At 39.8% G+C, this 1,153,433-nt stretch overlaps 12 protein-coding genes, 1 long non-coding RNA gene, 2 other non-coding genes and 1 pseudogene across 33 annotated transcripts; 12 read left to right on the top strand and 4 right to left on the bottom strand.

Annotated features, from left to right (window-relative positions):
• The first annotated feature begins 74,685 nt into the window (after positions 1-74,685).
• On the top strand, positions 74,686-116,454 carry PIK3CG (phosphatidylinositol-4,5-bisphosphate 3-kinase catalytic subunit gamma). 6 transcript variants are annotated; one of them, XM_070369624.1, is made up of 12 exons: positions 74,722-74,829; positions 75,148-75,180; positions 76,853-78,859; positions 82,027-82,092; positions 82,205-82,430; positions 83,824-83,927; positions 86,338-86,484; positions 88,016-88,106; positions 89,020-89,150; positions 90,120-90,231; positions 91,703-91,860; positions 107,062-110,642. In XM_070369624.1, the coding sequence occupies exons 3-12, from the start codon at positions 76,865-76,867 to the stop codon at positions 107,338-107,340; spliced, it is 3,309 nt and encodes a 1,102-aa protein (XP_070225725.1). In that variant the 5' UTR covers positions 74,722-74,829; positions 75,148-75,180; positions 76,853-76,864; the 3' UTR covers positions 107,341-110,642. The 6 variants fall into 6 exon arrangements, with proteins under 6 accessions (XP_070225726.1, XP_070225728.1, XP_005901497.2 ...); XM_070369625.1 differs by lacking the exon at positions 75,148-75,180 and having other exon boundaries at positions 74,686-74,753; XM_070369627.1 differs by lacking the exons at positions 75,148-75,180; positions 107,062-110,642 and adding an exon at positions 114,019-116,454 and having other exon boundaries at positions 74,701-74,829.
• Positions 116,455-172,717: 56,263 nt separating this feature from the next.
• Positions 172,718-218,936, top strand: LOC138987542 (uncharacterized). The gene is made up of 4 exons (XR_011463898.1): positions 172,718-172,837; positions 173,290-173,396; positions 173,849-173,892; positions 215,916-218,936. It is a non-coding gene; the product is annotated as an uncharacterized lncRNA (long non-coding RNA).
• Positions 174,043-174,321, bottom strand: LOC102283129 (large ribosomal subunit protein uL22m pseudogene; annotated as a pseudogene).
• A 21,530-nt stretch (positions 218,937-240,466) lies between the features above and the next one.
• Positions 240,467-342,449, top strand: PRKAR2B (protein kinase cAMP-dependent type II regulatory subunit beta). The gene is made up of 11 exons (XM_005901434.3): positions 240,467-241,019; positions 266,675-266,710; positions 304,494-304,546; positions 312,595-312,678; positions 326,262-326,368; positions 329,573-329,726; positions 334,482-334,583; positions 336,170-336,244; positions 338,582-338,647; positions 338,775-338,913; positions 341,059-342,449. The coding sequence occupies exons 1-11, from the start codon at positions 240,713-240,715 to the stop codon at positions 341,190-341,192; spliced, it is 1,257 nt and encodes a 418-aa protein (XP_005901496.1). The 5' UTR covers positions 240,467-240,712; the 3' UTR covers positions 341,193-342,449.
• Positions 342,450-351,608: 9,159 nt separating this feature from the next.
• HBP1 (HMG-box transcription factor 1) lies at positions 351,609-382,227 on the top strand. 3 transcript variants are annotated; one of them, XM_005901433.2, is made up of 11 exons: positions 351,609-351,721; positions 361,173-361,356; positions 363,421-363,649; positions 367,495-367,630; positions 367,978-368,089; positions 368,178-368,290; positions 370,387-370,543; positions 371,215-371,359; positions 377,808-378,125; positions 380,490-380,631; positions 381,690-382,222. In XM_005901433.2, the coding sequence occupies exons 1-11, from the start codon at positions 351,707-351,709 to the stop codon at positions 381,705-381,707; spliced, it is 1,569 nt and encodes a 522-aa protein (XP_005901495.1). In that variant the 5' UTR covers positions 351,609-351,706; the 3' UTR covers positions 381,708-382,222. The 3 variants fall into 3 exon arrangements, with proteins under 3 accessions (XP_005901495.1, XP_070225715.1, XP_070225716.1); XM_070369614.1 differs by lacking the exon at positions 351,609-351,721 and adding an exon at positions 351,764-351,878 and having other exon boundaries at positions 380,490-382,227; XM_070369615.1 differs by lacking the exon at positions 351,609-351,721 and adding an exon at positions 352,055-352,077 and having other exon boundaries at positions 380,490-382,227.
• On the bottom strand, positions 377,728-655,062 carry COG5 (component of oligomeric golgi complex 5). Of its 3 annotated transcripts, none has more exons than XM_070369612.1 (23): positions 654,921-655,062; positions 647,225-647,364; positions 644,295-644,352; positions 638,222-638,276; positions 638,053-638,122; positions 622,058-622,178; positions 534,857-534,987; positions 511,369-511,534; positions 499,906-500,018; positions 499,358-499,435; positions 478,131-478,212; positions 454,708-454,912; positions 447,226-447,387; positions 445,179-445,278; positions 423,122-423,232; positions 421,986-422,048; positions 413,973-414,076; positions 410,617-410,854; positions 404,807-404,883; positions 393,697-393,823; positions 393,120-393,199; positions 383,613-383,731; positions 377,728-378,252 (listed from the first exon to the last, which is right to left on the bottom strand). In XM_070369612.1, the coding sequence occupies exons 1-22, from the start codon at positions 655,012-655,014 to the stop codon at positions 383,617-383,619; spliced, it is 2,490 nt and encodes an 829-aa protein (XP_070225713.1). In that variant the 5' UTR covers positions 655,015-655,062; the 3' UTR covers positions 377,728-378,252; positions 383,613-383,616. The 3 variants fall into 3 exon arrangements, with proteins under 3 accessions (XP_070225713.1, XP_070225712.1, XP_005901494.3); XM_070369611.1 differs by having other exon boundaries at positions 383,621-383,731; XM_005901432.3 differs by lacking the exon at positions 377,728-378,252 and having other exon boundaries at positions 383,526-383,731.
• Positions 592,153-594,834, top strand: GPR22 (G protein-coupled receptor 22). Its single transcript, XM_005901430.2, has one exon. It carries the CDS (start codon positions 592,153-592,155, stop codon positions 593,452-593,454), a length of 1,302 nt encoding a protein of 433 aa, XP_005901492.1. The 3' UTR covers positions 593,455-594,834.
• A 57-nt stretch (positions 655,063-655,119) lies between the features above and the next one.
• On the top strand, positions 655,120-671,653 carry DUS4L (dihydrouridine synthase 4 like). Of its 5 annotated transcripts, none has more exons than XM_014480014.2 (8): positions 655,120-655,295; positions 659,560-659,703; positions 660,763-660,899; positions 665,138-665,259; positions 667,518-667,635; positions 668,661-668,783; positions 669,773-669,999; positions 670,702-671,653. In XM_014480014.2, exons 3-8 carry the CDS (start codon positions 660,784-660,786, stop codon positions 670,956-670,958), a joined length of 963 nt encoding a protein of 320 aa, XP_014335500.1. In that variant the 5' UTR covers positions 655,120-655,295; positions 659,560-659,703; positions 660,763-660,783; the 3' UTR covers positions 670,959-671,653. The 5 variants fall into 5 exon arrangements, with proteins under 5 accessions (XP_014335500.1, XP_070225717.1, XP_070225720.1 ...); XM_070369617.1 differs by lacking the exons at positions 655,120-655,295; positions 659,560-659,703 and adding exons at positions 655,309-656,095; positions 656,769-656,875; XM_070369616.1 differs by lacking the exon at positions 659,560-659,703.
• A 2,136-nt stretch (positions 671,654-673,789) lies between these two features.
• Positions 673,790-725,251, top strand: BCAP29 (B cell receptor associated protein 29). Of its 3 annotated transcripts, none has more exons than XM_070369620.1 (8): positions 673,790-673,921; positions 674,374-674,480; positions 679,762-679,862; positions 688,735-688,885; positions 690,310-690,445; positions 695,085-695,193; positions 715,718-715,818; positions 724,500-725,251. In XM_070369620.1, the coding sequence occupies exons 2-8, from the start codon at positions 674,389-674,391 to the stop codon at positions 724,530-724,532; spliced, it is 723 nt and encodes a 240-aa protein (XP_070225721.1). In that variant the 5' UTR covers positions 673,790-673,921; positions 674,374-674,388; the 3' UTR covers positions 724,533-725,251. The 3 variants fall into 3 exon arrangements, with proteins under 3 accessions (XP_070225721.1, XP_070225723.1, XP_005901488.1); XM_070369622.1 differs by lacking the exon at positions 673,790-673,921 and adding an exon at positions 673,973-673,991; XM_005901426.3 differs by lacking the exon at positions 673,790-673,921 and adding an exon at positions 674,124-674,144.
• Positions 698,109-698,238, top strand: LOC138987680 (small nucleolar RNA U109). Its single transcript, XR_011464064.1, has one exon. It is a non-coding gene; the product is annotated as a small nucleolar RNA U109 (small nucleolar RNA).
• Positions 725,252-758,705: 33,454 nt separating the features above from the next.
• SLC26A4 (solute carrier family 26 member 4) lies at positions 758,706-820,711 on the top strand. Its single transcript, XM_070368805.1, has 20 exons — positions 758,706-758,869; positions 760,626-760,765; positions 768,891-769,001; positions 770,702-770,886; positions 771,414-771,578; positions 778,212-778,364; positions 778,469-778,551; positions 781,992-782,139; positions 784,201-784,314; positions 794,674-794,751; positions 794,893-794,988; positions 796,345-796,451; positions 798,466-798,535; positions 808,660-808,752; positions 810,080-810,175; positions 810,809-811,039; positions 812,750-812,804; positions 816,140-816,288; positions 818,404-818,487; positions 820,301-820,711. Exons 1-20 carry the CDS (start codon positions 758,706-758,708, stop codon positions 820,322-820,324), a joined length of 2,346 nt encoding a protein of 781 aa, XP_070224906.1. The 3' UTR covers positions 820,325-820,711.
• A 22,772-nt stretch (positions 820,712-843,483) lies between these two features.
• Positions 843,484-861,398, top strand: CBLL1 (Cbl proto-oncogene like 1). Of its 4 annotated transcripts, none has more exons than XM_005901424.3 (6): positions 843,484-843,767; positions 848,504-848,671; positions 851,867-851,964; positions 852,355-852,438; positions 853,427-853,500; positions 856,891-861,394. In XM_005901424.3, exons 1-6 carry the CDS (start codon positions 843,755-843,757, stop codon positions 857,927-857,929), a joined length of 1,476 nt encoding a protein of 491 aa, XP_005901486.1. In that variant the 5' UTR covers positions 843,484-843,754; the 3' UTR covers positions 857,930-861,394. The 4 variants fall into 4 exon arrangements, with proteins under 4 accessions (XP_005901486.1, XP_005901485.1, XP_070225711.1 ...); XM_005901423.2 differs by having other exon boundaries at positions 851,864-851,964; positions 856,891-861,390; XM_070369610.1 differs by lacking the exon at positions 843,484-843,767 and adding an exon at positions 843,811-844,397 and having other exon boundaries at positions 856,891-861,398.
• A 1,568-nt stretch (positions 861,399-862,966) lies between these two features.
• Positions 862,967-891,317, bottom strand: SLC26A3 (solute carrier family 26 member 3). Its single transcript, XM_070369607.1, has 21 exons — positions 891,187-891,317; positions 890,573-890,712; positions 889,228-889,338; positions 888,564-888,736; position 887,227; positions 886,356-886,519; positions 884,686-884,838; positions 883,895-883,977; positions 880,263-880,410; positions 880,039-880,152; positions 879,855-879,932; positions 876,632-876,727; positions 875,316-875,422; positions 873,958-874,027; positions 873,777-873,869; positions 872,123-872,218; positions 871,575-871,808; positions 870,058-870,112; positions 867,320-867,462; positions 867,128-867,196; positions 862,967-865,494 (listed from the first exon to the last, which is right to left on the bottom strand). Exons 1-21 carry the CDS (start codon positions 891,315-891,317, stop codon positions 865,471-865,473), a joined length of 2,283 nt encoding a protein of 760 aa, XP_070225708.1. The 3' UTR covers positions 862,967-865,470.
• A 142,877-nt stretch (positions 891,318-1,034,194) lies between these two features.
• On the top strand, positions 1,034,195-1,034,266 carry TRNAW-CCA (transfer RNA tryptophan (anticodon CCA)). Its single transcript has one exon. It is a non-coding gene; the product is annotated as a tRNA-Trp (tRNA).
• Positions 1,034,267-1,038,149: 3,883 nt separating this feature from the next.
• On the top strand, positions 1,038,150-1,066,104 carry DLD (dihydrolipoamide dehydrogenase). The gene is made up of 14 exons (XM_005910917.3): positions 1,038,150-1,038,287; positions 1,040,035-1,040,113; positions 1,047,604-1,047,683; positions 1,048,424-1,048,492; positions 1,049,069-1,049,138; positions 1,050,512-1,050,612; positions 1,050,919-1,051,059; positions 1,051,484-1,051,585; positions 1,060,952-1,061,142; positions 1,061,778-1,061,948; positions 1,062,233-1,062,422; positions 1,062,855-1,062,992; positions 1,063,997-1,064,086; positions 1,064,172-1,066,104. The coding sequence occupies exons 1-14, from the start codon at positions 1,038,249-1,038,251 to the stop codon at positions 1,064,235-1,064,237; spliced, it is 1,527 nt and encodes a 508-aa protein (XP_005910979.2). The 5' UTR covers positions 1,038,150-1,038,248; the 3' UTR covers positions 1,064,238-1,066,104.
• Positions 1,066,105-1,070,607: 4,503 nt separating this feature from the next.
• On the bottom strand, positions 1,070,608-1,147,498 carry LAMB1 (laminin subunit beta 1). Its single transcript, XM_005910921.3, has 34 exons — positions 1,147,341-1,147,498; positions 1,147,109-1,147,210; positions 1,145,912-1,146,087; positions 1,142,519-1,142,654; positions 1,139,067-1,139,140; positions 1,130,671-1,130,859; positions 1,130,517-1,130,580; positions 1,125,521-1,125,723; positions 1,122,796-1,122,916; positions 1,120,808-1,120,996; positions 1,120,360-1,120,539; positions 1,120,111-1,120,223; positions 1,118,664-1,118,743; positions 1,107,762-1,107,897; positions 1,106,333-1,106,491; positions 1,104,917-1,105,044; positions 1,104,586-1,104,709; positions 1,104,021-1,104,225; positions 1,103,237-1,103,380; positions 1,102,807-1,103,038; positions 1,099,921-1,100,084; positions 1,098,478-1,098,702; positions 1,096,747-1,096,961; positions 1,095,946-1,096,042; positions 1,086,130-1,086,499; positions 1,083,211-1,083,395; positions 1,082,126-1,082,367; positions 1,079,368-1,079,571; positions 1,078,729-1,078,873; positions 1,075,808-1,076,015; positions 1,075,368-1,075,509; positions 1,072,794-1,072,970; positions 1,071,072-1,071,231; positions 1,070,608-1,070,912 (listed from the first exon to the last, which is right to left on the bottom strand). Exons 2-34 carry the CDS (start codon positions 1,147,143-1,147,145, stop codon positions 1,070,776-1,070,778), a joined length of 5,361 nt encoding a protein of 1,786 aa, XP_005910983.1. The 5' UTR covers positions 1,147,146-1,147,210; positions 1,147,341-1,147,498; the 3' UTR covers positions 1,070,608-1,070,775.
• Positions 1,147,499-1,153,433: the final 5,935 nt, after the last annotated feature.

The following is a 1,153,433-nucleotide window of genomic DNA, read 5'->3' as shown; positions in this document are numbered from 1 at the left end:
TGGAGATGGGGATCAAACGGGAAAGAAACCAAATATCTAACTGAGCATCTCCTAAGACACTTCTATCATTCTCTAACATAAGCATCATCATGGCACTGTTGTGACCATGGGGTCTCCCAGCAGATATGTCCTTTCTCACTACAGCCCAGGGTTTATTGATTTCATGACCACTTAGGATGGACCATGAAAGGGTAGTCTTCATTCCTAATTTACAAAACCTCACAGCAACTTTTCCAAAGCTGAGGGTTGTATCTTTGTGAGTCATTCATTTCTTCATTCAACAAGTATTTGCTGAGTGCTTCTAAATGTGGCAGGAACTCAGTAAGCATTGAGTCAAGAAACTGATATATAAGACTGATATATAAGACTTGGCAATGATAAGGAAGGTGAAGAAAAATATAGCAGAGTAAGAGGGTAGAAAATGCATGCAGGGACTGATATTTTAGTTTCAGTTTTCCTTTCTTCACATCTACAAGGTAAACCCCTATCACACTGCAACAGATTTCAAGTGATTTCAGAAAATTTTGTGCCACAGGCTTGTTGTTCTGCCTGGGACATCTGAGGCTGTAAAAAGTCCTCTCCACAAATGTAGCATCTTTACTTTGTTGAACTAGAAATCCAACTCTATCCATCTACCCAAGGGGGATCAGACTCTAAGGAGCTGTTTTCAGCTAATCATATGAAAGGAGATAATTTTATAAGCCACAGTGTTAATTGCTTGATCTATAATAGGAGCCATATCTGACCAGAGAGCCATAACTCTGCTTTTTGCTCAGGTATGTTTTTCTGACAGGGAAGTCCTCTTAGAGAAACACATTATTTCATATTTAAATATTTGACTACTATGACAACTGATAGGGACCCTCCTGCATGGACCTAGGGCTGGAGGTATGTGATTAGAAGACTTCAGTTCAGTCACTCAGTCGTGTCTGACTCTTTGCGACCCCATGGACTGCAGCACGCCAGGCCTCCCTGTCCATCACCAACTCCCGGAGCTTGCTCAAACTCATGTCCATCGAGTCGGTGATGGCATCCAACCATCTCATCCTCTGTTGTCCCCTTATCCTCCTGCCTTCAATCTTTCCCAGCATTAGGGTCTTTTCAAGTTAGTCAGTTCTTCGCATCAGGTGGACAAAGTATTGGAGCTTCAGCTCCAGCATCAGTCCTTCCAATGAATATTCAGGACTGATTCCCTTTAGGATGGACTGCTTGGATCTCCTTACAGTCCAAGGGACTCTCAAGAATCTTCTCCAACACCATAGTTCAAAAGCATCAATTCTTCAGTGCTCAGCTTTCCTTATAGTCCAACTCTCGCATCCATACATGACTACTGGAAAAACCATAGCTTTGACTAGATGGACCTTTGTCAGTAAAGTAATGTCTCTGCTTTTTATATGCTATTTAGGTTTGTCATAGCTTTTCTTCCAAGGAGCAAGCGTCTTTTAATTTCATGGCTGCAGTCACGATGAGAAGAGTAATCAATGATTTTGTGGATTTTGTGTGATTAGAAAAAGGGCACTCTTCCTTCTGGTGGACGTAGGCTCGTGTTAGGGCACTCAGCTTGATGAGGGGGAGGTGGGCTAGATTTCAACTCCCACTCATTTTTTAGGGTAGGTACTGTTATGCACTGTACAACCTAGACAACTGTATATAGAAGACCAAATTGAAGCAGTAAATTAAAAACAAAAAGTAATTGGATATTAAAGGGATATTCCCATTAAAATATGTGAAGAGTGAACATCATGAAATGATGCCTCTTATTCCATATAATTGGAGAAGGCAATGGCACCCCACTCCAGTACTCTTGCCTGGAAAATCCCATGGATGGAGGAGCCTAGTAGGCTGCAGTCCATGGGGTCACTAAGAGTCAGACATGACTGAGTGACTTCACTTTCACTTTTCACTTTCATGCATTGGAGAAGGAAATGGCAACCCACTCCAGTGTTCTTGCCTGGAGAATCCCAGGGACGGGGGAGCCTGGTGGGCTGCCATCTATGGGGTTGCACAGAGTCGGACACAACTGAAGTGACTTAGCAGCATACCATACAGTGTGTGTGAAACATGAAAAATCAGAGTGTTTTTTTTTTTTTCATTTATCCACTTATAAAATAATTGATGTAACTCTGAACCGGCCTTTTATTTTTTTTTAAACAGGCAACTGTGGTTGAAAATATCTTAAAGTCATTCTAGAAAGTGTTCACAGTTACACACTATCTCACTCTAAGAAGTTAGGACAAATTCACTGCTAGGGGAGAGGCTGAAATCCTGGAGAGATAGAGATTAGACAACCTGGCTTTGCCCTTCCCCAACTCAGATAGAATTACACTGAACCCCATTCCCCACTTGTTAGAGGACAGAAGAGCAGGCAGGCTTGGAAGGGCTGCACCAAGCTTCATCCTTCCACCTAGTTCTGACCCACTTCCTCACTGGGACCCGCAGGGTGGTCAAGCCCCGAGGTAATATTTCCTTTCCTTTCCCTCCCTTTGTCCCTCCCTGGGGCCTGGCTTGAAGGACAGTTTTTTGATCAGATGAAATCAATTCTAAGATGTTAATCATTTGAAAGCATTGATCAGATCTGCCCTTAGTGTTCGTGGGACCTAAGGCAAGAATCCAATAAAGGCCCACAAACCTAAAACTTCTGCATATTTAGAAGTTATAATCCATACTAACAAGTTGCTCAGAGAAGGCGATGGCAACCTACTCCAGTACTCTTGCCTGGAAAATTCCATGGATGGAGGAGCCTGGTAGGCTGCAGTCCATAGGGTCGAGAAGAGTGGGACACAACTGAGCGACTTCACTTTCACTTTTCACCTTCATGCATTGGAGAAGAAAATGGCAAGCCACTCCAGTGTTCTTGCCTGGAGAAACTCAGGGACGGGGGAGCCTGGTGGACTGCCGTCTATGGGGTCACACAGAGTTGGACATGACTGAAGCGACTTAGCAGCAGCAGCAGCAGCAGCAACAAGTTGCTGAATGATGCATGTTCTGTTCTTCATGATAAATGTACCTTCAAAAGGACCCAGAACACCAGGCACAGGAATGCAGCAGTACAGGGAGAGCCAGCTCCAGGCCCACAGCCACACTCCTGTGGACCACAGCCAGCCTTTCATGAGATGCTTCTTCCCCCCACTGGTGGGCACATCAGCTGACACAGCCATGCTCCACAACCCCACAAACAGCTGCCCCTTGCCAACACTGAGGCTGAAGGATGCCTGCAGCAACATGTGCCCTCCGGAGCTCAGACCAGGGAAGAACTTCATGCAGAACCTGGGAGGCAGCTCAGTGCCAGCTGGGCAGAAAATTTCAGGGGCCCGGTACCCAGAACATGGTCTAGAAAGTTTGGCCTAGACTCTCGGTCATATATCCCCTTAAGTCGACTGATTCCTCATCACAGGGGCAGAGCAGGCTCCTCTAAACCTAAGACCCCAAAGCAGAATCCCTTTGGTCTGGGCCTAAGGGTGATACTGTCACTGATTATTTAATTTTTATTCTAGCCACTTCAATTATGCATCTCATCTTATCAAAATGTGGTCCAGAAGAAGCCTGTTAAAACGTAAATTCCTGAGTCTTACAAGACCTATGAATTTACATTATCTGGATGTTGTTTCTAGCAATCCACATTTTAAAATGTTCTTTCTAAATGACTCTTAAAAGTTGAGAACTGCTAGGGCCCTGTCTTTCACATGGAATTCATCAACTCTACCAAAAGCTGGGCCCCCTGAATGAGCTGATGAACTGCTCTCCATTCTAGAGATATTACCAACCAGATAATCCTGCTGGTCCTCAGAAGCTAAGGTCAGACTCTTCAGCACAGCATTGGATAAACACTGCCCACACTGTACTCTCCAATTCCAAGAACACCATTACTTAATTCCTGGCAAGTTGCAGTGTAATTGAGTAGGTTGCAATTTCCTTCTAGGCAGTGTCCTGGGAACACCATGATCTCTTAATGAGAATTCTGGAAACATGCATGGTTTCCCAGTAGTAGTGGGGTAATTTTTAAATTATCATTAAACTCTGTGCCTTTTAATTCCTGTCACCCTTTCCTTTCACCCACCATTCAGCAGTCAGTGAACACTTGCTGTATATATCACCTTCAGGGTAGGATCAATCAGGCAGAACTAAAATCATGGCTTAGGAGCTACCAGAAGACTTGGTTAATCTATAGCAGAGACCGTGGTCTGCAAGGCATGGCTTTCTATTGTAAGTGGCATGAGTTTGAGAGAAGAAAGGAGGCTTTCTCTTTTTTAAAACAATTTCAACACTAAAGGCTTAACTGTAAATATCAAGATCCAGAGCCCACGGATTCAAGAATCTTATACCATAAACCATAGATGGGAGAAGAATGTAAATGCTGACTGAAAGTAGGTTAAAACATATTGAATGGGGCAAGAATCATAGCAGATATGACTAGGATTCAGACACTGGTAAGTCCCTGAGAAAGTACCCAGTTCTCCGTCCCCAACACCAAGTTCTGAAAGGGATGTGGGAAACAGCAAATTAGAAATCCAAATAGAAACCCCAAATGAGTCTGTGGAGGGCTGTAAAGGAGAAGGGCCAGAGCCTGGCCTCTGAGTGAGATGCACAATTCCTGAGAGTCTGCAAACTTCATAGAGAAATCTCATGTCCAACATGGCACCTAAGTGAGAGATGAGCAATGGCTGAGGCAAATAGTTAAGCGGATGGGCCTCAGAGAGCCCCGCATACCCCAACAGGGCACAAGAGATGGAACTAAGAGCTACTATAATCCGATAAAGGGCACTCAGACCAGAAGAGGTCCCTGACTGGTAGAGAACTCAGAATATATGAATTTGACAACTGAAGGCCATGATGGGGCTAGAGATATCACCATTCATGCAGCAGGAAGAGACAAAATGCCAAAGATGGGGTGGGACAAACTACACCTCAGCAGAGGCCAGCAGGCACAGAAACTACCTTAGCCAAAATTTACCTCATCCCACCCCATCCCTTTGATGTGTCTGGGAGAAATAAAGAATAAAGACGGAGGGAATCTGAGTTTTAAACTCAAAACAACTTAATCACTTTATTAACCTTCTATTACTGTCATTAGTATTAGAAAAGTGTTAGTTGCTCAGTCATGTCTGACTCTTTGATACCCCATGAACTGTAGCCCACCAGGCTCCTCTGTCCATGGGATTTTCTAGGCAACAATACTGGAGTGAGTTCTCCAGGGAATCTTCCCGACTCAGGGATCGAACCCCACATCTCTTGCGTCTCCTGCATTGGCAGGCATTCTTTACAATTTGAGTCACCAGGGAAGCCAATTAGTTCAGTTCAGTTCAGTTCAGTCGCTCGGTCAAATCCGACTCTTTACGACCCCATGAATTGCAGCACACCAGGCCTCCCTGTCCATCACCAACTCCCGGAGTTCTATCAAACTCACGTCCATCGAGTCGGTGATGCCATCCAGCCATCTCACCCTCTGTTGTCCCCTTTTCTCCTGCCACCAATCCCTCCCAGCATCAGAGTCTTTTCCAATGAGTCAACTCTTCGCATGAGGTGGCCAAAGTACTGGAGTTTCAGCTTTAGCATCATTCCTTCCAAAGAAATCCCAGATCTGATCTCCTTTAGAATGGACTGGTTGGATCTCCTTGCAGTCCAAAGGACTCTCAAGAGTCTTCTCCAACACCACAGTTCAAAAACATCAATTCTTTGGCGCTCAGCCTTCTTCACAGTCCAACTCTCACATCCATATATGGCTGGTGGAAAAACCATAGCCATGACTAGACAGACCTTTGTTGGCAAAGTAATGTCCCTGTTTTTGAATATGTTGTCTAGGTTGGTCATAACTTTCCTTCCAAGGAGTAAGCGTCTTTTAATTTCATGGCTGCAGTCACCATCTGCAGTGATTTGGGACCCTCAAAATTAAAGTCTGACACTGTTTCCACTGTTTCCCCATCTATTTCACATGAAGTGATGGGGCCAGATGCCATGATCTTCGTTTTCTGAATGTTGAGCTTTAAGCCAACTTTTTCACTCCTCTTTCACTTTCATCAAGAGGCTTTTCGTCCCTCTTCACTTTCTGCCACAAGCGTGGTGTCATCTGCATATCTGAGGTTATTGATATTCCTCCCGGCAATCTTGATTCCAGGTTGTGCTTCTTCCAGCCCAGGGTTTCTCATGATATACTCTGCATATAAGTTAAATAAGCAGGGTGACAATATACAGCCTTGACGTACTCCTTTTCCTACTTGGAACCAGTCTGTTGTTCCATGTCCAGTTCTAACAGTTGCTTCCTGACCTGCATACAGGTTTCTAAAGAGGCAGGTCAGGTGGTCTGGTATTCCCATCTCTTTCAGAATTTTCCACACTTTATTGGGATCCACACAGTCAAAGGCTTTGGCATAGTCAATAAAGCAGAAATGCATGTTTTTCTGGAGCTCTCTTGCTTTTTTGATGATCCAGCGGATGTTGGCAATTTGATCTCTGGTTCCTCTGCCTTTTCTAAAACCAGCTTGAACATCTGGAATTTCATGGTTCACGTATTGCTGAAGTGTGGCTTGGAGAATTTTGAGCATTACTTTACTAGCATGTGAGATGAGTGCAATTGTGCAGTAGTTTGAGCATTCTTTGGCATTGCCTTTCTTTGGGATTGGAATGAAAACTGACCTTTTCCAGTCCTGTGGCCACTGCTGAGTTTTCCAAATGTGCTGGCATATTGAGTGCAGCACTTTCACAGCATCATCTTTCAGGATTTGAAATAGCTCAACTGGAATGCCATCACCTCCACTAGCTTTGTTTGTAGTGATGCTTTCTAAGGCCCACTTGACTTCACATTCCAGGATGTCTGGCTCTAGGTGAGTGATCATACCATCGTGATTATTTTGGTCGTGAAGATCTTTTTTGTACAGTTCTTCTGTGTATTCTTGCCATCTCTTCTTAATATCTTCTGCTTCTGTTAGGTCCATAGTATTTCTTTCCTTTATCGAGACCATCTTTGTATGAAATGTTCCCTTGGTATCTCTAATTTTCTTGAAGAGATCTCTAGTCTTTCCCATTCTGCTGTTTTCCTCTATTTCTTTGCATTGATCACTGAGGAAGGCTTTCTTATATCTTCTTGCTATTCTTTGGAACTCTGCATTCAGATGCTTTTTTCTTTCCTTTTCTCCTTTGCTATTCACTTCTCTTCTTTTCACAATATTTGTAAGGTCTCCCCAGACAGCCATTTTGCTTTTTTGCATTCTGTTCCACAGGGATGGTCTTGATCCCTGTCTCCGGTACAATGTCACAAACCTCCATCCACAGTTCATCAGGCACTCTATCTATCAGATCTAGGCCCTTAAATCTATTTCTCACTTCAACTGTATAATTATAGGGGATTTTATTTAGGTCATACCTGAATGGTCTAGTGGTTTTCCCTACTTTCTTCAATTTAAGTCTGAATTTCGCAATAAGGAGTTCATGATCTGAGCCACAGTCAGCTCCTGGTCTTGTTTTTGCTGACTGTATATAGCTTCTCCATTTGGCTGCAAAGAATATAATCAATCTGATTTCGGTGTTGACCATCTGGTGATGTCCATGTGTAGAGTCTTCTTTTGTGTTGTTGGAAAAGGGTGTTTGCTATGACCAGTGTGTTCTCTTGGCAAAACTCTATTAGTCTTTGCCCTGCTTCATTCCATATTCCAAGGCCAAATTTGCTTGTTACTCCAGGTGTTTCTTGACTTCCTACTTTTCCATTCCAGTCCCCTATCATGAAAAGAACATCTTTTTTGGGTGTTAGTTCTACAAGGTCTTATAGGTCTTCATAGAACCATTCAACTTCATCTTCTTCAGCATTACTGGTTGGGGCATAGACTTGGATTACTGTGATATTGAATGGTTTGCCTTGGAAACGAACAGAGATCATTCTGTCGCTTTTGAGATTTCATCCAAGTACTGCATTTCAGACTCTTTTGTTGACCATGATGGATACTCCATTTCTTCTAAGGGATTCCTGTCCAGAGTAGTAGATATAATGGTCATCTGAGTTAAATTCTCCCATTCTAGTCCATTTTAGTTTGCTGATTCCTAAAATGTCGACGTTCACTCTTGCCATCTCCTGTTTGACCACTTCCAATTTGCCTTGATTCATGGACCTAACATTCCAGGTTCCTATGCAATATTGCTCTTTACGGCATTGGACCTTGCTTCTATCACCAGTCACATACACAGCTGGGTATTGTTTTTGCTTTGGCTCCAACCCTTCATTCTTTCTGGAGTTATTTTTCCACTGATCTCCAGTAGCATATTGGGCACCTACCAACCTGGGGAGTTCCTCTTCCAGTATCCTATCATTTTGTCTTTTCATACTGTTCATGGGGTTCTCAAGGAAAGACTACTGAAGTGGTTTGCCATTCCCTTCGCCAGTGGACCACATTCTGTCAGACCTCTCCACCATGACCCGCTGGACTTGGGTGGCCCCAAACAGCATGGCTTAGTTTCATTGAGTTAGACAAGGCTGTGGTCCGTGTGATCAGATTGACTAGTTTTCTGTGATTATGGTTTCAGTGTGTCTGCCCTCTGATGCCCTCTTGCAACACCTAACGTCTTACTTGGGTTTCTCTTAGCTTGGCCATGGGGCATCTCTTCACGGCTGCTCCAGCAAAGCGCAGCTGCTGCTCCTTACCTTGGACGCGGGGTATCTCCTCACCACCACCCCTCCTGATCTTGAACGTGGAGTAGCTCCTCTCAGCCCTCCTGCTCCCACACAGCCACCACTCCTTGGACATGGGGTTGCCTGTCTTTATCCCTGATAGCTTTCCTTGTTCTGAAGACTGCTCATTTCAAGCCCACTTTCAAGTAATGATGCCAAAACCTCAGGGAAGCCAATAGGCAAAGTTAAATTTCATTACAGAAAAATAGATTTTGCATACCTGGGTTACACAGCATGATACTGGAACACACTGCCATATAAGCAAGAAATTCCTAAGACTTAATCTATTCTATTTCCAGACAAGGGTGTGGCAATTTTTACCAGCTTCCTTTTGAGAACTATTTCTGGACTCTCGGGTTCCTGAATTTAGATTCTGGGGCTATACTCCATTTAAAGCCCTGTTTGAGGCTTGTCATACTTTACATATCCTTACACATCATCCTCAAACATCTAACAAGTATGTGTCCTTGCTAGGTCATGGCTGAGATTTAATTTTACCCTGCCTATGAGCTCAGTTGACCTGTTACTATTTTGTGGATGCTAGAAGAAAACAAGAGGCTTCTGGGACAAAGACAAAGGTCTTTATTACCCATAGCACAATAAAAAGCATGATTATCAGTATATTTGCCTTGGTTTCCATTGTCCTGAAGACACACAGGAGCAACATGATGGGCCCCAATGGATAATATGCAGTTGGTTGTGTCACAATTGAGTTTGAAGAATGTATATTTTTACAGCAAATAGTAAGCAAGACTTTCTGCTTGGGGCAATTTTTACCTGACCTCTCAAAGTTACTAGCTGCATAAACAACGCTGAGAAGTGGTCCAGGTAAGAGTGGTCAGGGCCTTGCAGACTTGGTACACTCAGCACGATGTGGAGGAACAGAAGAGGCCCAGAGAGAGCTGTCTTTCTCAACATACAGGAGAGGAAACAGTGATTCAGGCTACAACATGGGCAAGTTCCCAACCAGGAGCCTGAGGGACCAGGGTTCCATCCTGTTCTGCCTTTCAGTGGCCATATGATATGCTTCAAACCTAGTCCTTCTAGACCACAGTGTTCTCATCTCTAAGTCAAGAGTAATCACATGTGTCTTGTCTACTACAAATGGCTGTTACTAAGACCAAACAATCTACTTCATATGAAATCATCTTCAGTGAGTCATGTCAGTCTCTCAGTCATGTCCGACTCTTTGCAACCCCGTGGACTGCAGCATGCCAGGCCTCCCTGTTCATCACCAAGTCCCAGAGTTTACCAAAACTCATGTCCATTGAGTCAGAGATGCCATATCCAACCATCTCATCCTCTGTTGTCCCCTTCTGCTCCTGCCTTCAATCTTTCCCAGCATTAGGGTCTTTTCAAGTTAGCCAGTTCTTCACATCAGGTGGACAAAGTATTGGAGTTTCAGCTTCAGCATCAGTCCTTCCAATAAATATTCAGGGTTGATTCCCTTAAGGATGGACTGCTTGGATCTCCTTACAGTCCAAGGGACTCTCAAGAGTCTTCTCCAACACCACAGTTCAAAAGCATCAGTTCTTCGGTGCTCAGCTTTCTTTATAGTCCAACTCTCACATCCGTACATGACTACTGGAAAAACCATAGCTTTGAGTAGATGGACTTTTGTCAGCAAAGCAGTGTCTCTGCTTTTTAATATGCTGTCTAGGTTGGTCATAACTTTTCTTCCAAGGAGCAAGCATCTTTTAATTTCATGGCTGCGGTCACCATCTGCAGTGATTTTGGAGACCAAAAAAATAGTCTGTCACTGTTTCCACTGTTTCCCCATCTGTTTGCCATGAAGTGATGGGACCAGATACCATGATCTTCGTTTTCTGATGAAATCATCTTATGAACTATAAAATACTACACACACTAAGGAATTGTTACAATTATCACAAATCCATCACCACCTTCTTTTAAAATAATTCAAATGACATGTACTTCTAATTTTTTCACAGAGAATCATGGGGTATAGATGAAAAATACTCAAAAGCACATGATCATTGGCTTACAACTTAAGAATATATACACCAACTGCTAGCTTTCTCCTATTGAAGAAGGAAATGGCAACCCACTCCAGTACTCTTGCCTGGAAAATCCCATGGACGAGGAGCCTGGTAGGCTGCAGTCCATGGGGTCACTAAGAGTCGGACATGACATAGCGACTTCACTTTCACTTTCATGCACTGGAGAAGGAAATGGCAACCCACTCCAGTGTTCTTGCCTCAAGAATCCCAGGAATGGGGAAGCCTGGTGGGCTGCCATCTATGGGGTCACACAGAGTCGGACACGACTGAAGTGACTTAGCAGCAGCAGCAGCTTTCTTCTGTGCTATAAACTCCTTAAGGGACCTTTCTGTGTGTTCATCTTTGCTTCTCAGGCACCCAGCCCAGTTTCAGGTACCTAGTAATCAAGGGTATGATAATGGAGTCATTAATTCCTTCAGAGGAGAGAACTGACTTCAACATAAATCTGTTTGCAAAGTTCATAAATAATGAATGAGGCCATGTCTCAAGGTGCTGGCCAAAAATTGAGAATTTTGAAAACTGTACAATTTTTGTTGTTGTTGCTATTTCTCCAGCTCTATTTTATAATCAGAAGAGCTCATATCAACAGCATACCTATGTCTGCCCTTTTCTCTGTGTTCTAAAGTTTTCTGTCACTTTTTCCCCATGAAGTTCATTATCATCAATGGTTAAAACTGTAAAGATTTGACACATTAAATTATTCATCTTCAAACTTTTTCCTCTCATACTTTCAAAGAATTTTGAAAAACTACATATCCCCTACATTTTTCAAGTAGATACCAAAAATTTTTCATGGTAAGTTTGAATAGCTTCAAAATGTATACTTTCTAGTATATTATAAATATTCACTTAAATAAAATTTGTGTCATAATTTATGTGCAACAAACTCTAAGTGCCAAAGCAATTTGACATCTATTCCCACTCACTAAAAATTTTCCAGACAAGCTCTTTTTTAACAACTGGAAAATTTTTCTCTGTGATTTCACATTTTCCCCCAGAGAATCTTATTAATGTGATATATTTTTATAATTGAAAGATTTTATCTGATCACCCTTTTAATGTCTCTAAAATAGCAAAAATAATTGTTAATGGGTTGGAGTTTAAACATTGTGATTTTTTACGACCATAAAGTTCTAAGTAATTTTAAAGTTTTCTAGGTTGAGCTGTCTTTTCAATGATTTTAGTACACAATTGGCCAAAGCAATATAAATTTAAAACATATTTTGAGACGTAATCATAAAACATAGAAAGTAAAGTCTTATTGGAAAATTAATCTAAGTGAGTAGATGGATCTTTTTAATAAGTTCCTCTTATAGCTTTGGCTTTGACTTACTATTTGAACGACCCAGGATTCAGCAAACATTCTATTCCTACTTTTCATTTTTATACATATAGGCCCTTCAGTTCAGTTCAGTTCAGTCACTCAGTCGTGTCCAACTCTTTGCGACCCCATGAATCGCAGCACACCAGGCCTCTCTGTCCATCACCAACTCCCGGAGTTCACTCAGACTCATGTCCATCGAGTCAGTGATGCCATCCAGCCATCTCATTCTCTGTCGTCCCCTTCTCCTCCTGCCCCCAATCCCTCCCAGCATCAGAGTCTTTTCCAATGAGTCAACTCTTCGTATGAGGTGGCCAAAGTATTAGAGTTTCAGCTTTAGCATCATTCCTTCCAAAGAAATCCCAGGGCTGATCTCCTTCAGAATGGACTGGTTGGATCTCCTTGCAGTCCAAGGGACTCTCAAGAGTCTTCTCCAACATCACAGTTCAAAAGCATCAATTCTTCAGCACTCAGCCTTCTTCACAGTCCAACTCTCACATCCATACATGACCACAGGAAAAACCATAGCCTTGACTAGATGAACCTTTGTTGGCAAAGTAATGTCTCTGCTTTTGAATATGCTATCTAGGTTGGTCATAACTTTCCTTTCAAGGAGTAAGCGTTTTAATTTCATGGCTGCAGTCACCATCTGTAGTGATTTTAGAAAACTTAATTAATAAATAATGAGAATGTTAGGCATTTTCTTATGGAAATATTACCCTGTTATTTGAGTGCCTTCTTAATTATAAGTCAAAAAGAGCACAGTGATCTATTATCAAAGTAATATTTTAATTTTCTACCTAATGACAACTTGGATAAGTTCTCTTATTTTACTGAAAGCAAAGAACACAAAGAAAACACAAAAAAACACAAGCATTAGAGTTTATAATTTTCTCAATTTTTTGGAAATATGAACAAAAAAATCTTAACCAAGTCTTATCATATGCTATTGATTATACTGTTCAATTTTTTCTAAGAGGCTTCTTGCTTATGGAGCTAAAATAGATGAAACTGGGGTTAAAAACAAAATTGTAAATTGTGTATTTTAGGACTTTTCCCTTTGTAAAAAAAGGACATATATGAATATTGCATTTAATTTGTAAGGACATCTCAAAATGCACAGCAAAGATAAGACAGAAAAACCGACAAAGAGTAGATGATATTTATTGGTATATAAGTGATTTCTTCCCGAAGTTGGTTAAAGTCAAATATGTTGATCTAATTACACATTTCACAGAATTGGAATCAGTATATTAACATTTGCAAAGGAGAGATTAATACCAATTAAATCAAGCTGGTTTTCTAAATATGTAACATATTTTGCTTAGGTCATTTTATACATTTTTAGACAGATTTGCATTTGGGGAAAATTTTGATTTGCTTTTGAAGCTAAATAAATGTTCTGCTATTAAGAATATAGTTTAAATATTTTATGTAAATTGACTACAAGAAAAAGAACTCAGTCATGAATAAGTACAGGCTTAAAAACTGTGCATTAAGGACTGTTGAGCACATTATTTAAAGTATAATCTGCAACATATTCCTGTTGAGTTACTTAAGCCTAATGCTTTGGACTGAGTTTTATCCCCCTAACACTCCTAGGTTGAAGCCTTAATGCCACCCCACAATGTGACTGTATTTGGAGAAAAGCACCTGTGAGAAGGTAATAAAGTTTTGCCAGGAAGAGGGACCTCACTAGAACTGGACCATGCTGGCATCCTGATCTCAGACTTTCACCTCTAGAACTACAAGAAAATACATTCTATTGTTGAAGCCCCCTAGTCTCTGATATTCTGTTACTGTAGTCCAAGCTAAGACATGTAATAAACATATCATAGGATTTAATAAATGAGCATGAAAGTGACTGATGAGTGACAGAGAGCAGAAAATTTTCACCTTCTTAAAAAATGAGCATTGCGGGTCTTTTCACCTTGAAATCATGCAAATTATACCAGTGAGACTAGACTAAAATGCAGGTAAATGAGCATATTCACTGAGCTCATCCTCATTACTGAGACGGTGAAATTGCAGAGAAAGAGTGTTTCATAGCAGAGTGGCATTTCCCAGCATGCTTCTTACAAATCTTGAATATTTCAAGATAGCTAACTAGCTAAGTACAGAAATCCATCATAAGTTTGTCACCTGGGCAAATAAGGTGCTGCCATCTTCAATATTTCCAAGAAATGTTCTTTTTACTCTGTTCTCAAGAGTTTCTTTTCTCAGGAACAATACCTTCTTTGCCAGTTAAGACCAAAAAAAAAAAAAAATCAACCCCCCACACTGCATAATTCCACTGTATACTTGAAATAAAAAACATCCAAATCTATAATCAACAATCTATTTAAGGTATTGTCTCAATCCATGCAGGCTGCTATAACAGATTACCATAGACTATGTTGTTTAAACAAGAAACACTTATTTCTCTCAGTTCTGGAGCCCAAGAAGTCTAAGAACAAGGGCCCAGAAGAGCTGGTATGTGATGAGGGCCATCTTCGTACTGTAATCCCATAAAACAGAGAAAGAGAGAGCAGGCTCCCATGTGTCTTCTTATAAAGGCATTAATTCTATTCACGAGGGCTCTACCCTCAGGACCTAACTATCTTGCAAAGGCTTTGCCTCCAAATACCATTAGATTGGGAGTGAAGATATCAACATATGAATTTTGTGGGGATACATTCATTCCATAATGGTTATGCATTGCTCTTAACAGAGATAAGCACAGGACAGGGAGAGATATGACACCCTATTACTTTTGGTTCACGGTACCATTTCGATTAAAGGGAGCTCTCAAATACTTGTAGTTTTAGTTGCCTCTGCTTGGTGTCCCAGAGGCTTCCACATCCAAGAGAACATATGGTTTGGGTTGGATGAGAAATCTGTAGAGCAAAAGGGTGATTGTGGAAGATAGAAAAGGAGAAGCAGCCTGATTTGGGTGCATTTTTAAAGAAGCAGATACATACAGAAAAGGAAAGGAAAAAAACATATATATATAAGGGCTTCCCTGGTGGCTCAGATGGTAAGGAATCCACCTGCAATGCAGGAGACCCAGGTTCAGTCCTTGGATTGGGAAAATCCCCTGGAGAAGGAAATGGCAACTCACTCCAGTATTCTTGCCTGGAGAATTCCACAGACAGAAGAGCCTGGCAGGCTACAGTCCATGGAATCACAAAGAGTCATTTATGTATGTGCGTGTGTGTATAAAATCTGGAAATGGACTCCTTTGAAATTATCTGAATCTGTATACCTTGTGGAATTTCTTCATATACTGCCAAAGCTATGCAGACCCCAATTCAAATGAAACATTCCTACTATTGCTAATGATTTTCATTGCAATGTACTAAGAGCCTACTTTAAGCGTTATCTTAAGTTCTTCAAATATATCAGCTCATTTAAATTATGTCTTTCATGTGGTAGCCATTATTAACCCCATTTTACAGATGAAGAAATTGGGACTCAGAAAAGATAAGTAATTTGCCCAGAATCTCACAGTTAGTAAGTAAGTGCCAAAGCCAAATTCAATCCTTGTTCCCTCTGACTCCAGAGCCTGTGCTTTGTGATAATCTTTTGTGGCCTTGTATATGTGTTCTTGATTGACAGCAGCTTAATAGGTATCCCTCCTAGATAATTGGTACTCCCAAAAGAAGGATTCTCTAATGGTTGATTTTCAGAATTAAGTAGCAGAGCTCTGAGAAATATTTTCATCAAAACAGCCTTCCCAGGGCTTCCTCAAATCATTAAATAAATATATGTCTCTTCTCTTGATACACATATTACCCTATTTTAATGAGGTTGCAATGGGGAAATCAAATATGAATAGCAAATAAACGTTCAAATTAAGAAAAGTTTAAATAATTCCAAGGTCTTTTTTTTTTGCCCACTGTTGGCATTTCTCTCCTCATATTTTCATTCTTGATTAAGGGACTTTGTGGTCACTGGATTTTTTTCCCTCAAAATACTCTCCCCAAAAGACTAATTCTTTAACTCTCAGTTAAATAGCTAAAAATTGAAGGTAATAATGATCATAACAGCAACCCTGAAAGAATACTGCTTTCTGCAAAAAATAGACAAATTTACGGTACCTTAAAAAAAAAAAAATAGTGTCTTCTTCAACCTATTCCACACATGTACACACACAATTTTCAACTGTATCTAAGTAAAATGAATCTACATTTGTACTTCATAATGGAATGTGAGCTAATATTCAGCTACTTATTCTCATTTTATTGAAGTGTAGTCAATTTGCAATGCTGTGCTAAATTTTTACTGTACAGCAAAGTGATTCAGTTATACATAAGATACATTCTTTCATATTCTTTTCCATTATGGTTTATCATAGGATACTGAATGCAGTTCTCTGTGCTGTATACTTGTTGCTGTTGTTGTTCCGTTACTAAGTCGTGTCTGACTCTTTGTGATCCCATGGACTGCAGCACCCCAGACTCCTCTGTTCTCCACTACCTCCCAGAGACTGCTCAAATTCATGTCCATTGAATCGGCCATCTTATCCTCTGCTGCCCACTTCTTCTTTTGTCTTCAATCTTTCCCAGCATCAGGGTCTTTTCCAATGAGTCAACTCTTCGCATCAGGTGGTCAAAGTATTGGAGCTTCAGCTTCAGCATCAGTCCTTCCAATGTATATTCAGAGTTGAGTTCCTTTCGGATGACTATTTTGATCTCCTTGCTGTCCAAGGAACTCTCAAGAGTCTTCTCCAGCACCACAGTTCAAAAGCATCCAATTCTTAGGCACTCAGCCTTCTTTATGGTCCAACTCTCATATCTGTACATGACTAGTGGAAAAACCATGGCTTTGACTAGATGGACCTTTGTCAGCAGAGTGATATCTCTGCCTTTTAATACTGTCTGGTTTGTCATAGTTCTTCTTCCAAAGAGCAAGTATCTTTTACTTACATGGCTGTAGTCACAATCTGCAGTAATTCTGGAACCCAAAAAAATAATATCTGTCACTGTTTCCATTTTTTTCCCTTATACTTGCCATGAAGTGATGGAACCAGATGCCATGATCTTAGTTTTTTAAATATTGAGTTTTAAACCAGATTTTTCACTTTCCTCTTTCATCCTTATCAAGATGCTCTTTAGTTCCTCTTCACTTTCTGCCATTAGAATGGTATCATCTGCATATCTCAGGTTGTTGATATTTCTCCTGGCAATCTTGATTCCACCTTGTGATTATCCAGCCTGGCATTTCACATAATGTACTCTGCAAAGAAGTTAAACAAACAGGGTGACAATATATGCCCTTGCTGTACTCCTTTCCCAACTTTGAAACAGTCAGCCATTCCATGTATGGTTCTAACTGTTGCTTCTTGACCTGCACACTGGTTTCTCAGGAAGCAGGTAAGGTGGTCTGGTATTCCCACCTCTTTAAGATTTTTCCAATTTGTTGTGAACCTCACAGTCAAAGGCTTTCTAGTAGTCAATGAAGCAGAAGTAAACATTTTTCTGAAACTCCTTTGCTTTCTTCATGATCCAACAAATGTTGGCAATTTGATCTCGCTTCCTCTGCCTTTTTGAAATCCAGCTTGTACATCTGGAAGTTCTGGGTTCACATACTGCTGAAGCCTAGGTTAAAGGATTTTAAGCATAACCTGCCAGCATGTGAAATGAGTGCAATTGTATGGTAGTTTGAACATTCTTTGGCATTGCCATTCTTTGGGATTGGAATGAAAACTGACCTTTTCCAGTCCTGTGGCAACTGCTGAGCTTTCCAAATTTGCTCACATATTCAGTGCAACACTTTAACATCTTTTAGGATCATCTTTTAGCATCATCTTTTAGGATTTTAAACAGCTTAGCTGGAATACCATCACCTCCATTAGCTGTTTGTAGTAATGTTTCCTAAGACCCACTTGACTTCACACTCCAGAATGGCTCTAAGTGAGTGACCACACCATCGTCATTATCCAGGTCATTAAGATCTTTCTTGTATAGTTCTTCTTTGTGTTCTTGCTACCTCATCTCTTCTGCTTCCATTAGGTCCTTACCATTTCTGTATTTTATCATGCCCAACCTAGATGTCCATCAACAGATGAATGGATAAAGAAGGTGAGGTACATATACACAATGGAATATTATCCAGCCATAAAAAGGAACGCATTTGAGTCAGTTCTAATGAGGTGGATGAACCTAAAACCTATTATACAGAGTGAAGTGAGTCAGAAAGAGAAAGATAAATACCATATTCTAACACATATATATGGAATCTAGAAAAATGGTACTGAAGAATTTATTTACAGAGCAACAAGGGAGAAACAGAGATAGAGAATAGACTTATGGACATGGGGAAAGGTCAGGAGAGTGTGTGATGTATGGAAAGAGTAACATGGAAACTTACATTATCATATGTAAAATAGACAGCCAACAGGAATTTGCTGTATGGCTCAGGAAACTCAAACAGGGGCTCTGTATCAACCCAGAGGGGTGGGATGGGGAGGGATATGGGAGGGAGTTTCAAAAGGCAGGGGATATATGTATACCTATGGCTGATTCATGTTGAGGTTTGAAAGAAAACAGCAAAATTCTGTAAAGCAATTATCCTTCAATAAAAAAATAAATTAATTTAAAAAAATATTCCCTTGATACTCTAATTTTCTTGAAGTGATCTCTAATCTTACTCATTCTATTGTTTTCCTCTATTTCTGCAGTAGGGTCTTGTTTATCCATTCTGTTTATAATACTTTACATCTGCTAATCTTGGGTACTTACACTTTTATTAAAGTATACTTTAAAGTATAAGTATATTATAAAATATTAAAACAAATTAAAGTCTGTTTTCTTGGGTAGAGTTGGGATCCATATTTTTTCAGACCTATAAACACGTGAGATGTGGCAAGGCATAGTGTGAAGAAGCCAGTTTAGTTCCGTTCCATACATTAGAGGTTTAGGAGAGGAGAGTCAGCATAATTACCCAGACTAGAAACATCAAACAGCAGTCACTGAGACAAAAGAGTATATCTGGCAAACCCAGTTATACTACACTGCTGAGACACTGCTAAATGAGGTAGAGCAGGGAACCCTCCCTCCCCCAAATCTAAGGAATTTAGTAAGGCACAGAGTGGGAGAAAGAGATTGTGCTAGTTCTTAAGAGCATATTCCATCTTAAAAAAAGTACAAGTGCACTTAACTACACAGCATACATAGAGCTACAGATGTAGAAAACAAACTAATAGTTACCAGGGGGTAAGTGGGGTAGGGGGGATAAACTGGGAGATTGGGTTGACAATACACACTGCTATATATAAAATAGAACACTAATAAGGAATTACTGTACAGCACGAGGAACTCTACTCAATACTCTGTACTGACCTATATTGGAAAAGAAGCTAAAAAAAGATTATATATGTGTATATGTATATCTGATTCACTTCGTTGTACAGCAGAAACTAGCGTAACATTGTAAATCAACTATACTCTAATAAAAATGTTTAAGAAGAATATATTCCATAAAAATAATGACCAAAGATCCACCCTGAAACAATAACAATGTCATATATTCACGTTTTGTTTAAGGAAATTTCATGTAAATGTATTCTTCACAACAACCCATGGAGTTTGTGGGGCAGACACTATTTTTATTACACGGCAGAAAAGGAAACTCAGGCACTGAGAGACTGTGTGAATTGCCCAGTGACCCTCTGCTGCTTCTTGTAATGACCACACAGTCCAAAGGGGTCCCACTTCTTTCTAGTAATCTGAGGCACTGTCTGCTTGCTCTTCCACACCCTTCTGATATCTAATATTTGTAATAGATTCTTCTTGTCACTTCTGGTAACCCCTTATCCATCTACTCAATCATCTTATGTCTACATCTCCCTCATTCCTCATTTTCAGCAAAGGCAGACCCCATAATTATGATCCATGCCTCAACATTCTGTTAGTGGTACTGAGGGCTGGGGACCCAGAAGTCCCCACCATAAGAAGTTGAGAATTTCAACTATGTGGTTTGACTTCACATCAGACTATGATAATGAACTCTGTCAATGCCCTTTTAGCCTATGCTGGATTACTACACTTGCACAGAAATATTGATTGACTGTTTTCTTGTACCTGATAACCTAAAACAATGACTTTGCTGTGTATTAATATAATATCAATAAAAATATGGGGGAAAATTGCATTTTGAGTACATGCACAGTCCTAAATGGACTCTGATTTCCACTGAATGGATTTAAATGCCTTGTCATTTTGATCCCACATAAATCTTGCCATTTCTGGATGAAGACATATATTTATAAATATATACAACTGGACAAAAATTCAGCAGACATTCAAGTTAAAATTTTCAATTAAGTTAAGTCTATATCTCTACTTCTTTCTATATACCGGATTTTTTCACATGATTTCCTATTTTGTCATATCTCCCCTGTAACTGTCCAACGTTTAAACCAATGTCTGGTTTCAAAAATAATAATAGGTGTCATTTCTTGGAGTTTGGATCTAAGTGTTCATTTTCTTGCTAAGCTCTCACAATAATCATATAAGGCAAGTACTCTTCACTAATCCCATTTTGCAGATGCAGAAACTAAGACATAAGAGAGATTATGGAACTTCCCCGAAGCCTTCTAGGCAACTCAGGCATTTGAATCTAAGCAGTCTGGCTCCAGAGCCCGCTTTCTTAGTCACCACACTAACCTCTCTGATACTGCATGCTTATATGTTGTATCTTACTCGTTTCATCACTATATTCCAGCTGCTTGTGTCACCTACATGCCTACCATATATTCAACCTCTTTGACTTGAAAAGTTAAACACACACACACCAAAAAAGAGTTAAACAAATTAAGTTATAATGAATTGCAGACTTAAAGGTAAAATATTGGGTTGGCCAAAAACTTAATTCAGGTTTTTCCATAAATACTTATGGACATACTTGAATGAACTTTTTGACCAATACAATATAAAACAATAAAATTTTTAGAAAATAAACAGAAGACTACCTTTAGGATTAGGAAAAGAGTTTTTAGACTTGACAACAAAAACTTGATCCCTTAAAGAAAAATTTGATAAACTGGACTTCAAGTGTAAAACTTTTGTTCGGCCAAAGACCCTGACAATTATCCTCCAATTAAAAATAAATAATTTTTATTAAATTGCATCAAAAAAGAAACAAAGACTCTGTTAAGAATATATAAAGATAAATTACAGATCAGGAGAAAGTATTTACAAATCATATATTCAATAAAAGACTTGTATCTAGAATATATGAAGAGCTCTCAAAACTCAACAGTAAGAAATAATCCAATTCAATCCAATTAGAAATGCACAAAAGACACAAACATACATTTAATTGAAGAGGATATACAGAGAGCAAATATACATATGAAAGGTGTTCAACATCTTAGCCATTGCTGCTACTGCTGCTGAGTCACTTCAGTCGTGTCCGACTCTGTGCGACCCCACAGACGGCAGCCCACCAGGCTCCCCGTCCCTGGGATTCTCCAGGCAAGAACACTAGAGTGGGTTGCCATTTCCTTCTCCAATGCAGGAAAGTGAAAAGTGAAAGTGAAGTTGCTCAGTCATGTTCGACTTAGCGACCCCATGGACTGAAGCCTACCAGGCTCCTCTGTCCATGGGATTTTCCAGGTCTTAGCCATTAGGGAAATACAAATTAAAACCTCAGTGAGGTATTACTACACACATATGAGAGTGACTAAAATTAGAAATACTGAAAACATCAAATGCTGGCATGGATATAGAGAAACTGAATCACTCACACGGCTAATAGGAATATAAAATAGTACAGCTACTTTGGGTAATAATTTGCCAAAGTATTGTGAAATTAAACATATAATTACCATGTAATCCAGCAAATGCAATCTTGGACATTTATCCTAATGAAATGAAAACTTGTGTTTTAACAAAACCTATATAAAAATGCTCATAATAGCTTTATTCATAATAGTCATAAACAAGAAACAACCTAAATATCCTCCAGCAAAAAAAAAAAAAAAAAACAGTTAAAAAAACTGTAGTATTTCCATACAGTGGAATAATAGCAACAAAAAGCAACGAGGTATTGAAATTTAAGACAACTTGGATGGATCACAAGGGATCCATCCAATCTCAGAAAAGCCAATCTCAGAAGATTGCATGCTGTATGATTCCATTTACACAACATTCTTGAAATAACAAAATTCCAGCGATGGAGAACAGATTAGCAGTTTTCAAGTGGTATGTTGATTATGATAGTGTTACATGAATTCACACATTAATAAAGTTGCACAGAACTATACAGACAGAGATATAAATACAGATACACACACACACACACACACACACACACACACACACACTTTTGAGGAAATGCAACAATGGTGAAATCTGCTTGTTTTTATAAGCTCGGTGGATTGTCCCAATACCAATTTTCTGGTTGTGATATCATACTATACTTATGCAAAGTGTTGCCATTGGGTGAAATGGAGTAAAGCATACATACAATCTCCCTATATGTTCTTTGTTACAATTTCCTGTGAATCTATAATTATTTCAAAATGATTTTTTTTTTAAGTTGGACAGTTAAGACCAAGACCTTAACCTTGAGGCACTCCATTAGATACCTCATTCCAGTCAGAAAAATGCCATAATCAACACTAATTGGGGCTTCCCTGGTGGCTCAGATGGTAAAGACTCTGCCTGCCATGTGAGAGACTTGGGTTCGATCCCTGGGTCGGGAATACCCTGGAGAATTCTTGCCTGGAGAATTCCATGGACAGAGGAACCTGGCAGGCTACAATCCATTTGGTCACAAAGAGTTGGACACTACTGAGAGACTAACACACATACATACAACACTAATTGAATAAAGTTATTTCTATCAGCTGTAAATTAATCTAACAGTATGATCATCAGGACTTCATTTCACCATCTTAAACAAAAAAAGATCAAGGGGGACTTTAGTTGCTTTTCTGAAATTAAGATAGACTTATGTCCACTGGTTGCCCCCAACCTACAAGTCTAGAGACTAAAAGTGAGATAGCTAGCAAGACCAGTCCTGTTGAGGCCAGGCTGGGTGCTGATGATGATTTCTTTTCTATGTTCTCATAAACCACATTTACTAATTCTTAAATTTGATCCAGGATTAATGAAAACCTAGTCACGTGTCCTGATTTCTCCAGTTCCCTTTACCTATTAGTTGGTCTTCCTTCCTGACATTCTTCCATCTATTCATTCATTCATCACACACTTAAGTAATGTTCATCTTGCCTTTCTCTATCCCATGGTTCTAGCTTGCTCTTTACCTCTCTGTGGAAACAGAGGAGGGAGCACCTAATTTAGCCCAGAGGGAACAGGCATCTGCATAATGGGGACATTTAAGCTGGTTTACCAGAATTCTTTTCTTCCTCCTCCAGAAGACTGAGACAAAATAACCTCTTGAATGAATCAGCAATTTTCCTGCCAAACAAATTCTTCACAGTCTTTGAAAGATCTACTCTGATAGGCTAGGCTATTATCCAAGAAATCTAATCTACTTCTCTAAACCAACAACAAAAGCCAACTCTTCTTTCCCTACATCCTTTTCTTCCAAAATCAACTGAAAAGGAAAAATGAAATGAAAACTCTGCCTATGCTCTCAAGTCCTCTATCTTCTGTTCAAAACTCCAACAGAGATAAAATTCTAACTTCTTAAAGTTGTGGATTTTATATCAGAAATGGATGTTAGAGATCAGCCTCGTCATCAAAATGAAAAAGAAAGACTTGGAAGGATGAGTGCAGCAAGCCAAGAGTTGGCCACATGGAAAAAGCAGACTTTCCTCTCCCAGCCAATGTCCCTTCTGCTCTGTCTCGTTTGCTCAACACAGTCTTAGGGATATTTCCTGGTTGCCACATCTTACAGTAGTCACTGAAGGAAGAGGGCTGTCCCCTGATGGGCTTTCTCAGGGAATGATTCATGTTCCAAAGGATGTGATGGGCTCCTTGAAGAAAACAACATCTGATTTCCTTCTTCTTTTTTTATGCTTATCAGGGTCTGAGTTTTAAGAAGTTAACATTTACGAAGTCCCCACTTCATAAACCAGGACTTTGTAAATCAAAGGGAAGCCTACTGACTCCTCTTGCTCTAGTTAAAATCAGGGAAGCCCTCCCCACATTGTTTCCTTCCACATCACTTTTCACACGAATGAAGAGGGGACCCATTCATGCTTCTCACAGTCCACGCCGTTATCTTCCCTGAGACCATCAGTACCAGCCTCAGCATACTTTTAACCCTATTTATGTCACCATAAGAAGCCTAGGGCTCCCAGGGCAGCACTGTCCCCCCATCAGCTCTAACAGCAGCAAGGGAACCATCACCCGAATTACACACACACTTGGACACACACAGTCCCCATCACCCATCTTGCCTAATTTTTTACTTAGCATTTATGATCTATTTTAGCAGATCTGACAAACCGTCTACTTTACTTGCTTCTCCGTCCTCTTCTCCTGGAATAAAAGCTCTATGAGGACAGGAATTTTGTATGTTTTCTTCACTGATCTACCAATGCTGCTACCACTTTCCAGGAGCTCAAAAAACAATGGTTAAAGAAATAAGCCCCCAGAATCATTTTTAGAAGTCTGAAAGTTCAAGGGCCAAAGGATGACTGAGAAGTCTGAGAGGAAAGCAGAGACCCTAGTTTCTCGTGTATGGCAACCAGAAAGCTTGAAGAGAAGAAGGCTTCAGCCCCGAGGATCTCCAGAACTGGCATCAATGACATGAAAGAGCTGGTAACAGGGGGGCTATTCAGACAGCACACAGGGCCAGACACAAGTAAACAGCAGGGCTTTTGCAACAGGGAACAGAAATACCTTGCACAGAAATAACTACAATGTGTCAAGCACTGTCATTAACTTATCACAAGCACCATTCAGAGTGGTCTTGTTCTCACGTACAGATGAAGAATCTGAGGCAAAGAGGAGCCTGAGATTCACAACAGGGAGTGGCAGAGCATGTTTTCAAACCTAAGTCTTGTGGAGTTCCAAATCCATGCCCTTTCTTCTCCCTGAGCCTACCTGACCTCTTCACTCCAGGTATCAAGGCACCTTCCAAGATCACCTGGTCCAAGTACATCAGAGGCTCCACCTTCAAGCCCCAGATAACCAATAGGATCTGTCAGTTCTCCACTTGCGGTAATGAAGGAGATCAGGCTGAGACCCTGGATGCTGTCTTCCTTTCTCTCCTTTCTATTTTCAGCTTTATTGAGATGTAATTGATAGATAAAATTACATATACTTAAAGTGTACAACACAATTTATGATATATGTGTACATTATAAAATGTTTACACAATCAAGCTAACACAACCACCAACTCACATAGTTACTGTATGTGTATATTTGTGTGTGTGTTGTGTGTGTATGTGGATGTGTGGTGAGAAAGCTTAAGATCTACTGTTAGTAAATTTCAAGTATATGACACAGCATCATTAAGTACAGTCACCATGCTGTACATCAGATCCTCAGAACTTATCTCACAACTGCAAGTTTGTACCCTTTGATCAATATCTACTTTCATTCCCCACCCTTAGCTCCTGGAAAACACCATTTTACTCTCTGTTTCTATGAGTTTAACTTTTTTTTTTTGATCCCATAGATTCCATATAGCATCTATCTCTCTGTCTGGAGTACTTCACTTACCATCTTGCCCTCCAAGTTGATCCATGTTGTCATTGTAAATAGTAGGATTTCTTTTTTATGGCTAAAAAATATTCAATTGTATATATCTACCACATGGGGAAAACTATAGAACTCACTAGAAAGTATTATACTTTAAAAAATTAAATTATCAACTGAAGAAAAGTACAGTGAAAAGGAGTGGGAAAGGAGGTGATTAGAATATAATCTACTGGTATGTTTTGTGAGTAAGGTTTGATTAATCATTGCCAGACCTCAGGAGAACAAACAAAGGAAACTTCAAAAGCAAGGAGAGAGGTGCGTTAGCACAGTGAAACACTTGAATGAATTTTCTCTGGGATGGTGATCCCTGGAGAAACCTTCATCCTGGATGGTTCTGGATGGTTCTTACTACCATTGGGAGAGGTTTTGATCCAGATCAGATGGCCTCTTGCTGTTCCTTGGCATGCCAGCTATTCAGAGCTGCAGTCCTTGCAGAATTAAGGTCACAGGTAATGACTATGATTATTGCTCATCATTAAACCTTAAGTAAACCTACAGGGGGCTTCCCTGGTGGCTCAGACGGTAAAGCGTCTGCCTGCAATGCGGGAGACCAGGGTTCGATTCCTGGGTCAGGAAGATCCCCTGGAGAAGGAAATGGCAATCAATCCACTCTATCACTCTTGCCTGGAAAATCCCATGGACGGAGGAGCCTGATAGGCTACAGTCCATGGGGTCGCAAAGAGTCGGACACGACTGAGCGACTTCAGTTTCAAACCTACAGAAGGACATTGTTTAAAGGTACTATAGGTTTTTAGCATATTAACTGGACAGAATCTTCACACCCAAGAAATCTAAAATCTAATATGGGACATTAGGTTTAGTTGGAGAAGAGAGAAATAAAAATGTGAAACTAGGATAGTTGTAAGAAAGATGGTCATTAAAAATGAATGCAAGGAGGAAGACATAATTTCACTGCCTCTGTTCCTAACAAATGGCAGTGTTCTGGGAACTGGTTATTTTCCAAACTGTCCAGTAGGTGTCAGCATAAGACAGGGTTCCTAGAACTGACCAAGCTTTAAACCAGACACAAAAAATTGACTAATAGACAATCAAGTTATAAAATAGAGAAAACATAATAAAGATGGGACTAGAAAAATTCCACAGGAGCCGTTTAAAAACAGAGCTGACATAAACAAACTTTCCTTATGGGTAATATGACAGTTGGACGAGGTGGCTCAGAAGACCCCATCTGGCTCTCGTATTCTTTGCCAGGTCAGCATCTTCCAGAGCTCGAGCAATATTCAGCATTACTGGAAGAGTGGGTCACTATTAACTAGTACAGGAACCAGTAAACATTCCCAGGGAACATAGATAACAGTGCTCAGGTAGAGGGACCCTCTTTAAAAAGCAGGTACCTTCCCAGCTTCTCAGAGATTTACAATGTAAAAATAAAAATCCTCTAATTCCCAGAAGGATTACAAAAATGAACCAAGGGAAAAGGAGGAAATCAAAGTTTGTATGAGCAGTTTGCAGAATGTGTTGAGTCAGCCAGGGTGAGCTTCCTGGTGGAGTTCGCCTTTGGACTGATTGAAGAGAAGAGAGCCACAGGACCAGATCTCCAACCTAACTCCGCTTTTCTGCTCTTTAGTCAGTTTTCCTCCTCAAAATATGAACGTATTCTACTCTGAAAGTATTCAGAATAAAATAAAAGGACCAATAATAAAGAACATAAACAGGAATTATTTTTCCACTTCACTACATAAAGGTGGCTTTCCTCCTAGCTCAGTCAGTAAAGAATCTGCCTGCAATGCAGCAGACCCAGGTTTGATGCATGGGTCAGGAAGATCCCCTGGAGAAGGAAATGGCCACCCACTCCAGTATTCTTGCCTGGAGAATCCCATGCACAGAGGAGCCTGGCAGGCTGCAGTCCATGGGGCCACAAGAGTCGGACATGACTTAGTGACTAAACCACTACCACCACATAAAGATATTATTGATATTTTAAAGGAAAAAATGGGGGGAAAGGGTATATCTATCAACTACCTAACAAACACAGTATGTCTATCATATAATACTTACCAAAATCCTGAGATATACCGAATCACTATGCTGTATACTTGAAACTAACACAATATTGTAAATCAATTATATTACTTCAGTTTAAAAAGTCCTAAGATGCAAGTGATATTGTTCTTATTTGTAGATAAAGCATCCAAGGCTCACTGAAGTTATACAACTTGCCCAATATTATGAGATCTAGAATTTATGAGTTAGTACGCTGCACCAGCTGTGTGAATGCACTTACAACCATCCTATGAAGAAGTTTCTAGGATTCCCATTTTGCAGATAAGGAAATGAAGTCTTAGAGAAAATAAGGTCTTGCTTCCCCAAGGTCACAGAACTCCTCATTAGTCAAGCTCAAACTCAGATTCATGTGCTGCAAGCTGCATTCTCTTGAAACTGACTCTCAAACAGAATTAAGACTCTGAGTGTTTTGGGGGGAATGCCTGTAGGATTGGCACCTGTGGAAGGAAATGAATGAAAACAGGATTAGGAGGCCCGTCTGAGTTGGGCCAAATAGCCAGGCTTTTCTACACCTGCCTTCAGTCATTGGATGTGCACGTGTCCTTGGAGGAGGCAGCCCTCTGAGGCTGAGGCAGACCACGAACGGCTGACGGCCCACACTCCTTCCAGGAGGGGACATCTCCACGTCCCTCACATGGTGCCTGCATTTAGCAGCTCATCGTGTTCTGCTCCACCATGATAATGGCCGGCAGTCGACTTCGGTGGAGTTGTCGTGGTGGGTACAGAGTGGTAAGCCCAGGGCCCAGGCCCCAGGCCCCAGGGGAAAATGAGCACCAGACTCTCACCTCTGGTATACGTCAAATAGCATCAGCTAGAAACCGAGAAAGGGGTGGAAGCAGACAGTGCTGACTCAACAATAGTGTTGGTCATCAAATGCAGGTTGTTGATTGACAAAATCCAGGTGGCCTAGGAAGGGACGTACCAACCCACTTACAGACCCAACAGTTGGTCTGGGCACTTGTGCTCTGTGGTAACATCTGACCTCCCTGCTGCTCATCACTCAGTCTCTGCAGGCACCACCAGAGATGGCAAACCTGCCTGGTGTCCCCGGTGCTGGCCTGGCCCCCTGCCAGCCTGCCTGCCCTAGCGAGGCAGGCATTGAGAGGGCAGCTTTCTGTTTGGAAATGCAGTCCACTTGTGGTATCTCCAGCAGGGAAAACAGCACAATTCCAGCCTGAGTGGCAAGACATCCTCAAGCTCCTACTTGAATTCAGAAAACAGCTGACTTAACAGAAGGCAAAAAGCGGGTAAGCTGAGCTCACTCGGGGACAAGAGGGCACCAAGCCAAGCCAGCTTTCCGAGGTGACATTCTTCTTCACCGTCATGCTAGTTGGGCATGGAAGAGGTGTCAGTGAAGTTGCAGAATGGGAAACATGTTGCCTGGTGAACCTGCAGCCCGTATCTGCCAGAAACCTCAGCACCGTCATCTCCACCCCGTGCTGCAGTCACTGGTTCCTCATGAGTTTCACTGCCTCAGACCAGCCATTCCTCACCCTGGAACAGCACATCCCCTTGGCCACAGGCAGCAAAACTCAGCCAAAGCCTTGGCTCAAATTCTCCTCTGTGAAACCATCCATCCTCATCCTCCAGTCAAAAGTAATTTCTCTTTGAATTCATTTAGTAGCTACCACAAAGCGGCAGGAGTTCTAACGTTTTAAATTGTGCCTAAGAATCACCCTCTGCTGCTGCTGCTGCTAAGTCGCTTCAGTCATATCTGACTCTGTGCGACCCAGTAGACGGCAGCCCACCAGGCTCCCGCATCCCTGGGATTCTCCAGGCAAGAATACTGGAGTGGGTTGCCATTTCCTTCTCCAATGAGAATCACCCTCAAGCACTTGATTAAAAGCCAAATCCCAAGGAGAGGGTGGGATGTATGGAGATAGTAACATGGAAACATATATGTTACTCTGTGTAAAACAGATAGCCAGTGGGAATTTGCTGTGTGACTCCGGGCACTCAAACTGGGGCTCTATGACAACAGAGAGGGGTGGGATGGGGAGGGAGATGGGAGGGAGGCTCAAGAGGGAGGGGACATATATATACCTATGGCTGATTCATGTTGATGTTTGACAGAAACCAACACAATATTATAGAGCAATATTCCTTCAATTAAAAATAAAGTATTTTTAAAAACCCAAATCCCTTGGCTCTAGGCTTCAGACATGCTGATTCATCAAAGATGGAGAGGCCTGGGAACCTGCATTTTCACTATCAGCCCTGATACTCCTGATGTACTTGGTATGCAAAGGATACTTTGAGAAGAATTAGCATCATAATTTTCAAAGATTTCTTCCCTCCAGAAGAAGAGGAGGATGCACTTGCTATAGAGTCTATTTCCTCCTCTAAAATACAAGTTTATATGGTGATAGAAACCCTGTCGTATTCATTGGAATCTCTCCTATAGTATCTAGCAGAGCAGTTTGCATACAGTAGGCACTCAGACATTGTTGATTGGTCAGCTACGAGTCTTTTCCATCTCTTGGTTTTCTTTTTACTCTTCCAAATGATTTGAGGTTTGGAGGAAAGCCTGCGTCTAATTCCTGCTTCACTCATATTTCCCTTCTGGGCTCCCTTCTGCTCTAAGATCTACATAAGCCACTAAGCTTGCCCATCACCCCTTCAATCTGCTCCTCTTTTAGTGGAACTTTTAGTTGTTTAATGAAAGATTCAGGCAGGATTTTTAAAAATTCACTATTTTATAAAAGATGATATTTTATTCTAAATTTTAAATATATATATATATATATATATATATTCATTGGGTGTATTTTAGAAAATAAAAGCATTAAGAAAACCTAGCTGTAATCCCCGTTTCCTGTTTAATGCACTTTTTCACACATCCTGAAAGATCTCTTTCTGGGGGCTATATCAACAGACTTCATTTTCCTTTGAACCTCCCCTTTTTTTTCCTGAGAAGTCTGGCATATTATTACAGATTGAGATGGGAGACTGAGGGGAAGAGGAATCTAAAAGCTGTTTTAAATGAACAAAACTAGTTCTGCAGTTTAGCCTCACCTATCAAAAAGTAAACAAATATGAAACTTATGGTATAAGACTTTCTGGACTTGATTGTTCTCCTGAATTCCTTTAGTCAACACATTTATTGAGCAACTACTATGTGCCAGGCATTATCCTAGGTTCTTGGCCCAAAAGGTCAGTGGTCTATGTTGTTCACCCACATGGGAAGACTAAGCCTGTATGGATTCGTGGCCATGGATGGATGGGCCAAGTGGGGATGGGCTGCATATTCATACATGGGAAACTGCTATATAATAAGTGAGCTTGGCTCTAAAACCAGCATACTATTGTAACCAACTATGGGATATCTGAAGTATAAGAAACCCAAGTCCTATGTGGGCGGTGAAGCAAGCATTCTTTGTTTAGCTCCTAACAAGAAGAGCCATAAATCTTACCATTGCCAGAGCCAATTATCCACCCAGCACCCATGTCTGCTGGCGCTTTGAGCTATGCTGGGCCCTAGTCTCACGGTGCTGATTTGCATAACCATCTCCTCCTTCTAGCTTCACTGCCTTCTACAGTGAATAGTTTCTGTAATTTGCCTAAGTATTCAAGGCTTTCATGTGTCACCCCTGAAATAAGTACAGTAAGTATAGCCAAGTACAGCAAGTCCCCTACATATGAACTTTCAAAGATGCAAACATGAATTCGATCAATGTCATATGTGAGTGAAATTGCAGCTTGCACTCCATCTACTATTGCTCATGATACTTCAGCTCTACAATCTCCCACCTCCTCTCCCTCCTTCAGTCAGTAACTCTTCTTGACTTTTCATTCAATCCCAGCTCCTCTATGCCAGCTATTGTACTGCACTACTATACTTTCCAAGGTACTGTACTGTAAGATCAAAAAATGTTTTCCCTACTTTTTGTGTTTTTTTTTTATATATTACTTGTGTGAAATGTATCATAAACCCATTACAATACAGTACTATTATAGTCAATCATGTTAGTTGAATACCTAGGCTAACTTTGTTGGATGTATGAACAAATTGGACTTACTAACATGCTCTTGGAAGGGAACTCATTCCTGTAAGTCCATGTAGGTGACTTACTGTAATATAATCAGTGAACACAACAGACATAGATCTGCTGCCATTGTGAAATTTACATTCAAATAAGGGAGACAGGCTAGAAACTGCTGCAGCTGCTGCTGCTACTAAGTCGCTTCAGTCGTGTCTGACTCTGTGTGACCCCATAGACTGCAGCCCACCAGGCTCCCCCGTCCCTGGGATTCTCCACACAAGAACACTGGAGTGGGTTGCCATTTCCTTCTCCAGTGCAGGAAAGTGAAAAGTGAAAGTGAAGTTGCTCAGTTGTGTTTGACTCTTAGCGACCCCATGGACTGCAGCCTACCAGGCTCCTCCATCCATGGGATTTTCCAGGCAAGAGGACTGGAGTGGGTTGACATTGCCTTCTCCAAGGCAAGAAACTAGAAGCACTCAATATAATGCAGAAAACAAATGATGTGAAATGGTGAGAAGTGCTCTGGGGAACCAGAGCAGAAGGTCAGAGGTGCAGAGGTAACAGAGGAAAGGGGTACGACTATTGATTATAGATAGGAGGTGCATCAGGCAGGCCTCACTGAGACAGTGGTATTTGAGGAAACTTGTGAGGGAAGCCCTAAGGTGGGAAGTTGCTTGCTCAGCTGACAAACAGCAAGGAGACCAGCGAGAATGGATCCCAAGGAGCAAGCAAGGCAGAGAATACAAGGCTAAGGAGGGAGGTGATGGTGCACCAAACCTGCTGGGCTGCTTACCCATCATGGACTGGCTCCTACTGCAGGTAGGATGAAGAGCCATTACAGAGCTTTTTTTTCTCTTTTTCTTTTAATAAAGTCATTTTTAATTTTTTTTTTTTTGACTGAGCCATGCAGCATGTGGGATCTCAGTTCCCCAACCAGAGATTGAACCTGTGCTCCCTGCATTGGAAGCATGGAGTCTTAACCACTGGACCACCAGAAAAGTCCTATTACAGAGTTTTGAACAGGGAAGTGAATAGGGTTTTAACAGAATCTCTCTGGCTGCTTTATTGAGAATTGATCACAGGAGGCTGAGGAAAGAAGCAGGGAGACCAGTTAAGAGGCCATTGTAGCAATCCAGGCTTGAGATGACCATGGCTTGAGCCAGTGTAGTAGTAGAAATGATCAGAGTTTGGATGCTTGTGGAAATGAAACAAACAGGTGAAAAGGGGGCAGAATATAACCTTTAAAAGAATGTCCTTGCCTTAGGATATGATGAAAACTGGTTACAACCAACCAGATCCAAGATGGCAGAAGATTCGACTTCCAGTAGACCCTGGGCCTCATTAAACATGCATTGTAATACGTTAGCAAAGGCTAAGTGACACACCCACCAGCACCATGACAGTTCTGAGGCCAACCATAAAATGTCAAAAAGTGGACAGTGGCCCAATTCCTGGAAATCCCTATCTCTTCCCCAAAATAATTGGAATAATCCTCCCACTTATTAGCTATTAAGTTACTCAGCACATAAAAACTAACCATGCTATATTTGGGGGGCCTCTCACCTTCTAAGATAGCCCACACTCTGTCTGTAGAGTGTGTTTCTCTCTACGTCCCCTTCTTACCTGTCACTTTGTCTCTTGCTGAATTCTTTCTGCAATGAGATGTCAAGAACCTCTAATTCACCAGGCATAGAAGGGAGAGCATATTGGTCAAAAGAGACAGTTTTGCTGCATTAACAAGACACCCCCAAAGGAGCAGCTTACTGCACTTCACGTCCAGTGTGAGTCGGCTGTGGCTCTGTTCCCTGTGACTTGGCTCTGGTTTCAGGCTGGCAGAGCTACCTCTGTCTGAACCAAGATGCACTATCACCTGCTGGCTCTTAGAGAAGCCTCTGGAAATCATATCCATCAGTTCTGTCCACATTTATTCAGTTAAAGCAAGTCATATGGCTATGCCTAAACTCAACAAAATGGGGATATTTAATCCTGCAAGGAGGTGCACATCAGGAGAGAAACTGGATTATTGGGTGAAAAGTAATACTATCAGCCATAGAGAGCCAACAGAATCTCCTACTGGATTGGATGTGGGGTATGAGTGAAGGAAAAGTGTCAAGAATAACGTAGAGATGTTGGTCTGAGCAACCACAAAGACGGATCACCATCAACCCAAGTGGCAAAGCTACAACTAAAGGACAGCAAGGAGATGAAACCAGTCCACCCTAAAGGAAATAGACCCTGAATATTCATTGGAAGGACTGAGGCTGAGGCTGAAGCTCCAATACTATGGCTACCTGATGCTAAGAGCTGACTCATTGGAAAAGATCTTGATGATGCAAAAGATTGAAGGCCAAAGAAGAGGGCGACAGAGGATGAGATGGTTGGATGGCATCACTGACTCAATGGACATGAATTTGAGCAAACTCCAGGGGACAGTGAAGGACAGGGAAGCCTGAAATGCTGTAGTCCATGGGACCACAAAGAGTTGGACATGGCTAAGCAACTGAACTACAACAACAACAAGTAAAGTATTTTATAGTAAAGGATTAAGTGTTGAGCCATGGGCATGATTGCGTCAAGTTGTCCATCAGATATACAAGTAGAGATGTCAAGTGGGAGGTTGAATAATATAGATGTGGATTTCAGGTATGACATCTGGACTAGAGACACAAATCTGGAAAACACAGTCATATAGTGGTACTTAAAGTCATGAGCCCAACTTGATCCCTAAAGGGTATGTAGATGTGGCTAAGTCTGAGGCATGATGACATCAAGTTAAGGAAGAAGACAAGAACCAACTGACCAAACTGAGCCTGAGAAGAACTGAGCAGTAAGAAAACCCAAGGAAGTGCTGCAAAGGCCAAATGAAGACATTTTATCAAAGAAGGAAAGAGGGGCAAATCGTGTCAAATCCTATCAAAGATCTGAGAAGTTTATTATTGGATTTTACAGTGCAGAGGTCCTTTGGTGACCTTGAGAAGAGCAGTCTCCATGGAGTGGCAGGAGTAAAGCCTAAATAGAAAGGATTTGAGAGAGAATAGGGAAGAATTAAAGCTAGAGTATAAACTACACTTGAACTTTTGCTGTAACAAGGAGCAAAGAAACGGGCTGGTAGGGGTGATGGGGTCAAGGAGGCTTCTTTTATTACCCTTTTTGGGTGGGATATATTAGGTTGGGTGCAAATGTAATTGTGGTTTCAGAATAAATTTTACATCATCATAACTAGGCTCAAACAAATCTTTATTAATCAAAATAGGAATACTTTGCCAACAAAGGTCCATCTAGTCAAAGCTATGGTTTTTCCAATAGTCATGTATGGATGTGAGAGCTGGACTATAAAGAAAGCTGAGCACCGAAGAATTGATGCTTTTGAACTGTGGTGTTGGAGAAGACTCTTGAGAGTCCCTTGGACTGCAAGGAGATCCAACCAGTCCATCCTAAAGGAGATCAGTCCTGAATGTTCATTGGAAGGACTGATGCTGAAGCTGATACTATAATACTTTGGTCACCTGATGCGAAGAACTGACTCATAGGAAAAGACCCTCATGCTGGGAAAGATTGAAGGCACGAGAAGAAGGGGACAACAGAGGATGAGATGACTGGATGGCATCACCAACTCAATGGTCATGAGTTTAAGTAAACTCTGGGAGTTGGTGACGGACATGGACATGGACTGCAGCCTGGCATGCTGCAGTCCATGCGGTCGCAGAGAGTCAGACAAGACTGAGTGACTGAACTGAACTGACAATCAACACATTTTTGCCAACAAGAAATAAGTTTGCTTATTCCTGTGGCATAAAAATACGCGCTTCAGGATTCAATGAACTCTTGGAAAGCATTTTCTGTCTCTTGCTGGTTGTGGATGTGTTTTTCCTGCAAAAGGTTCTCAAGACTCTTAAAGAGGTGGTATTCAGTTGGCAAGAGGTCAGGTGAATATGGTGGATGAGGCAAAACTCCATAGCTCAGTTCTCTAAGTTTTTGAAGCACTGGTTGTGTGACATGCGGTCAGGCATTGTCCTGGAGAAGAACTGGGCCCTTTCTGTTGACCAACGCAGCTGCAAGTGTTGCCGTTTTCAGTGCGTCTCACTGGTTTGCAGAGCATACTTCTCAGATGTAATGGCTTCTCCAGGATTCAGGAAGCTGTAGTGAATCAGACCAACAGCAGACCACCAAACAGTGACCTTTTTTTGGTGCAAATTTGGCTTTGGGAAGTGCTTTGGAGCTTCTTGTAGGTCCAACAAATGAACTGGTCATCGCGGGTTGTTGTACAAAATTCACTTTTTGTTACATATCACAATCTGATTGAGAAATGGTTCATTGCTGTTGCATAGAATAAGAGAAGACAACCTTTTTAAATAATGATTGTTTTGATTTTCAGTCAGTTCATGAGACACCTGCTGATGGAGCTTTTCCACCTTTCCAATTCGCTTCAAATGCCAATGACCATAGAATGGTCGATGTTGAGTTCTTTGACAACTTTTCATGTAGTTGTAAGAAGATCAGCTTCAATGATTGCTCTCATTTGGTTGTTGTCAACACCTGATGGCCAGCCACTGTGCTCCTCATCTTCAAGGCTGTTGTCTCCTTTGCAAACCTTCTTGAACCACCTCTGCATTGTACATTCATTAGCAGTTCCTGGGCCAAATGCATTGTTGATATTGCAAGTTGTCTCTGCTGTTTTCCAACCCATTTTGCCTAATGTCATTTTCCTAGTCTAAAGTAAATGTAAAATAAATAGCAAGTAATAAGTCATTAGCAAAAAAAAAAAAAGGAAGAAATGTGCATTAAATTGATGTATAATATAATCACATTTAAGAATGTACTCCAATATCAAACAGCAAAGTGCAACAATGCAAAATTGTACTTACTTTTGCACCAACCTAATAGCATAGAAATAAATGCTGATGGGAGTGGATCCAGTAGTGTGTGGGAAGTTAGACGAGAGGAAAAGGAAAGAACTGCTACCATGCTGTTCTTGACTACCTAAGAGAATATGGGAGGGCTCAGCTTTAGACAGGAACAGGGATGGTCCATGGGCTTCCCTGGTAGTTCAGGCAGTAAAGAATCTGCCTGCAATGTAGGAGGCCCAGGTTCAATCCCTGGGTCAGGAAGACCTCTTGGAGAAGGAAATGACAACCCACTCCAGTATTCTTGCCTGTAGAATTCCATGGACAGAGCCTGGGGGGCTAGAATCCATGGGGTTGCAAAGAGTCAGACTTAACTGAGCAACTAACACACACACACACAAACACACACACACACACACACACACACGCACACAGATGGTCCATCCAGGCACAGACAGGAAGGATGCAGATGCCGTGCGGGTGGATGGGAAGAAAAGGTGAGCATATGAAAGTTCTCTTCTTGCTGCTTTCATTTTCTCCATGAAGTAGGAAACACGATCATCAGCTGAGAGTAAAAATGGGGAAGAAGAGTTACAGATTTGAGGAGAAGGGTAAAGTGTGAGATATTTACTCCAGATAGAAATCAGAGCAGTGGTTGTCTCTGGAGGTGGTGGTATAGGAATGGACTGGCAAGAGACTTAAGGGAACTTTCTGGGTGTGATGGTAGTATTCTATATCTTAATGGGGCTGTGGGCTACACAGTGCATGCATTCATCAAACCATCAAACTTATAATCTGCACATTTCACTGAGCATAAGTTACCCCTCAGTTTAAGAAGAAGGAAGAGGAGGTAAAGTAGGGGAACAGGAAGAGGAGAAAAGTCACCCAGGAGAATGGAAAAATGAATGGAGAAGTGTGGTTTAAAGGCCCACTTTAGGCTAATAGTCATTAATTCAATTAACATCCAGGTGATGGTGTGTTATTCAACTCACACATTTAGCTGTACAGGTACAGAGCAGAGTTGGGTTGATACAGGACTGTGGTTTTGCCAAGCAGGTCTTGTGAAGTGAAAGAGCTATGCAAGGGAGTGTTTGTAATGATTGACTGCAGCGACTGTGGCTTTCAAAATAAGGCTGAATACTGTGTGGACTGAATACCAAATCCATTAGCACACTAAAATAGACACCTTGACTGTCAAGGTAGAAACATTCATGTATTTTAGAAAAAACACTTTTTGTTGATCTGTCTAGTAATCAGCTTCATCGATGCTTCTAATCATCTCTGATTGCACCTTATCCTGTTAAATGTATTCATGTGCTCTTTGAAGGCCCCCTCCTTTGCGAGCTCAGAAATACATCATTCAACACAAGCACATTCTCTGGCTATCCACCACTTAGCCAGTGGCATGTCTGTCCTTGCTTTTCTGTTTTAGATAGTAAATTCTGCCATTATCTTCTTCCAGGACTGACCTCATGGTAAATGCAGTGTATAATGGTCCAGGAGATAAGATTTCAGTAGTACAATCAAATTTCTTACCTCTGAATGCAACTTTTTTTTTTGCCTAATGTCTTGGCTAATATCTGAATGTCACCAGAATTATAGTGTTCCAGCTTAAAGTTTTAATCATAAATTAAAATTCAAGGAATCTTGTTATCAATAAATTATACCTTACACTTGAAATCTTCCCTCCTACGTTCTGAGCTCCCACATTTGGACAGAAGGATGAAAAGCTGGGAAAGTTCCAAGACAAAGAGTTTCATCTTTAGACTGACAGCCTTGGTGGCCCTCTCTTTGCTGAAGACCCCACTCATGGTCCCACTGCTCCTTGCTGGGTCTGCAAACACAACAAAGAACCTCCCTTTTGCTCCTTGACCCTGCAATCCTGCCCCATCCCTCAATTCATCCACACCAGGTGTTTGGGACAACTTCTTTAGTGGCTTCCCCAGTGGCTCCACTGGCAAAGAATCCGCCTGCCAGTGGAGGAGACAGAAGAGACATGGATTCTATTCCTGTGTCAGTGAGATTCTCTGGAGAAGGAAATGGCTACTTTCTTGCCTGGAAATCTCCACGGGCTACAGTCCCTGGGTTGCAAAGAGTTGGACATATCTGAGTGCACACACAAACACACACAAGGTCATTTTAAAGGGAACATAGGCAGGAAAAGGTTAAGCTGAGTGTTAGCTTGGACTTCCTTCAGAGTCCAAAGGCAACAGGGACCTAAGATGTTGACTCTTCACAACAGGGTTCTGCTTGGGCTCAGACCCAATCTGATCACATCTTGAATCCAATGCCCTCATATCTAAGCATCTCCCTCAAAGAGATTCTTGCCTTTCGTTTTCAGAAGGAAAATCATCTCTTCTGGAAAACGTGCCCCTCACCTAAAGGGACCCATTTTCATCCCAGAATCTACGCTCCTCCCCCTAACTAGAGCACATCCCTCACCCAGGCCTTTCAGCAGGGTCTTCAGCAAGACAATAAACAGTTAGACATTGATACCCTCATGGTCCTCTAGATGACCAGGGGTTGGAAGGTGAGGGGTTGTCCAGAGTGAGCATAGCCCTCCCACTCACTCTTCTTTTGCAGATTCCCCACAAGGGTGAGCTGAGGGCATTCACCTGTTTCCTAATACCTGTTATTTCAAAAGTTGACCCATTACACCAAGTCCATTCACACATCCTTCAGGGACAAACATGATTGCTCGTGAACAGTCTAGACCCATAATGAGGAAAAAACTATTTAGTAATATCAACATTTTTCCTTCTACAGAGTCAGGAAGTCACATTACTATACACAAGAGAATCTAGTTTCTTTCTCACTCCCACATTTTTGATGGACAGTTCCTTGGTGAAAAAGAAAAACTTTGAGATACATGCACCCCAGTGTTCATAGGAGCACTATTTACAATAGCCAAGATATGGGAGCAACCTAAGTGTCCACTGACAGATGAATGGATTAAGAAGATGTAGTACATATATACAATGGAACACTACTCAACCATAAAAAAGAATGAATAATGCCATTTGCAGCAACAAGGATGGACCTAGAGATTATCGTACTAAGTGAAATAAATCAGAAAGAGAATGACAAGTATTGTATTATATCACTTACATGTGGAATCTAAAATATGACGCAAATAAACTTATCTACAAAACAGAAAAAGACTGACAGATATAGAGAACAGATTTGCAGTTGCCAAGGGACAGAGGTGGGGTGGGGGATGGATTGAAAGTTTGGGGTTAGCAAATGCAAACTATTATACAGAGAATGGATAAACAACAATAACTCACTGTATAGAACAGGGAACTATATTCACTATCCTGTGATAAACCATAATAAAAAAGAATATGAAAAAATGTAAATATAAGTATAGTCACTTTACAAATAAATACAGTCACTTTGCTGTACAGCAGAAATTAACACCACATTATAAATCAACTATACTTTAAAAAAATTTAAAAAGAAAAGCTTAGAGACAAGCCTCTGTTGTGGGTCTACTCTCATTCTGCTGAGTTCTTATCTTAGGTAAAGCGAGGCAGTGGTCTCTGGCAAGTTTCCACATTGGTGATGCTTGCTGCTGCTGCTAAGTCGCTTCAGTCCTGTCTGACTCTGTGCGACCCCATAGACGGCAGTCTACCTGGCTCCCCCGTCCCTGGGATTCTCCAGGCAAGAACACTGGAGTGGGTTGCCATTTCCTTCTCCAATGCATAAAGGTGAAAAGTGAAAGTAAAGTCACTCAGTCATGTCCAACTCTTAGCGACCCCATGGACTGCAGCCCACCAGGCTCCTTCGTCCATAGGATTTTCCAGGCAAGAGTACTTAGACATTTCCCAGTACCCTTCTCTCTCCTCCTGCTGATCTCCCTTAAAGGATCAGAGTGGGGCAGAGATGGGTTCATAGCCTCACGACACCAGAGGTGTGTATTTGACATCAAAACTGAAGACTGGGGACCTACACCTAGGGTAAAGTATGCAATAGGGGAAGAGGCACAAGAGGAGACAAGCTATAATAACGCACAGAGCAGGTCACAAATGGATTTATAGGGCACACTGCTCCCAGGCCTTTGACTGCATGAGGAAGGAATTCTGAGGCCCAGTTAGCCAGATTGCTGGCTGATCAGTTGCCCAGGAGGCTCTCACAGAAATAAAATGTTGAGGGCAGTCCAGTAGATAGGACTCTATGCTTTCACTGCTACAGGTGAGGGTTCAATCTCTGGTCAGTGAACTAAGATCCCATAAGCAGTGCAGCCAAATAAATAAATAAATAAAACTCGGAGGTCTGTGAGTCTCACAATATTTTTTTGCTTCTGAGTAACAAATAAAAAAACAATTCAACAACTATTTGTTAAACATATATACATCTTAAAATACTGATAAGATGGTTAATAAAATCGAGAAGTAGTTGGCCAGGGGTAAACTGGTTACTAAATATTAGTACAGATGAAATAAGATACCATTTGTAAAATATGATCAGAGAAGGCAATGGCACCCCACTCCAGTACTCTTGCCTGGAAAATCCCATGGACAGAGGAGCCTGGAAGGCTGCAGTCCATGGGGTCACTAAGAGTCGGACACGACTGAGCAACTTCACTTTCACCTTTCACTTTCATGCATTGGAGGAGGAAATGGCAACCCGCTCTAGTGTTCTTGCCTGGAGAATCCCAGGGACGGGGGAGCCCTGTGGGCTGCCATCTATGGGGTCGCACAGAGTCGGACACGACTGAAGCGACTTAGCAGCAGCAGCAGCAGCAGTAAAATATGAAGAGCTACTATAAATCATCAGTACTTTAATGCCCAAATCTTAATTATGTTAAAGTTTATTCACACTTATTTTTCTAAACCCCAGTTATTAACAATATTACCTAAATTTGCCCAGAATATGCTTTCACACACACATATTACTTCATAAATAGCCTATAAGCAGAGTATTATTATCTTAACTTCTATTCATGAGGAAAGGGCTGGAGGAATTCAGTGGCTTGTTCAAAATCACACAGCAAAAATGAGACAGCCACCCACATCAAGGGGACATGCCTATTTCTGCCACAAATCTTTGATAGATCTCTTCCCTCTGCTTAAAACACCCCTCCCCCAGGCTTCACCTGGCTGGATTCTCCTCATCCTACTGTCGTCTCAAATGCTTCTCCCCAGAGGACTCTTCTCTAAATGCCCAGGTCCAAAGTCACCATCCCCACCCCAAGTGCCTCTCTACCCCAGGAGGCTTTAAAGTATTAAAATATCCCTCAAGCAAAACTGGCCCACCACCTGTTCACCTGCTGTTTTTGTAAATACAATTTTATTGAAACACTGCCATGTCCATTCATTCACATACCATATGTGGTTGCCTTCCCACCACAACTGCAGAACTGAGTAGTTAAGACAGAGATTGTATAACCACAAATCTAAAATATTTATTATCTGGCTTTTTACAGAAAGTTTGCCAACCCTAGCTCTATCGCATTGCTCCATTCATTTTCTTGATAACACTTTTCATAGCATGTGTGTATCTGTGTGTGTGTCCCTGCTTTTAGAATATAAGCTCCATGAGGGCAGGGTTCATCTGTGGTCTTCACCATTGTATCTCTAGCACCTAGGTGACCAATAAATACTGTTGAGTGATAAACGGCTCTTGGTCAATCCCAATTTCAGTCCCCAGATGACTGTTTATATAGTTAGGATAAACAAAGGAGGTAAATATGTGATCTCCTTTGCTGTAATATATTTCATTGCCCATTCAGTTCAGTTCAGTCGCTCAGTCTTGTCCGACTCTTTGTGATCCCATGGACTGCAGCATGCCAGGCCTCCCTGTCCATCACCAACTCCCCGAGTTTACTCAAACTCATGTCCATCGAGTTGGTGATGCCATCCAACCATCTCATACTCGGTCATCCCCTTCTCCTCCCGCCTTCAATCTTTCACAGCATCAGGGTCTTTTCAAATAAGTCAGTTCTTTGCATCAGGTGGCCAAAGTATTGGAATTTCAGCGTCAGCATCAGTCCTTCCAATGAATATTCAGGACTGATTTCCTTTAGGATAGATTGGTTGGATCTCCTTGCTGTCCAAGGGACTCAAGAGTCTTCTCCAACACCACAGTTCAAAAGCATCAATTCTTCAGCGCTCAGCTTTCTTTACAGTACAACTCTCACATCCATACATGACTACTGGAAAAACCATAGCTTTGACCATACAAACATTTGTTGGCAATGACACGTCTCTGCTTTTTAATATACTGTCTAATTTGGTCAGAACTTTACTTCCAAGGAGGAAGTGTCTCTTAATTTCATGGCTGCAGTCACCATCTGCAGTGATTTTGGAGCCAAAAAAAATAAAGTCTGTCACTGTTTCCACTGTTTCCCCATCTATCTGCCATGAAGTGATGGGACCAGAAGCCATGATCTTAGTTTTCTGAATGTTGAGTTTTAAGCCAACTTTTTCACTCTCCTCTTTCACTTTCATCAAGAGGCTCTTTAGTTCTTCTTTGCTTTCTGCCGTAAGAGTGGTGTCATCTGCATGTCTGAGGTTATTGATATTTCTCCTGGCAATCTTGATTCCAGCTTGTGCTTCATCCACTCTAGCATTTCTCATGGTATACTCTGCATATAAGTTAAATAAGCAGGGTGACAATATATAGCCTTAACGTACTCCTTTCCCTATTTGGAACCAGTCTGTTGTTCCATGTCCAGTTCTAACTGTTGCTTCTTGACCTGCATTCAGATTTCTTAGGAGGCAGGTCAGGTGGTCTGGTATTCCCATGTCTTTCAGAATTTTCCACAGTTTATTGTGATCCACACAGTCAAAGGGCTTGACATAGTCAGTAAAGCAGAAGTTGATGTTTTTCTGGAACTCTCTTGTTCTTTTGATGATCCAACAGATGTTGGCAATTTGATCTCTGGTTCCTCTGCCTTTTCTAAATCCAGCTTAAACATCTGGAAGTTCATGGTTCACGTATTGCTGAAGCGTGGCTTGGAGAATTTTGAGCACTACTTTACTAGCATGTGAGATGAGTGCAATTGTGCAGTAGTTTGAGCATTCTTTGGCATTGCCTTTCTTTGGGATTGGAATGAAAACTGACCTTTTCCAGTCCTGTGGCAACTGCTGAGTTTTCCAAATTTGCTGGCATGTTAAGTGCAGCACTTTGACAACACCATCTTTTAGGATTTGAAATAGTTCCACTGGAATTCCTTCATCTCCACTAGCTTTGTTCATAGGGATGCTTCCTAAGGCCCACTTGACTTTGCATTCCAGGATGTCTGGCTCTAGGTGAGTGATCATACCATTGTGATTATCTGGGTTGTGAAGATCTTTTTTGTATAGTTCTTCTGTGTATTCTTGCCACCTCTTCTTAATATCTTCTGCTTCTGTTAGGTCCATACCATTTCTGTCTTTATTGCCCATCATTACATGAAATGTTCCCTTGATAGCTCTAATTTTCTTGAAGAGATCTCTAATCTTTCCCATTCTATTGTTTTCCTCTATTTCTTTGCATTGATCACAATAGGTATTCTTGACATAGGAAAAATAAGCATAATGTAAAAGACCTTAAAAATTTTCCAGTAATTAATAAATACTGTTGAGTGATAAATAGCTCTTGGTTTATCCCAATTTTACAGTCCCCAGGTGATTGTCTTCATAGTTAGGATAAACAAAGGAGGGAAATATGTGATATCCTTTGCTGTAATATATTTCATTGGCCATTAACAGTACTTTTTTGCTTTAAAAATAGGTGTCTGCATGGCATTGTCATATAATTTAAGATTATTACATTAAATTATTTAAATTAATTGATTGTTATTTAACCAATATTAATCAGGACAGTGTGCTGCAGTCCATAGGGTCACAAAGAGTCAGACATGACTTGGTGACTAAATAACATTTAATTTTTAAATTATAATAAAATGTGGCATTTTTATAATATTAATGCTCATTGATGAAACTTCAAAATCCACATTAGTCTAAATTCTTAACATTGTATATGTTTTTTCTAATAAAACAGAGCTGGGAAGCATTACCTACTAAAAAGTACACAGTGTGGCCATTATAATTTATGCCCTACCTTATTTCTTCGCAACTAGAAGAACCCTGAAACATTCATCATAGAGAACAAATGAGAAAGAAAACTATTCTGTTTCTTCTAGAAAATTCTTATTTGGCCCCATCTACCACCACCTCTCGCCTATCACTCTGGCCCAAAAGACCAAAGAAAAATTAGGGTGTAGTGAGACAGTAGTTAAATGAGGTTACCAGAAGTTTCCTGAGATGACATAATCAGGGGAAAGAATTTCTAAAATGGCACTCCCCAGTAATATCCCGTGCAAACATAACCGCAGGTATTAAGAGGTTGGTAGTCACTTGTGAGTTTTAGTTTGAGTCAGTGACCAAGAGTCCAGTCACCTCTGAAATAGAAGACACAGCATTTGACCTTGATTGTCACCTCTGCAACACTGCAACCTCATCACATATCCTTCTTCAAAAGTCTACTGTGTCATTTAGATTGTCCAGGGTCTTCCACTTAAAATGTCAGGTAGTTTTATGCGCTAAGCCAAATGACTGTGTTTTCCTCCTCTTTTACTCATTCTCCCCCAAACAACTTGGATTTTTTTTAAAAGCTCTTAATCAGAATCGAGAAGCTTACCAACAGATATTTATTATCAGAACTCTTAACATACAAAACCAGTTTTCTTTCCCTGCTTTCCCCAATATGTGAATTCAGAATTTAGGAATAAATGCCAAGGGAAAATTTTTAAGGTCTTTTACTTTATGTTTATTGTTCCTATGTCAAGAATACCTATTGTGATAGTTTCATTCAAATAGGTTTACTTCCCTTCTCTGAGCTCCTTGTGAAAGGAGTTCCCATGGCTAGGAAGAAACAATACACAATGCCAGTGCTTCCCTGAAGGATAGACCCTGGAAACTTAAGTACATTTTGTATATAGTGTGTTTATTTAACTTACCCTGATTACCATATCAAATCTAGCATCCCTAATCCCTGTCTATTCTCTTGCCCTGGTTTATATTCTTTATAACGTGAGTCATGTTGTTATTACTGTTATGTTATCCATGTTATATTACCTTACTTATGGTAGTATCAGTCTCCTACACTAGCACGGAAGCCCCATGGTCTTATACTCCACTGAATCCTCAGAGCTTTGAACAGGATTAGCACATAGTAGGTGCTCAGTAAACATGAGCTGGGTACAATGGACAGCTTTGGTTGTCCTTCCTGATCATATCCTTTTGCTCCCATATTGTTTCTGGGAATCCCTTTATGTGCCTTTGATTCTGGTAGCCCCACCCCTCCAACTCTTCTTCAGAGCACTGCTCTGGGGTTACCCGAGCTATTTTGCCACCTCATGCAGAGGACCTAAGTGCCTGGGTGCTTGCTTACATCTCCCCTGGGCACCCACTGCCAGTGACTGACTGATACAGCAGGATGACAGCCCAGCTTACTTGCCCGAAAGTCCTTAGCTCAGCATCTGTTTCTAAGGAACCAAACCTAAAACACTGAGTAATTGAACATGTGCACTCTAAGATTTCACACAAACTCAAATCATTCCTTAAAATGTTTGCAATAATAACAAAAATGTCGACCACATTTCACTTAATTCCACAGTAAAGGATTGATATTTACCACATGAATCTATGGTACAATGAATTATGTGGGGCATTTTCTTTTTGGCCATGCTGCATGGCATGTGGGATCTTAGTTCCCTAACCAGGAATCAAACCCGTGTCCCCTGCATTGGAAGCACAGTCTTAACCACTGAACTGCCAGGGAAGTCCAATCTGGGGCATTTTAGAAAGGGTTTGGCTTCAAAAGTAATTTCACAAACAATAACTATAAGCATTGGAAAAAAGAATTGGCTGAGTCAGCCCCCATTAACTATGCAGAATTATACTTCTCTTGATTAATGCTGTGATTTGAAAAGCACTGCTCTTTTAAAAAAAAACAGAATTATAACAAAGAAAAATTAAAAATGCATTTGCTTTTAATGTTGCCTGCTTCTCATAACTTCTGCAAATGTCTTCATTTCTCAGTCGAAATGTGGGTAAAAGAAGTTTACTCTGCATTCTCCAGAATATCATTAGCAAAAATGAGAGCATATCTGCATGACTAATTTTGATTAAATTGTGCTTCATCTAAATATCTAAACACCAGGTTTGCCTCTGCAAATGTCCTTTACTTAGCTTGCCTGTCTCTCAGGATATATTTTCTTCTACTAGTGTGGTAAAAAAAGACACCAGGTCAAAGGTCAAACCCCAAGCATAACTGACAGATTTAGAAATAGATAATGGCCCACATTTTGGAGTAGAGGTCAATATAATTTTCTGAAATCAATTCTAATAAAAAAGACAAGCACTTACGTTTCCATTTTCCTGCCCTATGAATTTTGCAGCAATGCAGGCAGCAGGCAGTTTCCAGTAACGCTTTTAGAAGTATGACTAACACTCAAGGAAATAAAAGATGACAGTTTTTATAAGCAGTAGCTGGAATTAGTAAGAAAATCTGAATGCCTCCATTTTTATACTTTCTGTTTTCAGGTATGTAGTCTCCACAGCTTCAGGCATCTTGTTACTTTAGCAAAATCTTTATGTCACTACTGACACCAAAAGTATATTAATCAAGATCATCAAAAAGCTGCTGTCTCATTTTACTGGGTATGCGTCTCTCAAGTCCTGCATAGTTCTGGCTCTGACGATACTACTACAACTTCATGGGATTGCTCTCTCTGGGGTTAGTTCTGAGGAACTGATTCTAGAGTCTACACCTCAAGAGACTTTGTTCACGTAGTGATCTCTGCTTCCATGGACTTAGTGTGAACTCATGCTCATCGTGGTCATTTTTGGTCCTGACTCTTACTCTTCTTCAGAAGCCCTGGGCCCACTCACTGGCTTCACCCCAGCTCTTCCCCTACTTTTAAAGGGCTCTGATAGGGCTTCCAGGGCATCACATGTTTGGCCCACAGCGGAGTATCCATTTTCAAAAATCTCATCCAACTTTCTAGCACAAAATGTCTATAAAGATACATAAATGCTAAGAATTTAACATAGTCACAGAGAGTGCAACTTCTATTTATTTTATGCAAAGAATCAGGCGACACATGCAAAAACTTTGATAACTGTGCATTTGTGACTTGAGTTTAGCATTACCAAGACTGTGCAGAAAAGCACATCTGGAATCTTTATGGGTGTGTCTATTTAATATTTTGTTGCATAGTAATTATGTATGAGTTGTAAGCAGTTTTCATAAGTTGCTGATTATTTTGACCAAGCCATGTTTTATAGTTTTTGTTGCTTCTTTGTTTTTTTTTTTTTTACTGTGTATGTACACGTGATTTAATACTGTTTGTAAATATCAATATCAACATATTTCCCTAACATCATATGTAACCAAACAATAATGATCCTAGTCCAAAGACTGGCCACCAATTGCTGGCGTAACCAGAGAGCTGTCCTCACCCACACCCTCTGTGGTCCTAATTCAGCCATGAACTTCAGTCCTCCATCCAGCCCCCATCCTCAAACAAGGCTCAGTTGATCACAAAATTCCTAGGCCATGTGAGAGAGTGACATGGAAGGAAGAGCAAGGCTAGATGGGAAGATGGCAGGCAACCCCAAATGAGAGAGCAGGGAGGAGGGTAGATTTCTGCAACAGACCTGGAAATTTCTCCAACCACTGGAATAGTCCTGGAAGTCCTTGGGGGCACAGAACACTCAGAAAGGTCCACACTGATGTGAAAGCTATCATGAACCACCACCAGCAAGATGGTCCTGCAGACCCACAGAACTCCTGGCCAGCTAGCTACCTGGACTCACCCTAGGCGTTCCATTACTCAGGAAATAACTCAACCCACACAGTTTAAATTATTGAATTTTTTAGATTCTGCTTCTCCCAATTCTTTATGGTAGATATTTAGTGTAGATTTATTATACATACTTAAATGGGGAAAAGGGAAGAGGAAAAATATAGGAGTAAAATAAATATATCTTTTTAACCAAATGATATCCTACTGCAAGAGGATGCAGAAAATCAGGTAGTATTAGGTCATCCAGGCGTGACAGTGGGGCCCCCTGGACCAGGGGTGTGGCTGCAGGGCAGAATGAAGTGGAGGTATTCTGAAAGCTATTTTGTAGCTAGAATCAACAGAAAGTGAGGTTGGTCAGGTGCAGTGCATGAGAAGCAGGAAGGGTCAAAGAGAAGCCCCAGATATCTGACTTATGCCTCTGAGTAGGTGTCAGTGTCATTTATTGACATAGGGAACACAGAAAGAAGAGGTTTGAGCAGAAGCAATGAGGTGTTCAGCTTTGGGCCATTGGTTTTGAGATGCCTGTGGGACACCTCAGCAGACTTTGAGGATACAGTTGCAAATCCAAGGAAGAAGCAGCCACTGATGTCAGCAGTGACAAACTAGATGGCCCTCTGTTCTTTGCAGCCAGGGAGGTCTCTTAAAGATGGGCTGATTAGCCCACTCCTAGGCATGTATCCAGACAGAACCATAATTCAAAAAGATACATGCATACCTATGTTCATAGCAGCAGTGTTCACAATAACCAGGACATGGAAACATCCTAAATGTCCATTGACAGATGAATGGATAAAGAAGATGTGGTACATATATACAATGGAATACTACTCAGCCATAAAAAAGAATGAAATACTACCATTTGCAGCAATATGGATGGACCTAGAGATTACCATGCTAAGTGAAGAAAGTCAGATAGAGAACAACAAATATCATATGATACAACTTATATGTAGAATCTAAAATATAACACAAATGAACTTATCTATAAAAGACTCACAGACATACAGAACAGACTTGTGGTTGCCAAGGGGGAGGGAGAATAGGGGAGCAAAGAAATGGGAGTTTGGGATTAACAAATGCAACTTATTATATATCCTGTTGCATAGCAAAGGGAACTACATTCAATATCCTGTGATAAACCACAATGGGAAAGAATACAAAAAATAATGTATATATATGTATGACTGAATCACTTCTGTACAATAGAAATTAACACATTGTAAACCAACTACAGTTTAATACAATAAAATTTTTAAAAATATGGGCTGACTGGTAATTACATACATTGTATTGCATCTTCTTTAGGGTCATTAACACATTCTGTAGCCCTCTTTGCTTACATTGCTCTCAAATAAATAGCACATCTGAAAGATCAATGCCAATTCCACATCCATTAGAGTCTGCAAATCAAAATTTGTTATCGAGTAACATGTGAAGTGAAACAAAATGGCACTCAAAGGTATGTAAGAGATTCTTCTGTGCTAACTGATACTATTCATGAACCTCTTGGTCATCATTCATTAGGCACAATTTTCAACCCTGGGCAAGACGGTGCTGTGTCACATTCCAGGGGAAGTCATAGACACAATCAGAAATGGTGCTGATTCATAAATGCCCCCTAGTATACTGTCTATCACATCATCAACAGCAATTGTCCCCATTCGATACACTGCCTGACAAAAGAGAACTTTCTTTTCTCCTGAAATTTGAAACCCAGTGTAAGCAGGAGTTGAGTTCACCTTTCTAGGACAGGGATATCAACACTTCAGTGTTGCAAATCAACCAAAGCTAATTTAATCAACCAACAACTGTCAGATTAGAAGGAAGACTCTTTCCTCTACAAACTCACTACTGGGTGGATGTCATACTCGAAACCTCAGACCAAATGTTGCCCTGAACTGAAATAGCTTCATAATCAGGAGGAAAACCTGGTAACTCTAAGAGAAGTCCCTGTTTTCTGTCCTAAATAACATACTCCAATTAGCATACTGCAAGAAGAGGGCCCTCTAAGTCAGAGGCAATGATAATCCTAATGTTATCAGGTGGCATCCACTGAGTAGGGAACACAGGACAAATGGTATTCTAGATCTTGGGTCCTAACTCCAAACATGTTTTCCTGCTGTTCCTGTTTATTCTTATGGCTTATTTAATCAAGAGAGGTAGGACCCATCAAGTCTTTGTTCAGTTCAGTCGCTCAGTCATGTCAGACTCTTTGCAACCCCATGAATTGCAGCACGCCAGGCCTCTCTGTCCATCACCAACTCCCGGAGTTCACTCAGACTCACTTCCATCGAGTCAGTGATGCCATCCAGCCATCTCATCCTCTGTCATCCCCTTTTCCTCCTGCCCCCAATCCCTCCCAGCATCAGAGTCTTTTCCAATGAGTCAACTCTTCGCATGAGGTGGCCAAAGTACTGGAGTTTCAGCTTTAGCATCATTCCTTCCAAAGAACACCCAGGACTGATGTCCCTTAGTATGGACTGGTTGGATCTCCCTGCAGTCCAAGGGACTCTCAAGAGTCTTCTCCAACACCACAGTTCAAAAGTATCAATTCTTTGGCGCTCAGCTTTCTTCACAGTCCAACTCTCACATCCATACATGACCACTGGAAAACCCATAGCCTTGACTAGACGGACCTTCATTGGCAAAGTAATGTCTCTGCTTTTGAATATGCTATCTAGGTTGGTCATAACTTTTCTTCCAAGGAGTAGGCGTCTTTTAATTTCATGGCTGCAATCACCATCTGCAGTGATTTAACTAACCATATCATTTACACTGTGGATTCCACCAGTGAAATATTATTCCTAACATCTCCTATGCTAATCAACAAGTCCTATGGTACAGCTTAGATGCCTAGGAATTTTCCTGGTGGTCCAGGGGTTAAGATTTCACCTTTCAAGGCAGGGGATGCAGGTTTGATTCCTGGTAGGGGAGCTAAATCCCATATGCCTCACAGTCAAAAAAAAAAAAAAAATGTAAAATAGAAGTAATATTGTAACAAATTCAATAAGGACTTTAAAAATGATCCATATTTTAAAAAAAATAAGAGAGAGCACAATCCTATTAAAACAAACAAACAACAACAACAACAAAAAAAATACAACCACTAGAGGGAACCTCCTTGGAAGACAGACTCCAGTTAGAAGGCTTACAACCTTGCCTGGAAAGTGTATTTTTAGTTTAAGCATCTCCAAATGTTAGTTTAAGGTCCTTAGGATTTACATTAATGTTAACTTAAACCTCTATAAATCACAAACAGAAATATTTTAAAGCAAAAATCACACAAAGGCAATATGACATTCCAGTTCTTAATTTTGTTATTGCTTTGATGTTAAAAAGAGAACCAAAACTTCAGAGCATGAGTTATATTCCAATTATCTTTTGCTATGTAACAGGCCATCTCAAAGCTTAATGAAATCTCACATACAACATGGTGATTGTAGTTAACAATACTGTATTGTCTACTTGAAAGTTGCTAAAGGAGTAGATCTTAAACATCCACACCACCAAAAGAAATGGTAATTATGTGACCTGATTTATAGTCATTAAGATTTTGCAGTAGATAAGTGTAGCAATTCAACATGTTGTACACCTTACACTTACACAATGTGCCAATTATATCTATTAAAAAATAACTTAGAGAATAAAAGAACAATCATTTATTTCATCACAAATCTACAATTTGATTATGGCTAGTTGGGGGCCACAATTCCCCTCTGCAACAGGACATCTGGTGCCTCGGCTGAGGAACCAGAAATAATGAAAGGGGGAGGGGCGCTTAAATTCCAGGAAGTTCTGGACTCGCCTGTCTGGTTCTGAACTTCGAAGACTCACACGGACTCAGCTGGAACTGCAAAGCTGAACATCCATAGGTGGCCTCTCCGTGTGTTCTGAGCTTCTGACAGAATGGCATCTGGACTTCTGGGGGAGATCCCCCAGAGCTAGTGCTATGAGAGGCTCAGAAATTGCACAGCTTCACCTCCGCAATGTTCTATGGTGACAAGCAAGTCCCGAGACGCCCCAGATCCAAGGGAGGGGAATGAGACCTCATCTTTAGAAGGGCAGTAGAAGGTTACACTGCAGAAAAGCAGATGGCAATGGGAGATGTCATGGTAGCCCATCTTTGGAAAACACAAGCGACAGAGGCTAGGACGCCAAAATGAATAACACACAGTCCCTGGGTACTTATCCTCAAATAACTGATAATTTAGTTGTGCAAGCAGAAAAATCAACTAATAATTACAATCTAAAAGAAGATGACAATAGATCAGGGGTCAGCAAACTGAAGCTCACTGCCTGTTTTTGTAAATAAATTTTTATCGGTACACAGTCATGTTTATTCATTTACAATTGTCTACAGCCGCTCTCATGCTACAGTGGCAGAGCTGAGTCATTTTGACAGATACCATTTGGCCCGCAAAGCCTAAAATATTTATTTACTTGCCCTTTAGAGAAAAAATGTACTCACCCTTCCAGACGATTCTAGTATAAAATGCTTTGGCAGTATTGAGGAGGGAAAAATAAAATTTCTGTGGAAATTTCAAAGATGTCACCCAAAAAAGGAAAAAATTTAAGCTAATTTTTAGTCAATGATTTATTCTTATTTTCCTTGCTTGGGGCTTCCTTGGTGGCTCAGACAGTAAAGAATTCGTTTGCAATGCAGGAGACCTGTGTTCTATCCCTGGGTTGGGAAGATCTCCTAGAGGAGGGCATGGCAACCCACTCCAGTATTCTTGCCTGAAGAATCCCCAAGGACAGAGGAGCCTGGCAGGCTACAGTCCATAGCGTCACAAAGAGGAAGGATTTAAGGCTGTTTACAAAGATATGCAGTGGACAGCAGAGGTGTTGGGAAGCGGGCATTCCAGGCAAAAGTAAGAACACACATAAAACAAGTCTAAGCAGGTGAAGAGGGTGGTATGTTCAGAGCATTAGAAAGAGTTCCATGTACTGGACCGTGTGGTGGATGTTCCAGACCCAGGAAGGAATGAGAGTTCACAGCAGAGCAAGAAATATGAAATTTGAAACATGGAACCCAATAGCTCTCAGGGGAGCAGCGATGAAGGCTGAACCCAGGCAGGGCCACTAAGACTGCAAAAGCAAGATTATGTCCAGACACTCACAGAGATCATTACCTCTCCTATTCAGAGGTCTCTTCCTTTGTGACCTCATCAGAGCGGTCTTCTCTAATCAATGTTTCTAAAATGGCAACTCCCTTCTGTGAGTCTTTGTGTCCTTACCCTGCTTCACTTTTCTTCCTAGAGCTTAATATCAGCTACCATTTTATAGTTATTTGTCCACTGCCTATTTAAGAACTTGGACTTTATCTGCCTTGTTCCTTGCTGCAACCCCGGTACCTGGCACACAATAGACACATTTGTTGAATGAACAAATGAATAGAAAAATGTCAAAGGGCAATGGCCACAACTCAGAGACAAATGGGAAATGGGAGGTGGACAGAGGAAAACACCAGGGATCACTCCAAGTTTCCTAGCTCAAATGGCTGGGTAGATGCTGCAGCCATCAACCATGGGGAGAAGAACAGGTTTGGAGGGGAATGAGGCATTGGGTAAAGAGATGCAAGTTTGATTCTTGACATACTGAGTTCAAGGTTCCTGGGAAGCCTCTTCAAGGAGCTGTTAAATAGGCAGCTGGGACTATAAAAATGAAGATTAGGAGAAAGGAATAGAGCAGGTAGATTTGAGATCACCTGAGGACAGGAAACAGGTGATGCCATAGGAGGATATGAGACCTTCCAGGAAAAGGCATCAAGAAAGAAGAGAATTGGTGACTGTATCTGGGAGGAGAAAGCATCCTTTATAGGGCTGCCAGAGAAAAAGCAATCCAGGAGACTTGGGGACAGTCAGAGAGGAAAAGAACTAGACAAGAACTGGTGTCAGATGAACCAAGGCAAGATATTTTCAAAAGAGAGAATGGCCGACAGATTCAGATACACCCGAAAGCCTGTGATAGGAGAGGTGGTGAGGGGGTCCCCCACGTAGTTTCTAAAATGGTCCCTTGGTGACTCATCAGTTACAATTTAGAAAATTTGCTGTAATTTCTATGACCTGATTCCTTGTTTTCTGTCAAGCTTGTTTTCTGCTATGAATCTGCTTTTAGATCCATAGATCTAGAGACCAAAATTTTATTTCTATAGTTGACAGTCTCTTTTGTCTCTGTGAACAAATAAATCTGTGGTAAAGGGGATATTATTGGAGAAGGAAATGGCAACCCACTCCAGTGTTCTTGCCTGGAGAATCCCAGGGATGAGGGAGCCTGGTGGGCTGCTGTCTATGGGGTTGCACAGAGTCGGACACGACTGAAGTGACTTAGCCATAGCCATGGCCAAAGGGGATATTAATCCAAGCCATTTTAGTAATACCACAGCTACAAACTACCTGGGCAGATCATTAGGCTGTTTGCTCCCTGACTAATGAACTCCTGTCTTGGGTATGTAACAACAACAACAACAAAACTGTAGTCTTTGTTTTGAGTATGAATAGACATTTAAAAGGTTTATTTCAGTCATTAATTGAGGTAATGAGGCTCTTCAACAGACCCAGCAGAGAATGCTTGGCTAAAGAAGCTCAAAACTTCCTTGGAATTTCAACCAACGTCTTTCATCCTCTCCTATCCACTGTCATCTCGATTTGACAACTATCAGCCCCTGAAACTGTTCTCTCCACATCAGAACCAAACACGTCCTGACCAAATTCAGTGATCCCTTCATTTCCACTGGCTGCTTCTCAGCTGTTAGCTACCATCTGCCTTTACCCTCTCCCAGAAAGCTCTTTTCCTTTGGTTTCTCTGATACCAGGTTTTCCTGTTTCACTACGTAGTTTTTCTTTATTTGTTTGAGTGGTTGGATTTGCCTTTTTCTTCTGTTCCTAACTGTAGTCTTCTAAAATCCAGTCTTCAGTCTTCATCCTCTTAAACTCATCTTTGTCTCCTCTACTTCTCTATTCTCCTATAGTCTTCTAACAGGTCTTACAGTTACAGATTCCTTCAATGATGTTGTTATACAGAACATGAGCATATATAACATATATGCTATATACAATATGGCATATATACAACGTATTAGTAAGGATGCTAATACGGTTTAAGTGGTCAGTGGTCAACTTAGAGAATTCCTTTGTATTGAATTTAAAGATGTTCTGACCTTGGATATATATATATAAACAAAGCACTTTGAAAAAGACTATTTAAGAAGTATCTAAGGATGAAATTGGGCAGAGTTTAATCCAGATTGAGCATAAGACCAGTTCATTAATAAAATACATATTCTATTATGATTATATTACATTAAGATCAAATTTTATTAAAATCAAATTGTTAATTGAAGGGCACTGTGGTAGGTGCTGGGGCTTCCCTGGTGGCTCAAATGGTAAAGAATCCGCCTGCAGTGCAGGAGACCCAGGTTCAATCCCTGGCTAGGGAAGATCCCCTGGAGAAGGGAATGGCTACACACTCCAGTATTCTTGCCTGGAGATTTCCATGGACAGAGGAGCCTGGTGGGCTACAATCCATGGGGTCGCAAAGAGTCAGACATGGCTGAGCAACTAACACTTTCACACTTTCACGCATGGTAGGTGCGAATAGACATAACAGCATAAAGGCAGTCACACCGAAGCTAATTAAAGCTATTTCTACAATTCATCACAGAGGTTAAATGCACATTATTTATTTCACACACTTTTCTTTAACAAGAATTTAAGTTATTTAATATTACATAGGCTTATCTTCTACATATTTAAAGTTTTTCATTTATCTGTAAGCATTAAGACTTTAAAGTCTTTAAATAAATCTTTTAGAATCTAAAGTGTAAGTGTACTTTGCACACTGATAATATAACATTTTCTGTCGTTCCCATCAAATACTAGATTTTGCCTGGCACCTGCTGTCAACAAATCCTTAGAGACAAAGACATTAATTTGTTTCATGGAATGGATGAAGTCAGTTAAGCCTAGTCAAAAATAAACGTGCAGCCCAAATACAGTAAGTGATATGAAAGAAGTTGGCCCTTCAATGGAATTCTTTTCTAGTTTTCCAATTTTTGCCACAAGTATCATTTTCTTACTGGTCCTCAGGTTTAATACCTTGGAGATTCCTTTGCCTCTGCCTACCCCTTGGTTACTATCTCTGGCCTGTCTCCAATTACCACTCCTGCTCTTTCTTTATTTTCAGAGCCACTACCTGGTCTAGACTGTGAGTACTCCAACATGGAGAGTGAGATGGTTTCTTCATAGCCGTCCTGCTCCCAATCTCTCACTGCTTCAGTTATTTCTTGCCTGATTAACCTTACATATGATGGATGGCTTTCCATGTTTAAGAGTCATCAGAGGTTTTCTTACAATATATTCCAGCAATCCCACTCCTGGACATATATCCAGAGAAGACTCTAATTCAAAAGGATACATGCACCCCAATGTTCATAGCAGCAGTACTTACAATAGCCAGGACATGGAAGTAATCCAAGTGCCCATCAATAGACAAATAGATAAGGAAGATGTGGTGTGTGTGTGTGTGTATATATGTGTGTGTCTGTGTGTCTGTGTGTATATATATACAGTAGAATACTATTCAACCATAAAAAGAATGAAACAATGCCACTTATAGCAACATGGGTGGACCTAGAGATTATCATATTAAATAAAGTAAGTCAGAGAAAGACAAATACCACATGATATCACTTACACATGGAATCTAAAAAATTGATACAAATGAACTTATTTACAAAACAGAAATAGACATTTCTATTCTTATCTCTATAAGATCTTATATTCTTATAAGAATACAATCTTATATTTTTTTCTTATATTTTCTAATCTTTCTTATTTTCTTATAACCTTATATTCTTATTTCTATTCTTATCTCTATAGAGATAACAAATTTATGGGTACCAAAGCGGAGAGGGATAAATTAGGAGTTTGGAATTAAAAGATACAAGCTACTATATACAAAATAGGTAGAGAACAAGGACCTACTATGTAGCACAGGGAACTATATTCAATACCTTGTAATAATTTAGAAAAGAGTATATATATATATGAATCATTTTGCTTCATACCTGAAACTAACACAACATTGTAAATCAAATATACTGCAATATTTTGGGAAAAAGCAATCAAAGGCTTTCTATCACTTGTCACGTGAAAACCAAACTGAATCTGGGCTACAGTTTCTTCGGTTGTAAAATAGCCATGCAGATCTTGAGGAGTGATTTTCAAACTTTTGAGCAGCCCCAAGCCAGATTAAAGGAGAGCTTCTAGATTAAAGCACACAAAGAAACCAGATCATACCACTCCCACCACTGCCTCTTCCCCTGGCCAAGCAGCCTCCATAGATAAGTCACTGATCTGACAGTCTCTAAGCTCCTCTCTTGCTGCTGTAATACCTGGGATTATCTCCTGAACTTAGATCCAGTGTCCCCCATCACAAAGTCTTGTCTTTCTTTACTAAACTCGGGTTTTTCTACCCTGCGCAGGGTTCAAGACACAAGCCCAAATTACCCATGGACATGATGGAGATTGAGGCAACTCAGAAGTTCAGCCTCATCCGAAGAACTTACAGGCCCAGAGCTGCCAGATCTTTCCAGTTTTCCAAACAAGCTAGAAATCTGACTCTTCCTTATAAAATCAAATCTCTTGATGTTTGTAGCTGTAACGGTTAATTTATGTGTCAGCTTGACTAGGCTGTGGTGTCCCACTGTTTAATCAAACACTGGTCTAGGTGTTGCTGTGAAGGGATTTTGTAGATGTGGCTAACATTTACAATCACTTGACTTTAAGCAAAGGAGATTACTCTCAGTAATGTGGGAGGGACTCATACAATCAGTGGAAGGCCTTAAGAGCAAAAAACTTACATTTCCTGGAGAGGAGAAATGAAGGATTCTGCTTCAAAATGTAACATGGAAATCTCATGAATTTCCAGTCAGTTGGTCTCCCCTACAGATTTCAGATACCACCCTCATGATCATATGAATCAATTCTTAAAGATCAATCAATCTCTTTATATATATACACACACACACACACACAAACACACACATACATACATATTCTTAAATAAACAAAATAAATGAAAAAGGAGAAATATCAACTGAAACTGCAGAAATGCAAAAAACCATAAGAGAACACTATGAACAATTATATGCCAACAAATTCAGCAGCCTAGAAGGAACGGACTATTTTCTATAAGTATACAGCCCCCGCCAAACTGAATCAAGAAGAAATAATTTGAACAGACCAATCACTAGAAGTGAAGTAGAATCTGTAATATATACATATCCTTGGTTCTGTTTCTCTGTAGAACCTTGACAGATAAAGTAGCCAACTCAAATTTTTGTCAAACTCCATAGGCCAAACAGAACATATACCTGAACCCTACTTGCAAGCCACCAGTATGAAACTCAGCTCCCTACAGCACAGCTCATCTCCTCATGAGCTGCTGGTTCACACACACCAGGTCATTGCTGCCATTGTGCCCTTTTCCCACTGGTAATGACTTTTCTTCCCAGTTCATCTTCTCAACAAAATGCAACGCTTCCCAAAGGCACTAGGCTCAGGCTCATCTCTTTCAGGAAGCTTCTATTATAATTTGATGCCATGATGATCCCCATGTATTACTTTTCATTCTTTCTCATTTAATGTTCACAGATAGGATGTAATATGTTATACTAGATTTATGATTTCTTAAATTGCTCTTGAAATGCTATCCACCTTATCTTTCAAATAATAATAAAGATCTCACCTTTAGAGCTTGTCTGCCATCATTCTACAACTTGTACTGAAAACAAATTGCTCTGGAAATGAGGAGACATGAGTTCCAGTCTCAACTCTTTGGGAAGGTCACTAGGCATCTCTGGGCTGGATTTCCTTCATCTGTAAAACAGGATAGAACTAGCTAATGGCTAAAATTTACTTACTGCTTACCATGTTCCAGGCACTGTTTTATGAGCTTCATGTACATTCATTCACTCACTTAATCCTTAAAATTTTATGAGGTAGGTACTAATATATAGAGAGTTTCCCAGGTGGCTCAGTGGTAAAGAATCTGCCTGCCAATGCAGGAGATGCAGGTTTGATCCCCGAGTCAGGAAGATCCCCTGGAAAAGGAAATGGCTACCCACTCCAGTAGTCTTGCCTGGAAAATCTCATGGACAGACAAGCCTGGCAGGCTACAGTCCATGGGGTCGCAAAAGAGTCAGATATAACTTAGCAACTAAACAACTATATAGAATAAACTGAGACTCAAAAATATAAGGTAAATTGCCCAAGGCAGGCTTGCAAGCATTGGAATTGGGATTTAGATCCAAGCACTCTGGTTCCTCAGAGAAGGTGATAGCATCCCACTCCAGTACTCTTGCCTGGAAAATCCCATGGACAGAGGAACCTGGAAGTCTGCAGTTTATGGGGTCGGGAAGAGTCGGTCACGACTGAGCGACTTCACTTTCACTTTCACTTTCATGCATTGGAGAAGAAAATGGCAACCCACTCCAGTGTTCTTGCCTGGAGAATCCCAGGGACAGGGGAGCCTGGTGGGCTGCCGTCTATGGGGTCGCACAGAGTCGGACATGACTGAAGCGACTTAGCAGCAGTAGTCTGGTTCCTAAGCCCATGTTCCTAGTCCCATACAGCAAACAGACTTCTAATACATATTGCATAGTTTCCAGCAGCTCTAAAATTCTATGATTCTAAAATCACCTTCAGTGTGCCCTTTATTATAAGCCACAAGGACTCATTAAATGTTTACTTAAATGAGTCAACTACCTTTCAGTTCATTTCCATTTTATTAGCATGATGGCCTGTCACGTTATATATAAGCGTAGGGTGCTAGATTTGACTGAGACCACCACTGGTCACTAGTGACAGGTTCTAATCACAAGGTCTGACTTGGCCATCAAATGTCCTATCTATGCTTCATCCTATAGGTAGACTTTACATCACTTATAGGTCAGATATTTTTGAAACCATTGTTTTCTGAAACGTAAGATGAACAGATGTCTTTAGAATTAATTTGTAAGGCAGGGCTTTCAAAATGCATCACAGGCTACCACTGATCCTACAGTTGGGATCAAAATAGACAGCTCCAGCTGGTAACATAAGCCCAGAACAAGAGGTAACTTTTTGCCAAAAAGAGCAAAAACAATGATAATAAAAGATGAGATTTAACTTAGATATAGCAGACACTGTCAATATACTCTTGCCCAACCCCGAGGTCTTCAGGAAATAGTTCCTACACACACACCAACGGCTTCCAACCACAGGCACCTGTGTCTTTCTGCTCCAGAGCATGCTCACCCCAAACATAGCACAGGTCCGAAATGCCAAAGAACTTATGTGGCCAGGAGCAACCCTCAACCAATGAGGGATAAATAATCAACTTCCTCTCCTATCAGCAGGATGGCTCTGGGGCATGTTCTATACATTTTCTTGGAGGAAGGGAAGGGAGGGCTGGTTGCCCTGTGTGCTGGCCTCTGGGGTCCTCTATGGCCTTTGCTGAGACGGACTTATCTGTTCACCAGCATCAAACTGGAGAGACAGTTTAAAATGCAGATTCCCAGTTTCTTTTTCTGGATGTTTTGATTCAGAGAGACTGGAGTGAAGCTAAGAACCCGTATTTTGAACAAGTCTCCCGGAGAGTTCTGATATTGTCTGACCTTGGGAAACACTAGCATAGCCCCTCCCGTTTCCTACCAAACACTGAACTTCCTGCTGTCCTGTGAGATAGGAAAGCCTCATGACCTACCGTCTCACACTGAGGTGGATGCACACAGCTTAGTATCATCATCATCTTTGTTCATCATGAAGCACGTTGGGGCAGAGGATATAAGGCATCCATGGTAAATCTTGGCACTGGTGGCAAATAGACTGATACGGCAATTTAAATATGGTAATCACAGAATTTTCAAAGCAGAACTGAGGAAGCAAAAGAAGAAAAAGATCTTTTGGTATTAATTCTAGTTATTTCAATACCATTAAAAAGGAGGAGGTTCTAAGAAAAGCCGCACAAAATCTCTGAGGGGAAAGAGGAACAGTAGCATGAAAAAAGACAGAAAAGAATTACGTGTAATCTTTTACTAAAATCTACATTTAGACCTCTGATAATTATCTTACTTTAAAACAGCTGGAAAAAGAAATTAGCAAGTATTTATCTATAACTGTGTACCTTAAACATTAGATAAAATGTTTGCTCTTTGATATTTTATATAATAATGAATTTTGTAACATCACTTTTGAAGCATTTTCAAATTGAATATTGTATTTTAGTGAATAAATATGATTGACTTATGTCTCTTAAAGTTGATGTCAGCAAAATCTTCCACCCAAAGCAACTTTAGATTTCCAATCCCACAAAGTAAAGTTTAACTTTTTAAAATCTGATGCGAAATCTTATGTCAGCCTATTTTTTTCAAGAAGAACCTTTACCTGATGTAATAGTCAGAATATACTGGGTTGGACTACAGTTACAAATCACTTCAAGATTTCAGCAGCTTGACCTACCATATACATGCTCATCACAAGTAACCAGGGGAGTTCTGCTCATCCCAGTCTTTCAGAGGCCGAGCTGACAAGGTTTCATCTCAACATGTCCTTCCAAGTTCTCCATAGCACAGGGAAGGAAATATGGTAACTTGTGACACACTCCTGCCCACATTTCATTGGTCAAAGCAAATCAGTGATCATCCTAACTTCAAAGGAGTTGGGGAGTATCGTCTTACCATCCGGCTGGAGTGTTTGTCACCAGCCCTAATGACGATCATATCTGATTTTGCATTTTACCTCCTTTGGACTTTTGCACCACATAACAGTTGACTCTATCTCCCCCTCCCCACCCCCCCCCCATTTGGAATTCATAGTATCAATTCAATAAACTTATATTTTCAGTCCAACAACAACAAAGCATTTTGGTCTTTTAGAACCATTGTATTCAGGCAGGGTATCCATTGTTTCCTAAAATCAGCATCCCTAGGACATCTCCTTTTGGCAGACCCAAGGTGCTCTAGCAATGGCACCCCACTCCAGTACTCTTGCCTGGAAAATCTCATGGGCGGAGGAGCCTGGTAGGCTGCAGTCCATGGGGTCGCTAAGAGTCGGACACAACTAAGCGACTTGACTTTCACTTTTCACTTTCATGCATTGGAGAAGGAAATGGCAACCCACTCCAGTGTTCTTGCCTGGAGAATCCCAGGGACGGTGGAGCCTGATTGGCTGCCGTCTCGGGTCGCACAGAGTCAGACACGACTGAAGCAACTTAGCAGCAGCAGCAAGGTGCTCTATGCAAGTTTAAAGAGAAGCTGGTAGCCCCACTGTGGCAGAGACAACTCGCTCACCAGACTGATGACTCTGCTTACACCACATAGGAGAGAGTTGCTGAGTTGCTACAGAGCCTGTCTTTCTCAGACCCTTGTACTAGGGGTGGTTACATGACTGAGTTCTGATCAAAGAAATGTAGATGGAAATGACCTTTCCCACTTTCAGGTCCAACCCTCAGATATATCCTGCACCATCTGATGCACTCATCTCCTGGCTGGATATTGATGCCTGAGGCAACCTAAAAAGCCCCATGTTGGAGACGGCAGAGCCTCTGTCAGTCTGCTCTTCAAATGACTACATGACCCAGTCCTTCCACCAGTTCCCTACGGTGTTAATGATACATATAAACCTTTATTAAAAAATAATTTTCCTTTTGAAGTTTATACAAATGAATTTTTATTATGAGAGATAAGCTTTAACAGTGATGGGGTAGTAGGATAAATGGACAAAATACTTCACACGTGAATTTTTTGGTTGTCCTCAACAATGACAAAGTCAGCTAATATAATTCCTTAGCAATCTATTAATCTCTCTCTGTTCTCTTCTGCGTAACTGCTGGATTAGTGTGTAACTGCTGCCCTGTGTGATTACAAGAGAATTTCCCAGTCAGTAAAGGAGGAACTGAATTATTATAGAGGAATTTGGAGACAGCCAGAGGGAGCCCTGCCAGTTTCTGGTTTTGTAAAAGTCTTCAGTTATCACTAACCACATAACATGGAAAAGAAATGTAACCCCAACATCAGTGACTGCCTAAGGCTGGCGGGCCATATTCTAAGCATCTCATGATAGAAATAATGTATAACGCATGAAATTAGACACACGATAGCATTGAAGCTTTTTATCATGCTCATCAAATCCTATCCTCTCTAATATGTTGCAAATGTAATGTTGTCTTGGCCAAACTTATCCCCCACCCCGCCCTGCCCAACCGCCCTGCACAAGGATAGGCTGTATTTCCCCGCCACCCTTGGTGTAAGGTGGGTCATGTGACAGACTTCTGCCCAACGAAATATGGGCACGAGATGTGAGCCCTTCTCAGACCCAGTGGAGGACTCAAGACCCAAGAGGAAAGCAGAAACACTAACTGGAAGTAGCTGTGTCCTAAATGAATGCTTAGAATATCACCTCCCCCACCCAACCAGCTTGGGGCTATGATGTGAGAAAGAAAGAAACCACTGAGATTTTGTTACAGCAATTAGGACACTTCATTTCAGTTCAGTTGCTAGGTTGTGTCTGACTCTTTGTGAGTCCATGGACTGCAGCAGGCCAGGCTTCCCTGTGTTAATTAGGACACAGCATACCTTAATGAATACATCAGAACTGTCGCATTTGCCTTAGAGAACCATGTGAAAGGTTAAAACTGGGTGGTTTGCGAAGTAACCTTTAATAAAGCTGTCAATCAAAATAAGAAAGCCTAGGGGGCCCTAAAGGTGTACTCTAATCCTGCCCCTACTCCCACCCACCCTGCTCAGTTTGGCTCTTCCCAGTGGTTCAACAACTCCTCCAGAACGCTTCTTGCCAGCGTCCGGCAGGAATATCATGACTTGGTCACCACCCACCCTCTCTCGGCTTCTTCTCTCTTTCTAGACTATTTAAGGAAATTTCACTCTTCTGAGCTTTAACTGCTATATATTCTTCCTTCTGCTAGACTGCTCTTTCCCCCATCTTTGCCTGTGAGCCCTACCTGTTCTACCTGCCACCCCGATTGAGGCCATCCTTCTAGAAGGCTCGGCTGGAAAAGATTGCCCCCTGCTCTGAACTCCCATTCTTCTTTCCCTGTGTGACTCCAAGGGTCCAACTCATGTTCCTGCTGTGTGACGGTGACAAGTAGACATCTCTGCTTGAGAGGGTGCAAGCTCCTTGCAGACAGAGATCCATGTGCCAGTACTCAGATGATATTCTATAATAAATGTTAAATGAACACATGAATAAATGGTAATGAATGCACAAGTCAATGAATATTAAAGTAGAATTCCACACAGCAGCTTGGATCAGAGACCCCTTTTCCTCCAAATCAGTCCACATGAAAGTACGTTTCCCTTGTGACATTCTGCCTAGCCTGATGGCCCTCCTGTACAAAAATGGAGCATCTGGGCAGAGGTCACTGCTTGTGAGGAGCAGGCATGATGGTTCAGCACTGGCCTCCAACTGAAATATCAAGATTCAGATGGAGACAAGAGTCTACAAGAATATGGGGTGGGGGGGGGGGGAGGGAAGAAACAAACAAAAAAAACCATTTAAGAAAATAGGGGAAGTTGCTTAAATTTGAGACATTTTCAAGTAAAAATAATTTCAGGTAAATATTATTTTTTGAACTTTCATTGGCATACAACACACACACACACACACATAGAAAAGGGACCATTGAGCGGACAGCATGGTGACTGTTCACAAACTGGTCATACCATATAGCCAGCACCTCCTCAAAAACAAACCATTACCAGCAGCGCAGAAGCCCCTCCCCCTCGAGTCAGTAAATACTATTTTAGAAGAAAAGGAAGGAAGGAGAGAAGGGAGGGGTGACCAGGCATCTACTTGAATAGAAAAGGAGAAACCCAGAGCTGGCAGGCAGGGAGAGGAGGGGACAGCCCAGGGGAACTCACAGCCTCGCTGAGATACACCCATCAGGGCTTCCGATCTGCTGAAAATTCTCATGGTACTAATCAAACCCACATCATGGGTAACTGCAGCAAAGGTGGCCCACGTTTTGGAGGTGATGAGGATTCCTACCAGGTACAGAGGAAGGAAATGCACGCGCTGAACCCCAGCCTGGGAAAACCTGGCTCAGGCCCAGTGCCCCTCAACCCTTTCCCACTCCCAGCCTGTGCCCCGGGGCCCTTTCTCTACACCTGAGAGGCAGAGAATCCTCTGTGCTTCCTTCCAGTGGGATGTGATTCCTGCCATACTCCAGCCAGAATCCTGGGCTTGGAAAGGAACAACCTTTAGAGTAATGGCCTCAGCAGCAGCTTCTATTGTACTTTATCACTTCTGGGGTCTCAGGACCAGGGCTCTGAGAGCAGGTTCCATCCAAGCTGGTCCACTAAGTCCTCCTCTCTCCCAACCACTGTGCTCTGCCCCTGAACAGGAAAAATCTCAGGAGTGCAGGATCTATCTTTGGCTTGGAAACTTCACTCCGTCTTTATTACAAACAACTTTGTTTCTGTCGGGATCGTGGGATGTGTGTAAGAGGTAGATGGAGATAGGTAGGTGACTAGACAGAGGTATAGGTAGATAGATACAAATACTTGACAGTCTGCAGGTAATCTGGAAGGCAGGGTCCCAGGGATGGGCTTCATATCCATTATATGGTGGATTTCTTGCTCACAAGGATATAAAGGCAGTTTTCGGTCTTATATTACTCTTCACTATTAATAAGGGAACAACAAAGAAAACTAATACATTGGATCAGTCAGAGGAGCTATAAACAGCCCCTTGAGCACTGTCGTTCATGAAAACAAATGTTAGTCAAAATGGGGTCCGTCCCAAGACCTACACACATCATTATCTCTACACATCATTATCCTCTGAAGATTTCTGTGCTGTTTTTAAGAGGCGGTAGACTGCAGGGCTTTGGGTTAGGTGGTTCCATGCGAGGGAAGGGATGCCTGGGTTTTTGTTGCTCTGGGAGGCTTTAAGGTAGCATCCAATATTCCTGTTGCTTCCTTTAAATGCAAGGGAATCCACTGACTTTCAAAAAATAGATAGTTCATACAAATGATCCATTCAACATTTACTGAGGCCCTCGCTTTGCCAAGCACTGTGTTAGGTCCTGAGGAATTCAGTGATAAACAGAGCATTCACTGTCCCCAAGAACTCAGACTCATGGAGGAGGCAGCCTAGAAGGGATAGTAGTAATACCCTTCTCCTCAGAGGCATCTCCTTGGGATGTTGTGCGAATTAAATGAATGAATATATGAAAGTGCTTGTGCTTAGGCACTCAGTCATGTCTGACTCTTTATGACCCTTTGGAGGGTAGCCCACCAGGCTGTCCATGGGATTTTTCATGGCAGAAAACCAGAGTGGATTGACATTTCCTACTCCAGGGGATCTTCCCAACCCAAGGATCAAACCCACCTCTCCTGTTTCCTGCATTGGCAGGCAACTGAACAACAACAATCAAAGTGCTTAGAGTAATGTAAGACACCTGGAAAGTGCCATGGAAGAATTGGTTCTTGGTGGTGGTGATACTACTATCACTTTTGTGGTGATCCCTAATGGATGAATGCTTTCCTCAGTCAGCTTGTCAGTTCAGTCGCTCAGTTGTGTCTGACTCTTTGTGACCCCATGGACTGCAGCATGCCAGGCCTCCCTGTCCATCACCAACTCCCGGAGTTTACTCAAACTCATGTCCATGGAGTTGATGATGCCATCCAACCATCTCATCCTCTGTCATCCCCTTCTCCTTCTGCCTTCAATCTTTCCCAGCATCAGGGTCTTTTCCAATGAGTCAGTTCTTCACATCAGGTGCCCAAAGTATTGGAGTTTCAGCTTTAGCATCAGTCCTTCCAATGAATATTCAGGACTGATCTCCCTTAGGATTGACTGGTTTGATCTCCTTGCAGTGTAAGGGACTCTCAAGAGTCTTCCCCAACAACACAGTTCAAAAGCATCGATTTTTCAGCGCTCAACTTTCTTTACGGTCCAACTCTCACATCCATACATGACTACTGGAAAAACCATAGCCTTGACTAGACAGACCTTTGTTGGCAAAGTAATGTCTCTGCTTTTTAAAATGCTATCTAAACCAGGTTTGTTATAGTTTTTCTTCCAAGGAGCAGTGACTTTTAATTTCATGGCTGCAGTCACCATCTGCAGTGATTTTGGTGCCCCCCAAAAATAAAGTATGTCACTGTTTCCACTGTTTCCCCATCTATTTCCCATGAAGTGATGGGACCAGATGCCATGATCTTCGTTTTCTGAATGTTGAGCTTTAAGCCAGCTTTTTCACTCTCCTCTTTCACTTTCATCAAGAGGCTCTTTAGTTCCTCTTTGCTTTCTGCCATAAGAGTGGTGTCATCTGCATATCTGAGGTTATTAATATTTCTCCCGGAAATCTTGATTTCAGCTTGTGCTTTCTCCAGCCTGGTATTTCGCATGATGTACTCTACATATAAGTTAAATAAGCAGGGTGACACTATACAGCTTTGATGTACTGTTTTCCCAATTTGGAACCAGTCTATTGTTCTATGTCCAGTTCTAACTGTTTCTTCTTGACCTACATACAGATTTCTCAGGAGGCAGGTAAGGGGGTCTGGTATTCCCATCTCTTGAAGAATTTTCCACAGTTTGTTGTGGTCCACACAGTCAAAGACTTTGGCATAGTCAATGAAACAGCATAGCACTGAAGTTGCTGAGTCATGTCCAACTCTTTGCGACCCCATGGACTGTAATCTACCAGGCTCCTCCATCCATGGAATTTTCCAGACAAGAGTACTGAAGTGGGTTGCCATTTCCTTCTCCAGGAGATCTTCCCAACCCAGGAATCAAACCCAGGTCTCCTGCATTACAGGCAGACGCTTTACCATCTGAGCAACCAGGGAAGCCCTAGTCAATGAAGCAGAAGTAGACGTTTTTCTGGAATTCTCTTACTTTTGCTATGATCCAACAGATGTTGGCAATTTGATCTCTGGTTCCTCTTTTTCCTAAATCCAGCTTGAACATTTGAAAGTTCTTGGTTCATGTAGTATTGAAGCCTTGCTTGGAGAATTATGAGCATTACTTTGCTAGCATGTGAGATGAGTGCAGTTGTGTGGCAGTTTGAACATTCTTTGACATTGCCTTTCTTTGATATTAGAATGAAACCTGATCTTTTCCAGTCCTGTGACCACTGCTGAGTTTTTCAAATTTGCTGGCATATTGAGTGCAGCACTTTAACAGCATCATCATTTAAGATTTGCATTCCACCACCTCCACTAGGTTTTATTTATAGGGATGCTTCCTAAGGCCCGCTTGACTTCAGACTCCAGGATGTCTGGCTCTAGGTGAGTGATCACACCACTGTGGTTATCTGGGTCATTAAGATCTTTCTTTTATAGCTCTTCAATATTTTCTTGCCTCCTCTTCTTAAGATCTTCTACTTCTGTTAGGTCCATACCATTTCTGTCCTTTATTGTGCCCATCTTTGCATGAAATGTTCCCTTGGTATCTCTAATTTTCTTGAAGAGATCTGTAGTCTTTCCCATTCTATTGTTTTCATCCATTTCTTTGTATGCATCACTGAGGAAGGCTTTCTTATCTCTCCTTGCTATTCTTTGGAACTCTGCATTCAGATGGGTATATCTTTCCTTTTCTCCTTTGCCTTTAGCTTCTCTCCTTTTCAAAGCTGTTTGTAAGGCCTCCTCAGACAACCACTTAGCCTTTTTGCATTTCTTTTTCTTGGGGATTGTCTTGATCCCTGCCTCCTGTGCAATGTCATGAACCTCTGTCCATAGTTCTTCAGGCACTCTGTCTATCAGATCTAATCCCTTGAATCTATTTGACACTTTCACTGTATAATTGTAAGGGATTTGATTTAGGTCATACCTGAATGGTCTAATGGTTTTCCCTAGTTTCTTCATTTTAAGTCTGAATTTTGCAATGAGTTCTTGATCTGAGCCACAGTAAGCTCCCAGTCCTGTTCTTGCTGACTGTATAGAGCTTATTCATCCTCGGCTGCAAAGAATATAATCAGTCTGATTTTTGTACTGACCATCTGGTGATGTCCATGTGCAGAGTCATCTCTTGTGTTGTTGGAAGAGGGTGTAGCTATGGCCAGTGCCTTCTCTTGGAAAAACTCTGTTAGCCTTTGTTCTGCTTCATTTTGTACTCCAAGGCCAAACTTACCTGTTACTCCAGGTATCTCTTGACTTCCTACTTTTGCAATCCAGTCCTCTATGATGAAAAGGACTTCATTTTTGGTGTTAGTTCTAGAAGGTCTTATAGGTTCTCATAGAACTGTTCAGCTTCTTCAGCATTAGTGGTTGGGGCATAGACTTGGATTACTGTGATATTGAAAGCTTTGCCTTGGAGACAAGCTTTCCTAACCCTATTCTAGAAAGCCCTCCCAGCGGAGGTTATGCAAACTGCATCCAGTGCTCTGTGGGTATTCTCGGGGGATTGGTTTAGGACCTGAGCAGGTACCAAACTCCAGGGATGCTCAAGTTCCTTACAGAAAATGGCTAGTACAATCATAGCCCATAAGGGATAGATTATAAAGGGTCTGACATATCACACTAAGGAACTTGGACTTTTAAAACTCAATTTACAGAAAAATATTTTCTGGAAATTTGCAGAAGGATGACTAAACTATATCTCCTAAGATGAGCTGAACAAGAAAATTGAGAAAAGTGACCTCAATGGTCAATTTCTGATAATAAGAATGGAAGGTCCCCACAGACCCCTGGATCAGGCTGTGGATCCTTGGGGTTGTGTTGACTGTGACTGATTTCCTGTGGCTTCTTTTCTCAGATCCTGGAATGATTCCCCTCTACCCACATAGCATGATGACATTCAAGGCTGCTACAAACTCTTCTGTCATCCTCCCCAGCACATCAGAGCCTTCGCATCTTGTTCTGGTGTCCACCCTTCTCTGCCAGTCAGGAATCCAGCAGGATTAACTCAAATCACTCATGCAATTCTGTCCCCTTTCCCTGTGATTGGCTGAGGAAGAGATGTACCAACAGACAGGAAGGAACCCAGGAGGCTTCTGGGAAAGTTTTCCTCTCTGCAAAAGACACACACAAGCCTACTGTCTTCTCTTCCTTTGTACATTGTATTGGTGTGTGACACCTGGAATTGCCTGTCCTCTATAGCATCCAACACAATGTCTTGCATAGTGTAGTTATCTAAGTTTATGTTTCATTGAAAATGTATAAAGACTTCCTATCAGTAGGATGGCTGCTATCTCTTTGGTAGATTAGGAAACTGAGAGAGATGTATTAGCATAGATTAGGCCTAGAGAATAAGTGGGAATAAACCCAGGTCTCATGATCGCTAGTGCTTCGACATTACCAGGATGCTTCTCTTTTATCAGATTCAGACCAAAAAGCTTCATAAAGATTGGCATTTATTAATTCAGACAGAGAAAAACAAATGCTGTATGCTGCTGCTGCTAAGTCGCTTCAGTCGTGTCCAACTCTGTGCAACCCCCATAGACGGAAGCCCACCAGGTTTGCCCGTCCCTAGGATTCTCCAGGCAAGAACACTGCAGTGGGTTGCCATTTCCTTCTCCAATGCATGAAAGAAAAAAGTGAAAGCGAAGTCGCTCAGTCATGTCCAACTCCTAGTGACTGCATAGACTGCAGCCTACCAGGCTACTCTGTCCATGGGATTTTCCAGGCAAGACTACTGGAGTGGGGTGCTATAGTATCACTTATATGTGGAATCTAAAAATAAAATAAACTAGGACGTATAACAAAAAAGAAGCAAATTTACAGATATAGAGAACAAACTACTAGTTACCAGTGGGGGTGGGTAGGGATACAGAGGTGGGGGACTGGGTGATACAAACTATTGAGTGCAAGACAGGCTACAAGGATATATTGTACAATATGGGGAATTTAGCCAATATTTTATAATAACTGCAAATGGAGTACAACCTTTAAAAACTGTATGCTGCTGCTGCTAAGTCACTTCAGTCATGTCTGACTCTGTGTGACCCCATAGACAGCAAATAAATAAATAAAACTGTTATACAGTTAAATAAAACTGTATAACAGTTTTTAAAATAAATTTTTAAAAAGATTATGATTTGTACCTAGACAACAAAGCTAAGTATGAAGGTGAACTAAATTATTAGATGAGATTAAAATGACTTTGACTTCCCTGGTAGCTCAGACGGTAAAGTGTCTGTCTACAATGCGGGAGACCTGGGTTCGATCCCTGGGTCAGGAAGATCCCCTGGAGAAGGTAACGGCAATCCACTCCAGTACTATTGCCTGGAAAATCCTATGGACAGAGGAGCCTGGTAGGCTACAGTCCATGGGGTTACAAAGAGTCGGACACGACTGAGCAACTTCACTTCACTTCAAAATGACTTTAAATTGATTGTATCATTATATAAGCCATCTGAGGTTGATCTACAAAAATATGAAAAGATGGATTCCAGTGCTTTGTCAGGTTGAGAGATACGCACACATCTGAGTCAGAGAGCTATCCTATCCAGGAACAATAACCAATTACAGCTTCCCAATCAGTGTGTCTCAAAGGTCCCTGGGGAATACAGACAATGCCTCATGCATTGAAGAACCTCTTCCCTTATCCCTATGGCACAGTCAGTTCTGGCTGCTATAACAAAATATCATAGATGGGGCAGCCAAAAACAACAAATTTATTTCTCATAGTTCTGAAGGTTAGGTGATTGAGATGAGGGTAGCTGCATGGTCAGGGTCTAGTGAGGGTCCTCTTCTGGTCTGCAGACTGCTATCTCCTCTTTGTGTCCTCACAAGGCAGAAAAATTGCAAGAGAATTCTTTGGAGTCCCCTTTATAAGGGCACAAATTCCATTCATAAGGGTACCACCCTCATGACCTAATCATCTCTCAAAGGCCCTACCTCCTGGTACTATCACATTGGGGGTTAGGATTCCAGTAGATGAATTAGGAGTGGAGGGGAACACGAACATTAGGTCCACTACACCCAATGTACTATACAAACACCATTACAATGTACATGTGCCGAGACATGAAAGAAGTTTGGGAACCATGGGCCTATTTTTCCATGTCTTTTCCATATCTCCCATTGCTATCTTTCACAAATCTTCCAGGTCAGAGAACTGATCAGTTCACTGTTCCCCAAATACTTTTTGGCTTGAAGACTTCCCCCTCTGATTCCTCTTGCCTTACATCCTGCACCTCCCCTTGCATATTTGAAATGTTTTAAATACCACTCAAAGTGACCTCCTCCAGTAAACTTTTATATTATGGAAGGAACATAAACTATAAACCACTTGGCCTATGCTATCACATTGCAGTTTTTTTATCTGCATATCTTTTCTCTCTAGGCTACAAATGGTATCTCTAAAGCTTGTCTTAAAGAACCTTCCTCAAAGCAAATAATTCATTCTTCATCTAAGGCACATCATATTGTGTTCTTACTGTCTAATCTGCTTGATCTTGTGGCTCCCATAATGTTGAATGTGATAAAAAGGTCAGACTATTTGATTATATTTTTTCAGTCACAATATAGTGTATGTCTACTCTATAGAAAACATAGTGCTGGATGTATGGAGATTCACAGAAGGGCAAAAAAGAAGAAAAGAGAAAAACATATTAATAAAATGGGATAGTGATAAGGCCAAGGGGGTTTCTACCCTGAAAAATCTGGGGATACAACTAGTAAAGAATTCCTCTGTGTGGAGGAAGTATCTACCAATAGGAAAGAGACACTGGCCATTATTTCTCCCCTGAAACAATGACTACATATAGTCAAATTTTAGGGGCTATATTAGGACTTGGGGAAGAGCAGGGTTCTTAATCTCAAACCACTAAAAAAGTCTGAAGTATTTGCAAGTTTAGTCATAGAACAGACAATATTTGCATAATTGGACTTAGCTGAGTAATTCCTACAGAAGCAAGAAGATTCAAGAGGTGGAGTCTAATAGTTCTGAAATAATGTATGTGTGTGCATGTGTGTGTGTGTTAGGTTGTCAGGACTTAGTCTCCTCTATCTGTTGAATGATCTGGGGAACAGAGTTGGCCAAGCTCACGGTCCCTCTGTGGCCAGCCCTAGCAGCCCCAAACTGCCACTTGTACTCTACCCACCTACCCCTCCACGCAGTGGAGGTAAATCGCAGCTTGGCCAGCTCCTGTGGGGTGGCTTCTTGGTGCCTCCCTCAAACCAACCAAGAAGGCTAACTTAGAAGCTTCAAAAGCCACCAGGCTCCCATAGGAGTATTCCTTTATAGGAATACACTTTGGAAAGCCGATAAGATCCCTCTGAAATATTTCAGAGGCAGACCTTGAGTTAATGGCTTACCTGTTGATGTCAACTCTTACAGCACTGTTTATAGAAAGGTAAGATCTAGGAGGCCTGTGGTGATAGGAGACAGATTAGACAATCATTTCTCTCTCAGAGTAATTGAGAGAAACTTAATTATCCATCTCCAAGGAACCTGTGAGGCCAAGGCTATGTTTACCTGTTGTCCCTGGACCTCAGTGGAGTCCATGAGAGCCTAGGTTGAAGGATGAACTCAGGTACAGGAAACCCTAGAATGGAGAAGAAGGGCCACTGTTCCAGGATCTAGAAGGACACGAGGTTACTGGAATATACAGAGCTGCTATAAAAGTGACTGAGCATGGCTTTTCTAGGGATTCTTCACTCCCCTGGGAATCAGGAACCACCTCCCAGAGACCCTCTCACTGGTGGGGCAGTACTCAGCTCCCAATCCACTGACACCAAGAAACCTATTTTGTCTGCAATCAATCACTGCTTTCAAGAAGTCTCCACCCCCAACACACACACACACACACATGCACACATATACATGCACACATACACACTGTACTTTCAGTCTGAGCCAATGATATTTTGGAGCATAAATGTTTTGAAAAATAGAAAACTGTCTCACCGACCTAAGGAAATGAACTTCCAGACCTTGTCTTTGAAAATGTTCAGCTTGATAACCAGTCCCCTGGATCACTAGATTTCTCTTCCTTCATCCCTCAGTTACAGGGTATGAACAAGGGGTCATACAGGGTATGAACAGGGGGTCCTTGAGGGAAAATTCATTGAATGGGCTTTGCAGGACTAATGGGTTTCCTTTGGCTCTTTAAAATCTTCCCACCAGGCTGGCTCTCTAATACTGTAGCTAGGAGGACTTTCTCTCCACTGAGAACTAACCAGAAAAATAGTTCACGTGTGTGTGTCTCATGAATGCATATTTGGTTTGAATCTATGTCATTTTATAATAATTGGTTTGCACTCTTGAAATTAAAAAAAAAAAAACAGTTCATAGAGTAAAAAATACATATACTTTCATGCTTAGTTCTGTGTGCTTTAACAGGAAATGCATTTCTTACACTTTTAAAATGAGCAATCACACGTATAATCAACTTGGTTAAAACTTCCTTCCTGGTAACTGCAACACTTCCTCTGCATCTGGATGTGAAGGGAGACCCAGAAAAGCGGAAGAGTTTAGAAGCACACTGGGTACGTTTGAATTTGTTTTGTTTTTAGAAATTAAACAAATGATCCTTCAACATCGTCGCCTCTGCTGCTTTATCAGGTATTGCTTCCTTCTATTTTTTGCCCTTTGTTGGGTCTGACTCGGAATAGTGACACTTCCTTCTCGGCCAGAATATTTTTATCTGGAACTGCTGTCGTTCTTCTGACGATGCTGCCACTGACTGTTTCATCATCTAGTCCAACCCGTTAGTCCAACCCGTGTGTGTGGATATCCACAAGGTTCCGGCAATAGCTTTGCAGGTGCATCAGTCCTTTTTTGTTTTTGTTTGGGAGGAAGAGGGAGGGCCAGCCAGCCTTCAAGTTCTTACAAATTCGCGATTTGCTAAACAGTGTTTTTAACGTCTCTCTCTCGTAAAAGGAGAAAGCTTCACAGCCTCAACCATGAAAAGCAGTGAGTATTTAGTCAGCCAGTTTTCTTCTGCATCTCTTATCTTGTAAGTCTGTTTGATGTCATGAAGGGAGAAGTAATTGCTGTGTATTTGCATGTTGCCTAAATTTGGACCTATTTTGTTTCAAGTTAGTGCCAGTATTCACAGCTTACAGTTCTCTTCTTTGTCATTCTATAAAGTAGAAAAAGACCAAATAGTGAAGGGCTTGAGCTGCAAGAGACAGTTCTTTGGGACAGTTGGTTTCATGTATTTAGTAAGTGTAACTTCATAATATGTTGAGAGAGGGACTGTTGACTTTAAAAGTAAATTTAAGTCAAGATTTGAACAGAAGTTTGGATCTAATGAAACTTGCCTTTCTTACCTTTTAATCAAACTCTTCTTTTTGGTATATATCAAATGCTCCACTGTTTCTTAAGGAAATAAATAATTACTTATATATTACACTAACATTAGTCCTTTAAGAATAATATTTTCTTAAACATGAATTTTTGTTTCACTAATTGATTCTTATTTAGAATAAGAACTACTAAATAGTAAAATCAAAATACCTTATTCGTATTTCAATTCTAATATGTTAAGCATTTCAATCATTATTTGAAGAGTTTCACACTACAATAAGTAACATTTATACTTAAATGCTTTGTGAAAGTAGGTCCTTATTAACTATTTGTGGAAATAGTGGATAAATTATTGAGAATATATTGGTGAATTCTAGTTATAGAGATGAAAATATTAGAGCAAAAGGAGGTTAAATAGTCAATAGGGGTCCCAAAGCAGGTCCTTCCTTCCAACCTGTAGGTTCTCCAGAGGCAGACTACCTGAAAGTTCATATTTGGAGAGTACAGCCCTGGGGACTCGAGCAATGACAGCCAAGATGCTTACATATTTCATGATTCACAGTTATAAATATCTGCAAATGTTCTTGAGAGGAGCTTCACCAATTCTGATCTTTTTGAGTTTTATCAATGAAATGACTACCTCTCCTCACTAGAAAGAAAAAAATGAAGAGAAAAAAAAAAAAAAAAAGACAGGAAGTTGATGAGGGCGCAGATACCTGATCCAGACAGTTTGAAAAGAGATCATGAGGCAACTTGGATAAGGTGTCTGAGTCCCCCAGGAGACATGTGAGACTGAACAAAGAGGAATAAGCCAAAGGCCTGCTTTCAAAGGGAGTTGTTTCAGCATCTTACATGGCACCTTGTAAACCAGGACTTGATGCTCTAACTGGATTATTTGACTCATCCATGCATTTCAATATGCTTAAAACAATTACCACTTAGAGCCATTAGTTCATCAGACAGCATGCTAGATCAGTGCTTGATCTCTCTTTTTAAATTAAAATTTCAAACATAACAGAAGTAGAGAGAATAATCAATGAGTCCCCATCTACCCATGGCCCACATTCAACCTTATTTAATGCTCCTGTCTACCCTCTGAAGTATTGCTAACACCATTTGATGGATAGGAAACAGGCCCAGAGATTATTTAAGCAGCTCCTCCCCCAGTTTCTAAGTGGTGGGGCCAGGATTCCTGGGCCCCTATTCCAAACCTCCTGTATCCTCCTGCATACATCCCTGTCATTCGTCTACACCTTCTCCTTGCCAGCTCACGGGCCACCATAAAAGGCAAGCACCTTCCCTCTGAAGAGCCCTCTGTTCTTCTCTCTGCTCCCAGGTCACATAGGGCATGGAGCTGGAGAACCATGAACAGCCTGTGGTGCTGAGAGAGGACAACTGCCGCAGGCGCCGGAGGATGAAGCCACGCAGCACGGCGGCCAGCATGTCCTCCATGGAGCTCATCCCCATTGAGTTCGTGCTGCCCACCAGCCAACGCAACACCAAGACCCCCGAAACGGCGCTGCTGCATGTGGCCGGCCACGGCAACGTGGAGCAGATGAAGGCCCAAGTGTGGCTGCGCGTGCTGGAGACCAGCGTGGCCGCCGACTTCTACCACAGGCTGGGCCCGGACCACTTCCTCCTGCTCTACCAGAAGAAGGGGCAGTGGTATGAGATCTATGACAAGTACCAGGTGGTGCAGACCCTGGACTGCCTGCACTACTGGAAGGTGCTGCACCGGAGCCCCGGGCAGATCCACCTGGTACAGCGGCACTTGCCCTCAGAGGAGACGCTGGCCTTCCAGCGCCAGCTCACTGCCCTCATCGGCTACGATGTCACAGATGTCAGCAATGTGCACGACGACGAGTTGGAGTTCACACGCCGCCGCCTGGTCACCCCGCGTATGGCCGAGGTGGCTGGCCGCGACCCCAAGCTCTATGCCATGCACCCCTGGGTGACGTCTAAGCCCCTCCCTGAGTACCTGCTAAAGAAGATCACCAACAACTGTATCTTCATCATTATTCACCGCAGCACCACCAGCCAGACCATCAAGGTCTCGGCTGATGATACCCCTGGCACCATCCTCCAGAGCTTCTTTACCAAAATGGCCAAGAAGAAGTCCCTGATGGATATCCCCGAGAGCCAGAACGAACAGGACTTTGTGCTGCGTGTCTGTGGCCGCGATGAGTACCTGGTGGGCGAGACGCCCATCAAAAACTTTCAGTGGGTGCGGCAGTGCCTTAAGAATGGTGAAGAGATTCACCTGGTGCTTGACACTCCGCCGGACCCAGCCCTGGATGAGGTGAGGAAGGAAGAGTGGCCGCTGGTGGATGACTGCACCGGAGTCACTGGCTACCATGAGCAGCTAACCATCCATGGGAAGGACCATGAGAGCGTGTTCACTGTGTCCCTGTGGGACTGTGACCGCAAGTTCAGAGTCAAGATCAGGGGCATCGATATCCCCGTCCTGCCCCGGAATGCAGATCTCACGGTTTTTGTGGAGGCAAACATCCAGTATGGGCAGCAAGTCCTTTGCCAAAGAAGAACCAGCCCAAAACCCTTCACGGAGGAGGTGCTCTGGAATGTGTGGCTTGAGTTCAGTATCAAGATCAAAGACTTACCCAAAGGGGCTCTGCTCAACCTCCAGATCTACTGTGGCAAAGCACCAGCTCTGTCTGGTAAGGCCTCTGCAGAGACTCCCAGTCCCGAGTCCAGAGGCAAAGCTCAGCTTCTCTACTACGTGAACTTGCTGCTCATTGACCACCGATTCCTCCTGCGCCACGGCGAGTACGTGCTCCACATGTGGCAGTTATCTGGGAAGGGGGAAGACCAAGGGAGCTTCAATGCAGACAAGCTCACATCTGCCACCAATCCCGACAAGGAAAACTCAATGTCCATCTCCATTCTCCTGGACAACTACTGTCACCCCATAGCCTTGCCTAAGCATCAGCCCACCCCTGACCCGGAAGGGGACCGCGTACGAGCAGAAATGCCCAACCAACTTCGGAAGCAACTGGAGGCAATCATAGCTACTGATCCACTTAACCCTCTTACTGCGGAAGACAAAGAATTGCTTTGGCATTTCAGATATGAAAGCCTTAAGGATCCCAAAGCATACCCTAAGCTCTTTAGCTCAGTGAAATGGGGACAGCAAGAAATTGTGGCCAAAACATATCAATTGTTAGCCAGAAGGGAGGTCTGGGATCAAAGTGCTTTGGATGTTGGATTAACAATGCAACTCCTAGACTGCAACTTTTCGGATGAAAACGTAAGAGCCATTGCAGTTCAGAAACTGGAGAGCTTGGAAGACGATGACGTTCTGCATTACCTGCTCCAATTGGTCCAGGTAGGGGAGGCACTCATCTCAAGGAATTTATCTGGATGTGCTGACAGGCGCCATATTAAGCCATCTTCCAGTGCACATTGTCCAAAGAGAGTCAATGATCAGTCAAAGTAAATCTACTTTTTTACTACTCAAAGAGTAGTAAATGTTCCCTTTTACTTTTTTTCTGTCTTTGAGGGCTTTCTGACCAGCATTTTGATGACATGAATAATTTCACTTTTTTAGGAGAACTGGCCCAGTGGGAATGAGAGTTTACTCTGTTAATGATAGACTTGACTTATTGAATGCTCCCTTATGCCAAGGCTCCAAGTGATCTATGCACTTTTCATGTATTATCACATTTAACTCTCCCAACAATGTTGATAGCAGTCCAGTTAACATTTGCATTTTATATATATAAGGAAACTGAGGCACTGAGAGGTTAAGTAATGTGCCCAAGGTCACATATTTTGAAAGACAAACTCAAACCCAGAGGTCCGATGACAGGTCTGCTCTTTTTATTGCCTCCCAATATCTGCATGTATGCACAATAGTATGTCCTAGAGAGAAAAGGTCATACTCTCTGATCATGTTTGTCACAATTCATAGAGTAACATCTCAATTCTGGATGGGACCTTGAAAGCCCCTCTCTTTAGACAGGTCTGGTACTCTGTTTCCACTCTTCTTCATATGCCTTTCCCTGTGTCCAGAGAGACTAAATCGTTTGTTAAAGGTTTCCTTAGGAAGTTAGATAAAGGAGGACCGGTTCTCTTGCTCACTATAGTCATTCTCATAGTATATTGTGCTGCTTGACAAGGAGGAGGGAAGACAGGAATTGGAAGAGAATTCTATTTTACAGAACAGATGTGTTCATTCATTAATTCAACAACTCAGACTGAGTGTTTCCCCTTTTCTTGTTGCTGGATATAGAGAAGTGATCAAAACACAGCTGGACTTTGCCCTAGAGTAGCCTGTAGTTCATGGAGAAAGACATCAAATAAGTATACATACAGGCAGATACTGAATAACATATTGTGACAAACGCTTTGAGGAAAAGCTATAGAATGTTATGAGAAAATAGTCAGGGGTCCTGAGGACACTTAATTTACATTGAAGAAGCTAAGGACAATTCTGAGTAGGTGATGTTTTTCAGGCTAACTGTTGGACACCAAATTGTCTAATCATTTTCTATATTTATAGGCAGTTTCTGGAGTTTTCTGATGCAAATTTTGGATAGTCTAAACTTTGAATCTTCACCTTCCCATTACTCAGATACTTGAAACATAGTTGGCCTTTATCTTTATCTAATCAAATATAACCAAAGTTTTTCTCTGCCCATGAGTTCAGAGGCTAGCCTAAACACTAATGAAAATTTAATAAAAATCAAAGTATCCTCAATTTTCTAGCTGTCCATAACAAAAAGAACATGAGGCAAATTTGCAAGGGATCTGTTTCAAATCCCAAGGCCATCATGAATTATTTTACATCGTCATTTTCACAAGTGAACTTTGCAGCCTTGGAAAATGAATAGTATTCTTCTTAGAAACGTGTAAATAAAAGAGGTCAGTGATATTAACATTGAGTTTGTGGTCCTAAATTTGAAGAAGAGTAGTCATTTGCAGATATGGCCAAATGACTCATTCATTCCTGATTAAAATGGTCTCCTGGTTGAGACCTGCATCATCTTTACAGAAGTGAAACATGAAGAAGGTCAAAAAGACTCACATTTGGGTTAAAAACTTGGTAACATTTCTGAAGTGACTACTGGTGGCTAAATAACCACATTCTCAGAATTAAGATCTTAACTACAGTTACAGTGGCACCAATTTGAGCATACGTCATCTTTGAAAGCATGGGGATAATTGAAATATTATCAAGTCAATATTGATCATTTCCAAACTGGAAAACCAAAGTAAGGATTAGAAATCATACCCAAAATTTCCCAGGCCCTAAAACATAAAGTGAATGGAAATTTCTCCTGTTTCTTAGGGAAAAGGATAGACCATGTCTACTTATAAAGGAAATACTCCTGAGATATTTAATTTTAAACTTCTCTTTATGCTTATAAATCCCATCTATCCTGTAACTTTATATATGCACCTCTAATAATCAAACAGTATTTGTTAATCTTACTGCATTTAAAATTATGATCTATTGCATACATACAGAAAAGTACAGAAAATGATGTAATAAATATCCATGCACCCATTAGAATTTAATTATTTTTCAGGTTTTTTTTTTTTTTTTTTTTTTTGGCCAAGTAGCATGTAGGATCTTAGTTCCCCCATTAAGGATGAACCCGTGACCTCTGAATTGGAAGCACAGAGTCTTAACCATTAGACCATCAGGGAAGCCCCTACATTTTATTTTTAAATTGCCCAGGCTGCCCTGGGGAAGCAGTTGAGGTTGGGGGAGGGGGGGGGTGTGTGGCAGAGTCTGGGGCAGCCACCTACCTGGGCCCTATTTTTTTTTTTTTTTTTACTTTTAATTTGTTCTTTTCTTTTTTCAGCCATAGGGCTGCCACCTATGTAAATATCTCCATATTAGCCAAGTGATGCGAAAACTACTAAACACTGCTAAACCTGAGAAAGCAGATAAAAGAAGAGATTTTCAGGCAAAAAAAAAGCCCTGTATACTCTGAATCAGAGAAGGGAGTGATGATTAGTCTGTTGCAGTAAGAACCTGAGAGGCAGTTCACTGACTTGCTAGTGAGATGCCAAGCACGTATCTTGAGCAGAAGAGGAGCTACACAATTTTTAGGATCTTTATATCTAACAGATATTTTTCTTCCCAAGTGTACAATATCCCCACTGTCTATTTTCTTCCCAACAACCTTTCTTTCCTTCCACTTTTATAGATTTGTCTCCATCTTTCTCTTCTATCCTTCCAATAAAAATCAGGTAAGCCCTTCATGGGAACAAAAGCCCTCACCTCTTCATTTTTAAAGTTATTGAAAGCACATTATTGTGAGTCAAGGGTTCTGGCTTCTAATCCTGGTCCTTAAGCAAGTGGTTCACTCTGGCCCAAAGTGTCCTTGAAGAGAAAGGGCTGAACTTAAATGATTGATCAGATTCTCATCCTCCTATCCACACAAACCCACTAAGGCAGAGACCACTTTTTCTCCATTTCCTGTTTCCTGATTAACCAATGGAGAATGCAGTCCTACAAATGCCAATGTGTTCTTTCCTTAGGCTGTGAAATTTGAACCATACCATGACAGTGCCCTTGCCAGATTTCTGCTGAAGCGTGGTTTAAGAGTAAGTACTTCCATTTTGATAAGAGCATGACATTTAAAAGGTTATCGAGAATTGACTGATAGATCTGGAGCATTAGTCATAATAATTTTAACCTTCTTGTTTCTACCCTCAGAACAAAAGAATTGGTCACTTCTTGTTTTGGTTCTTGAGAAGTGAGATTGCCCAGTCGAGACACTATCAGCAGAGGTTTGCAGTGATCCTGGAGGCCTACCTGAGGGGCTGTGGCACGGCCATGCTACGGGACTTCACTCAACAAGTCCAAGTAATCGACATGTTACAAAAAGTCACCATTGATATTAAATCACTCTCTGCCGAAAAGTATGACGTCAGCTCCCAAGGTACGGGTGGCTCGATTTTCTTGGTGCTCTTTCCAAATGCATTTGTCTCCAAATATCATCCCTGGGATCCTTCTTCTTCTGGAAGGCAAGTCACACCTTCCTCAGGGTAGCCAAGAATACATTTTTAAGTTTTCTGTCTTTCTTCAGTAAGCAAATATCAAGTTCTCCCTTTACAAGTTAATAAGTTTTGAAATTACATTTATATTCTAATGATGAATGTATGATAATAGATGTTAAACTCTTTGAAAAATTAAAACTGCATTATGCAGATGTAAGATGCATTTTTAAAGAGCAACTGTGCACCTACACACACACAAAGATTAGTTATTTCCAAATATTTACCCTTTCTGTCCCATCTTTCAAAACATTCATATAATTTTCAAATCTTCACTCTTTCAAAGTAAAGAATTATTGAGAATTCTTTCAATTTTTTAATATATATGTATATGTATACATCATAGGTTGCAAGATGTATATATATTTATTTATATATGTGCTTCTTATAAAATATATATATCACCCCCTTTATGTTCCAGTGTTGTCTTATCTCTAAGAAGTTCTAAATGAATCACTCTATCTATATTCGCGTTGGTTTTGGTTGATACTACATTAAATTAAAGCTATTTACACATTTTTCTGGTCTATTGAGCTGTATGAAGCTTGAGCTAGGAATTATCTCTTATCATGCTTGTATACCTAGATTCAGCATTATAGCTCATAATGGACCCTCACTAACATACTCAACCAATTTTAAGCTTTTGAATAGTTTGATTTTCCATTTTTCCCTTTGATTCTTTTCCAATATACCAAATGCTCTCTCCTAAAAATAATGGTGATAATAATCTTCACTTTTTTGTTGTTGTAAGAAAGAAAGGGGAAAATTTATACTAACCTCTAGTCTGTTACCCAGGCAGTAATTTTCCATTTATATATTTGCCTTTAGAATTTTGAGGTTGTCATATTATTTCCATACAACCTAACTTCCTCTTTTGAAAAGAATTTACCAAACCCTAACCAAATTCCATTTAATATGGTCTTCAGATATGTTTTCTAAATCAGATGGCAGTTTAAAGTTTCATATGTTGGAAAGAAAACTACAGTAATTCCCTAGCATTATCCATAAAGCATCCTTCTATACCTGTCTGGGTATGCCATATATATTCAGATATTTCTGTCCCCTGTTGTAACGTGTGTGCATAGTTTTTTGCTCTCAGTAATCCTGTCACCCTGAAAGGTTAGTTCCTCAAGGACAGAAACCTACTCCCTTTTCTCCTATTCTTCACCTTACCAAATGTATAGAATGTTGTGAATATGTGTGACTTCAGGAAATGTTGTAGGTGATATTGGTAATTTCTTGCACTCATATAACTCTTGTGTGTTTTTACAATTACAGTTATTTTCCAACTAAAGCAAAAGCTTGAAATCCTGCAGAATTTGAATCTCCCCCAAAGCTTTAGAGTTCCATATGACCCTGGACTGAAGGCAGGCACACTGGTGGTAGGTATCATCTTGATATGTCTTGACAATGTCTCTGCCTGCTTCACCAGGCCTTAGTGGATAAAAGCTGACATTTACAGAGAGACAGGGAAGCTGGAAAGTCCCTGGATGGGCTTCTGTCAAGCCGTTCCTCAACTGCTAGATACTAGGAACCTCAGCACTGGGCAATCTCCCATCCATTTTAAGTCAGCTTTCTTGAGGAACCATTTGTATACAATAAAATGTATCCATTGCAAGTTTACAGTTCAGTGAGCTTTGCCAAATGTACACAACCACATAACCATCACCACCACTTCCAATTATTTTGGCCACCTGATGTGAAGGGCTGACTGGTTAGAAAAGACCCTCATGCTGGGAAATATTGAAGGCAGGAGGAGAAGGGGATGACAGAGGATGAGATGGTTGGATGGTATCACCAACTCAATGGACATGAGTTTGAGCAAGCTCTGGATATTGGTGAAGGACAGTGAAGCCTGGAATGCTGCAGTCCATGGGGTCGCAAAGAGTCAGACATGACTGAGCAACTGAGCCAAACTGAACCATCACAAAATCAAGACAGAGAATATTTTCATAGAAATTTGTAGAAAAAATTCTTTCGTATCCCTCTGTGATTAGTCCTGTCCTCCTTCCGTACTCCATCCTGGATAACAGATCTGTTTTCCATCATAAAATTTTGCCTCTTCTAGAATGTCACAAAGTGGAATCATACAATATGTACTTTTTGTTATAATCAATCTTTTTAATTTTAGCCATTCAAATGGGTATGAAGTAGTACTTCACTGTTATTTTTAGTTTTATTTAGTTTCATCATTCCCTAATGATGTTAAGCATCTTATCATGTATTTATTCATTTTTTTTGAGAAGCTTCTTTTCATATCTTCCAATAATTTTTAATTTGGGCTACTGTTTTATTCTTATTTATGAGTTATTTATATATTCTGGATATAAATCCTTTATCAGGTATGTAGTTTACAAATATTTTCTCCCAGTCTATGGATTACTTTTTCATTTTCTTATTAATGTATTTCCAAGAGTAGAAGATTTTAATTCTGATTAAGTTCAATTTATCATTTTTTCTTTTATGGTTCACACATTTTGTGTCCTAAGAAATATTTGCTTCATCCAGTGATTTTCAACCAGGGGTGAACCCCCACCTCCTCCACCAAAGGATGTTTGGTAATGTCTGGAGACATTTTTGATTGTTCCAACTGGGACCATGCTACCAGCATCCAGTGGGCAGAGACCAGAGATGCTGCTAAATATCCTACAATACACCGGACAGCCTCCCCCTACCCGCCACAAACAAAAAATTATCCAGTCCAAAATTTTAGTAGTGCCAAAGTGGAGAAACATCTCCTAATTCAGTATGCCAAGTTTTTTCCCTAAAGTTTTAATTCTCATATTTAAGTCTTTAATCCATGTTTAACTTTATAACAATTAGCAGTAAGCTGGCTCTTTAGCAAAAGCATACACTACCTACTGTCCTTTTGAAGTTAGAAATGGGTTCATGCTCAGTCACTTCAGTCCTATCTGAGTCTTTGCCAGGCTCCTCTGTCCATGGGCTTTTCCTGGCAAGAATAGGGGAGTGGGTTGCCATGCCCTCCTCCAAGGGATCTTCCCCACCCAGGGATCAAATCTGCATCTCTTGCATTGCAGGTGAATTCTTTACTGCTGAGCCACTGGGGAAGCCCTAGAACTTGGTAGGAATAATGATATAGTAATACAGCTTCATATCATTTGGTTTTTTTTAAGATCACATTTTTGATCCATAATGAATTCACTGTTGGCTAAAACTCCTAAGACTTTCTATTTGGAAAGAGTGGCTGCTAAATCACCTTTCTCCCACCTTGAATTCATTTTGATGTTATGTAGGCTTTTTGGAGGGGAAAGGCATTGTATAATATCTGAATGCAAGAGTTCCATTTATTGCTGTTAAATTTCATCTTGTTAGATTTGGCCTAGAATTAGATTGCATCTAATTTTGCAACAACCATGTTTAGACACTACGGTAGCAACAGAACTCTTTTTTCAAATTAATTCTTAGAATGAGGCCAAATATATAAGCAAATAACGGCAAAATTGCCCTGTGTTAGAGGGAACATAAAAGTACAAGAGTCCTGTGAGAGTGGAATATCAGAAGATAGGATATGCCATGTCTCTTAGGCACTCCACAGATGCTTGGGTTTCCTGGGAACACACTTTGAGAACCACTGGTTTAAGCGTTGTGAATTGCTTTCACTAGCATTTTTGGATTTGGTGAAAATGCCATGCACATTTTTACCCAAATCACTAAAATCCTTCAACTGAAAACTTTTTCCTAGGTGTTTATAGTGATTCTTTGCAGGAAGATGTATGTCTCCACAATGTGTTTTCAATTGTGTGTAGGAAACACGTGGCTGTTTTCTTACAGATTGAAAAATGTAAAGTGATGGCCTCTAAGAAAAAACCTCTGTGGCTTGAGTTTAAATGTGCTGACCCTACAGCTCTATCAAATGAAACAATTGGAATTATCTTTAAACACGGTGATGATCTACGCCAAGACATGCTTATTCTACAGGTATACTGCTGTTAAGGATTTTTTTTTCAGTTGTTCAAAACAAGAAGTCTGTACTAGTTGTTTAAAAAAAAATACCTTCTACTGACCCTGTTCCATTCTCCTATTTTGTATAATGAACAGTGATCAAAGATACCATAATAGAGTTTTCACGGGGGGAGTATGGCCACAGACCATTAGATACGAATCTAGTGAGCCTCATGGTTCTGTCCACTCCTGAAGAGATGCATATGCAGCATTCCCAAATAAGCTGAAACACATCCTGCACCTGACTGCTTTTCTATACACCCCATTCCTAGTGTGGTAACATGGAATAGAAATACATTGACCCCCAAGCATCCACTTTATTCACATTCATTGACATTCATTGATTTTTTCACACTCATTCATTACACACTCAATGAACATGAATTCGAGCAAACTCCAGGAGACAGTAAAGAACAGAAAGACTAGCTGCAGTCCATGGGGTTACAAAGAGTTGGACACGACTTCGCGACTGAACAACGAACAACATACACTCACAGATGTTCTCCTTACATACATCAGCTTTGGTATATATCCACATACACAAATTCAAGTGAATGATCTGACAGGATGGAGGGAGAAGATGAACAGGGAAATGATTGGAGAATTCATGCAGTTTACATAACAAGAGTGAACAGATTTTTAGAACAGAAGGTGGATGACAAAGGTATCAATGTTGATCATTTTCATATTTTTGAACATACATTTTAGCTTTGCAGATTTGTAAGTAATATTTACCGTACCCTAGTTGTTCAATACTGTAGAAGTAACATAATTTCTAATATGTCATGTAGTTTATTTAAAATAGGCAAGCCATGGAATCAAAAGCATGGTACAAATGAACTTACTTATAAAACAGACTCACAGATATAGAAAGCAAAACTATGGTTACCAAAGGGGAAAGGGGGAGGGGGACAAGGTAGGAGTGTGGAATTAACAGATACACACACTACTACATATAAAATAGAGAAACAAGGACGTACTGTATAGCACAGGGAACTCTACTCAGTATCTTGTAATAACTAAAATGGAAAAGAATCTGGAAAAGAATGGGAATAATAATCATACCCACACTAGAGGGTTAATGCAAAGGATCAACATAAAACAGTCTCAGTGAATGTCAGATATCATTATTGTCATTGTCACTGTTGCCCTGGTTGGAGCCCAAGAGTGCCTTATGGATAAAAATGTGTAAAGATGTTAGAATGGAACTTATATTTATTATGGCAAAATATACATAACTAAGAATAATAGATGAATCATGGCTAAAACCTACCCCCAAAGAAATCCAACCTTCCTCTTCTCCAAAGTACCACTCTGGAGCCAAAACTGAGGCTCCCAAGGAAAGGAAACATTAGAGTACCAGGTTGACAAATAAAAGTAAATTCATTGCTTATATATTTTACATTCACTTCAACATTTTGTGTTACCAGAAAAGATTGTTGTCATTTTTAATGGAGAAGAGAAATACATATTTGTAAGAGAAACGTTTTTGTGTTTTGATGCCCAGATTCTACGAATCATGGAGTCCATTTGGGAGACTGAATCTTTGGATCTGTGCCTCCTGCCATATGGTTGCATTTCAACTGGTGACAAAATAGGTATGTGGGGACCTCGGGAGATGAATAGACTGCTCAGCTCATTTGAAAGGCCATCATCCCAGGGGACATCCCTGGTGGTTCAGTGGTTAAGACTCCCATTTCAGGGGGCATGAGTTCAATCTCTGGTTGGGAAACTAAGATTCTGCATACCACATGGTCCCCCCAGAATTTTTAAAGACCGTCATCCCTTCAGTGTAGGCTTTTAATAAGTAAAAAATTACAATCATAATCCATGTAAAAGGAAGAAGATGTTCCAAGGCTAGTGAATGTGACTCTCAGTTTAGTATGGACGTGTTGAAAATACATGAATGCATGATTGAATTCCTTGTGACTACATATGGAAATGATTTTAACAAGAACTTGTTCCCTCCTCTAAACTTTCACTCTTTTCATTGCACAGTAAACTCTCTCACAAAAAACCTTCAAAAGTAGATGGAAAGATCTGCCACTTGTTTTACAAGCCTGACTCCACATTATCAAAGCTATTACGTACTTTCCTCTTAGGTGCTTTTGTAGACATTTCACATTTTAATTTCAATTAAACAAATTTTTATTTCAGTTTCCAATTTGAGAAGTAGAGAACAGCCTTCCCATTTGACTCTGGAATTTTAAAAAGAAAAAGGAACAGGTTGCCAAGTGAAGAAAGATGTGCTTGGCATATTAATGGTTTTGCTTATCAAAAACCAGCCCTTTCCTCTTTTCATTCATGGATACTGAAAGCAGGTCCCACACAACTTCCCTATCCGCCTCCTTTTCTTTCTCTTCCTCATAAGGAAACCACCAGCACGAACCTGGAAAATAACCTTCTGGTTGAGAAAGCTCTCTACCCTCCACTGAACAAAGACACAGCCATTCCTCCTCTGGGTCCGGTGCTTGGCTCCAGTTCACATCAGATCTGTGCATCTTCCCACAGGAATGATTGAGATTGTAAAAGATGCCACAACGATCGCCAAAATTCAGCAAAGCACAGTGGGCAACACGGGAGCCTTTAAAGATGAAGTGCTGAGTCACTGGCTCAAAGAAAAATGCCCTATTGAAGAAAAGGTGAGCTCCTGCTTCTCCCCACTCCAAAGGCTCCTGAGAAATTGTGAGCAGTCTAATGACACGTTTTCAAAGGGTCTGCATTGCCATGCCTCCTAACACACTGTGGAACACTTTCCCTCTGAGCTCATGGGGGTTTAAATGCTGCTGACATAGTAGATCTATGCAAAACAGAGGTGCTCATTCAGACTTCACTGAGCATTTGCTTCTCTTTTGATTATCAGGCCTGCTTTGCATAAAATTTGGTTCTGGGACATAATTTGTTAGCATCTTTTCAGACCATCTATTTTTGTCATTCAGCAGAACAATTTAGTTAACACAGACAAACTCCTTCTGATCTGGAAACACTCCAGATCATAAAAAGTAATTTGCAATTTACCCCTGCACCCTAATCTAAATGGTAAATTAGGGATGTTGAAAATGCTACTTCCATTCCTCAGAAGTACATGTGCGCGTCCACAAGCTGTGTGGTTAGGCTGCTTGGCTGCTGGTTAAAATTCTGCTGTACAGGATTAGCACTTCTCGTTTGCATGGGTAGCAGCCTTTGGGGGAAGGGAATATAATTAGTAGCATTTATTAGTCTGCTATACGTGTGGATTTGTGAACCCATGCATACTTTAAGTGGTCACAAGCAAAACATATGTTCACCAACAAAGGAGGAATCATTATGGGGTCTGGATTGTTGTTGGCAAGTGATGCATAGAGAGGCAGTGAACCCTTTGATTATATTACTGTTGTCCTTTGACTATTGTTTCCTTCTCATGCTGAGTCACTGTATCTTCACCTACAATGTAAGGAGAGCAATGGAGAAAGTTGGCACCTCAAAGATGAAACTTCAATGAAACCAGGCACCACTGACTTGCTCCCTGAAAGTGATTCCCAGAATGGCATCTTTTGGGGAGTCCTTTGTAATAGATTCATGCTGCTCTTTGCAGTAAGAACACAACTAATATTCAGATGCATTTTAATCAGTTTCAGGCAGCGGTGGAGAGATTTGTTTATTCCTGTGCTGGCTACTGTGTGGCAACCTTTGTTCTTGGGATAGGCGACAGACACAATGACAATATTATGATCTCAGAGACAGGTGAGTTTTATTATAGAGTAATGCTTTCTGATTATGGTAAAATATGCCTAACATAAAATTTACCATTTTAACCAGTTTTAAGTGTCTATTTTGGTGGCATTCACTGCACCCACATTGTTGTACAGCCATCACCATCCATCTCCAAAACTTTTTCATCTTACCTAATGCTGCTGCTGCTGCTGCTGCAAAGTCACTTCAGTAGTGTCTGACTCTGTGCAACCCCATAGACGGCAGCCCACCAGGCTCCCCTGTCCCTGGGATACTCCAGGCAAGAACACTGGAGTGGGTTGCCATTGCCTTCTCTGTCTTACCTAATGGGAACTCATTAAATACCAACTTCCCAGCCTCACCCTACCCACCTCCCCTCCCCCACTCAGCACAGAGTAATTTTTAAATGGAAGTCAAGGTTGGAGCACAGATCTGGAAGTCATTATTGTGTAGGGACACAGAGGCTGTGATCAGCCTAGCGGGGGGTACCCAGGAGTGAGTAATGGAAGAAGATATGGGAAAGGAGACTTCAGAAGGACAAGCTGGACAGTAGCTGGAAAGCTAGGAAGGTGGATATGATCAACAATGTCAGATGGTACAGAGGAGCAACAAAAAAGTCACCAGTAAGGGACTTTGCTGGGGGTCCAGTGGTTGGACTCCATTCTTCCAATGCAGAGAGCACAGGTTTGATCCCAAGTAGAGGGACTAAGATCCCACATGCTGCTCAATCAAATAAATAAGATGTTTTTAAAGTCACTGGTGCCCTTAAATCTAAAATGCTGCACCTTCCTAACTTATCCGTCCTTTCTGGTTCACTGTCAAACAGTGGTCAGTGTTGGTGGCATGCCATGACATTTTTCTCTAAGAAATTTGATTCTTTACCATCTGAGCCACGAGGGAAGCCCCAATTTAAGAGTGAAGCCTGGGGAAAAAGAAAAAAACAACAACACCGTATTGGAGTAAATTGTTGATTATCCTTGGGAATCAAGAGATAATGCACTTATGGACCATTCAGATGACAGAGGGCTGAATAAATGAAAAGAGATGAAGGGAGTTGTGATGGTGACAGTGGTAGAAACTGACCTAAAGGAAATTCAAATGTTTTATTTGTAAGAGTGAGACATCTGTCTCTCCTGAGTTCCATAAAGGGTGTAAGAGAGTCTTGGGCATAATGATGACATATATACGCCAGAGTTTGGATTTATATTTGTAAGAATAGTTCTGAGATGAGAATTTTTTTAATGGTATTTGGCTGTCATTTAAAGAGCATCAGAAGGATATCAAAACTATGCATGTTTCAAAGAGTGCTTTGTGGCTACTTACAGCACACACCTGCTAAGACAAAATATATCACAAGCAGAGTAAAAATAGCTCTCACACCCAAGATAGCTCATTTTCAGTCAACTGCAAAATATGTCAAGAAATGAACAGACCAGTGTGTTGTTTGCTGGTATAATGACGTCAGACATTTCCTTCTCTTAAGGAAATCTATTTCATATTGACTTTGGGCACATTCTTGGGAATTATAAAAGTTTCCTGGGCATTAATAAAGAGAGAGTGCCATTCGTGCTAACTCCAGACTTCCTGTTTGTGATGGGGACTTCTGGAAAGAAGACAAGTCTACACTTCCAGAAATTTCAGGTAATTGCTTCCCTCTTGACTGCCTGCTGGGAACACCAACCAGATGGTGCTGCAGCCCTCACCTCTCACTTTGCTCTGAGTCTCCTCTTGCCTCTGCCCACCCGCTTCTCACATGACTCCCCCAGCCCCCCACGCCCAACCGCCTCCCAGTCTCTTCTGTCCCTTCCCCAAGTGCAAAATAATGCTTCTCAGTCACCCTCTCCTAAAACCAAACAGCAAGTAGGAGTATTCCATCATCAATGGGACTGGTTAGTATAGTCCCATTGATATATAGCAGGATGATGTGGCCCTGAAGAGAGGGCTTTTAGGAAGAACTCCTGGCAGGCAGGTTTAGCCTTTGAATATTTACCTAATCAAGATGCTGCCTAGAAGATCCAGCTTTTACATGTCTTTTCAGGACTCACCAATGATGGTGAGCTTCTCTTGATTTTTGCTCCAGGTGTGTATTTATCAGTTACTATTAATAACACAAGGAATTCTTGCTTGTCTCTTTCTGTAAAGGAAGGTCCCTTCTCTCATTGGAAACCCTGTCAGCTCTATTATAGGTTGTCCCAAGAGCTTTGGGTTGTCCCGCTCACCTGTCCACCCACTCCTCCGTGGGTCTCCCATTTCTCTAAGGATGTCCACACTTGACTTTCTCTTTTATTCCTTCCTGGTCTACATCCACTTTTGACTATCAAATAGTATTTCAAATACCCGAGGAGTAAAATGTTTGCTCTTTCAAATGTAATACCTGTGAATGAACTCAGAAAAGTTGTCATGACTATTGCAATACGCCTAGTTTTAAAGCCATCAAAACACAAACCAGACCAGCAGAGGCAACAAGTGATTACTTTACAAGCATGTTGGTCTCAAGCTCCCTTTAAACAGCCTCCCTCTTAACACCTTTGAAACATGGTTTGATCGGCATCCAGCATTTCAGGACTCACTCTCTTTTCTGAGTGTCCTCTTGAGGCTCATATTAACCTTGGGAGATGACATGGGCCTTGGCATTCAGGGGAACAGGAACTGGAATGTATTGTTTTGAAACCTGCCTGTGCTTGTTTGTTCTCCCGGCTGATTTTCGATGTGGTGGTTACCGGACTTCCCCTTCCACAGCACCAGGGGTGTTGTCAGAGAAACTGAGATCTCTGTGGCCAGATGGTCTCAGGACTAGTGTTTTTCTGCGTAAACTCAACTGGGATGCAGACTGTTTCCAGGGATTTGACACATTTCAGTCCTGTTTTTCTTTAAGGTTAAAAAAAAAATCACATATTGTGACAGCTTTCTGGAAGAGAAAAATGGTTACACAAACACACACAACCTGCAAGAGTTTTACTATTTAATTTAAAGCAGGAGGGGCCTGGAGGGGGGGAATACTCATTTAGGGCTTCCCAGGTAGCTCAGTGGTAAAGAACCCACCTGCAGTGCAGGAGCTGCTGGTTCGATCCCTGGGATGGGAAGATCCCCTAGAGGCGGAAATGGCAACCCACTCTAGTTTTCTTGCCTGGAGAATTTCATGCACAGAGGAGCCTGGCAGGCTAGAGTCCATGGGGCAGCAAAAAAGTTGGACATGACTTAGAAACTAAACAATAGCAACAAATAATAAATGCTCATTTCTCATCTTCTGGAGATGGGGTTCATCTGCTTTGAACAAACACAGCAGCAATAGTGCCATTTAAACAGACAGACACGAGGATATTGACCTCACAACAGTCTCTCCGTATTTCTCTATGTATGTTCTCTTCCTTCTGGCCAAGGGTTGTCCCTAAAATGACTGCTCATCTGAACTATTGTTGACAAAATTCCCATCCTATAGTGCCTGTATCACCCCACCAATCCCAGCAATCCTTCCCCTTTAGTCTTCCTTGTTGTCATTTTTAAGTTTCAAAATATTCTTTAATGAAAAGACTTGGGGTTTGGGGAGGCCACAAACAGGCTCACTCCCTGTCCGGACAGCTTCCTCCCAAAGCAACAATTCTTTGCAGGGAGTCTGTCCCTTCAGTCTAGAAGCATTTCTACATCCTCTGTGACCGAAAGCTTGTTTTTGAGCCATTAGAACTGCTTTCATTAAAGCAACATTCTAGGGGCATGTGTACTGCCAAAAACATACCTTTGTCAATTTTACTGTATTTATCTATGATTGTTTTACAGTACTGGCGTACTCTATAAGTGAAGTGAAGTCACTCAGTTGTGTCCGACTCTTTGCAACCCCATGGACTGTAGCCTACCAAGCTCTTCCATCCATGGGATTTTCCAGGCAAGAATACTGGAGTGGGGTACCATTTCCTTCTCCAGGAGATCTTCCCGACCCAGGGATTGAATCCGGATCTCCGAAATTGTAGGCAGACACTTTATACTCTTTAAGTGCCTGTAAATGAACCTTAAACAGATCAGCATGGCATTGTAGTTGAAAGGATGGGCTTTGGAGCAGACCAACGTTAGTGTGCATCTTGGCTCTGCTGCTTAAAACCTATGAATTACCTATCCTTTCAGAACCTCGGTTTCCTCCTCTGTGGGGTGGGAACTCTAAGACCCACCTCAAGTAGGGTTTTTAGGGATTATTTACATGAAATATGTAGAATGCTTGGTTCAGGACCCAGAATACAGCAGGAACTCAATCAACAAGACCTCCATTGTCACATATATAACAGCAGCTCTTCAAACTTTGAACACTTTTAGGATGAGAAGCCCTCTGTGAAATGAGATCTCAGCAGCACTATAATATAGAAAACATGAAAAATAGCACTGTTCCTGTTAAGGAGCAAGTAGGGGTCTGAGCTCTGCTTGTTCTGCCTGCCCAGCCTGCCCTCTTCTCTGCTGGTCTCCCCACCTTTTCCTCTCCTCACTCTCAAGAGGAAAACGGCAGCTAAATGCACGTTATACATGTATATATACAATGTTACATATGCAGAATTTCTAAAATTTCCAGCTTGACAAAGATGAGCAGCAAGTTTTTTCATCATTTGACTCAGACCTGCTGACAGTTGTGTTCGTGTGTGTGTGTGTGTGTGTGTGTGTGTGTGTTTACATACTATTAAGCCTTCTAGAATATTTTCTGTTTCTCACCTTGTGCTCCTTTTTGAGATGAAGTCCTGCAAGGTCAGGGAAGGGGAGCATCTTCCAACTCTCTAAAGAACATCCAAGGATCTTGTATGACAAAGCTGCCATTTCTAGGTTGGGTAAGAAGCGTCATATATATTTATTCTTTGAAGGAAAGGTGTCCTTGGTTCCAGCGAACCACTAAATTTGAATTGTTAAGGTTCATGAATGCACGCAGCACATTTGAATCATCTTAAAGAGCTGACCCATTTTTGTCAAGGGTGAGGGGAGCCTGCTCCACCAAGACGGAAAAGCCTACTGAGTTTGTGATGAGAGGACTGGAGTCAGGGGAACTGAAAAGGAAAGTGTGGCTCTGTCCCACCCCCTCTCCTTTCCGATGTAGCTGGTCGAACCTAGGACCAGATTCATGAGTCATTTATAGAATAGGGCAGAGTTCAGGAACAAGCTGTAATAAGACACACCAAGACCCACTACTTGAACCCAAGATCATCCGTTTGCTTTCAGTAGCACCCTACACACAGGGTGCTAAACAGATATGTTGCAATGATGATGATTTTGATCAATAAATTCTCTGCATGGGGGGAAATAACTCTCCCTTACTAAAGAGATTAAAAAAAAATGGTTTTCCCACTGGTGGTATATTTAAGGGTCATTTTGTGTGAAATGTCCCTGAACAATTATAGAACATACTCCAAAAAAATACATTGATATCACTGGAAAATGAAATTTGGCTTCCATTTACTTTATGTAAGAATGCAGGGTTTTTTCCTAAATTTTAATTTTGTTTTTTGGTCACGTAGCATATGAGATCCTAGTTCTCCAACCCAGGATGGAACCCACACCCCCTGCATTGGAAGTGTGGAGTCTTAACCAGTGGACCACCAGGGAAGTCCCCTAAATTTTAAAAATAGTAAATGTTTCCTTAAAAAAAAACAAAAGCCAATAAAATATTAAAAATATCAGGATATAAAATGCTGCCCACTATCCCACCTTCCAAAAAAAACACTGCCAACATTTTAGTTGATGTTGTTGTTCAGTCACTCAGTCATGTCCGACTCTTTGCCACCCCATGGACTCCAGCATGCCAGGCTTCCCTGTCCATCACCATCTTCTGAAGCTTGCTCAAACTCAAGTCCATTGCGTTAGTGATGCCATCCAACTATCTCATCCTCTGTCATCACCTTCTCCTGCCTTCAATCTTTCCTAGCATCAGAGTTTTTTCCCAATGAGTCAGCTCTTCGCATCAGGTCGCCAAAGTATTGGAGCTTCAGCTTCAGCATCAGTCCTTCCAATGAATATTCAGGATTGATCTCCTTCAGGATTGACTGATTTGATCTCCTTGCAGTCCAAGGGACTCCCAAAAGTCTTCTCCAACACCACAGTTCAAAGGCATCAATTCTTCGGTGCTCAGCCTTCTTTATGGTCCAACTCTCACATCCATACATGACCACTGGAAAAATCCTAGCTTTGACTAGACAGACCTTTGTTGGCAAAGTAATGTCTCTACTTTTTAATATGCTGTCTAGGTTAGCCATAGCTTTTCTTCCAAGGAGCAAGTGTCTTTTAATTTCATGGCTGCAGTCACCGTCTGCAGTGATTTTGGAGCCCAAGAAAATAAAGACTCTCACTGTTTCCATTGGTTCCCCATCTATTTGTCATGAAGTGATGGGATCAGATGCCATGACCTTAGTTTTTTGAATGTTGAGTTTTACGCCAGCTTTTTCACTCTCCTCTTTCACTTTCATCAAGAGGCTCTTTAGTTCCTCTTCACTTTCTGCCATAAGAGTGGTGTCATCTGCATATCTGAGGTTATTGATATTTCTCCCAGCAATCTTTTTTCTAGCCTGTACTTCTAGCCTGGCATTTCAACTTTCTATTGTTTCCTTTATTCTATTAAGCATTTTGTCTTTTACCTAAACAAGCTCTTTCATCAATGGTATCATTGTAGCTTTAAATATTTCAAACTTTTTACTTCTCTTTTGTCATTTGGATTAGGAAAAGAATGAGGAGAGAACATTGTAATTGGAAAAATGCTGCATTTGAGTTTGAATCTGACTTCTAATCCCATTTCAACCGCTATCACCTTCAAGACCGAATGAATCAGAATTTGGTTAAAAACTGAACCTAAGAACCAGACACAGTGTTACTCCCTTTCCTTAAACTGTTTAGTGGCTTCTCATCTCATTTTGAATTAAATCTGAACATCTAAGCTTGCCCTGCCAGACGCTGTTCCTCAGAGACCCTGCCCCCCTCCAGCCTTACCCTACGGCTCTCACCTGCCTTCTCTCACCGGGTCCAGAAGGCCTTCCTCTGCTTTTCCACCCAGTTCAGCTGCCCCATGCTCGGGCCTCCTCCCTAGAACATCCTTCACTGCCCTTCTAGATGAGGTCCCTGGTGTTATCCCAGCCACAGCCCCCTGCCTGTTGCCTTCCGAGGATCCATCACAACAGGACCACGTCTGACCTGCATCCTGCACGTGGTACCAGTTGGTAGAGGAGCAATTTCTGCCCCAGGAGGAGTTAGATGAGACTAGGGAACCCCTCAGGTTTCTTCCTTCCCCACAATTCATTGTATTTAGTGAGTTTATGAAGTGGTGACAGGCACAGATTCACAGGCTGCCATTGCCTGGATGTTAGTTAATAAACCTTTACAATGTATTTTAAATACCATACATCCAGAGAGGAAGTAAGCCTAATTATGAAACCTAATGTTTTGGTAAATAATACAGACATGTAAATGTCATCTGATGCTTAATCACGGTTGTAGAGATTTCCTTACTGACATAAACATGACTACCCTCTACCCCCATCAGAGCAGTAGTCATGCCAATAGGACATGCAGTATAGACCTAGAGTGTACATTCAATATCATTCGCAAGGAGAATGAAACTTGGCCTTGTGGAGGCAAGCATTTTGAAGATGTTCTTTGCACACAGTCGGCACTTAGCAAATGTGTGTCAGATGGAGCTGAAGAAGTCAAGGGAGTCAGATAACCTCTTCACATGCACAGTTCACATACGGGTGGTGATAAGCATACTTAAAAGGCACTCGCCCCTAGGTGTCACTCTTCAGAAGGGTTTGATAAGAGAGAGATCTGGAGCCTATTCATGGTGTTGCTTTAATATATGAGGTCCTGCTGTGTTGCCACCACAGGCTGTTCCCAAGCCAGGGCATCCCCAGGCTCCTCAACCATCAGGCTCAGCCCTGCACCAAGTCGCTACACAGAGTCCCAGCTCCAATGCCTAGGAACTTTTATTCAAAATCCATTTCTGCTGTGGTCTCATTCTTATCTCAGATCACAAGCTATTATAGGAAAAGCTGAGGCTTTTCCTATTAACATGTTAGCCCTGCCTGTTTACTTGCCTCTAAAACTGGGACCATGCTCCCTCCTGCTGCTGCCTTGGTGGAGAGTCACGTGCTCTCCCTGACTCCAGCCACAGGGACCAGGGCACCACAGAGACCCCAGCATCCGACACTCCTCTGAGAACTGAGGCCACCTCACCATCACTCCCCCGTCCTAGGCTCCCAATCCCTTCCTTGTGCGGTGACCCCTGCATTTGTCTACACCTCTGATTGTCTATACCTGTTGCCTGCCAGACCGGGCTTTCTCAGCCTCCTGCTCCATCCTGTTGGAGTCACCAGGCACTGTTTCTCCTGCTCCATGAGGATACACCCATTCAACACATAACTACCTTTCGGGACCTGTACGAGGTCCAGGCAAGGCTTGCACCTTTACAGTTTAACCCTCTTTATATATGACTGGTCCCTGATTCACCTCATTTTATTTTTTTTTTTTTTTTTTGGCGTGGACCATTTGTTTAAAATCTTTATCGAATTTGTTACAATATTGTTTCAGTTTTATGGTTTGGCTTTTTGGCCACATGACATGTGGGATCTTAGCTTCCCGAACAGGGACTGAACCCACACCCCCTGCATTGGAAAGTGGAGTCCTAACCACTGGACCACCAGGGAAGTCTCCACCCTAATTTTAAAGCAGTGAGTCTTGCCCCACACTTAACTTGGCTTTGGCACAGAAAGGATTCATTCATCATGCACTGGCAGATTATTAGTGGTGTGGCGGTCGCACTGCTGGGCCCAGCTGACATGAGCAGAGGATCGGCCCAGCGCACCCACAAAAGAGATGCTCACACAGCTCTCTGGTTTAGGGTTTTACCCAAGGTTTGCAGAGGGAACAATGACTCCTGCCCTGGGGGGTAGAAGAGGGGTGTGGCAATGAAGGAAGTGTTTCATCCGAGGCCTTAAGATCTGATTTCACGTGTATTTTGCCAAGCAGATGCAGGGAGGGCACAGCCAGGCAGAAAAAACATGAGAAAGGGCATGGAGTTATTATTTAGTATCAATATTTTATGAACAAAAAATATAGTTGTCTGGGGAACCTAGGTATATGTGGGAGAGTATAGCAGAATTTGAGTCAAGGAGGGAACTTTGTGTCCAATCTGAAGCAGTGAATTGGCTGGATTGGGCGGGGGTGGGGGGGGGGGGTGGTGGCGGGGCGGGGTAGAGAGCCAAGCAAAGAAACCTCTTGGAGCTCAATTGATTCATCACAAATTAATGTGATCAAGGCCTATTATAGCTCAACAGGGAGATGAGTTTATCTATTGAATTGCTCATACTATACTGAGTTGATAAAGGATCTGCCTCCTCTCGGGATCTGTACCCTAGCCCACTAACGGCGTGGAGCTCAGCCTCCTCCACCCAGGTCTGAAGCCTGAAGTTTCACCCTTTCTTCACTCTCTCCATGGGAAGATGCCCTCAGAGAAGGGTTTGCATCAGCCATGGGTAGGAGCTGGAATATGCTGGAGTGACTTCTCTGCCAGATACAGGCTTGCATGGGCTTGTAGAATTGCTGGAACTTAAGATAAGCTTTCCTGAATTTTATCACTTTTCTGGAAAAGATAGGAATACAAGACTGGAGAGATGGCCTTGGTTTGGATTTGTGCATTAATCCACCAGCATGCGATGTCACTCCATTCCTAAGATCAGACCCCTTTTCTTCTAAACATTTATCAAGAGTAACCTTCCAACTGGCATCCTTCTCTGTGTTTAGTTTCTCTTAGAGAAATGTTTTGTCTACCATCAGAATATTATCGAGAACATTATTCACCATGTTACAAAGTGTACTCCTTATAAAGATCCTCTTGCAAAAGTTCTATCAGGTCTTGGTCTCCAGAAAAGCTGTGTTTCTCCTAAACAAATAGATTTTTTTTTAATCTTCTGAACATTGGATGAAGTAACAGATTCACCTTTCCTTTTGACTGAAGATTTATTTGAAGGCTGCTCTTAGCAAGTCTGTAGGATTTGTGATATATAGTTTTAAATTAGTCTCTTTTCCAAACCCATTGTGGATCATTTCCCGTGTTATTCCCTTTGCTTTTACTACCCACTTCTAATTAATGTTATTGTGACTCTTATGTATCTAAATAATCCACCTTCAACCCTCTTTTGGAACAAAGCTAAAAGACAAATACACAGACGCACACACCCTTACATACTGTCTATTTAGAATATTTAAAGTAGAACAGTTTAATTGTAACCTTTAGATTTCTAATGAGTGCCTAGCCAAGTACTTGAGAAGAAGGCAATACAGCCCTTCCCCTGGTAGACAGAGCTAGTCTGGGAATCATTTCTAAGTCCTTACAACAATCCTAAGTCAAACTCTGCAAATGCACAGCAAAGAGTTGGACACACTCTTCTTTCGGATTTACCAGATTCCTACATTGTTAGGTCTGCTAATTAGTGATCTTCTCTGTTTTGCCAAAATAACTTCTAAAGGCATTGCTGAGTCAAGTGATTGATTCTTATTTAAAGAAATGAAATCTTCTTCAAATGAAATATCATTTTCCCCTTATCTCCTTCCTCTAACAGATAGAGGCCACATTGGAAAACTAGGAGGGTGAGAACATTTCTTTCTCATTGACAAGTATTTGTGAGTGTTGTTTTTCCCTCTCCTCTCAGTGCTGAATTCTTTTTCTGGAGTTTCTGTTTTATGGCCCTGAGGTTACTTCCTCATTCTTGTAGCTGTGTGCAGTAGTATTTCACTTCCTCTTTGTTTCTAGTTGAGAATGGAGGCATTTGGTTTTAAGAAAAAGTAGGACTACTCCACATGACATTGGACCATTTAAGCAGCCATAGCTCACTGGTGGTTAAAAAATTAATAGATTATGCATAGAAAGGACTTTGTTTTCGGTACAGTGAACTGATAAGTTGATGATGAATCAAATCAAAGTGTTGACCCTGAAATGGTTATGAATTCCTTTGTTCCTAAGACTTACAAGAAGGGTAGCTCTGTAAAGGAATCTTTCTTTTGGTTCCGGATATTGTCAGTTAAGGTATTTGAATCAACTCTGAAATAAAGAGCAGATGTACTATGTAGGGTCAATCTACTTATTCGTGAGTAGTGGTCCAGCCAATGACAGTAATAATGTTACACTGTTCCCCAGGCTCACACTTGTTAACAAGTGCCTTAAACCAAGTGCTCCAAATCAGGGCCTTCCCTTCCCCCTTCTCCTCCACTCAATAGTACATAGCCTCAACCGACAGCTGAGAAGGATAGGAGGAAGATGCCTGAGGTCAGTGCCCCACAGTCCTGGCACAAGGGGAAATTCTGTTGCTACAGCCAGCAATTTCTGTATTCTGTGCTTCCTCCTGAGTTCCCCCAAGCCACATCCTCACAGCTGCTCAAACCAGAGGCCTGTGCTGAGACAGCATGGTCAAGACGCTGGGACAGATCCTTCATCTGAGTCTAAAATCAAACCCTTGGGGTTTGAGTGTAAGGAGCGAGTGTCCATCAGAGCCCCTGCTAGCTAGAGAACCTCCTATAGATGTAGCTGGGTGCCATAGGCTTCCATCATCCTGCCCACCTCGGGGGCCAGGACCAAGACACCTCCTCCATCGACACTGGTGGGAGTGGGGCTCATCTCCCCAGCTCACCCCACCCCTAGGTCTCTGCTGTCAGAGGGATATTTTGGACAGGTCTAGATGGCAAGGTGAACTCCTTAGCATTGAGAGGTGTGTGCTCAGTCAGGCAAAAGCTCATCCTGTCAATAATAATAGCCAACCGCTTACAACAGCACTTGAATCTCACCACAACTGCATGGTGTGGGGTTATTGTTACTGTTATTCAGATTCTGAGATGAGGAAACTGAGGTCCAGAGAGGTTAAATAACCTCTCTGATGACAAACAGCTTGTCAGTAATAAAGCCAAGAGTTCAATCCAAGCAGTGAAGTGTGACTCTGTGTTTTTAGCCACTGCCCCACACACCTTTTCCTGGTGGCTCAGACGGTAAAGCATCTGCCTACAGTGCGGGAGACCTGGGTTCGATCCCTGGGTCAGGAAGATCCTCTGGAGAAGGAAATGGCAACCCACTCCAGTACTCTGGCCTGGAAAATCCCATGGGCGGAGGAGCGTAGTAGGCTACAGTCCATAGGGTCGCAAAGAGTCGGACACGACTGAGTAACTTCACTTCACTTCACTTCCACACACCTTTAAGCAAAGGATAATTAAATCTGTACTACATCTCTACATCTGCACCACCCGTCAGAACTTAGACAGTGTGTCTTACCAATATGGGGTGTGTGGTCTTTCTTACAGAAGTGGCCCTTGCCTGTGAAAGTTAGAATTAACCAAATAAATTCAAGCCAGCAGAAAGTCCTTATATAGAAGGACTCTGGAGAGCAGCAGAATGGTTTTTTCCCTTTATGTGTGTCTCTGTGGCTACAAAGATTAGTGGATAGGTACAGAGCCACTTAAATATTTTCTGAGCATCTATGGATTGGTGTTATAATAACCTGGTTCTAGATTTATTTTCCTCCTTGAAATTATTCTGATAAAAACTTGACCACACAGTGGGCTCAGACAGCAGGGGTTTGCCCAGAGCCCTCCGTATACAGAAAGCTAGAAGATGATTAAAAATCAGAATGTCATCTATTTCAAAATCAGAAGGCATCCTCATTTCCGCCCTTGTGAAGAGTGTGCAAGTTGGCACATTAACAAGACGGTTGCCTGGGGTGAAGCCTGCTTCTAGCCTGTATCATTACCAAGAGATGAGAGAGCTGTCAGTGGGTCCTAGGGATGAGCAAAAGACAATGATTTCCAGCTGTAAGTGGAGTCATTAAGAATGCAAGAGTGCTAATGCACCAGGGCTGCTTCCAGGGCAGGGTGATGGGCTGGGTCATGGCAGGAACAGCCCCACCAGTGCTGTGGGTCTATGGGTCTCCTGCTTTGTGGTGACTGAGCAGAGAGGAGACACAGAGTTGCTCTCACCTCCAGGTAGGGAAGGGAGAGAATTAACATTTACTGAACCCTTCCCATAGGCCAGCCTCTATGCTGGGCATTTGATACATATTGTCTGACTTCAAAAATGCCAGAAGAGTCCATGGCATTTTGTATCTGGACAGGGTGATATATACACAATCTAGCCTCGACATTCAGAATGACAGAGGCCTGACCCCCACTATCCCTGCAGTTACACTGCCCCATTCAGGCGACACAGACAAGACCATCTCTAAAGGCAAAAGGAAAAATCACTACTGACCTTTTGGCCTGTAAATTTACATTCTTTTTTCCTATGTAAATATTTTGTGTCCACTTACCAAAATGGAATTATACTATATGTGTTGCTGTGTACCTGCTTTTTAACTCATTTTTACATGTTTATTATATACCCTTCTACAGAGTCATTATAGTAGTTTCAGAGCATGAAGCCACAGAAACTTTCATAAACCCTTCTTATCAACCTCCAAGTGTAGGATATTTAGGTTGCTTTCAAGTTTCTACAATATTAAACAATGTTCTAATGAAAATCCTTATAGATAAATCACTGCAATATTAACCAAAAATTTTTAAGGTAAATTCCTAGCCTGGAAATTGTCAAGTAAAAAGATGCTGACATTTTTTAAGTCAAGTTTTTACTGAAACATAATTGAGAGAACAGAATTCAGTCTTTTTAGGTGTACAATTCTATGAATTTTGACAAATGTATCAGTTATGTAACCATCACAATTCAGTTTTATAATATTTATAAGTATTTTAAAGCTTTTGATACATGTTAGTAAGTTGTCTGCTAGTGAAAGGATAACCATTCCCATCTACCATCAGCTTATGAAAGAGAACATTGGATATTATCCTTAAAAATTAAAAAAAAGACTTTTCAGTTTGGTAGGTGAATGTTCCCACCTCATCTTAAGTTACATTTATTTGATGGACTAATGAAGTTGCATGTGTTTTCAAATGTTTACTATCTGGCTTTACATCTTGTAGTATGATATGCTGTGGTCCTCCAGGGTGGCGCTAGTGGTAAAGAACCCTCATGCAGGAGACATAAGAGATGCGGTTCAATCCCTGGGTTGGGAAAGTCCCCTGGAGGAGGGCATGGCAACCCACTCCAGTATTCTTGCCTGCAGAATTCCATGAACAAAGGATCCTGGCGGGCTGTAGACCATGTTGTGAAGAGTCATACATGACGGAAATAACAGCGTACATGCATGGTCTACTGTAACCTTGGCCTACCTTTTTAGCCATCTCTTTGTCTCTTTCTTACTGCTTTGTAAGAGCTATGGGGGGTGGGGGAAGGCTAGGAATAAAGAAGTGATCTGTCATGTTGCAAATATGTTTTTTCTCATTTTTTGCTTCTTTTAATATTGTTTATAGCTGTTTTTCCTCAAAAATTAGAAGTTTCCATAATCTCTCCATCTTCCATTTCAATTCCATCTTGGAAATCATCTTCTTAAAGTCCTTCCTTTCTCATTTCCTGATTGTTTAAATTAATATTTTCCCTTCTTACATTTTTTTTCAAATTTTACTTTTTTAAAAAATATTTATTTCACTGTGCTGGGTCTTAGTTGTGGCATGCAGGATCTTCAATCTGTTCTGTAGAATGTGGAATCTTGTGGCATTCAAACTCTAGCTGCAGCATGTGGGACCTACTTCCCTGACCAGGGATCGAACCCAGGCCCCCCACATTGAGAGCATGGTGTTTTAGCCGCTGGACCACCAGAGAAGTCTCCCCTTCTTATATTTAAATGTTTAATCCTTTTGGAATTTGTTTTGATATATCATATGGAATAAACTATTTCTCCCCCACTCCAAATTATGAGTCAATTGTACCAGACCCGTTGACCAAATAATAGATATTTCCCCCACTAATCTGAGAAGTAGCCTTTATTTTATGTTTACTATGTAATATATAATATTTAAAGTTAGATATCTCTGAACTTTCCCTACTGTTCCACAAAATGTATTATTTTTTTGGAACAGAATAGACACAGTTATAAATATCATAACCTTATAATGTGCTTTAATGGCAAGCACTGTTTTTTGTTACTATACTTCTTCAAAATGTTGTCTCAGGCCCTAATTATTCCAGACAAACTTGAAAACTTATCTGAGTTTAAATATCTAATAAGAATTTTTATTCAATTTCATTATATTTATATATTAATCTGAAAACATTTATCTTTATAATAAGCACTTTTATCAGTGAGGAACATGCCTTGACACTTCACATGTTCAAGTTTTCTTTTACATGCTTCAGTGAATTTTTACAGCTTTAAAAAACGAGTTCTGCATGTTTTTTGTATAGGTATTTACCTCAGAAATCATGGGGGGTTGTTACCGTTATTCACAGCATGTCTTTTCTCTTCACTTTCTAACTGGTAGCTCCTACTTATAGCATTTTATTTATTAATTTCATAAAAAGTTAGTTTTTCAGACTTCCCTGGTGGCTCAGACGGTAAAGCATCTGCCCGCAATGCGGGAGACCCGGGTTCGATTCCTGGGTCGGGAAGATCCCCTGGAGAAGGAAATGGCAACCCACTCCAGTACTCTTGCCTGGAAAATCCAATGGATGAAGGAGCCTGATAGGCTACAGTCCATGGGGTAGCAAAGAGTCGGACACGACTGCATTCACAGCATGTCTTTTCTCTTCACTTTCTAACTGGTAGCTCCTACTTATAGCATTCTATTTATTAATTTCATAAAAAGTTAGTTTAATAAAAACTAGTTTCAATAGTATTTTAGTTCTTCCCTCCTTCAATGTTCTTAGAAGACAATTGTTATTTGTAAATACTAATGATTTTACCTTCAATTTTCTAATTTTATGCATTTCTTTTCCCCAAACTCATTATTCAAAATGATCTTGACTGGTAATTTCATATAATTCTTCACATTATTACATGTTCATTATATATTAAGTTACATGTTAATTTTATAAAACTCAAAAGTGGATTTTATCCCAGTACCTTATGATGAACTACCTTGCAATTTTGTGATAAACCCCAGTTGGCTATGTTATTCTCTTAACACTTTACCCAGTAAGTATTTTATTTAAAATATTTAAACCCATAATTATTCCTTTCAGTTTTCTGTAACACACCATCTTTGTCAAATTATGGTATAAAGGTTGGGCTGTCCTCATGTTGTAAAATTGGGAACCTTGTAGCTTTTCTTCACATTGGAACAATTTGACATGCACATGCCTGCTGCTTCAGAAGTGAGTTTAAACCACCTGTCACCTACTCTAAGACTTAGAGGAGGCAGCAGCCATGTCATTGTTGTAAACTCTCTCTCAGTATTCAGAGTTTATATTAAATTTCCAAATGTCATTCAACAATTTTGAGAGTCGGACAATGAGAAGTTAATTCATCTGTTTTCTTAAAATAGGACACATTGGAAAATGAAGAAAACTAGCTAGATCTCAAAAACCACATTTCCATCTCTTCTTTGGATTCCGTTAGCTCTTAGCAAACATTACTTATGCTTACATAAACTTAATTGATTCCAGTATGGTGTTCAAAAACTGACTCATTCCTCTTTAGAGACTACAGAAATGTCCACCCTCAATTCCCTAGGAAAGAAATCGAAGTAAAAAGATAGAATAAGAAATAAGATGAAACTTTCTGTGTCAGTTTTCTTTGAGCATACCCTAGGTGTTTGTAACCACTCTACAGTGCTTCAGAGACTGTAAAAGCGGTCTATGTTCTTGTCAAGTGTTTTTCATCTGAGGCAGGGGACTGCCTTGCTTGTGATGATTTTCTCACAGGGACAGGAGAAAGCCATGTAAATTCCAAAACAGTCTGCAGGTCCTTATCCTACTTTGTCACTGTAACAACAGTTAATAGCTTTTTCTTTTCCTTTATCCAGGATGTGTGCGTCAAGGCTTACCTAGCCCTTCGTCATCACACAAACCTACTGATCATTCTGTTCTCCATGATGTTGATGACAGGAATGCCCCAGTTAACCAGCAAAGAAGATATTGAATACATTCGGGATGCCCTAACAGTAGGGAAGAGCGAGGAGGATGCTAAAAAGTATTTTCTGGATCAGATTGAAGTTTGCAGGGACAAAGGATGGACTGTGCAGTTTAACTGGTTCCTACATCTTGTTCTTGGCATCAAACAAGGAGAGAAACATTCAGCCTAATACTTTGGGCTAGAATTAAAAAGCTTTAAGTAAGCACAACAGTCATTGAACTTGATTTAAAATGCCCTAGAACATTATGAAAGCTGCCGCTTAAGAAACATAGTTCTTTTCCTAGCTGAACTCTTCACTGGAGAAATATCGGCCTGATTGTTTGTTTAAGTGCTGTTCAGTTTTAGGTTTATTTGCAGGTTTGTTTGTTTCTCATTTGTCTCAGTGATGTTGGAGAACATTCTAAGTTTAAACAGCCTAATTACCCCCTCACTGTGACTGATGTTTTGACTATCATATTATTGGGTGCTTCCTGAAATTCTTCAGAATCATTGATAACATCTCTTCATCTGGGTTTCCTCTCAATTTTGGTTATCCTTGACTTTCTCAAATTCTTTATGGGGAAAAAAAAAAAAACCACATGCTCATTGTGACCTTTGTCTCATTCCTCTAATGCTTCTAAATATCCCCTCTGTGTCTGCAGATGTTACTAATGTGCCAAAAGCAAGGAAAGCGAGCTCCTCTTTTCAGGGTCTTTTGTCATCAGATTCTATTACCACTGAGACTCACAAACACCAAATGGAAAATTGGAACCTCTGTGCCCTGGCCCTCATCTGCTGCTCTGGTTCCACGATTATGAATTGCAAAATTTGTCTCAACTCTGCCCACAGAGTAAACCTCTCAAGTGCAATTATGATAGCCTGCTTCCTCACAGAAGCAGGAAATAACCAAAGGGACTCATCTGGGCCTTTATATTCCTCCCCCTGAGCCCTCCCCACCTTCCCCCCTGTCTCTCTTCTTCCTCACTTCCAACCTTCTCAAAGTTCTTTATGCAGAGTTGTGAAATTTTCAAGAATACATTTACCCTGGAACTCAACAATTAGTTGAAAAACAATTTCTCCTCTAGGGATACTAGAATTGTAGGTACTTGTAGAGATGTTTGTTGGGGTTTTTGAAAGGTACATTATTAAAGGAGAGAGTCTAGAAAATATGCATGAATTTCCAAATGCCTTAATTTTAAATTTTGGCCTGAGAAGTTTTTTCTTTCTTTTTTAATGGAAGAAGATATTTAATATCTAAAAAGATCTCCAGGTTAGGAAGAACACTACTTGCCCTATGCATCTCACAACTTAAAGGAACTTTATACTCTGACACAGTCTTCAAATTTCCTAAAAATAGTTAAATGTCTTCTTTAAAAACTATTCTCATCTCTTAAACATTTTACTATTTATTGGAAGTGTTAACAGAGAAAGATAATTATTTATAAAATATTTTAGTATTACCTATAGTTATTACTTGACATAGAAATAACTGTTAATGGCGTCTGTGCTTAAGTAATTATGCATGCTAAGTCACTTCAGTCATGTCCAACTCTTTGTGACCCCATGGACTGTATAGCCCACCAGGCTCCTCTGTCCATTGGATTCTCCAGGCAAGAATACTGGAGTGAGTTGCCATGTCCTCCTCCAGGGGGTCTTCCTGACCTAGGGATCAAACCTGCATCTTACATCTCCTGCATTAGCAGGTGGGTTCTTTACCTCTAGCACCACCTGGGAAGCCCTATGTTTAAGTATACTGGGATATAAATAAATATTTAATTTTTAAATGTTCTAAATAGATACATGTTGGACTTTGGTGTACACCAAACTTTTCTTTATGAGTACACAAAAGTCCAGTAGGTCTTAACTCTAGCTGCAAATCAGAATCACCAGGGATACTTTAAAAATACCCTGCCTGAGTGCCCATCTTGGGTTATAATTAGTTTAGGATGAGGCCCAAACATCACTGTTTTTCTAAGTACCTCCAGGAGATTCTAACAAGCAACCAGTGTTCAAAAACACTGGTTCCTTGCCACTGAGCCTTTCCTTGACTCTTAAGGTATCTAGAAAATGCTCCTCTTCCTTGACAATTCATCCTTTTAAAATCACACTTATCTCCCTGTACATAAGACCATACCTGTAATCAAATGTTTATCCCTCTGTGTTAATGGAGGATGGACATTTTATAGTATTTTTAAAGCATCTATTCCCCACCATTCTTTCTCAATAACAGGAAGATTGATGCTTTCTCATTCAGAAGAGGATGTTTCATTAATTTCGTAACCCATAGTCAAGCCCAAACCTTGCACAGATTCCACTTATTTGCTTTGCTGAAGCAATCATCTTGATAGAAGAATTACAGGGGATGTATTTATATTTAGCCCATTGGTGCAGGTGTATACAAACTTGCTCAAGTGAACAAGTCCTTCAGTTATGCTGATTCTATACCTATGCACATCACTTTGAGCTTAATTTTTCCAGGTTCCAATGAAGGTACAGGTTTAATTCTATAGACTTGCAAATAAAAAAAATCACCTTTGTGTGCTTCCTTCATTGTCCCTAATGAATCACATGGCCCATAACTTTTATACCTTTGAAAATGTGCTAGAACATGAGTCATCTTTCTATGGAGCTGGCATCAGGTATATCTGAACAATGGCTTTGGTGCTCAGCTTACATTTAGATCACATCTGTGTGAGTACAGATAACAATGGACCCGATAAAAATGTTGCTTCTGCTCTAATTGAAATACTTCATCTCTATGGCTGTACATTAGGCCTTTAAACACTGATCCAAGGCTTTGGAACTGGGACTATGGCCACTAAAGTAAAGTAAAACATAGAGAATATTCTAGACCTTGTCCTGGCATTTGCCTGGCTTTAGTGATACTGGTGAGAGAAGGGAGACATTTAATAAAATATATCAACTCCTAGAGCAAACTCTTGATTTTGAAAAAGTTAACTTTGTTAGGTAAATCCTTTACAAGAGATCAATTAGTTAAAAAAGAAATGTTTAGATGTTGGAATTCTGCAGCATAATTTGGAGGCTGTTAGTTCTGTATAAATGAAAATTATTTTTTGAAATGAGTCTGAAAAGTAATTTAGAAAGTAAGTTTCTGGAGCAAATTCTGGCCTTTATTTGCTAAGTGAGGCTCCTTTGCCCTGTGAAATAAAATTTCAATTATACTTTACTATATAAAGAAAAAAGAAATTTGGAATTTTAAAGGTCCTGGTGTATTATTTTAAGTTTAATCCAACCAAATAACTCTGGTCACACAATCAAATGGTTTTATTCTAGGTGCTTGTCTGCATTTTATCAAAGATTCATTTTCAGGGCAGATGCTAGGGAACTAAAGCACATACTTTGGCTTAAGTGAATCCAGAGAGCTGGTCCACTCCCTCTCCAGACAGCCCCATCCTCTCGAGTTTGTGTTTCCACTGTAAATTCTTATACGCAAATTTAAATAAAAGAAGGAATCCTATATCTTGTGTTCTCTGCACGCATTTTTTTTAATGTCTGAAAGTTAAGATAGTCCTAAAACTCAAATACTTTCTTTCAATAAATCTTTACTGAGTGCCCACTACCTATGAGACACTGTGTTAAATATTGGATATGAACAAAGCTGACTGGGTCCCAGTCCTTAAAACATTTATAATTTGTTGGTGATAGCAGACACTTCATGATGGGGGTTGTTGTGGCTTGCGTGTCCCCCCAAAACATATGCTGAGGTCCTAACCCCTGATATCTGTGAATGTGATCTTATTTGGAAATAGGGTCTACACATGTAATCAAGTTAAGATGAGGAGGGCCCTACATTTACCTGGACAAAACTATAATTCAAAAAGACACATGTACTTCTCTGTTCATTGCAGCACTATTCACAACATCCAAGACATGGAAGCAACCTAAACATCTATAGATAGATTAGTAGATAAAAAGATATAGTATATATATGTGATGGAATACTACTCAGTCATAAAAAGAGTGAGATGATGCCATTTGCAGCAATATGGAAGGAACTAGAGATTATCATCTAAGTAAAGTAAGTCCGAAAGAGAAAGATATCACATGATATCACTTATATGTGGAATCTAAAATATGGCTTAAATGAACCTATCTAACAAACAGACTAACAGACATAGAGAATAGACTTACCATTGCCAAGGAGGAGTGGGGAGGGAGAGGGATGGACTGGAAGTTTGGAGTTAGTAGATGTAAACTGTTGTATTTACAATGTGTAAACAAGGTCAGGCTTCAACAGTACATGAACTGTGAACTTCCAGATATTCAAGCTGGATTTAGAAAAGGCAGAGGAACCAGAGATCAAATTGCCAACATCCTCTGGATCATCAAAAAAGCAAGAGAGTTCCAGAAAAACATCTATTTCTGTTTTATTGACTATGCCAAAGCCTTTGGCTGAGTGGATCACAACAAACTGTGGAAAATTCTGAAAGAGATGGGAATACCAGACCACCTGATCTGCCTCTTGAGAAACCTATATGCAGGTCAGGAAGCAACAGTTAGAACTGGACATGGAACAACAGACTGGTCCAAATAGGAAAAGGAGTACATCAAGGCTGTATATTGTCACCCTGCTTATTTAACTTATATTCAGAGTACATCATGAGGAACGCTGGGCTGGATGAAGGACAAGCTGGAATCAAGATTGCCAGGAGAATATCAATAATCTCAGATATGCAGATGACACCACCCTTATGGCAGAAAGCAAAGAAGAACTAAAGAGCCTCTTGATGAAAATGAAAGAGGAGAGTGAAAAAATTGACTTAAAATTCAACATTCAGAAAACTAAGATCATGGCATCTGGTCCCATCACTTCATGGTAAGTAGATGGCAAAACAGTGGAAACAGTGGCAGATTTTATTTTGGGGGGCTCCAAAATCACTGCAGATGGTGACAGCAGCCTTGAAATTAAAAGACACTTACTTCTTGGAAGAAAGGCTATGGCTAACATAGACAGCATAATAAAAAGCAGAGACATTACTTTGTCAACAAAAGTTCATCTAGTCAAGGCTATGGCTTTTCCAGTAGTCATGAATGGATATGATAGTTGGACTATAAAGAAAGCTGAGCGCCAAAGAATTGATGCTTTTAAACTGTGGTGTTGGAGAAAACTGTTGAGAGTTCCTTGGACTGCAAGAAGATCCAACCAGTCCATCCTAAAGGAAATCAGTCCTGAATATTCATTGGAAGGACTGATGCTGAAGCTGAAACTCTAATACTTTGGCTACCTGATGCCAAGAACTGACTCATTTGAAAAGACCCTGATGCTGGGAGAGATCGAAGGCAGGAGGAAAAGGGGATGACAGAGGATGAGATGGTTGAATGGCATCACCAACTCAATGGACATGAGTTTGAGTGAACTCTGGAGTTGGTGATGGACAGGGAGGCCTAGCGTGCTGCAGTCCATGTGGTTGCAAAGAGTAGGACATGACTGAGTGACTGAACTGAACTGAAACGATGTCCTAATGTATAGCACAGATAACTATATTCAATATCCTGAGATAAACCATAATGGAAAGGAATTTACAAAAGAATGTAAAATTTTTTAAATAAAAAGATGAAGTGGGCCCTAATCCATCATCTACTTAACAGAAGAGGAGGAAGAATGCCTTGTGAAGGAACTAGAGATTATAAGGATATATCTACAAGCCAAGGAATTCCTGGGGCTACCAGAGACTAGAACAGGAAAGGAAGGATTCTCCCCTGGAACCTTCCAAGGGAGTATGGCCCTGCCAACACCTTGGTTTCAGCTTTATAGGCTCCAGAACTGAGAGCGAATACACTTTTATTGCTTTATGCCACCCAGTTTGTGATGTTTTGTTATGCCATCCCTAGGAAACTGATACAGTATCAATAATGAAAAATTCTGTGGGGTTTAGGGGGCTAGGAGGATCACAGAATTTAGGTAACTATATCTATTTATATTTTCTGCTGTTACCAAAGAGATTGAATTGTGAGCAAAATATATGACAATGTGCTTATATTATTAATGCATTTTAAAAGCTCTAATAATTCACTAAGTAAAAGATAAGTATCTCATTAGAAAACATCTAATTCATACACAAAAAAATGCATTGTGGCTATTAAGCACATCACAGCAGAGTCCACATTACTACTGATTAAACAAATGCAAATTAAAACCTAAGTTCCTTTTCACCATCCAATAAACAAATATTGGTAATGCCCAGAATTAGTGGTAATTTGAGAGAAAGAGCACTCTATTACATTGTTGAAAGCAGAGCAAGTTGGTAAATTCATATATGGTATTTTGTCAAAATTAAGAATATGAAGAAGGAATCTATTCCCTAGCCCAGCAAGTCCACATTCAAGAACTTATCTTTCAGAAATTCCTGGACAAGAACAAAATGACTTTGGATAAAAACAGTTACCAGCATTTTTTGTAATAACAAAAAATTGGAAACAACTGAAAATTCCCTCTCAGTAGCAGACTGGTAAAATCACATCCTTACAATGGACTGTTATGAACCCTTGAAAAGGTAGATCAAAGTCTATTGATAACCAGGTAGATCTATGACCTGCTGAGGAATGAAACGTGGTAATAAGACAGTGTTTCTTTAGTTATATTTAAGTTAAAGTGTAGGTTTGTGTATGCCTTGAAGACTGGGGGATATACTCATACCAAACCATTAGTAGTGACTCTATTTTTTACCTTGCAGTCATTTTTTTCTCTTGGATCTTGGGGAATTTGAGTTTCTATTAGTTGGATTTCTTAACTAGGCAAAAAAATTAAGTCATTCATTTTGTGAGGGAAAATGCAGTCTGCATGATAATCTTATCCTATAGCTTACCATAGAGCCTCATTAAAAGCTAAGAAAATTTTGTTTTTCAGAGGGAAAACAATCATGTGAAGTCAATAATTATCAAGCACTGGCATCAGCGTTGTTGTTGAAACCTCTTGGCATGAAGAAGACCCTGTCAAAGCCTTCTGCCTTACCTGACCCTGCCTGATTGTTATCTGCTCTATGCTAAGACAGCCCCATCCATCTCCTAAAATGTCAATGCTTTGAGAGAGAGGCCTCCAGGGATGCTCTCTTTAATCATTAAGTGATGTCTTGTGCGACTGAGCTCTCAGCTCTGCAAACCTGTACAGCCAGTGCAGCCATGCTGAACTCTCTAGCTCACGGTTAAGGCTCCCCTCAGAGGTGCAAACTAACTGCCTCATTTTCACTTCTCATGAATGTCAGATTTTTTTCTACACATTTGCTTATTCAGTTCAGTTCAGTCACTCAGTCGTGTCCGACTCTTTGCGACCCCATGAATTGCAACATACCAGGCCTCCCTGTCCATCACCAACTCCCAGAGTTCAATCGAACTCACGTCCATCAAGTCAGTAATGCCATCCAGCCATCTCATCCTCTGTCGTCCCCTTTTCCTCCTGCCCCCAATCCCTCCCAACATCAGAGTCTTTTCCAATGAGTCAACTCTTCGCAAGAGGTGGCCAAAGTACTGGAGTTTCAGCTTTAGCATCTAATAAGCATTTGCTTATTAGTGTGGCTTAAATCTCACTGCCTACTGCTTTGGTAAGAATTTTCCTTTCTGGGAGCTGAGCTCTGAGTCTGGGTTCATCATGCGCATTTTTCTCTGACTTGGAGGATGTAATGGAGATGTAAACAGACCTACTAAGGAACATAAAATCCCTTTGCAGCATCTCAGCAGCACTTCTCTCTGTCCTCCCAGCAAATGGCCAGTCATCAAAGTTTTATACTCAGAGAATCAAACTCAGAATTCTTTTGATGACACTCAGAGAGTTAAAATGGGTGCCTAGTGTCTGCAAATGCACCCACCACTACCCCTATCATTTCCAGCCCCAAGCAAGGTTTGTGGCTGAACAGCATCTCCCATCATCAGTCATATGACTCCAACTATCAGGGACCAGTCTGGCCTCCAACACAGCAGCTTGCATTTGCGTCATCACCAAGCACCTGTGCTACAAAACAACTGGTCTGTGACTACAGAGGCCGTCCGTCGGGGAAACCTCATGCCCACAAACCACTGCCAAACCCCTGACCTTTCTCCAACTCATGGTTCTGGAAACCAGAGAAGACCATTATTCATTTTGGAAGCACCTCCTTGCTGAGAAAATCACTGTTCATGGTGACAGAGCACATTCTCCAGGTTTCACTGGGTAGATGGTTTTGACTCCTTTAATCTATGCAGATTGAGAGGAGTCTGAGATGAGAGATCCTGGCAGAAGTGCTGGACCATAAGCCAGCATTTTGGCGATAATCTCTGTGGGAGTCTGAACCAGATGCTGCAGCAGCAATTTGGATTAGGTGGGGCAGTAAAGAGAGCAGTTAAGTGACTTTGGTATTAGATCATTCCACATTCAAGCAATGATTGTCTCCTGACAAAACTATCCAATCTCTAAATTTCAACCCTCTCCTCTGGAAACTGAGAGGACAGTAGTCCCTCATTTGCAGATTTGACTGTGCAGATTAAATGAAATAATGAAAATGAAGCATTTAAGTAGAATGTCTGGCTCTATATTATTGCTTTGTTCAATAAACAGAAGCTGTCATTTCTCTTCCTTTTCAATGGAAGCTGAAGAATCTTGAGAAATATAAATGAAAAGTTCAATGGCATCATCCTTGGACTGTGACCCTTCAGAGTATTTTCAATGATGGAAATCTTAACAACTTTCTAAGTATGGTGTCTTCCAGAAAGGATTTCAAAGGAGAAATCATAGAAATAGAAAATATTTCTATTTTATGCCAACATCAGATACCAAAGAAATCTAAATAGCATCTTTCTCTGATGAGTTATTCCAATCAATACAAATTAGTCCCTGGGTTTTTTCAGGCCTAAGGCAAGTCAGATAAACTAGAATCAATTGACAAGGCTACTCATTTCTATTTATATTTTCCCATCAGCTTTATTAAAAATTTACATAAAATAAAATTCATCAATTTAAATGTGCAAATTGATGAGTTTTGACAAATGTATGTATCTATGTATCAACCACCACAATCAAAATATCAAACAGTTTCATCATTCAAAAATTTCCTCTCATGGCTCTTTGTAGTCAATACCCTTCCACAGAAATTCTTCCTATGACTACAGTTTTGTCTTTTCTAGAAATTCATATAAATAGAAACATAATATGTGGTCTTTTGTGCCTGGCTTCTTTCACATGGCATAATGCTTTTGAGATTCATCTGTATTGACTAGTAAAATATAATTTAGAAAGGCTCACTTTCTGGACAGATTTGCTGCAGTTCACTCTAGAACCAAAAAAATCTCTCCCTGCAAACCAGCTTTTCTCCTGTTAGTTAAGCAGGTAACTAAGCAGGGCTACTTCTCAGTTCTCCTCTGGTATGGTTGTCTAGTTAAACCTCCAACATATTTGAGATCCAATTAAATTGCACTTAAGGTTATGATTGACTCAGCTTTGGTTAGGCGTCCACCACAAGGCCAAGCAGTTATGACCAGGGAGGCACAGTCACATGGTGAAAACATGGCTACAAGGATTCACCGCTACTACACTGGAAACAAGGGCAGGGTAACGGGCTAAGTTTCTGAAAGAGTTTGACCTTGAATGAAGATATGTAGGTATAGAAACATTTTGGTCAAGTTTTCTGATTTTCTTGCTTGAATATTTCTTTGAATATTAAAAAATATATGTAAAGAGATGCTATTGTATTAAAATATTGTACATAGCCTAATATAGAATCTAACTGGTAGGACACAACTGCTGAATGCAAACATCACTGTGGATCTGTCATTAGTAACTATCACAATAACATGGAACAGAGGCAATTCAACCAAGCCAAGTTAGTCTTCTTTACCTTTCACCCCACAAATGAACCCAGGTCATTTACTTCTCACCAGCTAAGTATGCACTGACATTTAGTGCAGGAAATATAAAAAATTATTTCTGGCTATGTGGGTGTGTTTCATGCAAACACTTTTTTTCAGCAGTTTCTGACTTCAAATAAGAACTCCAGACACTAGAAGGCACGTTCAGTTCTTAATATATTAAAGAAAAAAGGATAGAAGTTATATCATTAACCTGAAAACCTTTTCTAAAGAAACTTGCACCTGCACATTCTCAAGAAACAGGTGTCACAGCCTGAGAATTCTCCCCTGTCCCCCACCCCCTGAGGCCATATATTAAAGGGTCAAGTCCAGGCTTCTCAGCTGTAGTTCCAGGAGCAGTGATTGGTCTTGCTTATTTTGCTTAAGGTTATTGTAGTATCAAGGGGCTTCCCAGGTGGCCCAGACAGGAAAGAATCTTCCTGAAATGCAAGAGACCCAGTTTTGATCCCTGGGTCAGGAAGATCCCCTGCAGAAGGAAATGGCTACCCACCCCAGTATTCTTGCCTGGAGAATCCCATGGACAGAGGAGCCCGGAAGGGTATAGTCCATGGGGTCGCTAAGAGTCAGACATGACTGAGCGACTTCCCTTTCACTTTTCACTTTCATGCACTGGAGAAGGAAATGGCAACCCACTCCAGTGTTCTTGCTTGGAGAATCCCAGGGACAGCGGAGCCTGGTGGGCTGCCATCTATGGGGTCGCACAGAGTCGGACACGACTGAAGCGACTTAGCAGCAGCAGCAGCAGAGTGACTAACACTCACTCACCATAGTATTAAGTCTTTCTTTACCAGTTGGCTCTATAAGAAAAGTTTTCCCAGGTAGCTTTTGGCATCTTCTGAAGCATTTGCAAGTTCTGACTTACTGAAAGGAAGTAGAAGTCCTGTAGTATGCATCAGAATGGGTGGTGGGGATTCCTCCTCTTCCTCAAGCTAGCTCATGGATTATGATTAGCTATTTGAATCTGAATTCTCAATCCTCTCATGTTCAGGTTAGAATAAAAATGACTTGGAAAAGAGCCATGCATATTTGGTATCAGTTCTATAACTTTCTTCAATAGCTATGACCTTATAGAGTTCTTGGGTAAACTTACAAAAACAAACCCAACCTATCAGATTTTACATAATTTCAGGAAATTATTGAGACCTTGGTTCCCAAAGTGCCACAGGATCAAGATTGAGAATGAGTCTCACTTGGCTCAAAGGAATATATTACAAAACATGAGGTTTATATAAGTAACTCCTTCTCCCGCTGCAACACTTCACAATTCTCTTCCTGTTTCCTCCCTCTCCCATGTTCATAATAATAAGGTTTTTTATCTAGGAGAAATTAGCCTGCCTCTCCAAACTTTGCCTCTAATTCAGGGACGTTTATCTTGAGAGGTCCACGTTATTTCTTTTTTGGGAACTCTTGACATTTTAAGGCATCAGTTCAATATCTTGGTTTTAAGGTCCATGTTTAAGGACTTCCCTGGTGGCTCAGATGGTAAAGCGTCTGCCTACAATGCGGGACACCTGGGTTCAATCCTTGGGTCGGGAAGATCTCCTGGGGAAGGAAATGGCAACCCACTCCGGTACTCTTGCCTGGAGAATCCCATGGACGGAGGAGCCTGGTAGGCTGCTGTCCATGGGGTCACTAAGAGTCAAGACACGACTGAGTGACTTCACTTTCACTTTTCACTTTCATGCATTGGAGAAGGAAATGGCAACCCACTCCAGTGTTCTTGCCTGGAGAATCCCAGGGACGGGGGAGCCTGGTGGGCTGCCGTCTATGGGGTCGCACAGAGTTGGACACGACTGAAGTGACTTAGCATTAGCATTACAACAGATCCCTTACTATCCCTTACTTGGAAGGCCTCCAAGACAATAGCCCTGTTTCCACTTGAAGTCATCCTTACCACTTAGGATGCCATGAAGCCAAGGCTGAAAGCATCCAACTTACTTTCAAGATAATGTCCTTGTTCTTTCAATGTGATTATCAAACATGTATGTGTCAGGAACCATGGGCAATCTTTGAAATTCAGAATTGACAACAGACAATTGCTTCAGAGACAGAGTAATTAAGTCTCCTGTCTATATCTTTTCCTGGCTCAAACTTTTAGGGGAAAAAAATCACATTGCCTAATTAATCCTGATAAAATAGTATTCAGGGAAAACTTTCATGTATCAACTTAGCTTTTTAAATTTTCTAAAACCCAAGAGTTCAAGTTCTTCAAATGTTTATTACTGATGAATGACCGTTATCTTTCCTGTCTCTTGCTCTTCTTAGAAGGAAAATGGAGCAAGCAACCCAAATTAACATAGGATTTGTATAAGCAAAAACTACCACTACTCTCCTGCAAAATTCAGTAAAGGCTCATCATTTTTCTAGTGGCTCTGCCCTTTAAACTCAATCCTCTGTTTCTGCAAATCACAAGTGAAATATGCTGTTGATTCAAAACTAAAAGCTGTGCTCCCTTTTCCTCAAATTTCCTGGAACTCTCTTAAAATTTTATGTTTATCTTGGTAAAATATGTAGGGCATGTTTTGAATTCTTGGAATATTTTGTCTTCACCAAGTATGTCAGTTGACTTAAGTCAATAGTTTGAAGTTACGCAGTGGAATATAGAAACTGCAGAACACAATAAAAGATTTCAGAATAATTGGACTAAATAATCAAAGGACTGATATTGTGACAACTAGAATTACTAGGATCTAAATGTATTCAGATTTTCAAAAAACTCATTTCAAACTTTCATGAGACAAGTGCAAAATACACCATGAGGAAAACGTGTAGATCTAACATCCAGGAGTTCAACTACTGATGGGCAACTGTCAAGGTCCATCCATGGTATGCATTAACTGATTATTTTGTAGGAAACCACGTTTGAACCCAAGCTTTAAGGCTCATGTAGAGTTGAGGCATTTAGCTCATCTAAATTAGCATTTAGTGAGCTGTTAGGACCCATTGAATCCATATCTCTATAATCCTTTTGGGTATCCATCAAAAGCATACACAAATAATGTAGCATCACATGCTTTGCATGTTTGCTAGTGGTCTGTGTTATGCTTTTACAGTTGGAAAGTCCACTTATTCACTTGTGCATCAAAAATTAGTATGAGTTAGTCACTGGGAATTCTGTAGTGAACAAATACAGGGAAAGTCCCTGTTCTCATGGATTTAAATCATATGGATAGATAGATAGAAAGCAAACAAATGAGATAATTACAGACTAATCTGTGATTTAAAAAATAAGCTAGGTAATGTGTTACTAAGTAAATGCAGGAGGACAACCATGCATAAATGGGTCAGGAAGGGCCTTCTCAGAAATTAACATCTGAGCCAAGACTTGAAGGAAGAGAATTAGGGTGCCAGCCCCTAATTATTAGCTTCTACTGGAGAAAACTAAGTACCTATAGAAATAGATGATGCTATTTACCTATTCCAGGGGTACTTGAGTATCAAAAGCCATCTTGTGGAGAGAACAAGATGGCAGAGGAGTAGGTGGATGTGGAGTACACCTCTCTTCATGGATACAGAAGTGCATGCAGAACACCAGCTGAGAGTGGACAGGAATATCTGACTAGCAGAAAACATGCAAAACTCGGTAGGATGAAGGAACCAGGAGGTAAAACAGGAGTGTTAGTAGGACTAGACCTGCCCTCGGCGGGTGGGGGAACTGAAGCAGGGGTCTGATCCCCACATCAGGGCAATTGTCTGAGTCAGAGGAGAAACATTTAAGGTTGAGAAGGAAACAGCTGATCTGTGACAGCCTAAATGGAATGAGAATCAGACAGTCCTTGCCACAGCCATACATACCCCAGACAGGGACATAGATACCCTAGAAGACACAGAGGCTGGGAACTGGAGTTTAGGAATTGTGGGGCAATCCCAGGGCAAGGGCTGCTGTTGACTGCTGAGAGACAGATCCAGGGGATGTGAGGGAGGAGATTGTGGTGGGAAATGCCTGTGGAGGAAAGCCGGGCAGCAGTGGAAGCAAGGGTATACTGCTGAGTCATGCATAGGGGGTGACGCCATCACCATAGCCTCTCTCCCCCAATAGGCCAGCATTGGCAGCTGAACAATAGAGAGGCTGGCCCATCAAATGCCTGAAGCACTGAACTACAGAGTAGGACCCCACCCAGGGTGCCCCTTTAAGTGCCTAACTTGCCGATCTACAGAGTAGGACTCCAGCCAGGCCCCCCCCACCATGTGCCTGACACAGGGAACAATAAATAGAAAAGGACCCCAGGCAAGGGAGCCCTCTGAGTGCCTGAACCGGTGGAGTTACAGACAAAGACTGGCCAAAGAGGCCTTCTGATCACCAGCTACAAAAGGCTAGAAAAAAAGACGCTGATAGGGCCATAATTCCTGCACAGAGGCAGTCCGTGTCCCTGCACACTTGGCACTGTCAGGGTCCCCACAAGCCAAGCAGCTGTGCCATCTTCACACTCAACTCTCACTGGGGCAGAGCTCCCACAGGCAGAAAAAAGTCTTGAGTCTAGGCATGCAGGATCACTTTGGTAGTGTTTGACTCTTTGTAGGCTGTGGCCTGCCAGGCTTCTCTGTCAGGGAGCGGGGTTCTTCAGGCAAGAATACTGGAGCGTATTGGCCAATACTGGTTGCCACACCCTTCTAGAGCACTATATTTCCTGCTGCCCTAGTTGCCAACTCCCCTGGTACCTGGTGCTGCCAGAACCCCTGCAACCCAAGCAGCTGCACCACCTGCACATCTGGCCCTCACAGGGGCAAACCCAAGTCCTCCAGGGCAGCCTCAGGAACAAACCCCAGTGGATGACCCACATGCAGAGGTGGAAATAAAACCACAGTTGAAACCCAGGGGCAGTTGACTAAGGAATAAGACCCAGAACTTTTCCACCAGCTGTACGAGCTGCAGATTAAATCCACACGATCAACTAGGCAGACTCTGGGGTCTATGGAATATATAAAAGATCACTGAAAGCTTCCACAAAAGAAAACCCACTAGTTCTGGTAGCTGTGGACACCGGAGGCAAGAAAACAGAGGAGTAGGAACAGATTACAGGTCCAGAGATCAGCACAATATTGGAGGGCATCCTAGGGAGGTGAGGTGGACTGTGACTCCCTGCAAGGGAAAGAACCTGACAGCAGTGACTCAAGAAAAACATTTATTATTCTTATGTTTTGACTTGTTCTGTAGATTCTGTTAGATTTCTTTTTCTTTTTTTCCCCCTTTTCCTCCCCTCTCTGTTGTAGTTGTTGATTTTATTGGCACTATGAAATGAAATCCAATTAAGCTTCTGAGCTTTTTTTTTTCCTCAGTCATATTTTTTTGTTGTTGTTATAAACCTCTGCCTCTATGTTGGGCTTTTGCAGTTCTGAGGAGTTTTCCCTTTTTTTTCTTTTCTCTTTTATAATTTTAATTTTTAATGTTTTAAACCTATTATTCTTTGTTTGCTTTTCCTACTATTCTTTTCCTCTTGCAGTTAATTTTTAATGTATATAAATATTTTTATCTACCTCTATCAAACCTTCCATATCCATTCTTTCTTTTTTTTCTTTCCTTTCCTCTCAACATATTTGTTTTATTTTCTTTGCTTTATTCCCCACTTGGCACCTTGCTTTAGTTTTGTTTTCCAGTTTATGCTTTAGTTGGTTTTGTTCTTAACTGGTAAATATAATTATGATTTTGTTTGTTCACCAGATCTATTGTACTTTATTCTGTTTGTTTTGACTTTGCTCATGGGTGTATATGTATATGTGTATATTCCATTATTTTAATTATTATTTTCCTGATTTTGCAACTGCCATTTGTCTGAGATTAATCTTTGGTTTCTTGTTTTTGGATATTTGTTTTAATCTCACTTAATGCCATAACAAACTACCTGCAGAATCTTTGCTCCTGACTAGAGATCAATCCCTGAGCCGTTAGAGTGGGAACACTGACTCCAAGACCCTAGACTACCACAGAACTAACCCTAGGGAGTTTAGAATAGTGAGAACTCACACAAAGGTAACCACTGGAATACAAGATCTGGCATCACCCAACCACCACTAGCACCCTGTGCAGGACACCTCATCTAAACAATAAACAATACAAATAACAAATAAATAACAAAAAATATAAAACAAATAAACAAAACAAAAATACAAGCCCAATCATCAGCAGACAGGATTACCACTTCACTCAGCCTTGTCCATCAGAGGACAAACAAATAAACAAACACTCAGCACAAATCTCACCCTATAGTAAGCTTACACAAACCACTGGACCAACCTTAGGAGGGCAGAACCAGAACGAAGAAAGAATTCAACCTTGAAGCCTGGGAAAAAGGAGACCTCAAACACAATAAGCTAAAAAAAAAAAAATAACGAAAAGGCAGAAAAATACTACACAAATGAAGGAACAAACTAGAAACACAGGAGTCCAAATAAATTGAGGAAATAGGCAAACTATCTGAAAAAGAATTCAGAATAATGGTAGTAAAAATGATCAAAAACCTTGAAAACAAAATGAAGAAAATGCAAGAATCAATTACAAAGACCTAGAAGAATTAAAGAATAAACATACAGAGACAGACAACACAATTGCTGCAATTAAAAATACTCTAGAAGGAATCAATAGCAGAATATCTGAAACAGAAGAATGAATCAGTGAGATGGAAGATAAAATGGTGCAAATAATTTCTGAAGAGCAGAATAAAGTAAAAAGAATGAAAAGAACTGAGGATAGCCTCAGAGAACATCTGGGACAATATAAACACACCAACATTCAAATTATAGGTGTCCCAGAAGAAGAAGAGAAAAAGAAAGTTTATGAGAAATTTTTTGAAGAGATTATAGTTGAAAATTTCCCCAACATGGAAAAGGAAATAGTCAATCAAGTCCAAGAGGCACAAAGAGTCCCATACAGGATAAACCCAAGGAGAAACACCCAAGACACATCTAAGCAAACTAACAAAGACTAAACACAATGAAAGAATATTAAAAGCAGCAAGAGAGAAGCAACAAGTAACATACAAGGGAAACTCCATACACTTAACAGCTGATCTTTCAGCAGAAACTGCAGACCAGAAGGGAATGGCAGAATATATTTAAAGTACTGAAAGGGAAAAATCTACAACCAAGATTACTGTACCTGGCAAGGATCTCATTCAAAATTGATGCAGAAATCAAAAGCTTTTCAGAAAACGAAAAGTTAAGAGAATTCAGAACTACCAAACCAGCTTCACAACAAATGTTAAAGGGACTTATATAGTCAAAATATCAGATCAGATCAGATCAGTTGCTCAGTAGTGTCCGACTCTTTGCAACCCCATGAATCACAGCATGCCAGGCCTCCCTGTCCATCACCAACTCCCGGAGTTCACTCAGATTCATGTCCATCGAGTTGGTGATGCCATCCAGCCATCTCATCCTCTGTCGTCCCCTTTTCCTCTTGCCCCGAATCCCTCCCAGCATCAGAGTCTTTTTCAATGAGTCAACTCTTCGCATGAGGTGGCCAAAGTATTGGAGTTTCAGCTTTAGTATCATTCCTTCCAAAGAAATCCCAGGGCTGATCTCCTTCAGAATGGACTGGTTGGATCTCCTTGCAGTCCAAAGGACTCTCAAGAGTCTTCTCCAACACCACAGTTCAAAAGCATCAATTCTTCGGCGCTCAGCTTTCTTCACAGTCCAACTCTCACATCCATACATGACCACAGGAAAAACCATAGCCTTGACTAGATGGACCTTTGTTGGCAAAGTAATGTCTCTGCTTTTGAATATGCTATCTAGGTTGGCCATAACTTTCCTTCCAAGGAGTAAACGTCTTTTAATTTCATGGCTGCAGTCACCATCTGCAGTGATTTTGGAGCCCAGAAAAATAAAGTCTGACACTGTTTCCACTGTTTCCCTATCTACTTCCCATGAAGTGGTGGGACCGTATGCCATGATCCAATCAGTCCATACTAAAGGAAATCAGCCCTGAATATTCATTGGAAGGACTGATGCTGACGCTGAAACTCCAATACTTTGGCCACCTGATGCGAAGAACTGACTCATTTGAAAAGACCCTGATGTTGGGAAAGATTGAAGGTGGAGGAGAAGGGATGACAGAGGATGAAATGGCGGATGGCATCACCAATTTGATGGACATGAGTTTGAGTGAACTCTGGAGTTGGTGATGGACAAGGAGGCCTGGTGTGCTGTGATTCATGGGATCGCAAAAGTCAGACACGACTGAGCAACTGAACACAACTGAACTGGAATTCCATCATGTCCACTAGCTTTGTTCATCGTGATGCTTCCTACAGCCCACTTGACTTTGCATTCCAGGATGTCTGGCTCTATGTGAGTGATGACACTATCGTGATTATCTGGGTCATGAAGATCTTTCTTGTACATTTCTTCTGTGTATTCTTGTCACCTCTTCTTAATATCTTCTGCTTCTGTTAGCTCCCTACCATTTCTGTCCTTTATTAAGCCCATCTTTTCATGAAATGTTCTTTTGGTATCTCTAATTTTCTTGAAGAGATCTCTAGTCTTTCCCATTCTGTTGTTTTCCTCTATTTCTTTGCATTTATCACTGAGGAAGGCATTCTTATCTCTCTTTGCTATTCTTTGGAACTCTGCATTCAGATGGGTTTATCTTTCCTTTTCTCCTTTGCCTTTTAATTCTCTTCTTTTCACAGCTATTTGTAAGGCCTCCTCAGACAACCACTTTGCCTTTTTGCATTTCTTTTTCTTGGGGATGGTCTTGATCCCTGTCTCCTGTACAATGTCATTAATCTCTGTCCATAGTTCTTCAGGCACTCTGTCTATCAGATCTAATCCTTTGAAACTATTTGTCACTTCCACTGTATATGGGATTTGATTTAGGTCATACCTGAATCATCTGGTCCCATCATTTCATGGGAAATAGATGGGGAAACAGTGAAAACAGTGTCAGACTTTATTTTTCTGGGCTCCAAAATCACTGCAGATGGTGACTGCAGCCATGAAATTAAAAGACGCTTACTCCTTGGAAGGAAAGTTATGACCAACCTAGATAGCACGTTCAAAAGCAGAGATATTACTTTGCCAACAAAGGTCCATCTAGTCAAGGCTATGGTTTTTCCTGTGGTCATGTATAGATGTGAGAGTTGGACTGTGAAGAAAGCTGAGCGCCGAAGAATTGATGCTTTTGAACTGCGGTGTTGGAGAAGACTCTTGAGAGTCCCTTGGACTGCAAGGAGATCCAACCAGTCCATTCTAAAGGAGATCAGTCCTGGGTGTTCTTTGGAAGGAATGATGATAAAGCTGAAACTCCAATACTTTGGCCACCTCATGCGAAGAGTTGACTCATTGGAAAAGACTCTGATGCTGGGAGGGATTGGGGGCAGGAGGAAAAGGGGACGACAGAGGATGAGATGGCTGGATGGCATCACTGACTCGATGGACATGAGTCTGAGTGAACTCCAGGAGTTGGTGATGGACAGGGAGGCCTGGCGTGCTGTGATTCATGGGGTCGCAAAGAGTCGGACACGACTGAACAACTGAACTGAACTGAACTGATACCTGAATGGCCTAGTGGTTTACCCTACTTTCTTCTATTTAAGTCTGAATTTGGCAATAAGGAGTTCATGATCTGAGCCACAGTCAGCTTTGCCTTGTTTTTGCTTACTGTATAGAGCTTCTCCATCTTTGGCTACAAAGAATATAATCAATCTGATTTTGCTGTTAACCATCTGGTAATGTCCATGTATAGAGTCTTCTCCTGTGTTTTTGGAAGAGGGTGTTTGCTATACTGGTGCATATTCTTGGCAAAACTGTATTAGCCTTTGCCTGCTTCATTCTGTACTCCAAGGCCAAATATGCCTGTTACTCCTATTATTTCTTGACTTCCTATTTTTGCATTTCAGTCCCCTATAATGAAAAGGACATCTTATTTGGGTGTTAGTTTTAGAAGGTCTTGTAGGTCTTCACAGACCCATTCAACTTCAGCTTCTTCAGCATTACTGGTCGGGGCATAGACTTGGATTATTGTGATATTGAATGGTTTGCCTTGTAAATGAAGATATCATTCTGTCGTTTTTGAGACTGCATCCAAGTACTACATTTGAGACCCTTTTGTTGTCTATGATGGCTATTCCATTTCTTCTAAGGGATTCTTGACCACAGTAGTAGATATAATGGTCATCTGAGTTAAATTCACCCATTCCAGTCCATTTTCATTTGATGATTCCTAAAATGTCAATGTTCACTCATGCCATCTCCTATTTGACCACTTCCCATTTGCTCTGATTCATGGACCTAACATTCCAGGTTCCTATCCAGTATTGCTCATTATAGCATCAGACGTACTTCCATCCCCTGTCACATTCACAACTGGGTGGTGTTACTGCTTTGGCTCCATCTCTTTATTCTTTCTGCAGTTATTTCTCCACTGATCTCCAGTAGCATATTGGGCACCTACTGACCTGGGGAGTTCAACTTTCAGTATCCTATCATTTTGCCTTTTCATACTGTTCATGCTGTGAAAGTGCTGCACTCAATATGCCAGCAAATTTGGAAAACTCAGCAGTGGCCACAGGACTGGAAAAGGTCAGTTTTCATTCCAATCCCAAAGACAGGCAATGCCAAAGAATGCTCAAACTACTGCACAACTGCACTCATCTCACACGCTAGTAAAGTAATGCTCAAAATTCTCCAAGTCAGGCTTCAGCAATACATAAACCGTGAACTTCCAGATGTTCAAGCTGGTTTTAGAAAAGGCAAAGGAACCAGAGATCAAATTGCCAACATCCGCTGGATCATCAAAAAAGCAAGAGAGTTCCAGAAAAATATGTATTTCTGCTTTATTGACTATGCCAAAGTCTTTGACTGTGTGGACCACAATAAACTGTGGAAAATTCTGAAAGACATGGGCATACCAGACCACCTGACCTGCCTCTTGAGAAACCTACATGCAGGTCAGGAAGCAACAGTTAGAACTGGACATGGAAAAACAGACTGGTTCCAAATAGGAAAAGGAGTACATCAAGGCTGTATATTGTCACCCTGCTTATTTAACTTCTATGCAGAGTACATCATGAGGAACACTGGACTGGTAGAAGCACAAGCTGGAATCAAGATTGCCAGGAGAAATATCAATAACCTCAGATATGCAGATGACACCACCCTTATGGCAGAAAGTGAAGAGGAACTAAAAAGCCCCTTGATGAGAGTGAAAGAGGAGAGTGAAAAAGTTAGCTTAAAGCTCAACATTCAGAAAACGAAGATCATGGCATCTGGTCCCATCACTTCTTGGGAAATAGATGGGGAAACAGTGGAAACAGTGTCAGACTTTATTTCTTGGGGCTTCCAAATCACTGCAGATGGTGACTGCAGCCATGAAATTAAAAGACACTTCCTCCTTGGAAGAAAAGTTATGACCAATCTAGAGAGCATATTGAAAAGCAGAGACATTACTTTGCCAACAAAGGTCCATCTAGTCAAGGCTATGGTTTTTCCAGTGGTCATGTATGGATGTGAGAGTTGGACTGTGAAGAAGGCTGAGTGCCGAAGAATTGATGCTTTTGAACTGCGGTGTTGGAGAAGACTCTGGAGAGTCCCTTGGACTGCAAGGAGATCCAACCAGTCCATATTAAAGGAGATCAGTCCTGGGTGTTCTTTGGAAGGAATGATGTTAAAGCTGAAACTCAGTACTTGGCCACCTCATGCAAAGAGTTGACTCATTGGAAAAGACTCTGATGCTGGGAGGGACTGGGGGCAGGAGGAGAAGGGGACAACAGAGGATGAGATGGCTGGATGGCATCACCAACTCGATGAGTTTGAGTGAACTCTGGGAGATGGTAATGGGCAGGGAAGCCTGGTGTGCTGCAATTCATTGAGTCGCAAAGAGTTGGACATGACTGAGTGACTGAACTGAACTGAACTGAAACTATCATGGAGGTAAGGAAGACAATGGCAACCTCATTCAAAATGTCCCAAGCATGCACTGCTACACTCACTGCTACTGGAGTGGCTGTGAGGAGATACCTCATGTTTGTGGGCAGAGAAGCCCCAGGAAGATGGTAGGTGCTGGAGCAGCAGCTGTGCGGTGCTGCAGCAACTTTGAGGATATACCCCACATCCAAGGTCAAAGGAGAAGCCCCAGCAAGAGGGTAGTAGGGGCAAAATCACATTTAGAATCAAACCTCATAGCTGCCATAGACATTCCAAGGGCTCAAACAAACCTTGTGCACACCAGGATCCAAAGACTGAGACAGAACTGTGTTTGAGTGTCTCCTGCAGAGTTACAGGTCAGCAGTAGCCTGCCACAGGGGCAGGGGCTTTGGGTACAGCTGACCTGGGTTATGGCATAAGCCCTCTTGGAGGAGGTTGCCATTAACACCACCATAGAGCTGTGAGAATTCACACAGGACTGGGGAAACAGCCTCTTGGAGAGCACAAACAGAACCTTGTGTGCACCAGGACCCAGGAGAAAAGAGCAGTGACCCCACAAGAGACTGACCCAGACTTGCCTGTGAACATCCAGGAGTCTCCAGTGGAGGCATTGGTCGGTGGTGGGCTGTTGCAGGGTTGGGGGCACTGAGTGTAGCAGTGCATCTATGGTATGTTTTGAAGGAGTTGCCATTATCTTCTTTACCTCCACCACAGTTTGGCCCCAGGTAAATAAAAGAAATCAAAGGATATCTAAATAAATGGAGAAGCATTCATGTTTGTGGATCAGAAAATAACATTGTTAAGTTGGTAATATTCCCCAAACTGATCTACAAGACAATGTTCAGGAAAATCCCAACTGGCTCTGTTGTAGTAATTGATGAGCTGGTTCTAATATGGAAAGGCAAGGGTCCATAATAACTAAAGCAATTTCAAAAAAGAAAAACAAAGTTGGAGCACTCAACATTTCTCAATTTCAAAACTTAACTACAAAGCAGAAATAAATGAAAATGAAATGAAGGAGACAATAGTAAAGGTCAATAAAAGTAAAAGCTGATTCTTTGAGAAGATAAACAAAATTGACAACCAATGGCCAGACTCATTAAGAAAAAAAGGGAGGAGACTCAAATCAGTAAAATTAGAAATTAAAATGGAGAAGCTATAACAGAGAACACAGTAATACAAAGGTTCATAAGAGACTACTACAAGCAATAATATGCTGACAAAATGAAAAACTTGGAAGAAATGGACAAATCCTTAGAAAAGTATAACTTTCCAAAACTGAACCAGGAAGAAATAGAAAATATGAACAAACCAATCACAAGCACAGAAATCGAAACTGTAATAAAAAAAATCTTCCAACAAACAAAAGTCCAGGGCCAGATGGCTTCACAGAAGAATTCTACCAAAAATTAGGGGAAGAGCTAACACCTATATTGCTCAAACTCTCCCAGAAAATATTAATAGCAGAGGAAGGAAAACGCCTGAACTCATTCTACAAGGTTACCATTACCCTGATACCAAAACCAGACAAAGATGCCACAACAAAAGAAAATTACAGGCCAATATCATTGACGAACATAGATGCAAAAATACTCAACAAAATTCTGGCAAATAGAATCCAACAACACATAAAAAGAATCACACATCAAGTAGGCTTTATCCCAAAGATGGAAGGATTCTTCAATATAAACAAATAAATCAATGTGATACACCGTACTAACAAATTGAAAGATAAAAACTATATGATCATCTCAGTAGATACAGAGGAAGCTTTCAACAAAATTCAGCACTCATTTATGATAAAAATTCTCCAAAAAGGGTATGGAAGGAGCATACCCTGACATAATAAAGGCCATATATGACAGTTCCACAGCAAACACTACAGTCAATGGAGAAAAACATGGACAAACCTACCTAAATAGACAAAAGACCTATATGCTCAAAACTCTAAGACACTGATGGAAAAAATCTAAGATGACACAGAAAGATGGAGAAATATTCCATGTTCTTGAATTGGAATAATCAATATTGTGAAAATAACTACACTATCCAAAGCAATCTACAGATTCAATGCAATCCCTATCAAAATACCAATGGCAATTTTCATAGAACAAGAACAATTTCACAATTTTTATGGAAACACAAAAGACCTCAAATAGCCAAAGCAATCTTGAGAAAGAATAATGGAGCTGGAGGACTCAACCTTCCTGACTTCACACTATACTACAAAGCCACAGTCATCAAGACAGTAAGGTACTAGCACAGAAACAGAAACAGAAACCAATGGAACAAAATAGAAAGACCAGGGATAAACAGATGCCTCTAAGGGCATTTTATTTTTGACAGAGGAGCCAAGAACATACAGTGGAGAAAAGACAGCCTCTTCAACTAGTGGTGCTGGGAAAACTGGACAACTACATGTAAAAGAATGAAACTAGAATACCTCCTAACACCATACACAAAAATAAACTCAAAATGGATTAAAGACTTAAATGTAAGGCCAGAAACCATAAAGCTCCTAGAGGACAGCATAGGCAGGACACTCACTGACATAAATCACAGCAAGATCCTCTATGGCCCGCCTCCTAGAGTAATGGAAATAAAAACAAAAGTAAACATGTGGGACCTAATTAAACTTAAAAGTTTTAACACAGCAAAGGAAACTATAAACAAGGTCAAAAGACAATCCTCAGAATGGGAGAAAATAATAGCAAATGAGACAACTGACAAAGAATTAATCTCCAAAATATACAAGCAGTTCATACAGTTCAATACCAGAAAAACAAACAACCCAATTAAAGAGTGGGCAGAAGACCTAAACAGACATTTCTCCGAAGAATACACATGGATGGCTAATAAACACATGAAATGATGCTCAACATCATACATTATTCAGTTCAGTTCAGTTCAGTCGCTCAAGAGAAATGCAAATCAAACCTATAGTGAGGTATTATCTTATGCAGGTCAGAATGGCCATCATCAAAAAATCTACAAGCAATATATTCTGGAGAGGGTGTGGAGACAAGGGAACCTTCTTGCACTGTTGGTGGGAATGTAAATTGATACAGTTGCTATGGAGAACAGTATGCAGATTCCTTAAAAATCTAGGAATAAAACTAGCACATGACCCAACAATCCCACTACTGGGCATATACCCTGAGGAAACCATAACTGAAAAAGACAGATGTACCCCAGTGTTCATCGTAGCACTATTTATAATAGCCAAGCAACCTAAATGTGCATCAACAGATGAGTGAATAAAAACGTTGTGGTACATATATACAATGGAATATTACTTAGCCATAAAAAGGAATGCGTTTATGTCAGTTCTAATGAGGTGGATGAACCTAGAGCCTATTATAAAGAGTGAAGTAAGTCAGAAAGAGAAAAATAAATATTGTGTATTAACACATACATATGGAATCTAGAAAGATGGTACTGATTAACCTATTTGCAGGACAGTAATGGAGATGGCATACATAGAGAACAGACTTGTAGACACTGTGGAGGAAGGAGCTGCTGCTGCTGCTAAGTCACTGCAGTCGTGTCCAACTCTGTGTGACCCCATAGACGGCAGCCCACCAGGCTCCGTGGAGGAAGGAGAGGGAGGGGCAAATTGAAAGAGTAACATTGAAACATATATCTTACCATATATAAAATAGGTAGCCCGCGGGAATTTGCTATATGATGCAGGGAGCTCAAACCCAGTGCTCTGTAACAACCTAGAGGGCTGGGATGGGGTGGGAGGTGGGAGGAAGGTTTAAGAGGGAGGGGACATATGTATTCCTATGACTGATTTATACTGATGATTATCAGAAACTAATACAGTATTGTAAAGCAATTATCTTCCATTAAAAATAAAAAATAAAAATTTAGTAGAATTCACATGTAAAAAAACACTTAACTACAAAGGTACAGTAATCAATACCATGTGATACTGACATAAGAATAGACATATAGATCCTTAGGCTAGAATTGAGTCCAATTACAAAATGAGTAAAGGGTCAGAATAGACATTTCTCTAAAGAAAATATGAAATATCAATAAGCACATGAAAAGATGCTCAGCATTTTTAGCCATCCGGGAAATGTAAATCAAACTCTCAATTAAATGCCACTTCCTACCCACTGGGACAGTTATAATAAAAAAGAGAATAATGAACATTGGTGAGGATGTGGAGAAACTGAAACCCTCACACACTACTGGTGGAAATGTAAAATGGCACCGCTGCTTTGGAAAACGGTCTGGCGGTTCCTCAAAAGATCAAACATCGAATTACTATATGTGTGTGTAGTCACTCAGTCAGGTCCGACTCTTTGTGACCCCATGTTCAGAGGAGCCTGGCAGGCTCCTGTCCATGGAATTCTGATCCAACAATTACATTCTTAGATATATATAAGAGAAATAAAAACTATGTCCAGATAAAAACTGGTACAAAATATTCATAGAAGCATTATTTACAACAGGCAAAAATTAGAAACAACACAAAATTCACCAGTTGATGAATGGATTAAAATGTAGTTTATAATTGAATATTATTCAGCAATAGAAAGAATATGATATTATTATGCTATAGCATGGCAACCCACTCCAGCACTCTTGCCTGGAAAATCCCATGGACGGAGGGGCCTGGCAGGCTTCAGTCCATGGGGTTGCGATGAGTCGGACATGACTGAGCAAATTCACTTTCACTTTTCACTTTCATGCATTGAAGAAGGAAATGGCAACCCACTCCAGTGTTCTTGCCTGGAGAATCCCAGGGATGGGGGAGCCTGGTGGGCTGCCGTCTATGGGGTCGCACAGAGTCGGACACGACTGAAGCGACTTAGCAGCAGCAGCAGCATGGGTGAACCTTGAAAACATTGTGCAAAGTTTATGTGAAAGAAGCCAGTCACAAGGGTCACAAATGTATGATTTCATTGATATTTAATGTCCAGACTTGGCAAATCTATATAGACAGAAAGTAGATAAGTAGTTACCCAGGCCAGGGGCAGGGTGTGGTAGGGAGAAAATGGGGCGTGACTGTTCATGGTAATGGGGTTTCTTTTTGACATGATAAAAATGAACTAAAATTGATTGTGATGATGGCTACATAATTTTGCCACTATACTAATTAAATATACACTTTAAATGGGTGAATTGTATGGCACGTGAATTATATCTCAATAAAACTTTAATATTAAAAAAAAAAGTAAATCAAAAAGAATGTGTAGGGCTTCCCTGGTGGCTCAGTGGTAAAGAGTCTGCCTGCCAATAGAGGAGACACAAGTTTCACCCCTGACTCAGAAGGACACCACGTGCTGCAAACAAGTAAGCCAGTGCTCCACAACTACTGAGCCTGTGTTCTGGAGCTTGGGAGCCACAGCTACTGATGCCATGTGCCACAGCTACTGAAGCCTGTACACCCTAGAGCCTGTGCTCCGTAATAAGTATAGTCACCACAGTGAAAAGCCCATGCACCACCCCTAGAGAGCATACCCTGCTCTTTGCAACTAGAGAAAATGCCCACACAGCAATGAAGACCCAGCATAGCCAAAAATAAATAAACAAAATTATATATAAAAAGAGAAAGTGTATATGTGTATAACTGAGTCACTTTGCTGTAGAGCAGAGATTGGCACAACATTGTATATCATCTATACTACAGTGAAAAACAAAAATTTTTAAATAAATAAATAAATGTAAATCAGAGATAATATCAGGAAACATCAATGCTCCTATCATTTTCTGAACTTTAAGATCAGAAGAGTTAACAACAATTCATTATTTTCAACTTACCTATTTTGCTTTCACAAGTGATCTCTTTGGAATGACACTAGATGAAAATCTGTTCTGTTTACTGGCTTTAAGAAAAGGAGCATCCATCAGGTACCTGAGTAAACCACTCTAGTTCTGACAACAACTCCATGAACCAACAGTATTCCTTAAGACCAACCTCATCTTAGATTTTGGGCTAAGATTAACTCTCCTGAGGGAGAAAGATTAATACAGTAATTACAATGTTTCCTTTTTCTTTTTTTTTTTTTGGTGTTTCTCTTTCTAATCTAGAACCATGACTGTGGTCATATCATGCCTCTGCTCTATTGGTCTCATTTTGGGCTTGATTCTTTATTGCAAACACTGAGTAAAAGTCCCTCATCTTAGGACAAAAGTGATGCTGTACAGATAAGTGACTTGCTCCCTGCTTTCATTTCTCTCTGATATTATTCCTTTTTTCCTTATAATATTTATTTATTTGGCTGTAACAGGTCTTTGTTGCAGCACGTGGGATATTTAGTTGTGGAATGCAAAGTCTTAGTTGCAGTGCGTGGGATCTAGTTCCCCGACCAGGAATTGAATCCAGGCCTCTTGCATTGGGAGTGCAGAGTCTTAGCCACTGGACCACCAGAGAAGACCGCTTGTCATTACAAAATGAGACTATCTGCTCATGTCAATTTCAAGGAATACTATGATAAATGAATCACATATAAAAAGAAAATGATTACCTAGTAGCAACAGCATCATTTTAAAAAATGATATGATACTGATTACTATTTTACAGCTTTGCCAAAACCAAAAGATCTTGTCTTCTTTCCGTGAGTGCTTTTAAGTGCCTTAATTTAAGGTTATTAACTTTTTTACTATATCACAGCCTTCTGAAAATCTGAAACTAGTATAGTCAAAGCTACTGTTTTTCCAGTAGTCATGTACAGATGTGAGAGTTGGACCATAAAGAAGGCTAAGTGCCAAAGAATTCATGCTTTTGAACTGTGGTGCTGGAAAAGACTCTTAAGAGTCACTAAGACAGCAAAGAGATCAACCCAGTCAATCCTAAAGGAAATTAACCCTAAATATTCATTGGTAGGACTGATGATGAAGCTGATGCTCCACCTAATTACTTTGGCCACCTAACGCAAAGAGCCAACTCATTGGAAAAGCCCCTGATGCTGGGAAAGATTGAGGGCAAGAGGAGAAGAGGGTGACAGAGGATGAGACGGTTGGATGACGTTGCTGATTCAATGGACATGAGTTTGAGCAGACTCCAGAGGATAACGAAGAACAGAGAAGTTTGGTGTGCTGCAGTCCTTGGGGTTGCAAAGAGTCAGACATGACTTAGCAACTCAACAACAACAACAGTGACTGGAGAGCGTGAGGAAAAGGTTTGAAAAAGTAACTTTTCTTATGAGAGTTCTCTAAGAAGACAGAAAGGAGGAAGAGAAGACTGACAGGTAAAAGCTAAAATGAAGCTTTTAATTTGGCGTTCTATCAGTTTTCCTTCTACCCAGCATATTTAGATGGGAGTCTGTCCTCAGTTTATACTTTATATTCATTGTCTTTGAAGCTGTCCTAGAGAATTCTGGCTGAGGTATTTCCCATCTAGAAAACTTTAATAATGAATCATGGAATAACTATGCTGCTGCTGCTAAGTCGCTTCAGTCGTGTCCGACTGTGTGTGACCCCATAGACGGCAGCCCACCAGGCTCCCCTGTCCCTGGGATTCTCCAGGCAAGAACACTGGAGTGGGTTGCCATTTCCTTCTCCAATGCATGAAGGTGAAAAGTGAAAGTGAAGTCGCTCAGTCGTGTCCTACTCCTAGCAACCCCATGGACTGCAGCCCACCAGGCCCCTCCGTCCATGGGATTTTCCAGGCAAGAGTACTGGAGTGGGTTGCCATTGCCTTCTCCGAGAATAACTATAATTTATTTTAATGCAATAAGAGCTTGCCACGCTAAGATAGCTTTTTCTCCAGATTATGTTGTGCTTAATTTATGCTTTTTTCAGATTTTTACCCTAATGAAATCCTTGTTTCCTTAAAACTGTGAAGTTTTTGTCTTTAAGTGAAATTCCATTTCAGCACAATGCTTATTGAAAGCTTTGTCACTGTGAGGGTAAAGAAGATGACTTGGCTACAACACTCCAGGATCTTAGAGTATAAGGAGGGGATAAAGGAATAAACAATGTAGACACAAGCCAGAGCATGACAAGTCTCAGCCATCAGTATTGATATTTAGTTGATGATTTTCCCCAACCTTTCCTTCCCTGTTTAATTCCCAGTGGCAAGTAATAATTTGAATAAAATGCAAATATTGCATTGGCCACGAGTTTGTTTGGGTTTTTCTTTTTTCTTTCTTTTTTTGATGTGGACCAGTTTTATTGATTGTGGACAGGCTTTATTGAATTTCTTACAATATTGCTTCTGTTTTGGGTGCATGCTTAGTCATATCTGACTGTTTGTGACCCTATGGACTGGGGACCAGCAGGCTCCTCTGTCTATGGGATTCTCCAGGCAAGAATACTGGAGTGGGTTGCCATGCTGTCCTCCAGGGGATCTTCCAACTCAGGTATCAAACAGGATTCTTTACCACTGAGCCACTGGAGAAGCCCTTACTTCTGTTCTATGCTTTGTTTTCTTAGCTCTGAGGATCTTAGCTCCCTCACCAGAGATCAAACTCACAACCCTGCACTGGAAGGCAAAGTCTTAACCACTGGACTGCCAGGACAGTCCCACATTATGGAAAAACCCAAATGAACTTTTTGGCTAACAACTATCCCAATATGAGGCCTTCTACACACTATTATATATTGGTTTTTCCAGTTTACAGTCCTGCTCAATAACAATACTCAAGGCCTCTAATACTCTAGCACTTTGATCTCTTTTCAGTAGATTTACTCCCTCTAAAAGAACAAATCATGATAAGCCAGAAAGGCAGAGGAAGTCTCAAAAGTAAGCCAGAGACTCCAGTAGAAAACTGTTTAATTCTCTATGATCTTAGAAGATTCAGCTGTTTTTAGATTGCCTCAACAGTTGGATCCTTCTTTAGATAGCTCTCACAAAAACACAGGTAATACTAACATCTTAAAATCCAGCAATATGATGCATAAATATTAGAAACTTTAACAAATGCAAAACCCCAACTCCCTTTATACACCAAAGAATTAATGCAGTGTTCTCACAAAGCAGACAATCAGGTCTCTTTCTGGCAGAGATACAGAAAAACATTTTCTTTTAGAAGATGGTTGTAAAGGCTCTTAATCCTCTAGGTATGCATGCCATCTATCTGAAGCATGTGTCATACCCATTGTATTTTCTTATTTTCCTCTAATGCTTCAACTACTAATGCTGCCACCTAATATGCTACCCACTATTAAACTTGAGAGTTTAGTCTTGGATAGGCCAACCAGATAAAACTCACTGAAAAGTTTGACTGCCCAGCAGATCTAGGGAACCTGTTCAATATTTCTTAGTTGCACTGCTATGGCAAAAATCCCTGATCCCATACAAATTCACCTATGTCTCCTAAGGCAGGTTGTTTCTGCCCTCAAGAAATTTTATTGAAGTTCATTTGCTCATGTTCAAAATCCCTACATGGATCTGGGTTTCTTTTCTAGGAGGAGACAATAAAAAACAAACAAAACAAGCGAACAAAAAGAGTAAGCACTATCCACATGAGGGAAATCAGAGGATGTACCAAATACATGAGCCATGATGCCTGTCCCACCACAGTCCAAGCTACGGAGCTCTGCTCTGCTCCAAGAGACTGTGACTTCACCTGGAGACAGTTGAACATGAGCCAGTCAGTCCATAGCTTGGCTAATGACTTGTGAGGTATCCTAGCATGGGAAGTTGATGAATCCTTGTCTTGAAAGTTTTTAACTAAGAAATATCAAGAAGATAAGGGCATAATGATCTCACACTCTCAGTTTCTCATGCTCATAATGGAAATGGTAATATAAGTATTCACAACATCAGATCAGATCAGATCAGTCGCTCAGTCATCTCCGACTCTTTGCGACCCCATGAATCGCAGCATGCCAGGCCTCCCTGTCCATCACCAACTCCTGGAGTTCACTCAGACTCACGTCCATCGAGTCAGTGATGCCATCCAGCCATCTCATCCTCTGTCATCCCCTTCTCCTCCTGCCCCCAATCCCTCCCAGCATCAGAGTCTTTTCCAATGAGTCAACTCTTCACATGAGGTGGCCAAAGTACTGGAGTTTCAGCTTTAGCATCATTCCTTCCAAAGAAATCCCAGGGTTGATCTCCTTTAGAATGGACTGGTTGGATCTCCTTTAGCAGGGATTAATTAATAATAGTAAAGCATTTGGAATAAGATCTGGCACATAATAAACATACAATAAATGCATTGTCATCATCATTATCATGAGTGATTGTCATTTATTCAAAAAATCTTGCATGAGAATGCATATGTATATATGTGTAATGAGGTGAAAATGAAAGGAATGAGAGATGATTAGCCCTACCAGATATGAAAATAAAAGAAAAATAAAGCTACTTTAAATAAAATGATATATAATTCATTAGAAAGAGGCAGATATAAATTGTTCTTGAAATTGACCCAAATATATATGGAAATTTAGTATATGATAAAGATGGCATTTCAAATTAGTGAAGAAAAAGTACATTAATAAATTATTTTTAGAACAACTTGGCAGTTATTTGGAAAATAAATCTCTAACTCACCTCTAGTATAAAAAAATTCTAGATGGGTCAAAGATTTAAATATAAAAAAAATGAAAGTAATAGAAGGAAATATGAATGAATATTTTATAATATTAGAGGATGCTTTTCTAGGATGAAAAAAATTCTGAAGGCTTTCAAAAAAACTGTAATTAAAGCAAGCGTTGGAAGAAAAGTTAGAAGCAAACATTTGGGGGCAGAAATAATGCAGTGAAAGACAAATAGCAAATAGAAATATCTGCAACACAAATGAAAGTCTGAGGACTAATTCCTATAAAATACAGAGAACTCTGACTTCCCAGATGGGACAGTGGATAGGAATCCACCTGCCAACACAGGGGACACGGGGCCAATCCCTGATCCGGGAAGATTGCACAGGCCTTGTAGCAACTAAGCCCATGCGTCCCAGCTACTGAAGTCTGTGTGCTCTAGGGCCCAGGAGCTGCAACTACTGAGCCTGTGTGTTGACACCACTGAAGCTAGTGCACCCTAGAGCCCGCAGGCCACAACTACTAGAGCCCGTGCTGCCGCTCCTGAGGCCCACGCGCCTAGAGCCTGTGCTCTGCAACAGAAGCAACCACAGTGAAAAGCCTGTGCACCACAATGTAGAGTAACCCCTGCTCCTTGTAACTAGAGAAAGCCCGAGTGCAGCAATGAAGACTCAGCACAACCACAAGTAAAGTAAATAAATAAAATCAAGCATCTCTTTAAAAAATACCAAGAACTCTTAAAATTCAATAAGAATGATTTTTCTCTTTCTTTCAAAAGAAAAGGCACAAAGGGTGCACAAATAACTAACAAATATAGGGAAAATATTTAATCTCTTTATAATTCAATACATGTAAATTTTAAACAAAATTCAGTATCATTGCAAAATTATCAGATTAGCTAAGACTTCATTGATAACCATCTGTGTTGTTGAGAATGTGGGAGAAACTATTTGATTCACTGCTAGTGGGACAATTGGATCATATATTTTCAATTTTCCTTTTCCTAGCAATTCCCTTTCTACATACTTGAACAAAAATACAAAAGTACATATAAAGATGTTCACTGCAACATTGTTCTTAAGAACAAAATACTGAAAACAGTCTCAGTTCAGTTCAGTTGCTCAGTCGTGTCTGACTCTTTGTGACACCATGAATTGCAGCACGCCAAGCTTCCCTGTCCATCACCAGCTCCCGGAGTTCACCCAAACTCATGTGCATCAAGTCGGTGATGCAAGTCTAAATGCCTGTTAATAAATGCTAGGTCATTCAGTAGTGTCCAACTCTTCGCAGCCCTATGGACTGGGGACCAGCAGGCTCCTCTGTCCTTGAGATTCTCCAGGCAAGAATACCTTGAGTGGGTTGCCATGCTCTCCTCCAGGGGATCTACCTGACCCAAGGATCAAACCTTCATGTCTTATGTCTGTTACATTTGTAGGTGGATTCTTTACCACTAGTGCCACCTGGGAAGCCTGTTAATAAGGCACTAGTTTTAAAAATTCTATATTCTAGAATACTGTATGCTGCTGCTGCTAAGTCACTTCAGTTGTGTCCGACTCTGTGTGACTCCATAGATGGCAGCCCACCAGGCTCCCCCATCCCTGGGATTCTCCATGCAAGAACATTGGAGTGGGTTGCCATCATGGGTAGATGTATATATTGGATGTACTGATACGATGGCGCTAGTGGTAAAGAATCCACCTGCCAATGCAGCAGATACAAGGGAGGCAGGTTCAATCCCTGGGTTGGGAAGATCCACTGGAGTAAGAAATGGCAGCCTACTCCAGTATTCTTGCCTGGAAATTTCTGTGGGCAGAGGAGTCTGGTGGGCTACAGTTCATGGGGCCACAAAGAGTAAGACATGACTAAACAACTGAACATACACTGACATGGCAAATGCCCAAGATGTATTTTCACTGGAAAAACCAAAATGACAGAAGAGAGTTTTTAATAACTCATATAACTATTTCAATGTCAATATAAATAAGCATGATCAGATCAGATCAGTTGCGTCCGACTCTTTGCAACCCCATGAATCGCAGCACTCCAGGCCTCCCTGTCCATCACCAACTCCCGGAGTTCACTCAGACTCATGTCCATCGAGTCAGTGATACCATCCAGCCATCTCATCCTCTGTCGTCCCCTTCTCCTCCTGCCCCCAATCCCTCCCAGCGTCAGAGTCTTTTCCAATGAGTCAACTCTTCGCATGAGGTGGCCAAAGTATTGGAGTTTCAGCTTTAGCATCATTCCTTCCATAGAAATCCGAGGGCTGATCTCCTTCAGAATGGACTGGTTGGATCTCTTTGCAGTCCAAGGGACCCTCCAGAGTCTTCTCCAACACCACAGTTCAAAAGCATCAATTCTTCAGCACTCAGCCTTCTTCACAGTTCAACTCTCACATCCATACATGACCACAGGAAAAACCATAGCCTTGACTAGACGAACCTTTGTTGGCAAAGTAATGTCTCTGCTTTTGAATATGCTATCTAGGTTGGTCATAACTTTCCTTCCAATGTACATAAAATATATTCATACTAAAATATATACATGAGGCATATTGTGTGTGTATCCGTAAGTAGTAGTATTGGTGGTAGTGGTGTACCTGTGGTGATCGTGTTTGTATATACTTTGAGAGTGTCTATGTGGTATCCCCAGCCCCTAACTTTTGGGGAATGGGATAGGAAACAAGGCAGTCAGGAAGGAAATCAAAAACCTTTACTTTTTAATCTTATACATTTTTGTGCTGTCAGAATATTTTTATAATGCTGCTGCTGCTGCTAAGTCACTTCAGTCGTGTCCAACTCTGTGCGACCCCATAGACGGCAGCCCACCAGGCTCCCCTGTCCCTGGGATTCTCCAGGCAAGAACACTGGAGTGGGTTGCCATTTCCTTCTCCAATGCATGAAAGTGAAAAGTGAAAGTGAAGTCGCTCAGTCGTGTCTGACTCTTTGTGACCCCATGGACTGCAGCCCACCAGGCTCCTCCATCCATGGGATTTTCCAGGCAAGAGTACTGGTGTGGGTTGCAATTGCCTTCTCCTTTTTATAATGAATGTGTATTATTTTTATAATTTTGAAAACTGAAAGAAATTATTAATCCTGTAATGGCTCCTTGTGGCAAAAAAATAAATCTGAAACTCCTTAGGGTCCCACAAAATTGGACACAACTGAAGCAACTTAGCACGCACACCATGGGACATGGCCTTTCATGGACCTAGTGCCCGTAGGCAGGTCTACATTCACCGCTGCTCCCGCAAGACGGCCCCAGATCCCAGGGTCTGGTAACATCTCTCTTCATCTCTCCAGCCCAGCTGGAGGCAGCAGCTTTAGCTGTTGCTAACTTGGAGCTGCCTCGCCACGTCTGTTGGAATTACTAGCTCTTCCATTGGCCATGTAACTACTTCTCTGCATTCAGTTTTCTCCTTTTGAGATAACTGAAGTGCTATGTGTTTTCTGGACTGAGAATGATGTCCTATTCCTTCTTCCTATGGTAATAAAAACTATCACAGTCTGTTCTACCTTATTATAAATAAGCCCAGCAAGTACTCCAGTACCTCTGGGCTTTTGTTCAAGTTACTCCCTCAGACTGGAATGTAATTCTTTCCTTCGTCTTTCAGTCAAAAACTTACTCATTCCCTAAAGCTCAGCTCAAAGCCTATCTTCTCCAGGAATCCTCATCTATGTCTTACACATGTTCACCGGCAGCCTGCATTCCAACCACACATAGAAGCAAATGGATCATCCCAATGCACTTTGTGTACAGTGTTGAAAAAGACACTCCAGTGGCAGGGGACATTGTAGGCCGATCACCTAATACCTTACTGACTACTGAGTTATCAATTTTTTTTTCTATTTTGAAAAGCTGAGAAGTAGTCACCTCATCATAGAGCCTTCTGAAACCACCCTATAAATAATGCATCCTTTTCTGGGGAAATGTAATTGCCAGTAAATTCCAAAGTCCTTTGTTTTATTTTTTAATGAGCTCACTTTCACATTTAGGTGCTTTTTAATACCACTTTTCTCTTCGGTTTGGTAATAAACGGCTCCACATTCTTGCTCCAGTTCAGTGCAAGTTCTTTTTAAAGACAGTGCCAGCCAAAGTGTAGTCATGTGTGTCCTATCCCAGTGTGTAGATGCATTTGTGGAAACCAACCCCCAGGGTCAGAAGTAACAAACTCAGGGATTTGGTCATTAGCTCAAGAACACTCCGCTCTGTTTCTCTGGAGAGTAACCTCTTATCTGTTGTGAGAACTGGGGTTTTCCCCAAGTAATTTTTGACTCCCCATCACCCGGTGATATAGGAGTAGGTCTGAATGACAGAGAAGACAATGAATAAGATAATGAACCTTTTGTATATTGCACAAAGATGTTTCTGATCTGACAATTTTGATGACTATGTTAGGTCTTTTGTAATCCTTTAACAAGGAAAAAGCTGTTAAAGCTGTTGAAGCTGAAACTCGGATACTTTGGCCACCAGATGCAAAGAGGTGACTCATTTGAAAAGACCCTGATGCTGGGAAAGATTGAAGGCGGGAGGAGAAGGGGACGACAGAGGATGAAAAGGTTGGATGGCATCACCGACTCAATGGACATGAGTTTGAGCAAGCTCTGAGAGGTGGTGACGGACAGGGAGGCCTGGTGTGCTGCTGTCCATGGGGTCACAAAGAGTCGGACACGACTGAATGACTGAACTGAACTGAACAAGGAAGAAAGTTCTTTTCTGATTTGCCAACTTATACCAAATAGGCCCTATATTTACCCTGACAATTCTTCCTTCTTGTTACAAAACCATAATATGTATCTTTTTAGGAAAAAGTTACATTATATAATATATATAATTTTTGAATGCTCTTCAGAAAATAGTTTCATAGATGCACACTTGTATCTGACCTCAGTTTATAGAGTGTAGCAAAGGCAAACAGTTGAGAAATGTTTAATGTTTAAAATATTTACAGTATTAAAATTTCAAATTAACACTTAATACCTCTTAGTGGATATTCCTATTAGGAGAGTTGCTTCTTAGGAGAGTTCCTCCCTAGGGAAAATTACTCTCTAGGGAGGAAACAAAAGTCCCAGAGTTCCCTGCATCCCAGCTGATGCTACTTTTGCCCCTCAAGGAAGCACAAAGAACAGCATAGGGCACTGTGCATGGTGAACAACCAGGCCTGTGGCACCCGCATTAACCCAACTTTCTTCCAAGTTCCAGCAACCCCACTGTCATCCTTGGCCATTATCAACATTGCAAACCCCTCTAGTCATCTATCCCTTTCCCCATTCTACTCCTCAAATCCAACTTTCTACTATTCACCTACTGTCAGCTGTCTTTCCTCATGTGACGGTAAACAAATCTTTTTTTTTTAATTAATCTAATTAAAGAAGTTCCCCACCCTCTGTGTCCTCTGCTTTCCTTGTGTAGAAGGAAAATCCACTCTCAGAGTCTCGCCCTTTTCTGCAGTCATCTGCTATGGGAGCTGTGCTGCACTTTCAAGCTCTACTTGAGTCCAGACTCCTGCTATTTCCACTCCCATGTCATTAATATCACCGTTAGTCCCTCACTGTTATTCTCATCTCTGACCTCACCACACATTCACCTTAAACTCAGTGACTTATGTTACGACTTCTTTCCAGAGCACATTGCAAAAGACCATTCATAGACCACCTTAGTCTCCTAATACCTTGGGCTTTCAAGACAGCACCTTGAGTTTAATTGCTCCCTAGAATTTCTGTTGTTATATCCAGTCTATGCTACTTTACTATGGTAGCCCAAGCAAATTGAGACAACATCCAGTATCAACCTATATACTATTCTATATGAACTTTTATACTGTCCTCTGAAACAATGAGTTTTCTTATGCAAAATTTAGATGCACAGTTTTAAGACCAAAGCATGAAGTCATCCTCTGTAATCCTCTGTCTCCTCCTCTGTAAAACAGATATGACATTTTCTGCTCTGCCAGTCTCACATCATTGTTGTGACAATCAAACACACAAGGACACACTCTGCAAACCTGTAAGTGCTAGGAAATGCAAGCATCACGTGATCAGGCTCCTGGCCATCTTTTGAGCCCAGAAGGCAGCTGCACATTATGAATGTCAGTTCCTTGCTTCCTTTTTCACCCAGAACAAGCAGTTACTATAATTCTTAGTTGAAATAATTACATGGGGAAGCGTACAGAAGCAGCAGGAAAATTTCAGACAGCCCATTCCAGGGAGTCAGCCCAGGAGGAAACCTTGGAAAACCTTAGCTAGAGAAAGGAAGAGTAAAACAAATGTGCAATTTAAAGAAGGAATAGAGCCAAAAAGCGGAGAGAACTCTGGCTTTTGTTTCCAAGGAAACAGCCTATGTCCCGCAAGCAAAGGCCCTTCCAAGGGGAAGAGAGAGAGAATCTTCTCTGGCTGTGAGGTTTGGTGAGGGTGTAATAGGGAAGAACAAACCTGATTCCATGTTGGATCTGTTTCTTTAACTTTTGTATTCCATTGCATTTGCTACGTCACTCACCACAGATGTTGCCTATAACTGAAGTATACATAATGACGCATCTCTGGGGAACTCTGCCTCCCATGCCTGAATGTTAAGCTAAAATACCTTTGTTTAACACAGGGGAGACATCCTGACTAGGCCCACCTGTGAATGGCTACAGGAAAGAAGAAATTAGCACGTCTAACCAGAATCAAAAAAATATTTACAAAAACTTACTGCCTTTTTTTCTTTACCTCCTCACCTCCCCCTCTTCATTCTATAAAAGAAACTAGCATCCAAACTCAGGCAAGGTGGTTCTTCGGGACACTAGACCCTCATTTTCTCAGGCTGCTGACTTTCTGAATAAAGACTCTATCCCTTGCTCCAGTGACTTGTCTTTCAATTTATTGGCTTGTGGTGCAGAGATCAGTACAGCTCAGATTGGGTAACAAGGGGAGGAGAATGTATATTTAAGGCCTAAGAGAAGACAAATCATTTGCCCTGAGCATGGATAAAATTGAAAGCAACAAGGAGAGGAAGAAGGTGAACTGCCTGAACCTGGACTAAAGTAAATTCCATCAAAATGGTTAAATACACAGAATGTCTAGAGCAAAAGCAGGAACTCAAGTTCACACATCAGCCAAACCACAGTCTCTCACCGGAGAAGCCAAGACATAAAAGTGCTTGGTGGAGCACTTGCTCAGTGGGATGGGATGAAGGGATGCTGCACTGAAGGGCCTGGCAGCATCACAGGCCCAAATACTGGAGATGCAAAACCAAAAAGTGCACCAGACAACTACAGGTCAGCACACGCAGGCACCACCCCAGCTCTCCAGACAACTGCAGGTCAGCACACGCACGCGCCACCCCAGCTCTCCAGACAACTACAGCTCAGCACACACACGCGCCACCCCAGCTCTCCGCTCCCCAGACTTGGAGATAAGTCACTGTGTTTCAGGACCCCAGTTTTCCTCTATAAGTTTGCCTTCTAGGGTTGTTGTGAGAATCAAACATGTTCTAAGAGAAACCATTTCAGAAATGGAAAGGAATCACTCACGAGTGGGTACAGGTATTTCCACAGCCTCATCCTGGGGACTCGAGCACACTCAAGCTTAGATCCGAGCTCTCTGGGGGCCTCCAGGATGTTCATTCGAACCAGAACCACTTGCTTTCTGGTGAGCCTAAGCCATGGCACAGAGGTGGCTGTGGTGCCTGTCACCTGAGGCTCTTTTTTTTCTCCCTCCTCTCATTCCTCAGACTCCTGCTCAGTGCAACAAACTATAAACCCTCCAAACCCCCACACTCCCCACCCACTTCCTCCAGCTCAGATTCCTCATCTCCTGTTTCCCCATCAGGGGAACCAGAATTCACTAGAACCTGGCCTGCTACAGGGTCTGCTGTACCCTCCATTCTCCTCTACCTTTGATGCAACAAAAATGATACCCCTTTCTCTTGCCAGAAGGGGACATGGGTTTGTCTTGGCCAGAAGGGGTCAGAGAGAGCAGTGAGGATTTCCTGTGATGGCTACACCAGCACCGCAGGCCCAGCACCCCAAGCCCTCTCGGAGCTCTCTTAGGGGCACTGAGGCAGCTGGGGTGTTATGGGGGGCGCCACAAGGAGGCTGCAGGACTGGCTTCGTGTCCTATCCGTGCACTCAGGCTACAGCCTCTTGGCACCACCCTGGGAGGGTTCTCCCCAGCCCCTGGCCTCCATGGACTCCAGAGCACTGGCTCATCCCCCTGCAGGCTTCACTTTTTGAACCCAAATTGGAGCCAAGGACTCTGACAAATTCAGTCACACAGGGCTCATTGTTTTCTTTACTTTTTGCTCTTTGCTAGAAAACAAAAAACTAACTCAAACCAGGGTTCCATAACAACTAGAGGGATGGCAAAGGGTGGGACGTGAGAAAGAAGTTCAAGAGGGAGGGAACATAGGTATACCTATGGCTAATTCATGTGGATATATGGCAGAAACCAAAGCAATATTGTAAAGCAATTATCCTTCAACTAAAAATAAACAACAACAACAACAAAAAACTGTGCCCACCATCCAGTTTGGCAGTACTGTGTTTACCAAGGTTTACTTACCCAACAGGTTTGCTCTCAACTCCTTGGTATTGATCCCCCAACTCCAGGGCAGAGATGAGTTTCTGTCCTGTGATGAGATGTTTAAGCCCTTTGGAGGGAAAAAGGGCATGGAGGCTGCTCCACGATAATAGAATGTTTTATTGTACTTCACAATGTCCTTTGCTCACCACATTATTTTGCTGGAGCCCCACAACCACCATATAAGGGAGGTTGTTCAGACTAGAAATGGACCTTACAAAGGTCAAACAGCCTGCCCATCAGACACCCAAGCTGACTAGAGATGGTCCTGGAGCCTAAGTTGTCTTCTGATTACTTCCCCTCCAGAAGTTCTGGAGCTGAGGAGGCCTCTGGGGAAGAGACTTTTGTGTTCCAGGAGAGAGGATGGCTGGAGCCACAGAGCCAGGGGAGCAATCACTGGGGCCAAAGGAGTGAGAATGAAGTCCCAGCACCACCTCTGAAGATGGCCCCGTGGGTCAGAAATCCTCTCTGCTCCTGGAGCTGGCTTTTCCCAAATGTACAGAAGACTGCAACCTGTAGGAGGTTTCCTCGAGGGGGCACGAGGAGTAACGCCAAAGCCATGCCCCTCCACATGGTGCCCAGTGGAACCACCTGGAGACCTCATTGGACACACTGACCACCTGGCCCCAGGTGATTTAAATCTCTGCAGATGTCTGCTGCACAGGGATGATTTAGAACCACTGCCCTAGGTGATGCGAATGAGTGAGGCAGACCTGGGATGATAAGTGTGGGTCATAAAATAGGGGTACTCCGAAACTGAACCAATGTGCTCTCACTTCTCTTCTCTACTCTTTCCCTTTTAACCAGAATTTCTGAATCCTTCAGTTCTGGTATGTTTAGGCTCTCACTTTCTGCCAAATCCCACTTCCCAGCCTGAAGTCTCAGTGCCCAAGAAGTGTCCCCCATCTATTCTAGAAGCCCCCCCAATTCCATAGCATCACTCCCCGATGGAGAGGAGAGGCAAGAAGAGTGACTGGCCAACCAAAGACCCACAGCATAAGACGAGCAACTGTCTGCCCAGAGATACCAGCTACCACTCAGCACTTTGAGCAGAGACTGAGGGGCCTCACAGAGTCACTTACACTCATTAGCTTTCCTTCCAGGCACTTATTTAACAAACCCTGAGCCAAGCTTCTCCCAAACACCTACTGCTTACTGCCTCCCTGGAGCTAAAGCAAGAGCAAAGTAACACCCTACATATATAATCTCCAGCACCACAGTCAGAATCAACCCTAGAACCTAGGAAGCAGTTTTGTCATAACTCCCACCACGTCAGAGAGCCACATGCCCAGACCAGGTCACAGGAGCAGAGAGACAAAATGTGGTCTTTTTTTTTTTTTTTTAAACCTTTTGGGTTTGGTGGCGTGTGGGATTTTAGTTACCAGACCAGGGATCCAACCCACATCTCCTGCACAAAGTCTTAACCACTGGACTGCCAGGAAAGTCCCTAGGTGTGGTCTCCTTTAATGTGGCAACAGAGCAGTCTCTGCAGCATAGGCAATACAAAGAGAGAGGGTAGATGGTCCTATAACCTGTTTAAATTATCCTCACAACAACCTGTGAGACTATGATCTCTGTTTTACATCTGAACAGCAGGCCAAGGAAGACATATACCCAGAACCTGAGAGTCAATAAAGGCAAAAGTGTTTGTATACAGACCTCAAGTTCAGGGGCATTGACTGCTCATCAACAGCAAATCTCTTAGGGGAGCCTGAGAATAAGTTCAACAAGGTCTCAGTTAACAAGTAACAAAGGCAAAATGTAAGCCACAGGTTGTCTGAATCTGAGTAACCTGCTTTTCTTCTACCCAAGGTCAAGTTCAGTCAGTTTCCTAACTCATCAGCAATGCTGCTTAACTCAGGCTGCCTGCTGCCCTCCTGACATGTCACACAGGCCCTCTGCCCTGAGGAATCAGGGCCCGGGTTAGGACAAGGAGAGGATGGGTACTGGGGGCATTAGCAGCTCTGTTGGGGAGATTAGGGGAGCCCGGAGGTGTCACCATGGAGGGTACAGGAGAACTCAGAGCCACAGGGGAAACAAGGTCTTGGCCTGATCCCGATACCTGGCCCAGCATCCCACTGTCACTTCCTGAGCCTCAGCCCATAAACGCTGTGACACCAACGACAGCTGCCGCTCAGCCCCAGCACTATGTGCCCCCAGGGGTGCAGCCCCACCCTCATCCCAGACACCATCAGTCCCCACATCCCCATTTAGCTCAGACACCAGAGGTCCAGGGACCCTCACACTCAGCGTCACCCAGAGTCTCAGGCTTCCACCTCTGGGCCTTCATGCTGGCTGTTCAGTCTGCGTGGGCCCCTCTTCCCTGGCCATCTGTATGTACAGTGAAATCCTTCAACCTTACCTCCGAGGCCTATGCCGACCACTCTGTTTTAGATCACACACGCACGCACATGCCTCTGCCTGCGTGCTCCTCACTCCCCCTTTATCCTGCTCTCCCTAGTTTGTCTCCTTTTCCTTAACACGTAACACCTCCTAACCTAGGACATCATTTCCTTGGGGACTACTTTTGTTCATTATCTTCTTTCTTACCCAGTTGGAATATAAGGTCCACCAAGTGGAAATCTTTCTTTTGTTTGTGGATGCAGCTCAAAGACCCAGAAGAGTTCCTAATAAGTTGTAATGCTCTAGTAACACATGTGGAGTGACAGATGAATGAATTTGCATTTTGTTCACTGTGTCCTTAATCCATTAAACACTTGGGGATCCACCACATAACAAACTTCCCTGAGCCCTCTGGGAACCCTGAACTGGCTCTGAGTTCAGTGTCAGTACCAGAACCTCAGCTTTTTTCAGTCTTTTTTTTACCTTTTCACCTCAAGCCAAGTCTGGCTTTTCACTGCTGCTGCTGCTGCGTCACTTCAGTCATGTTCGACTCTGTGCGACCCCAGAGACGGCAGCCCACCAGGCTCCCCCGTCCCTGGGATTCTCCAGGCAAGAACACTGGAGTGGATTGCCATTGCCTTCTCCAGGCTTTTTCACTGAGAATTTCTTTAAAAGAGGCAACTTTTTCTCAGCTTAGATTCACCACCCACAGATTCACCTTCTGTATTTAAAGTAGCCCTGACTCTCTTCCACAACCCTCTTCTTTGAGCTCTTCTTTCTTTCCTTTGAAGCCCTTGATACAACATAAAATTATTATTTTTTAACTAAAACATGTTAGTGGAATATTTTAGTCTTCTAATAATTTAAAAATTACCCTATATTCTTTAGCTTTTACAATTAATTTAAAATATATATTCATATTTTGTTGCAATACTTATTTTAATTGGTAATTATATTATTGTTTAGCATTGTAGCATTTTTCTGCAACATAAACATTATCAATGAAATAAAATACTTTATTCTTCCTGCTGATGATCAGTGTAGCAACTGATGTTAACAACCAGTGCAGTGATTTCACTTGTCCATTTAAAAGGTTAAAATTATGGTTACATCTGTATCTTTAATAATTGCCTATGCTAAATACATAATGTATATCTGTTATTGAATATTATAACTTTCCTTTGCTATTGTGATACACACTTTAAGCTTTTTACAATGTTGAGAATTTTTTTAAATCTTTGACACTTGTTTGTGGTAGCTCAAAGTTTTCAAGATGGTAGAGAAAGACAGAATATATATAAAGGAAATGATAATGTTCTATTTTAAAATTGTTCATATTAATTCTGTAGTCCAGAAAGCAACTAGAGCCATAAGCAATTCTAGTAACTGTGTGTTACTGTAACTGTGTGTTACTCTAACAGTTAATGTAACTGCGTGTTTCATGAGACTGTTTGCAACAACATGAAATTATTTGTCTTTTACCTGTTTGTGCTTGTTCTCCCTCTAGATTGTAAGCTCCATGAGAACAGGGACTGCATCTGTTTTCCTCACCACGAGATTGCCCCGAGCATTCTCGACTCCACTCAAGGAATATGAGGCAGCGGAGAAGAGATGAAGAGCTGAAGGGATGGGAGGCATCAAGGAGAGCTGATCTGTCCTTGTTTATTCAAATCTCTCCACCTTATTCAACTGCAAAGGAGGAAATGATTCTATTGAAGCATAGTGTCCCCTCATTCTACATTAGACAGTGAGTAGATCTTGAGAAGAAATAGGCCTTTTGGATATTAAAGTGGCGAGGCACAAGATCTGCTAAAGAGGATCTGGTAATGGAAGTTGGGTGTAGAGGAAAGGGAGGTCCTAGTCCACGGGAAGCAGGAATGACTAGAGCCAAGTCCAAGGCTATTGACATGTTCTCTCCCATTTGCTTGATTAAGGGATTCATGGTGGCTAATTCCAGGCTCCATCCCATAGACACAGATGGTGACCAGAGAGCTAATTCTTCCAGTCTATGTGCTGACAGCTCTGTCTCCTTGATCTTCCAAATAAATTCAAGTATTCCATGAAGTGATATCAAATCACACATTTGATTCTCCACATTTAGAATAGCAAACTTGGTTACATGCCCACCCTCTGCTAGAAGATTAACAGCATCCCCTTGCCTGATACTCACCATAATCACAGGATGTAGCTCTCATGGTTCCCATTTTATGAACAAGGAGTCTCTGAGTATGTGAGGAGCATGGATTGGTATTCAGGCAGCTCAGTGCCAAATCTTGCAAGCTTAACTACCACATTTTACTGCTTCTTGTTACTCTCACCTTCTTAGTAGAACTCCATGGAGTTCCTTTGACAAGGATAATAGTCCAGCACCCCTGTGCTCTGCCTTCAACTATGACTTGTTTACAAAGCTGGCTCTATGGTTGTCAGCAAGAGAGGTGCCAGTTCACAAGAATTAGTAGATTAAAAAATAAAGCGGTTGACAGCAATTGCCTATGTGTTATTTTATTTTGAATTTTCATCGCTCTGGAAACCACTCCTGTTGTTCCCATTCTGTGAAAATGAGAAAAGCCACAAAATGTCAGTGACGCAGCGGTCACCAAGTCCTCTCTGTGATGTGGGCTCCTCCTGCTGTAAGAAAAGTTAAGTCACTGAGGATAAAGCCTGAGGAAAGCGTTTTCACATTGCAAATATCTATCAGTGCATCACTTACTTTTCCAAAAATAGGACTTTTATTCAGATCTACTTTATTCCCCTTCAAAGATAAACTACATTTGAACAAAAGCATCAGTACCACCTGCAGTGCTTTGGCACGTGCACATGAAGTTATTTCTGAAACCGAGGACTGTGGGCTTGGGGCAAGGGGAGCATCTTCCCGCAAAGTTTCACTTAGGATATTCTGAATTTCAACCTGAGCCACTGTCTGTGATTCTGTCTGCCTTCCATGCTGGCTTTGCACAGAAAGGCTTCCTATCTTTGCCAGACCGTTTTCCCAGGCTGTCCCTGGAGGCAGGTGCTTGTGGGGATTCTGTATTTAACAAACAGAATATGGCTAAGAGAAGCATCTAGGGCAACCTAGAAACTGAATGAAAGCATTGGAGAAAGGTTGTCTTTGCACATCTAAAGCTGAGAGGCTAGAAAAATAGAAGGATGAAGGAAAAGGTTGCTACAAGAAGATGTGTCCAAGGAGTGGGGACCTCACATTAGTGAAAACAGGAATTCAAATGGACACTTTCTCCCTTCATAGCTACAGCTGTGAATCTGTAGCCTTCCTAAAGCTGCAGCCCACACTGTTATGAGAAGGGCAGAACGCAATAAGAACTTCATCTCTTTGTCTTGAACCTGGAAGTAACAGCTCCACAGCCTTTCCTCTGAAGCCAGCTGGCCAGGTGCTGCACAAGAGTGTTCCTTGCCTCTTCTCTAGATGAAAACAGCAGGCATGGGGTGCCCTTTGGGGGAGTACTGCCACTTAATTATAATGAACCAAGCCCCTAAGCAAACAGCGTAAAGCTCAGGACTACTCTAAAACCACTTTGCTGCCTGACTAAAGCTACATGGCCTGAATACATTCGAAGTAGTCTCCTCGTGGAAGAAATCCCTTGAGATTCAATTCATAATTTTCCATTAAGGAAACAGTATCCTGAAACAGGGCTTCTTAGAACTAGTCTGAACCATCTGTATCTGAATTAGCTAGGGTACCTATTAAGAATTCAGAGTCCTGGGCCTCATCTCAGGCTTACTAAATCAGATTTTCTGGGTGGTGGCACCTCTGAATTTGCATTTTGCAGAGTTAGGGCTTCTGAGTCATGGGAGGGTTTGGGAATTGTTGGATTTGAGAATTAAAGACTTAAAACTCTTTCTCAGAAAAATTCGGCCCAGGTGAGACTGCAAACATTTTCAGAGCAGAATTTATGTTCTTTCAAGCTCTCTCTTGTTATGCTAACAACAAAAGGACTTAGGGAACTGCAGATTCATTACAGACAAAAGATCTGTACACAGAGAGGTGGCATCCAGTTCACCGCAGTGTGTGTTTCGCTACCAGTGCTGTCTGCTACTTAATGGTAGTTCATCCTGAACAAAAGGAGCAGAGATGCCAGTGTCGCAGGTGAATATGACTTCTGCTTGCAATTGCCATGGAAACAGCAGCCATTATCACTAGATAGAATCCCCTCCCAGCAATCCTGCTGTTCTATTTTAAAAGCTACTGCTTCTGCTTGCTTCAAATTGGAAATCCTACTTTCTTGGGGCATGGTTCTGAGGGTTTATAAATGTGTATCCAAAAGAGAAATAAACAGGGTATTGTGCTTTCCTGCCACTGTTTTCTTCTTTTACATGTTTTCCAAAAGCATCTCAGCATAATCCAAACAGGATGGAAATTCTTCCCATCTTTTGGCACAAATCTCATCTTGCCTCTGGCTTGGAGAGGAATAGGAGAGGGTGAGTTTAGGGTTAAAAATCATTCATTTTCTCTCCTCCTCTCCCTTCTTAAAATCAATAGGCTGAATTATAAATTCATCTGCACCAGGATATTAAGTTGAAATTTTTACATGTTTATTTTACATAAGTTAACAGGAATGTTTTAAAGGATGAATATCAGGGGAAATACTGCCACTCTTTTGTTCTAGAAACCCAGAAGTTAATGTTGGGCATGCCATGCACAGTAAGTGCTGTATCTTCCATTATGAATTGAACATTTTATCTTTTTCTAAAAATGGTAAAGTAGCAGCAGCTAGAAGCATATGTGTTTATCACATAGGAAACAAGCCTCTGTGGGCTGTGTCCTCACCAAGGGAACTCTCCTCATTCCAGAATCAGGCCTTCCCCCTTCCAGGTTCTGAGACCCAAGTGCTCCCTGAGTAGATTCATCTCCTCAGGGGCAGACTCACATCCACAAAACCCCCAACATGGAATGCCAGATCATTCACTGATAATGAGAAGTACAACTCAGAGAGACAGGAACATGCATATTATATAATCAGCCTTTTCTTGCCTGGTTGGTCAACCTAGAGGGGAAGCCAAATAATCTAGTGGTCAAAATGCCATTTTGTTTATTTACAATTAAACAATTAAAAAAAAAATAGCATTATAAGGAACAGGATGCTAAAAGCCCTTGTAACAGATTCATTTCTGTAGGCAGAACCAAAGAGGAAGTCGGATAATGATCAGAGATTGCCTGGAGAGCAGGAAATCAGAACAAAGAGTTCTGCAGACATATCCAGTGCTTAATAGCATCAGGCTGAGATAGCCTGAAGCTTCTACCTACAAAATGGGATTGGTCTGGCCAGTGGGAGAGGATTGTTCCCTCTCCCCAGGACAACGCTTTGGAGGCCCTTGCTAACTGTTCCTGATGACTCAATTTCCTATGCTCCCAAGGTGATCACCATGCTCCTGATTTGCATATTATTTCTTTGGTTCTGCTTAACATCAGTTGGGTTATTGTCTAGTTTTGTGAACTGGGGCTGGGAGTGGGGGAGGAAACATCTTTTAAACAGCTTTGCATTCTGTGCTGTGTTGATTTTATAGTTTAATAACTCTTTGCCAGGTACCCTAATTCAGTTTCTTAAGAGCAACCTCTCTGAAGCTCCCAACAGGTGGGCAACATATCTGAGTACAGTGTTACATTTCTTCAGATTTACAAGTGATTCCAGCTTGTATTTGAGGAGACAGTAATAAATTCACAAACCATCTCTTCCTTAGCAGGGTTCTGAGAGTGAGCTGGGCCAAGCCACTGTCCAATGCTGTTGTAGGGGCATCGTTGGTTGCTTAAGAGTAGCCACCTTCCTTATTGTCCTAGTCTGTCTCCTGCCCTAGTTACCACATGTCCATCACCAGTTACCCACTAGGTGAATGCTTGTCTCTTAAACTGAGAGGAAGGACTAGAGGCAGCTGAGGGGTTAGGAGAATAAAGCAGAGGCTGAGCAAGAGGGTGCAGAGGGGAACATAGGTCCACTGGGTCCGTCTGTGAAGGCAGCAAACAGACCAGTTAGAGAATTTATTTCAATTTATTCTATTAAAATGCTTTTATTTATTGAACTGAACATTTATTGCATGAATGTACCTGATTTGACACCTAACTTATTCATTTTCAGATAAATTCTACTAAATGGAAGGGAAGAGGGAACATGCACTTTATATAACCTGGTTGGATGGCATGACCGACTCAATGGACATGAGTTTGAGTAAGCTCTGCGAGTTGGTAATGGACAGGGAAGCCTGGCATAGTGCTGTCCATAAGGTCTCAAAGAGTCGGACGTGACTGAGTGACTGAACTAAACTGAACTGAGAGGCCATCTGCTCTCTTTAGGTTACTAGGGGAAAGGAGCTGGGGACCTAAGTTCTTCTAAAAGTTTTAGCCTGGAATGAAACTACCATCCAGAAACAAAGGATCAGTTTAGGAAAATGAAACAGAATGTAAAAAAAAAAGTTAAACTGGGCCACTCAGCCTGTTACCTTCCCTTCCTAATTTATGCCCTACAAGTGTCTTTCTGCCCCTAGACAGGCTGAGGGGGGTGCTGCTTTTTTAGGGAGCTGGAAGGGACAGAGTTCTGGGTCTGGCACAGGAACCCTGCTCACAGCTCCAGACTGAAATACCTGGCACAGCATCTCTGCACACAGCCTGCTGCCACCAGCATCCTGAATTGCCATGTCTCTGGCTGTGTTTCTCCACAAGGCCCACCCCGCCAGCTGAAGTGTCAGGCGCAGCAGTTCCGTGCTGGGAACTCTAAAGCAATGTGTTAGATGCAAGGCCTCTGCACACTAACCCCTCCAGGCAACTGAAACTAGACTAAGCCCTAAAGAAGAGGTTAGACCTTATCGCCCAGGTTCCATTGTATTTTCCCCAGAGATTCCAGAGGGCTTTGCCAGTGACAAATCCATAGATTTCAAGAGAGATGTGTGGGTTGGGCACATCAAGGAGTGGGAACATATTTGAGGTCTGGGCTCCACCTTCCCAGGCCCTTGGACCGTTAACTCTGCTTCCAGCATGTGCATCTCCTGGGGTGAGGCAGAGCCTGCTAGTTTTTGGCTGCAGGGGCACCGTTAAGATTTCTGGGTGGAAAGTGTGAGTTCAGCATTCAGCCTCCACCCTCAAGAGACAGCAGACTGGAGTGGCCCGCATGGGGCATTTGAGGGGCCCTGCAGCCATTGGAAGGTTTGGAGAACTCCAGGGTGGGCTTTCGCCATCTCCAGGAAACTGGGGATCCCATCTAAATGAGAGTGTTGTAGCCACACATTCTGGGAAATAAACTCACTCAGAAGGACAATGCAGACAGTGGAGTGCAGTTTATTATACCAGCGGACCGAAGGTGGAGTCTCCTCTTAGCCAAGGACCCCGACCAGGTTTTTCTGAAAACCTTATATACCCTAAGTGTACGTGCCCAAACCCACTTCCCCAAATTCCAGGAAACTAATCTGAACACAGGAAAAGAAAGATACAATCAAAGTTAACCCGTGATTCATATGCCTTAAGCCTAGGTAGTTAACAGTGGACAATTATCATAGGACTGTGGTCATACCCCAATAAGCATAATAGAATATATGATTCTATTTGTTACACAGATAATTAGGATATTCTTTTAGGCAACGGAGAGCCCTGGGTCTCTTCTTCTGGGGGCCTGGCTTTCCTGATGGTATGTTGTTTCCATAGATACTGGGCATATAACTCAAAGTCCACAGTCCAGCCCGAGATGGAGTCCTGCTTTCAAGATAGAGCCTGTTCTGTTTCAAGAGGAGTCTTAAGATTCTGCTGAATGAGTCTGGGGTTGTTGAACCTGACTCACCATATTGAGAGTCATGCTGATCACAAAGGAGAAAATGCCAGTATCCTCTGTGAAGTTAGCAGGGTCTTCTCTTCAGGTTCCAGAGTAACCCCAAGAAGGAAAAGATATGACATGCCCCGGGATCTACCCAAAGTTAAAGTCTAGGACTTAAGTAGGGGCAACCCAGATAAGTAAAAGGACAATATACCGATTTGGGGCCACAAAAATCCTACTGCCTTAAATTTTGCAATGTAGACACAAAATAAAGTTAGGTAGGATTCAGGATTCCCATAATGGATTCTGAAAAGAATTGATTGAATAGACATTTTCTGAACCATTATTAAACTTCCATGTAGGAAGGAAGAAGAAACTAAGGAAAAGCTGAAAGGCTGGGAAATGTTTTTTTTTCTTTAGGATGTACTAGAGTTTTACTTCCTTTTTAAGTGGAACCATTGAAGCTACTCAACTCTACTTGGACTAATTGGTGAAAATATAAAGACATAGTTTATATATAGTATAAATATATATGTAAATATATACATACACACAAATAAAATGTTTAATTTGGAGACAGAAAAAGCTTGGCACAGGGAATCCCCTGGTGGTCCATCCACTTGCTGCTTTCACTGGTTTGATTCTGGCCAGGGAACTAAGATACCACAAGCTCTGAAGTGCAGCCTAAAAATAAAATAAAGCTAGGTATATAGCCTGAAACAACATTCAGATAAAAGTGGAAGGGGGTAAGGACTCCAGAATTTGAGTTTAATTACTACAAAAATGTCTACCTGAACAGCTGTAGAAGCCCAATATGAATTGGTGAATACTCTTTTAAAGAAACCAATTATGCCATTAAATACAGTCTTTCATCTATACACTCTAATTTTGTAGTTTTTTGATTGCAAGTAAATTCATATTCAAAATTTAAAAACTATTTTGAATCCTATTTTAAAAAGATAGTTTGCTGTTGTTGTTGTTGCTGCTGCTGCTGCTAAGTCACTTCCGTCGTGTCCGACTCTGTGTGACCCCATAGACGGCAGCCCACCAGGCTCCCCTATTCCTGGGATTCTCCAGGCAAGAACACTGGAGTGGGTTGCCATTTCCTTCTCCAATGCATGAAAGTGAAAAGTGAAAGTGAAGTCTCTCAGTCGTGTCCGACTCTTCACAACACCATGGACTGCAGCCTACCAGGCTCCTCCATCCATGGGATTTTTCAGGCAAGAGTACTGGAGTGGGGTGCCATTGCCTTCTCCGAAAAAAGATAGTTTAAATCTCACTAATTTAAAACAAAGCATTCACCCTGGAAAAACCTCATTGGTATATACAAACAGTCCCTGACTTAGGATTTTTTGACTTTAAAATGGTGTGAAAGTGACACACATTCAGTTGGAACCATTATTTGAATTTTGAACTGTGATCTTTTCCAGGCACGATAAGCAGTGCAAAACTCTCTCTCTGTCTTGATGCTGGTCAGATCAGAAGCATAGCTCCCAGTCATGAGGGTAAACAACTGATGCACTTACAACCACTCTATCTGGACAACTGCCCTTCTTTTTTTATTTTGTACAATATTCAATAAAATGACATGGGATGCTCAACACTTTATTATAAAATAGGCTTTGTGTTAGATGATTTTGTCAAACTGTAGGCTAATGTAATGTTCTGGGGTCTTCCCAGGTGGCACTAGTGGTAAAGAACCCGCCTGCCAATGCAGGCAACGTAAGAGACACAGGTTTGATCCCTTGGGGAGGGCATGGCAATCCACTCCAGCATTCTTGCCTGGAGAAGCCCATGGACAGGGGAGCCTGGTGGGCTACAGTCCATAGGGTTGCAAAGAGTTGGACGCGACTGAAGTGACTTAGCATGCACAAGTGCTCTGAGCATGTTCAGGCTATGCTACGTTATGATATTCAGTTGGTTAGGGCTACTAAATGCACTTTTGACTTATGATAGTTTCAACTTACTTTGGATTTATCAGTATGTAACCCCTCTTCGTTAAATCCAGGAAGATCTGTACTGTATTTTCAAACTTGAACCATTTTACCTACCTAATTCCACATGAACTAATTGACAGAAGCTAAGGTTTCTAATGTGGATGATGGCGTCTGTAAGTGAAACCCTTTATATTCAACTGCTTGGAAGGATCCATAGATTGAGGTACAGTCCCTATTCTGCTCATCTGGGAGCAAAGACTATGAGCCACAGCCCTGCCTTCTCAGTGTTACCCCATGCCGTGTGTCACCTTGAAGAGTCCTTACATTACTGCAGAAAAAAGCCACATTGGTTATTTAGTCTCTCCTTCTTCTATAGACAATTTAGGATTGCCAGGCATAGGAAGAAAACCAGCAACAAGAAAGCAAGATCAAGATAAGTAATTGGAAAACAGAAATAATTCAGGAAACAAAGCAATTATAGTTAACATCTTCAGAGAGATTGTCTATCTGTAAACCAAGGTGAAGGTACTATCAATAAGGAGCAGGAAAAAAAATAGAATTAACCATTAGAAATTATTAGTTACTAATATTTTTAAAAACACAATAAAAGAATGGAAAAGTCAAGGTGTTGCTTGGGTCTTAGAATAAATAGAGATTTTAAAAGAGATAAAAGCTGAGACAAGTTTATGTTTTTGTGTTTTTACCACAATATAAATTTTTTTTAAAGTTGAGAAAAGACTAACTCAGCAAGTCTTGCATTCAACAAATCAACTTTCAAGTGAGCACAGAGACGATGATAAAGAGAACCTAGATGTCCATCAGCAGATGAATGGATAAGAAAGCTATGGTACATATACACAATGGAGTATTACTCAGCCATTAAAAAGAATACATTTGAATCAGTTCTAATGAGGTGGATGAAACTGGAGCCTATTATACAGAGTGAAGTAAGCCAGAAGGAAAAACATCAATAGAGTATACTAACGCATATATATGGAATTTAGAAAGATGGTAACAATAACCCGGTGTACGAGACAGCAAAAGAGACACTGATGTATAGAACAGTCTTATGGACTCTGTGGGAGAGGGAGAGGGTGGGAAGATTTGGGAGAATGACATTGAAACATGTAAAATATCATGTAAGAAACGAGTTGCCAGTCCAGGTTCGATGCACGATACTGGATGCTTGGGGCTAGTGCACTGGGACGACCCAGAGGGATGGTATGGGGAGGGAGGAGGGAGGAGGGTTCAGGATGGGGAACACATGTATACCTGTGGCGGATTCATTTTGATATTTGGCAAAACTAATACAATTATGTAAAGTTTAAAAATAAAATAAAATTCAAAAAAAAAGAAAAAGAAATAAATAAAATATCCACTCTTAAAAAAAAAAAAGAGGAAATTAGCAAAGAAATAATGAAAATCTTTTAAAGCCAAATGGTCACAAACCTTCCAGTTGAGAGGATCTATTAAATAACTAATTCAAGAATTTAAAAATACTTATTCCTAAACATGTTACTCTGAAATTTAACATCAAGCATAAAAAGAACATCTTCAAATCTTCCAAAACAAGTCAGCCACAAGAGAACATGCCAAACTGGCATCTAATTTCTCATTAGTACAGTGGCTGTTGAAAAGCAATAGAGTTATGCTTTCAAAAGTTTAACGGCAAATAATTTCCAGTCTGTTGTGGTAAGATTATATCTTGAAGTATTAATCTGTGTATTTCCTATGCATTTCTTTAACCTCTTTACTTAATGTGAACCGCAAGGGTCTATATTTTTCCACATATTTCTACTCAGGTAAGCATGAGTCACCCACTTTGGAAGCAGCAACAAAGACTATAAAATTAAAAATAAAAAGCCTTTAGACAAAGAATCAGATGAAAAGATATATCTTCATGTTTGCAGAGCTAGTTTTTCTACTCAAAAGCCTAGATAAAAGATGGATCCAGAAAAGGGGAAAAAAGAGGCAACGGGACCACTTCAGAAAGGAATGACAAAGACTCTGAGAGAAATTGGGTTGGAGTAAGTTCGGTGCCTGGAAACTGATTTGTTGCTGAGTTGTGCACACTGGTTACAGTCTCCAGTGAGAAACTCTGCCCTTGTGATATGGTGGCTGGTCATCATCTACTGAGTGTCTAATGTGATGGGATACTCATTAGTATGAATGGCTTATCCACACTCTGATGGTATACACTTAAGACATTTTGTGGGATGTTGGTAACATGAATATATAAAAACAGGGCTGGACAAAACCAACTGAAAATTTCAGTGTTTTGGTTATCCTTGAATACTACACCCAATCAAACTATCAAATGCATTAATGAAACATAATTTGAGACACTTATATCTTAGTTTTATGCCATTCTTAAGATGTTTCTTGATCTATTTTATCAAAATGAGGAACAGAATCAAGAAAGAAAATATGGAATTTGGGAAACAGTAGATGTACCACAAAGGAGCAGTAAAGGAAAGAAGTTCAAGTATTCCCAGAATGATAGCTGTACTGCAGGCCTAGAAAATAAGCAGTTCCTGTAGAAGCAGAAGGATGGAGTTCTCTGGAAGAAAGAAAGGTCTTTAGGAGGGTGATCCTGATGGAAAAGATGCTGTATGGACAGAATGTTTGTGCCTCCAAAATTCACATGTTGAAATCCCATCCCTTAACATGATGGTATTCAGAGTTGGAATCTTTGGGAGGTAATTAGGATTAGATGAGATCATGCAGGTAGAGCCTTCATGAATGGGATTAGTGTTCTTATAAGAGTCATGACACCTTGCTTCCTCTCTCTGCTCTCTACCATGTAAGGACACAACAAGAAGTTGTACTCTGCAACCCAGAAGAGGGCCCTCATCAGAACTCCACTCAGGGGTACTGGCACTCTGATTTTGGACTTCTAACCTCTAGCACTGTGATAAATAAGTTTTTGTTGTTTAAGCCACCCAGTCTACGATATGCTGATATAACAGCCTGGCCTAAGACAGATGGTAAGATGGAATAGAATTTCTCCAAGCCAATATTTTAAGAAAAAACAGAGAAAAGAGAGAGACATTTAGAAACTTAAAAATAAAACTCCACAAGAAAAATATATCTAAATATGTAGCAAACTCAAGTATATAATGGTTTTTAAAATTTTCTAAATTGTAAGAAAAGAGAACTCCATTTGACTTTGAGGAAAAGATATCCTCCTACTGGTGCTGAGTTTATATCATTTGGCTCAGTAAAGAAGTGAAAGTATTTCAAGCATGTAACTTAGACCAGCATTTGCACAGCCCTAATAACACAAAAGCTGCTTTTTTTGATTTGTAAGGAAAACTCGACTGTAGTAGCAGAACAGAAAATAAATTGGTAATCTTGATAATGTAAAAGGTTAAAATAAAGAAGGCGGGCCATGGCAGGAGGAGGAAAGCTAGAGAAAAGAATGGAACATGACTCTCTTTTTATAAAGCTGGGAGTCGATAGATAACACAGAAAAGTGATGACAAAACAAACAGGTGCAAGTAAATCATTTTAAGTCAAAAAGATAACCAATAGAAGAACTAGGGGGGAAACAACAAGATAGACATCTAGCATTGGAAGGGGTAGAGAAGAATGTCAAATATGAGAACTAAAACAGAAACATCTTAAAATATTGTCTTTAGTTCCGGCTGTTATGACAGAATATCATACATTGGCATTGGTAGGTTTAAATAAAATAAATTATTTTTCACATTTCTGAAAGTTGGGAAATTCAAGATCAAGGTACCAGCAGATCCAGTGTTTGGTGAGAGTATTCTTCCTGGTTTGTTGAGGGCTATATCCTCATGGGCTAGGGGGAGGGGAAAGGAGGGACAGCAGAGGGAGAGGGAAGAGGAAGGGTGATGGGGAGAGAAAGTTCTCTCCTCTTTTTTCTCTTCTTATAAGGGCACTAAGCACATCTATTTCTGCTTTATTGACAATGCCAAAGCCTTTGACTGTGTAGATCACAATAAACTGTGGAAAATTCTGAAAGAGATGGGAATACCAGACCACCTGACCTGCCTCTTGAGAAACCTATACGCAGGTCAGGAAGCAACAGTTAGAACTGGACATGGAACAGCAGACTGGTTCCAAATAGGAAAAGGAGTCCGTCAAGGCTGTATATTGTCACCCTGCTTATTTAACTTCTATGCAGAGTACATCATGAGAAATGCTGGGTTGGAAGAAGCACAAGCTGGAATCAAGATTCCCGGGAGAAATATCAATAACCTCAGATATGCAGATGACACCACCCTTATAGCAGAAAGTGAAGAGGAACTAAAAAGCCTCTTGATGAAAGTGAAAGAGGAGAGTGAAATAGTTGGCTTAAAAGCTCAATATTCAGAAAACTAAGATCATGGCATCCAGTCCCATCACTTCATGGGAAATAGATGGGGAAACAGTGAAAACAGTGTCAGACTTTATTTTCTGGGGCTCCAAAATCACTGCAGATGGTGACTGCAGCCATGAAATTAAAAGACGCTTACTCCTTGGAAGGAAAGTTATGACCAACCTAGATGACATATTAAAAAGCAGAGACATTATGTTGCCAAAAAAGGTCCGTCAAGGCTATGGTTTTTCCAGTAGCCATGTATGGATGTAAGAGTTGGACTGTGAAGAAAGCTGAGCGCCGAAGAATCGATGCTTTTGAACTGTGGTGTTGGAGAAGACTCTTGAGAGTCCCTTGGACTGCAAGGAGATCCAACCAGTCCATTCTAAAGGAGATCAGTCCTGGGTATTCTTTGGAAAGAATGATGCTAAAGCTGAAAGTCCAGTACTTTGGCCACCTCATGCAAAGAGTTGACTCATTGGAAAAGACTCTGATGCTGGGAGGGATTGGGGGCAGGAAGAGAAGGGGATGACAGAGGATGAGATGGCTGGATGGCATCACCGACTCGATGGACATGAGTTTGAGTGAACTCTGGGAGTTGGTGACGGACAGGGAGGCCTGGCATGCTGTGATTCATGGGGTCGCAAAGAGTCAGACACGACTGAGTGACTGAACTGAATTGAACTGAAGCCCATCTTAACAGCTCCACCCTCATGACCTAATTAACCCCGAAGTAGTCCACTTTCAAATACCATCACATTGAGGATTAGGGTTACAATTTGAATTTTGAGGGGACACAAACATTCACTCCCTAGCATCAACTATGGAAAGTGAACCTGAGGCTAGAGAGAGGTGGGGAGATTATTGTTTTTTATTATATACTCCTCTCTGCTCCTTGACTTATTTTGAGCATACACTTCTTTGATTAAAACATTTTACATACATTTCAGAAATCATCTCCTCTGTGATGCCTCCTCTGACCTCCCTCTACTAGCAGAGCTGGTCATTCATCTATGCCCTGGTTGTACTTATGCCAGATGTTATGCCCTAAATTGTATCCCCCTAAAAAATGCATATGGGGGACTCTAACCCGCCATGTGATTATATTTTGGAGCTACAGCCTTTAAGGATGAAGATTAAATGAAAACAACACAGTCCTACTGTAGAGCACAGGGAACTATATTCAATATCCTATAATAAACCATAATGGAAAAGAACATAAAGAATAATATATATGTGTATTTATATATGTATAACTAATGACTTTTCGGGAGAAGGCAATGGCACCCCACTCTAGTACTGTTGCCTGGAAAATCCCATGGATGGAGGAGCCTGGTAGGCTGCAGTCCATGGGGTAGCTAAGAGTCAGACACGACTGAGTGACTTCACTTTCACTTTCCACTTTCATGCATTGGAGAAGGAAATGGCAACCCACTCCAGTGTTCTTGCCTGGAGAATCCCATGGACGGAGAAGCCTGGTAGGCTGCAGTCCATGGGGTCGCACAGAGTCGGACACGACTGAAGCGACTTGGCAGAAGGCAGCAGCAATCACTTTTCTGTACAGAAGAAATCGACACAACATAATAAATCAACTATACCTCAATAAAATAAAATTTAAAAAAAAGATTATATGAAGTCTTAGGGGTAGAGCCCTGATGCAATAAAACTGGTGTCCTTACAAGAAAAGGAAAAGACACCAGAGCTTTCTGCCAAGTGAGGACAACAGCAAAATGACAGCTGTTCGAAAGCCAGGATGAGAGTTCTTACCAGAACTTGACCACTTGACCAGGCTGGTACCCTGATCTTAACTCCTAGCCTCCAGAACTGTGAGAAAGCAAATTTCTATTGTTTAAGCCACCCAGTCTGTGATATTTGTTATGACAGCCTAAGATAATATACCAGTTTTCCCTGTCATGACTTGATACATCTATCTCTTCTTCTGGATTGTAGACTCCTAAGAGCAAAGTCCCAAATTAACATAACTGTCATGTTATGTTACTTACTATGTGCCTGAGGACTTACTATGTGCCAATCACTGTACAAGATACTCACACACTATCTCATTTAAACCTCACAACTTTATAACATCAGAACTATTACCTTCATTTTACAAATAAAGAAACTAAGCCTTGAAGAAATTATGTGGTTTGTCTAAATTCATTAGAATCCATTTATACTCAGATTCTCCACACTCTCATACTGCCTTCTTTGTCTTCTGTTTCCTTGCCTCCTAGAAATACCCTATATGAAGCTGATTTTGAGGGGTTGCCTGTTAATTTCTTGGATAAATGTATTCCAATCGCGTCAAGAGAAAAGGACCTGTTTCTCTTTACAATAATATATTCCTAAACTTAGTATTTTTGAACACTTCCACCTCCCATGATAATAAAATTAAATAAAATGTAAAAGCCCATCCTCCAGACAGATCCATCTATATAACTTAGAGAGCTCAGTGCAAAAAGAAATTGTAGGGCCCCTTGTTCAAAAATTAAGAATTTCAAGAGCTTCCAGGATGGTGAATACATGGAGATTTGGGGAGAATGGTGCATCATGGAAGCTCCACGCTCCTTCCTACATACCTTGCCCTATGCTTCTCTTCCACCTGGCCGTTCCTCAGCTAAATCCTTTTATGATAAACCAGTGAACATTGCCCATTTTGGACACCCACCTTGCATTATTCAGAGAACAACCCACTCCAATCAATCTCTCTGCAGCAATATGTTGAGATCTTCCTCGTTCCTTTTTCAGCCTCAGAGTCCTCCACTGTGTGGCTTATTCACCCACTCCATGCTGATAGACTTTTTCCCTGTTTCTAGTCTTCTGCTATTACAATAGAGTTATAGTAAATTAAAGAAAAAAGAATTCAAGATGGCAACAGCAGGGCATTAAGTGAAGTGCAGGGCCCTTCTACGCACAGGCTCTTGTATAAATGTACACTCACATGTCCAGAAGCCAGCCAAGCCCCTATCTGCAGTATTTTCAGCTACCTTTCTTTTAAAATCAATCATAAGTCCAAGTTTCTCATCATCACATATGAAATTGTTAGTCACACAAGAGAATAGGATAAGGTAGAGTAAATGTAATTGTGCATCACATACCTACTTCTTTCTTTATGGAAAGTGGTTATCTTTACCCATTCATCTGTTGATGGATATTTAGACTCCTTCCATATCTTGGCTATTGTAAATAACGCTATGAATACTGGGGTGCATATATTTTTTGAATCACTGTCAAGTGCTGGTTCTTGATAGACAAATGAACCACTTTCAGGGACTAGACAAAGGAGAAGTGGGTGTGCACAATGCAGGAGACCATGGTTCAATCCCTGGGTTGGGAAGATCCCCTGGAGAAGGGAATGGCTACCCACTCCAGTATTCTTGCCTGGAGAATTCCATGGACAGAGGAGCCTTGCAGGCTATAGTCCATGGGGTCGCAAGGAGTCAGACATAACTGATTCAATAACATTTTAAACATGTATACACACACTCACACACATATATATACATACAAAATGGAATATTATTCAGCCATAAAAAGAAGAAAATTTTGCTATTTGCAACAACACAGATGGACCTGGAGGGTATTATGGAGGGTAAAATAAGTCAAACGGAGAAAGAGAAATATTGTATGTTTTCACTTACGTGTAGAACTTTAAAAATAAAACAAATATAATAAAACAGAAATAAACTCATAGATACAAACTAGTGATTATCAGTGGGGAAAAGGGTGGGAGGGCAAGATAGGGGTAGTGGATTAATAGGTACAAACTACTATGTACAAAATAAATAAGCTAAAAGTATATATTGTACAGCACATGAAAAATAGCCAATATTTTATAATAACTATAAATGAAGTATAATCTATAAAAATTTGATGCACTATATTGTACACCTGAAACTAATATAGTAAGTAAACTATACCTCAATAAAAATAACATATAAATAAATAAGATGCAAGGATGTAATATACAGCATAAGAAATATAGCCAATATTTTATAATAACTTCATATGGAGTACAATCTATAAAAAATATTAATCATTATGTTGTACAGCTGAAACATATTATAAATCAACTATTCTTCTTTAGAAAAATGAACAGTGGACTTCTTGGTGATCCAGTGGTTAAGAATCCTCCTGCCAATTCAGGGAACATGGGTTCTATCCCTGGTCTGGGAAGGATCCTACATGATAAGGAGTAACTAGGCCTGTGCACCACAACTGCTGAGCCCAGTGCTCTGGGCTCTTGAACCACAACTACTGAGCCTGAGTGCTACAACTACTGCAGCCCTGAGCCCTAGAGCCCATGCTCTGCAACAAGAGAAGCCACCACAGTGAGGAGGCTGTGCACCACAGTGACGAGTAGCCCCCCACTCACTGCAACCAGAGAAAGCCCAAGGACAGCAGTGAAGACCCAGAGCAGCCATACATACATACATTTAAAAAAAATTTTTTTAATGCTGCCAACCCTAGAAAAATTATTCTATATGGAGTGCCCCATTCTCAGTCAGTAGTTATGGAGTTTTTAAACCAGGAATTGCAAATCTAGTACCTCTAGGAGCCAGACATGGATAAGTGAGGTCAGCCAACTGAGGATTCAGGAGACTGGAGAGCACTACTGGGTCTCTACTGCAGCTGTTCCCTTGGTCCAGCTGGTTCCTACCTCACACCAGTGAGAACTGGTGTGGTCAGAATTTCTGAATTTTCAAGCAAACCCAGAAATAGGTTTACCCCAAATTATAAACATTAGCAACTAATTTTAATAATTACAAGAAAAATACAGCCGAATAAGAATTGTCTGGGGGCTGAAAAGGGTTTGAGAGCCCTTAGCTTGAGCCCTCCATGACAAAAGATAAATTTTATCCTACAGAGTTCTGAGAAAACTAAGTTTGGACCATAGTCCCATAAGAATCCAACACTCTTAAGAATGCTTAAGTGGCTAGGATGTTTGAATGAGGAAGAGCAAAATGTCTGGAGACATTTTTATTTGCCACGATGGGTGGGAATGCTCCTGGCATTTATCTAGTGGGCAGAGGCTAGTTGAAAGTTGAAAATGAAAGTCGCTCAGTCATGTCCGACTCTTTGTGAACCCATGGAGTCCATGGAATTCTCCAGGCCAGAATACTGGAGTGGGTAATCGTTCCCTTCTCTAGGGGATCTTCCCAACCAAGAGATCAAATCCAGGTCTCCCACATGCAGGTGGATTCCTATAATGCAGAGAACAGTTCCCACAGCAAATATTCATCCAACCAAAATGACAATAGTGCTGAGGTTGAGAAATCAGCTCTAAGGCACTGATTTACCCCCAGAATGACGCTCTCAGGCAAAGCTTAAAATGCAGCTCCTTGGGTTCCCACCCAGGCTACTCAGTCTTAGGCCCTGTGAGTAACACTCAGATACGTACATTTTAGAAATCTGCCCTGGGGATGTTAATGCATGCTAAAATGTAAGAGCTATTGACCTAAAATAATAGAATCTGAAGAACTCATTTATATCTAGAGAACTACCATCAAATGTTTAGCAAGGATACATGTTTAATGATAACAGAGAAAACTTTTCAGCTGCAAAATACTGCAGAGACAAAGCAATAGTATCAGAATAATCCACCCACAATCACAACCTGCTCCAAAAAGACAGGGGAGTTATAAAGAAGATAAACTGTCTTCAAGGCTTTACCCTCTAAGTAGTAAAGATAATTTCCTAGACTGCTGAAGGTATTTTTTAAAAGTTTGTCAATATGAAAAACAAATCAGCTCTAAAAATCACAATTTTAAAGGCAATCTGTGTTCCTAAAGTATTGCAAATTCAAGAATTTGAAATTGAGATATATGAAATTAAAGAGAATTTATTATAAATATCCTTACTACCAGTACATGTCATAGCAATGGGAAGCTAATTTAAGCTTTATAAAACAACCTGTATGTAAGTTTGTTTTGTCATGTTCTATTAACCCTAAAAGTGTAAATTTTAAAAGAAATACTGCCAGGAACTCTCCCTCTCTTGTGGGGTGCATTAGAAGCTCCCTCATTCCAGAAAGGGCAATAGATACACCTTCCCTCTTCTTTGTCCAATTAAGTCCCCTCTAGGAGTTGCTCTTATTCATAGAAGTGCATCCCACCCCTTGAAGGTCGGGAATGTGTGCTGGTCATCATCCCTAGGACATAAATGGAAAATTCAGCCCAGAAACATAAGTACAGATAAGGGGAGCTTTGTCCCTGGGTTGATGTAATAAGAATTTCAAGGCTGTAAACCCAGATAAGCAGTTTGAGAGAAACAACTTCCTGGGTAGTAAAATTATTGCCTTGTTTGCAAGAGTAAGTTTTTTCTGACTTGGGGAATAAAAGGCATTTTTGCAGACTGTCAAGCCCCCTGAACTCTAGAAAGGCATCTAGAAGATAAAGGGAGACAATGGAGAACGCTTTCGCACTCTGGTAAACTTACCTTGTTTATAACCTTTGTGCTAGCCTTTTTCATTTCTTTTGGAGGAAACCAAAGTTAAATTAGCCATACATAAGCCAAATTGCCATTACAGTATTGCTTATTCTCAAACTCAGATAAGCTTCTATGGTCTGGACTAACTCAGAGTAAAAAGGTTGAGAGACACAATTTACCCTGGGGAGTAGCATTCTGGGGGGTTCACTCCCAGAAGCAGCAACACATATCCACAGAGGAAAGAGAGCCATCAAAATCCTTAGGACAAGATAACTAATAAGGACCTACTTATATAGCACAGGGAACTCTATTCACTACTCTTCAATGATCTATATGGGAAAGAAGCTTTAAAAGAGTGGATATATGTATATGTATAACTGATTCACTTGGCTGTGTGCAGAAAGTAATACTGTAAACTAACTGTACTCCAATAAAATTTTTTAAAAAGAAAACAAAATCAAAAACCAAAAATCCTTAGAACATTACATAAAGAACTCTCTCAGTTTAAACTTTTTCACAAAAATCCTTAGGACAGAAAAGACAAGATCCCCAGGGCCTCCCCTATCCTCCCAGCATCACCCTATTGACATCCTTGATAATCACACAAGGCCACCCAGGCCCTTTTTTTGTCCTTGGGACTCTCATACCTTGTCTCAATGCTTATCCCTCATAGCGTTCAAGGCTTTCTACCTCCCTCCCCAACAGAGAGATAGTCAAGGCTCATTCTGCTCTGTTCTTTCAAGTTGAGGAAATTAATGTGACAGAACTCACTATTGCATAAAAAAAGCAATTTGTTACCTTTGTGGGGATTCACCTCCTAATTCACCTCCTAATATGCCATTTTGGCATCCTGATTATTTTGACTTAAGGTACTTGAGATTTGGTGCAAGAAGAACAGTCTGACCTACATATGACCTCCTGAAAGAGAGATAAATCTCCCATGTAAAAGATACCCTGTGGGCTTCCCTCTTGGCTCAGATGGTAATGAATTCACCTGCAATGCAAGAGACACAGGTTCGATCCCTGGGTCAGAAAGATGCCTGGAGAAGAGAATGGCAACCCACTCCAGTATTCTTGCCTGGAGAATTCCATGGACAGAGGAGTCTGGCGGGCTACCATCCATGGGGTTGCAGAATCAGACACAACTGAGTGACTTTCACTTCACTTCAAAAGGTACCTTGTAGCAGGAGGGCAGATGGCAGACCTCGTACACCATGTAATTACATATGTAATTACATGCTGTACCAGGTACATATGTAATGTACATATGTGTACACAGGTGTACCTGGTACATATGTAATTACATTTGTTTTTCTCTTGTTAATATGTCTTTCATTACTAGGGGTTCTCAGCCAAGAAACTAGAAGGATAGAGAGAAAATACTTTTTCCTTTCCTACACCTCCTTCCAGAAAATATTTATATTTAAGAAGCTGTTAATAACAGAAAGATAATTGTTAATCCAACATAAGTGATCTGTAAAGGTAAATTTCCAAGGACCAAATCTCCCTGATGGAGATCTTCCACCCCCCAAATCATCTTGGGTAGTTAGAATGTAAGCCCTGGAAAGATGAATCTTGTAAAGACGAGTCAGCTGGAGAGTTCTCTACTGTTAAAATTCCATTGAGAAATGGAAATGCCCTTCCCCAAGATTATGTTTGAAACAGAAAAGTTAGATAGCATTATACCTGGAGCCTGCAGTACAAATTCCTTTATCCTCAAAAACAACAACAGTAAATTCCCAAAGAGAGAGCACCTCAAACTGAAAAAGTAACCAGTTATTTTCCATTATCTTTGCAGGGAATGAGGGGAAATAAGAAAGACTGTCTCTCCCTTGGCCTCGTTTCTGAACCAGCTTACCCATCTTTGAAGCTGAACGGCTTCCAATGCAGATATCACAGGTATTCATGGTCTCATTAACTAACTGTCTCTCCACTAAGAATAGCAATGGTTTTAAAGCAGGCTGTTATGTAAGGAAGACTTTTCTTCTGTTGTTATAATAAATATTAAGTTACAGAGCTGAGAATGTGACAAATATTTTCAAAACCACAAACAGAAAAGGCATCAATGAAAAAGAGCTGCAGCTCAGAGTGAAAACACTGGAGAACTGAGCCTCCCTCCTGCTCCGAGACAATTTCTGCCCTTCAGGTTGTGCAGTCCCAGCTGAGGCAGGGAAAGGTAGGTCCAACAGCCTTTAGTAGTTTACAGCTGAAGACCATTTAGGTATCAACCTTTCTTGCAACAGAGAACCTAGGTGGCTTGTGGGTAGTGGGTCAAACACAAATTCTAATCTTGAGTCATGAGACTAATAAAGTTTAGCTCTAAGATATAGAATGAGTGCTCTGCCTGCCATTCAGGAAAAAAGGTATAAAAAAAAGAGGGAAAGAGAGATGTAGCACTTCAGTCCCACTTCTGTCACTCGGTTATCCTTATTCACTGAAGTGTAAGCTGTATGTGGCAGGGCCTTTTGTTTGTTCTACTCACTGCTGTATTCCCAGCACCAAAGCACTATTAGGCACTGAAAAAATATTTTCCAAGTGAATCAATATATTATTGTTGTCTTGAAGAAGTCAAACAGACAGCCCTCAGGGACTATTTCTTCTCTGATTATTTCCCTATTTGCCCCACAGCATCGGTACAGTTGTTCAAAGAGCATGAGTGCCTGAGTGGCACTGTGTGAAAGAAGCTGATAAAATGTTGATGGTGATGCTCTGGAGGAAAGCCGCAAGGCCTGAAGGTACAGATGGGGGCAGGGTGGGGGGGGTAGTGGGTGCGGTGGAAGTTTTACTGGTCAGAAGGGAAGGGTGGCCAGAGCTACATGTGAACGCAGATATGCAGAGATTAGAAGAGAGGAGAGTGGCAAAGGCAGTGGTGGCGGCAGCCAACCAGGGGGAGTTTGTTTGACCAGAGCAGGAAGGCTGTTTAAGCAGCCAGTTTTCTGCTGGCTTTGGCCTGGAGCCTAGTGAAGATGAGCTACCAGCTACAAATGGAGCCAGGAAGAGGAGGGCAAGCAGAGGAAAGTTGAAGAATTAGGGCAGACTGGTCAAAAAGGACTGGCCATTTTAGCCTTCCATTAAAAAGAAGAGCAAGAGGGACAGAGAGCACAAAGACCAGAAGAGAATCTTATCAGACGTCCTGGAGCTTCCATGATGGTCTCAACATTGTGTCCTTTTATTGTTTTATTGGCAGGTATCTTGGCCTTGGTTCTCTGAAAAATGAAGACTTTGGAACTGGTAAGTTGTTTTGTTTCGTAAAAACTAATTTCTGTTTGTTTTTAGAAAGCCAATAGTAAAGTATATACTGTGGATTCTCAATTTCCCCATCATACAGTGTGAATGTGATGGTCAGGTTTCGAAGCTCCTGAATATCTTCTTTGGTATGGGTTACACTGTCTTTGGTGCCTCACGTGGAGGTGAGGGGCCATTCACCAACTTCACAAAATAATCCCATGATCCCAAAGCCACCCCCATGGTGATATCAATGTGTATCAAGTACTGGCCTTGCCCTGAAGTGGACTTAGCCATATATAAGTTGGATCTGAGCTCCACATTGTGATCTCCCACTGCTATATCTTGGGCTTTTAAGAGAACCTCTTTCATTATTGGGGCCCCTGTTTTTTGGTCACTGAATTCCAGTTGAGCCAAAGCCTGGTCAAAGGACATTCCTCATATCAATTTTCCCAAATACCACATATTTGCTGTACTTTGTCTTCAACAATGGTAGATTTCAGCTGGTATCTGAGAAAGTTCTCCAGGTAGTTGTGAAGAATACACAATTTTTTCTCCCATTTTCAAGAAATTTCAAGAGAAGCACTGGTGTGGATATATGATTAGGGTGAAATGTAAGATTAAAGAAGCCCCAAGATCAGCTTCTCCCTCACATCCATAACACATCCAAACATTCTGATTTTGCAGCCACCATCTTTCCTGGGACTTATAAGTTGCTTATTTAGGAATATGATTTGGGGAGCAATAGGGCAGGACAGGGAAGGGGAACAGGGAGGGAAAGAGAATCAACACAAGGATATGAAACTGAGCTGACAATTGCTAAGGACAACTGGTGCTTTCTCCTGCCCAGACCTTTTGAAGAACTGATGGAAAGCTCCTCTGAACTGTCCACAGAGGGGAAGACATGTTAGAAAATTAACATTTATAACAGCATTACCTAATTTGTAGATGTTGGTCAAATTTTCCTCCTTGTCCTCTCCTATCCTTTTTTCATCCATGATCTAATCTGGGGTCAAATGTATTCACAGTTGCCCTGGCTCCTTCATGTCCTCTGATCTGCATGAGTTCCTCAGTCTTTCCTTATCATGACCTTGGAACTACTGAAGAGGACTGGCCAGTTATTTTACAGAATGTGACTCAGTTTGGGTTTGCCTGATAATGTTTCATGATTCAGCTGAGGTCGTACACTTTTGGCAAGAACATCTCAGAAGAAATATTGTACACTTAGTGCATCATTTGACGTTGATGTGTCTTACTAGTGGTGATGTTCATCTTGATCATCTGGTTAAGGTGGTGTCTTCTAGCTTTCTCTAGTGTGAAGTTATAATTTTCTCCTATATAACCAATATATATCCTGTGGGGAGATTCTTTGAGACTATTCAAATACCCTGTTTCTCCTTATACTTTGCTCATTGATTTTAGTATACATCAGTGGTTCTTACCTATAACACTTACTACTAGATACTGGCCTAATGTTGACTTTCTGTATTCTTCATTCCTTCTACATTTATCAATTGGAATCACAATCTAAGTAAGAGCTAAACTTGCCTTTAAATACCTCTGAGATTTTAACAGCCCTAGATAAAGGTATTGGTTTGAGGCTTGGCTAAAGGAATAAGTAAGAAACCGAACTGATGGTGTGAGGAGAGGGAAATTAGGTACTTGCTGGTGGTTTTCATTTAGGGACCAATAATTTGATTTGTTATAGGGAACAGCCAGAGATGAGGAATGCATAGTCAGGAAGTGTTTCAGGTATGAAAGATAAAACAGCAGTGTTTTCTATAGTAAAAAGAAACACATTTATGCAGATATCCAAAGATTAATGTCAGAAGAGAAGAAGGGCATAAAGGTACCAGCTGCAAAGATGCAGAAGAAAAGCAAAGAAGAAAAAATAAACTTGATGCATCTGCTTACAGGAAGACAGAGAAGTTGTCTGAGGTGAAAAAAAAAGGGGGGTGGAGGAGAGATTTAAGAAGAAATGAAGGTTTTAGGTCACAGCTAGTGATCCCAGCAAAGAAAATTAGGAAAATTAGCCAGAGGTGGAAAACTCCAGAATCAAGAAAAGGAAAGAGATGGGTCTTGCAGAGTAGGAGTCTGACAGTCCCAGTTCAGGACAAGAGCCTTGTCACTAGGGATCTGGGAAGAAAGAAATGGAAGGGAGGGAAGAGAAGGGAGAAGGACAAATAGAATGTAAAGGGCATCCTGGCCATGAGTCTTTTAGTTATAGTGACAACAACTGAGCTCAAACCACCTTAAGCAAAAAGATACTTTGTGGGCTCCCAGACCTGGAAAGTTCAGGATAGGGGCTGACAGAGGGTTGCCAGCCCCCAAAACTCAAAGTTATAGGCCCATATCTCGCTCTCTCCTCCCTACCCCACCACACTATCTCTCAGTTCTTTTTCCTTTTGGGTGTTAGCCTTACTGCTTCCCATCTCAGATGGGCTTCCTCTGTGCAGACAGGGAAGATGGCTGCCTATATCACAAAGCTTCCATTGTCTCAGCTTGGCAGCCCTGGCATAAACACAGACTACTATATTCCAGAATCTCCTTGTCATGACCAAAGAAGAACTCTGATTGGCCCTTCTTGAGTCCCAGGCCCACACTTTGAACCAATCACTGCTTTTAGAGGGATGAAATATTGTATGACTGGCCAGGCCTGAGTTAAACAGTGCTTGGGAATCTAGGTGGGACCAGGATTAATAGAATCAATTAGGATGGCAGTTATCCAGAGTAAAGATAAGTGATCTTACCAGAACAACGGCAGGCAGAGCTGCTAGAAACATCAAGAGATGCTTCCTACTGAAGACTCCCAGAGAGAACTTCGGGAAATAATAATAGTTAATTTAATTATAGTAATAGAGAATTCAGCATACATGAACCGTGAACTTCCAGATGTTCAAGCTAGTTTTAGAAAAGGTAGAGGAACCAGAGATCAAATTGCCAACATCCGCTGGATCATCAAAAAAGCAAGAGAGTTCCAGAAAAACATCTATTTCTGCTTTATTGACAATGCCAAAACCTTTGACTACGTGGATCACAATAAACTGTGGAAAATTCTGAAAGAGATGGGAATACCAGACCACCTGACCTACCTCTTGAGAAACCTATATGCAGGTCAGGAAGCAACAGTTAGAACCGGACATGGGACAACAGACTGGTTCCAAACAGGAAAAGGAGTCCATCAAGGCTGTATATTGTCACCCTGCTTATTTAACTTCTATGCAGAGTACATCATGAGAAACGCTGGGCTGGAGGAAGCATAAGCTGGAATCGAGATTTCCGGGAGAAATATCAATAACCTCAGATATGCAGATGACACCACCCTTATGGCAGAAAGTGAAGAGGAACTAAAAAGCCTCTTGATGAAAGTGAAAGAGGAGAGTGAAAAAGTTGGCTTAAAGCTCAACATTCAGAAAACTAAGATCATGGCATCCGGTCCCATCACTTCATGGGAAAGAGATGTGGAAACAGTGTCAGACTTTGTTTTTCTGGGCTCCAAAATCACTGCAGATGGTGATTGCAGTCGTGAAATTAAAAGACGCTTACTCCTTGGAAAGAAAGTTATGACCAACCTAGATAGCATATTGAAAAGCAGAGACATTACTTTGCCAACAAAGGTCCGTCTAGTCGAGGCTATGGTTTTTCCAGTGGTCATGTATGGATGTGAGAGTTGGACTGTGAAGAAGGCTGAGCGCCAAAGAATTGATGCTTTTGAACTGTGGTATTGGAGAAGACTCTTGAGAGTCCCTTGGACTGCAAGGAGATCCAACCAGTCCATCCTAAAGGAGATCAGTTCTGGGTGTTCATTGGAAGGACTGATGCTGAGGCTTAAACTCCAAACTTTGACCACCTGTTGTGAAGAGTTGACTCATTGGAAAAGACCCTGATGCTGGGAGGGATTGAGGGCAGGAGGAGAAGGGGACAACAGAGGATGAGATGGCTGGATGGCATCACCAACTCGATGCACATGAGTTTGGGTGAACTCCAGGAGTTGGTGATGGACAGGGAAACCTGGTGTGCTGTGGTTCATGGGGTCGCAAAGAGCCGGACACGACTGAGCGACTGAACTGAACTGAATAGAGAATATTTATTAAGTGTTTACTATGTGACAGGCACTGTCCTAAGCCCTTTATGTGTATTAAATCTTTAAATCTCCTAGCATGTCTGGATACTATTATTATCACCCTTATACAGAAGAGGAAACAGACACAGGTAGGTTAAGTCATTCATCCAAGGGCCCAGAGAAAAGAAGCAGTAGAGCAAGGACTTCATCCAGGCAGTCTAAATGCTCTCAACCACTGACACAGGATCTAAGTGCAGTAAACATTTGAGAAATAAAGATAAAATCAAGTAAGGAAAAAATACAGAGTTTGAAAGGAATCCACAAAGGAGGGTTGAATAAACCTCACAAAGAAAGTAGAAATCTATCAAACCCTGAGATAGTATAGCATAGGCACTTAGAGTGCTATAAAAACACTGCTTGAAGAAGTCCAAAGGTAGGTACTAGAAAAGAATAATGTAGAAGACCAGTCCAATGTATCCATGGGGAACTCAGATAAAGCTACTGATAATTTTTTCCAAATTTTTGCTATTGTGGTAAAATACACATAACACAAAATTTACCATCTTAACCATTTTTAAGTGTACAGTTCAGTGCTATTGTGTATATTAACACTGTTGTACAGATATCACCATTCATCTGCAAATCTCTTTTCATCTTGAGTTGTTGTTCAATTGGTAACTTGTATCCAACACTTTGTGATCCCAGGGATGGTAGCATTCCAGGCTCCTCTGTCTTTCACTGTCTTCCGAAGTCTGCTCAAATTTCTGTCCATTAAATCGGTGATAGTAATATACCTGTTAAAAACTAATTCCCCATTCCCCTCCTCTCTCCAGGCCCTGGCCACCACCATTCCACTTTCTGTCTCTGTGAATGTGAGTACTCTAGTATCTCATATAAATGAAATTACACAGTATTTGTTTTTTTATGACCGGCTTATTTCACTTAGCATAATGCCTTCAAGGTTTATCAACATCATACGTTATGTCAGAATGTCTGTCCTATCTAAGGCTGAATAATATTCCATTGTGTGTATCTGCCACATTTTTGCTTATCCATTCATCCGTCAATGGACAGGGCTGTTGATTTGTTATTCTTCAGTGGTGGAATAGAGAAGAATTTAAAACATGTTATTTTATTTACTAGGGAAAGCAATAAATAGGCCATTGTCGTTATCCATCTTTTCCTGAAAAATACTCCTTGTACTTGCTGCAACTTAAACTAATTGTGGTTCAGTTCAGATCAGTCACTCAGTCATGTCCAACTCTTTGAGACCCCATGAATTGCAGCACGCCAGGCCTCCCTGTCCATCACCATCTCCCGGAGTTCACTCAGACTCACGTCCATTGAGTCGAATTGTGGTAGACCAAGAGTAGAAGAAACCCCATGTTCATTGCAGCATTGCTTACAATAGCCAAGATACAGAAAAACCTAAATGTCCATCCATATATGAATGGTAAAGAAAATGGGGTATATATACACAATGGAAGATTATTTTAAAAAGAACAGAATTTCACCATTTATAACAACATCAATGGACCTTGGGGGCACTATGCTAAGTGAAATATTAGAGAAAGACAAATGCATATGATCTCTAATATGTGCAATCTAAAAGCCCGGCCTCATAGATACAGATCAGCGGTTGCCAGAGGAAGGGGTTGGGAGTGGGCCAAATGGGTAACGGGAGATAAAAGTTACAAACTTCCAATTATAGAATAAATAAATCATGAGGATATAATGTAAAGCATGGTAACTATAGTTAATCATACTGTATTGCACATTTGAAATTTGCTAAGAGATTAAATCTTAAAAGTTCTTATCACACACACAAAAATTCTGGGTGTGTGGTGATGAACATGAACAAGATTTACTGTGGTGATCATTTCCCAATGTATACAATTATAGAATCATTTTGTTGTACACCTGAAACTAATATAATGTTGCGTGTCAATTACACCTCAACTTTTTAAAATGTGAAAGTTCATGTAAAGCATTAAGTCAATAAAAAAATACTAGTTACTATTAATACTATAATTATTATTAAAAATTTATCAGTCCAGGAATCTATGCTTTCATTAGTGTTTTTCAATATATTTATATAATGTGGAAAAAGGGTAGAAGGCAACAAAAACACCAATACTAAACCAAAGCTCCCTGTGACACACATAGTTTGCTTGGATAACATGTATATCTTTATAATAAACCTGAAATCTTGAGAATAGAGAATGTCTATAAAAAGCTTTTGGGACATGTACGGTGCTGGAAATGAACCAAGCGTTACTGCTATCCTAGGAAATCAGTTCCTTGAAGACTGTTTCTGAAAGTGTGGTTCAGAATAGTCAGCCCAGGAGCCTCTGAGCCAGGCAGCAGCAGTCCTGGGAGATTCTGACCTAGCTGTCATTCTCTGGGCACTGCGCTCCACCCTTGTCACCAGTGGCTTAGAGCCCCGTTACTCTTTGCCTCCAGAAGCATGTTGCAAGATGACCCAGACATACAAGTGCCCTCTAACTCTCCATACTATTTCCACAGCTTTGAACTTGCACCCAGTTTGCCCATGTATTTCTCATCTGTGAATTTTTCCCAGTATTTTCTCCATTTCCTCTAACCCCAAGGTCTCTTTGACCTCCTTAGGGGCTGCTGCATGTTCTACAAAGACCCAGAGGGGCATTTGCATTGGCACACTACATTCTGCCAAGCATACAATCCTGACTATAGCAATCTGCCTCAAGAAAGACCCTTAAACTTTCATTTAGTCCAGTCTTTTAACCTTTGTCATTTCTGAATATAAACATTAAGTCTGAGACTGAGCATGAACTATCCCTTTTCTCAACCCATCTCATTTACAAATGAAACACTATCCCATTTTTAGACATTTGGAAGCATTTCTCACATTTTAAATTAACTGTGTTCAGCAACCTTCACAGAAAATTCTATTATATTCTTACCTAATCTTATTCACTAAAATTTCAACCTGCTATTTGTCAAGAGAGAGATTGCTTCAATACTGGTTGTCCTCCAGTATCTTTTCTCCCCTTCTCTTATAGTGATGGAACCCTTGATTGGTGGACATTACATGGGATGTCCAATATAAAGTTCAGTATAAAGATGGCATTGTTCAACCTCCTGTACCATTAAGCATGGTCATGTTACTAAGAGCTGGCTAATTGCATATGATGGGAGGTATGTTCAACTCTGGAATGTGTCTTAATGTAAGAACAGGCCCATCTTTCTTCCATTTTCTATCATGCTGCTTGCAATGTGGGTGTGGATGTGCTGGTGTGTCATATTGGACTGTTTGAATAAGGGCAATATCCTAAGTATCATAGAACTATGAGATGCAAAAAACTTGGATCCCTGAATGACTTTATGGCTCCATGCCATGTCTGGCATGCAATGGAGAAGGAAATGGCAACCCACTCCAGTGTTCTTGCCTGGAGAATCCCAGGGATGGCAGAGCCTGGTGGGCTGCAGTCTATGGGGTTGCACAGAGTTGGACACAACTGAAGTGACTTAGCAGCAGCAGCAGCAGCAGCCATGTCTGGAACCATCTATTTCTTGACTGTAACTGAGAGAAGATAAATTTCTACCTTATGTAAGTCACAGTTACTTTGAGTCTCTGACATATGCAGTAGAACCTATATAATAAATACATCTGTGGGTACACTTGATAGAGATAACCCTAAGTATAGCAGATGTAGTAGAAATGCGTAGAGAATTTGAAGGAGCCCTTTCCTGTGTTTGAGGGAATTCCCTATTTTGTAGACTTCAGAGAATGATCCTGATCCTTGATTTCACTGTCTCTGGAAGTTTGGGCTCAGGTGTGTAATCCAGTCTTGGCCAATCAGGTGTTTCTGCTCAAGACTTTAAATCTGGAATGAGTGAGGCAAAGGAGCTGGAAGGGTCAAGAATTCATCTGTGCCCTCTGGAGCCTCCAGGGGTAGCCAAGCATTCAGTGGGAGCAGCAGACATGTTGCTATCATATGTCCTTTGACGTGATTTGGGCTCTGATTCTTACCTGGGTTGTAAGCATGGCCTACCTGGAGATGCTTGACTTACTCCAAGAGCCTTTTGAGAAATTGCTTTTTTGCTTAAATCAGGCAGAATTTTCCATTTGCAACTAAGAATGCTGACCTATGTGCTCAGGGGAGAGCTACCACAAAATTACGGTAAAAAAAAAAAAACTTTATATGTTTTTTCTTTTACAACTGTTTCAGTTTAATAACGTATCCATATAACGGCTAAAAGCTATTGAATATTTTTCAACTTTGACTATGATAATCATATGGTTTTTCATCCACATACTAAAGACTAAGACTAGAATGAACCCTGGGGACCATCTTGTCTAGTTCCTTCACTGAGAGACACTGAGACACAAAGAGGTGTTCTCATTTCAGTAGATGAAATTTATTTCTATGCATGGTCTCTGATAACTTCTCCAACTAAATCAAAACCATTCCAAATTAAGGGCCTGTCTCTTCTTACACTGAAACTTTATTTTAGGAATATAATGAGTTACTTCTGTATTCCATTACATAAACCACCAAAGGAAATAAAAAGCCTATTAGACCCAGAACCAATCCTAAGAAAACATCACCAATAGTCAACAAACATGAGAGGGAGACAGTTTATAAGTTTCTCTCAGGGCAGCCCTATTTTTATGTATTGAAAACAAACATGGCTTTTGCATTTGCTTGCACAAGACCTTCTAGAACTAACACCCAAAAAAGATGTCCTTTTCATTATAGGGGACTGGAATGCAAAAGTAGGAAGTCGAGAAACACCTGGAGTAACAGGCAAATTTGGCCTTGGAGTACAAAATGAAGCAGGGAAAAGGCTAATAGTCTTCTGCCAAGAGAACGCACTGGTCCTAGCTAACACCCTCTTCCAACAACACAAGAGAAGACACTACACATGGACATCACCAGATGGTTGACACTGGAATCAGATTGATTATATTCTTTGCAGCCGAAGATGGAGAAGCTCTATACAGTTAGCAAAAACAAGACCGGGAGCTGACTGTGGCTCAGATCATAAACTCGCTATTGCCAAATTCAGACTGAAATTGAAGAAAGTGGAGAAAACCACTAGACCATTCAGGTATGACCTAAATCAAATCCCTTATGACTATACAGTGGAAGTGAGAAATAGATTTAAGGGACTAGATGTGATAGAGTGCCTGATGAACTATGGATGAAAGTTCGTGACATTGTACAGGAGGTAGGTATCAAGACCATCCCCAAGAAAAAGCAAAATGGCTGTCTGAGGAGGCCTTACAAATAGCTGTGAAAAGAAGGGAAGTGAAAAGCAAAGGAGAAAAGGAAAGATATACCCATTTGAATGCAGAGATCCAAAGAATAGCAAGGAGAGATAAGAAAGCCTTCCTCAGTGATCAATGCAAAGAAATAGAGGAAAACAACAGAATGGGAAAGACTAGAGATTTCTTCAAGAAAATTAGAGAAACCAAGGGAACATTTTATGCAAAGATGGGCTCAATAAAGGACAGAAATGGTATGGACCTAACAGAAGAAGAAGATATTAAGAAGAGGTGGCAAGAATACACAGAAGAATTATACAAAAAAGATCTTCACGACCCAGATAATCACAATTGTGTGATCACTCACCTAGAGCCAGACATCCTGGAATGTGAAATCAAGTGGGCTTTAGAAAACATCACTACGAACAAAGCTAGTGGAGGTGATGGAATTCCAGTTGAGCTATTTCAAATCCTGAAAGATAATGCTGTGAAAGTGCTGCACTCAATATGCCAGCAAATTTGGAAAACTCAGCAGTGGCCACAGGACTGGAAAAGGTCAGTTTTCATTCCAATCCCAAAGAAAGGCAATGCCAAAGAATGCTCAAACTACCACACAATTGCATTCATATCACACTCTAGTAAAGTAATGCTCAAAATTCTCCAAGCCAGGCTTCAGCAATACGTTAACTGTGAACTTCCAGATGTTTAAGCTGGTTTTAGAAAACGCAGAGGAACAAGAGATCAAATTGCCAACATCCGCTGGATCACTGAAAACACCAGAGAGTTCCAGAAAAACATCTATTTCTGCTTTATTGACTATGCCAAAGCCTTTGACTGTGTGGATCACAATAAACTGTGGAAAATTCTGAAAGAGATGGGAATACCAGACCACCTGACCTGCCCCTTGAGAAACCTATATGCAGGTCAGGAAGCAACAGTTAGAACTGGACATGGGACAACAGACTGGTTCCAAACAGGAAAAGGAGTCCGTCAAGGCTGTATATTGTCACCCTGATTATTTAACTTCTATGCAGAGTACATCATGAGAAACGCTGGGCTGGAGGAAGCATAAGCTGGAATCGAGATTTCCGGGAGAAATATCAATAACCTCAGATATGCAGATGACACCACCCTTATGGCAGAAAGTGAAGAATAACTAAAGAGCCTCTTGATGAAAGTGAAAAAGGAGAGTGAAAAAGTTGGCTTAAAGCTCAACATTCAGAAAACTTAAGATCATGGCATCTGGTCCCATCACTTCATGGGAAATAGCTGGGGAAACAGTGGAAATAGTGTCAGACTTTATTTTGGGGGGCTCCAAAATCACTGTTATGGTGATTGCAGCCATGAAATTAAGAGAAACTTACTCCTTGGAAGGAAAGTTATGACCAATCTAGACAGCATATTAAAAAGTAGAGACATTACTTTGCCAACAAAGGTCCGTCTAGTCAAGGCTATGGTTTTTCCAGTGGTCATGTATGGATGTGAGAGTTGGACTATAAAGAAAGCTGAGCCCGGAAGAATTGATACTTTTGGACTGTGGTGTTGGAGAAGACTCTTGAGAGTTCCTTGGACTGCAAGGAGATCCAACCAGTTCATCCTAAAGGAGATCAGTCCTGGGTATTCATTGGAAGGACTGATGCTGAAGCTGAAACTCCAATACTTTGGCCACCTCATGCGAAGAGTTGACTCATTGGAAAAGACTCTGATGCTGGGAAAGACTGAGGGCAGAAGGAGAAGGGGACGACAGATGAGATGGTTGGATGGCATCACCGATTCAATGGACATGGGTTTGGGTGGACTCCGGGAGTTGGTGTTGGACAGGGAGGCTGGCGTGCTGCAGTTCATGGAGTCGCAAAGAGTCGCACACAACTGAGCAACTGAACTGCACTGAACTGATCTCCAATTTTTTGGCAAACATGCTCAACACTGTAATATTTTAAAGTGGACAAATACATAGAGTGTTCTAATCTTTCCTGAGCTACTCTCATACACCTCTTCTTTATAATGCAATTTTGGTTTATTGGTGATTTCCTGCAACCTTAAACTTCCATTAATGTTAAGCTGTCATGACTAAGTTTATACTTATACACATATCTCTTCTATATTATTTAGGATTAGGTTCAACTGTAAGAAACAGAAAAACTCTAAGTTACTGTGGCATAGACCAAGATAACAGGCTTCTCAGGTGCCTTGGTGGTAAAGAATCCACCTGCAAATGCAGGAGATGTTGTTTCTATCCCTGGGTCAGGAAGATGCCCTGGAGAAGGAAGTGGCAACCCATTCCAATATCTTGCCTGGAGAATCCCATGGATAGAGTAGCCTGGCAGAGGCTACAGTTCATAGGGTCACAAAGAGTTGGACACAACTCAGCAACTGAGCATGCAGACCAAGATATAAAGTTGTTTCTCCCTCAATTAACAGAGTCCAGAGGCAGCTGCCCAAGACCAATATGGCAACTCCATGTTCATCAAGATTCAGGCTTCAACTGTGTTTCTACTCTGTCGCTTTATGCATGCTATGTCGCTTCAGTCATGTCCAACTCAACTTTTTGCAACTCTATGGACTAAGCCCACCAGGCTTCTTGGTCCATTGAATTCTGTAGGCAAGAATACTGGAGTGGGTTGCTGTGCCCTCCTCCAGGGGATCTTCCCAACCCAGGGATCAAACCCACGTCTCTTGTATCTCCTACATTGGCAGGTGGGTTCTTTACTACTAGTGCCACCTGGTACTCTGTCACTTTAGCAAGTTCCCTCATATTACAAAATTGCTACTGAGTGCCAGTGATCACATCTGCATGACATCCAGAAGATCAAGAACTCTCTCTTTAATGACACTGTCTGAAAATTACACAGTATTGCTTCTTATATCTCATTGAACAAAACACGGTTAACCTAACTGTTGAATATGGCCCTTTAGTGATATGATTTGCATTTCCAAATAAATCTGGGAGGAGGGAGAGAATGAATGTTGGGTAGGCAACCAACGGTTCTTCTATAATGCACTACTGTTTTACTTCTCTGATAGATTCTGTGTTGCTTTTCAAGTAGTAGATGTGAGTTAAGTCAAGTGGAATAAAGAATACCTAGTAGTTAAGAGCCCAATCATTGCAATCAGACTACCCTAGCTTCAAACTCACTAGGTTTGTGACTCTGGACAAAATACTTCTTTGTGGTCTGTCTCATCAGTAAAAAGCAAGACAGTGATGTCTACTTCATAGTGTTATTACACAGATTAAATGAGATTTTATATATTCAATATATGGCATATTAAAGATGAACACAATTTCCCATTGAGAGGTGAGGTCAGTGTTCATTCCCCACTGAATCTAGGTTAGTGCTTTGAGTATTTTGACCAGGAAACCATGGCAGTAGTGAGGCTGTGGCCCCTATTTAACATCACCTGATGCTGGAGTTGACCAAGTCACCATTGACTGAGTGAACTTCTGAGCGTAGTATAATACTAGCTTGAATTATTTTTCCTTTCTCATAATTTCACAGAATTAGACTGTTAGCAAAGTATCCTTATTTATGCTCTCATCTTCCACTTCTGTCTCTTGAAATACTTGGTCTCAGAAGCCAGGTACCATCTGGGAAGTATGACCACCGTTGAGCCCACCATGCTGTGAGAAGCCTAAGCTATGTGGAGATGGGGGTCGAGGAGCACTGTCATGCCAAACATGTGAATACAGATGCCATCTTGGAAGATGTCCAGTGGAAGCTCCAGATTCCCTAGAGGATGCCATGTAGATCCTAGACAAATTGCCCAGCACAATAAAAAGATTGTTTTAAGTCACTAAGGTTTTTGGGGGGAAGGGTAGTTTTACACAGTGGTAGATAATCAGAACAGTATACAGAAGCACGTGCTAAATACTTGACTGTGGGGCTGACCCTGATTCAGGTTTAGCAGTGAGCACTTAGTGACTCTTTGGAAGTCCTCCAAAGATGATACCCTGGATGAAAGATATCATACTCTGATAAAGAAGCACATACATTACTTTTATCACAGTTTTGTATTCTTACTATTTTGATAACAGTATTGGGATTTAGTTGGTTTCCTTTCTAATACTGTGCATTTTCTTTTATATAATTAAATCTTATGCTGAGATAAAGTCCATATAATTTCAACTAACTTCCAAAAGAATATGTGACAAAAAAAAAGGAATAAGGAAAAAAATTAAGAATCCCTGTTGGATTACTAATTATTAGAGAAATACAAGTCAAAACTACAATGAGATCCCACTCAAACTAATCAGAATACCATCATTAAAACGTTTATGAATAACAAATGCTAGAGAGAGTATGGAGAAAAGGACACCCTCCTGCACTGTTGGAGGGAAAGTAAATTGGTGCAGTGACTATGGAGAACAGTATGGAGCTTCCTTAAAAATCTAAAAATAGAGTTACCATATGATCCAGAAGTACCATTCCTGGAGCATATTTTTGGACAAAACTATAATTTAAAATGATCCATGCATTCCTACGTTCATAGCAGCACTATTTACAGTAGCCAAAAATATGCAAACAACCTAAATGTCCATCAACAGATGAATGGATAAAGAAGATGTAGTGTGTTTGTGTGTGTGTGTGTGTGTGTGTATATAAACAATGGAATATTACTCAGTCATAAAAAAAGAATGAAATAATGCCATTTTCAGCAACATGGATGGACCTTGAGATTATCATACTAAGTGAAGTAAGTCAGAAAGAGAAAGACAAATACCATATGATATCACTTATGTGTGAATCTAGAATATGACACAAATGAACTTATCTACAGAAGAGAAACAGACTCACAGACATAGAAGACAGACTTGTGGTTGCCAAGGGGAGGGGAATTAGGAGAGGGTTAGAATGGGAATTTGGGATTAGCAGGTGCAAACCATTATACATAGGATGAATGAACAATAATGTCCTTTTGTAAGTACATGAAGCAGAGTCCCCTTCCTTCCCACCTCCACAGACTTATGGTGAAACTGTGATAGGAGCTTAAAATAAACTTTTATCATGTTAAGCCACTGAGATTTTGGAGTTACATTATTCAACCTGTACTTCCTAGGATAGGGTCTAATTATAGAAGGATACTTTTATGCCCATCAGAGAAAGCCTACCAGAAAGAGAGACTATGATGAGGACAGAAAAGTTTAGCCAGGCTAATATCAAAAGACAAGAGTGATTTTTTACGACTATAAGCTACCTCATAAACGATCTGAGTTTGGCCTTGCTGCTCTGGAGTCCCACCTTGTCTAGGCTTCGCTACCTTCCCAATGCAGATCTTGGGCTCCTGGTTTATTCCTTGAGGCCAACCCTTTGCCTCCTTCTAGGCTTCTTCCAGGTTCTCTGAGGACTGGCTGTCACTCAAGTGTTGACCTCTGCTGCCTCGAGCACCAGCCTCTGTCTCCCCTTGGCTCAGGTTGATCTCCTTGGCTTCACACTGTGCCTCATTCTCAGCCTTGGCCTTAGGTCTCCTGGCTTAAATCCCAGCCAGGACCCAAAATGGCCCCTGCCCAACATCACCTGATGCTAGAGTTAACCCAGTCACCCTTGGTTGAGTGAACTTCTGAGGGTTAGTCCAACACTAGTTTGAATTATTCTTCCTTTCCCATAATTTCTTTGAGTTCATCAAATTAGAAAAATATCTGTATTTATACTCTCAGCTGTTCACGTTATTGATCATATATAGCAGGAAAGGAAAAAACCCTATTTATCAAGCATCTTACTATGTGTCAGCCAATGTGTTAAACACGTCTGCATTTCATTTACTCCTTGCCAAAATGCTCCTCTGAGAGGGGTATTTCAGCTGAACATGTACAGGAGAAAAAAACAAGTGCTACAAGATGAAGTTATTGCCCAAGATCACACAGCTAGAAGTGGAGCAGGAAATCTGAACCAGGTTTATCTCTTTCCAAAGCCCATCCTGTTTCACTCCACAGTGTTAAACTAACTCTGACCCCTCCATTCTGGTATGATTATTCAAACAGGCATATAGAGTTCTAGGTGAGCCTGGGGAAATGCTGTTGTTGTAGCTCAGTCGTTAGTTGGGTCCAACTCTTTGTGACCTCGTGGACTGCAGGCTTCCCTGTCCCTCACTATCTCCTAGTGTTTGTTCAAACTCATGTCCATTGAGTCAGTGATGCTATCTATGCAGCTCACCTCTGTCACCCCCTTCTTCTCCTTCCCTCAATCTTTCCCAGCATCATGTTCTTTTCCAATGAGTCAGCTCTTCACATCAGGTGGCCAAAGTATTGGAGCTTTAGCATCAGTCCTTCCAGTGAATATTCAGGGTTGATTTCCTTTAAGATTGACTGGTTTGACCTCCTTGCTGTCCCAGGGACTCTCAGAGTCTTCTTTAGCACCACAATTCCAAAACATCAATTCTTTGGTGCTCAGCCTTCTTTATGGCCCAACTCTCACATCTGAACATGACTACTGGAAAATCTATAGCTTTGACTATAGAGACTTTTGTTGGCAAAGTGATGTCTCTGTTTTTTAATACACTGTCTAGGTCTGTCATAGCTTTTCTTCCAAGGAGGATGCGTGTTTTAATTTCGTGGATGCAGTCACCATCTGCAGTGATTTTGGAGCCCAAGAAGATAAAATCTGTCACTGCTTTCACTTTTTTCCCTTCTATTTGCCATGAAGTGATGGAACTGGATGTTATGATCTAAGTTTTTTGAATACTGAATTTTAACCCAGCTTGTCCTCCCTCATCAAGAGGCTCTTCAGTTCCTCTTTGCTTTCTGCCGTTAGAGTGGAATCATCTGCATATCTGAGGTTGTTGATATTCCTCCTGGCAGCAATCTTGATTCCAGTTTGTGATTCATCCAGCCTGGCATTTCAAATAGTGTACTCTGAAAAGAAGTTAAATAAGCAGGGTGACAATATACAGCCTTGATGTACTTCCTTTCCCAATTTGAACCAGTCCATTGTTCCATGACCAGTTCTGGCTGTTGCTTCTTGTCCTGCATACAGGTTTCTCATTAGAGAGGTCTGGTATTCCCATCTCTTTAAGAGTTTTCAACAGTTTGTTGTGATCCACACAGTCAAAGGCTTTTGCATAGTCAATGAAGCAGAATATATTTTTAGTTTTGGAATTCTCTTGCTTCTTCTGTGACACACTGGATGTTGGCAATTTGATCTGGTTCCTCTGCCTTTTTAAAATCCAGCTTGTATATCTGTAAGTTCTCAGTTCACATACTGCTGAAGCCTAGCTTGAAGGGTTGTGAGCGTTACTTTGCTAGCATGTGAAATGAGCACAATTGTATGGTAGTTTGAACATTTTTTTGGCATTGCCTTTCTTTGGGATTGGAATAAAAACTGACCTTTACAGTCTTATGGCCACTGCTGAGTTTTACAAATTTGCTGGCATATTGAATGTGGCACTTTAATAGCATCACCTTTTAGGATTTTAAATAGCTCAGCTGGAATTCGATAACTTGTTCGTAGTAATGCTTCCTAAGGCCCACCTGACTTCACACTGCAGGATGTCTGGCTCTTGGTAAGTGATCACACCATGTGGTTAACCAGGTCATTAAGACCTTTTTCATACAGTTCGTCTGTGTCTTCTTGCCACCTCTTCTTAATCTCCTCTGCTTCTGTTAAGTCCTTTCTGTTTTTCTGTCCTGTATTCTGCCCATCTTTGCATGAAATATTCCCATGAAATTTTCTTGAAGATATCTCTAGTCTTTCCCATTCTATTGTTTTCCTCTATTTCTTTGCATTGCTCACTTAAGCAGACTTTCTTATCTCTCCTTGCTATTCTTTCAAACTCCTCATTTAGTTGGGTATATCTTTCCCTTTCTCCTTTGCCTTTCATTTCTCTTTTCTCAGCCATTTGTAAGCCTCCTCAGACAACCACTTTGCCTTTTTGCATTTCTTTTTTCTTAAGGATGGTTTGGGTCACCACCTCCTATACAAGGTCATGAACCTCTGTTTAAAGTTCTTCAGGCATTCTGTCTACCAGATCTAATCCCTTGGATCAATTTATCACCTCCACTGTATAATTATAAGGGGTTTGATTTAGGCCATGCCTGAATGGTCTAATGGTTTTCCCTGCTTTCTTCAATTTAAGCCTGAATTTTGCAATATGGAGTTCATGGTCTGAGCCACAGTCAGCTCCACATCTTGTTTTTGCTAACTGTATAGAGCCTCTCCATCTTTGATTGGAAAGAATATAATCAATCTGATTTTGCCATTGACCATCTGGTGATGTCCATGTGTAAAGTCTTCTCTTGTGTCGTTGAAAGGGGGTGTTTGCTATGACCAGTGCATTCTCTTGGCAAAAAAATGTTAGCCTTTGCCCTGCTTCATTTTTTACTCCAAGGCCAAACCTGCCTGTTACTCCAGGTATCTCTTGACTTCCTACTTTTGCATTCTAATCTCCTGTGATGAGAAGTACATCTTTTCTCAGTATTAGTTCTAGAAGGTCTTATAGGTCTTCATAGAACCACTGGACTGTAGCTTCTTTGGATTAGTGGTTGGGGCATAGACTTGGATTACTCTGATGTTGAATCGTTTACCTTGGAAATGAACTGAGATCATTCTGTCATTTTTGAGACTGCACCTGTACTGCATTTTGGACTCTTTCGTTGACTGAGGGCTACTCCATTTCTCCTAAGGGATTCTTGCTCACAGTAGTAGATAAAATGGTCATCTGAATTAAATTTGCCCATTCCGCCGGTCCATTTTAGTTCACTGATGCTGATGTTCACTCTTACCATCTTCTGCTTGACCACATCCAACGTACCTTGATTCATGGGCCTAACATTCCAAGTTCCTATGCAATATTGTTTTTTACAGCATCAGATCAGACTTTACTTTTACTGCCAGACACAACTGAACATCATTTCTGGTTTGGCCCAGCCTCTTCATTCTTTCTGGAGCTGTTTCTCCACTCTTCCCCAGTAGCATATTGGACACCTACCAACCTGGGGGGCTCATAGCCCAGTATCATATCTTTTTGCCTTTTCATAATGTTCATGGGGTTCTTGAGGCAAGAATATTGAAGTGGTTTGTCATTTCCTTTTCTAATGGACCACATTTTGTCATAACTCTCCACTATGACCCACGTGGCTTGGGTGGCCCTGGAAAGCATGGCTTATAGCTTCACTGAGTTACACAATGCTGTGATCCATGTAGTCATTTTGGTTATATCTCTGCAATTGAGATTTTTGTTCTGTAGGCTGTAGGGTTACAGTTCTTGCTTCTTCTGTCTACACTCTGCTGGATGAGGAGAAGAGGCTTGGGCAAGATTTCTGATGAGGGACTGACTGTGGGAAGAACTGAGTCTTGCTTTGTTGGGCAGGGCCATGCTCAGTAAATCTTTAATCTAATTATCTGCTGATGTGTGGGGCTATGCTCCAAACCTGTTTGTTGTTTGCTATTTGTAAACTCAGTCCTGGAGTCTACAGGCTCTATGGTAGGGCTATTGGTGACCCAAAAAGGACTTATGCCAATATGTACCTCCCAGGACTGCTGCTGCCAGTGCCCCTCCTCCTGCAGCAGGCCACTTCTGACCCACGCTTCCACAAAAGACCCTCAAACACTCACAGTCAAGTCTATCTCAGTCTCTTGTGGGGTCACTACTCTCTTCATTGGATCTTGATGTGCACAAGATTTTGTTTGTGCCCTCTGTTTCCTCCAGTTCTGTGGAAGTTCTGTAATCAAATCCCACTGTCCTTCAAGTCGGATTCCCAGTCTTTTTGCTGGATCCCCCAGGTTGGGAAGACTGATGTGGGGCATAGAACCTTCACAAAAGTGCAAGAACTTCTTTGGTATTATTGTTATCCAGTTTCTGGGTCACCCACCTGGTGGATATAGGATTTGATTTTATCGTGATTTTGCCCCTACCATCTTTGCAGCTTCTCCTTTGTCCTTGGATGTGGTTTATCTTTTCTCAGTGGGTTTCAACAGCCCCCTGTCAATGGCTATTCAACAGTCAATTGAGATTTTGGTGTTCTCGCAGGAGGAGATGAGAGCAAGTCCTTCTACTCCACCATCTTGAAGTGTGAACGTACAGGACCTGCCCTGAGCATCAGAATATTTCATATTTCTCTTGCAACTTGAGTCATGAAACAGACATATGTCCATCATTTGCCAGTGACATTAAGGTGATTCATTGAGCAGCAGTAAAATATAATCATGGTAAATTTTAATAAACATGAAACTTCAGAAGAAAAAATACAAATGCTTCAGAGGGTTATTTATGCAAAAGTTTACTTTAAAATATTCTCAGTTTCATAATGACTCAGTAGAACAACACTAATGATACATTTTGATGTTGGTAATAGTGTTGAATATTGTGTTGTCATTTTCTAAAGTATGACTCAAGGAGTTATTAACAAAATCATAACATGGAGAGACCATGATGTAATTTTCCCACTCTGTTTAACTTTGGTCAGAACTTCATTGAATTATGTGGCCATTTTAGAGTCATGCAACTCATATGTGAAGATCTTGAGCAAGTTCCGGAGGCCAAGCACTAAAAATTATTAGCTTGGTTAAAGAGCCCTATTAGCAAAGCGCAGGGGGATAGGGTTTATTGGGAAGCAGAAGAGATCTGTGATTAGGATGAAAAAATCAGGAATATCAGCCACTATAGTAGTATTTCTCTAAGTGTGCACCAGAGCCATAGGCATCAGCAGATGCATCTAAGAAATACAAATCTTGGGAAAAGCCCAAACCTACAAAACCAAATTTCTGCTGAGGAAGGGGAAAGCCCCACAAGGATTATATGCACTGAAGTGGAGAATATTTCTGTCAGTGGTTCTCAGCCTTGGTTGCACATTGGAATTACCTGGAGACATTTCTCAGAGATTCTGATTAACTGGTCTGGGCTAACTCCAAGACACCCAAATTAAAAGTTCCTCAGATGATTGTAATGTACACCCAAGTTTGACAACCTCCGCTTTGTGCTAAAATATAATGTACAAATGCCAGCAAGCAACTGTCCAACTTCCACTGAATAGTTGAGAAATACGTTTATTAAGTTTGTAAACACTTTAACTAAATAATTCCTTAACATGCATTGTATCATCTTTCCAAAATAAATGCATTTTTATTTTCATAAGTGATTTGTCTGTTCTCTTAAACAGGATCTGAGACTCACAGTCATTGTGAACAAAGTTATTATTTTCTCAGTTCTGGAGACCTTACTCTCCCTTTCATTCTGGTTTTCCTCACACAGTGACTGGGAGGTATGATAAATAAAAAGATGATACAATGCTTTTTAACGATGTGTATGTCAGAGCCCCTTGGTTCTTACTGTGGTCTTCTGTTCTCAGTGGTCTGACACTGCCTTCAACTCCAGGTACCAAATCTGGTCACTAGAGTTGCAGATTATGAGTACAAGTTTATTTGAAGACATATTTTCTCAGAACCCAGAAAACAAGTGCTTCCCAGTTGGGGAGATGTCCTGGTGGTTATCAAGTACAGCAGACAATTCCTGCATATAAGAAGGACAATTACTCTGCTGATATTAGCCATTTGTGCCTTAGATTAAATTGAAGTCCATTACCAGGGACTTTTGCATTCTGGACCTTATCTGATTATATGATGATATTAATTGGCCCCTGAAGGTACTAGACTGCATTTCTGGTAAAGGTTCTTCACTTATACTTTTGAAATTAGGCTTTAGATAACCATCTTTCTGTATAAATGTGAAATTTTGCACATTATCTTTTTTCAAATGGTGGTAAAATACACATAACGTAAAATGCTCTATCTAAGCCACTTTTATGTGTACAGATCAATAGTGTTAAGTACATTCACATTGAACAACAAACCTCAAGAATTCTTTGTATCTTGCAAAACTAAAATTCTTATTCATTAAACAACAAATTCCCATTCTCCCCTCCCCATAGCTACGCATTATCTTTTAAACAGATGAGTTGTCAGTTTAATCTTCTCTTTAAAAAGTTTCCTAAAATTCATTGATCTACTTGGTTTTAGCCACATCTGCCAGTCCAGTCTTACAAAATTAAAACAGTTTCTACGTCATTGAATTGGTCCACGTATCACTGAGCTAAGACATCACTTACTCCAAAAGCAAGTACATTCTGATTTTTCTTTAAGTAAAATGTCCATTTAAAAAAGAATGAAAATGAAATACTATAAATCGAATTTCTCTTGAGAGAAAAGCTAAAAGTTTGGTAATACCCATGCTAATGAAATAGTACCTATCAAATATCAGTGTGAGAGAAAATCAGTTCAACAGATTAAACAATCTCTATCAACTGCCAAGTCTTTACAGATATATTCATAAAAAATAAAAACAACGTAATCTTTCATCAGTTGGGGACTGGTTAAATACTTACAGTATATTATATAATGAACTATTATTGCTGTTGCCATATGGTTGCTAAATCGTGTCTGACTCTTTTGCGACCCTATGGACTGTAGCCTGCCAGGCTCCTCCATACATGGAACCTCCCAGGCAAGAATACAGGAGTGGGTTTCCATTTCCTTCTCTAAGGCATCTTCCTGACCCAGGGATCTAACCCAGGTATCCTGCATTGGCAGGCAGATTCTCTACCACTGAGCCACCATGAGGCCCAGTGAACTAGTATACAACTGTTAAAAACAAGGTGATAGCTCTGTGTGTGCTGATATGAGAAGACCTGCAAGTATATTATTTTAAATATATATAATGAAATGAATGTGAAAAATGTAATTACATACACACACACACATACATAGGTGTCTGAGAATATATTCTCTTTTCTGGAAGGATAAACATGCTTTTGTTAACAACTGCCCCTTTGGGAAAATAGGCTGGTGATTTGGAAGGGGTGTCAGAGGGAAGGAACACACCTGTTTTTCATTTATACCTCTCAGTACAACTTGAATTTTTTAAAACATAGGCTTGTATTACTTTAAAAGTATTTTAAATATCAACATAGTTATCTAGTCAATGAGATATGAGATTATGGAACATTTCTCATATGGAACATTTAAACTTTACTGTTTATCATTTTCTTTATATAAAGAAGTATATTTTTAAAAACTCTGTTCATATGACAATCAAAATATAACAAAACATGAAATTTTATTTCATAACTTAGATATTTGGGCAAATAATTATTTTCATAACCAGTTTAAGCCATGTAGTCTTCCATCTTTTATGTCTCTACAATAAAAAAAACCAAAGCAAACTAAATCAACCAAGAAAACTGTATTTTCTTTTTTGAAAAGACAATAAATGACATTTACTAAAAATCCCATTTCCTTCTTAATGTTCTGCAAACTGTCTCTGTAGAAACTTTGTAATTTTATTACTTTTTTAAGCTTTAGTATAAGATTCATCATTTTCTATAGATTTTGCTTAGACAGTTTTACTCAAAGATTCTATTGTTCCCTTGAATAGAATATAATATCAAAGGATCCCTCAGGATTTGAGACACTTGAAGACTGCCCTTGCAATAAGATTGTCTTGTAATAAGATTGCCACTTTTTCTTCTCCTAGTCCTGGGAGTTAAACTTTGTCACAAGTGAAAATATTCTCCTTTTCTTGGGTTAAAAAGACAGTCTTAATATCCGTATTCTAACATTCAGTGCAGCAGAACATAAGGCCTTCCTACCTCTAGGAAAGAAGCTCAGTATTTCCATATATACCACCCATCAAAAGTCACATAAGAAAATGTTTCCTTTTTTACTGTTGTGAACTGGACATGTGATATTGATTATCTGCTTATTATAGTTAGCATAATGTTTGTCTCCAGGCATGAGTAAACACAGCGAGCAGCTATGCAAATCAATGCTGTTATGTAAATCAACAAATAAGCCTTACTGTTATTAGTAAGTAAGTTACCATCAGATCAGTTCTTAACTTTTAAAAAGAAGACGATTTTGTTTAAAATGGGTCACTTTGAAAGACAGTAAGCAAAACTCAAACTCACTTCTATTTACCAGAATATTAGAATAACAAAAAAGCCCAAGCTACTTTGTGTAATTTTAAATGGTGTTCCTAATAGAACTCATCCTACTTTGTCCCAGCATAAAAATGCAGAATGTACTTATTTAAGAGTTGAGTAATAGTCATTGGAAAATAAATTTCTGGCAAATGTGCAAACTATGTGTGGTTCCCATAGAATTAAACAAAAATAGATCTTGTTCAAAATAACAATAAAAATCCCATGGGATTGACTAATAAAAGATGGCTGGCACAATTTGAATTCCATGACAAGGGCTAACATAAAACTTTAAAAAATGGTAACACTAGAATCATTTATCATTTTTTGTAGCTGTGGCAGTCATCTCAGAACTATCCTGGTGACCAGAGCTTCAGAGAACTCAGGCTACTGACCACACTGGAAAAAGAAAAGTTTCTCAGTGTCCTCAGTTTTTAATAAACTAACAGTGGACCATACAGATGCCACAGACTTAGGTTTTGTGCTGATTACAAAAGAATCATTCCCTAATTACAATTTGTTTGTGTGCTATAGTTTCTAAAATCTTATACCATGGATCAAAGGTTTTTCTTTCTGTTGTTACTGAAAGGCAAATTCGAGTGCCCCACACACAGGGAGGCCAAACAATACCAAAACATCAGAGTTTGGAACAAGGAGAGGTTTACAAAGGGCCATGCAAGGAGATGGGTGGTTCATACGTTAAAAACCCCAAACTCCCTAAAAGCTTTCAGCAAAGTTCTTTTCTAGGAAAGGTGATGGTGGGGTGTGGTTAGTTGTTGAAAATTTCTTGGTGTCAGAGCCTTTATTTATGACGTCAGGTCATGGCCAGGTAACGATATTCCTGTAAATCTCCACCAAACGAATGTTATTCTCTGTTACGACAAGAAAGAGTCAGACCCCCAGGCATAGCTTTCACCCTCTGAGGTCCAGTCCTGGCTAAGAGGAAGCAGATCTCAGCTGGAGGCTTCCTGGCTGTCATTGCTGAGGGAGTCAGACACCCAGAGCCCAGCTGGCCCTCAGGCTCCTCATGCCGCCCAGAAGCTGGGGGCCAGATACCGTCAACCACATCCTTTGCAGACTGCTGCTGCCATTAGGTCACAGAGGCAGAGATGGCGTGGAGGTTCACCACCACCTCAAGGACTGGGCCAGTCCAGTAGGCAACCTTGGCCAGGGCTGGAACCCTTAGGACACAGCCCCAGCCTGTCTCTGGGCAACCTCCTCCCCACCCACCAGGCTGCAAGCTTGAGGCTGGGTGAGCTGGAGGGCCCTAGGAAGAATGCCAGTATCTGCCTCTTACCTCACTCTCCACCTAATGACCACCATTCCGCCAACAGTTGGTTGAATTCTCTCAGTAACGGTTGCTCCTTGACAAGTTGGTGGCTTTGGGGAGGGGCCCACTGCAGCACTGACCAATGGTTGAGCGGGACCTGTTGCCTGGTAACAGGGTGGGGAGTAATGGCGGCATAGTCCCTGTATTGCGGTAAGGGCTGCGGTTGGCCACACCATGTTACACAATCAGATTTTAAAATAAGAATAATGTGATCAGAGTATATTGTTCATTATGTTTTTTTTACATTAGGATGATAATATCCCATTAGATTTTAAGTTCACTTTGTTTATTGTAAATACACCCCTTCCACTGTCGTGTAATTTTTACTGTATTAGCAATTGACTTATAACCATAGCTAAATGGCTATGTAGTTTTTATTTATTTACAAGAATTTTCATATATTAAGCTCAGTAATCAGGAAAAATCCTCTATCCTGAATATGTGTCTTAGAAAATAATAGTCATTTTAAATATACGAATGATTCCAATGTGCTTACTTTGTTCTCTGGGAAGAATCTCCTAAGACATATTAGAAGGAAAAGGCTCCAGTAAGGAAAACATAAAATGCAAACAATCTGTGTATGTGTAGCTGGTTTGCCCTTGGAAATATTTGGATGGAGTTATTCCCCACTCTCTAATCCTTTCTAAAGAGAAGAAAAAAAATTCTGCTTGCTGCTATTGGTAGGACAGGTGACCAGGTCCATCTGGGGCCCAGCAGACTAGAGAGGAGTTCTCCACAAGACCTCACTCTTACTGGTGCACTGGGCTCCTATCTCCCCATCTCAATGGTCTTTGAGTGGCAATGGAGGTACCACAGAGTCACAGCTAGTATCAGGGAAAATGTCTCTCAAAAGTGGACATCTCTACAATATGTGTAACATTGTTACTGAGATGTATGGTGACAGAGCAGAAAGAATATGGATTTTTACGTTAGAGCTAAACTCAACATCTTTGTCTACCTTTTCCACCTGTGTCATCTTGTACAACTCATTTATCAAAGCCCCAGTTTCTGTATCTATAAAGCAGGGATAATAATTATTTCATAGATTTTTGGAGAGAAGTAAATGCAATTACATTTTTAGTGTGCCTTACACATAAAAATATAAAAGCATATCTGCTGTAGAGTCACTTTAGACACAGTCCTTGAAGCAGTGGCCAGACAAGACATGAGGAAATGCCTCCTTCCTGATACACAAGTATGATTGTGTCAATCATCATATCATCAATCACATAGACAAGTGTGATTTCTGAGAGGCTGTAAGAGAGACGTCCATCATGCTTACAGGGAACCCGCTGGGGTTTGCCTTGCTAATGGCAGAAAGAAAAGTAGTTAGAGTAGACAGCATTCTCTTTTCCACCCTGAACTCCTGACACTGGGCTAGCAAATGCTTGAAATTGACCAAGTAGAGTTTTATCCCTTAGTTAGAAAACCCCTGAGAAAGAAAACACATCAAGTGTTTATTTAAGAGAAAGGACTTGATAAAATCCTTTCTTGAGAGCAGTGAAATAAAGAGTAAGGACCATCAGGTAAGCAGAAAACAGAAGAGGGAAAAATGACTTGTCAACTTCTCTTGGGTCATGTGAAATAGTTCCCTCTGTCCTGGGAATGTTCTCACTATTAACTAGCAAAGAATCCTAGAACTAGTCCTTTAAAGGAATTGTTGTGTTAGCTAGACTTGGAGATGAAATGTCATTTTCTGCAAGTCCTCCATAACTAAGTTGTCTTTTGCTCAAGATGCTGATATAATGACTCACATCCTAGAGGCTTTGGAAGGATATCCCTATGAGATAGTCTACATTCTTAGTGTGGTCATTACGTCTTAACCAGAAGCTCAAGTTTTTTTTTTTTTTTTTTTTGCTGGAAACACTGGAGAACAGAAAGCAGTTCAACACAGTTCAACTGCTCTGGAGAAACTGCTGATAACTTCTTTAGTGCTTCTATTTTCCTCTCCTACTGGTAGATCAAGTTCTTCAAGAACCAGGACTCAGGCTGCTTACTTCCTCCTGTCTTTATCAGTGTGACTGCAGCAGGAGCTACAGTGGCGGCAGCTTTGATAGCCCTCCCTATCTCTGTCCCTCTTTTCCTAATTCCAAACTTGGATGTGGTCACCCTTTTCCTCTCAGACACACCTATAGGAACATGACAGCTCAGGCTGCTATTTTTCTGTAATGTAAAACTACATTTTAAGCATTGTAATAAATTCCATGGTATTTGAAATTACTGTGTTTATATCTCACATATTGTGGATTGTGAGAAAGGTCACCTAAATGAAGGTGATACCTGTTTTAAAAAGTCCCTGATGGCGACTATAGTTAACAATACTGTATTATATACTGGAAAGTTCCTGAAGAGTAGATCTTAAATGGTCCCATCACAAAGAGAAAAAAGAAGTCAGGGAGTAGGGGGAAGCGGGTAATTGGATGGAGGTAGCCATAAGGTACAAACTTCCAGTTATAAGATAAATGAGTCCTGGGGATGTGATATACAGCAAGATGACTAAAGTTAAGACTGTTATATGGTTTATAGGAAAGTTACTCTTTAAAAACTGACCCTCAAGCTTCTGAACACGAGGAAAAATCTTTTTTTTTTTTTTGATAACTATATGAGAAGATATTAACTAAATTTGTTATAGTAACCACTTCACAATACATGTATGTCAAGTCATCATGCTGTAACTTTAAACTTATGTAATGGTATATATAAATTATACTTTAATAAATCTGGAAAAATCTCTATGTATTGTAAGGAGTCAAAAATAGTACTAATAATTCAGCTGATGCCTAAATAGTGGTCTATGTGAGATGTTTTGGAATATAGTTTTTGACCAAATTATTTTTCTCATTTTGTCCAATACTTGGATATAAACTAAGTTGACATGGTTCTCAGGATAGCTGGCACCTTTTGTCCATTGCTCAACCATGACTGTGAACTTCCTCCATCTCCATTGTCCATAGAACCAAAGAACAATATGAATACCATGTAGCCTAAGAGCTTCATGTTGCCACAGGAAACATGGAAACCAAAGAAGCCCATGCTACTCTTGTGTAGCTTGCTCAGAGTTCCTTTCAAGTTCTTCTGCCTTGACTCCTATTGAGCCTACTCCCTAAGGCACCAGTTCATTCTACCTTGACTCTCTAGAAAATAGGTTACTTTAATTTATGACCCAGCTATTGCTAGAAATTCCAAGTGCTTTAGAGACATTTTCTCATTGAACAGGCAACACCGCTAACAGACCCTGGGGAAACACAGTTCCTTTATTGCAACAGGGAAAATTAAGTACACACAGCAAAAGTATTTGCACATACCAAACTGTTGAAGCTTCTAAGACAAGGAATCAGAGCCTAATAATGCACTAAAATGTGATTGCTTTGTTTCCTTAGAACCCAAGATTTTGTGGATGGGCCTTCGCTGTGAAAGTATAAATGAGGCAATGCTCAACAAAATAAGCTTATCAAAAGTGAGGATAAATGCTCCTTAGTAAATGGAAATAGCTTCCTTTCTGATAGAATTCAACAAGCATGAGGTTGTCACAATTAGAATCAGTTGTCTTTTCCAAATTTAGGTGACCTTTTTTAAGTGGAGTAATTGAAGTCTAATTAAACACAAGGAAGCTACAGTTTCACTTAAGAATCAATTTCTAAATTAAAAATTATTTCAGCACCAAAGCTCTGTTTACATTTAATTGAAAAATACTTAATAGAGAATTTTTTTAAAATGTTGAACATGCACATGGAAGTATTTGATATATTCTCATAAAAAATATATGCAGGGATTTTATTAGCCACTTTTAGATGTCAGAGAAGTATAAAAGACTTGAAGAATGAAGTCATTGGTAAAGAATGCTGCAATCAATGTTGTGTGGCAGGAGTTACCCGGTTAGATAGGGAAATAAAAATGTTCATTACTAGACTGTACCTTTCATTTGTGACAGAGGGAAGGGGTGGGGGATCAACCACAGGCTTTTTAGCTAAGATCCACTTACCTTCAGGAATTCCACAAAGAGAATTAGCATAACGAGAAGAACTGAAGGATCCAGCACGTTCTTTCCTCTGACCTGATAGAAGCGAGTGAAAGAGTCTCCTCAGGCCTTGTGTGTCTCTATTCACTACTATTCCTCACACTAAGGATGGGTTGCTACTGCTGCTGCTGCTGCTGTCGCTTCAGTCGTGTCCGACTCTGTGCGACCCCATAGATGGCAGCCCACCAGGCTCCCCTGTCCCTGGGATTCTCCAGGCAAGAACACTGGAGTGGGTTACCATTTCCCTCTTCAACGCATGAAAGTGAAAAGTGAAAGTGAAGTCGCTCAGTCGTGTCCTAGGTACTTAGAAACAACAGTTCTTACGCTTGGATGGGACTTAAAGTGTTTTCAAAACACTATCATACCGTCTCTTCTTTTGTCCTCACCCAGCCCATTATCTCCTTTTACCAAATGCAGTCTCTCTGAAATCCAGGCTGCAACTCTACTTTAGCACCATGTTGAGATACAACCCAGAACTGTGGGCAGATAGGAGAAAAACATCTGTGCCCACCCCTCACCACTGGCCCCTAAAAGGCAGAGAGCAGAGCTACAACCTTTGGATCATCAGTGTGAGGTTCTTACAAGGGTGGACAATCTACTGGACCTCTGGGTGGAGATTAAGGACAGAAGTTTCTATGCTCTCCTGCCCCCTCCATCCCAACTTTGTAGGCTGAGACACTGTGTCAGATTATGTGGAATGTATACTGTTGTGACAGAGAAGGCAATGGCACCCCACTCCAGTACTCTTGCCTGGAAAATCTCATAGATGGAGGAGCCTGGTAGGCTGCAGTCCATGGGGTCGCTGAGGGTCAGACACGACTGAGCGACTTCATGTTCACTTTTCACTTTCATGCACTGGAGAAGGAAATGGCAACCCACTCCAGTGTTCTTGCCTGGAGAATCCCAGGGACAGGGGAGCCTGGTGGGCTGCCGTCTCTGGGGTTGCACAGAGTCAGACACGACTGAAGCGACTTAGCAGCAGCAGCAGCATACTGTTGTGAAATAGGCTGTATGAGGTGTCCCAACATTCCAGCTTCACAGAATGGGTACAGTCAAGCCCACAGCAGAGTATGTCTAGAGAATTGAACAGAGGAGCCTAGCAGGCTACAGTCCCTTGGGTCACACAAAAGAGTCAGACATGACTTAGTGACTAAATAACAACAACAGTCAGTGTAGCTCAGATTGGATCTGTTATAGCACACAGAACCCATTATAAGATCCACCATGAAAAACTGGACATTCTTACTCCAAAATGTCCATAGAGGTTAGTTTCACCCCTGTCCTAAATTAAGTTAAAACAAAACACATTCAACATTTTCCAAAAAATAAAGCATAAGTGCATTTTATAGATCAAAGAATACCAAGATAACTGGCAGTGGGTTTCAGAGAGATATACTTCATTTTGAAATTGAATCAAAATTCACATCTTACCCTCCTGAAAAAGAGATTGGCTGTTTTAACCAAAGCTTTATAAGAAACTTTAAAATTTTCTTTAGAAAATTCCTAGTTCTGGTTACAGTAGTAAAGGGTGATGACTATTGGAATGACCAGCTTGCTTTGGCTCCCATATTACTTTGTGATGCCAAAAACTTGGCCTCTGCACACCAGTGCCAAATCGAATCTCAGAGACCAAGTTCTGGGGGAAGTAGAATAGCTTTATTGCTTTGCCAGGCAAAGGGAGATACAGCAGGCTCTTGCCCTCAAAACTCTTGTGTCCCAACTCAGGAAATTTGGTGAGGAGCTTTATAGCAATAGTTCAAGGGTGGAGTTACTGACAAGATTAGGGTGTGTGCAGGGCCTGCACTCCTTTAATTTGGTCTCAGGTAATCTCTTGATGCTTCTCTGGTTCCTTTAATCTGAACTCAGGTGGTCTTCTCTGGAATGAAGAATGCTGACATCTTCCATTTGTTGGGGATTTTATTTCTGTTGTTCAGTTGCTAAGTTGTGTCTGACTATTTGTGATCCCACAGACTGCAGTATACCAGGTTTCCCTGTCCTTCACTATCTCCCGGAGTTTGCTCCAATATTCAGTTTTTTTTTTTTAATTGAAGTGTAGTCTATTTACAATGTTGTGTTAATTTCTGCTGCACAGCAAAGCGATTCAGTTATGCATATATAGATAATATATATCTTCTTTAATATTTCTTTAATATTCTTTTCCATTATGGTTTGTCATAGGATATTGAATATCGTTCTCTGTGCTCTACAGTTGCTGCTGTTGTTGTTCAGTCACTAAGTCATGTCCAACTCTTTGTGACCCGATATCTCTCGGAATTTGCTCAAATTCATGTCCATTGAGTCAATGATGCTATCCAACCATCTCATCCTCTGCCACCCTCTTCTGCTTTTGCCTTCAATCTTTCCCAGCATCAGAGTCTTTTTCAATGAATCAGCTCTTTATAGGTAGCCAAAGTATTGCAGCCCAGCTAGCAATAGTCCTTCCAGTGAATATTCAGGTTTGATTTCCTTTAGGATTGACTAGTTTGATATCCTTGTGCCAAGGGACTCTCAAGAGTCTTCTCCAAGACCACAATTCAAAAGCATTAATTAAAAAAATTTATTTATTACTTTTTTATATTTGGCTGTGCTGAGTCTTTGTTGCTTTGTCTGGACTTTCTCTAATTGCAGTGATCAGGGGCTACTGTTCATTGTTGTGCTCGGGCTTCTAACTGTGGTGGCTTCTCTTGCTGCAGAGCACAGGCTCTAGGCACTTGGGCTTCATTAGTTGCAGCACACAGGCTCAGCAGTTGTGGTGCACGAGCGTAGTTGTCCCATGGCATGCAGAATCTTCCCAGACCAGGGATCAAACCCATGTTCCCTGTGTTGGGAGGCAGATTCTTATCCACTGTGCCACAGCAAAGTGCCCAAAGCATTAATTCTTTAGCACTCAGCTTTCTTTATGATCCAACTCTCAACATCCATGCATAACTACTGGAAAAAAGAGCTCAAAGATATTATTATGTGTATCCCTTTAGGTGGAATCAGAACTCCACCACAAGGCTGCACTCTTGTTTTTTGGCTGTTCCTCCCTTGTCTCTGCATCTCCTCCTTCCCTTGATGAGCAACTGTTTGAATTTGCCCTGTGGAACTCAAGGAAGGTCATGGAGGCTGGAGTCTGTTCCTTACAAACAAAAATGGGAGACACGTAAAGGCTTCCATGCCCAGGAGCCAGCAGGGTTCTGCTTCGTTTCAATAGCATCATGTCTCCCAAATGCCCCATAGGAAATGATTTCCTGTTTTATGTGTGGGTCGAGGTTTCTGTCTGTCACTGCAGAATTTTTCATTTTATAATTTCAAAACATTTTGAAATACTGTTATTACCACCATATTTTTACAAAAAGGAAACTCAAGCGTGAAAAGGCTGTCCAGCAGTTAGAGTCAATATAGAGCTGCACTTGTTAGTATGGGCAGAGGATCCCTGCAAGTCCCCAAGACCCTTCAGAGGATCTGCCAGGTCCTTCCTTTTCCAACTACATGTCTGTGTGAAGCAGGGTTTTCTTCAGATACTTCAACCAACACTATATATGGCTATGGTTCAGTGTAGAAGCCAATTGGAGAATCCAGTTGCTTTTGTTAGCCGAGACATTATAGAAATTTGTAAAATATAAAACAATGCTCTTCTTTGCACTGAATTTTTTTCACTCTGCAAAATACAGTTGTTGTTTAGTCACTAAGTTGTGTCTGATTCTTTGCGACCGCATGGACTATAACCCACCAGGCTCCTCCATTCATGGGATTTCCCAGGCAAGAATATTGGAGGGGGTTGCCATTTCCTACTTCAGGGGATCTTCCTGACCCAGGGTTCAAATCTGTCTCCTGCATTTTAGCAGTTTTCTTTACCACTTGCCACCAGGGACTTATTTGCTGAGTAATAAAGATACAGTTATGAAAAACTGTAGTTATATGTCATTAAATATGTTATTTATGTTAATATATAATAGGCAGTACCTATTATTGTTACTCTAAAATGAAACAGTATTTTAAAATTTCAGTTTTAATTTATAATGTGGTAAATAGCAATAGGTATAGCTCACATAAACAAAAGCTCTTTGCAGTCCTCAATAAGTTTTTTTTAATAGTTTTTTTTTTTTTTTTTAATGTGGACCTTTTTTAAAATCTTTATTGAATTTGCTACAATACGGCTTCTGTTTCATGTTTTGGTTTTCTGGCCACAAGGCATGTGGGATCTTAGCTCCCCAACCAGAGATCAAACCCACACCTCCTATATTGGAAGGTGAAATCTTTTTTATTTTTTATTTTTTGGAAGGTGAAATCTTAACCATTGGACCACCAGGGAAATCCCATGATGCTAAAACATTTAAGATCTGCTAGGTGAGGGACTAAAATTCCATTAAAAGAGAAAATCAAATCCCATTATCAAAAGAGAATAAGAAGGATGGATTTGAAATTTAAATGAAGAGCTCAATGTTGTAATTAAAGGAAGAAAAAATTCAGAAATTGATGTTTTCAGTGGCATTAAGGGAAAAAAAATGTTTTAGGCACTAGATAAATCCACATGCAAGGACCCAAGAACGTGGAAAAACAAAATTCAGGCATTGACCTTCTCCTTTTGAGACTTACATGGGAATTTGCTTGTAAAGAGGAATTTGGGTTTATTTGTGCTCATAAGTTGATAGCAAAATTGAAGGAAGAAAGGGAGTGTTGATAGTAATGGAAACATTGCAGATGGATCAAGATATTTTTAAGTCTAAGATTTGTTGGCTAAGTTAATATGAGATCTCAAGTTGACACATGAATTGATTTTATTTAAACGACAAGTAAGGGTACTACTTAACTGTTTAACAATTGTAAATTGGTTAAATAAATGAATACATCCTTACAATGGCATATTCTGTCAATTATGATCTGGAAAAATATTCAATGACTTGGAAAAATGTTCACAAATTAAAAAGCAGGTTACAAAACAGTATTTGGAAAAATATAAGTATCGGAAAAATATAGGAAGGCTGTAAACCAAAAATGTTGATTATGGGTATTTATTATTACATTTTCTGTATTTTACTGTGTATTTTAATTTTTCCAAAATAATGATAGTAATAGTAGCACAAAATTTTTGTTTTGGTAGAGCTCCCTAATATTCTTGTTTTCTTCAAGCCAGTCCCAATTTGGAGCTGTCACTCCAGTATTTTTGCCAAGGACAGAGGAGCCTAGTGGGTTACAGCCTATGGGGTCGAAAAAGAGTGGGACGGGACTGAGCTTCTGAGCTTGGCAAATGGCACTACCCGGACAAGCCACACCCATTAACTCCTCCCTCCTTTTAAGAAACAGCCCCAGGAAGTCAGTCTCTTCCTTCCCATTACAAGGGCCGGGGAGCACTCTGTACTGGTTTTGGATTCAGCAGCTTCAGTAAGTGCTAATTGATTATATTCTGAAAGTTTAGAATTAAGTAGTTTGGAGCAGAATAATGAACTCTCCTTGACATAATGAACGCAAATTAATGTGAAGTATATCCCCAGGATTTCCTGTTAGAATCTTTTATTATAGTGACAGGAGTTTTTGCAAGTACTTATCATAAATAATTTATTGCCTCCAGTGGCATGCTAGATACTCTATGTGATTGTTACTATGGGAACATCAATGTCCATATACAGTTTAATTCTGTTCCCAGAAGCTGAAATAAAAGTCGGCATTATCTTAACATTACAGATGTGAGGATTTAGGCATTCAAAAGCTAAGTAGCTGGCTAAAATCCAACAACAAATTGAGGAAGAGCAGAAACTAGCCTGCTGACACCTAAGCGGGGACACTGGCATTGGAGCTGGGAGTATCCTCAAATCATGTGCACTGTGAGTTTGGCTTGGCATAGACTCTTCAATATTAGGGTGATACCAGGACAGCTATGGCTCAGTCATGTACGACTCTGTGACCCCATGGACTGTAGCCCGCCAGGCTCCTCTTGTCCATGGTATTCTCCAGGCAAGAATACTGGAGTGGGTTCCCATTTCCTTCTCCAGGGGCTCTTCCTGATCCAGGGATTAAACCCAGGTCTCCTGCATTGCAGGCAGATTCTTTACCGTCTGTGCCACCAGGAAAGTGGTGTAATAACTAGAAGCAGTTTACAAGAGGAAGAAGAGAGTGCAACTCCAAGGCTCTGCATTATCCTTAAGGGTGAAGCTAGCAAACCAAGGCACTGAGAAAGTGACCAGTCAGTGACCCTTGCTTTGCCCAGGAGGAGAAGCCAGGGCAAGCAGGAAGGGAAAGGAATGTACATGTATGTGCAAGAAAGTGGGAGTGCTGAGAAACAGACAAGTAAACAGAGGGCTGTTTCATTTTAAATAAATGTGGCACAGGGAAGAAATGCAGGTATTTAGATGGAAAGGCTAAGAGATTTTTAAGTAGCAATTGTCAAAGGACAGTAGTGACAGCAGAGTAACTTCTGTCTCCCCTAGCATCAACAGGCATGGTGGCCCTTCTTTAGGTCATCTTCTAATCCTCTGTTTTTGGTACAAGAAAAAAAGATAGAAAAAGCCCAGGGAAGCTACATAGAGAAGAGCCACATTTTATGTGGTGGTTAGTCTGGGGAAAAAAATGTTACAGTCAACTGACTTACCCAGAAGAATTATTTAATTACAAAATTAATATAAAAAGCCTATTCCTCCCACTAGCCATTACTTTTGTATTCTTTAATACTTTTTAATAATCGTATATAATATTTAATAATGATTTATATAAATTATTACTTAGAGACTGATATTTAACCATGAAACTGTTTACTCTGGTCTTGATGAAAGAGTTATGGGTCACTCTAACCCAGGGTCAGCAAATATTTTCTGTAAAGGGTCAGATGGTAAATATTTTAGGTTTTGCAGGCTACAAAGGATCTCTTTAAAAATGTAAACATCATTCTTAACTCAGCTGTACAAAACATAATTTGCTACCCCTGCCCTAAACTACTGTAGCAAGCATAAGGGCCATAAAAGGCAGGAGGGCAGAATGGATGGCTCATCCATACCCACCACGATCCTTTGCATAGATTTGGTCCAGCTTGTTCACATTGTGTGTCTAGCCCCTAGGTCAATGCCTTGTGCACATTAGGCCTAAATCCATAATTGTTGATTCAGTAAATGATGGCTAGGTTCAGAATGCTGGAGAGAAGTTGCAATTTGTGGAAAATCTTCAAATCCTCCTCCTTTAACCCTCCTTATTCAAAATTTTAAAATAATTTGATGTTGATTCTTTCCTACTACAAATCTTAGCATTGAGAATCCACAGTAACAGGCCTTTGCTCTCTTCTGGCCAACAAGGGTCATAATCAATAATGAGATGACTAAATATTATGATTTATGGCAAATATTGTTCTCCATATCTGAGCAGTCTAAACAGAAAACAATATTTAGAGGGAGTTAAACATGTAACAGAGAACTGTTTTCCATGTAGATCATCCTGGGGAGAGGAATATACGTATTTCCTAGTGGAGTAGAAGGAAACTAACAGTTCCTGAGCCAACTTTACACCAGTGTGTTTCATACATTATTTAATATAGTCCACATATCATTATAAGATAGAGAATGTTACATTTTATGGGTAGAAAACTGAAGCTCTGGGAATTTGATTGACTTCTTTGAGTTCCAAAAATTCATAAGGGATAAATCAAGATTCAAATCCAAGCCTGTCTGTTCCCAAACTTCAGGCTCTTTGTAGTATACCTGGCTATGGTAAAGGATGTATTAATATTTCTAGTTCTATCAACAATTTCCCTTGTGACCTTTGAGATGATCACTTCACCTCATTCATTAAACACAAATATAAATAGCTTCCCACCTCTCAGGGAGTTGAAGGATTTCATGAATGTTACAAAATACGACACACAGCACTACCTTGCCCTCAATAAATATTTGCTGACTTTGAATTTTGTTGAACATCTGAACTGGCTGATAGTCATGAGAAAAGAGAGAAGAATATGTGGAGGAAACGCCTGCTATATCACCCCTGGAAGGAGAAGAGAAAGAAGTATGAAATGCAATTAAATGATTGTGCAGTACACAATCATTTGTGATGATTAAGGGTATAAACAGTCAAAGCGGGTTGGAAAGCAGGAGTCAGAGAATAGACAAAGTTGGGTTTCTAGGAGAACTAACATAAACAATACATTAACAATTTTCAAAGAATTTTTGTTTCTGCTTGTTAGCAACAGAGCCTTTCTTCAATTTTTTTTAAAGCCCAGTATAGAAAACAAATAGAGAGCTATTCTTAGCCCCGGTCTCTGACTTCCATGGTGTCCCCTAAGAAACTTTTATGGAAGTCTCCAGGCTAGCTCAGTGCATGATTTGAAAGTTTCTGCTCATATTTCTGCCTCTTCCCTCAACATGCTATCAACCATACTATGTATATTTAATAAAGGGGACTATTCTCTTTCTTGTAATAACAGTATATATATCTACTCTGTCCTGTTGGTGGTTAACACAGTCAGAAAATATCCTTAGGCATGGTTTGATTCAGGCTCTAAATGATGGGGTCAGGAATATCCATCTCTCCATTTTTCAACATTGCTTTCTCTGTGAAGACTCCATTCTCAAACAAGCTCTCTCTACTTGTGGCAGAAATGACTCCCAGCAGTTTCAGGCTTAGATCATCCTCAGTCCCTACAGTCTCAGGAGAGTGACTCTTTGTTAGTAGTACAAGTCTCCTTAAAGGATTTAATTGATTTATCATCAATGATGTGCTTATTTCAATCCAATTACTATGATTGGAGTAATTCAGAAAATGGTTGGTCAGGGCTAGCTCACATCTCACCCTTAAGAGCTGGGAGGAAGCCAAATCTACCAGAACACACGGATCAAGAAGAATGGGTGTGAAAGGTAATACCAAGCACAGAAAAGCATGTCCACTCTACTGCTCAGAGACCTGATCGTGATGAGCCCAGAAAAGGGAGACATGAAGACCACACTGACTGAAGTGATGATGTAAGAAAAAGGCAGAAGTAGAATTCAGGAACAAAAAGGAAAGAGAGAAGACAGAAGCAGTGTATTGTTGGTAGTGTGGACTTGTGCTTCTACAAGGAGAAGGAAAAGACTTTCAGTCCCTGGAGGGAAGGCAAAGAGATCATGCGTGGAGCCATCCAAAGAAATAGTTGTCATCAGGAAAAGATGAAAAGTAGTCAACAAGGGCCTGCAAGAGGATTCTGTGTGGGAACTCAGATTGTAAACTCATTGGAGAAGACTTCAAGAGACATTTTTGCAAGGCTTCAGATGCCAAGGGTGAAAGAGCAGAAGAGCAAGACTTGAGCCTTAGGAGTAAAGCGATTTCTTATTTATTTTGGACACAGTATCTAGAGAGAAAGAGTTAGAGCTGTTGGCTGGACACAAATATCATTAAGCTAACTAAATATAAAGATTTACTTCCATGGTAGTATAGCGTAGTAAGTGGTTAGATGTTCAAACTCTGGAATCAAATAAATATAGGTTTAAATACTAACTTGTTCATTCATTCATGATGTAACTTTGACAAGTTACTTGTTCACCCAGAACCTTAGTTTCCTCATATGGAAGATGAGAATGATAATAGTTTCTAGTTCATGGGCTTTTGTGATTTAGGATTAATAGAGATAACATTTACAAAGGACTCTGTACAGTGCCCAGCACATAATAAGGGTACATAAGTACTGGTGTTCATATTCTTTAGAAACAAAATTATTGACAGATACTACATAGATTTTATATTTTTGGCTAAGTCGCTTCAGTCGTGTCCGACTCTGTGTGACCCCATAGACGGCAGCCCACCAGGCTCCCCCATCCCTGGGATTCTCCAGGCAAGAAAACTGGAGTGGGTTGCCATTTCCTTCTCCAATGCAGGAAAGTGAAAAGTGACAGTGAAGTCGTTCAGTCATGTCTGACTCTTAGCGACCCCATGGACTGCAGCCTACCAGGCTCCTCTGTCCCTGGGATTCTCCAGGCAAGAACACTGGAGTGGGTTGCCATTTCCTTCTCCAGTGCATGAAAGTGAAAGTGAAGTTGCTCAGTTGTGTCTGACTCCTAGCAACCCCATGGACTGTAGCCTACCAGGCTCCTCTGTCCATGGGATTTTCCAGGCAAGAGTACTGGACTGGGTTGCCATTATGAACGATATCAAAACATGAAACCTAAATTAAGTGAAAAACTACATTGCATCTGAGAAAAAAAAGTTGAGAAGTAAATGAGAGTAGACCAGAATACCTGAATATTTTACTTGAAATAGAAATGGCATTGCAATATATTTTTTTCATTCATTCATTCATTCTAGAATTTTTTTCCTAAAAGCCAGTAAGTGCCAGGCACTACATAAAAGGTGCTAGGGATAGAAGGACAAAGATAAAACTCCCAGCCTCAAACAAGTCACAGTCTGAGAGACAGAGAAAGAAAAACATAAATGGTATCACAACAGCAGGAAGAGAACTACCTAAGGTTTCTTCAGAGTGTGTGATGAGAACAGAGCAGTGAGCGGCCGACGCTGCCTAAACATTCTATGGGTCCAGATGGCATTTCAATACAATCTGCTTCATATTTGCAGATTGGAGGTAAAAAGTTCAGTAACATATAATCTTAGAAGGTCACTTCTAGAAACAAAACTGTCAAAGGTTAATTATTGATGGAGCTGAGTGATATGGATTCTTTCTATTATTCTCCCTATTTTTATGTATTTTTGAAGACTTGCAGTTCAAAAAAAATTTTAATGGCAATTGAAATCTAATGTCTTAGAGCCAGAAAAGAGCAATGAGGCAATGAAGCGCTTGGCAGCAGCCATAACCAAGAATATACAGATGCTTAGACAAAAGGAGAAAACTGAGAAAACTGTGCCTCAGTTGATATGGATAGAGGAGTAAATAGAATAGAGTGAGGGGTAGAGGCTTGAGAAAGACCACTTTAGGCAAGGAGAGCAAGAGGAAAGGAATAGAAATGAAAACACAAGTGGGAGCAAAAAGGGAAAAAACAAATAAAAACCAGAAATTCTGAACACCCACTTACAAAGAACAAAAAAAGAAAAAGAAAAAGGGGGAAGGAAAGAAAGAAAAAAGCAAATATGATCAAAACAGACCTAGATGAAAGCATTATGGTGAAGCTGAATAACAAAGGTAAAGGCACAAGCAAAAAATTATTAAATGAAAAGAAATTAGGATTGTTCTCCAAATGAGGAATGGGAAAAATAAAGCAGAAGGATGATCCATGAGGAAACCAGGTACTGAGGGAGAGTAAGAGTTCAGATAAGCTGCGCAGCACAAATGTTGATTTGAGGTGTGGCAGTGTAAATTTTCCCGAGAAGGCAATGGCACCCCACTCCAGTACTCTTGCCTGGAAAATCCCATGGATGGAGGAGCCTGGTAGGCAGCAGTCCATGGGGTCGCTAAGAGTCGGACAAGACTCAGCGACTTCACTTTCACTTTTCACTTTCATGCATTGGAGAAGGCAATGGCAACCCACTCCAGTGTTCTTCCCTGGAGAATCCCAGGGACTGTGGAGCCTGGTGGGCTGCCATCTATGGGGACACACAGAGTCGGACACGACTGAAGTGACTTAGCAGCAGCAGTGTAAATTTTCAAAGTGAAGTTGGGTTACTTTTGGGAAGATCCATGTAGACACCTTGAGACGTTCATGCCTTCCTTACCTCCATTTCAACACGTAGTTATTAATCTTTTTCTCTGACAACAAACCAGAAAGTAAGATGGAGCTGTCTATCACTGAGCTTAGAGCCTAGCAGCGGAGACAAACAATTAAACAAGCAATTATAATAAACTGTGTGTGGTGGTGCAAAGACAGGCAAGCGCACGTGGAAGATCCTCACAGAGCTACCTTTGTTTCCATGCAGAGTCCCCCCTGGTCTAGGGGCTGGCTCTTGGGCTCTGTAGGTGCAGAAACCTGATCTGCTCCCAACATCAATTTCTTGGCGACGGACACACTTTAGCCAAGGTCACAAAGACATAACCACCTCAAGGCAAAGTTATTGATTTATAGTAAGAGAAACAGCTATGAAACATTTGGAGATTTGTTTTCTCTGATGAACACATTCTTTCACGGTAGACAAATCTAAGTGGGAGTCAGATCAATGCAACAGGAAGAAAGGGGAGCAGGGCACAACCATTTAAAGAATGAGGAGGGGGACGTAGTCGAGAAAAACAAAATATAACAAAAACTGGTTAGAACCAACTAAGGTCAAGATGATGGAAGATTTGACTTCCAGTAGACTTTGAACCTCATTATAGGCTCATTGTAATAACACTAGCATGCTAAATGACACACCCACCAGCAACAAGACAATGCCAAGGCTAAACATAAAAAGCCAAAAAGTAGACAATGACCCAATTTCTGGAAATCTCACCCCTTCCCCAAAATAGTTGGAATAATTTACCCACTCATTTTTCAGTCCCTAAATTGTGTCTGACTCTTTGTCACCCCATTAACTGCAGCATGCCAGGCTTCCCTGTCCTTTACTATCTCCCAGAGTTTGCTCAGATTCATGTACTTTGAGTCAGTGATGCTAACTATCTCATCCTCTGCCACCCTCTTCTCCTTTTGCCTTCCATCCTTCCCAGCGTCAGAGTCTTTTCCAATGAGTAGGCTCTTTTCCAATGAGTCGGCTCTGTATCACGTGGCCAAAGTACTGACATTTCAGCTTCATCATCAGTTCTTCCAATGAGTATTCAGAGTTGATTTCCTTTAGGATTGACTGGTTTGATCTCCTTGCAGTCCAAGAGACTCTCAAGAGTCTTCTCCAGCCCCACAATTCAAAAGCATTGATTCTTTGGCTCTCAGCCTTCTTTATGGTCCAACTCTCCCATCTGTATGTGACTACTGGAAAAACCATATCTTTGACTATACAGATTTTTGTTGGTAAGTGATGTCTCTGCTTTTTAATGTGCTGTCTAGGTTTGTCATAGCATTTCTTCCAAGAAGCAAGCATCTTTTAATTTCATGACTGCAGTCACTGTCCAGAGTAATTTTGGAGCCCAAGAAAATGAAATCTGTCACTGTTTCTACTTTTCCCTCTTCTATTTACCATGAAGTGATGGGACCAGATGCCATGATCTTAGTTTTTTGAATGTTTTTTCACTCTCCTCTTTCACTCTTATCAAGAGGCTCTTTAGTTCTGAGGTTATTGATATTTCTCTTGGCAATCTTGATTCCAGCTTGTGATTAATCCAGCCTGGCATTTCACATGAAGTACTCTGCATATAAATTAAATAAACAAAGTGACAATATACAGCCTTGTCCTTGGCTTTGGGCAGGAAAGAATGCAAGAGTGAGCCACAAAAACAACCCCAGGCCCTGGGGGCACCTCGCCTTCTGAGACAGCCCACATTCTATCAGGGGAATGAGTATCTTCCTGTGTAAATCTGCTTTCACTCCACTTTGCCTCACTTTTGCATTCTTTCCTGCCCAGAAGCCAAGGACCCTCGCTTGTTGGCCCATCTGAGGAACTTGCTAGAGATCTGGAATGTGACCATTCATTCTCTTGTTCCCTTTTCTCCCACAGCATTATCATCAAAGGATGCTAAAGAGAATGAGTCACAGCAAAGGTGCATGAGATGGATGCTCTTCCTGCCCAGTGTCACCAAGCCGCGATAGCCCCGTGCATGTATATGCACCTGACAGTCATCTACCTCACAGGAGATGCTGGTGTTTATGGGTCATGGCACCATCCCCTCTGGCCACTCTTATTAGAGAGGCTGTCCATTCTGTCTTTCTGTTTACTTCTATTTACGCATTCATTCTCTAGGCACAATATAAAATAATTAACTAAATATAATTTTCTTATATATAATCACCATTCAGTCTTGCCCCCCGAGGTGATACAGATGTTATCCAGATCATATTTGCGGAATTAATAGTCTGTTGGGTCCTCTTTAAGAGGCCTAGTTTTATCTGCAGTGTTTTAATTATTTCTATTTTCATGTTCAAAGTATAATTTTAACTTCATTTTGGAGACTTTGCTGCCTGTTTTCCTTTTATGAAATCTACTCTTTAACTAGGTAAGGTTGTGTTTGGCCAATGAATGGGAGCTCAGCGATTAGAGAGGAGGAAAATGAAATTGAACATTGTCTCCCTTTTCCCCTTTTGGTGTTGAGGTGGTAGCACTGCCCCGGTGTTGCTGGGCCCAAGACAGTGCACTGTCCCTTGTTGGTCTCCCTAAGTCCTGTCTACACCATTGTAAAGTCTCTTCATTAAATACTCCTCAATTATAGACTTTGGACATGCCATCTCTTCCCTGTTGGGACCCTGATATAGGTTGGTGTTGACTCTAAACCCAATAAAAAGCTTTATCTCCTATTACCAATAGGAGGTAAAGGTAAATAAGACTAGAGCACAGATGTGTAGCCAGCTAGTTATATAGTGATAAAAACCCAAAGACCTAGAAATTTAATCTTTAGGCTGTGAAAGAACAAATGTTAGGTACTACTTTCCTAAAAAACAAGAAAGTGAAATAAAATAGAGTTTTTTTCAATTTTTTATTGAAATATAGTGATTTACAATATGGTATTAATTTCTGCTGTATAGCAAAGTGATTCAGATTTACATTTTTAATATTCTTTTCCATTGTGGTTTATCACAGGATATTGAGTATAGCTCCCTGTGCTATACAGTAAGGACCTTATTGTTGATCCATTTTATTTATAAAAGCTTACATTGCTAATCCCAACCTCCCACTCCATTCCTTCCATAACTCCCTCTCCACTGGCAACCACAAATCTGCCCTCTGTGTCTGTAAGTCTGTTTCTTTTTTGTAGATAAGTTCATTGCATCATATTTTAGATTCCACATATAAGTGATACCATATGGTATTTGTCTTTTTCTCTTTATGGCTTACTTCACTTGGTATGATAATTTCAGTTGCATCCATGTTGTTACAAATGGCATTAATTCATTCTTTTTAGTGGCTGAGTAGTAATCCATGGTATATATGTACCACGTCTTTATCCATTCATCTGTTGATGGACATTTAGGTTATTTCCATGTCTTGGCTATTGTGAATAGTGCTGCTATAAACATAGGAGTGCCATGTATCTTTTTTAATTATTGTTTTGTCTGGGTATATGCCCAGGAGTGGAATTGCTGAATCATATGTTAATTCTATTTTTAGTTTTCTGAGGAACCTCCATACTGTTTTCCACGGTGGATTTCCTTTTCTCCACACCCTCATCAGCATTTGTTATTTGTAGATTTTTTTTTTTTTAATGAGGCCATTCTGACCCCTGTGAGGTGGTACTTCATTGTAGTTTTGATTTGCATTTCTATAATAATTAGTGATGCTGAACTTCTTTTTATCTGCAGTAAAATAGAATTTTGAATTTAAAAGTAAGCTTTAAAGAGTCTCAAGTTTCTTAACAGTGTATGAAATTGAAGCAAGCCAGGGTTAAGTGGTCCACCTAAGATCACCAAGTTACTTAACTAGAGAACTAGAGTAAATCGGCCTTCTGATTCATAGTCTTCGGCTACTCTATTTCCCCCAGGAACATAATTTTAGTTTCTAAGAGAAGAAAACAACATGAATGTCTTAGAGCTTTGTTTCATCAAACAAGAATTCCATAAAAAGGGAGGGAAAAGGAAGTAGACATGGTGATTTTAAAATATGCCCACGATTTGGTTATAGGACCCTATGGAGGCCTTCCCAGGACAGACTCTTCCCCCATATCCTCTGCTGTAGCTCCTCTCTAAAGTACCTAGATCACAGTATCTGATGTACATTTCCTGGGTTGTTCTATAGATGTTAAAACTCCACTAAATATAAAGTTTTAGCTGGTTGAAGACCCAGAGTGTGTAGCTCTCAGAACACTAGAGCATGAGGATTGATGGTGTTAACCCCTGTGACACTGCCCTGTTACTTCACCATCAACCAGAGAATTGTCCACAACCTAATCAGATACCCCAGAACCCATCTCCCTCACCTGGCCTTTAAACATGCATTCCTAAAACTCAGCAGGGAGCTCAGGTTTTTTGTATTAATAATATAGTTAATAATTAATACAGTTACAGTATTAACTGTCCTGGTCTCTTCATAAAGCACCCTATAATGAAAGCTGCACTTTCCTTCACCATAACCCAGTGTCAGTAGATTGGCTTTACTGTGCTGAAGTGAGTGGACCCAAGTCTGGTTCAGTGTCAATAATTCTCCCTTTATGAGGTGGAGCTAGATTCCTCTCCTCTTGAGTGTAGAGGAGTTGACTTGCTTCTAACTAAGTATGGTAGAAGAGATGGTGTATCACTTCCATGACTAGGTCATGAAAGGAAATGTGACTTCTTCTATTACTGTCTCTCTCTGGGACATTTGCTCTAGGGAAGCCGGCTGCCATTTGTACGGACACTCAAGTAGCTCTATGGAGAGTAACTAGGACCAACTGCCAATAGCCCTTTGAGTGCGCCATCTTGGAAGCAGATTCTCCAGACCAGCTCAGCCTTCAGATGATTGCAGCCCTATTTGACTTCTATCCAGAGCCAGAACCACCCCTCTAAACTTCTCTTGAATTTTGAACCCGCAGAAATTATGAGATAATAAATGTTTGCTGTTTTAAACTGCTAAGTTTGAGGGTGATTCATTACATAGCAATAGATAATACAGTAGAGAAGAGGAAGGAAGGCAGAAAAGAAAAAGAAGGGAGAAAGAGTAATCAGAAAAAAACGCTGCTTATAAAACATTCTTATACAGCACAGCTAGAATATGTTCAGAGAATAACTAAAAACCACAGAAGCCTGACGAGTTAGGGAGGTGCCAAATCAACATATTTGGAGCCCAGAATGTCATGGTTTCTGTAAGAATACATCCCAAAAATGTTGTATAATGTAAAATCATGCAAAGCACCACTCTGATCATATTGATCAGATGTATACAAGCCCAATATTCTATTTATGGGGGTAGAAGAAGATTTTTTGGGAGACTATGATTACTCCTTATGGCACTAATCTCTGAAGTCAAGAGAATATGCTCATTATTTCTAATTTCACTCATATGTTTAAAATATACATACATACACACATATGCACACATGTATGTTTATTTAGAGAGAGACTTTTTAAAAAATTGAGTTTTCTATCATCTTATTTTTTCCTTAAAACTGCCTCCAAGCTCCAAGAGTTGATGCTTCCATCTAAAATCCTTATGACAGTCTTTGCAGGAAGACCTGGGAGCTTAGAGGCAAAGGAAGCTCTGCTAGTTCAGTGATAATATTTGGGGAGGGGTTGGCTGTCAGAGACATAAGCCTCCATAATATAACCAAAGTTGCAGTCATTACCCATCTCAACAAAAGATTTAATCTCATTGAAAATCGGTTGATCATCCTGTCAATTAATTCAATAGTCTGAGCCTTCATGAAAGACGCAAGTCCTTCTTGTTACATATAAATACCTCCCTACGCACCTACCCTTTTGTAGCTTTACGTTACATTTAATACAGGATGAGAAGCCCTCTGAACTTTCTGCTGACTCTGATATTTGTGGATGTCATTCATCCTAAATGTGGATTATTTCTTTTCAAGTCTCTGATTTCTTTTCCATTCAGCTTTCATCTTCTCAGACTCAACAATGGACCAACATCAAAAGAGGAAAGCAAAATTAAAGAAGAATAAATATCATCAAAACAAAAGTTAAATTTTTTTGAACAGTGTTGTATAAAAGATAATAACTTGTTCCCAAACAAGCAAGGACATGTGATAAGAGAGTAGCCACATTTTATGTCTGAATTCAGAAAAATCAGCGAGTACCAAGCCTAACCCACATGTGTGAGACTGGGTGTCGGGGGAAGGGGAGCAGGTTGTGAGACAGAGACGGTGAGGAGAAAGCAGGCAGACTAGGGAAGGGAGTCTGAGCACATGGCCTTGAGGAGGCAGCCCAAGGAGTGGGGATCAATCAAGAAGAAGAAATCTCCAAATTTAAAGAAGAATTGAGTCAAGCAGGTTTGGGAAAGGTGAAAGAGGTCACTGACTTGAGTGAGTTTTTCTGAAAGACAGACTAACATATGTATAAATCAGATGGAGGAGAAAACGGTCCTTGGTTTGATAGCTGAATGAGGAGGAAAGTAGTAACTACATTAGTAAATAGATAAATAAATACCAGTAAAAAGAGAAAATTAAAAAAGTAGAGAGTTGACCTCATGTTGTTTTTTTTCCCCCAGAGAAAAGAGAGGTCTGCAATAACTTGTGAGTGACAAGACACCAAGACTCCTAGGGGATGCTTCATGACCATGCAGTCTGGCTCTGGGAGGAGAGCCTCTTAGGATTATTCAAGTATTAGGGGATGAAACAGGACTCCCTCTAATGCTCTGAGATCGTACTGTTTATTTTCCTAATGGGAGACTATATTTTCAGTGGCAGAGGCAAATGTCTGAGAGTTAGAAAGCATGATAGAGTTCAGGAGGAAAAAAAAAAAAAAACTTCCTGGAACAGATTGGCTTACCATTGCATTTACAAATAATTCCCCTACTGTTAAAATACGCCTTTGGCAGACAGATTCAGTTTACTACTGGAAAAAAAGGGAAATAATAAAATCCATGACATCAGTGCTTTTGACTATTTCATTGAAAGAAGCTAACAAAAGATAGCAGTAATTGGAGGTGCTCCTCAATTTTTGATTCAGATGAAATTTTTTTTCATAATTTTATTATGAAGTCTAGTAGTAACAAGTGACAGAATAATACTTCATATCTAAAATTATGCTACAAAAAGAAGGTGACAGACTTAGATGTGCCAGTATCTTAAAACCAATAACAGAATGAGCAGAAAGAGCTTGAATGGTGCTTGGGTCTGCAGAGACAGTCGTCAATACATTGAGACATACATCTTTTAAAAATAGAGTCAGCAGATGGGTTGTCTTCTAACTGCGTGAAATGTATAAAATCACTAGGAAAATATGATTAGAATTCCAATACATTATGGATAAAGCTTGAAATAAGGCAAGAATATTCATACAACCCTCTGCAATATACATAACAATAGAAAGTCTGAAAATATACTCCATGGTAAAATGCTAATGAAACATTAATAAGCAACATTTCTGTACATGATCAGTGAAAGTAGAGCGTTATTAAGGGTTAGAAATCTCTTATTTAGGGAAGAGTACAGCTGTATAAATAAAGAGGACAGGATTAGAAATGGTACAAGCAATCTTTTTGGTAGATCAAAGAATCAGGAGAAAAGAATACATAAAGTGTGATCCCAGTCTTGTTTTAAAAAAATAACAGCTATTGTCTCTGGATATATGGAATATATGAAATTCTAATATTTCCTTTGTATTTTTTATTTTTCAAATAATAGCATGTATTATTATTTAAAATAATATTTTTTAAATTGTGCTGCAGATTTAAGGTCAGTACACTGTGTAAATAAGGGAAAAACCATATGTAAGTTGTAACCTACAAAAATAATATTTTTATAAGGGTGACAAGAACAGATGGATTCTGTTTTCATTTTGGTAACAAATACGTAGGTCTAGATTCAGTGTAAGCAACTTTAGAGTGATTGAGGCAGAGGAGAGGAAAAAATATTTTTAAAATGAGAAAGTATTTTTATAATATTTTTAAATGAATTAAATTCTCATTATAATCTTAAAAGTAAGATTTTTAAAAAAACATGAAAAGAAGCAAAACAAAATTAGAAGAGGTATTAAAGAGAATGTCATACAGAGTTGAAAATTATAAACATGTATGTACCTTGAGCAAGATGTGAAGTATTTCTACTGAAACATATATAGGATCATAGGACTCTAGGCCTTGAAAGAATCTTAGAGATTATCTAGTATCTAAATTCCTTCATTTTATAGAAGAAACTAAGATCCAGAAAGGCGAAGTGCCCCAAACCTAGTTGTCAGCATTTAGTGCTCATTTTGTCTGGTTCTACTATGGTTTATGCCCTGTGTGAGCATTGCAGTCTTCCTCTTACAATTTTCAAAAAAGATAAGGAACATTCATTAGGGCTGGGCCATGATACAATAGTGCATATTTAAAGGGATGTGTTCAGCTTTTCTAAAACTGAAGAGGATTGGATAACTGACAGGAATTGAAATAAAAAGGTAAGCTACTACTTATAAATTGCATGGAGAAAATGGAGAGTGGAGGGGTGGGCATGAGAGATATCAGTGAAGTGAAGTGAAGTCGCTCAGTCGTGTCCGACTCTTTGCGACCCCATGGACTGTAGCCTATCAGGTTCTTCCATCCATGGGATTTTCCAGGCAAGAGTGCTGGAGTGGATTGCCATTTCCTTCTCCAGGGGATCTTCCTGACCCAGGAATCGAACCCACGTCTCCCACATTGCGGGCAGACGCTTTACCATCTGAGCCAGTGAACTCAGACACAATTTGGGAAGCATGAGTAAAAGAGATTAGCCCACTGAGATTGACCCTGAATCAAGGGTAGAATGTGGCAGCTCCCTATAGAACATTGCTGGTTGGTAAAAATACTGACATTGTGGGTGTTTAGGGTTTATGTTTGTAGAAAGATGGATAGAATCAGAAATAATTTTTCGTGCAAAGCCAAGCAGCAAGTTTTCTGGAAGTCATGAATGAGAACAAAGTGTTAATGGAGTTCTTCTTTTCAGGGAACCATGACAAATAAAAAATAGGAAGCAGAAAGAGGGTAGGTCATTCAGCAGGTATGTGCCAACACTGAACACAGAAATAAATTGGCTTTTTAAGAAATTGGTGGTAGTGGTTTAGTCGCTAAGTCGTGTCTGACTCTTGCAACCCCATGGACTGTAGCCTGCCAGGCTCCTCAGTCCATGGGATTCTCCAGGCAAGAATAATGGAGTGGGTCGCCATTTCCTTCTCCAGGGGATCTTCCCGACCCAGGAATCAAACCCAGGTCTCCTGTATTGCAGGCAGATTCTTTGGCGATTGAGCTATGAGGGAAGACCTTTAAAGAATCATTTGACATAAAATAGTGCATCCAAGCTTTAGGGAGAAAATTCTGAGCAGAAACAAAAATGCACAACAACCCAAGTGGGTGGGTAGAGATATTTAAATTTAGGTTTCTGTTACATTGTTTTTGTTTATTTGTTAAATCATGTCTGATTCTGTGACCCCATGGACGGCAGCACACCAGGCTTCCCTGTACATCACCATCTCCCAGAATTTGCTCAGATTCATGTTATCTAACGATCTTATCATGTTATCTTCTGCCACCCCTTTCTCCTTTTGTCCTCAATCTTTCCCAGCATCAGGGTCTTTTCTAATGAGTTGGCTCTTCGCATCAGGTGGCCAGAGTATATTGGAGCTTCAGCTTCAGCATCAGTCCTTCCAATGAATCTTCAGGATAGATTTCCCTTAAAATTTACAGGTTTGATCTCCTTGCAGTCCAAGGGACTCTCAAGAGTCTTATCCAGCACCACAGGTCGAAAGCATCAATTCTTCGGCACCCAGCTTTTAGGGTCCAGCTCTCTCTGTATATGACTACTTTAGCTTTGACTATACAGACCTTTGTCATCAAAATGATGTCTGTGCTTTTTAATATGCTGTCTAGGTTTGTCATAGCTTTTCTTCCAAGGAGCAAGCGTCTTTTAATTTCATGGCTGCAGTCACCATCAGCAGTGAATAAAATCTATCACTGCTTCCACTTTTTCCCCTTCTATTTGCCGTGAAGTGATGGGACAGGATGCCATGATCTTAGTTTTCCGAATGTTGAGTTTTAAACCAGCTTTTCACTCTCCTCTTTCACCCTCATTGAGAGGCTCTTCACTTCCTCTTCTCTTTCTGCCATTAGTGTGGTGTCATCTGCATATCCGAGGTTTTTGATATCCCTCCCTGCACCAATCCTGATTCCAGCTTGTGATTCATCCAGCCCAGTATTTCACATGATGTATTCTGCATATAAGTTAAATAAGCAGGGTGACAGTATACAACCTTGTATACTTTCCCAGTTTGGAGCCAGTCCATTGTTCTATGTCCAGTTCTAACTGTTACTTCTTGATCCGCATACAGGTTTCTTAGGAGACGGGTAAGATGGTCTGGCACTCCCATCTCTTTAAGAATTTTTCATAGTTTGTTATGATTCACACAGATAACAGTTATAAAATATGAACTATAAAAATGAATGGAATTTCATGGAGGAAAGTCATCAATGTATAAATACTGAAAGAAAATATTCAGTTGAGTTCAGTTCAGTCACTCAGTCATGTCCAACTCTTTGCGACCCCATGAATCGCAGCACGCCAGGCTTCCCTGTCCATCACCAACTCCCAGAGTTTACCCAAACTCATGCGCATCAAGTCGGTGATGCCATCCAGCCATCTCATCCTCTGTCGTCCCCTTCTTCTCCTGCCCTCAATCCCTCCCAGCATCAGGGTCTTTTCCAATGAGTCATCTCTTCACATGAGGTGGCCAAAGTACTAGAGTTTCAGCTTCAGCATCAGTCCTTCCAATGAATACCCAGGACTGATCTCCTTTAGGATGGACTGGTTGGATCTCTTTGCGGTCCAAGTGACTCTCAACAGTCTTCTCCAACAGCATCGTTCAAAAGGATCAATTCTTTGGCACTCAGCTCTCTTCACAGTCCAACTCTCACATCCATACATGACCACTGGAAAAACCATAGCCTTGACTAGATGGACCTTTGTTGGCAAAGTAATGTCTCTGCTTTTGAATATGCCATCTAGATTGGTCATAACTTTCCTTCCAAGGAGTAAGCGTCTTTTAATTTCATGACTGCAATCACCATCTGCAGTGATTTTGGAGCTCAAAAAAATAAAGTCTGACACTGTTTCCACTGTTTCCCCAGATATTTCCCATGAAGTGATGGGACCAGATGCCATGATCTTCGTTTTCTGAATGTTGAGCTTTAAGCCAACTTTTTCACTCTCCTCTTGCACTTTCATCAAGAGGCTTTTTAGTTCCTCTTCACTTTCTGCCATAAGGGTAGTGTCATCTGAGGTTATTGCTATTTCTCCGGGCAATCTTGATTCCAGCTTGTGTTTCTTCCAGTCCAGTGTTTCTCATGATGTACTCTGCATGGAAGTTAAATAAGCAGGGTGACAATATACAGCCTTGACGTGCTCCTTTTCCTGTTTGGAACCAGTCTGTTGTTCCATGTCCAGTTCTAACTGTTGTTTCCTGACCTACATACTAGTTTCTCAAGAGGCAGATCAGGTGGTCTGGTATTCCCATCTCTTTCAGAATTGTCCACAGTTTATTGTGATCCACACAGTCAAAGGCTTTGGCATAGTCAAGAAAGCAGAAATAGATGTTTTTCTGGAACTCTCTGGTGTTTTCAGTGATCCAGCGGATGTTGGCAATTTGATCTCTGGTTCCTCTGCCTTTTCTAAAACCAGCTTAAAAGAAAAGATTAGCTTTGAATAAATATTACAATTGTGTTTCAAGTTTTCTCTTTTTATATCACCCAGAAAAATTGATTTAAATTAAATATATTTATGAAGTTTTGTGACTATTAAAAAAAATTGTCAAGTATTTTTTTCATGACTAATGCTGACCTGTTTGTCCCACTTCCACTTAGATTCTGAGACTCCTACAATTATGCAATAAAGTCAGTTGAGGGGGGACTTTAGAGGGTCCCTCACACTGTGGGGAGATGTATTTCAAGGGAGATAGTTTTATAGAAGATAGCTACATTTTCCAGCTGCTGTCTTGGGGGCTTTGACTCTGAACCAAGTATCTGTGCAATGATATCAGCTGCTCTGGCCCTGCTGCTAATATCCTCTGCCTTTGTTTAACAGCAGAAGATGGCATCCCAAACACCAGCGGTCTAATAGGAGGATGCAGTTCTACTTACCTCCAAATGGAGTAGGTCTCCCAGTTTATGTGCTGTCAGATTCATCTTGTATTTCTTCATAATTATGTAATTTGTTTTCTATTTATTTATATAATGTCAATCTCCCTAACCAGAAAGTAAGGACAGAAATCATTTAACTTCTATCCTGAGTGTCCATCTGTTTAACCATAACTCCTAGTACAGTGCCTGGCACAAACTAGGTCCTTTCAGTAATGCTGACTTCATGGAGGAAGAATTCTCTTCAAGAGCCAGTACAGCTATGAAAATAAATGTTCCTTAATCTATGTCAAACAAGTAACTTGCCACATTTTTTAACTTCTGGAAAATGGTTGCGTTTCAAATATCTTTTAAGGCTTATTCATTTTGCTTGGTGCAACTCTCAGCATTAGGATTCTTGATTCATTGGGATGTACTCCAAAAATAGGAAATCAAATCTAAATGCATAAATTGGACCAGGAGGTAGTCTCTTGAATATATTATAATCCTTACAGATGATAAACTCTCTTCCCAATCGCTTCCCATCCTCCCTGGATTGTTTCATACCAAAAAAGGCATGCTTCACAGAGCTCACAGAGTCCTTTAAGCGGCAGGTTCTATTTAAATTCATAGATAGGCCTTGTCAGGCGGTGCTGTATTAACAGTACAGTACTACTGCAAAGTAACTTTGCAGTTAAAACAATACTTTTGGTATCTTTTCATGTTTCTTCAATCCCTCCTCATTTTTTGGAGACCTTGTGAACTCTGCTGCTGCTGCTGCTAAGTCGCTTCAGTCGTGTCCAACTCTGTGCGACCCGATAGACGGCAGCCCTTCAGGCTCCTCTGTCCCTGGGATTCTCCAGGCAAGAATACTGGAGTGGGTTGCCATTTCCTTCTCCAATGGGCCTGCCTTAAAAGAAATTTTTTTAAAAATCAAGAATTAAGCAACAGCCAGAAATGCCACTATGAAATTACCATTATCATACATGCAAGCATACACAAGCAGTAAATACATTTGATTTCCTAATTTTTGCATGATCTTACTGTGATACAGTGTCTGAGAAATCATTGGGAACACTGTATGCTCAAATCTTTGCTCAATCCTTACATTTTATAGAATTCATGTGATTTTTCAGCTTGTGTCCAGCCTTTTCAGACAACAGACTTATTCTATTAGGATCCATGGAGAATAACACATTTCCTGAGAAAACGAGATCTTTCCTCATCTTGAAGTGCCAAACAGAGCCTGAAAGAGATGATTTAACAAGATTTGACCTTAGGTGCCCTCACTGAGTTATTATGATTTGTTTCAGATGTTATCTTCATTTTCCCAGTAGCAGAGTAATATCTTAGAAAAAGATGAGGTCACTAAGCTGTTCTACAAATACATCTTTCCAACTGATACAGTTTATATATATAATCCTGCTGATTCTGTTTCTGCTATTGAATAGCTGGGAAACCTTGGGAATGCCATTTTAATTTCCTTCTGGCCTCATTTTCCTTATTTACAGATTGAAGGAGTTGCAAAAGATCAACGATTTAACATATTTGGCAACAAAACCCTTTCTTCAAATAAAATATTTTGTCAAAGCCAAAGGTATGGAATAAAATATGGCCCTAAAAAACATAGCTTGAAAATCATTGACTTACTCTTATGTCAATTTGACTATGAAATATTATAATTCCCATTGATGTATTCATGGTTCATCCTGAGAAATATTCACTGAATATCTGCAGATATTAAGCTCTGCAGTGATCTACTGTAACTTATGCAAGCTAGGCCATGACCTGTTTCTCCTAGCACATTATTTTTCAGAGGGAGAACACTAATTCCGTAAATAAAATAAAAAGTTATGATACAAGTACAAAAGGATACACAAAATAGGGAGTGGTTACTGCTGGCTGGGGGATTGAAGAATTTTTCATGTGGGGTGGCATTTGAACAAGAGGTAGGATTTTTAACTGGGGAAGATATGTAAGGGTTTCCAGGTTGAGCAAACATGATAAGTGAAGGTGTAGAGGCAGGAATTTGAAAAGCAGTTTAAGAGAAAGGCACAACCATTGGTTGTGATGTAAATGGCATAATAGGGACTTAAAGCCAAAGCTAAGAAATTAGGTTGGAATCAGATTATCAAAGTCCTTGAATTTCATAATAATGAGGTTTGCTTTTATTCTCCAGGAAACAAAAAGCCATTGGGGGAAAAAATTATTTTTTATCAGAAGGTGATATATATAGAAATGTATCTAGAAAATATTTTTCCAAATAAGGTATAATAAGAAATGAAAAAAACTAGAGACAGGAGGGTTAATTAGAAGACAATTGTCTGGCAAGAAGTGATGGAGACCCAGCCTGGGCACAGTGCTATGAACCAAAATATGTCACCCAAAATTATCTATTAATATGATGATGCTCTAACTCCCAGAGTGACAGTATTTGGAGACAGGACTTTTAGGAGGTCATTAAGGGCTTTTCAGGTAGCACTAGTGGTAAAGAACCCACCTCCCAGTGCAGGAGACGTAAGAGACCTGGGTTCAATCCCTGTGTAGGGAAGATCCCCTGGAGAAGAAAATGGAAACCCACTCCAGTATTCTTGCCTGGAGAACCCCATGGACAGAAGAGCCTGATGGGTAACAGTCCATAAGGTCACAAAGAGTCAGACCCAACTGAAGCGACTCAGCAGCAGCAAGGTTAAAAGAAGTCATGAAGATGGGACTCAATCCAATTGGAGCAGGTAGTATTATAAAAAGAAAGAGAGAGAGAAATCATTGTCTTTCTCCAAGCACACAGACTGAGGAAAGGTCAGGGGAGGGCTCGGTGAGAAAAAGGTTGTCGGCAGTCCAGGAAGAGATCTCTCACAGAACCTAGCCATGCTGGCACCCTAATCTCAGACTTCCAGCCTCTAGGACTATAAGAAAATAGACTCTTGTTTTTTAAGCCACCTAGTCCAAGCTACTTTGTGATGGCAGCCTGAGCATACAAAGATAGTGACATTAGGAATGGCAGAGAGTGGACAAATGTCAGCAAGATGCCACGGAAATAGAATCAACAGGATTTGACATCTAATCCACTTTGTGATGTGGGAGGCAAAGGTCAACAGTGACTATAAGCCAGTGACTCGAAGGTGTTCTGATACCATTTATAGATACAGAGAACAGAAGGGAAAGAACAGTTCTGAGGGGGCAGAGCATAATTTTTGTTTCTACATGTTTGGTGATTGAATTTGAGGCATTGACAATATAGCCATGCAGAGTCTTCTAGCAGATAAATGAAACTGTGGATTTGGTGGTTAAGAGAGATGCCTGAACTAAAAATCTAATCCATTTTGGAGTCCTCTGCAGAGGGATAACATCAAGGACTGCTCATGGATGAACAAAAACATTCATGCACAAAAAAAAGTCTGAATGACCCCAAGTCTATCAAAAATGATGCCTGTCTTTATGTTTTCCATGTAGGCCTGGCTTAAATGTGTTTTTACAAATTCTAGAACTTGGGCAATAAAAGAGATTGAGAAAATACTGAATATCTACTTTTAAAATGGTAAATAAAGTCATTTAAACACTTCCAAGTATCCCCTTCTGCTCTGATACACGTGTAATTTGTTTCTGTTGGCAAGAAAAAGACCATCCAGAATTTACTTGACCAGACAGTTCAGCAAACAAAAGATACTATTACCCTGAAGCAGGGTAAAGGGTGAACTTTTCTTCAAATAAAGTACACATTAGCTCTAAGAGGACTGAAAGCAAAAGTGGAACATTCGATCCCAGAAGTATGTTAATTAGCAAGAGAATTCCCCACCTGGGAATCTTGGTTCTAGAATTTCCCAAGTGACAATGGATTAACTAAATTGGAGACAGAACATGAGGAAGAAGCAAAGGACATAATGAAAGTAGAACAAGATGTTATAAAACAAAGGGAAATTTCATAAACATTTAACTTGGTGACACAATAAATAGGATATTTAGAGAATGAATACCTTGAAGGTCTTTCCCTGTTTAAAAAAAAAATAGCTACCTGTCTTAGGAGCAACTGATTTCTAAAATTCATAGGACCTGATGCAGGCTTGGGATTTCTCACAGAATGTTCAGCCCACTAAATAAAGACTGGAAAGTCATAGCTATATGGTTCCCCTGACCCAGAGAAAAAGAAAGAGTTCCATGAAATGTGGGGATCCCTGTAACTTAGCACCTGCCATAGAAATTCATATGTGTAGGTCACTCCTAGTTCCCAGAAACATCCGCTTGCAGTTAAATTTAAGCTCTTTTGTTAGATAATGACATATTTCTAAATACTATATATGTTACTATTTCTTGATTCTCCAATTAAATATTTCTATTGACTCCCTGTTATGAAATGTCAGGATTTAGTGCTCTTATTCTTTCCTCCAACAATACAGACACAGACATACACACACACTCTTTCCTTTTCTTTTTCTGGCTGATATAGTCATACCACACTTTTTGATTGAATGAATTCTCATTGTTTTCATTGTTGCTGCTGCTGCTAAGTCGCTTCAGTCGTGTTCGACTCTGTGCGATCCCATAGACGGCAGCCCACCAGGCTCCCCGGTCCCTGGGATTCTCCAGGCAAGAACACTGGAGTGGGTTGCCATTTCCTTCTCCAATGCATGAAAGTGAAAAATGAAAGTTAAGTCGCTCAGTCGTGTCCGACTCTTAGTGACCCCATAGACTGCAGCCTACCAGGCTCTTCTGTCCATGGGATTTTCCAGGCAAGAGAACTGGAGTGGGGTGCCATTGCCTTCTACATAAATATTGCTCGTGGCCAAGCCACATAATGTTCTTTGATTTTACCGCCTTTCTTTTTCAACCTTCTGTTTTCCCTGGAGTGGATCTCACTGTTGTCATCAATTGTCTAGTTTTCTCTTAAACTATTATTCATCCATTTCTGGAACTCTCTTCTAGAGGTGTAGTTTTCTAAATATACCAAGCTAAATTCAAGCACATTACATAATTTGTCAGGGGCTTTCTTCTTCTTTGGGAACTTCCTTCTGTATGTCTCTAATTTCTTTTTTCAACTGGGCCTGCACACAGCTGCTATCTCAGGCCCTCTTCACCACTATTCTAAGAATTCTCTTAGCCTTTCTTCTGTGTGCATTCCCTTGCCTGAGACAACTTCCTCCTTTTTTTTTTATCCTTTCTTCCTTCTTTTTACTCAGTAAATATTGAGTGCCCCCTACGTTCCAGGCATTGTTCTAGGTGTCATGGATAGAGAAGACCTAGTATTAATGAGTTCAGCATGATTTTGTGGTGCCTATTAGACATCTTCCCTGGTGGCTCAATGGTAAAGAATCCACCTGCCAATGTAGGAGACACAGGAGGCGTGGTTTCGATTCCTGGGACAAGCAGATCCTCTGGAGGAGGAAATGGCAACCCACTCCAGCATTCTTGCCTAGGAAATCCCATGGAGAGAGGAGAATGGCAGGCTACAGCCATGGAGTCACAAAGAGTTGGGCACAATGGAGCGTGCACATACGTTAGTCTTAGACATCTCATGGCAGTTGGATATAGAGATATTGGGTTCAGAGAAAGATATACGGTTCAGAAAGACTGGAGATAGAAATTTGAGAATCATTCAGATATAAATGGTATTGAATGCCCCTGGGCTTGCTCCTTGGAGAAGTGAGTGTGGAGAAAGAGGGTACCAGGGGTACTTCCGCATTTAGAGGTCAGGAAGATAAGACATATCCAGGAAAATGAGACTGAGAGTATGTGGCCAGGGAGGTAGGAAGAGAACCAAGAAAAGCAATGTCCTGAAAACTAAGTGAAGAAAATGTTTTACCTGGGCTTCCCCAAGATGGCTCCCTGCTTAGTGGGGCCAGCAAGGAGATTCTCTGCCTTCAGGGAGGCCCTGGTTCCTCTATAAGGAGTTTTTAGTTCATTGAGTCTTATTCCCTTCAAACACAAAACAATAGCTAAAGAGCCAGACTGCCTAGGGTCCCATCCCAGTACCATTTGTGAGCTCTGTGATCTCAGGCAATTACCTAACTTTTCTATGCTTTGGTTTATTCATCTGTAGGATAATAATATTTGCATCTGATAGAGTCTTTGTGAATATTAAATGAGTTGGCCAACATAAAGTGCTTAGAACAGTATCTGATAAGTAAATGTTAATTATTTTTCTATTACTGTGTATCAGAAGATATTAAAGTGCTTCTTGATTTTTCTTCTGTTCATTTCAGTCTTTACATCTCTGAGTTAATATTTTTAGTTCATTTCCTTTCATCCCAGTCTTTCATACTAAAAGTTTTCCTTGGAAACGATGATTCCTACCTGAACTCACGTTTATGAGATAGGTAGGGGTGAATGTGGTTATTCACTGATGAATTTCAAAATGGGGTAAAAAGAGAGCTGAGTTTTTCATGGAGGGAGCCTCAAATGTCAGCATTTGTAGATCTTGTTTCTTGGGTTAGTCAGTCCGCTAAAAACAAATCCTTGCCTAGAAGGGTGTAAAGCTCCAAATCAGAATCTGGAGAGTTCAGTAGGGAAGGAAGCCACCAACAAGTAGTTCACCAAATGAGTGTGTGCATGTTAAGTTGCTTCAGTTGTGTCCAACTCTGAGCAACCGTATGGACTCTAGGCCACCAAGCTCCTCTCTCCATGGGATTCTCCAGGCAAGAATAGTGGAGTGGATTGCCATGCCCTCCTCCAGGAGATATTTCCAATCCAGGGACGGAACCCACATCTCCTGCATTGGCAGGAGGGTTCTTTACCACTAGCACCACCTGTACCAGTCCCCGTCTTTTTAGTAGAGAATCTTATCCCCACCATAGAACAACAGACTGGTTACAAATCAAGAAAGGAGTACGTCAAGGCTGCATATTGTCACCCTGCTTATTTAACTTATATGCAGATTACATCATGAAAAATGCTGGACTGGATGAAGCACAAGCTGGCATCAAGATTGCCAGGAGAAATATCAATAACCTCAGATATGCAGATGATACCACCCTTATGGCAGAAAGCGAAGATGAAAGTGAAAGAGGAGAGTGAAAAAGTTGGATTAAAACTCAACATTCAGAAAACTAAGATCATGGCATCTGGTCCCATCACTTCATGCCAAATAGATGGGGAAGCAATGGAAACAGTGACAGACTTTATTTTTGAGGGCTCCAAAATCAATGCAGATGGAGACTGCAGCCATGAAATTAAAAGACGTTTACTCCTTGGAAAAAAAGCTACGACCAACCTAGACAGCATATTAAAAACTAGAGACATCACTTTGCCAACAAAGGTCCATCTAGTCAAAGCTACGGTTTTTCCAGTAGTCATGTATGTATATGAGAGTTGGACTATAAAGAAAGCTGAGCGTTAAAGAACTGATGCTTTTGAACTGTGGTGATGGAGAAGACTTTTGAGAGTCCCTTGGACTGCAAGGAGATCCAACCAGTCCATCCTAAAGGAAATCAGTCCTGAATATTCACTGGAAGGACTGATGTTGAAGCTGAAACTCCAATACTTTGGCCACCTGATGCAAAGAACTGACTCATTTGAAAAGACCTTGATGCTGGGAAAGATTGAAGGTGGGAAGAGAAGGGGTCGACAGAGGATGAGATGGTTGGATGGCATCCCCGATTCAATGGACATGAATTTCTGTAAGTTTCGGGAGTTGGTGATGGACAAGGAGGCCTGGCGTGCTGCAGTCCATGGGATCGCAAACAGTCGGACATGACTGGGTGACTGAACTGAACTTATCCACACCATCAGCTGTGCCAAACTCTACAGAAAGTCAATTCCTCCATGTCCTGCTGGGAGTGAAGGAGAGCAGTTGTTCACCTCTGTGGGACGGAGGAGTGGCCAGCAGGTGGACAGTGTTTTCAGCACCTGTTACAAACATTACACTAACTCTTGCTCCTTCCTCCTGTCTAGGAGCACCCAGTGTCTTCAAATTCTCTGCTTCTGAGCCCTGGGACACAGAAGTGCTCTTGCATCATGCTGGTTTGTGTTTACCCAAGCTTGTGTTCCAACATTCTCTAGTTTGCTCAGTAAGCTCCAAAGTTCTAGTAGACAATAGTCATTTGCTCCAAAGTTCTAATAGACAATAGTCTCTTCTCCCATTTTTTCATTCTAAAAAAATTATTTTTTAAGTTTTTAACTGTGGTAAAATACAGGTATCAAAATTTATGATTGTAATCATTTTTAAGTCTATAGTTCAGTAGTGTTAAGTATATTCACATTTTTGTGCAACCAACCCCAGAATGTTTTCATCTTGCTAAACTGACACTCTTACCAATTAAACAACTTTTTCCCCTCCCCTAGGCTCCTGGCAACCACTGTTCCAGTCTCTGTTTCTATGAATCTTGACTCTCTAGATGCTTCCCTGATGGCTCAGTGGTAAAAAATCTGCCTGCAATGCAAGAGACTTGGGTTCGATCCCTGGGTCGAGAAGATCCCCTAGAGAAGGAAATAGCCACCCACTCTAGTCTTCATGCCTGGGAAGTCTCATGGACAGAGGAGCCTGGCAGGCCGTAGTCCATGGGGTGGCAAAGCGTCAGACACAACTTAGCAAGTAAACAATAACAATAATAAGCTAACTCACATAAGTGGAATCACACGGTGTTTGTCCTTTGTGTCTGGCTTATTTCACACAGTATACTGTCTTCAAAGTTCACCCATGCTATAGCATGTGTCCAAATTTCCTTCCTTTTTAAAGCTGAATAATTTAAATTTTGTATTATTATTTTATATTTTTATTATGATTCACTTGTCCTTTTGTTCTTATGAGTTTATGGTTTTGTTTTATTTTCCCTTTTCCTTTAGCCATTAGTTTAGTGGACTTTCAGAAAGCAGAGATAAGCTTGTGAGCCCAACTTAGTCCTAAGAAACCCACATTCCATTTATGAAAACTAGCATTTAAGGATACATTCTCTGTAGCTTTTGAGAATCTCAAAACTTTGCAAGACTCCTTACAGGAGAAAAGAAGAATGAAGTTGCTTCTGCTGCCGCTGCTGCTAAGTCGCTTCAGTCGTGTCCGACTCTGTGCGACCCCGTAGACAGCAGCCCACCAAGCTCCCCCGTTCCTGGAATTCTCCAGGCAAGAACACTGGAGTGGGTTGCCATTTCCTTCTCCAGTGCATGAAAGTGAAAAGTGAAAGTGAAGTCGCTCAGTCGTGTCTGACTCTTAGCGACCCCATGGACTGCAGCACACCAGGCTCCTCCGTCCATGGGATTTTCCAGGCAAGAGTACTGAAGTGGGGTGCCATTGCCCTCTAGTCCTCGTCTAACCAAAGAAGAACTTACACTTTGACGTCAAGCAAAAAGGGTACTTCAAATAGTTATCTTCTCGGAATACATATAATATATGTATACACTCTTCCCTGGGTAATCTAGTGTAGAGGCTCTCAAAGTGTGGTCCCTACATCTGCAGCATAAGCATCACCAGGGCGTCTGAGAGAAGAGCAAATTCTCAGGCCCTACCTTGGACCTACTGAATCTGAAAATCTGGGGGTGGGGCCAGCAACTGTATTTTAACAAGTCCTGCAAGTGCTTCTGGTGCTCCCTAACATTGGAGAACCATCAGTCATCCAGAAGCAATTCTTCGTAAAGCTGCATCTAGAAGTTAAACATTAATTTAGTCTCAGCCCAAATGTTTAAAAGATTTTTCAGGCTATGAGATGAACATCTTTCAGCAAATAGGCGTGAGGTGCCTATAGCACCAAGTGATTGCGTTTGGGACTTTCTTCTCCACTGAAGAGGCACACTGTCATATATTTATACCACCTGACCACTGTATTTTTTTATTTTTATTTTTTTTCCCATTAAGTTTATCATAGGATATTGAATATAGTTCCCTTTGCTGTACAATAGGACAAAGGATTGGCCACAGTTGTTATTATGCATTATAGAAGTTATGCAAATATTGGCTTATCCATGCTGTTGTCTTGTTTTAGCTGCTACATATCAACAAACTTTTGTTTCTGTCCAATATGTTTCATTTCCCATGTGTGAAAACAAATTTTGTAGCACTCTTATTTTATTCCAGTACTGAACTCTTGGAGTTCTTTTACAATTGCTTCTGATTTTGTGAGAAATTAGTGCAGATTGCTGTGTAAATCAACAACCAAAGAATCAATATCAGTGATGTTCTTTTAAAGAATTCAAAGATAAACATTCCCCATAAGTCACTGTCACTGCACTCCAAGGTTCAAAAGGAAATATTCTGAAAATGAAAGCATGGGGAAGCATATGATATTACCAAAAGGGCTTTGGGGTAGTAAATAAAAGCAAGAATATGATTTGAGAAGTGAACGTCTGTTCTGAGAACAGTATTAACATAATAGGAATATCAGCATCAGACTTTACTTTTTTCAGGTCATGGTTATTGATTTAAAAACTGATGGAAGTAAAAAATGTTATCAGAGAGCTGTTTGCAAAGATGCTTTAAATCCAGTATGTCTTCTGTTATTATACTGTTGCAGAATATCCTAGAATGGGAGAGACCATAGAGGTCATCTAACCCAATCATGCATTTTATGCTTGACTCACCTCTATACCCCTAAAGAAATGACAGCCGCATGACCCTCGCATTGTGGTTCATAACAGAGTCATCTACCATGCCTCACACAGTAAAACTATAAGGAAGAATAATGGCATTTTGAAGCAAAAATAAAGAATGTTACTTTGAAATATGGCTCTTGTTAGTGTTTGGGAAAGTAGTGTTTTTTTTCTTCTGTCATTCCTGGGTGTTGAGCATTGTGGCAGACACTAATTATTGCTCCCAGAATTTGTTCTACTTCATCTCCAAATATTTGCTTGGCACACAACTGCTCAAAATAGTTTCCATTCCCAAGCTTTCCTTATAGCCATGCATCTGAGTTACTGTTGTTGTGTAATAAATCACCTTAAAATGTAGAGGTTGAAAACAGAGTTTTTATTATGCTCAAAGATATGTGATGGGGCATCACAGGGCTGGCTTCTTCTGTTATTCTGGCATGACTTCTTTCAGAGCAGTCATGAGCCCACCCAGATTCAAGAGGAGGGGAATTAAGGCTTCAGCTCTCGATGGGGTATGGCAAGGCACACTGCTGAAGAGCACATGAAACAGGTGAGATTTCTGCAGTCAAGTTTGGAACACGCAGTTGGTCACACTACAGGTATGGCAGGTGACCAAGTTCTGGACAAGACGATATAAGAGGAATTGGTGTGTTTAACTTCCTGGAAGTATTCTTAGGGGATGTGTATGTGGTGAGATCCCAAAGAAAGGCAATGCCAAAGAATGCTCAAACTACCACACAATTGCACTCATCTCACACGCTAGTAAAGTAATGCTCAAAATTCTCCAAGCCAGGCATCAGCAATATGTGAACCGTGAACTTCCTGATGTTCAAGCTGGTTTTAGAAAAGGCAGAGGAACCAGAGATCAAATTGCCAACATCCGCTGGATCATGGAAAAAGCAAGAGAGTTCCAGAAAAACATCTATTTCTGCTTTCTTGACTATGCCAAAGCCTTTGACTGTGTGGATCACAATAAACTGTGGACAATTCTGAAAGAGATGGGAATACCAGACCACCTGACCTGCCTCTTGAGAAACCTGTATGCAGGTCAGGAAGCAACAGTTAGAACTGGACATGGAACAACAGACTGGTTCCAAGTAGGAAAAGGAGTACGTCAAAGCTGTATATTGTCACCCTGTTTAATTTATATGCAGAGTACATCATGAGAAACGCTGGACTAGAAGAAGCACAAGCTGGTATCAAGATTGCCGGGAGAAATATCAATAAGCTCAGATATGCAGATGACACCACCCTTATGGCAGAAAGTGAAGAGGAACTCAAAAGCCTCTTGATGAAAGTGAAAGTGGAGAGTGAAAAAGTTGGCTTAAAGCTCAACATTCAGAAAAGGAAGATCATGGCATCCGGTCCCATCACTTCATGGCAAATAGATGGGGAAACAGTGTCAGACTTTGTTTATCTGGGCTCCAAAATCACTGCAGATGGTGACTGCAGCCATGAAATTAAAAGACGCTTACTCCTTGGAAGGAAAGTTATGACCAACTTAGATAGCATATTCAAAAGCAGAGACATTACTTTGCCAACAAAGGTCCGTCTAGTCAAGGCTATGGTTTTTCCTGTGGTCATGTATGGGTGTGAGAGTTGGACTGTGAAGAAGGCTGAGCGCCGAAGAATTGATGCTTTTGAACTGTGGTGTTGGAGAAGACTCTTGAGAGTCCCTTGGACTGCAAGGAGATCCAACCAGTCCATTCTGAAGGAGATCAGCCCTGGGATTTCTTTGGAAGAAATGATGCTGAAGCTGAAACTCCAGTACTTTGGCCACCTCATGAGAAGAGTTGACTCATTGGAAAAGACTCTGATGCTGGGAGGGATTGGGGGCAAGAGGAGAAGGGGACGACAGAGGATGAGAGGGCTGGATGGCATCACTGACTCGATGGACGTGAGTCTGAGTGAACTCAGGGAGTTGGTGATGGACAGGGAGGCCTGGCGTGCTGCGATTCATGGGGTTGCAAAGAGTCGGACACAACTGAGCGACTGATCTGATCTGACTGATGTGGTGAGAGGAGAAGTTTCCTTCTCTTTTTTATTTTCCTCTTGACTGAAATATGGATGAATAGACTGGAGGTAGAGCAGCAATTTGGACAACAAATTGAGGATTACAGAGCAACAAGCTGGAAAGAGGCTGGGTGGCTAATGATCCTAGAACCACCATGGGAGCCCTGAACCGCTGATATTTACATTACAGAGAAATGAACTTCTGTCTTGTTTAAGTTACTGTATTTACCATTTTCTTGTTAATCCTAAAAAAAAAATCATAAATGAAGATAGATGATGCAAACTTGTCTTAAATTACTGGGTCTATAAAGATAATGCTTATATTGTCTATATAATATTTATATGGTTAAAGTTTGACTAATATTGTGGACCATGCAGTGAGGATCATGGTGTTTCATAAAAGCGTACTTTTACTTCTTAAAATGCTTATATGGTCTATGTAATATTTATATGGTTAAAGTTTGACTAATACTGTGGACCATGCAGTGAGGATCATGGTGCTTTATAAACGCGTACTTCTTAAAATGCTTGACTCTCATCATCGGAAGTACCTTATTATATTTAAAAATATAATTATTATGAGATTAAGAAACACAAAGAAAATAGTCACTCATGGAGTGACTATCAGTGGTATTATAAATAAAGGGTTATTTTCCAAATGTATTTTTATTAAAGGGACTAGTTTGTTACATCTTGATTTCTAGTCTTCGAGGTTTCTGAACCATGTATTTACCTTTTATGTGTGTGTAGATGGAAATAATAATAGAAATCACAATAACTGAGCTTGCTCTTGAGATATTTTATTTTATAATGATGGTCATGATGAAAAATGAAATATGTTTTAAAACACCATTTAATTGGCAAAAGACATTTTCTAATTCTAAACTGTAAACAGAATAAGCCTTGTTTCAAAGTCAAGGACTTCTTGAAAAGCACATATCTCGGATTCTATTTCTCTTTATATTGAACTACGTATTCCTATTTTGGGGGATATAATTCAAAACCACTCAAAGCATAAGGGAGTGTTTTAAAATAAACAATAACAGTTTAATCAGGCAAAGGTTCTTCTGCTTGAGGGCCATCTCATTGACATTTTATCCTGTTTGAAGGCCATCGACTAACTTCTAAGGGCCTCACAATAAATCGTGCATTTGTCTCAACAAGTAGTAACTGCACCAAGTGGACAATGGGATACTATCAGTGAACCAAAACAATAAAACAGGTTGAGTGGAGAAAGGCTGTGTAACACATGGCGAAAGAAAAAGAAAGGTGTCACAAAAGATGGGGCATTATTTCTTTGTCCAAAAGAACCAGTACTACCCGACTTTAAACAAAAGACATTACCCGCACGCACGTTAATACTACAATTAGATTCTAGGAGGAAAAGAAAATGACGCTAACAAGGTGGAGGCCCAAGTTTCAGGGCAAATCGCGTGGCACCAGTTCTGCTTGGACTCAGGGTGGTGAAACAGGCGTGGGAATTCGGCCGAGTGGCCCGTCCTCTCCGGGGCGTGCGGACAGGTGGACTACCAGGCGCGCCTGGACCCGAGGGTGACCCGGGGAGTGCCGAGTTGCGGGGTGGGGGGACCCGCCCGGGCCGCGCCCCCTAGGAGAGTGCCCCGCCAGCCTGCTGGCGCCGGCCTGCGTTGCGTCTTCAGCCCCTCAGCTGTGCAAGTGGCGGGTGCTCGGCGCCCGCCGGCAGGGTTGCCATGGTTTCCGTGGGTCACGTGGGGGCGCGCCGGAGCCCCCTCCCGCGTGCAGCGGTGGGGCGGGGGCGGGGCAGCCCGGGCGGGCGGGGGGGAGAGGAGCGGCCGCGGCGGGAGCGGGAGGAGCCGGAGATGCTGCCAGCCCTCTCCGGGCCGAGCTCGCTCAGCCGCCGCCGCCGCACGGAGCAGCCGCGCGCCGGGAGCCGCGGGCCGGGCCAGCCTGGCTGCCGGGGCCCAGTGCGCCGCGCTCGCAGCCGGTAGCCCCGCCAGCGCCCGTCTGCGCTTGCTTGGCTGCCGCTGGGCCCGAGGCCGGTTCAGCGAGGGGTCGAGGGCGGTGCCCCGGCGCCCGCCGGCAGGGGAGGCAGGATGAGCATCGAGATCCCAGCGGGACTGACGGAGCTGCTGCAGGGCTTCACCGTGGAGGTCCTGAGGCACCAGCCCGCGGACCTGCTGGAGTTCGCGCTGCAGCACTTCACACGCCTGCAGGAGGAGAACGAGCGCAAAGGCGCCGCGCGCTTCGGCCATGAAGGCAGGACCTGGGGGGACGCGGGCGCCGCCGGCGGGGGCGGCACCCCCAGCAAGGGGGTCAACTTCGCCGAGGAGCCCAGGCACAGCGATTCGGAGAACGGCGAGGAGGAGGAGGAAGAGGCCGCGGATGCAGGGGCATTCAACGGTGAGGACCGGATTCCCCGCGCGGGCCCCCACCCCCGCCGCTCCCCCTAGGTCCTTAGATCCCAGAGCTACGCTCACCCACCTCTCTCCGCCTTCCCTACCTTCCCCTCGCGCCCACCCCCTCAGCATCCATTTCTGTCTCTTCCACTCGCCCACTTTCTTCCTCCGCGCTCTCGTCGTGCCCTCCCCCGCCTTCCCTCCTCGGGAGGTGGGGAGCCGAAAGGTGAGACTTCTCTGCCCACTCGCCCCCCTCTCTTCCTGGGCTCAGAGGCAGAGGCCGGCAGGATTGGAGTGGGCATCTGAGAAACAACTTTCGCTGGGGTTGCATAAATGAAGCTGGCCCATTTGGCATCCTCTTTCAGCCCTTATGTGTATTAGTGGACTGTCCAAAACGAAAAGGCGGAGGGGTGGTCAATCACATTGGCTTCACTCTTGTTAGGACGGCAGATTCACTAAAAGGAGCGTGAAATTGGACTCACAGGGCAGAATAGAATTTATGGTGATGGCTTTGGCATTCTTGGAAACGAGAGTCATCTATTATTTTCCAGTTTACCGATAGCGTGTTGTGTTCTTCTGGGACACACAACAAAGGATCCTGTTTAGCCTGCAACCCGTGGGGTCTTTGGAATGAGGAAACGGGCTAATGGTTTGATTTAAAACAAAATTTGGATGATTTGATGTCTTAAAAAAAAAAATGTAGGAAAAACACTGTAGGACGTTCTGAAAGCTTGTTGGTTGTCTTTAGAATGAAAAGCAGTGAGTAATTGTAAGGACTGTGCCAGACACTGAAGCTAGAAAGAATGAATGGGAAAGAAAGGGGGGTTTTCTCCAGTAGCTGCTCCTGGCAGGTCCCACCCCTCCCGCTTCTAACCCTCTTTCCCTGACACACGCAGAGGCGCTTACACATTAACAGCCTCCTGCATTTACACAGCATGCCTAAATCCCATCTTTGTGGCATCCCAAGCTAAAATACCCGGGTGTGCAAATGTGCAAGTGCTTTTTCTTTGTGGTGTAAGACAAACGTGCATCCAGCATCACACCAGCTTTTATTTATTTACACTACTCGTGGTTTGTGTGTCCGCAGTACATTTCATGTTTTAAAGTGTCATTTCCTTGTGTACGTTTCTAGGAAGGTGTTTCTTTTCTTTGCAGAATTGTTGAAATGTGTTATAAAATTAAGGTATTTTTAGCTTATCTGAAGCAGTCACAGAAAGCCCTAGGAATTAATGCTCTCTGAAGATAAAATGGAAGATTGTTACTTTAAAAATTTTGATTTTGGACTTTGTAATGTTCCCAGGGGTAGGATAATCATAGTCTTCATTTTGCACAAAAACTTAATCTAATGCTTTTCTTACTAGAAATGGCATGAGAAGGAAAGAGTGCACATTTTAAGTAGATGGGCAGGAGAAGCCACTGATGAATGACACAAAGGAACATCTAATACCTCTTTAATGCTTGAGACACACATCCACACACGAGTACATCCACATGCATATGGACACACACAAAGAAAACCAAAAGGACTAATTTCCCAGATTGGAGAAACCAAAGACTAAGGGACTTGCTAAACAGCCTATATTTGTTCAGTGCGATATATTGTTTGTATAACTTGTGTAATGTTTTGAAGTACTTTGCATTTATGATTTTGTTTTCTCTTTAAAACAGTGTAGATTGTACACAGAACAGATTTCATTTCCATTTAGCAATGAAGAAATAAGCCATTACCTTCTGAGTAGTAGGGATCATTTACTATGGTTTTATAGTCTCCAAAGCACTTTTATTGTAAAAACTACTCAATGTCAGTTTTACTATATACTAGTTAACCAATTGCCCAATTTATTCCCCATTACTATGGGGAATAAACCATATACTATGGTTTTATAGTCTCCAAAGCACTTTTATTGTAAAAACTACTCTGTCAGTTTTACTATATACTAGTTAACCAATTGCCCAATTTATTCCCCATTCCTACCCCCCCCACACTCCCCCAAGACTTATGACTGTAACCAGTTTGGTGATTATCCAGTGCACACATATGTGTCTATGTATAACAGAAACTTTGGCAGTGGTGCTTCCCTTTCCATTTTCCTTTAGGCGCAGTGAAAAAATACATATTTAGAGTAGTTTCTATTCTAATCATTTCTCAATTTTTTAAAAGTAATTTGTGTTGAGACCCCCAATTTAAAGAGAATTCTAGACTACCGAGGGGTTGGCAAACTTTTTTTGTAAAGGGTCAGAGAGTAAATACTTCAGGCTTTGTGAACAATGTATGGTCTCCATCTCATATTCCTCTTTTTTCTTTTTTAAACAGTCCTTTAAACATGTATTCCCTCTGTACAAAACTGGCCACAGACCAAGGCCATAGTCTGTCAACCCTCGGACAAAGGAGGAAAAAGTCAAAATAATACTCTTGGGGAGAGGGAGGGAAACAACGGGAATGAGCCTATCAGTTTAATTCCTAAGTCTAAAAAAGTGCTGAAATATATAAAAAAAACACCTAATACTGGGTAATCCTTGTGACATAGTAAAAAATAAGAAAAGTACTAAAGAATGGGGAAAGTACTAGAAGACAAGTCTTAATTTACTAAAACATAGCACAAGATGAAAAGGATAAGTCATTCTTAAATTTTAGTATATCTCTCAAGGAAGTTTGATTCTGAAATGAGTATTACCTGGTACTATGCTTTTGGAGCTTTTTTGAATAGGTTGGGGTGGACTTGGGATCTTTTTTTAACAGATGATATCTACTGTTCCCTGATCCTTCTTTGAGAAAGATTGGTCAACAGATAATGATAATAATGATGATTATAATACCACTTTCTCTTATTAACAGTTAAAAAATAGCTGCCATTTATTGAGATTGTGTGCTAGGCACTATCTAAATGCCTGGATCCATTATCCCAGCTTTATAAGAAAGATGAGACTGACAGTTGTTCAGTGTTTCACAGCTGGTAGGCTGCAGAGGTTGTAAGAGCGGTGGGCCTGGCACCATGCCTGTGCTCTTAAGTCCCGGCTTTTATCTCTGGGAAGGGGGTGGGCCTGGCATCCCTTGAGCATCCCTTTTATGTCAAGCTCTGCTTGAGGCCCTTAATATGTTTTGTCTGTAAGGTTTAGAAAAATAAACTTGTCCAAGGTCACACACAGGACTAGTGAGGAATAGAGCCTGGTTTCTTACTCACATCTGTCTGACCTAAGATCATCAGAGGTCTCTCCCTTAATGAAATTTGTCCAGCTGGCTGAATCAGAGGTCAGGTGTTCCTGCTTTTTTTTTTTTCAGTAATGGTGATGAATTTGCATTGATTAATTCATACCTACTGTCACAAATCCCTTAGGACAAGTGATAGTATTTGTGAGAGGTTGTTCAGAAAGGCAAGTTTTTGACCATGAAACTGGTTGCCATTGACTTCCCCAGAGAGATCAAGCATGTGTGACCTTGAACTCATAGTGTGGTAGTTGAATCAAGCAAGTGAACCAGCATTTGGGACCTTGGCCAAAAGTCTGATGGGTGAAGGTGGTCTTTACTTCTCTCTTCCCTTTCCAAAGGATTCTTCCTCTGCTGATTGCTTTCTTGTTCCCTTCCTATTCTTTTCTAAGTTGATCACTTCTGATGTTTACTTCCAGCTTGCTGTCAATTCTTGTTAAAAGGGCAACCTTTAGGTGTTAGAATGATAGTGGCATATTGTGATTCCCTTTCTGGGAACTCTTAAAGTCCTGGAAAAAGCGATCATTGAGACTGCCTCCCTCTTCCCCGTCCTACAGAAATCAAATGAAACTTGACCTGTCTCTTCTGCAAGGGCCATGTCCCCAGGCTTGGAATTATTAGGAGGGTTGCAATAAGCCAAAGTTGGATCAGTACCAATTTGGAGTGAAATCTGTGGCAATTAATACAGGCATCATTGGGAGATCTTGTGTTGCTCAATTATTTCTTAAGTGAAATAACTCAGATTACAAAATGAAGTAAATGACAAGTGCTGCTCAGTCGTGTCCAGCTCTTTGCGACCCCATGGACTATAGCCCGCCAGGCTCCTCTGTCCATGGAATTATCGCAACAGGAATGCTGGAGTGGGTTACCATTTCCATCTCCAAAATTGACAAGTAATTGGAAACAAATTATACAAGGGCCCATGAGGAATCAAACTAGAAGAAAAATAGACTGATGTAAAATATGGAAGAACTAATATACTAAATTATGGAAGGCAAAGATCTCAAGGTCAGGTTAATTTACAGGGCAAAACTATAGAACCATGGCTTATAAGCTTGGATGTCAAAGGTATATAAATAGAAATTTAGCATGTAAAATCTGTGACTTAATCCTCTTAACTCTGATTTACGTCAAATCTTTTAGAACTTTATCTTTATCTACCTTTACATTTTTACAATTTTAGGGGATTGTGTAGAGTTTACCCGAGATCTTGAAAATTATGCAAAATATTGGAAAATTGGAGCTTATGGTGAGAGATTAAGGGAACAAAGGTACGTAGCATGAGAGGAAATGGTTGAAAGAGCTGAGAAGAGCATGCATGTGTCTGAAATTTTTTCTTAAGAGGATTAAGAACAAATGTTCTTCATCTCTATTAAATACAGAATTGGAAGAGCTAAGCTTCATTGTAACTTGAAGAATAAAAGTCAGAAATTCATCTGCCTGGAATGACGTGTGTGGTCTTCCTAAAAAATGAGATGACAAACAATGAGGGTAGTAGATTTACTTCCTAAGAATCTGCTGTGAAAAAGTTCTTAACCTTGTTCATATTGGAAGTAAAAAAACATGTTGATATTCATGGCCTAACTGACAGTAGGAAATTGTAGAGAGGAATTAGAGCTTTAAAGGAGAGTTGCTTTGGTTGATTTTTTAGGCTCATTTGGGTGAGCCCTTTTTTAAGAACTTGCTCTGTGGAGGGCTCCTGGAGACTGTTGTGAGACAAAGCAGCCAATCCTTAGTCTCCTACTTCATGTAGCCTTTAGCATACAGCTAAAGAAAGAAATTTATTTTAGTGATGGTACTTGTGCAATGAACTGAAAATTAAAATATCTTTTAGTATATAATCAACCTCTTAAATCCATTTAATCAGTTTGAAAAGCATTCATGGAAGTTGATTTTGGAGGGTTAACTTGCAACTTAGACAATGTCTATTTTTTTTTTAATGGATAAAATGCTGTGCTCAGCCTGTTGACATGTCATAATAATGGTACTTGCTTTGTGAAGTTTTAATGAGGATAAATGGAGTAATATTTGCAAGGCCCTTAGGATACTGCACCCAACAAGCATAGGTTACCTATTAAACAAATAATCTTATTTATAAGAGGTCTTCCAGAAGTATTTTCTTCACAATGAGGCTTTCATTGTGTTTGGTGGAGATGAATCTAACGTTTGCACTTTTTTACACAGATGAAATAGGAAATGAGCTTGCTGGGCAGTTTCTCTTAGGATTTAATGTGAAGTTATGTTGCTGCTGCTGCTGCTGCTAAGTCGCTTCAGTCATGTCCAGTAATAAAACCCACATCCTTTCAACTCATAATTTGTAGCTAAGCACTCTAGGATTTTGTAGTTAATGAGACTTTTCTGGTCTTTGGCTATTGGAAATTTATATAGTAGTTTTAAATCCTCCTCCTGAAATGGATTACATCATTCATGACAATGGCTGAAATGTTGAAGCCATTATTTTAGTTAGGAGCTTAAAACAACATTAGAGAAGATTTTAAAAAAATATTTTGTGTTAGAGATGGCAATTATGATTTTTCAAAGAACAGTTAAGAACATTATTCATTTTAATAGTAGCATTAAATGGATTAGTTTAGGGATTGAAATTGGGAAATCAAAGGACTTTGGGTGTCCTTTCTCAAACTTTTATCCGTCTATTACTTTAGACTTGGGAAAAGGGAGGGAGGGGGGAGAGGAGGGATGGGAAAAGAGAGAGGAGGAGGGAGAGGAGTGAAATCAGTTGCAACTTGTGAAGGGTTCTTTGAGAAACTGATACCTTTTCTTAAGCAGTGGCACAGAATAAAAGCATCTCAACAAAAACTGAAGCATTGGATGCTTTCATATGTTTACTTACCCTATCTTAAAGATCAAACTGTAGCTATTATTTAACTTAAGACTGTTACAAGCTTTCCATTTGAAGGCATGTAAGCTTTCCATTTGAGTTTGTACATAAAGTGATATATTGTATCTGGGTGGACAGAGTAAATATTTAGTGATTATTCATTGTTGCAAATCTCATTCCCTGGATTCCAGTAAATTTCCAGCTGTCAAAGTTATGTCCATAGCTGTGTCAAAAAAAAAAAAAAAAATGTGTATCTTTTTCAACCATGTGGATACTAACAAAAGATCTTTGAAATTGTCAAGGAGGAATTTATTTGTGATCCCTTAAAAAGAGAGATCTTAATGAGAGCGGTAGGAATAAAGAAAGCCTATGGTGGAAGTAGGGGTTGATGGAATATTTGAGGTAAGGGGTTGACAAAGGTGTTTGAGTTGACTGACCTTGGGGTCTGCCTTAGCAGTGCTCAGAGTCACAGAGTAAAGGGGCTGAGACCTGGGACAGCCCATGAGGAGAAAGAACATGTGTTAAGTTGAGAGGTAGGATCCTCTGCTCATTCACCCACTGCAGACATATTTATTGAGAACCAACTCCTTTTTTTCTTAAGAAAAAAGAAGTAATTATTCTTTTAAGTTTACTGTCTCTAGACTCCTTAAGAGACAATCCTTTTGTCACAGACTGTTTCATAGATAGAATACGTTGTCTATAACATTTAGCAGATGGAGCTGCTGAGAGCCAGGGACGTTCCTTGCCCAGATTTAGTCCGTTTTGGTCTTTTTGTTCATAGAATTATCACTTAACATTTTGTGTGCTATTGATATTAACTTACATACTATAAATCCTCCCTGTCTTCCATCAGGGTGATAGATAAGGTCTAAAAGGCCAGGCTAACAAGAAGTACTTTTGTACTTTTCTCTTCAGAGTCACCATTTTTTTTTCTCTTTGATTTTTTCATTGCAGTGAAATTTAATATTAGATTTTATTTGTGTGTCAATTGCTTAAGAAGAGGCAATGGAAAAGAAAAAAGAGTGCAGTGACTTTTCTGAGTTGGGTGAGTTGTTGTCATCATGTTCTTGGTCCTGTTCTTATTGTCCTTCCAGCCTTATCCTTACCATTTAGTTGTGATTGAGATGGTCGTGGTTGCAAAACCCCATACGAAAACTTCACTGTGATACTGATTATTATCTTTATTTTATGGGAGCAAGTTTTTGTGTTTCGGAAATTCAAAATGACTCAGACTGTTCCATTATGTAATTATTTTGTGGAAAGAATTTGAGCTCAAATTTTCAGGTCATGGCTTACATGAAAACAACAATCTAAAAAAATCAGAAATATAAACACAGTTGGTGTAACATTTATAAATGTTTCAGCAATAGGCTTTGCCATGTGTAGCTTAGTATGTTTGGAAGCTAAAAAAAAAAATCATTCCAGTTGCTGCTGTTTAAAAATGTTCTGTATTTTAAAAAAAAGACAAAAGGTCAAAATATAAACACATGTTCCACATAAAAGTGAAGCCAAAAAGATATACTGTATACAGTGATTCCGGTATCCGTTTGGCTGGGGACTGACACTATTTAATTTACATTAGCTGTTCCAAGATAGAATAGTTCATGGGAGTTTTACTGAGGGGAATTTTTTTTTTTTTTTGGATAAAAAAGAAGGAAAAACTTCCATTTGTTTGAATATGTTAGACTAAAAAAGCATCTTTCCAAAGGTTCTTAATTAAAACATGACTCAGCTGTTTCATTTCAGTTGCTGTAGAAAGCTAATGTCTGTTAAATGATATTCTTTTTATTTAATCATTGTTAACATTTTTGGCTACTTAACTGCCAGGCCCTGAATAAGACTACTATACATATCATTCAGCCCTCCCCCGAGTGAGTGGTAGAGTCAGGATTCGAATCTGACAGTCTTAAGTTCAAAGCCCATCTGCTTGACCACACACTTCAGTGTTAGTAACTCTTACAGCAATAACATGGCTGAAAAGAACCACGTATCAAAAACTAAGCCACCTACTTTTCCCTCTAAACATTTAGTCTAGCTCAGCATTGATCCGTCCCTTTTACAATTTGCTTTTGCTCTCTGTTCTATCCGGATTAGCACTTGGTATACTTTTCTTACATGAGCTTTATTTTATTTTGGTATGCTCTGCAGCTTGTGAGATCTTAGTCCCTCAACCAGGAATCAAACCTCGGTGTTCAGCAGTGAAAGCGCGAAGTCCTATCCACTGGACCATCGGGGAAGCCCCAGTACTTGGTGGACTTTCCAAAATCAATAAAATATTTATTTTTAGAAATGAACACCTCATATACTGAGCTGTTTAATTATCAACTGTTTTTGATTATGTATCCTCATTAGCAAAATTGCTAATGAGGGAACATGATGAGTATACACATCCCAAGAATGTCTTTATAAATTTGTGCATGTACCAGTATATTAACTTACTATGTATATGAGAAAGCGTTGTGGTTGTTGTTCTTGTTGACTCTTTTGCAACCCCGTGGACTTTAGCCCACCAAGCTTCTCTGTCCATGGGATTTCCTAGGCAGGATAACTGGAGTAGGTTTCCGTTTCCTTTTCCAGAGGATCTTGCGAGCCCAGGGATCGAACCTGTGTCTTCTGCATTGTAGGTAGATTCTTTACCACTGAGCCATCAGGGGAGTCCCATGAGAAAGGATTCTACAATATAAATTTTGAAAGGGACAAGTAAGAAGTCATTGTAAACAAGTTCTAATTTTTTCCTACACCCTTAAAGAATTCCTTATACTCTGCCTTGGGGTGCATGACCCCATTTGGAGGAGCACAATCCTAACAATTCAACTAAACTGATACTCTATTAATATATAAGCTGGCTGTAATAAACTTTGGCTTCCTTTTTTAAGCTCCTGAATTATAGGGTCCTAGTGTGTTTGTGTTTGTCTTTTTAAATAGAGATTCATTAGGTAAGCTAATTGTTTAACTCAACCGAAGTTCGGCAGAATAAAGAGGAAAATTCTATCTTATAAGGAGGAAATAAAATCATACTACATGACAGATAAGATCCAGGCTTTTTCTTTTAAATTTGTATTCCTATCTGTACCTTGAATTCTACCTAGATTATAGAGTACTAAGGTTCTTGGTACACATTTTGGGGATGTGACAAACAGAATCATACCATGTTATAGGTGTTTAGTTAAGAATCACTAAGTCATGGAAATGCTGTCTGAATTAGAAGAAAATTTAAAGTTTAAAATATTTTAAAAGGTTAGGACCAGGCAATACTGTAAGGAGAAAAAAGTTTAAAATAGTTTAAAAGAAATGCAGTTACTTAGGGTATACTGATAAAGAACCTGTTTGCGGAGATGCAGGAGACATGGGTGTGATCCCTGGGTCAGGAAGATGTCCTGGAGGAGCCCCTGGCAACCCACTCCAGTATTCTTACCTGGAGAATCCCATGGACAGAAGAGCCTGGCAGGCTACAGTCCATAGGGTCACAAAGAGTCGGACATGACTGAAGCTACTTAGCATGCAGGCACGCACAGGGTATCTCAGGAAAGCAGTCTCTGGAGAGGACCGTTGTTTAGAAGGGAGACTCTTCACTGTCTCCCTTTTTGTAACTTGAAAAAAAGCTTATCATATACTTGTATTACCTATTAAGTACATTTTAAGTGAAAAAAGGCATGAAAGAAAGTCTCTTCATTTGTAAGCAGTCCTTGAGTAGTAGATAAAACACTGTAGAGGCATATAGTGTGGTTCAAAATTGATGCAGTCAAATATTCTTGCCTGAACTATTCTCTTGGTTATAGGTACCCAGTCCTCTTTCCTTAGCTTTCTGCCTAATCCGTTTTTCTCCAAAGGTTAGTTTCATTTCACCCTTCCAAAAGATGCTTACAAAATTCTCTGGTTGACATGAAAGGTGTCAGAATGGCAGGAAGAAAGCTTGGTGGCTGTCAGATGTGCCTGGCACAGGCAGGCAGGGATATGCAGTAATAAGCTCCCTGCCTTCTAGACTTTCCTGTGTGCATCTCGCTTTGCTCACATTAGGTGGCCAAATACATTTTAATTAACCTCAAGTTGAATACTGAATGTCTAATAATAGTAAATGTCTGTAAGCGTATATTTCTGAAGTGATCGAAACCTTCTTGGGCATGTGAATGTTAAAAATAGCCTCGGATAATCTTTCATATTTTAAACATTTTAAAGTGTTTCCATGAAATGTAAAAGCCTTTACTAGTCTTCGGTTTCATAGGTTTAGACTTCATTATATTAAACAAAATAAGGCGGCATTATATTTTGGCTGGTATTTGATCATTTTGCAAAATGCAACACAAGCATACAGGCTTGTCTTGCAGCTGAGAATTACATATACTCACTGAGTAGACGTTCTGATCTCTCCTTCTGCTTCTGTGAGCCCTGTGTTACATCTCAAATGCATCTGTTGCCCTGAACCTGCTTTGTCCTTTTTTCTCTCCATCTTGCCTCATTCCTAACCACCTTGAAAGACGCTGCCTTCTTCCCTTTATTACGAGAATCCTGCTCACCCCCCAGGGCTGACTTGCTCTTTGGAGCCCTCCAGTTTTAACTGTAGTTCCAGCACAGACCTCCCCTCTCCTTAAGATTCAATGAATCTACCTGCTTACCAGCCACCTCTGCTTGCATATTCTTCAAGCAACTCAAATAATTTTGCCCTAAACTGAATGTGTTACCGTCATCTACCTCAATTATTATTCCTTCCACTTTTCCCCTCCACTAATTTGATAAACATGGTCAGTAGAGCCCCTTTCCTCTGCCTTATACTTCTTAAGTCTGGTAGTTTATGGAAAACAGATTGCTTTTAGTGCTGAAAATTTTTAAAGTAATGCTGAAAAATCAGAAACAGTGAAAACTTAAAAAAAAATATACCCTTGTTTGGCATAAGCTCTGGGTTTGAATCTTGATTCTACCATTTATAACTTTTGGAACCTTGAGCAAGTTACTTTACCATCTACGCCTCAGTTTCCTCATCTGTGAAATGGGAATTATGACAGTACTTACCTCAGAGGGTTAAATGAGTTAACAGTGTCTGACATATACTAGCCTTATATATGGATTTGTTAAAAAATAAGAAAAGGAGGGAAGGAAGGAAAGGCAAGTTTTAGAAGTCAGAACATGACAGTTTTTAAAAATCAAGTTTGAACACAGCTCACCCTGGTGCTCTGTGATGACCTAGGTGGGTAGGATGGGGATGTGGAAGGGAGGCCCAAGAGGGAGGGGATATATGTACACTTACGGCTGATTCATTTTTGTACAGCAGAAACCAACACAACATTGTAAAGCAGTTATCCTTCAATTAAAAATAAATTTAAAAAAATGAAACTTGATTGAGACTGTAAGACACTGGAGATTACTTTCAAGTCAGCATAGTAATGGTACTTAAAGAAAAAGTTATTAATGAAAAGTATAAAACTAAAGTTTTTAGATCTTTCAGCCAAGTGTTTCAAACTTTAAAACCCCTTGCTCTTTTAAATCTCAAGTCCTCCTTTAATTCTATTTGAAATGCAAGGTAAATAGTCTGATTTGAAAGAAAAATAAGGGAAAAAAGGCAAAGCTCTGCTTTGTTTTCACACCATCTCCTTCCTTGACAATCAGTGTTTAACTGGTAGAATAAATAAATTTGTGTGTGTAAAATCTCCCAGTTTATGGTTTTAGTCAAGTTTTAATAAGTCATTTTAAAACAACTTGGGAAAGAGTAGGTAAGGGTATTGATAATAGGTACTTTATTTAAGTGAGGCAGATGCTTATAGTAAAAACATGAACGTGTGCCTGAAATAGAAATTGGGAAAATTGGTTGCATTAAATTGACAGCTTGTTTCCATTTCCTTATGTCATAATATTTATGAAAGAAAGCTTATGGTGGGACAAACTTTTGTACCTAAGTTTTATGTTAGAATGATTTTATTCTGAAAACCCATCATTCTGTACTTGCTCCACTACAAATTACTGTCTTAATAGATTTTTAGAAAGAAAAAGACAGTTCTTTTGGATCTTTGTTTTTACATGGAGTTTTTCACAGGTCTTTGATATCTTATTTGACTGTCATTAACAACAGTTTGGAGAAGGCAATGGCACCCCACTCAAAAGTACTCTTGCCTGGAAAATCCTATGGATGGAGGAGACTGGTAGGCTGCAGTCCATGGGGTCGCTAAGAGTCGGACACGACTGAACAACTTCACTTTCATTTTTCACTTTCATGCATTGGAGAAGGAAATGGCAACCTACTCCAGTGTTCTTGCCTGGAGAATCCCAGGGACCGGGGAGCCTGGTGGGCTGCCGTCCATGGGGTCGCACAGAGTCGGACACGACTGAAGCGACTTAGCAGCAGCAGCAGCAGCAGCAACAGTTTATCAACTAAGCAATATTAGGATCTTTGATTCCTAATAGTTCCTTAAAAAGAATTCAAAAGATATTTTAGTGTTCAAATTTTAAGAAAAACTCATTTGTGAAAGGATATTTTGTGAAATATATTTAGGAGCATATTTAGCATTGAAAGAGTACAAAGCTTCAGTTATTGAAAGAGTACAAAGCTTCAGTTATGCAAGGTGAATGAGTTCTGGGAATCTAAGTATATAGCAAGGTGACAGTTACCAGTACTGTACTGGATGCTTGAAATTGGCTGAGAAAATTGATCTTAATTAAAATCTTCACACATACAGAATGGTGACTATATAGAGGTGATAGTTAAATTGTTTAGCTTCATTGTGGTGATTTTTTTTTTACAGTGTATACATATGCCAAAATATCAAGTTGCATGCCTTACATATATTGTTTTTATATGTCAAAGGTAACAAAGTAAAAAAAATGCAGTGTAAACTAATCTGGTTGGACTGAGAGTATTCAGAGATTTTTATGTACCGAGAGATTTTTATCTCCAAAACCAAGTAGAGGAGAAATTTTTTTTCTCTCTCTTCTCTTTCTTTCTCTTTCTTATAATTATGAGGTGTTTCCAATATACAAAAATGAATACTCATAAAAACTATCCCCTGTCTCTAACAGATTCTAACATCTTAACCCTTCAGGTTTTTTTTTTTCTTTTAAGAAAATAATTATACATACAGTAGTTTTCTTGTGTGTCCCTCTCTTACCTATTCTCTTAACTTCCTTCTCCATAGATAACCACCACTATGATGAATTTGGTGTCTTTATTTCCTATTTTTGTTTCTGTACTGTTACTACAAAGGCATCTATTTATAGATTAGGAATAATGCTATTTTGCATATATTCCAAGTTTGTATAATTGTACCACTTATAAAAGTTTCATTTATGTAAATTATCATCCTTCAGCTTGTTTCTGAGAACAGTGTTTGAGATATTACATTGATTCATGTAGCCCTTGTTTACTTCTTTTAAACTGTTAGTATACCCTTATGTAAATAGACAGTTTATCCGTTCTTCGATAAATATTTTGCTTGTTTCTAATTATTTGTTATTACAGTGCTCTGATGAGCATGATGTGTGTGTGCATGTATGTGTATTATGCAAATGTACTCGAGTTTATTAAAGTGTGGGGACCCCTGGAGGACCATTCCTCTCCTACTCCTTGACCTTTTCAGGGAGCCTATGGATTGAAAATAATGATAATAATAATATATAGTAAGTTCTTTGCCTTCCCCCTCATTCTCTCATAAGTATATAATGGAATTTTCCAGAGGGTACATAATGTATACTGTTGCAGCAGATTGAATGCAGAAGTAGATGTGAGAACCCAGCTGTCTTCTATTATGCCAGATTTGTAAAAAAACGTAAAATAGCCATTCTTTTTATTAATTTTTTTTGTTTTGGAGAATGTAGTTATTTTCCATAAGAATATGTTATTTATAATAATGTGTAGTTGTCTTACTGTTCATTTTTAAGTGAAATAATTTAAAAACAATTTTAATTTCTTATACAATATATATTCATGACTATCACTCATATAAACAAATAATTTTTAAGAATGTAAAGAGGTTTTGAGACTGAAGTTCGAGGATTACTGCTCCAGGTTATATATCTAAGCGTAGAAAGGCTGGTTGGAGAGAACACACAGCTTTCACTGTACCTCATTTTGCCTTATTTGCTCTGCAAAGCTGTTATCCAGTTTTCACCCTCAGCAGTAGTGTGAGAATTTCTAGTTCTGCACATTTAAGCTACCATTTGATGTTGTTGGAATTTAAGCAGCTTTGCCAATAGGATGGATATTATCTTGCAATCTCGTGAACTAAATTTGCTTTTCCTTGATTACTGTTGATCTTGAACATCTTTTTTATGTTCACTGATCATATTTGTAGTTCATTTTCTGTGAAAAATAATTTTTTAGTGCCATTTTTCCTATCTGACTGTGTTGTTCTTACTGATTTGTAAGGGTGTTCCTTTTCTTTCCCCATCCATCCATCCATCCATCTTCTGTTTACTAATTCTTTCTTGGTAACATGCATTGAAAAAAAAATCTTCTCCCAGTCTTGGGCTTGTCTTTTCATTTTATTTACAGTAGCGTGGTTTGAACAGAGTTTTCTTTGTTTTGTCCTCTAGTGTTACTGAGATATAATCAACATACAGCACTGTGTAAATTTAAGGTGTCCAGCATAATGGTTTGATTTATGTACCTCATAAAATGATTATCACACTAGGTTTAGTGAACATCCATCATCTCATATAGATGTAAAATGAAAGAAAAAATATTTTTTTCCTTATGATGAGAACTCTTAGGATTCACTGTCTTAAGAACGTTCATATATAACATACAGTAGTGTTAATTATATAGATCTTATTGTGCATTACGTCCCTAATACTTACTCATCCTCTAACTGGAAGTTTAAACTATTTGACTATCTTCATCCAATTGCTCCTCCTCTCAACCTCTGCCTCTGGTAACCATAAATCTGATCTCTCTATGAGTTTGTTTATTTGTTTGTTTGTTGAAGAATAATTGACCTACAGCAAACACTGTTAGTTCTTGATGCATAACATAGAGATTTGATATTTCTACATGTTGCAGATTGATTACCACAATAAGTCTAGTTACCATTTGTCATCGTACAAAGATATTATCAATACATTATTATTGATTATAGTCTCCTTGCTGTATATGTCATCCCCATGACTCACTTGTTTTGTAAATGGAGGTTTACCTCTTAATTTCCTTCACTTGTTCCACTCTTTTCACTCATGTTCATGCCTTTTCACTCAAGAACATAATTTCTTGATTTTATTATAGGCTAACATTAATCCTTTCCTTTATACTTACACTTTTTTGTGCCTTAAGAAATCCATCTCTGCCCCACATTAAAAAGATAATCCCTTCATTTTCTTGTAAAAATGAAAAAGTCTTGAGTTTCACACTTAAGGTTTTAATCTATCTATAATTTATTTTTGTGCATGGTGTGAGATGAGAATCTCATTTCATTTTTTAAGAATATGCATCATTTTTTTACTTTTTCCCTCACTGACTTTTAAACATCAGTTTCTCATTTTTATGTGAATGTACTTAAAGGCTATTCTGTTCTATTCATTTGTCCATTCTTTCATTTTAATATTTTTATCTTAATACGAGTTTATATGGTCCTGATTTGTGGTAGGGTAAGTAATTTTTACTTTATTTTTTTGGGCTCCAAAATCATTGCAGATGGTGACTGCAGCCATAAAATTAAAAGACACTTAACTCAAACTTGGAAGAAAAGTTATGACCAACCTGCTGCTGCTGCTGCTGCTAAGTCACTTCAGTCGTGTCCGACTCTGTGCGACCCCATAGACAGCAGCCCACCAGGCTCCCCCATCCCTGGGATTCTCCAGGCAAGAACACTGGAGTGGGTTGCCATTTCCTTCTCCAATGCATGAAAGTGAAAAGTGAAAGTGAAGTCGTTCAGTAGTGTCCGACTCATAGCGACCCCATGGATTGCAGTCTACCAGGCTCCTCCATCCATGGGATTTTCCAGGCAAGAGTACTGGAGTGGGGTGCCATTGCCTTCTCTGATGACTAAGCTAGATAGCATATTAAGAAGCAGAGACATTACTTTGCCAACAAAGATCCATCTAGTCAAGGCTATGACTTTTCCACTAGTATGGAAAGTTGTGATGTGGATGTGAAAGTTGGACTGTAAAGAAAGCCAAGTGCCGAAGAATTATGCTTTTGAACTGTGGTGTTGGAGAAGACTCTTGAGAGTCCTTTGGACTGCAAGAAGATCCAACCAGTCCATTCTAAAAGAAATCAGTCCTGAATATTCACTGGAAGGACTGATGCTGAAACTGAAACTCCAAAACTTTGGCCACCTTATGCGAAGAACTGACTCATTTGAAAAGACTCTGATGCTGTGAAAGATTGAAGGCAAGAGGAGAAGGGGACGACAGAGGATGAGATGGTTGGATGGCATCGCCAACTCAATGGACATGAGTTTGAGTAAACTCCAGGAGTTGGTGATGGACAGGGAGGCCTGGAGTGCTGCAGTCCGTGGGATTGCAAAGTCGGACACGACTGAGCGACTGAACTGAAGTAATTTTTACCTTATTTTTCTTCAGAATTGTTTAACCACCCATGGGCTTCTATTATCCCACAGAACTTTTAGGATAAGCTTCTTTAAATGATACTGGATCTTTCTGTCCATGAACATTGCGTATCTCCATTTATTCAGTTTTCCTTTCATTTCTTCAGTGTTCTGTAATTTTCTCCATAAAGGATTTTCTTGTCTTTTCTTAACTTTATTTCTAAGTTACTTATTATTTTTTGTTGCTATTATAATTGTGTTTTTTCCCTTACATATTCTAATTTATTTTTATTGGAATATATATAAGGAGCTGTTAAATCTCAATAATAATAAGGCTCTAATCAAACTGAGCAAAAGACTTAAACAGTTTAATAAAGAAGACATGAGAATGGCCAGTAAACCCATGGGAGAGTGCTCAGTAACTTTGATTATTAAGGAAATTAGCATTAAAATCACAATGAGATTCCTCTAAGCACACAAGAATAGCTAAAATAGAAGACATGTCTTACGTTAGCAAAGATATAAGGTAACTGAAATTCTTGGTTATTACATGAGAGGATGAAATGGTACAAACAAGAAATCAGCAGATTTTTTATAAGGTTAAATATTTATTTACCTATGACCCAGCAGTCCCACTCTAGGTATCTGTGCTGTGCTGTACTTGGTCACTCAGTTGTGTCTGACCCTTTGCAACCCCTAGGGACCATAGCCTGCCAGGCACCTCTGTACCTGGGGATTCTCCAGGCAAGAATACTGGAGTGGGTTATCATTCCCTCCTCCAGGGGATCTTCCCAACTCAGGGATCAAACCCACGTGTTCCACATTCCAGGCAGATTCTTTACCATCTGAGACACCAGGGAAGCCCATGAATACTGGAGTGGGAAGCCTATGCTTTCTTCAGGGAATCTTCCTGACCCAGGAATCAAACCAGGGTTTCCTGCATTGCGGGCAGATGTTTTACCAGCTGAGCTACCAGGGAAGCTCCTTCTAGGCATCTACATGAGAAATGCATATGTTCACAAAAAGATTTGTATAAAAATATTTATAGAAGTTTTATTCAGAATGGCCCAGATTGGAAAAAATCATCAACAGGAGAATGGATAGACAAATTGTAGTGCATTCACACAATGAAATACTACTTAGCAATAAAAAAGAACAAACTATTGATCTTCTCAGCAGTGAGAATAAATCTCACATTTGTATGAAATTCAGAGACAGGCAAAACTAAGCTATGGTGGTAGAAATACTAATAGTAGTTTCCTAAGGGATAGTAGGAATTGACTGTAAGGAGTTGGGGGAAATTTTCCAGGGTGTTGGCAATGTTTTGTATATTGATTGGAATGTTGGTTACATAGGTGTATACATATGTCAGAACTCAGTGAATTGTGCACTTCATTGTATGTCATTTTCACCTTGATTAAAAATAAAACCGTTCGAAACATGGATGTTCTTAAAAGCCTCTTTCCCACATTTTAATTGAAAAGTGCCTTTGCTTTCTGCACTGATTAACTTGTGAAATTTTTCATTATTTTTGTTGGAAACTAGCAGCTGGGTTGGAGAAGGCAATGGCACGCCACTCCAGTACACTTGCCTGGAAAATCCCATGGATGGAGGAGCCTGGTAGGCTGCAGTCCATAGGGTCACGAACAGTCGGACACAATTGAGCGACTTCACTTTCACTTTTCACTTTCATGCATTGGAGAAGTTCTTGCCTGGAGAATTCCAGGGATGGGGGAGCCTGGTGGGCCGCCGTCTCTGGGGTCGCACAGAGTCGGACACGACTGAAGCGACTTAGCAGCAGCAGCAGCAGCAGCAGCAGCTGGGTTGAATTTTTCTAATTATGGGTCATAAATGGGATTGCATTTTACTGCTTGCACAAAAAGTCAAAGGCCAGTCTAACTCTACCATTTTAAAGTTGATTTTATGTTCCAACCAGTATAGTATTTTATGAGTTTCATAAATTTAATGTGTGTATAAATTATCACTTACATTTGTCCAAATAATCTTTAAGTATCAGGAAATAACCTTATATTAAATTTTCAATAGCACTATTCATTCAGTATTTGTTGAGTTAAATACTTAGTAAGCAGAGTTCTAGGTGCTGGGTATACAGTAGTGAAACAGACAAGGAAGGATGCTGCCCTCTCGGTAGCACGGGAGGAAACACACAGTAAACATAATGCACAAGATGATTGGATGGCATCACCAAATCAGTGGACATGGGTTTGAACAAACTCCAGGAGATAATGAAGGACGGATGAGCCTGGCATGCTGTAGTCCATGGGGTCGCAAAGAGTTGGACACTACTGAGCTACTGAACAACAGCAATGAAAGGTATCTTTAGATAGTGCTGACATTTGAGAGGACCTGCACGTGGAGAAGGAAATGGCAACCCACTCCAGTGTTCTTGCCTGGAGAATCCCAGGGACGGGGGAGCCTGGTGGGCTGCCGTCTATGGGGTCGCACAGAGTCGGACACGACTGAAGTGACTTAGCAGCAGCAGCACGGGGTTAAACTGAGTATTCAGAGAAAGTCCTCCTCTTTTTAGGAGGCATTTGAGCTGAGCCTAGAATAGCAGGAACATCATTCTGTGAAGACAAGGTAGTGTTTTCTGAAACTGTACTTTTGTGATTAGGCCAACCTTAATCACATTTCCTGATAGTTTTGTCTTCATTTCAGAGCCCTTATATTTTTCTTAACTACTCTTTTTTAGGTCTGATTTTATTGTGCCTTCAGGGATGTGTGAGGATTTGAACTCTCCTAGCTTTTGGTTTTTGTAGTATTCTTAGTGGTCTAGTCTGGATTGTTCACTCTTAACAAACAAAACATTAGGAACAAAACATTAGTCTCTGTAAATCTGCCCTTTACACATATTTGATCTTACAGGTTTAGAAGAGACAGTTTTAGCATATGCAGAAGCAGAGATTGCATTGATGTAATTTTGACAATGGCCTTTCCCATATCCAGTTTTATTTCAGAGTCCACATTTCAAAATCCTTAAAGTATTGGGAGCCTCTTTCTGGACATTGTTATTACGTCAACTCTTGTAGCTGAAGCTGAATTTTTCTTCCAGTCCTAAGAGGGTATTTTTGGTAAAGTCCTCATGAATTAAAAAGTGGAGAATCAAGTTCATTCATAAGCAAAAGTAAACCAAGAGTGTTTTTTCCCCTAAAGTAATAGTTATATTCTATTAGCTCGGTATTTTAGAGTATCAGTTATATTTTGAGGAGTTTGCTTTGTGAATAGAATGAGACTATGCATCTCTTTAGTGGTTCTTAAAGGTGGCATTTAAAAAAAAGCTAAACGTCTGTGTTTCATCTCATTCTGCCCTATTCCAGCCATGCTCCATGTATATGGGTAGATAGGACACCTAAATCTCACGTTATGTAATCGAAAAGGAAAAAGAAAACTGGTCCCTCCAACACTTGCTTCTCAAATAGTTCCCATCATGTCTGATCAGAAGTACTTTGAGGGGACATGGCTTTAACAAAGACACAGAAAATAAATAAGTGGTCCTTTGCAATGTCAGAAAGTAAGCATGTATAAAGAAGTTTGAAAATTGTGTTTGTTTGGTTAATTAGCACAATATTTCAGGTTTTGTTGTTTATTTGCTTTAGTGGCTGTTGATCTTTTAAAAAAGTTAAATTCTCCTTCCTTCAAAGGTGAGCCTTATAGCTCAGGCATAAGAGAAATTTACTCTGAGCCAAGTATTTATTCTGTCAAAAATAATTACCTAACATGGTTTCAGTTAACATAATTTCTAGAATCTTTTATTTAGAGAGCAGATTTGGAAAATGTTTATTCTAGAAAAGGTGACTCATGAGGCTGGGGATGTTAATTATTGTGCTGACTCCAAGACTGTTGTGTACATCTTACTTCAGGGTACATGAACTCTTTTCTGCAAAGAGTATTTAACCAATGTGGCTACCGTATAGAGTGGCTGTGTGTGTGTGTGTGTGTGTGTGTGTATTTAATGACCATAAATCACAACTCAGGGCTCTTACTTCTTTAACTTGGATGGGACTTCTTTCCCAGCATTATGCTCAGAGATGCAAACTATCTGTATGACTGTCAACCTGGCTTTTCTTTTTGAAGGCCAAACTCATTGGTTCATACTTTCAGTTGACTGCATTTGTTTTCATAGAATTTCTTGAGTTTTCTAGTTTTCTGTGAAATTTCTGCTTATGTGGTGTAAGCCCTTGCAGCCATAGTATTTGAAAATACCTCCCGACTTGGTCAAGCTCTTCAGAGGCAAGGACTCTGTCACATTCCCAGTGCCCAGCATCCACATCCAATAAACAGCAGAGTAAGTGGGACAAGGAGACTTGCTCTGTTTACTTCACAGAGTTGATGGATTAACCCACAGCTGTTGAATCAGTGCCTCTTATCTGCCAGGCACTGCTTATCTTGGGCTTCAGGCAAAAAGAAGTGAGAAGATAAGCAGGTCCCGCTGGCACTGGTGGGGAGTCACAGGTGTGGGAGGTTGTTTTCCCTGCTAGGAATAGAGAGGCTTATTCAGCCATCTTCAAGTAAAGGAGCGTTTTTCTTGTAAGGATGCTCCAGGATTAAAGACGACTTGAATCAGCTACACTTCTGTGTCTCCTGGGGGCGGAGGAATTAAGACCCATCTAGTTTGGAAACCGACAGAATCTCTGGTTAGATAAGCACGAAGATATTCATAGCAACACAGGACTCTCAGTATTCTGCTGGAATGTCACTTGGGAGAAAATCAAACCTATATAAACATTTCTGTATTTTCCCTTGAGGATTCATTAAGATCATAGGTTATATCTGTTTCAAATGTTAGAGGCATTTAGTATATTCTTAAATCATATTTGTTTGTTTCTCCAGGCAGATAGTACATTTGCTATATTTTTCCTTCTATATTCTCCTAATATTGGTGTGTGTGTGTGTGTATAAATACACTCCCGGAATATCCATAGAATAGGAAAGTGAAAGTGAAAGTCACTCAGTCATGTCCCACTCTTTGTGACCCAATGAGCTATACAGCCCATGGAATTCTCCAGGCCAGAATACTGGAGTGGGTAGCCTTTCCCTTCTCCAGAGGATCTTCCCAACCCAGAAATTGAACCCAGGTCTCCCGCATTGTGGGGTGCATTCCTTACCAGCTGAGCCACAAGGGAAGCCCAAGATTACTGGAGTGGGTAGCCTATCCCATCTCCAGCGGATCTCCCCGACTCAGGAGTCAAACCGGGGTCTCCTGCATTACAGGCGGATTCTTTACCAACTGAGCCATCAGGGATCCATAGAATAAGAAAATCTAAAGGTGGAAACCAAGAGTCTGCGAAAACCTACTTTGACTTAGCAGATTTTAAAACATCATCTGTTAACTTTTTTGTCAATTTGTTCTGCTCTTTGTATATTTAAAAAGTGATAATGTTAAAATTGGTAATATTAGCTCACAATAAATAAACATCAATCTTTTATATTTGAATAGGAATTTGTAGTTTATAGGCACTTTCAAAAAGATGTTTTTTTTTTCTTAAAACCCTCTTGCATTAAGGAGGGCAGATGTTACTTTGCATATTTTTTAAATTGAGAATTTAGCTCAAAGTTACATGATTCATCCATGGTTTCCTGGAAGGCTATGGGGCTGGCAGTGGAGCCCACGCCTCCTGACCCTAGTTGGTGCCCAGTGGTGCGTCCTTCTTCACCTTCCCCCTGCTCCTCTTCCCTGTACTTGGGTTCCTGAGAGAGAAAACACCAGGCACACCCTGCCCAGATGCACATTGCTTTACTTCCAGTGAGGCCTCCACCCTGAATCTCAACCTTCTTCCCTAGGTTTGGCTGCTGGACTGAAAAAAAAAAAACAAGAAAAATGGTGAAGGTTACTGTTGGTTTGCCAAGAGCTGATGCAGGAAACATTTGTGTTTTATCCCTGCAAGTGGATATGAAGGGATATGATTATGAGGGATTGGATGGAATTTTGGTAATTTTGTCAAAACCCAGTGTTTACCTTGACAACTGCATAGCATATGCTTGGTGCCCCCATCTTTTTAACTACCCAGTCCTGTGCCCCGTTTACTATGGGAGACAGAAGTCATTGTCATAGAACCTCTCTACCCACAATTTGAAATTTTAGCAAAAATATAAAGGAGAAACAAAGGCAAGTAATTTATAGTAATGTGTTGCAGCAGGCATGTGCTTACATGTACACAGGGAGGCATAGTTAGAGTCTCTCACTTGTTGAATCCCTAAGAACATGAAAGCTGCAAATGTAGTCTAATCAGGTGTATTCTACTGGCCATTCAGATACCCCAAATATAGTAGTGACATGATTTTTTGAAATGATGAACGAATATTAATATAACTCCAAACAAAATACCAGAAGCCCACCCAATTCCTTTGATTTATGTCGTATTTGTGTTGCAGAAAGTTTTATGTATATTAAAACTGCATCTAATAATTGTACTTGTATATATTAAAAAATGGAGAAGGCAATGGCACCCCACTCCAGTACTCTTGCCTGGAAAATCCCATGGACAGAGCAACCTTGTAGGCTGCAGTCCATGGGGTCACGAAGAGTCGGACACGACTGAGTGACTTCACTTTCACTTTTCATTTTCATGCATTGGAGAAGGAAATGGCAACCCACTCCAGTGTTCTTGCCTGGAGAATCCCAGGGACGGCAGAGCCTGGTGGGCTGCCATCTATGGGGTCGCACAGAGTCGCACCCGACTGAAGCGACTTAGCAGCAGCGGCATATAAAAAAAAAATCGTATTTATTTATTTTTTGGCTGTGCTGGGTGGGTCTCCGTTGCTGCATGGGCTGGGCTTTTCTTTAGCTGCAGCAAGCAGGAGCTACCCTCTCGTTGCAGTGGGCAGGCCTCTCTTCGCGGTGGCGTCTCTTGTTGTTGAGCCCCGGGCTCTAGAACACAGGCTCAGTAGTTGTGGTGCATGAGCTTAGTTGCTCCACAGCACGTGGGGTCTTCCTGGACCAGGGATCAAACCCATGTCTCCTGCATTGGCGGCTGGATTCTTTACCACTGTGCCACCAGGGAAGTACTGTACTTAAATAGTAAACAGTGTTGGAATCTAGTCTCAGATGGTTGTAAGTTGACTTGCTTGCCAACATGAATGTGCAGTTGGATATGTGAAAGCATGAAAGTTGTGGGATTTAGGACAGTTCTTTGTTGTATAGAACTGTCAATGTCAAATCGTCTGTCAAATGTCAAAGATGTCCTCTGAATTACTAAGACGGTTTTAAAAATTGCTCCCACAAACTTAGAGTACACCTCCAAGAAGGCAGTGTCACTTCCTTGAAAATCTGTCTCTGCCTCCAACACTTCAGAAAGACACACAAACCTGAGGGACCCCAAGGGGACAAAGACATCCCAGAATTTCAGACCAGAAGCTCATTGTGCTGTGACTTCATTGTCTAGAGGAGAGGCTGGAGCAGGAGGCAGAGAGTATCTGCTGTGTTTTCACCCCGGAGCTGAGATATGCTTTTACCTTCATCTTGCTCTGGTCAGCCTGCCCTGTCTATTCTGCATTCTTGTGGTTGAAGTTTTTTGCACTCCCTCCTTTCCCGTCCTTATGGCTGGCTTGGGGAGGGTTCCTTTAGACTAGGTGCTGAAGGAGTTGTGAAAAAGAGGTTGGAAAATATCCAAGAAAACTGGTGGACATTTTTGTGTGTGTGTGATATCTAAAATATAACTACAGTTTATCTGATGAAAGATTTTTTAAGTGATTTGTGACTTTGCAGCTATATGGTTGAATTAATTTGGTATGTAAATAGTGGAAATTTTGTATCTTGATCATTTGAGAGGATATAATTTTGCTATAAACTATAGTATTTTAATAATTGGGTTTGTGAATTATTTCACAGAATGAATCCTCATTAAAAGTGGAGATCAATATGGGAGGAAATAACCTAGTACTTTATGATTTCAGGTGTCAGTATTTTTGCCTTCTGCTCTTGGTGGGAAGCATTTTGGTGCTAGAAGTGCTTAAGTTCAAATACTCAAGTTCTGCCACAGTGTGGCTGTGTGATCTAAAGCAAACTAGTCAGTATGTCTGAGCCTTACTGTAAAATGTCATCAGTAATGTGGAGGTGCTGATATTTAAAGGCATAGTTGCAAGGACTAGTGTAAAACATTTGAGAGAATTTTCTTCTAGTACTTATTCCTAAGCGTCTGTAATTTTTGTGTTGTTTGACATAATGCTGACAAAAATTTTAGTCTTCTTTTTTTATTTGACCTCTTTCCATAGTGTAGACCATCTTTATAATGACTGTTTTAAAAGTATTGAAGTATTAGAAAGTATTACAGTGGACCCATGACATCCTGCTACTAAAATATACTCTGTAGTTAGTACCTGGTGTTCTTTCTGTACATAATATGAACTGTAAACTTAGCTGCTTCTATCAAGAAAAAAAGCTTAAAAAAAAAAACCCTCATTTCTTGAGATAGTTAGAAACAAAACCAAGAAAAAACAACAGAGCTGAGTTGAGTGTGGGAAGTGGGCCAAGGGTGGGCTTACCAGTAGAGCAGTACACTCCCACACCCAGCCTGAAATTGTAGCCTCCTGCAGACAGATTTGCATGTCATGGACTTTTGGGTTGAACACAAAAATTGTCAATACTACAAATATTAAATCTGAGAATATCAACAATATACTATCTTTACCTAATAATGATATCAGCATATGTGAACATTAGTTTTGTTTCCAGATTTTTTCACTGTGAAAGTGATGCTGTTAAATAGCTTTTTCCTTTTCTAGTAATATTTCTTTGAGATAACTCTCTTAAAAGTTGAATTAATTTTTTTAAAGGAGATAAACCTTTTATGATACTTCATGTAATTGCCAAATTGTTTATAAAACTATTATATAGATTTGTACTGTACTATGTAAGTAGTTTCAGCCACACATAGCTAGGGATTTTCATTTAAAGAGTTTTGGAGGCACTATTTAACAGATGAAATATTGGTTTTAATTTATATTTCCTTGTCTAGTATTAAATTTAAACATTTAATTTTCATATATTTATATATTTCTTCTAGCACTTGTTATTCATTCAGATCTTCCTCCTATTTAACTTATGGGATCATTAGCAGTTTAGTTCCTTTTCAGGGTTTTGGATAAATTAGAATTTTATCTAAGCATATTATCCCACTTTTCTCTTTCAGCTCCGGTAATAAACCGATTTACAAGGCGTGCCTCAGGTAAGTCTCCTTATGGATTTTGCTTACTAATGGTGACATTTTAAAAATGGATTGGATAAGAAGGTATGAAAAGAATAATTGCTATAGAGTAATAACTTATTTATCAGTCATTTTCCCAGAAAACAGCCATATGATAAAATCAAGAACTAGGAAGTAAATGGAAATATCCTCTGAGTGGCTGAATTTAAAATCCCAGTGTGGCTAATGTATGGAAACTCTTACCCAAATTTGTTTATTTCTGCACTTGATAAATTACTAATTACATGGTTATCTGGTTTGCCAGCCACAGTTTAGAAGAAGTGATTTAGAACTTGGGTAAAAGTGAAATCACTCAGTCGTGTCCGACTCTGTGACCCCACAGACTGTAGCCCACCAGGCTTCTCTGTCCATGAGCTTCTCCAGGCAAGAATACTGGAGTGGGATACTGGAGTGGGTTGCCATTCCCTCTCCAGGGGATCTTCCCCACCCAGGGATCAAACCCGGGTCTTCTGCATTGCAGCCAGATGCTTTACTGTCTGAACCACCAGGGAAGGAGACTCAAAACGAGAAGGGATGATAGTTTTTAATAAAGACATGAAAACTCATAACACTGAGATATAAGAACTTATCATCATGGAGCCATTTAGAAGAGGAGCAAATTGCTTTATATTTGTTGGTATCCTAGAGATACCTTAGTAACCTCCTGCATATTCACATTGAGGGAGACCTTAGCCATTGGCAAGAATTTAGATTTGGTTCCCTACACTGGATACTTCCCCCGTGGCTCAGCAGTAAAGACTCTGCCTGCAATGCAGGAGATGCGAGTTCGATCCCTGGGATTGGAAGATCCCCTAGAGGAAGGTATGGCAACCCACTCCAGTATTCTTGCCTGGAAAACCCTGGGCAGAGGAGCTTGGCGGGCTGTAGTCCATAGGGTTGCAAAGAGTTAGACGTGATTCAAGCGACTTAACACACACTCATACTGGGTACCACCTACATTACAGGGGTGGGTAAGTACAGGACACAGCTGAAAGCGTTTCTATCCTAAGTGAGTTTGGGCATTGAAATGGATAAATTATTGTTTGGAAAATTCACCTCTGAAATACCTTCTTTTCTAAAGATAGAGGACAAATGAAGTACTACCATGTTTGGTTTGAAAAAAATGACATTCTTTTATTTATAACTAAGTTTTTTGGTTGAAAAACACAAGATAAGATTCAAACAGATCATCTTTGACATTTATACAATACAAATGAGTCATTTATTTCATAAAATTACCTCCTTTCCATATGTGCTATATTATTAAGGGTGTTTTAAAATTGAGTTTTGTATTTAATTTGTCAACAGTTACTGGTATGGTTTACTCTTACTATGTGGTGACCAGGTCTATAAGGAATAAGACAGGGATTAGGAAAATATGTTCTACTGGGATGGTATCTGCTTTATCCTTGTGAGCTTTTTGTAATGTCAAGGAGTATCTATTTTAAATGTTGGAAACAAAGAGTAGATTATGCCTTTTGTGAAGTGAGAAATTATGTTTTTGTCAGTAAGGCATCAATCAGACTTTATCCCAAAGTAGAGTAATCAACAGTGATTTTATTCTGGTGTAATACATAGTCTTTGTCAACAGTGGTGAAAACAGAGAGGAACAATAAGAGAGAATCAGTAGTGTGATATCTTATCTTCATGACGTGAGAGTCTTTCCATAGAAATGTAATTAAGACTCTTAGAATAAATTATCTCTCTGCCTGACATGAGACATTATTTCTGGGCAAATTCCATTAACATTTGTTGTTCAGTATACTTACCATTGGTTTGATAGATCCAGGGTTCAGTAGGTTCCTGAGTGGAGTCTTAACTACTAGACTACCAGGGAAGTCCCAGTGTAGGTTCATTTTGAAACGGCATTATTTCAGCCCCTACCACCACAGCTAAATCTGTGTCCATTGTATCTCAGCAAAATTGGTTGGAAATGCCGATAAGATGGAACCCCAGCAAAGAAATACACATTCAAGTCAAATGTTGCATTTTTTTCCTAGAGTGACAGGTAATAGGAAATGTGAAAACAGCAGGAAGCAATTGAAAGAAAAATGAAGTGATATCAAGTTCAGAGCCGTGTTACAAAACCTTTTAAAGGTGTAAGTATTGTGCTGTGCTTAGTCGCTCAGTCGTGTCCGATTCTTTACAACCCTAATAATATAACATGCTGGAGAGCACTGTAGGAATGATCTTTGACGTTGATTATTGGGAGGAAAAGACAACTGGCTTATGGAGTACCCTGGTAGGTCAGGGACTATGCTAAGCATCTTATATACATTTTCAGTCTCTCAGGCAAGGGAAATAAAATATTTACTACCTTAGATAAAAAGAACAATCACTAAAACTTTTTTGACAAAGAAGAAAACAGAAACAGTCTTAAGGCATCTTGAGGAGGAAATTCTTTATTTCTCTTTGTAAATTTAATTTAGTGGCTAAAAGTAGTTTAATTTAGAAGTAGAGATAGACTTCAATTTCTTTTGAAATAGCATTTCCAAAAAATAACAAAAATAGATACCCACTTAAAATAGAAAAATTCATATTTGATAGTTAAAAATATTTCTTGGGATATCTTTTTCTGATGTTATTTTAGTTCAGAAACACTTTTCAGAAATAAACTATAAATTTAAATTTGTAGTGTGAGACCTGTAATTTAAGGGAAAAAAATTACATCAGGTAAAATCAACCAGCTGTCTAGGATATAAGAATTTATTTCTTATTTATCTATTATTTTTAAAAGAGGGCTTCCCTGTAGTTCAGGTGGTAAAAAATCTGCCTGCAGTGCAGGAGACCTGAGTTTGATCCCTGGATTGGGAAGTTACCTGAGAAGGGAATGGCAGCCCACTCCAATATTCTTGCCTGGAGAATCCCATGGATAGAGGAGCCTCATGGGCTACAGTCCATGGGGTCGCAAAGAATCAGATACGACTGACTAACACTACTACTGCTATTTTTAAATAATAGTTATAACAACAAATACTGTGTGTACACATTACAACAGTAAAAAACAATTTGATAGTGCTAGGTATTCAGTCACTTTTGATTGAATGAAAGCTTAGGACTATTATATACAGGGTCCTAATCTGACTGAGTTTCCTAAATCTTTGAGGTTTTGGCTTTTCGATTCATACTGCGTCTGTCAAAAGTAGATATTTCAACCTGAATGCTTCAAACAAAACATTTTTCCTTTTCATGCCTTTTTCTTTTGTTATGGTTCAGGAGGATGAGGGGACTGTTTATATTAAGAATGTGTTTAATACAGATACATTATTTTGGATCATTTTTATACTTTTAATGACACTGTATCTGTTGAACTGTCCTCATGTGTTTTCAGTGCCTGCCCATAAACCTGTTGGCTTTTATTTCTATAAAAGGAATTAGTTTCACTCAGTTTTCAAACAAAATTCTTAGAATTCTAAGAGTTTTTAGAAGTTTCCTAAACTAGTTTTCCATTTGGTTCGGGAATGAAAGGCAGGTATTAGTAACATTGTGTATGTTTAAAATGGACAGCGTGTTGATTCAATACATGTATATATTACAATATGATTATCCATAAACTTATTTTTAAACAACATCCCATGATCCTAAGCCTATTTTTAAACAATTTTTTTTTGTTTCATTCTTTTATGATCCATTTCTCCTCTGAGTAATCACTTCTTATCGGTATGTCTTTTCAGATACACAAAAGTCATATACATAATCTGTTTTAGACTTTTGATAGAAATAACACTGACAGCTTGGGGTTTAGTTTTCTTAAAGCTTATGGACTTTGTTTTGGAAGATTGTTTTTCTGATGGAGAAGAAAGGAAATATACCATTTATTGTTTGTTGTTGTTTAGTTGGAAGTCATTTCCGACTCTTGCAACCTCAGGGACTGTAGCCCGCCAGGTTTCCTCTATCCATGGGATTTCTCAGCCAAGAATACTGTACTGGAGTGGGTTGCCGTTTCCTTCTTCAGGGGATCTTCCTGATCCAAGGATCAAACCCACGTCTCTTGCTTGGCAGATGGATTCTTTACCACTGAGCCACTGGGGAAGCCCATTTATTGTTTAATTACTATTAAAATTAGTGGCAGTAGTAGAGATAGTGGCTGAATAAATCTTTGAAGAATAAAACTTAAAGCAAACAGCAACTCTATTGCATTGTGTTTTATCTAGTATATTGTATGGGAAAGACCCTAGAATGTAGAGTTATACAGACTTGAGTTCAAACCACTCATTTACTGTGTGAATTTGTAGATAAGTTATTTACTTCACTGAGTGTTTCTTTCTTATTTTCATTTTCTTTCACTTTGAGGTCATAGCAGCAATAGTCACCTTGTTAGGGGTAGGTTAGGTGGTTTTTGTAAAGCAGAGTATCTAGGCTCTCAAAAAAGTTGGTGGTCAGCCCCCTGGAACATAGTTTAGAACAAAACAATAAAATGCTCAACTCTGTGTCTTAGTCTGTCAAAAAAGCCTTAAAGAGTCATAATAGTATTTGATATTCATCCTTTAATATGGGTCTCTCTTTTTATTGTTTATACATTGCAGAGTTTTTTTTAAGAGCTTAATGGTTTTCCTTTGTGTTTTTGGCTCTAAATTGAAAAACAAATAGAAATGACCCATTAATCTTGAGACAATGCCTTCTCAGGAGGTCAGACCTCTCTGAATTTTTTTTAACCTCAGAATTTTATTTTGAAAAAGTCAAGCTTATAGAAAAGTTTGAGGAATAGTTCAATGAACACCTTTATCTAGATTTCCCAGGTGTTACTATTTTGCCACATTTATATGTTCTTTTCTTTTTTTCCTTGCACATGCCCAGATAAATACTTGTATTTATTTATTTTTAACTGAACCTTTTAGGAATCATAAATAGTTCATGCATATCTCCTGAGAACAAGGACATTTTCTGCATAATAATATAACATGCAGGGAATTTAGCCTTGATATAATGCTGTTATCCCGGAGAAGGCAATGGCACCCCACTCCAGTACTCTTGCCTGGAAACTCCCATGGACAGAGGAGCCTGGTATGCTGCAGTCCATGGGGTCGCGAAGAGTCGGACACGGGACACGACTGAAAGACTTCACTTTCACTTTTCACTTTCATGCATTGGAGAAGGAAATGGCAACCCACTCCAGTGTCCTTGCCTGGAGAATCCCAGGAACGGGGGAGCCTGGTGGGCTGCCGTCTGTGCGGTTGCAGAGTCAGACACGACTGAAGTGACTTAGCAGCAATGCTGTTATCTAATCTTCTGTCTAGAGTCCGATTTCCTCAGTTGTCTTGGTGTGTCTTTTTTTTTCTTCATTCCAGCATATTCAAGGATTTTACGTTGCATTTAATTGTCATGACTCCACTTTTCTTGTCTTTCATAAGTTGGCTCCCTGAAATTTTGAAAACTGCTTTTTTGAGTTCTGACAGTTGTCCCCAACAGTGAGGCACTTTCCCCTGTGACCTGTTCCTAGATTGTACGGGCACGTCCACTGTCTGGTCACGGTGCCCCATTGACGACCATGAAGTCTTTGCATGGACATTTAGTATTGCTTTCATGAACAGCTATTGAGTATCTCTTGATCTAGTACATCATTTTTTTTTCCTAAAATAGAAGTGAAAATGAAACTCCAAATTATGAATTAGCTAATTTTCTTTTCTCATGTTGAGAATTAGCCTCTGTTCAATTTTTAGCCATAACATGGGCACTGAATTTTATAGTATATTTTTAATAGAGCTAAGATCTAATTTTCCCTAAACCAGCGTGTGGAATAATTCAGAGGTGAAATTAAGTCTTTGAATCTCACACACCCACTGTGTAAAGTGGCACATTAAAAACTCAGTAATATCACCCTCAAACAGAGCATGGTTAGTTCCCAAGAAAAGTAGTAAAATAGCAGAAGTTCAGATCTCGTCTTGAATCTGATTCAGGGAACATATGCTTCCTTGATTCAGGGAGCATATGCTTCCTTTTGTTTTGTTTTGAAAATATTTTGTAGCCTTGGTATTCATTGTTTTTCTTTTAAAGTTATTTGACGAGAGCTTTTAGCCCCCAAATTATTTTCTCCCAGAGGTCATTCTCGTATTTTCAAACTAATTTGCTGGTATGAATATATTTACATTTATATTTTGTGCCTAGAAGCTCATTTCAAGTTTGATAGTCAAAAACACTAGATAATACATTCTGTGAGAATCCTACTTTAATTTACTAATTCATTTAGCAAATGTTACTGAGTCTTTATTTTGGGTCACTTATAGTGCTAGAGATGCAAGAAGAGCAGGATGGGGCCCCTTAGGAAGTTCAGTCTAGTAGGCGTGTGCTTAGTACCACAATATCCAAAGAGTGAAAAGGAGAAAAGATATAATTCTTCCAGGGTGTGGGTCTCACAGAAAGGTGCCATTGAGCTGGTCTTTAAGGCTTATGATATGGGTTTCAGCAGGTAGATAAGGGCAGTATCTGTACTTTGTCACTAGTAGCTAGCTATTTTTATTATAAATCCTCTTTTATAGTGCTCTATACTTGACCTCTGCCATCAGGCACCTGTGGCCTGAAGTAAGCAGATGCTCAAGGCCATGGACAGCAGAGGCTTGAAGGCCAGGAGTTATTTCTGCCTTTAATGAAACCACTGCTGCAAAATGTTTAGGGTCTCTCTTACCAGGGGAGGCCGTGTAGGCTCTGCTTTCAGATAGACCTAGGCTGGTCTTAGGTCTGCTACTTTATATACTCTGCTATTTATATACCCACTTATTAAAAGTGTGTGTGTGTGTTGGTCTTAGGTACCTTTGTTTCTCCAGGTATAAAATGGAGCTAATACCTATCTCACAAAAAGATTGTAATGATTAAACAGTAGATAATACATGAAAGTCACTTGATACAGTATTCACCCCAGTTTGGTTCCACAATCTCAGCCTGAGGTTCACATAAGTCTTCGAAATAGGCAGGGGCCTCCAGGAGCCTGGACTGGATTTAACGGTGTCCGAGGTATCTTGTCGACTGCACACAGTGGGACACCAAGAATTGTTTAGAAACACCCAGGGGTAGGGCTGAAGTCAAGAGTCAGACAGCTCCCTGGAGGCAGCCAGATGAAACCAGAGTGCCAGCACCGGGCAGGGAGGTGAGGGGAGGGTGGAGGATGGACCTTGGGGGAAGGGGGGGTTGGTCTCTGAGAGGCCAATGCCCAGGCCCTGCGACTCCTTGTGGGGGGAGTGGTTCCAAGCCACTTGTTCGCTCTGTTCTCTGGCTTGTGTTAAAATGGATTCTCCCTTGGGATTCATCACAAGTCAGAGGAGGGGACCAGAGCCAGTGCTGCTCCCTTTCTGCCCCAGTTTCTTCCCCACCTCCGCCCTCCCTGGTAGTCCTAGCTGACTGGTGCTTCTGACTTGCAGTGCATGACAGCCCAGTGGACCACGGCAGGTGTTCCGTCTCTGATTCTTTTTTGTTGGGCCCAGGAATGCTGATCAACTGTCTATGGCCAGTGGGAGATTAGCTCCTGACCTTTATTGCAATTTCTCCCAAGTTCTTTTGGAGACCCCTGGGAAGGGAAAGAGAAAGACAATAGTAAAACCTTGGTCTATAGTTCAGGGCCAGGTGGGGTGTCTCCTTCTGCTCCTAAATGTGTCCTCAGACTCAGGGCCAGCAGATGCCAAGTGCTTGGAAGATGGCAGGGAGGCCTGTGCAGCTTGCTGAGCCCCTTGTGCGTCAGGTCCCTAGATACTGCCTGTGAAATAGACGGGAGGGCATAGGGTGGACATGTGAACTAACTGAAGCTGTTCTGTAAGGATGATCAGAGTGGAGGTCACCACTGCACAGCTGTGTGAAGCACGTTCTCCCTGCCCCTTCACCCCCAATCCATTGCAGACCTGCCCTTTTGTAAACTGTAGTGAAATTGCCAGGGTGGTATCACACAGCTGTACTATTGAATAATTGTAATAGCTCCTAGAAGCTCCTGCTGTCTGGAGTTATCTCACTATGGATGCTGAGGTTTAGGTGTCATGACCTTGGTGTGGCCTGTATGAGATATGAAAGTTCTCATAAGAAGCTTTTCAAAAGGGAAACAGCACATTTATCTAGAGGAACTGATGATTAAAATGAAACCAAAAAGTATATTTCCATTTGGGCATTTTTATGCGAGAAGGCTGAACGTGAGTGGCACCCTTGGACAGGTAGGATGCTGGTATGTGGGGGCCCCTGGCTCTGGTTCATGGCACGTGTGTTCTTACCTCTGTTCCTGGCATCCATGTGCCTCTTCACGCTGGAAACACTCCATGGGGTTTGCTTGTCTGGCCTTGTGACAGTTCACCCCACGCCTCGGCACTCCTTTCTTTCTAGGTGCCATCTATGTATGCACCCAAGCTGCTGTTACTCTTACATGTTTGATATCGTGGCTGTTCACATGTCTCATTAGTGAACTGTGGGAAAAGGGCATTTCTGGGTGAAGTCGAAGAAAAAAGAGAATGGGAGGTAAGGAAATGGGAGTCCCTGAAGGATGGGAATATTGGGTCAGCTGTGTTGTAATGTGCTTTAAGATTCCAGAGGAGTTGGGACCAGTGTGCATCAGTTGTGGAGTGAGACTGCTAAAGTAGATATTGGATGAAGCTTTATTGGGGTTGAGGAAGCAGAAAAAAATGGAAGTTGGCCATGGACATTGATGTGTTCTGTGACTGTGGCAGAACTGGGGTGGAAATAAGACAGAGCTAGATGCTGGTCCAAGGGTGCCAGAATGTCATGAATCTCAGAAGCAGGGCATCAGCAGGGAGTACATGTATGGTCTAGATGCCAGGGTGGGGAGCCAGGGCCGTCCCTCACCATCATTTGGATCCCACTGTGTGCAGAGCATAGGACCTTTGGCAGCAGTGGTGCTCAGACAGTGACTGGGGGCAGGGGCTGTCCCACAGGTCAGCTATTGAGTAGATATTTACTGCGCACTTAGCATCACTAGGCATGGTGTTAGGCGCTGGGCAGAGCAGCAGTAAACGTGCTCTGCCTTCCAGGACCAATGGGGAAGCTTGGAGAAGCATGGAGATGAAATTGGGGAAAGCTGGTTGTCTAGATGGTCTTGCATCTTGTGGATGACCAAGGATGACAGAACAACGAGGACAGAGTTGGATGGAGGGTCTTTTGGTTATAATTCATTCACTATGAATGCTTGTTTACTAAACTTCCTGTAAGCCTAACTCTTCCCAGTGAGAGCACCTTAAACTCATGTTTATCATGAGTACAGAAGGCAGGAGGTATAGAAGCAAAGAGCTTGTATTTGAGGCCATTCTTCCATTTATTGACCAAATATTCAACAAGAGCCTGCAGTGTGTTTGGCACTGGGCTGGGCCAGAGGCCGATAAATGTAATTTAGGATTTCAGTTGCATTATTTTTTAGCTGTGTGACCATGGACAACTTCCTTAAACCCTCTTCTGTAAAACTGGGTTGGTGTAATTCACGAAGAGATGTAGGCAAAGCTTTAAAAAAAAAAAAAATGTGTGGTGCCTGACGCACAGTGGATGCTAAATAAACTTTTATATATCTTTAGGCTCAAGTTGTCAAATTTTAATCTAATCAGAATGTCATGATATTAGTATCTGTGTTATTTTCTCCGATAATCCCTCCCACTTAATTTTAATTGACCAAAGTGCATAATTCTGTGTATCTCTTACAGCTAATTCCCTTACTGCAAATTTGGATTAACTTAATTAACACCATGTCAATATTTGTGGGGAGATGGGAGAAATTTCTCTCAAATGTAACATCCTTTAGCTCTTCAAGTAAAAACAGAAAGCAACTTCAGTCTCCCCTAAATTATAAGCTGTGCTTGTAGATGGTTATTTTGAAAATGAGTTGATCCACTTTTTTAAGATTTAACCTTTAATTTTAGATGGGTGTGTGTATAGCCTTCACCTCCCCACCCCTACCCCGCAACCCTCTTAATCAGATTGAACCAGTTGCTTCTGGGAGCTGATTACTGGAGAATGTAACTGTCATTGCATGCTGAGACCAAGAGCCCAGCAGTGTATTTTATACTAGCTAATCATTTGATCATGTTTTCTGAAAATTAACAAGTGGGTTTCACCACCACTACCACCATTTTTTCCTACATTCGGTTTTGCATTAAAACCAGAGATTATTGGTTTTGTTGCTGTTATTTTACATAAGATAGTATAATCAAATTGCTAAAAAAAAAATACAAATTAATTGAGTTTTGTTTTCAGGATTGTAGAAAAGAGCCTTTCATTTGAAAGACTGAGCAGCTTAAATAATTATATCATTATACTTGTTTCAAGGAATTGTGAGTGTTAGTCATCTTTACTGGCCTCCATCAAAAAAGGTGGAACTGACCCTCTCCTTAGATATTTTAAAAGAGAATTCCAAGTTATAGCTCCCATTTAAAAGCAGATTTAGGTAGTTTGATATGCTCATTGCATAACGTAGATGAGGTACCAGACCCATGGTGCTCCAGAAAATGTACATGACTTTTATGCTGTGGGGTTATTTTCAGAGCTGAGTTTCAACAGGTTGCTGAGAGTGGTGTGCTGCAGTAGAAACTGAAAACTTCAACTCTGTGGGTTCTAAAAATAAACTACTTTTAAGTTACCTTTTTATTTGGTATTTTCACTTTATTCAGATTCTGTGACCGTTACAGTGTTGGTTTTCTTTTCTTCAGCACATTTATGTGAAAAGGACAGTTTAATCTATTTTTAAGTACACTTCTTAGAGTTGAGAGCTATTCTTGGAATGAGGATAATAAAAAAGGCTTATAATCCAGAATTATATATTTTTATTGATTAAAAAATAAACATTCATGTTGTATCACCTAAGCAATAAAATTAGAATTTAAATAAAATCAGAGTTTTTCTTTAGTTAAATCATTTCTTGAATTACATCTTTTAGAAGGGATTCTTATTGTTAAGCCGTGTAGACAGAGGTCCTGGTGTTTCTTGGTTGGTTATCTCATCCTAGACAGAGATTCTGAGGCAGAGATCGTTGTATGTTCTGAAGGCAGCCTGTGCATCCTGTTAAAAGATAAGGTGAAGCATACTAAACGCTTTAAAAGTTACCTTGAGCAAAGATTGATTTGAGTCGGGTAGCATCCCATCTAGCAGATAGGAAGGGGCCCTGAGGAGCTGCACGAAATGAAACACTCTTTATAGGCTGAAAGGAGTGGAGCCAAGGAAGTTACACTAGGGAAAAAAGAGAATTGGTTATTTGCAAGGTCACTTTCCTTAAAGGAGTAGCACGTCTGTGAGGCAGACCAAGTGACTCCTGATGGGCTGGTTTAAGATTCCGTTTCTGGGAGAGCAGAAACTGTAATTAAGTCTCAGTCTGGTGACTTGAGGCTTAGTAGAAGCAACTTCATTTTGGGCCTGTTGTCTTGTTTTCACCAGTGCTAAATGTTTTTCATGAATTTTTAATTCCCAGAGCCTTCCCCTGTGCTTTTGTCAAAGAATAAATTTCTCTAACAAGGGAGCTTGAGTAAGGAGCACTTGTTTCGGTTATGAGCCCTAGCAGTCTAACTTCTTGTGAAAGTAGATGTTGATGATGACACTAAAATCTATGCAGGATGGATCATGTGCCAGGCACTGCTTTTTAGCCTCCTTCCTTACGATAACCCACAAGAATCACTGCTGCCGTCTTCGAAGGAAGTTTTCTTTTGGTCTCCACCATTTTACAGGTGTGGAAAACTGAGGCACAAAGAGTTTAGCATGCCTAAGGTCATGTTTTCATTTTTTAAAATATGGTTAATTTGTACTTGAAAATTGAATCAAACTAGTTTTTAACAGTTTTATTAAATGAGAGATATAGGCTAGTAGAACTATAAAACTTTTGGCTATGTCACAGCCAAATCATTCCCTTGTTTGTGAGGATTCTGGAGAACACTAAATCGAACAACTAGCTATATTTTCTTTATAATTCATCCTGAATTTTGAAATTATGTTAAATATTTTATACCCTAAATTCCTTCAAAGGAAAGAAAAAACAATGGTTTCTAGTAAGAGCATTATTTCTACACATATTTGTAAATGAAGCGTTTATTGTTGTTCTCCGACAGCCAAGGTTAGTCAAGTTTTCTGTGCCCCAAATTAGAAAATGGTTTACATTCTGATACTTTTAGCAGTCAATTCAAGTGATTCAGATTTTTTTTTCCTCTTATTTTTCCTTCTTAGTAGCAGAAAAGGTTTATTAAAAAAATCCTCACCCTGAACTTGTGGTATAGCATGTGATTCTACCATTTATTAAAACCAACTTTTCCAAAATGGTCCTTATACAAAATATATAAAAAGCAGTTCTGATGTGACTTGCACTCTGCCTTCGCCCCTTGACATCTTGATTCAGATTAATTTTGATCTAAATTTAAGTACTTCCTTTCCATTTCAGCTAGGTATCTGAAAATACTATGTTACCACTCAAATTAATGGATAAGTATCTGGCAATATTATAAACTATACTACTACTTGTTTTTACATAGAATTAACTACAATGGTAGAAATAATTTGCTTGAAGTTTAGTGAGGTTTATTATTTCTCTTTGTTTCTCCCTGGAGAAGGGAAAAAAACTCTTAATACTGGGAAGAATCAATTTAATTTATATTGTCATGACCACCATCTATATGCTTTTTGGATGTGTGCAAATCAAACTGGAAGATTGATGATGGAGGTATACCTAAGGAACATGCTTAGAACTGAATGAGCCAAGTTTTCTTGGTTTGCAGAATTTTATTATTGTAATTATGAATATTATAAATAAAAAAGATCTAGTTACATCTATTTGTATAAACTAGAAACCAATGAGTCCAGCACTCTGAGCAGTCTAAAAACAGTATGTGAAATGCCTCGTGGTGATTCGGAAGGGAGAGGATGAAATGAGAAGCAGGAAGAGACATGGGCACAAGTGGAGGGAGAGGGCTGACTGGCCATGGCTTGTTCATTTTCTCTGTGTTAATTGGAAATCATTTCCCGCTCTCCTCTATCTTCAGCAACTGAAAGTCAGTATCTTTTTTCTTTTTTGGCCTTTTTAATGATGAAGTCATGTCCCACTGTATTAAGTTCAACTATTAAAATATTTCTAAAACGGAACCTTTATGAATCGGTATCCCTGTTTTTATATGTACCCGTGTTTTATATTGTAATCAGTGTGTACATGTACATTTTATATCATTTAAGTTTTTTTTATTATTAAAGTGATACATGCTCATGGTAAAAAGTCAAATAGTACAAAAAAGTATAAAGTGAACACTAAAAAGGTGCTTGTTTCTCCCATCATTCCTAGTCCTAGAGGTAACGCAGTTGGTTTCTTGAGTACTTTCATGGGTATTTTTATGCATGTGCATATTTAGTTAGAATTAAAATTATATCCAGCTTTGTACATTGCCTTTTTCACTTAGCAGTGTGCCCTGTAACACTTTTCATTCCTAACATCTAGAGGTACCCCATTCTTACTTTAATGACTGAATAGTGTTCTACTATATGAATATATTAAAGTTTATATAAATAACAAGGGTGTTTACATTTTAGGTACATGTATCGTTGCATAATTGTGCAAGTACATCTATAGGATATATTTCTAGAAGTGGATCTATTTCTAGAAGTCAAAGGTATAAGCATGTGACATTTGTGTAGGCATTGTCTAGTTGCCCTTTAAAATAGTATACTAATTTATACTTTTAAATTATGTTTAACATATACTTGCCAAACTTAAAAAAAAGGTGTATCAATTCAACAGATCAGTATGTTTTAGTTGGCATTTTTTAAAATTTGAGTGAGGCTTGGCATTACTTTTTCTTTTTTTTTTTGACCATTTGTATTTTTCTGTTAACTGCCTATTCAATTTTTTCCCCTTTTACTGCTTTAAGTGTTTGAGCTCTAAGGTCACAGAGCTTTGGGTTCAAATTTGAGCTTTGCCATTCACTAGCTGTTTTACCTTGAGAGGGTTTTTAGGCTCTTTGAACTTCAGTTCATTTTCTGGGGCTGTGAGAGTAACTTACTCATGGGGTATTGTTGATTGATGAGATAATCAATGTAGAATACTTAACCCATTTCCTAAAGAATAGTGTGTGTGTGTTTGCGTGTTAGTTGCTCAGTCGTGTCTGACTCTTTGCTACCCCATAGACTGTAGCCCACCAGGCTCCTCTGTTCATAGAATCTTCTAGGCAAGAATACTAGAGTGGGTTGCCATTTCCTTCTCCAGGGGATCTTCGTGACCCAGGGTTCAAACCCAGGTATCCCACATTGCAGGCAGATTCTTTACCATCTGGTCCACCATGTAGGGAGAATAGTAGAATGTAATAATGTGGTAGGAATATAATAATAAATATAATAATATGTTTCCTAGTAGTATTAGTAATACTGCAAAGATGGGCTCAATAAAGGCCAGAAATGGTATGGAACTAACAGAAGCAGAAGAGATTAAGCAGAGGTGGCAAGAATACACAGAAGAACTGTACAAAAAAGATTCTTCATGACCCAGATAACCATGAAGGTGTGATCACTCCCACTCACCTAGAGCCGGACATACTGGAATGTGAAGTCAGGTGGGCCTTAGGAAGCATCACTATGAACAAAGCTAGTGGAGGCGATGGAATTCCAGTTGAGCTATTTCAAATTCTAAAATATGATGCTGTGAAAGTGCTGCACTCAATATGTCAGCAAATTTGGAAAACAGCATTGGCCACAGGACTGGAAAAGGTCAGTCTTCATTCCAATCCCAAAGAAAGGTAATGCCAAAAATGTTCAAACTACCGCACAATTGCACTCATCTCACACGCTAGTAAAGTAATGCTCAAAATTCTCTAAGCCAGACTTCAGCCATATGTGAACTGTGAACTTCCAGATGTTCAAGCTGGTTTTAGAAAAGGCAGAGGAACCAGAGATCAAATTGCCAATATTCGCTGGATCGTGGAAAAAACAAGAGAGTTCCAGAAAAACATCTATTTCTGCTTTATTGACTATGCCAAAACCTTTGACTGTGTGGATCACAATAAACTGGAAAATTCTTCAAGAGATGAGAATACCAGACCACCTGACCTGCCTCTTGAGAAACCTGTATGCAGGTCAGAAAGCAACAATTAGAACTGGACACGGAACAACAGACTGGTTCCAAATAGGAAAAGGAATATGTCAAAGCTGTATATTGTCACCCTGCTTATTTAACTTATATGCAGAGTACATCATGAGAAATGCTGGGCTGGATGAAGCACAATCAAGATTGCCAGGAGAGACATTAGTAACCTCAGATATGCAGATGACACCACCCTTACGCGGAAAGTGAAGAAGAACTAAAGAGCCTCTTGATGAAAGTGAAAAAAGAAAGTGAAAAAGTTGGCTTAAAACTCAACATTCAGAAAACTAAGATCATGGCATCTGGTCCCATCACTTCATGGCAAATAGATGGGGAAACAGTGGAAACAGTGGCTGACTTCATTTTTCTGGGCTCCAAAATCACTGTGGGTGGTGATTGCAGCCATGAAGTTAAAAGATGCTTGCTCCTTGGAAGAAAAGTTATGACCAACCTAGACAGCATATTAAAAAGCAGAGACATTACTTTGCCAACAAAGATCTGTCTAGTCAAGGCTATGGTTTTTCCAGTAGTCATGTATGGATGTGAGAGTTGGACTGTGAAGAAAGCTGAGCGCCGAAGAATTGATGCTTTTGAACTGTGGTGTTGGAGAAGACTCTTGAGGGTCCCTTGAACTGCAAAGAGATCCAACCAGTCCATCCTAAAGGAGATCAGTCCTGGGTGTTCATTGGAAGGACTGATGTTGAAGCTGAAACTCCAATACTTTGGCCACCTGATGCGGAAAGCTGACTCATTGGAAAAGACCCTGATGCTGGGAAAGATTGAGGGCAGGAGGAGAAGGGGACAACAGAGGATGAGATGGTTGGATGGCATCACTGGCACAATGAACATGGGTTTGGGTGGACTCCGGGAGTTAGTGATGGGCAGGGAGGCCTGGCGTGCTGTGGTTCATGGGATTGCAGAGTCGGACACAACTGAGCGACTGAACTGATCTGAGAGTTAAGTACAAAAAAATGCATCTTAACTGCTTATTTTCTCAAAATTTCCATTGGTATATTACATTAGTATGCTAGACTGTACTTCTGTGTTTTGTACCATAAAAAGAATACATTTTAATTTCATCTTGCTTTAAAAAGATACTGCTTCTTACTTGCTTGTACTTGGTCATACCCACATTTGTTTGATAGTCACTCAGTATAATGTGACAATCAAATTTTTTTTGTTCTATGATGAGTTCTTGATGGAAACCACACGTGTTAATTAAATTATTAATGTGTACACTGAATAACTTCGGCCTTGTGTTTCATCTGTCACTGGATTAGTGCCGACTTTTACTGTTGCTTTCCCTTCGTCTCTGTTTCTGTTGGAACCTGTACCAATTACAACACATGTAGGTTGCTGTAGCAAGGCTAGGTAATCTCTCTTGCTTTTGTCTTCCTTTTTTTTTCTAATTCATCTGGCAGATCTCTGTCATGATACCCTATACATCATGAAGTCTATACATTTTAAATTGATATTTGACTCAAGGCCCTGAAGAACTTAGACTCAATTACTCTGTAACCCTGTCTTTTGTTACCACAACATAAACCTTCGCATCCAGTCAAGCTGTGACTCCCTATTGTATTTTAAACATTCTTTGATTTAAAATGTCATGTGAGTAAGGTATTATTTTAACCCCATATTGTAGACAAGGAAACTGAGGCACAGAGAAGTTAACTAACTGGTCCACAATTCTTCAGGTTTTCTAGGGAGCAGTTAAAGCTTGAACCTAGTGAGTTTCCCACTGGATGTGTGCTCTTCAGCACAGACTCTTTTAGGGACTAAAGCCCAACTCAGGTATTGTCCTGAATAAGAATCTTTGGGTGACTCGGTTCTTCATTGAGTGGCTTATGACACCTGTGGCATGCGGGAGAATGCCTCTCCCAGAAGGTGACATTTGAGTCAACATGTAGGAAGAAGGTAGTGGGTCTTGGAGGGTAGCATTCCAGGAGGATTGTGTGTGCAAAGGACAAGAACTTGGTCTCCTTCACAAGTATAAATGTTTATCTAGTCCACTTCATCCTTATGTCTTTTGATAGCTTAAGCCAAATATTTCAGTCTATTTTTCAGGGTTTATATCTCTTGTGATGCCTCTACAGCTGGCTTTTATTTAATCACAGCAACTCTCTGAGGCAGGTCTTTTCTTTTCTTTTTTAATTTATTTATTTTAATTAGAGGCTAATTACTTTACAATATTGTATTGGTTTTGCCATACATCAACATGAATCCACCACGGGTGTACACGTGTTCCCAATCCTGAATCCCCCTCCCACCTCCTTCCCCATACCATCCTTCTGGGTCATCTTAATAGCCACACTTTATTGCTGAAAAAAATTGAGATTCATAGTACTGGGTAATGTACAAAGTTCACACAGTTAATAAGTAGCAGGAAAAAAAAAAATGGCAGAGCTGGGATATGCCTCAGTTTGTCTGAATCCCATGCTCTTTCCCCACACTGTAGATCAGCCACTGTGTATAACCTTGAATAATAATTTATACTCCTCCTGTAGATGATTAATCTCCCTAACCAGAGTGCAGGGACCGTTTGTAGTACTTTTATTGTCATGAACATCAACCACAACTTTACAAATAAAGAGTTAATAATTGAGTTGTTTCCATGTGTTAGTTTCACTAAAGTTAGAGGCATTTTGCATGCAGTAAAACAAAATTTTAATAGTTAAAAATGAGTTGTTTGTAGAGTGTATGTATCATCATCATAAAAACAATAAAACTATTGACCAGCCAGTTGTTCTGAAATCCATGAAACAAAAACTAAAGACCACAGGCCAACCTTACTTGTTCTGCAAAACAGCAAAACTTGGTGGAAGAAGAGAATTTCAGTTTAGCAGCTGCTGCTGCTGCTAAGTCACTTCAGTCGTGTCTGACTCTGTGCGACCCCATTAAATGGCAGCCCACCAGGCTCCTCTGTCCCTGGGATTCTCCAGGCAGGAATACTGGAGTGGGTTGCCATTTCCTTCTCCAATGCATGCATGCTTGCTAAGTTGGAGTCTGACTCTGTGCAACCCTATGGACAGCAGCCCACCAGGCTCCTCCGTCCACAGGATTCTCTGGGCAAGAATACTGGAGTGGGTTGCCATTTCCTTCTCCAATGCATGCGTGCTTGCTAAGTTGCTTCAGTCGAGTCTGACTCTGTGCAACCCTATGGATAGCAGCCCACCAGGCTTCTCTGTCCACAGGATTCTCTGGGCAAGAATACTAGAGTGGGTTGCCATTTCCTTCTCCATCAGTTTTGTAGACTACTTTATCATTTACATTCTCTAATATCATAGATAAAGAATTATGGGTACTCCTGTCAGAACTGTACGTCCCTGAATTAAGTATCGCTCACTTTTGTTGTTAGAATTCCACTGAATTCACTAGAATTTGAACTTGTTATTTTCCAAATACTACTTCCTTATCAATGACAGATGTCTGATTTTATTTTAAATTATTTTTGGTATTTGTTGGACCTTTATTATCTTTTTTTTCTTGTCCTAATCTTTCTGTACCAGCGTTCCCCTTAATTTCTGATGTCTCCCTGATTGTGAGTGACTGAAATGCACATTGAATTCCATTAAGTGAAATTTAGTCAGTGGTGTGTGTTGGGGGGAGTCTCACAAAATCATCCAGCCACAAGTGGAGGGCAGGAGTGAAGCTGGGTACCTGGGTTTTGAACACAGGTAGGGATCGCTCCATCTCTTGCCTCCAATTCTCTCCTCTACTGTAGGACACTTTTTCCATGTGATGGGAATATAACCACTACAGCTCTACACTTTACAGCAGTAGCCACCAGAAAGAGACCCACCTGACATGCCCTCTGATTCAAGCCCCACGAAGATCCCAAGAAAGTGTTCTGATTAATTAGCCCAGTCATCCTGGACTGACCTAGAAGTTGTCTTATTTGCCTGGGAAGTTGGCTAGAAGTTGTCTCGTTTGCTAGGACACAAGACTCAAAACCCTGACCTCACCTGGGGAATAAGTTTGTCTGCCCTATTTTGGGTTATAGGATCTCATCTACTAGCTGATTCCTAGGTTAGACTGGCTGCCCCTAAGAAGCCCTCTGTCTTTGTTGAAGGTAGCTTTTCCCTTGGTTCCTGCGCTTCCTTTCCAGCCTAAGGGGACATCTGCAGTGTCCTCAGTACCTTTTTGAATCAGAGACAGTTGATGAACCCTGAGCTCTGTGTGTGAGGGATGCTCTGTCCTTTGTTTCACCACCTGCCTGTATGACTGCAGGTGACCCATTTGGATTTGTCTTTTTATGTTGAGAAAATCTCCGTTTTATGATAGAATAATGCTTTACATACAGAATGACAATAAATAACAATAGCAGACAAATGTTGCTTCTCTTCAAAAGAATGTAACTATTATCTTGCATATCACTTCATCTGGGTACTAATGGAAAATGCCTCAAAACAGAAATAATACTTTACATTTATACCACAAGTTTTTCAAAGAGATCAAGTGGGAGGCTAAAGGTCACTGTAATTTTCCTCTCACAGACTTTTACTGATGCTGTTTTCTTCTCAACATTAAGAGCAGCCAACCACCTGGCTCACTCATATTCTGCAAACTTACTGTGTTTTTAAATGAGATTGGATTTTTTTCTAGACTTGCAAAGGTTTTTAATTTTAAAGAGAACTGCTTTTTTTGTGCAACAATGTTTGTTTTGAAAATGTTTATACTCTGATAACTGTGGAAGAGATGGCTTTCTATCTGGTTGGTTGTGCAGTCACTTCAGCTAAATTAAAAAGCATTTATCATTAACTCACCATTTACAGCATTGTTCAGAGAGATTACTAAAGATGAGTAAGACTTAGCTTGTGCCCAGGCCTCTGAAAGAACTGACCATGTACTCATGACTGACCTACCGGACAGTTGTAGGGCAGCACAGCAGAACTGGGTCATGGTGCCACCACTCTGATTTCACAGTACACACTCTACACAGAGCATGGAACAGATGGTCAGTCCACTCAGTGAGTTTGTACCCTCAGTGAGTGAGAAAGAAAAGGAAGTCTACCCTTCATGCTGGCTTGTTCAGTTCTTGCATGCCTCTCAGAGTAAGACCATTTCTAGGCTTTAAAGATATCCATTTTCTACACAACATGGCTTCTGAATGTAGCCAACAACAACTTCTGCTACTCAACAGAAGAAAAAGCAATCTATTTGAATGCTGGAGGGAAAACCCATTGTTGTGGACTTATTGCAGGACCATATGACTGTCTTCGGCAATGGCTTTCTATGAGATTTTCAAGAATAGCATTTACTGTTGGAGATTTTGCTTCATATATTGTGTTTAGAATTTGGCCCCCACGTAGTTTTTGATTCCACTGAAAGGAAGATGCAAATAAGGTGCAGTGTTCCTGCCTAAAAGGAGACTTATAATTCTAACTTGTGTGTTTGGGGCAAGTGTCAGGAAGGATGTGGCATTTGTGTAGAGCTTTGAAGGGAGGGAGATTTTGACAGGTGGGGATGGGGAATAGAAGGGATACATTTAATAATGTGTTGAGATAATAGCCCAGCCTGTGTGTGCTCAGTTGTGTCTGACTCTTTGTGAACCCATGGACTGTAGCCCGCCAGGCTCCTCTGTCCAAGGAATTCTCCAGGTAAGAACACTAGAGTGGGTTGCCATTTCCTATTCCAGGGGTTTTCCCAACCCAGGGATCAAACCTGAGTCTTGTGTCTCCTACATTGGCAGGCTAATTCTTTACCACTGTGCCACCATACTTAAATTGAAGAAAGTAGGGAACAACTAGACCATTCAGGTATGACCTGATCAAATCCCTCACGATTATACAATAGAAGTGACAAATAGATTCAAGGGATTAGATATGAGAGACAGAGTGCCTGAAGAACTATGGACGGAGGTTCGTGACATTGTACAGGAGCCAGTGATCAAGACGATCCCCAATAAAAGAAATGCAAAAAGGCAAATTGGTTGTCTGAGTAGGCCTTACAAATAGCTGAGAAAAGAAGAGAAGCTAAAGGCAAAGGAGAAAAGGAAAGATATACCCATTTAAATGCAGAGTTCCAAAGAATAGCAAGCAGAGATAAGAAAGCCTTTCTCAGTGATGAATGCAAAGAAATAGAGGGAAAAAATAGAATGGCAAAGACTAGAGGTCTTTTCAAAAAAAATTAGAGATAACAAGAAAACATTTCATGCAAAGATGGGAACAATAAAGGACAGAAATGGTGTGGACCTAACAGAAGCAGAAGATATTAAGAAGAGGTGGCACAGAAGAACTATACAAAAAGATCTTCATGACCCAGATAACCACTATGGTGTGATCACTCACTTAGAGCCAGACATCCTGGAATGTGAAGTCAAGGGGGCATTAGGAAGCATCACTACAAACTAAGCTAGTGGAGGTGATGGAATTCCAGCTGAGCTATTTCAAACCTTAAAAGATGATGCTGTGAAAGTGCTGCACTCAATACGTCAGCAAATTTGGGTAACTCAGCAGTGGCCACAGGACTGGAAAACGTCATTTTTCATTCCAATCCCAAAGAAAGGCAGTGCCAAAGAATGTTCAAAATACCGTACAATTGCACTTATTTTACACCCTAGCCAAGTAGTGCTCAAAATTCTCCAAGCCAGGCTTCAACAGTACGTGAACTGTGAACTTCCACATGTTCAAGCTGGATTTAGAAAAGGAAGAGGAACCAGAGATCAAGTTGCCAGCATCTGCTGGATCATCAAAAAAGCAAGAGAGTTCCAAAAAAACACCTACTTCTGCTTTACTGACTACACCAAAGCGTTTAACTATGTGGATCACAACAAACTGTGGGAGATTCTTCAAGAGATGGTAATACTAGGCCACTTCACCTGCCTCCTGAGAAATCTGTGTGCAGGTCAAGAAGCAACAGTTAAAACTGGACATGGAACAACAGATTGGTTCCAAATTGGGAAAGGAGTACTTCAAGACTGTGTATTGTCACTCTGCTTATTTAACATATGCAGAGTACATCATGCAAAATGCTGGGCTGGATGAAGCACAAGCTGGAATCAAGATTTCCAGGAGAAATAGCAATAATCACAGATATGCAGATGATACCACCCTTATGGCAGAAAGCAAAGAAGAACTAGAGTCTCTTGATGAAAGTGAAAGAGGAGAGTAAAACAGTTGGCTTTAAAACTCAACATTCAGAAAACTAAGATCATGACATCTGGTCACATCACTTCATGGCAAATAAATGGGAAAACAATGGAAACAGTGACAGACTTTATTTTGGGGGGCTCCAAAATCACTGCAGATGGTGATGGCAGCCGTGAAATTAAAAGACGCTTGCTCCCTGGAAGAAAAGCTATGACACTAGACCACTTATTAAAAAGCAGAGACATTACTTTGCCAACGAAGGTCCATCTAGTCCAAGCTATGGTTTTTCCAGTAGTCATGTATGGATGTGAGAGTTGGACTATAAAGAAAGCTGAGTGCTAAAGAATTGATGCTTTTGAACTGTGGTGTTGGAGAAGACTCTTGAGAGTCCCTTGGACAGCAAGGAGATCCAACCAGTCAATCCTACTGGAAATCAGTCCTGAATATTCATTGGAAGGACTGATGTTGAAGCTGAAACTCCAATACTGTGGCCACCTGATGCGAAGAACTGACTCATTTGAAAAGACCCTGATGCTGGGAAAGATTGAAAGTGGGAGGAGAAGGGGACGACAGAGGATGAGATGGTTGGATGGCATCAACGACTCAATGGATATGAGTTTGATTAAGCTCCAGGAGTTGGTGATGGACCGGGAGGCCTGGCGTGCTGCAGTCCATGGAGTGACAAAGAGTTGGACACACTGAGCGACTGAACTGAACTGTGCCACCTGGAAAGCCCGTTAATGCTTCCTATAACACACACGATAGCCCAAATTCTTACTAAGACTTTTGAGAGCCTTCCTCCTACTATAAAAAAAAACCCATACATTTCTTACTATAAGGTTCTAACAACCTTATTCTGTATGTTATGGGAATCCTTAAACTTTTTTGGTCAGAGATAATATCATGCCTAGGAATGGTCAAGGTAGAATCTTGACATTTCAAAATAGATCAGTACTGTCCTCCCCACCCCTTTTACCTTAGCTTTACCTGGAAACAGAGTGAGAAGTGGTGATCTCTTCCTAGGGATAGCCACATGGAACATTTAGACTGCCTTACTCAGGTGTGTGAACCAAGAGGAATTGAAGAGCCCCTTGTGCTGTTATTGACATACGTATTATATGTGTTACAGACCTGACAGTTTGGTGTTATAATTATTGCTTTGTGCAGTCTTGTCTTTTAAAGTAAAATTAAGAGAAAAAAGAGCAAGCGTATGTATTTATACAGTCTTTTATATTTATTCAAGTGTTAACCTTTTTCTGCTGCTCTTCCTTTTTTCTTGCTAATTTGAGTTAGCATCTGGTGTCATTGCCTTTCAGCCCGAAAGACTTCCTTTAGTGTCTCTTGTAGGGCCCATCTGCTGGCAGTAAATCTTCTTAGTCTTTGTTTTTCTGAGAATGAATTCATTCCACCTTCATTTTTAAAGGATAGTTTTGCTGGATATGGAATTCTTGTGAGACAATTTTGGTTTTTTTTTTTTTTTTCCCCGTTTAGCAATTTGAATATGCTATCAACACCTTCTTATCTCCATTGTTTCTGAAGAGAAGTTAACCATTGTTTTATTATTCTCCTATATATGATAACTGTTTTTTACTATTTTGAAAATTTAATTTGTTTTTGACTTTTACAGTTTAACTGAAATGTGCCTAGGTATGTATTTGTTTGTGTTTATTCTACGGTAGGGTTCATTGAGCTTCTTGGATCTGTAAGTTCAGTTCTCATAAAGTTTGGGAGTTTTTTAGCCATTATTTCTTCTTGTGTTTCCTACCCTTTCCCTCTTTTTGTGGAACTGCCATTACATGCAGGTTAGTATGCTTGATGTTATCTTACGGGTCTTTGAGGCTTTCTTCCTTTTTATTCATTCTTTTTTCTCTCCAATTTTTAGGTTGAATTGTTTCTATTGATCTTTCTTCACGTTTGTAGATTCTTCCTTCTGCCAGCTTAAACCTAGTGAACCCATCTAGTGAATTTTTCATCTCAATTATTGTACTTTTCAATTTCAAAATTTCATTTGGTTCTTTTTCATAATTTCTACCTCTTTATTGAGATCTCTTTGTTGAGTCATTGTCATCATACTATAATTCTTTAAATATGACTTCCTTTAGTTACAAAGCATCATGGTTTATTTTGAAGTCTTTGAGAAGTGTTAACAGATGGATCCACTTAGAGTCAGTATCTGTTGACTGCTTTTTTCCTGTTCATGGAACACACTTTCCTGTTTCTTTATATGCCTTGAAAGTTTGCTGAGAACCAGGATTTCAGATTTTATTTTGTAGTAATTCTTAATTCTGATTTACTCCCTCTCAGACTTGTTGTTGCCCTTTTTTTGTTTAACAGCTTTACTGGGCTAAATTTATGGACTCTGTTTCCACTATGGTGTGTGAATGCTAATGTCTCTGATTTATAAAATTTTTAATTAAAAAAAGATTAACCCTGGATCTCCAGTATTAGCTCCTGTATCTGCATGGCTTAGTGGTAAGTCCATGATGGGTTAGAGGTTATCTACAAATGCCTTGAGCTGATGGATATATGTGTGAGTTGGGGAGCATGTTCAAATTTCAGACAGCTTTTTTCCCCCTCTGATAACCATCAATCTGTCTTCTGTGTTTCTAAGTTGTTTTTTTGTTGAAGATTCTCAACATGTGATATCATAACAGCTTTTATCTATGTCTGCCTTACTTCACTTAGCATAATGGCCTCAAGGTCCATCCGTGTTGTTGCAAATGTCAAGATTTCCTTCCTTTATGCTGAATAGTATTCCATTGTATATAAATATCACATGTTCTTTGTGCATTCATCCATGGGTGGAGATTTAGATTGCTTCAGGTCTTGGCTATTGTAAATAATACAGTGAACATTGGGGTGCAAATATCTTTGTGAGAAAGATTTCATTTTCTTCAGATAAATACCCAGAAGTGGAATTGCTAGATTGTATGGTATTTCTATTTTTAATTTTTTGAGGAACTTCCATAGTGCCTGCACCAATTCAGCAGGGGTCCAATTTAGCACAAGGGGTCTTTTTTCTTGACATTCTCACCATCACTTGTTATTTCTTGTCTTCTTGATAATAGCCATTCTAACAGATGTGAAGTGATACTTTATTGTGGTTTTGATTTGCATTTCCCTAGTAATTCGTGATGTTGAGCATCTTTTCATGTACCTGTTGGCCATTTGTATGCCTTCTTTGGGGAAAAAAGTCTCTTTAGATCCTGTGCCCAAATTTTAATTGGATTTTTTTCTCTTTAGTTGTTACAGGTCATTTTAAAGTGTTTCCCAGCTTCTGGCTGCCATGTTTGTCTTCTCTGCATGTGCTGTAGCCTCATGGACCCAGAGAGGTAGATAGCTTGGACCCTGTCCCATTTCTTGTGTGTGCCCACACAGCCTTCCAGTGGGCCATGGTTGTTTGGATAGCTTTTGAAGCTCTTCTGTGGTTGTCTCACTTTTAAACATTTCTGTTTAGTCTGTTGGTCTGATACTTGCTGCAGCTCCACAACCTCCACAACCTCCAGCTAGGTAACCTGCTAGTCTTGCTGTTTGTCTGCCTTCATGATTGCCATTACCAACTGTATTGCTGGGCATGGATTTTTTGCACTTTTAATCAAGTTAGCCTCCCTTAGCAGCAAAGCAGGTAGAACTATGCTGCTGATCATGCTGAACTTGGGGGGCCAGGATAGCAGTCCCAAGCAGGAATGCCATAGACTGTCTATGAAATAATTGAAAAAACGTATATTGGTCTCTATCCCCATTTCCTGGTACAGGGTTCCTAAAACCTTTGTGATATTCTAGGTTGCAAGAGCACTAGACGCGTCTTTTGTTCTAATGTTTGGTCTTTGATCTTGGTTTCTAACACAGAGCTCCCAAATCCTTTGAAATTTCCTAGGTGATAGGAATGTCTTTGTTCTACTGAGAAGACTTTGGATGAGCTTGGGGATAGCTTTAGGAATGGGAGCTGGTTACCTGAAACACCCAGCCAGGATTAGAAGCTTGTGACTTGCAGCCCCATCTGCCATCCTCTGGGAATGGGAGAGGTGCTGGAGATTGAGTTAATTAGCATTAATCATGGCTACAAGATGAAGCTTCTATATAAGTTTGCCAAAGTACAGGGTTCAGTGAACACATCTGTATGCTGAGAGGGTAATGCACCCCAACTCCACGGGGACAGAAGTTCCTGCACTCAGAGCCCTTCCAGCCTTGTCCTCTCTTATCTCTTCTGGCTGCACCCTTTATTGTATCCTTTAGTATATAATAAACTGATAAGCATGTTTCCCTGAGTTTTATGAGCTGGGCTAGCAAATGATTCGGAGAAGGCAATGGCACCCCACTCCAGTACTCTTGCCTGGAAAATCCCATGGATGGAGAAGTCTGGTGGGCTGCAGTCCATGGGGTCGCTAAGAGTCGGACACGACTTAGCGACTTCCCTTTCACTTTTCACTTTCATGCATTGGAGAAGGAAATGACAACCCACTCCAGTGTTCTTGCCTGGAGAATCCCAGGGATGGCAGAGCCTGGTGGGCTGCCGTCTCTGGGGTCACACAGAGTCGGACACAAGTGAAGCGACACAAGTGAAGCAACTTAGCAGCAGTAGCAGCAGCAAATGATGAAGTCCAGGGAGGGGGTCATGGAGACCGCCCATATATAGCCACTTTGGACAGAAGTTGTGGGTAATCTGGGGACTCACTACCCATGTTTGGCATCTGAAGTGGGGGTGGTGTTGTGGGGCTGAACCCTTGACTTGTGGAATCTGATGCTCACTGCAAGGAGCTAGTGTCAGAACTGAAGGGAATTGTTGGACATCTGGCTATTAAAAGAGGATTGGTCAGTGTGGGAATCAGCTCTCACTTGGGTATCAAGAGTGCTGTAAATGTGGTGATAGAGGGAGTAAGGGAAGACCACAGGAGTGTTTTCACAGCCCCACTGTTCTAACTTAGGGTTCAGTAGTATTTCATGAATAAATGCTTCTCAATTTGTTGGCCTTTGATTCCCAGAGTCCTGAAATGTTTTTGTTTTATATTTTTTGTGAAAATCATATTTTATCATTGCTTTGGGAGTGAGGATTTGCCATACTCCTTCCTCTCCTGTTCTCAATGCCTGAAGATGTTTTTTAAGTATTCAAGGTGTACAGCAAGCCATTTTATTATCAGATTGAGGTAGACACCAAGTCAGTATTTTTATTTTATGTGAAAAACTTTATTAGAAAGAGTTCCCAACCTAGGGACTGAACTCACATGTCTTGCATCTCCTGCATTGACAGGCAGATTCTTTACAACTGTGCCACCTGGGAAGCCCACATACTTCATAACTAAATTTTTTAATTACTTAGGAACCCAAATCTAGAATAAAAATTATATGTATATGGGTTCTGACATAGTTCTTTGCTTTTCCTTTGGAGACATTTTTGAAGAAAAATTTACAGTTTAAAAAATATATAGTTGATACACAATATCATGTTAGTTTCGAGTTTACTACATAATGACTTGATTTTGCATATATTATGAAATGATCACCAGGATAAGTCTATTAATCATCTGTCTGCACACAAAGTTCTTATAATACTGTTGACCATATTCCTTATGCTGTATATTACATCCCTATGACTTATTTATTATATAACTGGAAGTTTGTACCTGTTAATGCTCTTCACTTATTTCATCCACCCCAGTGCCTCCCTTCTGGCATTCACCTGTTTGTTCTCTGTGTCTGTGAGTCGGTTTTAGGTTTGGTTTGGTTTGGTTGTTTTGCTTCTTAGATTCTGCATGTAAATCAAATCATGCAGTATTTGCCATTATTTATCTGAATTACCTCACTTAACATAATGCCCTCTAGATCCTTGCATGTTGTCACAAACGGCAAGATTACATTTTGAATGGTTGTGCAATATTTCACTGTCTGTGGAATATCACACATCTCTATCCATTTGTCTATTAATGGACACTTAGGTTGTTTCTACATGTCTTTTAAAAACAGATTAGAGAATGTTTTGAGTTCTGTTGCTTTACTTGTGAAGCATTTACTTGTGAATGGTTCCTGATAGTATAATCACTTGAAGCGTGGTATACAGGTGGAGGAAAAGTGTTTTTAGAAACAGAACGTGGATAGGAGTGGGTCAATTATATAATCTTATTCTAAATCTCTCTCTTAAAGGGCAACAAAAATAATGATTTTGTGATGAATCAGGGTGGTTTAATGAAGTGTTTAATAGATAGATAGATAGATAGTGAAGTCGCTCAGCCGTGTCCGACTCTTTGCGACCCCGTGGACAGTAGCCAACCAGGCTCCTACGTCCATGGGATTTTCCAGGCAAGAATACTGGAGTGGGTTGCCATTTCCTTCTCCAGGGGATCTTCCCGACCCAGGGATTGAACCTGGGTCTCCGTTTTACCATCTGAGCCACCAAGGCTTCTAAAATACTTATGAGATAATATATTTTCTAGTGGAAGTAACAGGAAAAAATTTGTAAAAACTTTTTAAAATTGGTAATTATATGTTTGACACTTTAGGAGCCTACATGAATGAAGATTTAAAACAATGTTTTATAAAAAGAGTGAAGTAAAGCCATTTACAGCAACATGGATGAAGTGAAGTAAGTCAGACAAAGACAAATATACGATATCAATTATATGTAGAATCTTTAAAAATGATGGTAATGAACTTATTTACAAACAAAACAGAAACAGACTCGTAGATTTAGAAAACAAATATATGGTTAAGAGGGGAAAGAAGGGGGAGGGATAAATTAGAAGGTTGGGATTAACATATACATGCCGCTATTATATATATAAAATAGATAATCAATAATGACTGATTGTATACTACAGGGAATTCTATTCAATACTCCATAATAACCTACATGGGAAAACAGTCTGATAAAGAATAAATATATGTATATGTATAACTGAATCACTTTGCTATATTCCTGAAACTAAGACAACATCATAAATCAACTATAATATAAAATAAATTTTTTTTTAATTCAGAAATTTATGGAGAACCAGAGATGGTTTTGAAGGGCTGATTTTTAAAGCCCTGTTTAATCGTTTCACCAAGACAAGATTATACAGTTAAGTACCTTGGCTAAAATCTTTAAATTAATTTTTCTGACATGAACATAATTGATCTGGAAATTAAATATTCACTTAAGTACTATTCAGTGAAGCCTGCCAGCATTACTGCAAGATAGATACAGGTTGTATTTATATTGCTCTTTTTGTAGCTAAAATCTAGGCAGTAACATGGTAGATTATAACAACTTCTAGTATTTTGATGCAGGAAATAGTAGGATATTAAGTTGTACATTAAATAGCTGAACGGTCAATTAATATTTGAAAAGCACTTTTAAGGAAATGGTAATGATTCTTTTCAGAGTTGTTGAGCCTTATTTTATAGATTTTTAAGTTAAGAAGTTTTTCTCCCTATTTGTACATAAACTGTGAGATTGATTTCAATACGTCTTCTCTTACCTTATAAGCCCCTAAAAAGAAACAGGGATAGGAAGGCTGGGGTTCAGGGCCTTTACAAGGTAGGAGTGCACTTCCCTGTCTCTCTGGAAAGATCATGCTGCTTGTCCTGTGAAATGTGGTGTACATACCTTCTTGCATCACCTCCCGCATTTCAAAAACTATTTTTTTAAGTGAATAAGTTCAGACTTCCTGTGGGTCGTTTTGCTTGAATGTGATTTGGGATCAAAACGTGAACTTCTGTTTTTGGACATATTATCCAAATGCCTTTGCTTTGTGAATTACATGTTAAGATGATCAGTGATGTGTCACAGTGGATACGTACCAGATTGGGCAAAAATGTGACTCAAGAGGGGAGAGGGGTGTCCATGGCTTGTCATCATGCCTCCTCCTTTTACTTAGTTATAACTAGTATATCCCTATACCAGTGTGTCTCAGTCTTATTTTTATTATTGCCTCTGCCCCTACGTGTTTTTTAGTCTTTTTCCCCCTAACTGTCCCCTCCATGAGATTTTAGTACAATATATATAGTGTGTATCTGGTTAAGTATTGTATGAATACCTATTCTTCACATGGAAAAAAGGGGGCTTCCCTGGTGGCTCAGTGATTAAAATCCACCCGTCAGTGCAGGAGACCCAGGTTTGATCCCTGGGGTTGGGAAGATCCTCTAGAGAAGGAAATGGCAACCCGCTCCAGTATTCTTGCCTGGGAAATCCCACAGACAGAGGAGCCTGGCGGGCTACAGTCCACAGGGTCACAGAAGAGGAGGACACTACTGAGCAACTAAACAACAATTGTATGTATATCGTGGTTTATATGGAAGAAAAGTAAAGTAAAAGTTGTTGTGTTTTTTTTTTGCCCCTTCCCCCAACTAATCTTGTTTGAAAATGCATGCCTTAAACTAGTATTTGTAAAAGGTACATTTTTTTCCCTTTGTAGAAGCTCATTTCCACTTGAGTAAGCTAAGTTTAACCACATTGCATCAGAACTCTGTTGTCTAATACACCTGTGCTTTTATAATAGCTTTATTTTAAGCTGATTATCATTTAAATAAGTATGCTGAAATCTTAGTGCATTTACTTCCCATTGGGGAAGTAAATTTTACATATTTTGCAGAAGTCCATTATTTCCCTAGGTTTTAGACCTCTGAAGCACGCAGTCTTTCTCTGCAGGCCACATTTGCTTTTGATTCCTTCTGCAAATATTTATTGAGGCTGTACTGTGTGCAAGGCTCTGCGCCAGGTGCTGAGGCCCAGTGGCTCATGGAGCTGGGCCTGCTTCCTTTATTCTTTGTTGGCTTTTTCAGAACTCACAGGGTAAACTTGTCCAGGGCACAGTTGTTTTGACTACTGATTTTTATACATTCCCCAACAAAGTATAGTGGGCGCTTGGTGAAAACCCTGGGAGTTGGTGTAATCCTTTGTGCAGTATAAACAAGACAAAGATACTTGATCCTGGCGCCTGGCACAGAGCTCCTAACACCCTGGGGATCTCCTGATTTCTTTGGTGTGCTCACCAGACTTTCTTGGTTGAGGGGCTCCTGGATAGCTTCAGAATGCGGGCTGGTCCCAGAAAGACCAAACTATGATTGGAAGCGTGGAACTCAGTCCAGCCTTGGAGTAGGGGAGAGGGACTGGAGACGGAGGTTAACCAAAGGCCCCTGGTTTAATCCATGGCCACTGGTTTAACCAAAGGCCACTGGTTTGTGCCCATGTAACAAAACCTCCATAGAAATCCCTAAATGACCAGCTGCAGAGAACTTGCAAACTGGGGAGCACAGCATGAGCTAGGAGGGTGGCATCCAGAGAGGGCATGGAGACTGCACCCCTCCCACCATATCTCACCCTATACTTCTCATCCATTTGGCTATTCTTGAGTTGTATTCTTTATAATAAACCAGTAAGAGAAAGGCAAGTACTTCTTGAGTTCTATGAGTCATTCTACTGAATTATCAAACTAGAGGAGGGTGTTGTGGAAACCCTCAGTTTATAGTCGGTTGGTCAGAAGTATGGTAGCCTGGGAATTGTGATTGATGCCTAAGGTGGGGGCAGTCTTGTGGGACTACTGCTTCAACTCTTGGGATATAATGCTAACTTTGGGTAGGTAGTGTCAGAATTGAAGTGAGTTTTTGGACACCCTATTGGAAATGATGTTGAAAAAGACAACGTGCTTTTAAATATAGGAAAAAGAAACCTTTGGCCCTTGTCTGTCACACTGTGTGTGTGTGTGTGTGTGTGTAGTGCATGAAAAGATCGAGAGCCAAGTCCCACAAGATGCCAACCCAATATATAGTTTTCACTTTTCTGTCCTGAAAACCCTGACATTTGTCTGGCTATTGCCAGTGCACATTATACTGTCTGCAATGTGGGAAACTACTTAAATTCTTGGAGCATTCTAGATTATTAATGCATTATCCAAATACATATATACACAACATGGTAGAAAAACTCAACGCAGGGTTCACATAAAGAAGAAGGCTCTTTTCCTCGTAACTGTGTAATTGCCAAACAGAATAGCGTATATAGTTTCAGGCTCAATTTCAGATTCCCCGGGAGGGATGGGGTACACTTGAGAAAAAAATTCAAGGCAGCTCAGGTTATCTGGAGGCTTGGGCTTCAGGGTCTATCCAGATAGAGAGTCTTTCATTCATTCATTCCTTGTATAGATATTCACTAAGCTCCTAACCTCTGTGCCAGGTCCTTTGGTGAACAAGATGGAAGGTCCTCATTTTCACTCATCCTCTCTGTTCCCATTTTTTGGGACAAATAGTATACAAAGAACAACTTTTTATTCATTCATTCTATGTATTTTTGTTTGAGAGTCTATAATACAGGTAGATTATTGGGTGATATTTAAAAGAGACATCATCTCTGCCCTCGAGGACCTTCAAGCTTGTTTGTTCATCAGTCATTCTTTCAAAAAAATGGGCATTGAGCCAGTCACTGTGCCAGGTCAGTGCTTTTTGTGGTTGTTTAGTTACTAAGTTGTGTCTGACTCTTTTGCAACCCCATGGACTGTAACCCGCCGGGCTCCTGTGTCTGTGGGATTTCCCAGGCAAGAATACTGGAATGGGTTGCCATTTCCTTCTCCAGGGGTTCTTCCCAACCCAGGGATTGAACCTGCGTCTCCTGCATTGCAGGTAGATTCTTTAGCACTAAGCCACTGGTCAGTACTAGGGACATATGGAAATGAACATAGTTTCCGAAGGGCCACAGTTCTGCCTGGGCGGGGCACAGGTGGTAACCTGTTTGTTAAAGTGTCGGACATGACTGAGCGACTTCACGTTCACTTTTCACTTTGATGCATTGGAGAAGGAAATGGCAACCCACTCCAGTGTTCTTGCCTGGAGAATCCCAGGGACAGGGGAGCCTGGTGGGCTGCCATCTATGGGGTCATACAGAGTCGGACATGACTGAAGCGACTTAGCAGCAGCAGCAGCAGTAGGTGATGGTAATGGACTCTGTCCACACTGCAAAGGGAACACAACAGTGGGGTGTCCTAAGTTAGCCCTGTCTAAGCGAGAAGTCAATGTTTGACTCTTGATCTCACTGTATTTTTTTGGCTTAAACCACAGAAATGTATTTTCTCACAGTTCTGGAGGGTAGAAAGCTAAGAGCAACGTGTCAGCATATTTAGTTTCTCATAAGGCTTCTCTCCTTGGTTCGCAGCAGACCACCTTCTCACTGTGCTGTCGCCTGGTCCTTCCTCCACCAGTGTGCATCCTTGGTGTGTCTCTGTGACCAGAATTCCTCTTATTATAAAAACACCAGTCAGATTGGATTAGGGCCCAATCTAATTGTTTGATTTTAAGTTAATCACCCCTTTAAAGGCTCTGCCTCCAAATACTGTCACATTTTGAGGCATTAGGGCTTAGGGCTTCAATATATAAAACTTGGAGGGACAAAATTCAGCTTGTAAAAAACCAGATTGTAAATATTTTAGGCTTATAGGCTATAAAGTCTCTCTTGGAACTCAAAACTCTGCCATTGATCTGATTTTTCAGCTGGGGCTGAAGAGAAGGGATGGCTTGGAAAGGAGGACGTGGGGGGAATTCCAATCAGAAGAGACTGTGTAAGTGAAAGTAAGGAGGTATGAGGGCCCCATGGCAGTATAGGAGGTGCAGTAGATGAGTTTTAATATAGTGAAACTACCGCACTTTAGTGCCAGAGCTAAACCTTGTAATATTGGAACAACAAATGATTCAATGGAATGAATAGTCCAGAAAGAAACAAACAAATATGTGATAAGGTAGGTTTCACAAATCAGAAGGGTATTAAGTAATAATACTGAAGCAATTGATAAATTATTTAGAAAGAGAATAGATCCTTACTAGTGACGATTTTTAGTCAGCATTTAGGGGCTTGCAACTTAGAAATTAGAGGATTAAGATTTCTTTCTGTGAATTAAAACTGAAGATCAACATGAATGGGTCAAGGTGCTATATATAACAGGTTACCTTGAAGGACATGATGTCTTACAATATCACCTCACTAAACATACAGACACCATTAGAATGGTTGACTTTGTGGTCCCCACACTCCCAAGAGCCTCAACTTAGGTTTAATGTTCTGCTCTTGTCCTCTTAAATTTCTTAATTTATGAAAATGGGTCTGTATTTCCACTCTGCACTGAGCCCTCCAAGTTATATATCAGTCCTGCCTGTGAGGTTGGTCAGACAGGGAAAAAGAAAATACAGAGCCAAGCTTTAGAGGTAGATGTTATCCTGCTTTTAAGAAAGTTGTGGCAACACAATTCTAGAGTCTGGGCCTCATTTGCAGGACTGTGTGTTGCATGTGTACGTCTTGGGCTGTCCCACTTCAGTTCAGTCGCTCAGTCGTGTCCAACTCTTTGCGACCCATGAACCGCAGTACACCAGGCCTCCCTGTCCATCACCAACTCCCGGAGTCCACCCAAACCCATGTCCATCGAGTCGATGATGCCATCCAACCATCTCATCCTCTGTCGTCCCCTTCTTCTCCTGCCCTCAGTCTTTCCCAGCATCAGGGTCTTTTCAAATGAGTCAGCTCTTCACATCAGGTGGCCAAAGTATTGGAGTTTCAGCCTCAGCATCAGTCGTTCCAATGAACACGCAGGACTGATCTCCTCTAGGATGGACTGGTTAGATCTCCTTGCAGTCCAAGGGACTCTTAAGAGTCTTCTCCAACACCACAGTTCAAAAGCATTAATTCTTCAGCACTCAACTTTCTTTATAGTCCAACTCTCACATACATACATGACCACGGGAAAAACCATAGCCTTGACTAGACGGACCTTTACTGGCAAAGTAATGTCTCTGCTTTTTAATATGCTGTCTAGGTTGGTTATAACGTTCCTTCCAAGGAGTAAGCGTCTTTTAATTTAATGGCTGCAATCACCATCTGCAGTGATTTTGGAGCCCAGAAAAATAAAGTCAGCCACTGTTTCCACATCTATCTGCCATGAAGCGATGGGACTGGATGCCATGATCTTAGTTTTCTGAATGTTGAGCTTTAAGCCAACTTTTTCACTCTCCTCTTTCACTTTCATCTACATAAGGCTGTCCCAGACTGATGCATTAAATAGTTTATTTGACAGACTCTCTCCTCTTCCCATCTCCTCACCAAGGAAGCCTTTAATTGTGATTTGGCTTCTGTGGTCTTCCTGCAGGGAGAGAGCTGGCTGGTTATGGTGACGCCGTAATAATTCAGGAAGTTAGTTACTAAGCTGGCATCCTGGTGATATTCATCAGTGAGGTTCTTTAATGGGTGCCTGTCCCTGTGAGAAGGCCTCCTTCTTTTAGATTTCTGAGACAGAAGGCTGAGGTCCAGGCATTGTGTTGGTGAATTCACCGAAGCCAGCAAGGGCAGAACAGTGGTTAAGAGCAAGGCATTTCCATAAAAAGGAATGAAGTTCCAGGACCTGCTACAGTAAATTAATAATGTAATATACCAAAAACATTGAGTGTACACTTTACATGGGTGAATTGTATGGCATGTGAATTATATCTCAATAAAGCTGCTTTTTAAAACATTAAAAAAGAAGAAGAACGAGGTGTTTGGAGTGAGCCAGACAGCCCTGGGATCAAGTCGTGTGATTGTACCACATTGTGTGATCTTGGCCAAGATATATAACTATGCCTAGTTCTTTCATCTCCCAAGTGGTGATATGACACCTAGCGTTGTTGTGAGACTGAAGGAGAAAATATAAACCTGGTCAAGGCTTCTCAACCTCAGCGCTGTTGACATTTTGGATCAGATCATTCTTTGTTGGAAGGAGGGAGGAGGGACAGCTGTCCTGTGCATGATGTGGTGTCTCCTAGCTTCCCCCAGCAGCTTAACCCCCTATAGATGTAACAGCCAAAATGTCTCCAGATGTTGCTTAGACGTCATGCTGGGGGACAGAATAGGCCCTGGTTAAGAATCACTCACTGGCTAAGGTGTGTAGAACAATGCCTGTAAAAAGAAAGCTACTGGCAGATTTCATAATAATATTGACAATCCTTGGACTAAAGATGACAGTGCTTCTGAGGCCCCTGGAAAGATATTTGTCCAGCTTTCATCTGTCCTCTGCTCTTTAAATTTCTATGTCCATGCCAGAATCAAGTCCACATGGATTAAAGTGTGTGTGCTAGGTCTCTTCAGTTATGTCTGGCTCCTTGCGACCCTATGGACTGTAGCCTGCCAGGCTTCTCTGTCCACGGGATTCTCCAGGCAAGAATACTGGAGTGGGTTCCCATCCCCTCCTCTAGGGGAATCTTCCTGACCCAGGGATTGAATACGTGAGTTTTAGTATCTTCAGCATTGACAGGCGGGTTTTTTTACCACTAGCACCACCTGAATTAAAGGATAAATGTAAAACGGTCTCCTTTTATGAACTGAAAGAAGAGAAGTTACAGATCTGTAAATTTGCAAATAAAAAAGATTTGCAAATACCAAACTCAGAAGCAGTGGTACTTTTGTGATGTTTAACATCGGGTTTAAATCATATTGGGGGATTTTTTTTCTTGATGTCATTACATTAAAAACAAAAAACATGAGTAATTGGTTTAAAACAAACAAAAAAAAGATCTAGTAATTATAGTTAAAAAGCAAACTGGAGGGAATTTCCTGCCGTCCAGTAGTTAGGACTCCATGCTTTCACTGCCTTGGTCTGAGTTTAATCCATAGTCTGGGAACTAAGATCCTGCAAGCACATAGCATGGCCAAAGAAAAAAAGAAGATTGGATGAAATGATTATAAGAGATATGTCAAACTGGTATTGAGAAACTGGTGTAAATCAAAAAGGAAATAAAATACAGAAATAAATGTCTCAGGCATAGGGACAAAAGAGGATATACAGTCAGCTTACAAACATTTGATAATTGTTCAAATTCAATAATACTTAAAAATTTAAATCTTTTTTTCATTAAAATTGGCAATAATATCTAACTCTGTGGTACCATTTAGGGGAATCTCCTCACACATTGCAAAGAAGTGTCGTGATAAATATGCCTTAAAAGTTGTCATACCTTTTAGCCCCCAAAATAACATTTGGGAATAATTCCACAACATAATCTGAAATGTAGACAAATATTTGTGCATTAAGATATTTACTGCAAGGTTGTTTCAATAGAAGTCAGTTTTGTGTCTAGCGTTAAGGGAGTAGTAAATTGGAGCTTATGATAATTAGCAGTCTTTAAAAAATATTTATAAAATGTTTCCAATGGCATGCAGAATTCTTACAGTGTTAAATGAAAAAGCAAGTTTTAAAATGTTGAATGCAGTATGAACTCAGCTCAGAATAAAGACTGGAAAGGAATATGCAAAATATTAATAGTATTTATTCTGGAAGATTGAATTATGGATGATTTATGCAAGTTACTCATAATTGCATGATTAAATTGACCATTTCAAAGCAGACTTAGATTTTATGTGTGCCTGTTCTTTCCAGTAATTTTTGCTCTTAACCATTTCTCTAGCTTGGAAATGAAGGTGAAAGAGGTTAGCTATGTTTCTCTGAGTAAAAGAAAGAAAAGAAGTTATCAGTACCTAAAAGGGCAGGTTTATATTTTAGTGAATTCCGTATAAATTGCAATAGCACTGGCTTTGCGGGGTAGACTACTTGCCCTGGATAAGGTAGATTCATGCTTTTTTACACCACAGCATTCTTTTTGTTCATTAATTTTTAAAGATATATTTATTGTAGCATGTTTCTTGGTGAAAGAATCTTTAAAATTTCCATGTTTATCTTTGCAGTATGTGCGGAAGCTTATAATCCTGATGAAGAAGAAGATGATGCTGAATCCAGGGTATGTAACTTACTGAATACATTAATTTTACATTATACTCTTGTCTTGGATAAGGAAAATAGTAATAGAAAAGATGTTAACAGGCTTATAGATTAACAGAAAGCATAATGGAATTATTTTGACTGTTTCTTTTCGTAGTCTTCTCTCTGATAGCTTACTGCTTCATGTTCTGTGTAGTTACTTTGATCCAAAGTATCTCTCTCTTTGGATAAAAGGAAAGATGGACATAATAACTCACTGAAGTTGTGCTTTTATTTCTCTTGCAAAAATATAGCCTGTGATGAAAAATGTTTTTAGCTATCTTTCCCAAAGTGATAATATTATTTTTCTTAGACAAGTAAGTATTTCTAGCAAAGAAAAATACTGGGAAAAGACTTTTGCTCCTACTAATTTATCATAACAGATGCTTACTCTGAAACAACAACAGACACAATAAAATTACATCTAAAGTGTCAGTATAGAAATTATTTTTTAAAATCTGTGTATCTGATTGTTTGCTCAGAAACTGATTTGGAGGGCCTAATGTTTTTGTAAGAATTTGTCTGGTTTGAAACACTTTTTAAGCTGTGTCCTTTTGCTCCATTCTCCTATTACTTATTTAGTAGAAAGTAAACTAAATAGGAGATTACTGAGCCTGGAAATGGAAAGTAATCATTTGTTTATTTATTTTTGAGTACACTGCAAAAGTTTCTTTTTTTTCATTTGGTAAAAAATGAAAAGAAAATCGATTTCTGTAGCTCTGAAAAATACTTCAATATGATTGAGTTTTATAGAAAAGCAGAATACTGGGTCCCTAAGTCATTACATCATTAAGCTCCCTGAAATGTAAATAAAATCCAGTGGTAGAAAGATCAGGAACCTTAAATGACACAGAAGATTTTGAAGGAAATCCCATTTCACAATTGTCCATGATGGGGACAGTACCAGACTTGCAGTATTCACTTCTGAGAACCAAAACTTACATATTTTTATAAAGTCCATAAATTCCAGTCTGAAAATTATGTTGCCTTAGGGTCAAGGTATCATCACTAATGTTTAATGTGCTATAACCACTATAATGTGGTCCAAACAACCCTCCCCTATCCTACACTTTATTTATGTATTTCAACGAAATAATAATAGGTTACTTTGAAGACAGCGTTTTGTGTGTGTGTGTGTCTATGTATATGTGCTCAGTCATGTCCGACTCTTTGAACCCCATGGACTGTAGCCCTCCAGACTCCTCTTTCCATGTAATTTTCCAGGCAAGAGTGCTGAAGTGGGTTGCCGTTTCCTACTCCAATCATTCTTTGTATTTGTGTATAAATGTATGTGATAAAGCTTAGTTAATTGAGATGTTTGATGAGCTGGTTTGACTTAGTAAAAATTTAAATTAAAAAGAACATTTAAAAATATAGTTTGAAAGCAATATATGGTATCTCATAGACCTGACAGCTGTTAGCTACCCATTTGGTCCATGCCATAGGTAAAGTGGTTTGACTAGATCACTCCAACTAATTGCTGGCAGTCTTGTTGGGAGGGCTATACCAGATAAGAATCATTTGGCTGGGGGAAAGAAACCCCTAATCACATTGAGATTAAAAAACAAAAACATTGGGGAATTATTGGACATGTGCTTGGAGATCTTACAGAATTCCTGAAAGAGTTAAAGAAAACACCAGGCTGTGGCTAGCAGGCAGGAGTCAGCCCCCTCTGGGGTCCTTTCACAGCACTGGTGTAGCACTTAGAGTGTCAACACTGAAAGGGACTCAGCTGCCACTAACTCTTATGTCTCTCTCAGGTCACAATCCTAGTTTCCTTGTGGAGAGTTTTCACAGACCTGACCTTGGGGTTGGGGACCAGGCCAAGGAGTATAGACTTAACTGTGGGGCCTCACTTAAAATGAGGGTATCCTGCAATCCCACTCCTGGGCATATATCCAGAGAAAACTTTCATTCAAAAAGATGCATGTACCCTGGTGCTCATAGCAGCACCATTTGTATAATAGCCAGAACTTGGAAACAACCTAAATGTCCATCAACAGGTGAATGGATAAAGACGTGGCAAATATATACAATGGATACTGCTGCTGCTGCTGCTAAGTCGCTTCAGTCGTGTCCAACTCTGTGCGACCTCATAGATGGCAGCCCACCAGGCTCCCCCGTCCCTGGGATTCTCCAGGCAAGAATGCTGGAGTGGGTTGCCATTTCCTTCTCCAGTGCATGAAAGTGAAAAGTGAAAGTGAAGTCTCTCAGTCGTGTCCGACTCTTAGCAACCCCATGGACTGCAGCCTACCAGGCTCCTCCATCCATGGGATTTTCCAGGCAAGAGTACTGGAGTGGGGTGCCATTGCCTTCTCCACAATGGATACTACTCAGCCACAAAAAAGAATGAAGCAGTGCCATCTGTAGCAACATAGATAAACCTAGAAATTGCTATACTGAGTAAGACAAAGACAGATATCATATGACATCACTTGTATGTGAAATCTTAAAAAATTGTATAAATCAACTTATTTACAAAACAGAAATAGATTCGTAGACATAGAAAACAAATTTATGGTTACTGTAGTAGATAGCAGGAGTTGGGGGAGAGAGAAATTAGGTGTTTGGGATTAACATATACACACTACTATATATATATATTTATAAAATAGGTAAAGAACAATGACCAACATAGCACAGTGAGCTATATTCAGTATTTATAATAACCTATAATGGAAAAGAATCTGAAAACATATATATATATATATATAAATAAAACAATTGCTTTATATCTGAAACCAACACAACTTTGTAGATTAACTATAATTTTTTGAAAGGTACATAAATAGATAGATAAGGGCAGTTCCTGGTGAAGGAGGCATCTTTGTGGGTTGGACATTCAACCCAAGTTGTGCCTGTGACACCCTTCGATGTTACTTTAGTAGATTTTTGGTAATTAATTAATTATTAATCATTATAATAAAGTGTCAGGGTTTTCATTAAGTTGACTCTTCTCTAAACATGTTGCTAAAAACTACAATTTTTTTGTCTAGCTGGGAGGGATTGGGGGCAAGAGGAGAAAGGGACGACAGAGGATGAGATGGCTGGATGGCATCACCGACTCGATGGATGTGAGTCTGAGTGAACTCCGGGAGTTGGTGATGGACAGGGAGGCCTGGTGTGCTGCGATTCATGGGGTCGCAAAGAGTCGGACACAACTGAGTGACTAATCTGATCTGATCTGAATAGATACTATAAGGCAGTTTGTACCATAACCTTTAGAAATGATTATTACAGATTTCAAAATTAATTGGCTTTAGAAAATGTCCATAAGGAAAACATACAGTGCATTTTGATAAATTAACTTTTCATTTGGACATTTTGTCTTATTTCAAAGAGTCTGTTTTTTTATTGGGCTTCCCTGGTGGGTCAATGGTAAAAAAAAAAAAATCTGCCTGCCAAGCAGGAGACACAAGTTTGATCCCTGTGTCTGAGAGATCCCCTGAAGAAGGAAATGGCAACCCACTTCAGTATTCTTACCTAGAGAATCCCATGGACAGAGGAGCCTGGCAGGCTACAGTCTGTAGGGTCATGAAGAGTCAGATACAACTTAGTGACTAAGCAACAACAACAATCTGTAATCTCAGAGCTGTAAATAGATATTTAATTTTTTATAAAATAATACATATTCAAAGAAAATTTAAGTACTTAAGATTGACTTTGGAAAATAACAAATTAGATTTTACTTGGAATACCTTTAATAAATGAAAATGTAAGGGTTATGTACATCTAGCATGTAGAAACGGGCAGAAAAGAGCTAGTAAATTTAACAGTGGAGTGTTTCTTCATTTTGTACTCCATGAAAGGTTTTGGGACTGCTTTCTGCATATCTGGTCGAATGCTAAGTATACAGTGGTGAACATGATGGACAAGTCCTTGCCGTCTTGGAGCTCAGAGTCTAATAACAGAAGCTAACAGAAAGCTAGCAAATTAGCAGTCACAAAATATGAACTGTTGAAAGGACAGTGTGATAGGGTGTAGGAATTAAAACCAAACCCCCATATCAACTAGATCCCTAATGAAACAGAATAGTGGGAGAAGGGCTCTTTGAAGTGAGACCAGAGGATGAATGTGGAGAGAATCTTGCCAAAAGTCTGGGAGTGCATTTTGGGTTGACCCATGCCCGTCAGAGTGGGAAGAGTTGGAGGCTCTGAGTGGGGGCTGGTGTGGCTGGAGCTGAGTGGCTGAGGGGAAGGCGGAGGAGGAGGTGGGAATGTGATGGCCTCTACCGAGGGTTTACTCTGGAGAATGGGGTGTTCTGATTTAAGCTTTTAAAAGATTACTTTCAGCTCTGTGTGGAGAACATATTGGACAGATATGAAAACATCTTGTACAGACTTCCCTTGCTTAACAAAATAGATACCCAGTGTTTTCTTTAAAGAAAATGTGTCAGTCAGTCTTACTGTTTCTTCTATTTTTTTTAAATTGAAAGGCAACAGAGGTTTATAGCAGTAGTTGACAGACTTTCCCTGTAAAGTTTTTTTCCCTGGGAATTCTATTTTCAAATAATCAATACTTCATGCTTTGGGGGCCATTTGGTTTCTGTCACAACTCTTCAGCTCTGCTGTTACAGCTTAAAAGCAGCCATAGACAATACATAAATAAACACGTGTGGCTGTGACCCATGAAACTTTACTTGTGGACGTTTGAATTTCTTATACTTTTCATATGTTGGGAAACATTCTTTTGGTTATCCTCCCACAGTCATTAAAAAAATCATTTTCAGTGTAGGGATCCTACAGAAAGAAATTTGGCCTTCAGGCAATGGTGTGCTGACCTTGGCTTATAGTAAGAACTCTGTGGCTAGCCTGTCTGGGGTGAATCCCAGCGCTACAACTTCTCAACTGTGTCACATTGAAGAAGTTGCCTGGGCAAGTTGATTTTCTTACGTTTTTCCTTTCAAGAGGTCATGCAGTGTTTGTCTTTCTCTGTCTGACTTATTTCACTGAGCAGTCACCTGCTTCGTGGGGCCTGTTACTAGGATGCGTGTGCGTGTGTGCTCAGTTGAATCCAGCGGAATGTGACCCTATGGACTGTAGCCTGCCAGGCTCCTCTGTCCATGGAATTTTCCAGGCAAGAATACTGGAGTGGGTTGCCATTTCCTACTCCAGGGAATCTTCCCGACCCAGGTATTAAACCCATGTCTCTTGGGTCTCCTGCGTTGGCAGGCAGATTCTTTACCACTGTGCCATCTACACTCCCTATTACTAGACTAAAACTGATATTTGTGAAGCCCTTAAAACAGTGCCTGGCACATGGTAAATGCCACATCAATATTTGTTTGAACAAAAAGATTTTTATCTTGGAATCAGAAATAAATAATAAAAAACAAAATTGCCCCTAGTAGAAATCACGCTTGGGCACACTGCAGAAGACCTTAATTGTCCAGATGCAGATCTCAGATGTCGGATCCCACCAAATCCAACTGAAGGAAATGAGTCTGTAAGAGGAGGAGAGCATCTGAACAGTTGGTACAGGGCAGGGAGGGCAGAGCTTCAAAGATTCACATGATTTCTGAGTGTTTGCATTTCAGGATGCAGAGCAGGAATTTTAATGGCAGAGGTTGAGGGTGAGGGGCGACTATGGTAGATAAAAGACCCTGACGAGTGATGGCAGGCAGAAGGAAGAGAGGGGAATAAAGAAAGCAGGGAGGAGAGAGGTACGCAGTAGCAGTGGTAGCAGGATGGAGAAACAAAATTTGGAACTGTGCATTCATAACGGGAAGTAGCAGGAGAGTGAGAGAGAAGACGATGACGGGTTTTTCTGTGAGGTGTTCATACAAAGTGAATGGGTTGGGAGAGAAAGACTTAAATTGATGACAGAAGTAAATCAGGTGCAATATGGTGTTGAAAATGATTAAAGAAGACAGTTTAGGTGATATAAATTTTATTTAATCCTGCATGAAGCAGGCAGTCTCCATCCCCAAGGGTCCAGAGAACTGCAAAATGGGGTGCAGGGCAGGAAGCTTTTAGAGGATAAAGAATAAGGAACAAGGAAGAGAAAAACAGAAAGTGAACGAGGAACAAGGAAGTGAGCAGAGAGCCCAGATTTGGCTCGGCCTTTGGGGATCGGCTGACTGGATACACTGTACTGCTGGCGAAGTGGAGCATTTCTGGACGTGGGAGTGATCTCGGCTCTGCTTTGCTGATGTGACACCCTGGGCAGGGGTGGCTCCACTTTGGGCTCAGAAAATTATTTTCAACATCTGTGACATGGTATCCCCAACCTTTTCTTTCTGAGGAGAGAGTTTCTCAGTAGGCAAACACTTATGATCACCTCAGTTTGAAGTTCCAGATGGTTTTTGTGAAGTGAGAAATAACGTTTTGTTTTATTTTGTTTGATTGTGTTAATTAAAATCATCCTTATTTGACGTAGGCAGATATGAATTTTGGTTGGCATGATTTAGTTCATATCCAAATTTTTAAAGTTTCTTAAATAGCAGTGAGTTCTTAGGCAGCAGGATCTGCTTTTTCTAGGTCCACATGCCATAACAGAATCTAGTTTGATGTGAATATTGGTTAGCTAGGAAACACTAGTTTGCATATCCCTTACCCTTTTAAAGAAAACTCTGCAACAGCTTCCTTCTCTCACTGGCTAATAGTATGTGAACAGTGCACATATAAATAGTACACATATGCTGTACATTTCCTCAGTTCTTCTTGGGGCTCTGGCTTTTAGCCGTCAGAGATGGGTTTGAAATGCTGGTTTTAATTTCCCATTGTGAGTTTTGATGTAGTCATGGACACAAAGCTCAGCACCGGCCGGCCCTGGTGGTTCTGATGGTGGGGCCCCTACCCATCATCATGTCCTCCGGTCAGTGTGTGTGTGACGTTAGAGTAGGAAAAGGTGATGATGTGTGGGTCTCCACTTGGTGTCTTCTGCTTTTAGGACCATCTTTTGCCTCGTTACCCCATTTTATAGTTAAATGGTACCCATGTTCACAAAAGAACGGGCCTTTGGGTCCAAGTCAGTTGAGCCTTCTGGTGGTCAGAAGGGACTCCAAAGAGCTGGCCAGCTCACTTACTGAGGGCATTCTCTTGGCCTTCACCTTCCAGGTTGAAAGTGAGCACCTCGGGCAGTGGTCTTCTTTGAGCTCATTCTCAAATCAGCGCACCAGGAGTGTTAGATTCATTTTCCCTCAAATCCATAGTCTCCTGATGTGACAGTACATGATTGCTTGGTCCCTGTGGAAAATCACTCCCTGTGGGCCTGGTTACATGTGTTATGCATAAAATGTACTTAATATCTAATATACAGGTAAGAATTTACTCACATCTAGAGATTTTATCAAGTTTTGAAGAAAGGGGCTACATTCTGAAAGAGTATTAAGTTTAGTGGTAAAAAGTATGAAACAGTATTAAAGAATATTAAGAGTATTAGACAGCATAAGGGCTTCCCAGATGGTGCTCTTGGCAAAGAATCTGCCTGCCAGTGTGGGAGACATGAGATAAGGGTTTGATCCCTGGGTTGAGAAGATCCCCTGGAGGAGGGCATGGCAATCCACTTCAGTATTCTTGCCTGGAGAATCCTGTGAACAGAGGAGCCCGGCAGACTATTAGTGAAAAAATTTCCTGGTAGTATTAAATAGTAGAATAGGGACTAAAAGATTTTGATGGGCTTCCAGGTGAGGTCGCTAAGAGTCAGATACACCTGAGGGGACTTAGCACGCAAACAGAATAAAGACAGTGTAGATTTTCAACGTAACTGTTACAACACTTAGTCCTTTTTTATGTTCCCGCTGGACCTTCAGAGTCTTTAGTGATTAGCCAGTCCAGACCTTTACAGAATGAACTTGCTAACCTGGGGGAAACACTTCTTTGAAAAACATTCAGGTGCTGTATTGATTAATGCCCACCACCTCCCTGAGACAAATTGTATTACTTTCCCCTATTAGCAGGCTGGTAGTTAGTGTCTAGTCACCTAAAGTGAACCTCAGCCGTAACCATTCTTCCTTCTAATGTCCTGCTAGGAAATTTTATCCATTATAAGGGGAATAGTCTAATTGTGGATTTGGTGTTCTTGTAGATTATACATCCCAAAACTGACGATCAAAGAAATCGATTGCAAGAGGCTTGCAAAGACATCCTGCTATTTAAGAACCTGGATCCGGTAAGATAAATCTCAATAATAGAGGTGATTTTTTTCAGTGTCCATATGAAGAACTGTGCAGGGTCTTGGAGTTCACCCTCTTTACAAGCTGACATCACCCAGGGCAATGTAAAGGCCCCACCACAGATGCCTGCATGTGCATTGGGTTGTGTTCTGGTTGCTGAGGGGTGACTGCTGTCAGAGCAAGTATGAGTGCCTGCTGTGTGTTGGGGGAAGGCATTAGGTCATTCATCAAAGGTTACTGCACACACAGCCCTGAGATGTGGCCCTGATGAAGAGAGGCTAAGACTGCATTCTTCATCCACTCAGTAGGGATAGCAGGGCCCATGGGGAAGTGCCTCTCTCACCAGCCAGTATTATATTTTAATGTATGACTTTTATATTATTCATATTGTAAAAGTAAACTTCTACTTGACTTTAAAGGTAGAAGGATTTTTTTTTTTCTTCATAAAAGTTTTGAAATCTCTCATCTTTGGTTTGGGATGTATTTCTGGAATCCCCTCTCTCAGAACGAGTAATCATGCTGTTCAGACTTTGCCCTGTACCCTGACCTCAATGCCCTGCTTCCTTCATTGCAGATTATGCTTATTCATTGCTATATGGTCATTTGGGAAAGAACCCTTGCTGCCATATTCTCATGTGAAACCAGAGTCAACTTGCATAAGTTATTTCAGTTCTGTTTTTGGTCAGACTGAACATCTTAATAATTTTCAGATTGATGCCTGAGAGAAGAAAACATTAAGTCAAAACCCACTCTTACAAGATGAAGTCTCTTTTAGAAGGCCATTTTTATAAAGAATACTTTATAATACATTTCATGCTGCATTTTACCAAGTCTTCTATGCTGGGTCATATTATACCCTGAAATTACTTTTTAAAGCTCCTCGTCTGATACCAGTTATGTTTATGTTATATCCTCCAGGATCACAGATTACATTTTGTAACTTTGGAGATGTTACTTTAGGACCACACAGTACAAGTTTTGTCCACTTTGATCCAGGTCCTCCAGGATTATCACCTAAACTAAAGCTGTAAAGAATGGAGTTGCTGGTAACTAATAACGGAAGAAGAAGAAATGGAATCAAGATAGAAAGTGTAGGAGTTTAGTTTATGAGGGAACATCTCCTGGTAGTATTAAATAGTAGAATAAGGGACCAAATGATTTTGATGGGCTTCCAGATAATCTTAGATTTCTTTTATCTAGAATGATAACGATTCTATGAAACAAAGGACATGGAAACTATGATCTCTAGTGATCTTTCACCAAAATGAATTCAAATAATTGTTAGTGAAAAGAGACAACATTGTCTGTGTGTGTGTGTCTAAGATGGTAATTTTGGTATTGGAATTAATTTAGTATTTAATTCGTTTGCTACAGATAGACACAGAAGACAGCTATGAAATTAACCCTTAGTTTTATCCTTAGGGGTAGGCTTCAGCAAGGAGATTCTCTTTTCAGGCCAGAAGTTTGCATGGGAAAATTGCAGGGTCACCAAAAACAGTTTCTCAAGCTTTAATCTGCCTATACATCATCAGAGGATCTCGTTTAAAATGCAGATTCTGATGAGTAGATCAGTGGTGGGGCCTGAGTCTGTATTTCTCACAGGCTCCCAGGTGATAGCAGTGCTCTCCTCTCACAGCCGCACTTTGAGTAGGAAGGACTAGAACCCAATGTGAAGACACTCTAGGGCAGTGTTTTGGTACTACCATATGTTATTTTGTTTGTTTACTTTCCTGTTCATTTCAACAAGTATTTTAATGCTTCAGCAGTGATAACAGGCATCAGTGAAATAGCTGCCAGTTATAGTTTCCTCGGATGCTGCCTGTTCTGTTCCATCTTCTAAAGTAAATTGATTTTTCTTACCATTGCAACTTTAATTCTTTCAAAGCATTGTGAAAAGTTTGATTACATTTTAAAAATAATAATAATAAAACTTTTCCTGTGTATTCTGGCAGGGAGCATCTTTACTTAAATACAGTGGTTATTTTTATAAACAGGATTTTTTTTAGACTTTTTAAAGATTTTACTGCTCTGTTAAGGTCTTATATATATATATAAAGGTCACAGTTTGTAAGGACAAAAAGGAAAAAGTCAGTTCATGAAATTACCAAGTTCATAAATTACCACTGTTGAATATTTTATTGGGAAAAAGTAAACATATTTATATAGTTGTTTCCAAAAGATCTTTTTTTGAATTTGATCTCATACCATCTTGATTTATTTCTCTACTATCTTAAATCCTTCTAAGAACAATACAGAATATAAATAAGTAAAAATTAATTTTTCTCAGAAAATAACCACTTGAAATAAGAAATGTATCCCCAAACATAGCAGGTTGAAGATTTTAAGTTCATATTTTAAGCAAATTTCTAGTTTTTTATCATATATATATTTTTGCCATAACCCAAATGCATTTAAAGTGAATTACATATTCCATTTATATAATCTGCATATCATATAGCAGCTCCTTTCAGGTCAATTCCTTGACCACCCACTGTGTTCCAGGGCCTGTATAAAGCGTAGGATGCCACAAAAATACTTAGACATAGTTCTTGTGCTCTTGGAACTTACACTTGGTGAGGGATTCAAATACACATAAAAATCCATTTGGTAAAATGTGATAAATGCTGTAATATGGTCAGGGCTAGGGAAGGATGAGGGCTTCTCAGCCCCACCTGAGGATCCAGGAAGCCAGAGAGACACTTGAACTGAGCCTGAGAAAATGAGTCAGAAATCACCAGTTGAAAGAAAACAATGGAGAGGGTCAACACTGGAGTCTGAAGTGGAAGACATCCATTGGCGGGGGCTGAGATGTATGTGCTGTGTCAGGAAGGGCCCGTGCGGCATGCCACACGGGAGCAGTGGACACACGCTCTGTGTGGGCAGTAGCATTGTAAGCAGAGACAGTAACAATCGGGGGTGTCTGAGGTCACAGTGGTGACAGTGTAGGGGTGGAATTAAAGGTGAGAGGGACAGGCAGGAGCTCAGTGAGGAAACAGCGATCCATGCCTTGTTAAGGGGATAAGAAACAGACTCAACTGAGGAAGGGGAGAAAGTAATGGTTTCATAACGTACTCAGGACCAGCAGAAGTTGGTCCTTGGTGATCAAATGAATTGAGGCCTAACAGAAAGAGTCTTGGATGAGCCCCAGTGTCTGGTGCCTTTCCCTGAAAAGGGAAGACTTGGAAGGAGGAAGGGGAAGCCATGATTACGAATTGGCAAGAAGCACAGTTGTGGCTTTGTATCCATTATCTCATTTGACTTTCTTAAAGGCGTTGTTTAGCTTGAAAATCTAGCACCTCCTAGACCTCAGAACATTTTTTCTTGGAGTTCTGTGTATTCATACATTGAGCCCAGCATTTATAATTATTAATCTCTTTGAAGATATTCTTTTCATGAATATTTTAATGCTCAACTCAGTAGGCCATGTTTCTTCTGAAATACTTCTAACTTGAGGCAAACTGAAATAATTGTCCTATGCTATATGATAGGCTCTTTCATTAATGGAGAGTAAATTGTTATTTTTTAAGGGAGTCAGAGCCCTTTTACAGAGCTCAGTCTCGAATTTGCATTCTGTAGGCGAATAAGATGTGGTTTTCATACAGGAGCTGTCAGTCCCTGAGATAAGCCTCTGCATATTAAATATTTCCTACATTCTTTGCACTCTGTGCATAATTATGGGGAAATTACATTTTGATTGTCTAGAACAGACACCTGTCACACAGAGAAGTTCTAAAAGAAATAATTGTTCTGTATTTTAGCAGGGATTACTTTTTCATGAATCCATGTATGAATTCTTTAACTTTATAATATTTTAAAATGCAGTTAATTCCAAGATAATGAAAAGTTATTATATGGCACTATATTTCATCCTTTTTTAAATTTAACATCCAGGACTAGAGCTAATCAATGAAGCTGATATTCCCCCTCCACCTGTTCTAAACAAGTTGAAATATAACAGTAAGCGAAAATAAAATATTTGTAAACCATTTAATCAAACTTTGTAATTTTGATAGGTGACCATATGTTGCCTGGATTGATGAACTCATTTGGTCCCCTTGGGACTAATTAGCATCACATCAAGAAAGCACTATTTTACAGACCCATTGGCTTCATCTCCAGCCCTGGCTCTTCTTTCACAAGTAGGTGCCAGAGCTCACACAGGGACCTAGGAAGGGGATGAAAGCCACTGCCTGCAAACTGATCATCATCTTTCTTCCAAAAGTTTTCCTTAACTCACATAAAGATACAATATTACATTATGGGTTCAAATGGAGAGTTTGACAATTTAATTAATTAGATTTAAATCAGTATGCATATATGGGCTTCCCTGGTGGCTCATTGGGAAAGAATCTGCCTGACGGTGCAGGAGACTCAGGAGACGGGGTTCAATCCTTTGGTTGGGAAGATCCCCTGGAGAAGGAAATGGGAACCCACTCCAGTATTCTTGCCTGGAAATCCCATGAACAGAGGAGCGTGGCAGGTTACAGTCCATTGGGTTGCAAAGAATAGGACATGACTTAGTGACTAAACAACAACAACAACATACGCATATATAATTTACAAAAATTCAAAAGGAACAAAAAGTAGTCAGTGAAAGAGAGTCTCCCTTCTATCCCTGTTTCCCAGCAATCCAGTTTCTCAAGAGTCAAGTTCTTTTAGCACTAAGATGCATATTTTTCCAGGGTTATGCTATGTATATACAGGTAATTCTTTTAAAAATTTTAGTGGCAACAAACTCTACACAGTGTTCTGCCTGGTTCTTTTTTTTCTTTTTTTTTTCCCACTAAACAGTATATTTGTATTTACAGAGATTACATATTCTTTTTAAAAATTATTTATAAAAGTTTAAAACAGTAACATTTATGTGTATAAAGCTAAACCATGGACACACATTATGTTTGCTTTGTCTAATGTTTTAACATTGTACATACAAGAGGGGCCCCATACAGGAAGTCAAAATAATGTTGAAAAAGAACAAAGTTGGAAGACTCACACTTGCAAATTTCAAAACTTTTACTCTACCACCTGAAACTAACCCGATATTATGTATCAACTATACATTAATAAATAAATTTTGAAAATATTTACTACAAAGCTACACTAATTGAAAGAATGTGTTACTGACATACAGATAGGCATATCAGTCAGTTGAGTTCAGTTGCTCAGTCATGTCTGACTCTTTGCAACCCCATGAATTGCAGCACGCCAGGCCTCCCTGTCCATCACCAACTCCCGGAGTTCACTCAAACTCATGTGAATCGAGTTGGTGATGCCATCCAGCCATCTCATCCTTTGGCGTCCCCTTCTCCTCCTGCTCCCAATCCCTCACAGCATCAGGGTCTTTTCCAATAGGTCAACTCTTCACGTGAGGTGGCCAAAGTAGTTTGGAGTTTCAGCCTCAGCATTATCCTTCCAATGAACACCCAAGGACTGGTCTCCTTTAGGATGGACTGGTTGGATCTCCTTGCTGTCCAAGGGACTCTCAAGAGTCTTCTCCAACACCACAGTTCAAAAGCATCAATTCTTTGGTGCTCAGCTTTCTTCATAGTCCAACTCTTACATCCATACATGACCACTGGAAAAACCATAGCCTTGACTAGACAGACCTTTGTTGGCAAAGTAATGTCTCTGCTTTTGAATATGCTGTCTAGGTTGGTCATAATGTTCCTTCCAAGGAGTAAGTGTCTTTTAATTTCATGGCTGCAGTCACCATCTGCAGTGATTTTGGAGCCCCCCAAAATAAAGTCTGACATTGTTTCCACTATTTCCCCATCTATTTCCCATCTAGTGATGGGACCAGATGCCATGATCTTAGTTTTCTGAATGTTGAGCTTTAAGCCAACTTTTTCACTCTCCTCTTGCACTTTCATCAAGAGGCTTTTTAGTTCCTCTTTCTGCCATAAGGGTGGTGTCATCTGCATATCTGAGGTTATTGATACTTCTCCCTGCAATCTTGATTCCAGCTTGTGCTTCCTCCAGCCCAGCGTTTCTCATGATGTACTCCGCATAGAAGTTAAATAAGCAGGGTGACAATATACAGCCTTGACGTACTCCTTTTCCTGTTTGGAATCAGTCTGTTGTTCCATGTGCAGTTCTAACTGTTGCTTCCTGACCTGCATACAGGTTTCTCAAGAGGCAGATCAGGTGGTCTGGTATTCCCATCTCTTTCAGAATGTTCCACAGTTTATTGTGATCGACGTAGTCAAAGGCTTTGGCATAGTCAATAAAGCAGAAATAGATATTTTTCTGGAACTCACTTCCTTATTCCATGATCCAGCGGATGTTGGCAATTTGACCTCTGGTTCCTCTGCCTTTTCTAAAACCAGCTTGAACGTCTGGAAGTTCATGGTTTACATATTGCTGAAGCCTGGCTTGGAGAATTTTGAGCATTACTTTACTAGCGTGTGAGATGAGTGCAATTGTATGGTGTCTGAGCATTCTTTGGCATTGCCTTTCTTTGGGAATGGAATGAAAACTGACCTTTTCCAGTTCTGTGGCCACTGCTGAGTTACCCAAATGTGCTGACATATTGAGTGCAGCACTTTCATAGCATTATCTTTCAGGATTTGAAATAGCTCAACTGGAATTCCATCACCTCCATTAGCTTTGTTCGTAGTGATGCTTCCTAAGGCCTACTTGACTTCACATTCCAGGATGTCTGGCTCTAAGTGAGTGATCACACCATCGTGATTATCTGGGTCGTGAAGATTTTTTTTGTACAGTTCTTCCGTGTATTCTTGCCACCTCTTCTTAATATCTTCTGCTTCTGTTAGGTCCATAGCATTTCTGTCCTTTATCCAACCCATCTTTGCATGAAATGTTCCCTTGGTATCTCTAATTTTCTTGAAGAGATCTCTAGTCTTTCCCATTCTGTTGTTTTCCTCTATTTCTTTGCATTGATCACTGAAGAAGGCTTTCTTATCTCTCCTTGCTATTCTTTGGAACTCTGCATTCAGATGCTTGTATCCTTCCTTTTCTCCTTTGCTTTTTGCTTCTCTTCTTTTCACAGCTATTTGTAAGGCCTCCCCAGACAGCCATCTTGCTTTTTTGCATTTCTTTTCCATGGGGATGGTCTTGATCCCTGTCTCCTGTACAATGTCACGAACCTCTGTCCATAGTTCATCAGGTACATCATAGTTCATCAGGTCTATCAGATCTAGTCCCTTAAATCTATTTCTCACTTCCACTGTATAATCATAAGGGATTTGATTTAGGTCATACCTGAATGGTCTAGTGGTTTTCCCTACTTTCTTCAATTTAAGTCTGAATTTGGCAATAAGGGGTTCATGATCTGAGCCACAGTCAGCTCCCGGGCTTGGGCATCAGAGGGCAAACACACTGAAACCGTAATCACAGAAAACTAGTCAATCTGATCACACGGACCACAGCCTTGTCTAACTCAATGAAACTAAGCCATGCCCATGGGGCAACCCAAGACGGGCGGGTCATGGTGGAGAGGTCTGACAGAATGTGGTCCACTGGAAAAGGAAATGGCAAACCTCTTCAGTATGAACCTCTCTCAGTTCATTCCTTGAGAACCCCATGAACAGTATGAAAAGGCAAAATAATAGGATACTGAAAGAGGAACTCCCCAGGTCGGTAGGTACCCAATATGCTACTGGAGATCAGTGGAGAAATAACTCCAAAAAGAATGAAGGGATGGAGCCAAAGCAAAAACAATACCCAGTTGTAGATGTGACTGGTGGTAGAAGCAAGGTCCGATGCTGTAAAGAGCAATATTGCATAGGAACCTGGAATATCAGATCCATGAATCAAGGCAAATTGGAAGTGGTCAAACAGGAGATGGCAAGGGTGAATGTCCACATTCTAGGAATCAGCGAACTAAAATGGGCTGGAATGGGTGAATTTAACTCAGATGACCATTATATCTACTACTGTGGGCAGGAATCCCTTAGAAGAAACGGAGTAGCCATCATAGTCAACAGAAGAGTCCGAAATGCAGTACTTGGATGCAATCTCAAAAACGACAAAATGATCTCTGACAGTTCCAAGGCAAACCATTCAATATCATAGTGATCCAAGCCTATGCCCCAACCTGTAATGCTGAAAAAGCTGAAGTTGAACAGTTCTATGAAGACCTACAAGACCTTTTAGAACTAACATCCAAAAAAAGATGTCCTTTTCATTATAGGGGACTGGAATGCAAAAGTAAGAAGTCAAGAAACACCTGGAGTAACAGGCGAATTTGGCCTTGGAATACGGAATGAAGCAGGGCAAAGACTAATAGAGTTTTTCCAAGAGATCACACTGGTCATAGCAAACACCCTCTTCCAACAACACAAGAGAAGACTCTCCACATGGACATCACCAGATGGTCAGCACCGAAATCAGATTGATTATATTTTTTGCAGCCAAAGACGGAGAAGCTGTATACAGTCAGCAAAAACAAATCCGGGAGCTGACTGGGGCTCAGATCATGAACTCCTTATTGCCGAATTCAGACTTAAATTGAAGAAAGTAGGGAAAACCACTAGACCATTCAGGTATGACCTAAATCAAATCCCTTATGATTATACAGTGGAAGTGAGAAATAGATTTAAGGGACTAGATCTGATAGAGTACCTGATGAACTGTGGACGGAGGTTCATGACATTGTACAGGAGGCAGGGATCAAGACCATCCCCATGGAAAAGAAATGGAAAAAAGCAAAATGGCTGTCTGAGGAGGCCTTACAAATACCTGTGAAAAGAAAAGAAATGAAAAGCAAAGGAGGAAAGGAAAGATATAAGTGTCTGAATGCAGAGTTCCAAAGAATAGCAAGGAGAGATAAGAAAGCCTTCCTCAGTGATCAATGCAAAGAAATAGAGGAAAACAACAGAATGGGAAAGACTAGAGATCTCTTCAAGAAAATTAGAGATACCAAGGGAACATTTCATGCAAAGATGGGTTGGATAAAGGACAGAAATGCTATGGACCTAACAGAAGCAGAAGATATTAAGAAGAGGTGGCAAGAATACACAGAAGAACTGTACAAAAAAAGATCTTAACAACCCAGATAATCACGATGATCACTCACCTAGAGCCAGACATCCTGGAATGAGAAGTCAAGTGGGCCTTAGAAAGCATCACTACGAACAAAGCTAGTGGAGGTGATGGAATTACAGTTGAGCTATTTTAACTCCTGAAAGATGATGTTGTGAAAGTGCTGCACTCAATATGTCAGCAAATTTGGAAAACTCAGCAGTGGCCACAGGACTCGAAAAGGTCGATTTTCGTTCCAATCCCAAAGAAAGGCAATGCCAAAGAATGCTCGAACTACCACACAATTGCACTCATCTCACATGCTAGAAAAGTAATGCTCAAAATTCTTAAAGCCAGGCTTCAGCAATACATGAACCGCGAACTTCCAGACGTTCAAGCTGGTTTTAGAAAAGGCAGAGGAACCAGAGATCAAATTGCCAACATCAGTTGGATCATAGAAAAAGCAAGAAAGTTCCAGAAAAATATCTAATTTCTGCTTTATTGACTATACCAAAGCCTTTGACTGTGTGGATCACAATAAACCTTGGAAAATTCTGAAAGAGATGGGAATACCAGACCACCTGATCTGCCTCGTGAGAAACTTGTATGCAGGTCAGGAACCAACAGTTAGAACTGGACATGGAACAGCAGACTGGTTCCAAACAGGAAAAGGAGTACGTCAAGGCTGTATATTGTCACCCTGCTTGTTTAACTTCTGTGCAGAGTACATTATGAGAATCACTGGGCTGGAGGAATCAGAAGCTGGAATCAAGATTGCAGGGAGAAGTATCAATAACCTCATATATGCAGATGACCCACCCTTATGGCAGAAAGTCAAGAGGAACTAAAATGCCTCTTGATGAAAGTGCAAGAGGAGAGTGAAAAAGTTGGCTTAAAGCTCAACATTCAGAAAATGAAGATCATGGCATCTGATCCCATCACTTCATGGGAAATAGATGGGGAAATAGTGGAAACAATGTCAGACTTTATTTTGGGGAGCTCCAAAATCACTGCAGATGATGGGTGATTGCAGCCATGAAATTAAAAGATGTTTACTCTTTGGAAGGAAAATTATGACCAACTAGATAGCATATTCAAAAGCAGAGACATTACTTTGCCAACAAAGGTCCATCTAGTCAAGGCTATGGTTTTTCCTGTGGTCATGTATGGATGTGAGTGTTGGACTGTGAAGAAAGCTGAGCACCAAAGAATTGATGCTTTTGAACTATGGTGTTGTAGAAGACTCCTGAGAGTCCCTTGGACTGCAAGGAGATCCAACCAGTCCATTCTGAAGGAGATCAGTCCTGGGTGTTCTTTGGAAGGAATGATGTTAAGCTGAAACTCCAGTACTTTTCCACCTCATGGGAAGAGTTGACTCATTGGAAAAGACTCTGATGCTGGGAGGGATTGGGGGCAGGAGGAGAAAGTGGTGACAGAGGATGAGATGGCTCGATGGCATCAGTGACTCGATGGACATGAGTTTGAGTGAACTCCTAGAGTTGGTGATGGACAGGGAGGCCTGGCGTGCTGCAGTTCATGGGGTCGCAAAGAGTCGGACACGACTGAGTGACTGAACTGATCTGAACTGAGAGAAGTCAAACATTTTATTTTTTAAGAGTTCCTTCCTCTTTTTCTGGAAGCCTTGCAGTCGGTTCTGTATCTTTGATGTCCTAAAGCTACAGGGTCGTTTGAGTTTGGAGGTGCTGGCCTGTGAGTGAGCCCTTTCAGTCTGAAAACTTACATCCTTTGTTACTGGAAAATTCATTCTTCACTGTCCTAATTATTTTCTTTCATGTGTTGTCTCTGATATCACTTTGTTCCTACTCTTATCTTTTCATCTGTGTACTTTCTTTGAAGTTTTTTATTTTAATTTACCTTCTTAGTTCTTTATTTACTTAAAGAAGATTCTGTAATGGTGGGTACATTTTTACCTTTGTGAGTACCTTTGTTTAAACCACTGAGTGTGTAGCACCACGAGTGAACCCAGATGTCAGCTGTGGACTGTGAGTGATATTGATGTCATTGTATGTTTATCACTTGTAATAAGCATACTGTCTTCTGGGGCATGTTAATAGAGGAGAGATGGGGAAGCAGCAGGTTTAGGACAGTTCTTTATACTTTTTTGCTCCATTTTGCTGTGAACCTTCAGTTCAGTTCAGTTGCTCAGTCGTGTCCGACTCTTTGTGACGCCATGAATCGCAGCACGCCAGGCCTCCCTGTCCATCACCAACTCTCGGAGTTCACTCAGACTCACGTCCATCGAATCAGTGATACCATCCAGCCATCTCATCCTCTGTCGTCCCCTTCTCCTCCTGCCCCCAATCCCTCCCAGCATCAGAGTCTTTGCCAATGAGTCAACTCTTCACATGAGGTGGCCAAAGTACTGGAGTTTCAGCTTTAGCATCATTCCTTCCAAAGAAATCCCAGGGCTGATCTCCTTCTGAATGGACTGGTTGGATCTCCTTGCAGTCCAAGGGACCCTCAAGAGTCTTCTCCAACACCACAGTTCAAAAGCACCAATTCTTTGGCGCTCAGCCTTCTTCACAGTCCAACTCTCACATCCATACACGACCACAGGAAAAACCATAGCCTTGACTAGATGGACCTTTGTTGGCAAAGTAATGTCTCTGCTTTTGAATATGCTATCTAAATCGGTCATAACTTTCCTTCCAACGAGTAAGCGTCTTTTAATTTCATGGCTACAGTCACCATCTGCAGTGATTTTGGAGCTTAAACTGACCTAAAAGATAAAATAGTTGAAAGGAAAAAAAATTTGGTAATGATGTTTTCAATTTTGAGCTTACCCATTTTTCTCTTGCACTTTTTCTAATCATCCTGTTTTTCATCTCCTGATTATGACATCATCTTGAACATCTCTGTGTATATAGAGTAAAAGTTTCTGAAAGCTCATCAGTGTTCTTGAGTTTTCTAGCTCATTGGTGTTATACTGCCGTTTATCTTAGTCTTGCGGGCTCCCAGAGGAGCTGTGCAAAGCTGATGAGGACCCCTGAGTAAGTGGGGCAGGCCTGTCCATCATTGTCCTGCTGGTTGGGTAGCAAGGAGCCAGCTGTTCACATGGAGGAACCCCTCATCCAAGCAGGTGAAGGTCCTTGTTCCGGGGCACCAGTCTTCACAGTAACTGTTCTAGTTCTGTCTTATTCATTTAGTTTCTCCTAATAACCTGACACTGATCTCTTATCTGGGAAGAGTTGAGATTAACACTTGGTTGCTAATGTTCTGTGTTCAGGATGCAGACATTGCAAGGAGAGTATCAGCTGATCGTGAAGGACTTCAGATCAATCCTTCTGTTTTCAGCAGCGTCTCAGTCCCATTCTGACCAGCCAGGTGTTTCCCAGTCTGGATCTTCTGGTGCTCTGACAGGTGGCCGGCCTCTCCACGCGCAGGCCCCCTGCCCATCTCTGGGCGGCACCCTCTCTCTGCCCTCGTGCAACTTCTCTTTGCTCTAGAAATCTCTCCTCCACTTTTCCTCTTCCTGTTCTCATCTTTGTGGAGTCGTACCTTCATGGTCCCTGTGAAATATTAATGGGGTCTCAAGAAGAAAAGAATCACACGTAGTCTGTGCTTTTGATCCAGAATATTTTGTTTCTTCAACCTGTGTTTTCCACTTGCATCTCTCCCCCCCTCCAATCTATCTTCAGATCCTTAATTTGTTTATAGTAATAATTGGTTTTGGCCTGGGGGGTTGGAGTTGCTGTCTTTTTATATTCATAGAGAGTGACTTAAACCCTTCCTACATCTTCTGAATTTTCTCTTACTATCACCACACTATTTCTCCATACCCATTTGTTCTAACTAGCCAAAGACCTGTGAATTGTCCCAGGACTTGTTCTGAAGAAAGATTTGTTTGGCCTTCTAGTTTATTCTCACTATCCAGAGTTTATTCTTGATCCTTGTCAAGCACACTTTAGAAGAACCAAGTTTCAAGATAGTTGTTGACTGATAGGTTTGATGTCTCTGGCTTCAGTTTTAATACATCTGTCCTAGGGAGGTACATGGTTGCTTCTTGAAGAGAACCTTAGTGATAAAGGACATGGATGGAATGTTTGCTACAATCATTTTTGGTTTTACTTTTGTTTTTTGTTTTTTTTGGTTCTGTATTGTTTTTGGTGCTAAAACAAGGATTGGCGTCAGGGTTTAAATTGGCTAAATATTTATAAATTACAGTGATGATTAAAATAGGAAAGGTTTTTTAAAGTTTAGATATCTTTAAAAGGCATTTGCAATAGTTCTTTATAAACCTGATAAATTTAGTTGCTAAGGTTATATTTCACAAGGTATATGATGATTTGATGGTTAGTTTCCTTTTGTATTAAAGTGGTGAGAGTTTCAAAGATTCTGAAATAGACCAATTATAATTACTTTTATTCAGGTACTGAATATGAGAGTAAATATATAATCATCTGGTTTGCATGTGATGAAGAGGGGACTGTTCTGTATTTTTTTTACAAGACTCAATGGCAGTCATGATATTTCCATTTCTTTGAGCTTGTTCACAAAAATATAGAGCTAATTGTGGTTCTTTAAGAAAACATGTTCTAGATAAACAAAGATTATGTCTTTTATTTTTGAAAAATAGGAGCAGATGTCTCAAGTATTAGATGCCATGTTTGAAAAATTGGTTAAAGAAGGGGAACATGTAATTGATCAAGGTGATGATGGCGACAACTTTTATGTAATTGATAGGTAAGTTTTATGTAACTTTGTTCCTGAAACATAATGAACCTTTTGTGAAAATCTTAATGTGTTATAATGACTGATGGATTAACATACAATAATTGCTATTATTGTGAACAATGATGCCGTGAGCATAAAAGTGCAAAAAAAAATAATAATTGCTATTGCCTGTCTACCCTTATTCCTATGTAACTGGGCCTATAAACCTGCTTTAAACTCGTGTAAAGAAACTGTGCTAGATCAAGGAAAGAGGTATAATGTATGGATGACTTGACTTTTGGTGAATCAATAAATCTCAGTCATTTACTGGGAGCCTCCTCATTTGTTAAGTTTACTTGAGGGCCAGTTACGCCTGTCACAGAATTGGGTACTCTTGTTAACATGAAACCAGCAGTGTGATACAGCATCTGGGATATGGTATCCATATAACTCAATCTGCTATTATGTTTTCTAAAAAGTTTCCTTTATTATTGCTTAATGAAGTGAAGCATGCTCATGGTTTAAAAAATTCAAATTCAGAAGGACCTAAGGTGAAAGGGTAGTCTCTCTTCCTACCGCTCTAGCGTCATCTCATCAACAGAGTGAGTAGTTTGAGCCCTTCCAGAAGTTGTTTATGCTTTTTCTATTTGTCTGTTAAAAACTCTACAGAGAAATTATTTAAGTGAGAAGGTTTGTATTTATATTGAAAATACAATTTCAGAAAACTGAAGTTGTGTTTGACTTCATCAAAGAACAGTGTGTTTTAAGCAAAACTTGGATAACAACCCTAAAATGTTAAAGGAGAGCAGCCTGAGCTGAGCCTTCGTTTCTCCACTTCTGTTAAGCAGTGAGGAAGTGTTTATGAGCTGTTTGGAATCCTTAGCCTCTCCCGTTTGTGTAGAACATGGATCATCTCCCAGTCTGACTTGCTGGGTTACACTGGCTTCCCTGGGCCCAGCTGTGTTCTATTCAGAGGCCTCACAGGAAGCCCCCTCACCTGTCTGTGTCGGCTGTGGGACGCGCCTTTCATGCATCAGGACCACATGCTCTGTGACTCCTTCAGCCCCTCATCCCTTAGACCTTGGTGACCTGTAGGGGCTGCATTAGCCAGGGCTGGAGGGGGACTCTGTGATTTTAGAATGGTCTCATGTGTAAATTAAAGTCACGATTCTGGTACCATTAGCAGCTTTCATCAGCGAAACACCTCAGAAATTCACTGTTTAATTGTATTGAATAGTAGGAGTATATGAGAACTCCAGATACCGTACAGGAATCACTTTGGTATGGTTGGTATTTTGACTATAAAACCTCCTTACGTTAGTGCACAGTGCCTTCCCTTAGTTCCTCATCACCCTTTTGAAGGATGAAAATTCTCAGGCACACAAAAGTGATGCAGTCTGGAAGGTCACGCAGATGAGTGCGGGCCGACCCAGCACCCAGGTCTCTTGGCCGCCGTGTGTGGTCTTTCTGTGACTCTGCACTGCCCGGGGCCTCATGTTCTCAGGGGAGAAATCAGTAGGAAAAGCAGCACGTAGTGTTTTAGCTGATTTTTTAGACTGATGTGATTTTAACAGGACTGGTAGCTCACTGCACTTCTCATCAGCACATTTGTTGTATATTTTATCCTACTCAAATTAGAAAAATGTAGAAAACGGTTTTAGTGCAAATGTATAAATAGAGAAATTAATCTGTACTTGAAAAATAACTGTCCATGAGACAAATTCTAGAAAGAATCCCTGAAACAGCCATTCTAGTCATGAATTATATTAAAAACCGGTTATTCTTATTCATGAATATCTTTTGTCCAATACCTCGTGTGTTTGCTTTTGTTGCATATTTACCATCTGTAATCCTTTCCTAATCTTAAAAGCACTCCCTGTTTTGTCTTTGCTAGACTTTAGCCAATAGAATAAAGCCAAAGAATTTTCTCCTGTCTGACCTCACAGGTGTTTCAGCAAACCATGAAGCCATGTTCCCTGAACAGATACAGTACATGAAAAGACAGTCTTCCACAGAGAGAATGAAGTTAATAGAAATAAAGCATCAGGAGTGCAGTGACATGCAAACAGCGTTTTATTTGCTAGAAAAAGGAACCCAATTAAAAGATAAGCGCAAAAAATCTAGAAGACCAGGATCGGATATTTAGTCTGAATTTCTACCACCTTCAGATGGGCGGTCGGTCTAACATACAGGGCCAGATGATATAAAGTGCCAGAGAATAAATTTTGCAGGCTTTGCAGGCCATAAGGTCTGTGTTGGAACTACCCACGTCTGCTCATGTGGCACAGGTCAGCTACAGAGAGTGCAGAAACAGCCAGCGTGTTTGTCTTTCCGGTGAAGCTTGATTTACAGCAGCAGGCAACCAGTCTTGGGCCCCAGCTTGCCAGCGCCCCCTTTAGATCATAAAGGACCCTGTAGGTACTGTACAGTAATGGCTGACCAGATTGTTAGAGCTATATTCTTTTTTAAGATTATTTTCTTCTGATCTCAAAAGTAATGCATGTTCGTTTTGGAAACAAACTTTTCAGTTAACACGTGAATGTCACTAGCCTCCATGATTCTTAAACTCAGAGCTCATTGAGGTCAGCAGATTCACATGCATTCCTTCAGATGGTTTTCTTTGCCTGTTCTCTTTGGTTGCAGTCAGTTATATTTTCATCCCTTATTTTTTATCTTAAGTGTGTGTTGTTTACTCTCATTGCCCCCAGCAGGCCCATGTACAGACTTCACCCTAGTCCCATTGATGGTCTCTTCTTCCTGCTTGTCCGGAACAGGCCGTGTCTTTGTCATGTATTGATGCCCTTTTATTACTGTTTGTCATCAGAGAGGAAAGGAAAGGAAGAGCCCGTCCCCAGCTGTCACCCTTGGGGATGTGCCCTCAGTCTCAGGGACGGCCCCTGTCACTTCCTGCACCTTCGGAAGGCTTCCAGTGCATCTATCCAGCTCCCGCTGCTCCCAGGTGTAAAGACCTCTGCAAGGATGGAGAAGCTGGGAGCAGTGGCTTTTTTGGAGAAAACTGAATGGCTGGACCAGGGCAGAAGGGAACTTCCCACTGTTCATCCTTCTAGACATTTAAAATTTTAATCAAGTGAATGTGTTATGATGTCTGAGCAAGAAGACCAAGCAATAAGTAATTCTTAAAAAATGAATGAGATTTTATTGCCAAAGGCTCATGTTTTGTTGTGATGAGACTTGACTTGAATTACTTTTACATCTTTTTCATGCATCCACCAGAGGAACATTTGATATTTATGTGAAATGCGATGGTGTTGGACGGTGTGTTGGCAACTATGATAATCGTGGGAGTTTTGGCGAACTGGCCTTAATGTACAACACACCCAGAGCAGCTACAATCACTGCTACCTCTCCTGGTGCTCTGTGGGGTTTGGTGAGTGAAGTATTTATTTGACCTGAATGTCATTTGTGAAAAATCATTATGCTAGCAGCCAGGTAGCTGCAGTATTTTAGTTTTAATAGGTAGATGGTTTGGGGATCACCATCGGTCATCAGAGAATTTATTAAGCAACTAATAGGTGCTCCTAAATGCTCCTCTTTTACACATTCTTAAAAACCAGCCAGTCACACAAATAAACAGAGGCTTCAATGCTGTTTTTTTCTGGTAGGTTTCTGTGGTAGGTATAATATCTCTGGTTCCAAGCACGGTCCCCTGCCTTGTAGCATCTCTATCAACTGGGAACTTGCTGGAAATGCCCGTTGAGGCTCCACTCACTGATTCAGGCCTGCTGACTCAGAAACTGGCTATGGGACTCCACAATCTGTATTGGAGCAAGTCCATCACATGGGTCTCATGCCTGCTTGAGATAACCACTGAAAACGGAGACTCTTTGTGTAGTATAAATTGATTGGTAACAACCCTGCATTGACAAGCAACTGTGTAGAGAAAAAACACTCAATGTCTGTGTTTCTCACGTCATGTCAGATGCATGTCAGAATTACTTAGAGGTGTTAAAAAAGAAATTCTCTTACCTAGGCTCCATTACACACAAACTTATTCAACTCTCAGGGTTGGAACTCTCAGACCTGGGCTTTTAAAGTAAATTTCTTGAGGGAGGCTCAGAAGGGAGGGAATATATGTATAGTTATAGGTGATTCACATTGTTGTACAACAGAAACTAAGACAACATTGTAAAGCAATTATACTCCAATTTTTAAACAATCCATCCAAAAAGAAAAATTTCCTAATGATGCCTTTTCTAAAAGGCTTAAAGTTTGGTTTAAAGATTTGAGTGAGGGACATTCTTTTCATCAAAGATCTTAGGAGACAAAGTAGCAGATCCGAGTAAAGCTGGTTCTGGACTCTGGTTAAGCTGGTGCTTAGGGATCACCTGGAAATTTAGTTAAAAAGCAGAATCTGACTCATAGGGTCTGGCATGAGGCCTGTGATTCTGCATTTCTCACACGCTCCCAGGAGGCACCAGGGGCTGCTGGTGCCCAGAACACACTTTAAGTAGCCTTGATTTAAGGGAATGTGGATACTACTTGTGTTTTCTTTTGAAATTGTTGATAACATCCCACCCTATGGTTCTGACATGAGTTTATTTGGTTACTTCTCTCAAATCCTTTTGTGGAAGGAGGCAAGGTTGAAGTAACAGGAAGGTTGTTAAAACCTCCTTTTCAAGATCTGTAGTCTCACGGAAGTTACGCATGGTTCAGTCACCACTGAGCCTTTGACTCCGAGGTGAATTGAGCCAATAAAAATATCTCTTGATCAGAGAAACAAGACTTGTGCATTTCTTCTTCTGAGACCCAGGCAGCTACTGTTTACTTCTTAAAAATGTCATGAGTCACTTTTTAAGTGGTGCAAGCAAAATTGGAATTGTTTCAGGTGGAAGGGAGCTTGTCCTCTGAAGTGTCTTAAGGATAATCAGAGATTTGAATACCCAAAGCCGGCAAAATAAACACTCAAAACCAGTAGACTTGGCCCTTAGGAAGTGTTTACGCACTGTCACAAGGGTGGGTTGTGATCTGTTTCCTTAAAGGAGGTACCATTTAAAATTTAATCATCCTGGTGGGCTTGCCAGGCAGGGTCAGATTGTCACATGATCAGGAAGGCTCCTCATGCACATCCTTGGAACAAGGTCACATACTTAGTGGGTTGGCCCTTCGAGTACTGATAGTTCTCAGCCCTGGAAGGAACCTTAAACTAGGGACAGAGGTCCAGCCATTTCCAGGTATATGTGATATTTATGTTCTCAGGAAGGGTGAAGGATTCTTCAGTTTTTTTTTTTTTTTTTTTACTAATCTGTACCTGTTTGAAGATCTCTTGGAGGAGGGCATGGCACCCCACTCCAGTATTCTTGCCTGGAGAATCCCCATGGACAGATGAGCCTGGTAGGCTACAGTCCATGGGGTTGCAAAGAGTCGGACACGACTAAGCAACTAAGCACACACCCGTTTTAAGCTCTGTAGAGGTGAGCAGTTTGTGATGATCACCTTAGGGTATGTGTATAAGTGAAGTTGGTGTTTTTTTTAAAATTATAGTCATTAACATAATTAATACTTCAAATCTGCTTTCTTAGCAGCTGGCCTAACTAGCCCCTTTTCAGACAAAGTCAAATAGAAAAGGAATTTTGCTTTTGAGACCAACAGGTTGGAGCTCTGCCATGTAAGTGCAGGTGCTAAGATAAGCAAATCTCAAGAGAAAAGTCCTTTGTAGAATAGTCCAACTTTGTAAATAAGTCTAGGTCACGGTTAGCCTTGGGGGATTAACTGATCTACATGACCATGCTGGTGATTCAGAGAGGTGACGATTGAAATGACTGGGGTGAAAACATTTGAAATGGGACTTTCTGGATTTTATTGATATGTCACAGTGAGTGTGAAGAGGTGGGCCACCAGTAGAAGATTTTTCTTGAGACACATAGCTTGTTGCGGTGGTTAATTTCTAAATTGCTAACCCATTTCTTGTCTTCTCTGTTTTGTAATAAACCTTGTTCATAAAATGGTGTTGCAGCTGCTTCCCAGACCTGTTTATGTATCAGAGTCACTTGGGGAGCTTTCATGAAATGCAGATTATTATAGAGCGCTGTTTGCAGAGATTTTGAGTCATTAAAATCTGGGATCTTAGAAACCTTTTTGAAAAAAACACAAGCCTGCAGAGCCAGGCTTGGAAATTATTTCAGTAATTTTATTTGTTATCTTGAAAAATTTTTTTCTTTTTTAAAAAATGATTGAGTGCAAGTCCAAATCACAGCCCTTATAAAATTGTAGTAAACTAAATTAGAAGACAGGATGTTTAATTTCCTAGATACTTACATCCACACTGGCATTTTTCTCTATCCTATCAGTTCATTTGGTGGCTCAGAGGTTAAAGCGTCTGCCTGGAGTGTGGGAGACCCGGGTTCAATCCCTGGGTCGGGAAGATCCCCTGGAGAAGGAAATGGCAACCCACTCCAGTACTCTTGCCTGGAGAATCCCATGGACAGAGGAGCCTGGTAGGCTACAGTCCATGGGGTCGCAAAGAGTCGGACACGACTGAGCGACTTCACTTTCACTTTCAATATGTTGTCATAGTAATTATTAATTAAAGAACATATCCCTGTTAATTTTATTTTGTATTAAAAGTATAGTTGTTGATCAGTGTATGCCAAACTAACATAATTCTGAGAGCTCTTAACTAAGAACTAATATAATGTTTTGTAGGAATTTTTAAAATGTAAAATTTGTAGGAAGACCATTTTTTGAGCCATTACCTATAAAGTTTTCCCTCGTTCCTCAATTCAGTGTTGGATCCTTGAGATTAAGTAGTATAAACAGGAACATTTGAGGAAAATGAACATGATAAACACTGGAATCAAAGTCTACTCAAGAAAGTTGTAGTTTCTCTGTGCACAGTTTTAAAAAAGAAAACTGACATGTGGATGTGACAAAAAATCCTAGAGTCAATAATTTTTCAAGCTCTCTTTACATTGTAATTGCATGATTTAAAAACATTTTCTAATACTACTGGTTTCCATGTATTTTTTTTTAACTGCAGCCCACAGGAAACACAAGGAAATGTCACAACCAGTGCGTGTGTGTGTGTGAAACAGATACATAACAACACTTTACTAAAAGGGATGCACACCCAGATTTTCTGTTTTGTTTTTTAAATAAAAGGCTGGTCATGGGTGAAGGGGTTCAAAAGGTACAAACTTCCAGTTAAAAATACAGCCTAGGGACGTAACGTACAGTATGGTGTCTGCAGTTAATAATACTGTATTGTATAGTTGAAAGTTGCTATAAGAGTACATCTTTAAAGTTCTCCTCACAAGAAAAAGAATTCTGTAACTATTTATGGTAACAGATATTAAGTACTTATTGTAATGATCATTTCACAATGGATACAAATACTGAATCATTATGTCCTACGCCTGAAACTAGTATGATGCTGTATGCCAGTTATATCTCAAAAAAAAAAGAAAAAAAGCTCACCACGTCCCACTGAACTTTAACACTCCAGGGCTGTTATCTATAACAAAAGAACTCAGTGCTAGTTTGAACTCATAAAAACTGAGTAGAATGTTGGTCGCCAGGGGCTGGGGGGCGTAATTATAAAATGAATATGTTCTGAAGACCCAGTGTACCTGATGATTATAGGTAACAATACTGTCAATATATTTGAAAGCTGCCAAGAGAATAAATCTTAAATGTCACCACACACCAAAAAAAATGACAATTATTTGTGGTAGTAAGTAACTCTACTGTGGTAATAATTTTACAATATATATCAAATCAACATGTTGTATACCTTAAACAATATTACAAGTCAATTGTATCTCAAAAAGCTGGGGAGAAAAAGAAAACAGAAGCTGGTATTTTTTTAATGGTGCAACAGCACCACCTCGTGGGTTTAGCCCACTAGTTACATGTTGGTCAGATCTCTGTTCTGAATTAAAAGTAAACTGTTGCTTTCCTTCAAAAGCATGAAAATAACATTTTATATGGTTCTATATTAATGCTTAAGGAAATAAAAATATGAAATGAGTTGTATTAGAAGTATAATAATATTAATCTTTTATTTTGAAAATCTTCAATTATTGTTTGTTTCTTACAGGGAATAAAATGAAACTATCTCTTCAAACTTTCTTTCCTCATAAAGTCTACCTTTTAATTGTCTTCATATTTGATATTCTGCCTTTAGGACAGGGTAACCTTCAGGAGGATAATTGTAAAAAATAATGCCAAAAAGAGAAAAATGTATGAAAGCTTTATTGAGTCACTGCCATTCCTTAAATCTTTGGAAGTAAGTATATGTTTGTGCTTTTATTTTATTTTGCTTTAAAAGCTTCTGTTTTGTTAGGAATGCTTAGCTCTGCAGAAGGTTTCTTTGAATAATAATCTATCTATATTTTCACTTGAAAAGATTACATTGTTTTAATAGCTTAGTATTTCTTTTACTGCCTGTAACTGTATCTATTTTGTTGTTTACACATAATAGACTCTTGGGAGCAGCTACAGCAGATTTGTATGAGATCTCTTTCTAAAAGCAGACTTAAACTAATCACATAAATGTAGGCAGTAGCCTTTACAGGAAGAGGTTATCTAAATACAGAATGTCCTCACTGCCCTCTCCTTCCTTATTCCTTTCCTCTTAAAATTGGCATCCCAAGGTCTCTCTTTCTTTTTGCAGGCTGCACTTATTCCCATGCTGTACTTGTCAAATCCCCTGGCTTTAAATGTCTATTATGTTGATGCCTCTTAAAACTGACATCACTGTGCAAGGCCCCACCCAAGCCAGGCTTATTTAACATTGCATATTTAACATTTCCTCTAGGATATCTAAAAGATATCTCAAACCGACAAGTCCCAAACATCCTTCCTTCTCTTCCCCACCTGAGTGACAGTAATACCATCCTTCCAGCCTCTCGGCCAGAATCCTTGGGGTTGACAGACCTACCTGCTGACATGTCCCTATGTTGGCTTGTCAGTATTCACCTGGTAGAAATTCAGGCCTCGTTTCAGAATGCATATTGGGCAGCTCATCTTCTCCAGCAGCAGATCTGTTTAAGTAAAAATAGGTCAGAGTTGGAAATTCAAATGCCTTCAGAGTTAGGCAAGTAACAAAGAAGAAAACCAAGCCAGGATGGGACTTTGGTAAACTGGAGAGCATGTGCTCCATCTTAAGAAACAGCTGCTGGTGCACCAGAGTTTATTTATGCCACATGAAAATATGGGCTGAGTGTTGCTGACAGTTCTGATTTTTCAAGAGAAGCTGGAAATTCAAGTTTTTATGAAAAATTTGTTTAAAATGCTGGCACGTAATTCATATAATGGGGCTTCTCTGATAGCTCAGCGAGTAAAGAATCTGCCTACAAATGCAGGAGACACAGGAGACATGGGTTCAATCCCTGGGTTGGGAAGATCCCCCTGGAGTAGGAAATGGCAACCTACTCCAGTATTCTTGCCTGGTAAAATCCATGGACAGAAGAGCCTTGTGTCCATGGAGTCACAAAGAGTTGGACACCACTGAGCGATTGTGCTTTTTATATTAATTAGGTTTATTAATATGAACACACACATTGCTCAGTTTATTTGGCCTGTAGGCTACCATTTTTAAACCCATGAAATAGTTAAGATTACCTGATTAGTTTGTTTCATACAGTTCTTCATCCATCTCCACAGGGATTGGTTCTAGGACCTTGGTGGATACCAAAGTCTGCAGATGCTCAAGTCCCTTACAGCAGACCCTCCATGGCCCTGGGTTCCACATTTGTGGATATGGAGGGGCAACTGTATATTTACTGGAAAAAATCTGTAGATAAGTAGACTGTGCACAGTTTAAACCCATATCATTGAGGGGTCAACTGTATTATCCTTTTTCCTTTATAGGTTTCTGAACGCCTGAAAGTGGTAGACGTGATAGGCACCAAAGTATACAACGATGGAGAACAAATCATTGCTCAGGTATAATACTTTTTATGGAGCTCAGTTTGAGGTTATTTTCCAAAAGATTCTTATATATTCTAAGTCTTAATAAAATTTTCATTGTCCATAATTAGTATGTAGTGGTGGATTAATATAATTATTTCCTGCCAAATGTATTTAAAATGGCTTAATTTATAGCCATCAAGCTATCTGAATGTTTTTATTTTTTTTAATTAAATCTTAAGGAAATATATATTAAATCATCCAATAGATTTAGGCATAATTTTATATTTGTACCAGACGTGAAGGTCACATGTATATAGAGAATTAAGATGTCATTTATAACAGGGGAAAAAAACTGGTAATCGTTCCATAACATTTATTAATAAGGACCCAGAAGGTGCATTGGAAGGTGTAAAGTTCTGCACAATCAGTTCACTGGTGAAACCGTGAAATTAACCAAGAAGGGGACATGTTGCACCATGTACTTCACTGGCTGCCAGGCACTGAGGGGGCCGGCATGCTCTTGAACCCATAATGCTTTTCTCAAATCCCATTTAGAACCTGAAGCAATACACATATTGGTTAGAACAGACCTACCCAGAAGTAGGATTTATAGAGACGGTTAGAGTTTACAGATAAAAGCATATCGATGATACTGCTAATTTCCTAGTTACAAACAGGTTTTTTAGGAACTTCCCTGGTAGTTCAGTGGTTAAGACTTCACCTTCCAAAGCTAGGGGTGCGGGTTCAATCCCTGGTTGGGGAGCTAAGATCCCACATGCCTCATGGCCAAAAACCCAAGACATAAAAAAAAACAAAAAAACCAAAAAACCACAGAAGCAGTTTATAACAAATTGAATTTGTTTATTCAATAAAGACTTTAAAAAAAACAGGTTTTTAACAAATTGGGTAATTTTCCTATTAATATTATACTATATTGTAATATTTATCTAAAATATTGTCTCTTTTCATACATGTGAAACAAGATTCAAGGTCTGGGAGGCCGAGAAAAGAATCAGTTTAGAAGGCAAATAAACAAGTACATCGGTCAGTCTTCCCCCTCTGCCACCCCCAGTCTGTCAAATTAGAGAACAAGGCTGAGATTCCATGATACAGATTGAAAAGCTGCAAAGCACAGAGCACTTTTGAAATGACTTTTCCCAATTATTTTGGGAATTATAGATTCACAGCATGCTGCAAAAAAAAAAAACAAAAAACACGAAGTCCCATGTGCTCTTGACCCAATCTCTCCCAGTGCATTTTGTATCACTAGTACAACATCAAAACTAGCAAACTGACATTGACCCAACCGACCAACAGAACTTAACTCATTAGTTTTACATGCAATTTGAGCATGTTTTAAAAATGAAATTACATGGCAGTTGATAGACCTTTTATGATTTAAGACACTTGAATATTTCACATGAAGGTCTTAGAGAAAGCCTGATAAAAGGTAAGGGAAAAGACATATGTATACTGAGACTTTATTAAAGGTATCTTTAGATAGTTGTCTTTTAAGCGTTTATAAACATACATGTCTGCACTATAGTATAATGGAGACTCTGCATTCCTTATGATATATTACAATCTGATACTGTATTTCTTGAATTGTAGTAAAGAGTTTTGAAACACCTGAGTTTCTCCAGAATCACTTTGAGAGGCTTAGGGAAGTCAATGTCATCTTTTGTATTACATTACTTAATTCATAAGGCATCATTGGAAATCAAGGAAATTTGTTCAAAAAAGAAAACAAGAAAACGCAGCTATGTAGTTAGAAATGGCAACACTTTCTTTGAGAAGTCTTTCTGGGCCTTGAGGTGGGCTGTCAGTAACCCAGCATCTAAAATTTGGTCCCCAGCCTGCAGGACAGGCATCAGGGCCCACACACACCGCTTTGTCTGCCTGCTTTCTCCACTTGCGGAGTTGCTGGATTATCTTGGGTTGCCATGCTCTGGCTTCATAGGTTAGGAACGACCCAGGGTGGCACATTTCAGCATAGGAGCAGCTGACAGAGGCGACACTGCTGGGAAACAGTGCTCACGTTTCTGACCATGTCTGTGCTTTATCCAGGCTGCAGTTTGAGCGAAATTCTTACCTTGGTGTTAGTTGCTATATTTTCTTGCTAGTTTTAGCAGAAATGCTCTAGTAGACAGTATATCATTTCAGATGATTTTACAAATGAAATTGTTACATGGTAATTGTTGATCATAACATCTCAACTTAGGAGGAGCCATAACCTGTTCTGTGGCGTTTCAGCTTTCAGGAGATGATCTGTAAACTGGCATGGGATTGATTTCAGAGTGTGGTGGGCAGCAGGATTGCTGTCAACTAAAGTTGGATTTTTCACCCTCTGTTTTTATTCTATTCTGACAGGGAGACTTGGCTGATTCTTTTTTCATTGTAGAATCTGGAGAAGTGAAAATTACTATGAAAAGGAAGGTAAGTCCTAAAAATCCATGAAATATTAACAAGTAACATAATAGACTTTTTTTTTTTTTTCCTGACTAAGCTTCATTCTGTTTTTCTTAAGCTGAGTGAACGCTAACACTTTCCATCACCTTGTCAGGGTAAGTCAGAGGTGGAGGAGAACGGTGCAGTTGAAATCGCTCGGTGTTCTCGAGGGCAGTACTTCGGCGAACTGGCTCTGGTAACGAACAAGCCCCGAGCCGCTTCCGCACACGCCATCGGGACCGTCAAATGTTTAGGTAGGACTCACGGCCCAGGGCACACTTGCCCCAGTTGAAATCCTTCTATGTGCATTGTACGTATTCAGCGTCACACTGATTATTTTACTGGGTTCACAAGTTTTATGGTCCCAACAGAATACAAGATTAGGATTCATTGCACTGTCAAGCCAATTTGTGGAAGCCAACTTCTTAGAAAACTTTTCACACACATATACATTGTTCTTTTTTATAGACATGAAATAACATTTTAGTATGTTGTTAAGATAAGAATTCTGAGTACCAAGCTTTACATCTAATTTTTCAAATGAACAATATGCACTGTGTTCCATTTCTGCTAAAAACCCCCTCAAACAGCACTTTTATAAGGTATACTAAGTTCTGCAGGGGAAGTTAAAATGTCTAGGAAAAGTTTCTCATCCTAGGATTAGGAAACAAGAGTTCAAGTGTGTCATAGCACAATGAAAATCTTGTTCAGCTGTTTATTACTTCTGTGTACCACACAGAAATGCCATGAACAGAAGGGCCATCTTCAGCTGGAAGGCATCTATATATAGCAGAGATTTTATATGTGAGAAATAACTTATTTTAGTAATGAAAAATATAACTCAGGAGATATTAATACAGATGACATTTTCTTTAAGAGAACTAGTCAATACTCTGTAATGACCTGTATGGGAAAAGAATCTAAAAACAGTGGATACATGTCTATGTATAAACTGATTCACTTTGCTGTACAGCAGAAAGTAATAAACATTATAAATCAACTATACACCAATAAAAATTAATTTAAAAAGTAATTAGCTACTCTGTACTCTTCGTCCACAGTTTAGAATAAATTTAGCTTCAGTGTTAAGATTTGCAAGTATCCCCAGAATTTTCTTAGAGAAGTTGTTTTTTAAATGATTTTAAATAAGTATAGTATTACTCTAGTGTTACACTTGGATGAAAAAGAAAAATTTAGAAGCTGACAGGTAATTTCTCTGAGTAGATAGAGGTGTTAGACAGTAGGGAGTAAAGATGATGTGAGTGAAATCCCATTACTTTTTTTCTATAATAAAATATATATTCACATTAAATTTGAGAAATACAGAAAGGTAGGAAAAACTAAGAGTTACCCAGTACCACCACCACCCAGCAATTTCCACATCCTATTATAATTCCTTATCATCCTTTTTTATTTGTATGTTTTCAGCTTTAAATCAGTTTTGTAAACTGCTTCTTTCATTCATTATAGCTTAGGCATTTTCTCATGTTTATTACATCAAATATTAACATTGCTTAAATACACACTGAATTATTTACTCACTTCCCACTGTTACATAATTTTTGAGTTTTGGCTCCATTTTGCGCGGTGGAGGAGAGCTTTTCTGTGGGGGTGTGTGCATATACTGCTTTTTCACATGATAGGATTTTTCCTGAGAAATGCTTTTTGGAATTGGGTTTTCTTTTTATGGTTTTTGATATCTATTGCCATATCACTTGTATTTGCACTTATTTGCATGCTGCCAGCAGTGCAAGAATTTCCATTCACTCTATTGTAAACACTGCCTTTTTTAGTTCTGTAAATTTAAGAAGCAAAAACAAAAGAATTTTAATTTGTATTTCAATGATAGTATGATTATATTTTCATATAAATTCAGTTTTTAAAAATGCTCGAGACAAGCAATCTAAGCAACATAGAGCATATACTTACAGAAGTGGACAAAATCATTATTTGGACTGCCATTTTGAATTGACTAGACCCTAGTATAAAAGAGTAAAAAATTGTAAAGGGCAACATCTGGTCTTCACAGCATTGCATTGTAAACCCTGAGGAGGGAAAACAAGATAGAAAACACTACCTTGCCACCCTTGAGTTCATACTGCTAAAGTGGTGACATAAAAATGTATTTATTTTGTAAAATTCCAAGGTCTTGCCATAACAATCCCTCATTCTTTTAACCTGGATCAGGAACTTCCAATATAACATCATATGGCCACGGGCCACTGGCTGCTTCCTTTTTGAAGTGGAATGTTTTTATCTTTATGCCTTTTTCTTGTATCTGATATTTATGCAAAAATGCCATTGCGTCATTGACATATGTGAAATAGGTACCACAAGTGAATTAGAAATTCCAGGTTTGTAAAGAATGTTATTTTTCTTTTATTCTCCACTCTTCTTAGCCATGGATGTGCAAGCATTTGAAAGGCTTTTGGGACCTTGCATGGAAATTATGAAAAGGAACATCGCTACCTATGAAGAGCAATTAGTTGCCCTGTTTGGAACAAACATGGATATTGTTGAACCCACTGCATGAAGCAAAAGTATTGGAGCAAGACCTCTAGTGACAAAATTACACAGTAGTGGTTAGTCCACTGAGAATGTGTTTGTGTAGATGCCAAGCATTTTCTGTGATTTCAGGTTTTTTCCTTTTTTTACATTTACAATGTATCAGTAAACAGAATAGGTATTTAATAGTCAATAGGCTTTAACATCACTTTCTAAAAAGAGTAGATCAAAAAATATCAACATACTGATAAAATGACTTTCTACTCCACAAAATTATGATTTGACTGAAAGATTCAGATGATTGTAATATATTGAAAGTATCTGTGTTTAAGAAGATAATTAAAGGATGTTATCATAGGCAATGTGTATTCATTTTGACTTGCTCAGATTGATATGTTATGACTACACCCATGTAAAAGGGAACTTGGCAGTGAACCATGCTACACAGCATGGCATCACATTCTTTTTACAACTCACTATATATAGTAAGTACAATTTAACCATTTTTGTTTTAAAGTTTTTCTGGCTTGATAAGTTATGTGCTGGCCTTGGCCTATTGGTGAAATGGTATAAAACATCTTATGCAATTTTAAAACCTTTTATATTTTTGCAATAAAGTACCTTTTGACTTCTTGGGTATAATGTCAGTAGCCTACATATTCCAGTGGTTTTAAGGACAGGCAGTTTAGTCATTACAACAACAGGAAAGTGTCTTTGGATGAAAGGTCATTATTTTCCTCATAAAGCATCTATCTATGCTTCCTTCTTTCATTTTTGCAGTTCTCTGTTATCTTTAAAAATTTGACATTTAATGTCACAAATATTTTTAAATGTTCTTTAAACTTAATTGTTGTCTTCTAAAAGCCTAAGATCTTATTATATATGCTAAAAAAAAAAGTCTCCTATACCAAAAATATTCGGGGTCCTTATCAACATGCCCATAGATATTTCTTTGTTCTTCACTAGACATGTGTAATAACATCCTTGCAGACGTCTGCTCCCATGGGTTTCCTCCAAAGTGGGAGAAATAAGTTATTGTAAGTAAAACATATATAAGGATGCAAGGAATTTCTGCCCATTCCAAGTATACCATTAGGCCTCTCCACTTGCTTTAATGTAGACTCTCAACTGCATTCATTTCATTCTGCAAATGCAGAATGAACTCAGCTGAATAGATTTTTGTTGATAATTGATAATGCTTATTATCCTGCTACATAAAATGAATTAATTATATTCCACCAAAGCAGTATACTCTTACATGGATTCTAGGACTACATGACCCCAATGTCCAGAGACATTAATTCTAAATAGTTGTTCCCTTTTAAATCGGCGATTTCATTTTGGGAAATATGTTTCAAAGAAATATATACATGGGTAAAAAAATTCTGTGGCTAGTGTGGTCTTATTAGAGAATGTTTCTGGTCTTGCTTGTATAATGAAAATGTGGTAAAGATACGTGAATTGGATAATGTACATATAAGAAGTATGTAAAATATACCTTCAGCCACATTTTAGCACAGTTTTAACTACTTTGCAAACTTTCCCACGGGAAGAGAGCTTACTGAATGCAGACTTGTTTTCTATAATATTTCAGATTTTAAAAGTCATGTCTACCGAACAAGAAAAAAACACAACCACAAATTCCTGGTTTATCATTCTGTATTTTCAACTTCCTTCACTTTTTCAAGTTACCTATTTTGTTGCATAAGCTAATTGTTAACTACAAATGCCTGTTTAATAAAGAACTCTGACCAAGGCTGTAAATGCCAGTTACATTATTTTCAGTATTGTTGGTTATATTTAAAATTTCCTTATAATAAAGCACAGTTTTATAATAAAATATTATTACTGAGGTGTTTTTTTCTTTCTTGTTTCTTTACTGTGACTTCGTAGTGCACATTATACCATGTGAAATGCATGACAGAGGTCCGGCATATGTGAAAACAAAGGTAAGATCTGGGCATCTTGCAGCAAGGAAGTGTGGTTCTGTAGGACGAGAGGTTTTTAAAAATCGTAACTATCGGTTATATGTGATACAGATAGTTGTGATATGTTGCAGACTCAGTCAGCCATTTAGAATAACCAAGTCTGGCTGGCTAACTAGGGAATGTATGTGTTAAAGTAATTAAAACACCACAAGTTTGAGTTATGGATGCCCCTGTTTAATCACCAGCCAAGAGTCTTTATGTTTGGAAATTCTCTGTTGATGTTTCATTCAAGCATGCATCATGTATGACTAAGAATTCTGGGAGGACGCTCAATTTTAATACAAAGGTGCTTTTCTTTGTGTGTGTGTGTGTGTGTGTGTGTGTGTGTGTGTGTCCTGCTGATACAAACTAGGGCTTGGTGCATATAAATGTAAAACACTACCTGGGATCCATGCTGTGTGAATGTGTTTGGTTTATTCTTAGAAACCTGGCTAGCACTCTTTAAAATGCTTTACAATTCTGCAAGTGAGACACACAGCACTAAGGAAGAACTTCGGATTTTATTGGAATATGTAGGATTAAGTGCTGAGTCCTTTTTCTTTCTAAAGCATCTTTAAAACATGGATATAATTTTTCCTAATTTTTTTCAAAAAATGTTACATTTCTAATAAGGACTAGATGGCCTTTGGCATTCTTAAAGAACATTAATAATGTATAAGCCTAGAGTGGTAAGTAACACATCTGGATGAGCTGTACTATCCAGCTTAAACAACTGGAAAGGAGAGTCTCAAATCTAAATAAAATGTTAATAACTAAGGGAGAAACAGAATTACTAACACATGTGGGAGAAAATTCATAAGGGAGAAATAGAATAATAAGGAATGCTGGCTTCTAAAATAAATGTGTGAGGTACAGCCTCATGTTGAGTACGAGAAAGAATTCTGATAAGAAACTGAAGGAAAAAAAAGAAATTGGAGCAAGAGTTAAGACAAACTCTTACCTGCTCCAGGATACTTTTCAAGGCAGCAAAACTGGTTGAGCAACTGAAACTATACAGTTGTTAGTAAACAGTCTTTACGGGTATTAAAAAAAAAAAAAAAACACCTTGAAAGTAAAATGAATTACGGAAATGAAAGCAGTAAGGTAAACTTACTTGGAGGACTTGTGTGCCCATTAGTCACTACAAGAAGTTAAATCAGTTTCATTTGTATAAGTGAGAAAAATCCATGACTCCACCAAAATCATTTACTTTGTGCATCCATGGCAGAACTTGGGCAATCTTGAGTCTCTTGCTTCCCCCATGCAATTCTTGGCTTCATACTTCAATTGGGGGCGGCGGGGGCGGGGGGTGGGGGTGGGGGGGAAGCCCAAAACAGTCTAAAAGTTGAGAGATATATTTATTTGGGGAATTTAACTGAGGACTATAGCCTGGGGAAACAGCCTTTCAGATAACCCTGAGGGACTGTTCCAAAGAGGTAAGGGAGGAGCCAGGATACATAGGAGTTTTTGCTGAAAAAGACCAAAAAAAAAAAAAAAATGTAGTCAGATATCAAAAGATCATTGCTAATCACACACAAAAATAGATATTTCAAGTTAAAAGATTTTAGTGGTTTTCTCATCTAGGGCCAGTATCCTGGTTTTTCCCATCCTGAATTCCTCTCAGGGTGCAGGGGTGATTGCAATGGCTGCTGGCTTGAGGGTGGGCAACATTCTTTGTTTACTGAAATGGTAGGTAACATTTTTATTTTTGTCCACACTCATATTCTCTGAATAATGATGTAATTGAGCCTGGTATATAGACAAATGTGTACAGAGTTTCCAAGGAAGACTTTCTTTGACCAACAGATCTGGGTCTTTCTGTCCCTTTTTATGCTTTAAGTTTGTAAATTTAAAGTTGCTAAGGAAGTCCTGAAAAGGTAACATTTATATATGGAAAGATGTGATGGTAGACCTTACAGAGGTAACTGTCTCCGCCATAAAAATGAAGTGTCATCTCTTAGGTGGTGTTCCCACATTTTGATTAACCACAGCTTGGGTCTTGCCATCTTCCTGAAAAACTCAAGCCACTGCAACATGTAAATACATGAAATGTTTTGTTAGTACCAATTATAACCGAATCTTTAAAGTAGATGCATTTATTACTCAGTTGTGAAACCAAGCAGGACCTGTGGGGTATGGAAACTTTGCATGTCCTGTTTCTTGTTTATAGGGAAAAGCTTCAGCTTCCTAGACCTTTCCTGATTTTCAGAGGGCAGATTCAAAAGTTACTCATTAGGGAAACACGGGAATGCCAAAAGAAAGGAAAAGCAGTGAATAACAGTGCAGACAAAGGGCAGGATTGTGGTTTCTCTTGAAGAGATACATTCATAGCCATCTGATATATCTCTGAGTTCTTTTGCAGGAACTAAGGTTCCCACCCAGGGGGAGGATGGTAGCTTCAGGCGGAACCCAAGATTCCTGTTACCTCACCGCCAGCAAATCAGTGGAAAGTCACACACCCTGTGTCCTCACCCCAAATTTTGCCCTTAGAGACTCTTCCCTGAACCCCACCAGGGAGTCTGGGGTTCTTTGAACATGAGGTGCCCATTCTCCTTGCTTGGCCTGCTGCTGCTGCTGCTAAGTCACTTCAGTCGTGTCCAACTCTGTGTGACCCCATAGACGGCAGCCCACCAGGCTCTGCTGTCCCTGGGATTCTCCAGGCAAGAACACTGGAGTGGATTGCCATTTCCTTCTCCAATGCATGAAAGTGAAAAGTAAAAGTGAAGTCACTCAGTCGTGTCTGACTCTGCAGTAAACCTTAAACCTTTCTCTGCTCCCAACCCCTTTGGTCTCACTGTGCATCAGGCACTTGCCTTTGGAAAAAACTGGAAAAATGGTTTTATTCCCCAGGCACGAGGGGGTTAGGGTGGTTTAGTTGCTAAGTTCTTGTCTGACTCTTGTGACCCCATAGACTGTAGCCTGCCAGGCTCCTCTGTCCATGTGATTTCTCAAGCAAGAAAACTCGAGTGGGTTGCCATTTCCTTCTCCAGATCATCTTCCTGACCCACGATTGAGCTTAGGTCTCCGGCATTGCAGGTGGACTCTACCTACTGAGCCACCAGGGAACCTCAATGAGCTGGAAATGGACTCTGAAATAAAGGCTGCCTTCACTTTTGACTGTAACCACCTAGAAATGGAATCCTCAATGTCTTACATATTTCACATGATAAAAACTCACCAAGTAGAACCTCTGAATGAGTTCATGAGCGGTAAATACGCCCAGGCACAACCTTGGATAAAGTTGCTTCTAACTCCTGATTTTCCATCTCTGCCCTAAAACCTACCATGACCACAGTCCTGCTGAGGAACAAGAGAGTGAGTCCTGGATCCCTGGAACTGCACTGCCACGTTTAGGTGGAAGGTTGATATTTAATACAAGTGAATCTCTTTACAAAATGACTATATTCTTGAAATGTATACAAATGACATTTCTAAAAGCCAAATATCTTAATTAGGAGAGGGGCTCACTATAAAGACGTCTTTAGCAAGTCTTTTCTTTCTTAATTGCTTTTGAAAGCTGAACCGAAATGTCCTCCACTTTTTTATTACTATAGTGCACATTATGATCTGCTATGTAATTTGAAGGAGCTGCAGTGTTTGGTGATGAGTAGACACAGCAAGTGACACAAACCATACGGAAACTATATGTAATGGGGTCAGTGTTCAAAGCAACTTACACAAAATAACATATACTATATATTAATAAGAAAATGTATCTTATTTCCTTTTATTCATCTGTTCAGCAGGTATCTATAATATTTATTGATTGCCTGGGCAAAACGATGCATATGATATAGACCAGACAAAAAGATGCATAAGAAATATGGAAAGAAGAAATAATGCGAATTTGGGGGGAGGTAAATGTAAGCAAAAATGGTTAAGTGTAGCACATTTAAGTGGCTTGCTAGGTGGCTCAGTGTAGTAAAGAATCCGTCCGTCAGCGCAGGAGACAAAAGAGACATGGGTTCAATCCCTGGGTCACGAAGATCCCTTGGAGGAGGAAGTGGCACCCCATTCCAGTATTCTTGCCTGGGAAATCCTACGGACAGAGGAGCCTGGTGGGCTACAGTCCATGGTGCCGCAAAGAATCAGACTGAGTGAGTGAGCACACACCACACAGTTAAGTACATATTAGTCCTGTGATCTTAATGGCTTTTTATCTAAAATTAGCTACTTTCGACTGGTAACTAAAAGAAAATACACAGAGAAAGGCCTAGCATCCCAGACAGACATGAGAGAAAAAGTGTAGGAATCTGTGCTCCATTTCCTAATTTGAATACTTGACTTCATTTGCTTGCTTCAGTTCAGTTCAGTTCAGTCGCTCAGTCATGTCCAACTCTGCGACCCCATGAATCACAGCACGCCAGGCCTCCCTGTCCATCACCAACTCCCGGAGTTCACTCAGACTCACGTCCATTGAGTCAGTGATGCCATCCAGCCGTCTCATCCTCTGTCATCCCCTTCTCCTCCTGCCCTCGATCCCTCCCAGCATCAGAGTCTTTTCCAATGAGTCAACTCTTCGAATGAGGCGGCCAAAGTACTAGAGTTTCAGCTTTAGCATCATTCCTTCCAAAGAAATCCCAGGGCTGATCTCCTTCAGAATGGACTGGATCTCCTTGCAGTCCAAGGGACTCTCAAGAGTCTTCTCCAACACCACAGTTCAAAAGCATCAATTCTTTGGCACTCAGCCTTCTTCACAGTCCAACTCTCACATCCATACATGACCACAGGAAAAACCATAGCCTTGACTAGATGGACCTTTGTTGGCAAAGTAATGTCTCTGCTTTTGAATATGTTATCTAGGTTGGTCATAACTTTCCTTCCAAGGAGTAAGCGTCTTTTAATTTCATGGCTGCAATCACCCTCTGCAGTGATTTTGGAGCCCCCAAAAATAAAGTCTGACACTGTTTCCACTGTTTCCCCATCTATTTCCCATGAAGTGATGGGACCGGATGCCATGATCTTCGTTTTCTGAATGTTGAGCTTTAAGCCAACTTTTCCACTCTCCACTTTCACTTTCATCAAGAAGCTTTTGAGTTCCTCTTCTTTGCTTCTTTGCTTGCTTACCTTTTAACATTTTGAACAGTGATATTTTAAACATTTAAGCAATGTCATGTACTTTAACTTCTATGTTTCTTAGCCCAGTGGTCATTGGTATGCCAACTGTGTTGGAATACAGTAATTTCACCCCTAAATAAGCTTTATCTAGTTTTTAAAAAACAAATTAGAATTTGATGTTTCTTTATGAAAACAGAAGTATTTTACAAATTGCTGAAGACATTTTGATTTTGGATAACAACTCTTAACATATTTGGGCATAGTTTATGTGGAATATGTATGTGTGTATATGGTATTTGCACTGACCAGAAGTAGATGCTATTTAAATAAAATTTTATTTTTGAACTTTCTTTTGGTTACAGCTTGTAGGATTTTCATTCCCTGACCAGGAATTGAACCCACACCCTTGGCAGTGAGAGCTTTGAGTCCTAACCAGTGGACTACCAGGGAATTCCCAAAATTGATTTTTTAATGTCAGTTTTATCATGGAAGTATGTTATGAACAAATGTTCTTTAGTATATATAAAAATCCCTTACAGGTTCAGTCGTGTCCGACTCTGCAAACCTATGAACTGTAGCCCATCAGGCTCCTCTGACCGTATTTCCCAGGCAAGAATACTGGAGTAGGTTGTCATTTCCTTCTCCAGGGGATCTTCCTGACCCAGGGATGGAACCTATGGGGATGCAACCTGTGTCTCCTGCGTCCCCTGCATTGGAAGGCAGATCCTTCACGACTGAGCTAAAATATTTTATATTATAAAATATGTCATTTTATATTTTATCACATATAAATAATAAGTAATTGGTACAAAAATTCTTTATGTATATTTTAGTGAAGTAGTAGAATTTATATTCTAAGGAGATCTTACTGGTTTTGTACTTTGATCTTTGTTCTGGCTGAGTTGGCTGGTTTTCTTAGTCATCCAAAAATGAATAATGAGGTTCCTATTAAATATACATAGGTGCATAAGGTAAGCATTTAGCTTCCCAGGAGAGTCCAAACATGGACTAATTGTCCACTTAAAGGTACAGAGATTCTAACACTGACATTTAATCAGTTATGACTGAACTAACTCAAGAGAATTTTACTCTTCTATTTAATGACCTGGACAAAAATGAGAGTATGTGAAAATATTTTATATCTTTGTATCCATATGAATTAGCACAGTGGTCAACCAATAGTAGGAACTAAATAGGTATTTCTGAATGAATGGATAGGAAAACCTTTATAGTACTAATAAAAGACAATCATTTCCAATAATGTACAATAGCTTGATGTGAAGGTGCTATTCTTCCTACCATTGTGTTCACAAATAAAAAAATATCTCCACTAAGGCTTTTACTAAACGCTTGGAAACAGAAAACCTTTTAAAATTAGTTAAGGTTCAGCCAAAAGCAGATCTCATGGTTCATGCAGTGTTGGGGGGTGGGGGGGCAGGGATGGTGTGGTACCAGCTCTTGAAAGTTCATTTTTTGGATGGTGGGAAAGGTTTTTAGTTTCCTGGAGGGAGCTAGTCATTAATAGCTGAGATTTTAGTTTTCAGTGATCAAGTGAATTCCACGGATTTTTCTTTTTGTCAGGAAATTAAACACTGGAGTTCATATTTTCAATTTTTCAATTCTGAGGCGCAATGAACCTCCACTGTTAAAAAAAGTGAAGAAAGAAAATAAAAATACACAAAAGAGCAGGGCCACAATTGAGTCCTGGGGTCACTCCATTAATCTCTGAATGAAGATAAATACAAATATTGTCCTTTTTACTCAGGGAAAAATTTAGGCATTTTATTGGCCTTCTGAATTATTTTTAGGAAACAAAATAATTTGATTAGTATTTGTGAATACAGAATCTTTGATCTGTATTTGATCTGAATACCATCTTTGATCACATGGTAGGGAGGACTCTTTAAGGATTCAAACAGGGAATCCCTAAAAGAATCTGAAAACTTGTTTCAGTATGGGAAAGTTACTTTGGATTTCCATATTTGTTCCGTGGCTTTCAGATTTAAAAATTCCAGAAAAGTAGGGGTTTTAAAGGAATCACTAGCAAGGATTTAAGGCTCCTTTCCAAAAGTTTGACTTTATAGATTTCTCTCTAGTATGTTTTCCTCCTCTTAAACATACATATAATGATCTAAAGATATAAAACCTAAAGCATAGCTTAAATGACTAAACACTAAAAGTTCAAAGGAAAAAAAGCTTAATAATGCCTTTGTAATGGGAATGGTAAAAACATCAATTATAGACTAGGAACTGGACAGCCTTGTTTAAAATGAAGGTAACTATTAATGCCAAAGAAGCCATCCTCCTCTCTTTGAGTCAGAGAATTCGTAACTTAAGGAGGAACTCCTAGTGGAAACAAAGTAGGAAGACATTCTTTCATCAGTGGAAGACCTCTGGAGAGGAAAAACGGTTAAACTGAAACTCACCAGAGAAACCCTGATAACGATTCACAAATTACATCCGTTTAAGTCACACATTATATCCCTCCGTATTACCTTAAACAACGAGTAAGCTGGTCAAATACAGAAAACATCAATTTGCCTTTCCTCAATTCGAAAGTCAACAGTAATGACCCCACCTCCCGCTTCACAGTTTTGTAAATTGTCCAGACCTCCGAGCTTCTCTCTCACTGTTCATCCCCAAGCCTCTCGGTGCCTGGCACGCAGCCGGCATTCAAAAAATCTCGGGTGAACTGAACAGAGTCCGCAGAGAAACCGCAAGCTGCTGTCCAGGGAGGGGCGAAGCCAGGCTCAGGATAAAGAAATGTTAAGTCTTCCCACTGGACCCCAGCACCACCTTTATTATCCCCATCAGGCCTGGGGCCGTGATTTCTGGGTGACTGGGTCCCCCTCGAGGCAGCACTGTTTCCGCTAGTGCAGTCATCGCCTTCCCCTCGCACTAAAACAATACCTTGGCCTCTTGCCAAATTCTGAGCTGCGAGCAACTCTGGCTGTTTATGGCCCGGAATGGGTACTGCGAGAAGCTTGAGGCTGCTTTGAGTGCTAGCACAGGCCCAGAGGAAGAGAAGAGGCCAAAGCTTTAAAACACTCCCTTCCTCCGCCCCCTCCTTTTTGTCCCAGACACCAAAACAAACGAGCTGATACACGTGTCCCTATGACTCTTGTTTACTATCAAGACTGCACCGTGCACGCACTTCTGGGAAATGTAGTCCAACCTGTTCCCCGACGTGCAGTCTCGGAGAGAAACACAGCCAGACCCAGACTACGAACCCACAATCCATTTCGGGGGCAATGTTTGGCTGGAGTCCCGGGAGTCTCGGCAGCAATCCAATCCGAAGCGCTCACCCTGGTGATTGACACTCCGTCTTCCCCAATAAATACAACACAAAAGTCAATACAAGCCCGCCCACCGAGACGGACCACGGTACCAACCAATAGGAAGGAGAAACGATTGAATGGCAGTGCCGCAGGCCAATAAGAAGGCGAAGGAGCTGGGCGGAGGCTCAACCCCCGGGGGTTTGAGGGGAGGGGGAAGACGAAGCTTGAAAGACTTGGTAATGGCGACGGGTTTGGTAAGTAGGAAAGTTTCGGTGGAGGACTAAGAGCGGCGGCGGGAGCAGTAACGCGCCCCGGGAAGGCCGGCGTCAGTTGTAGAGGGGATACGCGAGTTGCTGGTGGTGTTGTCGCGGCCGGGGCGGCCCGCGCCGGGGCTGCTTATACTCCGCGGCGGTTTGTTGTCTTTCTGTTCGGGAAGGGGTGGGGGTGGGGAAGGGAGGGGCAGGATCTCGAGGGTATCTGGCGGCCGGGTGAACTCGGGTCGGCTGTCCTCTTCCTGACGGCCGGGGCAGTTAACCGTCCGATACCGGCCTGCGGCGAACCCACCGGACTGGCGCTTCCCGCGAGCTCACCTGGGCTTCGCGTCGGCACGGTCCGTGGTGGTCTTGGGGCGGGGGCTGGGAGGCGACTGCGAGGACTGCGCTCTGGGCCGGGTGGCGCGGTGGGTGGCCGGGCCGGGTGAGGAGATGGGGCGGGCCTGGGCGGGGGAAAGGGGGCCGACGCGACTCTGGGGCTGCCCAGGAAAGTTTGACTTCAACTCCCCGCGAGTGGGCGGAGGGTCGGAGGTTGGCCCGGGGTGGGCAGCCGGCCGCGGGTGGAGGACTCTTGTGAGGCGCCGCCTCTTCAGGGGCCGAGAGGGGCTCGGGCCGAACTGGGAAGCTCGCGGAGCCCTTGGGCCCCGGGGCTCATTGTTACGCAGTTCGAATGAATGGACTCCTTGGCGCCTGCGCGGTGGAGTTGAGCCGAGGAAAAACAAGCCTGGAGTCCAGGCTGCGGTCACATGATGGGGGGAGGGGAGGGGAACGCGATGAATGGCGAAAGAGGGTGGGGGATGGACTTGGCGTGAACCGGGAGGCACTGCCTCTGTGTGACCGAGATCGAGGCTTGGCAGGCGATTTCAGTCTCCGCCTTCCAACCTATGCTGCTGCCCCAGGCGGATTAAAACAAAAAAGACTAGCGAAATCGACTGTCGGAACCAGGTTTTTGTAGCTCCTTCAAACGCTGCATGCTGTCTAGGGGAGTTCGCTCGCCGCCGTGCATTCTTTTGAACACTTCACCTAGAGTTAATTCTTTAGGAGTTTTCAGCAAAAATCTTTTGTAAAGGGAGCTCTGACTGCAGGGAAACACTCAAGAGTCTTTAATTCTGGGATCCAGTGATGCTAAGGGAGGAGGTTAAAAGTCAGTTGTGTGTATACCAGGAAGTGTTGGGAGTCCTACCAACAATTCCGACTGAGTGCTATAGATTTATTTCCCTCTAACTAGCAGTGACAGGTGATTCCTAACAATGATTTAGTGAAATTAAAGTTGCGTTTGGAGAATTAGAATAGTTGTAACATTTGTAAATAATTTTCTATTAACCACTGATAATACGTTTGTGATGTACTGCTAGTTCTTTCAGTCTCTGCTTTTTGTTGTTACTGTTTCTGCTGTTTTCCGATTTAACTTGCTGAGTACTAGGGTCAACTGTTGAATTTCCACGATTGAACTTACTCAGTTCTTGCTGAGTAGGTAATAGTTGACAAAGTTTTAAGGAAATTTGAATTACATTCAAAAGAATTCAATATACCCAATACATTTTGGAGCTGTTTTATACTTTTGAGGAAGCCAAAACAAAATATTTAAATTCTAAATTGACAGTACATTATAGAGTGAAATTTTTATTTCACTTCCTGGTTTCCATTTTACTTAGTTTTATAAGCCCAACTACTTATAAAAAATTAAAAGATTTTATTTATTTGGCTCCCCGGTCACGCCAACCAAGGATCAAACCCTTGCCCCCTCCAGAGGAAGTGCGGGGCCCGAACCACTTGTCCCCCAGTTACCTTTTTCAGCTTAGAAAAATCTTAGTTCAAAGTTACCTTCTCCCGGGATTTCCCACAGTTTTCCATGTTTCACAATGCTTGCTTCTCAGACTTCAAAAATGGTACTATCACTTTAAGAGTTGTTTCCGCCACTGTATTTTAATTTTTTCGGACCGTTTCCTCACTACCTAAATGCTCAGTGCAAATAGCCTGGGCTTTATGAGGGAGAAGCTAGCTGGTCTTCTGTATTTCTGTTTGAAATGAAAATATTAGTACTTTATTTTTCTGCCATAAATTAAGTTAGTACGGTGTTAAACCATGCCAGGTATTTTACACGTATTATCTTTTAATTATGAAAGTGATATTTACCTGGAATGAGAAATCACACCAGATATTTTTGACAAATACTTTGTATATTACAAAATTCAGGAAAAATATTCTCTTAATGATATTTTATATTCTTGTTTGTGCCTAACTCATCAACAGTAATCATATACCTTCATATTTTGACCTGCATTTACTTTGGTACTTCATATCATAGTTTAAACTGTCATTTTCTGTAAATTAGAAGAAAAAATTTTCTTCTCTAAAGTTTTTGGTAGTTTAGAAAAGCTTTTCTCACAGGTTGTTACACATGATGTAAAGATTCAAGTGTTTTCGTGCAGTGACTTATCTTGTGTACTGTTTATATTGATAGTGCTTTTAAACAGGTTTACAGATGGCTTGTAGTGGTGTGTTTGGTGTTCTCTTCAAGTTTCAGTATTTTGTGTCAGATCAGCACAAAATGAATAAGAACTTGTATAGATGTATTTAGCACTGGGCAGCAGTGACTGAGGAGAAGGCAATGGCAACCCACTCCGGTGTTCTTGCCTGGAGAATCTCTGGACGGGGGAGATTCTGGTGGGCTGCCGTCTCTGGGGTTGCACAGAGTCCGACACGACTGAAGCGACTTAGCAGCAGCAGCAGCAGCAGCAGTGACTGATGGGTTAAGGGAATGCTTTGGAACCATTAAGAGGGTGTGTCACGTAGTGTCTTTAATACTTGGAATATTATGATATAGGTAGATACAGGTAGACTGGTCCCATTTTACGAAAAAGAAAACTGAGGCATAGAAGTTAAATTGTTCATAGTCATATAGCTTTTCTAAACTACTACCAATTTAGCTGTGAAAAATTCGATCAACTAAATTAGAGAAGAAAATTATTTTTTCTACTTTATATATAGAAATGACACTATAAGTAAGTGATACTCTACAGTAACATTTTATGGAAAGAATACCACCCACTATTGGGATGTGGATTTTTTCCCCTGTTAACATTATGGCAAACCAGAGTTGTAGAAATCTCTCTGAACTCTTTGGTTTGAAGTTTCTGAAAGAACTGCATAGAGGCCCTCAACTGCATTTGGTGTAGTTTGTGTTTAATCTAGTTTGTTATGGAGGTTCATTTTAGCTTGCGATTGTGTAATACATTTTAAATACCACCTCAATTTCTCATGTTAGAGATGTAAAATAATTGTAAATTACCGTTTCTTCACCTCCTTCCCCCAAAGAGTTGGAGTTTCATACAGAAGTCCTTCGGGATTATGGGAGGCACAGAGAGGATCCTTTTCCTTTATCCATAGTGATGAAAAGATAAAGATTCAGGGAAGGACAGGCACTTGAATGTAATTGAAATTAGATGTCTAATCTGTGTTGGTCTATATCTTTTGTCCTTTTTCTCATTTTGGGGGCAGGGGGAAGGGAAAATGGTCTGATTCAATCATCAGAGCCCTGTTTTTGTCATCCAGAATAGTATTTATTTTTGGGGGTCACACTGCACACCATGTGAGATCTTAGTTCCCCGACCAGGGACCAGGGGTTGAACCCTTGCCCCCTCCAGTGGGAGCACAGAAGTCTTAACCACTGGATTGCCAGGGAAGTCCCTCCTGATCCAGAACAGTAATTTGTTCTGAGCTTTATATGATTTGAAGTTTATACAAAATTAGATGAAGTATGTGGAAATGCTTGACAAATGGCAGGTAGGCATTTAGTAAAACCTAATTTCCTTTTTCATTCACTGAAAGTTGGTCATTTGTAGTCATCTCTTCCTTTCCTTTCATTGAGATTTTGTGGATATTTACTTGTGAAAGTTTGCAAAACAGATGCAATAGGGCTGTCTCATCTCCACCCAGTAAAAATTTGTAATATTGACCATGACATTTCAGAGTACAACTGCTGGAAAATTTTACTCTTTGAAAATCACCAGTCTAGTGAGAGTTGACATGTGCAGAGATAGCTGAAACACAGTATGCTGCTGCTAAGTCACTTCAGTCGTGTCCGACTCTGCGACCCTGTAGACGGCAGCCCACCAGGCTTGCCGTGTCAAATCCTATAATACCAAAGCAGCATACAACAGCGTGAACGAGCAACAGTGTTAGCTTTACCAGGGAAAGTTTGAAAGAGAAGCTTGTTTCTAAAAATGAATGTTTAATTGGTGTGATGTATGTGAGGAGTTATTTTGAATATGGATTCTCTGATGTTCCTTTACTGTATCAGAGGCCTTGTTTCTCCCAAATAGTTTGCCAAAAACAGGCAAAAAACTTTGGTTTGAATTTTGATTGCATGTTTTTTTTTTTTTTTCCCCTCCAACTAGCTCTTCTGAGATCAGTAGAGGTACCTTGAGGTTAAGTTAACCTACCTTAGATTACCTTTTTCTCAACTTTTATTTATTTATTTTTTTTTAAAGAGAAAATGGTCAGATTTTCAAGTCTGTTACTCTGTTTACTGTACAGGTTTAGAGAAGGAGAATCTCCGCTATCTCAAGACCAAACTTTTGATAGCCTTGTGCAGTAAGAGGTACAAACAGTGACAGGTGCAAACACATAGAACTCACGTTCAACAAATACTTCTGTGATACTTTTGTTCTTTGTTTTGAAACCAAAATGTTTCTTCCACCTTCATTTAAGGTGTGTTGTGATGGGATGTTGGTAGATTCCTAAGAGTGCTGAAGAGATGCTAGAAGTTGCAAGGAGATGTGAGTGCACTGAATGGTGGCTGGGCACCGGGACCTGCTGAGGGGGAGGGTAGACCCAGCTGGGAAGAGTCCTGCGGGCGGTGGGGACACGACAGCCTGACTGCAGCTCTGCTGAGGAGGCATACGTGTCCAGTGCAACTCTGGGGAAAAGTGAGAAGGTTTTCATGTTGAGATTGCAGCTTGCACTGATTTATGCCGATCACTTCTGTGTGTGAGATGTCCAGTAGATGTTCCTATGAAATTTGAGTCATGTCAGGTTAAATTGTGTCTTGTATCCTTAGGATGTCAGAAAGTTTTCTGTGGAAAGGGTTAAAATTGACTAAACTTAATATTAGCTGCGCCAAGAACCCACCTAGAATAACTAGTTCTTTCTTGTTGGGGCATTACTAAAGGAGGAATCTGCACTGGTACTACCAGTTACCACGTATTTCATGGGGTGGGGAGTGCCTTGCTGCTTTTCTGGAGGGGGCTTTCATTGGGGGGCCTTATTTTGCCTTTTTTTTGGTGGGGGGGGGTGGCCTTGCCCTGTGGCTTGTGGGATCTTAGTTCCCTGACCAGGGATTGAACCCGTCCGCCCTGCAGTGGAAGCATTGTCTTAACCACTGGGCCACCAGGGAAGTCCCTCATGAGGACTCTTGCAAAGGAAGCTGGGAGTGAGTGGCATAGACAGAAACTGGGAATGTGAATATATTGTGCTCTCAAAACACTCTCCCTTAAGTATTTGTGTATTATAGATGTTCTTGCATACTCATTGTATTTCAGTATGATTTTTTAAAATAGACAAAAAATGTTTGAAGTATAGTTCTGATTATGTTAGACTTCTATTCAAAAATTTGCAGTGGTTCCCATTGTTTGCTAGTCGCTAATAATAATACTGGCCACTCTACCAAAGCTTGAGAGTTTGCTCTGTTAGGCACTATTGTAAGCTTTTGACATGAGCTCACTGAGTTTTTACAACAACCTATGTAGGTGCTTTTATTATTTCCATTTTATGAACAAGGCATGAAGATTTTAAGTTAATTGTCCAGGGCACATAGCTGGTAGGTAGCAAATGTATAAACTCAGGAGCCTAGTTTCAAAAAAAAAAAAAAGAAGTGGCAAACCAGTTTTCCTAAACTAGAATGAAAGATTCTGATCCCAGTCTGCCTTCCAGCCTTATTATTGACAACCAGGAGATACCCTAGCCTTTGGCTTCGATGTCCTTCTGATTTCATCCAGTACTTTGCTCCTGAGTTTGCTCATGTGAGTTTCTCATTAGGAGCCTCCCTTCCTTCCTTTTTACCCATTCATATCCAAGCCCTGCCTCCATAGAACTGCAGTTGTTTGCTTCTGTCTTTCTACTCAAGTGCAGGTTCCTTGAAATTCATGATAAACTGTTCATCATTGAGTTTCAACATAATACCTAGTAGAGTGCCTTGTACAGAATATGTATTAAATGACTGAATATATTCTACATATACACACACATGTTTAGATAAAAAAGGAATATGGCAATAATTTTTAGCCTGCTGCTTCTCCCAGTGTACCAGGAGTTTGTTTGAATGAAAACAAGTAAAAACCATTGCACAGGATTGTACCTCAGTTCAAATAAATCACATGCTCTGGAAGGCGGGGCTTCAGCATCATTGGTTTGAAGCAGACATGGTCCTGTGTGCCCCCAGGGTTGCACATTACAGATTGATCTAAGTTTGCTGAGCTTTTGCAATGAGAAAGTGGAGGCTCAGAACCAGGATTTGGCCATTTATGCTTGAGAAGTCAATTTGTGTTACTAGCCACATCTGTTGTGGCCACCAATTTTGTAGGAGGCTGTTTGTTATACACTAGTGTATTTGCTATAATTATATCATAAGACTGTGATTATTACATAATACATTGTACTTACTGAACAGTGTTCATTTCTTGGGAATGCCTCAGACATCTTTTAGATAAACTGTTACTTGCTTAAAGTAATGATATGATCTGTGACTTTTATTGAGGTGTGTTGGATACTTTGTCATATTTTGCAGGGAGGAAATTACCAAAGCTGAATAGCTGCCTGTCTGGCTCCTATTGTTAATTATTTTCAGTAACTGTTCTGTTAAGAGATTAAGTATCCAAAATATGCATAATATTGCCCTATGTCAGTCTACAGATAAAAATTTTTTTAAGATAATTTTACTTTTTATTTTGCTCATTTTGTTTCATCTTTACAACTGCTCTGGGAAGGAGAGAGCAGGTGTCATGAGCCCTGTTTCCATATGGAGATACTGAATTAGTGAGAAGCTCAGTCATTTAGGTCATAGATATAGTAAGTGATCAAGCTGGAATCAAACCCATGTTTCCTTACACCGAACCCAGTGCCCTCTTCACTACTCCATTGTACATCTTACAGTTTATATTGTGTCCGGCTCCAAGTGCCCAAGAAATGGGTCGTATTTGAGGCAGAAATATGAAAGCGAAATAAAATACTAGAAATAAAGTAAGGCAATGGTCAGTTTAGCTGTATGTGTCAAAAGCCTTCAGTTCAGTCTCTCAGTCGTGTCCAACTCTTTCTGACCCCATGAACCGCAGCATGCCAGGCCTCCCTGTCCATCACCAACTCCTGGAGTTCACCCAGACTCCATTGAGTCGGTGATGCCATCCACCTATCTCATCCTCTGTCGTCCCCTTCTCCTCCTGCCTTCAAACTTTCCCAGCATCAGGGTCTTTTCAAATGAGTTAGCTCTTTGTATCAGGTGGCCAAAGTATTGGAGTTTCAGCCTCAGCATCAGTCCTTCCAGTGAACACCCAGGACTGATGTCCTTTAGGATGGACTGGTTGGATCTCCTTGTAGTCCAAGGGACTCTGAGGAGTTTTCTCCAACACCACAGTTCAAAAGCATGCATTCTTCAGAGCTCAGCTTTCTTTATGGTCCAACTCTCACATCCATACATGACCACTGGAAAAACCAAAGCCTAGACTAGACAGACCTTTGTTGGCAAAGTAATGTCTCTGCTTTTGAATATGCTGTCTAGGTTGGTCATAACTTTACTTCCAAGGAGTAAGCCTTAGAAGATGTTTAATTGCCATCCAACCACTAATCTATCTCTTGGAAGTTCAAAGAAATAACCAGATGTAAGCAAATACTTAAAAAAAAAGAATGTATAAAGTAAGAGTGAAAAAACTGGGAACATGTTTAATAGTAGGAGGGATAAGTAAATTTTGGTAATTCCTGTGATTATATATAATTTAATTTTTAAAAATAGATCTTTGAAAGACTTAATGCTTATGAACAGGCAAATGCTTATGAACTTAATGTTAAGAAAAGGTCTCGTTTATATATAATATGACATATGAAGAAAAAGAAATGATTTTGTTTAGGTAAAATGTAGATGTCTCTGTGAAAAAGAGATTGGATCATTAGATAATAACATCAAAATGTCCCAGTAACTCAGGTTGGTGGAATTAGAAATAATTACTAATTCCTTTTTTCTTTTCTAAGAAAAGCTTTTTTTTTTTTTTTTACCCACAGTGATCATATGTTTTGTAGTCAGGATAATGTTTCATAATAAGAAAATTCATGAAAAAAGCCTTTGTAGAAAAAATGACAGTGTTTGTTGGTGATTATGTCATGACTTAGCTTTTGGTTTAAATATCTTTTCATTGCATTTTTTGATTAGCCTGGGCTACGGTACTTGACTTTTAATGCCTGTTTTTTTTGGCCATGCTACATGTGGCTTGTGGGGTCTTAGTTCCTTGACCAGTGATTGGACCCAGGCTCCTGGCAGTGAAAGCACCGACTCCTAACGCTGAACCGGCAGGGAATTCCCAACTTTATTTTTTTAAGTGACTTTTAACAGCAGTATATTTTATTGTTTTATTTTGAGGAAAAAACTATGTTAGAATTTTGTGTGTTGGTATATTTCATTAGGACTTTAAAAAATGAAATTTGGGGGAGAGCCTGAGAAATCAGGAACTCTTCCTGCTGCTGTCACTCATATTAAATAACTGATTTGATCATTGTTCAAAGGCAAGAATATAAAAAGTATAACCTCATTTTACTTTCATAACAATTTAGTTGGTAGACATAGCTGAGAAATTATTTAGGTGTATCAGTTTATATTGTTTTCTTCATTGTTTCAATTTTGTAAGCTTGAGATAATGGTAGATTTACTGTTTAGCTAAATTTCCCATTATTATTATACATCTTTGTAAAAATAGTAGCCTTTTTATTATGATTAGATTCCAAATTATCATTAAGAAAACATTTTTATGGGAAGTATAATATATGTCCATTTTAAGAAACTCTGTTTTATTTTATGTTTCTGTTTTGGCCACAAGATCTTAGCTCCCCAACCAGAGACTGAACTTGTGGCCCTGCAATGGAAGCATGGAGTCTTAACCACTGGAAATCCCAAGAAACTCTTTCTCAGATGTTCTTTAGAGATTGTAACAGTATACTTGTTCACTTTCAGAAGATGAGAAAACAAAATAGTGAACACAGTTGATAAATAGAGAAATTGGAATCTTGCGAAAAAGGTGCCAAATAGAATGGACCTTCAGTCGGCCCATGTGTAGCGACTTTGAGGGGGACACAGATGGCAGTATATGATTAAAGGTACAACACTGATGTCTCTGATTTTATGCGTTCACAGACCACGTGACTTGACTTTTTGTTCTTGTGTCATTTTTAGTCAGAGCGCCATAACATGGTGTGGGAAGTGAAGAGCAACCAGATGCCTGATGCGGTGCAGAAGCTCCTGCTAGTCATGGACAAGAGAGCGCCAGGAGTGAGCGACTCGCTGCAGCTGCTGCAGTGCAAGGAGACGTTGCCGTCCTCTCCTGGATACAACTCTTGTGATGAGCACATGGAACTTGGTAAACAAAATTAAGTTTTTAGGGATCTTCACTGAGATTCGGATTAATTTTCATGTTTAGCTAACTTTTCCACCCACTTTGAATTGCTAAAAAGTGTGTTAAGTTTTGTACACTAGGAACTTTCAGTGTTCTCTTGTTATTGCTTATAAAGTATTATTTAAACCAACATAACTTTGGGCTATTTATGGTTATCATAGAGACTCATTTACAAATTCAAACTCAACTGTCTTTGTGGGTTAAGATGAGCCTTTAAACACCTTATGAAAACCTTGCGGTGTGGCTTTTCAAAAGCTGTTACTTTTGAAATATCCATGTAAGCTCAGCAAATTATGCTGGCTATGCCTTTATGCCTGGGTTGTTGGTATGATGGGGGAAATTCCAGTGGACAGTTGAAACTGGAGGATTGGACATTTGTAATTATCAGTACTGCTGAGCTACTCCAAAGATGCATGATATATAGAACTGTGTAGGTGTATTGAAGTATGACTTTGAATGTTACTGCTTTGAGGTAAGTGTTAAAGAGAATAAACAGCCGATGAGTGAGCTTGTCTTGCTGCCCACTTTTCATCTTGGCATTGCCCCATTTAACATGCGTTTTCGCCTGATGTTCACAAAATCCAAGATGTGATTGTCCTCATTTTATATAAATGATGAAATAAAAGAGGTTATGTGGTAGAGTCTTCTTTGGGAATTTGAAGATCTTAAAGGTCTTGAGACATAACCTGTTGGCATGCTAAGGGTTTGCTAAGCTCAAAATATTGAGTTGTGGTTACTATTGAGTGGAAAGTATCGTTTCAATCAATTACTTGGTTCTCCATTGTCGCATGTTAGTTGGTTTCAGAAGGAAATCAGGAACTAGGGCTCAGGAGGTCAAAAACTTTACAGCCCCTCATGACTTCAGTTTAAACGTAGTTTCCTTAACTTGAAAGACAGAGATGAACCCTTCACAGTTAATACACAGATGATAGTCAAAGAATGATGTTGGCAATGAGGGAAGGGAAATAGCTCCATCACCATGAGCATTACAGAGTGGAATTATCTTCAGTTGGTGTGTTTTGGCTTCTTTGGGAAGGAAGGGATACCTTCTAGTAGGTTTTATGAATGGATATCCTGAATTAGTACTTGTCAGACATTTCCGTTTTAGTGAGTTATTCTGGGATATTCCCTGTATAGGAATGAGTATGTGCTTTTATTGTGACAATATAGGAGAGCTCTCACGTCTACAAGAGCTTCTGGGTTTATATATTGAAGAGACCCATTGGATCCATAGAATTTACAGGTGTAAATTTTGTAAACAAAATTCACAAAGGGATTTTGTTGTTTTTAAGGCCTGCAAGAGGCTTTTTTTTCCAGTTCAGTTTTTCAGAATTCAGTCTACCTTACAGTGTAGTTTTGGCATGAACAAGAGTGGTCCTTGGGTACTCTTTCTGGTTTTCTTTCTTGGGTAGCTGAAAGTCTGTCATGAACTACCTTTTGAGAACACACTTTTTTGGAAAATAATAAATATTCCTGAGTTTAGAGTTTCTCATTAAAAATAAATAATTTGGTGTAGATAAAGTTGAATAAGTAGTACCTAAACATTCCTATGATCTAAGTTGCATCTTTGAAAATTGTTGTTTTCATTTATTGTAGTGATCTTGTTTAACAGATTCAGATGTGTGAACAATAAGTACATATATGCACCCATGTAATGCCTTTTTCCTTGTTAACGTGGTAACATAAAAATGTCTGAATAGCATAGGGATTATTCCCAGGTGAGCCTGTGAAAAACTGGAGGTGGGGAGTCAGAAAACACAAACAGAACAGTTTGTAACAGTTTAGCCATTAATCCATTTACATTTAAGTTTACTTTTCTGTTAGGCTTTGTTGACCCTTAAATGTATAAGATGTCATTGTTTTTTCAGTTGAAACTTGTTTCTTTCAAAAAAAACATTTTGAATTTACACTTTACCTCTCACGAAATTAACTAGCTAAATTTGAGGCCCTCTTTTCCAGCTGTGATTACACTTTTGTCTCCTGTATTAGTAATTTCCTTCTGATAATCTTGAGTGTGCTTATTTGCAGATGATCTTCCTGAACTTCAGGCTGTTCAGAGTGATCCTACTCCATCTGCCATATACCAACTAAGTTCAGATGTGTCGCATCAAGAATATCCAAGACCATCTTGGAACCAAAATACCTCAGAAATATCAGAAAATACCTACCGTGAAAATGAAGTGGATTGGCTAACAGAACTAGCAAATATTGCCACCAGCCCACAAAGTCCACTTATGCAGTGCTCATTTTACAACAGGTGGGAACATTGGCTGTATTTTAACTGAAAACTTTGTCATTACAAAACACTTTTTTCCTCCCTAGTTTTAAAAGTTGCCTGGAGAATCCCAGGGACTAGGGAGCTTAGTTGGCTGCCATCTATGGGGTCGCACAGAGTCAGACACAACTGAAGCGACTTAGCAGCAGCAGCAGTTTTACAAGTAATAATGCTCTTGATCATTTAAATAAAGATTTTTTTAATTAAAGTCATTAAAATTAAGCTCTTTATCTTAAAATGATCAAAGAGGTATTAACCCTGAGTCATTATTTCATATTTTGAGGATTAGATAAAAGTAATATGAGAACTGAGTCTTAAATGGTTTAAAGTCATCAAGAAATACATCAGACCAAGAATACTTTTATTTATATTTTTTGCTTAGAGAAATGAAAGTTTTCTAAAGAGCCATAATTAAAATAAACATTATATTTTAAACTTAGTCAACTTTGCATTTGGTTCTTTTTGGTCTAAGTTCCCCCCCCGCCACAGTGTATGTGGTCTTATGTATATGTTTGCTTATACTGAAATCTTGAATTTCTCGAAGTAGACTCTCATCGGTAAAAAAAAACCCACTGTTTTGTTTACCCAGACCAGAGTTTAAGAAAATGAGTTATTGTTCTATAAAATTATGGAATCTTCCAACTGATATTCCTCAGTTCAGTTCAGTGGCTCAGTCGTGTCCAACTCTTTCTGACCCCATGAATTGCAGCACGCAAGGCCTCCCTGTCCATCACCAACTCCTGGAGTTCACTCAAACTCATGTCCATCGAGTCGGTGATGCCATCCAGCCATCTCATCCTGTCTTCCCCTTTTCCTCCTGTCCACAATCCCTCCCAGCATCAGAGTCTTTTCCAATGAGTCAACTCTTCGCATGAAGTGGCCAAAGTATTGGCGTTTCAGCTTTAGCATCAGTCCTTCCAATGAACACCCAGGACTGATCTCATTTAGGATGGAGTGGTTGGATCTTGCAGTCCAAGGGACTCTCAAGAGTCTTCTCCAACACCACAGTTCAAAAGCATCAATTCTTCAGCGCTCAGCCTTCTTCACAGTCCAACTCTAACATCCATGCGTGACCACTGGACAAACCATAGCCTTGACTAGATGGACCTTTGTTGGCAAAGTAATGTCTCTGCTTTTGAATATGCTATCTAGGTTGGTCATAACTTTCCTTCCAAGGAGTAAGTGTCTTTTAATTTTATGGCTGCAATCACCATCTGCAGTGATTTTGGAGTCCCCCCAGATAAAGTATGACACTTGTTTCCCCATCTATTTCCCATGAAGTGATGGGACCAGATGCCATGATCTTAGTTTTCTGAACATTGAACTTTAAGCCAGGTTTTTCACTGTCCTCTTTCACTTTCATCAAGAGACTCTTTAGTTCCTCTTCACTTTCTGCCATAAGGGTGGTGTCATCTGCATATCTGAAGTTATTGATATTTCTCCTGGCAATCTTGAATTCCAGCTTGTGCTTCTTCCAGCCCAGCATTTCTCATGATGATTTAACTGCATATAAGTTAAATAAGCAGGGTGACAATATACAGCCTTGACGTACTACTATTCCTATTTGGAACCAGTCTGCTGTTCCATGTCCAGTTCTAACTGTTGCTTCCTGACCTGCATATAGGTTTCTAGAGAGACCTAAATGGATAATATTTTATTAATTATCCCCCAGCTTATAAAGTTGACTATTTAAAAAGACATAGATAAATATGATACTTTATAAGGAAGAGAAGTAACCCAGATTTGCACTCATGTGGGTGGGTAGACCAGGGTCCATATACACTGATGTAGGAATAACTGAATTTTGGTAGTGTTCGTAAGTTAGTATAATTCTTTGCTAAAAAATAAACTTGTTAGGTGTGGAGCCTTGGTTTTCTTGCATCCCATCAAGTTATCCTGCTTTTCTTCTCTTCAGCAGGATATTGGTCTTGATTAGAGCAAATTCAATTTAAATAACTTCAGTTTAAGACCATGAAAATTTCCACGAGGATGAAAAGTTGACTTTTCAAAGTATTTCTTCCTTTATTGTACCAGTTTTTATTGTAATCTTTAAGAATCAAAAAATGAAAAATTCTTTTATAATTAAAAACAGAAAATCCAGATTTTACTATTGGACTTCCTTTTCCCCCAATTTTAGTTGAGATAGTAATTTTCATTTTTCACAACAAACTAGAGGTTTAATAATTGATGGAAAGCTGAGTAAAGCCCTCAGAAGAAAATTAATGTTTAAAAAAAATAGTTAAAAGGAGTAGCTCCTTAAAGGTGTAAGTTCCCCACCGCATTTTCTGTGCTTCCCTTCTTCCTCGGGAACGAGGCACAGTAACACTCTGCTGTTCTCCCGGCTTCTAACTCTGTCAGTGGTCCATAGCTGTTCTCTACGACTTCCTGTAGATTGTCACACTGTTAGTTATTGAGCTTCTGGATGTCTGAAGTTGTAACTGTAGTGTGTCAAGGGGTTGAGGACAGATAAAATTTATATTAATGCTTGCATAGATAGAGGGATAAGGAGGCCATGGTGTTAGTCATTCAGACACATCTAGTATATTAATTTTTATAGAGCATTTAGGCCACACACGTTTTAGAACATTATGTTGTTCTCTTTTAAATGGTTATACAGAAGAACTGATAAACTGAATTTTCTTTTATTAAGAAAGCAGGGATGAGCTTAAGGAATTTTCAACAGTTTGGCCACTCAATAAATATGTAAATGTGTAACAAAAGGAAGAAATAAAAAATGAAACATTTAAGTATTTATATTTTGAAAATTGGTTGGAGAGTATGCTAAAATACGTGGAAACTAACTTGGGTTTTTACTTAAGTTATGTGAACATGAAAACAAAGTATAGTTTTATATATAGAGTAATTTCTGCAAAGGTATAATAAAAATGTTAAGATTAGAAAAATCGAGGGACTAATAAATTTCTCACAGAGTAAGGGCAGAATTGGAAAGTAAGGAGGAAAGATGCCCTCCTCTTGTTAGAAAGAGGATTAGTACAGACACTGCAGACATTTTTCTGTTAAAGACCAGATCCCTAGCTGACATGGAGCATTGTCCCAACCTTCAGTTGACCCTAAGTCTTCTCTGCTGCTTTCCAGTCTCCTGAATCAGTGCACATTAGTGCTTGCCCTGTATGGGCCTGCTGTTTATTCTTACCCCTCCCATACGTTTTTGGGGGAAGGATCTTAGTGTGTTCTTGAGAGCCCCATGTACTCTGAAGGGAGTGCTGCCTGGTAAAGAGACCTTTGACAGGAAAGAGGGGGAAGAAGTAGCTTGCTTTTTAAGGTGATCCTGGGGGTTGAAGTAGCTGGCTTTATGTGTAGCTGCTTTGCAAATAGGCTGTTTTCTACTATAATAAGTTTAAACATCTCAGCTTCAGGTAATTCATTGAGCCTGCAGGTGGTTGGTAGCTAAAGAGTTCCGAGTTTGTCACACAGAGCTTGGAGGCCCTGTTCAGATTGAAATTTAGTGACCACATCAGAGTAAGACAGAAAGGGACAGGGAGCCCTACACGAGGGGGCATCATCTTTCATGAAGGAAACTGTATATTTTTTGTATTTAGTGATACAAAAATGAGTGAATAAATGAAGGAAACAGTAATTTGGAATTTAAAGTATATTATCTGAAAAAAAGTGTTTAAAATGTGTGAAGAGGGAAAGAAGTTATACAACACACTATAGATGAAATTTTTGTTATCTTCACCAGTGTTTCCCATAGGTGTCTTACATGTAATAACACTGGTGTGGTGAATGTGAAGTTCTTTTCATCAAAAGGAAAGCCCTAATTTAAGGACATTTGCTTTGTAACTAAAGTGGCTGATTTATTTTAGATCATCTCCTGTACACATCATAGCTACTAGCAAAAGTTTACATTCCTACGCGCGCCCTCCACCGGTGGCCTCTTCTAAGGGTGAGCCGGCCTTCCCTCATCACTGGAAGGAGCAAACACCAGTCAGACATGAAAGGGTAAGTTCATTCATGAAATTAAACTTTTATGATGTTTGCGCAGCAGCTGAAAAACATTAACTTTTCCCTCACTAAGAGTGTCTTCTGAAGTACACACAGATGGAAAATAGTCTGTCTCGTTTTTCTGCTAGTGATCTGAGTTTGATTTTATACGTACAGCTCTAATAACTGTTAGAAAAATTCAGAATTACCAGTAAGAAAATACATTTAAACTTCCCAAAACGTCAGAAGGCAGTTTTTTCTCCCACAGTTTAAGTAAGTTACCTACTAATAAAGTCTGAAGACACATATTAACAAAATACGTTGAAAAAAGAAACTAAAAAGTTTGTGATGCTTTTTTCCCACAGGCAAACAGTGAGTCGGAATCTGGCATTTTCTGCATGTCCTCCCTCTCAGATGATGACGACTTGGGGTGGTGCAATTCCTGGCCTTCAACTGCTTGGCACTGTTTTTTGAAAGGTTAAAAAAAGGCTTGAATTCTTTAGTTTACATGTGTAGCAAACACGCTGATCACATATCTAATATTTGTTTTTTATTTCAACTTTAGGCACACGACTGTGCTTTCATAAGGGAAGCAATAAGGAATGGCAGAATGTGGAAGATTTTGCTAGAACCGAAGGCTGTGATAATGAGGAAGATCTCCAGATGGGCACTCACAAGGTTGATTTAAAATTCTTTCAACTTTTCCAAGTCTTTCAAAGGGAGCACAGGTTTTTTATTAATCTACAGATGTATCCTCCACTTGCTTTATGTTAAATGGCATCCTACGTTTTGGGAGGAGCTTTTGTGAATCCTCTTGGTGAGAACAACAGTGACTTGAGATCGTACCTTGATAATGAAGCTTTCTTAGATGGGAAAAAAGAGTATTTCTTAGCACTTTTTACACATTGCATTTTAGGGAAAGCTAAACTGGCATTAAACATAAAATGAATAAATAAACCAAAGCCTTAGCTTAGGTAATCTACGAAGTGGTTAATTCCCCCGTGGATAGAGAGTTGAGTTACTTTTAAAATGACCCAATAAAATGCTGGTATTTTCTGAGTTGGTAAGCAAAGGCAGTAATGGGTAGCAGTGGATAAATACTGATGAAACCTTTATCTTTGAAATCTTCACTTTCTCCATCTCCACTTTGGGCAGAGAAAATGGGCCTGTGAAGTGTGCTTGTTTAAAGATTCCTGTTTTGACCCTGCTGTTACTGTTAGGTCCTTGAGAAAGACAGTCTTGATGCCTTCAGTTTGCCTTCATGCTGTAAGCTCTGTATAGTGAAGTTCACTGTAGTCTTTCTTTGGCCTCTGTAGCTCTACTAAAATTGTGTCAAAGGTTACTAGTTTCATTCTGATTAGAAATCTGCTTGGTTTGTCATTTCTGCAGCATTCTGCACAGTGGATTGTCTTCTTTTGGTTTGTGTAGCATGATTTTCCTTCTGGTGTCTTGAGTTTTTTTTGCTGTTGACTTGTCTGCCCGTGATGGTGAATGTTAGATAAGGTTCTACCCCTCCTCACTCTATTTACCACTTCCTCACTGATGATGATGTTCAAAGCAATTCCTTGTGGCCCATGGAAACTGCTCTGGTCTTGGAGTCAGGAGAGCTGTGCTCTTTTGTGCTCTGCCAGCAGCTACTAACATTTGCGTGACTGGCCTTGGGCAGTTTGTCTGCCCCACTGGGTGTTGGCTTCCTGCTTTGTAAGATGCAATTGGATTGATTTTAAGTTCTTACAGCTTGAAGAATCAGAAGATTTAATCTAGTTATTAGTATAACCAACACTGGACTGCCTTTTTCTTCCCCTCCAGGCTGTTTTCCTCCTTTCTTTTAGGAGTAGTATTATCTTTTCTTGATTGCCAGATTCAAAATCTTTCTTGGTTGCTTCATTCAAAACATGAAGTTGGCTATTTCCTTTCCTCCCTTCATATTCAGTTGATCCATTCTATTTCAAGACTTTTTATGTTTATCATTTTCTTTCATTAGTCAACTTTGATTGGATATTATAGCTAGCCATTGGCATGTCTGTCTCCTTTGTCTTTCTGTGAATTTAAGGGTAGGGATCATGTGTTTTCAGAGCCTAGCACCTAGCATCTACTAAGCACTCAGTAAATACTGGTTGAATTTATTCAGCCCAGTTCTACCACCATTGCAGTTGTCAATTCAAGACTGTAGTGGGTTTCTCCTGTTGAATCTTCAAATAAATTGAATACTAGAGATAGCTTTTATCTGTAGTCTTTGTCATCATCATAAAATTGAGTCATTAATAATAATACTTTCATTGACTTTCCAGATCCTTCTCAAAGGAAAGCTTGAGCACTTTGCCAGTCTTTAAGACCCCTTTACTTACGTACTTACTAACTGGGCCCTTCTTTGCAGCCTTATTTGCCCCAACTTTGAATTCATCTTGTATTTTTAGCAAATACTCAGCACTCTCCAAAGAAGTTGCTAGTTAAAACTCTTCCTGGTATAAGGAGAGTGCTTCTGGATTCCATTTCACATGGGAATTGAAAGCCCCCTAATCTCTTGGAGTTAATATCTCCCTTTAAACTCCATATAGCACTATTTATTTTTACATTGAAGTAGTGATTCCACTCTGCTTTATATTGTAGTAATTTATATATTTGCCTTTCTTCACTACTGGGTTGATAGCTCCTCAATGGCAAGAATCCCATCTTATTTTTACCTTTTCTACAAAATCTTACACGTTATAGGAACATCACTCCATGTTGAACTGAACATTGCCAATTTATTTGCTCTATGCATGTATTTCCAGGGCTATGGTTCTGATGGTCTAAAGTTGTTATCACATGAAGAAAGTGTATCATTTGGTGAGTCTGTACTGAAGTTGACTTTTGATCCTGGTACAGTGGAAGATGGTTTACTTACTGTAGAGTGTAAACTGGACCACCCTTTCTATGTTAAAAATAAAGGTAGGGCTTCAATTTGAATTTGTCATACTTTTAAAGAAAGCTTCTTAAATCTATAGTTATGTCTTATGGCGTGATTTTTGATGATTAAGAAAAAACTTTTGAAGGGAAATCTTCTTTCACACTAAAACTACCATAGGAAATGCCTTATAATACCTACTGATGTTTAAATCTCTTAGCAGTAGTCAGGTGGAACTGTACTTCCTGTGGGTATGAACTTGTAGATTCATGTAGTGTATACTATAATAAGCTCTCTATGGTCTTGATATAATTTGGGGAATGAAATATTCTGGTAATCGAAATTTGGTTTAGGCCAACTATGCTTTATACCTGAGTCACATTAACACAGTATCAAATGTAATGATTCAGAGACTATTTCATGGTCTCCATCATCATCATTTATCACTTACTATCTTGTAGGTAGATGGAGTACTGATTGATAGAATTGATACGTTAGTAAAATGCTGAATTAAACTAGTTTTGGAGGGCTTTTTGCATTGCTTAAATAAAATACTTAGATTTGTTTTGTGGCAAAGATACATGACTTGTGTTAAAAATCTCTTAAATATTAACTTTTTATTTTTAAGACTCAGAGGTGACATGTCTAAGAAATAATTTGGGTGCTTTATGTCAGTCTCTATCCTTCATGTCATGATTGTTTGATTTACCTTTAGGTTGGTCGTCATTTTATCCAAGCTTGACTGTGGTACAGCATGGCATTCCGTGTTGTGAAATTCATATTGGTGATGTATGTCTACCTCCTGGACACCCCGATGCCATTAATTTTGATGATTCAGGTGTTTTTGATACATTTAAAAGGTAATAGTAAATCTTTTTTTTCCTCTGTTAACTCTTAATCTCCCTAATGATTGCTATTTAGGAAGTTAAACCTTTAAAGATGTGAGAATTAAAAAGGACTACTTAGGAGAAATATGTACAGTCAACCCTCGAACAGCACAAGTGTTAGGGACACTGACCCCACACAGTTGAAAATCCACATATAACTTATAGCCAGCTTTTCGTGTAGGCAAATTCAACCAACCATGGACTGAGTAGTATTTACTATTGAAAAAAAAAAATCCGTGTTTAAGTGGACCCATGCAGTTCAAACCCACATTGTTTAAGGGTCAACAGTATAAGAAAAAATGAAAAAAATACTTAGTAATTACAGTAAAATAGTAATTCTAGAGAAGTTTTACAAAGGATGAAATAATGCCATTTGGAGCAACATGGATGGACGCAGAGGTGATTATACTAAGTAAGTGAAAGACAGATACCTTATGATATCACTTATATGTGGAATCTTTAAAAAAAGATACAAATAAACTTATTACAAAATAGATAGACTTACAGACTGAAAAACTTACCTGAAAAAGGTACCTGAGGGGGATAGGGAGGGATAAATTAGTTTGAGATTAGAAAATACAAATTGTATACATATAATAGATAAACAAGGTCCTGCTGAAATAGATCAGCTCTGAGAGTTAAAAAAAAATTTGTTAAATCTAGCCAGCTGTTTTAAACCAGTTTATTAATCTTTTAATTGTATCCTTTTTCCTTTAGTTAACTCTTTAATACTCAATTTGACCAAGGTCTTTAGTTGTATGGATTAACAATTGTCAGAATAGCAAAAAAGTTGATATTTGGAAAGACTTGAAGAAAGAGATTTTTTTCCTGAGATCACCTTGTTTAACAAGTTGTAGAATAGGATAAGAACCCATATGTGCTGACACTCAAGAAGGTTGACGAACTGTCTGAATTTTTGTGGAACTTTTCTGGTTTTAGCACTGAAAGTCCTGCATCCCTGGAAACCCCTCAGTCTTGGGAACATGGGGGCAGTTGGGTCACCCTTCTCCCAGAAGGAATGCAGAGAAAGTCTGAATATAATATCTAGGATTTTAAGACCCGTTGTTTCTTTGTGATAATTAACAAATTCATAAGCATTTAAGTAGAGAATTCGGAAGAGTTTTGCTGGGCTGACAATTTTATTTCATCCAGTTTAATATAAGATTATGGTGAAGATCGCTCAGTCGTGTCCGACTCTTTGCGACCGCATGGACTGTAGCCTACCAGGCTTCTCTGTCCATGGGATTTTCCAGGCAATAGTACTGGAGTGGATTGCCATTTCCTTCTCCAGGGAACTTCCCGACCCAGGGATCGAACCCCAGTCTCCCACATTGTAGACAGATGCTTAACCGTCTGAGCCACCAGGGAAGTCCAGTATAAGGTTAATATGTTTTTATTTTGAAAGCGTAAGTGAGACTGTTAAAAAGGAAAAAAAGGTAACCAGCACAGGGCCTGGCCCAGGCTGTATGCTCACTAAACGTCCCTAAGATTGGAATCTAAATGCTGTTTGATTCTTTCATACACGGTCATCTTTGAAAAATAAGACAGTGTTAAGGTCTGCTACTCAGTATTCTTAGGATGTAGATTCATGATACCTCTAATGTTTTGGTGAGAGTGTAAAGTGATACAAAAATTTTGGAAGATAATTTGGCTTTATTGTCAACCACCGAATATCAGTAGTTCCATTCCTCTGTATGTACACCAAAGAGAGTAAATGCTTGTAGACGTGCACTAGGAGATGTGTGAAGCTCATAGCTGTGTTGCTCATGATAGCAAAAGCATGGACACAGTATCAGTACTCATTCACTGGAAACTGGATGTGATACATTCATGCAGTGGAATTCTTTTTGTCAGTGGAAAAGAAATGAATCTTGTGTGTGCTCATTTGTGTCTGACTCTTTTGCAACCCCATAGACTGTAGCCTGCCAGGCTCCTCTGTCCTTGGATTTCCCAGTCAAGAATACTGGAGTGGGTTGCCATTTCCTTCTCCAGGGGATCTTTCCAACACAGGGATTGAACCAGATTCTTTATGACTAGTGCCACCTTAGACATACATTTTTAAACATGGATCAACTTTAGAAATGTTAAGTAAAAATTTATATAATCTTTCTATGACTCAGATGGTAAAGAATCTGCCAGCAATGCAGGAGACCCAGGTTCAATCCCTGGGTCAGGAAGATCCCCTGGAGAAGGAGATGACAATCCACTCCAGTATTCTTGCCTGGCAGATCTCATGGACAGAGGAGGCTGGCTGGCTACTATCCATGGGGTCACAAAGAGTTGAACACGACTAAGTGACTAACACACGTTGTATATAAAATATACATTATACAGTTAGGTTAGGGATCCTCAAGTTAACCCCCAGGTTCAGTGTCTTACTGGGAGGACTCACAGGATTCAGTACTGAGTCACATGCATAGCTATGATTTCTTACAGTGAAGGGATATGAAGCAAAATTGTGAAAAGGAAAGGCATGGGCTTAAGTCTCGTGAAGCCCAGTTCCTAGGAGTCCTCTCCCTGTGGAGTCACACAGGACAAGCTTATTTCCCTCAGCAGGGAGTTGTGACAACACGTAGGAATTGTCATCTGCCAGGAAGCTTATTAGACATGCAACACTAGAGGTTTTATTGGGAGCTGGGTGCACAGGCTCTCTGCCTGGCATGTACCAAAGCAGGTGTTTAGGGTAAACAGTATTTTCAGTACCCACAGTTTAGGAACAGTGAGCCACTTTACCAGTTGTGGGAATGAGGGGAACGCTCTTGAAATCCTAATTCCAAATGCTAGTCATTGCCAGCCTGTAAGTAACCCTTTGAAAGGACAGCAAGCCTGTGATGTTTTTTTCTGCACAATGAAACATTCTAATATAACATGTTAACATAGTTGCCGTTTTAACTGTTGTTACAGTGTTATCGTTTATGCATGTATTTTATAATAAAATTACTGGAAGGGAGAGTGATAAACAGTTCAGGAGAGTGGTTATCTCTGGGTCTGGCCAATGTAGGACGTTAGTAATATTAGAAATATACTATTTGTTATTTTTTTAAGTTTTATTATACATTCATATATTCTTTTACACATGGCTTATCAGTGTATTGAATATAGTTCCCTGTGCTGTACAGTAGGACCTTGCTGTTTATCCATTCTGTATATAATAATTTTTGCATTTCCTAACTCCCAGTCCTTCCCTCCCACACCCTTCCTCCCCCTTGGCATCGACAAGTCTGTTCTCTGTATTTGGGCCATGCCATCTGGCTTGCAGGATCTTAGTGCCCACCCGGGCTCTAGGCAGTGAAATCACAGAGTCCTAAATGCTGGATCGCCAAGGAATTCCCTGTGTTGTACTTTAGATTCGACTTACTCTCTTTTTGTAAATGCAAGCCTCAGTGCTTTAACTGTAAAACGGAAGTAATAACACCACCTAACTCTACTCCTTGTTGTGAAGACTAGAATTTATAGTACCCAGCTAGGCATTGCTGGCAACACAATAGGTGCTTTTGGGTCATGCTGGTTGGGGAAGGGCATGTGAGTCGATGTTAGCTTGCAGAGGACCAGAAGTCAGCAATAAACTGGTGAGCTCTTAAACACAATTTGTGGCTCTACTGTAGAAAGGAAGCTTCCAAGTGAGAATTTGATTTGAAGAAGCCCATTTGAGAGAATTGGGCATTGAGGCCAATCTTCTAGGCATCCCTGGGCAGGTTTAGGGATAGTCACTTTACCAACCTAGGCTACTTTTTCAATAATAATTGATACTTTACTTGCGTACCTGTGAGCTTGCCTGTCTTATATAGTCTGTTCTTCCAGCTATGCAGCATTGCATAGCATGTATTGTCTTCATTTTAGAGATGAGTGAACAGGCTACAGGATTACCTGTAGGGTTGTATTATTGGTAAGTGGCAGAGATGGGCTCTGAGCCCAATTATTACGTTCTCCAGATTTGTTTATTTTATCCTGTCAGCCATCAGACATTTTGAGCGCCTAGAATATGCTGGCATTTGGGGATTTTAAAATCAGTTAAAACATAAGCTTGCCTCTCTGCTTCCAGTCTAAAGAAAGAAGTGGATGAATAGTCCATGTGTATGGTGTGTGATGTGCTGGTTGAGAGGCAGTGTAGTATAGTAGCACCTTGGTTCTGGAGCTGACTGCCAGGATTCAGGTCCTGGCTTTGTGATAGATTTGCTCTGGAGATTGGGGTAAGTTAATTCTTCTGTGGGTCTTTGGAAAAAGAAAAAAAAAAACTGTAAAAGGGTTAAGTGAGTTAATATTTGTGATTTGCTTAATATACACTACAATATTGTAGAGTTTTTCTTTAAGAGTAATAAGACAATGATGGTGGGAAAGGGGGCATTGTAAGCTTTAGGAATAGCATGTAGAAAAAGTGAGGTGTGAAATAAAAGCATATTTTAGGAACTACAGATTGTGAAGGCAGTGAATGTTCAGTATAGCAAAAAAATTAAACTTTTAAGATTGATTTTATGTAATATTGTAATGCTATGGTCACGTCAAAATCTGAACTCTGTGATTGAGTATTTCAAACTACAGATTTTATCAGTAGTGGAAATGGATGGTTGGTTGTACCACTAGATGGTGGTATTTTCAAATTTCAGTAGTCAGTTAGCTTACCCTATTTTTAAATCTCTTGGTATTTCAAATTGTAATTAAATATTTTCCTTCAGTTAGGGATTTGATACCTGGGATGGGAAGGTTCCCCTGAAGGGAGGGCATGGCAGCCTACTCCAGTATTCTTGCCTGGAGAATGGTGGGCTACAGTCCATGGGATCCCTAAGAATCGAACATGACTGAAGCGACTTAGCACGCAAGCACAGTAGAGGTTAATAGTTTTGTGTCAGGTTCGTTTACAATGGTTAGGTTTGCTGTTTTTCTAAATTACATATAAGAGGGGATTGAGGTATCAAAAACTATTTCTCTGGCTTAATACTGATTGCTAAGTATTTATTGGATGATTTTGGAGTCATACTTCTTCAAGTACACTTATTTCATGTAATACCTTTTATTTCCTTAATATATTTTATTGAGGTACAGTTGATTTATAATATTTCAGGTACACAGCAAAGTGATTCAGTTATACACTTGAGAGTATTTTCCATTATAGGTTATTACAAGATACCGACTAGTTCCCTGTGCTATACAGCAAACCTTTGTTGCTTGTTGTGATACCTTTTAAAACAGATGCGATAACTGGTAAAAGTCATTTGTATTGTGTGCAGTGAGTGGTGTGGACCTCACTCATGTAGCTCTTCGTCTGTGTCTAGAATCATCTATAATCTCATATTGTTTTACCTGTAGGCAGATACTATTCCTGTAGCTCATATCAACCTGTTGATGTATTGCTAGAATTTATGTTTTCAGGGGGAGAGAGAGTCGGGTTTAGAGTAAAAGATTTTCTGCTGAGATTAAAAATGTAAGTGGTAAGTTAAAAAAATGTACACAGTTGGAACAAGAGACCTCTTTTTAATAGGTTATCTTTAGGCTATGGTCCTCATTTTCTCTTATTTTCAGACAATGTTTTCAGTAAGTCTGATGATTATTCACCTTGAGGTTTGCCAACAATGGTACAGAGTGCTATGGTATTGCTGAGGCAACCTGGGGCTTTGGAGATGGACAAACATGAGGATTTAGAGCTAATAGCTATGAGGCTGTGGGTGAATGATAGTTTACCTTTTTTTAGCCTGTTTCTTCATATAGAGAGGATAATAATTAACAAGCAAGCTAATTGAGAGAGTAAGAGAATATGGAGAACTTACTTTGATACCTGTATAAACAATGTATCAGACGAAATGTAGCTTTTCTGACAAGTGTGGGTGTTGAAGTTTTAGGCTGTGTTATGTGGGTCGCCTTTAGGGGAGATTTCTGCATGCGTGACTGCCTACATGATCACCAAACAAGTGCTCGGGCTGCTGTGCACGTTAAGTCCCTTCAGCTACATTTAACCAGTTCTCCCTGTCCTTAGCCAACATCTTACCTTCTGTAGCAGTTGGTCTTTAGGTCTGGTGTGTATGCCACTGCTGTTTAAATTTTTTTAGTTTCAGGTTTCTGTAGCTCAACAAAGTAGATTATCAGATTTGTCCGAAAATAAATCTAAAGTAGGAATAAATGAGTTGTATGGGATCTGAAAGAGGTATTTGCTATGCATAAAGCATGTGGATTCCTTTGGGGTGGGGAGGGGTGAGGTACTTAAAAAAAAAAAATTTTTGTATTCTCAAGATTAAAAAAACTAATTTTAGTAAATGCACACATAAGCTTTCATTTTATAAGCATCTGTCAAAGGTGAAGTTGGTAAAGTGGTGTTGGTAGTATTTAAGGTAAAATACACAAGTTTCCAATCAGATCTTAAGGATACTTTTTTTTAATCCTGTTCTTACAAATCAGATAATTGTACTGAATTAAACTTATTTATTTATAGCTATGACTTCACGCCTATGGATTCTTCTGCCGTTTACGTGCTAAGTAGTATGGCTCGTCAGCGTCGTGCGTCTTTGTCTTGTGGAGGACCTGGAGGTCAAGACTTTGAAAGATCTGGATTCAGTAAAAACTGTGGCTCACCAGGATCATCACAGCTCTCTTCCAGTTCTTTGTACGCTAAAGCTGTCAAAACCCACAGCTCAGGGACTGTGAGTGCCACTTCTCCTAACAAGTGCAAAAGACCAATGAATGCCTTCATGCTTTTTGCCAAAAAATACAGAGTTGAATATACTCAGATGTATCCAGGGAAAGATAACAGGTAAAAATAGTGATGATTCTGACTGTGATAATTGAATAATACTTCTCTGGAGTTCACAGGAACTGGGATAATTAAATCAACTTATTCTTCAGTAGCTTTCATTATTGAATTCTGTTGTCCAGGTTGCCTTTAAAGTAAAAGTTAAGACAGATAATTAGGTTACCTAAGAGGTAAAGGTCTGCCTTCTAAAATAATATTAAATGTCACTTGCCTGTTAGAAGACTTAGTTTTAATAGCTGTTCCACTTTTATAGGAAAGACTAGCACCTTCTTTTGTCACACCTCAAGGAGGTACTTTACAACCATGTCATACCATGGGATGTGCAGGCGTTGGCAGCTTCTAATGACTGCCAGGTTTGCCAAAAGACTAAACGTAGAGGTATCCTCAGTAACACTGAGGAATAAAAGTTAATGCTAGTCCTTCCTACTGTTTCCTTGTACCCTTACCTCATCTGGGAATCCTCTACTATTCACTTCCTCAAACCAAGTTCTCCACAAAATATCTTTCCATTCTTCCTGGTTCCCTTACCCATATTAATATGAGAAAAGTCAAATGATTATGCACATAGAATAATTCAGCTTTGAATCAGGTTTGAATGATTCATCTCTTTTTATATACATACATTTGAGATGCTACTGACATATTACATTCTGAGTTTCAGGTGTATAGCATGATACTTTGCTACTTGTATATAATAAAATGATAGCAACAATAAGTCTTGGAGAAGGAAATGGCAACCCATTCCAGTACTCTGGCCTGGAAAATTCCACAGACTGAGGAGCCTGGTAGGCTACAGTCCATTGGGGTCACAAAGAGTTGGACACGACTGAGTGACTTCACACTTCAACAATAAGTCTAATTAATATACATCACCGTGATTAGGGATTTTTTTTCTTGTGATGAGATCTTTTAAGATCGGCTTTCTTAGCAGTTTTCAAATACACCACAGTATTTATTACTCGCTGTGCTCACCCTTCTGTACATTACAGGCGATCAGTTACTGTATATCTGGGAGTTTGTACCTGTTCACCAGCTTCACCCATTTTGCCCATCCCCAGTATTTTTATTAAAAAGAGAAGCTTCTTCTACCAAATGTATCTGTGACTTGGGAATTGATATATATGTGAATACTTTGTAATCAAATAGTACATGTATCAACCATTATATGGTACCTTTAACCCAGAGACTATAAAAACTGGTTTTTATTTTAATTAAAGATGCAATGTTTAATTGCATCAGCTTATTAAAAAATACATACATTTATAACATTTTAAATTTCAAGGAGTAGAGCATCTGTGGTGACTTTTTCTAAAGCTTAGAGGCCAGTTTTCTAGCCTCCGTATTAGCCATTGTGAAATCTTTTGTATGTACTACACACAGTCATTGCAGACTTCTTTTTCATGTTGAGTGTCATGAAACTGAGAGTTAACTAAGGGTTAAGCTCTTCACAGAAGGAAAATACTTATGTCTGCTTGTTCTGGATGAGACTATTTTAGTAGGTTTGGGAGCAGATTAATAAATGAAAGCGAACGTGCAAGTCACTCAGTTGTGTCCCACTCTTTGCGACCCCATTTAGGAGGCTCCTCTGTCCATGAGATTCTACGGCCAGGAATGCTGGAGTGGGTTGCTCTTCCCTTCTCCAGGGGTTCTTCCCCACCCAGAGACTAAACCTGGGTGTCCTGCATTGCAGGCAGATCCTTTACCATCTGAGCTACCAGGGAAGCCCCTCGATTAGTAAATAGGAAACAGCTTCAGATTTCAATCCTTGTCTTACCGGTTTGATTTTTCCTCCTTGTTATCCATTTTAAAGTACAAATGATGCCTAAGGTTTATTTGGTGGTGTCTTTAGGAGATAAGCAGTAAGTACATAGTTAATGCCATTGTATTTTCTTTATGGTTGCATGAAAGAAAAAAGACTATTTGATGGGTTAGGGACACAAAACGAAAAGCTTTTAATAGAAGATGAATACTTTATGCTGCTGATACTAAACACTCTGCTTTAATATCTCAAACATTTTTGAAAAACTGATGTACCCAATGATAAACTGTTTCTCTGAATACTTTTTTTTTCCTTCAAATCAAAGCTGTGTAAAATACCCAATTTTTAGCCATTTTAGATATTCTCTGACAATTGGAAATATTGGTCCTACTCCAGGAGGCTTTAATTGCCAAGATTATGATGAATGGACCATATGACTTAGGATTTTACTGGAAATGACTACTATAGTCTTGACCTTTCCTGTTCTCTGTGTTGGACAAGATTTTTGTTTTTCAACTTTGTATTTCTTCCTGAAGTAGGAGCACTTGACATGAGTTTTCTGAAAAATTCTTGCCTTCAGCATTGTGTAAATGTTTCTTTTATAGAGCCATAAGTGTGATCCTTGGTGACAGGTGGAAGAAAATGAAGAATGAAGAGAGGAGGATGTATACATTAGAAGCAAAGGCTTTGGCTGAAGAACAAAAACGTTTAAATCCTGACTGTTGGAAAAGGAAAAGAACCAATTCAGTATGTTTAAACAAGTAGTTCCTTAAAGTGATTCTGACTTACCTCCAAAACTGTACCATCATAGTAGAGCATTTGTTAGAACCTTTAAAAGGGTGTTGAAGCTGTTTGTCAGCCTTTTTGTCTTTCAAAGTCTAACAATGTTTGTCCATCATCATGTAAGGTAGGCTGCCTTTCATCATTAGTGCCATTTACTCTTTTAGCATGGAAAGTAGAAATGTTTGCTGGAGATGCTGAAGTGGAAAGATTTGGAATGTATTTCTAGTTGGGTTGAACGATAAGGATTATTAACTCATTAATATCACACAGCAGAAAAATTTTCTAATTTGAGGTGGTATGTCTCAACAGCTTTTCTTGCTGATGGGTAAGGATGGTGGAGGTAGAGATAAGTTAACCAGCTTCCATGGGGACTTCTGACATTTGCCCAGAATTTCCAGGTTAAAAAATCTCAGGATGGAGAAGAAATAGAAAATTGGGAAGGCTGGTAAACAGGTTCGCACCATAATAATGCTATATTGGACAGACTTGATTCTTAGAACTTCTCCATTACTAGACTGGCATTTTTTAAGTTGTGTTTTTGATTAATTACAAGAAAACTTCCCATGATAACTTAAAAACAAAGGGACGACAGTGTTTGCAGCAGGAGTGCTGGCCAAGGATGTTCTAATTCATCCCATGTATTTGTCTATTTCTGTTATAGTAACACGTAGTTCACATCCACTTAAGAATTTCTTTTTAAAAAGTAGTCAGATTCCAATATAAGAATATGACTGGACTGGGTTTTTTAGTTATTACCTTAGGATTCCATGTGGTGGAACTTCGCCTGGACCCCCTTTCGTTTCTGCTCATCCTAATCCATCTCTCTCATCTCACTTGCATAAATTTTTTGGTTGCTTGGAATACCACTGGGTATTCGCAAACTTTAGAAAATCTACCACTTTTGAGAAAGCAGTCTTTTTTTTAACAGTATGGTTATTAATATATTACCCATCTTAGCTTTCATTTGTAAAATTATGTGTTGATTTGTAAACATTCACTGAGTTTTAATTTTATCTCCACAGGGCTCACAACAACATTAAACAGGATGCTTGACTGTTGATGGAAAGATTTAAGATGAAGGTCTCACCATTTGTCCTGAATCTGTGTGACCATAAGATACCGATAGCATTGAGTCTTGAAATGATTTAATAATGAGTGAGGATTTGCTTTCTCCATTAGAGCATTAAGTAAGCTAAAACTATCAACATTGTAAACCAAATTGCCTTATTTTTCTTCCAAACTTCATATATGTCTATCAGGTAATATAGGCTTGAAAATTGATATCCTGTGGTGCTAAAGTACAGTAGAAAAGAGAGGAGAAGTGTATACATGTTTTATTTTAAATTGTACAAAGGGAATTTAAAAATATGTAACTGCTGTTTATACATTGGCTCCTTACTGCTTATTAATCTGTATTGTACACATAATGGGGTGAAGCAGAAGCTGGGAGTTGGCCTTCCTTGAGCAACCACCACATGGCTCAGCATCTGTGCCAAACACAGGGGCTCCTAGTCTGGGCAGTGCCAAGAGGTTGCCAGGACACAGGGCGGTGGATGGTGCCAGTGCCAGCCTAAGAGCCACCGCCGCGGCTCCTGAGCATGCTGAGTTGGACACACCCGGGCGTGGCGCCCACCCTTGACTTCAGTGGAGACCCAGCCCAGGCCAAGGTAAAGTTAGTTAATAGCATTGGGATATTGTCACTGTAATGGTGCTGTTAACAGTTGACACCATTGTATTTTTAACTTTGTGTCCTATATCTCCTCAGCCACGTATCTTAATATCGTTTTGTCATCGTATATCTATGGTGGGGCGGACTTTGCATAAGCGGTGCAACACTTGCACTTTTACTTTCCTCCAACTGTCTACAACGAGCAAACACAATGGCAATAGAGCTGCTTTTGCTCTGAGCTACAATCATGGCTTTTCATGTTACTTACCAAGTGGTGTTTCTGGTTAGGAATCACAGCTATAAAATTGATTTCAGTTCATTACACTTCTTCATGATGTTGCCCCTAAATTTTGCACACTATATTCTTGTATATTATTTCAAATAAAATGAAAAAATTGTTTATCTCTGACTTCTGATTTATCCTGACTGAACTTTATGAATGAGTCATCCAAATAATAGGTTCAGGAAATGGAAAATATTTTTACAAGTGGCTTGTGGGATTTTAAACTTTAAAATGTTAATGACAAGGCAAGGGCAATAGAAAGAAGGACCCAGACTACGATTTATAAGACTCCTTTCAGAGTAAAAGTTAATTTTTAACTTGGCATCTCTGTTATAAAGTAGAACAGCCCCCAATAAAGTGACACACAAAGTATAAAGACAGCCTTGCTCTATTAAAGATACAGTAAGACGCGGTTAAACATTGAGCCCTACATCTTAGCTTCGGGATATGCCAGTAGTTGCCAAACTGTTGCATGTTGGAAACATTTCAGGATATTAAAAAAAAAATTGTCATGCTTGCATGTTAATATGGAGTACAAATTGGGCACCAGGATTATTTAAAGCTTCCAGTGATTCTAATGTGCAGCCAAATAATGGAAGCTACCAGCTTAACTCCTTATCCAGCAAGAAAGGACGCCAGCTGGGGAGAAGCAGCGTATTTACTATAGAACGTGACCCTGTCCCTTAAGCTGTGGGGACTCTGTGATGGGAAAGAAGTTTTAGATAGCCTCAGAGAAAAACCTGATGGGAGAGAAGAGTTTGGTATCTTTTTGGAAAAATAAGCTCTGCAGAGTTTCAAGGTGGTGATGAACCTATTTTGACATTTTATGCTACTTAAGGTAGAAGAGCTTAAGAGGTAAACAGAAGAGGTCAACAAGGAAATACAGAAAAGTCAATTACATTCATGGAACAGTAGATGGTAGCTGTCTTTTAGAGTATGTATTAGCCACCGCTGGATGGGTTAGCACAAAATGGAGATTAAGAAATACTTCACATTCTTACTGAAGAGCAGACATAGCTTTCTGAAGCAGCTGAACCATTATGGGATAAACCGGTGCAAATTCTTTGCCTTCTCTGCTTCTTACTGATTGAACATAAGCTTCCAGAGCACCCCTGAAAACCAAAGGAAAACAATGTCAGAAGGCTATACAAACGAAACAGAACAGCTTGGAGGATGCCAGCGTTTAAAAGCAGCTCATTTCTGCTTTGCTCAGTCAGCGAATGGCCCTCAAAACATTTGTCAGTAGGGTTCCTGTGGTCAAGGTGCAGAGCTGTGCTCAGTTTTCAGCCGCACTGCCCTTAGTGGTCTAATCACACCATGGGAGGCTCTCTGGCAGCTAAGGCTGTGTTTGCCTTTCTTTGCTATTGCAGAGACTTCTGCAGAGTCAAGTGCAGCCTGTGTCTGCACAGCGCTCACAAGGGGGCGCCCCGCTCCGCAGAGTGTGGACTGCACTGGGGGGCAGGGCCCTCACTGCACACCAATGCTGCAGGGGCTTTATATTCCTGTTCCTTAAAGAGTGTGAACCCACAAGTAAGGTGAACTGTTCGTAGGCTCCAGTTGTTGGCAGATTGTGCTAAGAAGACAGCCTGAATTTAGCGATAAGTATGATAAACGTTCTCAATTAATTAGGGGGTCAGCAAACTACAGCACAGATCAAGTCCAGCCCTATGCTTGTTCATTTATGCATACTTTTCATTATTGGTCTATTTAAGTTGCAAGTAAAACAATCAAATTTTTGTTATAATCATGAAATCACACACTCCAGAGCATTTCCATAGCTATCATAGCTCACATACTGTCTCAAGTCTCATCTAATACGTAATTCTTACCTGTATTATTTGCTCCCAAATACTGAAAAAAATAGTCCTCTGTCAGTTTAGTCATTTTCATTCAACTACAGGGACTATATTTGATGGGAGTGTGGCCAGTTCAGTGCTCAGGCCATAGCACCCCTCACCCTCGCTACCCACTGTCAGGGTTTTATATGGAACCAAATTAAGAGAGTGGAGAATCTCTTAACTTCCTGTCCTGACCTCGCTCCTCATCTCTGCCTTCTGGACATCTTTATGTGATTCCTTCCAGGATTCCCTCAGACTCACCTGTCAGAAACCTAGGGCCACACAAACCCACGAGGTGTACACTGCCAAGAGGGAACCCCAGTGCAAGCTATGGACTCCAGGTGACAGTGTGCCAGTGTAGACGTGAAGGCTGCTCTGGGGGACGGGTACTGGGAAGGCAGGAGGCTGTGCATGTAGGGGCAGGGGGCATATGGAAAAAATATCTGTACCTTCTCAAATTGGCTGTGAACCTGAACCTACTCTAAAAAATAAAACAACCATAAAAAGAAAAAGACAAACGTCTGGTAAAAAACCTACATGAAGACTAGTATTTGCCCCCTTACTATTTCAGTAAAGTGACCATCATCTCCCCATAGTCTATGTCTAAAACTGTTTAAGTCCTACACATAACCAGTTTTCAAGTCCTATTAATGTACCCTACATATTACCACCTTACCTGTCTCCTGAGAAATCTGTATGCAGGTCAAGAAGCAACAGAACTGGACATGGAACAAAGGACTGGTTCAAAATTGGGAAAGGAGTGTGTGAAAAGCTGTATATTGTCACCCTGCTTATTTAACTTATAGCCAGAGTACATTATGCAAAATGCTAGGCTACATGAATCACAAGCTGGAAGCAAGATGGCAGTGAAAAATATCAACAATCTCAGACATGCAGATGATGCCACTCTAATGGCAGAAAGCAAAGAGGAACTAAAAAGCTTCTTGATGAAAGAGGAGAGTGAAAAAATGGATTAAAATTCAACATTCAACAAACTAAAATCATGGCATCCAGTCCCATCACGTCATGGCAAATAGATGGGGAAAAAGTGGAAACTGGCAGATTTTATTTTCTTGGTCTCCAAAGTCACTGTGAATGGTGACAGCAGCCACAAAATTAAAAAGACGCTTGCTTCTTGGAAGGAAATCTATGACAAACCTAGATGTATTAAAAAGCACAGCCATCACTTGCCCAAAAAAGGTCTGTATAGTCAAAGCTATGGCTTTTCCAGTAGTCATGTAAAGATGTGAGAGCTGGACCATAAAGAAGGCTGAGCACCCAAGAACTGATGCTTTCAAATTGTGCTAGAGATCAAACCAGTCAATCCTAAAGGAAATCAACCCTCAGTATTCATTGGAAGGGCTGATGCTGAAGCTCCAATACTTTTTGGCCACCAGATGCGAAGAGCCCACTCATTGTAAAAGACCCTGATGCTGGGAAAGATTGAAGGCAGGAAGAAAAGGGGCGACAGAGGATGAGGTGATTGGTTGGCATCACTGACCCAATGGACAGGAGTTTGAGCAAACTCAGGGAGATAGTGAAGTGCAGAGGAGCCTGGTGTGCTACAGTCGATGGGGAAGCAAAGAGTAGGATGTGACCTAGCAACCGAACAACATATTACCACATCTGGTCCCTCCTCTCACCTTTGCTTCAGTCTGAATCCTGCCATTTTGTGCCCTAAATACTGGCGCAGCCTTGTGGGTGGTGGTCACCCCAGTGCCATGAGCCCTGCACTAGAGGACCTGCCACACTATAGCCAGGGCCTGTGGTCCACCTGCCGTGCCCTCCTGCCCCCAGGACAGTGTCTACGTTCACAACCCCATGCACACCAGCTTCATTGCCAACCTTCCCCAACTGTCACTGCTGGGCCCCAGCCTCTGCTGTACCGAAGATCAGATCAGATCAGTCGCTCAGTCGTGTCCGACTCTTTGCGACCCCATGAATCGCAGCACGCCAGGCCTTCCTGTCCATCACCAACTCCCGGAGTTCACCCAGACTCACATCCATCGAATCAGTGATGCCATCTAGCCATCTCATCCTCTGTCGTCCCCTTCTCCTCCTGCCCCCAATCCCTCCCAGCATCAGAGTCTTTTCCAATGAGTCAACTCTTCGCATGAGGTGGCCAAAGTACTGGAGTTTCAGCTTTAGCATCATTCCTTCCAAAGAAATCCCAGGGCTGATCTCCTTCCGAATGGACTGGTTGGATCTCCTTGCAGTCCAAGGGACTCTCCAGAGTCTTCTCCAACATCACAGTTCAAAAGCATCAATTCTTCGGCGCTCAGCTTTCTTCACAGTCCAACTCTCACATCCATACATGACCATAGGAAAAACCATAGCCTTGACTAGACGAACCTTTGTTGGCAAAGTAACGTCTCTGCTTTTGAATATGCTATCTAGGTTGGTCATAACTTTCCTTCCAAGGAGTAAGCGTCTTTTAATTTCATGGCTGCAGTCACCATCTGTAGTGATTTTGGAGCCCAGAAAAATACCCTCAAATCATTCATTTCTGCTGTCTGTGTTACCAACACAGGCAGAGCCCAACCCCTATGCTCACCCACTGAGAGACTGGGGTGCCTGTGCAAATACTCTAAAATAAAGTCGAGTTCCAAAAAAAGGCCTGTTTCCCTTTGTCCACACATCTCATTGTTAGTGAGAGCCAGTCTTTAAGTTAGTGAGAGCCTTCCTCAGGACCGGCTGTCCTTATCTTTGGAATGCCAAAACGCACCCCGACCCCGCCCCACTTCTTCCTTGTAGAGCTTTTACTTAGGACCAGCTCGTGCCTTGTTTTTGATAAAGCCTTTCCTGACTCCAGGCAGCACAAAACAAACCATCCTGGAGTCACAAGAAGTGGAAAAGTCTAGGACTTCTGCGCCAGTAGCACAGCTTAGCAGGACCCCAGCATTTGGGGATGGATCTCTGAAAGCCAGCTTCATACTTCACTACTCACAACAAAGTAACCCAGAAACCAGCAGCGCAGGGGGGTGGGGGTGGGGGTGGGGGTGTGCAAGCCTGGCAGGCACAGCTGGGGACTTCCCTGGTGGTCCAGTGGTTACGAATCTATCTGCCAATGCAGATGTGGGTTTCATCTCTGATCCGGGAGGATCCCACATGCTGCAGGGCAACCAAGTCTGTGTGCCACAGCTACTGAGTTTGCACTCTAGAGCTCGCGAGCCACAAGAGAAGCCGTAGCATTGAGAAGCCCAGGCACTGCAGCTAGAGGGCAGCCCCTGCTCGCCGCAACTAGAGAAAGCCCATGCACAACAATAAAGACCCAGCCCCCACCATAAATAATTTTTTTTAAAAAAAGCACAGCTGGTACATTAGGCTCTGCCTCCTGACCAAGCTGTGTGATCTAGACTGTGTCTTGAGCCTGTCCATCGGCAAAGTGGGAAGAATACCCACAAGATTTAGTTAGAATTAAAGGCTTGTCCTGTGAGGCACCTGGCTCTCTTCTAGGTACACCTCTGAACCTATGAAGCCCTCCAACACGGTTTTCCCCACTGCACCTCTGCATTGGGAGCTCAGAGTCTCAGCCACTGGACCACCAGGGAGGTCCCCTCACTGCACTTCTGATGGCCTGGGACTCTCTATGTAAAGAGCAGGTCTTTACCCTTCTGCCCACACGATCACACTGCAGTGCAAGGATCTCTGTGCTGGGTAATTTCACTCTTACGATTAACAACTTTCATGCATGAATGTAGCCCCAGGACTAGTGCTTGACAAATGCACAGTGAATGAATTTTAAAAATGAATTAGATACAGGAAGATAGGACTATGATGAAAAGGACAAAAGCACTAAAGAAACTAAATATAAGAAAAGCAAGTGTAGGGGATCCACAAAAGTACATGCACGCAAAATGGAATCTAACAAATGCCTTTAGAGAGCAATGTTCTATGAGATGCCTTATTCTCGTCAGAGCTGAGGCTTAAACGAAGCTGTTTCTCTGTGAGGAAAACGTGCTTCTTTTAGTGATACTATTCAAGTTGCCATGGCATCCCAGGCACTCGGCCCACTCCCACCATGCAGGCCCTGCAGACTCGAACACAGTGGAGAAACCCCCACGTGCCCACTGTCTTTGAGACAATCGATGGTGTGGATGTATCAGTCTAAGAAATCAGAGCACTGAAATTCACAGAAACTGTCTTCATTCTGCTCCGAATGGGTTAGAGGATTAGAATCATTTTATCTAATATTTGGACAAAAATCCATGTAGCAGTTTCGTCTGCTTTCAGAACAGTAAGACATTACACAAAACCACACAGTATGTGGAAGAACAGAAATCAGTATGGTTAGTGCTTTTGGTTTTGTTCATCAAAAACACTATGAGAACTATGGAGAGAAAAAGGACTAAAGCTGCCCTCCCACGTAAAATCGAGCAAGATTTCCAAGCAATTATTATATTACTTCATTTGCCTGAGCAAAAAACATCAGCTTTCTTGGAAATTGGGCCAAACATTATGTAAGACTCTCAACTCTGGTTTGTATCCAAAATAGGAAGATTATTAAAGTTATCCTTATTGAAAAAAAAGTAGCATAGGAATTCTGCAAACATTTAGTAGAGGAAGGGGTTGTGCTGACAACACTGCATTGTGATAGAAGTGGAGATTTTTATAGAAAACAAAACTGATTTTTGTCAGCCATGAAATATCAGTGTGCTTAATACTAAAACACATACATGACTTAAAAAACTACCTGTGCCTTCACAGGCTCTCCCCTGGCTCCACCTACCCCAGGATCTCATCTCAGGCACCCAGTTCCCAGAATGGGTAGGGATCTCGTGCCACCGGAACATTAGCTCCTATGAGACCAAACTTCACCCTCCATCCATAGGGGTTGTGTGGTCCCACAGAAGTGGAGGAGCTGAGGGAATGGTTCCCAGTCTGTGGATCCTGGATACCTGTGGGAGGGTTTGGGGAGCGGGGGATGTCCAAGGATGCACTTGGCACAAGGAACTGACGATCCTACAGATGCAAAGTACCAATCAGCAAATAAAGCCTGTAGACAGTTGTGACACCATAAAGGTGCTCCGAGCCTACTGAGAGTCAGGAGCAGCAAAGGCAAGGAGGCCACAGTCAGAAGAGCTGCTGCCCCACTGCCAGTATCAAGAGCTGGTGATTTGCGGCCAATCCTACCTCTTCTGCAGAGCTTGAGGAATCTTTGCATCAAAACCTCAGCCTTCACCCTTGTGGAGAACACAGGCAACACTTGCAGGCTGTCCCGCTGCCGCCCTCCTGCCGCGGGCACACACGCCTGCCTGCTGGGGGCTGGGGAGGTGCCATCTTCCCCACTGTCCCCACTGACCCCACATGGCCCCAGGAGCCACTGGTTTATTAAGTTGAACTAGGATTCATTCAAGCTCTAGAGAAAATATCTGGTATTAAAAGGAAGCAGAAAGGAAGGCAGAAGAGAGGTCATTACTTGCCATTAGTTCCGCAGTAGCTGCTGTATCCTCGATCTGCCCTACTTATGACAACCCAACACACCGTGCCGGGAGCAGCAGATGAGTCTACAGCAAGGTTTGCCCCAAAGCTAAAACAAACTTACTGACATTTAAAGGACAGTACTCACCCTGGGTTTATCTACAGGGGCAAGAAATTCATCCAGTGGTGCTTCAGTATGCAGGGACGAAACCAGTTTCGCGATGACAGGCAGGAGTGTACTCTAGGACAAAGCGCCCCTCCCTGCCACCGGCCTGGGCCAGAGGAGAAGCAGTGTTGTGAAATCCCTCAAGGAGGGCTTCATTCCCCGCTCAGGGTGGAAGGCTCTAATAGCAGCCATGTGTGCAGTGATGGGCAGGCCTTCTTCAGAAAGCATGACAGTATTTCTGAGCGTGATTTTCGGTTGCTAAATATAGGCTTAGCAACAGCACTGCTGATGATATCACTCAGGAGACATTTTTAAAAAGAAGCAAAAGAAAACAGATCTGTGATGTGCCCACAGCAGCACAACTGTTGTAGATGAACTCCATCCATCTCTTTAAGAAGACATAAATGCACCCTGTTCGACTAACTGAGTCCTGAGTCTTCTATCACCTGCTGTGCTGCAGCTGGGAGAGTCTACGGGCCTCAGGGGAAACTCGCAGACATCACAACCCCCACAGCAGCCACAAGCAGAGTCCTTCATTTGCACCTGAAGCCTTTTCTGAAACCAGTTTAACCAGACACTGTGCTGACGGTGACAGGATCACCGCCCATCCTGCCCAGTTTCTAGATCAGATGCTCTTAGCTGAGAGGGTAACAGACAGCAAGGAAGAAGAGCAGGTGCGGGCCAACCTCCACTGTACCCACACAGGCGCTGGCGGGGCCGGGGGCTCCCCTGGGCTCCAGTCACCATGCTTGAGCTCGGCTCCCCTCCCAGGACCTGGTGGGCTGATGTGACCTCCCCCAGCTTTCTTCCTCCATGGGGTCTCTCACCTGGCAACTCGGTTCTAGTCCTGGCTATGCTGTAAAGACTATGGTTTTTCCAGTGGTCATGTACGGATATGAGAGTTGGACTGTGAAGAAAGCTGAGCGCTGAAGAATTGGTCCTTTTGAACTGTGGTGCTGGAGAAGACTCTTGAGAGTCCCTTGAACTGCAAGGAGATCCAACCAGTCCATTCTAAAGGAGATCAGTCCTGGGTGTTCATTAGAAGGACTGATGCTGAAGCTGACACTCCAATACTTTGGCCACCTCACGCGAAGAGCTGACTCATTGGAAAAGACCCTGATGCTGGGAGGGATTGGGGGCAGGAGGAGAAGAGGACAACAGAGGATGAGATGGCTGGATGGCATCACCGACTCGATGGACGTGAGTCTGGGTGAACTCCGGGAGTTGGTGATGGACAGGGAGGCCTGGTGTGCTGCGATTCATGGGGTAGCAGAGAGTCAGACACGACTGAGTGACTGAACTGAACTGAACTGATGTTGTAAAGAGCTGCCCAGCCACTTTAAGAAATCCTGACGCCAGGACCCAACCCCGGAGATTCTGAGGGAGTTGAGGGTGTGGTCTCAATACCAGGATTTTTCAAAGCTTTGAAAATGACTCTCAGGTGCCAGCACAGTTGAGAATCGCTTCACACATGAGCCCCACACTGCCTTTGGACAACCCAACTCAGCCCCTGAGTTCAGGCCTAAGCGACCGTGTTCAGTGCTGTCCCCCAGACCAGCAGCATTAGGAGCCCTTCGAAGAGCTGAGGATGGTTCCCAGAGTGATTTAAGAGGTACAGCTGATGGGCTTTGGAGAATGAGGGTGTGACCAAGGAGGTGAATGATGGCTTAAAGGTTTTCTAGCTTGGCTGAATACAGGTGACAATGATACCCCAACCAGATAGTGAGTCTAGGTAAGCAGGTATGAGAGGAAAAATGACTTAACATTTTGGGGTTGAGACTTCTGTGGGATTTTGAGTGGTGACATGTAACAGCACGTTTGCTGGCCTGAGACCCTGAGCAACCAAGGTGAACCACAGTCCCGGGGTCACAGGACAGAAGAGTCACTAGAATCACCAGTCTGAGTGAGCTCAATGGGGAACCGAAATACAGACTGAACGTGAAGGAAAAGGAGCCAGGGACACAGCGTGGGAAGCGATGGCATTCAAGGAGTGGACAGAGGAAGACAATTCAGACAACGAGACTGAGGGAAAAACAGTCACAGAGGTCACAGCAGGAACAAATGACCAAGGGGTCAGGAAAGATCCGAGAAGGCGGGGCCTGTCTTGGCTTGTGCTGTGTCCTAAGGGCCTTGCACATAGTGGGCATTAGTAAAAATGTGTGGAGTTCGTCAGGGGATGAGTTTTAAGAAAGAAGTGGTGGTCACTTTCAGCTAAAGCTGCAGAGTGATACTGAGAGAACAGAAACACTGGGATTTGGTGGCTAAGAGGTCTCGGCAGGTCTTGGTGAGAGAAATTTCAAAGGAGTGGTGCTGATGCAGGAGACATGCTTAGTAAGTTACATGTGACAGTGGAAGCGTCCCTCCCTGGGCATGGTGGGGGTGTGCGGGCTGTGTGTGTGCGCGTATGTATGTGTATGCGTGCAGAGTGTGCGCGCGCACATGCAGGGGTGTGCGGGTACGTGTGTGTGTGCAGGGGTGCGAGGTGTCTGTGCATACATGACAGTGGAAACATCCCTCCCTGAGCGTGGCAGGTGTGCGTGGGGTGTGTGTGGGTGTGGGTGCACGGGGGTGTGTGCATACATTGAGGGTGGAAACATCTCTCCCTGAGCATGGCAAGTGCGTGCGGGTATGTGTGTGTGCGTGGGGGTGCGGGGGGTGTGTGTGTCTGCATGTGTGTGCACACGTGCATAAATACACCTCAGAGGCACCAGGCTGCTGGGTGTCTACTAACAACTACACCGCATTTACTCACAGCTGTACTCCACCACTTCAGTAACTGCCCCATGTGGAAATGAAGCAGAAAATGTGGAGCCAAGGCCAGGAGTTGTTTCATAGCTGAAGATGGTTTTCAAGGTGCAAGTTCCTAGGGCTGCATGAGGCACAGGGCAGCACTAGCGGATGCAAGGGACACGGAAAGCAAACCCTGCTGGGCCACCAGCTCCCCTGGCGGCGCTCCAGCAGGTGGGGCCCGGGGGTGCACCATGTTGACACCTACTTGGGCCCCGCTCCTCCCCAGCGCCCCCCAGGCCCCAGGCTTCGAGAACACGCAGGTGCGCCTGCCACACGTGGCTTTACCTGATGAGGAGGAGCCTGTCCTTTTCAGAAGGGTGATCATCCAGCCACTGGGAGAAGCGTGCATGGGACCACTCTGCCCTCTGCGGGTGGAAACACAGTCAGAGAGAGCGGCTACACCCTGTCCTGTCCTGTGGGGCGTTTGCGGGTTCGGAGAGGATCTCTGGGACTCCTGGGGTCAGAGGACCCCAGACACCGGCCCCAAAGGCGGGCAGACCGGCCCTTGGTGCACTTTCCCAACCCCAGGGGGCCTCTTGGGTTTGTCAGTTGAAGGTGGGTCAGCAAAGGAAATGGGGCCTCTGTCAAAAAAGCTTTATGAACATACATTACTCGAATCACTGTTATTTAAAGGGCTAATTCTAGATGCGGCAGGTGACCTATACGTTGATGAGAAAGTAGGGCCTGGGTAGTGGGAACCTTCCCTCCTGAATCATTCACTGCTAAGACACAAATTCATGACTTCTCTTGGTAGGAGAAGGCCAGGACCTTCAGTGAGTTAGGGGTGGGGTGGGGGGAGTCCCCTGCATTCTCTGAGTTCAGAAGGAAGACAAGTAAGAGGATTCTGGCTTCACCTTCTTACCTGGAAGGGGGATTTCAGCTCAGGGGGTGCTCTTGTGAACAAAAACTGAATAATGATGCTGAATGGAATTATGTCCCCCAGTGCAGGGCTGCTGGCCACGTGTTCACTTGTCTGGAAGAGCAGTGGTCTAAATGAAGAAAATGCAGAAGTCATTTAATGCTGTTCAATATGGAAAGAGGTGACTCAGTACAAGAATCATAATAGCACATTAGCATTAGTGTAATAGCATAATACATAATAGAATGAATAATAGCAGTCTTCCTAGACTGGATAATTCTTAACCATTTCTTAGCCTAACACACACACACACACACACACACACACACACACACACACACACGTAGGCTGGCCCTCCCTTCAGCCCCTTCCTTGGCCCCCAACTCATTGCCTTTGGGTCTGACTTTACTTCAGGGTGATTCAGCAAAACCCCCTCTTAGAGCTCATCTGATAACGGGCTAAAATGAAAGCACACAGTTAAAGCCTTCAAGTAGTTCTAACTAAAAGGTTCTAATGGTGGCCACAGCTTTCAGCTTTTATTGTATACATAATCCTTCCATGGGCTATAAGCTAATGTGGATAAATTCAACCATTTTCTATACAGCTTTTCAAAGGGCCATTATATCCTTACATATATGAAATTATTACCTCGCTGGACATCCCTCTCTTCTAAAACACTGCGTGTCTAGGTGTTACCATCCAAGATAGGCTCGTCTCATTTTACTGTGCTTCACAGGTATGCTGGAGGTATTTTGTTTTGCATTTTTTTTTTTTTTACAAACTGAAGGTTTGTGCAACCCTGCTCTGTGGTGTCAGATGATGGTTAGCATCTTTTTTTAGCAATATTTTTAATTAAGATATGTACAATTTTTTCAGACATAATGTTACTACATCCTTAATTAACTAGAGGATAGTTTAAACACAGCTTTAATAAGCACTGGGAAACCAAACAATTCATGTGACTGGCTTTATTCTGAGAGTTGCTGTGAGGCAGTGGGCTAGAACCGAACCTATAATATCTCCAGTGTACGCCTGCTTGCATTTTAAGGAACCTGCAGGCAAATCTACCCTGTTACTAACCACCTACTACCTTGTCAAAATGCTGGCAAAAATAATTTAAAACTTTCACTGACTCCTCCTTGGCTTTCAGTTCAGTACAATCGCTCAGTCATGTCCAACTCTTTGCGACCCCATGAATTGCAGCACGCCAGGGCTCCCTGTCCTTGGCTTTGGGCTCTGATAAAGGCCAAGCTGTAGAGGCTGAATCTCAAGAGGTAAGATGGCAACATCTGACTGAGCAGAGACTCTGAAGCCTGTACAACAGCTCTGAACCTGGCCTCGCACTTCTCCCCATGGTGTTTACTCCAGTCTAAGCCGAGGGCCTGCACTTCTCCCCATGGTGTTTACTCCTGTCTAAGCCGAGGGCCTGCACTTCTCCCCATGTGTTTACTCCAGTCTAAGCCGAGGGCCTGTACTTCTCCCCATGTGTTTACTCCAGTCTAAGCCGAGGGCCTGCACTTCTCCCCATGTGTTTACTCCAGTCTAAGCCGAGGGCCTGCACTTCTCCCCATGTGTTTACTCCCGTCTAGGCGAGGGCCTGCACTTCTCCCCATGTGTTTACTCCAGTCTAAGCCGAGGGCCTTCACTTCTCCCCATGGTGTTTACTCCAGTCTACGGCCGAGGGCCCGCACAGAGCAGGACGGGCTTCTTCACCACCGTGACGGCTCACTCAAGAGTCGGGAGAGCTCCCACTAGACAGCTGGTTCTGGCTGGATCCAGAATACTATTGGAAAGAATGCCTTTATATTAACTATTCTATAAGTAAAATTTGGGGTTTCCCAGGAAGCTCAGTGGCAAAGAATACATTTGCCAACCAGGAGACGTGAGTTCAGTCCCTCGGTGGGGAAGATCCCCTGGAGAAGGAAATGGCAACCCAGTCCAGTATTATTGCCTGGGAAAGCCCATGGACAGAGGAGCCTGGTGGGCTACAGTCCATGGGGTCACAAAAGAGCCAGACATGACTGAGTGACTAAACAAGTAAAATTTATCCCTTGTAGGAATTTTTCTAATTTCAACTGTTCTATAAAAACAACATCATTCTGTAATTTACAGTCTTTAGCTACTGTGGAAACTCTTCAGTTCACTTGTGCTGTTAGCAGACATCCATAAAGCTCTGATCCAGGTCCTCCGTGGAAGCAGGACTAGGGTCTTCTCACGGCCTCGGGTGGTACGCTCACCTCAAAGATTCTCAAGGTCAATCATCTCACAGGGTTCTATGCTGCAGAGCTGTAGGCAACACATTCAGCACCTACTCAGGTATGAAAATGTTGCTTCGGAAACTTTTGGTTTGCCTGGAGGCATCCCTGTAAGTCATTCTCTTATGCGTGGAAAATCCCATCTCCATAGGAGCAAAGCTCCCAGTTTTAACCACACAGAGCACTTATGAAAAGCTTTATAGATGTGAACTCATTTATTCCTCCAAATAACCCTATCACGTAGGCACTGTTACATCCCCATTTTACAGATAAGTAAACTAGGAGGAAGAGAGCAAGTAAAAGCCAGGAACGGGCAGAACACAGACTCAAACTTCATTTTGCTAAGCAGCCTCTTTTAGTATATCAACTGAAGCGACTATGCATCTATTTTTAGAACAGACTTATTCTGAGAGAGAAACAAAGACCCCTTGGAGAAAGCACAACTTCAAACTGTCAACAGCTCCTATGTGATAACCTGGGCAAATGAATGTTTGCAGTACATTGTCTAAAGGCTGTGCAGTTAGTATCTATTTAGGAATCCCAGATTCTCTCTACGGGTCGAAGTGGATCTCCAGTCACCCACCTACTTGAACCATCTCATCACACTCTCTCCTGGAATTATTTTCACCTGGCATGACCTGAAGGTCCTGTGGGGTGATGACTGGCATGGTCTCAGAGGCCTCTGGAAGCTGACTCTGGGTGGAGGGGATGGCAGTGCACCCCAGAGCTCCACTTCCTGTAGCCGGCAGACCCCTGTTCTGGCAGGGGAAGCTGAAAACGCCTCACAGCCTGAGGTCCTCGGGTGCTGAACAGCTGACATTTCCATCCTCCAAGCCCAGCCAGGGGCCAAGAGCACCACTGACGTGACTGCTTCCAGGTTAGAACTAAACAGGGGGAAGAGCCAGTCGGGAAGGGGTTCCTCTACTGGGTCATGGGCTCAGCCTGCAGGTCCGGCACACGCGAAAGGCCGCCCGGAGCCATGCGCCGAGACGGGGAGCTCACGCCTTCCCCTCTTTCCAGCCATCCCGGTCTGGTGAGGGTCCTCCCCTGCCCCAGTAAAGCCCACTCTTTGCTATGGCATGTGACATGGTAGGATTCACCGGAACCCTGGCTGATGACAGGAGACCCAGGGCAGGGGCCAGTCCTTATGACCGTCCTCAACTCACTGAAAAGCAGCCAGATGGAATCCTTTCTGCCACTATGACAGGAAGATGAACAGGCATTTTGGTCCCTAGTCTCTCTCGGTGCTCACTATCTGAAGCCCCATGTACAAACGGTTTAGAATGAAACACTAAGAAACACTGAACTATTTTCCAAAGAACTGATACATTTTCTTCTTTCTGAAAATGGGAATTACATAGCCGATTCTGTTCCTCTTTTATCTTCAGCTTCAGGAAATTTAAAGTCAAATTTGAAACTTATTTACAGCAATTAAATTAGTTTTGCAATTTGAATGTATGTGTTTGTACACACACACACAAACACACACACTGGCTGTGCCATGTGGCTTGCAGGATCTTCGTTTCCCGACCAGGGATTGAGCCCAGGCCCACACCAGTGACAGTGCTGAGTCCTGGCCACAGGACTGCCAGGGAAGTCCCATCCAGCAATACAAACACTACAAGCGTGGAAAGGGAAGAAGGGTGAGAAAGGGAGTGGGAAGGAGACAGGGAGCGAGAAATGATCTGAAACGTGCCCCGTCCAGCAGCCCAGCTGAGCTATGCACCGTGGCTGCTGTTGGTGACACCAGCACAGGGCAAAGCCTGGGAGAAACCAGCTCATTTTGAAATAGCATCTTTTGGTCAATCATCTGTCCCTGTGGAGCTCTGAGTCACAGATGTTCTTTTGCTGCCAAGACCAAATGTAGCCACTAACAGGACTGCCAAAAAAGCCATGGGAAGCAAAACTGGATTTGATTTGGTATTATGCCTCACTGACACAATTACCTGTAAACACTGACTGCAGATATTTTGTTTCTGGTGCTTGTTTTAAGAAGCAGAAAGAACACAGCATGAAAACCCCCATCCTCCCTGACTGCAGGTGGAATCTGAAATACCAGTGAGTTCAAAAAATGTATCACCATCTGAGGTGATACAAGCAACAAAAGGAAACAAATTAAGGTGTTACAGAATGCGGACAGCCCAATGCCACAAAATCATTCTGAGAAAAAATACTCCAAATAGCAGCGCTTTCAAGGTTAAACTTCATAGGCAGCTAGTAGTCTTCATTAATCAAGTATTAGGTCTCATTAGAAAAAAAAATTATGCTTCTAGTAGAGATCTCCACATTTAAGGGATCTGTGCAGCTGTTGTCCTCTGTTAAGGCCAGTTCTGAAGTGGAGTAAGACCCAAGTCCTCCTGTGCGCTTGTCCACAGCCAGTGTCCGAGGTGGTCTGTGCTGCGTGCTGCCTGCCACGACCCCCACTCCAAAGCTGCTTTTGGTGAGGGGCCAGGAAGGAGGCCAGACTACTGAGATCCGGAATCAGCATAGAAATGAGGGGGCGGGGAGGACACAGGACTTCTCCCTGCACTGGACATGGTGGGGGTTTTGGAGACGGGAAGAGGTCCACATATGGTGGCTGGAGGGGCCGTGTGTGTCCCAGTAGAGGACAAAGCAGCAGGCCGACGCCTGGGGGTGAGTCAGGGCTCAGAGCAGAGAGGTGAGAGCCCCTCGGGTCCCTGTCTTGGGGTCCAAGGTTGTCTGTCCTAGGGGACTAGGATGGAAAGGAGGCGGGAATTTCAGACATTCTCTAGGAATAAAAGTGCACACGTGGTTCAAGACTCCTGAGGCATCTCCTGGCAGGCTGTCTGCAGCGGAAGTCAGGGAGACAGGGCATTTCAGATCAGGAGGGCATGGCCAGAGTAGGGGTCTAGATGGTCTGTAACACTTTCTAATGTTTCCCTGGATGTTTCACATTGTGTTCTAGGACCCGTCCCAGTGAGAACAAACGAGAACTTCTGGAATAAGACATCGGGCGGTGGCTGTGAGCACGGGCGGTAGGGTCAGGCAGGCCAGGGGTCTCAAATGCAGACCCACAGCTCATAGCTCTCACACGTGCAGTCTGAAAACTGACCCCTCAGCCCCGAATGAGCCCTCGACTCTCAACTGTCATCCTGAAGATGGAAGGAGAAAATCCCAGGACAATGCTCAGTACAGGCTAACATACAACAAATGACCAAACAATGATTGCTAGAATCAAGATGACCAAAATGAAACAGCCAGCCCTGCATGTTCACCCGGGAGCTCCCGGAACTGCTGAAGTACTGGCAGGCAGCAAAGCAAACCAAGCCCCAGATGTGGCTGCCTTCTGGCTCCAACGCTGACATTAGGAACTTGGAATTAAGAACCCAGAAACCGTGCGGAAATCGTGACTGCAGAGCGTGGCCTAAGTGGAAAGAAGGAACAGAACCCATCTGGGGTCCTGGGGGTGGGAGCGCTCATCCTGGAAGCTGTGGAGACGGCCACCCTCGGGTCTACAGACACGCAGGCCAGGCCTAGCTCTGAATCTCAAGCATCAGGTAATCAGGGAGGTAAACTGTAGCTATGGGGAACCCTCACCACTCCTCCAGCTGAAGACAGCTGACGTGAACGCTACACTCTGTAGAGTTACTGATGGTCTCCCTTCTCCAGTGCCCGGCATGCTAACAGACCCATCAGAATAGCCCCTATCTCCTGACAGCTCTCAGTGCTTTTTCATTAAATCTGAGGAGGCTTTTAGCAGAGCAGGCTGTGGATGTAATTCAGGGACCAGGCTGTTCCCTGGGGAGTGGGGACGCTGGGCCCTGCTAGAAGGCAGGGTCTTTAGTGATCTGCATGGACAGGCCCTTGGCCAGGTGGAGGCAAGGTAACCTCCCGCACGAACATGTGGGAGACACCACCATGCTGCAGAGGGATGGACGGGGATGGGGGCTCACGCATCCTGTGTGCAGCTACAACACAAATACCCAGGAGCAAGTCCCTAATGTCAGCAGCTTTCTGAGGCAGCCTTCTCTCTGGGGTAAAAGATTCCTGCTGCCTGAGAAACTCTAATGTAGACAGGAAAATGTAAATGCATGCAAAAAGCTCACCGGCCTAATTAAAGAGTCCACTAATATCACCATCAAGGAGAACACCCTGAGGCAGATGGCTGCCTGATGGGGGAAGGGGGTGCTCGCCAAGGCGAGGGTGTCTGGGGAGGGGGGAGGGGAGGCTGCACCTGAGGTCCAGGCTGGAGGCGCCCGCCTGGCTCTGTCACCCTCCCTGGCACTGGGCCTGTTGCTCCTCCTGTAGCCACTGCCTCTAAACCTGCTGGGGCTTTGGTTGTCTGGCTGTCTTTCTTGCCCCCCAACCCCTTACTATATAATATTTTAGTATATTTTATATTATTTTTAGGCTCACTTGTTATTTTTAAATGGGAGAAATACTGTAAGAGGAATTTTAAAATATATTTGTTGACATTTCTAACTATAAATATACAACAACCAAAGCAAAAAATTTGAAAAATTTAAGAAATCTCTTTTAAAAAAACCACTAGAAACAATGCTACTCTCCAAAGGTAATATTTTGATGCTCATCCTTGACTTGTCCTCTCCAAAGCCATAGGTCAGTATTTTTAAAACATCAGGGATGCCTATTGCATATACTGGTGAGTGGCCTGTTTTTTCATTTTGTGATACACCAGGAAGTATTTTTCTTTTTCTTGGACATTAACTAACAGTTTAAATTTTTAATTGGCTGCATATATTTGATCTAATGAATGTGGCCTATTTTAGCCAGTTTCCTACTGATAGCCACTGAGCTAGTTCGGATATGACTTCGAACCTTCAGTCCAGGAACAAGAGTCCAGATCAATTATGGAAATGACCACTAGATGATGCCTTTTCCTTGTCATAGCACAGGCAAGAAGATGAACAAGAGTGGGCCCTGCCACTGCAACTGCTCAGGACTAAATTCTGGAGAAGATACAGACTTCTTAACAAGTTTTTGCAGGAAGCAAGAGGAGGGCCTAGAAGTGAGTTACTGGAATAAAGACAACTCTGTACTGACTGACTCCTCTCTAGGAAGGGCCTCTGCTGTCCTAAGTCAATTCCCCTCTCAGGACAACTGTAGAGAAACTGGCAGGGCTAGGGCCTTGCCCAGTCACATTTACAGGCAGAGGCAGCAGAACTGTCATTTCTCTTCTCCAAAGACAGGTCCTAAAACCTTTCCAGCCTAGGGCTAGATTTGAACCCCAGAATATACTACTTTCACTTTATTTCCTGATCTACTTAATCCTAAAATCTATCAAATGGTGTCCAAAAGCGCTCAAACAACTGAGAAAAGCACTAGAATCAATCCAAAAGATTTCTGTAGGTTCCGTATATCTGTAGGAATCAGTTCAGTTCAGTTGCTCGGTCATGTCTGACTCTTTGTGACCCCATGGGCTGCAGCACGCCAGGCTTCCCTGTCCATCCCAATTCCAGGAGTTTACTCAAACTCATGTCCATTAAGTCAGAGATGCCATCCAACCATCTCAGCATCTGTCGTCCCCTTCTCCTCCCACCTTCAATCTCTGCCAGCATCAGAGTCTTTTCAAATGAGTCAGTTCTTTGCATCAGGTGGCCAAAGTATTGGAGCTTCAACTTTAGCATCAGTCCTTCCAATTAATATTCCGGGCTGATTTCCTTGAGGATTGACTGGTTTGATCTCCCTGCAGTCCAAGGGACTCTCAAAGAGTCTTCTCCAAACCACAGTTCAAAAATATCAATTCTTTGGTGCTCAGCTTTCTTTATAGTCCAACTCTAACATCCCTACATGACTACTGGAAAAACCATAGCTTTGACTAGATGGACCTTTGTTTGCAAAGTAATGTCTCTGCTTTTTAGTATGTAATCTAGGTTGGTCATAACTTTTCTGCCAAGGAGCAAGCATCTTCTAATTTCATGGCTGCAGTCACCATCTGTGGTGATTCTGGAGCTCCCAAAATTAAAGTCTGTCACTGTTTCCATTGTTTCCCCATCTATTTGTCATGAAGTGATGGGACCAGATGCCATGATCTTAATTTTCTGACTGTTGAGATTTAAGCCAACAACTGTAGGAATACACTGGTAGATAAAGTCTCTTTTAGAATTTTTCAATGAATTAAAGATATGGAGAAGGCTCCATAGGCAAGATTCAACTACTCTGATTATATCTGTGCCAATGCCTTGGGAGCTGAGGGATCTGCAGGAGGAAACTCACATACCAGCATTCCAGGAGATCAGGGTGCACATCTTTACAGATGGAGAAAGGAACAAAACTCGGCCCCTACCACTGGAGTAGCTCAAGTTCAAGAATAGAGGGCCCTGAGAGAAGGGTGAGAAACCACTGGATGCAAAACATTAGGGCATCATGAAACCAATTAAATGGGTGAAAATAACCAAATGCAAAAGAAACCAGAGAATATCGCACGAAGGAAGAGTAATTTGTTTCATGGCACAAGTTTGCGTGCATGTTTGTGTGCACAGTTTTGAGGGTGCTTGCATGTAAGTACATGCCAGATGGTAACATAAAATCTCTCTTACTGTCAGTCAGAGTTGAAGTTTTGAAACACATCTAGATTGACCATTGCCTCATGATAGAAGGTAGCTATAAAAAACCCAGGATTTAAAAAAATTATACACCAATCATTAATTTTTTATTCCCTAAATCGATACTAGAAGGTGTTACTATTCAAACTTTAAACACTCCTTTAAAGATTCTTTTTCTCATGTGGAAAGTGGGGTGGGTTGACAGAAAATCTTAAGTGACTTAAAAAAGAACTGTTCTTATGTGAAACCCTCAGAACATGTATCTCTATCCTGTGACACAACTTTAAAAGCACTTGGATAGGGACTTCTTGCTGATCCAGCAGTTAAGACGCTGCACTTCCATTGTAGGGGGGCATAGGTTCGATCCCCACTTGGGGAATTAAGTTCCCACATGCTGCGCAGTAGGGCCAAAAAGTAAAACAAAAACAAAAAAAACCAGCAAGTACCTGGATAAAGGTTGTCTTGCATTAGCATATGGGAAGATAAGCACTGTTTTAATACACGCACATGGAATAAACAACCAAATATGGGAGGCAGGACTATCAGAAATATTTATCTAATCTTAAACTAGCAAATTCCAAATCATGGCTTTTCCCATGCCTTTTAAAATAACTAGTTGGTTAATGTCCTCTAGCATGTTAAGATTCTGTGACTCGGGGCAGCATTTTATCATCCAACTGGGACTGCTGTGTTTCCATCTTACTCAGAGTAAGTAACTTTCAGTTCAGTTCAGTTGCTCAGTTGTGTCCGACTCTTTGCGACCCCATGGACTGCAGCACGCCAGACCTCCCCGTCTGTCACCAACTCCTGGAGTTTACCCAAACTCATGTCCATTGAGTCGGTGATGCCATCCAACCGTCTCTTTATAGGAGTTTTATTAAGGTTGTTTTTAATGGTACATAGAGATGACTGGAAGATCAGTAAGCTCAGTGCCTCTTAATCTTTCAACTTGTCCATATCTGGTAGTGCCAAACCCAAAGGCTTCCAAAATATTTAAATACTTATAAAAGGTTTGAGCTAATCCAAAGAAGATATCTGAAACACTTGTGACCTCACTGTTTCTGAAATCCAACTTTGTACACATAAGGCATTTGAGAAAAATACAAGTTCAGGCTCTTATGTTGGCATTAAAAATATTTTTGCCAAGCACACACAGTAAAAGTAAAAGATAACCCTCCCCTTTCAATCAACAACCTTAGGTTCTTATATTTCAAGTGCTATTATACCTGAATTTTCTACGAAGATCTTGGGTGACATAAGAGAGTGAAGCAACCTTTTAAAGAACATACTACTTATTGATTATTCTAGTTTCTAGTACTCAGTCAGTTTATAGAAAGCCACATGCCTGGATTCTCTTACCTATCTTTAGAAAGAAATATTAAAAAACATCACGCTCCAGGATATTATGGATAGCTGACATCAAGGCTTCCCATCTGGCATGCTTCAGTCACAAGTTGTAACTACTGTTGATCCCCTTGGCTCTCAGCGTTAGTCATCTTTTTGTACATATACATTTTCTATGTGTGCCATGATGTGAAAAGTTTGGCAAGTCTGGCTTACTGAATAAACAGCCATATGCACAACATCTTTTTATTTTCTAAAATCTGATACTTAAGACCTAGACATTAAGCTATTCAATGGTCCTTAAAATTTGAGTTGGTAAAAGGTCTACCTAAGTATTCAGCACTGAAAAGGATTTTCCTGTTAAATTGATACATTCTTAGATCATGGGTTTGAATTAACGCATTTTTCTTTTTGAATTGATTTCTAGGAAGCTCAATCCCGAATTTTGTGCTCAATTGCATTAGCCATGGTTACCTTAAAGCATCTACTACATTTACAGTCATTCTCTGCATTTCAACACTAAACTCGGTTCTTCAAATGCTCTAATAGTTTGTTTTTGTTTTTTTTAATGGCATGCAACCTATGACCTTTTTAGTAGACTGGGTTGGAAATCATAAATGAACCAATAACATTTTCAGAAAAAGATGTCTATATAGTTATGAACTGCCTGGTATTATTCAATATATTTCTGTAAGAACGGAGAATTTAAAAAATTCCCCTAGGAAGAGCATAATAAAAAATTTAACAGCTCAATCTTGTGAACTGCAACTGAACTGCAACACACACACACACACAAATTATTGAATATAACATTATAAATTTCTGGTTTGGATAACTTTCAAGATGAACCATATGAAAATGCCATTGTTTGTTGCATACCACAAAATGGTTGAATGGCAATTTCGTGTAGATCAACATGACTAGGAAAGGATTTATCTGCTAATAGGGTATGGTTATATTAACAGTGATAACAGAACTATGCCTCACCTGAATGACCTCAGCATTCGATAGGACTTTCCCAAATCAGATACTCTTCTGCAGAATGGACCCACAGCCAACTCCATCTGAAATATTAAAAGATATCCCATAGCTTTTTATATCAGAATCTTGAAGTGAACTGGGGACCCACTTGGATCACAGAAAGTTGTAGCTTGAAGTAAACTTAACTGGATCTGCACTGTAAGGCAGTTTTGAATGTCAAGTTTATTAAAAGGCAAGAACTTAGATAGCTTTTGCATTTATTTACTAAAAAGGTCATAAGGTAATTCCTTCAAGAATAGAAAAGCAGCTTTTGTTGTGTATGAGGAGAAGGTTTAGATTTTTTTTCTCCATTGAAAAATCAGAAAAAGAAATGTTCTCAAGACTGCCTGTGTGTCTGTACTTTAAGTGAGCATCACAAGTCTTTTTCTATTAAACAGAAATGATGACAGTTTTCACTGGCCTGGTGAAAAATGATTAAAAGCACTGACTCTGGAGGCAGCGCACGTGTGTCAGTTTCTGATCTACAGTGACTAGTTGTGTGGCTCTGGGCTTAACCTCTTTACGTTTCAAGTTCCTCATCTGTCAAACACAGATAATACCCGTCATAAAATTATGCAAACAAAATAGATAATTTCACAAAGCACTATGTGCACGGCATACAGTAAGTGCTTATTAAGTGTCAGCAATTACTATCATTAAAAAAAAAAAAATTTCCCCCTTTTAAATTGTTAGTGGATTAATTTGCTTCCTGACTGAAGAATTCAGCAACTACTACTTGTCTTTATTTTCCTCCTTTGACTGGAAATGTTGTCATTAATTGGAGTTTTAGGTTACCTGTTCTTTACCTACCAAGTGCATACGCAAAGTTTTTGCATATATGGCAGATGGTAAGCCATTTCACTATACTTGCTATGAACAGAGCTCTGGTAAAGAATAGTTTAGAAAATTTCTGAGAAAAGCCTGCGCCCTGGTAAATCAACATCTTTCTTCAAGAAAAACATATGAATGAAAAATGGGGTATCTGTCTTGCTGGCCATCTTTCTGAAAAACTGTTCATATCTTCTTGCCATTAGAAGACCATGGAGACGTACTCACTCATTTGAGAAACATTTTTTACTCCCTACTAATTATCAGGCACCAAACTAGACATGGAGATAAGAAGATGAATTAGACGGTCTTACCTCTGAGGAGTTCTCAAATTTATTGAAGAGGATAAATATTTATTTAAATAATATAATCTTCACTCATCTAGCTTATGAGAGATCTGTGTGTGTAAACACAGATGCACATGCAGATTGATTATTATTAAGAGAAACAACAAACAAGTGTGAAATCAGCTGTGTGAACTGAGTGTCAGGGGAGAATTACAAAGCAGCTTCCTTTCTTCAGATGGTCTTGAGGGTGACTCGTGACTGGTGGATTTCTCTCTCAGCATACAGAAGACACAGAGTGTACTGTATGTCCTAGAGGGAAACCTTACGTGGTCAGCAAACTTTCTAAAACACAAAAGAATAAGTAAATAAAAGGAGAAATCTGATGAAGAAAAGTCAGATTCTTTCCAATATTACAAGAGAGAGCAGTTTCAAGCCAATGTTCTTGAAGACAGTGGGCGATGGGCTGCTCCTTGGGACCTATTTAGTTTATTCACTAGATAGGAGTTTCTGGTTTCCTATAGAACGTGGTACTTATTTTACAGTGAGTACAAAGTAAAAATGTGGTTAACATGTACCTATGCCCGTCTGTTTCTCTGTGGAGGTGCATTTATAATGGTTTTTTACACACTGAAATTTGTCGATTTTTTTTGTTACCCCAGTGGGATTTATCATTTTCAAAGATTACAGCAAACAACCTTTGCTTTAGCACTTGAGCAGGACTGAATGTTAAATAAAACAGCTAGGAGAAAATTACAGTATGAGAATATGACCTCGAATGGCTGTGTCATCTCTGATGACTGCAGGAGACTTCTATGCCATATGACAATTTCAAAATGTTAAATGTTTAACATAAATTTTTCATCCATCAGGGACCCCTAGGGTACTAAAGACCATCTTCTTCTGCCAGAGTTCCACTAGACAATAAAGGCCATGCTTCTGAAGGGCAGGAGTGCTCCTTTTAGAGGCGTGACTCTGCCATTAGCTGTGGATACAAACGGCACCTGCAGCTGCCCCTCTCCAGCTCTCCTGTTTGGAGGCAACAAACAGTGAGCAGCAGGCATGGTTAACTAATTACAGAGCTGCTCCATGCCCACCACGGACATCTGGCTAACCACAGGGCATCTTCAGATACTCCTGGGCATTCCTGCCCTGACACTGTTCAGAAGAAAAGGCAACAGGAATTAGAATCTTGATTATTTGGGGATTTTTCCCCAAATTTATAATTTTCAGGCAAAAAGCAAGAGAGATATAAATATATATTTAAAGGGAACCAGAAATAAACAGAAACTGCTCAGAGTGCCACTGAGTAAATAATTTAATGCCAACGTCAAAAGTCATCCTTCTCTAGGGATTCCCTGGTGGTTCCGTGGTTAAGAATTTGTGTGCCAATGCAGGAGACACAGGCTCGATCCCTGATCTGGGAAGAATCCACATGCAGTGAACAACTAAGCCCATGCCACAACTATTGAACCTGTGCTCTAGAGCCCGGGAGCCACAACTTTTGAGCCCACAGCGGCATAGCCTGTGCTCTGAAATAAGAGAAGCCACCGCAATGAGAAGCACAGCAACTAGAGAAGCCCCCACTCGCCACAACTAGAGAAAAGTCTGCGCAGCAACGAAGACCCAGCACAGCCAAAAATAAATAAATAAAATGTTAATGTTTAAAAAAACCATCATCCTTCTCTCTGGGAAAGAAACACAACTGAGGAGCAGAGGGGAATGTGTGGTTCAAAGGACAGTGTGGACAGGTCCCCAGAGAGATTCTGAATCAGCAGAACCCCAGTGGCTTGGACAAGCCTAGTGCTTGAGGACTGCTGTGTGATTAGTGTAAACCCAGAGACCATGTGGTCACAGTAGGGAATTAATTACCATGAGGAAACCACCTCATGCCCATGACCTGATTCCTAAGGGGCTATGCACTGGGCACGTTCCTCATCATGAACCCACCAGATGGCTCCCTGAAAATATTTTCTCTTTCACCTGTGTAATGGTGCCAGTGAGGAGAAGTTAGGATTCCTACATAAATCTTTAAAAATATATCATTATCTGCCTTTGCAAAGTGGACTTGATGACAAATAATCAGTAATCCCAAACTACTCTCTTCTGAGTTCTTTCTCTTTCTGTTATTTATGCCAGAATAGCAGGCACTTTTATCAAAAGAACTTTTTTTGAAACCCATCAAGGATAAGTGTGTTCTTGATTCCAATAGCTGCTATGGTTTTGTTTAATTTTGAACACAAGTTGATAGAACTTTCAGTAATGAGGCAGCCAAAAGGCTTTCTAGTCCCAGGTGATGCCTGTCATGAATATAAATGTCAGGGTAATGCCATCTAAGTGTTTTGATTTACCTCAGAAAAATATTTCCAACCAAGTACAAAAGCTGAAGTAGAATATCACATAATTGTAGTTGTGGTAAGAAACTACATTAAATGAAATGAAGGCCCCAAACTCACTTTAATATTTGTAAAATATAGGGGAAGATACAATAGCTGGATAATATTTGCCAAAGCTATTGGCCATACCCACGACTAATTTCCAAAGTGCCTGTGCCTGTCATTCCACTGCCCACGACCCGCAGGGCTGGGAAGAAGCCACACAGTGAGGGGCAGGGTGTTGTGAAGCAGGGACATTGTCCAGGAGTGAAGGAGTCAGCCCACAGAGGGTGCAGCCACCAGTGTCACTGCACGGCTGGAAAACATACTCTAACACTGAGTAAGAGATGGAAAGCAGAGGTGGCCTTGGTGCATAATAAGTTAGTATATAATAACGACTGATGTGTTTCATTTATCTTAAGAGAAGGGACCTGGAAAAAGGTCTGATTTATGGGCAACATGTCTTCAGAAAGAAGGAAATGCCAAATAAAATTCTGAATGTGTGGTTCAAGGAAGGTAGAAGCTCAATCCTGCCCCTGGAAGCTAGGCATTTTAAGCAGGTGCAGGCTGCGATAGCAAGGGTCACAGGATAGCACTCTCCAGCTCCCGGGACTCATAAGGGGATATATCATTAAAACAAACAAAAAAAAGCCTTCTTCCCGCAGCACTCTCATGTCGGCCATCTCCTGCTCGGCTGCCACTCTAATTGGACTTGAAGTGCTGCCTCCAGGAAAGTGACTCAAGAACCAGCTGGAGCAGAATGCAAATAAACCAGTGGGGGAGGGAGCCCAGGAGAGAGAAGAGGACAGGGAAAGAAAAATAAAATGAAGGAGGAAAGGGGGAAAGAAGAACAGACACTCACTGGGGTACAGCTCACAGTGTTTTTAACAAATACGAGCAGGTCTTGGTACATCACTGTGCTTTCATGTGATAATCAGCCTGTAACCCCTGTAACCCCAATAAATTTGTCATACCCACAAGTATGACACGACATATAATTCTCTTTAAGCTGCAGTTTACTTGTAACAACAAAATGTATAGGTGCCTAAGAATTAAGTTGACAAAAATGGGAAAGGTAAAAGGAGCCACACAAAGGTGACACTTATAAGTATTCTCACGCTGAGGTTACTAAAGGCATATTTCACAAAGGAAGGCTCCTTACTCTGACTTAGTGGTCTCGGGCATATCATTTGGGGATGAAAATGACTAACTCTAGACCAATTAACATGCAGACAGCCTGGTTCTTGAAACATCAGGATATGTACCTTGTTGTAACTGCTGGGTGCAGAGGAGCCTCTAAAACCCCTGCCTGGTGTAAGTAGCCCACCACATTCTCTCCTGGGAGTAGGAATGATGAACCACGACTTGCTCCCAGATACACACAGGAATAAAGAGGAGGGACATTACAACTTGTCTACCTTTATAAACAGGGAGGATGGGGCACACCATTGGGAATAATCCATTTGGATTACTGTTTAGACCAGGAGGGCTAACAGCTTTCAAAGGCTTAAAAAATGAGTTCACCTTTGACATGCTATGTAAATATGAATTATTTGTTTCTAATTTTTTTTTTAATGAAAGTAGATGTGTGAGGTAGTTCTAATCTGCTTCTGATACTATATTTATAAGGCTTTTTAAAAGTCTGTCTAAAGGACAAAGAAAAAAAAAACCTTTCTATAAGAGCTGATTATTATTCTGCTATTTTAATGTGACTCTACTTCATTCACATCGGATAGTGTGGAATGACTTTAAGGCTGGCCGTGCATAAGAAAGGTATTCTTATTTAACAGATGAGGATCAAACAATCTACCTGGACCTCTGTATATGTAAACGAATTAGAACCTGCCCTGGAACGCTGAGCTGACCCTGGAGGACCACACATGTGTTGGGGCTCCTCTTTACATGAGAGCAGACTGTCCTTTCCCACTCTTTGAAGGATAAATTTCATTCTCTTCATTATTTTCCAACAAGGTTAATCAGTTATTCTTATCATTACTGACGTGGTAGAATAGTAAAATCGTCAGAAGGTCCCATATTATGAAAAATGGGAAATGCTACTTTACTGTGGAATGAGCTACTTATTGTACCCTGAACTATCAAAGAGGAGTGATTCTTTTGTTAAAGTAAAAAAGTATCTTGTACGAAAGTACCTTTAAATTCTTTCCTTTTTTACCTATTAAGTTTAGGTTTACTTTTCTTCATGTTTCAATTCTTTAAAACACTGAATAATACACAGATGGTCTTTTATTTAAATGGATAATATTGGAGTTGAAATATTTTCCCTTTTTACCTGTGCAAAATCAGCAGCAAGTCGCATTTTCCCACCTTCACCAAGAGGTCTAATGAGACTGGCGTTGCGGATAAAAAGTTCAATGGCTCTTTGGGCAATAGCTTCAGTGTTGTCAAAGACAAAATCCGAGCATTCAAAGTGTTTAAAGTAGTCACTCATAACTCTGACAATGAAACCTTGAAGCTCCTTCATGTAGAGAGAACAGGGAACATCAGGCTTTCCTGAATTGGGTAATGATCTGCAAAAGAAAAAAAAAAAAAAAAATCAGCCAGTTCACTAAAAGGCACTCTTGGACATTTCCTTTCCCCCTCTGCCTGCCATTTCACTCCTAAGCAATTTTTTTCCATAATGGTAGAAAAGGAATTGTTCATTTTTGTTAAGAGTTAAAAAGCATCATACATCGTTTAAATCTTATTTTAACGCCTGATTTAGGATGCTAGGAAGACGACTGAAGGAATCTTTGAATCTGTTTACTGAAAGACTATGAAGAATGAAACCAACAACCATCTGTCTTGGATGATTCACAGAACGCCTTACGCACTCTGACCTCTCAAGGACCCTTCCAGCTTTACAATTCTCCATCCACTCACATGGTTTGCCTGGTTAGTGAATAAATCAATATTAGATACTGAAACAGGATTTTACACTCGGTAGCAACAGAAAACACTGCCTTCCCCAAACAAATTCTTGGCAAAAATATCTCTGCTCTTGTGCTATTTAATCCAATCAGTCCAATAGTAGAATTCTGACTGTGGAACTGGTTATGTAACAATACACATGGTATGCAATTTTTTCCTCCCAGAAGATGTTTGGAAAGGCTTTAATTTGGATCAACAGATGATGCCAGCTGATGCTCCATGAAATACTATTTATAATTCATAAGTGTCTATAATTGCTCTTTAAAGAATATATGAAAAGAATGTGCAATATTTATAGGAAAGAAGAGTTATGTCAAAATTAGAAATCACCTGATATTAATTAGAGAGCCAATGAGATCACTGGCTATATAATGCTGTATCTTTCAAAAAATAAATCATATTCTGAGAATGATGTGGCGAAATTGGCAAAGGTTTAGGGAAGAACAACAGACATGATTCAAACGCCTAGAGCAAGAGAATGAGGTGAACTTAATTATTTTAAAATACAACAATGGTTATTATAAGTGGAATGCTAACTGAAGGTCTTGCATTTCCAGAAAGCAGATATAAATAGAGAAAACAAGCTAGGCTCTAGCAGGAAGAGATTTTCTTTGGGTGTAAGAAACAGCATCCTAACTATGGCAGGGCCACGGAAGGGGCCCAGTGGAACACTGGTGTTTGCAGTATCACGGGCCGGAGTGCTGCTTGGAACAGAGCAAAGGGACAGCCTCAGCAGGTGATGGCAATCTTCACATGGGGTTTGGTTTTGCCAGATTCAGACCATAATGGCCTATCTTTATTCAGATTTTATCAGTCTAAAAGGCTATATTGGGGGCGGGGGGGAAGGCACCAAATCTCTTTCTAACCTTCTTATGCTTTATCAAAAGCACTGTCATTATTTTGGTACTACTCTGGAGGACTGCTTTAAGAATTTTAATCTGGCCAGGTGATATGATTTCCTTGAGGACTGGAAAATAACTCACTAAAACAAGTTTCATAAACATGTGTCAACATAAGTAAAATGCTCTATTAGACAAAATTCTGAAATATGTTATCACCAATTTTCAGTGTGGATTAGAAGCCTGATTTAAATTTACTGGAATATAAACCTTGCCTGGCGATTGCTGAAACTCAAGTTTTCCCAGCTATGTCAAAAGTTTTTAGTAAGAGGTTCTCAAGTGATAAAGTGCAGCAGAAAGGTGAGCAGAAATGTCCGAGTCTTTGCAGTAAGAGCCCGCATAGAGGCAGAAGGCAGAAGGCCTGTAAACAAATGCACGCCTGAGAAGCAGCACCAGTCATTCTGGGGTCTGTGTGTGCTCTCCCTCCTCTGAGGCACTTGTCCACCACGTCAAGGGACCTAGGGTCCTCCTAGGGGCAACCTATCAGACAAAGGACCAATCTGGTTCACTGGCATTTAAGCAAACTAACAAAAACATATCTCTTTGGGAAACCAACTTTTAATAGCTGATCGGTTATCTGCAGGCACCAGCCGTGGCTCATTAACACAATTACTGAAGGAAGTATCTAACGACTCTTAGAACAAGCCTTTAAAAATTACTTCAGTTTTGCTTCCTTTGCAGAGGCAATGATGACTGGTCTAACTGGAACATTTCAGATCACTTTTGAACAAAATTCATGTATTTCCAAATGCTGGTAATCAGTAGTCTCATATTCCTATATCCAAATAGTACAGCATTTTTGTGTAGAACCCACTTTACCATTCTGTGCTTCACATTATTATTAAAAATAGACTGACCTTTTCACCTTTCAAAAGATACTTTCATAATGAAATAATAAGTGATCTGAAAAACTAAAAGAAGTGCAATAGTCACATAATTTTTCCATAAACAGATAGACCAATGGCTAGAAATTCAGTAAAGTAGGTACTCTATTAAACAACATGAATATAAAGAAACAAGGCAATTAAAAATAAAAATTAACTATAAACTAAAGAATATATATCTACATACAAAATATATGAATGTTTAGTTCTAAAGTATGTTTTTTAAAATCACTTTGAACATGTGCAAACTGTTTCAAATTCTCCAGTTTTTTAATACACTAAATCAAAACCATTTTACTTAAAAAGATTTCAGTAAACACTAAGCTAGGAACTATGATTTTTATTTTCAAAAACATAGATATGGATAAGCAGTTCATATATGAAATAGCTATGGAATAATACCAGTGTTTATGGAGTGTTTAGGAGTGATATGACCACATTAGACTGCACTAAGACTCTGAAGAAGGAAAATCATTTTTTTGCAGAGGGCTGGGCAGGATCTTCCCCTCAAAGCCAGAGTAGGAATCAGACTAGCAGAGCAATAGCGACAGGACATTTTATACAAGGAATACCATACCAACACCACAGGCTCAAGCACAGGCTATTTGTGAGAAGGAAGGAAAAAAACGTAATTGCAAAAACAAGATGGTACCAAGCGTCCTGAAGTATTAATAACAAGCTGAGTCCCACAGATGTTAATGGTTCCATGTCTGAATAACAGGAGACAAATGATGACAATAAAGACTGAAAAAAATCAGTTAATGGTGCACAACGAATAAAGTAGGATAAGGGTGGAGGCCAACTCCATCACGAGAGGAACAAGGTTCAAGATGGTCTAGATGGTAGAGACTTAGAGAGTAGAGAGTAGAGGTAGAGGTGGGAATGAAAAACAAATGCTATGAAGGTTAGCAAAACCTTTGGCTGGAAGTCATTACCCAGAAAAATCTTCTTGATGCATAGTGATGATGATAGCCTCAATGGCGTCACCCACAGAAGTCAGCAAGGGTTGCACAGCATTTCCCATAAGAACATAGATCGCCTGAAAAGAAGATTAAGAAGAGGCAAAATTTAAATAGATCAAACACAAAAAAATCTGAGGTGTGAGAAGCATTTTGACTAAAAGTTTTCACATTATATCAAATTCAGACTATACACAGTTTAACTATAATAACCCAACAGAAGTCTGCTCTTCTCATAACTGCTGTCAGTAATGATTTTTAAAGTTTAAAATATGTGGAACACAGCACTGAAAAATTTCAACTCCCCCACTTTTCTCATATTTTCAAAAAGTTTAACACTCAAATGAGCCTCTGGAGAAAGGAGAAGAGAAGGGTAATGTCACTTATGAAGCAAAGATAATATGAACACATTTTTTAAAGTTTCTGGAAAGACTGAGGCAAGACCAAAAGTAATTCTTCAAAACTGGAGCAACATCATATGCTTTAGACCAAACTGGATATAATAAATACATTAATGACTCTCAAAGGGCAGAACAGTTAGGCATTTCGTGAATCAGATTTCTATTTAGAGTTTGACGGCAATGAGTGTCAACCGGGGCAATTTTGCTCTGCAGAGAACACCTGGCAATGTTTAGAGACACTTCTGATTGTCATGGCTGGGGTAGGGGAGGGGTATGCTTCCAGCATCCAGTAAATAAGAGGACAGAGACACTGCTGAACACTCTACAATGCAACAGACAGTCCCCCATGACAAAGAACCATCCAGCCAAAAACATCAATAGTGCTAAGGTTGAGAAACTGTTCTACTGCAAAGTATACCGGAGAAGGCAATGGCACCCCACTCCAGTACTCTTGCCTGGAAAATCCCACGGACGGAGGAGCCTGGTAGGCTGCAGTCCATGGGGTCGCTAAGAGACACAACTGAGCAACTTCACTTTCACTTTTCACTTTCATACATTGGAGAAGGAAATGGAAACCCACTCCAGTGTTCTTGCCTGGAGAATTCCAGGGATGGCGGAGCCTGGTGGGCTGCCGTCTATGGAGTCGCACAGAGTCGGACACGACTGAAGCGACTTAGCAGCAGTAGCAGCGAAGTATACTCATCAGTTATGTTATGATCCTAGGCCACAGTTACGGTTTTTATGTGAAAATATGACTGGGCCTCAGTAAACTTTCAAAATCTATATTTTAAGTATATTATATATATATGCTTCAATCATGATTACATACAAGGAAGATGGATGACTTTGACTCATACAAATAATTGAAATCAATGAAAAAAGGTTAAACAGGATCCTTATTCATAAGATTCCTAAATGTCATCTCAAGCCTTAATTTGCTGATAAAAATAAAGATATGTATACAGGATTGACAGAGACATGGGCTCTGTGTTTTCTCTCTAAGCCTTCTGCCCCACAATCCCTTGGCTCTCCTTTCGGAAATAAAGGATGAAAATGAAACAAGATAGAAGAGACAGTGTTTGTGTGTACGCACACATACAGTGTGCCCTCAGGGAGCTCACAATCTAGTGACAACAGATAAGCTGTGGTGGTATCAGAGCTCTGAGAGCCAGGGAACATGGGCCGCTCAGTCATGTCTGACTCTTTGTGACCCCACAGACTGTAGCCTACCAGGCTCCTCTGTCCACAGGATTCTCCAGGCAATAGTACTGGAGTGGATTGCCATTTCCTTCTCCAGGGGATCTTTCCAACCCAGGGCTCAAACCTGGGTCTCCCACATTGTACACAGACGCTTTACCGTCTGAGCCACCAGGGAAGTTGATAGGGAACATGGGAGAGACATCCAAATTATACTTAGAGGATTAAAAAACAAAAGGTATTGCGCGAACTGAATTTTCAAAGGTTAAAATAGGTTAAAAGCTAAGTGTATGTGCTGGGAGGGAGGGTGTGAGACTGGGGGGAGCATATGTCAAAAGCACAGGAGCCTGGGGAAGGTTACACATTTGGGGAACTGTAAGGAGTTTAACAGAGTATGTGGTGGCTGCCGATGTGGAAGAGAGACAAAGCAGATATACTTTGTGCAGGCTGCTAAGGAGACAGGAATATATCCTGAAGGGACTGGGAAACCAATGATGGGTTTTAAGCAATGGGAAAAAAAACAAAACAAAACGTGGTTAAAGATTTGAATTTGGGAAAAATCATGCTGGGACAGCAGACTGGATACATTAGACTAAAGGCAAGAGGACATAGTAGGATGCAAAGTGGTGAGTGCCTGAACCAATCAGAGGCAGCAGGAACAGAGATGAGGAGAAGAGGTAGAGATGCTGGGAAAGAACAGAGGACTTGGGAATCAGATGGGAGAAATACGGAATGGAAAGACGGAAGGGTACACTCAGATTTTTTTCCTCCTTTAATGACTTGGTGGCATTATCAACTGAATGTGTAAATGCATAAGCAATTGGCTGATTTAGGGATGGAGGGAGGAAATACTGAGCTCAGTTTTGGACACAAGTTGGAAGGACTTATGGGGAAACCCACATGGGCTCTCTAGCAGGGACTGAGGGACTCACAGTTGTAGTTTCTAACACATTTTAACTAAATATGATTGTCTTTGGCTTTTAAGAGAGAAGATGAAGCCAAATGAGTCACTGAGATCCCAGAGGACAGTTCATAGAGTAAGGAATACCATTTTCATGTCATACAGAAGAGGAGCCCTTGACGGATTAAGAGGAGTAGGCTTCCCTGGTGGCTCAGAGGTTAAAGCGTCTGCCTCCAATGCCGGAGACCCGGGTTTGATCCCTGGGTCAGGAAGATCCCCTGGAGAAGGAAATGGTAACCCACTCCAGTATTCTTGCCTGGAAAATCCCATGGACAGAGAAGCCTAGTAGGCTACAGTCCATGGGGTCGCAAAGAGTCGGACACGACTGAGCAACTTCACTTTCACTTTCACTTCAGTACTAATTTAGTAGATGTCACGTGCTGGATACTGTGCTTTGGGTTTCACAGGTAACCATGCCACTGAAAACTCAATTGTTCCTTCCTCTAAGAATTAAGAGAATCTCTAACTTACTGATGCGGAATTTAAAGTAATTTATAGACAGGGAAACTAAAGTCAAGTTAAGGTTATCCAAAGCCATCAAGTGGAAAAGCTGGGATTTTCTAGGTGCATTTGACTCCAGTGAGCTTTTGGTTATTCTTTGCCACTGGGCAGAGAAGTAAGAAGAGATCCTGGAATATAGTGAAAATAAATAGACAGGAGATTTCAAGAAGGAAGGGCAAGTTTTCTACACAGTATGAAGGAGTGAGTGCCTAACTACAGATCCTCCTACATATAATTGTGGAAAAATACCAAAAACAAAACAAAAAACCTACTGGAGGCTTCTGGAGATGGAAAAAAAAAAGCAAGTAGTTTTAGAGGAGTGTGGAAATATATAACAATCAGAAGAGAGTGAGTTTTCCTTTTTTTGTGCCTCTGCAATGAGAGTGACTAGTCATGGTAGTGGCAAGCCTAGGTGGCTAAAATGCTGAGAGAAAATCAAACCAAACCTTTCAGGTCTTTCAGGTCAAAGGAACAAGGGAAGGGGCCGTGGTTCAACCAGGGTTGCTGAGAGTAAGGGGGGAACTTCAGAGAGGAGAGAGCCACAGAAGAAACAAGCCTATTTTTCCACGTGTGAACTCAGCACTAGTCTTCAGCTGATTCAACCATGTGTGTGCAAAGCAAACAACAAGTGGCTTGCAACTAAGGCTTAAAGAACTGAGATCTTCAACATGGCCAACTGCAGATCTGAAAGTGTACAATCTGAGTCTCAACAAGCTACTTATCTGCTAAAGAAATGGTCAACATGTTTATAGGAGCAATATATAAAAATACTGAGTCTACAAAACATACTGTTTACATTGTCTAGGATATATTAAAATGACTAAATAACAAAAAGCTAGGAGACGGTTGGATGGCATCACCAACTCGATGGACTTGAGTTTGAGCAAGCTCTGGGAGCTGGTGAAGGACAGGGAAGCCTGGTGGGCTGCAGTCCATGGGGTTCAGACACGACTGAGTGACTGAACTGAACTGAGGAGATGTTATCAATTCTAAAGGGAAAAGACAATCAATAGTTGCCAATCCTGAAATGATCCACTCTACAGTTATCAGGCAAGAACCTCAATGAGATAAAGAAAAAAATGCCCATCATAAATAACAGGAAATCTCAACAGAATGATTCAAAATGTAAAAAAGAACCAACATGGAAATTTTAAAATAAAAAACAGATACCCCATGCAAGTAGATGTAAATATACTTCAATTAACGCAAAGTTTCTATATTTACATGACACGGTACAATATTAACTCTAAAAGACTGTGGGAAGTTAAGAATGCACATATCCACAGAAGAACAATGGGAAAAAAAATCACAAAGAGATATAGACATAGATTTAAGAAATAAATTTAAGTGAAATTAAAAAAAATGACAATCAAATAATCCAAAAGGTGGCAGAAGAGGAAAAGAGGAAATAAGAAAACAAAGGGAGCAAACAAAAAACAATAAAACTATACACCTAAATAAAACCTTATTGATAATTGTATTATGTTAACAGACTAAACACTCCAATTCAAAGGCAGACATTATGGGAACAGACAAAGGCAAAACCCAACTCTATACTCTACAAGAAATGCATTTAAAAACTAAAGACACAGAGGAGCTGAAAGTAAATGGACAAAAGAAGATACATCTTCTGTAAACATTAAGAATAAAAAGATTGGAGTAATTTATTATCAGATAAAATAATGCATGATAATAAGTATTAACAAAGCCAAAGAAGGATATCTCATAATGACAAAAGGGTCAGTTCATCAGAAGGCATAAAAATGATAAATACTTACAGAAAAGAGCCTCAGCACAATTAGTTACATAGCTTCAAAACTGAAGAGCCAAGAATCAACAGAATGGAAGGGAGATAAAAGCAAGTCCACAATCATGGAAAATTGTAACTCGTATCTTTCAGCAAGTGATAGAACCACTATCAAAATATCAGTAGAGGCACATGAAATCTGAACACATCACTACACTTTGACTTAACAGATATTTACAAACATGATACTAAACAACTGAGGATTACAAGTTTTTATCAAGCATACATGGTTCATTCACCAAGACAGACCACATACTAGACCATAATACTTAATAAATTTAAAAGGACTGAAATCATACAGAGTATGTTTCCTGATGATAACAGAATTAAATCAGAAATCAATATCACAAATCAACTATATTTCAATAAAAAAGTGATAAGCAAGAAAAAAGAAATCAGTAAGATATCTAGAAATACCGCAAATAATCAGAAAATTTTTTAAATGAATCGAAGAAATCACAAAGGAAATAAAAAATATTTCAAAATGAATGAAGATAAAAGCATGCCATATGAAAATTAAAGTTCAAGAGAAGTTTACAACTTTAAATTTAGAGGATGGGAGGGGTCTAAAAATCAATGGTATATGGTCTCCAAAAAACAAACAACAAAAGGCAAAGAAAATTCAAAATAAGAAGGAAATTAAAAAATCTAAAATCAGAAATCAGGGAAATAGAAAGACAAACAGTAGATAAAATTAATAAAGCCCAAAGATGTTTCTTTAAAAAGATTATGAAATTGGTAAACCCATGACTAAACTGATTGTAAAAAGATAAGAGAACACAAATCATCAGTAAGAAAAAGAGGTTATCACTTATAGGTCCTATAGACTTTAACTAGACAGAGAATATCATATACAGCTTTATTCTGACAAATTAGGTAATTTAGATGAACAGACAAATACCTAAGAAAGAATCAAAGAATCAAAGCTCAATCCAGAAAAAAAAAAAAGATTATCTGAATAGCCCTCTATTAAACAAATTAAATTTGTAGTTATAAACTTCCTATGAAAAAAACCTACAGGCCCAGATGGCTTCACTGGAGAACTGTATTAAGCATTTAAGGAGAAAACAATACAAATTCTACACAAATTCTTTCAGAAAATAGAAAAGGAGGAAACAGTTTCAAAACCAGACAAAGAATTACAAAAAAGAAACCTATATACCAATATCACTTATGAATACAGATACAAACATCTTCAACACTTATAAGTAAATCAAATCCAGAAAGAAATACATTAAGGGGGTAATACATCATGATCGAGGTTGGTTTGATATTTGAAAAAAAATTCAGTATTTTATTAATAGAATAAAGAGGTAAAACCATGTGATCATTTTAAACAGAAAAGGCTGTTTGATGAAACACCACTTATAACTTTAAAAAATCTCATTAAATCAGGAATAAAAAAGAAACTGTTTAATCTGATAAAAGCCATCTGAGAAGATATCCTACTTCAAATAGTAAAATAAATACTCAGTGCTTTTCCCTACGTGAGAAAGAAGCAGACAAGTCCACTCTCATCAGTTCTAGGCAACGTGGTACTAGGTGTTCTAGCAGGTGAAAAAAGCGTGGAAAGCAGGCATCAAGATCAGAAAGGAAGAAATAAAACTGCCTCTGTCTGTATTATAGTATGATGGTGTAGTCAGAGAACTTTACAGTCAGGCGAGGTTTCCAACTCATGGAAAACATAAAACAGATAAGACAGCATTATGGAGAATGCCTTCATGGAAAGGATGGGCACAGGACTGATAACTGCCAGAGGAAACTGAGAAAGGATGTTAGATTATATTTCACAAGCTCTTTACAAAACAGTGCTTTTTTGGTAAGGGAAGTACTTACCTAAAATAACTAAGATTACAAAAATACTGAAGTCCTGACAATACAAAATATCTCAATATAAAGAATATCAAACCCACACAATAAAAACTTATATAAACTTAGTAATATATTCACTATCTGTGCAAGATGATCTCAGTAATAAATGGATCAGAACTACTGGCCTAAGGTGTTTAAAGCTCCTTATAGCTGAGGTGGTTATAATGAAATGACTGTAAATGTATAATCATTAATTATGTCATTGATGACATAGGAGTTAATGCTGATAATATGAGATGATGAACTTTGAACCTAAAATAACATTTAATTTTGGATAAAATCTCAACAAGGTAGAGAAGACTACTATGTGTCTTTATATTCTGTAATAAGTAAAAAAGTATGTTTAATATCTTTTCCATCAAATAATAAAAGCATGGAGATTTTTGGTTCTTGGGTTGCGTTTATGCATCATAACATCCTAAATCAAAGTGACGTAGTAAGCTTCCTACAGTCTTAGGAAAATTCAAGATTCTCTTTTTCCCTTTGAGTCAGATGATTCTGTTTGTTCTTCACTTATTATGCCATAAAGATTTTTAATGAAATTTAATTAAAAAGCAAGGTCAAAACTGTTTCACTGAGGTCTGTTAACATAAGCAATTCAGTCCGTACTTGGCAGGGTCACTGCAGGAAGGCTTTGGACTGACTGCATCTTCTCTTACTCTTCTCAAGGCAAAACTTACGTTAGTACATTAAAAAGTGGGAATGTGCGCTGGCGTCATACCTTACAGGTACACAGAAGAGTTTCCCAGCCTTGGCATTATTGAGATGTGGGGCCTGGTAATTCTGTGTTATGAGGGACTGTGCACTGCAGAATGCGTGACAGAATCCCTGGCACGAGAGGCCAGTAGCACCCTGCTCCCGGTCATGATGATCAAAAATGTTTCCAGATATTGCTCAATGTCCCGAGGGGACAAAATTGCCTTGATGGAGAACCACTGCTTTGCTGGGATAATACCGGGCAGCACTGCCCTAAGACACAGTGAATATTTATAAGACTCTTGCTTCTCTCGCTTATGATACAATTATCATAACTGGGACACAACCTGTAGACACCAACAGGGTCTATTTTTAAATTCTAGAAAATATAAACACACAAGTAGCCTCTCTCTTTAGGATAATCATCAACATGCTACTTTTGGCATATGGAGAAGATTCTGAATTATTTTTAAATGTGACATCTCCCACTCATCCAAACAATTCTAAAACTGACTCTGATCTACAGAGTCAAAGATTAAATTAAATTCTTTTACCTTTAGGGCTGAAATTATAGTTTGCTCAGCTGCTGGTGGGAATGAGCTCTGACTGGAAACCACCTAGAACAAATCCAGTTATATTTTGAGAAAGTTATCTATTTTTATAAATACTAATTTTGATCATAACATGATAAAGCTGTTTTCACATTATCATTACTTTAGAGTAGCATCTCATACGTGTTTTAAAAGTCCATTAGTATGCAGTAGGTAGGATAGGTTTTTAAATGTTTTCCTGTATAAAGCAATTATCTACTTGAAATAATTAAAACATTAAGAATTTTAAAAGCTAGCTTTCCTTAATGATATAGTTTTAACTTGAAAAGATCAGTTTAAAGCCATATTTATTTATTTAAAAAAAATCACTTTTTCTAAGTTGACTATAATGTCAAATATTTCCCTTTCTACAAATCAATACCAACACTATGAAAATTCTGAAAGTATCAACGAAGACATTTAAATCAGGCTAATACAACTTTTCATTGCTTGTGAGTCTGCAGAGTAATAATGAAAGGAAATGGAAAATATGTATTCTTTTTATTTACTTTTGTTATTTACTTTTCTGACATTTACCTGTTAATAACTCTTTAAAAATATATTTTGTTTAGTGTACCAAATACACAGTTTGGAAACCCCTAATTGATCAAAATGACTTGCTCAAAAATTTAAGTAAATGGAAAATACACTTACAAGCAAGTCATTACAAGTATTCTAAAATACCATCTAGCATATAAAAGCTCATACTTGAGCAACCTTGAGTACCTCATGCATTTTATTTTTTATTTTTTTTCAAGAAATATGTTTATTATTCTTATATTTTGACATGTTCTATAGTTGCCTCTGGATTTTTTTCTTTTTCTTTCCCTCCTCCCCCTTTTCCCTCTATGTTGTTGCAGTTGTTGATTTTATTAGTACTATTAAATCTATTTAAGTTTTAAACTAACTGTACAGGCAAATAATAAAGGCCAGGAACAAAGACTCTTTAGAAAGAGTTCAGTCCTCAGCTTAGTTTACAATCACATTTTCACTGTATTCCTTGGCAAAAAACTAAATAATAATTCATGATTGTCTAAATTCGAGGCAAGAAGAAAGAACTTGAAATTAAGTCAATAGAGCTTAATTAAAATAAAGGTTACCTTTGTTACTGATTGGTGCAACTTATATAGTGAATTTACTACTGCCACATTTCTTCTCTGTCCTTCGGTAAGAGGTCCAATCACCTGACTTGCATCCCCTTGTGTGGAGAGCTGTAAGAATTCAACACAAAAAGATATTACCAAAATGACAGCTCATATTTAACTGGGGGGAAGTTTATGGTCCTCTGACAAAGCGAATGTTAACTGAAAATATTCAAGTCAAGCTCTGGACCTCAGGCATAGCCAGGAATCTCTGTAGAGATAACATGATGAGCCTAGAAGCCTAATTAGTCTCACACAGGAAGAACACCCTTCATCAGTCCTTCATAGCTGGTGGACTCCTCAGGCAAGTGTGACCAAAAAGTCCAGGATGTGCTGTTATTCTGATACATCAGCATAGTGTTTCTGAGGAACACCTTCTGCCAGCCATCTTTTTTTCTATTCAAAAACTCAGGGGAAAAAACCCATCCCCCCAAAAAAAGAAAAAAGAAAGGAGAGAGGGTGGGAGTAATAAAAATAAACCTACATCCTATTTGACATTTGACAGTTGTAATAGTCTAATGAAATGAGAGATAAACAGAGAGCACTACACTCTTTATTTTGTAGATTAAAAAGAAAGTTGTGTACTATTATACTGTGTATGGATGATCAGTAGAAGTGGTACTAATACATGCATATTAGGGGAAAGGACATGAAATTTTTATCGAATCAAATCTAAAACTATTATAGTCCCATTTAAGAAAAAAGCCCACGTATAACCATTCTCATATTAATCAGATTTTAATCCAATCCTCTTTAACAATTATTAAAGGTCAATTAAACTTGATTATGAAAATAAAACATGAGGAAATAAGTATATAGGCGGATGCACATATCAAATACGAAAAACTGACCATTTAGGAAACAGACAAAACTAAGAGCATCTTCCCTTTGTTAAAATGAGACAAATAAAATATGAGTGAAAGAAATACTAGGTGTTCTACTCTCTTTGATACTCACACATACATTTTCAAAATTAAATTCAATTCCCACTTTTTCAATTCCTACTTATGGCAATAATATTTAATTTCAAAAATATAAAAACTCCAATTAGAATAAAGAGAATGATCCCTCATTAAAGTTTTAATCCATGATGATGGTTTAAGTCAACATAAAGCTTTCTGACATTAGGTTAAATAATTTCAAGTTATTTTGCCTTTCCTCATGGACAAATAGTTACCAAATTATTATCAAGTTGTTTTCTAAACAGTCTTTTGTAAGTTGGTGGGTTGAAAGAAAAAAAAATGTAGTATTTTCCCTATAGAAACCATGTTAAAAAATCAATGGTTAGACCTCAGATGAACTCACATAGTCCAGTTTAATCTACAGTGTGGTGAACTAAGACTAACAGAAGCCTGAGCTCCCAGAAGAAGGCAGATGATGGGCTCCACGCTATGGCGAGGGTGAGGGAAGGCACCCAAAACCACTGTGGAGACTTCAGTGGCAGTGGTATTAATGGTTACAATAGACTCAGGGGGTTAGATGCTAAATATGTATTTCATTATAACAGGCATTTAAAATCTGTGAGTTCTAGCTCTACACTTTTAAAACTCCAATCTCTCTTGAGATTTTCTCCAAATAATTTTGAAATACTAACAAAGAAATGGGAAAAGAATTTCTCTGATGTTATCCTATTTCCACTTATTATATGTATTCCATATTTAATAAAGAGGCTCACTGCTAGTAATGGGTGGAGACCATTTTATTACTACTAAGAACTAATCATACTTACAGGGTTTAAAAACAGACAGAGGCCCACTTTACACCTATTAGGATGCTTTAACAAAAAAAGATAATAACAAATGTTGGCCATGAAATAGGAAACTCATATGCATTAATAGTAGGAATTTAAAATGGAGCAGAGGCTCTGGAAAACAGCCTGGCCATTCCTCAAAAGTAAACAGAAGTGAAAACATATCCAGCAATTCAACTCTTAGATATATATACACAAAGAAATAAAAAGTACATTCACACAAAAATGCGTACACAACTCTTCACAGAATCATTATTCCATAGCATAACAGTCTCAAAATGGAAACAACCCAAATGTCAACTCTAGATGGATAAATAAGATGTAGAATATCCATACAATGGAACATCCCTCAGCAAAAGAAAAAAAAAAAAAATTAGTCCAACTAAAAATTAGTCCCTAGCTAAGAAGATCACCTGGGTTTCCCTCCAGCATCACTCCTGTCTAATCTTTTGGGGGAAAGTAATTTCAAACTTACAAAATGTTACAAAAATAAAAACAGTGTAAGGAACACACATTTATGCTTTACTCAGATTTACCTGTTGCTAACACTTTATCTCATTTGCTTTATTATCCGTAGTCTCTTTCCCCCTTTCATACACATATACACACATGTGTGAGTATAATTTTTTTCTGAATCATACATACATTATGGCCCTTTGTCCCTAAGAATTTTTATTTCCTAAGCATAGTAGTATTCTATTATAAAAGCTCAGTTCAGTCATCAATTTCTTAAGCTCACAATGATACAATTCTTCTATCTGTAATCTGCCATGTTTTCAAGAAATTCTGGTTTCTTTTAGTGAGAAGTGGTATTAGAGACCAAGACCTGGGCCCTGGGTGTGTTTGTTGCTACTTACTGCTACAATAACTCTTAATTAATTCAATATTTTTTAAAAAATGATTATTTGAATACCCTGGACTCTTACTTAGGTCCTTGTCTTCTTCTCCATCAGGTTATAAGAGCTATATAATAAATTCCCATATACTGATAAACTAGACTTCACAATTAACATTCTATAATTTGTTTTATATCACATGTGTGCATGCTAAATCATTTCAGTTGTGTCTGATTTTTGGCAACCCTATGGACAGTAGCCCCCCAATCTCCTCTGTCCGTGGGATTCTCCAGGCAAGAATACTGGAGTGGATTGCTGTGCCCTCCTTCAGGGGATCTTCCAAACCCAGGAACTGAATCCATGTCTCAGGCACTGGAAGGCAGGTTCTTTACCACTTCCCTGGTGGCTCAGATGGTAAAAGTGTCTGCCTACAACTCAGGAGACCCAGGTTTGATCCCTGGGTTGGGAAGATCCCCTGGAGAAGGAAATGGCAACCCACTTCAGTACTCTTGCCTTGAAAATCCCATGGACGGAGGAGCCTGGTAGGCTACAAGTCCCTGGGGGTCGCTGGACATGACTGAGTGACTTCACTTTCACTTTTCTTTACCACTAGTGCCACCTGGGAAGTCCTTTATATCACATGCCTATCATCTATCCTCAACTCATTTTTTTAGACATCAGTATACTTCACCCCTAAACACTATGCATGCATATAATTAATTGGCATTCAATATTTACTTTCAGGTTTCTTTTTACTTTTAAGGTAAAATTTATATAATGTAATGTAGACAGAGTGTCATTAGTTTTAATAAATTATTTTATTTGTGTAACACTAACCACATCATTCCAGGAGGGTCTTTCATCCCAATTTCCACTCAACACCACTCTTCTGGTTTGGTAAGTCTTAACTTTTAAGTGGGGCTACATTCACAGATAATATGGAAGGATACCTTTAATGAGTTCCAAAGATATATTTCACATATCAGCCAGTCTTTTACCAGTTCCTGCTACCTCCTGTGTATTCTTCTTGGTGAAAAATTTTATTTTTACTAACACATATTATTTTGAAAACCACCAAAAGTAATGAACAACTTTTTTCTAACATTTTATTATGAACACTTAAGACGTACAATGAACACCAATATACTAATTAGATTCTATAACAGCATTTTATAAACTTGCTTATCTTATTCATGTCTCTATGCATTTTATATATTTGATGCATCTCAAAACAACTTATAGGCATCATTATATTTGTTACCAATGACTTCATCTCATTGATCAGTTTTGTCTATTCTATATCTTTATATAAAGTTTTTGTGTATATAAGTATAAAGCTTCTTTCAGCATAGTATTACTGGTTTTCATCCATTTTTGTCCCTATCTATTGCTATGTCCTATTCCACTATATGAATTTACCTGATTTTATTTTACCCATTCTCTTACTGTTTCTAAAATGTTTGCAATAAAATGAATACTAGACTTTGGAGAAGGCAATGGCAACCCACTCCAGTACTCTTGCCTGGAAAATCCCATGGACGGAGGAGCCTGGTGGGCTGTAGTCCATGGGGTCCCTAGGAGTTGGACACGACTGAGCGACTTCACTTTCACTTTCATGCGTTGGAGAAGGAAATGGCAACCCACTCCAGTATTCTTGCCTGGAGAATCCCAGGGACGGAGGAGCCTGGTAGGTAGCCTGTTTAACTTGTAGGTGAAATGATCCTAAGACTGCCCTATGATCAATGACAGTTGAGGGCTACAAGTAAAAGAAAGAAAACTGACAATTCAAGAGATGAGTTGGATGAGAGCTTTAAATTTCTTTCAGATAATGTACTCTTTTGGGGAATTATAACGTTGGTGACTTAGAAGAATGTCTAAAAAGAACAAGAAAATATATTATAGATTAGTTATGAATTTCATACAGTTAAGTTACTTTCCAGATATTCTATTGTTCTAGTGTTCTTTTCATCTGTAATTTCTATTACTGCTAAGGATATGTCAAAGGTTCAGGATAACTTTTTTTTTAAATGTGGATTTGGTCATAATAATTTTAAATATTTCTTTGCAATCACATGTAAAACAAATGAGGAAAATATGTATTAGAATTTCACAGACTTAGAACAATGCAAAATGTATACTAATCTACAATGGTTCCTGAGTGAAAAAAAGTCAAAACATTTTTATATTAAATCAGATATTCTTAACAAAAACTTGAAACAAGTTCTGATGAACCTTCAGTTATAGTTACATCTACATTAGTTTTTCTGAAAGTGGTGAATATACTTGGATTACAATTGCCGAATTTAAAATTTAATGTGAAATTTATATTAAAACAAACTCTCAAATTCTCTCAAATTTGCTTTTTATCCAATTTTGTAGTTCACAGCACAAAAAAAATTTTTAATTACACACAAAAAGACAAATATCATATGCTATTGCTTATGTGGAATCCATAAAAAGGGTATAAAACTACAAAACAGAGGTAGAAAACAAACTTATAGTTACCAAGAAGAAAACACAGGAGGGATAAAGTGGGAAACTGGGATTGACATAGAAACACTACTACATATAAATTAGACAACTAATAAACAGCTACTGTATAGCAAAAGGAGCTCTACTTGATGTTCTGTAATGAATTGTAAGGAAAAGAATCTTAAAAGAGTGAATACTGGTATATAAGCAAAACTGATTTACTTTGCTGTACACCTGAAACAAACACAAAAACTATCAGATCAGATCAGATCAGTCGCTCAGTCGTGTCCAACTCTGCGACCCCATGAATTGCAGCACGCCAGGCCTTATCCCAATAAATTTTTTTTTTAAAAAGGAAAAAAAAAAACTCACAAAAGGCAAAGTATTATTACTACTGTTATTTTTAACAACAAAAAAAATGGAGTGTATAAAGGGCAAATATCTAGCTCTCAGACTGCCACTCCCCAATCCCACACAGAGAAGACGTCAGCAATTAACTGTGGTCCTGTTACAGCCTTGTAACACAATGTTCCAGCCGGTCACTACAGATCTCTTAGACACAGTAGATGAAATCTATCTGTAATCCCAGAGTGACATCATATCAGTTTTTCTGGACATATGGAAATGTGAGTCTAAGTGTATCCTATGGTTCATCTAAATACTTTTGAGCAAGAGATGCTGATGAGCAATATATTCCAAGAGTCTCAAAACTGCTGTGCCCCTTCATAGCCCACTATTAGAAATGCATCCTAAGAAAATAATAAAGCTGTATGCAAAAGATGATGTTATTTATAAAACAGAGAAACTAGAAAGCCCTACATGTCTAAGAACAAGAGAATAGTTGGGTATATCAGGCAGTTCACAAGCTGGAAAAAATAACAATGGAAGATGCTTACATTATAGTGTTAACTGTATAAAACAAACAAAAACAAAGATTTGTCTGTGTAGCAGTTTGCTCTCACAAACACACACACACACACACAAAAACTGGAAAGAAATAAAGCAAAAATGTTAAACAGTAGTATGAGGGATTATATAATGTGTAAGGTTACCATATACTAGTAAAAGGCACTATGGAATTTCATAGAGTATCTAAAGCTTAATTTACAGAACACACTTCAAAATTGTCACACAATTTCCTTCATTGTAAAAATGAAAGATGTACAATTCCATTCCTGAAAGATTTAATATGAGAAAATAAACTGCTTTGGTTACTGTTTACTTCCCCAGAAGGTTTTTGGGAAGATAATCTCATTTGATCTACTTATCTGTGACGCAGATTAAAATAACTAATTTTTATTTATACTTATCAAATGCTTTCATTATAATTACCTGGTTTACAGCAAAAAAGAATCATAATTAAATATCACTAAACTTATTATAACATGCCAATTATCTTATTAAAAATCTATACACAGATGCACATTCACAATTAAATTATCTAATATCCCTAATACTACATAGTTTTTAATATATTAGAAATTGTATTGCATTTGAAATTCAGAGATAGGACATGTTTCTGCAATGTTTACAGCAAAGGACAAACCCACAGGTTTACACAGCAATTCTTCATTTTCCTGGCATGTCAACCTAACTGAACTTGTTTGATGAATAAAATTAATTTTCTTAGGTGTTGAAACTATCAGAAAATATTTTCATGAAAATCTTGCTACACTGTCCATCAACACTTTCTGGTTTCATAAATAAGATGGGAGCATATACCTTAAGAAGGCAAATTCTACTTCCCCTTTCTGTATGTTCACTAGTGACTGGTATTTCTGTGCTATTACACATCTTTGTTTTAAAAGTGATTCTATCAGATCTTCATAGTGTCTATATGGCTGCTTGCCTCTTCACTCATTAACAGCTTTAGGCTATTACATCTTCTGAGATTTTGTGTTTCTTTTTCCTTTTAATTTAATGATTTAACAAATCCTTCTCTTACTCTTAAGATGTAAGTTGCCTCTTTTTGATCCTCTTTCCCCTCCTCTTGGTCTAACTTGCTTTAAATTGGGAAGCAAGAGGACAGACTACATGCAAACTGGGAGACTTCTCCATGAAGTAAGTTTATACTTTAGTGCATGAACACTGTGACATCAATTCTAGAAGTTCAGAGGATGGTTTTAGTTCTTTCCTAGTTCTTATATTTCAGACTACTGAATTTCTCAAATATTTGACTACTTGATTAAAAAAAAAAAAAACAATTGTTACTATACATCTGTTTAGCTAAAAATAAGGACAAGTCCGTTCAACTAAGAATAGATTCAATGGTAATGTTACATCGAGACATCAGACTAGAACGTCACACAGATCTGATAGTAAAGAAATGACAACTTGAGATGGGTTCCCTTTTGGGCAGTTAACATAAAACTAAAAAGCTGGAAGTCAAATCTTGTTTATATATGAGTAAAACCAGCACACAGGAATCAACCATAGCTTTGTAATTCATAGCTGCATTGCTCAGACACCCTGGATTACTTTAAGACCCTTTTACCAATCTACCTTTCTCATCAACCTCCTCTAGATCTGCTCCCATGCTCCTGTCCTTTAAGTCAAAACCTCCACCCAGCACATGGGATTTGGTAACTACAGCGGGTAGGGAAGACAAACACAATTTGCTAGGAATGGATCACTTGAAACTTTTACTTTATTTTTCTTCAAAGAACCTTATGCTTTTGAACAACAGATGGAGTTTCCACCTACCCATGCCCAATCACTGGCTCCTAAAGCACTGGCTTTGTTAATTAAATTTATAGTTATAAGTCTTTATATTTTTAATTCTTTGAAGAGAAAATGGTTTACTGTCAGTTATACTGAGCTTTTTCCATTTTCCAATAATAAATACTAAGACTAATTTATTAATTGACAGAAAACCTCTTTGAATATATAGAGAATAAGATCTCTTTGATTTACATGGTTCAGGTTTAGTACAGACTGAAATTCAAACCATAGACTTTCTAATAAAATGTATTACCTTCAGAGATACAAAAAACTAAAATTTCAGCATCCAACTATTAAGACCTAAGCCAGTCAATATGATTTTTAAAAATAATTAGTTGTTTATTTATTTGTATATTATAGACTAATACTTTCACAGTTTTTGAGAGATATAAAGTCTAATGTAATTAAACCTATAATCATTTATGCATTATTAATTTTCATAGCAAGAAATTCTTTATATGGTCTACAGATAACTTTCAATTTAACCGAAGTCTTAATAGTAAAAAATTGTATTACTGAGCTCCAAGCTAATGAGGCTCTCTCTGAACATTAATCTTTTTTTTTTTCTTCCCCCCCTGAATATTAATCTTAATAGCAGTGTTTTTAATGTCAAACCAGAAAAAAAAAGATTAATTACCTGACTGAGGTAATTACATTTACTGTGATCAATGATACAGTTAGAATTCATCTTACTATGAACTTTCATATGACTTTTTGCTTTTTATTCTGTTTACTTTTCAGCATTTTACTGAACTGGTACTTGTCTTTATATCAATTTTTTCATCAATTATCTCTGAAGATACACATTCTATTTCTATTTTTCCAGTGGCCATAATTAAACTGTTAAAATTCATGCTCAACTTAGGTCAAAGTATCTATACCTTTATAGTCCTCCTGAATAACACAAGCATTTTAGAATGCTTTCAAACTCATTATCTTTTCATCAGTATAAACTTTAAAGTGAATTTGTATTTTAGGGGTTTTGTTTCCATGTCCTGAACTAGTCACTATTGTTTCTCATTTTATGCAACTAAGGCTTAAATTTACCTATATATTTACCAAGTGTGCTTACTATTCCTTCTTGCATTAAAAACCTTCCTTTAGAGTAAGATTTCCTCCTTCAGTGTTCAACCATTACAGGGCTTCCCTCTCACTCAGAGGGAAAACAATAAACAACAGAACTACTGTATGATTCAGCAATCTGAAGAAAATGCAATCACTACCTGGAAAAGACATATGCACCACAGTGTTCATTACAGCATTATTTACATTAGCCAAGACATGGAAACCATGTAAGGGTCCATGGACAAATGAATGGATAAAGGAAATGTGGTGCGTACATATAATGGAATATCATTCAACCACAAAAAAGGGAGGAAATCCTAACATGTATGACAACATGGATGGACTTTGAGGGCATTATGCTAAGTAAAATAAGTCAGATAGAGAAAAACAAATATTGCATGATTTCACTTATATGCAGAATCAAAAAACAAAACAAAACAAATTCACAGATAGAACAGATTGGTGGTTGCTAGAGATGAGGTGTAAGGGATGTGGTAAATGTAAAAACTTCCAGTTATAAAATAAGTAAGTCTAGGGATCTAATGTACACGAAGGAGACCACAGCTAACAAAACTGGATTGTATTAGTTCAGTTTAGTCGCTCAGTCCTGTCCGACTCTTTGCAACCCCATGGACTGGAGCACACCAGCCTTCCCTGTCCATCACCAACTCCCAGAGTTTACTCAGACTCAAGTCCATTGAGTTGGTGATGCCATCCAACCATCTCATCCTGTCGTCCCCTTCTCCTCCCACCTTCAGTCTTTCCCAGCATCAGGGTCTTTGCAAATGAGTCAGTTCTTAGCACCAAGTGACCACATTATTGGAGTTTTGGCTTCAGCATCAGTCCTTCCAATGAATATTCAGGACTGGTTTCCTTTAGGATGGACTGATTGGATCTCCTTGCAGTCCAAGGGACTCTCCAGAGTCTTTTCCAACACCACAGTTCAAAAGCATCAATTCTTTGGCGCTCAGCTTTCTTTATAGTCCAACTCTCACATCCATACATGACTACTGGAAAAACTACAGTTTTCACTAGATGGACCTTGGTCGGCAAAGTAATGTCTCTGCTTTTTAATATGCTGTCTAGGTTGGTCATAGCTTTTCTTCCAAGGAGCAAGTGTCTTTTAACTTCATGGCTGCACTCACCATCTGCAGTGATTTTGGAGCCCCAAAAAATAAAGTCTCTCACTGTTTCCACTGTTTCCCCATCTATTTCCCATGAAGTGATGGGACCAGATGCCATGATCTTAGTTTTCTGAATGTTGAGTTTTAAGCCAAGTCTTTCACTCTCCCCTTTCACTTTCATCAAGAGGCTCTTTAGTTCTTTGCTCTCTGCCCTAAGGGTGGTGTCATATGCATATCTGAGGCTACTGATATTTCTCCCAGCAGTCTTATTTCCAGCTTGTGCTTCATCCAGTCCAGCATTTCGCATGATGTACTCTGCATAAAAGTTAAACAAGCAGGGTGACAATAAATAGCTTTGACATACTCCCCCAATTTGGAAACAGTCTTTTCTCCATCTCCAGTTCTAACTGTTGCTTCTTGACCTGCAAACGGATTTCTCAGGAGGCAGATCAGGTGGTCTGGTATTCCCATCTCTTGAAGAATTTTCCACAGTTTGTTGTGATCCACACAGTCAAAGGCTTTGGCATATCAATAAAACAGAAGTAGATGTTTCTCTGGAACTACTGCTTTTCAATGATCCAATGGATGTTGGCAATTTGATCTCTGATTCCTCTGGCTCTTCTAAATCCAGCTTGAACATCTGGAAGTTCACGGCTCACGTACTATTGAAGCCTGGCTTGGAGAATTTTGAGCATTACTTTGCTACCGTGTGAGATGAGTACAATTGTGCAGTAGTTTGAGCATTCTTTGGCATTGCCTTTCTTTGGAATTGGAATGAAAACTGACCTTTTCTGGTCCTGTGGCCACTGCTGAGTTTTTGAGATTTGCTGGCATACTGGGTGCAGCACTTTCACAGCATCATCTTTCAGGATTTGAAATAGCTCAACTGGAATTCCATCACCCCCACTAGCTTTGTTCGTAGTGATGCTTTCTAAGGCCCACTTGACTTTGCATTCCAGGATGTCTGGCTCTAGGTGAGTGATCACACCATCATGGTTATCTGATTCATGAAAATCTTTTTTGTATAGTTCTTCTGTGTATTCTTGCCACCTTTTCTGAATATCTTCTGCTTCTGTTAGGTCCATACCATTTCTGTCCTTTACTGTGACCATCTTTGCATGAAATGTTCCCTTGGTATCTCTAACTTTCTTGAAGAGATCTCTAGTCTTTCCCATTCTGTTGTTTTCCTCTATTTCTTTGCACTGATCACTGAGGAAGGCTTTCTTATCTGTCCTTGCTATTCTTGGAACTCTGCATTCAAATGGGTATATCTTTCCTTTTCTCCTTTGCCTTTAGCTTGTCTTCTTTTCTCAGCCATTTGTAAGGCCTCCTCAGATGATCGCTTTGCCTTTTTGTATTTCTTTTTCTTGGGGATGGTCTTGATCACTACCTCCTGTACAATGTCATGAACCTCCATCCATAGTTCTTCAGGCACTCTATCAGATCTAATCCCTTGAATCTATTTGTCACTTCCACTGTATAATTGTAAGGGATTTGATTTAGGTCATACATGAATGTGGCGAGTTTTTTGTTGCTAAAAGAGTAAATCTTGAAAGTTCCCATCACCAGAAAAAAAAATTACATCCTTCTCCTTAAAATAACATGAACAGTACGAAAAGGCAAAATGATAGGATACTGAAAGAGAAACTCCCCAGGTCAGTAGGTGCCCAACATGCTACTGGAGATCAGTGAAGAAATAACTCCAGAAAGAATGAAGGGATGGAGCCAAAGCAAAAACAATACCCAGCTGTGGATGTGACTGGTGTTAGAAGCAAGGTCCGATGCTGTAAAGAGCAATATTGAATAGGAACCTGGAATGTCAGGTCCATGAATCAAGGCAAATTGGAAGTGGTCAAACAAGAGATGGCCAGAGTGAATGTCGACATTCTAGGAATCAGAGAACTGAAATGGACTGGAATGGGTGAGTTTAACTCAGATGACCATTATATCTACTATTGCAGGCAGGAATCCATCAGAAGAAATGGAGTGGCCCTCATGGTCAATGAAAGAGTCCAAAATGCAGTACTTGGATGCAATCTCAAAAACGACAGAATGATCTCTGTTCGTTTCCAAGGCAAACCATTCAATATCACAGTAATCCAAGTCTATGCCCCAACCAGTAACGCTGAAGAAGCTGAAGTTGAACAATTCTATGAAGACCTACAGACCTTTCAGAACACCCAAAAAAGATGTCCTTTTCATTATAGGGGACTGGAATGCAAAAGTAGAAAGTCAAGAAACACCTGGAGTAACAGGCAAATTTGGCCTTGGAATACGGAATGAAGCAGGGCAAAGACTGATAGAGTTTTCCAAGACAATGCACTGGTCATAACAAACACCCTCTTCCAACAACACAAGAGAAGACTCTATACATGGACATCACCAGATGGTCAACACCGAAATCAGACTGATTATATTCTTTGCAGCCAAAGATGGAGAAGCTCTATACAGTCAGCAAAAACAAGACCAGGAGCTGACTGTGGCTCAGACCATGAACTCCTTATTGCCAAATTCAGACTTAAATTGAACAAAGTAGGGAAAACCACTAGACCATTCAGGTATGACCTAAATCAAATCCCTTATGATTATACAGTGGAAGTGAGAAATAGATTTAAGGGCCTAGATCTGATAGATAGAGTGCCTGATGAACTATGGAATGAGGTTTGTGACACTGTAGAGGAGACAGGGATCAAGACCATTCCCATAGAAAAGAAATGCAAAAAAGCAAAATGGCTGTCTGGGGAGGCCTTACAAATAGCTGTGAAAAGAAGAGAAGTGAAAAGCAAAGGAGAAAAGGAAAGCTATAAACATCTGAATGCAGAGTTCCAAAGAATAGCAAGAAGAGATAAGAAAGCCTTCTTCAGCGATCAATGCAAAGAAATAGAGAAAAACAACAGAATGGGAAAGACTAGGGATCTCTTCAAGAAAATCAGAGTTACCAAAGGAACATTTCATGCAAAGATGGGCTCGATAAAGGACAGAAATGGTATGGACCTAACAGAAGCAGAAGATATTAAGAAGAGGTGGCAAGAATACACAGAACGGTACAAAAAAGATCTTCACTACCCAGATAATCACGATGGTGTGATCACTGACTAGAGCCAGACATCTTGGAATGTGAAGTCAAGTGGGCCTTAGAAAGTATCACTACGAACAAAGCTAGTGGAGGTGATGGAATTCCAGTTGAGCTATTCCAAATCCTGAAAGACGATGCTGTGAAAATGTGCAACTCAATATGCCAGCAAATTTGGAAAACTCAGCAGTGGCCACAGGACTGGAAAAGGTCAGTTTTAATTCTCATCCCAAAGAAAGGCAATGCCAAAGAATGCTCAAACTACTGCACAATTGCACTCATCTCACACGCTAGTAAAGTAATGCTCAAAATTCTCCAAGCCAGGCTTCAGCAATATGTGAACCGTGAACTTCCTGATGTTCAAGCTGGTTTTAGAAAAGGCAGAGGAACCAGAGATCAAATTGCCAGCATCTGCTGGATCATGGAAAAAGCAAGAGAGTTCCAGAAAAACATCTATTTCTGCTTTATTGACTATGCCAAAGCCTTTGACTGTGTGGATCACAATCAACTGTGGAAAATTCTTCGAGATGGGAATGAATACCAGACCACCTGATCTGCCTCTTGAGAAATTTGTATGCAGGTCAGGAAGCAACAGTTAGAACTGGACATGGAACAACAGACTGGTTGCAAATAGGAAAAGGAGTTCGTCAAGGCTGTATATTGTCACCCTGCTTATTTAACTTATATGCAGAGTACATCATGAGAAACACTGGGCTGGAAGAAGCACAAGCTGAAATCAAGATTGCTGGGAGAAATATCAATAACCTCAGATATGCAGATGACACCACCCTTAGGGCAGAAAGTGAAGAGGAACTCAAAAGCCTCTTGATGAAAGTGAAAGTGGAGAGTGAAAAAGTTGGCTTAAAGCTCAACATTCAGAAAAAGAAGATCATGGCATCCGGTCCCACCACTTCATGGGAAATAGATGGGGAAACAGTGGAAACAGTGTCAGACTTCATTTTTCTGGGCTCCAAAATCACTACAGATGGTGACTGCAGCCATGAAATTAAAAGACGCTTACTCCTTGGAAGGAAAGTTATGACCAACCTAGATAGCATATTCAAAAGCAGAGACATTACTTTGCCAACAAAGGTCCATCTAGTCAAGGCTATGGTTTTTCCTGTGGTCATGTATGGATGTGAGAGTTGGACTGTGAAGAAGGCTGAGCACCGAAGAATTGATGCTTTTGAACTGTGGTGTTGGAGAAGACTCTGGAGAGTCCCTTGGACTGCAAGGAGATCCAACCAGTCCATTCGGAAGGAGATCAGCCCTGGGATTTCTTTGGAAGGAATGATGCTGAAGCTGAAACTCCAGTACTTTGGCCACCTCATGAGAAGAGTTGATTCATTGGCAAAGACCCTGATGCTGGGAGGGATTGGGGGCAGGAGGAGAAGTGATGGACGTGAGTCTGGGTGAACTCCGGGAGTTGGTGATGGACAGGGAGGCCTGGCGTGCTGCGACTCATGGGGTCACAAAGAGTTGGACACGACTGAGCGACTGATCTGATATGGTCTGATGTGTCAATTTTATCCCAATACATACATACATGGTATCTTAAAAATGTAATACACATTACTAGGATTCAAGTAGGGAGATTAGGCAATTGGTGATTAAAAAAGAAAAGTTAATGAACTCTTTTTTTCTTGCCACGTTCCCACTCTCACTTTGTGATAGATGGCATAACTGGCCCCAATCCTTCATCTCTTTCTGCATCCACATCCTGTGCTGTCTCAGTCTGCACCTTGGCTGGGTTGCTTTGGTGAGCCAGATTTCTGAGGCTCCTTTCTTTCTTTTACCTCTGCCTTCATTCACCATGAGATCAAGCTCAGAAAAGCCTGCTCCAGGATCAGAGATGTGAAGAACAGAGGATTATCTATGGTTAAGCCAGCCTGATCAGTAGCCAGCCTGCTCTGGAGTAAACCCAGCCAAAACTGGCAAAGCCATCTAGCTTCCTCTCATTGGTCCCAGGACGTATGAGCAGTAAATGCTTCCTGCATGCCACTCAGATTTTGTGGCTGTCTATCATACAGCACTTTTGTGGCAACAGATAATGAAAACTTTCAGACTTTAAGTGACAACTGAGTTGCTTACTTTCTCCTGAAAATATTTCCTAATTACAATAACCATTACTTGATATTTGTCTCTGTCTTCACCATGGCCGACTGAATCTTAGACAAGTTGACCATTTACTACTGATCTGCCACAGCCCCAGAAAATTAAGATCTTACAAGTCTGGGAAGCAGGTCAGAAAGCTATCTTAAAGAAAATAAGTCCAACGTAAGAACAGAGGTAGAAAAGAGCAGAAAGCTGTCTAAAGAATCAAATGAGTAGGAAGCCCAAAGGGATCAGTGGATTTGTATCACAGCTAAACTGTATTTGGTCCAAGAGAATCTACTGGTATGTTTCCTGTTGGCACATAATATGAAAACTCTTTCAACCAAGTGATTTTCTATTTTAAAAAATCTTTTACTTGAATGTTAATAATAGGCTACTACCACATGAAGGCTATATGGAGCAGTACCCAGGTATGTCATCCTTTTAAAACTAAAAGAGTCAAACTCCTATGCTTCTATATCATGTAGGCTTTCTTTCATTATAAGAATGTCAAGTCTCCAAACAAGTTATTAACTATACAAAGAATAAAGCATATATTTATAAAGCTTTTAAAAAACCCTACTGCCATCTACAGCTACTGACCTCATCATACACAACTACTGACCTGCACTGAAGCTGAAACCTCCCCTTAAATGTCATTCCTATTACTGCTTCAAATGGTCGCAACTTAAATGCCAATCTACTTTTTTACACTTTATAACATTTGACATTTACACTAAGATTCCATATGTCATTTTTGAAAACCATCAGATAATAGTTATCATTGGAAAATGCCCTAACAATTTACTTTTTAAAAAGAATGCTTACCTATAATTTTGTTATTACAATAGCTTGTAAGTCTATAAATTATCAAGGTGCCATAAAAACTCCTTGTATACTAATATTCTAATTTCCTTTAAACATATCATTGATTCAAACTTGTAATAGCAAGGTCTAGTGACATTTTCTACTAATGGTTACACTTCAGACCTATATAAATTATCACTATATTACCATTAAATAATCAATTTGTTCAACTCAATCATAAGATATTATACTATAAACATCTACAGGTATGTGTATATTTGGAACATAAAATTCTACTTAGCATAATAAATTAACTATAACTTCACACCTGCTGTCAAGACAAATAAGAATTTTTAAATGAAGATAATCTAAAACACTGATCTCATTTTCACAAAAGAGCACCTTAAAGGCTGATATTCACAGGACATATACTAAATCAAATATATGTGAAAGGAACTAAACCCCATGACCTATAATTCACATATGAGAATTCAAGGCTCAATCCCTGTTATTTCTAAATTAAATAACTACATTATCTAAACATCTGCTATAGTCTGAATGCTTGTAATTCCCCACCCATATGTTACAGGGCTTCCCAGGTGGTACAGCAATAAAGAATCCGCCTGTCAATACTGGAGACATGGGTTTGATCCCTGGGTCAGGAAGATCCCTAGAGTAGGAAATGGCAAGCCACTCCAGTATTCTTGCCTGGACGATTCCATGGACAGAGGAGCTTGGTGGGCTAAAGTCCGTCCGAGGTGTGTCACAAAGAGTCATGGCTGACTGACTAAGCACCCAGGCAATTCATATGTTGAAACCTAATGCCCAAGGTGGTGATATTTATCAGGAGGTGGAGTCTTTGAGGACTTCCATGGTGGCTCAGATGGTAAAGCGTCTGCCTACAATGCAGGAGACATGGGTTCAATCCTTGGGTCAGGAAGATCCTCTGGAGAAGGAAATGGCAACCCACTCCAGTACTCTTGCCTGGAAAATCCCATGGATGGAGGAGTGTGGTAGGCTACAGTCCATGGAGTCACAAAGAGTCGGACACGACTGAACGACTTTGAGAAGTGACTAGGACTTGAAGGCAGAGCACTCATGAATGGGATTAGTGACCTTATAAAAGAGGCTTGAGAAAGCCACCTTTGCCCTTTCCACCCTGTAAGCTTACAGAAAAAAGATAGGCATCTATGAATCAGGAAGGGGCTCTCATCAAATATCAAATCTGCTGGTGCCTTGATCTTCGACTTGCCAGCCTCCAAAACTGTGAGAAATAAACTGCTGTTGTCTATAAGTCACCCAGTTTATGGCACTTTGTTATAGCAGGCCAAAAGGCCTAAGACACTATCCATTAAGAATGAAGAAATAAACTATGATACATAAGCATACTAGGCATGTATTGGTTTGGCCAAAAGGTCCATTCAGGGTTTTTCCCCACAATGTAACAAACAAACATTTGGGAAAAACCAAAATGAACATTTTGGCCAACTCAATGTTAAAACACTAGATACAGATCTCTATGTTATATTGCAAAGTGAATAAGTAAATCACAAAATAATACTTAAGTAAAAAAGAAAGATATATTTGTGTTGTGGTACAAGAGAGTTTTAGCTCAGTCTAGACTCAAATGTGCGGAGAAGGCAATGGCACCCACTACAGTACTCTTGCCTGGAAAATCCCATGGATGGAGGAGCCCGGTAGGCTGCAGTCCGTGGGGTCGCTAGAGTCGGACACGACTAGCGACTTCACTTTCACGTTTCACTTTCATGCATTGGAGAAGGAAATGGCAACCTACTCCAGTGTTCTTGCCTGGAGAATCCCAGGGATGGGGAAGCCTGGTGGGCTGCCATCTATGGGGTCGCAAAGAGTCAGACACGACTGAAGTGACTTAGCTGCAGCAGCAGACTCAAATGTGAGTCTAATGCTAGTTTCAAGACTTGCTAGCTGGCACTGTTTTTTCAGCAGTCTATAGTGGGCAGGCTACAAAGCTTTCTCAGCCTCAATTTCCACATTTTGCTGTGGCAGATACTTTCATTTCAAGGGTTGTTGTAAAATAAATGGCACAATTCAAGCCACTACAGATACTTTCAAGGGTTGTTGTAAAATAAATGGCACAATCCAAGACACTGTAGATGTTTAATAATGGCAGTTATTTTTATGGCCCTACTCTAACTGTAAAAAATGAATTCTCTGGTACCATTTAAGAGCCAGAAAAAAGGATGTAAGAAATTGTCCCTACATAACTTTAGGTTTTTATGACACGTAACTCTGGTGATTAGTAAAAAAGAAGACTTAGAAAAAAAATAACACATGTGTAATGATAAAAAAAATTTTTCTTATTATTATAAGTAAATACATGTACTATGCATATAATCCATACATGATATATTCTATTATATCCTAAAACATTCAAAAGACAAGGTTGAAAAGAAACAACATACAGCTTTTTTAGGCATATGGAGGAATATATCCAAATACACATAGTGAGTTTATATAACCATAAAGATGGTCCACAGAAAGGACCAACTTGAGAAATCATTTTATGATTCCTTCTCCTGTTGTGAATTAAGGCTATGGTTAAGCATACTAAAATGATCTGATAGCCAAGAAACTTTCACAACTAACCTTTAGGAAAATAAACTTAGGATCCTGGAAAGCTGTTCATTTTACATTTCAAGTTTTGTATTTTCAAGTCACCCTTTTTGGAAACACACTGTCATTAAAATTCTAGCTTTCCTTTATCTATCTCACCACTAAACCATTAATGCTTTAATTTTTGTCTCTTTCAACCTTGTGGACTTGAGGCCTAAATATCTCATCTATAAAAAGAATTCTCCCTTTATAGACTTAGTTATACTAAATTTCAAGTTAACATTTCCACATATAGATATTCTACTTTAAAATCTGTTTCAATTTTTCTCCCACTAAAGATTTAATACTTGTCTATTTTCCACTAAATGTTTTCAGCAAAATAATTACAAAGAGAAATATGGCAAGATCAAAGAATAAAACCTGTCAAAATTAGAAACACAGAGGACACAGACCACGCAATACAGATTATCTGTAGAGTGAGCACAGCAGCTCAGTGTGGACAGGACAGTGGGAAGGATGGCTTGTGTTTAAGAACACACACTTGGTTAAGATGACTTTCTTTTGTTTTACTGAGGGTGGAAACAATGCAAAGGACGTCCTCAAGTTCAAGGATAGAATGAGTGGTTGAGAAAAATAAATTACTTAACTGAAATGCTGGGCTGGATGAAGCACAAGCTGGAATCAAGATTGCTGGGAGAAATATTAATAACCTCAAATATGCAGATGACACTACACTTATGGCAGAAAGCGAAGAAGAACTAAAGAGCCTCTTGAGCCAGTGAAAGAGCTGGCTTAAAACCCAACATTCAGAAAACTAAGATCATGGCATCTGGTCCCATCACTTCAGGCAAATAGATGGGGAAACAGTGAGAGACTTTATTTTGGGGGGACTACAAAATCACTGCAGATGGCGACTGCAGCCATGAAATTAAAAGACGCTTACTCCTTGGAAGAAAAGCTATGACCAACCTAGACAGCATATTAAAAGGCAGAGACATTACGTTGCCAACCAAGGTCCATCTAGTGAAAGCTATGGTTTTTCCAGTAGTCATGTATGGATGTGAGAGTTGGACTATAAAGAAAGCTGAGCACCAAAGAATTGATGCTTTTGAACTGTGGTGTTGGAGAAGACTCTTGAGAGTCCTTTGGACAGAAAGGAGATCCAATCAGTCCATCCTAAAGGAAATCAGTCCTGGGTGTTCATTGGAAGGACTGATGCTGAAGCTGAAACTCCAATAATTTGGCCACCTGATGTGAAGAACTGACTCATTTGAAAAGACTCTGATACTGAGAATGATTGAAGGTGGCAGCAGAAGGGGATGACAGAGGATGAGATGGTTGGATGGCATTCACTGACTCAATGGACATGAGTTTGAATAAGCTCTGGGAGTTGGTGATGGACAGGGAAGCCTTGAGTGCTGCGGTTCATGGGGTTGCAACGCAAAGAGTCAGACACAACTGAATGACTGAACTGATATTGAAATAAATAAACACATAGAGGAGTGGCAGAAATAATGTTATTAACAGCCAAAAAATTATAGAGATGAACATTAAAACGTTACTTGTCAATGCTCAATAGCATTTTTTAAAAAATAAAACAAATGATGCTCTTTGTACTATTAAGTAATACTTAAGCTTTCTTTAAAAACTAAAATGAAAGTAGAAAAGTAAAATTACTTAAAAAAAAACAGAAAAAATTAACTTAAAAAATTTTAATTCAGTGACTTTCTCTTACCCTTAATTTAGCACTTTAGGATGGTAGGCCTGAGTAACTTAGGATCACAGACAATCTGGCCAAGAACATCAACTCAATCAAAAGTTTTTGATATATTTTAATTTTGTTAAAGCTTTTTGTCATTACTGACTTAACTGAAGTCACATGTTCCATTTACTACTGCTCTTGCCTGATGTGGAAAAGTGAACTATTTTCCATGTATATATTGGCTCTTCCTTATGTTATCTTCTGGTGGGATCATCTCATGAGGTTATTTTTTCCTGACACTTTTAGTAATTACATTGAATTCTATTGGATATAATACTGAATTTCATTTATAATAATAAACCATATTTTTTAAAGTAATGAACATCATAATAAAGCTTTTATAGCAAAGACTGAGAGAAAAATTAATGATCTAATTACCTATGAAGAGCTTCCATGGTCTCTGTGGGGCCAGTTCTCAATAAACAATGTTTTAAAAAATGCTTGTAAAATGCTTAAAAAAAATCTGTCAAGGTTGCAAGAATAATTAAATAGAAGACAGCATCATATTAACATGCAAACACAATGGGGCCACCCACTGGAACTGAAAGCAGGAAGCCTCAGGATATGACTGTTCCCATCAAGGATCATTTTATGCAAATTCCTTCAGTTAAATCTTTTACCAACCAACTCTAAAAATTTTACCAGAACCAACTGAACCACTTGGATATAGATAAAACTGGATTACAGTTAATCCCTGAACAACACAGGTTTGAATTGCAATGGTCTATCGACATGCAGATTTTGTTCAATAGTAAATACTACGGGACTTAGCAGATACTAAGTTTTAGGAAATAGTAAATACTACACAATCCACAGTTGGTTGATTCCACTGAGGTGAAGGGATGATAAGGAGGAACAACGAAAATGTTGTTATAAATTATACGTGGATTTTTTGATTGCAGGGAGTGTAGGTGCCTCAAACCCCCAAGCTGTTCAAGGGTCAACTATACTTCATTTTCCCATGTTTCAATTGGAGCAGTAAGGGAGGCCACACAAAAAACCCATGGTTGGCGATCCCTACAATGACAGTAGAGAGATCACATTTTGGCACATTCTCTAAAATTCTTCAATCAATGACAGTTAAAGATATACTACAGTCTTATTCGTTGGATTTCAATTAGTATACATACCTACTAGTTAATACGTAGTTTAAAACATTAATGTAGAGAATTAAGATTATGATTCAGTCATGTAGTTATTATTTTAAATATGTGCAATCATCTGCTCAAATAGAGTAATTTTGGAGTTAAACTTTCACAGTCCAGAAACTTTAGAAAGTAAATCAATATTTTTCTTTTACAGTTTAAGCACTTAACATCCTCCAATCATTTTCTAATGGTTCAACTTAATTTCACACTAGGTTAACAGTACATAAATGATACCTGGAGTGAGTGACCACAGGAGAGGAAATTTGACCAATTTGAAATAATTATTAATATACTTAAAAATATACATAATTTAACTCATAAAGTGGCACACAGATTTCTTAAAAAATATTACAAAATTTGCCTGCATTCTGTAAGTGTAACAATGATAGGAGGGCCGTTTTTTAATAGATTTAACACTTTTTTCTGATTTAAATTCATAAGAAAGTTTCAAAATGTCACTTTAAAAATTTACAGTAAATTACTATTCAGTCAATTCAATATTTATAGTCAAGTATTGTATAATTAGTTATTTGAAACAAAATCAAGGTTTACAGAAGTGATTATCACTTACCAGCTGCTCTGATTTTACCCCATACAACTGGATGGTCTTTGCCACATTTTTTGACACAGCTAATGTGAGGTTTGAATCAACAGCAGCTACGTTTAGTTCACTGAAGAAAACAAAAACAGACTTTAGCAATACAGTTTATCAACAAAGACAAGTATATGAACTTAAACCCATTAAACAAAAAGGTGATTCTTTTTATAGATTTCCCTGGGTGCCTCTAAGAATTGATTGGATTGTTTCATTTTCCCTCCTAAATTCAGCATTAGGAAAAAGTGCCCTGAGATGGTTTGGTTAATGACCAGTTTCTCATTAATAAAAGCATGTCATGTGTGGGTTCAGGCTGTGATTAAGAAGAGTAAATTGTGTACAGATTTTTCAAGTAGCACTCTTGTTCATACTGATAAGTGCAATTAGAGACACTGCATATCACAGACATCTGCAAGGAAATGACAGCTCTTGAATGGAAATGATGACCTTGGAAGGACATAGGCTAAAAATATAAATTACATGATATATCAAGATACTAAGTTTCTGTAGAAATTATGCCAATTCATGTTATTTTGATAGCGTAGCTTTTTTATATCAAAAGCACAACAAGGATTTACCTGGAAATTTTAAAAATCTAGATTCCTGAAGTATTTCTTTGCCATGCTTATTTTCAATTTTTTATACTGGATTATTTGGGACACTTCAGCTGACTGCTCCAAAAAAAGTATTTATAAAGACCATGTAAAGTATACCAGCAGTTAAAAACTGCATGAAAATGCATATACAAGTAGAAAGCAAGAAAAGTAATTACTGTCTGTGAAGTAGCAGAAAGAATCTTGGTATTTCCCAGATTCCCTTTATGAAGAAAGCGAAAGACTTTAACATTAGTGCTTAATTTGTGCATCAAAAATGCCCTTTCATTTAATAGTGAGACATAATCTCACTGTAAGACATAATTAACAGTGAGACATAATTAACCCTGATATTCACATTCTATTGATCAGTGGCATAAGCATGCTTTTTCAAGTCCCACCTTACAACTGATCACAGTGTGGTTAAGTTGCACAGAGGAAAGGGAGTTACTTCTTTAATATTTCCATAAACAGGTCAGAGATCAAGTTGAATTAATGACTGGTTTGATCACTACTATACTAAACAAATAATGGAGACATCATCAGGGTTTAAGAATCCAGAGTCAGGCCTTAGAAAGTCAAAGTAACTGTGGAGAGATTAGGATCAAGATTCTGGGCTCTTTCAACACTACTGTATATGGTTCTGCAGATTATACCTGTGGCTTTCTAGTTTTACTCTCACATGCCTCAGAATCATTATCTGATGTGTAATCTAAAAGAATTTAGACTTCTATACTCTGGTCCTATATGGCCTAACAACTATTTTAACTCACAAAATGTTCACCTATAAATGTACAGACCTACTGTTATGACAACTTATATACTACGACAGGAACCGAGAGTCTCAACTGCAGACTGGGTCGCCTGGGTGACCATAAAATGTCTAAAGACAACAGTATAACTACATTGTCTGCAAGCATTCAGGTGGCACCTCTGCTAGGATATCTTCCCTTTTAAGAGTTTTAAAAGCTGTCACATTCAACTTTAGAAAGCTTAAAATAGCAAACACGAGTAGACTAATCAGGATTATAATACTTGTACACCATGAAGTACTTTCTGGATTTAAGATTAAAAAAAAAAAATTACTCTCCATGCTTTAGCTTCTCAATCTGTAAAATTATTTTTATATTTACTGTCCTACTTAATACCAGAAATTTACTATGGTATAAAGAATTAGGTTGGTTTACTCTGCATCCTTGACAAGATAAAGAACAATTATAAATGACTATTTTTAGACTGTATTTAAATGGTTTTATTAATTGGAATCTCAAGTACTTAGGACATGTGCACTCATTCACTGCAAAACTCTTGATTTAATTGCTGGACTAATTACTTGAACAACTAGAGATAAATTTAAAATGTACTGCATCAGACATCACTAACAAATGTGGTGGGCATTTTATGGCATGCCATTATATAAAAACACATACCTCGCTATAGTTTTAATGATACCTTCAAGTTCATCAGCAGAAGGAGGATTACGACCACCAGGGGGAAAAACCAAGTTGATAGGATCAAAGAGTCGAGATAATGATTTTGATAAATATGCAGCCTCATAGGGTTGTAGTGAGTCTTTCAAAGCCTTTTCTGGACTGTGGGAACAAAGTTTATTAAAAATGAACTTAAATTATACAAGACTAAATACTATGGTATTAGGTTGTAAATATCTTTCTTTAAAATATATCCTCCATAAGACTCAAGAAAAGGGGAGATATATATATATATATGAGACTGATTCACATTGTTGTATGACAGAAACCAACACAACATTGTAAATTATCCTCCAATTAAAAATAAAAAACACATCTCCTCTATAGAAGGTAACTTTATATGGACAACAGAAAAATTTTGCTTAAAAATTTATAAATACATTTATATACATTTGATAATTAAATGCTTATTAAGAATTAAACATTTTAATTTATACATAATTCCTGGGTATAAATGTAAAATAATATGCCCCAGTATCTACTGTAGCAAGTTTGTCACTTGAAACTATAAGAGTAACACTGTAAAATCTTATTAATTCTAATGGGGCCATGTCTTCACTTAGCATGTTTCTACACAACATACAAGAGAGGCAAGTCTGCAAAGACTTGAACTGGCTCCCACCAGTTCAATCCTTTTCACACATAGATGCACTCTCATAAGCTAAGCATCTGAGAGGGAAGTATACAAATGTAGGTTTTTATCACCCTTCTGATACCAAAACTGATACTAACAAGAATTGAGGACAAAAGAAAAAGTGTTTGTACAAGTCCCACAAAATCACAAAAAATCTCCCAACTGGAGTTCTTATTTTTATAACATTCTTCACAAACTAAAATTTAACCTACTAAACACTTCTTTCCCCCCCAGACCTCCAATGTTTTCAGTTATTTTTGTTGATTTTCATTTAGTTGTCCAATTATTGGAACTTATATTTTACCTCTGAAAATTATTATCAAATGTCTATAACCGTATAATTAACTGTGTCTTCTCACATCACCCCTGATTATGATCCTTCTACCTACCTTTCCATTATCTTAAAAAAACAAAAAAAACAAATCCCCCTAAATTCATCCTAAATGTTCATCTTGAAAACATCTGACCTACTCCTTTGGTACCGGAAACCTGGCTTTCTCCTTTTCCACTCTTGTTGGTCAAATGACAACACCTAGAGGTCACCACACTCTTGGCTCCTACATCGTAATTCCATGGTTATCTCTCAACACTTTCTCATTCAATGTGGGTATTTCAGTCAACACATAGTTCCCGAGAATCCTATGTACCAGCCCTTGTTAAGTGCTATGAAGATAGAGATGAAATTTGCTTTACAGCCCAGTGAAGAAATGTGCAGGTGGAGTGATAACTATAATTTTTATAATAGATGATGAAAGAGCCCCATAGGAACAGGGAAGAACTAGTGCCTAAATCTGTCTGAGTCAATCCTCTCCTGAGGTCCACATCAGGTATTTAAACATCTTCCCTACTTCTGCTCTGATCATTTACTGCCCTTAAGAATCCTCTTCTTTCTTCCACAGAAATTTCAGCACTAAATTATAAGTACTGACATTCTTCCTCTTCTCCAAGGATTCACCCAGAAGGTACTACAGTTTTACTCCAGAAACAAAGTTGCCAGGGCCTAGATGGCTATCTGCCAGCAGCAGATCTGTGAGTAGCTGCACAGGAGAAGCAGCTCTGTGCTCTATGTTTGAGAGGCTGGCTGAGAGGGAGAGCAAGGCCAAGGCCTGTGGTTGCTGTAGGAAACCAACCCACTGACACAGGAATGTGACAGAAGAACAATGTGACAGGGTCCGGCCTCAGGTGGCAGCAGAAGCCTAGCCTCACCCTAGCCCTGCTCCCAAGGTGGCCTGCTTCCCCTGTTCCCTACCCTATTCCACCCTGTTAGTTTTGGAAAAACTGAAGAACTAGGCATGGGGGGTGTAGGATCCTCGGTGACTATGTCAAAACAGACAGCTTTTCTAAAACCTATCCTGTGCTTGCATGCGTGCTAAATCACGTCAGTTGTGCGCGACTCTTTGCGACTCTATGGACTGTAGCCTGCCAGGCTCCTCTGTCCATAGGATTCTCCAGGCAAGAATACTGGAGTGGGCTGCCACTCCCTTCGCCAGCGGATCATCCCGACCCAGGAATCAAACCTGTGTCTCCTGCATTGCAGGAGGATTCCTTACTGCTGAGCCACCCGGGGAAGCCCGTCCTGTACTATACGTCTACTTTTTGAGTCATCATTTTGAACTGCTCCACCTCTAAGGTCTCCAAGCTTGAAGACAACTTTCCACACCTCCACTTGCCCCTACCCCCTTCCCTCCTACAAATTCTCTTTAATGTGTACAATTTGCCAAGTACTTCCTGGAAGTGAGGAATGTAGCAATAAAGTCAGCTAAAAAAATTTCCTGCCCTCTTAAAGAAGAAATAAAACTTTTAACTGACTTAATTGTGGAATATAAAGAAGACTAATAAATTCTAAGAGAAGAAGGAAGCAAAGTAGCCAGAGAGCAGTTTTTATCCAACTTTAGATAGAGTGAGGTAAGGCAAGGCTTCCTGGGAAGATATGAGGAAAAAGGAGGGAACAAGTTACATCGATTTCCAGAGTAGGCACTTTTATGAGGAGAGAAGAAGTGCAAAGGCCCTGAGAGGGGACTTATAAAGGCCCTGAGAGGGGACTTATACCTGGCTGAGTTTGCCAAAGAGCGAGAGGAGCAGAGCACTTAAGTGACAGGAGAACAGTACAAAATGAGGTTTAAGATCAAACAGATGGAACAAAACATGCTGAGTTTTGTATATGAATAAAAACGCTAGATTTTACTCAAAAGAACTTGCTTTTTGACCTGACTGTGATCAGTGCTGTAAAATCCTTTGCTGTGCTCATCCTCCATCAGCCCAGCATTTCAAGGTACTCTCATGAGCATCCTGATTTTTCTAATGTACCTTCCTTTCAAAGCTGTAAGAAATATCTCATTTAGATGATCTCTGTACCTGCTGCTAAGCTGCCCAAGCATTCCAGAGAAAAAGGAAATTGTTTCTATTGAACACTGATACAAACCCCTTAATTTCAAGAGACTTGAAGCTCAAGGTATTAAAAACCTTCTTTGCAGTCCTTCACTCTCTATAGCGGACCATTTGTTTCTACACGAAGACCAAAACTACTGCAATGATCTTTGTCAACTTGATACCAGCTTTTCTTTTTCCTCTGTAATTTCATCTACATCTGATTTTCTTCTTATCCCAAAGAAAGAGTAGCTTTATTCCTTTGTTGATATCAAAACCTCAGATGAATTGAACCCACCTCCTCCTTTCCTATTCTTTTTTAGAAAACTGCTTTATTGAGACTTACATTCAATTCAACCATTTAAAGTGTATATTTGATGGTTTTCAGTATATTCATGGTATGTGCCACCATCACCATGCTCAAACCTAGAACATTTTTATCACCTTCAAAAGAAACCTCATACCCTTCAGCTTTAAAATCTTTACCCTTCTCACCCCGTTCCCAGCCCTATGCAACCACCAATAGGCTTTATATAGGCTTTATATCTCTAGAGATCTGCTGTTCTTGACTTTCATATGGATAGGATCATACAGTATATGCATTTGTATTTGGCCTTTTTCACTTAGCATAACTTTTTCAAAGTTTAGGCATGCTGTAACAAGTGTTAGTACTTCATTCCTTTTACGGCTGAATAGTATTCCACTGTGTGGATATACAACATTTGGTTATCCATTTGTCTGCTGATGGACATCTGGCTTGTTTCTATCTTTTGGTAACTATGAATACTGCTATAAACATTCACTAAAAATTTGTGTGTGAGCATACTTTAAAAAATTCACTTTATGTGCTTTGTTTTTATTGTGATAACATACATAACACGTGAGCATTGTGCACAATAAGGAAGCACCCACATATTGATCTCATTTGGCTGACACTTGGCTTCAGCTAACTGGCAGCTGAGAGCAGCATGAGAAATGCTGCAGTGCTGTTCTTCCTAGGCAGAAAGCCCTCTGGCTGGGAATGGTGGGAGAGGGAGCCCTTGGTTCTTGGTGCCACAGTTTGGAGTGGAGCTTGTGCCTTGCTGAACTGGGAAGAGGAAGGGAGAAAACAACTGTCTTGGTTCTAGTATCACAGACTCTTATGGAATTCTTTCTACCAAATTTTCATAAACTTTCTTGCATTGATGATTTTTCATTTGCTGTTTGCTTTTAAAATCATTTCCAGAGGCACTGAGTTGTTTGGTTTTGTTGTAATAGTTTTCACCAGATTTACTGGGGATGGGTCAGCAGAGTGGGAAGTGCTGTCATCCCAGAAGTCAATCTCCTCATAGTCTGCCTTTCATCAATTCTAATAATGCTCTTGTATCCACTGGCTCAGATGCTAAAGCGTCTTCCTACAATGCGGGAGACCCGGGTTCGATCCCTGGGTTGGGAAGATCCCCTGGAGAAGGAAATGGCAATCCACTCCAGGACTACTGCCTGGAAAATCCCATGGACAGAGTGTGGTAGGCTACAGTCAATGGGGTCGCTAAGAGTCGGACACGACTGAGCGACTTCACTTCACTATATCCACCATTCCACACTTAGGCCTTGAACCACCTTATTTTGCTGTAGCAAGTGGTCAATTCTCAGTCCTAAGCTTCTTCAGCTTTTCAACAGCATGTGACACAGTTAACTATTCCTCCTCTGACTAATGAACTCTTTCCTTAAGAGTTCCACACAACTTTGAGTTTTCCTCCTATCTCACTATTTTTTTTCTGTCTCAGTCCTGTAGGCTGCCAATCCTCCAAGTTATAAATTCTGGAGTGCATATCTTGGGCCAAAGTTCCCTTTTCTCTTTACATATATCTTCCCTATAGACTCTCCTCCAGACCCATGATTTTTCAAGATATGCATAGCGATGATTCTCAAATATGCATTTCTAGCCCTGATTCACAGTCAACTACCTTTTCAAAAAGTCTATAACATCTCTATTTGTATCTTTGATTCAAGAGTTTCAAAAGAAAAACCTTTGTTCAACACTACTTGATGAGACCATGGCTTCCAATCTTTGGTCTTCTCCCAACTTGTCCATACATATCCTTGATTCTTCTTTTCCTCTCAAATCCAATCTACTAGCAAGTATATCTAGAAGCAATCTGACCAGTTCTCACCACCTCATCCCCTCATCCTATTTTAGGCCATTGCCATTTCTTGTCTGGATAAACAAAATAGCTTCCATTTCCTACTTCTCTTTCCCTGTGGTGATGCTTTCCCTAGTTGTCCATATAGAAGCCCTAGTGTTAATTTTAAAGTGTTTATCAGTTCATATCATTCCTCTGTTTAAAAGCAATGGTTTCTACTGTTTTGAATAAACTCCAAATCCCATACCATAGTGAATAAAGCCTTACATGATCTTACACTTTCCTCCCTCTTTGAGCCACTTTCATAGCCCCCACTCTCCCTCTTTCACTGTGTTCCAGCTTTCTATTCCTCAACATCTCCATCTTAGTTTTCTCAAAGACTCTACATCTGCTCTTCTCTCTGCCTGCAGAAATCTTACTCCAAATCTTCCACAGCTGATTTCTTACTGAGGTCTTGGGTCAAAGTTATCTTCTCATAGAGACCGTCCCTCACCACCTTATATAAGGCACTCTATCATGTTGTCTTGTCTTTTTTTTGGTGGGGGGTGGCGGCGGGGTGGAAGGGGCGTGGTTGTAGGACCTTAGTTCCCCAACCAGGGATTATAGCCAGGCCCCAGCAGTGAAGTACTGAGTCATAACAACTGGACCATCAGGGAATATCCTTGTTTTATTTTCTTCATAACAAGAACAGCTCTCAAATTCAGCATGAATACTTAATGATGAAAAATGCTAACCTGGTTATTTGTGCCTTGATTATACTCAGATTCTTCCAAGATCTTGTTCATTACCTCTTGCTCTCTCCACTGGCTACTTCTATCTATAAATACTCTCAGTTTTCCCTCTATAATTAAAAACAACAAAAAAACCTTCCTTTGGCTCATGGTCAAATTTATGTTTGACTCTTTGCCTCACTCCTCAAAAGAATATGTAAAACATAATACAATTGCTCCTTACTATTCTCATTATTTTTTGGTTTCTTAGGGTACAGGTCACAACTCTTCTTCCACATCAGCTACTTTACTAAAGTTAGTCTCCAAAAGGTGACAATGATATCCCACTAGTCAAAATAAAAGGTTTTTTTCATTCTGATTTTTTTCTCTACATTGAATTTACTGTCTTTCCCCTACCCCCATGAGTAACATATGCTCATTTTAAATAAAAGCAGGAATACAAAATAAAAACTCTACCTATTGGAGATAAAGCATTACTACTTTTTGCTATGTATGTTTCCAGAGCTTTTTAGTACAAGCATATGAATTTAAAAATAAAACTAAGCCAGAAATAGAATGATACTACATATTTTATTTCATATACTTAAAAAAAAAAAAAAACCCTTAATATACTGGACTGGCCAAAAACCATGTTCGGGTTTACTTCATGTTTAATGTGAAAGAGTAACTGAAGAGAACAAAGCCCCTTCTGTCACTTCAGCCTACTCTTATGCACTTACTCTACCAATTAAAACTTATATAATCTGTATTTTACCAGTCAGAACTTCTTACTAAAGTGGCTACAATTCAACTGTAAGTATTCAGGAAAAAAAAAGTTGAAACAAACATTAAAAAAGCACTCATAAATCTATCATTTTTCTTACAAGGTAGGTGATAAGAATCTGTTGTTACCTGAGTCAATCACATCACAATAAATGATTCAAGTGTTTAAAGGAAGTGTGCAAACCAATCAATTGATTTGGTACTTACAGAGAAATATGAAAACAGTACTTCTTTTCAATTTAGGGGGAAAGCTGGCAGGTTTAAACTTATTGAGTTGGTACATTGTTTTCCAATGTGGCTTATAAATATCACTACATATACTATACTTCATGACTCATCTAAGAGACTTTCAGGTTTAATTTCGACAATACTTAGCTTTTGCCCACCAGACTGAGAACCTATCCCAGCATAAGATTTGTTTCCACTATAGTTCCTGAACATACCAGTTCCTTTTGTATCACATTTATGCCACTGGCCCATCAATAATGATGCTATATAATTACAAGTGTATTATAGTATCAATTGAAGGACAGTGACTACACATGCTCATCTCTTAGCTTCTATTCACCTTACTTGGTGATATCCTTTAAGACAAATTCTCAGTCGGAATCAGGCTGCTCAACTAAGGATAGAAGTTTGACTCCTTAAGTTAAAAGTGTTGTGAAATCTTTTAAGGTAAAAAAATTAATAATAATCATTACAAATATTCAGAAAGATTAACATTTCCCCAATTTCTAACTTGTAATAAAAATAAAGGACAAAATCCTTAACGTGCCAACAAACAGATTTGATTACACAAACATACTCATAATCTGGCTTTTTCGGTATGAATACATCTTGTGTATCATCTTCCGTGTGTTGTAAGTCAGCATAGAGGTCTGCAGTTCCACTTGCATTAAAATTTCCTTGAATATTTTGGCTGTATTGTTGAAGACGCTTCCATAAGTCATTATAAAGCCGCAATAATTTTGGGTATTCTCCTTCAAATGCCTGTTTCAAAAACATAGAAGCTGCCAAGCAAAACAATAAAATGGATTAGATAAATGATAAAACAATAAAATGTAGCAAATAAAGTTTCTTTTGTATATGAAAACCGTGCTACAAATAGCCTATACCACAGGACAAAACAAAGGTGTGTTTTAACAGGGCTTTTCAAAATAATGCCAGTAGCAGTAGTTTTCCTCCCAGACTATTTACTGCATTTGATATATGTACCATATATTGGGTTGGCCACAAAGTTCCTTTGGTTTTTGAAACTTAATCTATAAGGAAACAAACACATTGATGAAAAAAGTTGAAGACTTTCAATTTTTTCTTTCAAAAACTGATAAAATACATAGAAAATCAGGAAGCATAAAAAATACCTGACCACCACCCATGATTTACTTAAATTGACATTTATAGAATACTTCATCCAAAACAGCAAAGTAGTCATTGTTTTCAAGTACACATGAAATATTTACCAAAAATGACAATTGTTAATGTCATGAAATCATCTGAATAAATCTGAAAGGTTTCAAATCATACAAAGTATGAAAAACCCAAATAGTTTTAGATAAGAAATCATAACAGAAAGATATATTTAAATGATCCTGGATAAAAATCCAAAAGAAAATTGCTAGATCAGTTCTATATTTAATTTTCTGAGAAACCTCCATACTGTTCTTCATAGTGACTGCATCAGTTAATTATATTCCCACTAAAGAAGGTACAAGGGTTCCATTTTCACTACAACCTCATCAGCACTTATTATTTCTTTACTTTTTAATACTGGTCATTCCAACAGGTGTGAGATAATATCTGTGTTTTTTATCTGCATTTTGCTGATGATTAGTTATGCTAAGCATCTTTTCATGTACTGTTGCCCTTCTATATGTTGTCTATAGAAAAATGTCTACTTAGATCCTGTCCATTTTGTTTTACTGGATACTTTGGTTTTTTTGCTACTGAGTTGTATGAGTTCTATATATACTTTGGATATTAACCCCTTATCAGGTATGTAATTTTCAAATATTTTTTCCCATTTAGTGGGTTGTCCTCTTATTTTGTTTATGGTTTCCTTTGCTGTATAGAGGTTTTTTGTTTGATATAGTCCCGCTTGTTTATTTTTCCTTTTGTTGACTTTGCTTTTGAAGTCAAATTTTAAAAATCATAATGAAATATGACTATATACCTGTTAGACTAGCTAAAACAAAAACCAAATGTTGGTGAATACAGAAATACTAAAACTCTTATATACTGTTGGTAGAAAAGAAAAACTGATCACTTTGCAAAAAAGTCTGGCATTTTCTTAAACTGTTAAAGATATACCTACCATATGGTCAAACCATTCCTCTTCTACATGTTTATTCAACAGAAATAAAAGTATATGTCCATATAAAGATTTATATATGAACACTCAAAGCACCTTGATTTGTAATAGCCAAAAACTGGAAACAACCCAAATTGTCCATCCACAAGTGAATGCATGTACAAACTGCAGTATACTTGAACAACAGAACACTATACAGAAGTACACATTACAATATGGATGATTCTAAATACAATCCTGCTCCATGAAAGGCAAATAAGAATCCATAATACATGCTGTATCATTCAATCTGTACATAGTTCCCGGAAAAGTAACCTAGCTCAAAGTGACAAAAAGCTTGTCAAGAATTTGCTTGGGGAAGGAGAAAGGAGATGGCAGGGAGAGGAATTATAAAGGGGTACGTGGAAACTTTCACTGATGACAAGTATATTCACTGATCTTCACTGCTGTGATGCTTTCATGGGTGTGCATGTATGTCAAAACTTAACAAAAATTATGTTCAGGTTATTGTATACCAATTATACTCTAATAAAAAACTGTTTAAAAAAATCTCAGCTAGGACTTCTTTGAAATCCCTCCTCCCCAATGAAGAAGCCATTCACCATGGCCCTGAGTGTTCCCACATATTCTTGCAGGTATGTCAACAATGAGAGGCCCCAGTTGCTCTTTATCCAGGCCATTTATCTGTAGCAAGGTTTGCATCTGTAGCAAGTAGCCTTGAAAGATGAAGTAACTTCTTCAGCACACAAAGAGCAGGCTTGCTTACTGCTTACAGCAAAAGTGGCAGATTCTCCCAACTTAAGAGAGACAAACTCACGGCATACTTACCACTGAACTGCATCTCCCTGTGAGACCTGGAGGTGGGGGGAGCCAAAAAACAAAGATGCCAATGCTCACGCAGCTTGGTATGCTGAGTAATAAAGTCCTTCTGCTCTGACCCAGGAGTCTCGTGTCTTCTGACAATATCCAGAGCACTTTGGCAGGCTACCCTTTCTAAGTAGGGTAAATATCTCAGATCTTTCACAGTTCTTGAGCTCCTCAAAGCTAAATCATATTCCTTTCATTATAGGAATCTGCTTTTTCCCTTCCCATTTACCACAATTTCCAATTTTATTTATGTAATGTATGTTTCCCGTACTTGACTATAAACTTGATGAGAACAAGGACAAGCCTCATTTTCTTCAATGCATATTTGGTACTCAACACAAAGTATCTCTTAATGATAGAATAAATTAAGTTTTGCTTTTCAATGGACAATATGCTCACTTTCACAGAAATCTTATCTATGCAGAACAATCCACTGTTCAGAGTTTTAGAAAGCCAAACTGTGACTATATCATCTCAGTAAACGTGACTGACTCATTGATTCTAAGTTACTTAAATCAAATACATTTAAAGTTTACAAATAAATATTGTGTGGTAATTCCTGAAGTTAAATTCTACTTTACTTTCTTTTATAAATAGGTTTAAAATGTTCACATCAATTACCTATAAACTTGATTACAATCAATTACTTATTTGATAAATGTCTTTAGAACTTAACTGCAATGTCTATAGAACTTAACTGCATATCTTAATAATCTAACAAATCATTTACAGATAGAAAATAACAGATTACTAATTCCCGATTACTAAGTAATCCATTACTCAGATTATGCCTTCATATGAGCAACTGAGCAATATTGCTCAATTCTTTTTGAGCAATAACTAGTGACTCCAACATAGACACTAACAGGGAGAGGAAATTCATCTTTATTTCAGTAGCTTGTTTTATGAAGATTTCTTCATAGCAATGAACACTGTAAGAAATTATTTATTAGTTTGTGTTGACTGTCTGTGCTCCCTCTTCAGAATGCAAGTTTAATGAGACAGGGATACTATTTGATTTGTCTCTGTATTTCCTTTACCTAGAATAACACCAGGCATTGAATTACTGAATGAACAAACTGAAAAAAGAATGAAGAAGGATGTAGGTATGGAATTAAATCTTTTCTCTAGATTCTAATAGCCTAGACTTCATTACCTCACTCCTCCTAGACCCCCTATTTATCCCAGAGCTGCAGCTTTCACAGATCTGGCCTTAGTCTTGAGTAGCTGTGCTTAATCTCAGCCTGTTTGTCTGACTCTGCCAGCACATCTCCCTGTGTGAAGACGCAACACCTCATCTCTCAGCCATTGACTGGAGTCCTGACCAAGAAAGGGCATCACTCCTGAAAACTCCCATCAGCCTCCAGACAACCAAATCCTGGTCAGTGTGAAATCTGGAAGGTGGACTAATTGACTCAACAAGTATTTGCTGATCATTTACTATATGACAAATGCTGTTGTAAATGATGCATACGCAGCAGTGAACAAAAGAAGCAAAGTTCCTACCCATGAGGAGCTTATGCTCCAATGAAGGAGAAAGACAGTAAACAAATTAGTATGTAACATAATATCAAGATTAGAGAATAGTGATGTTGTTGTTCAGTAGCCCAGTCATGTCCGACTGTTTGAAACCCCATGGACTGCAGTGTGCCAGGCCTTCCTGTCCTACACCATCTCCCAAAGTTTGCCCAAGTTCATGTCCACTGCATTAGTGATGCCATCCAGGCATCTAACCCTCTGATGCCCCCTTTTCCTTCTGCCCTCAATCTTTCCCAGCATCAGGGACTTTTCCAATGAGTCGGCTGTTTACATCAGATTATCAAAATACTGGAGCTTCAGCTTCAGCATCAGTCCTTCCAACAAGTATTCAGGATTGACTTCCCTTGACTGGTTTGATCTCCTTTCTGTCCAAGGGACTCTTAGGAGTCTTCTCCAGCACCACAGTTTGAAGGCATCTATTTTTGGGCATTCTGCCTTCTTCATGGTACATCTTTCATAACCGTACGTGACACTGGGAAGACCATAGCCTTGACTATATGGATCTCTGTCAGCAGAGTAACGTCTCTGCTTTTCAACACACTGTCTAGGTCTGTCATCACTTTCTTGCTATGAAGCAATAGTCTTCTGATTTCATGGCTGCAGTCACTGTCCGCGGTGATTTTGGAGCCCAAGAAAAGGAAATCTGTCACTACTTTCATCTTTTCCCCTTCTATTTGCCATGCAGTAATGGGGCCGGATAGATGTGAGAGTTGAACTGTGAAGAAAGCTGAGCGCCGAAGAATTGATGCTTTTGAACTGTGGTGCTGGAGAAGACTCTTGAGAGTCCCTTGGACTGCAAGGAGATCCAACCAGTCCATTCTAAAGGAGATCAGCCCTGGGTGTTCTTTGGAAGGAATGATGCTAAAGCTGAAACTCCAGTACTTTGGCCACCTCAGGCGAAGAGTTGACTCATTGGAAAAGACTCTGATGCTGGGAGGATTGGGGGCAGGAGAAGGGGACGACAGAGGATGAGATGGCTGGATGGCATCACCGACTCGATGGACACGAGTTTGAGTGAACTCTGGGAGTTGGTGATGTACAGGGAGGCCTGGTGTGCTGCAATTCATGGGGTTGCAAAGAGTCAGACACGACTGAGCGATTGAACTGAACTGAATGGGGCCAGATGGCATGATCTTAGTTTTGTTTAATATTTAGTTTTAAGCCGGCTCTTTTACTCTCCTGCTTCACCCTCAACAAGAGGCTCTTTAGTTCCTCTTCACTTTCTGCCATTAGAGTGGTATCATCTGTGTATCTGAGGTTGTTGATGTTTCTCCTGCCTATTCTGATTCTAGCTTGTAACTCATTCAGCTTGACATTTTTCATGATGTGCTCACGTACAGATTAAACAAACAGGGTGACAGCGGACAGCCCTGTCATACTCCTTTCTCAATCTTGAACCAGTCAGTTGTTCCATACAGGGTTCTAACTGTTGCTTCTTGACCCACATACAGGTTTCTCAGGAGACAGGTATTGGTCTGGTATTCCCATCTCTTTAAGAACTTTCCACAGTTTGTTAAGATCCACACAGTCAAAGGCTTTAGCCTTTGTAGTCGATGAAACAGAAGTAGATGTTTTTCTGGAATTCCCTTGCTTTCTCTATGATCAAGCAAATGTTGGCAATTTGATCTATGGTTCTTCTGCCTTTTCTAAACCCAACTTGGACATCTGAAAGTTCTTGGTTCACATAAATCTGATGCCTAGCAGCAAGATTTTAAGCTTGACCTCACTATCATGGAGATGAGTACAACTGTCCAATGGTTAGCACATTCTTTAGTACTACCCTTCTTAGGAACTGGGATGAGGATTGACCTTTTCAAGTCCAATGACCACTGATGGGTCTTCCAGATTTGCTGACATATTGAATGCAACACCTTGATGGCATCATCCTTTCGGTTCTGAATAGCTCTACTGGAATTCCATCACATCCACTAGCTTTATTAACAGCAGTGCTTCCTAAGGCCCACTTGACTTCATACTCCAGAATGTCTGACTCTGGGTGGCTGACCACACCATCATAGTAATCTGGGGATAGGCAGTAGCATTTTATTTACTGACGACAGGGAGGGCCTCTCTGAGTGAAGTAAGGATATGACCCATTTGGATGCCTGGGGAAAGTGTGATTCAGATGGAGGAAATAGCAAATGCAAAAGATGTGAGGTAGACAATCCCAGCAGAGGCTGCTGCTCTTATTTTAACAACCTGCCATGCTCTTGGCCTGAGAGAGTAAGCCTCCATAGCTATGTTAAGTCCCTCTTTTTTAAGTACATTGCTACTCATTTCTAGTTCATTCCTTGCCTAATAGGCTCAGTTCCCAAAACCTGTCTTGCATCTAAATCATCTAGTACTACGAAAGTAAAGGAGGGTTTGGTATGTCTTGGAAAGTATTTTCTGTTTCATAATTGCATTAGATATATATTGCTACACAATAAACTGCCGCAAATGTAGCTGCTTATTTTAAAAAACATACATTTATTATCTCACAGTTTCTATGAATGAGACATGCCGGGTCCTCTGCTTCAGGGTCTCTCCTAAGACTCCAATCAAGCTGTCAGCCATGGCTGGAGTCGCATCAGAAGGCTTAACTCGGGGACAAGATTCCAAGCTCATGTGGCTATTGTCAAGATTCAGTTCCTGATGAACTGAACTGGATTGAGGGTCTCAGTTCCTAGTTTGCTGTTGGCAAGGGGTCAACCATACAAAGTGGACCACTCCAATATGACTGCTTATTTTATCAAAGCTTGTAATCCAAGAAGGCAACAGAGAGTGCTTGCTAGTGAAATGGAAATTACGCTCTTATGTTACCTAATCATACAAGGGACCTCTTCTTTGCATGGTCTATAGATTACAAACAAGTTGTACCTGTATTCAAGGGGAAAAGATAACACAAGCGTATAAATATCAGGAGGGAGGGATCAATGGGAGCAATCTTAGAATCTATCTGCCCTGATAAAATGAATGATACTTCATTCACATCAATAAAAATGAGAAAAAGTCAAATGCTGAGGACCATCCAGCAGTCTGATAAAGACCTATTTTTCAAATACTAATACATTATAGACCTGGTGGCTCAGGCAGTAAAGAAGCTGCCTCAATGTGGGAGACCTGGGTTCGACTTCTGGGTTAGGAAGATCCCCTGGAGAAGGGAATAAAAACCCACTCCAGTATTCTTGCCTGAAGATTTCCATGGACAGAGGATCCTGTTGGCTACAGTCCATGGGGTCACATGGACCCCATGGTTAGTTAGTCGACTGAGCGACTAACACAGACTATATTATTCCTTCGTATTTAACAGTTTCATATAAAAAATCGTTTACAGTATTGTTGAAAAATAGACCAAATACACTACAGAAATAGTTCTACAATAAAATAATGGTAAGTCAATTGCACCCAAGGTAATGAATTTTCCCATTACTCATAAAAAGAACTTTTCCTTCTAAGTTCCAGAAATGTACGGTCCAAGTTATATATTAAAAGCAATCAATGTTTATATGACCTAAAACTAATTATAAATGTATTTTATTGAGGATTAATATGTCTTTTGATTTAATTTTAAAGTTATGATTTAATAAAACTAAAATCAGAATAGAAAACAGACCTTTTTAAAGCTTAGAGAAACCCTATTTAAGATAAACAGATATTAAAATGGAAGCTTTAGATGGAAAATCTGACCAAAGCCTAAAACATTAAGCTTTGAATGAAGAAACTGAGTTTAAAAAAAGCACACACAATCTAATATTAGCCACTTGCACAAACTACACTACACACACACACATAATTAAGATGCAATAACTGTCTGAAAATATCCAGATACGGCACCTAAGAGATTTTTTAGGTTTTGTTTTTTCATAATAACAGCAATACAAAGTATGGTATCCAATACCAACTGGGTATGTATTCTACACCATACCCTTCCCTTTTAACAGGAATACAAAGCATACACGTTCTTCTCCAAACTCTTAATTAGTTAACTTTGAATCCATTTATGATATGAAGATGACCACCCTCATTATCTCACAATAAATGTTGCAACAAAAATAAAGGTCACCTTCAACTTCTTCCCCTCTGCTGCTGCTGCTAAGTCGCTTCAGTGGTGTCCGACTCTGTGCGACCCCATAGACAGCAGCCCACCAGGCTCCCCAGTCCCTGGGATTCTCCAGGCAAGAACACTGGAGTGGGTTGCCATTTCCTTCTCCAATGCATGAAAGTGAAAAGTGAAAGTGAAGTCACTCAGTCATGTGTGACTCTTAGTGACTCCATGGACTGCAGCCTACCAGGCTCCTCCGTCCATGGGATTTTCCAGGCAAGAGTACTGGAGTGGGTTGCCATTACCTTCTCCTCTATTCCCCTATAAATGTTTGTCTTTAACTTTCTTCATAGGAACAAGTGTCCATTCTATACATGATCAATTATTCAACTTCCACACTTAATCTCATTCTATTTCAGCTCCTCCTCTACTACTCTCTCCTGTACTTTCAGCCTCCAATTAATTTTTTATAAAAAGACTGAACATACTTTCATTGTATAAAAAATCAAAAACTACAAATAATATGGCAAAGACTTCCTCTTGACCTTCCAACAGTTAATGAGTAGCCACTGTCCTGTCACTGCTTATAATCATAGTCTACATACATCTCCTTGCCTCCTTCAGGCTGTAACCCAACTTCCAACTGCCACAATGCCACTGAAACTATTTTGGTAAAAGTAACAGTATCAAATGAACCCATCTACAGAACAGAAACAGACTCACAGACATAGACGACAGACTTGCAAGTGCCAAGGGGGAGCAGGGAAGGAGAGGGATAGACTGTGTGTCTGGGGTTATCACCATTTACCAGCTTGATGATGTTTTATCTATCATAACCCTAGCCAATTTTCCTTGACTGCTGCCAGTTATTTTGGAGCAAATGACAACATCATATTATTTCATCCATAAATACTTCAGCATGTATCTCTGATAGTAAAGACTATTTTTAAAAAGTAACCATAGTTCTCTTATCAAACTTTACAAAATTAACAATCAGTCACAGTATCTGTACGACTGACTTGTGACTTTTTTTTAGCTTGTTTATTTAGGACCCATAAATAGTCCATATATTATAATTATTTGATATATCATCAAGCCCCACCTATAGTTCCTCTCTTTTTTATTCCTTTTAATTCTTTATTTAAGAAACTGGGTCATTTATCCTCTAGAGCTTCCCAGTCTGAATTTTGCTTATTGCACCCTTGGATCCCTGTATTTCCTGTAAATTATCAGCTGGATCTAAAACAATACATTTCAACCTTGGCTGCATACTGAAACAACTTTGGAAGCCTAAAAAAAAGTCCTGATGCTTGGGTCTCAACTCAGAGACGTTAATGCAATTGCAGTATAGGCTGTGAGATTTTTAAATACTCTTTAAGTGATTTTAACATGCAACTAAGTTGAAAACCACTGCAGCATTTAAGAAATTTGATCTGTTTCCACAGTCTATAATTTCTGGTGAGCCTACTACATATGTATCATATGAACTTGTATGGCAATATGATGTGTACTCAGTTGTGTCTGACTCTTTGCGACCCCATGGACCGTGGCATGCCAGGCTCTTCTGTCCGCGGGATTTTCCAGGCAAGAATACCGAAGTGGGCTGCTATTCCCTTCTCTAGGGGATCTATCCAACCCAAGGACTGAACCTGCATCTCTTGCGTCTCTTGCACTGGCAGGCAGATTCTCTACCTTTTAATTTGTATATTGTTTGCCTTTTTTATATGGACAGTCCATTAACAATCATTGCCCAGTTGTACTAAGAGATTTCAAGATGAAGATAACATTCTTTGAAGGTTCTTTGAATATATGTAACATTCTTTTTACACTTATTACAAGTGATATTTTTATAAATAAAACTTCTGCCATCAATTATTCAACTTCTGTAATTTATCATTTGTAGGAAGGATTAAAAATGTTTTTCCCCCTTTATTCACCACTTTTCAAAGCAAGGAATAGATTTCCATAGTATCCCCAAGGGTAATCAGTATTTCTTTACTTACATCATTACAAGCCCATGGATTTGATGGACTTAATCACCTTTGACTATCTTCTTATTGACGCTAAATTTATTCCTTCTCTTGTATATATCTATTTAAATTGCTTCCTGGGTCCTACTAATTCAATCCTAACAGTCTTGGTCTTCATATCTTTCTTTCTTTCTAGTATATAGGGTTAGAAAATTATCCTGCACATTTCTTACCCCTAACCCCAAATTAACCATTTCTTCAAAGAACTGGGATTTCTTTCCATGGGAAATCAAGTTTTAAATCCACAGCATTGGTTTTAGAGAGGTTCAGGACCAATGAAACGGTCACTATTTTCAGGTCTTTACAAGTGGGCAGAGCTATGAAATGTTTGCAGATCAAATTATATATTTTTAAAGAAAAAAATATCAGTTGATCTCAACCATTTTTATATCTTGTTTCACACATGCTCAAAATCCAGATTCAGTCTGATACCAGTACATTTATTTACACCATACCCCTCATAGCTCAGTTGGTAAAGAATCCACATGCAATGCAGGAGCCCCGGGTTTGATTCCTGGGTCAGGAAGATCTGCTGGAAAAGGGATAGGCTACCCACTCTGGTATTCTTGGACTTCCCTTGTGGCTTAGCTGGTAAAGAATCTGCCTGCAATGTGGGAGACCTGGGTTCGATCCCTGGGTTGGAAAGATTCCCTGGAGAAGGGAAAGGCTACCCACTCCAGTATTCTGGCCTGGAGAATTCCATGGACTGTATAGTCCATGGGGTCACAAAGAGTCGGACACAACTGAGTGACTTTCACACTATATGGCACAAACAGCAGTCTGAGTATAACAATAACACTACTAAGAATAACATGATTGTTTAGAAGAGTTACTCTGTTTGGGGGAAAGTTCTTATTATCCTATAAGTATATCCTAGTAGGGCTATAAAAACAAATTACTCTGTTTAAAAGTAGTCAAACAGATAAACAAGGACCTACTATTACTATATAGCACAAGGAATTATATTCAATCTCTTGTAATAACCTATAATGGAAAAGAATCTGGAAAAGAATATATATTGTGTGTATATATATATTACACAAATATATTGTATATTCAGAGGAGTCTAGCTTTCATCCCTGGCCTCTCCAACGTATTCTTCACACACTCCCCCTCTATTGGTAACCATTTTGTTCTGGATTTTAAGGTTTAGTCTTCTGTTTCTAAAATATAAGCAAAAATGTATATTTATTTATACCACTGCCTTTCTTATTAGCACCCTGTAGACATGTTTTTCTTATATTTTTAAACTTAACAATATAACTTGGAGATTGCTCCATAGTAGTATATAAAGATATTCCTCATTCCTTTTTTGCTTCTCATTCCTTTTTATAGCTGCATGGCATTTCATTCTAGGATGCACCATAGTTAAACTACCCCCCTAGTGATAAACATTTGGGCTGTTTCCAGTTTTTTCCAAATAATGATGCAATGAACAGCCCTGTGAATATATCTCTTTGTATTTTTGATAGTATATTTATGGAATAGATCCTTTGAAGTAGAACTGCTAAATACAAAAAAGAAAAAGTGAAAGTGAAAGTCACTCAGTCATGTCCGACTCTGTGACCCCATGGACTATACAGTTCATGGAATTCTCCAGGCCAGAATACTGGAGTGGGTAGCCTTTCCCTTCTCCAAGGGACCATCCCAACTCAGGGACTGAACCCAGGTCTCCCGCGTTGCAGGTGGATTCTTTACCAGCTAAGCCACAAGGGACACCAAGCAACTGCTTATATAATTTTGTTAGGTCCTTATCTATTTTGTTAGATAATTTTGTTAGAAATTCTTATAAGGTTTGGATGCTAATGAATAATGTGTGAGAGTGACTATTTCCCTACAGGCTTGCCAGCAGAGTGTGTTACCAAATTTCTTTTTACTTATGGCTAATTTGATTAGGTCACAAAGAGTAGGACACGATTGAGCAACTGAACAATTTGACAGATGAAAAATGATGTTTCTGTACACTTTTACTTTGCATTTTTCTATGTATGGTGACACTGAGAATCTTTTACAAACGAGATATATTTATACTATTTTGGTAGGGTTCTTGATCTTTTTTCTTCTTATTTCAGAAGTTTTTTTTATACTAACCCTTTTTCATTGAGGTAAGTTATATTTTTCTCATTTGTTATTTTATTTTGCTTAAGAGTTTTTTGGCTATGTAAATTTTTTAACACAGTCAAATTATCAATCTTCTCATCATTGCTTCTAGAAATTAAATCAGAAAAGTTTTCCCTACACCTAGCTTGCTCACTTGTGTTTCTTCTAGCATTTGAATAGCTTTATATTTTACATATAATTCTTTGGTCTACTTGAAATTTACCCTGCTATGTGAGGTAAAGTAGGGATTTTCTCCTCTGAACTCTTTTATCTCAATCTACTCTTCAACCCTGAGCACTTTACTCATTTTCGTAACAACAGGATCACATTTATCCATTCAACAAATTTTTATGGAAGACTTAATTAAGTAGCCTAGGCTTGTTTTACCTCAATGAAAACTGTTTCATAGTTTATAACTAATGATATAAAGTACTTTAAAATATCAAATATATGAAGGCATAAGGAAAAAAGTAAAAATTATTTTATATCCTACTATGCTGGATCATGGAAAAAGCAATAGAGTTCAAGAAAAACATCTATTTCTGCTTTACTGACTATGCCAAAGCCTTTGACTGTGTGGATCACAATAAACTGTGGAAAACTGAAAGAGATGGGAATACCAGACCACCTGATCTGCCTCTTGAGAAATTTGTATGCAAGTCAGGAAGCGACAGTAAGAACTGGACATGGAACAACAGACTGGTTGCAAATAGGAAAAGGAGTACGTCAAGGCTGTATATTGTCACCTTGTTTATTTAACTTCTATGCAGAGTACATCATGAGAAACGCTGTACTGGAAGAAACACAAGCTGGAATCAAGATTTCGGGGAGAAATCTCAATAACCTCAGATATGCAGATGACACCACCCTTAGGGCAGAAAGTGAAGAGGAACTAAAAAGCCTCTTGATGAAAGTAAAAGTGGAGAGTCAAAAAGTTGGCTTAAAGCTCAACATTCAGAAAACGAAGATCATGGCATCCGGTCCCACCACTTCATGGGAAATAGATGGGGAAACAGTGGAAACAGTGTCAGACTTTATTTTTCTGGGCTCCAAAATCACTACAGATGGTGACTGCAGCCATGAAATTAAAAGATGCTTACTCCTTGGAAGGAAAGTTATGACCAACCTAGACAGCATATTCAAAAGCAGAGATATTACTTTGCCAACAAAGGTTCGTCTAGTCAAGGCTATGGTTTTTCCTGTGGTCATGTATGGATGTAAGAGTTGGACTGTGAAGAAGGCTAAGCGCCGAAGAATTGATGCTTTTGAACTGTGCTGTTGGAGAAGACTCTGGAGAGTCCCTTGGACTGCAAGGAGATCCAACCAGTCCATTCTGAAGGAGATCAGCCCTGGGATTTCTTTGGAAGGAATGATGCTAAAGCTGAAACTCCAGTACTTTGTCCACCTCACGTGAAGAGTTGACTCATTGGAAAAGACTCTGATGCTGGGAGGGATTGGGGGCAGGAGGAGAAGGGGACGACAGAGGATGAGATGGCTGGATGGCATCACTGACTCAATGGACGTGAGTCTCAGTGAATTCCCGGGAGTTGGTGATGGACAGGGAGGCCTGGCGTGCTGCGATTCATGGGATTGCAAAGAGTCGGACACGACTGAGCGACTGATCTGATCTGATCCTATAATAATCATGCTTTTGTATCCTTGTTTATCCCATATACATATTGTTTGTTTTCTAAAAGTATTTCATATTTTAAGGTCTCATTTACCTTATATGTGCTATTTTTTAATGAAAAGTATTTCTATTTTACAGTTTGCATTTTCCTCGGATTTCTTAAAACATAAAGCCTTTACTATTAAAGTAACACTTTAGGAATCCATTTCAACAGGATGTCTATTTTGTATTGAGCACTGTGCCATGTGAGTGATAGGAATATAGCATGGAACAGAGGTACACAGAGATGGTTTCTCTACAGCCTAGTGGGAGATTCGGACAAGCTTGAAGGAGGTGAGCCATAACAATGCAGTGAGATAAGGATTAAAACTGGGAACATGTTAGAGCTTTGTGGGAGCAGAGAGAGGATGCCATACCCATATTTGAGTACAATGATGAAGAGGGAAGAATCAAGGAACACTTTATTTCTAAACTGAGGCTGAAAAGATGAATGTGAATTATCTAGATGAAGAGGATGATTACAGACAGGTGCTTCAGTATTTGTAAATACTGAGAAGCAAGAGGGTGATTCATTCAAGAACTAACACACTCCAGGACAGAAATTAAAAAAAAAAAAATTAGAAGGGAGAAAAATACTGCTAAGCGGATAGGAAGGAACCAAATAAAACATCACGTTGAGACTGTATCCTGAGGGAGACAGGGGAAGAAGAGTGGCAGGAGACCAGTGCTCCCAAGGTAATAACTAAAGAGGGCAGACGTATTTTTTTTTTTTTTTACTGAGAAATCTAAAATTATTCAGATTGCATAAAAATGAAAATGTTTGCTATTTCAAAATGGCACGTACCTGGTTAAAAATAACAGCTCTATCCAAGACAATCTACAGATTCTGTGCTTTATCTATCAAAATTCCAGTGGCATTTTTACAGAAATAGAACAAATAATCCTAAAATGTGTATGAAACCCAAACAGACTCTAAATAGTCAAAGCAATCTTGAGAAAGAAAACAAAGCTAGAGGTATCATGCTCCCTGATTTCAAAATACATTATAAAGCTATAGTAATCAAAAAAGTACAATACAGGCACAAAACAAATGAAACAAAATAGAGAACCCAGAAATAAACCCACACTTATATGGTCAATTAGTCTACCATAAAGGATGGAAATTTTCTTCAATAAATGCTGTTGGGAAAACTAAACAGCCACATACAGTCACATGCAAAAGAAAGGACGGCAGATGTATTTTTAAAAAGTCAAGCTTGCCCCATGCAGAGAACCTTTGCTGGAGAAGATGAAAACAGGCAAGGCTTTTGGTGATTTATGAGACTGGAATGAACATTTTGAAACTTAACAAGTCTCAACTTGAGTAACCTATAGAAGACCCACTCAGTTATGTAGTTGCAAGGCAAGCTGGGGAACTAGGTCCAAAGCTTCAAAGAATGGAAATTAAAATATCCTTCATATTTGTGGAACATATCATAGGAAACCTAAGATGAGAGAACACGCCTACCAACACAGAGAGGCAGGTCTTCCTTCCCATGAAGACGTCCAACAGATTCTGGTGGGAGCCTAAAGAGCTTGTCTGGAAATCTCTGGAGAACAGAGCTAAATCAGCTTCAATATTTCAGGGTTGAGGGGACAAAGACCTCCAATCTCTCAATTAAAAGCCTGGGACAAGGGACTTCCCTCACAATCCAGTGGGTAAGACTTCACGTTCCACTGCAGGGGGAGGGAGTTTCCTCCCTGGTTTGGATAACTCACAGCCAAAAAACCAAAACATAAAACAGAAGCAATACTGTAACAAAGTCAATGAAAACTTTTAAAATGGTCAAAAAAAAAAAAAATCTTAAATAGAAAATTAAAAAAAACTTGGGAGAAGCATGCCTAAGTAAAGGGGAGAATTAGAGACAGTCTTATTAAAATAGCAATTACCTGTCAGCCAAAGGGAGACAAAAGAAACAAACAAAATATTTCATAATATGTAAATAAAATACTTTAAATCAGTAAGACAGACAATGCTATAGAAAATAACATTTTTAAAAGAGTATATGCAGATGCCAAAGTACATATGGAAAAGTGAATAATATCATTAATCACAAAGGAAATAAAAATTAAAGCACAATGTGATTTGACTCAACATCCACCAGAATGGCTAAAAACAAAACACAGAAAATACAGATGGCCAACAAACATTTGAAAAGATGCTCAATATCTCTCATTATTAGAGAAATGCAAATCAAAACTACAATGAGGTACCACCTCACATTGGTAAGAATGGCCATCGTCAAAAAATCTACAAACAATAAATGTTGGAGAAGGTGTGGAGAAAAGGGAGCTCTCTCGCACTGTTGGTAGAACTGTAAATTGATGCAGCCAGTATGGAGAACAGTATGGAGGTTCCTTAAAATACTAAAATTAGAACTAGTATATGATCCAGCAATCCCACTACTGGGCATATACCCTGAGAAAACCATAATTCAAAAAGACACATGTATCTCAATGTTCACTGCAGCACTATTTACAATAGCCAGGACATGGAAGCATTCTAAACGTCCACTGACAGATGAATGGATAAAGAAGATGTGGTACATACATACAATGGAATACTACTCAGTCATAAAATGAAAAGAAACTGGGTCATCTGTAGTGATGTGGATGGACCTAGAGTCTGTCCTACAGACTGAAGTCAGAAAGAGAAAAACACTGCGTATTAATGCACATATATGGAATCTAGGAAAAAAAACAGTATAGATACATCTACTCGCAGGGCAGGAATAGAGAAGCAGACACAGAGAATGGACACGTGGACACACTGGGGTAGGCACAGGTGGGACAAATTGGGAAACCATTCTAACATTGTTTAATCTACATTAAATAAAGCATTTATAAATGCATAGCTTGTTTATCCCTCTACTTCCTGGCAAGATTGGACTCCTGATTTATTATTGTATTTTTTAAAAGTAAAGGTAATGTGTTTTAGCATACATTTTAAGCCTGAAAGCTTTCTAAATCTTCAAATGTGCATATCTCTTAAAGTATCTCTCCAATTCACATATGATTTTCCAAAGCACTAGAAATACATATTGTGTAGTTCTCTTAATTCTATGACTCAAGTCCTTCGGTTGTTTAAGACTTCTGAGAGACTAAAACTGCACAAAGGGCTTTAAATATTTTAAAACAGATTTACTTGCCAGAACATTTTTAGCATATTTCAAAAAATCTTTTTAAGCTTTTATAAAAGGGCACTAGCATCTTTTCGATGTAATATTTATTTTGCTTGTTTCTACTGAGACTTGAAAATATGTGTACCATAACCCAACAGGCTGGTTAACAACCGTTATTATCTGGAAACTATAACAGAGAGGTAACAGACATAAATCTTAGAAATCATCTTGAAAATAACTATCAGCCATAGACAATTAAAGCTGCACATGTCTGGCAGAAGCTACTCTAAATCTTCATAGTCACAAATTCAGGCCCCTTTCCTTTTTAAAAAAGTAAATTCACTGTCAAACCCATAGATATATCTTATTATATCAAGTAGAAATTCTTTTTACTAAGCATGAACATTTATAATCAGAAAGAACATGTTCCTAACTAGGAAATTTTTCCTTTAGGTATTTTCTGCCAAAATCTTACTTATACAATCTGTTACATTGTATATAATATTCAACTCTGCAGATGGTTGCATTTTCTTAATATTGCCTGCCTATAATTTTCACAATTACTACATTACATTTCATGGACTGTTTGTGCTATATAAATAGACTCCAGCTCTCTCTTTAGTCTTGAAACTAAGCAAGCACAGGCCTTGTAGGCCTGCAAGGTGCAGCCCAACAGCTTCTTAGGTGTTTCTCACTTTATTTTAATTTTGTAATATTTTCCTCAAATTTTTATTTTAAAAAAGCTTTTTTAAACTTATTTTGTGTTATGTTAGTTGCTCAGTTGAGTCCGACTCTTTGCAACCCAGGGACTGTACTCTAACAGGCTCCTCTGTCCATGGGATTTCCCAGGCAAGAATACTGGAGTGGGTAGCCATTCCCTTCTCCAGGGGATCTTCCCAACCCACGGATAAATCGAACCTGGGTCTCCTGCACTGCAGATAGATTCTTTACCCTCTGAGCCACTAAGAGTTCTCCCAAAGGAAGTTATTACAGTAATAATGTTAATAGAAGCAACCAACTACTCCGAATGTAAATATTAATGGGGGTTTCTGCCTAAAAATATTGTATTTCCTCTCATACACAAGTCAGATAGGTTCCATAGGATAAGAAGTGAAACATATCCACTGGATTTGGTAATTAAGAGGTAGGTCATTGCTTGCTTCATTGAGAGCAATTTCAGTAGAATTCAAGAGTTCACCATTCTTGCATGGATGGAATAAAATGAAGACAAAAAAATGTAAACTACTCTTTTGAGAAGTTAGAATAAAAGAGATTAGACAGTAACTAAAAAGAAACTCTATAGCTTTAATTAGATTAAAGCAACTGAAATAGGTTGATATCAAAGGGGGAAAAGATCAAAAGAGAAGTGGAAATGCAAAATCAAAAAAAAAAGAATAATGTTGCTGAGAGGAAGGGGTAAACAAAGGATCAGGTATCCATCAGTAAATGGGTGGCTATGAAGAAAAAAGTTATCTTACTCTTCAAGGCCCACAGGGAGGAAATCAGGCTTTTCTTTGGATGGCAGTTACAGGCTTCTGAGTTTCTTAATGACATTAATCGTCCTGCTGACCCAGGAGAAAAGGTTAGTTACTCAAAATGAGCAGATGGGAAAAAGGAGGGCATGTGGAAAGAGCCAAGGGTTTGTAATGGTTACAGAAATAAGAAAGCAGATAACCAAAGGTAAGTAGATGATGGTACCATTAAGTGCACACACACACACACACACACACACATACCCTACATAATATTGAGCTGGCAAAAAAGGTTCGTTTGGATTTTTCCATAACTTCTTAAGAAAAACCCGAATGAACTTTCCGGCCAACTCAGGATTTTGAAATGCACTTATAAAAACTGTTTTTAAAGCTAGATGAGAGACTTCTGCTTCTGGTAAGATGCGGTAACATGAACAAGAATTACTCTCCTCTCTGAAATAACCAAAAAACAAACAAGGTGAAATATATGATATAATGATTTTTAAAACACTGAACACAATGTGATCCTTGAGAAACAGGAAACAAATGAGTGGACTCTGTGATTGCCAGCAGCTGTTTCCAGGCTATAGCATAGGAAAGAGGAAGCAATCTTTCTCCCTCTATGGTCCTCAAGACCAGGAAGACAAGGAGAATTCACAAGACAACATGCCAGAGAGAGCTGCACAAAAAGAGAACTGCAAAGATCTGCAAATGATTCACCCTGAGTATTCAGCAAAACACTAATCAGTATATGTGAGAGAAAACTTCCAGAGTTTGGGGGGTAAAAACAAGCATAAGGATTAAAGAGAATATACCTGTTCCTCATGCAAGACTGGGAAGAGTGCCTGTTTCTGAAAGCCAAACTAAAAAACCAAAACTATTTGGTAGAGTATACAAGTCTAGCCTCAGCAGTGGGAAATAATTAGCTCCAAAGTAAACACTGCTCAGGTTTTGCCAATAAATCTAAAAAGCAAGACTCAAAGGGATCAAAATTATTTTTCAGCAACTTGACAGTATCGAAGAGTAAGAATATTGACTGGAAGACAAAAGTATCTAGTACCAAACAAGATAAAATCCATGTCTGATACTCAATCACAAATTATTAGATATACAAAAAAGTAGAGAAAATATCAGTGATGAGAAGAAAATTCAATCAACCAGACCCAGAAATGACACAGGACTGAATTACAGACAAGGGCATTTCCATTCCAGTCCCACTCCCTAGAGCTGAAAATGAGCAGAACCATGTGGGGCTCCAACACACAGAAGCCTTTGGGTCCCCCATTCTGTGTTTGTAGGGAGTGGACTCTTGCTTCCCTGACCTTTCCTGAGTTCCAGAGGGCAGATTTGAACAGTGGCTAATCAGGGAAGGGAGAAGATGCAGAGACAAAGGAGGAGCTTGCAAGAAACAAACATACAGATTTGAAGCATGGTCTGCTTTAAGGGATACATGTAACAGTATCTTTGAACTCTTCTGCAGAACTAAAACTCCCCCAAAATAGAAGATGAACAACTTGATGAAGCATTCTTCATTGCAGAAAGGTCACAATTTGATAACCTCAGGAACCTCAGCTTAGGACTTCCCTAGTGGTCCAGTGGTTAGGAATCCACCTGCCAATGCTGGGGACATGTGTTTGATTCCTGGTCGGGGAAGATTCCACATGTCACAGGACAGCTAAACACGCCCACCACACCTAAAGAGTAGCCCCTTCGTGTAACAGTGAAGACCCAGTGCAACCAGAAAATAAACAACAACAACAAAAGAACCATATCTTATGGGGAGACCACCTGAGACCACCAGATTAAAGGAATCCAGGCCCTGCACATACCCTGACCCTTATCAGCAGCCCTGCTCTTGAACCACTGCTATAAAACTCCCCACCAAATCCCTCCAGGTTGGGACACAAAGTTTTTCAGGGTATGAGCCCACTGTGTTGCCCTGTGTCTGACAAAGTAATAATGTTATTCTTTTCTACTTCACCCAAAATTCTGTCTCTGAGATTTGATTCAGTACGAGTGTACAGAGGCTGAGTTTTCGGCATCAGAATTATACTCTCTTAGTATTTGTGTGATTTTTGAGATGAAGCTTACCTTATACAGTTTCTACTAAAAATGTGATAAGTAAACCAATCATAAACAATACTGGAAGATGTAATGATTAAAGGTTTGAAATTTTTCAATAATGCTAAGGCTATTTCTTTAGTACACTCCTTCCATATTGAGAGAAAAAACATTATAAATGAAATTTAAATTTACTCATTAAACAAAGAAAGTAAAATACAGTCTACAACAACTCCAACGTTTCTGTAAAGGCTTTAAAGTGATAAGGTACATTTTCAGTGAATGCTTGAAAGCAGAAATACTGTAACAGCCATAAATGAGCTTTTACATTAGCCTTCTTTTATTCTGAAAACCAAGATTTTAATGAATTTTGTAATTATTCTTAATATTTTGTAGGTAAATTTACATCTTTGTGTTTCCATACTGGTATGTAAATATTAATAAATGTATTTCTTTAAACATAATTGGCTTACAGTGTGAAAGTATTAAAGAAAATTTCATGATGATAATTGGTTTCATGAAAAACTATTAATTTCATGCATGGAGTAAGAAACTAGAATAACCAAAATTACTAAGTAAATAAATAAAGATAATTTCTAGTAACTGAAAATCATACGTTATTTATACAAACATGGATGTGCATTAAAAAAAAATGAAACAAAGCAGAGCCAAAAACAGTCTTACACATATATAACCACATGACTTTCAACTAAAGTGCCAGGACAGTCAACAGGCAAAGCATAACATCTCAGATCCACATGCAAAGAAATAAACCTTGACCATGATCTCACACCATACACAAAAATTAACTCCAAAGGAATCCAGTAAAACTTCTACAATAAAATATAGGAGGAAATACTTACAGCCTTAGGTTAGACAAAGATTTCTTAGGTCAAACAATCCTCCAAAAGTTATAAAAGAAAAATTGATAAGTTATACTGGTTCAAAAATAAAACTTGTCATTTGGAAGATACCATTAAGAAAATGAAAAGGCAAACACAGACAGATGTGTCTGCAAAACAAACATCTGAGAAAGGACTTTGAACCCAGATATATAAAATTATCTTAAGACTTAATAATTAGAAGACAGTGAAAGTGAAAGTGTTGGTCACAGTCGTGTCCAACTCATTGTGACCCCACGGACTGTAGCCCGCCAGGTTACTCTCTCCAAAGAACTCTCCAGGCAAGAATACTGGAGTGGGTTGCCATTTCCTCCTCCAAGGGATCTTTCCACCCAGGGATCGAACCTGGGTCTCCTAAACTGCAGGCAGATTCTTTATCACTGTGCTACAAGGGAAGTGTGAAGAAGAGGACAAGCAATAAGCTAAAAAATTAAATAAAGCTAAAAAGTCAATATTCTTTATAAATACTTGATTAATACAGATATACAGATGGAAAATAAATGTGAAAATATGGTTATCACTGGTCTTTAAGCCAGTGGAAGTTAAAGCCACAATGAAAATCTACTAAACACAAGAATGGCTAAAAGTAAAATAACAATATCATGGATTGATAAAAAGGTAGAGGAATTATCATACATTGTTGACGTGGATGAAAAATCATACATTCATCTTAGGAAGCAGTTCAGCAGTTATTTAAAGGTAACATATACGTATCAAATGATCAGGAAATTCCACTCAAGTATTTACCCAAGAGAATGAAGACATATGTCTACAAAAGATTTGTGTGTAAATGATTACAGCAGCTTTACTCATAACAACATCAAACTTTAATACCCCAGTTATCCTCCAACTGAGGAATAGACAAATAGCATATATCTATACAATGAAAGTTTAGTCAGAAGTAAAAACAGACTACTGGAACATGCAACAACATGAATAAATCTTAAAATAACTATACATTGCTATAAAAGTTCTCATACTGCATGATTCCAGTTTTATAAAAATCTATGAAAAGCTAACTTATACTGACAGAAAACTTACCATTAGCTGCCAGGAGCCAAGAGGCAGAAATAAGAAACTGACTATAAGTATATGAAGGACATTTGGGGGTGATGGAAATGTTCTGTCTTGTAATGGCAATTTTAACGATGTAAACACTTGTTAAAAACTCATAGAATCCTCTGCTCAAAGTTGGTAAATACATGTAAATTACATATTAAAAAAGATGACCAAACAGATATATAAAGCAGAGAAAAGCACAGTATTCTCCGAGTAGAGTGATTTGTAGAAGAAAATGGAGAGAATCAGTCCTAAATAAATCCTCTGCATAAGTTCTGTCTGGCCACACAGGAATGAAGACCTCTGTGGTCACTACCTTGCTGCACAGTTCTTGACAAATAGAAGCAGGGAAGCAGGTAATGTGGTTTGTTCACCCAGGACTGCCAGGGACTAAATAATGCTTACATATACTAGTACTTTCAATAAATGTTTTTGAATAAAAATTTAACTACATAGAAACTCTCAAAATTCTTTTAAAAAGCCTCCATATATTTAATGCTCTTACATTCAGTGATTAGACAAAAACACTTCCATGATATTAGCTAGTTTGTATATTTCACTGTTTAGAACTACCCTGTGCCGTTATTCCATGACAAAAACGAACAGAGAGAATTTTTAGATGATATTTGGTTAAGCAACTTTTAACTCATGATGCAGGCATTTCATCTGTTCATTCATCAAATCATCATTTTTATAAAAAGGAAAAAGCCATAAGGTCTCTGTGTCTTAATATCTCTTAGTTAGGAACTAAAATATTCTAATTAAAATACTCTACAAGCATTAATAAAATTCTTCAACATCAAACATCCTTTTACACAGAAAAAAATCAGAGTTCCCCTGACTAAATTATGGAGAATTAACTTATTCTTCTGAAGAATTTCATTTCATATCCTAAGTATTTTAAAAGTGTAGAAAGAACTTATTGCTTATATAACTGAATATACAGGTAACATAAGAAATGACAATTACCCAGGAGTTTCTGAAAGATATGTTATATAAACCAATAGATCAAAACTTCTTGAAGTAACTGAAAAACTTTGAAATCAATTTGCAAAATAAATACTATACTTACAATTTGTTGCTGTCTGAAATTGAGAAGAAAGTGCTTGAGTAACTGAACTCCAAAATGTATATAAAATTTCAGCCTGTCCATCCTGTGGCCCAAAAAAAGGGGGGTATATTATTTTTTTTTTAATGATAATGGATAAGATATAGCATTGACAATGTATTAAAAATATATTTAAGTCAAAATTCCTAAGACATCTATCAAACAATGAAATTATTAAATAACAAAGTAGAAATATATAGATGATTCAAATCACGTCTCATGTTCAGATAATCAGTCACCATCCTTCTCTGCTACTGACTAGCTGTGTGAGCTTGAGCAAGTTGCTAAATCACTGTATGACTATGGTAACAGTACCTACACTGCAGAATTATTAAGAGGATTTCTAAAGTTTATAAAAGTGAACTCTTGGGACAGTTCTTAACATGTCGTAAACCCTCAGTGAATGTTAGTTATTACTATAACAATTACCATCATCATTTTATATACAAAAGGCAATTTGTGTGACCATAAGAAAATGAAGAACAAGCATACTTAGATTAACATTGACCAGCAGGATATAATTCACCAACTACAAAAGAGAACTGCCTGAAGAATAGACATAATTTTTTGTTTTCTTTTTTAAGTCACAGAAATTACTATTTGGAATAAGAAAAGGCAACCCACTCCAGTATTCTTGCTGGGAAAATTTCATGGACAGAGGAGCCTGGCAGGTTACAGTCCATGGGGTCACAAAGAGTAGGATACAACTGAGTACAAATTACTATTACTCAGCTTAGCAGGATACTGTCATTCAACTATTAATACATATTTTACAAAGTAATTACTACAAGAAAGGATAAACATTAGTTTAAGTATTATTTGTTAAAATAAGAAAGTATTTTAGTACTGTTAAAACAAAATGGAACTTCTAGAAAATTTACCAAGTCCTTTAAGGTACTTCTACTTGCGTGGTATATAATATCAAATTGCTGGTATTCTATTTTTGAAGTACAAGAATGCCAATTTCACATGGTTCACTTTAATCACATAAATATGTATAATGTTCAAATATGACTACTCTCATAAAAAAGAATAATTAAGAAATTCATTAATTCTGTTTTACTTTTGCAATTGCAAAAATGAAATTCTACTTATCAAGGTTATAAAGAAAATGAACTATGAAAAATACTGATTTCTCACTTCTATATCTACACACATATCTATTTTTCTCATTATTTGTTTCTTTAGTAAGTCTTTTGTTTTGATTTCAAATGGGTATTGTGTACCACAAAAAGAGGCAAATCAAATAATTGCCAGTTTCTTACTCAGGGATCAGAAAGTAGATTTAGATCACCAATATTTTATGCAATATGTATATTGTATATGTGCAAGCTCAGTTGCTCAGTGGTGTCCGACTCTGCAACCCTATGGACTGCAGTCTGCCAGGTTCCTCTTGTTCCAGGCAAGAATACTGGAATAGGTTGCCATTTCCTCCTGCAGGGGATCTTCTGGACCCAGAGATCAAACCTGCATCTCCTATGTCTCCTGCATTGGTAAGCAGATGCACTGTATATCATACAGCTTAAAGTGGATGTTTTTCCAACAAGGACCTATAATAGCACAAGGAATTATATTCAATATCTTGTAATAACTGCTAATGCAAAAGAATCTGGAGAAGCATATATATCTACTATATATAAAACTATAACTCAATCACTTTGGTGTACTGTAACTAATGCAACATTGTAACTCCTTAAACTTTAGTTAAATAAACTGACTTTTTCATCAAATTAAAGAATCATTATATCATATTAACAAAATGAAGGACAAAACCACATGATCATCTCAACTGATACACAAATAGCATTAGACAAAGTTCAACACAATTTCATGATAAAACCACTCAACAAGCTAGGAAATTATCACAATATAATAAAGGCCATATATAACAAGTCCACAGGTAACATCATAATGGTAAAAATCTGAAAGCGAAGATGCAGAACTTTGGATGACTATATATATATACACACACACACATATATACACATGCATATATATATATATGCTTCTACACACACACACACTTAAATAAGAAAATGGGTCAATCTTGCTTAAGCATACAAATACAAAACTTTCAGGTATAATAGTAAATTGACTTTGGTATTTGAATTATCTACCTAAACAAGTTGGATTTATGTCAGCAATGTAAGTATCATTAAATATTAGGAACTGTATTAATGCAATAGCCCAATGTTTGCAATAAGGAAATCTACAGAAGCATGTAGCTGAGTGAATAAAAGGCAATTAATACAGTCCATTTAAATTAGCAAAATCCTTAATACCCAGTTCTCATTTTTAAAAAAAATTCATAGAAAACAAAGCATAAAATGATTCCTATCCTTTTAAAATTATGGTTAAAAAACACAAAATTTACCATCTTAGCCACAGTAGTGTTAACTCCATGTACCTTGTGCAACAGATCCCTGCAATTTTTCCATCTTGCAAAACTGAAACTCTATAACTAATGAACTACTCCCATTTTCTTTCTCCCCCAGCCCTTGCAAACTACCTATCTACTTTCCAAGAAGGTAACTATACAAAATATGTGTGTTTTTGTGGTAAGACTGTTTCATTTAGCATGATGTAAAGATTCAACCATCTTTACCATCTTAAGACTAAATAATATTCCATTGTATCTATGTACACATGTATTTCTGTGCCTTAAACATATTTTCTTTTTTTGTTAAGCAACATTTTTTAAAAATTTATTTGTTTTAATCGGAGGCTAATTACTTTACAATATTGTAGTGGTTTTTGCCATACATTCACATGAATCAGCCACAGGTGTACATGTGTTCACCATCCTGAACCCCCCACTCCCACCTCCCTCACCATCCTATCCCTTACAGTCATCTCACTGCATCAACCCTGAGCACCCTGTCTCATGTATTGAACCTGGACTGGCAATCTATTTCACATATGATAATATACATGTTTTAATGCTATTCTCTCAAATCATCCCACCCTTGCCTTCTCCCACAGAGTCCAAAAGACTGGTCTATACATCTATGTCTCTTTTGCTGACTTGCATATAGGGTCATTGTTACATTCTTTCTAAATTTCATACGTATGTGTTCAGTTGGAGAAGGCAGTGGCACCCCACTCCAGTACCCACTCCAGTACTCTTGCCTGGAAAATCCCATGGATGGAGGAGCCTGGTGAGCTGCAGTCCATGGGGTCGCTGAGGGTCGGACACGACTGAGCGACTTCACTTTCACTTTTCACTTTGATGCATTGGAGAAGGAAATGGCAACCCACTCCAGTGTTCTTGCCTGGAGAATCCCAGGGACGGGGGAGCCTGTTGGGCTGCCGTCTGTGGGGTCGCACAGAGTCGGACACGACTGAAGTGACTTAGCATAGCATGTGTTCAGTTCAGTTCAGTTCAGTGGCTCAGTCTGTCCGACTCTTTGTGACCCCTTGAATTGCAGCACGTCAGGCCTGCCTGTCCATCATCAACTCCTGGAGTTCACTCAAACTCATGTCCATCAAGTCGGTGATGCGATCCAGCCATCTCATCCTCTGTCGTCCCCTTCTCCTCATGCCTCCAATCCCTCCCAGCAACAGGGTCTTTTCCAATAAGTCAACTCTTCGCATGAGGTGGCCAAAGTATTGGAGTTTCAGCTTTAGCACCAGTTCTTCCAATGAACACCCAGGACTGATCTCCTTTAGAATGGACTGGTTGGATCTCCTTGCAGTCCAAGGGACTCTCAAGAGTCTTCTCCAACACCACAGTTCAAAGGAATCAATTTTTCAGTGCTCAGCTTTCTTTATAGTCCAACTCTCACATCCATACATGACCACTGGAAAAACCATAGCCTTGACTAGATGGACCTTTGTTGGAAAAGTAATGTCTGCTTTTTAATATGCTGTCTAGCTTAGTCATAACTTTCCTTCCAAGGAGTAAGCGTCTTTTAATTTCATGGCTGCAATCACCATCTGCAGTGATTCTGCAGCTCAGAAAAATAAAGTTAGCCACTTTTTCCCCATCTATTTGCCACGAAGTGATAGGACCAGATGCCATGATCTTAGTTTTCTGAATGCTGAGATTTAAGCCAACTTTTTCACTCTCCTCTTTCACTTTCATCAAGAGGCTCTTTAGTTCTTCTTTGCTTTCCGCCATAAGGGTGGTGTCATCTGCATATCTGAGGTTATTGATATTTCTCCTGGCAATCTTGATTCCAGCTTGTGCTTCCTCCAGCCCAGCATTTCTCATGATGTACTCTGCATAGAAGTTAAATAAGCAGGGTGACAATATACAGCCTTGACATACTCCTTTTCCTATTTGGAACCAGTCTGTAGTTCCATGTCCAGTTCTAACTGTTGCTTCCTGACCTCCATACAGGTTTCTCAAGAGGCAGCTCAGGCGGTCTCGTATTCCCATCTCTTTCAAAATGTTCCACAGTTTATTGTGATCCATACAGTCAAAGGCTTTGGCATAGTCAATAAAGTAGAAATGCATGTTTTTCTGGAATTCTTCCTTTTTCGAAGATCCAGTGGATGTTGGCAATTTGATCTCTGGTTCCTCTGCTTTTTCTAAATCCAGCTTGAACATCTGGAAGTTCACAGTGCACGTACTGCTGAAGCCTGGCTTGGAGAATTTTGAGCATTACTTTACTAGCGTGTGAGATGAGTGCAATTGTGTGGTAGTCTGAGCATTCTTTGGCATTGCCTTTCTTTGGGATTGGAATGAAAACTGACCTCTTCCAGTCCTGTGGCCACTGCTGAGTTTTCCAGATTTGCTGGCATATTGAGTACAGCACTTTCACAGCATCATCTTTTAGGATTTGAAATAGTTTAACTGGAATTCCATCAGCTCCACTAACTTTGTTCATAGTGATGCTTCCTAAGGCCCACTTGACTTCACATTCCAGGATGTCTGGCTCTAGGTGAGCGACCACACCATTGTGATTATCTGGGTCATGAAGCTCTTTTTTGTACAGTTCTTGTGTGTATTCTTGCCACCTCTTCTTAATATCTTCTGCTTCTGTTAGGTCCCTACCATTTATGTCCTCTACTGAGCCCATCTTTGCATGAAATGTTCTCCTGGTATCTCTAATTTTCTTGATTTCATATGGCAGTTCTATTTCCAGTTTTTTAAGGAATCTCCACACTGTTCTCCATAGTGGCTGTACTAGTTTGCATTCCCACCAGCAGTGTAAGAGGGTTCCTTTTATCCACACCCTCTCCAGCATTTATTGTTTGTAGACCTTTGGATAGCAGCCATTCTGACCGGGTGAGATGGTACCTCATTGTGGTTTTGATTTGCATTTCTCTGATAATGAGTGATATTGAGCATCTTTTCATGTGTTTGTTAGCCATCTGTATGTCTTCTTTGGAGAAATGTCTGTTTAGTTCTTTGGCCCATTTTCTTGATTGGGTCGTTTATTTTTCTGGAATTGAGCTGCAGGAGCTGCTTGTATATTTTGGAGATTAATTCTTTGTCAGTTGCTTCGTTTGCTATTTTCTCCCATTCTGAAGGCTGTCTTTTCACCTTGCTTATAGTTTCCTTCGTTGTGCAAAGGTTTTAAGTTTAATTAGGTCCCATTTGCTTATTTTTGCTTTTATTTCCACTACTCTGGTAGGTAGGTCATAGAGGATCCTGCTATGATTTACGTCAGAGAGTGTTTTTCCTGTGTTTTCCTCTAGGAGTTTTATAGTTTCTGGTCTTATGTTTAGATCTTTAATCCATTTTGAGTTTATTTTTGTGTATGGTGTTAGAAAGTGCTCTGGTTTCATCTTTTGCAAGTGGTTGACTAGTTTTCCCAGCACAACTTGTTAAAGAGATTGTCTTTTCTCCATTGTATATTCTTGCCTCCTTTGTCAAAGATAAGGTGTCCATAGGTGCATGGATTTATCTCTGGGCTTTCTGTTTTGTTCCATTGATCTATATTTCTGTCTTTGTGCCAGTACCATACTGTCTTGATGGCTGTAACTTTGTAGTATAGCCTGAAGTCAGGCAGGTTGATTCCTCCAGGTCCATTCTTCTTTCTCAGGATTGCCTGGTTATTCGAGATTTTTTGTATTTCCATACAAATTGTGAAATTATTTGTTCTAGTTCTGTGAAAAATACCGTTGGTAGCTTGATAGGGATTGCATTGAATCTATAGATTACTTTGGGTAGTATACTCATTTTCACTATATTGATTCTTCTGATCCATGAACATGGTATATTTCTCCATCTATTTGTGTCATCTTTGATTTCTTTCATCAGTGTTCTTTAGTTTTTCATATATAGGTCTTTTGTCTCTTTAGGTCAGACAGTTCAATTGCTTCTATCTCTTGGCTATTATGAATAATGCTGCAATGAACACAGCGGGGCAAATCTCTCTTTAAGATCTTGTTTACAGTTCTTTTGGATCTCTATCTCCAGAAGTGAGATTGCTGGATTATACATTAATTCTATTTTTACTTCTTTTGAGAAAACTCTATACTGTTTTTCTTAGCAGCTGCACCATTTTACACTCCTAATAACAATGTACTGATTTCTACACATCCTCACCAACACTTGTTTTCTGTTTTGAAAAGTCATGCTAATCAGTGCATGTGATATCTCATTATGATTTTGATTTGTACTTCCTGATGATTAGTGGTGCTGATGATCTTTTAATTTGCTTGTTGGTCATTTCCATGTCTTCTTTGAAGAAATGTCTATTTGTATGTCTATTCAAGTCCATCATACATTTTTTTTTAGTTGAGTTACTTGGTTTCTTGTTACTGTTGTTGAGTTGTAGGAGTTCTTTATATATTATGAACATAAACCCCTTATCAAATATATAACTTGCAAATATTTTCTCTCATTCTGTGGGTTGCCTTTTCATTCTATTGTTTCCTTTGTCACAAAGAAGTTTCAAAGTTTGATGTACTCCTATTTTTGCTTTTCTCACCTGTGATTTTGGTGTTATATTCATGAAATCACTGCCAAGTACAATATTATGAAGATTTCCCCTGTTTTCTACTATGAGTTTTAAAATTTTAGTTCTTACATTTAGGGTTTTATTTTTTTTTTTTTTAATTTTATTTTATTTTTAAACTTTACATAATTGCATTAGTTTTGCCAAATATCAAAATGAATCCGCCACAGGTATACACATTTTGAATTCATTTTTTAATACAGTAGGGTTTTAACTCATTTTGAATTGATGTTTTAATACAGTTTAAGGTAAGGGTCTAATTTCTTTATTTTGCACAGGAACATCCAATTTTCCAGCATCATTTCTAGAAGAGACTAGTAATACAAAGTTTGTGTGACCCTCTTTATTCTACATACCACTATTTGTCTTTTTTTAATCTGAAATTAATACTGTCACTATTGCTTTCATTTGAGAAATGTTTATCAATCCATTTATTTTACTCTTTCAAGTTGTTTGTTTTTTGATGTGACTTATAAATCTATTTTATTTTTAAACATTGTTTTGTCTTTTAATAAGGAAACTACAAACCAAATATGTTTAACTAACAGGTTGTTTTAGCTTTTATCATCTCATTGTGTTTCCTTTGTTTTCTGTATTTGGTCTGTGGATTATTTTTGTTTGCTTTTATCTTCTCTAGAGGCTTTTTATTTATTCATTTTGGATGTGTCATTATTTATTCCTACAACTGACCATAAATTCCTTTCAGTCAAATCATCTCTGAAATTCTACAGAATTACTGAAATAGATTCCTAGAAATAACAGGAAATCTTCAAGGCTCTTTTATAATTTCCAAAGTAAACAAGAAAATTCTAAGACATAGACATGCCATTTTAAAAGAAAACATAGGGTCCCGGATAATCTGGCTACTTCTTCCTTTTTAGTGACAAGTCACTTAAAACTTCAAAGCCAGAAAGTATGTACTTTTAACTTATTCAAAGAACTCAAAGTGTCCATGCTCTAGAATATATGTGAACCTTGGCTAAGAAATTAATGTTTTCTGAATATCCATTATGTAACAGGCATTGCTGAATGCTATCTCACTTAAATCTTACAACAACCACTAGAGTATAAGGCCCACAGTAGTAGAGGCCTCATTTTGTCTTTTTCACCACTCTAATTACAACACTGAGACTGTGACCTAGACATAAAGGCACATAATATTTATTTTGAGAATAAGTGGATGACATTTTTATGTCCCTTTTCAGAGTAAAACAAAGATCAAAGAGAAAACGTGACTTGCTTAGAATCACACAGAAAGTGGTAGAGCTGGGATTTGATCTAAAGTGTGTTTGGTTGAAAGTATTGTGTGTGCTAAGTCGGTTCAGCCATGTCCGATTCTGTGCAACCCCATGGGCTGCAGCCCGCCAGAATCCTCTATCCATGGGATTCTCCAACCAAGAACACTGGAGTGGGTTGCCATGCCCTCCTCCAGGGAATCTTCCTGACCCAGGGATCAAACTCACATCTCTCATGTCTCCTGCATTGGCAGGTGGGTTCTTTACCACTAGTGCCACCTGGGAAGCCCCTATCAAAGTATTAGTCCCCTTTAACTTAACTTACAAAACCTTATATGGTATGATTGTGAGAGTCAATTCCTAGGTAGGTTGATAAGAAATCCAGGGGTCCCCAAGGGGAGAGGGGTCTGGAATTCTCAAGGAAGAGGAAAGGACAAACTTTCTTTTCCCTCTACTTTCCTTAGCCTTAGTCACATAAAACGTTTTTATCTTTAAGCCTGGAACTGCTGCTGCTGCTGCTGCTGCTGCTGCGTCGCTTCAATAGTGTCCGACTCTGTGCGACCCCATAGATGGCAGCCCAATGGCTCCCCCGTCCCTGGGATTCTCCAGGCAAGAACACTGGAGTGGGTTGCCATTTGATGATTACACAACTAACAACTCGGTTTGGACTCTGTACTAAGGATTATATAGCAGTGTATCCTGCTTGAGGACAGTTTCTCCTTCCTGAGGGCCTTCTGGCTAATCCTGTTATCTTGAAATGTGGATTGTGGGAGTGCGTCTCTTTGCAACCTCCGGACATTCTTTTGACTCACTGTAATAACTAATTGGAGAGTGTATAACTCCATTGCTAACACTAGTAAGGGGGTACTCTTTCTGCCCCCTTCTGATGTCTATGTCAGAAGCTTTCTCTATCCCTTTTATACGTTAATAAAACTCTATTGCACAAAAGCTCTGAGCGATCAAGCCTTGTCTCTGGCCCTGGATTGAATTCTTCTATTCCGGAGGCCCAGAATCCGGGCGTCTTTTCGTGGGTCAGCAACAACCTTTCAATTGTCCCAGTCTATTTCTCTTGTTACACCCCACTGAGATCAAAGATTCAACCACACTCCAATTCTTTCAGGTTCTTAAAGGTTCTTTTGTAGTTTCTCCCAGTTATTAGCCTTTAAACTAGAACCTTCATCAGTCAATTTAGGTATCATTTCTCTTGGTTCCCCTATGCTTGGTGTGCTCTATTAAATACATCTATTGCACCCCATATTCCCCAACATAATTACATTTTCCCATTTAAATAAAGGAACAGAGCAGTGGTCAAGAAGAGGGAGCCTGAAAGTAGAGTATTAAAGTTCAAATCCAGACTCTACCACCTCTACTGATAGAACCTGTGGGGCATCTGAGTGAAGATGATCTAGGACATGGAAAAGATACAACTCTCTTGCTTAAGAATAAAATCTAAGCCAGAGAAAGAAATTTAGGTGATATCATCATGTGGAGGTGGTAGAAACTATTAGAATGTGTGAACTTTTCTACAGATTGCATATGGCATAAGAAAAGGATAGGACCCAGGGGAACAACACTACCTAAAGGTTGGGAAATAAATAATTTAGAGTGGAGAAAAAGAAGTGGGTAGAGCTTGGGCACAAGTTAGTGACTGATGAAACCGAATGATGGATACATAGGGAGTCACGGCCCTATATTTTGGTTCTATTTTAGCTTTTGTTTGAAATGTTACTAATAAAATGTTTTTAAAAGAAGGGGAGGTAGAGGTAGAGGAACTGATGAAGGATTCTGAAAAGATGCAGTATTTGTGAAAGGGGAAAGCAGAAGTCATTACTACCTCAAAGGAACAAAGTAGAGTGAGCACAAGGATTTGATAGTTGGGGCATTATAATTCTTTTAGTAAGAACTGTTTCAGTGGAGCAGAAGCTTGATTTCAGTGGTTTGGAACAAAACAAGTAAGAAATAGAGATACCAAGTAGTTTATGGAAATCTTGGCACGAAGGGAAGAAATGCTTACAGAGAGGTACAGGACCAAGGATTTTGCTCTGGTTTTGGGTTTAGACGGTAGGTCCTCAGGAGGAAGTAAGTGGGAAAGGTGGATATTGAAGAAAGCAGAGCATGCCCCAGACACGGATAAAATGTAGAACGCAAACAAAAGTAGAGGGACAAGTCTGAGAAAAGAGAAGATACAACCAACAACCTAATATAATTCAAAGAAGATGATACAATCTTTGATACAGAAAGGGAAAGCAAGGAACAATTCAGGGAGATTTTTTTAAGACAGTAAACTATAGTCCTAGGGTCACAAAGAGTCAGACACGATTGAAGCAACTTAGGACAGACGGACGGATGAACTAGATGAGACAAGGTGAGAGGGAACCAAGTGTAATTAAGTTATAATTAAAGGACACGAGGAAGTCAAAGGTTTGGCAACAAGTCTGTGCCAGAGATCTCTGCGGAGAGATCACATTGTAAGAAAGCCTGAAGACTCAATTAAAAAAACCAAACAGATATGAATTTTATATTAGCTCTTAATCATCTTCTGGATGAAAGCAGAGGGAGTCTAGGGAAGCAAATATAAAGCAAGGAAAAAAGTTATCTTTACTGGAAAAGAGTCTTCAGGGAACAACATTTTGCTCTGATTACAATAAAGGAAGGTATAGAAATTCAGTAGGGACTTTAAGATGAACACCAAAAAGCAAAATGAGAACACCTATGCAACCAAAAGAATTCTACTTCAAATCAAAATGTTGGCTTTTATATGCATATTGTTCTAAAATAAGAGAATATTTATGGTACAAGCTACTTGTTGTTTTAAGATATGGGGGCTTAGATAAGGTGGCAGTGGGAAAAGTGAAAAGTAGACAGATTTCAGTTAACTTCTGATGAGTGAACAGATAGGACTTGTTAAAATGTATGAAACTGTAGAGCTAAATAGAAAAAACATACACAAAATGTTAACATAAGTCATTTCTAGGTGACAGGCTTAAACACAATGCTTCCTTTATTCTTTTATTCTTTTTTGGAGGAGTAATTAAGATAATTAACTTAATTCTAAAGGCAAGAATAAATTCTTGATGTAAAAAATTCAGTACTGAATTACACATGGCAAAAACTAAAAGTTCCTCTTCAAATTCAAATCCCTTATCCCACACTTTTCCCCAAGAGATCATCAAGTCAAAGGGTTTTAAAGTTATAGGAGCTAAAAATAAAATGAAGGGTTTTAAAACCCTTTCCACATAGTTCACTGTAGTGTTTCTCAACCTTTCTTTTCATTATTTCCCCTCCAAAATGAAAACTAATTAACTATACCTATGTAATCTAGTCAAGGCTATGGTTTTTCCAGTGTTCATGTATGGATGTAAGAGTTGGACTGTGAAGAAAGCTGAGCGCCAAAGAATTGATGCTTTTGAACTATGGTGTTGGAGAAGACTCTTGAGAGTCCCTTGGACTGCAAGGAGATCCAACCAGTCCATTCTAAAGGAGATCAGTCCTGGGTGTTCATTGGTAGGAATGATGCTAAAGCTGAAACTCCAGTACTTTGGCCACCTCATGTGAAGAGCTGACTCATTGGAAAAGACTCTGATGCTGGGAGGGATTGGGGGCAGGAGGAGAAGGGGACGACAGAGGATGAGATGGCTGGATGGCATCACTGACTCGATGGATGTGAGTTTGAGTAAACTACAGGAGTTGGTGATGGACAGGGAGGCTTGGTGTGCTGCAATTCATGGGGTCGCAAAGAGTCAGACACGACTGAGCAACTGAACTGAAGTGAACTGAATATATATTATACTAAAAAAAAACTATACAATGTAACTGAATTTAATTTAAATTTAACTTAGTCTTTCCCTAATGACAGATACTAAATACTAAGGAATAAGACTTGGTGCAGCAGGATTGAACTCTGGAGGGCACTCAAAACCATTGTAATATATGACTGTTTCTGTTTATCTTTCTTCCCAAAAAACAGAACTATTTCTTCCTTTTGGGGTCAATATTGCCCTTGTTGAGAATGCATGGTGGACCGGTGTTTTAAATAGACTGTCAGTCAAATTAGATTTAGTATGAACCATATTCTCCTTCAAACTTTTCCCTTGGCTTCCTTTTTCATATTCCATTTGACTTCATTCTCTTGAGGTACTCCCTGTGGCATCCTCTGTTACAATGTTTCCTAAACTTAGTGAACATAAATATTTTTTAATACACATTCTAATATATGTTTACTTATTTGTTTAAAATTATATATCTGTTGCTGTTGTTTAGTCGCCACATCATGTCCAATTCTTTGTGACCCCATGCACTATAGCCCACCAGGCTCCTTTGTTCATGGGATTTCCCAGCCAAGAATACTGGAGTGGGTTGACATTTCCTTCTACAAAATTATAAATAAATACTACTATATTAATAAAATATGTGCAATATAAAATGTACAAAAAATATAGTTTAAAGGATGAAACTTAAAAAAAAGGATGGGTAGAAATTAGAACTGTCTTTTTCCATGTAAAACTGTATACACCCTTTAGAAAAAGCAGAGCTCTATATAAATTTTATACGTTGCATTTTCAAGGTACATTTCTTTTCTCTCCATAGCCAATTCTACCTATTACTATGGCTTTGACCACCATCTATGAGGTTCAGTTCTTCAATCACTCAGTCATGTCCGACTCTTCGTGAACTCATGGACTGCAGCACACCAGGCTTCCCTGTCCATCACCAACTCCCAGAGCTTACTCAAACTGATGTGATGTCATCCAACCACCTCATCCTCTGTCATCTGCTTCTCCTGCCTTCAATCTTTCCCAGCATCAGGGTCTTTCCCAATAAGTCACTTCTTCGCATCAGGTGGCCAAAGCATTGGAGTTTCAGCTTCAACATCAGTCCTTCCAATGAATATTTAGGACTGATTTCCTTTAGGATGGACTGGTTGGATCTCCTTGAAGTCCAAGGGACTCTCAAGAGTTTTCTTAAACACTACAGTTCAAATGCGTCAATTCTTCAGCATTCAGCTTTCTTTATAGCCTAACTCTCACATCCATACATGAATGACTACTGGAAAAAACCATAGCTTTGACTGGATGGACCTTTGTTGGCAAAGTAATGTCTTTGCTTTTTAATATGCTGTCTAGGTTGGTCTAGGCTGGTCTAGGTTTTCTTCCAAGGAGTAAGCGTCTTTTAATTTCATGGCTGCAGTCACCATTTCCAGTGATTTTGGAGCCCAAAAAATAAAGTCTGCCACTATTTCCATTGTTTCTCCATCTATTTGCCATGAAGTGATGGGACCGGATGCCATGATCTTAGCTTTCTGAATGCTGAGTTTTAAGCCCACATTTCAATCTCCTCTTTCACTCTCATCAAGAGGCTCTTTAGTTCTTCACTTTGTGCCATATGGGTGGTATCATCTGTGTACCTGAGGTTATTGATATTTTTCCCGGCAATCTTGATTACAACTTGTGCTTCATCGAGCCCACCATTTCTCATGATGTACTCTGCATATAAGTTAAATAAGCAGGGACATCTCCAAAATTTATGTTTCCAGTGGATGCCTCTTCTGAGCTCCAGACTCATATATTAAATTGCCTAACTGAAACTTCCTTTGAATGTGCCATGAGCACCTGAATACCGAACATATCTTCCTTATTTAATGTGCTTCTCAGTTTATGGTCTCAAGTGAAATTTACTACTATCCACCAGAACTCTTGTCAAAACTGAATATACAATATCAGCCTTGACACCTCCTTCTCTATCTCACCACTTCTAATCTGTCATTAAGATGTGTTGGTGTTATCTCCTGAATAATTCTCAAATCAATGCAACTGTCTCCATTTTTACTGGCATCAATGTAAATTACTGCTATAGGCTGTTTTGTCTTGACAAAATTCATATGATGAAGTTCTAACCGAAACCAACCATACATGAAAACATAATCATATTTGGAGATTGGGTCTTTAAAGAAGTAATTAAGTTAAAACAGAGTCATTAGGGTGTCCTTATAAGAAGAGGAAATCTGAAACACAGACACATACAGAAGGAAATGATGTAAAGACACGGGGAGAAGACAGCTCTATGGACATTTGTTTACAAGTCTTTGGATATATTCTTTCATTCCTCTTGGATTAATAACTAGGGGCATATTGCTAAGTCATATAATACATGTATGTTTAACTTTTTAAGGAAAAGCCAAATTGTTTCCTAAAGTGGTTGTACCATTTTACATTTCCCTTTAGCAGTATATGAGAGTTACAGTTGCTCCATATCCTCACCAACACATGGTATGCTCAGGTCTTTCAACTTTTAGATATGTACTTAAATAACAAAGACCATTTTAACTTTTCACTTCCAAACTAGAAGTTTTTATCTCTTTTTCTTTCTCATTGCACTAGTTAAGAAAATGTTAGGCAGAAGTAGTGAGAGCACAAAGAATACTTGTCCTCCTACCTGATCATTTCTTAACGGTCACTTGTCATTTTTTTATTCCATCTTTACTTCTAAAACCTATGCAGGTATTCTGGATTCTTTATCAATTAATTCTAATATCTGAAGTCCATAGCGTCCTTCAGAAGTTCTTTAGGAGTCTAAAACCTGTTTTGCATTGTGTTTATTTTTCCTGCTGACTCTCAATCACAGATTCTAGTCTATTTATATGACTGGTGATTTTCAACTATGAGCTCATAGTTGGATGACCTTAACATGTGGAGAATTCTGACAGCTAAAACTAGAAATGCTTTCCTCTACAGAGGATCTGTACTTGCTTTTTGTGAGAGTAGGTACTGTTACCAACCCAGGAACATGTTAGCCACAGTCACAGGTCTCAAGATCTCAGGAGCTTTAATGCAAGGTTCATTCTCCCACCATGCTAGAGACCCAGAGCTTAGTAGACTGACCCCATCATTGACATGAACATTTGACTTCAGAGCAACTTCAGCATTTGCAATGACTTACAGCTCACACATCTCCACTACAGTTTCAACTATTTTATCTGCTTATGCATATCTGTATATGCATATGTCCCTCAGAGATTCTCTTATTAAAAATTAAGCTTTTCTAACATCTAAAATTTGTTTTAGCAGGGAGAGGGCTCTTAAAAATAACTCATCCTCCATGGAAGCAACCTAGATTTCCATCAGCAGACAAATGGATAAGAAAGCTGTGGTACATATACACAATGGAATATTACTCAGCTATTAAAAAGAATGCATTTGAATCAGTTCTAATGAGGTGGATGAAACTGGAGCCTATTATACAGAACTAAGTAAGTCAGAAAGAAAAACACCAATACAGTATATTAACACATATATATGGAATTTAGAAAGACGGTAACGATGACCCTATATGCAAGAGAGCAAAAGAGATGCAGATGTAAAGAACAGACTTGTGGACTCCGTGGGAGAAGGCAATGGTGGAATGATTTGAGTGAATAGCATTGAAACATGTATATTATCATATGTGAAACAGATCGCCAGTCCAGGTTTGAGGCATGAGACAGGGTGCTCAGGGCTGGTGCACTGGGATGACCCTAAGGGATGGGGTGGGGAGGGAGGTGGGAGGGAAAGTCAAGATGGGGAACACATGTACACCCATGGCTGATTCATGTGAATGTATGGCTAAAACCAGCAAAACATTGTAAAGTAATTAGCCTCCAATGAAAATAATTTTTTTAAAAGTCAAAAAAATAAAATAAAATGTATTTATATTATGAAAAAATAAATACAAAATAACTCTTCAAGCTAGTAAAGCAAAAATCTTCTAAACCTTTACAGATAAGAGTATTTATTGATAACAAATGACTTAAGACATGTAAATTGGCTTACTGCCACTTTTTTTTTTTTTAATCAAATTAGGATGCCATTGATAAATGAGTTAAACATTTTGCTCATTTTTCTATAAATATTTCATATTTGGGTGTCCTAAAATTTTTTTGAGTCTTAAATGCTATTATCAAATCATTTAATACATTAAAAAGGGCAAAACAAAACACATTCTTTTTCATAGTTAAAATCCTTGTTAGTACTACAGCTGCTCAAAATGCTGAATACATTCCAAATATAGCCTAATGCATCCTACACACATGATTACAAGATTCTGTTCAATGATAAAAAAAAAATGCTGGCTTAGAAAATGAAGGTATCATATCTATACTGCCACATACAGCTAAACTGGCTTAATTCTGCAGATAAGAATCTGCAACCTGTTTGCTACTGTTTGGATCCTGAATAATTTGTCAATACCTTGGTACACTCACTTTCAAACAAAGTGCTACATATAATATTGACGAGTATATAGTGATACTAGAACTTTTTAACTTCAAAAGTTTTAAAAGTTTTTAAAAAGTTGCCAAAATTGAATTTTTGATGTCTAGTCAACAGTCTAGAAATCTTATTTAAACTAAGAAGATATATCCAATCAACTAACTTTTGTAAATAAAAATAATAAGAGAAAAGAAGTATTTTCCACAGTTAAATCACATAAATAATTAATATAAGTGTAAGCATAAATGTCTTTTCAAATTTATAGAATGAACTGAAATTAACAGGCTAATTTTACAAGTTAACCAGAAGATTCATTAAATTAAGCAGAAGCAGAATTAGTTGTCTTAATTAAGGAAAAGTTTTCATAAGGCTCTACATTAACTATATATCTTAAGATTTGTTATGCCTGATATAATTGGCCCAATTTTACTTTATACTCAACATATTTATGCCCTTTTTACACTATGATGTATTATTTATAGCATGATAAACATTTACTGCAAAATGTTCTGAACTAATAAAGCATTCACATTTGGCAACATTAACTTCAAAACTAAAAGTTTTAAAAGTAAAGACATTTTTTTTTTGACTAATAAAATATAAACGATTTAACAATTCTCACAAAATCTCACAGAACTGAATGAAGGAAAATCATCATTACTTTTTCTACAACTACAGAATTACCAAATGTTAGATCATAAACTCGTGATTCTGTAGTGAAATGAGACATGTAATCATGACACATTTATAGTGAATCCTTGGTATTGTCTTATTTAAGGAAGCAACATTTCTTAAATTTCTGACACTCAGCATAAATTAATATACTTGTATATCATGTTATCAGAACTGTTAAAAAAAAAACAAAACTGACCTTCTTTGCACACTAGAGTTCTTTGTTACCATGCACATGGGAAATTTCTAACCCCTAAATAATTTAACTTTTAAAGTTTAAAAAAGACTGAAATAAAAAGTAGGATATCAAATTATTGAGACAATCTCTGAATTAAGTCTACATTATCTAATTTTCCCTCAGAAAACCTCAGCTCAATGGGTAATATTATCACCCTCATTTGATATCTGACATTCTGAAACATTATAAGACCTACCCAAGGTTGCATAATCAACAAAGGAAATCTCAGTTCTGTTTGATACTAAAGTCCAAGGACCCAGTTCTTAATAACTGTATTATACTTCCTTTAACATTACTTGACTAGATGTTCAGAAAGGTAACCTTTAAATTAAATATCTGGCTATCCAAATGATTTAAAAAAAATTATCCTTAATCCAATAAAAATTATTTTAGAATATTTTAAGATTTTTTTAACCACTTGTATTGACTGTAAGAGATAAATTTTAAATAATGAACATGGCAAGGCAGTCCATTTTTCTTCATATAAAGTCTTAGAAACTTAACTAATCAAGTTTTTCCTATAAATATAATCTTTTTAAAATTCATAGGAAATACAAAATAAATCAATGACATACCACTGCTGCTGCTGCTAAGTCACTTCAGTCGTGTCCGACTCTGCGACCCCATAGACAGCAGCCCACCAGGATCCCCCGTCCCTGGGATTCTCCAGGCAAGAACACTGGAGTGGGTTGCCATTGCCTTCTCCAATGCATGAAAGTAAAAAGTGAAAATGAAGTCGTTTAGTCATGTCTGACTCTTAGCAACCCCATGGACTGCAGCCTACCAGGCTCCTCCACCCATGGGATTTTCCAGGCAAGAGTACTGGAGTGGGGTGCCATTGCCTTCTCCGGACACACCACTACACACCTACTAAAATAGCTAAAATCCAAAACACTGACTATATCAAATGCTGACGAAGATGTGGAGCAATAGGAACTTTGTTTCTTTGCTAATAGGTATGTACAATAATACAGTCACCATGACAGATAGTTTGGCAGTTTCTTACAAAGCTAAAAATTCTCTATAATATACAGCAATCATGTGCTTTGGTGTTTACTCAAATCAGCTAAAAGTTTATATGCACACAAAAATCTGCACACGAACATTTATAAATTTAAATCATAATTGTCAAAAAAATGGAAGCGACAACACGGCCTTCAATAGGTGAATGAGTAAATAAACTAGGTTTATGTACAAAGTAAAATATTATTCAGTGACTAAAAGAAATGAGGGATCAAGCAACAAAGACATGAAGAAACCTTAAATGCATATTACTAAGAGAAACCAGTATGAAAGGCAACCTACTGTATGATTCCAATTATATGATATTCTATAAAAGATAAAACTCTAAAGACAGAAAAAAGATCAGTGGTTTCCAGGGGTTAAGAGAGAAGTGTGGAAAGGATGTAAAGGTGCAGCACTGAGTATTTTTAAGTGTACCTTTTTTATATGATGGAGAAGGAAATGGCAACCCACTCCAGTGTTCTTGCCTGGAGAATCCCAGGGACAGAGGAGCCTAGTGGGCTGCTGTCTATGGGGTCACACAGAGTCAGACACGACTGAAGCGACTTAGTATTTTTAAGTGTACCTTTTTCGTATGATACTATACACCCGCTAGATCATAGAAAAAGTCGGACACGACTGACACGACTGAGTATTTTTAAATGTACCTTTTTTGTATGATACTACACACCCGCTAGATCATAGAAAAAGCAAAAAACATCTACTTCTGCTTCACTGACCACACTAAAGCCTTTGACTATGTGGATCACAACAAGCTGTGGGAAATTCGTAAAGAAATGGGAATACCAGACCACCTTATCTGTCTCTTGAGAAACATATATGCAGGACAGGAAGCACCAGTTAGAACTGGACATAGAACAATGGATTGGTTCAAAATTGGGGAAGGTATATATCAAGGCTGTATACTGTCACCCTGCTTATTTAATGTACATGCAGAGCACATCATGTGAAATGCCAGGCTGGATAACTCACAAGCTAGAATCAAGACTGCAGGAAGAAATATCAACAACCTCATATATGCAGATGATACCACTTTAATGGCAGAAAGCAAAGAGGAACTAAAGAGCCTCTTGATGAAGGTGAAAGAGAAGAGTGAAAAAGGTGGCTTAAAACAATATTAAAAAAACAAAGATCACGTCATCTGGTCCCATCACTTCATGGCAAAATAGATGGGGAAAAAATGGAAACACTGACAGATTTTCTTTTCTTGGGCTCCAAAATCACTGTGGATGGTGATGGCAGACATGAAATTAAAGGATGCTAGCTGGGCTTCCCTGGTAGCTCAGTGGTAAAGAATTTGCCTGCCAAAGCAGAAGACACAGGTTTGATCCATGATCTGGGAAGATCTCACATGCAGTGGGACTTGTGCCACAACTACTAAGCTTGTGCTCTAGAGTCCGGGAGCTTCAACAACTGAAGCCCATGTGCCCTAGAACCCGTGCTCCACAAGAGGAGCCACGGCAATGAGAAGCTCACGCACCACAAGAGAGTAGCCCCCGCTCGCCACAACTAGAGGAAAGCCTGTGCGGCAATAAAGACCTAGCACAGCTCAAAATAAAAAAAATTATTAAAAAAAAAAATTATGTTTGCTCCTTGAAAGAAAAGCTGTGACAAATCTAGACAGCATATTCAGAAGCAGAGGTATCACTTATCCAACAAAGGTCTATAGTCAAAGCTATGGTTTGCCAGTAGTCATGTAGAGATGTGAGAGTTGAACCATAAAGAAGGCTGAGCACTAAAGAATTGATGCTTTCAACTGCTGTGCTGGAGAAGACTCTTAAGAGTCCCTTGGACAGCAAAGAAATCAAACAAGTCAATCCTAAAGGAAATCAATCCTGAATATTCACTGGAAAGATTGATGCTAAAGCTGAAGCTCCAATAATTTGGCCACCTGATACGAAGAGCTAACTCACTGGAAAAGACCCCAGTGCTGGGAAAGACTGAAGGTAAGAGGAAAAGAGGGCAACAGAGAATGAGATGGTTGGATGGCATCACTCAATCAATGGACATGAGTTTGAGCAGACGCAGGGAGATAGTGAAGAACAGGGAAGTCTGGCATGCTACAGCTCATGGGGTTGCAAAGAGTCAGACATGACTTAGCAACTGAACAATGAACAATAATGAAGACAGGAAATTACATATTTGCATAATGCCTTATGCATCCTGCATTGGTGTGGTACATTTGTTACAAATGATGACTATGAGGCCAGGAGATTGATAACTGACAGAAGGGAAACTTTACAATATAAAAAAATAATACATTAATGTGCTTTATAGGAAAAACTAACAACTGAATGGATCATACCATTTTCAGAGAAGACATTATATGACAGTTTAATAACCATTAATTAAATCTCTCATACATCAAAAATTTTCATCTTAGTCTCTATCAGGACATTGAAAACTTTTTAATTAATTAATTTTAATTGGAGGCTAATTACTTTACAATATTGTGGTGGATTTTGCCATACATTGACATGAAATCAGCCATGCGTGTACACGTGTCCCCTATCCAGAAACCCCTTCCCACCTCCCTTCCCATCCCATCTCTCTGGGTTGTCCCAGTGCACCAGCTTTGAGTGCCCTGTTTCATGCATCGAACATGCACTGGTAATCTAGTTCACATCATGTGTATAACAGAAAATGGGAAATTACTATATGCAGTTCAGAAATTAGTCTATAAATAGTATCATTTAGCATCTACTCAATAAACAAACAAGCAAAGAAAATCTGTGGCTATCAAGAAATACATTTTCTTTTAGCTATTTGACGTGTAGTCTCTCTGTAAGACAGGAACACAAATAATAATGGCTCATTATCTTCCAGTATTCCTTAATAAAGAGACAAAAATACTTTCATTTAGACATACCTTAACTATTTCTTCAATGAAACAAATGTGAGAGACAGGATCCCTCTTCTTGGTTAATATTTTTTGTAGATGTTGCACCTAAAAGGAAGGAAAAGAGGGAAAACATATATAATTGAGTATTTTCAAATGTAATTACAAGCATAGAGTACAGGTACTAGAAACACTAAGGGAAGGGAAAAAGCATTTTGCTAGAGCCCTTACATACATTATAATTAGTTACGGAGGTATTTTGAACTTTCAGAGATTTTTAAGAAAGCTGCCCAAGATCACACAACTTTGAATAACTAAGAATTAAACCACAGCTCAGCAGGTAGATTCTGCCTGCAATGCAGGAGACACAGGAGACACAGGTTCAACTCCTGGGTCAGGAAGATTCCTGGAGGAGGAAATGGCAACTCAATCCAGTATTCTTGACTGAAACGAAAACTCCCATGGACAGAGGAGCCTACTGCACTGTAATCCAAAGGGTTGCAAACAGTTGGATACAACTAAGCACACAGCATGCTAACCCATAATTAATACTATTTTTTACTCTCTCAAATATTTACCTGACCACAAACAGTAAAAATATGATCCACAAGTTTCTCCATGTTGGTCCAGAGGGAAGCACGAAAAGCTGCAGTGTTCCCTGGAGTTGGCATGGTAGATCGTCCAGGTCCCCCTGTTTATGAGAAACAAAAAAAACAAACAAAATAAAATGTTTTAAATTTAACAAAATGTATGTTATTATGAAAAGCACATACAGGCTAACAAATGAGAAGTTTCTTTATGAAGAAGTAATAATTTATCATGAGTGATATAAAAAAGAATCTTAACCTTTTGTTTTTAAGAAAGAAAATAAAACCACACACACACACACACACACACACCCCCCACCACACACACCCAACAAGGATAATACAGAAAACAGGAATTCCCTGGAGAAGGAAATGGCACCCATTCCAGTATTCTTGCTTGGGAAACCGCATGGACAGAGGAGCCTGGCAGGTTACAGTCCAAGGGGTCACAAAGAGTCAGACACGACTGAGTACGCATTCACTAACACTCTCCACAAAAAGAACAAGATACTGCAGTTTAGATATCTCGTTTGTTAAATGAAAGTATTAATCTTGACTCTATAAATTGATAAATGTAACATTCTATAAATATTTTTAATTTAAATATAGTTGATTTATTCTATAATTCTTTATAACAGTTTTTACCTCCAATCAGAATAGATCTCCATTATAAAATACCCTTAATGGGAACCTTAAAACCCCTGCAAATTAAGACTATGCTCCCATCTTCTGTAACTTCTCCTGTTTCCTCTTAACCTGACATCCCATGAAGGGATATGACATATCTGATTTTCTGCTTAATTTCAGATAATGTCATTTCACTGTTTTCCACTCACAAATGGGTTGAGGCCTTGCGGATCTGAAATAGAATCAGTAGAAACATATTGGTACTTACTCAAAATAAAGTCTTAAAAGCCACAAAAGCTAGAAAATAAATAAGAATTTTGGATAGCTGTTTTTTTCTTTTTGGGGATCTTCAGGCCTTTAACATAAACAGTGAATAAACCAGAATCTTAAAAGTGTAGAGGAATAGAAAATTTTTTAGTAAAACAAGCAAGAAGATCGCTATCACAGGTGAAAGAGTTTTAAATATAAGTTTGTGCCCCCAAAGCCATAGATATATAACTTCATGAAAATGTGACCAAGGATACTAGCATTGGTATCAGCCTCTAACACATGTGAGTGAAAACTTATCATGTATTTTTGAATCCATTTGAATATGCCCCAGCTCACCATTCTGTCAAAGAAAAAAAACTCAGTAACACTGAAAGAGAACATTCCCCATTCCATGATATTCTACAGGAGCCATGAATTTCTATCATTCAAAAATTTGGGAAACCACCTCTCGTGTTTAGTTCCTCATCATACCAGGTTCTGATGTTCCTGGTTATTTAGAATTAAGCTTGTTTTATACATATATACACATACACAAAAATTAATATGGGTGTATATGTATAACTGAGTCAACTTGTTGTGCATCTGAAATACTGTAAGTCAACTACACGTCAATAAAATATACACATGTATAAAAAGAAAGGATCTTGGACTCAGACAGATTCAAATCACCAAGTATAGTTCTAGCCTTCTCAGAAGCTATCTTACTGTAGCTATGTTCTTTATTTGTGCTTGACCTAAAAGTGCAAAGTATAGGGACAGTAAGTATGGCACATTAATCAAGTGAGTTTGGTTTCAGGTTATTACCTGCTGAATATGTATGTGGTTAATTTTATTATTCAGTATGTTGCTGGTATGAGGAAGAAGTCCCTTAATGAAGTCATGTAGGAATGAAAGATGCCCTTGCCATTATGTTCTTAGTAGGAATGTTCCCGTATTTGTTCAGACTTCAGTTATGTTCTATGTACAACTAACACTTATAGTTTCAAAAATGCAGATTTTTCTTTGTATCTTGTCTTCATAATAAGGAAATAACTTACTAAATCATATAAATTGATATACTATGTGCCTAACAAATGCAGAAAATATTTCTTCCCCCTCTTCAAAAAAAAGGAATTAATAAAAATGGTTTCCTAGAGGGGGCAGCTGCAGTGGTAGGAAGCGGGACCAGGTGAGAAGAATAGAGATAGAAGCAGTGAGTCTCTGTAGTTCCAAATAGGAAAAGGAGTATGTCTAGGCTGTACATTGTCACCCTGCTTATTTAACTTCTATGCAGAGTACATCATGAGAAATGCTGGGCTAGAGGAAGCACAAGCTGGAATCAAGATTGCCAGGAGAAATATCAATAACCTCAGATATGCAGATGACACCACCCTTAGGGCAGAAAGCAAAGAAGAACTAAAGAGCGTCTTGATGAAAGTGAAAGAAGAGAGTGAAAAAGTTGGCTTAAAACTCAACATTAAAAAAACTTAAGATCATGGCAACTGGTCCCATCACTTCATGGCAAATAGATGCGGAAACAACGGAAACAGTGAGGGCCTTTATTTTTGGGGCTCCAAAATCACTGCAGATGGTGACTGCAGCCATGAAATTAAAAGACACTTACTTCTTGGTAGGAAAGTCATGACCAACATAGACAGCATATTAAAAAGCAGAGACATTAGTTTGTCAATAAAGGTCTGTCTAGTCAAGGCTATGGTTTTCATGTGTGGATGTGAGAGCTGGACTATAAAGAAAGCTGAGAGCCAAAGAATTAATGCTTTTGAACTGTGGTGTTGGAGAAAACTCTTAAGAGTCCTTTGGACTGCAAGGAGATCCAACCAGTTGATCCTAAAGGAGATCAGTCCTGTGTGTTCATTGAAAGGACTGATGTTGAAGCTGAAACTCCAATACTTTGGGCACCTCATGCGAAGAGCTGATTCATTTGAAAGGACCCTGATACTGGGAAAAATTGAGGGCAGGAGGAGAAGGGGACGACAGAGGATGAGATGGTTGGATGGCATCACCAACTCAATGGACATGGGTTTGGGTAAACTCTGGGAGTTGGTGATGGACAGGGAGGCCTGGAGTGCTGCGGTTCATGGAGTCTCAAAGAGTTGGACATGACTGAGCGACTGAACTGAACTGTGTTGCTTCTTAGCAATAATGAAACTAGATGTATTTTAGGATGGTGCAAATGAAGGTTCTCTTCACAAACAGAACAAAGACAGGTGTGTAATCGGGATTAGAGGTCTTTCCTACTGCTGCTCCGTAAAGGAGAGAGATAAGACAACCCCTCACTAGAAATGAACATGTCTGAGAGTCAAATTCTGATCTCTATGCAACAATCCTCAATGAAAGAATACAAGGCTTATTGAATAAAAAAGTGATTCTGTACTCAGATCAGTGAAAATAGAAGGTCAACCTGGAGCACGACGGGCCAGAGAGTAAAAAAGTGTTTAAAGACCAATGGAGATTAGGAAGCTTCCACAAAACAAATGTGAGAGTATCTGGTAGGTCAAAATAATACCAATGATAATAGTTTCTAAAATATTGATTAAAAAAATATTCCCTGAGCTCAGAGTTTAAAACTCAAATGTTTAAAAAGGGTGGGAACTGCTGTTTACAGTAAACTGTCAGTTAATAAGTGCAAAAGAAATGATAATGCTAGGAAAAAATCACTATTTTGCAACTACCAACTAGTAAAATAATGAAATGAAGGAATGATTATCAGTGGGTAAAATGTTACGGGGAACAGGATGTTTCACATGGTGCAAAGTATGCACCCAAAGTTACTTACTAATTACTAAGAAAAGAGTACTTTTACAAGCAGCAAGCTGTCATACACTATAAGAACAAACAAGCAACAATGACACAGACTGACATAATTTTGGTGCTTCTTATATCATGTAACGGGAAATACACATCATCTTACGGGTTTTTTACCTTGAATGTAATAATGAAGAAACAATCAGACAAATTCTGAGTGTGGGGTTTGCTGAACATGTTAATGCCATAAAAGATAAAAAAGATACTGCTGTTTTATGATTATTATTATTATTAAAGCAGAGTAGAAACAAGACAACCAATGGAATAGCATAATGGCTAATTGGTTCCAGTTGGGAGGGGAAACAGCCATTAAGAATATTTTATGGAAATAACTTAAAAATACTGAATGTGGATTACATGCAAAATAATATTAATGTATCAGTGTGACATTTCTTGAAGCTAATGCCTAAGAATGTTACTGGATATGGTATACATGCACAGCTCTTTGCACATGTTAGAATGTTTCAACATAAAATGAGGATTTTTAACCTCAAAGTGAAAAGTACACATTTCAATTTAAGTTAAACTTAAAGACTAGGTAGTACAAGCTAAGCTAAGCTAAGTCACTTCAGTCGTGTCCGACTCTGTGTGACCCCATAGACAGCAGCCCACCAGGCTCCCCCGTCCCTAGGATTCTCCAGGCAAGAACACTGGAGTGGGTTGCCATTTCCTTCTCCAATGCATGAAAGTGAAAAGTGAAAGTGAAGTTGCTCAGTCGTGTCTGACCCTCAGCGACCCCATGGACTGCAGCCTACCAGGCTCCTCAGTCCATGGGATTTTCCAGGCAGGTGTACTGGAGTGGGGTGCCATTAAGAGCCCATCAATGGTTAGAGTCTGTCCTACTTTTACAGAGGGCAAGAATCAAGAAAACCAGAGGCTATGTTAGTAAGCTTTTCACTCTAGTTTCTCAACAATTCCAAGTTTAGGAAAGAACTACATGCTCCTTTTTTTGTCTTCTTTGCCTTGCCCTGTGACTTGTGAGATCTTAGTTCCCTGAACAGGGATTGAACCCGGGCCCCAGCAATGGAACTTCTAAGTCCTAATGACTAGACCACCAGGAAATTACCTACATGCTCTTTTTGTAAAGAGATGTTTATTATTTTTTTACTCTGATAATAATGGAAAGCAGTAACAAAGAGAAACATTTAGGAGTTTAAAATATGAATACTCCTGTTCAAAATCTAGGTCTAATTAATTTTTCAAATTATTTGCAATGTTGTACAAAGAATATTAAGTAAAAGCGTACATGAACTGGAGAGGTAATACTGAAACAATATGCAATTATCTTAGATGCTACATAAAGAATGAACTTGTAACAGTGAGGAAAAGGCATGCAGTGAATTTGTAAAAAGTAGAAAATATCAAATTACTAGAATATGTATAGCTTTGTTTTATTATAAAGAATTATGGAATCCATCAACCCACTACTCTTACAATAGGTAAGAGCAGAAATACAAAAAGGTATTGTTTTCTGCTAGCAATTATTTGGAAGAACTGAGGCACCAAAAAAGACTAAGATCACAGTCATTGGTTCTATTAGTTCCAGTGGCTTCATTTTTCTCATTTATACTTGAATACTTAAGGACTTTTATCCTCATACACTAAATACATCTTGCTGAAGAAATAAACGTAATAAAAAATAATCAACATAGAACACCTGTAAAGGGAGCAATAATAACTAAAACAAAAAACTGATGCCATTATCCACTAGTTTTATGAACCTCAAAAAACAAAATTAAGTGTTTTAAACTAAGTTTTATTCATGCGAAAGAAGAAACTAAGAAGTACTCAAAGAAACAATACTTGAGTAACTTCTAATTAATGGAATAAAATCATTTTCTTGCCTTTGTCCCTTAAAGGGCAATGGAAAAAAGAAAAAAAAAGTAGAAAAAAAATATCAATTTCAAAGAAACAAAGAAATCAATTAAAAACTTCAAACTTTATGAAGTATATATGCCAAATGCTATAGATAAATCAAAATGAACAAGGAAGCAGATAGCTGACATCCTAGATCATTAGCAAGGAACAATCTGCTCCTAAAATCAACTGTAAGAATTTAGATAAGCTATCCACTGATTCTTTGCTTAAGAGCGAAAAGGGACAGGCATAGATGGGCCAGGAGAGAAGCCAGAAAAATGTTCAACATTGCAGAATAGGGAAGAGAGAAAAGCAGAAGGAGAAACCATTATAAAATGACATGTACAGTGTATGAGAATTATGCATGAAGCAGGGCACCCAAAGCCAGTGCTCTGGAACAACCTAGAGGGATAGGGTTGGGTGGGACATGGGAGAGCAGTTCAGATAGGGGGGACAGATGTATACCTGTGGCTAATTCATGTTGATACATGGCAAAAACCATCACAATGTAGCAATTATCCTCCAATTAATATAAATTAATTAAAAAAAAAGAAGTAGCCCTCTAGCATAAAGAAACTGAGCTATTTAAAATTCTAAAACATGATACTGTTAAAGTACTGTACTCTATATGTCAGCAAATTTGGAAAATTTAGCAGTGGCCACAGGACTGGAAAAGGTCAGTTTTCATTCCAACCCCAAACAAGAGCAATGCCAAAGAATGTTCAAACTACCATACAATTGCCCTCCTTTCACATGCTAGCAACTTTATGCTCAAAATCCTCCAAGCTAGGCTTCAGCAGTACGTTAACCGAAATCTTCCAGATGTACAAGCTGGGTTTTGAAGAGGCAGAGGAACCAGAGATCAAATTGACAACATTTGCTGGATCATGGAGAAAGCAAGGGAATTCCAGAAAAACATCTACTTCTGCTTCACTGACTTCATGAAATGTTGACTGTGTGGATCACAACAAACTGCAGAAAATTCTTAAAGAGATGGGAGTACCAGACAGTTTACCTATCTCCTGAGAAATCTGTATCTGGGTGAAGAAGCAACAGTTAGAAATAGACATGGAACAATGCATTAGTTCAAAATTGGGGAAGGAGTAACACAAGGCTGTATACTGTCACTCTGCTAATTTAACTAACATGCAGAGTACATTATGCAAAGTGCCAAGCTGGACAAATCACAAGCTGGAATCAAGACTGTCAGGAAAAACATCAACAACCTCATATATGCAGATGATATCACTATAATGGCAGAAAGTGAGGAGGAACTAAAGAGCCTCTTGATAAGGGTGACAGAGAAGAGTGAAAAAGCTGGCTTAAAATTAAAAATTAAAAAACTAAGATCATGGCATCCAGTCCCATCAGTAAGTCAATAAGTGTTAGTCATTCAGTCGTATCCAATCTAACCAGTCCATCCTAAAGGAGATCAGTCCTGGGTGTTCTCTGGAAGGATGGATGCTAAAGCTGAAACTCCAATACTTTGGCCACCTCATGTGAAGAGTTGACTCATTGGAAAAGACTCTGATGCTGGGAGGGATTGGGGGCAGGAGGAGAAGGGGACGATGGAGGATGAGATGGCTGGATGGCATCACCAACTCGATGGACATGAGTTTGAGTGAACTCCGGGAGTTGGTGATGGACAGGGAGGCCTGGCGTGCTGCGATTCATGGGGTCGCAAAGAGTTGGACACGACTGAGCAACTGAACTGAACTGATACCAAGGTTGTAAGAGACAAGGTTCATAAATGTAAGTCAACTGTTTTCATATATACCAACAATGAACAAGGGGAATTTGAATTTGATAACAAAATACCATTTACATTACTCCCCGTTCCAAATGAAATACCTAGGTATAAATAGGGCTTCCCTGATAGCTCAGATGGTAAAGCGTCTGCCTACAATGCAGGAGACCTGGGTTGGATCCCTGGGTCGGGAAGATCCCCTGGAGAAGGAAATGGCAACCCACTTCAGTATTCTTGCCTGGAGAATTCCATGGACTGAGGAGCCTGGTAGGCTACAGTCCATGGGGTCACAGAGTTGGACACGACTGAGCGACTTCACTCAGGTATAAATAAACCGAACAAAATATGGACAAAAACTATATGAGGAAAACTAGAGAACTCTGACGATAAAAACCAAAGAGGAAATAAATATATACAGAGATATTCCATATTCATAGACAGAAGAAACAATATTGTGAAGATGTCAGTCCTTTCCAGTTGGATCTATAGATTTAATGCAGTCAAAATCTGAATTTTAGAAAAAAATTTTTCTTCTATCAACAAACTGATTCTAAAGTTTATATAGAGAGGAAAAAAATCAGAACAGCTAACACAATATTGAAGAAAAAGAACAAAGTTGGAAGACTGACTAGCCAACTTCAAGACATTATATAAAGCTTTAGTAATCAACACAATGAGGTAGTATTGGCAAAAGAAGAGACAAATAGATCAAAGGAACAGAATAGTGAGTTCACAAATATACCCACATAAATACAGTCAAATGCCCTTTTACAAAGAAGCAAAGGTAATAAATTTGGCAAAGGCAGAATCTCCAGCAAATGATGTTGGAATAACTGGGTAACCTCAAGCAAAAAAATGAATCTAGACACAGACTAGACACAAACTAAGATCATGGCATCCAGTCCTATCACTATGGCAAATAGATGGGAAAAATGTGGAAACTGTCAGATTTCATTTTCTTGGGCTCCAAAATCAATGCAAACAGTGACTGCAGTCATGAAATTAAAAGACATTTGATCCTTTGCAAGAAAAGCTATGATAAAACTAGACAGCATATTAAAAAGCACTTTGCTGACAAAGGTTCATATAGTCAAAGCTATGGTTTTTCTAGTAGTTATGTATGGATGTGAGAGCTGGACCATAAAGAAGGCTGAGTGCCGAACACTTGATGCTTTCAATTGTAGTGCTGGAGAAGACTCTTGAGAGTCCCTTGGACAGCAAAGAGATCCCACCAGTCAATCCTAAAGGAAATCAATCCTGAATATTCATTGGAAGGACTGATGCTGAAGCTGAAACTCCAATACTTTGGCCACCTGATATAAAGAGCTGACTCGTTGGAAAAGATCCTGATGCTGGGAAAGACTGAGGGCAAGAGGAAAAGAGGGCAACAGAGGATGAGATGGTTGGATGGCATCACTGACTCAATGGACATGAGTTTCAGCAATCTCAGGGAGATAGTGAAGAACAGAAAACCCTGGCATGCTGCAGTTCATGGACTCGGAAAAGGCTGGACATGACTTAGCGACTGAACAACAAGACGACACAGACCTCACATACTTCACCAAAATTAACTCAAAATGGATCACAGACCTAAAAGTAAAAATGTCAAACTATAACATGCCTAGGAGATAACATATGAGAAGACCCAGATGACCTTGGGTATGGCAATGACTTTCTAGATAGAATACCAAAGACATGATATGAAAGAAATAACTGATAAGGTGGACTTCATTAAAAACTTCTATTCTGGAAGAGACAAATAATCAAATCTGCAACTTGATTTTTCATATAAGGATGCTGAGAATTATCTATATTGATAAATTTATTACCATAAATATTATATAGTAGTCTAATTAATAAATAAGCCGGCTTATTCATTTTCCAATGAAGGAGAGACTGTTTTCATTGTTTAACTATTATGAATAATAGTAAAATAAAAATTCTTATACAGATGTGACAGAGTTTCTTTAGGGTATACTCTTACAAAGGCAATTATAAGATCATAAGATATACCCATTTTTAACCTTATTGATCAGTACGATAAAACTGAATAAAGTGGTTGAAACCTTTTCTTCTCCTACAATCAGAGTATAAGAGTTTCTGCTCTCATTGGATATTTAGTTCTGGTCTTACATTTTGCCAATCTCACAGAGAAATAGAAATCTTGAATCATTTGTATTTCTCTAATAATTAGTTCACATCCTCTAAAAAGAGGCTAAACATCTTTTCATGTTTATTGGATCTGTTCTTCTGTGATTTGCCTATTCATATTCATTGTCTATTTTTCAACTGAGTTATTTATATTTTTCTTAGTGGATTACAAACTTTCAGGTACATCTTGGGTAGTATATTTTCCCATGTAATTATGTTATTTTTTAAATTTTGAAACAATCTTAAACATACAGAAAATTTGAAATTACAGTAAAAAAATTTTTATTGAATCATTAGGGAATAAGTTACTGACATGATGCACTATCACCCCTGAAGGCTTTAATGTGTATTTCCAACAAAAATGACATTGCTATACATAATCTCAATATAACCAACAAGATTAGGCAATTAACATTAACCCTGCCAATGTAATATCTTTAAAAATAAGTGATTATTCTTTTAAAAACAATAAAGAATAGGATTTCTACACTAAATCATGGTATTCACTCCTCAATAGATGACAATAAGGCTTGAAAACACTTCATTCTTTCCAAAAAGAGGAGCATACATTAGGATAGACAGCAGGTAAATAATTGCTTTCAATTTTTTTTCCTCCATTCTTGACAACACAGTAGAGAATGAGATTAAACTCCTGCAAATTTAAACATTAGATCAAACTTTCTGAAAATAATTGCTGGGGAAAGTTGAGAGGGAAATCTCCTCTGGCAATTTCTTTTCAAAGCTGTCCTCCTGGGATGGTCTTAATACAGACTTATTCAGAGGCTGGGGCTAACCTTTAAAAATCCCTTTAAGATCAAAGATTCTTTTATCTCTTTTTATCTTGTACAAATTATTAAGAGTATGAGGGACATACTCTTATTTAAAGTTATATTTATATAGCAAACATAAAAATAATAATCAATGGCTGAAAATGTTTTAGTATTAGCTCTGCATCAAGAACTGTTATTGAGTTTACATGGACAACTGTATGATATTAGAGTATCCTGTTCAATACAAAAATGGGAAGAGGAGAAAACTTTTTTAATAGGCATTAAAAAAACACTCTGGGGAATTTTTTCAATAGTCTGAATAAAATAAGGCAGTAAAACTGAAGAAAGAAATGGAATCAAGACAGATTTGTCTGTCTTTAAGTATAAGAAAATAAAGAGCATGATTGTATGTGATGGGAAAGAGATAGAATGAAAAACTGATGATGTGGTAGAGAGAAGGGATCTATGAGAGCAATGCCTTTCTTTGAGTGATGGGATCTAAGGCAAAAGTAGAGTATTTGCCTCTGTTAGGAGCAAGTACAGTTCATCCATATTAACAGGAAAGATGAAAGATTTTAAGGAGAGAAATGCAAAGTTAGGGTTGCTTAGGAAAATGAGAGGCACCCAGAACATGCAGTCTCTCCTCTCTATGAAGTGTGTTATATACATGAATGTCACCATCAGGCATGGTTTTGCAGGAAAAGGGCTGGGGACAACTGCTGTCTTGAATCTACCTGCTTGGTTTTTCCTTAGATTTTGCTATACTTGTAATGTTCCCAAAGCTTTATCAGCGTCTATCAATCTCCACACTCAGCTGTTATTGCTCCTGAGTACCAGAATTATACATGCCCAGAAAGATAAAGTATGATAGAGATTGTATTTCCTTAAAAAATATTTTCTGCCTCAATAAGAAGTACATGTGAGGATAAGGATTTCAGAAAGAAAAATATGTTCCTTTTTTTCCCTTGCATCTGTTTCCTCTGAACTAAATAAAGCCACAGTTTATAGTTTTTATCTAGAAGTTCTGAATATACCAATTGGCCAGTTCAACTCACTGATTAGACAGAAGTTATAAATAAACTCTAAAACAAAATTTCTTCTCTCGTTTTCTGTCTACTAAAAAGTGAGTCATTAGATTACTTTGAAACTTGAATGCTTCACATACTATTCAAAGGACTTTTCAGTTATAAATAAATAAATGAAGCTAAATATAAACCACATCCATACCTCTCACAGCTGACTGGGAAGGCTGAGTCAAAACTTTGATATCTAATGCACTGTTGATATTTTCTTCTATTGCAGCACAATATCCATCCACAACATTGGTAATAGTGTCCTTCAAAGTTCCAAGATTATGGAAAACCTGAAGAGCAGTTCCGACCTGGGTTGGATTCTTTAAAAAGGTGGTGGTGGGGTAGGGTGAGAAAAGATATAAGTAGGAAAAGAAACAAAATAAATATAAATCTACAAATCTAAGTGGTACTTGAGCAGTTACTATAATATTTTTTAAATTATTATAAACAAGAACAAAAATAATGTATTTGGAACAAATATTATTTTTAGTCATTACTTATTTCATAAAAGACAAAGTTAAATACCATGTGTATGATTTCCTCCCTTTCCCTTTTCCTCCTCCTTTAAAGGATAATCACAAAATAAAGAATCTGTTATATTACTGGAGCTTACTTGAAATTTACCATTAATCTCTATGAAGAGAGCCATGTAAGAACTAACAACCCTATATTTGTTTAGAAAGAAATAAATTGTGCACAGTAAACTGCAGGCTGAGCCTTGTGAACTGATACTACTATTCATTGTATTATCTTCCTTCATCCATTCACTGAAACTACGAATATATATACATAGAGTGTCCACTATGGGGTCTATCTTGCTTCTATCTGCTAGAACTATAGTAGTAAATAAAACCAGTTGAGTTTCTGCCCTTATGGAACTTAATATTTACTGAGAAATATATAAACAATAAATATAAGAGAGTATCGGGTAGTGATATATGCTATAAAAAAGAAAGCAGGGAATAAAAAGAGAGAATGATGTGTATTATTATAGAGGGAAGAGCCAGAGAATGCATCTCAAAGGTAATATTATAGAGGGAAGAGTCAGAGAATGCATTTCAAAGGCAGTATTTAAACAGAGATCAACATCTGGAAAACATGGGGAAGTACAGATCTGAGCAGGGGTATCAACAAAAGAACCGAGGCGGAAATGTGCTTGGTAGCTAATGAAAGAGCAATCAGGCCATGGTGGTGGCTGGAGCAGACAGGGGTAAGCAACCAGGGGGAAGTGGAAACACTACCAGTGAGTAGATTCAGTCCACAGTGATATAAATAAGCTGCTGGATTTGTCATTAAGTAAATGACTGAATTAACAAGGTATATCTACATTAACATAGTTATAGGTCCAAATAGCTGAAATTCCTGTTTCATTTATGATTCAGCATCTGTCATTAAAGGCACACAATTAAAAAGTGAGATTATTTCACTAACATTTTCTTGACTGTTGAGTATAAATAACACAAAATGTTATTTCTGAAGTCTACTGGAGATAGTAAGAGTACGTGGCACACACACACTGGGCAGCAGGGTAGGACCAGCTTAGAGACAAGATCAGGAAACAAGGTTGGTGAACACCCGTTTTAGACTGTTTTTTAATTAAACAAGAAAAAGTAGCAAATGGACATTGTTTCATATTAAAACATGTTTTTGCTTTTAGTAGATACCAAGAATGAAAATTAGGCAGCTATAAAGACATTTCCCTTATCACTATTCAAAGTCTATATAATCTAAGAAAGCACTACCTGACCAATTTCAAAGAATATCTTCACCTTAAAAACTAGAATATAGACACATATTATAACATTATATTTATTGCCTTTATTATCCTCAAAGGATCTGAAAATCACAGTTTCTCAACATACAGGTTTTCAGTAACTTACAATAATTATGTAACTTCAATAGCTTACAAAGAATGTACATTGAAAGTTATATGCATATGTTAACTGAAAACAGTTGGAGTCTTATTTTACTTGAGAGATCTAGTCAAAATTGATCAGTCTTCTTAAGTTTCTACTCCAAAAATTAACTACCAAAACTTTCAAAACAGTAACATGTACAGGGCAACATTAAAGAAGCATCCAGTATCAGAATGGTTATCATCGAAACACAAGTGTTGGCAAAGATGTGGAAAAAGGGGAACCTTTAAGCACTGTTGTTGAGAATGTAAATTAGTGCAGCCACTATGAAAAATACTATGGGGGTTCCTCCAAAAATTATGTAAGTAACTCTGAGGAACTCAGCTCTCCCCTCTGTATCCTGAATTCATAATCTTAAAATGATGAGGACAGATAGATTTCCAAAGCTGGCTGAAGTTCCTTTTTTAAAAAAAATAAAAATAAAAATGTAGCCAACAAGATCCCAGCTCTAAAATTCTGATTCAGCTGGATCAGACTGAGGCCTGGTTATTATATTTTAAAGCTCTTCAGATGCAGCCACCTGGGAACCAACATTTGGAAACCACTTGACTAGATGACTCTGCCAGACTTTGAAAAATGAGAATCATTTGTTCATGTGAAAGACAGGATTTTCTGGTAAAAAGAACCAAATACAGAGAGAAATGACAGAGGAAAATTACAGAGTATGCTTAAGGAGTGGTACACAGATTTTACTGCCAGAAGTTTTGCATATGTGGGGGGAAAAAAAGATAACCCTGAACAAGCAAATAAGGGTCTGGTCACTGACAACCTTGGACTGCATTCTGTGAAATTTCTATTTAATATTACTGGTAACAGAAAAATGATTCATGTAATAAAATTATCATAATCTAAGATGTTTGAGAAAATAAAAATAATTACATCAGCTCTGGCAACAATTTTAAAAAGAAAAGAAGGAAAAATAGCTTGGACTAGGGAGTTGTAATTAAAAACAAAGAACAAGACAGATAGGAAAGATTCTGAAACACTGAAAAGAAACTGTCTACTGACTATGATGGACAAGAGGGAAGGAAGAGTCTACCATATATGGAAGTTTCTTCAAGTGTGGGGGCCTGAAAGGACAGAAAAAGAAAAAAGAAAATCAAAAGAAGGAGATCATTTGGGCAAGTGGGTGGAGGAGTGGTGGGATGAGAGGGTGAACGGCTGTTGTTAATGAAGTGCTCACTGTGAGACATGTGGGAGTCTCAGGTGCCAACGGGGCGTTCTCAGTTGGAGAGGAGAACACTTTTGAACTGGATTATCATAGGAACCTAGACTGAGTAGCAAGCTAAACTGATGTAATAAATAATAAAATACAGAATGTTGGAAATTTTTAATCACAAAGGGAATAAAGAACAGAATTGGTGAGAGTGAGAGAACAGAAATGGGGTGATAGAATACTCTAATCAGAGTAACAACTGGAACATTAGAAAAACTGGGAATGAAATCACTTTGTCTAGCTATGATTCCAGCAAAGAATATCTCCTAAATATAATAAACATTAGTGTTCTTTTCCCATCATCCTTTCTCATCGCAGACAAATACCTCATATTTTGACCAGCAGATTTTTCTGGGTCCTTATTAGTAATAAACATTAGGCTTTTAGCTGCTTCATCTGTAAAATGAGGGGACTGGACTAGATGAATTCTAGTACCCTTGCCAATACTAACATATGATTACACATCATTTACTCGTGCTAGCACTGTGCAAAGTACTGGGGATTTAAAAAAACTGAAGCAAATACTGTACTGTCTGACCTTTCAATATCTATGGTCTGATGGGCGATAAAGACAATTAAAGCAGCAATTAGAATGTACTATGATAAATTAGAGGAGAAATGGATAGTTTAATAGGAGAGGTGATTAACTCAGAATTGGGGAGGGATAGAGGAGTCAGGCGGAGAAGGCAATGGCAACCCACTCCAGTACTCTTGCCTGGAAAATCCCATGGACAGAGGACCCTGGTGGGCTGCAGTCCATGGGGTCGCTAAGAGTCGGACACGACTGAGCGACTTCACTTTCAACTTTTCACTTTCATGCATTGGAGAAGGAAATGGCAACCCACTCCAGTGTTCTTGCCTGGAGAATCCTAGGGACGGGGGAGCCTGGTGGGCTGCTGTCTATGGGGTCACACAGAGTCGGACATGACTGAAGCGACTTAGCAGCAGCAGCAATAGAGGAGTCAGGAAATTCTCCTTAAAGGAAGAAAGCCCAGCCAAGACCCCAAAGTGAAGTTGTCATGGGAAGGTGTTGGGAGCTGGAGATAAGGAGGGGTCAAAGATTTACAGGAGTCAGGAAAACAAAAGGAAAACCACTCCAAGCAGAGGAATAGCACATACAAAAGCCTGTGAATGAGCACACTGTGGAAATTAAATCGACTAATATAATATCTGATAGGTAAGAGAACTACACAAATACCTAAACCAATGCAGGTGTCCATATCAATCAATCTCAAACTTTTGATAAATATAAAAGAACTACCTGAGGGAGGTTGTTAACTAAAAACGGACACATAAGGAAGACCGGGGATTGCTGGTAAGTTTTTAATTTTTTAATCTGAATGCTGGTTATGTATGTTTGTTCGCTTTGTGAAAAATTCATTGAGTTGTACTCTTATGAGGTATGTACTTTTCTGTTGATTACATTTTCACCATACAATCTAAAATAAGAGGGTTAAGAGCATCAGGAAAAAAATGCACATGTTTGCAACCCAAGTGTCCACTGAATGGATGAAGAAAATGTGTTATTCAGATAATGAAATATTATTCAGTCTTAAAAGAAATCCTGTCACAAGCTATAACATGGGTGAACATATCATGCTATGCAAAATAAACCAGTCACAAAAAAATACTGTGTGGCTGCATATTATAAAGATAATATTATTTACATATTATTTATATGAAGACTGTAAATACACAGACAAATTCATAGAGACAATAGAACAGTGGTTGCCAGGGACTCAGGGATAGAGAGGGATAAAAACTGTTCAATAGACACAGTTTCAGTCCAGTGAGACTTCTGGAGACTGGATGTGTGATGTGAACTAATATGAACATACTTAATGCTACTGAACGTTAATGGTGACTGATTTCATATTAGGTGTATTTCATCAGAATTTAAAAACGCATAGGCTTGGATCTCAACTTCAAATACACTAATTTGACAGGTTTAGGAATGAGGTCAAGGAATCGGGATAATTATGATAAACCTAATTTTTCTACTGCAGTCATCCAGTAAGGCCTTATTATGAACCAAGCATTATTTTAGGGGCTTTTACACATGTGAGGTCTAATCCTCCCCAACAAAACATTCAAAGTAGCTGTACTGTTCCCTACTGAAAGAGAGGGAAACTGAGGAATAGAGAAGTCAGTAGAAGCTCCAAGACAACAAAGAATAAATGGAAGAGCAGGGATTCAAACATTAAAACGTCTGGATTTTAAAGTTCATGCTTTTTCCAAATAACAACAGTTATTTGCAAATAACCATTAGTACCAATTAAAGTCTGACTTTCTTTAAGCAGTAAAATAAACTTTGAAAATAACTAAGGAAAATGGCCAATAAATGCTGTTACTTTACTAAGTAAGTAAAAGTTGCTTAGTTGTGTCCAAGACTTTTTGCAATCCCATGTATTGTGTAGCCTGCCAGGCTCCTCTGTCCATGGGATTCTCCAAGCCAGAAAACTGCAGTGGGTTGCCATGCCCGCTTCCAGGAGATCTTCCCAACCCAGCGATCGAACCCAGGTCTCCAGGATTGCACGCTGAACCACCAGGGAAGCCCAAGAATATTGGAGTGGATAGTTTATCCCTTCTCCAGGGAATCTTCCCAATCCAGGAATCAAACTGGGGTCTTCTGCATTGCTTGCTAAGTACGGACATTTTTAAAAACTTCACTATCTACTATGATCACTTCATAAAAGAAAGGTAGTTCAAGTAACAAGGAAAATAGAGGGAAATTCTCAGAGTAAGTAGTTGCCTTGTTTTCATTTTGAATTTTAATGGGAACCGATAAAACCTCAGCATGACTGCTACCAAGCTACAGTGTTTGGAAACCAGTACTTTTGTTATCTTTCTCTACAAATGAGCAGGTTAGCCAATCTTGCTTGCATACAATATCCTCAAGATTCAAGTTTCCCTGAAAATTGCCCATAAAAAAATTCCTTCTTTCCTGGTACCCAGGGCCACTGTGTTCTCTGTAAAGTTTGATGGTTTAAATTCAGTGGCAAACAGTTAACTCTTTGCCACACTCACCTGGCTCCCCACGCTTGGCTGCAAATCCCAACTTCAACAAAGCTGAAATCGGTAAAATCATAAACTGTCCTTAATAGAACACTTTCTCATCTCATAGGCAAACTGTGCAAACACAACGTGAACAATTCACTGCTCATCTTGGAGCTGCCTATTCTTTGGGCCTATTTTCCCAATGTTCCAAGATTAGCTCTAGGACTTCTCTGTTTCTTTACACGACCTACCCAAAGCCCTCTTTACAAAATCACACCCATTCCTGGCACTTCTTAGGTCTACATTAATTGCCAGGTTCCACCCTGATCTGTGGAAACAGTATACTACATGAAGATGCCTTCTCCCCTAGGTGGTAATGTTTAAAATGACCTCCATATCCACTTATTTTCTTTTGTCAACACAACATAAGTAGAATAAATATTACAAAGTTCATTTTACAGTTAGGTAACTAAGGTACTAAGAAGATAGGTCCAAAGTGGGCCTAGCAGGCCAGTTTCAGGCCTCAGTCCCTTCACTCCCTATTCTATACTCTTCCACAGCTCACCCTGTCACCACCTGACTCTAGATATCCAGATATACCAGTTTTTCAGGCATTTGTAAGAGATCTCAAAACAAAATGAACACATTTGAAAAATACCATTCTTTCTAGAAAGAAATAAACTACTGACAAGGAGCAATGTCTTCTATTAGGTACAAAAGTAATTGCAGTTTTGGACCGTGAGTTTTAAATCATTAAAACTAGGCTCAAACATATCTTTATTAATCAACACATTTTAGCCAATGAGAAATAAGTTGGTTTATTCCTATAGTATAAAAATCCATGCTTCCGGACTCAATGAACTCTTAGAAAGTATTTTCTGTCTCCTGCTGGTTGTGGAAGTGTTTTCCCTGTAAAAAGTTGTCAAGGTGCTTGAAGAAGTGATCAGGTGAATATGGCAAATGAGTCAAAACTTCATTGCCCAATTCATTCAATGTTTGAAATGTCATGTGACGTGTGGCCAGGCATTGTCGTGCAGAAGAATCAGGCCCTTTCTGCTGACCAATCCATCTGCAGGTGTTGCTGCTTTCAGTGCATCTCATCCGTTTGCAGAGCATATTTCTCAGATGTAATGGTTTCTCCAGGATTCAGAAAGCTACAGTGGATCAGACGGGCAGCAAACCACCAAATAGCAACCATGACCTTTTTTTGGTGCAAGTTTGGCTTTGGAAAGTGCTTTGGAGCTTCTTCTCTGTCCAACCACTAAGCTGGCCATTGATGACTGTTATATAAAATTCACTTTTTGTCAGACTTCACAACCTGATCAAGAAATGGTTCGCTGTTGTTGAGCACAATAAGAGAAGATGACACCTTTAAATAATGATTTTTTTGATTTCTGGTCAGCTCAAGAGGCACCCACTTACCAAGGTTTTTTCACCTTTCCAATTTGCTTCAAATGCCAAATGACCATAGAATTATGGACATTGAGTTCTTAGGCAATTTCTCATGTAGTGGTAAAGGATCAGCTTTAATGATGGCTCTCAATTGGCTGTTGTCAACTTCTGATGGCGAGCCACAACTCTCTTCATCGTCAAGGCTTTCCTCTTCTTTGCAAAAGTTCTTGAACAACCACTGCGCTGTACATTTGTTAGCAATTCCTGGGCCAAATGCATTGCTGATGTTACAAGTTGTTTCTGATTCTTTACGATCCATTTTGAAGTCAAATAAAAAAAAATGCTTGAATTTGCTTTTTGTCTAACCTCATTTCTAATAGTCTAAAATAAATATAAAATAAATAGCAAATAATAAGTTATGGGCAAAAAACAAAGTGAGAAATACACATTAAAATGATAAATAGCATAACCATATTTATCTAAGAATATACTCCAATATCAAGTGGCCAAGTGTAACAACACAAAATTGCAATTATTTTACAGCAACCTAATAGACAATGTCTCCTCTTTAAATGAGAGTCAATATTCTAAGAGTGACTTCCCTGGTGGCTCAGACAGTAAAGCGTCTGCCTACAGTGCGGGAGACCTGGGTTCGATCCCTGGGTCAGGAAGATCCTCTGGAGAAGGAAATGGCAACCCACTCCAGTACTCTTGCCTGGAAAATCCCATGGAAGAAGGAGTGTAGTAGGCTATAGTCCATGGGGTCGCAAAGAGTCGGACACAACTGAGCGACTTCACTTCACTTCTTCATTCTAAGAGTAATTTTCTACAAGCTGTCAATGTGACCTTCAATAAATCACTTAACCATGTATGAAATTTTCCAACTTCATAAACTGTAATATAAAATGAGATGAAAGACAATTTAATAAATTAGATCTATTTCAGAAGTAGATCAAAACAGATTTCTACCTTTTCAAAAACATTTCAGAAGATGGCATTTTCTTATTAAACTAAAATTATTTCTTCTGCTTTGGAGACGAATACATATGATGTAAGTTTTTTTCTTTCTTTTTCAACATCTCTGTAGCATTACATGAGAGGAAAAAAAAAAAAATACCCACAAGAATACAATCAGAAAAGAAGCATAGTTGTTTAGGATCCCTAAAAAGCTTGCCAAAACAGGAACACTTTAACCAAAGTGACAGCTGGTGCTGAGCTAATGGAATGGAAAGATAGCAAGACTGCTGCAAAGATTGTGCCATAAAATAGCAAGCAACATTCTCCTGTTAACTAAACTATAGATAATACGAGGTGACCTCTGTGAGCATAAACACAGTATTAAATCAAAAGTATGACAGGATTTTAAAAGCTTCATACAACTGAAATTAGAAATGAAAAAGGTAACAGAGTTTGATTTAACTAAAAACAAAATGCAAAAATCATATATATGTTCAAGACCAGGATTCCTCTCTGCAAGGATCAAATAATCTTTGTGCCAAAAAGACTAACCATCACATTTTACTTTTTTCCCTAATGAACTAACTCTTTAGCAGGTAACTTCTCTTTCTTTAGGTTTCATATAATTAATAGATATGCTTAGTTACTTGGTAGTGTCCTACTCTTTGAGACTCCATGGACTATAGCCTGCCAGGCTCCTCTGCCCATGGGGATTCTCCAGGCAAGAATACTGGAGTGGGTTGCCATGCCCTCTTCCAGAGGATCTTCCCAGCCCAGAGATCAGATCGAATCCAGGTATCCCGCACTGCAGGGGGATTCTTTACTGTCTGAGCCACAGGTTTAATACATAAAAAAATACAATGAGCTGAGGGAAGGAAAAGGACAAATAGAGAATATAAAATTCCCTGCTGCTATTCTGTTTTGGTTATTAGTATGTTTTCAGGACTACAGTATTTCCTCAAAGTCTTATTCGTAAGCCATTTCATGCTCAACTAAAATAAGACAAAAATAAGAACCCTCAGAATCACATTTAAAAGGGGGAGTGATGGAGAAAGGTGGAGAGGGAGGAGGGGAGGGAAATCATCTACATGTCCCCAGTCTCTGAAAAACACAGAGGTTATAGTGAGAAAAATGCAAAGCCAGTTCAAGCAAAAATTTAAAGAACAAGTATCTTCCAATATATAGAAAATCCTTACTGCTGGGGGAAAAAAAGCTTATTATTTTATTTTTTATAGCATAAAAAGGATACAAATCTAAGAATTTTTATCACTAAGTAGATAATTTTTTAAACCACTCCCTCAGTAGAATACGTATTTAATAGAAGTAGGCTAGTTTTCAGGTAAATTTAATACAGTAAAAAGCACAGCAACTTAATCATGCACAATAACTGAGGAATTCTAAAATCCAAATATTTTATTTCTCAAGAGTAGTGTTAATAAATTCACAACACTTTATACATAACAAGTATATATAACAGGTCAAAATATTTATAGCAATTTATAATATCTCTGTACCCTAACATGATACATACATTGGATACTTTTTTGAAGCTATCTCTAAAACACTGAAGACTTAATGGAGCCCCAAGGGAGATTACAAGTATTGAAGGAAGAGAGAATCACATTAAATAATGCAATTTAAAGGCAAGAATTATATTAACTATCTCGGTTGTGATCCAGAGCTTACCAGAGGCTTTTCTGATTCAGTAGCATGCAGTCCACTAATGCTTGATATGTACTTCTCAGCTAACCTAATATAATTATTTCAGAACCTGTTAACAATCAGCAGTCAACAGTGCATAACCCAAATGAAATTAAGAAACTAAGAAGAACACTTAATAGTGCAGTATGATCTTATCAACCAAAAATCAACTTTATTCTAGCCTTTTTTGAGAAGCAGTAGGGAAAAAGGACTGGGGGAAATGAGTGTAAAAAGAAAAAGGAAAATAAAGAATGAAAGTGAACATGCATTGAAAGAGGAAAGTTCTGCAAAAAAGAATACCACAGAGAGAGTCTTAAAAAATGGAGAAGATAAAAAAGATCAATATACAAAAAACGGTCCTTTTAACTTTCAAATTTTTTTTATCAAATGAATCTGGAGTGCACAGTCCACACAAATTATAGTTTGGCATTAAGTAAAAGTTTTAAAGTGATGCCAGTACTCAGAATAATATTCTCATCACATTTAGATAATAGCAGATAATATTTCAAGGACACTAAAAATGTGTTCAATAATAAAATGAATTTTAGAGGAAAACAAAAGCAATCATGAGACATTAATATTGCAAGCACCCAAATATTACTTAAACACAAATATTTAACTTAAATGTGCATATGTGGCTTACTTTTAAATAAAGCAATACAATATAATAATTCTAGTCATTCCTTGTTTTACCAGATATATTTATGGCAGCCATTATTAGGTATTCCCTAACACGCTACTAAAGTAATGCTCAGAATTCTCCAAGCAGGCTTCAGCAATATGTGAACCCTGAACTTCCTGATGTTCAAGCTGGTTTTAGAAAAGGCAGAGGAACCAGAGATCAAATTGCCAACATCCGCTGGATCATGGAAAAAGCAAGAGAGTTCCAGAAAAACATCTATTTCTGCTTTCTTGACTATGCCAAAGCCTTTGACTGTGTGGATCACAATAAACTGTGGACAATTCTGAAAGAGATGGGAATACCAGACCACCTGATCTGCCTCTTGAGAAATTTCTATGCAAGTCAGGAAGCAACAGTTAGAACTGGACATGGAACAACAGACTGGTTCCAAATAGGAAAAGGAGTACGTCAAGGCTGTATATTGTCACCCTGTTTATTTAACTTCTATGCAGAGTACATCATGAGAAACGCTGGGCTTGAAGAAGCACAACCAGGAATCAGGATTGCCGGGAGAAATATCAATAACCTCAGATATGCAGATGACACCACAAGTGAAAAGTTGGCTTAAAGCTCAACATTCAGAAAACGAAGATCATGGCATCTGGTCCCATCACTTCATGGGAAATAAGATGGGGAAACAGTGGAAACAGTGTCAGACTTTATTTTTCTGGGCTCCAAAATCACTGCAGATGGTGACTGCAGCCATGAATAAGAAGACACTTACTCCTTGGAAGGAAAGTTAGGACCAACCTAGATAGCATATTCAAAAGCAGAGACATTTCTTTGCCAACAAAGGTTCGTCTAGTCAAGACTATGGTTTTTCCTGTGGTCATGTATGGATGTGAGAGTTGGACTGTGAAGAAGGCTGAGCGCCAAAGAATTGATGCTTTTGAACTGTGGTGTTGGAGAAGACTCTTGGGAGTCCCTTGGACTGCAAGGAGATCCAACCAGTCCATTCTGGAGGAGATCAGCCCTGGGATTTCTTTGGAAGGAATGATGCTAAAGCTGAAACTCCAGTACTTTGGCCACCTCATGTGAAGAGTTGACTCATTGGAAAAGACCCTGATGCTGGGAGGGATTGGGGGCAAGAGGAGAAGGGGACGACAGAGGATGAGATGGCTGGATGGCATCATTGACTCAATGGACGTGAGTTTGAGTGAACTCCTAGAGTTGGTGATGGATAGGGAGGCCTGGCGTGCTGTGATTCATGGGGTCGCGAAGAGTCAGACATGACTGAGCGACTGAACTGAACTGAACTGAAAAATTCTTTCCCTCCTTTTTTCTTATTATTAAAACCTAACTTTCTTCATGGATGTCAATGTGCACACACTTCATGATCAGCTTAAGCCAATGTTGACAATTTTGTTCCTCTTTGTCAGGTTCTTGTCTTCATAGTCCCCTGGACACTTGGGGTGACTGCAAGACCTATCTGGTCAGTGAGATATAACAATACGTCTGCTGAGGCAATTTTCAAAAAGGATTCTGTAACATGTCTTTTGGCTGGCAGCTGACACTGCTCCATCTCCACCCTGTGAACATGGATTAATGCCTGTAGTGTGACAGCTATCTTGTGACCATGATATGACAAGCAAGGGGACACTAAGGAAGGCAGAATGGAAAGAGAGACCTGCATGCTTGTGAAGTAGCTGAAGCAATGTTAGCACCACCCACATCCAGACAAACCCCTGTTTAAAACACTGTTAGTCTAGCTTGTTGCTACAGTACTCTCAGTTTCGTCCAGCACCAAACTGATGAAAACACAATACATAAAAACATGTGAATCCATAACAATACTTTAAAAAAAAAGAGAAAACAAAATTATGCCCCATTTGCTACCAGGGAGGGGACTTAATATATAAACTCCTTACTGTGTAAGTTGGTAATAAAAGTGCAAAATCTAAATATTTATCCATCATTTTAAAAAAGAACTGCAGTTCAAGGTAACCAACTACCCTTTCAATTAGTGAGAAAAAAATTCTTCTTTACAAAAGAATCACAGCTAACAAGTACAAACTAATAATAAAAACAGAAAATCACTCTTTCACAATCACTATTGAAAAAAATTAAAAGATTTGTGCAAAAATCATCAATAGATATTAAGACCATTAGGAGAAAGACTGTGAATTAAATGTTCTCAAGGTGCCAAAATACATTCAAATTCACAATGAAATAATTCAATGGAAGAAAAAAATAATCTTTTTCAACAAAAGGTGCTCAAACAATTGTGTATGTCCATAAGAAAAAAATGAACTCTAAACATTGTACATAAAAATTAAACTTAAAACATAAAATTATAAACTTCTAAAAGAAAACACAGGAGGAAAGCTTTCCAACATTAAGGTAGGCAAAACTTTCTTATATAACATGCAAATGAAAGCATGGGTAAACTGGCCTTTATCAAAACTAAAAAAATTTGCTCTTCATAAAAGATTACATCTTTTGGAAAAAAAAATAAGTTAATAAAAGCCTGATCAAGTAGGCCTGATCAAAAAACAGGAAATAGCAACAAGGATATACTGTAGAGAAAAGGGGAAAATAGCCATTATTTTACAATAAATTTAAATAGAGTATAATCTATAAAAATACTGAACCACTGTGTTGTATGCCTGAAACCAATATAATATTATAAATCAACTATACTTAACATTTTTAAAAAGAAACAAGAAACAGGGACTTCCCTGGTGGTCCAGTAGTTAAGAATCTGCCTTGCAATGCAGGGGACATGAGCTCACTCTGTGGTCTGGGAACTAAGCCTTTAGGGTCTGCATATCTCAACTACTGAGCCCAATGCAGCCAAAATAAATAAATATTAAAAACAACAACAACAACAACAACAACAAGAAGAAACAAGACACAATCCAAACTAAAAAAAATTAAAAAATAAAAGATAATGTCAAGGGGAAAAACAAGGCGGCATTATTCAGTCAGCAGTAAAAAGAAGTACTTACAGCCATGAAATTCAAAGACGCTTACTCCTTGGAAGGAAGGTTATGACCAACCTAGATAGCATATTCAAAAGCAGAGACATTTCTTTGCCAAAAAAGGTCCGTCTAGTCAAGGCTATGGTTTTTCCTGTGGTCATGTATGGATGTGAGAGTTGGACTGTGAAGAAGGCTGAGCGCCGAAGAATTGATGCTTTTGAACTGTGGTGTTGGAGAAGACTCCTGAGAGTCCCTTGGACTGCAGGGAGATCCAACCAGTCCATTCTGAAGGAGATCAGCCCTGGGATTTCTTTGGAAGGAATGATGCTAAAGCTGAAACTCCAGTACTTTGGCCACCTCATGCGAAGAGTTGACTCATTGGAAAAGACTCTGATGCTGGGAGGGATTGGGGGCAGGAGAAGGGGACGACAGAGGATGAGATGGCTGGATGGCATCACTGACTCGATGGACATGAGTCTGAGTGAACTCTGGGAGTTGATGGACAGGGAGGCCTGGCGTGCTGCGATTCATGGGGTCGTGAAGAGTCGGACACGACTGAGCAACTGAACTGAACTGAACACATGCAACAGTGGGAAAGAACTGTGGCTCAGTTGGTTAAGAATTCACCTGCAATACAGAAGACCTGGGTTTGATCTCTGGGTTCAGAAGATCCCCCTTGAGAATGAAAGGGCAACCCACTCCAGTATTCCTGCCTGGGAAATCCCATGGACAGAGGAGTCTGGCGGGCTACAGTCCATGGGGTCACAAGAGGCAAACATGACTTAGCAACTAAACCACCACCACCATACATGCAACAACACAGATGAAGCTATATAAACATGCTAAGTGAAGCAAGCTACATACATAAGATGGCCTACTGTATGGTTCCATTTGTATGACACTTTTAGAAAATGGCAACTATGTAGAGAGATAGAAAGCACATCCGTGATTCCCTGGGTTTGGGGGCAGGAGGAAGAATTGACTACAAACAGTCATGAGGGAACTATTTGGTGGTGACAGTAGCTTAAGAAAAAAAAAAAATACCTGGACTGTGAAACAGTTGCACAAATGCAAAATTTAGTAACTTATCAAACTATATGCTTAAGTGCACAAATGTTATGAAATATAAATTACACCTTAATAACAATGCTAAAAGAAAAAAAGGCAAGCCATAGGATAGGACGAAATATTTACAGTTCACATGTATGACAAAAGACTGGTACCCAGAATACATTAAGAATTCTTACAAATCAGTAAGAAGACCATAAAGTCTGTTAGGCAAATATCTTTCACTGTTAGGCATTTGAAAAGTTGGTTACATCAGCAATTAAGAAAGGGCAAATTAAAACCACAGTGAGAATCTTATACCCCCATTAAGATGGCTAAAATTTAAAAGACTGCCAACATCAGATTTTGGTGACAATCTAGAGGAACAAAAATTCTAACCTACTTACGTGGGGCAGTAAAACAATGGAACTACTTTGGAAAACTAGCAGTCTCTATAGAAAGTAAACATATCATTCCTTGCAAAAACCCAACCATTTTTTGCCTTAGACATTTACTCAAGGAAAAGGAAACATGCTGACACAGAGACAGGCACCTGACTATACATGGCCACTTGTTTGCAGTAGCCCTGAACTAGAAATAACCCAATGCCTGTTAGTAAGTGAATAGATAAATTCAGTTCAGTTCAGTTCACTTCAGTCGCTCAGTCGTGTCCAATTCTTCACGACCCCATGAATCGCAGCAAGCCAGGCCTCCCTGTCCATCACCAACTCCCGGAGTTCACCCAGATTCATGTCCATCGAGTCGGTGATGCCATCCAGCCATCTCATCCTCTGTCATCCCCTTCTCCTCCTGCCCCCAATCCCTCTCAGCATCAGGGTCTTTTCCAGTGAGTCAACTCTTCACATGAGGTGGCCAAAGTATTGGGAGTTTCAGCTTTAGCATCCATCCTTCCAAAGAACACCCAGGACTGATCTCCTTTAGAATGAACTGGCTGGATTTCCTTGCAGTCCAAGGGATTCTCAAGAGTCTTCTCCAACACCACAGTTCAAAAGCATCAATTCTTCGGCGCTCAGCCTTCTTCACAATCCAACTCTCACATCCATACATGACCACTGGAAAAACCATAGCCTTGACTAGACAGACCTTTTTTGGCAAAGAAATGTCTCTGCTTTTGAATATGCTATCTAGGTTGGTTCTAACTTTCCAAAGGAGTAAGCGTCTTTTAATTTCATGGCTGCAATCACCATCTGCAGTGATTTTCGAGCCCCCAAAAATAAAGGCTTTCACTGTTTCCACTGTTTCCCCATCTATTTCCCATGAAGTGATGGTACCAGATGCCATGATCTTAAATACAATGCAATTTTAATTAGCAACAAAAATAATACAAAACTACCAATATACACAACAGGAATCAATGTCAAAATAATAATATTGAATGGATAGAATCGGACACAAGAAAGAACACACTGTATGCCTCCAATTGTATAAAACTATGGACAGTGCAAATTAATCCACAGTGATGCAAAATGGTTATCTGGTTCTGGTTCTTTGTAGTTTCCAAACTACAAAATAAAAACTTTAGTATTTACTACTCTAATAAAAAGTCAGCATAAGATTGTTTAAATTGAGTAAAATAAAAGTTATCCAAATACAAAAATTCTGAATTTTTGAAGAATTGACAATTACACATAAAGAGTGATTACCAAATTTTAAGCAAAGAGTAGCGACAGAACTCTGTATGAAATACAATAAAAATTCACGCAGTTATTGAAAAAAATTATTCACAGTTCAGTGAACTGAAAAACTATGGAAAGCAGTAACACCAAAAGACCTTAATTTAAGGCTGAAAGCAGTTAGTTAGATGTGAATCTACACTGCAAAATAGCAGTAAAATAACAAAGCAACCAACGTTACTGTGGGTTGTTCATGACAAGAGATTATATCAAAGAATAAGAAAAGATCATGACTGAAAAATATAAAAATAAGAAAAATACTACTACTTTACATTTAGCATAAAAAAAGAGGAACCAGAGCTGGAAGAAAGGATGTAAGGACAGAACATGATAAAGCACCCAGCATGAAGATAATACAATCATTTAAAGCAGGGATCAGCACATGCTTAGGGTCCTTAAAGGACAAGACACCAAACAGTTCATGTTTTGGCAGCCACACAGGCCACATATGGTCGCTGCTGTATATTTTTCTTTCATTTTTTTCCCCCAACCATACAAAAATGTAAGAATTAGCACTTGACAATACAAAGATGGTAGTTTCACCAACCCTTGATTTAGAAAGTTAAGAGTTCAAGTTAGTGTCCGCTCAAATTTAAGGATAAAATAGCAAATATACACTAAACAAGATTTATTAAGCTTTAGGGAAAACATTTAGATGATCAGTTTAAAACTTAAGGAGAGCTTACAGTGATAGGAGCAAACATTTGAGAGTGGGTGGCAAATTATCCATTGTGGCTGGTAAAATAAAGAAAATAAATGAAATCTTTGGATCTGTGTAACTTGAGGAGCTCTTACTGTAATCATCTTTTATATATTTTTAAGTTTGATATATAACTGACATACATTATATTAGTCTCATGTATATAACATAATTTGATACTTGTGTGTATTGCAAAATGATTACCACAATAAGTCTAGTTAACATGTTACCATACATAGTTACAAAAATGCTTTTTCTTGTGGTGAGAAAGATCTCACCACAAGATCTCACCATTTAAGATCTTAGCAACTTCCAAATATTCAACACACTATTAACCATAGGACCATGCTGTACATTATATCCTCATGACTTGTTTATTTTATAACTAGAAGATTTTGGCCCCCTTCATCCATCTTGCCCGTTTCCTCAAATTGTTTATTGTGTGTCAAGAAAAATGCTTCATACATTTTTGAAAAATTACTGGAACTTTATATTTAGTAAACAGCAAAAACATTGGGACCAAAGATACAAAAGGAGTTCCTATAAATTCAAATAATGAGATCTGTTCTAGAATTCATGTGACCAGCCAGGAAACCAGCAACTAACAGTAGGAAAGCTAGCCCTCTTAAAGCAGGTATTCAACTTGACTCAACTGACACTGAGTCAACTATGGTGTTTATTGGGCACACAGAGAAGAAAAGAATTATAAAAAAAAAAAAAAAAACCTGTTGCAAACTGAACTCCCATAACTAATTACGAAAGTAATCAATGAGTTCAACTTTGCCAAAAAGTTTCTTTTGTAGCTTAGAAAAATGCTTAACTTCCATAAACCTTCAACACAATACATCTGAAGTGGTACCCTCTCTGTGCTGGAAGGGGCTTCCCTGGTAACTCAGCTGGTAAAGAATCCACCTTCAATGCAGGAAACTCTGGTTCGATTCCTGAGTTGGGAAAATTCCCTGGAGAAGGGATAGGCTACCCACTCCAGCCTTCTTGGGATTCTCTGATGGCTCAGATGGTAAAGAATCCGCCTGCAATGTGTGAGACGTGGGTTTGATCCCTGGGTTGGAAGAGCCCCTGGAGAAGGGCATGACAGCCCACTTTAGTACTCTGCCTAGAGAATTCCATGGACAGAGGACCCTGGCAGGCTACAGTCCATGGGGTCGCACAGAGTTGGACACAACTGAAGCGACTAGGCAGCAGCAACAGCTGTGCTGGAAACAATTCAGAATCTTTAACAATGTAAGTTAAAAGGGTTCATAACATCATTATCAGTTACTGTATGCTATGTAGACATTTATTTAGTGAACTTCAATTCCACATTGTCCTCTTAGAGAGATTTTGTCTGGATCATGCTGTCATGGTATTTTTAGCTGACAAATGATAAGCACCAGTACTTTGTGTGGACCTGACCAAGGAGACTTTCTGACTCAGGGAAAAGGCAGATTGTGGATGTTTACCACCTAGTACTGGCAACAATTACCACAGGGGAGATTCCAGCCTGGCATAGAGCTGAGAGACTTTCTTCCTGATAATCTTAAAGATAAGTAAGCACATGATCCCCTTCCATCCTAGAACCTCTAGAAAGCCCTGTACTTGTTTACCGTAAAAGCTTGTAATTCACAAGCTAAAGCCATCTTTCTAATTAAAATGTCATCATTTCAGTGTGGGGGCCTGGTATCTATGGTGATGTAGGAACTCATCCAGATCAAAATCTCTGTCACCTATTTTGAAAGCTAGTTACAGCTTGAGGTAATGGAGTCTGTTGCAATCCTGAAAATACCATAAGGTTCTCTTCTTCTTTGTCTGGCTTCTTTCAACGGAAGATTTTCAGGATCAGTAAAAAAGAGAAACAGGAGTCAAGGAGCAGCGGCAGATGGTCATTTACCTAGCTCCATATTTGGAACAAAAACTGCCTGTCAAACTGAAGAATGTTCTTTCTTATGTGGTGATAATGGTATGCTTCACCAGAAGAAGTACTCTGGGTCATCAATCCTAAACACTGCAGAAAGAATGTGGCAGTGGTATCACTACAAATCTTTTCCATATAGAAATAGCATGAGTTTGTGAGGTCACCAGTTTACTTACAGTTTTGTACTATAAGAAGAAAACACAGTTCCTTAGTATCTAAATAATTATTTAGTTTATGTCTTCCAAGACAAACATTTTGTAATACTATAGTAGAGACTTTGTAACACTACAAAGCTATAAAAACCGACAAATGAATACAGAACAATTAAGCAATTAAATAGGGAAAAACAGTAATGATCAAAAAGAGGTTACCTGCATTTATTTTAAAAATTTTGGTTTCAGACAAAGAATGCTACAGAAATAAATTACCCTAATTTTCTTTTAGTAAATTTAAGTTTTACAGTTAATTGATATTAAAAATGATGGCCACCAACTATATACTCAATAAAAGAAGATAACTAACTTTTCTGAGGAATCAAATTAATGTCAGAAGTTGATTATTAAATGCAAGTAATGACACATGTTTACTGAATACCTTGATTCAGGTTATGAGCCCATAAACTAAGTTACAGTTCAGGAATGCAGTATTACATCAATATTAAAATGCTATAGTTATTTTAGTCTATGTTTGTAATAAATATTAACAATAAACTTAACTATTTCAATGATTTCTTATAAATGGGAAAATATATTTTGAGAACCCAATATATATAACCTGCAGCTTCTGTTTTAATGGGAAGTAGAAAGAGTGTTCCAGGCATAAAAAGAACTCGAAATCCCTAGAGGAGGAAGGAAAATGCACATGTGGAAAACTAAAGAAAGCTTGTGAGACTGAAAAACAGAGAATACAGAGAAGAGTGGCATAAAAGGAGTATAATTAAATGCTGATGAGAAGAAATAGAGTAAAAGAACAAAGACATGAGAGACAGAAATATGAAGGAGATATGTTTCCCAAGAAAATGGGATCCAAAAAATGGGATATAGAGAGGCACCTCTGTGAAGTAGAAATTAAAAGCATCTGCCTTAGTTGGTGTGTGGGGTGAGAGGGGAAGGTTGACGGAAAGTGGAGAGTCTAAAATAGTCATTTCAGAAAATGGAAAAAAGAGAGTTGGCCAGAGAAAAACAAAAATTCTGAGGAGTTGGTTTAGATTAGTCATTCCATGGAGGCTTCCCAAAGAAACTTTAACACTATAAAAATTACTGTTTTTATATAAATTGCTTCACAAATTGTCAGATGATTTAAAATGCAATTATTTAACATAATTAGAATAAACTGCTTGGTCCTACTGAAGAAAGAGGAAAAGCAGCGACCCCAGACCATGACTCTACTACTTGATAGCTAACTCATCTGCAGTTAATTTCCTAACCTTTCCAGGCCTTTGTTTCCTTAACTTAAAAAGTGGATAATTATATCTTCCTCACATAATTGTTACTGTGGTTGAGATAACAAATGTAAAGTGACTAACACAAAGCCTGGCAGAGAAGGAGCATTCAATAAAGGTTAGTTTCACCCTGAATTCCTATACTGCCTGCTGGGACAGCTGCAGGACACCTCTGATGTGCTGCAGGAAAAGGAAAGAGGCTCCAAAACACAAGCACTTTCTGCTAAGACATCCTGGTTCCTGAGAACATTATCTCAGAGACACCGTTACTGATAAGGGTATAATCTCATCCTGCTAAGCCAGAAACCTGACTGTGTGAAAATAACCCAGAGGACCCAGGTCTGAGGGAGATAGACACACATGACTAAATTCAGACATAAATAATGCTATAAATACAAATATCAATTTACACATGAGGAATGTTGTAAAACGGAGAAGGCAATGGCACCCCACTCCAATACTCTTGCCTGGAAAATCCCATGGACGGAGGAGCCCGTAGGCTACAGTCCATGGGGTCGTTAAAGTTTCAGACATGACTGAGCGACTTCACTTTCACGCATTGCAGAAGGAAATGGCAACCCACTCCAGTGTTCTTGCCTGGAGAATCCCAGGGACGGGGGAGCCTGGTGGGCTGCAGTCTCTGGGGTCGCACAGAGTCGGACACGACTGAAGCGATTCAGCAGCAGCAATGTTGTAAAAATTGTGAAATGAACCAGAATGCTAATACTGGCAAGACAGTACATTTTCTCCCTTTAGGAAAATTATGGAGAAGGCCAAATTATACTCAGAAGGTTACTTTATATCTATGGAGTTTAACAAGAAAAATGAATTTAAAAATATTAATGGTTAATGTCAGCAATCAATAACATAACTGGTGGCTCAGATGGTAAAGAACCTGCTTGCTATGCAGGAGACCTGGGTTTGATCCCTAGGTTGGAAAGATCCCCTAGAAGAGGGCATGGCAACCCACTCCAGTATTCTTGCCTGGAGGATCCCCATGGACAGAGGAGCCTGGAGGGCTACAGTCCACGGAGTTGCAAAGAGTTGGATATGACTGAGAGACTACACAGCATAGCCTTAACAAAGAGACAATATTCCCATCCACTAAGCAGAATCTATTTTCCTTCAAATCACACTGAAACATACAACAAAATTATAGTTCTTTAGTTCCATGCAGATCATTCCACATCTACCCATATAGATGCACAACATTTAAAAATTTTTTCTTCTTTATCCTCATAATTTAGATATAGGCAATTGGCTAAACAATACTTACCCACTTAAATAATCTTTTGGTTAACTTCATAAATCTGCATATATAACACTACCAATATTTAAGGAATATTAATTTCTTAAAAGTTGATTAGTTTAATTTCAATGTGATTTAAAAACTGAAGTAAAGTCATATTTGACAATTATTAAAATGGACATAAAGTAACAACATACATAAAATAGAGTTTGCTTAGGAACTACTATCCTAGAAAATATTTTCCCATTTTAAATATATGAGAATGTAATAAAACAAATTAGTCTTTAAATGATAATCATTTCCCCCATCTCTATTAAAAATAGTATTTGAGTTCTACAAACTGTGATACTATTTCCTTTCTACCATTTTGGTTTTCATTTCCATGACTCTAAAATACAGTAAAATATTAAGAATTGTATAAATCAAAGACATGCATACATATACATATATACATAGCAATAAAAACTTCACAGGTAAAAAATATTAAACAGTACATATAAATAAAGGTTTAATCTCTGATGTAGTGATATTACGAACATTAGAGGAATACAAAAATTCTTAATTCCTTTCTTGTAACTACATGAGCTGGGCCAGCACCAATTTTCTATAGAAATATTCATGTTAATTCAAAACTGACTTGGAATTCCTTGAATATTTCTTTAAGAATGAGGTATCCTCTCTTATTTGATGTAGACAAGTATTTTTCAACAGTATGAGCATTTTATCTCCATAGTGAGACCAAGAGTTAACACATAATTGGTGGCAGATAAAACTAAACTCCAGGTTAGAAGTTAGAATCAAAGTTATCTGTGGGAAAGGAGAGAGTAGTGATTGTGAGTCAGAGTGAAGAGACACCAGGAGTGCTGGTAATGTCCCATATTTTGACCGGTGTTTTGATTTCACAAGTGTGCTCACTTTGAAGTATTTCATTCTACATGTGTGTCTATGATTTGTTCACTTTTCATTATATATACATGATAATCAACTTTAAAAGTTCATTTAAACATAACTGACATTCAGTTATTTATAACTACAACAGCTAAGAATCAGAAATCAAATACTTCCTGATTTTGAGACTGAAGAACTGAGTATTTATAAAATTATTTCTGTCCAATACAAATGTGGAAAATGAAATTTTATTTTTCAAAATAAAACTTTTGGTTTAAAGAATATGAATTAAAAATTTGGGTCCAATACAAATGGAGCAACTATCTGGGTGCAATGCAAATACAGAACTGAGATTTATATTTAATTTGCTGATTCTACTACATCAATACCATTAGGCTGTTCTAATTCAGAAAATTAAGCATCAGGAAAATGGTATCTTAGGAGAAATCTTGAGAAATTTCTAAAAAAATTTATGGCACCGTGATTATTAAGAGTGGCAAACTAAACCGTTTACTAGATGTATAACCTTTGACCAATTATCAAGCTTTCAGTTTCCCCATTTGTAAAATGGAAATAGCAGTCATACCATCCTAACTGGGTCATTGAAAAGCTTAAATGAGTACCAGTGACTTGGACAAAGGAAGCCTACTCAGCATCTATTAACCATCTATCTACATATACATATGATATTTAAAATACATTTCATATTATATATAGTACACATTAGACATCTTAGAATCTATTTTAAGTAGAATTAAATAAACATACTTTTAAAATTTTTCTTGTACTTACATTATGCCTACTCTTGAATTAAAATCATAGACATAGTTCCTCAGTAATAAGGACATACATTATTTTAAACACAAAATCAAATGTTCATCTATATTATGACATTTTTCACATTAAAAAAGTAATATTATTTTTATTACCTGAGTCTCCACACCCTGCTCCAGTAGGCGCTTAGCTTGATTTTCCACTTCAAGTCGAGCTCTTGCAACAAAAAGTAGATCATTTTCTATCACTTCTATTCCAGAAAGGTCTATTCCTTGAGAAAGATAATCTATTTAAAAAAATATACACATTTAAATATTTCAATACTGAATAAATATAAAGGTATCAAAACATCATGTCTAACTTCTTCAAAATGTTAAAAACTTGCTGTTGAACACTATTCCATTTCAAAATCTGTATTTTAAGAAACAGAATTACCCAAACATTCCCTACCTAATGAGAACTTTACTCTGGAGGAAAATGTTTCAAATATTATAGAATTGATAAAGCAAGAATTAAATTATGATTATTATAAATTCAAAGTAATATCAACAGGTTACAAAAAAACTGTGCCAAATTACTATAAATAAATATCCTGATGAACTTTGAAATTTCTCAAGTTGCATGACAGGGAATGGCTACCCACTCCAGTTTTCTTGCCTGGAGAATTCCTTGGACAGAGGTGGGCTACAGTCCATGGGGTCACAAAGAGTTGGACACAACTGGACAACTAACACTTTTCACTTTCATGCTAAGTTTAATAAATTTTAACAAAAAAGTAACATGGAAAAGATTTAAAATACATAAAATGTGCTAAAATGCCAAATTTTGAAATATGAGACCACTACTCACACTTAACAATTAAACCTTAATAAGTGTGGAATAGAAAGCCAGAACTACCTTTCTAGCCACTTAATACTAATCTCTGTTGAGTCATTTTATGTACAAAGAATATATGTGAGAAAACGAAAGTGATCTACTTGGATTTAACATATTTATCCTCTCTTTAGTAAGAAAATGATAAGACTAGTAATTTTAGCAGAAAAGAAATGATACTACTCAACTCCATGTTTACTTAAATTGAGAAAATCTAATTAAAGAAAAAGATTCAACTGAATGACCCAACATATGTATCAAAAAAATGAGTAGGACTTTTATTTAATATAGTTTGGAGGTCCTATCCATATCAATCAGAGAAGAAAAATAAAAGGAACCCAAATTGGAAAGGAAGAAGTAAAAATGTCACTGTCTGCCAATGACATGATACTATACATAGAAAACTCTGAAGATGCTACCAGAAAACTACAAGAGGTTATCAATGATTTTGGTAAAGTTTCAGGATACAAAATTAACATACAAAAATCTGTATTAATCAACGATGAACTATCAAAAGAGGAAATAAGGAAACAATCCCATTTACCACGGCACCAAAAAGAATAAAATACCTAGGAATAAATCTACCTAAGGACTCAAAAGATCTAAACTCCAAAAACTGTATGATGCTGGTAAAATAAATTGAAGACAATACAAACAGATGGAAAGATATACCGTATCCTTGAATTGGAAAAATCAATACTGTTAAAGAAACTATACTACCCAAGGCAAAATACAGGTTCAATGCGATCTCTATGAAATCACCAATGGCATTTTTCACAGAACTAGAACAAAAAATTTTTAATTTGTATGTAAACACAGAAGACCCTGAATACCAAACAATCTTAAGAAAGAAGAATGGAGCTGGAGGAATCATACTCTCTGACTTCAGACTATACTACAAGGTCATAGTAACTGAAACAGTTTATGTATGCATGCCTGCTCATTCGTGTTCAACACTTGCAACCCCATGTACTGTAGCCCACCAGGCTCCTCTATCCATGGAATTTTCCAGGCAATAATACTGGAGGGGGCTGCTATTTCCTTCTCTAGGGGATCTTCCCAACCTAGGGAGCAAACCCTTGTCTCTTGTGTCACCTGCACTGGCAGGAGAACTCTTAACCATTGAGCCACCTGGGAAGCCCAGTATAGTACTGGTATAAAACAGACACATTGATCAGTAGAACAGGATAGGTAGCCCAGAAATAAAACCACGCACTTATGGTCAATCACCCTACAACAAGAAAGAAAAATGTACAATGGAGAAAAGATAGTCCCTTCAATAAGTGATGCTGGGGAAACTGGACAGTTACATGTAAAAGAATGAAACCAGAACATTCGCTAACATATGTGAAAACAAACTAAAAATGGCTTAAAAACCTAAATGTAAGACATGACAACATAAAACTTCTAGGAGAGGACACAAGGAAGATGTTCTTTGACATTAGATCAGTCTCCCAAGGCAAAATAAATAGAAGCAAAAATAAACAAAGGGGATCTAATCAAACTTGCAAGCTTTGTCCAGAAAAGGGACCGTCAATAAATGAAAAGACAACCTACAGACCAGGAGAAAATATTTGGAAACAATAACCAACAAGGTATTAATATCCAGAATACATAAACAGTTCAAACAACTCAGTACTATAAAAACATGCAAACCAATCAAAAAATTAGCAGAATACCTAAATCGATGTTTCTCTAAAGAAGACATACAGATGGCCAACAAGCACATGAAAAGATGCTTCAACATCACTAATTATTAGAGAAATGGAAATCAAAACACAATGAGGTACTTTTTGATGGGTAGTCATTCTTACTCATCTTGATCCACTCCCATTTATGGAATCTATGGCTTCTTTAGTGACTAGTATTATCTCCTTCCACAAATCCTCCTCTGCAATACAAATTTGCAATACAAATCTAAGATTTCAAAATTCTTACTGCTTCTTCTTTTACTAGCATCCTTCTCTGTTTAAAAGAAAACAAAAAGAAGAGAAATTATAGTTTGCTAAATAACTCAGCTATGCATTTACTTTTCCTAATAATGTTAGCACCATATTATTTATTTGGGATAAAAGAGATGAGGGAAGAGTACACATGTGAGGTTTGGATAGTGCTGGAAGCTGGAAGAAATAAAGGAAGCTAAATTTTCATGTTTCAAAGTGAGAAGTCAAAGAAGATAAAAATTAAGAACTAGAAATAAAAGCAGGTGATTTAGAGCTATGGAGGTAAATACCGAAAAATCAGCAAAAATGCTGAAAATGGTGGCCTCCAGGGGAGAGTAAATGGGGCAGAAACAAGACAAGCAATTGCTATTTTTAACAATAAGTTTTGTAGAACTATTTGAGTATGTTACACATGTATAACTTTCTTAACAAATAAAACATGGGAAGAGTACATGGTAAGTCAAGAAAAACAGAACTTTAAAAAAGATGGCTAGTTAATAAAAAATTTGTATCCTCTAAATTAATGATTCAGTTTCTAAAATAAGTAATATTTAAAAAGAAGAAAAAAGTGAATAATTTAGACAAAAAGACATTTTCTACTATGTTAACTGTAAAAATAAATATATACATACATATAAATAAATGTGCACATGCATGTATATATGTGTATATATATATACATGTGTGTATATATACATATAAAAAGAAACATTGTAAATAAGATAAAAACACTTCAGAAATCAACCAGGATAAGCTAGTAAGATTCCATATGAATACCCCATTACTAAAACCTACCATTCCTAAGCTCATTCAAATTTGGAAAACCCAGCAGTGGCCACAGGACTGGAAAAGGTCAGTTTTCATTCCAATACCAAAGAAAGGCAATGCCAAAGAATGCTCAAACGACCACACAATTGCACTCATCTCACACACTAGTAAAGTGATGCTCAAAATTCTCCAAGCCAGGCTTCAGCAATACGTGAACCGTGAAATTCCAGATGCTCAAGCTGGTTTTAGAAAAGGCAGAGGAACCAGAGATCAAATTGCCAACATCCGCTGGATCATGGAAAAAGCAAGAGAGTTCCAGAAAAACATCTATTTCTGCTTTATTGACTATGCCAAAGCCTTTGACTGGGTGGATCACAATAAACTGTGGACAATTCTGAAAGAGATGGGAATACCAGACCACTTGATCTGTCTCTTGAGAAACCTATATGGAGGTCAGGAAGCAACAGTTAGAACTGGACATGGAACAACAGACTGGTTCCAAATAGGAAAAGGAGTTCGTCAAGGCTGTATATTGTCACCCTGCTTATTTAACTTCTATGCAGAGTACATCATCAGACACGCTGGGCTTGAAGAAGCACAACCAGGAATCAGGATTGCCGGGAGAAATATCAATAACCTCAGATATGCAGATGACACCACCCTTATGGCAGGAAGTGAAGAGGAACTAAATAAAAAGCCTCTTGATGAAAGTGAAAGTGGAGAGTGAAAAAGTTGGCTTAAAGCTCAACATTCAGAAAACGAAGATCATGGCATCTGGTCCCATCACTTCATGGGAAATAGATGGGAAAACAGTGGGAGCAGTGTCAGACTTTATTTTTTGGGGCTCCAAAATCACTGCAGATGGTGATTGCAGCCATGAAATTAAAAGAAGCTTACTCTTTGGAAGAAAAGTTATGACCAACCTAGATAGCATATTCAAAGGCAGAGACATTACTTTGCCAACAAAGGTTCGTCTAGTCAAGGCTATGGTTTTTCCAGTGGTCATGTATGGATGTGAGAGTTGGACTGTGAAGAAGGCTGAGAGCCAAAAAATTGATGCTTTTGAACTGTGGTGTTGGAGAAGACTCTGGAGAGTCCCTTGGATTGCAAGGAGATCCAACCAGTCCATTCTGAAGGAGATCAGCCCTGGGATTTCTTTGGAGGGAATGATGCTGAAGCTGAAACTCCAGTACTTTGTCCACCTCATGTGAAGAGTTGACTCATTGGAAAAGACTCTGATGCTGGGAGGGATTGGGGGCAGGAAGAGAAGGGGACGACAGAGGATGAGATGGCTGGATGGCATCGCTGACTCGATGGACGTGAGTCTGAGTGAACTCCGGGAGTTGTTGATGGACAGGGAGGCCTGGCGTGCTGCGATTCATCGGGTCGCAAAGAGTCGGACACAACTGAGCGACTGAACTGAACTGAAGCTCATTCCATATAACTCAGAGAAGTTCTTAGATTTGTACATTGGAAGATATGTACAAGAATGTTCATAACAGCACTGTCAAAAACAAAACAAACATGTATAACTGAAATGGAAATAATGTATATATACTCAGATAAGGTGTATAACTGAAATCAACTGGAGAACAAACAAAAGCATTCTTTCAAAATACTACTACAGAAGAGTAAAACCAATGACAAATATACACGTCAATGTGTCTCTCAATAACATAATATTAAGGAAGAAGAAGACATTTTAGAAGAATACACACAGCCAGAGGTAATTTATAGTAAAACATGTATGATTAAACAATATACTATATACACATACAAACAATGACATTTTGCAAAGTTACAGAGAGAGGTGATACAACACGCTTATAATATTCTAAAACAAACTTGTTAGGTAGTATTTGTATTTTATACATGTTAAGTGTTTTTTGCATTTTTACATTTTTCTATTGAATATTAAAATACATGAACCAATGGCACAGATTACAGTACAATAAACAAGAACTTACAAGAGTTATAACTGTATTTCATGTGTTCAAAACAGAAAAGATTAAACACATTAGTAAAAACACGTGTAATAAAGTAAGGCACAAATTGAACTTCTAGAGATAAATTCAAATTCTAAAAGGGATTAATGGCATATGAGACACTGCAAGAAAAACAGAATATACTGTCTCATGAAGAAGAGTTTGATGCTAGAATACTTAACTGATAACTGAATAAAAGGTTTTCTTTTTCTTTAAAAATATCATGCTTTTGAAAGAATTTTTGAAAATCAGGAAACTATTTCAAAAGGGGGAAATTATATAACCCCAGAGCACAGAGGCCACAACTGCCAAGTGGATTATTGGAATATACATGAATATGTCTGAGAAATTTATGAATCCTCAAATTCTCAAGCAGCATTAAAATAGCATATTTCCTCCCCCCCGGATATTTATGTAAAAAAGAGCAGAAAAAGCAAAAACTGACATACAGGGACTGGGCAGCTGGCTACACTGATGAAAGTGACTCCCTCCTACACACCAACTTTGCAAAGAGCACAACGCAGATAAGTGCCTCAGAGAAATTTCAAGCAACCTTCAGATGTTCCTAAAATACTTAAAATCTTGTTTGTGCTTAAAATAAAAGGTCTACTATATTCCTTTAAATTCTTACCCTACTTTTTAAACCACCCACAAGTTATTGTGTTCCTGTTTTTATCTGTAATTATATTTATTTACAATGTCTTCTTTATTAACAATGTTATAAACATTCACCCATAATATGGTAATACTTATAAATATCAGCTCTTGACAACTGCCCAATATTTCATCAAACAAATGATCAAAAATTACTTAGTCATCTGCCTAAATGTAATAATTATTTATAATAAATACATACAAAAACTTTAAATATCTATAATTATTTCCTTGAGAAACGAAAAAGAATTAATGGATCAAAGTAACAATTTTAAGCTGGTTGATAAAAATTATCAAACTACTTTTCAAAATGACTGTACTACTTCAAACATTCTCCCAATAATCTATGGGAGTTACTTAATCATGTACTGGATATTACCACTGTATTGAGTATTTCATATGCTGCTAGAAGGTTCTTATTGATGGTCTCACATGAATTTCTAAATGATAAGGCTGAGTAACTTTTACTATCTGTATTTTCTTTGGGGAATGTCTATGTAATTTTTACTCCCTATCTTTTTATATTACATCACCGTGTATTAATTATATAATAATATTCACTGTTTGCCTATCATATTTGCTATAAATATGTTCCCAGACTGTTGGCAACATGTTTCTTTATTTATTTATATATTACTTCCTAACACCATTTCCAGAACACAGTCATTCAATTATATTATCTAAAAAGCTCTGTATTAGATTTTTTTGCAGAGCCCTGATTACTTAGAAATTTCAGATTAAAGCCTGTCTTTTACAAAAGCAAATAGCAACATCTAAGGCTATGATTTATATAGAGTTATCCAGCACATTGATGAATAATACTCTGGAGAGGAAAGCTGTCATTGTAGACTCGATTCAACAAAAAGTTTATCTTTAAATTAAAATAAATAGTATTATAAGACCAGCATTCATTACAACAATTACATTTTAACCTGTTCTGCTAAAAACACAGTTCCTAGAGAATACTGAGCTCAATAACAAATTTAAATTAAGACAAAACAAACAACCATCACAAAACACTGAACAATATGGATGCTTCAGGGTTACAATATTGATAAAATTAACTTGTCCAATCAATAATGAGATCTACTGTCCAATTATTGAAGGTATCATCACCATCATCATAATAAAAACAACATCATCATCTTCATCACAGAATACTAGTTTTTTACTTGTTACAAATGGCTAAGTCTAAGATAGGATTGTTTTAAAAGTCCCTCCCTCCTCAGTAAAAAAAAAAACTTTCAATAAAGAAATCTTAGAAAAGACATAAAGTAAGAGAAAAAGGTCAAAAACTCCAACTAAACTTCAACAATGACATCTACATACACACATTGATTTTCATTGGTTTGTTTATATTTGACATATTTTAATCATATTTAAGTTTACATCATGAATCTGATGACAAAACAGGTCTACAAGAAAAATTCTTTTCAAGAAAAATGTTTAATACATACACAGTGATTTCAATAATGTGTGAAATAACTGAAACATAACTATATCAAAATATGAAATATCTGAATATATGAAAATATAATTGAAATTATAAAGCAAAATTTTTCAAAAGTAATGTGGCATTTGCATAAAAGTAAAACTGACAGAACAGACAACAAAATAACATGGTGTTTAAAAGGTATAAGATTTTAATATATAATAACCAAAATACAACTAAACAGATTGGAAAATGTATTTTTAAAAAGTTATCTCACAATACATAACACCAACCATAGAAAAAAATTTTAATAATTTAAAACATCTGTTTCTACCATAGGGAAAGTAATTATTGAACGAAACAAATTACAAGAGAAACTTCACAAATACTAACATATACATTTTCTAACTTTTTCTAATATAAAAATAAAATCAGAAAAAGAATAAAAATAATTTGAAATCAAAACATAAAGGTAAAAACATATAAGAAGTCATAGTTATCTATGGGCAAATAATCAAAGGATATCTAAAAACAAATTCATGGAAGAGAAAATTCAGGATGAAGTCAATGTCTGAAAATTTATTAAACCTTTCTAATAATCTCTGAAATTTATTCTTATGTAAAATTAAATAGTATAACACATGATCACTGGAGTACATATAAAATCTATAAAATATAAAGTATAAATAAAATATACTTTAAGTAAAGTCAATTCTATTCAAGAAAACAGATATATCCTTTCAAAGGCACAGTATCACAGAAAGAAGGCTAATTAGGAATGAGAATATCTAAATTTTATTCTACCCAATTTTATGACCTGAGGAAAGAATCACTTAACCTTTTAGAGATTCCAAAATTAAAGAATAAAGAACCCGTGTTACAAATCTCACAGGGTTGTATGGATCGAATGAGATAATATGCATTAGGAATGCTTTGTAAACCACCAAAAACATGTAAATAGTGATAACATTTTCATAAATGGTGTCTTAGTTACTAATCTCTTTTTTTCTTTTTAAAATGAAGGGGAAAAGGCCTTGAGACACATAATCTAAAGTTTGGTATTATGCCCCTCTCAAAAAAAAAACCCACCAAAAAACATAAATGTGAAATTATACATGTTTCTAACAGATCCTCAATGAATTCTACTGCTTGAACTATGCACAAAATAAGCCTCACACTTAAGTAAAACCCTTTGGGTGAAATCTTTATACTTTTAGTCCAAAGCACTTCTCAGGGCACGCTGATCTTTCTTGTTCTTCAAAGCTTCAGGAAAATTTATTATCAAATGCCTTATTTTTGTTCTGGCTCTCACTTTAGGGAGGAGGAAAACCCTACTATTAAAATGGGGATGGGTTTTTCCCTTCCAAAGTCTTACCCCTTTTTTCAGCTAGCACCCAAAAATTGCTCAGGGCCTAAACATATAAATAAGACAGTGTATTATCTTTCCTTTGGACATAGTCTTTTTTTTTTTCCTTTTCCCTTCCACTGACTTTCTAACCATGGTGCATTTTGATACAGTATTGGAATTTTAAAACAAGGATTTAGAAAACGAACCTTTTTTTTCCCCTTCCAGAAAGGTATTTCAGGTGTTGTATTTACTGCCTATCTTCCAGTCAGTATCTAACCAGAGGTAAGAGTCAATACCTCTCCCTCAACAACTGAGAAGCACTAGATAAAATCAACAAGGAGCAGAAAAATGACCACCATATAACAGGCGAATCTAATAACATCAACAGAGCATTCCACCCAATAAAAACAGAATATACATTCTGTTCAACTACAGGTGGAACATTAATCAAAACAAAGCATGTCCTAGGTCACAAAACAAACATTTTAAATTTAAGAGAATTGAAATCATACACTCAATTGATCATAATAGAATCAAACTAAGAATCAGTAATAGAAAAATACCTATAAATTTCCCAAACATTTTGAAATTGAACAACACACTTCCAAATATTCAAGGGACCCCAAAGGCTCTCAGAGGAAATTTTCTTTAAATATTTAACTACATGAAAATGGAAAATCAACACTGAAATCTCTGGGATTCAACTAAAGTGGAGTTGGAAGAAATTTAATATTAAAGGTATTCTTAGAAAAAGATTTATTATTAGGGGAAAAAATTCTCAACAATGCAATTGTTTACTGCCTTAAACTAGAAAATGGAAACAAAATGAAAACAGGAATAGCAATACTCTTATCAGACAAAACAAACTTTAAAACAAAGGCTATAAAGACAGACAAGTAAGGATACATTATACTTCTTGACATATATACACCCAATACAGAGCACCTAAATTTATAAGGCAAATACTAACAAACATAAAGGGAAAGACCAACAATAATACAATAACAGCAGGAGACTAACACTCCACTGACATCAATGGACATACAGACAGAAAATCAATAAGGCAACAGAGGTTCTAAATGACACAGATATGCTATATTTCATTGATGTGTTCAGGACACAACATCCAAAAACAAAAGGAGAATATACAGTCTTCTTAGGGATGAATAAAACATTCTTTAGGATAGATCACACACATGGTCACAAAGCAAGCCTCAACAAATTTAAAAGGATAGAAATTATTTCAACCAACTTTTCTGATCACAAAGGTATGAAATTAGAAATCAACCACGGGGGAGGGGAGGAATGAAGAAAGAACAAACACACAGAGACTAAATGACACACTACTAAGAAGCAATGGGTCAATGACGAAATCAAAGAATAAACCAGAAAATACCTTTAAAAAAATGAAAATGAAAACACAACTTTACAAAATCTATGGGATGCATTGAAAGTAATTCTAAGAGGGAAGTTCATAGTGATACAGGCCTTCCTCAAGAAACAAGAAAAATGACAAATAACTATCACTTCAGAGAATTAGAAAACAAAGTCCAAACTCAGCAGAAGGAAGGAAATAATTAAGAGCAGAGAGAAATGAATGTTGAAAAAAGTAGAAATGATCAATAAAATCAAGAGCTGTTTTTAAAAAAAAAAAAAAATGACAAATCTCTAGCTAGACTCACCAAGGGAGAACCCAAATAACAAAATAAGAAATGAAAGAGGAGAAAAATCAACTGACACCACAGATATAAAATATCATAAGAGAATACTATGAGCAGTTACATGCCAATAAACTGAACAACCTAGAAGGGAAAAGGTTCTAGAAACATCTGCCAACAGAGGGTCACAAAGAAAACAGATAATGTGAACAGACCAATCACTAAAAGTGAAATGGAATCTGTAAACAAACTCCCTGCAAACAAAGGTCTAGGACTGGATGCCTTCATTGGAGAATTCTATGAAACATATAAATAAGAACTTGTAACTATCTTTCTCAAAACTATTCCAAAAAATTAAGTCACTGAGGCCATCATCATCCTGATAAAAAAGCCAAAGAAACTATCAAAAAAAATAAAATTACAGGCCAGTATCTTTGATGAATACAGATGCAAAACTCAATAAAATATTAGCAAACTGAATCCAACAATACATAAAAAGGATCACACAACATAATCAAAGTGTATTTATTCCAGGGTCACAAGAATGGCTCAACTATGCAAATCAGTCAATGTGATACACAATAATAACAAAAAAAGAGACAAAAACCACATGATTATCTCAATAGATACAGGAAAAGCATTTCACAAAAATCAACATCCATTCATGACAAAACGCTAACCAAAGTAGAAAGAGAGAGGCCATATCTCAACACAATAAAGACCATTTATGACAAACCCACCGCCAATATAATATTCAACAGTAAAAAGCTGAAAGTCTTCCTGCTAAACTCACAAATAATACAAAGATGTCTCACTGCTACTATTCAACACAGTATTAGAAGTCCTAGCCACAGCAATCAGAGAAGAAAAATAAAACAAAAATGGAATTCAAATTGAAAAGGAAGAAGAAAAACTGTCACTCTTGGCAAATGACATAATAATGTATACAAAGAATCCCAGAATCTCCACAGAAAAACTAGTAGAACTAATAAATGAATCATCAAGGTTGCAAAATACAAGATTAAAATACAGAATCCAGTACACTTCTATGAACTAAAAATGAAATACCAGAAAGTGAAAGTTAAAAAACACATGCATATAAAATTGTGGGGAAAAAAAAAAACCTAGGAATAAACTTCAACAAGGAAGTGGAAGACCCATATTGTAAAAACTATTAAGCATTGATAAACGAAACTGAAGATAATTCAAAGCTCATACTCTTGCATTCCAACAATACTGTCAAAAGGGACATACTACCCAAGGCAATCTAAAGATTTAAAGCAATCCATACCAAGACAGGACATGTTTTATATAGAACTAGAACAAATAATCCTAACATGTATATGGAACCACAGAATACCCAGACTTACCAAAGCAATCCTAAGAAAAAACAACAAAGGGAGACAAAAGCCTTCAAGACTTTAGATTATACTATAAAGCTACAGTAATCAAACAGTATGGTACTGGTACAAAAACAGACGCAATAGATCAATGGACTAGAATACAGAGTGCAGAGGTAAACCAATACAACCACAGTTAATTAATCTATGACAAAGGCAGCAAGAATATACAATGGAGAAGAGAGTCTCTTCAACAAGTGGTGTTAGCAATGCTCGACAGCTACATGTAAACCAATGAGCTTAGAACATTCCCTCATACAATATACAAAAATAAACCCAAAATGTTTTAAAGACATAAATGTTAGACATAACACTATAAAACTTATACAAGGGAACGTAAAATATAGGCAAGACATTCTTTGACATAAATCACAGCAATATTTTCTTACAACTGTCCCCCAAGGCAAAAGAAATAAACACAAAAATAAACAAAGAGGATTTAATCAAACTTAAAAGCTTTTGTACAGCAAAGGGCAAACTCCAGAAGAAAGTGAGGAAAGGGAAGCCTGGCATGCTGTAGTCCATGGGATTGCAAAGAGTCTGACATGACTGGCTGACTGAACAACAACAATAAAAGCAAAGGAAACAAAGTAAAAAGACAACCTACAGACTGGGAGAAAAATATCTGCAAATAATGCAACTGACAAAGATTTAATATTTAAAATACACAAACAGCTCATACAACTCAATATCAGGAAAAAAAAAACAAACATACAATCCAATCAAAAAAATGGGTAGAAGACCGAGAGAAATGTTCTCTAAAGAAAAGATACAAATAGCCAAAAGGCACATGAAAAGATGCTCTGGTTATTTTACATCAATTATATCATAATAAAGCTATGGTTTGTTTTTTTTTTTTAAAAAAAAAAAACTGCAACAGAAATACATCAAACAGAATTAAAGGGTTTATTCAACAACCAAAATAATCATTTCCCATTTTCATCTTACTTATGAAAGACATGAAGAATTATCTGTACGACTTTGATTTTTTTTTCCTCTCAAACTGCCATCTAAATGATTTCTATGTGGTAAGTTTCTTACATATATATAGAAAACAGACACTAATCCTACCTTCAAAACACTTATATTATAGTTTTGCTGACAAACTCCAAAACAGAACAACAATCCAGGCAGTTCACTTAACCAAAAAGTTTAAAAATAAACTTACATGTTAAAAGATTTTTTCCCCCAGAGAGCTAAAAATAAATATATAATTCCTAATTATGGACATAAGAGGTACTACTTCTCTAGGGCCCTGGCACTCCAAAAGATTAAATGTTTGCTGTACAGTAACTTGACTCTATACATGGACATCACCAGATGGTCAACACCGAAATCAGACTGATTATATTCTTTGCAGCCAAAGATGGAGAAGGTCTATACAGTCAGCAAAAACAAGACCAGGAGCTGACTGTGGCTCAGACCATGAACTCCTTATTGCCAAATTCAGACTTAAATTGAACAAAGTAGGGAAAACCACTAGACCATTCAGGTATGACCTAAATCAAATCCCTTATGATTATACAGTGGAAGTGAGAAATAGATTTAAGGGCCTAGATCTGATAGATAGAGTGCCTGATGAACTATGGAATGAGGTTTGTGATATTGTACAGGAGACAGGGATCAAGACCATTCCCATGGAAAAGAAATGCAAAAAAGCAAAATGGCTGTCTGGGGAGGCCTTACAAATAGCTGTGAAAAGAAGAGAAGCAATAAGCAAAGGACAAAAGGAAAGATATAAACACCTGAATGCAGAGTTCCAAAGAATAGCAAGAAGAGATAAGAAAGCCTTCTTCAGCAATCAATGCAGAGAAATAGAGGAAAACAACAGAATGGGAAAGACTAGGGATCTCTTCAAGAAAATCAGAGATACCAAAGGAACATTTCATGCAAAGATGGGCTCGATAAAGGACAGAAATGGTATGGACCTAACGGAAGCAGAAGATATTAAGAAGAGATGGCAAGAATACACAGAAGAACTGTACAAAAAAGACCTTCACGACCCAGATAATCACGATGGTGTGATCACTGACCTAGAGCCAGACATCCTGGAATGTGAAGTCAAGTGGGCCTTAGAAAGCATCACTACAAACAAAGCTAGTGGAGGTGATGGAATTCCAGTTGAGCTGTTCCAAATCCTGAAAGATGATGCTGTGAAAGTGCTGCACTCAATATGCCGGCACATTTGGAAAACTCAGCAGTGGCCACAGGACTGGAAAAGGTCAGTTTTCATTCCAATCCCAAAGAAAGGCAATGCCAAAGAATGCTCAGACTACCACACAATTGCACTCATCTCACACGCTAGTAAAGTAATGCTCAAAATTCTGTGTAGTCAAGGCTATGGTTTTTCCTGTGGTCATGTATGGATGTGAGAGTTGGACTGTGAAGAAAGCTGAGCGCCGAAGAATTGATGCTTTTGAACTGTGGTGTTGGAGAAGACTCTTGAGAGTCCCTTGGACTGCAAGGAGATCAAACCAGTCAACCCTAAAGGAAACCAGTCCTGAATATTCATTGGAAGGACTGATGCTGAAGCTGAAGCTCCAATACCTGATGTGAAGAACTGACTCACTGGAAAAGACCCTAATGCTGGGAAAGATTGAAGGCAGGAGGAGAAGGGGACGACAGAATATCAGATGGTTGTATGGCATCACCAACTTGATGGAAATGAGTTTGAGCAAGCTCTGGGAGTTGGTGATGGACAGGGAAGCCTGTTGTGCTGCTGTCCATGTGGTCACAAACAGTTGGATATGACTGAGCGACTGAACTGAACTGACTGACTGACTGACTGACTTATCTTAAAGCACTTCATCTATTATGACCATAAACACTTCTAGATCTTTCTCTAAAAGCAAGGCTATATATACATAGGCCACTTGAGAGGAGGAGGGTAGGGAGCAATGGAGAAGTTCACACTACCAGGGGAGACAAGAGATCAGTGTTACAGCTTGGCTTTTCCTATATAATAAAGTTGACAATGGCCCAAAGCTGATAATTTCTTCTCTTTTTTGTCTTTCATGCTCTTTATCTAATTCACTTCATGTTAACTCCCTGTGAAAACACTGTGCCCACAAATCAGTTCACAACTTGACAGTTAAATATATTTTCAAACAAAATGCATTATTCTATTATAGACTGAATTATATCCCACAAAAAGACATGTTAAAATCTTAGCCCACAGTACCTATAAATGTGACCTTATTCAGAAACAGGTTCTCTGTAGATGTAATCAAGTTAAGACAAGGTCACAATGGATTAGGATACGCTCCACTTCAATGACCGGAATCCTAAAATGAGGGGAATTTAGACACAGACACACAGAAAGGAAAATGCCACATTAAAACCAAGGGAAGAAGGCCACATAAAGACAAAGGCAAAGAAGAGAATGACACATTTTATAAACCAGGTAAAACAAAGGATTTACAGCACCAACCAAAAACTAGAAAAGGTAAGGAAATATCTTCAGAGTCATGTAAATAGCCTTGATTTCAGACTTTTAGCCTCCAGAACTGTGAGAGAATAATTTTTTGTTGTTTTAAGTCACTTGGTTTGTGGTAATTTGTTAGAGTAACCCTAGGCATCTAATACATCTTCTCTCCAATATATTCACTTTTTCCCATCTTTAATCAAGCCCCAATTTAGGCCTGAAGCCATAGACCTAACAAGTTAATTGAGAACTGAAGTCAACGAAGGTTCCACAAGCAGAGCAGCTGCAGGATGAGCCATTTAATCTTCTACACAATGTTCACTGGCCCATTACCAGCAAGTTCCCGTATTCTTAGTTTAAGAGCTCTTGAGCAACTGAATACAATTTTCACAATGAATGAATTATGCTTGTAAAAAGGAGTTAGGAAAATGGAACAGAAAACTGTTTAGGCTTAAAACACAGATATTAGACACTTTGCTAAATAAAATGGAGATCATGATCTCAATTCCACCACTAGTGTTTCTTGTCCATCTGCTTCATACTGCAAGAAAATATTCAAACAATTATGCGTAAAAAACCAACTGGAACAATGAAAGATACTAAGTACTAGAATATATTGCTATGCGCATGCCATGTGTGCTAAGTCACTTTAGCTGCAGAATGTTTCTAACTACAAAAGTTATTAGAATTAGTCCTCCAATACTCCCAGGAAATTCTGGGTGACTAGATGATACATTAAACCATGATCATATCAAATAAACTATGTACACAAGTTGTTACCCATTATAAGAGGTAAAGAAAATTCAAAAACCAAAATATTCTAATGATTCAATGATTCATCCACTTTAAGAATGAGTACAGTAAGATTTAAAATGGATAACCATTAAGGACCTACTGTATAGCACATGGAATTCTGCTCAATGTTATATGGCACCCTGGATGGGAGGGGAACTTCAGGTTGAGTGAGTGTATATATATATTTATGTATGGCTGAGTCCCTTCACTGTTCACCTGAAACTATTATTAACAACATTATTAATTGGCTATACCCAGTACAAAATGAAAAGTTTGAAATAAAAAACAAACAATGAGTCAAGTAATGGTATAGTTTCCAGATGATTTTATAAAATAATCTCTCAGGTATTTTTGATTTTGTTTTTCCTTTTTATTGAGATTTACGTCACATACCATCAAATTCACCCATGTGAACGATATGTGTGTATATATAATACATATAGACTATATATCCAATATTTACATATTCAGAGCTATATAATTATCACCACAGTCTAACTTTAGAACATTGTTATCACCTCCAAAAACAAACTCCATGCCGATTATCAGTCACTTCCTATTTCTGCTTCCCCTCCAACCCACTTTGCCCCAACCTAAAACAACCTACTTTCTGTTCTTATCGATTTTCCTATTCTGGATATTTCATATAAATAGAATGATATAATTTGGTCTTTTCTGATTGGCTTCTTTTACCAAGCATAATGTTTTCAAGGTTTATCCACAAGGCAGCATGTATCAGTACTTCATTTCTTTTTACTGCCAAATAATATTCCACATATGAATGTACCATGTTTCTTTATTTACCATTTGATGGACATTTAGACTGTTTCTAATTTGGGACCATTATCAATAATGCGGCTACGAATATTCACATATAAGTTTTTGTGCAGACTTACACTTTCATTTCTCTTAGGTACTATGAGTGGAACTGACCAGGTGTATGGTTACTTATGTTTAGCATTTTGAGAAACAAGCAAACTCTTTTCCAAATGGGTGCACCATTTAACATTCCTATCAGCAGGATAAGAGAGTCCCAATTTCTTCACATTCTCACCAACACTTACTAGAGTATGTCTTTTTAATTTTGGCCATTCCAGGGAGTATGAAGTGGTATTCTATATGGCTTTGATTTGCATTTCCCTAACGACTAATGATGTTGAGCATCTTTTCATGTGCTTATTGGCCATTTGTGTATCTTCTTTCAAGAAACAGCAAGTCTTTTGTCCATTTTTTAATTAGGTTCTCTTTTTTAACTTTTGAGTTGAAAGGCTCTTTATATATTCTGCATACAAGTTCCTTGTCAGACATATGATTTACAAATATTATATGGGCTGTTTATACTTTCTTTTTTTAATTAATTAATTTATTTTAATTGGAGGCTAGTTACTTTACAATATTATAGTGGTTTTTGCCATACATTGACATGAATCAGCCATGGGTATACATGTCTCCCCCATCCTGAACCCCCTTGCCACCTTCCTCCCCATCCCATCCCTCAGGGTCATCCCAGTGCACCAGCCCTTAGTGCCCTGTTTCATCTATCAAAGCTGTACTGGCGATCTATTTCACATACGGTAATATACATATTTCAATGCTATTCTCTCAAATCATTCCACCCTTGCCTTCTCCCACAGAGTCCAAAGGTCAGTTCTTTATCCCTGTGTCTCTTTTGCTGTCTCACATATAGGGTCATCATTACCATCTTTCTGAATTCCATATACATGCATTAATATACTGCATTGGTGTTTTTCTTTCTGACTTACTTCACTCTGTATAATAGGCTCCAGTTTCATCTACCTCATTAGAACTGATTCAAATGCATTTTTAATAGCTGAGTAATATTCCATTGTGTATATGTACCACACCTTTCTTATCCATTCATCTGCCAATGGACCTCTAGGTTGCTTCCATGTCCTGGCTATTGTAAACAGTGCTGCAATGAAAATTGGGGTACACATGTCTCTTTCAATTCTGGTTTCCTCAGTGTGTACGCCCAGCAGTGAATGGGATTGCTGGGTCATATGGCAGTTCTATTTCCAGTTTTTTAAGGAATCTCCACACTGTTCTCCATAGTGGCTGTACTAGTTTGCATTCCCACCAACAGTGTAAGAGGGTTCCTTTTCCTCCACACCCTCTCCAGCATTTATTGTTTGTAGACTTTTTGATAGTAGCCATTCTGACTGGCGTGAGATGGTACCTCATTGTGGTTTTGATGTGCATTTCTCTGATAATGAGTGATGTTGAGCATCTTTTCATGTGTTTGTTAGCCATCTGTATGTCTTCTTTGGAGAAATGTCTATTTAGTTCCTTGGCCCATTTTCTGATTGGGTCGTTTATTTTTCTGGAATTGAGCTGCAGGAGCTGCTTGTATATTTTGGAGATTAATTCTTTGTCAGTTGCTTCATTTGCTATTATTTTCTCCCATTCTGAAGGCTGTCTTTTCACCTTGCTTATAGTTTCCTTTGTTGTGCAAAAACTTTTAAGTTTAATTAGGTTCCATTTGTTTATTTTTGCTTTTATTTCCATTACTCTGGGAGGTGGGTCATAGAGGATCCTGCTGTGATTTATGTCAGAGAGTGTTTTGCCCATGTTTTACTCTAGGAGTTTCATAGTTTCTGGTCTTATATTTAGATCTTTAATCCATTTTGAGTTTATTTTTGTGTATGGTGTTAGAAAGTGTTCTAGTTTCATTCCTTCACAAGTGGTTGACCAGTTTTCCCAGCACCACTTGTTATGTTTATCCTTTCTTAATGGTGTCTCACCTTTTCCGTTCCTTGATGCTGTCCTTTGATGGACAAAGGTTTTTAATTTTGATGAAGCATAATTTATCTATTTTTTACTTTTTCATTTAACCTCTTGGTATCTCGTCTAAGAAACCAAGGTTACGAGAATTTACTTCTGCTTCCTTCTAGAAGTTTTTTGGCTTTAACTCTTATATTTAGGTATATGATATATTTTGAGTTCCTTTTTTGCACAGTATAAGAAAGAAGTACTTATTTATTTGTTTGCATAGAGATATCCATTTAGCCTTGGTGGCAAATGGTGACTATCCAATAGTCCTTGGTAAAGAGTCTATTCATTACCCACTGAATTGTCTTTACAGCTTTGTAAGAAATCTATAAATGTAAGAGTTTGTTTCTGGACTTTAAATTCTACTTTACTGATCTGGAGTTCTATCCTTATGGCAGTGCCAGACTATCTTAACTACTGTAACTCTGTAGCAGGTTTTTAAGTCAGAAAGCTCAGGTTCCCCAACTTTGTTCTTTTTCAAGTTTATTTTGACTATTCTTTTTCAAACTTGTTTTAGCTAATCTGGGTTGCTTGCATTTCAATAGGAATTTCAGGATTATTCTGTCAATTTCTACAAAAACATCAGTTGGGATTTTGATAGGGACTGCACTTAATCTGTCAATTAATTTGGAGAGTTTGACCATCAGTGGGGTCTTAAAGATATCCATATCCTAATCCTCACAATTTGTAAATATGCCACTTTCCACAATAAAAGGGACTGTGCAGTTAACTGTGATAAATTAAGAATCTTAAGATAATCTCTCAATTATCTTGATTACCTGGGTGACCCCATGGTAAACACAAGTGTCCTTATAAGAGGGAGGCAAAGGGAGATTTGACTATAGAAGAAGGTAATGTGAGAATGGAAGCAAGGGGAGGTAAAGGTGATGGGAAGAACTTTGATGAGCTAAGGAATGAAGAGAGCCTCCAGAAACTTGAAAAGACAAGAAAATGGAGTCTCCCCTTTAGCATGTAGAAAGAACTAGCAGCTAAAACTTTTAGTCTCATAACACTCATTTTTAACTTCTCCAGAATTGTAATAAATTGGTGTTGCTTTAAACCACAAAATTTGTGATAATTTGTTACAGCAGCCCTAATAAACTAATACACCTAACACACTCCAAATGTTTTTGCACATAAGAGTTCAATATACATGAAATCAAAACTAATAAAAAAAAACTACAGCTATACTTAGATGTTTCTATATCCTTTTCTCAGTAAGTGACAGACCAGGCAAATGGAAAATCAGTAAGGATATCTATATACAGAGAGATAATACAAACATTGCCAATTTTTTACAACGGGTAAATCCAGGTTATTAATAATAAAGGCAAAAATAGAAACTAAATATTAACTGTACAGGGGACAAGCCTGGCAGATATCATCTTAACTTCATGATCAAGGTTAATGTTACCAGTAATTAGATGGCAAATACATGGAGAAACAATGGAAAAAGTGACAGACTTTAATTTCTTGGGCTCGAAAATCATTCTGGACGGTGACTGTAGCCATGAAACTAAAAGACGCTTGCTCCTTGGAAGAAAACCTTTGATCAACCCAGACAGCATATTAAAATGCAGAGATGTTTTTTTGCCAAAAAAGGTCTGTCTAGTCAAAGCTATGGTTTTTCCAGTACTCATGTAATGTTGAACCATAAAGAAAGCTGAGCACCAAAGAACTGATGCTTTTAAACTGTAGTGTTGGAGAAGACTCTTGGGAGTCCCTTGGACTGCAAGGAGATCAAACCAGTCAATCCTAAAGGAAATCAGTCCTGACTATTCATTGGAAGGACTGATGCTGAGGCTGAAGCTCCAATATTCTGGCCACCTGATGTGAATAACTGACTCACTGGAAAAGACCCTGATGCTGGGAAAGATTGAAGGCAAGAGGAGAAGGGGACAACAGAGGATGACTTGGTTGGATGGCATCACTGACTCAACGGATATGAGTTTGAGCAAACTCCAGGAGCTGGTGATGGACAGGGAAGCCTGGCATGCTGCAGTCCATGGGGTTGCAAACAGTAGGACACAACTGAGCAACTGAACTGAACTCAACTGAAATCCAGGTTATAAAATAAGGGGATCCATTTTATTATTTCCTCAATTTTGCTCTAGTTTGAAAACTTTCAAAATAGTAAGATGAAAAACGTTCACTGAAGTAAAGAGAATACAATATATAAAAGACAGCCTACTTTCATTTTGAGCATCAAACTCAATTATCTTACCATTGAGGTATTGTTATTTACTATAAAAGTCCTACTATTTGCTATACTAATTTTTAAACAAGGTTGAACCTCCAAACAAAGTCTAAAGAACTGTTATTTTGGACAGCAATTCTGTGGATTTTCTTTAACATTTTATCATGAAAATTCTTAAAAAGAAGAGAAAATGGTATAACAAGCCCCCTGTTTCAGCAACTCTCATTATCTAATTAATTGTATTTTGTCCATATCCCCACTCCATTATTTGTTTTGCTGAAGCATTTTAGGCAAATCTAAGAAATCAAGTTATTTCCCCCATATATACTTCAGCATAAGCATTAAATATTAAGTACAAAAAGAATTATCAAGAAGAATATGTCAAGTGAAAAGCCCAAAGTATGCTCTAAAACTAGTTGCTTTTTAGTCAAAGAAAGCTGAAAAATTAAGCACAAGGAGAGCAGACAAAAAACACTGCTAAAAGAAAATAAAATTTAAGCTGATAAAATACACCATGCCAGGTAACATTACGTCAGTTCAAAACCGACATATCACACACACACGTGCACGCACATATGGAGTAAACAAGATGGAACCATCAAATGCACTATGGGTATAATCTTAGAATACTAAAATAATATAACTGGAAGATAGCCCAGAAGGCAAACACTATAATACACTTAATAAAAGGCAACAGTTTCAGTGTAAGTATCTCAAGTAAATCAAGAATTACTCTCAAAAAAGATATCCAACTAGCCTTGTTAAGAAAAGCTGCCTCTTGATGAAAAGTGTCTTTCCTCCTTAAATAACAAGTCAAACTAGAAAAATGAGGATTTCGAAAGTGACATAATGTTTAGAGAGGCAACCTTAGGAGATATTGTGGATTCAGTTTCAAACTACCACAATAAAATAAATATCAAATAAAGGGAGTCAAACAAATTTTTTTAGCTTTCCAGGGCATATAAAGTTACGCACATATCCTTAACTTAAAAAAAATGCACTGCTTAAAAAAAAGAAAAAGCTAACCATTATTTGGCAACACAAGGTTACTGCAAAGTTTCAATCTGTTAAAAACAAAAAAACACAGTATCTGTAAAGCACACTAACACAAAGCACAGCAAAATGAAGTATACCATATTATATATACTCAGCGCATGTATGCTAAGTTGCGTCAGTCTTGTCTGACTCTCTGCAACCCTATGGACGACAGCTTGTCACCTTGTACCTACATATATGTGTGTGTGTGTGTGTGTGTGTGTATGTATGTATGTATGTTCAAAAGCATCAGTTCTTCGGCGCTCAGCCTTCTTCACAGTCCAACTCTCAAATCCATACATGACCACAGGAAAAACCATAGCCTTGACTACACGGACCTTTTCTGGCAAAGTAATGTCTCTGCTTTTGAACATGCTATCTAGGTTGGTCATAACTTTCCTTCCAAGGAGTAAGCGTCTTTTAATTTCATGGCTGCATTCACCATCTGCAGTGATTTTGGAGCCCCCCAAAATGAAGTCTGACACTTTTTCCACTGTTTCCCCATCTATTTCCCATGAAGTGATGGGACCGGATGCCATGATCTTCGTTTTCTGAATGTTGAGCTTTAAGCCAACTTTTTCACTCTCCACTTTCACTTTCATCAAGAGGCTTTTGAGTTCCTCTTCACTTTCTGCCAGAAGGGTGGTGTCATTTGCATATTTGAGGTTATTGATACTTCTCCCGGCAATCTTGATTCCAGTTTATGTTTCTTCCAGTCCAGCATTTCTCATGATGTACTCTGCATAGAAGTTAAATAAGCAGGGTGACAATATACAGCCTTGACGAACTCCTTTTCCTATTTGGAACCAGTCTGCTGTTCCATGTCCAGTTCTAACTGTTGCTTCCTGACCTGCATACAAATTTCTCAAGAGGCAGATCAGGTGGTCTGGTATTCCCATCTCTTTCAGAATTGTCCACAGTTGATTGTGATCCACACAGTCAAAGGCTTTATAGTCAATAAAGCAGAAATAGATGTTTTTCTGGAACTCTCTTGCTTTCTCCATGATCCAGCGGATGTTGGCAATTTGACCTCTGGTTCCTCTGCCTTTTCTAAAACCAACTTGAACATCTGGAAGTTCACGGTTCACATATTGCTGAAGCCTGGCTTGGAGAATTTTGAGCATTACTTTACTAGCGTGTGAGATGAGTGCAATTGTGCGGTAGTTTGAGCATTCTTTGGCATTGCCTTTCTTTGGGATTGGAATGAAAACTGACCTTTTCCAGTCCTGTGGCCACTGCTGAGTTTTCCAAATTTGCTGGCATATTGAGTGCAGCACTTTCACAGCATCATCTTTCAGGATTTGGAACAGCTCAACTGGAATTCCATCACCTCCACTAGCTTTGTTTGTAGTGATGCTTTCTAAGGCCCACTTGACTTCACATTCCAGGATGTCTGGCTCTAGGTCAGTGATCACACCATCGTGATTATCTGGGTCGTGAAGGTCTTTTTTGTACAGTTCTTCTGTGTATTCTTGCCATCTCTTCTTAATATCTTCTGCTTCTGTTAGGTCCATACCATTTCTGTCCTTTATCGAGCCCATCTTTGCATGAAATGTTCCTTTGGTATCTCTGATTTTCTTGAAGAGATCCCTAGTCTTTCCCATTCTGTTGTTTTCCTCTATTTCTCTGCATTGATTGCTGAAGAAGGCTTTCTTATCTCTTCTTGCTATTCTTTGGAACTCTGCATTCAGGTGTTTATATCTTTCCTTTTCTCCTTTGCTTATCACTTCTCTTCTTTTCACAGCTATATGTAAGGCCTCCCCAGACAGCCATTTTGCTTTTTTGCATTTCTTTTCCATGGGAATGGTCTTGATCCCTGTCTCCTGTACACTATCACGAACCTCATTCCATAGTTCATCAGGCACTCTATCTATCAGATCTAGGCCCTTAAATCTATTTCTCATTTCCACTGTATAATCATAAGGGATTTGATTTAGGTCATACCTGAATGGTCTAGTGGTTTTCCCTACTTTGTTCAATTTAAGTCTGAATTTGGCAATAAGGAGTTCATGGTCTGAGCCACAGTCAGCTCCTGGTCTTGTTTTTGCTGACTGTATAGAGCTCCTCCATCTTTGGCTGCAAAGAATATAATCAATCTGATTTCGGTGTTGACCAGCTGGTGATGTCCATGTATAGAGTCTTCTCTTGTGTTGTTGGAAGAGGGTGTTGGAAAGACTCTTGAGAGTCCCTTGGACTGCAAGGAGATCCAACCAGTCCATTCTGAAGGAGGTCAACCCTGGGATTTCTTTGGAGGGAATGATGCTGAAGCTGAAACTCTAGAACTTTGGCCACCTCATGCAAAGAGTTGACTCATTGGAAAAGACTCCGATGCTTGGAGGGATTGGGGGCAGGAGGAGAAGGGGACGACAGAGGATGAGATGGTTGGATGGCATCACTGACTCGATGGACGTGAGTCTCAGTGAACCCCGAGAGTTGGTGATGGATAGGGAGGCCTGGCATGCTGCGATTCATGGGGTCGGACATGACTGAGCAACTGATCTGATCTGATCTGACTGTAAAAACCATAGCTTTGACTAGATAGATCTTTGTTAGCAAAGTAGTGTCTCTGCTTTTTAATATGCTTTCTAAGTTTTCCATAGCTTTTCTTCCAAGGAACAATACACTAGAAGGAATCAGTAGCAGAGGAACTGAGGCAGAAGAATGGATAAATGACCTGGAGGACAGAATCGTGGAAATCACTGCCACAGAACCGTATATAGAGAAAAGAATGAAAAAGATGAAGACAGCCTAAGAGACCTCAGGGACAACATTCACATTATAGAGGTTCCAGAAGGAGAAGAGAGAAAGGACCTGAGAAAATATTTGAAGAGATAATAGCTAAAAACTTCCTGAACATGGCAAAGGAAATAGTCAACCAAGTACAGGAAGCACAAAAAATCCCAGGAAGGCTAATCCTAAGGAGGAACACACCAAGACACATAGTAATCAAACCAACAAACATTAAAGGCAGAGATAAAATATTAAAAGCAATAAGGGAATAAAGACAACATACAAGGGAACTCCCATCAGGCTATCAGCTGATTTCTCAACAGGAACTCTACAAGCCAGAATGGAATGGCATGATATATTTAAAGTGGTGAAAGGGAAGAACCTACAACCAAGAATACTCTATCCAGCAAGACTGTCCCTCAGATTTGATGGAAAAATCAAAAGCTTTCCAGACAAGCAAAAGTTAAGAGAATTCAGCACCACCAAACCACCTTTACCACAAATGCTAAAGGAACTTCTCTAGGCAGGAAACACAAGTGAAGGGAAAGACCTACACAAAATAAACCTAAAACAATTTAAAAAAATAAAAAAGACAATAGTATCATATATATTGATAATTACCTTAAAATGTAAATGGATTAATGTATCAACCAAAAGACACAGACTGGTTGAGTAGATAAAAACTTATGCATGTATTCACTTCCACATATTATCACATTAGTCTGCTTGACCCCCAAATTATGTGTATTTATTTTCTACTGTCATGTTCCCATTATGGCTTGCAATTATAATTATCTTTTGTTTTTTGTCTGGCTATTGATTGTGAAAACTGATAAACATCTTTTACTATTGTGGTTATGTAACTATTACTCACTTGATACCACTGTATCATGATTGGTAAGAGAAAAATAATAGTACTCTATGGCATCCAGTCCCATCACTTCATGGGAAACAGATGGGGAAACAGTGGAAACAGTGTCAGACTTCATTTTGGGGGGGCTCCAAAATCACTGTAGATGGTGACTGCAGCCGTGAAATTAAGAGACGCTTACTCCTTGGAAGGAAAGTTATGACCAACCTAGATAGCATATTCAAAGGCAGAGACATAACTTTGCCAACAAAGGTTCGTCTAGCCAAGGCTATGGTTTTTCCAGTGGTCATGTATGGATGTGAGAGTTGGACTGTGAAGAAGGCTGACCGCCAAAGAATTGATGCTTTTGAACTGTGGTGTTGGAGAAGACTCTGGAGAGTCCCTTGGACTGCAAGGAGATCCAACCAGTCCATTCTGAAGGAGATCAGCCCTGGGCTTTCTTTGGAAGGAATGATGCTAAAGCTGAAACTCCTATACTTTGGCCACCTCATGCGAAGAGTTGACTCATTGGAAAAGACTCTGATGCTGGGAGGGATTGGGGGCAGGAGGAGAAGGGGATGACAGAGGATGAGATGGCTGGATGGCATCACTGACTCGATGGACGTGAGTCTCAGTGAACTCCGGGAGTTGGTGATGGACAGGGAGGCCTGGCGTGCTGCGATTCACGGGGTCACAAAGAGTCAGACATGACTGAGCGACTGATCTGATCTGATCGGATGTATGTATGTATAAGTATCATTTTTGCAGCAAAAATTCTACAAAAAGCTTTATATTCAATTGAATATAAAGTACTGAAAATAAAGTACTGAAGTCCCAGAAAAAGCAATTAGACAAGAAAAAGAAATATAAGACATCTAAATTGGAAAGGAAGAAACAAAATTATCTTTGCTCATAAAAATATGATCTGATAAATAAAACCCTGAAGTGTTAAAACCAAAAAACCTGTTAGAACTAACAAATGACTTCTTCCAAAGTTCAAAGATATAAAATTAACAAAGAACACTGCATTTCAGTATACCAGCAACAAATAATCTGAAGAGGAAATTTAAACACAGTCCTGTTTACACTAGCATCAAAAGGGAAAAAAAGAAGAATTATTTAGGAATTAATGAAGGAGAAAAAAAATTATACTCTGAAAACTACAAAATGCTACTGAAATTCAGATGACACAAAATAAATGAAAAGACATCTGAGTGTTTATGAATTGGAAGATTTAATGGTATTAAGATATAAATACTACTCAAAGTGATCTACAGAATCAATGTAATCCCTATCTCAATTCCAATGGCACTTTTTGCAAAAACAGAAAAGGTCATCTAAAATTCATATGCAATCTCAAGGGACTCTGAATAGCCAAAAACAATCTTGAAAAAGAATTACAAAGTTTGAGTTTTCATACTTTTTTATTTCAAAACTTATTACAAAGCTACACTAATCAAAACTATTGGTATTGGCATAAAAATAGGCATACAGACCAACTGCATAAAACAGAAAGCCCCAAACAGACCATGACACATATGGTCAAGTGATTTATTACAAGGGTAGGGTGCCAAGGCTATTAGTGGGGAAAGAATGGTAGTCATTAAGTCATGTCCAATTCTTGCCACCCCATGGACTATAGCCCATCAGGCTCCTCTGTCCATGGGATTTCTTTGTCCATTGCAAGAATACTGGAGTGGGTTGTCATTTCCTTCTCCAGGGGGATCTTCCCGATTCAGGGACTGAACCAGTGACTCCTGCATTGCAAGTGGATTCTTTACCATCTGAGCCACTAGGGAAGCCCAGTCTTTACAGTAAAGAACAGTCTTTATAGTAAATGAAACTGGGAACACTCGACATTCACATGAATAATGAAGCTGGGCCCTGATCTTACATGATACACAAAAATTATCTCTAAATGGATTAAAAACCTAAAAGTATGAGCTAAAACCATAAAAACTCTTAAAAGAAAACAAAGGATAAAGCTTCACAACACTAGATTTGACAATGATTTCTAAGATATGGCACCAAAAACATAGGCAAGTAAGAATAAAATTGGACTACATCAAAAATAAAAACTTCTATGCATTAAAGGACACAATGAACTAAGTATAAAGGCAACCTACAGAATGGAAGAAAATATTCGTAAATCATGTATCTGATAAGGGATTATTATTTCAAATTGGTAAAGAACTCCTACAACTGAACAACAGTAACCAAAAGATACTCAATTTTAAAAAGGGCAAAGGACTTAAGTAGACACCTCTCCAAAGATGATATACAAATGGCCAACAAGCATATGTAAGGATGTTCAACATTATTAATCATTAGATGAATATAAATCAAAACTACAATGAGATATCACCTTATATCCATTATGATGGTCACTACCAAAAAACAGAAAATAAGTGTTGGCAAGTATGTGAAGAAATTGGAAACCTTGTGTACCATCACTGGGAATGTAAAATGGGCTACCGCAATGGAAAATGGTATGGAAAAGCCACAAAAAAATTAAAAATAGAATTACCATATGATCCAGTAATCTAATTTCTGGAAATATATCCAAAAAATTGAAAACAAAACCTAGAAAACATATTTGCAAACTCATATTCACTACAGCCTTATTCTCAATAACCAAGAGGTGAAAGCAATTCAAGTATCCACTGATGGATGAATGGATAAAGGAAATGTGGTATACACATTGACTAAAATATAAAATAGACTTTAAAAAAAATGCAGGAATTCCTGTCGCATGCTACAACATGGATATAGTTTGAACATTAAGACACAAAAAGACCAAAGTTGTATGATTCCATTTACAGTTAAAAATCATAGAAACAGAAAGAATGGTGGTTGCCAGGAGTTGGTAGGCTGAAATAAGTTGTTTAATGGGTACAGAATTTTATTTTGCACAACACTGAGAACACAATTAACACTGCTAAACTATAAACTTTAAAATGATGATGATGGTAAATTTTGTGTTATGTTTTTTTTACCACAACTTTGAAAGAAAGAATAAAACAAAATAACAATTGTTGGAGAGGATATGGAAAAACTGCAACCCTTCTACATTACTGGTGGGAATACAAACTGGGGCAGCCTCTGTGGAAGATAGCACAGCAGTTTCTCATAAGACTAAACATAAAATTACCATATAATTGACCAACTATAGTGTAAGCCCAGAAGATTCTAAAGCAGAAACCTGAACAAGTATTTGTATACTTATGTTCACAGCAGCATTATTTACAATATTTAAATAGTGAAGCAAACCCAAATGTTCAAAGAGATAAAGGGATAAAGAAAATGTGGTATGTACATAAATATTATTCATCCTTAAAAAGGAAAGGTGAGACGTATGGAGACAGTAACATAGAAACTTACATTGCCACATGTAAAACAGATAGTCAATGGGAATTTGTTATATAACTCAGGGAACTCAAACAGGGGCTCTGTAACAACCTAGAGGGGTGGGATGGGGAGGGAGGTGGGAGGGATGTTCAAGAAGGAGGGGACAAATGTATACCTATGGCTAATTCATGTTGATGTTTGGGAGAAACCAACAAAATTCTGTAAAGCAATTATCTTTCAGTTAAAAAATAAATCAATTTTTAAAAAAAATTTTTAAAGGAAATTCTTACCCATACCCAATGTGAATGAACCGAATTGAATATGTCTTTCTTTTTGCTGGATAATTATTACTGAATAGCCACTGTGTAAAAACTGTACCTCTAGATCTCACTGTTGAGATAGAAACTGTAAGACTTTAACATGATTTTATATGCCTATTTTCTTTATCATGTCTTAAATATTATTTATTAGATTAAAAGCTTCATTTTAACATGTATCCTAAAATGCTTTGTTTAAAATAATAAAAGAATCAGATATTCCTCATGGAAATGACAATTTCTATTTTCCCATAACAGTAGTATTCTAAGTATTGATTTCTGTTAACAGCCGTCACTGCAGGTTGTCAAACCAATATCTACTTTTCCCTTCTTCATTACTAACAGAATTTCAGTTTTGTTCAGGGCAGTGAGTTACCCAATCTGTCAACGATTTCTGAGCAAGTTTTACTTCCTCAGATGGACTACACCTTTTCCTTTGTAAACTTCTTTTTCCTGCCTGGAACAAAGATGTGATATTTCAAACTGCAGCAATCTTACTGAGGCCTTAAGGATAAAAATAAGAATGGTGGAATAGAAAAACAGAAGAAACTTGGTTCCTTGACATTATCCACAGTTGCTTTATACCACTTTTGAACTACTACATGAGAATGATGCACCTGTTACTTTTAAGCCATGGTATGTATGGCTAATGTTCAAAATCCTTCAAGCTAGGCTTCAACAGTATGTGAACTGAGCACTTCCAGATGTACAAGCTGGCTTTAGAAAAGGCAGAGGAACAGGAGATCAAATTGCCAACATCCACAGAATCATCAAAAAAGCAAGGGAATTCTGGAAAAACATCTGCTTTATTGACTACACTAAAGCCTTTGTGTGGATCACAACAAACTGTGGAAAATCTTAGAGAGATGGGCACACGAGACCATCTTACCTGCCTCCTGAGAAACCTGTAGGCAGGTCAAGAAGCAACAGTAAGAAGCTTACATGGAACAAAACAGACTGGTTCCAAATTGGGAAAGGAGTATGTCAAGGCTGTATATTGTTACCCTGTTTATTTACCTTATATGCAAAGTACATCATGCAAAATGCCAGGCTGGATGAAGCATAAGCTGGAATCAAGATCGCCAGGAGAAATACCAATAACTTCAGATATGCAGATGATACCACCCAAATGGCAGAAAGCAAAGAGGAATTAGTCTCTTGATGAAAGTGAAAGAGGAGTGTGAAAAGGCTGGCTAAAAACTCAACATTCAAAACACTAAGATCATGACATCCAGTCCCATCACTTCATGGCAAATAGATGGGACAACAATGGAAACAGTGACAGACTTTATTTTCTTAGGCTCCAAAATCACTGCAGACAGTAGCTGCAGTCATCAAATTAAAAGATGCTTGCTCCTTGGAAGAAAAGCTGTGACAAAACTAGACAGAGTATTAAAAAAGCAGAGACATTACATTGGTGATAAAGGTCCATCTAGTCCAAGCTATGGTTTTTCCAGCAGTCATGTATGGATGTGAGAGTTAGTCCAGAAAAAAAGCTGAGCACTGAAGAATGATGCTTTTGAACTCCAGTGTTGGAGAAGACTCTTGAGAGTCCCTTGGACTGCAAGGAGATCAAACCAGTCAATCCTAAAGGAAATCAGTCCTGAACACTCATTGAAAGGACTCATGCTGAAAGTGAAGCTCTACTAATACCTGATGCAAAGAGCCAACTCATTGGAAAAGACTCTGATGACGGGAAAGATTGAAGGCAGGAGGAGAAGGGGACGACAGAGGGCAAGATGGTTGAACGGCATCACTGACTCAATGGATATGAGTTTGAGCAAACTCCGGGAGTTGGTGATGGACAGGGCAGGCTGGTGTGCTGCAGTCCATGGGGTTGCAAAGAGTCAGATCCGACTGAGCGACTGAACGACAACGTCAAGGTGTATGTTATCCAGAGCTAAACGAAGTGTTGATACATGGTACTGACAAATGAGTAATTACAAACTATGACTTAAGTACTTAAAAAGAAAAGACCATGAGAGGAAATATAGAAAGTCACAAACTGTATGAAGAAAACAAATTTATACCTTATTATTCCAACTGAAACTTAGCTCTCCTCCCATTTGTTTTACAGATATTCATCACAGATTAAGGACACCCCCTACTATTTCTTGTTACCATAACTTTTTATTTTAAGAAGATGTTAATATATTGAATACTTTTTCTCCATCTATATAATGTTTTATTTTGTCATTTTAATTGTCAAATGTAATTAACTGATTATTCCAATACTGAATTAAATTCGCAGTCCTCAAACTCAACTTCCCTGTGATGATGCTATATCCTTTTTAAACACTGCTAGATGCCCCATTATTCCCCCCTCACTCCCAAAGCCACAGTTTCCAAGATTTCTAACAAGGAGAGAGTTTTCTGGGCTATCAAGTATCCATAAGGCATCCAACACAGGCAGAATGTTTTATTCCTTTCCTTTATCCACAAGGTTTCCAGAAAGTAGAGGCTTACAGTGTTGAGGCCAGAGAAAATGTTGTTCTGAACTCAAGGTATTAATTAAATCACAATGGGTTCCCAAGTGGCTCAGGGGTAAAGAATCTGCCTGTCAACATAGGAGAGTACAGACATAGGTTCAATTCCTGGGTTGGAAAGATTCCTTGGAGAAGGACATGTCAATCCACTCCAGTATTCTTGCCTGGAAAATGTTCATGGACAGAGAAGCCTGGAAGGCTATAGTCCATGGCGCTGTGAAGAGTCAGACACAACTGAGCACACACATGGTGGTAACAGGTTGGAAATTATGAGGCACAGGATCCTGCATGAGAGAATAGTCAGAATGGGCTGTACTTTACCAGAATCTAAAAAACTGAGCAAAAGAGGAATGTGCCAAAATGATTTCAAAATGAGACAGGCTGGAAACAAGGAGGAGAGGGGAAGGGGAGGAGGAAGAAGAGCAGAAAGAGGAGAGTGATGGGAAGGAAGAGAGCAGCAGTCTAAGTATGGTAAAGTGAACTGCAAAGGGGATAGACAATGGATGACAGGACCAGAAAAGAGGCCTATGCTCTTGCTGGAGAAGAGTTCAGTTTCTAGGATCATTACCATCCACATACTACTGACCCTAAATTTATATCCTCAACCCCAAACTCCCCACTGAATTCCCTTACTGAATCATCTCCTCTTGAGTAGCTAAAAGGTATTCCAAATTTAATTATGTCTAAGATGAACTGTCATTTCCCCCATATATCTGTTCCTCCCTCAGTATTCCCCATATCAGTAAAAAGCACCATATTGTATTATTTACTCATCAAACTGCCCCATATATCATGCCTGTAATCCCCTTGAGAGTAGAAATGTGGCTGTGATATTCCTAGTTATGTTAGTCGCTCAGCCATGTCCAACTCTTTGCAACCCCATGGACTGTAGCCTTCCAGGCTCCTATGTCTGTGGAATTCTCCAGACAAGAATACTGGAGTGGGTTGCCATTCCCTTCTCCAGGGGATCTTCCTGCCCAGGGATCAAACCTGGGTCTCCTGCATTGCAGGCGAATTCTTTACTGTCTGGGCCACAAGGTTATTCCCAGAGGTTAGGACTATATCTAAGAGGAGAACTTTGATAAATACTTGTTTAAATTAATTACCAGATTAATTCTGGTAAGTCTTAATTCTAAACTCTTCCACAGAAATCAGTAAAGGAATTATAACTTCTGGCAGCTACAGGATAGACTAGTTTTAGTTCTTCCTTCTGGTAAAAGAAGCAAAGAAGAATGTGTATGCATATGCTCAGTATGAAGCAGAGAGGAAAACAGGGTAGAAAAGCATGAAGAAAACAGAAGTTTCCTTTACTAAGCGTGCACGCGCGCGCGCACATACACACACACACACACACACACACACACTCCATCTCTTTCCCACACATCTCTCTCACACATACACACTTATAAAGTGACTGAAATATATTTGTGGCCATTATCATGATGGATGAGCCCAGAACTGCTTTAACAAGATTATAGTCTTACAACACACAATTAGAGAGGAGATTTACCATGCAAACACTTTATTCAAAGCAGATTCTGGTAAGAAGAAAACCCAGGGCTAAAACCAACAGGGCTTTACCATTAAGGAGGAGAAATGATTTACCCCAAAGAGAACTAAACAGTGCCAGAATGCTACTTCATTTTCTTTTATCTTCCCTAGATTTAGAGCCACCATCCTATTTTGCATCCCAGGTAGCTCAGCTGGTAAAGAATCTGCCTGCAACGCGAGACCTGGATTCAATCCCTGGGTTGGGAAGATCCCCTGGGGGAGGGCATGGCAACCCACTCCAGTATTCTTGCCTGGAGAATCCCCATGGACAGAGGTACCAGGCAGGCTACAGTCCATAGGGTCACAAAGAGTTGGACATGACTGAGCGACTAAGCATACAACATAACTATTTTGCAGTTATTCCATATCTGTCCTGATAACCTTCAAATGACCATATGAATGGATCTTAGGGAATGTTTAGTTGCTAATAAAGGGAATATTACTAGTCAATGCACCTATTTTCCAACACCAAACTGCTTTTCTCTAAGTTCTAAGTGGTGACTTATAAAAAATTCAACATAGCCCCTTCTTTCTAATCCCACCATCCCTCACTCCATCCTCAAGAGCTGTTGCTGCTGCTGCTGCTAAGTCACTTCAGTCATGTCAGACTCTGTGCAACCCCATAGATGGCAGGCAGCCCACCAGGCTCCCCCGTCTCTGGGATCCTCCAGGCAAGAACACTGGAGTGGGTTGCCATTTCCTTCTCCAATGCATGAAAGTGAAAAGTGAAAGTGAAGTCGGTCAGTCCTGTCCACCCCTCAGCAACTCCATGGACTGCAGCCTTCCAGGCTCCTCCATCCATGGGATTTTCCAGGCAAGAGTACTGGAGTGGGTCACCATTGCCTTCTCCTCAAGAGCTAGGTCATGTCTAATCCTGAGTCTTGCAAATTTCTACGGGTTGACAAGCTTCTTCCTGGCTTCACCCTTTGCAGGTATTTACATTTCCACTTTATACCCTTTAAAAATTCAATCACCCCTCAGCTATCTGATTTTCATATATCAAAATTCTTTAATTTCTCTCATCTACTGTATCATTTTTTGCATGCCCTGTCCTTGTGAGTTTATTTCTTTTTAGTCCTTTATTGACATTTTAATGAATTTTAAGCAGGAGGCAGAAATAAAGGTTGTACATTTAATTCACTATATTTAACCAGTAATGTAGAGCTTACAGTTTAGTCAAACTGGAATACTAAACACTCTAACCCTAAATGCTTCCACCTTTCCAATTTCCAAAATCCTGATAAAGTCCTATCTTTGGTGTTAATTACACACATCTTCTCTACTCTCCTAAACTGTAAATAATTTATCTTCTGAATTTTCACAGCATATTACTTGTATTTCTTCTGGCATTTACTTAAAACCATATGTGCTAAATTTTAATGACTAATGCTGAAAAATCTCCCCCATTGCCCAAAGTTATTCACTCACTAAAACATTTTAAATTCCATCAGTCAAAAATTTACTTAGCAAAATAAGTGAACTTCTAAAAATTCAAAATACTCCTCAAAATGATGTCTACCATTATATTAATTTAATAAGACCCTTTCCCTCTACACCAAACTATGACCCATGATCTGAGCAAATGTGTTATCCGACACATAAGGAAAAGAAACTTTGCACAATTTCAAGGACTAAGTCTCTGAAAAAGGAAGAAGCAGGACATGGATAGTTTAGAATCTCTTCTGACTCCAGCTGGGACAGGTTCTTCACTTTTAAGGGTTCATGTATTAAACTGAGTCTGTCCAGATAATCCAGGATAATCTTTCCATCTCAAGGTTGATAATCTTATTCATATTTGCAAAGTCTCTTTTAATAGGTAATGTAATATATTCACAGGTTTTGTGAAATACAATGTGAACATCTTTCAGGGGCCATTATTCTGCCTACCACATCCCCAGAAACACAGTGATTTAATAAATGTTGATGGTTTTAAACTTTTAGCTAATTTATTACACAACAGACAGAAAAAGTACCCTGAAATTATTAACCAGACCAACCAGTCCATTCTAAAGGAGATCAGTCCTGGGTGTTCATTGGAAGGACTGATGCTAAAGCTGAAAGTCCAATACTTTGGCCACCTCATGCGAAGAGTTGACTCACTGGAAAAGACTCTGATGCTGGGAGGGATTGGGGGCAGGAGGAGAAGGGGATGACAGAGGATGAGACGGCTGGATGGCATCACCGACTCAATGGACATGAGTTTGGGTGAACTCCAGGAGTTGGTGATGGACAGGGAGGCCTGGCATGCTGCGATTCATGGGGTCGCAAAGAGTCGGACATGACTGAGCAACTGAACTGAACTGAACTGATATATGATTACATATAAGGTAGTCAATATATCACATATTTACAAACACACATATACAACTGGTCAGGCATTATGCTAACTATTTTTTCATATATTATTTAACATGTCAATAATCATATATTATCTATAAAAAAGTCTCAGTACTTGGTAGAGTTAGATTAAATTTCAGTTATTACAAATCCAAACTGCATTTATGACACCTATTTGTCTTTTGTAAAGTTTTAAATTTGATCAAGAATCAGATTTTTATTCTAAGTACAAAGTCTTCAAAAATAATTTTTCACACATTTATTTTATTCTGACACCACTCATGAAATGCTTTATAGCTACACTTGACAACTGAAATGACTTTTCCATTGAAAGGGTCACATGGAAGTTATGCTTACACCAGTGTTCAACTGATCTCAATGCCTGTGCCTGCTAAGTGCCTCTGTTGTCTCTGTGGTCTTCTTTTCCTATATCCACCCCTTACATACTATAATTTCTCAGCGGTATGGCTTACTTCCACTCCCTTTGGGGGATCCAACTCCATAACTCTTCATAATCAATCACCAACTATACATAGAATTAACTTTCAGATCTGTGCCTTATGCCCTTTTTTCCACCCTGGGCTTCAAATCCATACATATGATTCCCTATTGGATACCTACATTTGGGTGTCCAACAAGCACCTCAAAATTAACAAGTTCCAATGTACACTTTAAATTACCCCACAAAAAACCAAGAGTCACATCAGGGAGTAGCCCTGCCACCCAGTTAACTTGGCAAGATAGCCCTACTCCTCTCACTAAATCTCAGTGCTCTGTGTCTCCTTAAAACGGATCCTACTACTTTGTGCCACCTTTAATACTACAATAATTCTTACCACCATCAACTCCTGCCTAACACACTACATCTCCTTGTCTCTAATTACACTCCCAATCTTCACCTTCTTATCCATTTGACATTGCCATCTAAAATCCAAGTCTGACCATGTTATTCTTTTTTTTGTCATGTTATTCTCTTACTAATACTTAGAAGCCTTTACTGAAGTCAACATTGCTCCTCTATAGAAGTTCAAATTCAAGGCTTGCAATTTACATGACCATTTACTATTATCTGGCCTTATCTCTCACCACCGTCCTCTTCCTTTCCTCTTCCTTTGTCTTCTCTTCCTCTAACCTCTTCTAGGAAAGGCTGTCTGTTTTGTCTGGTATGCTTTCACTAATCTGGACCAGTACCCATTGCCTTGGTCTGGCTAATATCTGAATATTCTATGTCAGCTTATCCACTTCCTCTGGAAAGCTTTCTCTGATCATCTTCCACCATAACACCACCCCTCTTATGATTCTACAGTATCTCACACTGGACCTTTAGCACTGTACTTACTTTGTACCATCATGGTGTATTTTATTTGTCTTTCTTACTAAACTACAAACTTCTTATTGCTTCCCTAGAACTTTATGTACTATTTGACAGACAAAATGTACTAAATAATATTTGTTAAATATCTAGCTGAGTTATCAGACTTTCCTATGGTGATTTTGATATCATTTAAAATAACCTCCTGAACAACAGTCCACTCCAGTCTCCATGAATAAAAGTAAGAATTATAGATCAAAGTACAGGAGTAAAATCTCTCTTATTAATATAGTACATTCAAAAGATATAAATGATAGGAACTTTAAGAAGTCCCTAGTTTTTAAATATGACCTTAGGAGAGTTACTACACATAATATCATTAATGAAAATTAGATAAATATAAAGAACTAACCAATATAAGACTGGGTAGGAAGGCAAGGCTAGGTTCAGTATTAACTGAAGCACTTTCCAGATGGCACTAGTGGTAAAGAACCCACCTGCCAATGCAGGAGATGCACACATATAGTTATTATAACTAAATGACTCCCTGAACATCAGGAACTCCAACATGTGTTTCATACACTTGTCTCAATAAAGAAAAAAATTAGTTTAAAGTCAAGGAATCTTCCAAGACAAGTAAAAAACATTTACGACCTAATGTGTTAAGTCATCTAATGTTTTCACAGAACAATTTCCCCAGGTAACTTAAGCCTCTTACTGGTCTCCTTTCAAAAACTAGTGAAAACAACCATATTTTTAACTTAATCTGAAATATCTTCAGTACCTCACATGTTCAAAAAAAGAGCATAACAGCATGGCACACATTTTGATTCTACTAGTTTAAGAGCTCATCTGTGAGTCAACAGATTTAAATATCTGACACATCTATTACAATATTGGTAAATGTGTTTCTTTATTCTAGACTCAAATACTCTCAAATCCAAGAGTAAGGTCAAACATGCATTTTAAAACATTAAATTATTATATTATGATTCCTTTCAGGTCACTCAACACTGTTCTTCAATTTTTAATAACTCAGTTATATTTACATATCTAAAACATCTAATTCAAAGCAAATTTTAGAAATTTACTCAAATAGATCAAATGTTCATAAACAGTGCTATTATACATCCATTAAAAAGAGGGAGGGACAGTAAAATTCAAGAGTAAAAGACTGTTACAAAGAAAAATACAATCAAATAAGACAAAAGCAAGCCATTAAAATTGAAAAGACTCAAAGCATTGCCAAACTGTAGTATTTATGACTGCAAAAGATAACAAATATGCCTAACAAATACAAAGTCTTACTACAAAGTATAAATAACCTCTCTATGAGGTAGTCACTTAATACAACAACCTAACATAAATACAGCCCTTGAAAGCTTAAGATGATTTCAAATCTTAATTTAACACAAAAAAAATGACATGAAATCTGAAAAGTAACATCTACAGATGGAAGTCTAGTACTGCGCGTTTTACCTCTGGGAGCTGCAGGCTGAACCACGATTCTATTCTTACATTACAAATCTGTTGTGTGGGGAGCGGGGGAGGAATAACTGTGTTACAGAAAAAAGAAAGAACAAATTGTTGTAAGAACATGTAGTTTTTAAATGTGTCTTCATTCTTTATAAGTAACCTTATTCTTTAATGTTTATTTTTTACATTAATGGACTCATGTGTATTTAAAACACCTAATGCCCTTCATGTTTCTTAGCACGAGAATGAGCCAGAAGTCACTGCTAATTAACTCACATTACTGTTTTTTTAAAACCTGCAGTAGCATAAGAAAAATGAGGAAGGGATTCTTCTGTATTTTTTCTTTCCCTATCATAAACCAAAACACCAATGCAATCCACTACCAAGAAGAGGAGAGAAGAGAAATTGGTGGGGACAGCAGCTGTGTTGAATCTCAGAAAGGACATGCGTTGGCAGATTTGTGAGGTGATGCTTGCAACACAATGTGCCTAGATCTAGTCTGATTTCAAATTTTTTTAATAAAAAATTCTGTACTTGATGTTTTGCTTTTTAAAGAACTAAATCCCTATCCGTAACAGAACATTTTTGCTTGAGATATTCTAATCTACTAGTCTTATATTGTCATTGGGGGAGCAGGGAGGAGCTGTTAATTTACAAAATGAAGAAAAACGTGGCCAAAATCAACCCAGAAATGAGTATGTACCATAAAAACACCTTATATCTCTATACTTTATTACATGTAAAAGCAAGCTTTTAATATTTTCAATTTAAGTTCAACTAAAAGTACCTAAGATAGACTGTTCCAATGGTTTGGATTTTTCCCTTAAAAATCAACATTTTAATATATAAATTCAATACAGCAGGACAGATAGCAAATATGCACATACTGATTGAGTACAGTTAGAAGAACAAGGGAAGATAACATATATGATAGCAAGACGGAACAAGATACAAATGAACTTGGAAGAGGATGAAACAGGAATCCAAGTAGTAGGTTTAGGCTTAAATGAAAGAATAATAGCATAATGATTCTTCATTTGACACAGAATGAAAGGTGGACAAATAACCGAAGATCTAGGAAGGCTTTTAGATGGATGGAAGAAGGTGACAAAGTTCAAGTCTCCTTTTTTTTTTTCCCCGCCATGAAGAAGTAAGGTCTTTTGGTAAAAATGAGGCAGAGGGAAAAGTTCCTTGAACAAAGGTGTGGTGGTCCATGTCCAGAGTGATCAAACTAAGGCCCACAGGCGAAACATATAAGTTAAGAATGGGTTTTTACATCTTTAAAGAGTCAGCAAGAAAAAAAGAATACATATTACAGACTGTATGTGGCTCCAAAAGCCTAAAATATTTACCATCTGGCCGTTTACAGAAAAAATATCGATCCCTGGTCTAATAGCACCTGTGAAAGCGGGGAAATGACTATAGAGATTAGAAGACAGAAATCTACAAAAGCATCAACCTCTATAGCTTTGTGATCTCTTTTCCAGCAGTGTTATCTTCTTCTCCAACAGGGAAAAAAATTAACAGAGGTACTCATGAAAGAAAACTGTGCAGGAGAGACATCTTAAATGGAAAGAATGGAATTACATGATACAAAATATTATCAGCCTATAATTAAGACTATAATTTAAGAAATTAAGCGTGAAAGTAAAAATTAAAGATTTTAATAATTTTAGGACCATGATAAAAGGAATGCCACAAGACAGTTCATAATCAATTGCCAAAAGAAAATTCCATGATAATTAACATTTAAAACAAATTTGGAACTTCTGCTTGCAAGCTAAAGAGTAATTAGTACAAGGCTTACCTAGAAAACAGGACAGAATTTATGAAAATACTATCTTTAGATATTGGACAACAGCAAATCCAAGACTAAAATTCCTGGAAACAAATGAAGTGAAATAATGATCAAGTCTTTCTGCCTAAATACACTTCGCTCTACAACCAAGTGAAAACCCTAGTGGAGTACAATGGGTCTAGAGGAATTGAAGGGATGAATCTGAGTTAAGGAAGGCTGAGGCAGCCAGAAGCTGAGGCACAAAAAAATAAGCTAAGCAGAGAGACAGCTCCAGAAATTTCTGTATAGGGCTTCTTGAATATTCAAAGGAATATTATGCTATGAATATATATGGTAAGACTCAAAAAGGTCAAATGAAGAACTATTAGAAAATCTGCAAGCCAATCAACTCTACGGGCTCAAAGAGATATTTGAGCAAGATATTCCAGCTTGGAAAGCCAAAATGAAAGGACATCACTGAACAAAGGGGAATTCATTACAAAGCTATGAAGGATTATGCCTTAGTGGTAAGGCTAAACAAATTTCCACTACTGGTAAGGAAAGAGAGGGCTTCCCGGGTGGCTCAGATGGTAAAGCGTCTGCCTACAGTGTGGGAGACCCGGGTTCGATCCCTGGGTTGGGAAGATCCCCTGGAGAAGGAAATGGCAACCCACTCCAGTATTCTTGCCTGGAAAATTCCATGCACTGAGGAGCCTGGTAGGCTACAGTCCATGGGGTCGCAGAGTCAGACACAACTGAGCAACTTCACTTTAAGGAAAGAGAAAGTATCAGTATGATCCTACAAATACTAAAATATGAGAAAACTTTCCTCATATGCTCCTCAAATGTTCCTTTAAAAGTTCCTCTAAATGTTCCTTTAAAGGTTCTCATATGTTTTTTTTTTTTTAATTTTATTTTATTTTTAAACTTTACATAATTGTATTAGTTTTGCCAAATATCAAAATGAATCCATCACAGGTATACATGTGCTCCCCATCCTGAACCCTCCTCCCTCCTCCCTCCCCATACCATCCCTCTGGGTCGTCCCAGTGCACTAGCCCCAAGCATCCAGTATCGTGCATCAAACCTGGACTGGCAGCTCGTTTCTTACATGATATTTACATGTTTCAATGTCATTCTCCCAAATCTTCCCACCCTCTCCCTCTCCCACAGAGTCAATAAGACTGTTCCATACATCAGTGTCTCTTTTGCTCGTACACAGGGTTATTGTTATCATCTTTCTAAATTCCATATATATGCATTAGTATACTGTATTGGTGTTTTTCCTTCTGGCTTACTTCACTCTGTATAATAGGCTCCAGTTTCATCCACCTCATTAGAACTGATTCAAATGAATTCTTTTTAATGGCTGAGTAATACTCCATTGTGTATATGTACCACTGCTTTCTTATCCATTCATCTGCTGATGGACATCTAGGTTGCTTCCATGTCCTGGCTATTATAAACAGTGCTGCGATGAACATTGGGGTACACGTGTCTCTTTCCCTTCTGGTTTCCTCAGTGTGTATGCCCAGCAGTGGGATTGCTGGATCATAAGGCAGTTCTATTTCCAGTTTTTTAAGGAATCTCCACACTGTTCTCCATAGTGGCTGTACTAGTTTGCATTCCCACCAACAGTGTAAGAGGGTTCCCTTTTCTCCACACCCTCTCCAACATTTCTCATATGTTTTTTTAAAGGTTGCTCTAAAACTGCCTCAATATAGCTTAAAACAAACCTCTAAAGAATTAAGTTGATCCATAACTTGACTACCTGAAGGAACAAAATACACCATTCACTAAAAGAAGAAAACAAAATCCATTTACAGTGTTCAAACACAATGGCCAGTATCCAATCAAAAATTATTAGAAATACCAAGATGCAAAAGAATGACGAAATTAAGCGATAAAGATATTAACATCTATTATAATTATGTACACAGGTTTTTAAAAAAATATGAACACAATGAAGAGAAAATGGAAACTATAAAAATTGATCAAATAAAACTTTTAGAGCTAGAAAAAACAGTATCTGAACTGAAAAATTCACTAGAAGAGCTCAATACAGATCAGACACTACAAGAGAGAAGACGAGTGAACCTGAAATCAGAGCCAGCAAAACTACCGAAACTAAAGCTGCAAAATATAAGCGACCAGAGCCTTAATAATATGTGGAACATCAGTATTCTTGCCTGGAGAATCCCCATAGACAGAGGAGCCTGGTGGGCTACAGTCCATGGGATCGCAAACAGACATGACTGAGTGACTAACACACACACCAAGGGCCAAAAATCATGTTATCAGAGTCCCAGAAGAAAAGGAAAGATATAAAAAAGAAAAAGTACTTGAAGACTGGTTTTTTTCAAATCTGATGGAAAAAAACAACAAATAGCAAAAACAGCAGCAACAACACACACCCAAGAATATAAGCAAACCCAAAAGAAGGTAAACACAAAGAAACTACACCAACATAAACCACAGTGAAACTATGGAAACAATGAAATAAAAAGGAAATCTTAAAAATGGCCGGAGGAAAAAAGACAAATTACATAGCAACGTACAAAGGTAAAATCCATCACAGACCTCTCATCAGAAATTATGCCTACAGGAAAAAAAAAAAAAAGTTTAATGACAAAAGAAAAAAAAGTCAGTATAGCTCTCTACGTAAAATGAAAATAAGAAAAAAATGAAGACAGAATAAGAACCATAAGAACACTACTCATTAAGAACATGAAGCCGAAAGCTGGTTATTGAAAAGATTAGCAAAACTGATAAACTTCTAGGTAAACTGACCAAGAAAAAAGAAGATACAAATTTTCAATACTGGTAATGAAAGGGAAGGTATCAGTACAATGGTACAAATATTAAAATATGAGAAAAACAAATCAATGTCAATAAATTTGACAATTCAAATGATACAAGAATTTACTTGAAAGATACTTATCACCAAAACAGACAAAAGAAAAATAGAAAATCTGTTTCTATTACCTATTAAATCACTTGAGTTTATAATTAAAATCTTTAAACAAAATAAAACCTCCTGGCTCATATGTTTTCTCTGTTTTGTTCAGTCACGAAGTCGTGTCTGATTCTTTGCTACCCCATGGACTGCAGCAGGCCAGACTCCTCTGTCTTCCACTATCTCCCGGAGTTTGCTCAAATTCATGTCCACTGAGTTGGTGATGCTATCTAACCATGTCATCCTCTGCTGGCCCCTTCTCCCTTTGCCTTCAATCTTTCCCAGGATCAGGGTCTTTTCCTATGAGTTGGCTCTTCACATTAGGTGGCCAAAGTACTGGAGCTTCAGCTTCATCATCAGTCCTTCCAGGGAATATTAAAGGTTGATTTCCTTTAGGATTGTCTTCTCTATTGAATTCTATTAAACAATTAAGGTAAGACTAGCACCGATCTTACATAAATGTTTTTAAAACTAAAGGAAGAGGAAACGTTTTTCAACTAATTATGAACCCAACATTATTGCCCTGATTTCAAAACCAGACAAAGAAAATACAATAAAAGAAAAGAACAAACCAAAATCCCTCATGAACATACAGGCAAAATACCTTGTCCAAATAACTAAATAAAACCATGCAATTTCTAAAAGGGTAATCTACCAAGTACAGTCATTAAGTTAATGTATATCATCATGGTAAATAGCTCCCAGGAGAGCTGAGGTAACAAGGTAACCAATCAACCAACCAACCCAAACTCTAAGGAAAAACAGGTGCCCTGTAAAATAAATGTAGACATGAGCACTTGAGTACCTCGGGAAAACAATTCTAGACACAATTAAAAATAATTCAGCTAAAATTGTTAATAAATTCCTAAAGGCTGAGTGTGTGCCAGCAAGAAAACACAGAACCCATGAAGGCCACAACCCGTTCACGGGTTCTTCAGAGCCTCTCCAGGTTTGCATCAAAGAAAATAAAAGGCCAGGTGCAGAGTGAGAGGTCTAAGAAAGCATCCCTCTGCTTGGAATGACAAGAGCAGCTAATGAGAGAAAGGCATGAAGTTCAGCCTTGGTTCTTTCTTCCATCTCTAATATAAGGGAGAATAAAAGCCTAAAACCATTGGGGTACAAAAAACCTCTCATTTTCTGAACATTGTTGAAAATACATTCGAGGTAGGAAAAGGAAATAGCAAAAAAAAAACAAAAAAAAACTATTTTCCTAGGGGAGGAAAAAGCAGATATCTTGCTGTTTCTGATAACAGATCCAAGTGGAAATGACAGCTGTTGGGATGTACACACTCCAGTGACCAAAACTGGTGGTTGCAATTTGTTTCCACAGTTTGCAGTCCCAAAGAAAGATGCTTTTAACCTATCTTCCAAGTGATGCTATGAAGGCTATGCTATAGGCAACAGCCCAGGAGTCAGTAAAAATACAACATTAATCAAGAGAAGCACTGATCAGAGCTATGAGAGTGGAATAAAGTGGTCACCTCCAGTCTCAGTTTTCTGGAGCTGGCACTGAGGTTGAACAGCTGCAGCAGCACGATGAATATCATCAGCTTATAACTTGGCCAAACTTTCAGTGAGCCAGGCCCATGTACTTACAGGAACTTCTGTGCATCAAGGGCCCCAGGGAATGAGTGCTTTGCTTCAGGTGGTGGAATGAAAGAAAAAGTTTCCCCCAAAAGGGTTCACTTCTATTCCTTTATGTAAAACCAAAAGTACACTAAGCCCAGGCCAGCTGTACCCTTGAACAAACCACTCTCATTTGTTTCTTTCAGTTAAGTCTACTGGACCCTTTCCTTGTTGGCTGTCAAGTCTGAGTTAACCTACCCCCAAATGGTGACAGTGGACCAGAGAGTCACAAGACAACTATGGGTCAAATGTCTGGTTTGAACAAGACCTTAAGCAGTAGGACTGTTCAAAAGAGGTGCACTTGGCAGCTGGGTGAGGCAGGTGGCACTGCTGTGCTGAGAAATGGCCTGAACACTTTAGCAGCCTCAAATTCTTAAACTAAAGGTAAGGTTTTTTCTTTCCTCCTAGGATGATACATGGTGATCACCAGGGAGGGCATCATGCAGGGGTCCATGAATGGGTCAATCTCCTATGAATTTATAGACACTCACAACATGAGAATGTGAAAAATGTTAATACCAAATACATATTTGGCACAGGAAGCCAGAACAGTACACTAAATAAGACCAGAGGCTCCACCCACACTTTAGCTTTTCTTCAATTTGAGTGTCGTCGTGCCCCCCAAGACACACTCAGCACCGTGCAGGAACACAAACCAAGGAATTAAACACATACACAAAAGAGACTATAGCCTCAGCTGCCAGGAGACATTACCTTCTGACCAGGAGCAGGCGGAGTACAGGGCAGTGGAGGAGGCCAGCTTGTAGAAGCAGCCTGAGCTGGTGGGAGGCTTTTCTTCTGCTTGGCTCCTCACCCCAGAGTCAATGCCGCCTCCTCCCACCTACCTCGAAACTCTTTTAAGCCCCTGAGCCTAGGGGCTGTTAATCTGCTCATGTGCACACTGCGACAGCTCCACCCTGCAGTTCTCAGTGCTTTCAGCCTCCCTGCCACCTACTGTACTTTCTCCCCCACAGGACAGGGTTGGAAAGTGCTTGGGCACCTCTATCCAACAGAGCTATAAAAGTTTGAGTCTCTCCCCTCTCCCTGAGGTCCCTGCCACACTTGGTGTCTACTTTAAGCAGCTGAGGTTGGAGTCAAGGGGGGAGACGAGTCGAAGGGCACAAAGGGAAAAAGTAGCTCTGCTCCCTAAGACTTCACAGCTACATTCAATTTCAAGCGGCTGCCTACCTAGACTCAACAAATGAACTTAAAATGTATTAAGTTTACCCAACGCTCTCTTCTCATTGCTGGCACCTTTTATTTTAGCTTTAGGGAGCCCTTAATCAGTAGCTACAGCTATACTGCCTTTTGTCTAGGCTGAAAGGCTTGCTGCCTCATTGGTATAATAATATTCTTTCTTCCTACAGCCTAGAGCCTAAGCAAAAACCAAAGTACCATTCGGGCAGCTTTGTTTAGTTCTCTCACTGCTTAGCTTCTAAAAACTCATTAACAGGTAAAACAGTAGTGCCTAGCCCACCCCTTAAACAAGAGCATTTGCTGCCAGATCTCATACTCTCTAAACCAGCCCACAAGGGCCCTTGTCTTCTCTTTTGTAGGAAGCCATGTTTCAGTCAACATTATGCTCTTGTTCCCAAAATTGTCAAAAATCATGAAGGGTCTAGATTTTACCCTATTTGCAAGCTATGAAAGCTAGCTTGTTTCTGTCATGTATGCTGGCAGAAAGCTTAAGATGCCTGGATCAGACACAAAGGACTCAAAACACAGCAAGCAGCATGAGGGATCATGTCACTGACAGTTAACCTTCCCATCCAACTCTTCCTGACAGAGGAGCCTAGGCAGATACTCTGGATACAGTGGGTTTGCATCACAGCCAAAGAACACTAAGCTGGACAACTTACCACTTTTATAACAAGCAGAAGAAACTCTTTGCAGAGTTATTATTGCATCACTTAAGGATGCTAGCTTCAAACACAACTCCTTTATCCTTGAGAAATGGATCAAGGAAAGAATAGTCAGGTCTTTTCATTCTTAGTATGCCCAGCAACACCAGCGTGTCCTAGGACCTTCAGGAATGCTCAGAGTCCATGGCAGAGTCTTTCTCCTAATATAAAATCTTGTAACAGATGTCCTACACAGCATAAGGCAAGATAAGAAATAAAAGTTATACATGGTTCAAAAGGGAGTCAACTTTCTCTATTTGCAAATGACGTTAACTGTCTGTATAGAAAATACCATGCAATTCACAAAATAATTTCTCAAGACTAACATATAAATGGCAACCCACTCCAGTGTTCTTGCCTGGAGAATCCCAGGGACGGGGGAGCCTGGTGGGCTGCTGTCTATGGGGTCACACAGAGTCAGACACGACTGAAGTGACTTACCAACTTAGTAACAACATACGCGTTTAGTAAATTTGCAGGACACAAGGTCAATATACAAAAAATAACTACATTTCTCCACACAAAAAAAAAAAAAAAAAAAAGAGGAGGAGAAGAAATAAGCAAAGGACCCATAACAGAACAGAAGAGGGGATCTGCCACAGCTTTGCTAAATATAGCATCTAGTTAATCAACTGACTTGGTTTCAGAACATAGAAATGAATTTGATTCTGTATAACCTACAGAATTACAAGAATATGTGAAGCAGCAACAAGGAAAAAAAAGAAAGAAACCGAAGTGAAAAAAAGCACAAACATGTTTGTGTAATTCTTTGGTTGAAATATAAGAGAAAAATGTCAACAAAACCTATAATATTTAAAGAGGCAAAAAGAGATACAGGCAGTGAAAAGAGTAAGCCAGAAAACTGGGTCAGGGGTGATAATGATTTGGACAAGGCCTCCAAAACAACATGCCAACAGTAGGACAACAGACGGAGATTAAAAAGTAGTAATAATCACAGGGTCCAAAATCACGGTTTGGATGAGAAAAACAAAAAGAAATGCCACATATTTATTTTTATAATAGATACTGGCAAATGACTTACAATTACATATTGTGAAAAATAAAAACGAAAAATTGAAATGCTCAACTAAGGTGAGGTAGGGAAGGATGGGAAAGAAGGCTTTGTGGAGTTTTTCAGTTCAGATATATAATTCTGATGCGTGTACTTTATTCAATTATAATCAGTTTTCAATTATCCTCCTTTGTAAGTAATGAATCACCAATATTGTTGACTTTGTACTACCCTGGTTACTCCTCATTTGATGGGGAGTTTTCAGCAGATGGTCTATTTCTATTTTTCTGATAAAACATTTGCTGTGAAAGAAATTTAAAGTTGAAAAGCCAAATGAAAATTTTGAATTAGCTGTATACTGAAATAATTCTTTCTACCTTGGCCTCCAATATTAGAGAGTTGAGAGTTAGCTACATTAAGTATTCACTGAAAAGTACCCTTGAAACAATACAACTTAAAAGTGATTTTTCAGCAATTAGAAACTGCTATTGCATACATAAATAAAGGCCACAGTGACACCAAGTCCTGTGAAAGGGAAGGGGAAAGTGCGTCGCCCCATAGCTTCACAGGCTCAAAGGAAAAGACTCCTCTTCCCAAAGAAGATGAGGAACCAGAAAGTCCTCTAGAAAAGAAAACATCTTCAAGCCCTCCACCTGAGAAATTCGGGGATGAAGGGTCTGAAGATGAAGCCCAGTCTGGGCAATATTAAAAGTGATGATGGTTTGGGGAGAGATTTTAATTTAAAAAAAAAAAAGAGAGAGAGAGAGAGACAAGGAAAAAGAAAGAGGGAAAAAGAAAGAAAAGCTACTTAAGATAGAATATGGTTTAACTCATGGGCTTTCAATGCTTTTTTCCCCTCTTGTTGAAAATACATTTTCTTCTTCTTCTTCTTTTTTCTTAAAGAAAACCATTGTGTGTTTAATTTACCTTTTTTGTCTATTGGTCTTCTCTTCATCATGACCCCCTCGTCCCTGTCCCCCCTTTTCTCAATGAAAGCCATGTTAAATTAATCACTGGATTGACTGCTTCATCTTTTTATTTTTAATGGAGGGTATGCCACAGTTGTAAAGCAATAAGATTTGAGGTAAACACTATGAGAATTTTGCTTTTTGCTTAATGGTAGCAAGTTGAATGGCAATCAAAAAATGTAGGAGGTTTTAGTTAAAAGTTATTGCTTCTTTCTCTACCTGAATTAAAAAAAAATACTACTATAGGTATTCATGTTTTTTTTACTGTAGGGCAGGGCAGGGAATTGAGGTTACCTGACCTTGTTTGAGGATATGGATTTGTTTGTTTGTTTTTAGTTCCATCACTTGTAATCTCTAGAAGAGCCAGTGATCCTTTTATTCTGCTACAGTCTTTAAAGAATTAAAAAAAAAGCAAGGCTGCCAAAACTTAAATCTTTCTTGATTTCCTATTTCATTCTCTAGTGGTTCATGTTTTTAAATATATGTAAGTATCTATTCTGTTTCTTGGATGAAAAATTTTACCAAGGATCAAAAGAAGAAACCATAGAATTAAAATGGGGAGCTCTATATATCACAGTGGATTTCTTCTCAAACTGACAATGTTTAAGTTTTAAGCAAAATAAGTGCCAGTTAATCTGAAACTCAATCACAAAGACTTGTTTTTTTTTTGAGATTTTTGCTTTATGAAATCAGAGAACTGAAATTCTTTTACACCATAAATGTGCATTCAGAGTCCATGTGCCATGCTGTTTTTATTTAGGGATAGAATATTTTCCTGTCAGAGCCCATTCTTCTCATTTCTTGGTAGAAACAGGGTATGGTGTGCATCTCTTGACTTCCTGCTAGTGCACAGGACACGACTGCACAGCCCACTCTCAGTGCCTACCAGTCCTGTTCTAGGACATGATTTCTCCCGGCTCTGTTCTTCACTTACTTCATATCCTGTGCTTGACGGGAGTATGTGAAATGCTGCTCTGACACTATTCAATTAGCGTTTGTCTTTATACTGGTGCTCTTGCTTACTGCATGTGTTGCTTGCAGCAGCAGTTTAAGGGGCTCTGCAAGGCTGGAGAAACCATGCATTCAGGAGGCCGGTGTGTAGTTGATAACAGACCAGTTACATGCCTTATGAAGGTAGTCAGGAGACAGATCTGTAGGTTTGCTTCTCTACATTCTGATACCATGAGCTAATGGGAACAAGGTTTAGGGGGTCTTAGTGTGCTAATGGGTTTCCCAGGTGGCTCAGTGGTTAAAGAAACTGCCTACAATGCAGGAGACGCCAGAAGTATGGTTCAATCCCTGGGTTGGGAAGATTCCCTGGAGGAGGGCATGGCAACCCACACCAGTATTCTTGCCTGGAGAATCCCATGGACAGAGGAGCCTGGCGAGCGACAGTCCACAGGTTGCAAAGAGTCAGACACAACTGAAGCGACTGAGCACAGCACATTGCATACATACTTTGCAAACAGTTTCAAAGCACCATCAGTTGTGGTTAATTCCAACATTTCACAAAACTGAGTTTTTTATTTATAATTTCAAAATCATCAAAAATTCTGCAGCATCAGAACCAGACAGAAGCTAGATAAGAATGATCTGATATGAATGGCAAATTTAAATGTGAACAGTAAATTACTCTCTCATACTCAAAGTTGTCCAAACTGAAGGAGGCAAATATATAAAACTAGAAACCAAAGACTATCATATCAGGAATTTTAGTTTCTAAACTAAATAAAAATCAAAATGCTTTCAAGCAAAAGAAAAATACAATTTGTGAAAAAGGATTTTAATAGAGCTATTTCAAGGTTAGATTCATATCTGTTGCTTAGTCATTATTAGGAAAGTTAAACTGCCTTCCAAGGTTATTAATTAACTAAGTAATCTATAAAATGATTTTTACAAAATTTTACAAATTTTATATTTGGTGTTAAATCACTAATTGCAGCATTTTTCAAAATTAGTATCCTACATGAACACAAAAAATATTAAAAACAAAACTGTGAAAGTCTGTTTCTATGGAAAGAAGAATCCTGTAAATTCTGATATTTATAATTTGATGTCATTTTTTTCATGAAAAAATAAATCTGATTCTCAATCCAGGAGTTTAGATATTTTCTTCTTTGTTAAAAACAAAGGAATTTAGAATTATCCTGCTAAGAAATCAGAGAACCTTACATTCACCAAACCAATTTGTGGTTTTTAAAAAGAAAACTATAGAGGAGAGTCCTGGTGGCTTAGTGGTTACAATTTCGGCCTTCACTATCTTGGCCCAGGTTCAGTCCCTCATAGAGGAACTGAAATGCCACAAGCTGTGGGGCACAGCCAAAAAATAAAATACGAAACAAAAAGAAAACTATACCAAGCAATGTATGCAGTAAGAAGTAATTACTTGTAGTATCTTGTGTATCCCTAACCACAAGTCACAGGGAATAAAAAGTGTTGTCTAGACCTGAACTTTCTTGCTGCCATTATGTCTTAGAGAGATTCCAGAATTTATGTTTTTTCAAAATAGTCTGAGTATAGCTTAGAAATACTGTCTCATAGAGAGCTAAACAAAGCATATAAATAAATATTAATTTAAAAAGTAAAAGCTATATGGTGACACAGAGAATATATGACTTGAAAGTCATGTAACTATTCAGTAGTGACTAAACCCAAATCATCCAATTTTAAGCCAAAAGAACCCTCAGAATTTTCCAAAGAGAGAAGGCCAGCTATATTCAGTTGGAGGGGGCTTTGCAGAGTTCCAACATCAGCTCTACTACTAACTTTCCTTTCATGTCCTTAAACTTCTCTATGCCTTTGTTTCCTCAACTTTATGGTGATATTGTGAGGAAAAATACAAACAAAGACTTCAATTCTCTGGCAGGAAAGCACTATATGTATTCCAGTATGTTAGTAAACTTCTTAGCTCTACCATAAGTTTCAACTGATGCTACCTTTTCTATGGTTTTAGGTTTAAGCTTCAAACAACATTGCCTGTGTGTGTGCACGCCTGCACAACCTTTCAACATGGCTGTCTTTCTAAGATCCTTTTCTCCAACTTTCAAAATGCACAAAAAGTGGAACAGTATTTTAATTTTTATCATTACCAAAGTTCTGCCACCCAAAGCTGTGCAAAAAACTTCAGAAATTCACAGCAGAATTTTCTACCACATTATTCTCAACTTCTATGGAAATCCAACTCACAATCCACATATTATTTAGCCAGCTCTATGTGCAGCTTAAACACTAGCAATGGAAGATCATTAAAATGTATACTGACTTTCAAAATTATAAAGAATAATTACAATTATAAATTAAAAACCTAGTAGACATTTTCTTAAAAATGTAGATCATTAATATTCCTAAAATAATGGAAGCAGGTAATCAATATTCTAATAATTCAATGATTTGAAACATGTCTTCTGTCTTGTTGAGATATATAATCCAGCCATATTATATATTCAAGTCTAAAAAAACAATTTTCCTCAATAAAATGTGTTCAATATTGAAAACAGAAAATTATTCAGTCTGACACATCTTAGCAACTGAACAACCTAAACTAATTTAAATTTAAATTTAAATATTTTAAGTTACTTCCATCATTGCTTTTAATTCTTTTGATAGAATATCCCAAAAATAATTTAGCTTTGTAACTTATGAAGATACATAATTAACTTCCTTTACCAATATATTCACCCAATAACTTTAACATGCAGCTGCATATAATATTAAGGTATAGCAATCCACTAAAAGAACATATGTTAAAAACAGAAACAATCAGCTGAAATAAAATACAATGGCACATGACCAGTATGTATCTACCAAGCAAAATGGGTTACCAGAGGTGAAGGCTGAGTAGTAATAACAAAAGTAATACATGTGATTAAATCTTTACATACTTTTAAAAATAGCAATGGAATTTTAAAGAATATTTGTAGGGTATAAAAACCTTAAATCAAGTTTTATTGATATTTTGAATGAATGAATGAATGAAATGAATGAATACCTGAATGAATGACTACTGCAGTCATAATAATATTTAACACCTTTGGATGTTCACAAAAATTTGGAATACACAGAGAAAATGACTTGAATACAAACAAACTAGTTGAAATTCAACGTGGTTCACAGTAAAGATGCAATGGCTTTCTATTTGTAGAACAAAGAATCTCAACCTAAAACATATATACAACTAAAATATTTTCAAGTGCAATTATCCAAGGCTTTAAAAAGAATATATACATTTTACTATGTAATTCTTTCTTACCCCCTCCCCCTGCCACCTCCCTGTATTTTTTGATGTTTGGCATAAGTGAACAACAAACCAGAAAGGAATATGCATTTTTAAAGACTGATTTACTCATGTTCTTTTAAGAGCAACACACAACCATTTATAAATATAGCCTTTTAAAAAAGCACCCTTATATAAAACAGTGGGGGATGAAAAATCCCTGCTATACATATGAAGCACAATTTAAGCCCAATACAACTGACCAATCAAAATTAGTGAATGCACTGCATCTCTCTGCAGTGGAGAGAAGCGACAAGGTAGGCTGTCATTCTGCAAAAGCTGCCCAGAACAGGCTTTCCTCTGAAAAGCAGTGCCATTCCTTTTTAGAAAGACTGAATCTAAGTGTTGTCTCTGGAGACAAGAAGCCTTCAGTATGTTAAATTACTTTCATTATGTATTTTCAGATGCTTATTGATTCCACAGTAGGAAGAGTGAGAGACTGCAGCAGCCTCCAAGCAGCACTACATGTTCCATACATTAGCAGTACTGCTGAAACAATGGCATAGTACAGACACATATTTTCATTAAGGTCTCTTCCGAAGAGGTGTTTATGACCCTCTTTCCCGGTCCTCTACTAACCAGTGAACAAAATGAATCAATCAAAACTGGAAACGCTTCAACTACATCAAGAATCTTTCAAATCTTTAGCAGAGGTAAGCTGTGCTCCTTATTATAGTATTCAGCTGCTTTTGAACCAGCATAGTGGGGTAAAATTACTTTGAAAAATTTCAGCCTAAATTTTAAGAGTTTATTTGCTTAATTCTACTTATTGCTAAACATGTATCTTTTAGATCTATTTAAGATATGGTATATTTTAAATGTAATTTTTTAGGATGGTATGTTAAATATAAAGAATATTCTTTGTTGAATCACGATGAAGATCCCAGCTTTTTAAATCACTTCAAATTACTAAATATCCTAATGTCATTACTAGTCTTTCTCAAGTATTCAAAAAACTATTATATTTCTTGAAAGAATCAGGTTTATTATTTAGCTATTATTACTCAATTTTAGCTTAAGTTTATTATTGGGCATGTTCACTGAAAATTATTTAATTTGCAGTTACATTTTATATCACCCTTTATATTTCAACCACATGAACATTTCATCAAGGAAATTTATAGTATTTATCATGGAATCTGTTTTAACCAGTTAAAATTCAAACCCTGTGCTAATAAGCAAGCTATAATATTTTACAGCAAGAAATACTGTTAAATTATTATAAAGACAAGAAGGAATGACAGTACTTTCAATGTATGCTAATTGCTCATAATCTCTGAAAATACACCTTAACTTCTAAAATGAGAGCAGAAATTGGTTTAAAAAAACACAATGTCTGTAATGTTAACTCTGTTACTGAATAACAATTTTTAGTCTTCGTTAGGAAAAGAGAATATTTTTACTTAAAGAAACCTTTAAATTTATGCATAAGCTATGGCTCTAATAATACATACAGTTTCCTTACTTTGATAACAAATATTGTGTATGGTGTTAAATAAGCACAACCAAAGTAATTTTCAATTAATTGAAAATTATTAGGAACCTTATTGCTTAACTACTTTTTTCTTTTTCACAAGGGCTCAAAGCAGCTAATTCAGTATTTACAACTGACAATATGAAGAATGCATCTGATCCATCATCTCCCTAGCTGTCTGAACCATAAACTGCAGGATATTCTTGCAACACATGATTTTAAGACATTAAGGAGTTAAAACTGGAGAACAGAGGTCTACATGACTGCTGGGATTATAACACATCAATAGTAATAATACTAAGAAGATGCCATATAAAATAGCCACAAAATGAAAAACAATGTAACTGAAAAACCCTGAAAACAAAATGGTGAGCATTTTTAAAGGAGAACTTTATACTACAACATTACCAGAATCGTGGAGCCACCAATTCTTGAAGAAACAATGAAACATGGATTGCCAAAAGAAATGACATACATTATCAGCAAGCTAATGAGGCTTTATCAAGTATTTTTCTGCACTAAATATTCAGATATGCATATCAATTAATATTACTAAAGAATTTTTCCATCTGAGTTTTATGACCAATTATGTGTCCTCTTCTAATGAAAACAAACCAAATTAAATAGCAGATGGTTTTTATCAAGAGAACATGGACTGGACTTACAAAGCAAGTTATGTGACCAAGAAATCATTTCAAAGTAATGAGGACTGCTATAGAAGTAGATTTACATTTGTAACAAAAGGATGTCTAAAAACATTTTAGAAGCTAGGAACTTTATGTTTCCTTTCTGTTTTCACATGTTCTGGAAAATAAAGAAACATCATCATAAACTCTCTCAAAGGGAAACATAACGCCTATCATTTGAGGAAGTTTCTCTCGGTTGTGACTTTTTAAGGTAAAACAAACACAAGTATTTTGTACTGGTCTTTAGAAATCCATCAGCCAACTAAATCTTACAATTCATGCAGTTGAAGTACTGAAGAGAAAAATGAAAGAATTCCTACAAGACATGAAATAAAACACAGCTACTTCATGTTGTCAGGTAAAAAAAATCATATCCAAATCTGTCAATGACATCATGTTATCATATTGTGGAAAACTGCTATAGTGAGCCAAAAGGCCCATAAGGCAACAACAAACAGGTAGGTCAGAAGATGCATGCAGCCCACAGCACTGTTTAACATTTACAAGAGAAAAGAATCTTGATCTACAGTTCAATGCCTTTCCCTCCGTTATTGCCTAAAATTGACACTTCTAACTGCTGTGACAAAGATCTGATGTTTTAATCTGTCAGTTCTGAAAATCTGGCACACTATAAAATTCTCATTTTTATAGGATTTCAATGCTGGCTAAGACTTTCACTTACTCAAATATATGCCTTTAGTAATACTTTATATTAAGCTCAAAAGAAATTAATGTTATCAGCATTTGTGTTTCTGAAATACTACCTCTAAAATAATATGCATAAATAAAACTGTATTCTAAAACTTGTCAAAGGTTACAACAAGTGAAAGGCTAACATAAGTTCTGAAAACTGTTAGCTTTTATAATTTGTTATGGTTTTGCAGGCAAAATGCTGTACTTGAAATGTGAAATATAGTTGGTTGTATCATTTATATTTTAATATATGAATTACTGACATTTTAGCCCAGCAAATCAGACATTATTTTTATAAATTACTCTAAACTTCTATATTAAAACATAAATATGCATGAATTAGCAAGAGTTGTTTTTTTTTTTAATTTTCCTTAAAATGATATATACTGGGTGATTTATACAAAAGGTTTTATAGGGAATGTGAAAATTTAATAGATTCCTCAGAAAATGGGCTTCAGATACTCCTTTTTCCCTAAAATTTCATTTTTTGTTTACAAAAATTCTGCTTAATAAAATCAATTGATATATTCTTTTAAACCATCATAAAAATGGCTATTTCTTAAGTGATATTAAATTTCCATTTTCTCCTTCTAAATGATATGAAAGGGTGTGGTCACAAATCATTCATTCATAGAAGTAATTAGTGCTCTTTTACCAAGGTTTGTGGTGTTTTATTTCAAAATACTGTCTTTTTTCTTCCAATTTTTGCTCTTTGTAAAGTTCAGTGCAAAATATGAAATATTTATCATTTTCCTACTTCAGTGGGAAAAAACTCCAGATATCCCCAAGCACACTGTAGACTTCTGAATATGAATTTCAATCAGGAACAAGGACAAAGTGATTTAAAACAAACTAGGGCTCTGTGCCATTTATCATTTTAAATGAAGATTTCTCCTGTTCATTTGAAATCTCATGGGAATAATTACACCTACACTAATTGTGCCACAACATGTTAAAACAGCATTTATTTTCCACCTACTTACAATATTTAAAATGAAATCTTAAAACACTGGGCTAAAATTACTTTTGCATACTGGGTAGTTTTATTATACAAAAATACACTGTATCTCAAATAATAACCTTGAAAAACCCTAATAAGAAAAACCTTTTTAGTTTATTAAATAATTTCAAGCCATATAGAAGCAATCCCCAATAGTTATTTCTTCAAATGGACCAATTTCCTTTTACATCAAAACAATGTAATCTTGACATTTCTACATTTTCCATTAACAGTTTATAAAGTTAAAAATTAAACTAAGTACACAATAAAATTTTTTTTCACAATAAACACAGGTTTTGTACGTCATTTAAATTGCTGAATATCAAATAGTTTATTCTATTTCACTTTCTAGGGAAAAAACAGCTGCTCCAAAAGAATGTGTTTTTCTCCCATTCTGGAAATCAACATGCAGTCTGAATCTAACATTACAGTGCGAGATGACATTGATGACATCAACACCAATATGTACCAACCACTATCATATCCATTAAGCTTTCAAGTGTCTCTCACCGGATTTCTTATGTTAGAAATTGTGTTGGGACTTGGCAGCAACCTCACCGTATTGGTACTTTACTGCATGAAATCCAACTTAATCAATTCTGTCAGTAACATTATTACAATGAATCTTCATGTACTTGATGTAATCATTTGTGTGGGATGTATTCCTCTAACTATAGTTATCCTTCTGCTTTCACTGGAGAGTAACACTGCTCTCATCTGCTGTTTCCATGAGGCCTGTGTATCTTTTGCAAGTGTCTCAACAGCAATCAACGTGTTCGCTATCACTTTGGACAGATACGACATCTCTGTAAAGCCTGCAAACCGAATTCTGACAATGGGCAGAGCTGCAATGCTAATGATATCCATTTGGATTTTTTCGTTTTTCTCTTTCCTGATTCCCTTTATTGAGGTAAATTTTTTCAGCCTTCAAAGTGGAAATACATGGGAAAACAAGACACTTTTGTGTGTCAGCACAAATGAATACTACACTGAACTGGGAATGTATTATCACCTGCTAGTACAGATTCCAATATTCTTTTTCACTGTCATAGTGATGTTAATCACATACAGCAAAATACTTCAGGCTCTCAATATTCGAATAGGCACAAGATTCTCAACAGGGCAGAAGAAGAAAGCAAGAAAGAAAAAGACAATCTCTCTAACCACACAACACGAGACTACAGACATGTCACAAGGCAGTGGTGGGAGAAATGTAGTCTTTGGTGTTAGAACTTCAGTGTCTGTAATAATCGCTCTCCGGCGAGCTATGAAACGACACCGTGAACGACGAGAAAGGCAAAAGAGAGTCTTCAAAATGTCTTTATTGATTATTTCTACATTTCTTCTCTGCTGGACACCAATTTCTGTTTTAAATACCACCATTTTATGTTTAGGCCCAAGTGACCTTTTAGTAAAATTAAGGTTGTGTTTTCTAGTCATGGGTTATGGAACAACTATATTTCACCCTCTATTATATGCATTTACTAGACAAAAATTTCAAAAGGTCTTAAAAAGTAAAATGAAAAAGCGAGTTGTTTCCATAGTAGAAGCTGATCCCATGCCTAATAATGCTGTAATACACAACTCTTGGATAGATCCTAAAAGAAACAAAAAACTCACCTTTGAAGATAGTGAAATAAGAGAAAAATGTTTAGTACCTCAGGTTGTCACAGACTAGGGAAAGTCTAAGTTTCACCAAACCCACATTCAAAATTTTAAATTGTAAAAAATGAATTACTGCCAAATATAAGAAAAACAATTTAAGTATAGGTTATGTTGTAAACTTTCAATGTAAATGTCAAGATTAGATTAGGTCATATATATTCAATTTCTTCATTACTTAATGTATTTGTTGCATGGCAGTTTGTTAAGGTAATATCATGTGTATATTTTGTCAATATTATGTCCATCAGAAGATATTCATGTAAGTCATATTTTCTAAAGAATAAATACATAGCCTTAAAACACTGTATAACTTTAAAATATAACTGACACAGGTATCCTTGCATTTTTTTATAAAGTGTATTTGTTTCTAAGCCACAAACTATAGATATATTTATATGTTAATAACTGGAATAGTGTTTTAATGTAAACCAAAATTATGGGTTCCAAACAATCAAAACAACCCAGGATTTTCTATACTGCTATATTATGTTTTCTAACATAGTCTACTTGCTATAATGTTTGATGCATCAAAAGTAATGACCTATTTATGAAACTTTATCCTTTTTGGAATGTAGGAAATTGCAGGATTTATCAGGATTTTAAAATTCAAAAAGAAAAAAACAAACAACTGTATATGTACATCAAGACAGGGAAACTTTTGAAATTCAAGTTTATTATGAAGAAAAGTTTGATTTTTTAAGATCAAGGGCACTATGCCTATAATATACAAATGAACTGACAATAAAAAGAAGGAAGAAAACCAAAGTTTCTTTCTTCCTTCCTCACTTTGGTTGAGTTAAACAAAATGCTCTGGATTAATACAGTATACAGGCAAAAACCAGAACATTAAAATAAACTGACATCCTAACTTTATATTCAAGTTGGACTTCTTGTATAACAGAAATTAACTACTAAAATCTGAATTCTAGGAATGGGGGAAAAAAGACTTTATGTCATTATAGAAAAGTCACCTACTTATAATTTTAGATACATAGCAACTTTAGAGTAATAAAATTTATACAATGTTCCTACACTATCAGAGCTCCCAAGTGTTTCAAAATACTCTAGTTCTTTTCAACTCTGAAAATCACTAAAGTGGCAATAAATCTTGTGAATGTTTTTTACTCTACAACACATAAACTTAAAGCATTTGCCTCCAATCCTCAATTCATATTAGAAAACTATGAAATTACTAATCCCAATTATAGATATCAGGTTTGAGAATCTTATATCAAACAAGGATTTTCCAAGTGTTATAATCTAATAGTAAGTGCTAATTATCATTGTATATGAAAACTAGCAATAAGTTATTTAAAGTAGGCAAATACTTGCTACCTTGTAATTGGTTAACTGAACAATTCTTTATTCTGTTTTTTCATACTGTATTCACTAAATTAAGTAGCAACTCATTTTTAAATAAAAAAATTTGTCAAACAATTCAATAACAATCTCTCATTGAAAGAAACTGTTTTCATCAGGTGGTCTTCTATAATTAAAAATTAAATGCTGGACTCTTAAGAAAAAAAACAGTAATACACCACTTTTGTGTAAATAAATGAAATTCACCCAGTCTAGTTTACTGAACTATCTTATATCTTGGGGAAAAGAGCACCATGCAATAGCTTGAATTCACTGAGATTACATGAGAAATTCAATAGTGATATATTTCTGATAATAATTGACATAATGTCAAATCTTAGCAAAGGAACAGTTGCCTTCTGCCTTACTTTGTACTCTTTAATAGAATTAAAGAAATGTCTCAATTTGACAATATGAAGCATAAACAAGTAGGACTAATATTTTGAAACTCTTAAGAGATATCAGGATTTCATACAGACATCAAAAAATTTTTTGTTAGATAAGTATATCTAGCACAGAGTATCTTCTAACATACTCCTTAAATTTTTTAAACTAATTTTATACTTGGATTTCTGAGCATAAATATTTTAATATCGAGTTTTTAATCTAAGTGAAAATCAGACTTTTTAAAGTTTTCATATTAAGAAAAACTCTTTATGTTTTAAGTATTTTTCATCTTCAAGTCTATAAACACGCCAAAAAACTCAGTTAAAAACCACTTTTCTAATAAATCTGTCTAAACTGCCTTATTGCCTTCTTGTTCTCTGTAATAAGAAAACTAACAAAATAAGAAATAAACAGCAAACATTATAATGTTTCCTTCTAAACTATTACTATTTCTACACTTGACACAAGAACAACTAACAAGCATTTCTGCCCACCTGTAGTAATCTTTCAGATATATAGAAGTGTACCCAATGATCTATAATCAAGGATATTCATATTTACTAGATAACCTCTGATAGCTTGTTAGTGTTAAATAATGTGTAACTTGTAAACTAAAATAACATTTATGTTGAAACTTCAGTTTTTAAAAACAAGTCACAAATATGCTTGCAATAGCTGATCTCAGCTTAAAAAGAAAGAACGAGAAGCTTAGACAACCTTTTTTTAAATGCTTATTCAATGAAAAGGTGAATTATTTTTATTCTTCTTACAATGGCTCTTACTATAACATGTAAACTTTTTACTTTACTTCAAATAATTTTATTTTTAAAAGCATTAATGCAAATTTTTCATGTTAGAATGAAGTTTTAAATGCAAAAGCAATAAAGGTAACAATAAATTCAATATGGGATCTTCTTAAGATCATTTTTTTTAACCCACTTGCCACAAATCACATTCACAGATACCAATTGCTATACAGCTGTGTTAGTTCTTAAAAACTACAGAAACAACTATTATTTTAAAAACTAACTAAAGAAGAATGTTCAACAAGATATGGAACTACTATTTTTTTTGTTTCCTAATTTAAGGTCATTGTTATTCTACCAACTTGTACCCAACAGATGTTCAAACATATTAAAAAAGAACTATTTACAATTATGCTTTAATTAAAAATGCCATTCCTAATAATTCTGTACTTCTCACTCATGATAAGTCAATTTTTAGGTATGTGGTCTGTTTTTTTAATCCCCCAAATAAAGTTATAGCAAAATTCAGCTGTCTGGACGGACATTAAAAAATCAAACTCCTGAGATTTTACTGAGATTAGACTTTTAAATGCAAAAACCTAAAAGTATAAGAAAGCAAGTGCTTTATTTGTAGAGCTTTCTTCAATACAGTAACTTCAAGACTACTTTCCAAAGCCAATAAAACTTTTGGCTTTATTATATTTTATGACTATACAGTCAAGTAAGCTTTGTAATTTTATTAACATTTGAATCCTTACAAAGTAGAAGGCATTATGGAAGAGAGTTATATGGCAGAAACTTATGTATTACCCTCAGAGCTTAAAAAACAGAATCAACGTAGTAAAAAGTATGAAAATACCTATAAAAAAATCAGAATGTGGTATTTTAAAAGAATCAAATTCTTGATAAGAAAAGAATTATGTTGGATTTAAGAACAGTAAAAATAAAAGGAAAGCTACTAAATAAGTGTATTCTGGAAACAGAAAACACAGTTCTTTGTAGAAGAAAAGTAATACAGCAGTGAGAACTTATCTGGTAAGTTAAATTAGAACCCCAAGACGGAGGTCTTCAATGAGAGCAGAGAAATCTGAGCAGGGGAATAATGCAGTAGGAAGTGAGCTACAAAAAACAAACAACAACAAAAAAGCAATATGTAGAAGAGCTGATGAAGACACAGCAGTGGGAAACTGAAAAACCAAACAGTTGGGTAAAACCCAGGATAGGAAGCTGCTGCCATCATTTGATAGGTAATGAAAGACCCGGCAAAAAGTGCTGGCAGCTCTGCAAAGCAGCATATACATGTGACAGGCAACATTAAGGCAGAATCAGTGAAGTATCCAACTGACTAGAAAGCCAACTGGTATAAAAGACTGAAGAATTAAAAATGATGGCCGTAAGAAGGACCACAAGAAATGAGATTTCCTCAATGATCTAAGAACTTTTTAAACTATGCTTTGAATAAAGCATTAATACATAGGTAACAAGGACAAAAACAAAAATTTCTGGCAAAGCAGAAAATTCAATTAAGTAAAATAAATAACAGTATTCAAGAATGTTCTAGTTATTACAAATATTCAAAATGAAAACTCCAATTCGATGTTTTATATTATCTACTTTATATTTTTCACATATTGGTTTATTGAGTTTTTCCATTAAACGTATTATTTTCCTCTTTGGTAATTTTTTTAACTACAAAAAATTTTAAACACTGGCCAAATTTGACATATACAAAGTAAAAAAATATAAATATGATCCTTTGTGTCTTTCCTAATAATTTATTATAAATTACCCATCCAACTCATTATATACATATCACCTTCATTCTTTGTCAATGGCTACATAAAAATAATTTTTAAAAATTAAAAAAATCATATAAGCAAAGTTTCTGAAAAACAATATTGATAAAATATCAAGTACTTAAACTTTTTATAATATAATTAAATAGCTTCAAATTACATTTCAAAAAGTAAGAAAGGTAACTTAACAAATTATGGAACAGCTTAGTTTTCTAAATGGAAGTTAAAAGCAAGGGAAAAACACATAAAATAATCTATTTCTTTTCTTCATTTCCACTCTGTAAGATAAGAAATACAAAAACCAGAGAAAACTTTAGACAGTTATTTTCTTTACATTTCAGAGATGGATACCCATATATACCCCTTCTGGATAACAGCTGCCTATGGGACCAAAAGTGAACTCAAAGAAAGCTAAACATGAGATGACGAACAATAAATGTTAGGGAAGAGAGAAGCTCAGATCCTATTATAAACAAGAAATACAAGGAGATAATTAAACTCAGAAAAACTAGGGAAAAGATCCAAAAATACTCAGAGATGCTTAACTCTTAGAGAAATACAAAGAGAACATAGAATTACAGATCTGAGTTCACAAAAGACAATTAATTTGAAGACTCTTCCTAAAAATCATTCAAAACAGTGAAAGAATTAAAATGCAGTCAACAGACTAGACAGAGCAGTAATATGATAAAGAATACTATAACAATTCACAAACATCTGGAACAAAACAGTACTAAGATGTAGAAACAAATGGAACATTGGGTTCATCATTTATACGAACGCTATCACCTTCTAAAGAATACTCATTTTTGCGAGAGAAAAAGATGAGCAAATTTAACACAGTAATATTTCTCCCCTGGCTCGTGATAAAATAACGTGTGAAAATAACCCTAAGTATCTCTACCCTTCTATTCACACTTTTCTTTTTTTAACAGACCTCTATACGCTGTATCTGTGGCTTTCAAGGATGACAGCTTTGTATTTACACCAACAAGTGGTAAAAAGTGCTGTCACTCCTGTCAGGGCCACCAATATTAACTTCATACCAGTATCAAACCCTGAAGCATCAAGTAAGATAGAAATGGAGAGCTGAGTTTGTCTGGGATTGAGGTCATTTTCCTCACCTTGCTTCCATGTAAGCAATTATTTAATGTCATATATTTCTGAGAGCCATTCAGCAAGGCAGACTACCAAAACACATCACCAACTTTTCAGGGAGAAAAGAAAAAGGAACAAGAGAAGATAATAAGCTTATGAGGAATCACTTTCTGCAGAGACAGTTTAGGACATACAATACTAGAAAGTGATGCAAAATGAAAACATATTAACTTAACATAAAATTTTTTTAATGTTAATACTAATAAATCAGAGTTCAGGCCATATGAGACACAGACTGTAGGAATGAGAAATATATTAATACATGGAACTGACACATAGACACAGCAGCCATTAATAGTACACACAATCCCACATGTCATACTATCATGGAATACTGATTGGGTGGAGAAGAAACAAAGATACGTATTTCACTCTAATATTGTTAATACCTCACTCAGGGCAGGCTGAAATGTAAAAAAATCAAATTATATGTCTACACTTTAAGAATTTTCTTTCCAATTCTTAAAAACCTTTAGTCTTTCTTTTGCTATTAAATTTCTTCAAAGTATCACTTCTTACAAACAACAAAATGCTAGCAAACTGTAGCTACCTAACTTTATAAACTGTCTTTAACCCAAATAATACAATAATAGTCTGTAATACTAATGTAACCTTTCATAATGCTCCCCTAGAAAAAGTGACTGATAAATACCAATGGATGAGTAAATATTTGAGAAACTGAAAGGAACAACTTTTAAACTTATTAATCTTGTTTCAGTTTCAGTTCAGTTCAGTCGCACCGTCGTATCCAACTCTTTGCAACCCCATGGACTGCAGCACATCAGGCTTCCCTGTCCATCTTGTTTAGGAGAGTTTCTCAAAATATAGCCCCCTTTATCAGAATCTCCATGGTGTTTATCTGAATACTCCAATTTCTGGGCCCTACTTTTACTTAATGAAGCAGAACCTCTATGGCTGCATCCAAATAACAAGTTTTAATAAGTTCCCTTAGATGATTTGTGTGTTAAAGATTAAGAACCATTACTTTATATACTAGAAGATAGACTATCACAGCGACAGACATTCAAATAACTATTAAACCAAAAGATATAGAAGCAATTCTGAACTCATTTCAGGCCACAGTGCCTACTTAAGGAAAAAAAAATTAAGCACACTTCATTTTACCTTATAAAATTCTTAGTTGGACCTATATACAGTTAGGGGAAGCACACTGACTGAAACTGCCCACCCTGGCCAGGCACCACAGTAACCATTCGCATGAGTTGTTTTAGGACAGGAGGCCCTGGTAAGGAACACGGAGCTAATAAGCCATCACCAACAGAAAGAGTTCGGGAAAGGTCAAAAGGAGACACCACATGTCTGACCACCTCCCAGAATCCTTCTCTCTGGCATCCATCTTGGCTGAACAAGGCCTGCACCACCAGGAAGGACTCTGAGTCAGAATGACTGGCTAAAGACAACCCGGAAACTAATCCCATCACCATAACCCTAGACTGTGAGTCACTTGACAGAGCAGTTCTCCTGGGTTCCCTTACCCTACTGCTCTCCACCCGGGTGCCCTTTCCCAATAAAATCTCTTGCTTTGTTGGCACATGTGTCTCCTCGGACAATTCATTTCCGAGTGTTAGACAAGAGCCCAGTTTCTTGGAAGGGGTCCCTTTTCCTGCAACAGTACTACAGTTCACCAGGACATTTATTTCCTTAAGAACTAAAATTTGGGAATTCCCTAGCGGATCAGTGGTAGGACTTTGTGCTCATACTGCTGTGGGTCCAGGTTCAATCCCTAGGGTAGGAACTAAGATCCTACCAACCACACTGCATGATCAACGGAAAAAAAATTTATTTTCTAAAAAGAAGTTTTCTAGGCAACGTGTGTATACGTGCTTAGTCACATCCAACTCTTTGTAACCCGTTGGACTGTAGCCCACCAGGCTCCTCTGCCTGTGGGATTTTTCAAGCAAGAATACTGGAGTGGGTTGCCATGTCCTACTCCAGAGGATTTTCCTTTAAAAATCATACACTAAGATAAAATAATACCAAACACAAAGACAATACTGTAAAGTGTTACTTCATTCAGCCATTATACTCAGTTAATTACAAATCGTACAACTACTGTCTGTCATAATGTTACCTTATTCTGACCAGAAAGTAAGCACTATACTTGCATGTTTTTATTCATTTCAATACAAAATTTATTACTTCTAAAATAAGTTCACAAGGAAAATACTAAAAAATTCATTTTGTGTATCTTTTGAACAGATGTCACTCAAATTAGGTAGACAGTTTCAGTCAAATATTTTTCCTATATTATTGAAATTTCCTTTGTGCCATCAACACAATTAAGGAAATATCAGCTACTCTTTGGTAGTTTATGACAACTTTAATTTCCTATTTGGTTCTATAACAGTTTAAGTAACACTGGTAATCAGTGTTATTTAAATACTTCAAAGAGTAGAACAAAAACACTACTCTGGGAACATTTCTTATTAACCTTACACTAAGAATTCTTTCCAAAAACACTGATATTATCTACTGCTATAATTCTTTTGCTTTTTAGCACTTTCACTGAATCAGAGAACTCCAGAGCATGCTGGTATTACTGAAAATGGGCTGCTAATGAATACAATTTAAATATACAAAGGAAGTTCAGGTGATTGAATATAGCCACCATACAGAAAAACATCTCCCCAAAAATACATTTCAGATAAACAATGACTTTGGTGCAGGATTTCCTGGAGTCTCTTAAGTCCTTTGAAATTGTGTGTAAAATTTAACAGGCATATGTGTGCATGTGTTTCTCTGGAACAAATCTCTACAAAACTCAGAAAGATTCTCACAAAAGCAAGTGACCCAAAACTAAAACTATGCTTAAAGTTAGGAAGTAAGAAAGGAAAATTGGTAAATATTATTTATATCCTATGTCATCCTAAGGGAAATACAAGACAAATTTTAAAGCATCCAACTTTAGATACAATTAAATTAAATGAGAAAATAAAAATCAGAGCAAACAGAATGAAAAAAGTTAAATTAAAATTAATCCTGGTATAAAATAAAAATGCAAAACACTAATCATTAAGTCTTACATTCTTACAAGAGTGGGTAAAAAAGGTTGTTCTCTTTATTTTCCACTAGGTTGGATAAGAGAGAAAAGGGGTCAATCACTTAAATCAAATCCCATACGATTATACAGTGGAAGTGACAAATACATTCAAGGGATCAGATCTGATAGTGTGCCTGTAGAATGATGAAGGAAGGTTCGTGACACTGTATAAGAGGCAGTGATCAAAACCATCCCAAGAAAAAGAAATGCAAAAAGGCAAGAATGGTTGTCTGAGGAGATCTTACAAACAGCTGAGAAAAGAAAAGAAGCTAAAGGCAAAGGAGATAAGGAAAGATACACCCATCTGAATGCAGAGTTCCAAAGAATAGCAGGAGAGATAAGAAAGCCTAAATGATTAATGCAAAGAAATAGAAGAAAACAAAAGAATGGGAAAGACTAGAGATGTTCTCAAGAAAATTAGAGATACCAAGGGAACATTTCATGCAAAGATGGACAAAATAAAGGGCAGAAACAGTATGGACCTAACAGAAGCAGAAGATATTAAGAGGTTGCAAGAATACACAGAAGTACTATACAAAATAGAGCTTCACGACCCAGATAACCACGATGGTGTGATCACTCACCTAGAGCCAGACATCCTGGAGTGTGAAGTCAAGTGGACCTTAGGTAGCATCACTATGAACAAAGCTAATGGAGGTGATGGAATTCCAGCTGAGCTATTTTAAATACTAAAAGATGATACTGTGAAAGTACTACACTCAATATGCCAGCAAACTTGAAAAACTCAGCAGTGGCCACAGGACTGGAAAAGGTCAATTTTCATTTCAATCCCAAAGAAAGTTCAAACTACCACACAATTGCACTCATTTCACATGCTAGCAAAGTAACACTCAAAATTCACCAAGATAGGTTTCAACAATACACGAACTAAGAACTCCCAGATGTTCAAGCTGGATTTAGAAAAGGCAGAAGAACCAGAAATCAAATTGCCAATATCCATTAGATCATAGAAAAAGCAAGACAATTCCAAAAAAACATCTACTTCTTATTTACTGACTACACCAAAGCCTTTGATTATATGGATCAAAATAAACTGGAAAATTCTGAAAGAGATGGGAATACCAGACACCTGACCTGTCTCCTGAGAAATCCATATGCAGGTCAAGAAGCAACAGTTAGAACCAGACATGGAACAATGGACTGGTTCCAAATTAGGAAAGGAGTACATCAAGGCTGTATATTGTCACCTTGCTTATTTAATTTATATGCAGAGTACATCATGAAAAATGCCAGGCTGGATGAAACACAAGCTGGAATCAAGATTGCTGGGAGAAATATCAATAACCTCAGATATGCAGATGACACCACCCTTGTGGCAGAAAGCAAAGAGGAACTAAAGAACCTCTAGATGAAAGTGAAAGAGAAGTGTGAAAAGACTGGCTTAAAACTTCACATTCTAAAAACTAAGATCATGGCATTCAGTCATGGCATTCAGTCCCATCACATCATGGCAAATAAAAGGGGAAACAATGGAAACGGTGAGAGACTTTATTTTCTTGAGCTCCAAAATGCAGCCATGAAATTGAGACACTTGCTCCTTGAACAAAAAGCTATGACCAACCTAGTTCAGTTCAGTTCAGTTCAGTCGCTCACTCGTGTCCGACTCTTTGCAACCCCATGAATCACAGTACACTAGGCCTCCCTGTCCATCACCAACTCCCAGAGTTCACCCAGACTCACATCCATCGAGTCGGTGATGCCATCCAGCCATCTCATCCTCTGTCATCCCCTTCTCCTCCTGCCCCCAATCCCTCCCAGCATCAGTCTTTGCCAATGAGTCAGCTCTTCGCATGAGGTGGCCAAAGTACTGGAGTTTCAGCTTTAGCATCATTCCTTCCAAAGAAATCCCAGGGCTGATGTCCTTCAGAATGGACTGGTTGGATCTCCTTGCAGTCCAAGGGACTCTCAAGAGTCTTCTCCAACACCACAGTTCAAAAGCATCAGTTCTTTGGCACTCAGCCTTCTTCACAGTCCAACTCTCACATCCATACATGACCACAGGAAAAACCATAGCCTTGACTAGACGAACCTTTGTTGGCAAAGTAATGTCTCTGCTTTTGAATATGCCATCTAGGTTGGTCATAACTTTCCTTCCAAGGAGTAAGTGTCTTTTAGTTTCATGGCTGCAATCACCAGAAACATTACTCTGCCAACAAAGGTCCGTCCAGTCAGCTATGGTTTTTCCAGTAGTCATGTATGGATGTGAGTTGGACCTTAAAGAATGCTGAGAGCTGAAGAATTGATGTTTTTGAACTGCAGTGTTGAAGAAGACTCCTGAGAGTCCCTTGGACTGCAAGGAGCTCAAACCAGTCCATCCTAAAGGGAATCAGTCCTGAATATTCATTGGAAAGACTGATGCTGAAGCTGAAAGTCCAATACTTTGGCCACCTGGTGCAAAGAACTGACTCACTGGAAAAGACCCTGATGCTGGGCAAGATTGTCGGCAGGAGGAGAAGGGGATGACAGAGGATGAGAGGTTGTAAGGCATCACCAACTCGATGGACATTGATTAGTTTGAGCAAGCACTGGAAGTTGGTGATAGCCAAGGAAGCCCGGAATGCTGCAGTTCATGGGGTCGCAAAGAGTCAGACATGACTTAGTTATTGAACAATAACAACAATGGAGCCAAGCAGACCAGTTGGAAGAAAAAGATGGCACTTCCAACTGATAAGAAAACAGATATTCTTAAAAACAAAACAAAAAGGCACCCCAGTAATTATGATGTACTTATTCCTTTCATTCTCACTTCCCCGCTTTCAAAGATTCACTGATTAATAGAAATGGAAAAATTGATTAACCTTCAGAAAAATCTTTCATAAATATTCTCTCTCAACGAAGTTCTAGAAAAACTCGGTGGCAGAAAAATGGTTAATTGCAAAACCACAAACCAAAAGAGCCACCTGAGCTAAGGCAAAGACTAACATCAGGAGAATGACACTTAGCAGAGATGGCTGCTAGAAAATTCCAAAATGAAAAGTTAATAAACTGAATTTTCATCAACTAAGTTTAAGATAAATCTATTTTACCCAAAATTTCTAGTCCTCATTAAAACATCTTACCTATCAATGATTCAAATATACAATATGAATAATTACAACGAACTAAAAAACAAACAAAAATAAAACTGCACTTTGAACACACGATAAAGGACACCATTAAATATTTTATTACTATTGTTAAATCCAAGAAAGAAGATGAGAAGCTTTTACTTCTTTTCTTCTATCACTATCATTTATATTAACAAATAGACTTACTGGTTCCACAACACAACCAACTTCTCAAACTACATAAATGTTTTTAAAATCTTAATGAATAACATATGTTACAGGATCTAGTAGACAGGTCATAAAATGCCCACTCAAAACTGTCAAGCAGCAATAGCCATAAAATCCTAGTTGCCATGATAAATAAGTCACCTATCTTGTAAGCATTTTTTTAAAATCATAAAAGCACTTTTATAAGGCTCATTATAATAGCACTTAGCCCTCACTTGCCCAAAGATTTCATAAAAGGTTTGGGCTGTAGGCACTTACAAAAGTAGTGGCAACAAGACTGAAATGTCAACGTCAATATCACAAGGCCAAATATAACTACAAACAGGGTGTAAACGGGACTTCCCTGGTGATACAGTGGATAAGAATCCACCTTCCAATACAGGGGACATGGGTTCAATCCCTGGTCTAGGAAGATCCCACATGCCTCAGAGCAACTAAACCGGTGCACCACAACTACTAGCTCACCCTGCAGAGCCAGTGAGCTGAGACTACCAAACCCGGGTGTTGCAACTATTGAAGCCCAAGCACTCTAGGGCCCACGAGCCGCAACTACTGAGCCTGTGTGCCACAACCACTGAAGCCTGCATACCCTAGAGTCCACAAGCTGCAACTTCTGAAGCCTGCGTGCCTAGAGCCCATGCTCTACAACGAGAGAAACCACTGCAACGAGAAGCCCACACATGGCAACAAGAAGTGGCCCCCACTGCTCGCAACTAGAAAAAGCCTATGCAAAGCAACAAAGACTCAGTGCAGCCAAAATAATTAATAATTTTTTTAAAGAGTGCAAACGAAGAACAATGGAGCACATGTCCCTGGATAAGCAGCAGAAAGGAAACAGCCTTGAAATAACTGACTGAGGAATAAGACTGGCTGATAGACAGTAACAGGTGTAACCATAAAGTTGTAAAAATTATACTTAAAAAAAAGGAAAGAGTAGGATAAACTGGGACATCTATAACGCAGAGCAATTTTACCTATATTTCGTAAAGAATACATGTCTACAAACCAATACAGCAACAGGAAAACAGGCCAGTAACAACTAATTCATCAATGAAAAGCAAATGACAAACACAGCAAAAACAAAATGCAAATTAGAATAAGTTAAAAAATAAGTTAATATACTGTTTTTCACATGTGTGACTGGCAAATAATTTTTAAAAGCTAATGCCTATTAATGATGACAAAGTTATAGGTATATTTTCTCACATTAGTTCAAGAAAGAAGTTTCATTTTGAAACATTAAGCAAAAACCTTAAACATAACCTCTGACCAGGAATTCAACTTCTTAAATTTATCCTAACAATGAAATAATTATGCAAAAATATATCTCCAAGCATGGTCATCAAAGGATAGTTATACCAGTAAATAATATTAAAATGACCAAAGCAGTTAACAAGAATAGACTATTTACAGAAATTTTTAGAAAGTTTTCATCTGACTATTACTTAGCATTAAAATGATATATTTATGTTTATTAACATGGAAGTAATGTAATATTAATATAAAAGAATATAAATAATAGATGTTGTAATGTACAAGGAAATAGTTGAGAGATTTCCCAAAATGAATTCCTAGGTGATATGTACCTACACTTTCTAGTTTTTCAGAAATTAATATATACCTTAACTTTCTTGTTTTCACAAATAAAATATTATAATTTTAAAAATTCAAAAATTATTCTATTAAACCATTGATAGTAGTATGACAGTAGTACTTAATTTTTTAAATAACACTACAATTGAGCTGATTATTCTGAAAAAAATAAAAATTCATAACCTATGGCAGGCCTTATCAAAATTCCTTCCTCAGTCAAATTTAGGAACTTAATAGTCATCAAACGTAAGTATAAAATCATATTACTATGTTGTGGAGCAACTAAGCCTGTGCCCCACACTACCGAGGCTGTGCTCTACGGTCCGGGGAACCACAGCTCCTGAGCCCACACACCTAGAACCGGTGCTTTGCAACAAGAGAAGCCACCACAATGAGAAGCCTGTGCACTGCGGCTGCAGAGTAGCCCTGCTCTCCACAACCAGAGGAAAGCCTGCGCAGCAATGAAAACCCAGCATATCCAGAAATAAAAGAACAAAAATAATAAAATTATTTTTTAAATATTATTAAATGAAACTTATACAAGTAAAATTGAGACTGTGAAAGTCAAATTAATTGTTCATTAGGATGTATTAAAAATAGTCATTATCTTCACAAAGGTACTATGCAGATTGAGACTGCTTTTTTAATATTCAGATCTTGTTTCTCTTCAGCTTTATGTTACCTTAATTTACGAGCATACTTTATAAAATACTCCTACATTTAAAACAACATATTTTCCCAAATTTAAAATGTTAAATATATGAAACATGTTTCATTTTTAAAATTCTGGGCAAATCCATAAACATTGCACATTAATTGCAATTGCTCCAGCCTTTGGTATGTTCCTTTTGTAAGTTTTCTGATATTACCCTGTACTTTTAATTAGGTCAGATTATCAAATCTAAAAAAATTCATTAAAGTGTGTACTTGGTGCATCTTTTTTATAGTTAAATAAAGTGTTAAAAATAAAACTGAGATCTCTTTAAATGATGCCTCTTTTATGCTCTTAAATGTTTTCTAGAATAACCAGAAGCAAAAGACAAACCCCTAAGATGTATTTTTGTTTTCTTAGAATACTCAGAATGAACACATTTAAATCCCAGACCAATCTCATATCTCAAAAGAAAAATGTAGGCAGCATCAATGGAGAAGAGGAACCATTCCATTAAAATTTTTAAAATTGTTTTTAAGCTGTAAAAGTCCTTCAACTTCTACTCACAAATAGTATTATTATAGCTGCTACCCTATGTTTTTTCCAGTACTCAGGTATGGATGTGAGAGTTGGACTATAAAGAAAGCTGAGCGCCCAAGAATTGATGCTTTTGAACTGTGGTGATGGAGAAGACCCAAGAGTCCCTTGGAGTGCTAGGAAATCAAACCAGCCAATCCTAAAGGAAATCAGTCGTAAATATTCACCGGAAGGACAGATGCTGAAGTTCCAATACTTTGGCTATCTGATGCAAAGAATTGACTCACTGGAAAAGACCCCAATGCTGGGAAAGATTGAAGGCAGGAGGAGAAGGGGACCACAGAGGATGAGATGGTTGGATGGCATCACCGACTTGATGGACATGAGTCTGAGCAAGCCCCGGGAGTTGGTGATAAACAGGGAGGCCTGGCATGCTGGAGTCCAAGGGGTCACAAAGAGTCGGACACAACTGAGCAACTGAACTAAGCCTGTACCCAAAATTTACAAAAATCCCAACCTGACAAAATTATTTTGTCTTATAGCACTGTGGTTCTCATTAGCACCTCCACCAGAGAACAAGTAGAAGAAATAAGTAAGTGCAAGTCGAAATCCTCTTCTTACTAGCTGTGTGACCCTAGGAATGCTGCTTAATCTCATCGAGGCTCTGTTTGCCCATCTGCAAAATGATAGCATCTACTTTATCTCACTGAGGTTGTGAAACCTCAATGAGATAAAATATATATAATGGTTAGCACAGTACTTGCCACAAGCAGTCAATGACAGCTTTTATCATTTTTCTGAAATTTTATTTTTTAATGTGTTTTCAATTATGTGATGTATTATGGTTGTAAAAAAAAAAAAAACTATGTATTAATTAGTCTAGTTACTCAAAAAAATACTTTTTCCCACTTCAGTATATGAGACTTAATGTGTTTAGATGTGTTTATTCACCACATCAGTGGTGCTAGTGGTGAAGAATCTGCCTGCCAATGCAGGAGACCCAAAAGACGCAGGTTTGATTCCTATGTTGAGAAGATCCCCCAGAACAGGAAATGACAACCCATTCTAGCATTCTTACCTGGAAAATTCCATGGACAGAAGAGCCTGGTGGACTACAGTCCATGGGGTCGCAAAGAGTAAGACACAACTGAGCACATAAACACATAGATACACAGAGCCCACCTTTAACTTGAAATTTTTTATAGTAATGCTTCACTATTTTGTTACCAGAAAAAAATGCATAAAAACTGTATATTATGTGATTTTAAAAAATGAATGAAAAAGATGGCGTTTTTGAACACATAAAAGTGGAACACACAACCACAGATAATGATGAATAACCAATGTGACTTCAAAATATATATTAACAAATTCATCCTTTAGTTCTATTTCTAAAGAAAGAAGGACAAAGGGAAAGCAATACTGAGGGACCTACTATATGCTAGGCAAGGTCGAAGACAATCTATAAATTTCTCATTAAATCTACCCAACAGTCCTTTGAATTTACTTTGTCAAAACTAACATAGTTAGCAACAGGGATGGAAATGGGATTTAAATCAAGCTCTAGATGGCTTCAAAGCCTATGTTCTCTTGTCTCTTAATCATAAACTATATACATAGCAGGAACAATTATGTTATTTTATGGTATAATTTTAGGATGTTTTGAAGTCTTTAAAGTGTCAGTAAAGAGAATATTACTATGATGAAAGAAAAGTTTGTGAATACTATGTTGTTCCAGTTATTACATTAAAAGAACTAGCCTCCAAGTGCCCATTCAACAAGATTTGTTCTTAAGTAATTTATCCTCAGAAGTCTTCCCGGCTACTCCTTTTCAGTTTTTATTTTCAGTGCTAGAAGAGCTGACTCATTGGAAAAGACTCTGATGCTGGGAGGGATTGGGGGCAGGAGGAGAAGGGGACGACAGAGGATGAGATGGCTGGATGGCATCACTGACTTGATGGACGTGAGTTTGAGTGAACTCCGGGTGTTGGTGATGGACAGGGAGGCCTGGCGTGCTGCGATTCATGGGGTCACAAAGAGTCGGACACGACTGAACGACTGAATTGAACTGAACCCACTCTGGAATATCACTTTCATTCCTTTGTTTTAGGTAGAAAGTCTCTACATCAATTAGTTGGCTATTCTTAAGCACCACCAAGCTTTATTAAAACAAAAAATACCTTCTCTGCCTCCTCCACCCTCTGTCCAGCAATTACCACAACTCAGCATTTTTGGAGAAGACCAAGCACAATTCCTCATATCATAGTTTAAAAGCAAACAAGATATTGAACTACTAACTTTACTAGGAAATTAATTCTATGCAAAATGCCTTGTTCATTGTATTGAGATCCTGACTAAACATTATTCTTATTTCTGTTAGAAGTAACTATGTCACATAACCAGGCTCCATCATGTGCCTATAATCCGATCTGGAATAACATCCTACAAATATCCCAAAGACCAAGAATGGATTTATTATTCAGGGCAATAACTCTAAAACAGTCTTAGAGGCAAGCATATAGTAGGGTTTTAAAACATTTATCAGTATAGAATTGATTATTTAAGCTTGTATGTGTTGTGTGTATGTGCTAAGTTTGTCTCCAACTCTTTGCAACCCATGGACTGTAGCCCACCAGGCTCCTCTGTCCATGGGACTTTCCCTGCAACAATACTGGAGTGGGTGCCATTTTCTCCTCCAGGGTATCTTCACCACCCAGGGATCAAACTCACGTCTCCTGCATTGCAGGCAGATTCTTTACCACTGAGCTATCAGGGAAGCCATACATAAGTTTGATTAGAATAAATACTAGTTTTCTTTTACGCCCAAATCATTTACCTATAAAATCTTTAATGTGGCCTGAGGCCATTATTTGTTTCTTAAGAGCAACAGGGAAAAAGATATATCATTAGCCATGATATCAGAAGAGTATGCAGGATATTTTACAACCCCTATTCCATTACAGCTGTTAACTTTAAAAACATGTTAATCTTTCATATCTGTGTATAAAGAAAGTACCCGTTTCCTGAAAATAAAAAGTTATATAGCTTTGCACTTCTGTGCTTGTATGTGTATTTTATTTTGTTTTGATAAGGTTTTCCTAGTTCAGAACTTCACAGATCAGCCACTCTCTTTCTTACAACAACAAATAATCCTTCATCCAGGTAGCTGATATGGTATAGATGCATTTGCTTTTTATTTGCTACCAGAACAAGTTACCACAAACTTAGAAAGCTGAAAACTACACATTTATTATCTTCCAGTTCTGAAGGTTAGAATTCTCAACGGGACTCAAAATGAGTCTCAGTGGGAGAGAATCAAGGTGTTACCATAGCTACATTCCTTTCTGGAAGTTCTAAGAGAGATACCCTCTCCTTGTTCATTCATTATGTGGGCAGAATTTAATTCCTTCAGGTTGTAGCACTGAGGTTCCCATTTCCTTGCTGTCATTTGGGGACAGTTCCCAGCTACTAGAGGACATCTGCATGTCCATGCCTCCCTTCCTTTAATTTCAAAGCCATCTATGGTAGGTTAAGTACTTTCACACTTCAAATCTCTCCAGCCTCCTCTTCTACCATTCCATTTCTCTGGCTCACTCTTTTGCTTTCCGCTTTCACGTTCAAAAACTCAAGTATTTAGAATGGTCCCATCTGGATAATCAGAGTAATCTCATCTCAAGGTCCACAAGAAACTACATCTGCAAAGTTCCTTCTGCCATATAAAGTACTGTATTCACAGGTTCTAATGGCACCCCACTCCAGAACTCTTGCCTGGCAAATCCCATGGATGGAGGAGCCTGGTAGGCTGCAGTCCATGGGGTCGCTAGGAGTTGGACACGACTCAGCGACTTCACTTTCACTTTTCACTTTCATGCACTGGAGAAGGAAATGGCAACCCACTCCAGTGTTCTTGCCTCGAGAATCCCAGGGACGGGGGAGCCTGGGGGGCTGCGGTCTCTGGGGTCACACAGAGTCGGACACAACTGAAGCGACTTAGCAGCAGCAGCAGCAGCAGCAGTGAGTAAGATGGAGAAGGAAATGGCAACCCAGTCCAGTGTTCTTGTATCTTTGAGGAGACGCATTATTGTGCCTACCATACAATTGGTTTCCCTGGTGGCTCAGATGGTAAAAAATTTGCCTGCAATGCAGGAGACCTGGGTTAGATCCCTGTGTTGGGAGGATCCCCCAGAGAAGGAAATGGCAACCCACGCCAATATTCTTGTCTAGAAAATCCCACGGACAGAGGAACCTGGAGGGCTACGGTCCATGGGGTCACAAAGAGTCGGACATGAACAAGCACCTAACACTTTCACTTTCACCATACTACACCATACTTGTTGAACTGCACTGACTTAAAGCAAGGAACAAAAGAGCATGTCACCATCTTTTGGCTAAATAAAAAAAAATTCCTAAACTACAGAGTTCAAAATACTCAGCAATCTTCATCAAATACTACCACTATCAAAGAATCCATCAATTTAGATAGACATTATCACTAAATCCTTACCTCTTCTTAAATGGAAAAATATCTAAGTATCTTAACGTACTCAAGGCTAACTCTACTTCTCACTGTGAAACAGCACTGGTTTCTACCACTGGCACTAGTTTCTACCACTCTCTGTCTTCACTTTCTTGATGTTCCACAAATCTTTATCTGGAAGAAAGCTTCCCACAAAGCTAAAGACACCATGAAAGACACACAGGGTTAAATGAAAACTTCTGGAAAGCATGACACTTTTTATAGCCCAGAAACAAAAATCAATAAGACCCATCAGTGCAAGACACAACCATCTAAAAACTTAGAATCCTCATATTAAATATATCTGAAAACTAGAGAAAGGGTGTTGCTGCTTTTAAACTAGCTTTGGCTAAAAGAAAGAATAACTTCCATGGGTACAGTTCTTCTGTTTCTCTTCTAAGTAAATGAAAGACTTGCCTCAAGAGAACTTGCCTTAGAGAACTGACTTATCTTAGTTAAACAGACAGAAAAAAGATCCCATAAAACTTTAAGTAAAAATTTTCACAAAATATGTCATCCTTTCAAAATAGAGTAATAACTTTTAATAGTAGTAGACTCAAAAGGCAAAGTAAAGATAAAATGAGTTGGCAACTTTATTGTTCTATATTTGCACATTACTTAAGACTCCATGAATCATTCTTGTATCCATTCATTCTTTAGGAATACAGAGATTTTGTATACACAAAATTCAAGTCTGTACTGAACATTAACTCTAATCATATTAAAAAACTAATATTAATGCATGGATTCTCAACCTACATAGATTTTTATCAAAGCAATTTAAATTTACAAAGCTCATCTGACTTTATGGACTTTGACTGCATATGCATAAAAGGCAAATACAAATTATCTTAGTCTAGCTTTCACTAATGGCAGAGCAAATTGGTCAAGTATAGTTTCCTACAGATAATTTCTAAACCTAGATAAGCCATTTTATGTCTTTATTTTGTAATTGAAAGAAAACTGCTTTACAATGTTGTGTTGGTTTCTGCTCTACAACAACACAAATCAGCCATAATTATACATACATCCTCTCCCTCTTGAGCCTCCTTCTCCTCTTCCAATCCCACCCCTCTAGGTCAAAACAGTGTTATACAGAAACTTTTCTCCAGCTATCTATTTTACACATGAGAGTGTACAGATGTTGATGCTATTTTCTCTATTCATCCCACTCTCTCCTTCCTCTACTGTGTCCACAAGTCCATTCTCTACATCTCCATTTCTATTCTTTCCCTGCACACAGGTTCATCAACACCATTTTTCTAGATTCCAGATGTATATGACTTAATATATGGTATTTGTTTTTCTCTTTCTGACTTACTTCACTCTGTATAACAGGTTCAAGGTTCATCCACCTCACTAGAACTGACTCAAATGCATTTTCATGGCTGAGTAGTATTCCACTACTATTGAACTATTTCAATTCCTAAAATATGATGCTATGAAAGTGCTGCACTCAATATGCCAGCAAATTTGGAAAACTCAGCAGTGGCCACAGGACTGGAGAAGGACAGTTTTCATTCCAATCCCAAAGAATGCTCAAATTGCACAACTGCATTCATCTCACATGCTAGCAAAGTACTTCTCCAAGCCAGGCTTCAACAGTACATGAACCGTGAACTTCCAGATGGTCAAACTGTATTTTAAAAAGGCAGAGGAACCAGAGATCAAAATGCCAACATCCACTGGATTATCCAAAAAGCAAGAGAGTTCCAGAAAAACATCTATTTCTGCTTTATTGACTATGCCAAAGCCTTTGACTGTGTGGATCACAATAAACTGTGGAACATTCTGAAAGAGATGGGAATACCAGACCACCTGACATGCCTCTTGAGAAATCTGTACGCAGGTCAAGAAGCAACAGTTAGAACTGGACATGGAACAACAGGCTGGTTCCAAATAGGAAAAGGAGTACGTCAAGGCTGTATATTGTCACCCTGCTTATTTAACTTATATGCAGAGTACATCATGAGAAACGCTGGGCTGGAAGAAGCACAAGCTGGAATCAAGATTGCTGGGAGAAATATCAATAACTTCAGATATGCAGATGACACCACCCTTACGTCAGAAAGTGAAGAGGAACTAAAAAGCCTCTTGATGAGAGTGAAAGAGGAGAGTGAAAAAGTTGGCCTAAAGCTCAACATTCAGAAAACGAAGATCATGGCATCTGGTCCCATCACTTCATGGGAAATAGATGGGTAAACAGTGGAAACAGTGTCAGACTTTATTTTTCTGGGCTCCAAAATCACTGCAGATGGTGACTGCAGCCATGAAATTAAAAGACGCTTACTCCTTGGAAGGAAAGTTATGACCAACCTAGATAGCATATTCAAAAGCAGAGACATTACTTTGCCAACAAAGGTCCGTCTAGTCAAGACTATGCGTTTTCCAGTGGTCATGTATGGATGTGAGAGTTGGACTGTGAAGAAAGCTGAGCGCCGAAGAATTGATGCTTTTGAACTGTGGTGCTGGAGAAGACTCTTCAGAGTCCCTTGGACTGCAAGGAGATCCAACCAGTCCATTCTGAAGGAGATCAGCCCTGGGATTTCTTTGGAAGGAATGATGCTAAAGCTGAAACTCCAGTACTTTGGCCACCTCATACGATAAGTTGACTCACTGGCAAAGACTCTGATGCTGGGAGGGATTGGGGGCAGGAGGAGAAGGGGATGACAAAGGATGAGATGGCTGGATGGCATCACTGACTCGATGGACGTGAGTCTGAGTGAACTCCGGGAGCTGGTGATGGACAGGGAGGCCTGGCGTGCTGCAATTCATGGGGTCTCAAAGAGTCAGACACAACTAAGAGACTGAACTGAACTGAACTGATGGGTATTATCTGTTAAATATAAATTTGACTAACATTAAATTCAATTAGTTAAAAAATGAGGGTTTATCGGTATGTTATTTTATTGATAACACAATTATGTCTTCAACTACTGGCAACCCTCAATATCAGCATAAACCCATTATTCTGGATTTGAGCACAGCATCACCCCGATCTGGGGGTAGCTGAATCCAGTCACATATGTAAGTATTTCCCCTGGTGGCTCAGACAGTAAAGAATCTGGCTGCAATGTAGGAGAACTGGTTGGACCCCTGGGTCAGGAGGATCCCCTGAAGAAGGAATGGCTACCCACTCCAGAATTCTTGCCTGGAGAATTCCATGGACAGAGGAGCCTGGGGGGCTACAGTCCGTGTGGTCACAAAGAGTCGGACACAACTGAGTGACTAACACTTTCACTTTGAGACCATCTAAATCATTGGAAAAGACCCTGATGCTAGAAAAGACTGATGGCAAGAGGAGGGAGCAGCAGAGGATGAAATGGTTGGATAGCATCACCGACTCAATGGACATGAATCTGAGCAAACTACAGGAGACCTTGGAGGACAGAGGTGCCTGGAGTGCAGCAGCCCATGGGGTCACAAGGAGTCTGACACAACTTAAGCGATCCAAAACAACAAATCAAACACAGTCACTGAAAACATTTGTCATCATATGTGACCAATACTGTAGGTTTAAAAAGGCATGTATTGAATTTGCTATGTTGAAGCTATATATGTTTTAAATGCATTTAAGATATCATCTCACCTAAAGATCATCATATTAAGTGAATTAAGTCAGAAAGAGAAAGACAAATACCATATGATATCATTTACAGATTAAATCTAAAGTTTGGCGCAATGAACTTAGCTATGAAACAGAAACAGACTCACAGACATAGAGAACAAACTTATTGTTACCAAACAGGAAAGGAATAAAGTAAGAGTTTGGGATGACCAGATACAAACTACTACATAGAAAATAAACAACAAGATCCTACTGTGTGTAGCATAGGGAACTATATTCAATAAACCATGATGAAATAAATCATGATGAAAAAGAATACTAAAAAGAACGTGTGTGTGTGTGTGTGTAACTCACTTTGTTGTACACCAGAAACTAACACAACATTGTAAAACAACTATTTGTTGTTGTTGTTCAGTCACGAAGTCATATCCAACTCTTCTGCCAGCCAATGGACTATAGTCTGCCAGGTTCCTTTGTTTATGGGATTTCCCAGGCAAACCAACTATACTTCAACTAAAAAAGAAGTCATCTTAGACCTAATTTATTCCTGGAAACAGTTATATGGATTATTTACAAATTTCCCACTAATAAACAATTTTTAAAAGCCTGAAATAAAACTTCCTAAAATTTTCATTAACTATATCATCTTACAGACATCTCAAAAAAATTAATTAGTTCATCAGTTAATCACGTATTATGTGCCAAGACTATATAAATGATACTTTTTCCCACCTATGAATAAATCAAAAATGTTTGCATATAAGTGCTGTTTTATCAGATTGAGAAAGTATCAGTTATAAAAAGGATATTAATTGATAAAAGGAACTTAGACTATCCATTCCTTCCATAATAAATATTTCATAAAACGCTTCTGTGATAAATTTGGTTTTAAGAATATTTTCTCATGATATATGGTGCTAATATGCTGCAACTCAGCAACAAAATTATAAAACTCAGAACAGACCAGACGCAATGAAAATTAATGCAGGATATACTTTCTTTTTTGACTGTGCCACTCAGCATAAAATACATTCACTGTATAAACATGGTATATCTTAAATGTGATTTAAGTGTATTGCCTTAACTAATGCTCCAAAAAAGACCGAAATTATCTACCCCAAGACTTCTCCTGAAGAAGTCACAAATCATTGTGATACAATTTAATCTTGAAATCTGCACTAGTTTTTTTTTAACCATACATAATAATCTGAATGAAAACTACATATAAGTCTGCACTAAAAAAATTCTGCTTATTCTGTCAATAAGTTACGAGTTTGATTTTAATTTTTACTCCCCTAATGCCTAATGATGTTGAGTATTTTATATGCATATTTTCCATTGTGGTTAAGATGGTAAAAGCATCTGTCTGCAATGCAGGAGACCCGGGTTCGATCCCTGGGTTGGGAAGAGCTCCTGGAGAAGGAAACGGCAACCCACTTCAGTACTCCTGCCTGGAAAATCCCACAGACAGAGGAGCCTGGTAGGCTATAGTCCATGGGGTCGCAAAGAGTCAGACATGACTGAGCGACTTCACTTCACTTTCCATTCACATACATTCTTTGATGGAGTATCTGTTCAAAGAGTTTGCCTATTTTTTATTTGGGTTGTTTATGTTCTTACCAATGTTCAAAGTTTTTCATATATTCTAGATACAAGTCCTTTATCAAATATATACTCTGCAAACATTTTCTGTCTATGGCTTTTCATTCCTCTAACAGAATCACTCATAGAAATTTAAATTTAAATTTTGAGAATTAAAATTTAATTTAAATTTTGAGAACATCTAATTTACCAATTTGTGTGTGGTGGTGGGGGGAGGGGACTGTGTTTTCAGTTATACATCTAAGAAATCATTTTCAAAGCCATAAAAATGTCCTCTGTTTCCATTCAGAAGTTTTATAGTTTTAAGTTTTACATTTAGGACAATGATCCACTTTCAGTTTTGCTTTATTTTTTTAATATGAAGTAGGTCCGAATACAAGTTCCCTGTTTTACATGTGGCTATCCAATTGTTCCAGTACCATCTGTTGAGAACACTATCTTTTCTTCAATAAATGTGCCAAAAATCCATTTTTCTTACATGTGTGGATCTTCTTCTGGGCTCTCTACTTCGTTCCATTGACCTATCTCTTTGTCTTGGTTAGTAGAAGTCATTGCAATAGGTCTTCCAATCAGGTATGGTTAATGCTCCAATTTTACTTTCTTTTAAAAGTTTTGGCTATTCTAGATTCTTTGCATTTGATTATGAATTTTACAATCAGTTTGTCAATGGCTAATAAAAGCCTGCTGGAACTCAGACTATAATTGTGTTGAATCTATACAAATCAATTTAGAGAGACTGGGCATATTAAAAATGATCAAGTCTTCCAATTCACAGACAAAATTTATTCACTTATTTAGGTCTTTTTAAATTTTGTTCTCAATAATGTTTTTAGTTCTCAGTATATAGGTCTTGTGTTCAGTTCAGTTGCTCAGTTGTGTCCAACTCTTTGCGACCCCATGAACCGCAGCACGCCAGGCATCTCTGTCCATCACCAACTCCCAGAGTCCACCCAAACCCATGTCCATCGAGTTGGTGATGCCATCCAACCATCTCATCCTCTGTCGTCCCCTTCTCCTCCTGCCCTCAATCTTTCCCAGCATAAGGGTCTTTTCAAATGAGTGAAATGGCCACCTCTTCACATCAGGTGGCCAAAGTATTGGAGTTTCAGCTTCAAAATCAATCCTACCAATGAACACCCAGGACTGATCTCCTTTAGGATGGACTGGTTTGTTCTCCTTGCAGTCCAAGGGACTCTCAAGAGTCTTCTCCAACACCACAGTTCAAAAGCATCAATTCTTCGGCGCTCAGCTTTCTTTATAGTCGAACTCTCACATCCATGCATGACCACTGGAAAAACCATAGCCTTGACTAGATGGACCTTTGCTGACAAAGTAATGTCTCTGCTCTTTAATATGCTGTCTAGGTCGGTCATAACTTTCCTTCCAAGGAGTAAGCGTCTTTTAATTTCATGGCTGCAATCACCATCTGCAGTGATTTTGGAGCCCAGAAAAATAAAGTATGATACTGTTTCCATTGTTTCCCCGTCTATTTGCCTCTTTTGTCAAATTCAACCCTAAGTATACAGGTCGTGTGTATCTTTTGTCAAATTCAACCTTAAGTAGTTCATATTTTTGATGTTACTATGAGTGGTATTTTTTAATTTCAATTTCCAATTGCTTGTTAATACTATTATGTAGAAATACAAGTAATTTTATATATTCATCATACATCCTGAAATCCTGCTAGATTCATTTATTAGCTCTACTAACTTCTTCTTGTGAACTCAAAGCAAGATGCTGCTACTGCTAAGTCACTTCAGTCGTGTCCAACTCTGTGCAACCCCATAGACGGCAGCCCACCAGGCTCCACCGTACCTGGGATTCTCCAGGCAAGAACACTGGAGTGGGTTGCCATTTCCTTCTCCAATGCATTAAAGTGAAGTCGCTCAGTCATGTCTGATTCTTCGCGATTCCATGGACTGCAGCCTACCAGGCTCCTCCGTCCATGGGATTTTCCAGGCAAGAGTACTGGAGAGGGTTCCCATTGCCTTCTCCAAGCAAGATACTACTACATACCTATTAGAATGGCTAATATTAAGATGACTGACTGTAACAAGTGTTACCAAGGATGTAGAGAAAGTACAGTTTTCATTAACTTTGGGTTGAATACCTGGGCAATTTCAGATCATATACACTTAGTATATGATCTGGTTGTTCCATACCTATATTTTTTATCAAAGAGAAATGAAAGCAAATGTCTATAAAAACACCTTTATATGAATGTTCATGATAGCCTGATTTGTAATAACCAAAAATTAGGAACAACTGAAATACAAATCTACAGGTGAATGAATAAACCAACTGGGGAATATCCATATAATGGAAAACTACTTAGCAATAAAACAGAATGAGCTATTGATACACACAACACAGACGCATCAAAATAATTAAGCTGGTTGAAAGAGGCCCCCCCAAAAAAAACCCACATACAAACTATCTGATTCCATAGAAAGCAGATCCATAAATGCATGAGAAAAAATTATCAAGGGGCATAAGGAAACTTTGAGGGAGATAGTCATGTTCACTATAATACTGATGGCTTCAAGTCACAACTTGCCAATATGTAAAATTTCAATATGCTGCAGTTTACCGTATATCACTTAGACCTCAATTTTTTAAAAAAGAAAATGTACCAGCATGCTAGGTCCCAGAATAGACTTTTTAATTGATAAATAACTTTAAATTGATATATAATTCACATAGCATACAATTCAACTTTTTGAAGCACACAATTCAGTGGCTTTTTGTAGTGACAGAAGGTGTGCAACAATCACCAGTATTTAATTCCAGAACATTTTCACCACTCCAAAGAGTGGCACCCATTAGCAGTCACTGACATTCCCCTCAGTCCCTCAGAATATAATTAATTTCCAGATGATGATGTATTTCATCTGGTCACTACATTTCAAGCTTCAAGACCTTTCAAGTTTGAGAGACTGGTTTTAAGTTAATTTCAAGTACCTGCTACTGTTTATCATTGTATTCTTCCTAATGAGAACCAAAACCATACAAATATAAACACGATAATTTCACAGAAGTTCCAATCACAGAAATATCATTTATAGTGTACATGTGTACCATTACAGTGATTACTAAATTATTAACATTAAAACATTAACTCCAAATCTCTTGGCTCTCCTTATTATCAATGCCAGGACTGTCCAAGAATACAGTGGGGAATGATGAAGGCATGATGCCTCTCAAATTTTTGAATAGCACATAATCTGTGCCTTAATGAAGAAAAAAGAAGACATCACCATTTGCCTCACAGCATATGCTGTTTCTAGAAGAGATGATCATCAAAATCAAAACCTAGCGATTTTTTATTATGGAAGAGTGTAAGTGATGATAAATATAATAAGCCTTGGAATAATGTGTGTTTGCTTTTTAATGATTCTATCACCCAACATTTTATTTTTTGGAGCACAGAAATTAAATGTGACAGAGCAAAAAATAACAGCTGATACTAGGATTTTTTACACTTTTATATTTAGCACATATTATGAAAAAACCCTAAAGTATGTCTCACTGCTTAAAAATTAACTTTTTATATAACATATTCCAAGCACACTAGATTACAAGTTCAATATATTCCCAATGATGTGCCTAAGCAATGTATCTGAACATTATAAATTGAAATGCTGTTGAAGCATGATTTGTGAAGGATATTACATTTTTATAATCAAAAACAAGCAATAAGCATTACAGTATGACTACATAATTTAAATATCAAAGATAGAAAAATTCAAAAAGAACATAAAATGCACATCATTCTGATGTTCTTTTGGCACAACTACTTTCAAAACACATTACTAAGAGTAAGGAGACTCTTGATATTTGAGATGGATGTAATCAAGGACTTTCTGAACCTAAAATGGTACAAATTCCACTAACCACATCCACTTCAGAAAAATTACTGGGTACCCAATGAAAAGAAGAAAATCACAAAGCCTCATTAAAATGCAGGTGTTAGGTGGTTCTTTGTATACTTAGAAGATATTCAAAATTTTGCCTAAAAAATTATGAACTCCTTCATCATGGACCTTGCAACTTGTTAATAATCAAAGCTGTGACTGTTAAACCCTCAAATGTCAAGAGGCTGTTCTAAATGTTTGAGAAAAGAATGATGAATGAGAAATGAATTCAAAAGATCTTCTAGGCACCATATCAACATGAGACTTGTGACCTAAAAAACAGCACTTCTGAACATTTCCCCCTAGGGAATGAAAACTTAAGTTCACATAAGACCTATACACAAATGTTAAAGTAGCTTAAATTTATAATCACCAATAACAGGAAACACAAATATCCTTCAACCAGTGAATTGATGAACAAGAGGACTTACCAAGTTCATTGAGACTCTGAGCAGCTTTTGTTATCTCTCTACTTCCCCCCTGCAGTTGTCCTTGGAGTCTCTTACTGAGATATAAGATGCGAATGATTCTCCGAAGCAAATCACAGGCAACCTGTGAAATGTTAAGTAAGTAAAGTCAATCCATGAAGTTTCATGACATAGTGAATCGACTGTCTAATCTTCCCAGATGCTAGACATCCAATATCCAGGCAAGACAGAGCTCTGCCCAATTAAAGCAGAATCAGGTTTTTGGTTTTGTTTTAATATCCTTATGCAGGCCCAGTGTACAGCCAAGGTTGACAACCACTGTGCTAGGGCTGCTCAGCTTCCTACTACTGTTCCTTATTGTTTCTTAGTTTATTGTTCCTACGTCCCTAGGGGAACAGACTTACTAGACCTTAAAGAATAAGCATGCCCTTAATTGATTCTTCCTAATTTATCATTAATGACTAAATGTAAAAGAGAAAGCTATTTTAAAAATAAACCTATAATTTGTATGTCACCTTCTATTCCCTTTTCTGTTATTACATCCAATCCTGGGTCTTTACCTATCCAAAAGACTAAGACATGAAATAATGACTCATGTATTTCTAGACAGAGGTAATCCAGGGTGACTGCCAGGAGAGAATGACAAGAAAGGAGATTGATGGAGTAACATATATGTAATTACTGTCAGCTTAAGTGGTGACAATAAAGAAAAAAGAGACAGTCTACGTTGCTACATCACAGCCATCTTTGAATGATCCTGAAGCTGGATGAAGCAACAACATCTCCCATCTAAGGAGGAAAATCCTAACTGGTGGCAATAATAATTAAAAGCCTTAGGAAGACAGGGTCCTGAGGCTTCAACTATAAACATTTTTTCTGAAAGAAATATACATATACCTCAGAGCCACACACAGCCCCACTCGTGCACATACAACATACACAAATATACATGCAATCAAATATACGTTTACAAACATATGTAAATCAAGGCAGCCAAGTACTAAACATGTTTAACTTTAACTGACTGCTTTTCTGAGTAACAACAGTTTGAACTACTTAAAATAATAAAATAATGTCAAATAAAAATCCCCCCCCCACCCACAAACTGAAGATTTAGGCATCTTAATCTTTTAGTTGAGTTCAGTTCAGTCGCTCAGTTGTGTCCGACTCTGCGACCCCATGAATCGAAGCACGCCAGGCCTCCCTGTCCATCACCAGCTCCCGGAGTTCACTCAAACTCATGTCCATCGAGTTGGTGATGCCATCCAGCCATCTCATCCTCTGTCATCCCCTTCTCCTCTTGCCCTCAATCCCTCCCAGCATCAGAGTCTTTTCCAATGAGTCAACTCTTCCCATGAGGTGGACAAAGTATAGGAGTTTCAGCTTTAGCATCAGTCCTTCCAAAGAACACCCAGGACTGATCTCCTTTAGAATGGACTGGTTGGATCTCCTTGCCGTCCAAGGGACTCTCAAGAGTCTTCTCCAACACCATAGTTCAAAAGCATCAATCCTTTGGCGCTCAGCTTTCTTCAGAGTCCAACTCTCACATGCATACATGACCACTGGAAAAACCACAGCCTTGACTAGACGGACCTTTGTTGGCAAAGTAATGTCTCTGCTTTTGAATATGCATGCTATCTAGGTTGGTCATAACTTTCCTTCCAAAGAGTAAGCATCTTTTAATTTCATGGCTGCAATTACCATCTGCAGTGATTTTGGAGCCCAAAAAAATAAAGTCTGACACTGTTTCTACTGTTTCCCCATCTATGTCCCATGAAGTGATGGGACCAGATGCCATGACCTTTGTTTTCTGAATGTTGAGCTTTAAGCCAACTTTTTCACTCTCCACTTTCACTTTCATCAAGAGGCTTTTTAGTTCCTCTTCACTTTCTGACATAAGGGTGGTGTCATCTGCATATCTCAGGTTATTGATATTTCTCCAGGCAATCTTGATTCCAGCTTGTGCTTCTTCCAGCCCAGTGTTTCTCATGATGTACTCTGCATATAAGTTAAATAAGCAGGGTAACAATATACAGCCTTGACGGACTCCTTTTCCTATTTGGAACCAGTCTGTTGTTCCATGTCCAGTTCTAACTGTTGCTTCCTGAACTGCATACCTAGAGCCAGACATCCTGGAATGTGAAGTCAAGTGGGCCTTAGAAAGAAAGCATCACTATGAACAAAGCTAGTGGAGGTGATGGAATTACAGTTGAGCTATTTCAAATCCTGAAAGATGATACTGTGGAAGTGCTGCACTCAATATGCCAGCAAATTTGGAAAACTCAGCAGTGGCCACAGGACTGGAAAAGGTCAGTTTTCATCCCAATCCCAAAGAAAGGCAATGCCAAAGAATGCTCAAACTACCGCACAATTGCACTCATCTCGCATGCTAGTAAAGTAATGCTCAAAATTCTCCAAGCCAGGCTTCAGCAATATGTGAACCGTGAACTTCCAGATGTTCAAGCTGGTTTTAGAAAAGGCAGAGGAACCAGAGATCAAATTGCCAACATCCACTGGATCATGGAAAAAGCAAGAGAGTTCCAGAAAAACATCTATTTCTGCTTTATTGACTATGCCAAAGCCTTTGACTGTGTGGATCACAATAAACTGTGAAAAAATCTTTTAGTTAAATTTGATTTATTTTATGAATAGGTCATGGAAGCATATAATTCAAAAGATCAGAAGATAAAAAGTCACCATCATATTTCTATGTCTCAACTATGTAGTCACCAAAAATAACCACTATTGTCACTTTCTTGCTTGTCAGAATTCTATTTTTAGATGTACTATTTGGAATGTAAAATCCCAAGCAATCATTCCTCTTAAGATTCTAAACACATCATGAGGAGAAATACCAGATCTTACTTTAGCCTAATCAGCACAAACTGTCCTTCCAGAATTCCCTTCTGCTGCCGCTGCTAAGTTGCTTCAGTCGTGTCCGACTCTGTGCGACCCCATAGATGGCAGCCCACCAGGCTCCCCCATCCCTGGGATTCTCCAGGCAAGAACACTGGAGTGGGTTGCCATTTCCTTCTCCAATGCATGAAAGTGAAAAGTGAAAGTGGAGTCGCTCAGTCGTGTCTGACTCTAGCGACCCCATGGACTGCAGCCCACTAGGCTCCTCCGTTCATGGGATTTTCTAGGCAAAAGTACTGGAGTGGGGTGCCATTGCCTTCTCTGCCAGAACTCCCTAATATCTAACCAATAAAGGATATGCCCTCAAATATGAAAGCTTTGAGCTTATTTCTAATGCTTTTCTGTTTAACCATACTTAATCTGTCACCAAGTTTTACTGATTATTCTTCTGTTGCATAATACAATAGTTATTTTACCTCTATTCCCAAAAGCATCACCCTAATCCAAATCTTTACCACTTTTATCTTAACACTGTGGTCTCCTGGGTAGCTTTTCAATCTCTTGCTGAAATCCATCTTGCTGGCTTTATTGTCTTAGAAACAGTTTTCAGCACTTTAGTCCCCCCTTTTAATAAATTTCAGTGGCTCTCTACTAACAGATTATGTTGAATTCAACAGCATTTAATAAAATCCTCAGTCAACACATCTTAGATAATCTATAAGGCACCAACTTGCACCATTTCCTAATATAGTTGCTTCCACTCCACTTAATTTCCTTTTCTTATTTTTTATTTCATACTTTTATCAGAAAATATAATACAATTATTCAGCATTGACAAGAAATGATCTATCAAGACAGAAAAAGACACAGAGGAATCTTGAATGCATTTTACTATGGGAAAGAGTCAATTTGAAAAGGCTATATATTATATGATTCCAACTATATGACTTTCTAGAAAAGACACAACTATGGAGACGGTTACAAAGATGAGCCATTGCCAGGAGTTGGGAGAATAAAGAGTCAAAGTAAAGAGGATTTGGAGGGCACTGGAAATACTATAGAAAGATGGATGTGTGCTATGTCCTTTTAGTCGTGTCTGACTCTTTGAGACCTATGGACTGTAGCCCACCAGGCTCCTCTGTCCATGATTCTCCAGGCAAGAATACTGGAATGGGTTGCCACACCTTCCTCCAGGGGATCTTCCTGACTCAGGGAATCGAACTCACATCTCCAGCAGCTCGTGCACTGCAGGCAGGTTCTTAACCGCTAAGCCACCAGGGAACCCCCATAGTGATGGATATATGTCATTATTATTTTGCAAAAGCCATAGAATATACACTAAGAGAGAACTATGGACTTTCATAATGATGTGTCAATGTAAGTTCATCATTTTTAACAAATATGCCACTCTGGTGACAGATATTGACTAACAGGGAGGCTATGCATGTGTGGGGACAAGGGATACATGGGAAATCTACATCTTCCTCTCAATTTTGCTATGAATCTAAACTGCTCTAAAAAAATCAGTATTTAAAAATATATTTAGATATGATATATATAGAAAATTACATACAGAAATTAAATAAATCAACTTGGAACTACCACGTGGATCAGGAAACAAAACTCTCTCTGCCACTACATAAGCCCTCCATGTTGTTGTTGCTGCTGTTCAGTAGCTCAGTCATGTTCGACTCTTTGCGACCCCATGGACTGCAGCACGCCAGGCTTCCCTGTCCTTCACTGTTTCCCAGAGTTTGCTCGAATTCATGTCCATTGACTCGGTGATGCCGTACACCATCTTGTCCTCTGTCGTCCACTTCTCCTCCTGCCTTCAATCTTTCCCAGCATCAGGGTCTTTTCAAATGAGTCAGTTCCTCGCATCAGGTAGCCAAAGTATTGGAGCTTCAGCTTCAGTATCAGTTCTTCCATTGAATATTCAAGGTTGATTTCCTTTATGATTGACTGGTTTGATCTCCTTGCAGTTCAAGGGACTCTCAAGAATCTTCTCCAAAACCAAGTTCAAAAGCATCAATTCTTTAGCGCTCAGATTTATTTTAAGGTCCAAACTCACATCCATACATGCTGCTGCTGCTGCTAAGTCGCTTCAGGCATGTCCGACTCTGTGCGACCCCATAGACAGCAGCTCAGGAGGCTCCCCTGTCCCTGGGATTCTCCAGGAAAGAACACTGGAGTGGGTTGCCATTTCCTTACCCAATGCAGGAAAGTGAAAAGTGAGAGTGAAATCGTGTCTGACTTTTAACAACCCCATGGACTACAGTCTATCAGGCTCCTCCGACCATGGGATTTTCCAGGCAAGGGTACTGGAGTGGGTTGCCATTGCCTTCTCCACATCCATACGTGACTACTAGAAAAACCACAGCTTTGATTATATGGACCTTTGTTAGCAAAGTAATGTCTCTGCTTTTTAATATGCTAAGTTTCTCATACCTTTTCTTCCAAGGAGCAAGCGCCTTTTAATTTCATGAATACAGTCACATTCTGCAATGATTTTGGTGCCCAAGAAAATAAAGTCTGTCATTGTTTCCTTTGTTTCCCCATCTATTCACCATGAAGTGATGGGACCAGATGCCATTTTCTTAGTTTTTTCAATGTTGAGTTTTACACCAGCTTTTTCACTCTCCTCTTTCACTTTCACCAGGAGGCTCTTTAGCTCCTCTTAGCTTTCTGCCATAAGGATGGTATCATCTGCGTTATTGATATTTGTCTCAGCATTCTTAATTCCAACTTGAGCTTCATCCAGCCCAGCATTTCACATGATGTACTCTGCATATAAGTTAAAGAAGCAGGGTGATAATACACAGCCTTTATGTATGCCTTTCCCAATTTGGAACCAGTCTATTGTTTCATGTCTGGTTCTAATTGTTGCTTCTTGACCTGCATACAGGTTTCACAGGAGGCAGGTCAGGTGGTCTGGTAGTTCCATCTCTTGAAGAATTTTCCACAGTTTGTTGTGATCTACACAGTCAAAGGCTGTGGGGTAGTCAATGAAGCAGATGTTTTTCTGGAACTCTGTGGCTTTTTCTATGATCCAATGGATGTTGGCAATTTAATCTCTGGTTCCTCTGCCTTTTCTAAATCTAGCCTGAACATCTAGGAGTTCTCAGTTCACATACTGCTGAAGCCTAGCTTGGAGAACTTTGAGTATTACTTTGCTAGCATGTGAAATGAGTGCAACTGTGCTGTAGTCTCAACATTCTTTGGCACTGCTCTTCTTTGGGACTGGAATGAAACTGACCTTTTCCAGTCCTGTGGCCACTGCTGAGTTTTCCAAACTTGCTGACATATTGAGTGCAGCACTTTCACAGCATCATCTTTTAGGATTTAAAATAGCTCAGCTGGAATTCCATCACCTCCACTAGCTTTGTTCATAGTGATGCTTCCTAAGACTCACTTGACTAAAAGATGTCTTGCTCTAGGTGAGTGATCACACCATCATGGTTACCTGGATCATTAAGATCTTTTTTGTATAGTTCTTCTGCATATTCTTGCCACCTCTCTTAAATATCTTCTGCTTCTGTTAGGTCCATACTGCTTCTGTCCTTTATTGTGCCCATCTTTCATGAAATGTTGCCTTGATATCTCTAATTTTCTCGAAAAGATTTCTTAGTCTTTCCCATTCTATTGTTTTCCTCTATTCCTTTGCATTGATCACTGAGGAAGGCTTCCTTATCTTTCCTTGCTATTCTTTGTAACTGTGCACTCAGATGGGTATATCTTTCCTTTCCTCCTTTGCCTTTCACTTCTCTTTTCTCAGCTATTTGTAAGGCCTCCTCAGACAACCATTTTGCCTTTTTGTATTTCTTTTTCTTGGGAATGGTTTTGATCACCACCTCCTGTACAATGTTATGAACCTCCAACCATAGTTTTTCAGACACTCTATCAGATCTAATCCATTGAATCTATTTGTCACTTCCACTGTATAATTGTAAGGGCTTTGATTTAGGTCATATCTGAATGGCCTAGTGGTTTTCCCTACTTTCTTCAATTTAAATATGAATTTTCCAATAAGGAGTTCATAATCTGAGCCATCAGCTCCCAGTTTTGTTTTTGCTGACTATATAGAGCTTCTTCATCTCTGCTGCAAAGAACATAATCAATCTGATTTCAGTATTGACCATTCTGGTGATGTCCCTATATAGAATCATCTCCTGTGTTGTTGGAAGAGGGTGTTTGCTATGATCAGTGCTTTCTCTTTCAAAACTGTTAGCCTTTGCCCTGCTTCATTTGGTACTCCAAGGCCCAACTTGCCTGTTACTCCAGGTATCTCTTGACTTCCTACTTTTGCATTCCAGTCATAACGTCCTCCACCCAACCTCCCTACTGGCTTTTGAGAGACATCATTCTGGCTTTTGTCATAATCATATCCTTATTTTTTTCATTTATAGCTTCATCACTGAAGTGTATATACCTAAATGCTATAGTTTAATTTTGTTCTTTTTAAATCTATATAGGTTCCCTTAGCATCTTTTTTCCTTTGCAATCTGTTAAATATGTTGGATCATCTGTCCTACACAGTTTCCCACGGACTGGGTTTAGTTGATTACTGTCTTCTAGTTTAACAAGCCCCTGTATCTTCTATATTCCCTAAACATTAGTAGTTGGATATAAGCAGCTTCATCAGATTCAGGTTAATATTCTGGGCAAATTTATTCATTACTGTTGTTAGCAACACTGATACTCAACATCAAAATCCATTAACACATAATTTACAACAGACAACAGATGTAGAGAACAAACATATTGATACCAAAGGGTAAAAGAGGGGATAGGATGAGTTGGGAAATTAGGAGTGACACATACATACACTACTAACAGATCACTATTGAGAACCTGCTGTATAGCACAGGGAACTCTACTCAGAGCTCTGTGGTGACCTAAATGAGAAGGTAATCCAAAAAAGAAGGGATACAGTAGGAAACACAGGAGATTTGGGTTCAATCCCTGGGTCAGAAAAATCCTCTGAAGAAGGAAATGGCAACCCATTCCAGTTTTCTTGCCTGGAAAATCCCATGGACAGAGGTACAGTCCAGGGGGCCACAAAGAGTCAGACACAATTTAGCAAGCAAACCCCCACCATCAAGTATATGTATGGCTGTCATTTTGCTGTACAGCAGAAACTGACAGCAGTATAAAGCAACTATACTCCAATTTATAAAAAATAATTATTATTATTATAACTGCAAAATGGTGTTACTCCAGTTTTATCATTTTGTCTTTATCTGCTAGCATATAAAATGTCTCTATTAGAAGAAGCTTTACCTCATCTATGTTAGTTTATCCAGTGGTACTGTTCATATAGAAAAGTAAGAATTATCACTGGGTTCCTTCCGTTGGTTTATCAATTGTTTATTTTCCTAAGAGCCACAAAAGATGAACAATTAAGTTCACTGTTTTGGGTATCATTATGAACTCATAGATTTAAAGATAATAAAAAGATGTGAAGCCACTGTAGCTCTTATCCTTACAGGTGCTCACCATGTCCCATTTTTGGCCATGGGAGCCTCTGAGCCTGATCACATCTACTGATTTGCCGGAGACTGACAGGTTTTCTGGGATACAGGTGTTGCAGTGTTAAAACTGACACAGCTGGTCACCCTAGAGCCTCTTCAAGTTGGCTCCTGAATCCTTTTGTCATGACTCTACTTAGTGGTTATTGATAGTTTCCTTGGGATATACAGGTATAAAAATATTATAATGTATATTTCATGTCCCAGATCTGGAATCAAAGATTTATCAAAGAAGCCCTGATTTCCTTTAGAAGTCAGCAGCATTTGAAGACCATGTTGGGGAAACCAGGTCTGCTCATTTCTGAGACTTCGGAGTACACACAGTTAGGAAATGTTGAAATTAAAATACCACATAAATATTCATTTGCTTGATTCCACAATACACATAAACAGTCTCAGATTAACATTATACATATATACAAAAATATATACATATGATGTGTACACTATTTTAAGATAAAATTAGAACATCTCATAAGTTCACTGATACTTCCACTTAAATAGGAACACAGAGTATTTATACTTAATCTTCTAAATTACATATGTAAATTATTTCTTCCACAGAGACTCCTGGCTCCAGAGACATCAGAGATAACAGAATTAGAATATGTATAATTATTCATTTGCTTTGCTGCATGATACAAACATTACCTGAACTCAAAACCGAAACTACAAATAAAAATATGATTGATGACAATTTAAAAAAACGGTTCCCCACATACTCTCCCCACGATGTCTTAGAGTTGAATTTTATTTCTTTGTCAAAACATACAGCCAGGGACTTCCTTGGAGGTCTAGTGGTTTGGAGTCTGCCTTCCAGCGTGGGGACAGCTGTTTGATCCCTGTTAGGAGAACTAAGATCCCACATGCTGTGGGGCAACTAGGCACCACAACTCCTGAGCCTGCTCACCTCAACTAGAAAGAAGCCTGTGCACCCCAAGGAGACATCTCACGTGCCACAAGACCCAATGCAGCCAAAAATAAATAAATATTTTTTAAAAGTAACATACAGCCATTACATACTACTTTATATCCCTCATTTAAGCCTCGTTCTTACTGTCATTGCTAGTTTTTACTTTGAAGTTTCTCTAGTCATTTGATTGTCTCAAGTATATCATCTATCAGAATCCTAATAAAAGGTTATAGGAGCAAAAGTCCCTGGATTCTATGAGGACAGCAATCTCTATACATCAAAATCAGTTCAGCTGTTAAATCCATTATCTTTTGCTGCATAAGAAACCAGCCCAAAACACAGTGGTTTTAAACGATTTGCTCTTCCTCAAAACTCTGTGAGTCAGGAGTTTAGGCAGGGTTCATGTGCTTCATGTGGTATCCCCAGGTTACTCATTCTGCTACCCCCTGCTAACCACAAGGCTTCACTCCCCTGTCCCGTGCCTCAGCGCTTCTCTACCTTCATCTCCCCACCACCAGCACGTGCTTTCTCACACCTTGATGGTCTCACAATGACTGTACTCTCAACGGAGAGTGGCTTTCCCAGAGCACAAACAAAAGCTGCTGCGCCCCTTGAATGCTAGCTCCCAAACTAGCCCAGCGTGACTCCCACCAGCAGCGGTTCTCCCGTTTTGCTATCCTGCCTACTCTCAGTGTTTTCAAAGTGTTTAGGGACACTGGCGTCTTATGCTGCTGCTGCTATCTTCCCTCTTCCTTCCTTCCTGGTATATTACTTGTTTGGTGGATAATTATTTATAAAGCCAGTTAACTAAATCATCATCACACAGAACAATGCAGATAAAATTATTTGACTTCGTTATCAATTGAAAACTAAAAAGAATCCTATAAATGTATATGGTGAAAAACACATACATGTAAAAAACATGAACATAAAAAGAGAAAAGGCTTTATGAATCCTTTCCTCCTCCTTCATATCAACATTTTCTCAAACTTTCTTACTTATATAATTTCGAAGTTAAAAAACTAAATTAAAAACCTTAAATTGGAAAGCTAATATATGTGACTTAAAAAGTAAAATGATAAAAAGTGAAAAAAATTAAAAGATAAAAAATTTATATGCACGTATGTGAATTATACCTCAATAAAGCTGTTGTATTTTTCAAAACATATGATTAAAAGTGTTAAAAAAAAATAAGATTTGAAAGTTTAAAAACTCATTTTCTTATATAACGTTAAAGTTAAAAAAGTTTATATATTCTATGTAAAGGATAATAAGCTCTTAAATTTTTCTTTCTGAAAAACTCTGAGGCAGTTCATAAGCAAACGTTACTAAAAAGAGCTAAGATGGAGATGATTCTTGGGGTGATAATTAAATTCAACTCATGTTTTCATGTATATAGATGAAGTCAGAAGCTTCTGCTCAGAGAAAGAAAAAGCCTTCTGGAAAGAGTAAAGTGGGGATAAAAAGCAAAAAAAAAAAAAAATTAAAGGTAAAAGTACTTTCTTCTAATTGAGGGTACAGCATAGTGATTTTATGTTCAAGGCAAAAACAAGTTCAGAGCTATTTCTTTCTTCTTCTTATATCACATGCACTTAAATGAATTTAAAGCTCAAAGAATAAAAAGATTAAACAGGAACATTAAAGTTTCTCCAAAATTTAAAATGGAAATGTCTAGACAAAGTAAACAGAATAAAAATGGTTAAAACATAAAATTCCAAAGAGCCCTTGGACTTCAAAGAAGTTTCAATTTCCATGATGAACATCCCTCTTATAGGTAAGACTCATCCTAAGGTAGGAGTCAATTTAGGAAAAATTAAATACTAGAAATAAAGATATCAAAATGTACCTGGCACATTTTTCTTTTCTTTCTCTCCCTTCTCCTCTTTCTTCCTTTATGATAAATTTACCAGATACTCAACTCAGTTGCTGCTATGCAGTAGTATAATATTTTTTACAATAAGACTATAGAAAATAACACTAATACATATAAAAAGTGTTTATTTTAAACACAAATAATCCTGACCTCACACTATCATAACCGTAAGAATAAAAGCACTCATAAAAGAAACTATCACAGTGTCACGGAATCACAGCATTTTAGAGCTGGAAGAGAATTCCCAGATCCAGTCCAAACTTTCACTGTATAAAGATACTAAACCACCAAGAACACCACAACAAATATAGTAATTATGTAAAGTGAAATGTGTATTACTAACCTTACTGTGGTAATCATTTTACAATATATACATCTACCAAATAATCACACTGTGCATCTTAAATGTACACGTTATGTCAATTATATCTCAAAGCTGCAAACAAAAAAATAATAGTTTGTTCGTGACCATGAAGCTAGAAGGATGAAGAATGTAGTCGGGTCTCATAACACCTAGTCCAGTGCTCTTCATCCATGCTTTATGAATCTAGATTTGATTTTAATTTTTCTACTACAAGCAAGTTTCTAAAAACCAGGAGTCATACTTTCTACTTTTTTACATATTCCATAGAATCAAAATCACAGAATACTAAATTCAGCGAGAGAAATTCTGTTTCAGTCTGAACATTGCTGCATATTGGCTATATGAACTTCAGCAAGTAACTTTCAGAAGCTAAGTTTTTATTCACTCATAAAGTGATGAGCTATGTAACTTCTAAACACAATTATTGACTTAGAATACTTGAAATTTTTCATAAAGTCCCACATAAATTTGAAAAAAAAATTTTTTATCATGAATTCCAAGTGAGGTAGCAAAAATGAGATTCTTAAAACTTACTGTCAAAAGACTGTACTAAACAAAGAGGGGAAATGAAGTGCATGATGCTGCATTTCGTAACCATTTAATATGGTACATAACACTCTTCTACAGCTTCCCAAGTGGCATCAGTGGTAAAGAATCCGTCTGCCACTGTAGGAGACATAAGAGATGCAGGTTTGATCCCTGCATCAGGAAGATCCCCTGGAGGAAGAAATGGCAACTAACACCAGTATTCTTGCCTGGAGAATCCCCTGGACAGAGGAGCCTGGCAGACTACAGTGCACTGGGTCGCAAAGGGTAAGACACGATGGAAGCAACTTAGCGCACACATGCATAGAACACTATGCTAAAGCGAAAAATTCCTAAAACAAACCAGAGGAAATCTACAGATTACCTTCAAAAGACCAGGTCAGAATGACAGTTTCTCAACAACTAAACTGGAAGCCAGAACAGAATTGAATTATGTATGACACATATAAAAAGTTAACAAGGAAGGGAGGGAGGAAGGGAGGAAACAGAAAAATAACTTAAAAGGGACCAAAAGATTTGAAAAGACATTTCTCCAGAGAAGATACACAGTGACCAACAGGCACAATAAAAAATGCTCAGTATCACTAGTCACTTGGAAAATTTGTATCAAAACAACGATATACTACTTCATAAGTGGTAGGATGGCTATATTAAAAAGAAAAGAAGTATTGGCAGGAAAGGAAAAAATTGAAACCCTCATACATAGCTGATAGGAATGCAAAATGGTACGGCTTCCTTGGAAAACACTTTGGCGCTCCCAAAATGTTCTAATTGACATATAAGGCCCAGTGGTAGAGAATCCACCCGCCAGTGCAGGAGATGCAAGAGACACAGGTTCAATCCCTGGGTTGGGAGATCCCTTGGAGAAGGAAATGGCAACCTGCACTAGTACTCTTGCCTGGAAAATTCCATGGACAGACAAGCCTAGCAGGCTACAGACCATAGGGCTGCAAACAGTCAGACATAACTGAGCAACTGAGCACACATAATGCTGTTTAGGTATATGTATATGATTTGATACATCAAAATATTAAACATAGAGTTAGCATATGACCTAGCATATCTCAGATACACATCCAATTAAAAAAACTGTACATACAAAAATTTATACACAAATGTTCCTAAGAATTCTTACTCATAATAGTCAATAAGAGGAAACAACCCAAATATCAACTGCTGCTGCTGCTGCTGCTAAGTCACTTCAGTCGTGTCCGACTCTTCTCGACCCCGTGGACTGCAGCCTACCAGGCTCCCCTGTCCATGGGATTTTCCAGGCAAGAGTACTGGAGTGCCATCGCCTTCTCTGAAATATCAACTGATAGGTAAGTAAAATAAATGGATAAACAAAAATGTGCCATACCCTTACAATGGATTATTATTTGGTCACAAAAAGGAAAGTACTGACACATCAATTCTTCAGCACTCAGCCTTCTTTATGGTCCAACTTTCACATCCATACGACTATTGCCCCCCTTGAAAGAGAAGCATGACAAACCTATACAGTGTTTTAGAAAGCAGAGACGTCACTTTGCCAACAAAGATCTGTATAGCCAAAGCTATGGTTTTCCCAATAGTCGTATGGATGTGAAAGTTGGACCATAAAGAAGGCTGGGTGCTGAAGAATTGATGCTTTCAAATTGTGGTACTGAAGAAGACCTGAGAGTCCCTTGGACTCCAAGGAGATCACACCAGTCAATCCTAAAGAAAATCTACCCTGAATTTTCATTGGAAGGACTGATGCTGAAGCTGAAGCTCCAAGACTTTGGCCACATGATGCAAAGAGCCAACTCATTGGAAAAGACCTGGACGCTGGGAAAAACTGAGGGCAAGAGAAGAAGGGGACGACTGAGGATGAGATGGTTGGGTGGCATCACTGATTTGATGGATGTGAGTTTTTGAGCAAACTCCAGGAGATAGTGAAGAACAGGGAAGCCTGGCATGCTGCAGTCCATGGATTTAAAAGAATCAACAGGACTTAGTGACTGAACAGCAACCATCTATTATAGGAATTATATGACTAGGTTATTTACATTTGACCACAGAAAACTGTAAGGATAAAAGTTAGGTTTCTTTTTGTTCTCTATCAAGAGAAATAATTTTAAATTATAAAAAGTTAGTAAAATTATTATACACTATAGTAATAAGAACTGTACAAAAAAGATCTTCACGACTCAGATAATCACGATGGTGTGATCACTGACCTAGAGCCAGACATCCTGGAATGTGAAGTCCAGTGGGCCTTAGAAAGCATCACTACGAACAAAGCTAGTGGAGGTGATGGAATTCCAGTTGAGCTATTTCAAATCCTGAAAGATGATGCTGTGAAAGTGCTGCACTCAATATGCCAGCAAATTTGGAAAACTCAGCAGTGGCCACAGGACTGGAAAAGGTCAGTTTTCATTCCAATCCCAAAGAAAGGCAATGCCAAAGAATGCTCAAATGACCGCACAACTGCACTCATCTCACATGCTAGTAAAGTAATGCTCAAAATTCTCCAAGCCAGGCTTCAGCAATACGTGAACCATGAACTTCCTGATGTTCAAGCTGGTTTTAGAAAAGGCAGAAGAACCAGAGATCAAATTGCCAATATCTATTGGATCATGGAAAAAGCAAGAGAGTTCCAGAAAAGCATCTATTTCTGCTTTATTGACTATGCCAAAGCCTTTGACTGTGTGGACCACAATAAACTGTGGACAATTCTGAAAGAGATGGGAATACCAGACCACCTGCCTCTTGAGAAATCTGTATGCAGGTCAGGAAGCAACAGTTAGAACTGGACATGGAACAACAGACTGGTTCCAAATAGGAAAAGGAGTACATCAAGGCTGTATATTGTCACCCTGTTTATTTAACTTCTATGCAGAGTATATCATGAGAAACGCTGGACTGGAAGAAACACAAGCTGGAATCAAGATTGCCGGGAGAAATATCAATAACCTCAGATATGCAAGATGACACCACCCTTATGGCAGAAAGTGAAGAGGAACTAAAAAGCCTCTTGATGAAAGTGAAAGAGGAGAGTGAAAAAGTTGGCTTAAAGCTCAACATTCAGAAAACGAAGATCATGGCATCTGGTCCCATCACTTCATGGGAAATAGATGGGGAAACAGTGTCAGACTTTATTTATTGGGGCTCCAAAATCACTGCAGATGGTGACTGCAGCCATGAAATTAAAAGATGCTTACTCCTTGGAAGGAAAGTTATGACCAACCTAGATAGCATATTCAAAAGCAGAGACATTACTTTGCCAACAAAGGTCCATCTAGTCAAGGCTATGGTTTTTCCTGTGGTCATGAACGGATGTGAGAGTTGGATTGTGAAGAAGGCTGAGCGCCGAAGAATTGATGCTTTTGAACTGTGGAGTTGGAGAAGACTCTTGAGAGTCCCTTGGGCTGCAAGGAGATCCAACAAGTCCATTCTGAAGGAGATCAGCCCTGGGATTTCTCTGGAAGGAATGATGCTAAAGCTCAAACTCCAGTACTTTGGCCACCTCATGGGAAGAGTTGACTCATTGGCAAAGACTCTGATGCTGGGAGGGATTGGGGGCAGGAGGAGAAGGGGATGACAGAGGATGAGATGGCTGGATGGCATCACCGACTCAATGGACGTTAGTCTGAGTGAACTCCGGGAGTTGGTGATGGACAGGGAGGCCTGGCGTGCTGCGATTCATGGGGTCGCAAAGAGTCAGACACGACTGAGTGACTGAACTGAACTGATAGTAGTAAGAGTGAAAATAATTCACTTGAATAGTAGTTTTGATTTTTACTTTTTAAACTGAACATCTTCTTTTAAAGCACTTGAATATTTTCTTTTTCTCTCATATTCTCTTACTTCCTCAGAATTCATTCTCTTGAAATCTATACCCTTATAAAGACAAAATGAACTAAAATTACAAAGAAATGACAAATGAGGACCTACCTGAAGTCTTGCTAGTTGAGCAGTACGGGCTACTATTTTATTGTACGGCTCAATAATTTTTGCTTTCATCCTAAAGGAAAAACAAAAAGAGGAGAGATAAAATCATCTTCAAAATATCAATGGATAAAAATCTTTCCATTTCACTTATTTACAAAATGAACAACAGTACCTATCAACGGCTCCCTGTAAAGCCCCAATTCTTGTCTGCATCATCTGAAGGACACCTAGGAAAACATAACAGCTTACATTACTTTAGAAATTTACAAGGGTTTCAAGTTGGGTAAAAAGTTAAAAGGAAAAAACTGAAAAATGTTTCCATTTTTTTCTGCTATGATCATAATCAAACTGTATCTTTTACCTAGACTATTCAAAAACCTCTAACTAGTTTTCCTCTACTCCAAATCTTACTTCACCAACGAAGTCTTACAAGGAATAGGGTGTACACGTGCTAAGTCACTTCAGTCGTGTCCAGCTCTTTACAATCCTATGGACTGTAGCCCACAGGGCTCTTCTGAACATGGGATTTCTCCAGGCAAGAATACTGGAGTGGGTTGTCATGCCCTCCTCCAAGGGATTTTCCCAACCCAGTGATGGAACCCAAGTCTCTGTGTCTCCTGCATTGGCAGACAGGTTCCTTCCCACTAGCCACCACAAGGAAGGGGGAGTGACTGCTTAATGGTTACAAGGTTTCCATTTGGAGTGATGAAAAAAATCTGGAACTGGATAGTGATGCTTATTAATGGCACTGAATTAGCATTAATATGATTAAAGGGGTAAATTCCATGTTAATGTGTGAAAAGTGAAAATGAAAGTCGCTCAGTCACATCAAACTCTTTGTGACCCAATGGACTGTAGCCTGCCAGGCTCCTCTGTTTGTGGGGATCCTCCAGGCAAGAATACTGGAGTAGATATCCGTTTCCTTCTGACCAGTGGATCTTCCCAACCCAGGGATCAAAGCCAGGTCTTCCGCATTTCAGGCAATTCTTTACCAGCTGAGCCACCAGGGAAGCCCAAGAATACTGGATTGGGTAGCCTATCCCTTCTCCAGGAGCTCTTCCTGACCTAGGAATTGAATGGTGGTCTCCTGCATTGCAGGCAGATTCTTTACAAGCTGAGCTACCAGGGAAACCCGTTATTAATACGCATTGTACTATAATCACACACACACACAAAAGCCTGCATGATCTTTAGAAGTATAAATTATATTTAACACTTATTTGCTAAAATCTATCCACAGTCTCCCTTTCATTCCTAGGTTAAAACTGAAGTCCACAGCTTGATCTCCAAGGCCCTGAACAATTTGGGTGACGTACTCCGCTCCTGGTATATTCTCTCTAACCACCAGTGATAGATAAATAATAGATACAGAGAGCAAGTATATTATTGCCTTTACTCTCTATTTATATAACACGATGAAGAACCATTTATAAAATTGTAAAACTATTTTCAGGAAGACAGATCTTAAATTTGACTATATGCCTAAAAATGGGTTTTCTAGTATTACAGATCTAATTATTTTGAACTCCATTCTTTAAAACTCAGTTTCTATAGTCAACTGACATCACTGTAGTTTTAAAACACAGCATTCTATAAATAAATTCAAGTATAGAATGTTGTCACATATTAGATGAGGTAATTTTAAGGTTAATTAACATTCCTGCTGCTGCTGCTAAGTTGCTTCAGTCGTGTCCGATTCTGTGCGACCCCATAGACTGCAGCCCACCAGGCTCCCCCATCCCCGGGATTCTCCAGGCAAGAACACCAGAGTGGGTTGCCATTTCCTTCTCCAATGCACAAAAGTGAAAAGTGAAAGTGAAGTCGCTCAGTCGTGTCCGACTCAGCGACCCCATGGACTAAAGCCTGCCACAAATATGTTTTAATTTGGCTCAGTTCAATAGAATCCTTTCTGGACCCAGAGATTATGCTTTTCTGCTGGCTTTATGGTTCACTGACCTGAAATCTCCAAGAATGCACTGGTCTTCCTTGTTATCATCCCTTCCTTACATGTTTTTCTCTCCACAACCCACTCATGAGAGCTTTCACACATATTCCACTAAAACAGACCTTGTCAAGGTCACCAGAAATCTCCAAGATGCCAATTTCTATTATCAGTTCTGTCTTGATCCTGTTCAAACTCTCAAAAATTCACTTCACGTTGAACCACTCCCTTCCTAAAACATGTTTTACTCTAGCCTTCCAAATCATTACACCCCCTGGGTTCCTTCCGATCACAGTAGTTGCTCCTACTCCTTCTCCATTAGATCTCTACATGCTGGAGTACTCCCAGAGATGATCCTCAGTTATCTTCACCTCTCCATCCAGAGTCTCTCTTAGTATTTAAAACATGGGGTCTGAATGAAATCTCGATCTATTCAATAAAATACTGATTTGAGATATACACATATGCACCTGTATCTATATTTTCTTTATATCTGCCTAACTATACACACACATACACACACACAAGTCTTTAGTTCAGAACTTTCTTATGACAAGTTTAAGACACCCAAGATAAGATCTGCCCCAAAGTCATGATCCTCTCCAGTCTAACTCATCTCAGTTACTTACACCATCAACTATCCAATTTTTCAGACTAAAATTTCAGGAATCACTCTTGGTGAGTTTTTTTTCCCTCAGACCTTTAATTTCCCATCAACAAATCCTATCTACTCTATTCCCATCTTATACCATCCACTTCTCTCTCTTTACATCCACCACTCTAATTCAAGGCACCATCAACTTCTATTACTCTAACTTTTAAATGGGAACCCCAGATCCTACTCTTGCCTTCCTATAGAACCACCAGAGAAAACATTTTAGAGCATTAATCACATAATATCTCTAATTAAAATCCTCCAATGGCTTACCACTGCATTTAGAATGAAAATCAAAATTCCTTTCCAAGAACCTCATCTACAATTCTTTTCTTCATTCACTAAACTCTTAATCATACTAGACTTTCTTCCCTTCAAACATGCCACACTAATTCCATTTATTGGTCCCTCAGCTTACCATACTCTTCTCCCCAGAGAGTCATGTGGTAGCTCTTTATCATCACTCAGATCTCAGCTCAAATGTCATCTTCTCAGAGATATCCCTGCTCATCCTAGCTAGTAAGGGACTCCCCTTCTATCTCGTCATCTATTTTCTTTTAGAACTTACAAATACCTGAAGTTTCCTACTAACGTATTTTTTGGGTCTAATTTCCTACCTAGAACATAAATATCACCTGAACAGTGACTGTGGCTTTTGTTCACAGGTGCCTGGTATCTAACAATTTCTCAATTAATGAGTGAGCAAATAAATTAATAAATTAAGCAATCTCTTTTTAATTAAATAGGCTTAAGTGAGATTCCTGGGTGGCTCAGTTGTAAAGAATCCTCCTGCCAATGCAGGAGATGTGGGTTCAGTCCCTGGGTTCAAAAGATTCCAAGGAGGAGAAAATGGCAACCTGCTCCAGCATTCTTGCTGGGAAAATCCCATGGACAGAGAAGCCTGGCGGGCTACAGCCCGAGGGGTCACAAGAGTTGGACACAACTAAGCGACTGACAGGCACACACACATGCACAATTAAACACACCTCCATAAAAACAGGGATTTTTTATAATGTTACAAGTGCCTGGAATCTAGCAAATTCTCGATTAAAATTTAAATGAATAAATGAACAGGACAGAGAGAGTAATTCATTTTAAGAGATAAAGCACAGTAGATTTTACCGAATGTTTTCTTTTTTAATTAATTGTATTGGAGTGTAGTTGCTCAACCACGTTGTTAGTTTCTACAAAAATATAAATTTTAATAAAATAGGCTAAATGAATACACCTCCAAATGAATTATATAGCACAAAATTTTAAATATATAGGAGAAAAAGCAGATGAAGTAAAAAGCTGGGAAACTACTCATTTTCAAATACCTAACACAAATCTTAAAATTTTTAATATGCTTAGAAATACACATCATGTTAAAATACTGATTCATACCTTGACTTCTTATGTTCAAATAATCTGCAGAATACTTTTAGATTACCATAGGAATTTACAGAAGTCAGCCTTTGTACTGTATACTCTCATCCAATGGATAATCATTCTAACTCAGTCAAATAGCGTATTTTAAATGTTGTAATCACTGAAAAGCAAGCATTCAGGGGAAAATCAGCACACTACGGAACTTAACACACATAGGGAATTACCTGGCGGTCCAGTGGTTAATGTGGAGCTCTATACCAAAGTCACTGGTATAAAGCCTTTGACCAAGGTCACAAATGTGGAGCCTTGTACCAAGGTCATCTCCGGAACTGACCAAGCCCCACAGCAATTGTTGCCATGAGCCTCCACCCATCTAAACCAGCCAGCTCCAGTTCCCTGACCCCATATTAGATTAAAAAAAAATACCCACCCTGTGCTGTGCTCAGTCACGTCCGACTCTTTGAGAACCTCCCTATAGCACCCTAAACAATCACCTAATGGCACCCAGCAAGAACTCGGTCTTGAGGCTATAAAATTGGCCACTAACACACAAAAGCCATCGGCTCACCCTTGAGCTGGCCTGCTGTTCTAAGTGTCTCCCGCTGTAATAAACTCTATTCTCTCATTCTGCCTCATGTCTAAAAATTATCTTCCAATCCATGCACAGACCATGACAATTAGAATTCAGTACTTTCACTGCCATAGCCCAGGGTTCAATCCCTGGTTGGGGAACTAAGATCGCACAAGCTGCATGATGCAGCCAATTAAAAAAAATAAAAAGAACTAAGCATATATACAAAAACCACAGTAAGAAGTATTTTTGTTGTGATGATTTATCTACACATATTTAAACTCAAAATCAACATACTACCATGACATCCCTATAGGTTTTATAAAGGAAAAAAATCATTTATCATTTGTTTACAAAAATTACCATTAAAAACCAGGTAGTGTTTCTTGCTTCCAGAAACTTATAAAATACTATGAGATTAAAAAAATTAACTTCCAACAGTAAGTCAGTACCTAGAGCCTCTTAATTTTCCCATAGTCTAGTATCTATCCTAAATATTCAAGAAACAGACAAACTATTATTTTTAAAATACTATGTTCTTCATCAGGATGCATTAGAAACAGTGTACATGCTGAGAATAATACCTTTGAGTATGTGTAAGAAATACTGGGGAAGCATTAAAGAATATTGCCTCACAAAAGGCAATATCCTTCTTCCTCAAGAATTCAACCAACAAAGGGAAAAATCATTTAGCTTTCTTTTGATGTGCAGTGATTAATAATGTAATCACAAGTGGTGACAGAAAACACAGTATTAGCATTTCATATATATGAGATATAATTTAACAGAATGAAAAATTCATAAAAGTAGTCAAACAAAAATAGAAGAATTCACAATAAAAATCCAATGCATTATTCTACTATACTTTCAGTTTTGAAAAGCATTTCAAAGAAGTCAAACATAATGAAAGAATTGAAGCCTATTTCCATTACTTTGGTGGAGCTGACTTTGTTTGGGGTTTGCGGGGTGTGGCGGGGGACAGTGGTTTCAGCCCCACAATGTGACTTGCTGAATCTTAGTTCCCTGACCAGGGATTGAACCTGCACCCTCAGTAGTGAAACTGCAGAGTCCTAACCTCTAACCACTAGAATTCTCTGCTTGTTTTCATTAACTCAGTTATAAAAGCACTAAATATGCACTAGGAATTGTTCTAAACATTTTGTTTACTCAAATTAGCACCATATTAGTACATATTAACACTCCTTTATGGATAAAACAGGCACAGAAAGTAACTTGTCCAAACTCACACATCTAGTAGGAAGCTAAGCAATGATTTAAATCTAGAGAATTTAGCTCAAAGGTCAGAGAACCTGCTTGCCAATGCAGGAGATGTAAGAGACAGGTTCAATCGCTGCGTCAGGAAGATCCCCTGGAGGAGGGCATGGCAACCCACTCTAGTATTCCTGCCTGGAGAATCCTATGGACAGAGCAGCCTTACACGCTACAGTCCACAGGGTCACAAAAAGTCAGACACACATGCTAATAAAACCGCAAAGCTTTACTGAAGTTTTGTTGGAACACAGCCACACACATTCATTTACATATTACTCAGTTGGTTTCACTCTGTAACAGCAGAATTTAATAGCTGTAACAGAGCTAATATGGCCTGCAAAGTCTTAAATTATTTACTTTCCAATCCTTCACAAGAAAATTTACCAAGCCCTAGGCAAGCTCTATATAAAGTATAACAGTTAATGGAAACATACCTTCCAAAGACTCAATTCCAGTTGCTTGTGCCAATAAATCTTCATGTCTTGCAACGACCTGAAAATCAAGAATGAATAATCAGCATTACAAATATTAGGTATTTTAATTTGTAACCACAATGTAGAACTGAAGGTCTCTCTCTATATGGAGAAAAAAATACAAGTAAGAAAGGTGTGTTTGAGATGTCTGATTGGCAGGAACATAAACATGCTTAAAGCTCGACATGGTGCCAAGGAAGTCTTTTCATTAGCCCCATGTTTTCCTAGTAGGATGTGCAGAAGGAAGATGTGCCAAAACTGAACAACAAAAACCTGCTAATTCTCACCACACTAATTAATACATGTTTTCCTTTTAAAGAGTGTTTTCAAACAGCAGGTTCTTTTAGCTCTCGAACTTAATCAGCATCATCACAACCACATTCTAATTTGCAAAGATAAAGCAGAATCAGCACCTCCCTGAACATCTCTCTGTTTCCAGCTTCCCCATGTCACAGCAAATCCTCTTTCCTATGGAAGACTGATATTTTTAAGAATATTAGGGCAGTGTGAAATGTTATACCAAAAAAAAAAAAAAAGGTTAGGAATTAAAGGCTACATGCAAGACAATCCTAGAAACATCAAGAAATCAAGCAAATCTTTAGAATAATCCAGGAATCCTTTATTACAATGAATTAGAAGCTTCATGTCTAATCTGTAAACTGAAGCTCCTCATGAGCGAAGATTCATTGACTGGAACCCTAAATCCTCCACTCTGTCCAATACCAGATGTCACTGTCATTCTAGCAATTTCCTCTATCACATAACTGTTACTTTTGGTCTCCTATGTCTTATCCGGAAGACTTCTCAATTTTCCCCAGTCTACTGACATGGTGATTAATGCATCCATCCTAACACAATGATTTTCTCCTAATCCTCTTTCTTTGTCCCTTGTGATGCTGCGGAAAGTTTGAAAAACCTAAAACTACACTGTTATAGTCTCCCCTGCAATCAACTGGATGGATTTCCAAGAGATTTAGAAGACAGAAGAGGAAAGCTGTTTTCCCATTACTGTTTCAGCTAGTAAGCCAGATCCTGAGACCTGAGGCTTTAGAGACAGCTAGCCAAGATAGCCCTATTCATCATTCCAGAGTTCAGTTACCAGAGTTCAAGCACCCAGAAGGTGAACTTCAGCAGGGACATGGGAGTTAACAGCAGGTGCTTGCAGGCCTCTGGGCTGCATCCACGGTAGATCCTTCCACCCTATTAGCTGTCCATCCAATCCTCTGTATTAAGTATTTTCCTGCTTTAAATACCTAGAGTGGTTTCTGTTTCCTGTACTAAAGTCCTGACTGATACATATCTCTGTACGTCTTTTGTAATTTAAATCATCTCACTGATATTTTAAGTTATTTTGATTATATTTTATGAGTTCAGTCAGCATTATCCCAATTTTGCTTCTGCAGAAAAATAATTATAGCAGGTTCAGATCTCATACCAGGACTGAGACTTTTCTCAATCCCACATCCAAAACTACTGTTAAGTATAACTTGCCCTCTCTGGGAGATGTTAAATAGTTTTTACTGATTCCTTCAGAGAAGTTACTACATGCAAAGGATAAGGAAAATGCCAACCACAAAAAGGCAGAAAGAATTTCAGGTGGCTTCTGCAAAAAGCTACCCCAAGAAACACAGGCAGAATTAAAAGCGTTTTCCCCTGCCCCCATAAACAATGTGTACTACTCTGTTTATAACAGGCATCACTTGCCTGTCATTATTTCTGTCTGTGTCTGCCACTGGTCTGTGAATGCTTAGAGAGCCAGGGAATATGTTCATTTTTCTATTCCCACAGACTACAGCAAACCAGACTATTAAAACTGACCATAAATGTTTCCCAATAAATAACTGATCTCTAACTATATAATCTGAATTTTACAGTTAAATCAACCTTAGATGTCATCCCAGTCCTAAACAAGTAGCTGTTTTAATTGATAAAGCAAGACACAAAAAAGTTTAAGGGAACATGTCTCATTTTATACCAGATCTAGGTTTCCTGGTAAATGTTCATTTATTCATGCAACTGTTCATTAATTTAAATGTTTAAGTGCCTACTCAGAAAAAAAAGGCAAGACTCAAAGGTATTATATAATATGAAAGGTAACAGCACAACTGAGACTTGGACCTATCTCATAATTCCCCTTTTGTGTCCTATCCACCACAAATTTATCAACTATCTGCAATTTCATCAAATGTTACATTTTGTGTTCATGAAGTATGAACTCCTGATGGGAACAGTTTTCCTTATTCACACTATTCTGCTTCCAAAATTCCATTTTCTATTATCTTTATCAAATGTTAGTCACTCAGCTGTGTCTGACTCTTTGCAACCCCAAGAACTGAGAGTCAGGCTCCTCTATCCATTGAATTCTCCAGGCAAAAACACTGGAATGGGCTGCATTTCCTTCTCCAGGGGATCTTCCTGACCCAGGATCGAACCTGAGTCTCCTGCATTGCAGGTGGATTCTTTACCGTCTGAGCCACCAGGAAACACTTAAGACATCCTATTTTTTGCCAACCTATATTCCCTCCATATCAGATGAGATGATGAAAACAAAGTATGAATAAAAGGTTTTGGAGAGATGGGATATCCATTTTTCAACTGACAAAAAGTAGCTTCCAGTAAACTTTTAAAAAATGCATTTGGAGGGACTTTCCTGGTGGTCCAGGGGTTAAGACTCCATGTTTCCCAGGTGGGGCACGTGAGTTCAATCCATGGTTGGGGAACTAAGATCCCACATGCTGTGTGGTGCAGCCAAAAATGTAAAAATATATATATACTTGGGAAAATATACATTTGTTCATATAAATATGCATTTAGATTAAATAATAAAAGGATTATAAAATGATATATAATTACTCTGGGATAAATTATATGCTCCAGAAGATTGGAATTACCTGTAAGTGTAGTTCTTTATCCAACTGACTGATTCCTTGGGCAAGTTTTGCTAGTTGTTCAGCAATTACAGCTTGATGAATAGATTGAGAAGTATAAGTCTTTACATCGAAGTCTTCATTTAAAAAATCACTATAACACTCTGGGGAAAATATAAGAAAAATTATTAATCACATTGCACCAAACCACAGATGGAACAACAGACTGGTCTAAAATTGGGAAAGGAATTCATCAAGGTTGTATACTGTCACCCTGCTTGCTTAACATATGCAGAGTGCACCATGGAAAATGCAGGGCTGGATGAATCACAAGTTGGAATCAAGACTACTGGGAGAAATATCAACAACCTCCGATATACAGATGATACCACTCTAATGGTAGAAAGTGAAGAGGAACTAAAGAGCTTCTGGATAAGAATGAAAGAAGAGAGTGAAAAAGTTGGCTTAAAAACCCAACATTCAACCGAAGATCATTGCATCTGGTCCCATCACTTCATGGCAAATGGATGGGGAAAAAATGGCAACAGTGGCAGATTTTATTTTCTTGGGCTCCAAAATCACTGCAGATGGTGACTGCAGCCATGAAATTAAAAGATGCTTGCTCCTTGGAAGAAAAGCTATGACAAACCTATACAGTGTATTAAAAAGCAAAGACATAACTTTGCTGACAAAGGTCCACACAGCCAAAGCTATGGTTTTTCCTGTAGTCATGTACAAAAATAAGAGTTAGACCATAAAGAAGGCTGTGTGCCAAAGAATTGATACTTGCAATCTGTGATGCTGGAGAAAACTCTTGAGAGTCCCTTGGACAGCAAAGAGATCAAACCAGTCAATCCTAAAGGAAATCAACCCTGAATATTCATTGGAAGGACTGATGCTGAAGCTCCAATACTTTGGCCACCTGATGGGAAGAGTCCATTCATTGGAAAAGACCCTGATACTAGGAAAGACTGAGGACCGGAGGAGAAGAGGATGACAGAGGATGAGATGTTGGATGGCATCACCGACTCAATGAACATGAGTTTGAGCAAACTCTGGGAGACAGTTAAGGACCAGGAAATTTGGTGTGCTGCAGTTCACGAGGTCACAAAAAGTGAGACACGACTTAGCAACTGAAAAACAACAAAACCACAGAAATTAAACGACAGAACAATTATAACCACAGTTAACATATTTTGAGATTTTTCTGTACACCAAAAACTAATGAAAAGGCTTTCTGTTGTGAAGAAGAAGGAATACGTGGTGGCAACAGCAGAAGAGTGGCAATATTTACTAAGAATATTCCTACACATCACGTACTGACCTAAGCACTTTATACATACTAACTCATTCAATATGCACACAGACCTGTTGGAACTCATACTAATTTATTCTATATGCACACAACCCTGTTGGAAATATCATTCTCCCCATTTTACGGGTGAAGAGACGGGCAGAGACAAGGCATGAAACTTTGACCATCTCATTGTTTGAACCCAAGGCAGTCTAGCTCCAGAGCCCACCTCTGGACCACTATGCATACTCCTAAAAGCTAGTTTTTAGGAGCACCAAAGAATCGATGCCTTCAAACTGTGATGCTGGAAAAGACTCTTGAGAATCCCTTGGACAGCAAGGAGATCAAATCAGTCAATCCTAAAGGAAATCAACCCTGACTATTCATTGGAAGGCTTGATGCTGAAGCTCCAATACTTTGACCACCTGATGGAAAGAGCCAATTCATTGGAAAAGACCCTGATACTAGGAAAGATTGAGGGGAGGAGAAGAGGGCAGCAGAGGATATAATTGGAGAGTACCACTGACTCAAAGGACATGAGTTTGAGCAAACTGTGAAAACAGTGAAAGACAGGGAAGCCTGGCATACTGCAGCCCATGGGGTCACAGAGAGTTGGACACGATTAGCAAACAACAAAAAAGCTAGTTTTATCAGTAAGTTAAAAGAAAATACTGAGAAAAGATTGAAAAAAAAATACTAGCAACAGTTTTCAACACAAGAAAACAAGGTCAACAACAATTAGAAAATTGACTGGATCTGAAAATTATGGTCTCCAGTATCTCCAGATCAATGCACAAATACTGTTACAATAAAGTGAATCTGAAATTTTAAAAGAACTAGGCACATACAAACTTACAGGTATTATTGAAATTTTGGATTTATGAGTGAAATGAGTAAAAGGAAGCAGAAACCATGTTGAATGTAGGCCCTTACGAGAAAGAAAACAGGAGTAAATATAGCTGTCAAGATAACTTTCTGTACAGAAATCCACAAATATGTGAAAGGAAAATGGAATTATGAATTAAAAATAGATATACAGAAGTGAAGTCAATGTAGGTAAAAAGGATTATCTCCTAGCCATATGGTAGATAGAGGTAAGACTGCCTTGACAAGAGATTATAAAACAAGCTATAATGTACTTTTACAAAAACTTCAATTGTCTACATTCACTATAATATATGCTCAAGGGCAAAGTCTTTGCTTTCTGTACTACCACACCCACAGAGCATGAACAATGCCTGACACACAGCAGGTGTTCAATACTGGCTGAATGAATTAATCTATACATCAGCTACAAGTATCATTCTGCTAAAAGCAGAGATTCATTCTTGACTACTCTCGAAGTGAAGTGAAGTGAAAGAAGGAAACTGCTACTTTGGCCTTAATCCTGAGAACCCCATTTCCTTACAGTCTGCCAAGCAATTCTCAGAATCAAGGATCCCGCCAGGCAGACAAGTGGAGGTTATTCCAAAAGCGAAGGTTTAGAGGCAGCAAATACAAAGGTATATTCTGAGGAATAAGGATAATACTGACTTCAGTATGTCTAGATCACAATGGATATTGACAGAAAGGGTAAAGGATGGCAGGATTTGAGGTTCCAAAGGAAGGCTGGGGTGCAGTTTGAAAAGAGGCTGGTAAAACAAGCAAAATGTTCAGACTATACCCCATTTAAGGTTTTACAGCCAAGAAAGAGTGCTGTGAGCCTTGTGTTGTAGAACAGTTTCTGGCAGCAGGATGGAGGATGACTGAAAAGGGATTAGCCACGCAGTGGTGTACTGGGGCTGGCTCAGACTGACTCCTCAGAGCCAAATGTTAAACTTTCAGGAATTGTGTGAGCCAGCTGACATCTCATGTAGCTATCTTCAAACTGACCACGCTAAGGGTATTTATACCATGAAAATTCACATGTAATACAAAAGCGGGGATTTTGCTCTTTTCCCAGAAAGCTGCTTTACCAGCATACTCACTGAATAGAGCCACAGGAGTGAGTACGGTGCTATGTTAACAGCCCAAGTGACAGGATGGAGACCAAACATAGTGGCAGTAAGAATGTCAAGGAAGTGACAAATATTCAGACACTACAATGTACAAGACTTAAGACACAGGCTGGAAATGGGTGATTAGGTAGACCAAGAATTAAAAGATGATTTCCAAGATTCTTGACTAACAGACATGTAATCTTTGTATAAACATGAACATGAATGTACCCCTGCCTCCACAGAACTCATAACCTATAGGAGAACAAACACACACCTAACTTACCACATACAAGTAAGGATAACAGAGATGACTAGAGCAAAGGGTTAGAGGAGAAGGGTGAAAAAAATTGATTTCACTTTTTCACGTGCAGAATCTATACTATCTGTTCATACACGGGCCTTTCTAATAACTTATTTTGTATTGTGGTACAGCCAATTAACAATGTTGTGAGTTTCAGGTGAATAGCAAAGGGACTCAGCCACACAAATATATGCATCCAGTCTCCCCCAAACCCCCTTGCCATCCAGGCTACCACATAACATTGAGAAGAGTTCCATATGCTATACAATAAGTCCTTGTTGGTTACCCATTTTAAATATAGCAGTGTGTACCACGTGCAGATTTTTTATATGTAGAATTAGTAGTGCTTGTTCACTATCAAGATAGAAATGTCCAGTAGACAGTGGTTCTATAGCTCAGAAGAGAGGTAAGGACCATATATGAGTATATTTGTGTACAAAGATATTAATAGTCAAACAATGAAAAAAAGACCAGATGATTTAGGAAGCCACTTTAGAATGCACAAAAAAATGGGGACAACAATTCAGAAGCAGGGAAACACCAAAATTTGGGGGTAAAGATAAAAAATGAAAGCAAAGAAATTAAATGTTCAGAGAGAAAGAAAAACAGGACAGAATGGCAAAAACCAAAACGGACAGTTTAAAGAAAGTAAATGGCCAGTGGTGTCAAATATCGGAGAAGGCAATGGCACCCCACTCCAGGACTCTTGCCTGGAAAATCCCATGGACGGAGGAGCCTGGAAGGCTGCAGTCCATGAGGTTGCTGAGGGTCGGACACGACTGAGCGACTTCACTTTCACTTTTCACTTTCATGCACTGGAGAAGGAAATGGCAACCCACTCCAGTGTTCTTGCCTGGAGAATCCCAGGGATGGGGGAGCCTGGTGGGCTGCCATCTATGGGGTCGCACAGAGTCGGACACGACTTAAGTGACTTAGCAGTAGCAGTGTCAAATATGTTACAAAGATCAAACATAGTGAAGGCTGGATACTAATCACTGGTTTTTAAATCAGAGGAGAGAATATCCCTAATGCTTCTCTTTTATAGTTTTCTCATTCTTACAGCCATCACATCAGAAACATCTCACAAAATTTCAAACTATGCATCTTCTCACCAACCCTATCAATCCTAATCTCCATCACTGGCAGATCCCTGACACAGTGAATCACTGTTATTGATGGGAATATTTACTTCCTTAGGAATGTTGTGGGGGCAAGAGTGGAGTGAATCACTGAACTGGCACACAATGAAGACAACAATATATAAAGAAATCTGAAAAAGAGCACTTAAAGAATAAGGAAATTTAAAAACAAAACAAACTAAAACCATGCAACTCACAAGCCACATGAGGAAAAGTACTTCAAAAGTCAAAACCTTTCACAAGATCAAGTAAGATAAGGACCAAAACAGTGTCCATTTGATTTATCCCCGAAGCAAAGCGATCTCAATGGCACAGAATGAGAGTAACTGGTCCTGGAGGAGGCAGGAAGAAAATCCAGAACACCAAGAGGAGCGACTGTCTTTAGGAAGCAGTACACTTCTTTCGTAATTAAAAATATCATGTAAAAGAAGAAAGGATGGCAACAGGTTGAGGCTAGTTCACAGATTTAATGGCAAGAAATCGAGGAAGTTCATATCAGATTCTTCCAAGGAACCTGAAAACCATTTGTTGAGCTCAAAGGGAGTGGCTTGAAAAAAGTAAAAAAGATTTAAGTAATTACTGTTGAAGATGAGAAAGAGAACCAAATAGGAAAATACAGAAAGCAGCACTGAGGCTTATGCACCCTCCAAAAACTGATTACAGTTCCTGGAGTGAAACCTACTGAAATCAATACCCATGTGTGGCATGTACTACCTTCGTACAGTTCACCTGGAGAAGTTCTATTTATACTTCAAAACCAACTCCAACTAGTCTTTTTTGACATTTCCTAGCCACCAACAGTTATCATCCACTTTTCTATTCATGTTTTACTTCATATATAATTCTACTGCTACCATTATAATGCTATATTACAGTGTCTAACTTTATAATTTTACAGGACTATTTCCCCTACCAAAATCGTAAGCTACTTAAGAGTGGAAATTGTATGTGTAACAGGAGTCAAGACTTTGTAAAACTGAATTTAAATTAAGATATAAAGATGCATTAGCCAGAGATCCTACAGAACAGGATCTAGTTCAGAAAAGGACATCATTAGTAAATCTTGGCAAAAGTATGTAAATTATAATCAGAAGGCAAGAAACTAAGGGCAATAATAAAGCATACAACACAGAAAACAAACAGCAATTTAGAACTTTATTTCATTTATAACTTATTTTGTTCTACAAATGTGTACATATGCTTCTCAGTGTGATGTTCAGTTTTTAAAAACACTCTGCACCTACCATAGGTAACTCTGCAGAATATAAAAAGGAATTTTACAATGCAGTAAAGGCTAAGCACACAAATTATTTTTATACAAGGTTGAACATGATGTTGATTTGGGAAGGAAATTAAGAACAGATGAGAAGGGTCTTTAGAAATTTGAACTTTATTCTGAAAGAAAATAGATTTGGAGTACGTTAACGTCACGAAAAGAAGTACGTCAAGACTGTGTACTATCACCCTGCTTATTTAACTTATATGCAGAGTACATCATGAGAAACGCTGGGCTGGAAGAACAAGCTGGAATCAAGATTGCAGGGAGAAATATCAATAATCTCAGATATGCAGATGACATCACCCTTATGGCAGAAAGTGAAGAAGAACTAAAAAGCCTCTTGATGAAAGTGAAAGAGGAGAGTGAAAAAGTTGGCTTAAAGCTCAACATTCAGAAAACGAAGATTATGGCTTCTGGTCCCATCACTTCATGGGAAGTAGACGGGGAAACGGTGGAAACAGTGTCAGACTTTATTTTGGGGGGCTCCAAAATCACTGCAGATGGTGACTGCAGCCATGAAATTAAAAGACGCTTACTCCTTGGAAGGAAAGTTAGGACCAACCTAGACAGCATATTCAAAAGCAGAGACATTACTTTGCCAACAAAGGTCCGTCTAGTCAAGGCTATGGGTTTTCCAGTGGTCATGTATGGATGTGAGAGTTGGACTGTGAAGAAAGCTGAGCGCCAAAGAATTGATGCTTTTGAACTATGGTGTTGCAGCAGACTCTTGAGAGTCCCTTGGACTGCAAGGAGATCCAACCAGTCCATTCTGAAAGAGATCAGCCCTGGGATTTCTTTGGAAGGAATGATGCTGAAGCTGAAACTCCAGTACTTTGGCCACCTCATGGGAAGAGTTGACTCATTGGAAAAGACTCTGATGCTGGGAGGGATTGGGGGCAGGAGGAGAGGGGGACGACAGAGGATGAGATGGCTGGATGGCATCACTGACTCGATGGACGTGAGTCTGAGTGAACTCCGGGATATGGTGATGGACACTGAGGCCTGGCATGCTGCGATTCACGGGGTTGCAAAGAGTCGGACACGACTGAGCGACTGAACTGAACGTCACTAATACAGTTGTGTGCGCTTCTCAAATGTAGTATGTCTAACTTTTCTTATTCCTAGCAATTTGTCCAAAACTATAAATAAACTTGACTGCTATATTCAATACATATGGTTAATCCCAGCTTGAATGAATGCTCCGAACCCTCCCCCATGTGTGGTTGTGGATAAACCACAAACAAGCGAGCTTGTAAACGGGGGCCACCTGTGCAGTCCAAGAATTTGTCAAAGGGGCGGATGTTTCCAAATCTACATAAAAAGAGACCCCCTTCATTCAGCGCTTGTCATGTGTCCTAGTTCTTACACTTTTCAGGGCATTAAACGCTTCAGCCTTTGGTCAAGAACTGCGGCAGCAGTAGGTCACCAGGTGCGGAAACTCGGGACATCAGCGAAGCCCCAGGAGCGTGGAGGGTAGAGCTGAAAATGAGGAGCCTCCAGAAACCAGGTGTCCCCAGGGCAACCGGAAAGAAACGGGTCAGCAAGTCCCTGGGCAAACACGTTGACAAGGCCGGCACCCAGGTGCCAGTGGGCCGGGCTGAGGGGAGTGGTCACGTCGAGAACGGAAAACTTTCTGCAAAGCGACGAGTTGAATCCACCACCCAGGCCCAGGTGCGGAGCAGACAGCTCCCAAGCCCCATGGCCCGACCACAGCCCGGCCCCCCTTACCGTCCTGCAGGAGCTCCCGGACAGTGGCTGCAGCAGCTCCGGAACCCGGAGCCCCACGGCCAGCCATAGAGACGCCGCCGTCACCACCTTCCATGTTGGCTGGTACGGGAGTGATGCCGTCAGCAGCAGCGCGCCCCGCCCAGGTGATGACGCAGAATTTGGGCGCCGCCCGCTCTGCCCAGTCCGAGGCTCCGAGCCGACTAGGAGGATCCGCTTAATTGTGCCGGACCGAACCTGCCTTTGAGCGGCGTGGGGCCCGGATCTGGTGGGCACTGAGGGCCCAGGGCGTTGAGGAAGCCGAGGTCGCGGGACCGGCGCTTTCCTCCGTGTCCCTGCCGCACCCCTGGTGCTAGCAGCGTTCTCCGGGCGGAGAAGGTGAGCGCCAAAACGTGGCCGCGTCGTTTCCCGCTGAACCTAAGAACAGAGGCCTCTTGATGGAGGCAAGAGAGCGGAGGCTTCTGGGAACTTCGTTTGCACGCCTCAAGTACAGCTGGAGGGTGTTAATAGCTACCTACGTGTATCTACTTCCCTTGTGGCTCAGCTGGTAAAGAATCCTCCTGCAGTGAGGGAGACATGGGTTCGATCCCTGGGTTCGGAAGATCCCCTGGAGAAGGAAAAGGTTACCCACTCCAGTATTCTGGCCTGGAGAATCCCATGGGCTGTACAAGTCGATGGTGTCGCAAAGAGTCGGACACGACTGAGCGACTTTCACATCACGTGTATCTGCCACATGCCTTGATTCGCATTCTTGGAGTAAAGGCAGGTGGAGAAAGCTTGGAGAGGAAAGTTGCCACGAATGAATACTGGGGAGAATTAGGAAGAGCCGAAAATCGGTGAAGTAGGACAACTGAGGAGAAGGCAATGGCACCCCCCTCCAGTACTCTTGCTGGAAAATCCCATTGATGGAGGAGGCTGGTAGGCTGCAGTCCATGGGGTCGCTAAGAGTCGGATACGACTGAGTGACTTCACTTTCACTTTTCATGCATTGGAGAAGGAAATGGCAACCCACTCCAGTGTTCTTGCCTGGAGAATCTCAGCGACTGGGGAGCCTGGTGGGCTGCCGTCCCTGGGGTCGCACAGAGTCGGACACCACTGAAGTGACTTAGCAGCAGCAGTAGCAGGACAACTGAAACAAATATGTGGGACTCATTCTCTACCTACTCTCCCATGAGACAGTATCCTTAAGGTTTTTCTATTGCTTAGCTTCAGCCACGTGTCGTGAGCGACACAAGACTTCTCCTTACTACAAATTGATGAATTTTCCATTTTTTGAGCTGAAAGATCAAGTTAGTTCCCATTACATCGGCACTGTTCACCTCTACTTCTCCCTCAATAAATTAATAGTAAGTTAACAGGTCAGACACACGTGTGCAAGAAGGTTAAGCATTTCTTTGTAAAAAAATAATAAGTTTTCTTTTGTGTACATTAAGTATGTACACAGGGAACCAGTTTTTCCCAGTGCCAGAGCTACAGGTTCTCTTGATTCTGCTAACAGATTTTTGAGAATGTGAAATACTTTACTGTGCCAAACGCTGTTTGAGGTATTTTATAAGTCTAAATGTATTAGATATGCATAAGAACTCAAGCAAACAAGCCTCAGCTCACTGCGTTGTGCTTAGCCTTAACTTTGTCACAGAGGTTCTTCCCTAATATATTTGATATCAATTCTGGTGTTGAATAGGATTGTTTGTTCTGAATGGAGGTCTCAAAAATTGCCAAGAGCAATGTGCCCAGAGTCACATTAGTTTTCATTATCAATAATACACAAAACTTGACTAATAATTTTTAAATAAGCATTGTCTTTGAATCATGGGTCATTTTTCCTTTACTGGCTGTTACATCAAAAAGTTGCAGAACATTCATTCAATGAAGAATTTTGAATCTCTACCTGTATATACCAGCTTGAGTGTAAAACATTAGACTCAATTCCTGTCTTATCCCAAAGGAGCTAAGAGGTACATATAAACCCATTTAAACAAATCTATAGTGTCACTTGCTTTGGAGTATGTGGATTTATTTATTCCGAAGCTTGACTGCACATTAAAATCACCTGGAAAGCTTTAACAACCACTGATACCTGTATCCTAAGCCCAGATATTCACATGTAATTGCTCTGGGGTATGATTTGGGCATCCTGCTTAAAATCTCCCTGCCTCATTCTAATGTACAACCAAGATTGAGAACTACTGATTTCTTCGTTCAGCAAAAACATTAAGGGAACCCTTCTATGTGCCATGTAAGGGAACAAGAGTGAATAAGAATGAAATTATTCCTGCTAACGTCACAGTGACCCAGTTGCCATTGGACTACCTTTTTAGTCTTTACCTCATTCTCACTCTTCTGTGATGTTTAAGATGCTCATCCCCTCCTTCCTTTGTAAAAGTTTAGCCCTCTCTTGGCTTCTGAATATCACGTTTCAGGTTTATTCCTTCCAGCTCCAAAGTTCATCTTGCTGTCTCCTTTATATTCAAATTTTTTCTCCCTTTTACTTAAATGTTGGTGCTTTTAATGATTTCTACACAATATGGTACCCATAAGTACTTTGTCCATGTTTCTAGTTTCAGCATATTACCTAGAGGTTCACTTCAGTTGCTCAGTCCAACCCTTTGAGACCCCATGGACTGCAGCACTCCAGGCTTCCCTGTCCATCACCAACTCAAACTCATATCCATCAAGTCGGTGATGCCATCCAAGCCATCTCATCCTCTGTTGTCCCCTTCTCCTGCCTTCAATCTTTCCCAGCATCAGGGTCTTTTTCAGAGTCAGTTCTTCACATCAGGTGGCCAAAGTATTGGAGTTTCAGCTTCAGCATCAGTCCTTCCAATGAATATTCAGGACTGATTTCCTTTCACATGGACTGGTTTGATCTCCTTGAAGTCCAAGAGTCTTCAACACCACAGTTCAAAAGCATTCATTCATCGGCACTCAGCTTTCTTTATACTCCAACTCACACATCCATACATGACTACTGGAAAAACCATAGCTTTGTTGGCAAAGTAATGTCTGCTTTTTAATATGCTGTCTAAGTTGGTCATATCTTTTCTTCCAAGGAGCAAGCGTCTTTTTAATTTCATGGTTGCAGTCACCACCTGCAGTGATTTTGGAGCCCAAGAAAATAAAGTCTCTCACTGTTTCCATTATTTCCCCATCAATTTGCCATGAAGTGATGGGACTGGATGCTGTGATCTTCGTTTTCTGAATGTTGAGTTTTAAGCCAACTTTTCACTCTCTTCTTTCACCTTCATCAAGAGGCTTTTTAGTTCTTCACTTTCTGCCATTAGGGTGCTGTCATCTGCATATCGAGGTTATTGATATTTCTCCTGGCAATCTTGATTCCAGCTTGTGCTTCATCCAGCCCAGCATTTCACATGATGTATTCTGCATGTAAGTTAAATAAGCAGGGTGACAATATACAGCCTTGACGGACTCCTTTCCCAATTTGGAACCAGTCTGTTGTTCCATGTTCAGTTCCAACTTGACCTGCGTACATATTTCTCAGGAGGCAGGTAAGGTGGTCTGGTTTTCCCATCTCTTAAAGAATTTTCCACAGTTTATTGTGATCCACACAGTCAAAGGCTTTGGCATAGTCAATAAAGCAGAAGTAGATGTTTTTCTGGAACTTTCTTTTTCAATGACCGAATGGATATTGACAGTTTGATCTCTGGTTTAACCTAGAGGTTAAAGACTCTCAATCTGTATCTCTAGCTTTTTCTTAAGAACCATATGTATATACCCCATATGAGGCATCACCACCTGGAAATCAGCTGAGTACCTCTTTGATGTGCCCAAGCATTGACTCATGTTTCCCTGCCAAAGCCTGTCCGTTCTTCCTTCTGGTTCTCTGTCTCATTGATTGGAATTGCCATCCACCAGGCTCTAAATCCAAAAATGTTGACATCATCCTAATATTCTCTCTCTGCACATATAACTCGTGCTGTCATCAGGTGATTTCCAACCCTTAAATGTCTTGCTAGTTTATTTTTATTTCTAAATAGCTCCTAAATGCATTCTCTTTCCTCTTTCCTCAATCCTAGACTCCCAGATCAGATACTCATTACACATGGCTTGGTCTACTACAGTGGCATCCTTACTAGTATTTTATCAACACCCCTAAACCCTCCAGTGAAATCTTTCTAAGTCAGAAATCTGATCATGCTTCATTTCCCTGCTAAATTCTTTTCAATTATAACTAGTGTACAAGGAGAGACAAACAACTTACACAAGAATACATGCCCATGGAAGTATGTCACATGCACACGTTAACATGTTGAGTGCACATGTAAAAATTACCCACAGAGCAGGAAAAGTGTCTGAGAACCAAGGCCCTAGAGTATAAATCTAAAAAGTCTTAATCTGGTGTATAAAGCCCATTAACTTGTAGGCACTCTCATATCCTGTCTAGTTACAGCTCAAGCAGTGCTTAACTATTCCTTGTTCACTGAAAACATCAAGCATTTTCATGCTGCTCTGGAGTTCTTTGTACTGTTCTCTGTAACTGGACACTTCCCCAACTTCACTGACTCCTCTTGGCAGTTATTTCTACAACGCTGAAATTGTGTCTGAGTGTATTAGCCTTATTGTATAAGTTTGTTTAATACATTTTTAAAGACACCAAAAATATTTTCATCTGTGTTCTCAGCATATAGCGGGAAATTAATCTTTGTTGAATGGAAAAAAATAAGATCAACTGGGATTCCAAGAAGATTGTTGGGGTCCTCAGGATGGGGAATTAAGAATACAGGGACTATGAGCTGATGAAGATGAGCTCAAGGTTTAATTAAAGGTACCACTTAGTTGACACACCCACCTCTAAATGTTTATTGTTTAGATGATAAATGGTGATAAACTGATAAACAGTGATCAGTAAAACTAGTTTATCTTATTCCACCTGTACATTCTACCTAAGGAGATTAAATTATTAGTTTATGTTTAGGTTATATCAATACTTTCAGATTTAGCCAACCAAAAAATTTCATGGTGAGCAATTAGACTTTTCTAAAGTTGGCCAGTATTTGTTTTTAAATTACTAAGGCCAAAATTGGAATTAGTAAGCAGCCAACACTATGAAATGATAAGTACCGTACGGCAACTGTAAAACACTTAGAAATTACCTAATTTAATCACTTGTCCCTCTGGGTATAATAGTGATTTATCATGCAGCTATGTGATTACAACTGAGATTTTCATGAAACAATGTTCACAAAACATTTAAATGTTTAAAAATATAATTAAAAGTTTGTTTGCCTTCTGATTCAAATAAAAAGAATGGAATTTGAGAATAAGAATAAACATTAAACGTACCAGTATGTCTTTTAAAATACTCGGTACTTAAGCTGTTCTGTTACTACCGTTTAACTTTTCTGGATAAAAAAGGGTATTTCAAAGTGCCAGACATACTTAGTACTATATATGAATTAATTCAATCAAATTTCTTGGTTAAATCAATGCCAAACGAAGTAAAATGGAAAAACATGGAAAATAATAACATGTATTCTAGGAAAACATCTTTTAGTTTTCTACATCCTGAGCACTTATTGATTTGAGCAGAAACTGTTACTATAGTCAATTAAGTATAAAATTCAAAACTGTTAGTTTTTGACTTGAACAAGCATAATTTATATAAAATATAAACGTTATAATTTCACAGTGTGCTAAAAGCTATCCATGACGTATAAATAAAGTCAGAATTCTGTAGTATCCTATTCAATACTGTGAAAAGAAACTAAGATTCCTAAGCCTACAAAACCTAATGAAAAATTCATGTTCCTGGCAGTTGAAATTGTAAGAATGATGGGATTCAAGTGAAAGTGCTTCCTCCATGCAAACTAATTGTCTTTTTCAGATTTGAAATAAATCTGTTTTCATGAAGAGTGACTACATACAAACTACAACATGTCAAGAAAGAAGAAAAGATCCAATAGAAATGTTTCATTCTGGGCAGCTGGTAAAAGTCTGCGCCCCAATGGTGCGATATTCAAAGTAAGTGTTGTTAAATGGTTAATGAGCCTAGGTGTGGTTTCCTTTTTATGCTCTGACTTTTTATTTTATTTTTTTATTTTTTTTAATTTTATTTTATTTTTAAACTTTACAATATTGTATTAAGACCACCCCACCACATGGATCTTCAAATGCCTAGCTTTGGGACTAGGATACAGGCTTGAGTCCTGATGCTATTACCTGCCTGGCATATGTATGATCTAAGTGGTCACAGTATTTGTCTTTTTAAGACTGGCTTATTTCACTGAGCATAACATCTCAAGGTTCACCCATGTGTTTCTTCCTTTTTAAGAATGAATAATATTCCATTGTGTGTATATATTACATTTTATTTATCCATTCATTCATTCAGCCCAGCTTGAGTTGCTTCCATCTTTTGACTCTTGGGAATAATGCTTCTATGAACACGGATATATAAATATCTTTTTGAGACCTTGCTTTTTGTTCTTTGGGGTATTTGCCCAGAAGTGGAATTGCTAGATTATGTGGCAATTCTGTTTTTAATTTTTGAGGAATTGCCCTGCTGTTTACTATAGTAGCTACACCGTTTCAGTGCACAAGAGTTTCAGCAGTGCCCGAGAGTTTCAGTTTCTCAGCATTCTCCTCAACACTTAATGTTTTGGGAGGTTGTTGTTATTGTTTTAATAGTCATCCTAATGAATGTGAATTATCTCGTTGTGGTTTTTATTTGTGTTTTTCTAGTGATGTTAAACATCTTTTCCTGTGCTCATTGGCCATTTGGGTATCTTCTTGGGAGAAATCTCTTCAAACCCTTTGCCCATTTTTTAATCAAGATTGTTTGGTTTTTTGTTGTCCCAGTTTTGATTGCTCTTGAGTTTTAAGAGCTCTTTATATTTTATAGACAGATCTTTTGTCCGATAGGTGGCTTAAATATGTGTTCTCCTGGCATGTAGCTTGTCTTTTCATTTTCTTACCATGTCTTTTGCAGAGCAAAAGTTTTTACTTAATGATGAAGTCCATCTTATCAATATTTCCTTTTGCAGATTGTACTTTTGTTTTCAAGTATAAGAAATCTTTATGTAGCTCTAGATATTAAAGATTGTGTCCTCCTTTTTTTCTTAAAGTCTTCTAGTTTACGTTTTACATTTAAGTTCATAATTCCTCATTTCTATGGAAGTGTGAGACATAGGCTCAGTTTGGTTGGTTTATTGTTTTTGCTGACAGTTGTCTGTTCCAGCAGCATTTGTTGAAAAGGCTGTCTTTCCATTATTGAATTACTTTTGCATCTTAATCAAAACTCAGCTGAGCATGTTTATATGGTTCTTTTTCTGCAGTCTCTGGTCTGCTGATCTATGTGTCCCTCTACCAGTACCACACAGTCTTGATTACTGTCAGTTCAGTTCAGTTCAGTCCAGTCGCTCAGTCGTGTCCATCTCTTTGCGACCCCATGAACCACAGCACGCCAGGCCTCCCTGTCCATCACCAACTCCTGGAGTCCACCCAAAGCCGTGTGCGTTGTGTCAGTGATGCCATCCAACCATCTCATCCTCTGTGGTTCCCTTCTCCTCCTGCCCTCAATCTTTCCCAGCATCAGGGTCTTTTCAAATGAGTCAGCTCTTCACATCAGATGGCCAAAGTATTGGAATTTCAGCTTCAACATCAGTCCTTCCAGTGAACACCCAGGACTGATCTCCTTTAGGATGGACTGATTGGATCTCCTTGCAGTCCAAGGGACTCTCAAGAGTCTTCTCCAACACCACAGTTCAAAAGCATCAATTCTTTGGTGCTCAGCTTTCTTTATAGTCCAATTCTTACATCCATACATGACTACTGGAAAAACCATAGCCTTGACTAGATGGACCTTTGTTGGCAAAGTAATGTCTCTGCTTTTTAATATGCTGTGTAGGTTGATCATAACTTTCCTTCCAAGGAGTAAGCATCTTTTAATTTCATGGCTGCAGTCACCATCTGCAGTGATTTTAGAGCCCAGAAAAATAAAGTCAGCCACTGTTTCCCCATCTATTTTCCATGAAGTGATGGGACCGGATGCCATGATCTTAGTTTTCTGAATGTTGAGCTTTAAGCCAACTTTTTCACTCTCTTCTTTCACTTTCATCAAGAGGCTCTTTAGTTCCTCTTCACTTTCTGCCATAAGGGTGGTGTCATCTGCCTATCTGAGGTTATTGATATTTCTCCTGGCAATCTTGATTCCAGCTTGTGCTTCCTCCAGCCCAGCGTTTCTCATGATGTACTCTGCATAGAAGTTAAATAAGCAATATACAGCCTTGACGTACTCCTTTTCCTATTTGGAACCAGTCTGTTGTTCCTTGTCCAGTTCTAACGGTTGCTTCCTGACCTGCATATAGGTTTCTCAAGAGGCAGGTCAGGTGGTCTGATATTCCCATCTCTTTCAGAATTTTCCACAGTTTATTGCAATAAATCTTGAAATTAAGTAATCTGATAAATCCCACTTTTCTTTTTCAAAATTGTTTTAGCTGTTTAGTGCCTTTCCAAATGAATTTTAGGATGATCTTTTCTCTACCTACAAAAAAAATCTTAGTGGAATTTTCATAAGAATTGTATTAAATATGCATATCAATTTGGGGAGAATTGAATTCCTTGTGTTGAGTCTCCTTATGAACACAGTATCTCTCCATTTATTTAGATCTTCTTTGATTTCCTTCATTAGTGTTAAGTGTTATACAGTTTTCAGCATACAAATTCTGTCCATATTTTGTAAGGCTTACACTCAGTTATTATACTTTTAATTTTGGTGTTCATGTGTCCATTGCTGGTATATAGAAGTAAAATTGCTTTTTGTGTTTTATTCTTACATTCTGTGAATTTGCTGTGTTTACTTATTTCTTCTAGGAGGTTCCTCATATAAATTCCTTAGGATTATCTAAGTAGACAGTTATGTCACTTGCAAATAGTGATAGTTTTACTTCTTCCTTTCTATCTGATGCCTTTTATTTCACTTTCATGCCTCATTGCACTGCCTAAAGTTCCAACACTGTGCTGAATAAGAATGATGAGAGCAGACATCCTTCCCTTGTTCTTGATCTGGCGGGGGGAAGTATTCTTTCACCTTTAAGTATAATATGAAGTATAGAATTTTTTGTGGATGTTCCTCATAGGGTTGAGAAAGTTCCCTCTATTCCTGTTTTTCTGGGAGGTTTTAGTTTTTAATCCAAATGTTGTTTTGTCAAGTGCTTTTTCTGCATCAGTTGATACAGTCATGTGATTTTTTTTTTCTCTAGCCTGTTAATATGTTGGATTACAGTGCTTGATTCTGAATATTGAAACTTGTGCTCTAACTAGCTTTTTCTGATACCACCACAGCAGGGGAAGGATGGGAAAGCACCACCTCATTACTCTCAGGTAGAGATAGAAGTCTAGGTTTTCCACTTGGTCTCCTTTGACACCCCAGGGGCATAAGGCTCCTCATTACCGCTGAGCAGGGCTAAGAGTTCCAGCTCCCCATGCAGGGGGTGGCCTGGTAACTGCTGAGCAATGACGAAAGGCCTGGCTCTTCACTAGGCATTCTCTGACACTGTTCCTGGGGTGAGGGAGAAGGGTGCCTTGCTGCTGCACTGTTGGTGTGGAATTCCAGGCTCCCCACTTGGTCTCCACTGGTAGCCTCCTTGTTTCTGGCCAGCAAGGATTAAAGTCCCAGTTTCCTACCTGGCATTCTCTAACACCACCGTGGAGGGGTGTTGGAGAACATTGTGACAGCTTTGGAAGGCTAGAAGTCGAGGCTCCCCACTCAAGCTTTGCTTGTGGAGGTGCAGGCCACAGATTTTTCTCTGGTGTTGGGCTAGAGTAAAATCATCATTATTTAAAAGCTTGCTAGGCTGCCCCCTTCTTGGTCCTTGGGGTAAAATTAGCAGGCTTTTGCTGGGGCTGTTTTTGTCTGCATCCATTGCTGCTTCCAGGTTGCCAGCTTCTTCAGTTTCAAACCTAGGATATTTGAGGGAAAAACAAAACTCGGATAACTCACCATTGTCATTCCTTAGGTCCTGCTCAAGGTCACTAGCCTGTCTGCTCTCTTCTCTCCCCCTTTCAGAGTTTGCTTATGTTTGTTTTGTATATAATATCCAGAGTTTTTAGTTACACTAAGCAGGAGGAATAGGAAGAGTACATCTACTGCATCTTTCCGTAGCAGAACTTTAATAAATATTTAATGAATAACTAAACTCTGAAGAACGTAGGGTTATCATGCTTTCTGAATGCCTAATTAAAGTTTTATATGCTCACAGGTTGTCTTTCAGAACACTAGTCAGAAAATACGATTGTGATCTGTGCTATACACCAATGATAGTTGCTGCTGATTTTGTCAGATCTGCAAAAGCCAGAGACAGTGAATTTACCACAAATCAAGGTACGTGAAAGCCAGAGTTTGCTGTCTTTGTAAAACTTAAAAAACAAAACAACAACAAAAAAAACTCAACACTCTTGTCTAATCAGACAACAGAATTCAGAGAGCTTATTTTAAGATCTTTCGGTTTTCTATAAATGTTTAATAAGTTTTTTACAATGTGTTTTTCCTCAGTGCCTTGTAAACTATGAATAATTTATCAAAGTGTAAGTCAGCCTCCATTCAGGGCCCCATTCTCTCACCTGGCAGATTCCTATCTCACTGCCGCCAGCCTTATCCCATCCCAAACTGTCCTGCAGACAGCTCCAAGTGAGCTCTCTAGAACTTAAATTTGATCACTTCTTTTCCCTAACTCAAAATCTTCCTTAGACCTCTCATCACCTAAAGCAGTGGTTCTCAAAGTGATTTCCCAGACCACTTAGCATCAGCATTATCTGAAAACTCATTAGAAATGGAAATTCTAGACTCCACTCCAAGCCTGCTTAATCAGAATCTCTGGGTATGTCACAAGCAATCTGTGTTTTTAAAAGCTCTTCAGGTGCTTCTGAGCTTGCTAAAGATTGAGAGCCACTGACCTAAAGAGGGAAAACTCCAGCATGTGTAGATAATATAAAGTTCTTCATGATCTAGAACACTGAACACATGTTCTGCAGCTTTATCTTCGATCAGTTTTTCTCCATGGCCCACCGACTTTATTCTTCAAAATACTAAGTTATTTTAAGTCCCTGAACATGCCCTAATCTCTCACACTGCTCCACCTAGAGTATCCTTCTTAGTCAGGCCTGTCCCCTTATCCCTGTCTCTTTGGGAAAGGACACTTCATACTTCTTAATGCTCTAAAGTTGTGACCAAGGAACTCTCCTAATCACACTCCATTCATGTCCGTTGCCTAAGCACAGACTTTTTGTTGTACTTAATCATACTGTACTGTGATTTCCTCCTTACGTGTCTGTCTCTCCCACTAGACTATGGGCTTCTTGAAGGTTGGAATTTTTTTCTTGTGGATTTGTATCCTCAGCTTCTAGCCCAGCACTGAAAATATATTTGACAAATAAATGATTGTTAAATTGAAATTTTATAACTCTCAAGTTACGAAGCAGAAAGAATCCTACCTATATCCTCAGGAAAAAGCTTATTCTCCTATCCTCTGATAATCCTGTAAATCAGTAGATTTTCATAGAAATTCTGAGTCAGTGGAACTAGAGCCATAACAAGAAATCTGCATTTTGGTAAATACCCAGTAAATCTCATACAGGTAATCTTAAAAAAAAAAAACCTTTAGAAATGTCAAAATACATCTATTCAAAATCTGTAACATCCAAAGATGAGGAAAATGTGTCCTTTAAAACCTAGGAAAGCTCTGATACATTTGGCTATATTAAAATGTAGACTGTTATATATAAGAAAAGGGCACAGATGATACTCAAAGACAAACTAAAAACTGGAGAAAATAGAATATTTTGATGTTTATGATAGATAGCAGAGCTAATTGTTTTATTTTTAAATTTAAATAATAAAAAGGGAGCAACCAAAAGAAAAATTGCACATAGAGAACTCTGCAAAAAGTATGGAGAGACAGGCTATAAATAAAAAATATGTTGTTACATATACAGTGTAGGATAAGTTGTAAGGAAACCAGAACTGTCATCCATATTGGTGTATATGTGTATCGGTAAACTCTTCTAAGAAAATTTTATAGTATCTTTCAAAATGTTAATACCTGCCCAGCAGTTATACTCCTAGGAATTTACTTCATGAATATACTCACAAAAATATGTATGTAAGAGTATCTTCATCGCAACATTGTTTGCAAGAGTCTCAAATAAAAAACAGTCTGTAGTTCACCATCATAGTGGAATATGCACTAAAAACAGGAAAACAGGTCTGCATATAGATCTCAGGTACATCAGGGGAAAACACCATAGGGATAGCAATGTATTTAGAATGTTCACATTTGCTTAAATTTTACAGGTCTTCGTAATGTTTTAGAATGCAGTATAATCTCACCTTTAGGAAAGGAGTCTGTTTGGCAAAAGTGTTATACTTCTTATTTTATCAAATTTTGTACTGTTTGAATTTGTACCAAGTCTAAATTGCATGTAATAATTTAAAATATTTTAAGTTATTTTAATGCTATATTGTTTGAACACATGCTTCTTAGTCTAAAAACAGAATTTTATCCTGTACAAACATTAAAATTTGTTTTCTCATGTGTGTGTGTGTTTCTGTGAATTTTAATGTTGAGCTATTCATTTTATCAGGTGATTGCCCATTGATTGTTCAGTTTGCTGCTAATGATGCAAGACTTTTATCTGATGCTGCTCGTATAGTCTGTCCTTATGCGAATGGAATAGACATTAACTGTGGTTGCCCTCAGAGGTAAAGCTCAAAGAAGTTGGAAGAATTTTCAAAAGATTAGGAAAAACTAGTGAACATGGTAAACTATCATTCTGGTATTCCAAAAACTGAAAAGTAAGGAAGATAGACATAAAGAACTTGGGCTCTAAGAAGCAAGAAAAACTAAGGAAATATTATTTAGAAACACACATGCAAAGATATTTTCTGACGGCTGCAACAGTGTATAGACCCTTGACAAGTTTTTGTCTCACCTCACCACTAGAATTTTTTTATGTGTGGATCTGCCTTGAACCTCATCCATAAGTAGTTATGTGAGACTCTGATGTTTATAACAACCCCTAAAATGTATTTTTACTGCTACTTGCTCCAAGCATTGTGATTCTATGATACGTGATTCTATGATTCAGTTATAAGAATACCTTGTTAAAATTACCTTTTCTTCTTATACTACAGTTACTTGGTTGAGTCTGAGTAACTGAGTGTTGATAGAATGTGCTTAATTTGATGATAATATCCTTACCTCTTGGCACAATACTAGATTATCTGTCAATAATTCAAAATATATTCAAAGAATGGAGTCAAGGTTTTACATATAGCATAATCCAAATCAGATTAGACATGTTTGTATACTCATTAGTAGAGTTCAGTAAGCTGTTTAGTGGGTGTTGGAATGCTGTAAGCCAAAAATATCTACTCTTAAGATTAATAAAGCTTCTTGTTATGTATAATAAACATCACATTTGGAGTTGAAAAAATCTGAAGTAATTACAATTAATTACAAATACTTAAATCTGTTTTGGTTGAATGAACTTTAATTTTTTCACTTGCCAGTGAAAACCATTTCCCCTAAATACTTCTTGATCTGGGAACATATTTTCCTAATCTTGATACACTTAGAAATGTTGGATCTATGAATTTTAAAAATTATGGTTCCATTCCAGATTGCTAGGTAGAGAAATACATAAATGCACTTACTGTGCTTTTAGAATTGCATCTTCTCTTCCAGTTGTTTACCATTTATTTGTTGTTATGTTTACTTTATGAAGGTGGGCACTGGCAGAAGGTTATGGAGCTTGCTTAATAAACAAGCCAGAGCTTGTTCGAGACATGGTGAAACAAGTAAGAAATCAAGTGGAAAACCCCAGATTTTCAGTATCTATTAAAATAAGGTAAAGGTAATATTTTAATCTCTTGGTACGATAGTCCGTCCATTACTCAGGAAATAAAAGAATATTCCTTTTGTCTGGAGATGTGGAGATGTCTCCTTTTAGTATGCAGGCATCTGCGTGCATGCTCAGTTGCTTCAGTCATGTATGACTCTTTGTGACTTCATGGACTGTAGCCCACCAGTCTCCTCCTCCATGGGATTCTCCAGGCAAGAATACTGAAGTGGGTTCCCATGCCCTCCTTCAGGGGATCTTCCCGACTCAGTGAACGAACCTGTGTCTCCTCTGTCTCCTGCATTGCCAGGTGGATTCTTTAGCCACTGAGCCACCTTGGAAGCCCCACATAGGCATCTAGAATATGAAAATGTTGAAACAAAGATGCTTAGTGAATTAATAGATACCATAATTTTTATTTATAATTCAAAACAATTTCTTCATATTTAACAAAAATTAAAATGTCCCTTTGTTATTAAAAAACTCACTCCCAAAAAAAAACAACTCTTTCCACGTACTATTGAAATAACTAACGCTAAGAAACATTTCTGATACCAAGAGTGGAAAATAGGAATAATATTTGCACTAAAATTTCACATCAAAAATGAAAAATAGTTTTTTGGTGACAGGTTAAAAACATATTTTGATAAATTATAATTCTCCCACTTGTGGATTGGAGCATGCACAGCAAATATTACACTAGCAACTTTCAATGCATCTGTGATAGTACTTTGATGAATCTTGCAGTTATCAAAGCCAAAAAAGAGCCACACTAGGTAACAATTCTTTGTCATCCTGTTATTGCCAATAGTGAAATAGCTAAATTCAAGATCTTGAATGGGATCTGATACCTGAACAAAACTTTAATAGTGGTATGTGGTGATAATATGAACAGCATAGCTAAACTAAATAATGTAGTAGATGAAATAATGTTCTGTTTATTGATATCATTAAGATGTGTGTGCTGTAAAAAGATAGATATGATTTTGAAATTATAGGATCCATGATGACCTTACAAGAACTGTAGATCTCTGTCGAAAGGCTGAAGCAACAGGAGTTTCCTGGATTACAGTCCATGGAAGAACTGTTGAGGAAAGACATCAGCCAGTTCACTATGAGGCCATTAAAATAATTAAGGAAAGTATGTCTATACCTATAGTTGCTAACGGAGACATCAGAAGCTTAAAAGAAGCAGAAAATGTGTGGCATACTACTGGGACAGATGGTAAGAAATAAGTCCTTTGACTTTTTTGTTTTTTAATTAGAAAAATTTAAAAATGGGGGTGGGAGAGTAATGTTAATGTGGTTTTCATTATTTTTCTTTCAAATGGAGCCTATTTTCCTGTTGTACCAATTTAAGCTAAGCAGTTTACTAAAATGTTAATCCTTTGACTTAGGAACAACAGATTATTTTAATTGGAGTGAATTAGTTCAGTTACTTCTCTGCTACCATCTCATCCACTGAGTGACCAGTAGAGCCTACAGAATAGAAATGAGAATTTGTGAATGGAAGAGTGGCTATAGGAGCCAAAGAAACCCCAGACAGCTATGCAGTTTCATTATCCGCCTCAACTTTGGCATATCAAGCCCTGTGATACCTATTGCTAGATGAGAGAATGCAAATAAACTTAACTTCAAGCAAATCCAATTTATAACAATCCAGATTTACCCTTAAAAAAAAACCCCAAACTAATTTTTGATGTTGAAGTATTTAAAACGTTAAAAAAGAAAGTCTTAAAAGTTGCATTTACACTTCATTGGTTTATAAAAAGTATAAAAATGAATTGTTTAATAAGAATGAAACTAAGGGCATTGTAAAATCTTGTAATAAATTATTTTTTAATATTTTCAGTTTGTTTCATTGAGTTTGACCCCATAACCATGAGTTCTTAATGTGTGGACAAATGAAATATGCTTTAATTTGTAGGTGTGATGGTTGCAAGAGGACTCTTAGCAAACCCGGCCATGTTTGCTGGATATGAGGAAACCCCACTGAAATGCATCTGGGACTGGGTTGACATTGCTCTTGAACTTGGAACTCCCTATATGTGTTTCCATCAACATTTAATGTATATGATGGAAAAGATAACTTCAAGGCAGGAAAAAAGAATATTTAATGCTTTGTCAAGCACATCAGCAGTCTTAGATTATCTTACAGACCATTATGGGATTGACCGGACTTGAATTATTTTCTTTCTTCAATGAAACCATGGAAGGTCACATCTTGGTTTTTACTTTGAATCAGTGACTCTAAAACATTAGTGTAAAAACAATGCCCTGACAGAATTTTTAAAAATCACTCCTGGACCACATCCTCAGAGATTCTGGTTCAGTAGATCTCTAGGATAGACCCAAATTTTAATTTTAAAAAAGATCCTAGGTGTTTCAAACATTGACAGACCTTGCTCTGAATCCTATTATGAATTAAAATGTGAAAATTTTTTTCCTAAAGAAATCATGTTTTTAACATTTTTAAATAAATAAAACTTTTATTTTAATACTAAAAATATGGCTCATATGGTATCTGTTAGTTAACATGAAGTGTTTTAAATGAAAATCAGTGCAGAAAAGTAAGACAGCAAATGCCAACATCTATATGAAATGAAAAGGAAAAAAATTCTGTATAGAATTGCTTTCAGGGCTTAAATTCAAAGTTTAGGTTGGAAAATTAAACTGCTACTTCCTAATTCATGAATTATATACCTTAAGGTATTTGTTTTAAATTGTATGTAACAAATTAATTAGATGTGATGTGTTCTGTAATTTAAAACTAAGGGAGACTTCCCTGATCCAGTAGTTAATACCTCCTTCCAGTGCATGGAGGTGCAGGTTCAATTCCTGGTTGGGAGCCAAGATCTCAACCTTTAATGCCTCGCAGCCATTAAAACTCCAAATGATCTACATCAAAAATAAAAAATCTTTATTAAAAAAAGCTAAGATTCTGTGAAATTCTTTAAATGACATTATATTTGTTATATCTCAAGGCTTCTAAATTCTTAGAAGATTGAGAGCTTGGTAAATATCAGTTCAGTTCAGTTGCTCAGTCGGGTTTGACTCTTTGCTACCCATGGACTTCAGCACGCCAGGCTTCCCTGTCTATCACCAACTCCCAAAGCCTACTCAAACTCATGACCATCATGTCAGTGATGCCATCCAACCATCTCATCCTCTGCCGTCCCCTTCTGTCGCCTTCAATCTTTCCCAGCATCAGGGTCTTTTCCAATGAGTCAGTTCTTCACATCAGGTAGCAAAATATTGGAGTTTCAGCTTCAGCATCAGTCCTGTATATAAATGATACTATTAATTTCTATCTCCTACATCTTAAATATAAAAATTTGGTCAATAGTCTTGAGATAATTACACAGTTGGCCCTTGGTGCTAAAATGTTTTATATATGGGACTTGAGCATCCACAAATTTTGGTACCTGAAAGAGTCCTAGAACCAATGCCCCACAGATACCAAAAGACAACTATGTACTTGAAATATTATTTCCTGGAGAAGAGTAACTAGGTTTTACTTAAAAACCTAATTTTCATAACATTTTTAGTAATGTTATTTTTATGCCTCCCAGCAGTTGAGGATAATTTTAACTTTAGAGTTCCATGGCTTAGGGAATACCCTAGCAGTACAGTGGTTAGTTTTCCCGGCTTTCACCATCAGGTGTGCTGGTTCAGTCTCCTGGTCAGGGAACTAAGATTGTCACAAGCTGAGTGGCATGGCACAGCCAAAAAATTGAAAAAATTTTTTTAAAGTTCCATGGTTTGGAGATACTGCTAGTGGAATTTTGTTGGCAGTGAAGGTGCCACTGCAAGAATTACCTCGATTTGTTAAAAACAGTTCTATAATTACGATAGTGGTCTATATGACCAACATAAAAACTTATAAGCAGTTATCTAGAACTGGTTGATTAACGAATTTGGGAATATGAGATAAGTCAATTTTAACATAAGCACCCTGTTGTAATATTTTTTAAGGTACACTCTGTGCTTTCATTTTTCAGTTAATGGATTTTTAAAGATAACTGCTTTTCATTAAATATGAGTACCATATTAGCACACAGGGAGTTATAGTCAAAACGTAGTCATTTTTAAATTTGTTAATTAACTCTGAGGTGAATTACCTGTGTTGTGAGGACAATGGCATAATTAGAGTAAGGTGCACAGCGTTTCCAAGGAGCCAGTGTAAAGGGCAAGGAGTTCTAAACGCGCTTAATTTTTTTTTTTCTAAGTCCCTTATGGTTAACCTATGTTGTCTATATTTGTGACAAAGAGAAAACACTGACTCAAATGCGTTTTTATATTCAATAACTACCTCTTATTTTTACCATTTATTTAATGTTCCCAAAATAATCCTCTACAGAATACTTTGATGTGCATTTCTAATATGTTGTTAATATTGGGGGGGGGGGGGGGGACTGCCATAATTTGAGTGTATTCACGTAATTTGAATACCCTGAAAAGAGTAATTGAAAAAGTGTACCCATACCCACGTTGTTCTCCTTTCCAGTTAGTCCCCAATCCCTAAAGTGTATTTCCTCTTCCGAGCCCATGGACAAAAGGGGAAACCCTTACAGGCAATGTTGGACGCTACCTACTCCTACATTTTCAGAGAATGCGGCACAATCACCAGATCCTGGCCTTTCTAATATGTAACTTCTAGCTTGTTCCGGCCAACGAAATTGTCCACAGTAAAATACAGACCAGGAAGGAGTGTTTTAACCACGTTCACTAAAATGGCAGCACCCTGTCTAACCCGCCCGCCCCGATGCCATTCTCTTTCGCCGGACCCCACAAGCTCTTTCAAAACGTCGGTTAACCGCACGCCTTCCACCCAAACCACATTTTATTAGAAATGTTAAACTGGCTCCTCAGAAGACGTTGCCCTTGGCAGCCCCTAAGCACCAGATCGAAGAGTCTTCGTCATCCCATAACTCCACCGCCCAATTAGAAAACAATTAATGCTAATCATCATGTTCGCACCGCCTGGCGCGTCAGCCGGGCCCCACACCCGAGGCCGGAGCTCAGGAAGGGTCCGGCGAGGGTGGCAGTGGGGGTGGGGCACGCTCCCCTCCCCCGGCCGCGGCGTGTGACGTCCCGCGCGTCGGCGGCCGCGGAGCAGCGCGGGGAGCCAGGCGGCCGCAGGCGGGGTAAGGCTGGGCGGGAGCCCGGCGGGCTTCCAGGCGGCGTGGGGCGCGGGGTCGCGCTGCTATCGCCGCGGTTGGTCCGCGGGGCCGGCCCTTCCCTTGGCGCGTTCGCGGAGCGGGGGTGGGGGTGGGGACGGGGCTCGGGCGTTAGCGGAGGGTGGCGTTGGGCTGCTGACGCCGTGAACCTGGACCGAAAGCAGGACCGCGGTGCCGCTTGGCTGGTTCCGTAAGGCTCGCCGGGGAGGTGCCGACCCGGGCCTCTGGGCCCACCCTCGACCGGCTCCTTCCTCTCCCCTTTCCCCTCCCCACCCCGGGTCACTGCCGGGCGCCTCCCATTTAGGGGAGTGTCGGACCCCGGAAACCTCCAGGCCGGAAACCTCGCGGCCCAAGGGCCTCTCCTTAAACCGAATTTTCTTTGAAAGGCAACTGAGTGAAATAAGTGTTTATCTATTTAGGTGTGAAGAAAAACAATGACACTCCAATGGACGGCAGTTGCAACTTTTCTTTACGCTGAAATAGGACTCATTTTAATCTTCTGTCTACCTTTTATTCCTCCTCAGAGGTAGGAACCCTCCAAATCGTTACAGCAACATATATGATGAGCTCTTCAGACGGTTGAGTGTGTTACGGAAAAATTTTTCTTAAAAGAATTTCAGTGCTAATTCTATAAAAGGCTCTCTTTAAAAATAAACACACGCCAATTAAGTAATAGCTAATGACCATATTAAAGTATCATTTCATAAAGCTTTTTATTGTTTGTACAAATTGGAGAAGGGCATGGCAACCCACTCCAGCATTCTTGCCAGGAGAATTCCATGGACAGAGGAGCCTGGTGGGCTGCAGTCCATGGGAAAGCACAGAGTCAGACACGACTGAATGAGCACACACATACGTACAAATAACTTTTCTCCTCCCTTCTAAAAGGAGAAGGTCCTCGTCCGCCTTCCTTTTGGTTCTGTTAATTATAGATGTAGTAAAGTGATGGTCACCCTTTTTACATGTCTTGTTTTAGCTTTTACTTTTGTTTTATTGCCCTGAATTAGAATGCTGCTGCTGCTGCTGCTAAGTCGCTTCAGTCATGTCCGACTCTGTGCGACCCCATAGACGGCAGCCCACCAGGCTCCCCTGTCCCTGGGATTCTCCAGGCAAGAACACTGGAGTGGGTTGCCATTTCCTTCTCCAGTGCATGGAAGTGAAAAGTTAAAGTGAAGTCGCTCAGTCGTGAATTAGAATAGTGAGCCAAATAAAAGTAAATGGATAAATGATGTTGACAGTACACCGTGATGCAGAAATATTTCACTGGGTCTGTGGAAAGACCATTTGAAAACTTAAGCCAATAAATGATTCTTAGTTTTGGTCTTACATAATTCATTTGGTATTCATTTAATGGCAGTTTTACTACTTTATCCCCATGCAGAGTTGAGTATAAATTAAAAGTGCTGAATATGCAAAAGTATCAGAACCATTCCTTAACATTAGTTTCTTAGCAAAAGACCGTCAAAGGTCTTTCAGTAGGATTTCAGTTGTACCCTTAACTCTCTCCACCCCTATTGTAATCTACTTTTTAGGAGTTCAGTTTTAGATCCAGACTTGGCAGTGTGAATGATGAAATACTCTTGTGTAAAAATGTTGCAACACATTTGTTCATGTAAAAGAAAGTCTTTCATTAATGAGATCCTACAGATAACCCACTGAAATTTAGTAAGATTCCTTGACTTGAAGACACTTATGAAAGTTTTTATCTTTTTTTTTAATTGGGGTATAACTGCTTTACAATATTGTGGTAGTTTCTGCAGTATGGTGAAGTCAGTCACCTGTGTGTATACATATGTTCCCTCCCTCCTGGGCCTCTCTCCCATCCCACCCCCTTTTCTTACCCATCTGAATCATCACAGAGGACTGAGCTGGGCTTCCTGTGCTTTAGCATGTTTCCACTAGCTAGCTACTTGATGAGTGGCAGTGAATATATAAGTCAATCCCAATCTCCACATTCAGCCCCCCCCCACCCCACCCCCACCCTGACCTTGTGTCCACAAGGCTGTTTTCTGTATCTGCATTTCTCTTCCTGCCCTGTGGACAGGTTGGTTCATCTTCAGGATCCAGTAATCTTCCACAACTTTTAACTTTCTTCTTACCTGCCTGGATTTCTCCTCACTTCCATTTTTATCTCTCAGCTGTGCCATCACTATTTTCCTGCTTATGAAAGAAAAAATAGAATTATAATATAGGAAGGGGCCTTTGAGATTTTTGAACTTTATTCATCCTATTCATTCTATGAGAAGGTGGCCTAAGGTCATCTAGTTGAGCTTTGCAGATTCAGGACAAGAATCTGCCTTTCAATAAAGTGCTCTTTCTCTTTCATCACCTTGTCTCTTATCCTATTGATTTTCAAATCCTCAGTAAGACCCTTTTCAGCTTTTTGGTAATACTTGCAAGAGTAGAATCCTATATTTAAGAGAAAGAAAGATGGTATTTATAAACATCTAACATAAAACTTTAGGATTTGCAAAAAAAAAAAATTTTTGTCCGTTGATCTTTTCTCCCTCAAAATGGTTTATAGATTATGGATCTTTTTCTTCCTATCAAATATATATTTTTTTCTATCCTGATAAAGTAGCTATTTGGTAGATTTTTGTCCATGTACACACATTATATAAATATATCCTCTTGGACAAATATACACTAGAAAAACATGGTGTATATGTATATATGTATGTCCACAGATCATTTACAATATGTCCTTACTGTGTGTGTTCACATCTTTTTATCCTTTAACATGTATAATCACCTTACTCTTCAAAGAAAAGGCTTCATACTTTGGCAATAACCCATACTTTCACATAACCCACTAGTGAAAGACACATATTCAGATTCGACTGCCTAGGATTATATCAAAACTCTGCATGCTACTGTATGACTTTGGGCAAGTTATTTACCATCTCTGGTCAGTTTCCTTGTCTGTAAAATGGAGGTAATACTAGTATCCACCTCGTATGGTGGTTGTGATATTTAATGAGCTAAGCCATGTAAAGGTGCTTAGAAGGGAAGTATAGTATGGACTCTATATAGTAGCTGTTATTAGCCTTTCCTTAAATCAACCCTTATAAACTGCTAATTGTTCCCTCTGGTGGAGGCTGGTCTCCTTTTGTGTTCCCTTTTATACTGTTGATTTACTTGAAATGTGAATTTACATTTGGACCTAGGTCAAGGTATTGCTAGTTCTCTTTGTAAAAATACAAATATTTGTAATGTAAAATTTGAATAGTATTCTTGGAGTAGGAATCAAAGAGGCAAAAGAAACTGCATCCATATCAACTTTGTCTCCCCACAAACTTCAGGTTATTATTAGAGTTGTTTTCAAAACATAATCTTAAGGGACTTCTCTGGTGGCACAGTGAAGAAGAATCTTGCTCGCCAGTTCAGGGGACATGGGTTCAATCCTTGGTCTGGGGAGATTCCACATGCCACGGAGCAACTGAAGCCCATGCACCACAGCTACTGAGCCTGCGTTCTATACCCTGCAAGCCACAACTACTGAACTCACTTGCTGCAATAGAAAAGCCTGGGGGGCTACAGTCCATGGGGTAGCCAAAGAGTCAGAAACAACTGAGCGACTGAGCATGCATAGAGCTTCTCCATCATTGGCTGCAAAGACAATAATCAGCCTGATTTGGGTATTGACCATCTGATGATTCCATGTGTAGAGTCATCTCCTGTGTTGTTGGAAAAGGGTGTTTGCTATGACCAGTGTATTCTCCTAACAAAACTCTGTTAGCCTTTGCCCTGCTTCATTTTGTACTTCAAGGCAAGTTTGGCCTATTACTTCAGGTGTCTCTTGACTTTCTATTTTTGCATTCCAATCCCCTGTGATGAAAAGCACATTGTTTTGTTTTTTTTTTTTGGTATTAGTTCTAGAAGGTCTTCATAGTACCATGCACCTTCAGCTTCTTTGGCATTTAGTGGTTGGGGCATAGACTTGGATACTGTTATGTTGAATGGTTTGCCTTGGAAACGAACCAAAATCATTCTCTCGTTTTTGAAATTTCGCCAAAGTACTGCATTTCAGACTCTTTTGTTGATTATGAAGGCCTACTCCCTTTTTTCTAAGGGATTCTTGCCCACATAGATATAATGGTCATCTGAATTAAATTCGCCCATTCCTGTCCATTTTTGTTCACTGATTCCTAAACTGTGGATGTTCACTCTTGGCATCGCCTGCTTGACCACATCCATTTTACATTGATTCATGGACCTAACATTCCAGGTTCCTATGCAATATTCTTTACAGCATTGGACTTTACTTTCACCACCACACACATCCACAACTGAGTGTCATTTCTGCTTTGGCCCAGCTACGTCATTCTTTCTGGAGCTATGAGTAATTAATTGCCCTCTGCTCTTCCCCACTAGCATATTAGACACCTTTCAACCCAGAGAGGGGTGGTGGGGGGGGCGCTCATCTTCCGGTGTCATATCTTTTTTCCTTTTCATTCTGTTTATGGGGTTCTTGCAGCAAGACTACTGGAGTGGTTTGCCATTTCTTCCTCCAGTTGACCACCTTTTGTCAGAATTCTTCTCGATGACCCGTCCATCTTTGGTGGCCCTTTACGGCATGGCTCATGGTTTCATTGAATTACACAAGCCCTACACTTGTGTAGTGGCCCACACACCACTTACAAGGCTGTGGTCCATGAAAGGAAATTCGAAGTTTACTCAAGTGCTTATCTTTATTTATCTCCTTTGGACTCAGTTAATGTGTTACTCATTTAAAATGCCCTTGTGTGAAATTTGTTACCTTTTCAGTTGTGTGATAGATTACTTTGTCACTCTTTGCCATTGATAACTCATGCTTTCTTACCTATGTGTCTTTGCTCATATTGTTCATTCCATCTAGACTGTTCCCCTATTTCATTTTCTCTATGTTCAAGTAATGATCTGAATATAATTACTTGGGTATAAACACACATACATATCCCTCGAGAGAGAGAGAGAGATAGATATTTTTTTTTTTTTTTTTTTTCTCGCTCTCCTTTTTTGCCATGCCATGCATCTTGTGGGATCTTAAGTTACTCAACCAGGGATTGAAACTAGGCACTCAGCAGTGAAAGTGCAGAGTCCTAACCACTGGACCACCAGGGAATTCCCTTTCAAGCCATATATTTAAGATTTTTGCTCTTTCCTGTCTATGTAATACAGTATTTACTATGTATGTGCTACACAGCATTACACACACATTATAGAATAGCTCAGTGATTTGATGTGTACGTAATAGCTCAGTGATTCGATGTATGTATAATAGCCCGATGATTTTCTTAATTTCCTTACAGTAAAAATAGGAAAACTTTTTTACTTGGAGTAGACGTTGAAACTGCATCTATTTTTTTTATTATAAAAATAAACAGTGTAGAAAGTCAGACCCCTTAACCCTGAAATGTTATTAGTTGTTAGAACAATAGATCTTTGTTATTTCTGAGTTATTATCCTGATAAGGAAAATGATATAAAGTGATAACTTCTATCAGTAATTTAACATTTTTACTGTGAGAATTCCTGTTTAAGGTTTTGATCGTGTGTATTTACTTCAGAAGTTACTTTTACTTAAGACTATTTAAGCCACCAGACAGAAGATAATCAAATGTCGGATTATTATTAAATTTGAAAGTTGTTCTTTATTTCATGAGATATTCTTATTGATAAGAATAGACAATTCTCTTACAAAAAGTTAAATTTCCATAGTTCTTTTCACTCACTACACAATTGCCAAAATGTTAATTTAGTATTTAGAAAGTATCTCAAAGTGTTCTCTTGACTTTTTACACCTGATGTAATTGTATTGCTTTACAGATGGCAGAAGATATTTTCCTTTAGCGTTTGGGGTAAAATTGCAAGTTTCTGGAACAAGGCTTTTCTTACTATTATAATCCTATTGATTGTTCTGTTTCTAGGTAAGTACTAGAGTCCTCCTTTGACTAAGCTTAACTATGATTTTTTATATTATTATTATTATCATTAATGAATTATTATTATTGATTGGTTTTTAATTAAGTTGATGCTGCCATTGGTATACAGTTGACTTTATGGAGTAGATAATTGATATGTTGATAGGTATTATTACTGTTATATATATATAATCATAAATTGCAGCAGAGTACAGTGGTTCTTAATCTCTTTTATGTTGTTTTAAGATTTAAATGCTGCAATGCATAACCTAGTTTTCAGAATTAGCAGTTATACAGTCCTTTGTTCGGAGAAGGCAATGGCACCCCACTCCAGTACTCTTGCCTGGATGGAGGAGGCTGGTGGGCTGCAGTCCTTGGGGTCGCAAAGAGTCAAACACGACTGAGCGACTTCACTTTCACTTTTCACTTTCATGCACTGGAGAAGGAAATGGCAACCCACTCCAGTGTTCTTGCCTGGAGAATCCCAGGGACGGGGGAGCCTGGTGGGCTGCCGTCTCTGGGGTCGCACAGAGTCGGACACGACTGAAGTGACTCAGCAGCAGCAGCAGTCCTTTGTTATTGTGGTGTCTGAGTTATCCACAGGTTTAACTGTTTGGGAGACAAACAGAGCAATGGCCCTCAAAAGAAGTTTTAGATGCAGGGTGTGAATCTTGATTGAACCCTGGTTGAAAGACAACTATAGCACAGACATTTAGGTACTACTGCAAAAATTTGAATATAGACTGTTTGTTAGATAATATTAGGGAGTTTTGTTAACTTTAGTTATGATATCAATGTTATTATTATATAAAAGAAGTCAGCAACCTATAACCTACAGACCAGTTGCCTATTTTTCTAAATAAAGTTTTACTGGAACATACCATGCCATTCTGTTTATGTGTCGTCTGTGTATGAACAACTACAGAGTGCAGTAGTTGAAACAGACCGTGTGGCCTAACATACACAAGCTGCTCTTTACAGAAGAAGTTTACAACACCTGTTACATAGGATTATGTCCTTATGCTTAGGAATTGCATGCTGAAATACATAGAAGTAAAGTCTCATGATATTTACAACTTACTTTCAGTTGGTTAAAAAAAAAAAAGCAAATATGGCAAATCCTAACAATTGTTGAATCTAGGTAGTGGAAATATGGATGTTTATTGTACTAGTTTTTCAATATGTTTGAAATTTTCATAACAAGTACCTTAGAAATTAGAAGCAGACTTTTTTTTTAAGTGGAAAAGAATAGCTTTATTTGCTTTGTGAGGCAGAGAGGGCCACAGTGGGCTAATGCCCTCCAAACTGCATATCCCAACCTAGAAGGGGTAGTGAGGAGTTTTATAGTAATGTTTCAAAGAGGGCGTGATCAGCTTGTGGACATCCTTTCAGGGGTTGGTGGGAGGCAGGTGGGAGTCAGCATTATCAACCTTCTGTTTCCAGCCAGTCTAGGTTCTACATGCTTGTGTGCAGCATACAGTTAACCTCTTTCACCTAGTCAGGGGTTCGGTGTCTGTCTCAAAAAACATGCAGATTTTTCCATCATTTCCCCATTTGATTATAGGTCTTCAGTAGAACTCTTAATAGTCAAAATATCGATCCCTTGATGCCGGGGTGATTCAGCTTCTTGCCATGGGTATAAATCCTGTCCCTTGGTGACAGGCCTCCTCTATGTTTGACCAGATGCTGGCAGAGGTATTGCAACATCCCAGACACTACTTTTCCCTTGAAGTGGACTTTTAAGGTTTTTGTCAAATTAGAAACTCTATGAGTCAAAATAATTGCCATGCTTTTTAGAAGGAGTAAATTGCCATGCTTTTTAGGAGCTTTTAAGAACTGAGCTCAGATTATGTAACTTGTCAGAGATCAGCCAGCTACTTCTTGGCAGTTCAGCTTTTGATAGCACCCCAGTGTGTTGTCCCTCAGAGTTCGCTCAGAGTTGTGTTGTGAGTCAGGCAGGTTTCCCAGGTGTCGGTCTGAGGCCGTGACCACTGCGTGTGCCACTGTCTTGTGAGAAAATGCTTCTCATCTTCCATATTACTAACCTCTGGAGGGGAATCCTCTTTATAAACTGGAAATAAATGGCATGAGAAGGTATGAGTAAGTCATTGCATCAGGATGTGAATGGATTTGCAGTTCATTTCAAACTGTATTTGTCTCATGGTATGTTCTTAATGTTACTGATTGAATCTCTAGCCATAGAAGAAATCACACCAAGCAGGTGAAAAACAATAAGGAAAACCAGATTCCAGCTTTGTCACCAGCTAACTAAATGACCTTTGGAATGTCATTTCATCTCTCTGAGTTTGGGTTAGCCATTTGCAAAATAGAGAGAGGAAATAATCTCCACAGCTCTTGGTAGCTCTAAGAGTGTACTGTGTCCTTCTAATTCTAAAATTATCACAAGAATTTCTACTGAAAACTACCACGTAGCCATATAAAGAATGACAACTTTAGCCAAGGTTCTTTTGGTTACATAAATCAGAAACCAGCATCCGCTCACTTGAGCATGAAAGGGAAAATTAAAATATAGGGTTGTTTCAGTGTGGCCCAAAAAATGAAGGAAGCCAAACTCATAGGAAGTGAAGTGTCCATTTAGTGTCCCTGTGTTTCTCCCTCCATCTACTTCTTCCTTATCTCTACAGACTCTGATACTCAATTCCCAGGCCAGAATTATATACAGCTGCTAAGTTTTGTCATGCCAGCCATGTGAGGATTAACTAGCCATTTCTAAATTCCAGTTCTAAGGAAGAAAAAATCTGACCAGCTAACACCAGGTATCCAGTCCTCATCTGAGAAGCTATGGCCAGGGGCCAGGATCACAGAGCAGAATCATGGCTGCTGGCAGGAACCTAGATCTATGGGCAGAGAAAGTAACTCCCAGAGAATAGGAACATCATGGATGATTAATGTGGGGCCGTTAACCCTGGATGATAAAGACAGTCAAACAGGGACTTACCCATGAAGCCTCAGTGTTTTCATCTCAGAACAGGGGAATAACACCTACTTCACTGAGGTGTTGAAAGAATAACATGCAGTTACATATGTAAAGTGCATAGTCCACTGTTCTCTTCCACTGAAATGACATTGGTGTAAATAATGCAGACCCAGTAGGTTTGAATTACTCAACATAATTCATCTTTTATTTTGGAATTTTTTTCTTGTTGGTGTAATAATCATTACTAGATGTTTATATTCCTAGAGCCAATACTAACTGAAAAGTGTGTGTGTCTTTTAGCAAGTTGGAACAGGCAGAAAGGAAGTAGGAAACCCAGAAGAGTTTATTTAGTGTCAGCAGAAATGCTTCTCGGGAACACTTACAGAATTGATCCCACAAAAAGATGATCTCCATGTGCATTATAGAAAATTGACTAAGTGTCACATCCTCCTCTTATTGTTGCCCCCCATCCCACTTTTCAGACACAGTTTCTTTTTATGCAAGCAGTGCATTCTACAAATGGGTTTGTGTTTTTCTTTGGTAGTACTGCTTAATCTTCAGCATTTCTGCATAATGGATCCAGGAGTATTATTCCTGTTTAATTGCCAAGTAGTAATGACGTCACACTTTCACAGGTGGCTCAGTGAAGTAGAGAATTCACCTGCCAATGTAGGAGACATAGGTTCTGTCCCTGGTTGGGAAGATCCCCTGGAGAAGGAAATGGCAACCCACTCCAGTATTCTTGCCTGTGAAATCCCATGGATAGAGGAGCCAGGCGGGCTACAGTTCATGGGGTCACAAGAGTCAGACACGACTTAGCAACTAAACAACAAGGAAAACAACAATGACTTCAAAGAACTGTTTGGTTCCTCTGGTCTGCTCAAAATAACTCATAAAGACTTTTTTTTTTTAGTTGTTGTTGTAGTGGTTGGCATGCTCTTATTGTTTTGAGGCAATCTTAGAAATGACAAAAAGAAAGGAAATCTTGCCTTTTGTGTTCACATAAATCGACCTTGAGGACATTATGCTAAGTGAAAGACAAATACTGTTAAGATCTCATTCATATGTGGAATCTTAAAAAATGAAATCAAGCTCATAGATACAGGGGACAGATTGGTGGTTGCCAGGGGTGGGGGTGGGTAGGTAAATGGAGTCAAGACATACAAGATTCCAGTTATAAAAGAAATAAGTCATAGAGATATAATGAACATGGTGACTTAGTTAATAATTCTGTATTGCACATTTGAAAATTGCTAGGAGAGTGGATGTTAAAAGAAAGTTTGCATCACAAGAAAAAAGAAATTCTGTAACTGTATGGTGATGGACTTGTAACTATTTTACAGTATATACAAACATCGAATTATTTTTAATTAGCAAATTACAAATGGAATCTTCTTCGTTCTGATGAAGAGCATCTACAAAAGCCTAGAGCTAGCATCAGCCTTAGTCAGATATTCAAAGTTAGCCCCGTAAGGTTGGGAACAAAGCAAGGATATTCACTTTGACTATTTTTGTTCAATTAAGTAATAGATTTTCGAACCGAGATAATATTAAATTAAAAAAAAATATACCAAGTGTTAAGATTTTAAATTAAAAAGTAAAAGTCATTTGAAGATGACATGATTATTTATTTAGAAAATCCTAAAATGTCTACAAGAAAAATACTGTGTCAAAGAACTATAGTGCATCACAAAATACAAGGTCAATATACAAAATGAAGTGCATTTCTATGCTATAAGCAACAATTCAAAATTGAAAAGTTTTAAATTACTTTTATAAGTACAACAAGAAGCCTAAAAACTTCTTATTTTTAGAAAAGAACTTTATAAAGGATGTACAAGATCTCAACGCTTAAAGCTACAAAAACATTGTTCGAAGGAATTAAAGAAAATGGAAATAAATTTTTTTTTTTCAGTTGAAAAACTCACAATCATTGCAATGAAATACCACTTCATACTCACTACGATAGTTATAATCTAAAAGACAGATAATAACAAATACTGATGAAGATGTGGAGAAATAAGAACCATCCCAATTTACATTACACTGGGAATGTAAACTGGTAAAGCTGCTTTGGGAAAACAGTTTGGCAGTTCCTCAAAAAGTTAAACATAGAGTTACCATGCATGCGTGCTGAGTCACTTTAGTCATGTCCAGCTCTTTGCAATTCTATGGACTGTAGGCCACCAGGCACCTCTGTCCATGGGATTCTCCAGGTAAGATTCTCAGTATTCTTACTGAAGTGGGTTGCCATGCCTTCCTCCAGGACATCTTCCCAACCCAGGGATCGAACCTGCTTCTCTTACATCTCTTGCATTGGCAGCCAGGTTCTTTACCTCTAGCACCACTTGGGAGTTACCATATGATCCAACAGTTCCACTCATAGGTATATACTAAGAGAAATGAAAACATACGTCAGTATAAAAACTTGTACGTGAATCCTCATGGCAGCATGTTCATAATAGCTAAAAAATGGAGAAAATCCAAATATCCATCATCTCTTGAATGGATAAACCAAATGTGGTGTAGCTGTACAACAGAGAATTATTCAGTTATAAAAAGTAATAAAGCAAGTTCATCTATGTAACTTGCTGCAACATAGATGAACCTTGAAAATATTAAGCGAGGTTAAGGGAGCCAGACACAAAAGAACGCATAAAATATGATTCCATCTATATCAAATGTCCAGAATAGCCAAATGCAAAGAGACAGTAGATTAGTGGTTGCCAGGAGGTGCAGGGAGGGCAAGAATGGATATGCGCTTTCTGTCTGGGTTGATGAAAATATTCAGGTGTTGGTTACACAACTTTGTGAATATACTCAAAACCACTAAATACACTTTTAAGAGTAAATGTTATGTGAATTTTAGTTCAAAGTGCTGTTAAAAAATTTAAGTAAAATAGGGGTTAAAATTAGCTGTTTTTCAACTAGAATCTCTTTCCTATATGGCAGTAACTCTTCCCTAGGAGTGCTTATGACTGCATGAAAGGAGTAACCTAACCTGTTTATATTCCACTGGTCTTTGTGACATCGAAGGCAGATACCTTCCCAGGAAACTATAAGAATCAATGACTAAGAGTACACCAAATAAAGATGCTATAATCTGAAATCTGTCTCCTACTAGAGAAAAGTGATTCCTCTGAATCTGAGACTTAACAGAACTGAAAGTATCAAAAGAGCAGCTCTCTGAACATTTTCAGTAACAGGTGCCATCCACAAACACTTGAGGGATCATATACTACCATAGGTCAATCACATTTCAACAAATCTTTGCCAGTAAAAATCTCAGTGTAACCAAATACTTCTAAAATCTCAATAATTTAAAATAATAGTAGCCTATATATATATATATATATATAAAATAGGTAAATAACAAAGACCCGCTGTATAGCACAGAATTATATTTATTATAATAACCTATAATGGGAAAAATCTGAAAAAAGAATAAAGATAACTATATAACTGGATCACTCTGCTGTATACCTGAAACATTGTGAATCAACTGTATTTCAGGTTTTTTTTAAAGAGTAATACTTCAGTTCAGTCACTCAGTCGTGTCCGACTCTGCGACCCCATGGACTGCAGCACACCAGGCTTCCCTGTCCACCACCAACTCCAGGACCTTGCTCAAACTCGTGGCCTTTGAGTCAGTGATGCCATCCAGCCATCTCATCCTCTGTCATCCCCTTCTTCTCCTGCCTTCATTGCCCAGCATCAGGGTCTTTTCTAATGAATTAGTTCTTTGCATCAGGTGGCCAATGGCCAAAGTATTGGAGTTTCAGCTTCAGCATCAGTCCTTCCAATGAATATTCAGCATTAATTTCCTTTAGGATGGACTGGTTTGATCTCCTTGCAGTCCAAGGGACTCTCAAGAGTCTTCTCCAACACCACAGTTCAAAAGCATCAGTTCTTGGTGCTCAGCTTTCTTTATAGTCCAACTCTCACATCCATACATGACTACTGGAAAAACCATAGCTTTGATGAGATGGACCTTTGTTAGCAAAGTAATGTCTCTGCTTTTTAATATGCTGTCTAGGTTGGTCATAGCTTTTCTTCCAAAGAGCAAACGTCTTTTAATTTCATGGCTGCAGTCACCATCTGCAGTGATTTTGGAGCCCAAAAAATTAAAGTCTGTGACTGTTTCCATTATTTCCCCATCTGTTTGCCATGAAGTGATGAGACTGGATGCCATGGTCTTACTTTTTGAATGCTGAGTTTTAGGCCAGCTTTTTCACTTTCCTCTTTCACTTTCATCAAGTGAAAAGTTACTTCTTCGCTTTCTGCCATAAGAGTGGTATCATCTGCATATCTGAGGTTATTGATATTTCTCCCGGCAATCTTGATTCCAGCTTGTGCTTCATCCAGCCCAGCATTTCGCATGATGCACTCTGCATGTAAGGTAAATAAGCAGGATGACAGTATACATCCCTGACACACTCCTTTCCCAGTTTGGAAAGAGTCCTTTGTTCCACGTCCAGTTCTAACTATTGCTTCTTGATCTGCATACAGATTTCTCAGGAAGCAGGTCAGATGGTCTGGTATTCCCATCTCTTGAAGAATTTTCCACAGTGTGTTGTGATCCACACAGTCAAAGGCTTTGGTGTAGTCAATGAGGTAGAAGTAGATGTTTTTCTGGAACTCTCTTGCTTTTTCGATGATCCAGCGGATGTTGGCAATTTAATCTTTGGTTCCTCTGCCTTTTCTAAATCCAGCTTGAACATCTGGACGTTCTTGGTTCACATACTATTGAAGCCTAGCTTGTAGAATTTTGAATATTACTTTGCTAGTATGCGAGATGAGTGCAATTGTGCAGTAGTTTGAACATTCTTTGGCATTTCCTTTCTTTGGAATTGGAATTGGAGTGAAAACTGACCTTTTCCAGTCCTGTGACCACTGATGAGTTTTCCAGTTTTGCTGGCATATTGAGTGCAGCACTTTCACAGCATCATCTTTTAGGATTTAAAATAATTCAACTGGAATTCCATCACCTCCACTAGCTTTGTTCATAGTGGTGCTTCTAAGGCCCACTTGACTTCACATTCTAGGATGTCTGGCTCTAGGTGAGTGATCACACCATCGTGGTTATCTGGGTCATGAAGATCTTTTTTGTACAGTTCTTCTGTGTATTCTTGCCACCTCTTCTTAATATCTTCTGTTTCTGTTAGGTCCATACTATTTCTGTCCTTTATCGAGCCCATCTTTGCATGAAATGTTCCCTTGGTATCTCTAATTTTCTTGAAGAGATCTCTAGTCTTTCCCATTCTATTGTTTTCCTCTATTTCTTTGCATTGATCACTGAGGAAGGCTTTCCTATCTCTCCTTGCTATTCTTTGGAACTCTGCATTTAAATGGATATATGTTTCCTTTTCTTCTTGCCTTTCTCTTCTCATCTTTTCTTAGCTATTTGTAAGGCTACTTCAGACAACCATTTTGCCTTTTTGCTGTTTCTTTTTCTTGGAGATGGTCTTGTTCACTGCCTCCTGTACAATGTCACAAACCTTCGTCCATAGTTCAGGCACCAGATCTAATCCCTTGAATCTATTTGTCACTTCCACTGTAAAAAAAATTACAGTAGATGTAATAAAAATGCTAGTGCAATAAGAGAAATGGGTTAGCCTGGAATTGATTGTAATGGCATATGACCTATGTATGTTATTGTCAGTAGGTTGAATTTTAATGCAGTGTAGCCAGATATTAGAGACAGTGCAGTGATGGTAACTCCTAGATGAATAGTAAAAAAGCAAAATACTGTTACATTCAAAGTTTACCACTGGCATCTATTTTGAGCATAATATCCTCCCATGTATTATAAAGAGACCCTCTAGCTAAAGTTCATTATCTAAAAGTTAGGTCACTTGGGCTAAATCTGCTTTCTATTATATTAATAATCTTATATTCTTAAAAGCCAAAAGCAATGTGTTTCCTCTTTTTCTTTAATAGATGCTGTGAGAGAAGTAAGAAAATATTCCTCAACTCATACTATTGAAAAGAGCTCAGCCAGCAGACCTGCTGCCTATGAACATACACAAATGAAACTCTTCAGGTCTCAAAGAAATCTTTACATTTCTGGATTTTCATTATTTTTCTGGCTGTAAGTTTTTTTTAAGCACAATTTTAAAACATGATTTATGTTTCTCATTTTTTCCACCTACAGTGTAGATTTTTCTTCTGTACTATTTAGCACACTAACATCTTTTTTGAAAGAACTCAGATGGCAGACCCAAATAACAAATAATAATCCTGGCTTGTAGGTTTGATAGGCCCATAAGGTCCTGCAGGATCTCACCCCTGCTGCTCTCTGGAGCCTCCTCTTGTACTCTTTTCTGACACATATACCACCGTTGCATGCACACTGTCCTTTGCTGCTCCTTCATTCATTCATTATTGCAACAAATATTTATTGAGTTCCTTTTGTGTACCCAACTCCTCCCTACTTCAGGGTCTTCACACCAACTTTCCCTTCTGCCAAAACACTCTTCCCTTCCCTCTCTCCCTGGTTAATTTCTACTCATCCTTAGCTCCTTTCTCAGGTAAGCTGAGACCTGTGACCATCATTTCCCCAAAGTAGGTAGGTCTCCTGTTGCACACTCCCATAGAATGTGTAGTGTATATACTTTTCTTCCAAGTGTCATTTAATTACTCATGGTTGTAATTAAATACTGTTTTAACTCTCACCTCCCCAACTAAAGCCTAAACCCTTTGAGAGCAGAGCCATTGTCTTGTTTCCAATTATATCCCCAATGCCTGGCATAGTAATTAACACTTAGCAGTTCTTGAATTGGATACTTGAAGATAATGATTACTATTAGTAACAATGGAGGTTACTCATCAATACAAGGAGAGTAATTTTTAGGTTTAGCCAGCCTTCTGCAGTGCTATTTTTATTTATTTATTTTGACTAAAAGGCATGTGGGATCTTATTTCCACAGCCAGGGATTGAATCCATGCCCCCGGCATTGTAAGCACGGGGGCTCAAGTCTTAACCACTGACCACAAGGGAAATCCTGCACAGTGCTCTTTACATAGCAGATTTTGAACTGAGGGGGAAAATTTCTTACTGGCCCTGCCACAATGTCCAAAATTCTCTTTCTGCTCCTCCTGGCCAAAGTCCTCTACAGAGAAAAATAAGTAAATAAGTCCCACTGAACCCACATTCCAAAAGTTAGTCTTCTGGCAAAAATTTCAAAGAAATGAGGCACAGGCTTCTTTTAACTAGGACTTGGATTATGTATTTGTCTTCTTTAAACCCTGGAGGAGGAAATGGCAACCCACTCCAGTATTCTTGCCTAGAGAATGCCATGGACAGAGAAGCCTGGCAGGCTACAGTCCATGATGTCACAGAGAGTCAGACATGACTGAGTGACTGAACACACACTTCTTTAAACATCCTCCCTTGCTTAAACATTACCACACCCACACCTGAAGGGGAATTACTGGATAATTAGTGCTTAAAGTCACAGTTCTTGGGGATTAGTCTAATTATATACTACTCTGACATTTTTTTTATTTTCTTAGAGTGTTGAGACGTCTGGTTACCCTTATTACTCAGCTGGCAAAAGAGCTGTCACACAAAGGAGTACTTAAACATCAAGCAGAAAATATTAACCAGGCTGCCAAAAAATTCATGGAAGAAAATGAAAGACTGAAACGGGTATTTAATTTTTAAAAAAAAAACTGGTGTGAATGTTTTTGGTATTCCCAAGGGATGGTATATTTTTTTCAGCCTCAAAAAGAGCATTTTTATAAGTAGAAAATGACCATAAATAACAGTATTCTACAATGTGATTGTTCCAGAAGTATTTTATTATCTTTAGATTTGTGAGTTCTCAAAGTTTCCCTCAGTAGTAGATTAATGCCATTGGACCTACTTCCTATGATTCAAGGAGAAAACAGTTCTGGGAATATGAATTTTAGTTCCTTTATTACCGTTAATTTTACTTTATAACATAAGGCAAGTTTTAATAAGTCTCTCTTAAGTTTCCATTTCCCATTCAGTTGAATTACTGTTAAGACTTTGTGTGTGTGTGTGTTTTTCTTTAAATGATGTTTATATAAGAAGCAGAGAAAAATAGTTGATACAGATAGAAGATGGCATATAATATTTTCAGTCTCTAATTTGGGTTATGTTGCTAATAATTCTTTGAGAACCCTAGGCTGTCTTTCCCCTGCTCCTCAGGGAGAGTGAAAATCAGGTACTGATGTTTTCCATGTTAAGTAAAAAGAACAAATGAGAAAATGGAAGATACAAAATTACTTTGGGTATTTTTTTTCTTAACTTTAAAATTTAGGAGTCAGATCTCAAGCTTGAGTGTTTTCAGTTCATGTTAAGCCCTATAACTATGTTTTCGTAATTCTGCTTCTTAGGGAAAAAGTCAAAAGAACCATTCAGAAGTGAAACATTTTCTTAAATAATTCCTAACAATGCAATAAGATTATTTCGCTATTACAGATTAATGAATTGCAATCAATTATGAATTACATCAAATTATATTTATGTGAGGGCTTCCCTGATAATTCAGTTGGTAAAGAATCCTCCTGCAATTCAAGAGACCCCAGTTCGATTCCTGGGTCGGGAAGATCTGCTGGAGAAGGGATAGGCTACCCACTCCAGTACTCTTGGCTTCCCTTGTGGCTCAGCTAGTAAGGAATCCACCTTCAATGCGGGAGACCTGTGTTTGATCCCTGGATTGGGAAGATCTCCTGGAGAAGGGAAAGGCTACCCACTCCAGTATTCTGGCCTGGAGAATTCCATGGACTGCATAATCCATGGGGTCACGAAGAGCTGGACATGATTGAGCGACTTTCACTTTTCATATTTATGTAAAAAGTATTGTAAGTCTAACAGTAGAGAATTACCCAAATCCTAAAGCCCAGCCTCTTACAGAAAGAACTCTAAGCATCACCTTTTATTAATTCTGAAAGAGTTACCTATTAACTAGAACAATATAAAGCTCTATAAAACTATTGTTGTTCATTTGCTAAGTTGTGTCTGATTCTTCACCACCCCATGGACTGCAGCACGCCGGGCTTCCCTGTCCTTCACTGTCTCTGGAGTTTGCTCAAACTCACGTCCATTGAGTTGGTGACGCTATCCAACCAACTCATCCTCTTTCACCCCCTTCTCCTCCTGCCTTCAGTCTTTCTCAGCATCAGGTTTTTTCCCAATGAGTTGACTCTTCGTATCATGTGGCCAAAGTATTAGAGCATCAGCTTTAGCATCAGTCCTTACAATGAATATTCAGGGTGGATTCCTTAAAGATTGACAAGGTTGATCTCCTTGCTGTCTAAAGGACTCTGAAGAGTCTTCTCCACTACCTATTAAATAAGGGAAAACTCATTGCAAAAAAAAAATAATTTTGATGCTACAGTATCATGGTGACCTGTTCAAAAACCCATGTTTTATTTATGATGTCTGCCTTATTACCACTACACAAATAGGATTCAGAAATGTTTCTTTGGGTAGATTTTAACAGCATCTTTTAAGGAAACATTTAGAGAATAAGCACTGGTTTGTATGTTTACTTTGTTTTGTTCTGTTTTGAAAAAAGCTTTGGTCCATAGATGTCATGTAACTTTCCATTGGTCGTTAAGCTGTGTCAGTGTTTCTGTGTTCAGAGGCAAACAGTATGTCACCAGTGTTTCAGCAACACAGTCAGACTTATTTTGTATGTTAATATTATTTGCTTCATTTTCTGTCCTTTGATCTCATTTTATAATGGTAAAAACATCTCTTCATTCTCTATAAGAGACACATTATCTAATGGAAAGTGTTTTACCCTAAAGTTCAAGAGATTTGGGTGCCAGTCCCAAATCTGCCAGTAATTAATTAGCATTGTGATCTGGGGCCAGTCACCACATTTGTTCTGGGTCTCAAGTTTATAAATAATAGCTCACAGTATTCACAGGCTTCACAGTAAGGTATTAACTCTTTGAATTGTTGCAACCACCCTAGGAGGTTGGTGCTGTTAATACTTGCATTTTATAGATGAAGAAATGGAGGCACAGAAAGGTTAAGTGACTTGTATAAAATCATTCCACTAATAAGAGACAGAACTAAGATTTGAATCCAGGCAGGCAGCCTGCCTCTAGAATCCACACTCTAAACCACATTGTTTTGTTCCCTTCAATCATATGCTAGCCCATGAAATGACTTGCAGATGGTGCATGGGACCCCATTCTGCTATGATACTCAGTTAATGAAATAATTATGAAAGACCAATTAACTTATATATGACTGCTTTAAAATAACAACAGTGGTGGAGCTTTACTTCTTGTTTTTTCGCAGCCACTTAGGCAGGTGGGGTGAGGTGGGTAGGACAGTTTACATGTGCATTACTATAGCTAGTGGCTATAAAATTTCAGATTCCAGGGCTGTTGGTCTTTCTCCAGCATCAAGTTACACATAATTCAATAATAAAGTTGAACAGATTTATAGGTGCATTAGTGAAAGCTTATTTACAAGACCAACACCAAATTCAACTTTTCCAAGTCAGTGGCATATTAATTCAGGCAGTCAGTGTAAGCTTTCCTGTAACTCATTGGTTCTCTTCCAGTTTGGATAATCACTGAAGACTGTGCGAAATGAATTCAAGTGAAGTAAAAGTAAGGATTGTGTTGAAGTGGTCAACAGACCTGTAGAATTCAGAGGGATTTTTTTTCCCTAGTCTCTGCTCTTAAAAAAAAATGTGTTTTTTTTTATGTTAAAGATATGAGACTTGTTCGGTTTTAGTAGGTACTTCAGTTCTTTATCTCTTAAAATTCTTGGAATTATATATTCATTCGAGTTTTAATTCCTCCTTTGGATCTGCCTGATCTCTGTTGTAGCACAGCAGTATTGTATTTGATCTTGTGCTGCAATATTTATGCTCATCTCATCATTTCCACTAGCCTGAGTTTGCTAAGTCGCTTCAGTCATCTCCGACTCTGTGTGACCCCATAGACAGCAGCCCACCAGGCTCTCCCATCCCTGGGATTCTCCAGGCAAGAATACTGGAGTGGGTTGCCATTTCCTTCTCCAGTGCATGAAAGTGAAAAGTGAAAGTGAAGTCGCTCAGTCATGTCTGACTCCTGTCGACCCCATGGACTACAGCCTACCAGGCTCCTCCGTCCATGGGATTTTCCAGGCAAGAGTACTGGAGTGGGTTGAATTGCCTTCTCCTCAAGCCTGAGTTTACCTGAGAGCAAAAGATTGTATTTCTGTTATATTTTTACTCCTAATACTACATAGTATTGTACAATATTTGCATGTAGTAGTAGCAGTGCTAAGTAGAACTTTGTTTTGTTTAATATATCAGTGTTTTAATGTCAGTTTACATTAGGAAAGGAATCACCCTGCAGTAGAAATTCTTTTCTATGTCTATTTTAAATTGTCCTGAGTTAATTTTTTTTCTTACTGTTGAGGTTTTCTGTATCAAATTGCTGCCTTTTTACTTAGTCAAATAACCCATGTCAATATGTACATGTTCTGTTTTTCAAACATTAATTTAACATCTTTAAACATCTTAAAATGTTCTTTTTAATGTCAGCTACTTACTTCTATTAACACTGATGATTTCCATCCAGGCTGTGAAATTTTTACCCCATGATGTTTTTATTTTAGTCAAATATTTTACTATTCAGATCTTAATTTTTCTTGCCTAGAAAAGATAAGCTACAAACATAAAACAAACACTTTAAAAGCCAGAATAGATTTGAAAATACAAATAATATTATGAAAGATTAACTGGATAAAAGTAATTTGGAGACCATTCAATGTAAATTAGGTAGAATTGTCCAAGCATAGAGGTGGCCCTGTCATACTCCACTTACCCATTTCTATCCTGAAAACATGTTCTTTTCTTACAAATCATCAATATAAACCTAGTCTGAGTAGACCGCTCTGCAGTTGGAACATAAAGGCTTTCCAAGTAATATTACCCTCAGAACTGTTTTTTTCCCTTAGATTAACATCACATATTAAGGAAAAGGTATGTTTTATCTGAATACTTTTGAAAATATAATTTTAATTGTAGCCCAGCCAGAAACTCTTGTTATTTTCATGTCAGAGGTTTCAATCATAGAAGAAAGAGTGTGTGTGTGTGTGTGTGTGTGTGTGTGTGTGTGTGTGTGTGTTTACCAAAAACCCAAGTTTCTGTTAACAAAAGTTTACATTGTAAAAAAGTATAAAGCACTGAAAAGGACAAAGAATAAAGGCCAATAATTTAAAATACATTATTTAGCTTTTTTCCTAAAAATATGTCTGGCTATTACAATATAAGACTACTTCTTTCTATAACTTTCTTTTCTGATAGCTCTTGAAAAACTATGGCAAGGAAGAAGAACACATTTTGGAAGCAGAAAATAAAAAACTAGAAGAAGACAAAGAAAAACTGAAAACTGAATTAAAGAAGGCTTCAGATGGTAACGTTATATGCCTGCACAAAAGTAGAAGTATCATATTTTATGCTGTTAAACTTCACTACTTTTGCTAAAACAAAACCAGTGGCTACATGTTCTTCTGGCTAAAATACCAAGGGTGACCTATTTACAAATTCCTGCTCAAATATGAAGATAAAACATTGTTTCAGCCAAGAGAAACATGCTCTGTTTTACAGACAAACATGTAGGTGTTTCAGATCTGTGTTGCAAATACAAATGTTCCTGCCTTAGCAAAAGACCTGTGTTCCTGAAAAGTTGCTTGTAAACACATTTGGAAAATTATCACAGTTTTTCATCATAGTACATTGCTGCTAAAAGAAGCAATGACAGGGGGAAAGTTTTGGTTATAAGATAAGGTTATAATATTAGGGCTTGAGATAAGCCCTAATATTTTCTACGTGCCAGATATAAGAAAAACGTTCCTTGAAAGAAATGGTACGGACAGAGTAAGCTACAGACTGGGGGGTGTCAGTAGAGAATTCAGTGTCTCATTCCAAAATACATTGCAATAAGGACTTGGGGTAGGGAGTCCCAACTCCCATTTCCCTGAAGGCAGCTGTTTCTTCTGCATTTTTTGTTTTTTTGAAAAACAGTTGTTTTAGTATCTTCTTAGACAAGGAGGAACAAATTATTATTGCCTGCAGCTGCATAGCACTGAAAAGTTCTAAATCTGATGTCATCTAAGAAACTGCCTCAAAGTTGATGGCTTGACCCCTGAGCAACATTCCAGCTTATGACAGATAGTCCTTGATGTTGTCCAGATACTGGGAACCTCTCAGGCACAGTCAAGATAGTAATCAATGCATAGGCCTTCTCCAATTTCAGATCTCTTCCACTGCTTTGTGTTGGAAATAAATTGGAAAACATTCAGTAATTGAATAAAAAATACTTTATGCCATTTGTAAGTTTAGATTAAAAAAAAATAGGCCTCAGTATAAGTTTCTGTAATACATCTTGCTATTGTTAATTATGTATATTGTTTGGACAGAGTTGAGTTCATCAAGATGTATTTGCATTTGAAATGGAAAGCCTGAAGATAAATGCTAATTGCTTAAAAAAATTGGTAGGATATTTTTTCTGATATAAAGTATATAGTCACTTTCCTACTTCTTATTTAAAGTAAAAAAAAAATCATTTAGAAGCAGTAAGTTAAAAAATAATTTACTCTTCTAGACAAAATGGTAGATGGTGTGTTTGGAATAGTATAGCTCAAAATTCTAAATCTTCTCATAGTTGTACTTTTGGCTCTTCTGCAGTTCCAAACAATTTGGAACATTATCACGAAGTTTTAACATTTGTATGAAAATAAATTTAGTAATCAGACATTTCAAAAGAGAAATAGTGTTCTTTTTTTACCCAACACAAAATATTGCTGGTAATCCTTCTGAAGAATTCAAGGGACTATTTCCAAAATACCTTTAATTAGTTTAAAAAATTATTTTAAATTCCTGCTTTTTTTAATATCTGCCAAGGATCCTTTTCCTTAAGTTGTAAGCAGAGTAGGACAGAAATAAAAGGCAGACAAGAGTAGGTTGTGTGCCATGCTACCTCTCTTAACCCTGGCCAGCTTAGTTTTTTTCTCCCTTTGATTTTTAAAAAATCCAACTCATGTATTTTGAGTTTTAACTTCACAAGTCTGATATATAACTCTAAACTCAGTGTTATTTTGAGTAATATAAAGAAGCTCAATATTTCTTTGACAATTCAGATGTTTGGAGAAGATGAACTCTTTTATAATATAGGCATTTTGTTTATGATCTGATAACAAGCGATTCCAAGTTTCCTATTTAAAGTGTAGACTGCAGAACTACTTTCAAAGTGAATCAAGGTTGAGGTAAAAGCAGATTTTACCTGTTTGAGTATGTTCTGTTTGGTTTCTGCAAGGAGTGTAGTATTTTATGAACACATTTTATTTTAGATAACGTTGTTACTGACCTTGAGAAGATCCAAGTTCCATTTCTAATGGAGGTATAACCCTGGCTGTGTTCTCTTGACCTATACTAGTCAAATTCATTCAGACAAGACTAAGAAATAGTAGTTCAAGGTATGGATGAGTTCAGCAGCACAATGCTTTGTATATAGTACCATTCAAATAATATTCATAGATTTCTATAAATTGAGAGTATTAAGACTGATGGTGCTTAAGAAATGTTTCAGGAAGTTCTCTTATATTTCAAAATTGAGTAGAAAGGCAGTGTGGTATATTTTTTAAAAGAGGTAAATAGAATATTGTTCTTATGCATGGTCTTACCCTTAGTGTTTCTTTTAATCTTGGTGAAACATTTTCTCCAAATATATTAGTGGAAGTGAAGCACAGATACAAATGTCTATTTAAACTGATTCAATCCAAATTGGGAAAGTATTATTCTGAAAGCAGGTGTTAAGAGCACTCACTCTATCAGCAGTGCCAAAATCTCCATCAGTTTTTAAACACCAGCTCAGATTTTTCACCAGTTAATTAAATTACCTGTGCTCCAATGCAGTCATATGACCCTAGTGAGCCAACGGAGAGCGTGCATGTCTCCAAGCATCCAATTTACACTCAAGACTAACTTAGTCGGGTGTAAGGACCTGATCTGTCATTTTTAATGATCTGTTTAATGGTAGCTCTGATGTCCCAGTGTGTGGAGTAATTGGGAAAGGGCACTGCCATGAAAATTGAGAACTTAAGCTCTGAAGAATTTACAAAGTTCACAAGCCCTCACAATAAAAATAGACCTTGTATGTAGCGGATAACTTTCTGATATCCAAGGAGATTGACTTCAAAAGATTCTTCCCAGGAGAGCTTCCCAGGATTTATTCTTAATACCTTCTCAGTACTTATTCTTAAAACTAGAAGAAATACGTATCATTCAGTCATTGCATGCATCCAGGCAATGATTTTAAGTGTGATTGAGTTGTATATGAAAATGTCTCTTCCTCATTCCTTTAGGAGCAGAAGTATATCCATAGCATGCTACATTGAAAGTTCTCAGGACTGGCAGTCTAATACTAGAAGTTGAGTACTAGTGTATGTCTCCTACATAAAGGGAAAAGGAAAAAAAAGTGACTAAGGCAAATTCCTTGACCCTGCCATTATTCTTTCTTCCTTTTCTTCCTTTCTTTTTCTTTCCATCAGCAATTTTGGGGGGAACTATTCAAATAACATTCATTGTAAGGTTGAATATAAGAATCTGCCACACTGCAGATGAATTCTTTACTAGCTGAGCCACCAGGGAAGTCCACGAATGCTGGAGAGGGTAGCCTATCCCTTCTCTAGCATATCTTCCTGACCCAGGAATAGAACCAGGGTCTCTTGCATTGCAAGTGGATTCTTTACCAGCTGAGCTACCAGGGAAGCCCATTCAAATAACTTCTTCATTGTAAGATCATTTAACATGGAACATCAGTTCAGTTCAGTTCAATCGCTCAGTCGTGTCCGACTCTTTGCAACCCCATGAATCGCAGCACACCAGGCCTCCCTGTCCATCACCAACTCCCGGAGTTCACCCAGACTCACGTCCATTGAATCAGTGATGCCATCCAGCCATCTCATCCTCTGTCGTCCCCTTCTCCTCCTGCCCCCAATCCCTCCCAGCATCAGAGTCTTTTCCAATGAGTCAACTCTTCCCATGAAGTGGACAAAGTACTGCAGTTTCAGCTTTAGCATCATTCCTTCCAAAGAAGTCCCAGGGCTGATCTCCTTCAGAATGGACTGGTTGGATCTCCTTGCAGTCCAAGGGACTCTCAAGAGTCTTCTCCAACACCACAGTTCAAAGGCATCAATTCTTCGGCGCTCAGCCTTCTTCACAGTCCAACTCTCACATCCATACATGACCACAGGAAAAACCATAGCCTTGACTAGACGAACCTTTGTTGGCAAAGTAATGTCTCTGCTTTTGAATATGCTATCTAGGTTGGTCATAACTTTCCTTCCAAGGAGTAAGCGTCTTTTAATTTCATGGCTGCAGTCACCATCTGCAGTGATTTTGGAGCCCAAAAAATAACTGTCCTTAAAAAGCAACCTACTGAGGATAAAGCAATTTTTTTGTTTATTTTTCTTCTAGTTTTATTGAAATATAGTTGACAAATGGCACTGTATAAGTTTAAGGTGTGGGATTCCCAGGTGATTCAGTGGTCGAGAATCCACCTACCAGTGCAAGAGATGCAGGAGACACCAGTAGGATCCCTGGGTTGGGAAGATCCCCTGGAGTAGGAAATGGCAGGCTACTCCAGTATTCTTGCCTGGGAAATTCCATGAACAGAGGAGCCTGGCAGATTACAGTCCATAGGATCACAAAGAGTCAGACATGACTTAGCAACTAAGCACATATGCATGCAAGTTTAAGGTGTACAGTTTAATAATTTGATTTATCGATACATGCATCATGAAATGATTATCACAATGTTTAGTGAACATCCTTCATCTCATTACAAAATTAAAGAATAGAAAAAAATTTTTTTTCTTGTGTTGAGATTTTCTTGTGTTGAGAGTAAATCTTAGGATTTACTCTCTTAACAACTTTGGAAACTAACATACACCAGTGTTAATTATATTAATCATGTTGTACATTACATCCCTAGAACTTATAACTGAAAGTTGGCACATTTTGACTGCCTTCCTCTAATTCCCCCTCCCCCAACTCTGCTCTCTTTCTACGAGTGTGTTTTTGAAGTGTAATTGACTTATAGCACTATACTAGTTCCTTTAACACAACATAGTGATGTGATGTTTTAAACATTTCAAACTGATCACCACAGTAAGTCTTATTACCATGTCACCATACAAAGATAACACATAATTATTGACTGTATCCCCCACACTGTACATTTCATACCTGTGGCTTATTTATTTTGCAACTGAAAATTTGTACTTCCTTTTTTTAAGTTTCTTCTAGGCTTCTCATTATTATTATTATTATTATTATTGTTATAATGCAGGATGCAGGATCTAGTTCCCCAACCAGGGATCTGACCTATGCCCCTTGCAGTGGAAGGGCTGAGTCTTAACCACTAGACCACCTGGGAAGTCTGGAAATTTGTACTTCTTAATCTCCTCACCTGTTTCTTTCTTCTCCTTATCTTCCCCCTCCCCAACCCTCACCCCTGGCGAACACTTGTTTTTCTCTCTGTATATAACTTTGTATCTTGTTATGTTTGTTCATTTGTTTGCTTTTTTTATTGCACATAAAAGTGAAATAATACAGTATTGGTCTTTCTCTGTCTGAAAAATAAAGTCTGACACTGTTTCCACTGTTTCCCCGTCTATTTCCCATGAAGGATGCCATGATCTTCGTTTTCTGAATGTTGAGCTTTAAGCCAACTTTTTCACTCTCCACTTTCACTTTCATCAAGAGGCTTTTTAGTTCCTCTTCACTTTCTGCCAGAAGGGTGGTGTCATCTGCATATCTGAGGTTATTGATATTTCTCCAGGCAATCCTGATTCCAGCTTGTGCTTCTTCCAGTCCAGCGTTTCTCATGATGTACTCTGCATAGAAGTTAAATAAACAGGGTGACAATATACAGCCTTGACGTACTCCTTTTCCTATTTGGAACCAGTCTGTTGTTCCATGTCCAGTTCTAACTGTTGCTTCCTGACCTGCATACAAATTTCTCAAGAGGCAGATCAGGTGGTCTGGTATTCCCATCTCTTTCAGAATTTTCCACAGTTTATTGTGATCCACACAGTCAAAGGCTTTGGCATAGTCAGTAAAACAGAAATAGATGTTTTTCTGGAACTCTCTTGCTTTTTCTGTGATCCAGCGGATGTTGGCAGTTTGATCTCTGGTTCCTCTGCCTTTTCTAAAACCAGCTTGAACATCAGGAAGTTCACGGTTCACATATTGCTGAAGCCTGGCTTGGAGAATTTTGAGCATTACTTTACTAGCGTGTGAGATGAGTGCAATTGTGCGGTAGTTTGAGCATTCTTTGGCATTGCCTTTCTTTGGGATTGGAATGAAAACTGACCTTTTCCAGTCCTGTGGCCACTGCTGAGTTTTCCAAATTTGCTGGCATATTGAGTGCAGCACTTTCACAGCATCATCTTTCAGGATTTGGAATAGCTCAACTGGAATTCCATCACCTCCACTAGCTTTGTTCGTAGTGATGCTTTCTAAGGCCCACTTGACTTCACATTCCAGGATGTCTGGCTCTAGGTGAATAATCACACCATTGTGATTATCTGGGTCGTGAAGATCTTTTTTGTACAGTTCTTCTGTGTATTCTTGCCATCTCTGCTTAATATCTTCTGCTTCTGTTAGGTCCATACCATTTCTGTCCTTTATTGAGCTCATCTTTGCATGAAATGTTCCTTTGGTATCTCTGATTTTCTTGAAGAGATCCCTAGTCTTTCCCATTCTGTTGTTTTCCTCTATTTCTTTGCATTGATCGCTGAAGAAGGCTTTCTTATCTCTTCTTGGTAATCTTTGGAACACTGCATTCAGATGTTTATATCTCTCCTTTTCTCCTTTGCTTTTCGCTTCTCTTCTTTGCACAGCTATTTGTAAGCCCCCCCCCCCAGACAGCCGTTTTGCTTTTTTGCATTTCTTTTCTATCGGAATGGTCTTGATCCCTGTCTCCTGTACAATGTCACGAACCTCATTCCATAGTTCATCAGGCACTCTATCTATCAGATCTAGGCCCTTAAATCTATTTCTCACTTCCACTGTATAATCATAAGGGATTTAATGTAGGTCATACCTGAATACTTTCTTCAATTTAAGTCTGAATTTGGCAATAAGGAGTTCATGGTCTGAGCCACAGTCAGCTCCTGGTCTTGTTTTTGCTGACTGTATAGAACTTCTCCATCTTTGGCTGCAAAGAATATAATCAATCTGATTTCGGTGTTGACCATCTGGTGATGTCTATGTATAGAGTCTTCTCTTGTGTTATTGGAAGAGGGTGTTTGTTATGACCAGTGCATTTTCTTGGCAAAACTCTATTAGTCTTTGCTCTGCTTCATTCCATATTCCAAGGCCAAATTTGCCTGTTACTCCAGGTGTTTCTTGACTTCCTACTTTTGCATTCCAGTCCCCTATAATGAAAAGGACATCTTTTTTGGGTGTTAGTTCTAAAAGGTCTTGTAGGTCTTCATAGAACCGTTCAACTTCAGCTTCTTCAGCATTACTGGTTGGGGCATAGGCTTGGGTTACTGTGATATTAAATAGCTTGCCTTGGAAACGAACAGATCATTCTGTCGTTTTTGAGATTGCATCCAAGTACTGCATTTCGGACTCTTTTGTTGACCATGTTGGCCACTCCATTTCCTCTGAGGAATTCCTGCCCACAGTAGTAGATATAATGGTCATCTGAGTTAAAATCACCCATTCCAGTCCATTTCAGTTCGCTGATTCCTAGAATGTCGACATTCACTCTTGCCAACTCTTGTTTGACCACTTCCAGTTTGCCTTGATTCATGGACCTGACATTCCAGGTTCCCATGCAGTATTGCTCTTTACTTGCTTCTATCACCAGTCACATCCACAGCTGGGTACTGCTTTTGCTTTGGCTCCATCAGAGGAGTGCTATTGCTGGAGATAAAGCAAATTTTAAACGTTACTCAAAGTCTATACAAATAGAACAGAAACTGTGAGTATAAAGGCCCATTCTGTGTACCTAAGTATTGGCAGCATATAACGGGGACCTTAGATTTGAATCAGGAAACGGAATCTTCTAATCCTATTTAAACTTCAAGTTTATTAACTAGTTATTTTATTCACCTCTCAACTAGTTTACTCAACTCTGTTCCTGGATAAAGGCTTCCATTTCACCATGGCTTACCTTAAAAAGAAATAACATTCTAGCATTTCCTTTTACAGACCAGTTTCTCTACCCTTAGCATGTTTGAGTTTTAAAAAAAAAAAATCATCATCCTCTAAAGCCAGTAGTACACAAGTCATAACTAACATGGGGACCAGAGAGTAAAAATAGTTGAAGTGCTTTACAAGAGAAATTGAAGATCAAGATAAGAGAAAATTATAGAAAAATTACTACTCTGTATATCAGTAACCCTGTGTTTCTGCCTCTTGAGTCTTAAACAAGAATAAGACAGATTTAAAACTGTGGGGTTTCTAGTTTCTTGCAAAGGAACTATTTGAGCCATCTATCTAGCTAAAAATAAATTCTCGAAGTCCAAACTAAGCATATCTTACAGTTGCAAATTCTTGTGGGTGTAAATTCAGCTATCTTTAACTTGCACTTATATCAAAGCCGCCATCTTATTTTTAATTTTGCAATGCTTTTTAAAAAATTGGTAGGTTTAGTCGTATTATGTTTTTTGCTTTATAACCTTTTATCAAATGTTTTTATGGTTCTTACTTATCTGGAAATTTCTGCTTCTTTAATATCTCCTTCTTTTCCTTTGAAGCAAAGTGCATATTTTAAAAAAATAGCATAGATTATTTGATGGATATGACAATAGACTATATGTTATTAACAATACATCATTTATTTAAATCAAATATATGACTCATCCCTTTAGTCAGCTTTTAACTCTTAGGTTGGTTTTTTAATTTTTAAATAAAGGGTGTATTGCCATTTACTGTATATTATCTCTACATGCAGTTAGTATTATTATCAAACCAGAAGAAGGAGACTTTCTTGCTGTGGACTATTTCCTAGAACAAATATGTCATAGTGATATACTCTCCCACTTGGTTCCCCATCACATTCCCATTCAGTTGTAATGTTTTCCATTTTGTGAGCTTATCTATTTCCAGGCCCTTTTCATGTAAAATAAACTATATAATTGTTATACAGTGACCAGTAGCTCCAGGGAAAATAGTAACTGAAGACAGAAACTCAAGGATGACTTTCATAGCATTGACAACGTGTGCTGTGCTTAGTTGCTCAGTCATGTTTGACTCTTTGTGGCCCCATGGACTCTGGCTCACCAGGCTCCTCTGTCCATGGGGATTCTCCGAGCAAGAATACTAGAATGGTGCCCTCCTCCAGGGGATTTTCCCAATCCAGGGATCAAACCCAGGTCTCCCACAATGCAGGCAGATTCTTTACCATCTGAGCCACCAGGGAAGCCCCAAAATACTGGAGTGAGTAGCCTATCCCTTCTCCAGGGGAACTTCCTGACCCAGGAATCAAAGTGGGGTCCCCTGCATTGCAGGTGGATTCTTTACCAGCTTAACTACCCGGGAAGCCAGCAAGCATAAGTGATGCTACCTGAAGAAAAGCTTTCATTAGCTCTACAAAGGGGCATTACAGCAAGAGAAAATATTCTTTTCCCTGGAGAGCTTATAGCCTTGATGAATGGATCCAACATATATACATGAAGTGACTACAAATTATTCCTTCCTCTGTGTAACATATGAGTTAGTTTACAAAAAAAAAAAACACCTAGAATAGAGAATGCTAGATGCATACCAAATAATGGAATGTTCAGATGATTAAAATATAATCAAGCATAATTCTCTGAATATGTTGATAGACATATTGATTGAATCAGTTTGTTTCAGGTTTATGTGTAATTGCCGAGTGCAGTACAGAAATTAAACTGGACAACTCTAAAGACACTTTCGAAATGGATGGAAAGCATTCAGCCAAGAAAATGAGCTGAAAAAGGAAGAAAACCTTTCCTTCCTAAAGCGAAATCTCATTGCAGCATCCTGTATCTATATAGTATTTGTTCTTTCTATAAGCAAAATAGATAAATGGGGAACTTCTTAGGCAGTTTCTTAAAATTTCAAGTGTAATTTGAGTCCTCTCCTCTCATGTTCTGATACTTTATTTTATAGTTCTTTTGAATAAATTGATAATCTAAGAGAATCTGATAAGACTTAAAAGTGTGTTTTAGTATAGGGATCAGCAAACTGGCCCATGGGTCAACTCCAGCTTGCTGCCTTGATTTTTAGAAATTAAATTTTATTGGAACAAAGCCCTGCTCATTCATTTACATGTTTTCTGGGCTGTGGAGTTAAGCAAACTAGGCAGACGCTGCATGGCCTAGAAAGCTAAAAATGTTTGCAATCTGGCCCTTACTGACTCCTGTTAAAGGTCTTTAAATAAAGAATACCTTTTTTAGTATAAATGAGATGCTATTGAAGAGATTGATTTCTGCCTTAATATTATTATAAAATTTGCTGTACACCTAAGTACTTGTTAAATGAATGTTGATTAGATAATTTAAGGAATTATGTCTGCTTATATATAGTAAAACTAGTTCTTTTTTTATAGTCAGAGTCAATTGATTCCTTCAGTTCTGCATACATGATGATTTGTAAATTAGAGATTTCGCGTGTTGCTTCTGCTTTCACATGAAATTGCTTTATAAAACATACTCTCGAAGCAGTATATATAAGCTATACCTACACAGTGCTTTGGAGAAGGCAATGGCACCCCATTCCAGTACTCTTGCCTGGAAAATCCCATGGACGGAGGAGCCTGGTAGGCTGCAGTCCATGCTAAGGGTCAGACATGACTGAGCAACTTCACTTTCACTTTTCACTTTCATGCACTGGAGAAGGAAATGGCAACCCACTCCAGTGTTCTTGCCTGGAAAATCCCGGGGACGGGGGAGCCTGGTGGGCTGCAGTCTATGGGGTCGCACAGACTCGGACACAACTTAAGTGACTTAGCAGCAGCACACAGTGCTTTGCCTAAAACGTACACCCTGATTTTCAAGTGCAAAACCAGCATATTTATATAATTTGTAATTATTCTTTGCTAAGCAACAGAGACAAAATTTTCTTAAATATATTACTTAGCAACCTAACTTAAGATTCATGAAAGAAGTCTTTATGCATTTATTGTTTCTTTTGCCAACAGCATAACATAGGTCTGATTTTATTTATTATAAAGCCTGCTCATTGGTTCCTTGGTCCAGAGTCCCAGTAATCTTTATAAGTATCATCATGCCTTACATTCATGTCTTTTCTAAAACCCAAAAGCACTTCACCCACAAACCTCATTCATGTTCATAGTCCCCCAGAGGATAGTGGCAGGCACCGTATACCTAACAATAGGTAGAAAAATAGCTAACGATACCTAACACACACAAAATCATTCATTTCCCCTCTCTGCATATGAAAAATAGAGCTATTTTGGGTTTTATTCATTAATGTTTACTCTTTAGTATAATTATTTTTGCCCGTTTGTTTCCATTCCAAAAAATATCTTACTCCTTCTCGTGCGAAGCAAGCAGTCTTCTAAAACATGTCACTCTTGTTAGTTTGGCATCTTCACTTTGCCACTAGAGTGTCAACACCATCAATTTGATTTGGCATCTTCAGTGTTTAAAACTCTGTATTAGTTCCTGTTGCCTTTATAATAGCACTTCAGGAAGGCACACGTGGTCTTCTGTGATCTGCCCCCAGCATTATCTCCAGTTTTGCTAGCCCCACCCTTGTCCAGTCCTAATTTTAGGGAGACCTGGCGTGCTGCAGTTCATGGGGTCGCAAAGGTTGGACGCGACTGAGCGACTGAACTGAACTGAACTGAACTGAACTCTATTAAGTATGGGAGCATGTAGTTGTCCTAACAGTGGTGTTTCATCATTTTTCTCCTTTGACCCTTCGGACTGCAGGTCTGTCTGCCTCTACTGCCCTCATCCTTCAGCTTCCCTGTCACCACCTCTAAAAAGCCTCCCTGAAACTCCCTCCTTTCAAGCTGGGTTGAATGGCCTCCTTCTGGACCTCCATAGTTCTGTGTGGATATATATTTAATAGTGTACTCAGTAGAAATTATTTTTCATTTTTTATGTTTCTTACTAGATTGTAAGTGCTGGGAAGGCAGCTGCTGCTGCTGCTGCTAAGTCACTTCAGTCGTGTCCGACTCTGTGTGACCCCATAGGTGGCAGCCCACAAGGCTCCGCTGTCCCTGGGATTCTCCAGGCAAGAACACTGGAGTGGGTTGCCATTTCCTTCTCCAATGCATGAAAATGAAAAGTGAAAGTGAAGTGTCTCAGTTGTGTCCGACTCTTAGCGACCCCATGGACTGAAGCCTGCCAGGCTCCTCCGTCCATGGGATTTTCCAAGCAAGAGTACTGGAGTGGGGTGCCGTTGCCTTCTCTGGGAAGGCAGGGCCACATCTAAATCAACTTTTTGTCCCTAGCACACACACAGTATTCCAGGCCTGGTAGCTAACAGATACTAACAAATCTCACCCCCAAATACTGATGTTCTCTCTTCCCTCCTTATCCAATTTAGATTTCAAGGTTCATCATAATTAGGCTCTTGCAAACTACTTACCTCCTTTTTCCTCCAATCTCCCCTCCCCCCACCACCCCCATCGTCTATTTCCCTTGTGTCTCTCAAGGTCTGAGCCTTGGTGATAGTCTACTTATCCATCTACTTTGTACCTGCACACAAGCATCTCAAGATGGCTGAAAGAACTAACTTTTTGTTTTAAATATACAGTCACTGCATTCAGATGGTCCCTAAACACCGTTACAGTCTGATTGCACTTCTCTAAATTCTTCACTTTTTCACTCTCCAAAACTGTTTTAGATCTTTTCATCTCACTTCTAAATCCATCCTACTTCATTGAACTCAGAATTAAAAAAAAGTCATCTCTTACCACCAAAACTACCATCCTTCCCCAACTGGACTCAAACTCTGAATGTTATTGGGTTACAAGTTTTAGTCCCTCTTCTACTGCTGTGACTCTCAACCCAGTTATCCTTCTCAAGGGCTCTTGTTTTCTGCAATTACTTCCTCACTTCCTATCACCCTACAGGCATCCTCTGACACCTCCTATCCCAAAAGATAAAAGTAAAAACCTCTTTTGTCTCATATTCCTTCACTTACTGCCCCATTTCTCTGTTCTGCTTCACGGCAGACTTTTTTTTCCTTTTAACTTTTTATTCAGACATGATAAATTCAAATCACAGAAGAGACACAGAAATACTACCAAGAAAAGCCCTGTAGCCCTCCCTCAGTTACCCAAATGATAACATCTTACATTGGCCCTCTCCTTTTCTCTCTCTTCATATTTTCCTTATTATTTTTACAGTTTCCAAGTGGTGATTTTCTAATTTCCTTATTCCTTCTCTGTTTATTAAATGCCATTCTATTGTTAAAGGAGGAGCTTTTTCATTTTTCCTACAGTTATTTATTGATTTGCCTATTTAATATATTCAGTAGATTTTATTTTGTAGTTCAGATTGTCTCAGATTTGGCCAATGGGAGTCCTTTCAAGCTGGATTCCCTATCATTTTGTCATGCCCCCATTCTGTAAGCATTTCCATTCTGGTATAACTTTGGTATTCCAAGCTTATCTTGTACTTTTCCTCCTCCATCCTTTGAATCAACCATTTCATTAGTGAGCCTTAAAGTGAAGAGTGGTATGTAGAAAGTAAGATCTGGACCCTCAGTGTGCTACTGGGGTGTCATTGCTATTTATAGCCTAAGATTAAGAAGTAGGGGGTTATACCCTATCTCCTTGAGGACAGAGTATCCGAATAAATGATTGATGCTCTTCTGCGGGGCACTGTTGTGGAGTTTTTAGGCATAGGAGTGAGCAGTCTCTTTGACATCACTGTGGACAGTGAACTAGAGTAGCCAAGAAATAAGAAACAAGGTGAGGAATCCATTTCAGTAGAGATGAAGAGAGTGGTAATAGTGACTGAGTAAAGTGGATAGAATGGATTTATTTATATTTATTTATATCAGAAAAACTCATGGATATCCACTTTGTACTTCAGATTATAATTTAATACTACTTGTTTTGTTGTTCAGGTCATTTTTTTCAGCTTTAGTCATTGGGAACTCCTTCAGTTGACTCCTGTATCTCCTTGATGTATCCTCCTCATCATGGGGTTGTTTTTTTTTTTTTTTTTTTGCTTTATCTTTTTCTTAAGTACATCATTCTAACTCTACAAGATACTCCAGGCTTGTATATATCTTGCCCCATTACTAAAATAAGTATTTTCTGATTTTGTTTTTTTCTTAACTCAATTCTGTGATAGTATTTGCTTTTGGTTTTTAATTCTAAATTAGCATGAGATATTTGTAACAATTATATTTTTATCAAAATACCATGAGTGGTCCTTTTGCTTTGTGAATTTCCAGCTAGCCTGAATTTTTTTTCATTAAAGATATAATTGGGTTTAGTTGAAACCAGGATTCCTATCAAGTGATTAAAATGGTCCTCCATTGTTTACCTGACATTTATTATATTTTCAAAACTGAACTGATTCCACACAAGTGGATTTTTCACATGCTTAAAGCTTAGACTTTTCATTTGTCTGCTCTTTAATTCCTTCAAGGAACATATTTTAAATACCCAACAAACGCTAGGCACAGTGCTGGGTGCTCAGAATAGAAGGATAAGACACACCTTCATTTTTTTTTCTTTTAGTTTTTAAAAACATGTTTGGCTACCCTGGTCTTTGTTGCTGCACTCGGGCTTTCTCTAGTTGTGGCAAGCAGGGCTGCTCTCTTGTTGTGGAACGTGGTCTCTAGGGTGCAGGGGTTCAGTAGTGGCACATGAGCTCAGTAGTTGCAGCTCACAGGCTTATTAGTTGCTCTGTGGCATGTGGAATCTTCCTGGGGCCAGGGATCGAAGCCATATACCCTATGTTGGCAGGCAGATTCTTAACCACTGGACCACCAGGGAAGTCCAACTTTGTTTCTTGAGTAGTCAGCAATCTGCTGGGGACATAGTTTGTGGTTGTTGTTGAGTTGGTAAGTCGTGTCCAACTCTTTGCAACTCCATGAACTGTAGCCCGCCAGGCTCCTCAGTTTATGGGATTCTTCAGGCAAGAATACTGGAATGGGTTGTCATTTTCTTCTCCAGGGGGTTCTTCCTGACCCAGGGATCAAACCCACATCTCCAGCATTGCAGGCAGATTCTTTACCACTGAGCCACCAGGGAAGCCCAGGGATATAGTTACATTTCAGCGTAAGTGATAAAATTAAGCTCAAGGTGAAATAGAAACCAACAGAAGAGATCAAGAATAATTTCTTGACATTTTAAAGGATAAATATTAATTAGCCAGATGAAGTAGGAGAGAATGAGTCAGGCAAGGAGGTTAAAGGAGATGAGCAAGGGTGTTTTAAGAAAATGAGCAGCATGTAACTGAAAGAGTAGTACTTTCTGAAATACTACAAGGAACTCACTGTGACTGGACTGTAAAATAAGATGGAGGCAGTGATACAAGTTGAAAAGTAGGTCTCAGATCCATCATAAAGGGTCTTGTGAGCCATGTTTACGTGTTACATCTGAGGGGCACTGTTGTGGGGTTTTTAGGCATAGGAGCGAGCAGTCTCTTTGACATCACTGTGGACAATGAACTAGAGTAGCCAAGAAACAAGGTGAGGAATCCATTTCAGTAGAGAAAAAGAGAGTGGTAATAGTGACTGAGCGAAGTGGATAGAATGGAGAGAGATAAAGGAAGTAGAACCAACACACCTTATCAACATATGGGTGTGCGGTTAAAAGAAAGTAGGTAATGTTTCAAGTAAAAAATAAAACGGACCTTACCTACATGTACCTGACAAGATAGTCACATACAAAAACAAGCATAATATAATTAAAACCACAACTTACATCCCTTACTTAACAGATGTTTGTGTGTCCTTTCCAAGAATTTTGAAATTATTACTGTAGATTAATGGTCCAGTGATGATCCCTGTAAAGGAACAGTACATATAAGGATTAAGTATACTGAATAGTCTGGTATGTCACTCTCGAGTTCTCAAAAATAGAACCAAGTGGACTGAAAAAAAATCAAAAGCAGATGTATGAACACTTTTCAAATTAGTTTTCCTCTAGTGCAGTCCTTCGGAGAAGGCAATGGCACCCCACTCCAGTACTCTTGCCTGGAAAATCCCATGGACGGAGGAGCCTGGTAGGCTGCAGTCCAGGGGGTCGCTAGAGTCGGACACGACTGAGCGACTTCACTTTCACTTTTCACTTTCATGCATTGGAGAAGGAAATGGCAACCCACTCCAGTGTTCTTGCCTGGGGAATCCCAGGGATGGGGAGCCTGGTGGGCTGCCGTCTGTAGGGTCACACAGAGTCGGACACGACTGAAGCGACTTAGCAGTAGCAGTAGCAGTATACCTCGTATACCACAGCCAACTTGAGCTCCCTTGCCAATGGGTCTAAAAATGTTTTTTTATGTTCCTGGCAGAGTTTAGTTGATACTGTCTGTTATCTCAGATATAAATCATAATGATACATTTACACAGCGCATCGGTCTCACCAACTTCCCACTGTGCAAATAGCTCAATAAATGTATGTTTGGCATATGGAAAACCACAGATGTTTTTGGCCTGCTTACATGTCGTTTTACACAAACATTTTGGCTTACTACATGTCACTGTAATATTAATTGGAGTTTTCTTTATATTAGTGATTTGTGCCTCTGAAAGTTCCCAGTGAGCATAACTGAACCTGTCCAGTAATCTCATGAAATATCTCAATATTTCCATACCACTACTGGAAAGTGATAGCTCAGTTTGGCAGATGGGAAAATTGAAATAGTGACTTAGATGTATCACCTCAAGCCTCCTTGTCTGATGTCTTCCTTATATATGCTGTTTCCAAAATAACATGGTTTGAAATAAAACAAGAAGCATATTCAAATGTCAGATAACAACTTTATGTAATTGCTTAGTCATAAAGGCAGTTCCAGAAGGAGGTAGAAGACAACCAAAACAGAATATTGTAGTTTTTATAAAATGAGAGGTAAAGAAAGTACTGGGAAACAGTCCAGAAGACTCTTAGACAGTAACAGCCTCTCCTAATTGGAGTAAATCAGTAAGCTAGTAATCATTAGGTTTAGTAATATCCACTGAAATACAAAATTAAGAAACACAGTTCATGCCTTGACTTGATAAGTGCTAGAAAAACAGGATTTGCCTGCAGTTGTTTTGTTATATCTTTGTACTTTCTTCATAATCAGAAGAAACTTCTGGATAGGCTATACACATGGTTTCTAGCTTTTCTGACAGATTCGTAGGGTCACCTGATTCATTCTTTGTCCTAACAATTCATAAGAAAATAGCATCTTTTAATAAGAAAGTTGTAATAGTATTTTTTAATGAGTTGATATATGATTTATTAAATCTCCTAATTAATTTATTCATGTCAGAAATTTAAATATAAGTCATTTTTAACATTAAGAACTGTTCAAACGAGCTCCTGATCAACATTTTTAAAACCACTATTACAGACTACTCAGATATTACTAAGTTGTAGAATCTTCTTTGCTTTTTATATACCCAAGTCAAGACTCTTAAACATTTTTAGTAAGGAAGGTCCTGAAGATGACACCATGCTCTGTTTTTTCGAGTATCTTCTGCTGCTGCTGCTGCTGCTGCTAAGTCGCTTCAGTTGTGTCCAACTCTGTGCGACCCCATAGATGGCAGCCCACCAGGCTCCTCCGATCCTGGGATTCTCCAGGCAAGAACACTGGAGTGGGTTGCTATTTCCTTCTCCAGTGCATGCAAGTGAAAAGTGAAAGTGAAGTCACTCAGTTGCATCCAACTCTTAGCCATCCCATGGACTGCAGCCCACCAGGCGCCTCCGTCCATGGGATTTTCCAGGCAAGAGCACTGGAGTGGGCTGCCATTGCCTTCTCCACGAGTGTCTTCTAGGAAATGCCTTATGCCCAAATTGAAAACTAACGCATTATGTTTATGTTGTGGCTATGGGTCCTTATGAAATCTAACTACCAGAAATCTCTCTTCCACATCCAACCCATGCCTTTCTTTACTAAGTGACACATTAAAGTTGTCAAATTCAGTTTTTAATACCTAATTTAGATTTATGGATCTATAGAAGTAATGTGAGGAAATTATAAAGCTATGCTGTCTAATATCACCAGCCATTAGTTATGTATGGCTATTTAAATCAGAATTTAATTTAAATTTAATTTAAAACCCAGTTCTTCTGTTGCACTGGCCATATTTAAAGTGTTGCGCAGGGAACTCAGCCCAGTGCTCTGTGATGACCTAGAGAAGTAGGATGGAGGGAGTAAGAGAGAGGCTCACGAGGGAAGGAGTATACGTATACATATAACCAATTCATACAGTGTTGTACAGCAGAAAGTAACACAGCATTGTGAAGCAATTGTATTCCAATTACAAAAATTTTTTAAATAAAGTGCTCGACAGCCATATAAAGCTAGTGGCTTCCATATTGGACAGCACAGATGTAGAACAATGCAGAGTTTAATTAGACAAAATAGTGAAGAAAGTATTGATACAAAAGGTACTTCAGTTGATAGTGACTTACACATTTATATATAAAAATGCCCATATGATGGCTTTTCAGGAGGGAAGACAATCAAACTGTTTATAAAGAGAACCTAAAATTTAATTTCATTTTGCAAAAAAAGTGACTTAAGTTTTATAAATCCCACTTTCTTTCCTCAAATCCTACCCTCAAAGATTTACAAATGTAGAACTTCTGAAGGCTGCATGTGCAGAATTGTATGTAGAGCTAGTTCAGGATTCCCAGAATTTCTCCAGTCCATCTTACACAACTCTTCCCTTCTGCACATTTGCTCACTGGCTTCTACACAAAGTGTTGACTTGCATGTTGAAGTAATGTCTTTAAACACCACTTATACACCCCATATTTTTCTACTTTGTATAAGAAAGTGATCATTCTTAAGGAAATAGAGTCGCCCATCTCTTAGTAAAAATGATAAAATATTTTTCCCACCCTCAAGTTTTTTCAAAAGCAGACCCTTCTGATAAGTTGTATTTGGTAATGCTTGAGTCCAGGCTGAACCTGGGAAAGGTTAGGGTAAATCTGGAACATCTTGTGCCAGAAACTGTTGGGGGCATAGTCAAAGGACATAAATGCCAGCCTGAAAGGGGTTCCCCCTGGCCAGACCTGGGGGAAATGAAGTATATTCATGAGTTATAAATCATTTTTAAAAATAGGAATCTATTTTTAGTTCATACTGATGGTGGATGGATGGATATGAAAGAAAGGAAGACTCTTCTTTATACTACAGTGCTGACTGATAAATTTGGATTGAATGGTGAAGTTGGAAAATCACTATTTTGCAATCATCATAACAAAGATTGATTTTGGGAAAGAATGATCTGTAGATGCTGAATATAAGCTTGACATTTTGACAAGAAGCAGGATGTTTTGTTGTTCAGTCACTCAGTCATGTCCCAACCCCATGGACTGCAGCACACCAGGCTTCCCTGTCCTTCACTATCTTCTGGAGTTTCTCAAACTTGTTTCCATTGAGTCTATGATGCCATCCAACCATTTCATCCTCTGTCGCCCCCTTATCCTGCCCTCAATCTTTCTCAGCATCAGAGTCTTGCAGTGAGTCAGCTCTTTGCGTCAGTTGGCCAGAGTATTAGAGCTTCAGCATCAGTCCTTCCAATGAATATTCAGGGTTGATTTCCTTTAGGATTGACTAGTTTGATCTCCTTGCTGTCCAGGGACTCTAAAGAGTCTTCTCCAGCACCACAGTTCAAAAGCATCAATTTTTCAGCACTCAGTCTTCTTTATGGTCCAACTCTCACATCCATACATGACTGTTGGAAAAACCATAGCTTTGACTATACGGACCTTTATCAGGAAAGTGATGTCTCTGCTTTTTAATACACTGTCTAAGTTTGTCATAGCTTTTCTTCCAAGGAGCAAGCACTTTTTAATTTCATGGCTGCGTTCACCGATTGGAGTGATTTTGGAGCCCACGAAAATAAAGTTTGTCACTGTTTCCATTTTTTTCCCCGTCTATTTGTCATGAAGTGATGGGACCAGATGCCATGATCTTAGTTTTTTGAATGTTGAGTTTTAAGCCAGCTTTTTCACTCCTCTTTCACCTCCATCAAGAGGCTCTTATGTTCCTCTTCGCTTTCTGCCATAAGGTGGTATCATTACATAGTCTTAAGTGTCTCACCACTTCTTAGTTACAGGAGGAAAATAACTATAAAAATGGAAAAAACAGAGGCAGATGGGCCTCTGGATGTTATAACCTTGAGATACATTCAGCATCAACATACATTCAACATTATGTCATATTTGCATGTAAGAGGGAGATATAATCTGAATTTAATCAGAGAACATCAGGCAAAATCAAAATGGAAAACATTCTATTAAAAAGAGGGAGCTGTGTTCTTCAAAATATCAGTGTCATTGAAGAGTAGGGAGAAGAAGGCAAGGGGGAAAGCTAATGAATTATCCCAGATTAATGGAAATTAAAGAGATATGACATCTTAATGCTAATCTTCAATATAGGACTAGATATCTGGACTAGAACTGAAAAAAATGATAAAAAGGACGTAAGTGGTTCAGTTGCGAAGATTGGAAATGGATGGTAGATCAGATAAAAAGTATTATATTGATGTTAAATTTCCTAAATTTGGTAACTATACTATGAATATCTTTGTTCTTAGGAAATACACAGTGATTTCCTAAGGGTAAAGGGGCATGAAGTCTGTAATTTGATCTCAGATGGTTCAAGAAAATAATTGTGCTTGTACAGAGAGAATACAATATCAAATAAAGGCTACAAAGGAGTTCTCTTTGCAACTTTCCCATAAATTTGAAATAATTTCAAATTCAAGATTTTTTAATTCTATTCAATGTTCTCTAGCCCTTTCTAAGGCACAAAATGACGTGATGATAATGAAGATGCAATCAGAGAGACTTTCAAAAGAGTACGACCGGCTCCTGAGAGAACACTCAGAACTTCAGGTGGGTGACATCCACTTTATGAGCCTCAGCTTTTAAAAAATAATTACTTAAGTAAATTATTTGGGCTGTTCACCTTCCCAAGTCAAGGTGTTCTTAATTCTGACTTTGCTAAATGATTAAGCCAATTTTTACTTGGAGGCTTAAGAGTGGGACATCAATATGCAAGATAATCGTGACATAAAGATTTACAGCATGCTATCTTACAGTTGCGGTGATGTTTTAAGCAAAAGAATTGAGCAACATTGAAAAAAAGGCTGGTCCTGAAATAATTTAGTTTTGACATTTGGAATGTTTGCCATATGCATGTCAAAATACAACCAAAAATCGAAGACCTACATCACACTACTCTTCTGTCCTGCTGTTTTAAACATCTTAAGACAAACCCAAAAGCATTCAAATATATGTTTTTCCTCCAGAGTTGAGTTGAAAGATGGAAATAGAGAAAACCATTTTGTCATTGAAGTTACAAAGTTGGGGCCATGATTTTCTTTCTCTTCCCCTTCAGTTCAGCAAGAGCCAGTTCCCTACATTCACCCATAGAATGGGCTTGTCTTCCTTCCCTCTTGGGCTGCCAGGTCATAACCTGAATTGATTTGCCAGCCCACTGGGAAGACCCACCCATTCCAGAGGCAATCCTGGCTTTCCTAGTTCCTCCCAAAATGGACTGTCTCTGCTCTTCTGCTTTCAGGTTGGGCTTTTCCTTAGAATTTGGTAGCATTTGTGGCCTTCAATCAATGCTTTTTAGCAATTACAGCTTTACAGTTATTTCACTGTACAAGAAACCTTAGTCCCAAGACTCATTTCCCTGCTTGTCAGTGGTCATTGTATCTTCAAGGCCTAGCAACGTGCCTGGTACAAGACAAGCAAGCACTCTACTCATAGGCCTTGGAGTCGGACAACTGGAATAACTTAACTCTCATGCTAGCTTTGTGATCCCAAGCAGTTTATGTCACGCTTCTGGGGCTCACTTCTCTTCATCTGTAGAATCAGAACAATAATAGCACCTGGCTCACCAGCTTGTTGGGAGGATTAAAGAAAATGTGTAGGCCACTTAGCATTGTACCTGGCCAGTAAACACCCAAGGAATGAGAGCTTTTACCATAATTATCACCATTATTGAAATTTTACTGAAATAATGAATTACTCTTTTCCAGGCACTCTGGCCTTGATTAGAGCCAGTTAAGAGAAGGTCCAAAGCACATTGGCAATCTGTTATTCCCAGCCGAGTTGCATGTTTAACTAACCTACTTTGACAATAGGACAACCAGAGACAGATAGATACCTTATGTGCTCCAGACCCAGGACACCCAAAGCTCAGTTCACAGGGTCTGGAGAAACCAGTTAGATTTTCAGCAAGACCACCCTTTACCCATCTCTAAAATAGAGGTCCTGAAATTGTTGGCTTCATCATGGCCTGATGAGATGAGAATTATTCCTTTGCATCCTTCAAGATCCTCCATGGAAAGTGGAGAAACACTTTAGAAGCCTCTCGCCTAGAAAAAGAACTTTTTCACCTTCCCATGTGTGAGGTCAGAGTATAGGCAATAAGGATGAGTACCTTACACCAGTGGATTCTGCCTAGGTGTCAGAAACACTTAGATCCCTAGATGGAGAAGCAGCAGGAAGACTCCATTGCTGAATTTCCCACTGTGGCAGCAGCCAATGATTCTCTTAATCCCTAAAAAGTATATGTTACTAAGAGACACTCAATGCAAAAAAGCTTTCCCCCAAAATTTCAGATTACAGCTTATACGTTCTTGATAAAAGTGTTCACAAAGCTTTTATGAGAAATCCCCTCCCAAGAAAGTGACTGTTAAATCTGTGTCTTTGAAAAAACGACCTCATCCCAAATATGCCAAGTACCAGGCTAAGAGTTGGGCATTGATGCACTTAGGCCTTACATCCAGGTTTTGCTGAGAGTTGGGTGTTAATGCATTTAGGCCTTATATCCAGGTTTTTTAAATGTTTAATGGATAGTACTTACTAAGGATGTGCTCTGGACCGAGCACTTAGTTGGTGGCTTCATATATGTTATCCTCGTACTTTCTGTCTTAGCTTGTCAATTAAAATATATATTATGTAAATAAGGAAAATGAGACCCATAGATGTTAAATAATGTACCCAAAGGCACTAACTGAAAAGTGATAGCATTCACAACTGGATTCAAAGTCAAGAAATCATCATCATTAACTGTTAGGCTCTTTCACCTGCTGGTCATTGGACTATCAGTTCTGGAATCTGTTCTCTGGCTTCTGGGCAGATTCAGCCAAAGGGAGGCATGGGTAAAAGACTAAAGGCAGGAAAAGGGGAAAGCCAGGAACTTCACCTGCTCTCTCAGCTTTGGGCAGCATCTGCCACAGCAGCCTCATCTCTTTCCACAGTTACAGTTCCCACTGGGGGCTTCCACCTGGTGTCCCTCATTCCTGGGATCTGTAATACTGTCTCCTCCAATGCCCTTCAATCCAAAGAGTGGTTTTCTCCTGTTGCTAATTGCTAAGTTGCCTTGCCATCCTGTTTCAGTTCTACTCTCTTACCACCTATAAAACCAATTCCCTGTAACAAATATCTATTTGAAGAAAAAAAACTCTTAGCCCCATGGTTAAACAATTCTGTAAACCTCAGGTGAATCATTTGACATTCATGCACCTTGGCTTCTTTAATGCTTAGATGAGGATTTTAATATCTCATGAGCATTAAATCAAATCCTGAGCAAGAAAGCCCTTCAAATATCTTTAAACAAGATAAACTCTCTACAACTGTTCAGTTTAGTTCACTCACTCAGTCATGCCCATCTCTTGTGACCCTATAGACTGCAACACACCAGGCTTCCCTGTCCATCACCAACTCCCAGAGCTTACTCAAACTCACGGCCATCACGTCAGTGATGCCATCCAATCTCATTCTATGTCATCCCCTTTTACTCCCACCTTCAGTCTTTCCCAGCATCAGAGTCTTTTCATATGAGTTAGTTCTTTGCATCAGGTGGCCAAAGTATTGGAGTTTCAGCTTTAGCATCAGCCCTTCTAATGAATACTCAGGACTGATTTCCTTTAAAATGGACTGGTTGAATCTCCTTGCAGTCCAAGGGACTCTCAAGAGTCTTCTCCAACACCACAGTTCAAAAGCATCAATTCTTTGGCTCTCAGCTTTCTTTATACTCCAGTTCTCACATCCGTACATGACTACTAGAAAAGCCATAGCTTTGACTGGATGAACCTTTGTCAGCAAAGTAATGTCTCTGCTTTTTAATATGCTGTCTAGGTTGGTCATAGCTTTTCTTCCAAGGAGCAAATGTCTTTTAATTTCATGGCTGAAGTCAGCATCTGCAGTGATCTTGGAGCCCAAAAAATAAAGTGTGTCATTGTTTCCCCATCTATTTGCCATGAAGTGATGGGACCAGATGCCACGATCTGAGTTTTCTGAATGTTGAGGTTTAAGCCAACTCTTTCACTCTCCTCTTTCACTTTTATCAAGAGGCTCTTAGTTCTTCGCCTTCTGCCACAAGGGTGGTGTCATCTGCGTATCTGAGGTTATTGATGTTTCTCCCAGCAGTCTTGATTACAGCTTGAGCTTCATCCAGTCCAGCATTTCTCATGATGTACTCTGCATAGAAGTTAAATAAGCAGGGTGACAATATACAGCCTTGACGTACTCCTTTCCCAATTTGGAACCAGTCTGTTGTTCCATGTCCAGTTCTAACTGTTGCTTCCTGACCTGCATACAGATTTCTCAAGAGGCAGGTCAGGTGGTCTGGTATTCCCATCTCTTTCAGAATTGTCCGCAGTTTGTTGTGATCCATGCAATCAAAGGCTGTGGCATAGTCAATAAAGCAGAAGTAGGTGTTTTTCTGGAACTTTCTTGCTTTTTGATGATCCAACGAATGTTAGCAATTTGATCTCTGATTCCTCTGCCTTTTCTAAATCCAGCTTGGACATCTGGAAGTTCACAGTTCACATACTGTTGAAGCCCGGCTTGGAGAATTTTGAGCATTACTTTGCTGGCGTGTGAAATGAGTGCAACTATGCGGTGGTTTGAACATTCTTTGGCATTGCCTTTGTTGGGATTGGAATGGAAACTGACCTTTTCCAGTCCTGTGGCCACTGCTGCATTTTCCAAATTTGCTGGCATATTGAGTGCAGCACTTTCACAGCATCATCTTTCAGGATATGAAATAGCTCAACTGGAATTGCATCACCTCCACTAGCTTTGTTTGTAGTGATACTTTAAGGCCCACTTGACTTTGCGTTCCATTATGTCTGGCTCTAGGTGGGTGATCACACCATTGTGGTTATCTGGGTCATGAAGATCTTTTTTGTATAGTTCTTCTGTATATTCTTGCTACCTCTTCTTAATATCTTCTGCTTCTGTTAGGTCCATACCATTTCTGTCCTTTATGGTGCCTATCTTTGCATGAGATGTTCCCTTGGTATCTCTAATTTTCTTGAAGAGATCTCTAGTCTTTCCCATTCTATTGTTTTCCTCTGTTTCTTTGCACTGATCACTGAGGAAGGCTTTCTTATGTCTCCTTGCTATTCTTTGGAACTCTGCATTCAGATGGGTATATCTTTCCTTTTCTCCTTCACCTTTCACATCTCTTCTTTTCTCAGCTATTTGTAAGGCCTCCTCAGACAACTGTTTTTCATTTCGCATTTCTTTTTCTTGGGGATGGTTTTGATCACAGCCTCTGAGCTATGAACCTCCGTCCATAGTTCTTCAGGAACTGTCTTATCAGATCTAATCCCATGATTCTATTTGTCACTTCCACTAAATAATCATAAGGGATTTGATTTAGGTCATACCTAAATGGTCTAGTGGTTTTCCCTACTTTCTTCAATTTCAGTCTGAATTTGGCAATAAGAAGTTCATGATCTGAGCCACAGTCAGCTCCCAGTCTTGTTTTTGCTGATTATAGAGCTTCTCCATCTTTGGCTGCAAAGAGTATAATCAGTCTGATTTCAGTGTTGACCATCTGGTGATGTCCATGTGTAGAGTCTTCTCTTGTGTTGTTGGAAGAGGGTGTTTGCTATGACCAGTGCGTTCTCTTGGCAAAATTCTGTTAGACCTTGACCTGCTTCATTTTGTACTCCAAGGCCAAATTTGCCTGTTACTCCAGTCAGTGAAGTGACTTAGCAGCAGCCAGGTATCTCTTAACTTCCTACTTTTGCATTCCAGTCCCCTATAATGAAAAGGACATCCTTTTTTGGTATTAGTTCTAGAAGATCTTGTAGGTCTTCATAGAACCATTCAACTTCAGCTTCTTCAGTATTACTGGTTGGGGCATAGACTTGGATTACTGTGATATTGAATGGTTTGCCTTGGGTGCAAACAGATCATTCTGTCCTTTTTGAGATTGCATCCGAGTACTGCATTTCAGACTCTTTTGTTGACTGTGGTGGCTTTTGGAATGAACAAACTAAAATGGATTGGTTGGGTGAATTTAACTCAGATGACCATTACATCTACTACTGTAGGAAAGTTATTTCTTAATTGGACACATTTTTTCCCCATTCACCTATACTTAACCCCTCATTATCCAATATGAGAGCCTGAATAATATTCTGAGATTTAGGTGTCATTATATAAGAACCATTTTCTTAAAAGTCACTCTTACACTTTGATATTCACTTTCTGAACCCACTTGAGAAGCGAAAGATTGCTCTAGACCAGCCACAGTAAAAAGCTGTGCCAAATTGTCCTTTATGAATTTTACTTCTGTTGTCAGACCAACCTCAATAATTGAATTACATCATAAAGTTCATTGGGAAACAACTTTTAAGTTTTATATACTTGATTTATTTTTAATAAAATATCTTAAAATAAAGGACTGTTAAAATATTAATAATGAGAGAGGAGAAAACTGGTTTCTCTATTGTAAACAAATCCCACTTTACATCTTTTAAATCCCTTTGAATTTCCCCATCCAATCCTCTCCCTGTTATGGTGGTAGTGGTGGTTTAGTCGCTAAGTCATGACCAGCTCTTGCGATCCCATGGACTGTAGCCTGCCAGGTTCCTCTGTCCATGGGATTTCCCAGGCAAGAATACTGGAATGGGTTGCCATTTCAGATCTGCCCAACCCAGGGATTGAACCCATGTCTCCTGCATTGGAGGTGGATTCTTTACCACTGAGCTATCCCTGTTATAGGCACTAAATTTTAAAAAAATAGAAATCAGTCCCTTGGAAATATGTATTAATAGTCTTTGCCATTCCTTGTTTGCCCTGACACTCTTCTGGAAAAGAAAACAGAACATACTCAAGGTCATTGGCAGCACAGAGCTGTCAGCACTAGCCACTTTAAAAATTTCATTTGGCAAATCATCCTTCGCTTAAGGGACTTGTCAGAGTAGCAGCTCCATTAAAGCTGTGTTTTTTTCTAAAGTAAGATACGTGTAAAAACACAAAGGAAACCTTGTTATTCAGATCCCTCCTCTAATGCTGTCTTCTGACTTGTCCTGAGGTTAATGTTGCTGAAGTTGTTTTGAAAGCGTGAATGCTCAGTCCAGAAGAGAGCATGATGGTTTCCCTGGTGCAGCAGGAACCACACAACTCTGTTGTTTGTGATATTTTTTTCTCAGTGCAGAAAATGATCTCTTATGGTTAATGTCTGTCCCATTTTCCTGCAGTTTAAATGATGTATTATAGTCATCTTATGATCAGGAAAGGGTATAAGCCAGTATAAGCCAGAACTGAGAAGCCAGTTCTGTTGGCTAATATCAGAAGAACAAAAAAAAAGGCCACCCACTTGGATTTTTCCGTTCCCTTCATTCTTTCTTTGCCAGAACCATTTTTATATTCGTCTTCTGAACCCACTTGAGAAGCTAAAGATTGCTCTAGACCAGCCACAGTAAAAAGCTGTACCAAATTATCCGTCATGAATTTTACTTCTGATGTCAGACCAACTTCAATAATTGAATTACATCATAAAGTTTCTTAGGGGAAACTTAACTTTTCAGTTTTATATACTTTAAATAAATCATGACATAAAGAACTGTTAAAATATTAAGGAAACAGGTGGAAGAGGGGAAACTGGTTTCTCTATTGTAAACAAATGCCACTTTATATCTTTTAAACCTCTTTGGATTTCCCCATCTGATCCCCTCCCTGTTATAGGCACTAAATAAATATTGGAAAACAGTACCTTCAAAACATGTATTCTTTGCCTTTCCTTGTTTGCCCTGACTATCTTCTAGAAAAAAAAAGCACAGAGCGTATTCAGGTTGACAGCACAGACTTGTCAGCACTAGCCACTTTTAAAGTTGCATTTTGGAAAATCACCCTTCGCTTAAGGGACTCGTCAGGGTAGCAGCTCCATTAAAGCTATGATTTTTATCAAAAGTGGTAAGATATATGTGAACACATAAGAGCAATACCTTGTTATTCAGGTGCCTCCTCTAATGCTGTCCTCTGACTTAGTTGCTTTGAGTTAATGTTACTGAAGTTGCCCTGATGAAAGCAAGAATGCTCAGCCCAAAAGAGAGCTTGATAGCTGCAGCAATAACCACACAACTCCATTGTTTGTTTTATTTTTTCTCAATAAAATGATCTCTTATGGTTAATTTCTATCCCATTTTCCTCCAGTTTTAAATGATGTATTATAGTCGTCTTATGATCAGCAAAGAGTATAATTTGAGAAGCCAGTTCTATTGGCAAATGTCAGAAGAACAACAACAAAAAAAGCCACCCGTATGGATTTTTTTGTTTCCTTCATTCTTTCTTTGCCAAAAATCTTAATTAGGTTTGCAAGAGGGGAATTTTAGAAATTTTGTTTTCCTTGTATAACCTGTGAAATGAAAGCAAAATAGATTAAAGCAAGGGAAAAGATTAACTTAACAAGAGTGTTGTTTCTTTTCCTTTTAAACACTTTTTCAAGTAAAACTACACATTTTGTAGTTTATTAAAATATGAGACTTTGTATTTTCATCTGATTATCCTTGTAATTAATAACTATACATAGAAAAGAGAATGCTTTTATTTTTTAAATTTATTTTAATTGGGGGTTAGTTACTTTACAGTATTGTGGTTTTTGCCATACATTGACATGAATCAGCCATGGGTGTACATGTGTCCCCCATCCTGAACCCCCCTCCCACCTCCCTCCCGATCCCATCCCTCTGGGTTGTCCCAGTGCACCAGCTTTGAGTGCCCTGCTTCATGCACGGAACTTGGACTGGTCATGTATTTCACATATGGTAAAATACATACAATGCTATTCTTTGAAATCATCCCACCCTCACCTTCTCCCACAGAGTCCAAAAGTCTGTTCTTTACATCTGTGTCTCTTCTGCTATCTTGCATATAAGGTCATCATTACTATCTTTCTAAATTCTAATACAATTTCTAAATGTAAATATATTTGCATTAATATATTGTATTGGTGTTTTCCCTTCTGACTTACTTCACTCTGTGTAATAGGCTCCAGTTTCATCCACCTCTTTAGAACTGACTCAAATCCATTCTTTTTTATAGCTGAGTAATATTCCTGTGTATATGTACCACAACTTTCCTATCCATTCGTCTGCCGATGGACGTCTAGGTTGCTTCCATGCCATACGACCCAGCAATCCCACTGCTGGGCATACACACCGAGGAAACCAGAACTGAAAGACAATGTTTTTTAAAATTCCTTGTCATATTTGTGAATCTGTTTCTCTAACTACCTAAGTCATGTTTTTTTCTTACAGGATCGTGCAGGGAAAGACAAGAAATGCCTGTGAACTTTATGAAAGAAGATTGTGAATATACCATGTCAAGAAGAAAAATTTCTTATCATGTTAGCCTCTAAAAAATTTAAAAATTCAGTTCAGAAAAACATACTATAACCAGCCATTATTTTTTTAATGCCACACACATAGACTTATCATAATGGCATTATCACAGTATTGATGATGTTTCAGATATATTGTAAAGCCTGTATTCCAGCTCTTAAATAAAATATAAGCATGTTAAACACTTTATTTAGATACCGATAGTAACACTGGTGTATGGTGGCTGAAAGAGTGAAACATGAAAACAATGACCTTAAGTGCTTTTTTTTTAAGCCTGATGGTACTAGTTAACTCTTTTAAGACAGCTGTATTGATAATTATATTTTCAGTATTGTGTTTCTGCACCTGTTAAACTATTTTTGTTGACACTTATGTTAATAACACATAATTAGTAGGCATTCTGCTTTTTTAATGTTCATCTGGGAATGGAGTTTACATCTATTTGCATAACTGCCATAGCACTGAACTGAAATAATTTTACAACAATGTGGAATTCTTGAGATAGAAAGTTTATGTATAATGTATCCAAAAAGTAATGTTTCCCATTGCTGTGAGAGTTGCTAATTATACAGACATTACCTCATATATACGTACACTGGGGTCACAATTTCTCTGAGATGTTTCTATATTCTGAAAGCTACATATTAAATACTATTTTCCATTCATGTATTCATTTAGTTTCCTTTAGAAGAGGATGATTGTTATATTAATGTGATTTAGGTCGCTCCAGTGTTTAGACTTGAAAGCTATCTTCCTTGTTTCTTAAAGACCTAGATATAAAAAAAATGGAAAATAATTACTAGAGTCTTTACTTCCCTGATGTTTGTTTTATCCTTTATTATGATCATTTTAGCACCAACTTCATGCATAATTAGTTTTTTTCATTGTAACGTGGCAAATACAAAAGAAATGAGCAAGTACATAAGAATTTTATTTCAGATAAAAGGAGTTACTGCTAGAAAACAGACATGTAGGAGACATTTAACAGAGTAAGAAATGGGAATTAGGCCATATGGGCTGACAGAACCATAAATAACAAGGCAAGGGAACGCTGACAGAGGAGAGAACTGAACAAGCAGCAACTTAAAAATATCAAAGTGCCAGCCTACCAGAGTGAGATACAGATTCTGAGTATTTATGATCCTGGCCTGGTCAACAAACCAAGTCTAATGACAGAATCAGATCAGATCAGATCAGTCGCTCAGTCGTGTCCGACTCTTTGCGACCCCATGAATCGCAGCACGCCAGGCCTCCCTGTCCATCACCAACTCCCGGAGTTCACCCAGATTCACGTCCATCGAGTCAGTGATGCCATCCAGCCATCTCATCCTCTGTCGTCCCCTTCTGCCCCCAGTCCCTCCCAGCATCAGAGTCTTTTCCAATGAGCCAACTCTTCCCATGAGGTGGCCAAAGTACTGCAGTTTCAGCTTTAGCATCATTCCTTCCAAAGAACACCCAGGGCTGATCTCCTTCAGAATGGACTGGTTGGATCTCCTTGCAGTCCAAGGGACTCTCAAGAGTCTTCTCCAACACCACAGTTCAAAAGCATCAATTCTTCGGCACTCAGCCTTCCTCACAGTCCAACTCTCACATCCATACATGACCACTGGAAAAACCATAGCTTGACTAGAACAGAAAAATAGAAATTATACCACTTTAGAACTGACAGAACCAAATAATAATCCTATTCTCACCACTAATTTAGCCATTGGATTTTGCACAGATAAATCAAACTTGCTAGATTTCCATTTCCTCATCTCTGAAATGGGAATCATAACATTTAGGTTGGGATTAATATATAAACTGAGATAACACAGTAATTCCCAAAAGTTGTGCAGACTGTACAGCAAGGGGAAAGACCCAGTGCTCTTTGAAGGGCATAAGGATTTGAAAGATTCCCAGAAAGCACTTCGTACATTCAAGTAGTCTTAGTCCTCATCTCAATTGTAGAGGTCTGCAAACAGTCCTCAAAAATGTATCCAGTTTTCCCAAGTTAACATGAGTAGTTAGATCCAGGGCTAGGATTTGAGTCTAGAATTTAGGTGTCCTGGTTCCCCAGATATTACTCCAGTTTTTAATACACAGATTAGCTATAATTTGCTAAATAAAATACTGCCATATGTACTAACCAAGGTTTGGACCATGGAGTCTGGCTCCCGAGTGTGTCTGTTTTACACCAGGCTGAAGGCCTCTTGAACTCTGCTTGTTAATTCTTTTGACTCTCCTTGTCAGTGAGGGTATTTAGCAAATCCTATTATAAATAAACACAGACCTAGTCAAATTGCATATTAAGTTCCTCCTGTCAGTAATGACTTCCTTATATCTTAGGTTGTATTATAGGTTGAAACAGAAAGGTTACACTTGCCCTTTTCTATCAGTTAAGAGTTTTGTCAGATTCTCTCCCTACTTGCAAATGTACCTTGAACTTCCAGGTTATAGAAAGTCACACTTAAGAAGCTGTAGCTGAGGGACTTCCCTGAGGGTCCAGTGGTTAAGACTCTGTACTTCCAATGCAAAGAGCATGGGTTCGAGCCCTGATTGGGGAACTAGTTCCCACATGCCACTCAGTGTGGCCAAAAAAAGAAAAAAGTTCTAGCTGAGCATCTAGAATTTGGCATTAGTCATCTTCATTGTTTGTCTGACTCTATATTGGGCCCCTGTACTGGTAACTAGATTACTGGGAACTACCGTCTAGAGCCTGGAATTTAACTGCTTTCTATCGTGCTGTCTTGACGCCACCAACCTGCCTGGATCTGTAAATTCCCACGCTGCAGTCCCGGTGGGGCTCTGCCGAGAGCCTTGCCTCAGACCACACAGCTATAGCCTCCTGCATGCACCTGCTCCCGTTATCCTGTGCCACCTCTGTGGCTTGGTCTGGTTCTGCATTCCCATCTGGTTCTTTGCCTTCTCTGTCCCTCTCATCTACATACCACCAGAGCTGAACGGCCATGCCTGGTCCAACCAACGTGTGTTACGCCATGTGTCTGAGGACCCATGATGCAATGTATAAATAACAGGGGCTTTTTATGCCTTGCTCATGTCTAGAATGAGTTATCTGAAGTCCATGAAGCCCTTTTGAATTTCTTTTATTCTTCAGGCTAACCTTCCTAGAGTTCTTGACCCCCACTAATGAGAATTCAATTTGCTTTTTGTTTTAGCATTCCTTAAATCAGTTAACTGGGGCTTCCCAAGTGGCTCAGTGGTAAAGAATCCACCTGTAATGCAGGAGACATGGGCAGGAGACATCTTCATGTGCCGGGAAGATCCCCTGGAGAGGGAAATGGCAACCCACCCCCGTATTCTTGCCTGGAAAATCCCATGGACAGGGGAGCCTGGCAGGCTACAGTCCAGGGGGTCACAGAAGAGTCACACACGGCCTGGTGACTAAAAAACAATTTACTAAGTGCATTTTATTATTTCATAGTTGAGCTCTGGTGGTATGTAGATGGGAGGGCCCGCCCATCTCTTTCCTACTCGAAGAGTCTCATGCCTGCCATTTATGTTTGGATCATGATTTTAAATTACATCCTCTGCAGTCCAGCTTTTTACATTTAACTTACCCGTTATTAGTCCATCAGCAGCGTGTAGTGTGCCCCAACAATATCTGTGCATTTTACACAGGAAGAATTTACAAGGGAAGTCGACTTCTGGTCTCTCCTTTTTTATCTTTACTGTGACTTTCACCACAAGGAGGACGAAGCACACAGACACAAGAGCGTTCAGTTACCCCTTGTGTACATACACACACACATACAACATAAGAACTTGACTTCTGATTGTGACAAAATTAGGAAAGACTAAAGTTCCTACAGGCTTTTTGTTTTTTGTGGTCACAGGTGTTCTAAATTTGAACAAAGAACATATTTGAAGTTTTGGCTTTGCTCCCTAAGCCAGGTGCCTTCCTGGTCCACCAGGTTTCTTCATACTGTATTATCACTCCAGAAACCTTTGTTCCTCCTGAAGCAACACCCATGATAAAGAATTTCATTCTCATTCTCAGTGCACTGATGACTTCCTGCCACATCTCAGCCAAGGGCTTCCTGAAATAACACTCTACAAGGATTTACTTCCTGAAAGCTTTTTTTTTTTTCAAGTTTTTTTTTTCCCCTTGAAACAAAACTGACACACAACATAGAAAACAGAAAAAAATACAGTTCAGTTAATGCTCTTACATACCAATATTTATATATATATACAAATATTTACAAAAATGAAATCCTACAAGTTTTGTGACCTGTTTTGTGACCTGCTTTTATTCCTCCACATCAATACATGTTTTTCTACAGCAAGACCTCCAATAGGGTGTATAAAGATCACCCATCACCTGATGGGTCAGGGTTTCTTCAAGTTACATACAGTCGTACCTGTATGCCCCATTCACTACTAACTACACCATTGAGAATTACCCACCCAAGCAACAGGACTGTGCCATAATGAGGACAGAAAAAGGAGATGAAAGCCACTGTCCTGCGACAAAGAGCATGTGATTCATCCCCTGTTGTGGGACATTTAATGAGGAATTTTATAGGCAGAAAATGCTCTACGAGCAGACAAGCATAATTATTATATGCATAAATCAAATCCCACTTTGACTCCTAGTTTCTTCATTTTTAAAGTGAAAGACTACCTCACCACCTGGGGTGGCTCAGCGTAAGAACCTGCCTGCGATGTAGGAGACCACCTCCAATCCAGGAGACACCGGCTCTATTCCTGGATTGGGGAAAGGTTCTGGAGAAGGAAATGGCAACTCATTCCAGTATTCTTTCTTGGGAAATCCCATGGACAGAGGAGCCTGGTGGGCTACAGTCCATGGAGTCACAAAGAGTCAGACAGGACTGAGCAACTAAACCACCACCAAGACTCTACCTCAGGGACTTAGAGGATTAAATGAAGTAAAACAACTTTTTCTGGAAGAAAGTGACTCTGAATATTATACAAAAACTGGTACCCAATGGAAAATTGCCTTCGTGAAGAAGAAGAGAGAAGGAAGGAAGAGAGAAAGGAAAGAAAGACAAAGGGGGAAAAGAGGAAGAAAAGGGAGAGGGAGAGAGAGAATGGGAGGGAAGGAAAGAGAATGGGAAGGAAGGAGAGAAAGGAAGGGAGAAAAAGATAATCTGAAAGGAGAATTTATGCTTTAAAAGTGGACCCCCTAGTTCTACACAATGAAAATGCATCATAAGGCAGTTGCCAAGAACTTTTTCCTGACAACTCTGGGTTGTCATTCTGACAGCTCTTCTCCTGCCCTAGGCAAAGCCCAGCCTCTGATTTGCATAGAAATGCAATAAATGTTTATTTGAATTTAATTATATTTCTAATGTATCAGATTCTCTTCAGATAATTCTTCTCATCCCCTGTCTTTAGAGTATATCCTATTTGAAGATTACAACAAAATTAATTACAATTTGGACCAACTGTCTTAATACATCCCTGTTCCAGACCAGTGACATGCTGCTGCTGCTGCTGCTAAGTCGCTTCAGTCGTGTCCGACTCTGTGACCCCAGAGACAGCAGCCCACCAAGCTCCCCCGTCCCTGGGATTCTCCAGGCAATAACACTGGAGTGGCTTGCCATTTCCTTCTCCAATGTATGAAAGTGAAAAGTGAAAGTGAAGTCACTCAGGTTGTCTACTTGAAAGTTATACAGTCACGTCCGACTCCTAGCGACCCCATGGACTGCAGTCTACCAGGCTCCTCTGTCCATGGGATTTTCCAGGCAAGAGTACTGGAGTGGGGTGCCATTGCCTTCTCCGACCAGTGCCATATTTCCGTTCAAATCCCATTGGCAGATTTGATCTTGTGGAAGGGCCTGGGTCTGGGATGTCTTAGTAGCCACTTGAACCTTTATTGCCACTCATATTTTTCCTTTCCTGATGATTAAAATATATATGCACACCTGTGTGTGTGTGATATTTCTAACTCTTTGAAAAATAAGAAAGGGGCAAGGGTAGGGCCAGACCTACAGTTGGTGGGGCGTGGGGTTGCCCAGAGCAGATAAAATTTGTGGAAATCTCTGTAAGAAAAACAGTATAAAATTACCAAAGCAAAATTAGATTTGAACGTGAGAATTTCTTCAGAATAAGAACAAAAATGACGACAAATTGCTAGAGCCTTGGAGACCCAGCTCCCTTTCTCCTAAGTTCTCCCTGGGCAGTTTATCAGGAATGCTTCCTGGCTGGACTCGACCACTCCAGTATTCCAAGGGTACCTATGTCAGGTGAGAGGCCCAAAGCTAAACTTCATTAGCTCATACAAATCTACCTCTAGGTGGTCAAGTGGCTAAGACTTCGTGCTCCCAATACAAGGGACTTGGGTTCAATCCCTAGTAAGGGAACTAGATAGATCCCACATGCCACAGCTAAGAGTTTGCATGCCACAACTAAACAACAACAACAAAATTTCACATGTCACAACTAAGATCCAAGATCCCTCATGCCACAACTAAGATCTGGTGCAGCCAAATAAGTAAATATTAAGCAAATCTGCCTCTAGGCAAGACATGAGAGGGAAAAGTTAATGTAATCAACTTTTTCAAAATTTAGTGGAACATGCATCACAATTGCTGTTTTACTTCATAATATGTATATTAGTTTCCCAGGGCTGCTGCAATACATTATCACAAATGTTGCTCATAACAAGTGTATTCTGTTAAGATTCTGGGGATTAGAAGTCTGCAATAAGTGTTCAGTTCAGTCGCTCAGTCATGTCCAACTCTTTGTAACCCCATGGACTGCAGCACGCCAGGCCTCCCTGTCCATTACCAACTCCTGGAGTTCACTCAAACTCATGTCCATCGAGTTGGTGATGCCATCCAACCATTTCATCCTCTGTTGTCCCCTTCTCCTCCTGCCCCCAATCCCTCCCAGCATCAGAGTCTTTTCCAATGAGTCAACTCTTCGCATGAGGTGGCCAAAGTACTGGAGTTTCAGCTTCAACATCAGTCCTTCCAATGAATATTCAGGACTGATTTCCTTTAGGATGGACTGGTTGGATCTGCTTGCAGTCCAAGGGACTCTCAAGAGTCTTCTCCAACACCACAGTTCAAAAGCATCAATTCTTCAGTGCTCAGCTTTCTTCACAGTCCAACTCTCACATCCATACATGACTACTGGAAAAACCAGAGCCTTGACTAGATGGACCTTTGTTGGCAAAGTAATGTCTCTGCTTTTTAATATGCTGTGTAGGTTGGTCATAACTTTTCTTCCAAGTGTGAGGGAGCTAAAATCCAAGTATCAGCAGAGCGGGTTCCTTCTGGAAGCTCTAGTGGATGACCTGTTTCCCACCTTTTCGAGCTCTGCACTTGTCTGGCCCCATTCTATCCTCAGAGCCAGTTACGGCCAGTGAAGTCCTCATGTCACGTTGCACTCTGACATTGGTCTTCTACTTCCCTCTTTTACATTTAAGGACTCTTGTGGTTACATGGTGTCCTACCCAGAGAAGCCAGGATAATGTTGATCTTAAAACGCAATTGATTTGCTTACCATCTGCTTTTGATTTAATTCCACCTGCTACCTTAATTCCTCTTTGCCACATAATTTAGCACACTTAACAGTTTCTGAGGATTAGAATATGGTCATCTTTAGGGGAGGGGGGTGTTATTTTTCTATCTGTGCTCCCCTGGTGGCTCAAATGATAAAGAATCTGCCTGCAATGCAGGAGACCTGGGTTCGACCCCGAGTCAGGAAAAATCCGTGGAGAAGAGAATAACCACCCACCCCAATATTCTTGCCTGGAGAATTCCATGAACAGAGCAGCCTGGTAGCCTACAGTCCATGGGGTAGCAAGAGTCAGACATGACTGAGTGGCTAACACTTTCACTTCGCTTTATTGTTCTAGCTACCACAGTGAGGAAACTATGTGAATGCCAAGTACTTTTGAAAGTGTGATTTGTAATCAGACACCCATAACATTTTATTAGTTCTTAGTGTGGAGAATTTGGTGGGGTGTCGGGGAGGTGGAGTATAGAGGAAATTTTATTTTTTTAATTGAAGTATTAGTTGATTTACAATGTAAATCAATGTGTAGTTTCAGGTATATAGCAAAGTGACTCAGTTATACATACATATTTTTCAGATTCTTTTCCCTTGTAAGATTATTATAAAATACTGTGTATAGTTCCCGGGAGAATTTGTACTTTTAATTAGACTATCTATGAGGCAATCCAAAGCACAGTTGTACATTTCAAAACCGAAACAGAGCAAAACCCAAGCTCACCATGCCCAGAGCCTGCTGCCTTTGGTTTTCCCTAATGAAGGCAGTTGCAAAATTCTGTCAACACTAGAAGATATCAGATGCAGGATTTTATCTAAAGAAAACAGAATTTCAAAAAGATACCTGATTGAACACACACTTTTACTCTCTCCTAAACTGCACTAAACTGCAATGGCACCCCACTCCAGCACTCTTGCCTGGAAAATCCCGTGGACGGAGGAGCCTGGTAGGCTGTAGTCCATGGGGTCGCTAAGAGTTGGACACGACTGGGCAACTTCACTTTCATGCATTGGAGCAGGAAATGGCAACCCACTCCAGTGTTCTTGCCTAGAGAATCCCAGGGATGGGGGAGCCTGGTGGGCTGCCGTCTATGGGGTCGCACAGAGTCGGACACAACTGAAGCGACTTAGCAGCAGCAGCAGCAGCAAACTGCACTAAAACTAAAGAAAGTTTTTAAAGGCATAACCTATAAGAAAAGTGAGAAGGAACAGCACCAATGTTCTAGGAGCTGCAGCGCAGATGAACAAGTGGTACTGACTTGGTAGAATTGAAAAAGAATGAATTCTACTTTCGGGGGAGGGAAGAGGTGGGGGAGAAGGGGCAAGTCAAGAAAAGGGCCAAATAACAGAAGCTCTGGGAGTGATGGCACCAGCTACTCCCGGCAAAGGAGGGCAGGCATAGGCTGAAATGAGGAAGGTTAGTTGAAAGCTGCTTGAAAAGCACTTAGATCCCTAGATGCCCCAGTCTTCCTGCCATGCTGGGTGATGTCCCTCCCTCACCCCAACAGAGATGATTCATCTCTTTGAAGAGGCTAAAGCAGAAAGTCTTTTTCCAAAAGAGGAAAACACATGTGTTAAGTAAATGACACAGCATACTAATTGCAGAACTTCTTCCTCAACCCACCATGACAGCAGCCAGTCCCTCACTTCCAGGCAGAAGACCAAACAAGTCTTTTTCTAGGTGGGGACCTCTCGGACACTGGAAGAAAGACCTTATGACACAGCCATGAGTGTTGACATCAGGGGTTCCCAGTCAACTCTCCCTGCAGGACACCTCATCCTCTCACTCGGAAATTCTGGGCAGCTATGAGGCCCCTACTTGTACATACAAGGAGGCAATCAAATCTTAGGAGACCTGATAAGAAAAGCCTCTGATATGAAAAAAATTGAAACCAAAAACACAAGCTGGAAAAAAAAAATGTGATGAAAATACAAAATATTCAGGAGGAAGAAAAGTACAGTAAAAATAATAACAGCTCAATGTTTTCAGAGAAACTGGATTCTTATTTCAATTCACCCATAAAATCAGAACTGGAAGGTATAAAAAAAAATCTTTTTTGCAGAAAATAAAAATGAGCCCTTTTAGGGAGAAACAGAGGAGAGCCCATCATATCATCATATCCCTAGCATACTGTCTAAAAATAGACCCACCCGAATGACCTGAGTTCAGAGAGAAGATTCTACAAGTTTCATGTGAGAAAACCAACACACAAAGGTGAAGGGAATCCAAACTTCTCAAAAGGAAATCTGGAAGGTAGAAGACGCTAGAGCAAAGCTTTCCAAAGTCTGAGAGAAAAGCATTTCTAACCCAGAATTCTGTACTCAATCAAGTTATAAATCAAGTATGAAGGAAGAATAAAAACGTTTTCAGGCTCTTAAATTCTCAAAAAATTTACCTCCCACACACCCCTCCTCAGGGAACTGCGTCTAGAGGATGTGCTCCACCTACGTGATGAGTAAACTGAAAAGGTGGAAGCCAGGAACCAGGAAAACAGAGATCAGCTCAGCGAGAGACAGAGGGCAGGAGGATGGTGAAGGGAGATTCTTAGCTAGGAAGCAGCTCAGATGACTCTGGGAGAGGCTTTTTCAGGAAGATGTTGTTCATCAAATTCCTGTTGTGAATGAACATACTGGATATAAGGAACATATGGAAAGGAGACTTTGATTATGCTGGAGGAGTGTTTGAGGTTAAACGGTGATGTTTCAGTGGTCATGGAAAACTAGGCAAATAACACAAAAGAAGGGAACTAAAAAATACCCAAGAAAGTAAAAACTCAAAGCAAAGGGCTTCCCTGGTAGTCCAGTGGTTAGGAATCTGCCTGCCAGTGCAGGGAACATAGATTCGATCGCTGGTCTGGAAAGATCCCACATGCTCAGGAGCAACGAAGCCCATGTGCCACAACTATTGAACCCATGCGCCGCAGCTATGGAAGCCTACACACCCTGGAGCCTGTGCTCCACAGCAAGGGAAGCCACGGCAGTAAGAAGCCCACACACTGCAGCTAGGGAGTAGCCCCTGCTCACCACAACTAGAGAAAGCCCATGCCCAGCAATGAAGACCTAGCACAGCCAATGATAAATACATACATCTTAAAAAAAAAAAAAAAACTCAAAGGAACACATCCCAAAAAAGTCCAGGAAATAAAAAGTAATAGAAGCTTGCCATATAGTTCATTCTGAATAGAAAACAGAATTATAATAATGTGAATCCTCATTCTTTGTGTTGGATTTGGAGCCTTTTCACACCACACGCCACCATCAGCACATATTAGCCGTGTAACCTTAGCCAAATCATTTAACCACAGTGAGCTTCGGTTTCCTCTTTCTTAAGTGATTGGGTTTTTTCAGGTAAGTTAGATATTGCATGCGGTAAGTGCTGGGGCTTGGTTGTTACCACTTGTGCTGCCTGAGAAGCACCCTTGTAGAACTAGTCAATTCCTGAAATCAGAACACTGATTAAAAAAAGAAAACAATAGTGCTAACTTAGGAATCTATTTCACTTTTCTAGAAGTACTGTTGAGATGAAGGCGATGTTTATAATACATTACGAGCTCTTTGAAAGAAAGCCTTGTTTAGATTTGTTTATATTGGTCTTCCGCCCGTATTAGCATCTCCATTTGTTCCTAGTGTAATTAGATTAACATTATATCAGCATATGACTTTGCCTTTTCCAGAACTCTAATTAAGATTTTAAAGAAGATGTATACCAGTGGGAATCTCTCATTCACCCTCTGTTAAACACCTTTCCTATTTGATTATGATTTCACTTACTAATTCGTTCTGGCTTTTGTCTTGCAAACAATTTTTGATTTTTATTACATGAATGAGGTTTGAACTGATCCAGCAAATGGTTTACAAGGTCCAGGTGTCAGATGAATTGGCAAACTAAATAGAAGACAGCCATTGAGTAGAAAATCGTGACCAAGGTTACCTCTGCTGATCTATTAAAAGGACTGTGCTATGAATTTTTCCCCAATTTAAGTATTTTGGGGGGCACCAAATCTACACTGAGTATCATCATAATAGTAACAGCCAACATTGGATTGAGTACTCACTGTATGCTGAGTTTTCATTGCTTTACCCACTCATTTGATTATTGCAGAAATCCTATGATGCAAATACTTTTATTATCCCCAATTTGCAAGCAAGAAAAATAAGTCTTGGAGACTTAAATATGTCTCCTGAGTTTCCCAAGGAATGGCAAAGCAGGGTCTCAAACCCAAATCCCATCCCTGGAATCCAGCATGAGCACTGTGGCTGCTGCTGCTGCTGCTAAGTCACTTCAGTCATGTCCGACTCTGTGCGACCCCATAGACGGCAGCCCACCGGGCTCCCCCGTCCCTGGGATTCTCCTGGCAAGAACACTGGAGTGGGTTGCCATTTCCTTCTCCAATGCATGAAAGTGAAAAGTGAGCACCGTGGAGGGGACCACAAAACCAAAGCAGAAAGAGAAAGGAATGAACTACCAAGGTCCAGGAAGTTCTCTTGAGTTTAATCATCACAACAATACCATGAAAGATAACTATTTCCTTATACCTGTGAGACAGGTTAGGAAACTTTCCCAGGGTCACAGAGATAAGTTTCTGCCCTCAAGAAACCTATTTCTACTGGGAGTTAACACACACACAGAGAAGGCACTGGCTCAACTACAGATGATGTCAAATGTGTGGTAGAAAAAAATATATATAGTAAGATCTCCAAAGAAGAAGCATTCAATCCAAGGGAGAGGCTGGGAGACGTCCTGGAGGAAGTTGATGAGCAAAGCTTGATGTGTCCATTTCTGATAGACAGAAGGGGAGAACAGCATTGTTTTCTTCTGCACTTGCAATCTTCCTCCTTTTGTAAATGTTCACTATTTTTCATGATATTGGCTTTGATGACAAAAACTCATTTCCAGATTCTTCTCTTTTTATAGGAATTTCAAAGCAGAGACAAATGCCTAAGCTTAGAAAATGATAAGCATGAGTGGAATACATTCAAAAATTTTTTAAAATAAAAAGCATGATTGGAAGAGCAGAATATGGAAACTCAAGAGAAGGGAGGCTGTTCTCTTAAGGTTAGAATAAAGGGAGGGAAAGGATACATGCTGAGAAATGAAGGGAGGGAAGAAAAAGAAAATTCAGAGTATAGGGGGAAAAGTGCAATTCCCTGAGGGAGGTCTATCTTGAGACAAGAATTGGATTCAAAACCTTTGTGGCCCAGACCATTGACCTCCATGCTGTTGGAGAGATTTTCATAAATAATAAAGTGCTGCCTCTTTAAAAAAAAAAAAAAAAAAGGAATTTCAGTGATGTAGGGAGAAGAAAGCTTTCTCTCAGCTAAGATGTGTGCATTTCCTCCAGATAAATGGCACGTCGTCTCAATCTAGGAAAGTATTGCCACTGCTTAGCATTTGGGATGAAGCCAGCAGCAACGTTCAGCAAATATGGGTTCCATCTACTGGAAAATAATTGCCTTTACATCTTGTGACATCTTCCACGGACTCTGCAATGAAAATCAATTATAATCCCTTTTTGTGGGAGAAACTAAATTAGAAAGAGAAGTGATTAGAAACAGAAGGCAGCTTGACACTTGTGATGCCAGATTTGCTCAACGTGTGATTCAAAAGCCATGGATAAGTTTTTCTGGCCATTCTCCCAATTAACAACCTTTAGCTTACTTAAAAGCCAAAATCCATGACTCAAAAGAGCGTGCTAGGAAGAAATTTTTGACAGATAAAATTAGCAATTCCTGGCAACATCAAATAGCATATACACACACTCATGTACCTTTTTTTGAAATGAAGCTCAAAATATACCAAGATCTAACTCAAACTGCTCCCCAAGGCTCCAAAACTCAGTTATAAGAGTTAACGTTTATCACGTGTTCACTATGTGCCAGGCAGTGCATTTAATTCTCACACTAACACAATGAATTAGGTACTATTCTCACATAACCTTATTTTTTAAACTATGAGACACAATCAAGGGAAAGCTAAACAACTGCCCACAGAGAAGGCAACAGCACCCCACTCCAGTGCTCTTGCCTGGAAAATCCCATGGACGGAAGAGCCTAGTGGGCTGCCGTCTAAGGGGTTGCACAGAGTCGGACACGACTGAAGCGACTTAGCAGCAGCAGCAGCAAACAACTGTCCAACGTCACAAAGGTAGAAAACAACAGAGCTCTGGCTGAAACTCAATCTGACTTCACTACACTCTGGACAAAGTCCTTACCTTCAAAAGAGTTTAAAGTCTAATAGTGAATTCAGACAAGTACCCTTCAGTGTGGTAAGACTGCTTAGGACCAGTGTAGGGAGATCATCTAACCTTGCTTTTGGCTCCTGGAGAAGGATTCATGAAAGGAATAACAAAACCAAGGCAGAAGCTTAGGAATGGCTAAAGTGGGAAGGAATTCCAAGTAGAGGAAGCAGATATCCAAGCTCAGAGATAAAAGAGAGATCAGTATCTTAGGTGTATAAGAGGAGAGGGCTAATGGCAATGAAGAGTTATTTTGAAAGATTTTAGCTAAGGATAGATCTAACTGGATTTGCATTTCTAGAACTGTTTTTGACTGGTTTGGAGAATGACTTTTGAGAAGAGCAAGAAGAAAAGGAGGGAGATCTGATAGGAGGCTATTGCCTTAGGGGTAATCTATTCATCAAGGTGGAAGACACTGAAACAGGCACAGGTTGAATAATGGGGTTGAAAGAAGATAACAAATTCCATTTGAACTGTGTGGAAGTTCTCGTGCAACATATGGATACAAAGGGATCATTCTTCTACTTTAAAAAAGGATAACTCATATAAGCCATTTTAATCACTTAGTTTTCCTAATATATTTTAAAAACCTTGATTCACAAAATTTTGATGATATGGTCTTTCTGACAGAACTTTTTTTTTATCTAGTAATCCACAACTATCAGATACATATACATACGTACAATTTTTCTTACCACTAGGGAATTTCAAACATTATTATTGTTATTGTTTTGGCTGTACTGCATGGCTTGTGGGATTTTAGCTCCCTGCTCAGGGATGGAACCCATGGCCCCTGCAACGGAAGAGCGGAGTGCTAACTACTGGGCCACAAGGGAATTCCCATATTATTTCTTTTCACATAACTGAAAACTTAAAATATGGAACTAAAAAAATAAACTCAAATTGCACCAAACACTGCAAAATAAAAGTATTAGTTCATTGTGTGCTTAGTCACTCAAACTTATGTTAGCTTAATGGGCTTCCCAGATGGTGCTAGTGGTAAAGAACCGGCCTGCCAGTGTAGGTAGACGTAAGAGACACAGGTTTGATCCCTGGGTTGGAAAAATCCCCTGGAGGAGGGCATGGGAATCTACTCCAGTATTCTTGCCTGGAGAATCCCATGAACTGAGGAGTCTGTAAGGCTGCAGTCCATAGGGTCACTTAGAGCCAGACACAATTGAAGCAATTTAGCATACATGCATGCACATGTTAGCTTAATAATTACAGATGGTTACATATAGAAATATTATATATATATACATGTCTATATACATAATATCTTTTTTAGGTATTAGTTCTAGAAGGTCTTGTAGGTCTTCATAGAACCATTCAACCTCAGCGTTACTGGTTGGGGCATAGACTTGGATTACTGTGATATTGAATGGTTTGCCTTGGAAATGAACAGAAATCATTCTGTTGTTTTTGAGACAGCATGCAAGTACTGCATTTCAAACTAAAAGCAAGGAAAGATGTCGTTTTCATCATAGGGGACTGGAATGCCAAAGCAGGAAGTCAAGAGATACCTGGAGTAACAGGCAAGTTTGGTCTTGGAGTAGAAAATGAAGCAGGGCAAAAGCTAACAGAGTTTTGCCAAGAGAATACTCTGGTCACAGCAAACACCCTCTTCCAACAACAAAAGAAACGACGCTACACATGGACATCACCAGATGGTCAACGCAGAAATCAGATTGATTATATTCTTTGAAGCCTATACAGTCAGATGGAGAAGCTCTATACAGTCAGCAAAAACAAGACTGAGCCACAGTCAGCTCATGAACTCCTTATTGCCAAATTCAGACTGAAATTGAAGAAAGTAGGGATAACCACTAGACCATTCAGTTATGACCTAAATCAAATCCCTTACGACTATACAGTGAAAATGACAAATAGATTCAAGGGATTCTATCTGATATACAGTGTGCCTGAAGAACTATGGATGGAAGTTTGTATCTTGGAGGCTGTGATCAAAAGCATCCCCAAGAAAAAGAAATGCAAAATGGCAAAATGGTTGTCTGAGGAGGCCTTACAAAGAGCTGAGAAAAGGAGAGAGCAAAAGGCAAAGGCAAAAAGGAAAGATATATCCATCTGAATGCAGAGTTCCAAAGAATAGCAAGGAGAGATAGGAAAGCCTTCCTCAGTGATCAATGCAAAGAAATAGAGGAAAACAATAGAATGGGAAAGACTAGAGATCTCTTCAAGATAATCAGAGATACCGAGGGAACATTTCATGCAAATATGGGCACCATAAAGGACAGAAATGGTATGGACCTAACGGAAGCAGAAGATATTAAGAAGAGGTGGCAAGAATACACAGAACTATACAAAAACAATCTTCACGACCCAGATAACCACGATGGTGTGATCACCCACCTAGAGCCAAGCATCTTGGAGTGTGAAGTCAAGTGGGCCTTCACTACAAACAAAGCTAGTGGAGGTGATGGAATTCCAGTTGAGCTATTTCAAATCCGAAAAGATGATGCTGTGAAAGTGCTGCACTCAATATGCCAGCAAATTTGGAAAACTCAGCAGTGGCCACAGGACTGGAAAAGGGTCAGTTTTCATTCCAATCCAAAGGAAGGGCAAGCCAAATAATGTTCAAACTACTGCACAATTGCACTCATCTCACACAATAGCAAAGTAATCCTCAAAATTCTCCAAGCCAGGCTTCAACAGTACATGAACCAAGAACTTCCAGATATTCAAGCTGGATTTAGAAAAGGCAGAGGAACCAGAGATCAATTGCCAACATCCGCTGGATCATTGAAAAAGCAAGAGAGATCCAGAAAAACATCTGCTTTCTTGACTATGCCAAAGCCTTTGACTGTGTGGATCACAGCAAACTGTGGGAGATTCTTCAAGAGATAGGAATACCAGACCACCTGACCTGCCTCCTGAGAAATCTGTATGCAGGTCAAGAAGCAACAGTTAGGACTAGACATGGAACAACAGACTGATTCCAAATTTGGAAAGGAATACGTCAAGGCTGTATATTTTTGCCCTGCTTATTTAACTTATATGCAGAGTACATCATGTGAAATGCCAGGCTGGATGAAGCACAAGCTGTAATCAAGACTGCCAGGAGAAATATCAATAACCTCAGATATGCAGATGACACCACCCTTATGACAGAAAGAAAAGAGGAACTAAAGACCCTCTTGATGAAAGTGAAAGAGGAGAGTGAAAAAAGCTGGCTTAAAACTCAACATTAAAAAAAAGAAGATCATGACATCCAGTCCCATTACTTCATGGCAAAGATGGGGAAACAATGGAAACAGTGACAGACTTTATTTCTTCAGCTCCGAGAGCACTGCAGATGGTGACTGCAGCCATGAAATTAAGAGATGCTTGCTCCTTGGAAGAAAAGCTATGACCAACCTAAACAGCATATTAAGAAGCAGAGACATTACTTTGCCGACAAAGGTCTGTCTAGTCAAAGCTATGGTTTTTCCAGTAGTCGTGTATGGATTTGAGAGTTGAAACATAAAGAAATCTGAGCACTGAAGAACTGATGCTTTTGAACTGAGGTGTTGGAGAAGACTCTTGAGAGTCCCTTGGATTGCAAGGAGTTTAAACCAGTTAATCCTAAAGGAAATCAGTCCTGAATATTCATTGGAAAGACTGATGCTGAAGCTCCAATACTTTGGCCACCTGATGCAAAGAACTGACTCATTTAAAAGATCCTGATACTGGGAAAGATTGAAGGCGGGAGGAGAAGAGGACAACAGAGGATGAGATGGTTGGATGCCATCACCAACTTGATGGACATGAGTTTGAGTAAGCTCTGGGAGTTGGTGATGGACAGGGAAGTCTGGCATGCTGCAGTCCATGGGGTTGCAGAGTTGGACAGGACTAAGTGACTGAACTGAGCTGATACATAATATGTTTCATAATATATAATATAAAATGTTATTTAATAACATAATAAATATGTTTCTTTGTTCTATCACCTGAGAGGGCCTGTAAGCAATGACATTGCAGTAGCAAAGAGCACAACCATTACTTACATCTTGGTTTCTATCACCATTTCCCAATAAAGTGAACCAGAGTTCTTTGGAGAAATGGCTGATTTCAGGACTGACACAGAAAATATATAAGATAAGCCCGGAACATGTTGTAATGCCAGAAAGTAAGAGAATGCTCCAAAAATGAAAAACCACCTTACATTAATGGGGCATGTCAAAGGAGCACAGGAGCAACTGAAGATCTCCTAATAACCAAGCAGGAACAATGTAATCAACACATAACTAGCATTGGGCTATAATGCAAGGACCTCCCCAGTGACTCAGTGGAAAAGAATCTGACTGCAGTGCAGGAGACGCAGGAGATGCAGATTTGATCCCTGGGTCAGGAAAGTCCCCTGGAGAAGGAAATGGCACCCTATTCCAGTATTCTTACTTAAAAAATTCCATAGGCAGAGGAGCCTGGCAGGCTACAGTCCATAGGGTCACAGAGGCAGATATGACTGAAGTGACTGAGCACACACACACATAAAGTAAATACGCATAATTCCATAAAGACATCAAGAAATGATTGAATAAATGAATCAATGGGGAAAGGAGAAGACAAATCTCCCTTGCAGAATAATTCCAAATAATTTATATAGATAATCTGTCCTCGAGGAGGTGGAGTTTAGCTTCCTACTATTTAAGTGTGGGCTGCATGTAGTGAATTTCTTCAAGCAGTACAGCATAGAAAGGGTGATGGTGGTGAGAGAGAGTCATGTTACAGTGGAGAAACCCAACAAACACCACCTCAGCCAGGTGCTCAAGGTCAATATCAACAGTAAGTCATGTTGATACTATGTAACCTTGATAGGTGATAAAAATGACTGTCTCTGTGGTTTTCCTCTCCCCAAAAAATATATCACCCCTTTAAGTATGGGAAAAACCAGACAAATTCCAATAGAGGGACAACCTACAAAATACTTGGCCAGCACTCCTCAAAACTGTCAAGGTCATCAAAACCAAGGGAAGTCTGTCACAGCCAAGAGTATTATCAAAGGGAACTTGGGTCCACTTGCTATACAACAAAGCCAATCTACTGACACGGGGTTGTGGTGAATGAAAGTAGTAAATGAAAGCATTTATTTGCAGGACACCAAAGGAGAAAAGGAAAGATATAAGCATCTGAATGCAGAGTTCCAAAGAATAGCAAGAAGAGATAAGAAACCCTTCTTCAGCGATCAATGCAAAGAAATAGAGGAAAACAACAGAATGGGAAAGACTAGAGATCTCTTCAAGAAAATTAGAGATACCAAGGGAACATTTCATGCAAAGATGGGCACCATAAAGGACAGAAATGGTATGGACCTAACAGAAGCAGAAGATATTAGGAAGAGGTGGCAAGAATATACAGAACTGTACAAAAAAGATCTTCACGACCCAGATAATCACAATGGTGTGATCACTGACCTAGAGCCAGACATCCTGGAATGTGAAGTCAAGTGGGCCTTAGCAAGCATCACTACGAGCAAAGCTAGTGGAGGTGATGGAATTCCAGTTGAGCTATTCCAAATCCTGAAAGATGATGCTGTGAAAGTGCTGCACTCAATATGCCAGCAAATTTGGAAAACTCAGCAGTGGCCACAGGACTGGAAAAGGTCAGTTTTCATTCCAATCCCAAAGAAAGACAATGCCAAAGAATGCTCAAACTACCACACAAGTGCACTCATCTCACACACTAGTAAAGTAATGCTCAAAATTCTCCAAGCCAGGCTTCAGCAATATGTGAACCGTGAACTTTCTGATGTTCAAGTAGGTTTTAGAAAAGGCAGAGGAACCAGAGACCAAATTGCCAGCATCCTCTGGATCATGGGAAAAGCAAAAGAGTTCCAGAAAAACATCTATTTCTGCTTTATTGACTATGCCAAAGCCCTTGACTGTGTGGATCACAATAAACTGTGGACAATTCTGAAAGAGATGGGAATACCAGACCACCTGATCTGCCTCTTGAGAAATCTGTATGCAGGTCAGGAAGCAACAGTTAGAACTGGACATGGAACAACAGACTGGTTCCAAATAGGAAAAGGAGTTCGTCAAGGCTGTCTATTGTCACCCTGTTTATTTAACTTCTATGCAGAGTACATCACGAGAAACGCTGGACTGGAAGAAACACAAGCTGGAATCAAGATTTCCGGGAGAAATCTCAATAACCTCAGATATGCAGATGACACCACCCTTCTGGCAGAAAGTGAAGAGGAACTCAAAAGCCTCTTGATGAAAGTGAAAGTGGAGAGTGAAAAAGTTGGCTTAAAGCTCAACATTCAGAAAACGAAGATCATGGCATCCGGTCCCATCACTTCATGGGAAATGGATGGGGAAACAGTGGAAACAGTATCAGACTTTATTTTTCGGGGCTCCAAAATCACTGCAGATGGTGAAATAAAAAGATGCTTACTCCTTTGAAGGAAAGTTATGACCAACTTAGATAGCATATTCAAAAGCAGAGACATTACTTTGCCAACAAAGGTTCGTCTAGTCAAGGCTATGGTTTTTCCTGTGGTCATGTATGGATGTGAGAGTTGGACTGTGAAGAAGGCTGAGCGCAAAGAATTGATGCTTTTGAACTGTGGTATTGGAGAAGACTCTTGAGAGTCCCTTGGACTGCAAGGAGATCCAACCAGTCCATTCTGAAGGAGATCAGCCCTGGGATTTCTTCGGAAGGAATGATGCTAAAGCTGAAACTCCAGTACTTTGGCCACTTCATGCGAAGAGTTGACTCATTGGAAAAGAGTCTGATGATGGGAGGGATTGGGGGCAAAAGGAGAAGGAGACGACAGAGGATGAGATGACTGGATGGCATCACTGACTCAATGGACGTGAGTCTGGGTGAACTCCGGGAGTTGGTGATGGACAGGGAGGCCTGGCGTTTTGGGATTCATGGGGTCGCAAAGAGTCGGACACGACTGAGCGACTGAACTGAACTGAACTGAAGCAAGGAGAATGGGTGGTCTGTGCTCAAACCCTTCCAGAATTCCCCCTGGGAAGGGTTTTTAAAGTTAACATTTGGCTAGAGGGATGCAGGGTGCATGACTTCCTTCTGATTGGTTGGTGGTGAGGTAACAGGGTAGTGTTTCAGAAAACTCAATCATCAACTTTCTGGTTCCAACCCATCTAGGCTCTCTAAGTAGGCATCATCCTCCACCTGGTGGGGGTGGGGGAGTGAGGGGTGGTCTCAATTTCTGCAGAGGAGCTCAACAATGTGCTTTAAATTGTTGTGTATATCCCTTGAAGAGGAAGTAGGACTCTGCTTCATCCTTGAACTATTTTTCTTTTTCTTTTTGAATGATTTTCTCATTATTTTTATTCATATGTATTTCAGCATCATTGGACCAGGAAAATGAATCAATTGTACTTGTTTGTCAACATTATCTTTTTATAAAGCTTATTTATTTCTTTATTTTTGTTGCACTGGGTCTTCAGTGCTGTTCCTGTGCTTTCTCTAGTTGTGGCGAGCGGGGGCCACTCTTCCCTGAGGCGTGTGGGCTTCTCACTGTGGTAGCTTCTCTTGTTGCAGAGTACAGACTCTAGGCACACAGCCATCAGTAGCTGTGGTGCACGGGCTCAGATGCTCTTAGGCGGAATCTTCCTGGACCAGGAGTTGAACCCACGTCCCCTGCACTGGCTGGTGCATTTTTATCCACTGTACCACCAGACAAGTTCTCAACATTATATCATACTGAGAAAGATTAATTTCTGACTCCTTTTCTTTCTTCTTTCTCTTCCAGGCTTCTTCGTTGGGCATCATGAGTCTTTAGAGGTCTATCCTGTAAACGCGAGGTCCGGATTTACTGGGGTTTAAGCTCAGGTATGGGGATTTAGTGTTCATAGTGACTCTGAAACCATTTACCACTGAATGGGACTTGAACCCATGTGCTGGTACTCTAACCCAGCCAAATCCCAGTTTGCGACTTGAACCCACATGGCTGGGACTTGAATCCAGCCAAAACCCATGGTACCTAGTTTCTGGACCTAAAGAAGCTCAGGTTTTTGATGTCTCATCACAGAAAGAATTCAGTGAGAGACAAAGTGATAGGTAAGAAGTGGATTTATTCAGAGAGAAGCACACTCCAGAGTGTAGGCCATTGCAGAGGGCGAGTGCAACTAGGAAATAAGTTGGGTAATTTCATATGCTAATGAGTGGGAGGATTATTCCAACTATTTTTGGGAAGGGGTGGAGAATTCCAGGATTTGCGCCACCGCCCACTTCTTGGTCTTTTGACATTGCCTTGGAATTGTAATGGCACCTCTGTGCGTGTCATTTCACTTGCTGGTTGAGGATTAAGGTCTAGTCTTGTCTGCCATCTTGGTCCCAATTCAGTTCAGTAGCTTAGTCATGTCTGACTCTTTGTGATGCCATGGACCGCAGCACACCGGGCTTCCCTGTCCATCACCAACTCCTGGAGCTTACTCAAACTCATGTCCATCGAGTTGGTGATGCCATCCAATCATCTCATCCTGTGTCGTCCCCTTCTCCTCCTGCCTTCAATCTTTCCCAGCATCAGGGTCTTTTCCAAAGAGTTAGTTCTTTGCATCAGGTAGCCAAAGTATTGGAGCTTCGGCTTCAACATCAGTCCTTCCAATGAATATTCAGGACTTTAGGATTGACTGGTTTGATCTCCTTGCAGTCCAAGGGACTCTCAAGAGTCTTCTCCAATACCACAGTTCAAAAGCATCAATTCTTCAGTGCTCAACTTTCTTTATAGTCCAACTCTGACATCCATACATGGCTACTGGAAAAACCATAGCTTTGACTAGATAGACCTTTGTCGACAAAGGAATGTCTCTGCTTTTTAACATGCTGTCTAGTTTGGTCATAGCTTTTCTTCCAAGGAGCAAGTGTCTTTCGAATTTCATGGCTGCAGTCACCATCTGCAGTGATTTTGGAGTCCAAGAAAGTAAAGTCTGTCACTGTTTCCATTGTTTCCCCATCTTTGCCATGAAGTGATGGGACTAGATGCTGTGATCTTCATTTTTTGAATGTTGAATTTTAAGCCAGCTTTTTCACTCTTCTCTTTCACTTTCATCAAGAAGCCCTTTAGTTCCTCTTTTTTTTTCTGCCATAAGGGTGGTGTCATCTGTGTATCTGAGGTTACTAATATTTCTCTTGGCCATCTTGATTCCAGTGTGTGCTTCATCCAGCCTGGCATTGTGCATGATGTACTCTGCATATAAGTTATATAAGCAGGGTGACAATATACAGCCTTGACATACTCCTTTCTCGATTTGGAATCAGTCTGTTCTTGATCCCATTTGATTCTAATTGGTTTATGTTGTGTCCTTGGGCTACGTCATTCTTTCAAAAGTTGTGCCCTGCCCCTTTCCCTCCTATTACAACTCCAAGACCCTGAGGAAGGAGTAAGGGGGAACAGGGCAGCACAGATTTACACTAGAAAAGGAAGCTATCCTTGAACTATTTTTCCCTCCCTTCCAGAATTAGTAGTTGTTTAAGTCTGCTTTTTGAAACTCAGAGAAGGTCTAGGAGACCAGATCTTTTTCAACAAACCAGAAATGAGGGGCTTAGAGGGGCTTTTGTATCCAGGAAGGTCCCACAGGATCCTGCTTAATTTCAAAAGAAACCTTAATGAAACTTAATCCAGTGTAGTATCCTGGAACAAAAAAGGTGTTAGCTAAAAGTTAAGGAAATCTGAACAAACTATTGACTTTTGGTGAATGTTAATATGAGAATTCTTCATATTATCTTCTTAAATTTTCTGTAAATTTAAGACTACTCTGAGACTTCCCTGGTGGTCCAGTGGTTAAGATTCTAAGCGTTCACTGCAGGAGACACAGGTTCAATCCCTGGTGGGGGAAGTTCCATGTGTCATGTGGTGCAGCCAAAAATTAAATAAAATAAAACTGCTCTAAAATAAAGTATACTTTTTAAAAAGTCCCTTGTAGGAATTCTCTGGTGGTCCAGTGGTTAGGGCTTGGCCTTTCAAGGGTGCAGGTTTAACCCCTGGTTGGGCAACTGAGGTCCTGAAAGTCAAGCCATGAGGAAAAAAAAAAAAGCACCCTTGCTTCCATCAGATCCTAATGTCTTGTGAATTTTTCCAGAAACATTCTACTTTTATATATATGGAGTCTCCATGGACCCCTCCCTATCTTCTTTGCAGCTTTCTCTGCTCTGCTGTGCGCCGTAGAGACTAACCTTATGGATAATGCGAACAGGTTTCTCAGCTCTCTAATTTCTTCCAGTAGAACTTGAGCAACGCAGGAAGGGAGGCTGGGGAAGTCCCTACCAGCAGGCCAATCAGACGGGAGAGAAGTAGAGGTGCTTACGTCCTTAGCTCCTTCCTCCTTGGACCTGGAACCAGCAGGCCCTATTCCTGTACTGAAAGCTCCAGAACCTGTGGAGCAACCCTGTCCAACCACACTCTGGGTCTGGTAACAGCTCCCTCCTCACTGCCCCCTTAGGCTAGGACTGCTGACTGCTCTTTTCTCCAGATTTTTAACACTTCCCTTCAGGTAACCCCAAAGGGCTTCACCAAGCCTGATTGGTTTTCCTCGAGCCTACCCCACACTTTTGTAAACAGTGCCTTCATTAACTCTGTCTCAGTGTGTTCCCTCTCTTCCTAGGACTCTGATTAAGATGATATGCAAATGTATACGCCCTTCAGGAATGCAAATATGAGTATACTCTACACATTTTTTTGCACCTCATTTTTTTTTCATCTACAATACACTCTGGGTTTCTTGCTGTGTTCCTATACATTATACATCCTATACATTAACCCACCTTGTTAGTATCCCACGATATACCATTGTCTGTGTATATCATATGTCTAAATATCATATCAAAAGGGGAGAATTAGAAGCTGAAACTAGCAGAGGGATCATGAAGCCTAGGCTGCTAATACACAACTAGAAATTCTATGCTATGGTGGGGGGTGGGGAGGTGAGCAGGTGTTGCTAAAGCCCCAGGATATTTTTACAGAAGTTAAGAGAGTGGTTTTTGGAGTCAAACTGCTTGGGTTCAGATTCCAGCTCAGCTAGGCTGTGTGACCCTTGGCAAATTACTTAACTGTGTGTATCTCCTTATCTATATAATATGAATAACAATGTTCACCTCAAGGTAATACTTATGCTCAAAAGCAGTTGAATTTTCAATTCATCCAGTGGAAAAAATGCCATGAGTCTCCCCCTCCCATCTCTCTCTCCCATCCCAGTCCTTTGATTCTGTCTCTTCAGCCTCCCTCAGCTTCATCCTTTCCTCTTTTTTTTTTTCTCCTCATCAATCTGTCTGTCCCTTGACAGGCTTTCTTTCTGTTGGTATTTAAGATTCATTCTTAAATGAAAAATTAGACAGTAGATTCTAGGATTAATTGTGCTGCTACTAATTTGTAGATCAGTAGAGGTAGGAACGAATTTTAAAAGCATATTCTTTATAAAGCAAAACAGCTGTCAGTCAGCACCCCTCCCCCACAAAAGAAAGATAAATGGCCTCAGACAGTAGGCTGTTGTTTTCCACCAAAAGAATCTAGTGTGATTAACTGGATCAATTTCTGTTCAGATCTACAGGAGCTACCTTGATTACTGAAAACTTCCTGAGCGTAAGGCATTACCAGTACCCCAAAGCAATAAAATTATTAATCACACATGCAATAATTAGAAACAAGAGGACACATTTTGTTGGTGGTGGGGAGAGTTCAGCACTGGGTCTAAAGTGCTGTGCCAGGGCTTTCTTTAGATGCAGAGAGCCGGGCTGGGACGGTGGGGGAGGACTTCTCTTTGCTGCGGTGCTCCAGCTTCTCACTGCAGTGGCTTCTCTTGTTCAGAGCACAAGCTCTAGGTGCACGGGTGCTGCTAGCTGCAGTGTGCAGGCTCCAGAGCATAGGCCCAGTACTTGTGACACACGGGCTTAGTTGCTCCGCAGCATGTGGGATCTTCTCAGACTAAGGATTGAACCCGTGTCCCCTGCACTGGCAGGTGGATTCTTATTCACTGTGTCACCAGGGAAGTCCATACATTTTAAATATTAATTTTTCCCCTTTCCTTGATATATGTTATTTAAAAACATAGCTACCAAAAACCTCTTACTGAGAGAATAGTTCTCCAAAGCATTCAAAATATTTTATTTTTTTCCTTACCACCTGAGTTCAATTATCTGCATTTTAGAGAAGAAGAAAAGCCCCTCTCCCTCCTCCTGTGACCTCTCAGGGACTTGCACTGGTCTTGTTTCATCTGTCTGTCCTCTCTCTCCCCAAGTGCCGAGTTGTCATTTTCACATGCTGCTGAGGTCTCTCACTCTGGTATCTCCAGATCTGCATTATCTGGATCTCAACCACACTGTTCTCAAGCACATCAAACTCCTTCCTGACTTTGAGTTTTTGCATTTGCAGTTTCCTTTTCCAGAAGGCTCGTCACCTTCTGAGAGAGAGGCCTTTCCTGACCACCCCATTTAAAGCCTTCCTCCTTCTCCCTCTGCTATCACTGCCCACCAGTAATTCTACATGACATTGTTCTGTTTCTCTCACAGATTTTTATCATCACAGAGTATTATCTGATTTACTTATTCGTGTATATGACTGTCATCAACTAGCCTATAAATTCTTCTGTAACCGAGCAGCACGCTATGGGCCTTCCCAGAGCAGCCCCCGCCTCCCTCACTCCCCACCAATGTCCTCTGCCTGCCTTTTGCCTGTGTGCTGTGTTTAGTTGCTCAGTCTACAGAAAAACTTTAATCAAAGAATGAATTTAATTAGAGAAGTGAGACAATGCAGAAAGAACAAGTCAAACAAGACAAATAATAATAGTTTAGTCATTAAACAAGGACAAGGACCATTAGTTCCTCCTCAAGTGCTATAGATAATATACTGAGTCATATCCTTTGAGCTGTTTCGCACATACCAAAACCCTCACCAGGCAGAAGAAACTTACTGTATGCTGCCCATAAGCACATAGACCTCAGATTGGTTGGAATCAGAAGGCTGATGATTGTTTCTGGATTATTTCACCACCAACCAGTCAGAAGAATTTCCATGAGCTGATCACATACCCTAGAACCTCCTCCCTAAAAAGCTTTCCCTGAAAACCTTTGGAAAGTTTAGGCCTTAAAAAATTTTTTTGTTTTATTATTCATTTTTTTGGCTATGCTGGGTCTATACTGCTGCCTGGACTTTTCTCTAGTGGCAGCTAGTAGGGGCTACTCTCTAGGTGTGATGCAGTGGCTTCTCTTGAGTGGAACAGGGGCTCTAAGGCACTAAGGAACAGGGGCTTCAGCAGTTGCGGCTCCCTGACTCTGGAACACAGGCTCAGTAGTGGTGGTACACGGGCTTAGTTGCTCTGTGGCATGTGGGATCTTCCCACCAGGGATTGAACCCTGTCTCTTGCATTGACAGATGGATTTTTACCACCAGGGAAACCCCACCTTCAGGCCTTTTAAACTTCAGCTGCCTGGACTCTGGGCTTGGCCCTGCGAGAAACACTGCTCTTCCCTTCATCACAACCCCGTGTCAGCAGGTTGTCTTTACTGTGAACATGTTTTGGTTTGGTACCATTTTGAGGGCAGAAACTTTGTCAGATTTGTTAAGTGCCGTATCCCCAAAACTTAAAATGGGGTTTGACAATAAGTATTCACTGAATCAATAAACGTATCTATATAGGAATGAATGGATGGAATTACTTAAATATCCAATTCAGGATAACACAGCACATTAGTGTTTTCTTGAAACATTTCTCAAGTTTCCCTTTCTCCCTCCATTGACAAACCATGTTCACAGAATAGGTGTGCAAAGATAACTTTAAAAGTTAAAGGATAAAAAAGATGTGGTATGAGATATATAGAATGGAATATTATTCAGCCATAGAAAGGAATAAAAATATCATTTGTGGCAATATGGATGGTCCTAGACATTATCATACTAAGTGAAGTAAAAGAAAGACAAATATCATAAAAACTTGAGTGGGCCCTTGAATTACTCTTTGCTTAAAAAGATGTGTCATTGTTTCATTTATCTAATGAGAGATAATTTTACTAAAACAATATCAAATTTGGATTTATATTAAAGAATGTGGTGTTTCCTCCACTATCTGAAAATTTATTGAATTATATACAAATAAATTTTTATCGGCAACGGAAGTTGCTTTAAATTGGAATGGGCTGCTACATTGGTTTGGAAAGAATTCATTTGTTTAATGATTTTCCTTTAGAAGCCTAAATTCTCTTATTTTTTTTTTAACAAGTTTTATTTCTATCTAATAGTTTCTCAAGATCCTATCATTAAATGATAAATCAATCAATAATTTAACAAATATTTTCTTACCTATTACATTGTCATAATTTGCCAAGGTATTGTGTAAAGATACAAAACAAGACTAGCATTAAGACTAGCATTATAATCTTACCTGCTTGAAATATATACATGTGTGCACATAGGAAAAAAAAGCAAGAAGGAAATAGGCAAAAAACTTAACAGAGACCATTTGGGTGGTGCAATAAGAAACGATTGCTATATTTTCCAAGTACCTCACTACAGGCTATATGTAATTTTTTAATACTATAAAAGAAATATAAGATACTATTTCTGACTTTAAGGAGCAGATCTTATATCTGGAGAGGAGGAAAAAGGTAACATACAGGAAATAAATAGAAAACAATAGTGTATAAAGCTGTATGATTACTGAACGCAAGCCAAATCAGTTGTTCAGAGGAGAGATCAGAAAAAGAGAAAGTTAAAGTTCTTTTTCTGTTTACATATGGCAGAAACTTAGCATCCATTGTCTTGAGAAAATTAACAAATGTGATTAAAATAAAACTCAGGATCAGAGTTGAATTTCCCAGGGAAAAATTATTTCCCTGGGCAACTGGTTTTTCATTGGTGCCAGTGTGAAGAGGGTGTAGTTTCTGTTTGAAATGTGATTAACAGTGGGTCAAATGCTGCATCCAAACAGAAGTGAGTCAATTCAATTCTACATTAAAAAAAAAAATAAGGAATAAGCTACAAACATTACAATTCAAAGGTAGAAAATGATAAAAATCAGAATCTAGATTGCTTTTAAAAATAGACTTTGGGGCATTATTTGTATATTTCCATTATTTTTCAATTCTTCTGACTAAAGAAAATTTTAAGTTAAAAAAAGAGAGGAAGGAGAAACTATGTAAAAATTTGCCCTCTAGACCAGAAAAAGTTAGCAAGACTGACTGCTCTCAATTTAGACTAACATAGAACTCAAATCATTCTCATATAACAGGAAATCACTCAAAAATATAGCTCACTTATGATTTTTTATATATTTATATTTTATCAATTCTATAATGCCAATAATAGTAAAATCCACAATTACTTTATGAACCACTAAGAAAAAAAAGTGCTAATTGAACTATAACACATCATCAATTATGAGTCCTGATAAAATGTGAAAAACGTGCATTTTATTTTATTTTTTATTTATTTTAATTGGAGGCTAATTACTTTACAATATTGTAGTGGTTTTTGCCATACATTCACATGAATCAGCCATGGTTGTACACGTGTTCCCCATCCTGAACCCCCCTCCCACCTCCTTCCCCATCCCATCCCTCAGGGTCATCCCAGTGCACCAGCCCTGAGCACCCTGTCTCATGCACTGAACCTAGACTGGGGATCTGTTTCACATATGATAATATACCTGTTTCAATGCTATTCTCTCAAATCATCCCACCCTCACCTTCTCCCACAGAGTCCAAAAGTCTGTTCTTTATATCTGTGTCTCTTGCTATCTTGCATATAGGATCATCATTACCATCTTCTAAATTCCATATATATGCATTGATATACTGTATTGGTGTTTTTCTTTCTGACTTACTTCACTCTGTATAATAGGCTCCAGTTTCATCCACCTCATTAGAACTGATTCAAATGCAATCTTTTTAACAGCTGAGTAATACTCCATTGTGTATATGTACCACAGCTTTCTTATCCATTCGTCTGCCGATGGACATCTAGGTTACTTCCACGTCCTGGCTATTGTAAACAGTGCTGCGATGAACATTGGGGTACACGTGTCTTTTTCAATTCTGGTTTCCTTGGTGTGTATGCCCAGCAGTGGGATTGCTCCACATCCTCTTCAGCATTTATTGTTTGTAGACTTTTTGATAGCAGCCATTCTGACCAGCGTGAGATGGTACCTCATTGTAGTTTTGATTTGCAAAAAATGTGCATTTTAGAGTCAGTGAAACGTAATATACAATTTGTGACCATGTAGTAACGTTTGCTGCACCTACGGGTATGAGACAAGGGTCCATACTTCTTTCTTCATCATTGTATCATGGCCAATGTGATTCTTAATAAATCCTTGAATGAATAAATGAGTGAATGAATGAATGAATGAGTGTGCAGATCTTATAGAGGACTCTGTCTTACCAAATGCTTAAAGGATATAAATAAGAAAATGCCTTTTAAATCAGCATTAACTGCTAAATAAGTGCTGGAAAGTAACGATAATATTGTCTGACATTTATTTTGAAATGACACATCTATCTCTTTGGAAAGAAGTTCTGGAAATGATTAAATTCTGGTAAATAAGAACCACCCACCTCTGTGAAACAGGTGAATTCTAAAGTGAGTAATTTGAGGTGTTTAATATAACAAATAAATTGGGTGGAGAGAGCCAGCTGTTACCACCTCCTACTCTTCTCTGTTTTCAAAGGACGGCCAAATTCAGACCAATGAGAGAAGTAGTTCTCTATTTTTATAGAAACCTGTAAGGGAGAGGCCATTCTGTCCATGCACCACTCATTTCTTCAGTAGAAAAGGCATTTAACAAACAACCAAGCAAAAAGGCAATATATTCATCCAGGTACACGCAAGTCTTATTATATTTTGATAATTGTTAAACTGAATCCTTACCTAGAAAAATGCATTTCGAAGAATTCCATCTATTCTCCAAGGAAAGTTACACCATTGACTCCTAGTGTTATTTGAAGGCTTTTTTTGTCCTCCGTCCTTCTGAGACCTCTACCTTATCCCTTGTTCCTTTGAATTGCTACCATCAACATATGATCACCAAGTTCTGATACAAAGTGGTGCACACAGCTGAATGAAGTAGACTAAAAAATGTTCAAAACCACAAGTGACAGCGAACAGAAAGGCCTATCAGAATAGGACATGGTTTATATTTATATTTGCACAGAATGCCTCCAAGTTAAATCACTGAAGAATTGTCATTCGTCTAGAGGAGTTACCATGGAACTGAGTTATAGTGTGAAATCCTAAGCAGCTATTAGCAAAATCAATGAGTTTCTATATGTACTCACCTGGAAAAATATCCATGACACAGCCTTGACTGCAAAGAAAAAAAAAGTTGTTGATCAATACACCGTATAATTTTTAGTTATTTAAAAAAAGATGTTTGGGTCAAAGATTTATCTTTTTAGAATACATTATAGAAGGTAATATAGGACATATAAGGAGTCATTGTGCTTGCCCTCATGAAGTTTTGTCTAGTGAGGGAGATAAAACTTGTATGTAAATAAAATTGTGGTCCTAAGGTAGATAGTAAGAGGTGTCTTGAGGGAGAAGTTCAGATAAGCTGCCAAGAGAATTTAGAGAAGTAATTGGATTAGTTCTGAGAGCATCAAGCACTGTTCATGGAAAAGGAGCTTTAACTGAATCTTGAAGGTACCTGTGGGGGTGTGAGGAGTGGAGACATTAAAAAACTTGCCTCTATTTCAGTGTAGTTGAATTTGATATCCAATGATAAATTGGATATCTGCTACTTACAGAAAATGCATGTACACTATAAATATGGAGAGAGATGCATATATTTAGTATACATAACGATTTATTAATAAATGTACATTCAAATAACATACAGAAACTTAAAGGGATTGAAAACTTCATCATAGGATGGTTAGTAGCATCCCTGGCCTCTTTCTACTAGATCTCAGGAGCATCCCCTGAGCATGACAACCAAAAATGTCTCTAGACATTGCCAAACGTCTCAGGGTAGGGGGAATCCTATATACAAATACATTATTCTCTGCAGATGGATAAAAATTCTAAATTTAATGACCTGGATTTTCTTTTTCTTTTCTTTTGGCCATGAAACATGTGGGATCTTAGTTCCTCAACCAGGGATCAAAGCCTCATCTTCATTGAAAGCGCAGAATCTTAACCACTGGACAGCCAGGTAAGTTCCTGAATTTTCTTTTTAGGTTGTATCTTCAAGGGTTCTTAACCTTAGTCTGTTGTTCTTGTTGTTTAGTCACTAATTCATTTCCGACTCTTTGTGATCCCATGGACTGTAGCCTACCAGGCTCCTCTGTCCATGGGATTTCCCAGGTAAGAATACTGGAGTGGGTTGTCATCTCCCTCTCCAGGAAATCTCCCCTACTCAGGAATCAAACCTGCATCTCCTGCATTGCAAACGGATTCTTTACCACTGAGCCAGCTTATTCCCCTCCCCACCCCCCTGCCCGGAGAAGGAAATGGCAATCCACTCTAGTATTCTTGCCAGGAAAATCCCATGGACAGAAGAGCCTGGAGCACTACAGTTCATGGAGTCACAAAGTTGGACACAACTGAATGACTAGGCATGTGCTTTGGAAGATCTGTTGAAAGCTACTGATTTATTCATTACTCAGAAAAACACACACATGGTAATATCGTGTCAAATACAACTTCAAGAGATTTACACCAAGGGTTCTCCTGAGAGGATTCTGTTTCCTAATGCTTATGAAATTACCACTGTCTGAATTTTCCAGCTGGGTAACTGAAGGCTGGTGTTGATAATCAGGAGAGAATTTTCTTGTTTACTGAACTCTCCCTCCCCTCATCTTAACCAGAATAGTTGGCTTTAACAAGATTCATCCTAGCAGAAGACGAAATACTGAGGAGATAGGATAGATTCCTACTCCCCACTCTCGCCCTTCTAGTGTTGATTCTTGTTTACTTCAGCATATTCCCCCCTTCACAGTTCAGACGAATAAGAAGAAAGATAAAAGAACCAAAGGGTCAGTCAAATAAGAAAGAGGGTCACCTGGGCACTTGATTTTGATTGTGAAGTAAAACACACATAAGCACAGAAAAGTTCGTATCTAAGCTTTATGAATAAATTACTGAACTGTCTATAACCACCACTCAGTGAGTACTTTCAATGAAAGACCTTCTAGAAATCCAAACCCTTATTAAATGCAAAACTGGCCACTGCTCCTTTCCTCTTCCCCACTTGGTTTGAGAGCTGTGTGCCAGACTATGGAGCTTCCGGATTCATACAACCTAGGAGTCAAGGCCAGCGCTCCTCGCAGTCACTGACCTCTTCTTCCACGCTGGGCTCTGGTCTCCTGTAACAAGCTCCCCAGGGCCTGCTCCGCCCCTGACCTCGTAGCCCACGTTAGTAATTGAGGGGCGGTGGATTTGGGTGGCTCTTGGGTGAGAGCCAGTAAGATTCTCAGCCTTCCTGTTTCGGGAAAGGGAAAGAATTAGGGAGGGGTAGAATTTTTTTTCCCCCTGGTAGGATAGGTGGGTAAAGACCGCTGTCTGTGTGTCCCTTTTTTGGACTAAGGTGTCTCTGTTGCTCCGTAAATAAAACGTCTCACTGCCTTCTGAGAGCGCTATAAAGGCGGCGGAACGGCTGTCCCGGGGGCATTCCAGACTGGTCGTGAGTCGAGGCAGGTGAGATCGTCGCTGAAGATGCAACGCACGCCACGCCGCCCTGCCTTAACTCCTGGGGAGGCATCGCTGGTTGGGGATGGGACTAGTGGAGGTGGCGGGGGAGGGGAGTGGAGGGGGTGGGGGTGGACACGCTACGGAGCTGCCCGGCAGGGGACAGTACAGTCTTTCTGAGAAGCTGAGAGCAAGAAGGACGCTAGGAAAGAGGCCGAGGTGTGAGACACTCCACTCCCCAAAGTTCTGTCCCCGGGAAAGCGCGCCCGGCTGCTGGAATTTTCCTGCAGCGTGCGCGCAGCCTTGGGACCCGGGGAAAGTGGCCTGAAGGCCCCATGTCCGGCGCGGGGGGCTGTGCTTCTCTCCCAGGGCTCTCCTGGCCCTGCGCGCTGCTTCGGGTTTAGGCAGATGCGGACGCTCACAAGGGCCCTTTACTGCCTGCCGCTCGCGCGTCGCGGGCCCCAGCCCGGGTTTGGGGAGATTTCAGGACGCGGACAGCGCCCTGGCTGCTCATCCGAGGGGAACTGGGTCTGGCTCCGGCAGCCCCCCAGCGCAGGACTCACTCTCTTTAAAGTCCGGGAGCCCCGGGCAGCAGATGTAGGCTCGGGACGGGAGGTCCTCAGGGCCTCCAACGGGCTGGAGGTGCGCGCCCAGCCGAGGCGGGCCTGGGCGGAGAGTGTGGCAGAGAGCGGATCCCTCTCTCGGGGATCAACTGCAGCAGGTGGGGCCGGGAGGCAGCTAACTAGCGGTCTTCACCTCCTCTTCTCTTCCCTCGCCCCATCTCCTCCCTGCTCGTCGTCCTCCGCCTCGCAGGTCATGGCAGCTCCCGGCGACAGGTTGGAGCCGCCGCCGCTCCCCGAGTACAGTTGCAGCTATGTGGTGTCGCGGCCGGTCTACAACGAGCTCGCCTTCCAGCAGCAGTACGAGCAGCGCCCGAAAGAGCGCAAGACGCTGAGAGAGAACCTGGCCCAGGGCTGCAGGTAGCGCCCGCGGCGGACGGGGCGAGGGGCGCAGTGAATCCCGGAATGTGGGCGCGCAGACCCGCCGGCATGCCCAGCGGCGGAGAGTGGGATGCCGCTCCCGCCCTGCAGGGACGGCTTCGGTCAGGTCACGGACTCTGGCCTCCCTGGTGGGAAGGTGGCTCCATCACTCTCGGCCCGAATCGATCCTAGTCTCGGAAACTCAACTTTGGAGAGGGAAGGTTCGGGGAGCGCCGTCTCTTTGCGCTGCTCTCGAGGGCACCTGGAGTGCGCCTTGTGGTACAGCGGGTCCCTGCGGTCTTCTTGTGAAGGCTAGGCTGAGGAGAGTGGGAGAACAAGGGGCTTTACTACAAAGAGGTAGTGGGTAACTCGTCACTTGACCAAGAGTCCTTGAAAGCCCTAAGCGCATCCAGGAAGAATGACACTCAGAGGCATGAAATGAAGGCGAGAACACAGGAGAGCACGCTGTGCTCCTAGTTGTCCACTGTGCAGGAAGTAGGGCTCTCCAAGAAGAACCTCCATCAGTCTCTAAACCCACTCGGGCCACCCGTAAGTAGATATCGCAAACAGAAGGAATTGTCAGCTGCTGCTAGATTTCTTTTTTCTTTTCTTAAAACATTTCAAACCGTTTAAAAAACATTTCAAATATATTCAAAAGCAGGCACAGTAGTGCAATGAACCCTCTCCCATGTTTTTACCCATCACATGGCTTCAAGGATGATTAACTCAAAGTTAATCTTGTCTTACCACATACTTGCCCCACTCCACTTTTTTTTTTTTTTTTTGGAGCAAATTCCATATAGTGGTTCCCCCCCCACTTCCGCCCCCCCGCCCCCGCTTTGGACTGTATTTATTTCAGTATCTATTTTTAGGAACTCTTAAAAAATGCAACCCACAATTTCATTATCACACACAAAAATGAAGCAATTCCTTAATATTAAAAAATTAAGTCAACAAAATTTCAAATTGTCTCATAAATACAATTTTTTAAAATAATTTATTTGAATCAAGAGTCAAATAGTGTTTGAAAAACTAAAAATGTTAATTGCTCTGTCATGTCCAGCTCTTTGCAACTCCATGGACTGTAGCCCTCCAGGCTCCCTCCTCTATCCATGGAATTCTCCAGGCAAAAATACTGGAGTAGCCATTCCCTTCTCCAAGGGATCTTCCCTAATCAGGGACTGAACCTGGGTCTTCTGTGTTGCAGGCAGATTCTCTAGCATCTGAGCAACCAGGGAAGCCCAAAATACGTTTTTTTCTTTTACCTCTAGGTTGTTGAATTTTAAAAAGTAGGTAGTAAGGTACAGCAAGATATGTATTCATCATGTTAAGAGTTTTGTAAAAACTGGCTCCAAGCTCCTATTGCCAGAATATACAGAGTTTGTTTCTTGAAAGAAAAAGAAAACACCTAGGTTGAAAGTCCAAATGTAATCTCCATTTAAAGACTCCACATTGATCAATCTGTGGCTGGACCAGAAAATGGGTTCTTGTTTGGGGATATTTTCTCAGAGGATTAAGGGGGTGGGGTGGTTAACACTTAATCCTGTGTTTTCTAGTACAGTGCATTTAAAAGGGTAAAAAGAGTTATTGGCAAAGACATGGTAAGCACTTCACTGTTAGTATTTTTTTCATGCAATTCGTATGCTTTTTTCTAAATAGTTAGAGACATTAGCAGACTTTGGTTCAAAACTTTGTGATTTGCAGTGGGTTGTGACCAAGATTGGATTGGAAATCTCCTTTTCTTGCCTTTTGACAGTTGTTCAAGAAAGAGAACCCTTCGCATGGTGAAGACTCTCCTGCCCATCTTGGACTGGCTTCCCAAATACCAGATCAAGGAATGGCTACTTAGTGATATCATTTCAGGAGTTAGTACTGGTCTAGTGGGAACACTTCAAGGTAAGATGATGGTGGTCTAGCTCCGAAGTGATGGAGAATCACAGCCTCCAGCAGCCATTCCTAACTCCCCCCTCCCTCCCATGGGTCTGTACCAAAGGCTTGCTCACCCATCATAGCCTGCATCTTTCCTCCAGAGCCTGCTCCTTAGTGGTAAGATTCCCTTCTTCCTCATCTTCCTTACACTTCTCTTCTCAGGAAACCCTGTTGCTTCTCTATCTGCTTGGCTCCAACTAGAGCCCTGTCACCTAAGCAGCTGCTTCCCAATTTTCATTGGTCACAGCTCACAGTAAGAAATCTGTATGACATCATGATATGTACACACGCATCTCAAGTTTTGTGAAATAATACTTATCCTCACTACAAGTAATACTCTCTAGTATTTTCTATTCCGTCTTATTCTGCTTAGATTTTTAAGATGATGATTGCAGTTCATCAAATTATTTACATTTCCTACATGGTCTCGACATGCCATTTGAAACTCTCCTAAAGGAAAGGGAAGGAAGTATGTTAGCCTAGACTACGTGTAAATGTTTTTTTCTGCTCTTGCCTCTCCCTCCCCGTTTTAAATTCATCCCTGTATCTTAATCTTCTGGCAGAATGTCCCAACACAGGACATTTTTTAAACTGCCTTTAAGCCTTATTTCCATGAACATCTTGGAACTCCATTGCAGAGCTGGTGAATAGCATTACGGGCATTTTCCTTTGTACCCTATCCTCATCATCTTGCTTCTGCCCTCACCTCAACTTCACAAAACCTCTGGACTATGAAAACAAAAATCGACTTTACTTATTATTATTTCGTGGCGTATCTAGTAGATGCCAGCCTCTAGGTATTCTCACATGAATAAGATGCACCACTTGCTTTCAAGGAGCTCATAGTCCAATGAGGAAATGGACAACGATTCAATGGAAGGACTGACTGTAGGCGTGTGGTAATATTGCTTGGGAAGGGAGTGCACACAGGGTCACTCAACCTGGCCTTAGGGGACTGAGAATGGCTTCCTGGAGGAAGAGGTGTCAGAGCTGTTTCCCTGAAGGTTAAGTCTTACTTTGCGAAGTGATGGGAAGTACGATGGTGTAGAAATGTGGGTAGAGAGATGGCTTGAAATGGACTACTTGAGAAGTTAGTAACAGTGGTTGAGCAATGTCCTGAGCCAAAATTTGCCTATAGAACTCTGAGGATTACTTAGAGCTCTTAGAACTCTCAGGATTACTCAGAGCAAGCCAGGGAGAGTCCCACAGAGAAGGAGGATGTTCTGTGGCCCCTGTGTGGAGAGCAGCCTGTGTTCCCAGTCACAGAAATGGATGGGAGAGCTGGACAGGACAGTGTGGTTCATACAGTAAGTGTGACTTACACAGTAGACTCTTAAGAACTGTGGCATGGCAACCTCCTCTGGCTTCTGGGGGATGAGAACTGTCTAATTCATGTTTAGCCAGTGGCTAGCATGATTCTGGCACCAGTAGTTGGCCTGGTGAACATTTAATGAAGAGGACTGAATAACAAATCGTCCTTATATATGAAAAATGGTATTGCAAGCTGTGTCCCGCAAGTGTTCCTAGACAAGTATCTTATACAAATTAATTTAACTTTAGTTTTGTTTAAGTATCAAACACAATGCTAAGGGCTTTGGCAAGTTATCTCTTTAATCCTCACAACAACTCTTTATAGCTCTTTTTCAATAGTCAAAAAATCTATTAAATTCTGCTCAAGGTCATGGAGCTGGTAAATGGTGGAGCTGGGATTTGAACCCAGAATCTAATTCCTAGGGTCTTAATTTATAAAGGATGCAGTTCCTCACTTTATGAGTGATAACGTTTTCCGGAAGCATGATTTCTATGAAGTTATCTTTGTATGGTGAATATCTGAGAGGTTAATGTGGTTCATTCATAAATCCATTCATCTAATATTTGTAGGATGGGCTTCCCTCATGGTTCAGTAGGAAAAGAATCTGCCTGCAATGCAGGAGACCCGGGTTCGATTCCTGTGTTGGGAAGATCCCCTGGAGAAGGAAATGGCACCCACTCCAGTATTCTTGGCTGGAGAACCCCATGGACAGAGGAGCCTGGCAGGCTACAGTCCATGGGGTCACAAGAGTTGGATACGGGGCTTCCCTGGTGGCTCAGAAAAGCATCTGCCTGCAATGCAGGAGACCCGGGTTTGATCCCTGGGTCGAGAAGATCCCCTGGAGAAGGAAATGGCAACCCACTCCAGTATTCTTGCCTGGAAAATTCCATAGACTGAGGAGACTGGTAGGCTACAGTCCATGGGGTTGCAAAGAGTCGGACATGACTGAGTGATTTCACTAGCAACTAAACCACCACCGATATTTACAGGCCAGCCATGGGGATTCAGTGGTTTACTAACAGGCATGGATACTGACCTCATGGCACTCATTCTAAGTGGGAGACTTCAATTAAATTAAATAAGCAGATAAATAGAAAAATAATTACAGGTTGTGATATCTATTGTGGTTGATCAAATAGGCTTTTAGTTCAGTCAGTTCAGTTGCTCAGTCATGTCCGACTCTTTGCGACCCCATGAATCACAGCACGCCAGGCCTCCCTGTTCATCACCAACTACCGGAGTTCACTCAAACTCACGTCCATTGAGTCGGTGATGCCATCCAGCCATCTCATCCTCTGTTGTCCCCTTCTCCTCCCACCCTCAATCTTTCCCAGCATCAGGGTCTTTTCAAATGAGTCAGTTCTTCTCATTAGGTGGCCAAAGTACTGGAATTTCAGCTTCAGCATCAGTCCTTCCAGTGAACACCCAGGACTGATCTTTAGGATGGACTGGTTGGATCTCCTTGCAGTCCAAGGGACTGTCAAGAGTCTTCTCCAACAACACAGTTCAAAAGCATCAATTCTTAGGCTTTAATAGGGGTTAATTTGGGGAGGGAGTGTTTGTCTTAGATAGAATGGTCAGGGAAGGCTTTTCTGAGGCGGTGAAATTTAATCAGGGTTGGGAGGATGGGAAGGAGATAGCCAGGTAAGAAGCAGTAAGCAGGGTGTACCAGGCAAAGATGCAAAGTCCCTGAGGTCAAATAGAGCATAGTATTTTCAAGGGAGGAAGAATTCCAATATGGGTGGAGGAGAGAGAGGTTTAGAGGAGTGAACAGGAGGAGATAAGGTTAGGCAGGGCCAGGATTAAAATTAGGTAAGTGAGTCCTCCAGGGACCTTCTAAATAATGTGCCCCAGGCACCTCACTTGCCTCTCCCTAGTCCTAGCCCTGAGGACAGACATTTCAGCTTGAAGCTAATCAAGTAGGAGGCAGAGCTGCACAAATCTGAAAAATATTTTGGAGCAGGAATCACAGGTAACACGTACTGATGGATAGGGACTGGCTAACAAGCAGAATTGGGATGGAAAGCCAAGTGTTTCCTTTTGCATGTGCCACATTTGAGATGCCAGATATGGAGTTGGAGCTACTAGAAGCAGGAAGGTCATTGGAGAGGTTTGAACTAGACATAAAAGTCAGGAAAGCATCACTCTAGAGATGATATTCAAAGGAGTGGGAATCCCTGAGACTACCTAGGCAGAAAGGTAGATGGGGAGAAGAACCAGGCTGGAGTACTTAAAGTCAGGGCAGAGGAGCAGGGGCCACAAAGAAACATGATGTTGGGCTCAGGAAGATAGAGAAAAAGAACAATCTGAAGGATGTGGGTTCCAAAACCAAGAGAGGAATTGTTTTCTGCTCTATTTTAAAGGATGGGTGGAAGAGGGGGTGTCTGTAGTGTGGAATACTCTTGGTGATGGAACACAGGCAATATTTTTAAGAAGGTTTGCCATGAAGCAGAGTAGAGAAGTGGCTCCAGAGGCATAAAAGACAATGGTAAAGTGATGGGAGGATTTATTTTTCTTATAATACAGGAGGTACTAGAACACAGATGTAACCCAGTGGGAATGACCTAGCTGATAGAAAAATCTGTGGTCCACAAGGAAGAGGAGAAATGACAAGGGACAAGTGTAGATGGGTACAAGGATAGAAGTGGGAAGGCTACTCCTTAGAGATACGTGGGATATTTCCTCCATTTTCAAAGGAGAAAAGACAGACAAGCACTGCATTGTAAAAAACCAATGGGCATCTCATGGATTCCAGGTTTTGGATGAAGTCTAAGGTTCATCTCTGAACCATGTCTAAGAAGGGGAATGGGGAGTTTGAGGAAAGTAGGGGAAGTCTGAGTAGCTGTCTTGAGGAGAGGAAAAGCACACTTGCTGAGGAAATGTAATTGGATGGCCAGGCAGTGTGGCATTCCATCTGGGGTTTGCTATCATGAAATTTGCATGAAATTGGCCAGCCCAAATGTAGACGTCTTTAGTTCAGTTATTCAGCTGTTTGAATGCTGGCATGGAAAAGGGTGATGCTTGAGTTTGGCCAGACTGGAGATTTATCAGAGAAGACAGGAGAAAAAGAGAAAGAGTGAAGCAAAGAAATCCAGAGTATTTGTGAAAATTCTAGGGACAAGGAGGCAAATGAAGATGGGAGGGTGCTAAGGATAGTGGATCTGTTCATGGGTTAGAAGCCTCATGAGGACAAAAAAATGTTGCACTAAGGATTCTGGATAGGTGAGCGGAAAGGCTACATGTCTCTAGGTGGAGAAAAGGAGGCTCAATGTTGAGATTTCAGAGCTGCAGTTTCTAGGGATGGCAAAGCCTGCGATATATCCAACGGCTGGGCTGCTAAGGGGTAGGAAAAAACTCATCAATCATGTTACTGAGAAGCCAGAAATGCTAAGGATCATGGGTTTTGTTTTGCTTTTTTCTAAGAAGTGGATTTATTTAGAGAGAAACACACTCCACAGACAGAGTGTGGTCCATCTCAGAAGGTGAGTGCTGCCATGGGATCTTTTTCACTTTTATTATTAACAAAAAATTCCCTCCAGGCAGCAAGAAATCAATGCAGCCCTTTTATTGCTGTTTTTTATTCACAGATATGGGGGACCTGCTCTCTTACTTCCTACCTGTGCCTTCTAGATGCTTCTGAATGTTTGTTAGCACCACCTTTATGGTTTGTAGCACCGTCCTACATAGGAGGAGCACCAACACAGAGATTCCATAGTTTAAATCAATGACAAATTTCTTTACAAATTATGTATAATTTCAAAATTGTTGTACCAAATTCCCTTACAATATGATTACAGTATATTTGAGTAGCAGTTGTCCTGAAATAGGATATTATGTGAAAATTGAAAAAGCCTGCATTCTCCAGGTCTGTGAGGACTGCAGAGCCAGTTTAGGGAAGTGGAAATTTGAGAAGGACTTGAAAAATGTACATAGGAAATAGGCTGTTCTCATTCCTTGCTCATTCTTTTCTTTTCTTTTCTAATATTTTTTAATTTGGATTTTTTTTTTTTTGCTCCTTCTTTTCTTGTCTTCCCTTTGTGACCTCACCTTTCTACTCTATGTCCTTGAGATGATTGCTTGTTGTAATTTATATATGAAAACAATTACATCAGAACACAGACTTTTCTAGAATGCACACTCTCTAAGGGCAGAGACTTTGTTTTGTCTACTCCAGTATTCCCCTAAGCCTAGAACAGTGCCTGGCACATGAAGGGTACATAATCAATAGTTGTTGAATGAATGAATGCTTATTGTGGGAAACTAGAAAACACATTATAAGGAACATGAAAAATACCTCTTCAGAAGTCTCCTTTGATTCTGCCCTGTAGATAGTCCACTAAACCTAAATTTTAATAAATATCCTACCAGACACATAAATAAGTATCTATTTAAAAGTATAAAAAAATGTTCGAGAATGATAAACACTAGATTCAAAAGAGTGTTGCTTCCTGAGGGTGGAGGGAGGAAAAACGATGTGATTGAGAAAAAGTATATAGAAAGTTTCAACTGTACAGCAATGATCTAGTTCTTAAACTAGATGTTGGATACTTGGGTGTTTATTATATTACACTTTTTACATGTCTAAACTGTATGAAATCGCCCCACATTTTAAAATTCATACAACAAACATGTCTACTTTAACAAAAGTAGAAGCATGCATGCTGATTACTGTTCTGTGTTGTTGTTGTTTTGGCCATGTTGCTTGGCCTGTGGGATCTCAGTACCCTGACCAGGGATTGAATCTGGACCACAGCAGTGAACGCACTGAGTCCTAGCCACTGGACTTCCAGGGCACTCCCTGATCACTATTTTGAATTCTGCCTTTTCTTACTTATTTCTTACATGCACTGTATTGCACTGGAAAGAGGTAAATTACTATTAGTAGTAAATTATTTCTATACAGCACATCAACTTCATTTCATAGATTACAGTATATGAAATATAGTGTAGTTAACCACTTCCCTGATTTGAGACAGGGATAAATACATCATTTGGGGCACCAATTTAAGTTGTTGCCACTTTTAAAAATTTTTAATTGGAGGATACTTGCTTTACAATGTAGTGTTGGTTTTTGTCATACAACCATGTGAATCACCCATAAGTATACATATATCCCCTCCCTCTCAAACCTCCCTGCTATCCTACCAGCCCCCCCTCCCACCCCTCCAGGTTGTCACAGAGGATGGGGATGAACTCTTTGTGTTATATAGCAACTTCCCACTAGCTATCTATTGTATATATGGTAATGTATATGTTTCAGCGCTACTTTCTCAATTTGTCCCACCCTGTCCTTCCCTTGCTGTGTCCACAAATCTGTTCTCTTTGCCTGCATCTCTATTCCTGCCCTGCAAATAGATTCATCAGCACTGTTTTTCTAGATTCCATATATATGCATTAATATACAATATTTTTCTCCCTCTGACTTACTTTACCCTCTAGGTTCACCCACCTCAATTCAACTGACTCAAATTCATTCCTTTTTATGGCTGAATAATATTCTACGGTATATATATGTACTACAACGTCTTTACTCATTCATCTGTTGACATCTAAGCTGCTTCCATCACTTTTTAAAAAAACTGTTATACATGTAATTCTTTATCAATGACCAAAAGGTCAAAGAACTTGATGTTCTGTCATTGTGAGTGAGTGAAATGTGGGGAGGTAGAAGATATGCTGACTACCTATGAAGTATTTAAAAAAACAACCCACAGGAGAAGGAAAGTGCTATGGACTGAACGTTTGTATCCCTCCAAAATTCATCTCTTGAAGACTTAATCCCCAGTATGATAGTATTTGGAGGTCGGAGCTTTTGGGAGGTAGGGCTTCCCATGTGGTTCAGTGGTAAAAGAATCTGCCTGCAATGCAGGAGACTCTAGTTCTATCTCTGTGTCAGAAAGATACCCTGGAGAAGGAAATGGCAACCCATTCCAGTATTCTTGCATGGGAAATCCCATGGACAGAGGAGCCTGGCAGGCTACAGTCCATGGGGTTGCAGAGTTGGGCACTACTTTAGCAACTAAACACAATACACGCCTTTGGAAGGCAATCAGGTAGAGTCTTCATGGTGGGCTTAGTGACCTTAGGAAATCTGTGCCGTGTGAGGTTACAACAAGAAATCAGCCATCTGCAAACCAGAAAAGGGTGCTTACCAGACACTGAATCTGCTGGTAGTTTGATCTTGAACTTCTTAGCTTTCAGAACTCTAAGAAATAAATGTTCACTGTTTAAGGCCCAAAACAAAACTCCCAAACCCCAACACATTGTTGCCTTCCAACCCCCATGTACAAGGGAAGGCTGAGATTCTGCATACAGCGTGACATTCATGGACCCGGAAACCCCTTGGGGAAGCCTAGCGAAGGTGTTGATCTCCTAGTGCTATGTACAAAGGTCAGATTTTTTTCTTTGTTTGGATCTAACTTCTGTTCCCCAACAAGAAAGGAGAAAGTACATATGTTCCTCATTACTCAGAGAAACACTTAATTCAGACAAAGCCAGACTAGACCTTTGAATAGAACTGATCAAGTTTTTAATCAACAGCTTTTCCCCCGACTCACCTGAGTGGATGGTTGAATTACTGATCAGTTGAATTACTGATCAGTTCTTTTGAGTAGATGATTTGAATCACGTTCTGCATCCTAGCATAGCCACAGACCATGTGCAAAATAAGGAGATCACTCAAGATGAGCTGCAAATTAAAGAGACCTATGAAAAGGCTTTTCTCTGTCCAGTAGACACAAAGCTTGTTCCTGAACTTGACCATTTTGGATGTATTTTCAGGCATGGCGTATGCTCTACTAGCTGCTGTTCCTGTCGGATATGGTCTCTACTCTGCTTTTTTTCCTATCCTGACGTACTTTATTTTTGGAACATCAAGACACATCTCAGTTGGTAATTATAAGCATATACAATTCTGTTTGTTCACACTGAAAGTGTTTGGGCTATATTATGTGTGTTCTGCTTCCCTATATTTGTTACTGTTTTCTAGCAAGATAGGGCTTTCCTATTCAGTGATGCAAAGGTTTCTCCTTAGCTTTCAAAATACTATGCTATTAGGTGGCTTTACACCTAACTTTTTTTATAATGAAGAGGAGAAAATTGAAAGATGTTTAAAAAATTATAGACTACCTTCAAATCTTGCCATGTTTGACTTTTCAAAAATGTTAATACATTTGACTCTATTTAGAAAGTGTTCTAAAATGAAAAATGATAAGGGAAAAGAATCTTGAAGAGGTCTTTGAACCTGTTTTGCTAGATTAAATTAGCTTTACTAAATTATGTTCATCAAATACATATTCATTGTCTTATTAAAGAACGTAGTTATTTTAAGTCACTAATATTTGAAGACTGGGAAAATTATGCCAAAACAATTTAGAAACTAAGCTTGGCTTTCCTTCTTGGTATAGCCCCAAATAGATTTATTTCCTGATGTTCCTGAAATTTGAATTTTCTTCTGCTAGAATGTTCTAGTAAATGAATGTTTTAATGCTATTTTGCAACGTTGACATTTATACTTGAGATAAGTTTTCGCCTACATCCATCTGCTGGCTAGACATGTCTACCTGGGCAATCCTCTTGAAACAAATAGAGCCATCTACTGCTCTATCTCCAACCCTTATCCTTATCCTTAGTTGTATAATATTTCTGCCAGTGTCTGGAATATTTCCTTGTCTATAAAGGGAGATCAGGAGGAGATTATTGATTAAAAGAACTTCCTTACCTGGGAGAGTTGATTAGTACCAAATGCATGACAAGGTAAGGAACATGGAAGTTGATTTTTTTTCTCTCTGGTATTCTATACATTTAGACACTTCAGATTACTGGATTTTGGTACTGAGTCCTTCTAACTGGTAAAGCCTTCCATGATCAAAGGATAGGATCCTCATCATCATAGATACAAATATCAGTAGTGATAGAGCAGCTGCTGAAAGAAAAGTACTTTTTGAAATGTAGAAGCCTACAGAGTGATATTTGATATGAAAAAATAATTTGTCTTGGAAAAAGAAAAAGAGAAAGTCTACACTACCTTTGCTATTTTTTGTTTGTTTTTTACTTTAGCTATTTCTTTAACCAAATTTTGACCTTGTGATATTGATCAAGGTCCTCAGCTCCACAGAGATCAGGACACTGGATGCTCTAGGAAATAAACTTACATGGAATAAAAATAAGATGGAACAAGTAAGGATTCAGCTAATATGCCATTTCTGCAGGGAAACCTTTCTTGACAACTCCCCGCTCCATCCCCTTGTTCCTACCCAACCACAAGAAGATCACACACAGTTTAGACAGCCTTCCTGTGTAATGCAAAGTGTCTGAGAGCTGTAGTATAGTGACCCACCTGCACATCTCTCTTGCTCATTACTGGGTCATGAATGCCTTGAAACATCTGCTTTTTAGCTTCTTTTGTGAACAAACAGTATTTTCCCAATCACAGCTAATTACTTCAGATGCATCTTTAATCCTGTGTAGACATGTTGAACCTAAGCATTTGCAATTAATAATAAATATTGTTTTTTAGTTTTTTTAATTGAAGTATAGTTGATTTACAAGTGATTAACAATTATTAATTGATAATGACTTTTTTCCCTCAGGACCTTTCCCAGTGGTCAGTTTAATGGTGGGATCTGTTGTTCTGAGCATGGCCCCCGACGAACACTTTCTTGTATCTAGCAGTAATGGAACTGCACTGAATACCACCATAATAGACTTTGCAGCTAGAGATGCAGCAAGAGTATTGATTGCGAGCACCCTTACTCTTTTGGTTGGAATCATACAGGTAATGGGCTTACAAGCGATATAGAGGTTGGCAGGATTTGTATCTGAAAGAACTGTTAAGCACGTGGACTTAAAGACTCATTTAAAAGCAAAACAAATCAATTTAAGACTCTCAAAGCTATTTTTTAAGTTATACTGTTTTAGGTCAGATGCTAAAATAGCAAGCCTCCACTTATTAAGGCTCACTTAATCATCAAAGTCAGAGACAGAAAAAACAAGACAGAGGAACATGTGTGATTAGAATGAAAATAGGAGAAGGGAGCTGTGCCAGGACCCATAAAGAGACAAAAAATATTCTGGTCACTGGAGCCATGAAACCTACAAGTCACAGGAAGAAAACCTACATGAATTTTTATTATATATCTAGAAGTACTTTCATACTACACATGTTTTTCAAATTTTAGAATGGTGGATGGGAGAGGTAGGGCCAGAGTTTTAGTTGGTATTAAGTTTTAATTCATGAATAGTTCAAAAGTGTTGGTCCTTCTCCCAGGCAAGCATTTAATTTTTCCTTCCTTCTTGTTCTAGTTGATATTTGGAGGTTTGCAGATTGGATTCATAGTGAGGTATCTGGCAGATCCTTTGGTTGGTGGATTCACAACAGCTGCTGCCTTCCAAGTGTTGGTCTCACAGCTAAAGATTGTCCTCAATGTTTCAACCAAAAACTATAATGGAATTCTCTCCATCATCTATGTAAGTGTTGCTTGCCTCCAGGGATGGCTCACTTTTCCTGTTGAACCTGAGTCTGGAGAGTATAAGCTCCTCCATGTCATGCTTTGGGAGCCATTGACAACATTCTTCTCTGAAAGAAGTAGTAGCACCAGGAGTCACATTGAAGAAGGCAGAGTTTGCAAATCATTGTTTTCAGTGGGTCAGTATGGTTTCAGAAGTGTCATCAATCTTCAAAATATTAATAAAAGCAAAGTTTTATACTGAAGACTGGTTTGGGAGGCAGCACACTTGAGTTCCATTCTCAACCTTGCCTCTGACAAGCTAAGTGACTTTGGACACAGGGTGTAGGATAGTGGCTGAAAACTCAGTTTCGATGACCAAGATTCACATATATCCTGACCCTATTATTTATTATTTGCTCTATTGCATGAGCAAATTGATATGCCTCTGCTTCCTTCCCTGCAAAATGGAGTTGGTAATAACATCTACAAATTAAGTTAAATAAGGCTGTATGAGAAGCCCATGGCCTAGGGGCTGATGAGTAACAAAGTACTCAAAAAAAGAGTGTTATTTTGAGGGGCTTTCCTGGCGGGCCATAGGTTAAGACTCTGCTTATACTGCAGGGGAGGTGGGTACAATCTCTGGTTTGGGAACTAAGCTGAAATTACTTATTATTTCACATCTCAAGACTTATTTTCTTTTTTATTTATAAAGTGAAATGATTGGAGATGTATCTCTAAAGCCTTTTTTAACTCTGAGAGTCCATAAAATGCATAATGTAAATGTCCCAGCAATTATAGATGAAAAGGAACGTTAGATTCGGAGATGATTCAACATGCAAAAGAGATGCAAAAGAAGGATGTATTTCACACTAATTAGATTTGAAAAAGTTCTTGGATCTAAATATGTGTTCTATATAGAGCATATTATCGATGCTTGAAAAATGGTGATAATAGTAACATGATGTCACTCTAGCTTGGGGAGAATGATACCAAATACAATGTGCTAGGATTAAGAATGGAGTCCTTTAATGACCCGTGTATTCTAATGACCTTTAATTTCTTTTAAAATGAGGTAAGGCTGTGCATACCTATCTAAAAATTAGTGAGTTGGTCAAGGGTTTGCTGAAGTTTGCAGCATTGCCGTAGTTCCATTAAACATTAGCATTACTTTATCCATTCAACAAATATTACCAAGTGTCTATTATGAGCCAGATACCATGCTGAGCAGTGGCACTAGATGCATACTTGCTCAACAGCTCAGTTATCCCTGACCCTTTGTAACCCTTTCAACTGTAGCTCACCAGGCTCCTCACTCAGTCCATGGGATTTCCTAGGCAAGAATACTGGAGTGGGTTGCCATTTCTTCCTCCAGAGGATCTCCTGTGTCTCCTGCATTGCAGGTGGATTCTTTACCTGCTGAGCCATTGGAGAAGCCCAGGACTAGGTAGAGGAGGCAGTTTAACATAGTGATCAAGACTATGAACTTTGGAGTCTTGGTTCTACCACTTATGATCCTATGATTAAATATGATGTGATTCTGGGCATGTCATATTTGACTTCTTTTTCCCTACCAAGTCCTAGGTTTGCTTTGAGATCATCTGATTGCCTTTTTCTGACAGGTTCTCTCATTTTTGCAGTCTCTACACACTGTGGTTATTGTTGTTGTTTGTTTTTTGCTTTCTTATTTTCTCTATCAACTGTTCATTCATTTATCCCTTTATTATCATCCATTCATCTTTTCAATAAGTATTTATTGAAATCTGCCATGTGCCAGGGGCTTTTCACTCCTTGTACAAACCCACTGACTCCTGAATCTACCAAGATACCCCTGACTGAGTGTGCTCACCTCCCTGTATGAACATTGCTAGGCCTGCATCCTCACAGATAACAGGAGGCCCAGCCTAATAGGTAATCTGGGTGCTTGGTCACTGTTGGACTTCTGAAGATGGGGGGAATGAAATTTCACAGTTTTTCTGGGCTCTTAGGACATGTTTAAGATAAAGCTTACTGCAAATAACTCCACTTTCAACAGAGACCGAAGTAAACTAGGAAATGCTAGATAGAACAAGGTCAAAAATATTAAGCTATTATGTGCCTTATGTTGTGTTGAACATTATTCTTGAAGCCTCAGGTTAGAATGTGTTAGAGAATTCTGCAAGCCATTCCTCACAGGTCAGCCAAGTTGGATAAAGATACTTCAGTCATCCTTGTGTGAGGGTGAATATAAGCTTGCTTTTCTGAAAAAAGAAGAAACAGCAGGTCTGGAAATAATTGCATAAGGGTTGAATGAGCCGCTCAGTACCTGAACAGAGAATTCTGCTTATGATATTACCGGTTGTGATTATTCATGAAAGAATCCTTCAACAAATGCAGGGCATTTGTGGATTCCTCCAGGAAAGACTGTAAGGTTGTTGTAAGATGGATTTCCCTGGAACGGAGTTAACATCCCTTTTGTTATAAACTTGTGCTTTGGATCATCTGCCTGCTCCTCTTTCAAAAAAAAAGAAAAAGGAAATAATGAATATAAATAATTGGAGGAGGAAACAATGGAAAAGAAAGAAAAATAGAAACTTCAGTTTACAAATGCCAGAGATGGCTGGGTATAAGATGCAGAAGGGAGGGATGTCCCTAGTGATCCAGTGGTTAAGATTCCATGTCCCCAGTTCAGAGGGCACAGGTTCTATCCCTGGTTGGGAAACTAAGATCCCACATGCTGTGTGGCCAAAAAAAAAAAAAGATAGAGGCTACAGAAAGAAAATGACAAGGTGTTGGCAGAGTTCAGAATTAGTGATACTCAAGCTACCGTGTACCTACTCAATTATGTAAGTAAATCATGCAGTCCATTTCAAACTGGATATGTTTTCCTACCATTCACTCTGAGTGGTCTGTCTTGATAGACAAGGGAAGTCTTTCTGCTTGCTGACTAAATTGGCTCTGTGTCCCCATTTCCTCCCTAACAAGAAGGAAGACCACATTGAAAAGTTCTGCCCAGATGGTGAGAGTTTTGAAAGCTACCCCCAAGCTTGATCAGATTCGTTACTTAGAACCTGTTTCCGTATGTAAAAATGAAGCCATTATAAAACAAAAGTAACACTTTAAGGGTTGATCTTATATATGCACAGAAGTTCTGGTAGGAGGAAATTCCTGACAGCAAGGGGTTTGTTATATTCATAGAGACAAGATGAATTAAAATAAATTTGGCACCAAAAGTTAACTAATGAATTTCCTCATATGTAATACAGGTATAATTTTTAACTTATGGCTTCATACACCCAGTAGGAAGAAATTCTTTAAATGAAATGGTTCTAAAATTCTCCAAGCATAGTAGGAAATATAATAAAATATTACCCATTTCTGAAAAGTTTTATTATCTTGATTTGCCTGGTCAGAATACTAGGCTGAAATATGGAATCATAAGTGTATCCATATTTTAAACATATTTTAGTTAGTATTTTAATTTAATTTATTAAACTATTAATAAGTTAGAATTACTTTTCAGTGCTTTCTTAAGTCTCATTTCTGTATCTTGGAATATTAATACAATCTGACTACTTCAGTTTATATGGGTGAGTTTTATTTCCACATATATTAAGCTTTCTTTTGTATAACTTTTCATAAGAGATTCTGAATAAATATTCAATATAGGCAACTGATATATTCATAAGCCTTGTTTGATGTAATTGTGTAATGTAAACTGATTTTGGTTTTTGCAACTCACATTACATTTATTTTATTTTTTTCATATTACATTTTTAATACAGTCACAGATGCTTTTTATTCAAAGGTCTAAGTGAGACTCATAGATTTCATGAAAATCCTATAGTGATCATTTTTGTAAGGTGAAAATTTTTAGGGTTGGGATAGTTGTTCATATTGTTCTTAAGTTTGAATTTTTCCATCTTGCGTTGAAAGTAAACCTTTATTGTGTAGACAGTTAATTGAAGTATTTTGTTTAGCTCATGAATTAATGAGGGTCATCATCAAGAAATTTGATTATATAAAGAACTGGATAGCAATACCTTCAAGACTCCGAGTTATTTAGGGCTGTAGTACACAGCCCTAAGTGTGCTAAGTTGCTTCAGTCGTGTCTGACTCTTTTTGACCTGATGGACGATAGCCGGCCAGGCTCCTCTGTCCATGGGATTCTCCAGGCAAGAATACTGGAGTGGGTGGCCATTTCCTCCTCCAGTGGATCTTCCTGACCAGGGAATTGAACCCACGTCTCTTACGTCTCCTGCATTGGCAGGCGGTTCTTTACTACTAGCAATGGGAAGCCTGCACTGCTATGGTAGATGCCTTAAATTCTTGAGTTGTTGTGTCTGCTTGTATAGTTTCTGATTTGTTTTCTTTTTCACCTTGCTATCACTGGCTTCATCTTGTTACTATCAATGTATATGCCTCTAGCAATTATACTGCCTCTGGAAAGTGTTCAAAGTAAACATGCTAGTATTGGGTTTAAAGCAAGGACAAAAATACTGGGTGAAAATCCAAGAGGCTTCCCACAAGTCAGATTCTTGAACTCTAGTTCAAGCACTTGGTGGAATGTATTTTGCTTACACAATGGCTTCTCCTCTCATCCCTTACTCTTGAAAGTTTTCCAAAGAATGAGGTTGCTGGCAAGATGACTCCTACATTACTTGGTGATCACTATACATAACTGTTACCAGATTGTTGTTATAATTATTTGAAGCAATATTTTATCTTCATATGAAATACATATCTATAAAAGGACTCATTCAAAGGAAAGTAACCTTCACTGGGAGTTTACTTGTCTGGAAGAACCTTCTAAAATCATGCCTTCTATGGAAGTTCCTATAACAATGGTATTAGTATTCTCTCTCGAGAGTCTTCCTTACTAATCTCCCTTGAGTCCCAGAAACCTCCTATTTACAAAATAAACTAGTTTTTCTTGAATTGGATTTATGTCCACTTGGAAAGAGTTCGGTTCAGTTCAGTTGCTCAGTCATGTCCAACTCTTTGCAACCCCATGGACTGCAGCATGGCAGGCCTCCCTGTCCATCACCAACTCCCGGAGTCCACCCAAACTCATGTCCATGGAGTCAGTGATACCATCCAGCCATCCTCTCCTCTGTTGTCCCCTTCTCCTCCTTCCCTCAATCTTTCCCAGCATCAGGGTCTTTTCAAATGAGTCAATTATTCTCATCAGGTAGCCAAAGTATTGGAGTTTCAGCTTCAACATGGGTCCTTCCAATGAACACCCAGGACTGATCTCCTTTAGGATGGACTTATTGGATCTCCTTGCAGTCCAAGGGACTCTCAAGAGTCTGTACTCAGCTTTCTTTATAGTCCAACTCTCACATCCATACATGACTACTGGAAAAACCATAGCCTTGACTAGATGGACCTTTGTTGACAAAGTAAAGTCTCTGCTTTTTAATATGCTGTCTAGGTTGGGCATAACTTTCCTTCCAAGGAGCAAGTGTCTTTTAATTTCATGGCTGCAATCACCATCTGCAGTGATTTTGGAGCCCAAAAAGTAAAGTCAGCCACTGTTTCCCCATCTATTTGCCATGAAGTGATGGGACCAGATGCCATGATCTTAGTTTTCTGAATGTTGGGCTTTAAGACAACTTTTTCACTCTCCTTTTTCACTTTCATCAAGAGGCTCTTTAGTTCCTCTTCACTTTCTGCCATAAGGGTGCATCTATCATCTGCATATCTGAGTTTATTGGTATTTCTCCCAGCAATCTTGGTTCCAGCTTGTGCTTCTTCCAGCCCAGCGTTTCTCATGATGTACTCTGCATATAAGTTAAATAAGCACCGTTACAGCCTTGATGTACTCCTTTCTGAATTTGGAACCAGTCTGTTGTTCCATGTCCAGTTCTAACTGTTGCTTCCTGACCTGCATACAAATTTCTCAAGAGGCAGGTCAGGTGGTCTGGTATTCCCATCTCTTTCAGAATTGTCCACAGTTTATTGTGATCCACACAGTCAAAGGCTTTGGCATAGTCAATAAAGCAGAAATAGATGTTTTTCTGGAACTCTCTTGCTTTTTTTTTTTTGAAAGAGTTAGTTTTATTTAAATGATCATAGTTCAAGTTTGAACTAAGTACCAAATTAATTTCCAAAAATTTCTACTTGACCTATATATCAATTCAATAGCTTTTCTTTGCCATAAAGAATGGATGAATCCATATGTATCTACATATGAAGAATTTTAGGAATTTTTATTAACATCTGTATCATTCATGTTTAGTGAAAGTTTAACCTAAAATATTGGTTAACCAGGACTTTTGATTTCTGTTTTTAATCTCAATAATACATATCAACATGATGAAAATTAGGTCACTTAGTAGCACCTGTAAAGCTACTTAAGGTATAAAATTTTAAAGCTTTTCTGCAAGCAAAAGACAGTATATGATGATATACTTTCTTTTAAAAGATATCATTTTTATTGTAAAAAATACAGATAAGCTAAAATAAGAAAGCAGAAATCACCCATACTTTTGCCACTCCAAGTTAACCATCATTACCAACTTGGTATTTACATTGCAAGGGTTGGAAGTTAATGGTGTCTGTATTAACAAACACAAATTAAAAATTTTTTAATTTTACATGAAATTCTTAAGTGCTCTTTGATTATGATGTGATTTTTAATACAGGAGGTATATGAAATTATTTTTTTTTACAGACACTGATTGAGATTTTTCAGAATATTAGTAACACTAATCTTGCTGATTTCATTGCTGGATTACTCACCATTATCATCTGTATGGCAGTTAAGGAATTAAATGATCGATTTAAACACAAAATCCCAGTCCCTATTCCTATAGAGGTGATTGTGGTAAGTAGAATGTATAATTAGAAAATTCAGCATTAATTAGCTTTGTAAGAAAGGAACTGTTCAAACAAATGAACTTTTTTAAAACCTTTTTTGTTTTATTTCAGACAATAGCAGCTACTGCCATTTCGTATGGAGTTGACCTGGAAAAAAAGTATAATGCTGGCATTGTTAAATCCATCCCAAGTGGGTGAGTATGGAGTTCCTCTTAGGCATTAATAATACATTGTCAGTACCTCCTATTTAAATGAAACAAGCTTCATTTCACTGGTGATCCTTCAATAGTCTCATGTGTATGATCTTAAAGAAATATCCCATTTGTGCAAATTATCAGGTAAAGATCAAGTCATTTGTTTAAAAGCAGCACTATATGCGCTCTCTTTTTCTTTACATTCTTAAAACATGGCAGGACATGCACAGTTAACTCCAGACTCCTGATTTAAACTCACATATACAATTACAGTATAAGCAGAATCATGGTGTGTAACGCTTATTGTACTGAGAACAATCTGCTTAAAGAAAAAGGGAGATCTGGCCTAAATTCTTTTCCATATAATCAGCTTAGGATAATAATTATATCATTTGTTCCTATAAATAAAGTGCATGATCTTTTGGTTTGATATTTTGATAGTCTGGTGAATTAAAAGAGTAAGGAACTAAGAGTCTTTGTCCTCTGTCATCATCTATTTCTGTGGCCCTGGGGCAGAGGGGGGTTCTCCTATAGTGTAAGTGTTAGCTGTTCAGTTGTGTCTGACTCTTTGTGACCCCGTGATTGTAGTCCACCAGGCTCCTCTGTCCATAGAGGTCTCCAAGCAAGAATACTGGAATGGGTTGCCATTCCCTTCTCCAGGAGATCTTCCTGATCTGGGGATCAAACCCAGGCCTCCTCCATTGCAGGCTGATTCTTTACCATCTGAGCCAGCAACACAAAGATAATAACAAACCACTGAAATCTCAGCTTCAGCTTCTTGTAAAACACCAGTGAGATCCTTCATAAAGTGCAGAGTGGACCAAGGGCCCTACATCATAATTTGATCATATGATAGTGAAAAAGAAACGCAAATGTTTATTAGATTTGTAACATTAACTTACAGCATTCATGACTAGACTTGCTATTAGATGACAAGTAAGTACCGGTTTCCCTTCCATTGAATAGTAGCTGAGGGACCTATAACACTCTGTGTTTTTCATGCTCTTAATTGAAATTCCTCAGCCCAGCCCAGCCCCGGGGCTTATTCCACGGGGAACTGCTGCCATGACATTAGATTAATTTTATGATTTCTTCTAATCTATTTAAAAAAAAGAAAGAAAAGTTACAACTGGCTACATGGGGCTTAATTTATGTATCATCCATTCCAGTGTTTCACAAACTCACTTTTTTCTATGAATCACAGGAGGTCTTGTTAACACAAATTCCTTCCTGGTTCTCATCCTGAACCTAATTAATATTTTTCAAAGGGGCTTCATATGATTCTAATGATTAGGTAAGTTTGGGAAACTTTACGTTAGAGGATCAACATTTTGATAGTGAATCCTAATGCAGGTATAAATTTAGTAATAAAAAGATGCAGTGTGGCTCCTTGAGTTCCAGTGTTTTCACCCTAACAACTAGATTATTTGAGTAGTTACAAGCAGCTACATTAAAAATATATTTTATAGATCCACGTTGTCAGGTTTCCTAAGGAAACTCTTAGAGGAGGTCCATGGCAAATGCCCTGTCCCCTAAGTCCAGGTTCTATTACTAGATTTTGGGCACTCCTTTTTGCTGCCACAAGTGATCCTTTCTGGTCCTATCAAGAGATTTCCTGGATACTCTCCTGCTGAAAATGGATCTCAAGCCTCTTACTGTTGGGTTAGTCAAGTTGAATGCTCTGACAGACCACCTGTTATGATTGGTCGGTCTGCCTCACCTGCCTGGCCCCCGGGATATATATATATATAAGCTCTTCCACAAGGGTAATGATCTCACTTGTCTTGTTCAGCTTTTTGATACCCCAGAAATAAGTATAACAACATTAACAAAAACTGAAAAAGAAAGCATGATGTGGAGAGATTGGAAAAGGGCAAGGAAAGGAGCGTGAGATGAGAAGGGTGAAATAAAGAGGAACAAAAGAGTGATTGTGGAACTTAACCTTCCAATGGTTAAGAACCCTCACTTTCAATGCAGGGGCGTGGGTGCTGTGCCTGGTCAGGAAACTAAGATGCCACATGCTGTGTGGCGCAACCAAAACAAAACAAAATATAGATTGTGTGTGCCCACCTCTTCATCTCCTCCCATGTCAATCCCCCAAGAAGGGAGTAAAAGCACAGCCATTACTGGCAGTTTTCTTTAATCCCATTGAGAGTCAATGCCATATGTCAATATTGCTCAGTGTCCAATGACACCGTCCCCCAAACCATAACCACTTGCCCTACTCCCCTACTGCCTTTCTTGGCCAAATATACAATTTCTCCAAGTGTGGTCAGCTTCTGAGCATCCCACTGGGATTCACCCAAACCAGGGCCCCCTATTCTCTCACTAACTCTTTTTCTTAACCAGCAGGCTCTAAGAGGGCAAATCAGATCTGGCTACTCAGGAAATCATCTAATATCTAACATTCACACCCGGACCTACTAAGTACTTCACTCTTCTGGGCCTCAGTTCCCTAATCAACAAAAAGAGAAAGGTAGATTCAACAATTTCTAGGATATTAGATTTAGGATAATACTTTGGATAATATTAAGATATTAGCAGGTTCTAGATTTCTATGGCTTTCTATAAGAACCTTATTTCTACATTACCACTTCCAACTATAGGGGAAAAAGTGTAGTTTCCTATGAAAGGAGCTTCAGGTGTTAGGTAGGTCAGGGAGATTATTATTATTATTTTTTTTTTCGGCCAGAGAACTGGCCATACAGATAATCATCAAGATGCGGCATAAGAAAGGAATCCTCTCTGATTTTCATACTTGGGGATGATTGCATACTTATAAACTTGTAAATTTATTTCTTTATATGGTTGGTGAGTAGCTTTGGTTTTGTCAAATAGTAACTGTTTGATCCCACAACTATAGTGACTATGGAGCATTCTGATAACCATATACATTTAATCTTTTGGGGGTACTCAAGAAGATTTTCAGTATCATGGCTCTTCAATAAGGATTTTCCACTTCTCTGTTTCAGCATCTTACATTCTTTGTCTCTGTAACAGACCTGACACACTTCTTATACAGGGTAAATCTCATTTAACGGCTAGGATATCATTTAAAGATATCCTAGATATCAAAGACCTTTGATATTAAAGACATCAAAGACCTCTAAGATGAAATTGTAAGGAGAAACACTAATGTGTGAGATGGTGCAGCATAGGATTATATGGTATTAAAAAATCAGTAATGACAGGTTTCTTCTTGTCAGAGTGTAGATAAGGCAGCACCTAGTCTCTCAAATAGGGAACAAAGGAATCAGCCAGTGAGATAGCACCTACTTCTGACTGAAAATTGTAAAAGCAGGTGCTACCACTTATCCATCTTATGTACCTCTTGTTCTCTTGGGTTAAATTCTTTCATGGCTGGGTTGATGTAGCATTTGGTGAGGTGGGGGAAGAGCATTGTAGTCAAATTGTCACAGCATTTTTCATTTAAAAACTAGGTTTTTGCCTCCGGCAATGCCATCTGTGAGTCTGTTTTCTGAGATGCTGACTGCATCATTTTCCATCTCTGTGGTCGCTTATGCCATTGCAGTGTCTGTAGGAAAAGTATACGCCATCAAGCATGATTACACCATCGATGGGAACCAGGTATGGTCACCCTTTTGCTGAACTGGTTTGTAGGACTGCAAATAAGAAGAAAATATGGGAAAGAATTTGTTGTCTGTTAAAGAAGGGATTGGTTTCTCCCAACCATCTTTACTGAGTTGGTTTCTCTCCTGCGTGTGCTAATTTGAAGTTATTTTGAAATATGCATGCTGTATCACTTCATTTTTAAAATATATTTTGTTGTTTATATATCCATATTTTGTTATATATCTGAAAGATAAGAATGTAAAAAAAAAACATAAGCATGATACACCATTATATTTTTAGAAATACTAGCTATAATTCCATAATATCATCTAATATCCAGTCAGTTTTTAGGTAGATAACCACAATATCATTATCACAACTAAAAAAATGAATAATAATTCTTTAATAACATCAACTATCTAGCCAGTTTTTAGGTTGTCTTGGACGGAGGAGCCTGGTGGGCCACAGTCCTTGGGGTCGCAAAGAGTCGGGCAGGACTAAGCAACTTCACTTTCACTTTTCACTTTCATGCATTGGAGAAGGAAATGGCAACCCACTCCAGAGTTCTTGCCTGGAGAATCCCAGGGAAGGCGGAGCCTCGTGGGCTGCCCTCTATGGGGTCGCACAGAGTCGGACACACTGAAGCGACTTAGCAGCAGCAGTAGCAGCAAGTTTTTTGAACAGTTGATTTGTTTGGCTAAGTATCCAAAAAAGCTCCATGTGTTATATTAGCTAGATACATCTCTTTTTTTATTTTACATTTTTTAAAGATTTATTTTTTTAATTGCGGTATAGTTGATGTCCTATATTATATAAGTTTCAGGTGTGCAACATAGCAATTCACAAGCTTTAAAGGTTATACTCCATTTATGGTTCTTAGAAAATAATTGGCTATATTCCCTGTGCATCACTTTACCTTTTAAGAAAAAAGTCAAAGTAATCCTAGTTTTTAAAAAGTTAATTCATAAAAGTTAATTTAAAAAGTTAGATCATAACATTTAAGCTTAACATATTAGGAGCAAGTTGGAATAAGAATTCTTCATGTAATCTAGTAATTAAAAAATTTTTTTTTCTTGGTAATTTTTTTAAAGGCAGCTATAATATGGCAAAAGATTGCCACAAACATCAATGATAATAGTTGTGACCACTTTAAACTGAGGTAGTTCATTGTGCAATTAATTACAGGTTTCCCCATATCCAAAAGTAGAGAGTTCCTAAGAAAATCTTCTTGAGCTGAAGTGAAGAAGCAGTTACCTTAAGACACATCTTGCAAACAGATGCACAAAATACACTGAGATGAACAGGTGCTCACACAGTTCAGAGCAATGGTGGCTCCGTGCTGAGATGCTGAGTGTAGCTTCCCGGGAAGGAGCTTGGTGCTGCCACTCTCTCTGCTTGGGGAGCATGCTGCCTTTATAAGGGGTTGCTGCAAAAACAAACATTTTTCGCCCTTTTTCATAATAGCAAAAATTCTCTTGAGATTTCTTTGAGTTAGCAAAAACAAGTAACTAACTTAAATAGATCTTTTATAAAAGCCAAGCGTAAAGCAAACTTTTGAAAAGCGGGGGATACCAGTAACAGATACAGATGGGTTTTGTATCTGATCCATTCCAGCGTGATCCATTACCACGCTGATTTTCCACTGCTTGCAAATCTGCAAGTCTTGTTTGTGTCCATAAACACAGCATAGCAATTACAGCAATTAAATGATTAGTCATCAGAATAATCATTCTCCAAGTCATAATATACTTCCTAGCAAACATCCAACCTCAGAAAAAATATTTTATGTGAGAGTTACAGATAGGCCACTCACCAGGAAGTAAGATAAAGCATTTCAGCAAAAGATAAGTCAATCTTCAGAACAGTTGAGAGCAGTGAAGCCTCTCTTAGGCTTTATGGAGCCCAGATTCCACATGTCTTTCAAGGTCTCCAAGCACCTTTAATGGTAAGAATTAAACTGGGACTCCCAGGCAGGCTGGGCTTGGGAGTTTGCTTTCTTAATGCTCTTTGCTTGACAAGAGTCTTCCAAAGATTTGATTTGTAGCATCACTACCATTCATTCTCTCTCTCTCTTAGGAATTCATCGCCTTTGGAATCAGCAACATCTTCTCTGGATTATTCTCTTGCTTTGTGGCTACCACTGCCCTGTCCCGCACCGCTGTCCAGGAGAGTACTGGGGGAAAGACACAGGTACGGGGTGGCGATGTGCTAATACCCATCTGCTGCTGCTGCTGCTAAGTCGCTTCAGTCATGCCCAACTCTGTGCGACCCCATAGACGGCAGCCCACCAGGCTCTTCTGTCCCTGGGATTCTCCAGGCAAGAACACTAGAGTGGGTTGCCATTGCCTTCTACAATGCATGAAAGTGAAAAGTGAAAGCTAGAATGATGTAAAGAATGAGTCAGGGGAATGGTGGCTCAGAAAGGCTTGCACAAGAACTCAGGACAATTAGCCTTTGAAAAAAGTAAAACTTGCACATCCCATTCTGATTCCACTTGGGACCTCTCCATCTCTGTGACGATGATCTACCCCCTCCCTGTAAACCTCTCTTTATAGTTTTATGATGCAGTAAGTCTCAAACCTTTTTGTGTCGTTGCCCAGCTGGCAGATAGATCCACTTACTTGCTTTTGCAGGGATGATAACAGTTGATAATGAAGGTGCACATTTTTTTCTATTTGTTATCTGGGAATAGAGAAGGCCTAGTAAGATCTCTTTGTGGCTTAATGAGTTATTCTGTCTTCAAGAAAATGAAAAGCTGTCTATTTACATTTCCTTTACCAAGGATCGGGGGCTTCCTCCAGAGGCCTTGCATCTGACAGAACCACAGTTTGCTAGCTAAGCATATGTCTGTTACACACTTTGTAATTTCTTCCTGAGAAAAACTTTTGTTCTTGAAGTTCTGAATGTGGGTTTGATCTTGCCTTTAACTGTGATTTTAAGTTGTGGCCTTCCCCCAAACCAGCATCCCAGTTAATCTCTGAAAAACTCCTCCTTCACTAGGCCAGATAGTTCAGGATCTGTACTCAGGCCATCCTTTTCAGCAGGACATGAGTCAGCTATGCCAAACCGAATGGATGGGGGTGAGGGGCAGGCTCAGGGATTGTGTTTCTGTTAGGCCTGGGGAGTCTTCTCCTCCCAACACAGAAAGAACTATTATTTAAGAGTAAATAGTACTTTGAGACTATAAGGAGCAACAATCCAAAGTAAATAGTTTAACACACACTATCTACACACAGTCTTCAAATAGGATTTTTTTTCCAGGTAGAGACACAAATAAATATAAAAAAGAGAGTAACTGAGAAAATGAATGACTCCAACAGTGAGTGGCTCAGGGAGAGTTTGATTTGTCCCTAAGGTGCCCAGGATGCTCCTTTCCCATTCATAACAGATCTTTGTGACAGAGTCAGAGGAATTGGCCTTCTCCAATTTCTTGGCTCCTGATGAACAAACATTTACTTTTAATTTTCAGAATTACCCTATTTAAAGTCGAGTTTTCTTCTCCATTTTTCTGAAAACATTTCTAGCTCTGAGAGAGCAAATAAAACAATACAGCCTCAAACAGGAAGCATAACCAGAGATCTGTGGTCAAGGGGAAAGTCAAGGGGAAGGTTGGAGGTGATTGCCAAAGTTGCTCCTGTGTTCAGGGGCAGCTGTTAGCAGTGAAGTTTTCTGTGGCTTCCACTGGACATGGAGACCTGACAAGCTCCCCAAGGCACATGGCTATAAGTGGGTGCAGGCAGATCCCCAAGAGCTGATGTTCACTGTCTGCTAACTCCAGGCTCAAATGGGGACAGCCCTCTCCCCCTTCCCTTCCCCCCACGAATGCCCATGCAAAGTGATCCCTTGGCAGAAGGTTTGGGGATAATAGCATTCTGGTAAGCTAATACCCCCTGCCACACACTGGCATGTATTATATTTAGGAATGAAGGATGCCAGGATTTCATACTGAAGAATGAAACAAGCACAGAAATCACTTGGTATTTAATTACTGAAATGTATACTAAATTCTGGGGTTAAAAGTCTAAGTGTCTGGACTAAAATCCAGGAACTAATGACCAACTAAACTGGCAAGTCTTCCCTTGTTCTTTGACTTTTCCTGCATGTTTCATGTTGGGGCCTCAGTTTCAGTATCTATGCAATGGGGAGTAATCATTGTATCCACCTCACAGGGACACTGTATAGATTAAATAAGCAACTGTTTATAAAATTCTGGCACATACATGTTGACTGTTGATTGTTCCAGTCATTAAGTTCTCAAGGTAAGAATAATGCCTTAGTACCTATGACACATACATTGTACCTGGCACATAAGAAACATATTTGCTGAATGAATGGATGGAATCATGAGTGTCAGTGGATATCAACTGATTTCAGCACGTCTATAGATGTTCAACATTGCAACCTGTGCTTTCTCTCATCCCCATCTGACTCATAACGATTCATGAAAAAATAATTCTGATGACAAACTATTCTCTAGCCCTGGTTATCTTCTCACTTAACAGAAAATTAATTGTCTAGCAACTGAATCTGCTCATAGATACAAAATATACAGCATTTCTTGTCAAATAAGTAATTTTCCCGTATAAATTAAGTACAGGTAGTGGGTCCCCTTGTAGATTTAAAAAATAGTAACCAAAATTAGTCTTGGTCCCCATCAGTTCAGTTCAGTCGCTCAGTTGTGTCTGACTCTTTGCGACCCCATGAATCGCAGCACACCAGGCCTCCCTGTCCATCATCAACTCCCGGAGTTCACTCAAACTCACGTCCATCGAGTCAGTGATGCCATCCAGCCATCTCATCCTCTGTCGTCCCCTTCTCCTCCTGCCCCCAATCCCTCCCAGCATCAGAGTCTTTTCCAATGAGTCAACTCTTCGCATGAGGTTGACAAAGTATTGGAGTTTCAGCTTTAGCATCAGTCCTTTCAATGAACACCCAGGACTGATCTCTTTTAGAATGGACTGGTTGGATCTCCTTGCAGTCCAAGGAACTCTCAAGAGTCTTTTCCAACACCACAGTTCAAAAGCATCAATTCTTCAGTGCTCAGCTTTCTTCACAGTCCAACTCTAACATGCATACATGACCACTGGAAAAACCAGAGCCTTGACTAGATGGACCTTTATGGGCAAAGTAAAGTCTCTGCTTTTTAATATGCTATCTAGGTTGGTCATAACTTTCCTTCCATGGAGTAAGCGTCTTAATTTCATGGCTGCAATCACCATCTGCAATGATTTTGGAGCCTAAAATGATAGTCTGACACTGTTTCCACTGCTTCCCCATCTACTTGCCATGAAGTGATGGGACCAGATGCCATGATCTTAGTTTTCTGAATGTTGAGCCTCAGCCAAGTTTTCACTCTCCTTTTTCACCTTCATCAAGAAGCTTTTTAGTTCTTCTTTGCTTTCTGCCATAAGGGTGGTGTCATCTGCATATCTGAAGTTATTGATATTTCTCCTGGCAGTCTTGATTCCAGCTTGTGCTTCTTCCAGCCCAGCGTTTCTCATGATGTACTCTGCATATAAGTTAAATAAGCAGGGTGACAATATACAGCCTTGACGTACTCCTTTTCCTATTTGGAACCAGTCTGTTGTTCCATGTCCAGTTCTAACTGTTGCTTCCTGGCCTGCATATAGGTTTCTCAATAGGCAGGTCAGGTGGTCTGGTATTCCCATCTCTTTCAGAATTATCCACAGTTTATTGTGATCCACACAGTCAAAGTCTTTGGCATAGTCAATAAAACAGAAATAGATGTTTTTCTGGAACTCTCTTGCTTTTTTGATGATCCAGCGGATGTTGGCAATTTGGTCTCTGGTTCCTCTGCCTTTTCTAAAACCAGCTTGAACATCTGGAAGCTCACGGTTCACGTATTGCTGAAGCCTGGCTTGGAAAATTTTGAGCATTACTTTACTAGCGTGTGAGATGAGTGCAATTGTGCGGTGGTTTGAGCATTCTCTGGCATTGTCTTTCTTTGGGATTGGAATGAAAACTGACCTTTTCCATTCCTATGGCCACTGCTGAGTTTTCCAAATTTGCTGGCACATTGAGTGCAGCACTTTCACAGCATCATCATTTAGGCTTTGAAATGGCTTAACTGGAATTCCATCACCTTCACTAGCTTTGTTCGTAGTGTTGCTTGCTAAGGCCCACTTGACTTCACATTCCAGGATGTCTGGCTCTAGGTGAGTGATCACACCATCGTGATTATCTGGGTCATGAAGATCTTTTTTGTACAGTTCTTCTGTGTATTCTTGCCACGTCTTCTTAATATCTTCTGCTTCTGTTAGGTCCATACCATTTCTGTCCTTTATCGAGCCCATGTTTGTATGAAATGTTCCCTTGGTATCTCTAATTTTCTTGAAGAGATCTCTAGTCTTTCCCATTCTGTTGTTTTCCTCTATTTCTTTGCATTGATCACTGAGGAAGGCTTTCTTATCTCCCCTTGCTATTCTTTGGAACTTTGCATTCAGATGCTTATATCTGTCCTTTTCTCCTTTGCTTTTCAGTTCTCTTTCTTTTCACAGCTATTTGTAAGGTCTCCTCAGACAGCCATTTGGCTTTTTTGCATTTCTTTTTCTTGGGGATGGTCTTGATCCCTGTCTTCTGTACAATGTCATGAACCTCCATCCATAGTTCATCAGGCACTCTGTCTATCAGATCTAGGCCCTTAAATCTATTTCTCACTTCCACTGTATAATCATAAGGGATTTAATGTAGGTCATACCTGAATACTTTCTTCAATTTAAGTCTGAATTTGGCAATAAGGAGTTCATGGTCTGAGCCACAGTCAGCTCCTGGTCTTGTTTTTGCTGACTGTATAGACCTTCTCCATCTTTGGCTGCAAAGAATATAATCAGTCTGATTTTGGTGTTGACCATCTGGTGATGTCCATGTATATAGAGTCTTCTCTTGTGTTGTTGGAAGAGGGTGTTTGTTATGACCAGTGTGTTCTCTTGGCAAAAATCTATTAGCCTTTGCCCTGCTTCATTCCGTACTCCAAGGCCAAATTTGCCTATTACTACAGGTGTTTCTTGACTTCCTACTTTTGCATTCCAGTCCCCTATAATGAAAACAACATCTTTTTTGGGTATTAGTTCTAAAAGGTCTTGTAGGTCTTCATAGAACCATTCAACTTCAGCTTCTTCAGCGTTACTGGTTGGGGCATAGGCTTGGATTACCATGATATTGAATGGTTTGCCTTGGAAACGAACAGAGATCATTCTGTCATTTTTGAGATTGCATCCAAGTACTGCATTTCAGACTCTTTTTTTTATTTTTATTTTTAAACTTTACATAATTGTATTAGTTTTGTCAAATATCAAAATGAATCCACCACAGGTATACATGTGTTCCCCATCCTGAACCCTCCTCCCTCCTCCCTCCCCATACCATCCCTCTGGGTCGTCCCAGTGCACTAGCCCCAAGCATCCAGTATCGTGCATCGAACCTGGACTGGCATCTCGTTTCATACATGATATTTTACATGTTTCAATGCCATTCTCCCAAATCTTCCCACCCTCTCCCTCTCCCACAGAGTCCATAAGACTGATCTATACATCAGTGTCTCTTTTGCTGTCTCACATACAGGGTTATTGTTACCATCTTTCTAAATTCCATATATATGCTTTAGTATACTGTATTGGTGTTTTTCTTTCTGGCTTACTTCACTCTGTATAATAGGTTCCAGTTTCATCCACCTCATTAGAACTGATTCAAATGTTTTCTTTTTAATGGCTGAGTAATACTCCATTGTGTATATGTACCACAGCTTTCTTATCCATTCATCTGCTGATGGACATCTAGGTTGCTTCCATGTCCTGGCTATTATAAACAGTGCTGCGATGAACATTGGGGTACACGTGTCTCTTTCCCTTCTGGTTTCCTCAGTGTGTGGGATTTCCCCAGCAGTGGGATTGCTGGATCATAAGGCAGTTCTATTTCCAGTTTTTTAAGGAATCTCCACACTGTTCTCCATAGTGGCTGTACTAGTTTGCATTCCCACCAACAGTGTAAGAGGGTTCCCTTTTCTCCACACCCTCTCCAGCATTTATTATTTGTAGACTTTTGGATCGCAGCCATTCTGACTGGTGTGAAATGGTACCTCATAGTGGTTTTGATTTGCATTTCTCTGATAACGAGTAATGTTGAGCATCTTTTCATGTGCTTGTTAGCCATCTGTATGTCTTCTTTGGAGAAATGTCTATTTAGTTCTTTGGCCCATTTTTTGATTGGGTCATTTATTTTTCTGGAGTTGAGCTGTAGGAGTTGCTTGTATATTTTTGAGATTAGTTGTTTGTCAGTTGCTTCATTTGCTATTATTTTCTCCCATTCTGAAGGCTGCCTTTTCACCTTGCTAATAGTTTCCTTTGATATGCAGAAGCTTTTAAGGTTAATTAGGTCCCAATTGTTTATTTTTGCTTTTATTTCCAATATTCTAGGAGGTGGGTCATAGAGGATCCTGCTGTGATGTATGTCAGAGAGTGTTTTGCCTATGTTCTCCTCTAGGAGTTTTATAGTTTCTGGTCTTATGTTGAGATCTTTAATCCATTTTGAGTTATTTTTGTGTATGGTGTTAGAAAGTGTTCTAGTTTCATTCTTTTACACGTGGTTGACCAGATTTCCCAGCACCACTTGTTAAAGAGATTGTCTTTAATCCATTGTATATTCTTGCCTCCTTTGTCAAAGATAAGGTGTCCATAGGTGCGTGGATTTATCTCTGGACTTTCTATTTTATTCCATTGATCAATATTTCTGTCTTTGTGCCAGTACCATACTGTCTTGATAACTGTGGCTTTGTAGTAGAGCCTGAAGTCAGGTAGGTTGATTCCTCCAGTTCCATTCTTCTTTCTCAAGATAGCTTTGGCTATTCGAGGTTTTTTGTATTTCCATACAAATTGTGAAATTATTTGTTCTAGCTCTGTGAAGAATACGGTTGGTAGCTTGATAGGGATTGTGTTGAATCTATAAATTGCTTTGGGTAGTATACTCATTTTCACTATATTGATTCTTCCAATCCATGAACATGGTATATTTCTCCATCTATTAGTGTCCTCTTTGATTTCTTTCACCAGTGTTTTATAGTTTTTCTATATATAGGTCTTTAGTTTCTTTAGGTAGATATATTCCTAAGTATTTTATTCTTTCCGTTGCAATGGTGAATGGAATTGTTTCCTTAATTTCTCTTTCTGTTTTCTCATTATTAGTGTATAGGAATGCAAGGGATTTCTGTGTGTTGATTTTATATCCTGCAACTTTACTATAGTCATTGATTAGCTCTAGTAATTTTCTGGTGGAGTCTTTAGGGTTTTCTATGTAGAGGATCATGTCATCTGCAAATAGTGAGAGTTTTACTTCTTCTTTTCCAATTTGGATTCCTTTTATTTCTTTTTCTGCTCTGATTGTTGTGGCCAAACCTTCCAAAACTATGTTGAATAGTAATGGTGAAAGTGGGCACCCTTGTCTTGTTCCTGACTTTAGAGGAAATGCTTTCAATTTTTCACCATTGAGGATAATGTTTGCTGTGGGTTTGTCATATATAGCTTTTATTATGTCGAGGTATGTTCCTTCTATTCCTGCTTTCTGGAGAGTTTTTATCATAAATGGATGTTGAATTTTGTCAAAGGCTTTCTCTGCATCTATTGAGATAATCATATGGTTTTTATTTTTCAATTTGTTAATGTGGTGTATTACATTGATTGATTTGCGGATATTGAAGAATCCTTGCATCCCTGGGATAAAGCCCACTTGGTCATGGTGTATGATCTTTTAATGTGTTGTTGATTCTGATTGCTAGAATTTTGTTAAGGATTTTTGCATCTATGTTCATCAGTGATATTGGCCTGTAGTTTTCTTTTTTTGTGGGATCTTTGTCAGGTTTTGGTATTAGGGTGATGGTGGCCTCATAGAATGAGTTTGGAAGTTTACCTTCCTCTGCAATTTTCTGGAAGAGTTTGAGCAGGATAGGTTAACGTTAGCTCTTCTCTAAATTTTTGGTAGAATTCAGCTGTGAAGCCGTCTGGACCTGGGCTTTTGTTTGCTGGAAGATTTTTGATTACAGTTTCAATTTCCGTGCTTGTGATGGGTCTGTTAAGATTTTCTATTTCTTCCTGGTCAAGTTTTGGAAAGTTGTACTTTTCTAAGAATTTGTCCATTTCTTCCTCGTTGTCCATTTTATTGGCATATAATTGTTGATAGTAGTCTCTTATGATCCTTTGTATTTCTGTGTTGTCTGTTGTGATCTCTCCATTTTCGTTTCTAATTTTATTGATTTGATTTTTCTCCCTTTGTTTCTTGATGAGTCTGGCTAATGGTTTGTCAATTTTATTTATCCTTTCAAAGAACCAGCTTTTGGTTTTGTTGATTTTTGCTATGGTCTCTTTTGTTTCTTTTGCATTTATTTCTGCCCTAATTTTTGAGATTTCTTTCCTTCTACTAACCCTGGGATTCTTCATTTCTTCCTTTTCTAGTTGCTTTAGGTGTAGAGTTAGGTTATTTATTTGACTTTTTTCTTGTTTCTTGAGGTGTGCCTGTATTGCTATGAACTTTCCCCTTAGGACTGCTTTTACCGTGTCCCTCAGGTTTTGGGTTGTTGTGTTTTCATTTTCATTTGTATCTATGCAAATTTTGATTTCTTTTTTGATTTCTTCTGTGATTTGTTGGTTATTCAGCAGCGTGTTGTTCAGCCTCCATATTGCATTTTGGACTCTTTTGTTGACCATTATGGCCACTCCATTTCTTCTAAGGGATTCCTGCCCACAGTAGTAGATATAATGGTCATCTGGGTTAAATTCACCCATTCCAGTCCATCTTAGTTCGCTGATTCCTAGAATGTTGACATTCACTCTTGCCATCTCCTGTTTGACCACTTCCAATTTGTCTTGATTCATGGACCTAACATTCTAGGTTCCTATGCAATATTGTTCTTTACAGCATCGGACCTTGCTTCTATCACCAGTCACATCCACAACTGGGTATTGTTTTTGCTTTGGTTCCATCCCTTCGTTCTTTCTGGGGTCATTTCTCCACTGATCTCCAGTAGCATATTGGGCACCTACCGAACTGGGGAGTTCCCCTTTCAGTATCCTATCATTCTGCCTTTTCATACTGTTCATGGGGTTCTCAAGGCAAGAATACTGAAGTGATTTGCCATTCCCTTCTCCAGTGGACCACATCACAGTTGAGGGCTAATTATTCCCTATCCTCGGTGAGTAGGTCACCACCCTCCTGGCATGAGTTAGGCAGCTGGCTTTGGTCCCTGTTCCCAAATCTCCATCTCTTTCCCCAATCCACAGAGCCCTACATCCACAGTGAAATGCAAGTGGCTCATGATAGACAATAAATATTGGTTAAGTAATTCCACAGAACTAAAGGAATAAAAGAAAGGAGGGAAGGATGAAGGAAGGATACGGGATTCTCTGCTTAGATAGGAGAGGGGGGAAATCTCACTAAGGTCCTGGGAACCTGGACGTGTGGTGCTGCAAGATACAGATTACCTAGAAATGGGGATGTGGATGGACAGAACAGACTTTTCAGTATATCATATACATAATATGGCCTCAGGCTAGCCTAGCTATCCTCTGAACATGACTGTCAATTTGCCAGATGGAGTGGATGAGTGTGGCTATGACATTTCCTTACATTTTTGGATTTTTATTTGTATTGGCTTTTTGTGTCTTCTTGAATGCAAGCATCTTGCATTGGGCAGCACCAGGGCCCAATGTACCCTCCTCTACTGCTTCCTCTCTGTTCGCTTTCTTCTGGCTCCCTCTCCTCTCCTTTGTTTTAGAGTTTCTAGGCTTCACCTTGGCCAGGCCCCAGCTGTCTCAGCAGAGAATCCATTGGTCATCTAATCACACTACGGCATAGTCCCCACACCCTCAACTTCTGTCCTAGCTAGTTGTGAATCTTGGGAGAGCTTTTCTGCCAGTGAAGGTAAAGTTTCTGAAGCTTCCTTTACTCCTGCTACTGGCCCCGTCACACGGCTGCTGTAGGAGGATGCTGGTGACATGGTCCTACCTCTCAACAAACTCATGTGGTGTTTTTTAATCTGCAGTACTGGTGAATTTATTTTCTCTGAGATTATCATGGCAACCGTGCCTGCAAAGTGTTATTAGAATAGTTATCAGGTTGCCTATTCAATAACGCGGAAGGATCAATTATGTGCTATGAGAAGTTATTTCCCAAGAATGCATCAAGGATCTGTTGTCCAGGAACAAGGATGGGCTGGGTTTCCTGGAATGACAAATGACTGATGATTGACCTCTTAAATTGACACCAAAAAAATAGAGGTCTGTTATGTATCCAAGTGCAATCAAGCCAAACTGGCCTTACTCTAGCAGACCTAGCCCCGAAATTTTCTTTTTCTCTGCCATAGCTACTAAACGTATTTGGTTTTAGCAAATAATTCTTATTTCTTTCAACAGGACTGAGCAGAAGGAGGGAGGTGGGGGAGCATTGTGTGCCCATGAACAGGCTCTTGCACACATGCGTGCAGCAAGCACACATTCAGAGTGAGAAGCACAGACCCTGACTATGGGAGATGTGTGTGTCTTTCAGGTTGCCGGCATCATCTCTGCTGGGGTTGTGATGATTGCCATCGTTGCCCTGGGGAAGCTGCTGGAACCCCTGCAGAAGGTATAACCTTGCTTCTCGCCACACCAATTGCTTACTTTCCCTTTCCTGCTCTGCTACCCAAGAAATAGCAGGGGATTTAAAAGTCACCAAATGGCAAACCATTCCACTAAATAACCCGGATTTCCCCATCTCTCCTGGCAGTCGGTCTTGGCAGCTGTTGTAATTGCCAACCTGAAGGGGATGTTTATGCAGGTGTGTGACGTTCCTCATCTGTGGAGGCAGAATAAGACTGATGCTGTAAGTTGCTTGCCATCCTTTTTTCTGAAATAGGAATTACTTATGTGCTTCTTGCCATATTATTATGACCCCTTATCTCCTGAGTCTTACTTGCATTTTGGGAAGCAGAGCAGAAATTAGAATTTTGTGGATAAGCCAAAACTGTGAAGTCTTCCACATGAGCTACAACTTGTGAAGGTCCTATATCTCTGGGAAGATCCATTTTGTACAAGAATCCCATATGAGCTCCTTCATATACCGCTGGCCTTCCAAAGCCAAAGAACAACAACAACAAAAAAAAAACCCTCTAATCTAGAAGGACAAATAAAACAAAACACGAAGCAGAAACAAAATGCAAAACCCCATGTCGATTATAATTTTGATTAAAGTAATCTTTACAACTCTTCTGAGGAATTGTAAAAACAAAAAAGAAGCAGCAGCAGCAGCTAAACCCTTCAGAATTTTGCTATAATTTAAACCAGAACAGATAAAAAGAATGGGAAAAAATTCCGTATCTATCTATATGGAAAGATCTCCAAGACAAATTGTTAAGTAAAAAGAGACTGGTCCAAATTGAAGAGTGTGTATAACACCCTAAAAGAAAGGAAAATAATCTATGTTTTACATTGGTATTTGCTTGTATTTGCCAAAAAAAAAAATGCTGGTGAAAAATATGCACATGTGTACACATACACACACACACACAGAAATAAAAGAGGATGTAAGAGAGAAAAGAGGATGGGAATGAATGGAGAAAGGAGAGGGTTGCAACCAAGATTTTTCACTGCACACTTTTTTGGTCACCCATGTTGCTTGTGGGATCTTAGTTCCCCGACCAGAATTCAAACCTGAACCCCCCACAGTGGGTATGTGGTGTCTTAACCGCTGGACCTCCAGGAAAGTGCCTCTGCTTAATACCAATTTCATTTTGAACTATGTTAATATATATCAGGGCTTCCCTGGTGGCTCTGTGGTAAAGAATCTGCCTGCCAATGCAGGAAACGGGGGTTTGATCCCTGGGTGGTGAAGATCCCCTGGAGGAGGAAATGGCAACCCACTCTAGTATTCTTGCCAGGGGAATTCCATGGACAGAGGAACCTGGCGGGCTACAGTCCATGGGGTCGCAAAGAGTTGGACATGACTCAGTAACTAAAACAACAATATATCACCTATTCAAAAATTAAATCTAAAAATATTTTAATGGGACAGTTGGCCTGTATTGGGAAGTCCAATTTCCACTTAAAGTATGTAAAGATGTCAGAATATTTTACAAAGCTGTGATTTGTTTGTGGACAATTGATCTTATTATTTTTACAGGTAGTCACCCACTTCATGGTACCTGATGAATTAGCATTTTTCATTTTCATGTTTTCCTAGGTTATCTGGGTATTTACATGCATGGCATCCATCATTCTGGGACTGGACCTCGGTTTACTAGCTGGCCTTGTGTTTGGATTTCTCACTGTGGTCCTAAGAGTTCAATTGTGAGTAATATAAGATCCAAGTTATCGATAAACAGGACAACACACCCTGAAATTTCTTATACAATTTTGATAAGTATAATAAAACTACTCCCTTTCACAGTAGTTACTATTTATTAGTGCTTCTACAAGTTAAACATTATCATAATTAGTCTTTAAAAAAATGTGAATGTTTTATTATTCTCATTTGATAGGTAAGATAATTGAAACTCAGTAGGTTAAGAACCTTCCCTAAGATCACACAGCCAGTATGTTGCAGAGCCAGCATTTCAAAGATGTATGCCACCCCAAAATCTATGCACTTACTCACAGGCTTTACTGCTATGTTCACCTCCAAGTCATGGTAAGTCTAAAAGATACATGAGCAGCAAAAGACTGAGGTTGCTGTGTAGTTTCTTTTTAAAATGAGATGAAGTCTAAGAGGCACTGGGGACCCAAGTCTTGGTCCCAGACAGCTGCTAAATATATTATGGCTCATTTTCTTTTGAAGCTAGTAACCCAGAAGTTATGTAATAACCCAGAATAGGAGACTTTAAGTTAGTTGATTGTAGCCAAAATTCATTCAAATCTGCCAAATAAGGTATGTACCTAATAAGCCATACCAATAATGTAAAATAGATATAATCAGGTCATCTAGAGAGTGAAAGCAGCAGAGACACAGTTCAGAGTAATGGAAAACAATCTGTGAGGCATCTTGGAGGTGTGTTTGTTTTGTTGGGACTCTTGAGAGGCCTTCGGTAGGTACCTTTCTATGTCTCTGGCATTTTCTGAACAGAGAGTCAAAGAAAGCTTTTCTTGAAGCCTCTGCTATCTTCCCAGACTTCTGGCTCCTTCTTGGCCTGCACTTGGGCCATGAAGGAATGAAAAACCTTGGTAAACCTAACACAGATGTCTACAGCTTAGCCTAGGTCCACCTTTCCTGTTCCACCAAGCAATTCTCCTTGCCTCCCCTGGCATGTTGGAGCCTACCCAAAGGTGTGTGTTTACCATCTCAGCACCCTTAAGTGGTTGCCCGGGGGCCTGAAAGACTTCTCAAGCTCCCAAAGCACACAGTTTTCTTCTGGGAAACACCCCAGAAACTCTCCTTGGAAGATGATGTCTTCTGAGCTCTGGATGCCTCCGTATTTACTGTAACTTGTGTGTGATTGAGGGGGAGAAGGGTTTTTAGAGACAGACTACACAGTTTCTGAGCTTTAAGTTAAAAATCAGCATGGCACACTAAGCCAAGGAGAAATGGGTGAAACACTTTACCTGCAGATTTGGTAATGAGGCTTTGAGCCAACGAAAGGCAGTATCCTCCCCAGGATTTAATTTCCAGTAATTATAAGCCTGGTCCAGAGAGCACATTGCTGAGAGCACCCCAAACAGGCATTCTTTGTTCAGGCGTAGTATTTAGCATATGTCCCTAGTCACAGCTGAGGAATCCTGGAATTTATGTGATTGCATCAGGAACAGGAAATCAGCAATCTGGTCCTCCCAGGTTCCTATTTCTATAAAATGAGACTAATTGGATCACTGCAGACTTTCCATACTTCATCAGAAAGTTGCTGTAACTCACAAGGTAGTTCTAGGCACTGTGCCAGACCATGAAGACCCACAGGTTAAAGATAGAGGCTGTGCTTCTCTTCCCTCCAGAGCCTTTTTGAACTTCTCTAAACCTCAGTTTACTCACCCTTAAAAATGAGGGTAATACTGTTAACCATTCAGGGCTCAAATAAGATTTAACATGTGTGAAAGCTCTTTGCTTATCCTATAAAGTGCCACACATATGAAAGTACGATGCTCATTACTTCTTGCAGGCATTGGAAAAGAGGCACACTTCCTTTTTTACCCCCAGGCTTGCACAAATACCAGCTGTTCACTTCAGAGTTAGCTACCAGAAAATGTCATCTGCAATAAAGACAGAGTCCCAAGACATCCAAATTATGGGCTCTTTAGATTCTGTCATTTCTTCTAACGTTTTATTCCAAAATATGCCTGTTCCAAAAAATCCTGACCTTAATTTTTCTTCTTTTAGTCCATCTTGGAACAGCCTTGGAAGTATCCCTAGCACAGACATCTACAAAAGCACCAAGAATTACAAAAATGTAAGTGCCCTTGGGAGACACTGGCTGGACTTGGGTTTGCTAAGCTGGATTTTCAGAGGTTGCATATTTCTCTTCTAGTGTGTTAGGGATAAGGTAGCCAAAAAGGGAGGCTACTTCTGTTGGGAAAGCCCATAAGTATACTGGGCATACTAGGAAAACTTTTGTCCCAGTGTGCCTTCTGATATCCAACCCTTTGTGACCCCATGGACTGTAGCCCGCTAGGCTCCTCTGTCCATAGGGATTCTCCAGGCAAGAATACTGGAGTGGGTTTCCATGCCCTCCTCCAGGGGATCTTCCCAACCCAGGGGTTGAACCCAGGTCTCCCTCATTGCAGGCAGATTCCTTAGTGTCTGAGCCACCAGTGGAGCCCTCTGAGCCACCATGGAAGCTCTCTGATATGAATTTTGTTCATGCTAGTTAAGATGTCATTTTAATGTCAAACCATTGTAAGAGGTATTTTTTTAAAAACAGGCAGTTCAATTATTTCCAAAAGTTGAATCAAAATTCTATTTCTCTGAGGGAATGAGGTCAAAAGACATAAACTTCCAGGTATAAAATAAGCCACGGGGATGCAATATACAGTATGGTGACCAAAGTTAATAATACTATATAGCATATCTCAAAATTGCTAAGAGAATAGATCTTAAAAAGTCCTTATCACACAAAAAATTTTGTAATTACATATTGTGACAGATGTTAACTAGACTTATAGTGGTGATCATTTTGCAATATATACAAATAGGTTGTATATAATATGTACAATGTGAACATATGAAATTAATATGTCAATTATAACTTTAAAAAGACAGAGCCTCAGAGACCTCTAGGACAAAATACAATATATCTACATACGAGTAACAGCAGTCCCAAAAAAGGAGAAGAGAAAAAAAAAGATAAAATATTTGAATAAGTATCAAAATGTTCCCAAATTAGAAGAAAAATATGTACAAATCCAGAATGCCCACTGAACCCAGTTAATGTACACATAAAAACCCATACCAAGAAATATTACAGTGATAGGGCTGAAAGCCATGGCATAAAAAAATTTTTTAAGCAGCAAGAGGAAAAAAATTTCTATTTCTCTATGTTATCATTATCCTCTATGAAATTGTCTGAAATCCCTGTGAAATCATGTTCTCTGTCACAAAGAACCTTATTTGACATCTGTATCCTTGGCATTGGAAGAAATAATATATAATACAGAAAATCAAAAATGAAGAAACTGAACATTCCATTGATGGGCTTATATTCTCTGCAAAAAAAAAAAGATTGCTTAATGATCAGAGGCAACAAAGATGAAAAAGCAGAGAAAGAAATTTTAAAGGGGTAGTCCAAGATGGATTCTGGAGCAGGAAGATTCTGAACTCCCCTTCCCCTAAGTACACACCCAATCTACAGCTACTTACTAGCAACAAGAAAACATATAAAAGTCAAAATCTCATTGGTAAAGGCAAATATAGTAAAGGTAGATTAGCCAGGCATATATTTAGAAACAAAGCCCAACAAATAACTGTAAAATTTCTATGGAATCACAAAAAACCCTGAGTAGCGAAAGCAATCTTAAGAAAGAACTAAGCGGGAGACATCATGCTCCCTGATTTCAAGTTCTGCTACAAAGCTATTGTCATATACTCTGGTTTCTCTTCAGATCATATTAATATTTCCCCTTTCTACTCCAAAGTTATTATAATCAAAACAGTATGTATGTATTAGCATCAAAATACATATAGATCAATGGAATATAATAGAAAAACCAGAAATAAATTCACAGATACATAGACAGCTTATAACAAGAATATACAATGGAAAAAGATAGTCTCTTCAATCAGTGATATTCAGTTCAGTCAGTTCAGTTGCTCAGTCATGTCCGACTCTTTGCAACCCCATGGACTGTAGTTCACCAGGCCTCCCTGTCCATCATCAACTCCCGGAGTTTACTCAAACTCATTTCCATTGAGTCGGTGATGCCATCCAATCATCTCACCCTCTGTCGTCCCCTTCTCCTCCTGCCTTCAATCTTTCCCAGCATCAGGGTCTTTTCAAATGAGTCAGCTCTTTTCATCAGGTGGCCAAAGTATTAGAGTTTCAGCTTCAACATCAGTCCTTCAATGAACATTCAGGACTGATTTCCTTTAGGATGGACTGGTTGGATCTCCTTGCAGTCCAAGGGACCCTCAAGAGTCTTCTCCAACACCACAGTTCAAAAGCATCAATTCTTTGGCGCTCAGCTCTCTTTATAGTCCAGCTCTCACATCTATACATGACTACTGGAAAAACCATAGCTTTGACTAGACAGACCTTTGTGTTTTTTTTTTTTTTTTTAATTTTATTTTATTTTTAAACTCCACAATATTGTACTAGCTTTGCCAAACATCGAGATGAATCCGCCACAGGCACACCCGCGCTCCCCATCCTGAACCCCCCTCCCCATACCCTCCCTCTGGGTCGTCCCAGTGCACCAGCCCCAAGCATCCAGCATCGTGCATCGAACCTGGACTGGCGACTCGTTTCATACACGATATTATACCTGTTTCACTGCTATTCTCCCAAATCTCCCCACCCTCTCCCTCTCCCACAGAGTCCACAAGACTGATCTATACATCAGTGTCTCTTTTGCTGTCTCGTATACAGGGTTATCGTTACCATCTTTCTAAATTCCATATATATGCGTTAGTATACTGTATTGGTGTTTTTCTTTCTGGCTTACTTCACTCTGTATAATAGGTTCCAGTTTCATCCATCTCATTAGAACTGATTCAAATGTATTCTTTTTAATGGCTGAATAATACTCCATTGTGTATATGTACCACAGCTTTCTTATCCATTCATCTGCTGATGGGCATCTAGGTTGCTTCCATGTCCTGGCTATTATAAACAGTGCTGCGATGAACATTGGGGTACACGTGTCTCTTTCCCTTCTGGTTTCCTCAGTGTGTGGGATTTCCCCAGCAGTGGGATTGCTGGATCATAAGGCAGTTCTATTTCCAGTTTTTTAAGGAATCTCCACACTGTTCTCCATAGTGGCTGTACTAGTTTGCATTCCCACCAACAGTGTAAGAGGGTTCCCTTTTCTCCACACCCTCTCCAGCATTTATTATTTGTAGACTTTTGGATCGCAGCCATTCTGACTGGTGTGAAATGGTACCTCATAGTGGTTTTGATTTGCATTTCTCTGATAACGAGTAATGTTGAGCATCTTTTCATGTGCTTGTTAGCCATCTGTATGTCTTCTTTGGAGAAATGTCTATTTAGTTCTTTGGCCCATTTTTTGATTGGGTCATTTATTTTTCTGGAGTTGAGCTGTAGGAGTTGCTTGTATATTTTTGAGATTAGTTGTTTGTCAGTTGCTTCATTTGCTATTATTTTCTCCCATTCTGAAGGCTGCCTTTTCACCTTGCTAATAGTTTCCTTTGATGTGCAGAAGCTTTTAAGTTTAATTAGGTCCCATTTGTTTATTTTTGCTTTTATTTCCAATATTCTAGGAGGTGGGTCATAGAGGATCCTGCTGTGATGTATGTCAGAGAGTGTTTTGCCTATGTTCTCCTCTAGAAGTTTTATAGTTTCTGGTCTTATGTTGAGATCTTTAATCCATTTTGAGTTTATTTTTGTGTATGGTGTTAGAAAGTGTTCTAGTTTCATTCTTTTACAAGTGGTTGACCAGTTTTCCCAGCACCACTTGTTAAAGAGATTGTCTTTAATCCATTGTATATTCTTGCCTCCTTTGTCAAAGATAAGGTGTCCATATGTGTGTGGATTTATCTCTGGGCTTTCTATTTTGTTCCATTGATCAATATTTCTGTCTTTGTGCCAGTACCATACTGTCTTGATGACTGTGGCTTTGTAATAGAGTCTGAAGTCAGGCAGGTTGAGTCTTCCACTTCCATTCTTCTTTCTCAAGATCGCTTTGGCTATTCGAGGTTTTTTGTATTTCCATACAAATTGTGAAATTATTTGTTCTAGCTCTGTAGACAGACCTTTGTTGGCAAAGTAATGTCTCTGCTTTTTAATATCCTGTCTAGGTTTGTCATAACTTTTCTTTCAAGGAGTAAGCGTCTTTTTATTTCACGGCTGCAGTCACCGTCCGCAGTGATTTTGGAGCCCAAAAAAATAAAGTCTCCAGCTGTTTCTGCTGTTTCCCCATCTATTTGCCATGAAGTGATGGAACTGGATGCCATGATCTTTGTCCTCTGAATGTTGAGCTTTAAGCCAACTTTTTCACTCTCCTCTTTCACTTTCATCAAGAGGCTCTTTAGTTCTTCACTTTCTGCCATAAGGGTGGTGTCATCTGCACATCTGAGGTTATTGATATTTCTCCCAGCAATCTTGATTCTAGCTTGTGCTTCTTCCAGCCAAGCATTTTTCATGATGTATTCTGCATATAAGTTAAATAAGCAGGGTGACAATATACAGCCTTGATGTACTTCTTTTCCTATTTGGAACCAGTCTGTTGTTCCATGTCCAGTTCTAACCATTCCTTCCTGACCTGCATACAGATTTCTCAAGAGGCAGGTCAAGTGGGCTGGTATTCCTATCTCTTTCAGAATTTTCCACAGTTTATTGTGATCCACACAGTCAAAGGCTTTGGCGTAGTCAATAAAACAGAAATAGATGTTTTTCTGGATCTCTCTTGCATTTTCAATGATCCAGTGGATGTTGGCAATTTGATCTCTGGTTCCTCTGCCTTTTCTAAATCCAGCTTGGACATCTGGAAGTTCACGGTTCACGTATTGCTGAAGCCTGGCTTGGAGAATTTTGAGCATTACTTTGTTAGTGTGTGAGATGAATGCAATTGTGTGGTAGTTTGAGCATTCTTTGGCATTGCCTTTCTCTGGAATTGGAATGAAAACTGACCTTTTCCAGTCCTGTGGCCACTGCTGTGTTTTCCAAATTTGCTGGCACATTGAGTGCAGCACTTTCACAGCATCATCTTTTAGGCTTTGAAATGGCTCAACTGGAATTCCATCACCTCCACTAGCTTTGTTCGTAGTGATGCTTGCTAAGGCCCACTTGACTTCACATTCCAGGATGTCTGGCTCTAGGTGAGTGATCACACCATCGTGATTATCTGAGTCATGAAGATCTTTTTTGTACAATTCTTCTGTGTATTTTTGCCACGTCTTCTTAATATCTTCTGCTTCTGTTAGGTCCATACCATTTCTGTCCTTTATCGAGCCCATGTTTGTATGAAATGTTCCCTTGGTATCTCTAATTTTCTTGAAGAGATCTCTAGTGTTTCCCATTCTGTTGTTTTCCTCTATTTCTTTGCACTGATACCTGAGGAAGGCTGTCTTATCTCTCCTTGCTATTCTTTGAAACTCTGCATTCAAATGGGTATATCTTTCCTTTTCTCCTTTGCTTTTGGCTTCTCTTATTTTCACAGGCTTTTCTATTCTATTTGAAGCCTATTCGAAAGAAAAGGCTTTTCTTCTTTTCTATTTATAAGGTCTCCTCAGACAACCATTTTGCTTTTTTGCATTTCTTTTTCTTGGGGATGGTTTTCTTGGTTAGAAAACTAACCAATCTAATCACATGGACCACAACTTTGTCTAACTCAGTGAAACTATGAGCTATGCCATGTAAGGTCACCCAAGATGGACGAGTCATGGTGGAAAGTTCTGACAAAAATGTGGTCCACTGGAGAAGGGAATGGCAAACCACTTCTGTATTCCTGCCTTGAGAACCCCATGAACAGTATGAAAAGGCAAAAAGATAGGACATGGAAAGATGAACTCCCCAAGTTGGTAGGTGCCCACTATGCTGCTGGAGGTCAGTGGAGAAATAACTCAAGAAAGAATGAAGGGATGGAGCCAAAGAAAAAACAACACCCAGTTGTGGATGTGACTGGTGATGGAGCAAAGTCCAATGCTGTAAAGAGCAATGTTGCATAGGAACCTGGAATGTTAGATCCATGAATCAAGGCAAATTGGAAGTGATCAAACAGGAGATAGCAAGAGTGAACACTGACATTTTAGGAATCAGTGAACTAAAATGGACTGGAATGGATAAATTTAACTCAGATGACCATTATATCTACTATTGCGGGCAAGAATCCCTTAGAATAAATGGAGTATACAGGCTTCCCTGTCCATCGCCAACTGCCAGAGTTTACTCAAACTCATGTCTGTTGAATCAGTGATGCCATCCAGCCATCTCATCCTCGGTCATCCATCCCATTTTCCTCCTGCCTTCAATCTTTCCCAGCATCGGGGTCTTTTCCAAGGAGTCAGTTCTTTGCATCAGATGGCCAAAGTATTGGAGTTTCAGCTTCAGCATCAGTCCTTCCAATGAATATTCAGGACTGATTTCTTTAGGATGGACTGGTTGGATCTCCTTGCAGTCCAAGGGACCCTCAAGAGTCTTCTCCAACACCACAATTCAAAAACATCAATTCTTCAGTGCTCAGCTTTCTTGATAGTCCAACTCTCACATCCATACATGACCACTGGAAAAACCATAGCTTTGACTAGATGGACCTTTGTTGGCAAAGTAATGTCTCTGCTTTTGAATATGCTGTCTCGGTTGGTCATAACTTTCCTTCCAAGGAGCAAGCCTCTTTTAATTTCATGGCTGCAGTCACCATCTGCAGTGATTTTGGAGCCCCTCAAAATAAAGTCAGCCACTGTTTCCACTGTTTCCCCATCTATTTTCCATGAAGTGATGGGACCAGATGCCATGATCTTAATTTTCTGAATGTTGAGCCTCAAGCCAAGTTTTCACTCTCCTTTTTCACTTTCATCAAGAGGCTCTTTAGTTCTTCTTTGCTTTCTGCCATAAGGGTGGTGTCATCTGCACATCTGAGGTTATTGATATTTCTCCTGGCAATCTTGATTCTAGCTTGTGCTTCTTCCAGCCCAGCGTTTCTCATGATGTACTCAGCATATAAGTTAAATAAGCAGGGTGACAATATACAGCCTTGACGTACTCCTTTTCCTATTTGGAACCAGTCTAACTGTTGTCCAGTTCTAACTGTTGCTTCCTGACCTGCATACAGACTTCTCAAGAGGCAGGTCAGGTGGTCTGGTATTCCCATCTTTTTAAGAATTTTCCAGAGTTTGTTGTGGTTCACACAGTCAAAGGCTTTGGCACAGTCAATAAAGCAGAAGTCAGTGATGTTAGAGATACTGAACAGCCATATGCAAAAGAATGAACCTGGACTACTATCTTGTATAATATACAAAAATGAACTCAAAATGGATTAAAGACTTGAATATAAGACCTGAAACCATAAAACTAGAAGAAAACATGGGAAGTTAGCTCCAAGACATCAGTCTTGATGTTAAATGTTTGGATCTGAATCAAAAAGCAAAGGCAGCAAAAGTGGGACTATACCAAACTAAATAGCTTTTGTGTGCAAAGGAAACTATCAACAAAATGAAAAGGCAACCAACTGAATAGAAGGAAATAACTGCAAATTATGTATCTTATAATGGGTTAATATCCAAAATATACCCAGAACTCAAACAACTCAATAGCAAAAAAACCCAAACAAGGCAGAGGCTCTAATAAGACGTTTTCCCAAAGAAGATATACTGATGGCCAACAGGCACAGGAAAAAATGTTCAGTATCACTAATTATCAGAGAAATGCAAACCAAAGCCACAGTGAGATTTTCTTTCACACCTGTCAGAATGGCTATTAACAAAAAACAAGAAATAAGAAGTATCGGAAAGAGTATGGAGAAAACGGAACCCTCACACACTGTTGGTAGGAATGTAAATTGGTGTAGCATTATGGAAAACAATATGGAGGTTCCTCAAAACATTAAAAATAGAACTATCACCTATTCCAGTTCTTGCTATTTATGTGAAGAAAATGAAAACACTAATTCAGAAAGAAGTATGCACTCCTATGATCACTGAAGCATTATTTACAATAGCCAATATATGAAAATAACTTAAGTATCCACTGACAGATGAATGGATAAAGAAATGAGCATGCGCACGCATGTGGGCACACATATACACATGAATACTAATCAGAGATAAAAAGGAAAATCTTACCATTTGTAACCACATGGATGGATCTTAAGGTTATTATGAAAAGTGAAATAAGACAGAGAGAGACAAATACCATTAGAGGTATAGATTCTAAAAAACAACACAAATGAATAAAAACAAAATGAAACAAAAGTCACAGATACAAAGGACAGATTGGTGATTACCAGAGGGGAAGGGGGTTGGAGGTTCAGTGAAATGGATGAAGGAGGCGAAGAGGGTATTTATTGTGGTGATCATTTTGTGGTGTATATGAATATAGAATTATTATGTTGCATATACAGAACTAATATAGTGTTATAGACCAGTTTTATCTCAATTTAAAAAATTTCTCATGGTAGGAAGTAGACCTGGCCATGAAAGAAAGCAAAGAAAGAAACAACAAAATAAAGAAAACATGTATTTTAGCAACAAATAGTTTTTAAAAGCAAAGAAAAAAATTTTTTTAGATATTAGATACTGAATCTAAAATTCCAGTAGCTGCTACTTAATTTATTTTCACAGTCTCTGGCAGTTGTATTGAGCCAGGTACTGTCAAGAGCTAGAAATGATTCTATGATGCTCTGAGTCAGGGAACACTTGGTGAGTTGGGGGTTCTGAATTCTAGGCTCTAACTTGTGGAGACTTTGCCCAAGTCAGTCAGCCTCTCAGGGCCTCAGGTTTCTCATCTGAAGGGACTGGATGAAAACTGCTATGATCCCTAAAGGGTAGAAAAGTCCATGATTCTGTTAGGTTCACTTTTTGTCTGGCCATTGTGTGTCAGGGTGCTGCTGCTGCTAAGTCGCTTCAGTCGTGTCCGACTCTGTGCGACCCCATAGACGGCAGCCCACCAGGCTCCCCTGTCCCTGGGATTCTCCAGGCAAGAACACTGGAGTGGGTTGTCATTTCCTTCTCCAATGCAGGAAAGTGAAAAGTGAAAGCGAAGTCGCTCAGTCGTGTCCGACTCTTAGCGACGCCATGGACTGCAGCCCACCAGGCCCCTCCATCCATGGGATTTTCCAGGCAAGAGTACTGGAGTTGCCATTTCCTTTTCCAGAACAAGCAAATAACATAATAGGCTTCAGTTCCTGCAAGTCCCTTAGATTTTGCTCCTTTTTTCCCCCTCCCTATTTTAAAATAGTTGAGGGAGATGGGGAGAAGGCCAGTCATATGAACTTGAGGCAATTCATATGATGATTTGGAGCCTCAGTTTCATTTTTTTTTTAACTTTTTATTTTGTATTGGGATATAACCGATTGACAAGGTTGTGATAGTTTCAGGTGAACAACAAAGAGACTCAGCTATACATATATGTGTATATATTCTCCCCCAAACACCTCTCCTATCCAGGCTGCCATGTAACATTGAGCAGAGTTCCCTGTGCCATGGAATTCTGGTTATCCATTTAAAATATAGCAGTGTGTACATGCCCATCCCAAACTCCCAACTATCCCTGCCCCCTCCATTCTTCCCCCATACCAACAACCATAAGCTCATTCTCCAAGTCTGTGAGTCTGTTTCTGTTTTGTAAGTTCATTTGTATCATTTCCTTTTAGATTTCACATATAACAGATGTCATACGATATTTCTCCTTCTCTGACTGACTGACTTCACTCAGTATAACACTCTCTAAGTCCATCCATGTTGCTACAAATGGCATTATTTCAATCTTTCTATGCCTGAGTAATATTTCATTGTATATATGTGCTACATCTTCTTTGTCAATGGACGTTCTCTGTCGATGGACATTTAGGTTGCTTCCATGTCTTGACTGTTGTAAACAGTGCTGCAGTGAATATTGGGGTGCATATCTCTTTTTGGATCATGTTTTTCTCTGGATCCGTGCCCCAGGAGTGGGATTACAGGGATATACAGTATCTGTGTTTTGGAGTCTCAGTTTCATCATCTGGAAATTAGAGGGCTGGATAATTGCTTTCTAAGACTGTTTCTATTCTGACCTTCTCTGTGACTGTGGAAGTTCAGGAATTTGTGTAACTCTGTCTCCCAACTGCAATCTAGGCCCTATTCAAGGAAAGTTGACTGCCACTGCCTAGCTCCTTGGAGTAATTCTAACTCCGCTCCTAGCTGAATAGCCAAAAGCTTAATTGAATATTTAAATGATTTAAACTCAATTTTTTTTTTAAATGCTAGATTGAAGAACTTGAAGGTGTGAAGATTCTGAGATTTTCTAGTCCTATTTTTTATGGCAACGTTGATGGTTTGAAAAAATGTATCAAGTCCACAGTAAGTATTTTATCCCTAGAAATTTGGTTTCTAACCACCTTTGAGACTTCATTCATTTTACAGGTATTTATTTGGCCCTATGCCCTGTTCCCTTTGTACAGGGCATTAATAACTATAACACCCTTGCCCTCAAATAACTTCTAATCTATTAATATTTGGGGACAGGAAAAAACCAATAATAACACATATGTTAAAATTCAGGTAGCAATAATTGTGCTGGACAAAACCACAAGAGATGTCTCCAGGCAGAATCTGAGTAAGTTTCAAAGAGGAAGTGTAGACAGTAAGTGTTAAGATTTCATGGAAGGGAGCGATCCATGTCAGGCTCTGCATGGCAGTTGGGCAGAAGGAAGGAGATTAATGCAGGGGTTTGGGAATTGTGTGAGCTGAGAGGAAAATATGGGAATGTATATTGGGTAAGGGGTGAGGGGCAGTTGGAATAAAGGGTAAAAAGTATAAGTGGGTTATATAAGCAGGGAATTCTGGTCTTGAATTCTATGCTATGCTTTGAAGGTGGAATTTGCCTTTAGATCAGTGTTTTCCTAAGGTTCAAAGGAATGTTCCTAAATTTTGCAACAAGAGGGCTTTGTTATGTTAAGGAAATTTGTTAAGACTTAAAGCTAAAAAGGTTATTTTTTGCTGTGTGGTTTTTTTTTTTTTTTTTTTTTTACAGTCTTAGAGTCTTCAATATACTACCACCTTTCCTGAGTCTCTGGAGAAGGAAATGGCAACCCACTCCAGTCCTCTTGCCTGGAAAATCCCATGGACGGAGGAGCCTGGTAGGCTACAGTCCATGGGGTCCCAAAGAGTCGGACATGACTGAGTGACTTCACTTTCACTTTCACTTTCCCTGAGTCTCTGGGTGGGTAGGTTAGGATGGCCTGGTAGTGGAGACCTCCATCAGACCTCAGAATTTCTTTTTTGGCAGGATATAGAAGGGAGTATGGAGAAGGCAATGGTAACCCATTCCAGTACTCTTGCCTGGAAAATCCCATGGACGGAGGGGCCTGGTGGGCTGAAGTCCATGGGGCACAAAGAGTCGGACACAACTGAGCGACTTCACTTAAATTTTTCACTTTCCTGCATTGGAGAAGGAAATGGCAACCCACTCCAGTGTTCTTGCCTGGAGAATCCTAGGGACGGGGAAGCCTGGTGGGCTGCTGTCTATGGGGTCACACAGAGTTGGACACGACTGATGCGACTTAGCAGCAGCAGCAGCAACAAAAGGGAGTAATATCGCTTGAGAAATAGCCTTTCCAGGTAAAAACAGTCATTAATGAGCATTAGAAACCAAATGTTCTAACTAACTTAACATTTATTTCCAAAGGTTGGATTTGATGCCATTAGAGTATATAATAAGAGGCTGAAAGCACTGAGAAAAATACAAAAGCTCATCAAGAAAGGGCAGTTAAGAGCAACAAAGGTAAGGCAACGTCATCCTTTCCGCTCCCACTCTGAAATTCTCTCATTTCTCAGATGACATTAAAGCAGTTAGATTGTCTAAAACTAAATGTACCCTCTTTGGTACCCAGAGGTGAACAGGCAGATGACACATGTGTGTCAGAGAACAGCTGAGTTGTTCTTTTAGGCAAGAGAGAATGGGAAAGAATAAAATGACATCAACAGAGCTCCTTGGGAACACAGGGTGTGATTTATCTTCCTCTTTCATGAAATAAACCTTATTTTTACTGAAAGGAACAAAACAAGTGCTAATTCAATACCAGAAAATTATTCACAATAGAAGACAGTTATAGGTTCATAGACTTTTAGGGCTACGGTATTACCTTTTATTCAGACATTCCTGCCAGTGTATCTCTTGCCTAAGCTCCACCATCTTCCAGAAATCAAGCATTTCCTGGCTCCACTGCTCTTCCATTTTTCTTCCTAGAAAACATCAAAATTTGGGCTGAGGTAAACCTTATTCCCTAAGAGTTCATCCTCTTGATGTTTTGCTTACCAAGGAACAGTCTATAGGACTATGAAGTCATTTTAGATTAATTGTTGAAAGACATCCCAGCTAACTGGTAATTAAGTTGGCAATGCTTTCTTTGTTTAGAATGGCATTATAAGTGGTGCTGGTTCATCAAATAATGCTTTTGAGCCTGATGAAGACATTGAAAATCCAGAAGAACCTGATATCCCAACCAAGGAAATAGAGATCCAAGTGGATTGGAACTCTGAGCTTCCAGTCAAAGTGAATGTTCCCAAAGTGCCAATCCATAGCCTCGTACTTGACTGTGGAGCCGTCTCTTTCTTGGATGTTGTGGGAGTGAGATCATTGCGTGTGGTAAGGTTCTGATGTTTCAAATTACAGATTTGGAGCTCTGGTAATAGTAAAACGATGTGGGTTTCCTGGTCTTACAGAAGGGTAACTGATTGCACAGGTTCTGTAATTTTTCTAGGGGGATGCTTTTGCAATGGAATGTATTATTAAAGCATGGGTTGTAGAGCTGGACTCCCTGGGCTTGAATCGTGGCTCTTCAACTTATTAGTGGTGTGACTGTGGGCAAATCGCTTAATCTGTCTGTACCTCAGTTTCTCCATCTGAATGTGGGGATAGTGATGGTACCTCCTTCATAGGCTTGTTATGAGGATTAAATGAGAAGAATGAAGAGTGTCTGGCACATGGTCACCTGTCAGCAAGTATTACTGTTTGTTACGTTTTCTTTTCCTGAGAATATATATGACATGGAATATGAAAAGAAAAATGGGCAAATTTTAATATTATGTTTTTATCTGTTATGTGAACAGCAGCAGAATGAGAAACAAGGTAGGGCTGGAAAAGCCAGGCATTATCAGGGTTAGATCTGCAGGAAGTAGGCCAGACATCTAGGCAGTCAAAGAGCTGAATGAAGAACATGCGGGACAGAAACATTCTTATCAGAAAGCAGGTATGCAAGCTCAAGTTCAGTGATTCCTTTAACAAATAGATGTGCAATGCCTCAGATGTGCCAAGCCCTTGGCTGGGGACCAGAAACTATTAATAATTATGAAGTAGCCATAGTTCCTACCCTCCTGGGACTAAGCGATCTAGGGGGCAAGGAAAATGTTAAATAATCTTTTAAATAACAATTGTATTAAGTGCTCAAAACAGACTAACGAGGTCAACTTGACCAGGAGTGTCAAGTTTAAGTGAAGCCTCATGTAGGTATCAAGAGGATTGGGCAGAAAAGCAGGCAGGGTCAAGGCACCGACAATCAGGTTTATGTAATAATATCAAACTACTCTCAACTGAGGTTTAACTTAGCTGGGGCTTCTTGTTGCTTTCAAATGCTAAAGTGACAATTTTGAAAGCTCCAAACTTTATACTTGCATAGAGGTCTTGATCTTTTTTCCCCAGAAAATTTAAGCTCTGTATGATTATTGTCCATGGGTCTTTTGTTTTGTCCATAGGTCTTCTGTCTTAATTCTTTTAATTCAACTTTTTATTTTGAGATAACTGTAGACCCCCATAAAACTATAAGAAATAATACAGAGAGATCCTCAGTACCACTTACCCAGTTTCTTTCAGTGGTAACATCTTGCAAAACTATAGTGTAAGAGCACAATCACTATACTGACACTACTACAGTCAAATACAGAGACCCTGGTTTCTAGGCCAGTGTTTACACTTGGTGTCTGGTGGCCACATATCCACAGCCATATCTCTTCCACTCAGAGACATAAACTCATACTCTTCTCTCCAACCAGCAGAGGTTGCATTATCCCTTCTTTCCTTCCTTCCACAAGTATTTATGAAGCTCTTGTGTGCTATCCAATGCTGGGCTATTGAGCACTGGATGTTGCCACCTCTTGAGACATGGTCTTTTCATCCTAAGCATCATCACTGTATGTTGAAACTTCGGTGGTTTTCCAATTTCCAATAATGAACTTTCTTCAGACTCCTGATTCACCATGAAAGTGTTCAAAGTTTCTCCTGAGCAAGTAGTTGAATGCTACTGAGTTATAGGCAGGTAAAGTTACTCATTGTTACAAATTCTCCTTTTTAAATTTTTAGATTGTCAAAGAATTCCAAAGAATTGATGTAAATGTGTACTTTGCATCCCTTCAAGGTAAATGCATATATATGTATCTATCTATAAGACTTTTCTTTAAGCCTTTTCTCCTACCTTGGAATGTGAGTACATAATGTCCAAAGGGCTTTTTTTCCAAAGACTATTTTTATTGTGGTAAAAGAGATATAAGACTTGCGCTTTTAGTCAAGAATCCAACTAATTCAGAGGCATTAAGTACATTCACCATGTTGTGCAATTAATCACAACTATCCTTTCTTGCTTTCTTTCCTTTTTTTCCTTTTGGTCAGTATAACATTTATTACTGAGATATTTTGCACCATTTGCTTCTGTTTACATCTTTGAGATCCAGTGTGTATTTTACATTTACTGCACATTTTTTGTTGTTGCTGTTGTTATTTTCTGTTTTTTTTTTTTATTGAAGTTTTAGTTGGTTTATAATATTATATTAGTTCCAGGTATGTAGCATAGTGATTTAGTATTTTTTCAGACTATAATTCATTATAGGTTATTACAAGATAATAGCTATAGTCCCCTGTGCTATACAGGATTTCCTTGTTGATTATCCATTTTATACTTAGTAGTTTGTATCAATTAGTCTCATACACCTAATTTGTCCTTGTACCTCCCTTTTGGTGACCAGGAGTTTGTTTTCTTGCTTTTTAAGCATTTTTTTTTTTTTTTTTTTGATGCGGACCATTTTTTAAAGTCTTCATTAATTTGTTACAATATTGCTTCGGTTGTTTTATGTTCTGGTTTTTTGGCCACGAAGCATTTGGGATCTTAGCTCCCTGACCAGGAATTGAACCCAAACCCCCTGCATTGGAAGGTGAAGTCCTAACCACTGGACTACCAGGGAAGTCCCATCGGTTTGTTTTCTACATCTGTGGATCTGTTTCTGTTTTGCATACACATTCATTTGTATCTTTTTAAGATTCCACATATAAGTGATATCATAAAGCATTTGTCATTCTCTGACTTACTTCACTAAACATAATATTCCTTAGGTCCATCCACATTACTGCAAGTGGCAGAATTTCATTCTTTTTTATAGCTCAATAATATTCCATTTCATTTATGCCACATCTTTTAATTTAATCATCCGTTGACGGGCACTTAGATTGTTTCCATGCTATTGTAAATAAAACAAGACCTAATTAAACCTAAAAGTTTTTGCTTAGCAAAGGAAACCATCAACAAAACGAAAAGACAACTTTCTGAGTGGGAAAAAATACTTGCAAATTATGTGATTGACAAGGAGTTAATATCCAAAACATATAGACAGCCACAAAGAACAAATGCTGGAAAGGCTGTGGAGAAAAGGGAATGCTCCTAGACTGTTGGTGGGAATGTAAGTTGGTACAACCACTATGGAAAACAGAATGGAGGTTCCTCAAGAAACGAAAAACAGAGTTGCCATATGATTCAGCAATCCCACTCTTGGGCAAAACTATAATTCAAAACATATGTGCGGCTCTGTGTGCAGCACTGTTCACAATAGCTAAGACATGGAAGCAACCTAAATGTGCATCAACAGATGAATGGCTAAAGAAGATGTGGTATTAATACATATATACAATGGAATACTATGCAGCCATAAAAAGAATGAGATAATGCTGTTTGCAGCAACATAGATGGACTTAGAGATTATCCTACTAATTGAAGTAAGTCCTAGAAAGAGAAGTACTATATGATATCACTTGTGCAGAATCTAAAATATGACACAAATGAAACTATCTACAAAACAGAACGGATTTATAGACATAGAGAACAGACTTGTGGTTGCCAAGGGAATGAGGGGTGGGGAAGAAATGGGTTTGGAGTTGGGATTAGCATATGCAAACTAGTATGTATAGAATGGATAAACAATAAGGGCTTACTGTATAGCACAGGGAACTATATTCGATATTCTGTTATATATATATACATATAAACTGAATCACTTTGTTGTACAGCAGAAATTAACACAACATCGTAAATCAACTATACTTCAATTAAAAATATTTGGAACAAATACAGATAGCTCATACAACTCAATATCAAAAAAACAAACAACCCAATCAAAAAAAATGAGCAGAAGACCTGAACAGGCATTTTTCTAAAGAAAACATATAGATGGCTAACAGGCACATGAAAAGATGCTCAACAATGCTAATTGTTAGAGAGATGCAAATCAAAACAACAATCAGATATCATTTTATACCTGTCAGAATTTCTATCATTATAAAGTCTACAGTTAAAAATGTTGGTATGGATGTAGAGAAAAAGGGCACCCTGGTACATTGTTGGTGGGAATGTAAATTGGTACCACCACTGTGGAAAACAATTTGGAGGTTTCTCAAAAAACTGAAAATAGAAGTACCACTGGATCCAACAATTACACTCCTCAGTATATATCTGGAAAAAAACAAAAACACTAATTTAAAAAGATCTGTGTGTCCCAAAGATCACCACAACTATCTATTTTCAAAATTACCATTGCCACAAACAGAAACTCTACCCATTAAACAATTACTCTGAAGGTCTTTTTGAATCCAGAAGGATTACTTCCAACTTGTGTCATAGAGCTGGTAACACCTGGAAACCTATGTCCTCTTAGCAGTGGAGGATCAATGGGGAAAAAACTGTCCTCGGGAGAGCAGAGCTGGAAAATGACTCATATCCCTGAGAACTAGAGGAACTTGCAGGGCACGAATCTGTGTCTGTCGATGTACAAGTGGTGTATAGGAATAGTAGTGGTTAGACTGAGTTCTCTAGGAGCAGAGCCTGAGATAAGGATTCTAGCGCAAGTGACTTATTAAGGCAGTACACTGGAAAATTCATCAAGAACTGAGGGGAGCAGGATAGGGCAGGAGGAGAAGACAAAGGGATGGCTTCAGAATCTACTTAGCTTGGTTTCACAGGGGAATACCTCAAGAAGAGCACCAGATGGTTTTCTTGAGGCAAGAGCAGTGGGGGGCTGGCCCTTTTACCTCCAGATCAGTCCAGCTGTGGCTGCGGGCCACCCAAGGGAGGGGGTGAAACCTCCTAGGCCTTCTTCAGGTGAGACAGTTCCCATTGGCCAAAGCATGTTCTCCATTGAAGGGTACAGCTGTGAACTGTTAGCAGCCAGACTCACAGCAGCAGGAGAATGGGTTCCCTGGAAAAAGAGAGATGGCTGGGAAACAAGACCATCTATTAATACCACAACCAGTTATGGTGTCACCATTCCGTGTGCTACTGGAAAAGAAACTGACAGAGCAGGATCACATTCTGGAAATGAGAAAAAAAAAAAAAAAGATCAAAAGGAGGAGGTTCCAAAACTTAGCATTGGTTGATGTTGTAAGAATATCTTTTCCTAGAGACTAACTAAACATTATCTTTTTCTTTTGAAGATCATGTGATAGAAAAGCTGGAGAAATGTGGTTTCTTTAATGATAATAACATCAGGAAGGACATATTTTTTATGACTGTTCATGATGCTGTCCTCCATCTCCAGAACCAGGTGAAATCTCAAGAGGTTCAAGATTCCATTTTAGAAACGGTAAACATTGAAACTTTCTACATACGTAGCTTTCCTAAACTACCATGGTTTCTGTAAATGGCAGAAAATTCCACAAACCTAAATTTGAATCCCAGCCCAGTGAAGTTTTTAAGCCACCTGCTTAACTTTTCAGAGCCTCAGTTTTCTCATCAGTAAAATGGGAGTAAAACATTCCCCTTGCTGAGTACATATGAAGATTCAATGGGACAGTTTATAGGAAAGCACCCGGTAGAAACCAGTACATTATTAGTTCCACAATGTGGGGGTTTACTAATATAAGTAGGCAGTAGCTGTACTGACTTTTAAGAAAAAAGGCACCAAATCTTGGATCTTCTATGATTTGTATGTAAATGCAATTTAAATTCTCAGCAGTCTGTAAACTCTTATCAGTTTTTTTTTCCCCCTTTGGCCGCACCGTGTGACTGTGAGATCTTAGTTCCCTGACCAGGGATTGAACCTGTGCCCCCTGCATTGGAAGTGTGGAGTCCTAACTACTGGACTGCCAGGAAATTTCCTATCAATGTTTTTAAATAGGATTCATTAGGTCATAAGTGATCTTTGAAGAAAAAAAAATTGAAAACCACAAATCATCCTAGAGTTTATTCTCTGAAAAACAGGATAGACCCTGACTTCCTACTGGCCTCCTTATTTTATCATTTTTCCTGTAAAATACCCAGGAGAGTTGAGGATTCTGATGTGCGTCATTGGGCTGGGCCTACTGCTTAATACAAGAATGTCATCTCTCATGGACTGTCTCACAATGAATTTGGGAAACTAAAATGTCTATAAAAATGACAACAATAATAATCATTCTGATAACACAGTCCACTATATTTTAAATTGCTTCCTTTTTTTCTAAAAGTAGGATAAGTAGATTCTTAGTGTAGATTGAAAGTTACTGTTTGAAGTGAAACTAATTTAGAAAACAATAGTACATTATTCAATTCACCTATTGTTAGTAGAAAGATTGTTCTACTTAATGGTGTTGGAGAAAATACTACTTGTAAATACCAAGATGTGGATCTTAAATAAATTTAAAAAAAAGGTGCTACACTCAAGATGCTCAGCTTTGAAAACCTGCAAACATTTTTTAATATGTCTAAGGACTTCCCAGGTGTCTAGAGGTTGGGAATCCACCTTCTAATGCAGGGGATATGGGTTTGATCCCTGGTCGAGGAACTAAGCTCCTGCACGCCACGAGGCATCTGAGCCCTTGTGCCGCAACTAGAGAGAAGCTGGCGAGCCACAATTAAGACCCAATGTAATCCCAGGGATGGTGGAGCCTGATGGGCTGCTGTCTATGGGGTCGCACAGAGTCAGACATGACTGAAGCGACTTAGCAGCAGCAGCAGCAGTACCCAAATAAATAAATGAAAAAAAATTTTAATATAACTGAAAATTGACTTATTGTTTTCCCCGTAGGTAACAACAACAAAGCAGGATAGTGTAAAGAGAATTGAGTTTTTTATTTGTGAGGTTAAAAGTAGCTAAAATGAAATGTTACTCTTATCTTAATGTACATTTAGAGTTGCTTTGGGAATATGCTTTATGGGTAAGACAAAGTCCAGATTGTTACTGGTTTCCTTTGTGTGTAGATTAAATTACACATTATGGCTAAAAAGCAGAATTTTCCTGAATAACCTACTTGGTCCATAGATATTGATTTCTATCTCCAATAAAATTAATTCCCATTCAATTCAACTTGAGATTGTTTATTGTTGTCAGTCAGGAGCCCTTCACTTCGAGTTCCCTGGATGCTCAATGCTTTACTAAGTGCTCTTAGCTTGGTTATTGAAAGAAAATGACCATTGACTGCAGAATCATTTAGGCCAACCGGATGACTTGCTAAGTGTACACTTCAGAGGTTGGGGAAGAGAATTGCAAAGGAGGTTAGACAATGAACTATATCAGTTCACACTTGAATGTGAAAAAAATGGTGGAGGGAGAATTCTAAGTGGGAAATATGAAAGATCAAGAAAGCTGAAAAGGATTTTGAAGTATGTAGATTTTAGATGAGAGGCACCAGCCAAGCTGCAAATCATTTTCAGTGAAGAACCAGGTAGGTTGATGCTATTAGGCTTCTAATAAATAGTCTCTGTGTTCTCTTTTGTCAAGATCACCCTCATCCAAGACTGTAAAGATCCTCTTGAATTAATGGAAGCAGAAATGATCGAAGAACAACTTGATGTCCAAGATGAGGTATGATCAGTATTTTTGTTCAAAGAAAAGAATTTGAATTAAACAGAATAATACTTGTAGTATTAAAAATATTTGATAAAAACTATCCAGGGAAAATAATTTTAAGAAAATACCAAGAGGGTAAAATGGAAAACAAGGATTCTCTATTGAAGACATTAAGTACCAGGGGATGGGGAGGTGCCTTTTGCTCCAAGCCTACAGATGTGATCAGCAACTGGAAGCAGCCAACACATTTGTCTTGATTTTATACCTAAACTTATGCACACTTTCTCTTTCAGAGACCTAAGGCCAGTGGGATAGGAGAAAGGTGAATGGAGGGAATTTTTAAGCCAGGAGTTTCATAAGCCTCAGAAATAATGAGTTGGCCAAAAAGTTCGTTCGAGTTTGCCAGCTCTTAGGGACAAAACCAAAAGAACTTTTTAGCCAACTTAATTGTATGTGAAGAGTAGGAACCTCTTCCTCTGACTGATGATGGCTTTAGAAAGAGACAGATTCAAGTTGAAAGATGTTTCAAAATCAAGTAGCCCCACATCCTCAGCTCTGCAGAGATCCTTCCTACCCCATCTCTAAGGATGTTGTTTCAGCTTTTGTGTGAATGTTTCTAGACTTTGGCAACTAGTAGCTTTTCAAGGGGGTTTGCTACACAGCTGGAAGTCTCCAGGTGTCAGCTGTGCTTACAAACCAGATTCACCCTTTCTCTAAGAATCATCCAGTGGACTGAGATCATTCTGGTTGCCTTCTCTGAACAGTCCTTAAATATTTGAGAGTAGCTTTCATGTTTATAACAGACTCTACCCTGGATGAGACTCCTGTTTTCTTTACTGTTCCTCACGGCTAAGAAATTTGTTAGTTCTTCCCTGAACAAGAAGGGGATACAAAATCCCAGACAGGGTCAACTATGATGTCCCTTGGTCTCATCAAGATATTTACATTACTGTGACTTAAGAATGGGTTTATTTTCATAACAGCTACATCAAATTTTTTGTCCTATTGAGCAGGGGTCCACTAAAGACTTGAGCATTTTCACATGAACCATGGTCTAGGTGGGCGCCTCATTTACAGTTATAGAATTGGTTTTGACCTTAATGCAGAACTATGTATTTTCTGCTAGATTACAGGCAGAGAAGATTTTTAGGGAAGAAATCACCAAGTAGAGTGAAAATCAGGGGTTCTGCATTTTAGCCCATCAGCTTAATGAGCCCAGGAATGTTATTATGAAGCTGTGAAGTCCTTCCAGCTTACTGTTTATGATTAAGGCTATAAGGACAAGTTAGTTGAATGAAAACTCATATATCACAATTGGAACTTAAGAAGTTGCCACACTATAGAAGTATTTTTGATGCCACATAAAAGCATCATTCAGGTAGGGCTCCTGTAGATAAGGAAACTGTAAAGCAGAGTGGTTTTAAGGGGCTGAACTTTAGACCAACAGACTTGAGTGCTGGCCCTGATTCTGCAACTAACCATCTGAGTAGCCTGCGACAATTTACTTATCCTGACCTCATTTTAGTTTCTTCATGTAAGATAGAAATAATAACGTTACAGAGTTTTGACTATTAATGGATACATGTAAAGGAATGAAACAGTCTTGTACATAGTAAGTGCTCAAGAAATAGTAATGATTGCTTTTAAACTACATCCAATTAGCATATGATGAGGTACAAAATTAAGTTTTTACCCTACTTTCATTGTGGTGCTATACACCTGAGTAAATGGAAGCAACCAACGCTACGAAGACATATTTGCAAAAAAGATTAGGTAGACTTAAGGAGAATTCTGTTGCATCAACACTGTTTCCCCCTTGCTTCCACAGGCTATTCGAAGACTTGCTTCCTGAAATTGAGCTCAGGAGGTCACTCTAAGCAAAGATTGCGTGGCAGAATTTTCCCACCATGTAATTCTATGCAAATATTTTCTGCATTGACTATTTTCTTTGAACTTGAAACCCTCATTCTTTTTCCAGTAGACTTAAAAAAAAAATTCTTTTTTTAACCTCTTAACCACTGAAAGAGAAGCACAAAGATTGTTTCTAGGCTTTATTTATAAAATGAGTATTTTACTTCTAAAATGTGCAACATGGTCAAAGAGGGTTTAGCAGTTTGCAGTATCTGAGGGACCATGCTGCTACTCCTACAACAGATTTGCTAGGAGTGTGCATGTGGGTACATGTGGACTTCTGTGCAGCTGGGGTAAGGATCACCCAACAGTCTCTGTGGGCAGGTGAGTCAGGAACGATTATCCTGTAAATCTATTTCTGATTGACCTTGACACCTATGAGCTGCTCTGATCACAGTGTAATGTCACAGTAAGTAAAGGCCGAAATAGAATTATTAGTGTACTTATCAGTAAAGGTCTTTAGAAATCCCTTTTGGTAAATGCATCCAAAAAGTTTTAAAAATACAAATTTGGTTAATGAGGTATTACTATATGTGACCAGATATGTAACTAGAATAAAGGAAATGTTCATTTAAAAGCTATAGAATTGACTCAGAGAAGTGACGTGATAAGATTATTGTGGTTTATTGATATCATTTTTTGATATAAAAAGCAAAGCTCACAAATAAGATCCAGTAAAAATATATGATACACTATCTTTAGTTGAAAAATGCAGTTTTAATTTACCCTAGTTTATAGAAATGAGCATTGTGTACAGTATATTTAAGTATGGTCTATTTAAAATCTAACAGAAAAATTGTGTTATTTTGAACAAAAATCAAGTTTAATATGTTCATAAGACCATGGTGACTAAAACAAGTTTATATTTTTTGTTAAAATGTTAGCAAGTATGTGAAGTGATCTTTAACTAAATTCTAAACACCTTTCAAAAAATCTAAAAAGTGAACTGCTTATGTGTATGTTTATGAAGATAAAGCATTCTAAATGAGCTCAGTATCAAAAGAAAAAAGTTGGTTTGGAATATATACATTGAAAATATATGTTTTTAAAAATCCATATGTTAAGCCAAAACATTTTTACTTAACCTTTTCTGAGGGCCAAATATTTCTAGGCATTGTGTATAATATATTGGCTTTGGTCCTGTGGACTGGTTGCATGAATTTTACACTGGACTGAATGAAGTTGTACTTCATTTCTAGAGAAAAATACTCAGGTTTTCAATTGAGATAATGTCTTAACTTGACTGAGAATGGTATTGTATCTCTGGCACAGATGTGTGGAGTTCCTAAAGGCGTTTGGCTATCCAAAGGCAGCGTATCTTATCTCTGGTTTTCTTCTTAAATATAATCAGAAATAAGGTCTGTATCTACTTCCGAAGAAATGTCATTAGTGATCAGATCAAATTGGCTAACTAAAAAGCATCTTCTCTTCCTTCTACCCCCACTACATGTTAGAATTTCAGTGAATTATAGTGGCCTGTGATGCTACAATAGTCTTTGATGCTCATGAGTTTTCTGTCTTTAATTGATAGGGAACAGATTTCTCACCTAGTTGAGGTGAGAAACATAACCAGGATTGTAATGTTATCTCATTTTTACAGTAATACTTTTCTATAATGGCAACAAGTCATAGCTCTAAAGACTGAATGTAATAGTCTTGCAGAAAATGGATGAATACCTCTGTTCAATAGAGGAAATATGCACTGCTCTCTGTTTTTTCTTTTTTTTTTTAAGTCAAAGGAAATACCAAAGTTATATTTTAAAGGCTAGAGTTTTTTAAGATCTTGGGTCCATTTGTGGCTATATAAGACCACAGTCTATTTGACTTGTTTCCCAAGCACACTCTAGTAATTTTGTCTCTTTATGCATCTTGTGAATAGTAAACATAATTTTAATTCTATATTTTCAGTAGAAATTTTACTTGAAAGCTTTTGTTATGTTTTTAACCTATAGGATAAGATTCTACTATTGTATATGAATTTCAACAACAAGTGAAAAAGTCAAATCATGTACATATGGAAATATTTGCACATATTTTTTATTAAAAATAATGTTACCTTTTAAACTACTCTGATGTGTCCCTTCTGAACGAAACTATTAAATATAATAAAAAACGCTAAATTTTAAGTGTGCCAGTACTTTTTTTTTTAATTGTGATATAGTTGACTTACAATATTATATTAGTTTCGGGTATATCATAAACTGGTTCAAAATTTTTATAGAATATACTCCATTTAAAATTATAAAATATTGGCTATATTTCCTGTGCTGTGCAATATACCTTTGAAGCTTATATATTTTATACACAGTAGTGTTTACCTCAGAAGTCCCCACTGCTATCTTGCCTACCTTGCTACTCTCCCCACTGGTAACCCCTAATTTTTTGTCTTTATCTGTGAGTCTGCTTCTATTTCATTATATTCATTTGTTTGCTTTATTTTTTAGATTCCACATATAAGTGATAACATGCAGTTTTTGTCTTTGACTTTATTTCACTAAGCACAATGCCTAACAGGTCTATCCATGTTGCTCCAGTGGCATTTTTTCATTTTTTTTTAATATTCCATTATATATATATATCATGTCTTCTTTATCTATTCTTGGACACTTAGGTTGCTTCTACATGTTGGTTATTACAGATAATGCTCCTGTGAACATTGAGGTGCACGTTCTTTTCGAATTAGCATTTTCATTTTCTTCAGATAAATACCCAGCAGTGGAATTTCTGGGTCATATAGTAGTTCTAATTTTAATTTTTGGAGGAGTCTCCATACTGCTTTCTACAGTGGCTGCACTTATCTACATTCCAACCAGCAGTGTAAAAATGTTCTCTTTTTCCCACATCCTCACCAACATTTGTTATTTGTGGTCTTTTTCATGATAGTCATTCTGACAAGTATGAGGTGATATCTCACTGTAGTTTTGATTTGCATTTCTCTGATGATATTAACGATGCTGAGCATCTTTCCATGTGTCTATTGATCATCTGTATGTTTTCATTAGACAAAATGTCTATTTGGGTCTTCTACACATTAAAAAAAAAAAATTTACCTTTTAGGCCCCAGTTTCTTTCCTTTCACTCTCTTTCTTCCTTCCTTTCCTCCTTTATTTCTGGCTGCAATGGGTCTTTATTGCTGTACAGGGGCTTTCTCTAGTTGCGGCGAGTGGGGCTACTCTTCAGCTGTGGTGCACAGACTTCTCACTGTGGTGACTTCTCTTGTTGCAGAGCACAGACTCTAAGGCATGTGGGCTTCAGTCATTGTGATGCGTGGGCTCAGTAGCTGTGGCCCACGGGCTTAGTTGCCCTATGGCATGTGGGATCTTCCTGGACCAGGGATCAAACCTATTTGCCCTGTAACTGCAGACAGATTCATAACCTCTGGACCATCAGAGAAGCACTTCTGCCCATTTTTTTTATTAGGTTGTTTGTTTTTTTGATATTGAGTTGTATGACCTGTTTATGTATTTTTAATAATAATCCAGTGGATCATATAATTTGCAAGTATATTTTGTCACTGGTTTCTTGTGCTGTGCAGTGGTTCAGTATTCTTATCAGTCATCATTTTGATGTATTCTTCATAGCTCTACTTCCGTTTGTTTTGGGTGTAATTTATTTTTGTAAAAGACTTATTGATGCAATAAACAATGTCACATAAATATCTCAGTTCAATCTTATAATTCTTACCCAAATATTTCCAGCTTGTTCTGTGCAATGATTTTCATTATTTTAAGCAAACTTTTCTTTCTGGTATGAATACACATCAAAATGATGCAAAGCCTAGTGTACTGCATGAATTTTCACAAAATAAGCACACCAGTGCAGCCAGCACCCAGATCAAGGAGCAGGAAATAGCCAGCTCCCCAGATGCCCTCTCATGCTCTCTCCCAGTAATTGCCTCAATAGATAATTACTGTCCTGACTTCTAACACTTGCTCTTTGAATTTAATATAAATGGAATCAAAATGGAAAGATTTCTATCAAAATCATAAGATTGTTTCCCTTTCTCTTTTGTGTCTGTCTTCTTGCACTCAATATTACAAATATAAGATTCATCCATGTTATTGTAGATAACAATCTTCATTAATTCTCATTGTTAAATGGTATTCGTCTGGGATTCCCTGATGGCTCAGATGGTAAAGAATCTGCCGGCAATGCAAGGGACCTGGGTTCCATCCCTGAGTTGGGAAGATCCCCTGGAGGAGGGCATGGCAACCCTCTCCAGTATTCTTGCCTGGAGAATCCCCGTGGACAGAGGAGCCTGGTGGGCTACAGTCCATGGGGTCGCAAAGAGTTGGGCATGACTGAGAGATTAAGCACAGTACAGCACATTCCACTGTATAAATTTACCACCACTTATTTATCTATTCTACTGTTTATGAATAGTTGGGTTGTTTCCAGTCTTAAGCTTTCATGAATAGTGCTGCTGAGAACATTGTTACATTTTTTTGGTAAACATATGCAGACTATTCTATGAAGTATTCACCTAGGAGCAGAGTTGCTGTGTCATATAGTTATGTTCAGGGCTTCTCTGGTGGCTCAGTGATAAAGAACCTGCCTGCCAGTGCAGGAGATGTGGGTTCGATCCCTGGGTTGGGAAGATCTCCTAGAGAAAGAAAGGGCAACCCACTCCAATGTTCTTGCCCGGGAAATCCCAGGGACAGAGGAGCCAGAAGGGCTGCAGTCCATGGGGTTGCAAAAGAGTTGGACACGACTCAGTGACTAAACCACAACCACAATACATCTGTTCTACTTCAGTAGACACTGCAATAGGTATCTACGGCAGACTATTTTCCAAAGTGATTGCATCGACTCACACTTTCATCATATATGAGAGTTTCAGTTGCTACATGTTTTTGTCTACACTTGGTTTGTGTGTCTTTTTCATCTGAGCTATTCTTGTGGTTGTGTATTAGGATCACACTGTGTTTTTAATTTGCATTTGTCTGATGACTAAAGAAATTGAGCACCTCAGATGTTTATTATCATTTAATACTCAAGGGAGTCATTGACCCAACTCATTTGTGTATTTTTCTTTTTGGACTAACAGCTTTTTCTTTTTTTCTTTTCTTTCTTTTTTTTTGGCTGCACTACATGGCACTTGGGATCTTGGTTCCCCGACTAGGGATCAACTTGTATCCCCTGCATTGAAAGCAAAGAGTCTTAACCACTGAACCACCAGGGAAGTCCTGGGCTTTCTGGCCTGTTCCTGTGGTCTACGCAACTCACCTGCCTGTCGGCCTGCTCTCCATACAGGTCTTCAGAAAAGCAGCTGGGGATTCACTAGTATTCTCACAGAGCTCCAAGAAGCTGAAGATCTATCTAGACTTTATACTAATTTTAAATATTCTAAGGTAGCCCACTTCATCCCTTTCTTCAGGAACATCTTTAGGCCTAGACACAGAGGAAATATTTTTGCACAAGATCCAACCCACTTCACTGTTTTAGACCAAGTGCTCCAGTATTCTGAATCCCTCCCCATTACGTTTAAAAAAAAAAAAAAGCCTTTTATTTTGAAATGATTATAGATTTGCAGGAATTTGCAGACATGTACAGCAAGGTTCCTTTGCACCCTTCACCCAGTCTCTTCCAATGTTAACACCTTGTACAATTACATACAATACAGAACCCAGGAAATTGACATTGGTACAAACCATAGAGCTTATCACATGTCACTGTGTGTGTGCGTGTGTATAGCTCTATGCAATTTTATCCCAAGTATAACTTCATGTGGGGCTTTCCAGGTGGCGCTAGTGGTAGAGAACCTGCCTGTCAATGCAGGACCTGCAGGAGACGTGGGTTCGATCCCTATGTTGGGAAGATCCTCTGGAGGAGGGTATGGCAACCCACCCTAGTACACTTGCCTGGAGAATCCCAGGGACAGAGGAGCCTCATGGGCTAAAGTCCATGAGGTTGCAAAGAGTGGGACATGACTGAAGTGACTGAGCACACACGCACACGCATAGCTCCATGTACACACCATGGCAATCAAGATGCATAGCTGTATCATGAACACACAATTCCTTCTGAAGGGCCTTGAAAAAAAGCACAGCTACACCTCTCCACATCCAACTACTCCAGACTGAACAAGCACATTCTGAGTTGGAGGAGCACCTTTGATAATACACTTCCTGTGGCCAGGATACATCAATCACCAAATATTCCACTTTAGAATGTGCTTGAAGTTGTCTCCATTTTTACTTGTGACTATCCCAGGATGGAGGAGCTCTGGGCCATACAGGAGGAGCATGTGAAAATCACCCTTTGGATGTAAAAGAAGGATACAAGTCCTTGACCAACCAGTACTACAAGTTGGCAGAGGCCCTTCAATATGGAGAACAGGTATGGTTATTGTCCTACTCAGTTCAGGCTAGTATAAAAAATTACGATAGATGGAGTGGCTCAAACAACAAATGTTTATTTCTATTTCTCACAGTTCTGGAAGCTAGAAGTCTGAGATCTTGTGCCAGCACGGTCAGTGAATGCCCTCTTCCTGGTTTATAGAGGACACTAGGGGTTGTCTCCTTGCTGTGTCCTCACATAGCTAGTTCCCTACTTGGAAGACACTAATTGCATCATGAGGGCTCCACTCTCCTGACCTAACTACCCCTCAAGGGTCCCACCTCCAAATACCATCACTCTGGGGCTACAGTTTCAACATCTGAATTTGGGAGAGGGACACATTCAGTTCATTGCAGCTCTCTTCAAGAGACCTGTGAACTCGGTGGCATTGCTACACACCTGAGGATGGGTCCTGATCTCTGTGTGTTGATCAGAGTAGTCAGCCCGACCCCTTCCAGGTGAATTCACTTCTGAGCTCAACAATTCATGGTGAATATAGCACTTCAGGATTCTTTAACCCACTCCTCCAAGCTTACACCATATACAAAAGGAGGCCTGGGCATCCTTTGATTCCCCGGCACAGAAGTATTCAGGTGAATAGGAGTGGTCTGGACCAGTAGAACAACTGGTGTGCCCATGCCCTTTCACCAGTAAGCTCCCAGTTAAGTGGGTAAAGGAAGGAAGTGGTGAGAAATAAGGCTGAGAGGTGGACTGGGGCCAGATTACGAGGGACCTCGTATGCCACATTAAGAAGCTTGGATTTTATCTATCCTCCACTCTGGTAAGAGATAAAAGCAAAATGGCTGGGTTACATTACCTAGCTAATCCAATCAGCTGACCTGGATACCTAGAAATAAATTCAGAAGGTGAAATTAGAGATGAATGAAGCTTTTGTTGTTGGTTTCCAACGACAGAGTAACAGATGAAGGATTAAGCTCAGGGATTTTTAAAGACAATTTCAGAATTCTATCATCTACAATGATATGAGGCATCACTTTTATGATTAGGAAGGTATGTGCTATATTAAAGCGTTTAAAGCAGAAGTGGATACTGATTTGAGATTGAGGAATCAACGTTTCTTCATAAACATGTTGCTGTTTCTATGCAGGAGTCCCTGTCTTTTCTGGTTTTACCTTTTTTTTTCCCTTAAAAAAAAAAAGAACTTTTGGTCCCTATAACAAAGAAGGAAGTGATTGCTTAATATTTATGTTTAAAGCAGTTGTTAAATGTCTGTGACAAAATACAAGGGTGCAAACGAGTACTCTGCGCTAGCTGTCACCTGCTCCGGAAAAAGCGAAGGCTTCCAAGCTGTGGGGATGAAGCCTGTTTATTATTCCCTCACCACCTCTTCTCTACACTGAGTGGTGGCCCAACCAGAGATACAGCCAGCCACTCAGTGAGAAGATGCTCAGGATGAAGATCTGGAGGAGAAACGGCATGCAGGCCTAATCTGCCTGCTTAAAGAGCTAAGGCTACTTTCATTTTAGTTTCATCTTCCTTTATTTTGTTCAGGGTAGTAGCTTTTCCATTAGCTCTTTATTCATCAAGTGCCTTTTCTGTGACATGTACGGAACTAGAAGCTGGGTAGACATTCAGTGGGCAACAAAATCGAGCCCATCTCTATCCTCCTGGGCTAAAGTCTAATGTGGGAGATGGTTGATAAACAGGCCAAGAGCCTGGTAAATAGAGACTGACAATTTTACTTGTGGTAGAGGCTTGAAGGCGACACACAAAGGGCCTTCTGTCATGGGGGATGACTGGCTTGGGAAGGGTGGGTGTGCTCTCCAGGAAGGTAATGCTTGAGGAACGAACTAGCAAGCACAGACCTGGGGGAAAACTGTTCATGCGGAGGGAACAGGTCAAGAAAAGCCCTGAGGCAGGATTAATCTCAGCTGAGAAGCGGTCATTTGGGACCGAAAGATTGGCAGGATGGAGGAAGGTCCTAGATACTCAAGAGTTTGTAAATGGAAGGCTTTCAGCTGGGAAAGGGATGGCCAGCTTGGTTTTCAGAAGGTTACTCTGGGTGAATTGTTTGTTTCCATGTGCAGAGAGTATCTCTCCAGGAATACACAGGATCTGGTCATCCTGGTTGCCTTCAGGAAGAGGAACTAGGGGTGACTGGGGGCAAGGGCAGGAGGAAGAAGCTTTGTAGACCCTTTGTTCACTTCTGATTTTGAAGGTATTATATATTCTAGACTAGACACGGGAATAGGAAGAAAGCTATTGCAGTTGTCTGGGACAAATCTGAGACAGACGTAAAAAAATCTGGTGATCAGACTGTAGGAGTGAGGAACAGGGAAGAATTAAGCTGATCTGTGTTTCTGGATTTAGGACTGAATGACAAAGTAGATGGTGATGATAACAAATTGGGGAGAGTTGAGGACGGACAGTTTGGGAGCACTGGCAGCTCCAGAATTTCTAGTTAAAAGAGGCTTAGGAGCGCCCAGCTAGTTGAAGTAGTGGCTAGAAGAGATTTGCCTTAAACAATGAATTTTCTTAACATTTTTTTTTAATCAGTCAAGGTATGTCATATTATACGTAGTAACCCCAAAATACAGACAGGTACACACACGAGAACTAAAAAAGCAAAACCTCAGTGACTTATATAACAAAGGGTCTGTTTTTTTTTTTTTCTTTTTTATTGTTTTCCTTCTTGCTCAAAGTTTGCTGCATGTTCAAATGACTCTCTGGGCAATTTTCTTCCACGTGATGGCTCAGCATTCCAAATTGCTTTAATCTTAGGTATCTTTATCTCAACAAATGATAACCTTAAAACAAAGAAGAGGGGGAAAACAAGGAGAATTGAACACCTAATCTTAAATATTTTCCACCCGGAAGCAGCACATGTAATTTTCAACCACATTTCAGTGGCTAACATAAGAGCTGGAGCTAAGCCTACCTTCAAGGAGGTAGATAAACATAATCCTTTTATATAAATAAATATGATGTCTAGGAAAAGAAGGAGAGCCAGAAGTGCTGGTGACTCTAGTAATGCTTACTATTGTATCTTACAGAAGCATAAAAACACTTCAAAGATCTGTATCAAAGAATGGGGGTAGAGGTCAGAGAAGAGGTGGAACTTGGGTCCTCAATGAGCACCAACAACCCTCTGCAGTGTGCTGTGTTTTGTGTATGGAGAAGAATCCCATCCACTCAAGAATCCCAATGTATTCTGCATACATTAAAAATACCTCTATCCAAGTGGAAATGTCAAATAAGCAGCTAAATCCGGTCAGAGGACAGGTCTGGGCTGGAGCTATAATTTGAGAGATTAAAATATATCTACCTACAGTTGGATATGAGAAGTCCACGAGAGTGGTGTAGGCATGAGAGTGTCTACATAAGGAAGATTTAGAGAGGATAACTGAGAGACAGTCATGGATAGAATCCTGCTGACAGTGAAAATTAAAGGGGGGTCTGGAAAGGAGACTAAAACCTTTACAAAGTATGCACATTTCTGCTCTTAGCAAAGCAAATGCTTCCACTTTCATGATGGAGCCCCATCCCTTCTGTAGCTCGATTCCTCTGTTTACTGAATCCATTCTGTTAGCTCTTAAACATGCTTCAGTGAGATCTCCCCTCTGATAAAACAAGGCCTCCTCTCTAGCCACTGTCATCACAAACCTCTAGGCAAATGGCTCTCCTTTCAGTCTCCCAACATTCCAAGTTCTGCGGTGCCTTTGCACTTACTGTTCCCTCTGCCTGGAGGCTTCCTCCCAGGGTCTTCTAAAGATTAACTCTGGCAACTTTTATGTTTCAGCTTAAATGGCATCTTCTCAAAGAGGCCTTCTTTGTCCATACTATGTAAAGCAGCTCTCCCTGTGCCATAGGTGCTTGTCTTAGTTTTTGGGCTGCTGTCACAAAAACTCCAAAAACTCAGTAACTTGTAAACAACACACATTCATTTCTCACAGTTCTGGAGACCGGAAAGTCAAAGATCATGGCTCTGGCAGAGTCAGTGTCTGGTGAGGGCTCACTTCCCGGCTCACAGAAGGTGCCTTTTCACTGTGTCATTACATGGGGGAAGGGGCAAAGGGATCTCTTTAAGGAGTGATTACTTCCTCCTAAAATATCATATTTTCAGCAATTTTAAGATGCTATGTTGATAGGAGAGTTGTTAAGAATATGATGAGGGACTTCTCTGGTGGTTCAGTGGCTTAAGACTCCATGGTCCTGATGCAGGGGTTGGGGGAAAGGAGGCTTCAGTTCCTGGGCAGGAAACTAGATCCTGCAATTAAGAGTTCACAGGCTGCAAGAAACATCCAGTGTGCCACAACTAATACCAGACACAGCCAAATACATAAATAAAAGGAATATTAAAAATAATATGATGAAAATAATATTTGAGCAAGTGGTCTGAAAGGCAGATTGCAACGCAAAGCAGAGAAGTGAGTCAAAGTGGGCACGTTTATCAGAGCTTGCTGTCCTATTCATCTAAATAGTGGGGCTCACTTGCCCAAGCCTGGGGCCTGATATCTCTGATGAATGTTCTCACCTGGCTGCACCCTTAAGACAGAGCCTTATCTAGCTATATATCATAGTGCTTAGAACAGTGTCAAATGTATAGCAGGTGCTAGGTAATTACTGGATAAATGCTAACAGCTGCAATCAAATATTGCAGCTGGCTTTCTTAGACCAGCGCCGAAAACCACCCAAAGATCTTGACATGAGGAATTTCACTGGTAACCTGCGTGGGGGCATTTGCAATTGGGTGTTGGCAAAATGGTCTGATTGCAGGGAGGGCATAGAAAGAGAGGAGAGGAAGGGGAGCCAGGGAGACTGCTCTTCCTAGAATTGTGGCTGCAAAGGGAAGAAAGGAGAGGATAGCGGTTACAAGATGCTAAATGAAAAGAGAATTATCTTTCAAATGGTCGAGATTTGATACACTGCATCAGAATCTCCTGGAGTCTGGCAATCAAAAACCAGAACACATTTTGACCTGTAACTGTTTTGGACAACTGCTTTAATAATTATTATGGATCAAATGCTTAGTTTTGGGGCCACAATATATGCACATTGCCTTATTACCACACTTCTTATTATTACACTTTTCTCTTTCCATAGGACTTCCAAACTTGATGGAAGACAGAATGTATGTGAGACTTTATTTACCTGTGACTAGTGCCATCTAGTGGAGAAGGCGATGGCACCCCACTCCAGTACTCTTGCCTGGAAAATCCCATGGATGGAGGAGCCTGGTGGGCTGCCGTCTATGGGGTCGCACAGAGTCAGACATGACCGAACGACTTCACTTTCACTTTTCACTTTCATGCATTGGAGAAGGAAATGGCAACCCACTCCAATGTTCTTGCCTGGAGAATCCCAGGGACGTTGGAGCCTGGTGGGCTGCCGTCTATGGGGTCGCACAGAGTCGGACACTACTGAAGCGACTTAGCAGCAGCAGCAGTAGCAGCAATGCCATCTAGTGGACATCATCTCTGAAACAGCTTTGAGTTCAGGATTTTTATCTACCTGGCAAAGGTGGTGATGAAGATCTGGATAACATTCACTACATGCTTATTATTTATTAGTTGGAAACAGCCAACACCATTTTACAGACTATGTAGACTGAGACTGCTCAGGAAATAAATTTCAGGGTCCATGTGTTAATACATTGGGAGGTGAGTGGATGGTGGTGGTGGATTTAGCACCTGGGAGATGACTGATAGGTTCCCAGGAAGCAGCTAAGCTACCCCTGGGGCAATACAAAGAGACTAAAGATATGTCCTGCACTGGACACTGGGCAGACAGCATTCATTCTGAATTCCTCTGGTGCTCTAAGCACGAACACAGGGGGCCAGGCCATCACTTTTATTGTCTTTCATTGCAAGAGATAAACAAACACAATAAATGGGATAGCTGAAGTAGGGCAAAGACTGGCACTTTCCCTCCCACCATATCCAATTAGAAAGCTCAGATTCCACCCTGACCATCTGGACTCTCTTTTTCCTGATGAAGGAAGAGTATATATCTCTCTAGACTCTTAGTGAGAAGTTCAGTAAACTTCTCAGCTCTGAAGTCTAAAGTCCAGAGTTTCACCTAAATATTATCTAAATAAAATATCATCTAAATACAAAAATGGTATTTGTAGATAGGATGAAATGTAGATAGGAATACATTCATTTCATAAATGAAAATGTAGATAGGATTCATCCTGAGGCAGAATTCCTCTCCAGCAGTAAAACCAAACAAGTGCTCCCAAAATATAGTTGTGGGACAGGCATAGGAGAGACACTTCCATTCTAAGAGGGAGAAATAGTTAAGAAGGAAGAATCAGTTCAGTTCAGTTGCTCAGTTGTGTCCAACTCTTTGTGACCCCATGAACCGCAGTACACCAGGCCTCCCTGTCCATCACCAACTCCTGGAGTTCACTCAGACTCACGTCCATCGAGTCGGTGATGCCATTCAGCCATCTCATCCTCTGTCGTCCCCTTCTCCTCCTGCTCTTAATCTTTCCCAGCATCAGGGTCTTTTCAAATGAGTCAGCTCTCTGCATCAGGTGGCCAAAGTATTGGAGTTTCAGCTTCAACATCAGTCCCTCCAATGAACACCCAGGACTGACCTCCTTTAGTTTGGACTGGTTGGATCTCCTTGCAGTCCAAGGGACTCTCAAGAGTCTTCTCCAACGCCACAGTTCAAAAGCATCAATTCTTTGGCGCTCAGCTTTCTTCACAGTCCAACTCTCACATCCATACATGACTGCTGGAAAACCCATAGCCTTGACTAGATGGACCTTTGTTGGCAAAGTAATGTCTCTGTTTTTGAATATGCTATCTAGGATGGTCATAGCTTTCCTTCCAAGGAGCAAGTATCTTTTAATTTCATGGCTGAAATCACCATCTGCAGTGATTTTGGAGCCCAGAAAAATACAGTCAGTCACTGTTTCCACTGTTTCCCCATCTATTTGCCATGAAGTGATGGGACTGGATGCCATGATCTTAGTTTTCTGAATGTTGAACTTTAAGCCAACTTTTTCACTCTCCTCTTTCACTTTCATCAAGAGGCTCTTTAGTTCTTCTTCACTTTCTGCAATAAGGGTGGTGTCACCTGCATATCTGAGGTTATTGATATTTCTCCCAGCAATCTTGATTCCAGCTGTGCTTCCTCCAGCCCAGTGTTTCTCCAGGAAGGATCAGTTCAGTTTAGTCACTCAGTCATGTCCGACTCTTTGCAACCCCATGAATTACAGCATGCCAGGCCTCCCTGTCCATCACCAACTCCCGGAGTTCACTGAAACTCACGCCCATTGAGTTGGTGATGACATCCAGCCATCTTATCCTCTGTCATCCCCTTCTCTTCCTGCCCCCAATCCCTCCCAGCATCAGAGTCTTTTCCAATGAGTCAACTCTTCACATGAGGTGGCCAAAGTACTGGAGTTTCAGCTTTAGCATCATTCATTCCAAAGAACACCCAGGACTCAAGCAGGTCCAAAACTCCACAAGGCAAATTCCATTTGTCCTGGGTCTTCGTTGTGACATGCAGAATTCTTAGTTTTAGCATGTGGGATCTAGTTCCCCTACCAGGTTCCATCCCTGGATTGAGAGCACAGAGTCTTAGCCACTGTGAACCTGGGTCCCCTGCATTGAGAGCCCCTAGTCTTAGCCATTGCATCACCAGGGAATTCCCTCCATTAGATCTTATGGCTGTTTGGTTTGATGCTCTTGCCCTCCAGCCCCACAGCTCAGTGGGACAGCCCTGCCCTCATGGCTCTCTGGGAGGGACCTTCTATGCAGCTCTGCCGAGCAGCAGTCCTGCCCTTTGAAACCAAGATGGAGGCGGCCTTGCTGCCTTCTTCAGCCTTGCCTTGGGTTCACTGGATCTGTGATGGGCGTGGCAGCCTTGAGAATCTGTGTAGTCACCTAAGGGGTCCATCTTGCTTCTTGAAGGATAGTTTCATGGTCCCACCCTTTGAAATCCAAGTCCAACAACCTTCCTTCATTCCATCCCATCTTCTCTATTCATTCACTTCAAACTGGCAGTCTCTGTCATATAATCCCATCTTTCTGCCTGCTTTCTGTTGAGATGGCCGACTCAGTCCCTGATTCTACCAGATGGTTGTTCAGCCATAGCCTTAGTGAACAAGCCTCTTCAGAACAAGCTTTTTCATTTTTTGCAATATGAACAGGCTGAAGATTTTCCAAATCTTCAAGTTCTGGCTCCTTTTTTTGCTTAACAATTCCTTCTTCAATTCAGTTCTTTCCTTTTGCATTTTACTATACGCAGTCAGGAAGAACCAAGCTGTCCCTTCAATAGTTTGCTTAGAAATCTCCTTAGCTAAACGACAGTTGCACCTTCCATGAAGCACTACAGTGCAGCCAGGTTCTTTACCATTTGATAATGAGGACTGCCTTTTCCTGTAAGCGTGTTTCTGCAATAACATTCTACATTTCTTCTTAATGTCTGTATGCCTAGTACACATCTCAAAACTCTGCCAGCCTCTTCCAATCACCCATTTTCACAACTTTAGGTATTTGTGACAGCAGCACCCCACTCACTGGTACCAAACTCAATCTTAGTCAGCTTGGGCCACCATAGCAGGATATCATAGATGGGGTGGCTTAAACAATAGAAAGTTATTTCTTCACAGTTCTGGAGCCTAGATCTCTAAGGTCTCTGAGGGTGCCAGCATGGTTGGATTCTGCTGAGAGATCTCTAGCTCACTGCCTTCTTGCAGTCTGCTTACATGGCCTTTCCTTGGGGTGTGCACATGAATAGAGAGAGAACAAATTCTCAGCTGTCTCTTCACTCATTTACTCAGTCATATCTAACTCTTTGCGGCCCCATGGACTGTAGCCTGCTAGGCTCCTCTTCCCATGGAATTTTCTAGGCAAGAATACTGGATTGAAGTGCCAACTCCTGTTCCAGAGGATCTTCCCAACCCAGGGACTGACATCTCTTGCATTGGTGAGTGGATTATTTCTGACAAGGGCACTAATCCCATTATCAGGGTCCCAACTTCATGACCTCATCTAATCCTAATTACTTTCCAAAGGCCCCATCACATTGGGGTTTAGGGCTTCAATATATGAATTTTGAGAAGATGGAAACAGTCCATAGTACCAGGTATTTAATTTCTTTTGTGTACATTTATTTTTATTGCAAATGAGTCTTTCCAGAGCGTTTCCAACTTTTTATTACCTAGTATTTCAAACACCAGAAAAACTGAAATACAGTAGTACACCACACCTAGATTCATTAATTGCCTCATCTGCCTTATCTTCATGACTTTATGCCTATTAGCTATATATTTTTATCTACATGACTTTATGCCTATTAGCTATATATTTTTATCTACATGGCTTTATGCCTATTAGCTATATATTTTTATCTACGTGACTTTATGCCGATTAGCCATATATTTTGTTTAAAGTATCTTGCTGACATGATATTCAACCTCCAACTATGACAGCATGCATCTTCTAATCAGAATACCATTATTGCTCTGAAGAAATTAATTCCCTTACGTCATCTTCCAGCCGATCCATATTAAAACTTCCCTAATATCTTTTATAGCTGTTTTCTAGAGTTTGGATCCAATGAAGCTGCAAGAATTGCATTTAGTTATTATAGTTCCTTAGTCTTATAAATCTAGAAAAGTCCTATCCCTTTTTTCCCCATGACACTGACTTTCTCAAGAGACTGAGGTGTGATAATGGCATTGTGACTTTATTACCTCTTAGGGATTTGTACAGAAATATTGACCAATAGGGGAAACGCTGTTACAAAAATACAGTGCATAATTAATAGACCTCAGATTTAAACTTCTTACCTGAGTGGAATCAGGTTTATCAACTGCAGTAGTTAACATACTGTGATATGGTGATAATACTAAAGAACACTGTATGTTCATAATTCTAGAACTCTGCCTAAATTTACCATAGTTTTCAACTTACGGTCATTAATGATTCAGCTCACCAAACTATATGGATGACAAATTTTTTAAAATTCCAACTAAAACTTTTCCAACAATACAAAGGGAGAAGGCAATGGCACCCCACTCCAGTACTCTTGCCTGGTGGCTGCAGTCCATGGGGTCGCTAAGAGTCGGACACGACTGAGCGACTTCACTTTCACTTTTCACTTTCACGCATTGGAGGAGGAAACGCAACCCACTCCAGTGTTCTTGCCTGGAGAATCCCAGGGACGGGGGAGCCTGGTGGGCTGCCGTCTATGGGGTCGCACAGAGTCAGACACGACTGAAGCGACTTAGCAGCAGCAGCAGCAATACAAAAAAAATATAAAGACAAAATTTTGGGAATCACTCAATGGCAGTCTATACAGAAATAATCATTAGTAACACAGCTGAACTGGAGAAGGAAATGGCAACCCACTCGTGTTCTTGCCTGGAGAATCCCAGGGATGGGGGAGCCTGGTGGGCTGTCGTCTCTGGGGTTGCACAGAGTCGGACACGACTGAAGAGACTTAGCAGCAGCAGCAGCAGCAACACAGCTAAACAGCTTGCTCAGCTCTCTCCACACCTAGCAGATCAGTAGCAATACTTTCATAAAGACAACACAATAGCCTATATTCAATGCAAGGCCTGTGTGTCCATTTCTTGCCCTGCCTTTGCTCCATCAGTACAGCATTTCCCCTGGCTCCTGCGCCAACTGACATACAGCTAGGACCAATTAATGGTGAAAAAGCTGGCTTAAAAACCAATATTAAAAAAACTAAGAACATGGCATCCATTCCCACCACTTTATGGCAAACAGATGGGGAAAAATGGAAACAGTGATGGATTTTATTTTCTTGGGCTCCAAAATCACTGCAGACAGTGACTGCAGCCATGAAATTAAAAGACACTTGCTCCTTGGAAGAAAACTATGACAAACACAGACAAGCATATTAAAAAGCAGAGACATCACTTTGCTGACAAAGGTCCGTATAATCAAAGCTTTGGTTTTTCCAGTAGTCCTGTACAGATGTGAGAGCTGGACCATAAACAAGGCAGAGTGCCAAAGAATTGATGCTTTCAAACTGTGGTGCTGGAGAGGCCTCTTTAGAGTCCCTTGAACAGCAAGGAGATCAAACCAGTCAATCCTAAAGGAAACTAACCCTGAATATTCATTGGAAGGACTGATACTGAAGCTGAAGCTCCAATACTTTGGCCACCTGATGTGAAGAGCTGACTCACTGGAAAAAGACCCCAATGCTGGGAAAGACTGAGGGCAGAAGGGGACGACAGAGGATGAGATGGCTGGATGGCATCATTGACTCAAAGGACATGAGTTTGAGCAAACTCTGGGAGATACTGAAGGACAGGGAAGCCTGGCGTGCTGCAGTCCACAGGGTTGCAAAGAGTCAGACATGACTTAACAACTGAACAACAAAACGTGTATATGTTTAAACAAGCACACACCTACACAGTTTTTTTTTTTTTTTTAATTTTTATTGGAGTATAGTTGCTTTACAATGTTGTATTAGTTTCTGCTGTACAGCAAAGTGAATCCGCTATATGAATATATATCTCCCCTCTTTTTTGGATTTCCTTCTCATTCAGGTCACCACAGAGCATAGAGTTCCCTGTGCCATACAGTGCTTTCTCATGAGTTATCTATCTTATACATAGTATCAATAGTATATATATGTCAGTCCCAATCTCCCAGTTCATTCCCCCTCCCCCAACCCCGGTGTTTATGTGTTTGTACTCTTCATCTACGTCTCTATTTTTGCTTTGCAAATAGGTTTAACTGTACCATTTTTCTAGATTCCACATATATGCATTACTATTTAATATATTTTTTTCTCACTCAAGAAAACCTCAGGCTCGCTGTACTGTTTGAATTTCATGTTGGCAGATATGGGTTGTTGTCTTCTGGCATTAAATGCTCTTTGCTCATTTTATTGAATGAATTGTGAAAATTGGTGTAATAAATTGTCACTAATTCTTTACAATTCTTGTGGTCATTGCCATCCTACTGCAGTTGTTTTTTTATTTCAAGGTTTTATCCAGTTTGCCATATCCATTTGTGGTCAAAAGTTTAAATTTTTTTTGACAGGGTCATATTATGTTTGATGGCATTCTTTAGTAAGTCAACAAATATTTTTGTGAGTGCCTTCTGCTAAATACTGTATATTATACAAGTATGAACTACTAATGCATGCTATCCTCTAGGGGCATACTTGGATAAAATATGTTTCAAAAATATGAATTAAGACAGTGCTATCTTAAATGTAGATCTGAAAGAGCAGTAATTACCAAGAGGAATGAAGGAAATGAACATTTATTGAGGGCCTGTTATTTAGCAAGCAATAAGAAGCCTTCACAGATGGATCTCCTATGATTTTTCAGACCAATTCTGCAAGGAATGTTATTGTCACCATTTTACTGACATAGAAACTGAGCTTGAGTAATCTTCCAATATCACACAGCAAGAGTTGAGATTGGAACCCCATTTTGCCTCATCCCAAAGCTCATGCTCTTTCTCTACTACATATATTACCTGTTGGAAGCATGAGTCAGAGAAAGCCCTGACGGGGAAAATGGCACATGAACAGAAGCCTTGATGGGTAGGTAGGTTTTTAAGGTGGGAGTAAGAACTGCAGATTCAGGCCTAGTATTTTTCTCAACTGAGCGACAGGTGGGTGTTAAATCTACTGTCAAAAAACTGTTTTCATGTACTAGTATGACACAGTTTGCTCAGAGTAGTGTAAAACCGCTAAACATTCTTTTAGATGTGAGCTGAACATAGATGTGGAGAGAAAAACACAAGACATGAATCTTTTAGTAGAGGAGCGGTTGGGAGGAGCAGGCCTATAAGCTGAAAGGATATCCACTGCAAAACTGTCCTCAGAAGAGAAGGAAGGCTGCAGAGATTCTCTAGAACAAACATTCCTATCCAAATGGGTAAATACATCACCAGGCTTCAAAGGACAGAGTGGGGAAGTGCCTTCAATCAGTAATGTTCAGTCCTTGTAGTCTTGCTTCCTTCTTATTCCCCAAATCTGTCTCTTGCCGTTTCTGATAGTTTTTGGAAAGCTGGGGGCCATACTTAATAAGGCTCAGCTGTGGTAACATGTTTGGGCCATTTTAGCAGCTGGTAGGGAGAGGAGAAAGCTGGGACCGGGAGAGGCTGGAGTTCGTTAAGTCTGCTAATGATGCTTGAAGGCCAATCACTCACTTTACTCCAATAAACAAAAGTCAAAGAGCCTTGGCTAAACATCAGGCTTGCTTGGTGTGTGCATCCGTATGCTAAGAGGTCTAAAACTGCCCTACTGACCTTATTGTCAAAACCTATCTCCAATCCATATGTATAGGCAATAATGAAATTGCAGCTAACATTTAACACTCATTTAATAATGGGGCAGGTGCTATATTGTTGTCTCACTTAATCACCTCATGAAGCAATGAATATAGTAACTACTCTGGTAATAAAAACTATCATTTTATGAGGGTTTACTGGGTGCCAGTCGGTACTAAATGCTTTAGATAGAAAATAATATTTAATTCTCAAAGTAGCCCTACAGGTAGGTACTATTATCATTCCCACTTTATAAATGAAGTTAGCCAGCCACGAGATTAGGTAATCTGTCTAAAGTCTTACAGCTGTGTTGGGCTTAGAACCCAGTTTTTAACGTCCAAGTCCATATATCTATCACTACAGTCCACTACCTTTCCTATTCATATCTACTTATCAAACTTGTTCACGTTTAGTGGACACTGTCCTGATCGGTTCTCTTATTAACAGATCACTCGAACTTGCTGGCATTTTGGCCATCACAGGGAGTCTCAGGCTTTCTGGTCAATTGTTCTTACAGGTTAATAGTACTGACTTCCTCCTACCCACACTTAAGATCGGCTCATTGTTTCTGAATCTACCTTGCTGAATTGTGTTGTTTTCATAAACATAACATGCTAGGTTTTGTCTATATGCTCTTTCTGAACTGTTACTCTGAAATCTTCTTTTCAAGGCTCTCTATAATCAAACCTTATTTTTCAGTATTCCCAAACATGGACCAAAGTGAAGCTGATCACTGTTCTCTATAGAAGCTATGACATCTGTGACCTTGCTCTTTCTGGTTTGATGTGCCTCTTTCATTTCTCTTCTCACCTTCAAATGCAATCCTGTTCATCAAGATAAAGTCAGTCTACCTAACTTCCCTCAGCTCATAATTTTCTCTGAATGTAGGTAGCACTGCATTCTCCTGAAAGACACAGAATGTAATTCCATGTTTTTAATTATTTCTATAAATGCTAGGCTATATGGTTCTGCATATAGGAACCATTATTTATATGTTTTTTTTCCTTCTGTGGTCTTAGGCACTACAGTGTTACAATTAAAAGAGCATGTGGTTAAGACTTGGCATTTCCACTGCAGGGGGCAGGATTTGATATGTGGTTCCAGAACTAAAATTCCATAAGACTGCAGTGAGGGGAAAAAACAAAAAAAAAATTAAAGAAATGAAAGTTACTGCCCTTGATCTGCCATTGAGGAGTCTCAAGCTCTCTGACACATACATCCTATTTTTTTGTAAGTAAATAGTGCTATGTATTTAAATGCAAGGTCATCAAAACACCTTGAAGAGCACTGACTAGCAGATGTCTGTCAATAAGATGAAAATATGATATATACCTTGGTGCTTCTGATTGTCCATTACCATGATGTTTCATTTTTATAAACCTTAGGACAGTACCAAGCTATAAATTAAGTATAAATGTTGACTTTCAGTAAAATTGTGACTGCTTACAGCACAAAGGTTAGCAACAATGGATACCAGAGGGCAGTAATAAAATGTTACATACAATTTCTCTTATCATTTTTGAGGAAGAAATTAATTTGTCATATTGCCACTGTACTAGTAAAGTAAGGATATAGTTAAGGGGAAAGTGAATATAGAGCACAGATGCTATAGAAATGCATAAAAGCACGAGGTCAAATCAAATAATTTAAATGTTTACCTAACATTTTAGCAATAAGAAATCTAAACATGTGAGTTTCCTTTTAGTAAATTTTCATAACTTGATGCACCATAAAATGCTGACATAACTTCTGACTTACATATTAAATTACATAAAACACAGTTTGAAGACTTTTTAAAAAAAATTCTAATTCTTTAAATAGCATCAGCAGACACTAATATTATTATTCTGAACCTGGATCTGCATCAATCTGAAGTATGACTGAGTTTATGGCCATACCACCCTGAATGCAACTGATCTTGTCTGAAGGATGGTTGATAGGCTAAATATGAGGATCAAAAAAAATTAAAAAAACACTTTCTAGGTGACAACTACTTTCTTTTACACACAAAATTGGTGGAAAATGCTTGATTTTCATATCAGTATTGTATTTAGAGAAACAGGGAAGTATGGAAGAAAGGTTGTTTCCTCCAACTTGCAAAACACAAAAAATGCCCAGCAATTGAAAGCATCTTGAAAACCACTTAGGGATACAGAAACTTACATTTTAACAAAAGCAGGAGTAACTCTGAATCCCAATTGTCCTTAGTTGTGAATGCACCTAAAAACTTGTTTATAAAGCTGCACAAACGGTAAGTCTTTTAAAAGATCCCACCAAAACATTCACCAAATAACACAGAACACTTACAGTATTACTCATCATTATTCTTCCAAGCTCTCACTGGTTAACTATACAGATAGAGCACATCGCTACACATAACTTGACTCCGAATTCAGCACCATGAAACCGCTTCTCTAAGAGGTCGACACAATAATCTTTAATTGATCTAGGAACTCTGGCACTGAAAGCGTGCATAACACAAGGTAATGATGTCGTCACCAAGGGACGACAAGAATAGAACCCAAATCCCTTGACTCCCCAGCTTGTGTTTTCCACTAATCGTGCTCCTTTCTACTCATTCGAGATCATCAAGTGTGAAGGGCTGGAGAAGGGAGTGGACACATGCGCCAGGGTCGCGAGGTGGAGACGGCCCAGAAGGTCCTCAGGAATCACTCTTTGGCACTTGTCTTTTGTTTCGGCTGAGAACGATGAAAGCTGCAGCAACCACCAACCCTTGGGACCAAGAACTGGAACTAGGTACTGCCCGTGGCGGTAACTTGTCTCTTCATTTTAGGCCTTTCCCCTTTTTCATGGCTCCCTCGCGGCCAGCCCTAACGTTCTCTCCCCATTCTCAGCTCTACTCCGCACTGGAGTCCCCGCTGACCTTTATTAAGAGTCGGCTGCGCCGCATCCGTCCTCCACCTGGCCCCGCGTACAGTCCTTAGGACAGGAGTTCTAGGGGGAGGGGGAGGTTTCCCTAGAAAATGAATGCTAATCAAGCGTTAGAAATGGGTTTCAACTGTTAGCAACTTGAGAGATGGGAACCGGGGTAGATACCCAAGTCAGCTCTGCGTGGGTCTGTGCAGCTCATCACGGCAAAGCAAAATGTAGACATATATGCACAGAGCTTTTCTCTCTAGCTGGTAGCCTTACACAGCTCAACCGTCCCCTAGGCAACCTCCCGCTGGAGGACGCTTTCCGGAGCGCGCGTGTTTACACTCTTCCTTGACCGGGGGTGCAGGAGAACGTAGCTCGCGGACTCTGGGGGATTCCAAACCGTTACTCCGCCCGCCGGGGTGGGGACAGCCCAACGGCTGAGCCTGCGCAGTTGGGCTAGGTCGGCACCAGGGTCCCGGCCGGGGGCACTACAAGTCCCAGAAGGCAAAGCTCCGCGCGGGGTTGGGGGTGCGGCGGTGCGGGGCGCGGCGGCCGCCTTACCTGCCGCGAGCTTAGTCCTCCGGCTACTACCGGCTCTCTCCCTCCCCCGTTCCCGTCAGTCTCCGCTCCACATTAAAAGGCTACTTCCTCTGGAAGCACAAGAGAGGAACCTTTAGCAGCCTCTACACTGACGCTCCCCGCGTACTCGCTTTTTCTCTCTCTGCCCGAACTGAGCCTGACTCCCTCACCGGAGTCGGCTAGCGGACGCAAGAGAAGGGAACTTTTGGAGGGAACCAACCTGGTTTCACCTGACCACACTTCCGCCTCCCGGGCTCCGGAAGGTACCGCGCACGCGCTCCCTGCGACTCCGGCGCGGTTGACTTCCGCTCCCACTGTGCCCTGCGAGTCGAATCATGGATCACACTGGTAAGGAGGCGGAGGCAGTGGGGGTCCAGGTTCCATGCCCCCTTGGCCGGCCGGGGACGGGTCGCCCAGCGAACATAGAGGGGTTACATTCGCCTTACAGCACTGGGGTGTGGCGGCGAGGAAGGAATGTCACAGACCCCCTTCCCGTGTCCGGCGAGGGCCTGCTACTTCCTGGCCTACCCTCGGATGTGGTACCTACAGCCTCGGTGCCGGCAACGGCAGCTCCTTCTGAGCCCGGACCCGGCACCGCGGGAGGCGCGGGCTTCGCGGAGAGGACAGAGCGCCGGCAGTTTTTCCCCTCATTTGGGGTGCTCTGCCCTACGTTATGGGGACTGGCGGGTAGAGTCTGGGAAGTCTCATTACGCTGGGAGTCGATGTGATAGAGTGGGTTAGAGACTTCCTGCTGTTTCAGTCAGATTTGGGCGGGTGCTGCGGTGGTCACTGCCTGTCGTCGTCTCTCCGGTGTTTCTTGGACTAGAGGTGGGAGAAGGGAGTCGGATATGGTTTTTGGAATGATACCGGGAGCAGCTTTTCTGCTTAAGCCTATAGCATGCCCCGCGCTTCAGCTGTGGTCCTTAACCACCACCAGTCTTGAGCTTAAAATCAAGATATTCTCATCACTTTCTCCAAGTAAGAATGACTCCATTCTTTCTTAAGTGTTTTTTGTCTTTTGCTTCCTTGCAGTTTTTGGATGTTGAATGAGTGCATTTGGAGTTAGATACTGCTCCGTTCAGTTGTATCAGCCGTATTACTAGTAAGGTGATAAAAGGCTTTTTCCCAGTATCAAGTATTAGTTAGGATTCCTCAGTCATCAACTGTCCACTTAATTTCATATATATATATATATACACACAGACACACATACACGTATGTATATACACATATTCTTCTAGGCCTGGAGGTGGAATGGTAAACAAGATGAACTGGGTACCTGTCCTCATGAAAGTTACGTTCTATTGGGAAAAGCACAATGAACAAGTTTTTAGAAATACAGATTATGAGGGCTTTGAAGAAGACATATGGGGCTGTGGAAAGTGGAAGCTTCAGAGATGGTGGTCAGAAGAGTCTTTTTAGGAAAGTAACATTTGTAAGCTGTGATCTGATGGATGAGAGGAATCCAGCTTGGCGTAAATCACGTGGAAAGCGTTTATAGCACGTACTAAGACTCTGAGGGAGGAAAATGAAGAGAAAACCAGTCAGCTGCACTTATGTAGAGGGAAAGAGCCCTAAGATAAGATTGGTAAGGAAGGCAGGAGTCGGGTGGTGCAAGACTTTGAAGTCCATGGTAAAGATTTGAGTGTTATTTTCAGTGCAATATGAAGCCATTGAACAGAAGTAGAGGAGGAACATAATCTCTCTTTAAAGTGTAATAGGCTGTTGTATGAAGAATGGTGTAAGAGAAGGAGGCAAGATAAATAGAAAATTTAGGAAGTGGTTGCAATAGACCAGAAGGGAAGCGTGGTTTAGTGACGGTGGCTTGGTTTACTAAAAACAGGAATGGGCAGATTCAGTGAATATTTTGGTGATAGAACTCAGGCCCTGGTGGATTGGTTTGGAGGCATGTGAGAGAAAGGAAAGGTGTGTAGGGTTCTAGTTTGAGTGGTGTCCTTTACTGGAGGACTTGGGAGAAAAATACCTTTTTTTTTTTTAAATGGAGTAGAGGTAACAAATGGGAATCTGGCAACAAGACTTTGAACTGCTAAGTATGAGGTGTTTGTTGGGACATAGAAGGGGAGATGTCAAGTGGAAATCATAGGGCAGTTTGTTTGGAATGATTTTAAGGCGTGAGGATGGATGGGATCACTTAAGGAAAGGCAAAACAGTAGAGAAGAGGGCCTAGCAGCAGGCTCTAGGGAACTCTAGTATTTGGAGGTTTTATAGAATTGAAACCGTGAAATCTTGGTGTTAGAGAAGCAAACGTGCCACGTTAGTGAAATGTTTCTCATTTGAGCCTGTTACTGGAATTGGGAGTCGAGCACTTTTCACAGTTTATTATGTTAGGAAATTGTAATGTGGGTTGGTGTGTATCTGAGTATTTATTATCCTACTTTCTAAGTTAAAAGTTGCCTAAGAAAGTAAAAGTCATCCTAACATGGAAATATTCACTAATGAACTGACCACTTGAAAAAATAGTTCCTACTCAGATATCCCTGCTGCTTAGCATGAGCCTCTTTTCTTTTTTTGTTTTTTAGTTAATTTCCTTATAAGGCAGTGTCCTTAGCAGTTTCGTGTCAGAAAATGGTATTAAATGTTGTACACTGATTGTGATTACAAACCTTACAAAATATTCAAGTTTTTATGATATTCATAAATGTGAGTTTGGTAATTGAATCACAAATAAAATCATTGGGAAATGAGGACGTGCCAGATAGCCAGTAAATTGAACACATTATGTCAGGATAGGCATCTCAAAAGGAAAATTCTAATATCAAAGGATTAAAAGAGGCCCCTGGGGAGATTGATGGAACTCTTGAATGTTATGCAAAAATGACTGGTTTTGGGAATGTGCTGAAATTGTCAGTCATAAAAAGAAGGCTATCCTGTAGTATTGTAATAGAAAATTACTCTAAGAAACTGCTAATTAACAGTTGATTGAGTCTTTAGCCATTCTAAAGATTAGCACTTAGTTGTAACTGTAACCTAAATTTTGTAAAAATATTTCTTGATTCCTTTAATTCAAGATAAGATTCTGCACAAATCTTTTAAAAACCTATATAATACAATATTCCGTATTAGGCCTTTTACAGTGGATTTCACTTCATATGAGTGGTTACCTCCTTAATTCTCACTTTCTATAATATCCAAGGACTTTTGTTGTTAGGGTTTTAGGATTTTTAGTTGTGATATTCAAAAGTATACTTTGACTCATAATAAAAACCTCCCAAGCCCCAAGATAAACCCAGAGTGATGTCACTATTAACAGCTTGAACTTGGAGTCTGAGGCAGGCTGCAAGATGTTAGAGGGCAGTAGGCTCTTGAAAGTCATAATTGTGACCTCAGATGTCTAGGGTAGTGTGAAAAGGACTTGTAGTAATGAAGTGTTGTTTCACCAAGGAAGAACCGTTCAGAGTTCTTTTACTGTCGGAAAGACAACATTGAACTGTCTCTGATAAGTTGCTATTTTTTTAATTCATTGAAAAATCAGGAATTACCTTCTAAGCAAAAAAAAAATCATTCTGTCATACCTTTTTGCTATTACATTGTTTGTAGGTACTTTAAACAGCTAGAGTCAAAGCAGATGAAATACATTATTATCTTTTTGCTACTTCATTGCTTGTAGATATTTAGCAACTAAATGCAACTAGAGTGAAAGCAGATGAAAGCATTATCTGATTGTTGATACATTGAGAGTTAAATCAAGTATTGATTTAATTGATTGTTGAAGTATGGAGAGTTAAATCAAGATGGATTTATCCTAGTTTAAGATTCTCAACTGTCCATGTATTCCCATTCCCATGATTTTTTTTTTTTTGCAGGTTAGCTGTTACGAAAATAATAATAGAAAGCAGACTGAAAGATATTTAAATTAATAATTAAGGACCGATTTTGAATTTTGTTCTGTGTATTACTGAGAAAGAGTGCAAATCGATGTGTAATTCTAGTATTCTTGGAGATGATTACTGCTGGGTAGAATACTACTTCTAAATTTGACTTTAGTGAATTTAATGTGGATAGTTTGGTTATGTCTCTGTGCTGTCTCCTGCAATGGCAGTTACATAGCGTTGTTCGCTAATTGTCATGTTTAAAATGTTACTGTTTTAAATTATTTGCATTTCCCACTTCAGGACATTTCCCTTTCTGTTTTTAGCAGATAAAGGTAGATATTTTCTGGATTGTAATATGTCATCATGGACTTGAAAAAAGGTGGCTTTTAATCTTAAAATAGAGTCAGTTCTATGAAATAATGCTCGTATTACTCATTGGATATGAGTAAATTTATTTCATAAGCTAGTAACAGAGACATAGAAAGTGTCAGTTGTGTAGGCCTAGTTGAAGTACAGAAGTCTTGCATCCTCCTCACCCATAATTTACCATTACAGTGCTGACTAAGAACAGCGCAGTCACCTGTGCGTCTAGAAATGGTATAGTACATTAGTGTGTGTGTTTACTACTAAATTGTGTGGTAATTTTTAGTATATTCCTGACTGCTTCTTAGAAAAATTATTTTATACCGAAGAGGATAATCACATCCCTGAAACTAACTTCATTTTCAGGGTATTATTGATTTAATTCTACCATTGTCAGTGTTAGTTTTGTGTTTCCAGTTTTATTGATTGTCCGGATGTAGATGCAGATTTCTAAATTCATTGAGTGCCTACTTTGCATGCTTGATGGAAATGATGGTTTTCTTTCTTTTTGCTGTTCTTTCTTTACCTTTTATTCCTTCTTTAAAAAAAAATCTTACAGTTGCTAGACAGTTTCTTACCTTAGGCTGATGAAGGATTTTATGTTTCTATAAACCCCTCTGGAATTACATGGAAAATTTTATTGTCCATCCTCTTAGGGAGAGGTTCTATAGCTTTTGTCAACTTTTTAAAGGGCTCCATGTCTTAAAAAGCATTGCTTTAAGAGTTTATCCAGAATAGAGAAAATTGGTACTTGAACTTACATAGCCTAGTATTTAAAATCAGATACTGAGCCCTTCATGATGTTGGGTATATTGCTTTAATACTTGTGCCAGAATAACCTTCAAAAAGAAAACCTAAAAGAAATTACAACTTTTTTTCCTAACATAGACAATGAGTTACAAGGCACTAATAGTTCTGGATCATTGGGTGGTCTTGATGTTCGAAGACGAATTCCTATAAAGCTCATCTCCAAACAAGGGAACAAAGCCAAAGCTTCACCTCGAACTCCAAGGGCTATAAACAGGATGCCTGCAAAGGCTCCAGCTGGTGATGAAGGTAATGTGTTTAACAGGTCCAAAAGTCTTTCTTTTATATCTGATTCCACCAAATAAGCCATGTGATTTTATTTACTTTTAGCCACTCTTTTTTTATCTTAAATATTCTCTTCTTCAGTCTTTTGACTTCTCATTTTGGCATATTTTACTTTCTATCCCTTTATAAATATTTTTGATTTATTTTCTTTTGTTGTTGAAAGTAATACTATCTATTGTTTAGAAAGATCTAAACAGTATCGCAGAAAACATAATACTAAAGTAAAATTGTTCTCCCATTTTTATTCCCCCCTCAAATAATCCCTGGTATGACATTTTCATAGTTGCTTTATCACTGCCCCCCCCACCCCCCACCTTTTTTGTAAGATGCATGTGAGATTCTGCCTTCTCAGTAGATTCAGATGTATCTTATTTAAGAAAATGGGTTTAGGTATTTCACTTAAGGATATACCATACTTTAACAATTTTTTTTAAACATTTTGCTGTTAGAGACAATTTTGCAGTAAATGTCCTTATTTATTTAGTATGTATATTTTGTAGAATACACACCTTAGTATGTATATTTTGAAATTTAAATTTTGCATGAATTTGGGCATTTTATAACTTGGTGGATTTAGAATTTATGCATTTTAGAATTTAATAGATTGTTGTCAAATGGTTCTTAAAAAATAGTACGTCACTTGATACTCCCACGCCAATATTGGTACTATTATCCTTTACAGATTTTTGTACTGATACACATTTCTTTAATTTATGAGTAGTGCTGTATGTTTTCATAGTATTGGTCATTTCTTTTTTCTAGGCTCTATCTGTTCATATCCTTTTCCCATTTTTTTCCTGTTTGATTGTCTTTCTCTTGATTTTTATGAGTTCTTTGTAGATTAACAAAATTGGCTTTTGTTATATGTTGTGTATATTCCCAATTTGTCTTTTGAATTTTATGTATAAAATTTTTATTGTAGAGAAGCTTGACAATTCTTTGTCTTTTGTACTGAACTTCTGGGTTTTATGTTATCCTTAGAGAGGACTTTCACCATTTCTTGAGTATAAAACAGTTTTTGTGGTCTATGGGCCAAATCCAGTGCTGTTTTTAATCAATAAAGTTGTATTGGAATACATGCATGCCCATTCTTTTACGTGTTGTCTGGCTGTTTTCGGGCTTCCCAGGTGGGTCAGTGGTAAAGAATCCACCTGCCAATGCAGGAGTCTCGGGTTCGATCTCTAGGTTGGGAAGATCCCCTGGAGTAGGATATGCCAACCTGTTCCAGTGTGCTTGCTTGGAAAATCCCATGGACAGAGGTGCCTGGTGGGCTGTATATAGTCCCTGAGGTCACAAGGAGTTGGACATGACTGAGCTTAGGGCACCCAACACATGGCTGCTTTCACACTATATTGGCATAGTTGAGTAATTGCAGGTATGGCAGTATTAATTGGTCTTTGGGCAGATAAAGTTAGATAAAGTTTGCTGATCGTGGCTTTGGAACTTTTATGGATGCATATTTGGTTGTTAAAACAAAAATGGGGTGTGACTTGAAGTGGGAGGGGATGAAGAGATATCTGAGAGGAAAGGGTTAGGAAGGGGATTTTAGCTTTTTTGCATTGTTTTACTGTTACACAATAATTTATTTATACATTACTGTATAGTTATAAAAAATTATTTTAAAACTGCTGCTGCTGCTGCGTTGCTTCAGTCGTGTCCGACTCTGTATGACCCCATAGACGTCAGCCCACCAGGCTCCCCTGTCCCTGGGATTCTCCAGGCAAGAACACTGGAGTGGGTTGCCATTTCCTTCTCCAATGCATGAAAGTGAAAAATGAAAGTGAAGTCGCTCAGTCGTGTCTGACTCTTAGTGACCCCATGGACTTCAGCCTACCAGGCTTCTCTGGCCATGGGATTTTCCAGGCAAGAGTACTGGAGTGGGGTGCCATTGCCTTCTCCATTTTAAAACTAGAAAGGCCAAAGACAGAGTACCCTAGGTTACTGATGGAGCAGCAGCTGCTGCTTTGTTATCTATACAGATATATGTATAGTTTAATGATGGGAGTATAGGTTGAACCACTCTGGATAATGATAATGTACTGGTGATTTTCTTAGCTCTTGTTCTGCTCAATAATTTTCTGAGTTTTAGATAAGTAGAAAAATTAATTTTCCTTATTTTGAGTTTTTGATGACAGCAGCTTTTATAAGATATAAATGGGCCATCTAAGAGCCTAGGGTCACTCAGATGTAACTTAGAAGAACTCTACATTGGTGTTGCAGGTAATTAGATAGCAGTACACTGGTGTATCAGTATCAGCCTCAAGAAATTATTGCATCTGTGCCTGTGTGTCTGTCTGCAGATGTTAACCAGTTCTAGGGCCAAAAGTCGTGAGAAGCCTGGCATATTGGAGGGATAGATTTGTCTTCTCAGCTTTACTTTAGGTAATTGAATTCTGCTTAGAATCCCCATCAGACTGTTCACTGATTTTCTTTTCTTTTGTATAAGATGAGAGGATTGCCATCAAGTTTTTAATCAGGTCAGAGAAATTGAGCATATTTGATCTTCATCTTGAACTTTATTGATATTGATACATACAGTGTAGGGGAGGAGACTTGTAGATAGGATATAAATTTTGCTATTTGGGTGAATAAGAAAGGTTTTAATTGAAATGATGAAGTATGAGTATGTTGAGGTTTCTAAAATCAGGTTCAATTTAAAGTTGAAGAAGAGGTTACCTAATTTTCTAAGTGATAAGAAGAAAGCCTGCAGAATTCTTTGTTAATCCTTTGGCACTAATACCAGTTACAATGTAATATCACTTTTATAGATTATCAGAATAAATGACAATCAGTATCTTGTGTAATAATCATGATGATAATTATTAGTAGTTTTATACCAGAAATAGTCTGGTGGGTTAATATGAGCCCTTGAATAGGAGTGAAGAGATCAGAGGTCCTTTCCTAGCTCCGCTTCTGTGTGTTGTTATGGTCTCCAGTACTGCAATATTCTCAGGCATGAGAATTGGACTGCATGGGTCCCAGGATCATTTCTAGCAGTTGTTTAGTAAGACTTGATTATGCTGTTCTTAGAGGAGCTTTGAAAGGTGTCAGTGAACAGGTCTATTTTGTCCATGTAAAATACAGGTCTATGTACCTGTATTTCCAAAATGAAATTTGAGATGTAAAAAGTTAATAGGTAACATTTTGTTTTCTCAGAAGGATTTGATTATAATGAAGAAGAACGGTATGACTGTAAAGGGGGTGAACTGTTTGGAAATCAACGAAGATTTCCTGGACACCTTTTTTGGGACTTTCAGGTATAAGTAAAAATAAAAAAATTTATTAGAACAATGAAATATTTTAAATACTTTATTAGGACAATTTAGATTGCATAAAGAATAGTGCGAACTTTTATTATAATTATATCTTTCATTACCCATAAATCGTTTGTTAATGCCCTATTTCACTGTTTCCAAAAATAATCTGAAGTAATTTTCAGTGATGTCAAGTAAAATCAATAAGTAATAACACCGTCAAAGGGGGAAAAAACCCAAAACTGATGGTTGCCCAAATAATGTGGCATATGTGGGAATTATATCAAGAGATCTTCATTTCTAATTGTTTTAGTAACTTTTATACTAATTCATTGTGTAATTTATAGACATAATTTTTAGAAATGCTTAAGGAAATTTTAATTATTTCAACAGATAAACATCTTAGGTGAAAAGGATGATACTCCAGTTCATTTCTGTGACAAATGTGGATTACCTATTAAAATTTATGGGCGAATGGTAAGTATAACTAAGTTAAATTCTGTTTTTATAAATTTATATATTTGTGTAGAGATGAGGACTCTGAAATTAAGTAGATAGATTTATTATTGTTTAACAATAAAGTTTATAACGAATAAGTATAAAATAGCTAAGGAACATTTGGGGATAATATGCATTTAAAGAATTATCTTGACAGATTCTTGGATTGCTTGTAAAAAATTAAGGAAACTAATTTCTTTGGATGGTTTGATCCTTAAGGAAAAAAAAATTTTTTCTTTAATAGAATAAAATCAGTATTTCTAAAGGCTAAAATTTTTAATATAGAACTGAATTAAGTATTATTTATGATTTCTGAGTATTGAATTCTAAGCACTTAAAATACAGCCCCAACTGTAATTTTATAGTAATTTTGATAATATAAAAAGATAGTTTTACATTTTTGTTGGAAAAAGTTGAATTTACTGTTAAATCTGTGGTGGTAGAAGCTGTGGATTCTGCACTGTTGCTTTGCTGTGTGGCATAACTAAATAACAGTAATGAATTATGAGTTCTAAAATAGTGTAACATTATTTTACTGTGTCCTTCTGATTTATTTTTAAATATATGTAAGTTCATTAACTTAAGACTACCAGGGAAGAAGCCTGCTTATATTAAATGTAGAAGATACTTGTTCTTTCACTGCCATGAAATACTTCCTGGAGATAACAGGATTAGGTGAAACATTGTACAGTATTCTTCAGGAGCTTTTAACCTGTAGGGACCATGAATGTGCATGTATATGTTTTTTTGGGGAAAGGGCCAAAGTTTTCATTGCATTCTCACAAAGAGCTTTGTGACTGAAAAAGGTTAACTGTTGCTTTTATGTAATTAGTACTTAATAAATGTTCATTTTAACCAACAGTTCTCAAGTGCCTTCTATGTCTAGGTCACTGCACTCACTGTTGCTTTTTATCAAAGTATTTTAATTTGCTCTAGAATATTAACTGTAACGTGTCTCTGTTCGCAGATTCCATGCAAGCATGTGTTTTGCTATGACTGTGCTATTTTACATGAAAAAAAGGGAGATAAGATGTGTCCGGGGTAAGATCATCATTAAATTTTTAAATAATAAGGATTGTGATATAATGATTTATGATCTAGGTTAAAGGTGAGGGTATGATATAGACCAGTGGCAAGATGTCAAGTGTGTAGACCTGGCTAATGTTTCTCTGTGAGCCAAGAGTTGACTATAACCTTCTCCTTAGGATAGGGCTAATTAGCTATTATCAGTTAATTCACATTGGCCAAAATAACAATAATAAATAATCACAAAGTTAGCATTGTAAACCTAAAATATTTTCTCATTTTAATGGGATGCTAGAGAGGTAGTATCACGTAGTGATTTAGAGCAAAGACTCTGGAATTAGAAATACTGGATTCAAATCTCTGTTTTGTGATTTATTAACTATGTCACATAGACGATTTCTTTATCTGTAAAATGGAGCTAATAATAGTACTTACCTCCCTGGGTTATTATTAGAAGTAAATGAGTAGCAGATAGCAAGTACTATGTAAGTATAAACTTTTATTTATTGACTTCAAATCTGATTATGTGTTGTTTTTTTTTTAATTTTATTTTATTTTTAAACTTTACATAATTTTATTAGTTTTGCCAAATATCAAAATGAATCTATCACAGGTATACATGTGTTCCCCATCCTGAACCCTCCTCCCTCCTCCCTCCCCATACCATCCCTCTGGGTAGTCCCAGTGCACTAGCCCCAAGCATCCAGTATCGTGCATCGAACCTGGACTGGCATCTCGTTTCATACATGATATTTTACATGTTTCAATGCCTTTCTCCCCTGATTATGTCTTGAGTACATCTTAGAACACCTTCATGTTCTAAGACAGGCTCAGACACGTTAAGATCATCGGGAGGTGTTGATCAATAGTGATCTGTTTGGGAATGGTCTTAAAGGATCCAGAATAAACTATGAATTTTTATATCAATTCGGAACCCCTGATAGAAGATTTAAGAAAAATTTTGAGAGAAACTTCTTTGGAACAACTGTAGGCTTTCTAGGTCACTTATAACCTAAGTTAGAACCTATCCCAAGGGTTGTAGTATTAGTTGATAACAAAATTGTGGACAGTTGTAAGGGATAATTTTCTTTTATGGTGTAGGAAGATTGGCATCTGTGGGAGAGAATGAATGATTCATTAACAAACCAGTAAGAACTAATTCTCTTAGCATATTTTATTAGCCCTTTAAAGTCACATTAATTTTATAGTGTGAGTTTAAAGAATATTTTCTCAATATAATTATAATTCAAAAGAATTAGGAAATTGAAAGTGCATATTCACTATTTGCCTCATTTTCTGTAGTGCCTAATTTTCCAACACAGTGTACACCCACTTAAATTCTATAGTGAATTTGATTGCCTCATTGAGATAAGGGATTTTGGATGTTGTAAAACACCATGTAGAGGACATCAGAAGGTTTTCTCTTTTATGTAAGTGTTTTGATGTTAATATTTAAAAGGGAATTTAGTTTTCAAGTTTTTCAGTGTAACTTCAGTAGGCATATCACTGGTTGGCTGTTAGGGATATTAAAACATAAGCTTATCTGGATTAACAGACCTGGGTCAGAAAGTGAAGAAATGACAACCCAAATTAATGTAAATATTATATACTAATGCTTAAGCATCACCCAAAGAAATGCCCCCCACCTCCCAATCCTGTTACTGTGGAGCTATTTCAGAGTTTACAGCAAATTAGAAGCAAAAAATTAGAAGTGTGCCAAATGGCCACTAAAGGGAGGCCTTCTAAGTATGAAGTAGTAGTACCAGCCTTCAGTGAGGAAGGAACACCACCACCACTCAAAATCAAGAATATGGAGCCATTTGATACAGGTCATATGACCTGGCCTGCATATTCAATGATGATAGCTTATACATGTTTAGTGCTTAACTAATCATTAAGTCCTGTCATTTTCACTGTTTCATTGATGTTTCAAACGTTCTTTTAACTAGTTCAGTTCAGTCGCTCAGTTGTGTCCGACTCTTTGCAACCCCGTGAATCGCAGCACTCCTGGCCTCCCTGTCCATCACCAACTCCCGGAGTTCACCCAGACTCAGGTCCATCGAGTCAGTGATGCCATCCAGCCATCTCATCCTCTGTCGTCCCCTTCTCCTCCTGCCCCCAATCCCTCCCAGCATCAGAGTCTTTTCCAATGAGTCAACTCTTCGCATGAGGTGGCCAAAGTACTGGAGTTTCAGCTTTAGTATCATTCCTTCCAAAGAAATCCCAGGGCTGATCTCCTTCAGAATGTACTGGTTGGATCGCCTTGCAGTCCAAGGGACTCTCAAGAGTCTTCTCCAATACCACACAAAAGCATCAACTCTTCGGCACTCAGCCTTCTTTACAGTCCAACTCTCACATCCATACATGACCACAGGAAAAACCATAGCCTTGACTAGACGGACCTTTGTTGGCAAAGTAATGTCTCTGCTTTTGAATATGCTATCTAGGTTGGTTATAACTTTCCTTCCAAGGAGTAAGCGTCTTTTAACTAGGGTGAAGTCTATATAAAAGCATTATGAGTTAAGGTTAGATGTTATAACCCATTTTACAGATAAAGAAATAAAGTTTAAATAACTTCTCCAAGATCTCAGAGCCAATATACTAGATCCCAGTTCCAATTCCTAGTTCAGTCTTCTTTCTATTGTTTCAAGAAGCCTTCTAAAGGCAAAAGTGGATTAAAAAATAGTGAATGAAGAAGAATAGTTACAATTTGACCCTGACTCATTAAGAAAATAATTGAGTTAAATTTAGTGTTTATAATTTAGAAAAGTAGGAGTGTGTAATACTTCGTATTAGTAAATTTGACAATTCAGGAAGACCCCCCCTCCTTGAAAGGACTCTTGGCATTCATGGTTTGAATTTAAAATATTGTTTAATATTAAGAACCTTGATGGTTAGGATGATCCTGTTTATTTTTGTAGTTCTTGCAACACCTTTCACTTAGTATCTTCTACTTAGTATTATTTGCTCAGAAAATTGCTTACTGGTCAATAAATACTCTACAAGTTTGCATTTTGTGATTCTGACAAGATCCTTTGGTTTGCCCTTCCTGGAGTTTTGGGGGTTTTTGCACACAGATTCAAAACATAGAATTGTTTGTGAAATCAGATAAATTCTAAATCTTGATAAGAAAAGGGTTTTGCTTCAAACATACTCTGTTTGATAAACACTTAAAATTTTTTTCTTAAGAGTTTTGATGTTGACAGAAATGCTGATGCTTAATAGCAAACAGACCACAAAGTGGAAAAGATTAAAGGTTCACTTATATTAACTATAACTTTTAATTGTGAACTTTTTGCAGAGTTTTCCATAATAAAATTTAAAACTAGTCATATCTTTGAAATTTAGTGCATTGTTTTTATAGTCTGTTTTTAGTAAATCAAACTTTTTTCCCTTCTAATTTAGCTGTAGTGATCCTGTGCAGCGAATTGAGCAGTGTACACGAGGTTCTCTCTTCATGTGTAGCATTGTTCAAGGGTGCAAGAGAACATACTTGTCTCAGAGAGACTTACAGGCTCATATCAACCACCGCCATATGAGAGCTGGAAAACCTGTTACCCGGGCTTCACTTGAAAATGTTCATCCTCCTCCTATTGCCCCACCACCAGCTGAAATCCCCGATCGTTTTATCATGCCGCCAGACAAGCACCATATGAGCCATATTCCGCCAAAGCAGCACATCATGATGCCACCACCTCCTTTGCAACATGTGCCCCACGAGCACTATAATCAGCCACATGAGGATATTCGTGCTCCTCCAGCTGAATTGTCCATGGCTCCACCTCCACCTCGCTCAGTCAGTCAGGAAACCTTTCGTATTTCAACAAGAAAACACAGCAATTTAATAACTGTCCCTATTCAGGATGACTCAAATCCAGGTGCTAGAGAACCACCACCTCCTGCCCCCGCACCTGCTCACCATCATCCTGAATATCAGGGTCAACCAGTGGTCTCGCACCCTCATCATATTATGCCTCCACAGCAACATTATGCACCACCCCCACCTCCTCCACCACCAATAAGCCATCCAATGCCACATCCTCCCCAGGCCGCAGGTACTCCTCACTTGGTGTATAGCCAAGCTCCACCTCCACCAATGACCTCTGCTCCACCACCAATTACCCCTCCCCCTGGACATATTATTGCCCAGATGCCACCTTATATGAATCATCCTCCTCCAGGACCTCCCCCACCTCAACATGGTGGTCCACCTGTAACTGCACCCCCTCCTCACCATTACAACCCCAACTCTTTACCCCAGTTCACTGAAGATCAAGGAACTCTGAGCCCTCCATTTACACAACCAGGGGGAATGAGTCCTGGTATATGGCCTGCACCAAGAGGGCCACCTCCTCCTCCACGAATGCAGGGTCCGCCTTCTCAAACCCCACTACCTGGACCACATCATCCAGATCAGACAAGATATAGACCGTATTACCAATGATAATAGTATTCTGAACTGATGATATGATGAGGAAACAAAACTTATATGTATAGTCAATCTTTTCTTTAAGCTTTGACTGTTCGGGGAAGGAAAAGCGCCTCTTACTGAGGTGGCTGTACAACACTTAGGGTCTTGTCTCTTAAAATGGTTTTAAATCTTGACCTTAGGATTGATTTCAAGTACTATACTGTAGTGCAGTTAAGTGGCTCAGTTGAGCACAGCTATATTTTAAGAACTTTGTTCCCCTAGTGTGGTAAATTGACCCAGAGGTAACCATTTGTAAGAAGAAAAAAAATTGAAAACATTTTTCCATTGTTACACTTTCAAAAGTACGTCCTTTGTTAAACCCAATGTTTAAGTTTTTCTTGTGATACATTTTGTTAACCTGTGTAAAAGGATTAAACTTCAATATGGTTGTAAAAATGCTATTTTTATGTGAACTTAAGTGCAGCCACATACTGTTTTTTAAACCATATGTTTTACCACTAATTTCCCAAAGTTACAATAAAATCCTAAAAGTAAAAATCTAATAGAAATTTACTGTAAGGCAGACTGTTAAATGGTAGAAAATTATTTCACATTTTAGGCACTGAAATTTTGAGGTATATTAGGTATATAATGCACTTCACTTGGATGCCTTTTCATTTATAGGCAGCCTCAGGAGCACCAAAATACATTGAAATTCCAGTACTAAGAATATTTATGTCTGTAATGTTAAGAGGCATTGCTTGTATTTTTGGAAAGATAGGGCCAAAGTAATCAACTCTGTAGGCTCCAAGCTGTTGGGGATGCTGTTACTCATTAATGCTTTTTACCGAATGGTTGGAGTCATATGATGCATCACACTTTAATTAACCTTAAGTAACATTTTATAGAACTGTATAAGTGGTATTCTTTAGATGAAGTGTGTTCCTCTCTGCTCATTGTCTGAAACTAAATATTTAGGGCTGAATAGGCTTTATGTAATTCCTCATTTCATGGTAGAATTTGATCCTGTACTTAAGTGGATTCTTGTTTATTGGGTTTTAAAGTATAATTTGAATGCCATGGAGGAATTTGAATACTGTATTAATGAAGGATGTTCTTGTAATCACATACTTGCGTTGCTCAGGTTTCATTACTGTATGATAAGGTGTTTTTCTCTAACTTAACTATTACTGACTTCCTGTTTCTTTTATTGGTTAAGCAGTCTAAAACTTGGAACATTTTTATAGCAGAGTCAACAGTGAAGACTACCAGATGATTTTGTATTGAAGAGAAAAGTAATGTCTAAATTGTGAATTTCAATGCATTATAAGGTGCCTTCGGAGTCAGCTTTTGCATTATAGGGGCTTGTTACAGTCCAGCTAAGATGACCACTTACAGTTTATACAGAATTCATATGTATAAATCAACATTCTTGGGATATTACTATATATCCTTTGAATACACCCCTGTGAAGTACTTCCTCCCCCCCCAAAATGGTGCATAACATAAACATGAAATGTGTAGTATACAGATACCGTTTATTATTAAATAGTTTATAGTGTATAAATTTAGAACATTTCTTTTTGACAAGAGGTGAACTGATGGCTAATTTACCATTTAATTCTGTCAGAAACAGGCAAAGCAGTTTCTCACTTTGGATAACTGATACAAAGTCATCTATAAATTTAGAGCTGAAATAATATAAATGGCCCTTTCAACCATGACCAGCTGAAAATAATACACTTTTTTTTTAAGTGAAAGTACGTGATTTTTCACACCTAGCAATTTGAGAGTTCAGTGTTAATGTGGTGTTTCTAATGAGAAATTGTTATTAGAAGCATAGGAGTGAAATAGTGTGAAATGGTGGTGAGTGTGTCTATCATATTACTGTAGGTACTTGGACTGGTGCAAACTTGATTACCTTTAATGGCCCTTTTTAGGAGCTGTTAAAATATTATTGAAAATTCAGTACCAATAGTTTGGTTTCATGTAATAGGAAATAACAAAACTCACTTTAAAGCTTCTCAGCTATTTATGAAGAGCTCACCTGACTTAATTGAAATTCACTAGAATGTATTGAACAAAAAAATGTTATCACGGTAAAATTCCACATGTTAAGTCTTGTAGGCTTTAAAATATTTGGTTAGGTTTAAGAAATATGTGTTATGCAGGGAGGCAGTTCAGATGAATGTGTTGTAGCAGACAGTTTTTTTTTTTTTTTAATGGTGTTAGACTTGAATTCATCTAGTTATTGTTTGAATGAGGGTGGGTGGGTAGAAGGATAACAAAATTACTGTTAGTGTTTCTTTCCTTAAGGAAAAAGATGTGAATCCCAGCCTTATTTCAGGGAAGCCTTTGAAGCTATGATGGACGTAAGTCTAAATTAAATGTATGTATGTTTCATTATATTGCTCTTAAAAGACTACTGAGGTGGCAGTTTAATTCTTAAAAACAATAAAATGAAAGCATAAATACTATTTTGCCTAGGTGAGTTTTTACCTAATGATGACACATTTGGGAGACTGCAGAATTTTCCACGTCGATACAACTTTTACAGCAAAATTTCACGTTTTGGGAGATTAAAACCAGCAAGGTGAACGTTAATATTTCTAAAGTGGCATGCTTGTTCAGAGTATAATATATAGTATTGGAGAAAATTATCAGTTGCAAAGATTGTAAGAAACTACTTAATATTCATTTTGCCCTGTAAAAAACCACTTGCTCAAGTTATTGTATAAGAGACTAACACTAAAACGCAAATGGAAAAGATAATTTGACCGTATTTTTAAACTTGAAATAGGTCATTTTATGATATGAAGTATACAGAGCTGGTTTTGGCTTTGTTCTGATGTACTCGAAGGGTATCTTTCATACGTCTTTTTGGAAAAACCATGTAAACTTATTTTTGAAAAAGCGTTAATGGAAAAAAAAAGTATGTGGAAAAATCTCAAGTACCTGAAACCAAAATACACTTTTCTGATTATTAGATCAACCATCAAATTGGTATATTGATGTTAATTGAGGCTTGACATAATCATACTATATTCTAACTGAAGTGGATTTATTTTTCTTTACTGGTTTGTAATTGTAATCTGTTCAGTTGTGGCCTAGACCAAGCAGACTTTACGTACTACAATATATGCACGATCTAATAAAGCAATATTGGATATACTAGACTTAAAGGGGAAAGAGAGGTAAGCCAGGTAAAATACTTGGTAATAATACTAATAAAAATATTTGAATTTTCAAACATTTTTTGTTTTGATTCATGCCCCTTCAGTTTTCTAACTTTGAGGGGAAAACCGTTAAGGCAGAATTGTTAAAGCAACATTTTAATATTAAACTTTAATTTCCTCATCTCCCATTTGAAATTTTAGGCATTACAGAATCACAGGATTTAAATGAACAGTGGTGGGTCATGAGTTTTTATCACTTGGACAGGACCGCGTCTTTCTAAAAATCTAGCCTATGTCTTCAGAATATCCTTTTTCTAGTCTAAGTTAGTTGTAAGCACCAACTTTAATACTGTATTTAAGTCTATTTCTTATTAATCTAGTCTTTTTTGGTGGCTCAGTCGGTAAAGAGTCTGCCTACTATGTGGGAGACCCAGGTTCAATCCCTAGGTTGGGAAGATTCCCTGGAGAAGGAAATGGCAACCCACTCCAGTATTCTTGCCTGGAGAATCCCATGGACAGAGGAACCTGGTAGGCTACAGTCCGTGGGGTCACAAAGAGTTGGACACGACTGAGTGACTTAACACTTTCACTTTTTCCTGTTAATTTACCTTTGAAATTGTTCTCTGTCTTCACATTGAAAAATCTTACTCCCTTTTACTTTTCTTCCTATGTGTTGCTTTCAAAACCTTTTAATTTTTTGTTTGTTTTAAAATTTGTATTCATTTCAGTTATACAAGCAGTAAGTTTTGGGGAGAAATATGTCATATTACAAATAAAGATCCCCTTGACCACCACCATAATTTTCCCTTCCAGAGATAACCACTGTTATAACTTTGGTGTACAAATCATGTTAGTTGCAGAGCTGACAACTAAATAATAGGCTTCATGCTCTGGTTAAGCACCTTAATAATCCATGGTAAGTAGTATTTCGTGGCCTGTACTCAGATACATACTGAACATCCATCATGTGAAATATATTCATTTATATGCTAGATGCCACTTCAAATTTAAAAAATTTTATATTGGAGTATTGTTGATTAATAGTGTTACATTAGTTTTGCGTATACAGCCAAGTGATTCAGTTACATATATACATATATCCATTTTCAAATTCTTTTCCTGTTTAGGTTATTACAGAATGTTGAGCAGAGCTCCTGTGCTATACAGTAGGTCCTCGTTGGTTATCTTAAGTATAGCAGTGTGTACGTGTTGATCTAAGCTCCCAGTCTGTACGTACCCTTCCTGGGCTTCCCTGGTGGGTCAGCTGGTAAAGAATCCACCTGCAATGCAGGAGACCCAGGTTCGATCCCTGAGTTGGGAAGATTCCCCCGGAGGAGGGAATGGCCACCCACTCACGGTATTCTGGCCTGGAGAATTCCATGGACTGTGTAGTCCATGGGGTAGCAAAGACTGGGACAAGACTGAGCAGCTTTCACTGCCCTTCCTCACTGGTAACTAAGTTTGTTCTCTTTCTGATTTATAAGTTCATTTTTTCTATTTTTAGGTTTTGCATATAAGTGATACATGATATGTATACTTGATCAGACACCATTCTAATCACTTGGGATACACAAGTCTGTAGAGACAGATGACCAATAAATTTCATTAAATTATATAACATGCTAGAAGTGTGATAAAATCACACTTGTCAGGAAAGTAAGAATAATGTGGTGTTGATAGGTTTGCGATTGTAAATCGAGCAGTCTGGATAGGATTCATCGAAAAGTTGACATTTGAGCAAAGATTTGAAGTAGGTAAGAGTTAACCACATATATATGTGGAAGAACTTTCCAAGCAGAAGACAGAATCTGAAGGCTTTAAATCTGAAGGCTTTAAAGAAGCCTGGCATTCTCTGAGGAATAGCACAAATGAGTGAGTAGTAAGAAGAGGTCAGAGAGGTAATGACAGTGGAATGGAAAGATCACAGGCTTCCTAGGCCATTGTAAAGGCTTGGACTTTATTCCTCTGACATAGCAAGCCATTGTGAAGTTCTGAGCAAAGGAATGTAATGATTGGGTTCGATTTCTACACGTAAATTGAACACCTATATGATGGACACGGGTATATAATGATGAACAAAATAGATATGATCCCTGCCAATTAGGAGCTTATATTCTAACCCCTAAATTTAGTAGTCCCTAAGTTTTCCTCAAAAAATTTTATGTTCTTTTTCAAAATACGGTGTCCAGGTAGAAAAAAAAAACACTAAAAAATATTACAAAAATGTAATATATATATACAACCATAATGAGAGATAATTTGTTTGATTCTGGAATTAATGTTTTCTAATTGCTTTTCTGGGTATTTTTAATTGTGCAGTGCTAAATAAGTGACTTTGGAACATATCTGTAGAATGCATCTATATTGTTCCTGAGTTTAGTCCTGCCTTGTGCTAGATCATTTGAGATAGGTTTTTGTTTCTCTGGAGAGAGAATATTTCCTAAAGGTTAAGAGCCTGAACTCTGGAGTCAAGACTGTCTGGACTGAATTCTGGTTCTACTACCAATAGAACTAGCAAGTATATGCAATTTGGACTAATTATTTAATCTTTGAGCCTTGATTTATTTTGCTTTTCTGAAAAATGAGGATAAATGTAGAACCTACCTTATGGGGACTTTTTTGAGAGTTAAATGAGTTGGTTCTAGATATAAGGTAGAGTCAGTTGAATTTCCTGACAGATTTTTCAGCTTGACCAGCTGGAAAACTGTGGAGTTGGCATTAACTGGGGTGGAAAGATGCTAGTAGAGCTGATGAGGGGGAGAAGATCAGTAGATCAGTTTTGGCATGTAGATGTCCAGGTGAAGATGGCAGGCAAATATGAAATATTCCTCTTTGTTGGTGGTCAAGCTTGCATTTAAGACATTACGTTTCTCAGTGAGAAATTACTGTGTTTAAACAAGAATATGTATCACATGCACAAGTTAGTATTAGAAAATGATTTTGAAGATAAACCTGCTTGGCATGTATGAGCTCCAACCTTTCTTAATTTCAGTAATATAGCTGCTTCCTGACAAGTGGTTCTGTCTCCCAGTTGATCATTGGATGTCCTCTCCCCTTCAGTCTTGCTCTGATTTGTGTAAGTTTTTTTAATCTCCCAGCACCAATCTCTTGGCCTCTTCCTAAATCAAAGGTCAGAGTTTTTGTCCTAGTCAATTTCCAGTATTTGCTCTGAGGCAGGCAAGTCAAGGCCCAGCTCCATGCATACCCCTTACTCAAAGCATATTCACCTTAGAGGCACATTTAAGGATGAGGAAAGTGAACCTCAAGATGTTATGGTTGAATGGATTGTGATGGAGGTGCGGTAATTGGAATGCTTGTTCTTTTGGTTGGCAAGAAGAGCATAGAGGGCACCTTTGCTTGGGAAGATGCAGACATGTCCGTTGTATGTAAGGCATTTGTCCCACTCCCAAGGCAAATGATCAATTAAATAGGCTCATGTTTTCAATTTCTACTCCCTGCCCTCTATAAAGGAAGAGCTCTTAACCTGGGATTCATAGAGCATCATACACAAATGTGTATGTGTATTTTTTCCCCAAAGTTCATAGGGTACATAAGGCTCTGTAAGATGTCCATGACTCAAAAAGTTTAAGATACGTTGCTGTAAAGAGTGTTGAGATTCTAGTTTTTAATTAAGAGAAGATATGTAAGTAAGCCTTTGTTTTATTTTTCTGTAATTGGTTTTAAGTCAAGTAGACAAGCCCTCTCAGTAAGACTATTAATAAAGAATGAAAGAGTACTTTGACAATAAACATTAAGAAGTGGGATCTAAAACAGTTGGCACAACTTTTCCCATTAACATAGTGGCTTTATGTTGAACAGAGGCCACTGAATCTTTTACTGTTGGTGATGATGTTTAATTTCTGTTACATAAAATAAATAACAAATTTATAAAATATAAGTCTCATTGCAGAAAGGTTAGAAGGATTCTCATGTAGCAGGTTTCCAGTCAGATCACTGTAAAGAGGACTGTGAACATGTTTCAGAAAGCTAATAAGAAACTTAATAAAGCAAGACACACCTATTGTACAATTGATTTTTTTAAATGAATATATATTAGTATGAACTATATAAATTACAAGATTCAAAGCAATGGTGCAAATGCACTGCAAACTATGCACAAAAGTAGTGACTTGGATGGAAATCTGTCAGTGCTATAAAAATACTTATAAACAAAATAATTTTCTTTTGATAAATCTACAAGGTAGAAAATTAAAAGTATTTACATAATTGGTTACTAGATATGTGAAAAATATACCATGCTAGAACAATCTCGTTCCAAAGTTTGAAACATAATTTCTGTCAGAAATATTCTTCATACAATGTATGAACTTAATAACTTTCTGGGTATAAAGTTCTTCTTTATGTGATGGATGAGGATCTCTCTGAATTACATTTTGTTTAGAATTTTGTTTCAATTGGTACCTGGAAGAAGAGAGAAAGTTCTTGTTTTAAAAGACTTGTTAAGTTCTATCCCTTTTAATAATCATATCTTGTATTTAAAAGGAGTAAACATGATCAATCTGATTAAAATTGGGAGCTAGAATTTACCAGATTCACCAACAAATTTGTCTTCAATTTTAATGATCAAACGTTTTCCAGGGATATTTGGTTAATGTAGACCCATGTGACACCATGTTGTAGTAGAAGTGTATTTTTCAAAGGCCTAATTTAACCAAAATAATATAATGTGTTGTAGTAATTATTTCTTCACATTTGTTTCAGGGGCCACACAAACTCCAAGGGCTTATGTGTGCTGGCCAGGGACACTCAGATTTTACATGAATCACCACTGGTGGCATAACCACAACCGCCGATTTATCTTCCTCTAAGTAATGCAAGGGGCTTGTGTTAAATCTAAAGCTTTGATCAGACATTGGATTGAAATTCTGTTCCTTTACTTTGTCTCTTAAAATTTGGTGACAATTCTGAGTCCAGCTGCTGGGCAGAGGGTTTCTGGTAAGGCTCTCTCTATAGAATCCTCAGACAAGGTGCTAGGTGTGAATTTTCTGGGAAGCAGAATCATGGTTCCCTCACCCCTCAGGTCTATCTAAATTTCTGGAATGGCTTTTTTATCTAAGGTTTTTCTATTTGAACTCTTAATAATCATGCAAGGTTATCTTATGCTATACATTGCTTCTAACTTAAATTCCTTTCTGATACTCTTCTTAGACCTTTCTTCATATGAGAGAAGACGACAAGCATTGGATTCTTCCTTGGGACCCTCACTTCCAATAGTTTTTCACGAAAGGATAGAGCCAGTATAATATAGTCTGTAGAGCATAGATCTTGACATCAGACAGATCTTGCTTCAAATCCTGTTGCTGTCAATTTGGTGCATGACCCTAAGCAAATTAGTTTAACTCTGAGCCCTTCTAATTTCCTCATTTGTGAAATGAAGATATCTTCTTTGCATGTTGTTGTAAAGATTGAGATCATGAATGTAATGCACCTACCATATACTTGCTTTATAGGGGATACTCATTTTGATTTGTAGTTCTGCTTTTCCCAAACTAGGGACAGACCTTTAAAGGACTGAATATTCTAGAAATGAATGTTGTAGAATGGAATGGCACTATACAGTTAAATGATTCAGCAACTCTTTCTAGTAAGGAAGTGAAGGAACCTAACATTCAGCACTAAGCTAGATCCTGGCTGGGGGCTTCCCATGCCTGTAGGGGTCAGGAAGTGTATTTAGCTTCTCAGCTCCATCATGAATTCGTCTGTAGCTGGAAATAGTATTTCCTTCCCTGCCTCATGGATTATGACGAGACCAGAATAAGATCTTGGTTGTAAATACTTTGAAAACATAAAACATTCTCTTTCTGTATGCTCATTATTGCACTAAGAGGTCTAGTATCACTGTTTTCCATCTCTTTTTATATTGATCTGAGTTTATTTTCCCCTAATGTCCCTATTAGATTGGGATTGCTTCAGTTTTCTAGGCTCAAACAGGTGCTGGACTTTCTATAGCATGCTGGAAGAGGCCTCAGCATTTTTGAAAGTTCTTTGTCATACTGTCTATATATATGTACATAAACCTGCTGAAGATTCTTACCTGACATTCCCGATTACGTAATCCTCCGTTTGTATTGATGGTGAAATCATCAAGTTTTGCTTCTACTTCCTGAGAAAACCAAGATGGAATTAAGAATTAGGAATATGCTTTTTAATATTGAAAAATAAAGAGAAATTTAAGAAGTACAGGTGGTTGTTTATACAAATGTGAAAGTTGCCCAAAAGTTGATACCTGACTGGGATTAAACTTTGAAGTACTGTAATCTTTCTTCATCAAAATATGCAAAACAGCATCATGGATTGTTAAGAAAAATATTGAGTCCTTGACTTCATCATCAAAAAATTCACACCGTTTAAGCTTTTCAATGAAGTCATCTGAAGAGAGGAAAGAAAGAATAACAGAAAGAAGTTAAGTGTTTGACCATGGGTTTCTCTTTGAGGTTGGGGACTTGAATGTCTGTTTTCAAATGTGCATTTCACTGATGTTCGGTAAAGTGTTTGGGAGTTGCCCTAGTACAATATTAGCGTACCATTAGTACAGTGTCTTCTGGAACTGACGGGCATCTTTCTAATAAAATTACATGTAGAATACCTTTATGTAAACAAAAAGGATCAAATGAGAAACACTTTTAGGCAGGAGCCTTGTGGGTTAATTTCTCTTATTAATAACAGGAGCTTCAAAGGTGGCTTATTACTAAAAATGGAGGTTCTGCCAAAATAGAACATACAGTCACGGACCAATGTCATGGTTCTGAATTTACCAATTAGCTTACTGTAGTCCATTTTACTAAAGCTTCTGGATACCATCAGAAAACATCTTCCTTGGCTCCCTCCATTACCTTTCCAGTAATCTTTGAGGAATTACTACTATTCTTGGAAGAACTAACCTGCAGCTTTGGCTCAGATCAGTCAATCAAATATTGCCTCATGTCTGTTATATGCAAAGCTCTGGCTGGGTAGGATCAAAAGATAAATTAGACATGAATCTTGCCCTCGAAGAAGACAGAGCACATATATACTATCTTAATGAAAAGTGTAGAATCATAGAGGCAGGAAGCAATCTAATTTTTTAAATTAATGTTTTTTCTTGGTTCCTAAAATAATGCCTAGCATATAGTAGGTCCTCACATTGTTGTCAAATGAATAAGAGGGGCACAGATCATGTGCTATGGAAATTCATAGAGAGAAGGGTAAAGGTTATTTCCTCTTGGCAGGATTCTGGGTTAGTTAATGAAGCAGATACCATTTAAAAGAATGCCTAGGATTTGGGGAGAGAGGAGGAAGAGAAGGTATGAAAGCGTGGAGGTGGGGAAGTCTGTTCACAGGGAAACTCAACAAGGACAAGACCTAGCAGTAGCTGCCATAGAGGGAGATGAGGGCATTGTGGTCGTCAGGATGCAGGTGGCACTCAGTGAGCAAGGGTGATGATCTTAGTTAAGGACCTAGAAGGATGCCAGGCAGCAGAGGCAGCAGGATGAGATGGTTTCAAGAGACCTAGGATGATGGAAGAGTAAAATTGTTTAATGGATTACTGAGATTAAGAGGATATTTTTAATTATAAGGAACCCTTGAAACTAGAGTAGATCTGTAGATTTTATGGACAGGAGCCAGTACAGAGAAAAATTAATGCCAGTTTCATACCTCCCTCAATTTCACTTGTCCTCCCGTCCCTAAAATGCTTTCTCCCCGACACTTTTAAGATTGATTCGTTCACTTTATTCCAGTCTCTGCTCAAATGTTGAGTTTCTGGACATCCTTAATCACCTATGTAAAATAGCATTACCCCTATTGCTCTATGTCTCAACCCTGATTTTTTTCTTCACAGCATTTATCATTACCTGAAATATCTTTGTTTATTATCAGGCTTTCCCACTGGACTATAAGCTTCATGAGAAAGATTAATGGGATGAGTCAGAAAATGGGATGGGAGAACATTCTAGGGGTGGACAAGGACACTGATTAGTTCTTTCAGAGGACTTAGATGAGAAATGATATGGAGCTGTATTAAAGCTGTAGAAATGGAGAGGAAGAGACTGATTCAATATGAAATATTCATGGTGACTCACCGAATATAGAGGAATGGGGAGGAGAGATTAAAGATGGCTCCAAAATTTGTACTTTGGGCAACTGGGTGGGTATGTGGTGATGCAGTGACCAAGATAGAAAAGGAGAAGTAGTAGTTGGGGGGATGTATATATTTAGTTTTGAATGTGTGTATCTTAGGTAGTTGGAGGACATCCAGATGGTTGAATACACAGGTCTGCTGCTCAGAAAAAAGGTCTGAGCTGGAGATACAGTTTGTGGGTTCATTAACATATAGATAGCAGTGTGGATAGGAACCAATGTGAGATACTGCAGAGCTCTGAGAGTGGTGGGAAGGGACTCAGAAGAAAGGTCTTTCAAAAGTCAGGGAGACAGAGGCCAAAGAAAGAGCCCGCTGTTAAAGCTACAAGAGAATGAGGCTGGGATGGGGGTGGTTGATCTTTGACAACGTGGATATCATTGATGACCTTGGCAAGGGCAGCCTCATCAGTGAAGTGAAGCAGAAACCAGGTAATTATGGGCGGCTAATTCAATGGAGGCAAGGAAGAGAGTAAACAAACCTACTTTTTTAGGAAGTTTACAGTAAACTGTGGTTACATATTCACTCCTTTGCTGCCTGTTAAACTAGAATTCAAATTGTAAAGTTAATTATGTGTCAGATCAGATCAGATCAGTCGCTCAGTCGTGTCCGACTCTTTGCGACCCCATGAATTGCAGCACACCAGGCCTCCCTGTCCATCACCAACTCCTGGAGTTCACTGAGACTCAACACAACTCAAATATGAAGATGCTGTTTCCCTGGAGATTGCTGTTGGAAATCTACAAATTAGACCTTCTTGGTGATCATAAAAAATGCCTGTTCTTTGGAGACGCTGTCTAGATTGAGAGCTAGCAGTAAAGGGATTATCAGAAAATAAAACAATTTACCGTCAGTTCCAACAATATACACATCTACCTGGATCCTGATAAATTCTTGCAGAATCTGTTAAAAAGAAAGCAGATCTTCCTTAGGGAACAGTTTCACTTGTCAGAAACGTAAAGAAAACTATCATAATTGTGTCTTATGCTAATATGTTGCTTTCAGAGCCCTTTACATTTTGAAAAGAGATAATACTATAGAGATACTAAAATTAATAACAAGGCTCTATGACAGAAGTCTAAAGGAAAGAACTCTCCTCTTCAGTAAAAAGTTAAAGACGATCATTCTTGAAGGAAGTATAATGAAAAAATGTCTGCTCTGATTCACAAGAGGAACTCTGATGTAATTTTTAAACAGTTTATTCTATGGAATGATCTTTACTAGAGCTTTCTATCTATATAAAAGTTTTAAAAAACCCATAACCCATATGTTGTTCATTATTCCTGTCCACAGTGCCTGTATGTGTCTAGCACCAAAGAATCTTTATCCATTTTCCTGGTCTCTAGGCTCATAACAAATGCCAGTAGTGATGTGAGAAAGGTTATAAAAGGTAAGGAAAGTAGCTTGTCCCGTTTACATTAATATCAGTAGTGATCATTAATATCACTATTATTATCATCAGTAAAAACTTGGAGGCTGTACTGGGCTGAAGTAAGAATTGGGACCTTCAGGAAACCTAATGTAGAGTCCCTGTCCTTTGTGCTATATGCCAAGATCAAAAAATAAATGTTACGTGTATTTCTCCTTCAAAACAAAAATAAATAGACAAAAGCAAACAAAGCAAAGTCTCAAAGGTCATGTGATACTAAGATTTTTTTAAAAGGTTAAGTTTGAAGGAGATGAAATTAATCCTGTTTTCTAATTTTATATCCAGTTCACCTATACTTAATAGATCTTAGCTCAGTTTTTATGTAGGCAGATTTCTGTTTAAAAAAAAAAGCAAAAGAGGGGGATGTGGCATTCTTAAATTTTCTTTATATCTGTTTCAGCATTTCTGTTAGAAACTCTTTTAGAAACGTTGACAAACCTGTGGTAAGGAAATAGCTTGCAACCAGATTGTTCCAGTTCTGTTTTTTAAAATCATATGTGACATATATTCTTTCATATATCTAACTTAAAAAAAAGGACAAATTGTTATATAGCCAAGTTAAAGTTCATTGGCTTATGACAGATGAGGATGAAAATAAAAGGACCACTATTCTACTTTCTTGCAAGATCTCTATTTCAGGACAATAGAACACCCACAAGGATTTGAAGCACAGCAGAATTGGAATTTAATAGGATTGTGAGCAGTATTGTCTATAAGCACATGTTAGAAATTATATGCAGTCTCATGGGAAATGCACTTTTAAAGAGTTCACCAAACACACCCCACCTGCACTCCCTCCATGAAATATTCTAAGATTAAATTTTACTTCTGCTTAAGCATGCATGTGTTATCTAAAGGAACATCCGTCCATATGTACAAATTTTTTTTTTAACCTTTAGTCACTGATTAGTTGTTTTCATTCAGGAAAAAAATTACCGTTTTGAGACCCCTCATTGAAGAAACATCAAGAAATGACACTGCTGAAAAGTCAAGAATGAGGCTGTGGAGGTTGATTTTAGGGACCACAATGTTGAGAGGAAGATTAGCATTCCAGTCTATTTGGAAAGGCAGGTCTTTGGTATTGATGGGCTGATCCAGCTCTTCAATCTTATCATTGTCCAGCTCTTCATCAGAATCTTTAAAGCCATCAACAGTACATATAAATCCTTTCTGCAAGAGAGGATACTCACATGTATAAAAACTCTGACCAAGAAAAGCACTGAATGTCAAGGTAAACCAGTGAATTTCTGAAGCATAGAGTCAAAGTTGGCTCAAGTGATGGGATTTTAATTATTTTATTTGGAGAATAAAAATTTTCCCTGGAGAATACAATTTTAAAGAGACCCCTAAAAATATGACACTAATCGACACACGAAGTACCTTGTTTATCTGCCGTTTCATTAAAAGGAATGGAACCAACCACTTGAACTACATTTTACTAAGCTTTTAGCTGTAATATGTAGAAATGTGAGAAAGAAGCTTACTGGTGTTACTTGTAGCAGGCCTTTCTTCTGCAGTTTTCGGATTTTCTTCAAAGCCTTGTTGCGCTTGCGAAGAATTCGAAGTGGACGAAAGCCAACCTGAAAAACCATTGCTGTGTTACAAGAATGCTGAATATTCTGCTACTTGTATAGCATAATTCTACTTATATAACCTAATTCTAGCTATAGTATAATTCTACTTAATTAAATGGGACAGTTATAGCATAATTAAATGGGATGGGTTGAGGGACTGGGACATATATGAAAGATATTTACATTAAAATTAAAATTTGCATTGAAATTCAAAATTTAACATCATCACTGAGGGCATTGTATCAGACCTATGGTCTGCTACTCCGTATGCAGTTACCTAACATTCAGAAACCCCTGTACCATTCAGGTCTTATCCCTAGAGTATCCACAAGTGGATCTAAACTGTATTTGAAGTTTTTGTTTTCTTTCCACAAAACCCTTAGGGAATTTCATTTTATTTTTTTCCATTTGTTGAATATGAGTCATATCTAATTAGTATCCTGCTTCTAGATATTTTTTATTCTATTAGAATTTTTACAATTATACTTTATAATATCTATTATATGAACTTTTTATAATTTTAGTATTAGATCTGAGGGTACCTTTCATTTTTTCCTTTCCAAAACAAATGTGTTCTTATTGCAGTAATATTTAGCTCCAGAGTAATAAGTACGTGTGTGCGTGCTTAGTCGCTTCAGTCTTGTCTGACTTTGCGACTCCATGGACTGTAGCCCACCAGGCTCCTCTGTCCATGGGATTCTCCAGGCAAGAATACTGGAGTGGGTTGCCATTTCCTCCTCCAGAGGATCTTTTTGACCCAGGGATCAAATCCTCATCTCTTATGTCTCCTGCATTGGCAGGAGGGTTCTTTACCACTAACACCACCTGGGAAGCCCAGAGTAATAAGGAGAATCAAATTATATAATAAAAAACTCTTGACCAAAAAATGTAGTGAGATGAAAAGATACTAGATTAAGTGAAAAGAACAGCATCTAAAGCCAGATAGACAATCTGATCCCATTTTTGTAAAAAAAAAAAAACTTGGGTAGAAAGATATTTGATGCATAACAGATGACTAAAAATAGTTAGGGTTTAAGGCAAGCTCTATGTGAGGGACAGAGTGTACCAGAAAGAACATGAAAGAGTGCTGAGCTTTTGTTTCTTAACCTTAAAGTCTGCTTTTTTGTCAGCTTCTTTCCAGTCCACCAGGGACACTAGTTGTTATTTAGTGTTAAATATTCATTTATATTTTATTTATTCATTTCTAAGTATTCACTTGCTATCCTGAATCTCTTCAGTGATGCAGTCAAATATTGTTTCTGAAGTTGATTCCCAAGGAAAATCTATAGGAGACCATCTATCTTATGGTAAGTCTTTTTACTTTACAGCAATATATAATAAAAAGAGTCTCTATATTGGACCTTATATAAAGAGTCTTGTTTCCTAACATATTAATGGACCCCTTATAAGATAGTTCCACCTGGGACAAAGGATACAAAAATATGAACACTACGCATCTGCAGTATATGTAAAATCAGTGACCCTCCTCCTTGTTATAGAATAAGTATTTCATTCCTAGGTATTCAGTGGAATTAAAAAAAAAATTAATAACCCCAAACCTTACAGCATCGATAAGTTTCTGCTTAAAGAAACTAATGTTTGCAAAGTAGATAGGAGATGGACATCTGAAAATCTTCACGCCTTCTGGTTCATATATCTGTAAGGCAGATAAATCATATTAGATGGTGCCCATTAGATTTATGTTAATATTACTTAGCAAATAAGAGTAAAAAAATGAACCTTACTTCAGAATAATCTTTTCTATTCTTATAGATGTTGCTCCTTCCAACATTAGCCAGCATGCTGCATTTGGGACTGTAGGGAAAATCAACACCAAGTGAATCATTCATGCATATTTATTAAGCCTATAAGGCTAACACTGGTGTTTTCCTAGCATTGCAAAGCAGGCTCACTTATCCAATTTAAAATTTAAAGATTGGAAAATTGTCATGCCATCATGCCCTGGAGGGCAAACACCTTGTTTGACTGACCCTCCCACAGCTCTGAAACTGTCTCCTCTCCCATCTCCCACATCCAGTTTACAAAGCACTTCCATATGCCTTTGCCATTTTGATTCTGAATATTACAGTTATTGGGTGAAATAAGGCAGATACAATAACCTTGTTGTATGGATGAGGACATGGAGAAGTGTTATGACTTGCCTACAACCGCTCAATTTGTCTCTTATGTTTGATGAGTCCCAAAGAAATGAATGAAATAAGTGAATAGAAGAGTGTGGGAACATCTCAATGTAAATGTATTCCATCAGTCCATCAAATTTAAGTATGATAACACCTTCTGTTGTAGAACACCTTAGATCCCAAGAAGCTTTCTCTCTCTGTCACATCATATAATCCATCAAAAACTGAGTGACCACATGGTGGTGATATTTTATAACAGATTTAAGAATCCAGAAGATGTTTGGACGGGAAATCTGTTTGAATTCTGTTAAAAAATCAAGACTTCTAAGTGGCTTTTGTGGCATTTTAGGTTGAAAGGGGCCTTTGAAAAGTTCTCTAAATCCAGCTCCATGATTTCCAGGTGGAAGTCCAATCTAACAACCTGCCCAGAGGAACAACCCTCCCTCAGACACACAGAATCTCAGAATCTTCTCAGGAACACTTGCCCTGTGTTTAACAAGTCTGAGGCAAAGACAGTAAACTTGCTCAGAATTACTTCCAGTTTACAGCTGGGTAAACAGACTCAGAGATTTATAATTTATTTGAATTGTCAAAGAAGGAAGCAGACCAACAACTGGTAGGATTCGGCTGATGTAAGGTTGGGCCATCTTTTGCCATCAGGCCTTGGAGTGAGGCAGAATAGACTGGCCAATCCTCTTTTCTTTTCTTTTAGCAGGGTGGGGTTTGCATTGTAAGGCTTGTGGGATCTTAGTTCCCCAACCAAGAATCAAACCCACACCCCCTGCACTGAGAGTGCAGAGTCAACCACTGGACCACCAGGGAAGTCCCAGTCTGGCCAGTCTTGATAGATTTGCATACTTATCAACTAAACTGCTTTCCCCCTAACCAGTGACAGGTTTTTTTCCTCCTCTGACCCAGGCAAGTCAAAGCCTGCAAGGATGCAGACCACAATGAGCACTTACAACTGAGTCCTGAAGACGATAGTCAGGAGCTGAAATGCCACACTAGCTGCCAGGCCTAAACCGAGCCCCAGGACAACGGCAAAGATGAAGGTCATGACCCAGATTAGCTGTCAAAAAAAAGCAACACATACATTACCGTTTACTACTCTGATTCAAATACAGTGTCCTAGGTTCAGAGCTATAAGAAAGCATGAACTTCTAGGGCCCAAAGCAGAGGTCAGGAGTACACAGTAGAAGGGAGCTGCCTTCTGGTCATTCTGCTGGCTCAGGTTCAGAAGCTGCAGAAGCACAAGCAAATCTTTTCAAAAATCCCAAGAGAGTGTATCCATTTTCTAATCCCATCCCTGAACCAGTTAAGGAAATGACTGAATCTGTCCTAGCTAAAATTCCAGAACCGGTTGCTGTTTGTTATTAATCAGTAGAATCTGGACTAATATCTTACTTTTGGTCTGCTGATTTAATTAAAGGCTACTGTCTCTGCCGGGGGCTTCCCTAGGGGGCCCACCTAGTAAAGAATCTGCCTGCAATGCAGGAGACCAGGGTTCAATTCCTGAGTCAGGAAGATGCCCTGGAGAAGAGAATGGCTACCCACTTTAGTATTCTTGCCTGGAGAATTCCATGGACAGAGGAGCCTAGTGGGTGGGCTATAGTCCATAAGGTCACAAAAAGTTGGACACGACTGAGCGACTAACACTTTCATCTGTACCAGACTCCTAGCATGTCCCAAAAGTTACAAGTCCCGAACACTGATCTAGCAGCTGCAAAACTAAACCTGGCTTATTACTTTATGCTTGTTAAGAACCATAGGCTATGTTAACAAGCCTTTTTACACCGCAGACTTTGACCCTGATGTAATTTAGGGACACAGCTTCTCAGAGCAAGGCTTGTTGAGAGTGAGGGGAGCCTTTACAGAGTGTTTCCAAAAGGGATGTTCAGAATTTGAGTTCTTCATAGATTCTCTGGACACTGCCATATGAGGTAATGAAGACCAGAAGCAATGAATACCGTAAGATTCAGAGTTTCTGTGGCATTAGAGATAACTACAAGAATTTTAAGAAGAGATCTAAGAAGTTTTCTCTTTGTGCTTCATGGACTATTTCCTACTTGTAAGTAACTCATCCTTTTTCATTAAAATCCCAGAGAATAATCATTAGAGTGTGCAGTTTCAAGATAAAACTTAAATAAAACAAACTTAGGTTATTTGAACAGGTAGATAGAAACAAAATTTCCCTTTGTTTACAATATAAATATACATTTTACATCAGCATTAAAATGCAATTCCAGTTCTTCTCTCAGATAATATCACCTCTACTTACACAATCATACTTATCCTTTCGCCACAATCTTCGTATTTCCACAAACTGCATCAGCATTCCTTTCAAGTTTCCAAGTGCTAAAGCTGCCAGGACAGACTGTAGAAAGAGCAGATGTACTTTGAGATAATCCAATAACCATATAGAAGCAAAGGTGAAGGCTGTAGATAAGTGAATCCTTTCAAGGGCCTCAAAGCCTATCAAACGATACACCCTTTTCCTGTACAATGCCAATGCATAGCACAGCAGCCCTGGAACTATGACCTATCCCAGGTATGATTTTGGCTCCACCACAGTGACAGGGACATGCCATCTGATAGGACTTACTCATCTGTACCTGGGGACAGAGAAAGGCAGATCTGAAGACCTGTGACTGAAAGCAATTCTTTCTAATCAGAGATAGTCTAGTGTGTGTCTGTTTACTGTAGTAGGGAGTGGGTGTTGCTCTTTGTTAAAAAAAAAAAAAAAAAAAAACTCAGGGAGAAGCTTCAGTTCAATTCAGTTCACTCACTCAGTCGTGTCCAACTCTTTTTGACCCCATGGACTGCAACACACCAGGCTTCCCTGTCCATCACCAACTCCTGGAACATGCTCAAACTCATGTCCATTGAGTTGGTGATGCCATCCAACCATCTCATCCTCTGTCCTCCCCTTCTCCTCCTGCCTTCAATCTTTCCCAGCATCAGGGTCTTTTCAACGAATCAGTTGTTTGCATCAGGTGGCCAAAGTACTGGAGCTTCAGCTTCAGCACCTGTCCTTCCAGGGTCAATGTACTGGTTTTGATACTGCAGTGTAGCTGTGTAAGATGCCACCCTTGTGGGAGCTGGATGAAGGGTTCATAAAACTCTGTACAATAAGCCTCCTGCTTTGGGGAACTTTAGTATAACACAAGTCAAGTGCAACTTGCAAAGGAGACATGTTATTTTCTTCTTTTCATTAATTTGTACCTGGTCAATATTCCATGGAAAAACAATTTGAAACTAGGTAAATAACAAAGGGGCTTCCCTGGTGGCTCAGTGGCAAAGAATCTGCTTGCCAATGAGAAGACTCAGGTGCGAACCCTGGATCAGGATGATTCCCTGGAGAAGGAAATGGCAACCCACTCCTGTATTCTTGCCTGGGAAATCCGATGCACAGAGGAGGCTGGCAGGCTACAATCTATGGGGGTCTCAAAAGAGTCTGACTTAAACTACTTAGTGACTACTTAGTGACTAAACACCCACAAATAAGAAGGACCTACTGTATAACACGGGGAACTATACTCAGTATCTTCTAATAAGGGAGAAGAATCTGAAAAAGAATATATATGTATAATTGAATCACTTTGCTGTACACATGAAACTAACACAGCATTGTAAATTAACTATACATCGATTAAAATTTTTTTAATTAAAAAAATTTGTAACAGTTTACAATGAAATACATACACAATAACTCCTTAAAAAAAATAAAGATTACAGAGCATTGAGAAGCCACAGGCAGGGAAAGGGGGATCATTTTTACCAGGAACCGGCTATCCTGACTGTAGTTGATACTAAGGATTAACTATTAAAAAAATGCTTAGAACTCCGCTGATACTTAGTAAGTGCTAAAGGAGCATTCATTCTTAGCTATCGTGAAAGGTTATTTTGCCTTCATATGATAAAAGCAGACCAGTTATTTAGATGAAACAAAAAACATTATAGACACAGTGATCTAAGAATTGTCAGATGGATCCTTTACAGAGTAGGGCCTTTGATTAACATCCTGGCCAGTGTTGTTGGTGTCGTTTATTCACGAAAGAGATAGGATTTTAAGTGGCAATTGCTTTTTTTTTTAGTTTCTCCAAATTGAAGTGGGTGAGGTAGAGACCAAGGATACACACAGGAAGAACTACACCAGGCCGAATTCTCTATGTAGGGGGGTTGTGTGTGCATTTATTTTTATTGAGATATACATTGTTACACATAATATTTCTTCAGGGGTGACTTTTTGACTCCTTTTATGCCACTCCTTTGGAAATCAGGTTAGCATAGTAAGAATGCATAATTTTGACAACAAGTACTGTGCACTGTTTGGCCAGGTTTGGGATAACCATATCAGGACACCAGAAACCTGGGATAAAACTCATGTTCCAGCTACCAACCAACCAAGAAAAAGGCCTAGATAAAAACCAACAGACTTTGGTGGACTGTGTCCTCTGTCTATGTCCTCTGTAGTCAGAGGTATAACTGGATGTTTGTAGAATAACAACAATAATAATCTCCCCAATAAAGGGTATCATTGGTTAAGTGTTTATCATGTGCCACACCCTGGACTAAATATTAATACTTCACATGCCCTACTTCATTTAATTTTCACAACAACTCTGTGAAGTGGGTGCTATTTCCCTCTCTATTTTACAAATGGGCAACTTGAGGTTCAGAGAGGTTAAATAATCTGCCTAAAGCACAGAGATAATAAGCAGCAGAGCAAGATTGGAAGAAGGTCTATAGGACTAGAGCCAGTGCCCTCTGTACTACCTCAAAATCACATTAACACTGCAAAGAACAATATATTGACCATCATTTGGTTTCCTACAGATCCTGTGTTTCCTAGGGCCCACTGTTATTTTTGTAACCTGGGTACTGCAGTGATGGACAAAGCAAAACACTACACCCTCAAAAATTACAGTTCCAAAGAGGCAGACAGAGGAGCATGAGGGTAAAGGTGCAAGGTCAAAGTCTAGCCATTTGCTCCCATCCATCAATCTGACCGTTTTGGTCTTGGAGTCAAACCACACTCTGGGAGCTGCAGGGCGTACTCCTAAGAACAAGTTGTGTGGTTGGTAGTACCATTCTCTGAATTCCATACAGGCCTCAATGGCATCAACCTTTAAGAAAATCTTCACTTTAGTCAACCCATATGGAAGCTTCAGTGCCAGGGTGCCTTCCAATCTAAACATTAATCATATCTGGGGTAAACACATAGAGACTGAAGAGTAGAGTTGATCAGCAGAGTAGAACTGATAAGGCAGTGTAGAATTTTAAGAGTAGCGTTGTTGGGTATTTGCATTCCTAACATTTATAAAATAGTGCCAGGAGAGAAAGAAATATTTTTGGCCCATGGAATATTGGCGAAGAAGAGTACTTGAGAGTTTGTAGATACTCATTTTCCCTAGTTTAGTTTATCCCTCCTGAGTTTAAGAACCAGAGCCCTCGATTCATCATCTAAGGAGAGAGATGTCAGCCTGAGGGATGAGTGCTACCTTTTGTAGAGGCTCCAAGAGAAATCCGATGGCAACGATGACAATCAGCACAATGATAGCAGAGATAAGGCCAGCTATCTGTGGAGAGGAGAACATTCTCATCACAAACTCAACTTTCCCCCAGGGTTCCAAATTCCCATTGACTCAAGCAAAGACGGGCCTCTTAGCAAAGACCCCCCAGGACCTGAGTTTTGCCTCCTGTACTCTCCTGGACCCCTGATCTGGAGAGAGAGGTACTTGCTGCAAATCCTCTGAACGATCCACCAAATATGTTACCTGCTCCCATGGCGATCAACTCCTGACAGGAGAGCAAGAAGGAATCTTTTTTAGATGTAGCACATCAATATTATGTATGCAAAGTAGTATTTCAAGTTGCCTAATTAGACCCACTGTCGGTTGTATACTTACCTGATTGCCATCAATGGGATAATCATACTTGAGGGAGTAGACGCTGGCCACAGAAAAGGCCACTGCAAAGCCAACAATGGCAATGCCAAAGCAGTCTCCAATGGTATCTTGGAAAGTCTGCCTGCTAGGTGTGATAGGAGCCTGAAACCTGAAATTGAAATTAAGCAAGTCAGAATGTTGCCCACCTGGTTAGAAGCCTTCAACAGCATCCATGTATCCTCAGGAAAAAGTCCAAATTCCTTAGCAATGCCCCAATGGCCCCTTCCCCCACATCTTGCTTAATTACTACCATTTCTCAGAATTTAGACTCCAGCTAGACCAAGTTTTCTTTGTTTCTCATCACCCATCCTCTCCCACCTTGGAAGCTTCTAATTTGCTGTTCCCTCGGCCTGAACCATTCCCTTCAATCCCATCATTCCCTCCAGAAAGTCATTTCTCATCCCCAAAGTCAGGGTTAGGTGAGATTGTCTGTGCTTCTCCAGTGTTTGATTCCTCCTGTTTCCATCCGCCCTCCCAACAGGAAACTCACACCAGACCCAGAGCAGGGACAATGACTAGTTCACTGTTTTAGGACCAGGATCAAACACTTTTCACAGCATATATCGGGTGGTCAGTATTTGTTGAGCAAGTCAATGAATGAATGAATGCATTCTAGGCTGAGTTGTGCCTTTCAAGTATGACTAGCAAGAATTTAGCACCACTGAATACCTTGCAATCTGTTATCTTAATGTTGAAAAGCAATGCTGCCTGGATTTGATATAAGATTGTAAAACTAGTCCAATGATAGTGATAAATCTGATATGATTTTGCTAGTATAGCTACATTACAGTGTACATTTAGATCAATGTAAGCTTCCTGCAAAACATCTCAGATCCCAGTTGTATTGTGACATTGGTTTACAAAGCATCGCTCATGATACCTCCAATAGTTATCCATGGATGAAGGCTCTTTGAGCAAATACAGTTCTGAGACAAGTAAAGCAAGATATATTTCCCTCCATTGATAACAATAACCTTTCATGGGAAACTCGTAGCAAACAAGCCCTGGACTCTGCCCTGAGCTCCACTAATCGGCTACAGCCAACTGCAGCCGTGATGGAGAGTGGGTTTCCATTTAAAGTGAGATTGTGTCAGGCAAACACTGAAGTCACAGAGGATATGTCTGTGTTTATACCTCATGGACTTAGAGCAGTTAAATAACATTTACTAAAATGTTCAGCTCCTATAAACATCTGTTTCTGATGTAAAACTTATTACAACAGGGTTAACTGGGTCCATTCAATTCTTTTTTAATTGCTGTTCATGTTTTGTAAGTGTTAGTACAGTTTTAGCTCTAATTTTGAAGGAGAACTATTATTTCATATTCTGCAGCTTTTATAAATCAGAAAGTTAGCTAGGAACATTATATATGTAAAATATAAAATGAGTGATACAATTTGCATTTTATACAAAATACCCAGAAGCCTGCTATTATTATTTTGTTCTAGCCTCTAAACACCATAGGCAGAATGATGTGATGGGGATTTGCAGTCTGAAAACTGGACTGATTTCCTGGCTGTGCTACTTACCCAGGTTCCTCATTTGTAAAGTGCTGATAATAACACTTGTTCTCTTTTCTTCATAATTTTTGTGGAAGGTTCAAATAAAACAATGAATGTGAATACTATTCACATACTGTAAAGTACAAAGTGCCTCTTAGCTACTATTACAGTGTCCCTCTGGAATCTGAATATATCCTTGGTGTTCTGTTTACTATTTCAATGATCTCTCTCCTTTAGCCAAGTATTTGCATTCAGTGTACATGACTTCACAAAGTCACTTCTAAGATGTCATATTCATTAATAGCAGATTAGCAATAATTAATAATCATTATCTTTCACTTATATTCTATTTGCAAACACCAATGGGCATTTAAAATGTTCACTCAATCATCATTCAGGAGAAGTGGGAGTGTGAAAAGCATGTAAAGTGTCTGGCACAGTAATTTAGGTGATAAATTAAGAATAGCAGTAGTGCAGTTTGAATACTTACAGTAGGCCAGGCACTTTAGGACATCACATGCATTAATTAACTCACTTAATTCTTACAAAAACCCTATGTAATAACTACTATTTTTAGCCCCATTTTTTACAGCCAAAGATATTAAGGCACAGAGTTTAATTATTTGCTGAAGGTCAGGAAGTGAGTCTGGAGTAAATTCTAGGCACTCTGCCTCTAGAAAGCATGAATTTGCTTACTGGGCTACACTGCCTCTCTGTAGGGTATGATGATCTATAAATATGTCACCCCCTTCTTCACCCACACATACTGTGGAGAGATGTCCGTTGACATTTAAAATACATTTACTAAGTAATGTCACTGTAACTCAGTGATCTTAAGTTTATCTTTTATTTCCAACATCCTTCTGACAAGATAAAGTATAATCACTTGAAAGTTGCAGAGTAGAGAGAAACCCTAGAAATAGTCTTTCAACTTCAGCCTAATTTCTACTATTTAAAGTGATATTTGTGATCTAAATATCACAAGTTTAACACATTTTTATCTGGTGATAAAAATATTTTTTGCTTAAAAATATATATTTGCTTCTAATAGAATTTCCCTGGTGGCTCAGACAGTAAAGCATCTGCCTACAACGCGGGAGACCCGGGTTCAATCCCTGGGTCCGGAAGATCTCCTGGAGAAGGAAATGGCAACCCATTCCAGTATTCTTGCCTGGCAAATCCCATGGATGGAGGAACCTGGTAGGCTACAGTCCATGGAGTCCCAAAGAGTCAGACACAACTGAGCGACTTCACTTTCACTTTTCACTTTCTATTAGAAGTTAGTTATTTTTAAGTCAACAATGAAATGCATATAAATTCTTATTCCTAGAATAATTCTTAAATATTCCTAGGTACTGGAAGGAGGGAAGGTTTTCATTTTTGTTTTCGTTTTGTTTCATTACCAGGAATAAAATGTTTCCTTGGTAAGCAAGCTGGAAGAAACTGATGCGATGGTCAGAAGGCAGAGAGAGGAAAGAGCACAAAACTGGATCTCTCTCAACAATTGAATAAAGGCAATGGACTACATTTTCAAACTCCTTGTACAAACTGCACCTCCCAGCCTTTTGGAGCGGTAAGAGTTGCTCTGGACTTGTTTTGAACTTGATCTTGAGAAAGGACAGAGTGTGCCCATCTGGATTGCTCAAGCAGTGTGTGGCAGGTATTCCTTCAGTGTCTCCTTTGAACTATTGGAACTTGGCTCCAGTAACGTCAAACAAAATACTACATAATGTTTATGGTAATTAATGGCCAGGGAAATCTGGTTTCTCTCGGTTCTTTTTTATGAGAAGGAACAAGTTTAACCTCTTTTTCTGCTTCTACTATCTTGCTTTTACGTGCATGGGAGTCCCTTCTCTGATTTGTGCGTTCTTTCGCGTGGAGACACTTTCTGATATTAAGAACTGCAGACCTGATGTCCTTCGTGACTTATTCCTAGAAGGACAAAAGTGAGCCTTCCTCTTGGATGCAGGATGGATGCCAGATGCAGGGAGAGTGCTGAGGAGGGTTAGTGCCTTTCAGCTTAGAGTCCTCTGTCACTACTGCTAGCTCTCTAATTGGTGCTTGGAGAGGCCATCATGAGAAAGACACTTACCCAGGTTTCATCTCCCCAATCACAGCCACATTAAACCTTCTTTTGAAGTCAAAGCCATAGGACACACCTGTTGCGATCACAGTCTGCAAAGATGCAAATTGCCCATGTTAGAAATGGGAGATGTCACTAAGAGTCTTGCTTTGAAAAAAAAAAGTACCATTGCCAAAGGCCACTCTTTGACCTATTACATAGGAATCTCAAGCTCAGGTTTGGCTACTTTTTGAAAAGTCCCAAGGCAATTCTAATGTACTACTGAAACAGAACCACAGCTTCATTCCAATGAGTCCATCACCAGGCTTCTCTTGCCTTACATGGAAAGAATAAACCCCAAATCGTCAAAGCAAGTTATTAAATTATGAATGAAGAGAAATACCATACTAAATGTCATACCAGAAACTGCAGCGAGATTGCCTGTCTCGCCAAAACCTCCTAATTTACAGAGAGGGAGGGTTTTCAACATAAAAACACAAGGCAGAAGGTGAGGGTGGGATGATTTGAGAGAATAGCATTGGAACATGTATATTACCATATGTGAAATAGATCACCAGTCCAAGTTCAATGCATGAAACAGGGCACTCAAAGCCAGTGTACTGGGACAACCCAGAGGGAGGTGGGAGAGGGGTTCGGGATGGGGGACACATGTACACCCGTGGCTGATTCATGTGAATGTATTGCAAAAACCACCACAATATTGTAAAGTAATTAGCCTCCAGTTGAAATAAATAATTAATTAAAAAAAAAAAACACAAGGCAAACAAATTATGAAAGGAAACCTGAAGATGATCACTTACCACAATGAGTTCAATTGGGATGGGCACTGGAAGCTTGGCTTTGTAGCGCTGATTTATTTCTTTAACCACAAATACCACCACCAGGATAACCAAGGATGTCACAAGGTCTGCAATATTAGTCTTCTCTATTTGTGAGAATACGGACTCTAGGACCTGAAAGTATAAAAATTAAAAAACCCAAGTGCTATATTAATGTGTAATTTGGATACAACACTTAATTCCAAACACATAAAAATAAACGTAAGACATGAAAGGACTGACAGATGGAAAGCAATTGCCTGTTCTGCTCATGTTAAACCCTAGTAACTGTAGAGACTAGCATGGAGATACGTGAAGAGTAAGTTAGCATAGCATTGTCATCACACTGGTTTATCGATGCTCTTCATCTAGTGTCAAATTTTCTGGGATGCGTTTCACATTTTTATAACTGGTCTCTTCTACTCTTAGGTGTCATTGCCATCATTTTTGTTTGTTTCTTGTTTTTATTATTGGAGGAAAATTGCTTTACAATGCTGTGTTAGTTTCTCCTGTACAACGAAGTGAATCAGCTTATATGTATACTTCACTTTTCATTTCATAATCAATACTATACTGCTCTGTCCAGGGAATCACCTTTCACCTCTGATAGTTTTTCTTAGCATGTTTCCCCTTAATTCCTGGCTTTTTTTTTTTAAGGTTCAGACCCCTTATATTTCTTCATTGACTCTCTCTGTCCCTTTGGAAAATAGTTTCCTGGCTAGCTGTGCGCTGTTTACAGTCTTAATTCCCAAGGCCAGTTGGATTTCCATATCTATGGGATCTGGACAGCTCAAGCAGGCCCAGACTAGATCCCAAATGACTCCCAAAAGATTCCACTTCTGGAATAGCTCTGAATGGGAGTGAGAGAGGTCTGGTTCCAACTTGGAGCAAGTTTTGTCTCAGACTCCCAAACACTGTCTTGATAGAAGCACTAACAAGCCCCAAAGTCAGGAAAGAGAAGGAAATAACAAAGAACAGAGAGGGAAGAATTTAAGCAGAGACTTAAAAAAGAAAAAAATAGAAAAGATCAATGGAACTAAAAGCTTGCTTTTTGAAAAGATAAACAGAGGAGACAAACCTTTAGCTAGACTCACAAAAGAAAAAAAAAAGAGTGAGGACTTAAATACATAAATTCAGAGGCGCTAAGAACACTGTTTGTTCTAAAGTACATCCTCCAGAGGAGAGAAGAACCACTGTTCTGTTTACATATTGGCCAATTTCCTTTTGCTTTATAAATAAGGATACATAAGAGTCAGAAGAATTTCAATTCTAAAAAAACAAGACCTGCTTTTTTAGAAATAGGGATGCAGTGCCATCCAATTAGCACATTTCTTTCAACATAAGATTTTGAGAAAGATTTTAAAATGTGCGCCATCATTTTTTTTCTTTTAAAATAAACCGAAGAGTCAAATCTAAAAGAAGTGATACTTAATTTCTGTTGTTTACATCAGCTGCATGGGAGTTGTGAAAGATTTTCAGTGTTGTTCTCTTTGCCACTAATTTTTTCTTCATGTGAATACATTTCACAGCCTGTTGATTTCCTGGAAGTTGTTAAGTAAGCCCCACAGCAAAGGCACAAAAGGAAAGTTCTCTGGGAAACACGATAGTGAATTTCATGTATTCCTTATCTTTGAAGCAAAAAAAATACTCACTTTAAAAAGTGAAAATGGATCGGTGTGTGCCGGGACTGTCAGCTGAAACATAAATTTGAGCTGGGAAACCAAAACATGAATAGCGGCAGCGGTGGTGAAGCCACTGATAAGGGACTCGGATAGATAAATCACCACGAAGCCCAGCCGTAGAACCCCATCAGCAACTGCAAAGAGAGGGCAGAGCCTTGTTAGTGTAAATTCACAATACACCTCGGCAATCTGAAAGATCAACCACTGAAATGGTTCAAACTGTGGAGATTCAGCCTCCACTCTTGGGTCTGGAAGAAAAGTGTCTCAGCCTCCTGGAACACCTTCCATTAAGGTACCTCCTTCTGCTTCCCTCCTCCCCACCCCCACCCCAAATGTTACATGGTGTTCAAATAGCACATCATTTCAATATACCTCCAAGAACTAGCATGTTTCTTTTCTTCCCTCTTTTGAAGGCAAGGTATTCTTAGGAGACTCACCCCATAAACTTTTCATAGCAGAATTTTATCTAACATCAGTCTTCATAACTTTTTCCCGGGGAATTGTCAGTTACCTTTTTTTGGTTGCTGTTGCATGCATGGGCAAGCATCCATTCAGATTCCCTCAAACAAGTTGGTCGACTTTTGTTGGAAAATACATAACTGTTTATGACATCAAAACTGCTTGATTTTAACTGAGGGCAAAACTGATTCATTCCCCCAAAGCATTAGGATTTTGCAATAATAAGGTAAATGGATATGGAAAGTTGGCCTGACTCTCCACTCCTGTCACCAGAATGCAACCTAAGCTGTGAGTTTGCAAAAGCACTAGAATCGGAGATGCACTCAGACTCCATCACTGAGTCATGTCACTATGTCTTGGTTTGAATTGACTTTTTTTTAACGCTTTTGTCTTTAGGCAACACCTTGAGGAGTTTGACATTATCACTATCTAACATCTTGAGGACAGGAGAAAGCAATGGCAACCCACTCCAGTACTCTTTGCCTGGAAAATCCCATGGATGGAGGAGCCTGGTAGGCTGTAGTCCATGGGGTCACGAAGAGTTGGACACTTACTGAGTGACTTCACTTTCACTTTTCACTTTCATGCATTGGAGAAGGAAATGGCAACCCACTCCAGTGTTCTTGCCTGGAGAATCCCAGGGACGGCGGAGCCTGGTGGGCTGCCATCTGTGGGGTCGCACAGAGTCGGACACGACTGAAGCGACTTAGCAGCATGGTGGTAGGGGTGTGGCTTGGGAGTAAGTCTTTAAGCCCCTCTCTAATCTATGTGGACTATAGAATTCTCCAGTCAACGATATTGGAGTGCGTAGCCATTCTCTTCTCCAGGGTATCTTCCCATCCCAGGGATCGAACCTGGTTATCCTACATTGCAGGCAGATTCTTTACCATCTGGGGCTTTCCTGGTGGCTCAGATGGTAAGCTTCAGGGTTTCCCTGGTGGCTGAAATGATAAAGAATCTGCCTGCAATGTGGGAGACCCGGGTTTGATCCCTGGGCCAGGACGATCCCCTACAGAAGGAAATGGCAAGCCACTCCAGTATTCTTGCCTAGAGAATTCCATGGACAGAGTCCATAGGGTCATAAAGAGTTGGACATGACCGAGGAACTAACACTTTCACTTTCAATAAGAAATTGGGCTTCCCAGTTGACTCAGTGGTAAAGAACTTGCCTGCCAATGCAGGAGCCACCAGTTCTATCCCTGGGTTGGGAAGATCCCTTGGAGTAGGAAATGGCAACCCCCTCCAGTATTCTTGCTGGGATAGTCCCATGGAAGAGCCTGGCGGCCTATAGTCCATGGGGTGGCAAAGAGTCAGAAACAAGTGACGTGACTGAGCACACACACACAATGTGAAATGAGAAAAAATTTCCTAGCTGCCAGTCTCTCTATTACTTGCATACAGTTCTGTTTAGTAAGAACTGGGAGTGTATCAATTCCCAGGTATTTTATTGAATTCAGCATTTACTTGTCATCACATGTGCCTCCAAGTTCTCATTTTTCCTACTTTCCAGACCCACATTCACTCCTCTTTGCAAAGTGGATCTGTCCCTCTTCTTATGGTTGCCATGAGTGACTCTTCTTAAATTATTTCCAGTGGGCCACTGAAGGAGGCACAACAGGAAGAGTTGGGAGGGGTGGCAAGAAGTAGAAAAACCAGAAAGATGTGTACCAGTCAGGACACATAGATTGGGGAGGGTAGATTATGTGACAAAATGCTCACCTGGATGATTCCAGAAAGAATTGTAACTGTTGCAGCCACTATCACTTTCTGCTCATCTATTGATGAATCGTTAGTCATTGAGCTATTAGCGAATGTTGAATCAGCTGCACTGTCTGTTGGGGTTAGTCTCACAACTACTGCTCCCACCATCATACTCAGAACTGGAAATGGACCTAATAAGACAGGGTGAATTGTAGTCATTATGCTTCCCCATAGCACAGTTGTCTTTCAACCAAAATGTAGCATGTAGAAAGATTACCATCTGGAGTTCTGGTCTCCTTCCCAAGCCCCAGTTCTAATTTGTAATTACAAGAAATTATGACTCCTCTTCTGGATGTTGCACAATATGGAATTGATACAATTCATGACTGGGGCTTCCCAGGTGGCGCCAGTGGTAAAGAGACCGCCTGCCAGTGCAGGAGACATAAGCGACTGTAGGTTTGATCCCTGGGTTGGGAAGATCCCCTGGAGGAGGGCACGGCAACCCACTCCAGTATTCTTGCCTGGAGAATCCCATGGACAGAGGAGCCTGGCAGGCTACAGTCCATAGGTTTGCAAAGAGTCGGACACAATTGAATCAACTTAGCACGCATATACAATGCATGGATAACATCATTAATAAAGAAAAAGCAATGAGCATTAATTAGCCCAGTAATTCACTTACCCACAGATATGTGTCTGGAAGTGCCCAAGAAAAAGTAGATGATGACTGGGAAAAAGGCTGCATATAGCCCGTAGCCTGGGGGGATGGTGACTAGCAGAGCAAATGCTAAACCTGTAAATATACCAGCATCAGTGTTTTTATTTCATGCAAAGGGATCATAGAAGTTTTTATTAGGGTCTTCTAGTTATTTAAGATTGCACCTTAAAACTTGTTTTATTAACTCAAATGTATCAAAGATGTAAATGTAAGAGCTAAAGCTATAAAACTATTGCAAGAAAACTTAGGTATAAACCTTTGTGTCCTTGAATTAAGCAAGGGTTTCTTAGTGACATCTATAGCATAAGTGGCCAAATTTAAAACACATAAACTGGACTCCATCAAAATGTAAAAATGGGTACTTCAAAGATACTATGAAAAAGGGAAATGACATCCCTCAGAAAGAGAGAGATTACCTGCAAATCATATGTTGGATAAAGGTCTATTATCCAGAATGTGTAAGCAACCATTGCAACTCAAAAATAAAAGACACATAACCTAATTTTAAAATATACAAAAGATTTAAATTAGACATTTCTCCAAAGATATACAAATGGCCAGTAAGCACATGAAAAGATACTCAACATCATTAGTCATTAGAAGAATGCAAATCAAAACCACAGTGAGACACCATTTCATACTCAGTAGGATAGCTAAAGTAACAAAGGCAGACAGTAACAAGTGTTCACAAGGATGTGGAGGAATTTGAATCTTCACCATTGCTAATGAATTATTATATGACACAGCAATTATACTCCTAGGTATATACCCAAGAGGATTAAAACATACATTCACACAAAAACTTGTGTGCAAGTGTTCATAATAGTATCAGTGTTATTCATAAAAGCCACAGGGTGGAGACAACCCAATGTCCATCAACTCATGAACGCACAAACAAAATGTAGTGTATCTACAGAGTAGGATCTTATTCATCCATAAAAGTGCATGAAGGACTTGTACATCATGGGAGAAACTTGCAAACATTATGCTAAGTGAAAGAAACAAGACACAGAAGATTGATATGTTCTATGATTCTGTTTGCATGAAATGTCCAGAATAGATAACTCCAGTGAGACAGAAAGTTGTTGCCAAGGGGCTGGGTGGAGGGAGGATGGGAAGTGATTTGCAAGAGATTTGGGGGTATGCATATGGTGAGAATGTCTCAGAATTATTTAGCCATGATAGTTGCAGAACCTTAGTTGCACAATATTTTGTAAATATCCAAAACAAACAAACAAACCCAATACTGAATTTACACGTTAAAAGGATGAATTTTGTGATATATAAATTACATCTCAAAAAAAGTTACCTTGCAGTACAGCCACCAGCCCTGTGCTGATTCCAGAAACAATGTCACTGAGGAGCCATTCCTTTATGCGATATGCTGGCAACCAAGATGCTATGGGGAACGAGGAGAAGGCAATTTTCTTGGCCCTTTGTGCAGAACAGCTGAAACAATGAAAACCACAGGTCAGTTAATTAATATCCAATTTTAAGTTTAGTACCTATTGTAGATGGAAATTTGTTAAAGATGATATCATTTCACTAATCTTCCCACTAATATTCACCTCTTTACACGTACTAGCTGCCCTGACTACCACCAAAGGATTTTTTTTTAAAGAAAAATATTTCTTTTCTTTAGCCACAATAGAACTTATTTGTCATCCTCAGCTTGACTTGTACAACACTTGACAGAAAATTTTCCTCTGTCCTCATCTATCAGTTTTTTGATATGAAAAGATTGTGTCGAGAGCTGAGATAGTGTTCATTTCAGAGACTACCTTTCTAGCCCTGGAGTAGGAGGTTTGGAAATCAAAGACTGACTCTGGAGACTGGGCTAGAAAGAAGAACTTGGAAGCTTAAAAATTTCAGAGAAAGTGCTTCATTTACTCCTAATACCAGTACTTTAGAAAAATATCTTACCGGCACAACTTTTTGAGATGATCCAGAAGCGTCTTATGATGTCTTTGTTTCTTCTTATGGTCTTCCCCAAAAGCATTTGCAGAATACACTGGCCTGGCCACAACATACTGATTCCCAATGGGCTCGATCATTTTGCCCTCTCTGAGGGTTGTAGTAAGTGGAAGACCTTTGAAACTATGTGGCAAACCCTTCTTGCCTTTAGCAGGTTAAAATGCCTGAAACCAAACAGAGCTTGCTTCTTAAATAACTCAGAGATAATGTGATGCAATTTACAGATGAGTGAGCTCTGAACTGAATGTTACCACCTTTTGAGATCAAAAGAGGCTGGATTAAGGGACCTAGACTGTGTTTTGTGACAATGATATCTCTTTTTACTGCAATGAGCTGGACATGGATTCATTGGGTAAGTAAACAAGGGTTTTGATTGATTGATTTTTAAAAGATTGCCAAAGAACAATAGGAAGTGACTCAGTTTACTAACCAGTCAGTGCATTTTTGATTTGTAAAGCGAGATCTCAAGAAAAGAATTTACTCATTTTTTTTTTTTTTTTCAGTAAAGTTTCCAAAGTTATGGCATTGTGGATATTGGGACAGATAAGATTTAAATCAAAGTCTATTCACTGCTGCTAACTCGAGCCAAGGCTATTTCATTTTATCCATCAGAATTTTTGTAATATCTTTTGAAATGCTTTTAATCTGAAATTCAAGGCATATTGCCCATTTATTTTCTTATCATTTCTGCCCCAACCTCTGGCTTGACCTCTAGCATTTGAGTCCCTCTGAACTTTGTTATGACTGTGAGACCCTTTTCGCTATTCTTTCTTTATGTGGACCATTTAAAAAATCTTTATTGCATGGGGAACACGTGTATACCTGTGGTGGATTCATGGAGATATATGGCAAAACCAATACAATATTGTAAAGTTAAAAAATAAAATAAAATAAAATAAATAAATAATTTTTAAAAAGTATTTAATGCTGTAAATATTCCTTTAAACATTTAACTGCAAAAATAAATAAATAAATAAATATCTTTATTGAATTTGTTACAGTATTCCTTCTGTTTTATGTTTTGATTTTTTGGCTGCAAGGCATGTGAGCTCTTAGTTTCCTGACCAGGGATTAAACCCATGCCCTGGCATTGGAAGTCGAAGTCTTAACCACTGGACAGCCAAGTTCTGTTCAGTTCAGTCACTCAGTTGTGTCCAACTCTTTGCGACCCGGTGGACTGCAGCAAGGAAGTCCTATAAATAAATTTTTCCTCTCTTTTCTTTTTTGGCTGCCCCACGAGGCATGTGGGATCTTTGCTCCTCAACCAGGGATTGAACCAACACCTACTATGGGGGAAGCTCCAAGTCTTAACCACTGGGTGGCCAGGAATGTCCCCAATCTAGCCAACCTTAGAATGAAGATGACTCAGGTACTGTGCATTCTATTTATGGCAGATGCTGCCATGGACAAAAAAAAAAAAAAGCCACCGTTTTGTTGCTTTACTCATATTTTCCAGCAGGTTTTGATGGAAACACATTAGTTCTTTTCCTTAGTCATTTTATTTTTTTTCTCCTTCCTTTTGCTGTTATGTGTTTTGTCTCTGTTACGTTATGGTCTAATCTTTTTTACTAGTGACAAGGATGGCAGATATGATTACATCTCCATCTCCATGAAGCTGCCTTCCCTGAGGAGGACCATGTCTGGCTCTTTTGTGGGTCAAAGGCTCAGACTACAAAGGGAATGCTTGAGGGCAAGAGTCAGGGTTGCTTAAGAAATCTTTACAGAATTTAGAGAGCTTGAGGGCCACAATTCCGATCTTGTGGTTCTTCCCTAGGCCGCCATCACTGCTCCCGAAAGCAGCTGCCTTATAGTCCACATGTAACCAACCATCTGAGCCACTGAATCATCCACTTCTTTGGTGTCTCTGCTGAAAAAAGCTCCTGACACTCATAAATTAATGTCATTCCCCAGTCCATCATTTCTGGGATTCTTGAGAATGACCTAATTTAGTTAGGAATTCAAAAGTGATTTTTCTTAATTTAAAAACAAAACAACTTGAACATGTTACCTTTACCTCAGAAATTCTTGGAAAACTTTTTTTCTTGGTGCTTAGAGTAACAATTTCAGTTTCAAATATGACACCCATATTAGTGTATAACCTTTTCATTTCTGTTTTATCTTCATGCCTCAGATTTTTCTCTGGGTTCATTAAGGGGTCAGTGGTTTTGGGGGATTGAAATTCATTCTCAGGCACTTTTCCTCCTAATGGTTTTTGAACTTTAAATCTCATTTGTATACATTTCCACTCTTATCTCCTTTCCTATGATGTGTTCTTTTTAATTTTTTGGCTTTTATTTCATACCGATTACATACACAGACACACATACACATATATACATATACCTACATTCTTTGGTCCTGTGACTTAGGCATACAAGTTTGTCTTTCTCTGCGTTCCCTGCCACCAACCCCCTGCCCCAAGCACAAATTTAGTCCTGGGATTATTTTATAGAGTTCAGTTTTTTCCAATTTAACCATTTTGATTTATTAGTAACACTTTGATATTTATAGGAATTAGGGAGAGTCGTGTACATTACCCATTCCCCTCCAACCCCCCAAACTCCACCCAACCACAACGGGCTGTGCAAAACTGTCACCACCGGGCTTCCGGCTACCTGGGCACCTCCATTCTGCCTGCCCCACTCCTCTGAAAAGTGTCCATCGCCCTAACCTTTGCATATCTCAGCATTTATACATTTATCCATTCAGTGTTCTATTCTTTCAGCGTCTGCCCTTCCTGTTGGAAACTAATTTGAACCAAGATGCGCATAAGTGATGCTAGTATTTTTCTTCAATTGGTGGTCATTTGAATCCAGGAGGCAAGCAGGTATGCTGAATATTTCCTGGCCTCTCCCCAGTCACGGTAGATACCTCCACCACCCTTGCACAAAGTTGGCTGTCACTGACTCCACCCTGAGCCAGATTTCAAAATACCGCTGTGCCAGTCAGCGGAAAACCAGAAGTAAGTCAGCCTTATTTCATGAATTGGTCTTTGGACAATGGGAAATACAGCCATGTCTTGAAGATAGCTACACCTCGGGGAGAGGTGGGAGAACAAGCAGAATAATGGGTCCAGGGAACACTTTCAGAGGGACCCCAATCCACAGCCAAAGAGGAACCAGTGCACCAGAACTAATGAGCCTGCAATCTGGAGCCTCTGCAGCTACTGATCCTAAGCCACAGCTGCTACAGACTGCATGCCCCAGAGCCTGTGCTGTGCAACAAAAAGAAGCCACGGCAATGAGAAGCTCTTGCCCCCCAACTAGAGAGTAGCTCCCCATTCACCTCGACTAGAGAGAGCCTACACACAGCAGTGAGGGCCTAGCACAGGCAAAAAGAATAAATATTATTATTTTTGTTAAAAAGGTGATGGGGCTGGAAAGAGGATCCTGAGGGTGTGGGGCAGTATCTCTAAAGAGTCCCAAAGCAAATGGCTATAGAAAAATATTTTGGATGTTTTTTCTGCTAAAATAATATGGATGATGCACACAACTCTAGTTCAGTGGGCAAGAATATAAGAGCATCCTGTATTGCTTAGTCAAGAAGTTCGCTTATGTACCTGCTTTACAGCGGTCTTATAACACCTTCTAGGAACTTAGTTCAGTTTTCATCTTAGTTCAGGCACTAAACATTATTTTTATTATTGACAGCTCTTTTTATTGGCAATCATTATTATCAGTCTTACTGCTGAGAAACTAAGTCAAGCCTAATGCAGTCAGGAGGTGCAGCCGAAAAGAGTGAGAATTTGGCAGCTAAGTAGACCTGCCTTCACATCATTACTTGGCCATAGTTTGAGTTGCTCTGGGCAAGTGCGTCAATCCTTAGTTTTTCTCATGGTGAAAAGGGATGTCATTACCTTCCTTGTAGGGGCATTGTAAGGGCTTCCCAGACAGCTCAGTGGTAAAGAATCAGCCTGCCAAGGTGGGAGATGTGGGTTTGATCCCTGGGTGGGGAAGATTCCCTGGAGAAGGAAATGGCAACCCACTCCAGTATTCTTGCCTGGGAAATGCCATGGACAGAGGAGCCTGGTGGGCTACATTCCATGGGGTTGTAAAAGAGTCAGACAGTACTTAGTGACTAAACAACAACAAAGGGCCATTGTGAAGACTGAAATTAGGGTATATAAGGAGAGCCTTCTTAGCTTTAATTGCATAGGTAATAATTTCAGGACTGAGTTTAATATTGACCAGTAGACTGTACATGACACAGTCAGCTGGTACCTGTCTGAAAATATTAGTGCTAACATCTTTTCTATGACTTCATATTTATTCTAAACTTCTCCAGAATTGACAGTTTTCCATTCTCACCCATTTATTTCAACGTAATGTTAAAGTGTCTAGCTATCTAAGCTTCCTAGCATATACAAGGCCCTGCATATTTTGGTTCTGGCCTATCTCACAAGTTTCTTCACTCCTCCTTCATAATTACAGAAATTTCTTAACAAACAAATGATATTTAACATCGCCCCCGTTCCTTTGCATGCACTTTTTCCTTTACCTGTGTTTTTCTCCTCCAACACCTGGTAAATTCCAATTCATCCTTTAAAATACTTGGCTGTCAATGACCAACGGTTTGTTCCTTCAACAAGCATTTATTATTCTATTGTTTTTTAGGAAAACTTCCTAACATAACTGTGTAAGATATGACGGTGCTGTAGAGCCTTCATGGAATCCTCTAAAAAGAGCTAATCATTTCCTTTTGTACACACCTGGTAGGCATTTCTGTCCCAGAGGATACTGAATTGTCATTATTTGTTTATAAGTTTCTCTTGCCAATAAGACTCAGTTCCTCAAGGACAAAGCCCAAACTTAATCATTTCTTTCCTTTTTGCAGAGTACCTGTAAAGTAGTCATTACTCAGGAAGATTTTTTGAGATAAATTGAACTATAAACAAAAGATATAGAAATGATGTGGTTCTAAATTCCAAAGTTTACTTCCATAGAAGGAGTGTCCAATATTAGTGATACAGATAACAAATTGTAAGAAGAAGGGATGTGAATGTGGGTTGGCATTGAGAAAGATTTTATCTAGGAATTGTGTTAGACCTTAAAGAACAGGTAAGTTTGAAAGAGATAAGAAAGCAATGGGGGATTAAGACATCATGTTCAAAGGCTAGTGAGACAAATACTGAAACAGAGGATTTTGTTGGACAAAAGGATGAACTGTTATGAAAAACGTTACGTGTTAAGTTGTTAAGAAGGCATCTCAGACCCATGAAGCTGACAAAATTAAAGAGAATCCCTTGACTTTCTCTAAGGCTTTGCGTTTTTCTAAGCACTTTCACTTTTCTCCCTTGAGCAGAGAAGGTAGAAATTATTATCGTTAACTTACAGATCAAGAAATTGAGATCAGAGAAGATAGAAGACTTTCCCAAGTTTCACAGCTAAGCAAGTGACAGGGCTAGGACAAGAAGCCAGGTCTTGTGAACGATTCTTTCCAGTATGTACTCTTCTCTGCCTTTTGATGTAGGGGCACCCATGAGCCCTGAATCCCTGAGAGACAAGGGGACAGAGTTCCAGATGAGACACATACATACAGTGCTCTTGTCCTTGTGCAGAAGAGCCCCTCTGCCACGCTCCTGCTCTCAATATCACATACACAAAATGTGAGCCCGGGTAGCCTGGAGTTCAATCTCATTCAAGTGAACCTGATTATTCTCCCCTTTACTACCCAATAAAGTGAAACAGAGGCTGGAGGAAGGCTCTTTTCTTCTTGTTTGGAGAACCAAGGACCTCCATCATGGAGAGAAGCTGAACCAGGTTATTACTTATTTATTCAGGAATTTAATAACATCCATTCTGATTTTGTGGATTTTGTTCCTTAGTCAAATATAAGCTGTTTAGTAGACATTGAGACATTTGTTCATTTACTTATATACTTATTCATTTATCAAGATGGAGGAGGCAAGATATGTGTTAACCCACTGTAAAACTAACCCACTCTAAAACTACTTTTGTCTGAAATCAAATATTTGCTTCCTCATTTCTCAGTAGAAATGATCTTTATGTGGCCAACTTTCATTACACTGTTTTTCTGAATGACAAATTTTCTTTGGAAAAGAAAATTATTTAATCCAGAAATTTAATAAGTTATTTCCCATGCTCACATTTAGGAAAATGTGTGTAATCTTCTGACATTTTAGAGAATGAAATGAATTTTTTGTTAGGGCTGGTAATCCATAGGAAAAATACTGCTGCACAATATAGTATTAATTGTGGCATATGACACTCTGCTGCTTTCCAGTGGCAATTTTTTTCTCTCTCTCTTCCTTTTTACTATCTGTCCTACTTGTTTCTATTCCCTTTTTGCATGCCCCCTCCACTCCCAATGGAGAAGGAAATGGTAACCCACTCCAGTATTCTTGCCTAGAGGATCCTATGGACAGGAGCATGGTGGGCTGCTGTCCATAGGGTTGCATAGAATCGGACATGACTGAAGCAACTTAGCATGCATGCCTGCATTGGAGAAGGAAATGGCAACCCACTCCAGTATTCTTGCCTGGAGAATCCTAAGGACGGAGGAGCCTGGTGGGCTGCCGTCTATGGGGTTGCACAGAGTCGGACATGACTAAAGTGACTTAGCAGCAGCAGCAGCTCCACTCCCATTTTCCCTTCTTGGACTATCTGGGGAGTTTGGCACTTAAATCCCTCACTTCTGGACCAAAAGACTTTTCTCAACACCTTCTAATAGATCATCCTATCTCCCGGAAAAGCCTTTCCCAAAGCCTGCTTTATTTGCTAAACTTCAGAATAGATGGTCTACTCATAAAATCAGATTTGGGTGTAGAATAAAAGGAATATGGGAATAATGAATACAAAACCCTGCTATCATTGAAAGGGCTATTTTAAGTCCTAAAAATGCATACAGACGTTTACTCAAATGTCATATCAAAATCTACTCAAATGTTTACATCACATTGCTATGGCTCCAGACTAACATTTTAAGCCTATTGTTAGGTATAATTTTTTTTTTTTAGTTCTACCAGTTTATTGCTACCAACCCATCTACCTCCACCCTCCTCATACCTGCGTACTCAGTCATGTAACCCCATGGACTGCAGCCCACCAGGCTCCTCTGTCCACGGAATTTTTCAGGCAAGAATACTGGAGTGGGTTGCTACTTCCTTATCCATAGCCTATTGTTAGGTATGATTTAAAATATTCCTGATCATGGAACAAACTCAAGAATGCCACCCTAACTTTTGAATATGTTTCAGTCAGAAAATATACCATTTGCAAGAAACAGAAAACCAATTTGAGTAAAAAATCATAAATGTATTTCCTACCTGATACACAGTCATTGAGGCTGTTCAGCGATGTTGAAATATAGCCCAGTTCTAAGAGGCAGTGTCCATCCACTTAGTTTTATAGGTTCTGCATGCATCCATATGTGTATTGATGACTATATATAGGTTATGTAAGGCAGTGGGGAAATCACCTTTCTGTCGTCTTTAATACTTAACTTCCATTAACTTTTACAACAATGGAAAGACTCCAGTGTCTTGACCTTTGAGACTCTGATCAGCAGATGGGATGATTACGACAGCTTCCTCAAGTTCCTTGTGAGATTATACCTCTCATTGCACTTGTATGTGTGTGTGTGCATTACATTGGTTTGCAGAGATTTGCACAGCAGATGTGTATGTAGAAGTTAAGAAAAAAAAAATCTCAGTGAGGGTTGTCTTCCTGACACTTTTCCTAGCAGTTTGGATGGGAGTTCAGAGGTATTACTTCTTGGCTGGGTCACTCCATGGAATGCTCATGAGCTGCAAGAGAGTGGTGTACAGGCTAACTTGTGTGATAAAGGCCCTTGTTAGGAAGCTCTCCTAACTCCAGGCAACAGGCCTCTGTTTTGGCTCTAACATATGTCCGGCCCATTGCTCCTACTAAAAGCAGCAAACCCTATGTTGCTGAACCCAGTGGGTATTTTGAATCCTCATCTTACTCAACCTTCTAGCATTTGATTGTGCTGACTACTCTTCCAAGGAATTCTCTCTTTTTAAAATGTTAATTCTTTTCAACCCACCTGTCTCCATTTTTCACCTGATACGTCTTTGCCAACTCCACCTTTACCCAACTCCTTGCTTGGCATTCCCTTCTGTCCTAGACTCCCTTTTCTTCTTGTTACCAGTTTGAGTCCTTGGACTCTGGAATCAATAGAAACTGATAACAGACAAGGTGAGAAATTCAGGCAAGCTTTGTTGGGATTGGTGCTGCTGCACGAGGGAGTGAGAACAAGTAACGGGTTCCTTTGCTTGCTCCCTGAGGGGGATGGGCTGGTTCCTTAAATGGGGTGAAGGTAGGGGTGAGTTGATACATCTGGGTCAGACCAGAGGGCTGGCTTAGGTGGTCTGCCCACCCCGTTGGTGGTGCTCTTGCAGGAGTCATGCATAATAGTACCCTGCTTTCATTCCCAGCACCTTGGAAGTGGCAGTTGGTTTGTGGCCTTTCTTTGTATCTTATTGTTCATAATTTGCCCCAACTGTGCTTGTGTGTACTTCTTTTTAGTTCCTTACAGTTTCTTTGTATTCTGCCACTCTAGGAGACATTTGTTCAGGTGCAAGCACAAGCTCTCTGTAGAGTTCCAGGTCCTCCCTCCCCAGAGAAGGCGATGGCACCCCACTCCAGTGTTCTTGCCTGGAAAATGGACAGAGGAGCCTGGTGGGCTGCAGTCCATGGGGTCGCTAAGAGTCGGACACGACTGAGCAACTTCACTTTCACTTTTCACTCTCATGCATTGGGGAAGGAAATGGCAACCCACTCCAGTGTTCTTGCCTAGAGAATCCCAGGGATGGGGGAGCCTGATGGGCTGCCGTCTATGGGGTCACACAGAGTCAGACACGACTGAAGCGACTTAGCAGCAGCAGCAGCAGCAGCAGCAGCCCCCACCCCCCCACCCCATGTCATTCTCTCTACACTAAATAAGAGTCCCACGGCTCTGAGGGAGTTTCATGTTTCTAACTTCAGCCCTCCAGATCTACATATTTAAACTGTGTAGCTGGTATCTCTCTTTGAAAGTCCCACAGGCATTTCACACTTGACACATGTAGATCTGAACCCTTGATCTTTCCTCCCAAATCTGCTTCATCTCTAATCTTCCCTACTGTAGTAAAGAACATCTCCTCTACTCATGTCAGAAATCCAAGAGTCATGTTCTTACTTTCTCATGCAAACACAACCCCTAGCCAATGCATCATCACCAAGTCCTGCTGAATCTATTTCCAAAATATATTACAAATTTTCATCTCACTCTTGCCTCCTAGCCTAAATCACCACCATCTCTCACAATAGCCTCGTGCTGCACTTCTCTTTTCCTCTCTTAGCCCTTCCAGTCTTCTCACTACCCAATAGTTAGAATGATTTTTTTCATGCTAGGTCTCATTAGAAAGCTAATGGTAGTACTTAGGATAAAAGGCCTCCAAAGTCTTGCATGATAACTCTTGCCCAACTCCACAACCCTATTTAGCTCTGCTCTGCCTATTGTTTTCTTCCCTCCATCCACAGTGACATCTTCAGTGCCCTGAATTTGCCTGCCCCTTTCAGACAGGGTTTCCTCTGCTTCAGTGTTCTTTTCCTTCTGCTTCTGCCTGGCTGTTTCCTTTCTGTATGACTGTTAACTAGCTTCAACATCACTTCCTCAAAGAGAACTTTGACTCCCAAATCTAAGTGAACTCCTTTCATGATATTCTCTTATAGTGTTTTGTACTTTCATAATGTGGGGCTTCTCTGCTGGCTCAGTGGTAAAGAATCCACCTGCCAGTGCCTGCTAGTGCAGGAGACACAGGTTTGATCCCTGGGTCAGGAAGATCCCCTGGAGAAGGAAATGGCAACCCACTCCAGTATTCTTGCCTGGGAAATTCCACAGACAGAGGAGCCTGGTGGACTACAATCCATGGGGTTGCAAAAGAGTCAGACGCAACTTAGTGACTAATCAACTTTCCTAATGTAGCGTCATAGTTAAAAAATAAGCAGGTTTTTTTTGTGAATGCTTGTTTAGTGTTTGGCTCCCTCATTAGAGTAAAAGCTCCATACAGGCAGTGATCTTGACTATCTCTTTCACGACTCTATCCCCAATATCTAGAATGAATCTACCACAGAACTGGTTGAATGACGGTTAAATGAATGAATTATATGTGGTACAATTTTGGAGTTCCAAAAGAATTTGAAAAAATCATTAATGTTTATTCTAAATTAATCTAACCTGTATTTTTAACTTTGGCTCAAACATGCACTAACTGTGCAACTGAATTAGTTATGGCATTATTTAAAACACAAAATAACGGCTTTTTGTTTTAAAAAATATACAGAGTACAAAGTACTATGTATAAAATAAATAAGTTATAATATATTATACAACATGTCTATTGTATAATACAGAGAATATAGCCAATTTTATAACAATAAATGGAATATAGCCTTTAAAAAATTGAATTACTAAGTTGTACACCTGGAATTTATATAATATTGTACATCAATTATACTTCAATAAAAATGTACAGTGTTTATTTAGAACTATTGTGCATTGATCAAATTGTGTTTTTAGCTTTGGTTGCTGAAAGAACTGGAAAACATTGCATGTAAAGATAAAATCTCAGAACCACTGAAATCTAGTTAAAAATTATTTATTTCAGAACAAATAAGAGTTGAGTAAGGTTTTTGGATACAGCTGAATAAAGACAAGTCAAAAGAATTCCTTTACTCAGCCATAAAAAGGAATGAATTTGAGTCAGTTCTAATGAGGTGGATGAAACTAGAGCCTCTTATTCAGGGTGAAAGCAGAAAGAGTAAAACAAATATTGGTTATTAACACATAGATATGGAATCTAGAAAAATGGATGAACTTATTTGCAGAGCAGGAATAGAGACTCAGACATAGGGAACAGACTTATGGACACAACTGGGGCAAGAGAGGACGGGACGGATTGAGAGGTAGCACTGAAATATATACATTCCTGTGTGTAAAATAGATGCCTAATAGGAAGTTGCCATATAGCACGAGGAACTCAGCCTGGTGCTGTGACAACCTAGAGGGGCACTTAGGGTGGGGGTGGGAGGGAGGTTCAAGAGGGAGAGGACATGGGTATTGCTATGGCTGATTCATGTTGATGAATGGCAGAAACCAACACAATATTGTAAAGCAGTTATCTTCCATTTAAAAATAAATACATTTTAAAAAAAAGAATTTGAGAATATACTATATACTATATCCTATATACTAACAATCACCAAATAAAAATATATAATAGAAAGATACCATTGGTAATAGCAATAAAAAATATGAAGGTAAGTAGGAATAAATTTTAATCTGAAGACATATAAGAACCTTATGGACACAAATGGCAAAACATCATAACACACAAAAAGGAAATCTGAGAAAAATACGAAGCCATACATCATGGATGTGAGGACCTAGTATCACAAAGATTTTTTCCCAAATTAATTATATTAAATGCTATTGCAGTGAAAATCTCAAGGTTTTTTTAATAGGAAATCTTCATCATAAGACTTATATAAAAGTACAAAGAACCAAGAAAGTCAAGACAATTTTGAAGAAGAAAAAGCAGAGAGACTTACTTAGGCAGATGTAGAGTCCTATTACAAAGCTTTAGTAAATATGACAGTGCTCTATTGTGCTGTGGAGACCAATATACCAGTGGAACAGAAGGCCCAGAAACATATTGAAATTTGATATACAATTGATGTATTTCAGTCATGAAAAGATTATCATTATTAAATAACATTCAATAATTGGTCCTGAGACAACTGGGATCCACATGGAACAAATCAAATTTAGATCAAATTTCACACCATACACACACAAAATTCTTCAAGTTGACTAAAGATATCGATGTAAAAAGCAAGTCTTGAAAACCTTCATAAGAAAAAAGAATACCATTATAATTTGGGGCTAGCAGAATTTCTTAAACACATCACAAATATGTGCTCATCATGAAGAAAAAGATTGATAAATCCTACTTCACTAAAGTTAAAACATGAAAGACATTGGAGCAATAGTGAAGACAAGCTCCAAAATGGACAATTAAAAAGGATTAATGTCCAGCATATATAAAGAACTCCTACAAGTCAATAAGACAAAAGGCAAAAGCCCAGTGTGCTTAGTCGTGTCCAACTCTTTGTGACCCCATGGACTATAGCCCACCAGGCTCCTCTCCATGGAATTTTCCAGGCAAGAATATTGGGATGGGTTCCCATTTCCTTCTCCAGGGGATCCTCCCAGCCCAGAGATGGAACCCGTGTCTCCTGTGTCTCTTGCATTGACAGGTGGATTCTTTTACCACAGAGCAACCTGGGAAGCCCAAAAACCCAGTACAGTCAACTTACAGAAAACTTGAAGTGCCAATTAACATATGAAAAGATATTCCATTTCACTAGCAATCAGGAAAAAGTAAATTAAAAGTACAATGAGATCCATTTCATATCTGTTATCAGTAGGGGTGGAGCTAGATTTGATGGAACCTGAAGCTTATGCAATTTATGAGGCTCATTTTAAGAAAAAGAATATAAAATTACAAATATAAATTAATTATGCACCTCTTGAAGAAGTCTAAGTAAATGGGAGGCCCTTAAGCTTCATTTGCTGCATGGTAGATCTGAGCTGAGTGCTGAAGAATTGATGCCTTTGAACTGTGGTGTTGGGAGAAGACTCGTGAGAGTCCCTTGGATTGCAAGGAGATCAAACCAGTCCATCCTAAAGGAAACAAGTCCTGAATATTCATTGGAAGGACTGATGCTGAAGCTGAAGCGCCAATACTTTGGCCACCTGATGTGAAGAACTGACTCCTTATGAAAGACCCTGATGCTGGGAATTGATGCTTTTGAACTGTGGTGTTGGAGAAGACTCTTGAGAGTCACTTGGCCTGCAAGGAGATCCAACCAATAATTCTAAAGGAGATCAGTCCTGAGTGTTCATTGGAAGGACTGATGCTGAAGCTGAAACTCCAATACTTTGGCCACCTGTTGCGAAGAGCTGACTCATTTGAAAAGACCCTGATGCTGGGAAAGATTGATGGCAGGAGGACAGGGGGATGCCAGAGGATGAGATGGTTGGATGGCATCACTGACTCAATGGACATGAGTTTGGGTGGACTCCAGGAGTTGGTGATGGACAGGGAGGCCTGGCGTGCTGTGGTTCATGGGGTTGCAAGGAGTCAGATACGACTGAGTGACTGAACTGAACTGATGCTGAAAGCAGGAGGAGAAGGGGACAACAGAAGAAGAGATGGTTGGGTGGCATCACCAACTCAATAGACCTGAGTTTGAGCGAGCTCTGGGGGTTGATGATGGACAGGGAAGGTGGGCGTGCTGCAGTCCATGGGGTCACAAAGAGTCAGACACGACTAAGTGACTGAACTGAACTGAGATCTCTTTTACCTGACATGCCTGAAAATGCCAAAGGTTACAGAGAATGTGGAGCAATAGGAACTATTGTACTACTGGTGTGAATGTAAATTGGGGCATCACTTCAGAGAGACACTTGGCACTGTCTTATCAAGCTAAAGATACACAATTTCTAACACTTGGCAATTCTACTCTTTAGGTATATATTTTTAAGAAACATGCATTCAAAGATGTTCATAGCAGCAAAAGTCTATTGACAAGACAATAAATAAAAAATTATGCTTTGTTCATACAGTGGAATTCTGCATAATAAAAATTAATGTATCAGAGCTACACATGATGACACAAACTTATCTGACAAGCACAAATCAAGTGGAAAAAAGTATGAAAGAATAAATACAATATGATTCTGTTCATATAAAGTTTAAAGACACACAGAATGCTTATGATTCATAAAGTGAAAGTGAAAGTGAAGTCACTCAGTCGTCTCCGACTCTTTGCGACCCCATGGACTGTAGCCTACTATGCTCCTCCGTCTGTGTGATTCTCCAGGCAAGAATACTGGAGTGGGTTGCCATTTCCTTCTCCGGGAGATCTTCCCAACTCAGGGATTGAACCCGGGTCTCCCTTGTTGCAGGCAAATGCTTTGCCATCTGAGCCACCAGGGAAGCTATGGTTCATAGATACGTGGCAAATATATAAAAACAAGCAATAGAATGATAAATAAGAAATTAAGAATAGTGGTTAACTCTGTGGTAAGAGGGAGGAAATTCACAGCGGGAGCAGGGAGGACTATGAAGTAGGGCTTCAACTGAATCTGTAATATCTTATTTTTTACTGCAGATTTCTTTCTTTTCTTTTAAAATATGCATTAGTTTTCTAGTGCCGCCTTAACAAAGTACCACAAACTAGGTGGATTAAAACAACAGAAATTTACTCTCCTACAGTTTTGGAGGCCAAAAGTCTGAAATTAAGGTGTTGGAGGGCTATGTTCCCTATGAAACTTGAGATAGAACTCCCCCTAGCCTCTTCCAGCTTCTGGTGACCTCAATCCTTGGCATTCCTTGTCTTGAAGCTGCTTCACTCACATCTCTCCCTCTGTCAACACTTGGTGTTCTGTGTGTCTCTGTCTTCTCTTTTTATTTTTAATTTCTTTCTTTGTTTTTTTTTGTTTGTTTGTTTGTTTTAATTTGTTTTTTTTTTAATTTTTACTTTCTTTGTTTTTTTAATTTTACTTTCTAGGACATGTGGGGTCCTAGTTCCCTGACTAGGGATCCAATTCATGCCCCTTGCATTGGAAGTGCAAATTCTTTTTTTTTTTTTTTTGGAAGTGCAAATTCTTAACCATTGGATCACCAGATAAGTCCCTTCTCCTCTTTTTATTAGGATGATATTCACTTTGGATTAAGGGTCCATCCTATTTTCTATGACGTCATCTTAACTAGTTACATCTGCAATTATCCTGTTTTCAAATACCATCATTCTGAAATTCTGGGATCCAAGACTTGAGCATATCTTTTCAGGTGACACAATTCAATCCATGTTATGCTAAGTCACTTCAGTCCTGTCCGACTCTGTGCGACTCCATAGATGGCAGCCCACTAGACTCCCCCGTCCCTGGGATTCTCCAGGCAAGAACACTGGAGTGGGTTGCCATTTCCTTCTCCAATGCATGAAAGTGAAAAGTGAAAGTGAAGTCGCTCAGTCGTGTCTGACTCTTAGCAACCCCATGGACTGCAGCCTACCAGGCTCATCCTTCCATGGGATTTTCCAGGCAAGAGTACTGGAGTGGGGTGCCATTGCCTTCTCCCATTCAAGCCATCACAAGATATAAATTACATGCAGTGAAACATACAGATCTAAAATGTGTATTTTGCTGAGTTTTGGCAAATGCATATACCCATTTGTATTAGTTTTCTAGTGATCCTGTAACAAGTTACCACAAACTTAATGGCTTAAACAACTCAAACTTATTATCTTATACTTCTATAGGTCAGAAGTGTGAGATAGAGCTCACTGAGCTAGAATCAAGGTGTTGATTGGTCTGTGTTCCTTTCTGAGTGCTCTAGAGGAGAATCTGTCTCCTTACCTATTCCAGCTTCTAGAGACCACCCACATTCCTCGTCTCATAACTCTACTTCATCTTCAAAGCCAGCAATGTTACATCTCTCTGCTCTTTCTTCTATTGTCAATCCCAACCAACCCCTAGAGGCAAACACTGTTCTGGTTTCTATCATCTTCAATTAGATTGGCCTGTTCTAGAACTTTATATAAGTGGCACTTACAGTATCTTCACTTTTGTATATAGCTTCTGTCTCATTGCATAATATTTTTGAGGTTCATCTATGTTGTACATGTATCAGTTGCCCATTCTTTTTTCTTGTTGAATAATATTCCATTGTATGAATATACCAGAATTTGTTTATACATTCTGTTTTTTGATAAACATTTGCATTTTTTCCCAGGTTTGGGGCAATCATAAACTTTCTTGACGAGTCTTTTTTGGATGCATGTTTTATTTTCTATTGGGTAAAAATCTAGGTGAATTGCTGAGTCAGGGGATAGAAATATATTTAACTTTATGGGAAACTGCCAAATTGTTTACCCAAACTGGTTTTGCCAATTTCATCTACCATCATTAATGTATAAGAATTCCAGCTACTCCTCATCTTTGTCAACATTTGGTATAACTGATCTTTTTTTAGCCATTAGGTGGGTTATATCTTGGAAAAAAAGAAGCAAAATTTCCCCCTCAAACAACAAAATAAAGAATATTTCTCAAAAAGTTTGCCCAAGTTTCATTACATAAACCTTTAATAGCATATATGAGCAAGCTATTTTTGTAGCCATTGTATGATTGTAACATAGAGGCAATCTTTAAAAAATAAATAACAGTTGAGGTTTAACATAACAAATGTATTGATATAGATATATCTTAGGAAACAAACCTTTTTCTCTCCTGTCAAATTTTATTCTCTTAATTGACCTGATGCCTTGAATTAAATACTTCTGGTTTTTCAACATTCTCCCACTTCCTGAAGAAGGGCTGTGTTTTATTTTTTTGTCTTTCTATTTCTAGTACCTAGCACAGCGCTCAGTTAAAGCTGTTGAGTGTATAAACAAGTAAATAAACATACTGATGTACAGTATAAATATGAAAGGCTAGAATTATTATATTGTATTACCATAATTATGCAGTTATAACAATCATGATTATCATACTTGTTATATGAATGTATAATTATTAATTATATAATTATAATACTATATAATAATTATTAATACTTACCTCTGTTTTAATAGAAAGCCAGTTTCAAATTTGTGCTTAAATCTTAGTTTGACCTTAACTACAAATTTGAATTGAGATAAAATATTTTTTATTCTATTTCTCATTTAAAGTGAAAAAAAATGGCTTAAGAAGAAAATTGCATGCTTAGTTGCTTCAGTCGTGTCCAACTCTTTGCGACCCCATGGACTGGAGCCCACCAGGCTCCTCTGTCCATGGGATTCTCCAGGCAAGAATATTGGAGTGGGTTGCCATTCCCTTCTCCAGTAAGAAGAATCAGTATTTGTAAAAAAAAAAAAAAATCAGTGATTTGATGTCCATCTTCTCCTAATTCATCTATTTTCTAGCCACAAGGTTGCTTTAGGTGTGATATCTCATGACTCACAATGCTTTTAAATGGCTGTTATTATTTTTAGTAACCTGGAATCACCTGACTCTACAACACCAAAAGGCATGATCTTCGAGCTGTATTGAATTCTACTAGAGGTAAAACGGAGAAGGCAATGGCAGTTTTCCTCAGCTTTTCAAAAGACAAGAAATATGAAAAATCACAGAGCGTAGTTAATAGAATCCATATTGTGGCTGCATTGACTTGTCAGTGAGGTCAGTACGTGCATTCTGTGCACAGTGTGTGGTGCACAGTCAAGAGGGAGTTGACTCATTACATTAAGCAGTTAATTCGATTATTCTTCTAAGTTGACCATTCAAGTGTTTGCCTGAATAAATCAAAACAAATTCCCTGGCATAGTGCAGGTGCATCCCCAGTCATCATTGATAAAGTGGAAAGAAATTACACCACGAGGCAAATCTCTTGGTCATGGAGAGAACAACAAAAGTTCACCTCCCTGAGATCTACTGTTATGTCTAGACATCAAATCATTCTCATTCTAATAGAACCCCAAGCTGCCTTTTCAAAGTTCCAATTAGCCCATGCAGATCATCTTTTTCTGTTTCCTTGAGGAGTTAGAAAATGGGACTGTCTTGCATTTCACAAAGATTGACCCCAAAAGGATTCCAGTCCATCAAGGAAAATAATTCCTGATATAATATGAATCTATATTTATCCCTCTTAGTGTCAAGATGAGACAGACCCCAGAGGGAAACTCAAATTTTAGAACAGAGAGAAAAGAATAAAACAAACCAGTGATCACCAATCAGATTTAGAAAAAAATACAGAAGGAAACAAGAAGCAATCCTGTAGAATATAATCCTTTGGAAGATTTTCGATTAGAGTGGCCTAGTAGAGGCAAAGTCATACTCAGATATAAATGGGGGGAGGAAGGGGTGGTAGAAAAAGGGAGTGGGAGGTGATTCTGACACGTTTGCAGGAAGTACACTTTGTACAAATTTGAGAACAGTCACCCAGGGTTCATGACTCTCATTTCAAGCATAAGTCATATTTCCTTTATTGTTTATTGTTATTTCAACTCATTTTATTATGTGTGGTAGTATAAGATTTCTTATAGCAATATTGGACTGGAGGATTGCATTTTATGTGTTTAAATATAGCATTACAACCTTGCATCCTCATCATTTTCAACCTCCCTCCCATGGCTTGTCTTCATTTCTGAGGTGGGACTCCCAATAAAAGAATGAGTGTGCAGAGTATATTGGGATGGGATGGCCAAACTGGTCATTTGGAAACTATATTCTACTTTATTGCCAACATTACTTAATATTTTGAATATGAGTCAACTTCGTCTTTAGGGGAGTTTAAAGAGCTGGATGGGTTTTGTACCAGCTTCATCAAGGTTCCCTGGTGACTTAGCTGGTAAAGAATCCATTTGCAATGCAGGAGACCTGGGTTCAATCCCTGGGTTGGGAAGGTCCTCTGGAGAAGGGAATGGCTGCCCCACTCTAGTATTCTTGCCTGAAGAATTCCATGGACAGAGAAGCCTGGCGGACTACAGTCCACAGGTTGCAAAGAGTCAGACACAACTGAGCGACTAACACTAGAATTTTCTAGTAAAGAGTAAATGTTATAATGTGTTGTCCACAAGAGTCACAACACCTGAATAATAATAAGACTGAATTAATCTATTTTCATTTGTCTGTCAAATCAGACAGAGGTGCCTCTGTCCATGAAATTTTCTAGGCAAGAATACTGAGGATTCTACTCCAGAGGATCTTCCTGACCCAGGGATCGAAACTGCATCTCTTGCATCTCCTGCACTGATAGGCAGATTCCTTACCACTGCAACACCCGGGAAGGCCACATATACCTTGTTGTTTATCCACTGTATGTATAATAGTTTGCATATGGTAACTCCAAACTCCCACTCCATCTCACCACCTCCCCTTCCAGCAACCGCAAGTCTGGAGAGAACTTTATTCTTTGCATGGTTGTGATTCCAAAATCAACATTTATGCTGACTTCGCACTCATTCAAATGCAGATCCTGTACTCCTAGCCACCTACATGAATGCTCCCTTTAAGTGACCCTGCAGCTCCCGAAACTCAGAATGTCTAATATTTCATGCAGAACTTAAAATTATAATACAGTCACATTATTCCTGCATCAGTCTGCCAAGACAAAAGGCTTGAAAATATTCATTCTAATGACAGTGTGGAGAATTAGGGCCATCTGTGCTCTGTGAATACAGGTGTTTATTAGTACGTGTTATTTATTTGACAGTACTTGCTGCTGCTGCTGCTAAGTCACTTCAGTCGTGTCCGACTCTGTGTAACCCCATAGATGGCAGCCCACCAGGCTCCGCCACCCCTGGGATTCTCCAGACAAGAACGCTGGAGTGGGTTGCCATTTCCTTCTCCAATGCTTGAAAGTGAAAAGTGAAAGTGAAGTCACTCAGTTGTGTCTGACTCTTCGCTACCCCATGGACTGCAGCCTACCAGGCTCCTCCGTCCATGGGATTTTCCAGGCAAGAGTACTGGAGTGGGGTGCCATCGCCTTCTCCGTTGGCAGTGCTTATCAACATTTAAAAGATTATTAAAAATTTTAAAGGAAATATTATTTGACCTAATTCTTCTAAAAACTTAGCTTAGTGATGTGTATTTGTAAATAAGTAAAATAATTGCATACAAGAATTTGCATTGCAGGAATGTTGTGTAGTTGCAGGTAATAATAGCAAGGGGGTGGTTTGAGGTGGGGGAATGATGTATATTGCCAGTTTGCGGTTAGCAGTTGCAAGCTATTATACAGAGAACGGATCAACAACAAGGTCTTATTGTATGGCACAGGGCACTATGTTCAATATTCTCTGATAAATTATATTGGAAAAGAATATGATAACTAATACTGATATATGTACAATTGAGTCACTTTGCTGTACAACAGAAATTAACACAACATTGTAAATCAAATATACTTCAATGAAATAAATTCTAAAAAATTGGAGCAACAGCAACCTACCAAAGCAATCCCATTAAATACAGGTAAAATATTAATCAGGAAAGACTGATTAAATATAGTATGTCCATACAATGATATACGATATAGCTTTTAAAAAGAATAAGGCATCTCTGGAAAGCTGTCTTAAAACTATACCATTCAAGGCAATGTAAATAAGAACCTAGAGTATGATAATATTGAAAAATAAAATTACTTCGTTCTTTTTTACAAATGCATCTCCTGGTTTGTCCACATCACTCTTAAGAACCTAGTCTGAAGGCTGAGAATCAGCCTTTACCTCTTTCACTTTTGCTTTGCCAAGTCCCTTTCCTTCTCTCCATTGTCACAGCTTATCTTTCCCCCTCTGTTAAGACTGACTGCCCTGGTCCTGGTTCTTTGCCACTCATTTCCTGGGAGAATCTGGGCAAGCCACTTAAATTCCTCATATGCAAAATGGAAATAATAACCCTCATACTGGAAGGGAGGAAATACTTTAGCCCAGGCCGAGCATCTAGCTGTGTGGGGACACAGCCCTACCCACCAGCAGAAAGGCAAACTTGGATTCCCTCAGCTACCTTGGCCACACAGAGAATCTGACCTTGCCCACCAGAGGGCTCAGGACCCAGCCTCACTTAGCAGTAGGTTAGCCCTAGTTCTGAGACCCCTGGGGTCCCCCATAGCCAGCAATCTGATCCAGCCTTGCCCATCACCCTCAGTGATGCTCAGCATGACTAATCATTAGGGAAATGCAAATCAAAACCACGACGAGGTATCACCTCACACTTGTCAGAATGGCTATTATCAAAAAGACATCAAATAAAAGGTGTTGGCAAGGATCTGGAAAAAAGGGAACCCTCATACCCTCTTGGTGGGAATGTAAATCAGTACAGCTACTATTGAAAACAGCATGGAGATTGATCAATAAACTAAAAGTAGAACTACCATGCAAGTCAGGATTCCACTTTTGGGTTTTTATCTGAAGAAAATGAAAACACTAATTTGAAAAGATATATGCACCCCTATATTCATTATAGCATTGTTTACAATAGCCAAGATACAGAAGCAACCCTAAGTATCCATCAATAGGTGAATTGGACAAAGAAGATATGGTTCATATATATAATGGAATTCCACTCAGCCATTTAAAAAAGTGAAATCTTATCATTGTGAAAACATGAAATAAGTCAGACAGAAAAAGACAAATACTGTATGGCTTATATGTGGAATCTAAAAAAACAAAACAGAAGAACAAATGAAACAACTATGCAGAAATGGAATCATAGGTACAGAGAATAAAGCGTTTGTTAGAAGGGAGAAAACTGGGGGGAGGAGAGAAATAGGGGAAGGGAATTAAGAGGTACAAATTTTCAGTTACAAAATAAATGAGTCACAAGTCTGAAATGTCTGCAATTTAGTCAATAATTATGTAATATTTTTGTACAGTAACAGATGACAACTAGACTTATGGTGATAATTTTGAAATGTATACCAGAAACTAATATAATGTTGTAAGTCGATTGTGCTTCAAAAACAAAAGCAAAAGAGATCAGATTTGGGGTTACCGGAAGTGGGGGTGGGAGGAAATTGAATTGGATGAAGGTTGTTAAAAGGTACAAACTTCCATTTATAAGATAAATAAGTATTAGGTATATAATGTATAACACACTGAATATAATTAATATTACTCTGTGTTCTATATGAAAGTGTTTTTAGAGAGTAAATCATGAATTCTCATCACAAGGAAAAATTTTTTTCTATTTCTTTAATGTTGTAGCTACATGAGATAATGAATGTTCGCTAAACTTACTGTGGTCATCATTTTGTGATGTGTGCAATTCACATCATTTTGCTGTATCCCTCAAACTGATACACCATCTCAATAAAACTAGAAGGAAAAAAATCTTGCTTTATTGTATCTATCTCATGTTCTTTTAAAATTTCCGTTAATTTGGCCCCAGTCAATCCATTTCTATAGTGTCCTTCTCAGGTTCTTCTATTTTTATTTTCTGTGGCACAAAGTTACACATGCACATTGTAAAAAATACATATATACATTTGATGGCAATATACAGAATAAAAATGCTAGTCCCCTTCCACCACCCCAAGTTTACTTGTTAACAAAGCCAATCAAGAGATAATAAAGATGGAATTTTTCATTATCGATAGATAAGAAAAGAAACTATAAGAACCTTTTACCTTTTGTATCTGTTTAAATAGCACTGACCTTTGAAGACTTATAAAGGGTTTTATGGATGTGATGCAAACATTCCATTTTTCCTCCACATGTGCTCATGGCAGAGGGAGACATGGCTATTTCTATTGCCCAACAGAGGACCCAGTAGCAGGTAAAATGAATGAAGCAGAGACGCTTTATAGGGGAGGTTCTCAAAAGCAACCAACGCTTGAGTGAAAGGAGATACCATCTGGCGTGACCATGTATTTAAGACCTCAGGCTCTCTCTCCCTTCCTCATGCCCCCCTCACCAGAGGGCGTGAGAACCTCACATGACGGGGGTTCTCTCTCCCCGCCTCATGCTCCCCATTCTAGTGTGTGCGGCTTACCTCACTGGACATAGCTCATTTCTCAGGAGCCTCTCTGTCTCCTGAGTCCCAAGAACAGTCATTTCTAGGCATGCTCAACTGTTCTGTCAGAGCCTCCCTGCTCATCTTGCCAAAATTCTCCATAGGACTTTATGAATAAATACAAATCTTATACTTTGGTTATTGGACTGCATTGGCAACTGATTTATGTACACATTAAAGTGTTCTATTGTATTGTGTATAGGCATATAATTCAGAATTGGTTAGATGTGATACTGGGGTCATTTCTTTCAGAGGAAAAAACATTGTGTAGCATGAGGCACCTGGTTACAAACATAGCCCTGCTCTTGCAGCGTTGTTCCTATGAGAAAATCAGATTCGACTCACAATCTGCTGATTTATTATGCCTTTCTGAATAAAACAGCCCATTGTAAGTTTAAGAACTGCTTCTTCTAGTATGGTTAGTATTTAGCACCATTCGATGTTTTTTGAGCTCATTATGAAGAGACTGAATAGGCAAGGACTGCCAACTTTACTGTGTTCTTTACTGTGTAATCAACATATTAGAAACAGACGGAAAGAACACGTAAATCATGGGCAACTGGGTATGAAAGGGTAGGAAAAATGACTTCTTTTATTGAAAAAGGTCTTTTTTTGACAAAATTCACTAGTCCTAATTAATAATTGACTTTGCTCCATTGCTCTATTTCTCACAATAGGAAACAGGACTCCTATCAGCTTTTCTCTTTTGTTCCAGTAACATTAAAATGTATTTTACCGTTGCGCATTTCTGATCTAAGCTAAGCCAGCACATATCACAGCCATGATCAGAGAACAGATTATTGTGAACCATAGAGACATACCTGTTAGCTCAAAAATTATTTAGCTTACACTTAATTTAAATTAGCTGTCAACCCCAAACATCATCTTCTACTTCTTTGAACATTTATAGAGCTTTGAAAAAATTCCAAATCGTGTTTGGTCCCACTGGCTTCTCTTTTCACTCTCCAACATAGTATTGTCATAAAAGAAGTTTTGACTATGCGGTCCCTTTCCAAAAGCATACTATCTTAATAGATATTCAATGAGGAACATGAAGGGCTTTCCTGGAGGTCCGGTGGTTAAGACTCCATTCTTCCACTGCATGGGGTGCAGGGTGATCCCTGGTTGGTGAACTAAGATCCCTCGTTCCTCAGGTGGGAGGGACAAAGGGGGAAAAAAAGAAGGCTATTAAGTGAGACCAGGCTCAGGGATGAAGGTTAAGAACACTTTGTTAACCTTGCCTGCCTGCAACTGTTCATTTCTGTCCTTATTCTTTCTTTCCTTGTTAACTTGAGAAAACTTATTTTCTCAAAGACATTTTCTTTCTCTGTGTCTGTATAGGGAAAAATTTGACATCCAAGAGTGTGAACTGGACATCCCCATATCTATTGTGAGTTTCATGGGTACCAGATTCAAGATCTGCTGCTCATTTAACAGAAATCAGAATCTCACTATTTGGGTGCAATTTTCTAATAAGTTTGCTAAGATTTGTCTCTTATTATCCAGTGTTGTATCTCACCATCCAACGTTGTTTGACTGCCTAAAATGTGCCTTTGTCTCAACATTTGCCCATATCTATTGTAATTCAATATTTTATTTATAGCTTTGAGAATAAAACAGTATTTTAAAATTCAAAAGAAATTATGTAAGTGATCATCCTTATCTATGTTCTTATGTATTTTCCAGTCAAACCTGAAGGACTAGTAGTGATAGATGATTTTCCTTGACAATGATTCATGCCCCTTAGAGGGCCAGGGGATGATTTTCCTTTCCTTTTTTCCTGCTGGGGAGACTTGAGATATGATGGTGCGCTGGTCTGAATTATGTGGATACCAGCAGCTACTTTAGAGAAGTATAACAAGATGGAAGGAGTCCAGTCTGATACCATAACAAGACTGCATAAGCCCCAATAACATCCTTAGTTTTATATTGAATGATGCCAGTTTATAATTGTACAACTTATCCAGGTAAAAAAAAGTTTGAGTAATCCATGCTGTTCAAATCATCTTAAAAAATTCTATGGTTGAAATTTCAGCTAATGAGGAGCGTGTGTTGCAACTACCATTAATAACTAGTGAGTATCCCATCCTCTCCCCCTTTTTTTTTTTTTTTTTTTTTTTTGCCATGACTCCAATTTCAAATCACCTGTCTCACTGTTCTTGTAGTGCAGACTAAACTATAAAATCCTGTATTCCCGCTCTTTGGTTAGGAAAATACTATGCAGTTACTGAAGCAGATAACTCTTGGCTGCAAATTATAGAAACCTCAAGTCCAATAGGTTTTATCATTAAAAAAAAAGTAATAGCCCAAGTAGTTGAAAAGTTCAGAGGTAGGGTTCAGTTAAGGCTTGGTCTGGCTTCATTTGCTTGGCTCTGCTGTCCTTCATCATCAGCTTAGATTTTCCTTACTAGAACTGAAGTAGAGACTACTCGATTCTAGTAGAACTTTTAGCTGGATCCATGATGGCCCTGCCATAGCTACTTTTCCAAGCCCCCTGGTGGCTGGATGTGACTACATGAACAGACCAGATCTGGCCAACAGGATGTGAGCAGAAGTGATGTAAGTGATTTCTCAGTCTTACGTTTAGAAGCAGGGGTGGGGAAGTGGATAGATACTTCTTCATGGTAACAAGTCACTGAATTAATACAGAAGAAGGCAACACTTGTGAGGACAAAACTATCTTGAATCCTGCAGATTATGACAGAATCAGAGGAAAGGATCCTGGGTCCCTGAAACTGGAACTTCCATGAAAGTTTTGACCTGATTATGCCTTAACTAAAATATGAGGTATTTTGTTTATTCCAGTGGTCCCCAGTATTTTTGGCACCAGAAACTGGTTTCATGGAAGATAGTTTTTCCACAAATGTGGGTGGGGTGGGGATGGTCTCGGGATTAATTCAAGTAAATTACATTTATTGTGCACTTTATTTCTATTATTACTATATCAGCTCCACCTCAGATCATCAGGCATTAGATCCCAGAGGTTGCAGACCCATGGTTTATACCATTATTATTATTTTGAGCAGCCATCTAGAATCCTTGGGATCCCTGAGACCATTTTAGTGGATCTCTGAGGTCAAGTCTGTTTTTGTAATAATGCTGTTGTAGGCTGAATAATGATTCCCCCAAAGATGTTGACATTTTAATACTTAGAACCTGTGACTATGTTACTTTACATGACCAAAGGGATTTTGCAGGTGTTATTAAGTTAAGGCTATTAAGCTAAGGCAGTTACTTTGGATTACCCAGGTGGGATATATATATAATCACTGAGGGCTGTAAGAGAGCAGAGTCACAGGCAAAGCCATGATGACTCAGAGTTGCTGGTTTTGGAGAAGGGAGAAAAGAGCCATGAGCCAGGAAATGTGGGCCACCTCTAGAAGCTGGCAAAGGTAAGGAAATGGAGTGTCCACTAGAGCAGTGGTCCCCAACTTCTTTGGCACAAATTTTGTGGAAAATAATTTTTTTCATGGACAGAGGTGTGGAGCGGGGTAAGGTTCAGGCAGTAATGTGAACAATAGCGGGTATGGTGCAGGCGGTAATACGCCAGCGATGGTTCAGGTCGCTGCTTGCCTCCTGCTCCGCAGCTGGATTCCTAACCAGGAGTTGGGGAGCCCTGAGCCTCAAGAAGTTACCATCCCTGATGACATTGTGTTTTTAGCCCAGCAAAGCTGATTTTGGACTTAGTAGAAGGTAAAATTTGTTGTTTTAAGCAACTAAGTTTATGTTGCTACAGTAACCACAGGAAACTGACACAAATGCTTAGACATTATTTGCCTTTATCCCAAGCAAAGAGTGAAGTTTTCCAGAGGATAGATATCTTATCAGTTTGAGTGCATCAGCTATGAGAATCCAGCTGTCTTTCATTAAGCTAAATACTGAAGAGGTTTAAAAAATGCCACTCTTCTCATTGATTTTTTTATTTTGGAAATTTCATTTTTTTAAAGTTTAAAACTATGATCTTTACATAATCTTGAAGAAATATTTTTATTATTATTTACATGAGTTAATAGTTCTCAAATTCTCAGTTTTAATTTCTAATGCAATGTATACTGATAAATATAATCCACATACATAAAAACTCTCATAAAAAAGCTCTCTATGGTTCTCAGTTTTTAAGGATGCAAAATGTCCTTAAACCAAAAAATATTGAGACCCACTGCTGCTCCTGCTGCTGCTAAGTCGCTTCAGTCGTGTCCGACTCTGTGCAACCCCATGGACGGCAGCCCACAAGGCTCCCCCGTCCCTAATAGATCCTAAATAATATAGTACCAAAATTGGCTGGTGCAATTTTAAATCACAAGTTCATTCACTATACTATACAAAGAAAAGAGAGAACTTTTCCCCAAAAACATCAGATAGAAGCCCCAACTTTTATTCTGGTTGAACCAACTTAGGATCTCTGCTGCTGCTGCTGCTGCTAAGTCGCTTTAGTCGTGTCCGACTCTGTGCAACCCCATAGATGGCAGCCCACCAGGCTCCCCCGTCCCTGGGATTCTCCAGGCAAGAACACTGGAGTGGGTTGCCATTTCCTTCTCCAATGCATGAAAGTGAAAAGTGAAAGTGAAGTCGCTCAGTCGTGTCTGACTCTTAGCGACCCCATGGACTGCAGCCCACCAGGCTCCATCCATGGGATTTTCCAGGCAAGAGTACTGGAGTGGGGTGCCAGTGTCTTCTCCCTAGGATCTCTGCCTACTCTTAAACCAATCACTCTGAGAAGGGGCTGATCACTCTGATGCATTCAGTAATCAGGACCCATGCCTGGGATTGGGCTTAATTCCACTTAAACTGTGTGGTTGCTACTCTGGGAGAAAGGGACATACGGATGCTAGGGAGTCAGCCAACAATATTTATCATAATTACCATAGAAAATGATAATGACAATGATACAAACATGTAGCACTTCCTGCCAGGCTCTGTTCTAAGCCTCAATTCTCATAGCTGCTCAATGAGAAAGGTATTATTATTATTATATAAATAATACACAAACAGATTATACACCCTCTGTCCCCACTTCAGCCAAGAAATATACTTGGAGAATGTTAAAACATTTCACCTTCCTACGATTTTGACCAAACCTTTACCATTAGCATATACTAGCAGTAAAATGTGATGATTCAGGGCACAGGTTGTGGGGTTGGACAAATTTACTCACACTATGCCCAGATTTTTTGATGATCAAAAATAACCTACTTGAGATCCTTAATAATCCCTCATGATTAACCTATAACCTGTATGCTAGCCTTTATAACATCCCATAGTATACAAGTTAGTGGGGAAAATTCTACTTTGCATTCAACAAAACTATTTTAGTCTCATTGAGTAGTGTCTTTAGACTTACACATTCAGTTTCTTTGGGAATGGTGCTCAGTCTGTCAGAGTTCTATCACCCTCTTCCAGATGGTGCTAAGTCTTTTGGGTGACTGGGTGTGGAGTGTGAGGGAGTGTCTGTGATGGAGAAGGGGTCCTCAGAGCCACAGCCTGGACTGGAAACTGCTAAGAGTGATGGACCAGCACCCCAGTACTCCGCCAGTGTCGGAGCTGAAGTGGGGGAGGGGTCTTCTCTCTTGGCTTGGTTAGGCTGCCCTTACCGCAGCTAACACCTGGACCATGCCTTAGTCTTCACTGGGCCTGAGGGGCCTTGGCACACCAACACTTTTGGAAAATACCTCAACCAGTCTCTAAACTCATATCCATAACACACGTCCCTGTCCCCCAACCCCCAAAATATCATGTGTGAACTGACAACCTTGTGGAAAGTGGAGTGAGGCCCTCTCGCTGTCTAACCGTGGCACCTCCTGACTTTATTTCAACATGGTGGCCTCCATGCAGCTACAGGGCAATTCATAGGCGGTTCCACCTCTCAGCACTTTCAGCAGAAAGCAGAAACTCCTCAAATCCAGGCTTTCCCTTCACCTTATCTACTATTACTCTTCTCACAGGGGCATTGGCCCAGAGAGGGAAGATTGTTGTTGTTGTTCAGTCACTAAGTTATGTCTGACTGTTTGAAACCCCATGGACTGCAGCATACCACGCCGTCTGTCTTTCACTATTTCCTGGGATTTATTCAAATTAATGTCCATTGAGTGGATGATGCTATCCAACCATCTCATCCTCTGCTGCCCACCTTCTCCTTTTGCCTTCAATCTTTCCCAGCTTCAGGGTCTTTTGCAGCATCTCTCCCTGACTCTATAACTCTGTTTTTCTCTCCACAGGCCACTGAGAGAACAGACAGGAGGCTTTTCTGATTTACCTATACCTCTGTTCAGAGAAGGCAATGGCACCCCACTCCAGTACTCTTGCCTGGAAAATCCCATGGATGGAGGAGCCTGGTAGGCTGCAGTCCATGGGGTCGCAAAGAGTCAGACACGACTGAACGACTTCACTTTCACTTTTCACTTTCATGCATTGGAGAAGGAAATGGCAGCCCACTCCAGTGTTCTTGCCTGGAGAATCCCAGGGAGGGGGAGCTTGGTGGGCTGCCGTCTCTGGGGTCGCACAGAGTCGGATACGACTGAAGCGATTTAGCAGCATACCTCTGTTAAAGTTGTGCTTAAGTCTTCCAGATACGGTTCTTGAAGAGGTAAGATAATTTAGAAAAATACTTTTCTCTTGGCAAAGTCTGCCTTTAAACCTGTTGTTGTGCTAAGGAATTGAAAATTTGATTTTTGGGAATTGAAAGCTGAATATTAACTCTCTCTTTTTTTTTTTTTTGACTTCTTTCTGGCATAACAATCCCAAACTCACATTTTCACCTGCTCCCTGGCTCGTTCATGCCCTTGATATGCCCTAGGTACTGTAGGAGGAAGGTTGTATACATATGAGAAAAAAGTATGCAACATGAAAATACATATGTGGGGGGAGAAAGGACACAGTCATACGGTTAATAAGATTATCCCAGGACATGGACAAACGTAGCTTAGAATCCTGACTGTTACCTATGAGTTATGTGCCCTTGGGTAGGTTGACATCTCTAGGTTTTGGCTCCTGTATTTGTTTTGCAGAGAAAACAACAGTATCTACCTTATAGATTTGTTGTGAGGGTAATACTAATTATTACTGTATTATTAGTGCATATGTTTATCACATTTATGGAACTCATAGTAGGTGTTCCATAAATGTTTATTAGTTTATTTAATATTTATTATATTATTAGTGCATATGCTTATCACTTGTTGGTCAATCCCATTTATGTACTCACCCTGTACTTGCCCTGTGAGCATACATGTTGGTGATTCCATACATATTGTTCTTGAATTAACCATGTAGTGTCTGCTCAGGATTAGGTTAAGTTGATACCATAAGAAAATATTACTCAGTGATTTGTTAAACCCCTTTTTCAAGCATTTTGCTTCCTAAAAGTTCCTTACAATTCTTAGAGACTGTGCATAATGAGATCTCTGCATCTTTGGGGACATCTTTGTCAGGTGGAGGTGGTCGTACTCCCCTTGGAGCTGTGGAGAAGCTAGAATGGAAAGAAAAGGAGGAAAAGGGAAGAAATGGAGGGAGGTAGAAAGGGAAGGAGAAAAGGAGGTAGACACACGCTGCATAATCTATTACAGTCTTTGGTACTAGCTTGATTGACAAGTATGAAGACTGCTGTAATCCTTATGTAGAAACATCCTTCTACACATAATGTGAAGGCAGTGTGGTTATTGTGGGAATCTTTAATGGACAATTGAGATGTTTACATAATTTATTCAATTAACATTTCCCAAGTTTCTATAAAATAGGCATGAAATTATGATTCTGTGGCTAACACAGACCTGTTTTGTAGCACTAAGAAAAGTGTTTTTGATGCACAATTGTATACCCATAAGGAGCTGATGTGGGCAACCACGTATACCAGGGCTCAGCACACTTTTTTTGTAAAGAAGCAGATAATAAATATTTTAGGCTTTGTGGACCATACGGTCTCCATTACAAATGCTCAGTTCTGCTGTGGGAGCTGAAAGCAGCCATAGACAATATGCAAATAAACAAGCATAGCTGTATACCAATACAACTATTCATGAGTACTAACATTTGAATGTCATGTAATTTTCACTTGTGACAAAATATTCAGTTCAGTTCGGTTGCTCAGTCTTGTCCGACTCTTTGCAACCTCATGGACTGCAGCACGCCAGGCCTCCTTGTCCATCACCAACTCCTGGAGTTTACTCAAACTCATGTCCATTGAGTCGGTGATGCCATCCACCATCTCATCCTCTGTTGTCCCCTTCTCCTCCCACCTTCAATCTTTCCCAGCATCAAGGTCTTTTCAAATGAGTCATTCCCTTTGCATCAGGTGGCCAAAGTATTGGAGTTTCAGCTTCAATATTCATCAGTCCTTCTGGTGAATATTCAGGACTGATCTCCTTTAGGATTGACTGGTTGGATGTCCTTGCAGTCCAAGGGACTCTCAAGAGTCTTCTCCAACACCACAGTTCAAAAGCATCAATTCTTCAGTGCTCAGCTTTCTTTATAGTCCAACTCTCACATCCATACATGACTACTGGAAAAACCATAGTTTTGACTAGATGGACCTTTGTTGGCAAAGTAATGTCTCTGCTTTTTAATGTGCTGTCTAGGTTGGCCATAGCTTTTCTTCCAAGGAGCAAGCATCTTTTAATTTCATGGCTGCAGTCACCATCTGCAGTGATTTTGGAGTCCAAAAAAATAAAATCTCTCATTGTTTCCATTGTGTCCCCATCTATTTGCCATGAAGTGATAGGACCAGATGCCATGATCTTAGTTTTCTGAATGCTGAGTTTTAAGCCAACTTTTTCACTCTCCTCTTTAACTTTGATCAAAAGGCTCTTTAGTTTGTCTTCACTTTCTGCCATAAGGGTTGTTTATTTCAATCTGTGATAGTTTTATCTTTCATGACCTTGAGACTTTTAAATCATTCTGGTCAGTTATTCAGAACATCCCTCGGTTTGGTTTATCTGATATTTTCTGATATTGTTTGATATTAGGCTTAGATAGAGGTTATGCATCATTGGGAAGACTACCATAGAAGTAATGTCTCCTTCAGGATGGGGAACAAATGTATACCTGTGGCAGATTCATTTCAATATTTGGCAAAACTAATACAATATTGTAAAGTTTAAAAATAAAATAAAATAAAATAAGTAATGTCTCTTCCTATATCATACTGGGGTACATGATACAGATACATCTTATTACTGATAACATTAACCTTGATCATGAGGTTAAGATGGGATCTGCCAGGTTTCTCCACTGTATAGTTAACATTTAGTTCCTATTTTTGCCTTCATAATGAATAACTTTTTGTGGGGATTAGATAATTTTGGGGGAAGGAGATAATTTGGGACTATGCAAATATCTTGTTTCTTCTTGACCTGCACATGCTAATTTAGTATCAATTTGTGGATCTTGCCTATGGTATAAATAATAGTATTTATTACTCTGGTATTCTAATGATGATTTTCTATTTCCCTCATTTCTCCTACAATATTAGTTGATATCTTCTGTAAGGAAGAGCTAGTCCTTCTCCTCTATTTCTTCAGTTATCCAAGTGTTTATATCAGTATTGACTCACATGTTTTTATTCTTTGTGTTACAAACTGATTATTTTAAACAATTTTCTATGGTAATTTTCAAATGGAGAATTTTCATGAATCTCTGAGAGAAAAGATATTTTCTCATTTGTTATTATATATCTTAGTGTTCTTTAGAGAAGCTAAGTAAAATTTAAATCACTGAAAAGTAAAGAGTAGACCATACAGGGAAGTGGCTTTAAGAGCAATGCTCTGAAATCATACTTCCCAGGTCCCAATTCAGGCTGTGCTCTCTGACTTTCAACAAGCTGTTTACCCACTGCTCTGCTTTAATCACTTGTAAATGAGCTTGTATAGAAAACAAACTTATGATTATCAAACAGGAAAAGGAGGGAGATAAATTAGGAACTTAGGATTAACGTATACACACTACTATATATAAAATAGATTACCAACAAGGACCTATTATATAGTACAGGGAACTATTGTCAGTATCTTATAATTTAATGTAATTTATCTTCTAATTTTGATGAAGTCCAGTTTGCTTATAATGGAAAAGAGTCTAAAAAATATGTGCATATATATATTTGAATTATTTTGCTGTACATCTGAAACTAACACAACATTGTAAATCAAATATATTTCAATAAAAATTTTAAAAACAGGCAAATAAAACAAATAAAATAAAGTGAGTTTGTAAATAATATCTACCTAAAAGGAAATTTGACAGGGTAAAAGAAGATATTGTATGTATAATATTTAATGTAATGCCTGAGTGTATAATAAGTGCTTGACAAATGTTAGTTTTCACTAGTTAGAAAAAATAGCTGAAGGCATGATGAATCCTTTTTCATGACTGAACCAGAAATAATGAATGAAGGGATTGCTGGAAATCTTTCTTAGATTGGCCCCACATCTTACTTGCTCTGCTGTCTGTCTTTATGCATGCAATAAAAATCAGACTGAGCATTTGTCCTAAGACAGAAATGGTATGGACCTAACAGAAGCAGGAGATGTTAAGAAGAGGTGGCAACAATACACAGAAGAACTATACAAAAAAGATCTTCATGACCCAGATAACCACGATGGTATGATCACTCACCTAGAGCCAGACATCCTGAAGTGGGAAGTCAAGTGGGCCTTAGGAAGCATCACTACAAACAAAGCTAATAGAGGTGATGGAATTCCACTTGAGCTATTTCAAATCCTAAAAGATGATGCTGTTAAAATGATGCACTCAATATGTGAGCAAATTTGGAAAACTCAGCAGTGGCCACAGGACTGGAAAAGGTCAGTTTTCATTCCAATCCCAAAGAAAGGCAATGCCATAGAATATTCAAACTGCCACAGAATTGCACTCATCTCACATGCTAGTAAAATAATGCTCAAAATTCTCCAAGCCAGGCTTCAACAGTATGTGAACTGTGAACTTCCAGATGTTCAAGCTGAATTTAGAAAAGGCAGAGGAACCAGAGATCAAATTGCCAACATCCATTGGATCATAGAAAAAGCAAGAGAGTTCCAGAAAAACATCTATTTCTGCTTTATTGACTACGCCAAAGCCTTTGACTGTGTAGATTACAACAAACTGTGGAATATTCTTCAAGAGATGGGAATACCAGACCATCTGACCGGCCTCCTAAGAAATCTGTATGCAGGTCAAGAAGCAACAGTTAGAATTAGACATGGAACAACAGACTGGTTCCAAATAGGAAAAGGAGCACGTCAAGGCTGTGTATTGTCACCCTGCTTATTTAACTTATATGCAGAGTATATCATGTGAAATGACGGACTAGATAAAGCACAAGCTGGAATCAAGATTGCCAGGAGAAATACCAATAACCTCAGATATGCAGATGACACCACCCTTATGGCAGAAAGCAAAGAGGAACTAAACAGCCTCTTGATGAAAATGAAAGAAGAGCATGAAAAAGCTGGCTTAAAACTCAACATTCAGAAAAGTAAGATCATGGCATCCGGTCTCATCACTTCATGGCAAACAGATGGGGAAACAGTGGAAACAGTGGCAGACTTTATTTTGGGGGGCTCCAAAATCACTGCAGGTGGTGACTGCAGCCATGAAATTAAAAGATACTTACTCCTTGGAAGAAAAGCTATGACCAACCTAGACAGCAAACTAAAAAGCAGAGACATTACTTTGCCAACAAAGGTCCATCTACTCAAAGCTGTTTTTTCCAGTAGTCATGTATAGATGTGAGAGTTGGACTATAAAGAAAGCTGAGCACTGAAGAATTGATGCTTTTGAACTGTGGTACTTGAGAAGACTCTGAAGAGTCCCTTGGACTGCAAAAGAGATCAAACCAGTCCATCCTAAAGGAAATCAGTCCTGAGTATTCATCAGAAGGACTGATACTGAAGCTCCAATACTTCGGTCACCTGATGCCAAGAACTGACTCCTTGGAAAAGACCCTGATGCTGGGAAAGATTGAGGGCGGGAGGAGAAGGGGACACAGAGGATGAGGTGGTGGATGGCATCACCAACTCAATGGACGTGAGTTTGAGCAAACTCCGGGAGTTGGTGATGGACAGGGAAGGTGGGTGTGGTACAATCCATGGGGTCTCAAAGAGTCGAACAGGACTTCCCGACTGAACTGAACTATTTTTAAAACTTTGCTGAACTAGACCTGACTTTGAGCAGTTGAGAAAATTATAGAATTAAAAACAAGTAAGCATCTGTCTTCAATGCTCAGCCCTCCTCTATAGCAGCTCTTCTTCCCTGTGGCTCCCCCACCCCAAACCCTTAAGCAATGAAACTTCTGTGTATTTATTTGGTAACAGAAGCAGACACCACCCCTCTCCTGCCACCCCACCCATTGCCAATTTGGAATATTATGCTTTCATTCTTTTGTCAAGTCAACAAATTCTTATCTCTACCAGCCTCTATATTCAATCCCTTTATTCTTTCCTAAGATTTTTCATGCCATTTTATGACATCATTATTTCTTAGTGTAACTAGAAATTTGGGGGTTCCAAAGTAAAACATTTTTAAAAGGTTTCTAATTTTGATGAAGCCCAATTTAGCTATTTTTTCTTTTGTTTATGCCTTAAATGTCACATCTATAAATCCATTGCCAAATCCAGGGTTATAAAGATCTATCCTTGAGTTTTTTTCTGTTTGTAGTTTTAGCTGTTATCTTTAGGTCTTTGATTATTTTGTGTAAAAGTTTTGTGTGGTATAAGGTAAGGTCCAACTTCATTTTCTTGCCTATGGAAATCCGGTTGTACCAGCACTTTTCATTGAAAAGACTTCTTTCCCCATTGGAAGATCTTGAAACCCTTTCCAAAAATCAACAAGCCTTAAATATATTGTTCATTAATTCTTGTACTTTCTCTACCCAGACCAGAGGGACATGGGAACTTCATCTTCAAAAAAAAAAAAAAACCCCACACACCATTTCTGGTTTAACATGTGAAGCTTATCTATTGTACTTCCAATTATATCTCCGGTTTGTGCACTTCTCTCCTTACCAGGGGCTATCACTTTAGTTCAAGCCAGCAGCAGCTCTCACTGGACTCCTCCAGTGGCCTCCCCACATGCCTTCCCTTTCCTTTCTCGACTGTTCCAATCAGTCTTCAAATCAGCAGGCAGAGACAACTTCTAAAACTAAAATATGGTCATTTAATCACTGGCCTTAAGTTCTTACTGTTTCAAGGATAAATTCAAAATTGTTAAGACATTCCCAAAGCCTGCATGTGTCCTGCCAACATCTTCCCTCTCTTGCCTCGAGATGATTACATTCCAGCCTCTCTGTATCCTGTTTCTTGAATTCACCAAGCTCTTTACAGCACAAAAACCCGTGCATATGTTGTTCCCTCTGCCGGAAATAATTGCACCCCACCCCTGACTCTTCACTTTCCAGTTATCCATCCTTTGATCTCAGCTTACAATGTTACTTCCATAAAGAAGCACTTGCTGATCTGCACTCCTTTTTCTTTTTTGTTGATCCTTGCTCTTTCCTTTCCTGACCCTGATTACACTCCATAATTATGCATTTTGTAATAGCTGCCCCTCTTTCTTTGGCCTCAGTGTGTGGCTTGATATTCTTAGTTCCCCGACCAGGAATTGAACCCATGATGCCTGCAATGGAAGTCTGGAATGCTAATCACTGACCTGCCAAGGAAGTCCCAATATCTGCCCTTTTTAAAATGCTTATTTCTTTCACTAGAATATAAGTTCTATGAGACGAGTCATGTTTGTTTTGTGTTGTCACTGTACTTCCTGTGTAGTATCTGGTACATAATAATAAATGCTTTGTTGAGTGAATAAACAGCCAATATCTGTAAGATGAGAATGTTGAATTCTGTTTATTCCCTAATCAGCCAGTAAACAAGTATTGAATTTCTATTAGTGCTGGGAATAAAAAAGGAATACATGTTCTGAAGTCCCAGACTATTGGGATAGCGTAGTGGCCTAAATGTTGGTCCCCAAAATATTAGACCCAAATGCTTAAACCTTTCAGTGTTAACTTATTTAGAAAAACAGTCTTTGCAGATATGATTAAGAATCTTGAGATGGGGAGATTAGCTTGGTGAGCACTAGGATTAGGTATGTTGAGCACTAAATGCCATCACATTATCCTTATAAGAAGGAAGTAGAGGGAGATCTTACAACACACACAGAGGAGAAGGTGATGTGAAGGTGGAGGCAGGGATTGAAGTGATGTGGCCACAAGCCAAGGGATGGCAGTGGCCCCCAGAAGGTGAAGGAACACATTCTCCTCTAGAACTTCTGGAGAGAGTGTGGCCCTGCTGACACCTTATCTTAGTCCAGGTATATGCACTTTGGACTTCTGGCCCCAAGAACTGTGAGAGAGTACACTTCTGTTGCTTTAAGCCACCCAGTCTGTGACAATTTGGTACAGCAGCCCCAGGAAACCAATATAAATGATGATAAGTAAATCAATCCTTGAAAAACAGCATCTTATGTGGAGATCCAGGTGGTGTATGCTTGCAGAGAAAAGAGCTGTCTGCGAAGGTGTCCCAGAAGAGGAGACATTGAGTTGGGTTTTGAAAGATAAGGAAGCATTTTCCAGGCACTGCTAGGGCTGGAGCAAGGGGAGGTCATTCTTGGCAGAACTGCAGCATGTGTGAAGATGCGGAGGGAAAAATATCCCCTTTTATCACTCTTAGGTTCTGGTAGCTGGACTTAATAAAGTGGACACAAGACAGGTTAACAGGAAAAAAAGAAATGAATTTTAATTCATGTATATAGAGGTATTATAGAAATGAGACCTGAGAACTGACCAGAACAGGCAGATTTTATACTTTTTAGACAAAGAAATGATGCATTCATGAGGAATTGACAGGACAAACTTAAGTTTGGGGTTTGCAGTTAGTGAAGCATCTACACAGATGCTTTGGGAATGGGTTAATAAATTAAAGAAGTAGCAAGTTTTGTGTATGTAAGTCCCTTTGGCCTGAGTTCTCAACCTCTGGCGACAGGGATATCCTTTTACCTCCAGATACAGTGAGTGTACTTTTCACATGAGAGATTGATTTCCTGCTTTTGGGGAGGTGGGAAGGTCAGAGTGTCCCTCTTGCACTGACCATTTCTTAAGGAACTTTAATTCAGAATAATCAATATATCATAGAGGCATGTTTTGGGGTCACCTACTGGCCCCAGCAACATGTTCAGGAACATCTGAGTTCATTCAGCTGGAGTGTCAGGTAGATGGAAAAGAATGATGGAAAATGAGGGAGGGAGAGAATTAAATTGTAAGCAAGTTTGTGAAGGGCCTTGCATGCCCTTCACATGTGATAGGAAACTAATGGAAATACAGGGATAACTTATGTGTGGGACATAAAGTTCTACAGTGTGATGAATCAGATCAGATCAGATCAGTTGCTCAGTTGTGTCCGACTCTTTGCGACTCCAAGAATCCCAGCACACCAGGCCTCCCTGTCCAACACCAACTCCCAGAGTTCATTCAGATTCACGTCCATCGAGTCAGTGATGCCATCCAGCCATCTCATCCTCTGTCGTCCCCTTCTCCTCCTGACCCCAATCCCTCCCAGCATCACAGTCTTTTCCAATGAGTCAGCTCTTCGCATGAGGTGGCCAAAGTACTGGAGTTTCAGCTTTAGCATCATTCCTTCCAAAGAACACCCAGGACTGATCTCCTTTAGAACGGACTGGTTGGATGTCCTTGCAGTCCAAGGGACTCTCAAGAGTCTTCTCCAACACCACAGTTCAAAAGCATCAATTCTTTGGCGCTCAGCTTTCTTCACAGTCCAACTCTTACATCCATACATGACCACTGGAAAAACCATAGCCTTGACTAGACGAACCTTTCTTGGCAAAGTAATGTCTCTGCTTTTGAATATGCTATCTAGGTTGGTCATAACTTTCCTTCCAAGAAGTAAGCATCTTTTAATTTCATGGCTGCAGTCACCATCTGTAGTGATTTTGGAGCCCAGAAAAATAAAGTCTGACACTGTTTCCACTGTTTCCCCATCTATTTCCCATGAAGTGATGGGACCGGATGCCATGATCTTTGTTTTCTGAATGTTGAGCTTTAAGCCAACTTTTTCACTCTCCACTTTCACTTTCGTCAAGAGGCTTTTGAGTTCCTCTTCACTTTCTGCCATAAGGGTGGTATCATCTGCATATCTGAGGTTATTGATATTTCTCCTCGCAATCTTAATTCCAACTTGTGTTTCTTCCAGTCCAGCATTTCTCATGATGTACTCTGCATAGAAGTTAAATAAACAGGGTGACAATATACAGCCTTGACATACTCCTTTTCCTATTTGGAACCAGTCTGTTGTTCCATGTCCAGTTCTAACTGTTGCTTCCTGACCTGCATACAGATTTCTCAAGAGGCAGATCAGGTGGTCTGGTATTCCCATCTCTTTCAGAATTTTCCACAGTTTATTGTGATCCACACAGTCAAAGGCTTTGGCATAGTCAATAAAGCAGAAATAGATGTTTTTTCTGGAACTCTCTTGCTTTTTCCATGATCCAGAGGATGTTGGCAATTTGGTCTCTGGTTCCTCTGCCTTTTCTAAAACCTACTTGAACATCAGAAAGTTCACGGTTCACATATTGCTGAAGCCTGGCTTGGAGAATTTTGAGCATTACTTTACTAGCGTGTGAGATGAGTGCAATTCTGTGGCAGTTTGAGCATTCTTTGGCATTGCCTTTCTTTGGGATTGGAATGAAAACTGACCTTTTCCAGACCTGTGGCCACTGCTGAGTTTTCCAAATGTGCTGGCATATTGAGTGCAGCACTTTCACAGCATCATCTTTCAGGATTTGGAATAGTGGCCTAAATAAAATCCCTTATGATTATACAGTGGAAGTGAGAAACAGATTTAAGGGACTAGATCTGATAGAGTGTCTGATGAACTATGGACGGAGATTTGTGATATTGTACAGGAGACAGGCATCAAGACCATCCCCATGGAAAAGAATGCAAAAAACCAAAATGACTGTCTGGGGAGGCCTTACAAATAGCTGTTAAAAGAAGAGAAGCAAAAAGCAAAGGAGGAAAGGAGAGATATAAGCATCTGAATGCAGAGTTCCAAAGAATAGCAAGAAGAGATTTAAAAAAACCTTCCTCACCGATCAATGTGAAGAAATAGAGGAAAACAACAGAATGGGAAAGACTAGCAATCTCTTCAAGAAAATTAGAGATACCAAGGGAATATTTCATGCAAAGATGGGCTCAATAAAGGACAGAAATGGTATGGACCTAACAGAAGCAGAAGATATTAAGAAGAGGTGGCAAGAATACACAGAAGAACTGTACAAAAAGGATCTTCATGACCAAGATAATCACAATGGTATGATCACTCATCTAGAGCCAGACATCCTGGAATGTGAAGTCAAGTGGGCCTTAGAAAGCAACACTACGAACAAAGCTAGAGGAGGTGATGGAATTCCACTTGAGCTATTTCAAATCCTGAAAGATGATGCTGTGAAAGTGCTGCACTCAATATGCCAGCAAATTTGGAAAACTCAGCAGTGGCCACAGGACTGGAAAAGGTCAGTTTTCATTCCAATCCCAAAGAAAGGCAATGCCAAAGAATGCTCAAACTACCGCATAATTGGACTCATCTCACACGCTAGTAAAGCAATGCTCAAAATTCTCCAAGCCAGGCTTCAGCAATACGTGAACTGTGAACTTCCAGATGTTCAAGCTGGTTTTAGGAAAGGCAGAGGAACCAGAGATCAAATTGCCAACTTCCGCTGGATATGGAAAAAGCAAGAGAGTTCCAGAAAAACATCTATTTCTGCTTTATTGACTATGCCAAAGCCTTTGACTGTGTGGATCACAATAAACTGTGGAAAATTCTGAAAGAGATGGGAATACCAGACCACCTGATCTGCCTCTTGAGAAATCTGTATGCAGGTCAGGAAGCAACAGTTAGAACTGGACATGGAACAACAGACTGGTTCCAAATAGGAAAAGGAGTATGTCAAGGCTGTATATTGTCACCCTGTTTATTTAACTTCTATGCAGAGTACATCATGAGAAACGCTGGGCTGGAAGAAGCATAAGCTGGAATCAAGATTGCGAGGAGAAATATCAATAACCTCAGATATGCAGATGACACCACCCTTATGGCAGAAAGTGAAGAGGAACTCAAAAGCCTCTTGATGAAAGTGAAAGTGGAGAGTGAAAAAGTTGGCTTAAAGCTCAACATTCAGAAAACTAAGATCATGGCATCCGGTCCCATCACTTCATGGGAAATAGATGGGGAAACAGTGAAAACAATGTCAGACTTTATTTTTCTGGGCTCCAAATCACTACAGATGGTGACTGCAGCCATGAAATTAAAAGACGCTTACTCCTTGGAAAGAAAGTTATGACCAACCTAGATAGCATATTCAAAAGCAGAGACATTACTTTGCCAAGAAAGTTTCATCTAGTCAAGGCTATGGTTTTTCTTGTGGTCATGTATGGATGTGAGAGTTGGACTGTGAAGAAAACTGAGCTCCAAACAATTGATGCTTTTGAACTGTGGTGTTGGAGAAGACTCTTGAGAGTCCCTTGGACTACAAGGACATCCAACCAGTCCGTTCTAAAGGAGATCAGTCCTGGGTGTTCTTTGGAAGGAATGATGCTAAAGCTGAAACTCCAGTACTTTGGCCACCTCATGCGAAGAGCTGACTCATTGGAAAAGACTGTGATGCTGGGAGGGATTGGGGTCAGGAGGAGAAGGGGACGACAGAGGATGAGATGGCTGGATGGCATCACTGACTCGATGGACGTGAATCTGAGTGAACTCTGGGAGTTGGTGATGGACAGGGAGGCCTGGCGTGCTGTGATTCATGGGGTCGCAAAGAGTCGGACACGACTGAGCGACTGGTCTGATCTGATCTGATGGGGAAAATTCTAGGAATCTAGTTCTGGGTCAGTTTCACATGCCAGAAGGATAGTGAAGTAATGACTTCAGGAAGATAATTAGAGTTACTCAGAATCTAGAGACACTGATCTGGAGGTCATCAGCAGGCGACGGGACTTGAAGGCATGAAAGAGCATTAGCAGAAGGAGAAGAGATCACTATCAGAGTCCTGGACAGATCTAGTCCTTGAATAGAAGAAGAAATACATAATGTTCAGTTCAGTTCAGTAGCTCAGTCATGTCCAACTCTTTGTGACCCCATGGACTGCAGCACTCCAGCCTTCCCTGTCTATCACCAACTCCAAGAGTTTACCCAAACTCATGTCTATTGAGTCAGTGATGCCATCCAACCATCTCATCCATTTAAGCATCAGGGTCTTTTCAAATGAGTCAGCCCTTTGCATCAGGTGGCCAAAGTATTGGAGTTTCAGCTTCAACATCAGTCCTCCCAATGAGCACTGATCTCCTTTAGGATGAATTGGTTGGATCTGCTTGCAGTCCAATGGACTCTCAAGAGTCTTCTCCAACACCACAGTTCAAAAGCTTCAGTTCTTCAGGGCTCAGCTTTCTTTATAGTCCAACTCTCACATCCATACATGACCACAGGAAAAACCATAGCCTTGACTAGACAGACCTTTGCTGACAAAGTAATATCTCTGCTTTTTAATATGCTATCTAGGTTGGTCATAACTTTCCTTCCAAGGAGTAAGCGTCTTTTAATTTCATGGCTGCAATCACCTTCTACAGTGATTTTAGAGCCCCCCAAAATAAATTCGGCCACTGTTTCCACTGTTTCCCCATCTATTTGCCATGAAGTGATGGGACCGGATGCCATGATCTTAGTTTCTAAATGTTGAGCTTTAAGCCAACCTTTCATTCTCCTCTTTCACTTTCATCAAGAGGCTCTTTAGTTCTTCTTCACTTTCTGTCATAAGGTGTCATCTTTATATCTGAGGTTATTGATATTTCTCCCAGCAATCTTGATTCCAGCTTGTGCTTCCTCCAGCCCAGCATTTCTCATGATGTACTCTGCATATAAGTTAAATAAGCAGGGTGACAATATATAGCCTTGATGTACTTCTTTTCCTATTTGGAGCCAGTCTGTTGTTCCATGTCCAGTTTTAACTGTTGCTTCCTGACCTGCATACAGATTTCTCAAGAGGCAGGTCAGGTGGTCTGGTATTCCCATCTCTTTCAGAATTTTCCACAGTTTATTGTGATCCACACACTCTGTATAATATACCAAAAAGGTTATGATGTGAATAAGTATTATGGAGTCTTTTAGGTGTTAATGTGTTCTATAAATGCCTTTATTTGAAGCACTTGTGGGTGTCTTAGAAACTGTAGCTGTCTCCAGGCCAATAAACTGGCAACTTGTTGGCCCTCTGTACGTCTGAGCCTGCTGGCTTCCTAGGATTTGGCCTAAGGGTAAAGCTGTGTAATTTGGTTAATCTGAACACCGACATCAATAACTAAACCCCTGACAGAATCATTAAACAGTACAGTGAGCACGTAATGATCCATCTAATTGGTCAATAGGTTGAACGTATTAAAATTCAAAATGCCCCGTTTGTCACAACAGTTGGACCAATTCTCCATGTACATGTTTCTTGAGATAAACATTTAATTTTTCATTTTAGCTTCTGGTCAGATTGCAATTATTCTTAACCTTGCTAAGTTGGGCTTAAACTAATGAGGTCAAACCTTAGTAACCTTTTGTGTCCTCCTTGCCCTTTCTGTGCATTACCTGGCAGACTCGAGCAGGAAATGGGGGGGAAAAAGGAGGAAAAACAAGAAAAGGAAAAAATACCAGAGAAAAATAGAAAGTGGGAGAGGAAAGTGGAGGGAAGAGGTGAAGCAGAGAGAAAAGAAACAAAAGAGGAAGCGGTGTATCTGAATTTGTTCCTCGAGGGTAGGATGAAAACTTTCCTGCGATCACAAGATCAAACAGGAAAGATGTAGTAGGCGTAGGTAGCAGAAAATTATAGTAAGAAGCATACATTCTGATGCCAGACAAACCTGGGCTCTGAGCCCTGGTTCTGCCATTCTAGCTGTGCAACATTGAACCAGGTAACCTCTCTGAGCATCCTGAGAGGTAATGTGGTCCAGAGAGGAAGAGCTGTGTTTCTGGAACTAGGTTTAATTCCTGATTCTAACACATACCAGCTGCAGGATCTCGGGCAAGTTCAGTTCAGTTCAGTCGCTCAGTTGTGTCCAAGTCTTTGCAACCCCGTGAATCGCAGCAGGCCAGGCCTCCCTGTCCATCACCAACTCCTGGAGTTCACCCAAACTCATGTGCATCGAGTCAGTGATGCCATCTCATCCTCTGTCATCCCCTTCTCCTCCTGCCCCCAATCCCTCTCAGCATCAGGATCTTTTCCAATGAGTCAACTCTTCACATGAGGTGGCCAAAGTATTGGCCTCAGCATCAGTCCTTCCAATGAACACCCAGGACTGATCTCCTTTAGGATGGACTGGTTGGATCTCCTTGCAGTCCAAGGGACTCTCAAGAGTCTTCTCTAACACCACAGTTCAAAAGCATCAATTCTTCAGTGCTTAGCCTTCTTCACAGTCCAACTCTCACATCCATACATGACCACAGGAAAAACCATAGCCTTGACTAGATGAACCTTTCTTGGTAAAGTAATGTCTCTGCTTTTGAATATGCTATCTAGGTTGGTCGTAACTTTCCTTCCAAGGAGTAAGCATCTTTTAATTTCATGGCTGCAATCACCATCTGCAGTGATTTTGGAGCCCCCCAAAATAAAGTCTGACACTGTTTCCACTGTTTCCCCATCTATTTCCCATGAAGTGATGGGACCAAGTTAGTTAACCTCTTCATGACTTGGTTTCCTCATGTTTTAAAGCAAGGATAACAGAATCTGCCCTATCTCATTGTTGTGACTCTTAAATGAGCTTATACATGTAACGTACTTAGAAGACTGTGCTAGAAGGTATTAGCTTTTAGCTATAAAATTATAATTAAGTTGTAAAAATATTTATAAAAGCTCCTAGCCCAGTGCCTGGCTCATGGAGGGACTCATAAACTGTGGATCATCTTCCCCTGTCTCAACTCCTCAGATGCCCCAGATGAGAAGAATGACTGTTTCCTTAGCTCCTCTTTCTCCATCTGGGTACATCCAAGTCCACTTGGACTAGGTTCTTCCATTCCCTCATTCATAGTCTGCTTTCACCAAAGCAAAAAAGTTTTTTTTCCCCAAAAGAATCAAGAGTAGTGACAAATGGTCTAATAATTTCATAGTTCACTTTTTAACAGCTTCCAAAGCTCAAAACTTCTGAAATGTCCATGTGATACATGCTTGGTATGTTGATTAAATCAGTTACCCAGAAGAGAGATCAAGGGGGACACAAAATACACTCAGTATTGGTAAAAGATCAGGAACTGGAAAGTCACTGCCACGTTCATCCTTTGGTGTATGAACTGAGTGCAGAGCGTAGAGTAAGGGAGTGAGGCGAGTGTTTTTGCCCCTTTCCAAACTAACAGAGGTGGAGCACGCTCTTTCTTTTCACACAATTCATTAGCAGTATGAAACCAAACTTGGTGATTTTAAAAAGTTATTCTTCCCTTATTTGGCACAATGCTTACAATCCAAAAGTCAAAAGTTGGATAGGCAGAAATCCTGGATGGAGAAACATCCATGAATGACAGTGGAGAGCTGAACACGAGGGGAAGTCAAGAGTCCTCCCTCCACTTCTCCCAGTCTCCAGATCACCTTTACTCTCCTGTGATTTTCAGTTAATTAAACATGTCTTATTTGATTGAATTATAGCTGATTTACAATGTTGTGCTAATTTCTGCTGCACAGCAGAATGATTCAGTTGTATACACACACATACACACAAACAGTCTTCTTCGTATTCTTTTCCACTATGGTTTATCATAGGATATTCTTTTTGTGAAACAAATTTGCCTTTATTTTCTTTTATCTTTTTTTCTTTTTTGCCTATGCTGTGAGGCATGTGAGATCTTCGTTCCATGGCGGGGAATCCAGCCTGTGCCCCCTCTGCCCCCTGCATTGAAAGTGCGGAATCTTAACAACTGGTCCACCAGGAAGTCTCTATCACAGGATATTGAGTATAGTTCCCTGTGCTATACAGTAGGATCTTGCTGTTTATCCATTCTATATATAATAGTTTGCAGCTGCTAATCCCAAACTCCATCCCTCCCCGACTTACCTTCCCTCTTGGCAACCACAAGTCTGTTGTTCTCTGTGTCTGTGAGTCTATTTCTGTTTCATAGATAAGTTTATTTGGGTCATATTTTAGATTCCACATATAAGTGATATCGTATGGTATTTGTCTTTCTTTTTCTGACTTATTTCATGATAATTTCTAGGTCCATTCATGTTGCTGTAAATGGAATTATTTCATTCTTTTTTATGGGCTACCCTGGTGGCTCAGTGGGAAAGCATCTGCCTGTCTATGTGGGAGACATGGGTTCAATCCCTGGGTCGGGAAGATCCCCTGGAGAAGGAAATGGCAACCCACTCCAGTATTTTTGCCTGGGAAATCCTACTCATAGAAGGAGCCTGGTGAGCTATAGTCTATGGGGTCCCAAAAGTATTGGACACAACCTAGTGACTAAACAACAGCAACAAGTATTCCATTGTATATAATGTGTACCACATATTCTTTATCCTTTCGTCTGTCATGGACATTTAGGTTGTCTCCATGTCTTGGTTATTGTAAATAGTGTGGCTATGAACATAAAGGTACATGTATCTTTTTGGATTATAGTTTTGTCCAGATATATGTCCAGGTGTGAGATTGCTGGAGCATTTGGTAGTTCTCCTTTTAGTTTTTTGTTTTGTTTTTGTTTTTGAGTAACCTCCATACTGTTTTCCACGGTGGCTGCATCCCATTTACCTTCTACTGCCCTGAGTTCAGGGGACTGGAAGAAAGCACAACAGATCCCCTCTAGTGCCAGCAAATATAGATGACACTAAGTAATTTAAAGGCGATGAGTGCATGGATCTGGCATCAAACTTCCTGAGTTTGATTCCCACGTTCAGCACTGAGGGGTATAACATGCACAAGTTTTAAAACTTCTTCTTGTCTCATCTTTTTCATCTCTAAAATAGAAATGGTAATAGAACGTACCTTATAGGGTTACTGTGTAGAGTAGGCAAGATGAATAAATGAGACAAAGTGGTTAGCCCAGGCTCTGACTCATGCTTACCAGTTAATACCTAGTTGCTATTGTTTTCAATAGCTCGAGGTGAAGGCCACGTATCAGGCCAACTGTGCAGAAAATCTTTCGCCTACTTTCATATGGGTGAACACTTTTCTTAAGGTGCAGGAGAAATAGAGTTTGTCATAACTGCAGCAATGTGTTAATCACGTGCACTTTATCAGGATATGGCTATCTCTTTTAAGTGTTTACTGTGTGCCAGGTTATCCTTCATGAATTGCTGTCAAGGTCACATGTCAATTAGCTTGAAATTACTGATTAACCCATTTTAGTAAATATCTGTCTCTTTCATCTTCCAAGCGGAAGCCTGAGCTGCTCAAAGAAGGAGTGAGGAACCTTGACATTTTCTGGAGGTAAACTCCAAAGAGGAGGATTATTAACACTTGCCAAGTCCAAACTAGGGTGTGGGAGATGGTGGGGTGTTACTCAGTCCCTTGTACTGTTCTGCCTCCCAGCCAGCCTGGCAAAGCCTTTAGCCAGGGAGGGTCTCCCCGCTCTTAAAGTTGGCTTCTGCTTCTCTTCTGGTGATATCCCAGGGTCACCTGCAGGTGAGATAGGAGTGGTGGTGGAGTGGTGGCAGAGTCAAGAATTGTCAGGTCTTTAGGGCTTTGACCTCAGCAAGGCACCCTAACTTCATGTACTCCTGATACCACATTGAGAGATAAGATCTAGTCAGAGAGGAAATAAAAAGATAATTACTGGAGGCGTGGAAAGAGTCTGGGGGAGTAGAGTTGGGGGAAATTCAGGTGATAGGCTAACAGTGTGCTTTGGTTTCAGTGAGGTGGTACTAGTGTTAAAGAACCTGACTGCCAATGCAGGATAAGTAAGAGACAAGGTTTGATCCCTGGTTCGGGAAGATCCCCTGGAGGAGGGCATGGCAACCCACTCCAGTATTCTTGCCTGGAGAATCCCATGGACAGACTTGCCTGCGGGGCTACAGTCCATGGGGTCACAGAAAATCAGACACACTGAAGCAACTTAGCATGCATACATGAGGTGAAATTGGAATTGAACTGCTGCTTCAATTTTATGCATCAAAATGTCTTTTGCAGGGAATTCCGTGGTGGTCCAGTGATTATAGCTCTGCAGGTTCATTGCAAGGCGCACAGATTCAATCCCTGGTCAGGAAACTAAGATCCCACAAGCCACATGGTATGGCCACATAATAAATAAATAAATATTTTTAAAAATATGCCTCTTGCACATTTCCTTTGTTTCTGTGCCCTGTATTCCTTTCATATTCTCACCAAATGAATGTGTCATCATGGAAACTTTATTTGCAGGGAAGAGATCAATGTTGCCTTAAAAAAAAAAAAATGAGGGCAGGAGATACTTCTGTGTCTCACCACAGTTGCCATAATCTAAAGACCCTGGGAGGAAGTTGGTGATGGTAGCTTGGGGAGGGTAGGGGTGAGCAGGGGCAGATCTCTGGAGAGCGTGCCTGCTCCACCTCACCTGACACTGCTCCGCCTTCTCCGGCCACACTCTCCCTCACTCTACCCCCTCTCCTGGTCCCTGCCTTTCATTCTTACTCACTCAACTGCATGTGTTAGTTTCTCAGCCATCTCAGACTCTTTGCAACCCTATGGACTGTAGCCCGCCAGGCTCTTCTGTCCATGGAATTTTCCAGGCAAGAATACTAGAGTGGGTAGACATTCCCTTCTCCAGTGCACCTTCTCAACCCAGGGATTGAACTTGGGTTTCCCACATTGCAGGCAGCTTCTTTACCATCTAAGCCACCAGGGAAACCCCTGTATGTGCAAAGGAAGACCTCAATTAATTTTTGTTACATGAACAAAAGAACTTGGATTTTGAGGCTCTGTTTATTTTGGGGGGCTCCAAAATCACTGCAGATGGTGACTGCAGCCATGAAATTAAAAGACGCTTACTCCTTGGAAGGAAAGTTATGACCAACCTAGATAGCATATTCAAAAGCAGAAACATTACTTTGCCAACAAAGGTCCGTCTAGTCAAGGCTATGGTTTTTCCTGTGGTCATGTATGGATGTGAGAGTTGGACTGTGAAGAAGGCTGAGTGCAAAGAATTGATGCTTTTAAACTGTGGTGTTAGAGAAGACTCTTGAGAGTCCCTTGGACTGCAAGGAGATCCAACCAGTCCATTCTGAAGGAGATCAGCCCTGGGATTTCTTTGGAAGGAATGACGCTAAAGCTGAAACTCCAGTACTCCGCCTCATGCGAAGAGCTGACTCATTGGAAAAGACTGTGATGCTGGGAGGGATTGGGGGCAGGAGGAGAAGGGGATGACAGAGGATGAGACGGCTGGATGGCATCACTGACTCGATGGACATGAGTTTGGGTGAACTCTGGGAGTTGGTGATGGACAGGGAGGCCTGGCGTGCTGCGATTCATGGGGTCGCAGAGTCAGACACGACTGAACAACTGAACTGAACTGATATAAAGATTACATTTGTGTGTGCGTGCCAGCCAGAAAGCCAGGATAGAGTGAGGTTTATAGCTAAAATAAATAAATAAAATTTTTCCCCCTGTAAACAAAAATATTACAGACTAAGGGAAGAGACATTGCGTTCTTTTTTTTTTTTTTTCCCCTAAACTTTTCTGTCAGGGAAAGTCTTGGAAATTTTGGCTCTAACTAACAATTCTGTGGAAGATTAATAAAGGGCAAAGACACATATCACAAACCCACATCTGGTACATTCCTTATGAAGCACAGACTGAACTGGCCAGGAATGCAAGAAGCTGAGCCCTGCAACTAGCAACACACAAAGGTTCTAGATTTTCATACAGGGAAAGAATGTACAGTCATTTTAAACACCCCCTCTACACCACCACCATCACACTTGTCCCAGCATTAATCAACCACCAACCTAGATTCAAACACAGGAGGAAAACACTCAGAAGGAAAGGGGAATGTTGACATGACACAAAGGACAGGAATGCAGAAGCTGCTAAGTCAATTTTAGCCACTGATCTCCAGATATATGTGGACAGCAGTAATACTCATCAGGATTGGAGACAGAACATCTATCAATTTAGAGACAATGCTGAGGGGGTTTTGAGGGCAGGGCAGGGCTCTCTCTCTACGTGGCCTTTGCAGCAAAAGAATACTGAATTGGAAACTACTGTAAACTTTTCCATTAGAAAGCATGTATGTACCTAAGATAGAGTAACCAGGAGAAGCCTCTTGTTCACGGAGTACTGGATACATGGGAATAATTCCCCAAGGCCTGCAGCTGTTGCTTCCTGAATCATTTTGAAGTCTATTATTTTGGGCATACCAAAAGGAACATTGGTCCTTAAGTGATTAACCACAAACCCCCCTGACCCCTGACTCTAGCCGTAATTCTTCCCTTCTTGCTTTAATCTAAAATTGTTCATCCAGATTAAGGCCAAAGACTTTCTAAACTTTCATTTAAAATTAAAAAAATAAAAATCCAGGCACATTAACCCACTACCACTCATTGGCTCTGGTTAGCTTATCACATTTCCACAATGGAATATGGTCCAGAAGGTAAGGTAGGCGGGGAGGAATGGGGAAGTAGGGGGAGACAAGATTTGGAGGGGAAAGATTCTCAGTTCACCCACATTTCAGCCTGATAAGGGAGGCAAGCACGTCTCCTTTTTATAGTGGAGGCAATTGAGGCTCAGAGAGTCACGTGAATTGGCTGACACCATGGCTTTAGTGAGTCCTGGAGCCCAGGACACTGGTCTTTCCATCATGTTGCTTCCCCCTGAGACTTGCTTGGTTTGTCCTGAGAATTTCAGAGAAATGCCCTCATCAATGAGGATAGCTCAGGAACCCCATAAAGCCTAAGAAACGTTAGTTTTCCCTTGGACTTTGCAGTTCCTGAGCTGTGAACTCCCACCTGGCAACTGAGAAAGTAAATATATATCATCTAGGGGGAAATGGTTGATAGTATAAGTTATAACAATCTATTTAGTATTCATTCAACACATATTTCGGAGAAGGCCATGGCACCCCACTCCAGTACTCTTGCCTGGAAAATCCCATGGGCAGAGGAGCCTGGTAGACTACAGTTCATGGGGTCGCTAAGAGTCAGACATGACTGAGCGACTTCACTTTCACTTTTCACTTTCATGTATTGGAGAAGGAAATGGCAACCCACTCCAGTGTCCTTGCCTGGAGAATCCCAGGGACGGCGGAGCCTACTGGGCTGCCATCTACGGGGTTGCACAGAGTCTAACATGACTCAAGTGATTTAGCAGCAGCAGCAACACATATTTATTGATTTCAAAGGATCATTTCCTACTTAAACCACAGTCCAAGATTCAGAGGTTGATTTCTTCTCTGGTAATTATGGGCCAAATATTTAAATTGTAGGCTCATATAGTAACTACATATTGTAGGCTCATATAGTAACTACATGTGCCAGGCACATGTGCCAGGGGGATACAATAATCAGTAAAAATGAGGAAACACGTGCAATAAACAAAACGTATAGCATTTACCATATGGCAGATGGGGATCAGCACCATGGAGGAAAGGGGAACACAGAAGCTGGATGGGAAAGATGATGGGTGTGATATTAAGTAGTTGGGATGAACTTATTGATATGATAAATTTTGAGCCAAGTCTCCAAGGAGATGAAGGAGTAAACCATGAGAATATATGGGAAGAGTGTTCTGGGCAGAGGGAATGTCAGATACCAAGACCCCACTCTAAAACATTAATGACACATGTTTAAGAAAACCCCAAGTAAAAAAGTTGTTCAGTGGTTTCTGCAGACATAGATTTTGATTCGGGGGATAAATATGTAGTTACTATATGAGCCCAATTTAAACATTTGACTCATAATTACCAGAGAAGAAATCAACCTCTGAATCTTGGACTGTGGTTTAAGTAGGAAATGATCCTTTTAAATCACTTTTTCATTAGGAAAAGCTTTAAATTATCAGTTAATAATTTATTGAGTTTGAGAAGGTTTTTGCATCACATATTGATCAAACCTGATCCTTTCCTATTGTGTTTGAGTTCTCGCTGTGGTGTTGCACAGAGCAAAGGTACATTGTGAGCACATGCTCATCATCATAATGGTCCAATGCACAGTAGACATGATTTGGTTCTGCCCAAACTCCAGGAAATTCACCCCAGAAGGTTTTCAATGAAGAGAAGAAATGTACTGGTGAGGAAGGGATGAACTGTTTTATATAGCTTGGATTTCAGTGTAATTCAATATGGTAGACACCTTATGCCTCTAGACTAGGAGATAATAGCAGCTGTTGGCTTTATAGGTAATCATGATACTGTCTTGACTTCTGCTGCTGCTGATTGCTTTTGCTCACTCTGAGCAGGGTCTCTAGGCTCCTGGGTTCAACAAAAGTTTATTGAATACATGTCTTAGTCTGTTCTGAGTGCAATAACAAGTTACCATAGACCGGGTGACTAATAAACAACAGAAATGTGTCTCCCACAGTTCTGAAGGCTGGGTCATCCAGGGTCAGTGTGCCTGTAAATATGGTGTCTGAGATCCCTTCCTGGTTCATAGATGGAGGTCTTCTAGCTTTGTCCTCACATGGCTGGAAAGAAGAGGGAGCTCTCTGAGGTCTCATTCATAAGGGCACTAATCTGATTCATGAGGACTCTACTCTCATGACCTTACTACCTCCCAAAGGCCCCTTCTCTTAATACCATAACACTGGGGATTAGGCTCAACAGTTTATTATAAAGGCAGCTTTGCATTAGATGATTTTGCCCAAACATTCTGAGCATGTTTAAGGTAGACTAGGCTCAGCTATGATGTTCAGTAGGTGAGATGTAGTAAATGCATTTTCTACTTATGATAGACTCAACTTGCAAGGAGTTTATTGAGACATAACCCCATCTAAGTTGAGGGAGATCTGTATAGGTGATTTTAAAAAGTTTACTAGTAAACAGTAAAAAGGGAAAGACTATGACTATCAAAGCAAACCAATGGGGCATGGTGACAGAGAATAAGAGATTCTTTAGCTTGAAAGAATCAAGGGGAGCTTCTCTAAGGAGGTAATGCTTAAGCAGAGACCTACAGCATCAGAAGGAGCTAGTTGGGGGAGCAGTTGGGGCAGAGCAGCCCTAATGGAGGGGTGTTGGTGTTGCAGAGGGGTGGTGGTGTGGAGGCTGCAGTGTGTCCAGGACTGCATGAGGCCAGCATGAGCAGAGTGCAAAGTGAGCTTGCAAAGAATGACATGACTGCTTTTTCATAAAAGCACCAAAAGCAGCAGTGTTCCTTCAGTTGTATGGATCACATAGATACAAAAGTACTTGCAGGAGCTAAGAATAAGATAAACCGCCTTTATCTTATATAGATAGAGGGGGTGTCACTTATTCTTTATGTCAGATTAATTGGAATGTCATATACATACAGTACGTTTTTTAATGTGCTAAGTCACTTCAGTCGTGCCCAACTCTGTTTGACTCTCTGTACTATAGCCTGCCAGGCTCCTCTGTCTTTGGGATTTCCCAGGCAAGAATATTGAAGTGGGTTTTCATTTCCTTCTCCAGGGGATCTTCCCAACCCAGGGATTGAACCAAGGTCTCCTGCATTGCAGGCAGATTCTTTACTATCTGAGCTGTAAGTTTTGACAGACACGTAAGTTGTGTCGCTACCACCACAGTCAAGATTAAGAATGGTTTTATCATCCAGAAGAATTCCCTCTGTAGTGATTTCCTCCTCTACCCCCAGCTCCTGGCAACCATGGTCTGTTTTTTGTTCCTGTGTGCTCAGTAGCTCAGTTGTGTCTGACTCTTTGTGACTCCATGGACTGTACCCCACCAGGCTTCTTTGTCCTTGGGATTATCCCAGCAAAGATACTGGAATAGGTTGCCATTTCCTCCTCCAGGGGATCTTCTTGACCCAGAGATCAACCAATGTCTCCTGTATTGTAGGCGAATTCTTTACTGCTAAGCCACCTGGGAAGCCCCTTTGTCCCCACAGTTTTTGCCTGAATGAATTATATATCACATAATGCTTTATGGGTCTGGCTTCTTCACTTAGCATAACGTATTTGAGGTTTATTCATGTTTATATGTACTAGTAGATTACTCTTTTATTGCTGAGTAATATTCCTTAGTGTGGATGGATCATGTTTTGTACCATTCCACAACTGAAGGTGTAAAAATGAATAAAGAAAAATATCTTTCAAAATGGAGTCAGGAAGCCCTGAAAGGGAAGCTGTCACACATGTGCCAGTGTGGCAGCTTCCTTCAAATAGTCCAACAGGAAGAAGGAAGATTTTCTTCTTTCCCAGCAACAACTCAGCCAGTGAGCAGCCACCACAACCTCAAATTCTTGTTCTCCTCCAATAAACTTTTGTTCAAACAGCTCCTCCCAACTTCCTTTCTTTTATAAAAGAAATCCTCCTCTCCTTTGTCCTCTGGATTTGTCTATGATTCATTATAGTTCTCATGTCCCAAATTGCAATTCCTCTGCTACTCCCAAACAAACTGGGTTTTGCTGGCTAAACCACTTACCTTTTTGCTTTAAATGTTGACAAAGGTCATTGGGTGGTTTCCAGGTGTTGACAATAATGAATAAAGCCACTGTCAATATTTCTGCCCAGTTGATTTTTTGTATTTCTTTAGGCTAACTACTTAGGAGTAGGATTTCTAGGTCATATGGTAGTATTTTGTTTACCTTTGTAAGAAAGTACAGTACAGTTTTTCACAATGTTTTTCACCATTTTACATTCTTACTTGGAACATAGGAAAGTTCTAGTCATCACAGGAACAAATCAGTGAGCACAAGTCTTTTTGAGTTTGTTTTGTTTAAAGATAATTGGTTCTCTTTTTTATCTCACTCAATTTTTAGCATTCACTTCTAGATTCGATTCTACGTTGGTTGGATGCGGGTAGAGAATGTTGTATATTTTGGGACTAACAGTAGAAGATGTAATAATTGGGTCCCAAACTGAGAGAAGCTGACAGAAGTAGAGAAGGCTCAGTCAAGGTGATTGAAGAGGAGAAGGCAGTACTTGCTTTTATTTTTCAGAAAAAAAACTAGATTGTTTTTCTCTCTTCAACTGCTTTAGCAGAAGTTCAAGGCAGTTCCTAATTCCTAGAATAGTCACAGAAACCTGCTTCATGGAGAAAACAAAGAAGAGGCAGAAAGATGAGTGGCAGCTATGGGAAGGGGTGTGTATGAGTAAAAACATGAAGTAATCCCACACCTTAGGGCAAAATGAAACAAAAATACATGTTTTCATCATATACCATTCTTTCACTACTCTAATAAAAATATATGGGTGTTATTGTTTATTTCTTCTTCCAGTCTGTTCCTTGGATAGTTCCTTTTCAAGAGAGATACATTTGGATTCATATTTCATCTACTACTCTGTGACAAAGAACCTATATCTGCAGTGTGTCTGGCTAGAGGTGATTTGTAGTCTTGGCTAAAGAACTAACTGAAGACCATAGGTAAATTAAATGAGATCAGATAAAACCCCTAGGTCAGAGAAGGGTATACTCTGAGAAATAAATGTCATTTCTCACTCATATTACCTACTTATCACTCACTGGTGGCAGATGAGATCTGCATCTTTGACCTTACATAGGGTACCTGGTGATTGTGATTATAATAGCTGCTATAGATAATTAGAATTTTCTGCCAGTAAAACTTGAAGAGTTAAGCTCAAATGACAAAAATACTTCCCAGTAACTCAGAGCTTTTGAGGCCCCTGGGTCTTCCCGAGCCAGCCCCAACTCTCCAGTGCATCTCCAGTGGTGAATCCCCACGCCTGGTAATTAATGCACTGCTCTGGAGACGCAAGCATGTCAGTGTCAGATGGCTCCTGGTTTTTCCTACTGATGGCTTCCCTGGCCCATCACAGCTAGAGTGAGCCTTTCATCAGCCAATGACTGTAATAAAATGTGAGTATGGAAGGGAGATTCGCTGTTTCTTCATTTCAGTTCAGAATCTCCCACAAGGCCCAGGGTACCATAATATTTGACTTTGTCACCTTTCAAATCACTTATACCCCTCAAAAGACCCCGCCTCTCCAGTATGGGCAGGGCAGCATGGTGGGTGTGGACCAAATGGACATTAACATGGGTGAGGTTAGTGTGTAGAGGTTTGGTGTTAGTCACTCAAGTGATATTAAACAGGAATTAGGGTTTGGAAAATTGGGAGGAGAGGGTAGGAAGGAAAAGATAATATAAAGATGAAGACTCTTTGCCTTTGACTTCAAATAAGCTCTGTTTATAGAGAACATGCTTGAAGTCACTGGTTCAGTCACTCATTCATTCAACAAATATTTACGGAGCACCAACTCAGGGTCAGACTCTAAGTATTAGGGAACAAAACAGATGGAGTTTTCTTGGAAGCTTACATTTTAGTGAGGCAAGACAGATAATAAGTAAGTAAATGAATGACAGGGAAAAATGAAAAACAGGATAGAATGATGCAGACTGGAGAATGAGAAATTTGGCTCAAGGAGTTTGCTTCATTACACCCCGTTTGTTCCTGGAGTGTTCTTATTTAATATGAACTAAAATTCACCATAAAGTTCAGTTCAATTCAGGGGTTCAGTTGTGTCCAACTTTTTGCAACCCCATGGACTGCAGCACGCCAGGCTTCCCTGTCCATCACCAACTCCCAAAGCTAACTCAAACTCATGTCCATTGAGTCGGTGATGCCATCCAAGGATCTCATCATCTGTCATCCCCTTCTCATCCTGCCTTCAATCTTTCCCAGCATCAGGGTCTTTTCAAATGAGTCAGTTCTTCGCATCAGGTGGCCAAAATATTGGAGTTTCAACTTCAATATCAGTCCTTTCAATGAATATTCAGGACTGATTTCCTTTAGGATTGACTGATTTGATCTCCTTTGCAGACCAAGGGACTCTCAAGAGTCTTCTCCAACACCACAGTTCAAAAGCATCAATTCTTTGGCGTTCAGCTTTCTTTATACTCCAACCCTCACATCCATACATGACTCCTGGAAAAACCATAGCTTTGACTAGACAGACCTTTGTTGGCAAAGTAATGTCTCTGCTTTTTCATATGCCATCTAGGTTGGTCATAGCTTTTCTTCCAAGGAGCAAGCATCTTTTAATTTCATGGCTGCAGTCACCATCTGAAGTGATTTGGGAGTCCAAAAAAATAAAATCTCTCACTGTTTCCATTGTTTGTTCATCTATTTGCCATGAAGTGGTGGGACCAGATACCATGACCTTACTTTTCTGAATGTTGAGTTTTAAGCCAACTTTTTCACTCTCCTCTTTCACTTTCATCAAGAGGCTCTTTAGTTCTTCCCTTTCTGCCATAAGGGTGGTGTCATCTGCATATTGATATTTCTCCTGGAAATCTTGATTCCAGTTTGTGCTCCATCCAGCCCAGCATTTCACACAATATACTCTGCATATAAGTTAAATAAGCAGGGTGAAAATATGCAGCCTCGATGTTCTCCTTTCCCTATTTGGAACCAGTCTGTTGTTCCATGTCCAGTTCTAACTGTGGTTTCCTGACCTGCATATAGGTTTCTCAAGAGGCAGGTCAGATGGTCTGGTATTCCCATCTCTTGAAGAATATTCCACAGTTTGTTGTGATCTACAAAGTCAAAGGCTTTGGCATAGTCAAAAAGCAGAAGTAGATGTTTTCCTGGAATTCTCTTGCTTTTTTGATGATCCAGCAGATGTTGGCAATTTGATCTCTGGTTCCTCTGCCTTTTCTAAATTCAGCTTGAACATCTGGAAGTTCATAGTTCATGTACTATTGAAGCCTGGCTTGGAGAATTTTGAGTATTACTTTGCTAGCATGTGAGATGAGTACAATTGTATGGTAGTTTGAACATTCTTTGGCATTTCCTATCTTTGGGATTGGAATGAAAACTGACCTTTTCCAGTCCTGTGGCCACTGCTGAGTTTTCCAAATTTGCTGGCATATTGAGTGCAGCACTTTCACAGCATCATCTTTTAGGATTTGAAATAGCTCAAGTGGAATTCCATCACCTCTACTAGCTTTGTTCATAGTGATGCTTCCTAAGGCCTACCTGACTTAACATTCCAGGATGTCTGGCTCTAGTGAGTGATCACATCATCATGGTATCCCTTCCCCCCTGTAACCTATTTTGTAAATAAATTAATTTGTTTCATTTTTTTAAAGATCCTGTATATAAATGTATAACATGACATTTGTCTTCTCTGTCTTATTTCGCTTACTGCGATCATCTCCAGGTCTGTCCACGTTGCTGCAAATGGCACTGTTTCATTCTTTTTGATGGCTGAGTAATATTCCATTGTATACATGTACCATATCATCTTTATCAGTTCCTCTGTTGATGAACATTTAGGTTGTTCCCCTTTGTGACTTCCAGTGCGTCACCCAGAGTATCACCTTCCCTAGGCATTATTCATTCTCATGGTTTCTCCTGGTTGGAGAGCCAGTGAGCTACAACACTCCAGATGCCTTCTTTCCTTCTCCTGATTTCCACACTAGCCAACAAATTCCATCAGACCATTAGCCCTGAATTGGCCAGATTATCATCACACCTCCAATTTACTCCATGTTATCTGAAGAAAACATTTCCTGTGGGTTAGAAAACTAAAGCGATGTCTGATTTAGGTGATTTGCCTCCATGGTCTAGTACACTGCTTATACCGTTGGGAAAATTTGCTATAGTTGGGAGTTTGTACTGGATCTAAACACAATTCTTGTAATCCTGGCCAGTTTTTAACCTGCTCGTGTCTACACTGTGCTTGAATGTAAGAATTTACAACCCAGAAATGTCCTCTGTTGTAATTTGGGATAAGTGGATCTAATTTATGACACAGAAAGGCAGAATGGAGAGCTGTGATTGACCAGATGACGCAAAAGTGAATAGACACCTCTGATCTAACACGATAAAGATGTTTTCTGCTAAGCTTTATGAATACACAGCTCAGACTTCAAAAATCTGATCTTCCCTGCCAGTCCCCATCCCATCTCTACTACCCTGTCCCTTACTCCCAAACTTAAAACCTTACCATACTTCATTCATAAATTGAAGACAAAAGTCCTTAGAGGACACAAAACACAACAGGCTTCCCCCTTGATCTAACTCTGATTGCCTTTCTACTTCTGTCTTTAGATACCTCCCTCCCCCAAGTCCATGCTCCAGTCAAACTGGAGTATCGCAGGCTGCAGATTCACTGTATGTCTCTCACCCCCGGTTGGGCCTTTGCATATGTTGGCCCCTCTGCTACAGTGACCTTTCCTTCCTGCTTTACCTGGAACAGAAAACATTTGATGCATTTTGACTCACAGCCTCTAAACCTTTATCCCATGTGAGGACAAGCCTCACAATATGGGTCTTGTCAGGAAACAAGAAGTGTCTTCCTTGACAGAAGTGGGAAAGACCCAATACTCAATTTGCCAGCTACCCTGGTACCTAAGGAGTGGATAGGGAGCCAGCCTTGGTCTATCAGCTGAACTGATCTGAACGTGGACTCTGGAAGTAAAGCCACCAAGAAGCAGAATAGGGAAGACACGCTACTTGGCCATGGCAGGGGTGGCATGCAGTTTCCTGGCCACACCACCACCAACATCCACATCACATTGGTACCACTTTGCCAAACTGTTCCATAGCTTTCCCTGAAGCTGTGTGGCTAATTGATGTCATTTCCAAAGATTCTGGCCAGAGCTATTTTCTGTTACTCACAATTAAGACACTGACTGTTATACCTGACTAGCTTCTATCTATCCTTCCAGACCCCTCTCAGTTACAACTTTCTCAGAAGCAGTACCCATCCCTGTTCCATCCTGTGCCAGTCTCCCCAGTGTGTTGGCCACCCCACCCAGCACTAGCGACACTGAGCCACAGCCTGCACTCACTCATCTGTCCCCTCTCCTAGACTGTAAGTTCCCTGAGGACAGAGGCTAGGTTTTGCTTCTCTCTGTTCCCAGAACCCAGTATAATGTCTAACATGCCAAAGAGTAATAGTAGCAGTAGTACTAATGCCGGTAGGGATAGTAATAATAACGCTTATAACTAACAGTTAGTTATGACCACCTACTACATGCCAAATGGCTACATTATCTTGTCAGGTCCAAAAGCGATCTTTATTTAATGAACAGATGAATGTATACCAAGAGTTGTTCTCAATATATTTTTGAATAATGTGTCTTAGGCAATCCAGCAGAAACCTTAGTAGCATCTTACTTCATCAATAATACCCTTTCTTGAGATGCAGACATAGAGACTTGTGGACCCATCAGAAGAGAGAGAGGGTGGGATGAATTGAGATAGTAGCATTACACTTATACATTACCATCTGTAAAATAGATAGTGGGAAGTTGGTGTGTAACACAGAGAGCTCAACCCAGTGCTCCGTGACAACCTAGAGGGGTGGGATGGGGTATGGGGTGGAAGGGAGGTTCAAGAGGGAGGGGACATATGTATACTTATTGTTGATTCACGTTGTTGCAGGGCAGAAACCAACACAACATTGTAAAGCAATTATCCTCCAATTTAAAAAAAGTGACATCATACACATTGCTATATTTAAAATGGATAACCAACAGGGACATACTGTATAGCACATGGAACTCTGCTCAATGTTACGTGGCAGCCTGGATGGGACGGGGGTTTAGGGAAGGATGAATATATGTATGTAAATGGCTGAGTCCCTTCGCTGTTCACCTGAAACTATCATGACATTGTTTGTTAATCAGATATACCCCAATACAAAATAAAAAGTTAAAAAAATTAATGCAAAAAGTAATACAATACATTCTTTTTAAAGTGACATATAATAAAAACTAATAATACTTCTCTCTTTCCTTTCTCTGGACTTATCTTTTGCAGTTCACTCTTGTCCTCAGCTAGATGTTACTTTATACAAAGAAGGATGATTAGCAATGGTATGATGTTAGTTACAAGTGTGTTTGCCCTTCAAAAAAAGCTTCTTAAGCTGTGAATAGGCTTCAGAAGGATGAAGTCTTCCCTGTGGACATGCTTGACCATGTTTGCTTTTAAAGGCGTGGACACAGGAGCCGGGGATAGAGTATACTTGTGTAACTGTATGAAAAGAGCAGGAGAAGCTGCCACCATGCTCCCTGACCTGTGTTATCTTCTCTGAAAGGTCCTCTTCTGAGGTTCCTAAGCCCCACAGATTTTGTCGAGTCTTGGTCAAAGCATTTTCCCTGGAAAAGATTCATGCTGAAAAGGAGGAGAGGGCTGTAGAGACAATCTTGTTTAATTTTCTGCTCCCATCCTCCACCTTCCTGCCTCCTGACTGAGTAACACCATTGACACAGCATCTTTTTTTCTTTTTAAATAAGAAAAATTTTTATTGAGGTATAGTTGTGTACAATATTATATATATTTCAGGTATATGACGTAGTGATTCAAAACATTTAAAGGCTATTCTCTATTCAAAGTTATTATAAAATATATTATAAAATATACTCCCTGTGTCATACAATATATCCTTGTAGCTTATTTATTGTATACATAGTAGTTTGCACCTTTTAATCCCCTCCCCATATCTTGCCCCTCCTCCTTCCCGCCCCACTGGTAACATTTGTTCTCTACATCTGTGAATCTGTTTCTTTTTTGTTATGTTCACTAGTTTGTTTTGGGGCTTCCCCGGTGGCACTAGTGGTAAAGAACCTGCCTCCCAATGTAGGAGACATAAGAGACGTGGCTTCAGTCCCTGTGTCAGGAAGATCCCCTGGAGGCGGGCATGGCAATCCACTCCAGTTGTCTTGCCTGGAAAATCCCACGGACACAGGAGTCTGGCAGGCTACAGTCCATAGGGTCACAAAAAGTTGGACTCAACTTAAGCAACTTAGCATGCACAGTTTGTTTTAGATTCCACATATAAATATCTTACAGTATTTGCCTTTCTCTGGATTATTTCACTCAACATATTATCCTTTAAGTCCATCCATGTTGTTGCAAATGGCAAATTTTCATTATTTTTTATGGTTCTGCTAAGTCTCTGCTAAGTCGCTTCAGTCATGTCCGACTCTGTGTGACCCCATAGATGGCAGCCCACCAGGCTCCCCCGTCCCTGGGATTCTCCAGGCAAGAACACTGGAGTGGGTTGCCATTTCCTTCTCCAATGCATGAAAGTGAAAAGTGAAAGTGAAGTCGCTCAGTCATGTCTGACTCTAGTGACCCCATGGACTGCAGCCTACCAGGCTCCTCCGTCCATGGGATTTCCCAGGCAAGAGTACTGGAGTGGGGTGCCATTTTTATGGCTAAGTAGTATTTATTCATTCATTGTCTTTATCCACGTTGATGGACACTTAGGTTGCTTCCTTCCATATCTTGGCAATTGTGCATAATACTGCTATGAACACTGGAGTATTTCTATCTTTTCCAGTTAGTGCTTTTCATCTTCCACATACCCAGGAGTGGAAATGCTGGGTCCTATGGCATTGGCTGGACTTCCCAGGTGGCTCAGTGGTAAAGAATCCATCTGCCAAGCAGGAGACATGGATTCTGTCCCTGGGTTGGGAAGATCTCCTGGAGAAGGAAATGGCAATCCACTCTAGTATTCTTGCCTGAGAAATGCCATGGACAGAGGAGCCTGGTGGGCTACAATCCATGGGGTCACTAAGAGTCAGGCATGACTTAGTGAGTAAAACAACGACAACAATGGTGTTGACTAGTTCTGTTTTTATTTATTTATTTTTTAAGAAACCTCCATACTGTTTTGCACAGTGGCTGAACCAATTTACATTCCCCCCAACAGTGCCCAAGGGTTCACTTTTCTCCACATTGTCACCAACATTTGTTATTTGTAGTCTTTTTGATGATAGCGAGTCTGACAGGTATGAGCTGATATCTTATTGTGGCTATAATTTGCATTTCTCGATTGACTAACACACTGTCTCTGAAAGGCTGCAGTCCCTGTTCTGAATCTCCTCCCTGGCAAACACTTGTAGTATATTGTACCCTAACTGAAAGTCTGAGGGTAAGTCAGATATAAACTCAGTTTAAAAACAAGACTTCCCTGGTTGCTCAGACGGTAAAGCATCTCTCTACAATGCGGGAGACCTGGGTTTGATCCCTGGGTCGGGAAGATTCCCTGGAGAAGGAAATGGCAACCCATTCCAGGACTCTTGCCTAGAAAATCCCAGGGATGAAGGAGCCTGGTACCCATGGGGTCACAAAGAGTAGGACCCTACTGAGCGACTTCACTTTCTTTCTTTTCACTTTAAAAACAAAACCAAATAAGTAAACAGGAAGCAGGGCAAGAATGGGATAGGATGATAAGAGAGGGTCACCCAGTTCTTCAGGTCTGCACGGTGCCCCCCAGGAGGTTAGTAATATGCAGGTGGAGGAGGCTGGTTACTTGTTTCAAAACAAACAAATTTCTCAAATCCTTTGAACAGTGAAAGGAACAGAACACTCCATTAAGATACATTTCTTCATTCCCTCTGAAGTTGAGATCTTTGTTTTTAAGGGAGGCTGGTCTTGGCTGGAAAAGTGGCATCAGCTGTAGATCAAAATGATAAAGCCAAATGATGATCTCAGACCACAGCACCGAGTGCCTTTTGAGGACCTGCATGTCCTGATGGAATGGAGGATGTAAAGAAATAAAAACTGAAAGCCGTAGGAGAACATGATTTTTTTTTTTTTCAGTTTACTATAGTTAGAGGCTCACTATATTTCTGACTCAACTTTATAATGGTTCTCATCTCTAAGCCTAAAGGTTGAGAAGTGTGACTGTGATGGGACTTTGACCAGATACAGCCTCAGCAATGAATCTCTTCCTACTCCTTTTACTTTGGAATCCAACCCACATATGTAGCTCTTCAAATTTGGGGTTCATGTGAATGTATTTAGATTATGGCCCTTGTGAGTTCTTTGCCTGTTGTTATGACAACAGAGTAGATAAAGATGAGCTTCTGGCTTAATTTCATCAGTGCCCACAGTGAATCAAAAGAATTTCCCCCATTTAGCATATATTGACCTTAATCATCAAGACTAGTTTACCTTCACTGTATAGATTGGGTTTCCCAGGTGGTGCTAGTGGTAAAGAATCTGCCTGCCAATGCAGGAGATGCAAGAGATGAAGTTCAATCCTTTGGAGGAAGAAAATGGCAACCAACTCCAGTATTCTTGCCTGAAGAATTCCATGGACAAGAGGAGCCTGGTGGGCTGCAGTTCATGGGGTTGCAAAGAGTCGGACATGACTGAGCAACTGAGCACGCATACGTGCAGATTAGTCACTAGCCTATTTTATGTTACCTTGAATGTTTTAAACTTTTGTACATTTCTCCAAATTTGCATCTATGAGATTTTTAAGGTCAAAGCTTTTAAAAGATATATTAAAATGTAACGGGTTGGGAGATTTTTGTTCTTTTTTCCTATCATGCCACAAAAGTGGAAAATTTCAACATTTCTTACCATCTGTGCTGCTGCAGTCCTCGTTCAAGCCACTGCCAACTGTCTCTGAAACTCTGAGAAAGTTTCCAGATGCATCTCCCTTCCTCTACTCTTAACCCATACCCACCCAGCACAGTCCATCCACCACATAGCAACAAGAGCTATCTTTATAAAGAAATCTCTCCCACGGTTTCCCCTTGCAACTAGAAGAAGACTGATATTCTCACACTAGGCTACTAAACCTTCCTGATTGGATCTCCCCAAATTAACCAACAATTTGCTCCTGGCCCTCGGCAGACCAGTCCCTTTAACCTTCTTCCTGTCTCTTGAACACATCAAGCTTGGTTCCTTTCTGGACCTTTGCACTTACTGTTCTTCCTGTTATTTGCTCTTTTCCCAGATCTTTGCATGGATGCCCACATCTCTTTATGTGGATCCCAATTCCCATCTTTTAGAGAGACCTTAAAAGCTCACCCTAGATAAATCAGCACCCCTATCCTCACCTCTGCCACTCTATCCTATCCTATTTTAGCACCTGCAAATCTTTGAAATTAAATTCTTTTAAAAGTCCTGTTTATGTGTTCATTAAGACTTCCCTGATGGCTCAGACAGTAAAGCTTCTGTCTACAATGTGGGAGACCTGGGTTCGATCCCTAGGTCGGGAAGATTCCATGGAGGAGGAAATGGCAACCCATTGCAGTACTCTTGCCTAGAAAATCCCATGGACGAAGGAGTCTGGTGCCCATGGGGTCGCAAAGAGTCAGACCCAACTGAGCGACTTCACTTTATATGTTTATTGCCTGTCTGCCTCCCTACCCAGCATTAGGATGTCAGCTCACTAAAGGCAGAAACCAAGATTCTTTTGGTCACTGCTGTACTCCCAGGACCTGGAACAGAGCCTAGGCTAACAACTTCTTATTAATTGTCTGACAACTTAACAAGTTTAACATTCAGTAAAACTTACCTGATAAGTGAACTAATGATCATGAAACAGCATGGATAACTCTTAAATTCATTTTGCAGACTCAAAAGGCCACATGTTGTAAAAATCCATTTCCATGGCATTCTGGAAAATGGAAAACTATAGAGATTTTTTAAAAGATCATTGGTTACCAGGGGTTGGGGTAGTAGGAATTGACTATAAAAGGGTATAAGGGAATTCTATATCTTGATTTTGATGGGATTACACAACTGTATATGTTATTAAAATCATAGACCTGTTCATTAAACAGGATGAATTTTGTTGTATGTCAATTATACCTCAATAAACCTGATTTTAATTGCCTGATAAAACTCTTCACTCACCCTGGAATAAGCACCTTTTTATTATTTTTATTGAGGTGTAATTGAGATTAATTTCAAGTATACAGTGTAATGATTTGATATCTGTACATGTCGCAAAATGATCACAGCAGTAAGCCTTGTCAACACCTGTCACCACACATGGTTACAAAGTTTTTTTTTCCTTGTGATGAGGCTTTTTAAGATCTACTTAAAAAGGTATTAGCAACCTTCAAATATGCAATACAGTATTATTAATTGTGGTCACCATTCTGTACATTACAGTCCCCTGACCTATTTATTTTATAGCTGGAATTTTGTACATTTTGACCCCCTTCACCCACCTTGCCCATCTCCCACTCCACATCTAGCAACCACCACTGATTCTTTGTATCTTTGAGCTTGATTTTTTTTTTTTTTGTATTTCTCATTTACCATATATGAAATGAAGTAGTCACTCAGTTGTGTCCGACTCTTTGCGACCCCGTGGACTGTAGCCTACCAGGCTGTTCTGTCCATGGGATTCTCCAGGCCAGAATACTGGAGTGGGTTGCCATTTCCTTCTCCAGGGGATCTTCTCAACCCAGGGATCAAACCTGGGTCTGCCGCATTGCAGGCAGACGCTTTACCCTCTGAGCCACCAGGGAAGCCCATTTCTTATATAAGTGAGATCATATAGTATTTGTCCTTCCCTGTCCAACTTATTTCACTTACCATAATGCCCTCAGGGTCCATCTATATTGTTGCAAATGGCAAGGTTTCACTCTTGTTTTATGGTTGAATTATATATGGAATATGCCACATTTATCTATCGATGGACATTTAGGCTGTTTCCATATCTCAGCAATCATAAATAATGCTGCAGTCAACATCAGGGTGTGTATACGTTTTTGAGTTAGTATTTTTGTCTTCTTTGGGTAAATACCCAAAAGTGGAATTGCTGAATTGTATGGCTGAGCTGTTTTTAGTTTTCTGAGGAACTCCATACTGCTCAATGTTTTCCATGGTGGCTTCGCTAGTTTACTTGGAATAAACACCTAATGGCTTGCAAAAAAAAAAAAAAAAAGAACTCATATTGAACCTATAGTGAACAATCACCATGTATTTTGCTTGCAGAAATGTTGGGAGCAGCAAGGTGTCATTATACAATCTAAAAGTATTAGATGGACATTAGATGTCCATTAGATGGGCGTTAGAGGGACCAGTGGAGAAGGCAATGGCACCCCACTCCACTACTCTTGCCTGGAAAATCCCATAGACGGAGGAGCCTGGAAGGCTGCAGTCCATGGGGTCACTGAAGGTCAGACACGACTGAGCGACTTCATTTTCACTTTTCACTTTCATGCATTGGAGAAGGGAATGGCAACCCACTCCAGTGTTCTTGCCTGGAGAATCCCAGGGATGGGGGAGCCTGGTGGGCTGCCGTCCATGGGGTCACACAGAGTCGGACACGACTACAGTAACTTAGCAGCAGCAGCAGAGGGACCAGGGTTTGACAATTTCGGCTTTGACAATTACTGTGGATTTCAGTTAGGATTTCTTAGGGTCAAGCAACCAAAACAAACTCTGACCAGCCTGTCTTCTCCTTGGGTACACCAATAACCAGAAAGAGGAATGACGCAGCTTTTCAACTTTTGTTGGGAGGCGGGTACCTGAAATTATGCCCCACCAAGAAGACTACATGTAATGGGAGGGATGTGATTCCCCCAGAAAAAACCGAAGTGCTGTTAGGATTCTAGGCAGCCCAAACCAGCAGATGTCTAATATATTGTGTGACTTCACTTAACCTCTCTGAACTTCTGTCTTCTCATATTTAAAAACCAGCTCTTAAAGTTATAAGAATTAAACATGTTAGTCTATTGAATATTTAGATTTCCTAGAACATAAATTCTGTTTCATAAATGTTGTTTCCCTTTTCCTCTAACTTTGGGCTATCTGAAGCGTATACCTCTGTCATTTGTTTACTCAGTTAAAGGCTTAGTCTTTTTCCTAATTCCCCAAGCTAGAACCACAGAGTGAGTTTCAGTCTATTTTTTCTGTTATTTTCGCCTTCTAAATGCAAGGTATCCATCTCCCCTTGACATCAGCTTTGTAGCTGGTCCACCCATCTCCCTTTTGCTCTGTCTCTCTCCCTGAGGCACTGTAGCGTAATGGAAGTGTGTGGACTCCGGAGCCAAACAGTCTGAGTTTAAATCTTGATTTTGTTCCTTAATAGCCATACAATCTCAATCAAGTTACATAATCTCTGTGTGCCTGTTTCCTCATGTGTAAATGGGGATAACAGTTCTTTCCTCAAAGAGTTGTTATGAAGATTAAATGTATTACTCCATGTAAGCACTTAGAATAGTATGGGGGTCATGGTGAGGGCTACACGATATATGGTTATTCAATAAATCTACCTCCTTTATATTCCAGAATTATCTTTCTAAAATTTAAACATCCACTTTCAACTTGGGGGAACCTCAGTCATTCCCTTCGGACCTGCTTCTCTGACTGCCCAGCCAAGGCTGAAACTGGGGCCCCTCTGTGCACCTTGCACTAAACTCGTTTATTGCACTTGGCTGATGGTTTTGTAACTATTTGTTTATACTCTTTTTCTACACTATCCTGTGAATTCTTGGAAATATAGACACTTACCTGATTTATCTATAAATGGCCAGTACCTATCTGTCCAAAGGAGGTGCTTAATAAGTGTTTGCTGATTGAACAAAATGAGCAAAAAAATGTTACTGTTTCATCCACTGAACAAAATATAGGCTACTGTCTTCAAATATACTTTTACTTAAAATCAAGGCTGGTATTTCAATGGCTATTCCTTTTATTAAATCACCATAAAACCTCAAGGCTATATTATTCAATGTTACCATTGTAGTGACATTTGTATAGAAATCTAATGGTTAACAAAATGGCAATAAGTACATGCTTATTAATAATCACTTTAAATGTAAATGGTTTAGATGCTCCAATCAAAAGACATAGAGTGGCTGAATGGGTATAAGAACAATATATATATACACATACTGCCTACAAGAGACTCATTTCAGATCTAAAGACACACATAGACTGAAAATGAGGGATGAAAAAAGGTTTTCCATGCATATGAAAATCAGTAGAAAGCTGGGTTAGCATTATTTATATCAGACAAAATAGACTTTAGTTTTTCTTAATATGTTTTAATTGAAGTATAGTTGATTGATTTGCAATGTTACAATGTATTTCTTTTTCTGTATAGAAAAATGATTCATTTATATGTATATATCCATTATGGAGAAGGCAATGGCAACCCACTCCAGCACTCTTGCCTGGAAAATCCCATGGACGGAGGAGCCTGGTAGGCTTCAGTCCATGCAGTTGCAAAGAGTCGGACATGACTGGGAGACTTCACTTTCACTTTCCACTTTCATGCACTGGAGAAGGGAATGGCAACCCACTCCAGTGTTCTTGCCTGGAGAATCCCAGGGATGGGGGAGCCTGGTGGGCTGCCGTCTATGGGGTCGCACAGAGTCGGACACGACTGAAGTGACATAGCAGCAGCAGCAGCAGCAGCAGCCATTATGGTTTAATCATAGGATATTGAATATAGTTCTCCGTGCTATACAGTAGGACTTTGTTGTTTATGCATTCTCTATTTAAAAGCTTACATCTGCTAACAACAGCCTCCCTTTCCATCCCTCCTCCAACCCCTGCCCTCCTGGCAACCACCAGTCTGTTCTTTATGCCCATGATTCTGTTTGGTTCCTAGACAGGTTCATTTGTGTCATATTTTAGATTCAATATATAAGTGATATCCTATAGTATTTGTCTTTTTTTTTCTGACATTTCACTTAGTATGATAATCTCTAGTTAAATCCATGTTGCTGCAAATGCCATTATCTCATTCTTTTCTGTGGCTGAGCAGTATTCCATTGTATATATGTACCACATCTTTATTCATTCATCTGTTGATGGACATTTACGCTGTTTCCATGTTTTGGTTACTGTGAATAGTGCTGCTATGAACATAGGGTTGCATAGATCTTTTTGAATTATAGCTATGCCTGAATATATGCCCAGGTGTGGTATTGCTGGTGTGTATTGCATTGCATGAGTGCTTGGTGGTGTCTGACTCTTTGCAACCCCATGGACCGCAGTCTGCCAGGCTCCTCTGTCCATGGAATTCTCCAGGTGAGAATACTGAAGTGGGTTGCCATTTCCTCTTCCCAGGGATCTTTCTGACCCAGAGATCAAACCTGCGTCTCCTGCATTGGCAGGCGAATGCCTTACCACTGGGCCGCCTGGGAGACATGTAGGGTTGCTGGATCATATGATAATTCTATTTTTAGTTTTCTGAGGAACCGCCATACTGTTTCCCACAGTGGCTACACTAGCTTACATTCCCACTAACAATGTAGGAAGAGTCCATTCTCCACACCTTCTCCAGCATTTGTAGGAAGAAACAAATGATAAAGATTAGAGCAGAAATCAGAGAAGGCAATGGCACCCCACTCCAGTACTCTTGCCTGGAAAATCCCATGGACGGAGGAGCCTGGTGGGCTGCTGTCTATGGGGTCTCACAGAGTCGGACACGACTGAGCGACTTCACTTCCATTTTTTCACTTTCATGCATTGGAGAAGGAAATGGCAACCCACTCCAGTGTTCTTGCCTGGAGAATCCCAGGGACGGGGGAGCCTGGTGGGCTGCCGTCTATGGGGTCTCACAGAGTTGGACACAACTGAAGTGACTTAGCAGCAGAGCAGAAATAAATTATCATACAGACTAAAAAATAGAAAAGATCGGTGAAACTGAGTTGGTTCTTTGAAACAATAAGCAAAAATTATAAACCTTTAGCCAGACTCAAGAAAAAAAGAGAGAGCCAAAATCAATAAAATCAGAAATGAAAAAGGAGAAGTTACAACTGAAATCACAGAAATATGAAGGCTCATAAGAGATTATTATGAACAACTAAATTCCAATAAAAAATAAATGCCAGTGGACAACCTAGAGGAAATGGACAAATCCCAGAAGTGTACAATCTCCCAAGGCTAAACTAAGAAGAAATAGAAAATATAAACCAACCAATCATCAGTAATAAAATTAAACCAGTTAAAAAAAAAAAAAAAAAACTCCCAACAAACAAAAGTCCAGGACAAGACGGCTTCACAGGTGAATTCTACCAAACATTTAGATAACAGTTAACACTATCTTTCTTAAACTAGTCCAAAAAATTGCAGAGGAAAGAACACTCTTGAACTCATTCTATGAGTTTTATGGTTTCCAGTCTTACATTTAGGTCTTCTAGAAGAAAACCTATTGAATGGGAGAAGATATTTGCAAATGATGTGACTGATAAGGGTTTAATGTCCAATATATATAAACAGCTTGTACAACTCAGTATTTTAAAAAAAAAAACTAGATTAAAAAATGGGCAGAAGACTTGAATAGACATTTTTCTTTAAAAGACATAAGGGATAGCTAACAGGTACATGAAAATTCTACAGCCATAGAGAAGAAATTTTGCCATTTGTAGCAAGATGAATGGACTCAGAGAGTATTATGCTTAGTGAAATAAGTCAGAGAAAGACAAATGTTGTATGATATCACTTACATATGAAATCTAAAAAAAATAGAAAACTAGTGAATATAACAAAAAAGAAGCTGATTCACAGATAGAGAGAACAAATCAGTGGTTACCAGTGGGGAGAGGGAAGAGAGGAAGGGCAGGATAGGGGTAGGGGATTGACAGGAACAACTATTAAATATAAAACAAGCTACAAGGATATGTTATACAATAAGGGGATATAGTTAATATTTTATTATAACTTTAAGTGGAGTATAATCTATAAAAAAATTTCTAAAAATTTTGGATCACTGTTGTATACCTGAAACTAATATAATAGTGTACATCAACTCTCCCTCAGTAAATTTTTAATAAAAAGAAAAAGTAATGGTGTGCAAGCCTGACACTCCCTGTTTGCTCCAGGCAAGGATGGAACATATAGACTGTAGATAAGGAGGTGATTTGCACAGACCTTGAACTCTAAGGTTTCAGTGAGACTTGTTCTCAGGCACTGGACGGAGCAGAGAGTACCAGGCTGTATTCCCTAGCAAGTCCTGAAATATAGAAATTCTGTTACTGATTGAAATAGATCCATCCAGCTTAAATTCCAGTGGGTAAAATCTATATCCTCTTGTGACAAATAAAAAGACCTGAATCTTTGCCTGGATCTGGAGCCTTCTCACATCATATGCGGCACAATGAGAGGATATAGGGAAGGCTAGTGCTCTGTTACAGAGAAGGCAATGGCACCCCACTCCAGTACTCTTGCCTGGAAACTCCCATGGATGGAGGAGCCTGGTGGGCTGCAGTCCATGGGGTCGTGAAGAGTCAGACACGACTGAGCGACTTCCCTTTCACTTTTCACTTTCATGCATTGGAGGAGGAAATGGCAACCCACTCCAGTGTTCTTGCCTGGAGAATCCCAGGGATGGGGCTGGGGCTGTCTATGGGGTCACACAGAGTTGGACACGGCTGAGGTGACTTAGCAGCAGCAGTGTTCTGTTAAGAGGCTGTCTGGAATCTGTTCAAATGCCTGATCAAGTTCTCAGCTGGAAACTCAGAGTTCGGCCTCATTGAATGTGGGAGAGATGGTGCTGGCCAAGCCCACTGAGGGACATTAAAGGACCTTGATAGGGCTGGGGATGTTTTTGCTTTAGGGGAAAGCTGCATCACAATAGATCCAGGAGAAGACAGCTGTTAAACACAGCCCCAACACTTATTAATATTGTATCACCTACAGAGATTTAAAAAATATCTATGTCCAGGCACCAGCTCAGACTGATTAACCCATAAAACTCTGGGGGTTGGGCCCGAGCACCAGAAATTTTTTTTTTTTTTAAGTTTTCTAGATGGTTGAATTGTGCACACAGGATTGAAAATCTCTGGTGAGGAAAGAGAGAGGCCCCTTTCCTACTTATTGCAACAGAGGGCCATCTAGTCAGCTCATCAAAAAGCTTTGTCAAGTTACTCAGATCAATATGGAAGAGGGGGATCCTGGGAACTCCCTCCTCTATTTTATATCATTAGGATTGGAATTTTGTCAAGTGTCTATTTTAACTGTTCTGGTCCCATTAGGGCTATGGATAGGCTCATAAGAACCAATTTTCTGGGATCAACATCAGGATTATGCCCATAGCCCTATTCCTGCCTGCAATAAAATGTTGATAATAGATGGATAAACAAGAGAGGATAAAAAAGTCTTACATTATTCATATGTTTTCTCCCATGAAGCAGAAAATGGCATCCAGCAACAATAGAAAAATTCTTATTCAGGCTTTTCAAGAAACCTAAAATTTAACAGCATTTTAAAGAGATGATAAACATCCCAATAATTATGTTATAATTTGAAGTTGATGTAGAGAGTTGTTCTTTTAGAAAATGATTTAGTGAAGAGAGAAGTTGGATTTGGGGGAAAGATCACAGCATTTGATGTTTAAAGACCTCATTCAAGTCCTGAATCCACAACTTCCTATTTACCTTGAATGTGGTTCGTTTGTTTGTTTTTTCATTGATAAAAGTGATTGGTATCACTACTGCTAGTACATTCTTCAGTGGGTTGTTATGAAATAGTATATGTGAAAGTGTTTTGGAAACTGCAAAGTACCACCCTAATATTATCAGTATTTTAATTAATCATGAAGGAATCAGACCCAATGTTAATTACTCTAGTTATTCTAGTTAATTACTCTAAGCTTGATAAGAATTGGAGTCTACAATTCATGAGAGAGTATTTGTCAATTTTAAAAATTCAGTAGTATTTTTTATTGAAAAAAGGTAATACATGGCCTATGGCTAAAAACACCTTAAATAATATGCCTCCTGTCTTCTTCCTTAGAGGCAAGCTTTAACAGCATTTTGAGAATCTTGAAACTTTTTATACATAGAGACATATTTTAAGTTATACAAACTCTGTAGCTATAGAAGTAGGAACAAACATAATTCTTCATTTTGCTATTTTCACTTACAAGCATGTCTTGGTAGCCTTTAAACCAGCAGAGTCCATCAACAGGGATTTCCCACATGGCTTTAGCACTGGGAAGTATCAAGGGACCAGCCCCACTGTGGGGATCCAGAGGGCTGCTAAGAGAGGCAACAGTGCAGAGAAGATCCTTGAACATACATCTTTGTACACTTGTGCAAACATATTGAACTGGACTCTTAAACAGTCAAAAGATACCCAGGGACCTTTTCCAACTTAAAGAGATTAATAGCATGGAAGTAGGGAGGGTCAGGTGAGGGGGATGCAGGAGGTTGTAACTTCTTCCTGCCTTAGGCAGAGTTCTCCTGGTCTACACCAGCATCACAGGGCCACAGAATAGAAAGAAGTAATTGTCACAGTTACCGAGATAAATGTGTACTCCTACAATTCTCCCGTTTGATATAGTGCTGTAAGCATCTGTAATCTAGAATCAGCTTTGGTTTTCTCTCTACAGGATAATCCACACACTGAGATCTGTTGTTTAAAATTATTCTAAAAGAAAGAAACATTTCTGTAGCCTTCCCTAGATTCTATAGTTCTGCTGGGTTTGTCTGACTCTGTATATCATAGTGCCTCGAAAAGGCAAAACCAGTACCGGGGTAGTCTTCCCAATAGTAAGTGGTGGCCTGTGCCCTCCACTTTCCACTCTCCCACCTTTTTTTTTTTTTTAAATTCATTTGTCTATTTATTCAGTGATTTTAGTGGGACCGGCAACTTTAATGTGCTGAAGATACATTGATGGAGTAAGGCATGTAAGGTGGAAAGATAATATATTGGTAAACAGATAAATAACTAGGATAACTTTAGGATCTGTGATGAACAGGGACTGGTAGGGGAACAGTCGTACATAGACTAGGAGATTAAAAGAAAAATAACTCCTAGCCCCTGCCTTTAATTAAAGGAGATTGTAAGGGAGCAGGATTAATCCTTAGAAATGAGAAGTGGGATTCTTAGCAGTGAAGAGACTTCCCTTCCATTCTCTCTCAAGAAGCTTCGGCAGGAGATGCTTTGCCAAAAGAGAGGATAAACTAAGAAAGGAGAAGACATAGGACCCCAGAAATAAGAGATCCAAGCTAGAAGAAAAGCAAAGGGAAATCTTGGGCAGCGAGATGAGAGGGTACAGAGAGGAGCAGGAGGATGGAGGGTGCAAGGGAAGATGCAGAACTAATGGTCATCTGATGGATTTGAGCACATGGTAAAGAGAAGAGTATTTAGAGGTGCTTTAAAATTCTGAGAGAGAGAGAGAGTTTTGGAAGAACTTAATGATAGCTGCACAGAGAGCTTTGTAAAGAAAAATTATTAGCTTCAGAAAAAAGAAAAAGACAAGAAAGGCAATGTAACCATAGGCTAATATTAACTCAACAATGCATAATATTGCATACTTATAGTAAAGGATACATGTAACAGGTGATTGTACCAAAAATAGCAAGATCATTATTTTGCCTTCCGCCTTTTTAATTCGTTCTCCATTGCCTCCAATGAAGATTCTTCCCACTGTTTCCTAACTGAGTTGCTGTTTTTCATTTTAACTCAACAAATATTTATTGAGTATTCATTCGCATTACTAGGTGCTGGGGATAGAGGTGCTGACAACGGGATAGAGTTGCCACAGTGATCTCTGAGAGACTGCAGTGAGCGGTCCTCAAGAGAGATCTTAGTTCCCTAAGCTGCTGCTGCTGCTAAGTCGCTTCAGTCGTGTCCGACTCTGTGCGACCCCATAGACGGCAGCCCACCAGGCTCCCCCGTCCCTGGGATTCTCCAGGCAAGAACACTGGAGTGGGTTGCCATTTCCTTCTCCAATGCATGAAAGTGAAAAGTGAAAGTGAAGTCGCTCAGTCGTGTCCGACTCTTAGCGACCACAAGGACTGCAGCCCACCAGGCTCCTCCGTCCATGGGACATCCCTAAGCTAGGCAGCCTGAATGAAAACCGGGAATCTAGCCACTAGACCACCAGGGGCTAGAGGCCAGAAGCAAAGTGGCTCTGGCTCTTTCCCTTCTTTGAAAGAAGAGTGTTGCAAGGAGGCAAAAACTATACAAGGGTACAAAGTTTATTATTAGAGACACAGCCCAAAGTATGGGAGAGCACACAGAGAAATAGTTCGTTGAAGTCAGAAGCTAGGCAGAAAGACACACCCAGAGAAGAGTGCATCCTGAATGAAGAGGAGTACAGTAAGGAGGTGATTTAAATCACTTGTATAGGACAGTTCTTCCAGGTCTTTGTTCACACGTGGCCAGTTATCTTGTTTCTTTCTTCACACCTGACTGGTCCTAAGACCCTTGCCAAGATGCCTGCGCAACTTTTTTGCTAAGATGGATTCCACCGCAGAGGCCTATGGATACATGTCCACACTTACTATGGGGTGGGGCCCCTCCCCTTTTCAATCCCCCAAAAGCCTTCCTGCACATGTGCAGACAGGGAAGTCTTCCTTGACCTCAGAAATAGGTACCTTATCTCTCTACTTTAGCAGAGCTCAGCTTTTGCCACTAGCTTTGTCCTTGGAATGTCTGGGTGAGAACAAAGCTTTAGTTTTACTCTACTTGACAAACCTAGCTGTCCAGCCCAGGGACCCATCCACCTCCTATCTCAATAGAATTTACATTCTCCTGGGCAGGAAGGGGATGCTGAGAAGTAAACAGGCTTTCATTCATTCGTCCATTCAATACACACTTGATGAGTGTCTCCTGTGGGTCAGGCCCTTTGCTCAGAGTCAGAGATAAATAGATGAACAAGATGGTCAAGATCCTAGACCTCTTGGAGCTTACAGGTTAGTAAAACAGAGAAAACAAAGAAAGTCACAAATAAAATAATTATAAATGGTACAGATTCTGCAAAGAAAACAGAGCACTGAGATAGAGTGTAAGAGGGGATCATACTTTTAAAAGGGTGATCAGGGAAGGTTTCTCTGAGAAAGTGTCATTTAAACCAGGCTTGAAGATGAGGAGTCGTCAGCCATGGGAATAGTGAAGGAAAAGAGAGTTCCAGGCAGAGGCCACAGTGTGTGTAAAGGCCCTGGGCCCGAATGAGCTTGGCATATTGAGGAAGGGGAGGGAGACTGGAGTTGGGAGTGGTGAGTGAATGGAAGAGTGGCTTGAATTAAGTTTGGATAGTTTGATGTCCTTCGGGGCCATAGTAAAGAGTTTGACGTTGATTTTATTCTAAACACAACAGGAAGCCAGGGAGGATTTTTATGCAGAGGAATCAGTTCAGTTCAGTTCAGTCCCTCAGTCGTGTCCGACTCTTTGTGACCCCATGAATCGCAGCACGCCAGGCCTCCCTGTCCATCACCAACTCCCAGAGTTCACTCAGACTCACGTCCATCGAGTCAGTGATGCCATCCAGCCATCTCATCCTGTCGTCCCCTTCTCCTCCTGCCCCCAATCCCTCCCAGCATCAGAGTCTTTTCCAATGAGTCAACTCTTCGCATGAGGTGGCCAAACTACTGGAGTTTCAGCTTTAGCATCATTCCTTCCAAAGAAATCCCAGGGCTGATCTCCTTCAGAATGGACTGGTTGGATCTCCTTGCAGTCCAAGGGACTCTCAAGAGTCTTCTCCAACACCACAGTTCAAAAGCATCAATTATTCGGCACTCAGCCTTCTTCACAGTCCAAATCTCACATCCATATATGACCACTGGAAAAACCACAGCCTTGACTAGATGAACCTTTGTTGGCAGAGTAATGTCTCTGCTTTTCAATATGCTATCTAGATTGGTCATAACTTTCCTTCCAAGGAGTAAGCGTCTTTTAATTTCATGGCTGCAGTCACCATCTGCAGTGATTTTGGAGCCCAGAAAAATAAAGTCGGACACTGTTTCCATTGTTTCCCCATCTATTTCCCATGAAGTAATGGGACCAGATGCCATGATCTGAGTTTTCTGAATGTTGAGCTTTAAGCCAACTTTTTCACTCTCCACTTTCACTTTCATCAAGAGGCTTTTGAGTTCCTCTTCACTCTCTGCCATAAGGGTGGTGTCATCTGCATATCTGAGGTTATTGATATTTCTCCCGGCAATCTTGATTCCACCTTGTGCTTCCTCCAGCCCAGCGTTTCTCATGATGTGCAAAGAAATAGAGGAAGACAACAGAATGGGAAAGACTAGAGATCTCTTCAAGAAAATTAAAGATACTAAGGGAACATTTCATGCAAAGATGGGCTCGATAAAGGACAGAAATGGTATGGACCTAACAGAAGCAGAAGATATTAAGAAGAGGTGGCAACAATACACAGAAGAAATATACAAAAAAGATCTTCACAACCAAGATAATCACAATGGTGTGATTACTCACCTAGAGCCAGACGTCCTGGAATGTGAAGTCAAGTGGGCCTTAGAAAGCATCACTACGAACAAAGCTAATGGAGGTGATGGAATTCCAGTTGAGCTATTTCAAATCCTGAAAGAGGATGCTGTGAAAGTGCTGCACTCAATATGCCAGCAAATTTGGAAAACTCAGCAGTGGCCACAGGACTGGAAAAGGTCAGTTTTCATTCCAATCCCAAAGAAAGGCAATGCCAAAGAATGCTCAAACTACTGCACAATTGCACTCATCTCACATGCTAGTAAAGTAATGCTCAAAATTCTCCAAGCCAGGCTTCAGCAATATGTGAACCATGAACTTCCCTATGTTCAAGCTGGTTTTAGAAAAGGCAGAGGAACCAGAGATCAAATTGCCAACATCCGCTGGATCATGGAGAAAGCAAGAGAGTTCCAGAAAAACATCTATTTCTGTTTTATTGACTATGCCAAAGCCTTTGACTGTGTGGATCACAATAAACTGTGGAAAATTCTGAAAGAGATGGGAATACCAGACCACCTGACCTGCCTCTTGAGAAACCTATATGCAGGTCAGGAAGCAACAGTTAGAACTGGACATGGAACAACAGATTGGTTCCAAATAGGAAAAGGAGTACATCAAGGCTGTATATTGTCACCCTGCGGAGAAATAGCCATATCTAATTGGTGTTTGAAGAAAGTCACTCAGTGCTGGTTTGTGAAGGAATTGGAAAGGAGGCAGGAATGGAAGAGGGGAGAACACATAAAAGAGGCCTTTATAGGACTTCAGGTAAGAAGTGAGGTGGAGGGGCTCAAGGTAGGGTGGGCTGGTGGGTGCATTTGAGTTACAGTCAGAGCTAGAATTATCAAGGCTTTCTGAAGGATTGAAAGCAGAGAGGAAATAAGGCATGGATTCTATCTCCTTGGTTTGGGGCTTAAGCAGTTAGAGGGCTGGTTTAGCCATTCACTGAGATAGAAGAGACTTCCAGGGGGAACAGCAGGGCCGTGGTGAAGGTGGACAGGAATAGGACTTAAGTTCCGTGTGATGTGTTTTGGGGACGGTCATCTGAAATTGTTTCATAGATAGTAGAGTGTATCTTTGATGGGGACAATTGTAGACATGGTTTAAGAACTGCTGAGCCCTTTGGGTTTGTGGCTTTTTAAAAAATTTTATTGACATATAGTTGATTTACCATGTTGTATTAGAAGCCCTTTGGGTTTTTGAAAATAAATTAATTTTATTTATTTTTGGTTGTGCTGGGTCTTTGTTGCTGCTCACAGTTTTCTCTAGTTGTGGCAAGTGGGGGGCTTTTCTCCAGTTGCAGTGGGTAGGCTTCTCGTTGCAATGGCTTCTTTTCTCGTGGATCTTGGGCTCTAAGGCCAGTGGGCTTCAGTAGTTGTGGAATGTGTACTCAGTAGTTGGCTCCTGGGCTCTAGAGCACAGGCTCAACAGTTGTGGCACATGGGCTTAGTTGAGGAGCCTTTTGGCTTTTTAACGTGCTTGGGCAGCTAGAAATGTCCAGAGATGATGCCTGAGTCTGGAGTTTAGGCTAGAGACAGAGTGAGGATCTAGATGACAGGATGGGAAACAAGATACACACAGAATCCAAGCAAGGGGAACGAGGCATTTCCAGTGTCAGCTGTGCCTCTGAGAGGCTCACGCTGATTACGGTCAATCACCAGGCTCCCGTTTTCTTCCTCATATCACACTGGGCATATGTTGAAATTTCTTCTAAATCTCACCAGAAATCTTGACTCTTAACATCAAACCTGAGTACCATGTTAATGAGAATCCTGTCATTTAAAAATAGGGGCTTCCCTGATAGCTCAGTTGGTAAAGAATCTGCCTGCAAGGCAGGAAACCCCGGTTTGATTCCCGAGTCAGGAAGATCTGCTGGAGAAGGGATAGGCTACCCACTCCAGTATTCTTGGGCCTCCCTTGTGGCTTGGCTGGTAAAGAATCCGCCTGCGATGTGGGAGAACTGGGTTCAATCCCTGGGTTGGGAAGATCCCCTAGAGAAGGGAAAGGCTACCCACTCCAATATCCTGGCCTGGAGAATTCCATGGGCTGTATAGTCCGTGGGGTCTCAAAGAGTCGGACAGGACTGAGCGACTTTCACTTTCTCACTTTCAAGTTAGCAGGACAGTGACATGTAATATCTTAGAGTGAAATGTATAGATTTTCTGAAATATAGTATATTTACCATTGTGAAGTTTCCTTGTGCTGATACTACAGTTCAAGATAGCAATGCTATAACGCTCATCAGAAACAACAGGGATAACTTCTTAAACTGACTGCAGTTTACCAGCTGTAAGACCTCTAAAGAACCTGTTTCCTCCACCATAAAGGAGATGGAGCAGATTAATCAACTAGAAAGGCTCCTTGCTTCCATAATATTCCATAATTCAATGATTGTACGCATTTATAAATAGGTCCAAACCGCTCACCCTGAACCATTTGCTTCTTTTGACAAGACGGAACAAGAAAAGGAGAGTGATTGGCTTTCTGTAGTGGACCAGGCTGTAAAGAGGCAGAGGACTAAAATACCAATGGCTACTAAAGCCATTTCCTGGGCTGATCATCACCAGTTTCCCTGCTAAAAGATGACCCAAACATATTAGGGCAGCTGTGGCTCCCAGCCTGCAACAAAATAGAAAGGGATCGCTTGAGACAGCCTTGGGTTAATTAGAATATTTTTTCTGGGATTTGCACTGAAACCTGCCTTGTGATTATGGTGATTCTCATAATGTGATTATGGTGACCCCCAGCACTTGCAGTGCTGAGAACATCTGTGGCTTTGAAACCAGTTAATTCCACAAAAACATGGAACATAAATTGCCGGGAGCAGGAGCTCCGCCCCTGGCAAAGGTCATGAGGAAGGAGGCTGGGCATACGCAAAGGTGGGATCAAGCCTCAGGAGTCCCCCTGGAAATTCTCGAGCATCTACCCCCAAAACCAGAGTCTGCCTACTTTCTGCTTTGTGCTCTCACCTACACCTCTGACTTTACGGGGGGCTGTCCCCCACTACCTCTCTCTGAAAAGAAGAGTTAACTTACAGCTCCAGTTAATAAAGTTCCTGGATGATAGTGTTCCAACCTACAAACTCCTTTGGAAGTCCTCCAGCCTGCCTGAATAGGTTTTTCCAGCCACATGTGATTGCTCAGAGCCTCCCAACTGTGAGAGGCATGAGATGTTCTAAACTGTCTAAATACAGATTCCTTTGAGCAGTTAAAAGATTGATTAGAAATTGTATTGGTGAAGGGTTTTTCACTTGTTGGGCCAATGTTAGCTGCTAAGTCTCCATATCCCTTACCTGCTGTGTCCCTGGCAGTGTATTGATTAATATAATTGGTGTAAGTAGTAGCTTTAATGTTTGTAACCCTGGACCCTTGAGTTAATTCTTTTTCTTGTTATAGCCCACCACACCTTTGCCCTGTAGGAATGCAACTTTATCTAATGCTTTTGGAGGGTGGCGCCTGACTAGTCACCTTTAGAGAAAAATAAGTTTTCTGAAGAAAGGGTCTTAAAATGTTAACAGGCCTCTGGGCCAGAAGATGATGCAAATCACCTAAACTTTTGCATATGATAAGTTTGCAGGAAGAAAGCCTGGCTTACTGCATGACTCTACCCCTTCCCCCATTATCCTCTATGCATAACTTAAGGTATAAAAACTACTTTGAAAAATAAAGTGCGGGCCTTGTTCACCGAAACTTGGTCTCCCCATGTCGTTCTTTCTCTCACCTTCTGGCTGAATTATTCAGCCTCTTTTCTCCACTGAATTTCCTCACTGAGCTATCCTTATTTCAGCCTCTTTTCTCCACTGAATTTCCTCACTGAGCTATCCTTACTTAACCACTCTTTATATCCTTAATTAACGTTTAGTTAAGCAATTGTTTCCTGATCCTCTCCGATGCCATCCTCGCTTCGAATTCCCTGGATCCACTGGGGTTGGACCCCAGCAATAAATCATTCACCAATTCATTTAGCAAAGACATGGGTGAAAGTGAAAGTTGCTCAGTTGTGTCCACCTCTTTGCAACCCCATGGACTATATAGCCCGTGAAATTCTCTAGGCCAGAATACTGGACTGGGTAGCCTTTCCCTTCTCCAGGGGATCTTCACAACCCAGGCATTGAACCCAGGTCTCCCGCACTGCAGGTAGATTCTTTACGTGCTGAGCCACAAGGGAAGCAAAGACATAGGAGACAGGCACAAATTTATTGCTCAAGGAAAACGTTTCATTACAGTAATGAAATCCAACTAAGTAGGTGAAACTCCTATGTATTACTGCAAATATTCAGCGATCAATGCAAAGAAATAGAGGAAAACAACAGAACGGGAAAGACTAGAGATCTCTTCAAGAAAATCAGAGATACCAAAGGAACATTTCACACAAAGATGGGCACCATAAAGGACAGAAATGGTATGGACCTAACAGAAGCAGAAGATATTAAGAAGAGGTGGCAAGAATACACAGAAGAACTGTACAAAAAAGAGCTTCACGACCCAGATAATCACGATGGTATGATCACTGACCTGGAGCCAGACATCCTGGAATGTGAAGTCAAGTGGGCCTTAGAAAGCATCACTATGAACAAAGCTAGTGGAGGTGATGGAATTCCAGTTGAGCTATTTCAAATCCTGAAAGATGATGCTGTGAAAGTGCTGCACTCCATATGCCAGCAAATTTGGAAAACTCAGCAGTGGCCACAGGACTGGAAAAGGTCAGTTTTCATTCCAATCCCAAAGAAAGGCAATGCCAAAGAATGCTCAAACTACTGCACAATTGCACTCATCTCACATGCTAGTAAAGTAATGCTCAAAATTCTCCAAGCCAGGCTTCAGCAATATGTGAACCGTGAACTTCCTGATGTTCAAGCTGGTTTTAGAAAAGGCAGAGGAACCAGAGATCAAATTGCCAACATCTGCTGGATCATGGAAAAAGCAAGAGAGTTCCAGAAAAATATCTATTTCTGTTTTATTGACTATGCCAAAGCCTTTGACTGTGTGGATCACAATAAACTGTGGAAAATTCTGAAAGAGATGGGAATACCAGACCACCTGATCTGCCTCTTGAGAAATTTGTATGCAGATCAGGAAGCAACAGTTAGAACTGGACATGGAACAACAGACTGGTTCCAAATAGGAAAAGGAGTATGTCAAGGCTGTATATTGTCACCCTGTTTATTTAACTTCTATGCAGAGTACATCATGAGAAACGCTGGACTGGAAGAAACACAAACTGGAATCAAGATTTCCGGGAGAAATCTCAATAACCTCAGATATGCAGATGACACCACCCTTATGGCAGAAAGTGAAGAGGAACTCAAAAGCCTCTTGATCAAAGTGAAAGTGGAGAGTGAAAAAGTTGGCTTAAAGCTCAACATTCAGAAAATGAAGCTCATGGCATCTGGTCCCATCACTTCATGGCAAATAGATGGGGAAACAGTGGAAACAGTGTCAGACTTTATTTTTCTGGGCTCCAAAATCACTGCAGATGGTGACTGCAGCCATGAAATTAAAAGACGCTTACTCCTTGGAAGGAAAGTTATGACCAACCTAGATAGCATATTCAAAAGCAGAGACATTACTTTGCCAAGAAAGGTTCGTCTAGTCAAGGCTATGGTTTTTCCTGTGGTCATGTATGGATGTGAGAGTTGGACTGTGAAGAAAGCTGAGCGCCGAAGAATTGATGCTTTTGAACTGTGGTGTTGGAGAAGACTCTTGAGAGTCCCTTGGACTGCAAGGAGATCCAACCAGTCCATTCTGAAGGAGATCAGCCCTGGGATTTCTTTGGAAGGAATGATGCTAAAGCTGAAACTCCAGTACTTTGGCCACCTCATGCGAAGAGTTGACTCACTGGAAAAGACTCTGATGCTAGGAGGGATTGGGGCAAGAGGAGAAGGGGACGACAGAGGATGAGATGGCTGGATGGCATCACTGACTCGATGGACGTGAGTCTGAGTGGACTCCGGGAGTTGGTGATGGACAGGGAGGCCTGGCGTGCTGAGATTCATGGGGTGACAAAGAGTCAGACACAACTGAGCGACTGATCTGATCTGATCTGATCTAATTTTGTGATTATGAGATTAATTTTTCAAGAATGAGTTGTCAGTTATATCATTAATTGTAACACTTACTAACTTGATAAACATGCACAGGATTCACCTAAAGAATTATATATTATTGGATTATTTCCATTTAAGAAATATTTTTTACTGACCCACAGTTTGACATTCTTTTTAAGTTCAGATCTAACAAAGTTTAACCTGTCTGCCCACAAGTCTAGTTTCTTTGCCTCCATTGTATTATATTAATAGCTTTTCATTTCTTGAATATCCATAATGCAAATCAAACTGTCAAACTAAATATATATATATATATTTCCAACTTAAAAAGTTTTTTTCCAGAAGAATTTTAGGCAAGAATTATAATCACAATATTTAGGAACTTCTCTGATGATCCAGTGGCTAGGACTCCACTGCAAGGGGCATAGGTTCGATCCCTGGTCAGGAAATTAAGATCCCACAAGCTTGGCAGCTCTGCAAAAAAAAAAAAAAAAGAGTTAACAATTTGTACAGTATGAGAACTGACCTATCAAATTAGCATTGGCCGTAAATAATAGATACAACCACTCTGCTGTATCCTGGATGAACACTGGCTTAATTTTAGTTGGTATAAATTAGGACATTTTGATTTCTATTTTAAGATGGAGATTTTAATTTTGAATACAGACAGGAACCAAGCAAATGATGTAAATAAGGGATGGGACACACTAGTGAGATCCAGTCAGGTTTTAAAGCTCAAAAATCATGCCCAGAGGATAGCACTAACATAATTCCAGCAGATTATTGCCATTGGAATGCAGACTGAAAAGAATCTCAACATTTGGATTTTTGGAAAAACAAGTGTCCAGGTTGGGTGTGGCCCACAGGCTGCCGATTTGCTCATTCTTGACCTTTCATTGGAAGAAGTACAGAAATTTCTCATTTGTTTTGAGTAGCGTTTGGCCAAGATTGACCCAGAAGAAAAAGTTCAGTTCTGAATTCTAACTTCTTTCAACAACATCATTGTGTTTTCTATAATTAGCCTGTGTGTATTTAGTGCAAAGTGTAAACAATACACTTCTGGATGATTGTTTATTGATCCTAATTTAACAAATACAACTATGCAGTAAACACAAAACTACACTGTGCTGTAGCTTATGTAACTTGTAACCTTTGGTCTTTTCATGACTCTTGACTTTTGTTCTCTTTCTTCAGAACTGGGGGAAAAAATTCTTTTTCTAATGAAAATCAAACAGATGGAAAAGGATAACAGTGACCCTTCTATTTCCTTCTGCTTTCCAGTTGGAGGCACTCCAAATGAATATGATTTACATTTTTTCTTGAAAGCAGAAGAGGAAGGAATGGGAGAAAGGAGGAAAGTGAGGATCATAGGGAGTCTACAGCCTAAAAAAAAAACCTCAGCAGGTGTTTCTGAAAAACTAAAGATGCAAGTGTTCAGCTCTTCTCTCTCCTTGTTTACTCATTCATTTATTGAGCAGCTGTTACACGCCAGGCACTGTTCTAGGCTTGGAGGGTAGAACAGAAAATGTCCCTGTCACCTTAGGGCTCCTATCTTAATGAAGTTGATAATAAAGTAAAAACAAATAAGATAGTTACAGAGAGTGATAACTAATTTGAATACACAGACGTTATGTGACAAAGAGAAAGTGGGGAGACCCCTTGCTTTATTCAGCTTGAACTGCCATAAGTAAATACCCTAAACTACGTGGCTTAAAGGACAAAAATTTATTTCTTCCGTTTGGGGAGCTGCAGTTCCTGGATCAGGATGCCAGAATGGTCGGGTTCCAGTGGCAAGAGCTGGCATCCTGTCTTGTAGATGGTCGCCTTTTCACTGTGCCCTTACACAGTGGGTTGGGGAGGAGGGATTGAGTATTTCTTCATATAAGGGCACTAATCCCATCATGAAGGCCTCTCCCTTATGACCTCATCTAAACTTAATCACAGTAGTCCCCCATTTGTGTGAGAGAGAGGTTCTAAGAACCTGTACACTGGAATGCCTGAAACTGCAGATAGTATGGAAGCATAGATATACTGTATTTTTCTCATATATGCATAACTATGATAAGGTTTAATTTATAATTAGGTATAGTGAGACATTAACAAAAATAATAGAATAGAAAAATTATAACAATATACTGTAATAAAGATTATTGTATGTGGTCTCTGTCTCTCAAAATATCTTATTGTAAAAATGTACTGTCTTTTCCATCTTAACTAAGCACTTATCAACCACTGTGGCCATAGCTTCTGTAGTTTGAGGTATAACAGCAAAACTAGCACATATTTCTTTTTCCTTCTTTGCAGTTTCATTGATTGAAGATTCATTCTTATCTTAGATTTTAGCAACCACAGCTTGTGATTTTTTTTTTCTTTCCTTATTGAGAACTTTCATCTTTTCACTGAAAGGCAGCATTTAAATCTTCTCTTTGGCATACCAGAATTACCAGCATCACGACTCTTGTGCTTGTGCTTTGGGGCCATTATTCAGTAAAATAAGGGTAACTTGAAAACAAGCACTGCAATACCACAACAGTCAATCTGATAGTTGAGGCGGCTGCTAAGCGACTAAGGGGTAGATATGCTGGACACCGGGACAATTCATGTTCTGGGTTGGACAGAGCAGGACGGTATGAGATTTCATCATCCTACTCAGAAGGGCGTGCACTTTAAAACATAACTATTTATTTCTAGAATTTTTCATTTACTGTATTTGGACTACAGTTGACCATGGGTAACTGAAGCCATGGAAAACAAAGCCTCCAATTCGGGTAGAAACACTGTGTCTCCCCAAAAGCCCCATCTCCAAATACCGTCATACTGGAGTTTCAGCTTTGCTATATGATTTTGGGGAGACACCATTCAGTACATAATATTCTACCTTTGGTCCCCTCAATTTCATGTCCTTCTGACATGCAAAATTCATTCATTCATTCTATCCAAACAGCTCCCCCTGTCTTAACTAACTCAGAAACCTGAAGTCCAAAGTTTCATCTTTATATCACTTAAATCAGATACGGGTGAGAGTCTAAGTACATTGATTCACAGGCAAAGTTCCTTTTCACTTTGAACATGTAAAACCAAGTTTTTTTTTTTTTTTTTTTAATTTTTAAAATGTGATTGAAGAATAGTTGCTCTAGAATGTGTTAATTTACTTTGTACAGCAAAGTGACTCAGTTATGCATATTCTTTTCATATTCTTTTCTACGATGGTTTGTAACAGGATACTGAATATAGTTTCCTGTGCTATAGAGTAGGACCTTGTTGTTTATCCATCCTATGTATAAATTAAACAAGTTATGTTCTTCCAAAATACAGTGGTGGGACAGACACAGGATAGACACTCCCATTCTAAAAAAGGGAGAAATTGGGAGAAAAGGACAGAGTGGTGGGTACAAAGAGTGGTGGGTACCAAGGAAGTCCAAAACTTAAATATGTAAATCCCATTAAATCTTTTTTTAAAAATTAATTTTTATTGGAGTGTCCTTGCTTTACAATTTTGTGTTAGTTTCCACTCTACAGCAAATTGAATCAGCGATGTATTTACATCTATCCATATTTTGGCTAGAGTCTCTCCTATAGAGTGAAGTAAATCAGAAAGAGAAAAACAAATATCGCATATTAACACATAAATGTGGCATCTAGAAAAAATGGCATAGATGATCTTATTTGCTAAACAGTAGAAATGCAAACACAGAGAACAAATGTATGCATACCAAAAGGGAATGGGGATGGGGGGATGATTGGGAGACTGGGATTGGCATATATATACACTATTGATACTACATATAAAGAAGTAGGAAAAGGCATCCCACTCCAGTATTTTTGCCTGGGAAAATTCCATGCACAGAGGAACCTAGCGGGCTTGCATGCACACACACTCACATGAAATAGATAACTAATGAGAACCTACTGTAAGCACAGGGAACTCTACTCAATGCTCTGTGGTTACCTAAATGGGAAGAAGTTAGTTCCTTTAGATCTTAAAGCTCAAGAGCAATCCATTTTAGTTTAATATTCTGTCATCCAGGCTCACTGGGGTGGCACCATCATACCCAAGGCTCAGCAGGGCTTCCTCCTTCCATGCTGAAGGTCCCTGCTGGGGGCTTCACCCTCTGGCAGAAGAAAGCAGCCTTGCTCCCCGGGTCTGTGGTGGGAGTGGCAACTCCGTGATCACCTTTGGTTTCATTCTTCCCTTTTCTTGAAAGATAAACAAGCTTGCAGCCTTCCTGCAGTCCTTCCCTTTGTTCAGCTTCCTTTTATCTCAGCTTGTGGTTTCTGCTGGTAAAGCCTCATCTCTGTTCCTAGCTTCTGCTGAGATGGGTGATGAGATCATGGTTCATGGTCATGGTAACTTTATCAAAGTTGTTCAGCCACACCCTTAGCATTCTCTTTAAGAATGAACTTTCTCATTCTCTGCCATGTGGCCACACTGAGAATTTCCTCAGTCTTTAAATTCTGGTTCTTTTTTGCTTAACAATTCTGTTGTTCAGAGTTTAAACTACTCCATAATATTGCCAACTCAGCATCCATTTTGTGTGGCCTGAAGAGGGCTTGTACTGATAGTAGCTCCTCTCTAGATAACAACCTCCAGTCACAAGTAAATGTGACAAGTTCCTGATATGACTCTCCAATAACCCTTGTGATAAACACTTGCCCCCATAGCCCACAACCTTACCCTGTGCACCCCTTAGATAAGACTCCTGCAAAGCTTACCAAAACCTCACTCTTGGTTTGAATTGACCAATCTGACCTTAGCTCTAGAATCTAAAAGCCCTCCACCTTAATAAGGCAAGAGTTCAAGGTTCTGTAGGGGTCTCTACCCATATTCTGCCTTGAGCCAAGAGGCTCATCAAGGTGTGCTGTGTCCCTCTCCAAGGACCTTTGAGTAATAAACATGTCTATTTCACTTTTCTTTGCAGCATTTCACATTGGGGCTCACCATCTGACACCCCGGGGCACTAGTTAACAAACGTTTATTAAACAAAGTCTCCATTCTTCTTCAACTCATCTCTCTCCTTTTGCACGTCACTGTAAGTGATCAGGGGAAATCAAGCTGCCCCCTTGAACACTTTGCTTAAAAATTTCTAAAAGGTAACATCTGGAATGAGCCCTACAGCACAGGACAGAACCAGGACTTTAGAACAATGCCTGGTACAAAGTTTAAAGGTATTATAAATGAATGCAGGAATGAGTGAATGATGGATGGAGTGAAGAATGGATGAATAAAACTAGAAGTGGGGAAGGAATATTCCAGGCAGAAGGACCAATATTGCAAAGATTCCACAGTAGAAAACATCTTACCATGTCTGTGGATCAGAAAGGAGGCCAGTGTGGCTAGAGAACTGGGGAGTAATGAAGTGAGATGAGTGTGGAGAGGTAGGCGGTATTATTAGATGTTGATTGGTGATCTGTGCTTACATATAATGAAATATTAAGAGATGAACTCTGGAACCAGAGTTTCTCAATTCAAATCCCTGCTCCATCACTTACCTGTGTGACCTCTAGAAAGGTAATCAATCTCTCTGTATCTCCATTTCCTTGTCTATAAAATGGGAGAAATAACAATTATGACATATAATCATAAGTAGTCAAAATAATAACATAAAACAAAATTGGTTTGTTTTGACATTTAAATGAGTTAATTTTAAAATGAGCTTAAAAAAGTCTCAAACAATAACTTTGAATAGATGATAAAGTTTGTAGTTTGGTTCCTGTATTTTCTCATCATTTATAGCCTTACTTTTGTAAACTGCCTTCACCAGCTTTTCTGTTGGAATGTTCTGTTCTTTAGAATTGTTTTCTAAGGATCCTTTGAATATTACAAATATTAAAACTTTGTCGTATGCATTGCAAATATCTTTCCTACCTTTCCATTTGCTTTTTAATGGTGATTACGATATTTATCCCCTATAGAAATTTCAAAAGTTTATGTTTGCAATCTATTCTTATATGATTTTCATTTTTTAAGCATACGAGGCATAAGAATACCTGTGTATATTGCACCTAGATATCTTCTAACACCTTTTACTCTATTATATCTAAACCTTTGTTTCCAAAGGAATTTTTTTTTTAAAGGTATCTAGGAGAGTCAGACATGACTGGAGCGACTTAGCAGCAGCAGCAGGAGTATTATCACAGTAAGCATTTTGGTAAATAACCTTTAGATAGCTTTCAGTGCATAAATACATGTTTATAGATACATATACATAATTTTCGGAGAAGGCAATGGCACCCCACTCCAGTACTCTTGCTTGGAAAATCCCATGGATGGACGAGCCTGGTGGACTGCAGTCCATGGGGTCGCTAAAAGTCAGGCACAACTGAGCGACTTCACTTTCACTTTTCACTTTCATGCACTGGAGAAGGAAATGGCAACCCACTCCAGTGTTCTTGCCTGGAGAATCCCAGGGACGGGGAGCCTGGTGGGCTGCCGTCTATGGGGTCGCACAGAGTTGGACACAACTGAAGTGACTTAGCAGCATACATAATTTTATGTAAGTGTAATGAGAGGCAGACTGATCAGCCTATTGCTATCAACCACCACTGACTCCTACACTGCTCATCCTCTAAATAAGGAAGGTGGGGGCAGGGGAGATTATTTATAGAAGAGTAGGGCCAAGAGCTCTTAGCTTTGGGAATTCCCTGGTGGTCCAATGGTTAGGACATTGTGCTTTCACTGCAAGGTCCAGATTCTGTAGGCTGTGTGGTGTGCCCAAAAATAAAATAGAGTTCTTAGCATTGATTGGTGAGTTTATTCTTCTACCTGTTGGGAAGGTTCTTCCCCACCTCACCCCCAAGCAGAGTGCTGTGGGGCTCCAAGAGAATTACTCACAGAGACTGGGAGTCCCACAAGATGGGGAGACCCGCTTCTTGATCCCGGGCTTGACACTGGCTGGACAGCCAAGCGTGAGGTCGGCTCTGGTGCAGCGGTGGGTGGAGCATTACCTGAGCCTTCTTGGTGAGTCCTCCGAAGGTGAGGGGTTTCCTGTCTCAGGAAGATGGGATCTTGTCTTAAGATCTTGTCTCAAGATCTCCAGAGGCAGAGACCTTTTTAGAAGCCTTTGGGAAGAACAAGAAGGGACTAGTGGAGTATGACTGGGAGGGAAATGTTAGGGGACATCCTTACCCCAGTTCCTGTGGTTCTTGGAGAGCACAGAAATGGACTATCATGTCTAAAACCACCTTCTCCATCAGACCTGCTGCCCTATCCCGGGCGTCCTTTGAAACCACCTCTTGCATCAGACCTGCAGCCTCTCCTGTGCATCCTCTATAACCACCTCCTGCATCGTACCTACTGCCTCTACCGTGCATCCTCTGAAACCACCTCCTCCATCATACCTGTTCCCTCTCCCATGTGTCCTCATAGGTGAAAGGCATCACCACAAATCACCCCATGTTCCAGATAATGAAATTTTGCATCATGATCATCTTTCCCTTTTTCATTCCTTTATCCTGCCAACCCCTAGCACTGTAGTTCTGTATTCTTACTATTTCCTTCTCTTTTCTCTTCTCCAGCTCAAGTATTCATCACCTATTGCTTGGGATACTTCCAGAGGTCCTTCTTGTGGGGTGAGGAGAGCCCCCATATTAAGGCTGCTCTTCTGAGAGTGTGATGGGAGGAAGCTCCCAGTTCCTATTGATCCCAAATCCAGGGAAACCAGGCAGTGAGAATATTCCTGTTCTCTCCAAGCCAAACCAAGCAACTACACCCAAATGGACAGAATTCCCAGCCCCTTTCACCCATTCCTTCTTTGAGTAGAACCTGACTTTTCTCTCTCTTCACCACAATATGTCATGTTTCCCTTTTCTTCCTCCATTTCCTTACCATTCCAGTTTTCAGTCCTTGGATTTTGACATCCACCTCTTTTGGACTGAAACTTGCTCTCAAAGATCTCCAGTGCCAAATGCAAAGGTGTAACAGCTAAGAACCTTTCCAATGCGAGTGATAGAAATTCTAACTCAAACTGGTTTAAGCAAAAAAGAGAATCTGTGAGCTCCTTTAACTGAAGAGTCCAAAGGATAGGCATGGTTTTTAATCCAAGGCTCAAAAAATGTCACTGAAATGTCATTTCTCTCCTTGTCTTGTCTCTAGGTCCTTGTGTTTGCTCCATCTTAGGGCCATGCATGGAATCAGAACAGTTGCAACTGTTTCAGTTCCTATATCCACTTAGATAGACATCTAGGAAGAACAAGAGTGTGTTTCACTTGCTAGTGGCAGCCTATGTCCCTGAACCAATCACTGTGGCCAAGGGAGTGGGTTGCTCTGATTGGCCAGGCTTGAGTCTCATGTTCAATATCTAGTCTTCAGGACACAGATGTCCTGTAGAAATACAATGGGAAATGTAAACATGAGACACAGATGGGAGCCATAAGTGTAATTTTAAAAATGTAATTTTAAATGTTCTAGTAGCCACATTTAAAAAAGCAAAAGCAGGAGAAATGAACAGTAATGCTACATTTCATTAAACCCAGTATATCCTAACTATTACCATTTCAACATTCATCAGTATTTTAATTACTAATGAAATATTTTCTACTCTATTCTTGTTCAGTTCAGTCACTCAGTCATGTCTGACTCTTTGTGACCCCATGGACTACAGCATGCCAGACTTCCCTGTCCATCACTAACTCCCGGAATTTACTCAAACTCATATCCATCGAGTCAGTGATGTGATCCAACCATCTCATCCTCTGCTGTCCCCTTCTCCTCCCACCTTCAATCTTTCCCAGCATCAGAGTCTTTTCCAATGAGTCAGTTCTTGGCAACAGATGGCCGAAGTATTGGAGTTTCAGCTTCAATTAATATTCAGGCCTGATTTCCTTTAGTATGGACTGGTTGGATCTCCTTTGCAGTCCAAGGGACTCTCAAGAGTCTTCTCCAACACCACAGTTCAAAAGCATCAATTTTTGGCACTCAGCTTTCTTTACAGTCCAACTCTCACATCCATACATGACCACTGGAAAAACCATAGCTTTGACTAGATGGACCTTTGTTGGCAAAGTAATGTCTCTGACTTTTAATATGCTGCTAGGTTGATCAGACCTTTTCTTCCAGGGAGCAAGCATCTTTTAATTTCATGGCTGCAATCACCTTCTGCAGTGATTTTGGATCCCCCCAAAATAAAGTCTGTCACTATTTCCATTGTTTCACCATCTATTTGCCATGAAGTGATGGGACCAGATGCCATGATCTTACTTTTCTGAATGTTGAGCTTTAAGCCAACTTTTTCACTCTCCTCTTTCACTTTCATCAAGAAGCTCTTTAGGTCTTCTTCATTTTCTGCCATAAAGGTGGTATCATCTGCATTTCTGAGGTTATTGATATTTCTCCTGGCAATCTTGATTCCAGCTTGTGCTTCCTCCAGCCCAGCATTTCTTATGATGTACTCTGCATATAAATTAAATAAGCAGGGTGGCAATATACAGCCTTGATGCACTCCTTTTCCTATTTGGAACCAGTTTGTTGTTCCATGTCCAGTTCTAACTGTTGCTTCTTGACCTGCATACAGATTTCTCAGAAGGCAGGTCAGGTGGTCTGGTATTCCCATCTCTTTAAGTTTATTGTGATCCACATAGTCAAAGGCTATGGCATAGTCAATGAAGCAGAAGTAGATGTTCTTCTGGAACTCTCTTGCTTTTTTGATAATCCAATGGATGTTGGCAATTTGATCGTTGGTTCCTCTGCCTTTTCTAAATCCAGCTTGAACATCTGGAAGTTCACAGTTCATGTACTGTTGAAGCCTGGCTTGGAGAATTTTGAGCATTACTTTGCTGGCATGTGAGATGAGTGCAATTGTGCAGTAGTTTGAACATTCTTTGTCATTGCCTTTCTTTGGGATTGGAATGAAAACTGACCTTTTCCAGTCCTGTGGCCACTACTGAGTTTTCCAAATTTGCTGGCATATTGAGTGCAGCATTTTCACAGCATCATCTTTTAGGATTTGAAATAGCTCAACTGGAATTCTGTCACCATCACCAGCTTTATTTGTAGTGATGTTTCCTAAAGCCCACTTGACTTCACATTCCAGGATATCTGACTCTAGATGATTTATCACACCATCGTGGCTATATGGGTCATGATCTTTTTTGTATAGTTCTTCTGTGTGTTCTTGCCACTTCTTCTTAATATCTTCTGCTTCTGTTAGGTCCATACCATTTCTGTCCTTTTTGTGCCCATCTTTGCATGAAATGTTCCCTTGGTATCTCTAGTTTTCTTGAAGAGATCTCTCAGTTCAGTTCAGTTCAGTTCAGTCACACAGTCGTGTCTGACTCTTTGCAACCCCATGAATCGCAGCGGGCCAGGCCTCCCTGTCCATCACCAACTCCTGAAGTTTACTCAAACTCATGTCCATCGAGTCAGTGATGCGATCCAACCATCTCATCTTCTGTCATCCCCTTCTTTTCCGGCCTTCAATCTTTCCCAGCATCAGGGTCTTTTCAAATGAATCAGTTCTTCGCATCAGGTGGCCAAAGTTTGGAGTTTCAGCTTCAGCATCAGTCCTTCCAGTGAATATTCAGGGCTATTTCCTTTAGGATGGAATGGTTGGATATCCACAGGAGATTAAAGAGATCTCTAGTCCCTCCCATTCTATTGTTTTCCTCTATTTCTTTGCACTGAATACTGAGGAAGGCTTTCTCATCTTTCCTTGCTCTTCTTTGGAACTCTGCATTCAGATGGGTATATCTTTCCTTTTCTCCTTTGCCTTTAGCTCCTCCTCTTTTCTCAGCTATTTGTAAGGCCTCCTCAGACAACCATTTTGCCTTTTAGCATTTCTTTTTCTTGGGGATAGTCTTGATCACCACCTCCTGTACAATGTCACAAACCTTCATCCACAGTTCTACACTCTGTCTATCAGATCTAATCCCTTGAATCTATTTGTCACTTTCCCTGTATAATCATAAGGGATTTGATTTAGGTCATACCTGAATGGTCTTGTGGTTTTCCCCACTTTCTTCAATTTAAGTCTGAATTTGGCAATAAGGAGTTCATGATCTGAGCCACAGTCAGCTCCCGGTCTTGTTTTTGCTGACTGTATAGAGCTCCTCCATCTTTGGCTGCAAAGAATATAATCAATCTGATTTCAGTATTGACCATCTGGTGATGTCCATGTATAGAGTCTTCTCTTGTGATTTTGGAAGAAGGTATTTGCTATTGTCAGTGCATTCTCTTAGCAAAACTCTGTTAACTTTTGCCCTGCTTCGTTTTGTACTCCAAGGCCAAATTTGCCTGTTACTCCAGGTATCTCTTGACTTCCTACCTTTGCATTCCAGTCCCCTATAATGAAAAGGACATCTTTTGGGGATGTTTGTTCTATAAGGTCTTGTAGGTCTTCACAGAACCATTCAACTTCAGCTTCTTCAGCATTAGTAGTTGGGGCATATACTTGCACTATTGTGGTATTGAATGGTTTGCCTTGGATACATTCCAAGATCAGAGATCATTCTGTTGTTTTTGAGATTGCATCCAAGCACTGCATTTCAGACTCTTTTGTTGACTATGAGGGCTACTCCGTTTCTTCTAAGGGATTCTTGCCCACTATAGATATAATGGTCATCTGAGTTAAATTCACTCATTCCAGTCCATTTTAGTTCACTCATTCCTAAAATGTCAATTTCACTCTTGCTTCTCCTCTTTGACCACTCCCATTTTACCTTGATTCATGGACCTAACATTCCAGGTTCCTATGTAATATTGCTCTTTACAGCCTTGGACTTTACTTCCATCACCAGTCACATCCACAACTGGGTGTTGTTTTTGCTTTTGCTCCATCTTTTCATTCTTTCTGGAGTTATTTCTTCACTGATCTCCAGTAGCATATTGGGCACCTACTGACCTGGGGAGTTCATCTTTCAGCGTTCTATCTTTTTTCCTTTTCATACTGTTCATGGGGTTCTCAAGGCAAGAATACTGAAGTGGTTTGCCATTCCCTTCTCCAGTAGACCATGTCTTGTCAGAACTCTTCACCATGACCCGTCCATCTTAGGTGGCCCTACATGGATGGCTCATAGTTTCACTGAGTTAGACAACACTGTGGTCCATGTGATCAGTTTGGTTAGTTTTATGTGATTGTGGTTTTCATTCTGTCTGCCCACTGATGGGTAAGCTTAAGAGGCTTATGGAAGCTTCCTGATGGGAGAGATTGATTGAGGGGGAAAATGGGTCTTGTTCTGATGGGCAGGGCCATGCTCAGTAAATCTTTAATCTAGTTTTCTGTTGATTGGAGCTGTGTTCCCTCCCTGTTGTTTGACCTGAGGCCAAACTATGGTGGAGGTAATGAAGACGATGGCGACCTCCTTCAAAACGTCCTGTGCACACACTGCTGTACTCAGTGCCCCAACCATGCAGCAGGCCACTGCCGACCCATCCCTCTGCCGGAGACTCTGGACACTCACGGGCAAGTGTGGGTCAGTCTCCTGTAGGGTCACTGCTCCTTTCTCCTGGATCCTGGTACACACAAGGTTTTGTTTGTGTCCTCCAAGAGTCTATTTCCCAGTCCTGTGTAAGTTCTGGCAGCTCTATGGTGGGGTTAATGGCGACCTCCTCCAAGAGGGCTTATGCCATACCCAGGTCTGCTGCACCCAGAGCCCCTACCCCTGCAACAGGCCACTGCTGACCCATACCTCCACAGGAGACACTCAAACACGGTTCTGGCTCAGTCTCTATGGGGTCTCTGGGTCCTGGTGTGCACAAGGTTTGTTTGAGCCCTCCGAGCATCTCTGGTGGGTATGGGGTTTGATTCTAAACATCATTTTGCCCCTCCTACCATCTTTCTGGGGCTTCTCCTTTGCCCTTTGACATAGGGTATCTTTTTTTGGTGGGATCCAACCTTCTCCTGTCAATGGTTGTTCAGCAGTGAGTTGTAATTTTGGAGTTCTTGCAGGAGAAGATGAGCACACATACTTCTACTCCACCATCTTATAATTCCATCATACAATCTGACAATTCCACTTCTGAGTGTTTTTTCAAAGAAAAGTACTAATTCAAAAAGATACATGCACCCCTTTGTTGACTGCAATATTGTCTTATATTTCATCTTGGGACATGAATGGATGTAGAAACCCATGTGGTAATGTTGGGGGAGTTTGTAATTTTCTTGGTTTTGTCTCATCGCAACAAAAATTTGAAGTGATGGATAGACCAGTGTTACAGCCCTGTGAAATTTCCTTGGGCAGACCAGTGTTACCTCTCTGTGTTACAGTTCAGTTTTATGAGGAAAAACAAAGGATAGTACACCCTTGAGGAGTGAGGGCGGGCCGACCCAAAAGACAGAGAGAAGAGAGGCCCCCGGCTCAATTTTGACTCCTCTTTTTATGTTTTTTCTCCTCCCCCTGAGCCTGCCCTACGTAAACTGAGCTAGCCAGGAGGGCTTTTTTTTTTTTTTACCTGAGGTCCTCACTCCAGTCCTCAGACCTTCTTTTGTTCTATTCTTGTGGGCTTTTCTCTTCTTTGTCTTTTAGCCACCACCATTCTGGACTCCTATTTCCTATTCTAACTACCTAACATTCCTCCTTCAAGAGATGGGAGGCCCAATTCTTTGGGAATAGGGGCATTGAGGTCTCTCTGGCTACTGCCTGCTGAACTGGGATGGTGAGGGCCATTGGGCCTCCCCCTTTTGCTTGTCTCAGGCCTCAGAGTCCTTAGAGCAGTGTCTATCTAAAGGTGAGTGATATTTTCTGTAGTCGGCTGTAGTTTTACATATCCTTGTTGAACTGGCACTGCATGTTGTAGCTTGTTGACCTGGGCAAAGATAAAACAGGTTAGACAATTGATAATACATGGAGCCGTCATAAGCAGCATCAATATGGTGATGAAAGGGATTAGTAGGGGCATTAGCCAACTCCAAATTTCCCCTCGCCAAGAGAAGGATCCCCCAAAGAGAGATTGTAGCCACCCTGAGAACTCTCCAGCTCGTTCTTTGAGATCCAGTAGGATCTGACTATTTTTCTTGTGAACTGTGAGACTGTTTTTAAACTTAGCTGGAGGTATTTACCCAGAAACAACATGTCTCATTCAAGATGGCTCAAGTCCCTCCTTATTCAGGTATCAGAAGTTCTATCTCCTGTCTATTTTGGAGTACAACTTCTGCCAAACTGTATTGGCTTCATAGAGCTATTCTGAGAAATATTATCTCCAGAAACTTAATTTTGGGGGTGTTCATTAGAATGGCACTCATTTGTAGTCTTGAATAGGTATCTGAGATCTCCCAGGGGCTCACAAGTGTATTGAGTGTCTTCTTCTGTTTTCTTCCATGGCTTGACTTATGAGTAGCAAATCCAGGAGTCATGTACTGGTACCTTGACTGCTGTAGGGGTAGAAAGTATTACAGGGTAGGGAACCTTCCAAGTGGGCTGGAATTGAACCTTTGGGGACCCATCTTTCCAGACTTTAATTAGGACTTGAGTCCCTGGAGCATATCGTGGTGGCTCTTTAGAATCTTTCGGGTCCTGGTTGACACTCAGAAAGCATATATCTTGTTGGAGTTGTACAATGACCATGGTATAAGACCGGAGGGTCTGAGCCTCTGGATCTAGGAAGAGGTCATTGACATAAACAAAAGGTCTCCCATATAGCATCTCATAAAGACTAAGACCAACCTGTTCCTTAGGGGCAATATGGGTGTGGAGGAGAGCTACTGGTAAAGCCTCCTTCCATCCCAGGGAGGTTTCCTGGGTTATCATTTTTATCACTGATTTTAAGGATTGGTTGGCTCTTTCTACTTTTCCTGAAGACTGAGGCCTCACAATGGAGATAATAGGTAATGTCCAATGCTTTAGAGACCCCTTGGTTGAACTTAGAAGTAAATGATGTCCCATTGTCACCTTGTAATGACCTGGGCAGACCAAATCTTGGAATGATTTCATGGAGCAGTTTTTTTACCACCTCCTCAGTCTTCTCAGTCCAGGTGGGAAAGCCTTCAATCCATCCTGTGAATGTATCTATCATGACTAATAGGTGTTTATACCCTTGAGAAACTGGCATCTGGGTGAAGTCCATCTGCCATTCCTCTCCTGGGTAGGTCCCATGTCGTTGGACGGGGTTATTTAATTGGAAAGCGGGACAAGAAGAGACCACTTGCCTTATAGTCATTTGGAGGCCTGTTCCTTTGAAGGACCTTTCTAGTAATCTTTGGAGGGCCTTTTCCCCTAAATGAGTGGTGGCATGTAAGGAGTTAACTAACTTCCAATTGAGGTTCCCAGGCAGAAAAAGGAGTCCCTCCTTTTGAAACCACCCTGTATGGTCTTCTTGAAAGCTGTCACTCTTAGCTTTAAGAGTCTCACCTTCAATATATGAAGGAGTTTCTGGCAAGTTAGTCTGCGGAACTAAGGTGGCAACCCTTCTTAGGTCATTGTTCTGTAATGCTGCTCTCTTAGCTGCCTGATCGGCTGCTTGGTTCCCTTGTGTGACTTCCATGCTCCCTTTTTGGTGTCCTTTACAATGGGAGACTGAAACCTCAGTGGGCAGATGGACTGCCTCCAAGAAGCCTAATGATTTGATCACCATATTTGATTGGGAACCCTCGGGTGGTCAAGTGGCCCCTTTCTTTCCAAATGGCAGCATGTGCATGTAGCACCAGAAAGGCATACTTGGAGTCGGTGTAAATGGCTGCTCTTTTTCCTTTTCCCAGCTCTAACGCTTGAATCAGGGCTATGAGCTAAGCTAATTGGGCTGAAGTAACTGGTGGCAAAGGTTTAGCCTCTGTGGTCTCGAGATTGGAGACTACTGCTTCTCCAGCTCTTCTTTTTTCATCCAAGACAAAGCCGCTTCCATCAGTGTACCAGATTTCCTCAGAATTGGTCAGAGGATCTTCTGACAATCCCTCTTGGGGTTTTGTCCAGTGGTCCAAAGTTTCTAGGCAAGAGTGAAAAGGGAGAGAGCCCTTGGGGGTAGGCAAGAAGGTAGCTGGGTTAAGAACCTCACAGGGGGATATAGTCAGGCCTGGATTTTCCATCAGCACTACTTGATATCTGAGGATCCTTTGATCAGACATCCATAAATGGCCTCTCCCATTCAGGAGTTGTTTCACTTGGTGGCTGGTAAAAATAGTTTGCCCCCAAGAGAGAGTTTTAAGGTATTTTCTATCAGGACTGCAATAGCTGCAAGATTTCAAAGGCAGGGAAAGATCTCTTTCCAATATGGGAGTAAGAAACTCAGGGACCACCAGAAACTGGTGGGAAAATATTTGTCCATATAGCAACAAAGAAGTGCTCAGGTGAATATTTTTGTAATTGTTTTTCCTGTAGACCCAAAATTGTATAAGTTTGGAAGGAGAAGGCTCTGGAATAGGAGGTCAGGATGGAGTAGGTAGCCCCTGTGTCAGCCAAGAAATTTCTCAGACCTACCTGCCACTTCCAGTTGCACCCTTGGCTCCAGCTCTGTGATGGTTATCTGTGACAGGTGGGCTGGCTGGAGCAGGCCACTTCAGTTCTGTTGACACATTGTGAGGGAAGGTTTAGCACTTGACCTTGAGGCTCTTGGGTCCCAAGGGCAGAGTGCTGCCCAATGTCCCAATTGATGGCTTTTGTAGCAAGCCATTTTAGTAGACTTGTCACGGTTTGGACACTCTTTGGCCCAATGTCCCTCCTGTCTACAGATTAGGCATTTGCCTCATGCCTTGTCCTTCAAGGACTTGGGGTTTGTCATAGGGCTTCCCTGGAGGGTGGCCAGCATCTGGGCATGCCTTGTCTCTCTCCTTTTATCCCTTTCCTGGACCTTGGCCTCCCTCTTCTGTTTTCTGTTATAAAAAGTACTGGTGGCTGTCTAGACCATCTCATCTAAAGAGGCAGCAGGGTCCTGCTGCTGTAACTGATGGTAACTTTATCCCGATGTCTGTTGCACATTGGGATAGAAATTTGTCCTTTAAAATCACCTGTCCCTTGTAAGAGTCTAAGTCCAGATTGGTAAACTTTTGGAGGGCCTCTTTTAAACTTTCCAGAAAGCCAAAGGGGTTCTCATTGGGCTCCTGAATTATTGCTGAGACCAGGCATAGTCCCACAACTGATAGGCTTCCTTCTGTTTCCATGGGTGTACTTCCTTAATTTCATGGCTGCAGTCACCATCTGCAGTGATTTTGGAGTCCAAAAAAATAAAATCCCTCACTGTTTCCATTGTTTCACCATCTATTTGCCATGAAGTGATGGGACCGGATGCCATGATCTTACTTTTCTAAATGTTGTGTTTTAAGCCAACTTCTTCACCCTCCTCTTTCACTTTCATCAAGAGGCTCTTTAGTTCTTCTTCACTTTCTGCCATAAGGGTGGTGTCATCTGCATATCTGAGGTTTCTCCTGGCAATCTTGATTCCAGCTTGTGCTTCATCCAGCCCAGCATTTCTCATGATGTATTCTGCATATAAGTTAAATAAGCAGGGTGACAATATGCAACCTTGATGTACTCCTTTCCCAATTTGGAACCAGTCTGTTGTTTCATGTCCTGTTCTAACTGTTGCTTCTTCTTCTTTTTTTTTTTTTTTTTTTTCTCTAACTGTTGCTTCTTGACCTGCATACAGATTTCTCAAGAGGCAGGTCAGGTGGTCTGGTATTCCCAACTGTTGAAGAATTTTCCACACTTTGTTGTGATCCACACAGTCAAAGGCAATGGCATAGTCAATAAAGCAGAAGTAGATGTTTTTTCTGGAACTCTCTTGCTTTTTTGATGATCTGGTGGATGTTGGCAATTTGATCTCTGGTTCCTCTGCCTTTTCTAAATCCAGCTTGAACATCTGGAAGTTCACGGTTCATTTGAAGCCTGGCTTGGAAGTTTTTGAGCATTATTTTGCTAGCTTATGAGATGAGTACAATTGTGTGGTAGTTTGAGCATTCTTTGGCATTGCCTTTCTTTGGGATTGGAATGAAAAGTGACCTTTTCCAGTCCTGTGGCCACTGCTGAGTTTTCCACATTTGCTGGCATATTGAGTGCAGCACTTTAACAGCATCACCTTTTAGAATTTGAAATAGCTCAACTGGAATTCTATCACCTCCACTAGCTTTGTTCATAGTGATGCTTTCTAAGGCCCACTTAACTTCACATTCCAGGATATCTGGCTCTAGGTGAGTGATCACAACATTGTGATTTTCTGGGTTGTGAAGATCTTTTTTGAATAGCTCTTCTGTGTATTGTTGCCACCTCTCTTTAATATCTTCTACTTCTGTTAGGTCCATACCATTTCTGTCCTTTATTGTGCCCATCTTTGCATGAAATATTCCCTTGGTATCTCTAATTTTCTTAAAGAGACCTCTAGTCTTTACCATTCTATGTTTTCCTCTATTTCTTTGCATTGATCGCTGAGGAAGGCTTTCTTATCTCTCCTTGCTATTCTTTGGAACTCTGCATTCAGATGGGTATATCTTTCCTTTTCTCCTTTGCCTTTTGCTTCTCTTGTTTTCTTAGCTATTTTTAAGGCCTCCTCAGACAACCATTTTGCCTTTTTGCATTTGTTTTTCCTGGGGATGGTCTTGATCACTGCTTCCTGTACAATGTCATTAACCTCCATCCATAGTTCTTCAGGCACTCTGTCTATCAGATCTAATCCCTTGAATCTATTTGTCACTTCCGCTGTATAGTCATAAGGTATTTGATTTAGGTCATACCTGAATGGTCTAATGGTTTTCCCTACCCTTTTTTATTTAAGTCTGAGACTAGCAATAAGGAGTTCATGATCTGAGCCACAGTCAGCTCCCGGTCTTGTTTTTGCTGACTGTATAGAGCTTCTCCATCTTTGGCTGCAAAGAATACAATTAATCTGATTTCAGTATTGACCATCTGGTGATGTCCATGTATAAAGTCTTCCCTTGTGTTTTTGGAAGCAGGTATTTGCTATGACCAGTGCGTTCCCTTGACAAAACTGTTCGCCTTTGCCCTGCTTCATTCTGTACTCCAAGGCCAAATTTGCCTGTTACTCGAGATATTTCTTGACTTCCTACTTTTGCATTCCAGTCCCCTGTAATGAAAAGGACATCTTTTTTGGATGTTCGTTCTAGAAGGTCTTGTAGGTCTTCATAATACCATTCAACCTCAGCTTCTTCAGCATTGCTGGTTAGGTGCACTAAGAGTATTTTAATAATAAGCAGGGTGGAGCAATGTTGCCTATAAGGGGGCAGGGTCTTGGTTATAGGAGTTAGTAAGTGGCTTAAGAACAAACTTATAAAAGGTAACAGACCAAATGTTCCATAAAAGTGGAGTGGAGTTTTGATCTGGGGGTATGTTTGTAACTTTAGGAGAAGGGTGTCAACGGTTTGGGCCCAAATGGCCTGCGGAACTCCCAAAGTGGCAAACATTATCCCCAGAAGCCCAACTGCCCTTGGAGGAATGCCACCAACAGATGGACTTCTAGCAGGCCTTGTGTGCCTGTCACCCACTCTAGCGGGTTCACTGAGATGCTGTTGTTGCACATGTTGTAGGAAACATGGAAGATGAAGGCGTGAATATCTAGAGGGATTAGCTATTATACAGCATTTCTCTCCCAAAGGCCAACTATTTTCTGGTTGTCCCTCCAGAAGATTGTAGAGGCAACATTGAGCCTGAATGGGGCTCAGGAGAAGAGCATGAAACAGGAGGGAAGGGGGCAGGGCACAGCTTTTGAAAGAATGACATGGCCCAAGGGCATAACATAAACCGATTAAAATTAAATGGATCCAAGATGATAAGTCAAATTCAGCTAAACCTTGATCCTCAATCTGCAAGCTAAAGGACACACACAGAGGCCCCATGACAGTTTCAGTTCAGTTCAGTCGTGTCCAACTCTTTGTGATCCCATGAATCACAGCACGCCGGGCCTCCCTGTCCATCACCAACTCCCGGAGTTTACCCAAACTCATGTGCATCGAGTCAGTGATGCCATCCAGCCATCTCATCCTCTGTCGTCCCCTTCTCCTCCTGCCCCCAATCCCTCCCAGCATCAGGGTCTTTTCCAATGAGTCAACTCTTTGCATGAGGTGGCCAAAGTACTGGAGTTTCAGCTTCAGCATCAGTCCTTTCAATGAACACCCAGGACTTATCTCCTTTAGGATGGACTGGTTGGATCTCCTTGCAGTCCAAGGGACTCTCAAGAGTCTTCTCTAACACCACAGTTCAAAAGCATCAATTCTTCAGCACTCAGCTTTCTTCACAGTCGACTCTCACATCCATACATGACCAGTGGAAAAACCATAGCCTTGACTAGATGGACCTTTGTTGGCAAAGTGATGTCTCTGCTTTTTAATATGCTATCTAGGTTGGTCATAACTTTCCTTCCAAGGAGTAAGCGTCTTTTAATTTCATGGCTGCAATCACCATCTGCCGTGATTTTGGAGCCCTGAAAAATAAAGTCTGATGTTGTTTCCACTGTTTCCCCATCTATTTCCCATAAAGTGATGGGACCAGATGCCATGATCTTTGTTTTCTGAATGTTGAGCTTTAAGCCAACCTTTCATTCTCCTCTTTCACTTTCATCAAGAGGCTTTTTAGTTCCTCTTCACTTTCTGCCATAAGGGTGGTGTCATCTGTATATCTGAGGTTATTGGTATTTCTCCCAGCAATCTTGATTCCAGCTTGTGTTTCTTCCAGCCCAGTGTTTCTCATAATGTACTCTGCTATATATAAGTTAAATAAGCAGGGTGACCATATACAGGCTTGATGTACTCCTTTTCTGATTTGGAACCAGTTTGTTGTTCCATGTCCAGTTCTAACTGTAGCTTCCTGACCTGCATATAGGTTTCTCAAGAGGCAGGTCAGGTGACATGGTATTCCCATCTCTTTCAGAATTTTCCACAGTTTATTGTGATCCACACAGTCAAAGGCTTTGGCATAGTCAATAAAGCAGAAATAGATGTTCTTCTGACAGTTCTAAGGCCCTATTAAAAGACCAAGGAGTGGGTGGTTCCCCAATTGTTGGAATGATCCTCCCACTCATTAGCATATGAAATCACTCAGATTGGGGTGGGGGGGAAATAACCACACCACATTCTATGGCTGCTGCACTTGCCCTCTGCAATGGCCCACACCCTGTTGACTGTGCTTCTCTCTAAATCTAAACAAATCCACCTCTTACCTATTGCTGTGTCCCTCACTGAATTTTTTGCAATAAGACATCAAGAGCCTGAGCTTCATTAGGTCCTAAAACCAGGCACCATGGGTTTTGGCCAGGCTCAAGTCCCAGGTGGATATGACTGAGTGACTAAGCATAGTACAGAGTCCCTACCACATGGGTTTGAGTCCCAATCTTAGGTAAACGGTTTCAAGCACAACTTTCAGAAATGGAAAGATGATGACCTGCCCAATACTTTGTAAGCAACAGCACAGATGGTGAGAGGACCTGAGGATGGGAGGAAAAAACAGTGGGAAAAATGTGCCGAGGAATCCCCTTCATAACCTGCCAGAAAATCTGCTAAATACCTGACCTGTGCTCACAGTTTTCATTGGTCTGATCCTTGACACAAAGCAGATTAAGAACAAAAGAACCCCCACCTGCTTGGGCAACAGCTACTAAGGCACAGCAGATAGTAGAGCCTTCAGGATATCCTGGGGCACCTACTGCCGCTTGCCTGTTTGTAGGGGGTTCGAGGAAACAAGAAATGAGAGGTTGTGAAGGATTTAAGATTTTGTTAGCCATATGTCTTTCCAGCCATAGGAGCAAGGACTTCCTATCCCCACTGGAGGTCTTCTGGAACCTGAGACTGAGCCATGTTAGCTTTCTACCAAGTTGGTTTTTGCTGTTCCAGTTTCCAGCACGCTGGGCTTCTTGTCACTTCCCCTGCTCTGGGTTTTCTCACATTCAGCTTCCAGTGGGAGCTTTTGCCGCGTTGTACTTCTGCTGTGTTCGCGGGGGCCAAGCCGAGGTTGTTTCAGCCAAGTTAAATCTGGGAAACGACACTGTAGATGTCAGGGGAATTTGAAATTTCCTTGGTTCTGTCTCAACAAAACAAAAATTTGAACCAATGGATGGACCAGCGTTACAGCCTTGTGAAATTTCCTCGGACAGACCAGTGTCACAGCTCCATGTTACAGCTCAGTTTTATTACAAAAACAAAGGATAGTACACCCTTGAGGAGTGAGGGCGGGCTGACCCAAAAGACGGAGAGGAGAGAGGCTCCCTGCTCAATTTTGGCTCCTCTTTTTATCTGTTATTTCTCCTCCCTCTGAGCCTGCCCTATGTAAATTGGGCTAACCGGGAGGGCTGTTTGTTTTACCTGAAGTCCTCACTCCAGTCCTCAGACCTTCCTTTGTTCTATTTTTGTGGGCTTTTCCCTTCTTTGTCTTTTAGCCACCACCATTCTGGACTCCTTTTTCCTATTCTAACTACCTAACAGTAATAGCTGAGTTGAGGTGTTTTATCATGAAGTTGCCTAGTAAAAGCAGTTTCTCAGAGCGCAGAGTAAACACTCAGAGACAGAAATAAATAATCCAGATTGTAGTACAAATATACAGACAATACACAGTATGGAAGGATGTCAATCACCCCCATAGCAATGATCTTCCCATCAAGCCAGAACTGCTGGTGAAAGGAGCCATAACTGCAATCTGGTCCTCTAGGGGAATTCTCTTTCTCCAAAGGAGAGCTGCTCTTGTACTCTATTTGTGTATTGTCTTCAAAATCAGCATTCTTACAAGGCTTCCATATAGTGATAATGTTTGGGGAGGGATGTCTATGAAACATCATTTGTGCTCCTCAAATCATACTTGTAATGGTGGGAATACTGAGAGATCTGTTGAAATTTAAGCAACTGGGATTCTCCAGGCAAGAACACTGGAGTGGGTTGCCATTTCCTTCTCCAATGCATGAAAGTGAAAAGTGAAAGTGAAGTCGCTCAGTCGTGTCCAACTCTCATCGACCCTATGGACTGCAGCCTTCCAGGCTCCTCCATCCATGGGATTTTCCAGGCAAAATTACTGGAGTGGGGTGCCATTGCCTTCGGAACTGAAGGCAGAGTTAGCTAAATTGGTTAGCTCTAGAGTATGAGTGACTTACTATTGCTTGCATGTTGCTGCCATCTGTTGGTTTTAAGACACATTGCAGACACCCACACACCTGAACAAATAAACAGGAGCATCTTTTTAAAAATGAATTAATTTATTTTAATTGGAGGCTAATTACTTTACAATACTGTGGTGGTTTTTGCCATACATTGACATGAATCAGCCATGGGTGTACATGTGTCTCCCATCCTGAAACCCCCTCCCACCTCCCTCCCATCCCATCCCTCAGGGTGGTCCCAGTGCACTGGCTTTGAGTGCCCTATTTCATGCATCAAACTTGGACTGGTGATCTACTTCACATATGGTAATACACATGTTTCAGTGCTATTCTCTCAAATCATCCCACACTCGCCTTCTCCCACAGAGTTAAAAAATCTGTTCTCTATATCTGTGTCTCTTTTACTGTCTCTCATATAGGGTCATCGTTACCATCTTTCTAAATTCTATATATATGCATTAATTAAAGGAATACGTCAAGGCTGTATTTTGCCACCCTGCTTATTTAATTTATATGCAGAATACATCATGAGAAACACTGGGCTAGATGAAGCACAAGCTGGAATCAAGATTGCTGGGAGAAATATCAATAACCTCAGATATGCAGATGACACCACCCTTATGGCAGAAAGCAAAGAAGAACTAAAGAGGCTTTTGATGAAAGTGAAAGAGGAGAGTGAAAAGGTTGGCTTAAAGCTCAATATTAAAAAAACTAAGATCATGGCATCTGGTCCCATCACTTCATGGCAAACAGATGGGGAAACAATGGCTGACTTTATTTTGGGGGGCTCCAAAATCACTGCAGATGGTGATTACAGCCATGAAATTAAAAGATGCTTACTCCTTGGAAGGAAGGTTATGACCAAACTAGACAGCATATTTAAAAGCAGAGATATTACTTTGCCAACAAAGGTCCATCTAGTCAAGGCTATGGTTTTTCTAGTAGTCATGTATGGATGTTGGACTATAAAGAAAGAGTTGGACTATAAAGAAAGCTGAGCACTGAAGAATTGATGCTTTTGAACTGTGATGTTGGAGAATACTCTTGAGAGTCCCTTGGACTGAAAGGAGATCAGTCCTGAATGTTCATTGGAAGGACTGATGCTGAAGCTGAAATGCCAATACTTTGGCCACCTGATGAGAAGAGCTGACTCATTTGAAAAGACCCTGATGCTGGGAAAGATTGAGGGCAGGAGGAGAAGTGGACAACAGAGGATGAGATGGTTGGATGGCATCATGGACTCAATGGACATGAGTTTGAGTAAACTCCAGGAGTTGGTGATGGACAGGGAGGCCTGGCATGCTGTGATTCATGGGGTCGCAAAGAGTCGGACATGACTGAGGGACTGAACTGAACTGATACTGCATTGGTGTTTTTCTTTCTGATTTAGTTCACTCTGTATAATAGGTTCAGTTTCATCCACCTCATTAGAACTGATTCAAATGTATTCTTTTTAATGGCTGAGTAATATTCCATTGTGTATATGTACCACAGCTTTCTTATCCATTCGTCTGCTGATGGACATCTAGGTTGCTTCCATGTCCTACCTATTGTAAAGAGTTCTGCAATGAACATTGGGGTACATGTGTCTCTTTCAATTCTGGTTTCTTCAGTGTATATATCCAGCAGTGGGATTGCTGGGTCATAAGGCAGTTCTATTTCCAGTTTTTTAAGGAATCTCCATACTGTTCTCTATAGCGACTGTACTAGTTTGCATTCCCACCAACAGTGTAAGAGGGTTCCCTTTTCTCCACACCCTCTCCAACATTTATTGTTTGTAGACTTTTTGATAGAAGCCATTCTGACTAGCATGAGATGGTACCTCATTGTGGTTTTGATTTGCATTTCTCTGATAATAAGTGATGTTGAGCATCTTTTCATGTGTTTGTTAGCCATTTGTACATCTTCTTTGGCGAAATATCTGTTCTTTGGTCCATTTTTTGATTGGGTCATTTATTTTTCTGGTATTGAGCTGCATGAGCTGCTTGTATAGTTTTGAGGTTAATTCTTTGTCAGTTGCTTATTTGCTGTTATTTTCTCCCATTCTGAAGGCTGTCTTTTCACCTTGCTTACAGTTTCCTTCATTGTGCAAAAGCTTTTGAAGTTTAATTAGGTCCCATTTGTTTATTTTTGCTTTTATTTCCATTACTCTGGGAGGTGGGTCATAGAGGATCCTGCTGTGGTTTATGTCAGAGAGTGTTTTGCCTCTGTTTTCCTCTAGGAGTTTTATAGTTTCTGATCTTACATTTAGATCTTTAATCCATTTTGAGTTTATTTTTGTGTATGGTATTAGAAAGTGTTCTAGTTTCATTCTTTTACAGGTGGTTGACCAGTTTCCCCAGCACCACTTGTTAAAGAGATTGTCTTTTCTCCACTGTATATTCTTGCCTCCTTTTTCAAAGATAAGGTGTCCATAGGTGCGTGGATTTATCTCTGGGCTTTCTATTTTGTTCCATTGATCTATATTTCTGTCTTTGTGCCAGTACCATACTGTCTTGATGACTGTAGCTTTGTAGTATAGTCTGAAGTCAGGCAGGTTGATTCCTCCAGTTCCATTCTTCTTTCTCAAGATTGCTTTGGCTATTTGAGGTTTTTTGTATTTCCATACAAATTGTGCATCTTGAAATGACTTTGGAACATCCATTTGTACCAGAGCATGGAAAGTCTTAATAGTTTGTATGGTGGATTCTCAGACCTGTGTTTACTAAGATGGTTTTTCATTTGCTACAGCACACATATTTTCTCCTCCTTTATATCCTTATCTATCTTTATCAATTGTAATCGGTCCTGCTTTCTGTTTCTGTACATTGTTTCTCTTGCTGTTCTTTCCTGTATATCTTCTAAAGCCAATGGCCAGAACACATCTCTTGCCATCTCTAAGCCTTAGTTCCTTCAACTGTAAAATGTAGGATAATACTAACTCCTACAGTGTGTCATGGTGAAGATGAAATTGTGTACTCTTTGTAAAATGTTTGGCACAGTGACTGACATACAGGAAGTACTCTATAAACATTGTTGTTCATGATGACAAGTCTTCGCTTTTGAGATTGTACCCAAGTACTGCATTTTGGACTCTTTTTTTGACTATGAGGGCTACTCCGTTTCTCCTAAGGGATTCTTACCCATAGTAGTAGATAGACTTCAGTCATCTGAAGTAAGTTTGCCCATTCCAGTCCATTTTAGTTCATTGATTCCTAAAATGTAAATTTCACTCTTGCCATCTCCTGTTTGACCACTTCCAATTTACCTTGATTCATGGACCTAACATTCCAGGTTCCTATGCAATATCACTCTTTACAGCATCAGACTTTATTTCCATCACCAGTCACACTCCAACTGGGTGTTGTTTTTGCTTTGGTTCCATCTCTTTATTGTTTCTGGAATCATTTCTCCACTCTTGTCCAGTAGCATGTTGGGCATCTACCGACATGGGGAGTTTATTTTTCGGTGTCATATCTTTTTGCCTTTTCATAGTGTTCATGGCTTTCGCTAGGTAAGACTACTGAAGTGGTTTGCCATTCCCTTCTCCAGTGGACCACGTTTCATCAGAACTCTCCACCATAGCTGACTTCAAAGGATGTGTTTGCTGCAGTCAGTGATTTGGGTAGGCGTAGATGTTTATCTTGTCTTTTTGGGGAGCTATGCCCCTCTAGATAGTACAGAGTGTCTAGTGGGGTTCTCTGGGCTATAGAGTAGGTCCTTACTGATGATCTGATTTTGTAAAATCAGTGTGGCTATATTAATCCCAACCTTCTGATTGATTCCTTTTCCCCATGTTTTATGGGGAAACACACAGTGGGTTCTCTAACAATTTAAGTCTGTTCTGTTTCCTAAATGAGTTCATGTGTATCAATTTGTAGCATCATTTGATAAGTGACAGCATAGCATATTTGCTTTCCTATGACTGCTCGCTTCCTATGATCCTGGCTAAGTCCATCTATGTTGCTGCAGATGACATTATTTCCTTTTTTTTTTTATGGCTGAGTAAAATTCCCTTGTTTATGAGTACAACATCATCTTTGTCCATTTTTCTGTCAATGGACATTACAGTTCCTTCCATGTCTTGGGTCTTACAAGCAGTGCTGAAATTAACTTCAGCTGCACATGTCTTTTTGAAGTGGAGTTTTCTCAGGAAATAGGCCCAAGGGTGGGAGTGTCTGATCATAGGCAATCTCTTTCTTTAGGTTATTAACAGACTTCCATAGGGTTCTTAAGTGTGGCTGTTAACCAATGCACATTCTTAGAGAAGGGATAGGAGGGTTTCTTTCTCTGGGCCTTCTCCAGCTTTTCTGACTTGCCGAATTGTTGATGATGACCATTCTGGTGTCAGGGGTTGGGGGTGGGGGGCGGGGGGGACACCAGGGCCTTAGTGAGAGTCGTGCTCCCCGTCACCTTCACCCTCTCCTGCTCCCACTCCCCAGAAATCCCAAGCCCTGGATTTTACCCTGCTCTGGGTGCTGTATTGTGTAAGTGAGGTGACTCTTTAGGAGGAAGCTGGCAGATGGAAACCCTCCACGGGGAGACATGGAGACCCTCTGACTCTGGGAGGCTCTTCCAGTTCCCAGGGACCACCATACTTTGAATGTACTAAAGATGGTTTAGCTCTGCAGGGCCGGCCCCATCTGGAAACTGTGGTTTTATCCAGAAGGGACACACACAACAGGTCCAGCTGGGGCTCATTGGCTGGCACATCATTCTCAGCTCCCTCAGTGCCAGGATGGTGCAGCCCTGGGACGAAAGGCTGCTCAGGCTCCAGGGATGGGACCGCAGCCCGGGTCCCTGAGGCCTGAGGTCAATACAGAAGGCCTTTCATTTGACTTGCAGTATAGTGTGTGTTTTGTGTTAGAATGTAGTTGATTTCCCATATTGTTTGTGTTGTAAGGAAACAGCAGCTTTATTCAGGGAAACATGAAAGTGTATCTAGTCTTTGGCAGACGATTGTCACATCTAGGTTATTACAAGAGTGTTCAGTAGGGTTCCCTGTGCTATTCTGTAAGTCCTGTTGAGGATCTATTTTTATGTCTATATTTGAATGTGTCTATGATAATTCCAAACTCCTGTTTCATTCTGCTCAATGATATTTCCACTTGTGGAATACAAAGTGGGTTGGCAAAGTCTCTAAGTCAGTGTCTGTGTTCAAGATGACTTCATGAGTATCAGTTAAGAGATTCCTCCTATATAGGATACCATATGAGATTCATCTTCCTCTTTGATTTACTTGGCTTACTGGGATCCTTCCTGGGTCCTCCCATGTTGCTACAGATAGCATTCTTTCCTTCTGTTCTGTGGCTGAAGCAATCCCACTGCTGGGCATACACACTGAGGAAACCAGAAGGGAAAGAGACACGTGTACCCCAATGTTCATCGCAGCACTGTTTATAATAGCCAGGACATGGAAGCAACCTAGATGTCCATCGGCAGATGAATGGATAAGAAAGCTGTGGTACATATACACAATGGAATATTACTCAGCCATTAAAAAGAATACATTTGAATCAGTTCTAATGAGGTGGAAGAAACTGGAGCCTATTATACAGAGTGAAGGAAGCCAGAAGGAAAAAACACCAATACAGTATACTAACGCATATATATGGAATTTAGAAAGATGGTAACAATAACCCAGTGTACGAGACAGCAAGAGAGACACTGATGTATAGAACAGTCTTATGGACTCTGTGGGAGAGGGAGAGGGTGGGAAGATTTGGGAGAATGGCATTGAAACATGTAAAATATCATGTAAGAAACGAGTTGCCAGTCCAGGTCCGATGCACGATACTGGATGCTTGGGGCTAGTGCACTGGAACGACCCAGAGGGATGGTATGGGGAGGGAGGAGGGAGGGGGGTTCAGGATGGGGAATACATGTATACCTGTGGCGGATTCATTTTGATATTTGGCAAAACTAATACAATTATGTAAAGTTTAAAAATAAAATAAAATTATTCTGTGGCTGAGTAACATTCAGTTCAGTTCAGTCACTCAGTCATGTCCAACTCTTTGCGACCCCCTGAATTGCAGCGCGCCAGGCCTCCCTGTCCATCACCAACTCCCAGAGTTCACCCAAACTCGTGTCCATCGAGTCGGTGATGCCATCCAGCCATCTCATCCTCTGTCGTCCCCTTCTCCTCCTGCCCCCAATCCCTCCCAGCATCAGGGTCTTTTCCAATGAGTCAACTCTTCACATAAGGTGGCCAAAGTATTGGAGTTTCAGCTTCAGCATCAGTCCTTCCAATGAACACCCAGGACTGGTCTCCTTTAGGATGGACTGGTTGGATCTCCTTGCAGTTCAAGGGACTCTCAAGAGTCTTCTCTAACACCACAGTTCAAAAGCATCAATTCTTCGGCGCTCAGTTTTCTTCACAGTCCAACTTTCACATCCATACATGACTACTGGAAAAACCACAGCCTTGACTAGACGGACCTTTGTTGGCAAAGTGATGTCTCTGCTTTTGAATATGCTATCTAGGTTGGTCATAACTTTCCTTCCAAGAAGTAAGTGTCTTTTAATTTCATGGCTGCAGTCACCATCTGCAGTGATTTTAGAGCCCAAAAAAGTAAAGTCTGACACTGTTTCCACTGTTTCCCCATCTATTTCCCATGAAGTGATGGGACTGGATGCCATGATCTTCGTTTTCTGAATGTTGAGCTTTAAGCCAACTTTTTCACTCTCCTCTTTCATTTTCATCAAGAGGCTCTTTAGTTCTTCTTCACTTTCTGCCATAAGGGTGGTATCATCTGCATATCTGAGGTTATTGATATTTCTCCCAGCAATCTTGATTCCAGCTTGTGTTTCTTTCAGCCCAGCGTTTCTCATGATGTACACTGCATATAAGTTAAATAAACAGGGTGACAATATACAGCCTTGATGTACTCCTTTTCCTATTGGAACTAGTCTGTTGTTCCATGTCCAGTTCTAACTGTTGCTTCCTGACCTGCATATATATTTCTCAAGCTGCAGGTCAGGTGGTCTGGTATTCCCATCTCTTTCAGAATTTTCCACAGTTTATTGTGATCCACACAGTCAAAGGTTTTGGCATAGTCAATTAATCAGAAATAGACGTTTTTGTGGAATTCTCTTGCCTTTTCGATGATCCAGTGGATGTTGGCAATTTGATCTCTGGTTCCGCTGCCTTTTCTAAAACCAGCTTGAACATCTGGAATTTCACAGTTCACATATTGCTGAAGCCTGGCTTGGAGAATTTTGAGCATTACTTTACTAGCATGTGAGATGAGTGCAATTGTGCAGTAGTTTGAGCATTCTTTGGCATTGCCTTTCTTTGGGATTGGAATGAAAACTGACCTTTTCCAGTCCTGTGGCCACTGCTGAGTTTTCCAAATTTGCTGGCATATTGAGTGCAGCACTTTCACAGCATCATCTTTCAGGATTTGTAAGAGCTCAACTGGAATTCCATCACTTCCACTAGCTTTGTTCGTAGTGATGCTTTCTAAGGCTCACTTAACTTCACATTCCAGGATGTCTGGCTCTAGGTGAGTGATCACACCATCGTGATTATCTGGGTCATGAAGCTCTTTTTTGTACAGTTCTTCTGTGTATTCTTGCCACCTCTTCTTAATATTTTCTGCTTCTGTTAGGTCCATACCATTTCTGTCCTTTATCGAGCCCATCTTTGCATGAAATGTTCCCTTGGTATCTCTAATTTTTTTCCCCTCTATTTCTTTGCATTGATTGCTGAGGAAGGCTTTCTTATCTCTCCTTGCTATTCTTTGGAACTCTGCATTCAAATGGGAATATCTCTCCTTTTCTCCTTTGCTTTTTGCTTCTCTTCTTTTCACTTACTTGTATATAAATATCACCTCATTTTTGTGCATTGCTCTGTTGATGGATGTTATTTTTGATTCTATGTCTTGGTTCCTGTAAGCTGTGCTGCAATGAACATTGGGGTGTGTGTGTATTTTTCAAGTAGAGGTTTCTCTGGAAACAGGCCAATGATAGGAATGCCCGACATAGCCAATTTTTCTTTAAGTGTGGAGGGAACATATAAGCTTTTATTTACAGTGGTAGGTAACCCGTTTCCTAGTATACTCCCAGGGTAAGGCACTGGAAGGTTCTGTTTTCTGAAGGCCCTCTGCAGCATTCCTGGCTTGCTGACTTGATGATGACCATTCCATCTGCCGGTTGGTGATACTCAGTTGCAGTGATTTTGTTTTTGTTTCAATTCTTATTTTGTGTGGGAAGAGACCCAATTAAAATGTTGTGATAGAATCTCAAGGACAGCAAAGGGACTCAGCCATTGGTATACACATATCTATCCTCCCCACTCTTGCCTGTCCCATTCAGGTCACCACAGAACACAGAGCAGAGTTCCCCTAGCTATGCACTAGGGCCTTGGTGGTCAGTTTTAAATATATCTGCTGGGACTGTCAGTCACCTGCTCCATAGTTTTCCCTTCCACCAGATATTCCCCTGTGGCAGGCACTTGTGCAATCTGTAAGTCTGTGAGCCTGTGAGTGTTTTCTCAGTGTGTTCATTGTTAAGATTCTTTTGTCGATTACACTTATAAGTGATGTCCCAGGATATTTTGCTTTCTCTGTCTGACTTTTCTCACTCAGATAATCTCTAGATCCATCAGTGGTGCTGCGAGTGGCATTTATTCTTTGTAATGGCTGAGGCGCATTCCCCAGTGTTTATGTACCACATCTCAGTCCGTTCATCTGGGGATAGACATCACGGTTGCTTGCATGTCGTGGCTATTGTAAGCAGTGCTGCAGCGATCGGTTGGGTATCTGTATCTTTCTCAACTTTGGTTTTCCGATGTGGCTGAAAGGCGTGTCTGCCTGCTGGGTAACTCTCTGCGTCTTTCAGATTTTAAGGAACCTCTGTGTTTTCCAGGATGCCTGGGACTGATTTGCATTCCCAACAGAGGAAAGGAGGTTCTGGTTTTCCCTGGCTTTCATGATTTGCAGACATTTGGATGATGACCATCAGGTCTGCTGTTAACTATTAGCTCCTAGTGGTTTTCATTTCAGTTCCTCTAGTAGAGAGCCACGATGAGCATCTTTTTATACACCTGCTTCTTTTGTTTGTTTAACGGGGAGTGGTGTTAAAGAGTTTATAAAATTGAGCTTGGGAGATTGGGTCCTCGAAAGCCTGCCCTCCTTGGAAATGTTATTCTGTTACCAAACCCATGTCATTTCTACAGTGCGGGAATCCTTTACAGCCCCACAGACTGTAAAGGAAGTTCGATTGAAGTTCGATTCCACAGGGGATTTTAAGTTGTAGGTACCAAGGATGTCCACAAAGCGGTAGCACTTTCTCATTCCTAGCTGTGCCCAGAGGGCACCAGTTCAGTTCAGTTCAGTTCAGTTCAAACGCTCAGTCGTGTCTGACTCTGCGACCCCACAGGCTGCAGCACACAAGGCTTCCCTATCACCAACTCCTGGACTTTATTCAAACTCATGTCCATTGAGTCGGTGATGCCATCCAACCATCTCATCCTCTGTCGTCCCCTTCTCCTGCCTTCAATCTTTCCCAGCATTAAAGGGTCTTTTCAAATGAGTCAATTGTTCGCATCAGATAGCCAAAGTATTGGAGTTTCAGCTTCAGCATCAGTCCTCCCAATGAATATTCAGGACTGATCTCCTTTAAGATGGACTGGTTGGATCTCCTTGCAGACCAAGGGACTCTTGAGAGTCTTCTCCAACACCACAGTTTAAAATCATTAATTCTTAGGCACTCAGCTTTCTTTATAGTCCAACTCTCACAACCATACACGACTACTGGAAAAACCATAGCTTTGACTATATGGACCTTTGTTGGCAAAGTAATGTCTCTGCTTTTTAATATGCTGTCTAGATTGGTCATAACTTTTCTTCCAAGGAGTAAGCGTCTTTTAATTTCATGGCTGCAGTCACCATCTGCAGTGATTTTGGAGCCCCCCAAAATAAAGTCTGTCACTCTTTCCACTGTTTCCCCATCTATTTGCCATGAAATGATGGGACCAGATGACATGATCTTAGTTTTCTGAATGTTGAGTTTTAAGCCAACTTTTTCACTCAACTCTTTCACTTTCATCAAGAGGCTCTTTAATTCTTCACTTTCTGCCAGAAGGGCAGTGTCATCTGCATATCTGAGGTTATTGATATTTCTCCTGGCAATCTTGATTCCAGCTTGTGTTTCATCCAGTCCAGCATTTTTCATGATGTACTCTGCATATAAGTTAAATAAGCAGGGTGATAATATACAGCCTTGATGCACTCCTTTCCCAATTTGGAACCAGTCTGTTGTTTCATGTCCAGTTCTAACTGTTGCATACAGTTTGATACGCATACAGATTTCTCAGGAGGCCTCCTGCCTGCCTCCTGAGGGCATCAGGGCCTTAGTGAAAGTCATGTGTCCCATTAACCTTCAACCTCCCCTACCCGCTTCTCACAAAGCCCAAACTTGTGTTTTGTCCGGCTTTGAGTGTTGTGTTCTCTAAGCGAGGCCAATCTTTAGAAGGAAGTTGGCAGAAAGAACCCCACCCCTCGGAAACTGAGAGACGCCCTGACTTTGGAAGGCTCTTCCAGTTCCCAGGGACCAGCATCTGTCTAGAATGCACTAGAGATGGCTTTAGCTCTGCAGGGCTGGCCCCAGTCTGGAAATCGTGGTTTTATCCAATAGAGACAAACACAACAGGTCCAGCTGGGGCTCATTGGCTGGTACATCCTTCTCAGCACCTTTAGCCCCAGGATGCTGCAGCCCTGGGACCAAAGGCAGCTCAGGCTCCAGGGATGGGCCCACAGCCCTGGTCACCGAGGCTTGAGGTGAATAACATTGGCCTTCCATTTAATCTGTAAGATAGTGTGTATTTTCTAATATTGTGGATTTCCTAGGTGGTGTGAGTTTTAAAGAAACAACAGATTGATTCAGGTATCCCTGGGTGTGTATCTAGTCTTCTGCAGACAACTTGCATGTCTAGGTTAGTATGAGGATGTTCAGTTGGGTTTCCTGTGCTATTCTGTAGGTCATCATTCAGGATGTATAGTTTATGTTTATATTTATGTGTCTATGATCATCTCAAGGTCCTATTAAATTCCTCTCCCTGATATGTCCCTTTCGGGAACGCCAAGTGGGTTGTCAAGTCTCTAAGCTGTGTGTGTTTTGAAACTGACGTCCTGTGTGTCCATTTTGAGATTCCTCCTCTAAAAGATCCCAGATGAGATTCATCTTCCTCTGTCTGACTTACTTGGCTTCCTGGGGTCTTTGCTGGGTCCTTCCATGTTGCTACAAATAGCATTCTTTCCTTCTTTTCTGGGCTGAGTGACATTCCCTTGAATGTAAGTATCAGCTCCTCTTTGTGCCCTGAGCTGTGGATGGATGTCCAGCTGCTTCCCTGTCTTGGCTCTTGGAAGTAGTGCCACAGTAAAGGCTGGGGTGCGCCTGTCCTTTTCAAGTAGAGGTTTGTACATGAAAGACGCCGGGGGTGGGAGTGCCCTCTCATAGTCCATCTTTCTTTAGGTGTGGAAGAACCTCAAGGCTTTTAAAGACAGTGGCTGGGAACCAGTTTTATTAATACCTTCCCAGGGTAGACATTCGGAGAAGGCAATGGCACCCCACTCCAGTACTCTCGCCTGGAAAATTCCATGGACGGAGGAGCCTGGTAGGCCACAGTTCATGGGGTTGCTAAGAGTCGGACACGACTGAGCGACTTCACTTTCACTTTTCACCTTCATGCATTGGAGAAGGAAATGGCAACCCACTCCAGTGTTCTTGCCTGGAGAATCCCAGGGACGGGGAGCCTGATGGGCTGCCGTCTATGGGGTCGCACAGAGTCGGGCACGACTGAAGCGACTTAGCAGCAGCAGCAGCAGCAGGGTAGACATTGGAAGCTCCCTTTTCTGAAGGCCTTCAGCTTTCCTGTTTGCAGACTTTGCTGATGATGCCCATTCTGTCAGCTGGGTGGTGATATTCGGGTGGGTGTAGTGTTTTCGTTTTTGTTTCAATTCCTATTTTATATGGGAAGAGACCCAATTAAAATGTCATGATAGAATCTCGGGACAGCAAAGGGACTCAGCCATTTGTATACACATATCTATTCTCCCCCAGACTTGCCTCCCATTCAGGTCGCCACCTAACATAGAACAGAGTTCCCCTTGCTATACACTAGGGCCTTGTTGGTCACTCATCTTAATGATAGCTGTGTGGACTTGTCGATTCCCAGCTCCATAGCTGTCTTTTCTCCCCAGCATTTCCCCGGGCAAGCACAAGTGCATTCTGTAATTCTGTGAGTCTATAGTGTTTGCTCAGAGTGTTCATTGCTAACATTCTTTCTTAGATTGCACTTATAAGTGGGGTCCCAGGATATTTAGCTTTCTCTCTCTGACTTTTCTCCCTCAAACAATCTCTAGATCCATCAGTGGTGCTGCAAGTAGCATTTATTCTTTTTTTATAAAGGCTGAGGAACATTCCCTTGTATCTGTTGTAGCGCATCTTCTCCGTCCGTTCATCTATGGATAGACATCACGGTTGCTTACATGTTGTGGCTATTGCAAGCGGTGCTGCAGTGAGCCGTCTGGCGCCTGTGTCTTTCTCAACTGTTGTTTTCTCGCATTGCAGCTTAAAAGGCATGATTCCCTGCTGGGCAGCTCTCTGTGTCTTTCGGATTCTGAGAAATCTCTATGCTGTTATCCACATTGCCTGTGACTAATTTGCATTCTCAACAGAGGCAAAGGAGGTTTTGGTTTTCTCCATGCTCTGTCTTTCATGTTTTGCAGACTATGGATGATGACCATCAGGTCAACTGCGAGGTATTGCCTCCTAGTAATTTTGATTTCAGTTCATTTAACAAGAAGTCATGTTGAGCATCATTTTAAGTGCCGGGTTTCTGGGGAGGGGAACGGTGTTAGAGAGTCTGTTAAACTGAACTTTGAAGATTGGGTTCTTGAAAGCCTGCCCTATTTGGAAATGTTATTCTGTTAACGAACCCAGGCTATTTCTGCCGTGCAGGAGGAGTCCTTTACAGCCCCACAGGCCTTGCTGCTGCTGCTGCTGCTGCGTCGCTTCAGTCGTGTCCGACTTTGTGCGACCCCATAGACGGCAGCCCACCAGGCTTCCTGTCCCTGGGATTCACCAGGCAAGAACACTGGAGTGGGTCGCCATTTCCTTCTCCAACGCATGAAAGTGAAAAGTGAAAGTGAAGTCGCTCAGTCGCGTCCGACTCTAGCGACCCCATGGACTGAGCCTACCATGCTCCTCCGTCCATGGGATTTTCTAGGCAAAAGTACTGGAGTGGGGGTGCCATTGAGTTTGAAATTCCTTGAGCGGGTGTTTTCAGGTTGTAGTTACGGCAAATGTCCACAAGGTAGCAGCACTTTCTCCTTCCCGCCTGTGCCTCTCAGGACACAAGGCCCTTGGTTAAAGTCGTTTCCCAGTAACCTTCAACCTGTTCCAACCCCGCTTCTCACAAACCCCTACCCTGAATTTTGCCCTGCTCTGGGTTCTGTACTCTGTTAGTGAGGCCAGCCTTTAGGAGGATGTTGGCAGAAGGAACGGCACCACTGGGAGACTGAGCGACCCTCTGGCTCTTGAAAGCTGTTCCATTTTACAAGGAGCAGATTACTGAGGAAATCAAGAAGTAAATCAAAGTTTGCGTGGACACAAATGACAATAAAAACAGAACCACCCAAAGTACCAGTAAATGCAGTGGCAAGAGAGAACTTCACATGAAAACAGGCCAACCTCAGGAAACACGAGAAACAGCAAACGAACGTCGCCTAGTTGTGTCTGACTCTTGGTGATTCCTTGAACTACAGCACACCAGCCTTCCTGTCCCTCACCACCTTTTGAAATTTCCCCATTTCCCGTCCGTTGAATTTGTGATGTCTCCAACCATCTCATTTTCTGTCGCTCTCTCCTCCTGCTTTCGATTTCCCAGCATCAGGGTCTTTCCCAGTGCGTCAGCTATTCATATCAGGTGGCCAAAATATTGGAGCTTTGGCATCTGTCTTTCCAAAGGTTCAGTTCAGTTCAGTCACTCAGTTGTGTCTGACTCTGCAACCCCATGGACTGCAGCATGCCAGGCTTCCCTGTCCATCACCAGCTCCCAGACCTTGCTCAAACTCACGTCCATTGAGTCAGTGATGCCATCCAACCATCTCATTCTCTGTCGTCCTCTTCTCCTCCTGCCCTCAATCTTTCCCAGCCTCAGGGTCTTTTCCAGTGAGTCAGTTCTTCAAATCAGGTGGCCAAAATACTGGAGTTTCAGCTTCAGCATCAGTCATTCCAAAGAATATTCAGGACTGATTTCCTTTAGGATGGACTGGTTGGATATCCTTGCTGCTCTAGTGACTCTCAAGAGTCTTCTCCAACACCACAGTTCAAAAGCATCAATTCTTTGGTGCTCAGCTTTCTTTATAGTCCAACTCTCACATCCATACATGACTACTGGAAAAACCATAGCCTTGACTAGACGGACCCTTGTTGGCAAAGTAATGTCTATGCTTTTTAATATGCTATCTTGGTTGGTCTTGGCTTTTCTTCCAAGGTGCAAGTGTCTTTTAATTTCATGGCTGCAGTCAACATCTGCAATGATTTTGGAGCCCCAAAATAAAGTCTGTCACTGTTTCCATTGTTTCCTCATCTATTTGCCATGAAGTGATGGGACCGGATGCTATGATCTTAGTTTTCTGAATGTTGAGTTTTAAGTCAACTTTTTCACTCTCCTCTTTCACTTTCATCAAGAGGCTCTTTAGTTCTTCTTCACTTTCTGCCATAAGGGTGGTATCATCTGCATATCTGAGGTTATTGATATTTCTCCTGGCAATCTTGATTCCAGCTTGTGCTTCTTCCAGCCCAGTGTTTCTCATGATGTACTCTGCAAAAAAGTTAAATAAGTAGGGTGACAATATACAGCCTTGATGTACTCCTTTCCCAATTTGGAACCAGTCTGTTGTTCCATGTTTGATTCTAACTGTCGCTTCTTCACCTGCATATAGATTTCTCAGGAGGCAGGTCAAGTGGTCTGGTATTCCCATCTCTTGAAGAGTTTCACACAGTCTGTTGTGATCTATACAGTCAAAGGCTTTGGTGTAGTCAATGAAGCAGAAATAGATGTTTTTCTAGAATTCTCTTGATTTTTTGATAATCCAGTGGATGTTGGCAATTTGATCTCTGGTTCCTCTGCCTTTTCTAAATCCAGCTTGAATGCCTGGAACATCATGGTTCGTGTACTATTGAAGCCTGGCTTGGAGATTTTTGAGCATTACTTTGCTTGCATGTGAGATGAGTGCAATTGTGCAGTAGTTTGGACATTCTTTGGCATCACCTTTCTTTGGGATTGGAATGAAAACTGGCCTTTTGATCTTTTTTGTATAGTTCTTTATATTCTTGCCATCTCTTCTTAATATCTCCTGCTTCATTAGGTCCATACCATTTCTGTCCTTTATTGTGCCCATCTTTGCATGAAATGTTCCCTTGGTATCTCTAACTTTCTTGGAGAGATCTCTAGTCTTTCTCATTCTATTGTTTTCTGCTATTTCTTTGCATTGATCACTGAGGAAGGCTTTCTTATCTCTCCTTGCTATTCTTTGGAACTCTGCATTCAGATGGGTATATCTTTCCTTTTCTCCTTTGCGTTTTGCTTCTCTTCTTTTTTTAGTTATTTGTAAGGCCTCCTCAGATAACTATTTTGCCTTTTTGCGTTTCTTTTTCTTGGAGACGGTCTTGATCATTGCCTCCTGTACAATATCATGAACCTCCATCCATAGTTCTTCAGGCACTCTATCTAATCCCTTGAATCTGCTTTGTTACTTCCACTGTATAATCATCAGGGATTTGATTTAGGTCATGCCTGAACGGTCTAATGATTTCCTCTACTTTCTTCAATTTAATTCCAATGATTATTCAGGGTTGTTTTCGTTTAGGATGGACTGGCTTGACCTCCTTGCTGTCCAAGGGACTCTCAAGAGTCTTCTCCAGCACCACAGTTCGAAAGCATCAATTCTTTGATGCTCTGCCTTCTTCGTTGTCCAGCTCTCACATTTGTATATGACTTCTGGAAGGACTACAGCCTTGACTAAAGGGACCTTTATTGGCAAAGTGGTGTCCTCGCCTTTTAACACACTGTCTAGGTTTGTCGTAAGTTTCCTGCCAAGAAGCAATCATCTAATTTCGTGTCTGCCGTCTCCTTCTGACCACCCGCAGTGATTTTAGAGCCCACAGAGTCCTTTTAGAGTGACAGAGGAAATCTGTCACTGCTTTCACCTTTTCCCCTTCTATTTGCCATGAAGTGATGGGACCAGATGCCACGATCTTAGTTTTTTAATACTGAGTTCTTGCCTGGCTTTTTCTCTCTCATCCTTCACCCTCTTCAAGAGGCTCTTTAGTTCCTCCTCCCATTCTGCCATTAGAGTGGTATCATCTGCATTTATAAGGTTGGTGATATTTCTCCTGGCAATCTTGATTCCAGCTTGTAACTCATCCAGCCTGGCATTTCACATAATGTGCTCTGCATATACGTTAAATAAACAGGGAGACAGTAAACAGCCTTTTTGTACTTCTTTCTTGATCTTGAACCAGTCAGTTGTTCCATACAGGGTTCTAACTGTTGCTTCTTGACCCACATACAAGTTTCTCAGGAGATAGGTAAGATGGTCTGGTATTCCCATCTCTAAGAGTTTTCCACAGTTTGTTGTGATCCACAGGGTCAAAGGCTTTGGCATAGTCAATGAAACAGAGGTAGATGTTTTTCTGGAATTCCCTTGCTTTCTATTGATCCAATGAATGTTGGCAATTTGATCTCTGGTTCCTCTTGTCTTTTCTAAACCCAGCTTGAACATCTGGAAGTTCTCAGTTCATGTAATACTGAAGCCCACCTACAGCATTTTGAGTATAACCTTACTAGCATGGGAGATGAGTGCAATTGTCTGGTGGCTTGAACATTCTCTAGTACTGCCCTTCTTGGGAATCTGGATGAAGATTGACCTTTTCCAGTCCTATGGCTACTGCTGGGTCTTTCAGATTTGCTGACGTATTAAGTGCAGCAGTTTAACTGCATCATCTTTTAGGATTTTAAATAGTTCTGCTGGAATTCCCATCACCTCCACTAGCTTTATTGACAGCAGTGCTTCCTAAGGTCCACTTGATCTCACACTCCAGAATGTCTGGCTCTGAGTGAGAGACCGCGCCATTGTGGTTATCTGGGTCATTAATATCTTTTTTGTATCGTTCTTCCGTGTATTCTTTCCAGCTCTTCTTGATCTCCTCAGCTTCTATTAGGTCTTTACCATTTCTGTCTTTATTGTGCCCATCTCTGGATGAAACATTCCTTTGATATTTCCAGTTTTCTTGAGGAGATCTCTAGTCTTACTCTTTCTGTTGTTTTCCCCTATTTGGTTGCATTTTTCATTGAACAAAGCCTCGTCTCCTTGCTATTGTCTGAAACTCTGCCTTTAATGAGGCATGCCTTTCCATTTCTGCCTTGCTTCTCACTTCTCTTCTTTCCTCCACTATTTGTAAGGCCTCCTCAGACAACTGCTTGGCCTTCTTGCATTTCTTTTTCTTTGTGATGGTTTTGTTCACTGCCTCCTATACAATACTATGGACCTTTGTCCATTGTTCTTCAGGTACTTTCACATTATATCTAAAGAGGATCTATTTATAAGCTTTTGTCTGCTTTTGTCTTCCTTTCTAAATTACAGTGTAAATTAAATATACATATTAAAATGTGCTTCTTGAAACCCTGCCCTGTTTCGCACTCTTCTTTGATAAGGGACTTCAGGCCAATTTTTTCAGGGCAGGAGTCATTTACAGCCTTGCAGGCCTTGTAAGTTATAAGTTCCCACATTGATAGGTTTAACAGTTCTTGTTATGAAAAATAAATGGTCACAAGGTGGCAGGATTTCTTCTTTCCCACCATCCTCTGGGTGTTGTGGCACCAGAGCCTAGTAAAAGTCCTGGCTTGTGAAAGTCAGGCCTAGTGAAAGTCCTGTTTGTGGCTTGTCAGTGAGAGCTGATTGTGCTGGAAGAAACACCTAACGGCAATTATCTTTTTTCCCCTTAACTCTTCATACTTTGGATAAATCGCTTCTCCTGGGAAGGCTCTCCCTACAGGGTAGTGAATTTTGGTTAGCATGTGGATTAAACATACTTTTGGCATTCATCATTATGTTAGGTAGGTAGAATAGGGAAAAGGAGTCCAAAATGGTGGTGGCTAAAAGACAAGGAAGGTCAAAGGAAGGTCCGAGGACCAGAGTGAAGACTTCAGGCAGAACAAACAGCACTCCTGGCTAAGCCCAATTTCCATAGGGCAGGCCCAGGTGGAGGAAAAAAACATATAAAAGGAGGAGCCAAAGCGCTTTCTCACCGACTCTCTCTCCCGCGTGCGTGTGCTCTTTCTCTCTCTCTGTCTCTCACTCTCTCTCTCTCCTGCTATCTTCTAAATAAAATAGAGCTGTAACACTGATTTGCCTAAGAGCTGTAGCACGGTTTATCCAAGACCCAAGAGCTGTGACACGCCGAGGGCTTTAATGTCCGTTGCTCCAAATCTTTGTTGTGACGAGACAAAGAACCGAGGAACATACACTTGCGTGACAATTAGCTAGTATGAGGGAATAGAAGTTTGGCTTATTTAGGAGACATTTGTTATTGGTTTATTCTTGTTGGTTTTTAAATTCTATTTTAAAAGATGAATCTGAAAAAAAAAAAAAAAGGAAAGATTCCTAAAGGATCTACAGTGCATACCTCCAGAAAACAGATATTCTTCATTTGAAGAAAAATATTAAAAGATAAGTATTTTTGTTTAAAATATCTTAGATACAAACATGTTTCAGTCTAACAGCTAAGATTCACTTTGCAGAAAAAAATAAAGTATAATATCTTTAGCTGATAGAAATTGGCAGTTCTTTAAGAGATGCAGAAACGTGAATTCTGGAGTATCTTTTGAGTATCTTTTTTTGTTGATTCTGTTAAAATTTTTTTTAACAAACATATCTTTCTTAGCCTGTAGACAGTAACAAAGAACTGCCCATTTTGCACAGACAATGATTATATTCTTTAGCACAGTTACTCAGAGTAAATGCTTAATCTAGGTATCACTGTATCTCTCCAGTAATCACCCCTCCCCCAACTCTTCATCTAAGCCCATTTTATCAAGTTTGTGTATTCAGCTGTCCCTCTTCATAGCCTGTCATTCTCAGAAATAGCTCCAGGTGTTCTCTGCTGAAGTGATTTCCTAGTGCTCTTCCACGATTTTCTCCCACAGTATTTCTTACTCTGTTAATCCCTGGATATGGCAACAACCCTTTCACCTCATTGTGTATTTATTCACATATCTTTAAGTGTTTTGGGTCATTTAACTTCTTTTTCTATCAATTTCTCAATGGCTAGTATAATTTTTTTTTAAACTGGAAACGTCATTACATAAATGTGTGGAGTGAAATCAAGTAAAGGGTATTTCCAGCTGAGTTCCCCTTAGTACTGTTTCCACCAGCAGAGGTTCAACTTCTTCAAGGAAAAAACCATGTAGAGAACATCTTCAATAAGCTGCAGAAAGTGGCCTGGAGAGGTACACTCCAGCAATACAGTTCTTCTTACCTTAGTCTCTCCGTGAGAGACAGAAGTATCAAATGAAGTCTCTGCAACGACAGATTTCAGAAACATCACAGGTTTGTCATTGATTCAATGGATCAGCAATATAATTGTGTGGCTCAAATCCATAAAAATGGTTGGAAATAGAGAATTTATTGAAAAGAGTAATAGACTTGGAATTAGAAGTCCTGTGTACACACGGTGCCATTTTCAATTCATAGATTTGCTCACTTAGACAAATAATTGCATTTCACTGAGCAGAAATTTCTTTTTTTATCATCCAAACTGATGATTCTAATACAGGGTCGCTCTGTAGACCATGGCGAGTGTGTGCCTGAGAGAGGGAATTCTCCACACTACTTGTGCTCAGGTGCTCAGTCGTGTCTGACTCTTTGCAACCCCATGGACTGTAGCCCACTAGGTTCCTCTGTCCATGGGATTCTCCAGGCAAGAATACTGGAGTGGGTTGCCATGCCCTTCTCCACCACACCGCTTGAGCACCACCCTAACCCATTTTATGGAAGATTCAATGGTATACCTGTAGAGACTCAGGTCAAGAGACTCAAATTGTATTATCGTGAAAGTGAATTCAACTGTATGTTTGATAAATGTCAGTGTATTAGAGCAGTGTAATAATTTGTTTTTCTAAGGAATGACTGTGTGCCAGGTGCATTATTTAGGTTTTTAAAAATCCTTTACACAGTCTTCAGTGATAGTATCATTCTCTTCACTTTACAAATGAGGAAAAGATTTAAAGAGATTAGCCAGTTTCTCCAAGGACTTGAACAAATGAATTGCCAAAGGAGAGTTGGTGACTACAAAGTCTATACCTTTTTCCCTCTAGCACACTATAAACTATTATGCTTTTTTGTCCTTTAATCCTCTTTGCCTAGAAGTCTTCATGACCCAGAAATTACATTTCCTTTTTTTTTTTTTAACTCTTCTCTGTTAAAATCCTATCCACTTTTCAAAGATCAATTTATTATTATTTTTGTTTTGACCGTGTTGTGTGATTTGTGGGATCTTAGTTCCCTGAAACCGAACCCTCTGATGGGAAGCACAGGGAAAACACTAATGTAAATAATTGTGGGTTTTTTTGCATAAAGATTTCCCTCAGGTCCCCAGCTCATTATAACCTCTCCCCATTAATATTCCTACAGCATTTACTATCTTTTCTGTCTACTTTCATAGATTTGTCCATTGAAAAAAGTGCAAGCAACCTAAAAATTAAGGGTTACATTTTATTAGGCGGATATTTTTGAGACTTCAAGCTTGGGAGATAGCATCTCAAGTAACCTTGAGAGAACTGCTCTGGAGGAGGCAAGAGGATGAGCCAGGTTATATAGAAGTTTTGCAACAAAGGGCAGGCAGTCTAAACATTGAAAGATTGTTGTTAATTAGAGAAAACCAGATGACCCAAGTTAAGGAATTTAGCTAGCCCTTTTCTGCCTGTGGGAAGATGCGAGAGTCTGGGCTCTCTGAAATCATTCCTTGGATACGCATCTCAGCCATCTGGGGACTGTGTCTGTGTTTTTCAAATCCTGAGCTTCCTCAGGGCTCACCGTAGGGAGTAGCTGTAGTCTGATGGTTGCTAAATGTCAGGTATTTGCCTTCCTGTGAACCCTCAGGGCTCATGGCTCACACCAAAGGGCTGTAGTCACGGATGACTGTGACATCCTTGTTTCTTGATATGACAGGAAATATTCCATTTCTCAGATTCAACAGTTTTCTGTTTTGCCTTTTCTTTTTGGAGTGTCAATTATGTGCAAGGCACTCTTCTAGGCTTTTGGGAACCATCAGTAAACAAAGCAGAAATCAGCCCTCATGGAGCTTAGATCCTGGCAGCAGAGAACTTTATAAAATAAACACAACAGAGGAATTATAGCACATGTTAGAAGATGGTAAGTGCTGTGGACAAAAATAATGTGGAATCAGGGAGAATGAGAATGAAGGGCCTAGATGGTGTTTATTAGGGTCAGGACAACCCTCACTGAGAACATGACTTTTTTTTTGATTGAAATTTAGTTAATTTACAATGTTGTTAATTTCTGCCATACAGCAAGATTATTCACACACACACATATATATGTACATTCTTTTTTAGAATATTCTTTTCCATTTCGGTTCATCCTAGGATATTGAATAAAGCTCCCTGTCCTTCCTCACTGGCTCAGTGGTAAAGAATCTGCCTGTAATGCAGGAGATGCAGGTTCAGTCCCTGGGTCAGGAAGATCCCCTAGGGGAAGGCCTGGCAACGCACTCCAGTATTCTTGCCTGGAAAATCCCCATGGAAAGAGGAGCCTGGCGGGTTAAAGTTCACTGGGTTGCAAAGAGTCAGACGCGACTGAAGCAATTTAGCATGCACACACTGCTATGCAGCAGTACCTTGTTGTACATCCATTCTGTATATTAAAGCTTGTTGTTGTTGAGTCACTTGTGTCCAACTCTTTGTGACCCCCACAGACTACAGCACTCCAGGCTTGCCTGACCATAAACTGATGTCATCATGAAGGGATTTAGTGCTTTTTTAGATATGAAGAGATATAGGGATTGGGATCATGAACTCTGTTCCTGAAAATACCTAACTATCTAAAGACCTGCTTCACTAGATTCCCTGAAGCACAGCGTGCCTCACTCCACCCTGAACTCCCTTAGGGAGTGTTGAAACTCAACAGCTGCAGCAGCACAGGGTTCAATCTCTGTAGAAGTAAAGTGAAGTAAAAGTCACTTAGTCAGTGTCTGACTCTGCGACCCCACGGAAGATCAGTTCAGTTCAGTCACTCAGTCCTGTCTGACTCTTTGTGACCTCCATGGACTGCAGCACACCAGGCTTCCCTGTCTATCACCAACTCCTGGAGTTTGCTCAAACTCATGTCCATTGAGTCGGTGATGCCATCCAACCATCTCATCCTCTGTCGTCCCCTTCTCCTCCTGCCTTCAATCTTTCCTAGCATCCAGGGTTCTTCACATCAGGTGGCCAAAGTGTTGGAGCTTCAGCTCCCTGGAATTCTCTATACAGTCCATGGAATTCTCTAGGCCAGGATATTGGAGTGGGTAGCTGTTCCCTTCTCCAGGGGATCTCCCCAACCCAGGGACGGAACTCAGGTATCCCACTTTGCAGGCAGATTCTTTACCAACTGAGCTACCAGGAAGCCCAGTCTCTGCAAAAGGAAATGGCAAATGCCCTTGTTGTTCAGTTATTGGCAATGCTCTTGGCAAGCACCAATTTTAGTTGAAGTTGTCACGCGAGTATATGTTCCTCGGTTCTTTGTCTCGTCACAACAAAGATTTGGAGCAACGGACATTAAAGCCCTTGGTGCGTCACAGCTCTTAGGTCTTGGACAAACCGTGCTATAGCTCTTAGGCAAATCAGTGTTACAGCTCCATTTGATTTAGAAGATAGCAGGAGAATCCAAGACTCAAAAAAAAGAGAGTGGAGGAGTGCGTGGGGGGGGGGGGAGGGAGAGAGAGAGAGAGAGCGCGTGCGCGCGTACACGCACGCAGGAGAGAGAGTCTGAGAGAAAGCGCTTTGGCTCCTCCTTTTATGTTTTTTTCTCCACCTGGGCCTGCCCTATGCAAATTGGGCTTAGCCAGAAGTGCTGTTTGTTCTGCCTGAAGTCTTCACTCTGGTCCTCGGACCTTCCTTTGACCTTCTTTGTCTTTTAGCCACCGCCATCTTGGACTCCTTTTCCCTATTCTACCTACCTAACATTCCCCCCTCAAGAGGTGGGAGGCCCAATTCTTTGGGAATAGGGGCGTCGAGGTCTTTCTGGCTACTTCCTGCTGAACTGGGACGGCAAGGGGTATTGGGCCTCCCCCTCTTGCTAGTCTCAAGCCTCAGAGTCCTTATAGCGGTGTCCAAGGGTGTGTGATATTTTCCATGGTCGGCTGTAGTTTTATATCTTTGTTGAACTGGCACTGCATGTTGTAGCTGGTTGACCTGGGCAGAGACAAAACAGGTTAGCCAATATTGACAGTACATGGAATAATCATAAGCATCATCAATATAGCATAACAAGGACTAGTATTGGCATTAACCAATTTTAAATTCACATCGCCAGGGTGGCTCAAGCCCCTCCTTGTTCAGGGATTAGAAGATATATCTCCTGTCTGTTTTGGAGTACAATCTCTGTCAAGCTGTGTTGGCTCTTTAGAGTTATCCTGAGAAATTTTATCCCCAGAAACCAGATTTTGGGGGTGTTCATTAGAATGACACTCATTGGTAGTCCTGAATAGGTATCTGAGAGCTCCCAGGGGCTCACAGGTGTATTGAGTGTCCTCTTCTGTTTTCTTCCACGGCTTGACTCGTGAGTAGTGAATCCAGGAGTCATGTCCTGGTACCTTGACTGCTGTGGGGGTAGAAAATATTACAGGGTAGGGGCCCTTCCATGTGGGCTGGAGTTGAGCCTTTGGGGACCCATCTTTCCAGACTTTAATTAGGACTTGAGTTCCTGGAGCATATAGTGGTGACTCTTTAGAATCTTTTGGGTCCTGGTTCATACCCCACAAGCGTATATCCTGTTGGAATTGCCCAATGGCTATGGTATAAGACGAGGGGGGTCTGAACCTCTGGATCTAGGAAGAGGTCATTGACGTAAACAAAAGGTCTCCCATATAGCATCTCATAAGGACTAAGACCAACCTGTTCCTTAGGGGCAATGAGGGTGTGGAGGAGAGCTATTGGTAAAGCCTCCTTCCATCCCAGGGAGGTCTCCTGGGTTATCTTTTTTATCGCTGATTTTAAGAATTGATTGGCTCTTTCTGCTTTCCCTGAATATTGAGGCCTCCAAGCACAATGGAGATAATAAGTAATGCCCAATGCTTTCGAGACCCCTTGGGTGACCTTAGAAGTAAGTGATGTCCCATTGTCACTTTGTAATGACCGGGGCAGACCAAATCTTGGAATGATTTCATGGAGCAGTTTTTTTACCACCTCCTCAGCCTTCTCAGTCCAGGTGGGAAAGCCTTCAATCCATCCTGTGAATTTATCTATCATAACTAATAGGTATTTCTACCCTTGAGAAACTGGCATCTGGGCGAAGTCCATCTGCCAGTCCTCTCCTGGGTAGGCCCCACATCGTTGGACAGGCTGGGCCAGCTGGGGTCTTCGAGCTCCTTAGGGGTTGTTTAATTGGCAAGTGGGACAAGAGGAGACCACCTGTCTTATAGTTGTTTGGAAGCCTGTTCCTCTGAAGGACCTTTCTAGTAATCCTTGGAGGGCCTTTTCTCCTAAATGAGTAGTGGCATGTAAGGAGTTAACCAAGTTCCATTGGAGGTTTCCAGGAAGAAAAAGGAGTGCCTCCTTTTGGAACCACCCCATATGATCTTCTTGAAAGCCCTCGCTCTTAGCTTTAGGAGTCTCACCTTCAGTATATGAAGGAGTTTCTGGTAAATTAGTCTGTGGAACTAAGGTGGCAATCCCTATTAGGTCATGGTTCCGTAATGCTGCTCTCCTAGCTGCCTGATTAGCTGCTTGGTTCCCTCGTGCCACTTCAGTGTTCCCTTTTTGGTGTCCTTTACAGTGGGAGACTGAAACCTCAGTGGGCAGATGGACTGCCTCCAAGAGTTGAAGAATCTGATCACCATATTTGATTGGGGACCCTCAGGTGGTCAAGTGGCCCCTTTCTTTCCAAACAGCCGCATGTGCATGTAGCACCAGAAAGGCATACTTGGAGTCAGTGTAAATGGCTATTCTTTTTCCTTTTCCCAGCTCTAAAGCTCGAGTCAGGGCTATGAGCTCAGCTAATCGGGCTGAAGTACCTGGTGGCAGAGGCTTAGCCTCTATAGTTTCAAAATTGGAGACTACTGCATACCCAGCTCTTCTTTTTCCATCCAGGACAAAGCTGCTTCCATCAGAGTACCAGATTTCCTCAGGATTGGTCAGAGGATCTTCTGACAATCCCTCTCAGGGTTTTGTCCAGTGGTCCAAGGTTTCTAGACAACAGTGAAACGGGAGAGAGCCCTCGGGGGTAGGGAGGAAGGTGGCTGGGTTAAGAACCTCACAAGGGGATATAGTGAGGCCTGATTTTCCATCAGCATTGCTTGATATCTGAGGATTCTTTGATCAGACATCCATAAATGGCCTCTCCCATTTAGGAGTTGTTTTACTTGGTGGCTGGTAAAAATAGTTAGTTTGCCCCCAAAGGAGAGTTTTAAAGCATCTTCTATCATGATTGCAATAGCTGCAAGATTTCGAAGGCAGGGGGGGCCAACCTCGGGTAGTTGGATCGAGCCTCTTGGATAAGTAAGCTACAGGCTGGGTCTCAGATTCCAACCTTTGAGTTAACACTCCCAGGGATATTCCCTCTCTTTCATGGACATAAAGTTGGAATGCTTTTTCTGGGTCTGGCAATCTCAAGGCAGGTGCCTGAGTTAAGGCCTGTTTTAGTGTAGCCTCTGCCTTCTTTTGCAGAGAAGGCAATGGCACCCCACTCCAGTACTCTTGCCTGGAAAATCCCATGGACGGAGGAGCATGGTAGGCTGCAGTCCATGGGATCGCTAAGAGTCGGACACGACTGAGCGACTTCACTTTCACTTTTCACTTTCATGCATTAGAGAAGGAAATGGCAACCCACTCCAGTGTTCTTACCTGGAGAATCCCAGGGACGGGGGAGTCTGGTGGGCTGCCGTCTCTGGGGTCACACAGAGTCGGACACGACTGAAGTCACTTAGCAACTTAGCAGCTGCCTTCTTTTGAGGAGTTCCCCACATCAATGGGATTGAATCATCTCGTCCCTTTAAGCTTTCATATAAGGGTTGGGCAATTTGACCATAATTGGGAATCCAGATTCTACAATAACCAGTTAGCCCCAGGAAAGCTCGCAATTGTTTTCGAGTCGTGGGGGAGGGCAACTGGAGGATTCCTTGTACCCGATCAGAGGACAGCCTCCTGGACCCGTGTGTAATCTGAACTCCCAGGTAAGTGACCTTTGTCTCGACCATCTGTGCCTTAGCACTGGAGACTTTATATCCCCTTTCTGCCAAGAAGTTTAGAACCTGAATTGCATGTTGTTGGGCACTTTTCTCATCTGGAGAGCAGATTAGTAGGTCATCTACGTATTGTAATATTTTCCCATTAGGTCCCAGGTCCAGATCTAGGAGATCCCGGCTAAGGGCCTGTCCAAACAGGTGGGGGCTATCTCTGAACCCCTGAGGTAATACTGTCCAAGTCATCTGTTGGTGTTTTTCTCCTGGGGCTTCCCACTCAAAGGCAAAAAGGTATTGGGATTCTTTAGCCAGTGGTATGCAAAAAAATGCATCTTTGAGATCCAAGACTGTAAACCACTTGGCACTGGGTGGGATTTCTCCCAAGATTACATAGGGATTGGCTACTGTGGGATGGAGGGGGACTACAGCTTCATTTATGATCTGGATATCTTGAACCATTCGTCAGGTTCCGTCTTTTTTTTTTTTTTTACTGAGAGGATTGGGGTGTTACATGGCGAACTGGTGGGGACCAATAGCCCACAAGCAAGGAATTTATTTATTAAAGGCTGTAGTCCCTCCGAGCCTCTCTTTTGGGAAGATATTGTTTCCGGTTAGGAAACCGAGTGGGATCTCGGAGGACAATGATGACCGGTTCAGCTTGGTGGGCTCGTCCAGGAATCCCCTGGTCCCACACCTGGGGGTTAATTTTGTCTTCCAATAGTCTTTGGTCCCTCTCTATTGAAGTGTAATGGGTTCTTCTGTAGTAACCAGGAGCTGTAGAGCTCTAGAGGCTGAAAAATTTCCCATCACAAGGGTGGTCCCCAGTTTAGCGAGTATATCTCTTCCCAGTAAGGGGGTAGGACACTCAGGGACCACCAGAAACTGGTGGGAAAATATTTGTCCATCCCAGCAACAAAGAAGTGCTCGGGTGAATCTTTTAGTAGTTGCTTTTCCTGTAGCACCCAAAATGGTACAGGTTTGGGAGGAGAAGGCTCTGGAGTAGGAGATCGAGAGAGAGTAGGTAGCCCCTGTGTCAACCAAGAAATTCTCGGACCTACCTGCCACGTCCAGTTGCACCCTTGGCTCCAGACCCGTGATGGTTATCTGTGACAGGCGGGCTGGCTGGAGCGGGCCGCTTCAGTCCTCTTGAACCATCGTGAGGGTAGGCTTGGCACTTGACCTTGAGGCTCTTGGGTCCCGAGGGCAGCGTGCCGCCCATTGTCCCAGTTGATGGCTTTTGTAGCCAGCTGTTCTAGGAGACTCTTTGGCCCAATGCCCCGCCTGTCTACAGATCAGGCATCTGTCTCGTGCCTTGTCCCTCAAGGACTCAGGGTTTGCCATAGGGCTTCTCTGGAGGGCGGCCAGCATCTGGGCATGCCTTGTCTCTCTTTCTCTCCTTCTCCTGGGCCTTGGCCTCCTTCTCCTGTTCTCTGTTATAAAAGGTATTGGTGGCTGGCTGGACCATCTCATCTAAAGAGGCAGCAGGGTCCTGCTGTTGTAGCTGCTATAACTTAATTCTGATATCTGATGTACATTGGGACAGGAATTTGTCCTTTAAAATCACCTGTCCCTCGTAAGAGTCTAAGTCCAGGTTGGTAAACTTTTGGAGTGCCTCTTTTAGCCTCTCCAGAAAGGCAATGTGGTTCTCATTGGGCTCCTGAGTTATTGCTGAGACTGGGCAGTCCCACAAGTAATAGGCTTCTTTATGTTTCCATGGGTGGACGACTTCCTTAGGGGTGAGTCTTTCTGAAGCTTATCCTACCCAGAACTGTTGCAACCTGAGAGCCAGGCATCCCCGGGTCAGGGTGTAGATCCCCCGGCAGGCTGAGGCATGACAGCCTCCTAGAGATCGAATCCCTGGGCAGGTCGAGGCGTGACGACCTCCTGGGACCCCTGGGACTAGAGGATCCCCGAGCAGGTTGAGGCATGACAACCTCTCGAAGACTGATCCCTAGGCAGGTCAAGGCGTGATGACCTCCTGGGACCCCCCGGACTGGAGTTTGGGCGTCCTCAAGATCTCCAGTGTGACCAGTGCTGGGTAGAATTAAGAGGTTTGTTTGCCTACCGTGGACGGGAATAGATATGATGTAAGTTCATCCTACCCAGTACTGTTGCAACCTGAAAGCCAGGCGTCCCCCGGTCAGGGTGCAGATCCCCAGGCAGGCTGAGGCGTGACAGCCTCCTAGAGATCGAATCCCCGGGCAGGTTGAGGCGTGACGGCCTCCTGGGACCCCTGGGACTAAAGGATCCCCAAACAGGTTGAGGCGTGACAACCTTTGGAAGACCGATACCTAGGCAGGTCAAGGCATGATGACCTCCTGGGATCCCCCGGACTGGAGTTTGGGCATCCCCAAGATCTCCAGTGTGACCAGTATTGGGTAGGATTAGGGGGTTGAATATTATAGAGTATTTCCCTCCTAAGGCCAGCTATTTTCTGGTTGTCTCTCCAGAAGATTGTAGAGGCAACCTTGTGGATCTGGATGGGGCTCAGAAAAAGAGCATGAAACAGGAGGGAAGGGGGCAGAGCACAACCTTTGAAAGAATGACATAGCACAAGTGTATAATGTAAACCAATTAAAATCATTTGGGTCCAAGATGACAAGTCAAATTCAAGTAAACCTTAATCCCCAATCTATAAGCCAACAGACACACCCAGAGGTGGCAGGACAGCTCCAAGGCACAAGGTCACATTACGAGGGAGGAGAGGGTGGTTCCCCAATGGCTGGGATGATTCTCTCACTTATTAGCATATGAATTCCATCCTTTCACAAAACCTAGCTAGGCCTAATTCCATGGCCCCAGCCCTTGCCCTCTGCAATGGTTCACACCCCGAAGAGTGGCTTCTCTCTGGATCCTAACAAATCCACCTCTTATCACTTTGTCTCTCAATGAATTTTTGCAATGAGACTTCAGAGCCTGAGTTTCATTAGTTTTGGCCGGGCTTGAGTCCCGGGAGAGAGCTGAAGGACAGGAGGAAAAAGCAGTGGGAAAAACGTGCCAAGGAATCCCCTTCATAGCCCACCGGAAGACTTGCTAAATATCTGACCGGTACTCACAGTTTCATTGGTCTGATCCTTGGCACAGAAAAGAGAAAGGACAGAAGAACCCCTACCGGCTTGGGTAACAGCTACTGGGGCTCAGCAGATAGTGCCTTTGGGACATGCTGAGGAGTAGCCTCTCCAGAGTCCCTCAATTGTGTCCCCTGCCACCCGCCTATTCGCGGAGGTTCGAGGAAACAAGAAACAAGAGATTGTAAAGGTCCCTCCAGCCATAGGAGCGAGGACCTCTTACCTTAACTGGAGGTCTTCTGGAATCTGAGACTGGGCCGCATGAGCTTTCTGCTGAGTTCGTTTTTCGCTGTCCCAGTTTCAAGTACGATGGGCCTTCTCCTGCGCTGGGTTTCTTCGCCTTCCGCTTCTAGCTCGGGAGCTTTGCTGAGTTGGGCTCCTGCTGTGCTTGGCCTCTTCTGCGCAGAGGTTGTTTCAGCCAGGTTATATCCAAGTCACGGCACCATAGATGTCACGCGAGTGTATGTTCCTCGGTTCTTTGTCTCGTCACAACAAAGATTTGGAGCGACAGACTTAAAGCCCTCAGCGCGTCACAGCTCTCGGGTCTTGGACAAACTGTGCTACAGCTCTTAGGCAAATCAGTGTTACAGCTCCATTTGATTTAAGAAGATAGCAGGAGAATCCAAGACTCAAGAGAGTGGAGGAGTGCATTGGGGGGGGGTGGGTGGAGAGAGACACTGCGCGAACGCACAGGAGAGGGAGAGAGAAAGAGAGAGAGCAAGAAAGAAAAAGAAAAAAGAGAGAGAGAGAGAGAAACTGAGAGAAAGCGCTTTGGCTCCTCCTTTTATATGTTTTTTCCTCCACCTGGGCCTGCCCTATGCAAATTGGGCTTAGCCAGGAGTGCTGTTTGTTCTGCCTCAAGTCTTCACTCTGATCCTCGGACCTTCCTTGTCTTTTAGCCACCGCCATTTTGGACTCCTTTTCCCTATTCTACCTACCTAACAAAGTGAAGTGCGAGTCACTCAGTCATGTCTGACTCTTTGCTACCCTACGGACTATACAGCCCATGGAATTCTCCAGGCCAGAACTGGAGTGGGTAGCCTTTCCCTTCTCCAGGGGATCTTCCCAACCCAGGGATCGAACCCAGATCTCCCACAACCCAGGTGGTTTCTTTACCAACTGAGCTATCAGGGAAGCCCAATTCATAGTTGACATTGCTGCAAATGGCATCATCTCATTCTTTTTTATGGATGAGTAATATTTCATTATATCTTCTTTTCATGCTGTTCATGGGGTTCTCAAGGCAAGAATACTGAAGTGGTTTGCCATTCCCTTCTCCAGTGGACCACATTTTGTCAGAACTCTCCACCATGACCTGTCCGTCTTGGGTGGCCTTACACAGCATGACTCATAGTTTCATTGAGTTAGACAAGGCTGTGGTCCATGTGGTTAGATTGGTTAGTTTTCTTTGACTGTGGTTTTCAGTCTGTCTGCCCTCTGATGGCGAAGGATAAGAGGCTTATGGAAGTTTCCTGATAAGAGAGACTGACAAAGGGGGAAAGTAGATCTTGTTCTGATGGTGAGGCCATGCTCAGTAAATCTTTAATCCAATTTTCTGTTGATGGGTGGAGCTGTGTTCCCTCCCTGCTATTTATCTGGTGCTGAACTATGATCACTGACCTAGAGCCAGACATCCTGGAATGTGAAGTCAAGTGGGCCTTAGAAAGCATCACTACCAACTACCATCACTACCAACAAAGCTAGTGAAGGTGATGGAATTCCAGTTGAGCTATTCCAAATCCTGAAAGATGATGCTGTGAAAGTACTGCACTCAATATGCCAGCAAATTTGGAAAACTCAGCAGTGGCCACAGGACTGGAAAAGGTCAGTTTTCATTCCAAGGAAAGGCAATGCCAAAGAATGCTCTTTGCACAATTGCACTCATCTCACACGCTAGTAAAGTAATGCTCAAAATTCTCCAAGCCAGGCTTCAGCAATATGTGAACTGTGAACTTCCTGATGTTCAAGCTGGTTTTAGAAAAGGCAGAGGAACCACAGATCAAATTGCCAACATCCGCTGGATCATGGAAAAAGCAAGAGAGTTCCAGAAAAACATCTATTTCTGCTTTATTGACTATGCCAAAGCCTTTGACTGTGTGGATCACAATAAACTGTGGAAAATTCTGAAAGAGATGGGAATGCCAGACCACCTGATCTGCCTCTTGAGAAATTTGTATGCAGGTCAGGAAGCAACAGTTAGAACTGGACGTGGAACAACAGACTGGTTCCAAATAAGAAAAGGAGTACATCAAGGCTGTATATTGTCACCCTGTTTATTTAACTTATATGCAGAGTACATCATGAGAAACGCTGGACTGGAAGAAACACAAGCTGGAATCAAGATTGCCAGGAGAAATCTCAATAACCTCAGATATGCAGATGACACCACCTTTATGGCAGAAAGTGAAGAGGAACTCAAAAGCCTCTTGATCAAAGTGAAAGTGGAGAGTGAAAAAGTTAGCTTAAAGCTCAACATTCAGAAAACGAAGATCATGGCATCCGGTCCCATCACTTCATGGGAAATAGATGGGGAAACAGTGGAAACAGTGTCAGACTTTGTTTTTCTGGCCTCCAAAATCACTACAGATGGTGACTGCAGCCATGAAATTAAAAGATGCTTACTCCTTGGAAGGAAAGTTGTGACCAACCTAGATAGCATATTCAAAAGCAGAGACATTACTTTGCCAACAAAGGTCCGTCTAGTCAAGGCTATGGTTTTTCCTGTGGTCATGTATGGATGTAAGAGTTGGACTGTGAAGAAGGCTGAGCGCCGAAGAATTGATGCTTTTGAACTGTGGTGTTGGAGAAGACTCTTGAGAGTCCCTTGGACTGCAAGGAGATCCAACCAGTCCATTCTGAAGGAGATCAGCCCTGGGATTTCTTTGGAAGGAATGATGCTAAAGCTGGAACTCCAGTACTTTGGCCACCTCATGTGAAGAGTTGACTCATTGGAAAAGACTCTTATGCTGGGAGGGATTGGGGGCAAGAGGAGAAGGGGACGACAGAGGATGAGATGGCTGGATCGCATCACTGACTCGATGGACATGAGTCTGAGTGAACTCCGGGAGTTGGTGATGGACAGGGAGGCCTGGTGTACTGTGATTCATGGGGTCGCAAAGAGTCGGACACGACTGAGTGACTAATCTGATCTGATCTGATCTGAACTATGGTGGAGGTAATGAAGATAATGGTGATCTCCCTCAAAAGATCCTATGCATGCATTGCTACTTAGTGCCCCCAACCCTGCAGCAGGCCACCACTGACCCACGTCTCCACTGGAGATGCCTGGACACTCACAGGCAAGTCTGGGACAGTCTCCTGGGTCCTAGTGCACAAGGTTCTGTTGTGCCCTCCAAGAGTCTATTTCCCAGTCCTGTGTAAGTTCTGGTAGCTCTATGGTGGGATTAGTGGCAACCTCCTCCAAGAGGGCTTATGCCATACCTAAGTCTGCTGCACCCAGAGCCCCTGTCCCTGTGGCAGATCAAGAAACAGTGGCAGACTTTATTTTTGGGGGCTCCAAAATCACTGCAGATGGTGACTACAGCCATGAAGTTCAAAGATGCATACTCCTTGGAAGAAAATTTACGACCAACCTAGACAGCATATTAAAAAGCAGAAACATTACTTTGCCAACAAAGGTCCGTCTAGTCAAGGCTATAGTTTTTCCAGTGGTCATGTATGGATGTGAGAGTTGGACTATAAAGAAAGCTGAGCACTGAAGAATTGATGCTTTTGAACTGTGGTGTTGGAGAAGACTCTTGAGAGTCCCTTGGCCTGCAAGGATATCCAACCAGTCCATCCTAAAGGAGGTCAGTCCTGGGTGTTCATTGGAGGGACTGATGTTGAAGCTGAAACTCCAACTTTGGCCACCTGATGTGAAGAGCTGACTCATTTGAAAAGACCCTGATGCTGGGAAAGATTGAAGGCGAGAGAAGGGGTGACAGGATGAGATGGTTGGATGGCATCACCAACTCAATGGGCATGAGTCTCAGTAAAGTCTGGGAGTTGGTGATGGACAGGGAGGCCTGCCGTGCTGCAGTTCACGGGGTCACAAAGAATTGGACACGACGGAGCAAGTGAACTGAACTGACATCCTCTTTATCCTCTTATCTGTTAATGGACATTGTGTTTCGGCTATTGTAAGTAATGCTGCTATGAACACTGGGGTGCACGTATCTTTTAGAACTATGCTTTTGTCTGGATGTAAATCCTGACGTGGATTGCTGGATCATACGGTAATTTTATTTTTAGTTGAGAAAGTGACTTTTGATGGAAGACTCAGAGGAGGCAAGGGTGTGAGTTTGACTAATTGTGGTTGGGGTGAAAAAGTATGAACAGAGGGCCCAGCCTGAGCTGGCCTGTTGTCACATATTCTTCACTGCTTGCAGGAAATGCCTTATTTCCTCAATTAAATAGCTTTTGAGATCACAGAGATTTGCTGACAACATTTTTGCATTCCTTTCAATATCCTGCACAATATTTCAACAAAGACCATTTGGTAACTGTTGATTTATTGATTCTGCACATCAGTGATCTATAATATCTTTGTATTTAGAGTCATTTTGAAGCAGAGGATGGTATATCCCATCATCTCTACCCCAACACATACATTTCTTTTCTGGAATTTCCTTCTTTTTCAAAAGGTATCTCAGAGTGAATGATAACTGTGGAGACAAGGGAGAAGCAGTCAAGAAACAATCGTGAAGCCTGGGGGCAGGGTCCTCGTTCCCCCTCAAGGGGTTGTTGTTCTTTAGTCTTTAGTCATTAAGTCATGTCAGTATCTTGGTCTGTAGTCCTCCAAGCTCCTCTGTCCTGGGAATTTCCCAGGCAGGAATACTGATGTGGGTTGCTATTTCCTTCTCCAGAGAATCTTCCTGACCCAAGGCTTGAACCTGCATTTCCTGCATTGGCAGGCACATTCTTAACCACTGAGCCAGCAGGGAAGCCCCCAACCCCCACCTCAAGTGATACACAAAACCCTATTTTTAAGCTCTTCTGCAGATACTCAAACCCCTACTGGATAAAAGAAGGTAACTATATGCTGCCCAGAAGTACATCAACCCCAGGCCAAAGGTCTACATGCTGATGATGCGGCCTCCCAAGTATCTCACCACTAACCAGTCAGAAGGATGTCCAGGAGCCCTGTGAACCATTACCATGAAACTCTTCACTACTCCCTTCAGATGGGACACACACTTTTGAGGGCATTGTCCTGCTGTGGCCCCCTTGCCTGGCAAAGCAATAAAGCAATTCTTTGCTACTTCCCCCAAACTCTGTCTCTGAGATTCAATTCAATACTGTGCACAGAGGCTGAGTTTTGGCTACAGTAAATCCACAAAATACCCAGGCGAAAGGGCTCTATGGGCAGTTTGGTGGTTTAGTCGCTAAGTCGTGTCCGACTCTTGCGATCCCATGGACTGTCAGGCTCCTCTATCCATGGGATTCTTCAGGCAAGAATACTGGAGTGGGTTGCCATTTCTTTCTCCAGGGGAACTTCCCGACCCAGGAATCAAACCCAGGTCTCTTGCATTGCAGGCAGATGATTTACCAATTGAGCTATGAGGGAAGCATCGTGTTCTAACAGATGGAGACATTCAACTCCAGCAAACAATCGAGGCCAGCCAACACCAGAGATGAATGAGGTGGTACAAAGAAAGAGCCAAAGAACTCCCTTCCTTCCTGGTTAGTGTTGTGTGCACCATGAACAGATGTAGCACAGAATTGTGTGAAGGGTAGGGACTCACTGTGGTTTACTGCTGATTGATTGCTTGACCTTAGGTATAGTATTTAAGCTCTCTGAGCTAGTTTCCTTTCCTTAAAAAACACTGGGTTTATGACACCTTTCTTGTAATATTATAAGATTCCAAAAAAATAATAATAATAAGATTCCTAGGTTCATTTAAGGTGTGTAGTGCACCTCAACTTTCTGGATTGAAAGTAACCTCTGCAAAATAATCTCTGGTTCACTTTTGGGAAAAAGAAATTATTGGCAGGTTATCTGATAGTGAAATAACCAATGTGGTTTTGAGAAGCCGGCAAGAAGCTAGGTGGCCCCAGCTGAGATTTTCCATAGGAAGGGTCTGAATGGAGCACACCACTGGCCACTGACACTGGAGGCACAGCAGCTGCCAGTAGGATGGATTCTAAGCTGTCAGTTTCTTTGTGCCACCCCTTTTGATGGTGGTCCGGCGGGAGCGACTGCTTGGCTTAGGTTCTGTGCCCATTCTACCGGCGGGGCTCAGAAGAGCCAGGGCTGGCCACATGGGCCTCCTAGTGCCATGTGATCTCACGCTGTGATAGATCCCTCAAACATGGAATGAGTGTTCCGCTAGACAACAGTCCCCAAAGTAACAAACTTCTGTTACAGATGTGACTGTTTTGTGGTTCTCTGGAAGCAAACTCTTTGCAACTCATTGGAAGAGCTTTATATCTGGAAAGGAGCTTGTAGCCCCTCATTTGAAAATCTAGACAACCAAGGTCCCAAGACAGGACTAATGCTAGATTACACAGAAAGAGAAGAGCATTCAGCTTTAGAACTTTGGTCCCCTGATTGTTATTCCAGTTCTCCTCACCACATTCTTTCCCATATGTAAAATGGGTATGGTGATAATGCTTACTGCCTGGAGCACTCCTTCGAATGGTTTGGATTTTAGGTCAAGCATCACTTAAAAAAAAAATTGGAGTATAGTTGCTTTACAATCGTGCTTTACTTTCTGCTGTACAATGAAGTGAATTAGCTATATGTATACATATATTCCCTTCCTTTAAAACCTCCCTTCCATCCCACCCCCTGCCCCACTCATCTAGGCCATCACAGAGTACTGAGCTGAGCTTCCTGTGCTAAACAACAGGTTCCCACTTGCTATCTGTTTTACACATGTAGTATGCTAGGGTTAGTTGAATTCCCTGGTGGCTCAGAGGTTAAAGCGTCTGCCTCCAATGCAGGAGACCCGGGTTCGATCCCTGGGTCGGGAAGATCCCCTGGAAAAGGAAATGGTAACCCACTCCAGTATTCTTGCCTGGAGAATCCCATGGATGGAGAAGCCTGGTAGGCTACAGTCCATGGGGTCGCAAAGAGTCAGACACGACTGAGTGACTTCACTTCAGACTTTCAGACATGGACTTTTCATGTCCAAGTCATTGCAACCCCAAGGACTTCAGCCTGCCAGGCTCCTCTGTCCATGAAATTCTCCAGGCAAGAATACTGGAGTGGGTAGCCATTCCCTTCTTCAGGGGATCTTCCTGACCCAGGGATTGAACCCAGGTCTCCCACTTTGTAGATTCTTTGCTGCCTAAGCCACCAGGGAAGCCTGTATAAACATCAGTCCTAACCTCCCAATTTATCCCACCCTCCCCTTCCCATTCTGCATTCCTGTGTCTGTTCTCTACATCTGTGTCTCTATTCCTGCTCTACAAATAGGTTCATTTGTACTATTCTTCTAGATTCCACATTTATGCATTAATATACGATATTTGTTTTTCTTAGGGGAGCCGTCTGTCTCCAGTTTCTCCCCAGAGCTGTACTTCCTTTTATTTCTGTACTGGTTTCACTAAACACCCCACTATCTAAGGTAAAAGTTTGGAGTCTGTGTTGGTGTTCCTTTCACTCTTATTCTCACATTCAGAATTGATAGAACTTGGTGATTATAGCCAACCTTATTAGTCTCACCTGTATACTTTTAGCATTCACTTTTTCTTTTCATTCTCACCCAAAGCTGCCTTTTTAGAAGCACCAGGGATGTTTTGCCTGAGAGATTTCTCTGTTAGGGCTCACACAGCCCAGATATGCCACATAGTTAAAAATCCCTGGGAGCAGTCCTCAACCAAAGCCTGATGGAAGTTGATGGATATATTTTGGGTAGAACAACTCTGAAGCATGTTCTGTGCCACTCTCCAGAGGTCTCCGATGTGTCTGAGACCCAACCGCCCACATGTATAATCTACTCATTGTTGTTGTTCAGTCACTCAGTCGTATCATACTTCTTTGCCACCCCATGGACTGCAGCATGCCAAGCTTCCCTGTCCTTTCCTATCTCCCAGAGTTTGCTCAAATTCATGTCCATTGAGTGGGTGATGCCATCCAACAATCTCATTAATGTAACTGAAATAACTTCCATCTCTTTTCCATCCCCTACTGATGTTTTCTTGGATAATCTCTTCAACAAACTTGCTGTACTCAAACGCTTATCTCCAGGTCTGCTTCTAGCTGTAGTCAACTACAACAGTGACTAGTTAGATATTGGGATAAAGGGAAGAGTTGAGAATGGCTATAGTATTTTTTCACTATGGATGATTGGAGGCATCATGAATCATAAGAAAGCTGCTGCTGCTGCTAAGTCACTTCAGTCGTGTCCGACTCTGTGTGACCCCATAGACGGCAGCCCACCAGGCTCCCCTGTCCCTAGGATTCTCCAGGCAAGAACACTGGAGTGGGTTGCCATTTCCTCCTCCAAAGCATGAAAGTGAAAAGTGAAAGTGAAGTCGCTCAGTCATGTCCGACTCTTAGCGACCCCATGGACTGTAGCCCACCATGCTCCTCCGTCCATGGGATTTTCCAGGCAAGAGTACTGGAGTAGGGTGCCATTGCCTTCTCCAATAAGGAAGCTAATATGTATTTAATATTTTAGATACTAGATAATTGAAACTGTAGTGCTGGCAGAATCACCCACTTGGACATGTTCAGTAGAGAGTTGAGAATATGGAATTGGAGACCAGGAGAGATGTAGAGACAGGAGCTAAGGATCTAGGAGTTATCAGTGTACATTGTTGTTTAGTTGCTAAGTGGGTTCCTTCAGTGTATGTAGGTGGGTGCTAAATGCATGAAAATGGTTAAGATGGCCAAAATGCTCATGTACAGAGGAAAGAACAGGGAAAATGGACATTGAATGTGAAGTGGCAGTCTCTAAAAACAAACACTAAATATCATTCGTATCTTCTCTCCCAAAACAGCTTAGCTAGGCAAGGAGTAATTTCTTTTTCTTTTTCTGGCTGTGCCAAAAGGCTTATGGGAGCTTAGTTTCCTGCCCAAGGATCAAACCCAGACCCTTGGCAGTTAGAGTGTGGAGTCTTAACCACTGGACCGCCAGGGAATTCTCAGTAATTTCTAAGTAGTATTTAAATCCACAGTGCCTGGGTAGTAAACTCAAGAAATGTAGAATTAAGTTATATCTATGCTACAAAGTTATTACAAAGCAAAGATCAGACTCTGTACCTCTGTGCTCAATTTTTTTTTGGCCCCACAGCTCTGGCATGTGGTAGCCTAGTTCCCCATCAAGGATCAGACCTACATCCCTGGCATTGGAAGGCAGATTCTTAACCCCTAGAGTGCAGGGGATGGCCTCCCTAGAGGGGCTCAGACAGTAAAGAAACCGCTTGCAATGCAGGAGACCTCGGTTCAATCCCTGGGTTGGGAAGATCCCCTGGAGAAGGGCATAGCAACCCACACTAGTATTCTTGCCTGGAGAATCCCCATGGACAGAGAAGCCTGGAGGGCTACAGTCCACCAGGTTGCAAAGAGTCGGACATGACTGAGTGGCTAAGCACAAGCACACAGACTGTGGGGGAAGTCTCTCTGCTCAATTTTGAAGACATTGTTTTTCAGTATCTCTTATAAAAACCTATAATTTCACCCATCACCCCACAGATTCTAATTTACTCTAACAGGGAGGTGTGTTAACTAGCTGAGGAGACAGAAGATAACGTGTTTTCTACATATTGCCAGTTAGCTTAGTTACTTAGAGCAGGATGCTGGTGATACCAAAGTCTGTGACCCCAGCACTAATATGGTTTTTGAGCTGATGGAGAGATTATAAAGCAGTAAATAAGCCTAAAGTATTTAACCTTAGGGCTCCAGTTACCTGTCGTTGGTAGGACTTTGGAGGTGGTATTTAACCTCATCCAAGAAGTGTAAATACTTGGAGTCCTTCATATAGTTTAAGGATAAAGTGAGATAATGCTCAGAAGTGCTGAGATTCCTCAGCCTAGCACAGTCAAGAACTGGTTCAGTTCAGTTCAGTAGCTCAGTCGTATCTGACTCTTTGCGACCCCATGAACCGCAGCGCGCCAGGCCTCCCTGTCCATCACCAACTCCCGGAGTTCACTCAAACTCATGTCCGTCAAGTCAGTGATGCCATTCAGCCATCTCATCCTCTGTCATCCCCTTCTTCCTTCGCCCCCAATCCCTCCCAGCATCAGGGTCTTTTCCAATGAGTCAACTCTTCGCATGAGGTGGCCAAAGTATTGGAGTTTCAGCTTCAGCATCAGTCCTTCCAATGAACACTCAGGACTGATCTCCTTTAGGATGGACTGATTGGATCTCCTTGCAGTCCAAGGGACTCTCAAGAGTCTTCTCTAACACCACAGTTCAAAAGCATCAATTCTTCGGCGCTCAGCTTTCTTCACAGTCCAACTCTCACATCCATACATGACCACTGGAAAAACCATAGCCTTGACTAGACGGACCTTTGTTGGCAAAGTGATGTCTCTGCTTTTTAATATGCTATCTAGGTTGGTCATAACTTTCCTTCCAAGGAGTAAGCGTCTTTTAATTTCATGGCTGCAATCACCACCCGCAGTGATTCTGGAGCCCCCAAAAATAAAGTCTGACACTGTTTCCCCATCTATTTCCCATGAAGTGATACTTTCCGTAGCGTGCTTTAAGGAAACAACAGTTTAGTTTATTTGTTCTGCCTTTCAAGTACTAGATCAGACCGCAAATCCGCACACTTCCATACGTGTAAGATGTCCCGCATTCCCCGGTGCCACAAAACATTACGCTCTTTACGACAGTGTACGACGCCGGGCCTGACAGGCGCGCACCACGCGGGCCAATCGTGCAGCGCCCGACCGATGACGTAGGCCGCGCTCGTGCATGCGCAGAGCGGGGAGACCTTGGGGAGGCGGCGGAGACGCTTAGCGGAGGTGAAATCCTTGGCAGAAAGGAAAGTGTAGCGGCAAGATGCAGAGCTGGAGTCGTGTGTACTGTTCCTTGGTCAAGGTGAGGGCCCACTGGGTGGGATCGTGCTGAATCAGGCCCAGAGAGGCCCACTGACGGGATCCGGGACGCGGCCTAAGTGTGGGTGTGGGAGAGACCGGCGGCCAGGCCGGGACCACCTGGGACTCCACCCGCGACTCCACCCCTGAACCCGCTCACCTGGGGCGGCGGCTTGGAGGCAGAAGCCTGGGCCGTGGAGAGCTCCGCCGGTTGTGTGACGGCCAACAACCACACACAGTCCCCTCCCAAGCCTGGGCCTGGAGCCTGGGAGTCCCGCATAGGCCCTTCCACCCTGGCGGAGAAAGTAGGAGTCACCCTTGCCCGTTATGGTTGACTTTTTCGTAGTTCTAATTCCGGCCCTAGTGGCCTTTTGCAGTAGACAGGCTTGGGCCACCGCTTGAAAGACTCAGACTGAGCCCTAACTCTTGGCCCCAGGAATTCCTCAAAGGTCCCTTTAGTGTTTGCAGCTTTAAGCGAGCGTGCATTGACCTCCCCCTTAGAGCTTGTATTTTTAATTGTAGCAGGTTATCAAGATAGCCTTCCCTTTACATCAATGTACCGAATACAGCCAAATTGTATATATTTGGGTTTGTGACTGAATACAGTATTGACGGAGACCTTAAAAATAATAGAGAAGTTAGACTCCTTTGTTTCAAGATGAGTAGCCTATGTTTCGCAAAGTTAATGTAACAAGCTAGATGTACGTTTAGTGAGAGAGCTGGGACTGAAACTCAGCCCTGGTCTCTACTCTGCTGTTCTTTGGTCCGCTGTCCTCACCTCAAGTGCAAGCCTTGCCTTGAAGTAGACAGCGTTCCTAGATCAACGTGTAGGATTTTTCACTGCCTACTTTGATAGGAGCTATTTGCAGTTGTTCCTTTGTGCCTCACTGTTCTTAGGAAAATAGTAGCCATCCATGTTTAGAGATTGTTGTGGAGTTATGATGCAGTTTGTAACACTAGTAGCTCTTGGGTCCGAGTACATGGTGCATTTTCCTAAGGTATCTTGTCTAATTTTCTGTTCATTTTGTGTGGTTCAGGTACATCTCCATAGATTGTACATGGTAGTTTTGATTTTAGGAAACAATAATTACATGTAAAAGGATTTGCATAATGTAGATTATCCAAGTACTTAAGCTGAAACTTTAAACGCTTTGCTATGCTAAGTCGCTTCAGTCATGTCTGACTCTGTGCGACCCCATAGACGGCAGCCCACCAGGCTCCCCCGTCCCTGGGATTCTCCAGGCAAGAACAGTGGAGTGGGTTGCCATTTCCTTCTCCAGTGCATGAAAGAGAAGAGTGAAAGTGACGTCGCTCAGTCGTGTCCGACTCTTAGCGACCCCATGGACTGCAGCCTACCAGGCTCCTCTGTCCATGGATTTTCCAGGCAAGAGTACTGGAGTGGGGTGCCATTGCCTTCTCCATTAAACGCTTTAGTTAATGCCATTAAAATAATCTCTGGCGCCAAAAGTTAGCCATGCCTTCTGAAAATAAAATAAAACGTAAGCACCATTTAATAACATGTTTTAGTTAGGTAAAAAAATGAAATGATATGTTGAACACGTATAAAAAAAGTGTGGCAAGCTGATTGTTTTTACAAAAGAGCAGAAATTGTTGTGTAACCTCCCTGTGTCAGTGGAAGATGTATTAGCAATCATTGCTCGATACATTTGACTCGTTATTGACTTCATGGATCTTTAGTAGTTTTGAATTCATATTTTACATAATAGGATCATTTTCTTTCTTTTTTTCAGAGAGGCCATTTCAGTCGAATATCTCATGGTCTGCAAGGAGTTTCTGTAGTGCCACTAAGAACTTATGCAGATCAACCAAGTAAGTACTTAGTAAAACAGGTTTTGCTCATATTTCCTTTATATTTAAATGTAAAAGCAAGTGAATGTTAAGAGTAACTAAGAGCAAAGTAATTAGCTATAAAATTCATTTGTTCAAATGTTTGTTCACTTAAATGCTCTGTTGAACAGGTAGTGTGTTCCAGGTGGTGAACAAGAAAAAGCCTTGCTCTTACAGAACTTGAAGTCTGATGGTGAAATACAAACAGTATACAAGAAACAGGGAAATAATTTGGGAAGTGGTTGAAAATGAAGTCTGGTAATTGGGGGTAGGGTGACTATTTTAGATAGTGTATCAGGCCTTTTCTGTGCAAGGGCCTGAGTAAGGTGAGGGTGTGAGAAGGTAATTTCAGGCAGAGGGAACCAGCAGTGAGAAGGGTCTGAGGTAGGAATTGAGTTGTGTGGTTTAAGGAATAGCAAGAAGGTTATTGTGGCTAGGGGGTTTCCGTTTTAAAGTTATGGACTACTACTGCGGGATGCCTGGGTCCAGCCTCTGGGCTGGGAGCTAAGAGCCTACATATTGTGCCAAGAAAATAAAAAGTTAATTCTGTCCTCTGGTAAGACTGAGTGTGTTAGTTGCTTAACACTGTTTAGAATGATGAGACATCTCTTTGTGTGCTGAATGGAAATCTTAATGGGCTTATCAAAAGCACATTTTAAAGATTAGAAAAATGTACCCTGAAAGGAAGTTATGGATTATGAATATTTTCTTCTTTTACACTTTTCTGTATTTTTGAAGTTTCTATAAAGGATATGTACTTAAAAAAAAAAAAAGGTATTTAAAACAGGAAGTTCTTGGATTTATAATAAGATACTTTGGCTTCCCAGTACCAAGACTATTGATTATTTGAAATCACGTTTTGACATTTTTTGAAATTTCTTGTATAATCATAAGTAAAGTTGTATGTTGATGTCTTAAAGCTTACCTGGGGGTAACTGTGACCATTGGTCTTCCTGCATTCTGTGAAATAATTTTTTCCTGTATCCTTAAACTGTTGTCAGACTACTGGCATTTGGTATATTTTATTCTTAGGAGAGAGGGTAGGAGGAGGATTCTGGTCAGTAATGACCAACAGTGGGTGATTTACCCTTGCTTTGAACAGGTCAAAAAAATCCTTTAAAAAATACAAATTTGGTGGAGGAGAAAGTTCAACCCGTTATATCCCCTTTCCCTTTCAGTTTCACTGAGGTATAGTTGGTATACACTCTTTGTTTCTTTTGTTAAATGGAAATTCTTAATTCAGCAGGAGATTTTCGTTTCCAAAGCATGCCAAGTAAAGACTTTTTATGGCTCACTCTGCACCTTTGGTGTTACATATTCAACAAAGTTTCATTTAGTACCTTCTATCTGCTAGGCTGTCCCTGAGCAGGAATTTAGATTGTAATGTTGCAGGCGTAACTGAGCATTCATATTGAGTAGATTATAAATCCTTTAGTACTCGTGTAGATACTGTGTGTGAAGTCTTTGGTTGGATGCAGTAACAAGTATTTTATGTACATATTTATATTTGTCTATTTATTTAATGACTGACCTTTCTTCAAGAGTGTACACTTCTTTAGGGCAAGGACTGAATGTGACTGCTTATCACCGAAAATAGACCAGTGGGTACTCAGTTCTTATTTACTGAATAAACCCTGGGATCATGTCTGTTTTAGTTATGCTCCATCACAAGCATCCAGTATGGTGCCTGGTATACAGTAAGTGTCCAGAAACAACAGTGATACTAACTGATGCAGCAACAGTGATATTAGCTGATGCATTGAGTGCTTACTCTGTCTCAAGCACAGTCTTTAATCCTTGTGGCTGCCCCACCAGTTATGTACTGCTGATTTCTCCTTTATGAAATTGAGGACCTGAGTTTAGTGCGCTGAGCTAGGAAATCTGTCGTTTACCAGCTGTGTAGCTGGGGAAATTCTTCTGACTCTAGAACTTAAACACTCTTAATCACTGATCTGTTTGACCTGTCTCCTTAGATGAGTATTGGTTGACCAGCTTGAGAAGTTTGAGCTTATTATGATACAGTCCCTGTTACAGCATCTGGGTGATTTCTGAATCTGGGCCAAGTTCATCAGGTTGTGTTGTTATTGATATGACCCATTTCATGACAGATACTTATAGCACTTAGTCACATTTGTTACATCCATCTGTTCATTTACTCATTATTTCAACAAAGTCTATACTATGTCCTGGTTATTATACTAGTTGCTGGGATACACTAGAGGATAAGACAGACAAGATGCAGCTTTATAGTTTGCAGGGGGAAGATAAACACTGAACAAATTATTATAGTTATGATGAAGACTCCATTGATGGAGCATATAGCTATATATGATAGCTATATATGGATTGAGACTGGTCACAGTTATTTTCCTAAGGAAATTAATGTTGATATCTGAAAAGCGTTGTGGGAGCATGTGTGGAAGGAGGTGTTCCAGGTAGAAGAAATGGCATGTAGGGATATTTTGACGTGAGAAGGAGTGTAGTGCATTTGAGGAGATTGAAAGGGCCAGTGTGGCTGAATATGTTGATAGTTGAGAGTTGATGTTTCCAGGTTACAAAAGACACTATTTTAAGGGCAGTTGGAGGTCACTGAAGTGTTCTAAGCAGGAGCATGATATAATCATATTTGTTTTTAAAGCTCATTCTGTTGCACATTTGGAGTTTTTATACTTTTTCTTTCTCTCTCATTAGACTGTAAGAACCAGGGCTCTGCCATTTATTGGTAGCCCAATAGCTTAGAATAGTGTCTGTAATGTGAAAGGTATGCTCTCAGCATTTATTTTCTAGGTAGGTGGAGCAGAATGTGTGTGGGTAGACCAACACAGGGCTGGGTGCAAGCTACCAGTAATTCATTATTGCTGAAGCTTACACCACATGATACTGGTGGATGAGCAGAATGTGGTGGGAGACGAGGCTGGAGAAAGTTATTGAAGAGATTTGGATGTGCACTTAGGAACTTGAACTTTATCTAACAAGAAATAGGGAGACCAATGAGAAGCAAAAGAATAAGATCTGAGTTGGATTTTGTTAGGATGTAGTTGTGTAGGGTATTATGGAGGGTGGGAATCTACTGGAGGCTGCAAGACCAAAGATGGGAGATGGATCTAAGGAGAGACAAAACATGTGTTGAGTGCCCAGTAGGTACCTGGCATCCTCCCAGGGTCTTGACAGATCTTACCTCTGGCCTTTCAACCCCGGGATGTAGGTATTACTGTCACTATTATGGCTATATTGCATCAAAGCCCAGGGAGATTAAATAATTTTCCCAAGAATTTAAGGGATGGTAGAGCTTATATTTGAACTCAGATTTGTTTTACTTCGCCATTCTTTCTTCTTTTACTGTGTTTCTCTTTGCTCATGAACTAGGAGGTTGTAGGATTATGATCAGAAAGTAAAGTATTAAAATTCAAGAGTTTCTTTGAATCCAAGCAGTTTTGGGTGATTAAGGTATAGAATGTGACTATGGAAATAGGCTGAAGATTAAGGCTATTGATAATTTTAAAACATGGGACTTCCCCAGAGGTCCAGTGGGTAAGACTCCATCTTCCAACACACGTGACACAGGTTCAGTCCCTGGTCCGGGAGCTGAGGTCCCACATGCTGTGGGGTGTGGCCAAAATTAACAAATAAATACATTAAAAAAAAGTCTCTCTCCCCCCAATACACAACAAAAGATGATAAACCTTATCATGTAGCTCTTATATTCATTTAGTGAATTTGGCAATTAATGATTACTGCCTTATAATATTTGTTCTTGTTCCTTAAAAGACAATTATTAATTGTTTTCTACAATTGATTTCTCTACGTTTTGATATGTACCTGTTTTCCCTAACTATACTGTGAGATTTCTGAAGATAGTGATGATTTCCTCATAGGGTAGGCATTCATGAAATTTTATTTCATTCTGATAATGAAGAACTTTTTGTCATTTTGTTTGGAATTCCTGATTGCCCTGGAGATGATGGGACCATCTGAGTGGTTTGGAAGGCATAATGGTACAGGAGCACAGTCTTCAGAATCTGAACAACTTAACGTAAATGCTGGCTGGTCACTTACTAGTTGTGTAACCTTATGCAGGTTATTTAATTCCCCTCAGCCTTATCTGCTCCCTGTTAAATGGCAGTAATAGTTATGTAACAGATGTCCTTAGTCTTAAATAAGACAACCAGAAGCATTTAGCTCACTGCCTGGCATGTAGTAAATTATCCAAGTGGTAAATAATATTGCAGACTGACTTTTTAATACACATGTTGTATTTGTTGATGATTATAATTGGTTTGTAGCCCGACACCTTTATTTTAGTGGTAGCCTTGATCATATGGTATCCTTAGTTTCTTCCTATTGGTGTAATAAGCAATATTTTGTAACTTTTAGAGCACTTTTCCCTGCTTTTTCTTTCCGTTCATTTCATGGTATTGACTAAGTTGGTCACCACTTATTGTACCCAGTATTTTTTTTTTTTTTTTAAGTATCAGCCTGATAGCTTCCTCTTGGTATTTCACTGCCACCTGAAATGTAGATTACTCTCCAGCTGTCCTTTGCTGTTTTGGCTTAGTCATCTTTCTCTTAGGCTATCAATTTGCATTTCCCTTTCTGTTTTTCTTTTTCACTTGTAAAGGCTGATGCTAGTTTTAAATTTTCTGTTAAATGTTCTCTAAATTAATGCATTTTGTTTAACTACTTTGCCATATCCTAATTTTTAAAACTATGTATAGGAACCAAATTGAGAAATACTTTTTGACAAGGAAATAGTGAGTCAGAATCATGCGTTATAACCCTTCACTTGCAAGCAGCCTTTGCTAAAGGTGAATGCTGGCTGGCTTGTTTTTCCAGTATTTTATTTTGAAAAATTGCAAATATTTAGAAAAGTTGGAAAAATTTTACAGTGAATACCCATGGATTCTTCGCATTTTTCTGTACTTACATTATCACATGTCTGTCCATTCATATACATATCCATTCATTCATCTTACTTTTCTGATGCATTTCAAAGTAAATTGCAGACATTGGTATACTTTCCCTAAATAATGGCTTATTTTTAAAACTTTGCCCTGAATCGTACCCATATGATGACATGCCACAGTCCATGGGATCACAAAGAATGGGACACAACTGAGCGACTGAACTGAATGCCCTCCTATACTTCAGCTGACAGATCTTTAAATGAAGACTTTTCTTCTTTCCCTTCATCTTTGTGCTTCCTAGCATGTTAGTGGGATTCTCATGGAATGGAACAACCAGTATCTTCAGTGCAAGCTGAACTGTTTCTTGGTATTTTCCGTAGCTTTGAAAAAGACCTAAGATCACATAGTAAATTGGGAAATAAAACACACGTTTTTGACTTTTTTGTATTTAAGTTTATTCAATAAACCTGTATATTATAATTTAAAATATGTTAAAAATTTAGGCAAGAAATAAGTTTTTTAGCTTGTATTTAGATTACTGTGAAATTAAAAATTAGACCCAAACTAAGGGATGTTGGTTAGGTCTTCATTTGGTTCAAGGTTTGAAAATAGAAATGTATTTTATAGAAATTTCTATTTGAAAATCAAAATATATTTTATTATATATTTAATTCTGAACATGAATGAGTGAACTAAGCAGTATGGCCAAAAAGCACAAATGGATCAGGAGAACTGATACAACACTTTTATCGTGTGTTAGCCTAGCTATATTTTTCTCATGTGTGAGTAACCCAAATTATTACCAAGGATAATCAGTACTTTAATTTATTCAGTAGGGTGATTCTTAGATTTTGTGGATAACTGGGTTGGATAACCTATTACTTGTCCTCCAACATAGCTTCTGTGATTCTGTTGAGGCCAGCAAAAGTCTTTTAAAGGATACTCTACTCCCATCCCTTAGGGGGTATGTGTTTTGTGGGGAAGGGGATGATAAGAAATTAAAATTGTTGTCTTTGTAGATCAGAATATAGCTATTATATAGCAAACACTATATACATTTGGGTACTGTGCTAAGCTATTTGCAAATGTTATTTGTTCTATATTACAGCCTTGGGAGGTAGATATTTTTTTGTGTACTCCTTATTTTGCAGAGGACTTCCCTGGTGGCTCAGAGGTTAAAGCCTCTGCCTGCAATGCCGGATTTGATCCCTGGGTCGGAAAGATCCCCTGGAGAAGGAAATGGCAACCCACTCCAGTATTCTTGCCTGGAGAATCCCAGGGACGGGGGAGCCTGGTGGGCTGCCATCTATGGGGTCGCACAGAGTTGGACACGACTGAGCGACTTCACTTTTATTTTGCAGATGAGAAAACTGAAGGTGAAGCAGATTAAATTACTCACCTAAGATTAGATAGCTAGTAATTACGCAGCTTGATTATTGCTCTTGAAGTAGTTGAAATTAAGGAATGGAGTAATATTAAATAATAGACCACTGGAAGGGGAGACAAAAAGCCTAATTTTGTCTCTGTCACATGGCTGCTAGATGACCTTGGGCAAGTTTAATTGACCTGTCTGAAACTAGTGGGTTTTTTCTTTTTTAACCTAGTGTTTTTACCATATATATATATATATATATGCCATCCTTACCTTTCTCCTAGGAAGTTCTGAGAAAAACATATGTGAAAGTGTGTTAAAGTCACTGAGATTGTAAGGACAGTGGATGGGGGAGAAGGGAGACTGTCTCTAACTCTTAATGGTTATTGTTGCTTGATTTGATGTTGCATTGACAAGACTGGGAATAATTGGAATTTATTTTTACATTTGTTTCATAATTATTATACTCCTGAGACTACTGATCAAAGTTAATTTTCAGTTTCTTATTTTTATATGATAAATGTCCAGAATAGTTAATTGAGTGTTCTGTTTAGCCTATTAAACTGTAAAAAATTTATCATTATTCAAATAGTTCAGAACGTATTTGCCAAGTATTATAGGGAAGCAGAATTTTCCCCCTGTTATTTTAGAAGTTAAGTACCTGAAAAGGATATAATTGGTTTTGAATTTATTGAAAGAACTAAGGTATTATACGAAATTATTTTATTTAATCCAAACATCAGTCATTTATGGCAGTATTATTGTTCCTATATGACAGAAAAATGAAGTCACTTAGTCACACAGCTAATAAATGATAAGAGTTGAGATTTGAAGCCAGGTATGACAGATTGCAAAGCTCAGGCTCTTTCCTTTGTACAGCTATGTCACTAAATCTCTGTCCATTATCATTCAATAAAACTATGGAATTTAGCAAAGTCAGTGGATACAGTGGGTACAGAACTCAGTTATATTTTTATATGCCATAATGAATACATAGAACACAAAATTTAAAAATCTGTGTCATTTTCAGTTATGTCAGAGAATGTCTGGTACCTCGGAATGAATAGTATTATGTAGAAAATGCTGGTTATTTGCACTTTTTTGGAGTATAAAATGCAAGATTTTTTTTTTAACTGTAATGCTTTTGATCAGTAATAAGCAATTTATTGTTTTGTATCAATTTGCTTTGATTGTAGTCGATGCTGATGTGACAGTAATTGGCTCTGGTCCTGGAGGATATGTTGCTGCTATTAAAGCTGCCCAGTTAGGCTTCAAGGTAAGGTTTAAGCTCAGATTAGGCATTGATTTCCTTTTCATTTGGGAAAGGTTGAGCACATTCACAAAATACTTTGCAGGTAATTAATAATGATAAATAATTTGCTAATTCTATAAATTATATTTAGGTCTGAGACTAATGAAGAGAGAGGATTTATTCAGTTGTAGTATTTTCGTGAAATGGAAAGTGAAGTCACTGTCCCCTCCCTGCTGCGCACCACCCCCCACTCCATATTTTTTGTTTTTGTTTTGGCTTCTAGTCACACTTTGGGAATTCCAGGTGGCGCTAGTGGTAAAGAACCTGTGTGCCAGTGCAGAAGACTTAAGAGATGCAAGTTCGATCCCTGGGTTGGGAGGATCCCCTGGAGGAAGGCATGGCAGCTGCTCCACTATTCTTGCCTGGAGAATCCCATGGACAGAGGAGCCTGACAGGCTACAGTCTGTAGGGTCCCACAGAGTTGGATATTACCGAAGCGACTTGGCCTGCACACACACACACTTTGGAAGATAGAGTAGTAGAGCTAAATAAAAACATGATTTGGTTTTTAAACAAATATCTTTCAGAATGATTCACTTTTGGGTAGTATTATGCAGATAATAAATTTTAAAAGAGTCTATATATTTCATTCTCACAAACACTTTCAGTAGCATGTTTTATAGAAGAATTAAGACATACATTTGGAATTTTAGTGAACTGAAACATTGCAGGTTATGTGCAATAAATGTTTTCTTTGCTTATAGACAGTCTGTGTTGAGAAAAATGAAACACTCGGTGGAACATGCTTGAATGTTGGTTGTATTCCTTCTAAGGTGAGCATATGTTTTGTACAGGGTAGAAATTTTTTTCATTAGCCACCAACTGGAAGGATATATTGAGATTAGAATGTTAAACTAATACAGTTATTAAAAAATAACCCAGAGATGATAAAAACACATTTTTTTCTTTGTTAAAATTTAGGTTACTGTTGTCAGTCTGCCATACATTCCTGAAATAACTTCCTTGTCTCAGAATGCCTAGCCTTTGAGCTAGGCTCTGATGACAGGATCAGATTCCATTTTTTTGGCTTTCCTCTCCAGCGAAACAATTAATAGGCAGTAAATTCTTCTTTTAAGCCCTTTATGTATGAAAAATAACTTCCTTTTTAACCTGACATTCTGAAGTTGTATACCTAATCCTTTGCTTTTAAAGAAAGTAAGGTAGTTTTTTCATTCTTGTTTGCTGAACATTTAAGTTGTTACTGTTTTTCTTACATTAAATATGTAAGAACAGAAACTGAATTGGTGTAGTCCTATATGCTATTTCATGTAGAGACTGTCATTTTGTAAGTGGTTTTTGCATGTATATAGTTTGTGAAATTTGATAATTTAGTCTTTTTTTTCCTTTAGGCTTTATTGAATAACTCTCACTTTTACCATTTGGCCCATGGAAAAGATTTTGCATCTAGAGGAATTGAAAGTATGTATATCTTTCACATTTAGCAATATCGTCACTTGGCTCTTCTGGTTAAGGACTTGTGTCTGATGACAGTGTAATATATGGTTAGTGAGGGAAGAGTAAGACAGATCTTAACGATGTTTCTACTATGACATCTTCTGTTCCTTTGCTAACCTGTGTGTGTGTGAGACAGAGTGTGTGTGTATGAAGACTCAGTTTTTGTTTCCTTAAAACTTAGAGATCACTAAGAGATCACTAGGGGGGCGCTGGATTCCTTAGTGCAATGGGCAAATAGTGGTGAAGGAAGGAAGGTCTACTTAAGTCGTTGGTAGTGAAAAGAGATGCAAGGAGAGGGGGAAGGAGGTGGCATAGTGGAAATGGACATTTCATAATGTTTTAATTTGGTATGTCCTATCTCCTGTCATTCTTTTTGGACTGTTTTCATTTTGTCCTTTTTCTCCAATTATTGTTGTTTACAGATACATCCAGGAGAATAGTCCTAGGAAAGGTCAAAACACATCTTGTGCTGGGGGAGGCTAATTTGATTTTTATGTCTTTATAGTAGTAGGTTTCTGAAAGCTTGGGCTGTAGTGTAGGCAGATAGGTATAGGAGTGATGTACAGACATTAAAGCAAATATTTTAAACTAGATGAAAAGTAGAATCAAAGTTGACTTTCTGTACCTACTAAGGGAAGAAGAGACAGGGTTAACCAGAGGTGTGCATTGTAGGCAGAGCTTCTTGTTCTAGCACTGTGACCTTAAGTAGATCACATCTCTTAGGGCCTTTGTTTCCTCATCTCTAATGTATGTATTGGTTGCCTGAGCTAATTTCTGACATACTCTTCTTGCTTCTGAAGTTCTTTTGGAATTTGAGTTTCTTTATTATATTGTTGCTTCAGAGTTTTCTTGTGAATTAAATGAGTAAGTAAAATCTAGTTGATTAAACTCTTTTATATTAAACTATATTTGAAGTTTTCAGATGTGATTTTTTACTAGCTTTTGTTTCATGAAATTTAGCATTGTCTTTGGTTTAAAATTTCCAGTGATGTTTTACTTTGTCATTTTTACTTAAATCTCTTTCAGATTTATAATTGTCATAAGGTGTTTAAAGACTGTGTTGTCAGAGTGGGGTGTAATGGTTTATTTTGGACTTAATTTTTGCTGAAGGTGGACTTTTTACATTGTGTGATGTGTTCTGTTATTGTCATAGGATGCTGTTGGCCTTTCGTCAGCTATGATTATTGTATCAGTTATTAGATTAAAAAATTTTAATACAGCCTTTTATGCAGTTCTGTATGCATTGGGCTGCAATTTTTCAGACCTTGATTAGTGAAAAATATCACATTGCTTCAGGAATTTAGCTATGGACTAAAGATTTATTTAACAAATTACAGTGTCTGAAGTTCGTTTGAATTTGGAGAAGATGATGGAGCAGAAGAGTAATGCAGTAAAAGCTTTAACAGGTGGAATTGCCCACTTATTCAAACAGAATAAGGTTAGTGTGTCTTATGTTCAGATTTTTGCATTATTTTATATACATGATAAACATTGCTTTATGCTGACAGTGATGCTGTTAGAAATTGGCTGCAGGAGGATATTTAATTTAAAACAGTATGTTAGCCTAAAATAGATTTCCCTGATGCATGTAACAAAATTTTTGCTGCGCCATTTGTAGTGTTACCAAGTAAGGAGGTGTTTTGTATTGGATAACTTACTTAATAGTTTTTTCTTACAAATCACGTTTGTTTACCCAAAAAATTATTTTTAAACTTTGTGAATTTTTAAATATTATTTTATAAAGGTTGTTCATGTAAATGGATATGGAAAGATAACTGGGAAAAATCAGGTCACCACGAAAGCCAATGGCAGCACTCAAGTTATTGATACAAAGAACATTCTTATAGCCACAGGTTCAGAAGTCACTCCTTTTCCTGGAATTACGGTATTTACATGTTTTACAACTGCACAACTTCTCTGCTTAAATATATTTTATATTCTTTATGAACTTCGAATGAGAGACACCTGACTGAAGTACTATATGTTGACAGTCATTCAGCTTTGGGAATTTGCCTGTCTTTATTCTGCAGTGATCTTGACCAGAAATGGAACACTTTATATTATGATATATTTGAATTCAATATGAGGTTAACGTTGACCATTCTAATTTGAGATGCTACATGATAAACTTTTAAGTGAGCCATTTCTAATGGGTTTTGATAAAATTAAGTCCATGGATAAAAGTCATAAATAGCTCAAAGCAAATAAATGACTTATATTTTTAGTGATTATACTGAATAAGATCACAGATTATAAGTCAGGTTTTTTCAAGTAATTTTGATTGTCTATCTCTTTTTTTTTATTAACAGATTGATGAAGATACAATAGTGTCATCTACAGGTGCTTTGTCTTTAAAAAAAGTTCCAGAAAAATTGGTTGTCATTGGTGCAGGAGTAATAGGTGTAGAATTGGTGAGTGATGTTTTTTCTGTCCCTTATTACTTCCGTGGAGTTGGAAAGGACTTAGAGTTCCTCTGATTGTTTGTTTAACATCACAGGCAGATTAGTGTTGAGTTTTGTTTAAATACTATCTAGTAATAGTTTTCAAGATAATCAGTTTAAGTAATCATTACTCATTAGAACATTCTGTTTTGTTTTGTTTCGAAATCTGCTTCCCTGTATCTTCCAGCTTTTGTATTCCCTAGAATTGGACTGATTTTTAAAGATCTACCAGCCCTTCAGATATTTAAATCTTCCAGCCCTTCAGCAGACAGCTCTCATTCTGAGTGAATTGCATTTCAGATAAAGACATGACTTATATGATGTGGTTCTTTCTTGCATCTCTGTCCTCATTTTGATCCCTCTAACTCAAGTTTTAGAAATGGCAAATTACTTGACGTTCTCTGAATAATGTGCTGTCTCATACCTTTTGCTTATCTTGTTCTCCATTCTTGTCTATCTGGCAACTTTTATTTCTGTCCAGTGACCTCTTCCCTCTGTTTTAGAAGTCTTTTCCCAGGGCCGTTTTACCTCTCCTTCTAAAATCACAAATCCAGACATTTTATTCTCTGACCATAAACTCCTTTCCTCTTCCTCAGAGAGCCTATCTAGCTGAAGAATAGCTGAGTTTATCATGTTTTCTAGTCCCTAGGTTCCTCTGTGTCTTTGCTCTGTGCCCTTATCCCGTCTTGACTGCTTTCCAAGCAGCTTAGATTCCATAGTGCGTCACTAACGACTTCCTTACAGGTGTTCTTGAGTCCCTTGCCGCACTGTTCTGTCATATCTGCTTGGCAAAACTCTGGTCCTGGTTGGATTCAGCTTCCTTTTTTTATGTTATACCCAGGATATTGACTACACCAGGAGAAAGACATACACCCTCAACCCGATGGCTGGATTTGGAAGTATTTTTGCCCGGCGTTACACTGTTCTCTTGCCTTGTCTGCTGTGTCTGTGTGCGTGCTTTCTTCCCTGAGACTCAGCCTTTCACCTGTGCTTGGGGGTGCACTGTCTCCTGCTTTCTTGGCGACTTTGTTTTGTGATTTTTATTTTTGTATTTTTTTTAGTCTTTAGCCTCTCCTATTTTTGCTTCCTTCTCATTTACATTTAAACCTGCTTCTCTGAGGGTACCTATGTGCATTCACACATGCTAAGATGCCTTTGTACTTAAAGACATGGACTTCGTACACAAACATAAGCCTTTTTTGATCCTGTGTCCTCCTTAAGTTCCTGATTCCCCTCTCACCTTCTCTCCACAGCCAGACTCCTTGGAAGAGATGCCCACACTGTTTCATCAGCTCTCACTTACATCTTCACCCATGGCTTCTCTTGCCGTCAGAGTGCTCTTGATGGGGCGTGTATGGCTTCACTGCTCAATCCAATAGACTGTTTTCTTCACTGCTTTTTTGGTAGCAAACAGCATTGTTGATTTTCTTGCCTTTGAAACTTTTCCCTTGCCCTCTCTGCAAATAGCACTCTGGATTTTCCATCTACCCTTTGGGCTGACTTTTCTTTGTTCCTGTTCTCAGCCTTCACTTTAATTATTACTATTACTCTAGATTCTGTCTCAAGGTTCTCTCCTAGATTCTTTTTGTCTTTTCAGAGAATATTCTGTTCACTCTTAACCAGTTACCTGAAGACTCATAAATATATGTGCAGTTAATCCTTTCTCCTTACCTCTGAGCTTTTGTATGTGAATGCTTACAGTATCTTTATTTGTAGGTCTCACAGGCACTCAGTGAATGTGTAACTTAACCTGTCTTTCCCTCCTTCACTTACCAAAATACAGAGCAAAACCTGTTTATTTTCTAACATTTCCCACCTCAGTGAGTGGTACTGCCATCTGTCTGGAGGCCTAAATAAGACGTTTGGGAACTGTAAGTGACCTCTCTGTGGGTTCTAATGTGATACTACCTGTTAGGTAACTCATGAATATATCCTCTGTTAGGATAAGTACAAACTCTTAAATATTGTTTGTACTGGCTCAAGTCTCCAGCTTCATTTCTAAGCCCTCTCCCTCTCAAACTATGTTCAGGATATATTGAAATAGCAGTTCCTGAACAAGCTGCATTTTGTATTTTATCTTTAGTCAGGCCTTCCTCCTGTTTGGAACATTTCATCCCTCTGTGAGTTTCTGTGCTTTATGAGCCCTTCCCCGCCTACCATGGATGTCCTTAGGTACTCTTGCCGAGTGTTCCATTGCACCCTGTCCTTGTTCTAGCATTTATCTTACTTTCTTGATACTATTTGTTCACTTGTCTCTCTTTCATTAAATCATAAGCTCCATGAGGCTAGAGGTGCCGGCTATTTCATTTACTGTGTGTCTTTAGTATCTAGCATAGTGGCTGATATATAATATGTACTCATATATTAGCTTTTGTTATTGTTGCTTAATAAACTTTTGTTGGTATAATAAATATTTTTCAAATGTCAGCTTGGAAGTTACCTTTTTAGTGGAGACTTCTGGGGGCTTCCCTGGTGGCTCAGACGATAAAGCGTCTGTCTGCAATGCAGGAGACCCGGGTTCAATCCCTGGGTTGGGAAGATCTCCTGGAGAGGGAAATGGCAGCCCACTCCAGTATTCTTGCCTGGAAAATCCCATGGACAGTGCCGCCGTCCACGTGGTCTCAAAGAGTCAGACATGACTGAGCGACTTCACTTCACTTTCTGTTTAAGAAAACTCAGGTCCTTCCTTCTTTGAGTCTAGTGTAATGTGTCTACATGTTTTCATCATCTACTGATAATAGTATATAGTGCATTTATTTGTTTATGTCTTTCTTTTTTATAGGATCATAAGCTCCTGAAAGGCAGAGACTGAGTTTTAGTCATATTTAAATCTCCATTGCTTTTGTTAATGACTCTTACTTAGGTTTTTTAGATAACAGATCCATTATTTCATTGTCATCCTTTTGATCTAGTCCAGTTTGTCATTTTTAAATGATGTTCCAAACTAAGCAAAATAGTCTGGGTTTTGGTGAGAATGTTTTTTAGTCTTCTGATATGCATAATATGCTTCTTTGTGTAACCCTTGAAGATCAGTTTTTTGATATTTGTTCATTTGTTTTTAGCACATATTGAGATTGTGGTCAGATGAAAACCTCACATCTTTTGCTTGAGCAATTCTGATTTTTTTTTAAAACCTAAATAAAGGACTTTGAACCTTATCCTTGCTTTTAATTTAGTATTGTTCACTTGCACCCAGTATTTCCAGCCTAGTTCTTTGTCTTGATTCTGTCACTTTTACATTTAACTGTTATTTCTTGCTTTGTCTTGTTCATAAGTTGGGGAAGTATGTTAACTAAGGCATGTGGTCCATCATCTGATCTTATCTGCAATTGGTTAATCAAGCATTCTCTAGTGTTACTCAGGTTGTCAATGCAAAGTATTAAAAGCCATCTGATACTACAGTCTTTTTTTTTGGTTTTAAAAGGCTTTTAAATTAAATTTTTTTTTTTGCCATACCACACAGCATGTGGATCTTAAGATACCTGATCAGGGATCAGACTTACTCCCCCTTGCATGGAAGAGCAAGAATCTTGGATGACTGCCAGGGAGGCCCTGATACTGCAGCCTTTTACCAGTTATGAACATAACTGGTTACCTTTCTGATACCAAAATATACTGCATTAACCAGCCCAGAAGAACTTTCAGAAATAAAATTTGGGTAGCTTACATGACCTGTTTGAAACACTTATGGTAGTGTCTAATGGTTGTCAAACTGGCTATTTATAAATCTCTACTTTCTAGTATTTAACAGGGATTGACTTCTGTTCCACATTTCAGAATCTATTCTTTTTCAGTTTTTATTTTTGTTTAAAAATGTTTTTATATTGGGGTATAGTTGATTAACAGTGTTGTTTTCAGGTGTACAACAAAGTGATTCAGTTATTGCATATACATGTATCTTTTCTTTTTCAAGTTCTTTTCCCATTTAGGTTGTTATATAATATTGAGCAGAGTTCCCTGTGCTATATAGACCATCCTTGTTGGCTATCTATTTTGTTTTCTTTAAAAACATTTTTTTAAATTAGTTAATTTATTTTCATTGGAGGATAATTACTTTACAATATTGTGATGGTTTTTGCCATACATCAACATGAATTGGCCACAGGTGTGTATGTGTGCTGGTCCAGCACCCCCCTCTGCCCCGCCCTGCCCTGCCCTATCCCTCTGGGTTGTCCCAGAGCACTGGCTTTTGGTGCCCTGCTTCATGGATCGGACTTGCACTGGTCATCTATTTCACATATGGTAATGTACATATTTCAGTGCTATTCTCTCAGATTATCCCACCCTCACCTGCCTCTTGAGAAACCTGTATGCAGGTCAGGAAGCAACAGTTAGAACTGGACATGGAACAACAGACTGGTTCCAAATAGGAAAAGGAGTCCATCAAGGCTGTATATTGTCACCCTGCTTATTTAACTTATATGCAGAGTGCATCATGAGAAACGCTGGGCTGGAAGAAGCACAAGCTGGAATCAAGATTTCTGGGAGAAATATCAATAACCTCAGATGTGCAGATGACACCACCCTTATGGCAGAAAGTGAAGAGGAACTAAAGAACCTCTTGATGAAAGTGAAAGAGGAGAGTAAAAAAGTTGGCTTAAAGCTCAACATTCAGAAAACGAAGATCATGGCATCCGGTCCCATCACTTCATGGCAGATGGAAACAGTGACAGATTTTATTTTTGGGGGGCTCCAAATCACTGCAGATGTTGATTGCAACCATGAAATGAAAAGACGCTTGCTCCTTGGAAAGAAAGTTATGACCAACCTGGACAGCATGTTAAAAAGCAGAAACATTATTTTGCCAGCAAAGGTCCATCTAGTCAAGGCTGTGGTTTTTCCAGTAGTCATGTATGGATGTGAGAGTTGGACTATAAAGAAAGCTGAGTGCTGAAGAATTGATGCTTTTGAACTGTGGTGTTGGAGAAGACTCTTGAGAGTACCTTGGACTGTAAGGAGATCCAATGAATCCATCCTAAAGGACACCAGCCCTGGGTGTTATTGGAGGGACTGACGTTGAAGCTGAAACTCCAGTACTTTGGCCACCTGATGCGAAGAGCTGACTCATTTGAAAAGACCCTGATGCTGGGAGGGATTGAGGGTAGGAGGAGAAGGGGACGACAGCGGATGAGATGGCTGGATGGCATCACTGACTCGATGGACGTGAGTCTGGGTGAACTCCGGGAGTTGGTGATGGACAGGGAGGCCTGGCGTGCTGCAGTTCATGGGGTCGCAAAGAGTCAGATGACTGAGCGACTGAACTGACTGACTGACACCTCTCACTGAGTTCAAAAAGTCTGTTCTTTATATCTGTGCCTCCTATGCTGCCCTGCATTTAGGATCATCGGCACTGTCTTTCTAAATTCCATATGTATACATTCATATACAGTATTTGTCTTTCTCTTTCTGACTTATTCACTGGCTATCCATTATAAATACAGTAGTGTGTATATATCAGTCCCAAACTTCATAACTATCCCTCTTGCCCACCCTTCCACTCTGGTAACGTAATCAAACCCCACTGGCCTTCAAAGCCAGATTCTCTGGGAACTCCTCCCCATTCCCATCCCTTAGGCTGGAAAGGCTTACATGGGGCTCAGAAGTATCTCAGAAGTTATCCTGTGGGATAACTTCCATGGTATAATTGTTCTCAGATTTGTGAGTGGCCCACCCAACTGGTTTGTGATTTAATTTTATCGCAGTTGTGCCTCTCCTACTGTTCTTTGTGGCTTCTTTTTTATCTTTGGATGTAGGGTGTCATTTTGGAAGGTTCCAGAGTTTGGTTTTTTCTGTCAGTGGTTGTTCAGCAGTTAGATGTGTTTTTGTAAGGAGTGAACTCATATCCTTTTCCACCATCTTGAGCTAATCTCCAGGAATGTTCTTTTTTAGAATCTATTCTTTCCCACCTCTTGACAGTGCTCTTAGGTTAATTAAGTTCCCAAAGTTCACTGTCTGTTACCCAAACTCTGTGGTCTATCTAATTTATTCGATTTGGGAATTAATTCATCCAAAACAATTGGTTTTTATTTGGGGCTTCACTTCTATTTTAATGCTATTTCTTCTGTTCACGCCACATTGAAAATTGTTGTCACTGATGGATAAAACAAACAAACATAAAGGAATCATATAGCTTTACTTCCTTTTAATCAGCATAATAGCCCAAGGCAATGACTCTGTTTCTTCCATCTCTGCACTTTTGCATTAGATTTTTTGCAAGCTTCAAGTCATTTAAACATCTTGACACAATGTTTTAGGTGTCTGTTACTATATTAAAATAATTTTTACATGTCATTTTAAAAATTTAGGTTTATGGAGAACTTACTGTGTCGACATACGTATCTATTTTCTCATAAAGATTATTCATATGACTTATTTTTTACAGTTCATTTTCTTTCTTCCATTACAGTTTAATGTAGTGCTTTCAAATCAGACAGATTTAAAATGAATCTTAGCTTTGTCTCTTAATGACTTTATGTTTTTGTTAAATTCATTACCCTCTCTGAACTAATTGATCCATTATAAAAACGAGGATAAGAATAATTACCTTATAAGATTTTGTTGAGATTTAATACGGTTAATACATTTAAGGCACCATAGTGCCTTGCATTTAATAAGCTCTGAATAAATGGTAGATATTACTGGAGTTTTCCTATCTAAGGATTTTGAAATCAGCTTTCCTAAAGAATATGGCACTTGTCTAGCTTTGCTTACTGTTCTCTCAAGATGGTGCTGCTGCTTATCATTTCTACTCTTAACTGTTTCTTACTATTCTGATTTAGATTCAGAGGAGTGATTCCTTTTTTTGTAGTGAGCTATAACTTACATATCATGTAATGATTGTAGTGTACAGTTCAGTGATTTTTAGTGTATTTACAGAGCTATGCATCTGTCATCAGTATCTCAATTCCAGAACATTTTCATCACTCCAGAAAGAAGTGAAAGTTGCTTAGTCATTTCCGACTTACCGTGATCCCATGGACTGTAGTCTGCCAGGCTTCTCTGTCCATGGAATTCTCCAGGCAGGTATACTGGAGTGGGTTGCCATTCCATTCTCCAGGGAATCTTTCCACCCAGGGATTGAACCTGGGTCTCCCTTACTGCAGACAGATTCTTTACCATCTGAGCCGCCAGTCATTCTATATTTCTCCATTTTCCCAGTCCTTGGAAAACACTAATCTGCTTCTTATGTCTATTGCCTATTCTGAACATTTCATATAAATGGAATTCGTGCAATATGTGGCATTTTGTGTCTGGCTTATTTCAGTTAGCATAATGTTCTCAACATTTAGGTATACCTTATTTCACTTGATGGCCAAATAATTTTCCATTCAGTGAATTTTAAAAATGTGCTGTATCCATTCTTTAGTTATGAACATTTGGGTTGTTTTCACTTGAGGACTAACATGAATAATGCTACTATGAACATTTTTGTACAAGTTTTTGTTTGGACATCTGTTTTCATTTCTCTTGAGTATATACCTAGGAGTAATTCTGTGTTTAACCTTTCAAGGAACTCTGTTCTCCAAAAGGGCTGCATCATTTTATAACTCCCTCCCCAAGCACTGTAAGTTTCAGTTCCATTTGCTCACCAGTAGCTGGTATTGTTGGTTTTTTTGATTTGAGCTTTTCTGGTGGGTGTGCAGTAGTATCTCATTGTGGTTTTAATTTGCATTTCTCTAGTGTTGCAGTGTTAAGCATATTTTTATGTGCTTTTTGCCATCTCTATGTCCTTGAAGTATTTGTTTAAATGTTTTGTATGTTTTTTTCTTGGGTCCATTTGTTTTGTTACTGAGTTTTGAGAGTTCTGCATAGAATCTTTATCAAATAGTTTTTTTGTAAACATTTCTTTATCAAATAGTTTTGCAAATATTTTTTTTTATCAAGTAGTTGTTTTGCAAACATTCATCAAATAGTTGTTTTGCAAACATTTCTTCCTAGCCTGTGGTTTCTCTTTTTTGTGTTCATAATACTGTCTTGTGAAGAGAAGTTTTTAATTTTGATGAAGTCTAATTTACTTTTTTTCTTTTATGGATTGTACTTTGGTGTTATAGCTAAGAAGTCTTTGCCTAATTCAGTGTCACAATGATTCTCTCCTGTTTTCTTCTAAAAGTTTTACCGTCTTGGATTTTACATTTAGGTCCATAATTTCGAGTTATTTTTTGTGTATGTTTGTTATTGAATTTTTAGTGTCACTGTATTGCCTCTAGTTAACTCAGCTCTCACCCCCAAAATTCATGAAATACAAAAAATAAATACATGAACTTTATTCAGTTGCTAAAATCTTACAATGAATTTTAAATTATTAGGTGATTTTAATGTAAGTTCTTGCAAAGGATATATTCATAGCTTTTCATAGTTTGTTTAATGCTGTAAAATTATCTTCCTATTGCCAATTTGACATATAAGTATTCACAAGTTATAATTGTTAAAATGTTGTTAAAATAAAATGTCAGCGTTTCGTTTAAATTATAATTGGAATGAAAAAAGTAAACGTTCATCTTGAGAAGATAAAATATGAAGCTAGATTAATACTTTGCAAGCATCAGTAATTAGCAAAAAGAGGTACTTCTTTCCCCTCAAAGCCTTCCTTTTCACAGTCTTGCCTGTTTCTGAAGCAGTTACCAGTGTATTTCATTCCTTCTCCAAGTCTTTGTGCAGTTGTCGCTCCCCACGAGGGCTTCCCCTTGACCACATATTTAAAATTGCAGTCCTTCTCATTGCAGTAGTCCTGGTTCTACTTCACCTTTATTTTTCTCATTACACTTTACTGTCCTCTGCATAAATTCAACTTATTTGTCTTCTCTATCAGAATTTAAGGTCTCTGAGGGCAGGGTTTTGCTCACTGATGTATACCTACCATCTAAATGGTGCCTAGCATATAGTAGGTGTTCAGTAAATGCTGAATGAATAAATGTATGAAGTTATATATGTTTGTCTGGAGAAGGCAATGGCACCCCACTCCAGTACTCTTGCCTGGAAAATCCCATGGACGGAGGAGCCTGGTAGGCTGCAGTCCATGGGGTCGCTAAGAGTCAGACACGACTGAGCGACTTCACTTTCACTTTTCACTTTCATGCATTGGAGAGGGAAATGGCAACCCACTCCAGTGTTCTTGTCTGGAGAAACCCAGGGACGGGGGAGCCTGGTGGGCTGCCGTCTATGGGGTCACACAGAGAGTTAGCATTAGCATACATGTTTGTCACAGTGTTAATTTTAAACCTCAGAGTTTCTAATAGGAACATAGTAACCTAGGAAAATAGCTTACAATAAACTGTTTAAGATGATTTTTTAAACATTTGCTATCAAAGCCTTTATTTTCATGATTATTGTTTGCAGGGCTCAGTTTGGCAAAGGCTTGGTGCAGATGTGACAGCAGTTGAGTTTTTGGGTCATGTTGGTGGTGTTGGAATTGATATGGAAATATCTAAAAACTTTCAACGTATCCTTCAAAAACAAGGATTTAAATTTAAATTAAACACAAAAGTTACTGGTGCTACTAAGAAATCAGATGGAAAAATTGATGTTTCGTAAGTATGCCACATTTGTTTTTGATATGGTATCCTTCTGTTTCTTTAAGAAAAACATTTAGCTTTAAGAATCAGATTTTTTATAACTTAGTACCACTTTATTGTGTAGTGTAGCTCAGTATTGCTTATCCAGTCAGCCCTCTGAAATTCATGATTGCATTGATGATAGAAAAACTAACCCAGTGTTCTCATTTGTTATGTACTTTTTCATAGTATACATTCAGAACAATTTAAACTCTCAACATTCAGTAAAATCATTATTTTTAGACAGATGCATGGGGAAATCAGTAAGATTATTGATTAGATTGCTTACTATGTGCCTGGTATTCTACTTATTCAACACTGAAGTAACTTGCCTAATGTCTCACAGCTGGTGGGGGCAGAAGCACTACTTGAGCTTGGATCTGTGTTCTTAAACCATGTTAATTACAGCCTTTTGTTGTGAGGTTCAAATGATAGACCTCTAGAGGATATGTACATTTTTCATTGCCTGACCCTGTTTATGTTTTATTTATGATTAAAATAGACTGTCAGAAGTGTCATTAATACTTGAGTAATGTCTGGTCTTAAGTTTCCAATATCTGTCAGCTATTCATGTAGATGTGTTTTACAATTATATGCTGCTTACTACCTAGTATTGAGGCTGCTTCTGGTGGTAAAGCTGAAGTTATCACTTGTGATGTACTGCTGGTTTGCATCGGCCGACGACCCTTTACTCAGAATTTGGGACTAGAAGAGCTTGGAATTGAGCTGGATACTAGAGGTAGAATTCCAGTGAATACCAGATTCCAAACTAAAATTCCAAAGTAAGTTGCATACCTACCTGCATTTTCAATAATTTTAAATAAACACTTTTCATGCCTTAAAAATGCATTGGCTTTGGGGTAGAATAGTAAAATTATAACCTGTAAAAGAAAAATAATTAATTGAATTTTTGATTATGCAGTGTAGAACTTGAACTTGGAAGAGCTGTATTTGATTTATTTTTCGGTGATTTACTAACTGGAAGCTCATAGTTTTTGACTCTGGCATAACAGAAGATGAGTGTCTGATTTCAGAAGTTCGCTGTTTCTGTTGATCTCTGTTGCAGTATCTATGCAATTGGTGATGTGGTTGCTGGTCCAATGCTGGCTCACAAAGCAGAGGATGAAGGCATTATCTGTGTTGAAGGGATGGCTGGTGGCGCTGTACACATTGACTACAACTGTGTACCATCAGTGATTTACACACACCCTGAAGTTGCTTGGGTTGGCAAATCAGAAGAGCAGTTGAAAGAAGAGGTAATTCTGAATGAGGGTGGTTTTATTCTTAACGTGTGATTTGACCTAATGACCATGGTGGTTAAGAACCCTGTCATTATTGCATTAATGCATTTTAATAACTATGTAGAACATTATAGGTAAGTTTGAATAATTTTTTACTTTATTAGTATCATAAAGGAGAGAGTATTTGCTTGCCTGTATTTAAAAATTAGTAATTCTAGAGGTCTTACATTTGACTTTGAAGTATATCCAGGTGGGCTGACACTTGAATTTACTTGATGTTTGTTTCCAAAATATTTTTCTGTGATAAACCTTTTGGTCTTTCCTTCTATATGCTTTGTGAAGAACTGCCTTCTTGGGATTTAGTTCTTATAAATGGTAGATGATTTCAGCAAATGGAAATGAATTTTTTGAGAATTTATGTAAGCTCTCAATTTCTGTCTCTCACAGGGTATTGAATACAAAGTTGGGAAATTCCCATTTGCTGCTAACAGCAGAGCTAAGACAAACGCTGACACAGATGGCATGGTGAAGATTCTCGGGCAGAAATCAACAGACAGAGTATTGGGAGCACATATTCTAGGACCAGTGAGTATTGTAAAGCCAGAAATCCCATTAGGATTTCTGGAAAACATTGCTATTTAGTACATTAATTTAAAACCACCTAGTGGTTACATTCTGAGGTTATTATTTACTAGCAGAAGTTTGAACATAGCCTCTTTATGGATTGTTTCTAGCACTGAGAGTCTTGCCTATCATATCCTCTGTTTTCCATGCCGCAACTAAGTTTTCCCTTTAAAACACAAACCAGGCCATTTGCCTGCTTAAAACTCTCTGGTGGTCCTTTCCACTTCAGACTTACACCCAAGGCTCCACTGAATTTTGGTCCTGACTGTCTTTCTGACATCATCTCTTTCCAATCATTCTCTTTGCTCATTAATTCCCTGTCTCATGGGCCTTCTCTCAGTTTTTTTCTTTGTATTTTTCTGATAGGTAAGAAGTTGGTTTATTTAGAGAGAAACATACTCCACAGAGTGTGGGCCATCTCAGAAAGTGAGAGCACCTTCTCACAATTTCTTAATAGGCCAAAACTTGTCCCATTTTAAAATCTTTGTGCTTATAGACCGTTTGTTTAGAATCCTGTCTCTCCAGATCTTTGTATGACTGGCTTATTTAGCTTGGTTCAAATGTTACCTTCTAAGAGAAGCCTTTCCTACCACTGCATTTGAAGTATGCCCTCCCCTAGGTATCTGATGTATCAGTGATGATAATAGAACATTTGAGTGCTTACTCTGCAAGTTTTTCCTAAATACATGCATTAACTTGGGTTTTCAGGGCTCTGTGCAGTAGGTGTTGTTCATCCCATTTTTAAGGTGAGTAAAATGGAATGAAGTACAGTCAGTAATTGAGGTAGTAAGTGGTAAGATTGGAATGCAGGCCATTTTTCTTCAGAGCCCAAGCTCTTCTGTGCTACTTTTTTCTGTTAGGATTTTTCCAACTGGAGGCAGTTTAGAACTATTCTAATCTGTCCTATGAGATGATAGTTGTTTTGCCATAGAAACAGAATTACTTCTTGATTTATTATTTTAAAGGGTGCTGGTGAAATGGTAAATGAAGCTGCACTTGCACTGGAGTATGGCGCATCCTGTGAAGACATAGCTCGAGTCTGTCATGCCCATCCGGTAACAACACACAATTCATGGCTACCTACATTTTCTTCTGACCCACAAATACTTGGTTTTTAATTCTAAATTTCTTCCCTTTCAGACCTTATCAGAAGCTTTTAGAGAAGCAAACTTGGCTGCATCTTTTGGCAAATCAATCAACTTTTAAATTAGAAGATTATATTTTTCTGCAATTTCCTGGGGACTTTTGTAGAGGTCACATTTCTGAACAGGAAATGCTCACAGCTGCAAAAATTTCTAGGACTGAATTAGGAAACTTTTGGAAGGTATTTAATAGGTTTGGACAGAATTGAAAAATCTCTTATCTATATTTTAAATAAATTTAATATTGTTTCACTGCATTAATATCTGCAGGAAAAAAGCTACTTATAGTAGCTTCCTGGAAAATTTTCTTCAACCCATATTTTCATGCTGTTTATGAAGGGTTCATTGTCACTGAATTTATGTTAAGTAGCTGTTATCTCTGATACAGGATTTACTTACATGGATGCAACTAGAGTATGGTATGTGAACAGCTCTGTTTGAACCAAGATGATCAGGTTATTTGAAACTTGGTTTTCACATTGGAAACAGTCATTAGAAGAAGTTGGAAACATGTATAAACTGATGTAAATAAAAAATGATGATCTCAGTTATTTTAATCCCCAATGTCTTGGTGGTTAGAGGTAAAATTTTTGTTTAGACCAAATCTAAAGTATAGTTATACAGTTAACCAAAGTAAGGCAGTGTATATACAAAAATCAAGTATCAGATGGAGAAGCAATGTATTACAGTGGAAAATGAAGACACAGAAATAAATATGTCTTAAATATTCATTTACTGGTTATTCTGAGTGGATGTCAAGATGGTCCTAGTTTTTTTTTGACTACCTCTAGTGTATATTTTTGTTACTCTTTATTATTGCTTTTATAGACCAGGATGTATCTTTTCTTTCCACATTGTAGGACAATACTAAGGTATTTAAAAGGTCATCATCCTTTCATCTGTTTTAGCAATACCTACTAAATGTTTACCATTTATTTTTGGAGAAGCAACCTAAGGGAATCTTTAATCGTCTTTCTTTTCCTAAGTGGATTTCCAGTTTATCCTGTCTGGGTAAAATTGACTTTTTCTTTAAAGAATAATATTTATTGATAAATATTTAAAATGACTGTTTCTTAAATAAGTGTTAAATACTAAAGAGACTTTTGCATAAGTCATTCACATTTATTTGTCAAATTGCAGTGCACTTGATGGCAATTTAAAGGAACATATATTAAGGAAAGTTTGGAGAATATAGTTTATAAGCAGAAGGCTATGCAGAATAAGATATCAGTTGATCGGAGATTAAAGGAAAATGTTTAGTAACCTTCAGGTTTTAATTTATTTACATATAAGTCCATTTTCCTTTTTTTTCCACATGTCCAGTGGTCTTGAATTGTATTACAGTCCTTATAAATCAATACATTCTAAAGACTGGATTCTGTTACCTCTGGAAAATATTGAATTTTTTAGTGAGCAGTTAACTTGATTTGAATGCCAAACTCTTGTTGTCTTTATGTGTGTGGGATGGAGGGGAACGCAGCTGAAATCTCTACTCAATTGTTTTAGCTTCACTTGGGCTGAAGTTTGTACCATGCACGTGTAGTGCACAGGTAAGTCAGAGACTGGACAAGGAATGTGCAGAATTTATTAGACCTGTCTTTTCTGGGGTTCTTCCCCTCATTTCATTTGCTGTTGTTTTCCCCAAACTCTGTCCTCTGATTCCTTAACCAGTAAAACTTGGCTTCTGCTCAAGTTGCCACTTCCTGGGATTTGCCCTCAAGTGAAAAGCTGTTAAAAATGAGAATTCCACCCAGTGCTGTTGTTTGAGTGGTACTCTCCCTCCCTACCCCCACCTACTTCTGATTGTTGTCCAGTAACTTTACTTTTTTTAAAATTCAGAGTTTTCAGTTAATCTATAGGAGTGTTGGTCTGAATGTGCTATTCCCTGTTATTGGTAATAAACTGAATCTTTTTAAAATCTGAAATCCCAATATCCTGTGAAGTGCTAATTTATTTAAATTTAAAATGTGTCCTCTACTCTAGGTAGAAAGATCTGATTAAAGAATAGTGAAATATAATTTAATATGGACTACTAGCAGTAGAGACACAAAATAATAGTTAAATGCAACTTTAAAGGTTCTCATTCAGTATGAGAGTGAAAATATATCTGGGAATGAAGTCCTGTATAAAACAAATTTTAAGTGTTCACTTGTTATGTACTAAGTTCTAAGTATTCTCTTGACTTGTGACGATGGGGCTGTTAGTTGCCCAGTTCATTGAGCTGATTAAAATTAGTAATTTCAATGAAAAAGGTAATTTCAAAGTGAGATTTTTAGTTGTTTGGCTGAAAAGGAATGAGGAGTAGTGAAGGTTTCTACTTCTACTTAATTGTAAGTAAAATACTTATAATCAAGGGGGAAAAAGATTTAGATGCTCTAGTAGATGAGGAGGCACAACCACTTTGTTAGTTATTAGGATTTCTACCTAAATAAGAGTGACAAATAAATGCTTGGAACCAGAAGAAAGTTGCCTTATTGTCGAATTTACAGCTGTTTACATAACCGTAACTTTTGTTTGGGCCCAGCTTCAAATGCAGCTGTGTTAGATGTGTGGGTGGTTGTTAAGTGGAATACAGAATAGCCTTGCTCTAAGGAGAAGGTGTGAAAAAGTCACTTAGGGCCTGGCCTGTTTCCAGCTAACTCAGCTATGAAGTTGACAAAGCCTTGACAGTTATGGTCCATGTATCTTCTTTGTCCTGTGGAATAAGTGATTGTTACCAGATTGTGAAATTAAATAAAATACAATGTAAGATCTGAGAAATGACAGCATCCTTCTGTACTTTTGTAGACCTGCCCCCTTGGCATAAGCAGTGTCCCTAAACGTTGGCTCAGTTTAAACATTCCCCTCAGCAACCCTAGCCCTGTTGTAGGTGACAGCCCTCTGGTTTTTAAAAATTTTATTGGAGTCTAGTTGATTTACAATTTGTATTAATTTCTTCTGTACAGCAAAGTGACTCAGTTATACCTATATATATTTTCCATTATGACTTGTCAGAGGATCGTGAGTATAGTTCCCTCTGCTATACAGTCGGACTTTGTTTATCCATGCCATATATAATATGCCTTTGCTAATCTCAAATTCCCATTCCTTTCCTCCCTACGCCCCCTCTGCTGTGGCAACCATAAGTCTCTTCTTTATCTCTGAGTCTGTTTCATATATATGCTGATTTGTATCCTATTTTAGATTCCACAGGTAAGTGGTGGTGGTGTTGAGCTGCTAAGACATGTCTGACTTTTTGCTATACCGTACATTGAAGCACCCCAGGCTCCTCTGTCTTCCAGTCTCTTGGAGTTTGCTCAGATTCATGTCCAGTGGGTCCGTGATGCTATCTAACCATCTCATCCTATGTAAATGGTAGTCATATGGTATTTGTTTCTCTTTCTAACCTATTTCACTTAGTATGATAATCTCTAGATCCATCTGTATTACTGCAAATGGCATTATTTCATTTTAGTCATTTTATTTGTGTGTATGGTGTGAGGCTGTGTTCTAACTTCATTGATTTATATGTGGCTGTCCCAACACCACTTGCTGAAGAGACTGTCTTTTTCTCATTGTATATCCTTGCCTCCTTTGTTGAAAGTTGATGGTAGGTGTGTGGGTGTATTTCTGGACTCTCTTCTGTTCCATTGATCCATGTCTTTTTGTACCAATGCCATTATCTTTTTGACTACTGTCGTAGTGTCTTTGTAGCATTGTTTGAAGTCTGGGAGTATTATAGCTCCAGATTTTTTTTTTTCCCCCTCAGGATTGCTTTAGCAATTCTGGGTCTTTTATGGTTCCATACAAATTTTAGGGTTTGTTCTAGTTCTGTGAAAAATGTCATGGGTACTTGATAGTTCAGTTCAGTCGCTCAGTTGTGTCCAACTCTTTGTGATCCCATGGACTGCAGCATGCCAGGCCTTCCTGTCCATCACCAACTCCCAGATTTTACTCAAACTCATGTCCATTGAGTTGGTGATGCCATCCAGCCATCTCATCCTGTTGTCCCCTTCTCCTCCCGCCTTCGATCTTTGCCAGCATCAGGGTCTTTTCAAGTAAGTCACTTCTTTGCATCAGGTGGCCAAAGTATTGGAGTTTCAGCATCAGTCCTTCCGATGAATATTCAGGACTGATCTCTTTTAGGATGGACTGGCTCTCCTTGCAGTCCAAGGGACTCTAAAGAGTCTTATCCAACACCATAGTTCAAAAGCATCAATTCTTTGGCTTATATATTCCAACTCTCACATCCATTCATGACTACTGGAAAAACCATAGCTTTGACTTTGGCAAAGTAATGTCTCTGCTTTTTAATATTCTGTCTAGGTTGGTCATAACTTTTCTTCCAAGGAGCAAGCACCTTTTAATTTCATGGTTGCAGTTACCATCTGCAGTGATTTGGAGCCCCCCAAAAATAAAGTCTGTCACTGTTTCCACTGTTTCCCCATCTATTGCCATGTGATGGGACCGGCCAGATGCCATGATCTTAGTTTTCTGCATGTTGAGTTTTAAATAAGTCAACTTTTCCATTCTTCTCTTTCACTTTCATCAAGAGGCTCTTTAGTTCCTCTTCACTTTCTGCCATAAGGGTGGTATCATCTGCATATCTGAAGTTATTGATATTTCTTCTGGCAACCTTGATTCCAGCTTGTGCTTCGTCCAGCTCAGCGTTTCACATGATGTACTCTGCATATAAGTTAAATAAGTACGGTGAGAATATGCAACCTTGATGTACTCCTTTCCCAATTTGGAACCAGTCTATTGTTCCATGTTCAGGTCTAACTGTTGCTTCTTGACCTGCATACAGATTTCTCAGGAGGCAGGTCAGGTGGTCTGGGATTCCCATCTCTTTCAGAATTTTCCACAGTTTATTGTGATCCACACAGTCAAAGGCATAGTCAGTGAAGTAGAAGTAGATGTTTTTCTGGAACTCTCTTGTGATCCAGTGGATATTGGCCATTTGATCTCTGGTTCCTCTGCCTTTTCTAAATCAGCTTGAACATCTGGAAGTTCATGGTTCACGTACTGTTGAAGCCTGGCTTGGAGAATTTTGAGCATTACTTTACTAGCGTGTGAAATGCATGCAATTGTGCACTAGTTTGAGCATTCATTGACATTGCCTTTCTTTGGGATTGGAATGAAAACTGACTTTTTCCAGTCTTGTGGCCACTGCTGAGTTTTCCAGATTTGCTGGCATATTGGGTGCAGCATTTTCACAGCATCATCTTTTAAGATTTGAAACAGCTTAACTGGAATTCCATCACCTCCACTAGCTTTGTTCGTAGTGATGCTTCTTAAGGCCTACTTGACTTCGCATTCCAGGATGTCTGACTGTAGATGAGTGATTACACCATCGTGGTTATATGGGTCATGAAGATTTTTTTTTTATAGTTCTTCTGTGTATTGTTGCCACCCCTTAATATCTTCTGCTTCTGCTAGGTCCATACCATTTCTGTCCTTTATTGTACGCATCTTTGCATGAAATGTTCCCTTGGTATCTCTAATTTTCTTGAAGAGATCTCTAGTCTTTCCCATTCTATTGTTTTCCTCTATTTCTTTGTGTTGATCACTGAGGAAGGCTTTCTTATCTCTCCTTGCTATTCTTTGGGAATTTTGATAGAGATCACATTAAATCTGTAATTGCTTTGGATAGTATTGCCGTTTTAACATTAATTGTCCCAATCCAAGAGCTTGGGATATTTTTCCATTTCGAGTCACTAATTTCCTTTATTAATATTTCATAGTTCTCAGCATATAAATCTGTGTTATTAGTAGTGATTTCTTTGTATTATCTCCTTCCTTCTGTTGACTGTTTTGTTTGTTCTTTTTCTAATTCTTTTAGGTTGTGGGTTAAGTGTTTTTGAGATTTTTCTTGTTTCTTAAAGAAGGCCTGTATCACTAAGAACTTCTGTAACTGCTTTTATTGCATCCCATAGATTTGTATGTTTGTTTTTTTTTAATTGTCATTTGTCTCAGGGTATTTTTAAATTTCCTTTTGGATTTCCTCTTTAAACCTATTGGTTTTTTATTAGGATGTTGTTTAGTTTGCATGCAGTTGTTTTTTTCTTGATGCTTTTTCTGTGCTTGATTTCTAGTTTCATTGCCTTTCTAGTTTCAACCCTTCCCTAAAAGCTGCTGCTTTTTTGTTCTCTTTTCTAGAGTAAGGAGTACTTAGAGTAGATTTGGATCAACTGAGCAGCCACTGAGATGGTGAGGGTAGCTTAGGGTACTTCCTTTCTAATTTCGATCTGGGAATCCAACTGGGAGGTGATTTTTGGGGGTGGATTTGTGGAGGATATTGACCCAAACAGATGAGTGATACTGGCCTATAGACATAACAGAAATTAGCATCTCCATGTAGACAATCAGTGAGCTTATAAATGCATACCGCGAAAATAGCCTTCTTTGTTAAAGGAATTCATAAATACTAAATCAGGAAAAATATACTCAATATATATTTATATAAAAGCTTTGTACTTTATTTAACTCCATACAAAATGTGGTGATTAAAAACATTAAATAGGTTGAGTTTTATTTTGAAGATCATTAAGTCAGTTTTTAAAAGGTAATGATTTTGCTTTGGTCACCTCAGCCATCTTTTACTTACAGCTCCCCCTCCTTTGTTACAAGCAGGTGCTATAAACAGCAACTTTCTGGCTTATATCCTTTAGGAGTGAACGAACTTCTCCTTCCAGTCTTACTAATTCTTGAGCTTTATCTTCTAAATATTTTTGATTGTCCTCATATTTTCTTTCTAAATCTGTGGGAAATAAAAATAAAAGGTCTGAGCAGTTATACTATGATCTCAAAATCAAAGACTGATCCTCTTTTATTATAAGGCTCTAAGTGCTTGAGACAGAGTGAATGGTACTTTACCTTTTAAATAAACTCTAATAATAAGTTAAAAAAAAAAATCTACCTTTCAGGAGTTGCAGTTTGCTGTTTGCTTGAGCCAAAAGTGTTTTTGCTTCATTTTGTAGCATTTCTGCTTTCCTTCTGGCATCTGCTGACTCTTCAGTTTTCTTGGCAATTAAATTTTCTACTTTCTTGTACTTTTCATCAAGTTCATTGTCCAGAGTCTGCAGTTCCACATTTTGGTAAAAGTAATAATGTTAGTGTCAGTAATATAATTGTGGCAATATTAGATCACATAGATGCTAACTTGCACAGCCAGCATTCTGAATTAAAGGCCGTCACCACAGGTACTCAGGTTTGAAGCTACGCAAGAGTAAGTAACTGAAAACATTAACTTGAAATGGTATAATTAGATATAATATTGACATAATTTTTATTTTCTATATTTTTCAGTTATTACTGGAATAGAGTTGCTTTACAGGGTTGTGTTAGTTTCTACTGTACATACAACAAAGTGAATCAGCTGTATGTATGTGTGTATCTCCTATTTTTTGGATTTCTTTTCCATTTAGGTCATCGCAGAGCACTGAGTAGAGAGTTCTCTTTGCTGTACAGCAGGTTCTCATTACTTACCTATTTTATAGACAGTATCAATAGTACACATATGTCATGTCAATCCCAATCTCCCAATTCACCTCACCCCCAACTCCCCATTCCCCTTTGGTATCCATACGTTTGTTCTCTACATCTGTATCTCTCTGCTTTGTAAATAAGATTGTCTATATCAGTTTTCTCAGATTCCACATCTATGTGTTAATGTACAACGTTTTTGTCTCTCTTTCTGACTTACTTCACTCTGTATTAGTCTCTGGGTCCGTCCATGTCTCCACAAATGACTGAGTTTTGTTCCTGACATGGTTTTTTAAAATGAAAATATGTCAAAGACATGGTGGAGTTCCTGTAGGTCCCTGGGGGACAGGCTTTTTCTTTGCAGGTGTTGTAGGAAAATTCATGGAAGGAGAGTTAGAGAAATAGATTTTCTCAAACGTAGGTGTGCTGAGATCCAAATATTTAGACATCAGAAAAAAGTGGGAGGACCGTTGACTAAGGTATAGGGAAGTTATCTGTAATAATGCCTAAAAACTACAGTAGCTTCAAGGAAAAGTCTTGATTTCATTCAGTTTATAGCTTCCTACTATTCATTTAAGAGTTTCAACACTCCCTTGAAAGTTTAAAAAGGTTTCTTTAGTGATAAATATTTACTGACACAAATTTTGAAATTAAATGTGTTTCAGTGACTACTTGGCTTCTAGTGAAAAATGGGGGCTTGAGACTTTCCTCTGCAAAATATAGTACCTTCCAGTTAGAGGGAAGAGGTGGTTAATTCCAAATGAGCACAGAAGAGGTAAGATATGGTTCTATACTAGCTGTTGTCTGTTAGGGATTCTTTAAGCATTTTCTACCCCGCTTTAAAAGATTTCTCAAATGAGTAGGTAATTTACTGTTTGCCATAAAGCTCTTCCTAATTGAAATATAAGTTCAATATGCTTGTTAAATTAATTTCATTTTTCTAAACCCTAATCCAAGTTTGGATTTGAGGGCCTACATCTCATGTATGGATATTTTCATATCCATTCCCATTCTTTTCCATCTTTGTCTTTAAAGACTGCTGTTTCAAAACAGGTCACCCAAGATGTTTCTGATGAATAACCATTCCAAGGAAGGCCTGGAGGAGAGCACTTGCTCCCTTGTTCACACAGCTGTGCAGTAACAAAGCTCTACTTACCTTCTTAACATCTTCTGCACTTTGCTTCACAGTGTATACTACTTTTTCAATATATTCTGCCTCCCCAGAATTCTGGGCAGCTTTCCGCTTAAGTTCTTCCACATTCCTCTCTAGCTCGCTGATGCGCTGGGAGGCATTGAACAAAGTTTCCTCAGAAGCTGCTGTTTCAGACTCTATCTGAAAGTATATAATAGATTATATTCAGCAGTTAATTCAAGAAGTGGTAGCAAGTGGTATGAATTCAAGTGTAGAGAAAAATTTAAAAGGCTACTGTGCCACTGCTCTAGAACAACAGAAGTAATTACTAAAAATTTGAAGAAAGCTGATAAAAAGTGCCCAACTTCAAAATAGTCTCTGATGCATCTCATATATTTTATTCTTTCAGTACTTCTGACAGTCTAGGCTGAAATTTACGTAAATTTTTTCTTACTGAACCACTCCCAGGCAGTGTGATGTGCCAAGAAAGCATTTTAAGGACACCTGCAAACTGGCTACACAGTGTTCACAAGGAAGTTGATGTGAGCAAAGGGATAGCCACATAACTTTCTCAATTAATGTGGGTGGGGAAATCATAACTTCCAGTCAATTTTAGTTTTTTTTCTATCAGTTGTAAATGTTAACCTCTAGTAGTGGAGATTAAAGCACTTTGGGAGCTACCTGCAAAGTTAATTTGAGTGTTTTCAGCTAATTAATGAAGACCTGGAAACCTGGAATGTTAAAACTATGAAAAGTTACTATAGGATTGTGATGTGGCATAGATCTGGGAAAGTTACAACTGGAAGCTGTAAGTACTCAAGAATTATTTAGGGTAAAAGTATCTCATCTGGGCAACTGGGGAGGGTCCATGTTTGATCTCTTTTCAAAGTATAATCAATAAATACTGATTTTTTTTTTTAAAGCTAGCCAAAGTAAGCTTGACCCATGACAGAAGAACCAGTTTCACTGAGCACCTGTTTTTCCTTAAAAATGATCTTCAAGGATGGTTCTATTCTGTAGAATAACTCTGAAGAATAATGTCATAACTAATGGATCAGTATACACATACGCTCAAAGTTATAACTGTTTGAAACCAAATGATTCTTGATTTGAGAGTTCACCCATTAGTTAGAAAACAATTCTTAGGGAGAATTCTTAGAAGCTAACACTTAGAGTAAGTAAGTGAATAGTTTGTGTCAAGCTTTCACTAATATGGTTTAGAGCTTCTCTTTCTTACTGTTTACCTGAAACACTTCCTACCTTCCAAGGTTTCATCTTTAAATAAATTGCATCATCAATCATCTACAATTTGATTAATAGTTTCCAATTTGCTTTTCAAAATAGTCATTTTTTAAAAGTCACTTAAAGTTCATTTACATGTTAACAGCACACTGACAAGATTGAAAAACCTAGAGATAAAGCAAAGGGTTAGAACATAGATTGGGGGTGAAAATACAATTTTTCTAAACTTGATTAAGTAGCCCAAACAAAGGGTCATATATATATATATATATATATATATATATATATATATATATATATATATTCAAAACTTAAAGTGGCTGAGGAGCTGTCTGGCTTCATTTTACTGAGGGTAATGGAATAGAGGAAGATGGGCTTATATTAACTAATGGTAGGGAAAGCAGATTGAAAAACCATCTCCCAGGTTTTAAATATGATGGGTTGTTGTCTTGAGAAGGGGGATTGACAGCCAGTAAGAGAAGCATCTAATTTCAGAGTTTTAAGTTTTTAGACTAGAGCACTAAATCCATGTGAATAATTGTTTTTTTAGTGAGTGCCTTTAATATTTGGTAGGCTCTAAGGGTATTTTGCATGTAAATTTCCCATGTATTCTGCATAAAGCAGATTGTCTAGCTGTAAGAGCTCTATTGCTGTTTAGTTGCTAAGTCATGTCTGACTCATTTGCAACCCCATGGACTGTAGCCCGCCAGGCTCTTCTGTCCATGCGATTTTCTAGGCAAGAATACTGGAGGGGGTTCTCCAGAGGATATTCCTGACCCAGGAATCAAACCCATGTTTCCTGCATTGGTAGGTGGATTCTTTACCACTGAGCCATCTGGGAAGTAAGAGCTCTATCAGATTCATCTAAAATTAGGTATCAGAAGCAGACCATTTAATTCATTGCTTTCCAGTGGTTTTCAAAACTAGTAAAGTTTTTGTGAATGATCACCTCATAAATCTAGTCTTAACTATGTAGTTGCTTTTGGGCTGCAAAAGCTTGCTCTGCCCATCCTGTCTCTCCATCTGGAGATGTTCTAAAACTAAATATAAATTAATAGTATGTTTCATACTAAATAGAATCTTATTCCTTGAAGGAACTGGAAACTCTTATCTTTCATAAGGCTTTTTGTGGGGATGCAAATGAAAGGGGGTTTAATGTTTGTTTTCATGCTCCTTTTTTTCCCTAGAAAACAAGACTTTTAGCGTCTGTGCTAAGGGAGTACAGATTTATTAAAAGACTCCTTTGATGTTCAGCTGTAAGAATCTTTATAGGTAATGGTCAGATGTGCTTCTTTCCTGACAAATGTATGTGTGAGTGTGTTTCTCCCATACGCAACAATGACTGCAGTCTCTTACCGAAGTGAGCAGGTTTTGGGTTCCCTGGATGTCTTCGTCTGCTTGTTTAATTGCCTTCTCTGCTGCAATCTGGGCCTTTTCTGCTTCTTCCAGAGCTTCCCTTACCATATCTGCAGTGACTTTAACATCTGTTGCACTTTTGCTGAGTAAAAAGAACAGGGTGATACGTGTGAACAAGAAAAAAGTACTTGGTCTTCTTTTAAAGACCAGCTTTCCTGAAGTGATGCAGGAGACTCCCACAGGTCACTCGGTGAGAAATGTCACTGATCAAAGAAAAGACTACTCCATGCTAGATACACAAATCCCAGGGACAGTGGAGCCTGGTGGGCTGCCGTCTATGGGGTCGCAGAGTCGGACACAACTGAAGTGACTTAGGAGGAGGAGGAAGAGATACACAAAATGAGCTCCGCTAAATGGCATATAAAACTGTGTTCAGATACCTGGCTTTTTGAGCTTCTTCTAACAATATCTCAGCTCTGGCAATGTCAGCCGCACTTTGCTGTAGAATAACCTCTACTTGAGAAAGGCTTTCAACTCGTTCACGAATATCTTCTGTCAAGTTCTGTAACTGCTGTGGAGTGCTAGGCATTTCCATTTTCAAGACTTCATTAGCAACTGCTTCAATGCTGTCTAGATCAGCACTATCTTCTGTTAAAAGTAAAAAGCAAAGATGGCTCACTCTTTCAACCATATTGGTCATCTACTACTGTGTGTTCAGCCTGGTGGGCTTATACCAAGCAAAGGTACTTCCTATGTAAGCGTTTTTAATTTGAGTTGGGGAGATGAGACCTACACACAGGAAAAGTAATGCAGACAATGCATACTACTGGAGATGGTGACGAGCTGGGGTTGTCAGGGAAGACTCTGGAGGGTGTTGAAGGATGAGAGGGTTTGAGAGAAGAAAGAACATCTCTGGTTGGAGAGACAGGATGGGCAGAGCATGTTATGTAGAAGTTGAGTGAAGTGTTGTTCAGTTCAGATTGTAGAACACTCTACAGGCAAAGGTAAAAAGCTGGAACTTGATCCTAAAAGGCAATGAAAACTTTCAGTTAAAAGACTACTGCTGTAAATGCAGATGTAAGTGTTGAAATCCCTAATAAAGTATCTGGATTCAGGAAATTAGAGAATCCAGTCAGAGAAGCAAGAGAGTCAATATAGTTGTCTTCAAGGAGTTTCAAATGTCAAGTCTGAAAAGATAAATACCAGAGTTTAAATTCTAAGTATGTCATTGATTTTTAAGCTTTTTTTTTTTAAACTGAAAGAATATTAAAATTATAAAGCCCAGGGAAATACACAATTGAATGATGACCATCACAGAATATTCCATAACTTTTCTTAGCAAATACTGTTGGCTCCTTATTACTAAGTTATTCTCCCTTTTTCCTTACTAATAGAATACTGATTTTGTTCAGGTACCAACCTGTAAGTTAAGGTAAGCTTATCAGTTCAGAGTTAAATACTGATTAGCCTGCCAATTACAGTAATCCCATTACTGTATGGAATTACTGTATCAGTGACATCTATACATGGTACTCATTTCTGGCCAATGAGATTTATGGAAATGACTTTTCAAAGACTTCTGGGAAAGATTTCCTCTATTTAAAAATGATACAATAAAGAAATAGCTGGTCTTTTTTTCCATTAGCTATTATTGTGTCTTTGTGGAACTTTGGCAGCCACCTTGTAATGAGGAGGAGCGAGCCTGAGAAGAGTTGATATGCTTAATTAAAATGACAGAGCAGAAAGATGAGAAATGCATGGATTCCAGAATCATGGAGCTACTACTGAACTGATTATGTATTATAAAAGACATCTCTGTTTTGATTACATCCATTTCAGTTGAGAGTTTAACTTGCAACCACAACCATCCTCACTGATGGAACTCAAACTGTGACCAGCAACATTTATGAGCTGGACCACAAATCCTGGAGATTTTCTATTTCTGTACAGAATGCTTAAGACATAGAGCTATCTAATCATAAATAAAATATCCTGAAAACAATAGGATTACAAAGCTTTGGGGACAATGCCAAAAAAAAAAAATCCTTATAATTAAGGTTCTAATGACATTACATGTATTCTCTAACACAAGTTCCAAATTCAATTCTCATAGTACATGTCTGACTTCTTACTATTAGGGTATCACATCAAGTATGTCTTATATCTGCATAAATTAGAGATTATTTATATACAGCTAAGAACTCTGTATGCAGGTCAGGAAGCAACAGTTAGAACTGGACATGGAACAACAGACTGGTTCCAAATAGGAAAAGAAGTCCGTCAAGGCTGTATATTGTCACCCTAGTTATTTAACTTATATGCAGAGTACATCATGAGAAACGCTGGGCTGGAAGAAGCACAAGCTGGAATCAAGATTGCTGGGAGAAATATCAATAACCTCGGATATGCAGATGACACCACCCTTATGGCAGAAAGTGAAGAGGAACTCAAAAGCCTCTTGATGAAAGTGAAAGTAGAGAGTGAAGAAGTTTGCTTAAAGCTCAACATTCAGAAAACGAAGATCATGGCATCTGGTCCCATCACTTCATGGGAAATAGATGGGGAAACAGTGGAAACTGTCAGATTTGGGGCTCCAAAATCACTGCAGATGGGTGACTGCAGTCATGAAATTAAAAGACGCTTACTTCTTGGAAGGAAAGTTATGACCAACCCAGACAGCATATTAAAAAGCAGAGACATTACTTGCCATCAAAGGTCCGTCTAGTCAAGGCTGTGGTTTTTCCTGTGGTCATGTATGGATGTGAGAGTGGGACTGTGAAGAAAGCTGAGCGCCGAAGAATTGATGCTTTTGAACTGTGGTGTTAGAGAAGACTCTTGAGAGTCCCTTGAACTGCAAGGAGATCCAACCAGTCCATCCTAAAGGAGACCAGTCCTGGGTGTTCATTGGAAGGACTGATGCTGAAGCTGAAACTCCAGTACTTTGGCCACCTTATGTGAAGAGTTGACTCATTGGAAAAGACCCTGATGCTGGGAGGGATTGGGGGCAGGAGGAGAAGGGGACAATAGAGGATGAGATGGCTGGATGCCATCACCGACTAAATGGACATGAGTTTGAGTGGACTCTGGGAGTTGGTGATGGACAGGGAGGCCTGGCGTGCTGCGATTCGTGGGGTCGCAAAGAGACATGACTGAGCAACTGAACTGAACATAAATGTTAAGAAATGAAAATATTTCCTAATATGGAAATACTTTAAAATTTGGAAGTATTTTATCCCCTGCAAGAAGTTGATTTTATCAAAACTGCAGATTTGAATTATGGCCTCTCCAGTACTCTTAAAAATTTGTTTTATATTCCTAGATAGGAAGAAATATCTAAAAGTAAAACGAAAAAATTCCTTACGGGTCAAAAAGTTCCTGATTTGCTTGATCAGATTTCTCAGATCCTCATTGCTCCTGTCCACTTTTTCTTTGGTAGCATTGGTTTTCAACAGAACATCTTGAGCATTCTGTTTTGCCTCATCAGCCCTCAGTTTTGCTTCAGAGACCTACATATGGGGAGTAAAATACGCATGGAACAATGTCACTCAAACAGACGAGAATACTATAAATGATCAGAAAATGATGACGAAAAACTATATTTGGAATCATGGGTTTTAGAAATGTCTCACATTCAACCATACTATTGTGTAGACAAAGTCATCAGTATATCAGTTCCTATACAGCGGTCTTACATAGCTAGGGCTAGCATATACAGTTTTTTTCCCCAGTTGTTCTTTAGTCTTTTTCTCAGGTTCCAAGCTCAATTGAAATAAAAGCTGGATGTATTCATAACCCTGGACCAATGGTTATTTACATGGATATTTCAAATTATCATAATGAGAAATAAGCAAATTCTTAGTCCACCTATGAATAAAACCTCATCTCCCCGATCTTACAAAAACTTTTGCCCTTTCTTATTAGTCAGCATTTGAGATTGATTTCTCCCGTTCAGGTCCTCCATAACGGAAAGCCAACAAAAATAGGCCATCCACTGAATTACCATCTTGGAGAGCTGCTCCACCTCAGCCAGGGCACTCAGGACATCTCGGTCAAAGTCCATGGCTTTCTGCCAGGCGCTGTGTGCAACAGTGACCAGCCCACCACAGCCAGGCCCACCACACTTTTTTTCTCCTTCGTCAGTTCTGCAGTTTGGGCCGCCACATTCTGTCTCGGAACAGGAGGCCCCTGGAGGCGTTCCACACGTCTGCAACAAAGCCAAGGAACAAGCACGGGGTGCAGAGTGAGTCCAAGGTAGCCAACAGCTGTGCAGGGCCTGGGTGGCCCAAGAGAGTGTGTAGGTGGTCCTCGGCAAGGGTGCTTGGAAAAGTGTTCAGGATAGAGAGGAGCAAAGAGCTTAGGGGTAAGCCAGCTTGCTTCCTTCCAAGGCAATAGTGATTTAACCCTGCATCAGTGCTTTCAGTACCTTCTGCCCTAATACCATACGTAGGGGCTCTGCTCCATCCAGTTGAAGTCTGCTGATATGAAAGCCAAAGAATGCATCCTTTGAAAGGTCTCCTAACTGATTGAATTTACCGAAAGAAAAAATGGTATCGAGAACGGACCTAGTAGCCTGTTAACTGTTGTGGTAAAAAGGGTGATATAAAAGACCCATAATCAGGCCTTTTAGTAACTTTATGTCTAGTTAGGAAGACACGTTAACTCTAGGGAAAAAGGCCAAAAATAGGTCAGATCAAGTAAGAAAGAAAGCAGATGGAGATTACTGAGGATTGTAGCTGGGGAAGGAGAGTGGGTTGGTTAGATTTTTAGCAGAAGTGGGGAACATTCCACATGGGAGAGGAAGAGAGAAAATAAAGGTGGGTACAATTTTTCCAAATAACCCCCAAAGCCCCTGCCAGACTCCTCCTCTCTCACCTGCCAGAAACTTCCAAAGGCTTGGTTGTAGAATATATATGGCAAATCGATAAACTACAGGTTTGCTATATGACGGAAAAGGCTGAGCAGGAAGACAAACTGTGTTTAGAGCTATTTTGTGGAAAATGCTCATGTTGAAAAGAGGGAAAAGCTATACTACAGTGAAAAATAGTTAACAGAATACTCCCAAACAAAGCATGCTGGTACTTCTTTTAAGAAGAGTAGTTTTTTCAAAATACAGTCTACTCAATAACTTAATAGTTCTGTGATAATTATCTTATTATCTCTTAAAATAATACTCTTTCATGTATCTGGTTTATAGCACATAAAAATCTTCAGAAAATAAAGTTTATTCTGCATGCTATACAAGAACACAAGCCTTAATCAAGAAGGCTTAAGACCTCAGGGATACTTTCTAAAAACATTCTAACACCCTAGGAGATCTGTTTTATTTCATCAGCCTGGCAGGCCTGGAAGAAAACATCATCAGTCTAACTAAATATACACAAAGACAGAACCGAAGGTCCTGGAAAAACACAAAGGAGCAAAAATCTTTCTACACAAAAAGTGGTGGTGTGGAACCTAAAAAGGGAGTTCTCACAAGATTATTAACAGGCACATACAATGAGAGATGGGAAGAAGGTGGCAAGTTTCTAGGCCACTCAACTGATGGAAAGCAGGCACAGGCAGGGCTCCCGTTCTTAATAGCTGGAGGAAGCTGCCCACAGGCCACCTATTCCCAAGATGCCCCCTGCTGCAAAGCAGACATACTCTAGCATCCTTAGCTGCTTTTCATTTTAGTTTGGAGAAACTTGTGATGACTAGTTTTAATTAGAATTTATAAGGAAGGAGTCACTATTGAAGAAAGACTGAGAGAATTGGCGTTTCATGCCTGCATATGGCAGCTTTGTCTCATGTTAGGTGCGAATACATATTTCTCTACGCCTCTGTTTCTGTATTAAACAAATGGTAAGAGATCTCCTACCTTTCCATTAGATGCTATCAAGTTTCCTAAGGTAATGAAAACATAATCTTGTAGGCATCAATTAACTTTGTCATAATACAGCACAGTGTTTTTGTCTGTTTCAGGAACGGAAGACTGTCACCAAGACAAAATTGTAATGAAGTCTGAACTCCCAGCCTCCCATGAATTCACTTTACCCCTTCTTGTACTGATCCTCTACTTCTAAAGCCAAGAGAGCAGAAGCCTTATAAAGGTTATAAACAACACCCTGCAGCTTCTCTCAGATAAGTATTCTTCTATGAAAAATAGTAAGGGAGCAAGAGGAAGAAAAACCTAGTTTGGATTTTTTTTTTTTTTTTTGCTTTCTGTCTGATTTCCATTAAACTCGTCACTCAATTTCATTTCACTCCAGAGTTATTTTTTTAAAAGCTTCTGGAAAGTAAATTTACTTTCTAGGCTGGTCTCAGGTTAATCTTAACTATGTAAAGTTACTAGGACAAAGGAACATTTTAACTAATAACCTATCCATTAAAAAAAATTCTTTAGCTCCCTTTATTTTTTTTTAGGCAGTCTCTCTGAGAATGATTCTGAATTGTTTCACTGGGATGCAATTTGCACTTCAAGTCAGAACAAAGTTTAAAAAAAAATGTCCACAGTATAAAAAGAATCCCATTTAGATAAGAAGTGAGTCAATTCAGCAGCATGGGAGAGTAGTCCTGATTCTTTGGTTGTACCACAGAGAAATTGCTGCGAGAGGAAGGCGGAAACTCACATGCTGCTGTTTTTAATCTGGCTTGGTCACAGAAACCCCAGACCGGTTTCCCTCCCGCTGACTCATCTGCAAAGTGGACAGTGTTAAAGACAAAGCAGGGTATTTTTTCTCTTGTAGCATGGCAGCCTGGGGGCCAAACTCAAACCTTACCATTTCGGCAGCAGCTGAAAGGTCAAGACTTTGTAGTTTGCCTGCCAGTTCATCCAGAAGGCGGGCCTGCTCCTCCTGTTTCTCTCTGAACTGCGACTCTCGCTCCAATATAAAATCTTCCACCCTGTCTCTAGTGAGGGCTGACTCCTCCACCGTGCTGTTGGAATTTGTGGTGGAGGCATTCACACGCTCCTCAGCCTCTAGAGACATCTGGAAATACTTGGTAATGCTGTCCAAGGCTCCTAGAGCATGAGATGAAATTGCCCACAGTTAATCCCCTTGTACCCAGTCTCCCTAAATTGACCATATGGTTTTGTTTTAAAATTCAAAGAATAAAAACCTTAAAGAAATACAACTTTCTTCTCATGATCAATGAATATACTTTGTCCCATTGGCACCTAACTGTGGCTCTGGAGGATGCCAAACATCTGGATTAAAAAATTAAGTCAATCATGAAGATTTTGTTCCTACACAGGCAAGCATCCAGTTCTTTCTAAATAGCTGGTGTGAGACAACTTGTAGATTACATGTCCAGATGAGTTTTCCCTTTTCTCATTTAACTGTTTATATCCACTCAAATGGCTAATGTTATATACATAAAACAGCCTGACATGTTTTGGCTTTAAAGGAACTAGCTAAAAAAAAAAAAAAAATGTAATCATGCATAAAACAGGATGCATAGAGTGATCTGACATATTTTACTTTCTTTTGCTTTGCGGGGAGAGGGTCCTATATAATATGGCCTACAATATCAATAAATGATTTGCAAATGTGATTTCCTGGTCAAGTAACATTCTTGAATATAAAATGATTTGCAGAAGTATCAACTTGATTTCTTAACTTTTTATAAGAGCCCCTTTTCAAGTCATATGAAGGTCAACCACTAAATGGGATGCCATTCTAACACGAAGACCACTGCCCACTCCATGCAGTCCCGTCTGTGCCCCACATCCCACACTGACAAAATGACTTTAATCCTCCTTTGTGCCAGAGACTCAATGAGGAAAAGCTTTAAAATTATTACAAAGCACTTACTTTTCTTCTGAAAGTGCTCCATTAAGTATTTGCATTAAAAAAATGCTCACCCCGAATATCTGAATTTTTGATAAATTCCAACTGTTCAGCAAGCTCTTTCACTGTGTTATCTAGACTTTCTGCTTCTGCCTGTAGAGTATCTAGTTGTCTGGCTGTGCTGTTGTTTTGCATAGTTGTGTCAGACAAATCCACTTCTACTTGTGCCATCTTTTCTGTGACATCTTTAGTTAGTTTCCTGTAAAGAGAAGGGTAAATGAACTTAAGGGCAAGAAAGTCAAGGGAAAATGAGAAGTCTCATTTTTACATTTTTACATTTTACATTTTTACATTTTCCACTAATACTGTATCCATTACTCTCAATTTCAAATTGATTCAGTAGTTTATAACAGTTCATCTTCAAGTACTGGTTTTAATCTTATCATTAAGAGATTATGTTAAATCTAATGATTTTTCTTTCTTCAACCGCTTTGAAGGAAAACACAGCAGTTCCACTCAGCTGTGTTGTGACAGATGGGCTATTTGAGGGATTCTCAATATCTGATGTAACATGAGCACAGATCCAGAGCATGCGTCCCACTCTGTAACATAAGCAGCTGCAAGCCCATACAATTCCACAAACTCAAAAGACATAAGTGACTCCCATGTAGAATTATGGCTCCCAGTCACCTGCCAAAAACACTCCTATCTGAACCTCAGGGATCTCCTTCAAGATAAGACATGCAGAAAGAAAGCCCCATGGCCACCAGGAAGACAGTGGAAACAAGGCAAAGAAGCTTTTCATACACACCCCCCTTCAGACAAAGTCCCATCAAAGGAGCCACCTTCCACCAACAAAGCAACCCTTTCATTTTTCCTGAGAAAGAAAGCAGCATCACTGAGGATGGAATATGATAACCGTTTACTTTGCACAATATTTCGTTTGGAATGCAAACCCAACTGCCTTTGTTCTGTATCTTCTGTCTCCAAAGCTGTAGTTTAGGCATCTATTTGTAAATTACTCGCATATGCAGTGCGCAGGTGTGTACATATCACAAAGAAAGTGCAAATCACGAAGACCTCAGCTCTGGGTATCACCTAATGGAGTGTAATTGTCTTCTCAGGGATATAATCATATAAAAAACTGGGAAAATGTAGAGATGCTGAAAGGTTGGAGGCCATTTGAAAAATGATATTTAAGGCTGAGATAATACCATGACCCAACTCAAAGGAAAAGTGCTTAAAAGGATTTGTGGGTTAAATTACATTTTGTAAACCTGATGGCTTTTTTTCCTGACCTGAGGCTAGTTTCTTTTTTTTCCAGTGCTTTGCTTTTATTAATCTGTTGATTCCCAGAAGGCTTTCATTTCTCCTCAGGTCTCATATAATGTTATAATTAAAAAAAAAAAAAATCAAACCTTACATTGTAGATTTTTAAATAATGCCACTCAGGATCCTAAAACATGCATCCTTGGATACTGTGTTGGAAATAGATTAATGAAATTAGTTTTCCTGAGATGATTACAATCTGTGTGATTAGATGAAGAGCGAAGGTAGAACCAGAGCTGCCGGTGGAATGTAATCGCTCTTCTGGCAGGCTCCCGAAGGATCCCAGAGTTTTTTGTTCTCCCTTAAGGTGCATGACGCCAAGGCCAAGAATCATTTCTTAAATGGGGTTGCATTCAGACCAGGGCCTTTTAAGGCTTGTTATCGCTACATGTAAGAAGGCTGAGCTGTACTGTGGTCTTTTTTTAATGAGGTAAAATTCCTCATTAAATGCATTATCGCCTCACATCAGACATCTCCTAACACCCTGATCAACCACATGATCTTGGGCACAAGATCTGAGGCTTGAAGTCAAGGGACCAGTTACTTTAAATCTAGAAGTTGTAGAAAGGACCTCCTACAAGGTACTTGAGCTAATGTCAGCTGTTAGCTTCCTGCTTCTCGTACACAGTGTGGAGATGAATGAAAAGTCCGTCTGACTTCTTAGAGATGCTGATTAAAGTACCATCACACAAAATTGCTCCTGTAGTTCTGGCATAATGTACTATTGCCTGAATGTATAGGATTTAGCCATGAAACAAAGCCCCTGCTCCTGCCAAATGGGGAATCTATAATAAAAACTCATAGCATTTGGAGAAGCACAAATGCTCCATATCCTTTCCTGTTTTGTCCTTTAGCCTAGATCTTATTTTGCTGTTTTGGGGGTCCTTTCTGGCAAAGGGAGTTGGAATGTTTGAGAACAGGAAAGATAACTGGGAGAAATGGGAAAAAAATAATCTCATAAAAGTTCAGCATCACTCAGCTCAATTCTCTCTGCTTTCACTGGCAAAATACACACTCTCGAATCAGAGATATGATTGCCCAGAGAAGGACTAAGAAGAGGAATTTTCATCGTAGGGAATCTGTTAAAATTGGATGAATGAAGCACAGCTCTAGTGGACCAATAGCTGAGCAGTAGAAATAACCTAGAAGTAGGAGTCTTACTTGTGGTAATGGAATTTCCCTGGAAGTAGCAAAACATATGACAACAACTTATATTTATAATGTTTTCTGCAATTACATTACCATTTCATAGATTAATCCTTTTGTTACTCTGTAAGGAAAAAGTTAAGAGTATCCTCCCCTCCGCCGCAGGTGAGAAGGGAGGCCTGGAAGTGTGTGAGTCATTTTAGTTCACAAGCCTAGCAAGTAACCCAGTTGTGACTGTTATGGATCCTTTGTCTCTGTATCCAGACCTTCTACTGCCAAAGAGTTATTGTTTGCAGAGAAAAGTGCTGAATATAACGTGTACACGTTCTGCACTGCAGTCCCCACAACTCTGGGTCCATTTGCCCCCAAGCCCAGAGCAGTGACTGCCAGAAAATGAATGCCCAGCATCTATTTTCACTCACAGCACTGACCACCCCTCCTGATGGAAGCACCGTGCTGTTGATTCACCAAGTTGAAACAACATCGTGAGCTGTTACTCTGGCTTATCAACTACTTACTCTGCTTCCTCAAAGAGATTCCCGATGTTCTTCAGTGGCTCGGCAGCTGGGCTCTGGGCCAGGATGTCTCTGATCTCGTTGACTTTCTTCTCCACCGAGTCCACAGTCTCCCGGTAAGGCCCAATCACACCACTGATCTTCAAGGCCTTGGCTTTCTCCAGGAACTTCTGGGTCCTGTTGGTCAACTCAGCGATGATCACGTCCCAAAGAGCAAAGCACTGGTGGCAGGGTGTGCAGTCGGGAAAGACGCCCGAGTAGCCCCGGGTGCACTTGTCACAGCGTGGGCCCTCCACGCCCTCCACACACACACACTGGCCAGTGGAGTGGTCACACTGCGGTGTCTCGATGCCCCTGGGGTCGCAGTCACAGGCTAGAAGGGAGACAGCAATGCTGGCTGAGCCACTAGAGCCCAAACAGCCACTAGGCAGTTATACCCTCAGCCACTGTTACACAGGAAGGTCTGTACATGGCCTACGGCAATTTACCAATGACCCTCACAGAGACTATAGCTGCTCCCCCAACAACACGCGGTACCTCAACCCTGGCTAGCTGCTGCTTAACAATTATAGTGATAATAAATTTTTCTTTAAGTGAACACCATTGTGCATCATTGTACTTGCCTCTGTACAACTGGTTTACATGCATCGTCTCACTTAATCCTCACAATAACCCTATGGGATCCAAGTATTACAATCATCAGTTTTATAGATGTGAAAACTGAGGTCTAGAGAGATTATGTGACTGCCAAGTCTTGCAGCAGGGAAGCGGCCAAGCCAGGAGTCTAACTCAGCACTTTGCAGCTCCAGAGTCTGTGCTTTTAAGCTCTGTCTTGCCTCTGCTCCCCTTTTTTTGACCTATCTGTAGATCCTGTCAGGACAGGACAGGGTCTGTCAGGTGATACCCTAAAGATGTGAGGCCTCTGGCCTAAGATAGAGCAGTGATGAGCAAGCAACATACCAACATCCCTCTACCCGTTCACAGAACAGTGAACGGTTGATGAAATGCAATAAGGTTGATAAAGAGAAAACTAAATGAGAAAGAAGTCTCAGGAATTCTAAGCGTCTGGTTAAAAGGCTTTCAATTAAGTATCATCTAACTTGTGGGTGCCTGCCATTGCACTAACCACCCCCAGCGCTAAGAGCAGAGGCTCATAAAACATCTGAAGTGCAAAGGCCTTGGGAGCCATTCAGTGCCAACCTCTCACTGGCCCAGTAGGGTTGGCATCTGAGGCACTGCGCCACTGAACCCCGGCTCAGAGTCCCAAAGCTCGGATGACTAACTTGGTTTTCTATCAACACTTGACATTTGTATAGTTCAGTGTTTGAATAACAAAGGCCTGCAGGTGGCACTAGGGGTAAAGAACCTGTCTGCTGGCGCAGGAAACGTAAGAGACTCGGGTTTGACCCGTGGGTCGTGAAGATCCCCTGGAGAAGGAAGTGGCCACCTGCTCCAGTACTCTTGCCTGGAAAATACCATGGACAGAGGAGCCTGGCGGACCTCAGTCTATGGATCGCAGAGTTGGACACAACTGAGCATGCACACACACACACACCCCTTATCCCTGGCCTTAAACTCCTTCTGGGAAAAGGTGGGGATAAAAATAAAAACAAAGATCCTATTTCCCTAAGTAGATTGTGGACTCCAAGGGCAGAGGTACACCTTTAACCATCTTTCCATTCTCAGCTCTGTGCACAGGGTTAACTCTCAAACTGGAGCTCAACTGTCTGCCAAACGAGGCTCTACCCTCACTTTTGATACAGGCATAAAAGAGACATCAACACACCCCCTACAAAAGAAAATAATTTTCCTAGGACTCAATTGTGGCAAAGCACAACAATGTTCACTGCAGCACTACTATATATGAAACAGATAACCAACCAGGACCTACTATAGAGCACAGGGAACTATACAATATTTTGTAATAATGCATAGTAGGAAATATACATATAACCGAAAATATACATATAACTGAATCACTGTGCTGTACACCTGACACTAATACAACATTGGAAAATCAACTACATTTCGATTAAAAACCAAAAAACCCTTCCTGAGTCAATAGTATTGTCTCCAAAAGACTTTCTAATGAAACATTTTCCAGAACCAGTTTCATGGATGGTCCTGGAAACAAAATACTCCACCTTCCAAAGCCAGAAAGATGTGTGTTTGTGGACTGGACCATTCACCTGACTCTCCTCACACCCTGCTTTGTATTGTTCCTTTAGCTTTTCCTGGCCTCTGTTTGCCAACTACAATCCGCGATCTCAAGCACCAAGTTTGAGTAGAACAGTGTTGTAATAAACACTCAGGCTGCCTGCTGGTGAATCCTGCCTTCCCCACACCCGACCCTAGCTGGGACAAAAACTGAGTCATGCTTTCCATGTCTATAAGGGATAATGATTATACCTAGCCACTCTTAGGATTGCTTTCAGGATGAAATGAGAGTTCTGTGATCAAGTAGCTTTGGGAAATTCTACGTTCTCCTTTTGAAAATTCAAAACAAACAGCATGTTAAAAACTCAGAAGAGTTCTGCATTAAAAACCCTGTTCCACATTGTTTTTTTTTACCCAGTCATATCCCAAACTCATTATACTGTGGGATCTTTTTCCAGTGGAATACCTAATGACACCCCCCCGCCTCAAAAAAAAAAAAAAAAAAAAAAGAAAGGGAAAGACTTGGGAAAACCATTGCCTCCATCAGTTTCTAAAATCAAAGAGACTGGGAAGAACTCGGCTAATGCTTGTATCTGAAGGTCTGTGTTGTTTAGCCTTCAGGAACGGATTTCCATATCATCTCATAGAATTTAGTCATCTTCCAGAAAGCTGTAAGTTACCTAGGTCATCTAAGTCCTAGCCTCTCAAACTCCAGCAGGCATCAGAATCATGTACAGGGCTCATTTAACACATTCGCCCCATTTCTCCCCACAGATCTGGAATCAGTGGGGCCTGAGAATTTATATTTCTAGTAGTTGCCAAGAGATGCTGATATTGAGGGTCACTATACCCCATTTTGAGAAGTACTGACCATGTAATCTTCCCAGCTGTTCACCTTCCTTTTGCATGTTAAGTGTATGTGTGTGTGTCTGTGTGGAGGCAGGGAGTGGAGCAATCATGACCTTCTAGTTCACCAGTGTAAGCTGATGAATGGACCTAAGGACTTGTGTAAGCAGAGGGCCTTTGATGCCATTTGAAATGAATGAGGCTGTCAGGTGCTCCTGTCCTGCAGGCCCCAGTGGGGAGCTCTGTGTGGGGCCTCACGTGGCCCAGCAGATCTGTCCTACTTTTTTTTGGCCGCACTATAGGATGTAGGATCTTAGTTCCCCAACCAGGGATCGAACCCATGCCCCCTGCATTGGAAGCAGAGAATCTTAACCACTGGACCACCAGGGAAGCCCCAGATCTGTCCTGCTTTACTGTTATGCTGGGGACAACAGTGCCAGATGGTGCATATGCTTTTAGTTTGCTTAGAAAATCTTTCTTTCCTGAAGATAATGCAAAGGTGTAGTCCCAAAGAGGTTTTCACTGAATTCATGCTGGGGGCAAGGGATGTGTGCATACATTGAGTTTATTTTTAATTTCTCTAACAAGTGTTCATTTATGTCATTGGAATAGGCATGTCTTGCTCTCATTCTGTCATGGCCTCTTTGAGGGGGAAAATATTGGTCCCAAACTGTGGGATTTAAAAGGCAAGTGGCCTCTCATTACGACTTTCCTTGTCTTTCACACAGCTACGTGTTTTCTCGTAGGAAGAATACCTACCTATGACTTAAGTCTTCCCAGAAGCATATTGCTAATGAGACAACAGCAGAAAGTCTAAAACTGTGCCCTCCAACAAGTCACTTCAACAGAAAGGTTAGCAATGGAAGGCATATTTGGCAAATGATTACATAATGTGAAAAAAGCAGTCACGTTCTTTTCCCAAAATCTACCTAATTCTCATCCTAGCTGATCTCTGGACCCTGCCCTTCAAGACCAGTGTCCCAGAGGGTGGGCAGTGCTCTGGCACCTCCAGAGACCAGGACCCGTTTGCTGACCACATTCCTTTCTTCCATTTGAAAAGCAGAGTCAAATTTCATAAATGGCTGGACTGCAGTTTTATCACTGAAAAAGTCTGACTACCTAAAAACGCATCAGGTTTTCATTTCAAACTGAAGCTGGTGAATTGTTAAGCGCCAGTGGACATGTGCTTCCTTCTTTTATTAAGCTTCCAGAACTGCTTCTCTGATGGGGTCACCTTGGAGGCAAGTACTAAAAGGCCCAAACTTATGACCTTGTAAAAAATACCCACTAAGAGTATCTTCCTTTCTGCTGAAGCAGAAAGGTTGGTTCTCACCTGACAGTTTAAAACTTTACAGACAGTAAAGCTGTGAAGGAGACTCTCCAACCTCACATACACTGGGACTGGGAAAATTTATCAAGTAATTGTACTGGTTGTCTCCGACAGGGCCAATGTGTTTTCTCCTCTTTAGAAGAAGGGATAGGAATCCAGGGGACCTGCAACTCAGTGTGGCTTTAAAGAATGGCATTATTAGGTGAAGGACCAAAACCTTTCTCTTGGAAAGGACTATATATAGTGAAAGCTGTTGCCTGATTTTTAAGATGAACAAATCATGAAGATGAAGAACAGCATTCTAAAAATGAGACTGTCATCATTTTAATGAGCCATGAGAATTCCACCTTCCTATATAAATATATTCTTGGTTACATGGGCAGTGGGTCATCTCTATTTTTACTAAGTTTTCTCCTCATTTAAAACAAGAGGTACAAACTATTAAGTATAAAATAAGCTACAAGGAGGGATTCCCTGGTGGTCCAGTGGTTAAGAATCCACCTTGCAATGCAGGGGACACGGGTTCAATCCCTGGTTGGGGAACTAAGATTCCATATGCTGCAGGGCAGCTGAGCCTGTGTGTTACACCTACTGAGCTGGAGCACTCTGGAACCCATGTGCCACAACTACAGAGCCTGAGCAACCAGAGACCATGACACAGCTGGAGGGCCCACATGCCACAACAAAAGACCCCACGTGACACAATGAAGAAGACTGCCACTACCAAGACCTGATGCAGCCAAATAAATAAGTACATAAAATAAGCTACAAGGATATATTGCACAACAGAGGGAATATAGTCACTATTAAAAAAAAAAGCTATAAATGGAGCATAACCTTTAAAAATTGTTAATCACTATATTGGACACCTGTAACTTATATACTATTGTACAGCAATGATACTTCAACTAAAAAATTAATAAAACATGATCTCTAAGAGGTTGGTAGATGAAAAATAGTGTACCCATTTTACAGACTCTGAGATCTGGAAGAAACTGTCAGCAAGGAAACAGCAGAATGGGAAATAGCCTACGTGCCTCTTTCTTAGCAAGTGTCCCTTTCTGCTTTCTTCGTATCCGTCCCTTCTTGTCTGCAGACCTCCTCTGCCCACTGAAGAAAGTCCATCCTCAAGGGCTTTCCACCATCTGATGGCACTGAATCTCCTCTGTCTCTCCATGAAGACAGTTCCCATGACACCTGCCGAGGGGACTCCGGTCCCTGCCTGGCTTCCCCCCACCCTGACGCCTGCAGAGTTCAGCACCTCTCGTTTCCTGCTGGCTCCCCACTATGACACCTGCAGAGTTCAGCACCTCTCGTTTCCTGCCCTCCTGCAGCTTCACGCGCTGTTTCCCCCCGGAGCCTACAAGGTGCCCTGATCAGGGAGCGGCCCTCCTCCCCAGTGTCCACTCCCCTCTGGGCACACTGGGCAGTCACTCAGGCTTGTGTTGGTCCCCACACCTTTCCTTTTGAACTTGAAGCTGCCTGGGGACCAAGAGAGTGCTCTCCTCACATCAGGGGACAGGGTTTACTCATTTTTGTCATGAACCTGCCTCAATAGATCCCCGGGGATGTGCTCTCATGCCAAAGGTTAATTCTTGCTTTACTTCGGCATTTCTATTTTACTCTAAGGGAAATTTCAGTACTTTCTAATCTCTGAAATGTGATTTTCTTTTTCTGTAAATTCTCTAACCTCCTCCAGTCCCACGTGTTTTTTTTTTTAATTTTTTTGCCTCAGTAGTATGATTTTAAATGGAAGTTTCAAAAGTTTTGAAACGGAAGTTGGAGAATGAATAGGATTCATCTGCAGAAATGAGCTGGCTGGCTGGCCCAGGAGATGGTAAACGTTTTCTATAAAAGGCTCCATCACAACTCCTCAACACTGGCCCTGCAGCAGAAAGGGAGCCCGGACAATATGGACAAACCAGGGCATGACTGTGCTCCAGTCAAACTACTGAAGGGGGCTGTGAGCTGGATCTGGTACGTGGCTATGGACAAGCCTTCCCTCTACTAACGAAAATATCTGCAATTCTCTAAAGAGTCAAATTAAATCTGACTTCCTGAGCCATCCTGGAAATAAAGCAAAAAGGTGGGTGATTATAAAGGAATCCCAGCCTGAGAAAAGATGACAAGCATTAAAAAAACAAATTATGTCTGAGCAAAACTGTGCTTCGATTTTCTACCAAAAACTACTGGAAATGAGAAACAAGCAGGATGAAAAAAACAGCCAGAGCCTCTCACCTATGGCCCCTATTTCCAATCAGCCTGGCCTTTCCCAAGAGCCAGAGGCCTTGCCTCTGCGGTCTGCCAGTCAACAGAAGATTCCTCCTACGACCCTTTGACTCCTCAGGGTATGGGGCAGAGCTCTGGGCAGAGGTTTTTCTCGGGCACGTTCAGGACTGGGTGGGCGAGCTCCTCTCCATCCAGCACAGTGACGGGCTTGTTCAGACTCGGCACTGTCGGCCAAGAGCCCCAACCCGCCTGGACAATGGGAACATTCAACAATTCACGAGCTGGAGGCTCAGCTCGTTTGTCTTTGACATAACTCCATTTTTTTCCATAAGGAGAATACTTAGCTATGACTTAAGTCTTTCTATAAGCATATTGTTAGTGAAGTGGCTCCAGAAAGTCTGAACTTGTGCCTTGTTCAACCGAAAGGTTTGAAATTCACTCCTGGGCAGTGAGTGACTTAATCTGAGAAGACTGTTCACATTTTCATTCCCCATAGTTCAATCTAATTTCAGATAACACCTACTTGTGTTCCCGCTGGTTGCTGGAGCCTGTCCCTTCAATCTCTTGCCCTCGCATTTGCACTGGTGATTGTGTTCCTGAACTCGATCTGCTCCTGCATTCTTGTCCCTGCCCTCATCAGATTATCCTGGTCTTGCTCCAACAGCTATCTATCCTGTGTGCACAGGGCCCATAGCTGGCCAGGACTCCCCCACTGCATGCTGCAGTCAATTCTTGCCCTTTCTAGGTGCCTTGTCAGTTATGAACTTCCTTCATGGGGTGTCAAAAGCATTTGGGTCTCCACAGTTTCTTATGTAACAGGCTGACCTTTCCTTTGCGTAAAACAAAAAAAAGAAGTTGGCGAACATCAATGCCATGGATTTCTCTCCTTGCAAAATTTCTAAAACATGATCTCACTTTTGACCTAAACAAGTTGATACTGTGCTTATAAGCCACAATTTCTTTGGCAGATTTAGAGGTGAAGGTTTAAAGATAAAAGGGTAAGGGGTAAAGTTCTGAGTGTTAAGTGAACAATCCTCTGATTGACTCTGACTCTGGGAAACAGGCTTTTCATGCTAACAAAGCTTAGATGGAGCAAAAGGTCAGAAAGCTTTGGCAGTCAAAGCTATTTTGCCAATGACACACGCTGACAGAATCAGGCTATAAGCATGATAGAGCCATTATCTGGAGAAAATCAAGCCCCTGGGGCAGTACACGATTGAGAAATTTAACAAAATAGTGGTGAAGTCCTGAAGAAACCAGATTTTAAGCAGGATTTTACTTGCTAGGGACCTCCTAGAACAAGTGGTCCACTGAATATCATGGACCTTCTAAAGGAAGTGAGAAAATCAGGTTCCATTAAGAACCAACGTCGGGGACTGAAGAATGATATATATGAATACATCTGTATATCTACACAGCCCTTGTCATCTCCTCTGTGGAGCAAACATTCGTCTCATCCAAGAGTGGCGCAGACCCTTCTGGCTACACAGCGAATGAAAGAAACAAATCACAGGCCATTGGTTCTGGTCATGTCTACTGCTTGAATCTTTGGACTTAGTTCAGGAACATATGAGCTGACTCTGAAACAACATGCAGCTTCTAGATTTGTGACTTTCAGCAGAAGATTCTGAATGAACTGCTAACCTATATTATTTCTCACTACAGTTCAGTCTAAAAAAGAGATTTTTTAAAAAAATGTAGTGTCCAACAGGGACCCAGAATTTCATACGTATAATGAAGAAAATATATCAAAGAGCAAATAAGAAAGTACAAAAGATATTTATCCATAGTTATAAACTTAAAACATAAGGAAGAAAACCCAAGTAGGAAAGAAAGAAGAGGAAAACAGTATAGGAACAGTCTACTAAAATCTTCTCCAAGAATGCTTTAAGATCTGAAAAATAACCTGGCAGGAAAAATACTGCAACAGCATAAAAATTAAGCAATCCTTCTGATTCACATGCCTGTAGCAATATCTTGTTCTTAAGAAAACATCAAGCTTTCCCTCAAAGTCCTAGTTAGTCACAAGCCTAAGGGAGAATCTGGGTTTTCGTCACATTTAACACATGTGGTGGTCCTGTCTCCCGCTCCTTTGTTGCACATGAGGGTTCTAGGACGTTACCCTCCGAGTTCTTGCTGGTGGGGGTGACAGTTGAGGGCTTTAACTGTCAGCACTATCTGCTTGTTTCACTGGGATCAAACCATCTTACCAGAATGCTTGTGCTGACAAGGAAGCTTACCCCAAAATACTGTTAGGGGGGAATCCATGTGCAGAACTTGATGCTCATTTTGCTTAAAAGCATTTTAAAAAGCCATTCTGATTACTCAGCCATAAAAACAGAATGAAATAATGCCATTTGCAGCAACATGGACAGACCTAGAGATAATCACACTAAGTGAGTCAGAGAAAGACAAAGACTCTATGAATCACTTACATGTGGAATCTAAAAAAACAGTACAAATGAACTTATTTACTGAACAGAAAAAGACCTACAGACACAGAAAATAAGCTTATGGTTATAAAAGGGAAAGGTGGCGGTGGGGAAGGGATAGATTATGAGGTTGGGATTAACACATACACAGCTATATGTGAAACAGAAAAACAACAAAGACCTATGTACAGCGCGGAACTATATTCAGTACCTTGTAATAACACATAAGGGAAAAGAATCTGGAAAATACGTATATATAACTGATTCACTAAGATGTACATCTGAAATATTGTCAATCAACTATGTGTTCATGGCTCTGCGTTCGACTCTTTGCAACCCCATGGTTGCGAAAGTCAGCCACATCAAACAACTGCCAGGCTCCTCTGTCCAAGGGATTCTCTAGGCAAGTATACTGGAGTAGGTTGCCATGGCCTGCCCCAGGGATGGAACCCGAGTCTCCAGCATTGCAGGCAGACGCTTACTGTCTGAGTCACCAAGGAAATCAACTATGCTTCAACTTAAAAAATAGTAAAAAATACAGCCATTCTGTGTGATCTGGAGTGTGTATGTATGCTTGTCTGTACCGAGGCAGACAAGCCTCAGCCCTGGGGAGCGAAGCCAGCAGTCAGCAGGCCCACTTTTACCAGCTACATGTCTCCATGTAGGTGGAGATGGGTTCCAGGTTTTGTGGTTGTTAAACAATGAGCATGCTTTCTTTTGTAATTCAGCCTAGTTCTTATAGACAAGTTCATTTGTGCTGTGCCGGACAGAAAGCTCCCACAGACACCCGGCCCATCCACTCACGAGTCCGGCGCCCATGCTCACCTCGGCACTCCACGCTGGGGTCCCCCCAGAAGAGCTCCTGGCACTCGCTGCAGGTGCGGCCTCCGAAGCCAGGCATGCAGTGGCACTGCCCTGTGAACTGAGGCCAAAGACAGACCTGTGTCAGATCAGCTGCAAGGCCGGGAGACCTAACGGCCTGCCCGAGAAGACCTTGCGCCTGACCTGACCGAGCACAGGGAACCTCACCCCGATCGTGGGTGCCAAGGGCCCCAGGCTGGCATCTCCTAACCGCTCCTCTGCAAGTGGGGTTGGGAAGGCCCAGAGGAGGTTCCCTTTTGTTGACATGTTTCCTCACTCATATCCTCATACGTCACTCACAAGCCTGGACCACCTGTGACTGTGTGTGGCACACCGTTCTGTGTGTGTCAGGGAATAGGAGAACTTTCTACGATGTTGGCTATTGTTATGTGGCCCGTTTCAGGCTCTGCGGCTAAGAAAAAAAAGTCTGATTCAGCAGCCAGGTATTGGAAAAAATGACCCCCCTGGTCCATTCTAAAGCGAGCTGCCCCCCTGCTGCTGCTGGGGTCCTAGGCTGTTATGCCCCAGTGGTATCCAGTGGGGACTCTGTGCACATTGCTTTACATTGTCCCAGCCCATGGGGGCAAGTGAGGGCAAATATTCAGTCTGTGCTGTGTGTGCCAAGCTGGGTGTCCTGGTGCAAGGCTGTAACCACAAGGAGGGGTGCCTTTCTCTAACTGGGGCCCAGCCACCAAAGAGCTTCATGTGGACTCAAAGTCCTCTTTCCTCATGTTATGATGGCTGCCCTGGGCGACACTGCCTCACCTCATTACAGGACGGCCCGAAGGAATGAGCAGCATCACAGCTGCAGGGGTCGCACCCCGTCCCACTGGCCAGTTGCCAGGTGTTGGGCGCACAGCGGTCACAGTTCTGGCCAATCACGTTAGGGAGGCAGAGGCACTGCCCGGTGGTTTTGTCGCACTGGCAGTCAGAGCCGTTACAGTGCTCTTGCACCGTGCCCAGGTAATTGCAGACACACTCTGAAAAAGAACAACCTGGTCAGATGCACTTACAGAGGCCCACTCAGAAAATACAGACAGTGCGGAAGTCAGCTACATCAAACAACGACCACTTTCTCTCTCTAGATTTCAACCTGGAAATGCGAAAAGAAGAGAATGGAATGGAAGGGATTTTAAAAAATAATAATAATAATCTAAAACTGTGGTTCTTATCTTATAGTGTTCCACACAGCTCTGACATTTCCCAGGCAGACATGTAAAATGGCTGGCATGTACCTTCAAAAATACTTGATTTAATAAGTGGCTGGTGAATCATTGTAAGATTGAGGATTTAACTGGAAATAAAAACCAGGCTGTGGGAGCAGAGATACCTAATGACTTCAAACTCTGGGCAGGGAACAGCAGTCACGGCTGTGTGAGCCATGGCAGGCAGAGCCCTTTAAACCAGGAAGGCTTGAAAGAATCCAGTCCTGCTGGTCCTCAACCTTCCGCACGTGTTTGTATCAACAAAGACAGGGGCCTGGGGGCCGTGCAGCCGCAGCAGGAAATGCTGGCTGATCTCGCGATAAGAGAGGAATAATGAGTTCTGAAAGAGATACTTCAGAGATGTTACTCCTTTCTTTTCCTTGAGCTGGAAGGCTCTATCCATCACTGACAAAAGGGTAGACCAAAGTGTATATTTAGGATGCAGAAGTCTCAGCCCATCAACAAGTCCATGGGCAGAACATAAAATCAATCCACTCTAGACTTGTGGAGATGATTTGTCTGTGGCTTCCTCCCTCGGGCCTGGTGTGGAGGGCAGTGCAGGTCTGGGGCAGTGAGGAGCTCTGCGCCTGCTGGGGAGCCAGTCCAGAGGCTGAGGCATGTGGCGCCGGCTACTAGTGAGCACAAAGGCATATCCAGCCTCAGATAGCTGAGCTGCTTAGTTACCTAAGAAAATCGACCTGCATATGCCAGATGTTTATGCAATGCAAGGATGCACTGTGCTTATTTTAACAAAACTGTTTTCAATTAAAAAAAAAAAAAAATCAATCCACTCTATCGATGGCATTAATCATGGGGACAGTGGCACAGCTTTTGGTTCCTTCTCAGGTGCTGAGCCACAGCTCAACACTTCAGTGCCAGGAACGAGGCTGTAAAAAAAAAAAATCATCCTTATCTTTCTCTTGTGGTTAGTGAAATTTTCTCTTTCTGAAGAAGTGTTTTACCTGATGAGATAATGGGCTTCCCTGGTAGCTCAGTCAGTAAAGAATCTGCCTGCAATGCAGGAGACATGGGTTCGATCCCTAGGTCAGGAAGATCCCCTGGAGAAGGGAATGGCAAACCCACTCCAGTATTCTTGCCTGGAGAATTCCATGGACAGAGGACCCTGGTGGGCTACAGTCCAAGGGGTCACAAAGAGTCAGACATGAATTGAATGACTAACATAGATGAAATAAATCCCCTAAGAATAAAATCCCTCAAGAAGGAGGCAGGGGAGGAGGAGCAGGAGAGTGGAAGTCATTCAAGGATGGGGCAGAGGGAGCGTGCATCTTACTACGACAGTCCTGGCGGAGCGCGTCGCCATAGTATCCAAAGTGGCAGAGCTGGCAGTGCTCCCCCTCCGTGTGGTACAGGCACTTGAGGCACCTCCCGGTCTCCTTGTCGCAGGCTTCTGGGTCTGCTGTGTCGATGTTGTGGTGACACTGGCAAGGCTGACATGTCCCCCCCACATCTGAGGGATTGCCAAAGAAGCCTGAGGCACACTCGTCACATCTGGAGCCTGTTGTCCAATGAAACCAGCATGGGGCTTTTGGCTTGCTGACTGCAAGATCTGGTCCCCCGACATTCCTGCCAACCAGAGAGCCCACCCAGGTGGTGCCTCGATCCCCAGGGCGCTAGTTACTGGGCCAAGGCTGGCCACACTTTCAGGGAACAGGTTGCCAGTCGGGAAAGGCAGCAGGTTCTTTGCAGTGATGGTGCTTCAGCCTGGGTTCTCTGCGGTCATGGTCGGGGAGGGACAGTTAGGAGAGTTCCAACCCATGCACTCAGCTCCTCATTACACAGGGATGGACAATCAGGAGCAAAATAATGGTTTCACAGCAAAAAGCTTAGCTTGATGTTAAATCTTAACCCAAGGATTATTTTCATTGAAAAACCCTGGCTCCTCCCTGAGCAACCTGAAAAATGAGGCCCTTTGTGACAGCCAATTTCCCTTCTTAAGAGATTTCGAAGAGTAAACAAGTTCCTACTGTATAGCACAGGGAACTATATTCAATAGCCTGGGATAAACCACATGGAAAAGAACAGGAAAACGGATGAATATATGTATAACTGAGTCACTTCGTTGCACAGCGGAAATAAACAACATTGTAGATCAACTATACTTCAATAAATTTTAAAAAAATCCTAAAAAGTGCAAATTGGCTGAGCTGTGTATAGGCATAAGGAGTATCTGAAACAGTGGCATCAAGGATGAAAGAAAGGGAGACTGTATGTACAACTTGCTACACTCCATGAATGCTGGCAGATAATGTGAGTACAGCAAATAATGAAGAATATTTCTAGCTTTGATCAATTCTATTGTCTGGGACTCGCAGATGGTATTTTTTCCTTCATTCTGCCCACTATTTGGCTACTTTACTTTTTGAGACTCTCCTATTAGGCATTGGATAAGGGAAGGAAGAAGTGAAATATAAATTAATCTTTCTACTGGTTAGGAACAGAACGGGTTAAGAACATTAGACTTCACAGGGACTTTAAATGAACTTGTTATTGTGCTCTGTATTATAACATTTTTATCAGAGACATGAGAATCGAGACTATCCCACATACCAAACAGGAAAAGAACATCTTTTATATTTCAGATTCCCTTCACTTTTAAATAAATATTTTTTTTTAAAAAGCAACTAAATTGGCTCACTCTTCAGCTTTTCTTCTTTCTTAACCACTAACCTCATGAGGACACATCGTTTCCTCTGAGAGTCTGCACATCACTTACCAATATATCCAGGATTACAGACACAGGCAAGCTGCAAAGAAACAGGGTCTTGATAGCAGCTACTGGCAAACTGGCGTCCGCTCTCGGGACCATCTGGGCAAGGACAAGGGCGGCAGTGGTCTCCTGACCCAATGATGGGGTCTCCGTAGTAACCAGCCAAGCACCTGCATCAGTTCCAGGAGAGAGGTCATGAACTGCAGTGATAAGACATACGTTACAAGAAAAAGTCTAAGAAACCATGTTCTCTGTTTAGGAACATCATTCTTGATTCCTCATGTTTCCACATGAAGGACTTTCCAGTAGAGCAGTGGCTTAAACACTACTTTCAATCAGAATTCCCTGGAGGGCTTTTAAACACAGATTGCTGGGTTCTGTCTCCTGATTTAGGAGGTGACGCTGCCACCACTGGTCTGGGGATCCCACAGAAGGACCACTGCATTAGAGTTACACTCCTGGCCTCACCTGGACTCTCATTCACTCCTCCCTAAAGAGTGTACCTCTCCCCAAGTGCATGCTATTGTTCTAATAGCTGCCTGTCCTGGGCATTCTGGTCAGCTCCTTCTGTGCATTAAGGAGTTTGGGGGAAAGAGAGCTTGTGGTTGTTGGTCTCTGCCCATGCCTGGGTGGGGCGATGTGTCAGTAAGCCCATGGTGGCTTGTTCTACAATCCAGCCTTAACCAGTGAAAAGTAGAGAAAGATGCTCTCCAGATGCATGTCCCTTGTGTCTGTCTCTCAGGGATGAGAGATGGTATTTATCAGTTCCCAGACCCAGCAGGTCCCACCTCCCTGCCTTACAGATAAGGCAGCCAGGGAGCAGAAATGATTTGCAAAGCTCAAATGAATAGTTAGTAACAAGCCACAATTTGGATTCAGCCTCCCAACTTTCAGCAAGGAATTCTTTTAGTATGCCAAGGCGCTTTTCAACATGACTGATAATTAAGTTACGTGTTAAATTTCCTATAGCATAAGAGCTTGAAGGAAGTTTGGATATCATCTAATCCAACTTAGTTATCCTACTATCATAAAGTTGGATATTCAGAGAGGTGAGCTAAATCACCCAAGATAGAGCAGGTCAGGAGCAGAATTGGGCCTGGAACTTCTAATTCAGTTTGTTTTTCTTTTTTCTCTTTTTGAGGCAGAGGATTATTTTAAATGGGGAGTGGGGAAGGATGAAGAAATAGAAGGGGAAAGTTGTTCAGAGGGCATTAACCTTCTATTAGACACAGACACAATACAAGAACATATGTCCCAATTACATGCTGGGAAATCAACAGGAATGAAGCAATTCTGTGCAACAGTTTGAGAAATTTTCCTATGAGGCATTTCTAGGTGCAATACATCCAAACACATCATGATTGAAACTGAGTGTTCACTTCCTGCCTCCTCCTTCTCTAATCCCCTTGGCAGTAATCTGAGTCCAGAGCTTCTTAAAATCACAGGACTGGAGTTGACCATCTCGAGAAGAGGAAGAGAATGGGAAACCAGCTCAAACTAAATAGTGGCATCTGAAATACTTCAGTGAAATTCTGTCATCAAACTAGGGCTGAAAACCCTTCCTCCTCCTACATCCTTTTGAGTTCTCCTGCAAGCAATCAGAACGCTTTAGAAATATGATTTCACATCAGCCTTGTGGACAATCACCTCTGCTGACCAGTGTTCCCCACCTTCTTCACCCTTTTCATCTGATTTTCTCATCTGTCTGTCTTGAATTTATTTTCCATGTCCACTGAAACAATGGTGATGAAAAATCAAATGCAGAGAACGAAAAATGACACCAATACATTAATTTGTTCCTTTCAATCTTATCTAACTGTCTCCTATCTTTCTACAGCACAATCTTGTGGTTGGAAACACTTGACTTTTACTCTAAGGAGTAAATTCTTGAATACCATCCAGCACACAACCAAGAGCCGTGTATTTGCTGCCTGTACATCCTCATGCTGTAATCACATATTCAATTTTCACTAAAATTGAAAATTTTGCACTGACTGAACATTTGCTGAATATTTTTTTAAAAACAAAAGTACCATAGAGGGTGGATATCAGGAGAGGTTTATTGACGTGAAAGGTGGAGACTAGTATTCCCAAAACAGCAGATTCTAAGAGCATGTCTGCCTTTTTAAATTAGTAACAAATGATGTAAGTCAGGATGTAATTTCTTCATACAGACTATTTCTTACCTACTGAGCTGGGCTATAATATAATTAGAGGCATATTCTATGTCCCATTCTTCCTATCCCTGGTGCACTGCACTACATCCATAATAATTGTTCAATTAACATCTGCTAACTGGAGAAGGCGATGGCACCCCACTCCAGTACTCTTGCCTGGAAAACCCCATGGAAGGAGGAGCCTGGTGGGCTGCAGTCCATGGGGTCGCTAAGAGTCGGACACGACTGAAGGACTTAGCAGCAGCAACTGGAGAACAGACCTACTTGTGCACATTTTATATGGGCTCCTGGAAACGCTGGCTGCATAAAACGTTGTGATCAACAAAGCCATTAAAGTGGCTAATCCCCGTTTGGATTTGGTTTCTACTTTGACCCAAATTAGGAATTAACATTTCACAACTCTCACCCTAGGCCAGAATTGGCCGAGCCAGAGACGATTGCTGTGCAGCCTAGAAGGACTCTTCAAGAGGGCAGATTCCTGCCAGTTTTGTTCTCTGTTGTATCGCCCTCTGCCCTCAAACAATGCCTGGCACACAGAAGCTGTAAACGAAGTCTGTACTAGATAAATGAATGAGTTCCTAGAAAATACCAAGGGGATTAGAAATGAATGAGCAACCTGGAGCCTGGTAGAGAGTCATTCTGTGGTTTGTCTAAGATGCTGTTTGCTCAGTCAAAAACAACCTTGTTCTCTTTCCTTTCAAGAGGCGGCACATACCTCTCACAGTTATGCCCTGTGGTGTAGTCCTGGCAGCTCAAGCACTCCCCTGTCACTGAGTCGCAGTCATCGGCGTGGCCGTTGCACTGGCAGGGCTGGCAACTTGGAAAACCCCAGAACCCGGGTAAGCACCGGTCACATTGCCTCATGTACACCCCCTGGAAGCAGTGGCACTGGCCAGTGATGGGGTCGCAGAAAGCATTGACAGATCCTTGCAGATGGCACTCACAAGCTGAAGAAATAGGCAACCAAGGGACCACGTTGAGAAACTGGTTAAATGCAAACACACCTCTTATACAGGCTGGCCCCCTCCTTTCAGTGTAGAATGCTCATGGGCCTCTGTGATCAATTTCCGGGGTGCAGCATGCCTTCTGAAGCTGCATGACTTATGATGTGAATGAGTATGTTACAGTTCTTCCGGTCAACTTACATTTGCATCCGCTGGGCCCAAAGCCAAAGGTGCCAGGAGCACATCTGTCACACCTTCTTCCCACCACGTTCGGCCGGCACTGACACTGGCCTCCGTTGGGGTCGCAGACGGAACTTAAGGAGCCCTGAGGGTCGCACTCACAAGCTGCAGGGAAGACAGGCAAGAGCCCATAACCCAGGGCAGCCATGCCTGCCACAGCGATAGCCCAGCACATCCCACCCAGTTCTGCATTGGCCTGTCCTTTTGCTCAGATTCTTCCCTGACCCCTCGTGGGCATCTCGGCTCATTCAGAATTCCCATTTAAAGCATTTATCTTCCCTCAGAGGGGTGTGAGGGAAGCAGCAGGAGCAAGTTGACAGATAAAATCAGTTTTTCTAGGAAGGAGGTCACTAATGTTTTCTCTCTTTGCCTTCAAAGCTCAAATATCATAGGATCTTCAACAAAAGGCCAGTGACCTTTCGAAGAGCAAAACATCTATTTCAGTTATGGGATGCTCCTCTGATTTCATTCCAACTTCCTGCCCTGCATATGGCAAGTCTCAGGGACCTTTCCCTCGTCTCTTACTCTTTGTGTATTTCTCGATGACTGAGTCCACTGTCAGAGGTGCTTTATCACTAACACACTCTTAAAAAAACAAACATAAACTGCAGTTGAGACACTCTTTCCTTTGTGTTGTATGCCTAACAAAGAACTATCAGACATGCCTGCCAATGTATCTCATGATGCCAAGTGTCCTCGGAGCTTTTGAGAAAGAAGGGGCACAAGCAGCAGCAGTGATACCTACCCAGGCCTGTCTGGTGCAACAGGGCAGAAATGCTAAAGATGATGTTTCTGCAAACATCAGTCATCGGCGTCTTCACAACGCTCCTGCTGTTCTCTAGACATCGGTATCTCTGAAAGGTTTCCCAGGCGCTGTTGGTGACCACCCCATCTCCTGAGCCTCCCACGGTGAAGATGTCCAGTGACTTACAGAATGGCATGAGAACAAGCTAGGAAGAAACCAGAACACACTGTTCTTAGGTGGCTGTCTGGGGTCACCAATTAACGCAAATCAACGTCAAGTGGAAATCTTCTCATTCTTAAAACATTCTTGCCAGAAAAAGTATAGATACCCCTTACATAGTTTGATGAGTTTTGAAATGTCATTGTTCAGACACTTCCTATTTTCAGGAAGGATCAGCTTGAGTAGAGTCTTCCAGAGGGTGGAGTTTTATTAAAGTAAACAAGCAAAGTAACCTTGGAGGCAGGAAAGACTCCTCAGCATGATCCTCCACAAAGCCCTCTAGGGAAGTAGATGCACGTTGTCTGCCTAGTCCTCCCTGCTCGCATCGGAAATGACCTCCACTTACGGAATCAATCAGGGTGTAGGGGCTGTCCACACCGCTGTCCGAGGAGGTGTACTGTGGCAGTTCTAACCGCACCGTGTAGTTCACACCCTTCTCGAAGCACACGGGGCGGGGGAGGACCACATACCTGCCCCAAAACAGAAAAGAAAAATAACAAAGGTCAACCTTTAAGCATCCAATCTATCAAAGCTCCCCGTAGATCCCAAAGGAAGGAATAGTCTGTGTCTGGTTTTGGTTCTGAAATGGTTACTGTACAACTCACAAGGTGAGACACCAGCAAAATAATTAATTTGCATGTTGGTTCTACTGAGCTGCAAACCGCTGCCACACTGACCTGGAGCCAGGTGACAGGGACACCATCTGGTTGTCATCATCGGGAACAGTGTTTCCACACCGGCTGCTGGTTGGAATCTTGCCGGGCCGCTGCACCATGATGACAGCTTTCTCCCAGTGGTCGGGGAGCTAGAGTAAGAAGCAGAGGATCAGAAGGACGATTCGCTGGCCTGCTGCTGCCTGTTTGGAAGTCTCCAGCCACCTATCTTTTGCCAAGTTTAAATGGGAAACACTCGCTTGCATTTCCCTTCCCTCTTACCACGCTCTTGGCTTGTTACCCCAGTTTCAGCCCAAATCTCCTCACCTGGACACTGAAACAGCCTCCCATAGCTCTCCTTGCCTCTCCCAATATCCCTTTCCATCCACCTTAAAACACACTTTATTATCTTTTATTAAAGTATAGTTGATTTACAATGTTGTGTTAGTTTCAGGGATACAACAAAGAGATTCAGTTATATATACACACATATCTATTTTTTCAGATTCTTTTCTGTTACAGGTTATTATAAGATATTGAATATAGTTCCCTGTGCTATATGGCAGGTCCTTATTGTTTCAGTGTTCCATATATAGCAGTGTGCCTCTGTTACTCCAAAACTCCTAATTTATCCCTCCTCCCTTTCCCCTTTGGTAACCATACATTTGTTTTCTCTGTCCGTGAGTCTATTTCTGTTGTGTAAATAAGTTCATTTGTGCCATATTTTAATTCCACATATAAATGGTATCATATGGTTATCTTTCTCTGACTTAAAAGCAAAAATTAAGAAGATTAAAAAAAAGAACACTCAAACCCACAGCTTAAAGACAATCCCCTGTCCAAAACCCTTCAAAAGCTTCCTGTTAATACAGACTCCAATTTCATTTACTGATCCCAGCGTTTCTTCTAACAGCCTCTCCAACCACCCTTTCTCTGTGGAAGGACACTCCAACCACCCCTCCATCTGCTGCTCATGCTATCCCTCACTTCCGCTTGTGTCAAAATTCTGTCTCCATCTTAAGACCTACAACTGACTCTTTAAGGAAACATCCTGGCAGCCCCGGGGCAGTCTGGCTGGTATGAACCTCTCATCTTGCAGCACTGCTTGTGTCTCTGCTCTTACACTTTCCACCTTTGATGCCAGTTAGGGACACGTGTCCATCCCTGGGCAGGGCAGGCTATGAGGGCAAGAAGAGGACCCAGCACGTTCTCATCACCACCTCAGTTCTCAGCAAGACTAAGTGCTTAACAAAGAGATCACTAAATGTTTGTGAAACTGAATTTAATAAAAATGTATATTTTTACTTTCGAGGAAGATAGAAAGTCAGAGAGGTTCCTCTATTCCAAGGCAGCCTGCACATTTCACAAAGACTCAGTGTCCATTAGAAGAAAAACTTTTACCAGTATCCCCCAATCCCCATTAGTCCAATGAGGGGTTACCTGTGGCTCATAGCGAATTAGGATGTCATACTCCATAGAATATGGTATGTTGTCGATGAAGAACTCCAAGTAAGCCCCTTCAGGCACTCGGACGAAGCCCGCTCCAGTCCAGGAAGGAATCCGGTCCTGGATATACTGCCGTTCCACTATGCTGACCCCCTAAGGACAAGGGAACAGGCGTGATGCTTTACTTGAAATGGAATTTGATGTTAACAGTTAAAGAAATCTGAAGGCACCCAAAGGTCCGAAACTGTAGATATGAAACCTATTTTTTTTTTTGCAGCCACATTTTCCCAGTAGATTCTATAATTTTTTGGAATATAAACAGGTAATTGGTTTCTTTTTAGTTTTTAGGTTGAAGTAGTCTTGAGACACTGGAGATGGAATTAAGGCTTAGGATATACCTTCTATGATACAACCAGGGGAATGAGCATGAAGGAAGGAAAGAGAACATCCCAAATGCTGTTATGAGCAAGCCTAGGAGTGACCAGGTATGTTCTGCATTTCTACAAGACTAGCCCAATATCTATGGGTGTATTTCTGTCATCCTCATTGGCATTTCTTTCAAGCTCCAGGTACAAATGAGGAAACGAGATACAGTCATGAATGTTCACTACTGATGAGTGAATTCTGATGGTCAATGAGATTGAGAATGGATCAATGTGAGTTGCTTAACTCAAGGGTGACTTCGAGTGTGTTCACAGGATTACATACAATACCTGTGATTAGTCACCTCCAAAGATGAAGTCTGTCCTCACCTATAATGAAAGTGGGTGTGGCTTCACCATCTAGAGGTGTAAACTATGTTCCCCTGCCATTGAATCTGGTCTGGCCTTGTGACTTGTGACCAGCAAAATGTGAAAAAATGACCTTTTGGGTCTTCTTAGCCCAGACCTTAAGAGACCTGGCAGTTTCTGTTTCCTCCTTCTTGGAAGGCAGATGCCGTGGCAGAAGTCTCACTACTCTTCACGCTGTGAAGAAGCTCAAGACAGCTGTTTGGAGAACGGTGCTCAGCCAGCCTTCAGCTCTTTCTGCCACCCCAGCTGAAGTGCCAGACATGTATTTTAAGCCACTAATTTTTGGGATAGCTGTTATACAGCAATAGAAAATTGAAACAATATACTCTGAATGTTAACTATACTAGCTCAATAATTTTGGAGTGTCAGTAGAGAATAGAAAAAAAAACACACCGAAAAACCAATCCCCTTAAAAACACAAATAGCCTTATTACTGAATGTTTTGAAGTCTTTCTGAGTGATGGATTTACCTAGTTTTAAATAGGACTATTCTCAAGAAGGCCTGGTCCTGATCCTTGCTTCATGCTCACTGATAAGATGCTCCTTACCTAGTCTCTTTACAAAATGTGTGTATCACATTACTGCCCCCCTCCACTCTGCTTTATCCACCTGGCAAGCACACCCCTACTTACAGGCCCGAAGTTGGCTTCTTCTGCTTCGTAGATGTAGTGATCCAAAGTGGTGAAGTAGTAGCCAGATTCCACTTCACTGCACTGACGTCCGATCATGTGGGGTCGGCATAGGCACTGGCCCGACTCTGCAGAGCAACTGGCAAGGAAGCAGAGAGGGTCAGCGGTGCTCACCACATCCATCAGTGAACCAAGCAGATCCATGTTTGCCATTAAACGGTAAATAGGGTGAAATACTCAGGAGGGTATTCTTACTCCATTCTGAAAGTAAGTACATGGAAAAAACACTGCCTACCAATTAATCCCAAACTCCCGAGCTTCCCTGGTGGTTCAGATGGTAAAGAATCTGCCTACAATGTGGGAGACCTGGGTTTGATTCCTGGGTTAGGAAGCTCCCCTGGAGGAGGGCATGGCAACCCACTCCCATATTTTTGCCTGGAGAATCCCCATGGACAGAGGTGCCTAGCAGGCTACAGTCCATAGGGGTCACAAAGAGTTGGACACAACTGAGTAACCAAGCACAGCACCTGAGGTTGAAAGGTCTCAGTAACCTGGCCTTTCAGTTCTCTCCCCTGTGCTCTCCCCTGCTCCATATGTGCCATGGCAGTGTTTCTGTAGCTATCACATATGTTCTTACATTGGCAAGAACATATTTCTTTGGCAAATACAACCCCTTTCCTGGGCCTGACATCTAAATATCCAACTCTCAGAAGGACAGCTCCAACTCAGTGGTCCCAGAGGCTAATCACGGATCCAAGAGGGCAGCACCCAATCCCTGCCTTGGGAGAAGACACTACCCACCATTGCATCAGCCATGTCAGAAATCAGAAGGTATCCTCTAGATTCCCTCTTTGTAACCAATCAAGGGCCAAATTCTGTGATAGCCCCTCCTAGCATCTTGGGTGTCTCTGCCCACTTCCCACTGACTAGGCTATGCCTTTCTTCCCTCTCTCATTCATGGTAAAAGCAGGTAAAGTCTTCCAACTGGTATCCTTATTGCCAGTCTTCCAACTTTCAACCAGAACTTCCACCTTCCCCAGAGCTGCCCCAATGACCTTTCTGAGATGCATTAACCATAACACTTGCAGGCACGATGGCCTTGGGGCAGTGCGCCAGGTCCCACTGTCCCCTGCCCCCCAGTTTGGCCCTCCTCTTCCTTTCTGGCTCTCCTCACCTCTCCCACCACACTGAGCGACTGAGTTTCTCCAGGGCGCTGGGGGACGCATGACCTTTTCCCTTTGTTTCTCCTGTTCCTGCAGGCTGGAATGTCCCGCTCCCTCATTTACCCAGCAAAGACCCACCCATTCCTCTCGCAAGATTCAGCTCAGGCATCGTGTTTCCTGACTGTCACTCCCCATCCCATAGAAGGAACCACCTTCTCCTTCACGCCATCACCTCCTTGCAGGAGAAACGTCAACAACTAAGCTGGTCCTGAAGTAGGCTTCATTACATTTGAGCACTGTGTCTTCAAATTCTCCTAATTTTTCAACCATCATCCTTTCCTGAAGGCTTGTTTGGTTCCCTCCCTCTACTGTTCTCAAATGGTGCTTTCTGAGGCCTCAATTGTTTGTGCTCTGTACTAAGACATTTATTACCTTCTCTCTTGTTGTACAATTATTGATAGACCTACCTAACCCCTGAGTTGACAGGAAACTCCCTGAAGGCCTGGACTGTGCCTGACTCACCTCAGTTACCCTGCCCGACCCCCCAGCTGGCCCAGTGCTCAGCACATAGACACACCCAAACATTGGTTCAAGAAATAAATGCATGAAAGATAGGTGTTCTGAATTTTAAAAAGAAAAATACTATTTAATGGAAACAGTGCTTTTGTGTTATTGGTCATTATTTAGGTAATAAAGGCCTCAACTGTAACATACTCATTTGGTCCTCAGCCTACGTTTGTCTGTTTTTTCCCTGGTAACAGGAGTTTATGTACAGGATAAAACTGAATTACACAGAAAGCAAACTTATGGTCACCAAAGGGGAAAGAGGAGGGGAAGGGAAAAATTAGGAGTCTGGGATCGACAGATACACACTGCTATATATAAAATAGGGAAACAACAAGAACCTATAGCACAGGGAACTATAGTCACTATCTTGTAATAACCTATAATGGAAAAGAATCTGAAACAGAATATATATATATATATATATATATATATATATATGGATCATTTTTGCAGGACACCTAAAACATTGTAACTCAAATATACTTCAATAAAAAAAAACAAACAAAAAAACCCTGAATTACATGGATCCATCTTTACTTCATTAAAATCAAGACACGATTTGGAATTGTTACTTTAAATCTATTCCCAGAGAGGAAGAAAGCTTGCTCCAATTAGGATCTAACCCTCTTTAAACATAATCCAACCAACAACACCCATTTTCCAAAATTCAGGCATCAGGCATGACATCATATGGACAAAAGAAAATCCCTTCCTCCCAGCAGATGTTTACTGAGGGAACAAATGTCTCAAACATGAACCACCCAAGAAGAACACACACAAATCCTTTCTATGCTATCCACCACTAGAGAACAAGCAAATGAAGGTAAGGAAGGAGAGGTGGGCACACTCCTGAAGTACTGTTATCTGCAGCACAATTCTAAAGGAGAAACAACTCATGAGAACCTGACCTTGTGAAGGGAATTCCCCTCATGTCGGCCCCCGCAGCCACACGCCCGTGTCTGCACACTTGAACTCTTGTCGCCAGTAGGTGTGGCTCCCATTCAACACTTATTCCTTTGGTGAACTCATTCACCAAAGGCTTTACCTGCCCCCAAGCAGGTGGCCCTCACCCGCTCAGAACTTTGCTCTGGTTGTACACCTTCAGTCATGCGTGGGGCATTTCCATGATTTGTCCAGTTGTCACCTCTAATTCATATTGTCCCAAGCTATTCGTCACCTCACACACTGATCTACCTTCAGCTCTGCTATTTCTATCAGCAGATTTAAAATTCCTCTGTTGTTGAACAGACGCATGGTTACCAAGGGGGGGGGGTGGGGTGGGATGGATTGGGAATTTGCAGGTAGTAGATGCAAACTGTTACATGAATGGATTAACAACAAGGTCTTACTGTACAGAAAAGGGAACTAGATTCAACATCCCATGATAAACCATAATGAAATAGACTGTATATATGTATAACAATCACTTTGCTGTACAGCACAAACTAACACAATACTGAAAATCAACTATATTTCAATTAAAAAAAATTTCTGATGTAGGTGAGACATAATCATCCCTTTCCTTTATCCTTAATACAACACATGTTATTTCAAGATGGTTCTCCACTCAGCCATGTCCTCTTGTCACTGTGGCTACCCTAGTACCCTACGTCATCGTTCCACACCTGTCACTCTATTCAACTCCCAAGTTGACCTCTCCAGCTCCTCTCTGCCCCCCCGCCCTGTCCATCCTTTTACGCAGCCAAATGAGTCTTCCCAGAGCCCCACCTTCATCACTTCACAAAAGCCCACAACACAAAACGCTACCACTGTTTCTTCTTCTACCAAGTCATGGTGTCTCTACCTGGCTTCCAGCAGCCTCTATAACCTCTCCTCTGAAAACAACTGCTTTTCTTCCCGGTGCCCGTCCTTGGCTTTAGCCGAGTCACACTCATACTCTTTTATAAATATTTACTGAGCAAATATTAGCCCTGGCAGCTGTGCTTCCTGGTGTTGATACTCTCCCCTTTCAGTTCATTGTCAGCTCTCTCTCTTTTTTGGCTCACTGTGCAGCATGCAGGATTTAGTTCCCCGAACAGGGATCAAACCGGAGCCCCCTGCTATGGAAGCATGGAGTCTTAACCACTGGACCACCGGGAAAGCCTCTGTCAATTCTCTTCTGAACAAATCCTTTCTTCCTTATTAGTCCATTATTTCCCTCAAAATGAAACGGAGAAAGAAAAAGGGGAGAAAAAAATTGTCCCTGTCCTAAAGAACTTCCAATCTAATTGGTGGTATAAACAAAAAAGAGCAATTGACCAATATAGCAAAATAAAATGCAGGAAGTGCCCACCCAGAGCTAAGAGCAAAGACAATGCTCATCTGAGTGAGGAGCTGAGGGGACACCAGGACAGAGGTGGCCCAGAGAAGACAGAAGGGACGGGAGCAGACACGGTCAAGGGCAGACCAGGTCTCTACCACGCCACACTCATCCCATCTGTGCCTTCACTGGAAGCTCAAATATCGCCTCCTCCAGAGTGGAGACAAAGATTTATTATATATCATTGTTCTTTCCTGTGTTCAAGCAAAAATCATTTCAGATAGAAATATACCCTTGATAATTATACAAGTTCCCTTCACCAATTTATCTGCAACTAGATACAGATGCAATTCATTGGGCCAGTTAGGTAAAGTAATGACATAAAACAGAATAAATCAGGGCCTATGGCAGGCAGAAAAATGGCTCCCAAAGATGCCCATGTCCTCCATGTCCTCACCCCTGGATTCTATGGCCATGTTACCTCATGTGGTGCAAAAGACTTTCCTGATGGGACCAAGCTTAAGGACCTTGAGATGGGAGATTACCGTAGGTTACCCAGATGGACCCAAGCAAATCACATGAATCCTTAAAAGCAGAGGAGAAGATCAGAGCTGTCCCACGAGGAGGATGTGACCCATCGTCACTGGTTGTGAAGGTCAAAGAAAGGGGTCATGAGTCAAGGAATGTGGGCAACCTCAAGAAGGTGGGAACGGCCCTCTGCTGACAGCCAGCAGGAAAATGGGAACTGCATCCTGCAACCAAGAGGAACTGAATTCTGCCAACAGTGCAAGTGAGCAGGAAAGAGCCTCCCCAGAGCCTGCAGGTGGAAACACAGACTGTAAGGTCTTAAATTTATGTTGCTTTAGGCCGCTAAGTGGTGGTGGTAATTTGTTATGGCACCAACAGAAACCTAATAAAGCCCTACTTTTTCCTCAAAGGATAAAGGCCAAGATTACTTCTCAAAAGGCAACCCTCCTACACTGTTGGTAGGAATGGAAATTGGTGCAGCCGGTATGGACAACAGTGTGGAGATTCCTCAGGAAATTATAACAGAGCTGCCATATGATCCAGCAATTCTACTCCCAGGAATATACTTGGACAAACTGTAATTCAAAGAGATATATGCACCTCTATGTTCAGAATAGCACTATTCATAATAGCCAAGACACGGAAATAACCTAAATATCTACTGACAGATGAATGAAGAAAGATGTGGTGTGTGTATATATATACACACACAATGAAATACTACTCAGCCATAAAAAGAATGAAATAATCCCATTTGCAGCAACACGGATGGACCTAGAGATTACCATACTAAGTGAAGTAAGTCAGACAGAAAGACAAATATATGATATCATTTGTGGAATCTAAAATATGACACAAATCTATTTGTGAACCTATCTATGAAACAGAAACAGATTCTCAGATATGGAAAACAGATTTGTGGTCGCCAAGGGAGTGGGTAGTAGGGGAGGGATGCTTTGGGAGTTTGGGATTAGCAGATGCAAACTATTACATACAAAACGGATAAACAACAAGGTCGTACTGTATCCTGGGGAACTATATTCAGTATCCTGGGATACACCATAATATCCCATAAAATAAACTGTGGAAAATTCTGAAAGAGATGGGAATACCAGACCACCTGATCTGCCTCTTGAGAAATCTGTATGCAGGTCAGGAAGCAACAGTTAGAACTGGACATGGAACGACAGACTGGTTCCAAATAGGAAAAGGAGTACATCAAGGCTGTATACTGTCACCCTGTTTATTTAACTTATATGCAGAGTACATCATGAGAAACGCTGGACTGGAAGAAACACAAGCTAGAATCAAGATTGCCAGGAGAAATCTCAATAACCTCAGATATGCAGATGACACCACCCTTATGGCAGAAAGTGAAGAGGAACTCAAAAGCCTCTTGATGAAGGTGAAAGTGGAGAGTGAAAAAGTTGGCTTAAGGCTCAACATTCAGAAAACGAAGATCATGGCATCCAGTCCCATCACTTCATGGGAAATAGATGGGGAAACAGTGGAAACAGTGTCAGACTTTATTTTTCTGGGCTCCAAAATCACTGCAGATGGTGACTGCAGCCATGAAATTAAAAGATGCTTACTCCTTGGAAGGAAAGTTATGACCAACCTAGATAGCATATTCAAAAGCAGAGACATTACTTTGCCAACAAAGGTCCGTCTAGTCAAGGCTATGGTTTTTTCCTGTGGTCATGTATGGATGTGAGAGTTGGACTGTGAAGAAGGCTGAGTGCCGAAGAATTGATGCTTTTGAACTGTGGTGTTGGAGAAGACTCTTGAGAGTCCCTTGGACTGCAAGGAGATCCAACCAGTCCATTCTAAAGGAGATCAGCCCTGGGATTTCTTTGGAAGGAATGATGCTAAAGCTGAAACTCCAGTACTTTGGCCACCTCATGCGAAGAGTTGACTCACTGGAAAAGACTCTGATGCTGGGAGGGATTGGGGGCAAGAGGAGAAGGGGATGACAGAGAATGAGATGGCTGGATGGCATCACTGACTCAATGGACATGAGTCTGGGTGAACTCCAGGAGTTGGTGTTGGACAGGGGGGGCCTGGTGTGCTGCGATTCATGGGGTCGCAAAGAGTCAGACACGACTGAGCGACTGATCTGATCTGATATATACACATATAACTGAATCACTTTATTGTACGGCAGAAATTAATGCAACATTGTTAATCAACTATACTTTCATAAAATAAAAATTTTTTAAAACATCATTTTGCAAAAACAGATTTCTCATAAATGTAGAAATTAAGGACTAGTAGAAGGAAAACTCATTTAAACAGTGATAAGCAGGGAAAATACTGTGCAATCTCAACCTTACTACTAAGAAGTTAAGCAAAAGAAAAACATTAAAGGACAAAACCCACTCCTCTGTTCAACACTGAAATCTCCAAAATTCGGATTACAAATAAGAATTGGTTCCACAGTGTTGAGCAGTCAGTGTCATACGTTTTATCCAGAGTAGCTTTTCCATCCCCTCAACCAATCCCCGCCCCCAATAGAATACTTTTTTAAAGAGTAGGACCTATGTTCTATAACCTCTCTATGCCCAGCTGCCATAGCAATTAACAAAGGGTTAATTAATACATCAGGATCATTCAATACACTGATGAAAATATCTACTGACTTCTGCTCTGGTTTCAGAGTACAATAAATTTCAGTTCTTCATTTGCTGAGCACGTTATCACTATGCTGGGGACAAAAGGAGATGCAAAAACAGGTACGACACAATCCCTGTTCAAAGAGATCTTCTAAATACAAGCAGCTATTACAAAGCAGAATCAGTGCTAATACAGATGCAGAAGTAACATGTTCTCACATCAAAGGAAGGTTGGGGGACTTAAGCCTAGGAAGGAGAGGTCTTCAAAAAAGTGGTGGGCTTCAAGCCAGATACCAAAGTCCTAAACTACACTGATGAAATAATTACAAAGGATGCTGCCAAGATATTTATATTTTTCAGTGTTTTTAAATATTTGCAAGTAGCATTTACTTAGCACGCACTCTTATTTATTCATTAAAGTGGGTCATCTACTAGGCAAAACGTCATTAACCTGGCTTGAGTCACATTATTTAAACAAATCAGATCTTACTTTAAAATATTCAAAAGTTGAGACTAGCTGTCAACATAATAGACATGGATTACTACACTTTTATTGTACTACCAAAAGTCATTCGGCTCATTAAACAAAAACATTAAAAAACTTTTTCCACTTCATGACTTTACAGTTACTCTGGCCCTGGCCAAAGTAACTAAGGAATGTTTGGGATTGATTTAAAGACTGCATCTCCCAGGAAGAGTGCGTTTGATTTTTATATCATAAAAATCTAGTTTCTCAAATTCTTTGACTCGATCAATGTTTATTCAACATGGGTCTGAGGCAGAGCAAAGTAATATTGTCAGGTGGAAGATATTTGAGCGCTTGTAACAAAACAATTCAGAAAGTGTAACTCTAAGTGCTTTAGAAGGCAGGGCCTCTATCACCCCTGTGAGATTCTTAAAGTCCTTGTGGGAAAAAACAGCCTTGAAAAGGATCACTACAGGGACTTTCCTGGTGGTCTGGTGGCTAAGACTCCTCACCCCCAATGCAGGGGGCCTGGGTTCAATCCCTGAGTCAGGGAACTAGGTCCCACGTGCCACAACTCTGACCTGGGGCAGCCAAATAAATAAATTAAAAAAACGAACAGGATCACTACAAAATACTGAAGAATCACAAGACTAGAGGCTTTTTTAAGGTTTCTTTTTTCCCTACCAATGATGCCAAAAGATAAGGCAGCTATCTCGTCCATCACCCTAGAAAGATCAAATTACCCGCTTTAAAAGCTTCACTAAAGGATATATGTATAACTGATTCACTTTACTGTAGAGCAGACACTAACACGACACTGTGAATCAACTATACTCCAATAAAAAAGACAAAAACAAAACTTGACTGAAATGTGTTGCTTCACAAACTCTTGACTAGCACATTCTGGTTTTTATACGGTTTTGCAGGAGATTGGAAGGGTAGGCCAGGGGCTGTGTGTGGGTGGATTTAGAGACAGGAAGCATGGTGTGGAAGAGACAGAGACACGGCATTAGGAACAGGACATTCCTGAGTTTAGGACATAATTTGGAGAAGTAAGTGTGCTGCTTTCCTCTAATTAAGAAGGATTTTCGTAGTGATGACAGCTTTGAATTGAGGACTTGGTTACTAAAGGAATGATTTATCAGCATGTGTTCTGGGAGTCACCAAGGAAAGTCAGAACTGATTTCATTAACAGAGGGAGCAACTGGTCTCTTTCCGCATTTATGGACTTATCCTCGCTTCCTCCCCTCTGGCGGTTTTCTAAGAACGGACATTCACCCTGAGTTCCGAGGGCTACGTGCAGTCCAGAGTTTACTACATGATCTGGAACAGAACAAATCAACTACAGAGGCCAAACAGAACATGTTCTTGCTGCTTAAAGTCTCATTCCTTCCCAAGTAGACTATTACAGTGTTGGGAAAACTTCTTGTTAGAGAGTCAGTTTTTGAATCCATGAGGCTTACTCAATGAACTCAGCACATTCTCCCAGGCAAGATTCAAGGCCACAAGGAAACATCTGTCTATCCTCCCAACAGTCACTTACACTATTTTTACCAGATGTTCTGAATCTGATCCAGTAACACACAGAGACCAGAATTCTCTCTGACTCAAAGGTAATAAATCCAACTCCCACAAATTTAACATCTTGCCAAAATGTGTATTTTGATTATTTCGGGGAGAGTATCATATCTCATTGATTCAAGGAATGCCAACATATTTAAGTCCCTAAAATTATTGTATGTAATTTTCATTAATGTACTTGAAAGTTGTAAAAAAAAAAAAAAAAAAAAAAGAAATAACGAAGAAGAAAATGGAAAGAGTCCTTACACAAATCAAATGGGACTCCACTTTTTGTCTTTTAGATTGGTGAAAAATAAAAGATTTGATGATACCAGCTGCTGGTGGAGATGGGAGAAAACAGTACTTTGTAACCAGTTGAGAAGAAAACAGATTAGCACCATCTGTCTGGAGAACAACCTGAGATCTCCAGTAAAATAGAAAATACACATGTACTTTGACTTAGCTGTTCCATCACTGGGAATCCAATCTATAGACATGTCTACAAACATTCATCAAGATTATCCACAAGGATACTAACCACAAACGCACCACGTGCCATGTGGGATCTTAGTTCCTGACCAGAGATCAAACCCACACACTCTACCGTGGAAGCTCAGTCTTAATCACTGAACCACGAGGAAAGTCTCTACAACATTTAAAATAATAATAATAATAAAATCAATAAATCATAGCACTATCACATGACAGAATACAAAAAAAGGGAGATAAAATTGATGCTGATATGAAAAACAGATCTCTAGATTAAAAAAGCAAGTTGCAGAGTAACGTACATACATATATTATTTTGATTTATAAAAAAAGTTTGTACAACTAAGTAGGAAATCCTGGACAATTTTTATTTCTTTGTACTGTCTATTTAAAAAATAACACCCAACATGTTATTTCAAAAGAAATGAGAGGAAAGAAATTGTCAGTTTTAAGATGTATTCTGAGCACCATTTTTATTTTCTAGAGACATACAAGGAATTGCTAACAGTGGCACTTTAAGGCAACGGAACTCAGTGGAGAAAAAAGGCAGGATACCTACATGAGCTGTCTGAATCTTTTTAAGCCATGGACATGTACTGTGTTTATAATTTAAAAAATAATAAGGGAGTTCCCTGGCGGTCCAGTGGTTAGGGCTCAATACCTTCACTGCTATGGCCCGGGTTGAATCCCAGGTCAGGGAACTAAGATCCCATAAGCTGTGTCACCAAAAAAAAAAAAAAAAAAACCAGACCAGAAAAGTAAAATACAAAACAAGTAACACTATTAAAAACCAGGAAACAGACTAGAGAAGGCTTCAAAGCTAACTCTTGGAATGAATCAATCTTTAAAAATCTTTGCAATGGCACCCTACTCCAGTACTCTTGCCTGGTAACTCCCATGGACGGAGGAGCCTGGTGGGCTGCAGTCCATGGGGTCACTGGGGGTCGGACACGACTGAGCGACTTCACTTTCACGCATTGGAGAAGGAAATGGCAACCCACTCCAGTGTTCTTGCCTGGAGAATCCCAGGGGCAGGAGAGCCTGGTGGGCTGCCGTCTATGGGGTCGCACAGAGTCAGACACAACTGAAGTGACTTAGCAGCAGCAGCAGCAGAACACAGGTAAAAGTGATTATCACAGATTCAAAGCAAAGGTAAATGTTCTCTGCCTCTCAGGAAAACACTGAGCGTCACCTCGTCCTAGAGGTCATGAGGACCCTGGGGATGACTGAGCGCAAGAGTGTTTGAGCAGCTCCACTCACCTATTGTTTAAGGCTCCCCCAATGTCACAGTCACAAGGTCGACATCCATCCAAGTCGTTGCTTAAGCCCCAGTGCTCTGGCTGCAGAACAAAAGATTAAACATCTAAAGAGGGGTTCCTGTAATTACACAATAGACCCAGCAAGAGACAAGTTATGGCGTGTTTTGGACGATGTTCCACCAAACGTTCTTTTGCACTGTGAAAGCAGAAAGCCTACACAAGGCATGAGTGTTCTAGAATAGAGAACCGCAAGCTGCAGGTCACTGGGGTCAGAGAAGATTGCACGTAGCCACATGGTAACCCCAGATCAGAGCAGTTTCTTTGCCCTGCAAGTAACCTTCATCCAAAAATTAACATGAGCTGGCAGCAAATATGCCAATTTTCTTTAGAATTACTCTGGCAGTAAGTCAGTAATTATGAAAGCAATCACAAGAATGTTTTAAAAGACATAAAATAATTTAAAAAATTACCTTCATAAATATTCTCCAGATCACCATAGTGAACTTTTGGTCTACTTCCTTCCAGATTTTGTTTTTCTTGATGAACTTTTTCCCTACATAATCAAGATACTACTCACATCCTGTGGCTTTTTTTGACACCAGCATAAGCATTTCCCCCTTGTGTTACCGTCATTTTCAATAGCAACAAAATATCATACTGTTTTGTTGTTGCTTAGTTGTTAAGTCCTGTCCAGCTCTTTGCTTCCCTATGGACTGTAGTCCACCAGGGTCCTCTGTCCATGGGATTTCCCAGGCAAGAATACTGGAGTGGGTTGCCATTTCTTCCTCCAAGGGATCTTACCAACCCAGGGATCAAACTGGTGTCTCCTGCATTGGCAGGTGGATTTTTTTTTACTGCTGTGCCAGCAGGGAAACCATCACACTGTATAGAAACCCCCAAATTTATTTAAATATTTTCCCTACTGTTGCTTCCAAGTGTTTTTTGCTATTGATAAAAGATGCTATGAGTCTTCTAGTGAATTCATCTTTGACCAATTTTCTGATTATTTCATTAGGATAGATCCCCAGATGTGGAATTACTGGGTCAAAGGGTATGCACATTTCTACAGGCAATGGGTACACATCTCCAAAATGCTTTTTGCAAAGTATGAGCCGATCTGTATTTTCATCACCAGCACTCGAGTACCAGCCTCTCACTATGACTTCACTTATTAGTCGGCATTACCATTAAAAAAAAAAAACTTGTTAGTTTTGTCTGTAAAAACAGTACTTCACTCTGGTTTTACTTTACAGTTCTAATAGTAATGGTGAATATCCTGACAAAATTATTCATTAGTAATTTCTCTTTTGTGAATTGTCTACAAGTGGCTTTTATGATTTACATAAAAGGGTGTTTTGTAGGCAGAACCTACAAAACAACTGTGAAAATCATTCTCTACTGGAACACATTCACAAACCACCCATCCCATGTAATTAGGATTTACCTACCAGACACTGGTCACAATGCTGTCCTGTCACCAGACGCTTACAGTAGCAGTAACCGGTCTCAGAATCACAAGGATTCCCGCCAGGAATTGTTCCCAGAGGATTGCAAGCACAAGCTTGGTTAAAGATAAAATGAAGCAAAGAAACACAAGCCAAGTGAGTCTGTAGTCATCAACATGATAAAGAATTGCCAGGTAAAATGGGAATTACGTACACATGAGAACTCCCAAACTTTTTAACACAAGTGCTTACATTTACAACCAAATGGATCTTCAGCGCTTAAATCATAGAAGCCTTCTTTGCAGATATCACAATGTTCTCCTTCCACGTATAATTTACACCGACACTGACCGGCAATGAGACCGGCAGAAAAGTCCGTGTAGCTGTCACAGATTCCCCCGTTCTGAGAACCAGCTGGGTCACATGTACATTCTAAGAAGGATGAGAAGCACCAGGTAACACAATGTGTGTGTCTGCAGAAACACCTATGTTCCCTTCATCCCTCCAAATTTCACAAAAATAGATTAAAGAAGACTGGATTACCAACTAACTTCCACTCCCAGCATCCTATATAGCGGCTAAAATAAGGCTAGGTCTGAGTCCTGAGAGGAGGATGGTTACTACTCGACTATTCAAGCTGAAAGGTGACCCAAACAGATACCCGCCTCTCCCCGCCCCACCATAACCTTCTCCTACGTACGTTCACAGAGACTAGGATCTCGGATGTCTCTCTCCGGGTGCTGGTAGTAAAACGGTTTGCACTGCTCACAGTTGCGCCCCATCGTGTTGTGCTGACAGTCATCACACACCCCTCCGCTGACGTTGCCAGTGGCCAAGTAGACCGCCATGTCGAAGTGGCATGAGCTGGAATGTTCGTTGCAGTTACACTCTGCAAAACAAGATCTACGTCAGGAAAAATCTTTTCAATCTACTTACCAGTGGAGGAGAAGGGGACGACAGAGGATGAGATGGTTGGATGGCACCACCTACTCAATGGACATGATTTTGAGCAAACTCTGGGAGACAGTGAAGGACAGGGAAGCCCTGCATGCTGTAGTTCACAGGGTCACCAAGAGTCAGATACAACTAAGGGACTGAACAAGAAAAACCAGTGGAGGATGGGATTGGTGGGAAGGAAGCTCATTTTGGAAACTGGGGATGAAGTTCAGGCAAAATGGCAACTAACAAGAAGGAACTGGCGGTGGAAAAAACACATCTGCTTATGCCATCAGTTTAAATCCTAAACCATGCTGGAAACCTTCCAAGTGTGATCTTTATGAAATAACCTCATTTGCCCTCTTTGGAAGAGAATGGGCTATAAAAAGTGTAAAAGCTCTGAGGGAAGTCCCCTCACAGGCTCACCCACAGGAAGGCTGCACTGCATGGAGGACTCGTTTGGGTTGTGTGCAGAGTAGGACAGGAATACATCACTACAGAGGGTTTTCTAGGCGATATGTTCCTGGGGAAGCCTGTCTGGGCTCTTGGCTTTGAGGAACATGGTATGAAGGCTGTGTTCTCTTCTTCCCCATTCCTACCACCACCCTAGGCTAGGCTCTATGAATCAGACCCTTAACAGCCATCAAGCCAGTCTTCTTGGGTCAGTCTGTTTCTCCTCTAGCCTGTTTGGCAGAGTCCTCTTGGTCCAACCCAGCTTTAACCGTCTCCCTCTCGTGCTCAACTATCCTCATCAACTCCTCTTGTCTTCTCACAAGGAAGCTTAACTCAATTGGGTTCTCAAAGGGCTCTACAACTGGTCTTATTCATCCTAAAGGGAGGGACTGTGTCATCCTGCCTTGGATGCATTGGTTTAATTAAACCCTGGAACCATGGAATCATGAATTAAACCACGGTATCATGAGAATGTCCTAGGAGCCTTGTGTTTTGTATTCTCCTTATCTGAACTCCCTTCCACCTTCCCCCTGCTTTCTTCTCTTTATCTAAACAATCCTAACTACTTGCTAGGGCCCAGCTAGTTGTCCTTACTAACAAAAACCTTGACCACTCCAGCCCTCACTGGTTTCTGAACTCCTAGCCCCTCTGTCCTCAGTGGGGTCAGAGGCAGGCATGTTTGCAGGGATGATCATCTATCAGCATCACTGTGTGAGGTGGGGAGGGTGGTGGTTTTCAAACTTCCCCTCTGCCCAGAGAATAGCACCAGGAGGGATGGCAGATGGATGGATGGAAGGAGGCCACAGGCTGCACCTGGGTTGGCACAGAACAAGGCTGACAAGTACTCCATCTCTCTTAGACCTTATGGATCCACCACAACATCGTTTTCATTCATTTTTCTCAGTCATCTGGCCTTGAAAAAAATGCAATGTTACAGGTGGCACACAACATCTGCCAAACACATGGGAGCTGCTTAATAAATGCTAATTGATTAATTTGAGTGGATAATGGCTTCCTAGGAGTATTAGGGCGAGGCTGGGAAAAGGGTAGTAACTTTTCTTCCTTTTGCAAAATAGTGTACTATTATAGCACGTCTACTCAGAAAATGGATCCTGGGGTCTGAACTGATTCAAAACATCCCTTTGCCTAAGACTTACTTCTTTTTTTCTTGTTGTTTTGGTACCACTGCATATCTTACAGGACTTTAGTTTCCCAACCAGGGACTTTCACTACCCTTGGCAGTGAAAGCTTGGAGTTCTAACCACTGGACCTCCAGGGAATTCCCTGCCTGAAACTTACTTTTACAAGCATTGCTGTTTCGACCTTCAGCGGGTCTCCAAGGTAAATCATGGTAGAAATCCATGCACTGTTCACAGTTTAAGCCCTTGGTGTTATGCCTGCACATGCAGTGTCCGTGAACCTTGAAAGTTACAAAAACAGGAAAGAGCCAAGTAAGAGATATAGTAATGGCCAGACCTTCCCCACAAGCAGTGGAAAATATCATAGTCATAAATATCATACCTTTTTCATACTCATCTCTACCTCACTACAATGAGGGTTTCTTTGTTTTTATTTTCTAATTTTCTGTTTCAGTTTTAATTTTTTTCCCCCTTATTTTTTGGCTGCAAGAGGCATGCAGAATCTTAGTTTCCAGACCAGGGACCAAACCCATGGCCCCTGCAGCGATAGAATGGAGTAGTAACCACTGAACAATCAGGAAAAGTCCTGCTTTGTTTTTATTTTGTCCCTTCCCACTGTGAGTCCTGTCTTGATGGCTTTAATTCCCATCTCTAGGAACAGTTTCTACTGTTTAATAGGTACTCAATAAATATTTTTATTGAAGTATTGATCTAAAAAAACACAGAAGAGCAAAATTAGCCATTTAAGAATTTTTTTAAGTTTTAAAAAAATTAGTGTAATACGAATCAACAAAAGTTATAATGGAGAACTAAATGTGTATACATCACCAGGACCAATTCAATTTCCTGCAACCATTACCCCACACCATACAAAAGACAGGTTTTCTCTGCTTGCTTTGCTTGGTTTTTGACTTCTGGCTCAGCACTTAAAAAACATTTTTTCAACCCAAAATGAGATTTTAAGAATTAATCAGTTGCCATGTTTACATTTTCAAGGAAAAAAATATAAAACATCAGAAAAAGCAGCAGATTATTTTGCTTGAGGAAGGGCCCACAATGTGTTCTTTTGCACACACCACCTGTCACTCGAGCCCCTGAGGCACATCAATGAAAAATCAATTCTTCTTACCCAGCAAATATGCACGTACGCCCATCCCTCACCTAACACTAGTTTTTACAGAATGGAATTTAGAAACAGGATAGACAGGCCCACCTTGAACCCACCTCGACAGGAGTGTGATTAGCAGACTAAAATCCTCTAATTATAAGGTGATTTTGCAAAGACTGAAAAACAGTCCCAAAGCCCACACCACAGGACTCTATAGCATCTGAATCAAGAGTACAATGTACCATTAGATGCATGGGGGTGACAGGACTACAAGAGGTTAGCTACACACAGGATTTGTTACACTGAGAAGAATTATCATCTACCCGGCATTCTCTGTAAGATGGAACAATAAGATCAGAAGGATCTCTTCTCCCTTTAGGCTCTGTTAAAAATTTAACTTTCTCTGTGCAATAAAAGTTCTAACTGGAGGAAGGAGAAGGCAGAAGTTTTAGACAACTGAACACACTCATTCCTGCATCTTCACCTTCGTAGGTGAGGACTAACACTCTTTGAAAAGGTCAACAGCAACTAAGCAAGGCACACCTTTCATCCAGAAGTGAGGCCCATGGTCCAGTGCAAGCCCCAGTGCACAGTCAGGAAAGCGAGATGTGAATTTCCATTTGCCATGTACTTACTCAAGACCCTTTGGCAAAAGACTGAAACTCTGGTCTCTTCTAACAGGAATTATCAATTCATTTAGAAACTGGAAAAACACCCTAACTTTATCCATCTGGCAAGTATCCAAGTCCCCCTTTTTAAAATTACATAATTTGAAAACACAGAGAAAAACAATTATCATATATTAATGCATATATGTGGAATCCAGAAAAAAAAGTATAGATAATCTTATTTGCAAGACAGAAATAGAGGCAGAGAACAAAGGTATGGACACCAAGGAGGAGTGGTAGGATGAATTGGGAGTTTGGGATTGATATATATACACTATTGATCCTATGTATAGAACAGGTAACTAAGGAGAACCTACTGGATAGCACAGGGAACTCTACTCAGTGCTCTGTGGTGACCAAAATGGGAAGGAAATCCAAAAAAGAGGGGATACATATACACACACACACACACATATGGAGGGCATACCAACCCACTCTAGTGTTCTTGCCTAGAGAATTCCACAGACAGAGGATCACATGGGGTCACAAAGAATCGGACACAACTGAAACACCTTAGCACACACACGTGTATATATATACATAGAGTTGATGCACTTTGCTGCACAGTAGAACATTGAAAAGCAAGGAAGCGCTGATTAAAACTAATTTTAAAAATTTGAAAACACAGCATAAAAGTGGGAAAAGAATGAAACTTGGAGATCAAGATACAAAGTCCACTGACTCCTAAATGGTAAGCCGTGATTCTAAGTTCAAATTTCCAGTTTCTCTGGGCTGGTGTCAATTTATGCTTTCTGGCATGAAGGCTGGAATGCTTGTGGTTTTTAATCTTTCCTCACGATTGGACTGTCAGTTGAGAAAAGTTTTTAATCCTTGTTGTATAAAATGTATACCATAGAGGCAGCCTGCAGCCACAATTTTCAAAAATTAATTCAGTGTTTGTGAAACGAGTAGTCCTCACATTCTTGCAGTCCAAGAAAATCAGCAAACAGAAAATGAAAAAATCAACCACTGGAATGGTACAAAAGGCTATTAAATTTAAAGGGAGTCTGGACAAACTCAAAATAAAAAGGCTTACGCTAAGACTAGCTTCAATTTGCTTTTAAGAATCACCTGTACAAAGGAGAAGCCTTCCTGGAGCACGTACTTACCATTCCTTCTACTTCTTCATTGACTCCGTCCACCGGGGCACACTCGCTGGCGTGGCCATAGCAGAAGCAGTTTCCTCGAACCACCATATCGTAAACCGCGTAATAATACTTTTCTCTGATTTCCATTCTGGAATCCAAAAGGTTATCTCCCAAAGTATGTAGTTTCACAAACTTGATCCTCAAGTTGGTAATTTTTAAGAGATCTACGAAGGTCACCAAGAAGATGAAAAGTTTGATCAAAGAAGCAAGACTTTGTTTGCAATTAAGACAACACTTTTCTTCTTTATAGAAACACATGACAAATAAAAATAGCTTATGTAAAGTTTACTTCCCTTTCATGATCTAGATGCATGTAATAATAAAGTTTAGCCTAAAGTGACAGTCTCTGGAAGAAAGGTTACTCTCTTCTCATCACCATTTAGCAAGAACATATATTCTGTGATGGATTTGTTGGCAGACTGATGTTGCAGAAAGAAGTGTGAAAGTAGAGAAATTTAAGAATGCAGTTGCATGCTTGCCAGAAGCCACTGGCACACAGTAATCTACACTACTGCAATACCATCGGGTTCCCACAGCAACTAGTGTTAGTCTCAAAATCAGAAAATTCCATTTAGGTGGGCAAGAATTTATCAAAGCACCCTAATTGTCATTATTATTGTAAGATAGTTAGAAAACATGTTTGTGTTTATTTCTGGAGGGAAAAAAATGCTACCTGAAATTTCCCACCAATCAGATGAAATACAAGTTACTAAAATCGATTTGACATGATAGGATAACCATAATCAAGGGACTGACCATCTCAAACAAGTTTTGAAGCACCATTACAACCTACACCTTTTTTGATCCTTGTTTTACAATACAATTTACCAATATAATTACCAATATAATACAGTAGCATGAAGATAAAGGAGTTTAGTATTGGGATGTTGGGGCAGATTGCTTTCCTAAATAGAGGTTCTTGTAGAGAAATGTCTCTTATTTGAACTTTCCTTCCTTTTCCTGGGTTTATAGACCAATGCTTATTACAGAAGCGGGGCCGTCAATTACATTCTCTAGTAACTTGATAAAGCAACAGTCATATAGCCTTCTCCATCAGTATTTTCATTAACCACTAAGTTGCTAAACATGAGTTACTAAACAGTCTACCTGCCCTTCCCTTTTAGCTCCATAGCCTGAAACTGCTTCTGAGCTTTTCTTTCATTTCTGTCGATGGATTCTTACAATTTACAACACAGGACAATGGGGCATTTGCCCAATACATCAGATACTTTCAAAGCCTAGATACAATTTTAAATACTTATAACATATGCACGGCATACAATGAAGACTATAGAAATAGCTGTGGGTTGAAAGAGAAAGTCTATGAGGCCATGCATTCAACTTAGGCTCTTTGTAAAAGCAAAAACTAAACAGAGAAATTGTGGTACTACTTCGCTGAATGGAATTTCTGAATGCCAGCATTTTCTCCTGCACAGAACGAGCACAAGTGCCTATTGACAAGAGGCCAAAAAACAAACTTGAAGAGCAGCTGGAGTATTCAGAAACCCTTGAGCTGATCTCTGTGGAAGTCCTCAGAAGAGCAACTGTGCTCCCTTCGAGCTCTCCTGCCATATTTAACGACATCTAAGCCTCAAATTGACCGCTGTTGTAAGAGGCACAATCACTTCTGAAGTGAGTCTCAGAGGACTCAGAACAATAGGGACAGCTAAAGAGATATTGTTCCCTTGATCACAAAGTAAATCCAAAGCATGATCTGTTACAATGGATGCTTGTTTAATATAGAAATAGGTTTTCTGATGCCATTGAACAGCAAACACAATAGAATTCTAATGGCAGCACATTCCCAAGTAAAACAAGTACCACCCAAAAGGAACAAACTTAAGAGTCCATTGAGAGACCCAGGAAGTGTTGGTCAAGGAACGTGTGCAGACACTTCTCGCAACTGGATTTTGAGAGCAGGGAGCACAGGTCTCCCAGAGCACACTTAGAAATGACACAAGGCTGAACGTGCCATTAAATATTTGATATTATACTAAGTGAAGTCAGACAGAATATCGCTTATATGTGGAACCTAATTTTAAAAAATGATACAAATGAACTTATTGACAAAACAGAAAGATTTACAGATTTTGAAAACAAACTTATGGTTACCAAAGGGAAACATGGCGGGGCGGGGGTGGGGGGAAGGAGAGCTAAATCAGGAGCTTGGGATTAACGTACACACACTGCTGTATATAAGATAGATAACCAACAAGGACTTCCTGTATACAGCAGAAGGAACTCTACTCAATATTCTGGGATAACCTATATGAGAAAACAATCTGGAAAATAATGAATATATGTATAACTGAAACACTTTGCTGTACACCTGAAACTAATACAACATGGTAAACCAACTGTACTCAATAAAAAAATTTTTTTAATAAAATTTAAACATGTAAAAAATGTGTTTGACGATAGGATGAATAAATTCTGGACCAGAGATGATCTGGGCCACTTGAAAAATTAATTTAAGTGGGGAAACAGTACTTTCATGGCAATCTTTCCTGGAGTCCTTCAATTCTACTCTTTCATGCTGTGAGCTGGGGGGTAAGGATGTGTGTGTGTGCCATGGGGGCTTGGTTCAAATTAGGGGAAGACCAGCAAGACCCTGCCCCAACTCTGCTCAGCTGACTGCACCTCAGCAGCTGGAGAGAGGGAGCCTCACCTTCTCTCTGAGGTGTGGGACCCAGTCTAGAAAAGGTCTGAGTGACAGCTGAAGGCAGCAACAAGAGTGGCAACAGCTTCACGGATCCAGCACTTTCTATGTGTCGGGCGCTTTGGTGAGTCATTTATATATATTAACTCATTTTCCTTCCACAACAACCATAAGGTCAATATGACTATCTCCATTTACAGATGAAAAAATAAAGACTAAGAAAAGTTTTAAATAAATTCCTTGCCTAAGATCACAGAATACACTGGAGCTAGAACTTAAACCCAGTCTGTTGGACTCCAAAGCCCATTCTTTTAATTAGTGCACATTCTGCCTCCCAAGATCAAAATGTATTTTGTGAAGACATAAGCATGGTTACTGAACAATGGAAAGCCCTCTGAACTGAGAGTCATAAAAAGAACATTTAGGATCCAACATTAAATTGCCAAGTCACTTTATGCATGTTAGTTCAACCCTCTAAGCCTCAGTTGACTCATCTGGAAAATGGAACTACAACCCCCATTGACCATATTGAGCAAGGTTGAGACCTATGATTTCCCCCAGGATTCTTTCTTTTCTTCTTCCTCTGACAATAAGAGCCCTGGCCAAGACTTTGAGAACACACACAGCCACCGGCCAGAGGTTTCCTAGCATCTCCTGCAGTGCAGCCAGGCGACTACTTTGGCCAATGGCGTGTGAACGGATGTGATGTATGGCTTCTAAGCCACTTGCCTTTTACTTGCCCCCTCTTGCAGGTTGGTACAAGGATAAGGTGGGGATTTCCAGGTCTCACCATGTGGACACAGACTATAGGCCAGAAGGAACTTGGGAACCTGGGTGATCTAATGGCTAGAAGTGCCAGATTTAGCAATAAAAATACAAGGTGCTCAGTTACATTTGAATTTCAGATAAACAACTAATCATTTTGGTACAAATGTGCCCCAAATACCACAAGAGACATGGTTTTCCTCACCCACAAATATTGCATGAAATATGCTCATACTAGTCACAAATACTACAGGGGATATAGTTATGCTAAAAAATAATTTATCATTTGTCTGAAAATTCATATTAAACAGGGTTTTAGCCTGTATTTTATCTGGTAAGACTGCTTGCTTGTGGCAGGTGAAAAGTACTTTATCTGGAAATCCCTCTGGGTAATTCTGTAAGAGAGAAATAAACTTTTTTGTTTGAGATGCTGCATTTTGGGGGACACTTTGTTAGCAACATCCTAAAAGTGAAAGTGAAAATCACTCAGTTGTGTTCGACTCTTTGCACCTATGGACTATAGCCCACCAGGCTCCTCTGTCCATGGGATTCTCCAGGCAAGAATACTGGAGTGGGTTGCCATTCCCTTCTCCAGGGGGATCTTCCCAGCCCAGGGTTTGAACCCAGGTCTCCTGCATTAAAGGCAGACTCTTTACCGACTGAGCTGCCAGGGAAGCTAACCTGTACCTTAATTATGCATGTGAGCTCTGTCATGTCTAACTCTTTGCAAACCCATGGGTTCCTCTGTCCATGGAATTTTCTAGGTAAGAATACTGGAGCAGGTTGCCATTTCCTTCTCCAGGGTCTCTTTCCAACCCAGGGATTGAACTCATGTCTCTTGTCTGCCTGCATTAGTAGGCAGACTGTTTACCAGGTGAGTCACCAGGGAAGCCTTAATTATACACATACATAATTATATACATATACACATAATATATAGGATATATATTAATGTATCACACACACACACACATACACACAAATATCATATATGACTTTCCAGTTGGTACTAGTGGTAAAGAACCTGCCTGCCAATTCAGGAGAACTTAAGAGCTTTGGGTTTGATCCCTGAGTCGGGAAGATTCCCTGGAAGAGGACATGGCAATCCACTGCAGTATTCTTGTCTGGAGAATCCCACGGACAGAGAAGCCTGGTGGGTTACAGTCCACAGGGTCGCAAGGAGTCAGACATGACTGAAGAAATTTAGCACACATATGTTATTTTTATATACATATATACATACATACATATATATATATAAAAAAAAAAGTAAATAAAGTATTATATGACCAGCATAATGGTTTGAGGACTTATGACATCAACCTTTTACTCTTATCAAAATATGTTCCTGTCAGTGAGGACTTTGATTATTGCCAATTTCAAAAGCTTCTGGTAGAGCACTGCAGAGAAAGAAGGAAATGAAGAGGGTGGATTTAGCACTGAGTATTTAGATTCTGGGTAGCAGTGGTCTGGGTAAACTTTCTCCCATGATTGCTGTTTTCCATCCAAGCTTTTATTTGAAAACAGGCTTACTCTGTATCCTTGGACTGTAAGGATCTTCTATTCTGAAAGCAGGATCTAAAGCACGAAATATCACCTAAAAATAGACAGAAGAGTAATTGATATTTTTGCTATGATCAAAAACTGGATTTGTAAATAGCATGGAAAATAAAAAGTATAAACAAACCTCTCCTTCCGTTGAGGGCTCAATGTCAGAATATCTGGAATCACAAATTATATCATCAACTTTCTTCATGGGGCCGGTGGAAATGCCGGGAAATGAGCTCTCACAGTCATAAGCAAAGTATCTGTATACACCCCAGGTTTTTCCAAAGTCGGACGACCGTTCTATCAGCATAGCAGCTGGACGGAATGTCTAAAGGCAGGGTAGAAGAGACTCACTGCATGCTTTTATTGGTTATCTATATTTTTTTAAATCCCAGAGGAAAATATCACTCAACTGTGTACTACAAACCCTGACTGCATGTGGTTGGTATTTCACTGTGGCTGGATTTCAAATACTTCAAGCTGTTCCACGGAGCCTCTTCTTGCAGCAGTGTCGCACCTCTAAATACTGCACTTTCTCCCACCCTATTAGAGACTAGTAAGCTGTTTCTCTTTAGAAGCTGATTATAAACAGGCCTTAGTGCAGACAAGTTTTGGCACATTAAGCCACCATGCCCATGACGTGCAGCTGAGGTTGAGTGCTTGTTCCTTCATGCCATCATTTAATCATTCAGTAGATGTGTAACGACAGCTACTCAGTACCAGACATGGTCTAAGTGCTGTAACTCGTCCAATAAGGTCCAGGAATGTGTAGAAATCATTTGCAAAAATACCCATCACACTGTATAGTAGAGTCACATGCAGTGTGCTTTGGAAAAACAAGGGGAAGGAATTACTAATGCAAGAAGCTGGAGAACCCTGAAATTCCAGCTACATACCCCAAAGTAACTGAAAGCAGAGACTCAGATGACTCTCATACATAAACATTCAGAGCAGCATTATTCATAATCACCAACAAGTGGAAATCACTCAAGTGTCCATCAACGGATAATGGATACATGAAAGGTGATACACATAAGCAATGGACTATTATTACTCGGTAATAAACAGAACTGAAATTCAGATACTTCCTATGACATAGATGAACTCTGGAAACATTGCTAGGTGTGGTCACTCACCTAGAGCTAGACATCCTGGACTGTGAAGTCATGTGGGTCTTAGGAAACATGTCTCCGAACAAAGCTAGTGGAGGTGATGGAAATCCAGCTAAGCTATTTAAAATCTTAAAGATGATGCTGCTAAAGTGCTGCATGCAATATGCCAGCAAATTTGGAAAACTCAGCAATGGCCACAGGACTGGAAAAGGTCAGTTTTCATTCCAATACCAAAGAAAGGCAATGCCAAAGAAAGTTCAAATTACTGTAGATCTGTGTTCATTTCACATGGTAGCAACATAATGTTCAAAATCCTTCAAGCTAGGCTTCAGCAGTATGTGAACAGAGAAATTCCAGATGTACAAGCTAGATTTAGAAAAGCTATAGGAACCAGAGATCAAACTGCAAATATCTGATCATAGAGAAAGCAAGGGAATTCCAGAAAAGCATCTACTTCTGCTTCATTAACTAGACTAAAGACTTTGATTTTGTAGATCAAAACAAACTGTGGAAAATTCTTCAAAAGATGGGAATACCAGACCACCTTACCTGTCTCCTGAGAAATCTGTATGCAGATCAAGAAGCAACAGTTAGAACTGAATGGACTGGTTCCAAATTAGAAAAGGAGTATGTCAAGGCTGTATATTGTCACCCAGCTTATTTAACTTATATGCAGAGTTTGTCATGCTAAATGCCAGGCTGAATGACTCACAAGCTGGAATTAAAATTGCTGGGAGAAATATCAACAACCTCAGATATGCAGATTGTACCATTCTAGTGGCAGAACGTGAAGAGGAACTAAAGAGCTTCTTGATGGGGGTGAAAGAGGAGAGTAAAAAGTTGGCTTAAAACTCAACATTCAAAAAACTAAGATAATGGCATCTGGTCCCATCACTTCATGGCAAATAATGGGGAAAAAGTGGAAACCATGTCTGATTTTATTTGCTTTGGCTCCAAAAATCACTGCAGATGGTATGTGCAGCCACAAAATTAAAAGACGTTTGCTCCTTGGAAGAAAAGCTATGATAAACCTAGACAGCATATTAAAAAGCAGAGACATCATTTGGCCAACAAAGGTCCATCCAGTCAAAGCTATGGTTTTTCCAGTATTCATGTATGGATGTGAGAGTTGGGCTGTAAAAAAGGCTAAGCACCAAAGAATTGGTGCTTTCAAACTGTCATACTGGAGAAGACTCTTGAGAGTCCCTTGGACAGCCGGAGATCAAACCAGTCAATCCTAAAGGAAATCAACCTTCCATGTTCACTGGAAGCACTGATGTTGAAGCACCATTACTTTGGCCACCTGATATGAACAGCCAACTTGTTGGAAAAGACCCTAATGTTGGGAAAGATTGACGGCAAGAGGAGAAGGGGGCAACAGAGAATAGATGGTTGGATGGCATCACCCACTCAATGGATATGAGTTTGAGCAAAGTCTGGGAAATAGTGGAGGACAGGGAAGCCAGTGTGCTGCAGTCCATGGGGTCGCAACAAGTTGGACATAGCTGCTGAACAATAACAAGGGTCTTTAAAAGGGTAACTATGTCAAATGGATGGGGAAACAGTGGAAACAGTGACAGACTTTATTTTCGTGGGCTCCAAAATCACTACAGATGGTGACTGCAGCCATGAAATTAAAAGACGCTTACTCCTTGGAAGAGAAGCTATGATCAACCTAGACAGCATATTAAAAAGCAGAGACATTACTTTGCCAACAAAGGTTCATCTAGTCAAAGCTATGGTTTTTCCAGTAGTCATGTATGGATGTGAGAGCTAGACTATAAAGAAAGCTGAGCACCAAAGAATTGATGCTTTTGAACTGTGGTATTGGAAGAGACTCTTGAGAGTTCCTTGGACTGCAAGGAGATCCAACCAGTCCATCCTAAAGGAAATCATTCCTGAATAGTCATTGGAAGGACTGATGCTGAAGCTGAAAATTCAATACTTTGGCCACCTGATGTGACTAACTGACTCATTTGAAAAGACCCTGATGCTGGGAAAGATTGAAGGCATGAGGAGAAGAGGAGAGGATGAGATGGTTGGATGGCATCACCTACTCAATGGACATGAGTTTGAGTAAGCTAAGGGAGTTGGCAATGGACAGGGAGGCCTGGCGTGCTGCAGTCCATGGGGTTACAAAGAGTCGGACACAACTGAGCGACTGAACTGAACTGAAAGTAAAATGAGGTCATTGGAGTGGGCCCTAATCCCATATGACTGATGTCTTTAAAGAAGAAGATATATTAGGACATAGACAGGTACAGAGGTAAAGACCCAGGGAGAAGACAGTCATGTACAAAGCCAAGGAGAGAAAGAGGCCACAGAAGAAACCACCTCTACTGACACCTTCATCGCAGACTACATGCCTCCAGAACTCTGAGAAAATACATTTCTGTTGTTTAAGTCACCCAGTCTGTGCAGTTTGCTATGGCAGTCCTAGCACACTAACACACCTTCCCAACACATCTGTCTGACAGATGAGGAAGTGAAGGCTCAGAGAGATCACCTAACTCGCCAGCTATTCGCAGAGAGGCTTCAATTGAGGCTGAGTGAAGACCTATCAAATCCAGGCTGAATGAAGATCTTTTCTGCCTCTGGTTTCTGATGTAATAGCAGCCTGAAAAATGGATGTCAGAAGGAGGAAAAGGACAAGAATTCTGGAAACAAGCAGGACGCAGATATAGGAGGTTGTGGTGAACAGGGACAACTGGAAATATGAGATGATACAAAATGAACTCTAAGAATAAGCAAATGCTTCAACAGTGATGAATGAAAGGTAAGCTGACTCAGCAAACAGAATCTGAACAAAGGCACTTCTGAATTCCAACCAGTGCTTGACTCATAGAGAACAACTGTTGGGTGTTAGATAGGCTTGAGGACGTATTGGACAACACAGGGAATACAGCCAATGTTTTGTAATAACTGTTACTGGTGAGTGACCTTTAAAAATTATATAAAAATGAAAATTTTTTTCAGAGAGATCAAATGTTGCAGGCCAAGATGACCAAGAACTTGAACATATCATAAAAAACATTTCATATCATAAAAAAATAAATAAAATCTGGGTGACAACTTGATAGAAATCTGGGTGACAACTGAAGTGAAAAGCAGTACATGCCCAGATCTCCTCACACCTTCCTTAATAATCTTGACGGTCTTTCTCACTGATAAAAGGAGACAAGGATAAGGAAATGGAAAGTCATACTTTGATAGATTCTTTGGCTTATGCATTTACTAGTTGTTCAGGCTTAATTTATTTTTTACCTATTCAGAAATATAAGGAAATAATACTTTATATTAAACCTGAGAGAGTATTAGGCTAAGAATTTTAAAATAAGGGGGAAAAAACCCCAATAACTAACTGAACCATGGCAAACCCTCCCACGGGACACACCTCCTGGGTGGTGACACCTGGAGAGAGACTAGCCTGATGTCTCTATGTTGCAAGGGAGCCTTACAGCTATCCTGGCTGTGCTTCCTTATTCCTCCCTTCTGGAACCTTCCAAGTCCCAAAAGGCCAATTTCCTGTGAGGTTAGGAAGCTGCTGGAAACCAGGACAATGCATTTTACCTACAGAAGGGAAGTCTTTCTATGCTGTTTGCTGAGTCATTGACCTTCTCAGGCCTTACATTGCTGCATGGCTGTTTCTGAATTTATACTAAATAAAAAAGCTGTGAGCTTGGAAATGTCTGGCTATGTACAAAAACAGACTGTCAATATGCTAACTAGATTATGCAAGCCTAAGAAAATCCAATCCAGTTAGTAAGCATCTATCTGCCTGAAAACATTCTCATATAATCCAGCAGTCCCAAGCCTGGGCCTGTATCCAGACTATAATTCAAAAAGATGTTCACATCAGCACTATTTATAATAACCAAGACATGAGACAACCTAGATGTCAGTCTACAGACGAATGGATAAAGAAGATGTGGTACATATATACAATGGAATGCTACTTAGCCATAAAAAGAATGAAAGAATGCCATTTGTAGCAACACAGATGGACCTAGAGGTTATCATACTAAGTGAAACAGAGAAAGACAAATACCATATGATATCCCTTACACAGTTAAGTCCCCTACATATGAACTTTCAACTTCGGAATTTTCAAAGATGTGAACATGTTACTACCCAGACATCACTGGATCTTTTTTCTTCAAGAGAGTAGATAGAATTGGATCCAGCAAGGAACCAGAACCTGTGCCATCAACATCAGGTGTGGGTGAAATCCCAGCTTGCCCTCCGTCTTCCTTGTTGATGACCCTTTAGCTCTACCATCTCCCACCTCCTTTCCCTCCTCCAGTTGGTAACTCTTCTCGCTGTTCCCTTGATGCCAGCCCCTAGATGTCAACTGTTGCACTGTACTACTGTACTTTCCAAACTATTGTAAGATTAAAAATGTTTTCTTTATTTTTTGTGTTGGCTTGTTCTTTTATGTATCATTTGTGTGAAAAGTATGATACACCAATTATAGTACAGTACTACACAGCTGATTGTGTTAATTAGGTACCTAGGCTAACTTTGTCGGTCTTACAAATAAACTGGACCTATGAACTCTCAAAACAGAACTTGTTGGTACATATGTGACTTACTGTATGAAATTTAAAATATGACACAAATGAACATATCTATGAAACAGACTCACAGATATAGAGAACAGACTTTTGGATGCCAAGGGGGTAGGGATAAATTGGGAGTTTGGGATTAGCAGATGTAGCTATTATATGGGCTTCCCTGGTAGCTCAGCTTTCCTGGTAGCTCAGACAGTAAAGAATCTGCCTGCAGTGTAGGAGACTCAGGTTCGATTGCTGGGTTGGGAAGATCCCCTGGAGAAGGGAATGGTAACCCACTCCAGCATTCTTGCCTGGAGAATTCCATGGACAGTGAAGCCTGGCAGTCTATAGTCCATGAAGTCACAAAGAGTCAGACACAACTGAGTGACTAACACTTTCACTGTCACACTTTCTGGTGGCTCAGAAGGTAAAGAATCTGCCTGCAGTACAGAAGACCCAGGTTCAATCCCTGGGTCAGGAAGGTGCCAGTGGAAAAGGGAAATGCTACCCAAATAAATAAGGTTCTACTATATAGCACTGGGAACTATATTCAATATTCCGCAATAAACCATAATGGAAAAGCATATGGAAAAGAATGTGTATATATATGTATATACATATATACATATATATATACCTGAGTCATTTGTTGTATAGCACAACATTGTAAATCAACTATAGCTGAATAAAATAAATTTTAAAAAGAAATAAACACACTCTTCATCCTCATCCCCTTCCTGTCTTCACCACTCTTAATGGTATCAGCAGCCTACAGGTTCCCCAGCTCGGACATCTCAGGAATCTTTGATTCATCCCTTTCCTAACCCTGCCTTCTGCTCTTCTGCTTCTAATCTTTCTTCAGTTCATGGTTCAACCCTTGACTCCCTTAACAAACAGAGGCTCCTCCTCCGGGTAATGACTCAAAGTTAGCAGTCGCAGAGGGTAGCAGAGTATGGCAGCAAGGGGTGATGTATGATTAGAAAAAGCTCACCACGTCAGACTGCCAGGACGCCAGTTACAGGAGGTGGTTCCCTCCTAGTTGAGAACCACAGCCCTGCCTAAGTCAGCTCCCCCTTACCGTGGACCTTGAGAGCCCCCTGCCTCTATGCCTTCTCTTCTCCATGCCTCAGGCCCTCCTTTGCTTTTCCTCTTGGCTCCCTCATTTCCTGAAACACAGGTCTCATTTCCTGTCCATGGCTCCCCATCTCCTATAAAGTTCACACTCCTCAGGAAGGAAGCAAGGTCCTTCTGGCTATAGTCTTACTTCCTGTTGGTCCCCTCACTGGCCCAAGTGTAGACATTCAAGGCATGTCTACATAGTACATGCTGAACAAACTCTGTCCAAACTGTCCCACAGAGAGAGAGAGAAGGCCTTTTCCTCTGTCAAGAAGGCCTTTTCTTCTACCTCTTCCTCCTAAAATCCTGCTCACTCTTCCTGACCCAGGTCAAGCGCAATCACAGTCCTCTCCTTGTAAAGCTTTCTCCTTTATTCCAGGCTAAAATGAATCTCCCCATCCTCCATGCTGATGTACATTATCCGAACTTCTGCTATAGCAGTGAACACACCTTGCCTTGTATCGAGTTATTTGCAAGTACACCTTCTTCCCTTGGGCTTCCCAGGTGGCACTAGTGGTAAAGAACCCACTTGCCAATTCAGGAAAACGGGTTCAATCCCTGGGTTGGGAAGATTCTCCTGAAGGAGGGCAGGGCAACCCACTCCAGTATTCTTGCCTGGAAAATTCCATGGACAGAGGAGCCTGGTGGGCTACAGTCCACGGGGTTGCAAACAATCGGACACAACTGAGCAACTGAACAACAACAGGCAGACAACATCTGAGGCTGAGTCTTAATTCTAACTGCCAGGTTGAGCTCATGGCCAATGAAGAAACAAAGTGGTTTAGAGAAAGTCCTCCCCCGCCTCATAGGAGTAGGTGTCACAGTGTAAACCTTCCCCCTACCTTTTCTCCAAGCAGCAAGAGTGGGTTCCTGGGGAGAAGCAAGGGGATGAACCCAGGCCTGGGGACAGGTAGCCCAGCATCTCCCCTAGTCACATTGACCTCAATGCCCACCCCTGACCCTAGGCCTCCCCGGTTCATGCAGAGGACACAAGCAAGACTTTAGTGGTTACCTGCCCACATGGTAAATCAAATCTACCCTGGGCACCTTTTCTAAAACCTGCAAGGGTAGAGATAAGGCCCCCATGCCCAACAGAAAACGATTCAAAAGTGATTTTAATCTGAGAAGCAATAAGTAAATTATGGGTTTTGTGTGCACCAACATGTACTTTAAGCCATATGAAGCCTGTCATTTCCAGGCAGCTGCTTAAGAAGAAACAAAGAGACTTTGTACAGGGCCATTCCTTAGTCCTGGAGTCATTTTACATCTCTCAAAGAAAAAGGATGGGAAAAACATCCTCACTGAAGAAAGCAGGCACATTTCTTAAAGAACTGTAAAACCGTTCCCACAAATTTTGCAAAACCTTGAAAACTAAAGATAACACACTTCCTTTCCAGTTACCAAAGTCAGCATTAAAACATCAACCCAAGGGGGTAGGGATTTATTCTCCAGATGTTTTACTGTGGTTTGGGAGTGAGTCAAAGCTGTCTCTTTCCATGGGGAAATTAACAGATATCTAATTAAAAGTTTACAGTCGAATCATAGAACAGTGGCTCTCTCTACTTATTGCCACAAAGATAGAGTATCTGTTAAGTGTAGTTATCCATGCCCATGTTTAAAAGCTGCTCAATTATCCTAATTTATAGCAACAATAATGTTTAGGTTCCCACTTAGGCCAACTCACAACAGCCATCCATTCTGAAAGGGGGAATTACACAATGTTCTCATTTCTGAGAAAGAGAAGGATTCCTTACCTTGAAGGTCATGATGAGATGAGTGAAATGAAATTCTGCTTCCAAATCCAGTTGGATAGTGACATTCTCCACGCCTATAGGATATTTTTAAAAAAGACAAAAGGAAATAGCAAGGTAAACAAGAACATCTGTGAACAATTGAGTCTATTTTCTTCAACTATCTTTATGCTCCTCATAGAAATTCTCTCTGCAGTCCACCTTAATCTGAAGATAAGATAATAACAATAACGCCCTGACTTGATTGAGGTGATAAAGCACATCTCAGAATGACTCTTCGGTTGGTCATAAATCATTCTGGAGTTCAACGTATTGAATGTGCTCCATGGAACAAGACATCTGGCAGAATGCCTTTTTAGTTGCTGTCAAGAAAGACATCCTTTGCTTAGTAAAAACTAAAAGTCTTTCCAACTCTCTAAGCCAAGGGACTCTCAAAGGGGAAACGAGAGGGGGCATTTCCTGTGCACAGTAGGGGTTCAGCTCTGCAGTCTAAAGCACAGGGACACAATCCAGTCAAAACACAAATATTCCTTTTTGTTTCTATGCAGCAGCAAAGAAAACAGGAGTCCATCATGAATGTGAGTTACGCTCCAATTTAGAAAAACCTATCCCCGTTGGAGAAGCCTTTGGGTGCATTGCCACAATGGAGAAATAATGCCAAAGAGACAAAGAATGGGTCAAATAAATAAACTGCCCCAGAACAAATACTAACATCTTCCCTTTCAGGGAAAGCCTGAACAAACAAATGAGCCTTTGCACTATGCCCTGGGGGTCAAGTCATCCCACTTTAAAAGGCTAAAAAGGCCACTGGAATTCCAGGGATGGAAAGCACCTCCTCCACAATCCCCTGGGCCCTCGAGCCTGCCTATTTGGTAAAGGAGACCTTTCCAGGTTTCTTGTGCTCCAGAGAGCTTTTGGGGGTTCAGCTTCCGGAGCAAGAGAGGTCTTAAATGCAGAAAGACAGGAATGTGTCAGAATGAATCATGTCACAGGCTGGTGTATTTTCAGGAAATCAGTAAGACTTTTGAAATAAACTCTCCCACTGGAAAACAGCCAAGTCAATTGGGGGTGGGGGTGGGGGAGGGAGGGAAAGTAGTCACTGGAACGGATATGAGTTAGTTGGAATGTTAAAGAAAAACAGTATCGTCATGCTAACTAACCTTATCTAACTTCTGAAAAAGAACCATATTACAAACCTTATCTAACTTCTGAAAAAGAGCCATATTACAAACCGACTCTCAAGGTTTCTTTCTGAGCAACATGTTAGCTAAGCAACTGTCCGTCTCTCCCTTCCCAGGCTTTTAAGTACCTGAACTATTTGTTTAAAATGAAGAGATAACGAAATAATGTAAAGTCAGAGCAAGACTAGGACCAGTTCTGTAACATAAGAATGTATCTGCTGATGTGGGCTTGAAAAGCACATTCCATTTTAGATTCCTAACCTGATAAAGTGCTACAGGTTTTTTTTTTTTAATATGGGAAGAAAAATCCATGGAGAAAAGAACCAAGATCATTCTTCTATGGTGTATGGTGTATGGTCAGACCTGGGAATAAAACATGAGGGCTAAGTTAAAAGCAGTTGCACATTCCAAGCCCGTTTCTGGGCCTGAGCACTGATAATTTAATGCATCATGTAAAGCTCAACTTGGATAAAACACACAGAAAATAGATAAAAATCACATTCATCAAGAAACTTCAATTGTGAACTATCAGACAGCAGAGAGATGATAGGAGACAGTAACAATCCGTCTGACTTTCTAAAGACGAAGTTCCATCCATCTAATCCTATCTAATCTCTTATAACAGAGACAGAGCTCTCAAGACTCTTGGTTTGAAAATCCCTTCTTTCGGGCCTTTGTCCTCTCTTGTCCCACAAACTCAGAGTTGTGGAAACTGATTAACACCTGACGTAACCAAGAAAAACCCTCCTCGAGAACTACAGAATTTGATGAACTATTTTACTGTCTGTATCAAGTATTAACTTGATACTGATGTTGAGGCACCCTTCTGTCTTTTTTTTGGCCGCACCACACTGCACCTAGTTAGCAGGGATGTTAGTTCCCTGACTAGGGACTGAACCCTGTGCCATCAGCAGTGAAACCATGGAGTCCTAACCACTGGACTGCAGGGGAATTCCCAAGGCATCCTTCTAATTGTCTTTTGGTCTCACTGGAAAAATGTGGACAGTGAGATAGGTCCCAAACTTGTAATCAGATCTATGCTATTTCACAAGTCCCCTGTGACTCAAGTGCCGACTTACAGAAACTTCTCTTTTACCCCGAACTCTCAACTTAGATACTCTCCTATAATAATTAAAAAGGCTTTAACTGATAAATTGCTTTTTGACATCTAATCTATCTCAATCAAGCTGATAACCAATGGAGTCCCAAAGCTTACCAATGAATAATCAACCTTCCCTAGAAATCAATAGTAGAAAGCATGCACAATTTCATAATCAATTAGAAATAAGTCTATGAAGAGACTTCCTCCTGGGAATTCCCTGGCAGTAGAGTGGTTAGGACTCCATGCTTCTGCTGCAGGGGGGCCCAGGTTTGATCCCTGGTCGAGAATTGGATCTTGAAAGCCTTGTGGCGCAAAAAAATGCTTCCTTTTTACAGACTGATAAATAACTGCAAAGCACCCCAAAGCTTCCTGAGCATAGAATACATAATAAAGGGATCTAGTAGTGCCCAGACTTCCTCTGGCCAAGCTTAGATTCACTTCTTTGAGAGTCCTTTCTAATAAATGCTTTTTTAAAAAAGATATAAAGTTAACTCATTATTAACAACACATTAACTCTACTGTTAGTTGCCAAATTTCAGCATTTGACTTGGAAACAAATGCAAAACTAAGTTGAGCTTAGTTGCAGCACAACAGTAACATCATATTGGATGAATTTATTAAATCCCAACCCAAATGGCAAAGAAAGGAAAAAGGGTTGGATTCACACACTCATTAGAAAAGTTGACTTAGGGTCATCATCCATGTTGAGTGTCTGAGAAATTATGTCTAGTGTGTATTCATAGTACTATTACTAAATGTTCTCTAGATGGAGGAAGGTGGTGGGTGCTGATTTTGCCCTTTCTTTTGGGATTGATCAAAATGAAAGATGGCTGTTTTGCAGAAGGATAAGGGCCTGAGTGGGGCAAGGCCTTCCCATGCCCTCCCCAGACTGCCCCAGCACATTGCCACACTCCCCAAGGGCCCCTCAGGATGAAGACTACGAAATCCTCCTTTGGTTTCACATGAAAGACTTCTTTCTTACAGGAAGTGCATACTTTAAGAAGAAGGATCAGATTTTACCAAGAGAAGTCAGTGCTCTGGGCAGTAAATCTGTCGAAGGCCATAATTCCAGGATAGGGAAACCAATCGTAATTACAAACACCCAGGCGCCTGTAAACACTTTCCAGGTAACCAATCACACTCCATGGAAGTTATTCCCACACCACACATACCATTTTCGGATTGCCACCAGATCTTAAGGCGGTTTGGAGCAAATGTCGTGACCACATTTTCAATGAGATGACTGTCAGGGTTGAGGGTTTCATGATAAGGATCTTGTGAATTGCATATGAAGCATTTTTTGTCCTCCTGAAAGCAAAGATAGTTTCACGAGTCTGGGAAGCAATCACACACTCACATGCACACCAAAAATAAAGTCCACAATACAAAAATCAAACCTACTTTCTTCAAGAAAAACGAATGTGCCAAAATTACTTAAATGACCTAGCACATGTCTTTCACTTTTTAACTTAACGGAGTATGATATACTCCTGAAATTTTCCTCTTCTCTAGCAAATTCAAGGTCAAAAGTAAAAGAAGGCATTGTTTCCACAAGCTATTAATTTAATCAAAATGAAATTTCTAGGCTTAAGCCTTAATCTCAATGAATAGCTGGAAAAGCTTACTCTTGAGGCAAAATGCAGAGGAGGTTTTAGAGAATTTTTGCTGACATAAAGCAAACTGAAAATAAAAAGAGAACAATTCAACTGGCTTGATTTTCCAAAACCTATATAAGGCAGAAACCAAGTATTCAGTTCAGTTCAGTTGCTCAGTCGTGTCCGACTCTGCGACCCCATGAATCACAGCACGCCAGGCCTCCCTGTCCATCACCAACTCCCGGAGTTCACTCAGACTCACGTCCATCGAGTCAGTGATGCCATCCAGCCATCTCATCCCTGTCGTCCCCTTCTCCTCTTGCCCCCAATCCCTCCCAGCATCAGAGTCTTTTCCAATGAGTCAACTCTTTGCATGAAGTGGCCAAAGTACTGGAGTTTCAGCTTTAGCGTCATTCCCTCCAAAGAAATCCCAGGGCTGATCTCCTTCAGAATGGACTGGTTGGATCTCCTTGCAGTCCAAGGGACTCTCAAGAGTCTTCTCCAACACCACAGTTCATTAGTCAGATATATTTAAGAAGCTTTGGGAACGACAGATTAAGACTTCTTAGCTTCTCCCCTGCCCCGACAGCGAATTCGTGGCAGCAGCATGCAGGCTAGCTCACAAACTGCTCAGAATATCCAGGAAGGGGACACCAGGCTGCCCTGTCAAGTTGGGAGCACTGACAACTGGGACCAAGTCAAAGAATGCCAAGGACCTGAACTGAAAAATCTACCACTACTTTCAGTTTTAGAGCAGCTTTGAACTCCTGGCTTAACATTTTCCTTCTACCTAAAATGTGAGCCACGGCCAAAACAGCCTTCTTTGCACTCCATCATGGTGAATTGTAAACAGCAGCATCACTTAATGGTTCTCTTTTCCACATGAGGCTGGGCTCTCTACCCAAGTTTTTCTGAACTGCTTATTAGGTCTGAAAATGATGCCGAGGCAGAAATCTGTTGAGACCCCACACACATCTTACAAACAACATTTAACACATTATCCACCTATGGATTTTTGCAGAAAGTAATGCCTGTGGTTGGCAATTTGTTACGTAAGTGAATACTGAAACACTCCTGTCAATAATGTTTGGGTAATGAAGGATGGATTAATATGTCTCTGGTCCTCCGGTCAGCAAGTCATTAAGCAAAGGTGATATCCTTGTAAGGACAGTATCAACCTACGATACTGCATTTGTATGTATTTAGCTAGCTATTAGTTATCACCTTCTTCCCAAAGGGATTTTAAGACTGGCAAGATATACTAACTAGAAAACAGAAACCAGAAATCAGGAATGCAGGGGAACCCTGGACACAATAATTCTGATTCCTGCCTCAAGTTTTACACCTGTTCAATGTTTGAGAGAATTACATGCCCAGTTCCTTTCTCTAGGCTCTGTATCTGAAGCATAGCATGCCTCCATGTGTGCTCGGTCATGTCTGACTCTTTGCAACCCCATGGACTATAGCCTGCCAGGTTTCTCTGTCCATGGGATTTTCCAGGCAAGAATATTGGAGTGAGTTGCCATTTCCTCCTCCCGGGGATCTTCCCGACCCAGGTATGGAATCCATGTCTCCTGCACTGAAGAAAGATTCTTTATCACTGAGCCACTGGGAAGCCCTGATATCTGAAAAGCGCCCCACAATTTCATGGCTAATCATACAAACTAGAGAGTCTGGCTCTACTTGCTTTTAGACAAACAGTCCAATTCTCATTCTGGTCAAAGCAGGATCTGGTGGATTTTTCAGGATCTGGTAATTCATTTACAGGATGTCCTGGCCTTGGAGGTAAATGTTAGCATAATATTTTAGGTGAAATTTACATGCTAATGTTTAAAAAGGTAACATCAACTGCTTTTGGTGACTTGTAGTCAAGGAAACTAATACCAGAGAACAATTACCAGAACTTTAAAAAAGTGTAATTATAGCCTCCCTTCTAATCAGGAGGAAGCAGTCTAGACATCTCTGTATAAACCTGGAAGCAAATAAGTGGAATCTACTTTACCACATTCCTTTGGTTTAATTTATCAGGTTTTCAGAAAGGGCTCTCTTTCTGTTTTTTAAAAGTGACTCCATTTGAAGGCATCTGCATGCAAACCACAGAATATCCTGTCCCTCTCCTGAAGGGCAGATCTACATGTAGGGGGAGTGACCAAATTTAGAGCAATTGACTTGGAACTTACCCTGTACAGGAGCCTAAACTCTTATGTTTGCTTTACAGGCCAGAGATATCAGTCTCTTAAAAAAATCAAGGAAATGGATTCTGATTCTGGGTAGTTTATGCTTTGTACCTTCTTTCAAAATTAGTCTTATTAAAAATGTGACCTTTGAAATCTACGATCTGGATCCACTTTTAGAAACAGAAAACACTCTGAAATTTCATTTTGGTCTTCCTCTATCAGGGTACCATGGCAACCAGGGCATTTTGAAAAAGCAAGCATCTGATCTTGATAGCTAATGGAGGTGGATGGGAGCAGCACCAAATGAGGAGAGCAAAACATTGGAGTGCTTTTCTCCATGATTGGAGTGACCTTGCAAGGTATTTGCTAGGGCTGGAATACCCTTTATCCAAGTGAAAGACTTGGGGAAAACCCAAGATCACCACTCAGTATATAAAAAATGAAGAGGACAAACCACCTTTTACATACATTTTCCAAAGAGGAAAGATTGAAAAACAAAATTAAAAAAAAAAAAAAAAAAATGGGCTTTTGGAGACCCTGGGTCAGGGCTTGCGCACGGGCCCTAAGATCTGTCTGCAGCTCTGCCTTTCTATACAGTGGCGGCAGGAAACGTTTGGCGGATGCAACTGTGCAAACTGAGATGAGGGAAAAGGGTGAGCTACCAGCCTGATCCCGGGACTCCCTGACTGCCGAGCTTCCTATCCGGATAGCTGGCAGGATATGGAGTCTCCTAGGCCTTCCCCTTCGGTGGGGACTGGAAGAGGTGTGCGCGGAGCCATCTCTCTGCCCTCACCTGGAGGTGGCTGACGATACAGTAAGGCTCGGGTTTGTGCAGCCCGCAGGTCGAGGTCACTGAGAGCTTCTGCGCTCGGCCGATGAGAAGGTCGCCTGTGGCCGGGTAGCAGCTGCCCTCCGCGCAGCCGTAGCTGAAATCGGGTTCTTGAGCGCTCACTCCGACTCCGCACAGGGCTGTGGAAGGGGCAGGCGGACAGCGTAGGGCACAAGCAGGGAGCGGGCCCACGCAAAGAGAATAAGCAGGGGGCGGAGACAGAGTAGATTCGGGGAAAAAAGCAAGATACACAGGAAAGAGACACAATGGAGTGAGGCCGGGAAGGCAGAACGTGGAGAGAAGGATTCAGAAAGAAACAGATACAGCAGGTTTGTCCAGTAACTGAGAGCATCACTCCTAGGAAGCCCACCTACTCTCGCGCCCACCCTGATCAGCCCTGGGAATCAGCTCCGGTCACTACGAGGTTCCTGGACCCGGACGCAGGGAGGCAGGCGGCCAAACGCCGCACACCCACTAGTATGTGAACTCGCACGCACACGGTAGCCTGTGCATCCTTGGGTGACAGTGCAAGTGTGTGCGTGGAAATTTGTAAGCGTGGGGACGCGTGAGTGTGGGTGCCCACACACTCGGAGGTCGCCTACGCTTCGCCGGGGACGGGGGATCATGGGGTTCGCGGGGAACACCACTGTCCCTAACAAGGGGCGAGTGGTCAATCCCTGAGGCTTTTGACTGGCTTCAGCGATTCGTCATTCCAGAGAAGCTCCCGATCTAGCTGTTTCTGGCGCCATCCGGGGGCAAACAGCGATGGTTAATTAAAGCCACATGGCCCCAATTTGTTCCCAGGATGAAGCCTGCACTCAGCTCAGGCACTCTCCCGGATGGGCTTCTGAGGAGCCCTCGCAGCCTGACCCCAGAGCCCAGGAAGCCTGACCCCAGAGATGGAGAGTCCCACCGAAAAAGGGCCGGAGACGCAAAGCCCAGAGCGGGAGCTGCGGGAGCACCCGGAGCTCTGGGCACAAACACCCCAGGATGCGGTCCCCGGCCACCACCGAGGGCGCTGGCGATTAATCCCAAAGCAGATTTCTATCAAGTCCCTCTTCCCACAGGCTTCCCCCAAAGCTGAGTCCAACGGTTTGGTTATTCTTCCTCCAAGCCCACCCCTTCACACACACACCCCGCGCCCCCTTTCCTCTGAATTACCTAAGAAACTGAACGCGAACACCTGGAGCCGCCCCATGTCCAGTCCCTGCAGCCCAGGGGACACGGCCACCGAGCCGCCGGCTGTTTTCCCAGTCTTCTTTTCTAGAGAGGTGGAGAGAAAAAGGCAAATATTCAGAGAAGAGGGGGCCCTCGCGTTTCCTGCCGCTCCCACGGAAGCGAAGGGTGGGAGGGTGGGGAGGGAAACATTGCGCCGCCACTGTGTCCTGCTCACCCGGCGGGACGAGCGCTCTCTCGGCGCCTGGCAGCCCCTGAGCCCAAAGAAGGGAATTAGAAAGTTTCGCCCTGGGAGGAACCAAGGGAGGCGCCTCTGCTCATGCGCACACGCGGAGTCAGGTCGGAGGGGGCCGGGCGGCCCCTGCTTGGCGGGGAGGGGGTGAGGTTCAGGTCCCACCCTCCCTCCGCCCCTCCTTTGTTTTAAGGCTGCATCTGCGGATGCGATGGGGTAGTAGGTCTTCCAGTTCCGTGCGGGGCTGCTGGGAGACCGCCGGGTGCGTGTCCTGAGCGGTGCGCTGGGGTGCCCGAGGCGTTCGGGCGGGTCTGGGAGGTAGGTGTTCAAATCGCCTGGCGGGCGAGGGGGCTGGTCGGGACCTACCGCTTGCTCCTGCATTTACATTTATAAGGAGTGAGTCACGAAGAGGTGCCCAAGGCTGTAAACTCTAGCGCTAGGCGTGGGCTGGTTAACCCTTTAGAAAGAGGGTCACCTGGCAGGTTGTTTCCGAGAAAGCGGGGAAGCCCCCTGTCCTGCTGAACCCGGACTCGGCGCGACCTCGGATGTCTTCATTCCAAGGAAGCAAAGTGCTCTTCGCTCCGCTGCCTTTGCGCACCAACTCAGGACCTGCCCGGGGGGCCTGCAACCCAGGTGGCCACAGCATTGAATTACCCATCTAATTGTTTTTTTAAAATCGACTTTTAAATCCAAATCCAGACGTAAGGTGCGAATTCAGGTAACTTCTCGAACAACGTCGTAGGTTAGTTTATTGACACTTTTCTTCATCTCACCGTGAGAGGAAGTCTCTCAAGACACACTTAACAATCTCCACAAAAGCACAACTTCGCAGATTCTCGGGAGGAATAACATGGCGTACAAATGCTGGGGTGGAAGAGAGGGCCTCTGATGTCCGGTCTCTAGCAGCCCTGAATGTGACATGTCTGGTTAAATAAGGCGTAAATACACCCTCACCCAGCTCCTGGGAGTAGAGGGGGGGACAGAAGCCGGTGGTGTCATTTTGTGCCCCCCTTTCGGTAAACTAGCCCAGTTCTGCTGCCTTAGCAATGACTGGAATCAAAGCTTGAGCTTTCTTTAGTCCTCTGGGCAAAAGTGCCCCCTGAAATGAGGGGAATATGTTAGTTGTTAGTCCAGTCAAGAGATTTTACTTTCTAATTAATCACCCCAGCAGAAGGGTTTAAGTGGCCAGTTGGTCAGCTTTTAACTTGGTTGAAATGAAATAGGGCCCCGGGAAGTTTAATCATTAGACCATAGAGTAAGTTGCTTTGTGAGTTTATCTACATCCTTTTCCACTGAGGGAGTGAGGGAGCCTTAGGTTGGGTGATACATTAATTATTCACCAAATCAGCACTTTGCCCTGCTTGTAGCCTCTGGAGATTTCTGCCTCTACGTGATGCTCAGGATCCCTGGTGCTTTCTGGGCAGCCCTGAGCACCCAGACAGCTAGTCCTCTTGTGAAGGTCTAATATTGTGATGGAGGGCCTTCAGAACTTAAAAAGATTCACAGGTAAATGCCTTCTCCCTTTGTGGAACTTTGGATACCCTGGGCCAAAGTTGCTTATTAGTTTTTCATTCGTAGGAACTGCAGGCATCTCTGGTTCTGCCTCTTCTGGGAGCCCTCCTTGTTACTTGGTGGTTCTATCTGTCACTGGTCAGTGTCCTCTGCTAGAGCCCTTCAGACACCTTCTGCAGACACCTTCAACACTCCTCTAAAGCCCCCCGTGCTCCTTACTACTTCACTTTCAGTAGGAAACTTACCTTTACTCAAAAAAATAGATTTGTTGGGTTTTGTTTGTTTTTGCATGCATATATTCTGACCACTCGATCTATGAATGTGTCTGTCTTCATTCTCACTTTTATCTTTTGTGCTTCTGCCCTGGAAAGTGTGTCCTGCTCTCACTTCCTGAGAGCAATGCTCTTTCACACACAAACCTGCTCAAGTCCCCCATTTTAAAGGCAAACAAAAAGAAAACCAAGAAGCTTTATTCTGCACACCCTCTACTCCATTCCTCCCTTTGACTTCATAGCCCACCTTCTTGAAAGGATAGTCTGCACCCTTGTTTCCTCCTGGCTTCTCCTCTATCCCATTGGAAAGCAGCTCTCATTTCCATCCTCTAATTGCCAAATGCAATGGATGTTCTCTGTATTTGATTACTCTGTGGCATGATTCCTCATGATTCCTCCCTTCTTGAGACCTTTCCTTGGCTTCCAGGACACGATTCTCTCTTAAAAAGTCCCACAGGACTTCAGTTCCCCACTCCTCCATTTCTCTCTGCCTTCTCTGATCCCTTACGCATTAAGCTTCTTTTCCAGCTGATTTCCTCTCTACTCACTATAATCCACATCCCTGGGCTCTACCACCTTGACTTGCTATTCCCCACATCGATAACTCTAACATATACCCTGCTTGGAATTTATACCCAGTTTCTAACAGCTTATTGAATATCACTACTTTATGACTATAGACACATGGGCTACAAAACTGAACTCATAGCTCCACCCATCTCTTCTGTTTCTAGTTGCAGTTACTTGTACCTTGATTTCCCCCTTAGCTCATACAGAATCATACAGAAACTGTATGATTCGCAGACCCAATACAAAATGAAAATGAGCATGTTGGGCCCCTTGTTTACAAATTCAGTGATTTCACGATGATGCCAATAAAGCATTGAACCAATCATGGGATCTTTCTGAGGGGGAGGCTTTGTGAGGCTACACAGATCATAAATACCCTTGAAGCCAGCTCAGCCTGGGAAACACACTGGACGGTTCCATCTTCATCTCTTACCATCACTTGGGCCATTATTTCTACTTACTAGCAACTTACCCTCATGGCCCCATGGCTCCAACCTCATCATCCTGCCTTAGTCATCTCTCTTCTAGTATGACCTGAAAACCCACTTGCCTGGTGTTCCACCTGCCAAACTCTACCCTACTCCAGTCTAACCCCCCATAACATAGCTGGAAGGATTTTCCAGAAGCATAGCTTTGATCACATCAAAAGCTTTTGATGGTTTCCCTCTGCCCATGTTAGCCTCCTGAGGTTCCCTAGATATGTTGTTGTTTAGTCACTAAGTCATGTCCAACTCTTTGTGACCCCATGGACTGTAAGCTGCTAAGCTCCTCAGTTCATGGGATTTCCTGGATACTGGAAATACTGGAGTGGGTTGCCATTTCCTTCTCCAGGGGACCTTCCTGATCCAGGGATCAAACCCACGTCTCTTGCATTGGCAGGTGGATTCTTTACAGCTGAGCTACAAGGGAAGCCCTGGACATGACATACTACTTATACCTTCATTTCTCTGCCCTCCTTGACCTCAACTTAGAGAGCTGTCACACATCTTTGACACCTCTAGTTAAACATGACTTCCTCCTCTCCATCTTCTGCAAACCCGAGTCTGTCTACCGGCACCTTGTAAAAGCCTGTTACAGCATACATGACATAATCCTGTGACTATTTGTTTACCCCCTTATCTCCCCCAATAGACATCAAGACAAATATCGGTGTTATGTAACATTCCTTTGTGCATAAACATTGTCTCATGTGACGTCTTTGGTGCTCAATAAATGTTTCTTGAATCAAAGTAAATCAAGACTTGTTTCCATGTTTTAAAAACCTTCTTAAATCTTAAATGTCTACTTTTGTCTAACAAATTTCCAGGCCAAGACAAAAAGAATAATCATGATCAGACTTGAATGCTTCTCGATCTCACTCCTGAACAAAATTTTCCTCTCTGTTATATTTCAGACAACTTCCTCTGCTTTCTGAAGATCTTATAAGTTTAGGGCAAATGAATCCCTTTTGCTAGTGAAGCCCATCAATGCTTTACTCCTGCTGACAGAAGCCTCTTGTCCTGTACCTGTATGTACCTGGCACTACCTGCTTCAGCCTAAGGCAGGCTTCTCTGGAGAGTTCTACAGCATTCTGAATGACAGATGGGACTGCCAATTGTTGGCTGTTCCATCTCAAAAGAATGTGTGACAGTTGTCTCCCTGAGGCATTATTTTTGTTCAAAAAAATCCAAGACATGCTTTCAAGATCACCTTTATCATCTTAGAATGCCACCTATGTGTATCATTTTAAATCCTCGAGTTGACAGTGATGTAACAAGGATGTCACATTCTAGACTTTCATCATTAAGTCCTAAACCTGGCTATTTAACACTTATTCTCATGAAAATTACTAGGTTTTTGCTGTATTGAAACATAAGCTTCAGAATTCGTCTAGAAAAGCAAGTTCAATGACCAGTAAACTTTAGGACAAAAGTCACAGTATTTTCTACATACTTTTATAATATACAGGATAGTAATTTGTATCAATAGTTTTAAGTGTACTCCATCCCCATCCCCCACCAGCTACTGGAGGGTAAAGATTGTATTTTAGTGGAATTTGGATAAGTAACTAAAACTGAATAACCATTAAGAGAGCACAAAGGAGTCATCACTGTCACCAGTAATGTAAAATGGAAAACATCAGGGCCTGAGTCAGGTATTTTCAGTCTGGGACCCATACAACAGAAACTGTTGCTTAGGCTTACAGTAACATCCCTTTATCAGAAAACAGCTCCTAGATCTGAGGTGACTAGTCTGTCCATATTTTCAGCCCACATCACTGGATGGTGATCATCCCTGCATGGATTTCAGTAAGTTCCCATTTCCCTTTTCCCACTAATGGGTTTAGGGATGGGTATGGAACTTAAGTTTTCCAGTTAGGGTGACTCTGGGGATTTCTGTGGGAATTACTGGGATTTTCATGGAAGAGAAGAATACCTCTTCCGGACCTGGAGTTCTAGACATCTGCCCAGAACTAGTAGAGGCTGCTTGAAACTGGGACCAACACAGAGGAAAGCAAAACGAAGGGAAGTCGTAGGGCAAATCCTTAAGGACCACCTTAGAGGGACTGCCATGGCGGCCTAGTGGTTGAAAACCTGCCTTCCAATGCAGGTGAACCCGGGTTCAATCCCTGGTCAGGAACCTAGGGTCCCACAAACTGTGGGGCAACTAAGCCCGCGTGCTAAAAACTATAGAGCCCTGGAGCTCTGAAATCCATGTGCCACAACTAGAGAGCCCTGCACTCTGGAGCCTGTGCACCAGAACTAGAGAGAAACCCAGTCACCACAGCCAAAGATCCTGCATGCCGCAACAAAGATCTTGCGTACTGCAACTGACACCTGATGTGGTCAAAAATAAAAAACAAACCAAAGAAAAAAGCCACATTGGAGTTTCTTGATCCAGCTGTGCCTGAAGCCAGAAGATATTACCTTAGTCAATAATTTTTTCTGGATCTGTAGTATAAGAGGAAACTTTGTTGTTTTTAGCCTGAGAGTTGGGAGGTCTTTGTCTTTTTGTTTTGACTGTAACATAGCCTAGTTTATCTTGACTGGTTCAGGCGGGTCTTTATCAATATGGTCTTAAAAATAATCATCTACTCTCAAATATAGCAAAAGAAATGTCACAAGTGAGAGAGGACCCAGGTCAATATTTGAGTGTTTTAAGATAGTCACTAAAACAGGTGTAAGAAGGCCTCATCCATGCTCATCACAGGTTCTCTGCAAGGCTGCACACATATTGCATTTTACCTCCTAATACGGAGCAAGATGATTCAGGTCACTGTTTTTTGTTTGTGGATTTTAATGTTTGGATGCTAACCTCATTTAAAAATGAATAGGAGAGATTAATGTCTGAGGGAAAGCTACAGAGCCTCAAGAAAGCTCTTAATTTTTTTTTTTAATCAGATTTATAGCAGGATTAACTTCAGTGTAGTTCATCTTAAGACTTGAATACTAGTCAAGAGTTCAAATTTCATTTTTCTGGTGTATCTTATCTTTACCTTCATTCATGAGTGCCCTAACTAAAGAAGAGCAGTAAAATATGTGGAATCTAGAAAAATTGGTATAGATGATCTTACTTGCAAATCATAAATAGAGGCACAGACATAGAGAACTAACATACAGATACCAAGGGGGAACAAGAGGGTGAACTGGGAGATTGAGATTGACATATACACACTATTGATACTATGTATAAAATGGATAACTAATGAGAACTACTCAGCAGAGCAAACTCAGTGGGAAGGAAG

Source organism: Bos mutus, chromosome 4 (assembly GCF_027580195.1).
Source record: "Bos mutus isolate GX-2022 chromosome 4, NWIPB_WYAK_1.1, whole genome shotgun sequence".
In the NCBI taxonomy this organism is placed as follows: Eukaryota; Metazoa; Chordata; class Mammalia; order Artiodactyla; family Bovidae; genus Bos; species Bos mutus.
This window is presented reverse-complemented; position numbering and strand designations above follow the sequence as displayed.

Coding starts and splice junctions, on each gene's coding strand:
- PIK3CG (XM_070369625.1), top strand. CDS start 76,865: ATGGAGCTGGAGAACCATGAACAGCCTGTGGTGCTGAGAGAGGACAAC. Junction 90,232..91,702: donor TATTATGATCTCAGAGACAG/GTGAGTTTTATT, acceptor CCTTCTCTTAAG/GAAATCTATTTCATATTGAC. Junction 91,861..107,061: donor TACACTTCCAGAAATTTCAG/GTAATTGCTTCC, acceptor TCCTTTATCCAG/GATGTGTGCGTCAAGGCTTA.
- PRKAR2B (XM_005901434.3), top strand. CDS start 240,713: ATGAGCATCGAGATCCCAGCGGGACTGACGGAGCTGCTGCAGGGCTTC. Junction 304,547..312,594: donor AAGATGATGCTGAATCCAGG/GTATGTAACTTA, acceptor GTGTTCTTGTAG/ATTATACATCCCAAAACTGA. Junction 326,369..329,572: donor AACTTTTATGTAATTGATAG/GTAAGTTTTATG, acceptor TGCATCCACCAG/AGGAACATTTGATATTTATG.
- HBP1 (XM_005901433.2), top strand. Junction 368,291..370,386: donor TCCAGATGGGCACTCACAAG/GTTGATTTAAAA, acceptor ATGTATTTCCAG/GGCTATGGTTCTGATGGTCT. Junction 370,544..371,214: donor TTTCTATGTTAAAAATAAAG/GTAGGGCTTCAA, acceptor ATTTACCTTTAG/GTTGGTCGTCATTTTATCCA.
- GPR22 (XM_005901430.2), top strand. CDS start 592,153: ATGTGTTTTTCTCCCATTCTGGAAATCAACATGCAGTCTGAATCTAAC.
- COG5 (XM_070369611.1), bottom strand. CDS start 655,014: ATGGAAGGTGGTGACGGCGGCGTCTCTATGGCTGGCCGTGGGGCTCCG. Junction 622,179..638,052: donor CTCAACTAGCAAGACTTCAG/GTAGGTCCTCAT, acceptor AACATTTCACAG/GTTGCCTGTGATTTGCTTCG. Junction 478,213..499,357: donor TCATTGAAGAAATAGTTAAG/GTATGTCTAAAT, acceptor TTTGGGCCACAG/GATGGACAGGCTGAAATTTT.
- DUS4L (XM_070369616.1), top strand. CDS start 660,784: ATGAAGAGTGACTACATACAAACTACAACATGTCAAGAAAGAAGAAAA. Junction 667,636..668,660: donor AACTGTGGTTGCCCTCAGAG/GTAAAGCTCAAA, acceptor TACTTTATGAAG/GTGGGCACTGGCAGAAGGTT. Junction 670,000..670,701: donor GCATACTACTGGGACAGATG/GTAAGAAATAAG, acceptor TTTAATTTGTAG/GTGTGATGGTTGCAAGAGGA.
- BCAP29 (XM_070369620.1), top strand. CDS start 674,389: ATGACACTCCAATGGACGGCAGTTGCAACTTTTCTTTACGCTGAAATA. Junction 679,863..688,734: donor ATTGATTGTTCTGTTTCTAG/GTAAGTACTAGA, acceptor TTTCTTTAATAG/ATGCTGTGAGAGAAGTAAGA. Junction 688,886..690,309: donor TTTTCATTATTTTTCTGGCT/GTAAGTTTTTTT, acceptor TTATTTTCTTAG/AGTGTTGAGACGTCTGGTTA.
- SLC26A4 (XM_070368805.1), top strand. CDS start 758,706: ATGGCAGCTCCCGGCGACAGGTTGGAGCCGCCGCCGCTCCCCGAGTAC. Junction 770,887..771,413: donor TTTTGGTTGGAATCATACAG/GTAATGGGCTTA, acceptor TTCTTGTTCTAG/TTGATATTTGGAGGTTTGCA. Junction 794,989..796,344: donor GGCAGAATAAGACTGATGCT/GTAAGTTGCTTG, acceptor ATGTTTTCCTAG/GTTATCTGGGTATTTACATG.
- CBLL1 (XM_070369609.1), top strand. CDS start 844,268: ATGGTTTTTGGAATGATACCGGGAGCAGCTTTTCTGCTTAAGCCTATA. Junction 851,965..852,354: donor ACCTTTTTTGGGACTTTCAG/GTATAAGTAAAA, acceptor TTATTTCAACAG/ATAAACATCTTAGGTGAAAA. Junction 852,439..853,426: donor TTAAAATTTATGGGCGAATG/GTAAGTATAACT, acceptor CTCTGTTCGCAG/ATTCCATGCAAGCATGTGTT.
- SLC26A3 (XM_070369607.1), bottom strand. CDS start 891,317: ATGATCGAGCCCATTGGGAATCAGTATGTTGTGGCCAGGCCAGTGTAT. Junction 884,839..886,355: donor ATCCATTTTCACTTTTTAAA/GTGAGTATTTTT, acceptor TTATACTTTCAG/GTCCTAGAGTCCGTATTCTC. Junction 880,153..880,262: donor ATCCCATTGATGGCAATCAG/GTAAGTATACAA, acceptor CTCTCCTGTCAG/GAGTTGATCGCCATGGGAGC.
- DLD (XM_005910917.3), top strand. CDS start 1,038,249: ATGCAGAGCTGGAGTCGTGTGTACTGTTCCTTGGTCAAG. Junction 1,050,613..1,050,918: donor ACTTATTCAAACAGAATAAG/GTTAGTGTGTCT, acceptor TATTTTATAAAG/GTTGTTCATGTAAATGGATA. Junction 1,051,060..1,051,483: donor CTCCTTTTCCTGGAATTACG/GTATTTACATGT, acceptor TTTTATTAACAG/ATTGATGAAGATACAATAGT.
- LAMB1 (XM_005910921.3), bottom strand. CDS start 1,147,145: ATGGGGCGGCTCCAGGTGTTCGCGTTCAGTTTCTTAG. Junction 1,118,744..1,120,110: donor AGCATTGTGACCAGTGTCTG/GTAGGTAAATCC, acceptor TTTGTTCTGCAG/CCAGAGCACTGGGGCTTAAG. Junction 1,098,703..1,099,920: donor CTGTAATCCTGGATATATTG/GTAAGTGATGTG, acceptor ATTGGACAACAG/GCTCCAGATGTGACGAGTGT.